Here is a 1,005,274-nt window from a genome sequence, read left to right on the forward strand (position 1 = left end):
TTGAAAGAGCCAGGGCTCTGGCTTCTGCTTTCAAGACCTCTATTTCTCACCAACAATTCTACCTCCTTATCTCTTTCACACAGAGGAATCCCAGACGTACATGTTCTCTCTTTATATTATCAAAACAGCTCACGAACATCTAGCAACTTGCAGCCCGTGTATGTGTAGGGCCCAAGATTTGGAGTGGGATAGGGGCCTCCTGTGTGTGGAGTCATCTCTTCCAGAGTCTCTCTGTGTTTTCCAGATAACATCTCTGAGGGTCTCTTGAGGCCACTGAAGCCACAGGCTTAGCAGTTTCTTTTGGGCTTCTCCACTGACACATCTTCCCCCATCCCACCCCCCACTGCAGCCTGCCAGGCACACCTCTGCTTGGGCCTCCTGGCACAAGAGATAAAATGAAAAAGGGTAACTCCCAGCAGCTGGTCTGAGATACCAGCGGGGAGGGAGTAGGAGAGAAGAAACAGGTGCGGGAGCTCACAGGAAAAGCAGACACAAACTCCACCATTTACAGATTCTTAAGCCAACAAAAGTACCTCCATCATTTTCTACCTGGAAGACAGGTTCAGAGAGGGAGCCCAGAGCAACAGTTCAAGACAGGCATTTCCTGTGATCAAGAGGATAGAAGCAGCCTGCAGCCATGGGACAGGGTAGGCGAAGCCAGCACTCCACGGGGCTTACGGGACTGTCAGTAGCTCCGCCATCATTGTGAGTTTTCATTAAAAGAAGCAGGATGATGGTGGTGTGACTATAGAGTGTGAGGGTGTGGTAAATGGGTGCTGGTGATGGTGGAGTGACTATGGTGGGGGGTGGTAGTGGGTGTTGATAGTGGTGAAGGTGATGGTGGTAGGGCTATGATGGGAAGATAGCAAATGGGTGCTGCTGATGATGGAGGGGCTATGGCGTGTAGGGGGTGGTAGCAGGTCCTGGTGCTGGTGGAGGTGACGGCAGTGGGGCTATGGTGGGGAGAGGTAGTGGGTGATGTCGTGGTGGTACTGGTAGTGGAGCTATGGAGTGACAATAGGGTAGGTTGTTGGTGGTCATAGTTGTGGTGATGGTGGTAGGATGGTGATGGAGTTTAACATGGATTTATATGCTTATCCAAGGAAACATGACTGTTCTCACTGGCTTGTGATACCCTGGGAAAACATGAGGGTGTGATAGCCTCAAGGCTGAATGGGAGAGAAGGGGAGGTAGGAGACGGAGAACCCAACCAAAAGGGGCAGAGGCAGACATAAAGCAAGAAAATAGGCAGAACTGGAGGGTCTCTGCCTGGGTCTGTTAGAACATTTACAAGCCTCGTCGTAAATTCTCAGTGTAAAATGAGAATCGCCTGATACACAATCATAACAGTCTAGGCCCCGCTCCTTGTAGAGTTTTCCTGGGCTGCACGGTGCGGGGGCTCGGTGAGCCTTTAGGTGAAAGAGCCACCTATGATCTCAAGTGAGCTGGTTCTGAACTCTGCCTCACTCTTCTCATCTATAAAACAAGAGATTTGGACTCAGTGACTGCAAAACCAGCTCTAAAAATTACGATTGTGTTCCAAGGAAAAATGAGTAAGGGTGAGCAAAATTCTGGATTTTATTCATTGTTTTTGGATTGGGGCCAGAAAAGGAGGTCAACAATGAGAACGAGAACTGTTCTCATTAACAATAGTAGTCTCATTTATTGGGACTTACTATGTATCTGACACTGTGCTACTTGTATTATATATATCACTTCATTTAATCTCCCCAACCCTGCAAGTACGGATGATTATTCTAAGGAAGAGGAAACTGAGGCTCAGAGTGGTTAAGTTCCTCGCCTGAGGTGGCACAGCTAAGTAAGTTGAGCCAAGGATTTGAACCCTGGTCTCTCTGACTCCAGAGTCTCTGCTTTTACCTACGCTGTCACATTTACCTAGTCTCCATGATTTCTCTCGTTTCCACAATAGCCCTAGGAATCGAGTGCTGTGACTTTCAGACAGCAAGAAACAATGAGAAGCACCATACCAAGGCCATTAGCTCCCAGCACCTCATCGTGAGGAGGGGGCAGCCCTTCACCATCAGCCTGCACTTCTGTACTCCAATCCACAAATTTCCGAAGAATGTGGCCCTCATTGCACAAACTGGTAAGTGGGGCAGGCCTAGACCCCTTTGACAACAGGGACGGGGGGTTCTCTCTCCAGCGCTCCCTCAAGGAGCTTAACGAGCAAATGGACCACACGGCACCTGGGCCTCAAGGAGTCCTGCCCACCCGGCAGGGCTATTGTGAGGAGCTAATGTGGATGGTAGTCCCCCTTCTCCGCAGCAGATCCATTCCGAGACCTCCAGTTGATGCCTGAAACCACAGATAATTTGGAAGCCTATATGTATGTACCACGTTTTTTCCTGTGCATACATACCTACCTATGATAAAGTTTAATTTATAAATTAGTAAGAGATTAACAACTGATAATAAAATAGATGTTCATATAGAACATATATGTTCTATAACATATTATAACAAAATACAGTAATAAAAGTTATAAATGTGCCTCTCTCTCTCAAATATCTTATTGTGCTGGACTCACCCTTCTTGTGAGGATGTGAGGAGACACAGTGCCCACACAATGAGATGAAGGGAGGCGGAGGACGTAGGTGCTGGGATGGAGCTTTAGGCTACTATTGATCTGACGATTCGTCAGAAGGAGAATCATAGAACCACGGTGATGTGGATGGTTGGATGTCAGGAGCAGACCATGTCGATGGTTGGGGATCCAACAAAGGGATGATTCACGTCCTGGGTGGGACACAGCGGGACAGAGATTTCATCACGCTACTCAGAACGGCATACAATTTAAAATTCATGAATTGTTTATTTCTGGAATTTTCCATTTAATATTTTCAGACCACAGTTGACTGAGGGTAGCTGCAAGGGCGGAAAGCAAAACCATGGCTACGGGGGAACTACTGTACAATAAATAGTGTTTATTATGATTCAGAAGCTGTTCAGCAGGATTATCACTAAGTGGTTCCTTTTAGTTGCAAATATAACATGAGTTTTGTAGAAAAGCCTGAATGGGAGTTAATCTAGGCTAAATATAACATTTAATTGCTACTGTTTATCCAATCCGTACTACATGTCAGATATCGGGCCAAGTGCTTTACACGCAATATCTCGTTGAGACCTCCCATTGGCCTTACGAAGCAGATATTATTACTAAGCCCGTTTTACAGACTATGTTCCTTTTCTAGATGTAGGTCTGTGAGTCTGAGAGCCTGTGCTCTCTCATTGCTCTTTAGTGTCTCCCATTACGGGATGGGCTGTTTTCATTTCCCCCAAAACCAATTTGTACCTTCTCCCACTTTGTGATACTTGACTTTATTACTCTGAGTTGTGACCAAGAGATCCAAACGACCAATTCATCTCTGTGTGACTACAGGTGAGCAGCCTTCCAAGGCCAAGGGGACCCAAGCCATACTCCCGATTTCCAGTCCCATTCCCCGTCCGGGAGACCCGAAGGGGTGGAATGCAGAGGTGGAGGAGAAAGAGGCCCAGTCCTGGGTCATCTCTGTGACTACGCCCGCAGACGCTGTCATTGGCAACTATTTGCTCCTGCTGCAGGTCTCAGGCAGGAAGCAACACCTCCTGGGCAAGTTCACACTGCTCTTTAACCCCTGGGGTCAAGGTGAGTGTGGATCTGGGCCAGCCCGGGCTGCAAAGGGAGCTAGGGCACAGCTCTGGCAGGAAGCACCTGCCCAGGCCCCCGCAGACAGCTCACACTGAGGGCGGCATCAGTGCTCGGTTATTGTGTTACCTTCTCCCCCAGTGAATGGCCTCTCAGACTCAGGGTCCTATCTTGGTGCCACCCCTGGCAGAAGAAGCCTGAGTCTTCCCACTGAAAGCAAAGGCTTGTCTCACCACCAAACCCTGGTGCTGGCTCAGGCTATTTGCTCAGAGGAATTGAGACTCCCTGAGACGACCCTAGGAGAATTGCACTTTGTTGCAACAGTACAGGGGCCGAGAACTGGAAAGTGCTTGGGGAATGGAGGTGACCCGAGTGGACAGGCTTCTCTGTTTCCTCCCTGGGCCCCCATAGTCTATCTCCAGGGTGAATCTAGGTTTTGTGGGACCTGAGGTTTATATACTTTGGAAGACCCTCTTTAAGAAAAAGAATATATAATTTTGAATTGCTAAGGTCCCTCCCAGGGCCTAAAGGGGTCTATGCTAGTGAGGGGCCCAAAGCTTCATCAGCTTCACAGTCAATCTGCCCTATTTTGCTCTCGCTTCTCTTCACTTGTTTGTTCTATTCTTACTACGGACTGCTGGGTCACCTCCACATTGGCCCATCTAAATCTCTGCCTGACGTCGCAAACTAAACAGCCATCTTCCTGTAGCTCAGCAGCCTATGGGTGGGCTTTCCTGGGGTCAGGTGACCTCCTGCGCCCAACACCAACTCTGGCAAAGCTCAGCCCAGGCAGTTGGGGCTATTTCATCTGGAAAAAGCCATCAGACATGGTTGATGTGCCCCAAACAGCAGCCAACAGGGCATCCCCTCTTTCTTCCCATTCTGAAGATTCCCTTTTAAATCTGCCACCACCCACCTTGGTCCTTTGGGCTCCCCGAAGGGTCGTTTGGTGGCTTGGAAAACATTTTCTCCCAGCTTTCCTGTCCTTGCTGCTCCAGACAACAAGCACAAGGGCCTTTTCCTTTCAAGAGTTTCACTACCAGCCTAAAGGGGCCCCATTACAAGGCAGGGCTGGGACATGAGAGGCAACATGGGGCAGTAGAAGAAACCTGCCCCGTTTCCTGGGGCCCCTGTCCCTGGACCCTATCCCTGACTCCTTTTCTATGTGGTGCCCAAACCCCAGAGGGCTCCTTCTCTCCATTTCTCTTGCCCAGAGTGGCGTTCTCCCATCCTCCCTCCTTCAGGTGGCCCTGCCTGTCTTCACTTCAGGCCCTTCTTTCCTGCTCCAAGGGGGTGGGCAGGTGGAATAATAGATGGGAACTAATGTCCATTCAGGTGCCCCTGCCCCACGTGGATTCAAGGCCCCTTCAGCTGGAGGAGGCCCAATGACTCTCCACACACTGACGGAAAGACCCTCAAGCCATTTCCCTCCAAAGCTGAGGCTTTAGTGCCCCCGCCTCTTTGCTGACTCTGAGCCCTCATCCAGAGCTGGGCCCTGGCAGCCCGAGCAAACACACAGCAAAGACAGTTCTGGGACAGTGGTCGGTTCAGAGGGAACCCACAGTCTCGACTCCATGCCGGGATTCCTGCTCTGTGCTTGGCTTCTAGGTGCCTGCCTAGGGAAGTCCTCTCCACGGGAGTGTGTGTAGAGGTGCCTTTCCGGGCAGGAGTGAGTTATTGGCTCTGCTCATCTAGGAGACGATTAAGAGATTTTCAGAGATGATCTGGGACTCTGTCTCAGCATACTTGGAGATGGGGCCCTCCTGGACTCAAAAGGAAATTTTGTGTCCTATAATGAAAGTCAGAGTCCTATTCATAAGCCAGAAACTTTATAAAAGGGGGCTGTACCCAAGTGGAGAAGAGGAGTTGGTGCTACCTGTGCTCTGATGAAGTGCTTCCCAGAGTTGTGCGGAACGTGGGGCCAACCACATCAGTCTGAAGGGATTTCCAAAGAAGTGACGTCCTGCTGACTTCATAGAGGGTACTCAGGATGGAGGGGCAGGGGTCGAGGGCAACTTGGGCACAGGATTCTGTGATTTTAGGCCCCAGGTTTTTCAGAACTTTCTGATTTGTAATATCCTATCCTTCTGTTGCTCTGAGTACCCTCTTCCCAGCTGGATGCCTGGGGGGATGGTTTGGAAGTCCTTTTCTCTTTCTAGTCCCCAGGAATCACTCTAGCCACCCCTTAGTCCACCCCCAGCACCAGGTGCAGAGAGAGACACTTGGCAAGCAGAGTAGATCCTCCCACTGCTCCCAGCTCCCCAGAGTGGGTGACAGCCTCCTTAACGCCCTTATCCTCCTCATGATCTCCAGCCTGACCCTTGGATGAGGACAGCAGGAGAGGCTGGAAGTCCTAGGCCTACCAGGACGCCCCCAGGGTGGAAAGCCAGTGTTCCAGCTCCTACTTCGCGCAGCCCCACTGCTCCTTCTGGCCCTGTCTTGCCAAACGCTCTTCTTCCCTTCTGCTCACCCTTATCAACCTACATTTGATTGGTTTTTCTGAAACACCTTTTTTTTTTGGAGGTGAACTTGTGGGAGAGACGTGACAGGTCCGCTGGAAAGCTCCCTGGGCTGTTGCCAAATTCTCTTGAGCACATCACACTCTGGCTGCACATGTCATTGACAACCAGTAGGCTTTTTACATTGGCTTGTTCCCATAGCCACGGCTGACCATGAAGGCCAAACCTTGGCTGACCAAGGAACTCTGACCCCTCTCCCTGCTCTCCACCAGAGAGGAGGCTGGGTCCTGGTGGGGACAGTGAAAAGAGGGAGTTCCTCCTCAGTCCTCATCAGGCCCAGAGCTGAAGGGAAGGCCTCCAGCCAAACCTGACCTGAGCAGGGAGGGCAGAGGCCCGGATGTGGAGGGCAGGCCTGGCACCCCACACGCCCTCAGCCCTATCTGCTTCTCACCAGAGGACGCTGTGTTCCTGGAGAATGAGGCTCAACGCAGTGAGTACTTGTTGAACCAGAATGGCCTCATCTACCTGGGCACGGCTGACTGCATCCAGGAAGAGTCTTGGGACTTTGGCCAGGTACGGGGGCCTCCAGGGAAGGAGAGGGGATGGTGGTTACCCCATAACCTTCAGTATTCAGGCTAGACAGAGCTGGCAGGTCCAAAAGCCCCTGGTCTTGAGGCCATTTCTTTAGGCCATTCCAGCCACATGGTGCCTCTCTTTCCTGAGGACCACATCAGACCATCCTCCGCAGCTTCCAGAGTTATCTTCTTAAAGGCCATGCAAGCCAAACCTCTGTTAAATCCCCACCGTCTACAAGATAAAGGCCAAACCCCTTGGCTTGACACACAAGGCCCTTCACAGCCAGGCCACTTCTTTCCTCTCCATGAGAGCCAGCCACGCTCCAGTGCCTCAACATCCCCTGCACGTACAAGCTGAATGCTCCCTCTGCCAGGAACACCTTCCCCTCTTTATGCCCTGGAAAACTCCTCCCCATATTTTAAGACCCTCTGACAGCCTTCCTCAGCCCCCAAAGGCAGAGTGGCTCTCTCCTCTGTGCGCTCTGCTCTGGGTTGGTACCTTTCCCAGAACTCTGGCCCCATGGCTGGGATCTGTAGTCTAAGCAGCTGCATGTCCATACCAATCCTAACTGTGCGCTCCTCAAGAGCAGAGCTGCCTTGGTGTCCTCCACACGCAGAGCAGCGCTGACAGCAGCGGTAGCAATGCTCTAACTGGAAAAAGGTGGAAATGGAAGGAAGCAGCACAGTCCTGGTCCTCCAGAGCTTATACCCTATCGGGAGAGTCAGACAACACCACAGGCAAAGGACTGGACTGCCTGGGCGTAGGGGGACAACGAGGCATGGGAGGAAGGAGTGGAACCTGAGTCTGGGAGAAGGATGAGGTGACAGGGGCTGTCTTGTGGGATGGAGACCCTTCACCCATCCCTGTGTGGTCCTTACAGTTCGAGAGGGATGTCTTTGACCTGAGCCTGGCCTTACTGAGTGAGGACAAGCAAGTGGAGCAGTGGGGCAACCCCGTGCATGTGGCCTGCATTTTGGGCTCCATGGTGAGTGAGAGGCAGGGGAAGGGGAGTCCAGAGTGGGAGGAGAGGAGACAGGAACCCTCTGACAGAGGCGTCCACCACTATGCCCTGGAAATCTTCAAATCACAAATGAGCCCCTCCTCCCAGGGCGTGGGAGACGGTTCCTGGAGAAGGGTCAGAGTGAGGAGGGGAGGACAATAGCATCCACAGGGGAGGGAAAAGCAAAATCAGGTATCGTCTCTCAGGACACAAGCCAGCTGAGGACTAAAAGTGGCCTGGATTTCCTCAGAGCACCCCTCCCTCCCCGGCCTCCTCCCAGCCCCCACCCCCAGCCCAACCTGGAGGCTTAAGTCCCCGGGAAGGAGAAGGAGGGTCCATCTGACCCAGGGTTTGCTGCAAAGGTGGTCATACGGATTTGTTTTTATTTCTAAATTATTCCTAAGACTACTCAGACCATGCAGGTAGCATGGTGCTTTCCCGTTGGCCCTAAAAGTCCTTTATAATGTGTTCCCCATTTCTTCTGGACTCCCCTCTGAAGAGGTGGTGAGAGACAAGGCCAGATTGTGAAGAAGAGGAAGCTTGGGCTAAGCGGGCCTCGGGCCCCAGGTGCAAACACCCTCAAAGGAATCAGGGCCAGGCCAGCAAAGGAGCAATGAAACCAGCCCCCAGCGAGGGGCAGCTTGTGGCTCAAACTTTCTTTGCCAGTGGGTCTACAAACTCCTGGCTTCTGAAGGACTTGTTAAAAGGAGGATTCCTGAGCCCCACCCCTAGAGATTATAACCCAGTGGCCTAGGGTGGAGCACAGGAACATGCAGATTTAACAAGTTCCAGGTGATTCTGATGCAGGTGGTCCCTCCCCAGGTTAGAGAACAGTGATGAACCCTCCTTACCTACCCCCAGGAGCTGTCCTGTCCTGGGACGCACATAACGTCCACACATTTCCCCAAACAGCTGCATGCTCATAAGGAGAGGAGTGTGCTGCCCATCCCGCAGACCCAGGATGCCCATGAAGAGGCCTTGAGGAACAAGCGCCGGGGCAGCGTGCCCATCCTGCGACAGTGGCTCACGGGCCAAGGGCGGCCTGTGTATGATGGTCAGGCCTGGGTGTTGGCCGCTGTTGCTTGCACAGGTAAACACCAGCTTGCCTGCTGTACCCACAGGTCACTTTGGCTACTGTACAGAGTGTCTGCCCTGCCTCTTGGGTTGCCCCATGGCCCCTCATGTGGGAGGGTCATCTCCAAAAGCAGGCAGACCTCCCTCCCCTCAACACACACACCAGCTTCTGCTCCTTTTTCTCTCAGCAAAGTAGGGCCCATCTGGCAAACTCTGCTCTCAAACTCACTTTCTCCCCAAAACTTCCCCTGCCCCTGCCCCAGTAGAGCAATGCCCCCGTGCCCTGTTGTATATTCTGCAAGCCTGCCCCTGCTGGATGCTCTGCCTGCTGTGTAACCTGTTTGTACCTCATTTCTTGGCCTGTATATGAGCTGTGACTGGCTGTCACTTCTAACTTCCTGGTGCCCATGCCCCACCTCTTTCCACAGAGTCACTGGGTATTTAAGACAGTGCCTGTCCAGAGGAGACACTGAAAACGCTAGCTGTATACCCCCCACCCCAGGCCTCTCTGTCGTCCTCTGACTCTGCCCCCTTCCACGCAGTGCTGCGATGCCTGGGAATCCCTGCCCGCGTCGTTACTACTTTCAACTCAGCCCAGGGCACCCATGGGAGCCTGCTCATAGATGAATACTACAATGAGGAGGGGTTTCAGAACGGAGAAGGCCAGAGAGGCAGAATCTGGTGAGAAGCCCAAGGGGGATGAGGCCTCAGACCTGGAAGGGCTCCAGACAGGTGTGGTATGAACCATGGGAACCCCCACACTCCAAGTGGCCCTGGCACTGACAGTAGGCCTTCAAGATTCTTGGAGGCAGGACACTGGTGGTCGGCCGTGGTGTGCATGCCCCTTCCTGGGACTGTTGTAGTCACTATTATGCAGTGTTTTCCCATCCCCATGGCAACAACGACTCTACCGTTTCTAGAACCTCTTCAGGACTGCTTTTTTTCCCACGTGAATTATTCCCTTTGCTACCTTCAGGATCTTCCAGACTTCCACGGAGTGCTGGATGACCCGGCCTGCTTTGGGCCAGGATTATGGTGGATGGCAGATTCTGTACCCAAGAGCTCCTAATAAAGTTGGAGGTAAAGCCTGGGGGTGGGCCTAGGCTGCACAGAGCTGCATGAGCTGAAGGAGTCCCTTAGAGTGGAAACAGGAGCAGGTGGTCCAAAGGGGGTCTGCATCCCCTAAAACGGGAGAAGCAGAAGGAATGATAGTGGCCAGCAGAATGCTGACCTGACGCCAGCAGGCTCAAGGGAACAAAGGTCAGCCATCTTGGCCACAAGGCTGTGGGGAGACCAGCCCCACTGCAAAGCAATAGGCAAGAGAGCTAAGTCTCCATGAAGGGCAGATAGTCTTAAGATATAGCTGGTGGATGTGCTGGGTCCAGGGGCTTGTAGGGTGCGACTCCTCAAGTTCTGGATATGGATAAAGAAGGTATCAGGATAGGTTCAAGCTCAGAGAAGGAATCTTCAGGAGCCATAAAAGGATGGCTCTTCCCTTCCCAGAAACAAAACAGTCTTACATGGGGCCAGCCTGGTGGTGCAGTGGTTAAGTGCACACATTCCGCTTTGGCGGCCCCGGGTTTGCTGGTTCGGATCCTAGGTGTGGACATGGCACTGCTTGGCAAAAGCCATGCTGTGGTAGGCATCCCACATATAAAGTAGAGGAAGATGGGCGTGGATCTTAGCTTAGGACCAGTATTCCTCAGCAAAAAGAGGAGGATTGGCAGTAGTTAGCTCAGGGCTAATCTTCCTCAAAAAACAAAAACAAAAAAACAGTCTTACAGAGCCTGGCACATCACCAGTGCTCAGTAAAGGTAACCTATTCCTTTCATATCCGTAGTCAAGCCGTGTACTATGTTCCTCTGAGGTTCTACCTGCCCACTTCCTGAGAGAGCTTCTGCTACAGACCATGACCAAAAAGTATTGTCACTAAATATCTGTAATACCCTCTCAGAAACTGTCTGGTGCCCACCTCTGACCTTGATCCAGGGGGAGGGAAAATAGGGTACAGGATGGGGACTGAGGTTGTGCAGCTCTGACCCAAGCAGAGGTCTTGGTGTGCCTCCTCTTGCTCATTGACCTATCTTTCCCTCAGTCCTGGGGCCCTGTGATCTGGTCCCAATCAGAGCAGTCAAGGAGGGGACACTGGAACTGACCCCGGAGCTGACCCCTGCGGTATCAGATCTTTTTGCCACTGTAAACGCCTCGTGCGTGGTCTGGAAGTGCCGTAAGGATGGGACACTGGAGCTGACCGCCTCTAGCACTAAGTATGTTGGGAACAACATCAGCACCAAGGGTGTGGGCGTTGACCGCTGTGAGGACATCACTCAGAACTACAAATATCCTGAAGGTACTGGGCAGCAGAGGGCCCCAGCTTCTCAGCACCTGAAACAGCAAAAGAGGGCAAGGGATGAGCCAGACAGATGCAGGCCACAGAGAGCTGCAGTCCTTTCCCCAGCATACAAAACAGACTTTCTCCACCTCGTTTGACACTATTGACATTTAGGGCCAGATAACTCTTTGTTGTGAGGAGCTGCGCCTTATAAGACACGTAGCAGCATTCCTGGCCTCTATTTCCCAGATGCAGCACCCACCCCCACACCACCACCACCAGTTGTGACAACCAAAAATGTCTCCAGACATTTCCGAATGTCCCCTGGGAGGGAAAATTGCCCCCATTTGAGAACCACTGCTATAAAACAACACACTTAATACCAAACCCGGCTGCCAGAAGCTGTTCTTCCTCTCCTCCTCTTGTCCAAGGCCCTCCGACCTGTTCCTCTCTCCATATTAGTTAATGGCACCACCGTCCACCTATTTGTCCAAACAAGAAGGCTTGCACTCTCCTTGAGTCGTCCCCCATCACAGCCCCACATTACTCTTACACCCGTCTCCTCATCTCCTTCCCCACTGCCCACAGGTGACCCAGGGCCTCATCATCTCTTCCTGCCGTATTGCAACAGCCTCCTAACTGGACCCCCTGCCTCCAGTCTCTTCATCATTATTCCCTTTCCAACTTTCAGTTTCCAGAATGAACTCTCAAAGACACAAATGTAATTATGTTACTCCCTCGCTCCAGAATATTCTATGGCCCCCATTGCCCTTGGAATAAGTCCAAACTCCTTCACTTGGGAAGATTCAAGTCCCTGCAAAACTGTCCTCAGAGACAGTGTGACTTGTCCAAAAGCTTGCTCTCCTGCCGTTCAAGGCACAAATTCATAACACTTAAAGAAGAACTTGGTCCTTGAGTGACTTGGAAGAGACACGCTGTATCTGTAGGGATCTGCCTAACACAGGCCTCTTTTTTTTAGCTAAATATGGCCTTAGAGGTGTGCAAAGCTCTTGTGATTTTGAGATTTGAGCAGCAGTGAGTAGATGCATTTTAATCCTGGGCTTTTATTAGAAGGGTCTATCCCTGCTGGGTAAGAGGCCTGCTTGCTTTCTTCCATTCTTCAGGGTCTCCTCAAGAAAAAGAGGTGCTGGAGAGAGTCCAGAAAGAGAGAATGAAACATGCGAAAGACAATGGCATGCATCCTCCCAGTCTTGAGTCTGCCGATCCTTTGTACCTGTTCTTGGAAGCACCCAGTTTCCTACCTGTGGGAGGGGATGCTGTGTTCTCTGTGACCCTGGTTAACCCCAGTGACCAGGAGAAGACGGTGCAGCTGTCAGTTGCGGTGCAGGCGGTGTACTACAACGGCATCCTTGCTGCTGAACTCTGGAGGAAGAAGCAATTCCTTACGCTCACTGCCAAGTCGGGTAACTGTCTATGGCCCCATCAGACACCCCACACACCCAACTCCCACTCTGGGCAGGCAGCACCTATACAGCACTCCCTGCAGGTCTGAAGAGATAGCTTCTAGCCTCTGGTGTTCTCTTTCTCTCAGTCATATTTATTGAGCTTCCCACAGAAAAACTTCTCCCAAGTCCAACTGCAGTCAGATAAGTAAACAGACCATGGTAGCAGTGTAAGTGTTTGATAAGGTAAACACCATACAATGACAGGGCAGCACTTGCCCAGGCTGGAGCAGGCTGCCCCCAAGTAAATCAGACTGCACTAGGTCTTAAGCGATGAGCAGGACAGCGATGGATAGAAAAGTGAGTCACAGGCCTTCCAGGCAGCAGGAACAACATGTGCACAGCTTCCTCCTCCTCCCTGAGATTCTTATTTAATCAGTCTGGGATGGGGTCCAGGCACTGGGGTTTTTTAAAGCTCCTTATGTCATCCTAGGGTTGAAATTCCCTGGACTAAAGCAGTTGTTCTCAAACTTTGCTGCACATCAGAATCACCTGGAGAAGTTTGATGCACCCCAGACCAATTAAATCAGAAACTCCACAGTTGGACACAAACATCAAAAAATTTGTAAATTCCTTGGGTAATTCCAGTGGGCTGGCAGGAAAGAATCAGTGGAATAGAGCTTGTCTACATTGTTGCAACAACCTCCTAACCTGCCGCTCGCCTCCATGCTCTCCACTATGTTCCCTTTCCAAAGGCGGGAAGCATGGAGTTGGGGGAGTGGTGTGAGAGCTGGCCTGGGTCAGATCATGAAGGGGCTTGTACACAATGCTAAGGAGTTTGAGCTTTATTCTCTGGGCAATGGGGAACTGGTGAAATGTTTTAACCAGTGGAGTCAAGGTGATCAGAAATTCATTTTAAAAAAAGAACTTTTGGTGGAATGGAATGGAAGGGGTCATATTAGAGTAGTGGTTCTCAACCTTCGCTGCACATTGAATGACCTGGAGAACTTTAAAAATACTGATGCCTGGGCCTCACCACCAGAGTCTGATATAATTGATTTGGGGAATGGCCTGGCACTGGGATTGTTTCATAAAGCTCCCCATATTATTCTAATATGCAGCTAAGGTTGAGAACCACTGGATTAGAGGTTGGAAGGTTTTGTAACAATCAAGTCAAGAAATGAAGGACAAACTAAACTAGCAGCCCTTCGAATGAAGACATATTAAGGAGGTGGGATAGACTAGGCTTGTGAGTATGTATATGGGGGAAGGGTGTTGCTTCCAGTTTGGGTGAGCCTCTAGACTAGGGAAAATGGGGAAGAGCAGGTTGTGGCAGAAAGATGAGTTCTGTTTGTGACATATTGGGTTTGAAAGCCCGTGAGACTTCCAAGCAGAGATGGCCAGTAGGCAGCTGGAAACCTAAACCTAATATTCAGGATAAAGGCTGGCCAGAAGACCAAACGTGGGAATCCCAGCAGAGAGTGGGCAGCCAAGGCTCAGAGCATTGATGAGCTCACAGGGATGAGGGAAGGACTGTGAGAAGACAGAGGGTAAGGAGGGAACCCAGGGCAGCACCAGCATGTAGGGGGCAGTAGGGGAGAGAGCAGAAGTAAGGGAGTTGGAGAAGTCAGAGAGAGGAAGAAGGCAGCCAGCAAGGTCAGCAACGAGGCCAGGAGATGTCAAGGCTGAAAAGCTCCCTTTAACAGAGTGGTCTTACTGAGAAGCAATAGCAAATGCCAGCTTCCTGGGGGTTAAATGGATTGAGGGTTGAGGATGTGAGACAAGATGTGCAGTCCTTCCTGGAAGAATGGATGGAAACAGAAGAGAGGCTGTGTGGTAGTTAGCCAGGATCATTGGGTAGAGGGAGGGTGTTTGTTTTTTTTCTTTTAAGGTAAGAGAGAGTGGAATCTGCTTACAAGCAGAGGAAAATATAGGCAGTCTCTGACTTACAATGGTTTGGCTTAGATTTTTCGACTTTACTATGGTGCAGTGCAAAAGCAATATGCAGTCAATAGAAACCACACTTCCAATTTTGAATTGCGATTTTTCCTGGGCTAGTGATATGCAGTTTGATCCTCTCTGGTGATGCTGGGCAGTGGCAGTGAGCCGCAGCTCCCAGCCAGCCTCGCGATCAGGAGGGTAAACAATGATACACTTAGAACCATGCTGTTTTTCACTTTCAGTACAGTATGCAATAAATTACATGAGATATTCAATGCTTTATTAGAAAATAGGCTGTGTGTTAGATGATTTTGCCCGACTGTAGGCTGATGTAAGTGTTCTGAGCATGTTTAAGAGAAGCTAGGTTAAGCTATGATGTTCAGTAGGTTAGGTGTATTAAATGCATTTTCAACTTATGATATTGTCAACTTATGATGGGTTTGTCAGGACGTAACCCCATCGTAAGTCAAGGAATATCTGTAATCGGCAGAGAGATAAAGACTGAAGCTTCAGGAGAGATGGGTTACAACTGATGGTACAACCCTTGAGGAAATGAGAATGAACTAGAATAATTACAGCTCACATTTATTGAGCACTTATTCTTGGCAAAAATGGAGTTAAGTGTTCTGTATGCATTATCTCATTATCTTCACAACAGCCTTATAAGGCAGGAACCACTATTATCCCCACTTTACAGATAAGGAGACCGAGACACAGAGAGGTTAAATGATTTGTCCAAAGGTACACAGCTAGGCAGTGGTGGGGTCAGGATGAGGCACAGATTTAAAAAGGAGAGCACTGAACTTGAGCTGGAGGAACACCTCATCCTCCTGGCAGGGAGAAGGGACAGTGACAGCAGGGGTAGAAATCTACATCTATAGGTTTGGAATGGGAACATGATTCAGAGGATTCCTCAAGGATGAAAGATGGCTTCATTTTCTCTGTAAAAGGCAAAGAGAAGCACAGAGTGGGAAGAAATAAGGTAAGCATATATTCAGCAACGACTGTCTGGCAGGGTCTGAGTTAAGCACTTCATTTGCAGTATCTCATTTAACCCAAGCCATCCCACCACGTTGGTGTTGTTATTCAACAAAGAAACTGAAGCCCAAAGAGCTTAACTTGTTCTGGGGGACCTTTCCACAACCCCACTGAGGTGGTCTGTCAAGAGTGTTAGTGGAGGCAGTGATGGTGGTGAGGGGTGAGTTCAAATTTGAAATTGCTGAGAGATAAAGCATCTCTCTAGCTTCAGTGAGATCCTGACTCCTTTGCATTGTGTGTGTAACTATTGCTTGTTTCCAGGGCACACCCTCTCACCCCTTTGCACTGACTCCACCTGTCATATGTTTCAGTTGAGAAAGTCAGCACCAGCCTGTCCTCTTCCTATTTTGAGCGAAGACCACCGGGGAACAGCTTTCTCAGACTCACCACCACAGCAACGCACTCCGAGTCCAGCCTTAGCTGCTTTGCTCAGGAAGACATTCTCATTCGGAGACCACACCTTACCATCAAGGTAGGCACCAGTGCTTCCTGGAACTGCTCTCGCTTGCTACTACCGACGTCCCCATTTCAGGAGGAATCAGAGCCCCTCAAGCTTCAGAGCAGGTGACCATGCTGCAGGATTACCAGAAAATGCTAGGTTAAGAGCTCCTTCTCTTAAAAGAGAAGCTTTCTTACATATGCTATTAAGGTTTAAATTTTCCAACTTCTTTAGTTGGTTAAGTAAAGTTTTCTAAAATCAGGGCCTTCCAAGTTACTGCCTCCATACTTATAAAAATAATAATAGCCTATGTTTATTTAGCACTTTATACATATGCCAACATATTTTCTCCTCATTTATTTGTTTTAATACAAAAGCTCTGTGAGGTGGAATTTTTTCCATTATTCAGATGAGGAAACAGTCCTAGAGAACAACATGCCCAAGATCATAAAAACGGGATGTTTTAGAGGCTTATAGCTCTTGGTCCTGTCCTCTTTCCACGTGTCTACCCCAACCAAAATAAATGCAATCTGGTCCCTGCCCTCAATGAGATTATAGTCGGGTAAAGGAGACACATCGTTCGGTCTTCTATACAAGTGCTTTAACAGAGGTACAAAGTCACTATGCAATAAGTGAAGTAAAGAGGATTCATTCCAGCTGACGGGTTTGAGGAAGACTTCATGGGGGAGGTAGCATTTATGCTGGACCTTGAAAAAGGGGTAGGTTTTCAGTGCAAAGCTGGGGGAAGGCCATTGTGGGCAGAAGACTGAGCAAAGAGGCTGAAAGGAAAGGAGCCTGAGGGGTACGCTGGGGATGGGAAAGTGCCTGACCTGGCAGGGATGTCTTTTGGACAAGGGAAGAACAGATGAGGCTGGAGAGATAGTGGGGTCAGACCATGAAGGGCTCTGAATGCCAAGTGAAGCTAAAACCCTCCAAGGTTTCTAAGCAGAGGAGAGGCACAGTCAGAGATGGTCAGTGGTGGATCAAGGGTGAGAGTAAATGCAGGAAGATGAGGTAGAGGGGTAAAGAAGTCAGCTGTGGAGTTTGGGTGAGAATGGCAGAGGTAGAAGAGTAACTGAGGAGGGTACAAGGAGGGTGCCAGGGGGGCGGGGCGAGGAGTGACTGCGGCTCTGTGCTCTTGGCATCTGCTCCAGGTTTTGCCTCTTCCCACAGATGCCAAAGACAGTAAAGCAGCACCAACCTCTTATGGCCTTGGTTAGCATCCATAACACCCTACATGCTCCCATGAAGGACTGTGTGGTCTCCATCTATGGAAGGAGGCTCATTCACAAAGAGAGGAGCTACAGGTAAGAGACCACAAGCCTCTCATCCCACTGAAACATCTCAACTGCTCAGAAAGGCAGGGACCCAAGATTAATGACTGACTTTTTGCCATGTCCATAGAGACAGAGCAAATACCCCCCGAAGCTGAACTAAAGGATTAGGGCCTCTCTCATCCTGGGGCCACCATGTCTACAGGGGTATGGGAGTGAGGGAGGCTGTGTACCCCTTGGGCACCCACCTGACCCTGGTTGCTGGCCTGGTGATGTAGGAAGATCGTGGGTATTGCTGGTGACTGCAGGCGAGGAGGTTAGGGCTGGGGACTGGAGACTATCACAGGGAGTGTGGTCTGCCTCTCCGTGCAGCCAGAGAGCTGCATTCTACTAATGACCACTACAATACAGAATTTTGTTTGAATATTCGTTTTTATTCCTATTCCCTACTCCCATTCCCACCACCACCCTTCATATCCTCGTTAGTAAGTGTATCCTTTCATTAGTAAGATGTGTACTGTTACATCATGAGCTGTATTTTTAACATATAAATGATGTTATGTCTAATTCTTTTTCCTACTTTTCATTCAGAACTGTTTTTAAGGTTCATCCACATATATCAAGTCCACTGCTTCTGCTACATGATATTACACCGTGCACGTCCCCCACTTCCTACCACTCCACTCCACAGTGACGGGCACACACATTGCCTCCAACTTTCAGACACCACAAATACTGTTGCAATGAACAGCCTCACATATGTCTCTTTATGTACTTGTTTGAAACTCTGGCAGGAGAGGGAGGATATATATGTCCAGGAATAGAATTGCTGAGTCACAGGACATGACCAGGTCTGAGCAGGTACTATCAGATTTGTTTACAGAATGGCTGCAGGAGTCTGCACTCCCTCCAGCAGTTCATGACAGTTTCTTTGCTCCTTCCATTCCTCCACTCTTGGCAATACCCAGCTTTCTTTCTTTTTTCCAAACGACATAAGGTAGTATCTCACTGGTGTTTTAATTTGTAAATCTTCATATGTTTATTAGCCTTTTCCATTTCCTTCTCTGTAAAGTTTGTTCCTGTCTTCACCCACTTTTCTTTTGGTATTCCTGACTTTTTTCCTTGTTGATTGGTAGGAGTTCCCTGTATAGTCTAGGTATTAGTTCCTTGTTGGTTTTAGATGTTGCAAGTATCTTCTTTCATTCTCTCTCCTTCTCTCATGTCCACTGCATCCTTCGGTGAACACACAGTGTACAGGTTAGAGTGCACAATGTCTATTCCTACCATCCCCGAGGTCCCTGACAGGTTGTCTGGTTTTTGAGCCACTGCCTCAGACTCATGAAATGCAATGCATCATTCTTGTCAATAAGTTAAGAGGAAGGACTGCCAACATTTAACCAGACTTTTGTGGTCTCCCAGATCAATTATGGGGCAAAGCTCCTCAAAGGAAATCTGCACCATTCCCTCAGTCACCATAAGAAGGTCCACAGGCAGGCTAAGGGTTGCTGAAAGGGCTCCAAACACCATCTATTGACATAGTGACATCTTCCCAATATGTCTGCTGTACCACTGCACTTTGCAATGTGAGGGTTCCAAACCTATAGCTTTTGCAAACATACCCAGTATTATTACCTAGGTGGGACCAGACTGAAGTCACAGGTGATAAAAGAAACAAGAGATGCAGCTTGGAAGCCCTTAGAATAGGATGTTTCTCTTCTCAACCACGCAATTGCCCACCGCAGGGGGGCTACTGTCTTCCCCTGAAAGCCGCCTCTGTTTTAACAGCAAGGTACTTGCATGTTTATTTCTTCACAGTCTGCCTCTTCACGTAGGGAAGGATCGAGTCACTGGGGCTAGCAAAGCAATGAACCTAGGACGGAACTACCACCTGCCTTTTCCTATATTTCAGATTAGATGCGGTGTGGCCTGGAGATACCTCGTACACCCAATTCCGGTTCACACCGACGCAGGTGGGGCTCCAGATGCTCACTGTGGAAATGGACTGCGATGTGTTCCAGAACCTAACCAACTACAGAAGTGTCGAGGTGGTAGCCCCGGAACTTCCAGCTGAAATTCCCAGCTCTACTGTCACTCTCCCCAACCACCCCTTTGAATCTACCATTTAAAACCGAACGTGCTGGGAAGGGAAACTTTGCTTATCAGACAAATGAATCTCCATTCAGTTTGAGCAGAAGATGGACCAAGAACAAAACTAGATTCCCAGAAATCAACTGGAAAGACATTCGCTTCTGTCACCCCAGATTAAGGGAGTCGTGAAGACTAGTTATCTTAGAATAGAAACTACTGGGCTTGAGGGACAAAAGGAAACCTTTGAAAAGGTACTCAGATAAGTACATTCAGATTTTTGGGGTTTGGGGTTTTTCATAACCATTTTACTGCTCACTAACACATTCACTAACTTACAGGTAAGGAAAAGAATCTAACATTTAAATCATTCTTATACTTCTGATGAAGTGGGACAATAATAGCTAAAAATGGAATAGTTAGGTAATCCTAAGATGACACTGATTGGTGCCATCCCTAACCATTATCCTTAAAGATCCAAAGATGACAGAACAAAGTTATAAAATATACAACATAGAACCTGAGGACAGAAGGATCTTCTAGATTCAGCTTCACATAAGTCTTTACTAGAGTTCTGTATTCATTAGGCATCCCACAATTAAAGTCTGATGTTAATAACATGCATTTGGTCCAGTAGAGAAATAGGAAAATTATTAAATACTTAGAAAATAAGCCCTATAAGAAGAGAGAGAAGAACTAGACTCCTTTTGTACAAAGTTGTGATTTTTTTTGTTTATAATATTGTTTTGCTTTGTCGCTCTCTCAGTTTGATTTTAGTTCCTTCTCTTTATGACGCCTGTTAAAAGTACCGAATGGCACCTTACAAAAGTAAATTAAAACTCTTGACTTAAGGAATTTCAACCCCAAGTACACACGAGTCTCTCAAAAGAATGGCTGCTGTTGCTGATTATATCTAAAGAGACTGTGGGGACATGAGAAGGGCAGATGTGATGAATGACACCTAAACAAGGACAAGGGCTGGCATGAAAGGTTGTGGAGACCTGCAGTCCATGCATAAGGCCCAACTCAGGTCACCAGAATATACATCATACAGGTGTACTTCGCTTTCCAATATGTGATCTTCCAGACTGATGCAAAAATATACTGAAGTGGCAATGGTTTCACAAAAGCATTAACTGAAGAGGCCCTTAAAATTATATAAACTTGGGAGCTGACCCCGTGGCTGAGTGGTTAAGTTCGCGCGCTCCATTTCAGCGGCCCAGGGTTTTGCCAGTTGGGATCGTGGGTGTGGACATGGCACTGCTCATCGAGCCATGCTGAGGCAGCATCCCACACACCACAACCAGAAGGATCCACAACTAAAAATACACAACTATGCACCAGGGGGCTTTGGGAGAAAAATAAAATCTTTAAAAAAAATTATATAAACTCTCTTAGACATTTACCATTTTTTGATTTATAAAAATTGTGTATCTAAATTTGAGACAGATGTAACATATAACAGAGAACAACAATACAGGTATGTACAAGAAAAAAAAATCTGTTCAATAAGGTGGACAAACCTAACAAATGAGCTCAATACCAAAAAATAATTTTAGAGGCATGGAGTAACCTGGAATAATATTCAGAAGGACTTAAGAATACTGATCTTATATAATATGCTGAAGTACTAACAGGGCCTTTGGAGTCATTTTCTCTAAATAAATTAAAATCAAATGTTTTTGTTCTAAATATACTTCTGATCAAATCAGATCTTTAGACCGATAAACTCAAATGAAAGCAATGTTTTAGTCTCAACCGACTGTATTCCTGGTAGAAAGAAACTTTGAAGGGTACTCATTTAACCACTGGCAGGTTAGCATTTTATTGAGACTACCAACATCTTTAACAATAAAACGACACATTTTATTGTAAATAGGAACAAGGCAGTTTCCCCAGGAATCTCTGAGAGACCTCTCAGGAACCCAAACTCATGCAATTACTTTTTTATCTAGCACAGAAAAATAAATCATACTCGTATGGTTTATAAATAATTGCCAGTCTGGCCTAACCAAGAATCTTTGGTGATAGAGTCTCTGGGTAAGTACAGAAAGGGACTCCCTTTCTATCTAGAAAGCAGTCTAGCCCCATTTTAAACACAGACATCAGAGCCTGGCTGTGACAGTAAGGAAGGGAAAGAGGAGAGCACAAATGATCCTGCAAACTCATAACTCAAGTTCACTCTGAGTGAGCTCCTTGATTCTGTTCATGCAATGATCAACAGCATTAACAAGTAAAGGGATCCAACTATCTTCTGGCTGTGGGTTCACATGGCTCGCTCTGTGAATGGAATGGGAAAAAAGAGGTCAAATTTATTATACTGTCAAGGGAAAAATCTATCCTCAACAGGGGCACAGGGGGAACTATAGTAAGGCAAGTTTCTTTGCAGAAACTCAGCTGCTCCACAGCCGAAGTTGAAAGAAGACACCATACCCACCTTCCTCCACTCCCTGAAATGGGGATTTGGGAGTTGAGAATGGCTGGATAGCTTATTCTCAAAAAGCTATGTGTGGAGAAGTCCTCATACTCACTTTGTAATTTCAAGGGCCTTCTTTAAAACGGATACAAGTTTCGCAGACTAGAAAAGAAACAGAAGTTACTCACCCTGAGCCCTACCCTAAAAAAGAAAAGAGAGCTAAAATATTTTAAAAGACTCAAATAATAAAACCGTAAAATAAAGAATCTTGAAGGAAATAGACAAAAACAAAAATGCTGATTACATTAGGATAGTAGGATTATGGACTCCTTTCTAATCAGCAAAGTCTGATTAATAGCGTTGCTATAATATTTTTATACATTTTTTTAAATTTAAAATATTTTTTAATTAAAAAAAAAACAGAAAAAGGAAGAACATAAGCTGAATTTGTCCCAGCTGCTGACAGCTCAGAATATATAGCAGAAACAACTCATGTTTCTTTTTACGAAAGTCAGAGCCAGCCTGGTGGCGTAGTGGTTAAGTTCGTGGGCTTCGCTTTGGTGGCCCAGGGTTTGTGGGTTTGGATCCCAGGCACAGACCACTCATCAAGCCAGGCTGTGGTGGCATCCCATATACAAAACAGAGGAAGACTGGCACAGATGTTAGCTCAGGGACAATCTTCCTCACCAAAAAAAAAAAAAAAAATCTATGTACAGAATTTTAAGAACCAATAGCAAGATAACATGATGATGTATGTATGCCACCAATATATAGTACATATTTTTAAATTTTATTCAGGATAATTGACGAGGGATATTGCTAAAGATGTTTACTTCTTAGGAAGTCAATTTTTAAAAAGTGAATGGGAAAAAAAACTTAATGCCCAAAAGGATCCTATTCTACTTCAAAGTCTTTGCACATTGTGAAGATACATTTGATGAATCTAATTGCCACTATCTAATTTATCAAATATTATTAGGATTGATATATCTGGTTATAAAATATAAGCCATTTAGAAGTTTTACTTCTTTTTCCAGTAATATCAGAGATAAGAACAGAGTTTCTAAAAATAGAACATTCTCTACCACAGGAACCAGGACTTGAAAGAATACAATAAAATCAGATTTTTATAAAGAGCTTGACCCTCCATGGTTAAATCACATGATGTGTTTATATTAGAACAGAGTATGTCCCCGGAACACTTATTTCTGCCTATACTAGAAATTAGAAACTTGTGACTTCAGGTTGAGAGGATCTTAAATTACTGAAGACTTTCTTTTCAAAGCAGCATTACTATTTTTTTTTTTGAGGAAGATTAGCCCTGAGCTAACTGCTGCCAATCCTCCTCTTTTTGCTGAGGAAGCCTGGTCCTGAGCTAACATAGTGCCCATCTTCCTCCACTTTATATGTGAGATGCCTACCACAGCATGGCCTGACAAGCAGTGCCATGTCTGCACCCAGGATCCGAACTGGTGAACCCCACGCTGCCGAAGCAGAATGTGCGCACTTAACTGCTGCGCCACTGGGCTGGCCCCAGCATTTTCTAAGTCTTCTGGTTTTTCTAAATGATTACTCAAGTGGTTATAGAAGACAGGGCTACCAGAGCTCATGGGTATTCTAATTCAACTTCAGCGAATATTTATCAAGCACAAACACTTGTAAGAACTGTGACATTACTGTTGCACTTGCATCCAAGCGCAACAAATAAAGATATTCCCTATAGCTTAAAGGAAATACTAGTGATTGGTGAAATTCTACCAGTTAGCTCTGTAGCTATTCTCTCAAAGCTGGTACTTACATTGATTCGCACAGTCAGGTGGCACATGGGTGGATATATGCTCAGAGCCAAATCATCCACACTAAGGGCAGAAAGCAAAAATAAACATAAACCAAAAAAGGAACAAAGCTCAGCTAGGTGGTTTCCAGTCTACAACGAAGGATGTGACTAGTAAGAAAATGACTGTCCCAGAAATGCCTATGAGTTCCTTAAATTGGGCAACCAGGCAACCAAGAAAGAACCAATTGAACTGGTATTCACTGAACGCAGACATATCCCATTTCACTAGGAAGCTGGGAGAAAAAAACTCCCTTGGCCAATAGGATGGGACATGATTAATTCAGTTAAAAATGTGAGAATCTGAAACCATCAATTTAACAACCGGTATAGGCAGGGTTCATCTCTGGAACGCCACTGTAGTGGGTACCACTTTAACCAAGAGATCAAATTTAGTACCACCAATGATGAAACAAACTAACATCATGTGCCTCCCCAATATGATGCAATGAGAAACACAAAACATTCAACTATGTGATACTCTTGCCAAAAAATGTTTAATCTGAATATAATCTATAATCATGAGAAAACTATCACATGAATTCAGATTGTTGGATATTCTACAAGACAACTAACTTGGATTCTTTAAAATGTTAATTTCAAAACAACACTAAAAAGGAGAGAGACTGTTCTAGTTGCAAGAGACTAAAGTGATGACAACCAAATGCAAGGTGACACCTTGATGGAACCCTGGATTAAAAAAAAAACAAAAAAGCTATAAAGGACATTTTAGAGACAACTGGGAAAATCTGAATCTTAGATAATATTATTATATTCAATGTCAAATTTATTGGATGTAATAATGTAAATAAGAATAAGAATGCCTGTTCTTAGGAGATGCGTGCCAAAGTATTTAGGGGTGAAACGTCATTGACGTCTGCAACTTACTCTCGAATGGTTCAGGGAAAAAAAATGGCACGTCTATCTATACAGAAACCAACATAGAAAAACATGTGAACAACAGGGGAATCTAGATGAACGATGGGTGTTCACTGCAATAATTTTTCAACTTTCCTGTAGGTTTGAAAATTTTCAAAATAGAAAACTGGGGAAAAATCTTGGGGTGACAGCACAAGCTGAGATCAGAATGCTGCTGCCCAGAAGATTCAAGTGGGGATCATGCTCACCTAGGGCTGATCTCATCAGAAATATCCACAATGTCATCCAGTTGGGCCACCTGATCCTTCTTCCCATTCTCTGCCACTAAGATCCGGATTTTCTTCAAGCCGGCTTTGGATGCTCTCACCAGTGCAAGGCATGGGGTTATAAGTTCTTGGTCTTCCTCTGACCAATATAAGTCCCGATTGTTTGGACATCCCAACACATCATCCCCTTCATCACCGTAGTTGTCAGAGTTGTCCTCCTCAGTGTCATTCAAAAGGCCACAGTAAGGGTCATATTCCTCCACAGCCTAAGACATACCATGATATATTTGAACGCAAAAAAAAAAAAAAGCATATTATACTTTCAGCATCATGTCTGAGTTGTCCCCAAACCTCAGCCAGCTACTTCACTAATGACTACAGAGGTGAATCACTTCATAAACCCTGTTCTCACTCTCTTAGTCCAGCAATGGAACAGAGGGGTGTGGCACCAAATCACACATGGGCATGGGGTGGGGGGTGGGAGATGGGGGACAGGAGTGAGGATGGGACCTATGTGGTCAATGCTCAGGACATCGCCTCTATAATCAATTCTCATCTATTAGTCACAGAGTTGCCTTCCAATGATCAACAAAGACAGAGGTCGCCTCACCCGCTCCATTTCCTCATGTGCATCCTTCACAAAATCCACACTCTTTGTCAGCATTAAAAGGGCTGCAGCTTTGTTGTCTACGAGTGAAAAATCAGAAGCACTGGGATTACAGCAGAAACCCAATAATTCTCTTAAATCTGCAAAGGGCAACCAACAGTGTTCCCATTTGAAGGGAGTGCCAAGGACAGTAAATAAGGGTGGCAGTTTAATGTAAAACTCTTCCCACCCACATCCTCTGGGTGCCCAGACTGGGGGCTAAAAAGCTTTTCCTCATTCACCACAAGAAGAAATAAAATGGTCACATAATATTTCCCACCATGGTCCTCTTGGATGACCACTGCTTTTGGCCTAGCTGGCTCTACCTTATAACTGCTTCGGTGTGTCCCATTTTACTGCTCCTAGGGCAGGACCAGGAGAACAAACCACATTTATTTAACAAGAAGGCCAGAGGGGGAGGGGAGTTTGAATTCAGAAGTGTGAGAACTAAAAAGACTGTCAAAAGGTATTAAGGCCTATCTTTTGATGTTGGTGATAAACAATATAAATTCCACTAACCTCTTTATAGAAGTTAAAATACATACATGCTATAAAACTGGAAACCAGATTGAGAGGTCTGTCTGCTATGGCCAGCAGAGTCAGTGGCCCACTTCCCACTCTCACCCACCTCTTGGTATCCGAGGCACCTGCTGGCACGCAACCCAGACATTGTTGCAGGAAATAAGGTCATTGTTCTCGGGGCTGGGGAAAGGAATCAATAAGGATATATCAATAACCTAGGTTCCTGTCTCCTACAAAGCTCCTTCCTGCTGGTCATCATTCTCAGCTATCGGTAACTTTGCTGTTGAAATGAGCTTTTCCCCTCCCTGAAGCAAAGAACCCCATTAACTGATAACCCCAACTGTGGCATCACTACCTCTGAGCTGGAGTGATGAAAAGCACTTCCACAAGCTGAGCCATGCCATCCACAATGTCCACAGTGGCGCTCCGAACCAGCTTCCTCAGGGTGATTCCTGTAGCCAAATGCAAAGATTCAGCAGCCTGGTCTTCTTTCCAGAAGTCACTATCTGCTTTTCTGAGAGTTTAAGCCCTACAGAACCTGAGGTAATGAGCACCCACATGCTTTAACTGGAATGCTGACACAAAACTCAGGTCTTGTTTATATCCCATGTCATTTTCTTGCTCCTCCCACCATTCCTTAGTGCTTTTCTCCAGAGATCTGGAATAAAATCTTTCCATGACAGCATGTATTCATGCACAAAGAACAGTATGGTACCTTGACAAGTGTGGATGAACCACTTAAGAGTTTAAACCATTCGCGAGTAACCCTGAAGATCCATGAGAGATGTATTCATTTATAATTTTGGCATGATTATAATCAAGGCACTAATCTACAGGCAGGGCTGGAGGTCAGCTAACCTATAAGGGAGCTCAGAAACAGTGTGTGCTGTAACAGGGCTAGAGGAGACAGGGGACGGCCTGGGCCTGGGTATAGGGCTGAGATTAAGCCAGCATCTGTGGGTTAGAGATGGAGGAGCCAGTAAGAATTAAAAACCTCAGAGTCCGGCAAGGCAGAGGAGATAGGAACACAGCATCTGTACCTTAGCATAAAGGCTTATTTATGGAGGTTACTGATGCTATAAAATTATCCTTGACTGCATTTTATGGGAGAAAGTTACATTATATGCTCAAATTGAGGAAACGGTAAAAAGTTTCAGGACACAAGCTGTCATGTTATCAAAGATCTACTTTATAAACTGAACATTTATGTGCACATAGTGGCTTACCCTGATCCTTGGGAAGCGAATAGTATATGGCAATAATTGCCTGGATGGCAGCATGGACTTGTTCACAGAACCTCTGGGTTTCCTATGAGGTCATGGACCCATTTCAGAATGAAAAAAGGAAATGGATTATATTAATGTGGTCAACCCATCTGCTGTGGAAGAGAGCAGACATCTATACAGCATCATCAAACATTTTCTGAAGTCCTAGTATGAGTTAGGCCTTGTGCTATTCTTAGCACATACCAGAGAGGAGTCAGCCAGACACCAGAGCCTGAACTGACAACTCATTAAAACATTAAGAAAGGGCAGGAAAAACTTATTCCTGATAGTCTATATCCCAAGACATTCATGATCTTCTGTGAGGTATTCACCATACCTTAGACCAGGAGTTAGCAAATATGGCCCATGAGCCAAATCAGGCCCACTGCCAGTTTTTATAAATAAAGTGTTACTGTGATACAGTCACACTCTTTTATTTACATATTATCTATAGAGCTCTTCCTTAATGATGGGGTTACACCGCAATAAACCCATTGTAAGTTGAAAATATCATAAGTTGAAAATGCATTTAAGACACCTAACTTACCGAACATCAGAGCTTAGCCTAACGTACCTTAGCTGTGTTCAGAACACTTACATTAGCCTAAGGTTGGGCAAAATCACCTAACACAAAGCCTATTTTATAATAAAGTGTTGAATATCTCATGTAATTTATTGGATACCATACTGAAACTGAAAAATGGAATGGTTTTAAGTGTACCCTTGTTCACCCTCGTGATTGCAAGACTGACTGGGAGCTGTGGCTACCTGCTGCCGCCCAGCATCACCATCATGAGAGAGTAGTACTGCACACCACCAGCCTGGGGAAATGATCAAAACTGAAAATTCAAAGTACAGTTTCTACTGAATATGTATTGCTTTCTACTGAATGCGTATTTCTTTCACACAGTGCCATCATAAAGTCAAAAAATCGTAAGTCAAACCATCGTAAGTCGGGGACCATCTGTAGTTGTATTCGCACTACAAGGGCAGGGTTAAGTAGTTGGCCTGCAAAGCCTAATAAAATATTTACTATCTGGTCCTTTACAGAAAAAGTTTGCCAACTCTATCTTAGACCAATAACCAGGTGTCTGATCTCTCTAACAGAATCACAAGACAGTCAAGTGCTGCATAACAATGTTTCCAACAATGATAGACCGCATATACAATAGTGGTCCCATAAGATTAGTACCATAAAGCTTAGGGGTGTAGTAGGCTATACCATCTAGGTTTGTGTAAATATACTCTATCATGTTCCCACAACAACAAAATTGCCTAATGATGCATTTCTCAGAAAGTATCTATTATTAAGCAAGGCATAACTGTATACCTAAAGATAATCAGCATGGACTCTACAATGCTCAAAGCTGACTATCTTCCTTCTAAGCAGTCACTGGCTTTCTCCTATCTTCCTTGTCCTCACTTCTCTGCTAAATTCTAAGCCAGTGCTTTGCAAAATTGGTCCACAGATTGGTGCTAGTCTGTAAACTGCTCATCACCAGTCTAGAATGGATAAGTACAGTGATTGAGAGTATTCAGAAACTTTTGCAGCAAGCTGACACTGCTTCAATATCCAAACACAATTTTACAAAACTACGAGTCCAGATGGACCACAATTAAAAAAACAAAACCACTCTCCAGTAGGACTAACGTGCTGAGATTCTAAGAAAGCAACTGTGATTCAAATACACATAATTCAGATAAAAGCAAATTCTAATTTTTCATCTGAGTGAAACCATTGTCCTGAACGTGTAAAGAAAAACAGCTCTATGCTACCTCCTCAGGGTATCTTACTAGCTGTGAATTTTAGCAGCAAGTCCTAAGTGTATTTGAAAGAAGGGAGTCAGCAGATAAGAAAAATAAGGTAATATTACTACTCCTTTTGAAATAAATATTGACTTTCTTCCACAAAGCTTTTAAAGTGCTCTCATACAATTCATCTCTTGTTTCCTCATCACAGATCTTTGAGGTATGTAGTGGGAGAGACTTTACCATTGTAGATGCAGCAAAAAAATATTTTTTCATTTCAAAACATCTGGATATATAGATTGGAAAAGAGAATGAAACTATTGACTATGAAAATCAAATAAGGCAATGAATATGCCATTTTAAAATAAGCTTACTCCCAAATTAAGTATATCTAGCTCTAGAAAAACTGGTCACAGCTGACATGTTTATTTTCATTAGTTTTATAATAAAGCGCTCTTAAAAATGCATAAATTCTTTGTTGTAGCAATTTCACTTCTGAGAATTTTTTTTACAGATATACACACATAAACAAAGATTGTATTACACAATTTACCACAGCACTATTTATAACAGTTACATGTTGGAAACAGCTTAAATGTCTACTTAACAATATTGGTTAAATAAATTATGGTTATATCCACTCTATTAAATACCATGCAGCCATTACAAAGAACTGTGCAACTTTATAAGTGCTTCTAAGAATCAATTTATATGTGCTAATGAGGGGGCCAGCCCTGTGGCATAGTGGTTAAATTCCCATGCTAGGCTTCTGCTGCCCAGGGTTCGCAGGTTCAGATCTCAGGCGTGGACCTAGCACTATTTGTCAAGCTGTGCTGTGGTGGGATCCCACATAAAAGAGAGGAAGACTGGCACAGATGTCAGCTCAGGAACAATCTTCCTCAAGCAAAAAGAGGAAGACTGGCAACAGATGTTAGCTCAGGGCCAATCTTCTTCACACACACAAAAAATAAAAATAATATGTCCTATGATTGATAATTCTTTTTAAAAAGGAAGGTCCAGAAGGGGAAGTGTTCATGGTATCCTATCATTTGTGTAAAAAGAAACAGGCACATACACATAAGTGTGTATATGCATAGAATATACATGGAGTAACACAAAAGGAATTGGGGAGGGGAGATATAAACTTTTTAGCACACAACTTTGATATCTTTTGAATTTTATACTGTATACACGTTACTGATTAAATATAAAAAATAATTCAATATAACAAGGGTATTACGTAGTATAACAGAAAAAGTGTAGCCTAGACATCAGATAGACTCTAATTTAAATCCTAGCTCCGCTGCTTATTTACCCTAAGCTGAGCTTCTGAGCCTGCTTACTCATCTGCCAGATGGCGATGTATGTGAAAGCACCCAGCAAATAGCAAGTGCTTAAAAAACATTATCAGGAAGGAAATAACCAGGATGAACTTCAAATTGAACCAATATTTAGAAGACTGTCCCACTCCACGCCAGGTACTGCACTTGGCAATTTGGTCTTCACAACAATCCTGTGAGATGAGAACCGAAATCTTATTTGACAGACGAGAAAAATAAATCCCCTGGTTTGAGTGTAAAAGGTGAAAAGAAAATGAGAGGATTCCTAAGAAATAAGGAGGCAGCACAATGATTCCAGGAAAATAAAGCCCACCTGCGGAGACGGCAGTGGAAGTCGAGAGAAGACTTCAGTCAGAGTCGTGGCTTCCCCGGACACTTTCACGGCTGCCTCATCTGGGGGTGACAGAGGAGGAGGCAGGAGTCAATACGTAGCGCCATAAGGATGATGCTGCAGCTGCTACACAGACTTGGAAGATAAAGCGTTCCCTTCTCCACCCCTGCTGGCTGAGACGTCTCAAAAACACCTCCAAGAATCAATGTTTTACATCAACCTCTGAGACGCCGAGTATGTACGGGTAAGGTGAGGTATCCCCACAGAGAGGACCGGCGGGGGAAAGCGGGAGGGGAAGGGGTCGGAACGCTGGAAGAGATGACAGATGGGAGTCCCCAACAAGAGACGCACTCACTGAGTCTACTCCAAAACGTCTCCCGATTAAACTCTTTGGAGGTCTCCCGGGCTTCGCCGACTGGTGGGTGTAGCGTGTGGGCAGGCGGTGGCAAAAGGAAGAGAGAGATAAGCGGAGTCACCTCGGACCCCCACCTCCTCCGCTCGGGACCCTGCCCCCGCCGCCGCCACAACCTGGCCTCTCCCCCACCCCAAGCCCGCCCCTGTCGTCGCCCGTCCCAACTGCGTCAGCTCACCCCGCACTCCAGGCAGGAGCAACCGCAGTTCCCTTGCTAAGTGCCGGAGCTGCTCCAAAGGCGGAGCCAGGGTGGGGACTGCGGCTGCAGGTGCACCTGCGCTCGCCATCTCAGTAGATCGCCTGGAGCTTGCAGACAAAAGCCGCCTCCGCAGCTGCCAGAGCCACGCTGCGGTAGCTGCTCCACTTCCGGACGTCACAGGCCCGGGTTCGTTTCCGGCAACAACCCGCCCCGCCCCGCCCCGCCCCAGAGGCCCAGCCACGTCTTTCCCTGTAGTCAGAGGGCCAGGCCCGCCTCCTCCCGTCCCCAAGGCCCGCCCACGCTCCCCTCCGCCCCAGAGCTCGGCCACGCCCCCTCCCGTCCCTAGAGCCCGGGCCACACCACCTCCCGCCCCAGAGTCCCGGCCACGCCCCCTCCCCGCCCTCCAAGGCTCGGCCACGCCCCCTCCCGTCCCCAGAGGCTCGGCCACGCCCCCTTCCCGCCCTCCAAGGCTCGGCCACGCCCCCCGACTCCCCCGCCGCAGAGCCCCGGCCACGCCTCCTTCTGCCGCAGAGGCCCGGCCACGCCCTCTCCCGCCCCAGAGCCCCGGCCACACCTCCTTCCGCCGCAGAGGCCCGGCCACGCCTCCTCCCTCCCTAGAGCCCCGGCCACGCCCTCTCCCGCCCCAGAGCCCCGGCCACACCTCCTTCCGCCGCAGAGGCCCGGTCACGCCTCCTCCCGTCCTCTGATGCAGGGCGACATAAGTAAAGGAACTTGTGCGAGTTCTTTCTTATTCATCATTCATTTATTTGATTAGTTGAAAACACCCTCACTAAGGAAGCAGAGAGCCCATAACACTGCGGGGAAAGAGGACTGGGACCTAATATCTTAAGGGTAGTTAGGGTCGAGCCCAAGTTCTCCCTGGTTCTCCGCCCCTAAAGGTGGCACCCTTGACGGCTGCTAAGTTCCAACACTGTGCTAGGTACTTTACATGAGGTAATCCTAAAACACACTGGGCCTCAGATACTCCCATACACAGACCCAGTCCCTGCCCTGTGGATCTCCTAGATTAGGGCTTTCCCTTCAGAAACATAAATCAACCCTTTGCCTTCTTGGGGAAGGAAGGAATCATAGCATTATTTAGACTTTTCTGCAGTCCACTGTGCAGAAATCAGTAGTAGGTAATCCTCCCAATTCCCAGGCGTCCAAGGAGCAGCAGCTTCCTGAAGCTTGCCCACCAACACTGGCCTTTCACTTGCTGCTGGGGCAGAGGCCTGGGCTCCGGAGGCGGCTGGCGAGACCCGGCCTTCAGGAGCTCAAGTGACTTTTTAACTGCACTATGAAGACTCCAAGTTCGGTGGAGTTCAGTGTCCACACACAACGAATGAGAAGAGGTGTCAGCAGTGTCAACCAGGTCCGCAAAGGGGAGAATAAAAAAGCTAAAGTGCCATATGTCATATGAAGAAAGTAACAGGAACACATCTGCCAGATGTACAGCAGCAACATCAGTAGGTGAACAGGTATGATTTTCAAGTATCTTCCTTGATGGAGGTGAGACCTGAAGTTGTGACCAAAGCACCGCTGCAGCAAGCTCCAACACAGGTAAGCCATCAAGGGGATGTTAAAAAACACCAGCTGGAAAGAGGAGCACAACAGAACCACTCACTTACTAGCAAGCCCTTAAGCGTGTGGGTCTCACTAATACATCATTGGTGGCTCCTAAGAATATGTTGCTTTCTCTCTTGAGGGTTAACTCTGATTCTCTGAGCTTCAATCACACTTGCATATAATACTCACAACAGTTGACCTGTAGTTAGTTGTGTATTTGCCTGTATCTTTCTGTTCATCTTAAAGGCAGGTATCATTTCACTTATGTTGAAGCCCTCAATAATGTCTAAGGTGGAAATGAACTGAACATGTGTGTGTGTGAATATATATATTTGTATTTTTTGGCAGAGCGAGGAAGGGACTTAGGTGTCAATATTTTTTTATCTCTGTTTTTTTTATTTGAAGTAGCCTGATGAATGCTAGCATATAAATTAGAAGAGTTAAGTTATAATCCAAGTTTAGGTGCTGTATGATTCATTCATTCATTCACTAAATAATTAGTGAACACCCATTATGTGTCAGGCACTGTGCTAGGCTCTAGGCTAGGAACACACTGGTGAACAAGTCAGAAAAGATGCATCATAGAGCTTACATTCCAAAGCTTCATATCATTACTTCAGATTTTGGTCCTTTTGCCCCATTAGGTGAGTAAAATAAATAAATTGTTAGGTAAATAGTTTTCAGACCTATTTATAGAGACTTGCTACGGGTCAGAGTTTTTTTGTTTGTGTTTGTTTGTCTTAAAGGAATCTTAATCCAAATGTATACCTAACGTATGAGTGTTTCCCAAACAAATGCACTGCTAAGATATCGCTAGAAAGCCAGGTCTCCTTTCTGCCCAGGAGAGCTTCCAGTGGATAACTGACCCACTTTTCTTGTGTGTCTGTTTTTCCTTTCCTCCCTCTGAAACATTTTCCTTCTTCAGTATCAATTTTGGTTTACTCAGAAGTCTAGCATTTATTCTACCATTAGTCCCTTATTTCATTTTTTTCTCAATGAAAAAGCACAGTGAAACAAACAACAAAAACAAAAATCTCTTTCACAAAAAACCCCGTTTTTTTGTGAAAGAAGCTTTGGAAGAAATCCAAAAACATTGTTCAAAATGAGTTCACAGCCTCGTAATAGGACAGTAAAACGTGATCAGCAAGATTAGACACAGACAAATTAGGGAAGACCTCTGCCTAGCAAACACTGACTAGAAGCCAGAACATTCTCTGTACAGCAGCATTTTATATGTGAGTAGGTCCTGGGTTCAGTTCAGTTTTCCATTATGTAGATGGAGGCCGGTTCTCCCTGTGAAAACCCCGTCTGCCAAAACTGTATTTTAGATATTTACAAGAGAGTGGTGGAAGAAAGAGCTTCGGAAGCACTCTAAAAGGAAACAAAACACCTGATATTAAAGATTGCCCTGCCAGTAAATTAGGAAACATGATCCGTGGTGTTTAATTTGGGATTTTGGATTTAATTTGTAACTGTTATGCAATTAGTCCAACAAGGCCAAGATGTTCTTAAACTGCATTTCTGACTTCTTACCTGGAGAATTCCAACTATAAATGTTAGGCTGCCTTGTAGGAAATGTCCATCAACAAAGATCCCAAAGGAGAAGCAGCAACCCAATTTGCCCTTAGTGATTTCACCAACGAACCATGGTCCTGAAAAAGGCAATGGACGGGAAAGGAGAAGATTAAATAACTATGATTCTGACTACATACATCATGAGATGCATTTGTAGGAATAACAAAGAAATATTAAACTAGTCATCTATTAACATTTTATTCGCATAACTTTTCTTATTTGCTAATCTCTACGTTGCATGCGATGTCCTAGCTAACCAACTGTTTGCTCCTTTGCTCCATGCTTCTCTGGATTATAAAATCATCTGAGTACATGCTATACCTGGAATAGATTCCAGAAACAGATTGGAGTACATTCACAAATTTTAGAAGATTCTGTTGCAGTAATAACCTCAATATAATGCATTAACGTTTCCTTTAAGAAGCAAAGAGGTATTCCACAAAAGATAATTTTCCAGATAACTGATATTTATTCTTTTTTTTTTGAGGAAGATTAGCCCTGAGCTAACTGCTGCCAATCCTCCTCTTTTTTGCTGAGGAAGACTGGCCCTGAGCTAACAACCGTGCCCATCTTCCTCTACTTTATATGTGGGACGCCTACCACAGCATGGCTTGCCAAGCGGTGCCATGTCCACACCCGGGATCCGAACCGGCGAACCCCAGGCCGCTGAAGCGGAACATGCACACTTAACCGCTGTGCCACTGGGCCGGCCCCTGAGATTTACTCCTTTAAGCAATAAAACTTCAACCACTTTAATCTTTCTAAAATGCACTTCGTCTCTTTCTTATTAATAGTAATGAATGTATCTTGACCTTTTCTTGCTGACTCAGTCATCACTTTGTACGTCAGCTATATACTCAGGGTTAACATGGTAACTTGCTTCTTTAATTTTTCATCTAAAATGCCAGAATGACTTTTCTCTCCTCCCTACTATTATTTACTACCCCTTCTCAGTGTGCCAGAATGACTTTTCTCTCCTCCCTACTATTATTTACTACCACTTCTCAGTGTGCAGGTTTCTGGAACTACTATATTGTCAAGAGTGATTAAGGGGCAGTCAGACATCCTTTTGCAAAATGCAAATACCAACATTGGCTGGTAAGAGTAGAATTCAGCTTTAAAAAGTCATAGATAGGGGCCGGCCTGGTGGCACAGCAGTTAAGTTCACGCACTCCACTTCAGCAGCCCGGGGTTCGTCAGTTCAGATCCCGGGTGTGAACTTATGCACCGTTTATCAAGCCATGCTGTAGCAGGCAACCCACATATAAAGTAAAGGAAGATGGGCATGGATGTCAGCTCAGGGCTAATCTTCCTCAAAAAAAAAAAAAGTCATAGGTAATTTTCTCAGACATATATTATATAAACTCCATTAGACGCATATTAGCCTACAAAACTATTTTTCCTTCAGGTTTCAACTTTTAAAAATGGAACAACTTCTGCCCTTTTAATGTTTCTTTTATAGCCAGGAACCAGATCACTTGCTTTGGCTTCTAGTGTAAGACTAGTGCCCAAAACAGCTTCAACCTATCTTCTAACAAGGAAACTGACCTCTGAGGAGGAATCTGCCATAGCTTGTTATATAGACTTGTGCAGTCTATTTCTTATTTAACTACTTTCTGTTCTCTGGTGGGAGTTACTAATGGGCAAAGAAAAGTCCAAAGGTGGAATAAAAGTGTAAGACAAAGACTAAGCAAGAAATAGGCTAATCTACTCCTAACTGACTCAGTCACTAAGGAACATTAGTAAATAGCTTTAAAGAGAGACTCAGTGCTTTCTGCTTCCATAAGTGGCTAAGTGTCTTTATAAGTATTGGGTATAATAATTAATGTAACAGAAGAGCTCAGATACACCTGAACTCATTGCTCATTTTGGTTTCTCCCTTTTTTAAGCTGAGTTTTTAGGAGCAACACATTAGTAAATATTCACTGAACTACATACCAGGCATTGTGCATAGAGGTGAACAATACAGACAAGACATCAATGGATATTCAAATAAGAGGAGAGATGATAAACAGAGAAGATAATTATAAATTCTGATAAAGTAATGAAGGAATAAGTGTGATGAAATAGAGGATAAAACTCTAAAGTAGTCAAAGAAGGCTGCTCTGAGGAGATGGATTTTAAGTTGAACTTCTACATTCTATTAGGTTTCTACACAAATACTAATTTTGTAATGGTCTTCTCAGCACCCTTAAATTAACTTGGTGTTGACTAAATGTCCTTTAAGCATGTTAGGAAATAACTTTATTTCCCAAGACCATGTCCCAGGAAATGACTTATGAAGGAGCCATGTGCTGTTTGTTATACGCTCAAGGGCCTAAATGACTCCGTTGTCACAATTCTCAATATATTCTTGGGCAGGATCCTCCACAATCTCAGGTGTCCTCATTCACTTACCAAGCACTGTATATAGGGTCAGCAACAACACAGAATAGTAGAAGATGTTTATTTTGCTCAAGACATGAAGGGAAAATGAAGTCAAATTTATAAATCCTGGAGGTCCTAAACAGAATAAATTTGAAAAATACAGTGAAGACATGCAAAGCTCAATTTCTTTATAACATTTTCTAGAAGACTTCTGTGGGCTGTCTACTATATATTCAGCAAATCTTTTGTTATGTGATAAACTCTACAGATGATACCACTTTAAATTCCCAAGATGGCAGGAAACCTGTTGAGCCAATTCACTTACAATTGTAGAGGGTAGGAAGTTCAAAGCAATGGTGTAGTTGGGAGACATGCACGCACGTGCATGCACACGCACACACACACATATATGCATGTGTAAATGACTGAAAACAATAGAGCAACACCTGCCAGAGGACTATACTATTTCATCTTCGTGTAGGTTTGAAATATAGTGCTGTGCTCAAAGGTTAATCAAGTATTTATTTTCTATGGGATTTGTTATCCAAATCTACAAACTTCTAAAAGGCATATTAAAATATACCAAAGGCATATCAAAGAAATATTGAAATTTCTCCAGTCTAATCTTAAGTATGAGCACCTGTCCAAATATTCCTTTCCCATGTGTGATATAGCTCTTAATTCACAACTATGCTCTTACTCCACTTGAAAGGGATTCCTAAAGCTCTCCAAATTAACAGCTCTAAAAATACAGTACCAAAAAGCCCAAGAAAATGGGCTTCGCACAGAGAAGCTCCATTCTGTGGCCAGAGAGGAAAGTACGCAGATCCTCCACCCCAGCCGCTGCAGGCATGTATATGGCTGACAGTAGGCCAGTCAGCAGAAGACCATGATAGGAAGCGCAGTGCACACTGAGCAACACTAGAGGCAAAAACTCTTTAAAGGATAGGTCCCAGTGAAAGACAGCCTGATGTAAGTTAAATGGTATGTCCTTCCTAATAGGCCAGCATATCCATTTTATACTCAGAACATTGTTCAGCCTGCTGACAGTTAATTTCATCAAAGCCTGATACTGCATGACCTTCCTCACTTTGTATGTTACATCCTTGCTACTCAGTCCTCTCTCAGCTTCTTTCTTTTCTAGTCTGGTACTTCTCAAAGTATTAAGCTACATATCCCCCTATAATAATTATTATTTATTATAAATAAATAATCCTTTAGCCTTAGAGGCAGCTCTGCTTTAAACTTTAAGCAATGATTCTCTACTTTGGCTGAACATTAGAACAACCTGGGGGAACTTTTAGAAAATACTCATGCCCAGGTCTCACCCTCCAGAGATTGGGATTTAAATAGCCTGGGGGTGAGGGGGAGCTGAGGCAGCAACCCAGGTGATTCTCAGCAGCCAGGACTAAGAAATACTGCTTTAGACAGCGCCATGCTTCTCAGCCTGGACTGCACATTGGAATCATCTGGGGAGCTTTAAAAAATACTGATGCTTAGGTCCTACCTCTAGAGATTCTGATGTAATTGGTCTAGGGTGCTGTGTAGACACTGAAATTTAAAAGTTTCCCAGGGGTTTCTAAGGTATAGCCAAAGTTAAGAAGTGTTGTTTAAAGAAAAGAACTGACCTGGGGTCAGAAGACTTAGGTTTTGAGTCTTTCCTCTGTCTTTGATTAGCTATGAGACTTTGGACAACCTACATAACCTCCCTAGTCCTTAGTTTTCTAATCTTTAAAATGGGCACAATAATACCTACCTCACAGGATTGTTGTAAGGATTAAGTGAGATAATGTAGGTAAAAATATGTTGTAAATTTTAAATAACTACACAAAGATATTGGTATCCCCACATAATGAGACTGGGGCCCTCCCTCAAACATTTATTTATTTACATTATGTGCAGGAAAATATATGTGTGTAATAATGCTCCTTGAACTTTTTCATAGAATTTTAAAATATATATATGTAAGAGGAAAACATTCAGTAGGCTTTGTACACTGCCTATTCAGTTAAACATTTTACTGTTTAATCATTACTACAGTACTCCACTCCCCCACAATCAGTCCCTAATCCCAGGGATTTCATCCAAGCCTAGAAGGGATAAGGAAAACTTAATTCAACAAGTATTTATTGTCTGTTATGCACAACCTCAGTGCTAGGTGCTATGGGAAACAGAAAAGAAGTAGAAAAGAAGAGCTCCTATATTGAGGAACTTAATAGTCTCGGTGAGGAGAAAATGTATATACATTCGAAGTGGTTAAGAGAAGCAAAATGAATGGCTAATTAAGTATGGAATTAATAGTCAGAAAAGACTATAGGGATTCAGAGTAGTAAGAGCTCATTATGACCAGGAAGGGCTGGGGGAAATGGTACGGAAAAAGAGGGTTTGAGGTGAGCCTTAAAGGAGGCTAAGATTTAGATAAGTTTAGAAAAACAATTTAAATTAGAGGTGATAGCCTAGAAAAAAGCACAGAAGCAAGAATGAGCATAGTATGTGTAGAAAACAGTGAAAAATTAGGCTGAAATACAGGTAACTGGTTTAAGACATGGCTAGTGAGATAACACCAGACTGTGGAGGATCTTTAATGCCTGGCAGAGATGTTGGTCATTTTGAGCTATATGGAGATTCCTCTTTACCCCCATTTTGATTGAGCCTCATTTTATTGCCATGTAGCAGCAAAAATTGAATTCTTTTTTAAAGATGGAGTATTGTGGGAAAAGTATGATAGTTTGAAGGATGCACCTCACGGAGCTCAGACAAAGACAATTTATATTGACATTTATCACTTGGTAATAGTGAGGACATGTGTCATACTTTAAAGTGAAGTCTTCTAAGAATAAAAGGAACCATGACTAACCTTTATGTTCTGGATACCCTCGATGCCTAAAAGTAATGAGAATGGTGAGCTGGATCAGCACAATCATTACAAAAAGGACCCGAGCCTGCAGAGAAATAGATGGTAATGTGAAAATAGATACACGGGTGCAGCTTCAGTTAAGGTTTTTTAAATGGCCCCATTAACAAAAAAGGAAATGACGCCATGAGTAGAAACCACTATATAAGAAAAATATATGGTCAAAGAGAATCAGACATCTGATCCACCAAAAAAGAAAATTATAAGTTGCCTCAGCATTACTCTTTCAGAATTTGGATACTTGGTCCAATGTTGAAACTAAGTAATTTTATACAGTTATAAAGTGATCAAATTAAAATATGCCACTTCAACTGTACCAGGAGAAGTACAATTTGTTTTGTTTTGTTTAAAGTTGTATAAGAATTAAAAAAAACAACAACAGTACACAGTACACTGCAGCCTGAGTGAACAGAGACTGCATTTTCTTTTACTTGCTCCATCAAGAAATCATTCACTGGGAGATTAACTCACAGTAAAGAAACATGTCATCTACGTCCCTGTTTCCCAAAGTATCGTCCCCAAGTCATCATTGGAATCACCTTGAGCCTGTTAGGAATGCAGAATCTCAGGCCCCATCTCAGCCCTGCTGCATCAGAATCTGCCTTTTCCTAATACTCCCAGGTAATTCATAAGTACGTCAATGTTTCCCAAGCCTGATCTAAGTGACTATTAAAAAATCCCCAAAAGAAAAATAAATAAGTGACACAAAAACAATTTGTAAAAATAGGATACAAATGCCCATTAGTCATATTTTTAAAAAGCTCAATCACACAAGTAATAAAAGTAAATTAAAATAATAATCGATTCACATTTTGAGTCTGTGAGGCTCTACACTAAAGCTCTCTCTGGGAGGTGAAAGTAAAGGAGGATTAAATTTTCTTCTAATATGATAGTGCATATCTTTTGTATATTTTATGTTAATACAAAGGATAGGTAAGATCTAAGGGAAATAGAATATAAATTGCCACAGCTTTTCTGGAAGACAATTTGACAGTGTATATTAAAAACTGAAAAAAAAAAATACCCCTTTATTCATTCAAGAAATACTTAGTGAGGGTTTTCTGTTAGGTATACCAAACAAAGATCTCTGCCCTCATGGGGCTTATATTTTAATGAGGGAGGACAGACAAAAACAATATAATAAACAATAAATAATGTGTAATTATATAATAAATAAGTTAAGTAAATAGAATAGTGTGTCCACTCTTTAATGCACCAATTCACTTCTAGGAATTTATCTCAAAAAACTAATATATGCAAAAATTTAGTTGCAAGCAGTATTTATACAGTAGAGGGAAAATTAGAAACAAATGTCTAACAATAGGGAAGTGGTTAAATAAATTAAGGTGTACCTACAACAATATAATGCAGCCAATAAACATCATGATATAAAATAATACAAATTTATTTGAGAAAATAGTCAAAACAAATTCCTCAGTGGAAAAAAATCAGAGAACAAAAAAGAATGAAAAGTATATTATTACCATTTTATATTAAACTCATACACAAATGTATATGAGGGAAAAATACAGAGTATCATAAAAACAAATACAATGGTTATAATGGGTAGTGTGATAAAAGAATGATGTGGGGCTGATTTCACGCATCTATTTCTAAATTTTCCAAGTTTTCTCCATTAAGCATATATCATTTATGTAGGAAAAAATATTATCTTTAAAAGATCTTTAATCCAACTTAGCAGAGTGCCTGTAACTCCCTTAGTTATCCTGGTTTTACGGCATTAGAACCAGGTCCTGAAGCAGGTATTACTTGTTCATTTTCTCTGCTTCTTTCAATTCAAATCAACTTAAAAGCATTTTATTCTTCTAGACAAATAACTAAACTTTTAATTGTATAAAGTTCAGCTTTCTCATCACAGGATTATATTATTTATGACTTTGGACCTATCAAATCCAGTAAAAACACAAATAACATTTAGTTGAATTTACTCACCACGATGTAGTGGTCAGTAAGGAGAATAAATGATGCCAGGGGATCAAATCTGAGATGAATATCCTCTTGAAGAGAAAATACGTGCTGAACAGTCTTACTTCTTCCAGCAGAATCCTAGTTATAAGCATAGCAGAGAAGTACTTCTCATGCACGTTTCAATATGTATAATGTCCCAAGATTAAGTTTCCAACAACTTTTTTGTCAGTTATCTCTGAATAGCTAATTTTTTTCACTTACTTTTGATTCTTCCTATAAGCACTTAAAACAGAACTTCTTTTAAACCCTGTAATTCTAGATTTGAATTGCAAATACCAGCATGTACTCACAATATATTTTCTCTTAAAAAAAAAAAATCGGAATTTCCCTATGTTCACTGAAAAGGCCTAGAAATAACAAACCCAATAGCAATGGGCTAGCTGGGATAGTGTCCAGATTGTCTCAAAATACCATTTCTCACTACAAGGAACTAGTGCTCTTTAGAGAAAAGGCTGATTCCAGTTCTTGAGTGAGAAATGCACGAGAACAGCTTGGAATATCTTGTCATATCAGAAAGGAAGGAAACTAACAAAGACTACAGGGATTGTATCAAAGGACTTAGTGGCCAACTTGGAGAGGCCCCACTAGCCAAAGATTAAACAATTTGAGCATCAAAAAGAATAAGTGCAATGGATTGAAACATATCAAATACGGTTTTTTTAAAACTTTGAATTCATAATGATACTAAAAATAAAAGACTCATTTGGTTACCTTTGACAAATGCTAGAAAAGCAACTCTTTATTCTGAAAATTGGTTTTAGAAAAGGGGAGGGTGGGGGGAGAATTACGAACTTATCCTGCCTTTCCTGTATGAACTCTATATCTGGGTACCAAATAGATGAGGGAAATTTTTCCTTTATAGGACTATTCTAATTATATTTCTATAGTAAGGAGTGGCAATTTAAATATCACCATTTTATATCTCTAATGCAATAATGGATCTAGGCAAAGATCACCAAGAGCTGCTAGAGATCCTCTGGTGAAAGCTGATAGGGTACTTCACAACGAACGGAGAGAGAAGCCAGCAGTGTACTGGAGCTAGCTTGATTGGCTCACAAAGTCCAAGTGTTAAATTTTCAGAAATTTTGTTGACGTTATGTTGGTAGCTTAAAACCAGCTTCGGTAGGAATATTTATACTATAGAAATTGGTATAAATCAGGGAAATGCTACAAATCAGAGTCCCCCACTTCAAACTTGCCCCACGCTGGTTGTTAAATACCAGCACACCACTGGGTAAGGTTAACAATACTTGAATACAGTGATCAATCTTAACATGACTAAAAGGGAGAAAGCCAGATTTATAGGCTTCTGATAAAAGTATAAAACACCAAATGACATATTCTTGCCAAAAAACAAACAGACTCAAATCTGATCAAACCTCTAAATCTAACGACCAGTTACAGAAACTAGAGGGGGGAGAAACATGCTAAATGAAACCACATGTATATAAACAGCAAAAGTCCAGAATACGGAAAACTCCACAGGATAAAAGATTCAGTTTCCAAAGCAAATAAATTGCAAGGAAAAAGAAAAGGGAGGGGAGAAGGAACCTACAGATGAAGAGACTGAAGAGATAAATCAGCTAAATGCAATATTTGACCCTTGTTTGGATTCTGATCTGAACCAACCAAATGCAATATATCTACTGACATTAGATCTGACAGACTGGGAAAACTGAACACTAGCTGGATAGTTTGACAGTAAGGAATTACAGTTAATTTTTTAGTTATGATATGGTTACATTTTAAAAAATAGTCCTTATCAAAGTACCTCAACATAATAAAGACCATATATGACAAACCCACAGCCAACATCACACTCAATGGGGAAAAACTGAAAGCCATCCCTCTGAGAATAGGAATAAGACATGGGTGCCCACTTTCACCACTCTTATTCAAAATAGTACTGGAGGTTTTGGTCAGAGCAATTAGGCAGGAAAAAGAAATAAAAGGAGTCCAAATAGGCAATGAAGAAGAGAAACTGTCACTGTTTGCAGATGACATGATTTTATATAGAGAAAATCCTAAAGAATCCATCGGAAAACTATTAGAAATAATCAACAACTACAGCAAAGTTGCAGGGTACAAAATCAACTTACAAAAATCAGTTGCATTTCTATACTCTGATAACAAACTAACAGAAAGAGAACTCAAGGGGCCAGCCCCGTGGCTGAGTGGTTAAGTTCGCGCGCTCTGCTTTGGTGGCCTGGGGTTTTGCCAGTTCAAATCCTGGCAAGGACATGGCACCACTCACCAGGCCATGCTGAGGTGGTGTCCCACATGCCACAACTAAGGGCCCACAACTAAAAATACACAACTATGTACTGGGGGGCTTTGGAGAGAAAAAGGAAAAAAATAAAATCTTTAGGAAAAAAAAGAAAGAGAACTCAAGAATAAAATTCCATTTACAGTTGCAACAAAAAGAATAAAATATCTAGGAATAAATTTAACCAAAGAGGTGAAAGACCTATACGATGAAAACTACAAGACATTATTGAAGAAATCAATGATGACAAAAAGAAATGGAAAGAGATTCCATGCACATAGACTGGAAGAATAAATATAGTTAAAATGTCCATATTACCTAAAGCAATCTACAGATTCACTACAATCTCAATCAGAATCCCAGTGACATTCTTTACAGAAACAGAACAAAGAATCCTAAAATTCATACCGGCCACCAAAGACCCTGAATAGGTAAAGCAATCCTGAGAAACAAGAACAAAGCTGGAGGCATCACAATCCCTGAATTCAAAATATACTACAAAGCCATAGGAATCAAAACAGCATGGTACTGGCACAAAAACAGACACACAGATCAATGGAACAGAATCGAAACCCCAGAAATAAAACCACACATCTATAAGACAGCTAATCTTTGACAAAGGAGCTAAGAACATACAATGGAGAAAAGAAAGTCTCTTCAGTAAATGGTATTGGGAAAACTGGACAGCTACATGCAAAAGAATGAAAGTAGACCATTATCTTTTGCCATACACAAAAATTAACTCAAAATGGATCAAAGACTTGCAGGTAAGACCTGAAACCATAAAACTCCTAGAAGAAAATACAGGCAGTACACTTTTTGACAGCGGTCTTAAAACAATCTTTTTGAATACCACGTCTACTTGAACAAGGGAGACAAAAGAAAACATAAACAAGTGGGGCTTCATCAGATTAAAGAGCTTCTGCAAGGCAAAGGAAACCAGGAACAAAATGAAAAGACAACCCACCAACTGAGAGAAAATATTTACAAATCATATATTCAACAAGGGGTTAATCTCCAAAATATATAAAGAACTCACACAACTCAACAACAACAAAAAACCCAATCAAAAAATGGGCAGAAGGGGCCAGCCCTGTGGCCAAGTGGTTAAGTTCGCGTGCTCCACTTCGGCGGCCCAGGGTTTAGCCAGTTCAGATCCTGGGCGCGGACATGGCACTGCTCATCAGGCCATGCTAAGGCAGCATCCCACATGCCACAACTAGAAGGACCCACAACTAAAAATATACAACTATGTACCGCGGGGCTTTGGGGAGAAAAAGGAAAAAATAAAATCTTTAAAAAAAAAATGGGCAGAAGATATGAACAGACATTTTTCCAAAGAAGATATACAGATGGCCAATAAGCACATGAAAAGATGTTCAACATCACTAATCATCAGGGAAATGCAAATCAAAACTACACTAAGATATCACCTTACATCTGTTAGAATGGCTATAATCACCAAGACAAACAACTACAAATGTTGGAGAGGATGTGGAGAAAAGGGAACCCTCATACACTGCTGGTGGGAATGCAAACTGGTACAGCCACCATGGAAAACAGTATGGAGATTTCTCAAAAAATTAAAAATAGAAATACCATAGGACCCAGCTATCCCACTACTGGGTATTTATCCAAAGAACTTGAAATCAGTAATTCAAAGAGACTTATGCACCCCTATGTTCACTGCAGCATTATTCTCTATAGCCAAGATGTGGAAGCAACCCAAGTGCCCATCAACTGATGATTGGATAAACAAGATGTGGAGTGTATATATATATATATATATATATATACACACAAACACACACACACATACACAATGGAATACTACTCAGCCATAAAAAAAAGACAAAATCATCCCATTCACAACAACACGGATGGAACTTCAGGGTATTACCTTAAGCGAAAAAAGCCAGACAAAGATACACACTGTACGATTTCACTCATACGTGGAAGATAAACTAACACATGGACAAAGAGAACAGATTTAGTGGTTGTTAGAGAGGAAGGGGGTTGGGAGGTGGGCACACGGGGTGAAGGGGCACATTTATATGGTGACTGACAAATAATGTACAACTAAAATTTCACAATGTTATAAACTATTATGACCTCAATTAAAAAAATAGTCCTCATCTTTTAGTGATTCATACTGACATATTTACAGATGAAATGACATCACGGTGCAGGGAGGAGAGAAGTGGATGGGGTACAGATGAAACAAGATGGGTCTTGAGTTGATAACTGTGAAGATGGCTGATGGATACATGGGAATCCATTATGGTATTCTCTCTTCCATTTTTTAAAAAATTTCCCATCATTTTAAAGTAGAGATTTTCTTTAATTTTGAGATACAGAGATTTCTAGAGTCTTTAAATTGGCAAAGTAAGCAAAATAAGCTAAAGTACTGGTTCTCAAACTTTAGTGCACGCTGGAATCACCGGAAGGGACTGTTAAAACAGACTGCTGGGTCCCCTATCTCCAGAGTGTCTGATTCACAGGTTTGGGATGGAACCTGAGAATGTGCATTTCTAACAAGTTCCCATGTGATGTTGATGCTGCTAGTTCAGGAACCACACTGAGAATTGATCTAAAGGTCTAGTTGCTCCTAGGCTGCCAGGAACTTATAGAAATTCGATAAACATAGTGAGTAGGTAAAGGATAATAAATTGATGTCTGCTCTCACAGTTTCTGAGTTTCAAATCAGACTTATCTATAGCGTACTATATTTAAGAGGACAGAACTTTTCCACTGATGAATGAGGGGACCAGGTTCCCTATTCAATACTCAGTAGCCTAATTTTTTAAAGTTATACATATAGACAGAAAACAGATCAGTGGTTGCCTGGCAATGAGAGTAGAAGGAAGGCAGCTGCAAAAGGGCACAAAACTTTTGAGGGTGATGTATCGTACTGATCGCAGTAACGGTTTCAAGGATGTATATGTATGTCAGAACTCATCAAATTGTGCTCTTTAAATATGTAGAGCTTTTTGGATGAAAATTATACCTGAGCAATGTTGTAAGAAATGTTAAACATATAAAAAGTACATGTGATTTCACATTTTTACTAAAGATTCAACTAAGCGGCCAGAAGTGTTTCAAGGAATGTGAGGTTTCTTCCTCATAAAACTCCAGAAGCTGGGGTACTGAAGCAATCCAAGGATTTGAGAGTTCCCATTCCTCTAGTGAGCAGGTCTCCTATGATTGCTCCCACTTCTTCACCATGACTGTAAAGCTAGGGGATAATTTATTCTAGGTGCCCCTATACCTTGAAGTCTTTGTAAAATGATCCAACTTCTACTATGAAAGACCTTAAGAGTTCATCCCAGCCCTCCTCCTTCCACATCCTCCCTGAGTTTCTTCTTCCTCCTAGGCAGAACTTGTCAGAGATGGGTGGCATTGCAAAGTGCCTTCTCTTGTTTCCTCAACTATGAAGTGGGGATAAAACTACCACTATAGGATTGTTATATGGATTAAGTAAAAAAATTCTAAGTGTCTAGCATCTCCTTAGAAGGAGCTCAGTAAATAGCTCTTTCCTGCTAAAAGTCCTTCTCTGTGACACACACACACAAAAGTTAATGAAAATAATTACATGCGTTTTCTGAAGGATCACTTGGTAATCTTCAAACTAAGACTTAACGTTGGAAGATTAAACAGTTAAAAACTCTCATCAAATCATAAAGTTGTAGAAATTGACAGATTTCTTTTTCAGAAACTTATTTTTGAGCACACTTTATCCCCTAAAGAGTTTCATAATGTTGAGAAACTGCTCTATTTTGGTAATGACGATCAACTTCTACTCTGGCAGGTGCTAGTGAATTAAATGCCCCAAAAGCTGAATCAGAATAAGGACAGGCAGGCTGTCACTGATGTGCTGTCAATGCATACTCCCCAAATAAAAAAATCCTTTGATGCCTTGAAAATTCTCTATCCTAGAGCTTTCAAAATAGTGACACAATTTTCCTCTACTTGGAGACAGTAATCGAAGACATGGATATATAAATATATGTTTTCTGACTTATTCTATTATCTTTGGGTATATTGGGGAATTTGTTCCCATTATTAAAAGGCCAAAGTTGGAAGAAAACAAAAGACTGATCCCCTGGGGTTAAGAAAGCGGGGACTGTGGCCAGTAGTTGTACACTCTTCTCCTCTGCCCAATTTTTACTCTAATAGTAGAATTACTCCTGAGTGCCCATTTTCAGAATATACTAAATCCAGTGTATTCAGTTTTTATTAACTTAGTTTCAGTTTTATCAATTGATTGAAAAGAAAAAGAACCCAAATCAGATTTCAATGTGGTTACAGCCTAATCATTTATATAGCAAGTTGAAAATTACTAACTTACCTGGACGGTTACTTCTATGTTATGTGTCTTATTACTATAGTTTCTTGGGTTCCACTTCAGTATGAAAATAGGACCAGACAAATGAATAGCTTGCCCTAAATGAACTCCATCAATCTTAACTGTGACAGAAGTAATGGAGGATAAGGAAAAGGCCAAGACTCTAAAATGAGAGCATACATAAATGCATGGTTTTAGGTATTTGTCATTGTTTTTATAAAGGAGAACAACCCTACTGTAACCTAAAAAGATATGAGTATAGGCAGAAGCATCACATTGTACAACTGTTCATATGACCACTATTCATATGATCTGGATTCTTTCTGAAGGGTGGCTTTTGGAATTGTATAATTCAGCAAATGCGAATTGGTGAGAAATTAGAAACTATTCTTTTATTTTTTAGAAAGGAAAATCAATTTTCTTTTGACAAATCCAGCTGGATTAGATCCAAAGTTCTTTCTTAAGAAACTCCTGAAGTCCTGGTTTTTCTCATAGGAAAAGAATATAGGTCAGACATCTCACTTTGTTAACCTAATGTCAACCCTACCGTCTATTTATTTGGTTCCCAACGTATCTGCCCAATGAAGCAATGTCACAAACAGAGCTAAAGCTACGACCCTTTCAGAGAATATAACGTCTAAATCTGATCTCCAGCTCCTATCAAAAAACCTGACTGAGAGATGTAGGTTCCAGTTCACTAGTGATCAAAAAAATAAATTAAAACAGCTTGGTACCATTTTTTCCAGATTAATTAGTAAATCTTTTTAAAAGTATAAATATCCAATAATGATAAAAGTGCTATGAAACTGGCACTCATATTGCTTGGTAATATAAATTAGTATCTGTTTTAGAAAGTAATTGGGTACCTTGTGCACTGCTGGTGGGAATGTAAAATGGTGAAGCCAGTATGGAAAACAGTATGGCGGTTCCTCAAAAAATTAAACATAGAATTACCGTATGATCCAGAAATTCCACTTCTATATATATATATACCCAAAAGAATTGAAAGCAGGGATTTGAACAGATATTTGTACACCCATGTGCATTATTCACAGTAGCTAAAAGGTGGAAGCAAAAGTGTCTATTGACAGATGAATTGGATAAACAAAATATGGCATATACATACAATGGGATGTTATTCAGCCTTAAAAAGGAACGAAATTCTGACATATACAACATGGATGAACCTTGAGGACATGATGCAAAATGAAAGAAGCCAGTCACAAAAGGACAAATACTGTATGATTCCCCTTATATGAGATGTCTAGAGTAGTCAAATTCATATAGACAGACAGTAAAACGGCGGTCGCCAGGTGCCAGGGAGAGTGGGGAATCGGGAGTTATTGTTGAATGGGTACAGATTTCAGTTTTGGAAGATGAAAGAAGTTTTGGTGATGGATGGTGGTGATGGTTGCACAGTATTAATGCCACTGAACTGCACACCTAAAAATAGTTAAAATGATAAATTTTACGTTATCTATATTTTACTGCAATTTTTTAAAAAAGATAGTGATTGTAGTTACAAGAAAAAAGTAATTGGGCAATCTTCATCAATTGTCATTAAGGAATTCAAACACTTTCATGTAGAATCCCACTTCTAAAACTCTATCTAAAGAAATTATTCAAATGAAAGAAGACTCTATATGCATCAGATGCTCATCCCCAAATGAGAAAAAAATCTACAAGTTCACCAATAAGATAGGAAAATGGTTAAAATGTGGTACATTCTCTCTGTTGAGAGGAAAAAAGTAGGAATTAGAAGACTGTGCTCTATGATTATACTATGTAAAAACACACCTAAAAGAGAATGCCTGAGAAGGAAAACTCAGAAATGAAAGGTATGTTGTATTACTTTTCAAAATAAAATTTAACAGTATAGGGGCCAGCCCAGTGGCATACTGGTTAATTTTGCACGCTTAGCTTCAGCAGCCTGGGGTTTACAGGTTTGGATCCTGGGCACGGACCTAGCACCGCTCCTCAAGTCAGGCTGTGGTGGCATCTCACATAAAATAGAGGAAGACTGGCACAGATGTTAGTTCAGTGACAATTTTCCTCAAGCAAAAAGAGGAAGATTGACAACAGATGTTAGCTCAGGGCCAATCTTCCTCATGAAATAAATAATTAAATAAATAAATAAATAAATAAAATTTAAAAGAGCATATATATTAAAAAAGGGTGCCCTTATGTTTGAAAAAGGTTGTAACTCTCTCTAATTCACATTGTTAAATTCACATCCCAACTGAATTTTCAATTCCATAAGGGTTATATAGCTTTTGCTTTTTTGGAAGGCTATATAGCAAAATGAAAAAAATATTTCTGATATATAATATGAATTTTTAAAAGTAGGATACCAAAGAATTACATATATTTTGACTATAGCAATGTAAAAACATGCAAATAAAAAGGCCGGAATAAAATACACAAAAATAGTAATGGTAGGAGTATGAATTTCTGGACGGTTTTTAAAATTTCAGCCACTTAAAAAAATTACACATTTTTTAACTGAATGGGAATGAAACAGTAAGCAATTTATCTTTATATGATATTTAGATTGTTGAGAAAACTAAAGTGGGGCATCTCATAGCTTTCACATGGGAATGTAGTCACAATGACTTAATCTCCATCAACATCCCATTGAAGGTAAATTCTGAACAATTACTACATACCTGATGTGTGTTGAGTGAAGGAGTCTTTCTAGTGGTTCATGGTTAGCACAACTATAGAGGAGTGACTTAGGATTGGTGATAAGAACCACAGGCCACTCGCCAAAGATCAAATCTGCAAAGCTAAAGAGGTCATGATCAAAAGAGAAGAGCCGGTACCTAGAGACCAGAGGACAATACGGTAATTTAGCCACTTGATATTATAAGAGGGCATGAAGGTTATATCAGTACAAATGTAAAAATAGAAAAGCCTACGTTCTGAGATCATGAGTTTGAATGCAGAGTAAATAATATCGTCTCTCTTTCTTCCCTTACCCCATCACTTCACACTTCACATTTTTCACAACTGAGATCTGATTGAAGCGATGAACTTAACTGTGCCCTTGAACAATGCCTGCTACATAGCAGGCACTCTTTAATTTTTAAATAAATCCTTGTTGAATTTGATTTCTATACTTTAAGACTATTTTAAACCTAAGACATTCATCATAAGCCTAACACCTGACATTCTTCATTCCCATCAACAATGCTACATAATATTAAAATGGACACAATTAGAAACCTTTCATTCTGCTACATAATATTAAAATGAACACTATTAGAAACCTTTCATTCTTCTTTTAAACCTTTATTTCTATAATTTCAAAGAAATTAACGAAAGTTAAGTTGCTTTGATTTTCTAAATGCACGATGAAAGGTATAACTATTCTTTAAAGAGTAACCAAAGTTTTGTATTTCCTAACTTTTAGAACTGAGAGAAGAAATGATGAACTATGGGAGAAACAATAGTGCTCACCAAACATTCCACATGCTCCCCTGCTTTTCCCAGTCTCCCTGGTATTAGGCAGGGACCATGTGACTAGTTCTGGCCAATGGGCTGTGAACAGAAGTGACATGTATCACACTTCTGGTCCAGGGTAGTTAAGAGTGAGTGTGAGTTTGAGCTCTCTTCCCTGCCCTGGAATTGAGGTGTTGAAATAGTGGAGGAAGTCTGAATCCTTGAGTCGTCTTCTGGAAAAGAGTTGCCCTGACTTATAAATGAAAAATAAACATCTGTTCGGTTAAGCCACTGATATTTCTAGATTTATTTGCATCCACAATAAAGCCTAGCCTAATATTACTAGTAGACTATTTTTAAAAACGCTTCTATTGTACTAATAAAACTTAAATGTTTCTAAGGGCAGGTAAATGTTAGGTCCTTTCAGTAAAACTCCAGATAAAACCCCAGAGTTGGAACACAGAACAGCAGGCAGAAGAGAAAGAAAGGAAATGGTTTCATAATTTACATCACTTAATTTGTAACTGTAGCATTTATAAGAAGCTGATCAAAGTTTATGAAGACTATCTGGTAAAAGGCAATCCCAGCCCAGCCCACAGCCTCACAGTCATGATGGACAGGTCTTAACTCAAAGTAATTACAGTTGCCAACTAATTACAGGCTTCAAGCGTAGTTCTTATACAGTTTCTAGAAAAGCCAACTGAAATGAGTAAGTACCTTCCAAGATGGAAAGCTGTTTTTTAATTAATCAAAGTCATTAAAAATAGAAAGACAACATGTTCAGCTAAACAAATATTTATTGTTGATATCTTCAGAGACTGGGTTTGAATAAATTAAACAGCAATTGATAATAAACAATGAGATGATACTCATCTAGACAAACTCTTTCACTTAGTTATTCTCAAAAAAATATACATAATGAGATGATACCTATACTTATACTGCACTTAGTTACTCTCAAAATATATATTAAGTTCTTCTCAATATATTTCTATTTTACTATAGTGTATGTTTTTCATAAATATGTTATGTTTTCTCTTAAAAGACTTTAACTTTAAAAAAACCAACTATCATCTAATTGAAGAACTTAAATCACTAACATCTTGTAGCAGTAACTAGAAAGGTAGATATAAAATTCAGGAGAAAAAATGACACATTTCTCCTAATATTTCTCAAAGTGTGGTCCATAGAGCACCTGGTGAGCTTTTTAAAAAATGTAGTTTCTTGTCTTCTAACCCAGACCAACACAATCAAAATCTCTAGAGCTAGGGCCTGGAAATTTTTATTTTTAATAAGCTCCTCCATAATTCTTGTGCACACTAGAGTTTGAGAATTATTTCCTCAGGGATGCATCTTGAAAATTCAACATAACATAGTGATGGCAAACATAACTGTTGCAACAAGGTTTTTGCATAATGAGAAAGACTGCCAGATACATATATTACTTTAAAAATACAGAGACATCACATGTTTTTTCTTAACTTATCACCCATGATAGCAATAAGAAAACTATCACTGCGTTAGCAAAACTTACACGTATACGTTTTATTTTTTAGGGTAGTTCCTTACCTTCTGTTATCCTTCCAGTCTCCCAACTCAAGTTCCAAAGTGCCCTGGAAGTGACGAGTGTGCAAAACAGGCATCAGTCCACCAAGCGTATGGAGGTGCCCACACAAATAAGCTGTAGCCGAACTAACCAATGAAAAATAAATGGAATAAATGAACAAAGGTAACTTGTGAGGCCAAACTAATGGAACTGTCTCTTCAGGAAAGCAAGATGGGTAGAACAACATAAAAGAATTAAACACAATTTATTTTGATTTTGGAAGGCTGCCTCACCTCATTATTGATCGAATTCCCGGTGATGGAGAAAGGATAGTGGACGTTGTAAAGTGTCCAAACCAAATACTGTGGTTGCTCCGACTACTTTCCTTGGCCAGTAATTCAAGCTCCTCTATCCGTTTCTGAAATGGAAGAAAAAGAGAAAGAGCTTTAATTAGAGCTCAGGCTGAAATCTAATGTCAACAAATTAAACAACTCCTTTGAAATTTTATAATAAGTATATTATGTCTAGGGCTTAAACTCTACTAATTAATGACCTGTATGGACCTCTGTAAGTTTCAAACTGTTTCACATGCATTATAATCCATTTGATCCTAAAAATAACTCCTGTGCTAAGCAGGGCAAGTATTATTCCATTTGAGAGATAAGTAAACTGAGAAATAAAAAATAATCTTTAAATTATATAAATTTCTTTATCAATTTCTTTATAGAAATAAAGAACCACTAATATTTTCAGCCTAGTACACTACATCACAATTAATAAAGAGGATCTTGAAACTAAACTTCTAAAAGAAGATATATGTATGTCCACGGAAAGCCTTGTACCTGAATGTTCCTAACACCTCTACTCATAATTGCCAAAAACTAGAAACTATCAATCAAGTGCAGTATATCCATACAATGGAATACTACTCAGCAATAAAAAAAGAACTACTGATACACACAAAAATATGGATGAATCTCAGAAACATTATACTGAGCAAAAGAAACCAGACACAAGAGTGCATACTGTGTCATTTCCCTTATAAAAAATTCCAGGACATGGGGCTGGCCTGGTGGTGCAGTGGTTAAGTTCATGAGCTCTGCTTCAGCAGCCTGGGGTTCACCAGTTTGGATCCCGGGTGCAGACCTACACACCCCTTATCAAGCCATGCTGTGGCAGCACCCCACATATAAAGCAGACGAACATGAGCACAGATGTTAGCTCAGGGCCAATCTTCCTCAAGAAAAAAAAATTCCAGAACAAACAAAACTAATCTGTACTGATAGAAAACCAGTCAGTGGATTCCTGGAACTTAAGGTGAAGACTGACTGCACAAGAGAACAGTCTGGGGTGATGGAAATGCTCTGTCTTGATGGTGGTGACAGTTATACCAGTATATACATTTGTCAAAACTCTTCAAATATTTAAAATGAGTGCATTTTATTGTATGTAAATCATCCCTCATAAAGTTGACTTCAAAAATAATTTGTACAGGGGCCAGCCCTGCGGCCGAGTGGTTAAGTTCACGTGCTCCACTTCAGTTGTCCAGGGTTTCACCAGTTTGGATCCTGGGCATGGACATGGCACCGCTCATCAAACCATGCTGAGGCGGTGCCCCACAAAGGACAACCAGAGGCACTCACAACTAGAAGTTACAACTATGTACTGGGGTGCTTTGGGGAGAAGAATAAAAAAAAAGACTGGCATCAGTTGTTAGCTCAGGTGCCAATCTTAAAAATAATAATAATTTGTACATATACACATATACATTAATATTATCTGTAAAGTACTTATAGCAATGAATTCCTGGGCCCTATCGTCAGGGTTTCTAATTTGGTAAGGCAAGGGTAAAGCCTGGGAATCTGCATTTTACAAGACCCCAGCTGACTTTCATGCAGATGATCCTTGAAGCATACCTTAAAAAACATTATTCTATGCAGCAGGCTTTAAAATAATAAGTTAATCAACTCTATCTAAAGACACTTGGTAGATAGGAAACAAAATATATCTCCATGAAATAAAATGCCTAATATAATACAATGAATTTGACAATATTCTGTTTCCTTGATTCCTCTGAACCCTCAAATCACTTTGAATCTCTTTCAGCACTTAGCAAATTCTGCCTTTTATTATAGTTATTTCTGTACTGGTTTTATGCCCCACCACTAGATTAAATATTCTAAGAGGCTAGGGACTTCATCTTATCGCTTCTGTATTCCTATATATGCGCACATATATCGTGCATATGGGCATGAGCTCATTAATGAGTTGAGACTTGTTGTTCCAAGAAATAATGAGAGGTTCTCAGATGTGACTTTCTAGACAGTTTTAATCCAACAACACTTTTCCCCAGCTTACAAAAAATACTTTAAAAGAAACTTATTTACTTCAGTGGTTGCCCTTCTCTTAAAAAAAAATAATATACATATACATACACACAGACCATTAGTTAGAAATGGCAACTGTGGAGAGTTAGGAATATACCATAGAGTATACAAAGCTGTATGCTCTGGCATGCTGCACTTAGTACATATTTAATTAACATTTAAATATCAAATGTGAGGTACTTCTTTCCCAGATTTTTGGGACAAGAACAGGAAGAACAATAATAGTGCTAAAGTAGCCAGTAATTTCTTCTAGCCATAACTGTAACCACAGTAAACTTTTTCTCAAGCATTTCTAGATAAGAACTTTACCTAGAATAACTTTAAGTGAGCCACATGTATCCAAGAAAAAATAATACAGGTTAGCTACAAAGGGAAGTGAGTTTTTACGGTACCTCATCTAGAATTCCAAAGAAATTATAGGGTCTCTTAGGCCCTGGAGTTTGACTGGCATCCAAAGCAATGAAAGAATAGTTGCCAAACGGAGTACTGTGGACATAATGGAAAGAGCCATCCCTACATACGGCAGAATATTTCCTAAAAAATAAGACAGGAAAGTTTTAGTGCAACCGTAATAGGACAGAATGAGTTTAAATTCTTTCCGTAATATCACACTATATTTTGCCGCCCTTTGAAAAGGAGGTTTCCTAATCTGACAGAGAAATACAATAAACTAGATCTAGAATGGATAAACGATTAAAAGAAATTTTAAAGACTTTTCTCCCACTGTCTCTGAAGGCTCAGACAAACTAATTCATTAGTAACCAAACACAAGGTCACCACGCAAAGCAGAGAAGCAGGCATTGTTTTAGGCAGTCCAATAAACACTTAAAAAGAGGTCAGTCAGAAGCCGGTGAAATGGTACTTATCGATCATTAAAAACTTTAGTGAGGACCTACTAAGTCTCCAGCAGAATTCTTGGTGTAGTGAGATACAAAAGGTGTTTACTTCTTGAAACAGGACTATAGAGGCTTAACTCACAATAAAGCCTGGCAAAGATGAAGTCATCGAGCCAGGAGAAAAACGTTCAAGTTAGGTCGAGGTCAGTAAATCTTTCTCAGTTCCTAAAAATATGTTGATAACATACACAGGTCAACACCCACTGATGAAAGTCCTCACCACCTTAAGTATCAACGGTGTTCAGGGGTCCATAAAGTTGGAGGGTGAAGAGCAGAGAGAAAGGACGGGTAGCATAGTACACAGAGAGGGCACTCATTAACTACTTGTTGAATAAATGTGAAGAAAGGTACAGATTATATTGGGGGCATACCCATATTATTCAAGTATCAGAACATTATAAGAAAATATCTAAGTGTCTCATGTGATGTTTTACCTAAGAGCATAAATGAAAAAACACAAATAAACTTCTGAAACAGTGTGCCATCAGGGAGCTATATTTAAGACACAACAGCCATCAAATAAATCCTAAAATAAATATATCATAGATATTACAATTAATAGTCAATTCGTTCCACTGTCTCTCTTCTTGGTATTGTTAAAATTTCTATTTCAGGTTTTTTCCTCATTAAAATTTTTATATTTGTCCTGCTTAATTTCAGAGTTATTCTTCAGAATTTATCATCTCAAATGTTGCTCACTTTTGTACATTTTTGACACATTAAAATTCAGCTATTTAAAAATAAATCCAACTATTTGAAAGCAAAGGTTAAAATATACAATAGTTAATAACATTTCTTGAATTCTGGATTTTGGCATTCTTTTTTTTCTTATGGGTTTTTTTGCTTTGTTTTTTGGGGGTTTTTTTGTTAAGGAAGATTGGCCCTGAGCTAACAGCTGTTGCCAATCTTCCTCTTTTTTTCTCCCCAAAGCCCCAGTACACAGTTGTATATCCTAGTTGTAGGTCCCTCTAGTTCTTCTATGTGGGACACCGCCACAGCATGGCTTGATGTGAAGTGTGTAAGTCCACTCCCAGGATCTGAATTGGTGAACCCTGGGCCACCAAAGCAGAGTGTGCAAACTTAACCACTCAGCCACAGGGCCAGCCCCAGGATTTTGGTATTCTTAAGATCAAGATTTAACTTTAAGAGTTTCTTCCTACAGGTTGATATTTCTGTAATGTCTGATCTCTAGAAAAATGCCATTTATTAAATTCAGATAAAATTTAGGTGGTTAGAAACAAAAATATAAAAATATGAAACTTTAAAGTGACTAATAACTTTACTTTCTCAATAACCAGTCAGACCCTATGTCCTGTTAATTCTTCTTTGAAAATGTTCCTTAACTCCATTCCCATAATCACCATTAAAGATACAGATAATAGGAAATGGAAGATTTTTCTCTCTGTCCTTTTCCTGTCTCATATTAACAAAAGGAAAACCTCCTCTCCCAAGTTATGATAACTCTAATTATAAATTAATGTTAATTAACCAATGCTTTTTGACCTGTCATCCTCAAATTGATGTCACTGTCCCTATGTCCATGAACTTTGTTCAGATAGGTATGACTTCTATTCATTTCAGGCCCCTTCCATATGAGGACTGGACTATTGCAGGACTCTCTTACTTGGTCTGCATAACTCCAATCTCTCCCTCTGTTTTCCTTTTTATCCCTATTTTTTTTCTTTCTTGTTATGTGATTGCCCTTTATAAAATACTGTTTCCATTATGTTACTTGTCTCCTTAGGAATCTATACTGGATTATGAACTATTACTCATCACATCTAAATTTCTATGCTTGTCACTTAAGACTTCATAAATTGGCCCCAAGCTACCTATCCAGTGTCATACTAGTCCTCAATATGAACCTATATTCTGGTGATACCAGTTTCCTTACTGCCCCCAAAGCTCATTTTAGCTTTTAATGCTCTGAATTTTTGCCTATAATCTACCCCTCAGAATTTCTTACTTTTCCAAATGCTACCCATTTTCTAAGACTGGACACAATTTTCACTTCTTTTAATAAAGTCTTCTCTAACTTGCAACTAGTAGATATACAAGTTCTAGAGATCTAATGCACAGCACAGTAATTACTGCAACAATACTGTATCATAGACTTCAAAGCTGCTAAGAAACTAGATCTTAATAGTTCTCACGACAAAAAAGAAATGATAATTATGTTTATGATAGAGATTTAGCTAATGCTACAGTGATAATCATATTGCAATATATAAATGTATCACATGAAGACACTGTACACCTTAAACTTATATAATGTTATACATCAATTATATCTCAATTAAAAAGAATTTTTAGGGGCCAGCCCTGTGGCCCAGTGGTTAACATCATCACACTCCACTTCGGCGGCCTGGGTTCCATTCCTGGGCATGGATCTACACCACTTGTCAGCGGCCATCCTGTGGCAGCATCCCACATACAAAATAGAGGAAATTGGCACAGATGTTAGCTCAAGGCGAATCTTCCTCAGCAAAAAAAATATTTAAGTCTTTTCTATGTCTACCCCATGCTGACCTCTGGTTTTTGATTTCTCAGAGTGATCATCATGTATACCAAATAATCCAGCATTTCATGAGCCATTCCTTCCTGTTCTTTTCTAATTGTTCCCTAAACGATTTTTATCTCCCTTAACTAGACTTCTTTGAAGTTAGAGGCCATATTTTTTAAGATTAGCTCTTATATCTGATACTATCTAATGATGGGCTCTCAATAAATACTTGCTACTTGATTGACAATGCGGAACAAAGCTACTGAATACCCTGCAACTGAAAGTGAAATTACAACCAAAGAAGAATCCTAACACACTGAAACTAGAGAATTGGTTTCCTAACAAAGATCCTTTCACAGTCACAGCCTTTTTCACATTCATGGCACATAAAGAAAATTTTAATATTTCTGTGACACACTGGGATGAAAAGATAAAGCAGCCAGGGGTGATCAGCTAGGCTCTTCAGCCACCCCAGAGGCTGAGAGGAGCAGTATCTCAGCAACCCTAAAACCCACAGTACTCTCGTTGACAAGCTCTGATCTAAATGACTTCTGATGTACAGCATGGTGACTACAGTTAACAATACTGTATTGTATATTTGTAGTTGCTAAGGGAATAGATCTTAAAAGTTTCATCACAAGAAAAAAAAATTTATAACTATGTGTGGTGATGGATGTTAACTAGACTTATTGTGGTGATCATTTTGCAATATATAAAAACATCAAGTTATTACAGTGTACACCTGAAATTATATAATGCTCTGTCTATTATATCTAAATTAAAAAATAAATGACTTCTACTATGTATCAATGGCAAAAAAAAAAAAAGTCTGTGTGGAATATTAAAAGTACCTTGGGCAAACAAAAAGTATTAAGGTATATGACATAGAAAATTAAAGAAAAAGTCCTGAAACAAACAAACAAAAAAACTGAATCTGTCACACACACACACACAGTCTCCTTTTCTAAATTACCAGAGGTTCTTTACATAGAAATTTTATCTGTTAAAAAATGTTTTCAGGGGCTGGCCCCGTGGCTGAGTGGTTAAGTTCGCGCGCTCCGCTGCAGGCGGCCCAGTGTTTCGTTGGTTCGAATCCTGGGCGCAGACATGGCACTGCTCATCAAACCACGCTGAGGCAGCGTCCCACATGCCACAACTAGAAGGACCCACAACGAAGAATATACAACTATGTACCGGGGGGCTTTGGGGAGAAAAAGGAAAAATAAAAAATCTTTAAAGAAAAAAAAAAAATGTTTTCACCCATTCATTGAAGGTAACACATTGAGATCTGTCTTTTGTTCACTACAGTACCTGTAATAATTCTCAACACTCTCCAGACTTGGAATGTTGAATGTATCTAATCAAAAAGAAAAGAGCAAACATCATCTATATTAAAAAGAAAAACACAAACATGTTAATGACTAAAGAAAAACGACAGTTCTTTCAATAACACTTTATGTGGTAGAATCCCAACAATTAGATTGATAATTTTTAAAACTTGATAATACAATTCAGATTATCCGGAAACTTATTTAAGGTACCTAGTATACTGGAGAATAATAAGCACTTTGAATTATGTACTGTTCAATATAAATCAATTTGAAGTTATAAGATTGCACCATTCTTACTGCTGTTTTAATCATGTGATTCTGGAAGGCAGCAAGGACTGGATTTATGCCTGATATGTGGATCCAGGCTGAGTGCTTCTAAACAGCAGATCACTTGGAGAACAGGACCAAAATTCCTCTTTTCTTAAATCTTAAAAAAGATTCAGTAAAGGAGTTACATAATGGTAAGGAGTTAAGGATGTCATAGACTATTTAACTGGAAATACAGAGCTTGATTGCCTGGTTGCAATAGCTAAAATTGATTCTCAGCTTTGACTTTCAGGAATCCACTACATTTCTAATAACCTTAGAGAATAGGCTGTAAGTCCAGTTTAGGCCAAGAGAAATATTGTCATGTATGTAATCCTCTTGCTAAGTAAGAGTACAAGTCTGTTATAGTTAAATCTTAATAAAAATTTGTTTCCTTTCCTATCTTAATGCAATATATGAACATATATATAAGCATACACCATAAGCATTTATGCCGATACAAGTCAGATTATTATGAACTCCAAAGGACTATCCAAATAATTTAATCACAAGAGTCTGTTTGATATTTCTTACTTGAATTAAGTCAGTAGCTTGGCTTGGAAAACTTTTTTTAATATATACCAATTTGCTTTATTGCAAAAGAATTCTACCTGTACCACTAATTAGGATCAGGAAAAAGGGGAAATGTAAATATACCAGAGAAAGTTGTAAGCCAGATAAGCTATTTTTAATTTATAATTCCTAGTTGCTTTGTAAGAACTATTTATAAAAAGGGCATTTTCCGATCAAACCAATAGCTGTGCCTTTCACTATGTAGATTATCTGTTTAAAATGATAGCTTTTAAAAAATATATAACTAGGTAGTTATTAGCAATGAATAATCAAATGAGGCAGACAAATGAAGTACTTAACCAATATGAAAGTCAACATTTATAAAACAAACAAACCTACTATCAGCACTCTTTTGGAGAAGAGTTCATCTCCTTACTAACACAACAATGAGAATCTAAAAAACAGAAAGGGATTACCCATCTCTCTGCCCAAGCATATGGGGATTTATTTGCAATTTTGATTTTTAAATGTATATACAGCAAAATTCAATCTTTGTGATGTACAGTTCTTTGGATTTCGACAAATGCACAGTCCTGTATCTACCACCACAATCAAGATATAGAACAGTTCCATCATCCCCCAAAATTCTCTCATGATGCTTCTTTGTAGTCAACCTCTCCTCCCATCCTCAACCCCTGGCAACCACAATCTGTTCTGTCTATAGTTTTGCCTTTTCTTGAATGTCATATAAATGGAATCATACGGTATGGAGACTTAGGAGCTTGGCTTCTTTCATTTAGTAAAATTATACATTTGTAATCATCCCCCTGCATAGCTTTTGCTAGCAGCTTTTCTTCCATGTAAAGAAAGGCCCATACCAACTTTCCCCTCAAAGGCTAACAGGGACATCTGAAGTTTTAAAATCACATATTATACTTGTATTTCAGAGTTGTGGCCTTCACTGTACCTAAACCTATATTACAATGTCCCATTTTATAACTTTATAATCTAAATCGGAGAATCTAGGCTCCTAAAGGAAAAAACAATCTAGTCTTAATTATATCTGAGTCTTGACTCTTACCATGATTTCCCTTGACATCGAGCCACTTGGTTTTCTCCATGACCCTTGTCTTCTTCAGAATACTCTGGTAAGTTTGCCATTCTACCTCATGCTGCCTGGATCCCCAGTTTTGCTTTGTTTTGGCATCTGTCAGGTCTCCTGTAGATTTACATAGGAATTAAATCACAATGCAAAATAAACCCCAGGTGGTTCAAATATTTTAAAAAATCCACAATGAAGGAACAAAGATACTTAAAAGTAATTAACATGTATAAGCATAACCACTTAGGAGTCCATCTATGTCCAAAGCAAGCCATCTAAAATAAGACTTTCTCAGCAAGGGCTTTATTTGTTTCTTATAGGTTAGCAAGTGCCTACTTAACCTCCAGTGATATTAGAAATGGGTTGCAAAAAACTATATGTTTAAAGAGAGTAGTACAAAATGCATCATAAGACTGATAACATGAACACTCTTTATAAGAAATGCCAACGATCTGGGCAGCGTGCCTAATATCTATGACCATATTTTCCACATTCAAAATCAGGGTATGTGATTTGACCAAGCATTATTTTTACAGCAAGTAGCAATCTGGAAGGTGCAGTCTGGACAATAATACACCAAAATTTCTAGGACACTAACAGACACTTGAAATTGAGGTCGTCCATAAAATGAAGACTGATACTTCATCGAATCAGCAGAGGTGTTTCAATAAGTGGGTGGGAGATGAATCCCCCAGTAGACAAGATAGTTGCTCCTTTAGCTTCTTCTCCTCCAACAGAGTTTGGGAGCAAATGGTTAGGGGTTTGAAGACTCTAAGGGAATCCAAGAAACGGAAGTACCAAAGGATGAAGAAAAAGTGCTCTAAGTCACTTGAAGCCTCAAACAATTGACAATATAAGACTAATACTGTAAAGAAAATGGAAAAGTTAGTAAACGAAGAGAACTTTTGATTGTGGTTAAAGAGATTTTCCGAATTCTCTCAAATCCAAATTGTAACAACAACAAGAAACAGATACATAGCAGACAACACACTAACTTGAGAATCGTGAGCCTTGCTTCTACCGCTTTGGCAAAATCTTACTAGCTTTAGCCTGGATCTTGACTCAGTTATGCATAGGCAAAAGGAATTATAATGTCCCGTCGCCTCTAGGACTCATCCGGGGCTGTGGCTATAGTGTTCCCAATGTCCCCAAGGTGAAAAGCTGGAGCCCTGGCTGGCATTCTACCATCGGGACCACAGAACAACAGGACAGCACGGCAATCCTCCCTACCTGTTGCTAGGACGAGAGCTGGTTGAATGATGTCAATAGTTTCAGAACAGAACTTCTCTAAGTCTACAGCTCTGCCTGGATCGCGAAACCTGCTCAGGTGAATGTCGGATATCTGCCGAAAGCAGGTATTAAACAGAGATATCTGAGTCAGAAAGAGGCAGCACGGGCACAGGCGACCCAGGCGCTCTCTCGAGGCAGAAGGAAAAGGCAAAGATGCAGCGCATCCAGGAACCCCCCCCCCCCACCCCAGTAAAGGATCGAGCCTCCCAGACCGACTGTGGGGCCCTAACAGGCACCAGCGGAGGCCCCGCGAAAACTGCCCGCGTCTTGTCGCGTCGTGGCAGCTGTGCACCCACCCCCACCACTCGGCTACCGCTGCATCACCTGCAGACCCCAGAAGATGTTGCGGGATCCGGGGCCCGGCGCGGGGTGCGGACTCCGAGGGGCGCGGAGCTGGGGTAACGGCGAGGGCGGACCGGCCAGGCCGTAGTGCTCCAAGAGCACTGCCGCGAGGGCCGCAGCCGCCAGCCCCGCCACCACCTTGACGGCCAGCAGCGCGGCCATCCAGCCCGCCGGGGCACGGCCCTCGCGGTCCTCAGTGGTGCCCTGGCTGCAGCCCCGCGGGCAGCTGCTCTGGCCGCACTTCCGGACTCTATGGTCGCGGGCCTTACGGCGCCGCGCCGTCCGCCGCCGCCGGTTCCTGCGCCTCGCCGCGTACTTCCCCCTCGCCGCCCGCCTGCCCGCCGCCCTGGGCTGGGTTTGCAAGTGTAATGAGGGCGAAGGAAAGAAAACCCGGAGCCCCTGCGCCAATCACGGTTGCCAAGGCAGCCCCGGTCCGGGAGGCGGAGGCTGGAGTCCTGACTCCGCCTTAGTCGATCAATCCTGAGCTCGCTGGGTCGGCTTCCTTACCTGTCAAACCGAGTTAATAATACTTCCCGCGCGTCCTTAACGGGGTTGTTATGACAAAGTATGGATGAGGACGCCTTTTAAATTGCTGTAGAAATGTGACAGGTGGCTTTTCTCTGGCCCCTTCTGATTATTAACAACGTGCTTCCATAGGTTATTTATAAATGTAATAGTATGTTTTGTGAAAGTTATTTTCTCCTAAAACTGATTTCACATGCACTTGGTTACGTAATATTCCAGTACAGTGGTATACCATTCTCTTAATAAATTTTAAATACTTTCTATGGGCCAGGCGAAAGAGAAGAATTAGATTCTGGCCCTGCCCTTAATGTATCTAGCCATTCCCTTATTGAACTTGTGGATTGTTTATCATGTTCTGAATAAACATTTTTGAATAAACATGTTTTGACTAAACATTCTGAATAAACGGATTGCTGTTCTGAGTAAACATTTTTATGTTTACATAAAAATAGCGTTTTACAAACAGCGTCCTTTTCTTAACCCCTTGAGTTATTTTCTTGAGATATGTTGCCAGCATTGGAGTTTTGCAAATTTCAACTCATGAAATACTTTTTGAGTACCTTTGGAACGTGTGGGGGAGGGAGAAATCCCCCCTTTCCTCTCTTGGTTCTTATGGCTGGTCCAATAGCCAACAAGAGAAAATCAAAGTTTAATACATGGGCATGGGGAGTTCACATGTGCATGAAAAATTCCAAAGACTGTCAGGCATTCTGGACTAAGGAGAAGGCAGCATGGGTCTGGGCCTTCAAAAGGAAAGGAGGGAATTTACAGGAAGATGGAAAGAGCTAATGTTTGGTAAACAAATGTTTGGTGGGCCATCTAGAGACAATGGGACACAGAGAGGACTTTGACCAAATGGACGTTGCTAGGTTTCTCCCTATCTACCACGCCTAGTTCATATTATACTATAGTAATCTGTGGTGATAGCGCCTTCCTGGAACAGGCCTTCTATCTTATGTGGTTTTAGGCAATTAAGGAGAAGGTCAGAGTTTCTTCCTCAGTGTTTAGTTCTTAAAAGTAATCAGCCCTTTGGGTCATCCTGGTGGCATAGTGGTTAAGTTTGCGTGCTCTGCTTTGGCAGCCTGGGGTTCATGGGTTTGGATCCTGGGTGCAGACCCGTACACCGATTATCAAGCCATGCTATGGCAGTGTCCCACACACAAAATAGAGGAAGATTGGTACAGATGTTAGCTCAGTGACAATCCTCCTCAAGCAAAAGGAGGAAGATTGGCAAAGATGTTAGCTTAGGGCCAACCTTCCTCACCAAAAAAAAAAAAACAAAATCAGCCCCAAATAATCCTCAAAGAGACACATTTTTAGGTGGCAAATTTTGCTCCCCTTTAGTTCCACCTTTGAACTTCAAACAAGAAGTTTCATAAGCCAGGAGCTAAGTTAATAGATTGCTCTATCTCATTGAAGCAGTCTTAGTCCTGACAATAGGTCAGTCCAGTTAAATTCATTTCAGGAGGTGGTGATGCAGGTGGGCTCCCAAAGGCTCCAAAATATTGTGTAAGCAAGAAATCAGATATTTAATAAGAGGCATTTGTATGGAAACAAAAGAAAAACAACAGTTAGTGATTGGAGCAAATTATAAACCAGTTTCTGAGCCCAGGGGGCAGCCAGTCAAGAAGATTTCTAGATGTCAGAGTTGAAGCATCTTTTGCATTTGGAAATGTCTCTGATGATGTCATCAGGTGTTTAAATAACATTCTGAGTGGCTTACACAGCAATAGGCATGAAAATTGTCAAACGTGGGCTATTGTGATGATCTCCCTTAAGTTTATATCAAGTTGTTCAGTTTGCAGGGCTTCAAGAAAAGGGCAGCTTTAGTTCTTAAAGATTCCAATTCAAAAGTGGGAGAGAAATTGGAAAGCATTAGTTTGGAGAATTGTAACCAAATATTTGAGGAAACGAAAAGAATTCATGATCTAGTCCAGTTTACAGGTGGAAAACAAAACCCCAGAGACAATTAATAGAACCAGAATCTAATATCCACAAGTGTATAGTATAATTTCTATCAAAACAATCTTTCTTTCTAAAATCACCCTCATTTCTACCAAAGATAGCCAAATTAAGACTAATCTGTTTGCAAAATAATTCTAGACTCAATAAACTTGGTCTGTTTGTTCACATAAATACAGCAAGAATAGTGATAGGTCATAGAGGCTCTTTTAAATCTGCCTTGCTGGCACTTTTCATAAGAAATCTCAGATTGCACTTTGAAAGCCTCTCAAAACTGAGAAAGACATGCCAAGGACTTGTCATCAGACTCTGCCTGCAATATCAATAAATTTGAATGAATTCCTCTCTTCTTGAGGTGCCTAAAATATCCTGAGGTTTTTCGGCCTCCCAGGAAGTGACCTTCTTTACTCACCTGGATAGGCTGCTGAGAACCCTGAAAGCAAGATATCAGGCTGTTTTTCCACGGGGCTTAACTTGGCTCCATAAAGTACCTCAGTTCCTTAAAGCTGTCTAGTTATATCTCAGTCTATGCACGTCTCTCTCAAATATGACATTCCAGTCAAAGCCTTGGTAATATAACCAATGTTTCCAATTGTGTCCTATTATAAGGAGAACAGATTCTTATTGAACTTATGTAAATAACTATATTGCCATGAAAATAAGAATACTCACTCAGTATGAGTTTCCAAATTCTGGAGGGATCAGGTAAGGAGAAAAAGATAAATGTTTCAGTTCTCCTTACAAAGGTGTAATTTACTGAATTGCTGTGAATTATAGGTTGCTTAGAAGAAATGACAAAAAGGTTTAAAAAATCATCAATGTTTCAAACAAAAATTCATAAAAATTATAATCATCCTCATCAGTTCATTCAGATCCATGTAATCAATTCTTGATCTTTTGTTAGCAGTTTTATGAAGCCATCAGTCTCTCTGTTACAGTTCTGTAATTTCTTACCCAGCTCAGTTTTATGATCTGAAAGTTTATCAGAAACCTATATTCTAGAGTAAATGTCAGAGTCCTTTCCATGAATCCCTTTAAAGATGAAACATCTGCAAAAGCATCAGAGTAAAACAACTGTCTGTAAATGACAAAAGACTTAAAGTGACATGTTTATAGATCTGATTACAATGCAGTTGACAAGGACATCTGGTTATTTCTGTGAGATACGACATTTTAAGAAATGTACAACACTTAATATAGAAATATGACTGATAAAATTATACCAGGACTTATTTGATTTTTAGAAATTTCATACAATTTTTAGAAACATATTAATAACATTCACCCATACACTATAACTTAAGAAAGTTTATCATCACTTATGTGACAATGCTTCCCATGCAATTTAACAAACCAAACAAGCCTAATTAGTTTAACAATACTTTGAAATGTTCCAGGAGCCCTCTGGAAAATTCCCAAAGTTTCTTCCAGGTCAAAAAGACTTCATTTTTTTTTTTCCAAGGGCGATTAGCCCTGAGCTAACATCTACCACCAATTCTCCTCTTTTTGCTGAGGAAGATTGGCCCTGAGCTAACATCTGTGCCCCTCTTTCTCTGATTTATATGTGGGACACCTGCCACAGCATGGTTTGATAAGTGGTGCATAGGTTTGCGCCCGGGATCCAAACTGGCAAACCCTGGGCTGCCAAAGTGGAGAGAGCAAACTTAACCACTGCGCCAGTGGGCCAGCACCAAGACTTCATTTTTAGAATTTGACTTGGGGAAGTTTGTTAAAGATATCAAAGGTTTGGATGCTTAACTAAATAGGATCACAGATCAATACGAAACAAACTTAACTACCTGTTTAACCAGAGTGACAACAGAAGATGCTAAAGGCAAACATAGAAAGTTAAAACAGTTGAAAAACAAACCTTAGCTCTCGTAATAGAGAGATCTTAGGTTTTCAAGCATAGGAAATTATTTTGATAGAAATAAAATCCCTGCTTTTTCGGCAGACTACTTAAAAGTAAAGAAAAACCTTCCACAATCTCTTTATCAAGAGCAGACTACAGTTCAAGAAAACTGTCCTTTTAACAGAGAGAAAACCAAATTCTAATTTTGCACTAGCTTACTTTTGATATTAAAACTCATTTACTTAATTAATTCATTCCAATCTTAGCCAGCTGGGCCATGCATAAAACTCTTTTCTCAAGGTTCCTTTTTCACAAACCTTCTATAACTTCCTTTTTTACATTCAGATTTTGTTCTATGTTTTCCCTCTCTTTTTTTTTTTAACAAAATGCATTTCCATTCCTTTTTTTTTTACTGAAAACACATTTTATTTCCTTTGATATTAAGATATTTTCATTATTATTTTAAGTTTTAATTACATATATTAATTAGAATTTTTAGCCCTTATAAACTTTAATTTTTAGTGATAAATAAACATGTAAACAATAATAAACTGTCTTTTACATTAGCATTCTGTGGCTTGGCAAATATAAATACTTTTCATAATTTCTAGAAACATATGCTACTTCATAGTGCAATCTTCCAATAAAGCACAAGACATCTTCACTAAAAGACCCAAATATCTTTGGTGTCTCTGTAATAAGAAGACAAAAGTAGATGAAGCTATGTTTAGTAATTAACGTCTAATGTTTTATCTTATCTGGAAATGATCTAGATATTCAATGAATTTTCCATCATTTAATTTAACTGAGCAGAATTCTAAAATTTCAAGTTACCAAAAAGATTGTGGAAGCTATTTTAAGTACACATGCTATAAAATATAATTATTGCTAAAAAGTTTGTCTATAAACTCTTATCTCATTTACATACATCTAAATCATTTGCTCCCAACAATTACGTTTAGATTACCCACAAAACTTCATGAGACATTAGACAAAATCAGTCATCAATTTTTTTTGCTGCCAAATTTTGTAACAGAGATAGAATGAATTTGTTTGACCTTTAGTAAACCTAGGTAGAACAAAAGTTTTATTTTTAATGCTGATAAATCTAAAGACATGCCTATTTTAATTAACCCAACAAACTTAAATTAGCTATAATACCAAATATTTTCCTAGATCACGTGATCCTGAGATTCATTTGGGTTAGTTTCTGTTATATTTTTGAAGGTATACTCAATTTATATAGCACTTGTTTGTTTTTAAAACAATCAAACAGAACTCACTTATAAACTAGTCTTGATAATACCATCTGGAGGAACAAAACTATATTTACAACATACGTATATGAACACACACACAAACATACAGACAGATGCAAACAGAGATCTTATAGCCTCCATTTAAAAATTTTCCTTAAATTAGATTTTCAGGCAAGGATGCTTCCATAGTAGTCTGCATCTCCAAAAGCTTCTTTCATAGTTTACATAGTACATAGTTCTATCTTAACTTAGGGAAGAAGGCTTATAAAAAGATTCCATCAGCTTCCAATTTGGCCAATTTTTTATCATAGAGCTCCTAAAAACCTCTTACAAATATCTTGCCAGTTTTCAGCCAGGACAAACAGTAAATATCTCTGGCTGTATTCCACAGCTCCATGGACCCAAAAGGCATCCTCAAAGGTTATTACCTTCTCAAGATCCAGAGTCACTCCCAAAGATAGCCAAAGAAAGAACTGATAGCCTCACGTCCCAGGCAGGCAGAAAGCTAAGCCAAGCCCTTAGGACACAAAAAGAGACAAGTAAGAAGGTAATAGTTGTCCCTGGGAGAGAAAAGGTCAAAACCAATGGGTCTGGACTTGGAAAGGAAGGGACAATGTGAAATTTTATTTTTCTTAACTGGGCAATACAGAATGGCCATTGAGTGGAGGTAAAAGGGCTTTTATCCAGGGACATGAATTCCTCGGGAGGGAGTTCTAGGACATACCCACAAAGGACATTACATAGGAAGGCTGGAAGCTGGCAAAGCCTAATTGTATGGTTCAGTGAAGTGAGCTTTACTGCCTGTCCTAGGTGCTTCTGCTAAATTCACTTTCTGGCTTTCAGGATTCATATGAGCAACCTATATACTCTTAGAGATTAGGCTGAAGTGCTCTCTGTAAATCTCATAAGAAAAAGGGAAGCTAAAACAGGCAGGTGGGGTTGGATTTTAAGACAGGGCTTTTACATTGGATTTTTGTTTTAAGTCTAAATTTTTGGTCTTTCATCTTGTTAGGGAGTCCCTAAGCCTAGTTGTTATATACTATGTTTTTCCTTTTTCTTCTTGGGTGCTGTACGATTGTACTTCCAATGTCCTGACTTTTATAATACCTGCCAATGTCTGAAGTCCAATAGGAAGGAGTCTGATTGGACTTTGATTTTTGTTCTAATTTCCGTCTTTCCAGCTTATTAAGAGAGTCTTAATGACTAGCCATTATACCAATGTAAGAGCTCTCTAAAAATGCTTTTTTTCAATTTATAAGTTTTTCCAATTCAAAGGATCCAACCTCTAGCCATTGATGAGTAGGATCTTAATAGCAACCCAAACTCGATCCACAGCCTACTTTGCTGTCCTGCAGATGCATATGCATCCTCTGACTGGTGGAGATAAAAGATCATTTTGGGAAGGAAAGAATCAACAAAATCAAGAGTACTCACCCCAAATCTTTACTAGAGTCACTTTTGCCCAAGAAACTAATTTCACAAATATTTTCTCCTGCTAATCTAAATTTAGAAAGAAAGAGAAAAAACAAATTCTCATCACTTGGTTCCATCAGATCCAGCAGACAGAGATCCCAGGAGGCTGCTGAGGCAAGAAAGCTTACCCCTTCCTGGCCTTTGTCAGACGACCCAGGATCTTTTTATCTGCAGTAGTTTTCGAGAGAAAGCAGTTCTTCCAGCCAGAGAAGGCAGTTTTTTGCAGCCAGAGAAGATCTTGTCAACTAATGAGTATCCTGTTGACTATGCGAAAACTTTAGGGGAGGGAAAAATTTCCCCCTTTCCCTCTTGGTTCTTATGTCTGGTCCGATATTTAAAATGACATAAGGCAGGTTAACAGGAGAAAATCAAAAACAGTTTAATACATGGGCATGGGGAATTCACATGTGCATGAAAAATTCCAGACTGTAAGGCAAAAATGAGGTATATATCTCATTCTGGACTAAGGAGAAGGGGGCAGGGGTCTGGGCCTTCAAAGGGAAGGGAGGCAGTTTACAGGAAGACAGAAAGAGTTAATGTTTGGTAAACAAATGTTTGTTGGGCCATCTAAAGACAATGGGACACAAAGGACTTCGATCAAATGGACCTTGCTAGGTTTCTCCCTGTCTACTCTGCCTAGTTCATATTATACTACAGCTATCTATAGTGATAGCTCCTTCTTGGAACAGGGCTTCTATCTTAAATTATTTTAGGCAGTTGGGGGAAGGTCAGAGTTTCTTCCTGAGTCTTTTGTTCTTAAGAATCTTCAGCCCAAAATAATCCTAAAGTTGAAGAGACACATTTTGGGGTGGCAAGATGTCGATCTAAGCAGAAAACACGAAGAAACATAATGCTTAGTAGCTAAAGAGCCGTAGTTCATTATCTTAGAAGCTTATGTAGGAAAGAGAAATTCACAAATAAGTTTAAGATAAGATGAATATGACATTAGTCATAAGTGACAACCAGATATAAAAGGTTAGAGGAAAGTTAAAACCAGAAGAGATCACATCAGGAAAAGTTTAATAATGGAGGTGGCATATAAACGATGGATAGTATTCCTGAGTGGCAGAGATGGAGGGTAGGGTGGGGAGAAGCACTTTCCACCAGGACTTAACAACATAAACTAAAGCATTAAGGTGAGACAATGCACGGCATGTTGAGGAGACAGTGAGTACTTCCATTTGGCTGGGCCTGGATTATGCCTTGAGGAATAGTAGTAACTAGATCAGATCCTTGGTTTGAGCCACATTGTGAAAAGCCTCCAAAAAGCCAAGAGTGAAGACAGATCTGGCAACAGCATAAGGAACGGATTGGTCAAGAGGAGAGGTGTGGCAGAGAATACTATTAAAAGAATATTGGAATAATCCAGTGCTGTGGTCTGAATGGTCCCTACAAAACTCATGTTGAAATATTAATACCCAGTGTAATGGCTTTTAGAGATGGGGCCTTTGGGCTCCACCCTCATGAATGAGATTAGTGCCCTTATCAAAGAGACCCTAGAGAGAGCCCTCGTCCCTTCCACCATGTGAGGACACAGTGAGAAGTCAGCAGTCTGCAATCTGGAAGAGGGCTTCACCAGAACCCAACCACGCTGGCACTTTGATCTTAGACTTTCAGCCTCCAGAACTGTGAGAAATAAATTTCTGTTGTTTACAAGCCAGCTAGTCTGTGATATTTTGTTTTAGCAGCCAGAACGGACTAAGACATCCAAGAGGTGGGTAATTACAAAGGCTTGAAGAAAGAAAATGGGAGAGTGTGACACTGAGATTAGAAAGGATCAGATGTAAAATAATTGTAAAGACAGAAACTACAGAATTTGACATCTAATTGGATAGTTGAGGGAAGAAAAAAAGATAGTTAGAAGTTAGTGCCAAAATTTGGAACCCTAGTGACGAAAAGACTAGGGCTACAGGGTATGCGTGGAGAACGTTGTCCACATGAGTAGTTTTTGGTTTTGTCTAATACTGCACCACTAGAAAACATCTGCATGGATATCTCTAAATGAAATTTGGGAGATATGGCTGAGATGATTTGATTTAAAACACAAGCTATGTGGCATATATAAAATGCATTTGAAGAAGCCTCGGAGGAACCTCAAAGATACAAGAACCATTTTCCAGAAACAGAATACAAGAAGAAGCTGGGTGACAGATAGGAACAGATACAGTGTTAAGACATTTGGGACAGAGAAACATGGTTTAAAGTCACAAAGGCCAGCCATCTGAATTGCAGACACTGAATTGTAACCAAGCTGCTTCACTCACGGTGCTCAAAGTGAATAGAAACAGGATGATGTTTAATGATTCTCCAGGGAAATACTGGTTTGAACAGCTAATCACCACAAACCAGCATAAAAGGTGGCTCTCAGTTCCTGACAGTCAAAGGCGAAAGGTAGATTTCACATTATCTCAAAAAGAGAGCAGGCAGCAATTCACCATGAAAGCAAACTTTCCGAGAACTAAAGTCAAGGGAGAATATATCACTCGGACATTTTATAAATAATGTACATTGTCATCAATAGTCATAAACTGAACTATGTGGTCTCATAAACATAAGACGTAGAAATTATCTTCAGATCACCATTTTGTATACTAACCATGTAAAAAGAAATCCAAAAACATAGTATTAAATCATTCTTCTGTGAAATCATTTCTATAGAGCTAAAGTAATGTAATCAAAATAGTTTTTTGTGTGTAAAGATTTTTAAATTATTTTTCAAAATTGTGATAAAATACATACAACAAAATTTACCATCTTAACCATTTCAAGTGTATAATTCAGTGGTATTAAGTACATTCACATTGTTGTACAACCATCACCGCCATCCATCTCCAGAACTCTTTAACATCCCAAATTGAAATGCTGTTCCCATTAAACTCCTCATCCTCCCCTACCCACCGCTAAGCCCCTAGTAACCACTTTTCTACTTTCTGTCTCTGTGAATTTGATTATTCTCAATACCTCATATAAGTGGAATCATAAAATATTTATCATTTTCTGTCTGGCTTATTTCACTTAATGTCCTCAAGGTTCACCCATGTTGTAGCATGTGTTAGATTTTCCTTCCTTTTTGAGGCTGAATAATATTACATTGTATGAAAACGCCACTTTTTCTTTATTCATTCATCTGTTAATGGTCTTGTGGATTGTTTCCACCTTTTGGCTATTGTGAACAATGCTGCTATGTGCATCAGTATGTACCAGACATTTTTAAAGCTTTTTAAGGAGCACTCCTTTTATTCCTTAGGAAAACAGAAATTTGAGGAAAATTTCATCTTGGTAGTTAAGGCTCTGTATAAGGAAACTGAAACAACTCTAAAAGTAAGAAATCACAGATCAAGGAAATTCTGACACATGCTACAACATGGATGAACCTTGAGGACAGTAGCTCAGTCAAATAAGCCAGTCATAAAAGGACAAAGACTTTATAATTCCACTTATATGAGGTACTAAGAATAGATGAATTCACAGAGACAGAATGTAGAGTGGTGGTTGGCAGGGCTGGGAGGAGGGGGAAATAAGGAGTTAATGTTTAATAGATAGAGATTTACAGTTTTGCAAGATGAAAAAAGTCCTGGAGATGGACAGTGGTGATGGTTGCACAAAAATGTGAATGTACTCAATGCCACTGTATGCTTAAAATGTACAAAATGTACACTTAAAAGTGACTTAAGTGGTAAATTTTATGTTATGTATATTTTACCACAATTTTTTAAATAAAAATAAATTAAAAATGAAGGTGGGAGGCTTGATCTTAGGTCACTATTAAAATGATCACTATTTATAAGTCATTTTTTATTTTATTTTTTTTCCTGAGGAAGATTGTCACTGAGCTAACATCTGTGCCAATCTTCCTCTATTTTGTATGTGGGATGCTGCCACAGTGTGGCTTGGTGAGCAGTGCATAGGTCCACACCTGGGATCTGAACCGATGAACTCTGGACTGTGCAAACTTAACTACTACACAACCAGGCCAGCCCCTATGAGTCATTTTATGGTTGAGTAAAAGAGACAAAGACCAAATAGCCACTTTGGAATGAGTCAACTAACTCAAGTTTGGATAACATCCAAATCTATTCTTTACATGTATTTAAATGTACAGAACAAGTGAAAAAAAATCATAAGACTGTCAGCTTTCACATTCCTGTGGTAGAAATGCCACTCTGCCATCCCTACAATGAAGCATGAATCCATAAACCTAAAAGAAAAACATGCAGAGGACTAATGCTCTCATCAAAAATTAAAAAAAGCAAGGGGGGGAGGGGTGTGGGATGTCAGCATCATGGCAGAGTGAGCTTGCCCCGGACTCTCTCCCCTCCACCATACAACAAAAAGGAGCAAGCATATTCCACCAGAAAATATCCTAATAGCACAGGAATCCTCAGAGACCCACAGCAGCCAAATGATGGAGGGCGGAGAGGATGGAGCCCCCCTTGGAGGAGCTGGAATGGGCCTACAGGGAAACCCTCTAACAGGGCGAAAGCTTTTGCATGGGGTGACCTCATCAAGCCAAGACCCCAGGAGACCAGATAGCAGAGAGCTGATCAGGAAACCCGGGTCTGCGGGCGAGAGAAAGCACCCTCCCTACCCACGTTGCGCTGCACTGTGTGGCCCTGTGCCATCTGGGCTGAGGGCAGAGGGCCCAGAATATGCAACCCTCCACCCTCTCTAGTGGCAAGAGGCTGTAACTGCAACCAAATAATATCACAATGGGGAAGACCTGTCCTTCCAGCATCCGTCAATTCATCAAATCTCCAGACCAGAGGGAAACACACACCCAGAATTATGTCCTGAGGACTCAGAAATAAGTAAACTAAATGACAATGAATTCAGAATAGCTATTGTCAAAAAAATCAATGAGGTAAAAACAATATAGAGAAACAATTCAATGAGTTCTGGAGCTACTTCACAAAAGAGATTGAAACTATAAAGAAGAATCAATCAGAAATAATAGAGATGAAAAATACAATGGAAAACATAAAACAAAATACAGATTCCCTGAATGCTCATGTGGATACCATAAAGGAGCAAATCAGCATAATAGAGGATAGACAGGTTGACTGGCTCCAGACAGAGGACGAGAGAGGACTAAGACTAAAAAGAAATGAAGAAAATTTCCGAGAAAAACCTGACTCAATGAGGAAATGCAACATAAGAATTATAGGTATCCCAAGGGCAAATAAAAGGAGAATGGAGCAGAAAGCATGCTCAAAGAAATAATAGCAGACAACTTCCCAAATCTAGGGAATGAGAGAGAAATGTGTGTGGAGGAAGCTTTCAGATCTCCTAGATTTCTCAATGTAAAAAGACCTACTGCAAGGCATATAGTAGCAAAACTGGAAAAAAATGAAAGACAAAGAAAGAATACTCAGGGCAGCAAGGCAGAAGAAAATAACCTACAAATGAACCCCTATCAGACTTTCAGCAGATTTCTCTGCAGAAACCTTACAAGCTAGGAGAGAATGGAATGACATATTCAAAACTTTAAATGATAAAAATCTTCAGCCAAGAATACTCTATCCAGCAAAAATATCCTTCAGATATGAGAGAGAAATTAAATCTTTCCCAGACAAACAAAAGCTAAGGAACTTTGTAGCCACGAGATCCCCCCCCACACTTCAAGAAATCCTCAAGAAGGCCCTGAAACCTGAAAAAAGAAAAAAGGGGTCACAAAACACAGAGTAAGGAGACAAATAGATAGAATCAGAATAGGATAGCAAATATTCAACTATAGCACTAGGATAAAGGGAAGGAAAACACCAAAAACAAATATCTTGTTACTTTAACCACAAACTCACAACACAAGTTGGAATAAGAGATGAAAATAATAACTTAGGAGGGGAGGAGGAAAGGGACTGGATCAGTTTAGACTAAGGAAATAAGAGGCCATCAGAAAATGTACTATGATATGCACGAGATTCTGAATACAAACTTCAGGGTAGCCACTAAACTAAAAAGCAGAACAGAGACACAAAAAATAAATAAGGAAAAAGCTAAGAAACACAGCATAAGAAACTGCAGAAGTCAATGGGTAGACCAAAACACACAGGATGAGAAACAAAAGAAATGCAGGAAAACCGGAAAACGAGTGACAGAATGACAGCAGTAAGCCCTCATATATCAATGATCACCCTCAATGTACACAGACTGAACTCTCCAATAAAAAGACACAGAGTGGCAAGAGGAATTAAAGAACAAGATTCAACAATTTGTTGCCTCCAAGAAACACACCTCAGCTCCAATGACAAGTACAGGCTCAGAGTGAAGGGGTAGAAGACAATACTCCAAGCTAATGGCAAACAAAAGAAAGCAGGCGTCACAATACTTATATCAGACAAAGTAGATTTCAAGATAAAGCAGGTAAAGAGAGACAAAGAGGTTCAATATATAACGATCAAAGGAACACTACATCAGGAAGAAATAATGCTTATAAATATCAATGCACTCAACACAGGAGCACCAAAGTTCATAAAGCAACTATTAACAAACCTAAAAGAAGATATCAAAAATAACACAATAATAGCAGGGGACCTCAATACTCCACTCACATCATAGGACAGATCAGCCAGACAGAAAATCTACATGGAAACAGTGGCATTAAATGAAAAGCTAAAACAGTTGGACTTAATAGACATATATAGAACACTCCATCCAAAAACAGCAGAATACACATTCTTCTCAAGTGCACGTGGAACATTCTCAAGGATAGACCATATGTTGGGAAACAAAGCAAGCCTCTATAAATTAAAAAAAATTGAAATAATAACAAGAATCTTCTCTGATCATAATGCTATAAAACTAGAAATTAATTCTATGAAAAAGGCTGAGAAAGGGACACAGATGTGGAGACTAGACAATATGCTATTGAACAAGCAATGGATCATTGAAGAAATTAAAGAAGAAATCAAAAAATATCTGGAGAGAAATGAAAATAATAACATACCATACCAACTCATATGGGATACAGCAAAAGCTGTAGTAAGAGGGAAATTCATCACAATACAGGAACACCTTAACAAACAAGAAAAATCCCAAATCAGCAATCTCAAATTACACCTAACTGAATTAGAGAAAGAAGAAGAAACAAAGCCCAAAGTCAGCAGAAGGAAAGAAATAATAAAAATCAGAGCAGAAATAAATGCTATTGAAATAAAAAAGGCAGTAGAAAGGATCAATGAAACAAAGAGCTGGTTCTTAGAGAATATAAATAAAATTGACAAACCCCTAGCCAGACTTACAAAGAAAAAAAGAGAGAAAGCTCAAATAAACAAAATCAGAAATGAAAGAGGAGAAATAACAACAGACTCCACAGAAATACAACGGATTATAAGAGAATACTACGAAAAACTATATGCCAACAAAATGGATAACCTAGAGGAAATGGATAAATTCTTAGACTCTTACAATCTCCCAAAGCTAAGTCAAGAAGAAGCAAACAATTTGAACCGACCAATCACAAGGAAAGAGATTGAAACAGCAATCAAAAGCATCCTAAAGAATAAAACACCAGGATCAGACGGCTTTCCTGGGGAATTCTACCAAACTTTCAGAGAGGATTTAATACCTATACTTTTCAAGCTTCCTAAAAGATAAGGGAGGATGGAACACTTCCTAACACATTCTATGAGGCCAACATCACGCTGATACCAAAACCTGACAAGCACAGCATGAAAAAAGGAGAACTATAGGCCAATATCACTGATGAACATAGATGCAAAAATTCTCAAAATTTTGGCAACTCGAATTCAGCAATACATCAAAAGGATCATACATCATGATCAAGTGGGATTCATACCAGGGACAAAGGGATGGTTCAACATCCGCAAATCACCCAACGTGATACACCACATCAACAAATTGAGGAATAAAAACCACATGATCATCTCAATAGATGCAGAGAAAGCACTGGACAAGATCCAACAGCCATTTATGATAAAAACTCTGAACAAAATGGGCATAGAAGGAAATTACCTCAACATAATAAAGGCCATATACGACAAACCCACAGCCAACATCATACTCAATGGGCAAAAACTGAGCACCATCCCCCTCAAAACAGGAACGAGACAAGGATGCCCTCTATCACCACTCTTATTCAACATAGTACTGGAGGTTTTGGCTAGAGCAATCAGGCAAGAGAAAGGAGTAAAAGGAATCCAAATAGAGAGGGAAGAAGTGAAACTCTCGCTGTTTGCAGTTGACATGATCTTATATATAGAAAACCCCAAAGAATCCATTGGGAATCTTTTAGAAATAATCAACAACTACAGAAAAGTTGCAGGGTACAAAATCAACTTACATAAATCAGTAGCATTTCTATATTCTAATAATGAACTAACAGAAAAAGAACTCAAGAACACAATATCATTGACAATCACAACAAAAACGGGTGAATTTAACTAAGGAAGTGAAAGACACATACAACAAAAACTACAAGACTTTCCTGAAAGAAATTGATGATGACATAAACAGATGGAAAGACATTCCATGCACATGGATTGGAAGAATAAACATAGTTAAAATGTCCATACTACCTAAAGCAATCTACAGATTCAAGGCCATCCCAATCAGAATCCCAATGACATTCTTTACAGAATTAGAACAAAGAATCCTAAAATTCATATGGGGCAACAAAAGACCCCAAATTGCTAAAGCAACCCTGAGATAAAAGAACAAAGATGGAGGCATCACAATCCCTGACTTCAAAACATACTACAAAGCTACAGTAAGCAAAACAGCATGGTACTGGTACAAAAACAGGTGCACAGATCAATGGAACAGAATTGAAAGCCCAGAAATAAAACCACACATCTATGGACAGCTAATCTTCAATGAAGGAGCTGAGGGCATACAATGGAGAAAAGAAAGTCTTTTCAACAAATGGTGCTGGGAAAACGGGAAAGCCACATCTAAAACAATGAAAATTGACCATTCTTTTTCACTATTCACAAAAATAAACTCAAAATGGATCAAAGACCTAAAGGTAAGACCTGAAACCAAAAGGCTTCTGGAAGAAAATACAGGCATTACACTCTTTGATATCAGTATTAAAAGGATCTTTTCAGATACCATGTCTTCTCAGACAAGGGAAACAATAGAAAGAATAAACAAATGGGACTTCATCAGACTAAAGAGCTTCTTCAAGGCAAGGGAAAACAGGATTGAAACAAAAACACAACACAGTAATTGGGAAAAAATATTTGCAAGTCATATATATGACAAAGGGTTAATCTCCATAATATGTAAAGAACTCATGCAACCCAACAACAAAAAATCAACCCGATCAAAACAATGGGTAGGAGACATGAACAGACATTTCTCCAAGAAGATATCCGGATGGCAAATAGGCACATGAAAACATGTTCATCATCACTGATCATCAGGGAAATGCAAATCAAAACTACACTAAGATATCACCTTACACCCATTAGAATGACAAAAATAACCAAAACAAAAAATAACAAATGCTGGACAGGTTGTATAGAAAAAGGAACCCTCATACACTAATGGTGGGAATGCAAACTGGTGCAGCCACTATGGAAAACAGTATGGAGATTTCTCAAAAAATTAAAAATAGAGTTACCATACGACCCAGCCATCCCACTGCTGGGTATCTATTCAAACTACTTGAAATCAGAAATTCCAAAAGTCCCATGCACCCCTGTGTTCATTGCAGCATTATTTACAATAGCCAAGACGTGGAAGCAACCTAAGTGCCCATCAACCGATGACTTGATAAAGAAAATATGGTATATATATATACAATGGAATACTACTCAGCCATAAAAAAGAATAAAATCATCCCATTCACAACAACATGGATGGACCCTGAGGGAATTATGTTAAGTGAAATAAGCCATACAGAGAAAGACAATCTCTGTATGACTCCACTCACATGTGGAATTAAACAAGTAGACAAAGAGAACAGAATAGTGGCTACCAGGGGAAAGGGGGCATGGGGGGGGCACAAAGGGTGAAGTGGTGCACCTACAACACAACTGACAAACAATAATGTACAACTGAAATTTCACAAGATTATAAACTATCATAATCTCAATAAAAATTTTTTTTTTAAAAAATTAGAAAAAGCACCAAACTCAGCAATTAAAACTAAAACTACCAGAAAAATATTTTGGTTATCTCATTTTTTTTTAATATTTAAAAAAGTATAAGTATAAGTAAGTCTTTATTTCTTAAACTGGTGACAGACACACTGGTATTCATTTTATTGTTATTCTTTAACTTATACATATGTTACATATAATCATTAGTATTATAAAATATTTAACACAAAATTCTTGAGAGGCATTTAGTCAAAAATACAATAAATGCACACAATTTTATCCATTAAAGGTATAAAAAATGTTAAATGTATACTCTAGGGCCTGGCCCAGTGGTGTAGTGGTTAAGTTCATGTGCTCCACTTCGGTGGCCCTGGATTCACAGGTTTGGATCCCAGGCACAGACCTACACCACTCATCAAGCCATGCTGAGGCAGCATCCCACATACGAAATAGAGGAAGACTGGCACAGATGTTAGCTCAGGGACAATCCTCTTCAAGCAAAAAGAGGAAGATTGGCAACAGACGTTAGCTCAGCGCCAAACTTCCTCACCAAAAAAAAGAAAAAAAGTACACTCTATTTGACCTGTTATTTCTACTTACAATAACTCATATATACTAAGGAAAAATATGAATGTTTACAGAGATTTACCAATAAATATGTTTATGAAAGCAAAGTTTATAATAGGAGAAAATTAAAAACAAACTATAGCAAATGTTCCACAATAAGAGTCGTAAAAATAAAATGACACAGCCATATAAGGGAATACTATGCAGTAATTTTAAAATAATTTTGAAGAAAAATACTAATGATATGGAAATACGTTAATAACATGTTAAGGAGTATTTTATAAAACTGTACAGTATAATGCCATTTTACACACACACAGACACAAATATACATAACACACACATACAGAAAAAGGCCTGGAAGCATTTATATCAAACTATCACTAATGGTTATCTTGGAATAGTGAGACTATATGAGATTATATTTTCTTCTCTTTGCTTATCCATATTTTTTGAGTTTTCAACAATGAACATGTAAAGAAAAAACCACTTTTGTTTTATTTTGGGTTACCAAATTTTTTCCATAAAGGACCAGATAGTAAATGTTTTAGGTTTTGTAGGCTAGACTGTCTCTATCATAACTCTTTGACTCTACCGTTGTGCAAAAGCAGACAGACAATCCATGAACGAGGTGGCATTGTTCCAATAAAACTTTTTTTATGGATATTGAAATTTAAAGCTCACGTATTTTTTCATCTGTTATGAAATACTCTTCTTTTGATTTTTTTTCAACCATCAAAAAATGTAAAAACTTTCCTTAGTTTGAAGGCTATGCAAAATCAGGCAGCAGGTGGATTTGCGCCACATTTTGCTAACCTCTGTTCTAGGGCAACTATTCTTATCTTGCACAACTAATTTTCCTGCAGTGATGACTTATTTCAATTTTTCTATATGTTTGGTTTTCCAAGTTCTTATCACTAACTCAACCTCAAACTCTTCACCAGTTGTGTAAACTTCTACTTGCCATTTTTAAACCCTTCAAGTATTGGGTCATTTTTATTTTTCAGAAACAGCCTCTCCCAGAGCTTTCTGACTTCTTCTCACCTGGCCTGTTTGTTCACCGTGTCTGATGCACAGCTGTTTTCCTCATATCTGTCTTCACTCTGTGCCTAGGGATTCTCGTTGCCTTTCATCTTCGTTAGTAACAACAGTGCTCCAGGTATTTCTTCCATTCAGCTCACCTCCACTTTCATTACGAGTTTTGTTTAACCTTTTCTCCAAAGGGCCTAGCACAGTGCCTAGCAAACAATGCTCGAAATTTTTTTTTTTTATTTAAGGAAGAAGATGCCTGGATAGAATATAAAGATGGCTGGCAGGCTGCACTAACAAGTGCTCAAACCATCATGGGTCCAGACTAGGTCCTCTTCCCAGAATTTACTCAGATCCTAGACAAATAAATTTGTTCACGTCTATTTCATCTGTTCAGCAAACCACTCAAACCCCAGAATTGATGCAGTCTACTGCAAACTGGGGCATATAACTGCTTCCGAGGGCTTGGTCCACTTTGTCTCTCTCCAAACTAGATTTTATGCTCCTGGTAGGTGGAGCGATTTCCTGCATATCTAAACAAAGTTCCTTCCACTGAGCATTCGGTCTCCCTCCTTCCCACTCGCTTCCACATCTCCACGCCCTGGCTCCTCAGGGAAGAGCATGCTCCCTGGAGTTGCACAGATTCTGACTCACATCCTGACTCTCTCTCTTCGTAGTTGTGTTAACTCTGGCAAATTCTTTATCTGTCTAATCCTCTTTTTCCACGTCCTTTTCCCCTCCACCAGGGCTGAAATGCTGTTGTGCTTGATCACCTGTACGGACAGGATCCCAGTGCCCTTAAATGAAACCTTTGGATCCAAGGCCTCTGAGAGAGAACCCAAGAGCCAGGCCTATTTATGACCCTAACCTAGGTCTGACTTGAACCGGCAATCTGAGTTTTACTCCATAAACAACTCCCCAGGTATGGAAATCCTCATCTTTAAAAAGAAGCTGACCTCCACAAACCTAGGTCTCCAAGCCAACCTCAGAAATGAAATCTCTAAACCCAGGACTGAGTTTTCCAAAACTGATGCTGAAGCCTCCAGCTCTGACTACTTCATCACATCTCAGGACTTTCCTGGTTCTAACATAGGGTTGATCCCCCACAGCTGTGGGAATGACCTTCATCCAAGACTGACAACTCCTGTCCTAATGGGGACCACCCTCTCCACATCCTGGCTTTGACTCTATGGACTTCAACGATCCCTGCTTCTCAACTCAATATGGGAGCCTCTTTCTTCAAAGACACTCTGCCCCTACATGGGGTAGCAATGGTCCACAGACTCCCCGAGAGGACAGATGGCCCCAGCCCCTTTCCTCAGCTCAGAAACCAGCACTCTTGGTAGAGGTCCTTGTAAACAGTAGGAGTAGAAGATGAAAAGGAATTGAGTCAGAAGATGAGGACAGTGGCACCATACTGTAATTTTCTTTCTTTGTTGTTTGCTTTTTTTTTTTTAAAGATTGGCACTTGAGCTAACATCTGTTGCCAATCTTAGTTTTTTTGGGTTTTTTTCTTCTTCTTCTCCCCAAAGCCCCCAGTACATAGTTGTATCTTCTAGTTGTGAGTGCCTCTGGTTGTGCTATGTGGGACGCCGCCTCAGCATGGCCTGATGAGCGGTGCCATGTCTGTGCCCAGGATCCGAACCAGTGAAACCCCGGGCCGCTGTAGCCAGCGTGCGAACTTAACCACTGGGCCACAGGGTGGCCCTTGCTTCTTCTTTAAAATTTGTATTTCCTTTAAGAAGCACACAATTCAACTTAGGTTTCTATTGCTCCGTTTTCTTAACTAATCATAAGATAAGAAGTATCCCCCTTTCTGAAGCATCTGGGTTAACTTTTCCAAGAAATATCCCAAAACAAACAATTATCAATCAAACTAATAAATATTCCCCATACTATAAATGCTTTTTCAAATTTGCAGAGGGTGCACAGGATTTGTTTCTAAATATGTTCCATTTTCACACCTGTGTTCCAACATTGCAACATTCAAGTTGCTACCGTTTGAAAACCATGCCCAAGAGCTTCCCAATACTTACATTTCCAACAGGCCAAAGATTAAGCAAAATGAAAAACAGTCCCTACGGTTAAAAAGGAAGGAAATATTTCTCGACAAGGAACTGAGACAATCCTGGAACTCTAGTCAATGAACAAAACAAATGAAAGGCTAAGAATTATCATGCATGTAAATGAAACAATAACAGGAAGCTGGGATATAATCTTACTAGAATTGTAAAAATAACTTGACAACTTTTACAAATGGAAACCTTCAGTTCAATCTAGATGCTTAATATATACATACATGTACATATATATTAGTTTTACCTTTAGATTTATTCAAGTTCTGCCTGCACATTTCTTTTTTTTTAAAGATTTTATTTTTCCTTTTTCTCCCCAAAGCCCCCCATGTATAGTTGTATACTTTTTTTTTAGTTGTGGGTCCTTCTAGTTGTGGCATGTGGGATGCCACCTCAGCATGACCTGATGAGTGGTGCCATGTCGGTGCCCAGGATCCGAACTGGCGAAACCCTGGGCCGCGGAAGCGCAGCCCGGGAACTTAACCATTCAGCCACGGGGCTGGCCCCCTGCACATGATATTTTTTTGTTTTCCCAGCTTTTTGAAGCAGTCGTTTTTTTAAAAAAGCAAAATATATTTGTTTTCCCCATAATCTGGAACAAATTCATCTTATCCAAGAATTTGAGACTTGGCCATGATTATCTTTTGGGGACGTTCAAGTTCTGACAGTCTACTATGGAGCCAGGAGATGTCCCTCATTAAACAGGGTAAAACATCAGAGCCTAGAGAGTACGACCTGCCCGCCGTGATATCCCCGGAGTTCCAGCCAGAAGACGGACAGTAAGCGGTGCTCACCAATTTGCTCTGCCTCTTGAGAGTTCGCCTCCTAGCAAAAGCCCCTCATCGTCACTGACCTTGGGGGCGTGGCGTTGGCAAGGGTGCGAGAGCGGAACCCGCCCCTCTGCTGCTGGCCACGCCCCTCTCTAAGCCCCGCCCAGCCGGCGGTGGGAGTTTGCCGTTTCCATGCGAACGGTAAACAGAGCTGTTTTCTCCTCCGTCACTCCTGTCATACCCATGATATGATTCTACCCGCTGAGCCCTGGATGCCAGAGGGTGAGGAGCTGGTGCTGGTGAGCTGGAGCTCGAGAAGTGGGGTCCCGAGGTGGAATCTGGGGTGGGAGTGGTCCCGGGTGGTCCGCGCAAAGATAGGTGGAGTTCCAAATTAAAGTACCTCAAGCCAAATACCCGGACACCAAAGGCTGTTGGAGTTGAACATTAATGGTTCGGGAAGGAGATGGGAGGGGAGTGGAGCAGAGAGGGCAGAGCCAAGACCTACGGGGTAAGATCAGGGACCTGCGCGGGCCTCAGTAGAGGCCAACCTTCATGTTGTCTCTATTCCGGTACGAATCAGGTGCTCTGGATAATTATTAGTCCTCCCCGCCCAACCGAGCCACTGGAGGTGTGTGAAGAGGAACCTGAGCTCTCCTTTCAGGAATATTGTGCTGTTAATGGGACTAACACATCTGGTGTGGAGGGACTGGGAGGAAAAACTTCATCTATCCTCTTGGGTTCAGTAAATGGGGCCCTATGAATTTAACTGAGAAAAAGATTGACAGGAGAAAAGGAATACAAATTTATTAATATTTTTTACATGTACAGGTGTTCACAGTAAAGAAGTAACTCAAAGAAGCAGTTAAACTTGGGAGCTTATATACCCTTCTTTACAAAGAAAAGAGGGTTTGGGCTTCAAGGGAGTTTGTGGGGAAGTAACTGGGAAACATATGGAGAACTAATGGAAGGTAAGGATGATTTTTTTAGCAAGGTTTTGTTTATGCAGCTTCATCTTGGTGCTGGCTCTCTGTCTCTGGTGATAAGGGTCACTCTTCTTATTCTGGGCCAGGAAAAGAAGGGAGGAATTTATATCACCTTCACAAAGGGAAACTTATGCCCTGCTTTTAGGCAGATAAAGGGAGAGAACTCTTCCTGTGTCTGTTGATTAATTAGTTGCCTTCAGCTCAAAATAATCCTTATACCAAAATGGCATATTTTCGGGCGGCATATGCTGATCCCCTTTATGGCTCTATTTTCTAATGTAATTTTTATTTTGCTCAAAAGGATACATACACTCAGTTTAAGGAGGCAGTATTTCAACACATTTGTGACTAAGAAAATGGTGTTGGGGCCGGCCGGTGGTGCAGCGGTTAAGTGCACACATTCCGCTTTGGTGGCCTAGGGTCAGCCGGTTCGGATCCCACGTGCGGACATGGTACCGCTCATCAAGCCATGCTGTGGCAGGCATCCCACATATAAAAAAAGTAGAGGAAGATGGGCACGGATGTTAGCTCAGGGCTAGTCTTCCTCAGCAAAAAGAGGAGGATTGACAGATGCTAGCTCAGGGCTGATCTTCCTTAAAAAAAAAAAAGAAAAGAAAATGGTGTTTACTACCAAGAAAATGTTGGGTCCCAAGTGCTCCCCATTCACGTCTTCTAGAGGAGCCTTTCAGTTCTCGAGCTCACTTTTGTTACTGACCTCTACATCTCTCTTGACATGCCAACGGTGATAATTTTGGGCTTTCAGAATCAAGGGATACCCTACTGACTCCCACTAAGGAACTAGCTCTCTTTCACAACCACCACGAGAAGTGCTCTCAAGAACTACCTTCTTCATATTCCCAGACCCTATGCCCCCAAAGCAATTGTAACACAATTTTGGTTAGGTTAGTATTCAGAGTTGACCTCAGTGTGACTATGAAATTTCTATTTAGAGCAGAGCTGTACTGTATTCTAGGACGGGTAGACAAACTTTTTCTGTAAAGGGCCAGATAGCCTTTGTTTCAGGTTTTGTTGGCCATCTGGTCTCTGCAGCAAGTACTCAGCTCTGCTTTTGCAGCACAAAAGCAGCCAGAGACAAGGCAGTATTCCAATAAAACTTTATTTATGGATGCCGAAATTTGAATTTCAAATAACTTTCACGTGTCACAAAATATTATTCTTTTGATTTTTCCAACCATTTAAAAACGTAACCACAGTTTGCTGACCTCAACTATAAGCTATTAGCAGATTATTGCTTTAAGTTCCTTTATCTCATCAAATTACCGTGAACCACTGCGAACAAAAAGGTATATTTTTTACGTGGAAGTGATTATATTCAAAGATAAATTATTTTGAACTTCAAAACATAAAGTTCATATCTGAAATGCAGTCTTTTGGGACCTAATTATTCAAACACTACTAGAGCCATTAAGGAAAAACCTACAGTAGACATAGAAGAACAATAGTTAATAGTTTACTCTTAATATTTACTGAAAATTTTGGCATGGCCAACTGTCAATCAAAATTGACTATAGTGGAGCCATTTTAAAATGGAGTTGGAGCTGCCTTCCTAGAGAAACTGCCTTGCTGTCTTGAGCCTTGGACTGGGCCAAATCTTTGAAGTGGGCTAAAATGGCTATTGTTTTACAAGGAATTGTTTGCAAAGTCAGCAGGAAAATGGACATCCTGATCACAAAGGCTGAGGATTGTCTTTCTGAAGATAGAGGACTTTGTGAAGATAGAATAAATAGTCAATCAATGTTTAGCTAAGACTAGCTTTTGCCTCCAAATCCAATTAAAATTCTTTGTAATATAAACCTCCCTTGTTTGCCTTTAAAAGACCCTGACTTTAGGGGGCCAGCCCCATGGCGCAGCGGTTAAGTGCGCACCTTCTGCCTCTGTGACCTGGCACTGCTTGGCAAGCCATGCTGTGGCAGGCGTCCCACATATAAAGTGGAGGAAGATGGGCACGGATGTTAGCTCAGGGCCAGGCTTCCTCAGCAAAAAGAGGAGGATTGGCAGCAGATGTTAGCTCAGGGCTAATTTTCCTGAAAAAAAAAAAAACAAGCCCCTGACTTTTACTCCCTAGTGGGATACTAGGTTTCTACCTGAATTGGGTTTCTACCTGAATCTGTGCTCCCCAAATTGCAATTCTTTGATCCCAAATAAACACTTTGCCTCTTAAACTGGTTTCTATTTTTGAAGGTTGACATATGGTGTCAGAAAGTGGGAACTGAATCGATCTCACCTTCATGGACTGGCATCCTCTGAAAATGGCTACAATACCTACACGAGTCCCTTGTGTTCACCACTTCTATGGACCGCTAGTTCCTCCAATAGTGAGTCCTCTCGGGTTCTGACCTCCCTCCCTTTTGATTGAGCTCATTGCCTTTCTTTGGGATTCTGGGGGCAATAGCCCAATCTGGGGTCAATCAACCAGGAGACCATTGTCTTAAAGCTGGCTCACAGCTATTGCTGTCTGGAATGGCTTCTCTGAGCTGGCTCACAGCAGTTCACAGCTGTTGCAGTCTGTACGAGTGTATTCCGTATCTGATGAGTACTCAAATTCTGTCTTTTGTGTTGTTTGTCCAAACAGCTGTAGCTAGTGGGTCAGAAGCACAGGTAACAACCTGGGGCATGCAAGTGGTATCTCTTTGTCTCTCTGTCCACCTGTGCTTTAATGTGGGAATTTCATCTTCTAAAAGTTCCTGAGAAGTTCTTTCCTTGGGAACTCGAGCTGGGTTTACATTTAAGAACTACAGTCCTTCCTCTTGTAAATTTTTATTCCAGTGGACTGATAATACAAAAGATGATTTAAAATTACAGTGGCCACTTTGGGGCTCCTTAGAACTTCTAAAACTTGTCTTTTTCTGCACTAGATTTGAGAACAGTAGACCAGACCAATTGAATCCTATCTTTAAGTGTCAAGCACGGCACCTTCCAGCACACCTGCTTAAAAACTATGGTCCCAGAAGCTGTAAATATTTCCAGAGACCAGCAGAGTCTTACTAACCTTATTGTGTGTCCTGAGAGCTTGGCTTGGTAACTATCAGGTTGGGGGCCCAAAATGTGGTTGGACAGAAATGTGGCTTGCACGCCATTTGTAGCCAGATATGGCTGGGAAGAAATGGGGGTTAAACTCCATTTGTGGCTAGGGTTCTACCAAACTGCTGCCAGCCTCAAGGGAATTACATTGACCATTAGAAGGAATGTCCCAATCAGATAAGATAATTTAAGAAGTGCATTTAAAAGCAAAGGCTTCAGGGACCAGCCATTGGCTGAGTGGTTAGGTTCATGCTCCACTTTGGCGGCCCAGGGTTTCACAGGTTCAGATCCTGGGCGTGGACATGGCACCACTCATCAAGCCATGCTGAGGCGGCGTCCTACATAGCAGAACCAGAAGGACATTCAACTAGAATATACAACTATGTACCGGGGGACTTTGGGGAGAAGAGGAAGAAGAAAAAAGAAAGCAAAGGCTTCAAAATTTCAAAATAGACTTATTAAAAGTTTCATTGCAAAAAATTAATGAAAGTTAAGATAGAAGAGGTACCTAAAAGAAAAGACTGTACAAAAGTCCGTAAGTTAATGGCTTTACAGACATCCACATGTCTACCTTCAAAGAAAGGCCCCTATATGGGCCCCTCTCAGAGTTAACAAGACACAGAGATTTTCTGGTAAACTGCTACATTATTCCCTTAAACAGCCAAAGGGAAACTAAAATTTAAAATTAATGCAGTTGTTTAATACTGCCAGAAATACTTACTATTTGTCCTGGCTGAAACCTGACAAGACATTTGAAAGGATTTAGTAACTTATGATCAGAAATTTGGCCAAATTGGAAGCTGATATTCAATTGGAAGCAGATATTCAGCTGATAGGAATTTTTTCTCGGCTTTCCCACCACTAAGCTAAAACAAAACTATGCACCCAGAGGGAAAGAAACAAATTAAGGATAATGTAATTGGATGGGTTAACAGCTAACCTCCTCTATTTATCTCAAAAGGCTTGTAACCTCTCCAGAAACTCTTATCTAAACCATCCCTGATTCCTAAGACTGAAGCAGAAAAAAAAAGAAAAGAAGCTTTTAGAGGTGAAGACTGCTATGGAAGCACCCTTGCTCAAAAATCTAGTTTAAGGAAAAATTTTAAATGAAGGCTAAAATATCTCTGTTTGCTGTCTGTGTGTTTGTGTGTGTGTTCATATATGTATGTTATAAATATATAATATTTTTCTACCTCTGGATAGTATTGTCAAGACTAGTTTATAAGAGAGCTCTATTTAATTGGCTTTAAAAAAACACTATATAAATTGAGTATACTCTCAAAAATATAACAGAAACTAACCCAAATGAATTTTAAGATCATGTGATCAAGGAAAATATTCTATATTAAAGCTAATTTAAGTTTGTTGGGTTAAAATAGGCATGTCTTTAGAGTTATCAGCATTAAAAATAAAACTTTTGTTCTACCCAGGCTTATGAAAAGTCAAACAAGCTCATATTACCTCTGTTACAAAATTTAGCAGCGAAAAAATTGATGGCTGACTTTGTCTAATGTCTCATGAAGTCTTTTTAGGTAGCCTAAATATAATTATTAAGAACAAGTAAACTAAATAGATACAGGTAAGATAAGTTTTTAGGTGAACTTTTTAACAATAATTATGTGTCATGGCATATGTACTTAAAAATAACTTCAAAACCTTTTGGTAACTTGAAGCCTTAGAGTTTTGCTAAATTAGGTAAAATGATAAAAATTTATTGAGTATTTAGATTGTTTCTGAATAAGAAAAAATATTAGACATTCCTAAACATAGGTTTATCTACTTTTGAATTCTTATGACAAAATAACTAAAAGATGTTTGGGTCTCTTAGTAAACATATCTTATGCCACGTAAAAAAATTTATGCTATGAGGAGATGTATGTTTTCAGTAAAAGAAGGTATAAGGAATCGAGATATTTTTGCTAAGAAAGTAAATTTGTCCTAAAGTAAAACTGGTTATGGGAAAAAAGAAAGAACAAATTCTGAATGTAAAAAAGGAAGTTATAGAAGGTTTGTGGAAGAGGAATTCTGAGAAAAGAGTTTTGTGTGTGGTCAAGCTGGCGAAGATTGAAATGTATTTAATTAAGTAAATGAGTTTTAATATCAAAAGTAAGCTGGTACAAAATTAGAACTTGGTTTTCTCTCCATTTAAAGGACAAGTTTTCTTGGGCTTTTAGTCTGCTCTTAATAAAGAGATTATGAAAGGTTTTTTCTTTACCTTTGATTAGTCTGCCTAAAAAGCAGAGACTTTATGTTTTATCAAAATAATTTCCTATGTTCAAAAGCTGAGGCCTCTCCATTAAGAGAGCTAAGGTGTTTTCCAACTGATTAACTCTCTGTGTTTGCCTTTAACAACTTCTGTTGTCACTTTGGTTACATGGATAGTTAACCATTGTTTTATAGTGGACTATGATCCTAACTGAACAAGTGTTTTAAAACCTTTTGACATTTTTGACAAACTTCCCAAAATTCATATTCTAAAGTCTTCTTTTTTGACCTGAAAGTAACTTTAAGAATTTCCAGCAAGTCCCTGGGACTCCTTAAAGAATTTGTTCTCTCTTCCTATACAAGGAGAGATATTAAACTAACTAGGCTTATTTGGTATATTAAATCACATGGAAAGCATTGTCAAATAAATGATGATAAACCTTCTTAGTTTATATTGCCTGGGTGAATGTTATTTGTGTAAGTGTTCTAAAAATTATATAAAAATTCCAAAATTCTGATATGTTCTGTTATAATGTTCTATCATAATTCTAGTTACTGTCTTACAATGTGTGTTACAGAAATAACCAAATGTCCTTGTTGGTTGCATTGTAATCAGATCTTTTTTTTTTTTTTTTGAGGAAGCTTAGTCCTGAGCTAACATCTGCTGCCAATCCTTCTCTTTTTGCTGAGGAAGACTGGCCCTGAGCTAACATCCGTGCCCATCTTTCTCCACTTTATATGTGGGACGCCTACCACATGGCTTGCCAAGTGGTGCCATGTCTGCACCTGGGATCCAAACTGGCAAACCCTGGGCCACCAAAGAGGAATGTGTGAACTTAACTGCTGCGCCACCGGGCTGGCCCTGTAGTGAGATCTTTAACCATGCCACTTTAAGTCTTTTGTCATTTACAGACAGTTATTGTTTTACTCTGATACTTTTGGAAATGTGTCTCATCTTCAGAGAGCTTCATGGAAAGGACTCTGACCTTCTAGAATTCAGGTTTCTAGTAAAATTTCAAATTATAAAACTGAACTGGGTAAGAAATTACAGTACTCCTACAGAGACTCATGGCTTCATAAAATTGCTAACAAAAAGGTCAAAGAACAAATAAATATTAATTACATGGGACTACATGAACCAGGGAGGATGCTCTAATGTTTTTTTTTTCCAGATTTAAAGAAATCTTTTCTCTTAAGCTGTCACAACGTGGTAGGATATATCTTTGTGAACAAAGATGAAACATTTACTTTTTCTCCCTACCTCATCCCTCCAGAATTCAGAAACTGTCAGTGAGTATTCTTATTTTCCCTTTATAAATAATCAGACCAAGTTTTAAATTTAAACAAATGTTTTACTGTTATTATTTTTGGTAAAAAATGAGGGTAATTGTAGAGAGAAAAATTATGTTTGCACCTTTGTAGATATTAGATTCTAGTCCTGTTAATTGTCTTTGAGGTTTTGTTATATACCTGTTGACTGGATTCCTCTGACCTAAGGTATTGTCTTTGGTCTTGCCAACTATTCCCAGTACCCTCTTTGGAAAACATACTCACTCCACATAAGATAGTCACCAGCAGATAAATGTCTGTTGACATACAACCTTCTGCTGATCCCTCGTTGTCTTATGCTAGTATGACCAGTTACTGTAAGTTTCTACTGTCTTATACTCAAGGCTTTCATCAACAGGTAAAAGAAACTTTCCTGGATTCCAATTTAAAGCATCCTATTGGTCAGTCTAGAGCCTGGTGACTAGGTATTCTGGAAGCATCATCAGAGGAAGACAGCCCTCAAGCCTTGTTGAAAAGGACCTTACCAAGTGCTCCTGACCACTGATACTACTGCAGAACTAGAAGGCATTGAACCTTGGAGATACATCTCACAGCTAAAGAAGGCTACACCCAACATTTGGTCCTGTGTGAATGCTGGAGACCTCCAAATCAAACTGACCAGAAAGAGAAGCAGCCAACATCTGAAACAGATAGCTTTTCCAAGATGGCTGCACCAAGCCTGTACACCTTTTACTCACTGTTGCACCTTACCTTATTTTCTGTCTGTCTGTCTTGGAAAGACAATACTCTTATCCACATCTCCCAATCTATTGCCAAAAGGGTAAATCTTTCTGACTGTTGGGTTTGTCATCAGAAGCCTCATTCTGTACATGAATCTAGAGAATCTTTTAGCACATTTAATTACCAATCTCTCCACCATTCCTCTCCTAATTCCTTATGCTGTCTAGAACTCCTTGCCTAACCAATTGAACCTCCAGAAATTGAACTGGTAACATTGTAACTATTGTAAATGCCTCTTGTTGAACTTGGGTAAACACCTCCAGCAAGGTAAAGACAGAACTAGACAGAATTTGAGCACAAGCTGAAAGATTCGATGCAGTGCCCACTGACATCCCGTAGTTCTTTGATCTGTTTAGCTGGCTACCCTCAAGAACTGTCTCTTGGTTCAGGTCTATTCTGCAATTTGGACTTAGCATTTTGTTTATTATTATAGAAATTCTCACTTTTGTAAAACGTCTCTTCTGCATGGCTTGATGTTATAAAAACACCACTTGGATAATGGTCGCTCAGTGTTTTGAAATGATTGCTAAAGCTTACAAGCCTTCACCTGAGAAACTTCAAGGAACTAAAGACAATGTCTGCCCTTGAAAGAACTTGATGGTAAGGCTTTTCTCTGCTCTGGCACTCCTGTTGCTCAAATGTGGCCTAGGATCTTAAGGAAAACACTTTCCCTCCTACATGGGACATGAAATACTAGGAATGAGCCTTTCTGGTTATGAGAGACCAACAGTGCTTTGATGACTGATCAGCAATACTTTCCACGAAAGGTCTTGATCAAAAGGGGAAAAATGTCAAAATTGACTTTAGTGGAGCCATTTTAAAATGGAGTTGGAGCTGCCTCTCCAGAGAAACTGCCCTGCCGTTTTGAACCTTGGACTGGGCCAAACCTTTGGACTGGGCCAAAATGGCCACTGTTTTACAAGCAATTGTTTGAGGAGTCAGTAGGAGAATGGACATCCTGATCACAAAGGCTGAGGATTGCAGACTTTCTGAAGATAGAATCAATACTCAATCAATGCTTAGCCAAGACTAACTTCTGCCTCCAACTCCAGTTAAAATTCTTTGTAACATAAACCTCCCTTCTTTGCCTTTAAAAGCCCCTGACTTTTACTTCCTAGCTGGATGCTATCTGTGCTCCCCAAAATGAAATTCTTTGATCCCAAATAAATGCTTTGCCTCTTAATCTGGTTTCTGTTTTTGAAGGTTGACCCAACCAATACAAATACAACACACACACACACAAAACAACCCTGATTTGTGTTAATAAGATATGGAACAAGACTATTATAATTCAAGACTTATCTTTAATTTTATTTATTTTATTTATTTTTTATTTTTTCAACTAATTAATTTTTTTTTTGAGGAAGATTAGTCCTGAGCTAACATCTGCTGCCAATCCTTTTTGCTGAGGAAGACTGGCCCTGAGCTCACATCCGTGCCCATCTTCCTCCACTTTATATGTGGGATGCCTACCACAGCATGGCTTGCCAAGTGGTGCCATGCCCGCACCAGGGATCCAAATCCATGAACCCTGGGCCGCCAAAGCGGAACGTGCGCACTTAACCGCTGCGCCACCAGGCCGGCCCCTAGGCAAATCTTGTAACCTCTGACTCACTGTCATCTTACCTTTAAAATGGACAATAGTAGTCTCTACTTCACAAGACTGTTTTAAGGAGTAAATGAGATAATACTTTTTGGGTTAGTGGATTTTCTCATGGGCTCACTGCCTAACCCTTTCAATCTCCATCAGCTCAGATTTGTCATTCCCTGCATCTCTCAAAACCTTAAGCTCCTCTGTATCTCTGTCCTCTGTCATCCTCTTCCTGAGTTCCTAAACTTCCTTCTGTTCTGAGATCACCAGTTCCCATTTAGAGCTTCGTGTATGGGCCATAAATTATTTATCTCCTTAAAACATGTTAACATAGAATAATTCACATATAATTTAATTACTTTACAATTCCTCTGGCCCAAGACAATACTACCAAATCCACGTACATTTTTGGGGAAGGAGTTTATTACATCAAAATATAGTAAAAGTCAAAAGAAAAAAGTTAGAGTAGGCATGTTGGCAGCCTCTTGGATCAATGGACCACACTCAGCAAGAGTTAAAGAGGAAATGACACAAAAGAGTTGCATTTCGTGATGCTTTGCACAGAGCAGTGAGAAGTAGTCTGGAGAACTGTATTTCATTGTTCCTTACCATCACTGTGAAACAAGGAAGAGAAAAGCACAGCTTGGGCTGCCAACCAGATAGCAGTTTTACTATTTCCACCACTACTACCTCTCTGTTACCCACTAGTTTTGAACAGAGGAGTACTAGTCAACTTAATCAATAAATCAAATATTTGTAACAACACCATATAGTATGTGTATAGCGCTTGATAATTGACAAAGTACTTTCTTTTTTTTTCTCCAAACATTGGCACCTGAGCTAACATCTGTTGCCAGTCTTTTCCTTCTTCTTCTTCTCCCCAAAGCCCCCCAGTACACAGTTATATATTCTAGTTGTAGGTCCTTCTGGTTGTGCTGTGTGGGATGCTGCCTCAGCATGGCCTGATGAGCAGTGCTAGGTTCGTGCCCAAGATCCGAACCGGCGAAACCCTGAGCCATGAAAGCGGAGCACGAAAATTTAACCACTTGGCCATGGGGCCAGCCCCTAACAAAGTAGTTTCATATAGATTTTCTTGTTTAATTCTTGAAATCACCTGTTCAGGCACATTTTTTTCATCACAGTTACAGATGAGAAAATTGAAGCTCAGAGACACTATGTGACTTATCTAATACTTTGCAGGTAGGAAGTAGTGAAATCAGGATTCAAATCCCAGGCATTTTGCGTTCTACAGTCCTTCCCCTGTATCACACAGCCTCCCAAAAGTATAGGCTAAACTGAAGAAAGTAAGATTTGCCTTTGGGCTTTTTTATTTTATTTTATTTTATTTTTGAGGAAGATTAGCCCTGAACTAACATCTGCTGCCGATCCTCCTCTTTTTTTTTTGCTGAGGAAGACTGGCCCTGAGCTAACATCCGTGCTCATCTTCCTCTACTTTATATGTGGGACACCTGCCACAGCACGGCTTGCCAAGTGGTGCCATGTCCGCACCAGGGATCTGAACCCGCAAACCCTGGCCGCCGAAGTGGAATGTACACACTTAACCGCTGCACCACTGGGCCGGCCCGTGGGCTTTTTTAGTTGCCTCTTTCCAACTCTTTCTTTCTCATCATTCCTATCTCTGGTGGCAACTATAATGTGCCACCCAGATCCCCCTTTGGGAATGAAAGACTTACTTCCCTAGCTCCTGGGAATGCTGCCAGCTGCGCTGCCTCAGCAGGAATTACCTCTGCTGAAGAGGGCTGCCTTGCTTAAGGTGACCCCTCTTGCCAGGGCTTCCCACATCTAATGACTGACCAATGTGAGGGTATACAGACCTACCCGCCCTGGTCTCATTTCTGAAGAGCTGGTCTAGCTTCAGAAATCCCCAGAGTTGGTTGAGGCCTTCATTTAGATTGCATTGCAGCACAGCTTCTCCTTCAGCCAAGCATGTTTCCTTCCCTTTCTTTCCCTTCTACAGATGTTGATTCCAAGAGCTCTCCCTAATAAACCTGTATGTTAATCTCTGCTTCAGAGTCAGCTTCTTTTGAAACCCAACCTCTAACACCATGTACAAGTCCAAAGAATTTGGGTTTCAGGCATCTGTTAAACTAATCCCTACTAAAAGGTAATCTAAGACGTTATCCTCCCCAAACATAACTTGCATTTTGATAAGCTCTCAAGCTGAAAACTCTAAGATCCCTAGGAAGAAGGCTCTAATGAAATAAATATGAAAAGTGCTAGCTTCTAATCTGGCTTTGGCAATTATTGTGGGATCAATGCATATTTTGTGAGTTGATCTTTAAGAATGTATTTTAAGAACCATTTATAAATTTCAATTACAATAATTTGTATCTGTGTAGTATTTTAGTATTTTTTCAGTAATATTGAAAATATTATTTTCAATTTTCAGTAATATTAATAATAACATTTTATAATAGTAATAATATTTTATAATAGTAATAGTAATATTTGAGAAAATATTATTTTCAATTTTCAGTAATATTGAAAATAGTGAATATCCACGATATGGTAGGCAGCCACCGTGTGCTATAGATACAAATCTGAGACAAAATTCCTACTCTCAAGAAGCTCACAGTCTAGCAGGGTCAATAGGCATCTAAAGAACTCTAATGTCACACAGTAAGGGCTAGGTCAGAGCCATTTAAAGTGCGAAGAAAGCACATAGGGAGCAATTCTGCCTACTGGAGAATGAGAGAATCAGAAGACTTCTCAGAGGGAGCCATATATAAGCTGATCCCTAAAAAATAAACAGAAATTCCTTTATAGAAAGAGGTGGTATGGTGGGGGAGGAGGCACTCTAGGCCAAGGGACTAACCTATGCAAAAGCACAGAAGTATGAGACTGTATGTGAGTGGATAGTTTAAGGTGAGGGGTGGCTAGGGAGATCAGATTAGCAATCATTTCAAGACAGACAGAGAAGGGCTTTGAATGCCATGCTTAAGGGTTAAATTTTATCCTATAGAGCAGTCGTCTAATACAGTTAGGTAAGAGAGTCACATGACTAGATTTATATTGAAGAATAATTCTAGCAAAAGAATAGAGGAAGAGCACGAGCAAGACGTGGAAACAGGAGGCCAATTAGGAAGGGTGCTGTTCCCTAATCTGGATGAGGAATGTTGAGAATTTGTACCAGGCAGGATGAAGCATGTAGGCACTACTATCATCCCACATAAGAAAATATCTCAGAGAAAGAGGTCAGTTGAAATAGAATCACCCAGGAGGTTCTCACTTATTAGGATCACTTGGGAGAGTTTTAAAAAATGGACACTCAGGTCCCACCTCGTTTAATTAAATCAGAATCACAGAGTGAGGCCTGGCATTGGAATTTTTAAAAACTTCCCAGGTGATTGTAATATGTAACCGGAGTTGAAAACCTCCAGCACAACCCGTAAGTGAGGAGTCTAAGGAAAACATAGTTCTAAGCATGGCTGTCCCAACTGACTGTGTCATCCTGGGGCATCGAGAAAGCTAATTAATGTGTATTAGTTGTTAACAATACTTCAAACAGTAAAATAGCACCTGCAAAATGAAGTTGTAGCTTATTTACTCACAAAAGTTACTGTGAACAGATGCTAATTAAGAAAAGAAGTATGTCTTTGCATATGGATCAAAGAAATTCATAATCCTATTCTAAACTAGGCCAAGCCACACTTTGGTCTAGATCAGAAAAGAGCAATGATAATTCATAAGTTATTATCTATTTTATCCGGCTCATGCCCTATAAAATGTCTAATATAAATGTATGAGGATGTTAAATATGTGCCAGATACCTGATGAATATTTTTGTTTATTTAATAATAGACATTTATATTGCAACAAATAAAGTGGTAAAAGAGACAAAAATTTTTTTAGAGGAGGTAGGAGAGTGAAGTGGTTAAAGACACAAATTTTGAAGCCAGAGACACTTAGGTTTTGAATCCAGGTTTTGTCACTTAGTAATTGCAGGTCTTTGAACAAGTAACCTCACTTGTTAAACTTATAAGTCCCCTGTCTGTACAATGGTGATAATAGGAACTACATCACAGGACTATTTTGAGAGTTATACTTGAAAATGCAGCTAAAGTCTTTAACACAGTTACTGACATTTCTATGTATATGTCTTGGTTCCTGCACTAAAGGAACTAACAAATTAGAAAAGGAGGTAAGACAGGCCATGAAAAACTGACATAAGGCAGTATTGTTATAAATAATATTTTAACAGTTAATGCATCAATTAGGAATCTTTCATTTTCAAATAATAAAAACCACCTGTAGCTACCTTAAGAAAAAAGGTTATTTACTGAAAGGATATCAGGGACTCAGAGATTCTGCAGGAGGCTGGAAACAGGCTTAGAAAAAATGCAGAAACCCAAGGAACTGCAGACGACCAGGAAGCAGGAGGCACAACTGTCTTTTAGCAAGAATAGTCTGAATGGACACTGCTGCCTGAGGACACCGAGCAGGAATGAATTCTAATCACATGTTTGGGGACGCTGTCTCCTTCCAACAAGAGTTCCCACAATGGAAAGACATCCCCTGCCCTCCCCACACAAACACGGAATTGAGAAAGTGCCACCGGATGCAGGACAGCCAGAAAAACAAAAATGTCCATCCTAAACACTAGCAGGCATTGTACTGAACAATCCCAAGCACTGAGGGCTTTGGATGGAGTGTCTCATTAATCTTCACAACCATCATATGAGAAAAATAGTTTCATTACCACATCTATTTTATAGATGAGGAAACCAAGTCTCAAGTTAATTAGCCTAAGGTCACACAACCAGCAACTGGTAAAAAAGATATTCAAATCCAGAAAGTTTTATTTCAGAGGGTAGATGTGTAGCTACTAGTTCCTCCAAGAAGCAGGTAAGATCCCAACACATCTAGCCAGATCAAGGAAGACATTATCAAGGAAGCTTTTTGAACTGCATAGATTGGGTATCTATCTATCTATCTATCTATCTGCCTATCTACCCACCTCTCTATCTATCTGGGTATTTGGCATTTTATTTACCTTAAAAAATAGGTAGATTACAAAAAACATTTTACACAATAATAGTTATTAAGAAAACATAGTTAAGTTGAAAGTAGAAAATAAAAATTTCCACAATGATGCAACCCAGGGATAACCAAGAGTAATACTTCGGTGATTAGTATTCTTCATTAAATATCTAGGTGCAATTTTTGTCTTACAAAAATAAAATCATACTGTTTTAGTAATTTGCTTTTTCCACCCAACAATATATAGTGAATATCATCTCAAGTCAATAAGAATGCCTCTACAACAGTGGCTCTCAAATTCTACGGTCTCAGGATCCTTTTATACTCTTAAAAACTGGGGACCTCAAAGACCTTCTGTTTATGTAGGTTATATCTACTGATATTCACTGCATTAGAAAATAAAACTGAGAAAATTAAAAAATATCTACCAATTTGTTTAAAATAACAATTATCAACTCAATACATATTAAATAACATTTTTAAATAAAAAACAAATTTTCCAAAACAAAAATATTATTGAAAAGTGTGGCAATATTTTTCATTTTTGCAACTCTCTTTAAACGAAGACAGCTGGGTTCTCATATCTGCTTCTGCACTCAATCTCTTGTGATATGTTGTCTTGGTTGAAGCATATGAAGAAAATCTGGGCTCACACAGATACATAGATGGAATAGTGAGGAGTATTTCAATTGTGTTTTCAGATAATTGTGGATATTCTTCTTTGAAACTACACCAGAGCTGGGCAAATAGTAAAATCTTAAAGATCAACTCAGCGTGGAATCTGAAATCATATCAACGAAATTTTTGTACTCCATAACATTAAATTCTATTGGTCTATTCAGCAATGTGAATGGATCTTTTATCCATGCTTGATAGAGTAACATCCTGCATTTGTCATTTGGGAAATATTGGTTCACTGAGTTAAACAGATCTTCCAAATGTCAATACATTTCAATATACAATATCCAAAAAATCATACGTGTTAACATCACCATCAATTTCACTGGGACTTTTGTCAAACTGACAGTGGCAGACAAGTTCTCCACAAAACGTTCACTTGAAAACTTGAATTCTATCACAGACAACAAAAACTGTTAGTTGTTTTCCTTGAAGAAAAAGGCTTACTTGTTCATATTTGAGAAAATGCCTCCCAAATACCTAAGTCTGAAACCCCGAGGGCATCTGTCAGTTGTTCTTTTAAGTAAATATGGTGTTCCATGAGAAAAGTGGCTGGTTCAGCTGGCAACTCAATCACAGAAGTGCTTCTCAAGTCAACCATCATACTTGTGTACACAGCAGAAAAGCTTTATGTGTGCTTCCTATTTTGTCGCATACAGAATATTTAAAAGACTCATGAGTTGAGATTTAATAAAACTAATAATTTTTACTGCTTCATCGAGCACATTGTTAAGAGAAACATGCTTTTTCTCCCCCCTTAACTGCTATAGCATGGTGGTGAAGAAATGACTAATTACTATGAGATCACTTTGGTGACTAGTTGAGTTTGATGCCACTGCCTTTATTTTGTGCTAAGGGGCCAGCAGTTTCACCTACCATTGCTTTTACACCAGTAAGTACAAATACCAACATGGTTTAAAAAAAGGGCACATAACTTCTTATTATTGAACTATAAATAGTTTTTACTTCACAGACTTCCCGAGTCTTGAGAACTCTTAGAGGGTCTGTTAAGAACCACTGTTCTACCACATTTTTAATGGCTGCAGGGTACTGCATTGTATGGGTGACTATAGTTTATTTAGCCAATGTCCTTTTTTTTAAGATTTTTTTTCCTTTTTCTCCCCAAAGCGCACCCCCCCTGCCCCGCCCCAGCACATAGTTGTATATTTTGTTTAGTTGTGGGTCCCTCTAGTTGCAGCATGTGGGAAGCCGCCTCAGCATGGCCTGGTGAGCGGTGCCAAGTCTGTGCCCAGGATTGGAACCTGCAAAACCCTGGGCTGCCAAAGCTGAGGGCGCAAACTTAACCACTCGGCCATGGGCCGGCCCCTCAATGTCCTTTCTTGTTGGACTTTTGAGTTGTTTCTAATTTTCTCCATTACTAGTAATGACGTAGTTAAAATTTCACTTGCATCCTGAGTTATTTCTCTAGGACACAGTCTTAACAACGGAATTGTTGAGCCAAAGAATATGCATTTTAAAAAAATGGCTTCTGAACAATGCCACGTTGTCCTCCTGTAGGTTTACCAATTTACACTTGCATTTTACATAACAATGAGTATCTTTCCAGCTTACCAACAATGGTTATCCTCAAGAAAAAAAACTTACCAAATTTACAGGCAATATATGGAATTCCACTTTTGTTAAATTTGCATTTGCTTACTAGTTAGGTTTGTTAATATATTTATAAAAATTGAGTTGCACATTTATGTATTTTGCCATTTTCCCTACTGGAATAATCTTATTTGGGGTTTTATCTTTTAGTCTGTCATGAATGTTGCAGACATTTCTTCCTGGTTTTTCTTTACCTTTTAACTTTGTGTAGTTTATTTCTATACACGTTATTAATTTTGATAAAATTACTTAGTCTTATTTTTTTGCTTTTGGTGTCATGCTTTAAGCAGCCTTCTCCATCCCAATATTATACAAATATTTACTTATTTCTTTACTTTTAAAAAAATGGTTAACTCTTCAATTCATTAAGAATTATTCTGATATATGATTCGAGATGAAGATCTAACTTAATCTTTTCCCAAATAGTTTATTCTTTCCAGAGTGTTAGGAGCTTTATTATTATTTTTCCCTTTGTTAAAAAAATATTTCTTAAATCGTTTACAAAACAATTTAAAACATAGATGAAGCTAGAGCAGATCTTGACCACCTTCCTCCTCTCCTGGTCCTTAGAGCTATTAGTTTGTCCTCTTCCCTTTCATACTGTTTCCTTCGCATTTAAACGTGGGTAAGGGCAAATATATAGTTTGTGGCAACGTGATTGGTTTTCCCCCTCATCAATTAATTTGTCTTTATCTTTTCACATAGATCTATCTCATTTTTTTTTTTAAAGAGCTGCATGGTGTTCCGTAATGCGGACGTACCATGTTTATTTTGTCTTCCCTCTACCGAAGAATTACTAGAATGTTTCCAACTTTTCCTTATTTCTTCACCACCTCTCCTAAACAAGCTGGGGCTCAAGCTGTCTTGTGCGCATGTGCACGTGCCCACAGACTACATTCCTAAAGATGGACTAGCTTTGAGTACTTTTTCATTTTGCAGCCTCTGGGGAGCCACTGCAGGTACGTCGAGACAAAACACACCCAGACCAACAACCTGGCCAGAAAGAGACCCAGAACAGGTCCTCACTTAGCTCCTGACAATTTCCTTCCTTTCATAACAAACACTGAATTTGTTCTTTACCTCGCAGGTGCAACAGTTCCCAGCACTGAAACCAAATTTACAACCACTCAGGCAGCAGGCGCTATGACTAAGAAATTACGGGAAGAAAACCCTCCGCCCCTACGGGCCGCGCCTTGACGCTTGGTTCCGGGTAGCGGACCGGAAGTCGCTCTTCGATTCTGCGTCAAACCCGACTTCAGGGGCCGTCGTAAAAGTGTCGCCCCTCATCTCTTGGGCCGGCCACAGGTTTTCGCTCGAGTCCGGCCGGGGTCTGGAACCGCGGGCGTCAGTTTCCCTCAAGATGGCGGACGAGGAGGCCCGGGGTGCGGAAAGGATGGAAGTCAGCACCGAGTTGCCCCAGACCCCTCAGCGACTGGCATCTGTAAGTCTTTGTAGACAAGTTTCTTCCCCCTAACCCCCGCCGGCCGTCCCTGCCGAGCTCAGGAGGATATGGGGTTTCACCCCTTGTGGAGGCTCTGGGGAGGGGGAGCCGTATGGATTGATCTGGAAGGAACCCGCCTAATAAAAAGTTAGTTATCACCCACGTCCCTGCCCGCCAAGTCTACGGAAGATAATGACTTTGTCATTTATTAGCCGTGACGAGCTCAAGCGTGTCTCTATCCTGAAGTAGAAGGAACTGGTGATGTTATTAAATGGTCTGATGTGGGGGCTGAGGCGGGGTTGGAGGAAGAGCCATTTTCCTATAGATGCAGTGATAACCTTTCTTGGTGATAGGAATCCAGGACGCAGCACCTAGTGTTGTATTGCATAGCTGGCAGGGTAGAGCCTGATAGTGGCAGGAAATGCTGCCGCTGCCAGCTCATGTCAAAATATGGGGTGTAGGAATTGCAGTCCTTCATTCTAGCGTCTCGAGAACCCCAGGCCTCATCCTCGATGGAGAAGCCTGTCATCTGTCGCTGCTGTTTAGAGCTGAAGAAGAGACTTCCAGACATTTCAAATCAGTAATACCATTAATTAATACCGGAATCTATATTTTCTCCTTATATTCTGAAAGAAAGGGAAGGCAGAGATAGCAAATTTGAGTCAGTAGTCCGGCTACAGGCAGAAAGCTGACTGAGGAGTAGTGGGCAATATTAGGGAATGTTCTGGATATTCTCAGGCATCTAGTGAGGAGATAGGAATTATTCAGATATTGATCACTGCATGGTGTTGAGTTTGTCAGTTTGTCTTTATTGCTGCGTATAGAAAAGTGTGGGATATACACCTCTTTCTGAAGTTTCTTTGGTTTGTAGTTTTAATAAAAGCATTCTTGAAGTATTTTAACTCTGCAGACACTTCAGCATTGTCTTGTGAGAGAACAGAATGAGGTCCAGAAATAAGAGTCCACCCCAGGGACTAGAGAGACTGGCTGGGAGATAGAAACCAGATTGGGAAGGAGTTGGAATAAGGGTTTGGCCACCAACTAGGGCAGTGCTTGCAACCATCCTCTACCCTAAATAGCAGTTCAACTTCACTTCACTGCTGGTATTGAAGAAGGAAGCATCTATTTGGGATGATAAGAAATGAGAAGATAGGAAAAGTTTAGAAGCAGCTGAAGCATCTGGTCTTAATGGTAGCTTGTGCTTTCTACATCTTAGGAGGAGTGGAGAAACCGTGTGCTGTGGCCAGAAGTGTTGTTGTAATTTTGTATTGCCAAAGATAACTAGTTCTTATTTAAAGCTTTGATATATTAATTCCTTCCAGGCAGTACAGTAAAACCTTATTAATCTGGACTCTATACTTATTTGGAATTGGAGATAATGGTACAGGAATCAAGTTAGAATTATGTGGCAAACTGTTCACTTCAAGAAATATTAGATTGGGTAAGGCTTTGCATTTTGCAAAGTAGTACGTTGATTTTAGAGTAGTAGGAGAAGAGTGATAACCTCAGGGAACTCACAGCCTAGTGACACAGGTAAGACAAGTGCTCAAAGAATTTTAATACAAATGGGATGATGTAAGTGCATGAAGACCTGTGACTCTTAAGCCTCATGATCACTTTTTTTGGCTTGGGTTTCTCTATCTGCTTGAGGATTCCAGACATTTTCCTTCTTTCCTTTTCTAAGGCTACCATCTTCAATTTTATTCTCACAGTGGAGTAAGATACTGACTTTCCAGTTTGCTGCTTTGCTATTAAGCAAAATAAGCTCAGAGATTCTTTAACATTTGAATGGCTTGTATTCTAAAGCACCATTGGGAGACAGGGAAAACAAAAATAATAAATATGGGACAGTTACAGAGTTTTAAGAAATCTTACCAACTCTATTAGAGTCTTGTTCCTGGTTATAGTTTCTCTTATTCTTGTCAAACTTCCTTCTTAGACTCCACGTCATTTTTCTGTCATGTTGCTATTAATAAGCATGAAGGCTCTCAAATTCCTAACATCACCTAACATGCAATTCGAGTGAAATAATGGGTATGAATTATTGGACATTTATAAAAGCCATTGCTTAAGAATCATTAGGGGAATTGATTTCTTAGGTCAGGGGTGGGGTCCGAGAATTTGCATTTTCACAAGCATGGCCGACTGATTCTGAAGTCCTGGTCTATGGGCCACACTTTGGTTGAGACTTAGCTAGACATTTGCAAATTCTCAGTATAGAGTTGACAGTTGAGGTTGTGGGAATGGATAAAATCTTTGAGGAGGAAAGAGTATGTGTGTGTGTACACAGACACACACAGACACACACACACAGACACACACACACACACCACACGGAGGGATGGAGGGAGGGAGGGGGGAGAGGTGGAAGGAAGGGAGATAAGAATCATTGAATTTCAGGGGTAGGAGATGGAGGAAGAACCAAAGAAGGATTTAGAAAGGGAGCAGCCAAGCAGGTAGGAGGTAAGGGTAGCGCAGTGTCACAGGGTGTAGTTTCTAGGAGAGAGTGGTTTGTTGGGTTCTGGAAGATGAGGACTGAGAAAAATTTGAATTCAGAGAATATGTGGGGTGGTCTAATAGAACATCTGCCTTCTGTCTTCTCTGACTAGATTTTCTTTCTTAAGTCTGTCTCAGAAGATGTCTCCTGGCGTGGTACTAAGCTGTTTTCTTTTCCCTGCGTACACCCTCTGCCTGTGTGTTTTATCCAGTTCTATGGCTTTAAATATCATCTGTATGCGTTCAGTTCCCAAATTAATATCTCTAGGTCATTTCACTTCTGAACTCCACAGTCACAAATCCAAATGCCTACTTGACATATCCACTTGGATGTCTGATAAGTGTTTCAAACAGAGGGAGCAATTAGGAAGCTGCTGCAGTAACCTGAATCATAGTTGGTGGTGGCTTGTATTAGAGAGCTATCACTGGAGATGAAGAAAAGTGGATGGATTTGAGAGAGATTTTGGAAGTAGGGTAGAAGCGAAAAGATTTGCTTATGGATTAGGTATGAGGGAAAAGGGAAGAAACAGATGACCTCTGGATCCCCACTTTTTGGCTTAAGCATTCATGGCTGTGGTTGTGCCATATACTGAGAGTAAGGACCAGGTTTGGGGAGAGGAAAAGAAGAGGGCGGATCAAGAGTTTTCTTATCCCTGTCTCAGTAGATGACACTTCCATAATAGCTCTTGAACACAAACAACTCTCTCTGTCTCCACTCCACCTCTCTAGTCTAAGCTACCATCTGTTGCCTAGGCAACTGCAGTGGCCTCTTAATTGGTCTATTTGCTTCCATTTTTGCCCTCTTCCAGTCCATTCTCCATAGAGCAACCAGAGTAGTAATCTTTTAAGACAAAATCAGATCATGTCAGTTTCCTGCCTAAATCCTTCAGTGGCTTCCCATTTTCTTGGAATAAAATCTAAACTCATCACAAGTCCTTCAAGATTCTGCCTGGTTCAGCTCCTACATCTCCCCTCATTTCTTGTTACTTTCTCCTCATTCACTTTTAGCTACCCTGGCTTGTTAGCTGCTTTTTTTTTTTTTTCCCTGCTCCCCCAAATCCCCCAGTACGTAGTTGTATACTCTCATAGGTCCTGCTATGTGGGACTCTGCCTCAGCATGGCTTGGTGAGCAGTGCTAGGTCTGTGCCCAGGATCCGAACTGGCAAAACGTTGGTCCCCCAAAGCGTAGCATGTGAACTTAACTACTCGGCCACGAGGCTGGCCCCATCGTTAGTTTCTAAAACAAGCGCAAGCTCTGTCTTGTTTCAGGGTCTGCACTTTTGCTTGCTGTTCTTTTTTCCTAGGGTGTTTTCCTCTGATTTTTCTTGATACTTACCCTGTCTAAAAGATGGATTCCTCTTATCATTCTCTGTCAAAACATCCTGTTTATTTCCTCCACTGCACTTATTACAATCTGTAATGACTGTATTGTCTTTATTTACTTATTCTGTCTCTCCCACCAGAATGTAAGCTCCATGAAGGCAAGGATCATGTCTGACTTCCTCACTGATATATCCCAGTATGCACTTGATATAGCGGACATTTACATACTTTTAATGAATAACTGAGGATCAACATCAGTGATTTATTTTAGCAAGATTGGTATTGATTGGGGGAGGGAGATCGTGGGTGGAGGGAGGGAGACGGGAATGAAGGGGCACGTTAAGATAGGGACTAACCTTGGAGTCCAGGCTGAACATGGAGGTAAGAAAGGCCAAGGGAATTGGTGGGATTTGAGGTATTAAAGGTTATGATGTTGACGTAAGTGGAATGACTGAATGTTATGGTCAGAAAGGGGAATTTTGGAGTTTGAGACCATGGAGGCACGTCAGGTTTTGTGATGGTAGAGCCAGGTTAGATGTACCTCTGTGTGTGTTCCTGTAGTACCCTTCCCATACTCCTGTTGTATATAGCACATCTCAAGCTATGCTCAGCATTGCCTGTTTAATGTCTGTCTGTCCTTCTAGACAATAAACTCCTTGAAAGCATAAACTGTTTCTTGTTCACTTCTGTATCTCTAGTACCTAGTGGTACATTGCTTGAGAATTTTTATTGAATACATGAATGAATGAATGAACGAGCAGACTTTAGCTGAGGTGGAGTAGGGGTGGAAGTAATAGGAGTTGAGGTTGAGAGATAACGAGGTTAAAAAATTTAAAATTGAATGGGGAGGATTTTTAACAAATTAACATTATTGAGGTATAATTTATGTACAATAAAATGCATCATGGGGCCAGCCCTCTGACCTAGTGGTTAAGTTTGGTGCATTCCACTTGGGTGGCCTGGGTTTGGTTCCCAGGCACAGACCTACACCACTCGTTGGTGGCCATGCTGTGGTGGCAGCCCACTTACAAAATAGAGGAAGATTGGCACAAGATGTTAGCTCAGGGTGAATCTTCCTCAAGCAAAAAGAGGAGGATTGGCAACAGATGTTAACTCAGGGCAAATCTTCCTCAGCAAAAAAAAGCATCTATTTTAAGTGTTTTGGTTGATGAGTTTTGACAAATGTATACACTTGTGTAACTGCCACCAAATCAGGATATAGAACATTTCCATTACTCCCAAAAGTTATCTTGTGTCCAAAAGGTGGGATTTTAGCTTTTTAAAAAAGTTTAATATTGTTATGTTTGTGCACTAATCATTATGAAAATCAAGGAAAAAATTATCTACAATCTAGTAATGTGTGTGGCATCTTTAAGAGATAACATGGTCTTCTGATAGTTGACTTAAAAATATTGAGATATAGAGGAAGGAGTAAGAAGTTACATGCTGTTTTCAGTAGAAGTGTTTTTCTTTAGAAACTTGAATCTGTATCATTTTAGGCCAGAGCACAGCTTTCTGTACTAAAGACACAGAGTGAGAAAAATAGGATGAGAACCACAGTCTCTTGAGTCCTAACTAAAGTGCTTTGTCACCAGATCATGGCAGGACCTAGTACCTGTTTTTTTTTTTTTCGTTGTCTTCTAATTTCTATTGTGGGCAGCTAGGTTAAATTCTGATTTGCAGTACCAAATTTTGTAGCGTCAGACGTGAAGTTAATTTCTAAAACTGCAGGTCAGAATGACTGATTCAGTCCCACTACCTGTTAGAGGCTAGGGAAGAATAGTAACTTAGTATGGATGACCTAGTGCTGGAGACTGACTGCCTATGTTTAATAACAGACATTGTCCTGCAAAGAAAAAGGTTTTTGTCCTCAGTACCACATAGAGAGTCTGTCTGGGTAGATATGTATGTAAACCAGTGATGCAGGATGAACCAATGCAGGGTTCTGCCCCTCCTTTCTTCGTGTCTGCTGGCTTTGAGGGTTACATCAGATTTCCCTTACCAGCATTTTACCCATTTCTCTAAAGGTGTTAATCATGCACTGTGTTCTGTGAAACAGTTTTCTCTGAGCTTTTAACCCATTACCTCAGATGGCTTAAGACAAAATAGTAAGATTTTTTTAGTCCCAGGTGATTTGCTTTGAACTCCTCTGTGTTCTTCTAAGGTATTCTGAGTTAACGTGCCTCCTTTTGAAGAAACAATAGTTATTTGATGAGTTTGCGCTTTTTTTTCCTGAGGGAAAAAACACCCTGAGCCAGTATCTGTGCCCGTCTCCCTCCATTTTGTATGTGGGTCACCACCACAACATGGCTGCCAACAAGTGGCAAAGGTCTGCTCCCTGGAAGCAAACCTGGGCCACTGAAGCAGAGCGCGCCAGACTTAACCACTAGGTCATGGAGCTGGCCCCAAATTTGCTTTTTTAAAGCATTTGGCGCAGCCTTTTTTTTAATGTTAAGTTACACTCCTGTAATAAGCTAAGTGCTTATGGAAATATGCTGTACTAAATAAATGTTCCTGAAAGGCTCCAGAAGTGTTATTGTGCTTCCCTAAGTGCCTATTTATTATCCGGGAATGACATAGGCTCTGTCCGGAAGGGAGTCTACTATTACTCACTTGAATATTTCTCCTTCTAATAGTTTACTTAATGCTGTTCTTCAGAACAAAGACTATTTGACTTGTGTGAAAGAGTGGGGCTATAACAACTTACTGTGTCTTTATGGACTACCTTTTAAAATGCCTTTGAACCTTTGGTATTTATGGGTAAGCTAGAAATGACTTTAGTCACAGGAGGAAAAATCTATTAATTCATCCGTGTATTCTTTTATACATGCATACTGTGCCTCGTAATCTAAGAAAGGATTTTAGTTGGTTTACAAATACACATTCCGTACAGTAAGAAGAGAACACGAGATATGTACCCTAGAGTTTAGGACAGCAGATTTCGTTCATCCAAAGACTTCGAGGAGAGCTTAGAAAATTGGAGTGTGAACCTATGGTCAGAGAAGAAAAAGAAAGAGAATGGCTTAGGAGGGAAAGGATGCTTTCAAAGGCAAATTCTGACAGTGCACTTATATATTATCTCAACAGGAAGAAAAGAGAGGGGCCTTGTTTGACCCAGCCTGTTTTATCAATGCCATGAAGACATAGTACACTTACTTGTCATATTTACAAACAACACAAGGCTGGCAGGGATAACAGATACATTATAGGACCAAAAAAAAAATCTCCTTTTCAGGAAAAAAAACCTCCTTAGGCTGAACATTGCTGCAAAACTAACAGCGTGAAATTTAATTGAGATGAAAATAAAGCCTTGTACCTAGGCTCATTTGTGTGTAGGACTAGGTCTCTTATATGTTATTGATCTAAGGGTTTTAGTTGTCTGCAAACTCACTAGATCATAATGTGATGTGGCTGCCAAAAAAAAAGAATGTGATCTTTTAGAGCAGTTTAGTGCCCCAGATAAGGAAGGTAATAAATAGTCCCACTCCTCTGTACAGAGGCATGTTCTACATGTTCCATAAAAGAGTAATCAACATGGAGAGTAACCTAGATAGTATGTCATTGGGGATGGCCAAATTTTGTTTCTAGGGATGGACCTATTTCTTTAGTTTCTGTGTTCCAGTTTAGCCCTGGAGTGGAGACTGATGAGAGACATAAAGGTTATTTTCATTTATTTGAAAGGCTGTTGGGTGAAAGAGCAGAGTAAATTATATTGGATTATTTCAGGCAGCATAGGATAAAAGTTACAGGACGGTAGATTTTGGTTTATTTCTGAGCTGTAAGAATAGAAGTTGGCTGAGAGGAAGTGTTCAGACAGGCTTAGGAACTATCAGATACATTATAGCTAGGGTTTCCCTATGCAGTAAGCAGCTGAAGTAGGGTGGTGGTGGTGGTTTTGGTTTTGGTTTTCTTGTTTTTAAACTTTATGAATCTGTCAAATAGTATTACAAAAAAACTTTGTATAACAAAAAGATTTCATGGTGCCTAGAGATGCTCCAGTTACTAATCCAGTATTTGCTATAAACAATTCTAGAGCCTCCAGATTTTGTTACCACTTAAAAAGAGAAGAATTAGGGGCCGGCTCTGTGGCCGAGTGGTTAAGTTCACGCGCTCCGCTGCGGTGGCTCAGGGTTCGGATCCTGGGCGCGGACATGGCACTTCTTGTCAGGCCATGTTGAGGCGGTGTCCCACATCCCACAACTAGAAGGACCTGCAACTAAGATATACAACTGTGTACAGGGAGGGTTTGGGAAATAAAGCAGAAAAAAAAAATTGGCAACAGTTGTTAGCCCAGGTGCCAATCCTTAAAGAAAAAAAAAGAAAGATTGGCAACAGTTAGCCCAGGTGCCAATCTTAAAAAAACAACAACAACAAAAAACAGAAGAATTAGAAAAAGAATTACAGGGCTTCTGAAGGCTCTGTAGATATCCAGCAGTTGTTGAAGGAAATATAAGTTGTGGTTTGAACAAAAGGAATCTAGTCTACTGAAATGAAGTTCCTTTTTCAGAATGATGTTCCCAAACAGACATCCAAGTCCCTGGGTCAGAGTTGAGAACATATCTTTAGTCTCCATGGGAATAAGGAAACTGTTTGGAATGTTAGGGAATTGTGAGAACTTGTTTTCACAGAACAGTCAAGTAGGAAAGCCTTCCCTTAATTCCAAATGTTGAAAAAAATTTTTTTTCTAGACCTTGAATTTAAAAGTTCTTAGTTTTATTCTTATCTCAAATTGGGGAAAATACTAAAACCAACCAAGCAAAGAAAAAAATCAAACCTACTCCAGTCACCAGTAATTCCTGAACATGTCACCCAGTAAAATACATGCTGTATAGTTTTTCTTATCTGGAAAAAAAAAAACAGACAGAAATCTTAGTTGAAAAATTTTTTCATACTTCTGGCAATCATCTAGGAAAAAATCTTTGTGAAAGAGTATACAGTCATGCACTGCATAACGACATTTTAGTTAATGATGGACTGCATATATGACGGTGTCATATTAGTACTGTCACATTAGTACCATGTAGCCTAGGTGTGTAGTAGGCTATACCATCTAGGTTTGTGTGAGTACACTGTGCTGTTCACACGATGATGAAATCGCCTGACAAGGTATCCCTGTTGTTAAGGGACGCGTGACTGCAGTCGTACTTTAGCTCCTATAAGAATTCTATAAACAAAGTTTTAGAAGGCTTAATGTTGTCAGCATTGTTCTCTCTGTTCTCTAGCAAGAAGTCCATAACCTTCAGCAGTGACTGAGAATTTTTATGTACTTGTGGTAGGCCTGTGGGGATACAGGGATTTGGAAAGCAAATTTCCTCCCCTTAGGGAGCTGACAATCTGGTTGAAGAGGCTAGATAGACTCAGGGAGCTGACAATCTGGTTGAAGAGGCTCGATAGACACGTTTAAAGGTAACTAATGTTATCTGGCAGTAAGTGCTGTATTGGAGTTACGGGGAGAGAAATTTTCTTAGGCTGATCAGTGAAGTAGTCATGGTAGTGGCGCTTGAGCTAGGTGGACCTTGAAGAATAGCTAAGGTGGGGTGGGGGTGGAAGGATAGAGAACTAGTAGTAAGATCAGTGGAGAGGGAGGGTATTTAAATCAATACCCAGACATTCTGCCCAAATCAACCAACAGTATAAACAGTATAAAGATAGGATTTTAAAATATTAATTAGTTCTTCACACTAAGACATGTAATAACAGAGATACAATATAAGAACATTTAGTAACATCCATGAATGTTGGGCACTTGTTAGCTAAGAGGCTTCATTTGGAGGAAGAAAATTAAAAAGAAGGCAAAGCTCTGTTTTTTGTTTTGTTTTACTATTAAAGTGAAATTGAGCAAGTCTTAAGGGTAAATTTAAAAGAATGGTGTATTTATATTTGGGTAAGTAGAATGAGCACTGAACTCTAGGAGTTTGGATACATATAAGTCAGTTCCTGAGTCTGATGCTGATTGGTTATTTGATCTTGGACAAGCCAATTTACTTGTTTCCTGTGACTCAGTTTTCTCATCTGTAAAATGAGAGACTTGAACCAGAGGATCCGGTAGGTTTTTGGTGACTCGCAAGTTTCTCATGTTCTTGAAAATGTTCTTGAAAATTTTGAAAGGAACTAGTTATATGCCTTCCATAATTAGGTAGGCCAGAAAAGTTTTTTGTTTGGTGTATAGCAGTGAATATACAGGGTTGTTTTTTTTTTCGTTTACTGCTGTTGAAGAAAAGAGCCTTAGATATACCCTAGAACGTTAGATATTATCTCTCTGCTAGTTATCGTTGTTGCCAGATGTGTGGAGAAAACAACTTGTTGGTCTGTGAGTACACTGGAAAAGTTGGAGTTAGAATACTGGAAGGTATAGTTTTCTTTTAAAGGCTTTAGTAAAACATTTTTACTTTTACAATTACAAAATTATCCCCAAAATACGAAATCACTGTAAGGATATTATTCATATTAGGTTAGCAGACACAGAAATTGCATGAAAATATGCTGAAATCCCCGCTACCCACCACTGTTAACATTTTGGTTATATTCTTCCTGATTTTTTCCCCATGTAAATAAATATATATAATATTTAACCAAAATGAGATTTTATACGTACTGCTTTGTAACCTACTTTACTGAACTTTATATTATTAATGCCTTTCCATATTAGTAAATAAGCATCTTCAGTATCAGTTCTTTTTTCTTTTTATTTTGAACTCATTTTAGACTTTCAGAAAACCTGCAAATATAGCACGAACATTTCTCTTCGATCCCTCATGGCTGCGTCCTCTAGTGTGGACGTCTTACACAACCATAGTGCAATTATCAGGGACAGAAAATTAATATTGATATTAACTGAATTGCAGAGCTTATTTGAATTTTACCAGTTTTCACACTGATCCCATCTAGGATCCTACATTGCTTTAATCATTTCTTCTTTGTCTCTTCCAGTCTGTAACAGTGTCTCTGTTTCTCCCTAATCTCTTCTAGTTTGTGAGTGTGTTTTGGTCTTTCCTTGTTTTTTTTGACCTTGACTTTTGAAGAGTATTGAGCAGTTGTTTTGTAGAATGTTCGTCAATTTGAGTTTGATGTTTTCTCATGATTGGAATGAGGTGTTATGCATTTTTGGCAAGAATAACACAAAAATGGTACCATATCCTTCTCAGTACATCATATTAAGGGATTCTTATATCAATATTTCTTATTACTGGTGATAATTTATTTTAAGCACTTGATTAAATTGGTGTCTACAGGGTTTCTCTACTTGATAGTTATCTTTTCCCTTTGTAGTTAATCTTCAGAGAGATACTTTGAGGCTATTCAGAATCATTTTAAATGGGTGTATTATATCTCACAGATTTTTTTAGAGGTTTTCCCCCCTTAATTGGAAAAGTAATGACATTTGTCTAACAAAATCAAACAATATAACATTGTTTAAAGTAAAGTATGAAATTCCTAGACCCTTTCCCCAGTTTCTTCTCTCCATGTAAGCACTGTTAACAGTTGGATGTTTCTCCTTCCAGATCATCAGTCTGTGTTTAGGAAAGCGCATGTATAGATGTACATGTACATGTCTTGAAATAGAAAACTCAAGTGCGGAGAGAATTTTAAAGTATGTATAACTTAGTTTGTGGGGTTTTTGTTTTTACAAAAATGAAATTATATTATTTAAAACTTGCTTCTTCCAGTCTGCAGTATTTTATGGCATTCTGACTGCATAGAATGGTATGGATGTATCCTTCTTGCTAGACATTGAGGTGGACTTCATTTTTTCACAGTTACAAGTGACATTTTAGTGAACACCCTGGAAAATATGTATCTTTGCACAGTTGGACAAGTATAACTAAATGATAGATTCTCTAGTTTCTTAAACTATTCCCCCGTTGATGGACATGCAGGTTTTTATTTTTTTGCTGTTGTAAATAACTTTGTGTATGAAATGTGTGGATTGAAAAAGCTGTAAAATGATTTTTTATGTATTATATATATATAATAAAAAATTGAAATAGTAAAAAAGGGTATACAGTGAAAAATAAATCCTTTCCAGGGTTCTTCCCACCATTAACAGTTTATTTTGAATCCTTCCAGAGATATTCTGTTCAAATGTAAGCATATATAGATGTATCTCCTTCACTTCATTCTCCTCCCTTTTCCCTTTATAAATAGGAGGATACTATACTCACTGTTCTGTACCTTTTGTTTTTTGTGTTTTTTTTTGAGGAGGATCAGCCCTGAGCTAACATGTGCTGCCAATCCTCCTCTTTTTGTTGAGAAAGACTGGCCCTGAGCTAACATCCATGCCCATCTTCCTCTGTGTTATGTGGGATGCCTGCCACAGCATGGCTTGACGTGCGGTGCATATGTCTGCACCTAGGATCCGAACCGGCGAACCCCAGGCCACCTAAGTGGAATGTGGGAACTTAACTGCTACACCACCAGGCCGGCCCCCTATACCTTTTGTTTTTTATTTAACAATATAACTTAAAGAGTGTTCCGGGGCCAGCCCCATGGCCGGGTGGTTAAGTTCCAGGGCTCCGCTTCGGTGGCCTGGGGTTTCACTGGTTTGGATCCTGGCTGTGGACATGGCACCACTTGTGAGGCCATGCTGAAGCGGCGTCTTATGTGCCACAACTAGAAGGACCTACAACTAAAAATATACAACTGTGTACGGGGGGGCTTTGGGGAGAAAAAGGAAAAATAAAATCTTTAAAAAAAAAAAAAGAGCATTCCATATTGGTACATATAGATCTGTGACCTCTCCCTTTTCATAATGACCACATTGAATTTATGTATAGTGATTTATTCAACTCTTGTTGTGAGACATTTAGGTTGTTTCCAGTCTTTTACTATTATAAATAATGTTGCAAATAAAATACTTATATATTTATTTCTTTTTACACATTTGAGTTTATCTGAGGAATAAATTCCTAGAAGTAGGAGTTTCTTGGTCAAGGATATATAAATTTAAAATTTTAATAACTGTCTCAAAATTGACCTTCAGAGAGGATGGACTAATTTAATTTCTATAATAATACGTAATTTTAACAATATATTTTACCTAAAGTTTTGTTGAGTTGCACTTGTTTATGGAGTCATATGGAGCTTCAGGAGAGCAACTTCAGAAAGCCCTATTTATAACCAAATATCTGTAACTTTCCTTAGTTACCTGTAATTGTTTATTTTTATTGCAGTAACATTGGTTTATAACATATAAATTTCAGGTGTACTTCATTATATTTCGATTTCTGTGTAGATTACATCATGTTCACCACCCAAATACTAGTTACCGTCTATCAACATACTGTGTGCCCAGTTACCCCTTTTGCCCTCCTCCCTCCCCACTTCCCCTCTCGTAACTACCAGTCTAATTTCTGTATCTATGTGTTTGTTGTTTTTGTCTTCTATTTATGAGTGAGATCATATGGTATTTTACTTTCTCCCTCTGACTTATTTCACTTAGCATAATACCCTCAAGGTCCATCCATGTTGTTGCAAATGGCAAAATTTCATCTTTTTTTATGGCTGAGTAGTATTCCATTGTGTATATATACCACATCTTTATGCATTAATCCCTTGATGAGCACTTAGGCTGTTTCCAGTTCTTGGCTGTTGTGAATAATACCGCAGTGAACATAGGGGTTCGTATATCTTTATGCATTCGTGTTTTCATGTTCTTTGAATAAATACCCAGAAGTGGAATAGCTGGATTGTATGGTAGTTCTAGTCTTTTTTTCCATAGTGCTTGCACCAGTTTCTGCTCTCACCAGCAGTGTGTGAAGAGTTCCCTTTTCTCTGCATCCTATCCAACACTTGTTATTTCTTGTCTTGTTAATTATAGCCATTTTGACAGGTACTAGGTGATACCTCCTTATAGTTTTGATTTGCACTTCTCTAATAATGAGTGATGTTGAACATCTTTTCATGTGCCTGTTGGTCATCTGTTTATCTTATTTGGAAAAGTGTCTGTTCAGATCTTTTACCCATTTTTTAATTGGGTTGTTAGTTTTTTTGTTGTTGAGATATATGAGTTATTTATATATTTTTGGATATTAACCCCTTATCAGATATATGGTTTGCAAATATCTTTTCCCAATTGTTAGGCTGTGTTTTTATTTTGTTGATGGTCTCTTTTGCTGTGCAGAAGCTTTTTGGTTTCATGTAGTCCCATTTGTTTATTTTCTCTGTTGTTTCCCTTGCATAACCAGGCATGGTCTTTGGAAATATGCTAAGGTCAGTGTCGAAGAGTGTACTGCCTGTGTTTTCTTCAAGAAGTTTTATAGTTTCATGTCTTACATTCAAGTCTTTAATCGATTTTGAGTTAACTTTTGCATAGGGTGTGAGATACTGGTCTACTTTCATTCTTTTTTTTTTTTTTAATTTTTCCTTCTTCTCCCCAAAGCCCCCCAGTACATAGTTGTATATTTTAGTCGTGAGTCCTTTTAGTTGTGGCATGTGGGATGCCGCCTCACCATGGCCTGATGAGTGGTGCCAGGTCCACCCCTAGGATCTGAACTGGCAAAACCTCGGGCCGCCAAAGCAAAGTGCGCAAACTTAACCACTTGGCCACGGGGCTGACCCCTACTTTCATTCTTTTGCATGTGGCTGTCCAGTTTTCCCAGCATCATTTCACAACATGTTTATTTAATTTATTTATTTATTGAGTTCATAATAGGTTACAACATTGTGAAATTTCAGTCGTACGTTATTACTTGTCTGTCACCATATAAGCCAACACCGTTTATTGAAGAAACTTTCCTTTCTCCATTGTATGTTCTTGGCTCTCTTGTTGAAAATTAGCTGTCCAAAGATGTGTGGATTTATTTCTGGGCTCTTGATTCTATTCCATTGATCTGTGTGTCTGTTTTTGTGCCAGTACCATGCTGTTTGATTACTTTAGTTTTGTGGTATTTTGAAATCAGGGAGTGTGATACCTCCAGCTTTGTTCTTTTTTCTCAGGATTCCTTTGGCTATTTGGGGTCTTTTGTTGTTCCATGTAAATTTTAGGATTCTTTGTTCTGTTTCTGTGAAGAATGTCGTTGGAGCTTTGATAGGGATTGCATTGAATCTGTATATTGCTTTAGGCAGTATGGACTTTTTTTTTTTCTTAAAGATTGGCACGTGAGCTAATATCTGCTGCCAATCTTCCTTTTTTTTAATTTCTTTCCTTCTTCTCCCCAAAGCCCCCCAGCACACAGTTGTGTATTCTGGTTGCAGGTCCTACTAGTTGTGCTATGTGGGACGCCGCCTCAGCATGGCTTGACGAGTGATGCCATGTCCGTGCCCAGGATCCAAACCAGCAAAACCCTGGACCGCCGAAGTAGAGTGCATGCCCTTAACCACTTGGCCACAGGGCTGCCCTATGGACATTTAAACTATGTTAATTCTTACAATCCAAGAGCACAGGGTATTTTTCCATTTCTTTGTGTCCTCCTCAATTTCTTCCAACAATGTTTTATAGTTTTCATTGAACAGGTCTTTCACCTCTTTGGTTAAATTTATTCCTAGGTTTTTTTTGTTTTTGTTTTCTTTGCAATCGTCAATGGGATTATGTTCTTAATTTCTTTTTCTGCTACTTCAATGTTAGTGTATAGAAATGCAACTGATTTTGTATGTTGATTTTGTATCCTGCAACTTTACTGTATTGATTTATTATTTCTAGAAGTTTGTTGGTGGATTCTTTAGGGTTTGCTCTATATAAAATCATGTCATCTGCAAGTAGTGACAGTTTCACTTCTTCCTTTCCAATTTGCATCCATTTTATTTTTCTCGCCTGATTGTCCTGGCTAGGACTTCCAATACTATGTTAAATAAGAGTGGTGAAACTGGGCATCCTTGTCAGGTTCCTGTTCTTAGAGAGGTTGCTTTCAATTTTTCTCCATTGAGTATGATATTAGCTGTGGGTTTGTTCTGTATGGTCTTTATTATGTTGAGATACTTTCCTTCTATACCCATTTTATTCAGAATTTTTTGTTTTTTTTTTTTTTTGAGGAAAATTAGCCCTGAGCTAACTACTGCCAATCCTCCTATTTTTGCTGAGGAAAACTGGCCCTGAGCTAAGATCCATGCCCATCTTCCTCTATTTTATACATGGGATGCCTACCACAGCATGGCTTTTGCCAAGCGGTGCCCTGTCCGCACCCAGGATCTGAACTGGCGAACCCCGGGCTGCTGAGACGTGGTATGTTCAAACTTAACTGCTGTGCCACTGGCCTGGCCCCTTATTCAGAGTTTTATCATAAATGGATGCTGTATCTTGTCACATGTTTTCTTTGCGTCTATTGATATGATCGTGTGAATTTTTTTATTGATGTCATAATAGTTTATAACATTGTGAAATTTCAGTTGTACGTTATTGTTTGTCACCATATATATGTGCCCCTTTAATCCTTATGCCCACCCCCAATCCCCTTCCCCTCTGGTAACCACTGGTGTGTTCTCTTTGTCCATGTATTTGTTTGTCTTCCACATATAAGTGAAATCACGCAGTGTTTGTCTTTCTCTCTCTGGCTTATCTCACTTAACATAATACCCTCAAGTTCCATCCATGTTGTTGCAAATGGCATGATTTTGTCTTTTTTTATGGCTGAGTAGTATTCCATTGTGTATATATACCACATTTTCTTTATCCAATCATCAGTTGATGGGCACTTGGATTGCTTCCACGTCTTGACTGTTGTGAATAATGTAGCAGTGAACATAGGGGTGCATAAGTCTGATTTCCTGATTTCGGCTTCTTTGGATAAATACCCAGTAGTGGTATAGTTGGGTAGTATGGTATTTCAATTTTTTATTTTTTGGGAGATCTCCATACTGTCTTCCATAGTGGCTGCACCAGTTTACATCCCCACCAGCAGTGGATGAGGGTTCCCTTTTCTCCACACCTTCTCCAACATTTGTTATTTTTAGTCTTAGTGATTATAGCCATTTTAACAGGCGTAAGGTTGTATCTTAGTGGAGTTTTGATTTGCATTTATCTGATGATTAGTAATGTTGAACGCCTTTGCATGTGCCCATTGGCCATCTGTATATCTTCTTTGGAAAAATGTTCATATTCTCTGCTCATTTTTTGATTGAGTTGTTTGGTTTTTTTTCTTGTTCAGTTGTATGAGTTCTTTATGTATTTTAGAGATTAATCCCTTGTTGGATGTTTGATTTTCAAGTATTTCTTTCCAGTTTGTGGTTTTCCTTTTTGTTTTGTTCCTGGTTTCCTTTGCATCGCAGAAACTCTTTAGTCTGATGATGACCCACTTACTTGTTTTTTCTTTTGTTTCCCTTGCCTGAGTAGACATTGTATTCAAAAAGATCCTTCTAAGACCAATGTCAGGGTGTACTGCCTTTATTTTCTTCTAGGACTTTCATGGTTTCACGTCTTACCTTCAAGCCTTTAATCCATTTTGAGTTATTTTTTTGTGTATGGCAAAAGATAATGGTCTACCTTAATTCTTTTGTACGTAGCTGTCCTGTTTTCCCAGCACCATTTATTGCCTAAGGTTTGTAGGTTCAGATCCCAGGTGTGGACCTACAGACTGCTCCTAGGCCCATGCTGTGGCAGCATCCCACATATAAAATGTAGGAAGATTGGCACAGATGTTAGCTCAGGGATAGTCTTCCTGAAGCAAAAAAGAAAAAGAAAACAAAACCAAAAAACCAAAGTTCATGTGATTTTTATTCTTCATTTTGTTAATGTGGTGTATCATGACAAATTGAAATGGCAAGCAATAGGATGTATTGGAGTATATGAGGAAGCTATTTGGTATAAACCTAATTCAGCCTGACTTTGTTTTTTCCAAAAGGGCCTGACTGTGGCCATTGAGCATGCATTGTCTATCTGCTTAGGCATTTTGAGACAAAGGTGCAACTTCCCTCCCCCTCCCAATGTTGGCATCTCCTTAAAGATTAAGCATCTTTCCTTAGGCTGGGAACTGATTGCAGTGCTCATCTGTGACCGTCCAGCTTGAGGCAAAAGACCTGCCACCCTGGGGGGTTCACCAAGACAGCAGACCTGTCTGCTGTTTCTATCAATCGCTGTGCCGACAGAGCAGCCTCGTGACTATTGTAAAAGGGACATTTCAATCATATGTGAAACATCCTCTTTGAGGGTATATAACCACCTTGTATACCCCCACTTCTTTGGAGTGCTCTGTTCCTTTGTGGAAAGACTCTCCCGGGTTATAATCCTCAGATTTAAGCTCAGAATAAACTCACCCAAATTTTCATTTATAGATTGGTTATGGATTATTTTTGTCGACAGTTCTTGGCGTAGTCGGTAGGATTTCAGAGAAACCCACCAGAGGCCACCTGGAATCTACACTGAACCAGCATTCGGTACCAATAAGGGCCCATTGAGACCCCTGGATCACTGCATTCTTCAGGTGACCCTGGTGAGTTCTCCTGAAACCTGGACCTCCTTATTTTAAGTTGACGGTCCAAGAGTTTATATGAGCTGGGTAAGGTCTTAAGACTGGAGGTTTTTAAGGGGTATCAGTACACACCCTAGGTAAGAGGAACCTAGGAGGAATTTGCTAGGCCAGAGGGAGCCTAGAGGGAAGTTCCTAGGCCAGAGGAGCCTAGAGGGAACTTCCTAGACCAAGAGGAGCCTAGAGGAACTTGGGAGTGAATGGAGAAGGCTGTCGTTTTTAATTTGGCTTTAAATTGGAAAGAGTTGTGTTTATAAAGTCTGAACAAACTGCTTAATAGAGAAATGAGAGACTGAACGTGTTCAGCTCTGAAGAAAAGGGACACTTGCTCCTCCCGGCCTTTACCAAAAGGCGCCCTTAGGTGACTAAGGACCTCAGCGGGAGTGTCAGAGGATCAATCCTTGCGATGTGCAGTGGTCCCATAGGGAAATCCACTCTCATTCACGGTAATTAATTACAGGCTTGTCCGGGGACGCGCACATAAGGGCTGGTCACCCGACGCTCCAAGCCCCACGGTGGTTTTAGACTGCCGGAGGAGAAACCGAGGCACGTAAGAGAGTGTGTACGACCTTTCTATAGGGAGTAACACTCACAAGCAGCACACTTCTGACCCACTACACTGTCCCTAGAAGTTGTTCGGACTTGATAACAAAACAAAATTAAAAGAGAAGTGGGAAATTGAGCTGCTAAAACAGCCCGATCCATTCCCAAATGGGCAGCCTCTCCTCCAGACTCCGGTTGGCTTCATGCTGTGATTGAACAAAGGGGGATCCCAAGCCAGATTGCTAAGGCCAAAAGAAAGAAACAGAAAGAGGAAAAAACTGGGAAGACAAGTTTTTCCACCGCAGTCTGCTATGAGAACAGAAATTTAAGGAAAAATCTTTGTTTTGTCTGTTGTGTGTCTATATACGTTACAAAAGTTTTTGTATTTTATCTCCGGATGGTATGATTTCTAAAGAGCTCTATTCCATTGAATTAAAGTAAGTGCTTACAAAAAGTTTTTCTGAATAGAACTAACCCAAATGTCTTTAAAGTTTATGGTGTGAATTAGGGCTGCCCCAGGAGAGAAGCCCAGGGCATCCTCACCTACATGCCGATGTATATGACCGGATTCGTATCTAAAGTTATACAACTGCACAATAACCTGACCCCATCTGCGCTGAAATCATTTAATGACTTTTTACATCATCCCTTGCTACAGGAACCCCAGTGGGGGGATTTTCAAGGTTATGGCTCCTTTTCTTTCATCTCTCTTAAAGTTACAATGGCTATTTTTGTCTCCTTTTGAGTTTTGCAACCGGGAAACAAAGAAATCTTCAAAGAGTCAAAGGCTCCACCCCTGGGAGCCCCAACTTTGGGTTTCTGGGCCTGATCACCCTGGCGACCCCAAGTGGGGTGCCCTCTCTTGACGGTTGACTCATTGAGTATTTTAGCCACCTACTGAGTCAGTTATGAGGGTAGGAGACCTGTGATTTATTCTGTGAACTGTCCTGCTGGGGTTGTGTGTCTCTTATCTTGATAACCCTCTGGAAAAGGCCATGAGGGCAAGGTCTGATCTCTTCTTTTCCTTTCTTTGTCTGTTTTGTTCATCATCTCCTCTGTTGTCACCAAGTCGAGGTTAAGTTCAGGCTGGACCTGAGCAGAACCTGGACCTTCTATAAAATTGAAAACTTGAAAACCTTTTGCCAGGGACTTAACTCTCAACCCTGGTGCTGGAAGCCTCAGCCTCCAGCCAGTTCCAGGCCTTTGCCTCCTTCTTCCCTGCCTCACCTTGTGCTGGCTTAGGGACAAAGTGCCCCAGCTAAGTGGGACTTGACTAAATCTTGTAACTATGCTGACACCCGCAATCAGGCTCTGCACCCTTTTCCAGTCCAATGTGAGTCGGACACTGGCTTTACTGCCATGGGGAATGCCCTAAGCATCCCCAGAGACTCACCACTCGGGTGCATTCTAACTAATTAGAAACACTTTCAATTGGATGGGTTATGCCCCAGAAACTCCAGCTGGGAGAAAACTTGAGGGGTTTCCCTGTGCCTTTATGATGTAGTTGGACAGGTAGATCAACCTGGAATGTCATTCAAGTTACAATCCAGTTTCTGGGAAATCAAGAGTAACTGTCCTTGGAAAATCCTTGCAAGACTGGAAATACAGCTCTAGAGGCAATTCAGATTCCACCCAGTTCCTTTATCTCAAAAAGGATTATCATCTCCCCTCTACAAGAACTACTACAGATTGAAAATAGTCTTCTTGTCAGAGTTGTAAGTATTTGCATACGATGCAGGCATGCAGCCTGGGTTTGCCAGTCAAAATAAGTTCACGTTGTCTGTTAGAAATTCAGCAAAATAATAGCTTTAAATGATGACCAGTTTTGTCTAATGTCTCATGAAGTTTTAGTGGGTACAATAACTGTTTTATGGTCTGTATACTTGGGAAAAAAAAAAACAGCTTCCAAATTATTTTTCATAACAATCTTGAGATTTGCCAAGTTAAGTTAAATGATAAAAATCTGAGCATCTGGGTCATCTTTGGATTGGATAGAACACAAACATTATTGCTAAACATATCTACGTTATCTGCTTTTGGCTTATTGCAGAGGGGCTAAAAGTCTTTGGATCTGTTACTGTAAAGTGGTGTGTTTCTAGAAATTATGAAGTGTTTAGAATGCTGACATAAAAGACAATTCATAATTGCTTACCTTTTTAGTGTTTACTAGGGTCTGTTAAGGGTTAAAAGTTCTAATTAACATATATAATTAAAGCTCCTGGAAATTAATAAGGAAAACAGCTCTATACTCAAGGAAAGTAAGGTGTAAGTTTTCAGTAAAGAAGGTATAAAGAATGGAAATATTTTGTTTGATTGGTTAAGAAAGATAAATTTGTCCTAAAGTACTAGGAGGAAAAAGAAAAAAGGACATGGGACAAATGCTGAATGCAAAAGAAAGTTATAGAAGGTTTGTGAAGGAAATTGTGAGAAGAGTTTTATGCCTGGTCAAGTTGGTTAAGATTGAAATGAATCTAATTAAGTAAATGGGTTTTAATATGAAAAAGTAAACTGGTACAAAAATTAAAATTTGGCTTTCTCTCTTAAAAGGATAATTTTCTTAAACTCTTAGTCTGCTCTTGATAAAGAGATTATAAAAGGTTTTTCCTTCTGAGTAAGTTTACAAAAGATCTATGTTTTGTTGTATCTATGTTTATGTTTCCTAGGTGCAAAAAGACAGAGGTCTCTCTATTAAGGTTATTTTTTTGCTGTTGATACATAAACATTGTTTCACAGTGAGCGTTGTTTAAATAAATGTTTTAAAAATCTTTTGATATTTTTGACAAGCTTCTCTCTCTCAAAAAAAATATTCAAGTCCTAAATAAAGGTTTTCCTTTGACCTGAAAGAAGGAGGAGAATTTCTCTGAGGATTTTCAGAGGGTCCCTGGGACTTCACAGAGAAATTTGTGCACTCTTCCTATAAGGTGGAAGATTCTAAACTAATTAGGCTTATTTGGTCTGTTAAATTACATTGGAAGCATTGTCAGATAAGTAATGATAATCTTTCTTAGTTGGTATTATGTGGGTAAATGTTACTGATATAAGTGTTTGAAAATTATATAACATTCCTAAAATTCTGATCTGTCCTGGTTATCAGTCATAATTCTAATTATTATTACTAGGAGTGTTGTATGTCACAGAGGTAACCAAGTTTCTCTGTCAATTGTCATTTTTAAGTCTTTTGTTGTTTACAGTTAGTTGTTTTACTCTGATGCCTTTTGCTTTTGCAAGTATGTCTCATCTTCAGAGGAATTCATGGAAAAGACTCTGACACTTACTCTGGATTACAGTTTTCTGATAAACTTTCAGATCATAGAACTCAACTGGGTAAGAAATTACAGAACTCTAATGGAAAAACTGATGAACTCATAAAACTGCTAACAGAAGATTACGATCAAGAACTGATTATACAGGACTGAATGAACTGAGGATGATTATAAATTTTTTTATGACTTTTGTTTGAAATATTGTTGATTTTTTGATGTTTTGCTTTGTTTTTTCAGATTTAAGAAAATCTTTTTTCTCTTATCCTAACTATGACTTTTGGCAATTTGGTGAAATTATACCTTTGTGAGCAAAGCTGAAACATTTCTCTCTTTTTCTCCCTATCTGATCCCTCCAGAGTTTGGAAACCTAGTAAGTGAGTGAGTATGGTTATTTCCTGGCAATATAGTTATTTGCATAAGTTCAATAAGAATCTGTTCTCCTTATAACAGGACACATTTGTTATCTTACCAAAACTTTGACTGGAATGTCATATTTGAGAGAAACATACAGACTCAGATATGACAATACTGCCTTTAAGGAATAAGGTTGATTTTCTGGAAATAAAGCCACTTGGAAATATGGGCCTGCTACCTTGCTTTACAGAGAGAGATTCCAGCAATCTTACCTGGTGAGTAAAGAAGCTTGCTTATCTGGCAGGTGCAATGAACCTTGAAATATTTTAGGAAATCTCAAGAAAGGAGAGAAATTCACCCAAATCTAAGGCATTGCAGGCAAGGCCTGATGGCACAAATCCTTGGCGTGGCTTTCCTGGCCTCAAGAGGTCTTTAAAGTTCAATCTGAGATTCCTTATAAAATTCTAGCAAAACAGATTTAAGAGCCTATGTGATCAATTGCTATTCTTGCTGCACTTATGTAAATAATTGGGCCAAGTTTCTTGAAACTAAACTTATATTGCAAACCAATTAGTCTTAATTTGGCTATCTTTGGTAAAAATGAGGGTGATTTTAGAGAGAAGAATTATGTTTCAGTGAAAAACTATAATACGCATTTGTGGATATTAGATCCTAGTTCTGTTAATTGTCTTTGAGGCTTTTTCTACCTGTGAACTGGACTGGATCCTGAATTCTTCTACTGAAATATCTGGTTACAAACCCCCAAACTAATGTTTTCAATTTTTACCTCATTTTCATTTGGAATCATTGAGAATTGAACCTGCTCTTTTTCCTGAAGCCTTGCAAACTGAAGCTGAACGACTTGATAGAAACTTAAGAGAGATTCCTGTCTGTTGCTGTGTAAGCTGTAAGCCACTCAAAAGAGATACCTGAATGCCTGATGACACCATCAGAGACATTTCATGCTGCAAAATTAAAAGGCGTAAACTCATGGTTTCACATTTCTCATTTGAAAAAGGCTTCACCACCTGAGTGGACTTCAACTCCAGTCTCTGACACCCGCCTTCAACTAACCAAGATGAATATCTCCAAACCAGGATGAGAAGAAGACGACATCTGTTGTAGACAGCTATCCCAAGATTCCGGACCAGGCCTGTACTCCTAACCTCACATCTCATTATTTAAACCCTGGACAAATTTCCTTTTCTGATAGGGACTATGACTAAGAATTCATTTCAGACCAATCCTTTTAAAAATGCTGAGTTATTACTGTTACTGTACTTGTTCTATAATAATATACAATGTAAATGTGAAGTGTCATAGAAAAGCACATATACAATGTTTGCACAACAATCTAAAATTAATTGAAAATTATATAACATATGAAATGCTTCCTCTGTTAATATGTATATAATTCTATGCTTGTCCACTATTTCCCCCCAATGCGGACGACTAGGCAAATAAATGAGATAAAAGCCTAGCACCGAGGGACTTGATGGACCCAGGGCAGGCAGCAACCACCCTGGCGCCAAGGGGCAATATCTTGATCATCAGTGCTTTCTATCGAAAGATTAGAGATCAAAAGGGGGAAATGACAAATTGAAATGGCAAGCAATAGGATATATTGAAGTATATGAGGAAGCCATTTGGTATAAACCTAATAAACTCACCCAAATTTTCATTTATAGATTGGTTATGGATTATTTTTGTCGACAGTCACATTGATTGATTTTGACTTATGGATGTTGAACCATTCCTGCATCCCTGAAATAAATCCCACTTGATCATGGTGTATGATGTTTTTAATGCTTTGTTGTATTCGATTTGCTGCTGTTTTGTTGAGGATTTTTCCATTGGTGTTCATGAATGTTATTGGCTTGTAATTTTCTTTTTTTATGTTGTCCTTGTCTGATTTTGGTTATCAGGGTAATTTGACCTCATAAAATGAGTTAGGAAGCTTCCCCTCTTCAATCTTTTGGAAGAGTTTTAGAAGGATAGATGTTAAGTCTTCTTTGAATCTTTCATAGAATTCACCAGGGAAGCCTTCTGATCTTTGACTTTTATTTTTGGTCAGGCTTTTGATTACTGTTTTGATCTCCTTACTGGTGACTGGTCTATTCGAATTCTCTATTTCTTCTTGATTCAGTTTTGGAAGGCTGTATGATTCTAAGAATTTATCCATTTCTTCTAGATTATCTATTGTGTTGGTGTATAGCTTTCCATAGTATTTTCTTATAACCTTTTGGACTTCTGAGTTGTCTGTTGTAGTTTCTCCTCTTTCATTTCTGATTTTGTTTGAGCTCTCTTTTTCTTGGTGAGTCTAGCTCCAGGTTTATCAATTTTGTTTATCTTTTCAAACCAGCTCTTTGTTTAGTTGATTTTTGTCTTTTGCTTTATTAGTCTCTATTTCATTTATTTCAGCTCCGATTTTTATTATTTCCTTCCTTCTACTCACTTTTGCCTTTATTCTTCTTTTTCTACTTTTTTTAGGTACACAGTTACATTGTTTATTTGAGATTTTTCTTGTTTGCTGAGGTAGGCCTGTATTGCTCTATAATTCCCTCTTAGAACTGCTTTTGCTGTATCCCCTAAGTTTTGATATGTCATGTTTTCGTTTTCATTTGTCTCCAGATATTTTTTTGTTTCTCCTTTAATTTCTTCATTGACCTAATTGTTGTTCAGTAGCATTTTATTTAATCTCCCCATATTTGTGGCTGTTCCAATTCTCTTCCTGTAGTTGATTTCTAGTTTCATACCATTGTGGTCAGAAAAGATGCTTGGTATTATTTCAGTCTTCTTAAATTTATTGAGACTGTTTTGTGGCCTAAATTGTGATCTGTCCTGTGGAATGCTTCATATACATTTGAAAAGAATGTGTATTCTGCAATTTTTAGATGGTATGTTCTGTCTGTATCTACTAAGTCCACATAGTCTAATGTGTCATTCAAGGCCAGTGTTTCCTTATTGATCATCTGTCTGGATCATCTATCCATTGGTGTATTTGGAGTATAAATCCCCTACTATTATTATCTTCCTCTCTATTTCTCCTTTTATATCTGTTAATTGCTTTATATATATGTAGGTGCTCCTATGTTGGGTGCATACATATTTACAAGTGTTATATCCTCTTGTTGGATTGTTCCTTTCATCATGATGTAGTGGCCTTCTTTGTCTCTTATTACAGTTTTTGTTTTGAAGTCTATTTTGTCTAATATACGTATTGCTACCCCACCTTTCTGTTTATTGCCATTGGCATGGGTTATTTTTTACCATCCTTTCACTTTCAATTTTGTGAGTGTCTTTCTATCTGAAGTGTGTCTCTTGTATGCAGCATTTGTATGGGCCTTGTTTTTTTATCCAATTAGCCACCCTATGTCTTTTGTTTGGAGCATTTAGTCTGTTGACATTTAAAGTAGCTATTGATAAGTATATTCTTATTGCCATTTTGTTGCCTTTTTCCGGGGTGTTTTAGTAGTTCTTCTCTGTTCCTTCTTTTCTTACTCTCTTCTCTTGGGGTCTGATGGCTTTGTTCAGTATTATGTTTGGGTTCCTTTCTCTTAACTTTTTGTGTATTTATTATAGTTTTCTGGTTTGTGATTACCATGAGGTTCATATATAATAGCCTCTGTCTATAGCAATCTATATTAAGTTGATGGTCTCTTAAATTTGACCTCTTTCTAAAAGCTCTACTCTTGTACTCCCCTCTTCCTGTGTTTTATGTTTTTGATATCATATTTAACCTCTTTATTTGTGTGTGTCCATTAACGTCTTATCATGGTACTAGATAATTTTAGTACTTTTGTCTTTTGATTTTCATATTACCTTCATAGGTGGTTGATCTGCTACTTTCATTGTGTATTTGCCTTTACCAGTGATTTTATGGGTTTTTTTGGGGAAGTTTTCTTGTTTCTATATGTGGTCTTTTCCACTTAAATAAGTCCCTTTAACGTTTCTTGTAAGGCTGGTTATTTGGTGATAAACTCCTTTAGTTTGTCCTTGTATGGAAACCTCTTTCCTCTACTTCCATTCTGAATGATAACCTTGCTGGGTAGAGTATTCTTGGCTGTCGGTTTCTTTCCTTTCAGCACTTTATATATTATGCCCCTCCTTTCTATCCTCTAAGGTTTCTGTTGAGAAATCAATTGATAGCCTTATGGGGTTTCCTTTGTATGTAATGTTGCCTTTCTCTTGCAGCTTTTAGGATTCTCTGTTATCTTTAATTCTTGACATTTTAATTATAATGTGTCTTGGTGTGGGTCTCTTTGGCCTCATCTTGTTTGGTGCTCTCTGTACTTCCTGTACCTGGATGTCTGTTTCCTTCCTTAGGTTAGGAAAGATTTCAGCTATTATTTCTTCAAATAGGTTCTTTATCCCTTTGTCTCTCTCTTCTCCTTCTTGAACACCTATAATACGGATATTAGTGTGCTTGTCCCAGAGTTCCCTTAGACTGTCCTTTTTCTTTTAAATTCTTTTTTCTTTTACCTATTCAGCTTGGTTTATTTCCTCTGGTCTTTCATCCAGGTTGCTGATCCGTTCTTCTGTATCATCTGCCCTGCTATTGATTCTCTCTAGTGAATTTTTCATTTCCATTATTGTATTCTTCATTTCTAGTTGTTTCTTTTCTGTATTTTCCACTTCTTTGTTGAAGTTGTCACTGAATTCATGCATTCTTCTCCCAAGATCAGTGAGCATCCCTATGACTATTAGTTTGTACCTTTTATCAGGTAGATTGTTTATCTCTATTCTGTTTAGTTCTTTTTTTACTGATTTGTCCTGTTCCCTTATTTAGTACATATTCCTTTTTCTCCTCATTTTGCCTATTTCTCTGTGCTTAAATTTGTGTATTAGGGGAGAGTGGGCAGAGCAAAATGGCAAGGTGAGCTGACTCGGGACTCTCTCCCTTCCAAACCACAACAAAGAACTGGAAAAAGACTAAATTTCAGCTAATAAACCTAATGCCAGGATGTCAGTCACCTACAGTATCAAAAAGATGGAGGACGGAAACCCTGCAGCAGGCCTCGGAGGAGCTGGAATGGGGTAGGAGAGAACTTTGCTCCCTCCCCTGGAGACTGGGATCACTGCTGCGGCTGTGGGAAGGAGTCGGGGAGGGGCCACGTGACTGGGGGTTCGTCCAGGACTCCCGCCTCCAGTACAGTGGAAACCTGCTGACGGGGGAAAGCTTCCGTGCGCGGGGACCCCATAAACCCAGGGCCCCTGGAGACCAGAGAACAGAACTGATCCGAATCCAGATCGGTGCGCAAGAAAAACAGCCCATCTCACCCGGCAAACCATGCTGCGCGCTGCCATCTTGCCCAGAGGTGGAGAGCTCAGAATGTGCGGCTCTCGACCCCCATCTAGTGGCGACAGGGTGTAACTGCAACCAAATTCTACCATCATGCCAAAAAACTGCTCCTCTACCATCCAGCAATTTATGAAAACTCCAGAGCAGAAGGAAAACAATATAAACACAGAATTAAGTCCTGAGGACTTGGAAATAGGTAAACTAAGTGAAAATGAGTTCAGTGTAGCTATAATAAAAACACTCAATGAGGTAGAGAGAAAGATAGAGAAACAAGCCAACAAGTTCTGGAGTTACTTCACAAAAGAGATTGAAATTGTAAAGAAGAATCAAACAGAATTACTAGAGATGAAAAACACAATGGACCAGATAACAAAGAATACGGATTCCCTGAATACCCATGTAGACACCATAGAGGAGCAAATTAGCATAATCGAAGATAAATAGGCTGAATGGCTCCAGACAGAGGAGGAAAGAGAACTAAGAATTAAAAAAAAATGAGGAAAATCTCCAAGAGATAGCGATTCAATGAGGAGAAAGAATGTAAGGATCATAGGAATTCCCGAGAACGTGGAAAAGGAAAATGGAGCAGAAAGTGTGCTTAATGAAATTATAGAGGAGAACTTCCCAAATCTAGGGATTGAGGGAGAAATGTGTGTAGAGGAAGCTTTCAGATCTCCTAGGTTTGTCAATGTAAAAAGACCTAATGCAAGGCATGTAGTAGTACAAATGGCAAAAATGAAAGACAAAGAAAGAATACTCAGGGCAGCAAAACAGAAGAAAATCACCTACAAAGGAACTCCTATCAGACTTTCAGCAGATTTGTCTACAGAAACCTTACAAACTAGATGAGAATGGAGTGACATATTCAAAACTTTAAAAGATAAAAATCTTCAGTCAAGACTACTCTATCCAGCAAGAATATCCTTCAGATATGAGGGAGAAATTAAATCTTTTCCAGACAAACAAAATTTAAGGGAATTTGTAACCAAAAGTCCTCCACTACAAGAAATCCTCAAGAAGGCTCTCATACCTGAAAAAAGGAAAAAGGGTGAAAGGGGCCACAAACCACAGAGTAGGGAGACAGATAGATTGAACCAGAATAGGATAGCAAATATTCAACTATAGCATTAGGATAAAGGTAAGGAAACTACCAAAGCAAAGACGATCTTATCGCTCTAACTACAAACTCATAGCACAAGTTGGAATAAGAAATGAAAATAATAATTTAGGAGGGGAAGAGCAAAGGGACTAAATCAGTCTAGGCCAAGCAAGTAAGTGACCACCAGAGAATAGACTACATTATACACGAGATTCTAAATACAAACTTCAGGGTAGCCACTAAACTAAAAAACAGAACAGAGCCACAAAACATAAATAAGGAAAAATCCAAGAAACCCAACATGAGAAATTGCAGTATTAAATGGGTAGGCTAAAGCACACAGGAAGAGAAATGCAGGAAAACCAGATAACGAGCGACAGATTGACAGCATTAAGTCCACGTGCATCCATAATCACTCTCAATGTAAACGGATTGAACTCTCCAATAAAAAGACACAGAGGGGCAAAATGGATTAAAGGACAAGGTCCAACAATTTATTGCCTCCAGGTAACACACCTCAGCCCCAAGGACTAACACAGGCTCAGAGTGAAGGGGTGGAGGAAAATACTTCAAGCTAATAGCAAGCAAAAAATGGCAGGTGTTGCAATTGTTACATCACACAAAGAGGATTTCAAAATAAGACAGGTAAAGAGAGAAACAGAGGGACAATATATAATGATCAAAGGGACACTTCCTCAAGAAGAAATGACGCTTATAAATAACTATGCACACAACATAGGAGCACCAAGGTTCATAAAGCAACTACTAACAGACCTAAAGGAAGATGTTAAAAACAACACAATAATAGTAGGGGACCTCAACACCCCACTCACAGCAATGGACAGATCATCCAGACAGACAATCAACAAGGAAATAGTGGAGCTAAATGAAAAACTAAAACAATTGGACTTAATAGACATATATAGATCACTTCATTCTAAAACGCAGAATACACATTATTCGCAAGTGCACATGGAACATTCTCAAGGATAGACTGTATGTTGGGAAACAAGGCAAGCCTCTACAAATTTAAAAAAATTGAAATAATAACAAGCATCTTCTCAGATCATAATGCTGTAAGGCTAGAAATTAAGTACAGGAAAAAAGCTGAAAAAGGCACAAAGATGTGGAGACTAAACAACACACTACTGAACAAGCAATGGATCATTGAAGAAATTAAAGAAGAAATCAAAAAATACCTGGAAACAAATGAAAATGATAGCATGCCATACCAACTCATATGGGATACAGCAAAAGCTGTATTAAGAGCAAAATTCATCACAATACAGCCACATCTTAACAAACAAGAAAAATCCCAAGTAAGTAATCTTTAACTACACCTTACTGAACTAGAGAAAGAAGAACAAACAAAGCCTAAAGTCAGCAGAAGGAGAGAAAAATTAAAAATAAGAGCAGAAATAAATACTATTGAAACGAAAAAGGCAGTAGAAAGGATCAGTGAAACAAAGAGCTGGTTCTTTGAGAAGATAAATAAAATTGACAAACCACTAGCCAGACTTACAAAGAAAAAAAGGGGGAAAGCTCAAATAAACAAAATCAGAAATGAAAGAGGAGAAGTAACAACAGACTCTGCAGAAATACAACAGATTATAAGAGAATACTACAAAAAATTATACGCCAACAGAATGGATAACCTAGAGGCAATGGATAAATTCTTGGACTCCTACAATCTCCCAAAGCTCACTCAAGAAGAGGCAGACAATTTGAACAGACCAATCACAAGGAAAGAGATTGTAACAGCAATCAAAAACATCCCAAAGAATAACATCCCAGGACCAGATGGCTTTCCTGGGGAATTCTACCAAACTTTCAGAGAGGATTTAATACCTATCCTTTTCAAGCTATTCCGAAAAATTAAGGAGGATGGAACACTTCCTAACACATTGTATGAGGCCAACATCACGCTGATACCAAAACCTGACAAGGACACCACGAAAAAAGAGAACTACAGGCCAATATCACTGATGAACATAGATGCAAAAATTCTCAACAAAATTTTGGCAACCAGAATTCAGCAATTCATCAAAAGGATCATACATTATGATCAGGTGGGATTCATACCAGGGACACAGGGACAACATCTGCAAATCAATGAACGTGATACACCACATCAACAAACTGAGGAATAAAAACCACACGATCGTCTCAAAAGATGCAGAGAAAGCGTTTGACAAGACCCAACAGCGATTTATCATAAAAACTCTGAACAAAATGGGCATAGAAGGGAACTTCCTCAACATAATAAAGGCCATATATGACAAACTCACAGGCAACATCATACTCAATGGGCAAAAACTGAGCACCATCCCCCTGAAAACAGGAACGAGGCAAGGATGTCCTCTATCACCACTCTTATTTGACATAGTACTGGAGGTCCTGGCCAGAGTAATCAGGCAAGAAAAAGGAAAAAAAGGAATCCACATAGAGAGGGAAGAAGTGAAACTCTCGCTGTTTGCAGACAACATGATCTTATATATAGAAAACCCCAAAGAATCCATTGGAAAACTCTTAGAAGTAATCAACAACTACAGCAAAGTTGCAGGGTATAGAATCAATTTGCATAAATCAGTAGCCTTTCTATACTCCAGTAATGAACCAACAGAAAAAGAACTCAAGAACACAATACCATTCACAACTGCAACAAAAAGTATAAAATACCTTGGGGTAAATTTAACTAAGGAAGTGAAGGACCTATATAATGAAAATTACAAGGCCTTTCTGAGAGAATTGGATGACGACATAAGGAGATGGAAAGACATTCCATGTACATGGATTGGAAGAATAAACATAGTTAAAATGTCCGTTCTACCTAAAGCAATCTACAGATTCAACACTATCCCAATCAGAATCTCAATGACATTCTTTACAGAATTAGAACAAAGAATCCTAAAATTCATATGGGGCAACCAAAGATCGCGAATTGCTAAAGCAGTCCTGAGAAAAAAGAACAAAACGGGAGGCATCACAATCCCTGACTTCAAAACATACTACAAAGCTACAGTAATCAAAACAGCATGGTACTGGTACAAAAACAGGTGCACACATCAATGGAACAGAATTGAAAGCCCAGAAATAAAACCACACATCTATGGACAGCTTATCTTCAACAAAGGATCTGAGGGCATGCAATCGAGAAAAGAAAGTCTTTTCAACAAATGGTGCTGGGAAAACTGGAAAGCCATATGTAAAAGAATGAAAATTGACCATTCTTTTTCACCATTCACCAAAATAAACTCAAAATGGATCGAAGACCTAAAGGTGAGACCTGAAACCGTAAGGCTTCTAGAACGAAGCGTAGGCAGTACACTCTTTGAGATCAATATTAAAAAGATCTTTTCGGACACCATGCCTTCTCAGAGAAGGGAAACAATAGAAAGAATAAACAAATGGGACTTCATCAGACTAAAGAGCTTCTTCAAGGCAAATGAAAACAGGATTGAAACAAAAAAACAACCCACTAACTGGGAAAAAATATTTGCAAGTCATATATCTGACAAAGGCTTAATATCCATAATATATAAAGAACTCTCACAACTCTACAACAAAAATCAAACAATCCTATCAAAAAATGGGCTGGAGACATGAACAGACGTTTCTCCAAAGAAGATATACTGATGGCCAATAGACACATGAAAAGATGTTCATCATTGCTGATCATCAGGGAAATGCAAATCAAAACTACACTAAGATATCACCTTACACCCGTTAGAATGACAAAAATATCTAAAACTACTAGTAACTAGTGTTGGAGAGTTGTGGAGAAAAAGGAACCCTCATACACTGCTGGTGAGAGTGCAAACTGGTGCAGCCACTATGGAAAACAGTATGGAGATTCCTCAAAAAATTAAAAATAGACCTACCATACGATCCAGCCATTCCCCTACTGGGTATCTATCCAAAGAGATTGAAGTCAGCAATTCCAAAAGTCCTATGCACCTCAATGTTCATTGCAGCATTATTTACAATAGCCAAGACATGGAAGCAACCTAAGTGCCCATCAACAGATGAATGGATAAAGAAGATGTGATATATATGTATACAATGGAATACTACTCAGCTGCAAAACAGAACAAAATCATTCCATTTGCAATAGCATGGATGGACCTTGAGGGAATTATGTTAAGTGAAATAAGCCAGTTAGAGAAGGATAATCTATGTATGACTCCACTCATATGAGGAATTTCAAAATGTGGACAAAGAGAACAGATTAGTGGCTACCAGGGGAAAGGTGGGGTGGGGGGTGGGCACAAAGGGTGAAGAGGTTCACTTACAACACGAATGTCAAACATTAATGTACAACTGAAATTTCACAAGATTGTAACCTATCATTAACTCAATAAAAAAAAATTTTATGTATTAGCTGTATCAGTATGTCTCCCAATCTTTGAGAGGTGGCCTTATGTAAGATATGCCTTATCAGGCCCAGCAGTGTGCTTGCCTTGTCCTCAGTGTGAAATGTTCCAGGAGTGTGCCCTCTGTGAGCTATATGTGTCCTGTGTTGCGGCAGGTTAGCTCTTGCTGCAGGTGCACGGGCAGGCTAGGAGGCTAGGTTGCCCACCTGGCTGACTGGTTGTAATACTCAACTGAGTGTGGCTGTCATTGTGCCTTCAGTCACTTTATCTGGCGTGGGGAGCCCCAGCACAGTTGTCTGCAAGGTCTAATAGCACATCCCTGCTGCAATTTTTATGTTAAGTGAGTAGGCCCCCATCATGGCTGGTTGGTAGGCTCAAGAACTTACAATTGCTATAGGCCTCTGGTCTGCAAGGCTGTTTTCAGCTCTCTCAGTAGTTCAGCTGGGTAGGCCCAGCTTTGGAAGTTGGGGTCATTCCCCTATGTGGCTGATTGAGAAGTGCAAGTCTGCTGCCACTCTCAAGCCCCACCACCTGCAGGCCCTCGCATGCCATCAATGCAGTCATACCTCATGCTCCTACCTCAACTCAGTGAAGCTGACCCACTCATCTTGCTGCAGTGGTCCAACATACCCTGCCAGTGCAGGCCTACAAGTTTCTCAAGGGCTTGCTTTGGGTGGGACCAGTCCCCAGGGCAAGCTGCCTGACTTGGATGAGCTGAATTAAATCAGTGCCCTATTTGGTGGGACAGACCCCTGCACTAACAGGCCAGGGCAAGATTTCCAATGTCGTCTGCCAGCATGTGTGGCAGCATGCTCGAACTACACAATAATGGCTGACGCCAATGTCTCAGTCCCTGGGGAGGTGGTCCCAGATTGGGGAAGTCTCACCTCTTGCTGGTGTGCCCAGATCTTATCAAGTGAGTCTCTTTTCAACAAAGGACTGTGCAGTTTTCTTTCTGGTGGTTTTAGGTTGCTGTCTGAAATGGTTGAATTTGCGCATGGACGCTTTAAGAGGAGCCTTTTCTTTCTCTTATGTTCGATAGCTTTTCTGGAGGTATTCCCCATTGTCGTTAATAGCCAGCAAAGGCAGATATTATGATAGTTGCCTCAGTTGTGCTGAGTTTGAAAGCTGCTTATTATTGCAAAGCTCTCCTGCTCAGATCCCTGGCTCCTCTGGGGAATTCTTCTGTACCTTAAGATTGCTCCTAGCTGTGAAGTGCCATGGCCAGATTGTGGCTTTTTTCTCTCCAGAAAGGAATTTCTGCTTCTTCCACCTCAGTTAGCACTCTCCCTTGTCATGGTGGTTCTTTTTCTACAGTTTCTTGTTGTCTCTTGGGGGTAATTGTTCCAAGGGTAGTTGTAAATTTATTGTGTCCTGTGGGAGAAGGTGAGTTCAGAGTCCTCCTACTCCATCATCTTCCCAAGAATCTCCTATAAGTTCTTTATTCTAATTGTATGTCAGCTTATAAAATCCTTTGACAACTTTTGTGAGTTTATCATAGCTAAATAGAATTCTCATTCCTTTTCCTAGTCTTAGTTACTCATGTTCATTTTGAAGAGCTGAAAGTTTTAATTTTGATGAAGTCCATTTTATCTTTATTTTTTTCATGATTAGTGCTTTTTGTGCCCTGTCCAGGAAGTCTTGCCCTGCCCCAACGATATTAAGAGTTTTCTCCTATTTCCATCAAGAAATTTTAGCTTTTGTATTTAGGTTTCTGATCTATTTCATATTAATTTTTGTGTGTGATATGAGGTATGATTTGAATTGATGTTTTTCATAAGGATATCTAATTGCTCCTACACTTTTGGAAAATATTATTTTTTCTTCTTTGAATTGTGTTGGTTCATTTTAAAAACTCAATTGACTATGTATATGTGGATTTATTTTTGGACTCCTGTTCCATTGATAAATGTCTCTTTTTTTCCTTTTTTTTTCTCTTTCTCCTTTTTTTTGTGAGGAAAATTGGCTCTGAACTAACAGCTTTTGCCCATCTTCCCCTTTTTGCTTGAGGAAGATTCTCACTGAGCTAACATCTGTACCAGTCTTCCTCTCTTTTGTACTGGGATGCCACCACACCATGGCTTGATGAATTGTCTGTAGGTCCACGCCCAAGATCCAAACTTGCAAACCCCAAGCCACCGAAGCAGAGCGTCCGAGCTCAACCTCTGTGCCACTGGGCCAGCCATTAAATATGTGTATCTTAATGCTAATACCACACTGTCTCAGTTACTATAGCTTTACAGGAAGTCCTGAAATCAGCTAGTGTCTCTTCTAACTCCTTGATGTTTTCATATTCATTCTAGCATCAGCTTGTCAATTTCTACAAAAAAAGCTTGCTGGGATTGTATGGTATCTGTAGATCAGTTTGGGAAGTGTAGACTTCTTAGCAGTATTGAATTGTATAATCAATGAACATGGTATAGCTCTTCATTTATTTAGGTGTTTTAGAAATTTCTCTCAACAATGATTTGTAGGTTTCACTTTAGAGACTTTACACGTTGTGAAGATTTCAGTTTACAGATTTTATACATCTTTTATTAAAATAATGTGCAAATATTTTATGTTTTTTGATGCTACTGTAAATGCTCTTTTTTTATTGAGTTCATAATAGTTTACATCATTGAGAAATTTCAGGTGTACATTATTTCTTAGCTGTCACCCCATAAGTGCTCCCCTTCATGCCCTGTGCCCACCTGCCACCCCCCTTCCCCTGGTAACCTCTGAAGTATTTTCTTTGTCCATGGATTTGTTCATATTCCAGATATGAGTGAAATCATTTGCTGTTTGTCTTTCACAGTCTGGTTTATTTCACTTAGCATAATAATCTCCAGATCCTTCCATGTTGTTGCAAATGGAATGATTTTGTCTTTTTTTTTTTTATGGCCGAGTAGTAGTCCATTGTAAATATATACCACATCTTCTTTATGCAGTCATCAGTCGATGGGCACTTAGATTGTTTCCATGTCTCAGCTATTGTGAGTAGTGCTGCAACAAACATAGGGGTGCATATGTTGCTTTGGATTCTTGATTTCAAGTTGTTTGCATACATACCCAGTAGTGGGATAGCTGGGTCGTATGGTAGTTCCTTTTTTAGTCTTGAAGAATCTCCATACTGTTTTCCATAGTGACTGCACCAGTTTGCATTCCTACCAGCAGTGTGTGAGGGTTCCCTTCTCTCCACACTCTCTCCAACATTTGTTATTTTTAATCTTAGTGATTACAGCCATTTTAACAGGCATAAGGTGGTATCTCAGTGTAGTTTTGATTTTCATTTCCCTCATGGCTAGTCTTGTTGAACATCTTTTCATGTGTTTATTGGCCATCTTTATATCCTTTGGAAAAATGTCTGTTCATATCCTCTGCACATTTTTTGATTGGGCCATTTGTTTTTTTATTGTTCAGTTGTGTGAATTCCTTATATTTTATGGAGATTAACCCCTTGTCAGATATATGATTTGCAAATATTTTCTCCCAATTGGTGAGTTGTCTCTTTGTTTTTATCCTGGTTTCTTTTGCCTTGCTGAAGCTGTTTAGTCTAATGAACTCCCACTTATTTATTTTTTCTTTTGTTTCCCCTGTCTGAGAAGACATGGTATTCAAAAAGATCCTTTTGGGGCTGGCCCCGTGGCCATGTGGTTAAGTTCGTGTGCTCTGCTGCAGGCGGCCCAGTGTTTCATTGGTTCGAATCCTGGGCACGGACATGGCACTGCTCATCAAACCATGCTGAGGCAGCGTCCCACATGCCACAACTAGAAGGACCCACAACGAAGAATATACAACTATGTACTGTGGGGCTTTGGGGAGAACAAGGAAAAAATAAATGAATAAATCTTTAAAAAAAATAATAAATCTTTTAAAAAACCCAAAGATCCTTTTAAGTTCGATGTCAAAGAATGTACTACTTGTGTTATCTTCTAGGAGTTTTATGGTTTCAGGTCTTATCTTCAAGTCTTTGATCCATTTTGAGTTTATTTTTGTATATGGCATGAGCTAATGATCTACTTTCATCTTTTGCATGTGGCTGTCCAGTTTTCCCAGCACCATTTATTGAAGAGACTATCTTTTCTCCATTGTATGTTCTTAGCACTTTTGTTGACGATTAGCTGTCCGTAGATGTGTGGTTTTATTTCTGGGTTTTCACTTCTGTTCCATTGATCTGTGTGCCCTTTTTTGTACCAGTACCATGTTGTTTTGAAGTCAGGGATTGTGATGCCTCCAGCTTTGTTCTTTTTTCTCAGGATTCCTTTAGCAATTTTGAGTCTTTGTTTGCCCCATATGAATTTTAGGATTTTTTGTTCTATTTCCATGAAGAATGTCATTGGGATTTTGATAGGGATTGCATTGTATCTGTAGATTGCTTGGGTAGTATGGACATTTTAACTATGTTTATTATTCTAATCCCTGGTCATGGAATCTCTTTCCATCTCTTTATGTCATTATCTACTTCTTTTAGTAATGTCTTATAGTTTTCATTGTATAAGTCTTTCACCTCCTTGGTTAAATTTATCCCTAGGTACCTTATTCTTTTAGTTGTTATTGTAAATGGAATTGTATTCTTGAGTTCTCTTTCTGTAAGTTTGTTATTAGAGTATAGAAATGCAACTGATTTTTTTAAGTTGATTTTGTACCCTGCAACTTTACTGTAGTTGTTAATTATTTCTAATAGTTTTCTGATGGATTCTTTGGGGTTTTTTTTTTTAATATATAAGAGTGTAACTGAAAGTTTGGTCCCTGAACCCAATGCCAATCCAAATAACGAGAACAGAGTCTTGAGTGGAAGAGGAAAGGTTTTTTACTATGCCTGGCAAGGGGAGCAAAGCAAGGGCTCATGCCTCAAAAATTGCTAGCTCCCCGATGAGGAATGGGTAGGGATTTTTATTTGGGGTTTTTGGTAGGGGAGGGGGGAACATGTAGCTTGTGCAGCTCGGTGCTTTCCCACCAGCCTGTGTTTGGCCTTGAAAGGCTGCTTGCAGCAAGGCAGGGGAGAGGGTGAGATAGGAGGATGGCAGGTGGGCATCCTTCACCGTTGTCTCCTCTTCTTGTTTGAGGCAGGTTCGAGCGCCGGGAGTCGAAGAGTTGAGGTCTGGGAAGCCTCGCTCCTTGATACTCTTGAGACAGCAGCTTTCCTGGCAAACTCAAGGACACATGATTAGCTAAACTTTAGTGTGCCTCCAACTCCAGGCCACCTGGGCTTTTAACAATTTGTAACTCCCATTTAGTTGTAAAGCTCAAAGAGTCCAAGTTTAAAGAAACAGGTATTTACATATGAGTGGAGCTAGAGAAGCAGGAAAGGGGGTGGTGGGTTTTAGTTTTAACCCCATATACGCTGGGTTCAATGTGGGGAACTGATATCAGGGCTGATGTTAAGAGCCTGTAACAAGCATGTCATCTGCAAACAGCAAGAGTTTCACTTCTTCACTCTCTATATGGATTCCTTTTATTCCTTTCTCTTGCCTAATTGCTCTGGCCAAAACCTCCAGTACTAAGTTGAATTAGTGGTGACAAGGGCACACTTGTCTTGTTCCTGTTCTCAGAGGGATGGTGTTCAGTTTTTGCCCATTGAGTATGATGTTGGCTGTGGGTTTGTCATATATGGCCTTTATTATGTTGAGGTACTTTGCTTCTATTCCCATTTTATTAAGAGTTTTTTGTCATAAATTGTTATTGGATCTTGTCAAGTGCTTTTTCTGCATCTATTGAAATGATCATGTGGTTTTTATTCCTCAATGTGTTGATGTGGTATATCACATTGATTCATTTGTGGATGTGGAACCATCCCTGTCTCCCTGGTATAAATCCAACTTGATCATGATGTATGATCCTTTTGATGTATTGCTGAATTTGGGTTGCCAATATTTTGTTGAGGATTTTTGCGTCTATGTTCATCAGGGATATTGGCCTGTACTTTTCCTTTTTTGTGTTTTCCTTGTCAGGCTTTGCTGTCAGAGTGATGTTGGCCTTGTAGAATGTGTTAGGAAGTGTTCGGTCATCCCTAATTTTTTGGAATGATTTGAGAAGGGTAGGTATTAAATCCTCTCTGAAAGTTTTATAGAATTTCCCAGGGAAGCCATCTACTCCTGTGCTTTTCTTCTTTGGATGCTTTTGATTACTGTTTCAATCTCTTTCCTTGTGATTGGTCTATTCAGATTATCTGTTTCTTCTTGATTCAGCTTTGGGAGGTTGTAAGTCTAAGAATTTATCCATTTCCTCTAGATTATCCATTAAGTTGGCATATAGTTTTTTGTAGTATTCTCTTATAATCCGTTGTATTTCTGTGGTATCTGTTATTTCTCCTCTTCCATTTCTAATTTGTTTATCTGAGCTTTCTCTGTTTTTTTCTTTGTAAGTCTGGCTGGGGGTTGTCAATTTTATTTATCTTCTCAAAGAACCAGCTCTTTGTTTCATTGATCTTTCTACTGCCTTTTTTGTTTCAATAGTTAAGGGCTATTTTTTGAAATTTCATTTTCCAGTTGTTTGTTGCCAGTATATAGAAATACAGTTGAATTTTATATATTGATCTATCTAGTGAGCTTGCTCAGTTTACTTACATTCCCTTTGTGTGTGTTTTTTAATTGATTCCTTAGGATCTTCTATTAAGATAATCATATTGTTTGGGAATAGAGACAGTTTTACTTTTTCCTTTCCAAGTGTCACGCCTTTTATTTATTTTTCTTGTCTTATTACACTTGCTAAGACCCCCCCAGTTCAAAAGTGGATAGGAGAGAACAGATATCCTTGTCTTGTTCCTGATCTATGGGAGAAAGTATTCAGTGTATTATTGCAAATATTTTCTCTCAGTGTGTGGTTCCCTTCATTTCTTAAGCTATGTACTTTTTAAATTCACTTTGAAGATTTACGTAAAGTAAATAACTTTTTATTTTACAATTCTGTGAGTTTTGGCAGTTGCCAAAAGTTGTGTAACCATCACCACAATACAGATAGAGAACAGTTTCATTGCCCTAAAAAATTTCATCACTGCCTCTTTGTGGTAAACCCTTGGCAACCACTGTCCTGTCTTCCATCTCTAGAGTAGTTAGTTTTGTTTTGTCGAAAATGTCATATAAGTGGAATCTTATAGTATGTAGCCTTTCAAAAAAACTTAAATTGTTTTTAGAATATAACTTAAATTTGTACAAATATAAAACTCAGTATAAATGCCTTATAGTTACAGTTTTTAATGTAAGTATAAAATAAACATGAAATACTAATAAAAACTAAAAAGCTAACCCATTTCAAATGAACAATATTAATTTAATTGGAAGGATGTTAATTGCAAGTAAATTGCCAATGTTGGGTTGATAGTAGAGAACTGTGCCCTCAACCCTCTTCTTTTTCCTCTGCCTCTCTTCATTTAGGTCTGCTGTTACTGACAGGCATTAAAAATGTTGAGTTGGGTGGTTTGGAGTAATCACACTTCACATTTAAGGCCCAACTGCCAGTTAGTAATCCCTGAATGTCTTTTTTACTAGGACATTTCTTGATACTTGGAAACTATTTTGTTTGATTGAAGATAAAGGTGGAATGGTTGCGTTATTGAAATCTTCATATAGTTTTTGTTAAACCTAATTATCATGGGTATCAGGAATATGGCTCAGAGATGAGCTTTTCTCAGTTCACACAGATGCTGTCCACGTGAACGTGGTCTTACCTGTTAAGAGGCAGTACATAGCCTTTTGAGTTTGACTTCTTTTACAATGATGTTTTTTGATGTTGCATGTATTGATAACTTATTACTTTTATTGCTGAGTGGTATTCCATGGTTTGGATGTGTCACAGTTTGTTTATAATTTGCTAGTTGACGGACAGTAAGGTCATTACCAGTTTTTGGCAATGACGAATACAGCTGCTGTAACATTCATCTGCAAGTTTTTGTATGAACATGAATTTTCATTTCTTGGGTAGATATCTAGCAGTTTGATTGCTAAGTCATATGGTAAGTGTATGTTTAACTCTATAAGAAACTGCTAAACTCTTTTGTAAAGTGGCTGTACCATTTTGAGTTCCTACCAACACTTTCGTTTTCATTTTCTGCATCCTTGTTGATATAAGGATGGTATTGCTAGTTTTTATTTTATTTTTTGACCTATACTCTAATAGGTCATGTAGGGGTATTTCACTGTTATTTTAATTTGCATTTCCCTCCTGACTAATGATGTTGAGCATGTTTTCATGTGTGAATAAGCATGACAAATAAGCCATCTATTTCAGTTTCTTTTGAGGAACAGATAATTTTACTTTTGTTGAGGTCTGATTTTATCCTTTTTTCTTTCTTTTACGGTTAGTGCTTTTTGTGTTCTAAAAATCCTTTGGCGCTCATTCATTTCAATCTCTTATTAAAACACTGATTCCTTAAAATAATTAAACTAAGAGTATGAGGAATGCTTTGTCTGTATAGCCTCTGACTGATAATAGAATCACCCTCACACACCAGGAGTTGCTCATTACAGAAGGGAAGGTAATTCTCATCCACTACAGCTGCTCTTCCTTTTCCAGATATCTCTGTTATGTGGGGAACCACTATTTACAAGGCTATGTTTTTTCATTTTTTTACAGAGAAAGAGTCTCATTAAGCTAACATCTGTTGCCAATCTTCCTCCTTTTTTTCTTTGGTTTTCCTTCCTAATGCCCCAGTATGTAGTTGTGTGTAGTTGTATGTTCTTCTGGTTCTTTCATGTGAACCTCTCCCACAGCATGGCCACTGACAGACAAGTGGTGTGGTTCCATGCCCACAACTGAACCCAGGCTGCCAGAGTGGAGCATGCCGAAGTTTGTTTTTTTTGAGGAAGATTAGCCCTGAGTTAACATCTGCCGCCAATCCTCCTCTTTTTGCTGTGGCCCTGAGCTACCATCTGTGCCCCTTTTCCTCCACTTTATATGTGGGACGCCTGCCACAACATGGCTTGACAAGCTGTCCGTAGGTCCGCACCTGAGATCCAAACCGGCAAACCCCAGGCCACTGAAGTGGAACATGCGAACTTAACTCCTGTACTGCTGGGCTGGCCCCTGGAATATGCCGAACTTTGACTGGTAGGCCATCAGGGCTGGCACAAGACTATTGTTTTCTTAGTTACTCACTTTCCTTTTGTATTGGTGAAGGGTAAAATAAGAATATATTGTAAATCACTTTCTAAAATTACGGAATTGTGCCATTATTTATGCTCCTAGATCTTTATGAGGAACTTGTTGCAAAGTCTAATTTTTTGTTTTCTTTTTTCTTTCAGTGGTGGGATCAGCAAGTTGATTTTTATACTACTTTCTTGCACCATTTGGCACAATGGGTGCCGGAAATTTACTTTGCTGAAATGGATCCAGACTTGGAAAAGCAGGAGGAGAGTATACAAATGTCAATATTCACTCCATTGGAATGGTACTTATTTGGAGAGGATCCAGATGTTTGCTTAGAGAAATTGAAGCACAGTGGAGCATTCCAACTTTGTGGGAAGGTTTTCAAAAGTGGAGAGACAACATATTCTTGTAGGTAAGAATTAGAAATTTATAGGATTGGTTATAATTACAGTCTTGGTATTTTGTACCTATTTCCTGATATGTTTTTCTTGGCTTATTCCTATTTGTAATATTTTAATCTACTTAACTTCCTTTTATTATAAACTTATAAATCTGTTTTTGGTAGTACAGCTTGTTTTTGAATATATGACTTACACTTAAACAGCTCTCTCATTGTCTTTTCCTGTTCTCCAAAAGTGTATGAGCAATAGATTTTTGCCTTGTCTGTAATGTAGTCCACATAGTCTTACCTGATAGTTTTGGGGTCACATATACTTCAGAATTCTAAATACTTTCCCAGCAGAGTCAGGGCAGAATCCTATAATCAAACACAGCATTTATATAAGAAACCTATAAATATTCACAGCAAGTGGTGTAAATAAAGTTTATAGTCTCGTGTCAATTCAGGTCATTTTTTGCCACCACGTGAAATTCGTTGTCAAAGGATTGTGAACCTGTCAGAGCAGCTGGAATTTACTTGGATAGAAGAGGCCAGTGGTAGGAAAACTGGAAGCAGCTTTAGGCTTTTTGCCCTTTGTAAAAGAAGTTGCCTTAAACATCATGGTAACATGGAGAACTTTTTTACTCCCTACTCCTGCCTCAAATTTTCAGCTTTTAGATCTTAGCAACAGTTTTAGTTTTTTTCCTTTATTAGTGGTAGTTTAGATTGGGAATCTGAATTTTTATACTTTATAAATACAAAGAATTGTTTTCTGCTTCACTATATTTCTCAGTTTGACTGGTTTATGTATAGTTAACAGTTGTTTAGAACATACTATGTATCCTATTCTTTTCTGAGAAAAAAATCAGCTTTTGTATTTTGTGTACTATTTTGTTCTTTAGCATAGTAAGGTTCATTTATCGTTTTATATATTTTTATTTTCAACTACAATGTAGTACACATTTGTAGACCTCATTTCTCCAAAAGTGTCATAGAGACATTTTTAATTGTCACAACTAGGGGAATGGTACTGGCATCTAGTGAGTTGAGGCCGGGGTTGCTGCTTATACATCCTACATTGCATAGGACAGTCCCCTCTACCCCCAACAAATAATTATCTGGTTCAGAAATGTTAGTCTACTGAGGTTGACAAATTCTGCTCTAAATAGGTCAGATCATATGTATTTTAGAGAATATTATTAAGCAATCTTTATTTCCTATTATCCTTTTAAAATTCATTTTTAAAAACTTCCTAATTCCATCTCTTCAACTCTTGTAAATAAAATATTTCAAATTAATTTTGCACATTAAACTAATTTATATTGTTCTTAATGTTCCCCTGAAAATGTTAAATAAAATAGTACATTTTAAAAGTTGTTGTTAGGTAAGAGATTGAGAGACTGAATTTGTTTCATTTATTCAATAAATATTAGTTGAATACCCATCATGTGCCAGGCATTGTTCTAGGTGCTTGGGACATATCAATATATAAAATAAATAAATTCCTGCACTTACATTGTTTACAGTCTAATAATTTTGTTTTCATCTAAACATCATTTACCAATGAACAATTAGTGTTTTTAAAATATATTTATAAATGTAATGGGGTGAGATGTTGGCAGATAATAAAATAAAGATGGTTATTTTTCAAAAAACTAAGTTTGAGGGGCTGGCCCCGTGGCCGAGTGGTTGGGTTCGTACGCTCCGCTGCAGGCGGCCCAGTGTTTCATTGGTTCGAATCCTGGGCGCGGACATGGCACTGCTCATCAAGCCACGCTGAGGCAGCGTCCCACATGCCACAACTAGAAGGACCCACAACCAAGAATATACAACTATGTACCGGGGGTCTTTGGGGAGAAAAAGGAAAAAATTAAAAAAAAAAATCTTAAAAATTAAAAAAAAAACTAATTTTGAATTGTAATTTAACACTTTGAAACCAGGTGAAAGCTCAGAGCAATGAGGATGATTTAAGAATCTCATGCTCTACCGACTGAGCTAGCCGGGCAATGAGGATGATTTAAGAGTCTCATGCTCTACCGACTGAGCTAGCCGGGCAATGAGGATGATTTAAGAAATAAAGTCAAACTTCCAAACTTACACATTCAAATATGGCTAAAAAGAGGCTAAAAATTATTTTAAATTCAGTTTTTGAAGCATTTTCATATTCAGTTTGTGCCCCATACAGGAAACTCATTCACATTATATTGTCATTCCTTAAGCATCAGTGGGAGTCATCTAAATTTTGGAATATAATTTTCAATCTTTTTCAGGGACTGTGCAATTGATCCAACATGTGTACTCTGTATGGACTGCTTCCAGAATAGTGTTCATAAAAATCATCGTTACAAGGTATGAAAATAGATCCATAAAATTTCTAGATTAGCAGGGATCTGATGACCACCTAGGTCAAATTCCTGACCAGTGCTTGAATTCCTGCTATTACAGCTCTCATATGTGAACCTTTAGCTCTCGTCAAACATAGCATGTGATAGGACATCTACTCCCTCAAGAAGCAGCCTCTTACAATTTTTTTGTAAAAGATTTTATACAAAAGATTGTATAAAGCATATGAAAAGTTTAAAGAATAACAATAGAGGTCGGCCCCATGGTGTAGTAGTTAAGTTGGGCATGCTCCACTTCGGTGACCCGGGTTCATGGGTTTGGATCCTGGGCATGAACCTGCACCACTTGTCAGCCATGCTGAGGTGCTGACCCACATACGAAATAGAGAAGAATTGGCACAGATGTAAGCTCAGGGCGGATCTTCTTCACCAAAAAAAAAGGAGAGAGAATAAAATAATAAAGTGAACACTTGTATAACCACTACAGTAGTCCCCCCTTACCCACAGTTTCACTTTTCTCGGTTTCAGTTACCTGAAGTCAACTGCAGTCCAGAAATATTAGATGGAAAATTCCATAAACAATTCATAAGTTTTAAATTGCACACTGTTCTGAGTAGCATATCCATGTAATAAGATTGAAGGTTTTTTCTTTTGCTGTTACATTTTAGACAAACCTGTTATTTTGAGCTGAAATGTATTTTTCAAATAATAGTCTTGGTTCTGTACTCTGGGCTTCAACATAATAATTGATGTTTCTCTTTGTACATATAACGTGCCTAAAGTCCTGTGTCAATGTAAATAACATCTTGGAATTATGTAGATTATGTCTTCCAGAGTTGAAAGTGCTGTTCCTGTTTTTAGACTGGCTTCAACGTTACCGCTTCCATCTCAGGAAGTGATGATCTATAGGTATAGATTATAGATATTATTATTGTGCACAAGAAGAAACAGATTGAGGAGTGTTTGATATAGTGTGGTCAAAACGTTTTCCCAAGATTGCAAAGCTAATCACTGATGGAATTTAAAAAGTTAATTATTAGTTATATTCCACATTTCTCAATCATCTGCATTAATTATAGCTTACCTTATGCTGAAGAACTCAAGAAAGAATACCCAAAATAGACTCAGGGAGGAAGTTATTAATTTCTTCTCAGTTTTACTCTGGGAGACTAATGGGGAGAGATGCTGAAGGCCCAAGACCAGAGTTCAGTTCCTCACATTAAAGACTCCTAAGCCTATGCTTCCCAAACTTAAGATTTTGTGGGCCAGTACAATTTCAGATAACTTTGGGTAATACATAGGGTTTTCAAGTTTTTCTTTGGCCAAGTATGATTTTTTTTTGAATTGAGGTCATAATAGTTTACAGCATTGTAAAGTTTCACTTGTATATTATTATTTGTCAGTCACCATATAAGTGGGCCACTTCATTTCTTGTGCCCACCTCTCAAACCCTGTCCGCCTGGATAACCAGTGAACTGTTCTCTTTGTCCGTGTGTTAGTTCATCTTCCCCATATGAGTGAAATCAGACAGTGTTTATCTTTCACTCTCTGGCTTATCTCGCTTAACATAATACCCTCAAGGTCCATCCATGTTATGGCGAATGGGAGGATTTTGTCTTTTATTATGGCCGAGTAGTATTATATATATATACCACATCTTTATCCACTCATCAGTCAATGGGCACTTGAGTTGCTTCGTCGTCTTGGCGATTGTGATTAATGCCTCAGTGAACGTAGGGGTGCATAAGTGTCTTTAAATTGTTGATTTCAAGTTCTTTGGATAAATACCCGGTAGTGGGATAGCTGGTCATATGGTATTTCTATTTTTAGTTTTTTGAGGAGTCTCTATACTATTTTCCATAGTGGCTGCACCAGTTTGCATTCCCACCAGCAGTGGAGGAGGGTTCCCTTTACCCCACAACCTCGCCAACATTTGTTCTTTTTTGCCTTGGTGATTATAGCCATTCTAATGGGTGTGAGATGATCTTAGTGTAGTTTTAATTTGTATTTCCCTAATGATTAGTGATGTTGAACTCTTTTCATGTGTTTATTGGCCATCTGTATATCTTCTTTGGAAAATGTCTCTCTATGACCTCTGCCCATTTTTTGATCAGATTGTTTGTTTCTATGTTGTTCAGTTGTGTGTTCTTTATATATTAGGGAGATTAACCCCTTGTCAGATATATGATTTGCAAATATTTTCTCCCAATTGGTGGATTGTCTTTTTGTTTTGATCTTGGTTTCCTTGCCTGGCAGAAGCTCTTTAGTCTGATGATGTCCCACTTGTTTATTTTTTCTTCTGTTTCCCTTGTCCAAGTAGACGTATTCAAAAAGATCCTTTTAAAACTGTTGGCAAAGAGTGTACTATCTGTATTTTCCTGTAGAAGTTTTATGGTTTCAGGTCCTGCCTTCAAGTCTTTGATCCATTTTCAGTTTATTTTTGTGTATGGTGAATGGTAGTGGTCTACTTTCATTCTTTTGCATGTGGCTGTCCGGTTTTCCTAACACCATTTATTAAAGAGATTTTCCTTTCTTCACTGTATGTTCTTAGCACTTTAGTCAAAGATTAGCTGTGCGTAGATGTGTGGTTTTATTTCTGGGCTTTCAGTTCTGTTCCATCAGTGTGTGTGCATGTTTTTGTACCAGAACCATGCTGTTTAAATTGCTATAGCTTTGTAGTATATTTTGAATTCTGGGATTGTAATGCCTCCAGCTTTGTTCTTTTTTCCCAGAATTGTTTTAACTATTTGGAGTCTTTTGTTGCCCCATATGAATTTTAGGATTCTTTGTTCTATTTCTGTGAAGAATGTCATTGAGATTCTGATTGGGATTGCTTTGAGTCTGTAGATTGCTTTGCGTACTATGGACATTTTAACTATATTTATTCTTCCAATACATGGGCATGGAATCTCTTTCGATTTCTTTATGTCATCATCTGTTTCTTTCAGTAATGTCTTATAGTTTTCGTTGTACAGGTCTTTCACCTCCTTCGTTAAGTTTATTCCTAGATATTTATTGTTTTTGTCATGACTGTAAATGGGATTGTATTCTTGAGTTCTCCTTGTGTTAGTTCGTTAACAGAGTATAGAAATGCAATTGATTTTTCTAAGTTAATTTTATACCCTGCAACTTTCCTGTTGTCGTTGATTACTTCTAATACTTTTCCAATGGATTCTTTAGTATTTTGTATATATAAAACCATGTCATCTGCAAACAACAAGAGTTTCACTTCTTTTTTTTTTTATTAAGGTTATGAAAGTTCACATCCTTGTGAAATTACAGTTGTACATCATTATTAGTCATGTTGTAGGTACACCACTTCACCCCTAGTGCCCTCCCCCCACCCCCCTCTCCCCTGGCAACCACCGATCAGTTCTCTTTGTCCATATGTTAACTACCACCTATGAGTGGAGTCATACAGAGTTCGTCTTTCTCTGTCTGGCTTATTTCACTCAACATAATACCCTCAAGGTCTATCCATGTTGTTGTGAATGGGACGACTTTGTCCTTTTTTATGGCTGAGTAGTATTCCATTGTATATATATACCACATCTTCTTTATCCAATCATCAGTTGCTGGGCACTTAGGTTGGTTCCATGACTTGGCTATTGTGAATAATGCTGCAATGAACATAGGGGTGCATGGAACTTTTGGAATTGCTGATTTCAGGTTCTCAGTATAGATACCCAGTAGTGGGATAGCTGGATCGTAAGGTATTTCTATTCTTAACTTTTTGAGGAATCTCCATACTGTTTTGCATAGTGGCTGCACCAGTTTGCATTCCTACCAACAGTGTATGAGGGTTCCCTTTTCTCCACAGCCTCTCCAACATTTGTCACTCTTGGTTTTGGATATTTTTGCCATTCTAACAGGTGTAAGGTGATATCTTAGTGCTAGTTTTGATTTGTATTTCCCTGATGATTAGTGATGATGAGCATCTTTTCATGTGTCTATTGGCCATCCGTATATCTTCTTTGGAGAAATGTCTGTCATGTCCCCTGCCCATTTTGTAATTGGGTTGTTTGTTTTTTTATTGTTGAGTTGTGTGAGTTCTTTGTATATTATGGAGATTAACCCTTTGTCTGATAAATAACTTGTGAATATTTTTTCCCAATTAGTGGGCTGTTTTTTTCTTTCAATCCTGTTTTCCCTTGCCTTGAAGAAGCTCTTTAGTCTGATGAAGTCCCATTTGTTTATTCTTTCTATTGTTTCCCTCATGTGAGGGGTTATGGTGTCCGAAAAGATTCTTTTGAAGCTGATGTCAAAGAGTGTACTGCCGATATTGTCTTCTAGAAGACTTATTGTTTCAGGCCTAATCTTTAGGTCTGTGATCCATTTTGAGTTTATTTTAGTAAATGGTGGAAAAGAATGGTCAATTTTCATTCTTTTACATATGGCTTTCCAGTTTTCCGAGCACCATTTGTTGAAGAGACTTTCTTTCCTCCATTGTAGGCCCTCAGCTCCTTTGTCGAAGATAAGCTGTCCATAGATGTGTGGTTTTATTTCTGGGCTTTCAATTCTGTTCCATTGATGTGTGCACCTGTTTTTGTACCAGTACCATGCTGTTTTGATTACTGTAACTTTGTAGTATGTTTTGAAGTCAGGGATTGTGATGCCTCCAGCTTTGCTCTCCTTTCTCAGGATTGCTTTAGCAATTCGGGGTCTTTTGTTGTCCCATATGAATTTTAGGATTCTTTGTTCTAATTCTGTAAAGAATGACATTGGAATTCTGATTGGGATAGTGTTGAATCTGTAGATTGCTTTAGGTAGAATGGACATTTTAACTGTTTATTCTTCCAATCCATGTGCATGGAATGTCTTTCCATCTCTTCATGTCGTCATCGATTTCTTTCAAGAAGGTCTTGTAGTTTTCGTTGTATAGATCTTTCACTTCCTTGGTTAAATTTATGCCAAGGTATTTTATTCTTTTTGTTGCGATCGTGAGTGGGATTGAGTTCTTGAGATGTTTTTCTGTTAGTTCATTGTTAGCATATAGAAATGCTACTGATGTATGTATGTTGATTTTGTACCCTGCCACTTTGCTGTAGTTGTTGATTGTTTCTAATAGTTTTTCTGTGGATTCTTTGGGGTTTTCTAAGATCATGTCGTCTGCAAACAGTGAGAGTTTTACTTCTTCGTTGCCTTTTTGGATTCCTTTTATTTCTTTTTCCTGCCGAATAGCTCTGGCCAAAACCTCCAGTACTATGTTGAATAAGAGTGGCGAAAGTGGGCACCCTTGTTTTGTTCCTGTTCTGAGAGGGATGGGTTTCAGTTTTTGTCCATTGAGTATGATGTTGGCTGTGGGTTTGTCATATATGTCCTTTATTATGTTGAGCTACTTTCCTTCTATACCTATTTTATTGAGGGTTTTTATCATAAATGGATGTTGGATCTTGTCAAATGCTTTCTCTACATCTATTGAGATGGTCATGTAGTTTTTATTCCTCATTTTGTTAATGTGGTGTATCACACTGATTGATTTGCAGATGTTGAACCATCCCTGTGTCCATGGTATAAATCCCACTTGATCATGGTATATGATCTTTTTGATGTATTGCTGTATTTGGGTTGCCGATATGTTGTTGAGAATTTTTGCATCCATGTTCATCAGTGATATCGGCCTGTAATTTTTCTTTTTTGTGATGTCCTTGTCTGGCTTTGGTATCAGAGTGATGTTGACCTCATAGAATGTGTCAGGAAGTATTCTGTCTTCCCCAATTTTTGGAATAGTTTGAGAAGGATAGGTATCAAATCTTCTTTGAATGTTTCGTAGAATTCTCCAGAGAAGCCCTCTGGTCCTGGACTTTTATTTTTTGGGAAGTCTTTGATTACTCTTTCAATCTCTTTATTTGTGGTTCGTCTATTCAGATTATCTGTTTCTTCTTGATTCAGCTTTGGGAGGTTGTAAGAGTCTAAGAATTTATCCATTTCTTCTAGGTTGTCCAAGTTTTTCGCATACAATTTTTCATAGTATTCCCTTATAATTTTTTACATTTCTGTGGCATCCATTGTAATTTCTCCTCTTTCATTTCCAATTTTATTTATTTGAGCTTTCTCTCTCTTTTTCTTAGTGAGTCTGGCTAAGAGTTTGTCAATTTGTTTGTCTTCTTAACATCCAGCTCTTTGTTTCATTGATTTTTTCTACTTTCTTGTTTCAATTTCATCTATTTCTGCTCTGATTTTTATTATTTTCCTCCTTCTGCTGACTTTGGGCATTGTTAGTGGTTCCTTTTCTAATTGAGTTAGGTGAAGTCTGAGAGTGCTTGTTTGACATTTTTCTTGTTACAATGAGTCTGTAAGGTGATGAATTTCCCTCATACAACAACTTTTGCTGCATCCCATATAGTTGGTATGGTATATTTTCATTTTCATTTGTCTCCAGATATTTTTGATTTCTTCTTTAGTTTCTTCAGTGATCCACTGGTTGTTCAGTAGTGGGTTATTTAGTCTCCACATCTTTGTCCCTTTCTCACCTTTTTTCTTGTAGTTGACTTCTAGTTTCATAGCAGTATGGTCGGAAAAGATGCTCAATATGATTTCAGTGTTAAATTTATTGAGGCCTTGTTTCCCAACCTATGGTCTATCCTTGAGAATGTTCTGGGTGCACTTGAGAAGAATATGTATGCTGCTGGTTTGGGATGGAGTGTTGTATACATATCTGGTCTAGTTTTTCATTTAATTCCGCTGTTTCCTTGTTGACTTTCTGTCTGGATGATGTATCCATTGATGTAAGTGTAGTGCTGAGGACTCCTATTGTTATTGTGTTGTTGTTAATATCTTCTTTTAGATTTGTTAATAGTTGCTTTATGTACTTTGGTGCTTCTGTGTTTGGTGCATAGATACTTATAAGTGTTATGTCTTCTCAGTGAAGTGTCCCTTTTGTCCTTATATACTGCTCCTCTCTGTCTCTCTTTTTAACTCTTTTATCTTAAAGTCTACTTTTTCTAATATATGTATTGCAACACCTTCTTTCTTTTGTTTGCCATTAGCTTCGAGTATCATCTTCCATCCCTTCACTCCGAGCCTGTGTTTGTCATTGGAGCTGAGATGTTTTTCTGGAGGTAGCATATTGTTGGGTCTTGTTTGCTAATCCTTCCTGCCACTCTATGTCTTTTGATTGGAGAATTCAAACCATTTACATCTACAGTGATTATTGATATATGAAGGCTGAATGCTGCAATTTTGTTGCTTGTTTTCCAGTTCTTCTGCATTTCCTTTCTCATCCTGTGTACTTCAGAATACCAATTCAGTTAAGTAGTTTTCTGTGCTGGTTTGCTTAGTTTTCTCCTTGTGTATTATTTGTGTGTCTCTTCTACTTATTTGTTCAGTGATTACTATGTGGTTTGTATGAAAAATATCACTAATGAGATAGTCCAGTTTCTGATAACCTCTTATTTCCTTAGGATAAGCCAATTTCATCCCTTTCCTCTTCCCCTGCTAAGTTGTTTTGTTACATCTTTTCCCATCTTGTGTTGTGAGTTTGTGTTTAAAATGACAAGATTTTATTTATTTTTGGTGTTTTCCTCCCCTATATCTTTAATGTTATACTTGAGTGTTTGCTAATGTATTCTGATGGATAGCTACACTTAGCTGATTTTGTCTACCTGTTTATCTCCTTACTCAGGGCTTTGTAACTGCTTTCTTCTTTTTTTCAGGCAAAAGGGCCTCCGTGAGGGTTTTTTGTAGCAGGGGTCTTGAACTTCCTTACCTTTGTTTTCTGGGAAAGTTTTTATTTCTCCATCATATCTGATGATATTTTTGCTGTATAGAGTATTCTTGGCTGAAAGTTTTTGTCTTTAAGAACTTTGAATATATCATTCCACTTTTGTAGCCTGTAGAGGTTTCTGCTGAGAAATCCGTTGAAAGCCTGATAGAGGCACCCTTGTATGTTATTTTCTTCTGTCTTTCTGCCCTTGGTATTTTCTCTTTGTCGCTGACATTTGCCAGCTTCACTACTATATGCTTTGCAGTAGGTCTTTTTACATTGATATAGTTAGGCAATCTATTGGCTTCTTTCACTTGCGTTTACATCTTCTTCCCCAGGTTTGGGAAGTTCTCTGCTATTATTTCTTTGAACAAGCTTTCTGCTCCATTCTCCTTCTCTTCTACCTCTGGAATACCTATATTGAGTTGGATATTTCTCAGAAAACTTCTTAATTTCTTTTTAGCCTTAGTTCTCTCTCCTTCTTCTTCTGAAGCATTTCTCTATTTCTCTCCTCAGTATTGCTGATTCATTCCTCCCTTATTCTATTGTTCAGGAAATCTATATTCTTTTTTATCTCATCCACTGTGTTTTTCATCTCCAATATTTTTGATTGGTTCTCTGTAGTTTCAGTGTCTTTTGTGAAGTAATTTCTGAATTCATTGAACTGTCTATCTGCATTGTCTTGTAACTTGTTGAGTTTGTTTTGTGATAGCTATTTTGAATTCCCTGCCATTTAGATTATAGATTTCTGTGCCTTTCGGATTGCTTTCTGGGTACTTGTCATTTTCCTTCTGGTTTGAAGATTTAATATATTTTTCCTTATTGCTAGATGGCGTGGATTTGAGCTTCTGCATAGTGGTAGTAATTGATTGCCTCTTCCGCCTGCCACCACTGGGTGTGGGTCAAGAGCTGCATATTCTGAACCCACCACAGTCTGCGGCTCAGATCTCATTCACTGCCTTTCTGTGACTGCTGAGCTGGGGAGATCAGTGGGGGATGGGGCACTTTCTTTCTCCTGCAATATCTCAGGGGCTTCTCGCTCTGCCCTTGCTATCTGCTGTCCTGGGGTGTTAGCATGATGAAGACACCCCCATGATAGCTAGTCATCTCTGTATGGGGCTTTTCCCTGGGCTGTGAGGGACCTCAGAGAGCAATCATGTTCCTGCAGAGGGCCACTGCCTCCCGCATTTCCTCTCGGAGCTGTGCACAGTCCCTGGGTTACTGCCCTTTGGGAGGAAGAGAAGATTTCTTTTACCTCGTTCCACTTCCTCGGGGATGTGGGGGCTCCAACATCTCCAGTTTCAGATGTATGGTCGCATGAGTCTCTCAGACATCTTTTCTCTTGTGTGACTGTCCCTTGTTGGAGTATGAATGTCCTTTCCATTGTATCTTAGAGGGGAGAGTTTAACGGGAGAGCTCACTCCATCATGATGGTGACATCAGAATTTCCCAAGTAAGTCTTATTATAATTTTAGAAACAGCACATGAAAAGCAACCAAAAAATACCTACCGTCTCGTATCATTTTATAAAGTAAAATACATTTTAATTCCAAGAAAGTAGGATCTTAGAATAAAGAGCAGTCCTTCAAAGTGCATATATGTAGCTCTGTGAAAGAGCTCACCATATTCCTTTCTTTTTTGATCTTTCTGTGGACTGGTGAAAAACGTTTCTGTTAATTTTGGGGAACCTTTTCCATAAGCTACCTTCAAGTATTTAAAGCTCGGCAGTCTACGTTGCCATGACAAAGCACTCTTTTATGGAGTGTCCTTAGGTTTACCATCTTTAGGTGGTTGCAGAGCTCTTCTTGGTGCTTATACAGCTTCCTCAGGAACTTTCGAGTCATCAGAAGGACGGGTTATTGTATGACTACTGAAAAATTATGTTTATAATCTTAAAAAAATGATAGCCATAAAAGTGAGTGTGAAGAGAATGGAACACTTGGTGGGAGATAGAATCTTTCTGGAATACCTGTATGTGTGTTGAAATTTTTAAAGAAAAGCCAGGGAATGGCTAATAAGCACAACTCAGCTGAGTAGTTACCTCCAGGGCAGGTAAGAAGATGGGATTCTGTTGATCGTACAGGGAGTTTCAGCAGTATTGATATTCTCTGAGGTTGGATGGTGGTTTCATCGGTGTTTGTTTTGTTGTTATGCTTTGTAAATTACGTATACTTTGTGTATATTCTTTTGTATAATAAAATACTTCATAAAAGAAAAATGAAATCATAAAAAAAAAACTTGTAAGAGGGGCTGGCCCCGTGGCCGAGTGGTTCAGTTCGTGCGCTTCCCTGCAGGTGGCCCAGTGTTTCGTTGAGTCAAATCCTGGGTGCGGACATGGCACTGCTCGTCAAACCACGCAGAGGCAGCATCCCACATGCCACAACTAGAGGGATCCACAACGAAGAATATACAACTATGTACTGGGGGGCTTTGGGGAGAAAAAGGAAAAAAAAAAAATCTTAAAAAAAAATAAAAAAAGCTTGTAAGAGATAAGAAGGGGTATATGTTGCTCCAGAGAAGGAGAAGAAAAAAGGAGTAATGACGGCACGACCCAAGATCTGATATGAGAAAAAAGGGCCAAGAAAAACCTTTAGTGGCAGAATGACCCAAATAACTGTTGAGAACAAGAAAATAAGAAGGATAAAATTTTTAACTGTTTGTTCTGCTGTGGATAATGTGACCCTTCTTAGCAATTTCTAGCTTTTCAATAATTTACCCCCTAAAAAACCTACAGTAAGATGAATAGTATCTGAGGATCTAATGTATAACATGGTGACTTATTGATAACACCATGTTGTATAATTCAAATTTGCTGAGAGTAGAACTTGAATGTTCTCACATATGAACAAGGTAAATATTAAAAAAAAAAACATACTGCAGTACTATCTTTAAAAAATACCTACAGTAAACCTATGTATTTTCTCCTCAAAATAAATAAATAAGAACACCCACTGTAAATCATTATTTTTTAACAAAGAGAAATATTTTCTTTATGTTGTTAAATGAGAAAAATGTTACAAAACAGTATATTCATATAAGCATCTCCTCTAATCAGAAAAAGATGAAGTTTTCAAATGAAGTGTACAGAGTTGTAAAAGAAAAAGTTCTCATGCCTCTAATTGTTAAATGCAAAGTATATAAAATTATGCATTCAACTTTTTATGTTTGTTTTAAAACATATTGTGTATATAGTATTTAACCATAATTTATATTAACTGTTTACCTATTGGGAAGTTTATTTGGATTTCAGTGTGTTTACAGTGGTAAATAGTGTTACAGTAAATATGTGTTAATCATTTTTTCATGTGTAGGATAGGTTCTCAGAGATGAAATTACGGGATTAAAAAATACAGACCTTTCACAGTATAAAAAGACAAACCACAGACTGGATGAAAAATCTTTGCAAAACAAATATTTGATAAAGGACTGTTCCCCAAAATATACAAAGAACTCTTAAAACTCCACAATCAGAAAATGAACAACCCAATTAAAAAATGGGCAAAAGATCTGAAATGGAATCTTCACCAAGAAGATATACAAATGGCCAATATGCATGTGAAAAGATGCTCAACATCATATGTCATTAGGGAATTGCAAAGTAAAACAAGATGATACCATTACACATGTATTAGAATTGTCGTAATGCTAAACAGTGACAACACCAAATGCTGGTGAGGATGTGGAGCAACAGGAACTCTTATTGATTGCTGATAGGATTGCAAAATGGTACAGCCACTTTGGAAGATGATTTGACAATTTCTTACAGAACAAAACATACTGTGACCATACAATTTAGCAGTTGCACTCCTTGGTATTTAGTCAACTGAAAACTTATGTTTGCACAAAAAACTGTGCAAGAATGTTTATAGCAGTTTTATTCGTGTTTTCCAAAACCTGGAAGCAACCAAGATGTCCTTCAATAGATGACTAGATAAAGAAACTTTGGTATACCCATACAGTGGCTTATTATTCAGTGATAAAAAGAAATGCGCTACCAAACTATGAAAAGACATGGTGAGACCTTAAATGCTTATTGCTAAGTTAAAGAAGCCATTGTGAAAGGCTACACTCTGTATGACTCTAGCTATATGACATTCTGGAAAGGGCAACAGTATGGAGACAATAAAAAGATCAGGGGCTGAAGGATGGTGGTGGGAGGGATAAAGAGATGAATAGGTATAGCACAAGGGATTTTTAGGGCAGCAAAACTAATCTGTATGATACTGTGCTAGTGTATGCATGTCAGACATTCATCAAAACCCAAAAATGTACAGCACATTTTTTGAGTGAACCCTAATGTAAATTATAGACCTTAATTAATAATAATGTGTAACATTGATTTCTCAATTGTAACCAATGTACCACAATAATGCAAAATGTTAATAATGGGAGAAACTGTATGGTGGTGAGAAGGTGTGTATGGGAACTTGGTATTTTCTTTTATCAGGTATGAGGGCCTTCTTGCGGACTTCTTGAAGGGGGGTCTTGTGGCTACGAAGTCCCTTAGCGTTTGTTTGTCTGGGAAAGATTTAATTTCTCCCTCCTATCTGTAAGATATTTTTGCTGGATAGAGTATTCTTGGCTGAAGATTTTTATCTTTTAAAGTTTTGAATATGTCATTCCATTCTCTCCTAGCTTGTCAGGTTTCTGCAGAGAAATCTGCTGAAAGTCTGATAGGGGTTCCTTTGTAGGTTATTTGCCTTGCTGCCCTGAGTATTCTTTCTTTGTCATTCATTTTTGCCAGTGTTAACTATTATATGTCTTGCAGTAGGTCTTTTTACATTGACAAATTTAGGACATCTGAAAGCTTCCTCCACACGCATTTCCCTCTCATTCCCTAGATTTGGGAAGTTCTCTGCTATTATTTCTTTGAGCATGCTTTTGGCTCCGTTCTCTTTCTCTTTACCTTCTGTGATGTCTGTAATTCTTCTGTTGCATTTCCTCATTGAGTTGGATATTTCTCGGAGACTTCATTCATTTCTTTTTAGTCTTAGTCCTCTCTCGTCCTCTGTCTGGAGCAGTTCAACATGTCTATGTTTGATTATTCTGATTTGCTCCTCTATGGTATCCACACGAGCATTCAGGGAATCCATATTTTGTTTTATCACTTCCATTGTGTCTTTCCTTTCTAGTATTTCTGATTGATTCTTTTTTATAGTTTCAATCTCTTTTGTGAAGTAGCTCCTGAACTCATTGAATTGTTTCTCTGTATTCTCTTTTACCTCATTGAGTTTTTTGGCGGTAGCTATTCTGAATTCATTGTCATTTAGTTTACTTATGTCTGAGTCCTCAGGACAGAATTCTGGGTATTTGTTTTCTCTCTGGTCTGGAGTTTTGATGAACTGCTTGATGCTTGAAGTTCCAGTTTTACCCATTGTGATATTATTCGGTTGCAGTTACACCCTACTGGATGGGAGATCGAGAGCCTCGTATTCTGAGCCCTTTGCCTTCTGCTGAGACGATGCAGCATGGCGCTGGTTGGGGGTGTGCTTTCTCTTGTGTGCGGTCCCCGGTTTCCCGATCAGCTCTTGCTATCTGGTCCCCTGGGGTCTTGGCTTGCTTAGGTCACCCCTGCATGAAAGTTTTCACCCTGTTAGAGGGCTTCCCTCTAGGCTGCAAGGGCCCTAGGGAGTCCTGGGTGATCCTGCGGCCGTGCGACCTGTCCCTGACTCCTTCCCTCATGGAGCCTCCTGCGGCAGTGATCCCAGTCCTTAGGGGAGAGAGCAAAGTTCCCTCTTACCCCATTTCATCTCCTCCGAGGGGGGCTCCAGCCTCTCTGCCCTCTGTTGTTTAGCTGCCATGACTCTCCAAGGATTCCTGTGCTATTAGGATATTTTCTGTGGAATATGGTTGCTCCTTTTTGTTGTACGTTGGAGGGGAGAGAGTCCCCGGCAAGCTCACTCTACCATGATGCTGACATCACTCCCGGAACTTGGTATTTTCTACTCAGTTTTTCTATGAAGCTAAAACTGCTTTAAAAAAATAAAGACATGACTTTTTTTAAATGATCTTTTAAAAGTTCCTAGTACATTTTGCAATATTGCTTTAGGGAAGAATTATCCCAAATGTATCGCAAGCTGCAGTGCCTAAGAACTGCAGAAACCTTTTAACAAACTTTTTAACTGAAACCTTTCAACTGAACGTGACTTTAAAAAAGTTTTTCCCATTGCTATTGGAATGTATTTTCCGGATTGTGTTTTCTCTTGCTTTGTTTTGTTTTTTAAGATTGGCCCTGAGCTAACATCTGTTGCCAATGTTTTTTTTTCTTTTTCTCCCCAAAGCCCCTTGGTTCATAGTTGTATATTATAGTTGTAGGTCCTTCTGGTTCTTCCATGTTGGATGCTACCTCACCATGGCTCAGTAAGCGGTGCTAGGTTTGTGCCCAGGATCCAAACTAGTGAAACCCTGGGCTCCCAAAGTGGAGCATGTGAAGTTAACAACCTGGCCGTGGGACTGGCCCCTGGATTGTTCTTAACGTTTGCTTTTGCTTATTTTGGAATGGTGAATATGGAAAACCCTTATATTGCCACTTAACTTTGCTATCTTCCTAGATAATCAGAACAAGATCTTTGGCTGTTTATTTTGTCATTATTCATGCTGACAGGACCAAGGTCTTTGATTTGATGAGTCATTTAAATTCTGACAAGCCAAGATCAGAATAGATATCATAACTTGCATCAAGTAGAACGAAAATAGTGGCTGAGTTCATCTACCTAGGATTGTCTTGTATCTTGGCAGCTGATACCAAAATCCAGATCCACTTGTAACCTTGGGAGTGATATGGCACTGTTATTGAACAAATTCCAGAGCCAATTAGAATAAATCTGGAGAATAAAACAGAGCCCACTAACAATCTTCTTTTTCTCTGTCCCTTTCTGTGGACGCCTCTATCTTCATTCACTAAATTGCAATGATATGTTTATATATTCTTCATCCCCACTGGACTATAAACTCTTGAGGACAAGGCCCAGGTCTCATGTACCTCCTATGTCATAGTTCCTGGGACATAGAGGCTGTCGACAAACGTTTGTTGAAATAAAGTGTTAGGATCAAAAGGGCTAAATTATGGGGAGTGCTGACAACTAAGATTCAATTATAAAAATATCAGAGTCCATTTTAAATTCAGCTTGCTTTATGCATTCTGTAATCCTACATGATGACAATTTATAGTCATGTATTGTCTTTGAAGCACAATAGTGTTAACAAAATTTATTTACCTAGGCAATATACTAAAACTCACCTTTATTATTTTATTTTATTTATTTATTTATTTATTTTTTTTTAGTAAGATTAGCCCTGAGCTAACATCTGCTGCCAATCCTCCTCTTTTTGCTGAGGAAGACTGGCCCTGAGCTAACATCCATGCCCATCTTCCTCTACTTCACATGTGGGACGCCTACCACAACATGGCTTGCCAAGCAGTGTCATGTGTGCACCCTGGATCCGAACCAGTGAACCCCAAGCCGCCAAAGCAGAATGTGTGCACTTAACCGCTGTGCCACCAGGCCAACCCCAAAACCTACCTTTTAAAAAATTAAAAAATACAGAAGAATAAAACTAAAATTATAGTTGCCTTTCTGCCCCATTCTGCTTTCTTTGTTAAAGTAAATAAACAATTTAGTGTATATCTTTACAGATTTTTATTTGTATAATTACAAACATGCACACACAGACATATATGTTTAGGAAAGGGTGTTCATGTATGCGTATTTGTATAAATGGGATCTTAGAATATATCATTTTGCAACTTGTTTTTAACTTAAACAGTATTTCATGGGGATAATTCTATGTTGATATATATAACAGCTCTTGCCTTATTTAATTGCTGCATGTATTCCTTTGTGTAAATATATCATAGTATATTTAACCCTTCCTCTTTTTCTAGACAATTACATTGTTTCCAGTTTTTCACTGATCAACAAATATTGGAACATACACATATACCTTTGTTTTATACACATACACCTTTTTTTTTTTATATAAATGAGTATATACATATCTCGTCAAGAATACCTGAGGCCAGGTTCTTAGAGGTATATTTCTGGATTGAAGGGTATGTGCATTTCAAATTTTGATAGATTTTTGCCAGATGTTTTTCTTGAATTGCTGTACCAACTTACATTCCCATTAAAAGGATATGAGAATGTTCTTTCTCCATACCTGTCACCAAACTTTATTTAATCAGTTTTTTTACTTTTTGCCAATCTCTTAGGCAAATAATTTCATTATTTTAATTTGAATTTCTATTATTACTTGTATTATGAACATCTTTTTGTATTTTAACTGTATGTTTTATTTCTTCTGTTTATTGCCTGTCTCTATCCTTTACTCATTTTTCTATTGCATTTTTCTTACTGCTGTTACCTACTTCAAAATATTTTCTCTTAGTATGCATGTCTTTTTTAAATTTATATTTTTACATCAGATTTATTGAGATAAAATTTATATACACTAAAATCTATGCCTTCAAGTGTACCATTTCCTGAGTTTTCACACACATATATAGTTCATTAATAATCAAATTATAAAATATTTACATCACCCCCAAAGTTCTCTAGTCCCCCTTTGCAGTCAATCCTTTTTCCTTCTTACCCCCATCTTCAGGCGGTCGCTCATCTGTTTTCTGACCCTGTAGTTTTGCACTTTCACACTGTCATATAAATGAAATCATATAGTATGTAGTGTTTCCTGTCTCTTTTTTCATTTAGCATAAGGCCGTTGACATCATTCGTGTATCAGCAGTTTGTTCTTTTTTTATTGCTGAGTAGTACACCACTGTATGATTGTGCCACAATTTATCCTTTACCAGTTGATGAACATTTGGGTTATTTCTGGCTTTTAAATAAAGTTATTATAAACATTCAAATAAAAGTCTTTGTGTGAGTGTATGTTTTCATTTCTCTTGGGTAACCTAGGAATAAGATTGTTGGATCATAAGTTAAGTGTATGTTTGACTTTAGAAGATCTGTTTTCTGTCTTTTTAACTTGATTTATGCTATCATTTGTCTTACTGACATTTTAAATTTGTATGTTGTTAAATTTATCCAATTTGTTTTTAAGCTTCTGGATTTTATGCCTTGCTTCCATGGCATTCCCTATTCTAAAATTATGCTTATACTTTCTTTTAGTACAGCTACATTTTTAGTAATTATGGATGAGTCCAGCGTTCTTCAGTATACTGTATATATGAAGAAAGAAAAATTAATTTGTATATTCTAATTTCTTTTGGTACTTTTGTTCTAGTGGTTATCTCTACTTTTAGTAATAATTTTTATAGTGCCTTTAGTTCCTTTTCTTCCCCTTAACTTTTTATTATCTAGTCTGTCAGTTTTAATGCTATCTTTGACTGTCTTCTATTACTTATATAACAGTCAATGATCTTATGTTACTTTCTTTTTCCCTTTTCTTATTTTTCAGTTGTAGTCTTCCTGACTGTCAGACCATATATTGTTCACATTCTTCTATCCATGTCCTCACCCTTGGTTTGTTCCTAACTCTACAATTAAATATATAATATGTTCACCATCTGTCCTTTTTCTGAAGTTTGCCTAGTCATCTTTTGGTCGGCTGAAACTCATCCTCTAGATGTCCATAAACTACAGTTTATGGGTCAAATCTGTCTCACCACCTATTTTTTTATGGCCTGCAAGCTAAGCGTGTTTTTTATATTTTTAGATGGTTCAGGAAAAAGACAAGAAAAATCTTTTATGATACATGGAAATTATATGAAACTAAAATTTCAGTGACCATAAATAAAGTTTTGTTAGAACATAGCCATGCTCATTCATTTATTTATTGTTTATGGCTGCTTCTGTACTACAATAGTAGATTTGAGTAATTCAATAGAGATTGTATGACTTACGAAGCCTAAAATATTTACTGTCTGTTCCTTATACAGAAAGTTTACTGATCTTTGCTCAAGTAAATTCCTCAGGAAGGGCACATGTATACAGTGTTCCCTAAGTTCTGACATGTTCAAAATTGCAATTTTATAGCTTGGCTGGAGATAATATCCTTAGTTTACATTTTCTTTCTTTAAAAATGCTGCTCTACTGTTGTCTTGTTCTATATGTTGTTATTGAGAAGTCTGATTTTCTTGCTGTTAACATTATTTTATCTTTTTGCCTGAAGGCTCTCAGGACTTTTATCTTTTTTTATTTTTAAACTTTCACTCAGCCTTAATTACAATTATGCATTTTAAATTCAAACAGGTGACCAAAGGTAAAACATTCATTTAGAAAAATTTGATTACCAGGCTGGTTAACTGAAAAAAAACTTTTTATTGAAAATGCTTAGTATCACATGTATTCCTGTACTTACAAAGTAGAAATAGATCTAGGAAGTAACCTACTGGTTAACAGTGTGACTCTCTTGGACAGTGACTCTCTTGGACAGTGTTATATGATTGAATAGAAAGGGCTTGAATCTTATGGATCTGTTAATCTAGATTTGATGTTGGCTCAAAATTTATTTTAAAAATTAAAAAATCAATATAATCCATCTTGATTTGTATGTTTTCTTTTCATGTCTGTAAAATGAAGAACTTTTCCTGATCACCAGTTTTTCATAGGACAAGTAAATTTCATGACACTAGCCCTAGAAAAGGAAAAACATTTGAGATTTATAAGACTATCAACTTCAGAAGAACTTATTTAAATACTATTGTCCTTATAATGGTCTGTCTCAGAAGCCAGATCCGTATAAGTTTTTTCAACAGAAATTCAGTTTCGGGATAGGATCATCCTGGTGTAAGGACTTTTATCTTTAAAGTCTAACAGTTTTAGTAGGTTATATTTTGGAGTTGATCATACCGGGTGAGTGTTTTCTCACTCATGGACACTTTCAATGTGCAGATTCAGGTCTTCTTTTATTTCCAGGAAGTTTTCTTAGATTACAGTTTTAAATATTAGCTCTTTTCTATTGTTTTGAATTTCTTCTTCAGTAATTCCAGTTATACTTACCTTGGCTCTCTTATGCCTGTCTTCTGTTTCAACTGCTTTTTCTCTGATTCTGTATTTCTTTACTTCATTTCATTTTAATTCTCTTCATTGTTTTCCTGATTTGTTTCAATGCTATTAATTTTTCATTTGTCTTACCTCAGATACTTTATAATTTAGAATTCTTTTCTGATATGATTTTCTCACTTTCTTCTCTTTTTTTTCCTGAGTTTAATCAAGTCTCATTTATTATTGTTTTTTTTGTCCATTTCTATTCTTAGTTTTTGTATTTCTGATTAAAGGTGTTTTAATCTGATTAAGGGTTTTCATATCCCCAAATTCCAGTTTTAAAGCATTGTGCTACAGTTTTCTCCAGCGTCGTGATTGGGTTTTGGCTCTTATTTGCTTTTTCTTTTGGTAATAGTTTTGTATGGATATTGCTTTTTTCTATTTTTTATTTCATGGACAGGGTTCAGAACTGCTGTCTTCTGTCAGTTCTGCCCTTTTACATGTAATTTCTTATATAGATGATGGTGGTGGTAGTGGTGAGATGAGGGGAGGGTTTGGCATGTCTTGTTTCCCTAAGATCCTTAATTTTCCCTTCTTCTTTTCATTTCATTTACTGCCGTATCTTTAAGGGGTTGCTGGCTTTTTTTAATGTATCTGATTTTCCTCCAGAAGTAATGCTTCTCTCAGGTTGCCACTTCTGGTCCTGCTCACTTTCAATCTCTTTCCCTGTGAATCACTAAGTTGCAACTTGTGTTTGGTATTTGTCCCTTAGCACTGGGCTTTCTCTTTTGGGGTGTGGTTTTGCCTGTGCTTCATCTAAGTCCTCTGTACCCCTCTGCTGTCTTTCATAGAGTCTCTTAAGCTCCCCTTTCTTGTCTACAGGCTTGAAGTGATAGGCAGCGGCAACTCTGATGGAACAAGTGTTTTGAGGATCGTGATATTTGGTTTTTGTCAGCTAGTAATGCTGCAAACATGGATTATGTATGGTTTTATTGCTGTCCTTGTTAATTGTATATTTTGGAGGGGGAAGTTTTGGGATAGATTCAAAATCAGGCCATTGTCATCATCCTCTATCTGGATTAGTATATTTTAGATAATTTTTTTACAAGAACCCTCAAAGGAGAAATGTTGTGACTAAGTTTTAGTTGCTGTGGGACATCAATATAGATGAAAATACTTTATATATTTCTTAAGTATTATATAATGTCATGATAATGACAAAAGCGTCTGTTCAGAAAATCTCATCACTCAAGCATTCTGGGTGTTGTATAGATTATTTCTTGCATACTTCACAATCTGTTCTGTTTCCATTCCATTAGTACAACATTTTTAAAACTATTATTTAAAAAATTAGAGTCTATTTCAAAAACTTATCAATTTTTAAGGTCCATTTTTGTTTTGATTAAGTATTCAGGATTTATTTTGGTTAACTAATCAAAATGGTTTTTGATATATTTAGTTTCTATGACATTAAAGGCAATTAAGTTTGAAGTATTGGAGAGCATTTATTATTTGAATCATCTTTCTCATTTTTCCTTTGTTAATATGTTTTGAAATCAAGACAAACTCATTTTTCATTTATCAGATGCATACTTCTACTGGAGGAGGATTTTGTGACTGTGGAGACACAGAGGCATGGAAAACTGGCCCTTTCTGTGTAAGTCATGAACCTGGAAGAGCAAGTACTGCAAAAGAGGTAAGAATATTATTTTTAAAAAATTGCTAACTATTTAAGCTTGATGAAATTAGATAGAAATAAATGTTATGTGTATGAGTTGAACTGAATTCCATTGATAATACCAATTTTTATGTTCTATTCTAATATTTAAATGGAGGGAGTTTTATTTGACTCTAGAGAAGTTAAGGATTTGATAATTATATTCTTTACTTCTCTAAAGAAGAAATGAATTCACAATGAAAAGATGAACTGAGAATATTTTTTTGTTAAGCAGTCAATATGATAAGTAACAGGAAACAATATATAAGCCTGAAAGAGTAAATGGAAGTAATTATTAACAGATAGAAGCAGAATGTAGTGAATTAGAAAACAGTAGCATTGACACATAAATTCATTAATTGCTTTTCTTAAAGAAAAAAAGTTAACAAATTATCCATTGTGTCTATCCTAATAAGGAAAAAAATTTGAGCCATGAGCAAGCCCAGATACAGACAGTTAGAAAGGAGAATGGAGAAATAACCATAGAACCAGATGTAAAAGGATTATAAAAGACTCTTTATGTGATTCTGTGCAAATACACTTAAAAATGGATTATTTTATCATACAGTATAAAGTGCCACAATTTATCCAAAAACAGGTAAAACTCAAATAGTCAATAACCATTGAAGAGATTCAGAAAATTGTCACAAGAAAGTACTTCCTAAAAAGTGCCACGCTCAGATAGTTTCACAGAGAAATCCTTTTGAAAACTTCAAGAATAAGTAGTTTTTGTACTCTAAACTGTTTCAGATAACCCTATAACAGTGAACACCCTTAGGGCCCAGATTTTGATCTCTTAAGTACCATTCCCCACTAAAATAAATCAAGGCTTGTTGTAAAAATATCTGATTCCAGGTCTGAGTCAGGGAATATATAAGTTAAGCTTGTGAGGATAGATTTGTGTCAAAAGAACCTAGGACCCAGCTTGAAAAGGCTCCCATTGACCTGAGTTGGGCAATTGGAACATCAAAAAAATAATAACCAATGCAATTGATTGAATTGTACTGAATTATAAAAATCTATGAGTTCCTAATGAAACTTATGTGAAAGCTAAAAAGTGCAAAACTTGTTTGTTGCCATGACAGTGGTTATTTTATCAATGCCTTACTCTAAAAATTCATAGTTAAGGGAATGAACTAAGCATTTATTATGCCTTTTCACTAGGAGTTGTATTTTATGGTAAACAAGTATCTCCAGTTCATGAAGTAAAGCTCTTCTTTCTAGAGGAGTGCTAGCTAATAGGGAAGGGATAATAGAATTAGAAAAATCAACATTTTGCAAACCATAAGGAAATAACTTGATTTAGACAAGGATCAATAATGGATGCTAAAACCTCTGCTTTGGGTTGATGGGGAAGAGTATTCACATGGTTCTAAATTGTCATCTAATAGATTACTTGCTAATCATAAGGGAAAAAATGAAACTTTACAATGGAGGTATCATATTCTCATCACCTGAAACCAGTCGTCAGTATTAGCACCATTACTAATAGTGAGGTGATATGGCATAGTGAACTTCCTCTTATGATGTAAAATAAAGTACAGTTTAACATCTGAAAATCAGTTAATGTAATACACTATATAAATAGAATAAAAACCAAAACCAGAGGATCAACTCAACAGATGCTGCAAAAGCATTTGACTAAATCCAGCACGCTTTCATGATAAAAACTCTTAAACTTATAAAAGAAGAGAACTTCCTCAGCCTGATAGAGGGCATCTATGAAAAACTCACAGCTATAATTATATTGGATACTTTTCCCCTAAGATCAGGAACAAGCAAAGATCCTGCTCTTGCCACATCTATTCAGTATTTTACTGGAGGGTCTAACCAGGGCAATTAGGCAAGAAAAAGATATAAAAGGCATCCAGATTGGAAAGGAAAAAGTAAAACTGGCTTTGTTTGCAGATGACATGATTTTGTGTATAGAAAATCCTAAGGAATCCCCCTAAAAATTATAGAACTAATAGACAAGTTCAGCAAGATTACAATACACAAGATAATTATACAAAAATTACAGTCATGCATCACTTAACGACAAGGATATGTTCTGAGAACTGTGTTCTGAGAAATGCCTCATTAGGCAATTTTGTAGTTGTGCAAACATCATAGAATCTACTTAGACAAACCTAGATGTATAGCCTACTACACGCCTGGGCTGTATGGTGCTTAACCTTATGGGGCCCCCATAGTATATGCAGTCCATTGTTGACTGAAATGTTGTTATGCAGCATATGACTGAACTTCTATTTCTCTACATTAGCAATGAACGATTCAAAGATGAAATTAAGGAAAAACATTCCATTTATCATAGTATCAAAGAGAATAAAACATTTAGGAATACATTTAACAAAAGGACAAAATTTATGTTGTGAAAACTATAAAACACTATTGAAAGAAATTAAAGAAGACCTAAATAAAGGGAAAAACATCCTGTATTTCTGGATCAGAAGACTTACTCTTGTCCGTTTTGTGTTTTTGTCCAATACCACCAGGCAGTTAACTCAATTCTCCTGTAATCAGGTGTCCCACAAATTTAACTCAGTTCTAACACTCACAACTGGAGATAACATCAGCTTTCACAGGTTAAAGGCTGAGTCCCACAAGACTGCCCTGCTTCAGATGCCAGTCAGAAATCCAGGTTGTTGTCCGTGCTTCTGACCAACTGGCTTTAAATCACAGGTTCCCACAAGCCCCTCCTCAGGTTTGATTCATTTGCTACAGTGGCTCATAGAACTCAGGAGACCAGTTTGCTTATTAGATTACCTGTTTATTATAAAAGGATACAACTCAGGAATGGTCACATGAAAGAGACGCATAGGGCAGGGTATGCAGGAAGGGGCTGTGGATCTTCCATGCTGTCTCCCAGCACGCCACTCTCCTAAATGTCCAGGTGTTTGCCAACCCAGAAACTCTCTGAACCTTGTTCTTTTATTGAGGCTTCATCATACAAGCATACTTGATTAAACCATTGGCCATTGGTGATTGATTCAATCTCTAGCCCCTCTCCCTTCCCCAGAGGTCAGGGGGGTGGGACTGAAAGTTCCAACCCTCTAATCACATGGTTGGTTCCCGTGGCAACCAACCCATCCTTAGGTGCTTTCCAAAAGTCACCTCATTAATGTAGCAAAGGACACTTTTGCTCTCTTAGGAAATTTCAACAGCTTTGTACCAGAAACGGGGGTGAAGACCAAATAGGTTTCTTATTATAAATCACAGTGTCACAGGCCATACTCCCCAAATTGATTTACAGATTCAACACAATTCATATCAGAATTCCAGCTGGCATTTTTTTTTAAGTAATTGACAAGCTGACTCTAAAACTCATATGGAATTGTAAGGGACCCAGAATAGCCCAAATAACCTTGAAAGAAGAACAAAGTTAAGAGAACTCATACTTCCCTATTTCAAAACTTACTACAAAGCAACAGTAATCAAGATAGTGTGGTACTGGCATAATGATAAACATATACATTTATGGAATAGATTTGAGAGCCCAGAAGTAAACTCACAGATCTCCAGTCAACTGTTTTTCAACAGGAGAACCAAGACCATTCTCTAGGGAAAGAAGAGTCTTTACCAAATGGTACTTGGACAACATGATATTTAAATACAAAAGAATGAATCTGGACTTCTAACTCATACCATACACAAAAATTAACTCAAAATGGATCAAAGACCTAAATGTAAGAGCTAAAACTATACAACTCTTAGAAGAAAACGTAGGGATAAATCTTTTTTTTTTTTTTAAGATTGGCACCTGAGCTAACAACTATTGCCAATCTTTTTTTTCCGGCTTTTGCTCCCCAAATCCCCCCAGTACGCAGTTGTATATATTTTTAGTTGTAGGTCCTTCTAGTTGTGGCATGTGGGACGCCACCTCAGCGTGGCCTGACGAGTGGTGTCATGTCCGTGCTCAGGATCTGAACCAGCGAAACCCTGGGCTGCTGAAGCGGAGTGCGTGAACTTAACCGCTGGGCCATGGGGCCACCCCTGGGATAAATCTTCATTGCCTGGATTTGGCAATGGATTCATAGATATGATACCAAAAGCATGAGTAATAGAAGAAAAAATAGATAAATTGAACTTAGTCAAAGTTAAAAATTTTTGTGTTCCAAAGGACATTATCAAGAAAGTGAGGGACTGGCCCTGTGGCTGAGTGGTTAAGTTCGAGGGCTCCGCTTCAGCGCCCCAGGGTTTTGCCGGTTCGGATCCTGGGCACGGACATGGCACCACTCATCAAGCCATGCTGAGATGGCATCCCACATGCCACAACTAGAAGGACTCAGTTAAAAATAGACAACTACGTATCAGGGGTCTTTGGGGAGAAAAAGAAAAAATAAAAAATCTTAAAAAAAAAAAGTGACAACAACCCACAAAATGGGAGAAATATATTTGCAAATTATATACTTGATAAGGAACTTAGATCTAGAACTTACAAAAAACTCTTAAAACTCAATAATAAAAGGCAACCCAATTTTTAAAATGAGCAAAGGATCTGAGTAGTCATTTCTTCAAAGAATATTTATAAATAGGCAATAAGCACATGAAAAGATGCTCAACATTAGTTATTAGGGAATTGCAAACCAAAACCATCATGAGGTACTTTTTCACATCTAATAGTGGCTGTAATCAAAAAGACAGATAACAAGTGTTAGTGAGGATATGACAAAATTCGAATCTTCATATACTGCTGGTGGAAATGTAGAATGGTGCAGCCACTTTGGAAACTAGCCTGGCAGTTCTTCACGTGGTTAAATGTAGAGTTACCATATGCCCCAGCAGTTCCACTCCTAAATATGTACACAAAATAATTGAAAACAAGTGTTCAAACACGTAGTTGTACCTGAAAGTTTATAGCAGCATTGTTCATAATAGTATTACTATCGTTATAAAAATAGTATTATTACAGGGTAATAGAATAGTATTATTCTTCATAATGAAAAGTAGAAACAACCCAAATTTCCTTCAATTGATAAATGGATAAACAAAATGTGATATATCCATACAGTAGAATATTATTTATCTATAAAAGGGAGTGAAGTGCTGAAACATTCTTCAACTTGGAGGAACCCTGAAAACATTATGCTAAGTGAAAGAAGGCAGTTACAAAAGACCACATATTAAATCGTTCTGTTTATATGAAATGTCTGGAATAGGCACATCCATAGGGATAAAAGTAGATTAGTGGTTGTTTAGGCCCAGGAGGATGGAGGCATGGGGGGCACACAATCACTAAATGGGTTTTTTGGGGTTTTTTTTTGAGGTGATGAAGATATTCTAAAACCTCTATGGTATTAGTTACACATATCTGTAAATATACTAGAAACCATTGAATAGTACATTTTGAATGAATTGAATGGCACGTGAATTCTATCTCAAGCTGTTAAAAAAATTGAAGTACAGGGGCTGGCCCCAAGCCCTAGTGGTTCAGTCTGGTGCACTCCACTTTGGCTGACCAGCTTCAGTTCCTGGGCATGGACCCACACCACTTGTTGGTGGCCATGCTGTGGCAGTGACCCTCATACAAAATAGAGGAAGATTGGCAACGGATGTTAGGTCAGGGCGACTCTCCCTCAGCAAAAAAAAAAAAAAATTGATGTATATTGCCTCACTTATGAAATATTCTTGTTAAAAATGTTTAACTTGGGGACCAGCCCAGTGGCACAGCAGTTAAGTTCGCACATTCAGCTTCTCAGTGGCCTGGAGTTCTCTGGTTTGGATCCTGGGTGCGGACATGGCACCGCTTGGCAAAAGCCATTCTGTGGTAGGCGTCCCATGTATAAAGTGGAGGAAGGTGGGCATGGATGTTAGCTCAGGGCCAGTCTTCCTCAGCAAAAAGAGGAGGATTTGCAGTAGTTAGCTCAGAGCTAATCTTCCAAAAAAGAAAAAAAGAAATGTTTAACTTGAACTTATTAAAGCTTTGAGATCTTTTAGTTTATAGGAAATGCAGGGGAGAGATGAAGATAAAGAATACTACAGGGAGGATAAGTATTAAATGTAGGACATTTCAGGGGCCAGCCCGGTGGTGCAGCGGTTAAGTTCACACATTCCGCTTTGGTGGCCCGGGGTTTGCCGGTTTGGATCCCGGGTGCGGACATGGCACCGCTTATCAAGCCATGCTATGGCAGGCATCCCACATATAAAGTAGAGGAAGATGGACACAGATGTTAGCTCAGGGCCAGTCTTCCTCAAAAAAAAAAAAGAAAAACAAAAGTAGGACATTTCAAGATAAATCTAGAATGTAGGACTTCTTATAGAAAAACTGTCCTGGTGTCTGTCATGAAGATGAAAAGGCTGGGGTCGGGTTGGGAGATTCATATAGATGTAAACAACTTGAGACATACACAACAAAATATAATAGACATTTGGGGAATAATTAGGAAAATTGAATATGGTCAAGATATTAGGTGATATTTTAAAATTATTGTTAATGTTATTATGTCTAACAATGGTATTATGATTATGTAGGAAAATGTCTATTTCTTTTTTTAGAGATACATATTAAAGTATTGAGGGGTAAAATATGATTATTTTTTACCTTAAAATAGTTGAACAACAAAAAAGAAGCATATATGGAAAAATAATGTTATTGAATTTAGGTAAAAGTTGTGTTTATTATACTGATCTTCCTGTTTTTCTTTCTTTAAAAAATTTTAGTAATAAAAAGATCAAAAATAAGAAATAAAATCACTCAATTACTTAAACACCAAACAAATAACAAAAACATGTAAATTGTTCCTGAGCATAGAGGGAAAAAAAGGGAGTTTCCAAATTTGTTATATAAAGCCAACACTACACTGACCTTAGATTTGACAAAATACAGAATTTACAGATCAGGTTTATTAATAGTTGTTATACTGAAATCCTAAATAAAACATTAGCAAGTGGAATCAAGTTTAAAAGAGAAATATAACACAGTCATGCTTACATTCCTGGAACGAACCCTTTTTGAAATTCAACTGTGAAACCATTTGTGCCTGGCACTTTTGGGGAAAGTAGTTCTTTGATAACATTCTCAGTTTCTTCCAGAATTATTGGTTTCAAGTCAAAAGCCATTAATCATGCTTGATGACGAAACACTAGTATATTTCCATTGTAAATAGAGACAAGATAAGGAAATCCACTGTTGCTATTATTACATAACAGTATTCTGGAAATCAATCAAATAGACAAATAGAATGAAATAAAATGCATGAATATTGGAGAGGAGGGAAAATAATCACGATTGTATAGTGTAAAACTCAAGAAAATTAACTGAAGAAGAATTAGAAACTATAGTAGAGCTTAGGTTGTTGGTTATAGAACTTATGTTAAAAATCATTAATTTCTCTGTTTAATATATTCAACAAATATTTCTTGAATGCCCTTAGAAGCAATAGCTTTTAGAAAATATAATGGAAGAAAAGATCCCATTCACTATAGCATCAAAAAGGATTAAATACTGAGGCCTGTCTGGTGGCTCAGCAGTTAAGTTTGTGTGCTCCGCTTTGGCAGCCCGGGGTTCGCTGGTTCTGATCCTGGGCACAGACCTTCGCACCACTCATCAAGCCATGCTGTGGCAGGCGTCCCACATATAAAATAGAGAAAGATGGGCACAGATGTTAGCCCAGGACTGATCTTCCTCAGCAGAAAGAGGAATTTGTGGCAGATGTTAGCTCAGGGCTAATCTTCCTCAGAAAAAAGATGAAATACCTAGGAAGAAAACAAGAAATCTGCCAGCTCTATTTTAAGAAAACTTTAAAACTATACTCTGATGGGCATGAGAAGAAGAAAAATCAGAAGACACACTTCATTGTTGGATTGGAAGATTCAGTATTACAAAGGTAAAATTTTTTCCAAAATTAGTCTATAAATTCAGTATATTTCCAATCAGAGTAACAGCCAAATTCTCTTTTGGAACTTGACAAAGTAATCAGAAGTTCTTCTGGAAAAATAATTTTTGAGAATTGCCAGGAAAAGCTGAAAAGAAGAGTTATGAGTGTGAGTAGGTCTAACAGATTTAAAATGTATTAAAGAGCTCTCGTAGTCCAAATAACGTGACTCTTGGTACAGGAATAGATAACAGATAATTGAGTAGAAAAGAGACTCTAAACCCAAATTAGTACTAAAGGTAGCATTTCAGATTGTTGGGGTACGTAATTGGATACCCATTTGGGGTGGGGGGGAAGCTTGATCAGTGTTAATATCAGATAAATTCCACAAATGCCCAGGATTTCAAACAGTTGTTTTTTGTTTTTGCTGAAGAAGATCTGCCCTGAGCTGCCATCTGTGTCAGTCCTTCTCTATTTTGTATGTGGGTTGCTGCCACAGCATGGCTGATGAGTGATGTAGGCCTGCACACAGGATCTAAACCTGCAAACCTGGGACACCAAAGCCGAGAGCACTGAACCCAACCACTATGCCATGGGGCCGGCCTCTTAAACAGTTTTTTTAGAAAAGAAATTAGAAACTTATTAGAAGGAAATGTGGGTGAATTTTAGAAAGTAATCTTGAAGTAGATTGAGCTTTCTAATCTAACATTTTTTAAAAATTCAGAAGCCAGTCCCAAATAAGCAACCTTAAAGCACACCTAACTGAACTAGAGAAAAAAGAACAAATGAAGCCAAAAGTCAGCAGAAGGAGAGAAATAATAAAAATCAGAGCAGAAATAAATACTATTGAAACGAAAAAAGCAGTAGAAAGGATCAATGAGACAAAGAGCTGGTTTTTTGAGAAGATAAATAAAATTGACAAACCACTAGCCAGACTTACAAAGAAAAAAAGAAAGCTCAAATAAACAAAATCAGAAATGAGCGAGGAGAAATAAGAACAGACTCTGCAGAAATACAACAGATTATAAGAGAATACTACAAAAAACTATATGCCAACAGAATGGATAACCTAGAGGAAATGGATAAATTCTTGGACTCCTACAGTCTCCCAAAGCTCACTCAAGAAGAGGCAGACAATTTGAACAGACCAATCACAAGGAAAGAGACTGAAACAGCAATCAAAAACATCCCAAAGAATAAAACCCAAGGACCAGATGGCTTTCCTGGGAAATTCTACCAAACTTTCAGAGAGGATTTAATACCTATAGTTTTCAAGCTATTCCAAAAAATTAGGGAAGATGGAACACTTCCTAACACATTGTATGAGGCCAACATCACGCTGATACCAAAACCTGACAAGGACACCACGAAAAAAGAGAACTACAGGCCAATATCACTGATGAACATAGATGCAAAAATTCTCAACAAAATTTTGGCAACCAGAATTCAGCAATTCATCAAAAGAATCATACATCAGGATCAGGTGGGATTCATACCAGGGACACAGGGATGGTTCAACATCCGCAAATCAATCAACATGATACACAACATCAACAAACTGAGGAATAAAAACCACATGATCATCTCAATAGATGCAGAGAAGGCATTTGACAAGATCCAACAGCCATTTATGATAAAAACTCTGAACAAAATGGGCATAGAAGGAAACTACCTCAACATAATAAAGGCCATATATGACAAACCCATAGCCAACATCATACTCAATGGGCAAAAACTGAACACCATCCCCCTGAAAACAGGAACGAGACAAGGATGCCCTCTATCACCACTCTTATTTAACATAGTACTGGAGGTCCTGGCCAGAGCAATCAAGCAAGAAAAAGGAATAAAAGGAATCCAAATAGGGAGGGAAGAAGTGAAACTCTCGCTGTTTGCAGACGACATGATCTTATATATAGAAAACCCCAAAGAATCCATTGGAAAACTCTTAGAAGTAATCAGCAACTACAGCAAAGTTGCAGGGTATAGAATCAATTTGCATAAATCAGTAGCCTTTCTATACTCCAGTAATGAACCAACAGAAAAAGAACTCAAGAACACAATACCATTCACAATCGCAACAAAAAGAATAAAATACCTTGGGGTAAATTTAACTAAGGAAGTGAAGGACCTATATAATGAAAATTACAAGGCCTTTCTGAGAGAATTGGATGACGACATAAGGAGATGGAAAGACATTCCATGTACATGGATTGGAAGAATAAACATAGTTAAAATGTCCATTCTACCTAAAGCAATCTACAGATTCAATGCCATCCCAATCAGAATCCCAATGACATTCTTTACAGAATTAGAACAAAGAATCCTAAAATTCATATGGGACAACAAAAGACCCCGAATTTCTAAAGCAGTCCTGAGAAAAGGGAACAAAACGGGAGGCATCACAATCCCTGACTTCAAAACATACTACAAAGCTACAGTAAGCAAAACAGCATGGTACTGGTACAAAAACAGGTGCACACATCAATGGAACAGAATTGAAAGCCCAGAAATAAAACCACACATCTATGGACAGCTTATCTTTGACAAAGGAGCTGAGGGCATACAATGGAGAAAAGAAAGTCTTTTCAACAAATGGTGCTGGGAAAACTGGAAAGCCACATGTAAAAGAATGAAAATTGACCATTCTTTTTCACCATTCACCAAAATAAACTCAAAATGGATCAAAGACCTAAAGGTGAGACCTGAAACCATAAGGCTTCTGGAAGAAAACGTAGGCAGTACACTCTTTGAGATCAGTATTAAAAGGATCTTTTCGGACACCATGCCTTCTCAGAGAAGGGAAACAATCGAAAGAATAAACAAATGGGACTTCATCAGACTAAAGAGCTTCTTCAAGGGAAATGAAAACAGGATTGAAACAAAAAAACAACCCACTAACTGGGAAAAAATATTTGCAAGTCATATATCTGACAAAGGCTTAATATCCATAATATATAAAGAACTCTCGCAACTCAACAACAAAACATCAAACAACCCAATCAAAAAATGGGCTAGAGACATGAACAAATATTTCTCCAAAGAAGATATACTGATGGCCAATAGGCACATGAAAAGATGCTCATCATCGCTGATCATCAGGGAAATGCAAATCAAAACTACACTAAGATATCACCTTACACCCGTTAGAATGACAAAAATATCTAAAACTACTAGTAACAAATGTTGGAGAGATTGTGGAGAAAAAGGAACCCTCATACACTGCTGGTGGGAATGCAAACTGGTGCAGCCACTATGGAAAACAGTATGGAGATTCCTCAAAAAATTAAAAATAGAACTACCATACGATCCAGCCATCCCACTACCGGGTATTTATCCAAAGAGGTTGAAGTCAGCAATCCCAAAAGTCCTATGCACCCCAATGTTCATTGCAGCATTATTTACAATAGCCAAGACATGGAAGCAACGTAAGTGCCCAGCAGCAGACGAATGGATAAAGAAGATGTGGTACATATATACAATGGAATACTACTCAGCTGCAAAACAGAACAAAATCATTCCATTTGCAATAACATGGATGGACCTTGAGGGAATTATGTTAAGTGAAATAAGCCAGCGAGAGAAGGATAATCTGTATATGACTCCACTCATGTGAGGAATTTAAAATTACGGACTAAGAACAGTTTAGTGGATACCAGGGGAAAGGTGGGGTGGGGGGTGGGCACAAAGGGTGAAGTGGTGCACCTACAACATGACTGACAACCATTAATGTACAACTGAAATTTCGCAAGATTGTAACCTATTGTTTACTCAATTAAAAAAAATTCAGAAGCCATAAAAAGGAAAAGATTGATAAGTTGGATTGTACAAAAAGTTATAACTTCTTTATAGCAAACAACTAAGTCATGAGAATAATGACAAACTGGAAAAATTTGCAATATGTTGACAAAGGATAATGGTCTGTCATTAAGAAACCTCTAGTATTCTGTATATTTGTGATATGAGATCACTCACATATGTAGTATACCCTATTTTACAAAACTCTAAATGGAAAGAAATGGAATTATATTTAGAGAAGTAAAATGTGTTCCCTTCCCTTGAGTAGAAGCGTTAGACCACAACAGCATGAGCTCCGAGACAGGTGTTCTCGGTTTGCTTTAAACTCCCCTAATTAGCTCTTTGACCTCAGCAAAGTTATTCAGCCTTTCTGTGTTTCAGTTTCTTTATCTCTAAACTGAAGATAATAGCACCTGCCTCACAGGGGTGTGAGGATTAAATGAGAAAATACATGTAAAGTGCTTAGCCTTAGAATATGCCTGACATACTGTAAGGACCCAGTAAATGTTAGCTGTCATCATCATTGTCATCATTGTTAGTATTATTATTACTAGTCTTTCAATACCTATTGCTTTTCCCATTACCTTTTCTTACTTCTGATACTAGTACTACCTCACATTTGTGTAATACTTTAGATTTAACAAAGATCTTTCACATGCATTGTATCCTTTGATCCTCATTTCTGCATTATGAGGTACATAGAGTAGCTCTATGTGATAGCGTGGAAACAGAGCTTCAGTAAAGTTAAGTGACTTCCTCAGGTTTGCATATCTAGTCAGTTGTAGAGTTGGGCCTGAAATTCAGATCTTTAGATTCTGGGCTCCAGCACATTTTTTTAAACTTGAATTTGGAAATAATTTCAAATTTATAAAAAGTTACAAAAGTAGAAATAATACAAAGAATATTCATATATTCTTTACCCATTCACCTATTCTTAGCATCTTCCCCCATGTCATTCAGGACTCTATTTTTAGATTGCCTCTTCTCTGTTACTCCTTTACTTGTCCTGATCCCAAATGATTATTCCTTCATTTGACAAATAGTTATCAAGTGCCTATTACCTGATTAAATATCACCAGATATCCACTACCTGAAACAGTCTATCTAGTTTTAACCCTTTTAATTCATTCTCGTTTTTGTTTTGTTTGAAGAACGCTTTTAATTCTGATTATTTCAAATTCCTCCGCTAATATTTTTTAAAAGGTACTGGAGTGTTTTGTCATATAATCAGAGATTACTTTGTGGCTTGATTTTTATATCCTCTTCATTCCATAACTGTTTATTCTAGGAGACTGTTTTTGCTCTTTAAGTAACTGGAGAATCCTTGGGAGTTAAGTTGGCTCATAGAATTTACAAAACTAGCCTCCCTCCCTCTGCCTCATGGGGTTCCAGTCTTTGGGGGGTTTTCCTGAATCAAATGGCCTCAGAACACTGAATTTAGTCTTGAACTAATCTTATCTTTTTGGATTTATAATTAGATTCAAAGAGTGATTGGTCATTCAGTCTCATCCTAAAGGTAAATTTGGATATTCTGAAACTGATTCATGATGTGGAGGTGAGAGAAGGACACTTTATAGCTAGCACGTAACTGATCAGTTCATGCAACACAAACAGTCCTGTGTACTTAGCGTTTTGTTTCGTCTCTGCTTTGGTGAATATGCAGTCTATACTCTGCCAGATGCATGGCACAGTGCCAGCCATAATGGGGATTTACCAGTGTAATCAGACCTGGCTGATACTGATCAGCCAATCATCCAGCATTTGGCAATATGTTTTGAAGAGAGGCTCCTTTCCGGTATATGTAAAAGAAGTTTCTCTCTAGTCCTGCAGTACATTTCTAGGTTAAGTGTTAATTTTTTTTTTTCTATTTAGATTATAGCACTTTTGTTTCCTCTTATTGACCTTCTTATTTTCTAAGCTATAATTGCTTTCCTTGAAAGTTTCTTCCTATTGGTATAGTGTGGAAGTAATGAGTGGAATCTTTTAACTCATCACCACAGTCTACTTTTCTGAAGAGCTGAAAGGATATATTGAGCTAAAAATGATAAGAAATAGGAATGTAGTGGACAATACTGGTCTTAGTACTTTTGGCACTCTTTTTCTCTCTCTCTAGCAAAGACTTCTGAGCAAAATCTCTAGAGAAAAGGTGACATAGTGGAGAGAGGGTAATAATAGAAATCATAAAGCATTGGGAAATGAGAAAGAATAGGTGCAAAAAAGAAATGTTTAGGTTAATGGTTTAATGACCACAGCATAAATATAGTCCATTAGTACAGTCTATAGCAGGTAGGTTACAATTTAATATTAAAAGCCTGATACTGAATTTCTGTTGGACTTTTTTGGTCTTAGAGAGCTACTATACTTTTTTTCCTGTTTACTCCTTTGTTTAGACAGCTTATTGAGATATAATTTGCATACCATATAAAAAATTCATCCATTTAAAGTGTACGACTCACTGTTTTTTTAGTATATTCACAGAGATGTGCAGCCATCCTCACAGTCAATTATAGAACGTTTTCGTCACCCCAAAATGAATCCTTATACCCATTAGCAGTCACTTTCCATTTCTTCCAAACTCCCCAGCCTTAGGCAACCACGAAACTACTTTCTGTCTCTCTAGATTTGCCTGTACTTGGCATTTTATATAAATGGGATCATATAATATGTGGTCTTTTGTGATTGGCTTCTTTCATCTAGCATGTTTTCAAGGTTCACCCACATTGTAGCATATACTTCATTCCATTTTATGGCTAAATAATATTCCATTGTGTGTGTGTGTATGTGTATATATATATATATAACTTTTTATTTTTTCATTCATCAGTTGATGGACATTTGGGTTGTTTGCACTTTTTGGCTATTGTGGATAGTGCTGCTATGAATATTTATGTATAAGGTTTTATGCTGCCATATGTTTTCATTTCTTGTGGATAGATACTAGGAGTGGAATTTGCTAGGTAACATGGTAACTATATTTATCATTTTGAGCATCTGTCAGACTGCTTTCCAAATTGTCTACATCATTTTACATTTCTACCAGCAGTGTATAAGGGTTCAAATGTCTCCATATCCTGGCAAACACTTGTTATTATCTGCTTTTTTGATTATAGCCACCCTTAGTTATCTCATTGTGGTTTTGACTTGCATTTCCCTAATGGCTTATGATTTAGAGCATTTAAATGCATTTTTTAACTGATTGGTTTGAACAATCTTTTTATTAAGGAAGTGATGTTCTGTAATGAAAAGAACATTGTTTTTTTTGTGGGAGTCAAAAGACCCAGGTTTTGGTCTTGCTTCTGCTATTTATAGGCTCTTTGACCTTAGATGGGTTCCTTATCCTTTAAATGTCATTAATTCTCTGCCTTTCTTACAGAGTGGCTATCAGGATCAGTTGAAATAAATTATAAGAAAAGTTTTCTGTAAGCTGTAAGGGATAACCAGTTATTCTTTGATACTGTTGTAATTAGGCTACTCAGAAAGGCAGAGAAGAACATTCATAAGGGAGAGCATCACTAAAAGAGGGGGCTTCATGATTCTGCCTCCTTTCCTTTCTGTCATCTGTAGCACTAACGTGGCCACAAGGAGTTAAGTTAAACTGATGTTAATAGCTACCCTCTTCAGCTCAACTTAAATTCATTCCTGGAGGATGGTGTAATGAATTCATTAAAATAATTATTATAAATTAATCACATGTTCCTCATTCATTTATTTGTATACAGTGTTGGTAGTATGTTTTTCTGTACTTTCTTACAGAATTTACGTTGTCCATTGAATGAAGAGGTAATTGCCCAAGCCAGGAAAATATTCCCTGCAGTGATAAGATATATCGTAGAAATGACTATATGGGAAGAGGAAAAAGAACTGCCTCCTGAACTCCGGATAAGGTAAGGAAATTTTTCAAAAGAGAGAAGTTTTAGTGGTGGTTATTTATATTGCAAAATTTTAACCTGAAAATCAGCAATTTCCAACACCCGTAAGTCTTTCAGTGACAGTAGTATTTACTGTTAACTTACAAATGCGAAAGGGAATTCCAGACCTGATATGAAGATAAAGTTTTGGCCTTGTGGGAATTTTTCTGTCTCTGTAATAGCATCACAAATCTAAATGCCATTGTTCTTTGAGTTTACTGATTTTTTTTATTGTTTTATTTTAGAAGGAGAGAGAATTAAGAATTTTAATTTATAAAGATATTAAATGTGTTATTTTGACTCTTGCTGGGCCATAAACTGCTTGGGAAAATAAAGGTCGTCAGAGATTGTGTCCACAAAGGTTTTAATTTCAAATACAGTTGATTTAATTTCAAATATCAGTTAAAGTCTTTAAGTGACTTTGTGTTGGTAAACATAATACTAGCAGTCTGCCTGCCTAAAGAGAGAGTTGCTTAAGTGTGCGTGTGTATGTGACAGCAGCACTGGACTGCAGGTTCACAGATCTGAATACTAGTCCTTCTCCCTGTTTGTTGGCTTTGAGACCAGGGAGAAGTCTTTTTGAGCCTCTGTTTTCTAAGTTAGAAGAGGCCTGAGAAAATCTGCCCCTTAGAATTATGAGGATCAGTTGAGTGTATTGTAAAAACATATTGTAAATTATTTAAAACTGATAATAACATCTGATATTAATGTAGCCCATGACAGCTTTTTTCACATATTTTGTAAGATCCTCACACTGCTTTCAAATATAGATGTTATACTCTTCTTAGAGATGGAAGAGGCACTGTCATCTTAGCAAGATTAAAATCTAAGTAACCTGTCCAAGGTCTCAGTTAAGTGGTAGTGCTGGCACTTTAAATCTGTATACTTTTTTTTTTTTTTGACTTAAACGTACTATAAAACTAGTATCACTGGGGCCGGCCTGGTGGTATAGTGGTTAAGTTTGCATGCTCCGCTTTGGTGGCCCGGGATTCATGGATTTGCATCTCGGGCGTGGACCTACACGCTGTTCCTCAAGCCCTGCTGTGGCAGTGTGACACATACCAAATAGAGGAAGATTGGCACAGATGTTAGCTCAGCACCAATCTTCCTCAAGCAAAAAGAGGAAGATTGGCAACAGATGTTAGCTGAGGGCCAATCTTCCTCACCAAAAAAACAAAAACAAAGACAACAACAAAAAAACTAGTATCACTTAAAATAAATAGAAGGTAAAAACAAAGATAAATTCAATAAAATAAATAAAATCTTATTATTTATCATTGCCTGCTTGAAGGTTCTGAGCCCAAGGCCTGTCTCCCTTTGTCAAAATGGGAGATTAGTAAGAGTTAAGAGTGGTATTAAAGACATACTGCGACTAAACTGAAAGTAATAAAAAAAATCGGGGGAAAAAATGGAAAAGGTAATACATTTATCACGGCTTTTAAACTTTCATGGCACTGTACCCTTACAATCATTTCCTGTATCAGTTTTACAGTGGTAGTTTCTCATATGTAAGAGACTATACAGTGCTGCTTCAGTACAGGTGTTGTATTTTAGTCACTTTTCACATTTTCTTTTGTTTATTTGTTGTAGTGTTTGAATATATATCTTTTTTTTAACAGGGAGAAAAATGAAAGATATTATTGTGTACTTTTCAATGATGAACACCATTCATATGACCATGTCATATATAGTCTACAAAGAGCTCTTGACTGTGAGCTTGCAGAGGCCCAGTTGCACACCACTGCCATAGACAAAGAGGTTTGTGAGCTTCATTTGAATTGTGCTGCTGTCTTGCCTCAGCTTTCTAGAAGTCAAGTGTGGACTGAGCTCTTGCCAAATGCCTTAGTATTGTGTTAGGTACAACCATCTTCATTTATTCCTTATATTCCAAGTAAATTGGTTAAAACTTGATTTTTCTGTATGTATCATAATTTTAGATAACTTTTTAACTTTCCTCTTTTATTCTAAATTATTAGAAAGTTACTGAATATATTTGGCAAAGAGTAGTTAAGATTGTCAGTTCAAGTTTAGTCTGTTTCTATAATTATTTATTGAATGAATGAATAAATGCATGAATTAGGAAAAGTTGATCATTTGTGAGGTTTTAATGTTGTTTATTAAAACTATTCTTAGAATAATATTGATTCTATGGCTTAGCTTTTATTTAATATCCATCCAAAGCAAAATGTGTTCCTCAGGTATATAGAAGGAATAGTAAACTAATCCCTGCCCGTAAGAGGAATCTAATATATTGTAAGAAGCAGCATGACATTAGCAATTAATAATTAGTGTAGTGATTCTAGGACTTGAGGAATCAATATTCTGGCCACACCACCAGTGGACCAGAAGTGTGTTATGGAACACGCGTTGAGGAACTTTAAGTCATTCATGAAAAGTGTTTAAAACATATAGCAGAAGTTTAGTAAGCCTGCGTTATTATTATTGGATAGAAATAAGTAAAGAACTGGCATTCTTGCCAAGCAGGAAATCCAGCATCCTAGTGTACAGAAATTCTCTAATAGTGGTATGGAAAGTTCTGAAACTTCATAAAGGTTTTAAACATTTGTGTTTATCTTCCAGGTATTGCCCATCTTGCAACTTTTAGGCAGTTGACAAGTGATTAATAATTTAGAGCTCTTTAGGTCTTTGGGCTGTATATTACTTGTTGATTGGGATTGTCTTTCCACTACTTAATTCTTATTTTTGTCTATAATTAGGGTCGTCGGGCTGTTAAAGCAGGTGCTTTTGCTGCTTGCCAGGAAGCAAAGGAAGATATAAAGGTAATTTTCTGAATTAGGGACAAAAAGAGAATTTTAAGAGGAATACACATTACAAGAGCCCAAATAGAATGATTATATTATTGAGTAGTTTGGCATCCTAAGTAAAGATAGGATTGGGGCATTTAGACCCAGAGCTTTGAAACTGCAAGGGTTATGTGATTTTTTTTTTGAGTAGATTACTTAGTTAAAACAAAAATTTTAAAACTAGTTTTCTTTTTTTTAAATACTTCTTCCATTTGTAGAGTCACTCAGAAAACGTCTCTCAGCATCCACTTCATGTAGAAGTATTACATTCTGAGGTTATGGCTCATCAGAAATTTGCTTTGCGTCTTGGCTCCTGGATGAACAAAATTATGAGCTATTCAAGTAAGCATTTAGCCTGTTTTTCTTATTTCTCCTAAAATACTGTGTTTTTTTAAAAATAGCCACAAATTTTAAAATATCGAGTGTAAAGTAAAATTTGTTTCTTCATTTTTTGTTGTCTATACATTTTGATTAATTTTCAGAATTGCATTTCAGGTGCTATAAATAATATTTTATTGGCTCTTGCTTCTTTGATGTTGACAGAATTATTCTTGGCATCAAGTTTGAGAGGATTAATGTTAATTTTTTTGCATGTTATTTTAGGAAACGTACTTTTGGGAGAAATATTTTAAGTATAAAAGTTACATGTCTTTTATTTGTAGGTGACTTTAGACAGATCTTTTGCCAAGCATGCCTTAGAGAAGAACCTGGCTCTGCGAATCCCTGTCTCATAAGCAGGTTAATGCTTTGGGATGCAAAGCTTTATAAAGGTAGGTAGATCTTTGCTTATGCTGCTTGCCATGAAGCAAAGGAAGATTATGACCTTAAAGTGGAGCTATGATCTCTCTTTTGTTTATTAAATCAGTGATCTTCATTGATAAGATATTATACTTTAAGGTAGGGTTAATCAATCAATGTGTATTCTTCTCTGTTAAAACCCAGGGATATTGCCTTTTAATTATAGTGCCTTTTCATTTAGTCAGGGCCAGTAAAAAAGTGTGTATATATATTCATGTAGTAATGCCATTATTAAAGCTATATTAATTTTCACTTTAAATCCAGACAAAGAACAAAAAGCAAAAGGTGAGAGAAAGGCTACAAGGGATGGAGAAGGGAAGATACAAAGTAAGAGTATTTTTGAGTGAAATAGAGTAAAAAGGAAAGGAGAAGGGTTGGGAGAGGTAGAATCAAGTAATATAAAGTAGTGAGGGGGTACAGAGAAAGAGGGAAAAGGCAATATATGTATGTATTTTAAATTCTAGCTATTAAGTGTTAATGTAATAAATGCTCATAATCAGGTCCTTGAGGTCTATTAGCATGTGAAATATTCTTACAATATTCTGCCACTTCTAATAGCTGGAATTTTTTTTTGCCTTGATGATACTCCCCCACTTCCCCAAAATATGATCTATAGGTGCCCGTAAGATCCTTCACGAATTGATCTTCAGCAGTTTTTTTATGGAGATGGAATACAAAAAATACTTTGCTATGGAATTTGTGAAGGTAATTGCTCTTTATAAATAGATACCAATAAATAGAAATAGAAAACTGTTTTTGTAAATGAAATAATAGAAACAAAGGGGATAATCATGAATCACGAATTTAATTTTATGATTCATTTCTTTGTCAAAGTTCATTTATTTTCTCATTTGGTAGGATGGAAACAGTATTTCTGGGAGAGGAGATAGGTGGAAAATGACCTAGTATTTGTCTAGACAGAGCAATGGGAAGTTACTATATTCACACATGCACTCATCCTTCCTAGTCATTTGCCTGTTAGTAAAATTATAACAAGAGTAGAAGTGATAAGTTAAGAGGCTTAGCAGGGAAAAGTAAGAGATATGCATGCTAAAGGGAGGCAGGAATTAGATGGGCAAGAGTTAGGCTTAACTGTTTGAGGCTAAAACATAAAGATCAAACTCACAGCTTTTTAATATTGTTTTATTGATCTTTTCTATATTCCTTACATTGTTATATGTTTTTTGCCTGTCCCTCAAGTTAGATTGCAAGGTAATACAGATCAGGGACTTCTTTCAATCTTCTACTTTACTTTATACAAAAGTATTCAATAAATACTTGTTGGTTCCTCTGATTTTGAATTGCAGACAGTTCTGTAAGACTTAGGACAGAGGTAGGACTCAGGATGGAATTGAAAGCAGAGAGTGAAATAGTAATGACTGTCGAAGGGAAATGAAGTAGATTGGTTTTTCTTTTGTTTTGCTGAGGAAGACTAGCCCTGAGCTAACATCTGTGCCAGTCTTCCACCATCTTATATGTGGGTCACTGCCACAGCATGGCTGACAAGTAGTGGAGGTCTGCACATGGGGTCTGAACCTGTGAACCCAGGCCACAAAAGTGGAGTATGCCAAACCTAAGCACTGGGCCACGGGGCCAGCCCCCAGTAAATTGTTAAAAGTAACTAAGATATTTTGTTTGTTGAAAGATAATCACAACTCAAAATGTCAACTGTATTGTTCCAAAACTCTTTAGAAATAGAATATTAGACCATATGTGTGATCTGACATGATTTTTTTTCTTGCAGAAAAGCAATTCTCCCTACTTAGAGGATATTTTTTTTGTATACCATTATTATCTCTTAAACTTTGTAGGAATTCTAATGGATAAAATTGAGTATATAGGTCAAGGATCTAGCACTATGTTTGACACATGACTGGATGTATTATTACTTTTGTTCTCCCAATATCTCAGGGTTGATTTTCAGCTGGTATGCACCAATATAGAAGTTGTAAGTTATATGAAAGTTTAAGAAGTTACTTGCATCCAGCATCTATTCTGTTTAAGGCTGAATTGAATCTGATTGGTTGGTTTTCTGGGTAATATCAGTTTTTAAATAGTTTAAATATAGCCCCTGCCCTATACCACTGGGATAGAATCTGCTAAAGATTGCCCCAGATTCTGTTTGGAGAAAGGATATACTGTACCATTGCAGCCCTCTGTGATTTTACCTGTGTTTGTTTGTTTTTGGTATTTTATAGTTCTCATTTCAAGCTCTGCTAGATTGGGTAGCTCAATTCATATTTGGTCTTTTGTTTTTTCTCCTCTAATATATTTTTGTTGAACATACTATCTTCCCTTAAGAAATAGGAATTATAATACTTGTCATCTTGTACATAGAAATAAATTTGCAGCAGCTGTTAAAATTGGGATTTTAAACGTTTTTAGCAGTCATTTATAGTTGATTCTCTATTATTATTATATCTTTCAGTATTATAAACAGCTGCAGAAGGACTATATCAGTGATGATCATGACAGAAGTATCTCTGTAACTGCACTCTCAGTTCAGATGTTTACTGTTCCTACTCTGGTATGTATTGATCATTTCTTTGCAATGTTTCTAAGGAAAACTTGTTTTGCTTTTTAAGAATTTTGCTTAATGTTGAATCAAACTAAGTCAATGTCAGAATCACTATGTTGGGCTAATTTGGAAAATTGAATAATACCTCAGTGGTGTCTGCGTGTGAATAATCCTTTAGTGGTATCCAAGGACCAGGAACTTGTGGACTGGGAGTGATGGCCCTACCTTTGTCCAAAAGTCCTGATGAAGTCCAGAGCTGGTTTGTCAGTTTCTAGAGTAACTTAGGAGCAATGCCTTTTCAATATTAAACAGTTTTTTTCTGTCCTTTTGTTTAGTTATTATTGGGGGTGAAGAGGGGAGGAAGGGGAGAGATTAAGATACAACAAAGCAGGAGGAGAGAATGATAGTCAGGCATTTGCATGAGACATGTTGCTTTGTGGGCCTGGGAGGAGAGTGGAGGACTCTGCTTGCTTTGTGTACTACTTCTTTTCCTGTTTCTTCTGGACAGTTCGGTTAACTATTCCTACTTTCCTGTTTCTAAGGCCAGAGAAAAGAACGGGGGAGAGATGTTGGATTGCGAGTTAGGGAGAGGTGCCAAAATAGATAGTAATGTGATAGAAGTCATGAAGTATATCTGTGTTTGTTCTACTTTGTCATGTGTGATTACCAATGGTAAACATTTATGTCAATAATCTGTGTAATCGGTCTGGGATGTCCAGCCAAGTGTTTTCTAGTTATTGAAGAGTATGGAATTTTTACTTTTAAAAATAACCTCTCAGAAATTGCTCTTCTGTGAGACTAAAGGCTACGTTTGATAGTCAGTAAACATTTATTAAAAATGACTTATTGACCAACCAAATGAATGAATAAATTAAGTCCATATTCTAATGAGTTAGTATGAAAGATAATATTCTTGAAATATTCTGCAGGCCCGACATCTTATTGAAGAGCAGAATGTTATCTCTGTCATTACTGAAACACTACTAGAAGTTTTGCCTGAGTACTTGGACAGAAACAATAAATTCAACTTCCAGGGTTATAGCCAGGACAAATTGGGAAGAGTATATGCAGTAATATGTGATCTAAAGTAAGTTGTTCAAGTCAAAAGGTGAGAGTACTTGTTAAACACGGTGTGTTTGTTTGTTCTGTCTTATAAATAAACCTCTGATCCTTTTGGTTATCTAGGTTTCTCTTTTTAATGATGGCAAATACAACAAACTGTTACTGTCTCATGTCAATATTTTAAGTGAAGACTTCTTATAGAGTTAAAACCAGGTTAATAAAGTACTGAGGAGGGGCCTGTCACAGGAGCTTAGGGTCTCTTGAGGTCACTAAATGAATCTCCATCGTAATTCCTGTGGCTTCCACTCACTCCCACTCACTGTGCTTTTGTTCTGTCCCTCTTGTATAGTCCCTTTGCGCATGGTTTCAGATGATCTTTTTGATGTGAATTTCTTTTTAACTTCCTTTTCCATACATATACCCAAGTTACTGATATTCGTCCTAGGTTTCTTAAGTTGTTTTCCCCTGAAGAGAATGAAGATTTTCTTTTTAAACTAAAGTTGGAATCACATTTGAGATTGTTGAACTTTTAAAAGAAATAAATTTCCATTTATTTTAGAAATAGTGAATATTATAAGGGTTATGATATACCAACTATTCAATTACTCATAAACTTCAAAAATTCTTTTGAGAATATATTAAGACAAAATATATTTCATTTAGTTTGCTCTTTAAAGAGCTCTAAGGTATATATGATTTATAGTCCTTAGTGGGGAAAAAAAATCATTCTAATTTTATTCACTTGTTTTAGCGACTATGTAAGTTTAGAGAGGTGGAAACAAATAGGCTTCCAAACCAACTTAGAAATAGTTAGTCTATTTAAAAAGTACATTTGAAGATTTCTGGAACCATGCGTTGGATCCTTCATATTACTAAGGAAAATGCTTCAAAACCTTTTCCTCAATTTGCCTCAAAACCAATTCCTCAGTTTCGAATAAAGTTCTGTAAATTGTTATATCTTCAGTACAAGTAGAGATGGTAGATGAATTCAGTAATGAGCCACCATTTAGCCAGTGTGATTCACAAATTATGCATAAATTACGTTACGCAAAACAAACAAAATACACAAAAACTTCCAGTGGCACTACTTAAAGTTATCAGTATTAAATCAGTGTATTCATCATTCTTTGGTCTGTTGTACAGCATGAATCTCTTTACCTTGGCTCTCATTACTATGAAGTATTCTTGTAACTGAGTTATTTTTATATCCAGAGAAGTGATGCATAGTCACATTGTTGTTTTATCTTTTTATTTTATTTTATTGTTTATCTCTGACTATAGTTTTTCTCCATGGTGAATAATTTAGAGCCAAAACATCCTTAAGATACATAACTGTATGGTAAAACTTGAAAGTCCTTGATTTATAAGGTAACTAACATTTCCCCACTCTTCTGATGCTTACAGCTCCTCTCCAACATCCTTACCTATTTAGAGATATCTCTAATGACAAGAAGGGAAAATTAACATATTTTGAGCACCTGTTCAGCAGATCCTGTGCTAGACTTATCATATATGTTCTTATGTAATTCACTCTCACAAGAGTCCTGTGTTATTTATTAGTAACTGCTATGTGGCAAGGAATTTGCTTATTTTACCTCATTTTCTTCTTGCAGCACTTTTAAGGTAGATGATTTAATCTTTATTTGTAGATTATAATTGTTTCCCTAAGGTCACAAAGCTAGTAAGTGGCAGAACTTAGATTTGAGCCTAGCGCTGTTTATCTGTAAAACACACATTCCTTTCACTACATCATGTAGCCTCACAGAATATACAAACAACAAAACCTTCTCTGAGACATGGCCTAAAACACCAAGCAAATATACCTTTCATTTAACAAATAATTTCTGAGTCCCATTTTCTCAGTGTCTTGTAGAAATTTTGTAGTTATATCTTATTCTTTCCCCATATAATTATTGATTTCACCGCTTCTTCGTGAAACCCTGCTTTTAAATCATTTAGAAATAATCACAGATTGTTTGCAGAATAAAGTCTAAATTCTCCCAGAATTTGTAGCTCTCCATAGATTCGCCTTATATGCTGCTTATCTGGCTGTACCTCAACATGAAATAAGTTTATTGGTACTACTAGAAGCTCTGTTCAGCCTGCCTCAAGAAATTTTCATTCTTTCAAATCAGTGCATTCCAACCTTTGAGTAACTCCTTCCAACTGTTAGAAAGTTTCTTATCTTATATTGAACTCTGTCTTTTTGTAGCTTTCATTCTGTTGTTCTAGCTCTCCCTTTGTCCTTTCAGAACCACTTCAATCCTCATTTAACTTGAAAAAGTATTTAAAGACAGCAGACATATCTGCCAAGTCTTCGCTAGATTAAATTGCATCAGTTTCTTTAGCAGTACCCATTTCGTGTTTAAAATGTCTTCGGAATCACTGTCCTTCTCTGCTGAACCTGTTTTAGTTGAATGTATACCATTTAAGGTATATGCCAAGAAACAAACACAGTATACTGAGGTCATCCTAGTAGAAGGAAGGGATTATTACCTCCCTCGTTCTAAATAAATATCTTTGTTTAGTCTCGTTTGTCAGTCACTCTTTGGAAGCTATCTGTTGGGATACTTTGTTTTTCTGTTGCTAAATCACTATGAACTGAAACTTAGGAAAGAGATGCAGTTGAACCTTGGTTCTACTAAGTGAATATTATCCTTTTCTTACTCTAACCTATTCCTTCCTGTTTCCGAAAAGTGTAGCAGACTCTCAAACCAGATCACCCCCTTACTCTCCCACCCTATCCTCGGTTTTCTCCCTCTCCTTCCACTGCTTTTGCCTCCTATTTATATCTACAGACTGCTTTTCTCTTCCTTTCCTTCCTTACTCTTTCCTTTTTTCCTGTCCCTTAGGTCTTCTTTACTTGCTAGGTCTGCTACAGAGGTAAGGCATGCTATGTGATGTCACTAGAAACTAGAAATGTATGTTCTTTTCTCCACATCAGTGCTTTTCAAATTTTAATGTGACTACAAATCATTTGGAGAGCTTGTTAAAATGCAGGTTATTATTAAGTAGGTCTGAGTAGAACCTAAGACTATGCATTTCTAAAGAACACCCTGGTGATGTTGATGCTTCTGGTTTGTGTAGCATATTTTGAGTAGCAGTGCTCTAGAAAACAACCAAACTTTGATGCCATTCGTTCATTGTGACAGGTTTTAAACTTCAGTCTTTTTTACTTTGATTTTAAAAGAAAGATTTAGAAGGTAATTAGTGTATTTCAAAGTTATTTCTTTGGTAAAGTCCTGATGATTGTATTTTTAATGTACTTTCAACATATTAATGGATATCTAAAAAAGGAACAATTAAGCCACAATCCCTACTATCTTTCCAAGTTAAAAAAAAACAATTCCCTATCTTTGTTGTCTTGTCTTTTTTTATGTTCCTACATTACTTCCCTTGTACCCTTTTTTTGGCGCTTAACATTTGGATTGCAGTGTCCAGTATACGTATCTGTTATCCCCACTACGCTGGTGTGTAACAGGAATTGCTTTGGATTGATTGAGTGCAAAATAATTTTTAATAATCATTATGATTTCTTCTTGAGAAGTCGTTTCATGATAAACATTGTTCCCATTGGATATGAAACCAGTCATTGTCTTTACAACCAAAAGAAATATTGATCTTGTAAATTGTAGGGTAAAATGGGTCTGTTTATTTTTTGAAACAAATATATCCTGATGTGCAAGCCAAGATGACGTAGGTGCTTTACATCCTTCTTCCAAGTTCTGGGTTAAGAAAACTTGGAGGTATGAAATCTGTTTCAAATCTCCTGATCCCCCCACCCCAACCCCCCCGGCCCCAAACCCCCAGCAGCAACAACAAAGGTGTTGAATCCTTTTAGACCAAAGTCATGTTGCACATTTTCTGTAATTCTCACGACTGCATGCCTTTGGGGAAAAGTGTGTAATTTTAATGCACAATAAATATTTTATAGTTCACAAAATATTCCAAAATAGTTTGTCCATGCAAATAGCATACATCCTGCACATGCAGTTTTGACCCTCATTTTGAGGCTGAGGGATTTCAGCTGGCCCTTTGGATGAAGGGTACGAACAGTCCTAGAAAATCTATACTGTGTTTATCCAGTTGTGACAGCCTAGGTCGCTTCTAAGTTCACTTAATCAGACTAACTTCTGAGTGGAGAAGTCAGGCTTAGCTTTGACAACTACCTCTCTCATAGACAGAGCAGTCACGTTTTGCTGGTATAATTCTAGCACTGCCCAGAGTTTCTAATTATTGTAAGAAATTAGAATCCACAATTTTGATGAATCAACATTGTCTGTAGCCCTGAGAACCTTAAAATTATCTCAAAATAGGAAAGTGAAATATTTCTTTGTCTCTTGAAATGATAGGTATATCCTGATCAGCAAGCCCACAGTATGGACAGAAAGATTAAGAATACAGTTCCTTGAAGGTTTTCGGTCTTTTTTGAAGATTCTTACTTGTATGCAGGTATTATAGTTCTTCTGTACATCAGTAAGATAAATTTATTTTAAAAAATTTAACCCTAATCTTGCATGTTTTGTTTTATTTTTTTAGCAAGTTGTCATTTTTATTTGTGGAAGAATCTATCTAGCAAAGTAGAAATAAAATTTAAACACTGTCTCACTGTTCCTGCTCTAATAGATCTTTCTGTATGCTTTAGTTAACTATTGCTATTACTATTAATATTTATTGAATGCTTACTATGTGATACTGTAGTAAGCACTTTATGTGCATTATCTCTTTTGAGCCTCATAGCAATCTTATGAGGTAGTTATTATTATTATCCCCATTTTGCATATAAGGGAATTGAAGCTTAGAAATAATTTGACCAGGCTCAAAAAGCTAGAAAGTGACACAGTTGGGATCTGAACCCATGCATTCTGTCCTAATATAACAGTCATGTTAAAAAGCTATGCATAGGGGCTGGCCCGGTGGCACAGCAGTTAAGTTCGCATGTTCTGCTTCAGCGGCCTGCGGTTCGCCAGTTCAGATCCAGGGTGCAGACATGGCACCACTTGGCAAGCCATGCTGTGGCAGGCATCTCACATATAAAGTAGAGGAAAATGGGCACGGATGTTAGCTCAGGGCCAGTCTTCCTCAGCAAAAAGAGGAGGATTGGCAGCAGATGTTAGCTCAGGGCTAAATCTTCCTCAAAAAAAAAAAAAAGCTATGCGTATATGAATATGAATCCTGACAATTTTTTATTTTGCAAGTAGAAGAGCAAAGAAAGGGGGCCCATTCATGTATGTTAACCCCTTTTTTCTTGCAGGGAATGGAAGAAATCAGAAGACAGGTTGGGCAACACATAGAAGTGGATCCTGACTGGGAGGCTGCCATTGCTATACAGATGCAATTGAAGAATATTTTACTCATGTTCCAAGAGTGGTGCGCTTGTGATGTAAGTTAAATTCGTTAGTAGAATCAGTGCCTTTTTAAGTGTTCTAATGGTTATTAATAATATAGTTTTATGTTGCAACTTCCTTGATATAAAGTTTTATTATTTAAGTAGTTTCTTATATATTTGAATTTGTCTTATTAAATTTAGGAGGAAAATTCAGTTTTTTACATTTAATTAGAAAATGTGCCCCATAGTAGTTTCATTTATCTTTGGGGATAGTGGGGTTTAAAAAATACAGCACGCATTTATTTATTTATTTCCTTGGGTATGAATATTAATAATATGAAAATTAGGATCGCGTAGACTTTTACATGTTCCAACAATGGAGAAAGGTGGATATTTATTCAATCAAGAGATTTGTTGTGTATGTTAAACCGTTAAGAAAATTAATTTCAAAATATAGAACTAATGTATTTCCTTAAGCAGTAATTTTAGGCCATAACCCTATTTAAGCACATAGTCATATGCCAGATTCCCTTTTGGAAAGATGGCCTCATTTCTGTTCTGAGAAAATTGACATTATCTGAGTGAATTCTTTCATCTTCTCTGATGTGTTTGTACCTCTCACCGTAGTCTATTCAGTAACTAAGTTTCTCTGTATCTTCACTCTCGGTCTCCATCTTTTCATGCTTTCTAAAACTAATTTTCTCTACCTAGGCTCTTGGTCCCATCCTTAGATTATTTCTTCCTGGAGTTTGCTTACTTGGTTGTCTCCTCTGGTATTCCTCACTCTTTCATTCATCTGCCTCTAAACACACAGGACTCCCCTATCCTTAAAAACAAGAATAAAAACTCCCTTACTGGTCTTTGCTACCTCTGTGAACTGTATTCTATCTGTCTTTTAAACTCTTTTCTTCTGCTTCACCACCAGCAGTTGGTCGCAGGTTCAGAGTGGCAGTCACACTCACAGACACAATAGACCTAATCTTTCACAGTAGCTTTATAGAACAATAAGGACAAGAAATACTGTCCAGCAACTAGCCACAGCACGTATTTTTTGGCTCCCCTCACCCTTATGGAGGGTATGCGTAATTGTTGGAGATGAGATCAAAGTGTGTACTGTTCATCTTGACATCTGCTAAACCTTCTGAAGTCAACCTACATTTACTGTCGTCACTCTTTAGCCTCTGAAACTTCTTCAAAGTCTAGCTTCTGCCTCTACCAATTGAGAGGAACTGCTTTTTGAAAAAATTTCAAAGGAACTATTTAGTAACCAAATTCAGAGGTCTTCTCTAAGTCCCTATGCTACTTAATATGTCTGTAGCATTCCATTCTGTTGAGTACCTTAGTCTTTTTGAAACTTCCTTTCCCCTTGATTTTCACAAACCTATATTATCTAATATTTCTGTTATTGATTACCCTTTTCATTCAGTGATTGCCTTTTCCCTCCAGTTCCTTTGCCTACTAAATGAGACAATCCCCAATATCTTCTCTATAGATCATTTATTCCTACCACCTCAATTAAAACTTTCATAGAGATGACTCTCCCAAGCTATAGTATCACTTTGTTTGTGTGCTAGATACTCCTGCTTAAATGTTACATTTGTATTTCAAACTCAGAATATATTAAATTGATTCCTGGGGCCGGCCCGGTGGGTCAGTGGTTGGGTGTGCACGTTCTGCTTCGGTGGCCCAGGGTTCGCCGGTTCGGATGCCAGGTGTGGACATGGCACCGCTTGGCAAGCCCTCTATGCTGTGGTAGGCATCCCACATGTAAAGTGGAAGAAGATGGGCACGGATATTGGCTCAGGGCCGGTGTTCCTCAGCAAAGGGAGGAGGATTGGCAGCAGATGTTTATCTCGGGGCTAATTGTCCTCAAAAAAAAAAAAAAGATTCCTCATCATTTCCTTCTTCTTCCAACTGGTGTTTTCTCTTCTTGACTTCCCTTGTTCTGGTAACGACACTACAATTAATACATTCATCCATGCAGGAAATCTCAGAGCCACTGTATTCTGTGTGTTAAATGTTAAGAGATTTTTGGGGGGAAAATAGTTCTATCTTCACATAAGATTGGAAAATGCTAGGTTGAACAAAATCAAACAGAATTTTTTTAAGCCCCTGAACTTCTCAAACCGTTTATTAGTCAATGTGCCAGTTTCCAAGAGGGATATTCCTGAAATTTATTTGACCATAGAATTCCTTTTTCAAGGTAAAATCAGTGTGAGAGACACTGTTTTAAAAAGTGACCTTTGGGATCCAAATTGGACAAGAAGAAGTGAAACTGTCTCTATTTGCAGACAACATGATTTTATATATAGAAAACCCTAAAGAATCCTCTAAAAAACTTTCAGAAATAATAAATGAGTACAGTCAAGTCACAGGATACAACATCAACATACAAAGATCAGTTGCATTCCTATACACTAACAATGAAGTAGCAGAAAAATTAAGAATACAATCCCATTTACAATTGCAACAAAAAGAATAAAATATTTAGGAATAAAGTTAATCAAAGAGGTAAAAGATCTATATACTGAAAACTATAAAACATTGTTAAAGAAATTGAAAAAGACACCAAGAAACGGAAAGATATTCCATGCTCTTGAATTGGAAGAATTAACTTTGTTAATACTTCCCAAAGCAATCTATAGATTCAGTGCAATTCCGATCAAAGTTCCAACCACATTTTTCATAGAAATAGAACAAAGAATTCTAAAATTTATATGGAACAACAAAAGACCCCAAATAGACAAAGGAATCCTGAGGAAAAAGAACAAAGCTGGAGGTATCACACTCCCTGATCTCAAAATACACTACAAAGCTATAGTAACCAAAACAGCATGGTACTGGCACAAAAACAGACATGCAGATTAATGGAACAGAATTGAGAGCCCAGAAATAAACCCACACATATATGGACAGCTCATTTTCAACAAGGGAGCCAAGAGCATACAATGGAGAAAGGAGAATCTCTTCAATAAATGGTGTTGGGAAAGCTGAACAGCCACATGTGAAAGAATGAAAGTAGACCATTATCTTATACCATGCACAAAAATGAACTCAAAATGGATTAAAGACTTGAATGTGAGATCTGAAACCGTGGAACTCGTACAAGAAAACTTAGGCTGCATGCTCTTTGAAATCAGTCTTAGCAGCCTATTTTCAATTACCATGTCTGACTGGGCAAGGGAAACAAAAGAAAAAATGAATAAATGGGACTACATCAAACTAAAAAGCTTCTGCACAGCAAAGGAAACCATCAACAAAACGAAAAGACAACCTGACAACTAGGAGAAGATATTTGCAAACCATATATCAGATGAGGAGTTAATATCCAAAATGCACAGAGAACTCATATGTCTCAACAACAAAAAAACCAACAACCCAATTAAAAAATGGGCACAAGATGTGAACAGAGATTTCTCCAATGAAGATATACAGATGGCCAATAGGCACAGGAAAAGATGTTCAACATCATTAGCTATCAGGGAAATGTAAATCAAAACTACAATGAGATATCACCTTGCTCCGATCAGAATGGCTATAATTAACAAGACAGGAAACAACAAGTGTTGGAAAGGATGTGGAGAGAAGGGAACCCTTGTACATTGTTGGTGGGAGTGCAAACTGGTGCAGCCACTAATGAAAGCAGTATGGAGTTTCCTCAGAAAATTAGGAATAGATCTACCATATGATCCACCTATTCCACTTCTGGGTATTTATCCAAAGAACTTGCTAACACAAGTGTGTAAAGATAAATGCACCCCTATGTTCATTGCAGGCTTATTCACAAAAGCCAAGACTTGGAAGCAACATAGGTGCCCATCATGGGACAAATGGATAAAAAAGATGTGGTATATATACACAATGGAATACTACTCAGCCTTAAGAAATTATAAAATTGACCATTTGTGACAACATAGATGGACCTTGAGGGTCTCATGCTAAGTGAAATAAGTCAGAGGGAGAAAGTCAAATACCATATGATCTCACTCATAAGTAGAAGATAAAAACAGCGACAAACAAACACATAGCAACAGAGATTGGATTGGTGGTTACTAGAGGGGAAGCGGGTAGTGAGGAGGGTGAAAGGGGTGATTAGGCACACATGTGTGGTGATGGATTATAATTAGTCTTTGGGTAGTGAACATGATGTAATCTACACAGAATTTGAAATGTATTACGATGTACATCTCAAAGTTATATGTTATAATCCAATGTTACTGCAATGAAAAAAAAAGAAAAACAAAAAAGTGACCTTTGACTTCTCTTTCCCTGCCGTACTCATCCAGATTCGTCTTCCTTATCCTAAATGTATTTTATAATCCTAACTTATTGCCTATGTGTTTATTCTTTTTTGCCCTAATTACTTCCACCCTAGTCAAGATCCTTATCACCTTACACTTAGACTTTGTAATAATCTTCCTGTTGGTTTCCTTGTCTCCTAACATTACCTTCTCCAATCTGTTATCTTCAGTGACACCCAGTAATTCTTGAAGCAGTGTTGACTACATTATTATACTTCAGATACCATCACTGTATTAACATGTCAACGCCAAGACCTATTTCCAGTTTCATTGCTCATTAATTCCATCCATAAACCCTTTGGTTTGTCTAGTTTTTATTCCTCGCCACTGCCTGAACAGGAGTTGTACTTCCTCTTCTTTCTCTTTTTGTTTATTCTGTGTCTCTGTTTATAGTGCCACTGTCTCCTCTTTTCCCCATACTTAAATTCTGCATATTGTTTTACACTTCACTCTAAAGTTACTTTCACAAATATGTCTTCCCAATTGTTTGTGATTCTTTTTTTTTGCCCACTTAACGTGATTAGTTCGTACCATTTACATGGTACTTAGAATTTTTTACTTTAGTTGTAAGTGTGTGTGTATCTGTCCTATATTTCCAACTGACTTGCGGATCCTGTGGAGGTAGCCCTAGTAATACATAGAACAATTTTGTACATATTTAGTTTAATTTAGAAAAGTTAGTAAATATTTATTGAATGATGTGATAAAGTAGATAATTTGTCAATTTATTTGCATTTTCATTTTCCTTTTAGGAAGAACTCTTACTAGTGGCTTATAAAGACTGTCACAAAGCTGTGATGAGGTGCAGTACAAGTTTCATGTCTAGTAGCAAGACAGTAGTACAATTGTGTGGTCATACTTTGGAAACAAAGTCCTACAGAGTATCTGAAGATCTTGTAAGCATACATCTGCCACTCTCTAGGACTCTTGCTGGTAAGTGTGTGTTTGTCTTTTGCGTGTTTCTATTAGCTTTGTTTTCTAGATATTCAGAGTAATAGAATCATTTCTATTTTTGTTCTATGTAGTTATGTGTCACTGAACGATTGGGATATGTTCTGAGAAATGGAACATTAGGCACTTTCACCATTGTACGAACATCATAGAGTATACTTACACAAACCTAGTTGGTATAGCCTACTACACACCTAGGCTATATGATACTAATCTTATGGGACCACCATTGTATGTGCTGTCCGTCATTGACTGAAACATCATTATGCAATGCTTGACTGTACAGACATACTCAGATCAGATACTGCAGTTAAGAACTGTCACTGTCCTTCAAAGAGCTGTTGCCAGAATGTCTATCTAAGGATGCTTGTGCCTTTTATTATCTGGTTCAACTAATGGATCCTTATAGTATACACTTAACTCATTTCCCACTGAAATTTAAATATAGTAAAATCTTGTTGCTGATTTTTAACCCTCTTCTCGGCCTGATTGCACCAGTGGTTTGTCTGAGTCACTGTTCCTTTCACCACTAAAAGAAAGAAAGAAATAGATTTTCTTTAATCATCCTTTGGTTTGCATTTCCGTGTACATTGGCCCTGTCAGTTTTTTTTTTTTAAACAACTTATGGAAGTATATATATTTATATTTTTAATTGTGGTAAAATATACATAACATAAAATGGCAAATTTTACCATTCTTAATTGATAGTTCAGTGGCATTAAGTAATTCACATTGTTGTACAACCATCACCATCCATCTCCGGAATTTTTTTCATCTTCCCAAACTGAAATTCTGTACCTATGCAACATAACTCCTCATTTCCACCTCCCTGCAGCCCCTGGCAACCACCATTCTACTTTCTGTCTCCATATATGATGACTTGGCTACTCTGCGTACCTCATATAAGTGAAATCATATACATACTCTTTTATAATTGGCTTATTTCATTTAGCATAATGTCCTCAAAATTTATCCATGTTGTAGCTTGTGTCAGAAATTCCTTCCTTTTTAAGGCTAAATAATATTCCATAGTATGTATATACCACATTTTGTTAATCCATTCAGCCACCAATGGATACTTGGTTTGCTTCCACCTTTTGGCTATGTTGAATACTGTTGCTATGAATGTGAGTGTACAAATAGCTGTTTGAGTCCTTGTTTTCAATGCTTTGGGGTATATACCTGTAAGTGGAATTGCTAGAACAAAAGGTAAATCCTACTTTTTAATTTTTTTTTTTTTTTAAAGATTTTATTTTTTGCTTTTTCTCCCCAAAGCCCCCCGGTACATAGCTGCGTACTCCCCGCTGTGGGTTCTTCTAGCTGTGGCATGCGGGACGCCGCCTCAGCGTGGTCCGATGAGCAGTGCCACGTCCGCGCCCAGGATTCGAACCAACGAAACACTGGGCCGCCTGCAGCGGAGCGCGCGAACCTAACCACTCGGCCACGGGGCCAGCCCCCCTACTTTTTAATTTTTTGAGGAACCACTAGACTCTTGTTCATAGCAGCTGCACCATTTTATGTTCCCACCAGCAGTGCACAAGGATTCCAATTGCTCCACATCCTTGCTGACACTTCTTTTTTTTTTCATTTCACAGTAGTACTGGGTCAAAGAGACCCAATATTTGAATTGTTTATCCTTTTCCACAGAGCCATACATGGCTTTCTTTTTTTTTCTTGAAGTCATAACAGTTTATAACATCGTGAAATTTCAGTTGTACATTATTATTTGTCAGTCACTGTATAAATGCGTCCTTTCACCCCTTGTGCCCAACCCCCAACCCCTTTCCCCCAGTAGCCACTAAACAGTTCTCTTTATCTGTGTTTTTGTTTATCTTCCACAGATGAGTGAAATCATGAAGTGTTTGTCTTTCTCTGTCTAGCTTATTTCGCATAACACCCTCAAGGTCCATCCATGTTGTTGTGGATGGGACAGTTTTGTCTTTTTTGTGCCTGAATGGTATTCCATTTTGTTTTCTTTTTTTTAGTAGCCATCCTAATGGATGTGAAGTGGTATCTCATTGTGGTTTTGATTTGCATTTCCCTAATGATTAGCACTATTAAGCATCTTTTCCTGTTTTTATTGGCCATGTGTATATTTTCTTTGGAGAGATGTCTATTCAAGTCCTTGTCTAATTTTTAATCAGATTTTTTGGTTGTTGTTGAGTTGTTGGGGTTCTTTATATATTCTGGATATTAATTGCTTATCAGATACATGATTTGCAAATATTTTATCCCATTCTGTGGGTTGCCTTTTCACTCTCTTTCTAGTGTCTTTTGATGCACAAAAGTTTTTAATTTTGATGAAGTCTGATTTATTTTTCCTTTGGTTGCCAGTCCTTTTGGTGTCGTATCCAAGAAATTATTGGCAAATCCAGTGTCATGAAGCCTTTTTCCTGTGTCTTCTTCTAAGAATTTTATAGTTTTAGCTCCTATGTTTAGGTCTTTGATTCATTTTTAGTTAATTTTTATATATGATGTAATTGACGTGATTTTATGTTGCTTCTATTTTTATAAAAAATGCTTAGATTAGTCTTCATTTCTTTTGATGCTTGGTTAAGAGCCAGAATAAACATATCTTGAGAGGCAGCATATTACCTTTTACACAATATAGACTCTTAAATATGTTGGTAATATTGTTTCAAAATTAGAAATCAAAAGTTTGTATTCTAAGATGTCATTTCTAAACTCAATAAATATATAAATCTCACAAGTTTCCAAACTTGATTAGTTAACTAGGAAACAACTGAGTTTATTGATTTCTCATTTTTCTCCTTTTTTTAACCTTTAGGTCTTCATGTACGTTTAAGCAGGCTTGGCGCTGTTTCAAGACTGCATGAGTTTGTGCCTTTTGTAAGTGACTCTATTGAGTACTGATTTGCTTATATCATATTTCTAAACATTTCTTGTTTGAGGAGTGGGAAGAAAAATAATACTTTGAAACCCACTTGAATAATTCTCATTTAGGAATTTTACATCTATATATAGTACATTGAAACCTGAATCACAGGGACTTGGAGTCATCTAGTATCTAGTTCAAGCCATTCCGTTTTACAGACGAGAAACTGAGGAACATATAGTGCCTTAACTTCGAGACACATCCAAGCTCTGTGCGAAATAATGAAATGGACTCACTTCTGTTTCAGGAGGACTTTCAAGTAGAGATACTAGTGGAATATCCTTTGCGTTGTCTGGTATTGGTTGCCCAGGTTGTTGCCGAGATGTGGCGAAGAAATGGGCTCTCTCTCATTAGCCAGGTATGGCAAAGCCTATTATTCACATTTGTGAATGTGGTCATTTTCTGATTTTTTTTCTTTTATATAAATTTTGCCTGTGTCCCTGGCTTTTGCTGAGTATTTGCTTTCTGTTCTCTTGCGTAAACTCAGAAACGAAAGTTCTAGTGACCATATCAACATTTTTCCACTTATCGTATTGCGTGGATAGAGTAGGTGAAAGCCAGCAGTACCACCAGAAACCTGCCATTAATATAGGTCTTTTCTGAAGGTTACCTTACTTGGGAACCTGTATTCCCACCACTTGTCTTAGTTGAAGACTACCTTACAAGTTTTCCTTCTGTTTTAGAGCAAATAAGGAGAAGTACTTTTCCTAAAAGGTGGGGAAACAGAACTTGTGAAAATACCATTTGTGAGAAAAACGGTGTTGTAATTGATTGTAGAAGTTAGGTTGCTTTTATCAAAGTGGGTATTTTAAACTTAGGGGAAATAAATTGTTTTGTTACACATGTTGACAGTAATAGCTAATATAGAGCATTTTTAACTCTGAAATATTTTCATACCATATTTCCTCACTGTATCCTCATAAATCCCTTAAAATGAGTCATAGATTTCTAACTTTTTTTTTGGCACTAAGAAGTTCTTGAGGTTTCTAGTCTATAGAACGTTTCAAGAATAGTTTTTATTGAGAATTCTGTTTGAAATAAAACAATTCATTTAGCTTCTTTTCTATCTTTTATTTTATAGGTGTTTTATTACCAAGACGTTAAGTGCAGAGAAGAAATGTATGATAAAGATATCATCATGCTTCAGGTACCTATTTAAATTACTTATGATATTTATGTCTTAACCTTTCTTCTTAGATTCTTTATAATAAGAGATGTCAATTGTAATTATTTTTAACTCTAGTTACTTAAATTTTTCTCACTGTTAAAACTGAATATGGTATCATAAGAAATGGAAAGGACTACTACATTATCTTCTGCAGACTGACATTATAATTTTTCTGACAGTCCTACTAGAGACAGATGTTTCTCCATTTAATACATAAGAACTGTGAATCTGTATTTCTTTCACAGATTGGTGCATCTTTAATGGATCCCAACAAGTTCTTGTTACTGATACTTCAGAGGTATGAACTTGCTGATGCTTTTAATAAGACTATTTCCACAAAAGACCAGGTAAGCCACAGAAACTGCTATGTGAATTAATTCCAAAGGAAATATTATTAACAATTTTAATTATATTTAAGATTTTTGTATCTTTATGTGTATCTCCAAAAATCACACATATACATATTACATGCATATATATCTACATGTAGACACATATACTCTTTTCACTCTATAAAAATTAGGATATATAGATTAACAAAAAAGCAGAAAAGTCATATGAAACACTGCCTTCTAGATATGATCACTTTAAAAGTTTTGGTGTCTTGTTTGTTTTTAAAGTAAAAATTGGGTCATTTTGTATGTGCTGTTTTGTAATTTGCTTCTTGTGCTTAATGAAATATTGTGGTAGGTTTTCTCTTGTCACTAAATAAATATACAACTACAGTGTCTGTTTTTTTACATCATAATTTTTAGTGGCTGTATAGTATTACACTATATGAATGCATTATACTTAGTCACCCATTGCTGAAGAGGTTTTTCTAGTTTTTTTGGTCTTATAAACATCTCTCTACCTCAAGATTTAAACGCTTGCCTAGTTACTTTGTTAAGATAAATTTTTAGAAGTGGATTTTCTGGAGAAAACCATGTGTTCTTTGTTAAGACTCATAATATGTATTGTCAAACTGCTCTCAGAGAAGTTACTCCAATTTAAGCTCTCTCAAGCAGTATGTACAACTTTAATGGCACTGGTATTTTAAATCTTTGTTGATCTGATAGGTGAAAGATGGTGTTTCATTTTCGTTTGTAGTTCTTTAGTTATTAGTGTTGTTAACCATGTTTTCATGATTATTGGCCTATTTTTCTTTTTGTACTGAGTTATCTGTTCCTGCTCTTCACTCTTTTTCTGTTTTTGTAAGAGTTCCTTGTTTAGTGAAGATATTAATTCTTCATTTACTGTATTTGTTACGTTTTTCACAGTTTATAATTTGTCTCATGGAGTTTCGTCACATCTTCATTGTTTTAGTATTTGATACCAGCTTATAAAGTAGCCCTTGACTACTTTGAATTTACGAATCACATTATATTATTCTTTCAAATTAGAAGTCACTTGCAAAGGACCAAAGAAGAGAATACAAAATACAAAGCTAATTTTCAGTCATGTTTTATTCTCAGTGAAAATGAATATCTAATTTACTATAGTGCTAAATAAGAGGTGTTTTAGAGAAGGGTACTCTCACTATACCGTTTGGTATCTATTTGAAGCCACTCTCTCAGCAACCTAGGTAAGAAGGAAGCCACAAGTAGGGGGAAAGTTAAGTATTAGAGTTAGTTTGTTGACTTAAGGCTATATGGGGAATAATGATAATGAAAGCAATAATATTTGACAGTTCTTATTGAGTTCTTGTTATATGTCAGGTATTGTGAACCTTGTTGACTTTAATGTCAGAAAGGGAATTTACTCACCTCATTATTCTCTGTTGCTTTGATCTGAAAGAAAATACTGAACTGGATGGACCATGAGTCTGATCCAGAAATGTTTGTTTTATGGAGGTTTTTGATTGTTATGTAACTAATTTATTCTTTTCTGTTCTATAGGATTTGATTAAACAATATAATACATTAATAGAAGAAATGCTTCAAGTTCTCATCTATATTGTGGGTAAGATTAAAACATGTTTTGAAATAGAACATGGGTTACTTTTTAGAAAGAACGTTAATAAAAACTGTAATTTATCATTTTACTCTTCTCCCACATACAACGTAGAATATTAAAGATTAATGTGGCTAATGTGATCGATATGTTTAGAAACCTACATTTAAATGAGCACAGCTGTTACATCTTTGCTCTTCAATACCTGATTTGTAATTATTTGGACTTGTTTGTAGAGGTCTGGAATATAATTATCCTACTTAGAAATGTAGATGAAAAATACCTATATGCTAAGTGCTAAAGATTTTACGTGTATATATATATATATGAAACGTCAAAGTCAGGTCTAAGTAGAATATGTTTTCATTATGTCATTCTGTTAAATCACTTTGTGCGAATATTGGCCATAGTTTTTCTTTTGTATATTTTATATTATAGTCTCTGTTGATTTTACCAACTAAGTAAAAATTCTTGAATTCTCTTCTGGTTCTTATTTCTTACTTAACTGCAACAGACACTGCTTTGTATTAAAAGTTCCTAGTGAGGATTCTAGCCATTAGCTAAATCTGAAAACGTGGGTTCATTTTATTTGTTGTTTGTCAGAGGGCTAATTGCTGGACTAGCAGCTTGTCATAGCAGGAAGTGTGGTAGGCGTTCACTGCTAAGTGAGATGCAAATCTTCTGGGCACTGACTCTTCCTGTCCAGAATATTCCATAGGAAACTGATGAAAAAAATGGACAAATTGAGAATGTGTAAAAGATTTTTAAGTTGATGATATACTTTATTAAATTATAAAAACGAGAATTTTTGTGTTTGTTCTTGGAATACTCTATGAAGAATTTCTAATACCATACTATATTTTTGCTGTTTTGTATTGTTACTATTTTTTTATTGCTACTGTTATTTTAGTGTTACTGCATTTACCTGAATTTATTGGGTTTTTTCCTTCTATGTAATTTGATTTTTAGTTAGTACTTGCTATATTCTTGAGTATATGTTCATTACTTTCAAGAGTCAACATTTAAAATATATATATATATATAAAACCTCTTATTTTATAATAGAAAAAACATTAAGAAGTAGAAGATTCAGATTAGGAATCGGAAGATGTAGTTTTGGTCTTGCTGTCAACCATCAAGAGCATGCCATTTACATTCTTTGGGTCTCAAATTTATATTTGTAAAATGTGAAGGGAATCTACATGATCTCTAAACTTCTAGGGAATACTGTTGTTGGTGGGGGAAAAAATTGAAAATTCCCAAATACTTTACAAATGTGAGGAGGAATGAGTCTGTTCGAAATGAATTCACTTACCAAAAAGTCATTCTTTGGCTAATTTGTAGAATTCATCAAATCTCTTACGCAAAAGGATTCCTGTCTTTGTAATAACCCTCTTTTAGAATTGTAGGACTTTGTACACATGTTGTAATATTAACAATCAATAGTGACATAAGGCCAGATATTGTAAACCTTCTTGAGGCAATGGGAATTAGATGCTGCTGACACCAGTGAAGTCCCCATAGTTAATTTAGCTATTTTCTTTCTCCATTTGGCAGTTTATTAAGATGAAAAATGGAAACATGATCATGTGGACATTTTAGCAACACTAGTCATTCCTGATACATATTATTGTTTTGTCGTTTAACCCCTAAGACATTTTTAAGTGTTTTTCAGTTTTCACTTTGTTGTTTCTTAAACAACAAGTAAGACAAAACTGTAGAAGATCTTGAAAGAAAAGCTATCATTCAGTGGTGGCCACTGCTCATTCAATTCTGCCCTTTTTTCTGGATTAGAAACACATGCTAATTTAATTGAGGGGCCTTGTTGATAATGTGTATGTGTATGTATACGTGTGTTTGTGTGTGTATAATAAGTAAGTTAAGAGGCGGCCTGTGTTCTTCAGATCTCTTCATTTTTCTTCCTCTGTCTTTCAGCAGATAGACTTTTCTTTTTCAGATTAGGAACATGTCCAAATAATTTTTCGTCTCTCCCTCATAGACATAATTTAATGCAATCTTCTGTGTATTAAGTGCTCGTGGTGAGAAGAGATTTAAAGAGAAAACAATTAATTGTTTTTCTTTTCATTGTTTCTATTAGGAGAGCGTTATGTACCTGGAGTGGGAAATGTGACCAAAGAAGAGGTCACAATGAGAGAAATTGTTCACTTGCTTTGTATTGAACCCATGCCTCACAGTGCCATTGCCAAAAATTTACCAGAGAATGTAAGTCCAATTTTGTTTTTTACTCCATTCACCTCAAGATGGGATAGTTGTTTTCTTTTTCTTTAACTGGAAGCTGCTTAGTTTTAGGAAAATTTGTTTAGCAGATTTTGCAGATATAAAACTATCACCATTCATTTTTTAATGGTATAAACTTCTGGGCTTTTGAGCACTAGGAAATATTTTAGAAACATTCTGACTATTTAGAAAGTATTTTAGAACAAGAAACTCCTTGACTTTTTGTTTACTTTAAAATAAGATTTCTCCAGAGGAAAAGGAGACTCCTTGAAATTCTGAGACTATTTAGGTGGTGTGTTAGTGTGAGTCTTTTGAGAAGCAGATGTCAAGACAAAAACATTTAAGATTGTGTTAGGAGCAATGGCTATGAGAGAAAATGGTGAGAGAGCTGGGAAAGACTGGGAGAGCCATCACACTGTGATACAATCTGACTCCAGGTGAAGGAAAGAGGGAAGGAAGGTTAGATAGAAGCATCCTGGACTGCTGGGTAGTCTAATCAAGGTTTGATGCCTTCCCATGTCTCCCAGAGTGAGCCTATATTAGTATCTCTGTTCCCTCTAATTGGAGATCTGCATGGTGCCATCTCAGGGCCTCCACAGGTGCTATTTATGTTTTTGTATATACTGATATTGAAGTAGTGGTCCTAAAGATTATCAGTCTCCTATTTTTTCCCCTGAGATTTAATTATGAATTAGAACAATGATTCTTAAAAGAGAATTAGAGGGGCTGGCCCCATAGGCAAGTAGGTTAAGTTCACGCGCTCAGCTCTGGCGGCCCAGGGTTTCACTGATTCCGATCCTGGGCATGGATATGGCACTGCTCATCAGGCCATGCTGAGGCAGGCTGTGCCCCACACAGCACAACCAGAGGCACTCACAACTAGAATATACAACTATATACCGAGGGGCTTTGGAGAGAAAAAGGAAAAAAAAAAAGAATTATACTTATCTGTACTATCAAGGCTTTCCAGAGAAGTAGAATAGAGATAAGCTTTGACTATTGGTCATTTCCCCCCCAAATTATTTGTATCTTTTTAAAATTTCATTGTTAACTGATTCTCAAAATGTAACCACTTGACATATCACCTTCATAACTTTTGCATATCCATCTACCAATTTTATAGTTGTTAATACATTTTTAAGTCAACTTATATTTTTATTTAGCATCTTTCTAAGCAATGATATCAGTGAAATAGTAGGTTTGACATCCTAGATTATTTTTTCCTAATACATACTAAAATAAGTGAATTAACTATTCAAAATTTTTAAAATGTATAACTCTGTGCCACCTAAAATAATTTCACATACCACTAATGATATTGCCTACTATACTTTGCAAAACAAAATGCTTTTAGGGCATATAAAACTTTTCACTGCTTACCCTAAGTACATTTTTTTTGAAAGAGGCTGAATTTCTTAATTTTTATAAGACTATAGGAATCTATGAGCTTACTTTAGTATCTTGACTAGGTCCTTATCCTGATTGTAAATGATTTCATTAAAAAAAATAATATTCTTTGTTCAAGGAAAAGTTCAGGCCAGTCAGAAAAAAAACGATTAAAATTGCAGAAGCCAGAATACATTTGGACATCTACCTATGTATTTTGCTGTAGATCCCATTTATCTTGTTACCTTGGCTTTAGGGATTAGTACAGCATGAATATGTGCTTAAATGATGTGGATGATGAACATACTGCGTAAAGAAAAGCTCTTTTTCTTTGAACTATTGGTATTGTGTGTTTGTGTGTATGCGTGTGTAACACATATGAGGGCAAACTTAGATAAAATTTCTTCCTAAAGAATTTTATATATAGGTCTTATCTCTGTTAAGAAATGGGTCCCTCAAAACAAAGCTAATTGGTTTTAGACCTATTTTTTTATATTGGAAATTGATCTTTTTTTGTTGTTTACAAAGTATTTCAGGAATGCTGTTGAAAATGTATTTTCATTTCAACATGAAATGTTGAAATGTATGAAAATGAAAATTTATCAGTTTACAGTAAGAGAAGAAAGTTATTACATGAAGGTAAAAATCACAAAAATATTGTTTCAACAGGAAAATAATGAAACTGGCTTAGAGAATGTCATAAACAAAGTGGCCACATTTAAGTAAGTATTTAATGTTTACCCTTATTCTGAGAGGTAGACTGATCTTTGTTCTTGTACTCAGGATACTTTGTAGAAGCTCTGAAGCTCTTGCCTGAACTCCTAGGAACAAGAATGGAGTACAGATTAGAAGGAGTGAGAATGAGGGCCACACAGTAGGCACCTAGTACATGTTTGTTGAAGAAATGAGTGTTTTGGACAGGTGAATGAGAAATATCTGTGATATTAGGTAACTTGGTGAGTAAACAGAGAAACCTTTCTGATAGTCTCTTTTCCATCAATTCTAAGCGATGACTTTATTTATCCTATAAATTTTTATTTTATGTGCTAATTTTAGACTTTTCTCTAGCAGGCTTAAAATAGTATTTTAGAATCCTTTCATTCTTTGAGATAATATAAAATGAAAATAAGATTTTAAGTAGATTAATTCTTGAAATTTAAAAAATTGATATTGGTAGTGAATTTCTACTTATTATAGTATTGCATTTATAGATAAATTACTAGATTCAAGTAACTTTAAAAATAGGTTGTAGGTTTTTTTATCCTCTAATAATGCTCAGTGAAATAGTTCACTTAAGAATTCAGTTGAAACCAAAAACTAATGTGCAGAACAAATATGGTTTACTCTTTTTAGCCTTGATAGTTTTTTTCCTTACAGTGCTATACAGAGCATTCAACACTGTACCTTCATCTACAGTTGGCTAAGGCCGTGATGTCTCACTACCATTTTAGATTTGACCTTAGACAAGGTAGTGTGCTTTAATTGGGCAGGCAGCCTATAGGTTTCAGAGGCTAAAGAAGCAGCCTTAGGGATTTAAGTAGGGCGTAGGATCAGATCTATATAGCATAAAATAAACTTCCTCAGATTTGTTTGAATTTCATAATTGTTAAACACAACTTAGGTGTTATCAGGACTTGGAGCTCACAATGTAGGTTTTTAGTTTTACTATTGGAATGAAACTTGTCATTTCAGTTTAAGAAAGCTGAATGAGATATGACTATGTTTTCTTCCTCTAGATTTTGACTTTTAGATTTTTTTTTAGTTTCCTGTTTTTTCTGTATTCTGTATTTCAGGAACACTGCAGTTCATCTCTGTATTTTCTGTCTGTTTAGGAAACCAGGTGTATCAGGTCATGGAGTTTATGAACTGAAAGACGAATCACTGAAAGACTTCAATATGTACTTTTATCATTACTCCAAAACACAGCATAGCAAGGTAGGAAAAGTTATCCTCTTCAGTAAATAAACCTAAAAGCCGTCATGCTTTCTAACTCCACAGAAAAATTCCTGGTTTTTCTATAATTTCATGCTGGTTCTCATTAATAGAGGCCATTTTCTCACCCAAGAAATTAAAATGGAATCAATAATGTAATCTGGTATACAGGGAATATTTAAAATTTCCAGATTATACTAAAAACAGCCTTAATAGCTGTTTTAGGGGGAGAAGGATTCAATCAAGGATCGTGAACTACGTTAGGTGTCTTGTTTCTCTAGTCTCCTTTAATTTAGGATAATCTTTTTGCCTTTTTTGTCATTTATAATGTTGACAGTTCTATAGAGTACAGGCTAGTTGTCTTTTAGAACATCCTATATTCCGCATATGTCTGATTATATTCTCATGATCAGATTCAAGTTAAACATTTTGGGACAAAAATACTACATAAGTGATATATCACATCAGTGGGCACATAATATCGATTTGTTCTAGCAAGGGTGGTGCTTGATTTTTTAAAGTGATATCTGGTTTTGTGCTTATAAAATTGGTAATTTCTAGCCCATAGTACAATCCCCTGTACATAAGAGGCGCTAGGTAAATATTGTTAACTGAAAGAATAGGAACTAAATTCTTGACGAGGACTGTTACCCATCTATTTTGCAGTGACCTTTCCTAGAACAGCCATTTTATTTCTGGGACAAGGTTGCTTCCCCCCCCCCCCCCACAAGGTTGCATTTTGAATACCTCCTTCAGTATATGAAGTATTTTGGTAGGTTGGTGAATCTTCCCTGCCTGCTTCAAAGTATTCCATTGGTTTCATGCTTGCCAAGCAATATATTTAAAGATAAACTTTTTCTTTTTTTTAATAGGCTGAACATATGCAGAAGAAAAGGAGAAAACAAGAAAACAAAGATGAAGGTAAAAACTGAGATTCTGAATTGCCTCATTTTGACTATTTTCTTTGGGTTTGTATCAGCAAAGCATACAGGTTTTTTTTATACAGTTTTTTTTTGGTTTTTTTGTCATTTTTTTGAGAGTGGGCAACTAGTGGAAGCACAAAGAACTCTGGTTCCTGTTCATATATTAAGATATGGCCCATATCAGTAGTGATAAAATTTAAGCTTATGGTAAATGGAGTTTATTCTGGATGACTGACATAGTGACTTATATTTCCCTTGACGTTGATGTTTTCAGTGCTTTAAAGTTCAGTAACAAAAATCATGTGGTGTTTTGCATGTTTAGCATATAGGACAACCCAAATAAAAATGTACTTGTTTGTCTCTTCTGCCATCCATCTCCCACCCACTGTAGCGTTACCACCACCACCGCCTCCTGAATTCTGCCCTGCTTTCAGCAAAGTGGTTAACCTTCTCAATTGTGATATCATGATGTACATTCTTAGGACCATATTTGAGCGGGCAGTAGACATAGATTCTAACTTGTGGACTGAGGGTATGCTCCAGATGGTATGTATATCTGAAATACTTTCTCAACTTCAAGTCCTAGAGTTCTTAGAGGCCTGGAGAAGATCCCTGGTCTAACTTTCTAACTTCAGTCAGAACCACAACTAGAGCACCTGTGACCTACGGGTCATTAAAAATAGCTTAGATGTGTAATGTACAGCATGGGGACTATAGTTGATAATACTGTATTGCATATTTGAAAGTTGCTTAGAGAGTAGATCTTAAAAGTTCTCATCACAAGAAAAAAAATCCTATAAGTGTATAGTGGCGGATGTTAATTAGACTAATTGTGGTGATCATTTCACAATGTATACAAATATTGAATCAGTAAGTTGTATACCTGAAACTAATATAATGTTGCATGTCAGTTATATCTCAACAAAAAAAGACTAAAAAAAATGGCTTAGATATGGCACAGATTTTCTTAGTGACATATTCTCATGTTTTTGGCATACTTACTCTTGGGCATCATTTATACATTTTTTTTAAAAGTCCTTCTGCTAATTATAAATTGGCATATCATTATTACAGCATAATTTTCTATATTTTCTATTTCACTTGTATTATAAGGAGACAGAATGATAAAGATTTGAAAACAGACAGGTCTAGGTTTGAATCTTGAGTTACCTCGCTTCCTATTTAGGAGCAAAGAATAATTTCCCCATTGGTGAAAAGGATCTGTGTGTAATTATTTCATAGAGTTGTTATGAGAATTAGCTTATTGAGTGGAAGCAGCTGTTTTTTCTTGATACTGTATGGGTAAATTACTTAATAATGCTACCTTTGGTAGCTGTAACTGGATATTTATTTAGCACTTGCCTAACTAAATTCTTTTTTTCTTTGGCTGTTCTTGGGCTGGAGGCTCTAAATGCTGTCATACTGTATGTTTATCTCAATAATTGTTATAACAGTGGTAAACACATGCAGTAAAAAATTTCAAACCTTAGAGATATATTTGAAATCAAAAGTTAAAATTTCTCTCCCTGCCTCCCAGTGCCCTACCTAGGAGATAAGCACTGGCAAAGGTTTGTATCTTCTGGAAATCATTCCACGTTAGCACATGTAAGCCGTGACAGCTGCATATTCCATCTGGATATCTATAATGCATTTAACCAGTCTCTTAGTAATAGACATGTAGGTTGTTTTCAGGTATTTGTATAACAGCTGTGTTATTTTACTAAACTCTAAAATTGTTGCCACTCTAAGAGGTGAAAAATAGGATGGTCTTGTTTTAACTCACATTTCTTTAGTTTTAAATGAAGTTGAACATTTTTAATATGTGTATTTATCATTTCTCTATGAACTGCTTATTCATAACCTTTGCCCATTTTTTATGTGTCCGTTTGCTTACTTTTATACCTCCATTTAAAATATATTTACCTAAAGAAGTAACGTTTTAAAGATCTCATATTTTCCTCCTTCAGGCATTTCATATTCTGGCATTGGGCTTACTAGAAGAAAAGCAGCAGCTTCAAAAAGCTCCCGAAGAAGAAGTGACATTTGACTTTTACCATAAGGCTTCAAGTATGTTTTAATATAATTTTTCAACACACTTTCAGCTAATTACCAACTTATAATTGAAAGTTTAACTCTTACAGAGTTTTAATATTTCAATCCTTAAAACAGAAAAAACCGAAATTGTCTTTTTCTACCATCTTTAGTTTTTAACTAATATTTTCAACAATACAAATATATTTTTTAATCCCCAACTACAATCCTTTCATTGTGTAATCCCATGCCCCTTTTTGGACTGGCTGCATACATTGATGATTTCTTACTTTCATTCCTTGTCTCAGTATTACCAAGTATTTGCTGCTGCATAAACCATAACGTTCACATTACCTGTCTACGGAAGATATTCACGTTCCTGAGTTTAAAATGGTTGCAGGAGTCTGAGTGAATGATGTGTTCGTTTTGTACTCTTTTCAACATGGAAAAGCAGAATAGGTTTAGATTAGATTTTTATTAAATGCTACCTGATTAAGATAGTTTTTTCAAAGCACATTCCAGGGACATTGATTTTAAGACCAACAACAGAAAAGCATCTCATTTTCTATTTACATACTGTATTTTTTAGATCCCTGAAGACATCATAAACCTATTCAGTTTATGGATATAATAGCTCCTGCTTCCATATGTTTGGGAGCTTTGGTTTTCATTAAGTACTTTTGCTAGACAGTGAGGTAAGTGGAGGAATGGCGACAGACAGATTGTTAAGGATGGCTCTCACTTAGCCCCAACGGGAAATATATAGGAGAGACTTAAAGTAATTCTTTTTCAGGTTATTTAATTTAGTACTTAGTACTTCATGTAATTGCAGTTTCTTCCATTGAAAAATTAATGAAGTTAAGGTATTAATTGCAAACTTTGGTTATCAATGTGAATAACATTAACTATAAATTATAATTTTTACATAATTTTGAAGATATATATTTATGATATGTAATTTTTGTATTTTACAAAAGGATTGGGAAGTTCAGCCATGAATGCTCAAAATATACAAATGCTTTTGGAAAAGCTCAAAGGAATTCCTCAGTTAGAAGGGCAGAAGGACATGATAACATGGATACTCCAGGTAAACCTGAAAAATGATCATATCTTGGTTTAAATATTTAAGAATCCTCTGTTTGCCTCTGGTCATAATGTCATTTACTACTGATTTTCATGGTCATTCATATTTTTTCTTGTTAGTAATTCTATTTTCCTATGTTTTGGTGGAGGGTTTCTCTTAAATAAATTAAGGTGGATTCATTTGTGTTGTTATTCATTCAACATGTATTGAATGCACATGTATTACATGCCTCCTGTGTGCCGTGCTCATTTCTAGACTCTGAACAAGACAGATAAGCTTGCTATCATGGAGCATACACTTTAGTTGTGGTACAGACAATAAGAAAATATCAGGATAATTGAGTAGAAGAGTAGGGGGTAAAACTTTAGATGGGTAATTAGAAAAGCCTCTCTCGGGGGGTGACATTGGAACTGAACGACATGGAGCCAGTCTTATAAAAATCTAGAAGAGTACTCCAGAAAGAGGAATAGCAGTGCAAAAGCTCTGAGGTGGCCAGAAAGAAGGCTAGTGTGACTGGAACCCAATGTGGGAGGGAGAGGAAGGTAGGCAACAAGGTCAGAGGCAGCCAGGGGCCAGATTATAGAGGACCTTACAGGGGACTTTACAGGTCAGGTGTAAAGTGGTAGATTTTAATTTTGAGGACAGTGGGAAACCACTGAAGGATTTTAAGTGACATAATCTGGTCTGTATTTTTACAGGATCACTCTGGCTGCTCTTGGGTAAATGGATGATAGGGGATGAGAGTAGAAGCAGGGAAACTATTAGGAGACTATTGCAGTAATCTTGGTAAGAAATGAGCATGATGTGTGCTAGGATGCAGTTGACAAGAAGCTGGACTCATTCCAGTATAATTTGATGGTAAAATCTATAGAACTTGTTGATAGATTTGATGGAAGGGACGAGGAAAATCAAGGAGTCAAAGATGATTCCTGGGTTTGGAATATGAACTATTGGATGGCAGTCCCTTTGGGGAGGAGTGAATAGGGTAGGAAGAGAGACCAGGAATGTTACTTTAATAGAAAACCCCCCATATAGAAACATGAAGCTATGGTTATGGAGCTTCCTCACTCACTGTGTTTATTAAAATATTCTGATGTTATCAGCTAAATATTGTTTTGATAATTAGGATATAGGGTGGTTATTTTCCACATTCAGACAAATTGGGGCTCTTTGTCCTGATTTATACTTCAAGAAGTCAGCGCTTTTAACTACTTAATCAGGGACACTCCTTAAACAAGCTTGATATAATTGGATATGTAACTATAAGATAATAATGTTATTATTCAGACTTCTCTTGAACTAGATTTCATGAATATTTAGTATTTGTGTTAAATTCACCAATATAATCATTTTAAAATATAAAACCAAAACAGAAACAAAGGAAGTAGATAACTATTCTACCGTTATTAAGAAGGTAAATTGAACCGTCATTTAGTCCAGCATTTATATCCTACAGACGTGGTGTTACAAATTGGAGGTCTATTCTTAAAAATTCATTTTTTGTTAGAGAATCAAAGTTCACTGTCAGAATATACAAAAAGCACAAGTATTTGCTCCTAAAAACCTTAGGTATTTTACCCAAATGCTGAATATAAAGTTGTGTTTTAAGTTCCTTGTAGGACATTTTCCCACGAGACTGAGGCTCCTTCACTGTATCAATAAGTTTTATGGATCTGCCATCCTATTGCTGAAACCTTGATATTTGTTAAAAAGAATGAGATAGATCTATTTAAGCTATTGTGGGAACATCTTTAAAGATAAATGATTAAGTGAAAAAGGAAAGTAGGAAACAGTGTATATAGTCAGATGGCTTTTTATGACAATATGTGTAAATATAAAGAAATATATCTTGTGATAATTTTTATTCTTGGAAAAATACTAATCTTTAATTGATTTTGGGGAAAAGACTGGCATCAGGAAGAGGGGATTTCACTTTCTGTTTTGTATCTTTGTCTTTATATATCTTTGCATTAAAAGTGTTCTCTTAAATTAATTTTTCCCCCCTGGCAAAAGTAGAGCTTATATGCTCACAGCTGCAGACTGAATCAGCTGATTTTGCTACCCAACCACCTCCTTAGCTGGATTGCTGATTGACGAGGGGAGCTGTTTGTCACAGTCAGGAGTCACTTTATATATATTTATTTATCTACAGTTTAAGTCAAAGATGTTTGGATACATCATGATAAAATCAGATTAGTGAATTTTTCTTTTCCTGATCAGTGTAACCAAATCTTTTAACATTTCACCTGTTTTTCTCAGATGTTTGACACAGTGAAGCGATTAAGAGAAAAATCGTGTTTAATTGTAGCAACTACATCAGGATCAGAATCTGTTAAGAATGATGAGGTAATAACCTTATAATAATGGTGACGCTTATTTCTGGCTTTGAAATTTACTGCCGTAAGGGAGCTGCTTCTTTGTTGGAAGGAACCTCTTGGTTGTAAAATATATGAGATGTGCATCTTCTTTTGTTCACTGTGTTTCTATACTGTAGGGATTAGTGGTACCTGAGACATAGTCATCCAGTATAATACATGTATTTTACAAAAGCAAAGGAAGTTGGTGTATAGCAGAGCTCTATTGGAAAATACCATGTTGTATTAATTTTTAAAATATTTTAATATCTGAAATTGGGATATTCCTCACAATCAATGGTTTCTTATAACTTAATCAGCAACATTCTTTTCTTAGTGGACATAAGATAATGATACATCTTATATTCAGTGACAAACAGTAATATTTGGGTTATGAATTTCCATAATATAACAAATCAGGCTTTGATGATTCTAATCTTAAAATTATTAGAATATTATTACTTGTGGTTAACTATCTTTCCTAAAAGAAAAACAGTGGACTTAAGTTAGAATAAACAATACAAAGGCACCAGTACATCTCAGTAATATTATTAAAGTTCTCAGTCTTAGCAGTGCATCTAGGAGTAACTGTTAGAGATCATCAGGTTTGCTTACGTTGATTAAATGTCAATGATTAACAAGTGATTTAAAAGTTTTGTTTCATTTAATTTTATTTCTTAATGTACCCACATTGAATATTAGAGGCAGTTTGTTAGATATTTCAAATACTTGGCCTTTTACGTTAAATAAGCAAAGGAGCAATTCATTGTACAATGTGATGGAGCCTGTATGCTAATTTTGAGACATTAGACTGAATCTAGGTTTAAGGGTAATCAAGTTCTATCAGATTCTTACTCTAAGAAATTTTCCCTGACGGAATGGTCATATATGTAAATTTTAACGGTGGATCTTACCTAATCTTTGTGGTTTCTTCATACCCAGATTACTCATGATAAAGAAAAAGCAGAACGAAAAAGAAAAGCTGAAGCCGCTAGGCTACATCGCCAGAAAATCATGGCTCAGATGTCTGCTTTACAGAAAAACTTCATTGAAACTCACAAACTCATGTATGACAGTACATCAGAAATGTCTGGGAAAGAGGACTCCATTATGGAGGAAGAGAGGTAAAACAAAGCAAAACCAAAAATTAGCAACTCAGGTTTTGGGGGGAAAAATTACATATTCACTTTAAATAATGTTTTTCCAAAATATATTTTATATTAAGAGAAATTAGACTATTTTTAAGCTAAGAAGGGTACAGTGAAGGCTCTGAGGTAACTTAGTGAATGTATTTTATGTTGATAAACAGTTCAGGTTTCAAGTGTGCAGTAAGGTTTGTCAGGAACCTTTATGCACAAAAAAGATATGAAGATGGAAACAGCAGAAATAGAGCTCAACTCCTGTTATCTTGTATGTATGGCTTTTTCAGATACACATTTACATATCAGTTCATCCGTTTTAGTCCACATCATTTTTTATGATTTCTGATAAAAATGATTGCAGTTATTACAGATTGGAAAAAATCCTTCACCTGAAAAAGGTAGTTTATATTAATTAGTTTTTCTTTTTTTCTTAAAGAGAAAGAAGACAGTGCCTGTAGTTATAGTCATGGATAGCACATTTGAATGGGAATCAGTAAACCTGGGTTTCTCAGTCATGACCATGATGTGCTCTTGGGGAAATCAGTTAACCTTCTGAGAGCCACACTTTGTGGGCTATTCTATAGCTACAATGAGAAAAGGAAGGAGGCAAAATAACGGTACTTTGAGAAGCATTCCAATTTAAAATATTGAAAATACCTCCTATGCTTATTTTTAAAAACAAGCTTTCACTGCTGTTTAAAACAATGTGTGTTGTGGATACTTTTAGGAAATTGTGCTTTTGCAATAACAGTAGAAACATCATACTCTACATAATATGTCTGTAATTCTGAAGCTAAGTATGCTAACAAGGACCACAAAGAATAAAGACTATTTATTTTAAAGATTAAAAAAAGATATGAAGGTAAACTATCCTTGGCTGACTCTAGTAATAAAACTAGAAATTAATACAAAACTTTAAACAATAAGCAGAAGTCCCAACCGTCTAGATGTTACATATTAACAACATACTATTTAGAAAGTAATGAAAAAGAGACTACTAATCCAAACAAAAGGATGTAAGCAAAAATCTTCTCAGAGTTAATTAATGGGCTTAATGCTTTCATTATTTATTTTTACTGCCTGATTGATTGCATATATAAAATTACAAATAAGTTCTCGTTGAAAACAATTCAGATAATGCAGTCAGTTCCCTTTGACCATCCTGTACATTCCTGATCTTTCTCCACAGATAACCATTGTTGTAAATAGGTAGTATTCTAGACCTTTTTCTATGCATTTATAAATGTGTATACATAAAGAAATAACGAGGCTTGTTTTGTGTTTTTTTGTGGTTTATTTTTATTTTACCATACCTTTTGTTCTGCAGCTTGCATTTTCACTCAGTGACATAAATCTTTTCATGTCAGTATGTATGGATCTATAGTGTAGATCCTACATCATTCTTTATGACTTGTATAGTATTCCATAGTGTGGATATACAATATTTATCAGATTTTGGACATTTGAGTTGATTTTCCGTTATTTTCCAATTTTCCCTTATTACAAACTATGTCAGAACACTTTTTTGTGTACTTCTTTGTGAGTTGTACAAGTACTTCTCAAGGATGAAATCTAATAAGTGAAAGGGCTGGGTCATAATTATTTAAAATTTTAGAAGATCCTGCCATATTGTCCTCCAAAGGAGTTTTACCAATTTCTGCTCCAAACAGTGTATGAGAGTGCCTCCTTCCTTCATTCTCACCAATACTTAATATTATCAGTACCTGAGAAGGTTTGATATAATGAAAATTACAAATTTGTGCCAGTCTGAATTTCCCTGATGACTAGTTAGTATCAGATTGAGCATCTTTTCATATGGTTGTTCACTAGCCTGTTATGTTTTGTCTTCTGGGAATTGCCTGTTACTATCCTTTGCCCATCTCTTTTGGATGCTTTGCTTTTGTCTCACTGATTTACAGGAGTTCCTTAAAATGATGGATACTAAACATGATTGTATGTTTCCCATATTTTGTCTCTATTTCTTTAACATTAATTATGAAGTTCAGCCATAGAGAAGTTTTCATTGTTGATAAAAACAGATTTATCAGTCTTTAAGAGTTTTAACTTTTTGTATCTTGTTTAAGAAGGCTTTTCTTGTCCCAAAGTCACAAATACATTCTCTTACATTTTTTAAAACAAAATTTTAATTACAATTGTATTAACACATTTTCCTTTTAAGAATAATATGTTATAGATAAAGCTAAAGTTTTATTTGAGCACTGGCCCAAATCGTTGATCCCTTTCTGCCCCTCCTCAGAGATGCTCCGGTTATAAGTTTTATGTATATCTTGTTAGAATTTTTACTATGCTATTACATACAAATATATTGAACCATAGAAATTATATAGTGTCATTCAGCCCTTTGTTTTATTTGCATAAAGGGCATTATGTACGTATCATTCTTCGGCTTCCCATTTTCACTCACTAGTGTGTCTTGGAAATCTTTATATGTTCTTGCATATAAAACAAGCACAATGTTTCTCAGTCTTGGCATTTGGACAGCAGTTCTTTTTGCTGTCCCATGAATTGCAGGACATTTAGCATTTCTAGCCCCATATGCCCTAAATTCTAGTAGTGCCCCCTAGTCTTGATGATAACCAAAAAGTAAACCCTACCACAGATTGCTGGATGCCTCCTGGGAGGTGGTACCACACTGAACTGAGACCCACCTTTTAAAATCTGCATAGTATTCTGTATTATGTAACTTCATTTACATTGGTGATAAACATTTATTTCCCATTTGTTGAATAATGTGCAACATTACAGGAAGCTACTTGCATAGACAGAGAGGCAGGAAGTAGTTCAGAGTGTGACCTGTGAAGCAGATCACCTGGGTTAAATCCTGGCTCTGCTACTTCCTAATGATGAGTCATTAGATAAGTCTCTTACTGTCTCTAGGCCTCAGTTTCTTCATCTGAAAAATGGAGGTAAACTGTTACTACTGAGTACCTACCTCATAGGATTGTTGGAAGGATTAAATTAGTTAACATAATGTAAAGTATTTGAAACAGTGCCTCACATCACAATTAGTGCTTTCTAAATATCTGCTATTATTATTATTGCACACATGGAGTAGATCTTAAGAATTGCTAAATCATTAAGCTGCAAGTTTTTTGTTTTAATAGCTTCCAAGATAGAATAGAAACTTAAATGCCTAACAAGAGGGAATGGATCAAACTATTATGGCACATATAGTAAGAGTACTGTACAGCCACTTAAAAATAATGTTTCGAAAGAAATTTTAATGACTTGAGAGAACATCTAAGATATAAGTGAATAAAGTAGGATGCAAATCTGTATGTGTAATGTGATTTTAATTATGTAAAAAAAAGTTGTAAATATAAAGCAGACTGGAAGGAAATAAACAGGTAGTTAGCTCTAGGTTGTGAGAGTATATAATGCTTTTTATTTTCTTTATACTTCCCTAGATTTTCCGAAATTTCTTAATAAGTGTGTATTTCTTTTATGATCAGAAAAAAACAGATAACCCAGCTTCTTGGTACAGTAAATTAAGTATAATTATAATATACATTCTACTTTGTCATCTGTTTTTATGGTACTTAGCAACACAAAATGTATTTTCTAATAAGCAAATTAACTGATAAAAGCCAGAAAAATCGGGGGGAAAGATTTTAAGCTAATATTGCTAAATATCATTTTTGTTCTTGAAGTTCTTGCCCTACAGTTACTTAAAATCTACCAAACTACAAAGGCAAGTGACCAAAACATGTGTCCTCATTTCTGGTCGTTTCTCTTGGTAGCACCCCAGCAGTCAGTGACTACTCTAGAATTGCTTTGGGTCCTAAACGGGGTCCGTCTGTTACTGAAAAGGAGGTGCTGACATGCATCCTCTGCCAAGAAGAACAAGAGGTGAAAATAGAAAATTTTGCCATGGTATTATCGGCCTGTGTCCAGAAATCCACCGCCTTAACCCAGCACAGGGGAAAACCCATAGAACTCTCAGGGGGTATGTATTGTTTAATAAATATTCTTTTGAACATTTCTTTTTATACTTACGTAATTAGAAAAAATACTATCTGAAAGAAGTTTAGGTGTGAGATTGTATTCAACCTTATTTGGTCAGATCACTACTTACCCGTACATAAGATGGACTCGAGGTTTTTACATACCATGTTGGCTCTTTTGTTTTTTTTAATTTTAATTTTTGTTAGCATTTGGCTGCATTATTCATTCTCTCTGTCTGTTTGCCTGTCTGTCTGCCTATCTATCTCCATTTCTCTTTGCTGAACCATTTGAAAGTAAGATGTAGGCATGACATTTCATCCCTGAACATTTCTACATGCATTTTCTGAAACTAAGGACAATCTGTTATATATCTACCATACCGTTATAACATTTAAGAAAATTAATAATAATTCAGGAATACCACTTAATATAAAATCCATATTTGAATTTTCCCAACTGCCTTCAAAATGTCTTTTTTTAACTAGACTTTTTTTTTTTCATTTAGGATACTGACATGTTTCATGCATTACTTTTGTTATGTCTCTTGAGTCTATTTTAATCTAGAATAATCACTTGCCTTTTTTACATGATACAACTTTTTTGAAGAATGCAGGCCACTTGTCTTAGACAATGTCTTACATTGTAGATTTGTCTGATTGTTGCCTCATGATTAGGTTCATGTTAAACATTTTCTTGGCAGGAATATTAATTAGGCAATGTATTCTATTCCTTAGATCACATCAGGAGTTAGCTGCTTTCTTTTTAAAATACCCTTGTAATAATAATAATAATAAAAATGTCTAACGTTTATTGAATACTTACCATGTGCCAGGCACTGATTAAGTGCTTTATGTGTGTTTACTCACTTAACCCTCACAACAGCCCCATGAGTTAGGTACCAATATTGACTCTTTTACACATGAAGGAACTGAGGCACAGAGGAGTTAAATAACTTGCCAAAGGCCATGAGTTATGAGTGATGGAACCAGATTTTGAACCCGATAGTCTGTGCTTTTATCTAGTAGAGTATAGTTCCCCTAAATACTCCTTAAAATTGCCCAAATTCCTCTTAAAATTATAAAAATTAGTTGTGCTTTAGTCATAGAAAATCACTTCAACAACCAAGGTAATGCAACTTAAACCTAATGTTCAAAATAAAAATGTATATCAAGGGTAAAAGTTGTCATTAATCCATACTAATTTTAGAATCATACCTGGACGTCTAGCTTTGTTTTCCTCTTTTTATTTAGTATTAAGAATATATATTCCTCTATCATGATATTGTGACACTCTTCTTGGACATTCTGAAGAAAGTTTATGATTAGAATTTTAGACCTGATAACTTCTCCCCACCCCCTCCTTTTTGTGACACTAGGAGAGATGAATATATAACCCTTTATTTTTATCTTCCTGTACCAGAAACCATAGACCCACTTTTCATGGATCCAGACTTGGCATATGGAACATACACAGGAAGCTGTGGTCATGTAATGCATGCAGTGTGCTGGCAGAAGTAAGTTGATCTTCTGACATGTTCTTGAAAGAAACTAGGAATATTGAAGTTCACTAAAGGCTGCAAAAAGGCATGTCTTCCCATGTCTTCTTTTCTTCCTTCTTATTTGAATAATTGATGCAGTTTTAGTTAGTAATTTTGTTTGCTTGATACTCATTATATTATCACCCTTAGACATTGGTGTGTGAAGTTATCAACTTAACGTTTTCACTGTTCCTTTGTCCTTGCTCTCCACAAACTAATTAATTGCTTTTGATCAGTATTTGTGTAAAAGAAGTAGTAATCTTTATAAAAATCTCATTTCCCTCAAAACATAGAGTGAAAAGTATCTTTGAGATAGAATAGGAAAAGAAATTCTAGTTGTACCTCTGGAAGAGATAAAAATTCAGAAATATAATTCCTGGGAAATCTTTTGTATAAGGTTTACCCTTTGGGCATTGGATTAAAATACATAATTTTCCTATAATAGCCTAACTTACTACTTCAGTTGGCCATTGGAAACTGAGGGAAGTAGCGTCTACATTGTATCTCCATGCTGTTGAGGCAGGAGACAAGTTATGATTATGATTATTTTAAATTTGTTTCTGCCCTGATGCATCTTCTAGTTTGCCCCCAAAAGAATGGACATCCTATTTCTTCTATAATTGTAGCTCGTGTGTTTTTGCATGTAGATTCTAAAGATGTTTATTGAGGCAAAAATTCCAGATTTTTTTCTCTTGTGTTAGAGCAAAGATACTTGTATAGTTCTGAATGGACCTATGTCTTGGAATTTTGCAGGTATTTTGAAGCTGTACAGCTGACCTCTCAGCAGCGCATTCATGTTGACCTTTTCGACTTGGAGAGTGGAGAATATCTTTGCCCTCTTTGCAAGTCTCTGTGCAATACCGTGATCCCCATTATTCCTTTACAACCACAAAGGATAAACAGGTATATTTTAATTTATATTTTGGTTAATTTTTTTAAAAACTGTCTTTAATCCTTTCATTTGGGCCTTTTTTGGTTAGATTACTAGTTTCTTTTTTGCTATTTAAAGTAACTAATACTCTTTCATTTCATAGCTTGTATGGTCTCTAAAAGAACTGGAATATTCATTAACTCAAATCTACGTGTTGTACATATTTCTTCCAGCAGCTGTTAAAGCAACAGAACCTTGATCTCTATCTTTGCATTCACACGAGGAGAAAAAATGTAAAGAAGATTCATTACTTCGTATAGTCCTTTACCACCATTAGAATTGCTATTTGGAATTTGGTTTCTGTAAAGATCTTTGTATTATTTTTAATTCTATTTTTCTGAAGATCCAAATGCTATAGTTGTAGAGATGTGGACAAAATGTTAACTATAAAAGTGAATAAGAACACTAGATTTATCATATGTCTTTGGATAGGTTTTGAATGTTTAGACTAAGTTTTTAAACATTTATGTTCTGACCATCTGTAAATGAAATTTAACAGCAAATTCACTCATTTTTTATAACTAGAACACTCAAGTATGTGTTCTATATTTTCACTGTCCTAACTGATGATAACAGTACTATTTATTATTGTTAATATTATTTCAGTTTAAAACTCAGTGAATTTTTAATGATAGACCTAAGTTTGAACAAAGAAAATGGTTTTGTTGATAAAAACACTTTTAATATGTTTCCACAGCAAAAGAGTTCAAAGGTTTGGTAAATAGGGTCAATAAGTAGTTACTCTGTCTCTGCTATTCCATGTCATTAGAAAGTCTAATTGGGAAATTGTCTTCTGCTCAGCATAATGGGATATAGAATGTTATCTTTTAGGAAGAAGGTGGTGTCAGAAAGATTTATCCTTTATTTTTTGAGTAATTGATATGGTCTAGGCACTCTACCAGGCACTTGGTACATTTATTGTTTTTAATACTTAAAATAGTCTAGTGAAGTAGGTACTGTTATTCCCATTTAAAGATAAGGAGTTGGAGACTATGAGTAGTTTTTTGTTGTCCCAAGGTAGACCCAGGATTAGAACCCAGACCTGACTCCAAAGCCTTACCTAATTATATACATGAAGACAAAGACAAAAGAAATCATAATAAAATAAGTGATTTTCCAACTTCTTGTTAGCGTATACAAACCTTTTTTACACAATGGTTCCCCAAATAGGAGTTACTAAACATGTAAATTATTCACTAAAGGAATATTTAGCGCCTATAAGAATAGAATGCTTCAGGGCAATCCCTTCTAAACTTAGACTGATCCTTACAACTGGGTCTCTTCGAACCCTGTGACACTTTTCATCTGTAGTAACAATTTTGTTACTTAGCATCCAAAATACATAATTTATGTAACATTTTTATTAAGCACTTGAACTTACCTGTTTAGTTGAATATATTTGCCTCTTTTGTTTTTAGAAAATCAACATGAGTATAATCTAAGATATTAAAGTTGAGAGCACATAAAAACTTTATCAAAACTAATAATGAGCTAGTATTTTTTTTTAAAACTGGTCCTAACCAATCATAGTACAGTTTCATTTCTGAGAATTGAAAAAATTCTTAGGTTAAATTTGTGCTCAGATATTGTGAATTTTGACACAGTTCATTATATATTTTAGCTTTACTCAAGACTTTCCTTTCAATAAGCAAATTCCTGTCTTATAGTCCTTTTTTTTCCCTAACCAAAGCCCCAGTGCATGGTTGTACCTCCTAGTTGAGTGTCCTTCTAGTTCTTCTATGTGAGCCACCGCTACAGCGTGGCAGCTGACAGACAGGTGGTGTGGTTCTGCAACCAGGAAATGAACCCGGGCTGCTGAAACAGTGAGAGCACCTAACTTTAACCACTAGACCATCAGGGCTGGCTCTATAGTCCTTTTTAATAACACTGTTTCTGGTCTCCCCTTGGTTGTTCATAACAGTTTAGATCAAGTCACTACCCTATGGGATTTACACCAGAGAGAGGAAAGACCAGCAATAAACACATAAATACAAAGTGTTGAGCAGTGAGAAATGCTGAGAAAAAACTAAAGCATCAGAGTGTAGGGCTAGAGACAGACCAGTGCATGAGGCTATTTATAGACAGAGTTGTCAGGGAACTCCTCTCTGAGATGGTGACATTTGAATAGAGATGTGAATGAAGTGAAGAACAGCGCTGCTACTCTCTGGGAGAAGAGAATTCCAAGCACAGGAGATATCAAGAGCAAAGGCCTTGAGGTAGGAACATATCAGCATGTTCAAGGCACAGCTAGAAGGCAGCATGCTTGGAATGGAACAAGCACAAAGCCAGATCATAAAAGGACTTAGGAGCTAATTTTAGAAGTTAGAATGTGTAATGAGAAACCATTGGAGTGTTTTGAATAGGGGAGTGATACAATCTGATTTCCATTCTCTTGCTGTTCTATGGTGAACACACAGATGATAATGAAACACCATTGTGGAGCAGGAGGAACAGTTAGTCTCTTGAAGTAGTCCAGGTGAGGGATAACGTGACTTGGATTTGGGAGCAATGGTAGAGGTAGAAAGAGGTGGTCAACCTGGGATATGTTTTGAAGGTAAAACTTGCAAAACTAGCTGGTGGATTAGAATGTGGGGTGTGAGGGAATCAAAAATCAGTGATGACACCTAGTTTTTGACTTGAGCAACTGGAATGATGATTCCATTTACTGACGTTTATTACTTCTTATGGGCATATGGGTAGTATCTTATTCCTTGTACTTTTTAAATTCCCTTCCCTCCCAAAACTATATATTTAGATGCATGTTTCTATGATGTGCGAAGTTAATCTGGAGGAGTTTGACTTTCTCATACAGCCATTTATCTAGGAAAAGACTCTACAAGTTCAGCTTTTCAGTTTGAGTTTGTGCCATTGGCTTTAATTATTTTTAAATATCATTTTTCAGTGAGGATGCAGAAGCTGTTGCTCAACATATGACCCTGGCACGATGGATACACACTATTCTGGCCAGAATATCAGGTTATAATATGAAACATGCTAAAGGTTTGCTTAAAATTACTTTCTATTTAGCTGTGGGAGATTTAAGTGTCAGACTCTTTAATTTTATTTTATTTTTTTGAAAAAAGTACTTATTGCCTTAAAATATAGTTTGCAAGTACAGATTTGTTGAATATCAAGAAATAGAGATTTTTGAAGCCAAGGCTAAGTTTGACTTAAACACTTTACTTGATTTAATAATTTTTCATACTGGGAGGCAATATAGACTGATTAATCTGGAGGCACACTATGTGGATTTAAATCTTAGATCCATCACTTACTGTCTGTGTGATCTTGGACAAGTTACTTAACCTCTCTGTGCCTCAACTTTCTTATTTGCAAAGTGGGAATAATAATAGTACCTGTCTCTTGATTGAAGGATTGAGTTATCCTATGTAAAGTAGAACAGTGCATCGTACATAGTAAATACCGTGTAAGTGTTAGCCATTACTATTACTAATATTGTTAATATGTTGTTTTAATATTAATAACAAAAACATTTTTAAACTGTTTTCTCATTTATACTTTCTTTACAATTGAGAGATAAGACTACCTAAAGACTCTGAAAAGTAAACACTGGCAGACAGTTAGGAAGTCAAAATTTGAAGAATGATTGGTACAGGCAGTGAGTTTCCTTGGGTTTTTTCCCCTTCTGTATTCCCTGGCTTTCCTCTCAGGATAGCCTGAGTCACAAAACTGTGCAACAGACATGAGCAGCAAAAAAAATCTAGGAGATATGCCCTCTTTCTGGCCAGAGGACCTGGAAAAGAAGCTGCTTAGAGCTGGAGAGCGTAAGGAGAATTCCTGTTGTGGCTTTTTTCCCTCTTCTGGCCCTTTCCTGAGGCCAAGCCCCCATCATTCAGCTGCACTGACATAGTTGCTATGTAGACACCTAAAATCACAAGAGAAAACCAGTCTCTCTGGCCAGAGAAACTGGGAAGACAGGGACCTCTGTGTTCCAAAGAATACAGGGTTAATCCTCATTATTATTTTTCTGTCTTTGCCTCACAGCTTCACCCCAAAGGTAGCCCCTGTCTCATGAATCTGCATGGCAGCACAGAGGACTAAAACTGAGAAATTTGTCATTTTGATCAGAGGAACTAGGAAAAAGAGCCCCTTGGAGCTAGAGAGTATGGGGGAAATCCCAGAGAGGAACGAGCTGTAGAAGGGGACTCTCCTATTTCTGAGACCAACACAAGTCTTGAGCTCACTCGCAAGCTGCATATGTGCAGAACAGGCCCAAAAAGCATAGCAACAGTTTTGAGAACAAAGCTTCGTGAAACCCCACTCAAGTTCCAGAATAACCCCTGAGTAGTACATGTGCTGACAGACCCAAACAGCAGAGCAGAGGCTCTGAAACTAACATTGGAACCGGCACCTACAAACAGAAAGAAATTGTTGAACCTGATTGAGTTGATTATCTACTAAAACAAAAAAGAAAGTACTTTTTCCCGGAGACTTTTAACAGGAGCCAGAACCTCACAATGTAATATTTGAAATATCCAAGATACAGTCCCAAATTACTCAACATACAAAGAACCAGGAGAATCTGACCAACTCTCAAGGAAAAAAAAAATCAAATGCCAATCCTGTGATGTTTTAATGTTGAACTTTTCAGACAGAGAGTTTAAAGCAGCTATATAATCATGAGACATAAGGTAAAGGTGAACACTCTTGAAATGAGTGGAAAGATAGGAGTTCTCAGCAGAAAAAATAGAAAGTATAAGAAAAAAACCAAATGGAGGTAATAGAATTAAAAAAATACGTATGAAATAGAAATTAACTGGATGAGCTCAGTAGTAGAATGGAGATGGGAAGGTAAGAGTCGTAAATTTGAAATTAGATCAGTGGAAATTATCCAATCTGAAGAATAGACAGAAAAGCGATGGAGGAGAAAAAGAACATAGCCTTAGGGACACTATGGAACAGGTTTTTTTTAACCCAAAAATTGTGTCATTGAAGTTTCAAAAGGAAAAGGGATTGTACAGTAAAAATACTGAAAGAAATAATGGCTAGAAAGTTTGCAAATTTGGTGAAAGACATACATTGACAGATTTAAGAAATTCAGTGAACCTCAAACAGATAACCTTAGAGAAAGCCGCACCGATATATCTAAAGATAGATCGATCATACCCAAACTGCTGTAGAGCAAAGATGAAGAAAAAAATCTCAAAAGCAACCAGAAAAACACAACTCGTTCCACGTAGGGGAACAACAGTTCTGATTTGATGAGGAAATGGAGCCACAAAGAGCTGTAGTATTTACCCAAGGTCTTACTAACAGTCAGTGGCAGAGCTGAGATTCAAAGCTAGGCATCTTGGCTCCAGTTCCTTTGTCCATACCACTCATGTAGGTGGTACCTTACTAATGGAATATTACGCACTCATTAAAAATGGAAATATAGAGGGAGAGTTACTGATGTGGAAAGCCATTTGTGATCTCTTGGTGAAAAAACAAGATACAGAACAGTAAATGTTACCTGGGTATCTGGGTAGAGAAATTTTGAATGTTTATTGCTTATTAGCATTTTCTAAGTCTTCTAAAATGATCATATATAATTTTTAAAAAGCTAAAAAAGTGTGTGTCAGACTCTTCATGATTTTTTTCTTTTTCCTTTTAATTTATAAGGAGAAAGCCCAACAGTTCCAGTCTTGTTTGATCAAGGAATGGGTGATTCCACTTTAGAGTTCCATTCTATCCTGAGTTTGGGAGTTCAGTCTTTGTAAGTATCTGAGTAATTGAGAGAAGTTTGTAATGGTTGTGAAAATAAGAGTGAAGAACAATCCTTCCTTCCTTTCTGCTTTATTTGTAAAATTGTTTCTTTATCCCATTTTTATCTTGTTCCTTTCTCCCTGGAATTTTATTTCTACTAATATAATTAAGTGGTTTGAGATAACAGAGTAAATATGTACTAGGGTGAACCATGCCTATAATTAACCATTTTTGACCAACAAAAAGGCCATTTTTATATAGTCCAACCTGCAAGAAGAGCATAATTGAGGAGACTTCAGTTAGAGTCATATCTGACTTGCTCTGTGACTTCTGAAAAGTCTCAAGTCACCCCCCACCAATTCATTATTCTTGTTTGTAAAATTGAGGTAGTGGCTTCCTAACTTACCTCATAAAGTTATTGGAAAGAATATTTATGTAAAGATACTTTGAAAATATAATGTAACCAAATTAGATATTTAATGAATATTATCTGAGGTGAATTTTTCTAATTCTGATCCTTGTTTATATTATGTATCCCATTGCTACTGAAAATACTTGTTTCTTTTACAAAGGAAAGTTCAGGAGACCAGATTATCACTCCCTGTACATGGTATTATCTCACACACATACACCCCTATCAACACAAAAGTACTTCTTGGTCCCTTTTCCAGACACTAAAACTTGTTAGGTCAGATCTGTTTCCTCTGAATTTGATTCCTTTTCTGTCCAGTCTGTCTCTTAATTTGGACCTTTATCCTTTCTGCTCTGATCATTTACTGCATCTTTTACAGAAAGCGAAGTTATATGGGCCATTCTTATTTTGTAAGAGATGTTTTTCTAACTGTAAGAGATACAGTTCTGATTTTCTCAGTTTTTCTTAATGAATAAATCTTCAGAGGTTCTAATCTCTAATTTGACAAAGAAGTTTACTTTGTCAAAAGGAGTTAAATTATTTGTTGCTTCAATACCTAACTGGACTTCTCAGTAGGTAGCCTCTTTTACTAAATCATTGATAGAGATTTTTGTTTTATTTTTAGGATAAAATATTCTAATAGCATCAAGGAAATGGTCATTCTCTTTGCCACAACAATTTATAGAATTGGATTAAAAGTGCCTCCTGATGAAACAGATCCTCGAGTCCCCATGATGACTTGGAGCACCTGTGCTTTCACTCTCCAGGCAATTGGTAAATCCCAGAAGAGAACTGATTTGGAGGTTTCCTTAAAACAGAATTTACATTGATTGACCAAAATTATCTCTTTTTTTCCCTGATGGCCCCGAACAGTTTGACTTGTTTGAGGACTATTAGTATTTCAGTAGATTATTGTGTCTTTTTTTTGGATGTCATTTAGTCTGAGAATTCTTTTTATTTCATTTATTTATTTATTTTTAATTATTTTATTGAGGTCATATTGGCTTATAACATTGTGTAAATTTCAGGTGTACATTATTATATTTCAGTGTCTGTATAGACTGCATCGTGTTCACCACCAGTAGTCTAGTTTTTATCCATCACCCTACGTATGTGCCCTTTATCCCTTTTTGCCCTTCCCCCACCCTCTTCTCTGATAACCACTAGTCTGTTTTCCTTATTTGTGTGTTTATCTTCCACATAAGTAGAATGAGTGAAATCATGTGGTATTTGTCTTTCTGTGTCTGACTTATTTCAGTTAGCATAATACCCTCAAGGTCCATCCTTGTTGTTGCAAATGGCATGATTTTGTCTTTTTATGGGTGAGTAGTATTCTCTTATTTATATATACCACATCTTCTTTTTCTGTTCATCTGTTGATGGGCATTTGGGTTGCTTCCACTTCTTGGCTATTGTGAATAATGCTGCAGTGAAATAGGGATGCATAAATCTTTTTTGAATTGTTGATTTCGTGTTGTTTGGATAAATATCCAGTAGTGAGATAAGATCATATGGTATTTCTATTTTTAATTTTTTGAGAAATCTTCATACTGTTTTCCATAGTGGTTGGACCAGTTTGCAATCCCACCAGCAGTGTATGAAGGTTCTCTTTTTAGTCTGAGAATTTTTTGTATTGATCTCTTTTTAACTACCATAATGGCCATATGCAACACAGGCTAAAAATATTTGAAAGGGACAGCAAGAAGCAAGCTATATTCAAAAGGTGGCATATTTACAACACTAGAAGATCAAGAAAAAGAGGCAAAGGAAGGAGAATCAACCCATAAATATCCAGTAATTTTTGTTTCCACTTTGAAAGAAAAAGAAAGGGAAACAAAAATAACCTTAAAAAAGCACCAAAAAAGGGAGAAGACTGAGGTGGTAGGAAAGACAGATTAGCAGGCAAAAACTAACCAAGTCTGAAAGGAAGCCTACTATCAAATTCTCTGCCGTATTGAAAGCTTCTCATAGAAGAATGTAGCAATCAAATCAACATGTACACCTTAAATTTGCACAATGTTATATGTCAGTTATAACTCAGGAAAGCTGGGGGGCAGGAGAAAGAAAAATGTAGCAGTGAAGAATCACTTAGATTCTTAAATTAGCATATTTGCTCATTACAGTCACAAGATAGGGTACCATATGAAAAAGAGTAAGAACTGTAATTCTTTTATGTCATCGTTATCCAAGCAAGTTTCAGGTTCCCTTTCCAGTATATATTTTTGATAATTTTTTTAATGAGGTCTACCATATTTTATTTAAATGTATTTTTGTAACAAGACATGCTTTCGTGATTTGAATTAAGTGGCATGAAGCCACTTCTTTCACAGAGCCCTCCTACTCTTTTCACAGAACCTCCTACCAGCTTCAGTCTCTATGAACAGATTTCCAAACCTATCAGACTTACATCATGGATAAAAGATATATAGAGGTTTATATTTACTATGACTAAATAAAATGAGAAGTAGGAAAAATGAGGTTTAAATAGAATATAAACAAGTTGATGAGAAATGTAAAACATTCTTTTGGAGTCATGATCTCCTATCTCCTCAAACTTTCAGTGAAGGTATTTTACACTTTACTGTCTTTGAGAAGACAAGCATTAGGAATCACGAATTTATATTTAGACATTGAACATTAAAAAAGGTCACAATTTGGGGGGCCAGCCCTGTGGCAAAGTGGTTAAGTTTGACACACTCTGCCTTGGTGGCTCTGAGTTCATGGGTTTGGATCCTGGGTGCGGACCTACACCGCTTGTCAGCCATGCTGTGGCAGTGACTCACATATAAAGTGGAGGAAGATTGGCACAGATATTAGCTCAGGGCTAATCTTCCTCAAGCAGAGCCAAAAAAGAGTAAGTTTGGCAACAGATGTTAGCTCAGGGCTAATCTTCCTCAGCAAAAAAAAAAGAGGAAAGGTCAGAATTTTGTCATAAAAGAGATGAGAAATTCACTGGAAAATAGGACTGACTCTTCATATGTGGTTCTGTAACCTAGTAGTTGAATTCTATTTGACTGATATAGTGTTATATTGTTTTCACTATAGTACTTTTTCCATCCAGTGGACGCAATGCTAGACTTTATTCCTAGTGTACAAGCAGCTAACTTACCTCATTCCCTGTGAGTATGAGAGATATATACAGGCTGTTCTGGCATCATTAGGAACAATAGTTGAGGAATCAAAACAGAGGGTCTTTTGATACTGTCCATTCAAAGATGGAAAAAGAAAATAGAAATAAGTCTTCTACACTCAGAGATGTATCTGCTACCAAGGATCAGTGAAAATACGTGTAATTTAGCAATAAATACTCTAGGCAAAGGTAAAATATATTTCTGAGTCCATGTTTTTTGGTATTTTCAATTTTATCTATAAATCTAATTCTCTTTTAGTAGTACCTATAAGAGAAATAAAGTTGCTTTCATCTGCCTTATATATTATTTTTAAGCAAAATAGGTTGTGACTATACATAAAAATTACTTATTTAAAATTTTTTTGCATAGAAGAGATGTTAAAAGGAGGGAAAATGAACCAGGATGCTTTGTTTTTCCCATATATTCTTTATAGATTGCTGCAGGGGCTTTATTATTTATAGTAGCAATTTGTAAATGACCTACCTTTGCTTCTCTAGTAATTCTCACTCAAAAATTTGGAAATTTTTGCATGGACTTAAACTTGAACCTTTAAAGGGTCTGGTCAAAATTATAATAAGTTAACATCTGATATACAGAAACCAAGTATACAATTGTAGCAGTATTCAGGATTTATTTTTATTTCTCTTACCCTTTGAGAAAACCTCTTGGGAGATGAAGGAAAACCTCTGTTTGGAGCACTTCAAAACAGACAGGTATGTATATTCCAACAGGGTCCAGGTAACTCATGGTATGCTATTTTAGGGAGTCCACATTAATGTATCATTTTTAAAAACCCTCATTTACTCCTTTTTCTGTAAAAATTAGCAGAATTAAAGGGAAAAAAAAGTGACCACTCTCTTAGGAGACCAAATGGCCAACACTGTACCCTTTAGAGAGTTTGCTCAATCTCGGTGGTTAAATGTGCTTCGCAGAGAGATTTCAGGTGATACTTGGTTACTTTTTCTCCCCTTCTCCATTTATTGCCAAATCAAAAACTTGGTGCCTCCTACATTTTTCCTTCTCACAAGCTTTGCACCATCTTTTAACATTAAGTATTAGTGTTGGCTTAGGCCATGGCTCCTTGGAGGGCAGATCCTGACACTACAGTACTACACTCCTGCCTCAGGCCTACGCCTCATAACGTAGGGGACCCTGAAACACAGTACTCAAGAAATGTGCTCAGTAGGCCTGTGAAGACAGAAGGGGCAATCGAGGATGCCCAAGACCACCCCCCTCCTCGCCATTTCCCCCTTGTTTTCCTGACGGCTGCGCAGGAGACTTGTAGTCACGGTGTGCTTCCCTACAGTTCCTGTCCTTCCATTTGGGAAGCAGATCTGTTCCCTGAATTCAGTGGTTTTCTGCCATCATTTTAGAATTTCTGTAAATATGTTTGTTCACTCAAGCCTCAATAGAATAAATTAGGCCAAACATTTAAGAAATTGACTCCGGGGAAAATAAGTACTTAAATAAGAATTGAAATGATTAAAGCTTTAATTCTTCCATGTCACAGGAAAATCTATTAAAAATTTGGTGAAGTCATAAAACTTTTTAGAAGTATTAAAAATATTTATTTGCAAGGGTGTAAAGTATGTTATGTGTCTGTAACTAATTCTTGCTGACTAGGATTGATTTTTATACTGAATGACTTGAGTCTGGCATCTTCCTTTATCTTTTTATCTTCCCCTCTCTTACAATCTAGCATAATGGTCTGAAAGCATTAATGCAGTTTGCCATTGCACAGAGGATTACCTGTCCTCAGGTCCTGATACAGAAACATCTGATTCGTCTCTTATCGGGTAGAGTCTTCTCGGAATTATTATTATTGTTATTATTTACATGTCTTTTCCATTGCATTCTGGCAGTGTATTTCGTTAGGAAACAACACGCTGTGCTAATTTTGGACACTACAGCAGCCTTACAAAAGAAACAAAACACCTACCTGCCCCTGTAATACCTGCAATCATATTTTAAAAATCAGGTGTTTTCCAAATGTTTTCAATTTAAGTTCCTTACACCCACCTAGGGGCTTTATTGAACCAACATGCCCAACTACTAACATCTTTGTATCCCAATCTGGTTAGAAAAGGGAGCAATGACCTGGATAGATCGCTTAAAAATATGTTTGATTTTGCTGGTGAATCAAAGTCAAAGTCATGTAAAATAACAGAAGTGTGGTAATCTGAGAACGCAGGCCCAAGCATGCCCTTTTCTTTGAGAGGCAGGCTATAACAGCTGGTTTTCTTAGATTCTAACAAGCTAGAAATTAAGCTCTTATGGTGCTCTCACTTAATATAAAAAGAAAAAGAAGGGTTAGAGATTACACAGCAGTAGAAGGATTTGGCTTTCGTTTTGGTTATCTGCATATCCGTTTGGGCATTTGTACTACAGGAGCTCCTCTACAGCTAAAGAGGACAGCCCTAAAAAGGACTCTTTATAAATCTATTTGTTCATAAGTTCAAAATGGTAGGGGGTTTAAGCTTGTACTTCCCAGATATGTTTCCACCAAATAAAGAGAGTCCCTTATTTTTTTTTAAGCTCTGAAGCCAGACATAGTTTTCTTCTAGTTGATTTAACAGGCAGTTTTTTCCAAAATTGACCAGCTACTTTATCTTGAAAGTCTGTTGAGACAGATAGTGTTCCTCTTTGTTGGTGCTCACAAGCCGCTTAGGGGCTCTTCCTGAGCAGCTTTCTGCTCACTCTGACATGGGGATTCCACGTCTGCATCTAAGGCTGCCACCTAAGTTTCATTAGAACTTCCAGCATGCTTAGCTTGTATATTTTCTAATTAACTTCCAGCTGTCTCCTGAATTAACCTCATGTTAATAGGAATCTAATATTGATGCTGTTCCCCTAGCTATAAACTTGACATTTTTCCCTTTTTTTCTTTCACTTTTTCTCTCATTGGTTGATCGCTCGGGCCCAGAACTTTGTGCATGTATATCTGCCTGTCTTTTTTCTTAGGACCTGCTCCTGTTGTTGAACAGTTTATCCTATTTGCATAGTATTTTTTTTTTAATTGGTGTGTCTTTTCATTTCAGTCATAATTTGGATACCTTGTTTTACTGGCACTTCCGAATCATCTCCCTGCTCTCTCACTTACCACAACTTACGGGATTTATAATGTTTAAAACACCTCAAAATAAGTACCAAACAAGGAGACTATTTAACTTCATCACAGATGGCAGAGACTAAACTAATAGTGTATACTTTCTAGTTGGCAGTAACTAACAGAATTGGTATGCTTTTGCTCTGTAGTGTCGCTTTGTGCCTATATATAAAAGTTTGTCATATGAAAATTTATTTGCAGGAACATGTTTACTTGTAAGGTGTTAGGGTTATAAACTATATATGGAGGTATAAGATATGGTCCCTGCCATTATAGGGCTTATGACTGAATGAAAGAAGCAGAACCTCTGTGAAAACACACATTACCTATAAAGCAGCCAAATGCCAGATGTGTGGTACAAAAATGTGCTTCAAGAATTGAAACGAGGAAGAGATCACTACGGGGCTCTGCTGTTCTCTCCTCTTAACAGGGGTAGGATTTGAACTGAGCCTTGCAGGGAAGGCACATAAGGATCACTTGAGAGGGACAGAGACAGCATTCTAAGCACAGGGCACAATTTGAACAGAGATTGAGGAGGTAGAAAGTGTGTGGTATGTTCAAATAGACACGTTTGATAGGAGTAGTGGTGCCTATAGATAGAGAAGCATGAAGTTGTTTTGATAAAAGTAGAGAGTCTTAAATGCCCTGGTGAGAAGTTTGAACTTTATTCTTTAGGTTATTGGGAATTTTTTTTTTTAATTTTGGGTAATAGTATTCTAAGGTTAATTTGATATTATATAGGTTGGATTGGAAAAAGGAGAAATTAGAGGTAATGTATATGTCTGGATGTAGTAGCAGAAATTGGGGCAGGCTGGGCAAGGGCAAAATTTTGAATTAAAATTAATAACAGAGTGATTGAGAGAAATAGGGAAGTCCACAACAGAGAGCTGTTTTGAGTGAAAGGTGATGAATATTGTTTTAATATTTTGATACAATGCTTACTGCCAAGTATGTGCTAGGCACTATACAAGAATCTTTTAATATCTCATTTCTTCTAACTACCGTCCTTCAAGGAAATTATCATTATCCCCATTTAGAGATAGGGAAACTGAGGCACAGAGAGGTTATATGACTTGACCAGGGTTATATAAAATGAGTAACAGGCAGAACTAATATTTGAACCCAGGCCTGACTATAAAGCCCATTCTTTTCCCACTATATCACATAAGCTTTGCCGAGTTGTTTAATTTAGCATAAAGGGAAGATTTTACTGATAAATGAAATGAAAATATGCATGCCAAAATTAACTTTTTATTTAAAAGGAATTATAAAATAAGTATATTCAGCAACTGGGGGAAAAAAAGTTTCACAACTGCCTGTAAGAAAAATTTGATAATAGAAAGAATGTTCCACTGGCTGAAAAGGTATAGAATTCAGGACAAAAGATTAAGACTTATTAAAATGACCTGAGAGCAAAACAATTTGTAACACCAAGAAGAAAATAAGATAGGTAGTATCATGGGCATGTTAACTGATATATCAGAAATACTACTGAAAAATTTTAATATGAAGAAATGAGAACTGGAAACAGCAAGTGACTTGTCAAAAACACGTAGCTAGTTAGTGGCAGAGCCTTGTGATCACTTTAGTTTTATAAAGCAAATATTAACGTTTATTGGGTGGTTACTATGTACCAAGCTTTGGATAAGTGCTTTAAATGCATGTGTTAATGAACCTCCCAACAATCTTGTATATACTGTAGACAGAGAAGTTCAGGCACTTGCCTTGACAAATAGAGCCAGTATTGGCACCCGCTTCTGACTCCAAAGGCCATGAACTCTTTATGCTTTTTGTTTAGAATCTTGGATTTGGGGTTAAGAAATTGATTTAGTCTGAAAAGAGTCTTCTCTGTCTCTTTTTTTTTTTTTTTTTAAACAGCTTTATTGAAATATAATTAATTCCCTCATTTTCTCTGATTTCTGAATTGAGAGACTGGCCAAATTAGAAAGACAATAGCTTTTGAGCTATTTGCATTTTCTTCCAATCTTCAATCCATATAAACCATCATCTGATTTTGTTCAGGAGGAGCTTCACTCTCATTTTACACACTGCTTTGCACATTTCCCTGCTCCACATCCCAAATTTGTGCACATAAATTATGTATCAGAATATTTAGACACGTGTAGTTGGGGGAAACAAGTGGTAGGGAACATTGTATAAAAGTAATTCTTATTCATTCAGCAGATATTTATTGAACAATCTCTATTTCAGTTATCCTAGCTTATTTACCTTTTCCTCCTACGTCTTATCCTTCAGCCTTTAAATTATATCCAAGGCTTTGTAGGAACCTTTTCAAACTAAGAAGATAAACTAATTTTTAATTATGATTCCCATATCTTAAAAGTGTGATGTACCAGTTTACCAGTTTCTGTATTTTATAACCCTATTACATTTTTCTTTTAGATGTTTGTATCTTGCATTTTATTTGACTACATTGCTGTCTTACTGACTGAATTACATTGTTTTTGGTTGTTTTAGTTGTTCTTCCTAACTTAAAATCAGAAGATACACCTTGCCTTCTATCTATAGATCTGTTTCATGTTTTGGTAAGTGTTCAATAAAATTTTTTTAAAAGTCACAAGTTCATAATTTCATGTGTTGTCTTCTTTCAAATTCATGCTCTTTGTTCAGGATTATAAATTATTGGTGTTCAAACTATGAAGTTTAGTCTCTTTTTCCATTCTGTTTACATATAGATACAGATTTGACTGAGACCATCAAAATCGCTTTAAAAATGAAGGGACATTTTCTCTTTACTTTGTAATAGGTCTTTTCCCATTGATTATATTTAGTTGGTGTCTGTACAAGCAAATTTTTCTAATGATATATTATGTTCCCCACTTCCCTTCTTAACTTGTTTACATTATAAGCAGTGAATGACAGTGTGAGCTATCTTAAAGTCATTAATTATTTGGTGATAGAGACCAGGCCTTGGATGTATCTAGGCTTCCCCAAAACACCTGTGGATAGGTAGCAACTGTTTTGTGAGTTTCTTGCAAAGCTTTTCTATCCCTTTGCTGATCCGATTCCTTCAAAATGAATGCTATAGAGAGAGCAGTGGTGAGATTGGGAGCATGGATTGTGGATGCAGTGTTAGCCAGTATCCTCATCCCTCTACCCAGGCCTCTGTTATCTACTCTGTTATCCAGGCCTCTGCCCAGTGGTTGTCACCCCTACCTTTTGGAATCTCTTGGGGGCACTTTGAAAAGAATGCCGGTAACTGGATCCTACCCACTGAGATTGTGATTTGTTGAACTAGGGTGGGGTCTGTGTATCAGGTTTATTTTAAGAGCTCCCCAAGTGATTGTAATGTTGAATCTTCTGAACCACAGAAAACCTAGAAGAACTTGGGTATGCAGTGATGTTTTAGATACAACACCAAAGGCACACTCCATGAAAGAAATAATTGATAAGATGGACTTCATTAAATTTAAAAACTTCCACTACCGAGAAATAGAATAAGTAGACCTAGCAAAAGGGTAACCTGTTTGGTGATGATTTTTGTCCTTCATTTATAGTCTAAGATAGTCTGTTGAATAATTAGGAAAAACAAAGTGTTTGTTAGAAAAAACAAACAGTGCAGCATCTAGTACCCCTTACATTTAGTTATGAGATTAATTTGTATTGGTCTTTGTTGTTACTCGTGTTGATAACCATTTTCTCTCTTAGGTAGGTGCTGTGTTAGCATTCCCATCCTTGTATTGGGATGATACTGTTGATCTGCAGCCTTCATCAATTAGTTCTTCTTATAACCACCTTTATCTCTTCCATTTGATCACCATGGCACACATGCTTCAGATACTTCTTACCATAGACACAGGTAAAGCTCCCATTGGTTGTTAGCTATAAATATTTGCCCATGATTTATTGGCAAAATTAATTATGCTTGTGTTTAATTATATTACATATTTCTATATTATGTCTATTTTTGAATGATTATTCATTTGTTTCTTTATGGATGCTGTTTAAACAGAAAAGTAGAAGAGCTGTGAAAGGGATAATTAGCTAAACCTCTTGATTCTTTAACTTTTGACTGTGCTCCAGATACAGAGAGACCTACTTTTGCCTTTTTTCCAAATTCCCTAATCTCAAGGTTGGGGATTGGTCTCTCTAAGGTTTGTCCCTACCTAAATACTTTCAGCCTTTTGATAAGCCTGTCTATGAAACCGTTTTTATTCCTTCAGTAGAATGATGATACTTTATTGGTCTTACAGCATTTATCACATAGCATCTTCTTTTATAGTTTTATCTTTTTGTTGTTCCACTCCTTTCCCTGCTTCTCCTTTCTCCCTACTCTTCCATCCCCACTGTAAGTTTCTTGAATAGGGAACATTCAGATTTCAAAATCATCCCTCATAAGCTTCAAATGTCTTAACAACTTTTATTATACCTGATAAGTACTCATTAAATGGTTTTGTTTGTTTTTAAAGATTTTTTTTCTTTTTCTCCCCAAAGCCCCCCAGTACATAGTTGTATATTTTAGTTGTGGGTCCTTCTAGTTGTGGCATGTGGGACACCCCTCAGCGTGACCTGATGAGTGGTGCTAGGTCCACGCCCAGGATCCAAACCAGCGAAACCCAGGCCTCTGAAGCAGAGCGCAGAAACTTAACCACTCAACCACGGGGCTGGCCCCCATTAAATGTTTTTTGAATGAATATTCATTTGAGGATACATGAGTAATATAAAACCATGGAATTATGATATAGTTGTCCTTTTAGATTCTGCTCTTAATAGAAAGCAAAGCCTGGTTCTGGGTGTCAGTGATTAAAGAGCTACTGAAAGTTCAGATAATTTAGAGGACAGATAATTAAAGTCACCTTTGAGCAATATCTAGCAAAATTACATATGTCTTTACCCTCTGACCTGCCAACCCCACTTGTAGGACTCTATCCCAAAGCTATACTGGTAAAAATATGAAAGAATACAAGCACAGGATTATTCATTGTGGCATTATTTGAAATAGCAAAAAACTGGGAGATTGGTTTAATATCCTGTGGTATGGCTATAGACTGGAATGCTGTGAAGCTATAAAAAGGAATGAGCAGGATCTACTGAAGAAGTGTCAGGACATATTATTAAGTGAAAGAAGTAGGGTACAGAGCAGTGGTTACGGTGTAATACCTTTGTGTAAAGTATTTTATGTGTATGTGTGCATATATATGCTTACATATATTCATTTTTTTAATGTTTTTTATAAATGAAACAATAGAAGTATAAACCAAAAACTTAAAGAGAATTGCCTCTAGGGCATGGTAAGGAGTATGGGGATTTTAGCAAAGACTCTGTGAATGTCTTTTAAATGTAGTTTTGATTTTACAACCTTATAAAAGTTTTACTTAACTAAAAAAAAATCAAAGTGGAGAAAAATAATTTTTAAAAATTGAAAACAACAAATGAACCTAACTATAACAAAAGTATATTGAGAAAATAATTGCTTAAGTGACTTTAAAACAGTACTTCAGCTGTACTTCCCTAATACAATATATTCTGACAATGAAAGAACTATAAAAGAAAATCTTAAACTGAATTCATATTAGTAGTACTAGTATTGTTAATTTGAAATTATTTTAGGTAATTTTTAGGATAAACCAATAAGTGATTGTCATAATGTCATTGAGAACTAAGATTTTCAGCATAAGAAGGAGACAAGAGAATAAATTAAGAAAAGTTAAGGAAATACCAAATAATCTCCTAGTCAAAATCCCAGCAAGTTATTTTGTGGATATCAACAAACTGATTCTGAAGTTTATATGGAGAAGCAAACAAAAGACCCAGAGGAGCCAACTCAATATTGAAGGAGAACCAAGTCAAAAGACTGACACTACTGGACTTCAAGACTTACTACAAAGCTACAGGAATCAAGACAGGGTGGTATAGTGAAAGAACAGACAAATAGATCAAGGGAACAGAATAAAACCCAGAAATAGACCCACGTAAATGTAGTCAACTGATCTTTGATGAAGGAACGAAGGCAAAAGGAGCAAAGAAGTAGTGCTGGAACTGGACACCACATGTAAGACACAGACCTTATATCCTTCACAAAAAGTAACTAAAAATGGATCATAGACCTAAATGTAAAACAGAAAACTATAAAACTCTTAGAATATAACATAGGAGAAAACCTAGATGACCTTGGGTATGCAGTGATTTTTTTAGGTACAACACCAAAGGCATGGCATGCTCCATGAAAGAAATGATAAGATGAACTTCGTTAAAATTAAAAACTTGTGCTCTGCAAAAGACAAAAGAGAGAATGAAAAGACAAGCCACAGACTGGGAGAAAGTATTTGCAAAAGATACATCTGATTAAAGACTTATCAAAAATATATAAAGAACTCTTAAGATGCAACAATAAAGAAACGAACAACCTGATTAAAAATGGGCAAGAGACCCAAACAGACACCTCACCAAGAAGATAAACAGATGGCAAGTAAGCATATGAAAAGATGTTCAACATCTTGTGTCATTAGGGAATTGCATATTAAAACAACAATGTGATACCACTATACCTATTAGAATGGTCAAAATCCAAAACACTGACAACACTGAGTACTGGCAAGGATGTGGAACAACAGGAATTCTCATTCATTGCTGATGGGAATGAATTCCATGCCACTTTGAAATAGTTTGGCAATTTCTTAGAAAACTAGACATACTCCTACCATACAATCCAGCGTTCGTGTTCCTCGGTATCTACCCAAATGAACTGAAAACTTGTGTCCACATAAAATCTGCACACAGGTGTTTATAGCAGCTTTATTCATAATTGCCAAAACTTGGAAGCAACCCACTGTTCTTCAGTAAGTGAACAGATAAGTAAACTGTGGTACATCCAAACAATGAAATATTCTTCAGTGCTAAAAAGAGCCATCAAGCAGTGAAAAGACATGGAAGAACCTTAAATGTGTGTTACTAAATGAAAGAAGCAGATCTGAAAAGTCTACATACTGTATGATTCCAATTATATTACATTCTAGAAAAGACAAAACTGTGGAGACAGAGAAAGTATCAGTGGTTGCCACGGGTTAGGGGAGAGAAGGAGAATAGGCAGAGCACAGAGGATTTTCAGGGCAGTGAAATTACTTTGTATGATAGTGTAATAGTGGATGCATATCAATAGTCATTTGTCAAAACCCTAGAATATACAGCACCATCAATGAACCCTAATGTAAACTATGGCCTTTGGGTGATAGTGATGTGTCTGTGTAGGTTCATCAGTTATAACAAATGAACCACCCTGGCGCAGATGTTGATAGTGAGGGAGGTTGTAGGTGTATGAGAACAGCAGGTATATGGTAACTCTGTGCTTTCCACTCAGTTTTGCTGTGAACTTAAAACTACTTTAAAAAGTAAAGCATTAATTTAAAAAAAAAATCCTGTTACACAGGTCTGTGTATTTGTCAAGACTCATCAAATGGTGCATTTAACATTTGTGCATTTCATTGCCTGTAAAGTTTACCTCAAAAAAAAAAGAATCATATAGAAATATTGAACTCTTAGATTTAAATTGGAAACATCAGTATGAACTCATGATATATTTTCCTCTTTTAAAAAAAAGTGTATATTTCCCAAAGAGATCTTAATTGTAAAAAGAAAACAATTAACAGTATTCATCCAAGGTAAGAGACTCAGGGTAATTTTAATTGTAGCCTTTCAGACGAATTAATGTATGAACAAAATTAAAACAAGAGAGCACTATTCAAATGTGCTGTAACCATCCTTCACAAACTGCAAGGTAGGCATCTTTATGCCTGTTTTAATACAATAAAACTGAAGTTCAGAGAACTTAAGTGGCTTACTCAGCCTTTTAACCTAAGTGGGAGAGTTTGCAGTTGCCAGAAAGGTTTAGGATGGTCCTCCTTAAGGACACATTAAAGAAGGAGAATGATCTCACGAAGTTCTTTTTGTGTGTTTCTTTGGGCATAAAGGCAGGAGAGCAGCCTACTTCCTTTTGTAGGGATTGAATTTCTACCAGCTGGCTAAGACCCCCAGGAACTCAGAGCAGGTAGATCACCCTTAATTTGTTTACCTGATCATATTATAATGAGGTAAATATTTATTAAACATCCACCTTTAGCAAGGTTGTGATTCTGCCCTGATTGTTTCCCCAGCTACCATACTGATGAAGTTTATCTAACAGTTTTAATATTCAGAATCAACTATTTAAATTAAGAACAAAGGAAAGAACCTCAGTTGAGTTGACATTGTTTATTATCCTTGAACCAGGAAATTGAGGGGTAATTTATAAATCAAACAGCAAACTCACAGATTTATTCTTCAGAATTTCTTTTTCAGACCTTCCCCTTGTTCAGGTGCAAGAAGAGAGTGAAGAAGCTCGTTCTGCATCTTCTTTCTTGGCAGAAATTTCTCAGTATACAAGTGGGTGAGTAGCAGTCTGTTAGTCCAATCTATTTAAGTATTGTTTCAATAATTCCATGTCATTGTTCAGTTGTTTGGCAGTATAATTTTTGAAACATTTTAATTCCAGTTTTTAAAAATTAAAGACTTTTGGAATAACAGCTACCCATCTATTTGTCTCTGAGATCGAAACAAGTTTTGACACATCTCTACTCTTATAAATTATTCTGGGAACCTAGGTAAAAAATTATAGAATTTTAACAATTGGCAGCATTTAGAATTTAAATAAATGTGGAAAACATGTTGTCCTTTTAAAGTAGTTCATACAGTTGATGCACTTAACTGATTAGAGTTTTTTTAAGGCTGTCATGAGTAACAGGGGAAATATATTAGCAAGGCAGAGGTTAAAACTTGTGCTGAGCTTCACCTGCTGCCAATCTCCCTCTTTGTTTTCATCTTCGTCAATTTTCTTTTTTAGTTTAGGTACTGAATATATGTGTGTGTGTGTATTTATTTTTATATTCATAGACCTTTTTTTTTTCCACTGGGAAAGATTCTCCCTGAGCTAACATCTGTTGCCAATCTTCTTCTCTCTCTTTTTTTCTCTCCCCAAAGCCCAGGTACATAGTTGTCTATCTTAGTTGTAAGTCCTTCTGGTTCTTCTCTGTGAGCCACCGCCACAGCATGGCTACTGACAGCCAAGGGGTGTCATTCTGTGCCCAGGAACGGAACCCGGGCTGCCAAAGCAGAGTGTGCTGAACTTTAACCACTAGGCCATCAGGGCTGGCTCAGTAGACTTTTATTTTTAAGAGCTGTTTTAATTTACAAAAAATTGAACAGGAAGTACAAAGCGTTCCCATTTATTCCCTCCCTTCACCAGTTTCTCCTGTTATTAACAAAACGTCATACATTTGTTAAAGACAATAAACCAATGTTCATACATTGTTATTAACTAAAGTCCATAGTTTACATCAGGGTTCACTCTTTGTGTTGTACCATTACAGTATCATGTAGTTTCACTGCCCTACAAATCACCAATTTTAATACAGATATCAGGAAAGTATTAATTTTTTTTAGCTAACATAGCTGCTTTGGTTAGTTATTGATAAATATATCTGCTTCACATTTCATTACATGAGTTAGGAAGAAGAAGAAAGTAGTTATTTGCCTTAGAAATCTACGTGGTAAAAGATGCAAAATTTGTGGTTTTCTTTAGGAAACTATTAGGTTTAAAGAGTAAAGCTATAGTTAGTTGAATATTTTGTTTTAAATGCTTAGATATGTTTTAGAAAGGGGATGTGTTTAAAATCTAGAGTTTTGATCTGATCAATATTCTGTTCTGTTCCGGGGCCTCTTAGCTGCATTGGGAGTGGGATTCCTGGCTGGTATTTGTGGGTCTCGTTGAAGAATGGCATCACCCCTTACCTTCGCTGTGCTACATTGTTTTTCCACTATTTACTTGGAGTAACTCCACCTGAAGAACTGCTTACCAGTAAGTAGGAAAATAAGATCACAGAGTGGTAAATAAGAGACTTTTTTTCCTTATCTTCAACCTCAAGAATACAAAGTGAGAGCAGGCAAAACCATTTCTCTATTCCCCACCTCTTTCATCAGTGTTCACTCTGAACATGTGTGCCCCTGCCCTAGCGTAGCTTAAAGGTGAGGCCAAAAACCAGATTAGCCTCATAATCTGCAAAACCTACTCATGTCTTCTATGTATAGTTGATGTGCTTGAGCTTATAAAATGCCTGCACGCAGAATATAACTAATAGGATATACAAGAAATTAGACACATTGGTTACTGTTAGGGAAGAGAACTGTTTGGCTAGGTGGGAGGAAAACTTTTTTGTATGCTCTGTTATTTAAATTTTGAATCTATGACTATGTCTGTTATAAAGAATGCTGCTGGGAAAGGCCAAGTGTAACAAATCAAGGCCATGTATATTTGAGGAACAGAGTCGTTTTCTTTCTCCTTTCCATGGCTTAAATCTAGCTCGAAGTAGAGAAGGCTTCTTTCTGGTTTTGTGTGGGTAAAAATTAGAACGTTTGTATGATCTGGAAGAGTCACCAAAATTGCTCAGAAAGTTTTCCTTTTGTCCTTTGAGATTAACTGACCAGATCAGCTTTACTGGCTGTCAGCTTCTTTATCTTGATTTCAGTTCAGCAGGGTTTATTGGATCTAGGTTTGTTCTGATTCTACATAAGTAGAATACTACTTCCCAAGTAGTTACCAGTACAGATCTGCTGTTTCATTAGAAAAAATCATGTGTTAATTTATCTAGACCGTGCTGTAATATGGCAATGAATAAGATAAAGTCCTTTCTTTTTATTGAGAAGAGACCAAATGTAAACAAACAGATAAATTTATATAATATAATGTCAAATGATAAGTGCTACAAAGAAAAATAAAGCAGGTCATGGGCATAGAGAATGCTGGGGCCAGAGTGGGTAGTACTTCTAGATAAGAGAGTTATGGAAGGCTTCTCTGTGAGGAGACGTTGAGCAAAGAGACATTGAAAAAAGAGATGGGGTTGAACTGGGTAGAGAGTTGATGGAAGAGTATTCCTAAGCAGAAGGAACAATAAATGCCAAGGCTTTGGTTGACTTAGTCAAAGAATAGTAAAGAGATGAGTGTGGCTGAAGCATAATGAACGGGGAGGGTGATAGGAGATGAGGTCGAAGAGGCAGCCAGGGGCAGATCATGTAGGGCCTTTATGCCATGATAAGGACTTTGTGTTTTATATCGTGTGGTGGTTTGACTGGAGAAATCTGATCAGGAGAATGGCTCAATCAGATTTATGTTTTAAAAGGATCACTGTGGCTTATTTGTCACCCACAGTTTTATAGAGTACAAAATGTATTCTCTTACTATATATAGAGTATAGAAATGAGCATAAACAGTGAAGAAACTCTACTAACAGGTTGACCAGGTAAGAACAATGTGCTTATCAAGTGTGTTTTTATTCTCTTGCAGATGCTGCAGAAGGAGAGTACAGTGCACTCTGCAGCTATCTATCTTTACCCACAAATTTGTTCCTGCTTTTCCGGGAATATTGGGATACTGTAAGGCCCCTCCTCCAGAGGTACTATGGGGACAAAATATCATTGTTAGCTTATTATATAGTTTGGATATTTTAAATTAAGATTTTTCGCTAAGCTTTTAGATTGATATATTGATTGAAAGGGGTAACAAAAATACAGGAGATTCCTAATTCACACAGTTAAGGAGTTGGGGACAAGACCAGTGGCCATGGGCAGCTGGAATTTCTACTTGTTCCACCATGACTACCATTCATTGTACTTATTTTTCCCAAAGCTGCTATCTCATCCTAGTTTCAAATCAGTGTGGGGTGAGGGAGGAATGCAGTAGTATTGTTGTCAGTAGCATAAAGTCACAAATAAGTATCAGAAGAACCCAAATTGGGGCTATATCTAAAACAATAGCATCTCTCTAGTGGTAGCACACATCTCAGGACTGTGACTCAGGAGGAAAAAGAGCCATTTGATAAGTGAAAATGCATTAGTTACATTTCCCAGGGAGATGTGTGTCTTTCAGAAAAACTTTCTACCCCATTACCTACTGTCTTTCCTGATCACTTTCTATCCTCCTAACTTTTAGTCTCCTTACCCTGTCTTTGCCTCCACCATTTTCTTTTTTCTTTCTTTTGAGATGTAGTTGACATATACTGTCATTTTAATAATAATTTTCACTGTGTTACTCTTATTTTATTTCCCCCATTAAAGATTCAGACACCCAATTCCAATGTGTGTGGGGGAGCTGTTTTCCTCACATATCCAACAAGCAGTTCTCTGATACCAGCTGGGCATCCTACAATTCAACTCAATTCTGACATTATCTACCTGGAGATAGTGTCAGATCCCACAGGTTAAGGGCTCAGTCCTACAAAACTGACACCCACAAACACACTTCAGACAGACACGAATCAAAAGTCCACGTTGTCACTAATGACCCCCTCCTTGGGTTTGATTAATTTGCTACAATGCCTCATAGAACTCAAAAAAACATTTTGCTTACTAGATCACTGGTTTATTATAAAAAGATGTAGCTCAGAAACAGCCAGACAGAAGACATGCATAGGACAGGTGTAGGGAAAGGAAGCAAAGCTTCTATACTCTCTGAACTCACCACTTTCCCTGAATCACGATGTGTTCACCTACCTGGAAGCTCTCCAGATCCCATCCTTTTGGATTTTTATAGAGGCTTCATTACAGAGGCACGATTGATTAAATCATTGGCCATTGGTGATTGGTTCGACCTCCAGCCCCTATCCCCTCCCTGGAGGGTGGGTGGGTGGGGCCTGAAAGGTCCAACCCTCTAGTCTCTTGGTTGGTTCTCCTGGCAGCCAGCCCCCACCCTCAGGTGCTTTCCAAAAGTTGCCTCATTAACATAACAAAAGATACCTTTGCACTCTCATCACTTAGGAAATTCCAACGGTTTAGGAGCTCTGTGCCAGGAAGTAGATCAAAGACCAAATGTATATTTCTTATTATAAATCCCAATATCACACCCATGATTCCCTTTAGTCTTTTTAATTTTCTGCCTTTGTCTTTAAATCAACGTCTCTTTTCTTCCATGACCAAGTCAGGATGTGTTTGAATGTTTGCTTGTCTCCTGCCACCTTTCTCTGTGCTGTCGTCTCTTCTGTTAGGTTCTTTTCTGTGTTGCCTCATTTCTCACAAGGTATTCTAATCTCCAGTTTGATAAAAATGAATCAAAATGGATTAAAAAATTTAAAAATCAGCATCACACATTGTGTTGAGTACAATAACAGTAGGTTATACTAATTTTACTTTTATATTCTTGGAGTTGATATGTTCTGAACTTGCTGTTCTAGTGTCATGTTAAAAACTCAAACTTTGAAACAGAAAGTCCTGGCCCTTTGTACCATTTCTGGCACTGCTTGCCTCAAAGCCTTTCCTTATCCTCTGCTCTGTAATGCAAGGGCCTGACCCATGCAGGCCATATTTCCCAGTCTCCCTTGTCATTTGACTTCCGCCTGCATTTGGCCTGTGAGAGACGCTGGCAGGATATTGGAGACCAGGAGGAAGAGAGAGGCCTGAGTGTTTAGGCCACCTCTCTGCCTTGTGGAGCATCGCAGGCAGTGGCTGTAGCTCTTTTCTGGCTCCAGTTTCCACCAAACAAGTCTACTCTGGTTCCAGTATCCACCAGTGACCCTGGCCCCTGGGCTCTAGTAATACCACTATTTCCTTTGGTTCCTCCAGCCTGGGAGGGCTGGTAGCTTCCTGGTATTGGCTAATCTTTGGGTAGCTTTGCCTTTTTGTCTCCTATTTGGCTTCTCAGCCCTTTCATCACCTTTCTTACCAATTCCTAGTATTAAATTCCCTCTTGTTGAAATACTCAGAATGGATTCCATTTTTCTAGTAAGAACTTGATTGATAAACCCTTTAAAAAAGAAATTAATAAAAGACAGGAGGAAAAATAAATAGGAGGACACAAAAAAGAAGAGGAGAAAAGAAAGAGAGAAGAAAGAGGGCTAAGATGTAAGATAAAAGAAGTCTAGCAGAGGAAACCTGGAAAGAAGGGACAGAAAGATTTGGAGAGAATGACTTGCTGATGACTATTGTGCTGAAAGTGTGATGACCCATTTGCTTGTTTTCTTGGCTCCCCATGCAGGTGGTGTGCAGATCCTGCCTTACTAAACTGTTTGAAGCAAAAAAGCACTATCGTCAGGTTGGTTTCACCTCTCAGTGCTTTTCCTCCATCTACAAGTTGTGTTTCCAAAAGAAGTTGGTTTGTTGAGCATGCTTTCTAGTCTGTCTTCTTCATTCTCACTCAGTACAGTACATTGTTTCCTACATTTCTTTAGGTCTTTGCCAGAAGTTAGATTCTTCCTACTATTTCTTTTTTTTTTTTTGAGATTTTATTTTTCTTTTTTCTCCTAAAGCCCCCCAGGTACATAGTTATATATTTTTAGTTGCGGGTCCTTCTAGTTGTGGCATATGGGATGCCGCCTCAGCATGGCTTGACGAGCAGTGCCATGTCCTCACCCAGCATTTGAACCCGTGAAACCGTAGGCTGGTGAAGCGAAGCCTGCGAACTTAACCACTCGGCCATGGGGCCAGCCCCTCTTCCTTCTATTGATTGTTTTCTCAGAGTGGCTATCCTCTCCCTCTTAAATTGTTTAATACCACCAGCTCCTCTTCATTAAGCTAGTGCTTGTCTATTAAAAGGCAAAGGAGGAAATGGCATCTTGGAGCTGCTGCTATGTTAAAATCAGAGGCTAGCAACAGTATTCATATAAACCACTCTTTTTCCTTTTGAGAATAAAATAAGATATGACTAGAACAAGTCCCTCCTCCTCTTCCCTTCCTATTCTTATGCTTAGAGACTACCCAACAAATCTTTTCTTCAGCTCTCCTGTCTCCCTAAAGTTAATGGCCAATCAGAATCCACTCTTCCTCAAGGACCAATTCAAATGCGCCCTCCTCCCTGAAGCCTGTTGTAATATATCCTCTCATATGTGTGTGTTCACGTGTGTTTGCATGTATACCTGCCAGAGCCGTAAATCACTAAACAGCAAACTCAGCGAGGGCCAGAACTGCATGCCTATCTTCTGTGTGTCTCCTCCAGGGCCTGGTTTGTTTTATGTACAATGTCTAATTTTTATTCAAATTAAATTGCATCTATAAACAAGCAGAGGAATTGGCCCCCAGCCTTAAATATTAACACCAGTACTGTTTTTCTGTGGCTAAGCAAACATTATGAGATGGTATACATTTGACACCTTCTTTTCTCACCCCTTGAACTCCTTTCACCTTCACTGTAAATGTCCATGTGCTGCCTACCCCTTAACCTAACTTCAGTGATTTAGAGATTATAGATCTAGCTCCTGTGCTCAGATCCAGTAGTATTCCCATCACCAAGAAAAGAAAGATCTTAGAGAGAAAAGTTTAAAAGATGAGTATATTTAGGACTGTTAATCTCATATAATGCCGTTTAGACATCTACCTGTTTCCCCTGCATGGTACTAAAATATTCTGGGAGAGTTAAAAGACAGAACACATACAGCTTTTGGTCATGAGTAGTTTGTAATCTAATTATGTACATAAACTCAAGACATAAGAAAAGTATAATAATATATGGAATATACTTGAATGCTACAGAAATTTAAAGAGTAAGAGATTCTTAGTGATGCAAGGTTAGTCTTAGAGGAAATAATTTTTAGCTGAACATAGAATGAATTGTATAATTTAAATTGATTGGGGTCTGAGGAGAGAATCCCATGTTATTCAGATGACCTTCCCCAAGGCATGCATGCAAGGCTTTTAATTTGTCTAGTATGGTAAGAACGAATAATAACATTTGCAAACATATATCAAGTACTAAGTGTATTATGTTTCACTTCATTATCTTATTGAGTCCTCAACAGCTCTGTGAGATTCCTTGATAGTATTATTCATATTTAACATTTCTTAAATCAGCATGAGTCTTTTATGTTTCTCTTCACCCCACCCTCAAAAATGTACTGATAAAGGGGCTGGCCCCGTGGCCGAGTGGTTAAGTTCGCGCACTCCGCTGCAGGCGGCCCAGTGTTTCGTTGGTTCGAATCCTGGGCGCGGACATGGCACTGCTCATCAGGCCACGCTGAGGCAGCGTCCCACATGCCACAACTAGAAGGACCCACAACGAAGAATATACAACTATGTACCGGGGGGCTTTGGGAAGAAAAAGGAAAAAAATAAAATCTTTAAAAAAAAAAAAATGTACTGTTAAATTGGTGGTGTGTCTTATGATTAAGAAAGTATAATATTCATCCTCAGTTTACAGACGAGGAAATACAGATTTAAGTTCAGTGATTTGTCAGGTGTCACAGAAGTTAGAATTTGTAACCAGGTCTGTCTGATTTCAAAGGCCTCTATTCTTAACCACTTCTTTATATTATTTTCCTGGACAGTATAGAAATCTAGCTATTAGGAAGTAGTGGGAGTTGAGTCTGGAAAAGAAGCCAACTGATGAAAGATTGGGAATTCTAGGCTAAGTTTGGATTTAATCTAGTCAACAGTGGGAATTACTATGGATTGCAAGCATGGATCCTTTTGTTATTTTTAAGACAGTCTTCCTTCTATTACTTGGTCACTTTTTTATCTGGGCTTATTTACTCATAAAATTGCTTTTTACATTACATTTCCAGGTACCCTAGAAAAAGAAATAGTTTAATAGAGCTTCCTGATGATTATAGCTGCCTCCTAAATCAAGCTTCTCATTTCAGGTAAGAAGAAATATATATTTTAAATTTTTTTGAGCTTGCAATTGGTATACACCACCATTAAAACTGCTTAAAGTGACCACTGAACATCTCTATAACAGTGATTGCCAATCTTTTTTTTTTCTTTAGAAGTGAAAACCACATAACATACGATTAATCATGACGAAGTGTACAATTCAGTGGCGTTTACTGTATTCATGGTGTTATGCAACCACCACTTCTCTCTAGTTTCAAAACTTTTTCATCACCCCAGAGAAATATCTTGTACCCACTGAATAATCACTCCCTATTCCCCTCTTTGCTGATCTCCTGGTAACCAGTAATCTGCTTTCTATCCCCATGGATTTGCCTATTCTAGATATAGCATGTAAAAGGAATCATCCAATATATGACCTTTTGTGTCTGGCTTCTGTCACTTAGCATAATGTTTTCAAGGTTCGTCCAAGTTGTAGCGTATATCAGTACCTCCTTCCTTTCTTGGCTAAATAATATTCCATTGTAAGTATATACCAGAGTTTGTTTATCCATTCATCCGTTGATAGGCAGTTAGGTTGTTTCCCCCTTTAACTGTTATGAATATTGCTGCTGTAAACATTCATATACAAGTTTCTGTGTAGATATGTATTTCCTTTTCTCTTGGGTATAATATATATATACCTAGGAGTGGAATTCCTGGATCATTATGGTAATTCTATGTTTAACTTTCTGAGGAACCACTAAACTGTTTTCCACAATGGCTGCACCATTTTACATTCCTACCAGCAGTGTACTAGGGCTCCTATTTCTCCATATCCTCACCAACACTTGTTATTTTCTGTGTTTTTAATTAAAGCCATCCTCGTGGGTGTAGTGTTAGCTCATTTTGGTTTCATATACATTTCCTTAATGACTAATGATGTTCAACATCTTTTCATGCACTTGTTAGACATTTGTCTGTGTTCTTTGGAGAAATGTCTGTTCAAGTCCTTTGCCCATTTTGTAATTGGACTGTCTTTTTTGTCATTGAGTTATGAGAGTTGTTTATATATTCTGGATATTAAACCCTTATCAGATTTTTAATTTGCAAATATTTTCTCCCACTCTATAGGTTGTGTTTTCATATTCTTCATAATGTCCTTTGATGTATAAAAGTCAATTTTATCTATTTTCTGTTGTTGCTTGTGCTTTCGGTGTCAAAACTAAAAATCCATTGCCAAAATCTGAAGTCATGAAGATTTACCCCTGTGTTTTCTTCTAATAACGTTATAGTTTTAGCTCTCATATTTAGGCTCTGTATCTGTTTTGAGCTAATTTTTGGAATAAGGTGGGAGGTCCTACTTCATTCTTCTTTTCGTGTGGTTTCCAGTTGTCCCAGCACTATTTTTCAAGTCAGTTCTTTTCCACATTGAATAGTCTTGGCACCCATGTTGAAAATCAATTGGTCATAGATGTTTGGGTTTATTTCTGGACTCTCAATTCTGTTCCATTGGTCTATAAGTCTATCCATATGCTAATACCACACTTTTTAATTACTGTAGCTTAATAGTAAGTTTTGAAATTGTAATATGTGAGCCTTCCAATTTTTTTTTTCGTTTTCAGTGTTGTTTTGACTGTTTGGGGCCCCTTACAGTTACATATGAATTTGAAGATTGGCTTTCCCATTTCTGCAAAAAAGGCAATTGGAATTTTAATAGAGATTGCATTAGTTTATAGATTGCTTTGGGGAATATTGCCATCTTAACAATATTAAGTCTTTCAGTCCATGAACATGAGTGCCTTCCCTTATTTGGGCCTTCTTTAATTTCTTTCAGCAACATTTTGTAGTGTTTAGTGTGCCAGTCTTTTCCTCCTTGGTTAAATTTATTCCTAGGTATTTTATTCTTTTAGATACTGTTGTAAATAAAATTTTCTTTGTTTTTCTTCTTTTCTTGTTTTTTTTTTTTTGGTTAGGAAGAGTCATCCTGAGCTAACATCTGTTGCTAATCTTCTTCTTTTTTTGCTTGAGGAAGATTAGCCCCAAGCTAACATCTGTGCCAGTCTTCCTCTATTTTGTATGTGGGTCACTGCCCCAGCATGGCCGCTGACTAATGGTGTAGGTCCTTGTCCAGGATCTGAAACCAGGCTGCCAAAGTGGAGTGCACCAAACTTAACCACTATGCTACAGGGCCAGCCCCATGATATTACTTTCTTAATTTTCTTTTTGGATTGTTCATTGCTGGTGTATTGAAACACAACTGATTTTTGTGTGTTAATCTTATATCCTGCAGCTTTGCTGGGTATCCATAGGGATTACAGTTAACATCCTAAATTTAATTTGAATTGATACCAACTTAGTTTCAACAGCATACATCAACTATTTCTTTCCAGTTCTGTCTCCTCTCTTTATGTTGGTGAAATCACAGATTACATTTTTATGCAGTGTACCTGTTAACATAGACTTATAATCATTTGTCTTTTAAATCATAAAGGAAACAAAAAGAGGAGTTATGTATCAAAAATTACAATAGTACTAGCTTTTATACTTACATATGTTGTTACCTTTACCAGTTACCTGTATTTTTCTGTATAGCTTTGAGTTACCATGTTTGTTCTTTATTTCAGCTTCAAGGATTCTCTTTAGCATTTCTTGTAGGACAGGCCTACTAGCAATAAACTTCCTCAGCATTTTTTTATCTGAGAATGTCTTAATTCTTCTTTATTTTTGAAGGATAGTTTTGCCAGATATAGAATTCTTAGTTGACAGCTTTTTTCTTTCATCACATTAAATATATCATTCCACTGCCTTCTAGCCTCCATGGTTCCTGATGAGCAGTCAGCTGTTAATTTTTTTTGAGGATCCCTTGTATGTGAAGAGTTACGTCTCTCTGGCTGCTTTGAAGCTGCTTTGAAGCTCCTCTCTTTGTCTCTGACTTTCAACAGTTTGATTATAATGTGATTATAATGTGTCTTAGTGTAGATCTTTTCGAATTTATAGTTGAGTTTGATTTTTGTATGTGTAGGTTCATGTCTTGAAACAAATTTGGGGAGTTTTTGGCCATTATTTCTTTTAAAAATTTTTTACTCTCTTTCTTCTCCCTCTAGAACTCCCAGAATATATGTATATGTTGGTACACTTGATGGGGTCCCATAAATCCCTTAGGCTGTGTTCCTTTTTCTTCCTTCTCGTTTCTTTATGCTCTGATACAGTAATTTCAGTTGCCCTGCCTTAAAGTGCACTGATTCTCCTGCCTGCTCAAATATGCTGTTGAAGCCTTCTAGTAAGTTTTTATTTCAGCTGTTGTACATTTTTATGTTTCCTTTTTATAATTTCTCTTTACTGATATTCCCTGATCTTTCATACTTTTTAAATTTCCTTTAGCTCTTTGTCAATGATCTCCTTCAGCTCTTTGAGCGAATTTAAGAAAGTTAAAGTCCTTGTTTATTAAGTCTCACAGCTGGGCTTCCACAGCAATGATTTCTGTCAGTTTCTTTTTTTCCTGAGAATGGGCCATACTTTTCTCTTTCTTTGTAAGCTTTATAAGTTTTGTTGAGAACTGTACATTGAATATTGTAATGTAGTGACTCTGACAATCAGATTCTCCTCTATCCCAAGGAACTGCCATTGTCACTTGATAAAGGCTGCAGTTGTCTGCTTAATGACTTTACCAAACTTTTTTTTACAAAGACTATATTCCTTATTGTGTGTTCACCAAAGTCTCTGTTCCATTATCTCTGTGGTCAGCCAGTGAACTGACAGAGATTTCCTTAAATGCCTGGATCCAATAAGAGAAGAAAAAAATATAAAGAATATTTTCTCTCTTTAAATCCCTTCCACCATCACCACCAAGGAAGCTGCTTCAGCCTATGGAGGTTGAAGCAGTAGCCAGTATCTGTGCCAGCCCCTCAGTGAACTGCCAGGCAGAACTAAACACAGGTCTGTTTTTTGAGGACAAGGAACCTATTGCCTATCCCAGCACCAGCAAGTCGTACCAGGATTATAGGCAGCCACTCCATAGCTACCAGCTGTGGGGCAGGGGATAGGGGATGATAGCCACTACACAAAATGCCAAAATTCACTGAAGTTTACCAGCCTCTTTCTTTGTCAAGCACTCATCTAGACACTACAAATGTTCATTTAGACTCTAGAGTTCCAGTTTTTGCCAGATCAGTAGTTGTTTCTGTGGAGGAAGCAATTCCTGGAGCTCCCTGCTACACCATCATCTGTGACATCTCTTCTCAAATTTATTTTTTAAGCTACAAGAACCTTTTTTTTTTTTAGCATTCTAAGAATCATCATTTATTCACGTGTCTTAAAATAATGTTTTACATGTAGAACAGTGTGGTCAACACATCCACTCACGGAAATAACACTGTTTTTAACTTCACAAGCAAATAGCACACTTAGAAATAATTCCTACATCTTTCTTTAGCCACCATTTTGCATATTTACAGTGTGGTGACCACAGCCATTCACTGAAATAACACTGAAGAACCCTTTTTTTCCAAACAAAATCTTATGTGGAAGCGCATTATAACAGTAAAACAGATAACTGCATTGTGACTCAGGGTCCAGTCTGGATACTGGAGAGAGGCATATACCCCCTTAGCCTTTTTTGGCCCTGTGTCCTCTCCCACCTCAATCAGATTAAATACTACTCTAAAGCAGTGTTTCTCAAGCTTTTTTTTATCTTCCTCTTCCCTTTCACTGATCACTCTCAAATCAAAGTAATACTAGATGATAAAGACTGGTGAGAAGCAAAATAAACAAATTACATTATGTTCATTACTAATACCACATATGAATTACCTATTAGTTACTTTTGTAGGAGAACAACATGAGCTTAAACACATGATTCTAAATGGTAAAATAGTGTCCTATAAAGTTAATAATAATTTGTTTTTATACTTACCTTGCTATAATGTGATGTAAGTTATTTAATAACAAATTCATGAGCAGCACACCACCAATGAAATGTCACTGAATGGAGAAATTATATTCATATCTACTTTAGCTGTTGGTGTGTGAATATTTCATATTTGAATCACAATACATCATGTCTTGAAAATAATAAGCCAAAATTACTGTTTGGCTAATTGCTTAGTACTAATTGCTTTGATGCAATTATGTATCCTGGACACTCAGGCATCACACCACCACCTGTAGCAAAACAGATGGATAATGATGACATGGAACTAGCAGCACCTTGTAATTAAAAGGCAAGAATCTCAGCAGCCTGAAAATCAAAGCCTGTTCAAGACTTCATTGATGAGGTGCTGCTAACAAAACATCCTTTTCCAAAATTGCAGGAATTCCAAAGGTAGTTAGGCATTTTGTGAAGTTACTATGCATTGTGCAGCAGCCAAACTTCTTAGTAAACTTAAATTAATTAGAGCTCTCAGTAAACACAAATAACTCTTACATTTTGTTTTAAGGATACCAATTAGTAATTCCAGTTAACTGCCATGGTGTACAAGGTGACTATTAGTAGTCCTTAGTCATGTGTTAAAAAAAAATGCTGCCATTTGAAGGAATCAAAGAAAGGGATTGCAGTTGAGGATCATTTGAGGGCTTGAAGAGCACTTCTTTGGCCCATTCTGAGCAACACTGCCTTGCACAATGACTAAGGAAATTCTCTTATTTAGGTATAACCATTGCTTTGAGCCATGAAACCAGAGGGTTTAACTGGCCCAGCGAGGACAGGGCAGCCCATACTCCGGCCTCTGTTACCAGAGAGAATTGACCCAGCGTTAGCTCCCTTACTGCTTGTCTCATGCAGAGTAAGGTCAGCCAGCTAACGAAGTGGTCAAGTCACTTTACCTCTCAGCCCTCAAAAAATTGGCTAAACGATTGCAAAGACTGTATCCAGCTGTAAATTCAGTGATTCTCCTAATCTTAGGGCTGCATTGCTACCACAGAAGCCCAGTGAATTGGGATTATCTTCCAGGTATTAAAGGGTATCATGCTGTAGGCTCTTAGGAAGATCCGAGAAGAGTGTTAGTTGTTAATCACAGTGAAGATCCTCTTGGGTGATCTTACTACTTACTGGTTTCAAGTAAAAATGAAAATACATCTTAACGATCTCTTCCAGTTTTATTGTCACCACCAGTTTCCATTAAGACTAAGCCATCTCTAATGTGAGAGAGTGCCCGCTCAGTTACTATACTTTAGACATCGCCCCCGTTTTCCTCTACATGATGGATGGCTAGTGACTCAGACTCAGGCATCCTGTGCTAACAGTGAAAGAATATGTTGGCTTTATCCAAAAAAAGCTATAATTCTGTTCTGGAGCAACCCTCTGAAAGTGAAAATAGCCCCCTCACCTACAGGAAACAGGAATGAAATACCTATGTAGAGAGTCCCTCTGCTCCTATATGGTTTTCTTATCTTGCCTGAGAAACTGGGGATCAGAGAATAAACTATTAATACCCTATTGGAGATCCTTTTTGATGCTCTTTATTCTGACCCTATTGTGGGCCTCGCTGGATTTTTCCTGTGGTTGTGTTTATTTTTTACTGCCCAAATTAAGGAATTCTTGATGTTTCTATTATGTCCATTATACAGCAGAGACAGGAGCATGGGAAGCTCCTTTTTTAGAGATAGCCATTGTCACTTCAGAGAGAGATGCCCCCCTTTGGGCACAATAGCAAGGCTCTATCATGCTACTGTGTAAATTGGTCAGGTTCAAAGTACTGCTTGGTTCCAGCAAGTCAACTCTGCCACTTTTTCCTTCCTAAGACGTGCTGTGTTTCCCAGATGGAAAGCTGCATCAGCTCAAAGATAGCAGTCTCTCATTTCAACCCTGAAGATCTCAATACTTCAAAGAAATGGGGGGAAATGTGTTTGAACCCTTACTGCAAATTGTGATTTTTTAAAAAAAACAATTATACACCTACAGGGTCCTATTCCTCCAAAGGTGAGGACAAAGCTTGACTAAACCACTCCAGAGGAGGCAGCTGACTGTAAATTGATCATGTCAGATGAAGACTGAATTGTATAAATGCATCTCAATCTCAAGGCATATTTAATTGCCAAACTTTATGAGACTTATCGGTACACTGTATGTTTAATAAAAATTTCTTACTATGGATTAATCAGAATATTTTTTGTTAAGTCCTCTTAGGGGGAAATATTAAAGAGGAATCATCTAATTAAATATTTCCTTGTGTTTTAAGAGCTTTCTTTGCTGCAAAGCGGCCAGTGATGAAAACATGTTTCATGGCTGCCTGGATTTATCATGTTTTTTTGTTTCTCCATGATACTGAGTATTTTCTTCCCTTTTGAGGTGCCCACGATCTGCAGATGATGAGCGAAAGCACCCTGTCCTCTGTCTTTTCTGTGGGGCCATACTGTGTTCTCAGAACATTTGCTGCCAAGAAATCGTGAATGGGGAAGAGGTTGGTGCTTGCATTTTTCATGCACTTCACTGTGGAGCTGGAGTCTGCATTTTCCTAAAGTGAGTAGTGAGTGATGTAGAAGCTTCATAATGAACTTAGGGAATTTGGATCCAATCTGGAGGCCATTATGGCAGGACATTACGTTGATAAGAATGATCAATCAGAAGTTAGAGTACAGACCTGTTAGTTCCATGAGATTGTATTTGAGAAGATAAATAAATTTTTAAAAAGTAGGATTCTCTTCACATATTCATTGTTTGTGGAAACTCTGAAACAAATATAATAGACTTTGTATTGATTACTTTGGTATTGTATCATACTCAGGGATAATGAAGGAGCTTTGAATCCTAAAACTTATATTTAAAAAGTACATATAAATTGTTACTTTAGATTGACCTTTAAATGTTTTAATTTAATTCATTTCCTCTATCAGCCAACCATTGTTTTCCCTGGTCTCTCAGCAAAAGACTAAGAGTAGAACAATAGTTTGTGACAGCAGAGTGCAAGTTGCCTGAGAGGGAGAACATTTAAAATGGATACATGTGCTTTTTCTGTCCATTCCCTGTGTGTAATGTAGTTTCTGTTTGCATAAGCCCAAATATCTCACGCACTAATATATTATCATTGCTTATAGGCTTCTGCTGGAAAAAGGAGAATGAATGTGTGAAAGCCAAACCCAAACACTTATTTTTTTCTTATTTTCTTCTTCTGGGGAACCTGCAGCAAGTAAACCCATACCCGTTCCAAATATTTGTTTTATAATTTCTCTCTGTAGTACTTATCCCCTCTGTACACATGTACACAAGCATGAGTTTATGTCTCCATTTGTCTGCTGTGAGAGTTCCAAGTACCTTCCAACTGGATCTTTCTAATCCATGCTATTGGAGGCTGGCTGTAACCAGGAAAGATTTGACAAGTCTCTAGCTGACTTTCTTTCTGGCCCAAGGTTATCAGAGTAGGGGATGTGGGTCTGTTCTTCTATTAAGCTCTTTCTCCTCTCCAGGTCATAGGTCAAGAAGCAAAAGAGAAACAACCCCAGCCACCATCCTCCAGGGCATTTGTGGCTCAAGTAGGACAGCCTCCTTCCTCTCTTCAATATATTCAGCCAGTGTTACTGATTCCATTTCCCTAAATCTATTGATCCTTTCCAATAGCTTCACCAAAATAGCAACATTCATTCTCTTTTATTTAGACAAAACACGGTTTAGTCTGTTTGTCTATGTTTATATTGTCTTTATACTGATTTCTAATGGATACACGCCATGTCTTTTCTCTAGATTAACTTTGATGCAGTGCCTGTCATTTGCACACATACAGTTAATAATATTTCCTGTTGATTGTTTTGTCCTTCAGAATCAGAGAATGCAGAGTGGTCCTGGTTGAAGGTAAAGCCAGAGGCTGTGCATATCCAGCCCCTTACTTGGATGAATATGGAGAAACAGACCCTGGCCTCAAGTAAGGTTTTAAATATTTTAGTCACATTATTGTACATGGATTGTAACAGTTCTTTAGACACAAAATCTGATGCTAAATATTGAGAGATATTTTTAAATAGCAAATTAAAAATATTAAATATGATGCCGTCTTAAATGTAACATATCATTTTCAACAACTTTATGCTTCTCCAAAATTTGGGAGTAATACTTCTCCAAAATTTTTAAAGATACCAGCCATTCTAATGCTTAAATGCTCCTATTATTTTTAGTCACCCTTTCTTCAGAATTACTTAGAAGGTTTAATTGGCACTGATACACAAAAGAAAGAAATCTGTAGTGTCCAGTGAGGGAGTTTGATTTAAAATGGATGTTCATTGTTTCCATTGCAATAGTTGAAACTTTTTATTAGCCAGCTATATCAGCCTTTCTTTGCTTCCAAGCATTGGCAAAATATTTAGAATCCTGAGCTTTTCTCTATCATTCCCTGATGTTAAGAATTGGAGTATTACTGATGGCTTAAGTGAAAGAGGAAATAAGGTCACAGTGTCCTAAAAGTACGTATAGATAAAGATTAGATACTCTTACCATAAACTGTCTCTTTTTGTTTAACTGAAATTTTGTTCTTTTGAAATATTGCTTGCAATGAATAGGCTTCCTAGATGGGACTTGGAACCTTTGATCACACAGAGATTTGTTTATATTGTGACAGCATTTGACCTGTATAGAGATAGTCTTTGGATTAAGGGAGGAAAAAGCAGAGTGGTGAAAGTAGTTAATGACTGAGGATAAAGATCTGAGTTGTTCCAGAAAGGCGCACAAAGGAGCAGAATTTTTAAATTAATTAGGCAATTTGAAAATACCCAACCAGCTGAGACACTTGGATGCCTCAGGTATGATGAATATCTCACAGTTCCCCATTATTGGCAACAGCCAACCGTCAGTCATTTTAGATTAGCTGTTAAACAGTGTTACAAATTGTGCAACCTTAAAATTGATGTGAAGTAGTAATTTTATTTAAATATTTGCTAATCACCAGCTTTGTTGCTTCATAAGGACAACTATAACCAAATATTCTGAGGAGCAGAATATAATTTGAGGGCTTAGTGTTACACCTCAGACCTAACGTCTACTGTGCAAAGATTGGAAATCAAAGCTGGATAAACTATATGAGGCCAAAAAGCCACTAGAGCCCCACTCAGGCTAACCACCCCAAAAAGAATAGAGCTGCTTCAAGTTAGAGACCTTGCTAGCCATTTAAGTGGGGTTCCATAATGCCCACAGAATCCTTGACCTGTTTTCTGAATAATCAGGGAGTAAATTTCTGTTTGCTTAGCTAAGTAACCCATCAAGTTCATAGTGATCAATGGTGAGAGGAAAACATCCCTTTTAAAACCCTGTCCTGGTGATTTCCCCCAGCTCCAAGAATATCTTAAGAGTTCAGACTAATTTAGGCAATAAAGATGTAGCAGTTATTTGATTCAAACTTACATGTTGTTTTTTCCTCCCCCGAAGGAGGGGCAACCCCCTTCACTTATCTCGTGAGCGGTATCGGAAGCTCCATTTGGTGTGGCAACAACACTGCATCGTAGAAGAGATTGCTAGGAGCCAGGAAACTAATCAGATGTTATTTGGATTCAACTGGCAGTTACTATGAGCTCCAGCTCTGCCTCGGGACAATCACTAATGAAGACTGATTCAAAATTATGGAGACCTTTCTGAGGGCCGGGGAAGGGTTGGAAGGTCTTTTGCTCCGTGTCCAGATTCACATACATCAATAAAATATTCCTTAATGGAGTATTGCTTTCAAATATTGAACATATGCTTAAAGGACAAAAAGGACATAGGTTAATCTGTGTTCTGTTTCAAAACACTGAAGAAGTGCTTCTTGACCCTACATGTCTCATTCTGCTAATATTTCCAGTAAACACATTTCCCTTCATAGTCCTGTTTCATTTCATTTCATCCACCTGGTAAATGAAGTCACATCAAGCAGTTGTGAACATTTTATATGTTGGTTAACACTTCTACAATTTTGTATTTGGTGCCCAACCCCCGCCCCCTCCAAGTTTAGGATCCCTGACAAGATTCTAATAATCTGTGATAGTCTTCCTTGCAGCTAAAGAGGAATTGCAGAAACCATGCAGCATACTTCAATTGAGAAAGTCTTCAAAAACGTGAATCTTTTATTATTTCTCTTTTAAGGAAATACCCCTAATGTGCCACTTACTGTTTCAGCTAGAAATTAAACTAAATCTCTATATGGACAGAGCTGGCATTTCGAAAGCAAAATTTATGGCAGTGTGGAAAAGTATTTTTCCCACTGTAGACCTCAAGAAGAGTTAGGATAATGTATTCATTATTCACCCCTGATGGGACAAAGAGCCTGTAATTCTCACCTCTGACCACTAATAGTTTTGTTGAACTTTGAAATTATACTTTTTCCTTTCCAAAGGCAAATTTCTAAAGTGAGTTTACTTATCTGTTGATTGTGGCACCATCCTCCTTGACTTTGAGAAACTTGAAGTGGTTCTGATGTAAACTGTCGAATGAGGATAAGAAAATCCCCCTAATGAATGGAGCACGGAAGCTGTAAATTAGAACAATCAGATTTAAGCCAATCCTGGAACCTTCTCTTCTTTGTAAAAGACAAATCTTTCATTTGTTATCTGTGTGCACCTTTTCATAAACCCTGGTTTTATGACTAGTACAAACAACCAAAAGAGTCATGTGACCAATGGTCTGTGCCTGTTATGACACACTGTGGTTGAGCCATCCTGTTTGTTAGTAATAGAGCTCTCCCAAATCTGTGCATAGACTTCTTGGTTTTTGGCTTTAACTTTTTATATCAAGAACTTGTGATATAAAACAGCAGGCAGAAGATAAATTGAAATCTTCCATTTTAGCTTCTCTTTTCTCTGGGGTAATGTTAGGAGTTTGAAAGATGCATTCAAAGACCACCTTATTTTGCCTTTGGTGACTACTGCCATATATGTGTGTAAACATTTTCCTACCTTCTTTTTGCTCAGCAAAGGCAAGTGAATAAAAATTTATTTGCAGAGTGATTGATTATGCACATTTTGGGTTAGATTTTTTGGTATTTTTATGTAAAGTAAAGAAAAGGTGGATTTTGCAGTAAGGGATTGGCAGGAACAGGCATCAGAATCACAATCATGATATTCTACTTGAATAATTATTATTCAGAAGGTATCAAGAAATAGACACAACTCCAGTGAACAATTTCTAACAATTGATGGTTGAGGATCAGAAAATTCAGTATTCGGTTTGTGAAATTTGCCAGCATGATTAAATGATTAGAATATTTCCCTTTATTTCTTATATAATTTTGTTGGATGGGTTGTCTGGCTGGAAAGTCTGAGCCAGAACAGGCGACAGAAGACACTGACTTCTGCCCTAATTGACTGGCTCCAGTGTAGCAAAGATAAACTGACTTTTTATTCCTAGTCTTTTTATATTCACTTCATAAATCCTGGGGTTAAGCTCTCAAGCTACCCCAGGGACTGTCCTGCGATGACCAGTCAGACCTTTACTGCCAAAGAACCCACTTCAGCTTGAGTTCCACTTGCTGAGATTGATCAGATCTCTGCGCTGTAGGCGAACGTATGTCTCAGCGCTGTCCCCAGCCCAAGGGTTTTCTGATTATATCAAAGATCCTAGTTGTTTGCCTTCGTCATTGCAAACAGTTTAATTATGCTTATGAAGTTTACTTACAAATAAGCAAAAAGTCACTTTATTTTCTTTAATGTAGTATGTGGAGGAACTGGTTCAACGGGATGGCTCCAAGACTGTTTTTCTAATGTTTGGTGAGGGGCTGGCAGGAATTTTAATGATACAGTGAAGAAAAACATGTATCTGTATAATTAATTTATTATGTTGGTGTATGGACTGTGAGTTCACCCCTTAGTGGTCATTTGTCAGTTCATAACAACTATGCATTTTGGTTCACTGTGATGATGATCTATATTTAGTGACTGCAACATGTTTATACCACTGATTCAAATTCCATCCATGATGAAGTTATACAAATAATGCATATATTGATATCTTTTATTGCAAAATGTAAATTTAAAACTTGTATAATGTTCTTGTGCTTTTTGAAATAAAATATCTTATATGTGTACATTTAAAAAGAAAGGGATTTCTCATTTTTGGGGATTTGGATTTGAAGTATAAAAATCGGTACCTAGAAAGGAGCTCTAACTAAAAGTTATCTTTGTCAGCCCAGACAAATTCTTTAAAAGACATAGGTATTTAGTGTAATGGGCTCCAAACTTTCTGACCATACACTCAATCAGTAAATAATTTTTAAGCATGCATATTATATATATATATAATTATTTTGTGTTCATGCAATACTGTACTAATGCATTAAGTACATTATAATACATTGCCCAAAAATGATGATTTAAAAAATCTGTTGCAAAATAGATTACTTCTATTTCAATATCTCCCAAGTGAATCTATGCATCCCTTTGAGTATGCACACCCTATCATGGAGACCAGTATCTAGAGCCACAGCATCCGGAAGAACTCTACAGTGATGGAAATGTTCTGTGTTTACACTCCAGTATGGTAGTCACTGTCCCCATCCAGCTAGTGAACAGTGGAAATGTGGCTAATACAACTGAGGACCTGAAGTTTTAGTTTTATTTAATTTTATTAATTAAATTCTTGTGTGTGGGTAGTAGCTACTGTAACGGACAGCATAAATCTAGTGCAGTGGTTCTCAAACTTGCGTATGCCTTAGAATCGCCTAGCGAGTGTTAACAAAATACCAATTTCTGATTTTCACCCTAGATCCTGAATCAGAATCTCCTGAGAGATTAAGATAATCAGTGTGATTTGTTTCTAAACCATGACTCTACACTTAGAATTTAGAGCTTGCTTTCTTTTTACCTTGGTGATTTCAGACTAAGTGCCAAAGAGCTTCTGGGAGGAAAGTCGACCAGAGAGGAGAAAAGTGCTAAACTTGGATAGTTGTGATATCTCATTTTGACCTTCTGTGTAAGCTTTCATTTAAGGAAAGGGTAACTTGAGTTTAAAACAAACAAACAAACAAACAAAAACCATTGCTTTAGTTTTAAGACTCTAGAATATTCTAGGAGGCTAACACTGAAGGCAATGACAGAAGGATTTTGGGGGCTGGGAGATGAGAATACAAAGTTCTTGTAATTGGCAAGGAGCGGTCACTAAGTAGTCTCCCTGCTTGTACTAAAGTAGCTGGGCTTCTAGGATAAACAAATCATGCGGCCAAGCAAGTTGTTTGCAATTTGCATTAAAATGCAAAACTTCTATACAACAAAGGGCACCACTAATAAAGTTAAAAGATATCCAGAGTTAGGTGGTATGATCATGTCTACAGTGTAGTTTCTGAATCTCCCCAAAACTCTTCCTGAAAACCATATACACTAACCAGGATAACAAAAGAAAAACCCAAAATTCAGCAAAACCAGATAACACGGAATCTCCATTAACTCCCAGTTATGGGCAGATATGCCCAAAACACCAATGGCAGCAGGACTTGTGAAGTGGAAGTGCTGGAAAGTGAAAGGGGATTCTGAGTAAGAGTTACAGAACTGAAAAATTGCCAACAACCCCCAAATGGGGAGAAGCCCACTCAATAGGAAACCTGGACAATCGGGACTGAGAACTACCAGCAAAGCTAACAGGTCCTCACATGCTTTAAACTGAGGGTGGGTGAAAAACTGCTCAGTCTGGAGAGAAGCAAACAATGTGGGGCAGTCTCAGTCCTCTGCATTCTTATAAATAACGATTAAATATTACCTTCATTAAAAAAGAGCCTCACCCAGTGGAAAACTGCTAAGAACAAACCAGATTGAGAATAGGAGCGATACTGTGGATATAAGAAAGTTCAGACTATGTGCATGTGTGATATATGAAATAATACATTAGCAAATGTAGCATTTAAAGACGTAAGTACAAGAGAGTACTGTTTAAGTACTTGACATTAACAACAGAGGAGGGAACCCTGGAGCTGTGAAGCTAAGGAAGTTTTCTTGGCGCTTCTCTGCCCATCTAACAAGTACCTCCCCCTAATGGTCCAGAAATCCCATCTTATTTAAAAAAGAAATATTTAACTGTGATGGTTAATTTTATGTATCAGCTTGACTGGCCTAAGGGACGCCCAGATAGCTGGTAAAACATAATTTCTGGATATGTCTGTGAGGGTGTTTCTGGAAGAGATTAGAATTTGATTCAGTAGACTAAACAAAGAGGTCCATCCTCACCAATGGGGGTGGGCATCATCCAATCCTTTGAGGGACTGAATGGAACAAAAAGATGGAGAAAGGATGATTTCCCTCTCACTTCTTGAGCTGGGATGTCCATCTTCTGCTGTCAGACTTTGGAGCTCCTGGTTCTCAGGCCTTTGGACTCAGACTGAATTATACCATCAACTTTCTTCATTCTCCCGGTTGCAGACTGCAGATTGTGGGACTTTTCGGCCTCCATTGTAACCATGTGAACCAATGCCTATAATAAATCTTTTCAATATATATTTACTTTTATTGAACATCTGTATACTATATTTATAACAGGACTTTGCAGTGGAAGTATAGATAGATAAATAGATAATCTCCTACTGATTTTGTTTTCCTAGGAAACTGTAATGCAATAACCTAGCCCCAAACAAAGTTATTACAACAAAAGAAGGGGCCGGCCTGGTGGCATAATCGTTAAGTTCACATGCTCCACTTCAGCGGCCTTGGATTCGCAGGTACAGAGCCTGGGCATGGACCTAGCACCACTCATCAAGCCACTCTGTGGTGGCGTCCCACATGAAATAGAGGAAGATTGGCATAGATGTTAGCTCAGGGCCAAGCTTCCTTACAGACACACACACACACAAAAGCAAAAATGAGAAAAGTTGCAACTGATGAGAACACAGTAGAAAACTGTGGCCCCAAAGCAGATGAAAACTGTAACCTACTATTTCAAAATGAGTTAGAAGAAATTAAGAAAATGGGGCTGGCCCCCTGGTCTACTGGTTAAGTTTGGCGCACTCTGCTTTGGCAGCCCAGGTTCAGTTCCTGGGCATGGACCTATAGCACTCAGAGGTAGACATGCTGAGGCAGTGACCCACATACTAAATTCGTGGAAGATTCACACAGATGTTAGCTCAGGGCAAATCTTCCTCAAGCAGAAAAAAGGAAAAGAAAATGATAAAACTTTGACAGAAGAACACAACTCAGAAATGTAATGGAAGATCTCAAAAATTATATGGCAAGAACAGGAGAATGTGAAGCTCAAGTAAAATTAGGGGAAATTTTTAGAAATGGTAAATTAGAAGGAAGACAAAAGTGAAAAGGCAATTATGGAAAGCACAGTAGAAAAAAAAAAAGATGGAAAGAAGAAAAATCAAAGATAAAAAGGATTTGAGATAAAGTGAAAAAAGATAGGTAAAGAAGATTCAATATATATTAACTGGAGTCACTGAAAGAAAAGCAAACCAATGGAACAGAACACAAATGGAAAGCTAATTCAATAACACTTTCCTGAAAAAAAAGAAGTTGAATATACACGTTGAAAGGGAACACTGTAAAATTCAACCCAGAAGATTCAACACCAAGGCGTCTCCTAGTAAAGATGCTGGATCTTAACAAGAGGGACAAAAGCAATTGGACATCCAGGCCAAAAATCCAAGTCATTTATAAAGTTAGATCAGCATGAGACTTCTTGGGAGCAACATTTTAAAGATAATAAAAGGATTTTCAAGGATTGTTATATCCAGTCAAACTGTCCAGGTGTAAAGTCCACACAGATAGTTGAAAGCATGTTAATACTCAGGAAATATTTTTCCCCTTGAGCCTCGATTGAGGAATTTACCAGAGAACAATTTTTAGACAGTCACACAATGGTTATAGAAGCTTTGGCATACGATCTGGGGGTTGAGTGTTGCATATGTTTAACTGTAAGAACTAAGATTAAAGATGGGGGTGGATAAGGGAGACAAAATTAGATGCTCTGATGATGTAAAACTAATACAACTAACCAAAAACTAGGAGGAAAGGGATGAGTAGGTAGAAAGTCAAATAAGCTCACTGATTGTCTGAATGGTATTAGCTACAAATAAAAAGATGTCACTTGAAGCTGACAAATCAAGAAGTAAAAACGTTATGCAAATTGACACTAGGATAAAACTAGTGGCTAGATAGCGAGAAAGAAGGGGCCAGTAAGAAGTAGTTGCAAAATTGCTTGTATATTAGGGAAGCAACAGATAAGTATTTAAAGACAGAGAGTCCCAAGAGTATTACATAAAGATATGGAAAATTTACAACTAAAACCATGATACAATGCCAAAGGAGGGGGGAGGGGTAGGCAAAGAAAATAGACTACACAGTGAAACAATATAACAAAATTCAAACCAATCAATAAGTGTAAATGGCTTAACTCATCTATTTAAAAAAAAAGTCAGATGAGTTAACAAATAGATTCAGGTGAAAAATAAAGAGACAAACCAAAATAGGCAAAAGATTTGGATAGATATTTCTCCAAAGAAGATGTGCAAATTGCCAATAAGTACATGAGAAGATGCACAACATCTTAGTCATTAGGGAAATGCAAATCAAAACCACAACAGGGTGCCACCTCACACCCACTAGGATGGCTGTTATCAAAAAGGCTGACAACAACGTGTTGGCAAGAATGTGGAGAAACTGGAACCAAATACAGGCGGTCCTCACTTTGTACCACAGTCAGTTACTACAAATATAGCCACACAAGCTGAAACCACATAAAGCTTTCTTAATAATAATAATAAAGCTTTCCTAATAATAAGTGGGAAAGATTACCATTGTTCCATGACCTTTAAATTTTTAGTCAAAGCAAACTCTTACTGTCAGTTATAAATATATAGGGAAATGAAAATAGCAAAACTAATTTATTTAGTACAGTGTAATTTATAACGTTAGAAACATTGAAAATTAAGGTCTTTTGTTTTTTAAAAACATCGTGAAAAAAAGTCAGGAGTGCTTGCCCTCTCTTTGTATAACTTATGACACAGAATGAGCATCTTTTCTAAGCCTTGACAAATTGTCATATTTCTAAGTTTGGATCAGCTTCCAACATTTCATCCTTTGTGTTTTCAATGTTGTGAAATACTTCCAAGATTTCTTTAATGTGAAGTTTTTTGCCAGTGTCATTTCTTCTGGGACATTCATCATAAGCACTTATTTATTTCAACGTTTTCCTTCACTAAGTTCCTCTGACTGCATATCTGCAGCCTCTCAAACAGCAGCAGTGTCGACAATTCCACAGTTAACTGTATCTTCTATAACTCCTATATAATTTCTATAACATTTGTATTTGGCCTCAGTTTCCCTTCCAGCATTATCACTTAGTTTCTTTGCTGCACTTTTATCTTTGTTGGTCAATTCCCTATTTTGATTATCCATTTTTGTAAAATGTCATATGGGTTTATCACTGGGAGACAAGGAGACAACACAGCTACAGGCTTTGCTCTCTGTTACTGAACTGAGTAACAGATGTGCAATGTACAAGCAAAAACAAACTTTGAAAGAAGTGACATAATTGGTCCCTGATCATGACATGCGTCTGTTATTTAGTGATTTGTGGACTGAAGAGCTAGCTTCAAAGTTTGCACTTTATGCAATTACTCACAGTTAAGATACCATCGTAAGTGAAATTTGAACCATGTCATTGAGGCATTCATATTAATTTAACTAAAACATGGTAACTGGGGCTGGCCCGGTGGCACAGTGGTTAAGTGCGCACGTTCTGCTTCTGTGGCCCGGGGTTCACTGGTTCAGATCCCCAGTGTGGACATGGCACCACTTGGCAAGCCATGCTGTGGTAGGCGTCCCACATATAAAGTGGACGAAGATGGACACGGACGTTAGCTCAGGGCCAGTCTTCCTCAGCAAAAGAAGGAGGATTGGCAGCAGATGTTAGCTCAGGGCTGAGCTTCCTCAAAAAAATAAATAAATAAATAAATAAATAAAAATTAAAAAAAAAAAAAACATGGTAACTGAAAATCTTGCATGTAGGAACCGTGCAAGCTGAGGACATCTTGTATTTGAGCAGCAACTTTCATAAATCAAAACTACAGGATATAAAAGGATACGTAGACACATTAATAAAGGAGACTTTAACAGCCATCTCCTAAATCTAGACAGATAAAGTGGACAAAAAATTAGTAATGATATAGTAGACGTAAATAATCAGTGTGTTAGTTGGGTCCTTCAGTAAGCAGGTCCTGAGACAGATTTGGGAGCATGAAAGGTTTAAGTTGCTGCACTAATCCATTCGGTCACAACTGGGCAAAGGACTGCCAAGAAGTGCCCACGTAGATCATCTAAATTGCATACATGTTCCTCTCTGCTCTCTTTACCTAACAGCAGCCCTTACCTTTTCCTGCTGATCTATGTTAGTTATCCCTGCCAACATGGTGACTCCTTGCTTGCTATTGCCTAGTTACATGTAGTCCAAAAGGCCCAGGATGCAGCCATATTTTGTAGCCCAGTGTGTCCCCTGGCAAGAGTGAGCCACTTTAGGAGCCAAGACCTCTAACCCTGAAGAGCCCAGAGTTGCAGGGACAGGAAACAGAGTCTCCCAGGGAGTCATTGGGAATGATGTTGAGTGAAGCCACTGCTTGGTTCCTGAACCCCATGTATTCTTCCTATTGGAAATATAGCACCATAGAAAGGTTTCTGATTCAGTGCGTAGAACGCATCCTGGAGGATGGCACCCCACCCTCCCAGAGCATTCCCTCTAAGCTGACACTTAAACTGCACCTTCTACAGGCCGTCCCAACATTCTATTGGCCCGGCTGCTCCTGAGTGATGCAGAATGAAATACGACCAGAGTACTGCACGGTCATTGGCCCACTCCTGCACTTCCTTAGCCGTGAAGTATATTCCCTGATTGCATGCTATGTTGTATGGAATTCCATGCTAGTGGAACAGGTACTCTAAAAGCCCACAGATAGTGGTGCTAACTGAACCTCTGTGGGCAGGAAAGGCAAACTTATACCGAGAATGGGTGTGTAATCATGTGAGAATGAAGCATTGACTCTTCTAGGATAGAAGCATCCCAGCATAGTCAACTTGCCACTAAGCTGATCTCCTTGAAGAACAGTGCCATATCAATAGAGCATTGGACTCTGTTGCTGACGGGATGGACTTTCAAAGGTGGCAATAGCTCTTAGTCTTAGTAAGTGGAAGTCCATGCTGTTGGGTTCATGCTTAACCTCCATCTCTCCATTTGTGTGCCTACTGTGTCAGTTGCCAAAGGGCAACTAACGTCTGAGTCATTTTGATTACTTGCTTGTTTAGTGCTCCTTCTGTAATAGATGTTCTCTGGTGGACATTAACATCTAACGCAAAAATCTTCACCCTTTGTGCACAGACCCATATGTCCATGCATAGTATCATACTGTCTGTACTCTTTGTGTCCACCTTCTTTTGCCTGTGAGATCTACCCATGTTGTGTGCACCAGTTGTTATTCCCTTTTATTGCTAAGTAGTATTCAATTACATGAATACGCAAAAATTTATCCCTTCTCCTGTTGATAGACATCTGGGTTGTTTCTAATTTGGGGCTATTATGAGTAGGACTGTTAACATTCTTATACGAGTGTTTTATTCTAGACAAATGCATTCATTTCTCTTGGAGACTATATATGTGTATATATATGTATGTATATATAGACATATATAGTAATATCTATATATACATATAGATATTTGAAGTGCTGAGTCATGTTTAACTTTTTAAGAAATTGTCAAATGTTTTTCCAAAGTTCCCCTTGCTCCATATTGTTGTCAACATTTGGTATTGTTTGTCTTCTTAATTATACCCATTCTAGTGGATATGTAATGGTAGCTCACTGTCTCATTAATTTTAATACTTTTTCTTTAGATGCTTTTGAGATTTACTATGTAGATAATAAATGTATTTCTTCTCTTCCTTTCCAGTATTTATACCTTATTTCTTTTCTTCTCTTACTGAAAGGGCTGGAGTATGGAGTATGATGGCTTAATGGCAAGAGGGGAAAATGATCATAAAGAGCTTTGTAAGTGATGCTAAGGGCAATGCAGAACCACTAATATTTTTTGTAGATGAATAATGTGGTCAAACTTGCACTTAGAAAGAGCTCTCTGGCTACAGTGTGGAAAAATAAAGACGCTGGGAAGACTAGAGGAAAGACCAGTTAGAAAGACCAGTTAGAAAGCTCCTGAAGTAATGTAGATAAGAAGTGGTGACCTAAGCTAGGAAAGTGGCAGTTAGAATGGAGAAGAATTGATTTTTAAAAGATAAAATGTGTTTGTCTCCACTTAGTCCACATCAAGTGTCATTTTAGTAAACCAATCAATAAAAATATGCACATATTTCAAACCATTTTAAGAATAGACATTTCCTTTACGGGAAATTCATCTCCAGAAGCCACTAAAAAGAACATTTCAACAAATGTTATCAAACTGTTAACAAAAAGGACTTGAAACAAATGAAACAATTGGATTCAGTGTAAAATATAAAAGAAAATAATGCAATTCAATGAATGCAAAATCAGTTACTGGAACTTATTTTCTTATAAACATGCCCCAATCAGGGTAGGTCACAGGTTGTTTATGCCAGCTTCCAGAACTGGGTAAGTAAGTTGTAGTAATAGTTGATGTGGTCCTTGATAAGCAATAGAGATGAGCTGAATAAAGTAAATTATCTCTGGCTGATAGTAAAATAATATCATACCAATTTAGGAAAAACAACAACAACAAAGACATTATAAGCAGGAGAGCAGGTGACAAAAGCAGAAAATTTGAATTGAATTATGCAAAAAGACAAAAACAAGTGACTTTTGGAGAATGTAACTCATTTAGCTGTGATATTTACCCAAAGCCTCCACAGCTCGAGAGCTGCCTCTTTCTACTACAGTAGTCCCTCTGTATCCGAGGTTTCACTTTCCATGGTTTCAGTTACCCATGATCAACTGTGGTCCAAAAATATTAAATGGAAAATTCCAGAAATAAACAATTCGTAGTTTTAAATTCTGAGTAGCATGGTGAAATCTCATGCTGTCCTGCTCCGTCCCACCTGGGACGTGAATCATCCCTTTGTCCAGGGTGTCCACGCTGTGTACACCTCCCGTCCCTTAGTCACTTAGTAGCTGCCTCAGTTTTCAGATCAACTATTGTGGTATGGCAGTGCTTGTATTCAAGTAACCCTTATTTTACTTAACAATGACCCAAAAGCACAAGAGTAGTGATGCTGGCAATTCAGATGTGCGAAAGGGAAGCTGTAAAGTGCTTCATTTAAGCGAAAAGGTGAAAGTTCTCGACTTAATAAGGAAAGAAAAAAAATTGTATACTGAGGTTGCTAAGATCGATAGTAAGAACGAATTTTCTATCTGTGAAACAGTGAAGAATGAAAAAGAAACTTGTGCTGGTTTTGCTTTTGCACTTCAAACTGCAAAAGTTATGGTCGGAATTTGTGATATGTGCTTAGTTAAGATAGAAAAGGCATTAAATTTGTACAAAAAGATATTTTGAGAGAGAGAGACCTCATTCACATAGCTTTTATTACAGTATATTTTTATAATTGTCTATTTTATTATTAGTTATTGTTGCTAATCTCTTATTGTGCCTAATTTATAAACTAAACTATATCACAGGTACGTATGTGTAGGAAAAACCATAGTATGCCTATAGGGCTGAGTACTACCCACGGCTTCAGGCGTCTCCTGGGAGACTTGGAGCAAATCCTCCGAGGATGAGGAGGGACTCTGCCTCCTTTGTTCTTGGTCTTCCTTCCTTTTGCCCTGAGCCCTCCCCTCATCTCAACTCCTCAGTGGATGCCCCACTTCTTAGAGTTTCCCACAACTTTGATGTCATCTCTAGGTGAAAAATTTTCACATCTACGTGTCCAGTCTTGACCTCAGGCCTGCATTTCCTTTTTACCTGGCAGTGCTGCTGGACCTTCAGGCGCACAGAGTCTAAAATCAAACTCATCCTCCGCCCCAAACTGGTTCTTCTTCCCGTCTTCTATTTCTGTTAAAGGTGCCACCGTTCTCCAAGTCATGTAGTTTTGACATCTAAATTATCTTTGACTCTTCCTCCCATAGTAAATCACCTGTCAAACTTGCTGGGTCTCATCAGTTGTTTCTTCAGAATGTACCCTGCACTGGATTATCTCTGCCCCATTTCACGCCCTTCTTACACCTTCACCAGAACAGTTGCTGTAGCCTCCTTGCTGGTCTTCTTGTCTCTAGTTGCTTACTTTCTTGAATTAATGTTGTGTATTGACAAAAATTCAATCTTCCTGAGGCACAAATCTGGTAATATCTCTGACTGATACAGTGGCTCCTCAGTAGCAACCTTGATCAAAAGCCTTCAGTGACTCATGAAACACAAGAACCTCTAAAGCATGACTCTAAGTTATTTTTCTGGAGTTTCCTTACCTTCCTTTGCAAGCAGCTACACTCTGACTTTTAGCCAATTTGTAAAAATAATTTCAACAACTACTTAAAATTTCCCATTTCATCTCTACTCCTTAAGTATGGGCCGCAGATCATGACTTCCTTCCAAAGAATACAGTATGAAAGAGGGTGGGAAAAGAGTAACTTTACAGTGGAGAAAACTGACAAATCCTCCCTCGGCAAGGTGATCAAGGTCAATATCGATAGTGATAAATCATGTCATAGTGTGTATCTTTGATATGATGTGATGAAAACAGCACTTTATCTGCTTTTCCTCCCCCAAACCCTTAACCCCAGTCTGATAATAAGAAAAACATTAGACAAATTCCCATAGAGGGGCATCCTATAAAATACTTGACCAGTACTCCTCAAAACTGTCAAAGTCATCAAAAACAAGGCTGTCATAGCCAAGGGAACCCTACGGAAACATGACATGCAAATGTAATGTGGTATCCTGGGTGGGAACCTAGAGCAGAAAAAGACATTAGGTAAAAACTAAGGCAATCTGAGTCAATCATAGACTTTAGTTAATAATGGTGTATCAATATTATTTTATTAATTATAACAAATGTGACATTTCAAACATAAGCTGTGTAGGGGAGGAAGACATTTCCTCTACCCACTCCAGGTCCTTCTGGTTGGGCTATGAATTAAATTCACATGAGACAGAATAACAGGAGAAAATTAAACAAAGCTTTATAGCATGTATGCATGGGAGAGACCCAGGAAAACTGAGCAACTCGCCAAAATGGCAAAGGTTCTCATCTTAAATACCATCTTCAGCTACAAAAGAGGATGTTGGGGGTGAGGGAAGTCAGTTATGGGAGATTACCAGAAAAGCACAGTAAACAGTTCAGTAAGGTTATTATGCAGATTTAAGTTCTTGCCTTTCACATGATAAGAGTTTTTAGAGATAAGGGCCTCCCCTCTTCTTCGTGGTACAGAGGGGGAGACACGTTTATAGATGGAGATTTTCCTTGCAAATGTAAATATCTCTAACAAAGGGTAACTTCTGCTTTTCAGAGCTTCTCCCATGTCTACGGTTTTTGAAAGTAACCAGCCCAAAATAATCCTCATGCCAGAGAGACACATTTTGGGGTGGCCAATTCCAGTTCCCCACAGCTGTTAATACTAGGGGAAACTGGATGAGAGGAAACAGGGGAACTCTGTACTACTTTCTCAACTTTCTGTAAATCTAAAACTATTCCAAAAAATAAAGTCTATTTTCTAAAAACCTTATTTCCAAGTGAATATTATACAATCATTAAAAAGAGTGAGGCAGATCTTTATGTACTAATACTGAAGAAACTCTGAGAAAATATTAATGAAATCAGAAAGTTGTGGAATAGTGCATAAATACTGCTTGCTATTTGTGCAGACAAAAAGAATCTATAGCTGTGTTAGTTTGCACATGTGTAAGAAAGCTACACAAGAGGGGCCAGCGCAGTGGCGCAGCGGTTAAGTTCACATGTTCCACTTCGGCGGCCTGGGATTTGCTGGTTTGGATCCTGAGTGCTGACCTACGTACCACTTGTCGAGCAATGCTGTGGCAGGTGTCCCACATTTAAAGTAGAAGATGGGCACAGATGTTAGATCAGGGCCAGTCTTCCCCACCAAAAAGAGGATTGACAGCAGATGTTAGCTCAGGGCTAAGCTTCCTCAAGGAAAAAAAAAAAAAGCTACACAGGAAACCAGTAATAGGAATAGGGGAACTGAGTGGCTGGGAGACACGCATGGGAAGGAGGCTTACTCTTCACAATTTACCTTTTCACTACCTTTTGAATGTTGGACCACGTGAATGTATTTTCTATTAAACGAACAAGCACACAAACAAACAAGTAAAATCAGAAAAAAAGAAGATGGTCTGCCAAATCCTCCTGCTGATATTTTTTGTCAGAGTGGGCTAGGCTTTTTCCTGTCGGGAAAGAATAGGCAAGGGGCAGCTGAGAATAAACCAAACTGTTCTAAAGTCCTTTCAGGAGGAGCCTTAGGTAGAAGTCAACACAGTGCAGGGAGGGACCTGAAGAGCTGAGCCTTGAGCTCAGGCAGGAATTCTTTCATACGGATCAAATCCCCCATCCAATGGCCTCTCCTGAATCCTGTCCCACCATCTTCCCTTTAAATGTTGGCTTTTCTCCAGGTCCCAATCTTGCCCTCTTGCCTTTTGCTCTGTGTGCTCTTCCTTGTGGATTTCATCCATCAAGCCATGGATTTTAATTAGGGCCAGGAGCAAATGACAAAAGAGAGAGAGATACTATAGCCATTTGTCGAACAGCAGCTTATATGGTTTGCAGCTGTTTTATGGTATATGAGGGCCTAACACTTGGGTGAGTTGGTTTAGTTTAAAGGTGGGAGGCATCCCTATATTTGTTTATTCCTGGGTTCTTGTCATTTTCTCATTATTGTGTTTGCATGACTCTGGGCTAGGCAGTGTGTAAAGGTTAATAAATTTACTCCTGCAGAGTGGGGCTTTATAATTTGAAAAAGGCCAACACAATTACTGTCCAATGTATAAAATGGTATGAGGTCCAAGCAATAATTGGAGGAGCATCAAAATAAGACTAATTTGATTTTTTTTTTTTTTTGCTTGAGGAAGATTAGCCCTGAGCTAACATCTGTGCCAATATTCCTCCACTTTATATGTGGGTCCCCCCGCAGCATGCCTGACGAGTGGTTTAGGTCCATGCCCAGGATCTGAATGCACAAACCCAGGCCACCAGAGTGGAGTGTGCCAAACTTAACCACTACACTACGGGGCTGGCCCTCTGATTTGAATTTTTTTAATTTTTGGTTATAATTCATAGCAAAAATGACACAAACCATAGGGATTTACAGGAATTTCTTGAAGGAATTCCTAGCTTCTAACATAAATTTAAATAATTGATGCAGAAATGACAAAAGGAGGAATATATAAATGAATATATAATGAACAAAAATTAAAAGTTGTAAGAAAATTTGAGAGTGAACTCAAGCGTCACTTTTTCCAGGAAGTTTTGCTTAACTCTCCCTGTGGTAGGCAGAATAATTTCCCCTTCCCTCCACAAGACGCCCATGTGCTATCCTGGAATATACAAACATGTTACCTTACACGGCAAAAGGGACTTCACAGACGTGATTAAGTGTGTGGACCTTGAGATAGGGAGATTATCCTGGATTATCCAGGTGGATCCAGCATAATCACGTGAGTTCTCAAAAGTGGAAGAGAGGGGCCGGCTGGGTGGTGCAGTGGTTAAGTGCACACGTTCTGCTTCTTGGCGGCCCGGGGTTGGCTGGCCCGGATCCTGGTGCGGACATGGCACCGCTTGGCAAAAGCCATGCTGTGGTAGGCATCCCACGTATAAAGTAGAGGAAGATGGGCATGGATGTTAGCTCAGAGCCAGTCTTCCTCAGCGAAAAGAGGAGGATTGGCAGTAGTTAGCTCAGGGCTAATCTTCCTCAAAAAAAAAAAAAAGTGGAAGAGAGAGGCAGAAGAGTGGGTCAGAGGAATGTGCCTTGAGGACTTGGCCCACTGGTGCTGCTGCTTTTTTTTTTTTTTTTGAGGAAGATTAGCCCTGAGCTAACTGCTGCCAATCTTCCTCTTTTCACTGAGGAAAACTGGCCCTGAGCTAACATCCATGCCCATCTTCCTCTACTTTATAGGTGGGACGCCTACCACAGCAGGGCTTGCCAAGCGGTGCCATGTCTGCACCTGGGATCCAAACTGGCGAACCCCAGGCCACCTGAGTGGAACATGCAAACTTAAACCGCTGCGCCACCAGGCTGGCCCCAGTGCTGCTGATTTTGAAGATGGAGGAAGGGGGCCAAGAACCAAGGAATGTGGGCAGCCTCTAGAAGCTGGAAAAAGCAAGGGATCCAGTTCTCCCCTTGAGCCTCAGAAAAGGAACGTAGGCTTGCTGACACCTTGATTTTTAGCCCAGTGAGACCCAAGTCAGACTTCTGACCTAAAGAACTCTAAGGTAATAAATTTGTGTTGTGTTAAGCCACTCCATTTGTGGTAATTTGTTATATCAGCATAGAAAACTAATACATTCCCCTCAGGCCTAGGTAGAATTGAACAATCGCTAAATTTACATGCCCGCTGGATCCTATGTAGAAGTCTATCAGAGGAACCATTCCCAAGATGACTCACTAACATGGTTGTGAAATTTTTTCCCCCAAATATTCTGTTGTGAATATTTTCAAACATATAGCAAAGTTGAAAGAACTTCACAGCAATCATCCACATTCCACCACTTAAATTCTACCAATAATAATTTACTGTTCTTACTTTATCACATGTTTATCCATCTATCCATCCCTCTATTCATCCATCAATGCAACTTATTTCTTGGATGAATTTCAAAGTAAATTGCAGACATCAATACATATTTCCTTATGTACTTCAGCATGCATATAATTAACTAGAGTTCAATATTTGTTTACAAGTTTTTCTTTGGATGTAAAATTTACATACAATGAAATGCACAAATCTTAAGTGTACATTCACTGAGTTTTGACTAATGCATGCATCCACGTAACTCAAACCCCTACAAGAGATAAAATATTATCAACACCCTTCATCCCCTTACCTGCTAATCCCATTCCCCATCTCCTCAGAGGCAACAAATGTTGTAATATTTTCCACATAGTGTGTCTTGTTATGGAGCTTTATATAAATGGAATAATACAGTGTAAACTCTTTTCTGTGAGACTTCATTATATAAATGGAATCACATGAACTTTTTTGTGTAAGGTTTCTTTCACAGTCAGCATATTGTTTCTGAGATTCATCCATGGTGTTGCATGTATCAGTTCCATCCTTTAGTTGAGCAGTATTCCATTTATGAATATGGTACAACTTGTTATCCATTCTCTGATTGACGGACACCTGGGCTGTTTCCTATTGTGGGCTATTAGAAATAAAGCTGCTCTGAACATTCTTGCATTAGTCTTTTTGTCAACATATAGTTTCATTTCTCTTGGGTGAATATCTGGAAGTCAAACTGCTGAATAATAGGATAGATATAGGTTCATTTTTAAAGAAATTCCAGACCTTTTTTTTCAACGTAGATATACCATTTTACATTCCAACCAACAATGGGTGAGAGTTCTGGTTGCTCCACATCTTCACAAACATTGATGTTGTCAGTCTTTTTAATTTTAGCCATGTGGTGGGTCTGTTGTTTTTTGCCCATTGTTCTATTGGGTTTTTGTTCTTTTTTCCCCCTTGATTTTTAAGAATTTTTAATATATTCAAGATATTGGCTTTTTATCTGTGACATGCATTCTAAATATTTTATCTTAGTCATTTTAATTTTATGGTGTTTCATGCCATGAAAAGATCTTTAAAGTTTCTATTGTTTTGTTTTTGTTTTTGGTGAGAAAGATTGGCCCTGAGCTAATATCTGTTGCCAATCTTCCTCTTTTTGCTTGAGGAAGATTGTCACTGAGCTAACATATGTGCCAACCTTCCTCTATTTTGTATGTGACCATGACCTAATGAGTGGTGTGTAGGTCTGCGCCCAGGATCTGAACCTGTGAACCCTGGGAACTTAACCAGTACACCACTGGGCAGGCCCCAATTTGCTTTTTAATAATCACCCTTTGTTATGTTTCTGGGTAAGAATTAAAGAAAATCAAAATGCAATATATAATCATCTTAATACAGAAGATGCAGAGAAAGGCAAACCCAGAGGTGTCTTTAGCATTTGTTTGGAAGTCAATACAAAGTACCGGGGCACTTTTATTTTTGTACTTATTAGTATTTAACTTTTTGCATTCATTTACTTTAAATTACTGAGCATATTTAATAAACATTTACAGAGTGAAGAAAGTATGGAAACTACACAGTATAAGAAATGATCCCTCTATAGCTTAGAAAAAGAAATAAGACATATGCTCAAAGAACTATAATTCAAAGTAGCCTATATAGGAACTACATGTTACATTTCTTTAATCCTCCATAGGATATTGTACAGTACCTTGATATAGATACCCAATAAATTTCTGGAAATTTTATTTGCCATCTGCAAATAGATTTCATTTTGTAGAACATACAATGCCCAAATAACACCACCAGAAAGATATTTTTAAAGATAATCTTTGTCATCATCATCATCAGGTCTCTAAAAACCCCTAGTCACTGGATGGTCTCCTTTGATTAACAAAACAAAATAGAAGAGACCATTGGGAGTTTTGTTTTGACACAGCAGGCAGTAGAACACTGTGATCACTAGGGTGCGCTATTAGCATTGCCAGCCAGTTGGTCTTCCTAGCGTTAGAGCCTGAAAATCACAGAAAGCGGACCAGTGTTTGGAGTCGCTAATCGCTGAACCAAACTGAAAGTCGCTGAACTTTTCCCAGACCGTTGCGGGCACACACAAAGAATCCCATCACCTCACCACTTTATTTGAAAATTTTGAGTGTACAATGATGCTATGTTAATACATGACCTTGCAACAAAGAGGAAACCTAAAAGTCTGAGCAAATAGGTATAGAAGTCATTGTTCTAATAGGATAAAACTTGCAAAAAGCTAACTGTTAACGTTTAATGGTATAGTTGTCTGCAATTCATAAAAGGTAGGCATAAACAGAAAGTAGATCGGGGCCGACCTTTGGCCGAGTCGTAGAGTTCGCGCGCTCCGCTTCCGGGGCCCTGTGCTTCGCTGTTTCGGATCCTAGGCTCGGAGGTGGCACCGCTCATCAGTCCACTCTGAGGTGGTGTCGCATGTGCCACAACTGGAAGGACTCACAACTAAAAATACACAACTATGTACTGGGGTGATGAGGGGCTGGGGGAACTTTGGGGAGAAAAAGGAAAAATAAAAAAATCTTTAAAAAAAAAGAAAGTAGATCAAGAAATGACTGTAATTAGAATTACTTTTGTAAATGGAAACTCACTTTTACTTTCTTTTCTAACTTTACTAGTTCTAATCAGTGTCAATCTTCCTGGTATTATGGTCTATTTTAAGAATCATCAAACATGAATTGGTATTCAATAGGTTAAAAGACAATAGACTCATTTACCCAAAATTGAGATTCCCTTACCCCTCCTTCCAGGTTTCTCTTACTTATTTCTTTTTTGTTCAAAATTTCTTTAATTAGAAATAAAGCTTTTCACAACAAAATAAAGGATTACGTTTTTAAGATTTTATTTTTTCTTTTTTCTCCCTGAAGCCCCCCGGTACATAGTTGTATATTTTTAGTTGTGGGTCCTTCTGGTTGTGCTATGTGGGATGCCACCTCAGTGTGGCTTGATGAGCGGTGCTATGTCTGCACCCAGAATCCCAAAAGGCGAAACCCTGGGCGGAGGAAGCAGAGAGCACAAACTTAACCACTCAGCCACAGGGCTGGCCCCAGGATTAAGTTTTTAAAAACACAAAACACTTGAGGTAGTTAATATATTTGCTGTGAATGCACTTCTGTCAAAATCAGAATGCAGCTGACACCAGCTCAAAGAGGTCAAGCTCTCAGAGGATTTGGCCATCAGGCTATAGCTTACTGACCCCTGTTCAAGAGCATCTATATGTGCTACATAATATAACTGCGACAGCAGTTATTGCAATGCATTATAATAGGATTTGCAGGTTTGCTAATCCATTGTGAAACCCTTAAAGACAGAGACTAAATTTATATTTGTTTTCCCAATGACTAACAGAGTAGTTGGCATTAATAGGCTCTAAAATAATTTGTTTAGTGGATTAATATTCAAATAGAAGCTACTTAGATTGATGAAAAATTAAAAAACACGGCTGTTTGCTGGTTTGTGGAAGCACTTGAACACCAGTCTGCTATTGAGTTTCATATTTCAAAGGACTATGCAGTTTTTTTAAACAGTTTTAGTGAAATATAATTCACATACCATACAATCCATCCCTTTAAAGTGTACAATTCTGAGATTTTTAAAAATGGAGACATAATTGATATATAACCTATTAGGTTCAGGTGTACAACACGAGATTTGTTTTTAAAGAGAGAGAAGGAAAGCAAAAGGGAAGGGGTCTCTTTTCCTTGAGTTGCGCACGCTGGTTCATACTGTAGCGACGTCCTTCTGATAATGATGTAAATGACCTGTCTAGATCAGTTGCTGTTTGAATTAGGGGTAAGTTAGAAAGTGGTAAATCAATGGGTGTCTCAAGATGGGTAGACAAGGCCACAAATGGAGGAAAAGGGAAACAAGAAGGGGATTCTCCAGTGTGTTATTTATTTTGTGCTAGTAGAAAAGAAGCTGTGTTGACAGGGGCTTTATGTTCTATGCGGGGACTCCGTATAAATCTGAACTTTGCTCATAATCCTTGAATACACTCCAAGACTGATCCTGGGATGAGAGTCTCATTCTTTCAGACTCAGTTATCCAGGGCACACATCCCTAGACTTGAATCATTCCTCTCACCCTTATTTTTGCAAATCTGTTATCAATTGCTGAATGACAAATAGACCCCAAAACTTAGAGCTTAAAGCAACAGTAAATATTTATTATATCACATCATTACTGTGAGTCTGGATTTTGGGAGTGTCTTAGCTGGGTGGTTCTGGCTTGGGGTATCTCACAAGGTGGCAGTCAAGAAGCTAGCTGGGCCTGTAGGCATCTAAAGGCTCGGCTGGGGTTGGAGAATCTGTTTCCAAGAATGGTTCACTAACACAGCTGGCATGCTGGTGCTGATTATTGGTGTAATGCCTCAGTTCCTTGCCAAGTGGCTACTCCAAGGGGCTGCTTGAATATTCTCATGTTATAGCAGCTGGCTTCCCTCCAAGTAAGTGATCCAAGAGAGCATAAAGTGGAAGCTGCAAAGTCTTTTATGACCTAGCCTTCAAATTTACACACCATAATTTTTGAAAAAGCCTATTGGTTACACAGGTCAGCCCAACTCAGTATGGCAGGGATTACACAAGGGTAAAGATACCAGGAGGCAGGGATCATTGGGGGCCATCTTAGAGAATGGCTACCACATTTAAAATATACATATATATATTTGGTTATATATATATATATATATATATCAAAAGGGATCTCTGAATTCTGGCACCAGCTCTTGAATAATATTTACCTTGCCATTTATCCCAACTGAAAAAATATCTCTTGAGTATTTTTCAAATAATTCTTTTTTTTTTTTTTTAAAGATTGGCACCTGATCTAACATCTGTTACCAATCCTCTTTCTTTTTCTTCTTCTTCTTCTTCTCCCCAACACCCCTGCCCCCCAATACATAGTTGTCTATTCTAGTTGTAGGTCTTTCTGGTTGTGCTATGTGGGATGCCACCTGAGCATGGCCTGATTAGTGGTGCCATGTCCGTGCCCAGGATCCGAACCAGCAAAATCCCAGGCTGCCAAAGCAGAGCGTGTGAACTTAACTACTCAGCCATGGGGCTGGGCCCCCAGTAATTCTTAAATGTAAAAGACCAGAATAGAAGGCAGGCCTGGGAAGCTGTTTTCCTTGGGCAGTTCAGTATTCCAGGATTCCCACTCATGTGGCATTAACTTTTACATTCATTTTTTACATTTCCTACCCTGAGATACACTGTTGCCCTATTCTCAGGAAACTCATCACAGAATAGTTCCCTCTGTGTTGCACTTTTTTTCTTTAATTCTTCCTTGATATACAGCTACTGCACTGCTTTCTCACTCACTCTTCTATTTACCTTATCCTTCATGGATTTGCAAATGAGAGTTGGTCAGAGAATAACAATCAGAAGAATAATCAACTTTCCATCATCTGGAGAATCTAGCTGTACCTACTGACTCATTTAAAATAAACACAATAGTAGTTCTGTGAATAAATTCATTAAAACCCTTACCCATGGTAGCAGAGTTTATAGCTGGGTGGCTTGAAGAGAACACACTGTATCTGCTGAATGAAAAATATTCTCTTCAAATAGGGAATAGCTATTTGAAATATTCCTAGGCAGAATTTCAATGAATCTGGACATTTTTTCCCCTATAAACTTCTTTAATTTTAAAGAAAAGTATTTACAGAAACCCTAATCCTTTCCAATTCAAATTACTTGCCCAGCCAATACTCTGAAGTGAACTACATTCTATTAGATAAAGTAATGGAAAAAGCAACTTGTGGTTTTAATTAGTGGAATGCTAACAATTTGGCAATTTCTTTACGTTTGAATAGAACAGGATCAGCTGCATCATCAATTGCCTTTAATGTACATTTTGTCTTGCTTTTTATCCAAGGATCTAGACATGACAGTAGAGGTGCCTGCTGTTTTTTAAAGAATGTCAAGAGGCTGTGGCATTTCCTGAACAAGATGAAACAGATTTTATAACAGTTCTGAGACTGAATATAGGATTCATATTTAACTCTTCTATATTCTTAATCAGCTTTAATCATAGTGTCACTTGAGTGAACAAAAAGATTTAAAGTAAAATGAAGCTCATAATTCATTACATTCTTTCCGTCCATGGCAGACTCCTGGGAGTCATCGTGATTATTAAGTAAAAAGCACTGGACACAGGAGGTTTAAGAGACCTGAGTTTCGGTTTTGCCACTAATTAGTTTTATAGCCTTGGGAAAGTTGCTTAACCTCTGAGTTTTTTCTTCTTTAAGTCGGTGGGTGAGGATGGGGGAGGGGTTTAATATTAAGGTTTCCCCTTTCCCAAAGAGCTCGACACAGTCAACAACAAATACAAATTTATCCCACACAGCTTCATTGCTCCGCCCTTCTCGCTTTTCTCTTAAAGTCTTCGAGGGACTCCCACATTCTCTTGCTTAAAATCCCATGCTGGTCCGCACGGGGGCTGCTCATTGAACCCTCTGAATGAGCTCATTGAAAAGGGAATGAAATCTCTTTTTTTCATGGGTTGTGAAAACCGTAAGGCTACTTCGGGCTCGGGCTGATATTCCTTTCAGGAGGTCTCGGTCTCCTTCCCTCCTTACACCTTTCAGGCCTTTTCCCAGCACCGACCGGTGATTAGCTTCACGTTGGGCGATCTGGGGACAGCGCCAATTTGCCAGATCCTGGAAGCTCTGGCTCTGAGGAGGTGGCGTGGCAGGCCCTCACGATTTGGGGTCCTTCTTCGCGACTGCCTCAGAATATGTAAATTCGTATCGTGACAAAGCATTTCCGATTTTCTTCCGAAAAACCCAACCCTGGGGTCACAACCATGCCTCTTTAGCCAAGTTAACCGCTGAGCTAGAAAGACATCACTGCGCTCCAACCACTAGTCTCAGGAGCCCTGCTTCTCTGCTCCGTACCCGCGGGCAGTTGCGGCTGTGGCTGGAACTACATAGTCCAGAATTCCCGCGCGCATGCGCACTGCCATTGTGATGCTCCTTTCCTGGTTACTCGCCCTCTCAGGCAAACCTGAAGATAGCGGCAATTCTCCGGTGGGGGGCGGAGACGCTCTCTGCCTGACTTTCTGCCCCCTTCCTGATAGGCAATGGGACCAGCCAACCGACGTGGCGGGCTTGGGACGCGCCCTCCAATCAGGACCTGTGGCGGAGAGGTGGGCGTGCGCACTGGCAGGGCAGGTGGGCTAGGCTGTGCCGGGTTGCGAAGGGGGAGAATAACGTCGGGTCGGGTCAGCGGGCGCTGCAGTAGTCGCCGCAGCGGCGATGGGAGCGGTGGGGACGAGGCGGCGGCGGCGGCGGCAGGAGGAGGAGCAGGGGCTGGCACAAGCGCAGCGGCTGGGGGCGGCCAGCAGCAGCAGTAACAGCAGCAGCCGCCGCCGCCGCCAGTAAACGGGGACAGTACCCGAGGGGACTACCCAGCCGGCCGGCCCTCGAAGCCGCGCTCGGGTCCTGCCGCACTAGGCGGCGGGGGATGGGCAGGCGGCGGCGGTCCCGCCTGCTGAGGGTTGACCCTTGCTAGTCCCGGTCCTGAGCTGGACCCGAGCCCTCCGCCCGAAATCCCTGCGTCCGCCACGGCCCAGGTAGGACACACCCCCCCGAACTCCCAGGGCGCCGCTGGGGGAGCCCCGGGCCCCCCCCCGCCTCAGTCTGACCCCCTCCTCCGGCTGCACCCCTCGCGGAGCGACTGACCCTGGTGCGGAGGGGAGGGGGACGGGAGACTCGTTGGTCGCTGCCCACGCCCTGGGCTTGTGCCAGACCCAGTCACTTCACCTCGGAGACCGTCTGCTTCTCCCCGGTTTCTCCAAAGGCTTGTGCCCCGTTTCCCCAGTGGCTTTTGCTGTCTTCACTGAACTTGGAGGGTCATGAAGCTTCGTTCTGTTTCTGTCTCTGTGGGTGACCCACATATCACTTGTATTCACGCTGCTTCTGGTACCAGGACTGAGCACAGGATTCTCAGGATATGCCGAGCGCGTCTTTCCCACCCCGCCTCCCCGAATCTAATAGAAGGGGACATGGGACTATAGAATGTTTGCTGTGTAGTAACGTCACTGCAGGCCAAGACTTGCTGGTACTTACGGTGCGAAGTAATGACCTGAGGGGTTTGCTCGTCATTTGCTTTGACTAGGATGATGTTGACACCCTGGGATGCTGTGGGAGGGACAAAAGACACCACACGTATGTACTGTCAAATCAGAGAAGTAGATAATCCATTGGGATGCCAGGATACTTTATCTCACCGCGAAGTTAATTTTGTTTCAGTCGTGGCTGCATTAGAGGTAAAAATGACATTGAGTTGTACTTCGCTTTGAATTAAAGTTGGTAGGTGGCAGCAATCCCGGTATTAACTCTTCTCATCCCTAGTTTGAGAAATTGTTTTTCTTTGAACATGAGAGAGGGCAATTTTATTATAACGTGTGTATTATGTAAAGATGTTTTTGGTGTTCAATAGAAATTGAGTTTCTGTATGTATGTATGAAGAGCACATTATTATGAGTGGGCATCCCCCCCCCCCCCCCCCCCCACCGAGGATCCACTCAGTCTGTTTTGTTACAGTGTTTGGTTCTGAGCCATTAATAACAGTTGTATTCATTTCTACACACTGATTTGCCAGGATAGACCACAAAGATGTGTTGCTGTTTTCTTTTGGCTAAATGGAATAGAGTAATGTTTATTTGCGGGCAAGGGGAGATGGGAGATTGAATTTAAACTATTGAGGGAATTGAGTGCTATATATTTCTTTCTTCTTGTTTATGAAGAAGCATTATTGATGACAGATATTTCTTAATATGACTAATCTTAAAGAATTCATCTTAACTCTAAAAGTTTTTCAAATAACGAGTGCGTGGATTTAGATGGCATGTTGCGATCTATTCAAATTGAAGACATACCGAAATAAATCTTTAATTTAGAAGCTTATGTTTTTCTGTGTGGTACATTTTTATCAAGGCAGTAAAAAGGGTGTTTGAAGCGTGGTTTAAAAGGACAGTTGCTCTTACCATTTTCCGTTTATAATAGAATGTTGGGAAATGCTTTTTCCTCTTTCAGTGTTAGACACATAAAAGAAATTGAAGTCCTTAGCTTCATTCATTTAATTTGTAATATCAAGTTGAAACAAATTTGATCTTCAGTAGGGGGCTGACTAAGAATAATACTTGCTCATTATCTTGTACTATGGTTAATACATAATTTAGTCAGTTCTCTTTTGTACTATATATGACTTAGGATTTTTGTATCTTCTTTTGACTTTGTTGTAAATACTGGTTATTTTAATGCCTCAGGAAATCTTCGTGATAATAGGCTCATTTGCTTTAGCAAATTGAACTCAATTATACAGGGCTTCAAATACCTTTAAATGTAGTGTTAGAAGTGAAGTTTGTATAATTTAGATAACTTGTGAGAGTATTTTACGTTAGAAAATGCACTAAAATGTGACAATTAGTGATAGATTGTTGGTTTTTTAATGTAAACGAATATTACAGAGCTGAGTTTGCTTTGATCATGGAGTTTAAATTTAACTTTGGTGGGAAGCAGGCAGTTCTTTCTTAGTTTTATAACTTTAAGAAGTAATGGAGATGACAGCTTGTTTGCAACTCGTGAGAGACTTTGAGCTGGAACCACCCAACTAAGACACACTCAGATTCCTCATCCTTAGAAACTGTGAGATAATAAATGTTGCCTAAAAACAAAGTAATATATAACAAGGGAAAATGTTTAACGACCATTATTGAACTAGTGGGGGCTGACTTGATTAGCAAAATAGAATAGCCTTTGAGAATTAATAGTGAATATAGCTTACTTCCTTCCCCAATTAAAAAAAAAATCTCCTATAGAAAAATTATTTTATAGATATCTGACAGCCTTTAAAATTTGAATGCGTGTTACTCAAAATTACTGTAGTCATGTGTTCCTTTTTTTGCTGTTTTTGAGAAACACAGGATAGCTGGAGCTGTATCAGTTTGTTGGCTTAGTAATGTTGCAAGACATTTTCAATATCTATAGATTTTTGAAATTAAACATATTTCTACTGTTTTGTTTTCTTGTCGTCTTTTTTTGGTTATCTAGTATATTGTAAACAATAGTGATGGTTGTGGTAGATTTTTTTCCCCAGGCTTCTGTGGAAGCTTTTGTGTTGTAAATACTCAGTGCTTTCAGGTTAAATATTGTACTTCCGTATTTGATAAAAGCCTTTAAGTCTGTATGAAAAAGTTGAGTTTTTTAGAGCTAAATTTTGAGCATAAATACAACACATACTACCACTCAGAAGTTTCTGTCCTCCTTCGTATCTGGTGATCCTTGATTGAGGTTTAAAATACAGATTGAAATTATGTTATTTACATAATGTGAATGTCAGTTTTGCCAGAAAACTTCATCTTTTAAACAAGTGATTTTTAAGCAGACCTCTTGGTATATTTTCAATTATGTTATATGACTTTAATTTAAACGTAATTATTCTTCTCTTTGTGGTGGTGATTTTATATGTCCTTGACACTAAATTGAATATATATAGTACTTATGAACTCTTTTGAACTTCTGGATTTTTTCTATGAATTTTTTTTACCTTTGTAAATACAATCTGTGATGTTTTGGGATGTTGATAGCTGCTTTTTATTGTATTGGGGAATTTACTTTTACTTCAATTAGAGTAAAGCTTCCCAAGGTAAAAAATTGTGTTCTTTGAAGGGAATCCTGCGGTATTCTGGTGTCTTCTGAAGAATGGGAGGTAGTAGCTTCTTGGCTTCCTTTGGTAAGCTGTCAGGATTTAACCTAACTGTGTTTTAAGAATCAGTATTTTTTTTTCCAGAGAATTTGCTTCTTTATTGAAAATGAGAATCAGTATTTTTTAATGTTTGAATTAGAAAACTTATTTGCCATTGTATGTGTTTTTAGCAAAATGCTTTTATCATTATTTTTATACTTGTTCTTTTTCTTTTGGTAGTTTCAAGATAATTGCCATTTTAAAAAAAATGATTTTTCATTGTTTCCCTTATCTTGGTCTAGCCACATGATCATCTCAGTACTGTTATTAATATTTGTCTGATATTCTTTTCCACATATTGTGTATTATGGATTAAGTTTGGAAAGCCCTCTCTTTTTTTCCCCTTGATCCACTAAGTGCCTGAGTTTCTAAAATATCTCAAAAATGGTTTTATCAACATTTTTCATGACCAATAAGTCAGAGACAAGGGGAGGAAAATAGGAAAAAATGAATAAAGAGAAAAATGTGAGCCTTACCTCTCATGAAATTTCATTTGAAAACATTATCTAGAAGCCAAATCATATGGTAGATAGTAAACTAGATTAAGACTTCATTTCTGCCGGACTTGTCTACCACTTAGAAAATTCAACATGTCCAAAACAAAAGTCAGCCCTCTTTTAACTTCTTTATTTCTGCAAATGAAGATATTGCTATTTCATCAGTTATCCAAGCTCAAAAATCTCATTTATTTTATTATCTCTTTGGCTTCCTCTTTCCTCTGGTTCTCCCTGCACATAACCTTTCCTTTTTATTTCCGTTGCTACCATCTTAACTTAGCCTTTCTGAACCTCATTATTTTTCTTTAGAACTCAGGCAGTTGCCTCATCCATTCATTCATTAGGTATTTGTTAAGCATCTACCATGTTACTGTGCTAGAGATTAGAGATTTAGCAGTGAACAAGACAGAGGTGATCTCCCTTTTGCAGCTTACAGTACAGTGGGAGCAGACAGTTGTAGAATAAGGAATTACAAGTGTTCCAAGTATCATGGAGTGAAAACACAGACCGCCACATGAACATATTAACGGATAGACCTAACAGTCTGGGAGGTGGGTTCAGGGAAGTAGTCTTCTGTTTTATCAGCTGCAGTTTACTCTGCATACTCTACCAGATTCAAAGGTTAACGCATATGTTATAGCTATAAGTAGTTAAATAATAAAAAATAATAAATAAATAATTAAATAAATGTTTTTAAATTTAAAAAATTTAATAAAAATTAAATGTTCACACAACTCCTGAAATAGCTTTAGACAAATCCAGACAAATCCACAAAAAGTGCCAGAACACTTTAGAAACTTTTGTCCTAAAAAGTCCACTTCTCTCTCCCTGCAATATGAGTTTCTACTTTGGGTTCTCCCAGGCTTCAGTTGCTTGAGTACTGACAGAATTCCTGTGTTATGTTTCACACTCTCTGTTTAAGACTCAGAATTTAGGACTAGGCATTACCAGTAAGAGGGTATGTATGGTTACAAGAAAGATGTCTTCCAGGTGAGTAGTTAGAGTCTCTCTCTAGCTCTAGCCCAGCGGCTTATTGGTGAGTTATTAAATGTACAAGTAATTAGGATATAATTTGAATATCTTTGTAAACTTAAAATTATATAAATGCATTTGTAAATCAGAAAAAAATATCTCGTATTGTAAGCTGGCACCTAATTTTTGGTGTAGAAAATAAGGTTAGTATAGCCTATAAACTCTTAAATTAATAAATGCTTACTAAACGAATGAATCTAAAATGTTAATTGTGCATCAAGATGAAACGTAAATCTGTTCTCATCTCTACTATAACATATCATAGGATATTAGATTACTTCATCTCTCTTTGCTTCAGTTTTGCTATTTTTACAAAGGGAAATTAATATACTTAAAATCCAATTACAGTGAAGATCATTATAGAAAAGGTTTTGTATTGATTTTTTTTTCTTTGTCTTAGTGAGAGGATCATAGACATAATGCTTTGTTTGGTGGATCATACAAAATCTACATACAGTAGATTTTATCCAAGGACTGGTCTTGTTTAGTGTTTTCCTGACAATCTGGCCATGTAAGTTACGCTGTGCTTTCTGTATGGGAAGAATTGTTTATGTGCTGTTAGTATTGTAGCCAGGGAGAGGAGGCCTAGGTTGTTTACACTCTTATTCTGTTGTCAGTAATTGTAACCACACTGACTTGTGAAATCTCTCTTCACTTTTAATAGATATTTTACTTTTTTGAATATATTTATTGAGCCCGGAGAGATTCCATTCTGCTGGAAGTATAATTTACCTCCTGTGAAAGTTTAAAAGGAGCAGTCGAAGTGTGAGTGGTGACTAAATTTTCTTTTTTTTTGCTCTCAGCAAAGAGGTTATTCTCAAATCTTCATCTCTTTTTACTAACCCTTTAGAGAGGCCTTTGCTAAAACCTATGGGAAAAAAAAGACAAAAACAAAATCTCATGGGGTTTATCCTATTCTTGACCCTTATTTCTGTTGTTTGCATTAGTATCATTAGATGTCTTGAAAAACTTAGCTGCTGTGTAATCTTTGTAAACTTGTGCCTCCACCTCAGCTTATTTTTTTAAATTTTTAAAATTTTTTTAAAGATTGGGACCTGAGCTAACAGCTGTTGCCAGTCTTCTTCTTTTTTTTTTCTGCTTTTTCTCCCCAAATCCCCCCAGTACTTAGTTGTGTATCTTAGTTGTGGGTCCTTCTGGTTGTGGTATGTGGGATGCTGCTTCAGCATGGCCTGATGAGCGGTGCCATGTCTGCGCCCAGGATTCAAACCAGTGAAACCCTGGGCCGCCGAAGCGGAGTGTGGGAACTTAACCACTCAGCCACTGGGCCGGCCCCTCAGCTTGTTTTACTTTAAAACATAATTTAGATAATTTTCTATAATGTGAAAAATGTATTATTTTGACTTTTGAGATGTATGAGGTAGCCACTCTGCTTCCAACTATATTTTAATCTATTTTTGGAATGTAGATCAGGTGTTTTAAATACTCTTTACATAATAGATTATGATAACTTTGAAAGCATCTGATCTTTTACTTTAATAATAGGGGGTGTTTAGGGTATTTATAGTTTTCATCAAATTTGGAAAAATTTCAGACATTTTTCCTTCAGATTTTTTTTTTCCTGCATGGAATCTCTCTGGGCCTAATTAGTGTATCCAGAAATTAAAATATATACTAAAAGTAGAGAGAAACTTTATATAAGACCATATGGTTGCAATAACTGACAATAAAATGAAAGTGTAAGCAAACTCTTTGCTCTCTCCTTCTGGGACTCTAGTTATATGTATGGTTAGTCTTTTTAGTGTTAGCCCATAGGTCACTGATGCTCTCTTTGTCTGGTTTCTGTTTTTTCTCTGTTTGTTTCATTTTGGATAGTTTCTTTTTCTGTATCTTCAAGTTCACTAATCTTTTCTTCCACAAAAATTAATCTGGTGTTAATCTCATCCAGTGTGTTTATCTCATGTATATACTTTTCATATCTACAAGTTCAATTTTTTAAAATATCTTCCATTTATTTCTTCATGCTTATGCTTCTCTCTGTTTTCTTGAATATGTTGAATGTATTTATAATAGCTGTTTTAAAGTCCTTGTGTAGGGGCCGGCCCAGTGGCGCAGCGGTTAAGTGCATGTGTTCTGCTTCTCTGCGGCCTGGGGTTCGCGGGTTCACATCCCGGGTGTGGACATGGCGCTGCTTGGCACGCCATGCTGTGGTAGGCATCCCACATACAAAGCAGAGGAAGATGGGCATGGATGTGAGCTCAGGGCCAGGCTTCCTCAGCAAAAAGAGGAAGACTGGCAGTAGTTAGCTCAGGGCTAATCTTCCTCAAAAAATAAAAAAATAAAAAAAATAAAGTCCTTGTCTACCAATTCTGTCATCTGCCTCATTTCTAGTTCTGTTTTTATTGACTGATGTTTCTCCTTGTTTGCCCTGATAATTTCTGTTTGGGTGCCAGACATTGTGATTTTACATCGTTATGTGCTGGAGTTTTAAATTTTGTATTCCCTTAAGTATTTTTGGGGTTTGTTCTGGGATACAGTTATTTGAAAATAGTTTGATGCATTCAAGGCCCTGGATGTTTTCAGAGGTCTTTTTTACTCTATCTGGTGAGTATACAAACTATTCACAGTATTGTGTGAGCACTAAGGATTGTTCTGTCTGCCCCTTTCCAGTGCTTCTTTCCCTGGCCCTGATCTCTTCCTCTCACACATACACAGTTAAGGTCTCAGCAAAGATGTTGAGGGGATCCCTCTCTAAACACCCAGAGCTCGTTCTTTGTGCAGCTCTCTCTTCTCCAGTGTTCTTCTCTGCCCTGGCCTCCCCAAAACTCTGGATTTTGTCTCCTTAACTCAGTGAAACTGCTTGGCTTTGTTTGGATTCCCCCATTCCTGTGCTATGGCTTGGAAACTCTTCAGGTGGTGAGCTGGGGGCAGTCGTAAGGCTTGCTTCATTTATTTCCCTTCTCTCATGGATTCCTGTTCTGTGCTGCCTGTTGTCTAGTGTCTAAAATCCATTGTGGCATATATTTTGTCTGTTTTACTAGCTGTTTAAGGTGGGAAGGTAAATCTGGTCTTTATTACTCTATGGTGGCCAGGAGCTGAAGTGGTTTGGTGGGGAATATTTAAATCTCAAAGAGGAGTCATATTTCACAGTTATGCTGTCTTTAGAAATCTGTGTTTTATCTTTATACCCAAATATAGCTTCAAAAATATTTTCCTTGCCTTTGAGACATGCCATAAGCTCTTCTGATGATTAATTCTAGTACTGTTCCCATTGAGATTAAAATTGTGGGTAAAAATAATTTTCTTATTTTTCTGTTGAAGAGCAGAATCTTACATAAACTATATATGACATTTATAAAACCATGCTGTTATCTGTTTGGTGAATTATCTAGCCTCCTCCCTAAATGTAGGAGAATTTTATTACTTCAGCCTAGATTATATTAGTCTTAACTGGGTTTCCTTTCCTCCTGTGTTATGTCCTCTCTTGCTCTCAAGTCCTTCAGTGGCTCCCTTTGTCTACTGAAGTAGAATGAGGACCATCCTCTTCCTAGCCTGATATTTGCAGTCTGAACTCAGTTAACCTTTCAAGCCTTTGTATTCTTTCTCCACAATCAGAACTCTTTTCTGTTTAGAGTAATCTATGCGTTCATTTTCCCATGCACTTGTATGTTGTGCTCATTTCCTCTTCTTTACCATTGCTTACCTCCTCAGTCAGTTAGCTTTTGCCTTGAAACAAACCACCTCGAAGCTCAGAGGCTAAAACAATAATCAAGTATTAGTTAACCATTCTGTGGCTTGGCACTTTGGACTCAGCTGAATGGTTCTTCCTTTGGTCTTGTCTGGGCTCACTTATGTGTGGCAATCAGCTAGGTTGGGATTTTTCACAGTCTGGGTTCCAGAACCAGTGAAAGAGGACAAGTCTAGTGCATAAGTGCTTTTCAAGCTTCTGGGTTCATGTTTGCTAATGTCCCATTGGTCCAAGTAAGTCACAGAGCCAACTTCAGTTTCTAGGATGGAGAAAGAAACTCTTGATGGAAGATGTAGCAAGGTCACGTTATAAAGGGATGTGTATACAGGAATGGGAGGAATTTGTGCCTATTTTGCAATCTACCAAAGTGCTATATATCCTATCTACCTCCTCCAAGAAACTTTGTATGATTATCCTAGCCCATGTCAACTTCCCTCAGTACTGATTTGTCATATGCACCTGGCCCTTACAGTTTGATGTTGATTAACTTTTTATATTTTTTACCTTTTAAATCCAGAGAATTAGTATCAATTTCTGTTTTTGTATTTTGTGTTCTATTTCAAAGAATAATTTGGAAATAATTGCTTAACTTTTTTTCTTCCCTAGTTTGTAAACTCCTTGAAGGTAAAACTGTGCATTATGTTTCTTTCTGCTCTTCTATGAATTCATAACAGTTTATTAAATGACTGTTGAATTTTCAAATCAACTTCCACTTATTTGCTTTAGGAGTCCTTAATTTGAGCTGTGTAGGACGTGAAAGACATTTCATTTATTCTTCCATTGATTAAACATTTATTGAAAGAGTGTTCTATGGTCAGTATTATGGTAGATACTAAGAATACAAAGATGAATAGAGTTCTCCTCTTGACCTCAAGAAATGTATAGTCTGTTAGGAAGACATTGTAAACTGTGTATCTGCTTCTAATCTTATATCATTACTCTGAACCTGGATTTCTGCTCCATGCTCAACTCACAGGTTAACTGGCTTTTCACCATTCCATAGATGAGGCAGTCTCCTGCTATCTGTCACACTACTGAATGGCTGTTCCCTAATCTATTCTGTGTCTGGCTTTCCCTGCCTCTGGTTTATATGACTATTTTCTGTTTCTGTTCTTTTTATAAGAGATATTAGTCATAGAGTACATAATACATATATATGTAATTTAAAGAATAATTATAAATTCAAGTGTTCAAGAAATAGAACATTGCCAGCATCTTCCTCATCTCCTTCCTCTTCTTTACCCCAAAGGAATGCATTCTTGTGATTTTTGTGAAAAATCGTGTCCTTTGTTTTCTTGGTAAACTTACTACCTGTGTTTGCATCCCTATGTAACATAGTTTAGTTTTGCTTATTTTGAACTTATGTAAAAGGGCTTATATCGTATGTATACTTTTGTCTTGCTTGATTTTTTTTTTTTAAGTGAGGAAGATTGCCCCTGAGCTAACAGCTGGTGCCAATCTTCCTCTTTTTGCTTGAGGAAGATTGTCCCTGAGCTAACATCTATGCCGGTCTTCCTCTATTTTATATATGGGACTCCACCACAGCATGGCTTGATGAGTGGTGCATAGGTCTGTGCCCGGGATCTGAACTGGCAAACCCTGGGCTGCCGAAGTGGAGTGCATGAACTTAATCATTACACCACCAGGCCGGCCCTTGCTTGATTTATTTCAAATGTCGTTTGTGAGATTCATTCATGTAGTTCAGTATAGCAGTAGTTTCTTCATTTTCATTTTAGTGTAGTTTTTGTGGTAGGTAGAATAATGGTCCTCCAAAGATGTTCACATTCGAATCCCTGAAACCTGTGACTATATTAGCTTATACGGCAAGAGAGACTTTGCAGATGTAATGAAGTTAAGGCACTGGAGATGGGAAGATTATCCTTGATTATCCAGGGTGGGTTCAGTGTAATCACAGAGGGCCTTATGATTACAGGCATATCTATTTTGTCAAGAGAAATAAGGAGATGATGATGATGGAAGCAGAGATCAGAGAGAGATTTGAAGATGCTACACTACTAGTTTTGAAGATGGAATATGGGGCCATGAGCCAAAGAATACAAGCGGCTTCTAGAAGCTGGAAAAGGCAAGGAAAGGATTCTCCTCTAGAGCCTCCAGAAGGAGCATAGCCTTGCTGACACCTTGATTTTAGCCCCAGAGGAAGCCTGAGCTTCTGATCTGCAAAACTGTAAGATTATAAATTTGTGTTGTTTATTTGGGGTCACTAAATTTGAGGTTACATCAGAAGTAGGAAACTAATGCATTTTTTTACTGTGTGAATATACTACAGTTTACCCATTCTTTTCCTGGACGTTTGGCTTGTTTCCAGTTTTTGACATTTATGGACAGTGTGACTATGAGCATTCTTGTGTATGTTTCCCGGTGCATGTGAGAGAAGAGTGTTTTAGGATATATACCTAGGAAAAGAGTTGCCTGTCACAGGGTGCTCATATTTTCAACTTTCCTTTAAAATACAGACCTATTTTTTAAAGTATATTCCTACAAGTAGTGTATGAGAGTTTTTGATTTTCTATTTTTAAGTAATTTCTTCTTTGGTATTCACTATGATACTGCTAACTTCCTTTATGTAGGTGGGTACTCAAAATTTGCTTCAAGTCAAAACACATTTGGGAACTAATTTATACTTTTTCCAGTCTAGAAATAGTAGGTGGCATTGGTTTATTTTTATTCCCTTTTTGATCAACTAATTTTTCTGTTAACTTTAAAAACAAAATTATAACAATGTGAATGCTGTAATTTAATTTGTAATCATAGTTGTAGAGTAATAATTTTCTCTTGCTGACAAGAACGTTTTTATATGAATTTGTTAAGTAGTCGTTGTATAATAGGTTTGAATTCTCAGCCTCCATGAGAACATGATAATTTCCTTTCGTCAACATTCAAGCAATACAGATACTGTTTTGGACAGTAGTATGTCTGTGAATGTGACTATTTCTCCTTCTGTTGGTTAAGAAGCATGCAAAGTGATGTACTAAGTAATGACTACCATTTATGGAGCACAGTCAGTGCGCCAGGCACTGTGATAAATAAACACTTACATGTATCATATGATCATTTTAAATCTTAGATAGCCACTGTTGTTATCCCTTTTTTATGGATAAGAAAATTGAGGCACAGGGAAGTTAAGTAGTGGGCCCTAGTTTATACAGCCAGGATTTGAATCCAGGTAGTCTGGTCTTAATCTATTTTATGAGGAGTTCTTGGAGTTAGAAGACAATCAACACACAGCAGTGTTATGTTAATTTTTAAGGTAGTACTCCTATAGGGCGTTCTCTTCATTAAGTGTGGTTTGGTCTAGTTTATGTTTTTGCAATTCTTTTTTTTTTTATTTGAGTTCACAGTTTACTTCATTGCGAAATTTCAGTAGTACATTATTTCATTATTTCTTGACTGTCACCACATAAGTGCTCCCCTTCATTCCTTTCCCACCCCTGCTCCCCTTCCCCTGGTAACCACTTTGTCTTTCTCCATCTGGCTTATTTCGCTTAGCGTAATTCCCTCCAGGTCCATCCATGTTGTTGCAAATGGGATGATTTTGTCTTTTTTCTGGCTGACTAGTATTCCATTGTATGTATATACCACATCTTCTTTATCTATTCATCAGTTGATAGGCATTTGGATTGTTTCCACGTCTTGGCTGTTGTGAATAGTGCTGCAACGGACATAGGGGTACCTATGTTTCTTTGGATTGTTGATTTCAAGTTGTTTGGGTAGATACCCAGTAGTGGGATGGCTGGGTCATATGGTAGTTCTATTTTTAGTTTTTTGAGGAATTTCCATACTGTTTTCCATAGTGGCTGCACCAGTTTGCATTCCCACCAGCAGTGTATGAGGGTTCCTTGTCTCCATACCCTCTTCAACATTTGTTATTTTCAGTCTTAGTGATTATAGCCATTTTAACAGGTGTAAGGTCGTATCCTAGTGTAGTTTTGATTTGCATTTTTCTGATGGTTAGTGATGTTGAACATCTTTTCATGTGTTTGTTGGCCATCTGTATATCTTCTTTGGAAAAATGTCTGTTCATATCCTCTGCCCGTTTTTTGATTGGGCTGTTTGTTTTTCTGTTGTTCAGTTGTGTGAGTTCCTTATATATTATGGAGATTAACCCCTTATCAGATATATGATTTGCAAATATTTTCTCCCAATTGGTGGGTTGTCTTTTTGTTTTGATGCTAGTTTCTTTTGCCTTGCAGAAGCTCTTTGATGAAGTCCCACTTGTTTATTTTTTCTTTTGTTTCCTTGTCTGAGAAGACATGGTATTTGAAAAGACCCTTTTAAGTTTGATGTCAAAGAGTATACTACCTATATTATCTTCCAGGAGTTTTATGGTTTCAGGACTTGCTTCAAGTTTTTGATCCATTTTGAGTTTATTTTTGTGTATGGCATGAGATAATGGTCTACTTTCATTCTTTTGCATGTGGCTCTCCAGTTTTCCCTGAACCATTTATTGAAGAAACTATCTTTTCTCCATTGTATGTTCTTGGCACCTTTGTTGAAGATTAGCTGTCTGTAGATGTGCAGTTTTATTTCTGGGCTTTCAGTTCTGTCCCATTGATCTGTCTGTCTGTTTTTGTACCAGTGCCCTGCTGTTTCGATTACTATTGCTTGGTAGTACATTTTGAAGTCAGGGATTGTGATGCCTCCAGCTTTGTTCTTTTTTCTCAGTATTGCTTTAACAATTCTGTTTTTGGAATTCTTATGTAATTTTCTATCCGTTTGCTTTTGTGCCTCTTATCATTCTTATTTTCCTTCTCCCTTTATTTCTCATTTTTCCTCTCATCTTTCTTTTATATTTGTATATGTGAATCTGTATGACTTTTAAATTACATACAGTTTGATGTCTCATTTTTAGCTAGTTGAGTAACTTCGCCAAATATTTATTGATTAACTACAAAGTTCATAATTTTTTATTATGGCAGAGGATATAATGATTATGATATGGTCTTCATCTTCAAGAAGTTTGTAATCTAGGGGATTGCCAATGTTTACTTATTAAGTTGTTGGCTATTTTCTCCTCAATCTTTTTCAGTTGGGCAAATGTTTCAAATGGTTTTTCACCACATGTTATTTTACAAATTGAATCTCCATTTGGTATGTTCTGTCCATATTTTGATCATCTTTGAGCCTGTTTTGGCAACAACTCCAGATTTAGCATCATTGTCCAAATTCATTAGCATTCTATTTACTCCCTATTTTAGGTCATTGAGGATATTTTCAAGGAGGGATTTATTTAGTTTCTTTCTTCCAGTATCTAGTTTTCTTGCACTAAGATTGATTACTTTAAAGTTATTAGTGTTATTGAAAAAATGAATCCTAAACACAGTATTTGACAGCACTGGTACTGCAGCCAAATTACATTAATTTTTTCAGCTATAGTCCATGATATAGAATCAAAAAGAACCTGTGGTTCATGAACACCTTTGAGAAACTCTTGCCCCATACCAAAGAAGCCTGGTGTATTAGTTTTCTATTGCTGCATAACAAATTACCTAAAACTTACTGTTTTATTTATTTTTTTTGAGGAAGATTAGCCCTGAGCTAACATCTGCCACCATTCTTCCTCTTTTTGCTAAGGAAGACCAGCCCTGAGCTAACATCCATGCCTATCTTCCTCTACTTTTTTTTTTTTTTTAATGTGTGGGATGCCTACCACAGCATGGCTTGCCAAGCAGTGCCCTGTCCGCACCCGGGATCCGAACCGGCAAACCCCAGGCCTCCAAAGTGGAAAGTGCACACTTAACTGCTGCACCACCGGGCCAGCCCCTAAAACTTAGTGTTTTAAAACAATAACATTTATTCTTTCACAGTGTCTGTGGGTCAGGATTTTGGGTGTGACTCAGCTGGGTACTCTGTTTCAGGGTCAGTCACGGGCTGCAATCGAAGTAGGCTGTAGTCATCACAAGGCTCAACTAGGAAAGGATCTATTTCCAAGGTCATTCCAATGGTTGTTGGCATGATTCCGTTTCTTGTGGATGGTTTGACTGAGGGCCTCAGTTCCCTACTAGCTGTTGGTACCTATTATAAGTGGAATCATATAATACTGCTAGCAGAGGCTGCCCTTAGTTCTTTGCCATGTGGGCCTTTCCTTGGGGCAACATGGCAGCTTGCTTCATCAGAGCAAGCAAGTGAGAAGAGCTAGACAGAGAATGGGAGCAAGATAGATGTCACGGTCTCTAATAATATCTGGAAAGTGACATCCTATCACTTTTTCTGTATTCTTTTCGTTAGAAGCAAGTCATTACATCCAGCCACACTAAAGGGGAGAAGATCAGTAGCAGGAGTTGGGGATCATTAGGGGCCATTTTAGAAGCAGCCTGGTAGCCGTTGCTAGCTTATAGGATTCTAGGCTTTTCCGCAAGGGTGCAATTCCTAATTGGAACAGGTGTATTCTTAGATTTATTTCAGTGTTCTGAAGGATCTACCCAGGGTACCACTTTGTTTTATGATCTTTCCACTGGTAATTTAGAGTGAGATAGTGAAAATTATTTGACTTTTGTAGTTACATCTGAGCGATACCTAGAACTCTTACTTAAAATTTAAATTTTTTTTGTATTGTGGTAAAATATTTATAAGATTTAGCATTTTAACCATTTTTAAGTGTACAATTCAGTGGCCTTAAGTGCATTAACATTGTTGTGCAACCATCACCGCCATCCAGCTCCAGAACTTTTTCGTCTTCCCAAAATGAAACTCTATACCCATTAAACACTGAATCCCCATCGCCCCCTTCTCACAGCTGTTGGCAACCACCAGACAGAAGCTAGGAGGAATCTAGGAGGGGAGCTTGCTTTTATAGAGAAAAAGGAGGCGTAGGGAGGGGCTGTTCTAAATGAAAGTCCTTTGGGAGAAAGTAACAGTACAGGGCAGCAATGGTTTCTCATTGGCTAAGCTGTGATATTTCTCATTTGGGGCTGTTGCTGGGTGGGGAGAGAAATCTTCCTTCAGTAGTAAAGTAGTTGTACTTCCTGTGGAAGATATAAGAGTGTGTCTCTGGAGTAATTGTATGAAATGGCATGAGAGCTCCCCCTGCAGGCCCTCCTGACTCCAGTTTAGTTGAGGTTTCTCTTACTTGTTTCACATCCTCTACATCTCAAACTAACGTGCTTGTATTATTGCTGATTAATTTTTAAATATTAGTCATTGTCTGTTGGCTTTCCACTATCTGAGATGAGGATTTAGCTTTTTCACTACCTCATTCCTACTACAGTTGGTTTCTTACCAATCTTAAAATTTATTAAAGAGTCTAAAAAGTTATTTTGATTTTTTAGCATTGATTTATATCTAATGATATTTGCTATATTAAAATTAAAACAGGTATTTTAAATTTATTTTAAAATAATAAAATTCTATGGAGAATATTGATATTTTTAATTTTTAGCCACCCACTTGTGTTTAGGTTGCAAGTTTTGACTAGCCTTTCGTGTCTTTTGGTTTAAATATTAGTTCAGTTTTCAAAACCTTTGAAATGATACTCAGATCTGTTTCAGGTATGTACGACTGAGTGGTCAGTCTGGGACCTGGACAGTGGATCTAAGCCTTAGTTCCGTTCTCAAAGTTAGTGATATGCTGTTTAATGTCAGGTCTTTTAGGGATGCTAAGATTGATCAGGAGTCTAAGTATTACCAGTCTCATCCATTCATTAAGTTCTAACTCAAACAACCTTTCACCTAAGAGTTTTGGCAGCCATTGATAATCATTGCCTAGATTATTTCATTAGATATTGCAAAATGGTGAATTTTTAATTCTGTAGTCATCAACTATTCGGTTTCTGTGAAATACAGTTACTACTACAGGAAAGGCAGGATAAATGCTTGATTTGTTTTCCTTTTATTTATATTCAGAGTAATGAATTAGTGCCCTAGCCAATTGTTCGTAATGTCTAACAAGTTGTTTTGAGTATCATTATGAACTCATGGGTTATTAATGTATTTCATATGTTCCAATGGGTTACAATCATTATTCTTTTGGATGTCAAATTTTCTTCCCTTAAACCAGTATGAGCCCCTTCCACTTGGCTCCTGTGCCCTTTGGAGTTGACTCCATTATCTTGGACAAAGTTGGATTTACTGTGAACATAATGAAGCTTAAAACTTCAGGGTTCTTCATTTGCATAGGCTTCTTTCAAGGCTTTGGGACCAAGGCTTTAGTAATTCGTCATATAGATATTGTAAAATTTGCAAAAGTAAGATTTTTAAGAGGAGGGTGCCCCACTTGTAAACTCAGGCCCCACAAAACCTGCATCTTTCCCTAGTCTTTGGTATATTCCCTGCTTTGAAGCGCAGCAGGATTCTAGGCTCATCTTTTATATTTCCTGTCTCAGTTTTAGAGGTAGTTATTTTTCCAAGGAGCTTTTGTTCTTTTTTGAGGGAAATGGTGTTTGGAACCCTCAGTCTGCATGCTAGGGATGTTAATGCTACTGGGCTGCATTGCTTCGAGGACTTCTCAATGGTTAGAGTTGTGAAACACATATTTAAATAAAGATCATGACATTTTTTCATGTTTTCTTCAATTAAGATTTCAGGATTTTAAGTTGACTTTGACTTTTGTATTTATATCTCTTTATGCTGAAAATGTTGATTCCTAGTGACTTAAAATATATCATCACTTATTTGCTGTGTCCTGCAATATACCAATAATAGTTTTAAAATAACAGAACTGATACTACTTCTAACCATAAAACTATTAAGTGCAGTTTTAAGATTCCTTTGTGGTTTTTTTATTCCTTAAGATGTATCCCACTAGGGATGTACAATCAAAATACTGTATTTTAAGGCCATGTGAATTATTTTTCTGTAGGATTATGCCACAGACTTGGTATGCAGTGGGTTATAGGTTTCAGTTTGTTTTAAATTTTTAGAAATTGGTCACCCTACATTTTTAGAGTTTTTCTTTTTTTTTTTTTTAAGATTGGCACCTGAGCTAACATCTGTTGCCAATCTTCTTTTTTTTCTCTTTCTTCTTCTTCTTCTTCTCCCCAAAGCCCCCAGTACGTAGTTGTATATTCTAGTTGTAGGTCCTTCTGGTTGTGCTGTGTGGGACACCACCTCAGCGTGGCCTGATGAGCGATGCCATGTCCGTGCTCAGGATCCAAACTGGTGAATCCCTGGGCTCCCGAAGCAGAGCACGTGAACTTAACCACTCGGCCATGGGGCTAGCCCCCTTTATTTTCTTTTTTTGATTTAATTTTTTCTTTTAATTGTATTGAAGGAAGAGGCTACCGCTCAATATCTGAACAAAGTGCTAAATTTCTTGCTCTCTGTGCAAGGGAGAGCTGTGAAACTTAGAGATCAGGGATTGGTGAAGGGGGAATGTTTAGGAAGAGGTTGAACTTATGCTATGCAGATGTGGTTACGAAGTGTGGCTCTTACTGACTGGTTGACTTTCTGAAGTGTGGTCGCTCATGGGAAGCTATCATTGATAGAGTGGAATGAGCTTAAAGCCAGTTCTGATGATTACTTATTGCTGTGGTCCTTTCTTGAATTCGGAATTTAAGAGTTTTTTTTCTCATATGTAAAACAAGGTCAAAACTCTATCACAAGATACATTCATAGAAGTCTGACTTCCATCATTATCCCCTCCATCCTATTTTCTCCTTTCTTTTAAACAAAGATTGGCAAAAAACAGTCTCCAGGCCAAACTTGGCCACCCACCTCTTTTTGTAAATAAAACTTTGTTGGAACACAGCCGTACTTATTTGTAGACATATCGTATATGGCTTCTTTTGTGCTACAGTGGCAGAGCTGAGTAGCTGTGACAGAGATTATATGGCTTGCAAAGACTGAGATATTTACTATCTGGCCCTTTACGGTAAAAATTTACTGACTTGTGCTATAGAGAATCGTTTTCATCACTTTTGGCTTATCTTTCCTTTTTTTAAAAAATAAAAGCAAGTACATTAATATACTTAACATTTACCTTCCTTTTACACAAAAGGTAGTGTACTGTAAACACTTTACTGCATCTTGCTTTTTTTCATTTAACAATATATCCTGAAAATCACTCTGTATCAATATATCTTCTTCCTGGACTAGTACTCTCTTATATAGCTGAGCCATTTTTGTATTCAACCAATCCCCTATTGATGGACTGTTAGTTTTTTTGTAGTCTTTTGTGGTTATAAATCATTTCACATATTTTCGCCATTGTACCCTTGGGATAGATTTCTTGAAGTGGAATTGCTGGATTAGAGTTTAAATATATGTTATATTATTATGCTGAATATTATCAGATTCCCCTCCATGGCACCCAGACCCATACCTTTTTTCTTTTTTTTACTGTGGTAAAGAACACATAACATAAAATTTACTATCTTAATCATTTTTTTTTTTTTTTAAAGATTGTTACCTGAGGGGCTGGCCCCATGGCCGAGTGGTGAAGTTCGCACGCTCCGCTGCAGGCAGCCCAGTGTTTCGTTGGTTCGAATCCTGGGCGCGGACATGGCACTGCTCATTAAACCACGCTGAGGCAGCGTCCCCCATGCCGCAACTAGAAGGACCCACAACAAAGAATATACAACTGTGTACCGGGGGGCTTTGAGGAGAAAAAGGAAAAAAATAAAAAAAATCTTAAAAAAAAAAAAAAAGATTGGCACCTGAACTAACAACTGTTGCCAGTCTTCTTTTTTCCCTGCTCTTTCTCTCCATATCCCCCCAGTATGTAGTTGCATATTTTAGTTGTGGGTCCTTCTAGTTGTGGCATGTGGGATGCCGCCTCAGCATGGCCTGATGAGCGGGTGCTGTCACCGCACCCAGGATCCAAACCTGCAAAACCCTGGGCTGCCAAAGCAGAGTGTGCGCATGAACTTAACTACTCAGCCATAGGGCCAGCCCCTTAATCATTTTTAAGTGTATGGTAGTGTTAAGTATATTCACATTGTTCTGAAACAGATTTCCAGAACTTTTTCATCTTGCAGATTTGAAGCTCCATACCCGTTAAATAACAACTCCCCTTTTCCTCCTCCCCTCCTGCTTCTAGTAACCACCATTCTACTTTCTGTTTACATGATTTTGACTACTCTAGATATCTCATATAACTGGAATCATAAGAGTATTTGTCCTTTTGCGACTGGGTTATTTCATGCAGCATAATGTTCTCAAAATTCATCTATGTTGTAGCATGGGATAGGATTTCCTCCTTTTTTAAGGCTGAATAATATTCCATTGTATATATACCACATTTTCTTTATCCATTCATCTGTTGGTGGACATTTAGGCTACTTTCACCTTTTGGCTCTTGTGAATAATGCTAGTGTGAACTAGAGTGTACAAATATCTGTTTGAGTCCTTTCAGGGTTTTTTGGGTATATACCCAGAAATGGAATTGCTGAATATTATGGGAATTATGTGTTTAATTTTTTGAGGAACCACCATACTGTTTTCCATAGTGGCTTCAGCATTTTGTGTTCTCAGTAACAGTATACAACAGTTCCAATTTCTCCATATCCTCACCAACACCTGTTATTTTCTGTTTTCTTTCTTTTTGATAGTAGCCATTCTAATGGGTATGAGGTAATTTCTCATATGGTTTTGATTTTCATTTCTCTAATGATTGGAGATGTTGAGCATCTTTTCGTATGCTTGTTGGCTATTTGTATGTCTTCTTTGGAGAAATAGGTCCTTTGCCCATTTTTTGATTGAGTTACTAGACTTTTTTATGGTTGAAGTGTTCTTTATATATTCCGAGTATTAACCCCTTATCAGATATATAGTTTTCAGTTTTCTCCTATTCCATAGGTTGTCTTTTGACATAAATTAAAAAAATTTTTTTTAATTGAGTTATTGATAGGTTACAATCTTGTGAAAGTTCAGTTGTACATTAATGTTTGTTAGTCATGTTGTAGGTGCACCATTTCACCCTTTGTGCCCACCCCCCACCCCACCTTTCCCCTGGTATCCACTAAACTGTTCTTAGTCCGTAATTTTAAATTCCTCATATGAGTGGAGTCATACACAGATTGTCCTTCTCTCGCTGGCTTATTTCACTTAACATAATTCTCTCAAGGTCCATCCATGTTATTGCAAATGGAATGATTTTGTTCTGTTTTGCAGCTGAGTAGTATTCCATTGTATATATGTACCACATCTTTATCCATTCGTCTGTTGCTGGACACTTAGGTTGCTTCCACGTCTTGGCTATTGTAAACAGTGCTGCAGTAAACATTGGGGTGCATAGGACTTTTGGGATTGCTGACTTCAAGCTCTTTGGATAAATACCCAGTAGTGGGATGGCTGGATCGTATGGTAGTTCTATTTTTAATTTTTTGAGGAATCTCCATACTGTTTTCCATAGTGGTTGCACCAGTTTGCATTCCCACCAGCAGTGTATGAGGGTTCGTTTTTCTCCGCAACCTCTCCAACATTTGTTGCTATTAGTTTTAGATATTTTTGTCATTCTAACGGGTGTAAGGTGATATCTTAGTGTAGTTTTGATTTGCATTTCCCTGATGATCAGCGATGATGAGCATCTTTTCATGTGCCTATTGGCCATCAGCATATCTTCTTTGGAGAAATGTCTGTTCATGTCTCCAGCCCATTTTTTGATTGGGTTGTTTGATGTTTTGTTGTTGAGTTGCAAGAGTTCTTTATATTATGGATATTAAGCCTTTGTCAGATATATGACTTGCAAATATTTTTTCCAGTTAGTGGGTTTTTTTTTGTTTCAATCCTGTTTTCATTTGCCTTGAAGAAGCTCTTTAATCTGATGAAGTCCCATTTGTTTATTCTTTCTATTGTTTCCCTTCTCTGAGAAGGCATGGTGTCCGAAAAGATCCTTTTAATACCGATGTCAAATAGTGTACTGCCTACGTTTTCTTCCAGAAGCCTTATGGTTTCAGGTCTCACCTTTAGGTCTTTGATCCATTTTGAGTTTATTTTGGTGAATGGTAAAAAAGAATGGTCAATTTTCATTCTTTTACATGTGGCTTTCCAGTTTTCCCAGCACCATTTGTTGAAAAGACTTTCTTTTCTCCATTGTATGCCCTCAGCTCCTTTGTCAAAGATAAGCTGTCCATAGATGTGTGGTTTTATTTCTGGGCTTTCAATTCTGTTCCATTGATCTGTGCACCTGTTTTTGTACCAGTACCATGCTGTTTTGATTACTGTAGCTTTGTAGTATGTTTTGAAGTCAGGGATTGTGATGCCTCCCGTTTTGTTCTTTTTTCTCAGGATTGCTTTAGCAATTCGGGGTCTTTTGTTGTCCCATATGAATTTTAGGATTCTTTGTTCTAATTCTGTAAAGAATGTCATTGGGATTCTGATTGGGATGGCATTGAATCTGTAGATTGCTTTAGGTAGAACGGACATTTTAACTATGTTTATTCTTCCAATCCATGTACATGGAATGTCTTTCCATCTCCTTATGTCGTCATCCAATTCTCTCAGAAAGGCCTTGTAATTTTCATTATATAGGTCCTTCACTTCCTTGGTTAAATTTACCCCAAGGTATTTTATTCTTTTTGTTGTGATTGTGAATGGTATTGTATTCTTGAGTTCTTTTTCTGTTGGTTCATTACTGGAGTATAGAAAGGCTACTGATTTGTGCAAATTGATTTTATACCCTGCAACTTTGCTGTAGTTGTTGATTACTTCTAAGAGTTTTCCAATGGATTCTTTGGGCTTTTCTATATATAAGATCATGTCGTCTGCAAACAGCGAGAGTTTCTCTTCTTCTCTCCCTATTTGGATTCCTTTTATTCCTTTTTCTTGCCTGATTGCTCTGGCCAGGACCTCCAGTACTATGTTAAATAAGAGTGGTGATAGAGGGCATCCTTGCCTCGTTCCTGTTTTCAGGGGGATGGCGTTCAGTTTTTGCCCATTGAGTATGATGTTGGCTATGGGTTTGTCGTGTATGGCCTTTATTATGTTGAGGTAGTTTCCTTCTATGCCCATTTTGTTCAGAGTTTTTATCATAAATGGCTGTTGGATCTTGTCAAATGCCTTCTCTGCATCTATTGAGATGGTCATGTGGTTTTTATTCCTCAGTTTGTTGATGTGGTGTATCATGTTGATTGATTTGCGGATGTTGAACCATCCCTGTGTCCCTGGTATGAATCCCACCTGATCATGATGTATGATTCTTTTGATGAATTGTTGAATTCTGGTTGCCAAAATTTTGTTGAGAATTTTTGCATCTGTGTTCATCAGTGATATTGGCCTGTAGTTCTCTTTTTTCGTGGTGTCCTTGTCAGATTTTGGTATCAGCATGATGTTGGCCTCATAGAATGTGTTAGGAAGTGTTCCATCTTCCCTAATTTTTTGGAATAGCTTGAAAAGGATAGGTATTAAATCCTCTCTGAAAGTTTGGTAGAATTCCCCAGGAAAGCCATCTGGTCCTGGGGTTTTATTCTTTGGGATGTTTTTGATTGCTGTTTCAATCTCTTTCCTTGTGATTGGTCTGTTCAAATTGTCTGCCTCTTCTTGAGTGAGCTTTGGGAGATTGTAGGAGTCCAAGAATTTATCCATTTCCTCTAGGTTATCCATTCTGTTGGCATATAGTTTTTTGTAGTATTCTCTTATAATCTGTTGTATTTCTGCAGAGTCTGTTGTTATTTCTCCTCGCTCATTTCTGATTTTGTTTGTTTGAGCTTTCTCCCTTTTTTTCTTTGTAAGTCTGGCTAGTGGTTTGTCAATTTTATCTATCTTCTCAAAAAACCAGCTCTTTGTCTCATTGATCCTTTCTACTGCTTTTTTTGTTTCAATAGTATTTATTTCTGCTCTGATTTTTATTATTTCTCTCCTTCTGCTGACTTTTGGCTTCATTTGTTCTTTTTTCTCTAGTTCAGTTAGGTGTGCTTTAAGGTTGCTTACTTGGGATTTTTCTTGTTTGTTAAGATGTGCCTGTATTGTGATGAATTTTGCTCTTAATACAGCTTTTGCTGTATCCCATATGAGTTGGTATGGCATGCTATCATGTTCATTTGTTTCCAGGTATTTTTTTTATTTCTTGTTTAATTTCTTCAATGATCCATTGCTTGTTCAGTAGTGTGTTGTTTAGTCTCCACATCTTTGTGCCTTTCTCAGCTTTTTTCTTGTAATTAATTTCTAGCCTTATAGCACTATGATCTGAGAAGATGCTTGTTATTATTTCAATTTTTTTAAATTTGTAGAGGCTTGCCTTGTTTCCCAACATATGGTCTATCCTAGAGAATGTTCCATGTGCACTTGAGAAGAATGTGTATTCAGCTCTTTCAGGGTGGAGTGATCTATATATGTCTATTAAGTCCAATTGTTTTAGTTTTTCATTTAGCTCCACTATTTCCTTGTTGATTTTTCTGTCTGGATGATCTGTCCATTGCTGTGAGTGGGGTGTTGAGGTCCCCTACTATTATTGTGTTGTTTTTAACATCTTCCTTTAGGTCTGTTAATAGTTGCTTTATGAATCTTGGTGCTCTTGTGTTGGGTGCATAGATATTTATAAGCGTTATTTCTTCTTGATGAAGTGTCCCTTTGATCATTATATATTGTCCCTCTGTGTCTCTCTTTACCTGTCTTATTTTGAAATCCACTTGGTCTGATATGAGAATTGCAACACCTGCCTTTTTTTCCTTGCTATTTGCTTGAAGTATTGTCCTCCACCCCTTCACCCTGAGTCTGTGTTTGTCCTTGGGGCTGAGGTGTGTTTCCTGGAGGCAACAAATTGTTGTGTCATGTTCTTTAATCCACTTTGCCACTCTGTGTCTTTTTATTGGAGAGTTCAATCCGTTCACATTGAGAGTGATTATTGATGCATGTGGACTTAGTGCTGTTAATCTGTCGCTCATTATCTTGTTTTCCTGCATTTCTTTTCCTGTTTACTTTAGACTACCCATTTAATACTGCAATTTCTTAGATTTTTCCTTATTTATGATTTGTGACTCTGCTCTGTACTTTATTTTAGTGTCTACCTTGAAGTTTGTATTTAGAATCTCACGTATAATATAGTCTATTCTCTGGTGGTCTCTTACTTACTTGACCAATACTCATTTAGACCCTTTGCTCTTCCCCTCCTAAATAATTATTTTCATTTTTTATTCCAACTTGTCTTATTAATTGGTAGTTAGAGTGCTAAGATCATCCTTGTTTTGGTAGTTTCCTTACCTTTACCCTAATGCTATAATTGCATATTTGCTATCCTGTTCTGGTTCTATCTATTGGTCTCCCTAGTCTGTGGATTGTGTCCTCTTTCTCTCTTTTTTTCTTTTTTCAGGTATGAGAGCCTTCTTGAGGATTTCTTGTAGTGGAGGGATTTTAGTTACAAATTCCCTTAACTTTTGTTTGTCTGGAAAAGATTTAATTTCTCCCTCATATCTGAAGGAAATTCTTGCTGCATAGAGTATTCTTGGCTGAAGATTTTTATCCTTTAAAGCTTTGAATATGTCACTCCATTCTCTCCTAGCTTGTAGGGTTTCTGTAGAGAAATCCGCTGACAGTCTGATAGGGGCTCCTTTATAGGTTATTCTCTTTTTTTTCCTTACTTCCCTGAGTATTCTTTCCTTATCATTCCTTTTTGCCAACTTTACTACTATGTGCCTTGGGGTAGCTCTTTTTACATTGACAAATCTAGGAGATCTAAAACTCTCCTCTACACACATTTCTCCGTCGATCCCTAGATTTGGGAAGTTCTCTTCAATAATTTCGTTAAGCACACTTTCTGCTCCATTTTTCTTTTCCATATTCTCAGGAATTCCTATGATCCTTATATTCTTACTCCTCATTGAATCCATTATCTCTCGGAGATTTTCCTCGTTTTTTTAAATTCTTAGTTGTCTTTCTTCCTCTGGCGCCATTCAGCCTGTCTATCTTCGATTATGCTAATTTGCTCCTCTATGTTGTCTACACGGGCATTCAGAGAATCCGTATTCTGTTTTATCTGGTCCATTGTGTTTTTCATTTCAAGTAATTCTGTTTGATTTTTCTTTATGATTTCAATCTCTTTTGTGAAGTAACTCCAGAACTTGGCTTGTTTCTCTATCTTTCTCTCTACCTCATTGAGTTTTTTGATTATAGCTGCTCTGAACTCATTGTCACTTAGTTTACCTAAGTCCAAGTCCTCAGGACTTAATTCTATGTTTTTATTGTTTTCCTTCTGGTCTGGGGCTTTTATAAATTGCTGGATGGTAGAGGAGCGGTTTTTTCTCATGGTGGTAGAATTCAGTTGCAGTTACAGCCTGTCGCCACTAGATGGGGGTCGAGAGCCACGTGTTATGAGCTCTCTGCCTTGGGGCAAGATGGCTGCACCCACTGGCTTTGCTGGGGGGGAGGGGCTGTTACTCACACGCGCCGGTCTGGGTTCAGACCAGTTCTGTTCTCTGGTCTCCCAAGGCCCTGGGTTCATGGGGTCCCCACGGATGGAAGCTTTCCCCCCGTCAGCGGGTCTCCACTGAATCAGCGGCAGGAGTCCTGGATGATCCCCCGGTCGCGTGGCCCCTCCCCCGCTCCTTCCCGACCTGCGCTGCAGCGATCGCAGACTCTAGGGGAGGGAGCGATGTTCTCTCCTACCGTTCCAGTGCCTCCGAGGCCATCTGCAAGGTTTATGATCTCCGCCTTCTTGGTATTGTAGGTCTCTAACGAGCTGGCATTATGTTTATTCTCTGAAATTCAGTTCTTCCAATCTTTTGTTGTATTTTGGAGGGGAGAGAATCCCAGGTTAGCTCACCCCGCCATTTTGCTCCACCCCTTCTCCTCCATAAATTTTAAAAATTTTGATGAAGTTCAATTTTTATCTATTTTTCTTTCGTTTGTTGTGCTTTAGGATCATATCTAATAAATTACTGCTTAATCCGAGGTCATGGAGATTTATGCCTGTGATTTCTGTAAGAGTCTTTTAGTTTTAGCTTTTACATTTAGGTCTTTGATCCATTTTGAGTTAATTTTTGTATATGATGTTAGGTAGGAATACAAATTCATTTTTTTTGCATGGATATGTAGTTTTCCCTGAACCATTTGTTAAAAAGAACTATAGATCTTTTTAATCTATGCATCTTTTGTTTTTTACTTTTAACATAGACTGTTGCAAACATACACAGAAATAGATAGTATAATAGATTCCCATGTATCCATTATACAATTGTAAAAATTATATAAAAGTTCTATCATTCATATGTCATCTAATCCTCCACCCCCAGCACAACTCCTTTTCCTCTTAGAGTGCTTTAAGGCAAATCCAAGACTTTTTATCACCTTGTATATTGGTAGTTTATGTATCTCTTACAGAGAAATACTTTTTAACATAACCACACCACTAGTATTACACCCTACGAAATTACCAATTATTCCTTTATATCATACCTAGTACCTGCTCAATTTTCTCTGATTGCTAGTTGTTTACTTAGGTTGATATATATCTTGTTTCTTGTAATGTGTATTTTCCATGCCATTTATTTGTTAGAGAAACTGGATGATTTTGTCCTTTAGGATCTCCAGCATCATGAATTTAGCTCATTGTATCCTTATGTTGACATTTAACAAGTGTCTCTATTCCCCTTATTTTTGTAACCTGATAATTAGATCTAGAAGCTTGATTAGATATTTGTTTTGTTTTGTTTTTGTTTTTTAGGCAAGAGACGTCATGGGTGGTACTAAGAAAATTTTGTTGCATTATATCAGGAAGCACTTATGTTTTATTGTCCTGCTTTTTAGTGATGTTACGATTGATCAATGAATTTAACTTGATCCTTCTGTATTAAAGTTCCACTTTTACCTTATAGTTTTAGCAACCATGGATGGTTGTTGCCTAGATTTATTATTTAACCAGGGAATGGAAAATAGTGATTTTCTAATTCTGTAGTTTCTTCTGCATTTGTTAGCTGTGGTTATTCTCTAAGGAAAAAGTTGTCCTCCATCATCTCTTTGGTTTCCCAGAAATAGTGTTCATACCAGAAAAGCAGGATAAATGCTTGATTCTTTCTATTTATTTGCCAATTTTCAGTATAATGAGTTGTACTCTAGCAACCTCCAAAATTGACCAATGAGGAATTTTCTTTTTTGAGTGTCATTATGAACTCATGGGTGTTTATATTTTTGAAGTTTTTCAATCATTGCAGACACCATTCTCATATATGCTCAAATTGTTGCATCTTTGGCAAATGAGAATCTTTTCAGTTGTCTCTGATTTCCTTTTGACTTGCCTGTAGTAGTATTGTTAAAATTTTTGCTTTTGGATTTGACAAGATGTCACAAATTCATTTTGTGCAATTTCCTATGCCAAACCTGGAGTGAGTCATTTTTCCAAGGGGCCCTGATTTCGTTTAGTGGGAAATGATGTTTAGAATCCACAATCCAGAGGCAGGGGTGCACATTGCTACTGGGTTATCATTATTTTTAGACCTCTTTGGCCCAATCATCATGCCAAATCTTCTATCATAATTTCTGGATTGTCTGATACTTGTTATGTAGCTGATTCCTAAGGGCATTTCCTGGAAACAGTATTCTTTGAATTCTGTGTGTTCATAACTGTTTGTTTCTGTTTAGCCTTGAAGGTTAGTTTGACAGGATAGAACATCCTTGGCTCACTTTTTTTTTGTTTTTTGAGGAAGATTAGCCCTGAGCCAACATCTGTGGACAATCCTCCTCTTTTTGCTGAGGAAGACTGGCCCTGAGCTCACATCCGTGCTCATCTTCCTCCACTTTTTATATGTGGGATGCCTACCACAGCATGGCTTCCCAAGTAGTGCCATCTCCACACCTTGGATCTGAACGGGCAAACCCCAGGCCGCCGAAGCAGAAAGTGTGCACTTAACCACTGCACTAGTGGGCCGGCCCCTTGGCTCACTTTTTATTTCCTTGAGTGTTTAAAGATATAATCTCATTGTCTACTGGTATAAGTTGTTTGTACCAATGTCTTTTGTCAGTCCAATTTTCTTTCCCTTATAAATAACTTGGACTTTCTGCACAGATGCCCAGTGAATTTTTTTCCCTTTTAAAATCCAGTAGTTTTTACTAGACTTTGTCTTGGTATTGACATTCTGAGTTGTTTTCCCAGGTATGTGGTATACCATTTCAACATGCAGATTTAGCTTTTTTTTAAATTCTCAAAAAATTTTTGTGAATTATAGTGGCTAGTATTTGTTGTATTTCATAGATTTGGTTTTCTTTTTTGGGGCCTTCTATAATATATATTTTGTATTTAGTTTGCCTTTTATTTATCATTTTTAACTTTCAAGTTTCTTTTTAATTCTTTTTCATTTTCTCTTTTCTTTTTTCTCTATTGGTGTGATATCTTCTCCTGTGTCTCTTGTAGGTGAGTCTTCACTTTTTTCTTTCATTTCTAATTCTCTTCTGAGTTTGCTCAGATTTCTTTTTATGCCTTCCTATTACCCAGCTCTCTCATTTACGAGCTTTTTAAATTATGATTTATGATGTTTTAAAGCTTCTTTTTCTTACTTTTAGTTTGTTCTGTAATATTAGGTCACAATTTTCATCTCCTTTAGGCCATATTTTTCTGTTGTATCTACATTTTCTATAAGTATGCTGTTCATGTTATTATTATCCTCTCTTTCTTGTAATCATTGTATTGGATTTGATCAAAAGCCCTTTTCTGTGGGTCATGTTTATTTCCTGTGCATTTTAAGTGCATTATGTAACATTAAAATTTTATTAGTTCTGTTGATGTTAAGCTCTAAGTTACAAAACTGTTAAACTGTGAGCTGTTTTAAATTAGGTACCATGTCTTTTTCTTGAGCAATATGTTGTATTTAGGAGAGTGGTCTGTCCGTGTCACCTGCCATTGACACCATGCTTGTCCTATAGTCTAGGAGTCTCAGTTATTGTAAATTATATCTGCACTGTAACGTAATGTCTTTGTGAAGTCTAGCTATTTCACTGGGCATCTATAATAGAAAGATAAGTACTTCTTTAATAGGCACTAAACAGATTTTGGAACTGAGTTTGTAGGATTTTTCTCACCTCTCCAACAAAGCAACCTAATTAATGTATAGGATTAGTAGTGCTACTTGGTGCTGGAATGTTTGTGTTAATTAGTTAACCCTGATATGCTGCTGCTGTTTCTTTGTTTTAGGTTAAATGGAAACCACCCTTGGGAGCTGGATGCCTGTGTAGCCATTCTACCACATCAGTGAATTGCAATGAGTGGAGGAGGAGAGCAGCCGGATATCCTCAGTGTTGGAATCCTGGTCAAAGAAAGATGGAAAGTGGTGAGTAGACATTTCAGAGAGAGAGAGAGAGAATGTGTGTGTCTGTACATGTGGGGGATAATTTTTGGTGTCTTTATAAAAATGGCATTTTATTAAGAAATAATACATATATTGCTTATATGCCTAAAGCAGTTGTTTTCAGTTATTTTCCTATCATTGTTCTGTTTATACCCTAATTCTTATTCTTGCTTCATATAGTAGTAAATTTTCCTAACCTCTGATAGCTAATATTGAGTAAGGTAAACACAAGCGTATTTAGGGAAAGAACAAATTAAAAATATATATATAGTAAAATGAACTTTCTTTTTTATATCACTACTTTCTATTAAGGAGAATTGTAAGTATGCTTAAAAATAATGAGACTGATATAATGAACCTCCATGTACTCATGCCCTAGCTTAAACAGTTATCAGTTTATGGTCAATCTTGTTTCATTGCTTTAACCTCCCTCCCATAATATTTTGAAGCATATTTCTTACCTTAGCGTTTCTTCTGTACGTACTTCAGTGTGTATCTCTAAAAGATAAAGACTTCTTTTTAAAACATAATCATGATATCATTATCATACCTAAAAAAGTAATAATTTCTTAACATCGTTAAGTATCCTTCTAGCTTTCACATTTCCCTGATTATTTTGTGAATTATTTTTAACAGTTTGAATCAAATTCAGATAAAGTCTGGATATTGCAATTGGTTGACATCACTTAACTTTCTTTTAATTTTCTTGGTTCCTTTTCATCTCTCTTCTTTTCCTTCTAATTTATTTATTGAAGAAACTAGGTCATTTGCCTGTAGAATTTCCCAAAGTTTGGATTTTTCAGATTGCTTTCATGTGGTGTTAATGTGTTTCTCTGTCTCATGTATTTTATGTAAATTGTTAGTTATATGTAGAGGCTTGATTAGATCTGAGTTTAGGTTTGTTTATTGAGATGGGGGCATTTTTTTCTTAAAGGTTACTGTGAACTTTCAAATGGAGGCACATAGTATCTTCATCATTGCTGAGGTCTGTTAATTCATTAGAGATTGCACATTGCTGATATTCTATCATTCCTTCATTTATTAGTTAAAGTACATTTATAAGAGAAATTTCTCATCAACTATTTGATTATTCTGAGATGCAATTTGATTAGGAAAACAGGATAAATGCTTCTTTTTCTTAATTTGCCAGTTTTCAAAATAATGAATTGGTTCCCTAGCATCATCATCTTTTTTTTTTTTTTAAAGATTTTATTTTTCCTCTTTCTCCCAAAGCCCCCTGGTACATAGTTGTGTATTTTTAGTTGTGGGTCCTTCTAGTTGTGGCACGTGGGATGCCACCTCAGCATGGCCTGATGAGCGGTGCCAAGTCTGCGTGCAGGATTTGAATCGTTGAAACCCTGGGCTGCCGCAGTGGAGCACGCGAACTTAACCACTCGGCCACAGGGCCAGTCCCAACCCTAGCATCTTCTAAAAGTGACCAGTGAGATTTATTTTAAAGATTGGCACCTAAGCTAACATCTCTTGCCAATCTTCTTTTTTTCTTCTTCTTCTTCCCAAAGCCCCCCAGTACATAGTTGTATATTCTAGTTGTAGGTCCTTTTGGCTCTCCTATGTGGGTGCCACCTCAGCATGGCTTGATGAGCGGTGCTAGGTCCGTGCCCAAGATCTGAACCAGCGAAACCCTTGGCCACTGAATCGGAGCGTGTGAACTTAACCACTCGGCCATGATGGTGCTGGCCCGGAGATTTTTTAAATATAATTAAGAATTTGTGGATTTAAACATATTTAATGTATTTCAGTCCATTGTAGTTATTATCCTTATTGGTGCTCAGATTGTCTTGTTTGACTAAGGAGACACCCTTCAAGTTGTCTCCTAAGTCCTCTTAACATGATGCTAATTGTCTTTTGATGGCTTCATTGCTCTAGACTTGGAATCTGCCATCTCTCCTCCTGTTAAAGGAGCTATTTTTGTTTTGGACATATTTAAATATATTTTATTGCTACCCAGTCTTTTTTTAACCAAAGTTTTAATTCATTAGCAGGTTTAGCAAAGCTATTTTAGTGGTTTCCTTAATCTATCAGCAGATCGGAAAAAGAAGATTCTTCCTTTAGAAATAAAGATTTTATTTCTCTGGTACAGTTTGAATCATATAGGTAACTGGTTCAGTGTTTTACTGATTAAGTAAATCAATAGGCTTTGAAAATTTACTTGAATAAATGTAAGAAAAGAACCATGTCATCATCATGGACTGGTGCAGGGAGCTTCTGACAATTGATAATCTTTGTGTGAGTCAGGCATGAGTGTTGCTTTGATGAGAGCTTTGTATTAAATGCTGTGATGAAAGTTGGCTGTTCTCCAGTAGACATATCAAAAGATGACAAATGAAGCTATGCCCTCCGTAGTTGCTCTGTCTTGATAATTAGAGCTAATATTGTGTGGAACATTTTCCCCAAATATGGCAGAGTGGCATTTTTAGTAAGAAATCACAGGCTCTTTGCTAAGGATGGTGTTTTGGTTATCTGTTGTTATGTAACAAACTATGGGGAAAATTTAGAGGCTTAAAACATTTATTTTACTCACAGTTTGTGGATTGGGAATTTGGGAAGAGTTTGTCTGAGTGGTTTGTCTGTTAGCCATGTGGGACTAGCAGGGTTAATTGGGTTGGAGGATCCACTTCCAAATGGCTTGTTTGCTGCCACGGGGGTCCTTAGTTCCCTCATCACTGCCATCCTGGTGGCTCATTTTCTAGGACCTCTTCATAGAGCTATGACTTCTCAGAACGGTCACACTTTTTACATGGTAGCTTGCTCTTGAGACACAGAAACTACAAGGTTGGTTAAGAGACATTCTCAGAACTGGTACAGTGTTACTTTGCCATATTTTGTTGGTTAAAGCAATCACAAGATCCATCTAGATTTAAATGGATGGGATATGGACTCTACCTCTCGATGGAGGAGTGGCAAGGTTACATTAAAGAAGAGCAAAAAGGATGGGCGATATTGTTGTGGCCATCTTTGGAAAATACAGTCTGCCACAGGCCTTACCTTTGTTCTTTCCCTAATCTGCATACCCCCATCATACTAAACTGCCTGTGTGTCTCATAAGCATTGATGATATCTTAGGGCTTTGTCAAGCTCAATAAAAGAAATTAACACTCTACTGTTGTTCAAATGGCATCATAGGAATAAACCAAAGAGCAAAATCATTTACTTCAGCCTAGATTTTTTGTTCTGTCATTTGGTAAGGTTTTTTGTGAGGTAAAACATGAAGCCACCTCTCATCACAGTCCATAATTAAAAAGATATCCCTTTGGTACTGTTTATGAGTTTTTTAAGTTATACTCGGCTTTGTTTAATGGACAAAATATAAAGAATCATAAGTACCAATCAGGGCCCAAGAAAGAGCAATTTATTTAACTGAAATTAAGTTCTGGAACTTTTTTTAATCCCCAACTCATACTAGAGTTCCTCCTGTTATTCTTCCCATCACCAAACCAGAATAAAGAGGGATTGTGGCTCGTATATATGAAGCAAGGAATATTTATTTAGTAATAATTATATAGTTACCACTTTTGGCAGATGTTATGGGCAAAACAAAAAGTCGAAGGAGTGGCTGGCCCTCTCTTTGGAGAAGCTTAGTTTCACTGTAGGGGGCTGGGTCATTGAAAATGGAAAGTTAAACAACATAAGAGTTAAAAAACAGTATAGTGTGTTAATACAAGTAATAACTGAGGTATTTAGCCTAGTAAAATGATTAAGTGTTTAAGCAAATAATCTCTAGAAATTCAGAATGTAAAGAAATCAGCCTAGATGTAGTAATCAGTACAGACCCAGTGGAGAAAGAAATAGGACTTGAGGTCAGGCCTCTGGGAGGTTAGGATTTAGGACCCTATGACTCCACTGATCACTTCCTACATTATGTCATATCCTAGATATTTGATAATATGGTAAGGAGAAGACCTAGTTTAAGGAAATTGAAGAAGACTAGTTTCATGCTGTATCTAACTTGAAGTATATTACCCATCCCCCTCCCACCCCAGTTTCTCACAGCTCTACAGGTCCAGTTGTCACCAGCTCTTCAGAACTTTCTTATAATCCCTAGACAAAGATCCTAATATTCCCTAGTTAGGCTAACACATTTTATCAGGAAGAATAAATTGTTTGATGAAAGTGTTTGATCAGAGTTTATTCTTATTTGAGTGCATATATACACACACACACCCTGAGCTCTGAGATAGTTTGGAATAGGATCTGTCTGCCTCTTCTGTGGAGCCTGTTCAGTGCCTCAGAGAGGAGGGTAAATGGTGCAGAGAGGGCTGGGTTCTGGCTGCCCCACTCCTACCTTCCACCTCCCCACATACAGATGTCAACCAGGTTCCCGATGAGATTTCAATTGGCAAAAGATTTTATGGTTTAAAAAGTCTTCAAATGATTACCTTAGAATTAAAACAACAAATCTGATTGTTGAGGGGCCTTGTGGGAAGTGAAGCTTCAGACACTGTGTTGTAATAGATCTGATGCTGGCTGTAGACCAAATTTTAAATTGTTTGTGACTGAAATAATTTCATTACTCTTTTGTAGATAAACCTGTGGGAAAGATTTTGATGTCATTTCTAGATATTTTCTTTCTTCTTGGCATATGCATAGTTAATTTAACAATCTTGAGATCTTTTATTATAAAATAGGGATAGTAAAATTATATGTTATTTTCTAAATATAAGAGATGAATTGGTTTCCGATGAGAATGTTCTATTAATTTTGTATGCGTATGTTCTTATTTATTTCCAGTTGAGAAAGATTGGGGGTGGGGGCTTTGGAGAAATTTACGATGCCTTGGACATGCTTACCAGGGAAAATGTTGCACTGAAGGTGGAATCAGCTCAACAACCAAAACAAGTTCTGAAAATGGAGGTTGCTGTATTGAAAAAACTACAGGGTAAGCTGTTTTGTATGATATGCCAAACAATTTATAAGTTGCTGTTGTCTTCCTGAACCTCAATTACGTTCTCTAACTATTAATTGAATATTCTGATGTCAGCTTGTTAACATGCTAAACATTTTTCTCTTAGAAATTTTATCGCTACCTAGTAGTAGTAGAAATATTGATTGCTTAGAATAATTGGACTTTGGGAATTCCTTTTCATGGTGAATAAGGATGAGAGAGAGTGAATTACCTGAAACGTTGTGCTTTAGAAAGTGTTTTCATAAGTCTGTTATGGTAAAATTTGCCTTTTTTTTTTAAACAACCAAACATAGATACCTCTGAGTTATTTCTATTCGTGTCTTTGGATATTAAACGTACTTTAATCACATTAAGGAAGCTGCCTTTAAATCATACTGCAGTATGGATTAAAAATAATACTATTTGTTATGTGTTGGTTTCATTAACTTCAGTTTCATAGAATAACTCTTTCTGACCCTGTAGTCATTTTTGAGGTCTGTTTTACTACTTAAGTCCCTATTTTTTTACTACAAGGATAAATAATTTTTTTTCTTACATCAATCCAGTGATGTAAAACCCTGAATACATTGCTAGTTTGTATTATCTTTATATTTTCACGTTAATGACATAATTTGATATTACTGATGTTTAAATGTTTTATCTGAATCAAAATTAAAAAGGGGTGATTAGCACATTAAATGATCTTATTAAGCTCTAGAAGGTTTGATTTTGTTATGGGACGTTCATTAATATCTAAAGGATTTTAGTATTAATACACAGAGCAAAGGAAGTTGCTATAACTGTTGGAAATAGCTATGGTTGGTAGAAATAGCAAGGGTGAAATGCTATGTAGTCTAGGACCCTCAAATTCACGGCCGGCCATGTAGTCTCTAGCGTAAAGGGTGCTCTCTTTGTGAATCCCTGATATTTTGAATTCTAGTAAATTAGTTTCTATTAAGTTAATGAAATGTGTATTATGTATTCTGGCAACATCTGTTCTTTGAATCCTTGTCCTTTGCCTTAAGCTTTCTAATTATCCAAGTTTTTCTACCAGTTGCTTCATTTGATTAGTGAATGATGATGATAAAATTCTGTTTAGTAGGTATTTTTAGCCCAAACTTAGCTTTCCTGAAACATGGAAATCAGGAAGACAGTGGATAGATCAGCACCCGTTGTCACTACTGAAAAAAACAGATAATTGGAGAAGGAAGAATAGGGAAAAAGATGATGCTGTCTTTTTCTTACCTTTTCTCCTTTCTCCCTATTTCTTTCGAGCTGTTCTCAGCTCAGTGACATAGAGGCCACACACAGGTGCAGCTGGAGCTACCTCTTCCTGGGTTGCACAGATCCCAGGAGATCTGTTTTACTCTCAGCCAAGCCCGTAAAGGGTATGTGAACATCAACTTGGCCTGGACAGTGCTGCTTCACCTGTCTTGCTCCTACTTGGCCCTGAGGAGATGCTTCCAGGTGAGGCAGGATACAGCTCTGTAGCCTTTTCAGTAGGTTCTCCTGCCTATTTTGGCCATGTTTTTCAGAATTCCATGTGATAAAGCTTGAAGATCAGTTTAGTATCTTTTAATGGATGAATTGGAGACCCTTGCATGCTAAGTCTCTCCTTTCCTTCTCTTTTATCTTTCATGCTATTACCTAAGATGTTTTTCCTGCCTGCGTATGACCACATGACATCCTATTCCTCAGAACCCTTCACTTTCCAAAAATAAATAGGTTTTTATCTTCTGGTCTGTATTTCAATGAGGCAGCCCTTGACTCTCTTTTCTTGACTTCCTAAGTTACCCATTCTACATCCTGATGCCTCACAACTTCTTTTTGTTGAGGGTGCTTTGGAATCTGGACCCTTTTGAGAACATTTTTATAGGGCTGAGCTGCTCTTGCCTTCCTGTTGGCATAATGACTTCTTACTCAGTGACCCCAGTAAGAAGGCTAATAAGTATGTAAGGAAAACATATATAACCAGAGGCTAACCCTTTTAGGATTGGTTACTTTTAAGTTGATGTTCAATTTTTGATAGCTGGTATGAGGATTTGTTTCTTTAAAGATAAAAGGATACTTTAGGATGAATTTAGCCTAAACTCTAAATTTTGTTGTTTTTAATAAATCATTTCCCCTTTTCAAAGTCCCAGAGTATCTGTGCCTGGATTCCCTCAGTTCTCAATTTTCTCTCAGTCTTTTCTGTACTTAACAACCCTAGATTTCCTCAGATCATGCATAACTCTCATTGGTAGCATGATCCTTTCTCATTGGCCCTAAAGTGTGAAGGCCTTAGCAGTTTACCCCATCTTTTCTTTTGAATGACCTTCCCCATGCTACTACATCAGATTACTCTTTTTTGAAAGCTCTCTGAACTATTCTGGGTGTATCCTGCGGTTCTTTATTGAATCAAGCTAGACTCCTGGATTGTATTTGGTTTTTATAAATGTGTTTGAATGTTTTAGCCACTTCTAAACTAAACTGTCTGTGTATAGGCCTATTAGGTAGTACTTCTACACTTTAGAGAGTTATTACTCTCTAAAGTATCGCTCCTATGTAGAACCGTAAAACTTATTAAGCTTTTCTTTTGATTAACATCATTGTTCAGAGATACCTGAGATCTTGGAAATATCTCAGAGATACAACCATTTATTTGTGTTTTTTTGTTCTCTCCATTTGTGACTATACTGTCTTCAGACTGTTGTTTTTCACTTTGTTTGCTTTGAAACTCTCTGTGCAGAGGGGATAATTGCCTCCCTGATCTGTTAGATTCTTTTTTTTTCTCTTCTCTCCCATCTTAAATAAGTGTTTTATGGTGACATCCTATCTCCACTTCACCATTTTCATGATCTCTTGAACTGTATTTCACCACACCACTTTTTTTTTTTGATAGTTTTATTTGCAGTGCTGATATAAGAGAAGAAAACCTTCTGTCCTATGATTTCAAATCTGATCACTAGTAATTCTGCAGTACCTCAGGAACCTACCATCAATACTTTTTAAAAAGTTAGATTTCAGGGCTGGCCCTGTGGTGTAGTGGTTGAGTTTACACGCTCCACCTCGGCGGCCTGGGGTTCACAGGTTCTGATCCTGGGTGCAGACCTATGCGCCACTCATCAAGCTATGCTGTGGTGGTGTCCCACATATGAAACAGAGGCAGATTGCCACAGATGTTCACTCAGTGAGAATATTCCTCAAGCTAAAAGAGGAAGATTGGCAACAGATGTTAGCTCAGGGCCAGTCTTCCTCAAAAAAAAAAGGTTAGATTTCCATTCCATTCATAACAAAATTTGATACATGTCTAGAATCCTGTGGTGAGATAGGCAAATCTTGAATTTGCTTTTTCCCCTGATTTTTTATTATGAAAAATTTCAAATATACACAAAATAGAATTATATGATGAACATTCATGTACTCAATACTCAGCTTCAGTAAGTATCAGCATTTGGCTCATCTCGTTGCATCTGTATTCTACTCGTTCAGCATTTTTTCCCACCTTGCTGAAGTATTTGACATCATATCATCTATAAATACTTAAGTATGTATCTCTATCTAATAATCTAATAGATAAGGGCTCTGCTCTTTTTTTTTTTTTTTTTAATGAAAATATTATTTCATAGAGTCATGAATTACCAGCCAGACAAGGAACTTGTGGGGTTGAGGTTGGGGGTGTTTGGGGATGTCAAAATTTGACAGATATTATTTTGCCTATGAGAGCTTTGTTGATAATTGATGATTTTATGAATCTATTAGATTGTATCAATTAGAACATAGAAAGCCTTAGCCACTTATCCCTCACCAAAAAAACCCCAAAAAGAGTGGTATGAGAACATATTAGCGGTAGTGTATGTTAAACAGTAGGAAAATTTGGGGGACCTGTATTATTGAAAATGTGAAATAATAAGGCAGTGGAAACTCCTCAGGTGACCAGTTTTAAGAATAGATTGGAGAACCTCATTAGAGAGGAAGCCCGTGTTCCAGTTTTTCTTTTTTTTAATTAATAAAACTTTACTTTTTAGAACCATTTTAGGTTTACAGAAAAATTGAGCAGAAAGTACAGAGTTCCTAAATACCCTCTCCCCAGCTACAGTTTCCCCTATTAGTAACATCTTGCATTACTGTGGTACATTTCTTAAAATTGGTGAGCCAATATTGATACATTATTATTAACTGAAGTCCGTAATTTACATTATGGGACTCCTTTTTTAATAACATAAACACAATAGTCTTAAACACCTAACAAAATTGTTATTTCTCAGTACCATCTAAAATCTAGCCAGTGGTTAATTTCTCCCCTTGTCTCAAAAATATCTTGACAAGGTTGTCTTGTTCAAACCAAGATTCACAGACATGGTGGACACATTTCATTTGATTGACATGTCTCTTAAGTCTCTCTCAATCTATAAGAGTTCCCCTACCCCCAACTTTTTTTCTAACCTTGCCATTTATTTATTGAAGAAATGAAATTCTTAGCTTAATAGAATAGTCCAAATTCTGGATTTGGCTGATTGCATCCTTGTGGTATCTTTTAACATATTCCTGTATCCTCTGTGTTTTCTGTGAATTGGTGGTTAGATCTAGAGGTTTGACATGCATGTTGTTGTTATTTTTGGCAAGAGTACATTATTTAGATTCATTGTTTCCATATGGGTTGCAGCATAGTTATTTTTCTGATTCTTTTATTGCTTCCAAATTTCTGAACTGGAATTATTGTACAAAGTAGAACTTGATTTCATCAGCTGTTTGTTTCCCCTGAAATGTAATTACTGCAAGAAGGGCAGAATAAAAGCTTGACTTTTCTTCCCTTTTATTTACTAATTTTCAGAATAATGAGTTGTGCCCTTATGTGACCAGTGAGTTTTTTGTTTTGAGTATCACTATGAATTTATGGATTTTTGTGTTTTATTTCAACCCATTGCAGTTGTTATTCTTTTGATGCTCAAGTTCTCACATTTGACTAGTGGAAGCCCTTTCAAGTTGGCTGCTGTGTGCTTCTGATAGAACTCCAGCATTCTGTGATATCATCCTTGCTTTCTGGCACAGCACATGTTTCAGGCATTCCTTGAACTTTCCATGTGCCATAGTTGGAATCAGGAATCCTGTTTCTCAGAGCAGCTCTGCTTCCTTGTACTGGGAGACAACTGAGACCACAGTATGTGCAATAATGCTATTGAGCCAATGCAACTCTCTCTATAGGTTTTAATAAGTACTGGATTTTGCCTGGTTTATTCTTATGTGCACTTTTCAATTTGTTTCCATTGTTTATTTTTAAAAATACATTTATGTTCTCTTTTAAATTGCAGGCCTCTTACAGGACAGGAATTATGTACATTTAAACTTGACATTTGTGCTTAGTAGCAAAATGATAGCACACAGTAGCTTTGTATTTGGTGATAGCGTACATTTCTAAATGGAGATGTGGGAGAATAGGATAACAACTCTTCTATTTTTGGTTGTTATTTTTTTCCTCAGCTTCATTTTTTTTTTTTTTGGTAAGAAAAAGAAATAATGAGGTCTGGGATAATTTGTTAAAGAGTGCTTATAAATACTAATTGATAAAAGTCACCTTTGGATGACTAGGGCTTAGATTCTTAAAACCATGTTAGATAGAGATTCAACTCTTCCTTGTTATAAAAGATAGTCACTTGGATCTTCCAGAAAATGATATCTATTTGGTTTAGAAGGTTTTATCTTTGCATATAGGTGAGTCTAATGTTTTGGGAATTCAGAATATTGTCAAATTACTATAATTTATACTTAGTATATCTTTTCATCAAAGGAAGTTTTCCTAGGATCTTTAAAAGTTTATGTTTTGTATACTTGCTTACAGTTGGTATAAAAATATATACCTAAGCATAGAAGTAGTTTCTCTTTAAAAGTATGCTAAAGGACCAGTCCTGGTGGTCTAGCGGTTAAGTTCCATGTGCTCCACTTGGGCGGCCTGGGTTCACTTCCCGGATGCAGACCTACAGTGCTCTGTTAGCGACCATGCTGTGCTGGCAGCCCACATTTTGAAAAGTAGAGGAAGATTGGCATGGATGTTAGAAGGACAAATCTTCCTTAGCAAAAAAAAATTAATTAAAAAAATGGCTATAATTCAGATTTCTCACTAATACTTATGTGTATTCCTCCATAACGTGTTCAATCTAATGGAGTTTATTGTATTTAAAAATTGCTGGTTAAATCAATGAATGACTAAAAAGTTGTCCGGCCTTTCTTTCCCATTTTAGCTCTTTACCTCATGTTGTGAATGATCAGCATCATCTTATCTCTTGGGCCCTTTCAGAGTACCAACTTGAGTAAAACTGAGGTTTTTCTCTTTATGTATTACCTTGGATGGGAAGGTAATTAAATAAACACCTACTTAATTATTTAAAAGTTTTTCTCCTCTAAATCTTCTAAAAACAGGTGAAGATCCTATTAATATCAAGAAATAAAAGAGTAAATGCCATTGTTTGATAACCAAATACTTTTATTATTCTCATTTGAAATAGCTGAGAATTAATTTCTGTTGCCCCATATAAATGCAGGGAGGGGCTGGCCCCGTGGCATAGTGGTTAAGTTTGGTGTGCTCTGCTTTAATGGCCTAGGTTCATGGGTTTGGATCCTGGGTGCGGACCTACACTACTTGTTGGTGACCATGCTGTGGCGGCAACCCACATACAAAATAGAGGAAGATTGGCACAGATGTTAGCTCAGGACAATCTTCCTCAAGCAAAAAGAGGAAGATTGGCAACAGATGTCAGCCGAGGGCAAATCTTCCTCAGCAAAAAAAGATAAATAAATAAAATAAATGCATGGAAAAACTACATTTTTCCTTATAGCCCATAAAGAAGAAGTGATTTTGACTTCCAGGGACTTTTTTTTTTACCCTGAAATATTGGTCCTGGATTTTATTTTTGCCTTGGAGACTGCAGCGCAAAAGCTGAGGGTTGGGAAGAAGGGTTACTATTGCAGAAGAGTAGCTGCATGTTTTCTGCCTTCCGTATTTGAAGTCTCCAGCCACTGCCACAAAGTATGACTACTTCTTTCCTCGGTCATGAGAACGTAAGAGATATGTAGTTTCCAGATTAGACCACTGGTCTATCCAGTATAGAAAACTGTCTGTGAAAGTTACTCCCAAGTTGCTTGCCTTCGTTTTAGGTTCATCTGTTCCATCAAAGGGGTTTAGAAGGTCTCTGATAACTCCTTTTGTGGGAGAGCCGTAGTAGTTGAACTATGGGAGCTAAAAGGTAAAGATAAACCCTTACCCCTCATTATATCCTTTAACCTTTTGTAAATTTTTCATCTGCCCTTTCATTTCTTTCAACCTGTGCATTTTTCCCCTAAAGTAACTTTTGCTTGCCTTAGTTACGACTCATCTGTTTCATCAAAGGTGTTACGGGATCTCTGAGAACTTTATCTCTTCATTTTTACATTTCCCTTCTTGAAAGGTTTCACATTATCTGCTAGCTTGGGGATTTGTCTGTTCATTACTCTGTTTGGGTTTAGAAAAACGACATATAGGAAATAGAATAGGCGTAGATTAAGGAGCAGAAATCCATTTTCTTGAAAGAGAATGTTAAGTATATCTGTGTGTCTTTGTATACATGTACACACATATATTTATATGTACTTTACATGTACAAAGAAAGGCTGGAGTCATACAGAACTCAGGAAGCCACTGGGAATGGTTATGTTTGCGTATTGGAATTAGGGGGACCAGGAAAGGAGAGGATCTTTTACTTTTTTCCTTTATACCTTCAGTGCTGAAGAAATTAAAAAGAATACAAACTTTTTTTGATAGTAAAAATGTAATATAATGATGATTATAAATATCTTCAAAATCCATTCTTACTGTTTATCTTCTCTTTAAATTTCTCAATGCTTAAAAATACATGGTGGGCCGGCTCAGTGGCCTAGTAGTTACGTTTGGGCATTCTACTTCAGTGGTCCAGGGTTTGCCAGTTTGGATCTCAGGCGTAGATCTACACACCACTTATCAAGCCATGCTGTGGCAGGTGTCCCACATATAAAATAGAAGAAGATGGGCATGGATGTTAGCTAAGGGCCAATCTTCCTCAGCAAAAAGAGGAGGATTGGCAGTGGATGTTAGCTCAGGGCTAATCTTCCTCAAAAAAACCAAAACATGGTAAATTAGTACAATGTAATGTAATTAAAAAACTCTTTTGTGTTGTGAACTTATTTTATAAATGGTTGGTAATATCTTATTTGTAGGGAGATCTATAGCAGTGTTTGAGTGCTGAGTGTTAGGCTCTTTCTTGCTTACCTTGTTTTATTATCTTATATCTAGTTCATATGTAAGGCCTCCTTCCATCTTTTTTACAACCCTTTTTAAGGGTGTAAGTGTTCACGGTAAAAAAAATTTAAAACTGAAACAGAAGAGTAAAGTGTAAAAAAGTTTCCTTTCTCTTAGCTCCTCACTCTCCTTCTCCAAAGTTAACCACTGTTACTGATTTCGTGTTTTTTCCCAGAAATATTCAGTACGTATTGTAATCTATCCACACACATATATATGTAATCATATGATATAGGTATAGTATATATATAATCATGTAGAATCATAACCATATATAAGGTTATATACCTGGGTATATGTGTATATCTATGTGGATATATAGCCATGAGTATATATGATATATATAATGATGTGATTGTGTGTGTATATATAAAATCTCTCTCCCTTACTCACATCCCCCAACAACATGTGGAATCATACTAGATATATATACTGTTCTGCAACTTGATGTGACCCCTTAGATTCAGACAGTAAGACTCATTTTTTATGCTCTGCAGCGGGACTAATCCTTCAAATGTGCCGATTAGATCATGTCACTCCCCAGCCTTTGCTAAAACACTTCAGGGCCTTCCTTTTCTCAGGTAGAGTACACCCATCTTAACATAGCATAGAAAACCTTGAATTGACTCCTGCCTGCTTCTCTAGACTCTTTTCTTGACTCTTTTGGGCTTACTCTCAGTTATCTTGAACTTTTTTCAGTTTCTTAAACAGCTTATGGCCTCTTATCTGCAATCTGCTTCCTCTGTTGCATACTTTGGATAACTCCTACTTTTTTTTTCATCTTTTAAAAAATTTATAACAGTCCTAGTGTTTATAAAAATCCATAGGGTAAAGTAAGATTTAAAGAAATAAAGCAAAGTACAATTAAGAACTTCAGTATTTTTTCCTAAGCATATAATATCCGAAGTATATATGCTTAAAAAAAATGTGATCCTACTAGCTTGTTTGCTCCCTTTTCCTCTATAAGGTTATTACAGGATTTATTTATTTTTAATTTTTTATTTCTTATAATCAAAGTTATACAAATAGTTTAAATAATCAATCAGTTCTACAAAGTTTGTTATGAAAAACAGTAGTCCAAATTCTGGTTCCGGATAAGATGGAGTAAGCACACTTCACCCTGTCTCTCCCACTGAATGCAGCTATAAAACCTGGACAGAATGCTTGGAGTGGCTATTTGAGGACTCTGAAAAATAAATTGTAGAAGGCAGATTGGGGAAGAAGACCAGAATTCAAAGTACCACTGAGCCGGCGGTGAGTTTGCCATTTTTTTTCTTCCAGTATGCCCCAGGCTGAACTTACTGTATCCTGAAACTTGGAAGTGAGCATTATTAACACAGACAGAAAAAGCTCCAGGAGAAGCCCTGTAGTTCTGACTCAAGAAGTCAGAAAGGGATCTCTTTTTTCTTCTTTTTTTCCTTTCACTCTCTTGCACCCCAGACCTCAAGCAATCCTTGGCAGCTGCTGCAGTGGCCTCAGTGAGGGCAGGCAGGAGCCTAAATCTCAGAGGAGGGGAACTTTCCTCTCAGATTGGAGGAGCTGTGGTCTCAAGAGATTGGGGCGAATTTCATTGCTTTTCTTCTCCCTCTGCTCCTCTGTTGCTTGGCCCTGATGTCGGCAGAGTCATGGGAAGTACACAGCAGAATGAAGTTACTGAAGCCCCAGCTTTCTGCTGGAAGGCTGGAAAAGGGGAACCCCCGGGAACTGAAATACTGCAAGAGAATGAGGAGCTTGGGAAACTGACCACGTAAGTTGCTTACGAACTCCTGAGCTGACTTCTGAGCTCTGGATGTATGAGCCTGATCCTAAACAGCATACATAAATGTTGAGGACTGAATTATGGGATAGACCACCACCACCCAAGCCCCAAACTGGACACTGCGTGGGACAGTTATGTAATACATTCAATATGACTACAAAGGCTTTGCAAATTGAATAGAAATTGGAAATACAACCCAGAAGGCTGGTCAGAACTTGACGTGTGAACCAAACTGTCAATTACTGGCTAAAACAGAAACACCAACATTCTCAGTGGGACTTAAACAAGATCCAGAGTCTCATAACCTAATATTCAAAATATCCAGAATACAATTTAGAATTACTCAGCTTAAAAAGAACTAGAAAAATCCATACTCACATGGGAAAAGGCAAAAAAATGCCAATGCCAAGATCACACAGATGTTAAAATTATCTCAAAAAGACTCTTAAAATTAGCTATTATGACCATGTTCCAGGAATGAGTGGGAAGATAGGAAGTCTCAGGAAAGAAATAGAAGATATAAAGAAGAAATAAATGGGAATTTTAGAACTGAGAAATACAATAATGGAAATTAAAAACCTCACTGGATGGGCTCATTATCAGAGTGGACATGACGGATGAAAGAGTGAACTTGAAAATAGATCAATAGAAATGATCTGATTTGAACAATGGAGAAGAAAGGCTAAAAATAAATAAATGAACAGCCTCAGGGACCTATGAGACTATCATAGGTCTAACATTTGTGTCATCAGAGACCCAGAATGAGAAGAGAGTGAGTGTGGTGCAGCAAAAATATTTGAAGAAATAATGGAATACATATTGGAAAGGAAGAAATAAACTGTTCCTATTTGCAGATGGCATAATTGTCTATGTAGAAAATCCCAAGGAATCCACAAAACAATTCCTAGAATAAAAGAGTCTAGGAAATGGTTCAAGATCAACCCACAAAAAGCAGTCGTATTTCTATATGCTAGTGATAAACAATTGAAAACTGAATTGAAAAGTAATTTACAGTAGCTCCCCCAAAATGAAATACTTACATATGAGTGTAACAAAATACGTATAAAATCTCCATGCTGAAAACTATAAAACCCTGATTTAAAAGATCAAAGAAGATTTAAATGAATGGAGAGATGTTTTATTCATGAATTGGAGGATTCACTATGGTAAAGATGTTGATTCTCCCCAAATTCATCTATAGATTTGGTGCAATACCAATAAAAATCCCAACAGCATTGTTTGTAGTTGTAGAGAAACTGAATCTAAAATTTCTGTAGGAAATCAAAGGACCTAGAAAAACCAAAACAATTTTAAAGAAGAAGAATGTTGGAAAAATCGAACTGAGTGATTTAAAACTTAGTACAAAGTGATCATAATCAAGACTTTGGTTTTGGCAAAAGGATAGACATATAGATTAATGAAATAGAATAGAGAGTCCAGAAATAGACCCACACAAATATGGCCAATCATGTTTTTACAAAGTTGTAATGTGAGAAAAGAACAGTCTTTCCAATAAATGGTGTTGAAACAATTGGACATCCGTATAGAAAAATAGTGAACCTCGACCTAAACTACACATATTATACAAAAATGAACTTAAAATATATCACACATCTAAATGTGGAATATAAACCTAGATAACTTTTAGAAGAAAACATAGGAGAAAACTCTTTGTGACCAGAGTGCAGGCAAGAAGTTCTTTTTCATGACACTAAAAGCATGATTCATGAAAAAAGAAATTGATGAATTGGACTTCATCAAATTAAAAACTTTGCTTGCAAAAGATGCCATTAAGAGAATGAAAGGGCAGGTTAGAGACTGGGAGAAAATATTTGTACATCACAAACCTGCAAAGGATTTATATTCAGATTATATAAAGAACTCTGAAAACTCAACAGTAAGAAAACAATCCAATTAAAAATCTTTAATAGGCTTTGACAGAGAGTGTGTAGAGTGGCAAATCAGCTCATGAAAAGATGTTTACCATAACTAGCCATTAGAAGAATGCAAATTACAACCATGGTGAGTTACCACTGCACATCTGTTAAATGGCTTAAATTAAAACTCTTGACAATACTAAGTGCTGATGAAGCTGTGGAGCAACTGGAATTCATACATTGCTGGCAGCGGGTTGCAAAATGATGCAGCTCCTCTGGAAAACAATTAAACATATACTTACCATATGTTAAATATTTATTTACTATGTGACCCAGCAGTCCCACTCCTAGGCACTTACCCAAGAGAAATGAAAATCTATGTTCATACAAAAGCATGTACATGAATATTTATATTCCACTATGGTATATGAATACTATTCAGCAATAAAAAAGAATGAACTACTAATATGCAAAACATCTCTCTAATTTCTTCTTAGGGAAATCTTTTTAGGAACCTCCTAGTCTGCTCTGGTCAGGCTTGGTTATTTTCTGTGTTCACAACTATCATCCTTGGATCCCCACTCAGCATCTTTCTGGGGATTCCCATTGCGTCTCTTTTATGTTGTGTGCCTTGTTGAATCCCTTTCTCTTTTTCATTTGTTCTGATTTTAGTGAAGCACCTCTCTACTAGCTTTCTGAGTAAAGGGTACATGGGAAGTATATTTTTGAGAGCTCTCTTGCATGTCTGAAAGTGTTTTCATCCTACCCCGATGTTTAAATGAAAAACTGACTTGGTATAAAATTCTAGGTTGAAAATAATTTTGCTTCAAAAATTTCTTTTTAAGCTCACTGTAGTGGTTTAGAAGTGTACTTCCATTATGATTCCCATTGCTTTGGCAACTTTTAAGTTTTTCTCTTTTTTCCCCAGTGTTCTGCAGTTTCATGATGATATACAGTGGTATGAATGTATTTTCATCTAGTGTGCCAGGCTATGTCTTTTATTGAAACTCCTGAGCTGAAGGTTTTCCTTGGGAAGTTTTCTTGAATTATTTTGTTGGTGATTTCCACCCCTCTGTTTTCTCCGTCTTCTCTTCTGGAATACCTGTTATGCAGATCTTGGGCCTCTTGGAGTGGTCCCCTAATTCTTTATCTTTTCCCTCCTATTTTTGCATATAGTTGTCCATCCATTTTTGTAATAGATAAGTACATTTTTTAAGTAGATAGGGTTATGAAATTGTGCTCATTTTTTAAATTCTAACCACAAAGCCTGATAGTTTTTTTTTGTTTTTTTTTTGAAGAAGATTAGCCCTGAGCCAACATCTGCTGCCAATCTCTCTTTTTGCTGAGGAAGACTGGCCCTGAGCTAACATTGTGCCCATCTTCCTCTACTTTACATGTGGGACACCTGCCACAGCATGCCTTGCCAAGTGGTGCCATGTCCGCACCCAGAATCCAAACCGGCGAACCCTGGGCTGCTGAAGCAGAATGTGCAAACTTAAACGCTGTGCCGCCAGGCTGGCCCCTAAGCCTGATAGTTTTAAATTGGCAATAGTGATAGGATAGAGAGTCTTGTTTAAATGATAGAATTCCCTTTGATGGTTATCTAGAGTGAGGAGTTTGGAAGCTTCCTTCTGCCTTTGGCTCCTGGTGAGCTACGTAGAACCTAAGGGATTGTTAGAGGGACATCCTCGTTAGAGCTGATAGGAGCCTTTGTTCCTTAGACTCCTTGGCTGGATTATTTTTCCTAGGGCCGTGGTTTAGAGGACATCCCTTCCTTCTTTTTGTATCACTGTCAAGTTTAACTCAGTCGAGCTCCAAGCTCTGTGATACATTCTAACCCAACTAATCTCTTGATTTCTCTGTAATGCTTGTTCTTTGTCCTCGAAAACTTTGCGATCTTACACTGTCTGTGATAGTTTGTAATAAGTTCATTTCTCTCAACAAGATTGTAAATTCTTTGAGGACCTGTGCCTTGTGTTCATCTCCCATGGTGTAGATATTTCATCAGTTGTTATTAGTGGGGTAGATGTGGTTTGTTTTGTTGTTTGTTTTTGGTAAGGAGATGGTAAATATGAAGAGTGAATGGTAGATGGATGAGGAAGCTGAGACTGGTTTGGTTGTGTCCTTGGCAGTCTAGTAGTAGTCCAGCTTTGCAGAATCCCGCTATTTTCTAATTTGTAATTGATCTGGAAATTATTCTTGAGTTCCAGAGCATCCTTGTTAGTGGGTTTGGGATACTTTTTGCTCAGCTCTTCACTTTGTTACTAAATGGCTTTTTTATTTAAAAAGGAAAATGATTGATGCCCCTTTCTGATTGTTTTACTTTCCTCTATCAGCAAGTCGTGTACAATTACCTGCCTTTTGCATTGTATTGTTACTCTTCTTAATATTTAATGATGGGCTGTAAACCACCACACCACCACCTGCCATAGTTTTAAGCTCTTGAATTGAAAGCAAGAGTAGTAGATAATTGTCTGAAATTCTAAGAACAAAAAGATTCGTTAGGTTATATGCGTTTAGTTTAGAGTACAAAATATCTATTCCTTTAAAAAAAGACTTTGGGCATTTAGAGAAGGGTTTATCCACTACTTGCCATTGATGAATAGAAATCCTTTTTTCTATCACAGTTAAAATCTGTGCAAGGTGCTACTTTGTCTACAATATCTATAGATGTTATCTATCTGTATAAATTAAATCTACTTCTTACTGTCTTTTTTGGGTGGAGAGATCACTGATTATTTCTCTTCTGCACTTGAGCTTGGTGACAAACCACACACAAAGCATTCCCTGTTGAGTCAGAGTGGTCAAGAGCTAGAAGATTTAAAAAAACCCTTAGTGGTGGTATTTCAAGTGACTGGTAAAGATCTGTTTTGTACATTCAGGATTCCTTTAGTCTTTTAGAGGATTTCTTTAACATAAGAGACACAGAAACAGAAAGTTAAAATTAGTTTGTTGCTGTATTCGCATCCTATATTATCTTGTGGTCAACAGCCTGTGACTCCTAGTGATGAGTGCTGCCTTGCTGACTCCTCTTCCTTTCTAGTTCCATCTGTGCACCAGAATCTAGTGCCCTTATTTGTCTCCAGAGGACTGTTATTTTAATTGTCTTGTTTATTTTTCCCCCCTCAGGGCCTTGCTCGGTGACTAACTTGCTAGTATCTAAAAATCTGATCCTGAGTATTAATTAGTCAATATTGCCTCCCACAGGGATATTTGGATTTTAAGAGTTGTATTTGATTTGAGGAGATGAGGTTGAGGGAAATAATGTGAGCAAAAAACAAAGTAGAGCATTTGAGAAGGAGAATAAAAAAGAAACAGACCTCATCAGAGTATATAATTCATGTTGAAGAACTGAAGGAAATGAGGTTTGATGAGAAATGTAGAATGCATCTTGAATTCTAGGTTTACCATTGTAATCTTATTTCTCCAAGCTTTATTGTTTATGCTTTCTTGAGTAGGCAAATGACATGATAAAAACAATGTTTTAGGGAGATTATCCTATGAACAGCGTATGGGCAGTGTCAATATGGGACATGTTTGGCCTGGTCCCCTGAAGTATAGTCAGATTTGACAGAATGTGTGGGGGCAGGGAGATGCCAGGTGAGCCTGGTCAATAGATAATAGGTGGTAGCCCATTAGAGCAGTCAACATCAGGTGAGTCCAGTAGGGTGTTTATAAGAGATAAATGGAGCACAGGACAAGACAGGCTGGTGCTTCTCATTCTGAGGTGGACATTTGATACTGTGGGGCGGGGAGAGGAACAGTGGAGTGGGGAAGAAGGGGCAAATGGCCTTAGCCCTAGAAAGTCCAGGGTACTAGATAGTTTACAAATCCTTATTTTTCATTCTCTCTTCCTTCCTTCTTTCCTCCTTAGGCACCTGGTAAATTTGAACCACTACGCTAAGTGCTAGGGATATAAACAAGGCATGGTCTTTGTCCTCAGGGGCTTACAATAAGTCAGGCTATCATACAGAGAGTGAATAGTGACATTGTAGAATGGTAATTTTATAAGAAAAGTGTATATGGGGCCAGCCCGGTAACGCAGCAGTTAAGTTCGCACTATCTGCTTCAGTGGCCCGGGGTTCACCGGTTTGGGTGCTGGGTGCGGACCTGTGCACCACTTGTCAAGTCATACTGTGGCAGGTGTCCCACATATAAAAAGAGTAGAGGGGGGCCGGCCCTGTGGCTGAGTGGTTAAGTTTGTGCGCTCTGCTTCAGTGGCCCAGGGTTTCACCAGTTCACATCCTGGGTGCGGACATGGCACTGCTCATCAAGCCATGCTGAGGCAGCATCCCACATGCCACAACTAGAAGGACCCACAACTAAAAATAGACAACTATGTACTGGGGAGCTTTGGGAGAAAAAGGAAAAATAAAATCTTTAAAAAAAAAAAAAGGTAGAGGAAGACGGGCATGGATGTTAGCTCAGGGCCAATCTTCCTCAGCAAAAAAAAGAAAAAAAGAAAAATGTATAAAAAAGATCCGTAGGAGCATTGAGAAGGGAACAAAATGGAAACTAGGCATAAACCCAATTGTCAGAACCAGGGAGTTAGATCAGGACAAGACTAGCAGCAAGAGTGGATGGATGATGACATCCAGATAATTGTGATGGATAGAGCTCCATAAATGTTTCCTGCTGAGCCTATCGGAGAGAGTGACATGGGCTTGAGTCATTAGATGTGACTTAAGTGGCACCAGTAACGTGGAGAGGAAGGATATGGTGGCAGGGAACCAGTGAGGGCCTTAAAGTATTTAGAGAACATAGAGGCAAAGGATCCCAGTTAAAGCTCTATGAGATGTTAATGTCCTAGGCCAAGGTAGTCAGTCACAGGAGTGAACAGAGAGGCGATGAGCAAAGGATAAGAACTGGCAATTCACAAAAAAGGAAACTTAAACAGTCAATGGACGGATGAAAAGATGCTCAACCTCACTAGTAATTAGAGAAATGAAAATTATAGCAAGACACTATTTCATGCCCAACATATTAGCAAAAATAAAAAATTCTAACAATACTAAGTATTGGTGAAGATAGTGAAATGAGAGAACTCCCTCAGGTCCGGATAGTAGAATATAAATTGGTACAACCGCTTTGGAAGGCAATTTATACCTCTCATATAATGATGATACTAGCCACTATTTATTGTTCTGTGCCAGGCATTGTTTTATTTTTAGTTTTATTTATTTATTTTTTTGAGGGAGATTAGCCCTGACGTAACTACTGCCAGTCCTCCTCTTTTTTGCTGAGGAAGCCTGGCCCTGAGCTCACATCCGTGCCCGTCTTCCTCTGCTTTATATGTGGGACTCCTACCACAGCATGGCGTACCCAGTGGTGCCATGTCCGCACCCGGAATTCGAACTGGCAAACCCCAGGCCGCCAAGAAGCAGAATGTGCGCACTTAACCGCTGCGCCACTGGGCCAGCCCGAGGCATTGTTTTAAAAATATGTTATTTGATTTAATTCTTACCATAACTTTTCCCTCATTTTATAGTTGAGAAAATGGAGTCTAAGATTGAATAATCTGTCCATGGTCACAAAAGTGGTGAATACGAGAGCCAGGATTTTAGCTTAGATCTGTCTCATTCCAAGCTTTAATAATAGTAATTCGGAACATATATTGAGCACTTACTAGGTACCAGGCAGTATATTAAGTAATTAGGCATACCTTAGCTGATTTCACTTGCACAGTAACCCTTTGAGGTAAGTGCTATTGCTACTCCTCATGGTTTGTAGAGATTAAGTAGCAAGCTAGCAAGTGAAAGAACTGATGTTTAACTGATAGCTGACTCCAACAGTCTTGAGCACATGTGCTTTTCCTCCGCACAAACTGGAAGATCCAGAGATAGGATAGGCTTTACGTATATTTTGATCTGAATTCTGACTTTTTTTTTCCCTTCCAGTTTTGTTGAGGTGTAATTGACATATAACTTTATATTAGTTTAAAGTGTACAACATAATGATTTGATTTGATATGTGTATCTATTGTGGAATGATTACCACAAATTTAGTTAATGTCCATCACCTCATGCAGTTACGTTTTTCTTTTTCTTATGATGATAACTTCTAAGATCTACTCTCTTAGCAACTTTCAAATGTACAGTACAATATTGTTACCTGTACTCACCATGCTGTACATTACATCCCCAGGAGTTAGTTATTTTACAACTTGAAGTTTGTACCTTTTGACCACCTTCACCCATCTCCCCCACCCCCCACCCCCTGCTTCTGGCGACCACCAATGTGTTCTCTGTTACTGTGAGTTTGGCTTTTTTAGGTTCCACATATAAGTGAGATTATACAGTGTTTGTCTTTCTCTGTCTGACTTACTTCACTTAGCATAATGTCCTCATGGTCTGTCCATGTTTTTGCAAATGACAAGATTTCTTTGTTTTTTATGGCTGTATAATATTGTTATATATATATATATATATATATATATCTACACCACTTTTTCTTTATCCAGTCATCCGTCAGTGGACGCTTATGTTGTTTCCATGTCTTGGCAGTTGTAAATAATGCTGTGATGAGCATAGGGGTGCAGATATCTCTTCTAGATAGTAATTTCATTTCCTTCGGGTATATATACCCGAAAGTAGAATTCTTACTATCTTCTTTGGAAAAGGTGTCTCTTCAGGTCCTCTGCCCATCTTTTAATGTCTGGTTTTTTTGCTATTGAGTTGTAGGAGTTCTTTATGTATTTTGGATATTAACCCCTTATCAGATATATGATTGTTAGTGTATAGAAATGCAACTCATTTTCATATGTTAGTTTTGTATCCTGCAACTGTACCATCTTCATTTATTATTTCTAAAACTTTTTTGGTGGATTCTTTCTATATAATAAAGTCATGTCATCTGCAAATAGTGACAGTTTCACTTCTTCCTTTCCAATTTCGATCCCTTTTATTTCTTTTTCTTGCCTGACTGCTCTGCCTAGGACTTCCAATACTATGTTAGATAAGACTGGTGAAAGTGGTCATCCTTGTCTGGTTCCTGTTTTTAAAAGGATAGCTTTCAGTTTTTCTCCCTTGAGTATATTTTTAGCTGTGTATTTGTCATATATGGCCTTTATTATGTTGAGGTACGTTCCTTCAATACCCATTTTACGCTTTTATCATAAATGGATGCTGTATCTTGTCAAATGCTTTCTCTGCATCTATTGGAATGATCATGTGATTTTTATTTTTCATTTTGTTAATGTGGTGTATCACATTGATTGATTTGCAGATGTTAAACCATCCCTGCATCCCTGGACTAAATCCCACCTGATCATGGTGGATGAACTTTTAAATGTATTGTTGTATTTGATTTGTGAATATTTTGTTGAAGATTTTTGCATCGATGTTCATCAGTGATTTTGGCCTGTAATTTTCTTTTTTTGTGTTGTCCTTGTCTGGTTTTGGTATCAGCATAATGTTGGCCTCGTAGAATGAGTTAGGAAGCTTCCCCTCCTCTTCAATTTTTTGGAAGAGTTTAAGGATAGGTATTAAGTCTTCTTTGAATGTTTGGTAGAATTCACCAAACTGGGAAGCTGCCTAGTCCTGGACTTTTGTTTTGGGGCAGGCTTTTGATTACTGTTTTGATCATCTTACTGATGATTGGTCTATTCAGATTCTCTACTTCTCTTGATTCACTTTTGGAAGGTTGTATGGTTCTAAGAATTTATCCATTTCATCTAGAGTATCCAATTTGTTGGCGCATAGCTTTTCACAGTATTCTCTCATAATGTTTTGTATTTCTGAGGTGCCTGTTGTAAATTCTCCTCTTTCATTTCTGATTTCATTTATTTGAGGGTTCTTATTTTCTTGGTGAGTCTAGCTATAGGTTTGTCAATTTTGTTTATCATTTCAAAGAACCAGCTGTTAGTTTCATGGTTTTTTCCTGTTGTTTTTTAGTCTCTATTTCATTTATTTCTGCTCTAATTATTTCCTTCCTTCTACTGATTTTAGGCTTTGTTTGTTCTTCTTTTTCTAGTCCGTTTAGGTGTGCTGTTAGATTGTTTATCTAAGATTTTTCTTGTTTGTTGAGGTAGGCCTGTATTGCTGTAAACTTCCCTCTTAGAACTGCTTTTCCTGTATCCCATAAATTTTGACGTGTCGTATTTTCATTTTCATTTGTCTCCAGGTATTTTTTTTATGTTTCCTTTGATTTCTTCATGGACCCAATTGTTGTTCAGTAGCATTTTGTTTAATCTCCACGTTTGCGGCTTTTCCAGTTTGCTTCCTGTAGATGATTTCTAGTTTCATACCATTGTGGTAAGAAAAGATGCTTGGTATTATTTCAGTCTTCCTAAATGTATTGAGACTTGTTTTATGCCTTAATATGTGACCTATCCTAGAGAATGTTCCATGTGCATTCAAAAACAATGTGTATTCTGTGGTTTTGTAATAGAATGTTCTGTATATATCTACTAAGTCCATCTGGTCTAATGTGTCATTTAAGGCCAGTGTTTCCTATTGATCTTCTGTTTGGATGATCTGTCCATGGATGTAGGTGGAGCGTTAAAGTCCTCTACTATTATTCTATTACTGTCTCTTTCTCCTTTTATGTATGTTTATTGCTTTATATATTTCAGTGTTCCTATGTTTGGTGCATAGATATTTCCAAATGTTGTATCCTTTGTTGGATTGTTCCCTTTATCATTGTGTAGTGCCCTTCTTTGTCTCTTGTTAAAGTTTTTGTTTTAAAGTCTATTTTGTCTGATATAAGTACTGCTACCCCAGCTTTCTTTTCATTGCCATTCACATGGAGTATCTTTTTCCATCCCTTGACTTTCAGTTTGTGAGTGTCTTAAGGTGTGATGTGTGTCTTTTGTACGTAGCATATATGTGGGCCTTGTTTTTTTATCCAATTAGCCACTCTGTATCATTTGATTGGAGCATGTAGTCCATTGACATTTAAAGTAGCTATTGATAAGTATGTACTTATCACCATTTTGTTACTTTTTTTCTGAGTGTTTTAGTAGTTCTTCTCTGTTCCTTTCTTCTTCTCTTGCTCTCTTCCCTTGAGGTTTGATGTCTTTGTTTAATATTATGTTTGAGGTCCTTTCTCTTATTTTTTTGTGTATTTATTATAGGTTTCTGGTTTGTGATTACCATGAGGTTCATGTATAATAATCTATGTATAGGAGCAATCTGTATTAACTTGATGGTCTTTTAAGTTTGACCTCTTGCTTAAAGCTGCCATGTTTTTTGTTTTTGATATCGTATTTAACCTCTTTTTTGTATGTCTTAACCTCTTATCATAGAAATAGATAATTTTAGTACTTGGTTCTTTTGACCTTCATATTAGCTTTGTAGGTGGTTAATCTACTACCTTTACTATATGTTTGCTTTTACCCGGGTATGACTTACTTTCTTTTTTTTTTTTTTGTTCATTTTCTTATTCCTGTTTGTGGTCTTTTCTTTTCCACTTAAATGCCTTTAACATTTCTTGTAAAACTGATTTATTGGTGATAAACTCCTTTAGTTTTTACTTGTCTGTAAAACTCTATCTGTCTTTCCATTCTGATGATAACCTTGCCAGGTAGAATGTTCTTGGCTGTAGGTTTTTTTCCTTTCAGCACTTTAAATATATCGTGCCGCTCCCTTCTAGCCTGTAAAGCTTCCCCTTGGAAGTCAGCTGATAGCCCTCTGGGGTTTCCCTTGTATGTAACTTGTTGCCTTCCTCTTGCAGCTTTTAAGATTCTCTCTTTATCTTTAATTCTTAACATTTTAACTATAATGTGTTTTGCTGTGGTCCTCTTTGGGCTCATCTCCTTTGGTGCTCTTTGTGCTTCCTGTACCTCGATGTCTGTTTCCTTCCTTAGGTTAGGAAAGTTTTCAGCTATTATTTCTTCAGATAGGTTCTCTGCCCCTTTGTCTCTCTATTCTCCTTCTGGGATACCTATAATACAGATGTTAGTACACTTGATGTTGTCCTGGAGGTCCCTCAGACTGTCTTCATTCTTTTTAATTCTTTTTTCCTTTTTCTGTTCAGCTTGGGTGATTTCCTCTAGTTTCATTCAGCTCACTGATCCATTCTTCTGTATCATCTACTTTGCTACTGATACTCTCTAGTGAACTTTTCATTTCTATTATTGTATTCTTCAGTTCTTATTGGTTCCCTTTATTTTTTATTCATTTTTTTTGTTTTGAGGAAGATTAGCCCTGAGCTAACATCTGCTGCTACTCCTCTTTTTGCTAAGGAAGACTGGCCCTGAGCTAACGTCTGTGCCCATCTTCCTCTACTTTATACGTGGGACACCTGCTACAGCGTGACTTGCCAAGTGGTGCCTTGTCCACACCCGGAATCTGAACTGGCAAACCCTGGGCTGCCGAAGTGGGACATGTGGACTTAACTGCTGCACCACTGGGCCAGCCCCTTATTGGTTCCTTTTATATTTTCCAGTTCTTTGTTGAAGTTTTCACTGTGTTCATCTGTTCTTCTCCCAAGATCAGTGAGCATCCATATGACTGGTAGTTTCTACTTTTTATTAGGTAGATTATTTATCTGTTTCGTCTAGTTCTTTTTCTGAGGATCTGTCCTGTTCCCTTATTTGGAACATATTGCTTTGTCTCCTCATTTTGCCTCTTTCTCTCTGCTGACATCTATGTATTAAGTAAATCCACTACATCTCTTGATCCTGAAGTGGCCTTATGCAAGAGGTGCCTTATGAGGCCTAGCAATGTGCTTCTCTCCCATCACCAGTTTCAAATGTCCAGGAGTGTCTCCTGTGTGAACTACATGTGTCCTTCTGTTGTGGTGGAGTTGCTCTTACAGCAGATGCATAGGAAGGCTAGGCTGTTCTCCTGGCTAGCTTGTTGTAAGGCTCAGCTGCATGTGGCTACTGCAGTCCCATCAGTCACTTTATTGGGCAGGGGCAGCCCCAGCACAGTTGTCTGCAATGTCTGATAGCACGTTCCTGCTGTAGTTTTTCTGTTAAGTGTGTAGGCCCCCAGCATGTCTGGTTGGTAGGCTCAGAGGCTCACAACTGCGGTAGACCTCTGGCCTGCGAGTCTGTTGTCAGCTATTTCAGGAGTGGGTGGGGCCAGCCCCAGGTGTGGTAGCACAAAATTGTTTCAGGCATTGGAAGGTGGGGCAGGGTCCCCTATGTGTCTGTTTGAGAAGCACAAGTCTGCTGCAGCTGAGAAACCCCATCATCACCCTGTCAAAGCAGTCCTGCCCTGTGCATACACTCTGCCCACTGAAGGGGACCCACTTGCCCTGCTCTAGAAGCTCCACACACTCCGCTGATGCAGGCTTCTCCCTTGCACAAACTCTACCCTGCAGAGGCAGACCTACTGTCCTGCCCAGAAATCCCATACACATCCCACATATGGAGGCCCACAAGCTGCCTGAGGGCTTCCTGGTGGGTGGGGTCAGTCCCTAGGGTGGGCTGCCTGTCCCCACTGTGGTGGATTAAATTGGTACTCTAGTGGGTTGGGCAAAGCCCTGTGCTAACAGCCCAGGGGAAGAACTCCAATGGCATTTGCCAGTGTTTGTGTCAGATTATAATAATGGCTGCCACCATGTCTCAGTCTCTGAGGAGGTGGTCCCATCCACCTTTTGCCTCCCTGAGATGCATCTAGAGCCTATAAAGTGAGTCTCTTTTCACCAAAGGGCTGTGCATCTTTCCTTCTGGTGATTTTCTTTTGCTTTCCAAAATGGGTGGATTTGTGTATGGGCCCTTTAAGAACAGGCTTTTCTTTCTCTATGTTTGATAGCTTTTAATAGCCAGCAAGGCCAGATATTATGACACTTGTCTTGGTTGTGCTGAGTTCAAAAGCAGCTTATTGTGGTAGAGCTCTCCCACTCAGAATCCCCCTCCTCCAGGAAAAGCTTCATACCTTAAGATTCCTCTTGGCATTGAAGCACTGTGGCTAGAATGTGGCTTTTTCCTCTCCAGAAGGGTGTTTCTGCCTCTTTCACCTCAGTCAGCACTGTCCCATGTTGTGAGGGTTCTTTTTATCCAGTTTCTGGTTCTTTCTTGGAGACAGGGGCGTGGTTATTGTTCCAAGGGTAGTTGTGAATTTGTTGTGTCTGTGGGAGGAGGTGAGTTCAGAGTCCTCCTATGCTGCCATCTTCCCAGCAATCTTGTCTTAGGTCTTAAATATCTAGTTTTCTTCCCATCATCAAACTGATCTCCATGACAAAAGAGAATTTTCTAAATTACTCTTCTTGGCTTAGAGCAGTTAATGCCCGACCTTGGGCCTGGGAGTGGATCAAGCCCATTGAGACAGTAGATATACAATTGAGGAAGATCATTCCCCAGGAGAAATTTAGGTGCTGTAAGTAAGGGGACATGAGCACTGGATAGTTATTCAAGAAAATGCTTTATAAATATATTATCTCATTTAATTTTATAAATAGCTCTGCTGAGGAAACTCAGATTTGCTCAAGGTCCCATAATTATTAAGTAGCAGAAATCAGCTTTAATTCTAAGCCAATGCTTTTTTCCTTTCTATCAGTCTTGTGTCTTCTTGAAATAAAAATGATAGGTCCTACATAGTATATGGCATTAATGACCCTACCTTCTAAGATTTCAAAGTGATTTTCTATAGGTTTCTTCACTGAAACTTAATCATCACAAGATTCCAAAAGTTATGGTATGTAGCTTAAGCAGTGCTTAGAAGGAAATTTATAATGGTAAAAGCCTATATCAAGGAGCCAGAAAGACCTCCAATAAATAAACAAATCTTCCACCTTATGACACTAGAAAAAGAAGAGCAAATTAAACCTAAAGCAAGTAGAAGGAAGGAAATAATGAAGATTACAGTGGAAATTAATGAAATAGAGAATAGAAAAACAATGAGGAAAAACCACAAAACCAAAAATTGGTTCTTTGAAAAACATGAACAAAATTGACAAACCTTTAGCTAGACAGACCAAGGAAAAAAGAAGACTCAAATTATCAAAATCAGAAATGAAAGAGGGGCCAGCCCAGTGGAATAGTGGTTTAAGTTTGCGTGCTCTGCTTCTGTGGCCCGGGATTTGTGGATTTGGATCCTGGGCAAGGAGCTATGCACCGCTTATCAAGCCATGCTGTGGCAGCGTCCCACATATGAAATAAAGGAAGATGGGCACAGATGTTAGCTCAGGGCCAATCTTCCTCAACAAAAAGAGGAGAATTGGCAGCAGATGTTAGCTCAGGGCTAATCTTCCTCAAGAAAACAAACAAACGAACAAACAAAAGCAAAAAGAATGAAAGAAGGAACATTTCTACTGACCTTACAGAAATAGAAGGAATTAGAATACTACATGGCAGCAAATTAAATAACTTACATGAAATGGACAAACTCCTAGAAAGATGTAAACTACTGACACTGACTCATGAAGAAAGAAAATCTAAATAGATTTATGATAGGTAAAGAGATTGAATTAATAATAATGAAAAACCCCTACCCACAGTGGAAAGCCCAGGCCCAGATGACTTCACTGGTGAATTCTACCAAATGTTGAAAGAATAATTAATACCAGTTTTTCACCAGCTCTTCCACAAAAGTAGAAAGGGAGGGAGTATTTCCCAATTCATTGTAGTAGGCCAGTATTACTCTGATACCAAAACCAGGCAAAGACATTAGAAGAAAAGAAAACTGTAAACTAATGTCTCTTAGGAACATAGATGCAAAAATCCTCAGTAAAATACTAGCAAACAGAATCCAGTAACATAGAAAGCATTATTCACCATGACTTAGTGGGATTTATCCCTGGAATTCCAGGTTGGTTCAAAACACGAAGACCAATTCATATAATATATCAAATCGATAGAAGAAAGGACAAAAACCACATGATTATGTTAATAGACATAGAAGACCCATTGAACAAAATCCACTACCCCTTCATAATAAAAATACTCAACAAACTAAGAATAGAAAAGAACTTCCTCACCGTGATAAGGGGCTTCTATTTAAAAAAACTCCACAGCTAATATGGTAAAAGACTGAACTCTTTTCCCTGATGATAAGTAACAAGACAAGGATTTGTGCTCTTGCCACTTCTATTGAAGTCAAAAAAATGAAATAAAATGCATTCAGATTGGAAAGAAGGAAAACTATCTCTATTTGCAGATAACATTATCTTATATATAGAAAATCCTAGGGAATCCACTAAAAAATTGTTAGAACTAAGTTCAACAAGATAGCAGGATACAAGATCAGTATACAAAAATCACTTGTATTACTAGACATTAGCAGTGAACAATCCAAAAATGAAATTAAGAGAATAATTCCATTTACAATAGCATCAAAAAGAATAAAATACTTAGGAATAAGTTTAACCAAAGAAGTGCAGAACTTATACTCTGAAAATTATAAAACTGTTGAAAAAATAAGAAGACCTAAATACGTGGTCCCATGTTTATAGATTGGAAGACTTAATATTGTTAAGATAGTTGTATTCCTGAAATTGATCTACAGATTAAATACAATCCCCATCAAAATCCTAGCTGGCTTTTTTGTAGAAATAGACAGGCTGATGAGAAATTAATATGGAATTGCAAGGGACCCCAAATAGCCAAAACAATCTTGAAAAAGAACAAAGTTGAAGCACTCATACTTTCTAATTTCAAAGCTTAACTACAAGGCACCAGTAATCAAGCCATTGTGGTACCGGCATAAGATAGAAATATAGATCCATGGAATAGACTTGAAAGTCCAGAAATTAACTGTCACATTATGGTCAATTGATTTTTGACAAGAGTACTAAGACAGTTAATGTGGAAAGAAGTCTTTTCAACAAACGGTGCTGGGACAACTGGATTGGATAAAGTAAAATAATAGAAAATGCATATATTGGTCTCTGCCCTAGTTCCTGGCACAGAGCTTCTAAAATCCTTGTAATTTCCTAAGTGATGAGAGCACTAGGAGCATCTTTTGTTTCTAATATTTGGTCTTAAAGAAAACTTGGTCAGGTTGCTGACACAGCTCTTAAATCCCCTGGAATTTCCTGGGTGATAGGAATGTCTTTTGTTCTAGTGAAGCAACTCTTGATGGGTTCCTGAATAGCTTCAGGATTGGGGCAGGTCACCAAAAAGACCAAGCCATGATTAGAAATTTGGAACTTTCGGCCCCACCCCTTATCCTCCGATAAGTGTACAGGGGCTGGAGATTGACATAATGATCAGTCATGCCTACATGATGAAGCCTCCATAAAAACTGTCAAAGTACCAGATTGGGAGAGCTTCTAAGTTGGTAAATACATGGAGGAGCTGGGAGAGTGGTGCACTGAGAGAGAGCGTGGAAGCTTTGTGCCCCTTCCCACATACCTTGCCCTGTGTATCTCTAAATCTGGCTGGTCATCTGTATCCTTTATTATATCCTTTGTAGTAAACTGGTAAATGTAAGTAAGTGTCTCCCTGAATTCTGTGAGCCATTTTAGCAAATTATCGAACCCAGGGAGAGGGTAATGGGAACCCCAGTTTATAGCTGGTTGGTCAGAAGCACAGGTAACAATCTGGGACTTGAATTTGGCATCTGAAGTAGGGTCAGTCTTGTGGGACTGAGCCCTTAACTTGTGGGGATCTGATTGATGCTAACTCTAGGTAGATAGTGTCAGAATTGAATTGAATTATAGAATACCTGGCTGGTGTCTAGGACTTTCCACACATCTGATGTCAGAAGTGTTGTGAGTGTGGTAGTAGTGTGAGAGTAAAGGAGAAACACAGAACTGTGTCCTTTCAACACAGTTATAAACAGGTGAAAGAATGAAGTTGGACCCTCACTTCACACCGTATATGAAAATTTACTCAAAATGCATCAGAGACCTAAATGTATAAAACTCTTAGAAGAATACACAGCTGTAAGTCTTCGTGACCTTGGATTTGGCAGTGGTTTCTTAGATATAACAGCAAAACCCATAAAGCAACAAAATAAAAAATATATGAATTGGACTTCATTGGATTTAAAAATTTTGTGCTTCAAAGACCACCATCAAGAAAGTGAACAGACAGCCCACAAAATCGGAGAAAATATTTACAAATCATACATCTGATAAGGAACTTTAGCCTATATAAAGAACTCTTATAATTCAATAATAAAGAGACAAATAACCCAATTGAAAAATCAGTGAAGCATCTGAATAGACTGAATTTCTCCAAAGAAGATACACATGAAAAGATGCTCAACATCATTAGTCGTTACAGAAATGTAATTAAAATTAAAAATTCTAAAAATAAAAAGTTATAATGAGATACCACTTTACTCCTTCTAGCATGGCTACAATCAAAAAGATATAGATAATAACAAGAGTTGGTGAGAATGTGGAGAAATTGGAACCCTCATATTTTGCTGGTAGGAATGTAAAATTGTGCAGCTCCTTTGGAAAATAGTCCAGCAGTTCCTATGGACTGCTTAAGGTTAAACATGGAGTTACCGTATGACCCAGCAATTCTACTTCCAGTTATATACCCAAGAGAAATAAAAACACATGTCCACACAAAAACTTACACATGAATGTTCATAGTAGTAGTATTCATAATAACCAAAAAGTAGAAACAATCCAAATGGACAATCAACTGATGAAGGTCTAAACAAAATGTGGTATATCTATACAATGGAATATTATTGAGAATGAAAAGAAATGAAGTACTAATAACATGTTACAACATGGATGAACTTTGAACACATTATGCTAAGTAAAAGAAGCCAGTCACAAAAGAACACTTATTCCGTCTTATGATTCTGTTTATATGAAATGTCCAAAGTAGGGAAATCAATAGAGATAGAAAGTTGATTAGTGGTCTCATAGGGCTGGGAGAGTTGGGCTAGGGGAGCACAGGAAGTGACTACAATGGGTTTTTTGGTGTAGGTTGGGTAGGGCTCTAATACTGATTGTGGTGGTAGTGGTTGCACAACTTTGTGAATATACTAAAAACTGAATTTTACACTTTAAATGGGTGAATTTTGTTGTATGTTAATAATGTTTTCATAAGCTGTTATAAGAAACTTATCTGTTCATTTAGTATGAACTCTATGCAGAGTTGGGTACTAGAGTTCCTGCCCTTGAAATGCTTACACTTTAGGGGTAAGACAAGCAAACACAGACAGTGTACCCTAAAGATGCTTTCGTTAAGTTTGTGTATCTGTTATATTCTGGTGCCTTTATTTAGAATTTTGAGAACCTATGGAAGCTAATCAGGTGGGAATAAAATGAGGGTTGACTTGAGTTTGATACTACTTTTACACAAGATAGTCCTGCTCTAGAGTATCATTGAGATTATTTAGATGTTTTTGTACTGGGACTTCCTAAAAGTTTGTGAAGTGGTTTACCGAGGGACTTTGAGTTGTTTGTGTCGTAGTTCTAGACCTCTCCTCTAATCTCATTGTGCATGAAACTGAGGAACTATTCTTGCGAATGGAGAGTTGTGATCAGACGTAGTAGTGCATAGGGTAAGACTTTGTTTTTTGTTTGCTTACCAACTAGATATGACCTCGTAGACTGCCTAATTTACATAAAGATTGCAATAGTTCTGGAATCTGGATTCTACTTAAGATTTCTGTCTGAATGACAGTTTATTAGGTCTCACTTCATATATTCTGTGCTCGGTGATCTGGTTATCTGTCTTTCCTTTTCTCCACAGGAGTTACTATTTTGAATTATTAATATTCTCTTTAAGCATAACCCACCCTGCTCCCCTCATTTTTAGAGATTATTTTGCTTAATTCTTCATGGAAGATATGGAAGTTGTTAGGTATAAAACTCCCTGGGCTACACATTTCCTTCTCAGTCATCTTCACAGGTTCCTTTTTCTTTTGCTGACGTTGACCCAGTTCTCTCAAACTACCCGTCTTCTCGGGCAATCAGCTCTAACCTCCATTGACAATATACAGATCTGTTACCTTCTATATTTGACCTTTCTGTTAAACTCTACACCTAAATTTCTAACACAACTTGCATGTCCTGTAGATCAATCAGTGCACAGTCCTCAAACTAGAAATCAGCATCCTCTCTCATACACTATAACTTTTGTCTTCATTTATATTAATGCAGTTTACCTTGTCAACTTAGCTTGAGCTAAAAGTCTTCTGCTTTCTCCCTCTCTCTTCTCCTTAATCTGTCTATTCTGTCCCTTAAAACTGAATTTGAAATCCTTCCTCTTCTTTAAATTCTCACTCCCAGTGTTTTAATTTGAACTTTCCTCATCTTTTACCTGGACACTTGTATTAACCTCCACATTGATCTCCCTGCCTCTCATCTCTTCCACAAATCAGCCTCTAATGGTGAACAGCATTACCTTTCCAAAACACAGGCCAAATCGTGTAGCTCTCATGCTTGAAAACCTTTGCACTATGTCCCCCCTGCCCTCTGCTGCCCATTATCTAATGATGAGTCAATCTGAATTCCTTTGTGTGGCATACAAGACTTCAGCATCCTTTTCTTGTCTCAGCATGCTCCCCACTTCAGCCCATGTTTTAGCCCTTATCCAGCCCTTCTAGCCTATTAACTCTTTTAGTCATCTTTCATATATGCTTGGATCCTTCTCACTTTGTGAGTGCCCTTCTCTCTGAATCTTCTTCTCATCCTATACATTTAAAAATCTAGTGATTTAACTCTCATGAAAAGCCTCATAAACAAAATTTTCAAATCTTCTCTGTATCCGTAACAATTTGTCTATAACGTAGAGCTCATCATACTAGATTAAGGTTTTATGTTCACGTATCTGGACTGTGAACTCCTTGAGGGCATGGATCTTACTTAATTTATCTTGTATTCTTACTCCAACTTTAGTGCTCAACACATAGTAGGCCTTCTTGCCTGTGTTTTGTCACACACAGTCTTTATTTCCCTTTTAGTTTTAATATCTATTGACAAGGTATTACTTGACTTTAAAATCTGTTTCAATTATTTCTGGCATAAAGGCTAAGAACAAAGACTCTAGAATCAAACTGCTTCATCATTTTCCGGCTGTGGGGTCTTGGACAAAATACTAAGCCTCCGTTTACACATCTGAAAAATAGGGAAAGTAATATTTATGTTATGAAGTTGTGAGGATTAAATTCATTTAAAGCACTTGATAGAGTGCCTGGCACAATATGCTTATATATTATGCATGTGTTATTAGCTATTATGATTTCTATTAATTTGTTCATTCACAAATATAGATTGAACGTTTTACTATTTGCTAGGTACTTGGTAGGTACCAGAACAGGATAGATATGGTCCCTGTACTCATGGAATAATACCTCAGTTTGTACTAGTTGTTACAAAAGTTGTTTTAACAGTTACTCTAAGTGGTGGTGAAGAGTTACTCTTCTAATTTAATTGTAGTTTCTCCATACTTCCAAAATTTTTTACGTGTTTATTGACCTAACTTTATTAAGTAGTTTCATTAATTGCATAATCTGAAATGTAAGACCAGTAGTGCACTATGCCATAAAGTATGAGATAAGAGCTCATTAAGCTCTTACCTAAAACAATGAAGATGTATTGGTGAATCCTAGAAAATTTGCTCCTGACTTTGTGTTTTGGTTATCTGATAAAAGGTCTACAGTTTATTTGATTTCTATCTTTTTTCTTTTTAAAAGTAGGGTGGTTTTAGTATCAAGAGATAAGTAGTATTTGGTGTAATTTATCATAAAGATATTTTTAAAAGAGCATTCGAAGAGAACTTAAATCTGGTCTGGCCTTTTGTTTTTAGATGGTTGAAATGTCTTTGTAATAGAGATACTGCATTTAAATTGTTACATGATAGGAAAGTGACATCTTAAAGAATGGATAATAAGAGGAAAATTCTTTTTTTTTTTTTGCTGAGGAAGATTCGCCCTGAGCTAACATCTGCTGCCAGTCTTCCTCTTTTTTGTATGCGAGCCACCACCACAGTATGGCCACTGACAGATGAGTGGTGTAGGTCTGCACCCGGGAACTGAACCTGGGTCGCCAAAGCGGAGTGTGCCAAACTTAACCACTAGGCCACTGGGGCTGTCCCAGAAAGTACTCTTTTAGATGATTTTTTTATTGTTTCTATGAAGCTGAGGAAAATATTTTAAGTTGCTGATTGACCATCATTTTATCCTTTCATTCTTGCTACAATTTACTAGATGACATAGTTTTGGAAACATACATAAAATACATATAAAGTGATGACCATGCATTGTGCATGTTATGAATTATTATTCCCATTGCACCTATTCTTGCTAGTTACAACCCTTTTCAACAAAAGCACAGAGAAGGAGAGAACAATGTGATAACCGAGATGCAAAAGAGAAGTGTGGAATTATTAACTAAAATAAATCTGGATTGTATTTATATTTTGTCAGTCAGTGGACAAATTCTTTTTGAATGTTGAGATATATTTCTCATCACTCTACCAAATTTTGCCCTTCTAGCTCTTGGTCTGTGACTTCGTCACTTTATAGGCAAGCTTTGTCAAAGATTGCCCTCATTATCTCATGTTCCGTTTACTCTTCAACCCATTATAGACTGGCTTCCACCCCTTCCACTCACTAGTGACTTTCTAATTTTTTGTATTAATGAGCATGTCTCAGCCTTTCTGTAGCATTTATCATTAGCCACTTCCACCTTAAAATGCTCTTCTCCTTTGGTTTCTGTGATACCCCTTTCTCATAATTTTCTCCTACCTCTTAGGCCATTACTCTGTTTCCTTCATGGGTTCTTTTACTTTTGCTCTTGCTTTAAATGTTGGATTTTCTAGAATTCCGTTCTTAGGTTTCTTTTCTTCTCATTCTCTATTCTTTCAGCTTGGTAATCTTCCATCTGTGTGTGTCGTCGTATCTACCTCCCATGAACTAATGGTTCCCCAATGTATTTCTGGAGCTCAGCTTTTTGTCTCAGCGTCAGGCTTGAAATTACAGTTGTCTACTGAATTCAACTGTGTCCTCAAACTCACCATTCTAATATCCCTTAAAATCTATGCAACCTACTCTATTCTCTTCTTTTGGTACAGCTTTTCATTTAATTGTACCAATTTCTCATCAAAAATTATGTCTTTAGTATCTCTCAGATTTATCCTCTTTTTTCTCTCTTTATTATAATACTTAAGATTCAAACCCTTATTCTCTTTTGATATTGTAACCGTCCCCAGAGTGGCTTTTCTGCCTCCAGAATTGACCTCTATGTTATCTATCCTCCCCATTGCCACCATAGTGACATTCTAAAATGCAATGTTTTAAATATGTTTTTCCTTATCTTAAAATCTTTTAGATGCTTCTCATTACCCTAGTTTTCAAATATCCATCCGTGGCCCGTCTGCTTTTGGATCACTTAGAGAACTTTTGAAAAGCTCGTGTCCTTTATCTTCCCCTACAGATTCTGAATCAGTATAGAGTGCAGGAACCTTCAAAAAGTTTCCCAGAGGATTTTGATAAGCAGCCAGGATTAGAAAACATTGATCTAAACATGTTCTTCAGATTCCTTATCATGGAGTCCAAGACCTTTCAGGATCTAGTGCCTGCCTGCTTCTCCAGCACCATCTCATTCTGTGCTCCCTCTCTTCATTCACCATACTCCAGCCAGATGCTCTCTTCTGGCTCTGGAACCTATCAGGCTTGATCCTCTTTTAGGACCTTTGTTTGCTTTTGTTAAATCAGGGGAAGGACTCTAGATTTCTACCTGCTCCACCTCTGCTTTCCTCTGCACCCTAGCCTGCACCTCCTAGGATTTCACCTGTGGAACTCGGATTGAAAACCACTGAGTTAATTCAAATCAGTGAGGCCCAGAAAGATTAAGTGACTCACCAAAGTCATGTAACGGTGAATGCAAACCATACCTAAAATTTCAGGGTTTATATTCTTAACATAGTTCTTATTTATTGCTTTTCTGTGCTTTCATATGTATAATGTCTAGGCAGGTCGATCTGAAATGACCTCTTAATTCTTTCTTTCCTAAATAAATTATCATTCATTTGTTTATTTATTCATTCAATAAAGGAGCACTGTAGGATCTGGGGGAGGTGGGTAGGAAATTTGAATACTACAAATTTCCTATTCTTAAGGTTCTTAAGATAGGTCCTTTATATTCAATCATAAAATACTATATAGAAAAACGAATTATTAATTTTTTAGAAGAGAAACCATGGTATAACCTTTTCCACTGTTTTCTTTCTTTGTTTTATCCAGGGAAAGACCATGTTTGTAGATTTATTGGCTGTGGGAGGAATGATCGATTCAACTATGTGGTCATGCAATTGCAGGTAGGTTACTATGAAAAGGTATCTTAAAATCTCTCAGTTTTGATCAAGTACCTAACTACAGTGGATATGAATAAAAATAACATTCTTGGTATCATCTCAGAAGGTTTTTACTATGCAGATGGAACTTTATTTAAACAGATTTGATACTGATTTTTCCAAAGATGAAACGGTTGTCCTTGTCAGCTGTTTTAGTTGATCCTTCATTAATTGTCATCACTGCAAAACTTTTAATCTGCACAAGGGATTATTGGATATGAGTCTTGCCATGTCACTTCCCCTTCCGCCCTTCATTACCTTAAGGACTCTAGTTTTCCATTATGCACTTGAGTACCAACTTGACAGCTTGAAAACATAAGCATTAATTGAGATAGAGGAGAAATGCCCTTCCTCTTTCTCTTTTCATCATTAACATAGCTCTGTTCCCCATCCTTTAGATGGGGAGTGAGCTTGGGGTGGGGCAGCAGGGGAAAGAAATTCAGGAAGACAATATTGGAGTAATGACTGCAGCAGGGAGAGGAGGGACACCGTTCCATTCCTGCTACACCACCTCTGCCCCTGAGCGCACACACAGAGCTCTGAACCGTGGTTAGCCGCAGAGTGTGAGAGCCATGGTTCACCTTGCTGCCTAACTTGGAGTTCTCAGTTTCCTTTCTTCTTTAGCAAAATTTGTTTGGGGCATTTGGTTCTTTTGTTTCCTTTCAACTTAACTACATAGTAGTGATTTCAGAGACATTGATGATAGCCTAAGTGCTTCCTCTTCTCATTGCAAGGCTTTTCTTGTTTCCCTCGGCTATCCTTCAGCATTTGATTTGGATCTGAAGATATTAATCTCTCTGTAGACTAGAGCCTTGAGTCTTTGAGTTGTGTGATTCAGTATCTCTTCAGCCAGCATAGTTTTATTTCTTGAAACAACTCTCCCTGTACTTTTTAATGTCATTAATATGGACCCTGCTTTCTCTCACTTTGGCCAATAATAAAAGTTTTTGTCTGATATTTTATAGTTTTCTTCTAGATTTATCATACATCTTATTTGATGCTCACCGTATCCCCATGAAGAGGATGGGATAGATTTTGTCTTCATTTTACAGATAAAGAAGCTGAATCTCAAGGACGTTTGTGGTTTGCCTGGGACTGACTAACTCGATAGGTGTCAGGGCTTAGTGGAAGCCTGAGGCTAGTAGTCTTGGCACAATTAAAGAAAACTTTTCAGTTTTGTCTTTAGGTTACTATTGACTGGAGAGTATGGACAGGAGCTTCTTTAGTCTGCAGAATCTCTCTCAGTCTTAGCACATACTGTAGTCGTTTTTATTTTATTTGTACTCACCTAAATCTCACTTTCTGGAAATGGGGAGGCTCTTACTGTGGGAAAACTAAGGAAACCGGTGTGTATCAAATAAGATGGCCTTTGGCAAGCTAGTATGGCCTCATCCAAGAACCTTTCCATTTGACTTGCATGCTGTATTTTTTCCTGTCATAAGAAAATTAGCCCAACATTACCCACCCCCATCCCTACAGTTTTGGTTGACGTGATTTGGAACAAGGCTAAAGCTAGTATAACTGCCAGGGAGTACTCTCTCTTATTTGACATACTAAAGATAACTACTAGATTTACCTCATATATTTTGATAAAGTTTACATGCTCAGACCCAACTTCTCACTGACATCCCTAATTTCTTCTAAAAGCCCTAAATTCATTATTCTTAACTTTACTCTTTTCCTTCTGGTGATTCAATTATATAATATCTGCCTTAAACATTTTAAGGAATAATCCTGTCTCTGTTGTAGAAATTCTAGCTATTTACCATTAAAATGGGTCTTAAAATCCTACAGGGTTCAAGCAGTTGTACATATTTGTTTTCTCGTTTCTACCGGTAAGACCTTGGTGAGGTCTCATTTAAGATCCTGTCACCATTGAGGCTTTTACATGAGTGTCCCTAGTATAGCCAAGGGGTGATATTTTGTGATAAGGGTATCACCTTAGAGAGGGGCAAAAAAAATTTTAATCCTGTATGCAGTACAGGTGTAGATCTAGATTGCCTGACATAAGAGCTGCCATACTTTTTTAAGCTTTGTATTATTATGGAAAAAATTAAACATACACAAAAGTAGAAGAGTATAATGCACACCCATGTACTTACTCATCACTGGTCTTCAATAATTATCAGTATATCACCAATCCTGTTCCAGGTGTATTCTCCCTCTCCCCTCTCTCCCCAGATTATTTCAAAGCAAATCCAGGACATATTTTATCTGTAAATATGTCAGTCATTTCTAAGAGTCAAGGATTTTTTTTCCCTCTCAAGCACAAGACACAATAATTCCTTAATAGCATTAAATATCAAGTCAGTCTTCAGATTTCCTTGATCATATCTCTCTTTAATTCTTTTATATTTAGTTTACTTGAATCTGGTTCCAGACTGGGTTTACACGTTTAATGGATTTATCTCTTTCTTTTGTCTTTTTTTTTTTTTTTTGAGGAAGATTAGCCCTGAGCTAACTACTGCCAGTCCTCATCTTTTTGCTGAGGAAGGCTGGCTCTGAGCTAACATCCATGCCCACCTTCCTCTACTTTATATGTGGGACACCTACCACAGCACGGCATGCCATGCAGTGCCATGTCCGCACCCAGGATCCGAACCGGCAAACCGTGGGCCGTGGAGAAGCGGAACGTGTGAACTTAACCACTGCGCCACTGGGCCGGCCCCTGATGGATTTATCTCTTAAGCCTCTTTTAATCTATAGATCCCTCTCTTTTTTTTCTTGCAGGTTTTTTTTATGTTGTTTTTATTGTTGTTTGTAAATAGAGTCATTTGTCATGCAGAAGTTCTCATAGTCCAGATTTTGCTTATTGTCTCCTTGTGGTATTATTTAACATGTTCATATATCCCCTGTATTTTCTGTAACCTGGTCTTTAGATCAGATTCCAGTTTTGTTTTATTTCACCAGAATACTTCAGAGGTGAGTTGTGTGCATCAGTAGGCAGTGTCTGTCTCTCTTTTGTAATGTTAAGATTAATCTCTGTGGTTTAGGGACTGTCAGTCTGATCCATCCATTTTATGGTTCCCAATGGTTTTTCTTCTAGGTTTTATCAACCCATTAGTAATCATTGTCTAGATCCATTACTCAGTGGGGTTGCAAAGGTACTATTTTAATTCTAACATTTCTTCTTCATTTGTTAGCTGACATTCTTCTTTAAAAAACACTCTGACAACAATTAGGTTATCCTGAGGTAAATTTCATATGGGAAGGGTAGGACTAATGCTTGATTCTTTTTTTTATTCACCAGTTTTCAGACTAATCAGTTGCTTCCCTAATATTTTCCAAAGGGAACTAATGAACTCTCTTTTTTGAAAAGATAATTATGAATTCATGGATTTAACATATTTTATGTCTTTGAATCATTGTAGTTGTTTTTAATTTTCAAATTGTCCCATCTTGGGTAGCAGGACTTCTTCAGTTTGGATCCTCATGCATTTCGAAAGGACTGGACTGTAGGAGTCTTTGATAGCCTCCTTGCCTTCTGGTACAACACCATGTATTAGGCTCAGTCTCTTTATTTCATGCTCCAGAACTGGAATCAGCCATTTCTTCATCAAGCCCTGATTACTCTTAATGGGAAATGATATTTAGAGACCACAGTCTAGATGCTATGGGTACCTGTTGCTATTGGGTTGCTCCTTGTTTTAAATTCTTTTCAAGTGGATGGGTTCAGGATTTCCCTTTTTTTACAAGAGAAAATATGTCATGGTTCTTACTGATTTTTCTAATTCAAATTTGTGATAATAGAATTGCTAGTAGGGGCCGGCCCCATGGCTGAGTGGTTAAGTTTGCGCACTCCGCTTTGGCCGCCCAGGGTTTCACCAATTCAGATCCTGGGTGCGGACATGGCACTGCTCGTCAAACCATGCTGAAGCAGCATTCCACATGCCACAACTAGAGGGACCCACAACTAAAAATATACAACTATGTACTGGGGGGCTTTGGGGAGAATAAGGAAAAATAAAATCTTTAAAAAAAAAAAAGAATTGCTAGTAAATTCTTTGACTTTATATTTTCATCTCTTTGCTCTTATGCACTCGTTGATATAAGTAGATGAAATGATATGATTGGGATTTACATGAAAATAATCCAGTATGTGTGTGTGGGAAGGGAAAGGGGGTGTGTGTTGGGGTTTGGGGATGACAGATGAAACAAGATTGGTCATGAAGTGATAATTGTTAATTCTGGGTGATGGATAGGTATATGAGGGCTTATTATATTATTTTCTCTCCTTTTAAGTATGTTTCAAATTTTAAATAATAAAAGTCCATTTGCATTTTTATTGGGATCATGTTAAATTTATAGAATTATTTAGAGAGAAATGAATATGGTTTTTCATTCAGTAGTAGTCATTCCATATCACTGTGTATAAAGATCCTTCATTTTTTTTAGTGGCTGCACTGTTCAGTCAGTAAGGTGACTGCACCATAATTTATTTAGCCGTTCACTTATTGATGGGCATATAGATTGTTTTCAGTTTTTCTCTGTAACAAATAATGACCATTTGTAGTATATACGCTGAAGTATAATTTGGTGGGTCAAACCTGCATGTATTTACCATGTTAATTAATAACTCTTTTCCCCATACTCTTGCCAGCCTTGTATTTATCATCTCAGGTTTTGTTAGTTGATACCTTAGGTTTACATTTTAAAAGATTTAAAATTTTGGGGCCGGCCTGGTGATGTACTGGTTAAGTTCGTGCACTCCGCTTCGGTGGCCCAGGGTTTGCAGGTTTGGATCCCAGGCGTGGACCTACACACCACTCATCAATCTGTGCTATGGCGGAGTCCCACAAACAAAGTAGAGGAGGATTGGCACAGATGTTAGCTCAGGGCCACTCTTCGTCACACACACACAAAAAAGATTTAAAAATCATTATTAATATCATAAACCCAAGTTTTATTTCCTTTCAAAAGCTTTTATGATGGTGGAAGTTGTTTACAAATAAACTTCCAGTACTTGGTATATTTTTGGCAATGAAAATACTGATTTTTGAGAAAAAATTATTGGAATGCTAATAAAAGTTATTAGTTACTCTCATAGGATTATAAAACTTGTTGCTTTATATTATCACTTATTTTACATTTGTTGAGGATGTAGAGAACAATAAATTCCCCTAATGTTAACAAATAATAATAAAGATAACTGCCAATTTATGCTGTGGGAAAACTGCATTTTTAAAGAAGTGTGAAGAATGAAAGGCTCCTGATTTTCTTATAATTTTTCAATTCTGAGATTACTTGAGTACATTTAATATTTTATTTTAAATGGTAGTTAAGTGAATTAAGAATTTATTACTTTTTCAAAAGTGAATTAACTGTCTTTAGTTGAGGTGATGGTGTTAGTGGCATTATCACAACCATACACTACAAAATTTTGGGAATAGAGAGATTGAGGTTTTTAAATTTCCTTGTGATATGGCATTCAGGAGTCAGTTTCCGTTCTTTGGGAGGTAGAACTGCAGTGTTGTAGCCCTGCTGTTATCAGGTCACTGGCTTGTTACCTCGGCAACAAGGAACCTTCTGGATGGAGCAGCACCATGAAGTAGAAAAAGAACCCTGTGGAGTCAGACAGACTTTGATTTGAAAAACAATTTTACCTTAACAGATGAAATTTATTTAAATCCTCTGAGCCTCAGTTTCCTCATCTATAAAACAAGAATTAACTTCTGTTTTAGGGTGCTGTGAGGATTAAATGCAGTCCTGAATGTAATACATCTGGCACAGGCTGCATACGTTCATTGCTTTTATCTACTGCTATAAGTAACTGAGTGTTTGTTTCATATCATTTTTGTTCATAATAACAATAATTAGCATTTATTGAGTACCTATTGTGTGCCAGGCATTATTCTAAACACTTTATTGAATCTTGTTTAATCCTCACAAAACACTCTGAGATAGGTATTTTGGCCCCATTTTGTAAGGAAACTGTGACACAGAAAAGTTAAGTGGTCTTTTGGGAATATATGTTAGACAGTAATGAGAAATTACCGCTCTGGGTATATATATTTTATATCTTTTTAAATAAGACTATATTTTGTTATGACATCAGAGACAAAGGGAAACATGATGACTCAGAAACAATATGTTCAAAAACTTTGGTTATTCTTAAATTTGTCTGAAACATTCATGCGTTATTTTAAGAGAATCTCTTGAGTGAGAGGATCATGATTTGGGTAAAGTCTTTGCTGTTTCAGTTAAAACATTTTTTAATGGTAAATGAATAATTGCCCTTAAAATCTTCTAATTTTTGTATAAATGAGTAATTCCTCTTAAAACATAGTTTTAATACCATACTTAAAAGTGTTTATTTGGTTTCCACAGGGTCGAAATCTGGCAGATCTACGCCGCAGCCAGTCCCGGGGCACATTCACCATTAGCACTACTCTTCGATTGGGTAGACAGATTCTGGAGTCTGTTGAGAGCATCCATTCTGTGGGATTCTTGCACCGAGATATCAAACCGGTAGGAGGCCTTTTCTAGCTGGAGCACAGAATGAGTTTGCTTGGTACTCTTAATCTTATGATGAGACACACAAATTACAAATGTAGCTTTCTATATTTGCTTTCTATATTAAATACAAGGTAATATTTTATTGAAGCAAAATGTAACTGGAAGCAAAATGTAACTGCTTCTTAATTTTAAAAAACTGATAATTACAAACTATAATTTATATTCAAGAGCTTTTCTTGTACAATGAAAATGATGCTACAGCCAGATTATAAATGATTAATGCTTGACTATTATTATTATCTGTGTTAACATTGCTAATTACTTAGCCTTACACCTAAATTGGTAGTTATTCTTTGGATTTCTTTTTCCGATATTGGGTAAAGTGTATACATATGTTGCTTTTAGATGTTGGCGTTGTGTTCTTTGAACTGTTTCTCAAGCGACAAATTGTACTTATAAGAAACCACCAATTGCGAAGACATTTTTTCTCCAGAGTGCTGCAGTGGCAATATATATTTTTTTTTCTATTCTGTTTTTCTTAGAAATTGTCATTCCATAACTGTGAAATATACTTTTATTTTTTCCTTCTCAGTTTTTTTATTGCTCTTGGGGGAAATGACCCATTTCTGGTATACTGTATTTACTATAAATTTATATGTGGTTGGTGCAGTTGAAAATGACACCCATATGTTGCTACATGATTTCTGAAATTAGTTTGCATGAAAATGCCAACGAGAATTAACACAGTAAAGTCAGACTTAGTGTAATATAGATATCTCCTGCTCCTATTTCTATACCAAACAAAATGTCGTTATTTGAAAACCATGGTGATTGTAGAGTTTCCATTTTCATCAGAAAGCTTCCCCAAGTAGAACAGTATTTTAAAATAAAAGCTAACAGTTCTGCAAGTTTGGCTTTTTGCCTTTCTAAATTCCCTTGCTGGCACACTCATCTTTGCAAGTTTGTGATCATTTAATGTTACATTTATTTTTTATTAAGGGAAGAACGCGAATGTATTTTCCTTAAGTCTGTTTTGGAATGTTTCCTTAAATTGTATTTTAATTTTTACACTTCGTGAAATTCAGCTTTATGATGCTTATAGGAGATTCATTTAAATTTCTGAGCTATGTGTTCAATTTTGCTCATTCCTAGTTCCTCCCATTTTAAAAAGCAGGGATTGGATTTTCATTTAATTTAACAGTAGAACTTCAAGGAAATTAGAATTCTGATTCCAGTTTAGTCAGTGTTGTGTTGTATGGAACTTTATATAGTCACTTAAATTCTTTGTTGGTCAAAGTTCACTTGATCCTAGACATTAACAAAACCCACAGTGAAATTATATATAAATACCCAGTAAACATCATTGACGGGAATATTGTATTTGGGACATGTGTGGTTGTATAGAGTTTAAATAGAAGAATTAAAATATAGCAGAGATAAGATGTAAGGACCAAGTAGTATAAAGTATATTTTCATATTTTCCTTCTTTATTTTTCTAGTCGAATTTCGCCATGGGTCGCTTTCCTAGTACATGCAGGAAGTGTTACATGCTTGATTTTGGCTTGGCTCGACAATTTACCAATTCCTGTGGTGACGTCAGACCAGTAAGATTTTTCATATTATTGTTAAATATTTGAGAGTTAACCTATTGTTTGTAGTATCATTGTTTTTAAAGAAATGCTGATTATGTATCAGAATGGATGTTATCCAAGAAGTAGCATATAGATTTTTATGATTAAATTATAGAATGGAGTTAGTTAATTTTATTGTTAAAAGTTGTGGCATTAAAAAAAGGTACATTAGGGGCTGGCCCCATGGCTGAGCAGTTAAGTTTGTGTGCTCTTGTGTGTGGTTTTAACAGGAAAAGATTTCAAAGTAGCCATTATAAGTATATTCACAGAACTAAAGGAAAGATTGATTTAAAAAGTAAGGAAAGTATGATGACAACATCACATCAAATAGAGATTATCAATAAAGAGAATTTTTTTAAAAGAACCAAATGGAAATTCTGGATGTGAAAAGTATAAGAATGGCAATAGAAGAACTGTAGGATGTAGAAAGAGCCACAGACTGCAAAAAAAACCCCTGATTCTAAAGGGCTAATGTGTATTCTTATTACAAGACCATTCTAAATCTGCATCTAATGTACCTCCTTTTTTTTTTTTGGTGAGGAAGATAGGCCCTGAGCTAACATCTATTGCCAATCTTCCTCTTTTTTTTTCCCCCTCCCCGAAGCCACAGTACATAGTTGTATATCCTAGTTGTAAGTCATTCTAGTTCTTCTATGTGGGATGCCTCCACAGCATGGCTTGCTGAGCAGTGTGTAGGTCCATCCCCAGGATCCAAACTGGCCCATAGTCTAGGCTTTATCTTCATTGGATCCACAAATCTCCTCCCCATTCCCTTTATCACAACCTTGCCTGATTTTTAGAAGGGTCTTAGGTTTTAAACTTCAGTGTTACAGATGAAATAAGTTTCTTTGGGAAGAGGTTAGGAGGTTTCTTTTTTACGGCCTCCTTCTGCCAACATGTGAAATCTGAGTCAGGGCTCTGGAGTTGGCCGTGAGGACTGGCAGGCTGCTCTGAGTGACATCCTCGCTTTAGGAGCTGTGCTCTCAGGTTGAGATGGGGCAGTAGCCTGAAGTCTCTTGGCTAGCATCTCCTGGGGCGGAACCACTGCCTCCTGAGCCAGGAGAAGGACTATTGAGGCCCCAGAGATTCTCAGCACACCACGCCCAAGGTGGAGCCTCCATTCTGAGGTGGAGGCTGGGTGCTAGAAAAAGGAGCTTCCTCCTCTCCGCTCGCACTTGCCCGGCACTCAGCCTCCTCAGCAACAGGCCTCTGGGAGATGAGAAATGCTGACATCCTGCTCCTGCAGGAAGAAAGCCCTGTGCTAGGAACTGGGGAGGGAGGGAGGGAGCCCTGTGTTCTTGGCGACGTCAGTCTGGAGTTGGAGCCACCTTACTGATCTAGAAGGGGTGGAGTGGGGAGCAGCTTTGGTTTTGGTTCAAATACCTTAGACTCTGGCTTTTCTTATTGAATTTTCATAGGTTTTCTTTTCTTTTTTGTTTTTTGAGGAAGATTAGCCCTGAGCTAACTGCTGCCATTCCTCCTCTTTTTTCTGAGGAAGCCTGGCCCTGAGCTCACATCTGTGCCCATCTTCCTCTACTTTATACATGGGACGCCTGCCACAGCATGGCGTACCAAATGGTGCCATGTCCACACCTGGGATCCGAACTGGCAAACCCCGGGCCGCCGAAGCAAAACGTGCGCACTTAACCACTGTGCCAACCCCTCATAGGTTTTCTTGAATAAATGTTTCTTCATTTGTTGTTTGCCCTAAGGACCATTTCCAGAGGCTTTAGCTGCTTTTTTAAGATAATTTCACCAGCTTTACTGGGGAGTGGGGGTCGGTGGAGCTCCTCATGTTCTCATACCAGCAGTTGATCTCCCGCTACAGTTCTTCTAATGTCTAACTTTACCTTTAGTTTTGTTTTAATTTGGTCTGATTGTGATTTTCATTTCTAGCAGATTAGTCGCATAGAAGTTGAAACACTGGTTTTGAATGAGCTAACCATATAATAGTAGTTGTATACATCAATGTAAATTATATTAAAACATTGGCACATGAGAATTTAAGCTCCTAGAAATTATGAGGGAATCTTTTTGGTTCTAATTAAGGTCTTGCATTAATAGGTAATGAAGCAGGTGATGAATTTAGGTTCTGTGTAGCTTATTAGATTTGAATACATTTCTGGAATCCCATTTCTAATCCAAGTAACTTTCTTTTTCTTTTTTTAGTTTTTATAAATATTACCAGGTTATTGTTTATTCACCCATAAAACAGATATTTAATGAGCACATATTAAGTGTGAGGCATGGATCTACGTGCTGGGACTACAGCAGTGAACAAGCAGACCAAAACAGGGCTCTTATGGAAGTTTTCTTTTAGTAGAGAAGACAAATAATACACAAGTAAAGACATAATTTTAGATAGTGATAAATACGGCAAAGAAACACAAAGCAGGGTATTGACATCGAGAGATGGGCAGTGAGGACAGGAGACTGTTCTACAGCTATTAGTTAGAAAAGACTGCTCTGAGGAGCTATTGAGTTGAGAGTGGAATGAACTGTGAGAGCAAGCCATGTGAATATCCGGAAAGAGTGTTCCAGGCAAAGGCAACAGCAAGTGCAAAGGCTCTGAGGCAGAGTAAGTGTGGTGTGTTCAAGGAAAAGCAGGGAGGCTACTGAGGCTATAGCATAGCATGTGTTGCTTAGCATAGTGCATGGACAAGTGGAGAAAGATGAGGGTTAAGAGGTTAGTAGGCCCCCGACTGGGTATGATTTTGCAAAGAGATGGATTTTATTCTAACTGTGATAGGATGCCTTCGGAAAATTTTGAGCAAGGTTCTTGCATAATATGTTACATGGTCTTCAATAAGATAACTGTGTAGAATTATATACTGAAGTAGATTATGTTTAAAACACAACCACACGAGAATTTAAGTGCCTAGAAATTGTGGGGAGACTATCTTTGATTTTATCAATGGTTCCTGTGCTAATTGGTAGCCAGGCAGAAAAAGAACTTAGCTTCTATGTAGTTTATTGGATTTGAATGTCTTCTGGAATCCCATCTCTATTCTAAATAACAGTTTTTCAATTTTTAGAACATTTTTGTTTTTAAAAAAATCACTGTGGCTGTGAAGAAGAGACTACTGAGAGCAAGAGTAGAATCAGAAAGACAAGTGAGAAGGCTAATGCCATGGTCCAGTGTTCCTTGATGGTGGCTGGTGGTACATTGAAGTGGCATTAGGGTGGTACAATGAAAGTGGTGAGAAGTGGTCATATTTAGGATATATTTTAAAGATAGATTTAATAACACTTACTACTCCATTTGATATTAGAATGTGAAGGGAAAAAATGAGTCAAGAATGACTTCTAAAATTTTGTCCAGAATGAATGGTATTAACCATGATGGGGAAGAAGGATGAAGAGAGAATTTGATGAGGGAAAATCACGAGTTGTATTTTCTAGAAGTTAAGTTTGAGATGCCTCTTAGATTCCAATTGGAAATAACAAGAAGGTGATTTGATACAGTAATCTGTAGCATAAGGAGGAATCAGGGATGGAGATAATACAAATTTAAGAATTATTTGCTCCCACTGTTTGAAAATAAATGATAATTTTAAAAAATGGAACTAGATTAGATAAGCTAGATAAGAAAAGAGGTTCTGAATCTGAGCCACTGGGGCACTTTAGCAGTTCAGTGGTAGATAGAGAACTATGAGCTAGCCAAGAAGAGTGAGGAGGAGGATCAGCCTGTGAGGAAGGAGGAAAATCAGCGGAGTGTGGTATCTTGGGAGCCAAGTGAAGAAAGTGCTTCAAGTATGTGGGGTGATTATCACCTGCATCAGACGCTACTGATAGGTCAAGTAAGGTAGGAACTGAAAACTGACCGTCTGGATTTGGCAAGATGGAAGCTTTTGGCGACTTTTATAGGAGAGGTTTTGTACAGCAATGAAAACCTAATTGGAGTGGGTTAAAGAGATTATTGGGGAGAGGAAGTGGAGAAAGGGAGTATAGGCAACTCTGTATATATATGGAGGAGTTTATTTGGTTCTAAAGAGGAATGATAAAGCAGGGAAGTAGTTGAAAGGGAAGTGAAATCTTTCCTTCCTTCCCTAATTTTTTTTTAAATGGCAGTTATTATAGCATGCTTTTGTACTGATGGCGATGCTCAGGAGACGTGAAAAAAATTGATGATGTAGAACAGAGCAGGAACAATTATAGGAGCCAAGTTCTTGCATAGCACACTGGCACAAATGGTGAGGTTAGCCCAGTGTATAAGAGCAGGAACACTTCTTCCATTGTTAACTGAGAAAAGTTACACTGCAACTTTCATTGTAAGCGAGGATAAGTGGACACAGATTCAGGTAGGCATTTACATTTGGTAGTGGGAAATTGAAGTTCTCTCATGGCTTTTATTTTCTCAGTGAAGAAAGAGGCACAGCCTTTTGCTGAGAGGACAGAATGGTGTTGGAGCATGAGGAGAGAGGAAGACTTGTGAAATAGTTATCATGGAGAGGGAGAAAGTAAACTGACTATGAAAATAGATTGCTGGGCTGTACTGAAAGCTCATTTGAGTATTATGGTAATTTAAGGTGACACTGTCAGGACTATTGTGTATTTTTCTCAAGATACCTTTAACTGCTTGTTTAGGGGTGCAGTTTAGTCCGGGAATTGGGTTTAACCTGGCTTGGGGTCACGTTAGCACTATGGAAGAGAGGGAAGGGAATTGAGAGAATATTCTTGTGGTTGAATATGGCCCAGGCTATGTAAGAGGTGAACTTTCCCTTTATTTATGTGTTAATAGCTAGTTCCTGTTAGGGTTTTTATGCCAGTAGGATTTCATAGTTTTCCTTAAATCGCAAATAAAATTGATTTTGTACTTTTTGGGTCATGATTATGATTGAAAACATTTACTTATATGTTCCACTACTATAAAGTCAAAAGTTGCCTTGGTAGATTTGTTTCCTATAGTACAATTTTGCTTAATTTATTTATTGCTTTTAGGAAACTTGAATTGAATTACTTCGATTATGTAGGTATGCCATCATGTTATCTGCAATAACCAATATTTTTATTTTTTTGTCTTGCTATATATATTCCAGAAGTGTATAGAAAACACATATAAAAATTTCAAAGAAGAATATTAAAACACCCATGACCTCCATCTAGGTTAAGAAATAGCTAATTACCACCTTAGAAGCGTGCCGTAGGTCCTTTCCTGATTGCATCCCTTCTCCTTCCTTGAGCAGCGCTGTCCAATGGAACTTAACTGCAGACGGAAATATTCTGCATCTGCACCATCTACTATGATAGCCACTAGCCACATGTGGCTATTGAGCACTTGCGTTGTGGCCAGAGCAAGTGAGGAACTGAATTTTCAATTTCATTTAGTTTTAGGTTGCTATTGTATTGGTCATTGCAGCCCTAGATATAATGTCCGTTCTAAATTTTGCATTAACCAGTCCTTTGCTTTGCTTTCCTCTCTCTTCTGTAGACCTGAGGGTACTTATTTTGGAGTATGGAGTAGATTCCATTGTAAAATTATTGTAAAATAGTACAGTTATCATGTACCCTTCCCCTAGCTTCCCCCAGTGATAACATCTTACATAATCATAGTACATTGTCAAAACTAGGAAATTGATATGGGTATACTATTAACTCAAGTACAGACCTGAGTGAGATTTCACTATTTTTTACTGCACTTTTTCTTGGGGGCAAAGGTGGTATATGAAATTTTATCACATGTATAGATTTGTATAACCAACACCATAATCAGGATACAAAACTATTCCATCACCACAGAGACACTCCCTTAAAACATAAATGTATGTTTATTTACCAAACTTATGGTATAGGACCATCAGTCAGAATGCATTACAAAGGGAACGATGGACAGTATCTGTTACACTGAGTTGTTTATGTGGTTGGTTTTGAGAGCTTCTGCTGTTTATCACCTTTAAGATGTATTAGTTACATTAAATAGGGATGTAAGATACAAAGAAGTCCTGAACTATATATATTTACAATACTTCGATCCATACAGTTTCAGAGTTGAACGTCTGTTTACTTAATGATTTGAATCTGCATGTTCATTTTTTTTCTTCCTGGTTTAAAGCATGCCCCAGTTTCCTTAGCCCTCAGCTGGCATCTCACATTGGCCCTTTGTATCTAAGCTCTTGGAATGCCATGTTTTCTCCTGCCGCTTCCTTCTTAACCATTCAACTGAAACTTCCAGTGCCTAGGGCTGTAGTGACCTACTTAAGAAAAATTTTAAAAGTCTTTTTCTCTGTTACCATTCCAGAATTTCAGCTAGTTTCTTATTTCCCTTGGAGGTCTTATTACATAGTTCTGCATGCTTTTTTCCCCCCCGATCCCCTCCTTTTGGTTAGCAATAGGTCAGGGCTCATGCCTGTAATCCTTCCCTTCTCTTTCTAGATTTATTCTCCTAGGAGCTCATTCTGTCTCTAACATTCATCTCCTCCTTCACATTCACACTGCTTCTGTTCTTGTACTAGTCTCATGATTTCTCATTGCATTATTAGTTTCCTCGCTGGCGTCCCTACCTTCTCTTTCCAGTCTGTCCTTTATACTTCTAGCAGAGGAAACATCCCAAGCACTTCCTCAGTCATGTCACTTCCCTGCTTAAAAATTTTTGATGAATTCCATTTGCCTGTACATTATAAACCAAACAACTTAATATGACATTCAAGGCCATCCTTAGTCTGATTCCAACCTACTTTTCCATTATTTTCTGTCACCATTTGCTTCAACCATACCAAACTCTTTCTCCTAACTCTTATAGTACTTTCCTCCCTTTTTGCATTGTTCACTGTGTTTTTTTAACTTAAAATGCATTTCCTTTTTCCTATTGTAATTCTGTTAGTCCTTCAAGGCTCACAATTTATTTTTTTCTTTTTCCTTTTCACTCAAATATCAAAGGTGTTTATTTTAACAAAACATGCTCTTAGGTTGTTAACCACTCTCACTTTTTACTTTGTTTTTCTTAAAAGATGTTTTTAAGTATAATTTTTGAAAAGATATTATATTCATATGGTACAAAAATAAAAGAATAGTTCATCAAAATTAAAGACTTCTGCTCTTTGAAAGACACTGTTAAGCAAATGAAAAAGACAAGTCACAGAGTGGGAAAAAATATTTGCAAAACATACATCTGACAAAGGACTCATATCCAGAATCTATAAACAACTCTCAGAACTCAATAATAAAAAAATAAACCAATAAAAATGAGCAAAAGATTTAAATAGACATTTCCTTAAAGAAGAGATACTATAGATGGCAAATAATTACATTAACAAATGCTGAACATCTTTAGTTATCAGGGAAGTGAAAATTAAAACCACAGTGAGATATAACTACATGGCAATTAGAATGGTTAAACCTAAAGAAACAGACAGTTCTAAGTGCTAGTGAGGGCCAGAAATCAGAGGTTGCCAGAGACTGGGAATAGAGGGGAAATAACTGACTACAAAGGGCCAGTAAGGGAACTCTTGAAGTGACAGAAATATTCTGTATCTTGATTGCAGTGTTAGTTACATGACTGTATATCTTTATCAAAACTCATAGTGGCCAGCCCAGTGGCGCAGAAGTTAAGTTCGCATGTTCTGCTTCGGCCGCCCGGGGTTCACCAGTTTGGATCCTGGGTTCGGACATGGCACTGCTTATCAACCATGCTGTGCTAGGTGTCCCACATATAAAGTAGAGGAAGATGGGCACGGATGTGAGCTCAGGGCCAGTCTTCCTCAGCAAAAGAGGAGGATTGGTGGCAGATGTTAGCTCAGGGCTAATCTTCCTCAAAAAAAACCCCTCGTAGAACTGTGTATACTTAAAGTGTGAATTTTACTGTATGTAGATTGTACCTCAATAAACCTGACTTGAAAAAAATTAAAAGGTAAACAGTGAAACAAATCTCCATTTCACCCATGCTGTTCCAAATCTGTTCATTTCCTATACTGCCCTCATCCCTCCCTCCTCTTTAGGTAGCAGTGTTGTTATTTGTTCCTTAATGTATTCTTCCAGAATTTTTTTAATGCATATGTAATAAGTACAAATGTATATTCTCATTTTTCCCTTTTTGATTCAAAAGGTAGCGTGGTATACATTCTGCACTTTTCTTTTTTTCGTTTAACAATGTGTCCAGGAGATCTGTGTCAGGATGTAGAGCTGCTTCATTCTTTTTTGCAGCTGCAAAGTGTATTCCATTATATGGATGAACTGTAATTTATTTAATCAGTCCCCTATTGATGAACATTTGGGTGCTTCCAGTCTTTTGCTATCACAAACAGTAATGTAGTGAATGAATTCATACATCCATTGTTTTTGTACATACTGCAAGTATATCTGTAAGATAAACTTACAGAAGTGAAATTGTTGGGTCAAAAAGAATATATGCGTTTGTGATTTTGATAGATATTGCCAAGTTGCCATCAATGGGGAAGTTTCAAGAGATCACCTGTTTCAAGGCCCAGTTAAATGTTGCCTTATTCTTAAGACTCTTCCTCCTTCCATAGGTCTTTTCCTTCTTCCTGCCCACCAGATGGAACTAATCCTTACCACTCCTAGGCTTTCAGAGCTCATCGTACATTGCTAATGATATTCATTATAATCTGCTTTGAATTAGAATTATTTGTATTTCTAGCTGTTTCCCCAATTGGGTTAAGTGGTCTTTTCTGCTTCATGGAAGGTAGCTGAATTCTCTTGATCTGGTGTTTCTTTGATGAGTCACATCCAGTTCTCTCAGCAGCTCGTCTCTTTACCTCTGTCTCAACCTTTCCATGGCACAAGTAAGGTCAGAGCCAGGCCAGGGGAACTCTTGACTGGAAGAAGTCTCTTGGGCTTGTCTTGGCTAGAATCCATCAGGGGGAAGTCTAGGTGCCCAGTTAACCATGCACTAGGCTGCAGAGTGTGATAATAGCTCTGGAGATTGTCATCCTGTCACTTACCGGAATGCAAATAACTGGGCAAAATTACATGCTATAAAAACATTTTTGAGTCAGTGAAGGCTCTTGTCAGGTAATAAAAATACCACCTCTGAACTGTTATTTAGTGAAAAGTGTTGATAGTAGCCTGTCTTATATCCTCTTACCTGTTTTTCTTCTTGAAAGAGAAATCTCTGACTTCAGAGTTCCATCAACCAAACTGGGAATATTAGATATTCCTGTTAGTCATGATGTCTTAGGAAAATATTGAGATCTACTATGATTGTCAATGAATGGTAGCTAAGAAAATAAAGGGGATTTAAATAGATTGCAGAAACTTTTGATTTCTGAGACTTGTCATTAAATACAAAGAATATTTTAAAAATAGTTAAATCTGGGGCCAGCCCCATGGCCAAGTGGTTAAGTTTGCGCGCTCTGCTTCAGTGGCCCAGAGTTTCACTGGTTCGGATCCTAAGCGCGGACATGGCACCACTCATCAGGCCCTGCTGAGGCAGTGTCCCACATGGGACAGCCAGGGGCACTCACAACTAGAATATGCAACTATGTACTGGGGGGCTTTGGGGAGAAGAAGAAGGAAGAGAAAAAGAAAGAAGAAGATTGGCAACAGTTGTTAGCTCAGGTGCCAACTTTAAAAAAAAAGGTTAATTTTTTTTTTAAAGATTTTATTTTTTTCCTTTTTCTCCCCAAAGCCCCCGGGTATATAGTTGTATATTTTAGTTGTGGGTCCTTCTAGTTGTGGCCTGTGGGATGCCACCTCAGCATGGCCTGATGAGCGGTGCTGTGTCTGCGCCTGGGATTCAAACCGGCGAAACCCTGGGCCACCGAAGCGGAGCGCGTGACCCCAACAACTCGGCCATGGGGCCGGCCCCCAAAAAGTTAAATCTTAAAACAAAAAGAAAAAGGAGTAATTAAAGGGTAAGAAAGAATTTCATGAAAGAAGAAATACAATAGACAACTAACTTGAAAAGATTACAAAAATGAGCAAACAGAGGAAGAACACAGAATGTTTATCTTATGGTATAGCATATTACCAAAATGATTCTGGTAACTAAAGATTTTTAAAATAACATTTATTATAGTCTTTTTTTGACTACAAAAGTAGTACATGTTAATTGAGGATAATTTGAAATTATTGAAAAAGACAAAAAGATCTATTAGTGAAAATTATTGGCTGTGATTGTTTTCAAGTTTGTCAGTTTTCCTATTGAGCTATAGTGCCATCCATGGATCTTTAGGGTACTGACTTGATCCTTGTAAGCAATAGAATGGAAACAGTGTATGATTTCAAGTCAAAAGACTTTGGTTGATACCTGGTTTTATCACCTACTAATTCTGTGTCCTCAGACAAGTTTACTTACCTCTTAAAACTGTTTCTCTGTCTAAAATGAGCAAAATGAAGACCCTACCATCAGAGTTTATATTCCAATGAAAGAAAACAGGCAATAAACAAATAGGTAAAAATATAAATAAAATTAATTTTAGGTAGTGAAAAGTGTTATGAGAAAAAAATAAAGCAAAGTAAAAATAGAGTGGCATTGCAGGGGCAGGTACTATTTTAGATTAGAATGATTAAGGAATATTTCTCTGAGGAGGTGGCATTTGAGCAGAGGGCTTAATGTAGAGTAGAAGAGCTAGCCATTGTAGGCAGGCAAGGGGATGGCATTCCCGCTGGAGAGAATAGCAAGTGCAAAGTTTTTAGCTTGAAACAAAATTGGTTGTAGGAGAAACCACAGGTAACTTCATTTTGGAATGAGGCCAGTGGCAGATTATGGAAGGTCTTGTAGGCCAGTTAAGAAGAGTTTGGACTTTATTCTAAGTTGAGCTCTCTGAGAATTGAGATCATGTATTATTCATGTTTGGATTTATTCCTAATACCTGGCACATAAGTACCCAATAACTTGAATTTATGAATATATAAGTTGCGTATCTAGGGAGAGATACAGGTTGCCACCATCTTTGAATTGAGTTTGAATGAAATAGCCAAGACATAAAGAGGTTGACATCTTAGATTACTTAGAGATTCCTCATGGTCTTAATATACTTATTTGCAACCAGAGCCTGAATATTAATGTATGTACTATGATGCTTGGTGTGGTTCTGGGTATATGAAAGCATTTAATGTTTTCTAATGTACAGAGTTTGTCATAAATGCCGTTTTAAAATGCAGGTAGAAAAAAATGGGACTCATTGATAACTAAAATGTTATTAGTGCTTTTTTAACATATGACTTATTAGAGATATTCTGTCTTTAATTTTCTGTAATTTCACAGTGAAAAGTTGGACATTTAAATAGTGTTTTATTGTGATAGTAATGCACATGTTTCTCCCATCTACTTCATGGGCTCAAGTGTGCTGAATCTTTGGTATTTGAGGCTTGTTTATAATTCTTTGCTTGGTTTTGTTGTAGCCTCGAGCTGTGGCAGGCTTTCGAGGGACAGTTCGTTATGCATCAATCAATGCTCATCGGAACAGGGTAAGTATCTGCGCCAGAGTCATATCTGTACAAGCATGCTGATGGCTTGAATTGGATTGACTTCTTTACATTAGAGTACACAGGTGTGGAAAGTGCTTGGGAGCAGGGGGAACGGAGTTAGTAATACTAATACATGGCTAGATGTGTAGTGGATAATAGATGTGTGCAGCTGCGTAGAAATTAAAGTTGGATTTGCCAGAAAAGCTAATAGGTAAATGTCTTGTGTCCTTATTTAGGTATAACTATTAATGAATTTAATATAGAATTTTAAAGAAATAAAACCTCTGTGTTCTATCTAAAGGAGTTATTTGGGAATATAATACTATCAATACCTAATGAAATAGTAGGGGTCATAATTTTATCTATAATATGCGTCTAATCTGTGATATCCCCTTTCCACCAAATCTTTTGTTTGCATGAAGATCTTAAATGCAGACAACTTTTAAATTTTCATTTTAGTAATTACACCTTTCCTCTTGAGTTAAATTTTTAAAATTTCTCTTTCTCTCTTTTTTCACTTTGGTCCTTTTGTTCTTCTCTGATTTTTTTTCTCATCCTAAACCTTAATTATGTGTAGGAAAGGTAGGTATTTTATGGATTCTCAATCCTTGAAAACTTGTTTGGATGGAGTTGAGAAATGTACAGGTGATTCCTTGATAAAATAAAGGGAAATCTTTTCTTCATCTTTTATTACCTTGTTGTTCTGTGAAGCCAGAATTCCTTTAATGAAAATTTGACCAGTGCTAAATATAATAGAAAGAGTATGCTGTGGTCTTATATGCTATGCTACACTTAATTTGGTTTCTTACGGTGTGATTATAAATTGAAAATAAGAAAAATGTTTTTATCAGTGTGTAGCACTCTGCCAAGCGTTTTAACTCATTTGGTTTGATTCAGTGTTACTTTATTTTATGGAAGTACTAGGCTTTCTAATTAATTCTCTTAGAGAACTATGTCAACATTGGAATCTTTGAAATCAGACATTCTTTTTGAGATAAGCATAAACATTTTCAGAGATCATAATATCTCCCTAAGCATTTCCAAAATAGCTACTAGAAAGAGATTATATATTTTTATTTTTTTAAATTTGAAGAGTAGAGATTTCTTCTATAAGCCTCTTCAGCATAGAGTGCTCTAACCATTACTCTGTTAACCTGCTTATTATTTGTTATTCATCTAACTTTGGCAGAGAAATTTGATAGTGTATAGCAGTGGTTCTTACCCTTTTCTGCTCCCAGCACACTTGAGGAGTAGAATGCTTTACCCAGTAATACAGCTTCACAACAATTGTCAGTTTATGTGGTAATACAGGAGTGCAACTAGTGGAACCTTCAGAGGTGCTTGTCTAATTTAAAAAGATTTCCCAGAGGCCAGCCCTGGTGGCCTAGTGGTTAAGTTTAGTGTGTTCTGCTTTGGCAGCCCAGGTTTGGTTCCCAGGCTAGGACCTACACCACTCATCTGTCCATGGCCATGCTGTCGTGGTGGCTAGCTCAGGGTAAATCTTCCTCAGCAAAAAAAGAAAAAAAATTGTTCATTTGGGCCAGCCCCCATGGCCTAGTGGTTAAGTTCGGCATGCTCCACTTCAGTGGTCCAGGTTCAGTTCCTGGGCGCAGACCTACACCACTCATCAGTGGCCATGCTGTGGTGGTGGCTCACATATTAAAAAAAAAAAAAAAAAAAAGGAAGACTGGCAACAAATGTTAGCTCAGAGCAAATCTTCCTCAGCAAAAAGAAAAGTTAAAAAAATTTCCCAGATAATTCTAATATACTTCTTTCTTCCATACTTTGTGATCCTGATTTGATAATGTCTAAACACAGTACACTCCATTTCTGTTTTTTTGGTACCTTAATCTTAAACTTTTCATGTTACTAATTCCCAAACAGTACTAGGACTTTTTGAAACTCTTGAACTCTGTTCACTTTGTCTTGTTGTCTTACATTTTAATCTTTTGTTAATATTTGTTTTATCTCAATACTTGAAGAAATTGTTTTCCTTTCTTCTGGTTCTTGGTTGCTCTTGAGAAGATCTTTGTCCATTTAATTGTAGTTACTTTATATTTAATTCATCCTTTCTCTTTGACTACTTTTGATGCCTTCTCTTTGTCTTTAGTGTCCAGCAGATACGTTCAAGTATGCCTAGGGGTGGATTTCTTTATATGTATTATGTTTGGGATTTGCTGTGCTTCCAAAATCTGAATGTTCACATCTTTCATTGATTCTTCATTTCATTACTTCTTTAAATATTGCCTCTTTCCCTTTATCTGTATACCTTTTTTTTCATATCTCCAAAGTGATGTGTGTTAGACCTTATTGTACTAAGGATAGCCCTCTGAGGGCCCTGGCTATATGCTGCGGGTGGGGGAAGTAGCTTAGTTACACCTCCTGTCTTGTGTAGGCTCAAGCTTTTATACCTGTCCCTTTCCTAATTGATAAAACCATGGTTGATAAAACCTGTGACAGATGCCCCCAGAACAGCCAAAGCCAAAGCTTCAGTATCAGCTTGCTTCTCATTTCCAGCTTGCTTTTAGGATTCCCTTTACTTTTTTTTTCAAAAGATTTTATTTTTTTCCTTCCCAAAGCCCCCCGGTACATAGTTGTATATTCTTCGTTGTGGGTCCTTCTAGTTGTGGCATGTGGGATGCTGCCTCAGCGTGGTTTGATGAGCAGTGTCATGTCCGCGCCCAGGATTCGAACCAACGAAACACTGGGCTGCCTGCAGCAGAGTGCGTGAACTTCACTACTTGGCCACGGGGCCAGCCCCCCTTTACTTTTTTTTGATTGTGGTAAAAAACACATAACTTGGGGCGGGCCCGGTGACGCAGCGGTTAAGTGCACATGTTCTACTTCTCAGCGGCCCTGGGTTCGCCAGTTCAGATCCCGGGTGCGGACATTGCACCGCTTGGCAAAAGCCATGTTGTGGTAGGTGTCCCACATATAAGGCAGAGGAAGATGAGCATGGATGTTAGCTCAGGGCCAGTCTTCCTCAGCAAAAAGAGGAGGATTGGCAGTAGTTAGCTCCAGGCTAATCTTCCTCCAAAAAACAAAACAAAACAAAACAAGCACTTAACATTAAATTTACCATCTTGACTTTTTTTTTCCCCTGAGGAAGATTAGCCCTGAACTAGCTGCTGCCAGTCCTCCTCTTTTTGCTGAGGAAGACTGGCCCTGAGCTAACATCCATGCCCATCCTCCTCTACTTTATACGTGGGACTTCTGCCACAGCATGGCTTGCTGAGCAGTGCCATGTCTGCACCCAGGATTCAAACCGGTGAACCCCGGGCTGCCAAAGTGGAATGTGCACACTTATCAGCTGCGCCACCAGGCCAGTCCTTGACCATTTTTAAGTGTAAAATTCAACAGTTTTAAGTATATTCACATTATTGTGTAACAGACTTCCAGAACTTTTCCATTTTGCGTCACTGAAACTCTATACCCACTAAACGCTAATTCTTCCTCCAATCCTTGGCAACCGCCTTCTCTTACTACTTAATGAGCTCATTTATTAATTAATGGACTATTAATTGTATTATTTCCAGCATTTCTGGTTTTGGGGTGTTCTTTGTATAAAATATTTTTCAGTATATTATTATTATATTTCAGTATATATTATTCAGAATATATGCCATGTAGATAGCTATATAACTATATGTAGATGTATAGACATATTTACCAGATAATTTTGTGGGAAATGCATTCAAGTTTTTAGGCCTTAGACAATGTAATATACTCGCAAGAAGTGATATGTAATGTGACTGAATTCTGTTTTGCTTATGAAGGAAATGGGAAGACATGATGACCTTTGGTCCTTATTCTACATGTTGGTGGAATTTGTGGTTGGTCAGCTGCCTTGGAGAAAAATAAAGGATAAGGTATTTTGGAAATGAAAGTGTGAGTTGTGGTAGGGGAAGGAATAAAAATTTCTCCTGGGTAGTCCTTTTTTGTTGAGAGTATACTTATGCATAAGAATTAAAATTTACAAGCAATTTCCCTATATTCCAATATTTATATTTTTCTATGAGCTATTATTAGAAATCTAATTAATAGTATGACTTTTTCTGTGTACACAGAGAATAGATACTAATTTAAGTACAGTCATCACTGCTGGTTTGATTTCTAGCTCGCTCTCTTAGCTTTTATTTTCACTAGTTCTTTTTCTTTTTTATAAGTCAATTAATCTTTAATTTTTAATTATCACATTGTGTTGTTTGATTTGAATATTGTAAACACATATGTTAATAAAGAAAAGGAGCCCACATTTAAAAATGACTCTTGTTTTGGGGGAACTTAAGTTCACTGGTGCAGAAGTCTGACTTATCCTTTTGGTTCTGCGTTACAGTTTTTTCCTCCCCTTTAAAACAGTGTGTCTTAAGCTATTAGTAAGAGTTCAGTTCTTGCTTCATACTTAATTGCCCAGTATCTCATTCCCTTGTACATACCCTTGAGACTGTTACTGAGAGGCTCTTAATGTGTAGCTGCCAAGAGAAATTGACTGGTTCCTTAATTCTCTTTACTTCCCAGGAGCAAGTGGGCTCCATTAAGGAGAGGTATGACCACAGGCTTATGTTGAAACATCTCCCTCCAGAATTCAGCATGTTTCTGGATCACATCTCTTCTTTGGATTATTTTACAAAACCAGACTACCAGGTAATTACCTTTGTGAGTTCTGTGGGTTAATTCTTCTCTCTCGTTTAGTCTGTTTTCACTCATTGAATCTTTGAGGGTATTGTGAATGAATATGGGAGGCCCTTAGAATAATGCTATTTTAATACATCCTGAGAAATACGGTGAAATTAATTGATGATGACAGTGTCTCTCTGTGTGTGTTTCCTCCCTTCTGGATGAACGTACTTCATTAGAATTTCAGGTTTGTTCATCATGTAACAGATTTTACTGTTCCTGCTGTGATTCATGGTGTATAGAACTGCTGATAGTTCCAATTATGTAAATCCTATAGCTAATTTGTTGACCAGAAGGAAAAGTCCAGCTAGGTAGTGTGTCTGTGGAGGGATTAAGGGCTGCATATCATATGTTAATATGCTATGGGACATCAGGCACTGAAGATTATTGGCTCCATTCTGTCTGTGGTCAGTGAATCATTTCCTTAGAGCATCAGTTAAGGAGGCCTTGTATCGGTTCACTAGGTTTACCACAAATTGCATCCCTAAGCCCAACCAACTGTATTTCAGCAGATTCTGTTGCTCTCAGGGAGAACTTGGTCAGAGCTTAATGCAAAATAATCACTACCACTGAAAACATAAATGAAGCTGCACGTAGATTAATAATAATAATATGTTAGTGTATCATTTTTATCTACAAAGCACAACACATAGACTTTACTGCCTATTAATGGAAGTTTTACGTTCTTAAGTGTTATCAGTGTTTCCCAGTCAAAAGACTAAGACTAGTCTGTACAACAGGAACTTATTTGCATTTAATTACCATTTCTGTGTGAAATTGCAACTTTTATATACGATGTAAACAGGAAATAAAGCAGAGGGGCAACATAAAACCGTGGGTCCTTAGAGACCTGAAGTGGGCAAGCTGCTGCTTATCTGTGTGGTTATTTGTGTTGAACTGTATAGAGTGTCTAACAAATGGAGAAAGTGCATTGTGTACAAGTCACTTTGGAACATGTTCTTATTTTTACATTTTATGTGTCTTTTCTGAAATGCAGAGAAGTTCACATTACTTGCAATAAAATAATGAAATTATACCTTTACGACTAGATTCAGGAGGAGCTAGAAAATGTCCCAACTTTTCCATCTTGGGTGCTAATAATTTGCTTACTGACAAAGTTTGCATGAGAGGATAAAAGTTTAGCACAGCAAAAAAAATTTGATCACATTCTCCACTTAGTTATGTCTCCAATCTAAAGAAGACTGTCATAGTCACTGTTAAAGTTTGAAACTTAGACCAATTTAAATTCACAAATTATTGTTCTCAAGTTTTTCATTTGGACATTCTCTTAAGGGCTTTTCTGTGTTTCTGTTACCTAATAACAAAACAAAGTATAGTAATTTTCCTATTTTTGGAAGACAGAAAGCAGACATAACATTTTCTTGTTTAACACATTCTGTAAATAATCTGGTTCTTTCTTGCTCTCTCATCTTTCGTAAGCAGTGAGTGGGAGCAGAGTGCAGGTGGATGGGAGAAGGATAATTGGGAAAAAAATGTTAGCGTAAGTGACTGGTGTGTTCTGATGTCTAGTATCAGCGTGACATCAGCTTCCAAAAAGGTCTGAGCTTTGCAGTTTCTGTGTCTTGCTTCCCTCACAGAGCCCTGCTGTGGTCTTCATTTTGAGAAAAATTACTGTACTTGGAATCTGAATGCTCTTGTGAACTAATGCTGTCCCTATGGTTAATTTTACAGTTTGGAATTTGTTCCTGAATTTGAGTTTAATTACTGTTCTTTCAAAATTTTAAATTCCTTATTGGACAACCAGTGTAGTTAAAAACAACAATAGGCCTCCTCCAGCAACAAGCAAAAAACATACCAGTATTTAGCATTCCCTAGCTACATCTAGAGGTCAAATAACAATAAAGCTTCAACTTTGTATATTCTGAGCCAAGACCAAAGTGACTGTATTTTCTAATCAAAGTGTTAAATGATCCTGTTTTAACAAAGCAACTTTCACTTCAAATGTCTGTGTTTTGTAAATCTTTAAAAATCTGTTTCTTGCCAAAGAACATTATCATCTTAACAAATTACATATGGCCAACACCTCATCCAGGAGCCTGCTTCTGCCCATTCTGACAACAGGTGTAGATGTAGAGGGAAGAGCTGTTTTGCTCTTTACCAGGAATCTTTTACGCATGTTTCAACTGGAATAAAGGCTGACACTTGCTTTTGGGAAATGTTATGATGTTTTTGGGAAATTACAGTCAAGTTTATCAGTACTTCACATTTATGTATAAGTCTGTTCCCAGCTGGGTTTTAAATCCTGGAGGTACAACTGTGTCTTATTTTTTTATCCCACACTATCCTGGTACTGTGCCTGGCACCTAAATTTTCAGCAAATGTTAGGAAAATTGAATTGAATTATCTAATATTCTCCTACTCAGGAAATGTAAGAAAAAATCAGCTCATATGTACATAAATACTATTTTCTATCAAACTAAAGGTGAAGGTATCAGGATTATGGCCAAGATTAAAGCAGCTATCTTATTATAAATATTGTTTTTATTATTAGATTCTGAAAGAGGATAGCAGCTCTGAGATAAAAATGTGCTGGACCATGAATCTTCTCAGGTGATAAAATTGCATAGATCTACACACACACACACAAGTACATGTAAAACTGCTGAAATTTAATGAGCTCTGTGGATTGTACTAATGTGATTTTCCTGGTTTTGGTATTGTGCTCTAGTTATTTAAGATATTACCATTGGGGCAAATTGGATGAATGGGACCTCGCTGTACTCTTTTTGCAATTTCCTATAAATCTTTAATTATTTCAAATTAAAAGTTAAAAAAAAAGTACTTGGCCAACATTTTCAGAAATGTAAATAGTGATAACAACATTCAATCCTGTTGGGGCCACCTTATAATTTAAATAAATCCTTTTAAAGCATTTTGAGAAGGGGAAATATTTCTGAGGGGTACCTAAGAAAATCTTACCAGCCTTGAATTCAGCCACAGGACTCCACCTATAGGTGACACTGTTACTAGTTAGTGGGAAACTAAGATAACAGCATCAAATTAGATAAAGAAGAGCCCTTGGTGCCTTTACACATTATTGTCACAAAAATGATACATAGCATTGTCACAGTAATACCTGGTATTATTATCCCTGTCTTACAGAGACGTAGTTTAGACATGTTACCTGGGAAAACTAGTGGTGCTAGAAGTGGTATCTGAACCCATTTCTGACTCCTTCGGAAAGGCCCAACCTCTCTCCAGTTTACCATCCTGCCTGCCTTGGAGAGGTGGCCACAAACACAGCAGGCACTGTAAGGTAAATCTGAACATGACTGGTTAATAAAAAGGCAGTGAAAGAACTAAAAAGGTATATGAAGAATTATCGGAAATTATTGTCAGTAATTAATAGGATCACATGATCCTGACATAAGAACAAATGTTCAGATTATGTTAAGCATTGTTTAGCAAGTTGAGAAGACTAATGAAACCCATAAATTTACACACAGTTGGTGAGCCTGAAACTAAAACATGTGTATCACTAGTTCATACACTGCCACAGCATACTGCTCACATCGGAGGATGTGATAAGAGGGAATCCAGAGCCAGCCAAGCTTCATTAATCTTGTTAATATACTTTCCAGGTTTAGTGATGGGGCTGTTTAAACCAAGATTGCGTCAGAATGCAGCAAGCAGGCTTGCCTCTTGCATTGGGAGACTTAGAGCCATTTTAGGATCCCCTGACTCTGATAACATCCGGGTTAAATTTTTCAGAGGCCATGGATGAGCTGCTTGTGAAGCAAACAAGTAAGAGGTTGAGCTAGAAAATAACAAGGGGAAGCTCCCATAAAACAGCAGGTCAGGGGAAGGTCTCTCCCTAAAGCTGCCATTTAAGCCAAGCCCTCAAAATGGGACTGTACTGGCCACGTGAAGAGACAAATAAGAGGAAGAATGTTATAAGCAAAAGGAAGAACATGTTCACAGGCTCTGATGTGAGAAAGAAATGGAAAGAAGACAAGTGGCCCGAACATAGTAAATGAGAGGAGAGAGTGGTTTGAGATAGGATTGGAAAGAAAGGCAGAGACCAGATGATGCAGGGCCTGGTAGGCTTTGTTAAGGAGTTTGGATTTTATTCAAAGTACAACAGGAAGCCTTGGAAGTCTAATAAACAGGAGCAGGGCAATCCAATTTGTGTTTTAAGAGGATTACTTTTGCTATTGTGTGCATCCAAATGAAGCAGAGGAAAATTAGAGACTACTTAGGAAGGTATTGAGATAGGCTAAGCTATGCCTTGGAAAGAAAGAAATGTAAAAACATCAGTGTCTTAACGCCACAAAGGTTTATTTTTTGATCATGTAACAGTGTAGTTAAGTTGGGTGGCTCTCCTAGGCAACTTTCAAGTGGTGACTTGAAGAGCTGAACTCTACCCATATTTTGACATTGCTGTCATTAATACATGGCCTTTGCAGTCATCAGGAAGGGGAAGAGCAAGTGCGGATGATTGCTTAGGGATTTTATGACCAGGCTCGCAAATGATCTAAACACTTTGGCATATACCCCTGTGGCCAGAACTCTTTCACATTGGCCCAATTCTAACTGCAAGGGAGGCTGAAAGATAGAGACTTCCTTGGGGGAAGGAGGCAGGAAACAAAGATCGTCTTGACTTGGATATAACCAGTGGAGATGGAGAGAAGTGGATGAAATCTTGCTCTACCCTCTTTTAATTATCTCCTTTCGTTCCCCATTGTACTTATGTGATTCAGCTATGTTGGACCCCTCAGTGCAGTCAAATGGAACCACCAACCCTTCTCCCAGTGTGCCCTGCCTGGAATGCCTGTGTTTCATAACACTGCTTGTCTTGTGAAATTGAAGCCCAACTCACATGGCAGCTTCTCCACAGTCTCCTCTGATTCCTTCTAGTCAGTAGTGATTTTTTCTAAGCTCGTGTAGCAGTACTTTGTTTTTGTCTCTTTACTAGATAAATTTCTTTAGAGCCAGGCCCTTGCACATTTATCCCACTTTGCTCAAGAAATTAGCACAATGATAGACATTTAAGAAAAATTTGCCAAATTGAATTGTCTGCTTAATCTAATTATTACTTCTGTTGATTGCAAACTCTAAAGACAAGAATGTGTTTTGTTTGCCTCTGCATTCCTTACCCCCAGGACAGTAGATGTTCAGTGTATGTCTGAAGCAATGAATGGGTATTTGATATAACGAGTCACAGAACGTCCATGTTTACTTGACTCACTTAAATTCAGCTGTACATGCAGGAGACGGAAAAATTTTAATGTGTCTGTGATTGTGCTGCCCTTTGAATCAGTTAGTCCCACCCTATGGTGAGGGTGATGGTGCAGTGCCCTTGTGAATCTGCTGTTCCCTCAGTCTTTCTCTCAGTCCAGTCAGCAGTCTAGTCATCCTGAATCAGGCTGCACTGAGTGTGATTCTCACGTCTAAAAGAAATCACCTTTTTGGTATAGTATAACCCCTACATGCAGCCAGCTTACTTCATTCACATTTGTTTGAGAAGTAGAAGTCTCTCCCATTGCTGGAGGAAAAACTAGCTATGTTGTACCTCGTGCAACTACTGTTCTATACTCTATGGTCATCTTAAGGGACTTTCAAGGATAATTTCAACCATATGCTGTTTTTGCCTTGTGTGCTAACTGGCCATACCTCTTCCATAGTGGAAATAGCACTGCACTTAAAAGACCTGTGTCCGTTGGTGCTTTGCTATGCACCATTTGTATGACCTTTCACAACCTGCTTTCCTGTCTGTGAAATGGTGAAAATACCTATGCCACAGTGGTGGTGTTAAGATTTTAATGAGAATTGTGAGACAGTTCTGTAAATTGTAAAGCATCATGTAAACCTAAGTGGTTGTTCATGTACCTCAGTGACACTGCATTTGCTTATCACTATCTCACTTCTCTTTCTTCATTCTTATATTCTACTCAACACTACTTCTTTGTTAATAGAACCTCTTTCTGTTTCCTTTATGCTGCTTTGTCCTGTTAAGGCAGAAAGGAAATGCTGCTTACCTTTCTCATTGACCTTGTTAGGAGGCATCAAGAAACTTAATACATTGCCGATTTACAGTGAGGGCTGACTGAGCACTGCTGGCTGAGCAGCCAGGCTGCCTCTCACTGCCTCTGGTCCCAGGGGCAGCTGACCAAGGAGCACTCCTGAGTTGCCCTGGTATCTTGATATCAATGGTGAAAACAGCCAAAACTCTGCAGCTTCTTCAACTTGTTCTCTTTATTTGATCTCTTTTTCTGGTTCTGTTCTCCAAAGGATGAGTGTGATGCATTGTTGTTTCCCTCTACCAGTGCTGCTAAAAAACCCCCAGAAAAGGAGAGAAACCTAGAACATGTGCATTTCTTTCCCTCTATTGCATCTACTTATCACTGGAATGAGGCAGTTTCTTTTGCAGTAAATAAATCTATCTTTGAATCAGCCAAGCCAGCATTGCCATTGTGCTCTGCTGGTTAAGTGCTTTATTGATCCATTAATTTACCATTTATTAACTTAGAATTGAGGAATCAGGATTCTCTGTGAGTTCTCAGTATCACATTCCAGATAATATTTGTTTTTGCAAAGACTGGACTTTGTCTACATTCTTTTTGAAAGGGCAGACTGGGATTGTATATAGAGGTAAATATGATAAGCTGTTGATTGCATTTGTGCTAAGAGGAGGGGTGCTTCCCTAAGGCATTATGTCCATATCAGATGACCGACTGCTATAGAGAATAAGGGTATTGAGGTGGTAGGAGCTAGCACTGAGCATTTTTGTGGACTATATATGCTTAAATATACAATCAGTTTATTTTAGATAATGCATTTTTGTTGGTTAGATTTTTTCTCATTATTAAAAGAAGTACATAGTCATAAAAGTTTAGAAATTATGGAAAAGTAGAAAATCCAAATTATTCAGAATCTTATTACCTAGACATAGCACCTTGATTACTTTTTTGTCTTGAATAATTTGCTTTAGAAAAATCATTTTATTGTATATCTCATTAGAATTAGGATTAATAAAATAAGTATTTTATTCATAAGTGCAAGGAGAAGGGAAATTCACACAAATAATCCACAACATTAGCCAAATAAAAAGTAATCTTGCATTGTTGCCTGTCCAGACTTTCCTCAGGTCCTCCCTCCTCTTTTCTTCCTCCTCTCCCCAAAGTCCCCTTCCACCAACCTCCTCCACTGCCCTTCTTCCATCCAAGGAAGATTCACCTTCCTGATGATCGTATGCTTCTAGCGTTTCTCACACTATTTCACCAGGTTCTCCTGTTGCAGCAAAGGATGAGTATGTTTCTCAAGAGGTCTGGGAACAGTCTTAAAATGTTAGCCACAAGTCCAAAATTTCTTGGCATTCTCCTGATTTCTCTTAAGGGTTCATGTGAATTTTAGTTTCAAACATTTTTGTGTTCCTTGTATTATAAAATGTCACATTAAATGTCTTACCTCTGAGTAAAATTCTTCAGGAAGCTGTGCCTCAGTTATCGGGTGACTTTAAACTCTCTGGCATATGACTGCATCCCTGGGGGGATGTTACCCTAATTGAGAAACCTGGACTCTTTAAATTAGTTTATATTTTCCAAGAACACATTATTAAATAAAAGAAGTAAAGCAGCCAGATATATACTAGATTTCCAGTGATTCTCAATGGAGACATGAGACATGCCTTCCTAGAGGGAAGTATCAGAATCATCTGGAAGGTTTTTTCAGATTTTGCTCTACCGCCTTTTCAGTTTGAGAATTACTACCACAGTGAGCTCCTCTTCTGATTAGAAAGTGTTTTATTCTTCAGTGTTATTTGGGGGGCCATACCCCATAAAAAAGGTTGAGAATCACAAGTTTTGTGTAAATATGATTTATATTATTGTTATCATTATAGTATATCATTTATGTAATTTATTACATTACTATATATTATATAATATAGTATTATATATCATTTATATAATTTATATTGTTATTATTGTTATATTGTGATTAATTTATATTATTCTCAAATCTATTTGAATAAGTAACTGAAGTGTGGAGTTTTCTGGTTTTATTATTTATTTTAGCCAAAAGTGATATAATGAATTCAGTTACCAAAAAAAAAAAAAAGTCCTTGACTTGTCCGGTTTTTACTATCCCAATCTGTTGAAGTTTAGGATTTAGAGCCACCCTGGTCCTGAAGTAGAAAATTATTTTGCTTCATCAGAAATGTTTGGTCTTTAAAGTATCTGCAGGGCTCTGCCTCGTCAGACCGTTTGTTCCCACTAGGGGGCCTTTAGTGCCTCCATGCCTTTAGCTTTTGTTCTTTTCTTTGTTTTGTGCCCTCCATCCTTCTGCCTCCTGCTGCTGGTCTCTAGTATCACCATCATAGTGATAAACTATTTCTTATTTGAGACCCAGGGGCATATGCTACATTTTCTAAGACATACAATACTGTGATAAATGTAAGACAATAGTCTTATGATAAAAGGACATCTGTCATAGAAACAGTTCGAGATCATCCCTATTGCAGCCCACTACAGGCAGAGCGTTTTGCCATAGCGGGCTCCGTGCTCACACAGCGGGGGCAGGTGCTGCCTCATGGACAGTCTCCACCTTTCAGCAAGCATGCATCTCACTCTGTGAGAACCTATGAGAAGCTCGATTTCCAGAGTCAGGACTTCAGTTCCCATATGCTGGGTCTCGATCCATCTTCCTTTCCTTGTTTGTGTTTTCTACAGCCTTCTACCTTTGACAATTTGGAGAAGTCTAAGCTGTAGCATAAGTGACTTGCGTCAACAAACATGACCAAAATAAAAATTCCCAGCTTTTATATCTATGCCTTTTCCATTTCCTTTTCTCCTTTTAGTTTCCTTTTGTACATTTATTATTTTTTCTTTGGGACTTAAATGAAAGGTAGGGTCATTTGAATCTTTCAGTAAATATTATTGCAAATAAACACTTATTCTTGAAATGTTTTTAGAGTAACTATTTAATAGTTCTGCATCCCTAATTCCAACAAGGTTTTTTTTTCCCCCACACCCACCAAGCAATTCTCTCACACTAGTTAAGTGTCTTATAATTCAACTCAATTCTGACACTATCTACCTAGACATAGATAGCCTCAGATTCCACTGGTTAAGGACTCAGTCCCACAAGACTGCCCTCCACTTCAGATGTCAGTCGCAAGTCCTTGTTGTCGCCTGTACTTCCGATTGACTAGCTGTAACTCAGAAATTCCCACAACTCCCTTCTTGGGTTTGCTTACTTTGCTAGAGTGGTTCACAAGACTTAAGAAGCCATTTTTCCCACCGTATTACCAGTTTATTAGAAGGATATAACTCAGAAACAGCCAGATGGAAGTAATGTGTGGGACAGGGTATGGGGAAAGGGGGCAGAGCTTCCATACCTCTCCGAGGGCATCACTCTCTCAGCACTTCCACATGTTCACCAACCCAGAAGCTCTCCTAAGTCATCATTTTGGGTATTTATGGAGGCTTCACTACATAGGTATGGTTGATTAAATCATTGACCTTGGTAATTGGTTCAGCGTTAGCCCCTCTCCCCTCTCCTGGACACCAGGGAGGTAGGACTGAAAGTTCCAACCCTCTAATCACATGGTTGGTTCCTCTGTTGACCAGCCTCCATCCTTAGATGCTTTCCAAAAGTCACCTCATTAACATAAAGCCAGTTATGATGGAAAGGGGCTTGTTATGCATAACAAGACACCCATTCCAACTTTATAGTTCTGAAGTGATTTCAGGAACTGAGGATTATAACAAAAGATGCTCCCATTGCTCTTATTTCTCAGGAAATTCCAAGAGTTTTGGATCCTATGAGCCAGGAAACAAAGAAAATATATTTGAATATATTCTCAGATATATATGAGAAATATATTTGGATCATCTGAATGACTAAATATATTATTTGTTATAAATCACAGTACCGCACTCTTATATAGAAGGCACTGTGTTAGGTACAGTGATGAGCAAGATCAGACATATACCGGCCTCTTGGAGCTTACAGTCTGGGTGAAAGAGAGAGAAATCAATTAAATAATGAGAAATAACTATGAATTTATAATTGATGGCATTTGACCATCTCCTCATTGAGATGGTTTCTTCACTTGGCGTCTAGAACACCACCCTCTTGGTTTTCCTACCTCTCTTGCCATTCCTTGGTTTCATTTGTGATTCTTTCTCTTCTTTCCATCTAAATGTTGGCGTGCCCTAGACCTTAAGCCCTTGGACCCCTTTGCTACCTACTCTCCTTAGATAATATCGTCCAGTCCTATGGCTTTAAATAATTCCTGTTAATATCTATGCTGATGACTCTCAATTTTGTATCTGTATTCCCTGTTCCCCCTTTGAACTCCATAAAACTTTCAATATCCCAATCCCCAAACTCACTGCTTTCCATCTTAGTAAGTGGCACTGCCATTTACCCAGTGACTCAGGACAGAAATCTCAATAATTCTGTATTTTTTCTTTACTCTCATGGCTTTCATCTAATCCATCAGCAAGTTCTGTTGGCTCCACACGTTATGTCCAAATCCTACCACTGCTTATCACCTCCACTGTTAGCATGCTGGTTCAAGCAACAGTAGCCTTCTAACTGGTCATCTGTTCCTGGCACCCTCATCCCCATTGCTGTTTATGGCATCTACTCTCCACTTCATGGCCAGAGTAATCTTTTTAAAGCCTAAAACAGACCTTCGCAGAATCCTCCAATGGGATAGGAAATGTACGAAACAAATCTCTAATGATAGGGTACTAAGAGAGTAAGAAAAATGGTGAGGAGAGAATGAAGCCATAATCGTAAAGCTGAAAATGGTGCATACTGTCAGAAACAGTAAAAAGGAAGGTGTTTGCAAGGAAGGTCTTTCTTGAGATCACGTCAGACTTCTGGAATTTAAAGACAAAAAAAAGAAATTATAATATAAATCAAATAATGGGGCAGGTTTCTTTTTGATAACTTGTGTGTGTACACACACATACACGTAATTTAAGAACTTTTCAAATCCACAAAAAAACTGGAAGAAAGTACAATGAACTTCTATATACCCCTTCCTTAGATATACTAATTGTTAACATTGTTCACTTATTTAAGTTGAAGTATATAAAAATGCCACTTTTTGACCAAAAAAAATCACATAGATGGTTGAAAGGGAATATACAGATACACATGCAACACATTTCATTTTGCCAAACCATCTGAAAGTAGGTTTTAGATATAATGCTTCATTGTGTATCTTTCAAGAACAAAGACATTCTCCTACATAAGTACAAACCAGTACCTCAACTGAAAAAATCAATATTAATTCAATATCATCACCCACATATAGTCCTTATTCAAATTCCACTGTTGTACCATCAAGTTTTTTAAAAAATCGTACTGCAAAACTAAATTATAAGTCTGAGGTGCTTTCTCTTAGAGAATAAAGTGACTGTGTTCACTGTTGGCTTACTCTAGTTTTTTTCTTTGTGGTTTAGCTTCTTACATCCGTGTTTGACAACAGCATCAAGACCTTTGGAGTAATTGAGAGTGACCCTTTTGACTGGGAGAAGACTGGAGCTGATGGCTCCCTGACCACCACCACTACTTCTGCCACGCCTCAGCTGCACACCCGCTTGACCCCCGCGGCAATTGGGTATGTCCGAAACAGACCATTCAGAAGCGTCTTAGCAGAAGTGTCTTTTATTTCATCCAGATTCCCTCATAATGACCAAACGCTAGGAAACGGGAAAGGCTATGGATTTTCTTGGTATAAAATTGCTCTTACATATGCTTCTGTTTGGATTAACTTTTCTTAGCAAGTACTCATAGATCATTCTGTGAAATGGGAGCTTAGAGCTTGTGTGACTTGTTGGTGTCAGATTTATAGTAGGTTTTCCTCAAAATGAGAAGGGGCATTTGTTGCATTTGCTTCTAAAGAATATATGGGACGCTGGAAAGAATACGCCACAATTATATCCAACTATACTTTGCTTCAGTTTAGTGGGAACAAAACATGTAGCTTGTTCCTGTTAAGAAAGTGCTTTAATTTTCAGAGTGAATTAGCAACAGGTTATGGTGTATTTCCATCTCCTTGGTTTTTTGTTTTTAATGTTTTCTCCTCTATATACATTAAGTACAATGGCTTTGTTTGCTATTTTTTATTTTGGGCAGTGTTGTCTTTTTTTTTTTTTTGACCTATTTTTTACCTGCTCTGGTTGCTTTGAACTGTTTAGTTAAGAAATAAAAAAGGAAATAGGGAAAAAGACTCATACCATGTGAGCTAATTGGGACATTTTATCACTGATTCATTGCTTTGATTTTATATTGAACGATGGGATGACTAGAACTTACTGAATCAGAAGAGCTGACATGGCCTCATATAACTGGAGATGAGCTCCCTGATTAGCTAGTCTGAGAGCTCTTAAAATGGAGGACCCTGACCAACTACGTCAGAATTACCGCAGTTTGTTTAAAATATCCATCCGCAGCACTCACCCCACACCTACTGAAGTGGAATGTCTAGGGGTGCAGCATGGAAGTCCACCCCCATTTTACAAGTGAGGAAATAATCCTAACATCAAGTGAATCATCCAACTTTAGAAAATATTAGTGACAGAGCTGGAGCCTGTCTAGAAATTTTGATTCTTGTGTTAATGCTTTTGCCCTCCTCCTCCTTATTGTTGTTAGAAGTAGAGATGTCTCAAACTTGGAAAACTCCAAACTTGAAAGGATTTCAGGATAGCTGAAGTCAATGAAGACAGTTTAAGTTCCCATTTCCCAATGTTTCCTCCTAAAATAGGACAGAATAACAAGAAAGGAAAAATAAAACTACACAAAAACCATGTCCTTAGCATAATTTGAAGACAAAGGGTGCCTAAACTTCAAAAGTAAGTAAAAAGAGAAAAAAACAAAACAAAATACGAAGTCTTTGTGCATTATCTCTTAGGCTCCTGCCTCACCCAATCCTGCCACAAGGCTTTATAAATGTAGGTCAATAAAAGACTGTGGGGAAGAGGAGAATTAGCTGTGGGACTTACGGTTGCTCTAAAACCAACATCAGAGAGACTAAACCCTTCCTGAGAATGAAAGAACTAAAAAAATATCCAGGTAGATGAGATCATGAACTACAGGGAGGTGAAAATATGCATGATTCAAAACATACAACTTCTGGAGAAGAAACAAAGAAGGGAGAAATGCCCTTTGTCAGTTGAGTGGTGAAGGAAAAAACGTGTCTCTCTGGGTCTGTTTGAGAAAGAAACTGCATAGCAATTTGAACGGAGAAAGATGATACAAAGAATTGTTACCTGTAACACAAAATTGGAGTAAGGTGGGATTGACTAGTAAAAAGTAGAAAGAACTATAAAGTTACAGGAATAGCAAATAAAGAGGGCAGCTCCTACTCCTAAGGCTGAGATTAAACATCCAAGGAATAGCTTCCTTAGCCCCCACCCCAGGGCTGAGGTCCTGACCTTCTTGGAGAGGGTATGTCCATCACTCACTGGATGGCAGGGAAGTCACTCTTCCCTGTACAGAGGCTACACTGGTAGAATTTGCTGAAAATCTGCTCTCTGGAACTTGATGGGAATCTGCCCTCTGGGGTGCCAGAGAAAGCTGTTTACTGGTGGTGTCTCCAGAGACACTGTGCTACAGAACTCCTAGGTCGTAGGGATTGCTCAGGGAAGCTGTTGGTTGCTGCTGTCTCCATGCTGCGATGCTGCAGGAGCCTTGTGCTGGGGAAAGCTACACATGCTGGAGAAGCTTGCCAAGCTGCATGCTGGGACCCGAGGCAATGTCTCTCCAGTGCCCTCTGCTGACAGCTCCAGTGCCAACTGGCAAAGGAAAAATATTTAGAGGGCTCAGATCCAGTTTCACAGAATAGACAAAAAGGATGAATGTGAAGCTGAAAGGCAATAAATCAATAATTGCAGAGGGGCAAAAGGAGAAATAAAACTTAGCTACAAGAAAAGAGAACTGTAAAATCAGAGAACACACAGTATCTCTCCTGACCACAAAAACAAATAAAAATCCCCCAAAGTGTTTGGACTTTGCTATGCTGACAGGAGAGGGCACCAATTAAATTATAAATCTTGTAAAACACTCCAATGCCACAAAAATGAACAATAAAAAGATTTTAAAGGTCCATAAAGTGTTGTTGCAAAAAGTCAGAAAAGAGAAGTCTAATACATATTAACTAAGGAAATTTCCTCTCAGAAAAACAACAATGGGGAAGAAGAAAACTGTAAGTCAGAACTCTCAAGTGGACTTAAATATAGTCATACATTGGAAGATATGGATAATTTCTGAATCAGAAATTTAAAAGCTAAGAACAGAAATAGTCCCCGAAAGAGGCAGGGAGAGGGAGAGGAAAAGGAAAAGAAAAAGAGAGGAAGAAATGAAATGAGAGTTGGTTAAATTCAGGAAAGAAATGGAAGAAAAAGAGAGGAAGAAATGAAATGAGAGTTGATTAAATTCAGGAAAGAAATGGAAGAAAAAGATATCTCAGAATTGAATAAATTACAAAATACACAAAAGAGAATAGACTCAAATGAAAATTTAATAAAGGGCATTGAATAAAATCAGGAACAAAAAAAGTCCGAAGAGAATGAAAATAAATCATTTCAAAGGGCCAGAGAGAAAGTAGTGCAAATGAAAGGCAGAGAAGGAATAGCATTCATATTGTTAGAGTCCCTAAAGAAGAAAAACAAAACAATACCAGTTAAAACTGAGAAACTCAATAGGAAAAGGTTAAATAAGAAACTGGGGCTTTTTTGCATGGGTTTGCTGCCAGAACACAGGTGTCGGGAAAACCACCGCTAAGTCTAAGCCAAAATGGGGAAGGAAAAGACTCATGTCAACATGGTCGTCATTGGACACGTCGATTCGGGCAAGTCCACCACAACTGGCCACCTGATCTACACGTGCGGTGGGATCGACAAAAGAACCATCGAGAAATTTGAAAAGGAGGCTGCTGAGATGGGAAAGGGCTCCTTCAAGTATGCCTGGGTCTTGGATAAACTGAAAGCTGAACGTGAGCATGGTATCATCACTGATATCTCCCTGTGGAAATTCGAGACAAGTATTATGTGAGCATCATTGACGCCCTCAGACACAGAGACTTCATCAAAAACATGATTACAGGCATGTCTCAGGCTGACCGTGCTGTCCTAATTGTTGCTGCTGGTGTTGGTAAATTTGAAGCAGGTATCTCCAAGAATGGGCAGATCCATGAGCATGCCCTTCTGGCTTACACACTGGGTGTGAAACAACTAATTGTTGGTGTTAACAGAATGGATTCCACTGAGCCACCCTACAGCCAGAAGAGATATGAGGAAATCGTTAAGGAAGTCAACACCTACATTAAGAAAATTGGCTACAACCCTGACACAGTTGCATTTGTGCCAATTTCTGGTTGGAGTGGTGACAACATGCTGGAGCCAAATGCTGATATGTCTTGGTTCAAGGGATGGATAGTCACCCGTAAAGATGGCAATGCCAGTGGAACCACGCTGCTTGAAGCTCTGGATTGCATCCTGCCACCAACTCGTCCAAATGATAAGCCCTTGTGTCTGCCTCTCCAGGACGTCTACAAAGTTGGTGGTATCAGTACTGTCCCTGTGGGCCAAGTGGAGACTGGTGTTTTGAAATCTGGCATAGTGGTCACCTTTGCTCCAGTCAGTGTTACAACTAAAGTCAAGTCTGTTGAAATGCACCATGAAGCTTTGAGTTAAGCTCTTCCTGGGGACAGCGTGGGCTTCAATGTCAAGAACGTGTCCGTCAAAGATGTTTGCCGTCGCAGTGTGGCTGATGACAGCAAAAATGATCTGCCAATGGAAGCAGCTGGATTCACAGCTCAGGTGATTATCCTGAACCATCCAGGCCAAATCAGTGCTGGATATGCACCTGTGCTGGATTGTCGCAAGGCTCCACTGCTTGCAAGTTTGCTGAGCTGAAGGAGAAGATTGATCATCGTTCTGGAAAGAAGCTGGAAGATGGCCCCAAATTCTTGAAGTCTGGTGATGCTGCCATCGTTGATATGGTTCCTGGCAAGCCCATGTGTGTTGAGAGCTTCTCTGACTATCCTCCTCTGGGCCATTTTGCTGTTCGTGACATGAGACAGACAGTTGCTGTGGATGCTATCAAAGCAGTGGACAAGAAGGCAGCTGGAGTTGGCAGGGTCACCAAGTCTGCCCAGAAGGCTCAGAAGGCTAAATGAATAGCATCCCCAATACCTGCCACCCCAGTCTTAATCAGCAGTGGAACAGTCTCAGAAATATTTGTCTCAATTGGCCGTTTAAGTTTAATAGTAAAAGACTGGTTAATGATAACGATGCATCGTAAAACCTTCAGAAGGAAAGGAGAATCTTTTATGGGCCACTTGGTTTTTTGTGTGGCAGTTTTAAGTTATTAGTTTTTAAAATCAGTACTTTTTAATGGAAACAGCTTGACCAAAAATCTGTCACAGAATTTTGAGACCCATTAAAACAAACTTTAATGAGAAAAAAAAAAAAGCAACTGGGGACTAAGAGCATTTTAAAAAATTTATATCCAGGGGCTGGCCCCGTGGCATGGTAGTTGAGTTAGGTGTGCTCCACTTTGGTGGCCCAAGTTCGGGTCCTGGGCAAGGACCTACACCACTCGTCAGCCATGCTGTGGTAGGCAATCCACATAGAAAATGGAGGAAGATTAGCAGAGATGTTAGCTCAAGGCTAATCTTCCTCAGCAAAAACAAAAAGGTCTGTATCTGAAGGTGACCATTAGAACAAAAAGGCAACCTTCTAAAATACCAAAAAAAAAAAAATTTGTGTCCGAAGCTGACCATTAGAACAAAAAGGCAAACCTAAAATGACAAAAAAAAAGCTGATAAAGTGCAAAGACTACCCATCTTATAGAGAAAGAAATATGGCAAGTATAACAAAATACACCTAGTTATAAAGTACTGTGACAGAGTTGAGACCAAATGTGTTAGTTATAGCAATAAATATGCATGGGCTTAACTCATCTATTAAAAGGAAAATATTTAGGGGCTGGCTTGGTGGCATCGTGGTTAAGTTTGCGCACTCTGCTTTAGCAGCCCAGCGTTTGCAGTTTTGGATTCCGGGTGCAGACCTCGCACCACTCATCAAGCCACACTGTGGTGGCATCCCATATAAAATAGATGAAGATTGACACAGATGTTTGCTCAGCGACAATCTTCCTCAAGCAAAAAGAAGAACATCGTTGGCAACAGATGTTAGCTCAGGGCCAATCTTCCTCACAAGAAAAGAAAAAGAAAAAGATTTACAGTATATATACGTATGTATATACAAGAGACACACCTAAAAAAAAAGTATTTCAGAAGTGGATGGACAAAGATACACCAGAAAAATAGAAACAGTAAGAAGAGACTAATCATCCTAATATCAGACAATGAGGAATTCACGCTAAAAAAGCATTAAAAGTTACAAGATGGGGAGCTGGCCTCGTGGCACAGCAGTTAAGTTCTCACGTTCTGCTTCAGCAGCCCGGGGTTTGCCGGTTTGGATCCTGGGTGCAGACATGGCACCACTGGGCAAGCCATGCTGTGGTAGGCGTCCCACATATAAAGTAGAGGAAGATGGGCACGGATGTGAGCTCAGGGCCAGTCTTCCTCAGCAAAAAGAGGAGGATTGGTGGCAGATGTTAGCTCAGGGCTAATCTTCCTCAAAAAAAAATTTACAAGATGGAAGGGTACTTTTTTATACTGAGTGCCACAATTCGTAAGTGGGGCATAGCATTTATGAATATTTAGTCACCAGAATCACAACAATCACACTTTAAGGAAGCAACAACTACAGGAGATTCAAGGAGGCATAGATAGAAACACTAGTAATTAGAGATTTTAATATACACCTCAGTTCAAGACAGATCAAGTGAACAAAGAATAAGAAACAGAAGACAACATGATCAATAAGGTAGATCTTACGTATTTTTCAAACTCTTCACCCTGATAGTAGAGATTGTACCTCCTACTCAAGTGCCCCTGGAACATTCACAAAAACTGATCGGCTGTTAGGTCACCAAGCAAACATATAAGTGCAGTCCTGCACCACGTAACGTTTCAGTCAGTGAAGGACCACATATACGACGGTGGTCCCAAAGGTTAGTACCACACAGCCTAGTTGTGTAGAAGGCTGTACCATCCAGGCTTGTGTAAGTATACCCTGTGTCATTCACACAACGACGGAATTGCCAAACGACACATTTCTCGGAATGTATCCCCCTTGTTAAGCAATGTGTGACAGTAGTTCCGTAAAGCAGAAATATTACACTATCTGATCACACTGTAGTAGAACTAGAAATTACTAAAAAAAACCCAAAAATATCGAAGGCCCTTTCACTTGGAAACTTAAAAACCTCCTATTAGACTGTTGAGTGAAAAGGAAAATGCAAACTGAAGTTATAGGAAAAATAATGATAGTTAACACACGACACATCAGGATCTGTGGAATACGTTTAAAGCCAAGATCAGAGGAAAATTGATGGCATTAAACAAGGAGGTACATCATGTCAATATGTCTTATTACTGATGATGTTAATGTTGGTAATCTGGGGAAGGTGGCGTTAGCTAGGTTTCTCCACTGTAGAGTTACCATTTTTCCCTTTGTAGGTAATAATTATCTTGTAGGAAGCTACTTTGAGACTATTGAAATAAACTTGTTTTTCATCATATTTTTGCCCACAAATTTTAGCATCCATCAGTGAATCTTACCTCCAAAGTATTAGGCCCACAAGCCTACATTTACTGTCTGGCCCTTTAAGAAAAAGTTACTGACCTTTGAATTATCTGTGTTTGCAAATGATACAGTCGAATATTTGGAAAGCCCTAGAGAGTCAGTGTTAAAGAGAAAAAATGATAATGTATGTCCTACAACTCTGACTTTCTCATGGAGGGAGAAAGCTGGTTAAGGAGAAGGTAAGAGGATGATAGATCAGGAGTCAGCACACCTAATCTGTCAAAGACCAGACAAATGTTTGTGGTCTGTGCTGCCTCTGTCACCACTGCTGCTGCCATTGTAGTGCTAAAGCAGCCATGACGATATGTAAATGAATGAGCATGGCTGTGTGCCCTAACACTTTATTTACAAAAGGAGGTGAGCAGGTCAGATTTGGCTCAGAGGCTCTAGTGTGCTGACCCCTGCCTTAGATTATGGGGAAGGGAATATGAAAAGGATGTCCATTCTTAGTACTTTTCTTGACATCTCTCCAGTTCTTTCGTACATCTCCTTATTTCTTTCCCTGATCTGCTGCTGTAATTTACAGCTTGCCTGTACACACGAACCGTTTGCTAATAATTTCTCACATATACTTTCTCACTCATTCTTATTCCTGATGATAATATAATTTTCCTAGGAAGGAATTCTTTCTTTCCATATCTCAAGGCTCCAGATTTGGATCAGATTTATAAGAGAAGGAAGAAAATAATAATTATGTAGGGAGTAAAAATGGGGAATAAAGGCAGAGAGGAGCCTGAGTCATGTGGAAGAGAGCCTGTGTAGAGAAGATGGAAGGGTTCCTTGAAGTGTGTGGTATTATACTGAAGCATAAGGGGCAAGAGGGAAACTAGGATAGAGTGAAAATGGAGGCACTTTCACAGATGGAGGTGTGATTTGTTTCCTGAGGAGTAGAAGAAGGAAATGCCAAGGAATTGGGGTAGTTGGAAAGAATTAGAAAAGCAGCTAGACATAGAGAAAAAAGGATTTAGAAGGACACTGAGTGATTAAAATGGGGGGAAGAATGTAGGGCTAGTAGACTGAGTTTCCTGAATTCAAATATTCATCCTTTTGCCATTCCCTTTCCTCTGGAATCGAGGAATTTCTTGCAATAAACATTTGAATTACCATGTAGCATATATGTTAGTGTCCGTTGCAATTCCTTGCATCAGTAAATAGATTATATTGAACTTGTATCTGAAAAATATTTTAGTAGCCAATTTATTTGTGAACTTTAATTACTTTTATAATAAATCCTTTCATTTGGACTGTTTTAGGCCAAACTACCTGTTCAATATGTTTCCAGTATCAAAACTACAGGGACTACTTTACAAGGCTGTAAGGTTTTTTCCAGGGAGCCATTATCAGTGCTTTTCCAGACTATATACTTTTAACCTGTTGATAAAGAGGTTCATCTTTCAGCGGTGACCCCTGTTGGGACAGGTTGTAGTGAAGGTCATCAGATCAGGGGAAACAAGTCCCTGAAAAATGACTGATCTTTGTTCTCACAGCAGGGCATAGTTATGACAACTGGGCCAGGGTGTAACTTATCCTTAGAGTGGTTCACTGAGAAGATGCCTATTTTACCACTTGTAGTAATTGCATCTGTCAATATCATCTACTGAAGACTGTTCTTACAACTTTTAGATACTCAGATCACGTCTAAGAAAAGGTTTCATTGTGTGCTAAATATTGTGTTCAGTCAGCAATATTAAAAAAAAACAAACTAGTGTAAAGAGTAGAGCTATAAAAAAAAGAAAAGAAAAGAGCTATAGAACATTAGAGGTGGTAGGAGTCTCGTCACTCAGTGAGTGATAACTGAGAACTGGAAAAGCCCCTCATGGACCAGAAGTCTAAAGGAGAGATGACCAACCATGTAACTAGTTCATGAAATTACTTTAAAAGAAATATATAGATGACTGCCAATTAGTATTTCATTCCTGGTCAGTTTATGCAGAACTGTATGAACTGTGTAATTCCAGAATTTCTAGTTTCGCCTGGAGGGCAAGAATTTCCTTTCTCTTCTTTATGTCCCCAGGGCCTTGCATGTAGTAGATACTTAGTAAAAAGTCTTTAAATGAAAAAGCAAATGCACATTTCACACTGTTAAAAAAATATAACTGATTGATCTGATACCTGCTTATATCATTATGACACTTAACATTTTCCTGTTTATAGTTTTTGTTATTCTTTAAGAAAAATGGGTAAAGAATAGAAAATATTAAAATTGACAAAGACTTCTTGGAAAATAGACCAAATGTTTCTGACTTTTAAGGTGATTGTTAAATCAGTGAGTTATTGTATTTGGATTTGTATTTTTAAGTCAGCCTTAAAATTCTATTGATCAAAATGTAGAAGTTTTATTTTGTAGAATTGGCATGGCTTAAGTTTCTGAGGTTTTTGGTTTGGTATTGTTTTACTCTCTTAATTATGTGTAGACTTCATCATTTAAATCCAGAAACAAAATGTAGGATAATCTCATAGTAATTTTTGATTCTGGTGTTTTTAAGTTCTACATTTTTTTTACCCCTCATTTTTAGAATTGCCAATGCCACTCCCATCCCAGGAGACTTGCTTCGAGAAAATACAGATGAAGTGTTTCCAGATGAACAGCTTAGTGATGGAGAGAATGGCATCCCTGTGGGTGTGTCACCAGATAAATTACCTGGATCTCTGGGACACCCTCGTCCCCAGGAGAAGGATGTCTGGGAAGAGATGGATGCCAACAGGAACAAGATAAAGCTTGGGATCTGTAAGGTGTGTATTTCTTGCATAGGAAATGATATCTTTCTGTGTGCTTATTATTTTTCTCCTATTGCTGTAGCAAAGTATCATGATTCTCAGTTTTGAATGAGAAGTAGACAGAATATTGTATTGCTAGTTTGTCATATATTTGTAATAGCAGTATTTGGTTAATTTTGCCCATAACACTCAGGTGTGGACATCAAACATTAATCTTCATCTTGTATTTTGTGGAAAAGATGAAGGTGTTTTTAAAAAATAACTACATACTGAGACTATAAAAGAAGAGATATCTTTAAGACTCTGGGCCCCTTATTTAGTACAGACCAATGAAGCTACAAGTACCTGTTCTGAAAAGTGTCTCAAATGGAGGTGGAGATATGAGGGTTGGAAGTGGAAAGCATCAAACTGATCATGAGAGTGGATCTTGAATAAATGACATGATTTTTTCATTAGGACTGTAAGTAGGTCCATTTGTAAGTATGGAGAGAGATACAGATTTCTGAATAAATGGTTAATTTTTAGTAATCTTGGGGCAGATTATCCCCAAATTTCTCTTTGATCTTACTATTCCTTGTCATTTCTATTTTCATAGAAGATAAGAAGATAAATGGGATGGAGGGGCAATGAATTACAAATCAGTTATCTTTTGGTGCTTCCTATGTTTTTATAAAGATTTAATTGGGAACGAGGTTAAATTTATATTTATAGGTGTAAATTTAAATTTATAGGTGTAAAATGAGATGTTGGGGCTCATACCTCTTAATGTAATTGGTAGAAGTTTGGCTAGTCATCCTTTATGAACGGGAACCATATCTTGAAAAGAATCTCCTATTACTTCTGAGGAGCTTGGCCTATCTTTGGACTATATATACTATACTGTTAAACTATATAATTTAAAAAATTAACATACGTACTTCAGTCATGGGAGTCATTTGCAAAAACATTCTCATGGATATGGTAGGCTGCACTGTGGTCTGGCTGTTGAGTAAGTCCTATCTGGACTCATAGTAATCAGGAATGAGTAGTGAAAAGGAGTTAGGAAGTCAGTGTCAGGTTTTTGTAATGTCACCTGTGGCTGTCTTTATGGTACCAGGAACAAACTGTTCTTATAAGTAAAAAGTCTCTAGTGACATTCTCAGTTGCCAGCCCATATGTCTGTGTATGTGAGAGAGTGAAATGGCACTTGACATAGATCTTCATTACTTTAGTTTTCTCTCTTTCACCCATTATCACTATTACTCTCTGTTTAGTTCTCTTCTATTTTTTAATTCCTTCATTTTAAAAACAATTACTCAAATTAGATTATTAGTTATTGTTCTTTTATGCAAATAATATTTATATGTATTTTTCAAAGATGTTTACCATATTCTTGCATTTTTTGAAGTCCTGGACTCATCTTTCTTCCTGAAATATTTATTTCCTTTAGAAGTTGCTTTAGTTAAGGTCTTTTGGTAGAGGACTCTTTCAATTTTAACTTAGCTGTAAATGTATTTATTTCAGCCTCAATCTTTAAAGATAGTTTATGCTGGATTCAGAGTTTTCGATTGACAGTTATTTTTCTTCTTGTTTCAGTTATTGGTGTTCAGAAGTCTGTTGTTATTCTAATTGTTCTTTTTTTCTTGGTAAATGATGGTTCTCCCCATTCTCTCTCCCTAACTACTTTTTAGCTTCCTTCCTTGTCCTTGGCGTTCTGTGCTTCGTCTAGGCATATATTTCTTTTTGTTTATCCTGCTTGGGATATCTTATGTTTCCTGAATCTTTGATTCGTAGTTTTATATCAGTTCTGGGAGATATACAGCCCTTCTCTACCTAAATATTGCCACCTCTTCATTCTTTCCGTTCTCTCTTTCTAGGACTCCAATTAAACCTATATTATGCCTTTTTTATTCTGTCACATCTCTTAATATCTTTTTCCATATTTTTCTTCTCATCTTTCTATGCTTCATTCTAGTTAATTTCTTTTGCTGTGTCTTCTAGTTCACTAATTAATAACTTTGGCCTTTTGTGGCTAATTTGCTGTTTAACTTGTTAGTTGAATATTTAATATCAAATTCATCAGTTAATTCCAAAGAATCCTTTGTTGATCTTTGTGATAATGACCTTTATTTATTTAACTATTTTTGCATAGCTGTTATATAGTCTGTATCTGAACAAGTTTGATAGCTGAAGTCTTTGGTAGTGTTTTTTTTAATTATGATTATCATTTCTGCTGACTCTTAGTCATGGTGGTATGCCTTCTCATGTGTGTGACTCTCTTTAGTGTTTTACTCATTAATTAATAATTGGTGGGAGTGCTGTAGACTAAGTTGAGGATTGGGGAAGCCTTCTTTCAGCGAAGACTGTCTTCTGCTTCTGCTTGGAATCCGAGTGCAGCCACAATTTGAGACAGTTGGGAATCCTTGAAGATCTCTAATCAGAATAGACATCCCACACTTCCCTCTCTCACCCTAGTCCTGGGGTAAGACAATTTCTCTGATAACTGTGCTGCTGTAGGCATCTGTCCTTAGGCAGCCCCAGCCCTCTGGGCTGCCTCATGCTCAGCCTCCTTCTGCTTTACCCAGCTCCATATTGTTCTAGCTCCAGGTTCTCTTGTTTTTGTTTGTTTTTTAGAGAGGGAATGAGACTGGGTCTTCAGGCTTGGCAGCCTCTCTTACCAGAGTCTTGTGAGACCACTTAAGTCTCAGAGAAAATGGCCTTTCTAGGTTTTAGTTTTAGTTTAGTGGAATGGGGTCCTGCAGGCATCTAGTTAGACGTAATATGAAAAGCCACGGTTGTTAAACATTTTTAGACTGTTTATCTTTGTACCAAAAATATAAAAAACAAATAATACTGAAATTGAGAATAAGTTAAGAAAACTCATCTAATAGAGAGTTAATAGACAAGCATGTAATGAAGTAAACTAGCCCAAATATCATAATCTTCTGAAAACACATCCCAGTCAGTTGCTTATATTATTTTGAAAGACTTCAATGATTCCTACCACATGTAGTAACTGGAATGTTTTCATGGTTTTCTGTTATATTTTGTCTAGGCTGCTACTGAAGAGGAGAACAGCCATGGTCAACCAAATGGCATTCTGAATGCTCCAAGCCTTGGTTCACCAATTCGTGTTCGCTCAGAGATTACTCAGCCAGACAGAGATGTGCCATTGGTGCGAAAGTTACGTTCCATCCACAGCTTTGAGCTGGAAAAACGTCTGACACTGGAGCCAAAGCCAGATACTGACAAGTTTCTTGAGATCTGGTATAAAATAGTTTTTCTTTTTTTAAAGCTGCTAAGATACTATTATTGTTGTTATTTATATCTATTACATAAAGTCTTTCAAATAAGAAATACTTGCATTTTTGTAGCACTGATTTGATTAAGCTCTGATCTTTATCCGTGTTTTTAATTATCATCCTGATTCTTAATGTGAATTGTCTTCTGATACTGTTACAAGTTCTGTAGTATAGCCTTTGGCTTTGGGACCTGAGCAGTGGAAGCTGGTAGCTTCATAATACCAGGTACAAGTTAAATGAACATTTTGAAGTGATTTTCTCTTTTATTGGAATAGAGGAGAGACAGTGTAGAATTGGATAGGGCATGGTAAAGATGGCGTTAGGCAAAAACAAGGGGAGTACAGGAAGGAGGGAAAAAAGTAATTTATACAGAAGGGACAGGCACTTTGATTAAGTTTAATGAAGCCTTCTTTGGGTAGGTGCTATAGGAAAAATAGACATGAGTAAGTTTACCATTCTAGCTAGAAAGGAAAGATGGAACTTTAGAGAGCTATATATAGGTAATGACTATTTGTAGTTCATGGATATAAGGCCCATTATTTCCAAATTTTGATAACAGAAGACAGAAATGAAACTTTAAAAAAGAATTTAAGATATATTTATGAATTATAGAAGGCTTCAGTAATATTAAAACCTGAGCCACTTTAATAACAGTCACACCCTTCAATGTACATCTCCTGTGGCTCCTGTTGGCAGTGAAGTACTAGGTTGGAAGGACCATGTATTTGACTAACATGTGGTTACTGTGTCTGAAGATAATGCAACCCCTTCTGGCCTAGTCCAGTCTAGCTTCCATTTTAAACACTCCTCTATATATGTGTATTCTTCCTCACATGGTAATCATTCAAGTCTCATGGCTATGTGGGGTAAGCTGTGTCTACACACTGATATGATCAAAAGGGTGGACTAGGGTTAGGGCAGTGTTTAAACATTTTGAGTTGTGGCTAAGACTTGGAATAAATATAAAAGTGCAATAGGGATAAAAGCTTAGTTTGGTGAAGAATTAGTCTAACGAAAGAAAAAGAATGGAACTAAAAGAGTCTATGCTGAGGGAAGAGCTGAGAGAGAAAACAGTATTGAGAACAGAAGTAATCCAAGAAAATGAACTCAAGCCAGAACTTAGAATGAATAGGGAACAGCTGAAGGAATAGAAGCACCTAATTACAAACTTAAGGAAAAAGTTTATTGCTTAAACTGCCTTCATGCAGATGAGATTAGTTCTCAGAAGCCAGTGCAGCCAAATACCACCAATCACACTATTGCCTGCCCCTCAGCCAGCAGAGGGGTTTGTGTACAATGTCAACTGCATTTTAATCCAACACAACTGAAAATATACCCTGAAGCTTCCCCAAAAACACCATCATCCTCCCCCCGCCCCCACCACGTGTAAAGCTCTGTGTGCATAGGCCTGGGCCTGGTTGAACAGGTAGAGTACCTTCTCTTCTCAAAAGCTCTGCCTTTGGAAGAGTTTACTTGAAGGAGTATGCATTTACATACATCTCTGAAGACAAAACAAACACAGAAAGTATTTGCCTTCTGTACACCAGCTTCTTCATTTCCTTTTGTAGGGCTTCTGGTGAGGCAAAAGCCCATTGGGTAAGTTGTCCCTGAGTCCTTCAGAGAGCAGAGGGCAGTGGGACTCAGTTGGCAGAGCAGAGGTGAGATGGATCCTGCGGTCAGCCCACTTAGGCTTCTCTCCCACCCTGCAGCAGGAGAGCTGTCTTTCTCCTGTGGGCTCCATTTTCCAAAGCAGGATCCTGACAGGTTGAGAAGGGCATTATCAACCTGTGAAACTTTTCTTATGCTTTATTCGAATTTTTTCTCTCATCTCTGTGTGAATATTGCTTCTGTATAGAGCTGATGGGTCATGTAATAAATATTTCCCAGGACAGTTGAGTAATTTTTCTCTGTTTTCTTAAGCCTGGAGAAAATGCAGAAAGATTCCAGTGCAGGAAAGGAATCTATTCTCCCTGCTCTGCTTCATAAGCCTTGTGTTCCTGCTGTGTCTCGCACTGACCACATCTGGCACTTTGATGAGGAATATCTTCCAGATGCTTCCAAGCCTGCCTCTGCCAACACCGCTGAGCAGGCAGATGGCGTTGGCAGCAATGGATTTATAGCTGTTAATCTGAGCTCCTGCAAGCAGGAGGTTGATTCCAAAGAATGGGTGATTGTGGACAAGGAGCAGGACCTTCGGGATTTTAGGACAAATGAGGCTTTAGGCTGTAAAACGACTGGAAGCCCTTCTGATGAGGAGCCTGAAGTACTTCAAGTTCTGGAGGAATCGCCTCAAGATGAAAAGCTCCGATTGGGTCCTTGGGCAGAAAACAATCATTTAAAGAAGGAAACCTCAGGTGTGATCTTAGCACTTTCTGGGGAGTGCCCTGCCACTGCTGCTTCAGAACAATATACGGACAGGCTAGAACTCCAGGCGGGAGCTGCTAGTCAGTTTATTGCGGTGACACCCACAAGTCCAATGGAGGCTCAAGCAGAAGGACCCCTTACAGCGGTAAGAGATTTGTTCCTGTCATTTTTCTCTCTTGTCCACTCAAGGTGCTGTTAAGAAAGGACCAACAGTTGGTCAACTAAGATTGTTTAGCGGAAGCCTAAGTTTGGCAAATGGGTATAGGGAGTGATGTCTGGACTAAGTTCTACAGTCAGTCTTCCAATACGAAATTTCTCAGAGTGAGATTTCCTGTCAGGATAGCAACTCAGTATACAAAATGTCATTATAACCTAATTTCAGAATAACATTTATTATTAGACCACAAGAACTATCCATCTGTGTGTGTGTGTATATATATGATTTTTTAAAATTTATAATTCTAGAGATTTTGTATCTCTACATTATAAATATGGGAAGGAAAGAATATATTTAACCATTCACGGTTTATTCTTTATACTGTACACTGTTGCTTGGCCTAATTATTTTTTTCTTTCTTTTTTATAACCTCCACCTGGAAATTTCGCGTGTTTTACATTCCTCTTAAACAATAGTTTTCTAGCTTTGACGTCTGTTGTTTAAAATATAGAGTTCTAGCCTCACTTCTGGAATTTCTGCTTCAGTAGGTTGGGATGGAGTGAGCCCAGGAATCTGCGTTTTAACAAGCGGCTGAAGGCAGTTGTAATACAGGTCTTCTGCAAAGGAACATTTTGAGGAAACTCTCTGTTTACTCTCAGTTTGGGCATTCAGCTACAGACACCTGTTACTCTCTTGTTATCAGTAAGCAACAGTGCCCTCTGTGACTGTGTGAGTAGCAGGAGCCCCAGAAAAGCCAGATATGGAGGCAGTAAGGAACTGCGTACACAAATCCCGGGCACTAGCACACGTGTCCTTTGTGGTGGGAGCACCAGGTTTCCTGAAATTCCATAATCACCTGGCAGCCTCTTCCAACTCAACAGGAACGTTGTTACCCAAGCTGAAATGTTTTCTATTGGAACACAATTCTTCATGCAGGTGTAAAACGGTGACAAAAGATGATAAAATTTGTGTACAGCTCTGTAGGAGTTTACCTGCACTTCAAAATAAGAAAATAAATGCCTGCCTCTTTCTTATTAGAGTTAGTTGATCTTTCCTTCTTTCCCAAGACTGCTTTGTACAGTTATACAGGTTGTTCACTGCATAAAGTGGCTTAGCCAAAGGAACAAGTTAGAGCTGAAATCTAGCCCAAACTTTGTTAGCCAAACTGTGCATCTTTGTGCGGGACTGTTTCCTCTTTGAGAGCATCCTTTTCCAAACTTGTACAGAGGTCCTGTGTGGGCTAGAGGCAGGTCCTACCACATCCCTCCCTTCCCTGTATCCCTTTTTTCACCTCACCTTTTCTCTTTCCATCTATTCCCTCTTTCCACCTTCCAAGATTCAGTTTCTTTTTTTTTTTTTTGAGGAAGATTAGCCCTGAGCTAATATTTGCCGCCAATCCTCCTCTTTGTGCTGAGCAAGATTGACCCTGAGCTGACATCCATGCCCATCTTCCTCTACTTTATATGTGGGACGCCTGCCACAGCATGGTGTGCCAAGCGGTGCCATGTCTGCACCTGGGATCCAAACTGGCAAACCCTGGGCTGCCAAAGTGGAACGTGTGCACCTGACTGCTGCGCCACTGGGTCGGCCCCCAGATTTAGTTTCTTCTTTTCTTTGACTGTTATGCTATGTACTCACTGTTGTTCAAGCATTTTTCCAATAGCATCTAGTATTCATAAAGGCTTTCTAAGGCTTGGCTCCATTTCTCCTAGTATCTTTTGCCTTCTTCCATCAATACTGTCCTATCCACAAAGATTATTTTCATGGTTCTCTTACACTGTCTGCAACATTTTCCCCATCAAGTTGTTGAAAGACTTATATTCGTATATTTGATAAGTTTGACTTTATTTTCAGACATTTTGAAATAAAAATGTTTTTCTTAACTGAAAGTCTCTAAAAGACATGTCACTGGTATTCTCATGTCTAAGTTTAAGTAACCATTTCCTTCATTTTAGGGGCTTGGGATAAAAATAGATTTCTCTTGAGTCTCTTCTTGAGGCCTAAATCCAGAGTTTACTTTTGGAAAGCAGATGTTATTAGCTCCCTGACTTACTGCACATACATTAAATAGAGAGGACTGCCAGTTAGTCTCTCCACATCTCTTGCAGCTCTGATTATATGCTGTAGCTTGAATGATATGATAAACCATATTACCGTTCTATCTGAATATTTCAACTTAAGACATATTCTGATAGGAAACAGTTTCTTAGTTTGTATCTTTTCCACTCAGGCTTGTTTCTTTTTTATGATCATATGAAGGGAAAATGTACTGATATCTGAAAATATGTAGGAACCATAAACATAGGCAAAGCAGAAGTTTATCTGTCTTACAAATACGGTTGGCATGTTAAATTAACTGATGAGAACTTCAGCACTTTTTAGTTCCTAGTGCGTATTTGTGAGCCTTCAGTGTTTCCTTTATCCATATACGTGAAACCATTGATTAGTAAAGAGCATGTATAATTTTTTTAGATAATCTATTTTGAAAGATGGATAAATTTCTAGACTGCAAAGAAATTGGTTTGGGGTTATTTTTGGAAGTTAGATTTTTCCCAAGAGTAAACAGTAATGAAATCGGCCCACTATCAGTCATTTCTAAAAAGATGCTGGACAACATGGACTTAGAGAGAGTAAAATAAGACCAAGCTTGTCTTATAGGAGAAATATTAAATTATGTTTTGATTAGCAAATAGAGAGACAGAAGTAAGCTGACATAAATGAACAAGTACAGAGAAGAAAAAGAAATTAAAATAACTTGAACTGCTTCCAAAGAGGTCTAACTATTGGTCCAGAATGGTACTAACTGCAGGAAAGAATGTGACCAGTTTTATGTGACGTTGGGTAATCACTGTTGATAGGGGAAGGGTTGGACTTGAACAGTAACATAGAAATGGAAGGGTTGTTCCTTACAGAATATCATGGCAAATTGTACCAAGTGATCTCTTGGTTCTAGATGGTCCTTTAGAAAGCCAATGCTACATTTTAGTATTACCTTTGGAAACAGTGTGTGTGACTGGGAGATAATAATACCACCTATATGTTACCTATTCCTCTGTAACGAATTACCCCAAATTTAGCAGCTTTAAACAACAAACAGTTATTATTTCACACTGTTTCTGAGGGTTAGGAATGCAGCAGTGGCTTAGTCTGATGGTTCTGGCTCAGGGTCTTCAAGAGGTTGCTGTCAAACTGGCAGCCAGGGTGAAATCATCATAAGGTTTGAGATGGAAAGATCTCTGTCTAAACTCACTCAGTGGCTGTTGGCAGGCTTCAGTTTCCCACTGGCTGTTGGCCAGAGTCTTCATCCTCACCGTGTGGGCCTTTCCGTACTTGACATGGCAACTGGCTTTCCCAGTGAGTGAGGAGAGAAAGAGACAGATGGGAAGGGAGGTGGTAGAGAGAACACACCTCCACCAAGATAGAAGCCACAGTCTTTTATAACCTAATCTCAGAAGGGGCGTACCATCACTTCTGCCATATTTTATTGGTCACACAGACCAACCCTGCTATAGTGTGGGAGGAACTATACAAGGGCATGAATACCAGAGGGCAAAGGTCATTGGGGGCATCTTAGAGACTGGCTACCATATTATCTTACATTTATGTTCTATGGAATACTTCCGTATTTGATCCTAACAGCAGCTCTATGGAGCGAGCAGAGGGAATATTGTTGCCCCTTTTGGCACTGATGGCCCCAAGCCCCAGGACAGTAGGTGATCTGCAAAGAGTCAGATGGCTGGTAGACTAGGCTGTGTTCTGTCACTCATCCCAGCCTTCTGTTCCTCACACGAGGGGACTGTCAACATACTCAAGAACTTTCCTCACTGACTTGTTTCTTAGCGATTGAGAAGAAGAAAGGGGGTTAAAATATAGTACATAGAGGGAGCAGGACAAAGAGACAGAGTCACGTAATTTTTTTGTAGTTTGCCTGTTAGTCAGCATCTATTAAGACAATTCCTCTGTCTGTATTTACAGGAGTACTAACACCAGTATTCCAAAATTCAGATCACCGGTTGATCGCATTGTCTTAATTCTATTGCTTTTCTTCCTTCAGTTCTGTTAAGTGTCTGCCTAGTTCCAGGCTTTATGCTGTATCTCAGGGATGAACAGTTTACACCAACCTGTCAGGTTGGCAGTGAAGGGCTCATCTAAACAGTTACCTTGAAAGCATGAAGTGATCGTGAAAGCATGATGTGGAGCTGTGTACACAAATCAGGATACAGATAAAACTGCCTAGGACTGAGGAGTGCGATATTGGGTGTTTTTATTTTCTGAACTTTTCTTTATTTTCTAATTTTTTTCCCCGTGGTGAAGATACATTACTTTCATAACTGGGGAGGAAAGAAAAATTAAAAATCTTTCTGGGAAGGTTAAGGAGCACTTCAAAATAAGAGGACTTTGAAGGATGAGTAAGTTTGCTAGATGCAGGGGTGTCAGGTAAAGAACACAGCATGTGCAAAGGCACAGAGGCTTGAACCACCAGAGTGCAGAGAATTTAAATAAGTGATGCAGAATGTTAGGGCAAAGGAGAGAGGCCAAAGACAGGCTGCAAACAGTAAGGCGATAAAGTGCCTTTGCCTGCCATGCTGAGATGTGTGGGCTGTGGGAAAAGACACTGTGCCAAGATTGAGGGAGGGGAGTAATAGCTCTTTGGGAGGCATGTAGGGGAGAACAGGTCCGGGCAGCAGCCAGTGAGGAGGCTTTGGCATTAGTCCAAGCAAATATGATGAGAGCTGGAACTGTGAAAATTGCGGTGAAAACTTGAGTGGCACAGCTTATTTGAGATAGTAGCTTCATGTGGCTTTCCCAGTGAGATGTGTCCCACTGAATATCTGGAGCCCTTCTGACAGCTCAGGGTGACTGTATGAAAGCTCATGGAGTTACTCAGAGCCTCCATTGAAAAAGGAGTGATCCATGTAATGTATTAATACATGTATGCCTTAATAATGAGAAAAGGGAAAGACTTTTTGGATTGATTGCAACCTGGTTAACTTCTTGAAACGGATTTCTTTTTAAAAGATTTTATTTTTCCTTTTTCTCCCCAAAGTCCCCCGGTACACAGTTGTATATTTTAGTTGTGGGTCCTTCTAGTTGTGGCATGTGGAACGCCGCCTCAGCATGGCCTAATGAGTGGTGCCATGTCCACACCCAGGATCTGAACCAGCGAAATCCTGGGCCGCCGAAGCAGAGCACACAAACTTAACCACTCGGCCACGGGGCCAGCCCCTTGAAATGGATTTTGCAGAGAGTTGAATGTGTGTACATTGACTGGGGAGCTGCCATATGTCCTCTATCTGACCATGATTCTTATTTTTGATCTGGAAAATTGGTTATTATAATTATAGAAAAGTTTTGTTTCTATGAGAGTACATCCCTGGAATTATATATGATGGTATAATTCAATCTATGAACAGTCAGAAAAGACCAGAGATTGGATGGACTGATGGGAAGTAAAAACAGCCCATTGTCAAGTGCTAATCCACGGACTGGACTGTCCCTTGGGAGAGGCTTCATGGAGGGAACCCAGGCATCCAGTGGTTGATTCTTTCACTAGTGTAGTCCACGTTTATTGTTAACCACTCAGCCGTGGGGCCGGCCCTAGCTTTTACTTTTCATTTACTTAGATCTTGAGGCTTCAGGCTTTCAGTTTTACCCACCTCTGTAGCAAAGACTGCCATTCCTCACCCCTGCCAGCCCCCATATCCATCCACATAAGCCAAAGCACAATAAAACAGTATCTTCAGCAAAAGGAACCGATGTAAGTGCGGTCACAGTAATAGAGGGTTAAAGAGTGAGAGAGTGGAAATTCCCTTAGCATGTATGGCTCTTAATATTCAAATGTTACCACTGCTGTGTACTCTCTGTATAGAAGGAAAAACTTGGTACATAAAAACGTGGGTCAATAATACTGTTTTAGTTTTATTCATAGTTTTCAACACTTGTACAAAGTATTATATAAAGATGCTTTTGAAAATTTTTATTGAAGTCGGGGCTGGCCCCACGGCCAAGTGGTTAAGGTCATGAGCTCCGCTTCGGTGGCCCAGGGTTTTGCTGGTTCAGATCCTGGGCATGGACGTGGCACCACTCATCAAGCCATGCTGAGATGGCATCCCACATGCCACAACTGGAAGGACCCACAACTAAAAAATTTACAACTATGTACTGGGGGGATTTGGTGAGAAAAAGCAAAAAGAAGAAAAGAAGATTGGCAACAGCTGTTAGCTCAGGTGCCAATCTAAAAATTAAAAAAATTTTATTGAAGTCATATTGGTTTATAACATTGTGTAATTTCAGGTGTACATTATTATATATCAGTTTCTCTATAGACTGCATCATGTTCACCACCATAGTGTAGTTTTTATCCGTCACCATACATACGTGCCCCTCTACCCCTTTTGCCCTCCTCACACCCCCTTCCCCTCTGGTAGCCACTAATCTGTTCTCTTTATCCATGTGTTTCTTTATTAAAGATGCTTTTAAAAAAAGAAGTCTATAGTGGAATTTGGCCCAAAGAAATTCGAATGGTTAGAATTAGGTTTTTGTTGTTGGTGGTGGTGTTTTTTAATGTTTTATTTTTTCCTTCTCCCCAAAGCCCCCCAATACATAGTTGTATATTTTAGTTGTGGGTCCTTCTGGTTGGGCCATGTGGGATGCTGCCTAAGCATGGCTTGATGAGCGGTCCTAGGTCCGTACCCAGGATCCAAACTGGCAAAACCCCGGGCCGCCAAAGCAGAGTGCATGAACCTACCCACTCAGCCACGGGGCCGGCCCCAGAATTTAGTTTTTGTAATAGGCTGGGAATTTGTTCCTATAACTCAGTTAGTTATTCTTGGCTATAATAAGAACTAATAAATTATTGTATTACCTATATGTCTTCTAAATTATTTGTCAAAAAACTAAAATGAGTTACAGATATTTTGTATATCACATACCTTTCATTTGGAAAAGAGGCTATTTGGTATAAATGTTGAATTTCCCAAAATTTTTATTATCTCAATAGCATTACTATCTTTGAATGAAAGAAAAGTAAAACAATAATTTGTAAGTTAAAATGCAAATAATAGTTGGTTTGCAGTTTGTCTCTTGCTATGTGACCAGTTCTAAACGTGGGGTAACTATAAAATAATGAGGCTACTTTATCTGAACTAGAAAGTAGTGAGACTGATGTTAGTCAAACTTAGTACTAGGCATTCATAAAAATAACAAAATATGAAAGAAATGGAAAATATCGAGATCAGTTTCTAATTCTGTAGAGAGGTGCACCTGACACAATTAGAGAATAGAAGAAAGGAAATGACTGAATTCATGCCTTGATGAAATGTTTGTAAATTATAGAAATTAAAGGTGTAAAAGATGGGGGCTGGCCCAGTGATGTAGTGGTTAAGTCTGCACGCTCTGCTTCGGCAGCCCGGAGTTCGCAGGTTTGGATCCCAGGCGTGGACTTACACACTATTCATCAAGCCACTCTGTGGTGGCATCCCACAAACAAAATAGAGGAAGATTGGGACAGATATTAGCTCAGGGACAGTCTTCCTCAAGCAAAAAGAGTAAGATGTGCAGTGGATATTAGCTCAAGGCCAGTCTTCCTCACCAAAAAAAAAAAAAAGATGTAAAAGATACGTATGGCTTACTGGCAGATCATTAATTTAGTTTATTTGTAGAGTGTCCCAAGTATGGGAATTACTTTTGTGTCTTTATAGTCTAAGGTTAAGAAAGCTATTTTCAGCTGTACTTCGAATTAGCTTTTTCTTCTCAGTATTCAGCTATTGATTTTTGGTTTTTCTCCTTTTTTCTCGTGAGATAATGTTTTTGCAGACTCGGTTTCCCAGACTTCATTCGAGAGTGTGTAGTGCCTATCAGTAGGCTGTGCTATGCTGTGCATGACTTCCAAAGTCCTGAAGTCCTGTCCCTGACTTTTTTTGACCGTGTTTTTCCTCGTTTGTGAAATTTATGTTAATAATAGTACCAGGCAGCTATGAAATGGAATTAGTAAAAATGATTTTAGGAATATTTTATAAATTTAAAGTGCTTTGGAAATATTATATGACAGTAATTTATGCACAGTTTATCATAATTACTCAGAAGTTTTTCAAGAAAATAAATTCTGTCTGGTGGTTCATATATGTTTTCTATATACAATATCACACATATACCTACATTTCTTTCCTTTTTTTTTTTTTTGAGGAAGATTAGCCCTGAGCTAACTGCTGGCAATCCTCCTCTTTTCACTGAGGAAGACTGGCCCTGAGCTAATATCCGTGCCCATCTTCCTCTACTTTATATGTGGGATGCCTACCACAGCATGGCTTTTGCCAAGCGGTGCCATGCTGGGATCCGAACTGGTGAACCCCAGGCCACCGAAGCGGAACGTGCGCTCTTAACCACTGTGCCACTAGGCCGGCCCCACACCTACATTTCTATCCCGAATCTACAATGAGTAAGCTCAGAAGTGCATTGATTCCCTAGCTTCCATCTCAGAAGACCAGTAGAGTGTTATTTTTGTAAACTCTGCTGAGTTCATTTTGGCTGATGTACTTGGAATTGCATATAGTAATGAAGTGACTTTTGGTTTATTTTGAATATAGGTATAGTTACCTCCCTTGTTATTTGGTATTTAATATAATTTCACATCTGCTTTTCTTACCACCGTCACTCTTGGGTTTTAAGAAGTAAATTTTGGGGGGCTGGCCCCGTGGCCGAGTGGTTAGGTTCGCGCGCTCCGCTGCAGGCGGCCCAGTGTTTCGTTGGTTCGAATCCTGGGCGCGGACATGGCACTGCTCATCAAACCACGCTGAGGCAGCGTCCCACATACCACAACTAGAGGAACCCACAACGAGAAATATACAACTATGTACTGGGGGGCTTTGGGGAGAAAAAGGAAAAAATAAAATCTTAAAAAAAAAAAAAAAAAAAAGAAGTAAATTTTGGGGCTGGCCCCGTGCCTGAGTGGTTAAGTTCACTCACTCAGTTTCGGTGGCCCAGGGTTTTGCCAGTTCGGATCATGGGCGCAGACATGGCACTGCTCATCAAGCCATGCTGAGGCAGCATCCCACATACCACAACTAGAAGGACCCACAACTAAAATATACAACTATATATTGGGGGGATTTGGGGAGAAAAAGCGAAAAAATAAAAGAAGATTGACAACAGTTGTTAGCTCAGGTGCCAGTCTTTAAAAAAAAAAAAAAGTGGGCTGGCCTGGTGGCGCAGCAGTTAAGTGTGCACGTTCCACTTTGGTGGCCCAGGGTTCACTGGTTCGGATCCCGGGTGCGGACATGGTGCCGCTTGGCAAAAGCCATGCTGTGGTAGACGTCCCACATATAAAGTAGAGTAAGATGGGCACGATGTTAGCTCAGGACCAGTCTTCCTCAGAAAAAAAGAGGAGGATTGGCAGCAGTTAGGGCTAATCTTCCTCAACAAATAAATAAATAAATAAATTTTGAAGAGTAAATAACTATAAATTTTAAGTTTCAATATCATTTTAAAAATGTATCAGAAAATTGCCATCTGCCTGAATACATTTTAGAATAATGAAAGAGAGATACACGTATGAGGTGACTTCCTAAAGGGCAACAGCACCAATAGGCTTTACTGCCTCTTCCCCAAGGTCATTATAGGTTTGGATTTATGGTAAGAATTCAGGTTTGAACCCAAACAGCCTGCCTTCGATTAACCTCAGGACACTGGTTCTATTCAGGAGCTATTCCAGGACATTAGTGAAGTATTTTCTCCATGGGTTGGACTTAGGACAAGCTTTACATGTCCTTGAACCTAACTGTGTTTCTGACACAGAGAAACAGATCTAAACAACTTATCTGACTCTGGAACCATACCAGTTTCTTAGTGTCTTTGGACTAAAAATGGAGTCTAAGCAAAATCTGCCATGACAGCTCCAAATTTATTTTGCTTTGAATTCTGACCAATTTCCATAGTTTTCCTAGAATTTAGTGGGCTTCATTAAGTGATTTGATTTCTCAAAAAGGGTTTTTTCCTTACTGGTTTACGTGGTTGACATTTTCTGCTTCCTTACATGTGACTTGTAACAAATGTGAAGATGTAGAAACTTTAGGTGTCTTAAGAAAGGACATTCTTATTAGCTATTGAATCTTATTAGCTATAGAATTGAAATAACCTCAGTGGAAGAATGGTAGAATTTCATTTATCATAGGCTTGACCTTAAAAAATTAGAGAAGATATGAAACATTAGTAAACATCTTTGTATGTCTTTGCTTATAGGAAGATATAATATTCCTAACATTGTTTGATTGATAGAATTTATGGGAAGCAACAAAATCCATGTAAATTTCGAGTTTTTTAACTTAGGATAATTTGCCAATACTTTTTTTCCTATAATCCTATATCTAGATTCTGCTAGGAAATAGCTGGCACACTCAAAGGGACTTGGAGAGAATTTAATGAAAGAAACTTTTTACAGATGTGTGAGTAGTTAAAAAAGCCAAAAGGACCAGAAATAGAGGGAGCCATTCCTATACTGAGTCCTGAGGGAGAAGGAAGAGGGGCTGTTAGCAGAAGCTGGTGAGAGTCATATCTGTGAACGAGGGACCATGCGACAGGAGCCATGGCCAGGAGTGGTAGAATGTAACCACCACCAAAGCTGCAGTCCCTCGGGGAGGAAGCAGAGAGAGTGAATACCCAGACCTTTCCCTCCTCCCGCTCTGATTCTGCGTTAGTGCTGCCCCTTGGGCAGACCCAGCCGGAAATCAGAAGGCAGGGGCGCCTGGAGAGTCAGTCTGTAGAAGCCAGTCTTCCAGAGCAGAGAGAACCTGGAGGGAGACTGTCCTGTGCAGTTCCTGAGTCGGGGAACTTGAATGTCACGCACTTTTATTCAGAATTGTTCATTTTAAGTATGAGTTGAGCAGATCTGGTCAACCTCTGTGTTGCTTTTATAAATTAGGATTTGAAGTGTTAAGTCTCAAATCATGCATCTTCGTTTATGTTCCACATTATTACATTTTAACTTTTTTCTCTTCTCTCTCCAGATTACAATTCCTAGACCTTCTGTGGCATCTACACAGTCGACCTCAGGAAGCTTTCACTATGGTCAGCAGCCAGAGAAGAAAGACCTTCAGCCTGTGGAGCCCACTGTGGAACTCTACTCTCCAAGGGAGAACTTCTCTGGCTTGGTTGTGACAGAAGGCGAACCTCCTAGTGGAGGAAGCAGAACGGACTTTGGGCTTCAGATCGATCATATTGGTCATGACATGTTACCCAATGTTAGAGAGTGTGGCAGATCCCAAGACCTGGGACCGAAAGACATTCCTGACCATAACAGACTGGCTGTGAGAGAGTGTGAGAGTCTCCCTGTGGAAACTGAAGGGAAGAGCACTCTTCTAGGCTCAGAGAATGAGGATGCAAAGTTAAGTAAAGGGCAGCATTATATGGAGATCTCCTCTCTGCCAGGAGACTTAGTACCTATGGAAAGGGACCACTCAGCTCCTACTGAACCTTTTGATGTGACAAAGACACAGACTTTCAGTGTGGTGCCAAATCAAGACAAAAATCATGAGATAATGAAGCTTCTAGCAGTTAGAACTTCAGAAATTTCTCCACGAGTCATTGACCCACATGTTGAAGGACACATAGGCCAGGTGGCAGCAATGCAAAAAAGTAAGTTATCTAAGGATGATGACATTAAGAGTGAAGACTTGCCAGGTCATCAAGGAGACCTTTCTACTTTTTTGCACCAAGAGAGTAAGAGAGAGAAAATTGTCCATAGAAATGGAGAACTATTTCCTTGTGTTTCAGAGAGTGAACCTTGTCCCCCATCCAGGAAAGATGTGGTTAGGTCATCCTTTGTAACCAGACACAGTCGAATCCCTGTTTTGGCACAAGAGATAGACTTAACTTTTGAATCATCCTCTCCAGTCTCTGCAAAAGAAAAGCTCCTCCAAAAGAAAGCTTACCAGCCAGACCTAGTCAAGCTTCTGGTGGAAAAAAGGCAACTCAAGTCTTTCCTTGGGGACCTCTCAAGTGCCTCTGATAAATTGCTAGAGGAGAGACTAGCCACCGTTCCTCCTCCCTTTTCTGAGGAGGAAGTCTTCACTCCCTTTTCAAGACTGGCTGTAGACTCGCATCTGAGCAGGTCAGCTGAAGACAGCTTTCTGTCACCCATCATCTCCCAGTCCAGAAAGAGCAAAATTCCAAGGCCAGTTTCATGGGTCAACACAGATCAAGTCAATAGCTCAACTTCATCTCAGTTCTTGCCTCGGCCACCACCAGGAAAGCCACCCACGAGGCCTGGAGTAGAAGCCAGGTACTGCTGTGTGCTCTCGCTCTGCTAAGTGTATAACATTATTTCTGTGTCTGCTTGATTATAATGTGTCAGTGGTTTCATTTCTTTGTTGCCTACTTCTGATCATCTACTTCTTTCTCTGCCTTTCCCAAGCCTTATGGCACGGCATAGTAGAAGGGATTAGGTTAATCCAGGTTATTTCTTAGCTCTCCCACTTTCTAGCAGTGTGAAGCTCAGTTTCCTCATCTGTAAAATGGGTAAGACATTTGCCTTGTGGCTTGGGAAGTGAAATAAGGTAGTGTATGTCTAGAGTGCTTATTAGTATGCAACAAAGGTTACATCTCTTCCAGTCTCTTTTAACTAGATAGTAAATTTTCTAGCCTTGTCTAGTTAGAATCCCTTTATGACAGATGTCATTATGGTGTCAAATTCTAGTGAACAATACTAGTGTCCATAATTTGATGAATGGGCTCTGGTAACAGTGCTATTTACCTGAGTAGAATGAATTAAATCCTATAGGAGATTTCCTAGGTCTGCTGATATATACCACCATATATAATAAAGATATTGCTTTAATATTTACTGGATGGTATACTTGTTTATTGAAATATTCTCATGTGTAGTTGACCATAAAGTGATTATATTTTGAAGAAGAGCGGAAAGTAAAATATTGGGAGGTGATGAATCAATTAAGAGTGCTTTCTTTGGAGCCATTACTCACTTTCAGAGTTGAATAGTCTAAACCCTTGGAGAAGAAAGAGAAAAAGGATGGTCTTTTAACAAAAACAAAGAGAAAATCAAAATACATTTACATGAAAACTGTAGCCTGTTCTAGATAGTATAACAATAGGCCTCCACCTGTTATAAGGATTTCTGAAGTGTGTTAAGATGAGATTATATCTGTCTTATTACCCAGCAGAACTTGTTGCCCTTACCTAAAGTAAGTTTAGTTTTGACTTGCCCTAGGGTTTCAGGTTCAAGAGTAACTAAATGTTGGATCTGCAGTGCCCGTGGGACAGGACTCCCACAGGAAGAATGGTGATGAGTAAACAGCAGTCATTTAGCTGAGACATTTTCAAAAGGTGATTCCATGAACAATATTCACACATCCCTCTTTTTTTCTACTTGGCATCTGTTATTAATAGAGATGGTATATCTGCGGCTTGAGCTGCTTTGGACTGCCACAAACACATCTTAAGTATCATTTATTATTTAGCAGTTTACATGTCCCCTAAAAGTAGCTCTTGGTGACCCAGCCAAGCACGTGGCATTGTGCCAGTTATTATAGAGCTGACCAGTCTGGAACTCATCCAGGAACTCAGTGAGAACTCAAATTATACACTTAGATCCTGGCACAGAGGAATTATTTGATTTCATTCTTCAAATTTTACTGTAAGATCTATGAGGGTAAGCTTAACCAGAATGAGTTTCTTGTCACTTGTCAAAATAGGTAGATGGTGGAGCAGGAGGAGAGAAAAATCAGAGGAAAAACATCAGTAACTTATTGCTGACCCGTAATGGCAGTGATGGCTGTTTATGTCCCTGCATCCCGCAGGAGCTCATTCAACCTTGGGATCTCTTCTCCCACTTCCTTTATGAGGAGTGGCATGTCAGCAGTGTGGGGTTTAAATTCTTTAACTGAATGGGTTTTAGGCCAAGACAGAAAGACATTTAGGGCAGAGAAGACATTGCTATTCATATGAATACTCTCCAGATTAGAATTCTGAGGTCCAGGCTCTGTTGCGAGTGAGAGGGCAGTCAGGCCCTGGACCCAGCTCTCCCAAATCTCAGCTATTGTTGGGCAGAAACTAAGGCCCAGAGAAACCAGCGACTGTTTTCTTTTGGATATTATTATGAGGTTGAAATATACTTTTATCTGTAGTTTCTGCTCTTCATGAGTACAGTTCATGTTGAAGACTTAGATTGTGGGGTTTAATGTTTGTATGTATGTATGCAGAATTCCTGTCCCAGGAGCCTTAAACAAGATGGTTTACTCTTTCTCTCCTGTGCTAACATGCCAGAGATGTTTCATTAAGTTAATCCTAAAATTAGAAGACCACATATGCCCTAGGAAGAAGGGGACCAGCAACACTTAAGTGCTTCTGGATGGCAGACATCCAAGCAAGGACTTTACTTGGGTTCCTGCATGTGGCTGCTTGGTGACCCTGTGAGGCAGATTATAGTCCCATTAAAAGCTAGGAGAGGGTCAGTAATTTGTCCAGGGTTATACAGCTGGTATGTGAAAGAGTAACTCTGTGTCCTGTAAGCATTTCCAGATTTTGACTCACATCATATATGTTATGATTTGGGACATTGTGACTTTCTAAGCACACTTGAAATCAACTAAAATGAAAATAATTCTTTGTTCTTTTAAGGCTCCGCAGATATAAAGTCCTAGGGAGTAGCAATTCCGACTCAGACCTTTTCTCCCGCCTGGCCCAGATTCTTCAAAATGGATCTCAGAAACCCTGGAGCACTACTCACTGCAAGAGTCCAGGATCCCCTCACAATCCAAAAACACCACCCAAGAGCCCAGTTGTCCCTCGCAGGAGTCCCAGTGCCTCTCCGCGAAGCTCTTCTTTGCCTCGCACGTCTAGTTCCTCACCATCTAGGGCTGGACGGCCCCACCATGACCAGAGGAGTTCATCCCCACATCTGGGGAGAAGCAAGTCACCTCCCAGCCACTCAGGATCTTCCTCCTCCAGAAGGTCCTGCCAGCAGGAGCATTGCAAACCCAGCAAGAACGGCCTGAAAGGATCCGGCAGCCTCCACCACCACTCGGCCAGCACTAAAGCGCCCCCAGGGAAGAGTAAGTCAGCCAGTAAACTCAGCAGATAGGAGCCGGGCTGCATCTCTGAAAGGTGTGAGATCTTCCTCCTGAACATGATGCATGTGTGTCCCTGTACTGTCTATTTAAAAAATCACTGTTGATCTTCTCTTCAAAAGAAAGTAACATGATAAATTATTTATAAGAAGACAAAGTAGATGATAAGGAATTACCTAAGGCAGGCAGCAAGCAGAACTGGGATCAGTGCCTCTGTGTAGGAAGGGACAGTCCAGTAAAATCCAAGGGGGAGAAACTAACTAAATGAACTCTCAGTTTTCAGCAGCCTTTGAAACAATAGAGTTGAAGGCAGGAAGTGGAATGGAATTTGAAGGGGTTTGGTGTACTTTTTTAAAGGGTCTACTCAAAGATTATATAGCAAAAGTGAAACTTCTTGTTTTAATATTTTCATTCAAGACTTCCCAACCTTGGAGAGTCAGAATTGCTCTGATATTAGAGTATGTAAGAAATCTGTTGCTGGGGAGCCAATGCTCATAAATGCTTGGCTTGTGTGTTTACCTGGTGTATTGAGAGTTCACACCTTTACTTGGTCTCATTCGTAGTACCCTCCCTGGATTTCACATTTTTTAAAGTTAGTGTTTCTCGCCTGATCCAATCTCTCTTCTTTTAACAATACATTTTAATATGCTTTTAGCAGGACATGCTGAGATTTTCAAATCCAGTTACTTTTTTTTTAGTCCCCTAATATTTTTCTTTAGAGCAACAGTTCTTAACTCAGTATATTTTTATTGTGAAAAATAACTGATGAAACTTAGGTAAAGGAAGGAAAAGTCTAAAGAGAGCTATTTTGCAGGCTTTAGTGCTTTAGGGAGAGAGGGATAGGGTGTGGGGTAATACCCTTCCAGACTGAAGAACCCTCTTCCCCCGTGTTAGTTCCTCTGTGGAGGGAAAATTTACCAGAGTGGACCTTGCTTCCTTAGGTCTTCTAAGTAGCGACTGTCTCTAATATCAACCTCCAAGATGACATCAGGGAAGTACAGTGCTGTGGAATGTGACTTCCTGCTTTTAGAAATTTAGAAAGAAAAATGGAAAGAAATTAGGTTCATTGTTGAGGCTTATAATCTTTAAACTTTGTATTTTATACATTTAGCCAATAGGGAATGAATATCTGGGGAAATAAATTTAGGCTCAATATTTATCTTTTAATGTTTTATTACCTGCTTTTCCTGTGCTTTAGTTTGAATATTTGGGCTTCTTGACCTGATTTCCATGTAATGTCAATTTATAAAACTATAAGGAGGATCATATTTATTCTGATCTCACTCTTCTGCTAACAGGAATCAGGCAAAATTAAATTATACTAGACTTTTAAAATGGGCTCTTTTATACTCTGTAGGTGTTCTGTGTTGTAAAGACCTTATTGAGGTCAGGCAAATTGGTCTGCTTGCTGTTGAAATCTGCCTTCTAGCAAACATCTGTGCTTTTTCTCTTTGACCTTGTGTTTGGTCAATCCAAACCTAGTATGGTTGACTTGGAAAACAGAAAAAGAAAGAAATATATTTCCTCACCAAGTGAACATATTCTAATGCTGCATCGAAGCTGCCCTGAAGCTGCACTGAACTTATCTCGTTCTCTTTATCTGTGTTGAGCTCTTTAAAAAGAAAAAAAACCTCAAAACACTATTGAGGCATATACGGTCTCCTGTAAGAAATGTAGCATAGTGCGGAATCTTAATTTCTCTCCAGTTTCAAGCACTACAGAGGAATGCAATAGATAAGACATATCTGCCATTTAACTAAAGCAACTGTAATGTCGGAAGGCCGACCCTGCTGTATGATACTGTATCAGAGCTGCTGTAACACTGCTTGCATGTCTTCATGGTAAATCATATTATAAATATTTATAATATATAGAGAAACATATGCTTAGATAATCTCATTCTTTCTCATTCTCCATTTCAAGAGAATTTCAAGATCACAGATGGTAAAATTCCTTTTATTGTGTATCTCGTGTACACTTGGGTCTTGCCTATCTTCATTTTCTGAAACTATGTTCTGGGCATGTGACACTTGATTCTTCTTGCCTTCCTTGTGTTTGTGTATAATGCAAGGGTTGGCAGTCTTTAACAAGCCAAGATAGGTTATTTAATTTTCATTTTTGAAAGATTTTAATAGAGGAAAAAAATTACTGGGACATGCTTGTAATACCGGTTCAAAAATTTGTCATGTTAATCACATAATTCTGTCCTTTATGGTTAATATGGATAAACTGGGATGATAATCATGGGTCTAACATAAATTGATTTTTTTAAAAAGGACCATCTAACCTCTTTCACCTCACTTTTTTAGGGGGCTGGTGGAGAGTAATCTATAATTAAGAAATTATCTTCTTTTTCTGTTGTATTAGCTAAATTGTGCTAAAAGTAGCCAGCTTTAAATCCTGACCCCTCTAGTCAGAAATGTGCTCATGGTCACCGCTGCAGAAGCTAATGAGGCTACAGTTGTGGTCTGTGTGTTATTTTATTTGTTATTGGCGTTTCTCTGCTAGTAGTCAAAACTGACAGTGATGGCAACATGTCAACTGAATATTTTCTCTTTCTTGTTTCCTTCCGTTTTTCTCCCAAATATTCCACTGTGTTGCCTCCTTTTATAAATGGCACTGACAAAGTCAAGATCTGGAGAGAAACAGCCTCGTTGTCTAAGAATATTTTATTTTGCACTTAGAGGAAAGAGTTACCAAAAATGTTTCTGCTCTGATACTTTCAAAAGAAAACAGACTACATCTTATGTATCAATAGGTCCACTTAAAAGTACTGTCTTACACAGAGATTTACTTTATGGTTTTTTAAAAGCATAGTTTGTGCTTTTAGATGTTAGATGTCTCAGGCTAAAAAGAGAAGTTGGCAGCCCTGAGCAAAGCACTTTGGCACAAGGATTTTTGTTTTTGTTTTATTTTCAAGTATCATACAGGGAATGAACTGATTTTTTTTGTTCTTTTTAGTTCTTTATTTTTTATTTATTTTTGGTTTTTTTAGTGATGGCATAGTTCAGTGACAAACATAGGTCATCCAAGTAATTTTAAACCAGTTTGGGTATTCAACCTAAGATGAGGGAGATGGCCATTATTAAAATCAAGCCAAACTCTACTAAAACTAATATGGGACAGAAGTTAAAATTATCTTATGAAAATGAAGGACCTCCTGGTTTCTCCTATCATCTCCTGGTAACCAAAATGGCTGGTTACCTAGTCACACTTGACTTACCCTCCCTTGTCTAGTCTCTGGAATTACCTGGGTGGAGCAGAAGATGAAATTAGCCACAGCTCAGTCCCTTTAGGTAGCATTATTCCTAAATTATGCTGCCAAATCTCCAGGGTGTACACATTGGTTGAAATATTAAAATTTCACAGAGAAATTTTTTGCACAGCTTAAAGGCATTTAATGTAGAGTGAACAAAGAAGGAAAATTGGGTCATATCAAATTTAACCTGAAAGCACAGATTATAAACATTTGTGAATGGCAAGTCTTAGGCAGGCACTCTCATTCTCAACTGGGTATGCAAGCTGGCCTTGCTGACAGTGGCGTAGTTACATTTACTGTTTTTTTAAGTTGCATGTTGTGAAGTGAATGTTTTTTGTAAAAGTTGTCAAGTTAATCGAGTCCTAAATAAGTAGCAAAACGGTAATTGAGACCCACTGTTGTCATTATCCACTTTAAAATACTAAACCAATCTCAGCTGCTTACTAATTCAGTGGACGAGTCTTGCAGTAGCTCTTTGTTTAGCTCCGAGTCATATGGGAGCTTGAGGTTCTTCAGCGATCATCAGAGAGTCCTTCCAAGCCACAGATTCTGACGTGAATGTTTCTGTGGCTGCATTCAATCTACAAGGAAAAAGTGAACATTGCTGCATGTTTTATAAACCCGGACACAGATAGTTAAAACTATAATTAATTTTCCTATACCAAATAGCTTTGAATTAAAAACAAACACTTTTTCTCCTAAAGCAGAGAATATTTTGTTCTAGGAACTACATTCTTAATCTAATAACATCAGGAATTGGTGACAGGAGAAACAGAATCCAGAATTCAGAGGCTTAGGGAAAAAAATGTTTCTTACTCTGGCTATTTGAAAATATATTTGTAGATAAGTCTAGATTTGGTCTTGGAGATCAGAGTTTTCACGTGTTAAAACTTTTTTTCATTCCTTTATATCTATCAAAACATGGCGTATGTTAGGGAACCATTTCTTCCCTCCTATTCGTGTATTTTGGAATTAAGTTGTTTGCATTCACTCTTTTCAAGTCTGCTCATTTCTGTGTATGTGCATTTACCCCAGATGTGCTGGGACTTTGGCTCAAAGAAGAGAGTCTTTAGCACCTGTATCACCGAGGAGAGAGAATGGGTGACGGCAACTGCATTGTTTAACTTTCTTGAGTTTAGTTCTATAGACAGTTTATTTGCAGAATGGTTACTGTGTTTTAATACAACAAGTATTACAGGATTAAGGCATGTAACCACTATGATAGTCCTCACATGTCAAAGTTCAGAACCCACAGGTGTATATTTAGATCTTAATTTAGGGAAAGGAACAAGAGGCAATTCCCAGCCTCAGGGCCATACGAAAGGCTGTAGTACATGGAAAACCCCAGGTAGTTGTTATGACATCCCACTTGCCTGTTCCCATCCAGTAGAGCTCTGGCGTGTACCTCGAGGATATGAGAACAGTGTGAAACATCGTATCATTGGATGTTCTCAGTAGTTTGGCAGTCCCTCTGGAATTATGAGAAGTTTAACCCAGATCATTTTGTGAGCCTGGGGAACCAGTCTCCCTATTGTTAGGGAGAACTGCAGGAAGTATACGGGGAATTCCTGTGGTTCTTAGTAACTCCAGGACATGGGAGAAGGATCCTTATTCATTTAAAAGGGAATTTGAATGCTGCACCCCTCAGTCCCTGAGAAATCTCTGACTGGAGATGAAATGATGATGTTAAAGTCTTGGCCCTTCAATACATTTTCTAATTCAGTTGTGATTATCTGCTCTGACTTTTAAAATGTAAGCTTGATGTTTAGTTATTCCCCTTGAGGAAATCTGGGTCAAAAAATTAAAGGATGTGACAAGATCAAGATCACCTTGAGGTTATGCATAATCTCAAGACACTGAATACCCAAGTAGTACCACTTTACTCAGTAATGATTTGAATATTTCCTTAGACTTTGCTGGATCCTTGGTTTTAAGGAGATGTGAAAGACATGAAGCCTTTCCCTTCATTGCCCTGTGAAACTTTAGTAGGGTCTGCCTCTTTAATTGGAAGTGACAGTATGGACACAGTATGTATCACTGGTGATGTTGATATGTCTCTCAGATTCCCTGGGCCAGGGGTGCTGGGTTCCTTGACCTGGAGAATAGGATTCAGTGAGGCAGATCTTTGAGCCCATGTGACTGTAGGATTTGCTGATGACATAATTTTACACACTAATGATGGATAGGAATTTTACCTCTTTTCAGTAGTTTAATATTGTTTCATATTGTGTACATAAGTGTTCACTCACCCAGTTACAAACATTGAGTAAACCAAGTTTTTATATATACTACCCCAGCCATATGATGCTTTTTTCCCCCGCTTATAATATACAGTTTAAATCCTTAAAAATTCACACACAGCACTTCTCGATACCTGGAGTCTGTCTGGCTGTTCTTCACTCACCCACGAGGAGTAAACAAGGCTATCAGAGCTTGAATGTGATTTATTTTAGGGAGCAACCCAGGGAGGGGAAAGCCCTTGGGACTTTTTCAAAACTATTTTCTTTTTAAACTACTATTCACCAGATAGGTAAATTAGTTCACTAAGGTAAAAAGCATTCAGAAATACAGAGATAGGAAAAAAAAGAAAATGTAACACTGTGCCACTTGGGGCTCTGAAATTGGCGGATTGGGGGAGCTGAATAGAGAAGAGAACAGCTCCGGGGACCCAGGCTGGAGCCCCCTCCCTTCTCCCTCGTACACAGTTCCTGGTCGCTCTCCTCATTCCTTTCCTGAAACAGCCAGTGCCAATTTCATGGGGCCATTTACTTACAAGTTCACAGCTTTTAGGAAAAAGAGGGAGGGGAAAACATCTAGTTTTGAATTAGATAGAACTTTTAAAAGTTAGGAACTATTGGCAGCTGTTGCATCAGATTGAACTGCAAACCGGAAGAATTCTCTCGTGTCAAGCATGACCAGTGAGTTAGACTAGAGGACTTCGGTGATTCCAGTTTTCTCCCTTTCATCTCTTCTTTATGAAATCAGAGTGAGGAGAAATTGCTCTTTGAAATACTACAAAGCTATTGTATCGTTCCCTTTCCCTTCCAGCAGCCCTCTTTATGCATTTCTGTTCAGGCAACCAAGGACATAGTGTTGGCAGAAACACGAGTGCTTTTGTATAGGCCACCTGTACATAAAAGTGTAATTATTTATTTAATTTTCCCATTTGTATCATATTAAAGCTTTGTACAATGTTTTAAGTTCTGTTTTAAAATTATTTTGTATTTTATTTTTATAATCTAGTAATAAAATATTCATTCCGCATGCAAACTCTAGTTCTATTTGTGCGGTGGTTTGGATTTCAAAAGTGGGATATATTGTTTTTCTAATTTAACAAAGTTATTGAATGCAGAGGTTACAAGATCCACAGGGAACAGACAGTGTTACTATAAATACAGTACCACATCCAGGAGTGACCTAGAAAAAGCAGCAGCGGACTGAATAGAAACTAGGTGTTCAGTATCCCTGCAGATAAAAATCAAGGTTCAGGGACATGAGGAGATGGTTCCCCGTGTAATAATGGGAAGTGTTCAAAGCTCCTTTTCAGGCCATCCTTCTGTCTCCGGCTGGAGGTACTTTGTACTTCCCCGCGGGAAACACCCTCTGTAGCACTAGAGTGATGTCTGCTCCCCGCCGGCCTTTCCCTCCCGCCTGTGACCTTCCTCTGAACCAGAGCAGCCCTCGGGCGCGTTCGCGCGGCCGCTGCTTCCCACGCTCCTGCTTCGGTTTGGCCCGGGAGGTAGCGCCATCTGTTTTTCTGTGCCTGGGTTCCCTTTCTTCATTTCTTAGACAGCAGCAACATCCAAAGAGCTGACTTTCATGGTTTTTGAAATAAATTCCGAAATAACTCACGCTCCCAGAAGCTAATCATGAATGTGCGTATTAACCTCTCAACTGCAAAGTAGTTGAAATACCAACCCGGTGTAAACCCATCATTATAAGGTGTAAGGGAGGCCAAGATACAGACAAGCGCTTCAGTGCGCAGGGCGGCCTGAGGGTTGTCGCGGGATGAAGAGTTAGGGGCTGAGGATCACGGAAAGCCTTCCTGCGAGGGTTCGGTCTTCAAGTCTGACAGGGTCATCAGCTGATGTTGAGTGCGGGGAAACCAGGGATGCCGTGTGGACCCCGGCATTGAAAACCCAGCCTTTGGAAAGACAAGGTCAAAATGAGGTTAGGCTGCCTTATCCTAAGATCCTGAGGGTGGGGACGGTTGACTCTAGAAAGCAAAACTCTCCAAAGAAAAGAATGCGCCTGTCGCAGAAGATGCAGGCAGCTGCCTCTCCCGGGAATCGTTCCCCTTCACTGTCCGGCCGTTCTCCCGGCCCTCGGTCTGCCCCGCCGCGTCCCCGCGTCCCGGCAGGTCGCGCCTCGGGCCAGGGCAGCCGGGGCGGGCCCCAGCGACAGCCGTGCGGCTGCACTTCGCGGCCCTGACGGCAGGCGGCGGCTGAGCTCCGGCCTGGGGAAGCCCCGCCGCCGCCGCGGGCCCGACCCGCCCTACGGCCCCGCCCGCCGGCCCCGCCCCTCCGGCCCGCTGCCCAACCGTCGCCCTTCGGCGCCGGCCCCGCCCCTCCTAGGCCGCCCGTGGCGCGCCCGCGCCTGCGCAGTCGCCTCCGAGCGTCCCGACCGGGATGGCGGCCGTTTTGGAGTCGCTACTGCGAGAGGAGGTGTCGGTCGCGGCCGCCGTGCGGTGGATCGCGCGCAGCGCCCAGAGTTCGGAGGTATCAGCGCCGACACGCCCCCAGGCCTGACCCGAGGCCGCTTCCCGCGGGAGATCCCAGCCCTCCGCTGCCCTTCGTCTCGGGGGCCTGGCTGTCAGCCGGGCGAGTGTGCTGCAGCCGCGGGCCGCTGGCCGGGCCGCCCGCTCAGCGCGCCCTGCGGCCCGGCTGCTGGCAGCTGACCCGCGCCCCTCGCCGCTCCTCCCCCAGGATGACCCCGGGGAGGCGGCCGCGCTGAGCCCGCTCCGGCCGCTGCGGAAGGAATTCGTGCCGTTCCTGCTGAACTTCCTGAGGGAGCAGAGCAGCCGCGTCCTCCCGCAGGGCCCCCCAACCCCCGCCAAGGCCCCGGGCTCCTCGGCGGCCCTGCCAGGGAGGCCGGGGGGCCCGCCGCGGGGCAGCCGCGGGGCGCGCAGCCAGCTCTTCCCTCCCACCCAGCTCCCGAGCCCCGCCGCCGAGGCCCCTTCGGCCCGCCGCGGGGGCAGGAGGCGGGGCCCGGGGCCGGCCCGCGAGCGCGGAGGCCGCGGCCCCGCGGGCCTGGAGGAGGGGGCCGGCGGGGAGGGCCTGCCCTGGGCCGCGGGCCGGAGGCCTCGGGGCTCTGGCAGCCCCGGCAGCCCCAGCCTCGCGCGCTCTGATCCACCAAACCTCAGCAACCTGGAGGAGTTCCCTCCCGTAGGCTCGGTTCCCCTCGGCCCTGCAGGGTGAGAATCAGCCCTCATCTGGGGGATGGGGAGTCAGCACCTTAGGGCTGGGCGCCCCGCAGTAGAGCGTGGGGCTGGCTGGCTGGAAGGTTGGGAGTGAGAGAAGCACAGCGGTGAGGGGCGTTGGGCACAGGGTCCAGCCGTTGTGGGGCTGGAGGGGCCGTGCTTGAAGATGGGAATTTGAGAACGACCTGTGGCTACTCTCAGCAGGACGAAGCCTTCACGCAGGATCAACCCAACTCCGGTGAGCGAAGAGCGGTCACTCTCCAAGCCCAAGACCTGCTTCACCTCACCCCCAATCAACTGTGTCCCCAGTTCCCAACCCTCAGTCCTGGACACTAGCCCTTGGGGCCATGGCCTTCCCCCAGGGTGCAGAAGTCTGCAAGAGGAGCGGGAGATGCTCAGGAAGGAGCGGTATGGCCTTGCCGCTCCCTGGGATGTCAGCTTCCTCCCTGTGGGGATCTGCAGGGCTTTTCCCGGAGGTTGACTTGCCCCCTGGGACCCCTGGGTCTGTTTCCTGGGCTGTGACTGCCCTCTCTGGAGGAACCAGAGTGTGGCTGTGGAGGGGAAGCCAGGCTGACCGCTCATGACATCTCTCTGTCTCCATAGCTCCAAGCAGCTGCAGCAGTCACCTACTCCCGCCTGTCCCACCCCAGAGTCAGGGTCTCCCCTCCCCAGCCGGATAGGAAACCTCACCGCTGAACCCGCGGACCCTGCTGGAGTGTCTTCCCACCGGCGCCTGGAGCTGGTAGCCCTTATCTACTCTTCATGCCTTGCAGGTGAGTGAGCACAGGGCTCGGAGTGGAGCTGCTTGTAGAGCTACAGGGCAGGAGAGTTGAAAAGGCACATGGAACTGAGCCTTGGTTCTGGATGGTGCTTTTTATATCCAGAGAACCTGGTCCCAAACCTCTTCTTGGAGCTTTTCTTCATCCTTCAGCTCCTTACTGCCCGGAGGATGGTGGCCGCCAAGGACAGTGACCTTGAACCAAGTCCAGGAGCTTTAGGTCGGTGAGCAAGGCTCTTTTTGAGAAATGGGGTCTGGAGATGGAACAATTCTTAACTGACAGACAGCTTGGTACAATCCTTCTAGATTCCCTGGAAAGTCCACTGTTCCAGAGCGTCCATGACTGTGTCTTCTTTGCTGTGCAGGTTTTGGAGCATCAGTTTCAGTGAGTTTCCCGAGCTGGGGCATTTGAGCCTTATTCCCAGTGTCCACTTGGTTCTCTGGCCACTCGGGGTACATGCTTGTGCTTAACACAAATGCAGTGCCCTGGACTTTTTCCTACATGTGACCTTTAGTTTTGTGTCAAGACTGAATTTAGCTCCTGAAAGAATCACACTGCCCCTGTGGGCTTGGCAGCTGACTTTTGGGTTTATGTCTAATGTTCCTGTCCTGCACTCTTGCTCCCTAGGTCACATGTCCTCCCCCTTTGCCTCCATCATCTTTAATCCTTGGCCCACGACTTTGCCTTACATACCTGCTCCATGCCCCAGATAGTGCTCTGGGTGCCTACAGTCTGTGTCCCATCCTCAGTCGTATGTGCTCTTGTCCCTGTAGAGTTCTTTCCTGTCTGGACAAAGGGACCTTGAAGCTGTTGGCTGAGAATGAGCGGCTGCTGTGCTTCTCACCTGCTCTGCAAGGCCGCCTTCAAGCTGCCTACGAGAGCAGCGTTGCTAAGGTAGTGACCCCATCTTAGACGGCTACTAGCCTGGACCTGGCCCTTCCAGCCTCGGAGTCCAGGCAGCCCAGCTCACACTACTCTAGCATCATGTGGGCTAACTCTGGGTAGGAATGCAGAGATGAAGTTTTCTAAGTGTGGACTTTGCCGGCTTCAGTTCCTAATGTCACTGCCATATTTTAGGTCTCCCTGGCGATGCCACCCTCTGCTCAAGCTGTCTCCTTTCAGCCAGAAACTGACAATCGTGCCAACTTCTCCAGTGACCGAGCCTTTCATACTTTTAAAAAACAGAGGTGACCAGAAAAGGGAACTTTTGGGGAGGAGATAAGGCAGCATTTTCTCTGGGATTGGCAGCCTATGTCGTATTCATAGAAACTAGGAATTTGGCACTAACAGGTGGTGCTTTAGCATCACCAGCCCCTTCCTGCCAGCCATCATAAGGACCACGTAGCTTCATTCTGTTTCATGCCCATGGACTTTGACCTCTGACTTTAGCAGCCTTCTCACAGGTATATGACTTTGGTCACAGAGTTCTCAGACAAGAGAGAGCTGGACCAAGTTTCACTGCCCTCAGAAGTTCGTGCGGCATGTCGTGTGCTGCTCCTGGGTGTGGAGCGTTATCATCATGTAGAGAACAGTGGGGAGGATGAGGAACGGGGCTTAGACAGCCCTGTCCTTTATTCTTCCAAGCTAGGGAAGGCGCTCCTGGGCAGGAGTTAGATCGGCTGGGAATGACTTGGATCAGCTGTGCCTCAGGCGATCAGGCATTCTCATGTGTCTCTCAGGGATGTGTTTTATGAGGTGCTTCGAGAGTGGGAAGATCACCATGAGCAGCCTGGCTGGGATTTTGAGAAGGGCTTGGGCAGCAGGATCAGGTAGGTGCTCACACCCTGGCTGCCTTGTCCTGCTTCCGGCATGAGCAGCTTAGTGGGCCCTGGGTAGCCAATGGGAGGAAGGCTCTTCTCCCGCTCCTTCCAGCCCAAAGCTGTTATCTTCTGTCCTCCATAATCTCTCCAGTTATTATCAGCTCTGCCTCTACTCAAAAGGGATTTGTCTCTCCAGCTCCTTCCACTCAGAAACAACTCATACATGTTTTGTGATTGCAAATGCTTGGAAAAGTGCAAAGCTCTTGTTCCAGCATGCTTGGTTTTGGCCCAAGTCACTAGTTAGACCCTTTCCAACCACCTTTTTCTCCATCGTCTAGTTTGGCAATTCTGATAACTTTGCACAGCTGGGTAACTAGGATGCAGCGAGAACATCCTCTGTCCAGTGATCTCCCTTCCACATTGGTCATGAAGCTCACTGGCGCTCAGTGTAGACTAAAGATGGGAAGGGTGTATTTTTCTTGTTTGGTTAAATGTATCCCTAGACTTGAGGGATCTTGGTGCTGAGGACAGTGTCCCTTTTCTTTTCCTGTATCCTTGTGCCAGCCAGCTCTGGCAGAGGTCTCCTCAAGCCCCTGGTAAAGGGCTGAAAGGCGCAAGGATTGGCTTGTTCTCTCAGATCTTTCTCTCTCTTCTTTGTCCCCTCACACTCTGTTCCTGTCTCTTACTCCTTAGAGCCATGATGGGTCAACTCTCTGCAGCCTGCAGCCATAGCCACTTTGTTCGGCTTTTCCAAAAACAGCTTCTCCAGGTAATGGCCCCACAGGAGACTAATCTACAGTGGACAGTAGGCATTGGAGGCAGCCAGGTGATGGCTGGCACTGCGGGAAGGGGCAAGCAGCGGCAGGTCCTGGGCTGGAGTTTGAACAGGAGTTCTGCTCCTTGGGTGGTGGTTGAAACCTAGGCAGCCAGAGAGGAGCCAGAGCGCTCTTGCCCCCTGCACCCCTGCCTGCCTTGAGCCTCTCACTGCCTCCTTCCCTTGATTTGTGCTATGGTAGAAAGAGCCCAGGTTTAGGACTCAGGCAGGCCTGGTTTCAAATCCTAGCTCTTAGTGATCCTAGGCAAATGTTTAACTTCGCAGTTTGTTTCTTCATTTGTAAAACAAGAATATAATCCCCTCCTACAGCACCCAAGACATGGTTGACATTCCATGAATGTTCATTACTTCCTCCTTCCTTTGTTCAGTCCTTCTTTCCAGAAAAATTTACTGGCTTTTCGATTCTTTCCTCCCTTTGCTCCAGATGTGTCAGAGTCCTGGTGGTGCTGGGGGCCCTGTCTTGGGTGAGGCTCCAGATGTGTTAAGTATGCTTGGAGCTGACAAGCTGGGGCGGTTGCGGCGCCTACAGGAACGGCTTGTGGCCCCTCAAAGCAGCGGGGGGCCCTGCCCGCCCCCCACCTTCCCAGGCTGTCAGGGCTTCTTCAGGGACTTCATCCTGAGTGCCAGCAGGTAAAGGTGCCCTGTGTCTTGCAGGGAGTGAGGCAGAGGCCGGGAGAGGTTTGTCTTCCCAGCGGGCAGACAGTTCTCTCTCCTTTGCTGGAATATAGCAGACTGGGTGACGGCTGGGCTCCTTCCAGTTCACACTTCCTGCCTCCATTTCCCTTCTCATTCTTTCACCCACGTAGGTAACCTCATTGCTCCTTGGCCTCCCCTCTCTACCCTGCCACGCCTTTGTCTGGAGCACCTCTTCTCTGTTCTGGTTCTTCATACGCCTCTGCCAGTGCCTTTTTTCTTCTCTTTTTGCTCCCCCTCCAGCTTCCAGTTTAATCAGCATCTCATGGATAGTCTGAGTTTGAAGATCCGGGAGCTCAATGGCCTGGCTCTTCCTCAGCCTGAGCCTAGTGATGAAGATGGGGAGTCAGACGTGGACTGGCAGGTTGGAGAGCAGAGCAAGGGAGCTGACAGGGTTCTGACCTAGGAGGGAAGGCGGAAGGGAGGGGGCTTTTCAAGAAGAACTCTGTAACCGATTTGGAATTATTCTAGAAACCTTATGCTTAGGACCTTTTACTTCCCTGATCCCCTACAGGGTGAACGGAGGCAGTTTGCTGTGGTGCTGCTCAGCCTGAGGCTTCTGGCTAAGTTTCTGGGTTTTGTGGCTTTCCTGCCATACCGGGGGCCTGAACCACCCCCGACCCGTGAGCTCCAGGACTCCATTCTGGCCCTGAGGAGCCAGGTGAATGGGGGCTCTGGTAAGGAGGGCGCTGGGAGGAGCCGCAAGGCACTGGAGTTAGAGGGTGTTCCCCAGCCCCCTGGGCCCCACGCACTGACTGAGCGCTGGCCCTGCCAGGTGCCCCCGGCCCTGGACGTGCTGGCTCTGCTGCAGCAGGGGCTGCGGGCTCGCCGAGCGGTGCTCACAGTGCCCTGGCTGGTGGAGTTCCTTTCCCTCGCCGACCACATTGTTCCCATGCTGGGCTATTACCGCAGCGTCTTCACTCTCCTGCTACGCCTACATCGGTGAGTAGAGAGGGGTCCAACTGTGCGAAGGGGGCAGGGAGGACGTCGCTGAGGCTGCTCTCGATGAAGAGGCTCGAGCAGCCTGTGCGTCCTGTATGCTACCATGGCCATAACCGACCCTCAGAGGAGAGGCAGGGTTTGGTCCCCAAGGAAAGGCGCGCGCAATTATTTGCACTTTCCTTGGCCCTTTTCTGCTCCTGTGGCCCAGCTGAGGGGGAGTACATGTCTGGGAGGGGCGATGAGGAGACCTTGGTCACGTCACAACAGCAGAGCCTTAGATCGGCTTTTGAGAACCAGCTTCCAGTGACAGCTTTCTTTTACTCCATTCCATTTCTTTCTTTGCGTAAATCCAGTTCTGTCATTTACCTTTTAGGAGCCTGGTCTTGTCAAAGGAAGGCGAAGGGGAGATGTGTTTTCTAAACAAGCTGCTGCTCCTTGCTGTCCTGGGCTGGCTTTTCCAGGTTGGTGCAGTGAAGGTGCAGGTGGGGAAGGGGAGGGAGAATGTCTCAAGTCTGAATGAAGTCAGGCCAGAAGATGAAGGTTCAGAGGAGGTGTGGGAATTACCGTGACTTCAGAGGGAAGCTTTGAACCAGGTCCCTAAACCCTGCAACCATGAGGTAGGAGGTGTGCTGAGTCTCTGAAGTGCTGACTGGAGCTTGCACTGCCCTGCTCTTTTGCCAGATTCCCACAGTCCCTGAGGACCTGTTCTTTCTGGAAGAGGGTCAGTTGGAAGCCATTGAGGTGGACACAGTAGCTTCCGAGCATGGCTTGGTAAGTGTCGGGGTCCAGCCAGAGCCAGGGGAACCGCAAGAATCAAGGAGGCAGGCTGCCTGGGATGGCTGAGCAGGAGACAAGCCAGGATTAGAGACTGAACTCTTACTTAATTCTCTGACCTGGCTGTCCCACTTGCGGCACACTGGGAGGGAAGAGAAGCCTGCCTGCCTTCCCCACTCTGGCCCATTCTCTCCCCCAGGACGGCATGCCTGTGGTGGACCAGCACCTGCTCTACACCTGTTGCCCCTATATCGGTGAGGACACTGGTCTCCCCCCAGAGGGTCCTCGGTCCTTGGCCTGTCCCTTCATGAGTACCCACAAGGCCCCCCATGAGCCTAGCACCCTAAGACGTCATTCTCTTAGGCACTCCCCAGGTGCCTCAGCCTCTTTACTCCACAAATGCTTAAAGTCCAAGATGCTTGTGATGGAGGAGGAGGTTCTGGAACTAAGCACTTGGTTTCTCTGATGCAGGAGAGCTCCGCAAACTGCTCGCTTCATGGGTGTCAGGCAGCAGTGCGCGGAGTGGGGGCTTCGTGAGAAAAATCACCCCCACCACCACCACCAGCCTGGGAGCCCAGCCTCCCCGGACCACTCAGGGGCTTCAGGTAAGGGGCAGGGTGGGGGTAGGGGGCTGCCCAGCAGGGAAGAGAGCCGGAACCCTTCACTCCACCGCTCCCTCCTCTGCACAGGCACAGCTGGCCCAAGCCTTTTTCCACAACCAGCCACCCTCCCTGCGCAGGACTGTGGAGTTTGTGGCGGAGAGAATTGGCTCCAACTGTGTCAAACATATCAAGTGAGTGTGTGCTGAGGGTTGCCAATGGAGGTGTTGAGGGTCCTAGTCTTGTTCCCTTATCATTTTTCCCCTTTTTAACTCAACACCTTTTTGCCAAACTGAGGACAGTCAGCTGGGGGGTGGGAGAGCCGGGGGTAGGGGTTGGGGGCTAACTTTGCTAACATCCTTGAAGTCACTTCTGACCAGATTTCCTTGAATTTGCAGCCCCTTTCCGATTCAACCCTTCCAACCACCTCCAAACCTTGCTGTCCCTGCTGCAGGGCCACGCTGGTGGCAGATCTGGTGCGCCAGGCAGAGTCGCTTCTTCAAGAGCAGCTGGTGATGCAGGGACAGGAAGGGGGAGATCCAGCCCAGCTGTTGGAGAGCTTGTGTTCCCAGCTGTGCCCCCACGGGGCCCAGGCATTGACCCAGGGGCGGGAGTAAGAGACGCCAGTCTATTTGGACCCTCTCATCGCCTCTGAGCTTTATTTTTCTGACCTTTTTTCGTTCTTTCTCACTCATATCCTTTATTCTGTGTCCTCTCCCCGCCCCCTTTTTTTATTCTCTTTTTGCTTCCTCTGTAGGCTCATCTCTTTGGCTTTAGCATTTTGGGGACCCAAAGCCCAAAGTTGAATTGGAAGCACAGGTGGTTGGGTGTCCCATTCCTCCCGGCATCTGGGGTGGGGCCTGAGGGCTGACGTGCTTCCCCCGAGGCAGAGCCCTCCCGGCTCAGGCGATGGTGCACTCAGGGCATTTCCCTCCGTGAGCCAGGCTGAAAGATCACCGACTTCCTCTCTCCTTTCAGGTTCTGCCAGAAGAAGAGCCCTGGCGCTGTGCGGGCACTGCTTCCCGAGGAGACCCCCGCAGCCGTACGTAGGGAGGAGGCCTGGAGCTGGCAGGCTGGCCAGTTGGTGGTGGGAGGGGTGCACTGCTGAGTCGTGGGTGTACGCGTGAGGCTGCTGCCAGTGTGTGGGTCAGTCCTGGACTTGGGCATTCATCATTGTCCCTTGGACCCTGACTCTGCAGTCCTCCTGTGTCACAGGTTCTAAGCAGCGCAGAGCACATCGCTGTGGGGCTTGCAACAGAGAAAGCCTGTGCTTGGTTGTCAGCCAACGTCACAGGTAAGGTCCAGGAGAGGGGAATGGCTGACCAAGTTTTTCAAAAGTGGACTGGCCGGAAGTAAGCGGCCCTTTAGGGGAGATGGGACTCAGAGCCAGCTGGAAAAGGTGAAGGGCACGGGTTGGCGTGGTGAGCCTGTGCGGGGCTGCTCTGGTGACCATCTCCGTTCTCCCTTGACCTGCAGCGCTGATCAGGAGAGAGGTGAAGGCGGCAGTGAGTCGCCTGCTTCGAGCCCAGGGTCCTGAACCGGCCGCCCGGGGGGAGCGGAGGGGCTGCTCCCGTGCCTGTGAGCACCATGCTCCCCTCCCCTCCCACCTCATCTCCGAGATAAAAGTACACAGCTCCCCTATTCCCTTTGGCTCCCCTCCTCCCTTTCCCTGCTCTTTTCCTGGTCTCCCTCCTTTCTCACATCAACTCCAGTATTTGTGTAGCAGCTCTGTGTTGTCCAGCTAGTTCCTGTCTTACCCATGACTCGGTGGGACTGGGTAGGGCGAAGCTGAACTGAATGATTTTCCTAATTAATCTTCTCTGACTTTTGGTACTTGAGTCACCCAAGGAGGGTGAAAGGTAGATGTGAAAATTTTTGACTAAATCTGTATCACGCAGATGGTGATGGGAGTAGGTAGGGAATGGCTGTCTAGGGTAGTAGTAGGAAGGGCGGTCACCCTGTTACTGGGATGTGATTTCACAAATGTTCTCCTATGCAGGAGGTCATGCTTGTTTAGTTACTGGCAGTAAAAATAAACTATCAATACTCTTGATTAAAAAAATTCAGACCGTCTAGAGCAGGGGTCAGCACACACCCCAGGGGCCAAGTCCAGCCTGCTGCCTATTTTTGTGAATAAAGTTTTATTGGAACACGGCCACACCCATTCATTACAAATTGCCTAGGGCCGCTTTTGTGCTACAGCAGCAGAGTTGAGTAATTGGGGCTGAGACCTTATGGCCTGTGAAGCCTAAACAATTTACTGTTTGGCCCTGGTCTAGGGTACTAGTGTTCGAGTAAAGATTTGGACTAGGGACAAAGAAGGAATGACTAAAATTAGAAAGTATGTAGGAATTGAGAAGAAAAAGCTGAGAGGCCATTAGCTACTGGTTTTCAATATGCAGCAGGTTTCTGTACGGAAACCTCGACTCCTGAGATGAACAGTGAAGCACAAAGGACAGAAAATGTTACGATGTATGTACAGTAGGACGGTTCCCCTAAAGGCCTTCAGAATGAGACACTCTCTGGGAATTGGCTAGGTAGACCTTTGTCCCAAAACAAATTACATCTCTCAAGCTCTCTGGCAGGACGTTGTCCCCTCAGCTTACCTGCTCCATTTGTTCCCTCTGTTGTTGTCACTCGATCGCTTCTCCCGGCTGTGCTGTCCTGCCCAAGCCCAAGTCTAAGGGCACCTTGGCCCGGTGACTTCACCCCAGGGGCCCTGTCTTCCTTTTCCTCTGCCTCTCTCCACTGGCTCATCCCCACCCCAAGACACACTCTCTGTGGCCTCCTGGGCCCCAGCCTGGCACGAGGTCTCACTCTGCTCCCGCCCCTGCTCTCTCCAGGATGTGCTTTCTCTGGCTGCGGGGCCCAGGGACCCTGAGGAGGGTGTGTCCCCGGAGCATCTGGAGCAGCTCCTAGGCCAGCTGGGCCAGATGCTGCAGTGTCGCCAGGTGAGACGTGGCAGGATGTTCTTGTGTGTCCTTGTCCAGTGCCTGATAACCAGAGCTGCACTGGCTTGGGGCTGCTGCTCTAAGGATGATGCTAATGTCCAGGGTCTCCTTTCTCCCCACAGTTCCTGTGCCCACCTGCCGAGCAGCATCTGGCAAAGTGCTCTGTGGAGTTAGCATCCCTCCTTGGTATGGCGCCCTGTCACATGACCCTCTTGCCAAATCTTGGGGTTAGGTACAAGCAAGATTGGAAACAGGGAGCTTTCTTCTGCTCTTCATCCTCCTAGGGGCCAGCCAGGTGCCCCTGTCTCCATTTCTTAAAGCCTGGCTTTCCTCTCTTCCCATAGTTGCAGACCAAATTCCTGTCCTAGGGCCCCCAGCACAGCACCAGCTGGACAGAGGGCAGGCGCGAAGGCTCCTGCACATGCTGCTTTCCCTGTGGAAGGACAACTTTCAGGTGCCAGTTCCACTGCAGCTACTGCTGAGCCCAAGAAACGTGGGGCTTCTGGCAGACACTCGGCCCAGGGAGGTGAGCCAAAGAGATGGGGGCAGGCAGGCTTCTGAGCCCTCTGCAGTCATGTTCTTAGGCCCACCCGTCACCCAAACACTATGAGCTGCTTTCTTCCTTTATTCCTCCCCCTTTCTGTTCCATGCTAAAGTAAAGTAAACTCCCTTAGTTAATCTCAGGTCTCCTCCTTAGTCTCCCTGTCCTTTGTATCAGTCAAGGTCACTCACTGTGTAGCCCTCCTGGCCACACTCACCTCCTCCCCTATGTGTGTTGCAGTGGGACCTGTTGCTCTTCTTGCTCCGGGAGCTGGTAGAGAAAGGCCTCATGGGACAGACTGAGATAGAGGCCTGCCTGGGCAGCCTCCGTGAGGCCCAGTGGCCAGGGGTAAGGAGTCCTCATGTCCCTTTTATCCTGAAAGGGGGTAAGTGATGGGGCCTGGTATTCTTAGGATCTTTGCAAAGCTCAGGGGATTTTGTCAAGTGTCTTCAGGGCCACCCTGAAATTGAGTGGCTGTTCTGGTGGCCCTTCTTCACATTTGAGTATTTATGAAGGACTGTGTCAGTGGAGGAAGGGAAGATGGAAGGCAGGTAGTTGAAAAGCATGTGGCATAGTGAGTATGGGTTTTTAAAATCAGAATAACCTGGATTTTAATTTTGGCCAGTACTTAATATTATTGTGACGTAGGGCTCAGTAATCTTAGTTTCTCCATCTATAAAATGGGAATAATTTAGGGTTTGTCAAGATGAAATAATGTGCATGTTAATTACGTAGCAGAGGATGATAAGTACTCACTAGATGGTTCTGAGCCTCTCATCAGAGTTGACTCTCTGTGCCGGAACGTGAGCATCCCAGAACACTGATGAGACAAGGTTTCAAGTCAATGTCAACGTAGAAGGCGGTCGGGAAGAAATAAGACAGCTGGGTCGTCTACTTACTGGGGAGCTAGGGCTTGATGTTTGGGATTGATTTTTAGTAGAAAGGATGAACCATCTAGAATTACGTGTCTGCCTTTTCTGTCATCTTTCTGCTTATTTCAGGACTTCTCTGAAGAATTAGCAACACTGTTCAACCTGTTTCTAGCCGAGCCCCACGTGCCAGAACCCCAGCTAAGAGCTTGTGAGCTGGTGCAGCCAAACCGGGGGACTGTGCTGGCCCAGAGCTAGGGCTGGGAAGTGGCCCTGCCTTAGGTGTCTCACCAGGACCCTGGAACCCACCTGACTGTGCCTCAGGAGGAGGCCCCAGAGCCCAGCACCACCCCAAGTGCCCATGCTGACCCTTGCTGGTGCAGGAGTAGCTGAGTCTGTAATCAGGCCTCCTGCTCACGTTCGAAGGAAGCGTGTGGCTGCCTGGCATCCCACCGACTGCAGGCTCACCACCCAAGTCCTGGAGGAAGGAGGAGGGTTCACCTGGTTCAGGATAATGGTGGAAAAGCCTAGAGACTCCAGTCCTGGAGCAGAAGAGCTGGCATTTATAACTTGGATACTAAATGAAATGATGTGTATGGGCTTGTCGACACAGGATGCGAGCCCCACTTGCTGCTATCCCAGCATCTCTTAAAACTTTGTGGTTTGGGAAATCATGACAGAGGCAAATGACTCTTGCTTAACTTGTGAGTAAAGTTAAAACATGAATCTTGGGAGTCTTCTTACCACCAGGAGCTGGACTGCCGTCTTCTGAAAAATGCACAACAGATGAGGTGGCACTTGCCCGACAGAAACCCGGCTTTACCCTGCACCTCCCTTGCCTTGAGCCCTGTGCAGGAAGTAATTCTCGACCCTCCCTCCATCCGGGGGCCACGCACAGGGCCGAACATTAGAGCTTTTTAAAATAAACTGTTTTCTTTACCGAGGGCTTCACGTCTAGTTATTTTCACCGACTCTTCCCTGTAGAAGGCGGCAAAGTCTCAGGTGGGCGGGAGGTGGGCACTGACAGGGCGGAGCTGTACCAGTAGCTGGGCCACCTAGCAGTGCGAGCCTGGGGCCCTGTTAACTGACTTCCATGCAACTCCCTTGAAAGGTTTAGGATAATGTACAAAGTTTCCACTCACCAGATACTCTCAGATAGATAGGCTTGTTTTGTTAGGGCTGGGGGGTGTCTGACTTGGCTCAGAACAAAAGCGTTGTGCGTGTCTATAAGTGATCCATTGATTGTGACTAAGAAAGCTAACTACCCTGATAATGTGCATTACATTCCCTCCTGTAAAATCTGGTTTTTCTACGTTGGCAGTGTATACAGAGCGATTTGGCCTCTGTCAGGGGAAGGAGAGGGTAGTCAGTGGACCCTCTTGCAATGGCTTGCAAAATCTTTTCTGTGCATACGTCTGCATTTTTAGGGGGGAAAGTTCACAGCTGTCAGAGAGGTCTCCAGACCAAGGAAGGGTAAGATTCTCGGCCTAGAGGGGTCTGCTGTGTGACCTTAGTAAATCCAGTGGGGGCCCGTACTCAGAGTGAGTCCCATAAGCACAGAAAGTAAAATATGGGGGTGTCTCTCAATCACCACTTTGTAATGGTGCTTCTGCCCAGTCAGGCTGCGCCTTCCCCTCAGCGCATCTCAGTTACTCTTCAGTTTCTGCATCTGGACCTTTTTTCTTAATTTCTTCATTTCAAAGGCCTTTATCTTTGTCCTTTAAATCCAATTTATGCTACAGCAAGTCGGGAAGTTCTAAATGCCTGGGAACCGAAACAGTTAAGAAATGTTTTATCTTTCTGCGCCCATTAGGTGTGGCTGAATGAAAGCACTGCCCCAGGAAGCTGAGGCCCAAGGTAAGCAGCAGGCGCCTCAGACACCCTGCTCCGCATGAGGGGGCAGGCAGAGAGGAAAACCCGAGGCCCACTCAGTTAAACTTAGCATGGGCTCAGTCAAGCAAACTTAGTCCTTGCCTGTGTGAACCTTAAAGCCCTACTCTGGGCAGTGAGATGACAGGAATTAGACAGGCAGCTAATAAACTAGTGAACTCATTAGGTTCCTTTCCATATATCTGCTCTCTCCTAATTGTCTAAAACAGTGGTTTTCAAAGTGTGGTCACCTGGGAGTTCCCAGAAATACAAATACAGGGGCCCTCTCCAGGAGCTCCTCAACCAGGAGCTCGGGTGGGGCCCGGCCTGGGGGTAACAAGTCTTTCAGGTGATTCTGATCCACAATGGAGTCTGAGAACCATCTGTCTAAACCAAAATCTGACTTCATCACGATCATTTAGAGCCAGGTCCCTGGATTATCTTTCACACTTTTGTATTTTGCGACAAGATCAGCCTCAGTTAGTATTCTTTAGATTGCTGATTCACAGGCCTGTGTGGCTGCCCTAGTAAGAGCATAAGGTCACCTCCAGGCTACCCATATGTTCTGATTCCCATCGCTGTCTCTCTGCCTCAGAAGCCCCAAGGGTGCACACCTGTTCAAGAGCTTCCTTCCAGGGGACTATAGTCACTGTTAGGTGTGGCAATGACTGTTCTGGAATCCTCCCTCTGTTCATATTTGGGCTACAGCTGGCCATATTTGGGCAACTATTCTGGTTGCTATTTACATGCAAAGCAGTGCTGAGCTCATGGGAAGCACTTGGTACATATGTGGAACTGTATAGCTTAAAACTGGGCCATGAGTTGTTATTGCCACCGTTCTCTCCAGGCTAAATTCTGAGCTCAAGTGACACACTTAGACTATCCCAGGGTAGTCTTCACTAAATAAAAGTATACACTGGACTTGTAATTTGCAAGTGTTCCGACCTTTTCAATCAATAGTAAGAGATTTATATGAAAAGAGAAGGGAGTACATAAATAGGGTGTTAAATATATCAAGTGTCACCAAAAAAATTAACCAGAAAAATAAAAGTTTAAAAGCAATTTAAAAAACCTTCAATCAATAATATATAAATAACTCAATCTGAGGTAAGAAAAAAAAAAATCCCTGCAAACACTTTTAGAAAAATAAATCTCTGCTGTACACTGTCTCAATCCCCATATGCTCGCCCTCTCTCACCAAAGACTCTGGGCACCGAAACTGAAGCCGGGCATCTCCCCCCGACCACTTCCAGGTAACCACACAGAATATTCAAAACCCAACTTCAGTCAGGCTAAGGTACAAGAAAACTGAACCCATTCTCCATCCCATCCGAGAACAGGTGGGCCTAAAGCGGCAGCGTGGAATGCTCACGAGACCACTGAAGGCCGGACCAAGCTCTGAGGGAGGTAAGGAACGGAACTCGGCTTCCTCCTAACAAGTCACTTACCTCCTCTGGGGGTCCCATTATCTTCTCTCCTGTCTTCAAAAGGCAATTTTTCACCTCTTTGCAATTCCTCTTGCCTTGTCAGCAGCCAGCTTCTGGCTGCCCACCCACGACCACCCCAGTCCTCAAAGAACTCGGCCCCTCCCCTGCCCCCTAATCTGTCCCACTTTCTTCTACAGTGGTCTTCCCATTCTACAGAGCTCTGGAGTGACGGCTCCATGACAGACCACTGCTCAGTACTCCTGACTGAGGCAAAGACCCAAATGTCCTCTCCTGTGAGGGAAAGGAAGGGGATGGCGGGGGGAGCAAAAGTTAATAATAAAGCATTTTGTAAAAATTCAAGGAGAAACAATTCTGAATCAATGTTCTGGTTTTGCAGCTGTTTTTTTAAACTGTTTTTCTGTTTTGGTATTTTCTAACACTCCATCCCACAGTGGAACTGAATGCTGAAGGCAGATTCTGAGCAGAGTCTTGGCCAATGGTTGTTTGCTTCCCTACCAGCCTGAGGGCTGGGCCAAACTAACGAAGCACCGTACTGCAGACAGCACTGCATTCTCCCAGCTCAGCTGGCTGTGCCCAGTCCTGGTCCTCGAGCAGCTCATCTGCCATAGGATCCCAGAGACGGGAAAGAAAGGTGAGAGAAATCCAGAAAGGTGAGTTGAGCTTCATTCACTCTGGACAGCCAGGGCCAGGCACTCTGGCCCCCTCACTCTGCAGAGGGGCCGGCCGTGACCAAGTACTGACTGGGCTTCACTGGCAACTCAGGGCTGAGAGTGCTGTCTGTCCAGTCGGCCACAGCAGGTAGCCTCAACAATTCTGGCATCAGGGTATAGAGGGTAACAAGAGCTGCCCCAGCATCTTTGGAGTGTCCCGGGCCTGCATCTCAGCAGCACCATCTTGACGGTGAGATGCTAACTACCAAGGAAGGAAGCCAGTCTGGCTATAACCAGTGGCTGCTGTTTGATGAAGGAACTTAGGCACTGAGCAGGAAAGCCTGGAGCTCCAAGTTCTACCTGAAATAAAGCAGAGAGGGAAGAGTTAAAGGTGCAGACAGACCTGAGAGTGCATGCCAGGGCACACACCAGCCACAAGTAGCCACCCCAGGCTGTGATGGGAGAAGGTCCTCAGACTATCCACAGTCCTGGAGCTTATAGGCCCCTGGGCTCTGCTTTTCAGATCTAAGCATCAGCTTCACCTCCCAGTGACAAAGGTCAAGTCAGGGAGCTGGGAGTGGAGAGCTGGAGAGAAGGGGTGGTGCTCTCTGCTCTGCTATGGCTCTGCTTTTGCCTCACAATGACTCATCTTCTCCTGAGGACCCTGGGAACAGCCAGAGGATGTAGGCCACTGGGCTCTCTGGGAATAGCAGCTTCAGAGAAGGTTCATCAACTCTGTCTCAATCGTTCCTCTCTGATTCCCCTCTGACTCTCCTTACTGTGACCCAAGAAGCCCTTGAATCTCCAGCTCTTGGGCCACACGGCCTGGGCGCTGAAGGATGTTGAGCAGCTAAACAGAAAACTCCCATGGGGCTGTGGGGTCAAATCAAGGCATGCTAGGAGGCCAGCTGAACCAGGTGGGTCACCTGGGCCAAGTAGATGACTCTGGTGATTTCCTTCCCTTCCACGGTGAGCGGCTGCAGGATCCAGGCACTGGGCAGGATCTCCCCTCGGACCATCTCTCTGCTGGGTCTTGGCATGGATGTGTCATACACAGACTGAGCTGCCATGATAGACAGTTGCCCCTGGGGACAAAGAGTGATGAGAGTCCTGCCTACATGATGAGGATCAAACAGGGACAGACTCCAGGGCAGTCAGTATCATGGAAGGCAACAATGGCCCAGACTTCACGGCACCCCCACCCCCACCCAACTTGCCCTCCTTCCCCCAGAGGACCTGATGCCCAGAGAGATTGCTTCTCACAACACTCCAGCCCAAGTTCTTCCCACCACATCTTTACCACCAGCAAGGCAGGCACCTCTTTGGCTTCCACACAGACACAACAGAAATCCCGTGGCTGCTTCAGGGCACACAGGGCAGTATTGCACACCAAGTACACTGGAAGGTCAGGGATGGGAAGAGTCAGGGGGCACATGGACAGAACTGGTCCTAAATCCTTCCCAGCCCAGGGACCAGCCCCAACATCCCATCATTCTACAACCTGATACCCAGCTGGACCTCGCCTGAGTGATCTGGACGTAGTCTGAGTCCCAGCCTCCCAAGAGGGCTGCCTCCAACCCTCCCACCACCTGCGTCCCCTGGCCAGAGGCCATGGAAGCCTTCCCTGTGCTCACCCAGGTTGATGCTCTTGGTTACCCGCCGATGCAGCCGCGCTGTCTGGATGGGCTTGTGGTACAGGGGCCACAGGGTGGGGTCACTCACAGCTGCCCACACGTGAGACAGCGGCTGGGCCACCACGCCTGCCCCCAGGAAGCCATGCCGAGTAGAAGAAAACACCTTGTAGTAGAGCTGCACCTCCTGCTCCTCACCCTGATAGCTGGGGGACACCAGGACGGGGTGAGGGGGTGACACTGGGTTCCAGGGCCACAGAGGAGGGGCTCGGTGAGGGACTCAAGGAAGCCAGCGTGGAGTGGGGAAAGGGGAGAGAAGCAAGCAGGACAACAGGGTTAGGACAAGATATTGTGCAAAGGAACTTACTTCCAGCCAGCTGCTGCCTGGTGGCTGAAGAGGTTGTGCAGATCATCTGAGCAAGCAGCCATTACCTGGGGACACAGTGACCACACCCAAATTAGGGGCATGATTCAAACCAGACCTCTGGGTTAGTCACTTGGGCCAGCATTTACTGAATTCCCCATTTGTACAGATGGAGTACAGCAAAGAAACCCACATCAGCCTGGCTGCCCTTATCTGCCCTGCTCTTTCCACCCCTTCTTTTCCTCCCCCGCCCAGCAGAGGTCTGTTAAAGGAACCATGGGGACAAGTGGAACAGTTCCTCACATCCGCCATAGAGATGTCCACGATGTGCTTGGCCAAGTCCTGGTAGGAGGAGGAGGAGCAGGTTCCCAGGCTGGACAGGCTGGATGGAGAACAGCAACTGCCCCGGGAGGCTCTGCGGCCTACAGCGAAGACAGCAGGAACGTCAGGGCCTCGGGACAGCAACAGCTTCCTTACGGACAGTCACTTGCACCTTATGACCCCAGGCCAGATCCTGCCTAGGATCATCCATCCCCAAACCAGGCAGGTGGCTATGCCCCCGCCCCTCCCCACTCACTGTAGGCTAAGGTCCTCCAGGTGGACCCGGCCTGATTCAGGTGACTGTCCCTTACTGCAGAACGGCCCCGTACATCCCCTGTCCAGGAGTCTCGGGAATCAGGCCAGTTTGTGTCACCCTGCAGAAGAGAAGATGCTCAGGACCAGAGCAGAGGAAGGCAGAAAGTGGAGCACAAGAAAGCCAGCGCAGAATTATCTTCCCGGCCTCTGAACTGCACCAAGAGTTTCCAACATACAGGCTCAATTGAAAAGATCTTCCCCATTGGGATTACAGGAGGCTGATGCCCCCGAGAAGTCAACACAATAGAAACCAGTCCCTTAACAGTCTCTCCTCCTCACTCTTCAAGCCACAGGCTCAAAGGCTGCTTGTAGGAGAGTTTCAACAGGAATCAGAATGAACTGGGGCTGAGAAGACCAGGTACCAGGGTCAGTGGGTGGGAGATGCTCTGCACCACTGTGGCAACAGGAATGAGGCCATGGCTGGAGCTGGGTTTAGTGTGGGCAGCAGTGGGAGGGAGGATGGGGAGGAAAAGCAACGGGCTGTGAAAAGCTTGACTCTTGGCCCAGGTACAGCAGCTAAGCCAAAGGTCCTAATTCGGGACCAGATGGGGATGATCCTCTGATCTGCAATATGGTCACCCCAAATTTCCCTCAGCCAGCTCCTCAATAACACGGCCCTTGACCTCTGCTGGATCTAACGGGCACTCACCATCCTACCTGTGTCCTCAGTTCCTAACCTAGGGCTACTTTAAAGACAACAAGAGGTGAACAAAGACAGTTCCAACTCCATCCTCCCCTCCTTTCCTCCTGCTGTGACGTATGCTGGCTCCCACTTTAGGCAGACTGAGGTCTGGTGCCGCCCTCTGAAGAACCTGTCACCACTGACCTTCTCTTTCCTCACTTGTTGCCTCCACCTCTCCCTCTTCACTAGATTCTTCCTATTAGTATTTAAGCATTCAAAAATTTCTCTCACCTTTAAAAACCTTCCTCTACAGGCACCTTTGCTCTCCTGCCCTTCACAGATAAACTTCTTGAAATGATTGTCACTATTTGCTGTCTCCCACCTATTACTCCCTCCTGAACCAGCTCGAACCTAGCCTTTGCCTCACCATCCCAGCGAGCAGCCATCCCCAAGGCCCCCAGGAGATCCACGTGGCTGGGTTTGGTGAACAAGTCCCGGTCCTCCTCTCACTGAGCCTCTCCCTTTCTCCTGAGATACTCACTTCTCCAGTCCCAGGCGCCTGGCTCCCCACTCTCTGGGTGCTCCTTCCCACTTTCCTTTGTTGGCTCATCCTCTTCATACATAAGGTGATATTTTGGGATTCTCTCAAGACTCAGCCTAGGCCCTCTTTTCTCACTCTATAATATAGTCCTAGGTGATCCCGTCTGCTCCCACTGCTACACTGATGACTTCCAACAATAAATATCTGTGGATTAATCAATAAATATGGCTGAGACAACAGGGTTGCCAACTGAGAAAAAGGCTACATGAGAGACTCATTTCATACATCATGCCAAGATAAATTCTTTATGCTTTGTGGTGCAAACATATATGGGGTAGGGGATAATTTAATATTACTACAAGAAAATAAAAATTAAGAAAAATAATATCATAGTGGGGAAATGCCTTCCTAAACAGGGCACAACATCCAGAAGCCATGAAAGAAAAGATTGATAAAAACTAGATAACATAAAATTAAAATTTCATTGTGTAGTAATGAATATAAACAAAGAAGAACAAATACACAACTAGGAAAAAACACTGGCCTCAAATGAGAAAAAAGATAATTTTCTTAATATAAAGAAAGGCCTCCAAAAATAAAACGAGAACGACCCAACAAAGAAATGGACACAGCACACTGGCAGTCAGAGCACAAGACCAAAGGGCTCTTAAATTTCTGAAAAGGCACTCAGTCTCGGACACAGAAGAGAATTGGAAATTAAAACTAAAATGAAATACTATTTTATGCCTATCAGATTGGCAAACATTTAAGGAAAAAACCCTTGATAACTCTGTTAAGCAGAATGCAGTTAAGTAGGCACAGTTATGTGTTGTTATTTGAGAGTGTAAATTGGCATACTTTGGAAATATTTATCCCATTTTAAATTAAAAATGTACATATCCTTTGACCTAGCAATCTCATGTCCAGTAATTTAACCTACAGATATTCTTTCATTTAAGTATAAAGGCAATAAACATAAACATTTTCAAATATGAACTCACAGAACCTAGAAAATACAGTGCCCTTGAGTGTCTTGAGGAAATTATGAGAGGAAGAATTACTAGGATGGGAAAAAGAACGCACGGCCAAGAACTGGAAGAGAGCAGAGTCCATTTAATCTAGCACAAGAACTAAAACAACTCTGTGAACACAAACACCATAAACAATGCTGAAATACTCTAACAAAAGGTAAAGAGAAAAAAGGAGAAAAGGTGGATATATACTGATTTCCTCATGTTTTATAGCCAGGGTGAAAAGAAAACTGCTAAATCAAGAAATAAAGACTATTTAAAGATACAGAAGTGATTATGACAAGAATTTAAAAAAAGAAAAAGACTTTCAAATTATCAGAAAAGATACATATATAGAGAGAAATACATATATACAGAGAAAACACGGACTACATAATGAAGATAAAACAACAGAAACAATTTTTAGATTCCCATGGAATATTCGTGACCAAAAAACCCTCAATAAATATAAAAAATAGAAATCATACTTTCTCTGAAATCATACATTGTCTCAACACATAGCAAACCAACTAAAAATTAATAACAAAATAAAAAAAGATAAAGGCCTTTTTATTAAAAAAGTTTTTAAAAACTCTTAACAACAATTAGATTAAGGAAGAAATACAAAGTGAAATTGCAGAATTACTATAAAAAAATAATATATGGGAGGGCAAACTGGTGCAGCCACTATGGAAAGCAGTATGGAGTATTCTCAGAAAATTAAGAATAGATCTACCATATGATCCAGCTATCCCACTGCTGGGTATTTATCCAAAGAACTTGAAAACGCAAAGGCATAAAGATACATGCACCCCTATATTCATTGCAGCACTACACACAATAGCCAAGACTTGGAAGCAACCTAGGTGCCCATCAAGGGACGAATGGATAAAGAAGATGTGGTATATATAAACAATGGAATACTACTCAGCCATAAGAAACGATGAAATCCGGCCATTTGTGACAACATGGATGGTCCTCGAGGGTATTATGCTGAGTGAAATTAGTCAGAGGGAGAAAGTCAAACACCGTATGATCTCACTCCTAAGTAGAAGATAAAAACGACGACACACACACACATAACAATGGAGATTGGATTGGTGGTTACCATAGGGGAAGTGGGTCGGGAGGGCAAAAGGGGTGATTAGGCTCACATGTGAGGGGGGATGGACTATAATTAGTTTCTGGGTGGTGAACATGATGTAATCTACACAGAATTCTAAATATATTACGATGTACATCTGAAAGCTATATAATGTTATAATCCACTGTTACTGCAATTAAAATAATAATATATATCACAACTGATAGGATACAACTAAAGCACTGCTGAGAGGGAAATTTTTAACTTTAAATATTTACATCAATGAAAAAGAATAAAAGTTAATACTATGAACAACTATATGCCAACAAATTAGATAGTTTGGGTGAAACAGACAAATTCCTAGAAAGACACAAACTACCGAAACTGACTTGAAGATATAGAAAATCTGAATAGACATTTAAGATATTGAATTAATAACAAAAAAAAAATTCCCACAAATAAAATTTCTAGATGAGATAGCTTTATTAGTGAAATCTACCAAACGTTTAAAGAATTAACACCAGTCCTTCACAGTTCTATCAAAAATAGAAAAGAAGTGAACACTTCCCAACTTCTATGAGGCCAGATTACCCTGATATAAAAACCAAAGACATCATAAGTAAACTAGAGACCAATATCCCTTATGCATATAGACACAAAAATCCTCAACAAAATACTAGTAGGCTGAATCTAGCAGCACATAATGAGGATTATACACCACTATCAAGTGGAATTTATCCCAGGAATACAAGGATGGTTCAACATACAAACATCAATGTGATCAATGTGTGATACACCATATTAAGAGAATAAAGGGAAACACCCACATGATCATCTCAATAGATGCATAAAAAGTATTTGACTAACTCCAACACCTTTTCATGATAAAAACACTCAATAAGCTAGGACTAGAAGGAAATTTCCTCAACCTGATAAAGATGATCTACGAAAAACCCACAGCTAACATACTTAATGGTAAAAGGCTGGATGGTCTTCTCCTGTGATCAGTACCAAGAGAAGGATGTCTGTTCTCACCACTTCTATTTAACATTGTACTGGAGATTATAGCTAGGGCAATTAGACAAGAAAACAACAACAACAAAGGCTGATTATATGATCTTGTTTATAGAATATCCCAAGGAATCTACTAAAAACTATTAGAACTAATAAATGAGTTCAACAAGGGTACAGGAGACAAAATCAATATACAAAAATCAATTGTATTTCTGTTTAGTACCAATGAGCAAACCAAAAATGAAATAAAGAAAACAAGTCCATTTATAATATTGTCAAAAGTAATAAAATATTTAAGAATAAATTTAACAAAATAAATGAAAAACTTACACTCTGAAAACTACATTGTTGAAAAAACATTGTTGAAAATAAAAGACCTGAATAAATGGAAAGATATCCTATGTTCATGGATTCAAACTCTTAATATTGTTAAGATGGCAATACTCCCCAAATTGATCTACAGGTCCAATGCAATCCCAATCAAAATTCCAGCTGACTCCTTTGCAGAAATTGACAAGATGATCCTAAAATTCATATGGAAATTCAAAGGACCCAGAATAGCCAAAACATCTTGAAAAAGAATAAAGCTGGAGGACACACACTTCCTGATTTCAAAATCTACTACAAACCTAAACAGTAATCAAGACAGTGTGGTTTTGGCATAAAGAAAGACATATAATTCAATGGAACAGAATTAAGAGTCCAGAAATAAATCCATACATCTAGGGTTACTTAATCTTCAACAAGGGTCTTGCCAAGACAATTCAATGGGAGAAAAGAATAATTGAACAAATGGTGCTGGGACAACCGCAAAAGAAAAAAATTCAACCCCTAATTCTCACAATAGTCAAAAATTGATTCAAAACAGATCAAGGACCTAAATGTAGGAACTAAAACTAACTCAACTATTAGAAGGAAATATAGGCATAATCTTTGTGACCTTGGACTAGGCAATCATTTCTTAGATATGAAACCAAAATCACAAGCAACAAAAGAGAAATTAGATAAACTGGACATCCTCAAAATTAGAAACTTTTGTGCTTCAAGAGACACCACCAAAAAAGTGAAAAGACAAAGAATGGAAGAAAATTTTTATAAATCACATAACTAATAGGGGACTTGTACTAGAATATATAAAGAACTCAAACATAATAATAAAAAGACAAATAACCCAATTAGAAAATGGACAAAAGATCTGAATAGACCTTTCTCCAAAGAAAATTTACAAATGGCTAATAAGTACATGAAAAAATTCTCAACGCCATTAACCATCAGGACAATGCAAATCAAAACTACGATGAGGTTCTACTTCACATCCACTGGGATGACTATAATAAAAAAGACAGGTAATAACAAGTGTTGGCCAGGATGTGTAGAAATACACTGCTGGTGGAACTGTAGGACAGTGCAGCCACTTTGAAAAACAGTCTGGCAGTTCTTCAAGCAATGAAACACAGAGTTACCCTATGATCCATCAATCCAATTCATAGGTTGAGAAATGAAAACAAATGTCCACACAAAAACTTGTACATGAATGTTCATAGCAGCATTATTCATAATAGGCAAAAAGTAGAAACAACCTAAATGTCCACCAACTGATGAACAGATGAATAAAATGAAATGATTTATTCATACAATGTGATACTTACGGCCATAAAAAGGAATGAAGTTTTTTTTTTTTGAGGAAGATCAGCCCTGAGCTAACTGCTGCCAATCTCCCTCTTTTTGCCGAGGGAGACTGGCCCTGAGCTAACATCCATGCCCATCTTCCTCTACTTATAAACGTGGGACACCTACCACAGCATGGCTTGCCAAGCGGTGCCATGTCCGCACCCGGGGTCTGAACTGGCGAAGCCTGGGCCGCTGAAGCAGAACGTGCACACTTAACCACTGCGCCACCGGGCTGGCCCCAGGAATGAAGTTCTGATACATGTTATAGCGTGGATGAACCCGTGCTGCAGGTTGAATTACTGTCCTCCAAAAAAGATATAGTGAAGTCCTAACCCCTGGCATCTATAAGCATAACTTTATTTGCACAAGAGTCTTTGCAGATGTGATCAAGTTGTGATGAGGTCACACTGGATTAGAGTGGGCCCTACATCCAATGACTGGTGTCCTTAAAAGAAGGCCATGAGAAAACACAGGGACAGAGACACAGGGAGAATGCCACATGACACCAGAAGCAGAGGTCAGAGTGATGCAGTTGCAAGCCAAGGAATGCCAAGGATTGCCCACAACCACCAGAAGGCTCGGAGAGAGGCGTGGAACAGACTCTCCCACCAGAGTTTTCAAAGGGAGCAAGGCCTTACAGACACCATGATTTCAGACTTCTAGCCTCAAGAACTACGAGAGAATAAATTTGTTGTTTTAAGCCACCCTGTTTATGGCAATTTGTTGTGGCAACCCTAGGAAATTAAAACAACCCTGGAAACATTATGCTAAGTGAAAGAAGCCAGTGACAAAGGACCACATATTGTATGATTCCATTTCTATGAAATGTCCAGAATAGGCAAATGCATAGAGATAGAGAGTAGGCTGGGGATGGTGGGGAGTGATGATTAATGGGCATGGGTTGTTTTTTTTTCAGGTAATGAAACTGTTCTAAAATTGATCGTGGTGATGGATACATAACTGTGAATATATTAAAAGCCAATTAATTATAACAAAAAATAAATGGGGGCTGGCCTGGTGGTGCAATGGTTAAGTTGGCACGTTCCACTTTGGCAGCCCAGGGTTCATTGGTTTGGATCCTGGGTGTGGACCTAGGCACGACTTGTCAAGCGGTGCTGTAGCAGGTGTCCCACATATAAAGCAGAGGAAGATGCAGCCGGCCCTGTGGCCAAGTGGTTAAGTTCGCACACTCTGCTTCAGTGGCCCAGGGTTTTGCCGGTTCGGATCCTGGGTGTGGATATGGCATCGCTCATCAGGCCAAGCTGAGGCAGCGTCCCACATGCCACAACTAGAAGGACCCACAACTAAAAAAAATATACAACTGTGTACTGGGGGGATTTGGGGAGAAAAAGCAGGGGAAAAAAAAAAGTAGAGGAAGATGGGCACGGATGTTAGCTCAGGGCCAGTCTTCCTCTGCAAAAAGAGGAGGATTGGCAGCAGATGTTAGCTCAGGGCTAATCTTCCTCAAAAAACAAAACAAAACCCTCTATAATTTGAATAAATGAGCTAAAATAGAGAAGTGCTCAAAAAAAGGATGGGCATGTTAAAAAGGCCTAGGGCCCAATCTGAAAGAACTCCAAATAAGGAAATCTTGAATAATCCAAGCAATGAAATTAATAATGATGGTACCAGTTTACAAGTCATAGAATGAAATATTTACAAGTCCAAGCTGAATAAAATAAATAATTGAATAAATTAAATAGGGAGAGAAGGGATAACACTTCCTTACAGAAAAATTCCAATTAATAAATGTATAAGAAATGAGAGAAATACAAAATTGCCATTAAAACACCACAGTAATAATTTTTTCAGGCAAGATACAACAATGGATGCTCAAATAAGTGGGTGAAAGTTTGAGGAAAATAGAATATTTGCATAGTCTCAAAGTATCTCTTGAGGGGAAAATAGTAACTTTCAGTAGATAGATCCCAGACACCACCATAACTTCAAGATTAACATCACTAATATGATATACTGACATCATCCACCCTCTGCTATAATGTATTGAGGATAAGGCATTGCATGGGACATACTTTTATGCTACAACACTAGTTTTTGTTTCTCTGAAATTCTTTTCTTTTTAAAGATTGGCACCTGAGCTAACATTTCCTGCCAATCTTCTTTTTTTTTTTCCCCTTCTTCTTCTTCTTCTCCCCAAAGCCCCCAGTACATAGTTATATATTCTAGTTGTGGGTCCTTCTGGTTGTGGCATGTGGGACGCTGCCTCAGCATGGCCTGATGAGCGGTGCCATGTCCACGCCCAGGATTTGAACCAGTGAAACCCTGGGCTGCCGAAGTGGAGCGCGCGAACTCAACCACTCGGCCACAGGACTGGCCCCTGAAATTCTAACTTAACTGGCATTCTGTATTCTTCTTTGCTTTACCTGGCAATCCCAACTGAGAAGGGCACATCGTTTCTGTGGTATTCTTGCCAAAAATGCATCACCATAATCTAATTATGAGAAAAAATAGCAAACGTTCTGTAAAATTACTGACCATGAGACAAGGACAGACTAAGAAATTATCACAGGAAAAACGAATTAATTTTTTTAAAAAGTAGAAATTAAATTAGAGTCAAAATGGACTCCAGGAGAGATGGAAAATCTAAACCAGGGGTTAGCAAACTTTTCCTGTAAAGGGATAGATAGTAAGTATTCAAGGCTTTGCGGACCATTTGAATACTTGCAACTACTTACCTGTGCCACTGCAGCATAAAAGCAACCACAGACAACACAGAAACGAGTGGGTGAGGTTATACTCCGGTAAAACTTTATTTACAAAAACAGGCAGTGGGCCAGATCTGATCAAAGGGCCATAGTCTGCCAAACCCTGATCTCAAAGACCACTTTCCATAGAAGAAACTTTTCAAAGAACTAATCTCCCCAAACACCACGCCTTGAAAGTTTTAAAGGATAATTACACCAAATTTTAGAAGATTAGATAATTCTAAAAATGTTTTAACCTTTCATCCCCATTTCCCTTTCCCACCACCTCATATCATTCTGACAAGTTTAGGGTGTATCTTTTTGTTTGCATATGTTCTTGCAAAGAGAATTTTGTGTATATATAGTTTTAATGCATACAAATAGTCATGTGTTAAACCTCGCTCTGTTTCATAGGGTTTTCATTCAATACTTTGCCCAGGTGTTTATCTAATCTGTTGATTCTGACTCTTCCATAGTATTCCAAGTGTACATGTACCACATTTTACTGATCCATTCTCTCAGTGATGGCTTCCAACTCTTTGCCACTTCAAATAATGCTTTATAATAAACAATTTCATACATGTTCCCTCATAAACTCTGCAAGCATTACTGGGTCATAAGAACCTATAAGGGTTCCTATATCCCCAAAGTCCTGCCAACCTCTGGCATCATCTGGCTTTCTAATTTTTGACAATTTAATAGGTATAAAGTTTCCATTACTTTTGTAACTATTCCTGAACATTGAAAAAGAAAGAAAACTTCCATCTTTTTTTTTGTATAAGAGGAGTATAACATTGGTTAAAAAAAACCCTGAAATATACTGCAAAAACAGAAACTACAGAAAAAAACTTATAAATATTGATGCAAAATCCTGAATAGAATATTAGCAAATAGACTCTGACAGTACATTAAAAATAACAATATATCATATGCATAAGTATATAATGTATTATAGCATTGATTCCAGGAATGCAAGAATGATTCAATATTACCCCCCAAATCAATCAATCAATCAAATGATCATCTCCAAAGACTCTGAAATAATCATTCTGGATGAGAATACTCTATAGGGGGCTGGCCCTGTGTCTGAGTGGTTAAGTTTGTACACTCTGCTTCAGCGGCCCAGGGTCTCGCCAGTTCAGATCCTGGGCGCAGACAGGGACCTCTCATCAAGCCATGCTGAGGCAGCGTCCCACACAGCACAACCAGAGGCACTCACAACTAGAACATACAACTGTGTACTGGGGGTCTTTGGGGAGAGGAAGAAGGTAAAAAAGAAAGGAAGATTGGAAACAGATATTAGCTCATGTGCAAATCTTTGGAAAAAAAGAATACTCTATAAAACAGGAATAGATGGATAGTTCCTTAGTACTGCAAAATGTATCTATCTCAGCTCAAAAGCTAGCGTCCAGCTTAAATGGGGAAACACTAGAAGCATTCCCACTAAAGCCTGGAATAAAACAAGTGTGCTCACTCTCATCATTATTATTTTATTTATGCTGGGATACTAGATAATTCAATTAGAAAAGAGGAAGAAAACAGTGGTACAAAAATTAGAAAGGAAATGGTAAAATGATCATTATGTGCAGATGATGTGGTTGTATACCTGAAAAAATCTAGAGCAGGCTATACAATACGGTAGCCACTAGCCAAACGTGGTTATTGAGCATGTGAAATGTGGCTAGTGCAACTTAAGAACAAAAATTTTAATTTATTTTAAATTTAAATTTAAATTAAGATAGCTACCTGTGTTAGTGGCTACTCTGTAAGTGCAGATCTAGAAAATCAACCAAAAACAATATGGATAGAAAATTAATACACCGCAATCAATAGCTTTCATACATACAGAATAACAACCAAATAGAAGATATAAAGGAAGAGAAAACCTATTTACAACAGAAACAAAAAAGATAAAACACTTAAGAATAAATCTGACAAAAAATTTGAGAGACATGTGAAGGAAATGTTAAAAATATAAAAAGAAGGTTTGAACCTACCACATTCTTGGTTAGGAAATTCCACAGCATAAGATGTGATTTCTCCCTAAGTTGATTTATATATTTAACATGATCCCATTAAAATACTAAGAAGTTTTTTATAATTGAACTAGATAAGCTCATCCTAAATTTCATATAAAAAATAAAGAATACTCTGGAAAAGCTCAGAAAAAGAAAAGCAATGGGTAGTAGAATACATTATAAGACATTACAAGAAAAGCTGATGTCTTAAACTGGTGAGGCAAAGATGAGCTGTCTGGATGAACATCTAACAAGCCTTGTAGGGACAACTGGATAACCATCTGGAAAGAATAAAGCTGGATCTACATCTGATACTATATCTATATTCCAAATGGATCAAAGATTTAAATGTGAAAAATAAAACATACAAGTTCTAGAAGAAACCACAGGAGAAATTCCTTCTAACTTTGGAATGGAGAATGTGCTTCTAATTATGATTCAAAACATAGATACTATAAAAGTAAAACTGATAAATAAATAAAACTTTCTGAATGGATCCAAAGAAATAAGCAAAGTCAAAAGAGAATGAAGAGGGGCCGGCTCCATGGCTGAGTGGTTAAGTTCGCTCGCTCCGCTGTGGCGGCCCAGGGTTCGGATCCTGGGTGCGGACATGGCACCGCTCGTCAGGCCACGTTGAGGCAGCGTCCCATATCCCACAACTAGAAGGACCGGCAACTAAGATATACAACTGTGTACGGGGCAGGGGGTGGGGAGATAAAGCAGAAAAAAAAAAAAAAAAAAGATTGGCAACAGTTGTTAGCCCAGGTGCCAATCCTTAAAAAAAAAGACAAAAAAACAAAACAAAACTAAATCCTCAATAAATAAAAAAAAAAAGAGAATGAAGAACTGGGGAAAAAATATTTGTAATTCATATCAGGCAAAGAACTCCTGGAAACTGGTAAGAAAAAAATAGAGAAATGAGCAAAGGATATGAACAGATGGCTGAGCAAATGTCCACACATGTGCTACTGTCGGTGAGAGCGTGGGGGAAGGCGGAGTCTCACCTATTGCTGGTGGGAGGATAAATTCGTACATCTGTGAGGGAAAATTTGTCAATATCTATCAAAATTTCAAATGCATATACTCTTTGTACAAGTCCACTCTTGGGAATTTATTCCACAGATATATTTGCACATGTATGAAATGACACATGCACCAAGTTATTCACTGCAGCATTGTTTATAACAATAAAAGATTGAAAACCTAAGGTGGGGGACTGGTTACATAAATTACAGTGCATCTCTACAACGGAAGGCTGTGCCAACAATAGAAAAAAAGGAGAGAAAGTTCTCTACATTCTCACATAGAAAGAGCTCTAAGATATACTGAGTGAAAAAAACTGCAAAGTTCGTAACAGTGGCCTAATACGTTTTATCATGTATACATAAGGACACTCTAGGAGGATTCCCCTCAAACCACCACTGTTTCCTTGGGTGGGGTGAGCGAGAAGGACTAGGTAGATGGGGAGAGGGATGGGTACTTCCCCATATGCCTTTATATATGTGTATATTTTTGCCTTTTCTACCACATGAACATATATCTATCTAAAACATCACATTTAAAAACACGCAACAAAAGAGAAAAAAGAAACACTATTCAACTGTTAAAAAGAATGAGTCAGCACTAGATTTACTGACATGCAATGATATCCAAAAAATATTTTTAAGGAAAAAAAGCAAAGGGACAAAGTGGGTACAGCATGTTTCCATTCACTGCTTTACAAAAAGATATATTCGTATAGATGCACAGATTGTCTCTGGAAATATACACCAAAATGGGACCGACGATTGCTTCTGAGGAGGACAAACAGGAGACTGGAAGATGCACTTGATACTGTATGTCCTTTGCTACTGTTTGAATACTTTTTTTTTCTTTGAGGAAGATTAGCTCTGAGCTAACCACTGCCAATCCTCCTCTTTTTGCTGAGGAAGAGCTAACATCTGTGCCCATCTTCCTCTACTTTATACGTGGGACGCCTACCACAGCATGGCTTTTGCCAAGCGGTGTCATGTCCGCACCTGGGACCTGAACCGGCGAACCCCAGGCCGCCGAGAAGTGGAACATGCGAACTTAACCACTGCGCCACCGGGCTGGACCCTTTTTTTTTTCTTTTTACTATGTGAAGTTTGACTTATAAAGTGAATTTCAAATTTTATATCCCAGGCCAGATCTGACCTCTGAGCTCCAGATCTGTATTCCAACTGCCTGATTTCCAACTCCTCCCCTGCATTTCTCACAGGCACTTTCAACGCAGTAAATACAAAACTAGACTCCTGATCTTCCCCACAAAACCTGTCCTCCTGCAGGGCTCCTGCCGCTGTTGACAGAAGCATCCCTCCAGGTGCTCAAAAGTGTGTGTTCTTCTCAACTTGTCCCTCTCCCTTCCTCCAACATCCAACCAGTCCCTGAGCCCCGTGGATGCTCTCTCTTCACTGCATGTGAAGATGTGGATCTGTCCACCTTTACTGGCAGTGCCCTAAACCAAGCAAGCACCATCTCTCCCTGGGCTTGCTCATTGACAGGTCCACCTGCCCCCTCTCTTGCAGTCTCATCGTTCTGCTCCCCTGCATCAAAGCTTTCCAGCAGCTTTTGGGAAGTAACATGATCAGATGGATTAGAAAGGGGCCAGAATTCTCAATAGCATCTACAGGATGTTGCCTTTTCTAGTCCTTTCTCACGCCATTCTTCCATCTCACTCTTTACCGTCCAGCCACATTAGCCTTCTTTTAGTTCCTCAAACTCTTCCTCCCTCAGAGCCTCACTTGCTGGGCCCTCCGCCTGGAAGGCTGCTCTCCCGCCCTCCATCTCTCCCAACACCACCAGCAGCAGCTCTACCTAGCTCTCACCTTTCCAGTCTCAGCTTAAACACACTCTCTTCAGACCATCTTTACTCACCTTCCAGACTAGGTCAGGCCCCCTGCTTTATGCAATAGAACTTAACTGCAATAATAATGAAATAATCATAAAATAAGCTGTTTAATATTTATCCCTCTAGTAGTCAGTTTAAGGACAAGAACAGTTTTGCTCACTGCTGTATCCCCAGTGCCTAAAATAGTGTCTATAAAACAAACACTTGTTGAATGAGTGAATAAACAGGGAGAGGGTGACAACCAGAGGGAAGACCCGAGGCCATCACACGAGAAGGGCTCATGTCGGCACTGCCCTCCAGAAGGCTGAACTTTCTGCCCAAACTCATGCCTCAGCCGTCCTGGCCCCCAGTTCAGGCCTAGCATCTGCTTACTCACCACACTGTCTGGGGACTGGAGCTGGCCTGGAAAGGCTGGGCTGCTATTGTAACCAGAGGTGACACCGGAGGAGAGGCTTCCATTGGAGCTGGTGCACAGGGAGCTGGAGGTGGCCAGGGTATGTAGCTTTTCCTCTTCCTGGGAAGGACAGATGACTATCAACCAGCTTCTGGTACATCCTTACTATCCATGCCCCCACCACCCCCAAAAACACTCTTCTCCCCTCTCCAGCTCCCATCACCTCCCACCTCAGCTTTATACCCTTACACCTCCCCACTCCCACCCCAACTATATACCAAAGCCGCCTCCTCCCAGACTTTGACCTGAGGACAGGAGCCAGTCTGATGAGGATGACATGGAGAGAGAGAGTGAGCACAGCTCTGAGCTGGCCCCAGGGGTCCAAAGCCCTCCTCCAAACGCTATGTCCCAAGACTCAAGAGGCAGCCCCGGTGGAGGGTGACCCAGTCTGAGGTCTGCCCCAGGCTCCAGATCTACTCTGAAATCAAAGGCTCGCCCCACTCCACACCCTCAGCAGCTGGGAGATGATCTGCTGGTGGATTCTCAGCTTCTCCTGTTCAGTCTGCTCCTGCAGTCGGGCCCGGGCCTGGGCAATCTCCACCTTGGACGCCTCACGGACCCGCTGATATTCTCGTAGCATCAGCTCTATGTCAGAGGGTGGGTGAGCAGACCTCGATGCCGACCCTGGACTCCTGGGGAAGACCACATGGGTGGAGAGATACCTTCTAACATGGTGGACAGGCCCACTCAACACCACCTCTTGAAGGACCCATCCTCTCTTTGCCCACAGGGTCTTAAAGTTTGGTTTTACATCCCATTCTGAGGCTCAGGCCTGCAGCTTTACCTACATGTCACAGCCATCCTGTCTATCCTTTCCCATAACTTTCCTCTGCCCTCCCTCCGATCCTCTTCTTTCCTTTTGCCCCAGTCTCTCACAGCTGCCTCCACTTCTCCACAGGCATGTAGGACCCACTCTTGGAATTGCTCCTGTCAAAGGAAGCTGCAGCCTCCACTCTCCAGGATGCTAAAATCCAGGCCCTGTTCCCAACCTCTCACCCACACGGAACCTGCTCCCTGCAGATACCTGGTGGTCTCCACAACATCCTTCCTCAGTTGCTGCAGGTATTCTCGATGCCTACTGGGTAAGTCAAGGTCCCGGCTGGGCAGATCTCTGTTAGGCAGGAGGCTCAGTTGTTTCTGGGGGCTGAGGCTTCGTGTCCGGCGGAAGTTCTGAAGTCGCTCAGCCCGCTCTCTCCGGAGAGTCTCAATGGTTTGTTTTTGCCTGAGACAAAATGTGCTTGATTTACTGAAGCTGGCCCTGAATGCCCTTCTCCATCTTAAGACCTATTTCTGACCCCTGGAAGATCCCAGAGCTGAGCAAGGGGAGAGGTAAGAGTCAGCTCTTAGCCTTCTCTGGTTCTCTTTCCTTTCACCCCATCCCTTGCCCTCCCACTCCAGGCCAGAGGCCCTTACCGGGCATAGAGCTCCTCCCAGGTGGACAGCACAGGCTCATCGGCCGTGAGTGCCTCCCCGGTCCCACTCTGCAGCACCCGCAGCAGGGCATCAGTCTCCCCAAAGCCGCGGTGCAGTTTCGCTTCCGTGAGCTCCACGCTGAGTGAGAGGTTCTGGGCCCCAACTTGCAGGGGAATTTGTTCCTTCCGGGACCACTCAGGATCCTGAATCTGGTCGTTAGGAGGCTGTGGGGGCCTCTGTGCTTGCTCTTCAGAGCTGAGGTCACATCTGGTCCCCAGCAACTCCATCATACCTAGCCCCCCAGGAGAGCCATCCTGAACCCCACACCAATTACTAAATTTGTTGTGCATTGGGAGGTCCTTCAGGCTGTGATGCTGGGGCTCAGGGGCCATGTGCATCTGGGACCTGGGGTGCAGCAGCCCCTCAGGGTGGTAGGCCTCAGTCGGGCCCAAGGTGGAACCCTGGAGCCCTGTGGTATCAGTTAACTTAAAGACATGACAGGGGCTAAGGTGTGGGAGGCCTGCCCGCGAAGAGAAAATGTCCAGAGTGGCTTGTGGCTCCATTAGCGATGATGAACTCTCACTCCCATTTTCTGTCTTGCTCTGGCCTTGACTCAGCCCCCTACTGCTCAGTGGGCCACACTCCAGGGAAGCCATGTCCTCAGGCACAAAGCCATCGGCCAGCCTCTGGCTCCTGCTCCTCAGTGGTGGAGGCGGCAGTCTGCTTTGGACCCAGGTGGTGGTCCTGGGCTGAAGCTGTTGAGGGGGCTGCTCTAAGAAATGAACTTGGAGTTTCGGGCTCTGCTGTGGGCTGCCGGGGGAGCTCATCTCAAAAAAGGACCTGCCACTGCTCCTTTCTAAGGGACTTCTGTCTTCTCCACACAAAGCCCCCACTCTCTGGGAGCCACCTGACTCATCAGTGGTTTGAGAATAATTATCCATTGGAGGCCTGGGGGCATCAAGGGGAAGGTCTAGGCTGGAGACAAGCTTTTGCTGGTCTTCAAGAGGGTGAGCTGAGGGGGCTGAAAGAGACGAAGAGGCTGGGGACAGCCCCAAGCCATGGGTGCTGGCACTAAGTGTGAGAATTGGGGAAGAGGCCCTGTCCACCAACAAGGCATTCATGGGACCCAGCTCCTTCTGAACCCTAGGCTCCCCGACAGATTCCACAGCACTGGGGCAGGGCCCTGGGGAGTGAGAGATGCTGAGGTTGGGGCTGCTCACAGCCAAGCAGGACGGTTCCTCTGGCTGGGAGCTGGGAGGCAGGGAGACATCAGGGGAAGCCTGGGGGCTCACGGAAGGGAGGTTCTGTCCAGAGGAGGCCTTCTGAAACCTCAAGTGGGATGAGGGTCCTGGGGGGCTCTGGGGCCTGCAGTCGGGGCTTTCTGCCTGAGGATCTGGGGGCCCTGCCGTCTTCCATGCTGTTTCCTCTGCCTCTCTCTTCTGAAGTGTCCCTAGGACATGTCCCTTTTCTTGAGATGTGGTGGAGATATCTGTGCCCAGCACTTCAAGGACCACATTGACCTCCTGAGGGTTGGCCTCTGGGGCCTGGAGGCGCAGAGGTGGTGAGGCCAGGTCAGTCTGGACCCCCTCATCCACAGTGGTCTGTGTATAGGTGTCCATCATAAGGACCTGGGGTGCCTCATCTGGGGTCTCCCTCTTGGTATTCTGCTCCTTTTCAGTCACACTTGGCTGGGAGAGACTCCCCAGCAGCTCCGAGGTACTGTGCAGGAGCTGCGCGAGGTGGAGAGACAGGTTGTGCATGCTAGCCCAAGTGGACAGATCAGAGACCGGCACTGCACTGGCTTCTGAATGAGCAGAGGAGATGTCGGTGTAGCTCCAATGGAGCCTGCAGCCTTGGGTCTGTGTGCCCTGCTCCAAGGTGTTCATCCTGGACTGCTCCACGGGGCCGCCCACCTCTGATGGATACAGCAGCATAATCTCATCCACTGGACCTGCAGCACTTCCTTCAGCCAAAGGGGGCTCACTCCTCAGACAGCCTGCTTCATCAAGGGTACCCGGGAACTGGGCTCTCGGGTCAGGACCCTTAGCGGGGGCTGCTCCTTCAGGGTCAGTCAGGACATGGGAGTTCCCCAAGGCAGATGAGGAACCCCATACTTCCCAGGCCTCATGTGAACCTTGGGCATTTTCAATGCTGCTGTGCGTGCTCGACAGGCCCCGGGCATTGGCATGGGTGCTGAGGTGGGAGTGGAATGGGGAGTTCCGGTTTTCTAGGCCATTGTCCATGCTGGAGCACCGGGCTGTGTTTGATGGTATCAGGCCCTGGGGTGTCTGGCTACAGGAGACATCGACTGCACTGCCAAACACATACTGTTTCCAGCCAACGTGTGCAGGCCCCTCTGGCCACCAGGGCAGGACATAAGGATTGACATCACTGGAGCCAAAGTGCAACAGTCCTTTATCCACCTCGGAGTGACACTTCTCTGGCCTGGCCTGGCCACCTTGTCTCTTGAGCTTTTCCTGCTGGGCCTGTTCCAGAGTACCAGACATCCAGCTGATCCTGAAATCGGGGGTTGGCATACACGAAACAGCTGCAGACGTTGGGTAGGGAGGGGTGGCAGGTTGCAGGGGCCTGTGATCAGCAGTGCTGTTGTCCACATTAGACGAGGCTTTCTGATCACAGCCCTCCATTTTCAGAGATGTTCTTGCGGCCGACTTTCCTGAAGAATAGTCCCTGGGGCATGTGTTCCACGATCTGTTAGGCTCCTTTGTATCCTCATCTGTGGGGGAAGGAGGCTCCACACTCAAGTTCAGCTCCTGAAGAGACCGGGAAGAGCTGACCACAGAGAACTGTGGTCTTGGGGAGGACTTGGAGTGTTTGGGGCCAGAGAAGACTGCAATCAGAGGGAGTGAGCACCTGTGGGGGGCAGCCGGCTGCTCCCTGACAGAAGGGGGCTGGCCTGAGCTCTGGGCTGCAGGCTGTGTTATTCCACTCTGCCCCAAGGGGACAGTGGCTGATTCTCTGAAGCCTGATGAGAACGTCTTGGGCTTGGCCGCAGCCGCCTCCTCTCTGCTGGCATCTCTAATCTGACAGCCATCCAAGCCACCTTCATGGGAACGTGGGGGACTCCTGCCCTGGGCAGGCTCTTCACCACCACCTGAAGCCTGGTATCCCTGCTGTTGTTCCTCCTCCCAGGGACTGTCAGCCTGGGGACTGGACATGTGCTTTAACTTTGCTGTGAACTTGGCTTGGGGAACCAAACCACTGTGATTCCTGGACTCAGCGGAAAATTGTGGCTTTTCTGGAAGACATCTGACAGCATTTTCTAAACAGCCATGCTGTGGTTCCACCAGCAACTCACTCTCAACAAACCCTTCACTTAAATTCAGAGTGTGTGATCTCCCAGTTGTTACAGGTGGTTCTGGCTTGGTTTGAGACTCCTGTGCATTCTGGCCACCTACAGGGCTGTCCTGAAATTTCCTCAGCGGGTCAGAGTACATGCCTGCAGGGAAGGGGGCAGCCTCAAGCTCCATTATGGCTTTCTCAGCAATCCTTTTCTTGGGATCCCCTACTGACCCTGAGCTTGTAGCAGCAACTGTGTGGCTGAGGGCACTTGTCCCCACCTCAGGGGCAGCAGGGGAGCTGCAGCCTTGAGCCAGAGGTAGGACAGCAGCATTAGTGGAAGGCTCCAGAGTGCTGCTGTCACTTGCCCCAAATTCCACATTAATGCCTTTGGGTTCAAGGCCACATGCCAAGAGCATTCCAGCTTCCCTGGGATTGCTCTCTCCTCTCTCATCCATTCCACAGGCCATGGAAGGTAGAGGTGGGTGGAGAGTGTGTGGGGCAGCCTTGGAAGTCCCTTTCCCCAGGTCACCATCTCTATAACACAGTAAAGTGGAAGAAGGGGAGAAACAGGCATGAGAAGCAATGGGTTGAGGACCACAAGGTTGTCGGCAAGGAAGAATTCTGCTGTCTTCTTGCCCCCGAGATGGGCTCTCAGTCCTGCTGCCTTCAACGCTCCCTGAGAAGACAACACAATCTAAGGTTTCCTGTGAGCATCTACATGGGGCCTCCTCCCTAACTCCTCCAGGATCTGGGCTAGGTCTTTGATCTGGCAATGGAGGTGGCCTGGGATGTTCGCTGCCAGCCCTGCAGGCTTCTGGCTGCCCAGAGCCAACACTCCCCTTCCACTCCACACATTGCTGCAAGGGAGCTTCCAGTTCACCCCTTCTCAGGGCTCCAGGCAGGACAGGACCTTGTTTGGGACTTGCTCTCCCTTCTAAGCTGGTGGAAGCCTCAAGGCATTGGACATGGTCTTGTTTAGGCCCTGGGAGACTGGCAGAATTCTGAACATCACAGATCACAAGCTGACTTTCAAAATAGGTTTTTTTCTCTCCCTGTGCAGCCAGTAAGAAGTTACCTGAATCTCCTCCAAATGTGGTGTCTAGAGTTCTAGGTTCTTTGTGCGCCAGGCTGCTCTCCTGACTGCCAGGGGGCACGTCTTCTACAGTCTCCCGTGGAGCTAACTGGCTTTGCCCATGTGGAATCACTCCAGGATGATCAGAAAGGGCCTGAGAAGGTAAGGCAGCCACTACTTTCTCTGGTATTACCCTCCTGTCGTCCTCTACAGCTGTTGAATGAGGAAGACTGTCTGAGCCCAAAGGATCAGCAGAGGAAGGTGTTCTGGTTGCTTCTTTCTTTTTCTCTATGATTTCAGAAGAGCTAAAGTGACACAGAAACTGTTCACGTGCTCCCAGGAAATGTCTCAGTTCTCCAGTACAGTGGATTTCGCCCAGAACTGGGTCAGCATGGGAGGAAGTCTGTGAGGGATGGCATGGCCTTGTATTAGTTTCAGTGTTGGTCAGAGGTTGAAAGCTGTCTGCAGAGAGGAGTGTGGCCTGAAGGACTTTCCTCTCATCAGTCAACAGATGTCCTGGTTCAGCAGAAAGAGATGCCACATGAAATCCCTGCACTTCACCCTCGTTCCTGGTCATGTCTAACACTGATGGGTCCATTTGTTGACACTGAGGCCTGCCAGGGGCCCTTGAAGAACATTCAGGTTCTAACAAAGTCTCATAGTAAGGAAGGACTGTGTCCCCAACCACCAAGTCATGAAGCTGCTTTCCCTGGGCCTTTGCCTGGCTGGTCTCCTCCAACATAGCCAGGCCCGTGGAGGTAGGGGCAGAGGGCTCCAAGTGAGGCACCGTTGGCAGGGACACGGGGGCTGAGAAAGCACCACTGGTAGGACTGAGGTCCTTGGCCACCTCCTCTGCCTTCTGCCTCACCTCCCTGCCTTGGTCGTTACCCTCCTCTAAGAGGCAGCTGGCTCTCACTTCAAGTGGGCTAGAGACCCTGTTCAGGGAACTGGCTCTATTTGTTCCTCCTTGTACAGCTGCCTCATCTTCAGGAGCAGAGCCCACCCTGGTACTCAAGCCCATCAAGGTGTTTCTGAGGTTCTCTCCATGGTCCTGGGGACTGGTGCTGGCTGATCGCCTGCCCTCTGCCCCCAGGGGAATGCTCTCTGGTACACTGGATTGACCACGAGATCCCATGGCCATGGATATCGCAGACCCACACCAAGCAGAGTGTACTATGGAGGAGCCACCTGCAACAGTTCCCTGAGGGCTGCGGCTTCTGGGCTCTCCACTCTGGTCCTGGCACGCTGCTCCAGTTACCAAGGGAGAGTCAGACATTTTCAACATTGTGGGATCCAACACATAGTCAACTGAAGAGATGCCTATACTATCAGATGCAAGAGGATAGCTTCTCGGCAGCCTTGGAGAATTCAAGGGCAAGGTATTACTCAGGTCTTGATGAGGAGCCCTAGAGAAGCCTGGCTGGCTTAGCAGTGGGCCAGTCTCCTGGCTGAAAAATGTGCCCATACAATGCTGGCTTGGACTAGGAAGTTTCTGAATCAATGAGATCATTTTGTTTTCTTCCTGTAGGCTCCCTCCTCTTTGCACAGCCATTTCGTCAACTCTGCCTTGAACTTTTGGCTCCTCTTGCTTAGAACTACTTACGCACTTGGCAACGTGGCTTTCCTGAAAGCCTTTCACGGTCTCCAATTCCTCCAGACTTCCCAAGCCACAGGGCTCCCCTTTGGGGCTTGCTGATGCATTCACCAACTTACCCTCCTTCTCAGAAGACTTGTTGGGCCTGGACTGCAATGGCAGAGCTCTAGCCAATGCTTTCGTTCTCCTTGGATTAACAGAAGTGTTGGTGGACTCTCTGTGAGCTGTACATGTCCCTAAATAATCACAAGTATCCTTAGTGGGTCTGTCTAATACAGCTGGGTGGGTATGCTCTCTCACAAATTTAACATCTTGTATACACTCCCTTGACTGGAAGGGGCTCAGGGTGATTTTCCGTACCTGGGGATCCTTCCCACTGCTACTATCAACCCCCATTTCTCCATCTTCACCATCCCTAAAGATAACATCATCTGTCTGTTTTGGAGAAGATGGCTGATCCTTGAAGGAAAAGTGCCTGATTGGCACCGGTTCATGGTCAGCCATCTCCTGGTCCTTCTGGTCCTGGATCACAAACTCCTTACTGACTCCCAGTGTGCTGGAAACACAGAGCTGCTTATTCTGCTTGGATTCGATTTCCAAGATGCCATTTTCCAGCTGCATTACACTCCTAATTAGCCTAGCCATTTCATCAGCATTATTAACTCTTTTATTCTGTTTCTTTCCAGAAAGTTCTTCTTTGGTGTTTAACATTTCTTGTGACTGTCCAGGGCCCTTGCATTCATTGGGGTTTCTTTCCTGAGAGCATGCAACCGACTGGAATCTTTCATATGTAAACTCTGTCCATGGAAGCTTACCCTCTTCTGAGCTGTCTTTGGGATGGAGATCTTTTCCAAGAAGCCCAGTTTCATTCTTCCCTTCCTCCTTGTGGGTTGGACTCTCATCCCGGGTCATTTTCTCTGGGCTGCTGACTCTATGATGTACTGATCTGGACTTCAAAGAAAGAGCAGTTTCCCCTAGCATGTCCTTGTCAAGGCCTAAATTGATGGTTTTATACACGAAATCAGACTTGGCCCCAGAAGGAAACTGTCTGTTGGTGCCAAAGGCCTGGGTCTGTCTTAGGACTGCATTCTGATGCTGCTCTTCTTCCCCACCTGCTTCAGATTCACAAACAAGGAGAGGCTTCCAAGACCCAGAACTGTGTGAGGAAACATTGCAATAGGATTGTACAGTGGCCTTTTCTCCCTCCTTGAGGGCTGGAAGACTGTGTTTATTTAAAATTCCAACTTGACTTTCAAATTCACCCACTTTTGTGCTGGTAGATGGAAGAAAATGTCTGTTCTGGGCAACAAAAAAGTAATCCGAATTATGGCTTTCTTCTTTAACATTTCCAAGGCATTTCCCTGTTTCTCTGCTAACTTCCTTGGTGTTCAGATCAATTGGCCTCTGTGTTGTGACCTGCTGAGATGAAGCAATCTTGGAATTCTGGTTTTGTAACAACACTGGCAAATTATTCTTCAAATAAACATTTTGGAGGACTTGGTGGTCATAACCAAAGCCCCAGGCTTCCCTGGGGGGTGGGGAAGGCACTCTCGCTTCTCTGCAAGCCGGGATCTCTAAGGCAGTTTCTGTCAGGACATCCCGGCTTTTGGTCACATAGAATGTTTCCAAGAGAGGTGGCTGCAGGGAAGATGGGAATGGATTCCAGAGAGCAGAATGGAGGGACAGCTCTGGCCCTGATGGAAAGGCAAAGGAAAGATTGGTGTGTCTCCTGCCTACTTCCTTGGAGCTCTCCTGGTAGTCTGCTTTCTCTTCCTGCAGAGGGTGGTGGCTCTTGTGAGTTAATTGCCCCTCCTGGCCTGCACGATTCTTCCTGAGAGGAGTGCAGCCTTGGGGCCAATGGTCTTCTCTGGTGGCTATGGTGACATTACTGTGACAAGGATTCTTTGGGAGGGAACATTCATCAGAGGAAGTCATCAGTCCAGGCTTCCTGCTACCTTGAGAGGAGGACTCTTCCAAGTTGTTCTGTTTGACTTCACGTGCTTCTACCATGGAATTTGCTATCTTGTTCTCTGCTGCAAAGACCTGTGCATTTGTAGTTCCAGAAGTCAATGATTCTACGTCTGCTGAGTAAGTTCCACTATTACTCTCCTCTATCTCACTAGTTGTGAAGAAATCTGAAGTATCTTCTAACTCGAGACTCATACTGTCCTGTTCTTTCTCTGCTCTCAAACGCCTAATTTTGGATAGATGGATAGGAAAGTTGTTGAAATCCAGACTGCTAGATACACCAGAACCAACTGGCAATAGAGTATCTCCTCCTTTGATAGGAGCTTGGGTCAGGGAACCAGAGTCCTCCTTGAGGGAGGAGAAAGCTGGCCTGGGCTCTCCTATAGCCTCCAAAACAGGATGAGACAGTTCAAAGAGGTACTTCTGCTGAAGGGCAGTCCAGTCCTTCTCAGGTGTGCTGCCTACATGAGTGAACGAGGCAGCAGAGGCAGCCAACATGCTGGACACACTAGATGCTTCAGAGTGACCCTGCTGGGCCATGTCAGGGATACCTCTGGCCTGAAAGGTGCCATCAGCTCCTGGCTGGAGAAGCCTGTGAGAGCCCCAGTGTGAGAGCCTGGACATATCAACGGCGGGGACTGCGTTTGCATCTCTTGCACCGCCCTGAAGCAGCCTGGGGCTACAGGGCAGGACTGTTTCTGCACCTGTTGGCTTTAATTCTTCCATATTTAGCCAGTACCCAGACCTCTCCCAACCACAGCGCTGAAATTCTTGGACATCAGGACTTGGACATAAAGAACCCACTACTCCTGGAGGGCTGCTGGGATTGATCTTGGAGTCACAGGAAAACCAGGAATCCATGGACAACAGAGGGCTCCCTCTCGAAAGCTGCATGCCTCGGAGAGTGCTGGCCTGTTCAGAGGACTGTGCCTCAACCTCTGACTCAGACTGCTCACAGTGGGGCTGAAGAGCAAGGTAAAATGAACTGCTCGTTGGCAGGATGGCATCCAGCCTGGCTCCTGTTCTGTAGGTGATGGGACCAAGCCTGCACATTGCCTCCTGGTCCACTATAGGCAGACTGGAGGTCTGCAGGTGCCAAAAAGTCTCTGTGGGCATCTCATCGGCTAAACCGAAGAAGGGTTCCTCTTGATCTCCCCCTAGTTCTTCCTCAGCATCAACTAGGCTATCCAGGGAAAAGCTCCTGTGGGTTTGGGCAAATAGTCCACCGTCTGAGGACGTGCTGAAGCCCCTCACAGAGGCTCTGGCTCTGGCCCTGGGATGGCCCTGGCTGTTGGTGAGACAACTGCCCCCTGGGCTGTCTTGTGGGCTCTGGTACTCCTTCTCAGCTAGCGAGTCCTCAGATATTTGGCTGTCATCGCTTTCGGAGTTCTCTGGCTCTGGGAGATCCCGCTCCTTCCCCTGGGGGTCCTCTGGTTTCTGTGGCTCCGTTAGGGCTTTGGCATAGACATGGGAGAGAGAATCCACTGAGTAACTGCTATCTGTGTCAGATAAATCATCATTTTCTCTTGCATGATCCGTTACTGGGCTGGCATCTGTGAGTGAAGCCATCGTGTCTGGGCCCCCTGCACTGTGTTGCCTCTTCATACAGCTGCCATGAGGCAAACAAGAGGACTTTTTGGAAATGTCTCTGACCCTAGCTGCCAGCACCCTCTGCTGCCTTTTTGATGCCCTGTTTGGGGAAGGTGGTTTGGATTCTGCGCATAAAGTCCTGGCTGGCTTTCCATGCCCAGCTGCTTGTTTAGGTCCACGGGGATGTGAGGAACTGCAACTGGCTCCCTTAGCAGGCTTGTGGGTCCTAAGGTTCCCTTCTTTTCGCCACTCTGCTGGTGCGTGGCCAGACTCTGCTGGTCCCTTAGCCCTCCTGGTCTGGGTGGAAGGGGTGAGGGCCTCTGGCTCATCCTTTGGCTTTAGCTTGTTAGCTGACTGGCCCAGAGATGCTAAGCTCTGGGACACCATCCGACGGGGCTGCTTACGCCCTCTCTCCATTTCCTGGATGCTGGCAGACTCAGAGCTCACAGTGAGGCAGGTGTCTGGAGCTGAGGCTCCCTTCCTGGCCAAGGCCCCCCTGGCTGTGCAGAGCTGCCCCTCGCCTGAGGAACGGAGGGCATTCTTGCTGAAACACCCTGTCCTTGGAAGGTAAGCAGCAGCTTGGGGCAAATACTCTTCTGATGGGGTTTTCTCTGGTATTTGGTCAGTAGGGTCAAGCACAGGAGGTAACGTGGTGGAGGGATTCCAATTCAGGAAAACACTGTGGAGACAAGGAAAGCCATCTCAGAAAAGTAAAGGGTCCTGGGGCCGGCCCCAAGGCCAAGTGGTTAAGTTCGCGCACTCTGCTTTGGCAGCCCAGGGTTCACTGGTTTGGATCCTGGGTGCAGACCTACACACTGCTCATCAAGGCCATGCTGTGGCAGCATCCCACATAGAAGAACTAGAATGACTTATAACTAGGATATACAACTATGTACTAGGGCTTTTGGGCGAAAAGACAAAAAAAAAGAGGAAGATTGGCAACAGATGTTAGCTCCAGACCAATCTTCCTCACTAAGAAAGAAAGAAAGAAAGAAAAAGAAAGATAAGTAACAGGTTCCTACTTCCTGTTGCCAGAAGGAATGTAAAGTCCCACTTAGTTTGCTATTGAAAGAGGTTACAAACTAGGCCAGTGTCACTGTCCCTTGTAGTTTTGGGGGTCAGAGAAAGGCTCTATGGGTACAAAAGGAAACTTTTGTACCTTGGACTATAGTCTTTGCTCTCAAAGAGGCCCCAGGGACACTCTGTTCCTAAATTTCTTTACCTTATGAAAAGGTTGAACTGAATCTGAATCTAATCATGACTTTAGGGAAAACTTCCAGTTAATAGGCAACTCAAGGAATAGAGGAACAATTTAAATGACACTCAAGGAATCAAACAGACAAATCTATAAAGTGGCACATTCTACAGAACTGACTCACTTTCTTCAAATAAATGATACGAAGAAATAAAACAAAAAATGATTAAAAGAAACCTAAAAGACCTAACCACCACATGCAGTGTGTAAATCCTATTTGGATTTTAATTTGGACAAGCAACTGTAAATAGATATTTTTGAGGCAATTAGAGAAGTTTGAATATGGCCTACGTTTTAGATTATATCAAATAATTAATTTTAATTTTGTTAGATGTGATAATGACAATGTGGTTATAAGAAAAGTCCTTATTTTCTACAAATGTATGCTCGGCAGGATGGAAACGACATAATGTCTGGGAGTTACTTTAAAATATTTCATCAGAAAAAGGAAGGAGGGGAGATACAGCAAGTGTGGTAAATCTCAATCACTGCTGTATGTGGGTGATAGGCATACTAGTCTCTCAACTCTGTGTATGTTTGAAAATTTTTCAAAATAAAAAGTTAAAAAAAAAAAAAAAAAGGCTACCTAGTACTCTGGAGACCAGAGAGGTGAGCAATCATAACAGCAACAGACATGAACTGTGCACCCACTACGGGCAAGGCCCCCGGGCTAGGCCTGGATGACAGAAAGAGGCAGATGCGGTCCCCTGCTCCAAGCAGTTTGGGAGGTAACATATCTTCACTTTGACTGAATGCAAAGGAGCGAAGGAGAAAAGAAATGAGGGAAATCCCAAACTGAACCCAGGAGTCGGAAAGATGGTGTTCCACTCGCTCACCAGTTGGGAGGTGAGGTCAGGAAGCTCACCTGAGGTGGCAGGTCAGGTGGGAAGGGACATGAAGGAAGCATGTGTGAAAGGAGTCTGGTTTGAGGCAAGATGAGATGTAGATGGTGGCAGAACTTACACAGATGTATGTGCGTAGTCAAGATCTAAAGAGCAGTGAAAAATGAGGCCGAGAGTCTCACTCAGAAGATATCACCAAAGAAGCAAGAGGTGGCACTTAGAGTGGGAGAAGGGAAAAGCCTGAGTCTCAGAAGATATCAGCTTAGAGAAAGAAGAGTAGTCAGAAGAGGGAAAAAGTGATGAGGAAGAGAAGAGCAAACACATCTCTCCATTTCACAGGTTGAGGAAACCAAGGCGCTGGGTAGTAAAGAACATGGCCTGGGCAACAAGGCTGTAAACCTTAGCCAATGTTTCCAGGTGACAACCACTGGCTGTACCTGCGTAGCTGGGGCAAGTACCGGCTGCAGAGCCTTCGGAGGCTCAAAGAACTGCAACTTGTTGATTGGCTTCTACGTTGAGGCCCTGGGACTGCGGCAGGGGTACTGGGGACATGGTAAGGGGGCTTCTTGGGGCGGTCATTCTGGAGCCAGCACAATGCCTTGAGCTGCTCTAGTCTCTTCTGGGCCTCCAGTTGCCTCTGCTTCTTGATGATTCTCTCTAGCTGGAATGAGACCTTTCTTCGCTGGATGTTCCGCTCTGCTGCCCGAAGAGCGCGTCTCCGCAGGAGCTGCCGTCGTTCCACCCTCTTCTGGCTTCGGACCAGTTGGGATGGTTGAGTCTCAGAATCTGTCTGAAGCCAGGCATAAGTTGGCACAGAGGCCTCAAGTTCTTTCTCTGCTACACGGTCTTGCTGTTGCTGCTGTTGCAACCTGGCCAGCCAAGTCTCTTCTCTGAGCAGCCACTGCTGGTCTGAGAACCAAAAACACCCTGAGAGAAAGTCAGCACCTCCCTCCCTGCCCGTGGCTGCCTGGACTCAGACACTTCTGGCCACAGGTGGACCTGTACAGAGTGAAAGAGCAGGCCAGGGCGATGCGGCAGGATGAGGGCTACTGGGCCCCTCACCACAGGGCAAGGGAACGACGCCCCCAGGCCTCAGCACAGCAGTGGGCGCGTGCTAGGGCAGGCAGCAAAGCGTGCACAAATGTGCAGGTGAGAAGGAGTGAGCAGGAGGTCCATCCCTCTGAGGGGCAGTAAGGAAGGCAGCTTCCTTATTCTCGTTGCTAGCCCCTTGTAAGAGCATCTGGCCTCTAAAGAGGAGAGAACACCTAATACCAAAGATTCCATCATCTCACAAAGAAAACAAACGAGAGAACACAGAAGGCTGGGGAAACATGAAAATGAAGAGATGAGAAGGTGAAGGAGACACTGAGTGGCAGGCACCTACTGTCTTTAATCTGCCAGCTGACGTGCGCCTGGTCGATTTCCAGTTCCTGTTTGGCTCTAATGTGTCCTGCCGGGACTCGCTGCCTCAGATCCCCCACGTGGCACTGCTGCTGCTGAATCTGGGCCCTGTGGGGCGTCTCTCCAGCCCTCAGCGGCTGGTGGTCATCGTCACTCAGCTCTCCCAGCACTCTCCTGTCACAGAGGGGCCAGGATTACCCAGGGGAAATGCACACCCAGCTCCGTACAAACCAGCGGCTGTCTAAGACCCTGAGAGAGCCCCACACTCGACAGGGCAGAGAGGGCTTTGAACTTCTGGCAACTTGGGACAAACAGGCACGGTGTCACAGGTAGCTCATGATGTCATAGTGCAGGAGGGGAGAACATCCTTTGACTAGCAGATTCTTAGATTGTGGGTTTAGCAGAAACACAAATTCATTTTGATTCTGGAAAACATCCAGGAAAGTAAAGCAGCTGTTTTTTAAAAACAAAACATTTCAGCTAAATCAAGAAGCTTCGTCCTTTAAAAAAGAACAACAAGGTATCTGCTGGAAATAGAATAGAGCAGCAGCTCCAGACACACTGTGGGAATGGAAACTCTCCTACTGTTCAGAGGTTCCAGCTGCACCTTCATTCCCGCTGTGAGCTGGTAGGAGGAGGCAGCCAGTCCAGAGGAGAGAACTGATCCACACACCACATCTGAGTGTGTGGCAGGAAACCCAGAGGAGAGCTGGGCTCCACTTGAGGGATCTTCGTGAATGAACCCTAGAATAGGGTTCAAGAGTTCAGACTCTCCCATACCTTTCAGAGATGCATGCTGAAGTGTCTCCCAGTGAAACTGTCTGGGATTTGTTTGGATCCAGTGGGGACGGGTGAGGGAAAGTGAGTGGGGATATAAATGAAACAAGATTAGCCATGAGTTCTTCGTGTGTGGTGTATTTGAAGTTTTCCATAATACAAAGTTTAAAGAGAATTCTAGATTGCAGTCATGCCTTACTCTGCCACCAGGTTCCAGTGTGACCATGGATGAGTCAGAGCCTTCCTCTGAAGACTGACAGCTTCCACCTGCCTGCTAACTTTGCCCTGGGTCATACATGGCCTTCTATTCTAGGAACCCACATGCTCTTTCCCAGGGTCTCTCCATCCCTGTAATTCAGGTTTCTACAGGTGCCAAATGCATGGGTGCTCAGGGGTGGCGGTGCGATGGGGAGAGGCTGCAAAGGGTTAAGGTCTGCCAGAGGCTAACAAAAAAACTCAAATCTGGCCTCGCTTAGCCTGCCTTCAGCCCTCATGCTAGTCCCAGGATGCCACGACTCTCAGGCTTGGAGAGGCTCCCACAAGGACTTGATACAAGAACCAGATCCCAGACAGGGTGAGCAATGTGCTCTAAGGGGTTCACTCTGCTTAGGAGATTGACCACTTCGTGGAGCAGATGGGAATCACAGAGGGGATCAAAGCAGAGGTCCACAAACTACAGCCTGTGGGCCAAATTTGGTCCACTGCCTGTTTTTGTGAATAAAGCGTTATTGGAACACAGCCACACTCATTTGTTCACATGTTGTCCAGGCTGCTTCTGTGCCACACTGGCAAAGTTGAGTAGCTGCGGCAGAGACCATACGGCCCAGAAAGCGTGAAAAACTATCTGGCCCTTTACAGAAAGTCTGCTGCCTCTGTCTTAGAAGAAATAGTGAAGGACAGATGGGTGGGAGAGTGAATACACGGATGAGGGGTCCATGCGTAGGAGTTGACACAACCGCAGTCTCTTCTCTGGAAAGGAGGCTGTGAGGTGACTCAGTCAGCAATGGGTCCAAGGACTAGGACAGGCCTGGACACTTGAGTGAGTGTGCTCTAGGGGAGACTAGTGCTGATTGCTGTGGGCAAGAGACCAAATACATACAGTGGGATGTGCAGAAAAGAGGAAAAGCACCCTTTGTCACATGTGAAGCAAAAGGCTAGGGACAGCAACTGGAATACAAAACCAGTTAACACCACACAAAGAGAAAAAGCAGTTAATGGGCAACATTTTATACATACATTTAGAAGTAGCATGCCTGAGTTACTGTTCCAAATTTTGTCTGACCACAGACACGGCTGAATTACAAACACGAGCCCATCAGAGGGTCTTAGACAAATTCAGCTATGATTCAGACCATCAGATGCAAGGGGCAGGGAGGGGATCTTTATTCTGAATCCCCTGGGAGTATTCTGCTTCCTTCTCTGTCTCCCAACCCACTTTGCTTCTCCCTAGAAAAAAGCTCCCTCCCTTCCCCTAGGAAAGTGGCAGCTAGCCAGTCCGCCTCTGCTGACTGTCCACCGCAGCAAGGAGACCTGCAAGGAGAAGCAATCTGGGAGGACTGCGACAGACGCAGCATATTCACCTGAAATGCCACACGCCAGCAGACTGAAAAAGGCTCCTCTGATAAGTACATGAGCCAAGTTCCCAGAAAGCAGGTAAAAATGAAAACACCAACCTTATGCTACATGTCTGGGTAGATTACAAGGGCAAGTCTTCAGTTACCTGCCAGCAAGGCACCTCTGTCTCTCTCAGATGACTGCCCTTCATCTTGGGCGGCTCCAGCATCCCCCAGCTGCTGCCTCATCCCCTGCTTGCCACGATTCCATCGTGCCCTTCTGGCTGCCTCGGGGTCTGACAGCTTCTGCAGCAGAATGCAGCAGCGTCTACTCACTAAGGCAGCAGGGGCCGTGACAGCAGCGACACTGTCTCCTGGGCGCTAGGCACTTAAGGTTAAGCCCCCAAAATTCCAGATGGGAAAGTGCCAAGAACATGGGCATAAACAGTTTTCAAGGACAAATTCCTCTCTGCTCCGAGATCCCTGCTGCATGGAGAAAAGGAGGCAGGCTGGCCAATTTCTCTGGCTATGGAGTCACCTCGGGCTTTGCAGGCTCCCCATGAGTGCTCCTCCCAGAGAAAGAGGAGGGAAAGAAAGCCTAGGGCAAGGGGAGGCTGTGGAGCTGACCCCGCCCAAGAGCAGATGAGAGACTCTCGCGGAGAGACAGCCACAAACCCAGACTGGAGCCCAGCTGACAATGTGCAATTTTCTCCACTCTCACGGGTTCTCTCCCTGGTCTCTCTGCCCAATCACAGGCTTGAGCCCCACACCACCCCACTTCCACCAGGGGCTGGCACACAGACGCTGGCTACGGCAGCTGGGCAGGATCAGCCCAACCCACAGGCTTCTAGAGCTGGTGCTGAAGAGTGGAGGCAGCGAGTGGGAGAGGCCTCCATTCTCCAACCCCTCTCCGTCCCCTCTGAATGAAAGGGGGCATTCTTGGTATTACTGAAAGGTCCCACCAGTGCCCCTGTGGCTGGAGAGCCAGAGAAGGCTGTAAAAAGTCAGAGGACCAGAGTTCTCTGGGGTAGGTGAGACAGCTGGGGCAAGATGAGAGGACAGGAAAGTGAAAGGGAGGCTGCGTTCCTGCCTTTCCTCCTCTTGGGGGAGCTCCCCACAAGAGCCTCCCAGCAGTGGGGCTGTGGGACGTCAGGTGCTGGGAAGCACTCACATGTCCTTGTTCTTTCAACCTGTATCACAAGGATCCCTGGGAGAGAGATGGTAGTATCCTTACTTAGAGGTGAGTAAATAGGCTCAGAGACTCAGTAACTTGCCTAGGGTCACACAGCTTTTCTGTCTTAGAGCCAGGAGGTGAAGTAGCTTTATCCAACTCCAACATATCTCTTCAACGTGCATGGTTCTTCAAGTTGCCGAGCCACTCTCTATAAACCTCTGAATTCTGAGAAAAAACAGATCTTCGGCACGTCTTCCCAATAGAAATCTTCCCTAAGACAAAGCCTCCTTTCATGACTTCACTACAAAAAGGGAGGGCCACTCTGGAGTCCCAGCCTCAGTCCTGAGTCCACCTTGGCCTTGAAACGTTCCACCCTGTGTCACCTCTCCTACCTCATCCGTCACCCCACAGAGCCCTCAGTCACTTGACACTAGGGTCGTCCTCCCTTGGACTCTAGTGCATGGTCCTTTGGCCCTTAGCCCTCCTGTGAGGACTTGCCTGCTGTTCATGCTGCCTGCATCAGAGTACTTTTGCTCTTGCATCCAACATCCCTCACTACGCAGGGCAGACCCAAGACTATCTTCAGCTGCCATCAAATGCTCCTGGCCTGAAGTAAGAGCAGGTAGATCCCTCTGAAGGGACCAAGGGCCATCATAACCCTCCCAGGAGCCCTGTGCTCATGGTGCTGGACAGCCCCGACACCAGCGGTCTCACAGGCACCCTCTGACATTTTCTATAGGAAGTCCCCAAGGCAGAGGCCACTTTGGCTTATGGGAACAGAAAGACACCACTGTTCCCAGTATCAAACCCACTAGGCGTCTACATCTGGGAAGGGACTTCTACATAGAAGTGGATGAAGAATGACTACGAAGAAGAAAACTAGTTGTTACCAATCACATACAAAACTTTGACTCCATGCTTCACAGTCACAATGCAGGTAAAGTGGGTATGTTATGAGGCAAAAAGGATTGTCAGTCCCATAGTATCTTCAAAAACTCAAAGGAAGTCATACTCCTAGAAGCTAACTGACACACACCAGGAGCTCACACAGGCAGCCAGAATTTAAAGGGGTACATGGGGAGGTAAGTTCAGAAGCAGTATCAAAGATATCTACAAATACATCATGTTTAAATCTTGTTGAGAGAGGAAAGTGGCACCATGGAAAACTTCAGATGATACACTTTGTCCATTGATGAAGAAAGCTGCAGTACTGAAGAGGAAGTGAACAAAGGCCAAGACCACTTCTCTGCCAACTATCAGGTGAGCAGCTAACCAAGCATCTTCAAATCCCTTGCCCAAGTTGGTTCAGACCAGGCCTTATTCAGACCTTGGCTGCCACACTCATGTCCTCCCACTGCATCTCGTAATGGACTAAAGTAAAATCAGTAGGTTCCGCAGCTGTTTCTCACCTTTCCTTCCAAAGCAAAGAGCAGAGACCCAACCGGGAGGCGGTGACATCTCCATCCAAGTCCAGCCATTCCAAAGAGCCACTGCCAACAACAGCCTCTCCGACCTGGGAACAAGGAAGAGAGCACAGTGAGGTTGCCACCATCACCCCAACCCCAACAGGCCAGACAAAGCTCAAACTCCTCCCCTAGAAAGGAGAAGTAGGGAGGGCAGCAGCCACAGAGAAAACACAGCGCGCTAACCTGCCTTCTCTGCCGAAGGACAGCAGCCTCTGCTGGGTGGTTGAATCGGAACTTCTGTGCTTTCCCCAGGGTTATGACTGCTCCTGTGGCCAGGAGAGAGGAGAACCCAATCAACTGCTCATGTTCTGAGTACACACTATGTGCAGGGCACTGTTCTGCGAGACAAAGTCCTGCCCTCAACTAGTTGATAATTTAGCTGAGTCAACAAAATATGTATTCATTGGCTATCACACAGCATATGCACTGAAATAATGAAATGAACAGGAGAAACTCTGGTACTCCCAGGGAAAGCAAGATGAGTTCCAGGTGGAGCAGTCAGGGAGCAGTCCATGGAAGACGGCGAATCTAAGCTCAGCCTCAAAGGACAGACAAAATTTGAACAGCTTAATAGCAACAGTAATAGTGATAGTAATAACGATAATGAGTATTTACTAAGTGCCAAGAACACTGTTAGGAACATTACAAGGGTTAGCTCATTCAATCCTCACAACAATCCTATTATTATCCCCACTTTACAGATGAGGAAATCGAGGCTCAGAGAACTTCCAAGGACACAGAGCTAACAAACACAGGAAAAAATTTCAGAGTCATTCTCCACTCTGCAGCCCTGGAATTGGGGCTTCTTTGTTTACAGAAAGAAGATCATACTAGGAAATCTTCAGATCTCTGGGCGCAGACTGGGTGTTCCATCTCTAAAGCCTGCTACACTGAGCTCTCTGGGTCTGGCCCATGAGAACGGAGCTGGTCCATCACTCATCATGACATAAACAGGGCTGCAGATATGGTCCTACCTTGAGTCAGACGGCAGGAGGCAGTGACCTCCCGGCCATTGACCATGCAGCGGGCCCCCCGGGCAGGCCGCAGAACGACTACCCCACAGGCACTGGTGATAGTGCAGTGGTCTCTCTCAATCCACTGACCCTGTAGGACTAGAGAAAAGGTGGTTACCTGGGTGGAGGCACAGCCCAGGGAAACACCCCCCCCTCAATTCTTTCTATGCAATCAGAATCCACATGTGGAAGATCTCACATCATGACAAGAAAGGAAGATCCACGACCTGAAACCACCCAGACCTGGATCCTCCCACGGTGTGGGTCTCCTTCTATCATGCCCCGGATGCATAATGTGGCAGCAAAACAGGGGCAGCACCTCGAGTCTTCAAAGATTCCTTCCTCTCAGAGCACCATCAAGTTCCTCTGAAGAAACCTGTCAGGCATGAGTACCTGCCATAAAGTGTCAGACCCACATGCTCTGTCACTTACCAATGTCCTGTTCCTGGTCTGAGTCAATCCTTCCTATTTTTGTTGTCCCCTCCTAAAGGGAAAAGCAAAGCCATTTAAATGAGAATAAAAAGGACACAGTGCTGCCCCCAAAGGAAAGTCCACCTGTTTTAGTGTCATCACTGTCTTCCCATACCCATCCCAGCCTGTTCCACACAACTTCTCAACTTTGGTCCAGGCTGTCCCAACTGCTCTGCCTACTCACTCTGCAGCCCAGGATCCCCTGAGAAAGTGAGGGCAAAAACTATATGACAAAGCAGCACCAGCTCTTTGCAAAGTCCAACAAGTGTTGGCAAACTCCTTTCTGTCCTGTAGCCTGAAGTTAGGGAGCAGCCACGGCCTTGATCAGAGATTCTCTAGTCTGAGGAAGGGGACACACAGGTATAGATCTCTCCCAGGGGCTAAGGTTAGTGTGGTTCAAGGTTGGCCAGACAGTCTGAAGGAGAACTGCATTCTATGAAGATACATGGAAGCACAGGATTTTTACCTTCTCGATCCGCAGATGAAGTTTAACAGACACGAGAGTCTAAGAAGAGCAAAGCACAAATAGGAGAAAAGCACATCTAGAATCAAAAAGGACTGGAAGAGAGTGTAAGAGAGGAGGGGAAACTGGAGTTAGTATAAATGAATCACTGGGTTAGCACAAGACAAGGCCTTTTGGCCCTAGGATTATGGCAATTCTATTTAAGACCTCACAGCTCTGTTTGAAGAAGGAAGCCACACCACAACAGAGATGCTGAGTTTAGATACACAGTTACCATTTATTTATTTATTTATTAAGATTTTTTTTTTTTTTCCTTTTTCTCCCCAAAACCCCCCAGTACATAGTTGTATATTCTTCATTGTGGGTCCTTCTAGTTGTGGCATGTGGGATGCTGCCTCAGTGTGGTTTGATGAGCAGTTCCATGTCCGCACCCAGGATTTGAACCAATGAAACACTGGGCCACCTGCAGTGGAGCGCGCAAACTTAACCACTCGGCCACGGGGCCAGCCCCCGCCTTTTTTTTTTTTTTTTAAGATTTTCACAGTTACCATTTATCCAAAAACCATTCACTACGTCCCGTGCATTGTGCTGAGTGCTTTATAGACACCTTTTATTTATCCTTTAACAAACCAAAATGTAGGGATTATTATCCCCCTTTTATAGATGAGGAATCTCAAGCTGATAGGGGATAAGTTGTCCAGGGAACCCACACACTAAACCGGAGAGCTGTGGCTAGAATTCAGGTCCCTCTGGGTCCTGAGCTCATGCTTTTCCAACCTTGCCATACCACCTCCCCCGTAACTGATGTTTTCAAAGTGACCAGAGAGTTCCAGGCTAAGTCAGCAGCCAGAAGGGGGAGGTCCCTGCAGGTCCACCAAAATAGCTTGTGAGAAGGAAGCATTCTGGAAGTAATGAATGAGGCTCTGGCCTCAGTGTGTGCCCCTGCCACTGCACACCCACAAACAGTCAGGGCCCAGCCTTTCCTGCTCAGCCACTGAGGGTCACACAAGCCAATGGATGCTAGCCTCCAAATGCCGCCAGCAGAACCAAGGGAAAGGGGTCAAGACCCCTCACGTGGGTTCAGGGTCAGCCCTGGTGATGAGGCACGTTCCTCCCAAAAGGGTAAGGCCACAGCACATCACAACTTCTAGATCTACAGGGCAGAAACTACCAAAAAATGAGTTGGCAGCTCATTTAACAAGGACTGAGCTGGCACCTGTGCTTGCTGCCCCTTCTGCCTCTTTATGCCAGGAGGGTCAGTGGCACAAAAGCAATTACAAGGATGAAGTCCAGGAAATGAGTAACCTGTGCTCCACCCACCCTTCCCTCTGCCGACTTCCCACCCAAGGTTTCCCCGAGGTGACCCAAGGGAAAACAGCTTCCAGGGTATTGCTAGGGACTAGTGCTGGGTCTGCAACAAGTCAGCCAAGCAAATAAAAATACAGAGAATCTTGAGTGATCACTATTACACTATTACCCAAACCAGGATCTAAACAAACAAAAAGGGAAAAAACGGGTAGGTAAAATGCAGAAATCCCAGGGTTAGAACTAGACTGAAGCCGCATCCCCAGGTTCACTGGAAATGTACCAAGGAGGGAGTGTGCACTGACTCAGTAATGAAAACCAGCACTCTAACATTTGGAGGCCATCACCAGCTCCTGTCTACGATTCAGTCTAACAGTCCCATCCTTTACCCGTCGGCTGCCAACCTAAGTTCTACCACTTGACTTCTAGCTTCATCTGTCACTCCTCATCCAATCAATACATCAGATCAGTTCTACTCAAGTATTGACTATTTTAATCTATCCAGTCTCTTCCTGACCTCCAACCTCTCCCTGTGGCTCTGACTAATGGAAGGATCAATAGCCTTTGGTATTTAGAACTGTTATTAAGCTAACAGCAACTTCTGCCTGAGGCATTTTCACTGAGATAATTTATACTGTGTCTGAAAATAAGCTACTTTAACTTTCCATCTGAGACGCTCAGTCTCTGACAACATCCCCAAGGGCTTATCCTAAGAACACAGACTTTCTAAACAGGATAAGCTTTGCTAATATCTCACTACCATATCCACTGCAGCATCAGGTGCCTAATTTCTCCAGGGATAACAGCAGCATTACATATCCCCCATAAACTCTGTTCCTTTTGAATGTCAGCTAGGGAGAATTATGACAATGATTGCATTTTCAGTGAGCATAGGGATTTTGGCCATGTAAAGTACGTTCTGCCATCCATAGGGGCTGTCCTTCTACAGTAAGACAAACATTTTTGATGAGGACAGGATATAAGACCATCTACCACGGGTCACTAACTCTCAAATGGCTTCATTTAGAAATGAGGACCTGGCCTCCAGATGACAAAGACCCAGGTGAGCTAGGCCCTTTGTGAAAGGCCTTAACTTCATTCTGTTTTTTCTAGGTCGTACGTAGCATGTTGCCCTATCCCCCTCTGCCCACCAGCTCTTTGGGCTCTCCCTCATGCTTTCTAAGCTTCCTATGTCCGCTGTCTCTCTCCTCTCTTCTTTCCCAGGTAAACCTAGTAATAGAGAATTGGGAAGTGTATTTTTTGTGGATTTGGGGGTTGAATGAAGTGGGGAAGTATCAAAGGAAACTGTTCCAGATCTTCTGATTCCCCCTTTAGCCTGTGAAGGCCATCCGTGAGCAGCTTCTATGTGCAGAGCTCAGGGGCGCCGATGCATTTCAAGGTTAGGATTTCACCTCCACGACTGCACTCCTGTGCTTCAGGAAGCCAGAAAAGGAATACAAGCAGCATCATTCTGACTTTAAAATGAGGAAATTAAGGCACAGAGAACTAAAGTACGTTATATAAGAGCAACAAGAGCAGTCGCTGAAAAACAAATGATTGTTCTGATTTCCAGTCTTTTGCTCTATTCACATAAAAGCAAAACAGATCACAATTGCTCGGCTAGCCCAGTTTCCCCAGGGCAAACCTGAAGGCAGCTCTGTGGCATCTGTCTCAATTCACAGATGCGTGGCTGCTGCTCCTGGCTTTTCCTTCCTTGACCTCTGGGACCAGTGGCTCAGGAAGAGACTGAACGCACCCGCCTGCTCACCTTGAGGTGATAGAGCACAACACCTGTGCTGAGCACATCGTCCTCCAAGGCCATTAGGTGTGGCAGGCTGGAGTCGATGACCACCCCAGCCCTCCTCCTGTTGATGTCCACTCTGTAAAGCTCCATGAGGGCCTTCCACTCGTTCCACTTCCGGGTCCAGTCTTTGGTCAGCTGGTCTATCTGCAGAGACAGAGGAGGTGATGCTAGACACTGCACACGGGGAGCAGACTGAAGGTCAGGTGTCATCCTGGCCTGATTCCTCGCGGTATTACTTCCTCCCTTTCCAGTTTCTATTCAAAGCCCCACACAGGCCCTGCACCTCCTCTGTTAGCTCCCTGTGTTTTCTAAGTTTTCTTCAATAAGCAAGTGTTACTTTCATAAATAAAAACTCCCTCAATAAATGTTATTTTTAAAGTTTTCTGCAATTAGCATATATTGTCTTTATAATTAGGAAGAAATATCATAAATGTTATTTCAAAAAATTGATTGAGGTGCTAGTCAGACATCTATGTTTATAATTCCCCTTCCCTATGCCCCTTCGATGTCATCCATATCGGGAATCCTTTTGTGACCTAACACTTCTTTTCCAAGGCGCAGCAGCTTGAGATCTAATATAAGCTTGTACGTGGCTCAAAGACCCACAGGGCACCAAGAAGAATCTCCCCAGGGAGAATGAAGACGATATGAAACTGGTCTGAAAGACCATGTAACAGCAAAATACTAACAATAAAATACTGAGGGCTTACTGTGTATCAGGAACAGAGTTTTAAAAATAAATATACCAAGGCCTGAGGCCTTAAGCTAAGACCACCTGGGGAATGTGAACAAACAATGTTGAATGCAGGGTCCTTTTTTCTTCTTGTGTTGGATACTGATGTCTAGGCAGGAAGTTTATCCTGGGAATGGAAGATCTGAGGAAGCCCAGGAAAAAGAACTGGATTCTGCTTAGTACTTTGCTCATAAAGGGAATATTTAAGAAAAAAGAAATTATGCCAAGTTTAGGTCCAAGTATTTTATGTACCGTAGAAACATTATGTTTAATGTTATAATCATTGAGTTAAAGTTTGAAAACAGTGAAACTACAGGACAATGGCATTGGGACCTGGCCGAGGCAAGCGGTAGGGCACTCTGGCTTACAGTTCGGCCAACCTGGCAGAGCTCCCTGGAGGCACTGCCAAACACACTTCGCCTCTGCCCGGCTTTCATCACCATCTCCACACTGCCTCAGGTCATAAAGCCAGCAAGTGGTAGGTTCAAATCCAGGTCTGCTGGCCTATATAATGCAAAAATGTTAATGAGCCTGGAGTGAATTTGACTCTTCCACTTCATCTCTTATGTACAGAGGGATGAAATTGTCTAAACCAAAAATCAGAACATATGGTCAAATGAAGAATTTTTGAGAAACTTCTGGATGCGTGATGTAGTCCTAAAGTTTAGTTTGGGTAACAAAATGTTGATTGACATGGCCAGATACTTTAATAACGTATAAGTATGATGCAACAGAGTGCAGGAAATTGGGACAATTGGTTGTGGTAACTAAATCTACCTGTCACCAAATAACGCCTCCCATTTCTTCCTTTTTTTTTTTTTTGAGGAAGATTAGCCCTGAGCTAACATCTGCCACCAATCTTCCTCTTTTTGCTGAGGAAGACTGGCCCTGAGCTAATATCTGTGCCCATCTTCCTCCACTTTATATGTGGATGCCTGCCACAGCATGGCTTGCCAAGCGGCGCCATGTCTGCACCTGGGAGCCAAACTGGCAAACCCTGGGCTGCTGGAGCGGAATGTGCGAACTTAAATCACTGTGCCACCAGGCTGGCCCCATTTCTTCCTTTTAAATGCCTCTGGGAATCACCATTTAATTTAATCTCCCAGAATGTCTCATCCTCGCCCTCATGGGGTCACAACAGCAGTCTCTTTCCTGGTTGGTCCTTCTGCTTCCAGTCTTCCCTCCCTTCAATCCATCCTACATAAAACCGTCATATTAATTTCCCCACGATACTCCTTTATGATGTCACCATCCTGGTTCAAGAAGCTATGATTAATCCTGTTTATGTCAAGTTCAAACCTCCTAAGCTGGCCCTAATCTTACCTCCACTACTCTCTACCATGAGCACCTATTCCAGCCTGCTTAGTCTTCCCCACACTGTGTGCTTCCACATGGCCTCTCACGCCAGTTCATTCTCAGTTCCATGGTTTGCTTATGTTACTCCTTTCTCACCCAAAATGCCTTACCCCTTTCTCCCTATCTAACAAACTCTACCAATCCTTCAAGGTCTAGTTCCATTTCCCTGACTTCCAGCTCCAGCACTGTGATGCCTGCACTGAACATTCCTAGCCATAATGACTTCTTCCTTCCCTAAGCTCTTTTCATGTAATTCATAGAGTTTATTACATTTAACCAGTCTCTAAATTGTGTTTCCTACTAGACTGCAAGCCACTTGAGGGCAGGGACTTCTTTGCATCTCTTGCAACATCATGCTGAACACCTATTTGGTGCTCAATCAACACACGTTCGTTGGTTGATGGTTGATTTACTGACTGGAAAGTAATTTTTTTTCTAAGCTACTGTCACTATCCACAAGGAGTTATCATGAAACTTGGAGAGAACAAAGCAAAATCAGAAAGCCAGTCACCAGCCTTTCAGGTAAATTCTCCATGGAGACAAAAATTGTCTCTAAACTAGACAGAGCCTCTCTATCCTAACAAGGGAGCAGCAGTGGCCAAGGAATAACAGAGGGAGATCACACCTGCTCCAGGGTTATATACAGCACAACTGAGACCATCCAACACACCTACCTTCAACTCATTTTGGAGAACAAGCTCCTTCAGATTTTCATCCTTTTCCTCATTCAATGAACTGAAGTTTCTCTGCACAAACAAAAAGAGAGATGTGCTTCATGAATCTCACTCCTACTCTTGTGAAAGAAGATAAGGTGCAAATAAGGGAAAGACTTTATTATTAAAATTAGAAACAAATCTGAAGTCTAAGTATTTGGGCTCAGGTTGGCACAAAGAAGGAGAATTCAGAGAAACTTTTCTGGAGGGTCTCATTCCCCATATCTGCCCACACACAGAAGGACCATTCAGGCAAATGCCCTTTGGAAGACAGAGATGCTATAGTGAGAGGATGCCTACCCATCCAAAACTACACAGGGAATCAGAGTAATCTCCGTCCTGTCTTCGCTCCTGCCTCCACTCCACAAGTGTCACTTAACTGACGACCCAGAATGAGCAGGGCTCAGATTCTATGCCGAAGAAAAGGGGCTCTTGAGTACAGAAAAGTTGATTGCCTGCATACCAGTTCGAAGCTCAGCAGCATGGCTTTCAGTCTCCCAATCTCTTCCCTGAGTTCTCTGATCAGCTTTACATTTGCATCCTGAAACACAGAGAACTTGGTCACCACTGATTGATATCAGGCCCCAACCCGGCTATGAGATGCTACATGCAATTAGCTTGGAAGAAGTAGATTACTCCTTTGGAGTAACTTCTGGAGCAGTCTTCTCAAAGCGTGGTCCCAGGACCAGAGCATCAACTTCACCTAAGAATTTTTTAGAAATATAATTTCTACTCACACCCAACACTTACTAAATCAGAAACTCTTGAGGGCTGGGGCCCAGCTGATGTTTAACAAACCCTCCATGTGATTCTGCTATACACTAAACTTTGAGAATCACTGCCCTAGAGCAGGAAGTCAGGCAGGTAACACGAATGCCAGGCATGCATAGGTAGTAGGTGCTAGTCTCCCTGAACTGTGACTAAACACAGTACCTGCCTAATTACACTGCCTTTTAAAACAGTCCACAGATGGGTTATATATGTCTGGCCAACAATCTGTGATCCCTGCTCTAGAACTTTTCACTAAAATTGCAAAGTAAATAAGGAACTTTTGGAATATTCTATTATTCAGCTTTCAAAACTAATGAATTCCCTATATGTCCCTTTGAACCCAAACCAGGTAAGTCACTGCAATTTGCAGAGAAAAAAGATAAAACACAGGCAAATATCAACATTAACTCAAACTAAAAGTAGTAAATACAGAAACTTTTAAATAATCCTTCTTAGAGCGGCAATGGTGTACCTGGGATCTTAAGAGGAATGGCCTTAGAGAAATATCTAAAATAAACTATTTATAAAAGTTTACTGACAAAGTCAGTAGAGATCTAAGAGAAGGGTATGACACTGGGAGAAAGCATTTCACTCCCTCCTCATCTGGAGAACAAGTCTGGCAAGTTGGGGTGATTCCAAAGAGAAAGACAACAACGAGAAGAAAAAAAGGAGAACTTTGAGTGAACGTTATCAGACCAGGACTTCAGATGAAGGTCTCACCTCATTTACCCGTGGCTTGTTGATGATGTTTTTGGCATTGGATGCATATCTCAGCGTGCTCATGGTCTCACTGTAGCTAGTGTGTGCAGGAGACACAGCTGAGGGAAAAGGAGAAAGTTAAAGAGCATGCCAAGCCCTCCGACCCAGACCATAACTACTTGCCTTGCTGCTATCAACCCTGCTGAATAAGAGACCCTTGAAGAAATGGGTGGTCATGGCCCTTTCTCTGAGGCAGAGTACCAGTTCCAACACAGAGCCAGCTCCTGTATCCCACTCACTGGCAACCATGATGGTTTTGGAGTTGCCTCCAAGGCTGTCCTTCAGCAGCCAGGTCAACACAGAGTCCCGATATGGGATGTAAGACTGCCTCCGGGAGGGTCTCCATCCACTGCTGGTCCCAGAAGGAGAGCTAGGGATCCCACTGTCACCACCATCACTGGCTGTGCTGCTGAGGCTCTGGCAGCTGCTGAATACTTGAGAGTTCTGGGCTTAAAAGACAAAAGAAAGTGGAAGAGAAAAGGAATTATGAAACAAATGCATTAAAACAAAACAATGGTTGGGGAACATAGACTTAAGTATCACAATTCCTAACCCCTTTCTGCATATGATAAGATGCTTTAAGGTTAAGCCCTGAACTAGACTTTGGACTCATGACATGGAGTATTTAAGTCACACAATTTTTTAGTCTCCGTTCTTTTCGAAATGGGAGTGCTGGGATGACGGTCATTTTGTGTTCTAAAATCACAGACAAAAATCAATTTTTCATGCCCCAAACCAGAAGGTAACTTTATCAAAAAGAACCTTGTAAATATCTACCCCATTTTGACAAAATTAAAATATGTGAGTTATCTTCCCAAGTCTCCCTCCCACTCTGATGATCCAGTCTATCAACCAAATACCTAAGGTGGAGATGACAATTCCCAGAGTCACAAGAGACTTGTTGATGTTGGCTCCTTCAGTAATCCGGTCCTTACAGTAACTGGGATCCGCTCTCTCACTAAAACAGCCAATGAAAACAAAAACAAAAGCAAACAAGAAGACACTATCCTTAAAATGCTGTTGAAAGACATTATGTTGTACATCATGTAAAGACTCACATAATAAATTCCTTTTAGAGTTCAGCTTCACAAAAAAGAGTTACCATCTTGTAATGAACTGGCATTTTTCTGCTTCTCAGGCAATAAAAATCAATTAATTCATTACATTTCCATTCTTTTTTTGGCTTTCAGAGCACTTTCAGCTAACTGTAAATGCTCATTTACAGTAATGATATTAGCATAGCTTTGGACATATTCATTTCTGCTTTTGTTTTCTGTTTTAATTTCACCCATTAATGGCTTTATGGCATCTATGTCATTAACTGTCAACCGTCTTAAATTCCTTTTGAAGTCAATGAGAAATATGAAAAATTCACATTTCCAGTTGGCTAGTATAGGTTCTTCCAGACAGCACTTCGTTTTCCTTTTTCTTTTTTTCTTTGAGGAAGATTAACCCTGAGCTAACATCTGCCACCAATCCTCCACTTTTGTGCTGAGGAAGACTGGCCCTGAGCTAACATCCATGCCCATCCTCGTCTACTTTATATGTGGGATGCCTACCACAGCATGGCTTGCCAAGCAGTGCACAGGTCAGCACCAGGGATCCGAACCAGTGAACCCCAGGCCGCTGAAACAGAACGTGCGAACTTAACCACTGTGCCACTGGGCCGGTCTCAGCACTTAGTTTTTAAGGGAATGCTATACCATATTAATTACTTAGCAGTTTTAAAATAAGAAAATTTGCCTTATTTCACCTTACATTTTTTGTGCGGCCACATTATCCCCAAGACTTTCTTCTTTTCGTATGTACAAGTGACTACAGTTTGTGCTTTCTTCTAATACTTAAAAGGCAGTATCTTCTCTCCAATGCCACAATGTTTTCTAAATTTTTTTTAAGTGATGTACCGTGCTGCATAAAATCAATATTAAGTCAAAGGAAAAGAGTATGCTAAGTTGCCTCCACTTAGATAGAGCAGTGGTTTTCAATGTTGACTATACACTGGAATCACCTGGGCAGCCCTAAAAACTACTGATGCCTGCACTCCACCCACTCCCCGCCCGCCCGCAATAATCTGATTTATTTAATCTGAGCTGCAGCCTAAGCACTGAGAGTGTTAGAAGGTCCCAGGTGATTTTAATGGACAGCTAAGATTGAAAACCCCTGACACAGAACTTTTCAGCCCCCGGAAAACTCTAATTTCTTAACCAAGCATTCAAAAGACGTTTCTTTAGTAATTTTCTCAAGATGATTGATCTGTGAAAAAGGTTGGAACAAGCTTATTCCATGTAAAGTGGGCAAGAACAAGATCATGGTCAAGGGAGTAACGTGCCTTGGCTTGGAAATTCTAATTACCTGCCTGCTAGGTCCACAAGGTTGATCTTGCTAGCAATTTCAGAGGGGAGGTCGTTCTCCAGGATTGCCTGAGGGAGAAAACACATTTAAAGCTTGCCACTTGGAATAGGGTGGTGTTTTCCCCCCTTAGACACCCTAACTAAGGTGATATTTTGGATTTTTACCCAACTCAAGAAATCTGTTTTTTAAATTTAGCTATAATTGACATATAACATTATATTAGTTTGAAGTGTACATTTCATATTTGTATATACTGAGAAATGACCACCACAATAAGTCTAGTTAACATCCGTCACCACGCATAATAACAAAATTTTTCCTGTGATGAAAATTTTTAAGATCCACTGTTAGCAGTATTATTATACAGTATTACTAACTATAGTCCCCATGCTGTACATTACATCCCCATGACTTATTTATATTATGGCAGGGAGTTTGTACTTTTTTAACTCCCTTCACCCATTTTGCCACACCTTGCCCCACCCCACCTCTGGCAACTACCAATTTATTCTGTTATCCATGAACTCGTTTTTTTGTTGTTGTTGTTAGTGATGTTGAACACCTTTTCATGTACCTGTTGGCCATCTATATTATCTTCCTTGGAAAACTGTCTATTCAGATCCTCTGCCCATTTTTTAATTGGATTCTTTGTTTTTTTGCTATTCAGTTGTACGAGTTCTTTGTATATGTTGGATATTAATCCCTTATCAGACATATAATTTGCAAATATTTTTATCCCATTCAGTAGGATGCTTTTTCATTTTGGTGATGGTTTCCTTTGCTGTGCAGAAGCTTTTTAGTTTGATATAGTCCCCTTGCTTATTTTTGCTTTTGTAGCCAAGGTGATATTTTTAGCTAACTCAAATTTGCATTCTAATGTGCTCTGAACCAGATGAGCCCTTGATATCTGATAGATATAATCAGCAAACCCTGGATTTTCATTAAAAATATGAGCAGGACATCACAGAGTAAGCAGGCAAATCCCCACAAAGTCCTCTGAGCACAACTTTCAGGGGCACCAGGAATTTTAGCACAATTTACCAGGGAAAATGCTCGACTCCTCTTCAGGGGCTCCGACTCTCATCATTAGAGACCCATAGCAGTGGGGGCCCTGAGGTCCTCTCTCTTGTTAACCTGAGTCACAGCATGTTAACTTGCTAGGGCAGGCACTCGGCCTCTCTCTGTTCTATTCAGGGGCATCCAGCCCTCAAGAGCAAAACTACTTTTCCTTTTTTAAAAAAAAAATTCAATGTGGGTTTTGTTTTGTTTTGCTTTATTTTAATATTGTGCATCCATCATTAAAACTGAGTTTTAAAACATTTCCAATAACCTCCCAAATTCCCTCAAGTCTGTTTGCAATCAATCTCCATTCCCATCTCCAGCCCCAGGAAATTACTCATCAACTTTCAATCTCTATAAATTTGTCTTCTCAGGATATTTCATGCAAATAGAATTATACGTCTGGCTTCTTCCATTGTGCATAATTACTCTGAGGTCACCCATGTTGAGGCAGGCATCAATGCTTCATCCATTTTTATTGCTGAGTACTGCTCCATTGTATGAATATAGGATGGTTTGTTTATCCATTCACCTCTAGATGGAATTTGCCTCTAGATGGAATTTGGCTGTTTCCAGTTTTGAGCAATACAAATAAAGCTGCTATGAGTGTACAAGTCTTCCATGGATACATGATTTCTTTCTTCTTGGGAAAATACCTAGGAGCGGAATGGCTGAATCATATGTTAGATATATTTTTAAAGAAACTGTTAAATTCTTTTCCAGAGTTGTTGTGCCATTTTACATCCCAGCAGTAGTGTAGTGTAGAAGGACTCCAGCTCCGACACATCTTACCACTATTTAGTATAATCACTCTTTTTAATTTTAGCCATTTTAAAAGATGGGTAGTGGTATCGTGTTTGGTTTTAATTTGCATTACCCTAATGATTAATGATGTTGAATATCCTCTCAAGTGGGTAATATCCATCTGTGTATTTTCTTCAGTGAAGTGTCACTTCAAAATTTTTGCCCACTCTTTTGAGTTGTTTTATTATTACTGGGTTGAGAAAGTTCTGTATATATTCTGGATACAAGTCCTTTATCAAATGTATGTTTTATAAATAAATTCTCCCTATCTGTGGCTTTTCTTTTTATTTGCTTAATAGTGTCTTTCAAAGGGTAGAAGTTTTCAATTTTTACCAATTCCAAATTTCAATTTGTTCTTTTGTTCAATTTGTGTTTTTTGTTTTTTGGAGTTTTTTTGAGGAAGATTAGCCCTGAGCTAACTACTGCCAATCCTCCTCTTTTTGCTGAGGAAGACTGGCCCTGAGCTAACATCCATGCCCATCTTCCTGTACTTTATATATGGGACACCTGCCACAGCATGGCTTTTTGCCAAACGGTGCCATGTGTGCACCCGGGATCTGAACCAGTGAAGCCCAGGCCGCCAAGAAGTGGAACGTGCAAACTTAACCGCTGCGCCACTGGGCCAGCCCCGTAATTTGTGTTTTTAGTGCTATATTGAAAAAACCTTGGCCTAATCCAAGGTGACAAAAGTTTTCCCATGTTATCTTCTATAAGTCTAACAGCTGTAGGTTTTACATTTATGCCTATGATCCAGTTTGAGTTAATTTATGGATAAAGTGCAACATATGGATCAAAGTTGTTTCATAATGTTTTGTGGTTCGTTTTTGCATGTGGATATCCAATATTCTACTACCATTTGTTGAAAAAACTATACATTCTCCACTGAATTGCCTTTGTAACTTTGATAGAAATCAGTGGCCTATATATGTATGGGTCCATATTGGACTCTTTTCTCTTCTGCTGATCTGTTCATCTATCTTAACGTTAATGCCACACTACCTTGATTACTTTAGCTTTATACAGTATATGGTTTATCCTGGAGAGTGTTCCATATGCACCTGAAAATAACAAGCACTCTGCAGAAGTTAAGTGGAATGTTCTTTAAGTGTCAGGTCACACTGGTTGATAATGTTGCTCAAATCTTCTATATCTTGCTGATTTCTGTCTAGTTGTTCTATCAATTATTGAAAGTAGGGAACTGAAATCTCCAGCTATTGTTATTGAATTGTCTATTTCTCTTTTCAATTCTGTCAATTTATCCCCTATGTATTTTGGGGCTCTATTGTTGGAAGCACATACATTTATAACTGTTGCAGCCTCTTGATGTATGAACCCTTTATCACTATGAAATGTCTGTCTCTAGTATTAGTCTTAATATCTATTTTAATCTAATCTAAGAGTACTCTAGTTCTCTTATGGTTACTATTTGCATGGTTTATCTTTTTCCCCCCTTTTACTTCCAACCTATCTGTATCTTCGAATCTAAGGAGTGTTTCTTGTAGACAGCATATAGTTGGGTCTTGCTTTTATCCAGTATGATAATTTTTACCCTCATCTATTCACATTTAATGTAATTATTGATACGTTCAAAATTATGTCTGTTGTTTTCTATTTATTTTCTATATGTCTCATGATATTTTGTTTCTCTGTTCCTCCTTTACTGCCTTCTCTGTGTTAAATAAGTATTTTTAGTGCACCATTCTAATCTCTGATGATTTTTTAATTACATTTTTGAGCTATTTTCTTAGTGGTTGCTCGACGGATCACAATATGCATCTTAACTTATAATCAGCTTCAAAATAACACTAACTTAATTCCTATAAAATATAGAAACTTCACTCCAATATATCTTCTTTTTCTCCTCATTCCTTTGTGCTATTACTGTCATATATATGACAATGTGTGTGTATATATATATGATGTACAATAATACAGCATTACATTGTTTTATACAATCTTATTCTTTTAATGACATTAGAATAAGAAAGAATATATTTATGTAGTCTTTTATATTTACCCACATATTTACCATTCTCAGCACTTTTCATGTCTTCCTATAGACTCAAGTTACTGTCTGATATCACTTTTTTTCAGTATGAAAGATGTCATTAAGTTTTCTTCTAAGGTGGGCTGCTAGCAATGAATTCTGTTTTGTTTTGTTTTCTTTTCTTTTCAATCTAGGAATGTTCTTATTTTATCTTCATTTTTTTTCTTCTCCCCAAAGCCCCCTAGTACATAGTCGTACACTCTAGTTGTAGGTCCTTCTAGTCCTGCCATGTGGGATGCCACCTAGCATGGCTTGATGAGCAGTGCTAGGTCTGCGCCCAGGATCCAAACTGGCAAAACTCTGGGCCACTGAAGCAGAGCACACTAACTAAACTACTTGACCATGGGGCCAGACCCTGTCTTCATTTTTGAAAGCTAGTTTTGCTGCCTATAGAAATCTTGGTTGACAGTTTATTTTCTTCCAGCACTCTGTCTTCTGAGGTCCAGGGTTTCTGATGACAAGTCAGCCATTAATTATGTAATTGCTCTCCTGTATCTGATGAGTCATTTTTCTCTGGCTGTTTTCAAGATTTTCTCTTTCTCATTCAACAGTTTGACTATGCTGTGTCTAGGTATGGATCTCTGTGTGTTTATTTTACTTGGAGTTATTAAGCTTCTCAGATTTGTAGATTAATGACTTTCAACAAATTTGGGGATTTTTGTAGCCATGATTTTTCAAAATTTTCTTATGCCTATTCTCTCTTCTCTCTTTCTGAGATTCCCATTACATTATGTTGCAGATTTGATGCTGTTCCACAGCTCTGTGTAGCTCTGTTCATTTTTCTTCAACCTTTTTACTTATTCAAATTGGATGATTTCTAGTAGTCTATCTCCAAGTTTACTAATTCTTCTGCCATCTCAAATCTGCAATTGAGTTCCACTGGTGAATTTTTCATTTCAGTTATTATACATTTCAATCCCAGAATTCTTGTTTTAAAAAATTTTTTCTATCATTTTATTGAAATTCCCTAGAATCCCCCTAACCATGGTTTCCTTCAATTCTCTGACCATGTTTATATTAGCTGCTTTGAAGTCTTTGTACAACAAATCCAACATCTGGAGTACTTCGAGTCAGTTTCTATTGACTGGTTTTTTCCTAAGCCTGGGTCACACTTTCTTGTTTGTTTGCTTTTGCATGTCTAATAATTTTGGTTGAATACTAGACATTTTTAGATAATACATTGTAACAAATCTGGATTCTGATTTTTTCCTATTGAGGGTGGCAGTGGTTGTTTTCTTTGGTAATTTGTCTGGACTAAATCTCTAAAATCTGTCTCCCCCACAATATGCAGCCAAAGTGGTCTCTGTTCACTTTTTTCTCTTATTTTTAATTTTAAGCTTGGCTTCTTAGGGACCACCCTGTATCTGCATAGCTTAGAGCTCAGCCAAAGATTGGTGAGAAGCTGTAATCAAACATCTTGAACCAATAAGACTTCTATTCTGTGTTAATGGATCTATGTGTGGGCAGGGGAATGCATTAAAAGTTCAGTAGTTTTTAAGATTACCCCAGAATTCACTAGCCATAGGGCCTTCTGTGGCTCCTCTGCACATATGTGCAGAGTCTGTCCGTCAGGGCCCACTTAGTCTCTGTGTATGTGCACAGCTTCTGCTCCTCAGTATCTGTGAGGATCTTATCAAGCCCCCTATGGCTGTATGATCTCCCAGAACCCCTGCAAAATCCCCTAATAATCTGCCAGTTCATTTCATGCCTGAAACAGACCCAAAATCTCAGGCCAAGGGAGCCACTGGCCCTCCTTGTTTGCTCACCACTGAAATCACCATTTTAAGTGATGATTCTCCAAAGCAAGAAAACACCTCTGGCAGTGGCAGCAACAAAGCTGCTGGTTTTCACAGCCTTCTCTTCCCTGATTGAATGAGCTCACTGACAAGAGACTGGAGTGTGGTTAGGAACCGGAGCAGCCCAAGGCAATACACCATACATTTGTGCTGTGTTTACCTGCAATTCAGAAGTTTTCTTGAACAAACACTTCTCAGTTTATTATATGCCTGTGGTCTATTTTTAGAACACAGAAATGGTTACTTTTGACAGTTTTGTCCAGCTTTATAGTGCTTTTAGGGGATAGAATTTGTCGACTTCTTCACTCCATTATAATGAAAGTGAATCTTTTTTTCATTTTAAAGCTTATTTTCATTTCAATCTTTCTTTTTATTTTAAATGCCATACTGATCACATATGAAACCGCTTTGAAATGTTAAAAGCAAAATAAAAGTAGAAGTTATTTTGATTAGTCTTTATGAAATGCCTCTACCCTTTCTAAGTGTATAGCTTAACAGATTGTATATAGGTCCTCCTAGTATTAGATCATATCAGAGGACTGTAAATGGAAGAGTAGGAGAAAAGGAAAAGAAATAGGAAAGAAGACAAGAAAGCAGTCAAAAGGGACAAGGACAGGAAGAAATCTAATCTAATATAAGAGGTAACCAACCTTTGTATAGTGGATAGTGAAGATGGCATGGGATCTGCTGCTGGCCTCATGAACATGGGTGGCTGCTGTGATTCTGTGTGTACAAAGGAAGACAGTTAGGACAAGGATTGTTTATATATGGTAGATCCTTAAGGATCCATAGGGAACACAAGAAATGTTAGTGCTGAGGTTCAGAGATGAGAATCATAAAATATCCCCATATTTAGGATAGTATAGTTAGGAGAGTGGTCCAATAGGGTAGAAGCAGCACCCTAAGTACTGATATCTGAGAATAAAAGGGAGTGTATCTTCATACTAAACCACACTAGAACCTTTTTGTTAAGCAACAGAAGTAAAAATCAGAGTTTAAAAGTGGAATACTAGAGTGTCATCAACCTGGAAGAATATCCCCAAGACAGACCTGTTAAATAAGACAGGCGGAGGTGGAAAGCTTGCTGGAGAAGAAGGCTCAAAGTAAGTTGTGGTTAAAAACAGAGTATTAATCTTACAGTGCCAGAAAGGCCTTTGAAATAAGATTTTGAATTACGTCAATGTCATGCTTAAGCCAGATGGAGTTCAGAGTCTCCCTGAGAAATTCATTCCAATGTTAACCTTTAAAGTCAGGAGAGTCTTTCCTGTATCTAAATCTAAGTCAATCATGCCTCAGTTTAAGACCACCTCATTGACTTCTGTTCTCAGAGGAGCTGGAGAAGTGAAGAAGAGAGTCAAAATCTAGAGGCTGGTCTCATGATTCAACAACAAAAAGGAAAGGCGAAGCTTGAAACTTAAAGATCAAGGCACTCAGATCAGAAGCAAGTGCCTCCAGGAGAGTTCCACAAAACCCAAAGAGTAGAATGTTAAATTTAAATTTTTTCCTTTATGTTCAATTAATTTGTACCTGCTAAAATAGGGTAGATAGAAGACTCTAAATTCCTTCCGTTTTTTTACCAAAAAAAAGGCTATTTTTTCAGGCATATATACTAATGACATTCTGGGCATTTCATAGTAATTAACAACATGAAATGCTATCGCAATTTACAATAGCTTTTAGGAGAATCTACACCCCTTAGGTATTCATATCAGATTCAAAACAGTCTTTTTTGGGCAACCTTTACAAGTGTGCAAAACTAGAAAAAAATGGTTTTCTGAAACATTTTACATGATATTGGTCCTCATCTCTATCAAGCCTGAGGAGAGGACAACACAGGTGAGAATCTTTTCTTTGATTAAAATAGAAGTTGTGCCTTATAAGACAAAGCATTGAGTAACTCTCTGGGCTTAGTGCCTAATATTATTATATCCAGAACAAACTCCAGCTTCACTACTAGTGAGAAGAGCACTAAATCTTAGTCACTGCCCCTTACCCCGGGTACGTTACTGTTCTGAGAAAGGCCTCCTGATTGTGAGTGTGGGGAGCTGCAGAGAGAAGTGTCATCATACACTCAAAGGGGCATGAGAACACAGGACAGAAGAATGAGGCTGATAGAATGACAGGAACAATCAAACCGGTTACCTGTTTGCTATTCCCTCCTCCAAGAGCTGAATTACTTGCTTATAGTTGGTAACTACATGTTGAGATAAACCTATCAGATTTGTGAGGGAGGGAAAAAAGAAATTAAATACAATTTTTGGTAAAGTTGAACCTTTTCCTAGAGGTCTTTATTATTCCTATTTCATATCATTTGATAGACATGAGGGAACTTGCTAAATTCATTAAGAGAATAAATTAATCAACAAACATTTATTGGAAGCCTACGATCTGGCATTGTGATAGGCTCTGGGAACATAGGTCTCTGCCCTCACAGAGATTATAGTCTAGAAGTCACATCATAGTTACGCTAAAAACAATAACAATAATAATTCCTTACAATTTTGCTATGTAGGTTATAAGAAAACTCATATATTACTTCATTTGGCCCTCACTAAATTCCTGAAGTATACAGGAGCTACGCACTCCACAAAATGGCAGACTCAGTTTGGCATACAAAACATATAGGACACACGTACCTATCTTCCCACAGTTTACAATCATGAGAAGTTATACTATACGAGACAATCTGGCCAAGCAGTGCAGCAGTAGAAGAGATAATAAATGTAAAGGAGATCAGAGGAGCAGTCAGGGCAGGCTCCATGGAGGAAGCGAGACTTGAATTTGGCCACTGTAGAATGGGTGGGATTTAGATAGGTGCAGAGTTCTTTAACGGCATGAAAGTAAATCTTTATGGCTGGTTACTGATCAAGTCAAAAAGGGTCATCACAACTGTGCTTGCGAATCTCTACATTAGAGATTCAGGAACAAAGTGGGCCCTATGGAACTCCACTTCTTTGGATTGGAAACCTGAAGGGCTAAAACACAGGGATGGGGTTGACTTAGAAGTAAATAGCCTTTGATGGGACTGCAGCTAAGCTGTGAACATTCTCAATCCCTGGATTGGACTGAGGTGATTCTGGATCACTAGTGTGTGCAGGAACTTGGCACAAATAAATAAAAGTCTTCTGTACAGCAAGATATTATTGTCCTAGATCTCCAGATTATTTCTACAAACATTTTAACAAATATTGTCTGGCATGAAATCATAACAAAATAAACATACAAGTAGATCTGGCAACATAAATGAAAATCAGCAAAAATAACAGGTAATAGAAAGAGACCTAAGAAAGATCTGGATGTAGAAGTTATCAATAATTTTAAAGTAACTCTGCTTATTACTTTCAAGGAGCTGAATGATTATAAAATTTCATAGAAAATTGGAAACTGTAATGAAATGATCAAATGGAGATTTGAGAAATGAAAAGTATTATAAGTGAAAATAAGAACTCAATATATAAGTTTAACAGCAGGTTAGACACAGCTGAAAAAAGACTTGTGAAAAGGAAGACAGGTTAGAAACATACATCCAAAATAAAACTCAGAGAGACAAAAGATAAAAAATATCAAAGACAGGACAAGAATCACAGAATATACAGAGAATAAGTCTAACATGTCTATAATTGGAGTTCCAAAAGGAGAGAGTGGGGTAAAAGCAATATTAGAAGGAGTAATGGCTAAGAAACGTCCAAAACTAATAAAAAGATATAAAACACAGATTCAAGAAGCCCAGCACAACTTAAAAAAAGAATCAAAATCTACCCTAAGTACTTCGTGTTAAATTGTTGAAAACCAAAGACAAAGTAAAAAATCTTAAAAGAATTACTGAGTGATGACTTCTCAACAGGAACAGTGAAAGGCAGAAGACAATGGAATAATTTTTAATCGCTGAAAGAAAATAACCATCAACTTGATTCTATACTCAGTGAAATTCTCCTTCAAAAAAAAGAAGAAATAAAAACATTTTCAATCAGTTGAAGGCCAAGAGAACTGTCAATAGCAGACCCATACTAGAGGAAATACTACAGATCATTCTTGGGACTGAGGGAAAATGCCACAAAGAAGGCAGGAGATTGGAAAAAAAAAATTAAGGGCTACAAAAATGGCATGAAGTCAAGATGAGATAAATGGAGTTCAAGTCTTCTAAGGATCTTTCATTATCTAGGAAGAGGTAAAATCACCAATTAATATTAGACTTTGATAAGTCAGTGATCCATGTTGTAACCTCTAGAGCAACTACTAAAATACAGAACATGTGTTAATAACAAGCTAATAGAGGAGAAATATGGAATAATTTAAAAATTAATCAACCCAAAAGAGAAGAACGTAGAGAATAAGGAACATAAAACAGGTGAGATAAAGAGAAAACAAAAGGTAACAGTGGACTTAAACCCAAATGAAATTAGTAATTACATTAAATTTAAACAGACCACAATCTCAAAGAGCAAATTGTGACACTAGATAAAACAAAGCAAAAGCCAAATAAATATTTTCATAAGAAACTTATCTAAAATATATGGATACAGAAAAGCTGGAAAAAGATAAAAATAGATAAAAATGCCAACAACCAAAAAAAAGCTAGTGTAGTTACAGTAACATCTGACTTTTAGGCAAAAGCAATACTAGAGATGAAGAATCCTTCACAACGATAAAAGGGTTCAATTCACCAGGAAGATTTAATAATTCTAATTTCATATGCACATAATAATAACGCCCCAAAATATATAGAACAAAAATTGACCGAAATAAAAGGAGAAAAAGACTATCTTAGCAGATTTTAACCCCTTTATTAGTATCTGATAAAATGAGCATAAAAAAATTAGAGTTATAGATTTAAACAACACAATTAGCAAACTTGATAAATGGTAATATATAAATGCTATGCCCAACTACTGTACAATAATACACATTATTTTCAAGCACACATGGAAAACTTACAAAAATGGACCATATGCTAGGCCACAAATCAAACTGTTCTATGTATACGTTTTTTAAATGAAATAATATAAAGTATGTTCTCTTAACACAATTCTATTAAAGTAGATCCCCATGATAAAAATAGAACTAGAAAATGTCCAAATGTTTGAAAATTAAGAAATGCACTTCTAAATAATCCATGGGTCAAAAAAGAAATCATAATGAAAATTATATATTTTTTAAACTGAATACTGATGAAAATACTACACCTTAAAACATAGATAATGCAGCTAAAGCCATGCTTACAGAGAAATTTATAGCTGTAAATAAATACATTAGAAAAGAAGAAAGGATGAAAATCAACAAGCTAAGCATCCATCTCACAGAGGTAAACAAAATAAAATCAAGAAATTCAACTCAGAAAGTACAGGAATAAAATAATAAAAATACGAACAGAAATTAATAAATAGGAAATAAACTTACAATGAAGGGAATCCACAAAGCCAAAAGTTGATTCTTTGAAAAGAATTAAAATTAATAAGCCCTTCACAGAACAAGAAAAAAGAGACAAGGTATAGATAACCAATGTTAGGAATGAAAAAAGAGACATCCTACATTTATTAAAAAGATAATAAGATATTTACTTTATGCAAATATATTTTTTAAATTTAGGAAAAATTGATTATTTTTTTAAGAAAAGCTACCAAAATTGATGCAATAAAAAAACAGAATATCTGAAAGAATCAAACCTATCATTTTAAACCTTCTTACAAAAAAATCCTCCAGACCCAGAAGGCTTTGTCAGCAAATTCTACCAATATTTAAGGAGGAAATAATCCAACCTTATGAAAAATCTGTCAGATTTTTAGAAAAAGAGGGAGCACCTCCCAGCTCATTTTAGGAAACAAACACAACCTTTATACCTAAACCTGACAAGGGAGAAAGGGAGAAACATAGGAGGAAGAAAAGAGGAACAGGACAAGGAAGACGATGATTACAGGCAAATTTTACTCTTCAACATAGATTCAACAACTCCAAACAAAATATCAGAAATCCAAACACATAGTGGAAGGACCACATGAGGACCCAGTGAGAAGGCAGCCACCTACAAGCCAAGGAGAGAGGCCTCAGGAGAAACCAACCCTGCTGACACCTTGATCGTGGACTTCTAGCCTCCAGAACTTTATTGAACATGTATGACGTCCTTGGCACGGTGAGAGGTGGCACAGATAAACAGAAAAGTCACAATGCCAGCCCCTCCAGATACTAACAGTCTAACGGTGGCATCCTCAGTGTGAAGCTGTCTAGGAGGTAACCAGAGAGCTCAAGTCAAACACATTTAGAATTCCAGATCGTTGCCAGCACGACTGAGGGGGAATCATGGAATTCAAGAACTGAAGAAGATCATGTAGTTCTAAACCTTCTCAATCTATAGATGAGGAAAGAGGTCTATGGCAAATCACTAGCAGAAAAGGGGCCAGAATCCAGGGATTTTGTCTCAAACAGTTGCTTTATTTCTGCGCCTATAATGTTGTCTAAAGGAGATTAATAATTCATTCTTTTTATGATCTATTAAACTTCTAGAAAAAAAGAAAAGAAATCCAAATCCAGCAAAAAATAAAATGGATAATATAGCACAACTAGGTTGGGTCTGTTCCAGGAATGCAAGATTGCTATAACATTTAAAAATCAATCAGTACAATTTACCACATTAACAGGATAAAGGACAAAAATTATATAACACAGAACATTTGTAAAAATTCAGTAGCTATTTATATTTAAAAATTCTTAGCACCTCTTCCTTTTCCTGAATAATGTAGTCTTAAAGTCATTAAGTGGAAGAGAGCAAAGCAGGCAACCACATCAGGGTGAGGGGGACCCGTGGTGACCCAGAGCACAGTGTCCAAGCCCGAGAGGAGTGAGGAGGGTGTCCACACAGAGGTGGCCTGGTATGGTGCAGTCACAGCCTAAGCGGGGTGAGAGGGTACCCATTCACAGGGAAGGCCTGGCACCAGAGTGGGGTGAAGAGGGTGACCACATGTGTGGCAGCCTGGCACAGAAAGAGCCTAAGCGGGCTGAAGAGAATACCCGCACATGGAATCAGCCCAGCGCAGGGTATCAAAGCCCAAGCAGGGTGAGCAGGCCGTCCACATGTAGGGGCGGCCTACCAGGCAAAGTCAGAGCCCAAGCAAGGTGAGAAGGGCATCCCCCAGAGAGACTGGCAGTGTGAACAGGGCTTCCATGTAGGAATGGGAAGGAGGCCCAGCAAAGGGATACAAAGACCAAGAAGGGTACAAGGAAGGCACCTGCACAGTCGGGGTGGGGAGTAGGGACAGACGGCCCAGCACAGTGTCAGAACTTGGATAGTTCCAAGTGGTGAGGGGGCCCAGCACAAGCTGTCGAACCACTGCCAGGTGAGGCAGGCAGCCACATAAAAGAGAGGACAAGGAGACTGATTACACATAGGCAGCAGATAAAAGAAGTATTTCCACTGTTAAAGGAATTACAAACATGAAAAGGGAGAAACCCAGAATGAACCCTGCTGTGTCAGATTGGAACTGGAAGTACTGGTGTGAACACAAATTATTACCTAGCTCTGCCCACTCAGAGCGACTAGGAGTTGCAATCTCAAAAGCAGTGAGCGTACCTAGCACCCAGATCTTGACTTCTAAACACTATTCTGCAATAAAAAGGACCAAGGTTCCTGGGAGAAATGGCTGATTCCAAGACTGAGGCAGGGAAAGTAGAAGATGAACCTGAAACATCAGAAAGCAAACAAGTGCTCAAAGAACGATGGTAATACATCAAAATGTCACAGAAGTGCACTTGAAGGGGATTCCATTGACTAAATCCAGGACAATTTGCACATCAAAATAAGAAAATAACAGTAACAGAAGGTAATCCAGTGAATAAAATCATTAAAAATAAAATAACCTACGAATAAAATAAGAAAGCATGAATCCATATTGACATAAATAAATGGAAAGTCTGATGAAGACATTTACATCGTTTCAAAGTACTGCTCCACAAAATACTTGTTGATTACAACAAGCAATTTCAGAATGAATAAGCCTGGTAGGTATCACCTTAAGCAACGAAACTAAAAATCACAAGTAATGCAACAAATCAAAATTGTGTGCCACTTGATGGTGTCAAGTTCATGAAAGTTAAAGAAAGACTGAAGAACATTAGAGAGACACCCCTAACTAAATGCAACCCATGATTCTCAAATGGACAATTATTGGGACAATTAATGAAACCTAAATAATGATAAATAATCTAAGGATTAGATGACAGTAATGTGTCAAAGTTAATTTCCTGATTTTGATGGTTGAGTTATAACTATAAGGGAGAACATTCTTACTTGTAGGAAAAACACCCTAAAATATTCAGGAGAGATGGGTTATTAGGTCAGCAATTTACTCTCAAATGGTTCTTTATACTGTACTTGCAACTTTTGCAAAAGTTTAAACTGTTTTAAAATTTTAAAATCTTAGAAAACTAAGAAAAAAGAGGGAATTCCTTTAATCTGCTAAGGCAGTGTTTACTCAAAGTTGGTCCACAATCTGGGGCCAGTTCTCAAACTGTTACTGGTGTGCAATGAGATAGGTACAGAAAGTGAATGTTAGAAACCTTTATAACACCATGACCTTGGGTATATGACCCAAGCTGTATGACCTTGCATGAGTTCATATCTTCTCTGGGTTTCAGATACTATGTCAATCAAAGAATCTATGATCATAAGTCTCCACAATGGACAAGCTTCTGTCCCATTCCCCTCTTCCAGTCCTAGGCAAGGTTCCCAGTTTCAACTCTCCAGCAACTAGCTGTATGACTTTGGGATCGTCACTTAACTTCTTTCAGACCTCATCTTATTTTTTATGCAATAAGGACAGTTGGACTACGTTTGAAGTCTCCTCTAGTTACTCCCTTCACCATCCCCCCAACAAAACATTCATATTAAAATATTAAATATTAAATTAAATTATTTTAAAATAATTTTAAATAATTAATTTTAAAATGAAAAGATGAGAAATTGTGACCCTACTGCATTAACTCAAGGTCTGACCTGAAGATATTGCTTTACACAGATATGTATATCCACAGTTTTACAGAGGAAATCCCAACTAGCTCCTAGCAAAGTAAATGGTATTTTTGTTGTTTCCAGGCTTCCGTTTATCATGAAACATTTGGGAAAAGACATGGGTAGCAGAATCAGTGACTGGCACATCATTAGCCATGCCCTGATCAGAGAAGAGACCTGCTCTTGATCTTTCATGTCCCTCTCCGGTTGGAATTTAAATTAGCATATTCCTGAGGGAATAGGGGCATAAAATTTACATGTTACTTCTTATGAGTGGCCTGAAAGGGTAAACACTTCCTCCACAAAAGAACCCCACTGTTCCTACTTAATGGCAAGACCTAGCCTAAAGGAGTAGGACAGATGGCACCAAACGCCAAATATCAGTGCTTGACGAGGAGGCAGCCCAGACCCTGCCCCATGCCCGCCATCTCCCCACCTCCATGACTATCACCACCAACGGAAGAAAAAGTACCTAGAAAAGGAGACTGACCTGGGAATCAGTCCAGGCCCTGCGGGATCCAGCACCATAGACCCAACCTTATTCCAGGCCGCTTTCCTCCCCATTCACCGTGCTTTAGACACACTGGCCTCCTTGAAACTACCAAGCCCTTCTCTCAGGGCTGTATCTCATGCTATTCCCTCCACCTGAAACACTCTTCCCCTCGCTACACCATTCTTCACAGGACTGGTTCCTGTATCCCCTCAGGATTCAGCTTAAAATGTTACCTCCTTACTCACACAGCTCAACAACAAAAAATCAAACAACCCAATCACAAAATGGGCAGGGGACATGAACAGACATTTCTCCAAAGAAGATATACGGATGGCCAATAGACACATGAAAAGATGCTCATCATCACTAATCATTACGGAAATGCAAATCAAAACTACACTAAGATATCACCTTACACCTGTTAGAATGGCAAAAATATCCAAAACCAAGAGTGACAAATGTTGGCGAGGCTGTGGAGAAAAAGGAACCCTCATACACTGCTGGTGGGAATGCAAACTGGTGCAGCCACTATGGAAAACAGTATGGAGATTTCTCAAAAAGTTAAAAATAGAAATACCTTATGACCCAGCCATCCCACTACTGGGTATCTATCCTAAGAACCTGAAATCAGCAATTACAAAAGTCCCATGCACCCCTATGTTCATCGCAGCATTATTCCCAATAGCAAAGTCATGGAACCAACCTAAGTGCCCAGCAACTGATGATTGGATAAAGAAGATATGGTATATATATACAATGGAATACTACTCAGCCATAAAAAAGGACAAAGTCGTCCCATTCACAACAACATGGATAGACCTTGAGGGTATTATGTTGAGTGAAATAAGCCAGACAGAGAAAGATGAACTCTGTATGACTCCACTCATAGGTGGTAGTTAACATATAGACAAAGAGAACTGATCGGTGGTTACCAGGGGAAAGGGGGGATGGGGGGAGGGCACTAGGAGTGAAGTGGTGTACCTACAACATGACTAATAATGATGTACAACTGTAATTTCACAAGGTTGTTAACTATCATAATCTTAATAAAAAAAAAAAATGTTACCTCCTTGGAGAAGCTTTTCCTGACTGCCCCATGCAGATGGGTCACCTATACCACCCAAAGTTCTTCTCCATCACTACATCTATTTATTTTTTAATTGGCTTTTTATCACAACTTGTAATCAAGTGCTTGTTTTCTGGCTCACCCCCACAAGACTGTAAGCTTTCCTGTGAGGGCAGGACTGCCTTTTCTATTTATCGGTACATATCCAGTGTCCAGCACAGTAGCTGGCACATAGTAAGTATTCATCATATGTTTGTTGAATGAATTATTGACCATTAGGAGAGCTTCCCTGGCTTCAGTTTGGTCTCAGACCTCTAGCACCACAGTGGCTCACCTTGTACATAGGGCCCCATCTCTGGATGCTCCCTGACCCGCAGAGGGTAGGACTTTTTTTTATTAGATCGCTTCAACAGATCCCGCACCCGTTCATTATAGATTTCTAGGAAACTAGAGACAAGTAGAAAAAGGCACATAATTAGATTTTGAAAAATGGTGACATATTTTCAAAATTAAATTGTGAAAAAAGGCAACTAATTTTGGAAAAGGTAGGAAAAACACTAAGCCAAGAACCAGAAGGTCCTAGGTTCTTGTTCCATTTCTACCTCTGACACTCTAAGAACTTGATTACGCTGGGGTACCCCGTGGAGTCTCTTTTTGCATGCGTACGATAGGGTTTTTAGCATTGGCTGTCAGCACTTCACTGTTTTAGGTTTACACTGTCAGTGGCGATTCAAGTTTAGCCTTCAAGAGGCTATTTCAGCATGGCTTTAGGGCGTGCTGCCATCAGCCTGTGCCTTGATCAGGCCACCACAGCACAGAGTCTATAAGCTGGTTTCTTGAAGTGGTTTTCAAATGTTGTTCTGTGAAGGCATCTCAAAGGCCACTGCTGAGCAATGAAGGAAGGTAAGTGAGAAGTGTTCTGGTCCCTGCTCCTAATTTAAGTAGGACAATTCTTACCTTACCTGTTTTATACACCAGGATTCTATATAAGATATATTCTAATCTTATAGGTATCTACCGGCATTTTACTCCTTTTTAAAATAACACAGCTACAATCCTTTATTAAAATCAGTAAAGATTTTGTTAAATAAGAAAGCAGACTTTTCACAGAAGGGTCTTCCTCACCAGAACACGAACGCATGCCTGTGGAGCCAGCAGCCAGAAAAAAGGTCTCCAGCTCAAAGCTGAACTCTACGCACAGTGTTCTTATAAATTATTTCTCCCTAACCTTCTTATATCTGGATACAGGAACCCCAGCTGTCTCTTTCAATAGTGGTTCCCACATTTCATGGACAGTAAAACATTTAATACATATGTGTGTGTATATATACACACATATACATATACACACACACACATACATATAAGTTTGCAAATTTTTACTTTGCAAACTTAAAAATGTAAAAATAATGTTTGCAATCATTTAACTTTAAAAAAGGACATTTATTCTTTCTGGGGTGATGAAAATGTTCTAGAATTAGGTAATGATGATGTTCAGACAATCATATAAATGTCATAAAAATCACTGAACTATACACTTTAAGAGCGTGAATTTTATGGTACATGAATTATATCTCAATTTTTTTTAAAGGACATTGAACACCAGAAAAATAGAATACAGACAAATTAAGAGCAGTTAGTAACCTCATGCCAACATTTTCACTACAGACTGGTTAAAACTTCATCTTGAAGTAGCCAGCCCTAGTCTGAGTACTAGAGTTTGGGAACTACTGTCCTGGAGAACAACCCAGTTAGGAGGCTGGAAGAGAAATTCCAAAAGCTAGCGGGACGCTGTACAGAAAGCAAAGGAAAGGAAACCAGAGAGCCAGGGCAAGCTAGTCCACAGAAGGAGACACCTATTTGTTAAGCCAGAGGATAAGAATTATGTCTCCTACAACCCAAGGACTCAAGTACATTTCTTATCTCCTTGTACTGCAAGATAGGTCTGTTGTGGGTTTTTTCCATTCCTCCATTTGATTCCGGAAGCAAAGAGAGGACAGCTGAACATGCTAGAGTTTGGAGTGGAAATAAAAACATTTCAGGTCCCAGAGCCTGACAGGTTCTTACCTCACTTTTATCCTACAGGAGGAAGGTGGTGGGGCATAGTCTTCATCCCTGATGAAGAGACCCTGCACAAACCAGAGGGTTGGGTTTCATTGAAGGGAGTGTACAAAGGAGACCTACTTTGACGGGATCCAGTCAAAAGAGAGTCTATACCTCACATATCCGTGGTGTCAGCCCAACAGAGGCCTAGAAAACAGAAGAAAGGAAAGTATTACTGTTCACTCACGGTGATGTTCTCCCCTCAACACCCAGGAACCATCCTCAGCATGGGGGTAGGTATGTGGGTTCCTTGTGCTAGCCTCTTCACTTTAGGCAGTTTCACTGGTGGTTATGTAGAGAACTCTATTTGCCAGTGTTCTCAAGAGACACTCACGGGAGGAATGCACCAGATGAGAGGCCAATCATCACCATAAGAAGGACGAGAGGAGAAGCTAGCAAACCCATGCAATGAAGGTTACGTCCTTCTTGGATAAAACCATTTTACCACTGTGGTCCCTCCCAGAACCCTACCTCCTATCCCTGCACACACAGGAGGACTAAAGTACATGGTGCTCAAAATATACATTTAGAGAGAAGAGGCTTCTTTTTCATCTTGAATCCATTTCTAACTTGTACTCAGGTTAAGGACTTTACACCCTTGGTTTAGTGGGCATTTTCTTCTTTTAATTTCATATATATATAATCCCACTAAACATGGACATAGAAAGCAATGAGCTGGGCTCAAGGAAGCAGGGATAATCTTTCAGCAGAAATCATGTACTAGAGAATGTCCCTGTGTAGTGCTATCTCTCACCCTCTCAACCCATACATCTCACCAGAGTACTTCTAAACCTAAAAACAAAGAGGTATTCTTAAGGAACTCTACCCTCCTAATTTTCCCATCCCAGGAGTTGGGTTCCCCTGCTTCTTTCTAACACATGTAGTCCCATTTATGCACAGCCCTAATCAGCACTTAAGATTCAGTCAGGGTCTTGTCCACATCAAAAAGTTAAAAAGCTTCAAGTAACGAACTTGAAAACGATACGAGAAATTCAGAAGGACTGACAAATCAGCTTCATCAAAGGGAGGTGTAAAATTCCAAGGTTCTTCAGGGTTTAATAAAGAGGGGCTAATTATTCAAAGTTTACCTTTCAATTAAAGGGCTGAGAAACCCATTCTTAATACAGAAGGGCCCATTAAATCTTGTTAAAGTTGACTGTCTATGCAACTCACATCCTATCTCTCAGTGGCAAGGACACTGCAAGATTCAGGCTTGCTGTGGCATTAGGAAGATACCACATTCCAGAACCAATACTCACTGGGGTCCCTAGCATGGTGTATGTCTTCCCGGAGCCTGTCTGCCCATAGGCAAAAAGGCATATGTTGTAGCCTTTGGCAGCTCCAGACAGTACTTCAGTCCCCAAATCCTGGAATACCTGCAACAACAAAAGTAGAGAGCATGTCACTGTGGTCCTTCTTCCTACAGCGTATTTAGAATTATTTTTTAATCTAAAAATATTATAAGATGTTTCAAACATATATGACTATAAATTCTCCATTTCACAAAAATCGATTCAGTTTCAGAAAAAGATCACTAAGGAAAATTCATTCATTCAGTCAGTCAGTCAAATATTTTTTAAAGTGCTCACTGGAGGCTGGCTACAATGCTAGACACTGAAAATACAAAATCGATATGTCCCTAATCTTAAGGCAAAGAGTCTGGGAGAAAGGCAAAGACATGCAAGCAAATTAGTGAAGAAAGACCATGCACAGTACTTCTTTTTCCTTCCCATTATAAGAAAATGATTAAGGGCCGGCCCCGCGGCCGAGTGGTTCAGTTCGTGCACTCCGCTTTGGCGGCCCAGGGTTTCGCCAGTTCGGATCCTAGGTGCGGATATGGCACCGCTCATCAGGCCATGCTGAGGTAGCATCCCACATGCCACAACTAGAAGGACCCACAACTAAAAATACACAGCTATGTACCGGGGGCGCTTTGGGAAGAGAAAGGAAAAACAAAATCTTTCTTAAAAAAATGATTAATATGGTTAATCAAGTAAAGCTACAATGAAATATTGCCTGGTAACATATCATACAAATTCAGAGTTTCAGGATAACTCAGAGAGGATCAGTTAAGCCCAGAAGTTAGAAAGGAGTTCCCCCTGTGGGTCAATTTCCTATATGCTCCCTCCTCAGATCGATCCTAACAGCTGACTGGTTCTGCTGGTCACTCATCTCGGTGGTGGCCAGTTTTAGTGAATCAGAAACATCTAGAGGTCCTGATGTGAAAACCCCTGCATTTTGTGTACTGCCTGAAAGTCCTATTGGACTCTGTTAGGTGGCAGACCGTGGTCTCAGGAAAAAGCAGCCAGGCTTATGGGGAAGACACAGCTTCCCAGTTCAAGCAATCCTCAGCAGAATGCCACATGGACATCTACACACCATGGCTGGTACGGTGGACAATTACCCTTTGTATCGTTTTTGCTCAGCATCCAAAATATTTGGGTGGAATCTCTAAGAGTGTCAGTCCCCTTGGGAAGCAGGGCCCACCCGCACACAACAGAAGCCAAACACGCCAGATACTTCTCTCCATCTCCTGGCACCTAACATGTGAAACAAGGCCGACCAACTAGGTGCTCCTACTTGGAATTTTGAAAGAATGACATAAAAACAAAGGAATAGTTGCTAAATTCTCCATGGTGACACTGAGAGTGCAATAGCACTGCATCCTGAGCACACAGTGGTGCAAGTGCCAAGTGTGGTACTCAGTTCAGACTGTTTCGTGATATGGCTTTGCCTGGCTTCCCTGCTACCTAGAGTCTCATGGTTTCCTGCCTATTTTTTTCAACTTTCCCTTCAATTCTGTGAACTACCTGATATGGTTCCAAATTGGAATGTGGTTCTTACACTTCATAGCTGTGTGATCTTGGGCAAGTTACTTAAACTTTGTAAGCCACAGTTTCTCTATCTGTAAAGTGGATATTTTGTATCTGTCTCACAAGTTTGTTGTGAAGATTAAATGAGATAATGCATGTAACTAGGGACGAAGATAGGAGTTGCTGACTTAAGACTACACTACCCTGTTCTATGTTTTAGCAGCTGCAGTTAGGCTTCTTAGCCAGTGAACTATTTATGTTTTGTTTGTTTTTTAAAGCTTCTAATATTCAGGCATAGGGCCAAAAGAATCCGGGGAGCAGTGAAAAATCTGGGCCTTGTACCATTCCTACCTCTTTCCCCAATCCCCCTCCCAGCTCTGTACTTCTCCCTCTCCATTCCTTCATTTCTATATTAGCAAAGCTGATCATTGGGCAGGGTTCTCTTTGCCTCCTGACATCTGTCTGGGTTAAATTCCCAAGGACTGAAGGAGGAGGGTCATTTCTCTTCATCAGACCCCTTGAGTTGGCTGCCATCCATTCACTAGTTGGAAAATGTTCCACAAAACTCAACCTTTCTCTCTAGTGCCCCAGCAAGAAGTGGGAACAGAGGTGCAGACAGAGCAAGGCCACAACTAGTCTAAATGTTATTTCTTCCCATCGCTCACACACAGCTGAGCAGATAGAGCTCAGTGGACTGTGAATGAAAACACCAGAATGTTACTTTGTCCATGTTTTTATCCAAATTCAAATAACTGCCGAGAGGTTTTATGAAAAACATCTTTGAAAATACCATTCTCACTCAACAGTAAAAGATGTCAACAGGCAAAACCAGTTGGCTGCAAACCTGGAATTGGTGGAAACTGTTAAGATGCAGCTACCATTGTTGAAGAACTGCGAATCTTAGCTCATCATAAGTTCTGGCTAAAAGCATAGCCCTAAACAGAGTACAACAGAACCAGACGACACTGTGGTCCATTCTTACCGTGATAATATAATGAAACAGACGGAAACAGCTAATTGTGAATACTAAGAACAGTTTGAAGGATAAAATAAGCCACCAAAAGGCAATCTATAAAGCTAAAGGGTCCAGGCTTAGGAGGAGAAATGGGCAGTGTGACTTTTTTTTCTGGAGTATAAGTAGATGAAAGCATTAAATAGATTAATTATATGTAATACAGCACTTCCAGTCTTTTTCAGCATTAGCTAGGAAAGGCACAGCCCACTGGATGCTGCTATATTGGGACTTCCAACACGTGAAGCCAAGACAAAAGCCCTAGCAATACCCATTTCCTAACGGCAACTGAATCCAGGAATCAAAATTTTAAAAAGTGTTCTCAAAAGAGTGAAGAAACAAATCACAGACTGAAAGAAAATATTTGCAAAAGACATGTTTAATAAAGGACTGCTATCCAAAATATACAAAGAACTCTTAAAACTCAACAATAAGAAAATGAACAACCCAACTAAAACATGCACAGAAGATCTGAACAGACACCTCACCAAAGACGACATACAGCTGGCAAATAAGCATATGAAAAAATGTTCAACATCGCACATCATCAAGGTTGCAACTTAAAACAAGGAGATACCACCACACACCCATAAGAATGACCAAAATCCAGAGGACTGACAACGACAAACGCTGATGAGGATGTGGAACAACAGGAACTCTCATTCATTGCTGGTGGGAATGCAAAATGGTACAGCCACTTTGGCAGTTTTTTACAAAACTAAACATACTCTTACCACACAATCCAGCTATGGCACTCGTTGGTATTTACCCAAATGAGTCGAAAACTTACGTCCACACAAAAATTGCACACAGATGTTTACAGCAGCTTTATTTATAACTGCCAAAACTTGGAAGCAACCAAGATGTTCTTCATTAGGTTAATGGATAAATAAACTGTGGTACATCCAGACAACGGAATATCGTGAACTAAAAACAAATGAGCTATCAAGCCATGAAAAGACATGAAGGAACCGTAAAGGTCTATTTTTAAGTGAAAGAAGCCAATCTGAAAAGTCTACATACTATATGATTCCAACTATATGACATTCTGGAAAAGGTAAAACAATGGAGACAGTAAAAAGATCAGTGGTTGCCACCGGTTGGGGGGAGGGAAAGATGACAGGTGGAGCACAGAGGATCTTTAGGGCACTGAAACTATTTGAGATGATACTATAATGATGTATATATGTCATTACACATTCGTCAAACCCATAAAACGCAAAAACCAAGAATGAACCCTAATGTAAACTATGGACACTGGGTGATAATGATGTGTCAATCCACATAGGTTCATTGATTGTAACAAATGTACCACTCCGGTGTGCAATGTTGATAGCTGGGGAACAGGAGGTATAAGGGATCCCTCTCTACTTTGTGCTCAGTTTTGCTGTGAACTTAAAACTGCTCTAACAAATGAAGTCTATTTTTAAAAAATAAGATCAACAAGATAAATTTTAAGGGATGGACCTCCCCGATATCAGCAACATTATAAGACATACCTTTCTTGAAACCAGCTAGAATCAACAACGTCTCTGGAGATTTCATGATGACTGTTTAAGGTCCAAGAATAATGGCTGCCCTCTATTTCCCTAAAGGAATTTTTCACTGATAGATTTTTTTTCCTTGCTTGTTTTTGGTAGATCTGTAGTTCTTTCTATTATATACTATGTTCTCTAAACCTCAAGTAGACTCGTAACAAAAAATCTGTGTCTTCAATGTAGGATGAGAAAGGGTTCAAAATAATGAAATAAATATTGATTTCAAATACAGCTATCAGAAACAGTCAAATGAGTGAGAAGAGGGACATGTCAAAGCAGTCAAAAAACTTAGTCAAAAAAATCTAAAAACTAACTATCTGTTAGCAGGAACCTTTAAACTGGAAAATAATTCTAGACAACTGCTAGAAACTTCAAACACATTTTCACTAAGACTGTTAGTTACTCGGGAAAACCTCAAGTAACTCAGAGTTGTACTTACACTTATCACACAGATGGTGAGATACGGCTCATACTATTTGTGGATCTACTGACCCATCCTCTCTCCAAATTGTGGTAGTACCACAGAAAAGTAGGGCTCAGAACCTGTTATTTGAAGAGACAGCATTCATGTAAAATATATAACTTAATGGGGCCTGGAGCTGGGGAAAGGGCTTAGAATGATTCTCTTCCTCTAAACAGCTATACTTATAGTTTAATGGTTAAGAACACAGGCTTTGGAACGTTCTGTTCTGGGTTCAAAACCTGGCTCTTTGGGCAAGTAACCCTACCTCAGTTTCCTCATCTGTGAAATGGAGACAAAAACAGAATCTAAAACTCAGAGATTTTGAGAGGATTAACTGTGTTAATATGTGCAAAGCCTTTAGAAGCATATCTGGGACAAAGTAAGCACTAAGTAAGCGCAAGCTTTTATTGTTACCACACTTTATTTTTTCATTTTTCTGTATAAGGGACTACTCAAAAGAATCATCTTTCTCTCTGGTACTCTCATATATTTTAAGGGGAACCATGTACTTATTTTGAAAATAGATACCTGAATACAGATACCACAGCTAATATGTCCCAACTTCACATAGATACCTTTTGAACAACTTCTACCTTCTATCCTGTTAAAGCAAAAAAATAATTTTAACTCTTTCTTCATATCTTGAAGCTTTTGCTAGGACCTAGGGATTATTCTCTGCCTTTCATAAACATGAAAATCACATCACTGAGAGGGAGGTTACCCATCCAACTAAACACACGAAGTTCTTGGCCCTTAATACTTTCCCACAGAAAGGCTTCATACATTTTTTTTTAATTGAGGTATAATTGACATAACATTATATTAGTTTCAGCTGTGCAACATGATTTGATATTTGTATATATTGCAAAATGGTCACCACAATAAGTCCAGTTAACATCCATCACCATAAATAGTTACAAAATTTTTTCTCACAATGAGAACTTTCAAGATCTACTCTCCTAGCTACTTTCAAATATGCAATACGGTATTATTAACCACAGTCACCATGCTGTACATCATATCCCACCACTTACTTATTTTACAACTGGAAATTTGCACTTTTTGACTCACACATTTCTATTATAAAATGAAATTGCTAGTATAAACTAAGATTTTTCATACAGAAAAGAAATTCTTCACCAATTTTTGTTAAGTTACCTAAAGAAATATATATGAGAAAATGGCTTTAAATTCTATGATATATTCTGTTTAAATGGACTTTAAATATTACTTATCTCTCTTGGTCTATATCTCCATTGTTAAAATAAAAGAATTATACCAGAAAACTTCTTTCCCTTTTAGCAAAACTGCTACTTAACGCAACAACAGATTGCGTTTTCCTAGATTTCCTATTCGGCTTCTCCATTTTATACTGTGAACTATAGAGAGATTTATTTCCCATATTCATTCATATTGTATATGTATCCATACAACGTATACCACGGAAATTGTTGTTTAAACAGTTTCAAAGGAATAGGAGGAGAAAGAAACTATAACAGAAATTTTGAAATGCAGGTAAACATGAACAAGGCCAACTGAAACCTATGCCATACCCAATGGAGAGACAAAAAAATCATTATTCTGAAAGAAATCAGTCTTGAGACAGGCAGGTCCCAGAACTAGATTTCTCTTCACCTTGGGCAGCAAGCAGGTATTAAATTCCCAACAAGGACCCAGTACTGCATAGGGTACTGTGGGAAATTTGAAGGACATTTAAAACATTGTCTCCATCTACAATGAGCTTACCATATAGTTGGAGAGACAGACCACAGAGTTAGTAAAAAGTTCAATACTAGTACATGGCAGAATATGAATGAAGGGTAGACATAAATTTTATATTTGGAGAAGGGAAAATGACTGCAGGCTGGGGTAGAGAAATCTTCACAGCAGAGTTAGCACTTGATCTGTGTCTTAAGCACGCTTTGAGAGCAGTCCCTTCTTTGAATAATGTCCCCAGACAAAGGCCCTCTCTCCGAAGTGAGGGTGACCTCAGGACTGTATCACCACAAAATCTAAAACGTATCCTTGTCATTTCAATCCTTCAAGAAGCCAGAGTTCTTGGTGAAACAACAGAATTCCCTTTGAAAAACCTTTGGACCTCCACTTGCCATCTCTTAACACCTGGTTGTCAACCCTGGAAAGTTCATGCCTAGAACTAAAGATCTCCCACCTCAGAAAGAAAAAATATCCAGGAAGTAACCCTAGACACAGTCAAACAAATATGTCTGCCCCATCTCTTTATTCAAGTTATTTTTATTTAAACAAGGAAGTATAGGTGCAAAAAGGATTGATATCAGCAGCTATATATTCTTAGCCTCAATGAAAGGGGCCCACTGGTAGTGGCAGTGGCTCACTCTCCTCCCACAACCCTTTAGAGGTATGAGAATATTGCCTCTTAAAATAAAAAGTACTCTGCAACTCGAGAAAACAGGGTCTTTCTAGGAGCTTCTGCTTGAGTTGTTTTTATAGATTAGCTCTCTTCTCACAACCCCCCATAAGCTAAGTGATCCATGAGCTCCCACCTAAAGAGCAAAGAGGAAGAGAGAAGGGCTGCAATTTTCTTAACCATGACCTGGGCCTAAACAATCTCCCAAAGTGTCCCTACTTAAAATTTCTCTGACCCTAAAGCCACTGTTATGACTATAGAACCAGGAGGCATTTGGAAAAGACCAAAGCATTCAGTCTTTATCCAAGTGGACTCATTATATTGCTTTAGTTAGCAGAAAGAAGGAAAATAAAGGTTGAAATGTACAAGCATTTCTATTTCATTTTCTTCTGTCTTCTCCAAAACTGTATTTATTATCTATAAGGTAGATTTGCTGCAATTTAACACTGCAACATATAATCAGCACCTTCAAATCAGTAAGAAAATAGTCAATATACTACAAGAAGAAAAAAATTCAAAGGACTGCCTAAATGCCATTGCTGAGCACAATGTATTTTGATTGTACTTTTCTTTCTAGACATATGTAAAGTTTTTATGGTTACTACTCAGAGTATATAAACTCTTATACGCTGCTTTTATTTCTATATTCCTAAAGCCTTAAGCATTTTAAACATTTCTGTTTTTTGTTTTCACAATTATAATTTTATTTTATATTTTTTTGTGAGGAAGATTCACCCTGAGCTAACATCTGACAATCTTCCTCTTTTATTTTTTTTTTTCGCTTGAGGAAGATTAGCCCTGAGCTAACATCTGTGCCAATCTTCTACATTGTACATGGGATGCCTCTATAGCATGACCGATAAGTGGAGCAGGTCCAGACCCCGGATCTGAACCCACAAACCCCGGGCTGCTGAAGCGGAGCACACAGAACTTTAACCATTAGGCCACAGGGCCAGCCCTCTTCACAATTTTAATTTTAGAGGTTCATAATTCACACAACTATCCTCAAGAGTTTTTAACAAGTGACAATTTTTTATTCTCATATCAACATGAGATGAATGAAACTCCCATTAAGAAACATCAGTAGCAACTAGGACTTATAATTGTAACTCAAGGTCAATGATTCCCAGTGGTATGGAACAGAAAGAAAAAAAAACAGAAGAGCCATCCCTATTTCTAAGCTCTCAATTTCCAAAATTCTGTGAACTCAACTCTCCTTAGTCAAGCATCTCCCATCCTGAAACAAATTTGCTAAACTGGCTGATTTATTTTTAACTTACTCTACCCAGCACTTAAGTTCTCTCTTCTTTGAATTGTATAGTGTTAGATCAGAATCAGTGAGAACTCAATGGCTTCAATATAAATAGATACACAAATAGATATAATGTAACTACATGCCTCCACGTATTTTTATGCAAATATATATTCCCTAGCTTTGTCTAACTCTACTGAAAGAGCCTGGGAGTGATATCCCTAAAGAAACGATCACACCCAGCACCCAGATTTTGGCTTCTAAACAGCATTTTCCACTAATAGGAACAATTTGTTTGCTTGTTTTTTCAGATTTCTAACTTAGTTACATTTTTTTAAGTACTAATTATTATTAGCCCCATGACCTTTTCGCTTTTCCTTTTTTTTAATTGCAGTAACATTGGTTTGTAACATTATATAAATTTCAGACGTACATCATTATTTTCCGATTTCTGTGATTACATCATGTTCACCACCCAAAGACTAATTACAATCCATCACCACGCATGCGCCTAATCACCCCTTTCACCTTCCTACCTCTATCCTTCCCCTCTGGTAACGACCAATCCAATCTCTGTAGCTATGTATGTATTTGTCGTTGTTTTTATCTTCTACTTATGAATGAGATCATACGGTATCTGACTTTCTCCCTGTGACTTATTTCACTTAGCATAATACCCTCAAAGTCCATCCATGCTGTCACTTAATGGCCAGATTTCATCATTTCTTATGGCTGAGTACTATTCCATTGTGTATGTATACCACAGCTTCCTTACTAATAGGAACAATTTGAACATCATAATAAACAATGATAATAACAGACTGTGATCCACTGAATAAAATGGGAAACCATGAGTCAATACAGATAAAAATAAGTAAATAAATTAAAAGTTTGATGAGGAATAGGATATTTACATAGTTTCAAAGTACCTCTCAACAAAATATTCATTACAAAGAGGAAAAGAGTAACTTTACAGTGGAGAAGGCTGGCAGATGCCACCTTAATCAAGTAATCAAAGTGAACTCCGTGGTATTCCTACCAAAGATGCATAATCTGAATCTAATCATGAGGAGACATTGGACAACCAAATTAAGAAAACTCTACAAAATAACTGGCCTGTAATCTTCAAAAGTGTCAAGATCATGAATATAAGGAAAAATTGAGGAATTATTCCAGACTGAATTAGACTAGACATAAGACAACTAAATGCAACAAATGATTCTGAACCAGATTTTTTTTGCTATAAAGGACACAACTGGGACTACTGGTAAAACTTGAATGAGGTCTAAGGACTAGACAGTAGTAAGGTAACAATTAACCCCCCAATTTTGAAAGGCATATTGTGGTTATGTTAGAGATTGCCCTTCTCTATAAGGAAACACACATTCAAGTATTTGAGGCAATTGGGTATCAGGTTGGCAACTTTCGAATGGTTCAGGAAAAAAAAATTTTTTCAAAGTACTTCCGTCTTCTCTGTAAGTTTGTGATCATTTCAAAAATTTTTTTACAGTTTAATTAATAAAAAGATGTAAAGAAAAATACAACAGAAAGCATACTGGCTTCTGAGTCAGGCCTTGGTTCCTATGGATATGGGCACTGCCACGTACTAGCCGTGTGACCTAGTGTGAGTCACATGCTGTGTTTCCTTTTTCTTTATCAGTAAACTGAGGATGATGTTTATTGTAAAAAGTTTATTACAAAAATTAAATGAAGTGAACTATGAGAAAATACTTAATACATGAAATTACTAATAAAGCATACGACAATTCATTTCAAGAGGATTGCAAAATAAATAACAACTAACTGTAAAGATAAAACAAAACATATACTGTAGGTACAAGAGATATGTTGTGGCACAATATCAAACAGGGTCTGAGCAGAGGTAGATGGTGTACTCCAATTAGAATAAATGAAGTTCAATTAAATAAAAAGACTATTTTCAAAGGTGTGGGTGAGGAGTAGGAAAACTATAAGGGAAAGAGTAGTACCCTGGAACTAGTAATTGGAAATTCACCACCCCTGGGCCCAAATGGACAAGGGAAAAAAGTGTTCACCAAAACCTGAAGGGAGACAATCATGCAGAGAGAACCACCTTGAGAGGAGCTGTGATCTTCAGTTAAAGAATGAGTTCAGACCAAGACATCCTACAGGAGGAAACCTCTTCCTCTGTCTCCTGCTATGGCTTCTCCATTGTTCAACCCCAGCCCCAAGCTGGAGGGCAAAGGAGCCCACTGTTTAGTCCAACGGGCCAGTCCTTGGGGCACAGAATAAAGTAGAAAAGGTTGAGGAGTTGACGTGGAAGGGCAAAGGGAAGATATTCAACAGAAGTTAAAACGGGAAGAGAATGCTAGCTGAAGAACCCGAGATGACTTCATGAAACAGAAACATTTGAACTGGTCCTCAAGCCACGAGTAGGTTTTAATGGTGAGGAGATTTTCTAGCCAGCAGAAACAGCACAGGTAAAGACGTGAGTAATGAAAATGCATGGCTGTCCAGGTAGAATTTAGAAAATAAGATATGTTGGGAGATAAGACTAAAATATTGGGGTCATACTAGGATTAGATTTGAATTTCTTTCATCTTACTGTACACTGCATTATTAATGGCAGTCTCAAGGAATGTGATGGGGGGCCACTGTTCCACCATGAAAAATTAGCAGCACAAGGACAACCAGAGAGGAAAGAAATTAAGAAACACACTTACAGATAACCCTTGAATCAAAGAAGAAATCAAAACTGAAATTATAAACTACTCAGAAACCAATGAAAAGAATAACACACCAATGAAATATAGCAAAAGCTATAATTGGAGAATAATATTTTGTTCAGACATTGTTTTCCTTTGTCCACATCTACTTTTAGTTCTCCGAGCATCTTTAAGACGGTTGGTTTCAAGTCTTTGTCTAGTATATCTGCCTTTAGGTTTTCTTCAGGGACAGTTTCTGTTGATTAATTTTTTCCTTTGAATGGGCTATACTTTCACGTTTCTTTCTAAGCCTTGTGATTTTTTTGTTGAAAACTGGACATTTGAATCTAATAATGTAGCAACTCTGGAAATCAGATTCTCTCCTTTCCCTAAGGTATGCTGTTTCTTGTTATTATTTTTATTGTTTTTGTTTTTTTGATTGTTGTAGGCTGTCTCAGTGCTGAAGACAAGCCTGAAGAACAAACCTAAGGTATTCTCAGGGCTTTTCTGAGCCTTTCCCTGAGCATGCAGGGTCATATTCTAATTCTCCCCATGTATATAGTTGTTTTTTAATGTCCTGGTCTTTAATGTCTGGCTCCCAAATGGAGAAAAAGGGGAAAATGAAGTGTGGATGAGGGGTGGGGAGAAGGATTGCTGGCCCTTTAAATCTTCAGGAAGTAATTTCAACTGGATATGGAGAGACTTGCAATAATAGGAAAGGTGCAAGAACAATGGCTGCCCACCTCTTTGTCTGGTCCTTTGTGATCAGAAGGAGCAATATGCTACCAGAGCACAGATCCCTGATATTTGGAGGACAGGGTCCTTTTTGCCCACCCTGACTCCAACAGGCTGTGTGCAAGATGCTCCAGAACCGGTGCACAGCTGTCTGCCATGTGGCTAGGGATAGGGGTACGGAATGAGTCACTGCTACTATGCTAAGAGCTGAAAGTGACTGAAATTAACTGCAATTTATCCTCCAAGTCTTCCTCTGGAAGTTGCCAGCCTTCAATAGACTTCAGAGTTTCAAAACAGTTACATCAGACTGATTCCTGCCACTGCAACTGTTGTCTAGGTGGGGAGACAGATTCCTGGTGCTTCCTACTCCATCTTAGCAGAATGCTTTCCTCCATAATGATTTTTTAAAACACAAATCAGTACCTTCATATTCCCCTATTGAAAGCTGTTTATATTGAAGTACTTAGGAATCTCTTTTATTCTTGAATCCATTAACTGTAATTTACCCAAATTATCACCCTATAAAGGTACTTTTCCTTTTAATTTTCTGAAAACATATAGAAATACGTGAAATAATGTTAATCTAATAAGAGGCTCTACTAAAATCATGTGAAAGAAGTTAAAATTATTTATTCAACCAATATTTGTAGAGTGCCTACTTTATAAAGCAAAATACTGTGCTAGGCACTGCTTCTATTGTTTAAGGACAAATGTTAGGATTACTTTTCATTAGAAGTGTTTCATTCAAAACCAGGGTTTTAGATTCATTCAGCTAGTAACATTTTCTAAGCAATTATTTTGTGTTAGGCTCTAAGCACCTTAAATGTTATTAACTCATTTAATTCTCACAATACAACTACGAGGTACTTACTGTTATCATTCTCTAATTTTCAAGCGAGAAAACTCAAGTCCCACAGATAGTACGTCTAGACAAAGCTCTTGCTCTGCGACAATAACTGTTCACAGAGTTACCAAGAAAGGCAAATCTTATCTGCTGAATACTAAGCTATTACCCTACAATTTAAAATTGTTCTTCAAGGTTTTCTTACTTCCTGTTGTTTTGCTCTAAACTGGGAGAAATTTTACCAAGTCTCCCTTTCAGTATTTCTGGATAGCAGTTTCAGTAATACTTTGTTATGGCCTTTGGCCAAAAGCAATAAGATCTGATCCTACTGCCATGTGTTAATCAATTCTGGAGGCTTTTTGCTCCATTAATCTTTCTGTTTGCACATGAAGAGAATTAAAATCTCATGCTCAAATTTCACCCACACTACCATTATTAAATTACCAGAATTTGAAGCCTTTTTAGAGACAGATATAATTACATTTTTCTTTCTTTGCTGTTTTTCAAATTGCAAGTGAAAAATTACAGTAATGCATGAAGAAAAAGCTAACCTTCTATCCTTCACCTCACCCCAATCCCACTCACTGAAGTGCCCAACAGGTACCCTTCAGGTGCCAAAGGTATAGAAGGATATACCCCACAGGTGTGTCCTTCCATACCTTTCTCCACATATACAAGGATATGTACTTCTTTATCTGTTTTTGTTTTTACTGAAATAAACACAGTACACATCAAACTGCAACTTGCTTTTTATCACATAACATACCATGGGCATATAGATTGTTTGCTATAAATACAACTCTTCCTTTTTTCATGCATACACACAAAGCCACAGTTACACAGACACAATTTAAAATAACTGGGATATTATTCATACTGTGGGGGGAGTGCCTTATTTCCTTTTTATCTGCCTTCCTTCTTCTCCCCTCCTATTTTCCTTCCTCCTACGTTAACCCCCACCCACTCTCTGGTAACATGTTAATAACTGGTCTCATTTCTTTTTTTTTTTTTTAAAGATTTTGTTTTTTTCCTTTTTCTCCCCAAAGCCTCCAGGTAGACAGTTGTGGGTCCTTCTAGTTGTGGAATGTGGGATGCTGCCTCAGCATGGCCTGATGAGCGGTGCCATGTCCGCGCCCAGGATTCGAACTCGTGAAACCCTGGGCCACCAAAGCCGAGCGCGCAAACTTTGCTCCGCCACAGGGCTGGCCCCTGGCCTCATTTCCCTTTTTTTTTTTTTTTTGGAGGAAGATTAGCCCTGACCTAACTACTGCCAATCCTCCTCATTTTGCTGAAGAAGACTGGCCCTGAGCTAACATCCTTGCCCATCTTCCTCTATTTTATACGTGGGACACCTACCACAGCATGGCTTTTACCAAGCGGTACCGCGTCTGCACCCGAGATCTGAACCAGCGAACCCCGGGCCACCAAGAAGCGGGAACGTGCAAACTTAACCGCTGCGCCACCGGGCCGACCCCAGGCCTCATTTCTTGATGCCACAAATACTCTATATATTTATTGGTTTTGGTTACTTCTTTAAAAAAAATGGGATATTATTATATGCCTTGTTTTTCTCAGTCAACATCATCTCATGGAAATTCTTCTAAGTCATCTGCAATATATTCCATGGTATAAATGTACAAAAATTGATTCAACCATTTCCCTATGAATAAGTAATCACTTTGTTTCTACTATTTTATCCCTACTAACAATGTTTCAATATCCTTGACCGTATATTCTTAAGTACTATGTTTCTTTTTTATTTTTACAGAATAAGTTTCAGGAATGGGACTGCTAGGTCAAAGGGTAAAATATTTCTTATTTTCACGAGTATTGCCAGACTGTTAAAGCCTTTTTGGGAAACAATTTACACTTCCATTGACAATGTATGAGGGTACCCTTTTCTTCAGATTCCCACCAGCAATCAGTATTACTGCTCTTTTCCACTGTTCTTAGTTTGAATGATACAAACTCATACTTCATTGTTACTGTAATAAGAGTGAGTTTGAACTTCTTATCATTTATTTTTTTGGCCATTTGGATTTGCTCTCATATGAAGGGCCTATTCATATCCCTTGTCCAGTTTTCTACTGGATTGTTTTTCTTGTCATGATGAAAGACTTCTTAGTATATTATAAACAGCAGCCCTTTATCTGCCATAGGCATTGCAAATATTTTTTCTCGCAAATCTACTGCCCTTTTTTTTAAGTTAACAGACTTTATTTTTTGAGGAGTTCTAGGTTTAAAGAAAAACTGAGCAGAAAGTACAGAGTTCCTGTTTACCCCTTTAGCCCCCCCCCCATTTCCCATATTATTAACATCTTGCATTACCGTGGTACATTTGTTACAACTGATGAGCCAATACTGATATATTAACTAAAGTACACAGGGTTCACTCTTTGTGTTGTATAGTTCTATGAGTTTGACAAATGTATAATGACAGGTATCCACCACTACAGAATCATACAGAATAATTTCACTACCCTAAAAATCCCCTGTACTCTACCTAGTCATCCCTCCCTTCATCCTCCTCCCTCCTGAACCCCTGGGAACCACTGATCCTTAACTATCTCCCTAGTTTTCCTTTTTCCAGAGTGTCATATACTTGGAATCATATAGTATGCAGCCTTTTCAGATTGGCTTCTTTCACTTAGAAATATGCATTTAAGATTCCTTCATGTCTTTTCATGACTTGATAGCTTCTTTTGATCACCAAATAGTATTCCAGTGTCTGGATGTACCACAGTTTATTTATCCATTCACCTAGTGAAGGACATCCTGGTTGCTTCCAAGTTTTGAAGCAACTAATCATGAATAAAGTTGCTCTAAACATCTATGTGCATGTTTTTGTATGGACATAAGTTTTCAACTCCTTTGGGTAGATACTAAGGAGTATGTCTGACCAATGTCAACTTTCCCCTTGTCTTGCACCAAGATCTCCTGAGAACCCATACGTTCCAATCCCTACCGCTGGGCAATCCAGAACAGTCCCCAGGTGTATATGAAGTACCAGCTTCCTCTATTACAACTGCAACAAAGCCTGAGGCCTCCCCTGAACTCTCCAGGCTTGACTCCTACTGATCCCACAGCTTCTGGACTCAGGAAAATTGGAGGCTAGGAATGGAAAGAAGCTGAGACACACTCAAGTCTCCTTCATTCCAGACGTTCCCTAAGTATGCGATTTCCCCTGATTCTTCAACCTCTTGGCACAATGTGTCCCAAATGATTTTCTCCACCATCCTGCAGAGTACTAGAAATTCTCTCTACCAGAGTAATTCATCTGAGTTAGCTGTATCTTCAAAGAGTCCCTATTACACATGTGTGTGGTGATGGATTGTAATTAGTCTTTGGGTGGTGAACATGTTGTAATCTACACAGAAATCGAAATATATAATCATGTACACCTGAAATGTATATGTTATAAACTAATGTTACTGCAATTAAAAAAAATTAACAACAAACAAACAAGAAAAAAAGTGCCCCTATTAAAATGCACATGCTATCAGGGAAGAGAGAGGGATACATTATTTTGAACGGAAAAGGGACTGGAGAAATTATTGTATGCTATATAAGATCTTGATCAGGTATTAGAGAATTCAATAAAATAATAACACAGTCAGCCTTGATGGCCTAATGGTTAAAATTTGGCACACTCTGCTCAGGCAGCCCAGGTTCCCAGGTGCAGAACCACACTACTCGTCTGTCAGTAGCCATGCTGTTGCAATGGCTCACGTAGAAGAACTAGAAGGACCTACAACTAGAATATACTGGGGCTTTGGGGAGGGGAAAAAAAAGAGAAGAAGATTGGTAACAGATGTTAGCTGAAGGGAAATCTTTCCTAGCAAAAAAATAATAATAATAATAATAATAATAGACAACACTTATGCACATTTCTTTTCTGCTAAGCACCGTTTAAGTGCTTTATATTCATTTAGTCCTCACAGCAACTCTGAGGTAGGTATAGTTATTATCTCCATTTTACAGATGAGAGAACTGAAGCAGAGAGAGAGAAAAGACCACAGGATCACACCCAGTAATTTGTGAATCTGGGAAATAAACCACACTTTTAGTCATTATACTTCACCACCTTTTATTTAGGAAGGAGATGGGTGTCAAGGAGGAAAGTCTAGGGTCTCTCTGGTATCAGACCTTAAAATACACCCTCTCTACTGAATGTAACTCTTTTATCACCTTTATCAAAAGATAAAAATAGACATCCCTGTCTGTCTTTAGGTAATCCCTCAGTCCATTTGTTTACGGCCTCCTGTTCTGAAAAGCTAATAACAAAAAAGAGGAAATAAAAAGTAAATAGCACATAGCAGCAGGTGCTCATGTAGAGGTAACAGATACACATACTCAATTATACATTCGTACATGCGTGCAGAAACATAAATTCGTATTTCCAGCTTAAGCCCCTAATTTCTGAAGAACTGTGAGATCATCAAAACACTTCGTTTTGTTTTGCTTTGTTTACAAAGGATTTTGCTATTTCTAACAATGTTTTTTTACAACAGAATGTTCCCATAGACAACTGTCCGAGTGGCATGTGAGATCTGGCAGATCCCATATGCGGCTGTCCTACTCTCTGGAGATAAGCAAGGAATTCGTAGGACAGACAGATGCATATCCAGCTTTAGTGCTTCCCTCCTCCCTGCAAGAAGATGGATTCACTAAACAGGATCCTGTGAGAAAAAATGAACGACGGCTTTATGAGAATAGAGTCCAAAGACACTAAGTTCTGGCCATTCCCACAGCTGCTTCTAGAAAGACAACCACAAGGGGCTCCTTGATCCTAATTTGCTATTTTTAGTCATTTGACCCTGTTTTCCAGGCCCCAAGTGACGAGATCCCAAGCAAAAGCAAGCACCTTCAGCAAGGGTATAAGAGAGACTGCCAGTCGTTAAATGGCCCAAATAAGAAAGCTAACACAAATACGCCAAATTGGATAAAGATTAAGTGACATGATCAGCTCTCTTGGGGAGCTCTGAGTGGGACACAGAGAGCTGCTGTTGGCCTCCTATAACTACTGTTGAACTCTGAGCAATAATGAATAACGTTCCAGTGTCATGTGGCCTGGCTGTATGACTGCTCACAGTTTCCAGTTTCCTTATTTCCCCACGCTGCCTTACATTCATGACCCATTGTGAGATAACTTAATCAGACCTCTCTTCCGTGCAGCCTGAAAAACCCTAGCACAATGGCAAGTTCAAGTGTCAACAGCAACAAGCACAAAGCAGAAGCACTGAACAGCAGTCACAATGAGAAATGAACTTGTTAGCAGTTCGCCCAGCAGCTGGCCTGGACAAAGGCAACAAGGGTGGCAATATGGAAGATGGTTTGATGATCAGGGTTGAGGGAGTTTTCGTAGTCATAGGCAGAATCCAAGAAGGGTAAGCTGTATGACTGCCTTAAGGATAGCAGACAAAATAAAAGGACACTGGTGATCCAGAAGGCCTTCAATCCATCAGGTGGAACTTCCAGGAGCTAGGGCGTCTGCAACAATTGACGCAAATCATCTTGGAATGTTTCCATTCCTAATAATTAAAGATCCTAAAGGACAGGGGTCAGCAAATTTTTCCTATTAAAGGCTAGGGAGCAAATATATTAGGCTTTGTGGGCCATGTGGTCTCTAGCACAACTATACAACTCTACCTTTGTAGTACAAAAGCATCCATAAACATCACAAAAACAAATGAGCATGTTCCAATGAAACTTTACTGAAACAGGTGGTGGCCAGATTTGGCCCACAGGCCATAATTTGCCCACACCTGCTATAGGGAAAAAGTCCTTTTTAGAGCCAACTTCTTCACAAATATAAGTGTATTTGTAGGTTCCAAGAGGAAAAAGGGAACAAAGCAAGACTAAAGAGAGTCCTGCATATGTGAAAGTTCTACTAATCCTTAGAAATACATTAAAATCATTTATCATTGAAAATAAAGTGAAAGCACACATACAGGGGGCCGGCCCTGTGGCCGAGTGGTTAAGTTTGCACACTCTGCTTCAGTGGCCCAGGGTTCGCCAGTTCAGATCCTGGGCGCGCACCTAGCACTGCTCATCAGGCCACGCTGAGGCAGCATCCCACATAGCAGAACTAGAATGACCTATAACTATCATATACAACTATGTACTGGGGGACTTTGAAGAAAAAGAAAAAGAAAAGGAAGATTGGCAACAGACGTTAGCTCAGGGCCAATCTTTAAAAAAAAAAAAGTACATGTACAGATCACTTTGACCCCTTTTCTTACAATGACTGACACAGTACCAAGGTTAAAGTCGTTCAATAAGCATTCAACATTGAATCAGACAGGACAGGCTAAGTTAGGTTACTGTAGCAAACCCCCAAAGCACAGGAGCTTAAAACAACAGAAATTTATTTCTGGCTCATGCTGCACGTGGGTCAGTAGGGGGTTCTGACAGTTGTAGCTTCTCTAGGACCCAAGCGACAGACAACCTGTCTCCAATGCTGCTGATCACGGTGTCAGAAGGAAAGAGGGCTTTGGAAGGTCATACCTCAGCACCTGAATGCTCAGACACCATTTCTGCTTATAACACACTAGGCAGAACTAATCACATTGTGTGTCCCACCCCACACAATGGGACCAGAAAGTGAAATTCTTTCACACAGCAGGAGATGAAGAGACATGAATATACAGTGAGCAGTGTGAATAACTGTAGCGATGGTTAAGCCACTTTTACCTAAATGGTCACAAAATGAGACTCTCTTACTAAAAAATATTTCTGGGGGGGCTGGCCCCATGGCATAGTGGTTAAATCCAGTGCACTCTACTTCAGCGGCCCAGGTTCACAGGTTCAGATCCCAGGCACAGACCTGCACCACTTGCCAAGCCATGCTGTGGTGGCAATCCACATACAAAATGGAAGATTGGCACAGATCTTACCTCAGACCGATTCTTCAACATCAAAAAAAAAAAATTCTGATTAATTGGTTAGCTACAAACCACTGTCAACTTCATTTAATTTAAAATTTCAAATTGTGTGGTATATTTTTCCTTAGTGTCTAAAAATTTTGAAACCCCTGGACCCTAAAGTCATCATTATGAACATCAATTCTTAATGCCCACATTGGTAGATGCTGAGGATATAGGAGACTGAGTGTTTACTGACTATAGGACGTAACCAGAAACTGAATGTGGGAAGCAAGGCTCTCCCAGGAAGTTTTGGGGACAGTATACACTGACTGGTTTTGCCACATCCCACTTTGGGACCAGCATATACTTCACAACTCCTTAGTTCCCTACTGCAGTCTTCTAGATCAGCTGTAACGGTGTAGCAGGGTGCTATTAATGTTCCACCTGGAGGCCAGCCCGGTGGCCGAGTGGTTGAGTTCACGCGCCCTGCTTTGGTGGCCCAGGGTTTCGCCGGTTCAGATCCCGGGCACGGACATGGCACCGCTCAGCAGGCCATGCTGAGGCGACATCCCACATGCCACAACTAGAAGGACCCACAACTAATAATATGCAACTATGTACTGAGGGGCTTTGGGGAGAAAAAGAAAAAATAAAATCTTTAAAAAAAAAAGTTCCACTTATATATACTTGGATTCCTTTACCATTTTCATGCATACCATTTCATTTCACTCTCAAAAGTCAGTACCTGTGTGTCTTTGACCTTTTTTGGAGGACTGTCCTCAGGTTAGTGGAACTCCCTTTGAGAACCAGATGTCCTAGGAGGCAGCCTCAATCAATAACTAGCAGGTGCAGGAAAAGTGATCAGGAAAACTCTACACTCTGTCTTCAAGGCACCCTGTGGAGTTGCTTGGCCCCCTTCCCTTGCCAGTCTCATTTCCCCAACCCACCTACCACATCTTTCCTGACAATACTTCCTAATAAACTACTTTCACAGAATTCCTTATCTTAGGGTCTGTTACTGGGGAAGCTAGACTGAAAACAACCCACCTATAGCTTGAGGATAGAAACACTATGTGGTGCTATAGCAAGAGGCCAGGATCTGGACTCAGAAGACTCCAAAGGACAAAGTACCAGCTCTACAACTTATTAGATAATGGCAGTCTCTATCGGCCCTTCTAAATGTAGAAATAATGGTACCTTCCACAATAATTTTATGACAAACATATGTGACTATGACAATACATGTGAAAGCACTTTGTAAACTAGAGAATACTACACTATAAAGAAGTTAGCTCATTTAAGACAGCTGCTTCCCAACTTCTAATCCATCCCCCAACCTGTAATTATGACTATGCTCCCACCTGTCTACAAATAGAAAATTTGTACGCCAGTGGTTCTCAGATTTTAGTGTACACCACGATCACCTGGAGGGCTGTTACAATAGTTTCGTGGGCCTCACCCCCAGAATTTCCGATTCAGTAGGTCTGGGGTACAGTCCAAGAATTTGAATTTCTAACAAGTTCCCAGGTAATAACTGATGCTGCTGACGTAGAGACCTCACTTTGAGAACCACTGTTACAACGAAAACTTCAGCCACCTCTGCAGAATGGAAGTGATGATAGTTTACAGTGCTTCTACCTTACTACAGAGAGGATTTCTAGGAGACAAAGACTAAGCTTTAAAAAACTTATTGTGAGATTTTCTTTCCCATGCTATGGATGTCTTCATCTTACGAAATAAACACGTGCAGGCAAAGTCAGCTGTAAAGAAAACTTCTGCAGGGGAAACTCCATACTCCATCTCAATTTCATACTGACTTGCATTTAGTAGGAAAAAAAAAAAAGAGGTTCAGATAGCTGCCAGTTTAGTGTCATGACATATGTTAAAGTAACAACAAGAACAATTTATTCACTATTGAAATGTACCAGATAAGATTCGAAGTACTTTACATGCATTAATAATTTATTCCTCACAATAACCAAGGAAGTAGATACTATTATCATTATCATTTTCATTTCACAGATGAGATAACTGAATTGTAGAGAGGTCAAGAAAGTTGCTCAGAGTCATATAGCTAGGAAATGTGAGAGGTGGGATACAAACCCAGGCACTTTGGCTCTAAAGTCCACAGTCTTAACCAAAACCATCATCACATGATGGATGATCTTTTAAAATTCTGACTAGAATGTCCATACTACCTAAAGCAATCTACAGATTCAATGCAATCCCAATCAGAATCCCAGTGACATTCTTTACAGAATTAGAACAAAGAATCCTAAAATTCATATGGGGAAACAAAAGACCCCGAATTGCTAAAACAATCCTCAGAAACAAGAATAAAGCTGGAGGCATCACAATCCCTGACTTCAAAACATACTACAAAGCTACAGTAATCAAAACAGCATGGTACTGGCACAAAAACAGGTGCACAGACCAATGGAACAGAATTGAAAGGCCAGAAATAAAACCACACATCTATGGACAGCTAATCTTCGACAAAGGAGCTGAGGGCATACAATGGAGAAAAGAAAGTCTTTTCAACAAATGGTGCTGGGAAAACTGGAAAGCCACATCTAAAAAATTGACCATTCTTTTTCACATTTACCAAAATAAACTCAAAATGGATCAAAGACCTAAAGTTAAGACCTGAAACCATAAGGCTTCTAGAAGAAAATGTAGGCAGTACACTCTTTGACATCAGTATTAAAAGGATCTTTTCAGACACCATGTCTTCTCAGACAAGGGAAACAATAGAAAAAATAAACAAATGGCATTTCATCAGACTAAAGAGCTTCTTCAAGGCAAAGGAAAACAGGATTGAAACAAAAAAACAACCCACTAACTGGGAAAAAATATTTGCAAGTCATATATCCGACAAAGGGTTTATCTCCATAATACATAAAGCACTCATATAATTCAACAACAAAAAATCAAACAACCCGATCAAAAAATGGGCAGGAGACATGAACAGACATTTCTCCAAGGAAGATATACGGATGGGCAATAGGCACATGAAAAGATGTTCATCATCGCTGATCATCAGGGAAATGCAAATCAAAACTACACTAAGATATCACCTTACACCCATTAGAATGGCAAAAATAACCAAAACAAAAAGTAACAAATGTTGGAGAGGTTGTAGAGAAAAAGGAACACTCATACACTGCTGGTGGGAATTGCAAACTGGTGAAGCCACTATGGAAAACAGTATGGAGATTCCTCAAAAAATTAAAAATAGAAATACCTTATGACCCAGCCATCCCACTACTGGGTATCTATCCAAAGAGCTTGAAGTCAGCAATTCCAAAAGTCCCATGCACCTCAATGTTCATTGCAGCATTATTTACAATAGCCAAGACATGGAAGCAACCTAAGTGCCCATTAACAGATGAATGGATAAAGAAGACATGGTATATATATATATATATATATATACACACAATGGAATACTACTACTCAGCCATAAAAAAGGATAAAATCGTCCCATTCACAACAACATGGATGGACCTTGAGGGAATTATATTAAATGAAATAAGCCAGATAGAGAAGGACAATCTCTGTATAATTCCACTCATATGTGGAAGTTAAACATGCAGTCAAAGAGAACAGATTAGTGGCTACCAGGGGAAAGGGGGTTGGGGGGTGGGCACAAAGGGTGAAGGGTTGCACCTACAACACGACTGACAAACAATAATGTACAACTGAAATTTCACAAGATTGTAAACTATCATTAACTCAATAAAAATTAACTTAAAAAAACTCTGACTAGTTTACAAAATTCTAACTCTATGATCTTTCTTCTTATTGGCTCCCCTTTATGTATATACCTTCCATTCTTATGTGGGCCATATGATCAAGAGTGGAGCCACCCCAAAGCACAGGCACGGCTCTCAGGAAGCTTGCCAGTTGTTTTGCCTGCGTGTGGATAATAATTCATATTGCTTGGCCGTAATACAATCCTACATGCAACTATTAAATATGGCACGTATGCAACCTAAACAGTACCAAAACCGAGGAGGGCAACGAACAGCAAACATACTAAAACCTCACTGATCTACTCTATTTTGAAGATATTCTGCATGACATACAGATTTGTTAGAGAGATGCACTTTCAAACTTTCAGTATATTTTATAAATGTAACACAAAGAAAGAACAAACTAAAATCCATTTCTATAGCTAGAAACCAGCCCAGGACTGTATGTAAGAAGGTTAATGGGATACTGACAGCTCTCAATCTAATCCTATTAAGACTCCACATAATGAAAGTACAATATAAACAGAAATAAAACAGAGAGTAGGGGAAGAGGCACATTGTCTTGGGTCTTAGGTCTCAGTAGGAAGTTGTTCAAGGAGTCCACATACAGTTGTGGAAGTCAGAAAAAGAAGGGAAGGCTGAGGACAAAGCCTGGCAGGGCTGTGTTTGGTCCATCTGCCCTCTCTCAGATTCAGAGATTAGCAGGTTAGGTAGGGACATTACTGATGTCCAGAGAGAAATAATTTGCTCAAGGTCATACAGCAAGTTAGCGGTAGGAGGACTCAGACCTACGTTGAAAGGACTTGTAGCCTTAGGGACTTCTAGGTAGACCATTCTAACTTCTCTTGGGTCTATTTTGCACAGGGTCTCCCTTGCTGGTTTTTCAGCCTCTCTTCACCAGGTGAACTCTAAGACTACATATAAGAGTAACCTCTGCAACCAAATTCTATCACCATGACACACTGCAGAATTTAATAGGTCTGAAGAAAGGCAGAGACTACATTAGTCCCTCCTTATCCGCGGTTTCACTTTCTGCACTTTCAGTTACCCAGGGTCCAAAAATATTAAATGGGGATTCCAGAAATAAACAATTCATAAGTTTTAAATTGCACACCATTCTAAGTGCCCATTCTCAGGCCCTCCTACTCCGTCCCGCCCAAGAAGTGAATCATCCCTTTGTCCGACGTATCCACACTGTATATGCCACTAGTCTGTTAGTCATTTAGCAGCCATCACAATTATCAGATCGACTGTGGTAGTATCACAGTGCTTGTGTTCAAGTCACCCTTATTTTACTTAATAATGGCTCCAAAGTGCAAGAGTAGTGATGCTGGCAATTTGGATGTGCCAAAGAGAAGCCTAAGGTGCTTCCTTTAAGTAAAACGGTGAAAGTTCTCCACTTAACAAGGAAGGACAAAAAAAATCATATGCTGAGATTGCTAAGATATATGGTAACCTTTATTACAGTACATTGTTATAATTGTTCTATTTTATTCTAAGTTATTGTTGTTAACGTCTTATTGTGTTTAATTTATAAAAAACTTTATTTGGGTATGTACGTATAGGAAAAAACACAATATATATAGGGTTCAGCACTATCTGCGGTTTCAGGCATCCACTGGGGGTCTTGAAACACATCCCCCACAGATAAAGGGAGACTACTGTATTCTCAATCATTTTTACAAGACCCTCTGCTGGATCTACTAGGAAGCAGCATGATGAGCATCACTCTTGAACTGAGATGAGAGACTCATCCACAAGCAGCTCACCTCTCAGCATTTCAGAACATTCTCCAAAAAAAAAGGAAAGAGCTTTGAAATGTATTTTAACAGAGCACAAGTGAGACTTCTGAGGTGCTGGTAAAGTTTTTTTTTTTTAATTAACATTTATTTTTTTTTTTTTTAAAGATTGGCACCTGAGCTAACATCTGTTGCCAATCTTCTTCCTTTTTTTCTTTTTGCTTTTCTTCTTCTCCTCCTCAAAGCCCTCCAGTACATAGTTGTATAATCCAATTGTAGGTCCCTCTGGCTGTGCCACGTGGGACACTGCCTCACCGTGGCCTGATGAGTGGTGCCATGTCCGCGCCCAGGATCCGAACCAGCGAAACCCTGGGCCACAAAAGCGGAGTGCGCGAACCAAACTACTTGGCCACCGGTAGCCCTGTAAAGTTCTATTTCTTGATCTGGATGCTGGTTACATGGGTATGCTCAGCTTGTGAAAATTCAAGTGGATGGAAAATTTGAGCTATACACTTATAATATGTGCATTTTTCTGTATGTATGTTACATTTCAATAAAAACTTTTTAAAAGAGTAGTTCCTTTTTCTCACCAGCAAAAGATAATGACACACATCCGCTGAAGAATCTTTTGACCACACAGTCTCTTCTACCGCAGAAGCCTGTTCATGACACATCAGTTGAGCCAGATAAAGCGTTGTGAACCGAGGCTGGGGCAACAGAGAGGGCTCGGGTCAGGTTCACTGAGGGCTTTAGAAGCTTTCCTCAACACTGGACTATTTAAGCAGAGTGACATCGGAGTGGGGGAGGAAGAAAAGAAGAGTATTTCCTCCCTAGCTTTGGGCTTCCTCTTTGTCCCCACCCCCTTCTGCCAAAATGTCCCCGTCCACCACCCCCACTAACCTCAGTCGCAAATCATGCAAAAGAGCAGCAGTCCCAGGAGCTGGATCCTTAGATCCAGAGACGCCCTGGGCTGACTGACACAAGCGAACCGGAGCAGGTCCCTGCAGTACTAAAGAGGAGAGAAAACATCACACAGCGCAGCCTGCAGCTGGGACATGGCACCCACGCACAACACACGGAACACACTCAGTTAACGCCGACTGAATAAATGAATACATAATCTATGGACTGAATCCAGAATGTGCAGTGTGTGGTGAATAAAATTAAATCACGGCTGTTCTCTAGGTATCCCCTAAGTCCTGCCTGCAAATTCCACATATTCGATCTTCAGCCAAGATGAACATCCCCAGGTCAGGATCTTCCACATAGCACTGTTTTCGTATTTGTGAATGTGTTCACAAGGGCTCTTTATCACCTTTTGTAATGGGTCTCGCAGGCAGCCCTCTGAGAAGCAGTCAAGTAAGACAAAGACGCTTCAAGTTGTTTGAGTTGCTAATACTTCTATATAAAAAGAAAATAAGCCTGGAGGATGGAGTTTCTGTTTTTAACTCTCATTCCTGCCTAAGTGGAAAAAGTTTTCCTGCCACCACGCTGCTAGGAGTAAATTTCCTGTTTTTAATATTGTTTAGTCTGAATGGGTCTCCAGAGACCAACCCTAATGCTGGAGAAGGAAAAGAGCTGAGCCCTCAAGACAGTTCAGTTTCACAGTTGGGTTCAGCTGGCCCAGTTGAAGCCCATATCATTCTCAGCAATCCAAGGTCTAGTTAAAGAGATCCGTTTTGTGTTGATCTGAATAGCATCTGTCTCATGCATCCCACAGGCAGGGGACCTTCCTCCCTGGAGCCACACTTCCCTCCTCCAACTCTGAAGACTATTTTGCAGAAGAGAAGAGACGCACATTAGAATCACAAGATCTCTAACCACACTGGTCTCGTGGCACTTCTTTCACCTCAGCCCCTCATATAAAGTCACCTCATCCAAATAAACAAAGCGTGACTCCATACTTAGCCAATAGCCCTGGGACAAAAATGCATCTCAGGGTTGTCAGAGCCACTTACCAAAGTGCAGGCAAAAGACAAAAAAAATACGATGATTGAAGAGAGACCTGACAGTGGTGAGCACTCAGCTCGGCAATTACCTGCTGGTGACAACTGACACAAACCTGGACAGGCACTCAGGACTGATATTCAATGAAGCATAGTTAATAAGCCTCTAAAAATCCTAATAGAGCTGACAAAAGCCCATGAGATTCATTCTCTCTGATGTATAAACGCTTCTGTGTGGAAAATACTGAGCAGATGAGGTTCATCTCAGCTGAAAAATAAATACTTGGAAATTAAAGCTCGTGGAATTTAGGATAAACCTAGAAAACAATGTAAGATTTCATTTAATTAAAAAACATATATTAAGGTTCTTCTGGATTCATTCTGGAGGCCCTGCATTCATTCTTCCCCTCCCCAATATGAAAGTGGATACCCCAGGGACTTCACACATGAGAAAGGACCTATTCAGAAAAAGAGGTACCAGGAAATGCTGAGTTGTGTCAGGAAGGAAAAGGAGCACACTGGCTGGCAGGGCTAGTGCTTGGACCCCAGACTCCCTTATGGGCACCTCTGGTTACGTTTGACCACTTTTAAAGGCCACTTCAAAACCTAGCCCCTGGGTCAGAAAAGGTGAAGTGAAGCATCCACTTGTTAGGAAGTATGAACTACTTCTTGTGTCTCAGAGCCGTTGGGTCAATGAGGGAGATTCAGGAGATTCAGAACAGAACACCCTGACTGCACCTGTATACAAGCGCTTGCTTCAGATACAAAACTAAAGATGGGTGGCGTCCTCCATATCTCAGAGAGAGGCATCGATAGGGAGGCTCGAAAACACATGTTCCTTATTCATGATTCCTGGGTCCTTTCATACAGTAAATGCAAAGTTTAACAGTCCAAATTTTTCTAATTGTCATCTAATTAATATCATACTTAAAACAGTAGACACAAGCACACAGGAGGACTGAGCTCACACAGCAGACAGGAGGGTGTAGCGGCAAGAGCAAGGGCTTTGAAGGCAGATTGGGTTTCAATCTGGGCTCCACCTCTTAGTAGCGTGGCCATGAACAACTTACCTAACCTCTCTGAGCCTCAGTTTTCACATCTGCACAACACAGATAATAATAACCCACTTCACAGGGCTGTTGTGAAGAGTGAATGAGATAATAAGTCAGGTACTCAGTTCAGTACCTGGAACAGAGTAGGTTCTCAAAAAGTGGTATTTTCTTTTCTCACTTGCAACTTAAGTGACTTGGTCATGAGAACATTTTCCAACATTAAGTGCAACTTTTCCAAACCCTGAAATCAAATCTCTAAACTACATGGGAATGTTTCCAGATGCTTATTGAAGGAGGAAGTTGCTTCTATTTTCTTAAAAATCTCTGATGTGGGAGAAAAGGAAAAGCAATACCAGACAGAAACCACTACATACTTGTGCTTTAAACCACAACACCACCACAAACAAGACAGGGTTAGCTTAATAGGGGAGGGATAGTTAAAAAAAAAAAAAGAAACGAAAAGAAAAGAAAAAGTAATTGAGGGTTTCTATTTCTGTCAGATCTCTTCTCGTCTGAGCAGAACCACTCTCTCTACCAACTGCACAGCAGCTGTATTAACTCTTCCTCCTACATCAATTCAGCACATCTCCCCAGAAATCAATCGTATTTTGTCGAACTGCCTAATTGCAGAAACAAGAGTTGAGCAACGAAAGGCTGACAAAGGAACAATCCCTCACTTCTAGGAAGAGAAGCAAGGAAAGAGTTTGAGCCCACTCTTCTGTTTACCTCTTCCACTGCTGGGGAGCACACGTCAGGGGCTGTTTGTATACAGAAGATGATCTTACAAGCGAGTCCATCTGCTTCTGCCCTGAGACCAATTCTCCAGGGGCTCTGCCTTTTCCAACTTCTAACTAAAACTGGGGGATGCCTGCGCACATCTGGTTGCCATTTGTTTTCAGGCCTCTATTGTGTTCAGTCTGGGGTGTGGCGGGGAAGTGAGTCTATAAATAGCTCATGCTCCTCTGCCTCACACTTGAAAAATGAGAAACCATCAACTCTGCCTTTCCTGTAGAGAGAAGAGAGGTTTTCACTGAATCCACTCCCTCCATAACAATCATACATCAAGTTAATATGCTAAGTAGCCAGCTTCAATCAAATGATTCATACACCTATTTTATTATAAAGCTAAACAGCATCCAGAATGAAACCCAGGAGGGAGCTCCAAGTTAAAATTAGTGAATGATTCATATGATGTTTTGAGAAATCTCTAATCTTTTCAGAAACTCACCAAGCTGTGTGGTTAAATCTATGTATGTGAAGCACCACCTTCAAGTTTTAAGGAGAAATGTCCTTCCCACCTTTGGTAGACAACTACAGGTTTAAATCCTATTTGATCCTGAATAGAGCAATCATGCTGTGAACTAGATTTTTTGACCGCCCCTCTCCATCTCCAACAAAAAAGTCCTACTTCCCTCTTCAAGTTTTTTCAAACACTTGATTAGAATATCTATTATAGTATTTACCACACTGTGAAGCAGTTAGCTCTTTATGTATCTGTCTTCCTCTAGAAGTATGAATTTTTAATGGGTAACTACAATGTCCAATTCTTACTGGTTACTTCTAGTGCCTAGCACAATTCTTAGCATATTTTTCAGTAGATGTATGCTGAATGAATGAATGAATGAACAAGGTAAAATATCATATACAACCTTAATGAGCTTTCACAAATAAAAGAAACATCAAATTTAATGGTGAGTTAAGGGAGAGGTGAGAGAAAAGGGGGCCAACCAAGGAGACACAGACAGAACAAAGATACACACAGATTGTTTCCTCTTCATCCCCACACTTGTTCAGAATTCTAAAAAGGCTACTTTTGCTGGAGGCTGAGCTTATGTAAATGTATGTAAATTACAGAATAATCAGAGCCAGTATAGTGTAACATCATCCCTAACTTCAGATCCTGGAAAAGAAAATATGGAGCCAAACTCCTGTCCCAAAAAACGCAGCCGAGAAAGAACAACAAACAGCAACAAGGATGTTAGATAGCCAAGACCACAAATGGAAATGCTCCAAAATGTTTAATAGTAAATTATCAATTTCTAACTTCATTTGGCTTTAGAATGTAAGGAAAAGTCTCACGCCCATGCTCTAGAAGCCACAGCTATACTATCACTGTGCCTAAGGACGCCTCTGAACGCCTTTGGTTTAAGAGACAAATGCTAAATTAAAATCTGCTCTGCTAGAGTCCATAGAGCAAATCACAAACCTATGTGGATCATCTGCTGACACCAGACTTAATGCTATATGGTTTGTGGGATATAAATCAAACACAGTCTACATCCTTTCAGTGTCCAAAATATCATAGCTAAAATAAACTTAAAGACTATACTAACAGACAGAAGGAAAACGACACCAGATAGAAACATGGATCTACACAAAGAAATGAAGAGCACCAAAACTGGTAACTACATGGGTAAATATATAAGATTTTTTTCTTAATATTTAAATTCTTTACAAAATATTTTACTGTTTAGACAAAAATATTAATAATGCATTATGGAGTTCATAACATATATAGCCATAAAATGTATTACTTGACCGTATAAAGACTGAGAGAAGAGAAAGAGGGGTATTCTAGTGTATCTTATTTTATGCGGGAAGTAATACATTATCACTTGAAGGTAGACTGTGATAAATTAGAAATGTATACTATAAACCCTAAAGCAACCACTAACAAAACAAAGAATTATAGCTAATAAACTAACAAAGATAAAACGGAATCATAAAGAACACTCAGTCCAAAAAAAAACGGCAGAAAAATACAAAAAAGGAACAAAGAACAAACAGAAAATAAGCGATTGTCATAACTATATCAGTAATTACACTAAACGTTAAATGGTCTAAATAACCCCAATTAAAAGGCAGAGAGGGTCTGATTAGGAAAACAAAGCAAGACCCAATGACATACATGCTGCCTACAAGAAATTCATTGTAAATATAAAGACACAAATATTTTAATTTATTTTTTTAAAGATTTTATTTCTTCCTTTTCCTCCCCAAAGCCCCCCAGTACGTAGTTGTGTATTTTTAGTTGTGGGTCCTTCCAGTTGTGGCATGTGGGATGCCACCTCAATATGGCTCGATGAGTGGTGCCATGTCTACACCCAGGATTCGAACCGGAGAAACCCTGAGCTGCCAAAGCAGAGCGTGCAAACTTAACCTCTTGGCCACAGGACCAGCCCCGACATAAATATTTTAAAAGTTCATGGTAGCAAATAAATTATGGTTTACCACACAGAAGGCTACTATGTGGCCACCAAAAAAAATGAGGTAATTATATACATAGATATGAAAATGTCTCCAAGATATAGTAACTCAACAAAGAATGTTCAATGTAGAATAATATGTGTGTGCTACCACTTTTCTAAAGAAAAGAAATTTATAGGGGCCAGCCCGGCATAGTGGTTGGATTCATGTGCTCCACTTTGGTGGCCTGGAGTTCACGGGGTCAGATCCCAGGTGCAGACCTACACACCACTCATCAAGCCACACTGTGGCCGCATCCTGCATACAAAGTGGAGGAAGTCTGGCACAGGTGTTAGCTCAGGGACAATTTTCCTCAAGCAAAAAAAAGAGGAGGATTGGCAACGGATGTTAGCTCAGAGCAAATCTTCCTCACCAAAAAAAAAAGAGAGAAGAAATAAATAGCTACAGGCTTATATTTGCAGAGTTCTCTTGGAATATACACAAGAAATTGAAAACATGGTTGACTCAGCATAGTGGAAGGAGGTGGCTGGGGATAGAAAAGAGAATTTTCACTGCATATCCTTTTGTACTATTTTTTCTGCCACGTGCAGAAACTATTTTTAAAATTTAATAAATTCGTACTTTTAGAAGAAAAATATTTTTATTGAAGAATTAAGAGAAAATATTTTCATTGGCAACATACAGAACTCTGCAAAGAGATTAACTTCCTTGGCACAGAACACGAGAGAATGTAATGTAGTAGTAATAATATCAACTGATATTTATTAATTGTTTCTAATTTTTTCCAAACTCTTCTCAAGCCTAATACTTCATTTTTTTTTAAACATTTTTTTTTTTTTAAGATTTTATTTTTTCCTTTTTCTCCCCAAAGCCCCCCCGGTACATAGTTGTGTATTCTTCGTTGTGGGTTCTTCTAGTTGTGGCATGTGGGACGCTGCCTCAGCGTGGTCTGATGAGCAGTGCCATGTCCGCGCCCAGGATTCGAACTAACGAAACACTGGGCCGCCTGCAGCGGAGCGCGCGAACTTAACCACTTGGCCACGGGGCCAGCCCCCCTAATACTTCATTTTATTCTAACAATATTCCTGTGATGTTGGTAGGGAATTATCATTCCCTCTTGAAATATAAGAAAACCAAGTCTATATAAATCACATAATATAAAACTTATTCCACTAGACTAAAAGCCATCAAGGTTTGCCTAAGATGGCAGTTATGTAAGTGAATATGTCAGAGACTAACACAGCTTCTTTCCTGAGTCTGCCAGACAGACAAGTAACAGAAATGTCGATCAGGGATTAATCCATATTTTACAGCCAAAGCAAAAGCAGTTAACTGGGCCTTGGGAAAAGCAGTCATTAATTCAGAGTTGTATAAGTTAAGGTGGAATATATCACGTGCTCTAGAATCTTGTTACTAAAGTGTAGTCCTCAGTCTAGCAGCATCTTAAGCTCCACCCTAGACCTCTTGGATGTGAACCTGCTTCTCTAACTTTAATTACTCCCACATGCATAAGTATTCACCTGGTGATCTCTTTAAAATGCAGATTTTGATTCAGTACATTTAGGTTGGGTCTGCAAGTACATATTTCTAACAAGCTCTAGGCAACACCAAGATCCACTCTTTGAGTAGCAAAGCAGAATGACCCCAGGCTCTCTACATCTGTATACCAAAGGGTAAGAAGCATGTCCTCTTCCTCTTATGTCAGGAGGCATCTGGGCATGCATGGTCTTTAGTAAAGCTCAACAGGCATGTCCAGAAGGAAAAATGAGTAATGTGCTCCCGGGAGGATATTTTCCTACAAAAAAAGTTGCTCAAATTTTAAAATCAGAACACTTCTACCATTCTGGAACAAGAATAGTATGGTGCCCCATTGCTAGGCTCCTGAGAGAACAGCAAAGATGGAGTGACCATGGCCCCAAGCCAAGAGTCTGGAAAAAAGAAGGCAGTCGTGTCCAAGCAACAGTAGAGTGGACAGAAAGATGATTTGGGCACAAGAGCCTATTAGAACCTCTAGAAAAGAAGGAACCTTGAATAAGACATTAGATTTACTCAAAATCTGATCTGCAGGGACCAGCCCATGGCCAAGGGGTTAAATTCACATGCTCTGCTTCAGTAGCCCAGGGCTTCGCCAGTTTGGATCCTGGGCACGGACCTAGCATCGCTCAGCAAGTCATGCTGAGGCAGCGTCCCACACAGCACAACCAGAAGGACCTACAAATAGAATATACAGCTATGTACTGGGAGGCTTTGGGGAGAAGGAAAAAAAAATCTGATCTGCAGAAAAGGGGATAGATCAAGTGAGTTCAAAAAACTGAGCAGGGGCCAGCCCCGTGGCCAAGTGGTTTGGTTCACGCACTCCGCTTTGGCGGCCCAGGGTTTCACCAGTCCAGATCCTGGGCATGGACATGGCACCGCTCATTAGGCCATGCTAAGGCAGCATCCCACACGCCGCAACTAGAAGGACTCACAACTAAAAATCATATGCAACTATGTACTGGAGGGATTTGGGGAGAAAAAGCAGGGGAAAAAAAAAGATTGGCAACAGTTGTTAGCTCAGGTGCCAATCTTTAAAAAATAAAAAAATTTAAAAAAAAACGAGCAAAACTCTTGTCTCATACATACACGTACATACACACAGACAGACACAGCCACACCCACACACTCTCACAGTTTATTTACCCAGCACCTGGCATACATCTCGGATACAACAGGTAACTGTTTGTTCAGTGACTGAATGCAGTTTGTTACCCTGTAACCCAGAATACTCCATTTCCTGACATCAGGTTAAAAATCTTTATGGCCCCCAAGTTATCTAAAGTGAAAGTACCCATCCTCTTTTTCTTGCTTTGGAGTGGAAGTGATGACATGGCCTGTATCTGACAGACTCAGCTAACTATCCAGGATGCTCCTGAGGCCACTTTGCCACTATATCAGAGAAACTGTGATTAGCCTCCACATCCCCTAGGAGTCTGGAGAAGCTCAGAGGTGGAATGTCAGAGTCTGGCCTCCTGGAACACTTGGAGAGATGGGCACTGTGACTACCTCCTCTTAGCTTCACCGTGGACTGGCACCACTCATCCATTCAAGGCACATCTTCTACATTTTTGCCTAACAATCTTTGCTTATGCCTTTCCCTCTGACTGAAATGACCTCCCTTGAATTCATTCAAAGAAATCTATGGACAGTACATTATTGCTCTGGATTTCTAAAGTATTTACTGTAAGTATCACTCATTTAACACTTGAATGCCTGGTATTGTTGATTATTTTTATGTGCCTAAAGCCTGGTATTCCCAATAAGACTGTCAGCTTTCTGAGGGTAAGAATTATTTCTTATATCACTCCATATTCCCCACAGCACTCAACCCCATTGTGTTGCAGATGGTAATTGCTTCCTAAATGCTTACTGAAGCAATGAATGAAACTTCACTGTGCTAGGGAACGTGAGGTATTCAAAGATGGATGAGGCCTAGTCTGCTTCAAGGATCACTCAGTCTTTTAATAAAATAGGTAAGTCATGTACCCAAAGAGCATTAATTTTAGTTAATATACAGAAAGTATCACAAGAGTAACAAGATACTATGAGAATCTACGGGATGATGATAACTTCAAGGAGGAGGTACCATTTTAACTGGGTCTTGAACAAGCAGCGTTTTGAATGGCAGGAACCGGGGAGGTGAGATATTTTAATACATTTTAGAAGGAGAAGCCACATGAGCAAAAGCATATGTATATGGAATTTTGAGGAAGAGCAATATCCAAGATAGCCTGAAAAGAAATGAGAAAGGATTAGCTCTGTCAAATATTAAAAAGCAGTGAAACAGAGTGCTATATGCGTTTATGTAAATTTGAAAATTTCTGAAACACTATGGTCCTGGCACAAGAACACAAATAGAATAACAAAACAAAATAGAATTTTAAAAGACACCCCAAGTATATATAGGAATTTAATAAATGATAAAAGCAGTTTTTCATATGAGTGGAGAAAGGATGGATGTTCAATAAATGATAACGGGACAACTGGCTAGCTATTTGGGAAAAAAATAAAGCTGAAGCCCTATCTTATTCCTTATATTTTATATTCCTTATATAAAAATTTCAAATGGATCAAATATTAAAAAGATAAACCATTAGCATATCAGAAAAAAAAAAACAAACGGTGAATACTTTTATAAGCTCAGAATGGAAGGCCTTTCTATGCTTAATATACCAGGAAGTCATGGAGAAAGACTGACAAATTGGACTGTGTTTAAACACACACACACAGAAAAAAAAAATACCATAAACAGAATCAAAACAAAAGGAAAAACAGGGAAAATATTCACAACACCTATGACATAATGATTAATTTCCTCAATATGCTCACCACTCTTAAAAATGAAAACATGCACAATATGGTAGAAAAATAGGAAAAATATGACACACACTTCACAGTCAAGAAACGATACAAATGGCCAAGAAGCAGGAAAAGATCATCAATCTCAGCTATAATAAAAGAAAAGAAAAGCCAACAAGATACTACTTCTACCTAACAGATAGGCAAAGATTAAAAAGTTTGATAACACCTAATGTAGACAAGGGATGTGGTGAAATACTCTGACATGTTATAGTTAAGAGTGTAAATTGGTTCAATCTTTTTGGAAGGCAATTAGACAAAAATCTATTAAAATTTAAAATATACAAACTCTGGGGCTGGCCCCGTGGCCGAGTGGTTAAGTTCACGCGCTCCGCCGCAGGCGGCCCAGTGTTTCGTTGGTTCGAATCCTGGGCGCGGACATGGCACTGCTCGTCAGACCACGCTGAGGCAGCGTCCCACATGCCACAACTAGAAGAACCCACAACGAAGAATACACAACTATGTACCGGGGGGCTTTGGGGAGAAAAAGGAAAAAATAAAATCTTTAAAAAAAAAAAAAAAAAAAAAAAGTAGTAGCTAAAATATACAAACTCTGAAGATGCAACTGCACTTCTAGCAATTTATCTTATAATTACAGTTGCAAAAATGCAAAGATGCTTACTCCAGTATTATGCATAATAACGGAAATCTGGAAATACCCTAACAGTCCATCACTAGAAAACTGGTTAAATTATAATACTTTCATACAATGGAATTCTACGGAGCATTAAAACAATGAGGTAGAACTACAGGTACTGCAAATAAATTAGCGCCAAGAGAACTCAAGCAGAACAAAGCAAGTTGAAAAACAGTATGCACAGTATAAGCCCCTTTATACTTTTTAGAAGATATATAATATATGCTTACTTATGTTTAGAGAATGTCTGGAAGGATACCAAAGCAACTGTAGACAGTAGTTACCTGTAGAGAATGAGATTGGTGGGGAGGTGTGCAAGGGGAAGGTTTTTTCACTTTTTACATTACACCCTTCTGTATTATTTGAGTATTTTACAATTGGCTTGTATTGGCTTTAGAGCAAAATATCTTAATAAACTAATTCATTTGCTAACACTTTTTATGCAGTTGTCTGCTCTCTGCTGAGCACAGAACTAGAGAGAAACCAGCCCCATTTCTTCCCCCACACTTTCTGAACCTCTTCTGAGCTGCACTTAGAAGGGGCCTTTTGTTGGTCAGCTGGACTGGCTCCCCCAAACAGAAGACCATTGAAATGGTGCTGAGACAGTACTTGGACACAGGCTTCCTGTGCAAGTATGTGGGCGAGAATTTAGCACCTGGCAAGGCAGACCAGGTGGCTTCCTCTGGAGAGGCCTACTGTTATCAGTCTGCCTGTGCACGCTTGTCTACTGTGGTGGACACACAGACCTTTTGTTCAAAGGGCTGCTCTTCATTTTATATCCTCTTATCTAGATGACTTTGCAAATGAGTTTTTCCAAAGACTCTCAAAGTACTAACCTTGCTATCATCATACTTCCGTTCTTCAAGCAATTAATTAACAATCCTTTTAAACTCTAGGTCAAATTCAAGTGTAAATGGAGTGGGAGTTCAGGGTACCTTCTCAGTAGTGCAGATGCAAACAAGAGAACTTCTGAGTAACGTCAAGGACAACTGTCTCAGGAACTCTATCTATATTTATGCTTAGGCTGCCCCAGGTCTGCACCTGACTATCAAGCTTTGGGTATGCCTCCCCTACAGATAATCTCTCTCTCCAGACTAGATATCAAGGACTCTAGATACCACCAGAAATTTCTGTTACCCTTGGCTTGCTGAGGAAAAAAAAAGTCCAAACATGGTTTCGCATTTTAAAAGATATCTCCAGTTTCTGCTGTTCATTTCTGTACAGGCATGCAGCACCAGCAGCAAACATTAAATGTCAAGGATCTCTGTTCTTCAGATTTTTCTATAGAGTCTGAAAGCTACTCTTAATCAAGTTTCTAGAGAGGAGAAAAATGAGTTAGATGAAGCCAAAAGAATGACCTTATTCCTTTAAAATCCAGCCCATGGTCATGCTTATGGAGCTGAGCAGCTGTGCGGCTGGCAGAGAGAAAATACTGAAATGAAACACTCATGGTACTCTCCCTTCCCCCACTCACGCCTGCAGAGCCCCATCCAATTATTGCACAAAAAGTCTTTTCTTATAAACTTCTCTCCCTTCTACTTCTGTCTCCATCTTCGTTGGGAAGAAATAGCACTAGTGATGGAATGTACACAGCTCTGCAAATATATTCATGAGAAAATGCTTTGACGCCTACACACTCCCCAGCTCCCTCAGCACACACATGCACTAGGGAACAGGGATGCACAGAGAAAGTGATAGATGTCTGTGGTTTTCCAACTCAGGCAAACTGCAAGGCCCTCTCAAAACAGGCAGCAAGATTCAGGAAGACAGACTCCTAACTGTCTCTCATTCATTGAACCATAAATTGAATAATTAATCCAACAACCATTAATCGATCATTTAAGACGTGAAGCAGAAGAAATACAGAAATAAACAGAGCCGTATATGGTGCAGTGTTTGAGAGCCGGGACTTTGGAGTCACAAGTCCAAAGGTTTGACTGCTGCTCCCATCACTTGGTTGTGTAACCTTAAAGCAAGCTACTAACCTATCTGAGCCTGTTCCTATTCCTAAAATGGAGATGATAATATCTACTGTAAAAAGTGATATAATCCTAACAGCAGCCCCCTCTGTGAACTCTCAAATTCCTTCTCCCCTTGGTTTCTTCTTCATGTTTCTCCCTCCTCTTGCTCCTCTAAGGTCCCTCCTCAGTCTCAGTCACTTTTCCACCTTCTTTACTCTTTCCTCAAAGCCTTCATTCACACTCCAATTTCAGGAGATACAAAATAAGCGAGGCATAGAAGAAGTGAGGGTCATACTCCTCCTCTCCACCTCACCCTGCTTACTTTCTGAAGCAGGAGGTAACAGATCATTCGTCTTCATCTTATAATGGGTTGGGGTTCCCAGACAGAAATGCTGCTTCTGTGGCAGCCATATCTAATCGCAGCCTGGTCACATTAGGGAGCCCACGATGACAGGCACTCAATACTCCCCATACTACCAGACAGCAACAGTGCAATTTCTTCATCTCAACTCAGTACGGAGCCAGGGATAGGTCTGGTCTAAAGATCTTTCCTTGGGATTCTACTAAATAGCGCATTTCCTGCCATGCAGGAACCCCTTAGTTGCAGTTCCTGGCCCCTGTCACTAGAATAAACAACAGGCATTTCTCTGCAACATTAAGCACAATTCTGGACCGGCCAAAAAAGAAAAAAAAAAATTGTTATTTTTGTCTCTCCAGGCCTTAATCTTTAAAATCAGTGTCTTTGGGGCCAGCCCAGTGGCACAATGGTTAAGTTCACACATTCCGCTTCAGTCGCCCAGGGTTTGCCAGTTCGGATCCCAGGTGCAGACGTGGCACCGCTTGGCAAGCCATGCTGTGGTAGGCGTCCCACATATAAAGCAGAGGAAGATGGGCACGGATGTTAGCTCAGGGCCAGTCTTCCTCAGCAAAAAGAGGAGGATTGGCAGTAGTTAGCTCAGGGCTAACCTTCCTCAAAAAAAAAAAAAGAAAGAAAGAAGAAAAAGAAATAAATCAAATCAAATCAGTACCTTGAATGGTCTCTAGTATTTCTTCTAAATCAGCATTCTGGAATTCTAAAGTCAAACTATTTAGCTACCATATATCAGGATTCAAAAATTCTGCACAAGTTACTCTTCAGGTCCTAATTGTAGTCATGCATTGCTTGACGATGGGGATACATTCTGAGAAATGTGTCATTAGGTGATTTCGTCATCGTGCAAACATCATAGAGTGCACTTAGACAAACTTAGATTGTACAGCCTACTACCCACTTAGGCTACATGGTACTAATCTTATGGGACCACCGTCGTATATGGAGTCCATCGTTGACCAAAATGTCCTTAGGCAGTGCACGACTATACATACAATCCTCTGCAATTTAATTTGAAGTCGTATACTTTATCCTAATGGCAATGAAGACCAGCTGGTTCTAATGCTCCATAAACTGTTAAAATCATCATGTTCTATACTTGCAGAGCATTATCATCACCTCTTTATCTTCCTGTCTCTGCATCAACATTCATTCACTAAATACTCCCATGCAGAATGCATACAAGGTGTACCATACTGATAGTGGCTCTCCTCTTGGTTCCTGCAGTCAGCCCTTTAATCATTTTTGGGTATACAGTTTTCCTCTGAAGCTTCTCCAAGTTCTTGACATCCTCAAGCTGAAGTCCGGAACTGGAGAAAATACTAACCAAAGAACGTATAACACACGCACACACTCTCTCCCTTTCTCTGAGGGCTCTTCGAGGGTAGGCAATGGATGTACTCTGTATTGTTTGGTGTTCAGTGTATTGTGAAGACTAAACAAATATTAAAACAACAACAAGCACAACCACATTGCTGCTATAATTTCAGTTTTGGATTCGGTGGTTGTGGGGAGGAAATCTCCTGCTCACTCACATGATTTTTCATCTGGAAAAGCTACAAGTGTTTCAGCCAAATAACAGACCATTTCAAAAGAAAGATTCCCAGGAGAATAGGAGCAATTGCTTTCCACAAAGGGCTGGGCAGCTTTTTGTTCCTGGATGTGCTTGCTGTTGACTCAGTCTGCACTTGTTTTGACAGCCACTTACAGTCCTTGGTGGGTAAAGCTGAGCTAATGATCCTCATGGAAAGTTTTACAAACACACAATCACCCAAACACAATACGCTTGAGCAGAGGACTCCCGCTCCAACAGATGGTCCTGACCAGGAGGAAGGGAGGGCAGTGAATTTTCCAAGTGGAGCATGCTGATCTGATAAGGGATCATAACCAGATTCAAAGAAGAGATTTTCAAATCCAGTACAGCTCTTAGAAGCATGGGCCTCACGCCTCTTGCGCTGTGATAGTGGTAATCACAACCAGGACCCAAGGCACAGCACTCATGACCTCACTTATTCAACTCCTATTGCCAAGCCCTGGGCTGGGCCCTTTACATAATTATTTCATTTCCTCCTCACAATAACTCCAGTGGAAGAAACCAGGACTCAGAGAGGTTCAGTAACTTATCCAAAGTAAGACAGCTAATAAGCGGCTGTGCTTGAATTCAAATCCAGCTCTAGCTTCAGAGGAGAAGTAGTAACTTTAATATAGATTCAAGCCAGATAAAATATAGGTCAATGTTGAAGAAAAGCCTTGGCTGCAAGTCCATTCTCCGTCCTCTTCCCCTGTTCTCCATCTCTTTCTTTTCCTATATCCCTCTTTCTTTTTTTTTATCCCTTTTTATACTATAGTGTAGTGAAGAATATAAACTTTGCATTCAGATGATCCTGTGTTCAAATCTAAGACGCATTTCTTAGTGTGTGACTTGGGCAGATCATGTAACCTCTCTAAGCCTAAATTTCCTCAACCATAAAAGAAGAGTAACATCTTCTACCTTTTAGGTTGTTGAAGGGATTAAATCAGATAATGCATATAAAGAGATGACCAGGTCACTAGTAGACTAAATGGGAATTTCTTTTTTTTTTTAAAGATTGGCACCTGAGCTAACATCTATTACAAATCTTTTTTTCTTCTTCTTCTTCTCCCCAAAGCCCCCCAGTACATGGTTGTATATTCTAGTTGTAGGTCCTTCTAGTTCTGCTATGTGGGACGCTGCCTCAGTATGGCTTGATGAGTGGTGCTAGATCCACACCCAGGATCTGAAACGGCGAAACCCTGGGCCGCCAAAGCAGAGCATGCAAACTTAACCATGGAGCTGGCCCCTAAATGGGAATTTTTTAACTTCAACAGTCAGTGAGGCCTGGTGGAAAGGGCATACAATCTAGAGTTTGGCAGTCTTGGATTTGAATCTCTGCTGCACCACTCACTGGCTAAGTGATCTGAGCAAGTCTTGTAAACTTTCTGTGCCTCAGTTTCCTTATCTATGGATAAGGAAATGGAGTAAATAACAGATTTACTAGATTTGGGGAGACAATCCAATGAAATGATAAACATTTAGAATCTATAGATATTTAACAAATAAAGCTGCCTCTCAGTAGCACTTGCAGTAGCTGACATGGAGGCCCATGTTTGTTGACACCTGATCTATTTACTCAAGTGTGTCAGCACTGAGGACTAGGAAGTGCTAAAGCACTAAGGAATTTAATCTTGAACCTATCTTTTGAGGCTGTAAAATAAACATAAGAAGAGGGAGGTAGAACGGTGCAATGCAATGAAAAGACCAGCACAGGAAGCACGGGCCCAGCCCTGCCGGGGCATTAACTGCCTGTTTAACCCCATATAAGTCATACAGCTGTATCTGGAACATGAGGGGGTTGGCGTAGATTAGTGGGCAGCGTCTGGAAACATTTTTGATTGTCACAATTGGGCTTGCTACTGGCATCGAGTAGGGAGAGGTCAGGGATGCTGCTAAACACCTACAATGTGTAGGAAAGACCCCCCCACAACAAAGAATTATCTGGCCAAAATATCAATAGTGCTGAGGTTGAGAAACGCTGGCCTAGATGACGGCTAAGTTCCCTTTGAACTCTAATATTCTCAGAAACTAGGATGAGGCAGCACCAACACCAAATTGGTGACATTCTTGTCAACATCTGTCAAGCAATAACTTATGATGTTGCTCAAAATCCCCCTGAGGCCAGTGGGGGGAAATTTTCCCTCAGATATTTGGGTATTCTGAAATCAGTGCCATACTTCTGAGGGTGATAATAGCCCTTCCTTCACAACAGGAAGAGACTCAGGGATGAAAGAGGCACAGTCCTCCAGGGACTTGGTCCCTCACTCTTTGCAATTAGAATCAGTTCTTCCAATTCATGAGATTCCTTTGGGCAAGAAGATGATTTAAATAAGTCTGAAGTGGAGCTGGCCCGGTGGCGCAGCAGTTAAGTTCGCACGTTCTGCTTCGGCAGTCCTGGGGTTTGCCGGTTCGGATCCCGGGTGCGGACATGGCATCGCTTGGCAAGCCATGCTGGGGTAGGCGTCCCACATATGAAGTAGAGGAAGGTGGGCATGGATGTGAGCTCAGGGCCAGTCTTCCTTGGCAAAAAGAGGTGGATTGGCAGCAGTTAGTTCAGGGCTAATCTTCCTCAGAAAAAAAAATAGTAAGTCTGAATCAATGTTGAAATGAGATATGATACACACAACAGAAGAGATGAATCTCAAATACATCACGCTAAGTGAAAGGAGCCAGACCCAAAAGGCTACATACTGTTTTATTACATTTATATGACATTCTGGAGCAGACAAAACTGTAGGGACAGAAAACAGATCAGTAGTTGCCAGGGGCCAGGAGGAAGGAGAACAGTTTGATTACTAAGGAACATGAAGGAGTTTGGGGGATGATGCACTGTTTTATACACTGATTGTAGCATAAACTCATAGAGCTGTACACTAAAAAGGTGAGTTTTACTGTATCTAAATTATCCTTCAATAATACTGACCCCTCTCCCCCCACCTCCCAAGATATGATCACAAATGCTGTACAGAGGATTGCTGTACTTTGGGAGAAGATGAACTGGGTGACATCTAAATTCTTTTCCACCCCAAGTCCTATGATTTTATGACAATCTGCCTCTCCTACTGCTGGTGACCTCAGAGCCATAGTGATTAGGGTTAAGTTTAGGCTCCAATTTCTGTGTTAAAGCGATGAGTCTCTGACTGAATCATGTGGATTATCAGTCTTGGCACCATTCTGGGATCTCTGGCCCTACTCCAGTCTGTGGCAGAGGCTCTTTTCCTTCTCCCTCCTACCCTGCCTCCCCTTGGGACTGATGAGGGCCTCAGACAACTAATAAACAAGCCAGAATAAACGTCAGGAGATGTTGGTTTTATCTCTCTGCACAGGCTTCCTGTCCAAATCCCATTTGATCTTTCCACTGAACTTCAAATCAGGCAAAAAAATAAGAATCATATTTATGAATTCCCCTCCTCTATGGACTTCTGGGCTTTCACTAGATTATTTTTATTTTTATTTTTTTTATTTTATTTATTTTTTTTTTTGAGGAAGATTACCCCTGAGTTAACATCTACTGCCAAACCTCCTCTTTTTGCCGAGGAAGACTGGCTCTGAGGTAACATCTGTGCCCCTCTTCCTCTATTTTATATGTAGGACACCTACCACAGCATGGCTTGATTAACAGTGCATAGATCTGTGCCCAAGATCCAAACAGGTGAACCACAGGCCGCCAAAGCAGAGGGCGCGAACTTAACTGCTGCGCCACCAGGCGGGACCCTAGATTTATTTTTATTTTTTATTGTTTTTGCTGAGGAAGATTTTCCCTGAGCTAACATCCATGCCAATCTTCCTCTATTTTTTTTTTAATATGTGGGTCACCAGCACAGCATGGCTACTAAGAGAGCGGTGTAGATCCAGGCCTGGGAACTGAACCTGGGCCGCCAAAGCGGAGTGTGCCAAACTGAACCACTAGGCCACTGGGGCCAGCCCTCACTAGATTATTTTTATATGCTTAAGCGACATAAATGTAAAATGTGAGCCTCACTGAACCACTAGGCCACCGGGGCGGCCCTCACTAGATTATTTTTATATGCTTAAGCTACATAAATGTAAAATGTGAGCCTCACACCAAAATCATATTCAAGCTTGTCAATACATATAGATAGATACAGATATGTCATTTTGTTTTGTTTACACACATATGCATACCTCCCCGATTACTGATCTATCAAATGTTACACAAAATAGTGAATTTTTCTTATGCACAGAACAGCCCTAAGTATGCTACGGCCAGCGAGGACTGAAATAACCATCAGAATGCTCACACTTTCTGCTAATGGACCACTGTCTTCTACTCCACAAATAGTGTCACAACTGTGAACTGCTGTAGGAGTCCCATCCTCTTATTTGAAAGTCAGCTCCTTTCCTGGCTCTTCTTGGAGGATCTCAGTAGAACAGTTACAAAGACCAGTAACCTGATACCTCATACATGCTTGAAAGCTGGGATAAAAATCAAGGACCACGAGGCAAGCCTAGACCTGCCAGTGCCCTCCTATTCCAAATGACCGAGAAGACTTGGTAGGGGCCAGGTAACGTCCACACTGCCCTTTTCTGCTGAGCATTTCCAGCGAACACATTGTGACTACCAAAGTGGGGGGCTCATATTACAACAGAAGGGGCCCAGTAGTCTAGGGTCTTGTTTCCACATGTTCCCCTCAGAAGGGAAGAATGGGAGAATTACACTTCCAGGGTTTAGAACTATCTGATCATCTTCAGAATTCTGCATCGGCAGAAGATCAGTACTGTCCCCTAAGTCACCAAACAATAATGTTGTTCCTTTGACATAATTAAAACAAGTTTCACAAAAGACTAAAATACTTAGCAAAAAATAGTTTGGCATTTTAAACAAATGTATATAGACTGATAGGCAATGCCTGTCCAGGGTTGCCCCCCTCCCAAATATTTCCATTTCCAATGGTATTCCCTAAGCACATATTCCTGTAGTGTTTTCTTTCATATGTAAGTATGATGACACTGGCCCATGAAATGTCAAATAAATGATTTTTCTAATTTTAGGGATGGACATTCACAGAGAATACTCTGGTAGCGGCTAGAGCGAGGGCTAATGTCTGTGGCCATAGAACCGAATGAGCCAAGGCTTGCTGGCCATGATGGGACTAAATGCATGACCTTCGACAGTGCTCAGACCAGGACAATGCTGCTGCTTCACAGAAACAGACAGAAGTCCTCTAGACCCACCTGGCCAGATCTGCTGCCTCAGAAACTTGTGAGAGAGTTAAGCAAAACCACCAGACACAGGAAAGGTGACCAACTGCGTTAGTTGTCAAAGGCTTGGCTGATCCTCTTAGATCAACAGAAGATCAATTCTCAGCAGATCAATAGAATTTACCTCTTACATCTTTGCAGGCTGGCAGACGAGGTGTCTAGCCCTTTTACACTCAGCCTAGAAGCACAAGCACAAGTCTAAGGCTCAAAGAAGATACTAGCCTCTAGGATTCCTGGGCCCTTCTGCTGTATACAACACAAGGCCAAGTTTGAGGTGAGCCCATCCACCTACCACAGGAGCAGAACACTACCTGAACTAACTTGTACCCACCTGAATCAAGCCTAAACGGACACTAGCCAACTTCCATGCCCTGAGCAAGAAGTCTTTTCCCATGTCCTTTGCTCTTTCTGCAACTGATATTTCTTACCACCTCTTCTCAGATCAAAACATCATTAGTTTATGACCAAACTATCTTAAGAAATAGCCAGGGCCCAGGTTGCATGTTAATTTCCCAATAATGATCCACATATGAAGAACTGAGGAGAGTGAAGGAAAAATGACATTACCACATCCTGAGAAGCATACTGGGGATCCTCTGGGTTGACTGACCAGTAGCAGTAATCAAAGCCGAATGCCATGACCTTCTCCCGGGAGTCACCAAAGCCATCTGGTCGACTGTCAACCTAAAATCAAACACAGGATCCAGTGTCTTTCTTCTCTATTATATCAGAATCTGGCCAGTGGCACTTGATTCCTCTCTGCTGTAGCTAGAGAGACTTGGACTGGTCATGAGAATCTTTATGATATCTACTTGAAAAAGACGAAAAGTAACCTTAGGGGGCCAGCCTTCTGGCCAAGTGGTTAAGTTCACACGCTCTGCTTTAGCGGCCCAGTGTTTCACCAGTTTGGATGCTGGGCACGGACCTAGCACCACTCATCAGGCCATGCTGAGGTGGCATCCCACGTGCCACAACTAGAAGGACCCACAACTAAAATATACAACTATGTACTGGGGGGCTTTGGAGAGAAGGAAAATAAAAAATAAATAAAACCCTTAAAAAAAAAGTAACCTTTGTCCCCATCTCATTAAGTACAAATAAAGTGCCAGAGAATTAAATTTGTCTGTCTGTCATACTACCATATATCTGCCTATGTATGAACCAACCATATGAGAACAGCTTGGGAGAGAAAGTCCTTCCCTCTCTGGGCATCTACTTATCACTATCATTCTTCTGCTAAGTATTTCTGTACAGGTTACTGGGAGTGTATGAGTAGTTCAGTCCCTGGGCCTGACAGGCTCTATCAAGCAAAGGCTTTCACAGAGGTCCCTGGGTAATCACCCTCAGTGAATTAGGAAGCACACTGGACAGAAGAGCTAGGACCAATCCAACTGCCCAAGGTAGATGATGGTAAAGCCAGAGCTCAGAACTGCACTAACCTCCAGGTACTGGGGAGATGGCATTACTCCCAGAAATGTCTTCTCTTACTATTTAAAATTTAGACTCTGGACAGCGAGAGACAACTCCTACCACTAGCCACCATAAACTACAGTAGAAAGAGTCCTTCAGAATGACTAAGAGATTCTTAGTGGATAACTGACCTCAGGGAAGGAAGCAACTAGCGAGGTGTGCAGGGGGCAGATTCAAGTTTGATCTTGGCCAGGATTCATTCTTAAGAACCAAAAATATGAGCTCTCAGAACAAAGCAGCTGAAGTGATTAGGCAACAGAGATATAAATAAGAGACAACAGAGAATAAAAGGTCTTTTGTCCCGGGGAGCTCCTGCTGAAAGTCCAGCAGGTCTCGTTCTCTTTTAGTAGAGAGCTATTGACAAAAGGAAACAGATTACATCACAGGAGCAACACGGGAGTGGGCATGGCTGGGAGGCCTGGGGTCCAGATAACCCTCACTCTTGCAAGTTGGCTTCCTCAGCTCTCAGGAATGCTGAATACCACCTGCAAGCTGACGATGGCAGCAGTCCCATGGCCAGCTTCCCTGTCTCTCTCAACTCCCCAAGGCCCAAAAAGAAAGAATCCCTTCCACTTCCACTGGCCTGGTAAACGGGGAAGTGGGATGGAGGAAATTAGTCCTAGGAGGGGGTGGGGGTGGGGGAGGAAGTTCCTAGTATTTGTGCAATTGTGACTCAAAGGTCAGTCAGATCTGTGAAAGAGAATTTGTAGCAAGACTCAGGTTAGTGACTGACTCCCTTCTGGGGTCTAAAGGCTCTTATTTGGACCTCATTATGGCCAAAAGGAATCCTGCATTAGCAGATGCATATTAAAATCCTTAGTAATACTTCTACATGAAGTGATATCAAATGAGAGGCTTGGGACAAAGCCTAACTGGTTGGTCAGATGAGTTAAATTTACCCATGGATTGTACCCAGTATGATTTAAGCTGGCCGTGGTCCACATAACATCCCTTGTGTTTCCTTTCAAATAAGTTAACTGACCAGTTTCCAAAACAGCTGCACCCTATTTGATAAAACTTGGGCTGCAGCAGCCACAACCCCTGTGATTCTTTCCTGCTTTATTTTTATATTTTCTTTGTGGGTGGTCAAAGCTCTCCCCACAATTCCCCTTATATGCCCTTCCCTCTGCCACTACTCCACTCGAAACACATTCACATACCCACTTGCACCCCAGAAGCCCCCGTAATAATACTAGCTTCTCAGTGAAAAGAAAAAGGAAAACAATTTCCGGCTTACCTTTAAATTCCTGATTTTTGCCACTTTGCCATCAATTTCCACAATAATTCTTCCCCCTTCTTTGGTCTCCCTAGAAATAAGACCCAAACCCATATGAGAAGAAACGTTGCTTTTTTCTTTTTTCTTAATCAAGAAAAGAGAAGCTGAGACCAGTACTATTGGGATAAAATGTTTCCCTATCCCTCTCTCCATAACTGGGGCCTGTTTCCACAAATAGCTTGAAGCACCAAATCAAGCAGCCCCCTAGCTAACACGCTTCTCTGGATCGTTAGAATTTGGCTCTGGAACAGCTAATAGTTACCATTATTGAGCACCCTCTATGTGCTGGGCACTGCGTTAGGTACAGAACATATTGTTCTTCATCTTATGCAATCCTCCTAACGCCTCCTGATATAGCTTCCTAACATATCTTCATTTTTACAGATGGAAGGCTAAAGCTGAGAGAAATTATGTAACTTGTCCAAGGTCACACAGCTCACAGTGACAGAGCTGGGATTTAAATCTAGATTCGTCTGACCACAAAGCCTGGGCTCTTAACTATACTTTAGAAAGCAGGCTTGGAAATCCTGGAGAGCATCCTTGGCTCAGCACACAATATGGCATCACCTCTCATTTTTTCCGAGATTTTGAGCACAAACAGTAATGAAAAGGGTTTTGGAGTCCTCTCTGTTGAGATCCTAAGAACAGATTTCCCAAATCCTTCCTTATATCTTCCTAAATTGGGATGAGAACCAAGATCCTTATGAATCTTCCTATATTGGAGTTATGTAGTAACATTGCTAACAACTAACCAAACCCCCAAATTCACTTTAAAGGCTTAATCCAAGGGACCCAGATACCTGAAGCCCAAAATGAATGGAATATACCCCATTCTAGATGTGAAATCCTTTTTCATAACATAAAGAGCTTTAGCTAAAGTGCTCAAGGCTAGAATGTTAACAGATGAGAATTAAATTCATTAGCACTTTCTCCACTACAATGAGTTATCGATTAAATTACTCCTAGCCTGGCACCTGAAAGTTGAGAAAATACGTTTAGGTCTCATTTTTATCCTTTCTCAGGGTTCCTAGGATGTGACCTTGAGGATTAGGGCGGGAGGGGGGGGCACTTGGTGAGACAGGGGTCTTTAGAGTTAAGATTATTTTTTAAACCTGTCAATGAGTCTGGGATCAAGCCCTGAATAGGAAATTTCCCTCTCTCAGGTAATGACATTTCTATTACTTAAATTTCCTCCAGGCCCTGAGGTTCTTTCAAATTTCATACTAGATAGTACTTACTCTTAGGCCCCCAGGATCATAAAACTGCACCTGCCCTCAGCTCTCATAAGGAAAATCTTTCATCTTTGGTGTTAACATTTTACAAGATAACATTTTTTTTTCTTTTCTGCATTTTAATGTAGGTTTTATTATCCCTCCACCCACTATAAAAGTAATACATAGATTATAGTAAATTTGGACAATAAGAAAAAAAATCATGCAATAACTTTTCCAAATCTATTATCTAATTTTTTGAAGTTTGCCCATTCTTGAGGATTCATCTAGGACTCTTCGGCTCAAAGCAACCAAAAAATAGCATTCTGAACTTGACCACTTATAGAAAGATATGACATGATAAGAGGGTGAAATGCTGCTCCTCCCCTGCTTAGATCACTGCCATTGATGGTTCCAAAATATTCTAAAACAAAATGAGGACAAAAAAACCCTCCACTGGAGAGCTGGCCACACAGAGCTTAATGTAAGTCTACCGTCTTCTACTGAGGAGGAGCCTTACACACGGCAGAGTGGTGCTACAACCACTTGCCTCTGGGTCCTGAATTCTACCAAAAGGCATTTGGTCCTTACGGTTAAAGGTTTTGCACAGGGATAAGCCCTCAGTCACACATTTACTCCTGGGACAGTGTTTCTCAAAGCGTGGCCCACAGGCTACCTACATCAGAATTATGGGAGACAGTGGGGCTAGTTAATTCAAATTCCTGTTAACAAGTTGCCGTACAACAAGCTCCACAGGTGAATTTTATCCATACTATAATTTAAGAACCACTGTCCTAGAGGGGAAAATAACCAAGCCATTACCACTTGTTATCTATTCATTTGTAAAACTTTAAAAAAACAGTCAAATATAGGGAGGAATAAAAATGATTGTTAAAAATTACATAGCTAACACTTTATTGAACACTTAAAAAGAATCAGGCTCTAAGTATTTTTAATGTAGTCTTTCACTAATCTTCATAAAAAACCACTCAAGTTATTTTATAAATTTTTTAAAAAAAGCACAGAAAGGGAATATAGTGTATGAAAAGTAACTTTTTTTCCCCAAGGATTTTACTTTTCCTTTTTCTCCCCAAAGCCCCCTGGTACATAGCTGTGTATTTTTAGTTGTGGGTCCTTCCAGATGCAGCACGTGAGACGCCACCTCAGCATGGCCTGATGAGCGGTGCCATGTCCACGCCCAGGATTCAAACCATCAAAACCCTGGGCCACCAAAGTGGAGCTCACGAACTTAACCACTCTGCCATGGGGCTGGCCCCCCGAAAAGTAACTTTTGACAGGGAAGTGGGGAGCATTCCACAGTCTACAGTATTGGCAGAAGAGAACATGTTCTCTCAATGATGAATGATTTTGGACAGACAAGGGGCAGCATCTCATAATGAGATACGGACTTTCTGATTATGGGAAACAACTGTGAGGTAGAGGGGAGGGCATCAAAACCATTTCCCATATTATCATTTTACTGAGAATCAGTTCTAGTCCTACTGAGCAAACAGGCATTTGATTGAAAAAGAAGTGAAACTTTGCTGTAGTCTCAGGAAGGAGCAGCTTGGTCTGGGGAATCAAATCTTGGCTCTACCTAACTTTACAAGACCATTTTCTCATCTGGAAAAACAAAAAATGGAAGCTTAGGCCAGATGATCTCTAAGATTTCTTCCCAAGTGCAAGATGAAATTCAATGACTTTGTTAATAAGTCTATGCCAACAACTTATTTGAGAGTTGGAACAATCCACATAATCAGCGGATTCCCTACATTCAGATGAGCCTCAGCGAAGATGGTGGAAGTTAAACCCTGGAGCATAGCTACATCTCTGCAGGATTCTGTGAGAAGAGGGGAGTGCTCTCAACTTCTTAGCTGGGGTCACACTGGGTTTATCCATATTTGCTGCCGAATCTGTGCTCCTGAATCTTCAGCCTGCTATAATCTGCTCACTCCTGGATATCTGCAGTGTTGGTTCTACCACTTGCTGCTCAAGGGTCTTAACCTGAGCTCAAAGTAAATAAGCTTTTGGGTCCTTCTTCTCACTTTTGTTTGATATGTTATTCTCTACTGTGGCTGCATATAACTCAATTTCAACAGCATTTTCTTAATTGAATCCATGCTATTATAAATCCCAAGTTCCCAAGGAACTGAGAAGTTACTGTTAGGAGTGGTCAATGTTGTTATCCCGAGAACAGTTCTGCAAAAAGAGGATGTGCCAGAAGCTACCTCCAGAATAGCAGCTGTGCCTGTGAAAACCCCTTAACTCTGACCCACCACATCCAGTAATACAGAAGCCAGATGTCATAAGCTATTTACCCATCTAAACATAGCAGTTCAAGCAGGAGCTGCTTTCCTTCTTTCTTCCTGGTCCCTCTTTTACGATTTTCCTACTTCTCTGTTTTTCTTGTTTCTTTCCCCCATCTCATTTCTTTCCTAATTACTGTCATTTGCATAACTTTTCAATATGACTCCATTTCAGGACAAACAAAAGCCCTGCTAGTACCAAATTTTATTACAGGAGACAATGCCTTTTTTGGCCCTTCTGCCCAATTTGCAAGCCAATTTATGTCCTGGAAATTTTTAAACCTCCCAAATAACTCCAATATGTGCCTCCTGGTCCCAAACCACATTCTGCCAGCTTTATCTCCCATCACTCACCTCCCTCCACATAGCCTCTCTCCAAACAACCAAAACTTTTCTGTTTCCTCACAGCCTGAGTCCTTTTTTCTCAGCGTTCTTACTACATAGAGTGCTCTTTACACCTTCTCCACCTGTCCGCAAACTCTAATCGCACTTTGGAAAAAAGTTCAAACACCAACCCTTCTGTGAAGCCTTTCCTGACTTTCCAAACCTATCAGTGAAAAGGGGAAGAAATTATGTGGGTGGACGCTGGATGCCTCCAGAGCGGAGAGGGGCAGGATCCGATTCACCGAGAAGGAAATGGGTCTGACGACCCCTACTTCACATTTTAGCTGCCGAGCACAGGATGAAACCACGATGTCTCCGGGCCTCAATTTCCCTCTCAAGTCACAATCTGCCTCTCTCCACATCTTCGCAGAGAAACCCACGTGCGCCCAGAAACACGCACAACTCTCAGTCCTCGCAGGTAGTCCAGAGCCACCCAGGAGAGAGGGGACTGCCGGTTCCTCTCCCGGCGCGGAGAGACTTTCCTAGTCCTTCTGAACGTACCCAGTGAGGAAGGCCCAACCCGTGCATCAAGGCTGGAGCCGCGGTCCCTCAAAACCCCTGCTGGCAGGACTCCAGGGACACCGACACAGGACAGTCCCACCCCTGAGGCCATGCAGGAGCCGCTATCCCCCAGGGCACGACGCGAAATCCCGCCCGGGAGTCTCGTCCCGCCAGGCCCTCACAATTTCCGGACGCTGGCCCCTGGGCCACTTTGTGTCTGACTTCTCCGCGCCACAATCACTTGGTGGGAAGCAGGGACCTCGCCGTCCTCTCAGTTCATTTGACGCCTCAGGCGCCCCCTCCCGCCCACACTCACCTCTTGCTGAGGGGCCGGACCCTCACGGCCACCCGCACGTTCGCCATCCCTCCTCCACCGCCCAAGCCCAACAGGTCCGCCCAGCCGCAGCATCCCCGGCTCAAGCCCCAAACCCAGCCGGAGCCCAAGGCGGCCCCGCCCGCCCCACGCGCCTCCCAGGAGGGGCCCGCCCAAGCGCGCGCCGCAGGCCGGCCGGGGCGGGGCCCGAAGAGCCTTGGCCAATCCTGAGCCCCGTGGGCGGGAGAGAGCAGGCCCCGCCCCGTCTACTAAGAACCGGCTTTTGTTCCGTACAGGCCCACTGTCCTATGTCAAGTCAAGTGAAAGCGCGAAGTTTTGGTTAACGCCCGACAGTTTACAAAGCGGTTTGCTAAATACTTTTATTCACTGCGTTGGCTTGAGCTGTCAATTCTGTGGCTAAATTTTAGGAGTAGAAATGAAATGGGGAACACCGACGTTTTTGAGTTCCTAGCAAGGAGCAGTGTTTCTCTTTGCAGAGGCGTTTGGAGTGTGGAGTTTAGAGTCTCACGGGCGAGCTTCTCTCCGTCGCGCTGGTACTTCGTGGCCACCCCTGGCAGCGTTTGTGGTCGCGGAGGGAACGCTGTGGTCAGAACTGGTTTATTAATTTATCCAGGAAATAACTGAGTGCGTAGTGTCAAGTGCGTCCTAACGCGTTGAGGATGCAGTCTCTGCCTATGTGGAAATTAGAATCTACAGGGAAGGGAAAAGAGACAATAAATACATAAATATCTAATATGTCAAATGGTGCTAAGTGCAATTTAAAGAAAAAGCAGGCTAAGGAGTTATGGTAATGGTCTGTGTGTGTGTGTTTATGTATAAGGAAAGGTGCTATTTTATATAGGATCTTCAGGAAAGGCCTCACTGATAAGGTGACACTTGACTAGATTTGGAGAAAGTGAGGGAGGGGGCCAGGCAGTAATCATTTATTTAACAAATATTTATTTCCTAAGTAAATACCTATTATGACAGGTTTTGTTCTAAGCACGAGACATAGCAGTGAAAAAAACAGGCAACCCTCTGACCTCATGCAGCCTGATGAGAGAAACTCACCATAAGTAAAACAACTTAAGTAAAATGTATATCAGGTCAGCTAAGGAGAAAAAAATAAGGCAGGAAAGGGGATAGAAAGTGAGCAGAGAGGGTGTTGAAATTTTAGATTATATGGCCAGAGGAGGCCTCGCTGAGAATGTGACACTTGAGAAAAATCTGAAGGATGTAAAGGGAGAATCATGCTGTTATCCGGAAGAAGAACAATTCCAGACACAGGGAACAGACCAATGGAAAGGGCCTGAAGTTGGAGATAGCCTGGAATGTTGGAGGAACAGCAAGAAAGACAGTGGGAGTGGAATGGAGTGACAGAGGCGGAGAGTCACAGGGTAGCATCAGGCCATGGTACAGCCTTTGGATTTTATTCTAGGGGAGGTGGAAAACCATTGGAAAGGTTTAAGGAAAAAGTAAAATTGTATGATTTATATTATTAAAGGATAATTCTGGCTGCTGTTTTGAGACTAGTCTGAGGAGAGGGTAAAGATGGAATCTCAAGAGAGACTAGTCAGGAGGCTATTTGAGTGCTCCAGTGGTGGTAAGAGAGACATGGTGGTGCCTTTGATTTGTGTGTTAGGTGTGTTCCAATAGCGCTTTACCTGTCCAGTCTCTTCTCTCTCACCTATTTGAAAGTATGCTTCCTTACAGTGGGACAACTGGTTTACAGTTCAGATTCACCTGGAACCCTAGTCTTCTGAATGGCTTCTCTACTCACTGTGTTTGCAGTGAAAATAATCACTGTATTAGGGAAAACAGTATGGAAATTCCTCAAAAAATTAAAAATAGTACTACCTTATGATCCAGCAATCCCTCTTCTGGGTATATATCTGAAGGAAATGAAATCACTATGTTGAAAATATATCTGCACCCCCATGTTCATTGCAGCGCTATTCACAATTAGCCAAGACATGGAAACAACCTAAATGTCCACCAAAGGAAGAATGGATAAAGAAAATGTGATATACATAAAATGGAATACTATTCAGCCATAAAAAAGAGGGAAATCCTGCCTTTTGTGACAACATGGATGGGCATTATGCTAAGTGAAATCACTCAGATAGAGAAAGACAAATCCTGTATGATCTCACTTATATGTGGAATCTAAAAAAGCCAAACTCTTAGAAACAGAGAGCAGATTGATGGTTTCCAGGGCTGGGGCTAGGGGAAATGAGGATATGTTGGTTTACAGATACAAATTTCCACATATATGATAAATAAGTTCTGGGTATCTAAGGTATAGTATGGTGACTATAGTTAACAATACTGTATTATATACCTGAAAGTTGCTGAGAGAATAAATCTTAAATGTTCTCACCACCACAACAAAAAAATGGTAATTACGTGAGGTGAAGGATCTATTAACCAATCTTATTGTGGTGATCATTTTGCAATATATACATATATGAAATAATTTTGTATACCTTAAACCTAGACAATGTTATATGTTTATTATATCTCAATAAAGCTTGGGGGAAAGTATTGCTATATTAATATATTTCTATATTTAGCTTGGAGAAACTGGCATAACAGTATTCTGTATTTTTAAAATTATTTCTCTCAAATATTTCACGTCTTTAAAATACAAGGACTCCTTTTTTTAACATGACATAATACCATTATCACAACCAAAGACATTATTTCCTTAATGCCATCAAATATTCAGAGTTCAAATTTCTCTGATTGTCTCATAATTTTTTTCAATAGTTTCTTTGTTTGAATCAGGATCCAAATAAAGTTTGGTTGATATGTCTTTTAATCTTTTATTCAGTAGCTTCCTTGTCCCTCTTTTTTCCCCCCTCACTTATTCGTTAAAGAAATCAGGCCATTTTCCTGTAAATTTCCCACAGACTATATTTTGCACATTGATCCCTGTGGTGATATTTTAATGTTTTTCTTTCCTTTGTATTTGGTATCCTCTGTAAGTTGGTAGTTCAACCTAGACCCTTGATCAAGTCAATCAGCATCTGTCTTTCTTTTTGTGCTATTTGCAACCTCTAATGATCATCCTGAGTTCATTCGGTCATCAATTCATTAGTAGTTTAAAGGTTCTGGACCCAATTTCCAGTGCAGGGGGCCCACACCACCAAGCAATTCTCCAACACCAGTTGAGTGTCTTACTATTCGATTCAATTCTAACACTATCTACCCAGAGATAGCATCAGATTCCACAGGTTAAGGGCTCAGTCCCACAAGACCGCCTTCCACTTCTTCCAGGTTGTTACCTGTGCTTCTGACACACCAGCTACAGATTGGAGGTTCCAGTGACCCCATCCTTGGGTTCGATTAATTTTCTAGAGCAGATTTCAGATGCCAGTTGAAAGTCCAGGTTGTTACCTGTACTTCTGACCTATTGGCTATAAATCAGAGGCTTCCATGACCCCCTCCTTGGGTTCAACTAATTTGCTAGAGCAGCTCATAAAACTCACGAAACCTATTTACTCACTAGATTACTGGTTTGTTACAAAGGATATGAATCAATAGCCAGATGAAGAGATAATGTAAACTGAGGTCCTGAACAAAGGACCTTCTGTTCTTGTGGAGTTTGAGGCCCAGTATGGTGGCACGTTGAACTGTTCTGCTTATCCAATCTGGAAGCTCTCTGAACACAGTCCTTTTGGGGTTTAATGAAGGCATCCTTACATAGGCATGATTGATTAAATCATTGGCTAGTGGAGATTGATTCAACCTCCAGCCCCTCCTCTCAGAGGTCAGAGGTAATTAAATTCTCTAATTACATGCTTGGTTCTCCTGGCAACTAGCCCCCATTCCTAGGTGGGGTCAAAAAGTCACCTCATTGATATAACAAGCAACACCTTTAAGAGTCTCATCACTTAGGAAATCCTGAGAGTTTTAGGAGCCCTGTTCCAGAAATGGAATGAAGACCAAACTTATTTCTTCTTATAAATCACAATATCACAGGGTTGCAAAGTGATGATACTCTGATTTTATCATTCTTCATTTATGAGTTGAAATACTTCTATAAAGAGCAACTTTTCTTCATCAACTATTTGGTTACCATGAGGTAAATTTCGTATAGCAAAGGCAGGACAAATGCTTGATTATTTCAATTACCAGTTTTCAAACTAAATCGGTTCCGTAGCACTTTTCAAAGGTGGTTAATGAGTTGTTGTTCTGTTTTTAATATTATTATAAACTCATGGATTTAAGCATATTTGATAACTTCAGTCTAGTGTAGTTACTATTCTTGAGAGCCAAATCACCCCAACTTTGGCCAAGGGGAACCTCATTGACTTTTGAATCAACTCCAGTAGTCTTCGATAGCTTCCTTTATTTCTGACATGACAAGAAGTTCCAGGTTCATCTTGAACATTTCCCACTCCAAATGTGATATCATCCATTTCTTCAAGGATTTCTCGTTCCTTTTATATCTCTATTATTTATTTATTTATTTATTATTTTTAAACTTAAAATTCTTTTTAATTGACATATAATTGACATGTAACATTTTATAGGTTTCCCATGCTATCTGAAAGTAGAGTGCTCCTATGAAACCTTTGACAAGCCAAAATGGTATAACTTGAAGATTATCCCCTACCTTCCAAAAGTTCACACTACACTTCTTTGATTTTACAGAGGACCTACATTACTAGAGTAATGACCCTTTTCATAAAAGTGAAAATCCCATTTGGATTTCTTTTGGTTAGCATCTTTTCCAACCACAATGGTATGAAACTAGAAATCAATACAAGAATAAAACTGGAAAATTCACAAATATGTGGAGTTTAAAAAATACGCTACTGAACAACCAATGAGTCAAAGAAGAAATAAAAAAATACCTTGAGACAAACAAAAATGGAAATACAACATACCAAAATTTATGGGATACAGCAAAAGCAGTTGTAAGAGGGAAGTTCATAGCAATAAATGCCTACCTTAAGAAACAAAGAAAATCTCAAATAAGCAACCTAACTTTCCTCCTCAAGGAACTAGAAAAAGAAGAACAAATGAAGCCCAAAGTTAGTAGAAGGAAAGAAATAACAAAGATCAGAGTTGAAATAAATGAAATAGAGACTAAAAAGACAATAGAAAAGATCAAAGAAACTAAGAGGTGGGTCTTTGAAAAGATAAACAAAATTGACAAACCTTTAGGTAGACTCACCAAAGAGAGAGGACTCAAATAAATAAAATCAGAAATGAAAGAGGAGAAATTACAACTGATACCACAGAAATACAAAGAATCACAGAGAATACTATGAACAATTATATGCCAAAAAATTGGACAACCTAGAAGAAATGGATAAATTCCTAGAAACATACAACCTACCAAGATGAATCATGAAGAAATAGAAAATCTGACCACTAGTAAGGAGATTGAGTCAATAATCAAAAACATCCCAACAAACGAAAGTCCAGGACCAGACAGCTTCACAGTGAATTCTATCAAACATTCAAAGAAGAATTAATACCAATCCTTCTTGAGTTCTTCCAAAAAATATAAGAGGAAGAAACACTTCCAAACTCATTTTATGAGGCCAGCATTATCTTGATACCAAAACCAGACAAGGACACCACTAGAAAAGAAAATTATAGGCCAATATACCTGATGAGCATAGATGCAAATATCCTCAACAGAATATTAGCAAACTGAATTCAACAATACATTAAAGGATCACACACCATGATCAAGTGGAATTCATTTCAGGGATGCAAGGATGGTTCAACATCTACAAATCAGTCAGGGTGGTACACCACATTAACAAAATGAAGGATAAACATCACATGATCATCTCAATAGATGCACAAAAAGCACTTGACAAAATTCAACATCTATTTATGATAAAAACTCTCAACAAAGTGAGTATAGAGAGAAAGTACCTCAACATAATAAAGGCCATATATGCCAAGCCCACAGCTAACAAATTCAATGGTGTAAAGCTGGAGCTTTTCCTCTAGGATCAGGAACAAGTCAAGGATGCCCACTCTTGCCACTTTTATTCAACATAGTATTGGAAGTCCTAGACAGAACAATTAGGCAAGAAAAAGAAATAAAAGGCATCCAAATTGTAAAAGAAGAAGTAAAATTGTCACTATTTGCAGATGACATATTATATACGGAAAACCCTAAAGACTCCACCCAAAAACTGTTAGAATAAAAGAAATGAGTAAACTAGCAGGATAAAAAATCAATATACAAAAATCTGTTGCATTTCTATACACTAATAATGAACAAGCAGAAAGAGAAATAAGAAAACAATCCCATTATCCCATTTACAATTGCATAAAAAGAATAAAATGCCTAGGAATAAATTTAACGAAGGAGGTGAAAGACCTATACACTGAAAACTGTAGGACATTAATGAAAGAAATTGAAGAAAACACAAATAAATGGAAAGATATTCTGTGCTCATGGATTGGAAGAATTAATATTGTCAAAATATCCAGACTACCCAAAGCCTTCTACAGATTTAATGCAATCCCTATCAAAGTTCCAATGGTATATTTCACAGAAATAGAACAAACAATCCTAAAAAGAAGACCCTGAATAGCCTAAGCAAACTTGGGAAAGAGAAACAAAGCTGGAGGCATCACACTCCCTGATTTCAAACTATATTACAAAGCTATAGTAATCAAAGCAGTATGATATTGGCATAAAAACAGACACATAGATCAATGGAACGGAATAGGCAGCCCAGAAATAAACCCACACGTTTACGGTCAATTAATACAAGACAAAGGAGCCAAGAATACACAAGGGGGAAAGGATGTTCTCTTCAATAAACGGTGTTGGGAAAACTGGACAGGTATATGAAAAGAATGAAATAGGACCACTATCTTACATCATACACAAAAATTAACTCAACATGGATTAAAGACTTGAATGTAAGACCTGAAACCATAAAACTCCTAGAAGAAAACATAAGTGGTAAGCTCTTCAACATAGGTCTTGGCAATAATTTTTTAAATCTGACACCAAAAGCAAAAATAAACAAGTAGGGCTACATTAACTTCAAAAGCTTCTGTACAGCAAAGAAAACCATCAACAAAATGAAAAGGCAACTTACTGAATGAGAGAAAATATTTGCAAATCATATATATGATAAGGGATTAATATCCAAAATATATAAAGAACTCATGTAACTCAATAGCAAAAAACCAATCTGATTAAAAACTGCACAGAAGATCTGTGCAGATCTTTCTACAGATTTTTCCAAAGATGACACACAGATGGGCAAGAGGTACATGAAAAAATACCCAACATAACTCATTATCAGGGAAATGCAAATCAAAGTCACAATGAGCTATCACCTCACACCTGTTAGAATAGCTATTATCAAAAAGACAAAAAATAACAGGGGCCGGCCTGGTAGCACAGTGGGTAAGTTCACATGTTCCACTTTGGCAGCCCAGGGTTCGCCGGTTCGGATCCCGGGTGCGGACATGGCATCTCTTGGTAAGCCATGATGTGGTAGGCATCCCTCATAGAAAGTAGAGGAAGATGGGCATGGTTGTGAGCTCAGGGCCAGTCTTTCTCAGCAAAAGAAGGAGGACTGGCAGCAGATGTTAGCTCAGGGCTAACCTTCCTCAAAAAAAAAAAAAAAGGAAATATTTATGCAATTAAGCTAAATATTCCCACGTTATCCTCTGTAGGGGCCATGATTGATTTTTGCATTCCTATCAGAATGCTAAGCAACCCTGTTTCTCTACAGTCTTATCAACAGAGTATCTTGACAAACTTTTGCATTTATGCTAATCAGATGAGAAATGGCAACTCAGAAGTTTTAATCTGAACTTCTCGTTATAAATGAATTTTCACTGTTCTGTATTTTAACCAAGCTAGCTTTCTTCCTCTTGACTCCTTAGAATGACCTTACCATGATCTACATGGTAAAATTTCAGGGGATCCAGAAAGGCCTCTTTGGCTAAGTTCCACTATATCCAATTCATTTTTTTTTGGAATTTAGTAGCCTGAAAGAATAAAAGGAATAGCTTAGAAAGGGAATCTGGAGTTACCACAGTTATCTTTGCTACTTTGGTTATACCTAATAATAGCAATGACTTTCACTTATTATATAATAATAATTATATTATTGTTTTTCATGTATTATCTCATTTACTTTTCCCAAGAATCCATGAAGTAGGTACTGTTATCACCTCCATTTTAGAGATGAGGAAATTGAGATTGATATGAAATAAGTTAGAAAGACACACAGGTAGTAAATGGTGGAACCTGGATTCAAATCCAGGTCTAATTCTAAAGCCTTTGCCATTACTCTCCATGCTGTGGCAGCTAAAGACAAGCCCTGTCTCTAAGTCTCTTGAACTTGGGGGTGGAGATGGAGAGAGAAATATAAGACTAAGATGACCCTGGGGAGAAAGCCAGTTGATTCTGTGATATCCTGTTCCACGATTCCCATCTATCTTCAGGTATTCTACAGAAAGCCTTCCATCCAGCAAAGTTTTTCAAATAAATCCTCACTGACCAAAGTAAATTTTTATGTCCCACAAAAGCTAATATTTGAAAAAGAAAATAAAAGTTACAGAAAATTTTATCAGCATCTACTAATCAAAAATAAGTATATGTTGCCATCTTGAGGTAAATGGATTTTTGGTAAGGAAGTGTATTCAGAGATTTTAAGTGTAGGTTCTCTTTGAAAAATGTAACCTCACCTCAACTTTCAGAAAATGAATAGCTTTTCACTTTTCTTAGCCTTCCACATTAAGAAAATAAAGTGTTTCAAAGTCTCAAATAGGATGTTTGATTCCTATTTTGTTATTCTTAATTCTGGTACAGCAACATCAGAGGTCTATAGAGTTAGTCTTTCAGGAAAAGTTCATAAACTGATAATGGGACTTCTGCTTTTACCATATCCTAATGGAAAACTTTTCCTACAAACACTTATGAGAAGAGATTTCCAAAAGAAGAGGAGAAAATAAAACTTCGAAACAGGAAAAAGGAAAAAGAAAAGGCAAAATGAAAAGAACCTAGAATGTGACCTGCTTATCTCTAATTATACTAATTTATTTTGGTAAACTCAATTACATGAGTGGATTCTCTGAATTGTGAATAAATATTTTATGTAAATTCATTTGTTTTACAGACATCTCAGGAAATTCCACAATATATTAATAGTTTTATTATCTCAACTCTATTATATTTTGCATATCAAGAAACCCTTTGTTTTCCTATTCTTCAGACTATTTTCCCCTACTTTACTGAAGGTTTGAGAGAATAAGAGGGATCAGTCTAACAGTCATAGATCAGAGGAATAAAATAAGAAAAATGCTAGAAAAACCAGGAAGCTTCTCAATTCTTCCAGAATAGTCTTCACAAAGCGGCATCATTATTATGCTGGAAATGAATTCACCAATCTCACACACCTCCTAGTTTAAGTAGAAAGACATTTCAGAGTTAATTTTTTTGTTTTTAGTATCCTCATGTTTAAAAGCTGAGTTATAATAAAAAAAATTGATCACCAATTATTGACTTTAGCATAGCACTAAATTAACTTTTCTCTCTGAAGTAGACCTCATGCTCAACCTACCTCAAGCTTGTGTAGTCAGATAGCCTTTATGCCTATATTTTAACTGTGTAGGCTAAATAGAGACTCTTTCCTTTCTAGCGCATAGAATTCAGACAAGGGCCACAAAATTTTAGTTAGAAATTAGTTTTTTATTTGGAAAAGATATAATAGACAAAAAACTAAAATAAAAGAAAAACAATTAGGCATAACTTGGCATATCAATATTTGTGACATTGATATATATATATATTTGTGATATATATATAACTAACATAGGAAATCACATGAAAAAAAAGCATAGTAATGGGGATGGCCTGGTGGTGTAGTGGTTAAGTTTGTGTACTCCACTTTGGTGGCCTGGGGTTCACAGGTTTGGATCCTGGGCACTGCAAGTCAAGCCATGCTGTGGTGGCCTCCCACATAAAATAGAGGAAGACTGGCACAAATGTTAGCTCAGCAGCAATCTTCCTCAGGCAAAAAGAGGAAGATTGGGAACAGATGTTAGCTCAGGGCCAATGTTCCTCACAAAAAAAAAAAAAAAAAAGAAAGAAAAAAAAGAAAAAGCATAGTAAGATGTTTGAAACCAAAGTGCGGCTTGAACAGATTTCTGATGAAATACAACTGACAGTGCCAAGGCAATGTCAGGCAATGTTCAGGGTATCACGACTACTCTCCAGTATCCCATTTGCGAAAGTCAGCAAAGTAGGCTTCAAACCATAGGTTGTTTTAGCAGGCTATTTTTTGATAATGATCCTGCTTCCTTATGAACAACTACTTTATTCATCCAGTGTGTTGAAGTCTTCATGTTAAGAGTTAATGAATACAAGGGTCAGAGAACCCCAGTGATACAGAGAATGCAACAATATAAAAATACTGATGCACACATTTTAAAGCAAGAGAACCTCAAGTCTGAAAATAAGCCAAGTGTAGTTATAGTACTGATACAAATGAATACATTCTGATGCTTAGTGTTAGTAAGTGTTAGTATACCACTCCCTTTTATATGCATAATGATCTCAGATAGGGAAAATATGCGAGCAGTTTGTAAGGTAGCCCTCTAAAGTTTGACCAAAATGTACCTTTTTCTTTCCTATACTCTATCTTTCTTCTTTGCCTACTCCTAAGGCTGCCAGTAAATACCTTCAGGAATTGCTTAGTATGTCAGGGTCCCTAAGACAACCCCTCTGCCAGGTCTAATGATTTGCTTGGAGGGTTCACAGGACTCAGCATATATTGTACTTATGGCTATGATTTATTACAGCAAAAGCATACAAAGCAAAACAGGAAAAGGAAAAGCTGCATAGGGCAAAGTCAAGGGGAAACCAGGCACAAGCTTCCAGAGTCCTCTGCTGGTGAGTCACACAGGATGTGCTTAATTCCTCCAGTAACTGAGTTGTGATATGTGTGAAACATTGTCTACTAGAAAAGCTTATTAGAGATGCAGTGCCCAGAGTTGTTATTGTGGGATAGACACATAGGTACCTTCTGCCTAACATGTACCAAAAATCTAGACTCCCAGAAGGAAAGCAGGTGTTCAGCACAAACCATACTGTACAAACACCTCAGTCACAGCAAGCAACTCTTATCAGTGAGAGAGGAGGGAACCCTCCTGAAATCTAAGTTTCCAGATGCCAGCCAAGGACCAACCCTCCATGCAGGTCTTTCAAGAGATAAGTCAGGCCTGCTATGTCCCTCTTTTCTGCACACTTAGTAACAATTCCACAGGAATAATCAATACACTTTCAGATTCAAGAAGACTCTTCTAATTTATAAACAAGCATTTTTCATAAAAAGACAATAGAATCTGCTGCCTGAGATATAGTTAATGCATTCATGTTGATAAATTGTCATAGTTATAGTTGATCTTCATGAGTTTTATTGAAAAGTGGAATGAAAATATATGAAAAACAAAGGAAAATTCAGTTTGGTCTTAATGAACTTGGAATCTTAGTGCTTTAATATAAAGAGGGCTCTTTCAGTACTGCTGGCAACAAAGCCTATAAACACTCAAGTTACGATTGGATGGAAATGGACTTCGCGTGACTACATATAATTAAGCAAAAATAAACAGCTGATAATCACTTGGCATTAACAGTTTATAACTGAATTTTAGAAGTAAAAGGTAAAGGAGGTATCATAACATCATGTTAACAAAGATAATTTTCTTCAGCTAATATTTCGGGGATACAAGAGGAAACTTCCTTTTGGTGTTCTCGCCACATGAGTATATTCTCAGCCAGTTCTTCTGTCTCAGTCACCAAAATATCCATCTTTGCTAAAGCCTTGCTCTGTAACATTTGAGAGAAGGGGAAAATAGGAAAGAAATTACATCTGTCATTAATACATCATTATTATATCACAAATGGTTATGATACTAAAAGTTAACACCTGATCTTTTCCAGTCCCTTAAGACAAAGGCTCCTTAAAATTGTGTTCTCCTACTTCTTATAGTACATGCCTTTTTCATGTAAATTCTCTTCTTTGTCTTCAGTTATCACCTCAATGCAGAAGACTCTCAATCTATGTTGTTAAATCTAATCTCCATCCTAAAATTCAGTCTCACATTTCAGTCTGCTGGAAATCCCTATCTGGATGTACATTCAGTATCTCAAACTCGATTTAACTGAAGTTCGACAATGACTGAACATTTACTATCTGTGCAAGACATGTAAAAAACCAAACTTCTTAGCTTCTTTAATCTCTCGCTCCTACTCACCCTCAAGTCACCAAGGCTAGAAACTTCATTACCTTGGATGTGTCTCTTGTCCAAACAGTAGCAACATTCTAGAAATCTGACCTCCAGAATCTAAAAATCTACACAAATCTCTTATCTGAATCACAGTATTTATTCTCCAAGTCTCTCTGCCTTTGGTTCTTCTGCCTAGTCCTCTAACCCACAGGTTATCACACTTTAACGTGCATAGGAATCACCTGAAGAACTGGTCAAAACACAGATTCTGATTCTGAAGGTTTAAGGCGAATGAAGTCTGCAATTCTGCATTTCTAACAAGCTTCCAGGTGATGCTGATGCTGCTCACACTTTGAGTGGCAAGGCTCAGTCTACTCTATCTAATATTTTCTCCATGATTAAGGTATAGTTCTGATCAAGTCACTCCTCTGTGCCCTTCTCTAAAAAACAAAACAGAATGAGAACCACACAGTGGTTCTCCAGTACTCAGACGGTAATGTCTAAACTTCTTAGTCTGGTTTTCAAAAGCACTCCGTAAACTAACCCTGAGTTAATCTCTCTCTCAATACCTTTAAGCGTTAGCCAAAGTAAAGTACCACAACTCCCCCAAACTACTTGTGCTCTCTAATTTTCATATCTTTCCTCTCATTGCTGCTTTGGCTGAACTATTCTTGTCACCCATACATATCCCTGGAGCACCAAGATATATTCCTAACAGAAAAACTTAGCTTTGGCTCACACCTAACACCTTTCTCTGAGATGTTTTTCAGCTGAGCTGGGCTCCCACCTGAGAAATTGCAACCACAAACTGCTCTGAACCAGCTCTAACCCAATCACGGGAGGAGCGCCTGCACCGAGGGACTTGGAGGTGACCTGAAGTGGCCTCTGCTTCATTACTACACAAAAATCTAGCCCCCGTGTACCTTGCTAGGCACATTTGGTGCCCTGCGCAAGAGAGTCCGGAGGATAGCGCGCGCACCAACTGTTCCTGGAAATCTCCGCCCCTTCCCCACTCCCCATCCCTGAGGACACCACTGACCCCTTGCCCTTTAAAAGTTCCCCATTTCCCTGTCTTTGGGGAGAAGGTGTGTTAGGGCACGAACTCTCCCTTCTCCACTCCTTGATCAAAGAATTAAGTTTCTGCCCTGCTATTCCAAACCCAGTCTTATTCTACTGACGCTAGCGACTTGGGGCAAGAGGACCCACTTGCAGGTCACCAGTCCCTTAGGGGTCTGACACATGTCCAAATTTCACTGATTCTTCAAGATTCAGCTCATTACTCTTACGAAAAATTTTATCTACGTATTCCTACCCCCATCCTAGTCCAATCTCCCTAAAGTGGAAGCAATCCCTCCCTTTTCTGTGTTTAATCACAATGTCTTCTCTATAATGCTCTGCTGTACTCCTGCAAATATAATACCACAAAGTAGAAAGTATCTTACAGCTCTCTCACCAAACCTTGAGAATTTGAGGGCAGGAATTGGTCATACCTGTTTATCTTTTACGAGACCTATAGCATAACCTCTTGCACAATGAAGATAACATGTATTTATTAAATATTGGAATAAAACAATGTAAACTGACTTCTGAAGAAAAATAATATAAAAAAGGCATCTTGATTTTAAAAAATAATTCGTTCATGATTTTAGCCATCAAAAAGTTAGAGATCAAACATTTGAGACTCTAGTATAAAAGAACTAAAGACAGCTAAAAGTAATGTGAGAGGAGCTGATGAGGTACTTAAATACTATTGTTAATACTCACCATTTCCTTTAGATTTGCATCTACATGAGGGATATTTCTAAGTGTTTCAAGATGGTTTTCTAATCCCTCAATGAAAGTCACTGCCAACTCCAACAAATGTACCATATGTCTGAAAGAGGGAGAAAAAAAGTCAACTATGTTTTTTTAGTTTATTTTGTCTTCTCTTTTTTTCCCCTTTAATTATGACTTTTAATATGAGATAGAATTATAATCAACCCAATAAGCATTCATGGAAAAATCAATGATAAAAAGGTCCTTCTCTTTCAATTTAAGCAGGAATTAACTTGTCGTCCAAACAGAAAAAAAGAGACAACACTAATTATATCTGGAACCCAACCTAATGTTAGACTAACTTAAATGTTAATAATTTTCTCATATTAGTAAAGGAATTTCCCTAGATGGAACCTCATTCCATTTCGATCTATTCATTCTCAGTGAAGAGTGAAGACAATAAGGGTAAATGTACTTCATTGAAACAGCCTACACATAAAGCTACTTTGAATCTTTGTATTTGCAAAATGCTTTAAAATCATTACTCAGTTTTTCCGATATATATAATGTATAATATATACATTAATGGTACTTTACTGTACCGAATAGATACTGAATATATCCACAGAATGAGATTTGTATATCTATTATATTACTACAAGATAAAAAAATCTGACACTTAAGAGAGGGTACAATGTTATAAACAATTATGACCTCAATAAAATAACTAAAAAGAAAGAAAGAAAGAGAAGATATTGATTTGCTCAGGGTCAGCTAGTGAGGCACTGATGGAGAAACTTAGCAATCAGATGCCCAGATGCCTGCTTCTTTATTTTATTATTATTTATTATTAACAACTACCGACATCTTCAATCTGATACTTGCCAATACTCGGATGAGGAAGAGAGCAATAGAAAGGATCCCCAGTCTACGGATTGGGAAACTGAGGCAAAAACTTAAATCATTTGCCCAAAGCTTTGAGGCATACAAAAAGCAGAGATGAGACCAGAACTCAGTTTTTCTCTCCTTCAGTTGACACTATTTTCATCTATCCCAGCTTAAACACCCCCAACAGAATTTTTATAGGCAATATTAGAATTTATAGGCAATATAGGCAATATTAACACAACAATAAATTTACTTCACAGAAAAGTCTATACATAATAAAAATGATTTTTACCCACCTTACTATATGTTATGAACCTAATTTCTTTCCTTAAAGTCATTATTTATAATTCCCAAAACACAACAGGCAAAAGGAATGCCTTTCTCTTCACCATAGCTGTGATATTTTAAAAGCAAAGGATTTTCTTTATGGTTTAATGTATCAGCATTAATAATAACATTAACAGATATAATCACTAATATATTGTTTAATGAATTATGGTATGAAATAACTACTAGTCTAAACAAAAACTACCCTCAGAAAACATGTATAACTGTTAATGTCTACTTTTTAGTTTAACCTGTGATAAACAGCTTCAATAGGCAAGTTTTCCTGGCACATGGGTTTCAACAGTCTCTGCCTGAGGGACCTCTTCTCTTTTAGCACCGCTTCCAAATGATTATTCATGCTTTGCAGAGTATGACACTTCTGAGCTACACAAACCAGAAACAGTAATTACAGTTAGCAAGAGCACAAGTAAGTTTTGAAATCACTAATCATTTATTCTTTGCTTTGGTTTGACACTACCAATGTCAAAAATTAATCCCACCATTTCCCTCCTAAATATCTCCCCTCTGCTACCTTTAATACCAATACCAATTTCATTTTCAACCATTTTCTTACTTTTCCTACTGACAACCAAATCCAGTGCTAAATTCAGTGTTTTTCAACTCTACTCCTAGTTCAGTTTTTACAGCCAGAGTCATATTCTTCACATGAAGGCTCTTTTTCCATCTCTGCCTCCAACATTCCATATGAATATTTAAAAACAAACATTTGCCTTATAAGCTATTTCTGATTATTTCAATATTTTCCCCAGAATTCACTTAATGGCTGCCAATTGCCTCATTAACATTTTTATTTATTTATTTTTGATTTTTTAAATTTGAGTTTATAATAGTTTATATCATTGTGAAATTTCAGTTGTACATTATTTCTTGTCTGTCACCACATAGGTGCTCCCCTTCAGCCCCTGTGTCCACCCCCTACCCTGCTTCCCCTGGTAACCACTGAAATGTTTTGTCCTTGTGTTGTTTATATTCCACATATGAGTGAAATCATCTGGTGTTTGTCTTTCTCAGACTGGCTTGTTTTGCTTAGCATAATTCCCTCCAGGTCCATCCATGTTGTTGCAAATGGGATGATTTTTGCCTTTTTACGGCTGAGTAGTATTCCATTGTACATATACATACCACATCTTCTTTATCTATTCATCAGTTGATGGGCGCTTGGATTGTTTCCATGTCTTGGCTATTGTGAACAGTGCTGCAATGAACATAGGGGTACATATGTTACTTTGGATTGTTGATTTCAAGTTGTTTGGGTAGATACCCAGTAGTGGGAGAGCTGGGTCATACGGTAGTTCTATTTTTAGTTTTTTGAGGAATCTCCATACTGTTTTCCATAGTGGCTGCACCAGTTCACATTCCCACCAGCAGTGTATGAAGGTTCCCTTCTCTCCACACCCTTTCCAACATTTGTTATTTTCAGTCTTAGTGATTACAGCCATTTTAACAGGTGTACGGTGATATCTTAGTGTAGTTTTGATTTGCATTTCCCTGATGATTAGTGATGTTGAACATCTTTTCATGTGTTTATTGGCCATCTGTATATCTTCTTTGGAAAAATGTCCGTTCATATCCTCTGCCCATTTTTTGATTGGGCTGTTTGTTTTTTTGTTGTTCAGTTGTGTGAGCTCCTTATACATTATGGAGTTTAACCCCTTATCAGATATGATTTGCAAGTATTTTCTCCCAATTGGTGAGTTATCGTTTTATTTTGATCCTAGTTTCTTTTGCCCTGAGAAGCTCTTTAGTCTGATGAAGTCCCACTTTTTATTTTTTCTTTTGTTTCCCTTGTCTGAGAAGACATGGTATTTGAAAGATCCTTTTAAGATCGATGTCAAAGAGTGTACTACTATATTATCTTCCAGGAGTTTTATAATTTCAGGACTCATTTCAAGTCTTTGATCCATTTTGAGTTTATTTTTGTGTATGGCATGAGCTAATGGTCTACTTTCATTCTTTTGCATGTGGCTGTCCAGTTTTCCCAACACGATTTATGAAGAGACTGTCTCTTCTCCATTGTATGTTCTTAGCACCTTTATCAAAGATTAGCTGTCCGTATATGTGCAGTTTTATTTCTGGGCTTTCAGTTCTGTTCCATTGATCTGTGTGTCTGTTTTTGTACCAGTACCATGCTGTTTTCATCACTATGGCTTTGTAGTACATTTTGAAGTCAGGGATTGTGATGCCTCCAGCTTTGTTCTTTTTTCTCAGGATTGCTTTAGCAATTTGGGGTCTTTGGTTACCCCATATGAATTTCAGGATTCTTTGTTCTATTTCCATGAAGAATGTCATTGGGATTCTGATAGGGATTGCACTGAATCTGTAGATTGCTTTGGGTGGTATGGACATTTTAACTATGTTTGTTCTTCCAATCCATGTGCATGGAATTACTTTCCGTCTCTTTATGTCATTATCTATTTCTTTCAATAATGTCTAATAGTTTTCATTGTATAAGTCCTTCAACTCATTAGTTAAATTTATTCCTAGGTACTTTATTCTTTTTGTTGCGATTGTAAATAGAATTGTATTCTTGAGTTCTCCTTCTCTAAGTTGGTTATTAGAGAAGTGCAACTGATTTTTTTTGAGGAAGATTAGCCCTAACATCTGCCACCAATCCTCCTCTTTTTGCTAAGGAAGATTGGCCCTGAGCTAACATCCGTGCCCATCTTCCTCTGCTTTATATGTGGGACACCTACACAGCATGGGTTGCCAAGCTGTGCCATGTCTGCACCCGGGATCCAAGTAGAACGTGAGAACTTAACTGCTGTGTCACCGGGCCGGCCCTGCAACTGATTTTTGTAAGTTGATTTTGTACCCTGCAACTTTACTGTAGTTGTTAATTATTTTTATTAGTTTTCCAGTGGATTCTTTAGGGTTTTCTATACATAAGGTCATGTTGTCTGCAAACAGTGTGAGTTTCACTTCTTCACTCCCTATTTGGATTCCTTTTATTCTTTTCTCTTGCCAAATTGCTCTGGCCAAAACCTCCAGTACTATGTTGAGTAAGAGTGATGCTAGTAGGTATCCTTGTCTTGTTCCTGTTCTCAGAGGGATGGCATTCAGTTTTTTCCCCTTGAGTATGATGTTGGCTGTGGGTTTGTCATATATGGCCTTTATTATGTTGAGGTACTTTCCTTCTATACCCATTTTATTGAGAGTTTTTATCATAAATGGATGTTGGATCTTGTCGAATGCTTTCTCTGTATCTATTGAGATGATCACATGGTTTTTGTTTCTCATTTTGTTAATGTAGTGTATCACATTGATTGATTTGCGGATGTTGGACCATCCCTGTGTCCCCGGTATAAATCCCACTTGATCGTGATACATGATCTTTTTGATGTATTGTTGTATTCGAGTTGCCAATATTTTGGTGAGGATTTTCGCATTTATGTTCATCAGCGATATTGGCCTGTAGTTTCCTTTTTTGTGTTGTCCTTGTCAGGCTTTGGTATCAGAGTGATGTTGGCCTTGTAGAATGTGTTAGGAAGTGTTTCATCTTCCCTAATTTTTTGGAATAGCTTGAGAAGGATAGGAATGAAATCCTCTCTGAAAGTTTGGTAGAATTCCCCAGGGAAGCCATCTGGTCCTGGGCTTTCATTCTTTGGGATGCTTTTGATTACTGTTTCAATCTCTTTACTTGTGATTGGTCTATTCAGATTCTCTTAAAATTTTTATTTAAAAAAAACTTTCAAACTTACAGAAAAGCATCAAGAATAGTTCATTGAACTCCCATATACATTTCACCTAGACTCAGCCACTGTTCACATTTGGCTACATTTTCTTTTTTTCCCTCTTTCTCTACATACCCATACATATATTTTTGCTGACCCATTTGAGAGTAAGTTGCAGATATCATGACCTTTATTTTCCTCCCCAAAGCCCCAGTAGTTGTATATTCTAATTTTAAGTCCTTCTAGTTCTATGTGAGCCACGGCCATAGCATGGCTACTGACAGATGAGTGGTGTGGTCCCACTCCCAGAAACTGAACCTAGGGCACTGAAGCGAAGTGTGCCAAACTTTAACCACTATGTCATCAGGGCTGGCTCTTTTTGAGGAAGATTAGTCCTGAGCTAACTACTGCCAGTCCTCCTTTTTTTGCTGAGGAAGCCTGGCCCTGGGCTAACATCCGTGCCCATCTTCCTCTACTTTACATGTGGGATGCCTACCACAGCATGGCATGCCAAGCAGTGCCATGTCCGCACTCAGGATCCGAACCGGCGAACCCTGGGCTGCAGAGAAGCAGAACGTGCGAACTTAACCGCTGTGCCACTGGGCTGGCCCCTATTATGACTTTTTTTGGGGGGGTGGAAATTAGCCCTGAGCTAACATCTGCCGCCAATCCTCCTCTTTTTGCTGAGGAAGACTGGCCCTGAGCCAACATCCGTGCCCATCTTTCTCTCCTTTATATGTGGGACACCTGACATAGCATGGCTTGACAAGTGGTGCATAGGTCCGCACCTGGGATCCAAACTGGCGAACCCTGGGCCACCAAAGCGGAACGTGGGAACTTAACTGCTGCACCACTGGGCTGGCTCCTATCATTACCTTTTAACCCCTAAAACTTCAGCATGTATTTCCCAAGAATGGAAACATTGTCTTATATAACTACAAGTATCAAATTTAGAAAATTTAACATTGGTACAATATTATCAATATTTAATCCAGCCCATATTTAAACATCACCAAGTATCCCAATAATGTCCTTTATAGGAAAAAAAATTTTCTAATCAAGTATTCAATCCATGAGCACACTGTGCTTCAGCTGTCATCTTCCTTTAGTCTCTTCTAATCTGGAGAGTTCCTCAACCTTTCTTCGTCTTTCAAGCTCTCCTGACTTTGAAGAGCTCCTACCTTGGTCACTTTTTATGCTCTTTTCACTAGTCAAGCCAACAGGACTTCTATTTGAGCACAGAAATAGACGACTTTGTTAGCTTTGGGGAAATTGCTGGAAAAATTATGGTATATCATAATTTTACTGCTTGGTGCTTATTTCAGAACTAAGAAAAAGTTGAAATTCCAATGATTACCCATTTAAGCAAACCACTTACCCAAAAAGGAAGGATGAACAACATCTGCTGTATCTTTTTCTAGTCTTAGGAGTTCAATTTCCAGGTTTGTCTACATTAGGAACAAAAACAACATTTAGCTCACTCAGAAAGTAGCCTGAAGCAAAGGCTTAAACTTTGATAAAACTGGATAGTCTTTAGCCCAGGAATATTTAAGGGGAGTGGGAAGATGATTTGTTATGAGAGCTGAGGGGATTTAGTAAGGCTTTTCATTTGGTGTTCAAGCCCTGTTGCTGCTACTGCTACACTACTAACTACTACTATTACTATTACTACTACTATTAACCAGTACAAGTAAACACCTATCCAGCCATGTGCTAGACACTGTTCTAAGTGCAAGAAAATTGCTGTTGGAACCAATTAAGATTTTTTTCCCTGTACTAGAAGTAGAAAGTAAAAAGTCCACATAACTTACCTGGTAGATTTCAGCTTGAATATTTGTGATCTGCTGTAGTCTGGAGAAGTTCACAAAGCAAGAAGCTGATTTCTTAGATATATTTAACATCTCCTATAGGTAAATGAACAGAGAAAGCAGTATCACGTCACAAAAAGTTTCTGTGTGCATTGGAACAGTATGCTCATGGGTCTAAAATACGAGGATATATTATGTCTACCAAGTCCCCTGAAAAATGAAGTACAGAGTAGAACAGTAGCAACGTGTATTTCCTGTTTAAAAGTTTAAAAGTTCCACTATCACAGATCTTTTGCGAAAATATTTAAAAAATAAGAAAAACGAACAAGACTTAATCACTGTGTATTATTTCCTAAAGTACCATGCACAATAGATTTGCATTACCGGTAGCTTACCAGAGGATTTTAAGGCTGAGGTTATTGGAGAATCACCTCTACACAAACGACCAGAACCTAGTCTTTCTGGCCTTCCTGGGTCTAAAACCGAACATCGCCCCTACCCCCACTCCCCCGGCCCACCCCATGGAATCATTTATCTGATTCATTAAATGACCTCTCTTGGCTACAAGTCATTCATACTATCCCCTTTCACATTCTCACTGTTAGATAAAGGAATGTTTTGTCCAGGCATAATTATTCTTCTAAAAATTGCAGGTTATCTCAGAATAAGAATATTATCTTGGCTTCATCCATAATTTTCTGCATCCTCTTCTCTTCTAGAATGTTAGCACAGGAAAGAACTTTAGAGATCACAAAGACCAGGGATTGGGAGACTATAACCCATGAACTAAATGCAGCCCAGTGCCTGTTTTTGTACAGCCCGTGAGCTAAGAATGGTTTTCCTATTTTTAAATTGTTGGGGGAAAAAAGAAAAAGAAAAATAGTACTTTGTGGCAGATGAAAATTATATAAAATTCAAATTTCAGGGTCCAGAAACAAAGTTTTATTGGAACTCAACTTCTCTTACTCATTTACTTATTAACTCTGGCTGCTTTCTACAACAAACTAGTTGCAATCATATGCACTGAAAAGCCTCAAATACTTACTTTCTGCCCCTTCAAAGCAAAAGTTTGCTGCCTAACGATAAGAAATTTTACAAACGTTTATTGAGTTAGGCAATGGAAGATTCAAGGATGAATGGAACAAGCTCTCTGCCCCTAACAAGCTCATGATGGATGGTAAGGAAAAGATGTTTTAGATACAAAGAACTAAACATTATAAATGCTCAAAAACTGTAAGTTAGTGCTAACACATAGGTCAGAAGAAGGGAAAAATGAATCTGGAAATGTGGTTTCCTACCTAATTGAAGAAGACCTTAACAGCTATGACAAGCAATCATAATGCACAAACGAGAGCAACTGAAAATTTTCTAGTGAAGAGGCAACATGATCATATATAATACATATTTTAGAAATTTAAATGGGGGTAGTATGGAAAATAAAACTCAGAATATTATCTTGGCTTCATCCATAATTTTCTGCATCCTCTTCTTCTTTTCTAGAATGCTAACACAGGAAAGAATTTTAAAGATCATATAGGCCAGGGATTGGGAAACTATAACCCATGAACTAAATGCAGCTAATGGGGCAGGGGGGAGGAAGGAATAACTGCTTAATGAATATGGGGTTTCCATTGGGGATGATAAAAAAAACAAAAGTTTGAAAACAGTTTCACAACATTGTGACTGTACTTCATGCCACTCAATTGTACACTTTAAAATGATTAAAATGATAAACTTTATGTTATGTGTATTTTACCACCATAAAACACACACACACACACACACACACTCTGGTAATTAGACAATAACATAAAACTAAGTGAGAACTTGAGAATGTGGTCTAGGTCAGTAGCAATTAAAAAGGAAAGGAAGGGGCCGGCACCGTGATGGGGTGGTTAAGTTCACGTGATCCGCCCCTGCCGCAGCCCAGGGTTTCACTGGTTTGAATCCTGGGCACCTACACGGCACCGCTCACCAGGCAACGCTGAGGCGGCATCCCACATGCCACAACTAGAAGGACTCACAACTAAAAATATACAAACTATGTACCAGGGGGTTTTGGGGAGAAAAAGGAAAAATAAAATCTTTAACAAAAAAAAAAAAGAAAGGAAGGCAGAGATATGAGTCTCTGGGAAGACGGAATCGATAAGTCCTAGTTGATAGAGCCAGTGAGATAAAAAGTCAAGTCAATACTGACTCCAAAGGATCCTGCTTCAGGTGACTGGACAGATAGTTATGCCATCTTGTGAGACAGATAACACAAGATATTTTACCGAAGGCAAAATTGAGCATTGGGCAGGTTAAGTATTAGTTCAACTTCCCACTGCCAATGTGTATCAGGGCTGAAATGAGAAGACATCTAATCCACTGTATTTCCATCATATCAGCCTGACTCTTTTACTTTTCCTTCTGCTCTCTCTTAGAAGGTGAATGAAAGTAAAACATTTCCCACTTCTCATTGTAACCTACTCACTCTCTGCTATCTCCCCATCCCTCCATGTGTGTACACTAATCTTAGCTACATATTTGCAAACTAGTAAACCTTTGGGTTCAACAACAGAGTAATGGAGCTTAGCCAAGCACATGCAAGAGAAACCCGAGGGAAAATAAGAATGTTCAAGAAAGAGCGAGCCAAAAAGGAGAGAGGAAAAAAGAGCAGCCAAATTCTTCTAGTAAATAGAAATTCTATTTGTGGATTGTGACTGAGCCCTAAACCTTTAAAAAGAAAAAAAAAAGCAAGGATTGGGGAATACAGAAAAGTCTTTACCGTTGACTATTGCCATTATATATTTTACATGTCACTGGGGCAAAGGGACCCTAAAAATGAAAGGATCCTGAGAAAAGGTTCTGTTTACTCTTTTGCTAGCCAAAAGAAGCTAAAATCCAGGATCTTTGTGCTTAATATAAAAATCCTAATAACATCGTGTGCTTAATATATATTTGTGTAAACTTGTATCTGTGGGCATCCTTTCTTTTTTCTGTCCTTTCTTCTTCATACTGAATTCTACCTGAGGGACAGTAAAAGGGAGGCAGTATAGCAGAGAAATTAAGAGCAGAGGCTCTAAAATATGGGATGGGGTGCAGAGGAGGGCAGGGCACAGATTGAGAAAATAGATTTTATACATATATGTGTGTATGTATACACTATGTATATATATACACGTAATTATATATATATTAGAAAATAGTACATAGTACTATTTTAATAGAAAATAGTACAAATCCCCCCAGTACACAGTTGTATATTTTAGTTATGGGTCCTTCCAGTTGTGGCATGTGGGATGCAGCCTCAGCGTCGCCTGACAAGTGGTGTCATGTCCGCGTCCAGGATCAGAACCAGAGGAACCCTGAGCCGCCAAAGTGGAGTATGCGAACTTAACCTCTTGGCCATGAGGCCGGCTCCTTGAGCATCATTCTTAATTTTTAATGCACATGGGATGATGTGCAGTTAAGGGATGGACTGTTTAAAGGATCATATGATACATCCTTTTGAAAGAATCAACGCTAAATTCTTCTAATAAAAATAGGTTTTCATATATATAGTTCGCTTAAAGTAAAATCCTGCTACAAATCTGTTAAGTTTCCTCTTTGAGACTAGCTTTGCAGTAATACTGTAAGACAGTCTTAAGAAGCTATGGATTGGCAGATTTTACCTGAAGGCAAGACAGGTAACTGTCTAATTAGTGTTACTTGAAGGACACTAGGAAGATCCTCCCGAAAACAATCACCACCCCACCAAACAGCTCACCCATCAATGCGTAAATGCCCTCACCAGAGATTTACTCCTTTGGTTTAGGTGTTCATATTTCCTACCAACACTCTCTAGAGGAGTAAGTCCCAAATTTCCTACCAACACTCTCTAGAGGAGTAAGTCCCAAATGTCCTATAGTATGGGCTTATCAAATTACTTTGTTACAGAACTGGACAGTACAAGTGAGTACTGGGCAACTTGGGAGGAAGAAAACACAGGAGAGAAGTGAGGAAGGTGAAAACTGAGGATTGCTGTGGTTATGTTTTGCTTACTTTCCAATGCATTCATTACTACCCCTCATTTTCCCCCAAATCCCTAAGATTTGGTAACTAGGTCTTCAAGTAATCTAGGAGAGTTCTTTAACAGAAATTTACACTCTTTCAAGATAGTGTCAGAGTATCATCTATCACAATTCCTCCTAGAGATGATACAGTCTGTCAGAAAAAGGAGAGCCCTGGGATCTAATTCTATTTCACTAAGTTGAGTGACCTTGGGTAAGCTTCTTCATCTTCTAAGGCCTTAGTTTCTTCACTTGAAAAATAATGTAAGGTGGCAGAATTCTCTAACGACTCTTCTAAGTATAAAAAGTTATTTTCCACAAATCGGCCATCGTGTTCGTACTGCTAATCTCTGCAGATGAGTTTACCTTTCTACTTTCCTGGGTTTTAGTGAACTTCCTCAACTTCCTCTTTACCTCGGAATTTCTTTCCCTTAATCGCGCTTTCCCCATTCCCTTGTCACTTCTGCCACTTGTATTCCATTCTCTCACATCTTCAATTTCTCCCTCTATTGGCTCCTTCCCTTTGGCTACGAACACGCTTTTCTTGCCCAACCTAAAACTACCACCCCTTAGGCTAATCTCCCTCTTCTCTCCTTCTCAAGATTAGTCCCTTCCTCCACTCACGTTCCAAGGTCTTTCGAGTCTTTTTCGCCAAAACCTTTTTTTTTCCTTTACACATGCGTGCTTCCTCTGGCGCTCTCCTGTACCCTGCGCCTCTCGCCACAAATATGCTTCAATACCTCACACAAACGAAGGCTGGGAACGAATGTTTTAACTATCTACCCTATTTCCCAACCCATTACAATCTAGAGGCGATTTCATTGGATGAAAAAAAGCTGGAGAACACTGTGTTTTTATTATCTCCCGCGAGCTGACCTGGGATAACTCGCCTGCAGATACTTGAAAAGCCTTCTACTCGAGACAGCATCTACTCAGAGCCCCGCTTTCGCAGAACCCACTGCAGAATGGTCACTGCTGTTGTCTGGAAGGGGCTCCATCAGCCTCTACTCTAGCACAGCCCCCAGCCAGCACCCTCACATCAAACTCCTGCGGCCGGCATTGCCACCTCACAGCCAGAGTCTGTCGCCACCGTGGCATCCCCTTAATGATGCCATTGCCGCCCACGCACCTGAGTGACCATCCCTGAAGCCACGAAATGGTCCAGCAGTAGCCCGGCAGCGTTTGGCGCGGAGGCCGGGTCCCAGGGGTTCCCCGCAGCCATGGCTGGGACCCAACTCTCCCCACCGCGCGCGAAGTGAGTGGACCGCAAAGCAAACGCGCCGCGCGGCTCGATGACGTCACTGGGCGTTACCTCCCGGGCGGAAGCCCGCGGAGCGCATCACGGGCCAGCGCGGGTCCCGGGTCTTCGGCTGTGAGCAGAGGGGTAGGAGGCAAGTCTGGGGCTCCCTGATCCTCTGTAGGCTCCTAGCGGCGTCTGGCCTCGGAACAGCTGCAAAAGCGGTGGAGCCTGGCGGTCGGACTGTTTTTCCCTTTCTTCCTTGCCACTCTTGGGCTGGCCCCCGAGATCCAGTGACAGCTGGGGTGTGAGACCAGGAGGCCAGCGGGGTGGCCGGGTGCCTGGACCGAGCGGTGACAGCTGCGCTTCCTTCCCGCAGGAACCTGAGTCGTGGCGCTAGGATGGGAAACAGTGCCCTCCGCGCTCATGTGGAAACCGCGCAGAAAACGGGTGTCTTTCAGCTTAAGGACCGTGGGCTGACCGAGGTGAGACTGGGAGGGACCAGGGAGAGGGACGGCGGGGGCGGTGAAAATAATCGGTGAAGGATTCTCCGCGTTGTGAACTCCTTTCTCCAGTTCCCCTCAGAGTTGCAGAAGCTGACGAGCAATCTCAGGACCATCGACTTGTCCAACAACAAGATCGAGAGCCTACCGCCTATGATAATAGGGAAGTTCACTCTGCTGAAGAGCCTCTCCTTGAACAACAACAAACTGGGTATGGCTTTTGCGCCTAGGAAGCTTTTGCTAGTGATCAGCTGTTAAGAAGGGTGGTTTTCTTTTACAAGCTGATTTTTTTTGTTGTTATGAAACTGTTCAGAGAGCTCAGGACACAGGGAGAATGTCAGAGTCCTTGAAGCTTTCTTGTAATTATATCTATAAGCCTCCTTTGGTGGTATAATGATTGGTACGGGGTTAATTTGGACTTAAAAAGAAAGGCACCATCTTTGGGATGTTATGTAAACAGAGCTAATTTTGCTGCTAATTTGGAAGGGGGGCGGGAATGAGGAGGGGAGGGCCTTCCAAATCCCACAAACTTGCTGTTGGATTGTTTAGAGGCCCCTTTACAAAAGGTGCTCATTATACACAAAATCCTTTCCTGCATTTTGATGGCACCCACACCTTCTGAAGACTATGTTAGTAAAAATGCAGTACTTAAATATGGCACAACGTGGGAATTCTGTGTATATTAACAAGAGGTCTAGCAGGCTGCCATATAGTTTTTATAAACTTCATCAAAGGAGTTTTTCAGCTGTATCAGATTCAGGTTTAAAATTCTTTTCTTTGCCAGCTGTTCTTCCTGATGAGTTATGCAATCTGAAAAAACTGGAGATGCTAAGCCTAAACAACAATCACTTGAGAGAGCTGCCATCTACCTTTGGGCAACTGTCTGCCCTCAAGACTCTGAGCCTCTCTGGGAACCAGCTACAAGCACTACCACCCCAACTTTGTAGCCTACGGCACCTGGATGTGGTGGATCTCTCCAAGAACCAGATTCGATGCATACCTGACATAGTGGGGGATCTGCAGGTCATCGAACTCAACCTCAATCAGAACCAGGTCTAGAGCTTAAGGATTTTTTCTTCAGCATATATGTGGGTTTATGGTCTCCTGAGTAACCTGTTGTTCTCTAAACTGTAATCATGGAGCTGGGTATCAGAGGCTAGGGGAGAGCTTTGTTCTATGTAGTAGACTAATTTCAAACCCCAAAGTGCTATGGAGTTAGTTGAGACAGTGGGTGTGTTTGTTGTGTAGGTGTGTTTTGGAGGGTGGGGTGGGTAACAGGGTGAAGTAATTTCAGAAGTTAAACTACTCTCATAAATCTTGAAGAGTTCTTCAGATCCTCCTCAAATATGCCTCTAATCATCTTGCAAGGAGCTATGTCAGGGAGAGAAAGTGGAAAAGAGGCTTAAACTCATAGATATGAATGTAGATTTTGTGGTCTTACAGTGATAGGTTTAAGGATGGATGAGCTTTCTAGGAGAAAGTTTAGGAAAAACATGAAATATTAAGTATTAGAAACTGCTGCCTGAAAAATGTCCATAGGAACAAGAAAGGAAGCCAAAAATCAAGAATAAGTCAAAAGATAGGAAGAAAAACCTAGTATTTAGATACAAAAGGGAGTTTCAAGGAAGGGATAACTAGTACAGTCAAATGTAACAGGGAATGAGGACAATGAATCCTTGACTTTGGCAGTAAAGTGGCCAGCATCTATGTACGCATAGATTAGTAATAAATATACCAAAATGTTTATGGGGGCAGGTTACAGGTAACTTTTTTCTTTGAAATTGTGTGATCCTCAAATTTCCTATAATGAACAGTGCTATTATTATTAGAAAATTTTGTTCCCAAAAAAGCCACTGGTGACTTTCAAAAAGCAATTTTCTCCCCCAAAAAGTGGAGGAGTAGTAACAGAAGCTAGATCACAGAGGCTTCTGGAATGAGTAGGTAGTGAGAAAATGGAGGCGGTGAAAGCAGAACTAGGACAAATAGTCAAGTAAAAGTTTTTTGTTTTAATTTAGTAAAAAATAACCATTATTGTGCTTATACTTTTTCCTGTTATTCTTTTTTGTTCTTGTTCAATAGATATCTCAGATCTCAGTAAAGATATCTTGCTGTCCTCGCCTTAAAGTTCTTCGCCTAGAAGAGAACTGCCTTGAGCTCAGCATGCTTCCACAGAGCATCCTCAGTGATTCCCAGATCTGTCTGCTTGCTGTGGAAGGCAACCTTTTTGAAATAAAGAAACTTCGAGAACTAGAAGGCTATGATAAGGTATGTGTTAGTGTACTTCTGCACTTCTAGTCACTGTTCCAGAGAAGACAACAGTGAAGTAACCCACATGAATGTTAACTATAGGATGTATGTATAATCCTGTTTGTCAACAAGATTTATTCCTCATTTTGGAGGTGGGTTCTAAGAATCAGCCAAGAGAATTGTGCCAAGATGACTTTTTCTCTAGTCAGTGTATTGTAAAGCATCTTTGTCTTTTGATAGGTTTCCTATTAAAATATAAAAGAAAAAATTTTAAAACTCCAAAACTATGTGCTTTAAATCTGCATTTAGAATAGGTAGATTTTGTAGTAAATGAGGGACCATATCCAATAAAAACCTAAATGAAAAAAAATAAAAAGCTAAGTAACAAATAGGCTAATATTTGTTCATGCCAAAATACCTCATATATATTCTTCTTTCATGACTTTTAGTACATGGAGAGGTTCACGGCCACCAAGAAGAAGTTTGCATGATGTTCTCCAGGAGCATGGGAACCTTACAGGACACGGACTTGGAGCCTGTTGCAATCTGGCTGAAGCAAAGGCTCCTGTTCTTGTCAAGGATATATGCATTAAGGAGATGATACTCCAGATTATATTTCACTCTACTTTTTTCCTTTCTAGGGCTCATCTCAAATAAGCTAAAAGGAATCAACAGACAGGAAGAGTCCTCCATTTTGAGTCATGGATAGGGCAATGGACAATGCTGATATTCAAAACTATCATTAATTTGGCTTTAAGAAACCAGTAGCTAGTTGCTATTTATACAGTGAGGGGATGCTGCCTGGTAATAATAGAATAGCTGCACACCACAGCTTGAAATTTCATGTCTAGTTTCAATGTGTGAGCTTTCATAAAGTCAGTTGCCATTCCACGTCTGTGTAAACACTTCATATTTTTATGAAATTCAAATAATTTGTGAGAGGCTGCTATGGTTAACTTAAGGATTTAGGATTTTATTCCAGTCCATCAGTTCAACTGCAGTGTTTATACTTGGAATTTAGGATGTACATAAATATGTGACTGTCTTGATTAAAAGTGTACTTTGTCAAGAGAAGCACCAACACAACACTAAGATGTTCCCCAAGGCTGCAGTAGCAAATTCTTTACTACTGCAGGTGCCTTATTGGTAGAGGGCTCTGAACTAAAACTGTATATGCAAAACTTGTAAGATACAAGGGGTTTTAATAATCAAGATTTTTCCTGAAGCTTTGTTAGAAATAATGTCTTATTTCTGGTAATCCTTTTCCCTTTTTGTATTTATAAACTCTACTAATCAAATTACCTATCAAAAAACTACTGCCACAATATTTTAAAACCACCTGTATTTATCAAGTTTATTCTCTGAATGAGAGACTATACTAAATAAAGAATTTTTAATGAATTTTGGCTGAAAGAAAGGTTAATCTTTTAAAGGAAGAAGACAGGAGAACTTTAACCTATAAAGGGCCCTTTGTTTGAAAGTAAACTGATTAGGAAGAAATGTGTCATATTCTTCTTCAGGTTGCATGAGTACTGCAATGCATTCATGTGACTGATAAACATTTTGTGGTACTGGAACCTTGCTTACTAAGAGAAACTGAAGGTACAAACATAGATGATTTCAGATTGTTACTCCGTCATTTAGAAGCTACCACTCTGTCATTTTCTGAAGCTTCGTCTTAGCCAAGGAGCTATTATTTACCATGTATTGACAGTTCTTATTTTACAAAACCTAGTTTAACCTTTAAGAGATCACAAGAGCCTAGTGTTTAATCTATATGAGGAAATCTCTCTGACCTTAAATCTGGTATAGGTATTCTTTTCCCATGTTATATTCAGTGTCTCAATTTGGGGAGGGGTAGAGGTGAGAGTTTATCAGTATCAATTGAGTTTTGATTTTTATAAACTTTCTTTAATGCTTAATCTTATTGATCTACTGAACAATTAACATTTCTCTAAATATTTTATCAGTACTTACCATCTAATAAATCAGAACTTATAAATTAAACTTAAAATGTCCCCAGCCATTTAATTATTAATTATAGTCTAAAAAATCCCCACCCCTATGAGAATCAGTGACTATGACCTCTCTCAACTTGGACCCAGCCTTATTTACAGATACCTCTTCTCTCTCATTTGCCTGCCCAGTCATACTAGATTATTTTGCTCCTTAAACCCACAGTACAACGTCTCTTTCTCCTTTAACTGCCTTTACATTGTTTGCTCAGTCAGGAATGTCCTCTCTTACTAACATGCTCCTTCCTTATGCCTAAGCCCCTAAGTCTAAGCCGAATTAACTGCTCCCACATCTGTTACAATAGCTCGTATCAGATTCTATATTCATCTGTCTCTTGCCAGACTGAGCTACTCGAGGGCAGGAACTATATAATGCAATATGCCTAAAGTTATAGTACACAAGTATTTAGACTTAAATAAAAGCTAACAAAGTAGGCTGACTTGTGGTCTGGAGACCCAGATTCTAGTGACCACCAGCCCTAAGCTCTAAGCCCAACATTCTTTTTAGAGCTTAGTTAGTGTACTAAGATCATGGACCTTGGAGTCAGAAAGATCCTGGTTTGAATCTGAAGTCTGTCATTTACTAGCTTTATGAATTTGAGCTATTTACTTTGATCTGTAATATAGGCAATCCCTCCTACCTCTCAGGTCTGTTATGAAGATATGGTGAAAAGATAAATAAAAGCATTTAGCATACTGCCCATGACAGAGTAAGCACTCAATAAATGGTGCCATTTATTTCATCTGTAAGACATTAAAATAGAATTTAGCAAGCTATAAAAAAAAATGGAAAGTGCAGCAGACTCTACAGTAAGAAGGATGAAAAATAAATGACTAGAGAATCAGGAACTTGAATATCAATCTGAGAAACAGAAATCTGATTAGGAATGTAATTGGGATAACTTAGAACTTAGTAAAGGAGTGACCTAAAGAAAATAGCATTTAAAGAAACTAATTCTAAGTGTAATTCAGTACAGGATGTCTGGGAAGTAGATATTTAAGTTAAGGAGAGATTCACAATCCACACGTGACATGAAAAGATCGAGGGTTGAAGTGTGCTAATAAAGGATGAATTAAAACTGTGAAGGAAGAAAACAATAGGCACAACTACAAGGGATAAAGATCATTGTCATAAGACTGAAACTTGAAGAGGGAGCTTACTGTTAAAAAAAAAATGAAGTTCAGTGGGGGAGACTATTTAACTCCCCATTTATAGGTTAATATTATGCTCAAGGTCGCAGAACTAGTAAATAACTGAACCAGAACTCAGGTGTTCAGACTCCAAAGCTTGTGTTAACCACTTCAGTTACTACCTTTCAAAAGTAATGGAAACAAGTTTCCAGACAATGTTACAGGAAAAAAAATCAGAAAAGGCTTTAAGTCAACAGTTTCTTTTTCTAGTGCATTATTGGCCTAATTTCTATGGCCTCATCCCTCTTCTTTCTCAGTAGCAGAATCTTTGAAAAATTTTTTAACCTGGGATTCGTGGATGGGCTTTTAAGACCCATTTATGCAGGATTCATGTTTGTGTGTCTATTTCTCTGGGGAGATAGGCTGTGTTGCCTTCTATCAAATTCACAAAGGGATCCTTGACCCATAAAGACCTCTACCCTAGAGAGAATAGCAGCTATCATTTATTAACCTCTTACACTTGCTGGGCACTGCTCTTAAGTGCTTTACATGCATTGCCACAATGAGTCCTCACAAGACCTCTAAGAGGTAGGAATGGTAATCTCCATTTACAGACAAGGAAACTGCGCACAAAAATGGGCTTACAGTCACTCAGCCAGCAGGTGGCAGAGCTAGAATGTAAATCCAGACAATTTGGTGCCTTAGCTCAAACTTCTAACCAGTTATACTGTGGGGGGAACATATTGGTATCTTCAGAACTATTTCCTTTAGCCATAACAGTGTTAAAAAAAAAACTTTTTTTAAATGCTTTTAGGAAGAGCAATTAGGAATAGCACAATCCCCAGTGTTTCACACTTTCTTACTTTACACCTCTACCATCACCTGCCAAACTACTCCTTTTGGCATGGAGCATTTCTATTAGAGACGGCCTAACTGAATCTCACTTTAAATTTTTTCCTCTTCAAGTCTTTGAAAGCTCCCATGTTAACTGTATCTTCTCAAGGGGGTTGTAGTTCCCTCTCATAAACATTATCCTTTTAGTCACTAGTGTATTTTAGCTCAAATGAATAAAAGACTAGTAATGATTAAAATGAACCTCATGACAAATCATAGGAAAAGTCCTGTCAATATTTTCAACGGGGAAAATGGAAAAGGTGCGAAAGGCAGATTTCTGCTGGAGTGCTTCTTGATTTATGGACCTCTGCTTTATTCAGTTTATTAAATAAGAGCTGATGAAATGATTGCCCCCGCCAAAGTCACAGAAACACACTACCTATCTGAAAGAACAATTCCACTAGTTAGTTACAAAATTTAATTGTAAGGATCAAGCAGTGGTTATTGGTCAACCCAATCCACATTAATAGCTTTGAAGTGTGTGATGCTATTTTTTAAATAAAGGTGACAAATATTGATCAGATTCTTCTAATACTGTTCAGGATCTAAATAGACATGATTCTGGACATAGTTCAATACACAAGGCCAAGAGAATGACAGTGCAATCATCAATAATAAAACCAAAGGTGTAATTTTCCAAATCACTTTTAGTTAAACAGAATAAATTCTAGCTTTTTAAAAATCTACATAAATCTCAAAGCAATCTAACCATTTTTCTACCTGAGATCAAATAAGTTTCTTTTTTCCTATCTACACATAATTCTTGGTATTGAGGTAAATCTGAATTCACGTGATATACTTTGTCAAACTTTTCCAAAAATTTCTAAGCCCTGCTTTAGAGAGAAATTCTCATGTTACACATACATATTTACATAGTTTTTCTTCAAAGACTAACAAGAAATTTATGAGGTTAATAGGCCTGTAATGGGACCATGATACTACTACTAACATGAAAATAAAAACCATTCATTTATACACAGTATTCCTGTATGGTGCAATACGAAATGGGATCATAGAATCTATGTACATATATGAATCACCACCAAGAATTCAGAAATTAAGCTCAGTTTAAGAAAACTCATTCTATTCTTTTTTGGAGCAGAGGTTGCAAAGTTGTGACGTATAACAAAAATGTTGTGTTTAAAAGCTCCAAAACCGAATATTAGCCTAAATTGACAATAACTGCAACTTAAATTAAAAACTAAATCCAACTAGATCTTTACTGTGGCTATGCGACTTTGTTTCGTAGCCTGCAGGTTCTACTGAGGTAACAACCTCTTATCTCTGGCCTCTCCTTCTTGCACTCCCCCACCCTTGCCCCCAGCTTCCCTTTTCATGGCTGTCTTTGGCAATGCTTCCAAGTCTTGAAAGCAAAGGAACTTGCTAAAGTAAATGAGGAAGATGAAAAACAGCATTATCTGTGATGTATGAAAACCAATCTAAAAGTATGAACTGAGAAAGAAAATACTAGAAGGAAGGCTGAGCAGCAGTCTACCCTCAAGGGAAAAAGAAAATGTAAAAATAGGGGGCCTGTTACTCCTTGCCCTTCTTCCACATTATCTCCTGATTAGAAGAGTGTGGAACCAAAATTTTAAACTCTGAAAAGGCAACGACTTTGAAGGAGAAGCTACAGAAGTGAATAAATGATAGAAAAAAAAGTACAGCAGTAGCTTTAGCTGTCAATGAGTTTCTTTGCTCTGGCATTGGCATTGTCAATACGATCTTTGTTGGTGTCAGCCTAAAAAAAAAAAAAAAAGATATCACCATTACTTCACAAGGTAAGTTGCTCTAATAAAAGCTAAATTTCATACACTTGGAGTAAATCAACACACTGAGAAAATTCAGGAAACAGTTCAAGTCACATTACAAAACTTTTGGGCAAGAACTGACAGAATATCAAATTCATCAGGAAAAACTTGAGAGTATCAATATGATGACATATGTGTAACAGAAGAACTTGCCAGTATTTTGTGAATTCTTAACGTTTTTTCATAGTTTAACATGTCTGAAACTGGGATGCATCTTATAGTCAATGGCACTTTAGATGCAAGAAAATCTAGGAATGCTCTTCTCTGCTACAGATCTGGACCTCATGGGAGTTCTCTGAACCGAATCATAGAATCCCCATCTGGAGTTACCCTAGGTCTAACCCAGAGAGACTGAAATAACTTCAGAGATACTGAAAAAACCATCCCCAATATCGCTGAAACAGATGTATTACCATCCACATCAACATCTGAATTAAAATGACAGGCAATATGTGGCCTAACCCATACAACAGCATTAAAAGCATCTTATTAACCATCATTTGCCTGAACGAAATCCATTTTAAGTGATTCAACAGAAAGCCAAGCTTAAAAACTCACCCCATCCTTCAAAGTACACTGAAATTTTCATGAGGTAACAATAAGAATGGCTTTTAGATCAGACACATCCGAACACCGAACACAATTTGACTTGCAGTGTCTTATATCACGTGAAGTGAAAAAAACAGCAATCACACTTTTTCATTACTAACAGGACTCTATTTTGTGTGTCTACTGCACACGAACCATTCTGCAGAAATGATTTTCACCTACTAACTTATGAGATGAGGACTCAGGAACTTACTAATTGGTTACTAGTTTATAAAACTCCAAAAGCTAACTCGCTCATTCAGGGGGAAAAAAGGGAAGTCCACACACAGGTTAGAGGAGATTCTAAACTTCGTGTATGAAATTTTAAATAAAATTACTTCCTTCCAATGTCTTGGTTTCAAAATGAACCAGCTGCCATGAGCAAGAGATAGGAGGACTAGGCTATTGTTTCTCAGTGTGTTAGAACTGTCGCCTCATCAAAACTATAAGACCTGTGAAGACAGGATCTTATCCTATTGTTCTCCTCCAAAGTATCTAGCACAGATGTCTATTACTAAAACACTGTACTGGATATCTCATTTTCCTGTGGCACTAAGAAGCTTTTACCTTTTCTGTGATCCGGCCTATCTGTCGATTTTGAGCCTCAATCTCGTTGCCCATGTCCAGGGCCATGTTTTTTAGGTTTCCCAGTATACTGCCCACTTGAGTCAGGTTCTCTTCCATTTCATCTTCTCTGGCATCATTAGTTATACTATCACAAAAAGATAGTACTTTTTGGTGAATTATACAAAGGGACTAAGTCTGGATTTAGTTTTCATAAAAACAAGTAACCAAAATGACTCTCAGCAAGCATAAGACCCAAGGGAGTGTGGGTTACCATTCTAGGAAAACATTCTATAGAAACAATTGAAAAACTGATCAAAGAGAGCACCATGTCTAAAAGCCGTGTAAGAGAAGATTAAGAAACAACTCTAGAACCAGTGGTTCTCAAAGTGTGATTCCCACCATCACCTGGGCACTTGTTAGACATGAAAACATGCTGATTCTCACACTCCACTCCAGATCTACTGAATCTGAGTCTGAAAACAGATTCAAGCAATCTGTGTTTTAATAAGTCTCCCAGGTGATTCTGATGCATGCTTAAGTTTAAAGAACCCTGCTCTAAAACAGAAGTTGCCAGGCCAGCCCAGTGGCCTAGTGGTTAAGTTTGGCACACTCCACTTTGGTGGCCTGGGTTTGGTTCCCAGGCGTGGACCTACACCACTGTCTGTCAGTGGCCATGCTGTGATGGTGGCTCATATACAAAATAGAGGAAGACTGCCAACAGATGTTAGCTCAGGGCGAATCTTCCTCACCAAAAAAAAAAATTAAATATGAATAAATAAATAAAATAAAACAGAGGTTGCAAAACTCTGGCCCAAAGGCCAAATCTGGCCTGCCACCTGATTCTGTAAGTAAGATTTTAGTCAAACACAGCAATGCTCATTCGTTTACCTATTGTTTATGGCTGCTTTCACCCTACAAGAGCAGAGTTGATTAGCTGTGACAGAGGCTGTGTGGCCTGCAAAATCTGAAACATTTATTATCTGACCCTTTAGATATTCTTATAGGGATCTGGCCAACCCCTGGTCTAGATGATACATTTTAAAACACATTTTCCTATTTACAGAAGTAAAATATGCTTGCTTCAGTAATTTGAAAAGTACTAAAAAATAGAAAGAAAAGTTGATCCATCACTGAAGGTCAACAACCACAGTCAACATTTTGTCAGAAGGCAGATTTTTAAATGCATTTTTAAAATGGAATAAATGTTATTTCTAATTGATGAGTTAGGGTTCACGTATAACTACACCCATCCTCCTGAGTGAGCCATTCATTTAAGAAAGAGGTAAAACTATTGGGAGGAGTTGGCATACCGTTTAATGTATCCACCGCTGGCTGCTCCTGTGGGTGCTTGCTGAGGCTGACCGTTTGTCACTCGGCCTGGCTGCTTAGATACTACGTTGCTAGGAGAGTTGTCTCCGCCATCTCCCCATGTTGCCTTATAGGCCTTACTAGACTCAAAGTTCTTTGTCCTGTATAAGAGTCAGGAGTTCCGGGGAATACCAAGAAGCAGGAGAGAGAGAGAGTTGTAGTTATCAGTGCTTGTTACCTTGAGGATGACCCTAGCACCCTTATTATAAAAGCTACCTACAGTCAGATCTAGACTGTCTATACTATCATCTGTCACAATATGGCATAGGAAAAAGATGAACTGTGTAAGCTCACTGACATTAAAATTGTTTTTTTGAGATTAAAATACTTCCACCAAATTTTCACTAAGCAGTTGGCAAGTAGCAAAATGCAATTATTTCATTTTTCAGGTTCCCCTAGCCTCTGACACTATCCAGAAAAGGGGTTAATGGATGCCAGGAAAAAAAATTCCTTAGGAAAGGTGTTCTGGGATGCCTTAAGAGGTTCCTTGGAGACATTTAGAAGTTGATGAAAGCTGGAAGAGTAAGAAGCCTAAGTGGGCGACACTTAGACCCCAGCAGCCCACTTACTTGAACCAGAGTAGTTCTAGCAGATCAGATTTTTAAAGTTAGATTTTGCATTAAATTTTTAAAAAGAGTTTCTTACGAAAAAAACAAACGTCATGAAGGAAAGGCATGAATTATTGAATTATTTCCAAATTGAATAGCCAATGAATAACTACGTTGGCCATACCTCTGCCAGTTACAAATCCTTGGGTTTAAGGGTTTTTCATTTAAGAGCTTACTTTTCCTCCTCTTAAAAAAAATAATCTTAAATCTAGACCTCTTAAAAATAAAAGCACATGCTTTAGATGTAACTGATACAGCCAAAAACCAGCCAAAGACAGAATTTTATCATGGGATTTACTATTCAAATTGATATAAATGGCAAGAAAAAGAGCCTAGTAAAGTGACTTTTAAATAGCTATTACAAAAAACAAAACTTTTTTACTGATTATTTGGCTAGGTACAGTTTTTCTTCATACAATTTTAGTTTTTTTCTATAAATAAAAATAAAGTTAGTGTATGGCTACAATATTGGTCTCTGATTTATTCCACTTAGTATGACAGTGAGGAAGTTTTGAAATTGCAAAAGCAGAGGAAAGATTTTATGAAAACAGTGGCTCCTTCCTAAATATACATGTGAAGACTCATTTTTGGCAAACCAAGAATTGGATCTTAGACCTTAATCATGAATGCCACAGAAATAGTACTACTACTTTTTTGTAGAGGCACGGAAAAGGTAAACTGATCCATGAACACTGAAGAGCTAGTCCTCAAAGTGCCTTTCTTGGCTCCACTTTAAGTTCTCACAATTCAGTTCCTATTTATGCTATTATGTTTTACTCATTAATTAACCTATTTATTAATAAGCTATGTTAAATTATCTCCTGGAACAAGGTGGGATAGATACATTTTTAAAATAAATATTTACATGTAATTATCTATTAGTTTGGTGAAACCTATTTACATACTGTATCCTTTGTTAATAAGATAGTTCTCAGGCAAAATTCTAAAGCAGAGGAATAGTTAGTAAACAAAATAAACAACATAGTTTATCAGAAAGTGAACAACTAGAAGTATTAATAGAAGTAATGTAAGATAAGTGGGGCTTTTATCAGGATGTCAGATTGTAGAACAGGTCAAAGAGTGAGGGCTGGAATTCAAAAGTCACTAATTCCTAAAACACCATGTTTCTGAGAGTCTTAGTACATAAAGACGGAGAGGACTTGTGGGCTCTTGGTCTGTCAAGGGATATATACATGCTCCAACCTCCTTCTCAACCTTAAGAGATAATATTTGAAAGTCTTTAAACTTTTGAGAATTCTTCCTTCCACGGTTAGATATAAGGGGTGTAAGATGCAAACGAATTATTTTAACATGATATTGTGAATGAGGTTCAATTAAAGCATAGTCTATAAACAAAGAATCAGACTGGTTACCAAACTCTTCTCCCTTGAAGATGTTCTTTCAATATCAAGGGAAGAAGGTACAAAAAGCTGACTTTCATTTTTTTTTTACAGTTTTGCATTTGTCATTGTTTACTTTCAAATGGGTTGGGGAAAAAAAACTACTTTTTTTTCATGCAGTTATGACATGTTCTGCATGTTTATGAAGAAAGTGATTTTTAAATGCTCTTGATTTCCTGTCTTCATCCTCATGTCTCTTTCAGCACCTCCACTGTAGGTAACGCCTTCTGGTTGCTCAAGATCCACTTGCCATTACCCTGGAGCTTCTCCCACCAAATTGGAACATCCTTTAAAGTTACCTGTTTTTAAGAGCACTGTCAGGCAGCTGCCTATCTAATAAAAATAATACTGATTTTAATCTAATCTAATCTCATCTAACCATAAAGGGTCTTAAAGGTAATAGTTCCAAAACTTAACTGAACACCAGAGTGACCTGGATGTTTTTAAACACACAGATGCACAGGCTACACTCTGAAGATTCTGCTTCAATATGTATGGGGTAGAGCCTGGGCATCTTTTGTTGTTATTACTGTTTTATTTAAATTCAACAGATCATTTAGCTACCCAGCAGGGAAGAGAAACACTGTTCTAAGGGACTTCCAATCTCTTATAAGAAATATTTTAGATTATTCTGGGGTCTACCTTAGTATTTCTACATACCGAGACACTGAGGAATTAATCTGGAGGAAGCAAAGGTACACACCAGGATTTTTTTCAAAAAAGCCACAAGATTTGTAGTAAATTGACTTGAATCCAAATCCTAGACCTGTCACCCAGTAGCTGTAGAACCTTAAGCAAACTTCCATCTCTCAGCATCCTTCTCCTTATATGTAAAACTAAGATAATAACAATACTTAACACTTCACAGGGCTATCAAAATATTGTTGATAATGGTTGTAAAACTGCTTTGTAAAGCATTAGACAAATATTTTTATTCTTTGGCTTTAACCTCAATCTGATCCTTAGTTAACAGTCCACACCTTTAAGTGTACAGATCACTAATTGGCTCATTAACATTCCCCAGCTTTGAGATCTACAGGTAGCCGAACATAGTTGGAATATGGCTACATAAAAATCAGCTAGGCGCAGGTTGTTTTGGTCCACAGTAAGAAAGAAATGATTCTGATCTGTGACAGAACTCTTTTGCATAATAAAATTTATAGCACCTCTAGGAAGAAATTAGACTTCATGATAAAATGCTTAAGCAAATTAGTGATAGATTTTAATGCAATCAAGAACTCCATTTGGAAAGTTAGATTTACCTCTGTCACTTCTGAGGAGTCAACCGTTTTTTATTTTATTTATGTATTTATTTTTTTGAGGAAGATTAGCCCTGAGCTAACATCTGCTGCCAATCCTCCTCTTTTTGCTGAGGAAGACTGGCCCTGAGCTAACATCCATGCCCATCTTTCTCTACTTTATATGTGGGATGCCTACCACAGCATGGCTTGCCAGGCAGCGCCATGTCCGCACCCAGGATCCAGACCGGCGAACCCTGGCTGCCGAAGCAAAACGTGCGAACTTAATTGCTGTGACACCGGGCCGGCCCCCATGAGGAGTCAATCTTTAACTATCACGTTTTTTTCCCCATATAAATATCATTCAAAAATAGCAAGTTTGAAATAGGAGTTGAAATATCCCTAAATCAATTTAAGAAGCTGCTGTAAAAGCAGAAAACAAGAAGTATCAGGACATGAACAGAATAACTTTAACAACTTCTTTTCCTAGTTTTGGTTGTCAATATTAGTCCTAACCGAGTAAGAACAGCAAAAACAAAGCCCAGTATTAGCTATAATTCTTTCATATCAAGGAGAAATGGGATCACATAAATACCAATTATAATGAGTAAGTACGTGTGTATGTGTGTGTTTATCAGGCTATGGGAAAGAAGAAAAAGGAGGGCAAGACACAAAAGGTAGAAATCAAACAATTTGCTAACATTTAACCATGGTCTCTTCATGGTTTCCATAAGATCCAAAATTAGGAGTCAAATATGATAAACAGCAGGCTGACTAAAGGGTTAAATTTTATAAAAAATTAAGATTAGTTAGCTCTGTATTAATTCAACATGAAACCATAGCAAGCTAACACATGACATCATAGGACTTATGGAACAGATTATAACATATATAATGAGGGAAAACCCTTATTTTAAAAAAAAGAAGGCATTAGATATGGTAACATTTTAAATTTATATCCCACCTTGTTCCAAATGGCATTTAAGATGACTAGATAGGCAATTAATTCCTCAATTTGGTAGTGGCCTAAATCCTGAAAACTGGAAGGGAGCAAGGAAATTTAATAGAAGATAGGATACTCAAATCAAAGCCCTATGGAGAGAGCTGGATTTAGCCTGAATTCCATTACCTTTGAACAGAATTAGAATTCAGCAATTCTCTACAAAGATCAACCTATTTAAAAGTTCTTAGGAAACTTTAGCAGTGTTTTTATTTTTATAATCTTAGATGTTATTTAGCAAAAACTTATATATCAGAGTCTTTAGTAAAAGGGTGGTATTATAAATTGAGATTCCTTTGTCAAGTCCATCTTGTGGCAGACAGCACCCATACAAGAATAAATTCACTTCACATTACACACCACAGCACAGTTTTTAAGACAGTCTTCACCACTCACAAATCCATGCACATGCAAAGAAAAGCCATTTGAAGCATCACCTTTAGATAGCAGGTTAACAGCCCAAACTGCGCCAACAAGACTGCATCTTAAAGTTCCCTTTGATCAGTTACTGAGCCCGGCTTCTGATGTTAAATCTTCATTTTTAGTAAGCAGATTAGAAAGGAAGAGATTAGGCGAGAGAATGAAATGCAGAAAATAGTGAATGCCAGTCAAACAGAACAGAAGCAGGTTTAGAGTTTTCAAAACATAACACAATTAAATTCCTGCCTGGTTTCATAGAAACAACCAACATCTGAGAATCTAGACAAAAAGAAAAACAAGAAGACTAATTAAACCAGAGCACACTTCATTTTTCCTAAGAATGTCTGTGTGATGATTTTCTTTCCTAAAACCATGAAAATTAATACGAAGGGAAGGCAAATACAAATGGAGGGGTTGTTAAATTTCCTCACTCTTTCCTTGGTGATTACAGATTTCTCTTAATTACTTCTATTTTAGTTTTTATTTACGTTTTAATTTTTAAAAATCCTTTTACATGTCTAACTCTCCCATCAGCCAACAAGTTTCTAAAGGACATTTAATCAACAACTGTTTATTAAGCACCTACTATGTATCAGGTGTCTGTTTTTAAATTCTAGTAGTCCTTTAAAAAGAATTAGCTAAAGTTAAAATTCCCTTCTAATATAGGGTACCATTAAGTAAAGGTATTTCCATGCCTTATTAAAAACAGATTTGCTGACCTGGCTTCAGTGAAGACTACTGAACAAAAGAAATCTCAAAGAACAAATCTACTCAAGAAATTTTCTATACAGCAACACATCTAACTACAGCAACAAAAAGATTCAGTCTTTTCTTGCCAAAGTCAAGCAATGTAGCATATAGTGAAAAGCTAGGGCTCTGCCTGGTTTTGAACCTCAGCTCTTCCACTTGCTAGTGTAGCCTCTTTGTGCCTCTATTTCCCCATGTGTAAAATGGTGATAATAAGAGACTCTCTCTCATAATAAGGGTATTGTTAGGATTAAATTTAAAGTGTTCAGAATAGTAAGAGCCTAAATTAATATACAGGCCCATAACTCTTATCCAAATCTTTGGATCCAAGACATTTTGAGCTGTACCACATAATCAGATACATCAACATTTCTGCAGTGAAACAAATTAACATTTACACTAAGTGTGATAAAGATTATAAATAGCTTCAGTTCAGTTTACATTTTGCAACCTAATTAACGAATTGTGGCACCACATTATGGAAAAAACCAAGCAACCAACCTTGCTTTTCAGAGGTTTTTAGATTTCTGAATGGCAGATAAGAGACTGTGGACCTGAGTTGTTATTACTACTACCAGAATTAGCACTAGCCTTATATGAAAGATTGAGATCCTGTGTCTGCCTTTGAGAAGCTCATGTTATGGCTATTTATATGATAAACCTAACTGAAACACAGATTAGCAGATAAGATTAGAAAGATTAAGACACTGGCAGGAATGGTACCAGACAGAGCTGAGAACAAGAGATACCATAGAGGCCAAGGATTCAATGATATAAAGAAGAGATAGGCAGAAGGAAGGCAATTAAATCAGATATCTTTAAACTGGAATATTACTCTCTTCTCTTCAGGGAACAACTGTTCTGTTATTAGAGTCCCTTGATTCTATCTGTTAAGAAGTGCCTTCTCCTCTTGACCCTTTGAGAAACAGTTCTGCTGAGGTTAGAGGCTGAAGGCTGATTCAGGACCATACTCAACCTTCACTCTTACTAGTATCCAAGAAAATCTTGCCTATGCTTGGCTGAGATACACAAAAAGAAATAAAATTAATACTTCTGTAGCTCTATTTCCCACTTTCTATGCTATTAGATCACCTTCCTGTTGATAAACCCGACTCAGAGCTTATTTTGCTCTAGGTTCTAGGTAGGACTTCCTCCTCCTTGATCTTTTCCTGATTTCTAATCTCAAGGAAATGCATTTACTTTTTCTCCTTTGCACTCTTCCAAGAGGGTACACAAAAACACAGGAGAAAAGCAAAAGGAAGTTTGCAAAACATAGTTAAGAGTTTGGATTAAAAAATCTGTGCATTTCTAACTTGTTTGCTCAAAGCAATCTCCTAAAACTTGATTGAACAAGTCACAGTTACTAAAATATGCACTTTTGGAGAGTCAACCAAGGTCTAAACAGGTCAACAGACTTGTCTTAGAACAGGAAACCAATGAACAAGACTAGGAAGAACACTGTCGAATCTTCTTTTGCTCAAAACAAACACTAAAGTTGATGAATAAGCAAGTAACTCTATTTTCTCTAGCAGAAATGGCACAGAGAATGTTGTCACATGAAAACACTTATCTGAAAGTATGACAATATAACAAAAGTTGCTCCATTCCTAACTCCTTTGAGGAGTAAAAATGCTGAGTCTGTAAACCTTTGTATTCCATTCTTGGTTTATCACACCAGCTGAGACAACTGGATCAAAGTACTAATGCTTATGAAGCTCTTTAAAAGTGAATACTCTCAGCAGTAAGGATAGTCATTCAATCTCCAGACATTGTCATTTCAACTAAGGGTAAAGTTCAAAGTTAGTCCAAACCTCATCTTGGTCTGAATATACAATATTTGTCAACACCACGGAGTTTGGTTTACCCAAGAATAAGTAGAGAATTTAAGTATTCATAATGGAGTCACCAAAAAGAATGAATTCCTTTCTGTCAAGAATAATCTCATACACTATACACAAATAGTTTGAAGACTTTTCATCTAGTTTACTAGCAACTTCAAATCTTCAGTCTGTTTTGATTTTTCCTTTTTCATGTTTGATATAAAATCAATGGATTTAAAATGAATTCTCTTTGACTTACTCTGTTCTCTCTAATCTCAATGATAAGGTCTTACCTCACAGGCCTAGATTACAAAAGGTACCTAACTAGTCTATACTCCTATACTCCAATCTGTCAACTCCTTAGTCTGGCATTCAAGTTTCTCTACTGCTTATCTATGTCTTATTTTCTGCTTTTCATCTATGTGAGTCATGCAGCTCAGTTAAGTCAAGCTCCTCTGTAATCTTTGTTTACATGAAATCTTTCACAAGAAATGCCCTCCCAATTCTTCCAGGTCCATCCAAATCCTTCCAATCACTTAGAGCCTAACTTAAGACCTACCTATCTCATAAGATGTTCTCCAAACCAACATTTATCAGACTCCATCAGGTTCTGTACCTTTAGCTTTAGTCAATATCACAAGATGTAGCACTAGATTTACGTATTTTTAACTTTTTGCTATTCTTTCTCATATATCAAACCACATGATAAATTTTTTGAAGACAGGATCCAAGTCCTTTACTCCCTTGGCCGTCTCTCATGTGCCTACCACAGAATATGTATTTTGTCAGTACTCCTTGTTTGAAAGGAAAGGCACTAACTCCATCCTGCTCTGTATTATCCAGATGTATACTTTCCAACCTTTTCACGTATTATTAAAAGATGAATTGGGACTTGATCCAAGGATTGATCAAATTTAAGCCATGATTTTCAGTGAATATGCCTATTTACATGAAAAGCCTGATCTGCCTAAAGGAGAAATAGCTTAAATTTATCTAACAAAGTTCCTTATTTAGGCCCAGTCACAGTTCTGACCTTACTGGGCGGCAAAGGGGGGGAATCCTCTCACTTTAAATTTATTTTAAAAAGGTCTTAATTTATCAACTCACCTATTACATGGGCAGACACAAAGGCCACAGCACTTGTTGAGTTCTGTTAAAGTCTTCTCTGTCTCTCTCATATCTTTATTTATTTGGTCCATGCTTTCTTCTATTCGGTTTAGTTGTTCTAAGAATAAGTTGTGGAAGTTACATTTTGTGTTGCATTCAGAGTGCCAACCAGAAAACATCATTATTATGGAGAAGCAAACTTCAACCTCAAATCCAGTAATCCATCATAGGGACTGTATCAGTGCCAGAAAGTATCACATACTGTCCAACATAAAAACAATCTTTTACATCCTGATCCTGAGGTACCTGGTCTCTTACTGTGGAAAGATTTTTTCTAAGGAATTTGTACAATAGGAGGATGTGAGGGCTTGTTTAGAGAGTACCCTTCCAACCAAATTAAGTGTACTTACACCAGATCAGATCTCTAGCATTCCTATCACTGAATAGGCTCAAAACTTGAGGGCTGTCATCAGACTAAGAAAAACTAGACCAGATTGCTCAGGGCCAACTCAAATAGAATGTTTCCAAGCTCACCTGAATCTTGACCTGTTTATGGACTTAACTTGATTTCTGAAAATGACGCATGAATACCATAATGTCTAATGTACACATGACCAATGCACAGAGTAAGTTCTGCTACCTAACAAATTCTTGGTATATAATTGGGCATTATTTCCCCCACCTCAAACAGGTAATGAACATGATATAATTCAAATCAGAAGAAAAGAAATAAACATATCACTCATCTTACAAATGGAAGTCACTCCCAAAGGCTTAATTTTATACATGGCTGATCTGAAAGAGCTTTCTGGCAACGTAAGTCAAATCAAGAGTTTCTGACAATGACTGCAACTCACCCCCTTGTTCATCCAGCATAGTGATAGTCTTGATTCCTGCATCCTGGGACTAAAAGAAGGACAAATGGCTGATGGCACAACAAAACAAAACAAAACCGAAAGAAACAAAACCTACAAGCCTTGACAAACAGCAAGAGAGACTCATAAAGAAACCTAAGCTCTCAGAGGATTAGAGCTACAGGGAAAATTAATATCCCCAAACCAACATACCTTATAACCCCCCCACCCCCAAACAATTAAGTCACAAACTCATGGTGAAGTGATCTTCCATGTCATATTCCAATATTGTCAATAGGAAAAACAAAAAGGCCTGTTAGTGCACGGTTTTACAATTTCAGCAATTGCTGGTTTCAAATAATAAAGCTCATTGATACCATACCCTTCTGATACTTAACACCAATTCTACTTGTGCTATCAGGATCCTTCCTATACAGTTTCTTTTCTTTTTTTTTCTTTTGTGAGGAAGATTAGCCTTGAGCTAACATCTGTGCCAGTCTTCCTCTACTTTGTATGTGGGATGCCTCCACAGCATGGCTGATGAGTGGAGTAGGTCTGCACCCAGGATCCAAACCCACGAGCCCTGGGCCGCTGAAGTGAGCACATGGAACTTTAACTGCTCAGCCATGGGGCCGGCCCCTCCTATACAGTTTCTATACTTAACTCGATGATTAAACACTTTCTTACCTCAATGGCTAAACCCAGGATTCTCCTTGTACTTTCCAGAGACTAGGGGGAAAAAAAAGTGTCATCACATTCTATATTCATGATGATTGCCAGCCCACCCATCCCTCCCTTTAAGACAAAAAATAGAAAGTTGATCACTATAATTATTTTTCTCCTTACCAGGTGCTCCTTAAGAGAAAATTTGATGGGTGAAGTTAATGGGATTTATAAAAACTTAATGTAAGCACAAATCTAGGTATATTAACAGATGTTCAAAACTTCTGTTAAAATTAAATGTCCAGAATTCCTCAAATCTAGGGTATCTTTGTTGTAAGTAACTGTTAAGTAAGGACTATCTAAAAAAAAAAAATCATACAAATTATTTTCCTTTTTTAGTCTTTTGGTGAGTTGAAAAAATAAGGAGCTAGTAACGGCACTCTAAGGCAAATGCATTCTTTGATATAAAGGGACTAGGAAGAGGTCAAAATGGTCTTCTCAGAAGGTCCTCTCCTCTCTCCACTGTGAAAACTGAAAAAGAATTAATTACTTATTCCAAGTGAAATGTTTACCTCATCAGTAACCTGGTGAGCCCTCAGTTGAATTTCTTCTGATGACAGATTATCCATGATGAATTAAAACTCTTGAAAGGCACAGAAACTGAAATGCGGATATTCTGTAAGAATAAGGATACAAAAAACAAGTTTGTTTGAGCAAAGAGTGTGGAGTCAGGATACTTATCTGGAAAACAGGACAAAAAAGCCTATATCTACCTACCTACCTCATCGGTGAAGAAATTAAGGCTGAGAGAGGGTAAATGGATCCTTAAATGGTAGTTAGTACCAGAGGTGAACCTCAAACTCAGGTTTCAGAACTTCTAGTGAAGAGCTGTTTCTAGTAAGAAAGTGGTCCCTCTACTTTGAGACGGAAGGCAGTACTAGAAGATAAGCTTTAAGAGACTATGGAAATGACTTCTTGGTCGTACAATGTTCTTCACATATTGTTTGAATATGGAAAGAAATGAGATGACGAAGCCTAAGATAGTGCTCCATCACTAAAGTAAGAAAATTCAAAGTCATGCGCCTGAAGAACACAGGAAACATTCTAAAAATGTGCCAGCTGTCCAGGCTACGCGTTGGAGAAAACGAAATATCTTCATCTTAACAAGAAAATGGTAATGTTGATAAAAAGAGCACAGAAAAGATTTTTTATTAATAGCAGACTCTCCCTTTCCAATTACTGCATCATTTGTTCTTTTAGTGAAGTCCCTAAGAAAGTGAACAATTATTCTCCTACACATAGTAACTTACCAACTCATAGTAACTCAGAAAGAGATCTCACAGACATTCAACCTAAAACATAAACATTTAGTAGGTGTTATTTGGTCCTAATGTCATGTATTCCTCTTTAACATGTCATGTGAAATAACAAGCAGATCTAGGGTGTTTTCTTTTCGTTACATTTGCCAGCTTTGTATTACATTTTTGAAAACTAATTTTACCAAAGCTCTTTGTCAGTGACACAAAGTCTGGTTCACATTCTGTATTTCTTCCCAGGGGACATCTGGCAATGCCTGGAGACATTTTTTGATTGCCACAAGCTGCCACTACCGTGTTACTGGCATACAGTTGGTAAAGTCCAGGGATGCTGCTATACATTCTATAATGCTCCTCAGGACAGCATCCCACAACAAAGAATTACCTGGCCCAAAATGTCAAAGTACTGAGGATGAGAAATCCTGCCATGGAGTACACTCACTGCCGAGCAGGGAATTTAGTTAACTGGGAATGTACTAGACTGAACTCATGGAGGGCACGGATTTTATTGTATCTTTGCATTTCTAACATCTAACAGGATCTGACCATTGGTACTCCAGCAAATGTGTGCTGAATGAACCAACCAGTAGGAAAACAAGGAGTACTCTCAAAGTATTTAAGTGAATCTTAGAAACAAAGCTACATGTAATAGTAGCACAAAGCCTGTAAACAACCACTAGAACCACAACCAAAAACTGCCATTACATGAGTATGACCTGTGGCCTGCTGGTCACATATAAATCTTTTTATTCACATTCCTAGCTAATACTTTTAGTGGAAACATTTTTTTAATTTTTTAAAGATTGGCACCTGAGCTAACATTTGTTGCCAATCTTTTTTTTTTCTTCTTCTCCTCCCCAAAGCCCCCCGGAACATAGTTGGATATTCTAGTTGTAGCTCCTTTCTGGTTGTGCTATGTGGGATGCTGCCTCAGCATGGCTTGAGGAGCGGTGCTAGGTCCAGACCCAGGATCCGAACCAGTGAAACCCTGGGCCGCCAAAGCGGAGCATGTGAACTTAACCACTCAGCCATGGGACCGGCCCCAGTAGAAACATCTTTTTTGTTTTGTTCTGTTTTGTTTTTGAGGAAGATTAGCCCAGAGCTGACATCTGCTGCCAATCCTCCTCTTTTTGCTGAGGAAGACTGGCCCTGAGCTAACATCTGTGCCCATCTTCCTCTACTTTATATGTGGGACACCTGCCACAGCATGACTTGACAAGTGGTGTGCAGGTCCACACCCGGGATCTGAATCAGTGAACCCTGGGCTGCCAAAGCAGAACGTGTGCACTTAACCGCTGCACCACCGGGCCCGCCCCTAGAAACATCTTTGATGAAACAAAAAGCAAAAATATTACATTCCCAGTAGAGGAAGGCATTACACTTAGAGCCTTGTTTATAATTCTATTGTCATAGCTAACCATTTTAAGATTTAACTAATATCTTGAGCCTTGATTACAGCCATTAATGCTCATGAAAAAATATGGTTATAACTAATAGAAATTATTATTGTTGCAAAAAGTTACAAACTTAATTTCATATCTTGCTTGCCATAGTAGGACTGTGGCTCTGGCACAAGTTTCACATATTAAGATATATAATCAAGATATAAAAGCCTTTCTTGAATTAAGAACTGACTGATCATTAGATATAAACAGAAACAGAACCACATACTTTTTATTATTTTGCTAATTGTTTATGAGCCTTTAGCTTTATCACATATACGTTCATGTTACAATTTCTCTTTTGGCAATCTTTCAGAGTTACAATTATGAAAAGAAAAGGAATTTGTTTTTGTACCCTCTCATCCAGATTTCTGTATACCTTTCCTTTCCATAATCCCCCATCTACCTGCCCAGGCAGCCTTGTGCTTCTCCATCACTTCCTAGAGCCCCAACAAGATACCTTTCAAAGCCTGCCCTTCCCAGGCAGTATGCTCCAAAGTTATCTATCCCTCTCAGGTGAAACTCCTCAATACCCAGCAGAACAGAATGCGATAAAAAAGTGATACACACTAATCAATTAGTGCCTGGAAATGACACCCCTACTCAGGTTCTCCAATACAGTGTCCTTTGGGTAGGAAGACATTTTGGGAGTAAGGAAGCCCAGACCTCTCAAATTGCATAATTCTGCAATTCTCCTCCTGGAGGTGATTCTTGCCAATTACAAGTCAATATCTGCTCTCTTCCTAGTGAAAATGAGAAAAACTCCATGCAGGTTCAAAGAGAGGCTTGAATGCAAAATTGACCTCTGTCAAACTTGAAGTTCTGCCTTCTGATTATCAAAAAAAGCAGATGTAGTTGGGAGGCGGATGTGAAGTCACTCTTGGCATGGCAATGGGGTAATTTTGAAGGACACACCCTTTCAGTGAACTCAAAGTGCTGCCTAGTACTTCTTTTTTTCCTTCCCTGAGCAGATGACATAAAACAAGAACAGACTTCTGTAAAGTTCTCACATGTTTGGAATACTGACATTAGGACATGGATGCCTAAAACTTCTCTGTTTGGACTCTTGAGGGTGTTGAACAGATGATTATAGTAAATGGGAGTAAGAGACAAAGCAGCATTGTAAAGGGAAAGACAAAGAGAGACAAGGAATAACACTTCCCAGGCTCTTATTAGCCTTTACTAAACTGTTCAGAACTGTCAGAGAGGGTGCACCTAGAATTAGCCATGTAGCTTTATTCATATTTATTATCTACAGAATTTTTCTCATGGAGTCAGGAAAAGGCTATACAGAATGCTGGAGTGAAGAGAATCAGGGAAGGGGAAGGAAAACAAAACATCACTTGACACAAAGATCCCATTAAACTTACTTTTCTTAGATATCATCTAATAGATTAAATATCTGTGTCATTTTCCCAACGCTCCTGGGAACTTAATATATATGCTAATTGTGTGGTTTTGAGAGAAAAATGCAAGATTTTTCTCAGTACTTTTACACCCTATTTCCCTTACCATAGTTCATCTGGGCTTACTAACAGACTCCTAATCTAACTTTCTTAATTTCTTTTCTATTATAAACCTTGGGGGGAGCAGGGAGGAAGAAATGTTCATTGAGTACCTACTATGTGTCATATACCCTACTAGGTATTTATATATATCATTATCTCGGTTATACCATTTTATAGATAGGGAAACTAAGGTTCAGTTTAAGTAAGCAATTTGGCCAAGATGATCCAGTCAGTAAAGAGCAGATTTATTATTCAAGTCTGGATGTATTGTGAAAGCAAGGATAGCTCACTGTCTGTTAAATAGTCTTACTGTTGGATGCATCTCCTTTTAATAAATACAGATCTTCCTTGATTTACGATGGGGTTACATCCCAATAAACCCATCATAAGTTGAAAATATCATTAAGTCAGAAATGCATTTAATACACCTAACCTACTGAACGTCATAGCTAGCCTACCTTAAGTGTGCTCAGAACACTTACATTAGCCTACAGTTAGGCAAAATCATCTAACACAAAGCCTCTTTTATAATAAACTGTTGAATATCTCATGTAGTTTATTGACTACTGTACTGAAAGTGAAAGCAGAATGGTTGTATGGGGACAGAATGGCTGTAAATGTATTGGTTGTTTATCCTCGTGATCACGCGGCTGACTGGGAGCTGTGGCTCACCGCCACTGCGCAGCATCATGACAGAATAAAGTTCACATATCGCTAGCCTGGGAAAAGGTCAAATTTCAAAATTCAAAGTATGGTTTCTACTGAAGGCATATCACTTTTGCACCACTGTAAAGTTGAAAAATCATAAATCAAATCTTCGTAAGCCAGGGACCGGCTGTGTAAAAGATGATATGACAACTGCTGTGAATATCAGAAAATAGGCTAAGCACCCTACCTGATGGCTCATTTAAAAATCTCAGATGCCTTCTATAATAAACCATGAAATTTTATCTCTTCCACAGACTCAAAGACAGTTAAATCAAAGGAAGAACTAGAAACATCAAAGTAAGCATGGTTTTCAGTTGTTTCGTAATAATTTGGAACCTGAAAATATCTACATTAATTTAGAAAATTACATATGAATACAAAGAAAAAAGGCCTTAGGAATACAAAGAAAAAAGGACTTAGAACTTAATGAACAGGAGATCCATATGTCTTCGTTGATAATAATGAAAAGATACGCAGGAAGCAATGGAAGAAAATAGCAGTTTAAATCATCATCAATTCCCAGTATCCTGCCAAGACCAATAAGATGATTTTATAGGGGCCGGCCCCACGGCCGAGTGGTTAAGTTTGCGTGTTCCGCTTCGGTGGCCCAGGGTTTCGCTGGTTTGGATCCTGGGTGCAGACATGGCACCGCTCATTAGGCCATGCTTTGGCGGTGTCCCACATGCCACAACTAGAAGGACGCACAACTAAAATATACAACTATGTACTGGGGGGATGTGGGGAGAAAAAGCAGAAGGAAAAAAAAGTCATTTGTGTTTAAAAAATAAAAAAAGAATGCTCTTATGAAATAACTCATTTTATACTGGAAAGCAAGGACTTTGCCTTAAAATAGTCTACCAAGTTAGTTTTCTGCCTTATTCCCTCTCTTGAAACAAAATTAGTCACAATGTAAGTTGCTCTATGAGTTACACTCATTGTTTATTACCATACTCTTAACAATTTGATAAAATTGGTGATTCTCTCTGGCATATTTTGATTAGACTTTCATGGTAACCAATGTATTTACACCAAGTGGAAACTTCTGTTCATATCAGGGTAGCATGGTGGTGGGCAATGGAAATCCAGCATTCAAATTCTGGCCCCAAAATATATTTGTTGTATGACCTTGAGCATGTTCCTAAACCCAAGAAAACTCAGTTTCTGCATACATAAAATAGAGATAACAGAGTCTATCTCATAGGCTTTTTTTTGGTGAGGATTAAAAACAATGATTTATACAAAGTGCTTGGCACAGTGCCTGACGCATGGATGATATTCAAATGTTAGCCAATATTTTAATATTATTAGGGAAGCAGAAAATAACAGTTGGCAAAGCAAAAGTAAAGCAACAATGTTAAATATAAGTGACACTGACATAAATGCAATTGAAAGTAACAGCTACTGAATATTAATCATTCCATCTGTAAGGCTAAATTTGAATATTAAAGTTGATGATATTGTACAGGCTTTATATATACACCTGAACCATTTTCATGCCAGTCATGAGTCTGCACACATCAAGACAGATAGTAAACAGGTTTAAATTAAACCAAGTTTCTGGTTAAGTACTTATCTAGACAAACATATATAGCTTTGCATCTAAAAAATTAAAGATTGCCCTTAAACGGTTCTTTTTTTCTGGCTAAGGTGGGCAAACACAAACCACAAAAAAGGGCTTAGGTTATGAAAGTTAGTATATAAAGTGAACAAGTAAGACCAAAAAAAAATCAAATATGCACTATAATTACCTAGGAATTGACTACCTGAGGGAACAAAATACGGGTAGAAAAAAGTGTGGAAGGGAATCATTAAAATATAATCAATGGCTGCAGTAGTATAGAATTAAGAGTGATTTTTCTTCTTTTCCCAATTTTCCAAATAGTTTGCAATGTAGTTATATTACTTTCAAATTTCATACATTTATTTTCATCGTAAAATATGATAGCTTATGATAACCAAGAAAACCGATTTATAAGATTGGAAAAACCAGACAAGAAATAAATTCTAGACTCTAATTCATAAGCATAATACCAACTCTTAGCCTCTCTTGAGAGAGATCTTCAGCTGGTACATATTCACAGTAAATGCAAGTTTGCGGAAACATTTCCATCTTCTAACAGATGAGTACCCATTCCAAACCATAAAAGCAGAGAAATAATACAGTAGAATAATTCGTCCTAACCATTCTGCTAACAGATGTTTAGAGGAAAGATCCTTGCTAAGGTTTGATTGGGAAAGATACTTCACATTAGGCAGCGGGAATTGGTTCCAATGGGGTCTGAATGATTTCTTAGTACTTTCATTGCAAAATAAGAAGTGGATAAAAGAGGATCTCATAAAGAAGCAGAGAACTTCGCTGGCATAGAGAATTTACAATAGCTCCATCCTGGAGTACAGCCAATCTCCTGTCACGGCCCCTCACCTCCAGTGTATCCTCTTTCTCTAACCTTCCTACCAACATGCAGCAACCTTAGGGATTCAAAGAAAATGTATGGAATTAGAAGCTGTTTAAAATGTTAGTCTGTAGGATTTGCTTTAAAATAATTTGGAGGTGGGAAAATGGGTAGGAATATGGAGGAAACAAAATTGGCCATGACTGTTACAGCTGGGTGAATATTACATAGAGGGTCATTATGCTACTTTCTCAACTTTTTATTATGAAAAAATCCAAATATATATAAATGTTTTAAAAAATGGCAGCTAATTTGTTAACAGTCTTTACTCACCATTTTGAAAGTTTAGATAGTGGGTAGTAGAACGAGAGGAATCACAGTAACAACTACAATAGTTAATATTATAAAGCACTATATATCCAAGACACTATTCTAGGAAATACAGAAAATATGTAAATATATACATACGTACACACACACTCATTTAATCCTTACAACACTGTCTTAGTCTGTTCAGGCTGCTATAACAGAATACCACAGAATGGGTAGTTCATAAACAGAAATTTATTTCTTACAGTTCTGGAAGCTGGAAGTCCTAGATCAGGGTGCCAGCACTGGTCACGTTCTCATGAGGGCCCACTTTCTGGTTCAAAGCTGGCACCTTCTCACTGCATCCTCACATGGTGGAAGGTGCTGGGGACCTCTCTAGAGACTCCTTTTAAGACACTAATACCATTCATGAGGGCTTCGCCCTCATGGCATAAGCACCTTCCAAAGGCTCCACCTACTAGTACCATTACATCAGGCATTAGGATTCCAACATATGAATTTGGGGTAGAGACACAAACATTCAGACCACAGCAAACAATTTAATTCCACATTTTACAGCTGTAGAAACTAAGGAGCAGTCAAGTTAAGCAGCTTTTGCAAGGTCACATGGTAGGGCCAGGATCAAACCCAGGCAGACTGCTCTAGAGTATGTGCTTTCAATTACTACTATATATATTAAAAGGAGGAGAGTAGAGAGCCACATTATCAAGTCATTCAAATCTTTAGAAGCTTTGCCCAAAGTATAGATGAAGTCTCTGCATTCTGCTTTTCAATAGCAAGTCTAACTCCAGGCTTAGAGCACATTTTAGAGCAGTGATTCCCAACCTTAGCTACACATTATAATCACCTAATGAGCCTTTATAACTCTGGAGGCCCAAGCTGCACCTCAGACTAATTAAGTCAGAATCTTGGGGTTGGGAGACAGGCAGCAGTGGGTTTTGAGGCTCTCAGGTTATTCTATTGTGTAGTCAAGATTGAAAACCACTGTTTCAAATGAAAGGTGTTTTTTTTTAAGGTATAGACAAGTACTAATGGATGGTATCCTACCCAAGGCCAAAAATGTAGACGTCTACCCCATTTTAATGAGATGGAATAAAAATGTTTAAACAAATATTACAGGTGATTTCTATTTGCCTTACACAATAATGTACTTTCTATAGGAAGCACTTTATTACTTTTAACATTAGAAAAGTTATAAACATGCTGGTTTTGTAGACAGGTTTCAGAAGACTTTACAATTCTGGTACGTCATGGAGGAAAAACATAGCATTTAATGATGCAGGACAAGAACAACTTAGGCTTCAAAAAGTTAAACATAGAATTATCATATGACCCAGCAAGTCCACTCCTAGGTATATCAGAGAGAAATGAAAGCATATGTCCACAGAAAAACTTGTACATGAATGTTCAAAGCAGCATTATTTGTAATAGCCACAAAGTAGAAAAAACCCTAATGTCTATACAACGGAATATCATTCAGCCATAAAAAGAAATGTTATGTGCTATAACACGTACGAGCCTTGAAAGCAATATAAGAGAACAAAGCCAGATACAAAAGGCCTCAAATTGTATGATACCATTTATATGAAATGTCCAGAATATGTAAATCCATAGAGACAGAAAGTAGATTAGTGGTTGCCAGGGGAGGGAGGAGGAAGGAGGTGGGACAGACTGCTAATAGTCACGAGATTTGTTTGGGGGTGATGGAAATGTCCTGGAATTAGTGGTGATGGCTGCACAGCCTTATGAACATACTAAAAGCCACTAAACTGTATACTTTAAAATGGTGAATTTTAAGTTATATGAATTATATCTTAATTTTTAAAAACTGGAAAAAAAAAGAATGACTTAAGGATGGAGAAAGAATATTTGAAAGAAGAAAACAGTCACGTAAAAGAAAAAAGTATGAGTAAGAATCAAAAGATGGGAAGGAAAACATTAATTTTGTAGCTTTTCCTATGCCAAACAATTTTCTATCAAAGTACAAAATCTAAGTTAGAGATTTAGTTAAAATAAATGATAGTAGCTATAGTGCAGGTGCCACTGAAATATAAAACTTATATTTTATATTCAATGGATTACCTCCTTTCTTCTCCAGGAAGAAAAATGGTGGTTGGAAAACAGGAATAGGGCAACCACATTAAGAAATATACCTGATGCCCTTCTTCATTAAGATCCAAATACAGTCTGTGTTTAGAGCAACTTCTTGGAATTCAGAAAACATGCTTTTCCATATGTTTATTTATTTTTAAATTTTTTTGCTGAGGAAGATTTGCCCTGAAATACTGTCTGTGTCAATATTCCTCTATTTTGTGTGTGGGTCACCGCCACAGCATGGACACTGATGAGTGGAGTAGGTCTGCACCCAAGAACTGAACCCAGGCTGCTGAAGCAGAGTTGCTGAACTTAACCACTAGGCCATGGGACTGGCCCTCCACATTGTTAAAAGGAAAAAGAGTCCAAGTTTTCTCTTTCATAAGGAGACAAAATTATTTTTTTAACTGGCACTCCTGGTTATTATTAACATGTGGTACAAGAGAAAGTGAAACCTAAATAAGGCAACATCAAAATCATTATTTAGTATATCTGAAAACACTGAACTGGTTTTAGAGACTTAAAATGGTCATTACACAAGGTTAAACATTATTATTTTCTAATAATAAATCTTAATGCTACATTTTAAAATATGTACAGTTTAAAAAATGAAGGCCAAAAATGTAAACGTCTACCCCATTTTAATGAGATGGAATAAAAATGTTTAAACAAATATTACAGGTGATTTCTATTTCCCTTACACAATAATGCATTTTCTATAGGAAGCACTTTATTACTTTTAACATTAGAAAAGTTATAAACATGCTGGTTTTGTAGACAGGTTTCAGAATACTTTATAACTTCGTTAATAGTAAAAGTCTATTCAATAACTATAAACTTTTGATTGATAATGAAAAACTCTAAAAGATAAAAAATGTTGAAAGCTCCATATGACTTAAATATTGATATAAACAGCATTTTTCTACCATCCAGGATGTCTGTGGGTATTTCAATTCCCACTCCTATAAAATTAAACTCTTAACCACTATTTAAGAAAATAAAATGCTGATTTTTAAAAACCAAAATTCTCAAAAGATAATGTAATACGTACAAAAAAATTTTAAATATTCCTAGTCTTTGGCCTTTTCCCACTTTTAGCAATCTAGAAGAAAATCACAGATATAGACAAAAATACATGAGTCCCAGTATTATTTATATTGTTAAAAACGAAGTGATATAAATAACCAGTGATGGGGGATTTGACTGAATAATTATGGTATAGCTACATGATAGAGTGTTATTCAGCCATTAAAAATTATTTTTGAAGATTTTATATTCTTCCATATTTAATTTTTCATCAAACATACACACAAGGTTTGAGAAGTCCAATAGTTCTACAACAATAATAAACAGCAGTTCCCCTGCCCTTCCCCCCTCAAACCAATTCCAGCTCCCAGAGACAAAATTTTTAACAGTATTAGTTGTTCCAGTGTTTAACCCCAAATTTCTAAATCATATCCTTATAGTGTTGTTTCTTGATATTTTTCAATTTTGGATATCATCCACTGACTTTCTACAATGAAGATATTTAGTTCTTTAAATTTTTTTTTTTTATTCTTCTCCCTGAAGCCCCCCAGTACATAGTTGTATATTGTAGTTGTGAGGGCCTCTGGTTATGATATGTGGGACACCGCCTCAGCGTGGCCTGATGACCGGTGCCATGTCCGCGCCCAGGATCCGAACCTGATTCTAATTCTTCCTGAAGGCATTTAGATGAGATGAGAGTCTTATTTATGTTAAGATTCGATTCCTCCTTCGACTTCCTCTCTCAAGTTTACTTTCTACTTCCTTCTACAGGGACAAACGTTAACTATTCTTATATTGAAGCCCCAAAACTATGCAAATAAAAGAAGTACACCACTGAGTCATATCTGTCAAACATCTTGGTTTCCAAGAGCACTGAAGCACATGATTCAAGACAGATATCCTGCTGGGTGAGAAAGTAGCACTAAAAGTGACAAACTAAAAAGACCAAAATTACACTCCAGTTTTATAGAAGCACCTATTATTACTTAAATGCTTGACGTCCCACACCTAGTTTTCAAGTCCTGCTCAACCTTGGACCGTCCACAATTCTACTCTAAGGGACCAGGGTGTAATCCTGAGGAGGCAGATCTAGAAGTGACTATAATCAATTATACTGACCCTGTCTAAAAAAAAGCCTGTGGGAACAGAAAAGGGACGCTCTACAGGAAAGATAAGAAGAGGCTCAAGAATGCAGCATTCATTCTCCAGGAAAGAGAGACAATCAGTCTGGCAGACATAAGGATGGTATCAGCCAGGGAGCTATCAAGCGTGAGGTGAGGATGACTGGCAAGCCTTCACCTTGCCTGAATGAAATATTCGCCCAACCCAGCCAGGTATTTTGGCTCTGACTACAAGTTCACCTGGAAGCTTTCTGGTTAGCTCCTCAAATATTCTGCAACCAGGAGTCAGATGCCACAGATAGAGAACATAAGCACTCAGGCCCCTGGAAGAGAATAACCCCCCAAAGCAAATTAAAAGAGTGGCATTCTAGTTTATACAAAAGGCAATACAGTGTAGTGGTTAAGTGCCCAACATTTGGAGGCATAATGGTTTCAAATCCCGACTATTATTTACTTAACTTCTCTGTGCTTTGGTTTTCTCATTAAATGAGGATATAGTATTTACTTCAAGTGCTGTTATAAGGACTGAGTTAATTTATGCAGAGCATTTAGAACCTTGGCTGGCACACAGTGCTCAATAAAACTATTATAAGTTTTCATAATAATTATTAAATATCTCTCATGTTTTTGATGTGTGAATCAAAATCCAAGCATGATCAACTTTTTTAAAAATTGTGATTTTAGACTATCAAAGAAGTGCCACAATGTAAAGTCTCGGTGGTCATGCAGGAATATATAACGTGTGTATGTGTGTGCATGTATACAGACAGGCAGGGTTGCTTTAAAAGGCAGACAGGAGACAGGTTGTGAAGGACTTTGTATGCTATACCAAGAAGTGTGGATTTTATTTTATAAGCATCAAGGGGCCATCTAAAGGAAATCTCAAATGTCAAAATATAGTTAAATTCAAAACAAACTTTAAATCCAAGTTACAGAACTCACAAAAGTCAACAAGATGAGGCAATTCCAGAAAAATAGTGATGAGTGATTTCAGTATTTTAGTTGCAATACAACCTAAATTGAAATCAAAACCGAAATGTCAGTGAATTTAAATGAGCGCAAATGGAACCTCACCTCCAATCCCAATATCACAAAAGGAACAGTACATGCTGTTTCCTGGCTCCACAATCCACTTCCTCCAATTGTTGGAGGCAATGGATCCATCTGTTTCAAGCCCCTACCCACTATGACAAAGAAAAGATGGGTCCTTGTCATCAACTCCTCTGTCAATCTACGGACCTAAAACAAAATATGACACTGGAATAAAAAGTTCAGGACTCTTGGGGCTGGCCCCGTGGTGCAGTGGTTAAATGCGCACGTTCTTCTTCTTGGTGGCCTGGGGTTCGCTGGTTTGGATCCTGGGTGCAGACACGGCACCGCTTGGCAAAAGCCATGCTGTGGAAGGCGTCTCACATATAAAGTGGAGGAAGATGGGCACGGATGTTAGCTCAGGGCCAATCTTCCTCAGCAAAAAGAGGAAGATTGGCAGTAGTTAGCTCAGGGGTAAACTTCCTCAAAAAAAAAAAGTTCAGGACTGCTGGATGCAAGCAACATCATATATTATAAATGCTAACATACACACAATGCAGAGTACAAATACAGCTAAAAATCGATTTCCAGAAAGTTTAAGACACAGGAACAAAAGAAGGAAAAGAAAACGCCTTAATTCAGAAGGAAAATGAAAGGCAGCTGATTTCACAAAAATGTCAAAGAGCTAACATCCTCTTTTTCCCTTTTGTTATTCTAATCTACTCTCATTTGGTGAAATCAGATAAGTAAGTTTGCTAGAACTGTGTTACAAAAATGAATGCCATCACAGGGCTCACAGAATTTTGAAGTTCATTGGCCTTAGAGTTTAGGCAGTCCAATCTTCACTTTATTTTAAAAATGAGTATACGAGGCCCAAAACAGTATTTTCCAAAGTGTACAGCCAAAACAAGAGAAGATTTTAGCTGTTATATAAGCAATAGTTATGTACTTAACAGCTATGTATTTATTATGTGTACTAGAACAAGGTATAAAATGCAACAAGACCATGGATTTCACAGATTATCAATTTGGAAGAGGATAATGTTCAAAAGAAGTCCACTGAAAATATGCGATTAAGGGGCCAGCCTGGTGGTGCAGAGGTTAAGTTCCTGTGCTCCGATCTGGCAGCCCAGGGTTCCCTGGTTTGGATCCTGGGCGCAGACCTATGCACTGCTTATCAAGCCACACTGTGGCAGGTGTCCCACATATAAACTAGAAGAAGATGGGCACGGATGTTAGCTCAGGGCCAATCTTCCTCGGCAAAAAGAGGAGGTTTGGCGGTAGACGTTAGCTCAGGGCTAATCTTCCTCCAAAAAAATAAAAAAGAAAATATGAAGTAAAATAATAACAGATGATCTTCTAAAAGGCAAAACTTATCATGGTGGCATGGTTCATGATAAATGAAGTACCGACCTCTGTTCCATGAGCAACAGGATCTATTTTTTTTGTTTGTTTGCTTTCTTCTTGATTCAAAAGGTTGTGTTCTGAATGATTAGAAAAGATGTGACCTTAAGTTAAGCCAGCTTCTTACTATACTTAAGTTCTTTTAGAACAAAAGAAACAAACGCTAAGATCCATACAGAAATTCTATTGTTCACAGGAAAGACTGTAATATTGTTAAGAAACTAACAGCACAAGTCATTCCTATTCTGGAAGTAAGATAATAGCACTTTTCTAGGGCATATCCATATATCACAAGCACTTAAAAAAAAATCCAAAAAACCCTAGGGGGCTGGCGCCGGATCTAGTGGTTAAGTTCTCTGGCTCTGCTTCAGCGGCTGGGGGTCGAGGTTCAGATCCCCTGTGTGGGGACTTAGCCCGGCTGGTCAAGCCATGCCGTGTCAGCATCCCACATAAAGTAGTGGAAAATTGGCACAGATGTTAGCTCAGTGACAATCTTCCTTAAGCAAAAAGAGGAAGACTGGCAACAGATGCTAGCTCAGGGCCAATCTTCCGCATACACACACAAAAAAACCCCTAGCAACACTGATAAATATTTAAGCTGTAGGCTAAATTATAGGATCATTTTATTTACTTTCACATGACCTGTCAAAACAGCATGGTAATGTGAGAAGAGGTGTTTCTCCTGATTTTTGCTAATATTTATATGAATGTGGTCTTTTTCATTACCTCTTGCCAAAAGAACAAATGACAAGTGATCACTGGATGCCTTAGGCATCAACTTTGCTGGTAGCAAAAATATTAATTTTTTAAAATTTTACTATGAAATATTATAAGATTAGCTCTCAAAGTATTCTAGCTAATGATGTCTCACGCATTTCAAGTGTGGTATTTTCCAGGCTAGGCAAGAACGCGGGAGAACCAGGTAAAAACAGGTATGAATGTACTTTGCTGGAGAGCACGGACTCTCCACTGACGTGAACCTCAGAAACCATCTTCCAACAACTAGTTCAGTTATCTGATCACTGTGGTCACCATACAGTCTACTAACCCCGACCACGGCAAATCTGTGGGGGTAGGGGGTGAGGGAGTGGGAGTTTACCTCTGCTTGGTTTCAAGGAAGGGTCCAGGGAACCACCATTCCGCCACCCTTCCTCCGCCGGCCCCCTCGACAGGCTCCCGGCGCCTGGCGTCCTCGCGCCGGGCCCGACCCGCCCAGTCCGAGCAGAGCGCCCCCTCCTCCCCTGAAGCCCGACGCCACCAATTTTTCAACCGTCACGATATACTCTTTCTCCTTGAGACATGATCCCAGTCTTCCCCTCGGCCAGCTCCCTCAGCCCCACTCCTGAAGACTCACCAGGCAGTTCGTCACTCCTCTGCGGCCGCGGCAGCTCCGACACCCCTAGCCTGGACTTCGGACTGTTCCCTTCGTGCGCCTGCGCGCGCCGGACTCACACGCCTGCGTACTTCCCCGCGCCGCGGACACGGCCACACCCCTGCAGCTGGAGCCAATCACGGGGCTGGGGGTTTAAATCTCCCTGCCACGCAGGCGGGGAGTCGGGGACTCACCCGTTAACCGGCTGATTCGAGTCCCACTCGAAGGTGGGAAGTGTTCAAGCGACAGACATTTACGTGTGCTATGCTGAGGGCAAACTGTATGCCAGGCACCGTGCGGTGTGAACACTGAGGAAAAGAAAGCGAATAGAATGCCTTCTCTGCCCTCCAGGGTCTTTTGATCTGTCTAGACTGGGAGATAGATGTGTAAATAAATTACAGTGGATAGCATATAGTGCACAGCATATAGAAATTCCGAGGCGCTGCTGGCTCGCAATGAACACAGCGCCTTATTCTTAGGGGTGTCTAGAAAAATTCCCAGAGGAAGTGACTTTTGAATCATGAAGGATGAGCAGGAGTTCCCCCGGAAGTCCGGGAGGGAGGGAGGGAGACAGAGTCGTCCAGACTGTGGGAACAGCCTACGCCAAGAAAAACATAGCGCCTGCTGGAAATTCCTTGTAGTTCATCCTGGTTAGAGACTCAGAGCTCATCGTTTATCTCCAGGTGAAGGGAAAATAAGCTTTAAAAAGTTGGCAATGGCCAGATCTTGGGAGGTCTTGCGTTTTTGGACTAGTGAGCCTGCACTTTATACGGTGACCCCTGAGAGCTATTGAAACGTGTTAAGTAGGTCTGGGAACTCTTCCAGGCACCTCTAAGAATAAAGCACAGTGCTGGAAATTAAAAAAAAAAAAAGTTTTAAAGGAGTAGTCTATTCCTAAGGGGTCAAGTAAGATAAGCGTGAGAAATATCTTTTGAACTTAGTAGCACAGAGATCATTAGTGATCAAAGAAAGTTATGTATTGGAATAACGAAATTGAAAAATAGATTGCAGCAGTTTGGAGAGAGGGGGTATGCAGAAACCGGGACAGGTTGTAGAAAGCTTTTGGCAAGTTAGGCCTTGAGGGGAGGAGGGAAAGAGGATGACAAGGGGTCAAAGATTTTTGTTCCTATTTCTTGGATTTTTTGTTAGAATTAAGGCAGGAGAAACTTAAGCATGACAGGGAAGATACAACTGAGAAAAAACAGTTGAATAGTGCACAGATCAATGGAACAAAATTGAAAGCCCAGAAATAAAACCACACATCTATGGACAGCTTATCTTTGACAAAGGAGCTGAGGGCATACAATGGAGAAAAGAAAGTCTTTTCAACAAATGGTGCTGGGAAAACTGGAAAGCCACATGTAAAAGAATGAAAATTGACCATTCTTTTTCACCATTCACCAAAATAAACTCAAAATGGATTAAAGACCTAAAGGTGAGACCTGAAACCATAAGGCTTCTGGAAGAAAACGTAGGCAGTACACTCTTTGACATCAGTATTAAAAGGATCTTTTCGGACACCATGCCTTCTCAGAGAAGGGAAACAATAGAAATAATAAACAAATGGGACTTCATCAGATTAAAGAGCTTCTTCAAGGCAAATGAAAACAGGATTTAAACAAAAAAACAACCCACTAACTGGGAAAAAATATTTGCAAGTCATATATCTGACAAAGGCTTAATATCCTTAATATATAAAGAACTCTCACAACTCAATCACAAAACATCAAACAACCCAATCAAAAAATGGGCTGGAGACATGAACAGACATTTCTCCAAAGAAGATATACTGATGGCCAATAGGCACATGAAAAGATGCTCATCATCGCTGATCATCAGGGAAATGCAAATCAAAACTACACTAAGATATCACCTTACACCCGTTAGAATGACAAAAATATCTAAAACTAATAACAACAAATGTTGGAGAGGTTGCAGAGAAAAAGGAACCCTCATACACTGCTGGTGGGAATGCAAACTGGTGCAGCCACTATGGAAAACAGTATGGAGATTCCTCAAAAAACTAAAAATAGAACTACCATACGATCCAGCCATCCCACTACTGGGTATTTATCCAAAGAGCCTGAAGTCAGCAATCCCAAAACTCCTGTGCACCCCAATGTTTATTGCAGCTCTGTTTACAATAGCCAAGACGTGGAAGCAACCTAAGTGTCCATCAACAGACGAATGGATAAAGAAGATGTGGTACATATATACAATGGAATACTACTCAGCTGCAAAACAGAACAAAATCATTCCATTTGCAATAACATGGATGGACCTTGAGAGAATTATGTTAAGTGAAATAAGCCAGCAAGAGAAAGATAATCTGTGTATGACTCCACTCATATGAGGAATTTAAAACTATGGACCAAGAACAGTTTAGTGGATACCAGGGGAAAGGTGGGGTGGGGGGTGGGCACAAAGGGTGAAGTGGTGCACCTACAACATGACTGACAAACATTAATGTACAATTGAAATTTCACAAGATTGTAACCTATCAATAACTCAATAAAAAAAAAGAAAAAAAAAACAGTTGAATAAAGACAAGTGCTAGTCAGTAGGTAAAGATTCTAAGAGGGTAAAAGTATAGGCAATCCAGATCACCAATTGGCAGAATGGTCTTAAACAGAGATCTCAGTTATAAGGAGAGGAAGTATGTGTCTGTAAGTTTGAATGTTTAGTAACAGGAAGTTAAAGAAGTTCTCATCTGATGACCTCTGTTTTCTCTGTGTAGTAGGAGACAAGGTCATCTGCTGATAGTAAAGAAATTGGGAATTTTAAGAAAGTAGAGAAGGTTTGGAATACTGTTGTAGAAAGCGATAGAGCAAATTGACCAGAGGAAAGTAACAGGACTGGTAAGCCACGTTGAAGGCCTGTGTAAGATTGTTAAAAATGAGCTCACCAGTTTCTGCCCTCCTGTGTGACTTTCTTAAGCAGTAATCACTTCTTGAAGTAGAAGTGGAGAAAATGTATGGTTGAATTCATTTAGAGTTTGGATGGTTACTGGCATAATACCATGGTTCTCAATCAGGGACATTTTTCGTTTATGCTTTCCAAGGGATATTTGGCAATGTCTGGAGACATTTTTGATTACCAAGATGATGGGGGGGATGTAAGGGACTGATACAGGCATCTAGTGTCCAGGGATGCATCTAAATATCCTACAATGCACAGGAGAGCACAAGAATTATCTCCAAAATGTCAGTAGTGCCAAGGTTGAGAAGCCATGGTCTAGGATTACCTTGATGCTCACCAACAGCTGACCCTGGTCTTCTACAAGCTTTTACTTGGACTATGGCCCAGAGCTTATAGAGTAAAGCAGTTCTTCCATTGCGTGCTTTTTAAGGAGAGTAGAATGAGCAACATACCTCAGACTTGAGTGTTTCAAGGTCTTATGATGTCACAAATACAGAATTGGAATAGTTCCCCAGTCCTCTAGAAGCAAATCTGGATTTACACATAGATGAAGGGAGCTGTTTACTTTGATTTGAGGCATTGAAGGTCTTGTTAAACATAGATATTATTAGAAGTTCAATAATATAGGAGTAGCTCTTCACACATTATCAACCTTAATGTAACTTGGTTTATCTGACTAATTTCCGTCACTAAAATAGGATCCTGAGGGAATGGGCGTGGGCTAAGTTTAATAATAAATATAAGTACATTAAGTACTAATAAGAATATAATCATTAGTATTGATGGATTGTCTGCTCTGTGATAGGTACCATTATGGATAGGCACTTGACCTCTGTTATGTCATTTAATCCTAGCAACACCTTGAAAGATAAAACATCATTATCCTAATTTTAACTGTGAGGAAAGTGAGGTTCCAAGGAAATTTGTAATTTGCACAAAGTCACAAATTACTAGTAGCTAGGTCAAAATTTGAGTTCAGGTCTGTGTGTTCTAAAGCTCTTGCACCTTCCATTAAGCTTCAGTAAGTTTTCCAAGAAGGAATGGTTGGAAATGTAGCCGAAACAGTCGCCGAAAGGGAATGGTAGAGACTTAGGAAGAGAATAGGAGCAAGAGGGAGGCCTGGAAAGAGCAAAGAGAATGAAGGAACCAGGGAGGCTGGTCGTAGGAGAGTCCAGCGCAGCAGACTAACTTCGCAAGCCGGCATGTCCTTTGTCTTTCATTCTTTTAGAGTATGTAAAACCTCTTTCCCCTGTGTCCGTTGTTCACTCTCGTGGGTTCAAATAAAGCTAGATTATTGAGAAAGGCGGACCGCAAAGAAAAAAAAAGGGAGCGCTACGGCAACGGTGTGCGCCTGCGCGCTGGCGGCGGCGGCGGCGGCGGTACCCAGACGGGAGCGGGTCCGGAGCGGGCCGCCGGACCCAAAATCGAGGGGGGCGTCTGGGGTGTCAGGGAGCTCCCTCTCCCGGGCCTCGGCGGCTTGATGGAGTAAGAGGGGTCGGCTGTGAGTGTGAGTATCGAGGGGCCGGGCTGCGTTGAGGGGTATCGGAGCCCAAGGGTCCTGGTGGTCTGCCCCTTAGGGAGGTTAGGGGTTCCAGGACGCGGCCGGGTCTCCGCTCCTGCAAGCTGCGGCGCAGGGGCAATCAGGTCGTCCTCTCTCCCAGGGCCGCGCGGGTTTACGGGCAGGCGGTGCTTCTGGCTTCAGGGTACAGATTCTCGCGGGGGCGTTCCGGCTCTGCGCCCAGCCGGAAACGTGGCTGCAGAGCCTTGACCTTTAGGAGAGGCCGTTGACCTCCTTCGGCCTTTGGTGCTGCAGGGAGCCCATAGACCCAAGGTGCTTAACGGCCTACGGGTCTCATGCCAGGAACACCTTTCGACCACTTGTGACTTCCAGCCTCTGTTCTTTTTCCTTCTTCCGTCTTCTCTCCCTATGGGATGCGTCTTAATAATAGTTACTAATTATGGAGCGCTTACTGAGTGTCAATTTAATATTTAGTCGGAATGTGGGTGCCTAATTATGGAGAGGAAATGCTTTGCACCCCACTCCCCCTTCAATCTGCTCAGTTTAATTATCTTTGAGAGTCAGAATCATCTTTTGAGATTAAGCCATCTTGTTGGAAAATTTGAGATTTCCATCGCTCTTGGACAGCCATCCTGGTTAAGGGAAGTTCTCTTACCTAGCAGATGAGTGCTTTATCCACCATGATGGTTTATATCGCATTTACTCAAGCCAGAATAACTTTTGAACACTTTCTAAGAGCCTAGTACTGTGCTAAACGCCATGGGAAATCTTAAAATTTGTTTTAAGCCCCATTCTCAACTTTAGTCGTGAATGAAACAATGGGAGATAATATTTAGATTCAGCTAGGATTTATTTGGCACCTACCACACATGTGCCAGATACACTCGGGTCTGTGACAAAAACATTGAGATATTGTAACGGGAGGTGGTTTTTTGAAGCACATTTTAGATGAGGTCGCTGGGAGTTTGATGGTAAATTTGCTCAAGCTAATTTAGCTAGGGTTAACTAGTGAACTTCACATGCAGTGCCAAAGCTCATCTTTTTCCTGCTAGGCTAAGTTAGATATTCCAAGCACTTCTGCTGAGAAGCAACTACATTACAGTTATAGTTTCTAGAGTTAACTAATGAGTCCAGAAAGTTGTAGGAGCCTTTAATTAAAGAGACTTGATGGTTTTTGAAGAGAACTTCACAATGGCTTGGAAGGAGGTAGAAAGTGTGAAGGAGTCTGATGCGGTTAGTTTAGAGCCAATTCCTTTGATTAAAATGAAAATATTTCAAAAGGAAAAACTGTGAATGGTGATTATTGTCGATCTGGGTTAGAGCACATGTAGTCTGAAGTCTACTGTACAAGAGAAGCAAGGAATAATGGTAGATGCTAGCCAACTTGGTTCTGGGGCCAGGAATGGCTCAGTGGGAAGTATATATATTGTGTGTTTTGTCATTGCAGTATCTTAGTGGGAAGTTTAGGATTAATTTGTGTACCCAATGATTAAGAGTACCTAGGCAGACAAGTTATGAATGAATACTCCAATTGCATATCCATTGTGCTAAATCTCTAATTGAAACCTTAAAGTCAATTTGGTTTTTTTCCTCCTTTTTTATTTTTTAATCTGAAAGAGACTATCAAGAAATGAGAGTTCCTAAGTGTTTCTTAGTCAAGGACTGGTTAAATAAATTATGCATCTATTAGAAAAAAATGAGCTAGCTCTCTATGTGCTAACATTGAGTGAGTTATAGGAAGTGGAAAAAAATGCAAAAGGGAGTGTGCAGTTTGCAATGTTTGTGATTTTTAAAAATATATGTATTTGCATTTATGTGCATAGAATATCTGGAAGAATACATAAACTGGTAACAGTGGCTGGAGGTGGAGATGGCTGGCAAACAGGAGTGGGAGGGGAATAATTTTCTCTATAAGCTTTTTTGTTTTATTTTTTATTATGAAACTTTTGAACATCCAGAGAAGTAGAGAAAATACCTTATTAACTCCTGTAAATCGATCACTCAGATTTTAAAATCTGTTTATATTTTACGTTATTTGGTTTTATTCCTCACATTCACCCCAAATACTTTAATTAAAAGAACATTTTCCTGCATAACCCAATATCACAGTCACACTGAACAATTCCTCTGTATTATCTAATACCCAATCCTTAAAAATTTCCTCAAACTGTCTCCCCTCTCCTTTTTTTGTAACCATTTTGATCCATTTCCCAGTCAAAATCTATGCATTGCATTTGACTGTTATGTCTCTTCAATTGTTTTAAAATTTCTAACAGTTACCTTTTCTCTCTTTCTCTTTTCTCGTCATTACTTGTTAGAGAGCTGGTTAGTGAGGAATCTGATTGATTCCTAGTGATATCATTTAAACTTGTAACTCACATGCTGTGGACTCTAGTTTTCCCCTATTGGTGATGTTGGGATTGATTAGTGAGCTCAGGTGGTGAGTCTGAGGCCTCCCTTGTAAAATTGTTAAATTGCATTTCTCCCCTTGAAACCAGCTAGCCCTTTTGTACCTTTCAAATTTTGAAACAACTAGTATTACCTATTCAAAATGTAAATAATTACCTTTAAAAAGACAAAGCTCACTGCAAGAAATGGCTTCTTTTTTTAAAAAACTGAATCCCTGATAACTAGGTGGCGGTATTCTCATTTTATAGAAGAGGAATTTGAAGTTTGGAGAGATTAAAATTTACTCAAGGTGGTAGACAACTAAGTATTTTTTGTCTAATTCCAAGGTCATGCTTTTTCCACCCTATTTTGTAAACTATAAATTGGTGTATAAATGTAAAATTGTTATTACTCTTCATAGTTATGCTGCTTGTCCTTTCTTTGTATCTTTTGTGACAGGTAATCAGTATCTAATGAGATTAGACTTTTTGGAGTATCAGTAAACCAGGACAGATCTATATAGTGTGTTAGTCTGTAATGAGCCATTCTGAAAGTTCGTAATATGTGAAAGCCAAACCTCTTGATTTCTGGAGTTCCAGAAAAAGTTCTGTACATGGAACCATTATGCAGTCTTGGTTCTTGGGCCTAAAGTCTTATGGGTTTAAAAAAAATATTGTGAGTTTAAAAAGATGTTTTTTAAAAAATTTTATAAACAGGAATATATGTGTATTATTGCTTAAGTTTTTAGAAAGTACAAAAGGATCTATGTGAAAAGTAAATCCCGGTTTTTTTCTCAGAGGCAATGACTTTCCAGTTTCTTGGATATTCCGCTACATGTGTATATATCATCAGGGTAAATTTTGACATTCATATATAGAAGTGTCTTAGTAGTATAATCTAAAATAATACCGTTGAAGGTTATTCTTCAGTTTTTATTGTTTGTGTTTCTATTCCGAACATCTTTGCCAATTAGTTTTCATTCATTCAACAAATATTGAATACCTATTCTATACCAGATGGTGTGCCAGGTAGTGGGAATAAAATGATGAACAAGACAGACATTCCTGCTAGCTGTGAAGGGGCTTACACTTTATTGGAAGAGGCAGTCATTAAGCAAATAATTATTCTGATAACTAAGTATAGCAAAGATTTAGTACCTGCTTTGTGCAAAATACCTTATATGAATTTACTTTACTCCTTGTAACAGCCCTGTGACACTGATACAGATATTATTTTATTTTATAAATGTGGAAACTGAAGCACAGGAAGATTAATTACTTGCTCAAGATACACAGCTAGTAAGTGATAGAGCCAGGTCTCAAACACAAGCCGTCTGGTTACAGAGATCTTGCTCTCTTTCTTTACCGTAATGCAGTGGTTTTCAATGAGTTTGGGATCATCCTCCAGGAAGTTTGGAAATTTGTAGGGGTGTTTTTTGATTTCAGAATTATTGAGAGGGTGACACTTTAGTGGATGAAGATCAAGCATGTTAGACATCCTATAATGTAAGGGACATCCTCGTATGGTAAAAAATTGTTCTACAGCTTGAATCACTTTCCCAGATGGGGAAATGTCCCAGAGGATGTTCGTGTAGGTGAAAAATCTGTTTATGATTACCTGAGCCTAGAACCAAATTTGTTTTACGTATAAACACAGAGTATTTTTTGCCTAGAACGTAGTTGTCATGTCAATCAACAGACTGTGCCTTAGAAAGTTTATCAAGAGTTGGTCACTTTTGGAAAATCACATCACAGACAGCAATGCTATTCATGATATTTTTATCAACAATGTAACGTACCTGTATGAGTCTGTATTTATAGTTGTCACATTCATAGCCTTACATTGTCTAATATAGTCGTACCCAGGCACTAAATGTTGAAATGCATATTATTTTATGATAAATTGCTTTTCTTTTTTGTTATAGTTAGCACATTATATTATTTTAAATTTTACATGTCTTAAGTTACAGTTGCTCTGAATTTCATTTCAGGAATTGTAAGGAGATATTACAAAATATTTATAATAAAAAGTTAGAAAAATATCTTTAAAGAACAAAATTGTGTGTTGACAGTTGGGGAAGCTGGGTGGTGAGCACACTTGTTACAATAATCCCTCATATTTATGTATGAATGAAAATTCCTATAATGTTTTAGAGAAAAAAGAGAGTATTGGATCAGATATGGTTGAGAACTGATGTTCTACTGCCTACCTCAGAAATAGTCACAGTTGTGATAAGTGGAAGGTACAGGACTTTAGGAGAGTAGTGTACAGTGAGGGACTACGACCTGATGTGGGAGATGAGGGAGAGCTTCTCCAGGCAACTGACATTTGCACTGAGATTTGAAGGATGAGTAGTTAACTAGATAGAAAGGAGTAAGAACATTCCAGGAAGAGGGGCCAGCATATGAAAAGCCCTGCGGGGGAAGCATGGTAGGTGAGAAGAACTGAAAATACTATTTTGTCTGGTGCACAGAGATGTAGGGGGAAAGTAGCTCAAACATATGTAGTAAAGATTAGCAAGGATCATATCAAGGAGCCTTATAAGACTTGTTAAATATTTTGGTTTATATCTTAAGTAATTGGATGCCTTTGGAGGGCTTTTAAAAGTGAGGGATTGAAGCATAAAACATAAGCACGTGTAGGAATGGCTTTTTCAGTGTATGGTTGAAGGAATCATAGAAGTGCATGTTTAGATGGCGGTAAAACTGAAGTAGAGTGGAATGCTGAGCCACTTCATTAAAGACAACTGCCATTCAGGAGTCACCTAGACCACAGCACACTTTGTCACTAAACCTAGGGCCTCCTACTCCCATCACAGAATTGAGGGGTAGTTGTCTTTGATCAGCCCCACAGGCTTAAGCATTACCTGGAGCCATTCAATCAGGCTGAAGGCTCTCGAAAGTACAAGCATGAGAGTCTTGTTCTGGTCATGGCTGAGTAAGCTCCTACTGGCAGACCTTCCTGCAGATAACAACTATTAAATCTAGACTGAAGTACATAAAACAACTAAAATCACTGGAGAGTGACCAAAAGTAAGCAGAGTCTGAAAGGGAATTGAAACTTGAAGAACAGAACTACTGTTGATTTCTCATTTTCATGGTCCCAGTCTGTACCAGGTAGGGTGGTTAAAATTCTGATAGCAAACTTCCAGTCTTTGTGGCCTGGAGAACCAAAAGCTAAGGCTCTGGGCGATCACAGCTGTTGCAGAGTGTGAAGAGAATCCTGGAAAATAGAGAGGAGAAGCATCCGACTCTATGAATGAATTCTACCCAAATCTTAACAGGCTGTTGAACTATGCATGTGTGGAGCAGACTCCAAGAAGCCCAGCTAAGGATAAAAAAACTGAAAACAGAGTTTGCAGTTTGAGTCAATTTAGAGACGTACTAAAACAAAAATAAAAAAATAAAAATAAAAATTAACACTCTACAGAGGAATCCAGAGCCTCCACAGCATAACGTTTACAACATCCAGGATATATTCCAAAATTACTCATATACAAAGAATCAGGAAAATGTAACCTATTCTCAAGTTAGAATAGATTGTCTTTTAAAACACCTAGATGTTGAGATGAGCAGGAACGGATTTTAAACTTATTTATGTATTAGAAAAGGAAAGAAAAATGATGTAAGGGAGAATATGCCCATAAAAATGAGTATGAAATTAAGAAATGCTCAAATGGAGATTCTAGAACTGAGAAGTACAGTATCAGAAATAAATTACAATTGAAATTACCTAGACAAGGGGCCAGCTCGGTGGTGCAGCGGTTGAGTGCACATGTTCCACTTTGGTTGCCTGGGGTTTGCTGGTTTGGACCCCTAGAGTGGACATGACACCACTTGGCATACTATGCTGTGGTAGGCATCCCACATATAAAGTAGGGGAAGTTGGGCATGATGTTAGCTCAGGGCCAGTCTTCCTCAGCAAAAAGAGGAAGGATTGACAGCAGTTATCTCAGGGCTAATCTTCCTCAAAAAAAAAAAGAACTAAATTATGCTGGCCGGGCTTAACAGCAGAATGGAGATGATCAGGGAAAAATCTATGAAGTTAAAGATCAATAGAAATTTTTCAATATGAGAAGAAGAAGAAGAGTAGGAGGAAAAAAGGAGCAGATCCTCTAGGACCTGGGGGCAGTATCAAAAAATCCAACATATGTAATTGGACTCCCAGGAGGAGAGGAGAAAGAATGAGGCAGAAAAAAAATACTTGAAAATATAATGGCTGAAAATTTCCCAGGTTTAGTGACAGGCGTGAATGGACAGGTTCAATAAGCTCAGCAAACCCCAAGAAGAATAAAGATAACAAAATCATGCAAACCTTGAGTTTAAAAATGAAGAAAACTGTGACTGGGTACTTCACTGTCAAACTGCCGAAAGCCAAAAATAAAAGGAAAAATCTAGAAAGCAGCCAAAGAAAACATGTTTCATAGAGGGGTATAATCATGGAGGCCAGAGAGAGTAGAGAATCTTTAAAATGCTGAGAGAAAAATCTGACAACCAAGAATTCCAGATTCAGCAGAATAGCCTTCAAGAAGGAAGACAAAAATATTATCAGATAAAAAGAAACCAAGAGAATTCATTGCTACCAGATCTGCACTACAAGAAATGCTAAAGGAATTTCCTCAGACTGAAGGGGAATGATACACATGGCAACTTGAATCTTCATAAGGGAATGAAGAGCATCAGAAATGGTAGATATCTAGATAAATATAAGATTTTTTTTTTCCTGTTAATTTCTTAAAACTACATATGACTGTTTAAATTTTTTAAAAAGGAGGCGGCATCTTGTGGAGTCCATCACATATTGTAGATGTGAAACATAGGCCATAAAGCATGTGATGGGTGGGGTAAATGGACCTGTGTGGTTGCAAGGTTTCTACATATTACGTGAAGTGGCATGTTATTAACACTGAATACAGTGTAAGATGATAAGGATGTGTATTGTAGTTCCTAATGCAGCCACTGTGGAAAAAATAATGCAAAGAACTGTTGCTAAAAAGCTAGTAGAAAAAGTGAATAACCTAAAAGAAGACAGAAATGGAAGTATATCTGAACAAAAAATAGGAGATAAAAAATAATAAAATGGGAGACTTAATCCAACCATATCAATAATTTCATTTAATTTAATGGAATAAACACTCTGATTCAGTGCATAAAGACAGATTGGCTAAAAGTAAATGCATGGAAAAAGCTATACTTTACAAATGGTAAGCCTAAGAAGGTTGGAATGGCTTTATATCAGATAAAGTAGACTTCAAGATGAAATGTATTGCCAGAGTGAAGGAGGTAATTTCATAATGGTAAAAGGGTCAATTCATCAGGAAGACATAATCATACATATGTATGTGCCTTATATCTGAGCTTTAAAATATATCAAGCAAAAATTGATACAGTATAGATCTCCACCCAGCAACTGTAGAAGGCATACAGACCAAATGCTAGAATGTAAATCAACTCTCAATAAATTTGAAAGGATTGATTTAATACAGAATATATTCATTGACCATAATGGAATTAAAGTAGAAATGAAGATCTCTAAAAAACCCACAAATATTTGGAAATTCAATGAAACTTCTAAATCTGTGAGTCAAGGAAGAAATCACAAGAGAAACTGGTAAGTGTTGTTTTGAACTGGATGATGAAAATATGTCAAAATTTGAGGGGTAACTGTCATAGCCAAGAGGGATCTAAGGAGACCTGATGACTAAATGAAATATGATAGCCTGGTTGATATCCTGGAAGAGAAGAAGGATACTAGGTAAAAAATGAGGAAATAAAGTATGGAGTTTAATAATAATGTGTCAATATTAGTTTATTAATTGTGACAAATTATCAATATTAATGTTAAGATGTAGATAATATGGGAAACTGGGAGTGGAGTGTATGGATACTCTATTTGCAACTTTTCTATAAATCTAAAACTATTCCAAAATAGTTTGTTAAAAAATACTAAAAAAATTTTTTTCTTTTTTTTTGAGGAAGATCAGTGCTGAGCTAATGTCTGCCAATTCTCCTCTTTTTGCTGAGGAAGACTGGCCCTGAGCTAACATCTGTGCCCATCTTCCTCTGCTTTATACGTGGGACGCCTACCACAGCATGGCTTGCTGAGCAGAGCCATATTTGCACCTGGGATCCGAACTGGCAAATCCCAGGCTGCCGAAGTGGAATGTGTGAGTTTAACCGCTGCGCCACCAGGCTGGCCCCTAAAAAATTTTTGTAGGATGCAGCTAATGCAGTGTCTAAAGGGAACTTTATAGCTTTAAATACCTATTTTAGAAAAGAAAGGTCTAAAGGCAGTGACCTAAAGTTCTGCCTTAAGAAGCTGTTAAATGAAGAGCAAAATAAACTCAGTAGTTAGAAGTAAAGAAATAATAAAGATGAGGGGCCAGCCCTCTGGCTGAGTGGTTAAGTTTGCACACTCTGCTTTGGCAGCCCAGGGTTTCACCAGTTCGGATCCTGGGCGCAGACCTAGCACCGCTCGTCAGGTCATGCTGAGGCAGCATCCCACACAGCAGAACCAGAAGGACCTATGACTAGAATATACAGCTATGTACGGGGGGCTTTGGAGAGAAGAAAAAAACAAAAAAGATTGGCAACAGATGTTAGCTCAGGTGCCCATCTTTAAAAAAAGAAAAAAAGAAATACTAAAGATGACAGAAGAAATCAATGAAATAGAAAAAGACAAACAGTAGACAAAATTACAAAGCCAGAAGTTGGTTCTTTGAAAAGATCAACAGTATTGATAAACCTGTAGATAGACTGGTAATGAAAAACAGAACACAAATTACTAGTGTCAGCAATGAAGGGAATTTATCACTACAGATCCTATAGGATAATGAGATATTATAAACATTTTTATGCCAACAAATTTGACAATATAAATGGACAGTTTCTTGAAAATATCAGTGTACTAAAATGCTCACAAGTTGAAATCTGAATAAGCTTATATTAAAAAAATGGAATTAATGATTAAAAAAAAACCCATCCCACAAAATTCAGGGCCACAGTGGTTTCACTGATGAATTCTATCAACTGTTTAAAGAAGTAACATCAGTCTTGTATAAACTTTCATAAAACAAAGGGGAAACACTTCCAAACTCATTTCACAAGGCCAGCATAATTCTAATGACCAAAACCTGATAAAGACGTTGCAGATTTTTAAAAAAAATTGTAAAACAGTGTGCCTTATGTAAACATAGACTCCAAAAATTCTAGGCAAAAAATTAACAAATCATAATGCATCATGACTAGGTGACCAAGGATAGATGGATAAGTATCTGATGAAGCAAGTATAGTAAAAGTTAATGGTAGAATTCAGGTGGTAGCTGTAGGGGTATGTGAGAAATTGAGTGTGGGATATTCACTATAAAATTCTTTTCCCAGGGGGGCCGGCCCCGTGACTGAGTGGTTAAGTTTGAGAGCTCCGCTTCAGCGGCCCAGGGTTTTGCCAGTTCGAATCCTGGATGCGGACATGGCACCGCTCATCAAGCCATGCTGAGATGACATCCCACATGCCACAACTAGAAGGACCCACAGCTAAAAGTACACAACTATGTGCCGGAGAGCTTTGGGAGAAAAAGGGAAAAAAAAATTCTTTTCCTATTTCTGTGTTTGAAATTTTCCAAAATATAACATAGGGAGAAAAATCAAGAGAATATTACATTCAGATTTACGTTTTAAAGAGATTACTGCTGCTGCAGTATAAGGAATTAGGGAAGCTCAGGATTACCTGAGAGTAGTTTGAGAGCGGGTACTATACTGAGACCACTTAGGAGGATATTATATAGCTATTCTTTTTAGGCTGGTAATTTCAAGGTAAATTTGAGCCCTGGGACATTTTTCAAGCTGTTGGAATGCTAAACTTTTGAACAGCAGCAAATTTTGTTAAGCATGTTTTTTTACTACGTGCTTGCTGAGCTGTTTGGTTATATCACTGCCAAATGTACGGCATGTATGTGAGCTTTTAGTAAACATTAGACTTTTGACGTTTACAAGGATACGTTGAAGATTTTTGCAAATTCCAGGATTTGCAAATACTACTACTTCAGCAGCACGTAAGTTCCTCCCTTAAATCCAATGAAATATATGGTGACTTTCCAGAGACTTAATAGTTTTTTAAATAAAGGACACAGGCATTCAGAAAACGATGTCAATTAAACTGCTAAAGTAAATGCTTTACTGTATTTCACCATTACTGTGGTGTAGTCAACCATGAACTTAAGAGAGTCTGTGAAAAGAAGCAGTAATGAAGATGATTCCTGTTATAGTCGTACAAATTGGATGAAGATTATTGAACTGTTAGCAGCAAGAAGCAAGAACAACAAAGCTTTTTGAGGAGAATATTGGGCAGTTACCTAGGCTCACTCGTTAGCTTGCAGTGATTATAATTCATGTCACAGAATTTTAAATTACTATGTGGATCTTTGGGGTTGCTTGGAAATATGTATATAAATGATATGTTGAATAAGGAATGCAAACTTTTTTTTTTTGATGAGGAAGATTCACCCTGAGCTAATATCCATTGCCAACCCTCCACCTTTTTTTTTTTTTGCTTGAGGAAGACTAGCCCCGAGCTAACATCTGTGCCAGTCTTCCTCTCTTTGGTATGCCTCCACAGCATGGCTGATGGATGGAGCAAATCTGTGCCCGGGATCCGAACCTGCGAACCTGGGCTGCCAAAGTGGAGCACGTGGAACTTGAACCATTAGGCCACAGGGCTGGCCCCAGACTTTTTAAAGTGTTAAGTAAGTGCAACAAGCTATCCAGTTATACTTTTAAAACAGTGTTTGTACAAGCTGTCTTGGCTTATGGCTTACTCTGTTATATGAGGATAACTTTTGCTAGTATTTTTATTACCTTGTTAGTATTGACGTTATCCCAGTTTGTCAGTCATTTTGTCCTCTAGGACATAATGCTTGGCAAGTTCCAGAATTGAATAAGGAATTGGAACCTGACAGTAGTTCCAATTTTGAGTTGAGGAATCAGACTGCGGTCTGCCCTGTCCTTCTCCTTGCCTGGTGATGGGCAATATGGACAGCTTCATTTGCTGGAGGCTCGGCTTTTAATGCCTTTTCCTGAGTCACAGCCTTAACTTCCTGTCTTTGTTTTAGCCCTGTGCTTACTAATAAAGAGTGGTTGCTAAGTGTTATGTTAGAGCAGATAATATAAAAAGTAGGAATGCTAGTGAGTAAAATGCTTATGAGCTTATGCTCTGTCAAAGATGCTGGATACAGGAAACCACCAATCACTTGCCTTGGGAAACAGGAGGCAGCCAGAACTTAATAATAGCAAATGGGACAGCTACCTGGAATAAGCCTTTGAAAATTGTAGTTATGGTTTGATGTGCCCCAAAATACTTCCTGATCTTTATTGTCAGCTTGCTAAAACTCCTGCCATACCTAGGAGCCTTGGAACTTTCCACTCAGCAAAGTGAGGACCTCCCAGAAGTGCCAGGCATATCTTTGTTCCATAACCGCCTGGGTAACCTAGGGGTGGTGGCAAAAACTTGTTCTGTCACTGAATACTTCTCTCTGTTGCCATGTCCTGCTTACCAGAAATCCGTTAGTTTTCTGTCAGGGTTAAGGTAGAGGCACAGAAAGTTACCTGTGGAATTCAGAAAAGGAATTCGAATCTGAGTACCACTCCCCACCTCCCAACAAACCAATGATTAAGCTTTTTTTTTCAGTGTTTTACAGTATATTATTGTCATACAGAGTCTGAGTTGGCTTTCATTATGTCAAAGTTCAAATACCTTAAGTACTACTGGGTTTATTGTAATGAAGGTTATGAGGTGTCTGAAAAGACAGATCCCTTCCGCATGGTAAGTTCAGGGAGAGCAGATATACCTGCCATCAGACACACTGTTCATGCTGATTTGGAGGTGGGTTTTTTTTTTTTTTTTAAGATTGGCACCTGAGTTAGCATCTGTTGCCAATCTTTTTTTTTTAAATTTTTCTCCACAAATGCCCCCAGTACAGAGTTGTATATTCTAGTTGTGAGTGCCTCTGGTTGTGGCACGTGGGACGCCACCTCAGCATGGCCTGATGAGTGGTGCCATGTCCACGTCCAGGATCTGAACTAATGAAACCCTGGGCTGCCGAAGCAGAGGGTGTGAACTTAACCACTTGGCCATGGGGCTGGCCCCTGCAGGTTGTTTTAACAGTAAAATGGGATAATGTGACAATGTGTCAAGGTTCTGTGACATAAACAGTGTTCTTCAGCCTTGAGTAACATAATAAATATTTGGAGAAATATTCTGACATCGATGTTTGAGATAGACTGCAGTGTTAGGAGAGAGTGATTAATTGGAAGGCTGTCCTACTGACCAGTTTAAGTCACTTGTGAGTGATTGCTCTGTGTAAGGATGGGGAAAGCAGAACGAAGTACAAAACGGAGTCTGCAGATTCTAATGCAGTTGTTCTACTCCGCCTGCACAACTGTATTTCTTTTCATTAATAAGCTATATGAGTGATTCTCACATACTGCTTGGGTTTAGAACTTTGTTTATGTGTTGGGGGCAGGAGTCAAGCAGGAAACGTTAGTGACTAGGGCAGTTGGGTGAAGGGAGAAGAATGGTAATTGTATTGACAATAATAATTAGGATGTGGAGAAAAGGTATTTATTATAGGATTTTTTAGGCTATTATGACTAAGAAATATCACAGATATTTCACAGAGTTATTTGGAGAAAATTGGAAAGATTTCATAGTAGGTATATTTATTTTTTTAAAGTTTGTTTTTTTTTTCCTTTTTCTCCCAACCCCCCTCCCCCGGTACCTAGTTGTGGGTCCCTCTGGTTGTGGCATGTGGGGTGCCACCTCAGCATGGCCTGATGAGCGGTGCAATGTCCACACCCAGGATTCCAACCACTGAAACCCTGGGCTGCCAAAGCAGAGCATGCGAACTTAACCACTCGGCCATGGGGCCAGCCCTTATAGTAGGTCTATTTAAATAATATGGGGGACAGTGTAAGGTGGCTGAAGTGAGGAATGGTTGAATTGTTTACGCTTACTTGTGTAGTGTAACCTCTCAAGCACTTGGAGATTGCAGAGTTGGATGATTTCTCTGTCTTTGGCTTCTGATCCTTGTTAAGACCTTTAAAGAGCAATGGTTCCAATCTAGAAGGCTGTGAGCTGATTTCAGTATTTCAGAAAGCTTAGAGGAAATCATATACTTACCCAGTTCGAGGATGTATGAATTAAAATTCCTTTGTCCTTGGCTGCAATCTGTCAACTCAGTGTTTAAATACTAGGTTTTCCTTATTGATTAAATACTTTGCTAGTAGTTACACTTTTTGATTTTTTATAAAAGTGAAAATGAATGTACTTAATTCATGTAGATTAGAAACATGGAGCTTGGGGCTGGCCCCGTGGCTGAGTGGTTAAGTTTGCGCGCTCCACTACAGGCGACCCAGTGTTTCGTTGGTTCGAATCCTGGGCGCGGACATGGCACTGCTCATCAAACCATGCTGAGGCAGCGTCCCACATGCCACAACTAGAAGGACCCACAGCGAAGAATATACAACTATATACTGGGGGGCTTTGGGGAGAAAAAGGAAAAAATAAAATCTTAAAAAAAAAAAAGAAAAGAAACATGGAGCTTGTGGGCCTGGCCCCGTGGCCGAGTGGTTCGTGTGCTCGCCTTCAGCGGCCCAGGGTTTGGCCACTTCAGATCCTGGGTGTGGACATGGCACCGCTCCTCAGGCCATGCTGGGGTGGCATCCCACATGCCACAACTGGAAGGACCCACAACTAAGAATATACAACTATGTACCGGGGGGATTTGGGGAGAAAAAGGAAAAATAAAATCTTTTTAAAAAACCATGGAGCTTGTGAAAGGAAAAAATAAATAAAAAGAAGGAGCCTTTAGTTACAAGGTTGATAGAGAATATTTTCTTATGTGGCTTTATTTCTTTATCCATTTACTAGGAGTTGATGTCTTTGGTTTTTTTAAATAGAAACAGTTTGTATTTAGTCTTTTGTTCTCAGTTGAGTAAATATATAAAAACTCCACAATAAGTGCTGTTGCTTGTGCTAGAAAGTGACACTTTCTCATTGACTTTATTGCTTCTAAGTTTTTGTTTCTGTTTTGCTTTGATGGCTAATAACTTGAAGCAGTATTAAGAACATTTCTGGACATACCTTCTTTACCACTGTTTTACCTACTCTTACAACAGTGCTTGGTGCTCAATAAATGCTTGTTGAATGAAATAACAAAATATTACATGTAAATAGTAATTAAACTTAAAGTATATGTTAAGATATAAGGAAATTAAAAGAATAATTATGCTTTAAGACTTAGCACCAGAGTGATTTATGTTAATTTCGAGGTTTAGGCCATTATTAGCAATATTGGAAGCATAAATAATACTGTACTAATCCATAAGGATATATTTGTCTGTTTTATTAGCTGGTTGATGTTCAGCTTTCTCAAATGTACAAAATTTTACCCTGTAATCTCGTTTTGGTGTTTCATACTTTGTTGCTGAATAAAATTATTTCAGACATTCACTAGTGGTCTGCAGTGGGTTGCAGTAGCAAGGAAGCTGCCAGGTGACCAGGAGAACAGGGAGCGTTAGGCGTCTTCCCATGGGCCCTTCTGCCACGTTGTCCAGGAGTTACAGATTAAATTAGGGTAGTTTATAACTTCATTACTCACAGTTTTAAGTCCCCAAGGAAGGAAGCCAGACAAGGAAGCAAGTATTAAAGCCCAGTGTTGTGTGTGGAGGAGAAAACAATGTTGCTGGGGAGTGGAATTAAATTCTCATGTAGAGCATCTTTGCAGGCACTCGAAAGGAAAGTAGGCTAGTGCTAGAGGACTGTAAAATAGGAAACCTTCTAGTCTTAATCCATACCCCCGTATTTACCTAGCTCTTTCTATCTCGTGTTTAGTAACCCAACATAGTTCCATTTAGTAACCCATCGTAGTTCCATAATGTGACAGTATGCCAGACACTGTTCTAAGTGCTAGACCTGTACTAGTGAATAAAATATGCAAAGTCTCTGTTCTGATGGAACTTAATTTTTTTTTTTAAGGTTGGCACCTGAGCTAACATCTGATGCCAATCTTCTTTTTTTTTGTTTTCTTTCTTCTTCTTCTTCCCAAAGTCCCCCAGTACATAGTTGTATATTCTAGTTGTAGGTCCTTCTGGTTGTGCTGTGTGGGACACTGCCTCAACATAGCCTGATGAGTGGTGCCATGTCTGCACCCAGGACCCAAACCGGGGAAACCCTGGACTGTTGAAGTGGAGCGTGCTAACTTAACCACTCTATCACGGAACTTAATTTTAAATGGAAGGAAATAGAGAATAACAAGTAAATACAAACTATGTCAGGTAGTAAAGGACACTTGTTTCAGATCTCTCTCACTGTGTAACAAACTACCCCAAAATTTAGCAGCTTACAACTATTTTATTGTTTCTTACAGTTCTGTGGGGCTCATCTGCATGGTTCTTTAGCTGGTTCTTGCTTGGGGTCCCTTAATTAGCAGCTGGGCCTGGAATACCTGACGTGGCTCCCTTGCCCAGCATGGCTGTCGGATGGTCCTGGTTGTTGTCTGGGTGCTCAGCCCAGGCCTCAGCTCTTTTCCCCTTGGCCTTTTCTTGTGGCTTGGCTTCTCACAGCATGATGGCTGGGTGCCAAGAGGGAGTGTTCCAAGTGTGTAAGGCCCATTCTCAGAAATTACGTTGTCACTTCCACCACATTTTATTAGTCAAAACAGGTCAAAGGAGAGGGAAAAATAGACTCCACCTTTTGATGGGTGGTGGTGACAAGATCACATTGAGCACATGGGGTGGGAGATAATGTTGATGCCATCTATGGGAACAATCTACCACAGTGCTATTAAAAAATGAAAAATTAAGCTAATGAAATAGAGGAAATGGGGGCAGAAAGTACAGTATTCTATAGGAGGTCAGGCAAGGGCTTTCTGATGAGGCAGCATGAGAGTGAGCTGTGAGAACCACAAAGACATCTTTTTCTTTTTTAAATTTTTTATTTATTTATTTTTTAAGATTTTATGTTTTCCTTTTTCTCCCCAAAGCCGCCCAGTACATAGTTGTGTATTCTTCGCTGTGGGTCCTTCTAGTTGTGGCATGTGGGACGCTGCCTCAGCGTGGTTTGATGAGCAGTGCCATGTCCGCGCCCAGGATTCGAACCAACGAAACACTGGGTCGCCTGCAGTGGAGCGCGCGAACTTAACCACTCGGCCACAGGGCCAGCCCCCACAAAGACATCTTAAGGAAGAGTATTCCAGGCACAGAGAAAAGGAAATATAGAAGCTCTAAGGTGGGAGAATCACTGGTGTGATCAGGGGATAGCAAGGAGGGCAGTGTGGCTGGAATGGAGTGATAGAGGGAGACAGGTAGGGCATGGAGGCAGGGTAGTGAGAAACAGATTTTGTAGCTCATGGCAAAGGACTTTGGATTTTCTGTGATGAGATGGGAATCAAACAGAAGATTCTGAGCAGAGGCGTTATATGATCTGACTTATATTTTAAAAGAATCCTGTTCTGAGAATCTTTGGCTCCTGTTTTGAGAATAGATTACAAGAGGACAAGAGTGGAAGTAGGGAGTCAGGTCAGTGGGCTAGTGCCATGTGAGATGACAGATGTGCTAAGTAGTGAGGAGCACCTGGATTTTGAATATATTTCAAGGTGGAACTGACAGGATTTGCTAATGAGGGTGGATATGGGGTAAGAAAGAGGACCAAGGATGACTTCCAAAGTTTTTGCCCTGAGTACCTGAAAAGTTGGAATTTTCATTTACTAAGATGGGAAGACTAGGGGAGGAGCAGGGTGGAGGTGAGGGAGATGCAAGACTTGTGTTTTTGGCTATGTTAAGATGAATCTAGAAGATATCTGGGAAAAAAAGTTACTAAATGTTACTTCCTCATTGCAGGTGTGGCGTTGAGTGCTTCAGATCTGGTCACTATGGTACGAGAACGAAAATGCATATTGTGCCACATTGTGTACAGCTCAAAAAAGGTAATAATAGTAGAAGGAGAATCTGAGGCTTAATGACTGATCATTTTTTCAGAGACATCATATGGAATTTATAGATGGGTAAAAGCTTTAATGATGTCTTATTTATGCTTCTTTCCTAAAGCATAGTCTCATTCCACTGGTTTCTTTCTCATTACTGTCTCATAAAGCCAGTAATTAACTATATTATTAAACCTCTACCCAGAACTTGAGGATACTCAAAAGTAGATGATAAGGAGAAGTTTAGTTAGTAACTAGTTATAGAGAAAATACCTTAAAGTTCTGTTTATTTGTGGTTATAAAGTATGACTTTCTGATTAGTAGAGGATACATTTATTATATGGACCTGCGTTCTGTTTCTGCCTGTGCTTGTGAAGAGTGCAGCTCAGCAGAAATGGTATTAACAATAGCCTTAGATGGTCACAGGGTGGGGATGTTGCTCTAAGAAAAACAGACATTTTTAAGAACTAAAAGAATTTATCTGTACCTTAGGAAAGTGATTTGTCTCACTTTTTCTTGCCTTTATCCTTTGCTTTCAATGTAGTGCTGCCAGCTTAAGTACTGAAGACTTTTTCTTTATGCTTTTAAGTTGTTAGTGATTGGCATTGAAAATTCAGGGAACAGGGAAGATTATCCTGGGTTAGCCCAGGAAGTCTGAGTGAACCTTGAAAGATGCTTGGGACTAAGATGGTTTAAAAGAAACAGAGAAGAGAGATTTTAAGTGGGAAAACAACACGTACAAAGATACCGAGATAGAGTGGATATAACAGTTCTAGGAGTCAGTAGGAAGGCTCATCTGATTAGAACAGTTTTATCTTGGGAATAGTGGGACTGCATTTTAATTTGTAATTTGAAGACAGTGTATAAACAGCGTTGAATGCCAGGCTGAGGAGTGCGATTATGATCCATCCAGTAGGCTGGGGTGAAGAATTTTTTTTTTTCCTATTTAGGATTTCTGTTAGTGATGGAAAAATCCGTTGAGATTTTAAAATCATGTTTAATAATATACCTACTACCTTTTAAAAGTAAAAACCCTGCTTTTCTAGTTTTAAAAATTTAGACCAGGGTTAATACACATTTTCAATAAACGAACATTTCTTGTCGCTACTTTCAGATTGGAGGGAGATGGGAATTCAGAAGATGTGAGATGAATGGGCAGACGCTCAGCTGTGGGCTCAGACTTTCATGGAACACAGCCCTATCTTGTGATATCTCATAATTTTACCATTTTAAGTCCTTTGGGCATTTTTTCAACTCTGGTTTAAAACATGTTTTCATCTCTTCTTACTTTTCCATGGATCATAATGAAGTTAAATCAAAGGCTGGGATTATCTATTCCTGCCTTAGGGAAAGCCAAGTATAGGTTTTTAAGCAAGGGCGTGGCATGATTCAAGCGTTAAGATTAATATGGTCTAAGAAATTATCAGAATGGGTTAATTGTGAAAGGAATAACTTAGATACTTATTTTTAGATAGATTATAAACAACGTATGTTGAAGAAATTCTTTCCTCTAGTTTCTCAAACTAGTGTAACCCTAGTTTCTCCAAATACACTGGGAGGAGAAAAGGATCTCAGGTAACTTAAGTATGGGAAAAAGCTGTGCACTCCATCCCTGAGTATCCTGATGCTGGTGATCTTATGAAAGACTGAGAAGCCCTGGGGTGGAAAAATAATAAAACAAAATTTTTGTATTATTCAAGGTTTTCCAAATTTGTTCAATCACCAAATCTTTTCCCCCCACCCCCTTCCTCTCCCTGCTTTTAAAAATGTACTGATGAATATGCAAGGAGCTAAACGGAAGCTTGTTAGCTGAGCAGGTATGCCTTTGGGGCTGTTACTTCAATCCTATGCCTGTGGATCTTTCCCAATTTGTTTGGAAGCTCAGTTGTCTCATTATTTGCATTCATTCCTTGGAGCAGAATGAGAGAGAATTTTGCATGTAAATTTAGGAAAATATTTGTGAAGTGTTTTAGACAAAGTCATGTTAAAACTAGTTTTGAATGATAACATTTTTATAACTGAAATAGAATATAGAATTGATTTTTATATTACAATTGGTTATATAATGGGTTATAAAACCCATTTCAGTGAATACTGTTTTGGTCAGGAATGGTTTCATTGCAAGAAACAGAGTTCACTTAAAGTCAGGAAAAGGGGATTTGGCATACGTAAATCTAATCCACGGAAAAATTGAACAACAGGAAGTAGAGGGATGTGAGCAGGTGTTGTGTATTGTTCATGGTTCTTTTTCATTCTAGTTAGTGGCCACTCAGTTGTAGCTAGAGGGGGTCACTTGTAAGGCTGTCCCCTTCAAATGAGTCATTTGTAGAGATAGGAAGGAAGTGATGGCCATCTTCAGTAAAATTGCCATTTAAAGGAAGTGTTTTGAATCACAACCCTGTTTGTCACACTGTAGTAGATAAAGTAAGAATAGGTTGTTGTACTCTTTCTGACAAATGAACTGTATGTAATGAAAAATCTCAATGCACTGGATGCTTACAGTGTGACATGGTGTTTGAAACAGTGGCTTTGGTGTCAGATCTGCCAGGATTTGAGTCCTGGTCTCACCACTTGATTATCTATGACTCTGAGAGGGCAAGACTGAATATTTTCACAGTTATCCCTTCAGTGCCTAGCTCCCTACTTGGCACATAATAAGCACTTGATAAATATTTGGTGAAGAAATGACAACTTCTCTGCATGCTTGTGTCCCTATGAAGTTAATTTTATTCCCTCAGCAGTGTTTTGCGGTTCAAGTGAGAAAATGTTCGAGGCACTTAAGCACAGGGCACAGTTAAAAGTCATACTCAACACCTGTAGTAGCCCTTTATTATATGTGTAAGCAACCGTTCTCTAATAGGGCATGTTGGCTATATATACTTTCGCGTGACAAAGGGATAGACATTTACAGCTTTTTGAGTTTTTTGAGGTGTGTTTTTGCATGTTTTTTAAGTGGAAGTTCTTTCTGCAGACTTTATTTTCTTCCAATTAAGAATGAGATGGAGGGAGGGGAGAACCTAGTAAATTTTCAAACTTTGTGTTAGAACCGAACAAATCAACTAGGGGGGAGTGGGCAGTGAAGATGAAGGCACGATTGAGCAGCTGTGTTAAAAGCAGGTTTAAAAAACTTCCTCATCAACCATAGAGAAGTTCTGTTCATAACTTCTATCTAGAATTGATGTATCCATCTGTTCATTCAACAGATATTGACACCTGTGTGCCAGGCCCTGGCCAAGACATGAGTAAGCATTGTAACTTAGGCTTGAGAAACTCTCAGTTGAGTGGAGAAAGGGAATGTGAAGAAAAGTAACTAAATAGTTGAGAAGTTAAGTAATTTCAGAGTGTTGTTTTTAAAAAATAAACATTAGTAAATTCTTTACATTGGGACAGAATTGAACCCACATAGTTTATTCTTAAATCTTTTGCCTCCTAAAGACAATATACTTTCTATCCTTTTTGGAAAGCCACTTAAATAGATCTTGTTTAATTCCTTTGTTTAAAAATATGTCAGAAACACAGCTAATTACTTAATAAGGAACTGATTTCAGTATTGAATGAGAAGAAAACCACAACAAACACTTTTGACACAAGGAGCTTGAGCCCCAATTGTTGACTGAATAGGAACAGAGGAATTTTTTCCCCCAAAGCTATCCCCCTTAGTTTAATCTGCTTTCTTTAATTTTGAAGGAGATGGACGAACACATGCGGAGCATGTTGCATCACAGGGAACTTGAGAACCTGAAGGGCAGGTATGGGATCGGCTGTCTTCCATCAACTTGTGAATGTGGGGGGATCTGAGTGCTGATGATGCCTGTCAGCTTATTTTATACTAATCCTTCATAACTGAATATTATCTTATGGCATAGAACTATCTTTTAGAATTAATAACATGTACAATAGATTTCTTTGGCATTCAAACAGGATAAATATTTGTGCATCTCAAATGTGTAGAATTCACAGCAGCTTTTGCCAAGTAGATTACAACAAAGATGAGTTGTGATGAACTCGTTCTCTCATTAGTACGCTTTCTCATTCCTGCACACCAGCCTTACAACTCTAGGATGTTACAACTAGGACATATTATTGCCTCAGCGGAGTTACATTATTGCACGCCATAAACCTTTACTGTTGCTGGAATAGTGTAAGTCCAAAGTCTGCTATTTAGCACTGAATCTCATTAGTGTAAATACAGTCAAAGTACCTTGAGTTTTTAAGAATGCTATTTTGTGATGTAAAGATTGAGATGTTTGAGTAAAGAAAATCTAATAAGTAAGCACCTTTAAAAAATGAAGTGTAGGGGCCAGCCCGGTGGCATAGTGGTTAAGTTCACAGGCTCTGCTTTGGCAGCCCAGGGTTTGCCGGTTCAGATCCTGGGTGCGGACCTGTGCACAACTTATCAAGCCACGCTGTGGCAACGTCCCACGTAAATTAGAGGAAGATTGGAACAGCTGTTAGCTCAGTGACAATCTTCCCCCCACACACAAAATTATGTTGCAACTGTGTATATTCCGCGTCTTTTTTTTTCTTTTCCCATCTGTGCTTCCTTTTTTGATGTTTTGACTTCTGTGAATTTGGAGTTTGGAGACAGTATGGAACAGAGAAACATTGGGAAACTGAGAAATATTAATTATATCTTATTGCAGGAATAATAGTTACAAGCTCTCATCAGGATGCCAACCTAAGTTATTTGAAATTATTTGTATTTTAGGTCAGACAGTTTTAAATTATGTGGACAAATTAATATGTTGTTAAACTTTCTGCATCTTTTTGGCATATTAGTGGAATTTTCCCTTTACTATGTGAAAGTTAGGTCTTAGCACCAGTACAAAGAGGCTTTCACTCCAATTTAGTGTGGAGAACCCTTCTCATCCTTGAATATATATGATCTTTAACTCATTATCTTTGGAAACCTGTAAATACAGTCAACATTTGATTATATGTAGATTATTTTAATTACTTAATCCCGTTTCCAACAGATTTCCTTCTGGAATTTACCTTTTTCTGGGCTGTTTACCTGCTACCTGACTATATTATAAAATCAAATCAAACAAATGAGGTCAGGAAATCTAATCATTATGTGAGAAGCCCATTTTATTCTAAGACTAATGCCTTATTTTATTCAAAGATCACTAATCAGCTATTTAAAACATTTAAAAAACAAATTTCAGTTACTTAAGATTCATGTTCATAATCATTACAGAACCATAAAAAGTAAAAAAAGTAGAAGCCCTCTCACCCCTATCACCCGCCTACCCCCACCACTCCCCTCTTAGAGGAAAGCCAACAGTGTGGTGTATATCCTACCCAAACCTCTTTGTGAGTGTATGCATAGATTTATATTTGTATGTACACACACATTTTGTTTTGTCTTATTAACATACCTGAACCACATGCCATATATGTCTTATTCTGTAACTTGTTTTTCCTCTCCTCCCACCCATCAGCTTAACTGTGCTTTGGAGATTTTATCTACCATTTTCACTTATTTGGGGCAAAGTCAAATGATAAGGAGAAAGCATTAGAAGCCTCTGAACTGATGATATAAATATCAGCTTTAGCACCCAAACTCATTTTATTTAGAAGAGAGCACTTTAGTACTTATTCACTCATATTTTATGTATGTATGTAATTTATGTATGTATGGATGTATTATGTATGTGTGTGTATGTATTTATATATGCATGCATGTATGTATGTATTGATTGATTGATGAGGAAGATTTGCACTGATCTAATATCTGTTGCCAATCCTCCTCTTTTTTCGCTTGAGAACAATTAGCCCTGAGCTAACGTCTGTGCCAGTCTTCCTCTATTTTTATGCGTGGGATGCCTCCACAGCACAGCTGATGAGTGGAGTAGGTCCAAACCCGCGAACCCAGACTGCCAAAGTGGAACACTGGAACTTTAACCACTCAGCCACAGGGCTGGCCCCCTACTTACTCATATTTTAGACACAGTGCTAACAAGTTTTATATAGTGTCCTGGCCTGTGACAAATTACTAGGGAGAAGGCAAGCAGGTAGTAAGGAAAGATGGCTGACAAAACTATAAAAAACAAAATCTCAGAAATCATTTACTTACCTGCAACATTTAGTATAGTGATAAACTGTCATCACTAGTTTGTACCATAGGGACAAATAGTTATCAGCCATTCTTCTTTTTTCTTCCTATCATGAGTTTGTGATCATTTTCTCTGGATTTCATGTTTAATTACTGGCTTTCTGATGTTAAAGCTTTCTGTTCTCTTTATATTTTGTCACTGTAATGTTTGGTTGTGATCTAGTTAAGAAATGTAGAGAGCATATTTTTTCGTTTTTTTTAGTGTAAGCTTGATTGAGAAGTAACGTGTCTTAATTGGTTCACAATTGTCGACATCTGGAGCATTTCCCTATTTTTTCCTAATATACTTCTTCAGATGTGTGGGCTGTAAGTAATTTCTACAGATAGATGCTATTAAAAAGTCACAAACCTTTATTTATCGACCAGCTGTTGTGGTATAGTTAGAGCAAGCTTAATAAAGAAAAGCTTATGGATGGAATATCTTAAGGCTTTGCCTTTCACACAGGAGAGGAAATTGTGTGGTAACAGGATGGAGCTAATTTGGGTCCTCCTTTAAACGCCCTGAGGAAAATTTTTGCCTTTATTAGTTAAGGAATAAAGCAGTACTTTTTTTCCCCAACAGTTACTTTATTTATACAAAGTAGTAAGTATTTTAAGTGGTTATTGATAAAGAATTAGAAAACAGCACCATTAAAATATTATTTCATTTGTTACTGCCTTTTTAAACATGTGGTTGAGGAAGTGTGAGTGAGTATTGTGTGTGGAACGGGGAATATACTTGCCTCCAGAACAGACATGTTTGAGTTTTCAAGAGATGTGGTTGACCTACCTTGTTTTTTCCTAGAGAAATGTGGATTCTCTCTTCTCTCTTTCTGAAGTTTCTTGTAAAGCTTATCTCTCTGGTTTTTTTTTTTTTTTAACTAGATTTCATTTATAAGAATAGTGTTAGAGATTTCTGTTTTTTGATAAATCATTTTTACTGTTAACTTTTACGTTGCACTGACTGCCTGTACCCTTCTGGGCAAGATCCCTTGAGATGTCTTTCTATCAGATAGCTTTGGAACTGTGGTTAGTATTCTTTCTTACAAGGAAAGCAGAAATATCTTAAAAATCTGTTTTTGAGTGTCTGTTACATGTCCAACATATGCTTGTGCTTTGGGGGTTGCAAAGTGTGTGGGTTTATGATTATGGATGTTTATTTTTAACAGAGTTAAATACTGTCTGCTTTGCACTCCATTCCTTAATATTTTAAAAAGTCAAATGTGACCTTCCAGTTATGTCTTTAAAGAGAGAGGGATTTTGATGGTTTGGATATGAGAAAAATTCTCTGTGTTTTAGAAGGGTAAAATTAGGGATTTTATTTAAGAATACCTTTTCGAATCATATCCCTGGCACTGCAGTGTATAATTGAGCATTCTGTGAGTTTTTAGATAGCAGAGTGGGCTGAAACAAGTTCCATAGTTTTAGAGAGCTTAAAGCCAAAAAGATTTTCTAACCAGAAAATTGAGTTGATTCAAATTTTTATTATAGCATAAATTATGTATTCTAGGGTAGTGACAGTTTTCAGATTCTTCTGATGCTGCCCAATGCGGATTGATTTATATTTATATATTTTTAACTTATTTCTGTGTTGCCGTGAGGTGAGGCCTGTTTTCTGTTACAAATTAATGTTCCCTTTGGATGAGCTCCCATAATTTTAATTGCTTGGGAGAAGAGTGACTATCCCTGGTAAACTGGAGAAAGTTGAGGATTATTCTTCAGTATATAAATGTAGTAAGTAAGTGGAAGACTCTCAGTGAAAATACTGTATTTAAGTTTCTGGAGGATTAGAATGAATTAGAATATTGACATTTAGGGTAATCAGGCAATGATATTTTCAGGGAACCTAGTCAGAACTCATTAAAATAAATCTTAATATCAAAGACTATATTGTATCTAGAGCATTTGAGGTTACAAAGTTCAAAAAAGGTGAAAACTTACAGATTTTTCCCATTTTGCCGAGATGCTTTCCATGATTCTTATAAAGTAAAAAACTGTTTTTTGTTTGGTTTGGTTTTTTGAATTTACTGGGCATTATTTGTACCTTGTTACCCTAGACAACTGTAACCAAATTCTTAGCATGGTGCCTGGAATTTAATAGTTGCTCAATAAGTTTTTTTTCTTTTTGAGTAAATGTTCAGGTGATCTGTAACAGAAACCATCTTCTAGTAAATGAAGTGCTTAGTTTTGAGAGCCTGTTCTGGTTAATGGATGATGAATTCTTCCATGTCTTGGTAGAGATATGTGAGCATGTGAGGGGAAGATGGAGCGTGTTGTGTGTTTGTGTGTGTCTGTGGGTCTGTCTGTCTAATCAAAGACAGCATGTCTTTTTGTGCTGATTTTTAAAATATACGTTGGCATAGTAAAAAATATCACTAGTATAAACCCAGGACAAATGGTACAGAGTTAAAGCAATTTGGATTCTTGAATGGATATTACTGCCCATTCATTACAACTGTGGCTGTGATGTTCCGATGTTTCTTATCAATGATTGCATAGACAGCTGAACCAATCAAGGGATTTCAGGAAGTTAAAAAAACAGTTAAATAATTCATCTACTACAGCTCTGGACATTGATTCAAGACTTTGACTTCTTAAACTGGCCAAGTGTGAGATTTACCATTAAGTGTGTAAAGTAAAAGGAAAAAAATTCCACCCAATTTTCTTCCTTGACTAAGAACGTGGTTTTGCTTCTCTCTAAACTACAGCATTTTCTGAAACTTGAGAAAAACCATTTGCCTCGCTCAGCTGTCAACTTCCTACAACTGAAATGCTTTCCATTCCCTTTAAAATAAGCTCTTCTGAAGCAGAATGTAGATCACATGTATCATCCAGACCAAAAAAGTTTGCTGAGACTGCTCCTATCATTTGCCCTGGGGTCCGGAATCTTCACATTCCGGGCAGAGCTCCAGCTGTTCCAGTCTAGTTCCCCGGTTGGGATTGGCTACGGTGCCTACTCTTTTCTCCACCCCTTAACTTTCACTGGGTGAAAGCTCTTGAGCCAGAGATTAAATGTGAGCACTGTCACCAGGTTTTCCGAGTGCAGCTGGCACCATGGGTGTGCTCCAGAGCAACTCCCGTTTGCTCTGAGCCCCCTGCCCTGCCTCCCCTTTCACCATGTTTCCTCTGGCAAGATTTTAAGTACAGCAATTCAAGAAGATTTCTCCTCCTAAGCTACGTTATTCTGAAGTGTATTGCCTCTTGATTGCTGGAAAAGAATCTTAAATTCATTTCAAAAATAACTTATGAACAAACTTGTTAAAAGTGATGAAAGGAGCATTGAAATTGATTAGCACTGATTTTTCACTGTGCCAAAGTGTGCAGTGTCTTTCAGAGGAAACTATAACAGATCTGGTGAGTGTGCCATGCCAGTGGGGAGAATTGAATGTCCCTCATCTCCCTCTTTCCCTAGGGACAGTAGTCATGAGTGCCGAGTGTGCGGGGTCACAGAAGTGGGTCTCTCTGCATATGCAAAGCACATTTCTGGCCAGTTGCACAAAGATAACGTTGATGCCCAGGAAAGAGAAGATGATGGAAAGGGAGAAGAAGAGGAAGAAGATTATTTTGACAAGGAGCTCGTTCAGTTAATAAAACAAAGGAAAGAACAAAGTCGGTGAGTAATGATTTTGATTTTTAAAACCTTTCTGAAATGGAATATGGTAGAGAATACATTTTCCATTTCCATACTTTCTAGCCTATAGTTTTCAAACTTACCTTAGTTATAAAGTTTAGCTTGAAGTTGCTATCTTATGCATAAAAGGTCGATGGAATCCTTTTTTGAACTCCTGTACTATCTGCTTTAAAAGAAAACAAACTCAGTATTGTCCCTGCATAAAAGCTAGCTAGAGTTGCTGCATATCTGAAATTTTTACTGTGTTGATAACTATGTTTAGAACTGTTTTTATTGCTTCCAGATTCTTTTGGACACCAATAAATTGTTTTTATTTGATATTCAAATTATCTAGTGGAAAAGTATTAGTGTATAAACTTCATTTGAACATATTATGTAGTATTTCTCATTACATCCTTAAGAAAAAATATTTTGCTTCATGTGAATTATCATAGTGCTTCTACCAAATTTGATTTATTCCTTTATTATTTAGTGCTTCAGTAAATATTTATCGAGTAAATTTATGTTTATTTTAAGTTTGACAGTGTCAAAATCACTTGAGCAATGTAAGTTTTTCAGCTTGTGCTACATAATTTCAGACCTACATAATTCAGGTATTAGGCTTATGTATTTTTGCCTTACTGATTTGTGGTCTAAAGAGTTTAATTAATGAAGCAGAAATTTTCAGGTATGAGTAAAAAAGAGAGATAGAACCAGTTATGAGGTGGGGTAGTTTTTCAAGTCCTAAGACTAATGAGAAACATTTCAAAGTCTGAAAAAAGATTTTAAAGATTTTTCTTGAATACTAGTTATACCTGGTCTGTGCTTTGTTTTTAGTTAGAAGTTTAAATATAAAGGGGAAGTAGTTTTTACCCTATATGCTAGAGGTTTTTTGAACAAGTCTTTGAAGGAGACTGTGTTAGTCTTAAAATGTCAGTAGCAACATGGTCTTCAATCGCTCAGTTGTTTAGTCCTTCAAATGACATTCTCACTGCTTTCAGTAGAGCTGTAGTTTATTCTTGTTTTAGGGTGTTGGAGCCTCTGGGAGACTAACTTCTATTTTTGTTCTTACACACTTATGTCATTGTTAACTTGTCTGTGTAAATGACTAAACATTAAGTGAGAGGGTGGAAGAGCTTCTCAGTAAATCAGACCTTCGTATCGTAGTTACTATTTGTTGAGTATCTGATACGCCTCTTTGGTGAGTTCTTTAGAAAGTCTTCTGCTTCATGAGATTTTTTCTTTTTCCCTTCATGTGGTTTTTAATTTAGAGTGTTCTTTCTGGGCTGTGGGCTTAGCTGCATGCTCTTGTCCCCTCGATCCAGCCAATTCTTAGTGGTCTAGGAATTCTGCCTTGTGACTGATTTGTTGCCCAATTCTCCTCCCATTTGTGGATCACATTAGTATAGCAAGTCAGTGATCTTCTTGGATGTCAAAAGTTGCGTACCACTTAGAAGCAAAAGATAAAAGCAATTTGGTTAATGGTGGTACAAAAATCCTGCAAGTGTGCGTAATAGCACTTGTCATTTGGGGAATTAGGCTTTCCTGTTTAGAAATGGCTGTAATTCATAATGTAAGTGTGGATGTTTGAACTTTAAGGTAAATTAACGTGTGAAAAAAGAAATTTCAGTTTGTTTCCAAAATCTTATAGACATAAGAAGCTTTTAAAGTCAGTGTTGGATTTAGGATTTAAGTCAAGTTCAGCAGAGGGAGCCCAACTGTGGAAACTTTGTTTTGGGGTTTTCAGTCTCTCACGGCCTAGTGGTTAAGAGTGTAGACTCTGGAGTGAGACTCGCAAGGTTCAGGTCTCTGCCATACCAATTACAGGCCGTCTTACTCTATGCAAGATACTTAATCTCTCTAATCCCCAGTTTCCTCATCTAAAAACAGTAATAATAAGAATCTTCAGAGTTGTGAAAATTAAATGAGATAATCTATATAAAGTGCTTAACATTAAATGCCTGACAGTAGGTACTGAGCAAATTTTAGCTAGTGTTACTCAATTTTTTGAGCACCTACCACATGGTAAGCACTGTACTAGCCATACCATAGGCAGTTTGTAGAGGAAAATGATTTTACACCTATTCTGTGGTGTTTGCTTAAATTTATTCACATTTCTTTGGGCTCCTTGTGTAACATGAATAGTTGAAACAGCTGTAGCTTCTTTATAAAAACCTCTAGCTCATGGAGTTCCTTATAGCACTTACTGTGGGTGCCACTTATTTAAGTGCTATTTTGCTCCTGCCTGTGACCGTATTTCCTCAGCTAGGTTGTAAGCCCTTTAGGAACAGAAACTATACATGAAATTTTCTTTTGCCATTAACAGTCATTGAATGTGTGTTTGAGAAAGTGTTTATTAGTGAAAGTGATTATGCAAAGTAAAATCTTAACCATTTAAAATAGGTTAAGAAACTGGGTTTTTCAGAAAGAACCAACAACTGAAGTCACGATATTAAGAGCAGCTGAACTTAAATTGTATTAACTGTGATAACTAACCATCACTGTGCAACATAATTGTTCTTATTTTCAAAAAGCTGCATAATGTAAAAATAGCAACTGCATAGTAGACAGGGGCAAAATCCCAGGACATGCCGAGAAAAAGAAGGTCAGGAAAGGGAAAGTAGTATAAATGTGTCAAATTTTTAATATTTCTGGTATGACAAGACAAACAAGATATTAATTTCTAAGTCAATAAATTATGAAATATAAGTAATTATATCATTTAAGATATGAAAGTGACCACTATTAGAAATAAAAATAGACTCTTAGTATATATTTCTAAGTAACAGGGGAAGGAGGTAGTGGGGATGTTTGGTGGGTTATACCTTTAAAGGGAACCTCAGAATTCCTTTAAATCACTAATGAAAAACTGTTTTTCTTCCAGACAAGATGAACCTTCCAATAGCAGCCAAGAAATAAACTCTGATGACAGGCGACCCCAATGGAGACGAGAAGACCGAATCCCTTACCAAGACAGAGAGAGCTACAGTCAGCCAGCATGGCATCATCGTGGACCTCCTCAGCGGGAATGGAAATGGGAGAAAGATGGCTTTAATAATACTAGGAAAAACAACTTTTCACATTCTTTGAGGAATAGTGGTGGACCAAGAGGATGTTCCGGGTGGCATAAGGGTGTTGCAGGAGGCTCTTCAACTTGGTTTCACAACCATGGTAATTCTGGAGGTGGTTGGCATTCAAATAGTGGAACAGTAGATTGGAATCATAGTGGTACAGGAAGGAATTCCAGTTGGCATTCTGAAGGAACAGGTGGCTTTTCCAGTTGGCATGTGAACAGCAGTAACGGAAACTGGAAATCCAGTGTACGTAGCACAAATAGTTGGAATTACACTGGCCCTGGAGACAAATTTCAACCAGGCAGAAACAGAAATTCTAACTGTCAAATGGAAGACATGACTATGCTATGGAACAAGAAATCTAAGTCCAACAAATACAATCAAGAGAGATATACTTGGCAGAGGCAAGAAAATGACAAAGTTGGTACAGTTGCCACATATAGAGGTCCTTCTGAAGAATTTACAAGTGATAAATTTCTTTCAGAAGGCTTACTCGACTTCAATTTTGAGCAGCTGGAAAGCCAAACCACTAAACAAACAGACACCATACCTTCCAAAATTGGTGGGAAGAATGGCAGTGTAGCAAGGGAAAAGCTCCGTCGCTGGACTCCTTACCCTTCCCAGAAGACTCTGGATTTACAGTCAGGAATGAAAGAAGTCACTGGTAACAAGTCAGAAATGATCGATAAGCCTTTGTTTGATTTTAGCTTGACAAACTCAAGAGCACAAGAGCCCCAAATCAATGAAACAAATAATTCCCCAACGCGGAAAACTCAAAGAGAAACACATACAGGATCTCTTAATCACAAAGCCGCTTCTGACTGCACTGCTTCCTATGAGGTGGCGAGAGAATGCCCCATTACAGAAAAACCTGAACAAGAGCATAACTTAAATAAGATACCATTATTAAAATCCCCACTCCTTCCAATTCCAGTCACTAAATCAGTTCCTCAAAAGCAAGAGCTAAAGAATCCCTCAAAAAATACCAAGACGAATTCTTTTTTTCCTGGAGAACACTCAACTCCCTTGAACAAACCCACTGTGGAAGACAATCATGGTCCTTCTTACATATCCAAATTGCGAAGTTCAGGTCCTCATGTTTCAAAAGGGAATAAAAGTATATTTGGCACTCAAAGGGAACCTGATGAAAATTTAAGTGATACGTTACAAAAAGCCAAAGAGGTGCTACAGTGTCATGAATCGTTGCAAAATCCACTTCTCAGCGCTTCTAAAAAGACCAGGAACTATGCAAAAGCAGATAGGAATGTAGAAGAATCTGAGAAAGGATCTTTGAAGATTGAGTTTCAAGTACACGCATTACAAGATGAAAGTGATGGGGAGATATCTGACACGGAAAAGCATGGAACGAAAATTGGAACCCTGGGTTCTGCAACTACAGAAGTTTTATCCTGCAGTGCTCACACTGCTGATGAGAAAGAGGGGGAAGACCAAAACCTGAACACATCTAGAAAACTATCCACTTCCCCATGTAGTTCGGCAGTTCCCCAGAAAGAATCTGAGTTACAAATGACATCTGCAGCCAGTCCACACTCCGGCTTACTGCTAGAGTTGAAAAGCTCTCTAGAAGATGCACAGGCTGATGACCCTGTAAAATCTCATGCACCTTATGAAACAGAAGGCTTTGAGAGCACGAGCTTGGATGCAGAGCTTCAAAAAAGCGATATGGGTCAGCCCTCAGGCCCCCTGCTGCCTGAACTGAGTAAGCTTGGCTTTCCTGCCTCGCTCCAGAGAGATCTAACCCGGCACATTAGTTTGAAGAGCAAAACTGGAGCACACCTGCCAGAGCCAAACCTCAATAGTGCTCGCCGCATTCGCAATATTAGTGGTCATCGAAAGAGTGAGACAGAGAAGGAGTCTGGGCTAAAGCCAACCCTTCGGCAGATTCTAAATGCGTCTCGGAGAAATGTCAACTGGGAACAGGTCATTCAGCAAGTAACCAAGAAAAAGCAAGAGCTAGGCAAAGGCTTACCCAGGTGTGTGCCTCTTTTCAGTGTCCATTTCTCTCTCTCTTTTTTAAACTTACTCTTGGCCCTAGTCACGAGAATTCTACTTGTTATATTTAATTAAATGTTTGCAGAAATATACATTGTAGATGTCTGGTTTAAATATCAAAGAGGGACTGCTACTCTATATAGGTGGAATAAAGTGTTCCCTACCAGGGAATTCAGGTTAAAAAGAAGCACACTCGCTTCTGGGAAAAGTAGCACACCTACTTCATAGAAAAAAATAATCAGAAATCCAGCACTTTGGTTTTAGAAAGTGACAGCGTAAAAAAGTATGTTTATAAAATCTGTCTCTCTCTGGATCTGAATGAGCGGTACAACTTTTGAGTGTTACTGTTCTCTTTACCTTTTACTTAGAACCTCTGGATAGTTACCTTCTGTATTTACTCCGGGCATTGTATTTGTGATCACAAAATACTTTCTCTTAAGCAGTTGTGTAATATTTTGGCTTTTCATTTTATGTTGAGTTACTAAACTTTTTGGATGGTAAAGCAGTGTTCAACATAGGTTTGCTACTTGAAAATCATCCTGCTATATTATAGTTATATAGCCCTCCAGGCTTAAATTTCTCTCCTCATTGAAATAATGTATTTCTTGTGCCGTCTTTCCCATGACTTGTGAGTATTATTGAGGTGATGAAATTCTTAGCATGGTGCCTGGCACTTGTGAATGCTCAGTAAACATTTTTGGTTTTGGTTTGTTTGCTCTTAAAAATTACCTATTTATTATTGAAGATTTAGAGCTCCATATTAAATAAAACTTTCAATTTTTACTCCCTCAAATGCATTCTCATAGCTGTATACAAATCTCTAATTTAATACTTAAGTTACAATGCTTAGAATGTAGTTATTTACTTTATGTCTGGAACTCCTATTAGACTGAGCTTCTTGAGAACAGAAACCATCTCTATTTATATTTATAACCTCAGTGCTTAACAGAGTCTGGCACATTCAGTGATGCCCCCTCCTCCCCCGACCATGTCTGATTTATGACTTTTTCTTTCTTTCTTAAGGTTTGGCATAGAAATGGTGCCTCTAGTTCAAAATGAACAAGAGGTCTTGGATTTGGATGGGGAACCTGATTTGTCCAATCTAGAAGGATTCCACTGGGAAGGTGTTTCCATTTCTTCATCCCCTGGGTTGGCAAGGAAGCGAAGCCTTTCTGAGAGCAGCGTCATCATGGACAGGGCTCCTTCTGTGTATAGCTTCTTCAGTGAGGAAGGTACAGGCAAAGAAAATGAGCCGCAACAGATTTTTTCACCCAGTAACTCACTGAGGGCTGCACAGAGTCAAAAAACAACCATGGACCTCAAGCAGGAAGTGACACCTCTGGCTGCCTCCTTAAGAACAGGTGAAAGGGCTGAAAATGTTGCTACTCGACGGCGACATAGTGCACAGTTATCCTCTGACCATACAGTTCCTTTGATGCATTTGGCAAAAGACCTGAACAGCCAGGAGAGTTCTACATCACCGTCAGAGAATCAGAATGCCCAGGAGAGTAATGGAGAAGGAAACTCTTTATCATCAAATGCATCCTCAGCCCTTGCAGTCTCCAGTTTGGCAGATGCAGCCACAGATAGTAGCTGTACCTCTGGTGCTGAACAAAATGATAGTCAGAGTATTAGAAAGAAACGAAGAGCCACTGGAGTGAGTATGGTTCCCTGTGCTTTTTATAGAACATTTCGTATGGTGACTTGGCTATTATAAGATTTAACTGTTTAATTTTTGGGGGGCATCTGGGGTTGGAATACTTTGGAATAGAAGATTTGTGAGGCTTTTATTTTCATAGTCTTATTCTGCTGGTTTTCACTGAGTAATTCTACTAAGTTAAATGTAATTGAATATGAATGTACAGTACTAGGAAAATATGAAGTCATCTCTAAAACTAGTCTCCAAGCCACTGATTCTTTGTATCACCTGACCGAGGAGTAAGCCACGTCTTCAGCTGTCATTTGATCTGTTTTCATGATGCATTCTGTGCTGCTGCTGAGGAAAGGCATTCTAGTGTTGGATTTGTATTTGTAGGGCATGTAAGCTTGTTGGACCCAGGACTACTGCACTTAACACTAAGGTAGTTTTAATACTATGAGAGGGCATCTATTTGAGCATAGTCTTAGAAGGATTTTTAGTCTCTTTTATCTGTTTTTGTACCTCAGTTATCCAGCCCGTCCCTTTGAGAATCCATTCCTTTACTGACACCAATTCTCTTCTGACATCCCGGTCGCTAATGTTGCTTAATCCTTTTAGGAAGTCTTTCTGAAAAGAAAGAGTTGCTGGTGGTGATATAGTCGGAATTTGGTGCTGTCAGAAGATGGGCTGTTTCCTTTAATACTGAGGCAATATAGCAGAATAGTTAAGGGCATGTGTTGTAGACCTGGGTTCAAATTCCAGCTCTGCCCCTTTGAGCTAGACACTGTAGTGGATGTTGTTGAATGAGAGATTGTCCTGTGACAAAGCTAATATCTTGGGGCCTGTCTCATAAACTGTTTAGCTTTTTGTTGTGAAGATTTTCTTGCTGAAATTTAAAGTAGGAATTATGCCACAATGAAATCAGATATCTGTGTTACTGGCTTTGTCCATACTTCTGTCTCTGCCCTGCTTTACCAAGGTGAAATGCTTTGCCTAAGCCCCATTGGCTTTACCATTTCTAGGATCGTAGGAAAGTACTTGACCTTAGAGTCTATTTTTTTTTAAATCAGATAAATTCATTCAACTAATATTTGAGATGCTACTATGTACATGAGACTCCTGCTATCCTGTTAGAGATCGTAGCAATAATGCGGAATAATGTATGACTATCTTAGAAGTCTTTTTTCTCCTCCTGGATAATGACCTTTACATATTTTTATAATTTAAAATAATTTAATATTATTCAATTTTCTTTATCTCCTCAGGATGGATCTTCTCCTGAACTCCCAAGTCTTGAGAGAAAAAATAAAAGAAGGAAAATTAAAGGAAAAAAGGGTATAGTACAGAATATTCTGGCAGAGAGAAATTGTTCTTATAGGGAGGAGTCAAGCATGACCTCATTTTCTGGCTGGGGCAACTGTGTATCATTTGTAGAACTAGAAAATTCCTTGAGAGCATTTGTTCGAGTAGAGGAAGATGAGTTCCCTTTTGGATCCTTTGAGTTAAAGGACCTTAGAGACACCTAAATAGAGATATCCAGTTGGTTGTTGGATATGTGAGTCTGGAGTTTAGGGGAGAGCTCTTGGCATATTGAATGGGAAAAAGAAACATAATGATGACAAACACATACACATAGTAGAACATTTTATTTCAGGTAACTTAAATGTGCAATTTCAAAGCTATATCTTCTTCAGGAAGACTTCTCTAATCAAGAGAACTATATTATGTTAACTAATAGACTAGAATAATTATGAATTGGGAGGAGAGTGCAAGCAGGCCCAGTCTAAGATCTGGGGCCCAATCTAAGCAAAAGCCTTGGGTGAAGAGGGTGGTAGATAAAGGAAGAATGGGAAATGAAACCTATGATGGTTGATTTGCCTGGGACAAAGATTTCACTTGGAAGGGTAGCAGTGGGAGATGGTGATTAGGTAAGAGGGTATCATGTGGTAGTACACTTGAACCTATGAGGTACCTCTATCTTACCAGTTCTCACTTTTGGTTTCTGGCTCTCACAACATCGGGCTTGACTACATGATTTGTGTGATTTGATGAGTCTGCAGTGACCTATTGGGGAGAAAATAAAGGCTTATCCTAGATAATTGATGTAGTTCCACCTCCTAAAGAGCTGTTTGATAGCAGTCTCCAGTATTAAAATGAGCCTTATGGGTTCTTTTGGCAGAACGTTCTCAGGTTGACCAGCTGCTGAATATTTCCTTAAGGGAGGAAGAACTAAGCAAATCGTTGCAGTGCATGGATAACAACCTTCTGCAAGCCCGTGCAGCCCTTCAGACAGCGTATGTTGAAGTTCAGAGATTACTTATGCTCAAGCAGCAGGTAACAGCAGATGGAACATACAATGGAGATGGCTTATCTCTGAAGTTGGTTTTCAAAATGCTTAACAAAGTATTTTATTTTTAGATAACTATGGAGATGAGTGCACTGAGGACCCACAGAATACAGATTCTGCAGGGATTACAAGGTATTTGGAGAGAATCTGATGGATTTATGTCCTCTGTAGCTTACTTTTTTCTTCTCTATAGAGAGGAATTAAAGTAGTCATGAAAGTCATGATTTCTCTCATGTCTCCTTGATTTCATCCTTCTACAGAAAGGCCTGTGAGACAGTACATCCCCATAATGCATAGCAACAGAGACAGTATGTTACAAGAAGAACCTTTGGTTAGGAATCAAAAGACCTGGGTTCAAATCTTGGCTCTTCCATTAGTATCTATATCACTTTGGATAAATTACTTAAAATCTGAAAAATTGGAATATTAGTGCTGGTATCCTTGGTGGTTGTATAGATATGTGAAAATGTAGTTGGAAGAATAATGAGGGGCCATAAAATTCTCTTGTAATCTTTAAAAATACAAATTGGCTCAGAAATGAGTGACTTTTCAGATACATTTTTGCATTTGTGTGTATGTATTTTCCCATTCTAGAAACATATGAACCTTCTGAGCGCCCAGACCAGGTTCCCTGTAGCCCTACACGAGAACAAAGGAAGAGTAGATCTCAAACATCTGCTGATGCCATGCTGCTGCCTACTCCCTTTTTCCCAGTTTTTCTGGAGCCTCCATCTTCTCATGTCTCTCCATCTCCTTTCCGAGTAACCACATCTCCTGCTTTCCAAGCCCATGGCGTGGTTCCCGCTCCAGACTCATCGGTTCAGATTAAACAAGAGCCCATGTCTCCTGAACAAGACGAGAATGTGAATGCTGTGTCACGAGGCTCTGTTTGCAATGCCTCCAAGGAATTACTGCAAGCCAATAGTATGTAAACTTTTCTCTGGGTTAAGGGCAACCCTGTAGTGGGTCTGGGGCAATTTTATAATAGTGATGTAAAGTCGTACTTGCCTGTCAAAGCTAAAATTATTACAGTTAATCTTTCTTGAAGTTTCCTTCCATCAGGAGGATTTTCTAAATAACTTTTCCCTAAATCTGGGATTACTGAATTGACTTTGTATTAGCACCTAAAATGTTCCATTTATTAGGATTGGTGCAGAATTATTTGGTTTTTGTGAGATAAATGGGGTTCTAGTTGTTCAGTCAATTTTCTAGATAAGGTATATCCTCTGAATTTCTCAGCTCTTAACTGTCTTTATCATCTAAAGTGCAAGCCAGGATTAATATAAGCCTGAGAGGCAGGTGGCCATGATGAAAGGCAGAGGCCTGAGGGGTTTGGAATCATCTAATAGGAAGTTGGGTGGTTTTGAGAAATAGCCAGGGTTTTTGCTCTTTTTATAAAATAACACTCATCTGGTTACCATTTGAGAATAACTTCTAAGCTATTTAAAATCTTATCTGAAGTTTGTATAACCACATGGTAGTATATTGGAAGTTTAGTAAAAAGTGAGCAAAGAAACTGGCATTGTGTGAGTTGAGCAAAAACGAAGTCTGAAGAATTAACCTAGATTTTGCTACCTGTTGCAACACTAATCTAGATATCTATATCAAATGTATATTAGCTTTCCTATTGAATTTTGTTACCGTTTTTCCCCCCAGCGTCCCAGTACGTAGTTGTACATCCTAGTTGTAGGTCATTTTAGTTCTACGTGGGATGCTGCCACAGCATGGCTTATGCGCACTGCATAGGTCTGCACACAAGATCCTAGCCAGTGAACCCCAGGCCACCGAAGCAGAGCATGTGAACTTAACCACTTGGCCAGCCCCAGAATTTTGTTACTTTTATGTGGATAGTATTTAGTATTTTTTAAAAAACTAGTAATGAAGCATTATAGCCACTTTTTAAGCTAATATTTTCAAAAATAGCTTTTATTAGATTTCTTTTTTTGATTGCAAAAGTAATTTCATGTTCATTGTAAAAAATTGGGAAACTATAAAAATATAGATGTTATTTTGTTATATATTATTTCGGTCTTTCTTAAATCATAAATATTTGTGTGTTTACATGTAGACTTTATACAAAGAACAAATCGTAGCCTATTATAACCTGACTTTTTTCTGTTTAATATATCATGACCATTTTCCTGTGTCATAAAAATAATTCATCTAAAATATTTTTATTTTATTAATTGTATAATACTTGAGAAGTTGCATAATAATCTGGATATACAATAACTTATATAACCTTTATTTAGGTTTTTTCGTTTTTTAATATTCTGTATAGCACTATATAGTATATATTTTTGAGTATGTCTGTTTATTTCATCAGTGTAAACTCTATCAAGTCAAAGAAAATAGACATTTTTAAGTCAGCTGACTTTACTAGTTAGCTAAATGGGATGATGTACAGGTAAAATGCATAGTGAAAACTTCTAAGAAATGAAGACGAAAGCAGTTTAGTTAAGTAGATATTTAAGTGTCTACTGAGAATAAAAACAATGCTTTGTGGACATTTCAAAGAAAGAAAGAAAAAAGATGGATAGAAACAATCCTTTCCCATAAGGAGCTTTTGTAGGGTATGACATGCACGTTATTTGTGAGATGAATGCAAGGCAAAGTGTAGTATGTACTGTAATAGGAATTTGTGTCGATTTGGGGAAGCCGAGGGGTGAGACAGCAGCTTTAACAGTCATGGTTTAGTTAACATATTGAAATGTCATTATTTGGTAGAGATTCAATCAGAGATAAATAATTGAAGTTTATGACTATAAATAGCAGACATAAAAAAAGATGCAATTTTTTTTTCTTCTGAATTCAGGAGAGATCAATGACAGTTGTCCAGTTTATCCAGTTATTGCTGCAACGTTGTCCTTGTCAGAGCTAACAGAAAGTTTCCATGAGCCTAGCCAAGAACTGAAGTTTTCCGTGGAGCAGGGAAATGCCAGAAACAGAGAAAACATTCCCTCTTCCCAATCAGCTGGTCTTCCTAGCATAAGTAAAGAAGACGAAGAGCCAGCCAAAGGTAACAGTGGGTCTGAAGCCTGTACCAGTTCTTTTCCAAGGTTGTCCTTTGCCTCAGAAACCCCTTTAGAGAAGGAGCCCCACTCTCCAGCTGACCAGCCTGAACAGCAGGCAGAGTCCACTCTGACATCAGCTGAAACTAGGGGAAACAAGAAAAAGAAGAAACTGAGGAAGAAGAAAACTCTACGAGCTGCCCATGTTCCTGAGAACAGTGACACTGAACAGGACGTATTTTCTGCTAAGCCTGTGAGGAAAGTGAAAACTGGAAAGTCAACTAAAGGGGGGAAAGTCACAACCTCCACGTGGGAAGATAGCAGAACTGGCCCAGAACAAGAGAGTGTCAGAGATGAGCCGGATAGTGACTCATCTCTAGAAGTCCTAGAAATTCCTAATCCTCAGTTAGAAGTAGTAGCCATTGATTCTTCTGAATCTGGAGAAGAGAAACCAGACAGCCCATCTAAAAAGGATATTTGGAACTCCACAGAGCAAAATTTGATAGAAACTTCTCGTTCTGGTTGTGATGAAGTGAGCTCCACCAGTGAGATTGGCACACGTTATAAGGATGGCATCCCTGTAAGGTAAGGATGTGGTGTTGGTCCAATCAGAACAGCTTTCATCACCATTCTTCGTTTCTTAAAAAATAGAACTTTTTGTTATGAATCAGAATTTTTAAAAGAATCAAATTTATAGAAAATTAGTAGGGATTATGGATATGGAAGAATCAAACCTTGGTGGTAGAGATTTTCTGCTTTTTCATTTGTGTTGTAAATATTTACTTTTATTTCCTTTCATATAGAAATTTTGGATGGAAAACTGATCTCTTATATCACTGCTACTTACCCATTATTTAGAACAAACCTCTGAGTCAGGAAAATGTAAGTTTTACTACCTGTCCTGTTCACACAGATGCTAAGAAGACTTTTGCTATTATTTTGTAGTGTGGCAGAAACTCAGACTGTGATCTCCTCCATAAAAGGATCAAAGAACTCCTCAGGTATTTGGTTTTCAGTTTTATTTAAATTAACCACAGAAAACAAGGCTAGAGCCAGGGTTTAAATCTACTTAAATATGCTTATAGAACATGGGGTGGGGGTTATCACCAGGAAGATAACTTTGCCCAGCAGTGATGGTATCCCTAAAGCCTCAGATCCTGGCTGCTCAGTTTCTTACTTACATCTCTCTTGTCTGGCTCTCTTATCTGTTCAGCACGTTAATATTAAGGTTTCATTGGTTCCAGAGGTTTTTGTTTGAGAAGAAACTGCTTAAAGAATAACGCCTTGCTCAATGAAATGACTGGCAGCAGGGGAGACTGGATGTGGAGAAATGTTTGGTACCTTACAGATATCACTCAAAAGCTCATTATGTTAATGTCTTTTTCTTAAGTGAAAGCCCTTCCTCCCCGCCTTTTCTTATTATGAAATCTTCATAACGAAGATCATTAATGAAGAATGTGGTGTTTCGCTAGGGGAACTAGGTTTCAAGGAGAATCCAGAGACCACTTTGTTGTGTAATGGTTTTAATTTTTGAGTATCTTTTCAGACACAAGCAGACATGTCTCTGAAACATATACTTGTTTCCTAGAAATATCTTCAGAGCCAGGAGATGATGATGAGCCCACAGAAGGGAGTTTTGAGGGGCACCAAGCTGCGGTGAATGCAATTCAGATATTTGGGAACTTACTGTATACCTGTTCAGCAGATAAAACTGTCCGAGCTTATAATCTGGTGGTAAGTTGATGTATCAATTTGAATGTTTATGGTTGATTGCAGGTTTTAGAACTCCAGCTCTCACTTTCTTAACCCATATAGGAACTTATTTGCTGTCCAGAGATGAAGTGGGCTTTAGACTAACTTTAGATCAGTTGGATCCAGCGGCTCAGCAGGGTCACTGGGGACTTAATTTTATTTTTTTATTTTTTTATTAAAGATTTTATTTTTTTCCTTTTTCTCCCCAAAGCCCCCCAGTACATAGTTGTATATTCTTAGTTGTGGGTCCTTCTAGTTGTGGCCTCCGCCTCAGCGTGGTTTGATGAGCAGTGTCATGTCCGCACCCAGGATTCAAATCGATGAAACACTGGGCCACCTGCAGCAGAGCGCGCGAACTTAACCACTTGGCTGCGGGGCCAGTAAGGTGGACTTAATTTCTTTTTCTCTCCACTCTGCCTTCTCTGGTACCACCTTTTCCTAAAGCTAGTTTTCCTCCTACTTACAGATAGATGCTAGGAGCCACTGGAGTTTTTTTTTTTCCCTCTCGCCACCGAAAAAGGGTCCTGTGCTTTACTCCCTGAACAATAACTTGCCAAAGGGAGATGGGATTACAACAGTAAGCTTGGGCCATCAGGTCCCAGCTCTGGAATTGGCGATGAGGTCAGTCGCATAGCTGCTACATAGTAGAGGGGGACGGAATGAATACTGGAGAAGTATCAGAGGAGGCATTTCCCTTGGCAGTTGATTACTTATCCAAATTATTAAGGGAGCAACAGTCTTCCACTACCCCACACTTAGTATAATCTGATGCTTATTACTCTTCATTTTCATAGAGTGAACTCTTGAGTTTTGAATTTGGTATATGTCAGACTAATTCTGTTTATCAAGGATAGCCAAGAAACTTTAGGAACACTCTGTTGCCTGAACAAACACCATGAAAGTATTTGAAATTGCTGAAGTCCTTGAAAATCAAAAGGTTAGACAAGGGACCAAGAAAATGTGTTTGCTCTAGGCAACAGTTGTATAAATTCCTTTAGCCTAACGATGTGAGGGGCAACAGGGATGACTGAAGGAAGGAAGCAGTGGTACCAGAAAGTGTGAGTGTAAGATTTGGGAGATTGGCTCTAATTCTAAATTGTAAGGTGGGTATGTATGTATGTACATTTTAAATAGATCTCAGGATGTGTGCGGAGATAAAATTTAGGATGTTCCTTTATGGAACCACACACCTGGACCACTAGGACCTGTGGTGGCATCTGACAGTCTTTGAATATTGTGGAGCATTCTCACAAGCTACTAATCAAATGCAGGAACTTATCTGGGTAATTAGCTATAGTTTGGATTTGCTAGATCTTTGGTCCGTATGTCGGAGAGCTTTGCTGTAGGCATTAATTAAAATTCCGATCTATCTTGTAGCAAATTGCCCTAAGTACTTTTTGGTGTGGTTCAGCTAACATAGTTGCAGGTAGCTCACTACATGTGACTGTTTGCTGGGCATTCAGTGAACAGATATTTACTGAACACCTTTTGTGTATGAGGCACTGTTCTAGGCTCTGAGGATAGAGCAGTGAACTACGTGTTGTAGCATCTTTTTGTTGAGGAAATGTGTTATCTAATCCTTTTATATTCACAACTAATGATCTGATCTGTGCTTGACTTTAGAGTCGGAAGTGCATTGGTGTCTTTGAGGGTCATACCTCCAAAGTGAACTGCCTCCTGGTTACTCAAACCTCTGGGAAGAATGCTGCCCTTTACACTGGTTCCAGTGACCACACCATTCGCTGCTATAATGTTAAGGTAAGTGGGTCCAGAGAAATCAAAAGTGCTAATACTGAACTGCTTGATTGTATGTACTGTGTAGAGTGGAGACACTGAGACAAACACTTCATTCTGCTCCCCTTTTTCTCTTTTGCTTCTGAACCTATTTTAGTTCACTTGTATAACCCTTAGTAGAAATGAAGCTTATGAGAAATGAGTGTTTTCTGTCTGCCTCCACTAGTATTTTTTCATTTACTACTATTAGTAATAAACCTCCCTTGATCTTTCCCACAAATATTACTCCTGATTTTTATTTTCACATCATATGCCAAAATTAATCCTAGATAGAAAAGAGAATAAAATGTTTAAATTTTTTAAACTTGAAAACTTAGAAGTGGATATCTCCTCTGAGAAAGAATTTTCTAACTCTAAATGCATTGAAAGAAATGAAAGAAAATTTTTTGCATAAAAAAATGTTCTTAATTTCTTTAAAAGACTTAATTATTTGGAGCAAAATTTATAATATTAAATCATTAGGTTTTTAACATGTGGATGGAATATGTGTGATAACAGGAACACAAAGGAGAGGGAGGGAATGGAGTTGTGCTGGTACAAGGTTCTTATATTTTATTGGGAATAAGTCACTATTAGCTTGAAACTAGAGTGTTATACTTTAAAGAGGTAATCCCTCAAGTGCTGGTTCACAACTTCAGCATGCGTCAGATTAACCTAGAGAGCTCGTTAAGATATGTATGTAAAATATGTACCACTGGACCCTACTCAGTTTCTAATTCAGTAGTTTTGGAATAGGGCCCAAGAATTTACATTTCTGACGTGATACTGATGCTGCTGGTCTGTTGTCCACACTCTGAGAACAACTGCCCTAGAGCAACCACTAAAAGAATAATGCAGAGAAATAGAACTAAAAAATTGAATAGAAGAATTCAAATTGCATACTAAAAAAATATTTGTTTAATAGAAAACAAGGCAGAAACGAAAAATGAAACAAATTGAAAGCAGGTAGCAAATTGGAGACCTAAATCTAACCATATTCAATAATTATATTAAATGTGAATTAACGCTAACATCAAAAGGCAGAAACTGACTACATAAAGGAGAAGTGTCAAAGTCTACGCCATCTGTAAGACACGCACTTTAAATTCAAAGACATGAGTAGGTTGAAAGTAAAAGAATGGGAAAAGATGTACTGTGCAAGTAGTAACAAAAGGAGCTGGAGTGGCTTGTTACTATCAGGGAAATAGACTTTAAGACAAGGAGTACTGCTAGAGACAAGGGTGGTAGTCCATAATGATAATAGGGTCAGTAACAATTATGTAGCAATTATAACAATACAACAATGTAACAAGATATAACAATTATAAATATATGTACCTAATAACAGAGCTCCAAAATACACGAAGAAAAACTGATAGAAGTATAAGGAGAAATAGACAAATCCACAGTTAGTGTTGGAGACTTCAACACCTCTCTCTCAATACTTAATAGACAACTAGACAGAAAATCATCAAAGATATAGGAGAATTGGACAACACTGTTGATGAACAAGATCTAATTAACATTTATAGAATCCTTCACCCTCAAACAACAGAATACACGTTCTTTTCAAGTGCACATGGAACATTCACCAGGATAGACCATGTGTTGGGGCATGAAATAAATCTCAGTCTTAGTGAGACTCTCAATTAAAAGGATTGAAATCATTTAGAGTATATTCTCCAACCACAATGGAATTTAATTAGAAATCAATAACAGAAAGAAATCTGGGAAATCCCCAAATATGGGGAAATGAAATAGCATGTTTCTAAGTTCCCTATGATTCAAAGTCACAAGGGAAATTAGAAAATATTTCAAAGTAAATGAAAAAGAGAATACAACTTACCATTTGTAGGATGCAGCTAATGCATCGTTGAGAGGGAAATTTATAGGTTTTTTTTTTCCTGCTTTTTCTCCCCAAATCCCCCCAGTCTATAGTTGTATATTTTAGTTGTGGATCCTTTTAGTTGTGGCATGTGGGACGCTGCCTCAGCATGGCCTAATGAGCGGTGCCATGTCCATGACCAGGATCCAAACTGGCGAAACCCTGGGCTGCCAAAGCAGAGCACACAAACTTAACCACTCGGCCACGGGGCCAGCGCCTGAAATTTGTAGTTTTAAATGCTTATATTAGAAAAAAAGAAAGGTTTAAAATCAATTATCTAAGTTTCTAAGAAATTAGAAAAAAGAAAAAGTAAAAGGAAATAATAAAGAGCAGAATGGACATCAACAATATCTAAAAGTGACAAACTATAGGGAAAAATCAATGAAACCAAAAGCTAGTTCTTCAAAAAGGTAAATAAAATAGATAAACTTTTAGCTAAATAGATCAAAAAAGAGAGAAGACACAAATTTCCAGTATCCAGAATGAAAGAAGGAACCTCATAGCAGCATTATTCATTTTAGTAATAGAAACAGTCAATACATCTATCAACTGGTAGATAGATTAAAGGTGGTATATAAAATAAATGTGGGATGTAAAATAAATGTGGAATAATGCTAGCAACAAAAAGGCACAAACAATTGCTACATGTAGCAAAATAGGTGGATCTCAGAAACATGCTTTGTAAGCAGTCTGATGTGAAATACTGTATACTGTATGTTCTCTTTATATGACATTCTAGAAAAGGCAAAACTGTCAGGGTTGCTGGGATGGTAGTGGGAATTGACTCAAAGAGGGTAAAGGTAACTTTTTGGAGTTGCTGAAAACATTCTGAAAGTTGATTGTGGTAATAGTTGCAAGGCTGTGTACTTTACCAAACTTAACAAAATGTGTGTTTAACATGGTGAATTTTATTATGTGGAAATAATACTGTAAAAAGCCATTAAAAATTGTAAACAAGTTTTGTCAAGAAATAGTCAAGTAAAAAGAGGGAAAAATAGTTGTAATATAGGATAGAATAAACATAGGGTTAATATTGTTGTAAGGAGCTTACACCTTTGAGAAGAGAAATTCTAAAATCCTTTTACATAAATTGGGAAAAAAGCAGAAACAAATTCCTTAAAAAGAGGAAATACAAATAACTATTTGAAAATAAAAGTCTTGCCAGTAAGTGGAAATTAAAACAAAAGTTCATTACCACTTTGATTTATAAAATTAGCAAAAACTTTAAAAGATTTTTCAATATTTTTAAGGGTTCTGACATGAGTAGTATTTGGCATAGTGGGACTGTCATTAGTGAAAAAATTCTTAGTGAGTTTTTGAAATTGAGGTATAACTTTATATGGTAAAGTACACAAATTTTAAATATACAGTTTGGTGAACTTTTACGTCGGTATATGTTTATGTAACCACCACCAAGATCAAATATAGACCATTTCCATCCCCCTGAATCTTCCATTATACACTTGCCAGCCACCTCCCCCCCCCGCCCCCAAAGAATACCATTATTCTGGGTTCTGTCATTATGGATTATTTTTGTCTGTGTTTGAACTTCCTGTAAATAAACCATACTACATATATTCTTTCATGCCTAACTTTATCTCACCATAATGTCTGAAATTAATGTATGTTGTTGTATGTACCAATAGTTCTTTTTTTATAACTATATAATATTCAATTTCCCCTATAAAATTATTTATAAGACAGAGACAACATGAATCTTAACATTTGGTCATATTTCTTGTCTTTTTCTCTGTTTTACAGTTTCGTATGTGGCATTTATATTTGTAATTCTGTGGGGGAAATTGAATAATTTGAAAGACTGACTCTTTTAGGTGTGAAGGAAGATTGGGAGAAGAGATCAAAGGCTTTGACAGCTACAGCTTTTGTCATCCTACCCACAGCTTGTTCCATCCTACCCAGTTATAACCATATTGATTTTAACATCTGTATCCAAACCTGTTTAAAAAAAGCTACACTTGGGCCTTTAGTCGCTTAGTTTCAGTCAACAGCAAACCTTGAGCACTTTCTACATTACTGGCCCTATTCTAGGTTGTAGGTAATTAGATTTGCTAGTATAACCCAGCTCTGGAAATTCATGGAAATCATTTCTTGAAGGTCAGATCAAACTCTTATCTGGGTATGCGTCAGAATTACTAAAGAAATTTAAAAAATATACATTAGAGCCTACTCAATTAGAATCCCAGGGATTAGGGGTGAAACTTGGAGTTCTATATATTTTTTAAGTTTCTTGGGTAATTATGGACCCGCTAACTTGGCACTGGCTTGAAGGATGCGTTTGGGAGCTATTGAATTAGAGAGTCAGTTGTAGGAAAGTACATATTTGATTAATGCAATTATCAAGTATGTAACTATAATCTTCATTTTCCTTTTTAGATGTCAAATGCAGCTTTAACTTTATCTTTGGCTACTTAATTTAGGAGGTTAAGACCCAGTTCATAGTGCCCTTTGAAGAATTTCTATATTCTAAATTAGAAACATGGGTAACATTATTGGGATTTGTATTTGTTTTTAATATTACCTACAGCTCGAGGGTCTTTGGCCACATATTTCAAAAGAGAAAAAAATCTAAGATTGTCTTCTACCAAGTAGAGGATGCTACATTTTCTTCCTCATAAAAATCATTTCACACTCTGCTTTCAGAAGGATTGTTTTCATATTTTACTTGCCTATTAACCTCTGCTGAGTAGGTGTTGTGTACTTTTATCAGACACGAGAGTGTGTGGAGCAACTACAGCTGGAAGACCGGGTTCTCTGCCTCCACAGTAGGTGGCGAATCCTCTATGCAGGACTGGCAAATGGCACTGTGGTCACCTTCAACATAAAGGTTAGTGGTTGGGGAGAGAAGGCTGAATTCCCATTCCACTTGAAAATAATGTGAGTGTGTGTGGGAAGAAGTAGAAGGCAGATATTTCCCTGTTTTCTTGTGTGAGAAAGCCACAGAATTAGCTGCTACTCGAAAACTGTTGTCTCCTGGTGTAAGTGAAACAAGATCCTGCATTCTGTCTGCTCAGGCCCAAGTGTGCCAAGACCAAAATGTAACTCTACTAAATTAAACCAAGCCTGACGATTTGGGGCCAAATAATGAGTCACACGTTAAACTAGTCTGTCTCATTTTAAGAATGACACCATGAAAAATGAGCTTAAATTCCTTTGAGTGTGACATTGATGTGGTTTGGAACTGATTTAGAGTTTCATGAGGGTAGCCTCTTCTGTAAAGTGAACGAAGTCAAAGGTTTGCCTTCATGCCCATGTGGCCTCATTCTTTCCGAACCCTGAGATAAATTCATTTGTTGACCAAGCCTTTGTTGAGCATCTGTGTGTGCTCAGCCCCGGGATACGGCTTAGGGAATGAATAGGGACCAGTTCTTGATGGCCCTATGTGCTTTGTTAATATGCTTGGACTGCATCTTGTAGGCTTTAAAGTCTGAGCAACATGATCCAATTTGTAGTTTAGAAAAAGTCACTCTGGAGTTGATGAGATTGGAAAATACTGGTACCAGCACAGGCAGGGAGACCACTTAGGAGCCTTTGTAATGGAAGCTGACGTGAAAGGTTAGGCTAAGGATGAGGAGAAGAGAATGGAAAAAAGATGTAATCTAAGAGGTAGAAGTGAAAGATTTGGTTACTAATTAGTTGTAGCCCATATCCCAAGGTCATCTGGTCATCTTTTAACTGCATGTTAGAATGTTTACTATGTTATGCCCAATTACAGCATCATACGTGCTTATTGAGTACCTCCTGTCTCTCCTTCCACATACTAGCTGGAACTACTTATAAGGGATGCAATAAAATATGTCATGGTTTTTGCCTTTAAGAAGCTTAAAATCAAGTTAGAAGAAATCTAGCACATATATAATCAAGTGGCAAGTTATTTGGTTCACTAGATATGAATAGATCGTGGAAGGGTAATTAGTGAAGGTTTTTGCATTCCAGTTGTGAAGTGCTAACAGCCTAGATTCGATTTGGTTAGGGCCATAGAAATGAAGAAACAATAAATTTAAAATATTTTAAAGGATAAAACTTGATAATTACCTAATTCTATTCTTTTTTGTGAGATTAATATTACCAAAGGTAGACAGAAGTTAAGAGCAAGACTTTTTGAGGCAAGATGATAACGAGAAATTCAATTGGAAATGATCTTTAAATGGTTGAAAAGCCTCAGAGAAGATGGACCTCAAGACAGAGATTTGAGAATCTCTGCAGAGATGTGAATTTTAAAGTCTTGTCAGGGCTGTGTCTTTTCTGGTTTGCCCATACTCCCAGAATGCAGTGCTTCTGGCATCTCAGCAGAAAGCCAGGGCTGTTTACCAGAGTCTGTCCATCATCGAGTCCTGAACTCCATCAGTCTGTCTCCCCAGCACTTCAGAATGGCCGAAATCGTGCCCAGCTCTCTAGGCTCCCAGCTGCTGCTTGTGCTTAGTTTCTGGGAGTTTCATCCCATGCAAACACCTGAAGTACCTTTTTAGAGGTTTAGGGGAAGTGGGAGACTTTATGGACAAGAGTGATGTGGGATGAGAGAAGCAAGTCTAAAATCTGAGGTACAGGAATGTTTGGGAATTCAGGGTGTGATCATACCACTGACTCATGCAAAGGCTCTAGTCCACTAAATGATGTCACAAGAGAGAACATAGAACCAGAAGTCAGAAGAACGTCAGAATAACAGAAAGGTGGAGAGTAGGAGACTCTTACTGAAATTGTCTAAGAAGGTAGTTCTCAATAGAGAATTTTGGAAACACCATGACAAATAAATTGCATAAATTTTGGATGACAAAAAAAAGCCCAGAAAACCCACACTGAAAGAGTTCCTGGGCCTGTGGCATGGAAAATGTATTGGAGTGTGAAAAGCAGGTTGATTGTTCATTATCATTAACCTAAAGGGAGTGAGAGAGGGCATAAAAAGAGAACCAAGCTCTAATTAGGATCAGGAAGGATAGTGGGGGTTGAAGTTAGAAATGAGTTTATAATGTAAGGCTTTGTCCCTGCTGGAATGGGAGAAGAGGGAGTCATGAACACAAAGCTGGAATGGCAATGGCAGGGGTTGGGAAGTTTAAGATGGGGAGTACGTATGAGAACTTAAGTACAGGTAATAGAATTTAGAGTTTGTATCGAGGTAGTGATTTTGGTTAGTTGATTTTGAGATTTTCCAGCTAAGTTGCTTTTACTTCATATAATGGCTTCTTTTTCAGAACAACAAACGACTTGAAATCTTTGAATGCCATGGCCCTCGGGCTGTCAGCTGTCTTGCCACAGCTCAGGAAGGCGCCCGAAAGCTGCTGGTTGTGGGGTCTTATGACTGCACCATTAGTGTACGTGATGCACGGAATGGACTCCTCCTTAGAACCCTGGAGGGCCACAGCAAAACCATTCTTTGCATGAAGGCAAGTACAGTGCAAGAGAACAGGAGTTAGTTGTCTGGCACAAATAGAAGAGTTTGAATGACATTTCCCATGTTACCTAAAGCCTTATTTAGAACACAGTCATCTTGAAAAGAGCAAGGAGGTTACAATCCTTTTCTTTAGGTCTGGGTCACCAAGGGATGTACTGTTTTCTAATATATTAACTGCGAAACGATAAAAGTCTGTTATAGAATGTAGATATACCCTATTGCCCTTTTAGGCTACTTCCTAATCATTCTGAAGAGGTAACAAACTGAATAATACGCTGTCAGTTCATCAGAGTGCCTGGTGGTGGGATGTAAGTTTCAGATCAGAAAATTTGAGAGACTTATTTTATACCTAGTTCATGCTCATCTCTAAACAGGATGGAAATTAAAATTCACAATGTGCGTTAAAAGTTACAGAGGAAACTCAGAACCTTGTACCCAATCTAAGTTGTTGAATTTTGTTCTTTAAGGTGGTGAATGACCTTGTGTTCAGTGGCTCCAGCGATCAGTCAGTCCATGCCCACAACATCCATGTAAGCTGTCTTGGTGTAAAGAAATCTTTAATAGAATTGTGGTTAAAGCTTGAAGGATTCTCTTGCAATGTAAACTAAGCCCTTTTTCCAGTGAAAGGCTTAATAGTAATCCCTGTGCATAAGCTCTTGGACAGTATTGAGCACCCTAGAAATTCTGACCTCATCACAGTTTTTAATGGGGGACAGACTCAAAGTTTATGTAAGGTTTCCTTTGAATACCTCATTTAAACTTGAGATAAACTGAGCTTCTGAGGCTCTAAGAAAGTGGATATGATATGTAGTTTAAAATAGAACAAATAAAAACAGCCGAGAGACTGTGCTCAGGTCAGAGGCAGCTCTTTGAGGCTCAGTTCCTGGTCTGTAAACCTGGGGGTAATCCAGCCTCAGGGATTTGTTTTCCAGATCCAATGAAATGATAAAAGTGAAAACACTTTGAAAGCTATAAAATACATACAGATAGAGTTGTCGCCCTTCTCTTTCTGTGACACTAGATTCTCTTCATCAGGATACATTTCTTATATTTTGAATAGGTAACAGATGCTTGTGGGAGTATGTCAGCTATTAAAATTAGTACAGTTACATGTGTGTTCAAGTAGACTCAGAATTATGACTTTTAGAATTATGGCATCATAAATCTCAAAAGACAGAAGGAATCTTGAAAGTCATTCTAGTGACTCTAATCTCTTTTCTGATACAGACTGGTGAGCTTGTACGGATCTATAAAGGTCACAATCATGCAGTGACTGTGGTGAACATCCTAGGAAAAGTGATGGTGACTGCTTGCCTGGATAAATTTGTTCGTGTCTACGAATTACAGGTAGAGTTTAGAGCCAGTATTTTGCTTGAATGATTTGAGGAGATTGTCTATTTGGGTGTGGTATTGATTTTTTATGTAGAAAGTCTAGGGTGGAACCCAGGAATCTGCATTCTTCACAGATGCTCTAGGTAATTATGAAGCAGCTGGTCCGTGGACTACACTTTCAGAAACGTTGCTCTGAGATGCATGGTCAGGCTTACAGGTGTCAAAACTTACATGGTTTCTGGAGCACAGCATAGGCTCTAAAACCTGTCTGGTTCTCCTTGTGTGCAAGTTCAGGTTTGTGACCGTGACATTACACAGAAATTGGTTGTATTATTTCCAATTACCAGCTCTTCCCTTGAGGAGGAGGACTTATTAGAATGATGGCCATTAGATTATATTCCTGTTAAAATGCTACTGGTGCTTCAGCTTGGTACCTCAGGTGTAGTTTTAAACCTGCCAAAGGCCTGCAGGGACTCTGCTTATTAAACAGATTAAGGTACAGATAACCTTATTCTCTTTCTGTTTCTTTCCTCCACCTCAGTCCCATGATCGGTTGCAAGTTTATGGAGGACACAAAGACATGATTATGTGTATGACCATCCATAAAAGTATGGTGAGTATTATTTGCCATGTCACATATTTGCCTTTGAATATGTTTATTTAAAAATTCTGCAAATTGACAATAATGTTACTTGTCACTTCCAAAAATGACATCTGTTTCTGATATGCCTCATTATTGAATGCCTTTTTTATCTCTTGGCATTATAACATAGAGAAGTAACCCGGTAACATTGTTGAATATTCCATTTTCTATTAATGGCTAAAATAATTACCATAAAAATCGAGTACCACCATTAAATAGAAGAGAAATTTAAGATGTTTCCAAAAAAGAATTGAGTGATGCTTTTTCCAGAGACATTTTGATCTGAACAGAGCACTGAAATAGAGTCAAGAGATTTGGCTTGTGTGGTATAGTTATAGCAGACCTAAAAGTAGAAGCTAACTCAGTTAGCCCTGCTAATCCTTGATGTATTTTATTTTTAAATCATGGGGTTGAACTGGAATGGATGTTTTTTAAACTCTGAGCAGTAGAACCCTTTGTTCCAATGAAATACAGAGGCCTAGTATGTAATGCCCAATAGAAGCCAGAGCTACACCAGTTGGAGAATCAGTGGGTGCCCCCGAGCCCTGACACCTCTGCTCTCAGACACGGGCCCAGGAGTGGCTCTTCGAGGAGCATAGCTTTCAAGTGTCCAGAAGATCCTTTCCCAAGTGGTTCTCTGGGGCTAGTTTTGGTTTTGTGTTTTCTTGTTATAGCTACCACAAGTAGCTTTTGACTCTTATTTTGAGGATGTTTTGTAGTTGTTTTTTGTGTGTTGTTTGGGTCTGATGTGATAAACCTCTTTCTCCAGATTTATACTGGCTGTTATGATGGCAGTATTCAGTCCGTGAGGCTAAATCTGATGCAGAATTACCGCTGTTGGGTAAGGAATGAAACTGATCTTGTCACCAGACTTAGACGTTGCTTAACCCTAGGCTCTTTTATAGATCTTCATTATCATCACTTCAGCATTTTATAGATTTGAGCATCCACTTTATGCCTTCCTCTGCAGGACAAGGAAGCTTATTTTTAAAGCGTACATAAAATGTTTCTATACTTCTTTAATGAAAAGTCTATTTTAAGACTAGATATGAAGTATATTTAAATATTGTCCGCTCAAAGGTTATCTCCTTGATGGTTTTTCTTTTGTTTTATTATAAAATCAGTGTATTCTTACAAAAATATCAACAGTACAAAAGTATATGAAATAAAAAGTGGAAGTGCTTATTGTCAGTACCTGCCCACTGTGCTATACCCATTCCTCAAGTGTGACACATGAATAGTTCGGTTTGTGTCCTTATTGGTTTTTGAGGAATAGGCAAAAATTGGTATACTTTCTAAACCTCAGTTCACTAGGCTAAATCGTGTGGTTTTTACTTTGGAGTGTGAGCTGGTGAGTAACTCTCAAAACTTTCACACTGTTCCTTATAAGCCTTAATTTGTTTCATCAGTTCTAATATTATTAGTGACCAAAGAAAAGTTTATGGCGCTAAATTTTTTTTCCCCTAAACCCTAACCTCCTTTTCAGCATTGATAAAATGAACATGACGGTCTCCTTTTTTTTTTTTTTTCCCGCTGAGGAAGATTCACCCTGAGCTAACATCTGTACCAGTCTTCCTCTATTTTGTATGTGGGTCACCACCTCAGAATGGCTGCCAACGAGTGGTGCAGGTCTACGCCCAGGAACCAAACCCTGGCCGCCAAAGCAAAGCATGCCAAACTCAACCACTAGGCCACAGGGCCAGTCCCCACACTCTCCATTTTTAAATTTGATTTTAGGTTTGTCCACAGCCTAACTACTTTTCAACTTTTTACACATCACTGTCTTTGATTTTTAGTCTTGTCAGCGAAGGCAAGCAAAATCTAGTACAACAGGATCCAGAATATACAAATAGAGAGTTAATTTATCTAGAGAGTTGGGGAAATACCTTCTGGTTTTAAAGCAAGAGGGATGAAATAGTGTTGACAGAGGAAAAACTCAAATTTGCTTTACTTTTTAGAAATGAACATGTTAGAATCCTAAGATTTGTTACAAACAAGCGTGTAGGGAAAAGCCAAGGCAGAGTCTTTGTGCTTTCTGACTAACACGTGAATTTGAGCCACATTTATAAGTAAAGTTACAGTAAAAAAAAAAAACAAAGTAGATAATCACAAGACTGTGATTCAAGTGATAAAAATTGTGAGTAAAGAAGTCAGACTTCCATGGCAAACCCAGTTTTCTATAACAGATATTTTCATAAATATAGTTTCCTTTATTAGATGTTTTTTATTTTCAAGTTTACAAGTCAACAGTTCTTAAAGTTGTTAAAAACAACCCTTTCAGTATTATAGGAAAGATTTTTGCCTTTTTAAGTAAACAGACTAAGAAACTCATTTTATGATGGCAAGATAAAGAATGAGTATGGTTTAAATTGAATTTCATGATAACATGCCTGTCAATCTTTGCTAACCTCTTCCTTATCTAACGATGTAATGGTTGTATTTAGTGCTCTGCCTTCTCAAAATACCAAAGTTTCAAAGACTTTCTCATCTTAACAAGGTTCCTCCTTATATTTGATAATTAATTTGGTTGCCCTTGACTTTGTTAAATTTTCTAGCCAGGAATAAAGTAAAGAACAGGGGCTTACTTTTTTGCCTCCACAGTACTTCTGGGATACAAGTCAGGAATGTTCTGAGTGCATGTTTCCTGTACTCTCTAACTTACCCTCTCCTTCTTTTTCTCTCCAGTGGCATGGTTGCTCTCTGATATTTGGCGTTGTAGATCATTTAAAACAGCATTTGCTGACTGACCACACAAATCCGAACTTTCAAACTCTGAAGTGTCGCTGGAAGAACTGTGATGCTTTTTTTACTGCTAGGAAAGGATCCAAACAGGTACACGAGAGGGACTCGAGGTTGACCGGGGTCGACTGCTCGGAGCAGACTTCAGGAAACCTTGTTTGCCTTATTAGAACATCCAGAATTGCAATGAATTGGGAGAGTCTAGGGAGTTTTCTTTTTATTATTATTCAGAGATTTGGGGGATAGCTTAATGAGGTTTCAAATGAAGAATTAGGAATTTTCTGAGAAAGAGCCTAAAGAGAATGTTTTTAAATGTTTCAAATCCAGTAACTGAACCTGGAGGTTTATTACAGTACTCTTGTGCCTAGACAGGAACTCATCTTTAAGTGCGTAGTTTCATGTAAATCGGCAAAGTGCTTGGTCCTAATTGCCTTTCATGTATGGATCTTAGAATGTACCCAAGAAGCTCTCCTTGGCTTTGACTTTCTCTTGTCCTACCCCCAGCTTTTCTCTCATGGACTCTTTTCCCTTTATTCCTAGGATGCTGCAGGACACATTGAACGACATGCTGAGGATGACAGCAAAATTGATTCATGAAGTTTTTTGCCTCCCATGTTGGGAAGTCATTAGTTCAACAAATTTCACATCAGCCCCTCACACAGGCTGCTCTCTTCCCTTCTCCAGTGAAGCAGGGAAGGAGACAGGGGTTACTAGCCAGTCTGACCACTCGCCCAAGTCTGGGCAGCTCTCTGGGATGATAGGGTACACTGTAAGTTCTTGCTGGAGGCTTGTCAGATTTATCTAATTTTAAGGAACCACACTCCTCTTGGACAGCATGGCATATAGCAATTTATGCTTTTAGTGTTCTCCAGAAGTTTATTAAAAATACAGATCTTAATTGGTTACCCAATTTGACCCTAATGTTACATATATTTTACTGATTTCAGTTTGTGATTTTTAGTTTATGTTCTTATGATGGTTTAAACCTATAGTCAGGCTTTTAAGTACAAGTTTGTTCAAATGCTAGATTTTTAGGATCAATTTTGATTTCTCCAGTTGCAGTAACTGGGTGTTTAAATTGGAAGCAAATAATTTCCTTTCTTAACAATTATGTGCAGTGTGTTTCAGTATTCTCTTGCTTTGTAGATGGACAGAGCTGGCTTTAAATACTAAAGAGACGTAGTAGATTTTTTAACAGCTAGAGTGACTGCTCTGCTGATTATATTTTAGGAACTCAGCAAATCACTTAATGACAAGTTCTTGCAGACAGCACTTCCTGTTGAACCTCTGCAAGTTTTGTTAGAGTGCTTGGTTCAAGACAGTGCACAGACCCAACGTCTACCTTGAAATTTTGCTATTAGACCTGGGCCCTCACTGCTGCAGGTATTGTCAGGCTGTTTGAACTGGAGGTGTCGCCTTCATCTCCCTTTCCAGTTTCTGAGTCTGCAAGCCTGCTGTGGGTTTGAAACCTTTTAGTTTGCTCCATTGCCAACCCATATCTCTCCTACTATCTACCTGTGCCTAGACTGTTGGCAGCCATCAAATACTTCCTCTGGGCTCACAGGTGCTTTCCCCCCACCTGCAGCACCCAAGATGGGGGAGTGAGGAGAAAGCCTCTGAATACAGTTTTTTTTAGGGCCTCAAGGAGACTTCTTAGAGACTGATTTCTCAAACTGGTCTCTTGCCTTCACCTCCCTGTTAACTGGAAAGGAAGAGTAGAGTCTGGTGACGGTAAAGACTGTACCTGTCCGTTGAGAGCAGCAGAATTAACAAAACCTTAGTGAGACTGCTTTGTTATTGGATTTTCTCTGGACTCTTAAGCAATAGAAGTGCGGCTTTCCAGCCTTTTCTTTCTGGATTCTCAAAACTCTGAAAGATTTTTCAGAGAGAGAGAAGAAGAGAAAAGAGCCCAGTGCCACTTACAAAGCTTCAGGATGTGAAGCCTCCTATTTTCTAGGAGAGCGGAGCGTCAGGTTTATCTCCACCCCCGTTCGTGCGCACACATCTGTTCATGTGTCTTCACATGCGCTCTGGGGCAGGGGCACTTCCCCAGGGGTTCATAGATAGGTTTCAAGAGGGTATGCGAACCCCCTGAAATTGTATGCAAGGCTCAGTATGTGTTCTTTTTTTCCAGGAAAGGCTCTAGTGGTTCTTACTGGATCCAAAAAACGTTAAGAACTAATCTAGGAGCTACTACTAGATGATGAATGGCCCCCCAAGTTAATTACTTCTGTCCTTGTGAATGGGAAAACTCTTGTTGACCACACTGTTGAGATTTGCATGATATTTGAGAGGGGACAGAGAAGATCCTATTATATAGAGTGTATTTCTGCTGTTTCTGTATGAGATAAGCTTTTCCCACCTCTCACCCCCATTTCCTGTATGGGTGACCAGAGAAGCTAGGCTGTTCTGTGGATTTGGGAATGGTGATTTCCCAGGAAAGTACAGTTGGATTTATTGGTTAATCTGGCGTTTTTCTCTGGGCTGTAGTGAACTCACATTTCCACGTTGGCCGGGCAGTGTGTTAAGAAAGTCTTGTATGCTCTGTTGCGTAGTTGCCCTCCTGTCCTGCCTGAGGACATGTCTGAAAAGATGAGAGTGGTGGAGCCTTCTACAGGAGGTGGGGGGTATGTGAGGTGTTGGGCAGTCGTGGGGAACCTTTGAAGGTATGAACAGACTGGCAGAATCAGTAAGAACTGATTTGGTAGAACTGTGCACAGTCTGTCTGCCTTTGTGTAGTTATGAATGTTCCTTGTACGTGTGTATGCACGTGGGCACCTATACTTGTAATACTTTTGCTCATTTCACAAAAGTTTTCTTTGAAGCAGTGGCAATAATGTCTTTGTTTCAAGAAGGTGTAAAATTCGTGTAACACCAGGTTGGTGTGTTATCCTAAATGCACTGTTCTAGCCCTCTGCTTAGAAATAAAGGCACCATGAGCATCTTGGCTGCTTATGGTTGTGTGTTACTACTTTTAAGTGTCTTGAAAGTTATGCAGAACTTTGGCCATTTTTAAGTCGTCTTCAATGTCTTGCCTGATTCTAGCCCTCTGACTCCTCTCAGAGAAGAGCTGTGGCTCAGGGATTTGCGTTGACGCTGTGTTACAGTACTTGACAGGTACCATAGTACCTGCCAGAACCTGACTCAAGGAGTTGGACGCCATTTTTAGAATGTTATTTAAATTGCCTGTGCCTACTTCTGACAGCTCGAAGCCAAGAAAATCATAGTATGAGTCCTTTTGTGTGCATATGCTAGTGTTTTAATAGCAGTTTATTCTGATAAAATATCGGTCACTTCAAGTTTTATCCTAAAGTTTTTAATCAGGTTCAAAATGTATTTTGGCAGACTCCTCTACTCAGTTATAAAGCAGTTAAACATAGTGCAAACGAAACTCTTAAGAGGGAAGAATTATCTTGACCTGATGTTACTTGAATTTGAGAGAACGTCATTGCGACAACACTCCTGCTTTTGTGGGGAAACTTTTTTCCTGCCTCAGAAGAGTTAGCAGTTGAGTGTTTAGCTCCTGACCTACCTATAATTTATAGGCAGTATTATTGCTGTTTAAGTGATTATTTGCCTAACAAAGGTGTGGGGTTTTTTTTTGTTTTCTTTTTGGTAGATTATACAGTGGACAACTTTAATGACTAGGCATGTGGATGATTTGATGGGAGTAGGTGTACAAACCTTAGTGGAATGGTATGGTATATTTTATGGAAGAATTCATGGGAGGGGAGATCAGAGTATATTGTGAAGTGGGATTTGAACAGCACATACCCTCTGGTTTGCTTAAATAACTGCGATTTATATATGCTCACTTATAAATTTTGTTCCTCTTAACTAAAGGAGAGCTCCTAGAACTGCTGTAAAGGCCATGCCTGCCACATTGATAAAATAGTGATTTCATCCCTGCCCCAAATCATCAGGATCCTCAGCTTTTCAGAGAAGCTGTCTCATGGATAGGAAAGAAGCTGTGGGGGAAGTGATCTGGGCTATGTTGGGTTCCATATGCAAGTGGGTGGGAGATCCTGATATAAGCCAAACCTGCCACTTATCAGACAGTAACCTCTAACCTTACCTCCAACTGCTACGTATGTGGTCCTGCTGGGTCATGTAGAGACTAAAGTTTCCCAGATTTGCTCTAAATTCAAGGTGTAGTAGTCCAGTTGAATTGGGGGTGGGGTCGGGGAGGGAGTCAAGGAGGAGAGGCTGTTGAAGATCTTTCTCCTGTTTAAGAGACATACATGCCCTAGAGCTGCTCCAGTACCCTTGGTCTCTCAAATTCTTTTTATATTGAATATGGTTTAGAAGAATGAAATCAGATGACACCTGACTGCAAAAATGTTTATAAGCAAATAGCCTTCTTACATTTTGGTATAAAGCTGTGAACTTCCTAACTTTGTAAAGCAAGATATAAAGCAAATACAAAAAGAAAATAAAGTAATTTTACTAATTGTTTACTTTTGTTACCTTATCTGCACATTCATAGCCAAACCTTTCTTTTCCATGTTGGTATAGAGAGCAAGAAGGAAATTGGGTAGAATAAGATGGTGATATGCATGCCAAGGACCATGGTCCAGATAAGTTTGGCAAAGAGCTACATTTAAGGATTTGTCCGTGGTCATATAACAGGTCAGTTAGTGGAGGAACTGGGATTAAAAACTACTTCTCTGCTCCATTATACTTGGGTAACTGGCCCCTCCAGTTGTAGGTGACCCATTTATTCTTGATGTTCTGTACACCAACAGCCATTCATCTTCTTCCCTCATATATCTTGGCAAGTATCTGAGTGCTTCCTATGTTCAAGAAATAGCAATAAGCATGGTTAAAGTGGGGTTTGAGTTATATGTGTGTGTTTTCCATTGTATTCTGAAACTAGGGTTCTCTATACACTATAGGTGAGTGTAAGATTGCAGGCTACTCAGCCCTGCTGCGGCTGACATCTAAACGCGAGAAAACAAAACACGATTGAACCAGCCTTACGCATGCCTTTATTTAGATCAACTTTTTTCAGAATGCAGCCAAACTTATGAGTCAGACAACCCAAAGTATCCAGCCCTCTTCCACTGGGCTAGTTTACCCTGGAGCAGGCCCATCCTGAGACAATCAGGCAGAACCAGGTGCTAGTTTGCTTACCATCCCATGAGTGGGAGAAGATAAAGGTGATAGCGGGCTCTAGCACGAGGAAGTGCCAAGTGCCGTTGGCAAATGCTTCTGCAAACAGCTTTGGGCAAGCTAAGGAGAGCATCTGCTTCAGAGCCAGGTTTCTCAGATTCCAAGCAAAGCCCTCAGCTGGGCTACAACTAGCTGAGGCAGACAGAGACACTTGCCTCCTGTGGCAAAAGGACAGAGTTGTTCTGCCTTCCTCGTTCCTTAACTGAAGGGTCTGTCTGGGCATGACAGATGGACCGATGCCCTAGGGCCAAGTGGGGAGTGACGTGGAGGAGGAACAAGACCTATGAGGCTCTTGAAAGCCTGCCAGGGGTGCAGTTACAGTACATGTCCTTGGAGGTAAGTGGCTCTAGCTGTGTTGGGTGAAACTGAAATCCTGTGTGATCCTGCATGGCCTTGGATGAGGCCAGCTTGGTTCAGGCATACATGGTGAGCTGCAGCCACTGAAAGAGGAAGTCCCAGAATCAGAATGTAAACAAGAAAAGAGAGCCCAGCCCTAAGGATCTTATAGGTAGGGAAAAGAGAGCCCCAGCATGCCAGACACCGGGAGGATTTTCTGCGAAGCAGCAGTTCACTGCACCCTTCCCCTAGATCTCTCTTGGGAAGCTACATGTTTTCCAGCATAAAGTCGTTTGAGGAGCTGATGCCCCTTTGGAGCCATCCCCCAGTACTGAGCTTCCCTTACATTCCTTTCCTGCCCCATCCCTCCTCTACTCTTTGGAAGTGAAGAGCACACAGTGAGTCCGGTCCGCCTCGTTGACTCCTCCACCTTGAATTTTAAGGTCTAGGGGGCGTGTACTGCTCCTAGTAGGCTTTACCTCTAGAACATTGAGTTTGATGATACCGTCTCCATCCTTGTCAAATGCGTGGAAAGCTCCTGTGTGGGAGAAAGCACAGTCCAGAGGCTAGTTACAGGCTCACTCCCCCTTCACTACTCTAACTCTTAAGACCATGAGCTAAGTGCTGTCCTTCACACAAATCTGCCAGGCAGAGTATCGCCAGTATCCCTCCCTTTGCCTTCCCACTCAGCCTAAAGAGGACCTTCGCCTTTGTTCAGCCTGGATAGTCGACTGGAAGATGATCAGGCTGAGATTCCTACTGTCACAGCTGTCCCTGTGGGAGAGTGGGCAGGAAGGGCATGAGAGCAGAAGGGTAGCCCCCCACTTACTGAACATGCCCTCCAGCCTGACGAAGCAGCAGATGAAACTGTCGAAGTCGATGTTCATGTGTTTGTCTGCATACCGCATGGTAATGATGTCGTACAGCTGTCTGTTGAGGTGGAATCCTGTGGAGGCAGCAGGTGAGAAGAGGAAGTAGAGTTGGAGCCCTCGGGTCTGCATTCTATTTTCCCTGCCTCTTGGCCACTCTGTGGCCTGGGAAAGGAAAATGAAAAACCCTTTCTCCTTCCTTCTCTAGTAGCACCCTAGCTGCCTGGTCCTCCCCTCCCATTCCTGCTTCCACCAGCTCCAGTCCCCATCCTGGCCACCCTCTTTCTTCCCCAGCACCTGCGTCATTCACTGCATTTCGCATCTCATAGCTGTTGATGGTACCGGATTGGTCTGTGTCGTAGTGTTTGAAAATTTTCTGGCAATAGAAAATTTGAGGACAGAGCTTATACACTAAACCCCTGAATCAACCCCTCCTTCACTCCCATGCTTCATTCTCTCATCCCACCTGCCAGGTCTTAATCTTATTCCAGAGGTGATGGAACTCTTGCAAGTTCAGCCTCCCAGAGCCATCTGTCTGGAGGAAGGAGGTCAAGGCTACAGGGTGCACATAGCAAAATCCCCCTGGTTTGGGAGAGGGGCTTTCTAGGGGGCCCTGCAGGGAAGGTCGCCCCATAGGAAGCTCTCCCCAGGATGTCCTACCCACTGTGCTGTCCTGGTATTTAACCTCCCCTCCACACCTCCCCAATCCAAGTTAGTGCCTACTCCATAGCCCAGGGAGCCTGCCTCCTAAGGACCACTTTTCTTGAGCAGAGCCACAGGCAGAATCCCAGGCCTGAGATAAGAGCGGGGCAATGGCCTTCCCACCTTGTGCTGCCTCCAGCAGCTCCTTTCACAGCAGCCACCAGAATGTTCTGACTCAGGACCTCCTTAAGTCTTTTCTTGGGCACAAATTTGGGCCCTTCTGCCTGACTGGGCACCCTTCACTGCTGCCCTCGCCCCTGTAGGCTGCCCAGGGGCTGATGACAGAGACTTGAGAAGGGGTGGCAGAAAGGATACATCCATGAGAGCAATCATGCTCCGGCAGGACTCCAGCGTGAACCCTTGTGTCTTCAGGTCCTTATCTGGGGTATGGAGAAGAGCGAGGAGCTACTTTCAGATCACTGGACACGAACACACACACACACACACACACACACACACACACACACACACACACCCCATCCCCCACATATGGACACGAACACACACACACACACACACACACACACACCCCATCCCCCACATATGGACACGAACACACACACACACACACACCCCATCCCCCACATATGGTTTGAGCCACTCACGTCTGTTCACAACTGTGTTAAGGATATTCTTGAGCTCATCTGCACTGATCTCCATATCCTGGGAGGAAGGGAGTAGAGAGTCACACTTCAAGAGTACAGCAGCTGATGGAGCAGAGGCTTTGCACAATATCCCAGCTGTCCACGTTTATAAAGTCCCTGTCAGTGCTATTCTGTCACAGGGAAGATAGGGCTTTTCTGAGGAAGGCAGATACTGCACCCTCAGTCCAGGCTGCAGTGGGTAGCTCAGGGCAAAAGGCCTCTGAGCCATCCAGTGGATGCGTTGGTCTAAAATTCGTGGATTTCTGTGCTATACACATAGATTCCCTGTTTCCACTCAAAGCCAAAATGACCTCTACTGGACAGTAATGAAATAATTGGCAGGTTGAGCAGTAATCAAAGAGAGGAGAATCTGTGCAAGTTGGGGTTAGAAGTACTCACATCACCCGCTATCTGCCTGAAAATGTTGTAGAACTGCTGCTGTTCCTCACTTTCCTGGTCAGTGATGCCAGGCTGTGGCTGTGGAAGCACAAAGGAAAACAGGTTCACAGGGATCAGGGAGATGGACAGACCTGTGAGGAAAGTTCCTTCTGGGCCGAAGGAGACAGTGCCTAACACTGCCCAAGGTGGTGGCAGGAGCTGGGTACAGGGGCACATGCTCTTCTTTCTTAGTCAAACCTGGAGAGCTGGAGTGAGAACCATCTAGGCCCCAGCGACCCTTCACTGCATACCTCCCAGCCCAGCTGTCCCAGCCAGAGGAGATCTACTAGCCATGCAGACAGGTAGACAGCCCCCCAGTCCTCTCCCTGCTCCCCATTGGCTGGGACCTCTCCAATGTTTTGAGTTTGACCATCCCAACCAAATGAGCCCCAGCAGAACAAAGGGGGCCAGACCATTTGATACCTCCAATTGCCTTTGTCATCAAGGCCAAGCCCCCAGAGGACCCCCTCCCTCCCCACTCCAGGATAGAGGAAGTGGCCCTTAGCCTCACCTCCACTAAGCTTTATATGACCGCCTTTCCCCACTCCAATCTAGCACCCTCCCCTGAGCTGTGGAGGATCCATTTCTGATGTCAGCCCCCTTCTCTGCTACTATTCTTTATCCCTCCATTGTAAAGAGCTTGAGGATGCCAGGAAACAGGAGCGGTTCTGTCTCAGGCCTTGCTTCATTGCCTGGCTGGCTAGGCTTCAGCAGGGAGGCTCAGCCTGTCCTTCCCAGGCCAGGGACGGGTTTGGGGTGCCTGCCAGCTCCAAGATATTCACCCAAGCAACATGCCAAATTTTAGGAGAATTTGATGAGAGAAGAAGTCAATGGGACAAGTCCAAACCTCTAGACGTTAAAGGGTCACCCCACCCCTCCAATCCCGAGCACCCCAAGAGCATAGGAGGACCCCGGTTGTGTGCTGGCCACCCCATTCACGCCACATGCTCAGAAACCTGTGGGGATCTCTCTTGCTTATCGGGGCTTGTTTTGTCTTTGCCCTCCTCTGATTCCTGGTCCACACCCAGTTCCTTGTTGCTGTTTGCTCTGTCCGAAACGAAGATGATGGGCTGGAGAGAGGAGGCAAGTTGGGGGAGGGGGGCAGGAAGAAAGGAAGATTACAGGCTGAGCGGGCTCAGGGAGGCAACGTCCCTCCTGGAGCAGCTTTGTCCAGTGAAGAGTAAAAGAGCAGAGTTAGGAGCTCCTGAACCTCAGTTCAAGCTCTGTCTCTGCCACTAACAAGCTGTGTGACTTGGGGAAAGATGCTAAGACTCTCTGGACGTCTCAGTTCCTTATCTCCTCATGATAGAGTTATGAGGGTTCAACAAGGTAGTTAGCACAGGTGAAAGTACTAAGAATGCTAAAAGCAGCGTGATCTAGTGCAGTGATTTCCAAGTATTTTGTAGACTTATTTTCAAATGGTAACACTGTTCAAATTAAATTTCCCCAGAAGCCCAGTGGATGTAAAGTCATTAAAAACAGAGCTGCTCTGCTCGATGAAGAGGGCACCCCCACAGCATCATGGTGGCTACTGAGGCTCCTCCAAGGGACCTCTAGGACTCTGCAGGGAACAGATTGAAAAAAGACTGATTAGTGGCTTGGTCAACGGGTGAGAGGCCAGAACACAGGGCTGGAATCCCAGCCCACCCCTCACGTAGAAGAAATATCCTCTCTGGCCTCAGTTTACCCCTCCATTAATGCGGACGATAAAACCTGCTCTGCTCGTCCCATAGGGCTCCTGTGGGGATCACATGAGAGACTGAATGTACAACTGCACTGCCAGAATATTTAAGATGCTTCACAAATATAGGAATATTTTCAAGCCGTGCTCATGCAAGTGAAGAGGATCCAAGAGGGTGGAGAGTGGCTGCTGTGCTAGGCTGATCCCAGCCGGTGCTGGATGGCCCCCAGGGAAAGCCAGAGGAAGCCTAGGCCATAGGGGCTGGTTGCTGCAGTGCAGAGAGCAGTGGGGCAGTCAGATCTCAGAGTAGAAAAGGAACCTGCCCGGTTTCCAAGTCCCCAGCTGCCTTTCCACACTGTTCCTCTAGGACAGCGCAAACTGACAGATCTGTGGAAACCTCTCCTCCAGCTTTGGCTCCCAGCTGCCCTGAAGGCCCTGGCTTGCTCTGCCTCCCAAGCAAAGGGTCTTGCTCAGGCAACTGATGCTTATGGGCATCCTAGAGCAAGTAGGGGTTATAGTTGGGGGATAGTGTGCCCATGGACATGGTGTGGCCATGGGGAACCCCTGCCAGACACACATCTCTGGGCTCAAGTGTGGGTCTGGACAACACAGGCCTTGGGGTGTTAAGGGGCCTGCACCAGAGAGGTGAGGGCAAGAAACATGGGTTTTGGAACAGATAGATGTGGTTTCCAGTGCCAGTTTCCCCAGTCATTAGTTGTGTGTCCTTGGGCGAGTCACTTGGCTTCTCAGCATCTTTATCCTCCCCTGTAAAAGGGGAAGAGTAACAGCTCCTACCCTGTAGATACTGTGGTAACAGAACACTGTGTGTTTTCCCCTAGCACAGTGCCTAACTCATGGAAGGTGCTTGATGATCAGCTATGGTCTGCACCAGCACCAGTACTGGGAGGACTCCAGCATAAATACTAACCAAACCTTGTCTGTTGGCCCGTGGCTACTCCCCGTGGGCTCAAGGATGCCTAAAGGTCAGTCATTTCTGGATGGTACTCTGGGTAGTCAAACCAAAATTCTATCAGGGGAAGCCATTATTGAAGACATTAGTATCCTGGAGACCAAGGGGAAGTTACGGGGTAAATGGAGCAAGGATGGGGTACGAGGTAGTTTGAGCTGCTAAACAACTGTAATCTTGAGTTCCAGAACCACACAGAGGAAGTGTCCCTGGTCCCAGATGAAAGCTTTGCTCTGAGGCCCGTGAGATGCTCTTAGCACACATGGTCTCCTTTAGCAGCGGCATCCTTACAGCAGAGTGGTTACAACCAGGACAGCCAGGGGGGACTATTAGAGACCCTGGTGACTCGGAGGAGGACAACTACCCAGGACCCCAGAAGCAGAAACTGCCCAGGGAGCTCTCATTCCTTCTTCCCCCTTAAACCAGTCAAGTCGAGTAGCTCCTCTGAGGCTGGGAGGGTGAAGGTTCTCTTCCTTTTCCCCCTTTGCCATCAGGACACAGGCAGCACAGAGTCCGTCGGGGCCCACGACTTCAAGGGGGGCTGCGTTCAAAGTGAGAAGTCACTGTCTAGAAGGGGATTTGCAACAGGCTTCACCTGGAACCAGAGCCCTGCGCCGACTTAGCTCCTCTGGGCATCCTCTGCCACCCCTTCCCCAGAAGGCTGAGAATAAAGGAAGACTGGGGAGCAGGCAGGGAAAAGAGAGGAGGCAGAAGGAGCTGTCCTGTCTGCAGAGCAAGTGGCTGGCATTGCAAGACCCTCACTCCCTGTGGAAACCCTCACACAACTATCTCCCTGTATCCTGAGGACCAGAACCGGTTGCCATTTCCTCCTGCCAAGAATCGAGCCTTGATTAGTGTAGCCAAACCCACTTCTGGGAAAGAAGGGTTGCTCCTTGTGGTTTTTGCAGGATCCCCACACCAGGCCCATTTTCACTGGTTGGCCATCCTCTCCTCCCTTATGCGAGAGGCGGGCAGCATAGCTTGGTGGTTCTATACCGACTCTGGGGCCAGACCGCCTGGCTCCAAGTGCTGGCTCTGCCACTTACTGACTGTGGCCTTGGGCAAGTTAGTCAATCTGCCTGTACCTTTTCTTCCTTGGAAAATGGGGATAATAATAGTACCGATCTCATAGGGTTGTTGTGAGGATTGAGTTTATCCACGAAAAGCAGCTGGAAGAGGGCCTGGCACCTGGCCTTCACTCGGCAAGCGTTAGCTATCATTGTTCTGCATCCGTGGCTGCAACAGGAGCTCAGGGGAGCGAGGGGTTGGCGGGGGAGAGGCAGGCCTAGTGCACGCGTGCTCATGCACACACATGCACGAAACACTCTGTGCTGTCTACCCGCTCACCCTGTTACACTCACCTTGGTTTTTTTCTTTTTCTGCACAAGGAAAGGAAACAGTAAATGCATAACAAATAAAGAGTAAGTTCCCAGAAAACCCAGTGCCTTTTGCCCTCCCTGTCACCTGGTCCTCAGCTTGGGGTGAGGTTCCAGGGTCCAGAGATCCAGGTCATGTGGACCCAAAAGGGGGCTGGAGGGTGAAGGGAGAAGAGAATTCTCCAGGCCCGAAGACTGGTGGCTGTCACAGCTTTTTGTCTTACAGACCACTCTGTTACTATTGTATTTTTTAATGAAGTTGGTTACTAAAACACCAAAAAAGTGGCTCACCCAAACTGGCCTGAAAATGAATTTTGTTTGACTTATAGAGTTTTTGTTTGTTTTTATTTTAGAAAATATTTAACTCAGGCAGAGACTTAATACAGAAATCCATGTTTGGGCTTCTTTTGTAAAATGAGAAGTTCTGGCAGGCTGCATGGGCCTGCGAGCCGCTGTGGCAACAATCTGGGGAGTTGACAGCAACTGTTCTCTGCACCCTCCAGTTTGCCACAGTCACCACCACTCCAGTGGTCCTTCCAACACTGGAGCCAAGTGTCAGTTGAGAACTGCAGGCAAATATGCCAGTGTAGGGACACCAAAACCCCCACGGCTACCAGCTTTATTCAGTTAGGTGGCATGCCAGCTCCCCTAAGCTTTTGAGTTTGCAACTCCTGATAAATACTCTACACTGATTGCCAATGTCCAAAAGATAAGAATAGAAGCAAATGCACTTAATAGTAAAACCAGTGTCTGCGCTAGATAATGCAGAAGGCGCTTGAAGATGTGGCGCTGGCACTAGTCAGAAGACAGTTCAGCATTATCCTCTTATTGGCCCAAGTCACACCCATAGAGCACAAGGGACTGCTTACTAACCAAGGCCAGGCCCAAAGGCAGTCACAAGACTCCTCAACACCGGGAGACCCCAACACACACCAACTCTGTGCTTCTAGCTCTGGGTCTCACACCCCTGGAAACAGGTCTCAGTGTGGGAATGGGGGAAGGAGGCTGAGTCTGGGCTCTGAGAATCTGGATGTGAGTTCCAGCCCTGCCACTTCCGAGTCTGTGAACTCAAGGGAGCCATTTAACCCCACGGAGCCTCCACTTCCTTACTTGAAAACCAGAGATAATAACCTTATTACATCTCAGAAACCTTGCAAGGATCAAGTGAGATAACACACGTAAGAAGTACCTTGTAAAATATATAACACAGGAATGATGACCACCCTTTGAGGGCCCATGCTGTGCCAGACACTTCACATACATGATCTCATTGATTCAGACCTCACAAAAGCCTTGCAAGGCACGTGTCATTATCCCCATTTTACAGACTAGGAGACTGAGTCAGAGGGATTATGTAACTTGTCCAGGTCTCCCAGCTGGTAGATGGAGGACACAGGTTTTGATGCTGACTCCAGACTATGTGGAGTTGCGCCTCATAATCCAGTCTTAGCTGCTGCTCTTGTCTTCCCTTCCTATGGCCTTGACCCCTCTCTCTAATTGTTCAAATTGCTTTTCCCTTCTAGGACTCTCTTCTGTACTTCCCAGCCCCTGCACTGACTAAATGGCCCCAGGTCACGCAAACAGAAGTTGCAGTAACATGGAATAATTGCTGTGCATGCCCCAGACTCCCATCTCCCTCTGCCCATACCCACTCCCTCCTCCACTACCCGCCTGTCCCCTGCCTGGATCAGGGAAGGTGACCCTCTGGACCTTATCACATGTAAGAGCTAAACCACTCACCACTGGCCGATCCACGGAGATTGTGTTTTCAACTTCCCTGTGAGGAACACAAACATGAGGGGTCTCAGTGTCACCAGCAGCAAGTAGGAAGCACAGGGAGGATTTTCTCAGGATGGTTTCTTGGAGCCAAGTTGGGACTGACCTCAAGAGAACCCCAGGAACTAACATCCTTCACCCCAGGAACCAGCCCCATAAGGCACCATCCCTAGCAGCCAAGTGCAGACACATGGGTTCTTGTTGGCTTTGCCCAGAGTGCCCCCAAAGCGTGACCCAGCCACCAACCCACAGACCTTGTGCTTCTTTCAGGGACAGAGGTCAGAGTGGCAGGGCCTCTAAGCTCATCTGTGGTGGCCACGAGGGCAGGATGTGGCCTTGCTAGCTTCCCTGGCCACCCTCCCTAAAAGTTCAGTCACCCCAGCACCTCCTATCCCTCTTCTCTACTTAATTTCTTCTCCTTATCACTTAGCTAACTCTCACATACTACATATAAATCTTTTCCTGTACATTGTTGTCTCATGCTAGAATGTTAAGTTCCATGAGGGCGGGGATTTCTTTCTGTTTAATTCACTGCTCCATCCTCAGTGCCCAGAAAAGAGTTCCTGGAACACGGTGGGTGCTCAATAAATAGCTGTGGGATGATTGACTGAATGACTGAATGAATTAATGAATAAATGAATGGGGGAGATGTGGCCAGTGGCTCAGGAGCAGAGGAAAAGTTCCATCTGGTCAACATATCACAGGATTCCTGGAGGAGACCAGTCCAGCTGCCTCATGCTTCCGATCTCTATAATGGGCCACATGGACTTTTAGGAACAGGTGGGAAAGCGGGTCTGGGACTCACTCAGAGAGGTTCCTCTTTTCAGAGAAGACCCGGAGGATGAATTCTCCCTCCTGGTGAGGTTCGTAGGTGGACGGCACGATGACGTACTCGCTGGGAGGCAGGCGGAAGCGCTGGGACACCTCCCGCATGTTGATGTAGGTTTTGCTCCTGGCCTTGGACGCGTTGTACAGGAAGAAGTCCTTCTGCAGGTGCTGCCTGTTGCCATGCATCTGAGGGACGGAAGAGCCCCAGGGACCTGAGCCCCTCGGGAGGGATGCCCAGTCCTGCTCACAGTCCCCTTCAACAGTCCCTTCCCGACTCTCTGGTCACCCAGTTCACAGGCATGACCTACCTACTACCAATTCCCAAGGCCCCAAATAGCTCAATATCCCTGGAGCTCCCCACCCCCTTTCCCCTTCATTTCTGTTGTGATTCAGGAGTGAAGGTCAAGTCTATCATTCCCCCCCTCAGGGCCACTTACCAGAACTGCTGCTGGTCAGCTCTGAATCACCTCCAGACTGGGGAAGGACCCCAAGTAGGCAGGAGGGGCCTTAGCTAGGGTCTGGGGAGGCAATTCCCCCATCCCAAGGAGGCAGTCACCCTCAGAACGTGGCTGTGTGACTGTGTGTGTGTGTAATTGAGTGAGTGTGAAGGCGTATGAGTGGGAGCAAGAGTGTGTGTGTGAGGTGGGTGAGTGAATATGAACGTGCTTGACAGTCTCCGGTGGGAAGGGAGAAGGGACGCATCACGAGGGTGGTAGTCAGGAGGTGATGCAGTACCCTGAGGCACCAGCTCTGGAGTTAAGTAAGCCGGCAAGACCCTTTCCTGTCATAGTCCTGCCCACAAACCCCACCGAGAAGCTTTCCCATGTGCCACAGACAGACACAGGATCCCCAGGTAACTGCACACAACTGCTGGCCGCTGCCATTTTCATACCTCTTTGGGAACCTTGAGGAGAAACAAAAAGAAGATGCTCAGATTCTGTGGATTTCAGCTCTGAATGGGGATGAAAAGCTTACAAGAAGGGAATGCTAGCAATTGTGGAGTGAATGCCGATGTCTGACTCCCCGTGTACCCACCCACCAGCCCTGCCCACTCCACCTCCCCCTGCCTGGGTTTTTTCCACTCGTTACAAACATCTAAGAGGTTCTGACACAAGTGGACCTGATACCAGGAGTTCTAGGGGGTCACTGAGTACCAGGGGAGCTGGAGGACGCCTCGGGAAGCCCCCGAAAGCCTCCTCCCTGAGAGGGTATGTGTTTCCTGGGCTGAAGCTGGGTGGGGACTGCACACCTCATAGATGGCAAAGCCGATGGTGAAGAGGTTGGCCCCTAGCTTGCGGTTCTTCCGCCGGTTCTTCTGCATCAGGGCCACCAGGAAGCTGCAGATCACCTCGGAGTCTTCGGGGTCGTCGTCCTCCTCCAGGAGCTTGAGACGGTACTGAGGGTTGGTCCAGAAAGTGTCTGTGCCCCCACAAAGGAAACGTACGTTCAGATCTGCCTCTCCGGGAAAGGGCAGGAAGGGAAATGAGACAGAGGGGATCTATTTATCTTTATCTCCCACATCTAGATGCTCAATAAATATGGAAGGAGTGATTCAGGCATTTGTCTAATTATTCAATTAGATAAAATAATTGGTCTAGTTATTAGGTACAGGTCGCCTATTCCTTTATACAGATGGGGCGGCACTGACTGGCTGTGTGGCTCCTCCTTCCTCTCTGAACTTTCATTCTCTTTTTGCTGACAGCTTCACTTTCCTCACCTGCCCCTGAAATGTTGTTGGTCCCTGGATTTGGTCCCAGGCCCCTTCTCTCACCCCACCGTTCTGCTCCCCTAGGCTGTCGTATCCACTTCCACTTTTTAACTGCCCCCTGCACCCTGGTGATGCCTGAGCTGTAGATCCCAGCCTCAGTCTCTCTTTTGACTCCCTTCCTTTCTCCCTTCTTTCTTTCTTTTCTTCCTTCTTTTCTTTCCATCCTTTCCTCCTTCCTTCCACAAATATATGTTGTCCGTAGCACAACCAAGTGCCATTCTAATGTGTGCATCCACTTCTCTGTTACACATCTTCACCTGGATAGTCTACAACTGCCTCAAACTTTCTGTGTCCCAAATAAACTGCCCTCCCCACAAGCCCACAACCAACCCCACCAAAAACAACACACCATTTTTTTTCCCTTGTTTGTCATATTGTGACATTGACACCATCTATTCAGACTCCCAAACTGGGAATCTTGAATTCGTTCTTCATTCTTTTTTCCCCGACATCACCCAATATTCTCTCCCCTAAATCTGCCCTGTCAGCTCCATCTATGCTGCTCCTGACTTGGCCTAGACTTTTGTCATCTCTGGCTTGAACTCTTACAGTGGCTGCTAACTCGGTCCTCTAGTCTGGTCTGCACCATTGCGAACACAGTATTGTTCCAACACAGTATCCTGCTTAAAAGCTGTTTTGTTGTTAGTGCCGTGGAGTCGATTCCAACTCCTAGGGATGCAGCTGCCGCAGGATGACAACCGGCAGACGACTGGGAAATGGACCTGGGCCGTTGCAGTGACAATGTCAAATCTTAACCACTAGACCACCAGGGCTGGCTTAAAAAGCTATTACCAGCTCCCTAGTGCAAATTCCTCAGCATGGTGGTTTCCTTCTCAGTAAAATGGGGAGAGTTTAATGAGATCATGGGAGTCTGGAACTCAGTAGAGACTCAGCAAATGCTATTTTATTATATAATAATAACAACACTATATTATTATTAATATTATTCTACCTGGAACTTGTTCTGCTTGGACCCTTCCCCCATCCAGAGCATTTGCTACCTGGGAAGTTGCGGCAGCCTCCGGCAGAACAGCCCCTCACCCAGCGGCCCTCGTTCACGGACACCGTCCAGGTCTGAAGCTTGTCAGACTCCAGGGCATCGGCTGTGAGGTTGCAGATCTCCAGCTTTGTGAAATGGTAGATGAAATCATCATATGACATCCTAAGAGGTGGGAAGACGAGAGAGACCCGTGTGGGAGGCTGGGAAAGGTAAGACTCCAGGGCTAACAGTACAATAAAATAGTCCAGAGGAACTTGGTCACTGTCCCAGAGAGGACCTTGTCCTTCCTTTTTAGGGTAAACACTGTCAGTTCTGATATATCCACCCCATCTATCATCTCTTCCAATAAGGACTCAAACTCATGTGTCCTTAGGAGAGCTTGGCAGCAATTCAGTTCTGCAAAACGTTATCGCTGGCCCCTCCGCTGGGCCCAGGCACTGTGCTAGGCACAGGGGAAGCGGAGATACTTGGGGAAGGACAGACAATTAAGCAAGCAATTTTGACAATGATGAGTATCACAAATAAATTAACCCCAGTCCTAGGGGAAACAAGGAGGTCCCAAAGACAGTTCTCTTTAAGGTTGAGTAGAAATGGTCTGAGTGAGGGTGAGGGTGGCATTGGGCAAGCAGAGTAAGTAGTGCTTCCTAGGCTCAGAAAACAGCTCTGCGAAGGCCAGGGAACAAGTGGCTGGAGCAGCGTGAGTGGTGGAGGGTCACAGGTGAGGCAGGAGCCACATCACGCTGGCCTGGTCCTGGGCTCACTTGTCACCCTGACCTGGCGGGCTCCTCTCAGAAACTCAGCGTTGCAGGGCCTCGAGCTGGAGGGGAACAGGGCCCCAGTCTCCCAAGGGCTGGAATCTGATGGCCTCTGTCCAGGGAATGAGGTTTGACATTTCAGCTCCCCACTCCATCCCTTATCCTTTGGGGTCATCGTGGGTCCTAGACTCACCAGAACTCTCCATCCTCAGTCACCTGGTGCTGCAGACGGGCCTTCTCTTCTTTGTCCACAAAGCTCCAGTCTTTCCAACTAGAGAGAAAAATGGAGGAATTATGGAAGGAGGAAGAAGGGAAGACTTGATGTGGTTTGAGAAGGGAGGCATCAATGAAATACGAAAAAGTTCACGAAATAGCCCATCTCCAACTGGCAGCCAGTGTGAACCATCAAAATGCAAATCTGATCTGATCCCCTCAGGATAAAACTAATCATTGCTTCCCACCATCCTCAGTCTTAAGACCAAACTCCTCAAGTGGTTTATAAGGGCCTGACCCTTTTCTGGCTGAATTTTTTTTTTACCCCTCTTCACACTTTAAAGGTTAAGAGTTGGGCTCTGGAAATAGATAAACCGAGGTTCCAATTTAATAATACCAGTCCTAGTTATGTAACCTTGAGCCTGTCACTTAACCTCTCTCAGCTTCTGTTTTCTCAACTGCAAAAGGGGAATGATTATATCATCTACTCACAGGGCTGTGATGAGCAAGAAATGAAATAATAGATGCAAACCTTTCAGAACAGTGCCCATCATCTAAAAAGTAACCCAGTTACTAAGAAAAAGACCAATCCTGGAAACATCTCCTGCCAGCGCCAGAACAGCCCAGCTTTGTGTTTTTGAAGCTGGGCGGTTTTATACACTCTCTCTCCCAAAGAGGGAGGAAATAAAGCAGATTTGTGTTCCAGGCACGCTGAGGAGAATGAACGGAAACTGGGTTGTCCCTGGAAAGATAAGGGATTGGGGAAGTGCTTGGAGTCAGGGGATGCTGAAGGGGAAATGGAGATTCCTGAGACAAGAAAGAGGGACGTAGTCGGGGAGAGGAGTCTCCTTGAGTGACCAAGGACTGGGCCCCACTTGTCAGCCATCCCTGCCATGGAGGCATTGGCAGGAGATGGGTTAAGACTGGACACCAAGCTCTGAGGCTGGAAAACACAGCGAGGGGGACTCTGGCCAGTGGAGTAGACAACTGATGGGGCACCGAGGGCCTTCTCAGAACGGAGAGACCAGTTCAAATGCCACTCCCTCCAGGGCACCGTTTTCTACTCTTCTTGTGCCGCCCAAACTAGGAGAGGGGCTGCCTCTTTTGTGACCTTTACCATAGCATTTATCTCACTTAATTATTCATGTTTGTTTGTCTGTCTTTGCCACTGGACCTTAAAGTCTGCAGGGGAATGGCCTGTATCTCTGTTCATTTCTAAGTCCCCAGACAGTAGCAGGGGGCCTGGCACATACTCAGCACTGAGGAAGTAAGAATTTGTCGCATGGAAAAGTGAAGGAGACAGTAAGGAGACGAGGATCACCACCTTATCATAGTCTATCCAGGGAGGCTGCCTGTTCACGGAGTATCCTCAGTGCCTAGACCTGTGCCTGTTATTCAGTAGGTGCTCAATAAATACTTGGTAAGTGAATGAATGACCGAATCAACCAGTAATTACAGTGCCCTGGGATGAGAGGTGTGTGGAGGTAAACACAGGGGCTGACTCAGCTACTGAGTCCTGCTGTCCCCTCTCGAGAATAAAAGAGGAGCTCAAGGGGCTGCCCCCCATTCAGGGAGGCAATCAGGATCCAGTGACTGGGGTAGGATGATAACAGCTTTGTAAATGTTCTGGAACCTTCATAATCGCTTCCCCATGTTTATTATTTTTGCTGCCCCAAGTCTATTGCTCTCAGTGACAAGCAATAAAGTTCTGTCAAAGGACCTGTGCACCTTTTTATGGGGACAGTGAGGAACACTTAGCACTAGCTAAGCGTTCTGCAGACACGATCACATTTTGTCTTCATAACAGCCCACCAGGTAAGTGCTAATATTGTTCCCACTTTACAGATAAGGCAACAGAGACACCGAGAAGGGAAGTCACTTGTTCAGTCCAGATCCTGCATTAAGACTCCCTTCCTGCCTGGCCCTGGCTCATGCTTTCCAGAATCTTTCCTTCCCAGCCAATGGCCATCAGCAAGCTCTCTGGATCCCAGGCTGCCCTGGCCCTGCTCTCCACCCTTCCCTGAAGCCCACGTCCCCTCTTCGCTGCAGATCATCGGTTTTGAGGGTAATTTTAGACCAAGCCTTTGTAGTACTCTTGTGGCTCAGTACCCAACCCAGCCTTGCCCCAGGCCCTGTTGTCCCCTACTGGTGGGGTCCGCTCACCTACCCATCACTCCAGGAGCCATTCCACTCCACCTGGCCCCAGGGGTTCCGCAGCCGCACCAGCTTCACTTTCTCATTCTTGAACCAGGCCTTGGGCAAAGAGAAAAAGCTCTCTCGCTCTGGGCCCTTTCTAGAAAGAGGGTCTTCTATCTTGCCCTGAGGTCTGGGACAGGGATAGGGGGAGAATTCCTTATAGGGGCTGTCCTGCTTGGTTCTGGTTAAGGAGACTATTCAGAAGTTCTCCCATGGAATGGCAGGGTGAGGAGTCAGAACCTTAGGACTGAGTCCACAGGAGTCAGGGTTTGGCCATCGCCTCACCATCTTCTAAGAAGTGATTTTCCCAGCAAACATTTGGCCATGATGAGCTTTAGGGGAGGAGGCAGGGCATATCCTGTCGGGCCCTGCTAGCACATTGTGTCTTTGCATGAGTTAGAAAAAATGTCCCTGCTGGCTGAGAAACTGCAGACAAATGTCCCCTCTAGATGGACTGATCAGAAAAAAGTGCGTCTTCGTCTAGTCTGCTACATGGGCTGCTACAGAAGACAGCCCCTCTCTGCCCATCCCTGTGAACAGGGCACATCCTGCCCAACTATGTGCAACAGGCCTCACAAGGTTCCTGTCCACGACATGACCCGGTAAAGGCCAGATGTCCCTGTGCAAGCAAAACATTGTAACTCTTTGACTGTGAGAGAACAGGAAACACGAGAGCCCATGAAATCAACTTCATAAAACCAAAGTGATTTCTATTTGTTCTTTGGAAATGTTGGGAAAATTGCCATCTTTAGCACTAAGAACAAAGATAAATTGAGCACCATCTTGTGGCGAGATCCACCTCTACCAGTCCCAGTGGTCCCAGGTGTTTGGTGTTTGGCCTGAGCCTTGAGTGGCTCCCCCGATTGGAGGCAAGCTCTACAGATAGGAAGGGGCACAGAAAGCTAAGTCCTGACTGTGTGGGGTTAACCCAGGTAGCTCCTCAAGTCCCCTCCTGCCAAGCCCCACAGGCTCACCTCCTCCAGCCCAATGACCGAGTAGGCATGGCCTCTGACTAGCCCACAGGCCATTCTTGTCTCATACTGAACCGGAACAATTGTCTGTGGAGTGAAAACCAGACAGCTCGTCAGGGGTTGGGGAGTAGAAGTTCTGCTGCCTGAGACAAAGTTCATACTGGTTCTATTTTCTGGGTTCTGCGAGGGCGAGGACTACTCCACTCCCTGAAAGTGTGTCTCCCAAACATGAGAAGACCCTCACTGGCCCTTTAAGAGAGTCAAGAAGACACAACCCAGACAAGTGGTTTCCCTCAACTAGTTGACCTTGAAAGGTCTGTCTGACCATTGGGGAGAAAGTGGAGGCTGGGATGCGAGGTGGGTGAGAGCCCATCCTTTCTAGATCCCTTAGGGCCTTTCAAAGGAGGAAGGGAGACAGATGGAGGCTCCCCTGGACTCTGGCTCCCCTTTCCCCTGAGCCCGCCCAGGGTTGACTATTCCTGGAATAGAAGGATTGAGAAAAGGAGTTAGATGAAACATGTAGGTCTAACCTTTTTCTTTACATCCCCTCACCCCCTCCACACCTACCTAGAGCATGATATTCAAGAAATCAAGAGTCACAGTGCCCAGGGAGAGAATTCTGAGGAGGCCAGAGGAGAGTCCTGCTCAGACGTGACTGTGCCTAAGGGCTGCAGGGTTAGCTCTGCCATTTGTAGGGATTTCCAAGTTACAGCCATGGGAAATCCTTGGCAGATGGGTAGGGTCAGTAAAGCCCAGGGAACCCTGCAGGATCTCTATGGCTTCACTTTGCCTGATAACGTAACAGCTTTAAGAGGAGCTTCCCAAAGCCATGCTGGGCTGTGGAATTCCTGGAGCCCTTTTCAAGGTGAGGGGTGTTGGGGGACCTGGGCTTTTGGCATCTCGGCCTCTTCCAGATCTCAATCTCCATATGACCTAGCCCATGGTGAACAGAAAGGGAGGGGGCAGGAGATTCATGCATCCCTCAGTTCTAGAACTGGAAATGACTTGATCACTTGAAGTCACTTAAAATGACTCTTTTGGCATTATGTATGTATAGCTAGCAATTCCACTGCTGTCGGTCTGTCCTAAGGAAATCATCATGGACATACACAAAGATGTCGCTATTAGGATGTTCAGTATAGCATTTAAAAGTAGTAGCCAAAAACAGAAAAAGAAAACAATCTAATTTTCCAATAGGCTATTGGGTAAATAGATAATAACATATCTATATGTTGGAATATTGTGCAGCCACTAAAAAATGTTATGGAAGACACGTTAAGAATATAATTCTTGTTGGCACATAAGAATATAAAGTTAACTGATAAAAAGCATGCTGCAAAGAGGTACATAGGTTGACAACATAAAAATTTAGATTAAGTGTATGCATAGAAAAATCCTGGAAGGACATATACCAAATATTAAGAGTTATTATCTTTAGATGGGGAAAATATAAGTTACTTTTTCCTCTGCTTTACTATATGGCTCAGTATTCATCAGTGAGCCCAGATTAGAAAGTACTAGAATATGAGCACTCTATGAGGGGAGAGACTTTGCTTTATTCACTTGAACAGTGAAAAGGGGAGAGAATTTTCTTTGATTCCTGGAAGAGTGCCTGGAGCCCAGTAGGAGCTCAATAAATATGTGTTAAATGAATAAATTAATGAATTAGAAGAGGAGAAGCATTTTAAAATAAAAGAAGTTTCTCCTGTATTTCTGCCTGTTAATTTGTTATCAGAGAAACTGCCTGGACCATGGAGTATAAAAGAACTCCCCCAGAGATTCCCCCCAAATCCCGTCTCTCCCACCTTCTTCAAGAACCTTGGAGCAGGCAAGTTATTCCAACCCAGACCCTTGGAAGGCCCTGGGTGGGGGGGCGGTGTCTGTGTGTAAGGCACTGCCTGCTGAGGGGAGTCTGACACCAACAGGGCAGTTGGGATGGTCAACTGGGTCTGGCATATTGGAGGTGTACACACCCGGGTTGGTCTGTCATCTGAGTCTCTGGGGATGAGGTCTGAGTCCCTGAGCCGCGAGTTATCCATATTCCTCACCATCCGTGCAATCAAATCCCCCATTTTCAGCCCAGAGGGAGAGGTTCCATAGGTCATGTTTGTGCCATCCTGAGGCCCGACAGGTAGGTCAGGGAACAGTCCAGGAGAGGGAGAGACAGCAAACAAAGGAGGGTGATGGAAAAGGAAGGAGGCAGAGGGAAGGGAGGGGACAGATAAAGGAAAACAGGAGAGAGAAACAGAGCATGAATGGAGAAAAGATGAAGAAAAGTGATACAGAAAGAAAGTGTTCATCTATGGGTGTTTTATGCTAACTGATCTTCCCAAGCTTTCCTACCCATGGGGAGTATCCGGAGAGGAAGGAACAGGAATTCAGCTTGGGCCCCTTCCTCAGCAACAGAAAACGCCAAGACTGTTCAACATTAAGCAGCCCCCAGGGCAGGTGTGTCTCCTGAAACTCGGGAGGCCTGGCCAGTCTGCAGCCTCCTTAGCCTTGGTTGGTCTCAGTTCACACCACTTTGTTGCACTGAGAGGGAGACTACAGGCTGAGCTTCTCCCAGATTACAACACGATGCCCGTCCCGGGTGAGAGACAATCAAAGCTCAAGAACTGGGAGGTTTTCTTAGGGAACTAGCGGGCTCAGGTCCAGAGCCAAGTATGTGGCTGGCTTAATGGAGACCTGCTGGGACTGAGCAGCACCGACCACAGTGGCCTGCACTGACACAGGCCTCTGGACCTATTTTCAATATTCCAGGGCTTGAAATGTCCTTGCCCAATCTCTTTATTGATCCCCAGGAACTCTTCTCCCTTGACGAATTCCCGGTTTTCAAAGTTGAGAGCCAATTCCCGCTTCCTGAAACAAAACATCCACCCTGTCCCAGAGGAGAGCCCTGTGTTGCTATTCATTGGGTAAGTCTTCCCTATGTTTGGCTGCTCCCTGCCCTGCACCCCACACCCCAGACTTACATCAATGGAGCAGCCCATGAGGGAGCCTCTCTCGATGGCTTTCTTCATGATCCTGTACATGTCTCTGGGAGCCTCCTTGATCTCGAAAAACTCTGTCACCCCTCCTGTGAAGTCCTCCATGGCCTCTGTAGTGTTCCCACCTTTCAGGGCTTCATAGGAACCATGGAGCCTTAGAGAGAGGAGGAAGACCAATCTGGGGTCACAAGGTTCCAGGAAACATGACCCAGGCACCACTGCCACAAGAACTTTACTCTTGGGTCCTGTGATGTTCTTTTATGCTATTTTCCAACAACTCTGTAAGCTAATGGGGTAGTTACTATGATTCTCTTTCACAGTGGAGAAACTGAGCTCCACAGGCTAAATGACTCACCCAAGGCCACAGAAAGCCAGAAGCACTGGGACCGGAACCTGGCTATTCCTACTTCCTGACAGTTTTCTTTCCACTATACCCTGAACTCTGAGGTGGGGCTCCCTTAAAGCCATTAGTAGCTTGGATGGGCCTTCTAAGTTGAAAGACAACGTGGCTTTATCAATATTCTGTAACTCATGAGGTTGAGCTAAGCAAGACCTTGGGATCTGAACTCCAGAGATATAATGCTCGGATCCAGGACTTGCAACGCCACCATGAAGGCAGAATTAAAGAGCTCACTACGGGAAGTTAAAGCTAAAAATTTCCAACGCGTCTTCATTTTTAGTCTTAAACATAGTGTTTTTAGTTAGAGCTGTTACCGCCTGGACCTGATCTTTTCTGACTATGAGTCACAGTTAAACACACACACGCACATGCATGCGTGCATGCATGCATATGTGTAGACACATGCCCCCTCTCATGAGTGAGTCCTCAGCTGGATTTTGCAGCCGACCTCACCTCTAGCCCTGCCTCACATTCTAAAGTGTTGCTTTACTTAGCATAAGCCTTCTCCAGCAGAGCACTCCAGAACTCATTGCGGTGGTTGGATTTGGTGAAAACCAGTTGATTGTTGTAAGTCGGCAGGCAGTCATCAATAACCACGTCCACCCAGTCTCCATAGCGCCAGAACTGCACAGAAGCATCAAGCACAGAATCACATCCTCAGATTACCAGTGGGAAGTGAGTCCCACTGCACACTCCTGTGAGGTCTCTTTCATCCCAAAGGAGTCCCATTTCCTCGGCTCTGCATCTTGGTGCTTATTCATTCTGTTCTGGGTTTGGTGTGTGAATCTTTCTCTAACTGGACTGTGAACTCCTCGAGGGCAGGAAGTGAGTTACAAACCACTTTGTCTCTTCCACAGAGTTCTGCTTAACACTGGGGATGGTAGGTACTCCATGAATATCTGAGGAATTGGGATTTTCATTCTCCTGCTCAGTATTTCTGGGATGGGGCCTTGGTATCAGTAATTGTAGGTATCTCAGCTGATTCTATTGTGCAGTGGGGTTGAGAACCACTGCTCTAGGTGAAGGAGATGTATTGACTTAGGAATTTCTTGATGACAAACAAGGTAGAAATGCTGCTCAAGAAGGATTATCATGGAATGGAAAGTGACCCAGAATGTACTCTTGCTGTAGTAGGAACATTGTCCAATAATTTCAATTCTGGAAATTTTTTTTTTGAACAAATCAGTTTTAGCTGAAGAAAGTCAAATGTAGTTTAATTTCCTTCTAATGACATTTTTTCCCTTGTTGATAAGAGTGCAAAAATCTGTCTGGCTTTTCTAGTTATGGCCCTTTAGATATCAGACCCTTTAAATATCAGAGGGAAACGATCAGCTTGATGGCACAGGGAAGAAACAGAATTCAGGGCTTGGCTGCCTTGCCCATGCTGGCTGGCAGGACACCTTTGGTCCTGAGGTACGAGATCAGCAGGTTGATCAACTGATGATTTGGGTCACTCCCAGGACATTAGGAGCCTTCAGGGCTGGAGACAGTTGGACACCTCAGAACCCCAGTATCTGCTAGATCCCCATGTATGGAACTCACTTCAGTGCTGGGGCAGTACCCAGGACTTTGGCTCTATGCCAGGACAATTTGGATCTAGAAAATTTCCAATGGCTGAATTGATTCTGGAACCAAAAGATTCATTTCTGGGCCAAACCAGAAACCTGGACCCCAGATTAACCAGACTTTTCTTCCAGGGCCTATAAGGGGTGAGTGATAGACGTGGTACAGACCCGTCTTAAAGGGAAACAAGTAAACAGGAGCCACAGTTGTGGACAGGGTTTCCTTGACAACCTAAAGGACCCCACGAATTCCCAGTGCTAATGTCCCAGGGACCTACTTGAGAAGGGCTGCGGGTAATAACACAGTAGCCAGCCAGCTGGAGAGGCAAAAAATAGACTGACAGGCCAGCAGACAGGATGTCCTCTTGTCTTTCTGGGGCATAGCGGAAGGTGTGGGGGGATTAAGGGGAGCCGAGATAAACAACTGCTTCCTCACAGGCTTGGGGCCTGAGGGGAGTCACTGCCCACAGCCATGGCTGGGAGGGCAGCCAGAACCTTTCCTGGAGCCACTTGGAAGTCAAGGCCAGGAGACCGTGGTGGGTGGATGGCAGCTGGCCCTCTGAACGACACTCCCATGACCTCACCTGGAAGTGGAAGATCCCCGCGTAGTTTTCAGTAAAACTCTGATCATGGGGAATGACTCGGAAAAGCAGGCGCTCATTCAGGGTCAGGCAAGCAATGGCCGCCAGGAACCAGCAGTCCCCTGCAGGCAAGCACGGGGCACAGGTCACAGGAGGGGCCTGTACCTCCAGGGAAGAAAGAGACCCAATCCCAGCTGGCTGCTCTACTGCTCTAGAATGGGGTTCGCTTGGTGCTCACTGTCCTACTTCCAGATCTGACCTTACAGGCATGTCCATCCAGGGAAGGAGTTTGACAGCAGGCCCTTGACAATGCGGTCAACAGGGTAACTTACTCCCTCCTGACTGGTTTTCCTGAAGGTTGTAGGCAGTTCCTCCATCTGCAATGAAAGCTCACTTCCTTTTTGACCTCAGTAGTAAGTCATAATGGGTCGTTCTTCCTAACACCTGTGGGAAATCCACCCTGCCCCCTACCTTTGCAAAGTGAGTCCATTTCCCTCTCCGAGCTCAGTGGAGACTGAGCATCTGAGAACCATCAGTCAAGCAGATGTGTATTGTAAGGAAAGCCAGTTAGGCAGCTGCCCTGGAACCAGTCTCTAGGGGGCGCTAAGACACCACTGCTAATGGAATGAGATGGGGATGTTTTCTTATTCCCTGAACTTCCTTTCTGACAGAGTACTGTATGTTGTAGGAGGCAACACTTTGCAGTGTGCATGCGTGTGTGTGTGTGTGTGTGTGTGTGTGTGTGTGAACACCCAAGGACAGCCTGGTACCCGGACAGTCATAGAACTGCCTTCTAAGGAGGATGGGGTAAGCTATGCAAGGCCTTTGTTTTGCTGTGTGGGATGTGATAGCATCCTTGAGTCTGCAGAGGCGAGGCTGAGAGCTGCCAGCAGTCCCCTCCCTGCAGCCCCCCTGCAGCATCCAGCCTCTCCTTTGAAACAGTGTATTGGTTTCAAGGCCCAGATCATTGGCTTGCCCAGGGCTTTGCAGGCAGCCGTCCCGCTGGTGCAGAAACCCAGGTATTCAAAACCTCTTCAGCCTCTCCTTCTGAGGCCAAATAAACCTAATTCCTTTCATTTAGTTTTGGGTGCCCTTTTCCCTCAAGCCCTTCACAGAGCTGTCCCGCAGTCCATACCAAAGATAATACTTCCTGAATGCGAGGCTGGGAGAGAGGAAGGTCTGATGGAACAGCTGAGCTAACGAACCAGACAGAAAATTGGATGCTCAGCCACATGGCAAATGTCTTTGCTGAAGGACCCCTTTAATGTGGAGCTATTCTGGGGCAATTTAAACAAGAGTTAAAGGTGCAAGTGGTCTTTTCAGTAATGCATTTTATGTGTATATCTGGACACTATGTGCCCAAGGGACATGCTTGGTACAGACAGTTTGAGAGCTGTATTTTAAGGAGGGTGGGTGCAGTGAAAATCAAGGTTTTTGTCTTGCTGAGTGAGGTGGTTAGTGTCCTCGAGACTCTACTGGGAGGCTGTGGAATGAGGCTTATACCTTCCGTGACACAAGGCAAAGAACTGACGAGAAATGTGGGAGGAACAGAAATTGAAGCAATCATCAGCACATCGATAAATGAGCATAAAGTAGTGTTATGAAAACCTCCTGCCAAAAGTCATTAAAAGCAAAATCAGGTTATTGTCCCTTTACTTCCTGTAAAGGTTCCACCTTTTAGTCACCCCTTGATTGTTTGGCTGGATATGACCCAAGGGACTCTCCTACCTAAATCTCCTTGACAGATGTCGGTTCTGTTGGCTCCACCAATAATAAATCGGGGATTCTTGCAAATTTCCTGTGAGACAGAAAGGAAATAACAATAGTAGTAGTAGCTATTATTTATTGAGGTCTATATGTAGTCCTGGCATCACGTGTCAAGAGTTTTATACATACCACTGATTTAAACTTCCAAAAACAGCCTGTGAATTGGATACTATCATTATTATTTTTCAGATAAGGAAACTGAGGCTCTGAGAGGTTAAGAAACTTTCCCAGTGACACACAGCTAGTAAGTGGTAAAAGCCAGATGCCTCCCTTTCCCATTGTTTCACACTGCCCCCTCGCACTGTCATGCTGTCTGAGTAAGGAAGCACCTTGAGAATTGGGGCAGTGTCATTACTGTCACAGCTTTAGCAAAGGGGCAACAGAAAGCTTGGCTCTAGGTTTTTTTTTTCCATGCCAGGAAAAGAGGTGCAGGAAGGAAAATTAGGGTCTTTCTCCCCAAGATGTAGTAACACAGACATTTAGTGTCAGCATGTATCCCAGAGTCCACAGGACTTGAGAGCTGGGGAGAGCAGAGAGTGAATTTGGTGTGGGCCTCGCAGGCCTCCCCATCTGAGGGAGGTGCATTTCTTGATTCGAGCTAACCCGATGGGGCACCCCCGGCCCAGCAGTTCTCAAGTCCGGGTACCACCGATGATGTGCAGAACAACAGAGGCCAGTAGAGGGTGCTCTTGGCTTTATTTGGATGTGTCTTTTTTTTTTTTTTTTAACTTTCTAGATTTTGCAATAATTATAGATTCTGTATTTTGGTTTTGACACCATTCTTCACAGCTTCAAGAAGCCTTGCTATCCCTGTGGCACAGCCGTCTCTCTCTCTCTCACTCTCTCACTCTCTCTCTCTCTCTGTCTCCCACTGCCCCCTCATCACGACAACCCAATACACCCAGGTGGGCTGCAGCTCCCTGCCCTCAGGGGTCTCTCCCTCCCGCTAGATGGGAAGTCTTGTTTAAACCACACTACGCACACCTCCCGTCTGAAACTCTCAATGCAATGGAAGGATAAACCAAAAGCAATAATTTTGTAAAAGGTTACGTGTAGGGGGAGGGAGGGAATAAGGTGGTGGGAATAGGCATGAAAGTAAAACTCTGAATATAACTGTTTGAAAATAGTTTTGACTTAAGAGCCATGTAAATTTTTCCAGAATTAAAAGCCAAAATTAAAGAAAAGATCATTTTAAAAAGCAATCTGTAAGAGCTGAAAGCAAACTTAAGCCTAGGAAGATGCCTGTCGAGTTGGTGGCATGACCACACATGTAAAAAAAATGACTTCAAATGACTTAAAATATAACATTTGACTCTTTATCCCTTTTGGGATATATCTTAAGGTAAAAAATCAAAACCATAAAGAAATATGAACCATAAGTAATAATAATAATATATATTGTTATTATTTCAAAACTTTGACATATATACTGTAGAATAAAGTAAATCAGAATTTACATAAATGTCATTAGGAAACAAGTTTTTTTTAGTATAAAAGAAAATATGTAAAACTATAAAATTGAATAACTTAAGTAACAACCTTGCAATGTTAAAGTTGAATTGGATATGTGACTCAATTTATTTTTGTTTCTCTAAAAATATATTCCCTATCCTCTCTGCACTAAAAAAGCCCAAAAAACTAGAAGCAATAACAATCTGTAGTAAAGAGAACATCAACATCCAGGTTGTGGTCTTTAAAAACCGTTTCCCATTAAGAAAATGTGAGACTCATTATTCCAAACAAGACTCCTTCCTTTTAAAAAACAAAGAAGCCGGGGCTGGCCCTGTGGCCGAGTGGTTAAATTCGTGTGCTCCGCTGCAGGCAGCCCAGTGTTTTCTTGGTTCGGATCCTGGACACGGACATGGCACTGCTCATCAAACCACGCTGAGGCAGCGTCCCACATGCCACAACTAGAAGGACCCACAACAAAGAATAAACAGCTATGTACCGGGGGGCTTTGGAGAGAAAAAGGAAAAAAATAAAATCTTTAAAAAACAAAGAAGCCAATTAAGGTAGAGTGGACATATGTTATTTTGTCTCCCCAGTGTTTTGCCTCTTTAAAATACATTCCCCCTTTTCCTGAGATTATCCTCAATTTTCCACTGGGGAGCAACCCGACTGTCAGCCCATGTCATTCTGGCAGGCTTCCCCCTTCACTCAGCTCCAGACGTATAGTAGGGGCCCTTAGAATAAGAGTGATTTGTTCAGGATGGGCAACATGACCAAATTTGGGCCAGTGAGATATGGGCCAAGACTTTTTTTTTGTAATTATTGAGAAGGAGTACATTCTTCTGCTGGAGTTGCTAGGCTGGTAGAGTGCCAGCCTGAAGCTGCCAGTAGCATATTTGCCCCATGGTGAAGTTAGCCTGCTTGAGAATAAAGCCAATTCGAGGAAACAGACAAGGGAGTGGTGGTGGTGGTGGGGGGAAGAGGGAGGGGCGAGTTGACAGCTAATGTTAGGGACCATGTCTTGATGACATGGTTTGAGAGCTAGATTCAGTGTAACTAAACCTAACATCACCCTTGAGCGTTCAAGCTATATGAGCTTTTTTGGTTTAAGCTAGTTTGAGTTTGGCCTCTGTTACTTGCCAGTTGAGACACTTGACTACTGTATGTTCTGCCAACTATTATAAGGAATATGTTACAGAGTGACTCAAATACTAGAATTTTGGCGACATTTTTACCTGTCACAGGTATTTCTTCCTCTCCTTGGGTCTACGAGTTCAGAAGCACTCTTTATCCTCCCACCTCCCACCCACTCTAGGGCTGATGACTTGGGAAGGCAGCAGCTACACTGATATCTCTTCCATCCGTTTGGAGGTCCAGGTATTTGAATGGAGTTACACTTTTTCCAGTAGCAGAGATTCCTCAATATACCACATTTACCTTCTAAATATCACATGGGTCAAAGTCAAAGAAGGAGTTTCAGGAGAAGTTTAAGAGTACTTTGAATTAGAGCCAGCCCTGATGGACTAGCGGTTAAAGTTCGGTGTGCTCTGTTTCGGTAACCTGGGTTTGGTTCCCAGGCACAGAACCACACCACTCATCTGTCAGTAGCCATGCTGTGGCAGTGGTTCACATAGAAGAACTAGAAGGACGTACAACTAGAATATACAACTATGTAATGGGGCTTTGGGGAGGGAAAAAAAAAGGAGAGGAAGATTGGCAACAGATGTTAGCTCAGGGCAAATCTTTCCCAGCAAAATATGTATAGTGAACTAAATAAGAATGAAAATATAATATCAAAATATGTGGGATGCAGTGAAAGCAGTGCTTTGAGGGAAATTTATAGCATTAAATGCATATATTAGAAAAGAAGAAAGATCTAATATCAATACCAGTATTCTACCTCAGGATACTAGAGAAAGAAGAAAAGTTTAAGCCCAAAGCAAGCAGAAAGAATAATAAAAAATTAGAGCAGAATCAATGAAATTGAAACCAGCAAAACAATAGAGAAAATCAACAAAACTGGTTCTTTGAAAAATTCAATAAAATTAATAAACCCCTAACCATGCTAACCAAGAAAAAAGAGAGAAAATACAAATTACCAGTATCAAAAATGAAGGAGAGGTCATTACTATTGATCCCATGAACATTAAAAGGATAATCAAGGAATACTACATATAGCTCTATGCCCACAAATTTGATAACTTAGATAAAAATGGACCAGTTTCTTGAAAGACACAAACTACCAAAACCCACACAAGGAGAAGCAGATTAGCTGAATATGACTATAGCTATTAAATAAATTTAATCAATAATTAATAGGCCTCCAAAAAAGAAAGCACCAGGTCCAAGTGATCTGACTGGTGATTTTTACCAAACATTCAAGGAAGAAATGATCCCAATTCTCTACAATATCTTCCAGAAAATAGAAGCAGAGGGAAGACTACTTAACTCATTCTGAGTCCAGCGTTACTGCAATACCCAAATCAGAAAAAGACATCACAAGAAAGGAAGACTACAGACCAATATCTGTTATGAACATAGAAGCAAAATCCTCAACAAAATATTGGCAGCTCAAATACAACAATGTATAAATGGAATTAAACGCCACGGCCAAATGGGATTTATTCCAGGTATGCAAGGCTGGTTCCACATTTGAAAATCAATCAATGTAATCCACCACAACAGGCTAAGAAGAAAAATCATATGATCATATCAATTGATGCAGAAAAAGCATTTGACAAAAGTCAACACCCGTTCATGATAAAAACTCCTAGGAATAGAGGGGAACGTCCTCAACTTGATAAAGAATGTTTACTTTTTTAAAGAACTGCAACTAACTCCATATTTAGTGGTGAGAAGCTAGATGTTTTCCCCCTAAGGTCAGGAACAAGTCAAAATGTCTCCTCTTACCACTCTTATTCAACATCATACTGGAAGTCTTGGCTAAGGCAAAAAACAAGAAAAGAAAATGAAAGTTATAAAGATTGGAAAGGAAGAGATAAACCATCTTTATTCACAGATGAAATGATTGTCTATGTTGAAAACTCCGAACAAATGACAAAAAGACAAAAAAAGCCTCCTGGAACTAATGAGCGAGTATAGCATGGTCGCAAGATAGAAGGTTAGAATACAAAAGCAATGAACAACCGGAATTTGAAATTTAAAAAACTTCGTTTACAACGACACACACACACACATAAAGAGAAATACTTTGGTTTAATTCACTACAAACTCTTGTTCCACTTATTGTAGATACAGATAGTTACATATAGAAATGTTTATAGATATGTATACATACGCATATCTATACTCTATGGATTAGTACACACATATATTTCCTTTGTCTATCAGTTGAGAGGGACAATGACATGACATCCCAGTAGCAATGAGCACACTTGGCGCCCTGATCTTGGTTTTTAACACTATTTTCTGGTAAAAGGTACCAGGGATCCATGGGGAAATGGTTGATTCTAGGACTGGGGCAGGAAATATACCAATGAGCCTGAGCATCTTGTGGTGCCAAAAAGTAAGAAAGTGCTCAAAGAAAAAACCCCACAGCAATAAGGGTATGTCAAAGGGACACTGAAGCCAACTGAAAGCACTCTCAGTGGCTAAAGCTGGTAGGATCTGAGCAACAAAACAAAGTAGTATTGGATTATAACACAAAATACAAAATAAATATCCATGAGTCCACACTGATATAAATAACTGTGTAAAAAAACCAAATAAATGGAGATAATAGACAAGGCTCCTATGCAGAATTCCCAAGACGTTATGTAGATACTCTGCCCTCAGGGAGGTAAACCTAACTCCCCAGTCCTCTTTAAGTGTGGGCTTATGTGTAGTAACTTGCTTCCGAAGAGCACCATATGGAAAAGGGGAAAAAGTAACTTTACAGTAGAGAAAACTGACAAACACTATTTCAACCAGGTTCTCAAGGTCAACACTACTTCAGCCATGTTCTCAAGGTCAACAATGCTAAGACATGTTGATAGTCTGTACCCTTGATACATAATGTGATGAGAACGACACGATCTCTGTGATCTTCCTCCCTAAAACCCATAAGCCCAGTCTAATCAGGAAAAGACTAGCAGGAAAATGTCACCTGAGGAATATTAGACAAAATTCCTGACTAGTACTCAAAACTCTCAAGATCATCAAAAACCAGGAAAGTCTGAGAAACTGTTACAGCCAAGAGGAGACTAAAGAGATGTTACTACTAAACATAATGTCATATCCTAGGTGGAATCTTGGAACAGAAAAAGAATATTTGGTAAAAACTACGGAAATCAGAATAAAGTATGAACTTACTTCAGGTAATAATAATGTATCAATTTTGGTTAAATAATTGTAGCAAATGTACCAGAGTAATGTTAGATGTTAATAATAGTGAAAACTGGGTGCAAGGTGTATGAGAACTCTGTGTTGGCTTCACAATTTTTCTGTAAATCTAAAACTGTTCTAAAATTCGAAGTTTATTTAAACAAACAGAATTACTTCAACTATTTTTTCATACACTCCGATGGATCATCTCGCAGATGCACTGGGTTGTACACACCCCGCCTAGGAGCTCCCTGGTTTAGAGAGTTCCTTGCCTGCTCTAAACACAGTGAACCCTTTGGGGTTGTAAGTGCCTCCATGCAAGGAGAAGGGCCTGGTCCTGCAAATCCCCAAGTGCTTTAACCTATCCCACTAAAATAAACGTGCTCCTCAGCTGCGCGGTAAGGCATCCTTGAACAAACTGCTCCACCCTGTAAGGAGTCTGGCTGGTCAGCATGGATCTTTCTGTATAAATGGAAGTGACACGTCACCGATGAGCCAGCCTGAGGCAAAAGGTTAAGAAGGCAAGTCTCCAGCCTCCTGCAGCCTTCTATTAACCGTTTACCACTTTCCATGGAACTCTCCTTGAAACGGTGAGCCACAGTCCTCTTAACCACTCCACTTTCCCACCCCCAGCATACCTGCTCTCAAGAAGAGACATGACGGTCACTTATAGCTTACTATTTTACTATGAATTTGTCAGTGCATTAGCTCTCTTAAAAATATTTACAGTTTCAGAGACCTAGAAAGTATTACACTAATGTCGTTCAGGACTAGAAAATAACACCTCCAGTTTCAGGAGGAAGCAGGAAGGTATTTTGGGGGCACTTGAGTAGGAGAGCTTTGATAAGCCACTTGCTGGAGCGATCCACGGCCTCAGGCTCTGGACCGCTTGGCCTCCTCTCCCCAGGAGCTGTCTCTTGAAGCCCTGGCCCTCCCATCCCTACCTTTGGCCTTTTCCACATGATGGCCTTCATCTTGGTTTTCTGGCTCAGCTCACGGGAACCCAGGGCCTGAACACCTGCTGGGAACACATGGTCTTCAAAGAGGCACTTCTGAGCCAGGCACTGTTGTCTGAGAACAACGAAATCCTGCCCCTCAAACTTGAGGGGCTGCGTGGTGGTACCCTCCCCGTTTCTCCTGGCCCTCTCCCGGATCACGCGGTCACAGAAGAATCCCGGCAGCAGGTAGGGCATGGTGACTGCTCAGGTAGTTGAGCTGGTCCTTCACTGCGGCCTCTCCCCCACTGCGCCCTCAGTCCAGGCCTAATCCTCCTGTGAATGGACCGGAGCCTGTGCAGCTCCTCCACCCTCAGCAGGGCTGTGCAAATGAACATAGCCCAGAGAGAGGCCGTGATTAGAGTCAGCAGCTTTGGCTGGAGGCCCCTGAGCCCACAGTCAAGGGGCAACACCAGGCCAGTCAGAGAGGGAGCCAGCGAGGGGAGCGAGAGAGCCGAGACAGGCCCCAAAGACCTGTAGGCCTTCGGGGTACCTCCGTCAGCCTTGTTGGGATTCTTTCTTTAAACAGAGAAAATATAGTGACAGAGATGCTTACCCTGCCTCAGCAAAAGGCATTCATGCCTTTGACACCGGCGGCCAGTGGGATATAGCATGGGGCCGCCCAAACATGCTGTATACACTAATCCTATACAGGCTGCTGAATGCATAGAAGGAATCTGCTCCAAGCCATTGTCTGAGCTTAATGAAGCCTTCATTCTCCTGATGTCGCTGCCGCATCCCCCCAAAGACCTTGATGGGCCACTTGGGAATCTAGTCTGTGAGAGGGACCCAGAGGGTAGGTAACTCCACCTCAAGTGACAGTCCCTGTTACAGCGGGTCCCAGGGGCGGTGAACAGACATCACGCTTGCAAATTCAGGACCTTTGAGACAGAGAATGTGCTGGGTGGGGAAAGAGGATAACTGTGTGTCAGAATTACATTCACAAGAAAGCTCAGCTTTTTCAAAGTTCCTCATGCTTAGACGGGCAACTCTAATGGGAGAGCAGGGAGCTGATGCGGGTGGAAACTCAGGTCTGGCAGCCTGGCCACTAGGAGGATGCTGTCTCCCTGCCCGCTCGTTCCTACCTGTCAGCCTTTGTCTACTCTGTGCTTCTCGGAGTGTGGTCTTTGGACTCCCTGCATCAGGAGCACTTGGGATGTGAGTTTATAATGCAGATTCCCAGGGTTTATCCCAGACCTAAGGATTCAAATATGCTTGGTAGGTGTATCAGTGTCCCATGGGGAAATGGTTGATTCTAGGCTGCTGCATACGGGTGTGTGTAATGTACTGGGCAGCTGGGTCATTATTTGCAAATGACCTAACTGTCTATATGGAAACATAGACTCTACACAGCAACAGCTTGGGATCTACAATCAAATTACTAGAATTAATAAGAGTTTAGTAAATACGTTGGATATAAGATAAAAGTCAAATGCATGTTTATGCCTGAGAAATTGAGTATGATTTTAAGAAAAATGCCATTTATAAAAATAACAACAATACAAGATACCTAGAAATAAATCTGACAAGGGATGTTTAAGACCTTTATGGGTAAAATTATTAAAAATTGTTTGAAAGATAATAAAGGAGACCTATTTTAATGCAGAGACATCCCTTCTTCATGGATAGGAAGACTCAATATTGTCAAGATATGCATTCTTCCCATATTGATTCAATGCAATCCCAATCAAAATCCCGACAGAATTTTTTGCAGAACTCGACACCCTGATTCTAAAATTTAAATGGAAAGGCAAAGAGCCAGATAGAGCTAAAACAAAATTGAAGAGGAAAGCCAGTTGGGAGGACTTGCTCTAATGACTGTCAATACTTATGGCACAAGGTGTGGTGTTGGCACAAAGATAGACGAAAAATCACAAATAGAACGTAACAGAGAGTGCAGAAACAGAGCTACACACTGATAGGCACTTGATTTGTTTAAAAAGTGGCATTGCAAAACAGTGGAGAAAGGATTGTCTTTTTAATACGTTGTGCTGGGAACTTTGAATATCCATACGTAAAAACAACAAAGTGCGATCCCTACTTTATACGCAAAAATCGTTTCTAGATGGATTATAGACCCAAATATAAAGGCAGAAAAATAAAGTTTCTAAATGATAATAAAGGAGAGCGACTTTGGTTTAGGAAAAACTTTCTTAACAGAACACAAAAGGCACTTAATAAATTAAGAATTAACTTAGAACTTTTAATTGAGTTTTTAATTAAGAATTTTTTTTTTTTTTTTAAGATTGGCACCTGAGCTAACAACTGTTTCCAATCCTCTTTTTGTCCCCAAAGCCTCCCAGGACATAGTTGTATATTCTAGTTGTGAGTGCCTCTGGTTGTGCTGTGTGGGACGCCGCCTCAGCATGGCCTGATGAGTGGTGCCATGTCTGCCCCCAGGATCTGAACTGGCCAGACCCTGGGCCACCAAGGTGGAGTGCGCAAACTTAACCACTGGGCCACGGGGCCGGCCCCAAGAATTTTTTAAATAAAAAAATACCCTTATGAGAGTGAAAACGCAAGTCACAAAGTGGGAAAAGATATTTTTTTCACATCTAACCAATAAATGATTAGTATCCAGGATAGATAAAGATTGCCTATGATTCCAGTTGAAAAAGACAACTCAACAGAAAAATGATTGAAAGGCATTAACAGGTATTTCATGGACAGCAAGATAAAAAAATGACCAAGAAATCTGCTTTATTCATAAACAGGGAAATGTATCTTTTCATACATTTCTTGGCTATTTCTGTCCCTGCCGCTCCTCTTTTCAGTGTTATACTGCTGAGTTGTTTTAGCTTGTTCACCATGATGTCTAGAGCTCTGTCCCCATCATGACCCTCAAGAGGAGCTGCTGTCTTGTGGAATATAAGGAGAGGCAGTCCTAAAAGTTATTTACAGAATTGTCACTTTTCACCAAAACTTATGTCCTGCCACCCCCACCCAGGAGGGCACTGTCATGATTCTCTGCTGAGTAGAAAGAGGGCTGGCTCTCAGTTGGGTACCTCATTTTGCCTTTCAATTACCATCATCACTGTTTATTGACTCATTGTGCTAAGCATGTCCTCTACAGTATCTCATTTAACTCTTACAAAAAGTCTGTAAAAGTACGAATTTTTATTTTCTTTTCACAGATGAGGAAGCTGAGAGCCAGGAATGGTCAGTAACTTGCCTGAGGTTAAGAGGGGGAGCTGGGGTTTGAATCAAGTTTGTCTGACTTTAGAGCCTGCACACTAGGGCCGGCCCTTGGCCAAGTGGTTAAGTTTCCGTGCTCCGCTTTGACTCTGGGGATTTCTCCGTTTCGGATCCTGGGCACGGACATGGCTCCGCTCCTCAGGCCATGCTGAGGTGGAGTCCCACATAGCACAACCAGAGGGACCTACAACTAGAATATACAACTATGGACTGGGGGGCTTTGGGGAGAAGAAGAAAAAAAATAGGAAGATTGGCGACAGAGGTTAGCTGAGACGCCAATCTTAAAAAAAAAATAGCCGGTGCGCTTCATCACTGTGTTACGCCCCTGTTGTTTGCTGCTTATGCTAATAGTAATTGCTGCCTTACCTTGAGCACAGTAGGTGGATTATGGATGTACTTTATGGATGCTAGCTCAGAATAGCCCTATGATGAGGATATCATTATCCCCATTATAGAATAGAAAAGTGAAACGTAAAAACTTTATATGACCTGCAGCCAGGGTTCAGATTAGGTCTATTTGGTTCTAAATTCAGCTGTCTTAACCACTCCATACAATGTCCCCAGCTCTTCCACTTTGTGGCTAGCCCAGTGATCCCACTTCTCTCTAAACTGTCTGACAAAGTGACATTCTAAAACACATTACAAGCAGATCTCCTGCCATGCTGGGTTCACTGGAAAGAGAAGTAATATCCATGAGAGAAGAAGCCACGCGGCAACTGGGCCCCAGACCCTCAGCACACACAGAGGGCTCCCTGCCACAGCCTGGGTTTTTCTGTGGTTCTGCTCCCTCCCTCTCATCTCACACTGGCGTGGGGTAACTTTTCTTTTGTGCCAACCTAGAATTTCTTCTTTTCAGAATTGAGTAACACGGGTCAAGTGATCCCTTGGCTGGGAAGATACACAGGTTGGGGTGTTAATCATGGAGGCGATGGGGTACATGGAAGAGGCCGTTAGGGCAAGAGACCTCTGGTGTCACCACAGGTTGTCAGAAAGCTTCCATCTGTAGAGTGCTGATGTAACAGCCAAGCACTGGGTCCTAGGAAGTCGGCGGTCAGCTATCTTCTACATTTCATCCCTTTCCTTTAACTCCATTTCAGACTAGCAGAAACAAGCCTCCTGGAAGAAATGATTCATTCCAAGTCTGGGCCAAGAAATGTACAAGAAGAGCCTGGGACATTTTGTTGTGGCCAGAAAATAAGGAAACTATTGAAAGTTAACGGAGTCATGTCAAATGATACAAGCAACTTGTAGGGGGGCTCCAGCTGTCCAAAGATGGGACAGTTTGAACATCAAAAAGAGTAATGATTGCAATGTATTAAAATGTGTTGCAATGTTTCCTACTGATCACACTCTTGATCAGGTATTGTTTCAAGTTATGATATTTAAGAATACAGAGAAATACGAAGTGCAGTCGATTCTCCTAATTCACGGTAGTTATGTTATAAAGTCACTGTGAATGCTGAAGTAGTGAATATTGAACCATTGCTCCTAGAGGAAATACAGGACTAGATTCCTGTGAGTCTCTGATCACAGCATTTTCATCAATTGATCAATACACAAACTTATTTATATGTTTCTGTTTAAAGATACCTTTATTAATATCTATTATTGATTCATTAACGTTGAACTCACAGCCAACAGCCCAATAACTCACGCCTGAGTGAAGCTTATCCAACATGTTTTTTCTCCCTAAGGCACGTCATAGGCTTTTCCTCTTAGGAACACTAGACAGCACTTCAGAACTATGCCAGGGGACATTTTAAACAGAGAAATTACCAACAAGAAGCACAAAAATATGATATGAAAAATGTGGCCCTAAAGGGACCATGAAAAGGACCCTTGTTTACAGCATTAGAGCTGAAACAAGAAGGCAGAGCATCGCCTTGTTTGACTTCAGCTGGGCACGTGCACGTAGAGCAACTCAAAATTGTCACTGCCCCACATGTGTTGCTAGATGACCACAGAAACACCACGGATATTGACGTTGGGATTACAAATAAATTTTAGTGAGTAGGTGAATTCACCAATACAGATCCATGAATAATGAGGATCAACTGTACGTGGATCATAGCTCTGACATTCCCAGTGTTGTAAAACTTATGCCTGTGGGGTAAAGTTAGAGGAGTTTTATGACTCTTCAATCTTAAGCAACTAAAGGAAGGGTGACATTATTCAAGAATAGGGAGAATTACTATCTAGAGGAAATCAGCTGACTCTGGTTCACTGTCTTCTGGATCAGAGCCAGAGATAATGTGCTAAGATTGTGGCAGGAAGAGTTCTGACTAGAAATAAAGATGAACTTTCAGACTGTGAAAGGTGCTAACTATAGATTCTTGAAGGAGCTGAGACATCCTTTTTCCTTCAAAACCTTAACATCAGGAAAGAAACCCATCTACCTGGAATGGCTGAAAGAAGTAGTTCCCAAACATTTTCTTTTTTTTTTTTTAAGTAAGGTTTTATTTATTTAATTTTTTAAGGTATGCTTTTTGGCGAGGAAGATTGGCCCTGAGCTAACATCCATTTCCAATCTTCCTCTTTTTTTTCTTTCTCCAAAGCCCCAGTACTTAGTTGTACATCCTAGTTGTAGGTCCTTCTATTTCTTTTATGTGGGATGCCACCACAGCATGGCTTAATGAGTGGCGTGTAAGTCCGTGTCCAGGATCCAAACTGGTGAACCCCGGGCTGCTGAACCAGAGTACATGAACTTAACCACTATGCCACTGGGCCAGCCTCTCCCAAACATTTTCAATCCCATGATTTAGAAGGGGCTTTTTAGAACAGTTTTTATACTATATTCCTGGTGTTTTAGGGATATATAATAAAATTATAAAAATTCTGATGGTGATTATTTAAACTTATAGGTTAGATGACAATGGTAAAGCAAGTGTCAGCTTTTCTTAAACAGAATGCTTCTCAGGTGTTAGCTGGGGCCTCACGGTTCCTTGGAGATCTTGAACCCCCACTTCATAGCCTCTGAGAGACGAGTGCCTGCTCACCCCTGTCAGAGGTCAGTGGGTTCCTGGCAGTTTGCTTCCTTATGCTTCTCTCTCTTTTCCCTCTCCTGTGCTTTCCACTCTCTGACTTCCGGGTTTGCTGGCTCAGTCCTGCCTTTGTCAATCAAGGTACTAACTTCCTCCCTTTACCTCAGGCATTTCACAAGTTTGTCAGTAAAGATGTTTTTGAGAGTCAGGTCAAGTGGAGGGATGACTCTAGGGTGTGGCGTCCTGCCCTGTTGCCCCCCGCCCCCCCCCCCAACTCCCACTTGGGTTTCTCTTCTAGCTCTCTTCCCTCTTTTAAGTAAACCAGCCATTTTTTTTCCTTTTTTTCTCCTTAGAAAACAATTATGTCCACTGCCCCAGGGAGAAATTACTCTTTCTGTAATTACAAGACTCTTCCTAATTTTTTTTTTATGTGTTTTTCTCTTGAAGAGAGAAACTGAAGATTCTGCCATGCCAAGGATGCACATTTGTTAAGCACTTTTGGTTAAATATGTGTAAAAAAAATCAAAGATAATTTTGTGGTGGTAACAAGACTTAACCTGAAGAATGTAACGATTGATTGATTGATTGATTTCTGGTGTAACAGCCTTGGGACAAGGGAGAAGTTCGTTCTGCCTGGATGGTGAAGACTTGCAGGGGTGGGCAGGAGACCAGGTCAGAGAGATGGCAGCAACCCCCATGCTGATAGGTAGCATGGGAGGAAGAAATGGTTTGGGAAGAGGAGTAGAAAGGGATGGCAGGACTGGGAGTTAATGGGAAAGGGGTCTTATTTGTCTGATTTTTCCATTCTAAGGCACTTTTTTCCTCTCACGTCTTAACATCTCTGAAATTGTGACGCATCTTAATGTTAGAAAGCTTCCTTCAATTGCATTCAGCCGTGTGGTCATTGTGACCTTCTGTGGACATCCTCTAATAAGATCAAGAAAGTACCAGCACCAAAATCTTCTAGACTTGGTGAAATATGGTTCATGATAAATTGCAGCTTGGGAAACTTACCTAAACTCTATCCTTAAAAAGAGTCTAATTCAAGAGATTTCCGGGTATGGGAACTACAGGGAATAAAGTCACCTGTTTGGAGTATAAAAAGGCTGCTGTCTGTTTGGGAAAGAGGTTTTCTCGGGTCCAGCTGTCAGCAGAGGGAACTAGCTGGCTCAGGGAGTGCAGAAGAGCAGGGCTAAGAGCCAGGTTAGACCAACTGGGCAAAGCACAGCTGAATATGGGGTTGCGATATGGAGTTAATGATAACAGGTAAGAGGGAATGCATACACCAGAGAAATGTGGGTGAAGAGATCCAACTCTGAACTAGCGAACGGTGGGGACCTGAAAAGATGGAGGGATGGGGACAGGGTTTAAGGGGAAGAGGTAGGTTAGGTGGCCTGAGGCTGGAGATCCAGCCACTGCCAGCAAATTATGAAGCACTGGATGTGGAGATAAGGGCAAGGTGGTAAATTCCCCCAGCCCCCAACAGCCAATGGGAACAAAGAGAGCCGAGCAGAAAGTTGCAAAGGGAAAATGCAGAGTCCCAGCTCTCAGCACCAGCACTTTGGAGCGCAGAGGAGGAAGGGAGAACAGGTTTCCTAGGGAAACAGCTGGGGGGATAAGTTGGAGGTGGCTGGTTGCCAATGATGCAGTTTTGACGTCAACTCAGAGCTGTGAATCCAAGGCCCAAATAGGAAATAACCTCTCCTGGCAGAGCCAGGTGACATGGAGGCCACATCCCTGGAGTGAAATTTAACCTGAAGTCTGGTTTAAACTGGCTCCCAAATAGGGTGGACTCCTCTTTCTCCAGAGTCCAGGTTAGGGTGGGGCTGGAATAAGATGGAATTTACAGAAAGGCGACTCCACCTACGACCAGAGACAAGGGAGACTTGGCAACATGTCACCAGTCTCTGCTTGTGGAGGCCTTAGTGAGCTGATCTGGCTTGGTGGGTCAGCACTACATATAATTCTCTACGTGCAACCCATGCGCCCTATGACAACAGAGGATGTGAGTCAACTCACCCATGGAGGGACCTTGGACTGGAAGTGACAGAGGAATCAAGAAGGGAGAGGCTGCCTCCCAAGGGGAAATTCCCTTGTGGGCCTCTGGTCACTGTGGAGTGATTAGGGGATCTGGCATTACCAAGGGTAAGGAGGGTAGCAGGTGCACAAGGCCTTGCAGCTGGCCCCTCATTTCTCATCCCTCCAAAAGCACACGGGATCTAGGTTGCCCCTGATTTTGAGTGAGTGCAGGAGAGTGTAGAGAAATACCCTGGTGTGCTGGAGGCAAATGCAGATGGAAAACGGAAGCATTTGTTACCCTCTTGCCCTCTGTGGTTTTCCTAGTCAATCATTGAGCAAGTTGCCAATTTCCCAGCTCAGTGTGATGCCCCTTTTGTGGTCACCTTCACACTTGCATGATACCCTCACATTTTCACAACCACACACACATTTTATGGTTGGAATTGCCCTAAGGACAGGCAGTCGCCTGCCCATGAGGGGACTGATCACACACAAATCTGCATGTTCAGTTGGCCTGATTCATCTGAATGAGGCACGAAGTACTCGGATACATTGCTGTGGTTAATATCTTGGTTGGTCCTAGACACAAATGAAGCTGGAAAGATGTTTATGACGTTGCCTCCTTGAAGAGACGGCACAGCTGGATGTGGGTGGTGGTAAGAGTGGTCCCTGTTTGCTGGGCACTCACCCAGGTGCCAACCTCCTTTTAAGCCTTCAGTGCACATAAACTTACTTAATATTCACAACAGCCTTATGAGGTGGCTGCTTCTACTATGATTATTCCCCATTTTTCAGGTGAGGATCTTGTGGCACAGAGAGGGTAAGTACATGACAAGATAACGCGAGTGTTCAGTGGCAGGGCAGGACTTGAACGTGGGTGAGACGGGGCTCTTAGCCACTGTGTCGTTCTATCCCCAGCTCACAGAGGCTGCTGCTTCTAGGGGCCAAACCTCGAGGCATCACTCGATGCCTCTTGTGGCTTGTGGAGGCCCAATAAATGACACCTCACTTCCATGCCTGAGTTTTGAACCAGTGGAGGAATAAGACAAAAGTGTAGGGTAGCCCAAAATGCCCATACCTTGTTGATGAAGCTGATACTGGCTTCTAAATCCTAGAATTAGATAGAGTTTGTCATTGAGAGCTAGGGCTCTGTAGCCAGATTGCCGGGGTTCCCATCCCAGCCCCAGTCTTTACTAACTGGGAGATCTGGAGCCAGTTATTTATCCCTCCGAGACTCAGTTTCCTCATTTGTGAAGTGGGGACAATAATAGTTCTTACCTCACAGGGTTGTTGTGAAGATTAAATGAGTTACTATGTGGAAGCACTTAGAATAGTTACTGTCATGTGGTGAGTTCTCAATCAAGAGTAGCTGTTATCATTACAATTAACCATATAGTGGTGGATGGTGGCCCAGGACCCTGCAGGACTCCCCACGGGGACTCGCCTCTGTAATTGCTATGAGGAGGAGCAGGTAGCTTGTTCCCAAGAGGAAAAGGAAGAAAAGGGCTGGGCTTCACAGGTCAGATCCTCCTTACAAATCCACCCAGGGGAGAAGAGAGGGTTGTATGACTGAAGCCCCCACCACATGGAACGAAACACCTGTTTCCCCCCACACCTGTCCCCAGTGATATTGGACAAGAACCATCAGCCTCCCAGGAGCTCTCTTCTAGAAGCCATCCTCTTCTTCCCAAGGGTCTGTCATCAAGAACATTTGGCTTAACAATTGGGAAGTATTATATGGGTCTTTTGCTTTCTGATGCTAGAAATAGATCATATAAGGAAAGGCTAGAGGAATCAGACTGTTTGGCCTGGAAACTCAATGTGTGTTGCTCCCTAACAGAGGAGGAAAGGCAGTGAGGTGGCACTGGTAGGTCGAGTAGGAAGAGATCACAGGTGTACTAGGGACAGGTAGCACGGATCTCTCGTCTTTTAAGAGGGAAAGGCTGAAAGTGCAGCATGCTGTCTTGACTAGAATTCTAGTTGGCCATGAATAGTTCCCCCTTCATCATCATCATCATCATCTGATTGTAATAAGCAATATTTGATTGTTGAAGAGAAATTCAGATTGGTTTTCAGACTGCTCAAGCCCGGCAAAGGTCACTACATCTATGGAAGTGCATGGAAGACTTATGTCTCCAAGAAGTGCTTTACATTTCAGAAAGTTCTGGAATCATGTCAGTTTTTCAATTTCAATCAACTTGTGTGACTGGAGATAGGTCATTTGCTCTTTGTGAACCTTAATCACTTCACCTGTACATAAGGGGGCTGGACCACATCTCAAAGATTTATTCCAACTCGGACCATCTCTAATTCTACATTCTAATTTATGCTGGTAGACCCCATAGGCAGTGTTCACTTGATCTTATCCACAGGGGAACATATGGGCATTTTAACCAAGAGTGGACTTTCCTGTCTGGACTCTTAGTGACAGCAGAGAATTCAGGATTCTGGGTGGTGGTGGTGGTAAGAGTACACTTTGGAACGGAGAGGTCTTCGGCGTCCCTCCTCTCACAGTGATGCTGACAGAATAAGTTTAGGGTGGATCTAGTGCCTAGAGCATAATAGCCCGTAAAATGTTTTCATTAATTTGCAAGTCTAGCTTTTAAGAATAAAATCTACCAATGATTTTATGAAAACAGTATTTGTAAGTTTTTTTCTCTGCGGTGGTATTAGAAAAGGCTTTTAAGAACTCCCGGCCTTGGAATACAGGGCTCCTTATCTCTCGGTGATCAACCCCCTCAGATGTGGGTTATCCTTCACTGGTAGCAGCTGAGTACCTACTGTGGGCCTGGCCCTTGGCTGGGTAAAGGGGATCCAAAGATGCACAGGAATAGTCTCTGCTCTCAGCGGGAGGGGAACAGACACGAGAAAGCTTGAAGGAAGTGACACCTGAGCAGAATTTAGAAGACAGGGTGAGAAGGAGCAAATCAGATAAAAAATAAGAAGGTCATTCCAGACAGGCGGACAGCATGAGCAAAGGCCTCGAGGTATGAGAAGACTCGGAACAACAGAGCAACCGAATGTGTCAGGGTCCAGGGGCAGAGGGTAAAGATAAGATGGACAGGTAGACAGAGGCCAGCTTGAGAACGGCCTATATCTCCACTAAGGAGTTTGGACTCATCCTGAAGGCATGGGGGGAGGGGAGAACGGTGTCATGGAAGATATTTCAGCAGGGGTATGACATGTCCCCATACTCTGGCAGCAGGACAGCGACTGAGTTGGAGAATGAAGTTCTTTCTAGTCCCCTCTTCTAAACCGAGACCTTCAGGACAGTCATGGGCCTCATCACAGAACCGTCAGGGGAGGAAAGGGGCCTTGTGGAACGCGCAGGGTGAGAACACGGTTGCTGGATATTCCATCTCAGGTTCGAAAGAAAACTATGGCAAATGAATAGCTTTGGGTGTGAGTTTAACTTGATTAAGCTAATGAATAGCATTGGGCCTCGGCTGCAATGATTTCCTCAGGGAGGGGCTCTCTCCCCAGCCTCGGTTAGCTCCAGAGCACCCTGAACGTTGTCTCCTGACAGTCATCACTCTTAGTCAATGGGCATCTTCCCCTCAGGACAACAGGCTCCAGGAGAGCAGAAATTTTTGTCTTTCTTATTCACTGCTATCTTCCCAGTTGTTTGCCTGGTGTCTGGCTCTAGTAGATGCTCAACAAATATTTCTTCAACTAAGAACAGTAGTAAAAAAGCAAAACCCCAAACCAAAAAAACACAAGAGTCATACTGGAGGTATGATTAGAGAAAGGAGCCAGGAGACTATGATTTTCCCTCTGGGAGATTACTGTAAATGAAACCCAGAGGCTGGAGAGTTAACTAAAAGAGAAAGAGTTTTATTTGGGCTGTCATGTGCTCACCGGATACATTTCACTCTGGTGTGCCTTTATTTCCTCATCTGTGTGGGGAAATATACAGGCGAAAATGATGGCTAGGCTCTCTCCTGCTAATCCCGACATTTATGCACGTAAAAGCAATCTTTGCCTGCCAGGCTCTGCCTGCCAGTCTCCTTTTTCCAGGGCTTCTGTGTTTCAGAAAGACATGGCTCCTGGCAAACTAAAGAACAACATCATGATTTTAGCCCAAGAAATGGAAGGAATCTTATAAAGATGCAAGATACTTAGAGAGGGTAGATCTGGACTGTTTGGAATTTGTTCTGGGAAAGGAATATTTACTTTTACAGGGTGGATTAAATTGAGTTCCAAGTACGTTTATAAAAAGCAAGATTTTTTTCAGAAAGAGTGAGAATCAGCCCTGCCTCGCCCGAGGACTGAGCTCGGTGGAGCTGCTGCAGGGCTCCCCAAGCCCATGTACACAGCCCATGTGCACAGTGGAGCTGCCAGGACCTGCTGAGTGGGAGGACTTAGAGGAAAAAACCGCAACCAGCAACCAGTAAGCTACTCACCGGGGGTCTCTTCCAGACGAACTGGATGGGGAACTTCTGGCTATAGAAGAGAGAAGTCTCATCTGGTGGGAACTCAGGATCCACATAAAGAACGTTCTTTTCCAGACATTTCTTGTGAAGCTTCTCAAATGTCTTCTCTTTCACTCCGATAATAGGAAAATTGCGGCTGATGATGGCAGAATAGTTGCCACTTGGATTTCCACCCCCTGACTCAGTGGTACTGCCCTGGGCTGGATGGGCAACCGGCCCCGGGGACATGGGCTCAGCCCCTGTCCGCGGGGCCACAGAAGCGCTAATGACGGTCGGCATGGCAGGCAAATTTGGAAGGAAAAGATTTTTAAAGAAAACAAGAGGCAGCTACCTTCAAGGAAAGGAAGCAACTGCAAAGGGGAAGTTGGAGTGGTTCTGTCATCTGAGAGAAAAATGTCCACATCCAATTCAAAGTTTGAAGCCCATCAGAAGATCGTCCAGCTTACGTCCATCTTAAAGACTGAGCTGTGATCCCAAAGCCGTAGGTTTTCCTGAGGAAGGAGCTGTGAAGGATTTCTCCAGCAATTTTTACCTAGGGGCCTCCTATCAGAGGGAGAGAAAGAGAGTGAGGGTTGTGTTTCAGTGGCCTGAAGAAGCTTGAGCCAGGAAAACTAAAAATAGACATGAAGGAAGATCATGAGTATGAGAGCAAGGGAGAGGCTAGCGTGCAGCTAGACTGCGTGGTGGAGAGAGAAGGGCCTCGCTAAGGACATTTCTGTGTCGCCATGAAGTGCTGGTGTTGTCAGGACATGAAAGGGGAATATTTGAGTAAGTTGAACACTGGAAATTAGCAAAGAACTGCTGATGTGTCCTTGAATAGTCGGTGATACAGACTATCAAACTGTTGGCCGCCAAATTAATGGAAAACAATGTTGAAAAAAGCTAGCAAGGGTGAATGTGAGATGCTGAATTCTAGTAAAATATTGTAGGCATTTTTGAGAACATGATTCTTTCTTTCTAAATCTCTAGGATATCCGAATATCATTTGGTTGGATTTGGCTTCTCTGCTAGAATGTTCTGGAGTCACTGTTCAATGGAACTGTCTGGGTGGAAAATGCTACTCTGCAGAGTCCTCAGCTGAGAAAATCTCTGCCTTTTCTTGCCCACCTGACCTAGCTACCTGTTGTCTCTCCCCACACCCAAAATAAATACTGGGGCCAAATCTGCTACAATAAGTGCACCTGAGTACAGATTATTTAGACATGCCACATCAGACATCTGAGTCAGAAGTGGGAATAGGATACTGAACCAAGTTGGCCATCAAGTTGTACCAAAAACGTTGGTTTCAGGCCTCTTAGATGAGAGCACAAGTGGCTCTGGGGAAGGGAACTTCCTGCCTGGCCTCCACCTTGTTTTCCACCCATGGTAGCTGCCACCCAGGCCTTAAGGAGATGGCCACACTCCAAGTGTGGCTGAGTGGAGGCTTGTCCCAGACTGCAGCCCTGCCTGTTCCCATGCGACCAGTCTCATTGGCCCAAAGCTAGAGGCTATGAGAGAAGGTGAGAAGTGACAGCTAGAACAGGGAGTGCTCCCAGGCTCGTGATTCCTGGGACGGCAGCTCTGAGAAGCCCCACGTCTGGAGTTGCAGCTTGTGGGAACCATCAGCCTATCCTCTTGTCCCTCTAAGAAAATATCCAAGGATCTTTGCAACGAGTCTTGGAAAGACAGAATAGAGGAGGGCAGCCTCTGAAAGCTGACTGTCTAGGGTCAAAGTCTGGGCCTGCTACTCACTAGCTGTGCCTGTGTAACTTTAGGTGATTTACTTCTTCCTTTCTTCCTGTGTCTCCGTTTTCTCACCTATAAATTGGGTACAATGATAGTCGTTCTGTTATTGAGTTGTTGTAAAAATTAAACAAGTTGTCTTAGGCACTCCATAAATGTTGTTGTTGTTAGAGATGATCTGAACTTTAATATTACTTTGGGGTCAGATCAAGTTGAATGACAGTCCCTAATTGGTGCAAATCAGCATTCACTCCATGAGCACTTACTGAACATCTTCCATGTGCGCGGCACTGGGATAGGCGCAATCTGCCCGGGACTGTGTGGTCACAGCGTGTCCTATCACCCTGTACTAAAAGAGCCTCTAAGAAGACTGACTTCCACCCTCCAACTCACCAATGGCATGGAAAGCAAAGCAGGGGAGTTTCCTCCCCGCCCCCCCATCATATGTTTGCGTCCCAGCCCAGTGCTCTATACCACCTTGAAATTCACAGCACAACCCACGTTTTATTGTTTCTGCTTAGTGAGCTTCCTGTTTGCCCACAAGACTGTAAGTTCTGTGAAGGTGGGAACTGGGTCCCCATTCCACCCTCAGGGTTAAGCATATAAAAGACTCCTAATAAATGTGTATTGTATACCTGTTGAATGACATTTCCCTGTGTGAGGAGAAATTTCTTACACTTATTGCTTTGCTGGTACAATCAGCGTTTCTTGGCTGATTTGCCCCTGGGAGAGGAGCTGTGTCAGGGCCACACACATGCTGACTTCTCTCTCCTGGGCTGTCTAAGCCAGCTCCATCTGTTGGTAACTAAGACAAGTGTGTGATAGAGATGAGCCTCTTGTCATAGCAGGATGGGAATATCAAAAACAGAGTGCAAGATGCTATTCATTTTGCTCTACCAATTGTTGTGGATAAAAATCCCCTCTTGGATTAGCAGGTCCAAACTCAAGGTTCATTCAGCTGCAGAACTGCACAGCTGTAGAAATTCTTGCCATCAGAGAGAAATCCAATCTGAGCCCGTGAACAAAGGGCAGATAATGAGCATATGAACAGCTGCACATTTCAATTCTCGGAAGCCTCTTTGAGGATAAAGAACTAGTTTTTAATACATATTTAATACATATTTCATAATACATATACATATGCAATATCCATGGCTGGAATGGTTGCTGTTGCACCAAGGCCAATTAATGGCTCCATATCACTGTCTTTTCCACCAATAAATATTTCTTTGATTCAATGCTGTTGGAAGCAATGTATTTGCTATACCACCTACAATTCATTAAGTACCTACTGTGAGCTTGCCATTTCACATAGTTTTAAAAACTTGAAATTTTAGATTTACAAAAGAGTTGCAAAGATAGTCCAGAGTTCCCTCCTGTGTGCCCTTCACCCAGCTTCCCCTAATATCACCATGCATGGCACAAGGATTGAAACTGAGAAATTAATGTTGGTAAACTACTATTAACTAAACTGCAAGACATATTTTGACTTCTTCAGTGTTTCCACTAATGGTTTTTCTTTTCTCTTCTGTTGCAGGACCTGATCCAGGGTCCCACATGGCATTTAACTGTCCTGTCTCCTTAGTGTCCTCCAATCTCTGACAGATCCACAGTCTTTGTCTCTCATGCCCTTGGCACTTTTGAAGAGTCCTTGTCAGGTATGCTGTAGAACGTCCCTCAACTTGAGTTTGTCTGATGTTTCTCACATGATTAGACCGAAGTTCTGGATTTTGGGGAAAGACTGTCACAGAGGTGAGGTGCCTTCTCATCAAATCATACCTGGGGATACATAATATTAGTGTGTTTTATTATAGGTGATGCCAACCTTGATCGCTTGGCTAGGGTGGTGTTTACTGGGTTTCTCCAAAGTAATGTTAGTATGTTTTCCTTTCCAAATGCATAGAATATTTTTAATCTGTACAACAGTTCTGTGGGTTTGACTAATCTCATTTTACAACTAAGGAAACTTGAGATATTTGTTGTATTTTTTCAGTTAAGTCATGGAAAACTCACAGGAGTTCAGAGATTATGTCTTTTCTTTAACAAATGAGCAGACCAAGGCCTAGAGAGATTAAATGACATGGCCAAGATCACTCAGCCAGTTCACTGCAGAGCCAACTAGACTCCAGGTCTCCTGACTTCCAGTGACTGAGTAAATGTGTGACCAAGATGCCAGTAAAGTGAATTAGGCATAAGATCTCTGGATCCTTGCATATAAATAGTCAGCGCTTCCCTTCCCCTCACTCTGGCTGGAAACACCATCAGCCTGGCTGGGAACAACTGTCAAGAAGCAGCTGTCTAATTCTGGCTGGCCTCGCTGTAGCACTGCAGTGTTTAGCAGGGCTGGTCATAAGACAGGCAGATCTGATATCAGATGCCAAAGTCTCCTTTATTTCTCCTAGAATGCTAGTTATATGGCCTCCATTGTCTGTGGTTAATATGATAATCTGTTTCCAGTGGGGCCGCTGACGGCTTTCTATCCCCTGGGACGAGAAGTTATTTTAGTCTAGAGTGCCATCCCACCTGGAATTAGGCAGGGCATTCAGAGGGTTTGGTAGATGGAAATCTTAAAAGCAGAGTGGAATTCTTGATATTGTCATAGGAATTCCATTACTAGGAAGGCTTTTAGATAGGATGGTCAATTATGAGCTAAAAACCATTAAGCTCCAGATATTTAGGTGTTTTGACTGTGTTTCTGCTACCTATCCTTATGATATCCTGGAATGAAAGAGATGTGAAAAAGTGAAGGGATTCTGCACACAGGTCGAACTCCAGAATTGCGCTCTTAGGTATGGCTGTAGCAATCTGATTGGCCAGTTTGATTTAACCAGGATACAAGTCTTCGCTTAAGTTTAAGGCAAACTCATGAAGACAAGGTGGGCTTTCTGCTCTAAGGAGCCCTTAGGAGAATGGCCCGATCTGTGATTCGCTCTGCTCATGTTGACACATAAGACCATGACCCTGGAGTTCACTTAGTTCTGAAGTGAGCTGCACCCCAGAACATAATTAGTCCTATAGGTCAATCTTAAATGAAACCAGCCTCCTTGGGCAGGGAATGTTTTGGCACCTAGTCAAACTGGAACCTACATGCTGGGATCACTTTGGGATCACTTCTATGAGGAACTGACCAACCCAGATCCACCATAGCGAGGATCTGCAGGATGACATTGATCTGGGAAAAGAAGTAAGGTTACCAAACCGGCTTTTCAAATGCGTGAAGGACTTTCCCTCGCCATTATACAGGGCATCTGCCTTAAATAAATGCCTGCCATAAGTGTGCATTCTAGTCTATTTCTTAGTGTAAATAGCCTCCTAAAGGCTCCTTGATCAGCTCCTGCCGTTAGACAAGACCTCTGTGGTGAAGCAACATAGAGTGCTGTCACAGTGTGGGTGGCACAGGGTCAGGGGCTGCTGGCCTGGTGCTCGGAAGATGGTATTTGTGTTCCCTGAAGTAGAGGACTCGGCCTGGCCCAGCATTTCTCAGGTGAAGAAGAGCTGATCTGACGAAGATTGCCAGTGGTCTGCAGCATCAGAACTAAAAGTATTTTCTTGTACTGGAGTTCACTGTTAACTCCATTCGTTTCACCCTATTTTACATGCCACAGCTTACAAGCTTTCACAACAATAGAAACTAAACGTTTTAAAGCTATTAGATATGATAGAGATGTGGCCCAGCACTTTTGGTTTTAAGCTTTTTGTTTTGAAATAGTTTAAAACTTACAGGAAAGTTGAAAATACAGTATAAAGAATTCCTGTATACCCTTCACTCAGATTCTTCAATTATAACGTTTTAATACATTTTGCCTATTTTCTCTCCCTGTTTCTCTCTCTTATATATACAAAAATTTTTTTCCTGAGACATTTGGGAGTAAGTTAGAGATATGACAGCCCATTACCCTTTAACGCTTCAGTATATATTTCCTAAAAACAAGAAAATTCTTCTATATAATCATAGAACAACACTCAAAATTAGGAAAATTACCATGTAATCAAAAGATCCCATTCAAATTTTGCCAACTCTCCAAATAATGTCCTTTATTGATTCAGAATCCAAGCCAAGATCACACATTTGTTGTCATGTCTCTTTAGTCCCCACTTCAATCTGGAATAGTTCCTTAGACTTGTGTTTTATGGCCTTCATATTTTTTTTTAAAGATTTTATTTTTCCTTTTTCTCCCAAAGCTCCCCAGTACATAGTTGTGTATTTTTAGTTGTGGGTCCTTCTAGTTGCGGCATGTGGGATGCCACCTCAGTGTGGCTCGACGAGCGGTGCCATGTCCGCGCCCAGGATTCAAAGTGGCGAAACCCTGGGCCACTGAAGCAGAGTTCATGAACTTAACCACTCGGCCACAGGGCCGGCCCCTACGGCCTTCATATTTTGAAGAGTATAGGATGACCCTCAATTTCAGTTTATTTATTGTAACTTTTACTTAAATGAAATCACTCAGTAAACATTTTATTAAAAACATACTTCTGTGTTGATACATATGGATTGTTATTTTAATGGTTGCATAATATTCCACTGTAAGAAAGGGCTATTTTTATCCAATCCCCTGTTAAAGGACATTTAGCTTATTTCTAGTTTTCAACATTGTAGTTAGTAGCTCTGAGCAATTTAATGGATTTACCTGAAGTGGAATTGCTGGGTTATAGCATGCAAATTTAAAATTTTGATACTACTGCCAGATTGCCATACTAAAAGATCGTACTTATTTTTAATTCCACCAATGATCCACAAAAATGCCTATTCCCCCTACCAGTGTCAGCACTGGACATTTTCACTCTTTTTAATCTTTGCCAATTAGGCAAAAAAAAAAAAAAAAATCATTTCTTTGATTATTAATGAGGCTGAGCATCTTTCATGCTTCTTTGTTTCAATTTCTTTTGTGAATTACCTTTGCCCATGTTTCTGTTGGGCAGTTTCTGGTTTTAAACTGATCTGTCAACTCATTCCTTAGCATTTAAGTCTCGAAGGAAAGACACAGTATGCATTCATTTTAGCGCTTCGTCTGAATCTCTGCTGAAAGGATTCTAATTTCTTACATAAAATCCAGTTTCCTGAGGGGCTGGCCCCGTGTCCGAGTGGTTAAGTTCGCGCGCTCCGCTGCAGGCGGCCCAGTGTTTCATTAGTTCGAATCCTGGGCGCGGACATGGCACTGCTCATCAGACCACGCTGAGGCAGCGTCCCACATGCCACAACTAGAAGAACCCACAACGAAGAATACACAACTATGTACCGGGGGGCTTTGGGGAGAAAAAGGAAAAAATAAAATCTTTAAAAAAAAAAAAAAACATGGTTTTTTAAAAAAAAAAAATCCAGTTTCCTGAGAAAACATATCAAAAAGTATCTACAAGGTGTGGAGAGTCATAAAAGAAATCGTAAGTAAATTGGAGTCAGGAAGGCCTAGAGGGGGAGCTCTCACCCCTGTCACACATTGTCAACAACACCAAACAGGAAGAGACTACGCTTGCATCTGGGACAGGAAGTAAAACTGCTTTACTACTGAAGGAAGATTCCTCTCCCCACCTGCCGAGAGCCCAGCCAATGAGAAGCTGTTGCCGCCCCGAAATGTTACTTTCCATGGACTTTCCTTTAGAACAGTCCCTCCCTACTCCCCCTTTTTTTCTCTACAAAAGCAGCTCCCTTCCTTTGTTTTGGGATTTGCCTATGGTTTACCATAGCACGCACATCCCAAATTGCAATTCTTTTGGTTATTTCGAAATAAACTCATTTTGAGGATAAAATAACAAGTGAGTTTGCTTTTTAAGTTGACAAAGGTAACTGAACACCTTTAGGCCAACTCAGCCCCCACATAGCTCTCTGGTACATAACTTCAGAAATCGGAGGTGGGTAAGGTGTGAGAAGCAATAAGAGCAGAGAACAGTCAAAAACACCCAGACTATATTTCTCGCCACTCAATGTCTCTAGTTGAGCGTTTCAGTATAGTTCTGGGTCAAGACAGAGCAGTTCCTCACTAACTTACTCTACTAGTTCTCATTTCATTCCTTCCTCCAAAAATATTTTAAATGGAAGAATAGACATGCAATAAATGTTGATCTGAATATAGGTCTTAATTATTCAGCTTTAAATGCTATTAAAACCCATCATTTATATTAGGTAAGAACACCCAGGTTTCAGGTTAAGTCTTATTGTAGGCTGGCAAGGGAAATTTGAAGCTGGGAAATACGACTTTAGCTCATGTAGGTCTTTTTCCTTTCTCCTTAATTACAAAACTTAAAGAAATAGGAGCAAAGTATCTGCATACGTCTGTGTGAGCTTATATATGGTGCAAAGCTCAAATCTCAACTGATACAATGAAACGTGTTCCCCAAGGAAATGCACAGCATTTACTACATCTGGAGGAAGAGTCCTATGTCAGAAAAGTAAATCAGAAACAAATACATTTAATTCTCACTTTTTAATCAATCAAATCCATTAGTTACGCAATTACAGAGAACAGTTACTGAAAGCCAAGTCTAATGGTGCTCTGGCAGAGCAAAGACAACTATAACACGCTCTTGGGGACATACAGTCTAGCAGGGCAATGAGACAGACAGACCTGAAACATTAAGGGATCGTCCCTGAGAATAAGTACAGCACATGTTATAAATACGGCAGCATTTCAGAGAGGGGCAAAATCACCGCTTATGGGCAAGGGGGAGTAGGGGTGACAGGGTGGTTAGAAAGACTTCATGGAAAAGTGGGATTTGAGTAGGGCCTGTGCAGAGGGTAAGATCTGCATAGGTAGAGGGAAGGCAGTGGATATTGGGGCCCAGGGAACAAAAGGCAGAGATGGCAGCTGGCAAGTTGCTAAGCAGAAGAAGTCTGATAAGAAAATGTGCATGTGGAGGGGTGCTGAGGACATGAGGCAGCCCCAACAGACGCTGTGGCAGGCAGCAGGGAGTCATGGTGTCACCAAAGCAGGGAGCGTCCTGAGGAAATGTATGTTGTAATGTTCTAATCCATGCCAAGCCGTACTGGAGCCTGAGGCAAAAGGAAAACTCGGCAATTCCGATCCCATCTTTATTTAAAATTTTGGTATTTTCTTCATCATGGATTTTTTTGCATTAATTTTGACTTTTAAAAATACTGCACTAAAATATTATTTACTTTGATTACTATAGGGTTTTTGCCACCCCTTTACATTCTGTGCCCAAGGCAAGTGCCTCATCCTCGTCCCAGCCTGCGGTCTATTCTGAAGTTCGGTGATGGGGACATGGGTGTTTATTTTATTATTATAAATTAGAGCTTACTCATGTTACAAATATTCTTTGGCCAGTAGAAAATATTTAAGAAAAACAATTAAGATAAAGAAGTTAGAACTTTAAGAAGACTAATTTAGAACTTTGGAACCCAGAAAGCATGACAGGGAAGAGAATCCTTTGTGTCCCTGAGCCAGTCTAGGGGAGTATACTCCCTGTTGCTGCGACGTACGCAGTGCAAGCAGAAAAGGGTTGTTTTCCCCACGTCTAAGTGGGTGAAAGATAACTGTGAGGGGTACCAGAGCTGCTGTCCACTTGGGGACAGGCCTCGAGAAACTCAGCTGCTGTAGCCTGAGTGACTCTGCTGCAGGGGCTGAGGCAAGATTCCACCAATGGGCCACAGGAGGTGGGCCCGGCCCACATCTCACAGCAAACACACCCATCGAAGCTGTGCTCAGAGAGCAGCTGCTCACTGGGCTGCAGGTCTAACCTCGGAGCCACAGCCCAAGAAGCAATGGAAGATTCATGAACTCTATAAATATCTCGGGGCTACTTGCATCAGGAAAAGAGGTGGTATTTGACTCAAAGAGTATTACTAGTACATCCACAAATGTAAAATCTGAAACTTATTGTTCATTGGTAAACTGGTGACTCATGAAAGATGATTGTTCTGAGCCAGAGCAGTCAATTAGCATGTAGCACAAATCTCAAAAAAGGCCAAGGGAAAGGCCGACAGGTGCAGGCTGCTCCCTGCACTCGTCCCCAGGCGCGCTTCTCTGTCATTTGACGTGGACCTCCCAGTCAGCACCAATGTCCAGTGAGAGCTTCTCCAGGCTCAAGGTGGATGTTTTGGCACAATATACAAAAGCCACAGGCTGGTCTTCACCACCTAAATATCAAGACAATAAAAGGGAAAATTTGATGAATATCTAGGAGAGAAAAATCTTTTGTGTGAAATGTTTCTAACTCTGCATTAAAACCTTATACCCCACTTAGGAGAATCCAAATTAACAGCACTTTTACCCATGGACTTCCATGAGTTTTTTAAAGATTAAACGCTCCAGTGTTTTGAGTACAAGAATGGTTGAAGAGAAACTGTAAGGAACAAAGTGATTTGTCCACGAAATTCAGTAGGTAAGGAAGGATATAGCCCATCCTATAACCTTTAAGAAACTCCATAAACATGAGTAGGATTCTCCAGGGCTTCAGATATGTACAGTTTAAAAAATATTCAGAGAAGTTACAACAGTATTTCAAGCCTCAAATAATATCCCGTAAAAAAATATTAACAGCTTACAGAGAGCAGAAAAACCAGTTGATGAAGGGCAGCAGAATGGCTTGACTCTCTCTAGATGCTAGTATATTTGACCTCTACCAGGAAGTGCAGAGTCCACTTGGCTAAGTGTATTGCGTCAGTTTTAGGACTAACCATCTCTTCACTATAGATACTTCTATGTTTACAAAAACAAATGGCCTATTTCCTCACCAGATGAGTGGGTGGTCACAGAAGATGGCTTCTTCTTGAGGCCTAGGATAAAGATCTGCTCCACCACACACTTGCTGGGATAACGACCCCTCTCATCGGCACAACTGGAATAGATAAAAATGGCATTAGGAAAAAGAGAGGAACAGGGGTTTGGACTGGTTACTAGGGCCACATCCTCAGCCTTGTTAGTTCCCCTCCCATCTTTCCCTATGGAGGCAAGAACCATATAGTTGTCATATTTACAAGGATGAAGAGTTGAAAAAAGATGACTATGTGCTGAGGACTAGCTAACCAGTAGCCAAACTAATCTCCTTTTAACAAGTGGTTTGGAGAGAAATCACCTGAGGACACTGAAGTCACAAATGTGACTTGGACACTGCAATCAAATTGTAAAAATCAGACACTTAATGAATTGATGAATGGATAAATAAATGGGATTAATGGGAACTTAAATTGAATTCTTTTTTACTTTTTAGAGAGGAAAGGAAAAGAAGATGGAGACAATAAGGAAGGGAGTTTCATGGGGCAATTGAAGAATACTCCAGGGGAACTCTGGACCAAGATGGCAATGTAAGAATCTCCTGAATTTTCCTCCTCCGATGGAGACACTGAATGTAAAACTACATACAGAGCAATTTCCTTTCAGAGAAATCCAGAAACTAGTTGAGTGACTCCTATACATTGGGCGACTGAGAAAATACCCACATCAAAACAAGCAGGAAAGGCTGGAAACACTCTCATCATAACCCTTACCCCTGGCACAGTGCCATACAATTGGGAGGGAAACCCCAACTCCCAGCTTCTCCCTGAAGAGTGAGGCCAGGCTGACTGACGAGGTTCATCTCCTACACAAGACTGAGTGGCTGTTTTATCTAATCTGCAGAAACCAACATAGAGAGTCAAGGAAAATGAAGAAACAAGGGAATATGTTCCAAACCAAAGAATACAATTAAGCCACAGAAAATGACCTTAATTAAATGGAGATAAGTTATTTACCTGATAAAGATTTCAAAATAATGATCATAAAGATGCTCACTGAGGTTAGAGAACAATGTGTGAACAAAGTGAGAATTTCAAAAAAATGACAGAAAATATGAAAAAGTACCAAACAGAAACTGTAGAGTTAAACAATACAATAACTGGACTGAAAAATTCAATAAAGGCTTTCAACAACAGGCTAGATCAAGTGGAAGAAAGGATCAGCGAACTTGAAGACAGGGCAGTGGAATTCATCCAATCAGAGGAGCAAAAAGAAAAAAGAATGAGAAAGAGTGAAGACAGCTTAAGGGACTTAGGGGACACCATCAAGTGGACCAATATATGCATCATATAGGGGTCCAAGAAGAAGACAAGAAGAGAAAGGGGCAGAAAGCTTATTAAAAGAAATAATGGTTGAAAACTTCCCTAACCTAGGGAAATAAACAGACATCCAGATCCAGGAAGCCTACTGAGCACCAAATATGATGAAACTAAAGAAGCCACACCAAGATACATGTCATTAAATTGTCAAAAGTTAAAGACAAAGGGAGACTCTTGAAAGCAGCAAGTGAAAAGCAATTTGTAATGTACAAGGGAACGCCCATAAGACTATCAGTAGATTTTTTAGCAGAAACCTTGCAGGCCAGAAGGGAGTTGGATGATAGATTCAAAGAAAAAAAGTGTCAATCAAGAACATTCTACCCAACAAAGTTTTTCTTCAGAATTAAAGAAGAGACGAGGAGCTTTCCAGAAAGAAAAAGCTGAAGGAGTCCATCACCACTAGACTAGCCTTACAAGAAATGTTAAAGGGAGTTCTTCAAGCTGAAATGAAAAGATGCTAAGTCATAACATGAAAACATATGAAAGTATTAAACTCATTGGTAAAGGTAAATATATAGTTAAATCCAGAATACTCTAATGATGTAATGGTGGTGGGTAACTCTTGTATAAAGGTTAAAAGAGAAAAGTATTAAAAATAACGATAGCTATAATAATTTGTTAGTGGATACACAATATAAAAAGATATCAATTGTGACATCAAAAGCATAAAATGTGGGGAGGAGAGTGTAAAAATGTAGAGCTTTTTATGTGTTGAAAGTTAAGCTGTTATTGGCTTAATATAGACTGTTATAACTAAAAGATGTTTTATGTAAACCTTATGGTAACCACAAAGCAAAAACCTATAGCAAATATACAAAGGATAAAGAGAAAGGAATCAAAACCTACTACTAGAGAAAATCACCAAATTACAAAGGAAGAGAGGAACAAAGGAACTACAGAACAGCCAGAAAATAATTAACAAAATGTCAATAGTAAGTCCTAAAATAATTTCTTTAAATGTATTTGGATTAAATTCTCCAATCAAAAGAGACAGAGTTGCTGAGTGGCTAAAAACACAAGATCCAACTATATGCTGCCTATAAGAGATTCCCTTCAGCTTTTGTTTTTTGAGGAAGATTGGCCCTGAGCTAACATCTGTTGCCCAATCTTCCCCTTTTTATTTTCCCTCCCCAAAGCCCCAGTATATAGTTGTATATCCTAGTTTCAGGTCATTCCAGTTCTTCCATGTGAGATGCCTCCACAGCACGGCTTGATGAATGGAGCATAGGTCCACACCCAGGATCTGAACTGGCGAACCCCAGGCCATGGAAACGGTACATGTGAACTTAACCACTCAGCCATGGGGCCAGCCCCCTCACTTCAGCTTTAAGGACACATGCAGACTGAAAGTGAAGGGATGGAAAAAGATATTCTATGCAAGTGGAAACCAAAAGAAAGCAGAGAGAGCTATATTTATATCAGACAAAACAGACTTTCTGCCAAAGAATGTAATAAGAGACAATGAAGGTCATTATATAATGATAATGGGGTCAATTCATTAAAAGGTTACAACATTTGTAAATATTTATGCACCCAACATTGGAGCACTCAAATGTATAAGGCAAATATTAACAGATATGAAGGGAGATATAGACAGCAATACAATAATAGTAGTGGATTTCAATACCCCACTTTCAACAATGGATAGATCATCTAGACAGGAAATCAATAAACATTAGACTTAAACTATATATTAGACCACATGGACCTAACAGATATATACAGAACATTCCATTCAGTAGCAGCAGAATACACATTTTTCTCAAGCACACATGGAACATTCTCCAGGAGAGATCATATGTTAGGCCAAAAAACAATTCTTAACAAATTTAAGAAGACTGAAATTATATCAAGCATCTTTTCTGACCATAATGGTAATGATAGTAGAAATCAATTAGAAGAAGAAAACTGGAAAATTCAAAAATATGTGGAGATTAAATAACAAGTTCCTGAACAATCAATGGGTCAAAGAAGAAATCAAAAGAGAAACAAAATATCTTGAGACAAATGAAAATGGAAACACAACATACCAAAACTTACGGGCTACAGCAAGAGCAGCTCTAACAGGAAACTTTAAGGCAATAAATGCCTACATTAAGAAAAAAGAGAGATCTTAAATAAACAACCTAACTTAACACCTCAACGAAGGAGAAAAAGAAGAACAAATGACGCCTGAAGTTAAGCAGGAGGAAGAAGGAAATAACAAAGATCAGAGTGGAAATAAATGAAATAGAAACTAAAAAGACAATAGAAAAGATCAATGAAATCAAAAGGTGGTTTTTGAAAAGATAAACAAAATATACAAACCTTTAGACTTACCAAGAAAAAAAAGAGAGAGGACTCAAATAAATAAAATCAGAAATGAAAGAGGAGACATAACATTTGACACCAAAGAAATACTAAGGATCATAAGAAACTACTATTAACAATTATATACCAACAAATTGGATAAGCTAGAAAAAACGAATACATTACTAGAAATATACAACCTACCAATACTGAATCAGGAAGAAACAGAAAATCTGAACAGACCAATTACTAGTAAGGAGATTGAATCAGTAATCAAAAACCTCCCAAAAAAGAAAAGTCTGGACCACATGGCTTCACTGGTGAATTCTACAAAATATTTAAAGAATTAATACCAATTCTTTTCAAACTCTTCCAAACTCATTTTATGAGACCAGTATTACCCTGAGACCAAAGTCAGCGAGGACACTATAAGAAAAGAAAATTACAGGTCAATATCCTTATGAACACAGATGCAAAAATCCTCAACCAAATATTAGCAAACTGAATTCAACAGATCATTAAAAGGATCATACACCATGACCAAGTCGGATTTATTCCTGGGATGCTGAGATGGTTCAACATATGCAAATGAATAAATGTAATATAGCACATTAATAAAAGGAGGGATAAAAAAATCATATGATCAACTTAATAGACGCAGAAAAAGTGACAAAATTCAACATCCTTTCATGACAAAAACTCTTAACAAATTGGGTATAGAAGGAACATACCTCAACATAATAAAGTCCATATATTACAAGCCCACAGCTAACATTAGAGTCAACATCTCAGCTTTTCTCTTGTTAAGACAAGAATGCTTGCTCACACCACTTTTATTCAACATAGTACTGGACATCCTAGCCAGAACAATCAGGCAAGAAAAAGAAATAAAAAGCATCCAAGTTGCAAAGAAAGTAGTAAAATTGTTTCTATTTGTAGAGGATATGATATTATATATAGAAAACCTTAAAGAGTCCATGAAAAAACTGTTAGAACTGTTAGTATAAATGAATTCAGTAAAGTTGAAGGATACAAAATCAATATATAAAAATAGTTGCATATCTATTCATTAACAATGAAACTGGTGGAAAGAGAAATTAAGAAAACAGTCCCATTTACAATAACATCAAAAAGAATAAAATACTCAGAAACGAATTTAACCAACAAGGTGAAAGATCTAAAAACTGAAAACTATAAGACATTGATGAAAGACATTGAAGCAGATTCAAACAAATGGAAAGATATTCTGTGTTCATGGTTGGAAGAATTAATATTGTTAAAATGTCCATGCTACAAAGCCTTTCTACAGATTCAATGAAATCCCTATCAAAATTCCAAAGGCATTTTTCACGAAAGTTGAAAAAAAATCCTAAAATTCATATGGAACCACAAAAGACCCCAAATAGCTAAAGCAATCTTGAAAAAGAACAAAGCTGGAGGCATCACAATTCCTGATTTCAAACTATATTACAAAGCTAAAGTAATCAAAACTATATGGTATTGGCATAAAAACAGACACAGAGATCTGTGGAACAGAACAGAGAGCCCATAAATAAACCCAGGCATATATGGTCAATTAATTTTTGACAAAGGAGCCAAAATTATAAAATGGGGAAAGGAAAGTCTCTTCAATAAATGGTTTTTGGAAAACTGGACGTCCACATGCAAAAGAATGAAACTGGACCCTTATCTTACACCACACACAAAAATCAACTCAAAACGGATTAAAGATTTGAACATAAGTCCTGAAACCATAAAACTCCTAAAAGAAAACATAAGGGTAAGGTCCTTAACATTGGTCTTGGCAACGATTGTTTTGGATTTGACACCAAAGCAAAGGCAACAAAAGCAAAAATAAACAAGTGGGGCTACATCAAACTAAAAAGCTTCTGCACAGCAAAGGAAATCAATAACAAAATGAAAAGGCAACCTATGGAATGAGAGAAAATATCTGTAACCACATATCTGATAAGGAGTTAATGTCTAAAATATACAAGGAACTCATATAACTCAATAGCAAAAAAACTAATAACTCAATTAGAAAATGGACAAAGGACCTGAATAGACATTTTTCCAAAGAAGACATACAAATAGTCTACAGGTACATGAAAGGGTGTTCAACATCACTAATCCTCAGGGAAACGCAAATCAAAATCATGATAAGATATCCTCTGACATCTGTTAGAATGTCTATTATCAAAAAGAGAAGAGATAACAAATGCTGGTGAGAATGTGAAGAAGACAGAATCCTTGTACACTGTTGGTGGGAGTGTAAACTGGTATAACCACTAAGGAAAACAGTATGGAGGTTCCTTGAAAAATTAAAAATAGAACTACTATATAGGGACCGGCCTGGTGGCATAGTGGTTAGGTTTGTATGCTCTGCTTTGGCAGCCTGGGGTTCGCCAGTTCGGATCCCAGGCATGGACCTAGCACCGCTTGTCAAGCCATGCTGTGGCAGGAGTCCCATGTATAAATAGAGGAAGATGGGCATGGATGTTAGCTCAGGGCCAATCTTCCTCAAGCAAAAAGAGGAAGATTGGCAGTGCATGTTAGCTCAGGGCTACTCTTCCTCCAAAAAAAAACAAAAAACGACCATATAATCCAGGAATCCCACCTCTGGGTATATATCTGAAGGAAATACTATCTCGGAGAGATGTTTGCACCCCCATGTCCACTGCAGCATTATTCACAATAGCCAAGATATAGAAACAATCTAAGTGTCTGTCAAGGGATGAATGGATGAAGAAGACGTGGGATATATATACAATGGAATATTTTTCAGCCTTAAAAAAGATGGATATCCTGCCATTTGTGACAACATGAATGAATCTGGAGGGTATTGTGCTAAGTGAAATAAGCCAGAAAGATAAAGACAAATACTGCATGGCATCATTTATATATGAAATGTTAAAAAAAAAAAAAGGTTGAACTCACAGAAACAGATTGTAGAATGATGGTTGCCAGGGGCTAGTGGGTGGGAGAAATGGGGAGACGCTGGTATAAAGGTACAACCTTTCAGTTATAAAATGAATAAGGTCTGAGGATCTAATGTATAACATGGTGACTATAGCTGATAATACATACTGTATAATTGAAATTCGCCAAGAGAGTAGAACTTAAGTATTCTCTCCAATAAAAAAAAGGTAAATATGTAAGGCAAAGGATGTGTTAACTAATTTGGTGGGAATCCTTTTACAATGTATATGTATATTAAATCATCACATTGTACACTTTAAATATATTTTAATTTTATTTGTTAATTACACCTTAATGAAGCTGGAAAAAAAAGAAAAGAAAAATACTCCACAAATAACATTTAGCATTAATTTTTTAAAAGAAGACCTTAAAATGTCAGCTGTGCATTTGAGGATAACAAAAGGATAGCATAATTTATTTAAGAAAGCACACATTACCTGTTGATCAAAACACCTGAACAGAATGAAAACTTCCTGTGCAAGAATTGCTTCTGGTGGACGTATTGGAATGAATGGCCATCATCAAGATAGAATTCACCCACGGCAGAACCCTGGAGAATAAATCACAGATAGAGAGTGTGCTTATATAATAGCTTTCTAGGAAAAGAAAGTCACTTCCTAAAGAGAAATAATAGATTAAAAAGTTGTGAAAAATTATGTTAAACAATAGTTTAATAGTCAAGCTGTACAAAGTAGTTGTGCAAATATATACATTTGATACCCATTAGTGAAATAATATGAATAAAGAAGTCACATAAGAGGAGCACAAAGAGGCCATTTTGAAAGAAATTTTAACTATGAAGTATGGTCGGTGGCATAAGTGGCTTTCCTGAAAATACTATCCTACAACGTGACAACAGGTCAAGAAAAGTTCACAGAATGAAACTGAAGTTAAAAAAAATTAGTATTTGATGGATGAGATCAACTATCTTTAGAAGACTCTTCATCTAGAGAATGGTGTGTAGTTCCTACTTCCTTTTAGGAGGACCCCTTTTGCGAGTCAGACAATGTCACAGCACTCCATATGGCAGTTTACTGTTATCGACAGTGCTTGACGTGCTATGGATCTCGAGTCTCTTGTACTTCTTCCGTGGCCTCTCATGGGCCCCAGGCCCATAGTGTGGCTCAAGACGACATGTGTAAGTGAAACAGATAGAAAAGAAAGATGTAAGAAAAAGAAAGCTTAATTATTTTATAATATTTGCCTGAGAGTCAGAATTTGTGTTTGGTGCTGTATTTGGGCAAATGGATAGCAGAGGAATCTGCAATGGGCCTCACTGGCTCAAAAGATCTTTTCAAAAGGACAGATCAATTCTGGATCCTTCCAGGCTTTCCCCGAGGAGATTTTAGTTGTTTGAGCCATTTGATGAGAATAGAAGTCATTGTTTGGGGATGGTGTCCCTAAAATGTTGCATAGACAAAGTACCCTTTTACAGGAGATGGAGTTTCAGGGCTAATCCATGTGGCAGGCTGCCTGTGGCCCAATGAGCTTTTGGCCCAGTGGTAATCAGTGCCAAGCTAGAACACCAAGGGTCAGGATGCCCCACAGGAAATTTCTATCATTTCTAGTTCTCAGAGTCCCTTAAGAACAATTCCAGGAAAGTCAGACAAGCTGGACAATGGTTCAGAAATGATTCAAAACTTTGATTTCTAGATAAACATCAGAAGCACCTATCCACAGATGGGGTTCACCACCTTTATATATAGTCAAAAGGCTACCACTGTAAAGAGATAGAGTAGTAATAAGTGAGCTGTGTAAAGGTAACATTTTCCAAATACCTTAGTGCTTAGAGCCACCCGGAGTCCATATGGGGAATCAGTCATGCAGCCTGTGGACTTTCCTATAGTTGTCTTTATTGGCACTACACTTCCACCTCGTTGAAACACTGGTATCTGTAACAGAGCAACACTCTCAGGAAAGGAGTATTCATATAATGCAATTTCAAACTAGAAGTTGAAAATACTTCATTGTACAAGACTCACATTCTTTATAGGTATAGATTCAAAGGCAAAATAAATTTGTGAGCACAGAGATGGCAAATATGGGGGCCCTGGCATTAAAAGGAAAAGACTTCAAACACTAAAAAAGGGTCTGCTTTTTAATTATTAGGGAAACTTCTCACCCTTCATCCATTTATTATCTACTCTGCTTATCCTGTCAGTAGCCTTTCCTGTTTTGTATTTTTAATGTTCCTGTCACTATAATAAACACGTTTATTTCTAGGGCCTTGCTAACAGAGTGAATTTTTCTGTCTGTGTAAACAGGCCCAGATGTGTGTACATGTGTATATAAAAGACGGCAGTTTGTTGGTTTGGGGGAGATGAGTTTTGTCCCTATTCAGTGTAGCTTATACCCTTCTTGCTCCCTGCTTCCCTGGATCACCAGGATGAGTGACTCAATTCTGAGGGTAAATCTGTGAAACTTCTGTTACAGAAGCCACCAAGGGCACTTTAAGTGACTCTAACAACAGGGATGTAGGCATAGCCCATACCTATGGGTCTTCTGGAACGGCATTCCCAGCAGGGAACGCTCAGTAGCTTTCCTCCGTGAGGAAGCTCCCTGGATCCCACGAGGGCCGAACTTCGCTCTGAGTACTTCACGCTGAGTAAAGCGCAGGCAGGGAGAAGAGTACAAGAATATACATGAGGTTGGGGGTGAGGGTGGAGTCGTTAAGATGTCCACCTCCTGCTTGACTCACAGGTGGCAGCCAGAGGTAAGAAACATCCATCTCCCCACCTTCGTCAGCCGATTTCTTCTTCTTTTTTTTCTCTCTCAAAGAATGAGGGAGTAAGTTAGTATGGAACGGGCTCTGAAATGGGAGTCCAGCTGACCTGGGGGCTTGTCTCAGTTCTGCCACAGTCTAGCCACAACCCTGGACAAGCAATTTAACTTCTCTGAACCTCAGTTTCTTCACTTGTAAGCACGAACGATTAGAGCAAACGAATGTTAAGGTCTCTTCTGGATCTGAAAGTTGACATCTGAAATCATTTTCTTTATAACAGAGTTCATATGGCTGCTGACAATTCTAAAAAATAACATCAATATCTATTTACTAATCTTTACACTACTCAGGGCTTGAGGCAGTGGTTGTGATTCAGCTGCAGGAACAAACTTCCCTTCAGAAATTCAGTGTGGACGGGTCACTTGATTCTAACACCATAACTGACAGCATTCCCTTAGACATGGAGGTCCAGGGTTACAATAAAAACTCAGGTTTTTTGACTTGGCCCTCTAGAAGGACACTCTGTACGGCCTGTGTAGTGAACACCATGTTTCTTCTCCGTTCTCAGTACTATTACTTTTCTTAGACGTACAAATGTAAACATATGGGGAAGAGTTGTTCTTCCTTGATGTTTCACACTGTGAAATCAGAGCGTATATTATTTTTATACTCCTTTTTCTCACATTTTAACAGCTTTATTGATGTAATTTACATGCCATACAATTCACCCATTTGAAGTGTACAATTAAATGATTTTTAGTATACTCAGAATCATGTAACTATCATTACAATCAATTTTATTTTTTTTTTGAGGAAGATTAGCCCTGAGCTAACTACTGCCAATCCTCCTCTTTTTGCTGAGGAAGACTGGCCCTGAGCTAACATCCGTGCCCATCTTCCTCTACTTTATATGTGGACGCCTACCACAGCATGGCATGCCAAGTGGTGCCATGTCCGCACCCAGGATCCAAACCAGCAAACCCTGGGCCACCAAGAAGTGGAATGTGTGAACTTAACCACTGCGCCACCGGGCTGGCCCCCATTACAATCAATTTTAAAACATCTTCATTGCCCCAAAAAGAAACCCTGTACCCATTAACAGTCACTCCCATGGCTCCCCAAACCCTCTCCCTGCCCCAGCCCCAGGCGATCACTAATCCACTTTCTCTCTCTCTACGTAGGTGTTATTATGCAGAACACTAACGTCCTTGCTTCTGTTGTGCATATGCATATGTTATGGACTGAATGTTTGTGTCCCTCCAAAATTCCTATGATGAAGCCCTGCCCACTACATGACTGTATTTGGAGACAGGGCCTTTACAGAGGTAATTAAGGTTAAATGAGATCCTAAGAGTGGGGCTCTAATCCAATAGGATTAGTGTCCTTATAAGAAGAGGCACAAGAGAGCCTACTCTCGCCCTCTGCCGCGTGAGGACACAGCAAGAAGGTGGCTGTCTATACACCAGGAAGGGTCCTCACCAGGAACCAAATTGGTTGGTACCTGGATCTGGGACTTCTAGCCTCCAGAACTGTGACAAAATAAATTTCTGTTGTATAAGCCACCCGGTCTATGATATTTTGTTATGGCAGCCAAAGGAGATTAGTATAGCACAATAGGTAAAAGTAACAGTCTGAAAATAACTTACAGTGTCCAAGTCTACTGGGATCTTCACAGTACATGCTCCTTCCCAACGAGTAAATGTCTTAGAGTCATACCAGACCTGAAAAGGAACAGACCCTAATGAAAAAGAGTATATGAGCAACTCTGCTCACAATTTCATTACTCAGTAAAACATCCATTTACTTGGATCTCAAATAACCAGAAAGTCAAAATAAGCATAATTTTAAAAAAATCTTGAGTAGAAGTTAGGAAGAACATATGCTTTTAAGAAGATCCCAAAGGACTAAGCTAGTACTGTGATGGATTAAGTTGACTAAAAGGCCATTCATCTGTCCATCCATTCATCCAAAAGTTATTTATTGAACAACCTACCATGTGCCCAGCACTACTGGGTACACATGAATGAACAGAAAGATACAGTTCCTGCCCTCATGGATTTCATAGTCCAGTTGGCTTACCAAAACTTAATGCATCTAGGAGTAAAAAAAAAAGATGATGGGAGAGAGAAAAAAACAACAATAAAGAAAAGCATACTGCAAGCAGATAAATTACAAATGAGGCAGAAGAAAAGGAAAGTGTCAGAGAGGACACAGATCTTGGAGAAGAACAAATGGAAACTTGGATTACTATTATAGTATCATTTTTTAACAGAGTACAATTCAAGGATGAGATTGAAACTCCTATCTGGGATCCCTGTCAATGGGGTTTAGTTGCTGAAGTACCAAAATGTTCTACAAAGTAATTTCATGGGATAAATCCTAAAGATACCATCAGAAACAGCATGAGAACAAAAACTTCTGTTTCTCTCTTCTAGCCCAGTATAATTTCTGTCAACCACAGAGTCTATTTTGCAAGTTCACCTCCTGGGATTACTACATCCTTTATATAGCTGGGCTGTTGAGTCTGTCACTGTCCTGCAGTGAATGTGAGAGGCCTATGACTTGACTTTGGTTAGCCACAGTGACCTCCTAATTCAACAGGACCAACCCCACCTTGTCATGATGGATTATCTTGGCTGGATTGAATTTGCTAATGTTTTGTCAAGGATTTCTGTGTCTGTGTTGATGAGGGATATTGTCTTAGCTTTCTTTTCTTGTAATGTCTTTCTTTGGCAAATTCCAGTAGCTTTAGATAAAAAGCTGGTGGGAATGAAAGGTAAAAAACTGACTCAAACAATATTTGGGGATTACCTGCCTACCATTTCCAGAACTAATTAGAATGAGAGATATAGGGTATGTGCTCTGGTACCATATACAAAGATCCCCAGCCTCGGGAGGGTATAACTGTACAAAACACCATGCAGATCAGACCTAGAGCTCAGTCACCAAGCTCCCTCACCCAGAAAGTACTTATTGAAGCCCTACTATGTGCCAGGAACCCATCTAGATACTAGGGATACAGCACTGAACATAGATAAAAATCACTGACCTCAAGAAGCTAACATTCTAATGGGAGAGACAGATAATAAACAAAACATATAAGTAAGTATATAAAATGTTAAAGGTGGCACATTCTGTGGAAAAAAATAGAGGGTGAAGGCGGGCTGGACAGTACCGGGGCAGTGGGAATGGTTCATAACCTTAAACAGATGGTCAGAGAAGGCCTCACTGAGAAGGAGATATTCAAGCAAAGACCTGAAGGAGAGGGAATGGGCCATACAGAAATATGGGGAAGAGTGACAGTGACTTTAGACAGCCCCCTTGCACAGTGCGATGTGGTACTAGCCAGCGAGATAAAGGTCTGGAAAGAAACGGCTTGGATCTTCTACCCAGGGTTTGTGAAGATACAGTGAGAGAAACAATCACAGACTGTTCTGGGAAACAGTGCTGAAGGAGTATGTTTTATAGTCATGACAATGTGCTTGCACTGATGACAGGTCATTAACAAAAATTTATGGCTAAGTTGGAAAGGGAGCTAGTTCCTTTTAATGGGAGCCTACTGCTCTGTTAGAATCAACTTGAGAAACTCTCAGGAGAAATGCTTCGCAGGACAATTTGTTTAGCTGTTGTTGTTTGTAAGCTTTTTCTCAGGTTTCTACTTGGTAGGGGAACCTTCATAAAGAGCCCTCACCTTCAGAACTACAAATTACCAGAGAAACCAAGAGGAAAGAACATAATTCATGAACATTCTGGAGAAAAGCCTGGTTATTGTCATATCAAGAATGACAAACGTAGTGGGCTGAATGGTGGCTCCTTAAAAAGATGTATGCAGGGGCTGGCCCCGTGGCCGAGTGGTTAAGTTCGCGCGCTCCGCTGCAGGCGGCCCAGTGTTTCTCCGGTTCGTATCCTGGGCGCGGACATGGCACTGCTCATCAAACCACGTTGAGGCAGCATCCCACATGCCACAACTGGAAGGACCCACAACGAAGAATATACAACTATGCACCAGGTGGATTTGGGGAGAAAAAGGAAAAAAATAAAATCATAAAAAAATAAAAAAAAATAAGTAAATAAAATATCTCCTTATGAAAAAAAAAAAAAAAGATGTATGCATGTCTGAATCCCTGGAAGGACTGAATATTACCTTCTATGGTAACAGATTTGACTAAATTAAGGATCTTGAGATAAGAACATTATCAGGGATTATCCAGGTGGGCCCTAAATGTCATCACAAGTGTCCTTATAAGAAAGAGACAGAGGGAGACAGAGACACACTGAGGAGAAGGCATTGTGAAGATGGAGGCGCATGTTGGAGTGATGCGGCTACAAACCAAGGAACGCCAAGGACTGCGGGCAGCCACCAGAAGCTAGGAGAGAGGCATGGAACAGATTCTCCTTCAGAGACTCCAGAAGGAACCAACCCTGCTGACACCTTGATTTCAGACTTCTGCCTCCAGAACTGTGAGAGAATAAATTTTTGTTGTTTTAAGCCACCGAGTTTGTGGTAATTTGTTACAGCAGCTTCAGGAAACGAATACAACAACCAAACGTAAAGCTGGATGGAGGGCGAACACTGGCACTGGATGTGGTTTCACACTGTTGCCACGGCAGTGCTTGATGGCACTGAGCAGCAAGCATGGCCTGGCTTAGCTACCTCACCACTTGCCCTGACAGTCCAGGAATATCTTCACATGGCAGTCCCACATCAGCTCAGGGTCCTTCACGGCTCTGCCCCCTGCCCGCTGAAGCCTGTGGCGATGCTCCAGTGCTCGAAGACTTTCTCCAGGATCTGTCTCCTTCCTGCTCTTCACTCTATACTCTCTTTCCCTGATCTGGTGCCCCAAAATTCTGCCCTGTCTCTTCTCCTGGCCCCTTTGAATATATTCTTGATCTGTCTCTGGAGGCTGCTCTTATCACCCATGGCTCTCTGCTCTGCAGTCCATGGGTTATTCCCACCCCTTATGTGTGCCCTTCCTGGGTTCAGTGGCCTGGGCTCCAGCAGGTCCAAGAAGATATTTCATAAAAGTAATAATAATCAACGTCAACAACCAATAAAAGAGCAGAGGAAGGCTGGAGGGGCACAGAGGAAAGTCACTGTTGTTACTTTTTACCCACTTTGGTGAGTGTCTGGAGGCCAGCTTTCAGTACCAAAACTCAGGATTCAGATAGAGCCAGAACCAAAGAGCAAAGTCTCTTCAAACTTATGTTTCCCTCCAGAGTTTGATACCTCATAGTAGAATGAAGATTTCTTCCTACCCAAAGCCTCAATGTGTTTACAAGGAGTCACTTATACAAGTCAAAATGTGAGGATAAAGAACCATTCTGATCCTCCTTGGTGTCATCACCTATTCATCTTTCTCCCTGCTCTTCCATTAAGTTTCTCGACCTCTGAGGCCAGTGGTCATGACTTACAAGAATCTTCAGTTGCTACAGTCATTTGGGCTGTCTTCACAACTACATGATGAAGAAATCTATTTGCTAATGGGTTAATTCATCAGAATGAAGGGACAAGATCTGAGACATATAAGATACGTGGCTGACTGTCATTTATTCTTACCTCATTTGATCCTGGCAGAAACACATCAACTACAGTGGCTTTTGGTTCTGTGACTGGATGAACCAACAAAGCACTTCCTGAAAAACGGAGAAGAAATAAAGCTGAGTATCATTATAAGAGGTCTGAAAACATCCTTCCCCTCTAATTGAGTGGTTTCAAAGACTACTCAACTGTGAACTTCTTGAAGATAGAGACCTTGGTGAGTTGAACCAATGATTCATCAGAGAGATGCATTGTTAGAAAGAAGACAAGTGCTCAAAGAGGTCACTGTATTATTACCTATCATGAGTCCATTTATGGCATATTAGGATAATAGGGAGGGACCCGGACACAGTCTATTACAGTCTCATCTTGTGCATGACTGCTAGTATTCCAGTAGTCTGAAAGCGCCATTGCGCCTCTCCAAGTGCTTCACTGTTTGCTCTAAGTGACGTTGAAGACGATGAGCCTACAACTGTTATCCAGAAGTGTGGTCAGCGTGGATGCTCAGACCCTCCTCCTTTGGGCAGTTATCATGGGGAAAGCTGTAATTCTCTTAAAGGCAATCTGGATTATTAATTTTGTTTTGACCTTGACATCACATGTATGTAAAATTCATCCATTTATGAATTCACTCTTTCATTCAATAAATATTTATAGAATTCCTACTGAGTGCCAGGCACTGTGCTAGTCTTTGGGAATATAGTGGCAAATAAGACAGACATGGTGCTAGCCCTTATGGGGTTCACAGTCAGTAAAGACAGACATTAAACAAGTAATTACAAATTAATTAGAGTTAAGACAAATACCAAAAAAGACAAAAGTACAAAATGGAATGAAAGTTATTTAATAAGAAGGATTGAATTTGACTATGGTAGGTGGAATTAGGTATTAGGAAGAAATTCTGGTCAGGGACATTTTCTCCAAAGAAGTAGCTATTTAAACTGAGACCTAAGGATGAGTGGAGACCTGAAGAGCTAGGTTTTTTACATTTTATATTTTCTCCTCTTTAGACACAGGATTCACCTTTTGGGCAACTCTCTGTGGAGCCTGGTTTCTTGAGCCCTACACCCAAGATGATAAACTTCCATGTTCTGGATTTGGTGGTTAACTTGTTAAAGAAGAGGCCAACAACAAAAAACAAAATCCTGTTTTTCATATGAAATAAGCTCTTCTGGGTCTTTACTATAACCATCTGGTCTTTTTTCTACTTCCCTGCCCTGTAGCGATATAAGGCTTAGGAGTGGACCCAAAACAAGAATCCCAGATTGTATCCACAAATAGAATGGATTTATATAAAGTTAACAATATTATGAGAAGTGCTACACGACAACTATAGAATACAGCTATGATCCCACTAATACACTAAAAATCCTGGTGATAGAATTTCTTTTATTTTTATTTATTTAAAAAATTTTTTTTAAAGAGTAAACTTTTTTTTTTTTAAAGATTTTATTTCTCCTTTTTCTCCCAAAGCCCCCTGGTACATAGTTGTGTATTTTTAGTTGTGGGTCCTTCTAGTTGTGGCATGTGGCACGCTGCCTCAACATGGCCTGATGAGCGGTGCCATGTCTGCGCCCAGGATTCAAACCGGCAAAACCCTGGGCTGCTGAAGCGGAGCGTGCGCAAACTTAACCACTTGGCCACGGGGCCAGCCCCTCTTTTATTTTTTGGCTTTCTCGAGATTAGAGATTTTTTAGTGCTCTTACACTAGGAAATGTAACAAAAACATAATTACAGTATTTATTGTACCTATAATTAATCAAGAAATGCTCACCTAGCATGTATTCATCTTCCACACCAAAAGCCTCTAATGCATCAGGGAACTCTATCCACAGAGGCCTGAGGAAAGAAAAAAAAATTCTTGACTTCAACATCATTAAGTGTTTTATTATTACAATTCCATCACTTAAATTTTCGGCTTTATAACTATTCAAAGGAAACTGGAAAAAGCCAAAGAGCCAAGATTCTTTTCACATGATTCAAGATTTCATGAGCAATTGCTATGATTATTAAATATTTTTCTTATGTGAAAGAGCTATCTACTAGCTTAAATCTTCCAATGAGAGATTGCGAATTCTGGTACCTGCAATTTGTCCTTCTGATTGCTGAGCACTACTATTCTGACAGGCAGAATCAGAGTGTTGTGCAACTCCAAATGCCTAACACATTTGGTGTAAAACAAATTAAATGTTTGTAAAACCATATTTTACAATGATATAAAATCTATGCCATTTCATGCTGTCACTGCCTTTCATGCATCCTATATCATTACCTATTTAAATGAAAAAAAAAAAAAGGGTTTTCTTGTTTTCAAGCTGGCAACATTTTTGGAGGGTTGAGAAACTGTTGTGTGGTTTTTTGTTTGTTTTATTGTTATTGTTGTACACAACTATCTAGGAGGTATTGGGGCTTATAAAAATAATAAAACTTTCAATATGTGTCTGGATATCAACTTAATGGTTCTCATAATTTTTTTCAATTTCATGAGGAAAAGATATTTTTTAATAAGAGAAACTTATTTTTAGCTTAATCACTAGCCTTTGTAATAATAGATTCCTTTCCTACTAAATAGTAACAGAGGTCTCTAAACCTGGCTGATGTCTAGAATCAACAGGGAGATTTCTAACAAACATAGATCCCCGGGACCTACTCGAGGAGATCCCAGTAGGATTGGAGGTGTGGCCTTGGAATCTGGATTTTTAAAAAGCTCCCCAGGGGATTCTAATCTGAGCCAGGAGTAGCAAGTGCTGATCTAGAAGTCTTGGCATACTACGTGTGTACTTGGTGTATCGTTCTCTAACCTAGAAAATTGGTTCTTCATGTCCTGCCATCAAAATAGAATCTGAATATAATTTACACACCAGAAAAACTGTTCACCTCAAGCCTGGAATGGGTTAGCCCTAAGGGTAAGATAGAGCCTAAGATGGCAGAATATGTTGTTCTTCATGAGAGGATGCTTGTGGGTTCAGTACTGAATGAATTCAGTTAGAAAGTCATTTCCTTTTTCTTTGAAAAATCTCTATTTCTGTCTCCTATCAAGTATTAACTCTTGAATCACAAAGTAGCAGGGGATCTAGCTTCTATCTTCTGTGATCTCCACTGCCTGACCGCTCACAGTTGGTGCTCAATAAGCTGACTGACTCTTCTTCACCTTTTCTTTTGAAATCATTGTGTAATTACTCATTCCCCAGGGGCTGAGGGGATCTTCTGGTATAGACATAGACTGGTTGCTGGGGCCTCTGACTGGTGAAGCCTATTTACCTCATGACGGGTTCAGAAGCAACGTGTGCATGGTAGAACAGAGAATACCAATAGGGTAGGAGGGTGTAGCGCTGTCTGATGGCTTCTCGGATGAGCCGGGTGTGTTCCTCTCCGAAGAGCCACGGTTCCCGTCGCTTGGTGTCCATAGTGGCGTGGCCACGGAAGAAGGGCTGGTAGGCTCCGGCCTGGTACCAACGCACTAGCAGCTCTGCGTCTGGGTTCCCGATGAAGCCACCTACATCAGCTGATGAGTCAGTCACAGAAAGACCGAGTGAGGCAACCAGGCTTCTAACAAATTATGCACACAGGTCAAATAAGGCCTTGAAGACTGACAGGAGAAAGGTGCTGTCTGTGCACTCAAAATGACAGGATAAAACTGTGGCCTCAAATTAGGGAGCACATACTAAAAAACTCAGCCTCTTGGATCTGACAATACACTCTCTGAACATTCTTTTCTTGTCAAAAGGTCAGAGGTTTCACTGCAAGGTCAACATTTCTGTATGTTTTTGAACCCAGGTAACCTAGAAATTGCAAAATGTCTGCCTGATTCAGTGAGTCTGTGTTTAGGGGTGGGGTGGCAGGTTGGCAATTGATTTCCTTTGAAACCAACATCTGAAGCAAGATAAAAATTACAGAAAGAACTAAAGACAAACAGATACTCAGAAGTTTAGGTAGGATTTCACGCCTAGCCTTTAAGCAGGATACATATTCTCTGTGTTGTATTTGGACCAATGCCATAAAAATCACATCTATCACAAAGTGAGATTAAGTTGCTTCTAGTCCTTCAGAAAACAAGGAGCAGCTGAACTGTACACGCTGAGCACCTTCCACACTGAGAGCGCTCAGAGCAGAGAATTATGAGGATTTGGGGAAGGCAGCCCATCAGAGAATCTAATTTTAACTAAATTTATCTCTCCCAAGAGCATATCTTTTTTTTTCTTTCAACAGTTAAAATATATCACAGAATTTTAAACCTGCTGAGTAAAAAAGATTTCTGTAAGGCTGATTTCTGATTTGCTAAATTCTTTGTAGTTCTTCCCATTTTTCTCACTTTCAAGAAGAAAAGGTATGTTTCAGAGAGACACGTGGTTATCAAGAGCATCTACTGAGGTAGCAGAGAGAGGAGGGAAAGAAGCACTCTGGCTCCACTTCTGATGACTTTATTCATGTCCTCAGTTCAGAGAAGACACAATAGCTCTGAAGCGTCCCTTTCACTCTCCTCTCTAATCTGTCCTCCTTCACTTCACTCATTTTCTCGTTCCCACGTTTATCCCCGCCCAAAACAGCCAATGAGAAGGGATTTGTGACCAGTTTTGACGAAAACATCCACACTTTTTATTTCCTCTCACGTCAAGCCTGAGCATATCACCTTACCTCCACAAAAAGAGATCCCAGTGACACTGAGAGTGAGCAACATAGGGATAGAAATTTTCAGGTAACTCCATTCTGCTGTGTTGTCGCCTGTCCACACAGCACCTTTGGTCACCAGTAACAAAATATTAAAAAAAAAAAATAAAAAATCAGCCCATGCACTCAATTTCATATTCAGATTCCTTATTTGTAATAGACAAATTACTATAAAGGAAAACCTTTCTTTCTTACCTTAAAACATACAAATTCTGATTTTCTACAATGAAAATATATTAATTTTCTAATGTGAAAAAGTTGTTAAAATCCACAAAACATTTTGTGAAGATATTCTGAAATTGCACTTCTATTTGAAGTATAACAAGTCTAAGTTTAGAAGGAACATTTTTTAAAAATCAACGTTACTGAGATACAATTTACATACAATAAATGTACCTATTTGAAGTAAAGAGTTTGATGAGTTTCGAAAAATGTATATGCCCATGTAACCAGCACCATAAGCAGGGAAGAGAACATTTCCATTACTGCAAAAGTTCACGTGGGCTTCTTTGTAGTCAATAACCCCCCACTTTACCCAACCATTGATTTGATTTCTATGACTATAAATTAGTCTTTTCTAGAATTTCACATAAATGGAAACATAATATATACTATTTTGTGTTCTAAAATGTTCTATTTTGTGTTCTTTTTTCACTCAGCATAATATTGTTGTTTCCTCCTTTTTATTTGCTGAGTAGTACTCCATAGTATGGCTATATCACAAGTTATTTATCCACCTACCTATCGATGGACATTTGGATTCTTTCCAAGTTTTGGCTATTATGAATGAAGCTGCCATAAACATTTGTGTACAAATCTTTGTGTGACATATGTTTTCATTTGTCTTGGGTAAATACCTCGGAGTGGAATTGCTGGGTCTATGTTCAGCGTATGTTGAATACTTGAAGAAAATTTCAAACTGTTTAGCAAAGTGTTTGTACCACTTTCACATTCTCAATAAACGGGAGTTTCAGTTGTTCTATATCCTTGTCAACACTTGATGGTGTCAGTCTTTTTAATTCTAGCCACTCTAACGGGTGTGTAGTGGTGTCTCTCTGTGGTTTTAATTTGTATTTCCCTAATGACTAATGATCTGGAGCATCTTTTCACGTGTTTATTGATCATTCATATGTCTTCTTTTGTAAAGTGTCTATTCAAATCTTTTGCTCATTTTTCAAAGTAGGTTGTCTTTTTATTATTTAATTGTAAAAGTTCTTTAGGTATTCTGGATACAAGTCCTTTGACAGATATATATGTATATTACAAATATTTTCTCTCTGTGGCTTGACTTTCATTTTTTTAACAATATTTTTGAAAGGATAGAAGTTTTTAATTTTGATGAAGTCCAATTTAGCATTTTCTTTTATGGTTCATGCTTTTTGTGCTCTATCCAAGAAATCTTTGCCTATCTTAAAGTCACAAAGATTTTCTATGTTTTCTTCTAGAAGTTTTGTGTTTGTTTCAGCATTTATAATTTAGGGCTATATTTCATTTTGGGTTACTTTTTGTGTATACTGTTTGGTAAGGGTCGAGGGTTTTTTCCTCCCCACATAGATACCCACTGTTCCAGCACCATTTATTGAAAAAACTCCTTTCTCCATTGAATTGTCTTGGCAACTTTGTTGCTAATTAATTGACCACATATCTGTTGGGCTCTCTGTGGATTCTCTATTTTATCCCACTGATCTACTGCCTATTCCTCCCCTTGAAAAATTGCTCTATAATTTGAGAGCAATGGCACAGACCCTCTAGGGACGTCATAAAAGCAGGAGCAATAGCAATAGCTAACATTCAACAGGCCTTTACTGACCCAGGTGTTATGCTGCTTTGCTTGTATTAGCCCACTTACTCATCACAACAACCCTATCAGGTAACCACTATTTAACCTCATTTTACGGAGGAAGGAAACACGGCAAACAGTGGCTATTATAATGTACTCAGAGTCATCCAGTTACTAAGTTGTAGAGGCAGGATTTGAGCCTCAAAGCCAGTGCTCTTGTTCTCTGTACAGCTGACAAGAGTTTGTGAAGATAGACTATATGCCACTAAAGAGACCCATAAAAGTCTCATTTTACTAAATCTTGATTATTCCTGAAGCATTTTTGTCTATCTCCTACCAAAACAGGTTTGGTAGTTATTTTTGTTTTAATCTTCCATAGAAATTTTAGGCTGTCCTATGGCCAGCAAAGAAAAATATTTTCAAGAAACTGTTCTTTTTAAACAGTACTCTAAAAATTTCCCCTTGGCTTCAAATGAGATATGTATATATCCACATAATGATTTTGAAATCGACATGACAACATTCTCATCAAGAAAGAAGGTTCCTGTAAACATGCAGATATTTTCGTGTCTCATATGGTTGTTTAGTCAGAGATTCTGACTACTGATCTCAGCACAGGCATTCTCTGTAATGCCTCACTCGCCGCACTGGGGGCAAAGCTGACAGTTTCACACAGAGCCTTGAAGACTAGGCAGTGGGCCAATACTTAAGTAATCAAAGGTTACTTAGCATGCATATCTTCTGTTATCTTTTTTTTAACTGCTGCTTATAAATGCTTTCATTAAAAAATACTTTACGTTTTTTAGTGATTAAAAATGATACTCACAGAGAATTTGGAAAACAGAGATAGGTAAAAAGAAGAAAATTAAAATCACTCATAAGCACCAAGGAAGGTACTATACTTATTGATTTCCATTATTACCTACATATGTATATTTATTTTTTAACAAAATTGGGATAATATATAAACATTTAGGCATTTTGCTTTATTTAAATCTGTTTATCATAATGTTACAAACATTTTCTCATGCAATTAAGGCACTATTTTAAACAGCCTTATTATAGTCTATCATATGGATACATCATACTTCTATAACTATTTCCTTATTGCTACATATTTGGATTTTCCTTCCTTTTGGTTTCAAGGACTAATGCTGTGGTGAGCATCTCCATATAATCTTTGCCTGAGATAACAATATTTTGGCCTTTTCTGGAGTACCACGGGGGCTGGTTTTCAGGGGTGAAGTAGGAGGCCTAATCACATCTGTGGTGTAGTACAGGCTAGATTCTTCAAATGGGGATCTAAGCTCCCAGTTATTTATTCAAGGCCAGGAGACTTAAAATAGCCTTCCTGCCACAAGGTGGTTAAGTTGAACTAGATCTGCATTAGCTACTAAACTGGATCCAGTTATAGATGACCCTGACCACAAGTAACAGCCAGGTCTATTTTAAGTCATATGGCTAAGTGGAACAGGTGTTTGAAGGAATGTGTGAGAAGTATATTTTCCCTGGTTTTAATCAATCAAAGAGGCAGGATCAGAGATGACCATCACAGCAAACTGAGATATTCTGAAGTCATTTTCTCAACTAAGTGGCCATGCCTTCAGTGGGAAACAAGTAACTAAACTTTTTATTGGTTTATTCTTTCTCATAGGACAAAATGCATACTTCAGGGCACATCACTCTCTACAATCTAGGGCACGCCCACCAGCTACTGAAAAGGAATGCATCAACACAGTGGCACCATACACCATAAACGGTCAGAAAGACAGGTTGCTAACTTGTGTTTTTAAGTCTGATCATATAAGCCATTCCTTACCATACTTTTGTGATCCAGCAAAGAAAGAACGTGTAAGAACAAAGGGTCTCTCCTTCCCTTTGGATCGTTGTATTAGTCCTTCTGCAGTAGCCATTTGCTACAAAGGCAAAGGAGAAAAATTTCAAAGAAATGATTGAATTAGGGCATTGTGCAGACATCCCCAATAAGCTATTTAACATGCAAAAAGTAAATAGTAGGTGCAAATGTGAAAGGGAAAATATTAAAATAAATCCTCAAATAATTTTCATGATGTAATGAAACTACTCTAAACTCCCCTCTTAAAAGAGTGGAAAAATTTCTCTGATTAAAATAGCAATGAAATAATGGTAAATAATAAGCTAGCAGTTATTTGGTGCTTACTATTACTAGGCATTTTGTGAGATTTTTCTCTTATAATCTATACAACAGCCTCTGAGATGGATAGGTTTCATTGATGAGAAAAGCTGAGATTCAGAGAGGTTAAGTGACTGGCCCTGGCCTACAAACAAAAATTCTCTAAAGTGTTTTGCAGTTATAGCAAGAGGCTGTTGGAGAAATAAACACATACTATCTGAAAACTGGGCTATATCTAGCCAGCAGCTCCCACCGGGAATTACCAATTGGTGGGAGGGCCATAGAAACACAGTTCCATTCTGAAAATAACAAAGAGCCATGGATATAAATTAGGGTAAGTGACTGCCAAGTCTTTTGGATGTGACTGGCAAATGGAAAACAATTCTACCACCTTCTACTGAGAAGGTTAAGTAGTTAAGGAAGGCTTTCTACATTTAAAAAGTACATTTATTGAAATGGTATATCTGTGCTCTCGATCTTACTCCTTTCGTATGAATGTAAGACTTGCTGTATTTAGGCATTTGTGAAATTTCAAAACATTTGTTTTAATTTCCTTTGTTTATTATTTATACACTGCCTACTTCATTAAAAGTCTGAGGCAGTATTCGGTGCCATGTACGAATGGCTCCTGGCAAGGAAGATGTTTCTATGTTATCATTAATCTCACAATATCCTTAAAATTCAAGTTCATCATAGAAGGAAAAGAAGCAAAGGGAGAAATAATAAGTTTTATACCACTACAACCTGATAAGAATCATTGCAGTTATTAGAAAAGACACATAAAGAGAAATGAACAGTACAGTATAGCTATTATAAAGCAAACGACTTTCAGCCCAAAAGGCAGGGCACATGGGTCCAGTTGGCTTCTTTTTGGATGTCTTACATGATAAAAACCATAGATGTTGTGTAGTTCTCTGTGCTCCCAGTTGCCATGATGAATAGCATTCTTCTGCATAGTTAGCTCTGGCCCTCTAAAGACAGAGGGTTCATTCATGTCATTCCATACGTAGAGGATGTCAGTAGATCCCTAGGAAACAAATCTTGGTCATGATAATACTCCTACAGTGACGATATTAATATGATAGTGCCCCTATTCCTCTTTCCTACTCCATTTAATTTACTTATTTATTATGTTTATCATCTATGCTAAATCAGCTGCTGGAATAAAAGCTCCACAGGCAGGGAATTTTGTCTATTCTGTTCACTGACAAATCCTTAACACCTAGAACAGTACTAGAACTGCAGAAGGTTCTCAATAAGTATTTGTTGATGAATGAAAGAATGCTGTGCTGCATTGTCTGTGAAATACATATTGCCCAGCAAGTCCACGCCGAGACGTACCCTGGAAAACCCCTACAGGAAGGGTTGTGAATATTCACAATTAGGCTTCATATCATCTATCATTTGCTCCAGCTCTTAACTAAGGGCAATTACAGCCGTCTGTGATAAGATTCTGCCTTCCCTCTAATACTTTGAAGGATCTGACAGCTAAGATACCTGTTTGTTAGCAGGATCTATAGTTTGTGTTCTACACAGCACTGTTCAATGTTGAGTGGGAAGGGGCAGCTGAGTCATCTGGCTAACAGGGTGTTACAATCCCTTCATAGACTCCCTGGTCTCTCGGCCTTTGACTCAATAGCTACAATGACAGGGAGTCCCTCAGGCAGCCCATTCCATTATTTTCGGAAAGTCCTGCTCCTTGTAACATCCTCTCACAGGGCCTAGCTTGCCTTCTGGGATACCACAGAATACTCTAATGCCTCACCCGCATGACAGTCTTTCAAATGGCTGGAGGGGTTTACATTTTCTTTTGACTCTTTACCTTCAACTATTTCTAAACGAGTATACCTCAATGAACAAGGCTATATGGTTTCCAAATATTTAACTACTTTGACTGTCCTTCTTTAGCATCCTTTAAGGGAGGGGTTGGCAAACTTTTTCTGAAAAGGGCAAGACAGTAAATATTTTCAACTTTGCAGGCCATAAGGCCTCTCTTTCCATAATTCAACTCTGCTACAGTAGTGTGAAAACAGCCATAGACGATAGGGAAATGAACGAGCATGGCCAGATTTGGCCAAGTGTTGTTTACCCAGCTCCAACGTGTTTTCTGTGTCCTAATATATGATGCTCAGAAACTAGAGTTTAGTGATTAAGAGCTAGGCTTGGGAGACAGACAGACTTGAGTTCAAATCTTGGGTACATCACTTACTAGATGGGTGAACTTAGCAGGTTTTTAAACACATGTGTGCCTCAATTTCCTCATCTGTGGGATTAGAGTTAATTATGGGTCCAACTTCAGAGGGTTATTGTGAAGATAAAATGGCATAATGTACATAAAGTGCTAACACAATGCTTGCCACATAGCAAATAGTCCATTTATATTAGGCATCATTATGATCATCATCATAATTAGTTGAAAACAGTTCTCTAGATGTGGCCTCTCCAGTTCTCTCTGTGGTTCTTGTAAGATTTTAAGAATTGATTTATTATTATACCTTACTTTTAATGTCACGTTATACTTTGCAAGATATTTTCACATATATCATCATCTTTAAATAATAGCAACAGAATACTATTTTATATAAAAATTTATATACCAATTTGAAAATATAATAAATCTCTATTATTAAGTACTTTGACATATCATAGAGTATATTATAATAGAAGTCCAAATCACAGCTTTTGTGCATTTGGTAATACACACGGCACCTCTCCCAGCACCACCAAAGTCTGTAATGCGGTTGCCATCCCTCCTTTTCATACAAGTATTACTTATCAAGAGCTACTCGATGAAGCAGACCAGTTCTATTCAATCACTTTTTTTCCTTCTTTCATCTTTCCAAGTAACTAGGAAAGAGCAAAAGAATAAAAACAAACCTGATAAGCAGAGAAAGCAAAAAGACCTGAATACCACTCTCTGACTTTGGGATTGGTGAAATCCAGGTAAGAGGAGAGACCTGTAGGGGCAGAAGAGTAGACAACGTGTTAGGAACACTGGTCTTCATGATAAGATGTGTGATAAAGAACAATATCAGATGTGAAAGCTGGGTAATCAAATGGGCACCTTACATCAAAAGTGAAAAATAGCTGATACAGAGGCACGGTCTGGTGAGCTGCAAATGAAGGCAATGCTGGACTCTAGTGACAATCACCAGAACTTTCAACCTCAGAGGCCCAGGGGAATGCCAACGAACAAGCATCACGATGGAGCCTGTCTCTTGCTAATGGCCTAAGATAGTCCAGGTAAGGATGGCAGATATCCTGGAGTGACCCCTCTGTTCTTAAAGAGAACAGAGGAGTGTTAATAAGTGGTATAAGGGGGAAAAGGAATGCATGAAAAAGGTTTCTTTACAGTGCATGGATTTGTGATAGAGTCCTATGATATGATAGAGAGGTGATTCTCTTTTGTCCTTGAGGAGTTTCTACCAAAGTTTTAAACTAATAATTTCTGAAATGAAGAATTCATAGTTGCCAGAGGCAGCTGAGGTCACTCATGAAAGGCCGGGAAGTCAAAACTGTGGGCTAACAGGGCCAAGAGGAATCCCAGGGAGAGGGGCTGCATGACCCTTTTTCTTTCTTTCTCCTCCTGTCCTTTTCTCATTCCCTGGCTTTTTATTTTATTTTTCTTTGCTTAGAGAAATAGCATGCCACTGATGTCTGCTTGTTTGTTTATTTTTTCTTCATTTATTGACTGATAACTGTATACAAAGCGCATGTACCAAGTGTTCTGAAAGACACAAAAGAAAGTAATACCACCTCTTCCTTAAAGGTGCTTACAATGTAGCAAGAGACACCCACAAGAAAGGAGTGTGACAGCCATGTGATCTTCTTTAATTAGGACTAAGCAAGTATAAATGTATAAAGTGATATCTTACCAGGCCAGCACACCCCTTCAAAGTCTCCCCCTTCATGATTCCTCACGAAGAAGCCCTGTTCTTTAGCTTTGGCATACACTGAGTAGTCAAGATCAACCTTGATGTGGGGGTCACTGATGACCACAAGCTGTCAGGACATAAAGGTTTGAAGATCTCATCAGTTTCATATAAGCCATATGTTCATTCTTATGTTTTCATCATAGTTTGGGGGTTCAAATTTTACTCAGAAACAACTACTATTGGTATGAAAATATTTCACACACCAGTAAAACCCTATAACCTTTCATGTGCTTATGGAAATATAAATTGATATTAAAACAGGCCAATGCTCTGTTATAACTATTGCTGTCCAGCCAATACATGTTAAGACAGCATTTATTAAGCTTCTATCTGTCCATGGTGCTGGATGCTATACATAAAGGATTGAGTTGGCAAGGTCCCTGCTCCCTAGACATCTGGAGGCTAAGATGACACTGACAACAGCAAACATTAAAGAAAACAAGAGAATAGCATGGTTAAAAAAACCCTCCAAAACCCAACAGTACAGACATATTTAGGAAGGAGGTTTGAGAAAAGCTGTGATCACAGCTCCATGTCTCTAGTATCTCTCCCTGCTTTCTAATACCATCACTTCCACCTAGTCTAGCGCCTCGAAACCACTTCATTTGTCTAGAACAACCTTGTAATCACCCTTCCTCATATCTATTCAAATCTATTCTACATGCTAGGGTTTAATTCTCCATTGCTCAAAAACTTTAAAAAATGTTTTAATTGTGGTAAACTATACATAACATAAAATTTACCATCTTAACCAATTCTAAGTGTACACTTCAGTAGTGTTAAGTACATTCACATTGTCGTACAATGTCCAGAACTCTTTTCATCTTGCAAAACTGAAACTCTATATTCATTAAACAACAATTCTCCATTCCCTCCTCCCCATACTCCCCAGCAACCACCATCCTTCTTTCTGTCTATGATTTTGACTATTTTAGGTATTACAGATTAGTGAAATCATATAGCATTTGTCTTTTTATGACTGGCTTGTTTCACTTAGCATAATGTCCTCAAGGTTCAGCCATGTATATCAGCATGTATCAGAATTTCCTTACTTTTGAAGGCTGAATAATATTCCATTGTATGTATATAACATGTTTTGTTTATCTATTCATCTGTTGATGGACACTTGGGTTGCTTCCACCTTTTGGCTGTTGTGAATAATGCTGATATGAACGTGGATGTACAAATTTCTGCTCAAGTCCCTGCTTTCAGTTCCTTTGGGTATATACCCATAAGTGGGATTGCTGGATTACATGGTAAATTTATTTTCAATTTTTCGAGGGACCACCATACTGTTTTCCATAGTGGCTGCACCATTTTACATTCCCACTAACAGTGTACCAGGGTTCCAATTTCTCCACATCCTCACCAACACTTGTTATTTTGATTTTTTTTGCTCAGGAAGATTGCCTTGAGCTAACATCTGTGCCAAACCTCCTCTATTTTGTATGTGGGTCACTGCCCAAGCAGTGTAGGTCCACACCTGGGATCTGAACCTGCAAACTCAGGCCGCCAAAGTGGAACATGCCAAACTTACCCACTAAGCCACAGGGCTGGCCCCTATTTTTTGTTTTTTGATAGTATCCATCTTAGTGGTATGAAGTGGTATGTCATTGTGGTTTTGATTTGCATTTCCCTAATGATTAGGGATGCTAAGCATCTTTTCATGTGCTTGTTGGCTATTTGTATATCCTCTTTGAAGAAATGTCTATCAAGTCCTTTTCCCAATTTTTAACCAGGTTGTTTGTTTTTTGGTTGTTGAGTTGTAGTTCTTTATATGTAAAGTTACTGTGCAGTAACTCCTTATTCAAAAACGTTTAATGTCTCCAAATGCATACAAAGCAGCCTAAGTAAGGTCAGATTCCCCACTACTCAAACCTTGCACATGCCTTGTCTGCCTGTCAAACCAGCCTGTGCACTGCCTTCCAAACACCACTGGGTGCGCCCGCCTCTGGCTGCACTGCCTTCTCCCTCCTCCCCTCTTCTCCACTGGTTAGAGACTCACCCTTCAGGGCTCATCTAAAACACACAAGCCCTGCTTGAGTCCAGCAGGAGGCAATCTTCTTTTGCTTGGTCCGCTCCCCACCCTGACCTTTCTTGGCTGTTATGTTACTGTCCTGTATTGTGGTTGCTGTCTACTTGCCTTTCCCCCACTCACTGTAAGACCCTAGGGGGCTCATCCGCATATTTGTTTCATCTTTAGCACAGCATCTGGAACATTCGAAGGCCTCCATAAATAACTGCTTATATAGACATAGGTTCTTGAATCAGGCAGATCAGGGTTCAGATTCTTGCCTTGCTACTTACTCACACTTGTGTGCCCTTGAGCAAAATACAAAAGCACTCTAAGCCTCAGTTTCTTTATCTAAAAAATGGAACAACAAGATCTACCTCATAATTTTGCGATGACTGGATGCAATAATGTGTTTTATCATACTCCCTGGCCCATAGTAAGTGCTTGATGAATAGTAGCTATTTATTAATTGGGAAATTAGGAGTTAATGAGATTGGCTCTGGCCACCTGTGAAAGGCCTGGGGATCAAAGGAATGGGTTGAAAAGGCAACTTTGGTCTCATGGGGAGGGACTGCAGGGTCTGTTTACATGATACATATGGGGTTTCCTCCATTTTCCTCTCTCCATTTTCTTCTCTCCCTCCGTCTTCTCATTATTGCTGCTGCCACCACCACCATGCCTGCAGTACACACTTTCCAGTGTCTTCTGCTCCTCCCCATTTTCTATTTTAGTTCTTTTCTTGGCCAGACTGACAAGTGGAGTCCATCAGGGAAGCATGCAGGAAAAATAGTGTAGTAAAGAATCTGACTCCATTTTTGACGGACTCTTCAGAGCACAAGCCCCACCACTTCCCCTTCCCCTTCTGCCCACATCTGTGCGTGCCGACAAAGAAAGCCCTGATGCTCCCTCCTCTGGTGCCAGCAGGAAGTTCAAACCACACAAACCCTGGTGCTTGCACAGGAATCTTCACCCCACTCCCACCCTCTAACTACCATCAAAACTGAGCCAGTCTCCCTTCCCAGTTCTCTCAAGCCATTTTCAAACCAGCTTGGGAGGCAGCCCTGCTCTCCCCAGAATGCCTCACTATGTGGCCTTTTCATGCCCTCTTGCTGCCAGTGTGACATCATCAACTTTGACATCAGACCCACATTTTGCATAGGGGGCTCTATCACATTACTACAGGATGGTCACAACAAATGGGACTGAATGCCAGGCCCTTCACCCTTCTGAGGACCTAGACAACTAAGGCAGGGACGGATGGCATGACCACCTTTTCACCATTGCTTTTCTGGTATCACAGTTACAATTACATTTGAAAGTACTATGTCTATGGCCATTTTTTATCAGATAGTTCTCTCCCATTAACGTGCCAAGCCAAGTTTTAAAAATGAAAAAATGTTTGTAATTAAAAGGTTCAGAGGTACTGGCTTATTTTACCTTACGTTTTTTGCTCCTGAGCAGCTCTTGCATCCTTTTGGGGTTTGGGAATCTTTTCTTGTCCCAAGTGAAGTACCTTTTGCCCTCAGTGTGCTCTATGTCCAGCCACATGACGTCATAAGGAATGTCATGTTCATCAAATCCTGCATCAACTGCTTTTACATCTTGCTCATCTTCATAGTTCCAGCGGCACTGATGGTACCCCAAGGAGAAGAGAGGGGGCAAGGCTTGTGTGCCTAAAAGAGGAAGATGACAACTGAGCCAACTACCACCACAGTGATAATTACACATTTGATAAACATTTCTTGAATATCTGCAGGGTCTAAGCACCGAGCTTGGTGATTAGAATATAGGAGAAGAAAGCATAGACCATACCCTCAAGAAAGTGGCAATTTGGCTGATGAGGCCAGCATACAAATAAATTGCTCTGCTTTGACGTATAACTTCTCTGGCAAAGGTATCAGCCTAGTGCTCTGGGAATACAGAGGGGTTAAGAAATTCTGCCTGTAGAGAAGTGTGGAGTTTTGAAAGGCTTCACTTGGTAGCAACACTTTGGTCTGGACCTTGAAGAATAAGTAGGCGTATACTAGGCAGGGAGATTGGATAGAGCATTCAGGCAGAGGGAACAGAAAAGACACAGAGGCACAGAAGTACATGATAAGCTTAGGGAAAAATAAATATTCCCGGGGAGTTACCTTGTGAAAGAGACCAGTAAAAGATGAAACTAGAGAGGCTCAGTTTGTGAAGAGCCCTGTAGTTCAGGCTAGAAATTCTAAACTTTCTGTTATAGGAAATCATCAAATGTTTGGCAAGATGTAACCTTAGCAGATCTATGTTTTAGAAAAATTAGTTAGGGAGCAGTGTTGAGACTGACTTGAAGGGAAAGAGACTGAAGGCAGGAAGAAGTGTCAAGACATTATTGTAAAAATATTTACTGATAACATGGAAGACTTCCGGTCAACCATTGGCATTTATCTCTTCCCCTCCTAAAGTTCCACTAATGTCAGAGTAAAGAAAAAAGAATAAAACCACAAAAACAAAGAGAATGACAGGAGTAATTTCAATGACATTTGGGAAGGTGGCAGGCAGGGGAGGGATGGTAACTCTCGAGCAAAGCCAGGGAAGCTCTCACCGGAGTGCCTGGGACAGGGATGGTGATGAGAAGAGCTCATCCCTGCTCCCAGAACACTAGCAGGCAGGAGAATTCCCCGCTTCCACTCCCAATACTAGAGTGTAAGACACATCCAGGCACCCAGGGCTTTCAGGCCAAACCTTATTCTTAAGCATGCAGGAATAGCCGAGGACCACCCAACATTTGAGGAAAGCCTCCAAAATGAGAGAGAGACCCACATAAAGGAATGGAACAAAAGGATCTCTGAGAAAACAGGGACAATACAAGGAACCAAAGTAAACATCAAAACATTATCATCAGCATCTCCAGGTAGACAAAAAAAGATATTGCACTCATAAAAAAAGACTGGGATAGCCTAAGACAAGAATAAAGATACTAGAAACAAGGAGCAATCAGAGGATAAGAAAGAGTTGGTAGAAATTGGAACTATGACAGCATAAATGGAAGACCTGGAACTTAAAATTGAGAAAATTGCTCAGAAAATAGACAAAAAAGGGAGGGAGATTATAAAATCTGTAGAGTAGAAAGAGAAAAAGGAGGGGAAGAAATTATCAAAGGAATAACAAAAGACTGTTTTCCAGAACTGAGGGCCACAATTCTCAAGACTGAAAGAGTCCACATCTAATACGCAGCACAAGGATTATTTTTTTAAAAAGGTTTATATCAAGGCATTTTATTGTAAAATCTGAGAATTTCAGAAATTCCAGAATATTAAAGACAAAGAGAAGATACTTAAGAGAGAAAAGATAGATCATATACAAAGGAACAGAATTCAGAGTGATTTTGGAGCAAGAATATAGAAGATAATAGAGAAATGCCTTCAAATTCTAAGAGAAATAATTTTCTGTTTTTTCTTTTCTTTTTTTTTTTAGGAAGATTAGCCCTGAGCTAACTTCTGCTGCCAATCCTCCTTTTTTTGCTGAGGAAGACTGGCTCTGAGCTAACATCTGTGCCCATCTTCCTCCACTTTATATGTGGGACGCCTGCCACAGCATCGCTCGCCAAGCGGTGCCATGTCCGCACCCGGGATCTGAATCAGTGAACCCTGCCCGGGCTGCCGAAGCGGAACATGCACACTTAACTGCTGCGCCACCGGGATGGCCCCTGAGAGAAATAATTCTCAATGTAGCTAACCAAATTAGCAGTCAAGGATGAAGGCAGAAAAAAGGATGTTTTCATACCTGCAAAGACACCGAAAGTGTACTTCTAATGCACAGTTTCGTAGGAAACTGCCAGAAGATGCTTCAAACGAACAACAAACAAAAACAAGATAATAAACCACCAAAAAGAAAAATATGGGACCTAAGAAAGGAGGGATCTAACACCAGGAAACAGCAAACTTTAGTCCTAGGATGACAGCTGTGCAGGCAGCCTCGAAAGCTGTGGTCCACATGGGAGCAGGGCGGAGAAACTTGGGAGAGAAGTCTCCAGGGAAAAACATGGAATGGATAAAGCATCTGACACCCTTGAGCATTTGAAAAATGTAAACACTAAATCTTGACTGAACCAAAAATTATTGTATAACAATATGTGGAGGGAAAAGACGGAGGGATATTATTGAGCTAAATCTTCATCAGGAGTCAACAATCCATAAACTCATAAATGGGATTTCTTTGAACGTGGCGGCAGATCCAGCGTTTCTGAAGCACTTTCCTATACACCAGGCTTATTCTCCCTAATAACAATGCTGAAAGGGCCTGCAGGTGGGCCTAGACAGTACTTATTCCTATACAGGTGTCTTCCCTTATGCACAAATTCTTTGTTGCTCCTCCCATCAAAAGTGGAATAAAATTCCTCTTCCCTCGAACATGGGCTGGACTCAGGGACTTTTAATAATGGAATGCAGGGGCCGGCTGGTGGCACAGCGGTTAAGTGCCACGTTCTGCTTCAGCGGCCCGGGGTTCTCCAGTTCGGATCCCGGGTGCGGACATGGCACCGCTTGGCATGCCATGCTGTGGTAGGCTTCCCACATGTAAAGTGGAGGCAGATGGGCACCGGTGTTAGCTCAGGGCCAGCCTTCCTCAGCAAAAAAAGAGGAGGATTGGCAGCAGATGTTAGCTCAGGGCTAATCTTCCTCAAAAAAAGAAAAAAAAAAGAACGCAGGAGAGGTGATGCTGCATTACTTTTACTTTTAACACATTTATTGAGATGTAATTCACAGACCATACAATTCTCCCACTTAAAGCATACAATTCAATGTTTTTGGCATATTACATTACCAATTTTTAAAAATTGTGGTAAAATATATACTACATAAAACTTGCCATTTTAACCATTTTTAAGTGTACAATTCAGTGGCATTAATTACATTTGCAATGTAGTACAAGTATCACCACTAGCTATTTCCAAAACTTTTATATCATCCCAAACAGAAACTCTGTAGCCATTAAGCGATAGCTTTCCATTATCCATCCCACCCTCAAGCCCCTGGTAACTGCTAGTCTATTTTTTGTCTGTATGAATTTGCCTATAGCAGGCACTTCATATAAGTGGAATCATACAATATTTGTTCTTTGGTGTCTGGCTTATTTCATTTTGCATAATGTTTTTAAGGTTCATCCATGTTGCAGCATGTCTCAGAACTTTATTCCTTGGATGGCTGAATAATAGTCCATTTTATGTATATACCACATTTTGTTGATCTATTCATCTTTGATGGGCACTTGGGTCGTTTCCATCTTTTGGCTATTGCGAATAACGCTGCAATAATCATCGGCACACAACTATCTGTTCGAGTCCTTGCTTTCAATTCCTTTGAGTTTATATCTAGGAGTGGGAGTGCTGACTTTATTAGTCAGGGTTCTGCAGAGAGAACGGACAGGATGTGCGTATATGTGAATATATTAATACATATACAGAGAGAGAGTGATTGACTGATTTTAAGGAACTGGTTCATCTGACTGTGGGGGCTGGCAATTCTGAATTCTGCAGGGCAGGTTGGCAGGCTGGAGACCCAGGGAAGAGTTGAAATTGAGTAGGAAGGCAGTCTGGAGACAGATTCCTTTTTCTTTAGGGAATCAGTCTTTTTCTCTTAAGGCTTTCAAATGATTAGACGAGGCCCACTCACATCATGGAGAATAGTCAGCTTTACCTAAAGTCTACTGATTTAACTGTTAATCTCATCTAACAAATACCTTCACAGTGACACATAGACTGGTGTTTAACCAGATATCTGCGTAACATGACCTAGTCAAGTAGACACATAAAATTAACCATCACATTGGGTCATATGATAATTCTATGTTTAGCTTTTTGAGGAACTGCCAAACTCTTTCCATAGCACCTGAACCATTTTACGTTCCCACCAGCAATGTATGAGGTTCCAACTTCTCCACATCATCATCAACACTTATTATTTGCCATTTTTTTGAATTAGCCATTCTAGTGGGTATGAAGTAATATCTCCTTGTGGTTTTAATTTTCATGTTCTTTTTTTTTTTTTAAAGATTTTATTTTTTTCCTTTTTTTTTCTCCCCAATGCCCCCTGGTACATAGTTGTATATTCTTCGTTGTGGGTCCTTCTAGTTGTGGCATGTGGGACGCTGCCTCAGCGTGGTTTGATGAGCAGTGCCATGTCCATGCCCAGGATTCGAACCAATGAAACACTGGGCCGCCTGCAGTGGAGCGCGTGAACTTAACCACTCGACCATGGGGCCAGCCCCTAATTTTCATTTTCTAATGACTAAGAATGTTGAGCATGTTTTTCATGTGGCTGTTCATCCATTTGTATATCTTTTTTGGAGAAACGTCTATTCAAGTCCTTCGCCCATTTTGGAATTGGGTTGTCTTTTTGTTGTTGAGTTGCAAGAATTCTTTACATATTCTGGACACCAGATCCTAATCAAACATATGATTTGCAAATATTTCCTCCCATTCTGTAGGCTGCCTTTTCACTTTCTTAATAATGTCCTTTGATGCACAAAAGTTTTTAATTTTAATGAAGTCCAACTTATCCATTTTTTTCTTTTGTTGCTCATGATTTTGGTGTCATATCTGAGAATCTGTTGCCAAACCCAAGGTCATGAATATTTACCCCTGTTTTTTCTTCTAAGAGTTTTATGGCTTTAGCTCTTATATTTAAGTCATTGATCTGTTTTGAGTTAAATTTTTGTATATGGTGTAAGGCAGGGTTCCAACTTCATTCTTTTGCATGTGGATATCCAATTGTCCCAGTACCATGTGTTTAAGAGACTATCCTTTCCCCATTCAATGGGCCTGGACTTCTGTTGAAAATCAATTGGCTGGAGATATATGGGTTTATTTCTAGACTCTCAATTCTGTTCCACTGGTCTATATGTTTGTCCTTATGCCAGTACCACACTGTTTGGGTTACTTTAACTTTGAAGTAAGTTTTTAATTTGGAAAGTATGCCTCCTGCAACTTTGTTTTTTGTTTCTTTTTCAAGACTGTTTGGCTATTCAGGGCCCTTGCAATTCCATATGAATTAGAAGATCAGCTTTTCCATTTCTTTAACAACAGCCATTGGAATTTTGGTAGGAATTGCAGTGAATCTGTAGATTGCTTTTGGTAGTATTGCTATCTTCTAATATTAAATCTTCCAATCCATGAACATAGGATGTCTTTCCATTTATTTTGGCCGTCTTTAATTTCTTTCAGGAATGTTGTATAGTTTTCAGTGTACAACTCTTTCACCTCCTTGGTTAAATTTATTCCTAGGTATTTAATTTCTTTAGATGTTATTGTAAGTGGAATGTTTTCATGATTTCTTTTTCAGATTGTTCATTGCCCATGTATAGAAACACAACTAATTTTGTGTTGGTCATGTACCCTGCAGCTTTGGTGAATTTATTTATTAGCTCTAGCAGTTTTTTGTGCTTTCTTTGGGATTTTCTAACATGACATCATCCGCAAATAGAGATAATTTTACTTCTTCCTTTCCAATTTGGATGCCTTTTATTTCTTTTTCTTGCCTAACTGCTCTGGCTAGAACTTCTAGTACAATGTTCAATAGCAGTGGTGAAAGCAGGCAGCCTTGTTTTGTTTCTAATCACAGGGGAAAGCTTGCAGTCCTTCACCATTGAGTATGATGTTAGCTGTGGATTTTTCTTAAATGCCTTTTATCATTTTGAGGAAGTTTCCTTCTATTCCTAGTCTTCTGAGTGTTTTTATCATGAAATAGTGTTAGATTTTGTCAAATGCTTTTTCTGCATCAGTTTATATGACCTTTTATATCTTTTAAAGATAAAAATGCTTTAGTGCTAAAGCCAGTGGTGTATATATATATATATATATTTTTTTTTTTTTTTTGAGGAAGGTTAGCCCTGAGCTAACATCTGCTGCCAATCCTCCTCTTTTTTTTGCTGAGGAAGATTGGCCCTAAGCTAACATCCATGCCTATCTTCCTCTACTTTATATGTGGGACACCTGCCACTGTATGGCTTGCCAAGCAGTGTGTAGGTCTGCACCTGGGATCCAAACTGGCGAACCCCCGGGCTGCCGAAGCAGAATGTGTGAACTTAACCACTGCGCCACCAGGCTGGCCCCCAAGGTATATTTTAAAATGGAGAAGAGAACAGAGAAAAGTTCAGGTTGGGATACTGGTCATCTGAGATAAAGGGAGAGAAAGTCCAGGTGTTAAAGACTCCAAGAAAGGCAGACAGTGAGCATTAGGGATTGGAGAATGGAGAATTCTAGCCTCAGTGCAACGTTTAGCCAAGTTGAATGGGATGAAGATGAGAGGAGAAATGCTTGCTTCTTAAAAAGCTTAGGTAAGTTGTTTATAAATGCTATATAATTTACAATAAATATTAACTTACAGTGATAATACATGGGATAGAGGAAATATAATGGAACAAGAAACTCGCACTTCCACATGCAAGTACCTGTAAGGTGCGAGTACTGCTTGAAGACGTCAGATGGTGTAGGTCCTGTCAGCAGAAAAACATCAATGATTCCACTCTCTGACATCCAGTGCACATCGGTCCGAGATGTGACCTTTTGTTTGGCAGCAGCTGGGCCCGTCTGGGTCAGTGTGTACTGGAAAAGGAATGGAACACAGGTCTGAAAAATTCCCCTCTAACCTATAACACCCATCCATATGTAATAGTCTGTTGCTTTAGTACATACTAAATTTCACTGACTAGACTGGCGGCAGAGAACTGCCACTACAAAGCCCAGAGCCAAGACTATACTTCACTGGTTTTGTTTCTTCTATAAGCATGACACGCAACCATGATCCATAGCTCACCTTTACTTCAGGCTCTGTATTGATCTCCACTAGTGTTTCTGAGGCATTCAGCCAAAAAATGCCTAGAGTCCTGCCCAGTTTGTGGGCCAGGAGATAAGGCACTGAACCATAAATGCCCATTTTGTCATGTATTTTATATCCATAAACATCCAGGTTATAAAGACGGTAAGCATCCCCATCACTGAAACACACAAAGGATTATCATCAATTACCATCAGAAATATACTATTAATGAATAGTATAGCTCCACTCACCCCTGCAAACACTTGGGTCCTACGTATCTTGCAAGGTTCAACTCTTACCACTTGCCTAAAAGTTTCCTGACCCAACCTGGGTGAATATGATCCTAATTAATTCCTTTGGCCTTTAATTCCTTTAGCATAATTCCTTTAGAATTAAAGGATTTAATTCCTTTGGCATCCCCTCATGCGACAATTGGCATGCATGATCTCATATCTTAGATATCTTTTCTGAATATCTCTTGTGAGGTGAAGACTGTTTCCTGTGAATCCTCCACAATAGCAAGCACACAATAGGTATGACTGACAAATTTTGTGAGTATTTCTCTGCTGCTAAAACAAAATCATAGATAGCACGCTAACAATGCTTTCACAGGGCTGAGTAGGGAAAGATTGGGAACTGAACTGGGGTGGGGAGGGGGCATAGAGCTCAAGTTGGTGTGAGAGCATCATGGCCATCATGCTTCCTGATTCACCTGTCATTATGTCTGCTGGTCACGTAAAAAGCATCTGAACCTGGCAAACACGATCAGACTCTGTTTCTCTTCGGTTTTGCTTCCTCTGGCATTTATTTTTCAATAGTGTTAGTTTGAAATGAACTTCCTGAAGGAATCAAAGGTGATATTGATTCTGGCCCTGATATCAGTTCCCCTACATTAAACCCAGCATATGTGGGGTTAAAACCAAAGCAGTCTTTCCCTGCTTACTCCCTGCCTTCCTGGCTCCAGAATCCACTATCTGCCATGGAGACAAACAGCCAAGGACAGCCACCTGGATTCCATATTGTCTCCTCCTCCTGCCTGTAAACAGTGTCCCAGGGCTGAAGGCAGGCTGGTGGGAAAGCTCCGACCAGCAAGGCCACTGACTCCCCCACCATCTACAAGTGGCCACATTCTTCACAAATCTTTAAAACCCCTGGCCTCCCATCTTTCAGGAAGACAAGACAAACTGAGACAAATTTGAGGGCTCACTCTCATATCCCAGCTGATATCATCTGAAATGAAAACCCTTTCCTTGCCATAAGCCTGGCATTCCAGTTTTTATTTGGCCCCTCTTTTTAAAAATAATTAATTAATTAATTAATTTTTTGAGGAAGATTAGCCCTGAACTAACATCTGTGCCCACCTTCCTCTACTTTATACGTGGGACGCCTACCACAGCTTGGCTTGCCAAGCGGTGCCATGTCCGCACCTGGGATCTGAACTGGTGAACCCCGAAGCAGAATGTGCACACTTAACCACTGCACCACCGGGCTGGCCCTATTTGGCCCGTCTTGTGCGGCCGGTAAGGAACCTATGTTTGTAGGCACTAACAATATGAGATGCTGCACTTTTCCATTTTCTGGCTCACTCTTGTTTTTTGGTAAAAGCCTTTTTCTAGGTCAGTGATTTTCACAGTGTATTCTCCCAGGGTTCCACAGAAAGGCCTTGAGAGGTGAAAGCAAAACCCAGGGAGGAAATGTGATAAAGATCTCCCCACCACTTCAACCACAGCAGCTCTACATTTTTACTTCCTCTGTATTTTTAGGTTCAGCATTACAGTTTTTATAATTGTTTAATTTTTGCCAAAAAATAAAAAAAAATTGAACTGTTTTGCACAATCATTCAAGGAAGATTCTTAAAGATCTTTAACAAGGAGGAAGCAATAACAAGGGGGAAAAGGCCAGGAACATATTAGCTCTGGCTCAGATATCTCACATATTTCCCTTTTGAAATTTCCAGCCCAGAAACCAGAGCCTCCTGTAAGAATTCTTGTTGTCACTTTACCCGGTATTTTTAAGTTGGTGTGATTCTGCATGTTGCGGGATCCCATAGAGATGCTCAAATCCATGCAAGGAGAAATCCAAACCAATGGAGGCAGGACCTGTAGGAACCAGGATACTGACTGAGTTTTGCTTCTCAGTGGGACAATTAATTAAAGAGACTGAGTTAACTACGAGTATAGCAAGATGACTAGGGATCGAGAGACCTGAGCTTGCTCTGATCAGTCAGTAATCATGGGTGCTGACTCCCTGTAGGATATTATATTCAGCTATTGTGGGGATACAAAAATGCACAAGGCAAAGCTCTTGTGACTTATTAATTCTATTTCCTTAGCTGTGTGCTGAAGGTGTGTCCTCATTTACAGTAAATCTCTTTTCTATCTGTAAAACATGGCTACAAAGTTTTAGATATTTTTTCTAATCTAAATTTTTCTAAAATATACTGCACACTTAGTTGCTTTAGGAAACAAAGGATATTGAGCAATTTTAATCTTTGCTAGATGAAAGACTGGGTATCTTCTGCCTGATCATTTATTCTTACTGTGTACAGGGACTATAATGTCAAGGGCACCAGGAGGACCTTTCCTGGCTCCTCAAAATGCCCCTTTCCTGTGATTGTGGACATATAAATTTCCTTTAACCAAAACAAAGTCCTGTATTTAACAATTATTTTAGAGATATGGGGAAAATGCAAGTAACTAGGAGAGAGAACATTGACTTAAATTCACTCTCAGGTTAAAAGTATTTGACATCAAATGGTCCTTATTTGGAGGAGTTTATGGAAAGAGGTGCTACAGAGAAGGTAAAAGAAGATTATGATGTTAAAGAAAGGAGAGCCAGAGGGCCCTCCTACTTATAAATTTTGAGCACATTGTTGGGTCCTGATCATTATACCAGGCTATAGAAACAGATGCTAGAAAAGGGATTCTCAAGGAGTTAGGGAGGGTCTGTTATCCTACAGGATAGGGAGGAGGAAGAAAAGTGAATATTTTTTCCAATTACATAAGCCCCAAGTGTCTGAAAGGTATTTCCTAAAGAGACAAACTCTGCCCCACCTCCACCCCCCACGCCCTGTACCACTAAGCCTAGTGAGAAATGCTACAGATGGACATGTGATGCTTGTGTGAATGATGGGGAGGCCTGGAAAAGGTTGAGAACCACCGCTTTGGAATGTTGGAGCTAACGAGCTCTAGAAGTTGGTTTCTTATCACTTGATACTCATAAAAATAGAATGTGGAATTTGCAGCTGTCTGATATACTATATAACGCAAGCAGTGTGCTCATCCAAACCCCTCCATGAGACCATAAGCTCCATGAGTCCTATCCTTCTCTTATACTCCCCACAGAAAGCATATACTCACTATTTTTCTTTGGGATGCATTATTGAAGAATAGGGGCCCTGAATCTGAGATTTCTGTTTACCTTACAGAAATCACTTGTTTAGGCGCTCCACTCAAGGGACTTTTAGATAGAGACATTTAGCCATTTTGGAAAGATTTGTTTTAACACTACATCAGTTTCAATTTTACCATTAACTTTGACATCCACAAATTTTCCGAATTTCTCCTCCCACAGGCCCAGATCCTCTTGATTTTCCTGTTGGTACAAAAACAAGGAGCAAATTGAGTTTATACATTGCAACAAATGTGGTTACCACACTGCACATTTTATTTGGATTATTAAAAAATTAGACCAAGAAAATGAGCTCATCTTTTAAAAGAACAGTTTGTGATGTCAGTATATTTATCACATTAGATCTGTGTTATACATAAATGCCAATAATTACCCTTACGAACTAGAGCTTACATGAATATATTTTTTATTGTGGTAAAATATACATAACATAAAATTTACCATTTTAACTATTTTTAAGTGGCATTAAGTGCATTCACATTGTTGTGCAACCATTATCACCATCCATCTCCAGAACTTTTACATCTTCCCAAACTGAACCTCCTTACCCATTAAATAATAATTCCCCATTCCTCCCTCCCCCCAGCTCCTGACAGCCACCATTCTACTCCATGTCTCTAGGAATCTGAGCACTCTAGATATCTCACCTAAGTAGAACCATACAGTATTTGTCCTTTTGTGACTGGCTTATTCCACTTAGTATAATCTCTTCCAGATTCATTCATTTTGTAGCTTGTGTCAGAATTTTCTTCCTTTTTAAGGTTGAATAATATTCCATTGTATGTATGTACCACATTTTGTGTGTGCATTAATCTGTCAATGACACTTGGATTGCGGACCGCGTCTACATTTTGGCTACTGTGACTAATGCTGCTGCTATGCACATAGGCACACAAATACCTGTTTGAGCCCCTGCTTTCACTTTAGGATATAGACCCACGAGTGGAAGTGCTGGATCATACTGTAATTCTATGACTGATTTTTTGAGGAACTGGCACACTGTTTAACATGAGTATCTTTACACGAGCCAAAATGATGTAACAGCACTTCGAAAAATGCAGTCTTTACGTACATAAGATTTTTTTAATTCTTTTTTCCTTGTAAACACATGAGGCAAAACATTTAAAATCAAATAACTTAGGTCTGTTTTGAGACCCTAAGCACAGATTTTGACCGAGATGGGCACTTTTTCCCTTGCTGCAATCAGCCAGACTACTGGCTCCGTTCCTGTGCTGGCTTGAAAAGGCAAGTCAACTGGGATGGCGACTGCCCAGGTTCATAATGTTTTGATTTAGAGCTATAAACTTTCTCAGCTTTACAAAAGTCTCCTTTTCTCTGGTAGAATGAAAAAGTTTTAAAAAAAATTGTATATGTGTGTAAAATATATATTTCCTTTCAAAAATGAGCCCTTTGCCCATTTCTAGGTTGTTTCTTCACAATTAAAGCTTCCGTAAAGTGAGTCTGTGTTTTTTATTCAATCACTCCTGAATTCTTAAGGTAGGGATTATTTTCCTGAGGTCCATGGATGGGCGTTAGAGTTTGGGAACTCCCTCAAACAGTATGAAAAAAATTCTTTTTCTACGGAGATGGTTCACAGCTTTCATCAGATTCTTGCAAGGGGGTCTGTGACTCAAAACCACTGAGTTATCTAACAGAGGTCTTCTAAAAGCTGATTTGACATATTGTCACAAAACTGGATAAGGCTATGTCTTACTTGTCCGAAAATGGAAAAATTATTCTCTTTCATACTCATCAACATGGGTCAGTTCTTAAGAGGAAGAAACATTTGTCCTTATAGCACTGAAAATATTTTTCACCATTCCTGGTGGTCATAGCTACTGTCAGGGCTCCTTTGAAGATTCACGTGGCTGTGGATGAAGAGAAGATTTCTGGAATGTCCATTCTCTATAATTCAGCCAAATAATCTTTTAAAAACAGAAATCTGACCATGTATCTCTGCTACTTAAAACCTTTCCACAGTTTTCCTTTGCTTTTAGAATAAAGTCCAAAAGAGTTAACATGACTTAGAAGAACGTAAGCTCCATGATGATATATATATATTCTTTATTTCTTCAAACGTGCTCCTTCTTACCTCAAGATCTTCGAATATGCAATTCCCTTTATCTGGAATATTTTTTTCCCAACTTGTTGACTAGTTAATGTATCCTCATACATTTTTAACATTATTTCCTTCAGAAGGTCTTTCCTGACCCTCATCTTGGTCAAGTTCCTTGTATTCTCCTATAGCACCCTTTTGTAACACTCCTCATGCTCATAATTACTTAGTGTTTGTCTTTCTCAATAGATACTGTTTTATGAGGACAGGCTGCGCTTTGTTTTATTCACTGCTGATTCACCTTGCCTAGCATAATTTTTTGTGCCTGGCACAAAGCAGGTCTCAGGATTTATCTGCTATATGAATGAATGAATACATGAATGAACAAATGCATGAAAGAAACAATGAGATGATAAGGTGAGCAAAAAGGACAGTTGGTCCCATTGACGTGCAGTATAGTATTGATCAAGTACCCCTCTGTAGAGGAAGGGAAGAACAGCCCAATTATATTCCACATAATGATGATGACAGTGAAGAAGATAAAAAAAGATAAACTGCTCAATCTAGATTACCTGAGAGGTGTCAACTGATGCATCCTCCTCATTTTCTTTGGTAGCTCTGTTTTAATAGAAATAAAGTTGTTTCACTCATGGCAAGACTGACAGAATTCTGTTTAATGATAAAGATTTTTATTTCCAACTTTTGAGACCCCATAAATTATATCTTTTACCTTATTAAATAACATCATTATAAAAATAAAAATTTATGAAATTGAACATTTATGATGAACATTAATCGAATAGCTTGATTTCTTATAAAAATGTAGATATATTTGTATTTTCTAATTAACCCTTTAAAAATATCTTTATCAGTTTTTTATTATAAATATAATACATGCTCATAATATTTAAACAAAACATAAGCAAGCAAGGTAGAACACAGGTCCCCTCACCCAATGTCACCCTAGTGCAGAGCAACATAATATACTGTCTTCCAGAACGACTGTGACAACTTACTCTATCACCCACAGTCGTATTTGAGTGCTCATTTCTCCCCATTCTTAACAATACTGGACTTTATGGATTTTTAAAATCTTTGCCAATCTAAAATCTTAGGAAAGATAATGGTTTTCAATTTGAATTTCCACCATTAATGATGTAGATTATCTTTTTATACATTAAGTGGTATTTCTAGCTCTTCTTCTGAGAATCGTCTATTCATACTCATTACACATAATTTTTTCTTTAGTGTAAAACAGAGCATGCACATAGAAGAGTATATAATGTCTGTGCAGAGTTTAAAGCATACTACTAAAGTGAACAACTGTGAACCCACCAGCAAGCATAAGCAACAGAAATGACTTGTTCCTCTGGAGTTCCTGTGTGCCTCTCTTCAGATGCACCTGCCTCCTCCCCCCACGCTTCAGAGGTACCCACTTAACTACATTTTCTGTGCGATCAGTCCCTTGCTGTTTTTTATAGTATTCCCACAAGTGTATGAATCCTCAAACATATATTATTTGGTTTTGCCTTTTAAAAAAAGTTTTATACAAATAGAAGTATACTGTATATATTCTTTTGTAACATGTTTTCTCACTCAATATTAAAAATTTTGATATTCATATATTAATATGCATTGCTGCAGTTTGTATCTCCCATTTTTATTTGCTTGTTGTTTTTTATTGATTTGTATAAACTCTTTCCATATTGTGCATATTAATTTTTGATTTCTTATATATGTTAAAAATTTATGGTGAAATTTAAGGCAAGTGGTATGTTGCTTTTTAATTTTTTTAATTAATAAACTTTATTTTCTAGAGCAGTTTTAGGTTCACAGCAAAACTGAGCAGAAAGTACAGAGAGTCCCCATATACTCACCGTCCTCACGCACTTACAATCTCCCTCACTATCAACATCCTGCATCAGAGGAGCACATTTGTTAGATTCAATGAACCTACACTGACACATCATTATCACTCAAGGTCTCTAGTTTATATTAGGGTTCACTATTGGTGTTGTACATTCTATGGATTTTGACAAATGTATAATGACATGTATCCACCATTGTAGTATAGTCCAGAGTTTTCACTGCCCTAAAAATCTTTTATGCTCTGCCTTCTCCTCCCTGCTTCCCCCATTAGCCCCTTTAACCACTAATTTTTTCACTCTCTCTCTAGTTTTGCCTTTTCCAGAATTTCATATAGTTGGAATCACACAGCATGGAGCCTTTTTCAGATTGGCTTCTTTCACTTAGTATTATGAGTTTAAGTTTCCTTTATGTCTTTTCATGACTTGATAATTCTTTTCTTTTAGGGATTGAATAATATTCCATTATCTGGATATACCACAGTTTATCTATTCACCTACTGAAGGACATCTTTGTTGCTTCCAAGTTTTGGCAATTATAAATAAAGCTGCTGTAAACATCCGTGTGCAGCTATTTGCATGGACGTAAGTTTTCAGCTCCTTTGGGTAAATACCAAAGAGCACGACTCCTGGATTGTATGGTAAGAGTATCTTTAGTTTTGTAACAAACTGTCAAACTATCTTCCAAAGTGACTGCACCATTTTGCATTCCCACTAGCAATGAATGTGAATTCCTGTTGTTCCACATTCTTGCCAGCATTTTGCTGCCAGTGTTTTGGATTTTGGCCATTCTAATAGATGTGTAGTGGTATCTTATCTTAATTTGCAATTCCCTACGACATATGATGTTGAACATCTTTTCATATGCTTACTCGCCATCTTTATATCTTCTTTGGTGAGGTGTCTGTTCAGGTCTTTTGCCTGTTTTTAAATTGGATGTTCATTTTCTTGTGGTTGAATTTTAAGAGTTTTTATCAGATGTGTCTTTTGCAAATATTTCCTTCCAGTCTGTGGCTTGTCTTCTCATTTTCTTAACATTGTTTTTTACAGAGCAATAGTTTTAAATTTTAATGAAGTCCAATTTACCAATTATTTCTTTCATGGATTGTGCCTTTAGTGTTTTATCTAAAAAATCATCGCCATACCCAAGGTCATCTAAATTTTCTCCTACGTTATCTTCTAGGAGTTTTATAGTTTTGCATTTTAGACTTAGGTCTGTGATCCATTTTGAGTTAATTTTTGTGAAGGGTGTAAAGTCTGCGTCTAGATTCATTTTTTTGTTTGTAGATGTCCAGTTGTTCCAGAACCATTTGTTGAAAAGATTATTTTTGCTCCATCGTGTTGCCTTTGCTCTTTTGTCAAAGATCAGTTCACTGTATTCATGCAGGTCTATTTCTGGGCTCTCTATTTTGTTCTATTGATCTATTTGTCTCTTCATTCACTAACACCACACTGTCTCGACTACTGTAGCTTTATAGTAAGTCTTGAAGTAGGGTAGTGGCAGTCCTGCAACGTTGTTCTCCTTCAACACTGAATTGGTATTCTAGGTCTTCTTCCTCGTCACATAAACTGTAGAATCAGTTTGTCAACATCCACAAAATAATTTGCTGGGATTTTGACTGGGATTGCATTTAATCTGTAGATCAAGTTGGGAAGGACTGCCATCTTGACAATATTGAGTTTCCCTATTCATGAATAGGGAGTCTCTCTCCATTTATTTAGTTCTTTGATTGCTTTCATCAGAGTCTTGTAGATTTCCTTATATAGATGTTGTACATATTTTGTTAGATTTATAACTAAATATTTCATTTTTGGGGGTGCTATATAAATAGTAATGTGTTTTAATTTCAAATTCCACTTGTTCATTGCTGGTATATAGGAAAGTGATTGACTTTTGTACATTAACTTTGTATCCTGCACCTTTGTTACAATTGCTTGTTAGTTCCAGGAGTTTTGTGTGTGTGTGTGCCAGTTTTGGATTTTCTACATAGACAATTATGCCACCAGTGAACAAAGTGAGTAGTTTTTTTTTTTTTAAAGATTGGCCCTGAGCTAACATCTATTGCCAATCTTCTTTTTTTTTCTTCTTCTCCCCAAAGTCCCCCAGTACATAGTTGTATATTCTAGTTGTAGGTCCTTCCAGTTGAGCTATGTGGGACGCCACCTCAATATGGCTTGATGAGCAATGCTAGGTCCATGCCCAAGATCCAAACCGCTGAAACCCTGGACAGCCAAAGCAGAGCACAGGAACCTAACCACTTGGCCACATGGCAGGCCCCCACAAAGAGAGTTTTATTTCTTCCTTCCCAATCTGTATAACTTTTATTTCCTTTTCTTGTCTTATTGCATTATCTAGGACTTCCAGAATGATGTTGAAACGTGGTGGTGAGAGGGGACATCTTTGCTTTGTTCCTGGACTTAGTGGGAAAGCTTTGAGCTTCTCACCATTAAGTATGACAGTAGCTGTAGGATTTTGGTAGATGTTCTTTATCAAGTTGAGAAAGTTCTCCTCTATTCTTAGTTTGCTGAGAGTTTATACACGAATGGGTGTTGGATTTTGTCAAATGCCTTTTCTGCATCTATTGATATGATCATGTGATTTTTCTTCTTTAGCTCGTTGATGTGATAGATTACATTAATTGATTTTTGAATATCAAACCAGCTTTGCATGCCTAGGATAAATCCCAGATGGTCATGGTATATAATTCTTTTCATATTATAAATTGTTGAATTCAATTTGCTAATATCTTGTTGAAGATTTTTACATCTATGTTGATGATAGATATTGGTCTATAGTTTTCTTGTAATGTCTTTGTCTTATTTTGGTATTATGGTAACGTTGGCCTCATAGAATAAGTTAGGAAGAATTCCCTCTTCTATTTTCTAGAAGAGATTGTACAGAATTGGTATAATTTCTTCCTTAAATGTTTGGTAAAATTCACCAGTGAACCCATCTGTGCATGGCACTTTCTGTTTTGGAGGGTTATTAATTATTGACTCGATTTATTTAATAGATATAGGCCTAGTGAGATTGTCTATTTCTTCTTGCCTGAGTTTTTGCAGATTTGGTGTTTTAAGGAATTGTTCTGTTCCATCTAGGTTATCATATTTGTGGGCATGGAATTGTTTATAATATTCTTTTATTATCTGTTTAATGTCCACAATACCTGCAGTGATGTCCTCTCTTTATGATATTATTAATTTGTGTCTTCTCTGTTTTTCTTAGTTAGCCTGGCTAATGGCTTATTGATTTTATTGATCTTTTTAAAAGAACAACTTTTGGTTTTGTTGTTCTCTTTTGATTTCCTGTTTTGAATTCCATTGATTTTTCCTCTAATTTTTATTTCTTTCTTTTGCTTACTTTGGATTTAACATACTCTTGCTTTTCTAGTTTCCTAAGGTGGAAGGTTAGATTATTGATTTTAGATCTTTCTTCTTTTCTAACATATACTTTCAATGCTACAAATTTCCCTCTAAGCACTGCTTTCACTGCATCCCCCAAATTTTGATAAGTTCTATTTTCATTTTCATTTGGTTCAAAATATCTTTAACTTTTTTTTGAGATTTCTTGTTTGACCTATGTGTTATTTAGAAGTGTGCTGTTTAATCTCCAAGTACTTTGGAATTTTCCAGCTTTCTGCTATTGATTTCTAGTTTAATTCCACGGTGGTCTGAGAATAAGGATTGTGTGATTTCTATTCATTTAAGTTCGTTAAGGTGTCTTTTATGACCTCAAATATGGTCTATATTGGTGAATGTTCCATGTGAGCTTGAAATGAAAGTGTATTCTACTGCTGTTGGATGAATAAGTCTATAGATATCAATTATATCCAGTTGATTGATGGTGCTGTTGAATTCAACTACATCCTTACTGATTTTCTCTCTGCTGGATCTGTCCATTTCTGATAGAAGGGCATTAAGGTCTCTAATTATAATAGAGGATTCGCCTATTTCTCCTTGCATTTCTATCAGTTTTGCCTCACTTATTTTGATGCCCTGTTGTTAGGCACATACACATTAAAGATTATTATGTCTTCTCAGAGAATTGACTCCTTTATCATCATACAATATCCTTTTTTATCTCTAATAACTTTCCCTGTTCTGAAGTCTGCTCTTTCTAAAATTAATATAACTACTCCCCCTTTCTTTCGATTAGTTTAAACATGGTATATCTTTCTCCATCTTTTTAATTTTAATCATATGTGTCTTTATATTTAACATGTGTTTCTTGCAGACAACATATAGCTATGTCTTGTTTGTAGGTCCATACTGACGATCTCCGTTTTTTGAGTGGTGTATTTAGACCCTTGACATTCAAGGTGATTATTGATATAGGTGGATTAATCTCCACCATATTTGTTACCATTTTCTATTTGTTGCCCTTGTTCTGTTCCTATTTTTGTCCTCTACACTTTTTCTGCCATCTGTGGTTTTAATTGAGCATTTTATATGATTCTATTTTCTCTCTTTCCTTAACATATCAATTATACTTCTTTTTAAACTATTTTTAGTGTTTTTTCTAGAATTTGCAATATAAATTTCCAACTAATTCAAATCCACTTTCAAACAACACTATACTGCTTCACAGTATAGTAGTTGGTATAGTGCAAGTGCCTTATAATAACAAAATATTCTTAATTCTTCTCTCCTGTCCCTTATATCATTGGCTGTCATTCATTTTACACATACATAAGCAAACATAAATAAATATACATATACACATATGTACATAAGCATATACAATTGAGTACATTGTTGCTATTTAATTTTGAACAAACTGCTATCTGTTAGATCAAATATGAATAGGAAAAATAAAAGTTTTTATTTTACCTTCACTTATTTATTCTCTGATGGTCTTTCTTTCTTTATGTAGATTCAAGTTTCTGACTTATACCATTTTCCTTCTCTCTGAAGAACTTTTTTAAAACATTTCTTGCAAGGCAGGTTATTGAAAACAAATCTGCTTGTCTGAAAAAGTCTTTATTTTTTTGTCTGTCTGAGGAATTCTTTTCTCCTTCAGTTTTGAAGGGTAATTTCACAGGGTATAGAATTCTAGGTTCATAGTTTTTTCCTCTTAAGACTTTACTTTATTCCCCTCTCTTCTTGCTTGCTTGGTTTCTTAGAAGTCAGATAGAATTCTTATCTTTGCTTCTCTATAGGTAAAATTTTTTTCTCTGGCTTCTTTCAAGATTTTTACTTTATATTTGATTTTCTGAAGTTTGAACATGATATGCCTGGGTGTAGTTTCTTTTAGCATTTATCCTACTTGATGTTCTCTGAGCTTCCTGGATCTGTGGTTTGATGTCTGACATTAATTTTGGGAAAATTCCCAGTCATTATTGCTTCAAATATTACTTCTGTTCCTTTCTCTGATTCTTCTCTTTCAGTATCCCTTTTATGTGGTATATCTTTTGTACTTGTCCCACAGTTCTTGGATAGTCTATTCTAGGATTTTTTTCCCAGCATTTTTCTGTTTGCTTTTTATTTGGATGTTTCTATCATCATATCCTTGAGCTCAGAGATTCTTTCCTCAGCTGCATCCAGTCTACTAATGAACCCATCAAAGGCATTCTTCATCTCTATTACAGTATTTTTGATCTTTAGCATTTCTTTTTGTTTTTTTAACTTTATTGAGGTAGAATTTACATACAATAAACTGAACATATTTTAAGTGCACAATTTAATAAGTTTTGGCATATGTATACACCCATGAAACCATAAGCACAATAAAGATACCGATCATCCATTACTCCCAAAAGTTGCCTTGTGTCTGTTTGTAATCCTTCCCTCCCCACCTCTTTTTGTATTCCCACTCCCGTCCTCAGGTAACCACTTTGCATGTGTAGAATTTTATATAAATGGTATTGTACACTATGCTGTTTTAGGGTTTTTTGGTGAGGAAGATTGGCCCTGAGCTAACATCTGTGCCAATGTTCCTCTATTTTGTATGTGGGATGCCACCACAGTGTGGCTTGAGGAGTGGTGTGTAGGTCTGCACCTGGGATCTGAACCCGTGAACCCCAGGCCGCTGAAGCGAGGCACACGCATGCCACTGGGCCAGCCCCTGTTCTGGGTTTTTTAATAATACATTTTGGGTTAATTTTTTATTTTGGGTCAAAGTTCATAATTATTTTGATATTCATTCATTTTATTAAGTGTATCAATAGTTCGGACCTTTTTATACCTAAGTAGTATCCCATTTTATGGATATACCAGTTTGTTTATCCATTTACCTACTGATGGACATTTGTGTTGTTTCCAGTTTTTGGTTAGCACAAATAATGCTGCTATGAATATCTGGGTACACATCTTTGTAGCGACATACACTTTCATTTCTTGTGGGACACTCTCTAGCTATGGAATGGCTGGAGTATATGGCAGGTAGATATTTTACTTTTTAAGAAACCCACAAACTGTTTTCCAAAGTGGTTGTACCATTTTACATTCCTAAAAAAGAAGAGTATGAGAATTCCGGTTGCTCCACATTCTTGTCAACACTTGATATGGTCTGCCTTTTTAATTTTAGCCATTTTAATAGGTCTGTGGTAGTATGTCATTATTGTCTTAGTTTGCAATTCCCTATTGACTAATGGCATTGAACATATTTTTCAAGTGCTTATTTGTCACTTATATATCTTCTTTGATGAAGTATCTGCTTAAATCTTTGGTTTATTAGATTTTCTTATGATTAAATTTTGAGAGTTCCTTCACTATTATGGATACAACTTCTTTATAACATATATGATTTGCAATTATTTTCTCTCAGGCTATGACTTATCTTTTCATTCTCTTCATAGTGTCTTCCAAAGGGCAGGTGTTTTTACTTTTGTTTATGTCCATTCTATTAGTTTTTTCTTTTGTGGATCATGCTTTTGGTGTCTTATCTAAGACATCTTTGTCTAATCCAAGGTCATCAAGATTTTCTGTTATTGTCTAGAAGTTTTAGGTTTTAAATTTAGGTCTACATTGTATTTTAAGCAATTTTTTTTTGGATTGAAGTTCATTTTTTGCTAACAGATACCCAAATGTTCCAATACCATTTGTTGAACAGACTATTCTTTCTCCACTGAAATGTATCTTTGTAAAAGGTCAGTTGTCCTTATATGAGTGGATCTATTTCTGGACTCCCTATTACATTCTATTGATTTATTTACCTGTCTTGTCTTTATACCAGTGTCACACAATGTAGCTTTATAATAAGTCTTGAAATAGGTTAATGTTAGTCCTTCAGCTTTATTCTTCTCTTCTCGCATTCTCTTTGGTTCTTTCTTAGAATTTCCTTCTCTCTGCTTACATTATCCAACTGTTCTTGCATGTTGTTTCCTTTTTCCATTAAAGCTCACAGCAAGTTCATGATAGTTTTAAAAAAATTCCTGGTCTGATAATTCCAACATTTCTGCCATATCTGACTCTGGTTCTGATGCTTGTTTAGTCTTTTCAAACAGTGTTTTTTTTCTTTTTGTATGCCTTGCAATTTTTTTGTTGAAAAGTGGACAGTATGTACTGTGTAAAAGGAACTGCAGTAAATAGCTATTTAGTAATGTAGTAGCAAGGTGTGGTGGGAGCGGAAGCTTTCCGTAGTGTTGTGATTAGGTCTCCGTCTTGGTGAGCTTGTGCCCTTGAACTGTAACCTCTACCTGTGCTTCTCAGCTGTTCTCTGCCCACCTCAACCCACTCAGGAGATGGTTGGAGTGAGGTATTTCCCTTCCCCTACATGGAAGGTTAGAGAGAGCTGGAGTTGGGTATTTCCCTTCCCCCAGGTAGGTTAGGCTCTGATGAAACCCCAGCTGTTTAGGCTCTGGTAAAGTAGTTTCTCCTGAGGGCAGTGCTTGTTAAGAAGAATAGAATGCTCTGGCATATTTCAAAATGGTTCCTGTATCAGTCAGAGTTTTCCAGAGAAACAGAACTAATAGGATATATAGAGATGTATAGAAAGAGATTTATTATGAGGGATTGGCTCATATGATTATGGAGGCTGAGAAGTCTCACAGTCTGCTGTCTGTAAACTAAGGGGCTCGGGAAAGCCGATGGTATAGTTCTAGTCCAAACTGGAAGACCTGAGAACCAGGGGAGCCAATGGAGAAAGTCCTAGTCCAGGTTCGAAGGCCAGAGAACCAGGGGTCTACGGTGTTGAGTCCTGGTCTGCGTGTGAAGGTCCGAGAACCAGGATTGCAGAATCTGAGGGTAGGAGAAGATGAACATCTCCATTCAGCAGAGAGCAAGTTCATCCTTCCTCTGCCTTTTTGTTCTGTTCAGGACCTCAATAAAATGGATGACGCCCACCTCCTTTGGTGAGGGTGATCATCTTTACTCAGTTTACCAATTCAAGTGCGAATCTCTTCTGGAAACACCCTCACAGACACACCCAGAAATCACGTTTTACCAGCTCCTGGACATTCCTTGGCCCAGTCAAGGTGACATATAAAATTAACCATCACCAGTCCTTTTCCTGTACCCCTGTCGGGAGCACAAGGGGATTTTGCTCTAATATTCACTTTGAGAGCCTGGAGATAAAACACACCAAAGTGTGAAGAAGCCCCATGACTAGGTTCCCCTGAAGTTTCTAACTCTCAGAGTCATCCACACTGAGCCTCCAGCAATTTGTCAATTGCAGTTTAGATTTTCCCACCCAGGCGCTGGTTCCCAGGAGGTTTCTGTTCGTGGGTTTCTGCTCTGGTAAATTGTGATTCTCTGTATCCGCCTATCTGTCTCTCCAATTTTGGGGGTAGCAGTTAGCCCAATGACCTCATTTCTCTCATGGATCTACTAAGAAGAGTCGTTGATTTTTCAGTTTGTTCAACTTTTTACTTGTTAGGACTTTGTGGCAACTTCTAAGCTCTTCATACACAAGACCAGAAATTACAAGTCCTTGCCTTTCCATTTTGTTCAAGTTTTTTTTTTAATTTTTGGTGGCTATAATAAAGTTTAAAATTTTTAAGTAATCAAATCTATCAGTCCTTTTCCTCATGGCTCTTCAGATTTGTCACACTGAAAAGATTATTAAAATAGTCAATATCTTCTTGTATTTTTATGTTTTTTTATGTTAATTTTTATTCATCTAGAATTCATTTTTGCTGAAGTTGAGAGGTTAGGATCTAACTTAATTTTTTCTAGGTGGATAATCTGATTTTCCTAACACAAATATAAATACAAATGGTAGAAATACAAACTAGTATACAATCTCTTGGAAGGCAATTTGGCAATTATCTATCAAAATTACAAATGCACAAACTATGTGATCAGCAATTATACTTCCATGATTCTAGTATACGGATATACTTGCACGTACGCAAAATGACACATATACATGGTTATTCGCAACAGTTGTAAAACAAGATTAGAAACAACTTTCAAGTCCATCAATAGCAATTTACTAAATGAATCATGGTACAACCATACAATAGAAGTTATGTAGCTGCTTTAAAGAAATTAGGAACTATCACATTGGCAAAGGAAGAAAGGCAAGGCACAGAATGACGTGTAAAGGTAGTACCATTTGTGTTGGGAAAGGAAAAAACAAAGAATATATACCTTATTGTGTAGGCATAAATTATCTCTGGAGGGATACATAGCGAACTGGAAACACCAGTTACTTTCAAAGATGGAACTGGGTAGCTCAAGGATAGATGGTGAGGGAGACTTTTCACCCCCTCCGTATATTCCCTTTTGTACCATGTGCTTATTTAAAAAATAAATAGGGGCCGGCCCGGTGGGCAGCGGTTAAGTTTGCACATTCCACTTCGGCAGCCTGTAGTTCGGATCCCGGGTGTGGACATGGCACTGCTTGGCACGCCATGCTGTGGCAGGCATCCCACATATGAAAAGTAGAGGAAGATGGGCATGGATGTTAGCTCAGGGCCAGTCTTTCTCAGCAAAAAGAGAAGAACTGGCAGCAGTTAGCTCAAGGCTCATCTTCCTCAAAAAAAATAAAAAAATAAAAAAATAAATAAAAATAAAAAGGCCCAACTTAGATATCACCTCTAAAACAAAATAAAACAAAAAATAATGGGAGTTTATTAAAAGAAAAAAATGTTTTAAATATAAATAACCTGGGTACTGGGTACACAGGTATTAGTCATGTTATTAGTATTTTTCAATTAAAAAAAGATAATTGAAGAATATTCATAAGGTACTAACAAAGTAGGTGGCAGGATTATGGTTATTTTTTCTTCTTTTCAATATTTTCAATTTTTCCTACAATGAACACATACTATTTCTGTGATAAGAAAATAGATTTTTTAATATTAAAATTTAAAAATAAGTTGAAACCCAGAAAAAAAATCACTATGTGGGATTAAAAATAAGCTGAAACCCAGAAAAAAATCACTATGTGGGAATAAGGAATGTTGAATGCTCTCTGCAGATCATAAAAAACGTTCATTATTAGAATAAACATAGAAAGAATTACAGACTAGAGGATTTAAAAACAATATTGGTAAAAATGGAAGAAGAATCTCCTCCTTCTCCTACTTCCTAATTCATGTGACCCCCACACAAACAGCTTTGATCAGTGGTTGGTCCCAGAAAATTCCTAGACAACTATTCAAGTCTAGGGTAACTCATGTTATTGTAAGGGGGTAAAGTGAAATCCTGAAGACGTGTTAGTTCACATTAACATTTATAAAGTCAACAGAGTGCTTTTTTAGAAGGGTGGGGAGGGTAGAGGACGCCATCAGTCAAAAACACAGGATGTGTTAAGAGTGTTATGTTTGCAAAAGTCTGGGAATCATTCTTGTCATCAAGCCTGCATTCACCTGCACAGGTGAAAAGACGAAATTTCTCAGAACGATATTCCAGCAAATAAGGCAAATCAATTTTCTATGGGGATATATTATCTATTTAGGCAACTAGTATTCACAGTCAGGTTTTTTTAAGTTCTTTATGTGTCAAGTAATGTGCAAAAATACCTTTGCTTGAGACGAATTTGCAGGTGCTCAAAGTACAATTGGCCCAGGGAGTTTATGCTCATCACGACCTCCTCTTCAGACACCAAGTCTACCTTGAATGGGTTTGCCGTAATATGACACTTCAGATCTCCTTTGCCATCTGCCAACACCAGACTGCCTGAGTCCCCTGAGCATGAAGTCAGCCTAGAAAACAAAGCAGGAAGAGAAAAACAAATTGTTATCGGTTTACATGGCTCAATGTGATTCTCAATTCAAATTAATGAATTAGTAAATCAATACTCATGCGACATAGCAGACATAGATAAGGCAGTGGAGAGCCATGATTGAGAGCACGAGCTTTGGTGTCAGAGAGGCTGGACTGAACACAGCTCTACCATGCACTAGAGGTATAACTTTGGACAAGTTAATCCATCTTTCCTCATCTGTAAAATGGAAACAATAAAAGCAAGAACAAAAAGAGCTTTTTGAGAGAATTAAATGAGATCATGTAAAACACTTGGCACAGTGCCTGGCACATAATAATCACTCAATAAATATTAGCTGTCATCACCATTATTACCTTGGTTTGGACAGTCTAGTAACACTTTAGTGCATAGAATCTAAATACTTTGCTTTTCTTTCTCATTCCAACCATAAACTCAGAAACTGAGGAAGTAACACAGACTGGGTGACTGACCCACTGAATCCACAGTGAGCTGTAACCAAGTCAAACTTTTATCTATGTATCACCTGACTCCTATCAGTCCCCAGTTTGGCAGGTAAACTTAGGATGTTTTGAATCCCCAGGAATTATGTAAGCTCAGAGGCAGCACCTAAATTCTCTCAAAGGTCTAGATATTTCTTTCTCTGGTGTATAGTCACCCTGGTAAAAGGTCACAGGCCTCTTTAAGGAAGGTTAGGAGGGAGAGTTTATATTCTTATTATGTCCTTACAAAGTCCTTATCCATGGATTCTAGGCCTCCCCCCTCAAGCCAGATGCTCGGGTTCTAGAAACTAACTCTGTCTGGAGTTGTTTGAGAGGTTATGTCTCACTGTTCATCAAACCTAAGTAGAGTTCTTCTGATTATTCCATCATGTAAGACTTTAGTCCACCTCTTTCAGTCTAATGGACCCGTTGATACCTTGTCCGCTGCCCTGAGGGTTAAACCATTTTGACTGTCACACAGGCCTCGCTGCATGTTATGGAAACATGTCCACCTTCTCTCTAACAGCTAAATGCTGCTACTTTGACTCTGCCACCTGGAGCTTCATGGCCTCCCCTGAAATCAGGGAGCCCATTTTAATGTAATCATTTCCCACTATTATCTCTAGCTCACAAAAGACATTCACTCACTAACAATGCTTTCCAAGTGTTCTCTCACCAATGTATTTCTCAATGAAGGGAGTGTTTTCTGGATGCTCTGGGAGAACAGAATTGGGGGCTAGACGAACTGGTTGCACATGATATGTCCACTCCAACATACTTATCTCCCTAAGTCTTTGGATCATTTTTTCTATACTGTGCCAAGAAATTTCTAGTATCTCAGCTTCATTCAGCAGAGTCCATAGCTGTGTACAGGTTATAGTTGACCAACCCAGCAAGCAACTAAAGTCACTCCCAGCTGTCCAAACTAGCATATCAAATCCAGATTCTCTGGTACATGTACTCGTGCCAATAAACTTAGCACAATCTGAAAACTATGTTCCTTCCTTCCAGTCTAGGAACTTGTCAAAATTAATTTCCATGCATATTTACCAGGTTTTTGCCAATATAAAATCTCACAATTCTTTAGGTGTGTAAGCTTCTCCTCCTGAGTTTGACTGTACTTGGCTCCCCAGGCATGCTGGGTTCTGACTCTGAGAGTGGGTCTAGAGGCAGTGAAGGGTGGTACGGGGGAGGCGCAAGGACCACTGGAATCCCCTTCCATGGTATATCTTAGGGGAGGTCAACACAGGGTGTCCAAGCAAGGTAGGATCAGCTTTATCAGACAGAGGAGGAGGAGCTGCCTCTGCTGGAATGGGGGGCTCAGTGGAATTCTGAGGTTTGGGTACTTGGTTATCCAAATCTTTTCAAATGTTACTATTCAATTTTAAAGAGTCCTACCTTTTCCCAGTTAATACCCTAAAATCATAGACCTGATGAGGCTGTGAATTCACCTTATGGTCTAATTCAGCACACCACAGAATCAAACTCTGGATATGATTTTCAGCTATAAGGACTCTGCAGCTACAACAGATATGAGAGACTTTTAGGATTGTTGTAGAAACCTATTAAGGTTCTGACAAGGCCTTAAGCTAAGAATTTAAGGCCCTGAGACTGCTGTTTTCTTTAAGTTCTTCAGTGAGGTTAATAGCAGCCAGGCCACCGCAGAGTTTTGAATTCTGTATGACAGCTGTGCTATGCTATGGCCCCACCACTTGGTCTGCCAGAGCCATGCTTTCAATAGGCACTTTATTTCAGTTGCCCACAGGTAGTAATTTCAACAACTTTGTCACGGAATGCCATGGTTTATTACTAGTTGTATTAGTTTGCTAGTGCTGCCATAACAAAATACTACAAATTGGGTGGTTTTAACAATGGAAATTTATTTTCTCACAATTCTGGAGGCTGGAAGTCCAAGATCAAAGTGTCAGCAGGTTTGGTTTCTTCTGAGGCCTCTCTCCTTGGCTTTCAGATGGCCATCTTCTTGCCATGTCCTCACATGGTCATCCTTCTGTCTGTGTTATCTGTGTCCTAATCTCCTCCTCTTATAGGATACCAGTCATACTGGATTGGAACCCCCTCTAAGAACCCCATTTTAACTGAATTACCTCTTCAAAGGCCCTATTTCTAAATACAGTCACATTCTGAGGTACAGAGAGTTAGGGCTTCAACATATGTATTTGGGGGGCTGGACACAATTCAGCCCATAACACTAATATCTCATCCTCTAATGATAACCAGGTCCTCAATGCCTTAAATCCAACTAGATCAGCTAACCAACCTCATATTTCCATCCATGAGGGTCTGTTGCTTATACCTACTTCTGATACCAATGACTGTTATCAATCAAGACTCAACTGTAGATAACAGACACAACTGTGGCTATTTTAAGCAGAGAGTAAATGACTTAACATGGGGGAATTAGGAGCTTACAACATCATGGGAAAGGCTAAGGTACGGGTTCCTGGCTGGGCATCCAGTAAAGACCCCGAGAACAATACTGCATAACGTAGGGCCAACAGAACTTCTCTCAGCAAGAATCAGGAAGTTGGGTAATCAGAAGTCACGATGGCAACTGCTGGGCTCCAGGATTATGCCACCTTAGCTGCAATCCAGAGATCAGGAAATGACTGCCCTAACGAATATGGCTCTAGAGCCGTTCTACAGCTGCCAAATCCACACCAGTAAAATGAGAAACTCAGTTCCAAAAACAAGATATCTGGAAGTGCGTCTGACTGGCGGAACCTGAATTACATCAGAAACTAGCTACATGGGAGTCTGGAAAATGAAGAAATGTAGTTTTTAGCTTTCTAGATACTGCAGCAGCCAAAGGCCCTCTTGAAAGAGGTTGGAACAGAAGCAGAACTAACATACCATATTTACTACACAAAGCTAATATCACCCTGACCCCAAAACATGGCAAAGACAGCACAGAAAAAAACCCGACACACTAATTTTACTTACGAACACATATGTAAAAACGTTAAAGGATCTACTCATTTGCCAAACTGTAAAGCCTTGAGAAGTCTTTTTAAAATTTCTGCTTCCTAAGTTCTTGGCATATAGTGGCTCAATGAATAGATATATTTTAAATTTATGACGGTTCTACCACAATTAATTAATTTCTTCTTATAATCTATTGACTTCTTACTAAATTTTCAGGGAAAAAAGAATCTACATAACACTATGATAATAATGTAGTGAAAATTAAAGCATCTGGCATGGTTTTATGTTCCCTTAGTGAAATAATATGAAAAAAATAACAGAAATCAATAGACAGAATCATTTGAAATATCACTGGAAAGTGTGCTGAGAACTGATGACAATTCCGCAGGTGTATGAAAAACGCTTTAATCCCCAAAGATTTTTTTTCACCTAGACACTGATTATTAATTTATCTCTGACTCTAAGTCAAATTACATGTTAGACTTCTGAGACTACCTTTAATTAAAAGTGAGTCAGTCTAACTGTATAAATTACTGTAAGCCTGGGAGTTTGGCTAGTGTATCAGATCTCTGGAGCCCTGATGCTAATCTGAGTGAGTAAATTAAATAGCTCTCCTTCTACTTGCTCCCAAAGTCTGGTTGATAAACCATTTTCTTTGTGAGACGGAGAGCAAGGACCAAAAGCTCTGCCTTTCTTTATTAATACATGCTGATGAGTCATGTGGTAGATGAAGAGAAAACAGAATGGGTAATAGACAAAATAGATAAATTTATTCCCAAATAACTGAAAACTAACTCTGCAAATGATTGTAGCTTTGAACAGTCAAAACACAAGGAGCATACAAAATCTCATACTCAAGGTATGATAAAAGAACATATCAAGGGTGCATCCAAGATATTTTGTTTCTTGGCTTACCTTACAGTGCTTAGCTTGCTTGTGAGGACATCAGGAACTTCATATCTGGGTTTCAGGGGAGTTTCTTCATTGATTTTAAGCCTGAAGATATTTCCCTCTATACCATAAACTTCAGCCAAGAGAGGAGCCTGGGAACAGACACATGAGATTAGTTTCAATGGGTTACTGTAGTGATGGTCAGTTCTACAGTCAAATTACAATAATTAGAAAACTATGTTTAAATTATTATAGGCCCAGCAAACTGGAGAACAATGGCAAACGTGAAGGAAAAAGCTCCTCCGTCTATGTATGTAGTTGCTTGGCTATACCTGTAGCAGAGAGAAGAAACACCTTCTATATGTTCTATGGCTGGGCAAACATATAACTGTGCAGATCAGGACCGTCAAGAGTGAAAGGGTCTCTATTAATAATTACACTGGATGACAGGCATAAACTGAAACTGCTCTTGAAAAATTGGAACACATGGCCATTAACTACAGATATGTTAAGAATAAGAGTTTGGTGTTAAAACCAAAGTAATTGGATTCGGGCTGAATGAAAGATGAAGGGTAACAAGCCACATAATAGAAAAGAATAGAGAGTAAAATGGGGGCATTGGAGTTCTCTAGATGAATGATGCTTGCCGCGTTAAAACAAAGCACTTCCTGCACACCTGGGAAGAAGGCCTGGGGAACTTTCTCAAGAGATTGGGATATTCTTAGCTTTCTCAAGAGGCTGGGGAATTTAGGTAAAATTCTACCGACAATGGGAGATGGAAGCAATGTAGAATTATAAAGAGAACACAGAATTTTAAAAAACCCCACAAAACAACAACACACCCCAAGAGAGTAGAAATGGCTGGATTTAGGTTGCAAAATGAGGCTTCTAGATCAGAAAAAGAGAGGGCAGTGTTTTTCAACTGGTGTGCCATGCCATAGTGGTCGATCACTGAACGTCATGCCAAATTCTGGTTACAATTGGGTACATGTACTGTTACCATAATGTCTGTTAAATGAAAGGCTAAGCTGGCTAAACTGTGCGACACAGTGTAGAATGGGCACAATGTGGTGCAAGCAAAAATGACATTACTGGAACTTTGCCTCTTGGGAATATAGGAAAGTAGTCAAGGCACTTGAACAGTGACATCACACTGATGAGTGACAAGGTAAACAGTGCAATGGCTGTGGCTGCTTTTACAGATATTCTTAAGACAGGATTGTTATATAGTAGTGAGCATACTGTAACTGTTTTTTTCCCAGCTTTATCGCAATATAATTGACACATAACATTGCATAAGTTTAAGGTATACAACATGTTGATTTGACACACTTAGATATTGTGAAATGATTAGCACGATAGCACCAGCTAACACCTGCATCACATCACATAATTACCATTTCTTTTTTGTGATGAGAACATTTAAGAACTACTCTCTTAGCAATTTTCATGTATATAAAAGAATATTATTAACTATAATCACTATACTGTGTTTGGTAGATCCTCAGAACTTATACATTTTATAGCTGGAAATTTGTACTCTTCGACCAATCTCTCCCCTTTCCCCCCACCCCCAATCATACTGTAATTATTGCATACATGTTCTTTTGTATATTTGAATTACTTCGTGTGCCATCAGAATTCTAAGATTTGAAAATGCGTCCAAATACAAATAAAACTGAAATCCTGTTAGATTATGTATTGTCTCCTAAATTACACATATATTTCCATTGCCCTCTCAAATTCAATTCAACTAACATTTATTTGGCATCTAGTACTGAGATGTGCTGTGAAAAGGATGACTAAACTCTTAGAGAAACAGCAATTTAGAAAACACAAAGCATACATAGTAAACATATATTTTATAAGAGCTGAGGTAGAAGGACAAGGACAGTGCTGAGAAAGAACAAAGAAGGGGGATATTAATGGTGACTCTAAGGAGAAGGGTTCTGGGATGTCACTCCGGAGAGTGGAGCTCGAGCAGGGCCTTCAGGAATTCGTAGACAAAAACGGGAAAGAAACTCCTAAGTAGAGGAAATAAAGGTTGTCTGTCTATATGATCAACAAATTGCATCTAGTTTATGCACTCAGAGATCCTCCTATTTTTAGTAAAATAGCTTTATGTTTTTTTAAAAACCAAACCCTGGTCTGAATGTTCTGCTCTTGAGGCTGCAGTCCAGGAAAGAATCCTGATTGTGTGAGAGGAGGTAACAATAATCCTGCTTTGACCATAATGACCTAATGCAACCAAACCAACAAATCAGAACCAAAGCCCCACTTCATTTTCATTTTAACTCAATTAAGCATGCAAACTTTTCCAATAGCCCTTTTCAAGGTCAATATACAGATTCATTCTTATCTCTTATTATCACCAACATAGCTTTCATGTTCCAAGCACGTCATTTCCTTAACCTTAGTATGCATTTGCTTCTATGATTTGGCTTATGCTGCTGTTTTCATTGGCTTAATTTTTTTTAACTGCAACAGACTCTCAGAAGTCCAATAAGCAAAGCTACTTGGGTTAAAGACAGTGGGGAGTGGCTCAGAGCCCCTACCTTTGCACCCCCTCCCCTCCCTGCTCTGAGCCATGAGACACCTCCATGGAAAGCTGGGCTCTGTGGCTGACAGTTTAAAAACCATTTCCCTGAGCTTCTCAACTGCCGGTTGTTGCCCAATATTTCCACCAAAACCTTGCTCCGTCAAAAAGTCTGGACGTGATATATTCTTCTGGACATGTTACATTCTTTTATCTAAAAGATTAAGAATTTCTAAATATTCCTGTTCTTCTCTAGGGACCTGTTTGGACTTTTATGAAAAAATAATATACAGATAAATTACTGAATCTTTTCCTCCTATTAGTGATGATTGGAAATGACAATGAAAAAATGCATGAAGAAGATAAGTCACAGAAGTCAGACTGTTTAAATTAAGAGTTACTCAGTGTTAATACTTAGATAATAGTTCAGTTACTCAAATTGCAGCAAAATGGATTTATGTAAAATAAGTGAAGAAATGTATAACTAAACATTTTTAGTTTAGGTCAGACAGCATGGGTTTTGCTCCCTTAGAAATATTTAAGATGTGTAAATGTCTACCTACACAGAGAAGAGGAGATAAATCTTCAGAGAAAGGAATACATTTTAGAGGTTCCTTTTAGTACTACAAGTGTCTCCTTGGTTTTTCATAAACTTTATTCAGGGCTCACTTCTCATAGCGTGGGAAAGAGTATTAATTCCTTTTCCTATCTTATTTCTCCCATACTCAATAAAAACCTCGTAGTTTGTCATCCGTAAGTCTAGTTTTTTTGGCCCCACAGGCAAAAATATCAGACAGGTTGTAAAAAATCATGGTGGTAGAGACAGCTTCGTCTAGGTATTCAAGGAGTGGATTGATTACAATTATATTAAAACAAAATTTTTCTTCACCCAGAACTGGGAACCACAACTAGTAGAGACTGTGAGTTAACGAACAGCCCTAGAACACAGATTTAAACAGCAGCGGGTATTAAGAAGGGGAATTATGACCCCAAGCAACTTCTCCTTTATGGGTAGATCTTGCTTTTCCTCTGGAACCAGGTCTCCTCACTATACTGTAAGGAACAGTTAACAGAAAAGGCCTAGATGAGTGAGCAACAACCTCTCCCAGCTGTTGATCAAGACCTCCCAGGATTCAGAGAGCGATCTGAGAGTTCGCTAAATTGCCGTAGGGCACTTATTGCCCCCTCCACAGTTGCAGGCAGTTGGTCTACTGTAAGAACTGATTCTCTAAGGAGAACGTTGGCAACTTCACCCTGGGCATTAGGCCCTTCCCCAAGGACAATTAGCCTGTCCAGGTGTGCTTCTGATTGTTTGGCCAGTTCCCAAATTAGCTGCCTGTTCCTGGCCATTTCTGCAGAAACAGTCCCGGCTAACAAGTGGTAGCGGTGCCTCATCTGCTGAGGAGATGGCTGGTTGGGCAAAGTCCCACTTTCAGCAGGCTTAGATGAAGAGGCAAGGGATAACTTCATGGAGGTGCTGAGAGATAGCCCTACATCCTTGGAGAAACTGCTAGAAGTGTCGTCTCTGGTGAAAACTTGCAAACAGGCTGCAAAAGAAAGTAAACAAGTTACCAAATGGTCATCCAGGCAGGAGAAAGCCTCAAAATTAGCAATATAAAGTAGGTCAAAGACATGGGTCTGTCCCAGATAGCCTCGCTAGCAGGATTTTTTAGCTAGACTCAGAAGACAGCATAAAGTTTCCTGCTGTCATGTCACAAGACTAGATCTTCTGTTTCTCAATCAGGTCAAATTTTCACTGGGTAAAATATTGATAATAGTAGGAAAAAACAGTTCTAAAAAAAGCAGTCAACAATTTACTGATAACTCCTTTCATTTTAGATTTTCTTCTGGAAGCTTCTTTATCAATATCTACCTGATTATTTTGTCATCAGCTATAGGAAGATACTACACTGAGACCCTCTGTGAGAAAAATTAAGCATTTGAATCTGCAACCGGCTTTTCTTCAAAGCCAAGATGTCCTGACCTAGAGAGAATACACAGAGCAACACTTCAGCCCGCTTTGTAACATTACTGTGTCCCAGGAACATCATGTTTGCTATAGACTGAATCCCACCCCCCATTCACATGCTGAAGTCCTAACCCTCAATATGATGGTATTTGGAGATGGGGTCTTTGGGAGGTGATTAGGTTTAGATGAGGTCATGAGGGTGCGGTCATCACGGGATTAGTGCCCTCTCTTTTAGTCGGCTCTCTCTCCATTATGTGAGGATACACGAAGAAGGTGGCAATCACAAGCCAGGAAGAGGGTCCTCACCAGACACCTCACCTTGATCTTGGAGTTCCCAGACTCCAGAACTGTGAGAGATAAACAGCTGTTGTTTAAGATACCCAGTCTATGATATTTTGTTTTGGCAGCCTGATTTAAGACAATGTTGAATAAAGGATGGGTTTGTTTCCTGGTTGTTTATTAAGGGTAGATTGGGGGAAGGGGATTGAGAAGAAGGATTTCAAAAATTGACAAGAGATCTTGACAGCAAAGTTACTGCTTTGAGAGTTTTAACGGTGTGGGGGGCAGGCAGGCGCTAAGAGTGCTGGGTTTGTCAGAATCTGCCAAATCAGCGCTGCCTGAGAACTGCAGCTGTGAGCTGAATATGATCCTCTTACACTTTTGGCTCTGTCTCTCTGAACCTGAAATAAAAAGCTATCATTCTGAATAAGCGGATGCATGCAGCTTGTTTTAAATATCCAGACCACACCCATACCATATTCTAATATGAAACCTCCCCTGAAACACCCATCTCATCCCAGAAACACCTCTAATGGATACAAGGTTTAGGCAATTTTAGAGATTACTGTCTGGATCCTTGTTGTCCCTATCAGTCTGAAAGAAGGCATAAAACCTTAAGTCCCTATTAGTCATCTCAACTCCAAGTGACAAGGAGGACACTAAATCAGCGTTCAGCCCAGAATGTCAGGGTGACCTCCCAAAACATATACATTTGCATGTGTATGCCTGAGATTAGAGCATGCAGATTCCCCAAGCAGCCCTCATGTTTCCAATACCTGAACGTGAACTCTATTCCAAGGGGTCCTCAAAGTTCTCAGTCTTGGAAGCCATGTTGCTGATATCCCAGATAACTTGCCGTTGATTGTTGGGCTCCTCAGCTCCCTTCTGAACCATGTGCTGTCTTGTGCTGAGATCCTGTGGGTCCTCCTGGACTGTGGATTCTCTTTCTTTGAAGGTATCCAGATCCGGTGGGCTCTGGTTCTGATATCTGACCTGAACAGCATTGTCCCTCACATTTTCAGGATCCAAAGAGACATGTGGGTAGCGAAGTCTTGTAAAAGGCCATGTGGGGATCCACCACTAACTGCACTGGTATCAAGCCATGTTAGGAATTTGTATTTTGGCTCACATTGGTATTTAGGGTGCTTTTGCTTCATTTCCTTTGCTTCAGCATGTGTCTTCACGACAGAGGATTGTTCGGTGCTCAACATGCTGAGCCCTCTCCAAGGATGGAAAAGGATTCTTGCCCTGACCATGGGACAGCTAAAACTCTCTCGGCTTAGAGACATTGGAGACAGGAAGTAAAATGAGCAAATGAGAGGAAAAATGAGACAAGAAGATACCTGATAGCCAGTGGCAGGCCTAATGACTCCTGGAAGCTCTCTGGTGGACTCCTTGCATTTCCTGGAGCCAACTGCTTCTGCTGACCCTGAATATAGGGTTTTGCTGGGTGTCAGGCTACTAGACCACATGCACATAGCAGGAGGCTCTCCAGGAAGGAAGTCAGTGCTGCCTCATGTTTTCCCATGAACGGCTATCAAACTAGGCTACACAAGGATGTATAGTATGGGAGACTTGGATCAGCAGTAGAGAACCTATGCCTTTGGGGTACCATGAGCTGAGAACTCAAAGGTGTGAAAGATGCCAAGCAAGGGGGCAAATTCCTCCAGAAAAAATGGGTGGTATAAAAGCAGCACTAGGTTTCAGAGAAAGGCTAACCATCCCGTCTGTGTAGTTAAGAGAGATGAACTAAGTGCACTGCCACCATAACGACATCCGTAAGTAACCAGAAGTTGGGGACAGGTAGAGAACACAGAACTGTTGATATGATTCTAGCCTCTATTTTGAATTCAGGCAAGAAGCTGTGTTAGAAGATTCCACATCTACTACATCACTAAAATTTCTAAAACTTCAGAAGGTAGCCTCCTTACTGTGCAATTGCTCCTCCTGTTTGTGAAGAAAGTTGGGACCCTTTGCTGAGTTAAAGGCCTCACAAATGTTACAGAGAACCTCCTGATGCCGTGGGGCAGTTTTTGTTCTGTCTTCTCTGAGGAGATTCCTCAGTGCGGCACTATAGGGCAAGAGCTATGGCAGTCAAAGGGAGGGCTCACAGCTTTGCCGTGAAAGTGGGGATTTCTTCTCAGTCTGCTTCTCAGAACTGGGATTTGTTAGTGAGTTGGCGGTTACTAGCTAAGCTGTTAGGGGACCGAGACCGCATGGTTTTAACAGTGCCATTTAGTTACACGAATTACCAATGTAGCCAGATTCGTCTGGGAGGCCTTAGAAGCTGTGACGTCTTTAGAAGACGGGGGGAGGATCTGGGAGTGAGGGTCAGGTTGGGAGCATCAGGTACTTGTGCATGGCCACACTTCCTAGCCCAGCCCATAGAGCACCTCTTCTATGACTGGCCCACCTATGTGGCCCATGTGAAGCAGTGTGGTGACTTGACAGGTAAGAAAAAGTACTTAGGATATACTGCTCTAATCCTTTCAGTATGTAGTAACTATGGTGACCTGCTGGTGAAGCAGCTCGGGAGATGGAACATTTGTGACGTAGGTTTTCAACTGCATAGTCCCTCACTCCCCTGGCCCACCCACATTTTGAGGTTTGGACATCCACTGAATCCGTACCCTGCTCAGGCTGCATGCTCAACTGCACGTTGTGTAATAGTGATAGAAAGAGCATGGGTGCTTGATAGAGGCAACAGATGCAGGTGAAAATTCTCATTACTAGCTATGTCACTCTGAGCAAGTGACTTTCTAGACTTCAATTTCCTTATCTGAAAATCTGTACTATCCGAAAATAGTGCAATATACCTCTTAGTTGTATTATGAAGACTTATTGAAAGGAAATAACATTCGTAAAACTTCTAGGAAAGCATCTGATACACAGGCAATCTAGAAGTTGACGTTCATATTACTTTTGAAGTAGGTAGTATTAGTGTAGATAGGAAAAAGATAACACGACTTCTCTAAGAGAGTCTATTTTTGAAGCATACATAGTTTTAATTAGCCTTTCTGGAAATTTTCTTCATTCAACCCAAATAAATATAGAAACAAACAATTCTCTGTAGAAAATACTTCTGTCCCACCTTCGTCGCTTCATTGATTATTTGGAATCTAGTGCTGTCTCTGTCCGCTGTGACCGAGTCCAGTAATGCCCGATACATGGACTTCCTGGAGAGCTGCTGTTTCTGACGCCTAGAGAGATGGAGCACACAAGTGCCTGAGAATTAATTGTCACTGTCGGCATCCAACAGACTATAGTACCAGGTGGAAGTCATTAAAATTCATTATGATAGTAAGTGAATTGGCACAGACAGTATTAGCTGTTCAACATAACACTGCTCAAGGATGGCATTTTGTCCCCTTTATTGAGAAGGTGGGGCAGTTTACACAGATGACATTAATTAGCTTGCTAATTCCCCTCTCTCTTTCCATGAAATGTGTACTTTAATAGAAACTCAATAAATTCTAGTGGAAATCCAATATCATCTAGTGGTTTAACAAGGTGACCAGGAGTTCACTATAGAATTCCCTCTCAGGTACCTGTCCAGAATTAAAATGATTTTCTCCCTCTAAAGCAGTGTGAATAAATTAGAAAGTTATGATACATGATACATTATTTGGTGATTTCAGTTCTGGCATTCTATAAAGGTAAATACTCAAAAGAAAAGATTTTAAAGAAATCTATTTTGAGGCTCTGGGGAAACAGGTAATCTTATACAGTAGTGCTGGGAGCACAAAATGGTATAATGTCTATGGAAGAATATCTGGTAATAGTTAAAATTTCAAATGCATTTACTCTTTGACCCAGTAATCCTGCTTCTGGATCTACCATTCTATAAACACATTTGCATATGTAGGAAATAACACAGGTATAGCTTTTCATTGTGGCAGTGATCTTATAGTAAAAGATGAAAAACAACCCAGGGTCTAGCAATAAGAGAGAGATTGAATAGATTACAGTACATCTACCCAATAGAATACTAAACAGCCGTAAAAAGAGAGGACAATCTCCAGATTGGTGTAAGAAAGGCAGTGATGTAAGAATATATGTATTTACAAAAAGAAATACTGGAAGGATAAATAAGAAATTAATAAATCTGGTTACTTACAGGGACAAGATGTGGAATGAGGTGGAAGGGGAGAGGAATGGGAGTAACACTTTTCAATGTATATCTTTTTATATTATTTGATTTTTGAAACATGTAAAAGCAGTATCCATTCAAAGACATACAAGTTTAATATAGTTTAAAAACACTTTTAAAATAAAATACCAGTTCACTGGCAAATTTAAATAATACAGTAGTATGCGTATAAAATTAAAGGTGAATGTGTCCTGTCTGATGAATTTCTTAATCACTGAATTTCTTAATTGACCCTTTCTTTAGAAAGCCTATCAGTTCTCAAAATTTAATAAACATCAATTTTGAAATATTGTCAGAAATGTTTTGATCTAGGTAACACATTTCCTTTCTTTACCTGTAGAAAGCAATGTTGCTGCAGTCTTTGAAAATGTTTTTATCCACAGCTTCATCTTCAACACTAGATAAAAAGACATTTTAAGAAACTTATTTTACACAGGGTTTGTGAGTCCAATTTTTCATCTTCTCTAACTATAGTATGAACATGGAAAATAAACCTCTGCAATGCAAAATTGTGTCACAGCCCTAACATAACACGATAGCGTGTATGCTGCAGAATAACATCCTTTTGTAAATCACCCAAGGTAAACAACAAAACATCAAGTTCTGAGATTATGCTGAAAGCAACGGAAAAAGAGCATTGTCACTTATGAGGAAGGGTTCCTTTAAAACAATGCCTGAAGGCTAGGAGGACACCAATAAAATCTGAAGGAGCAAAAACACACCAAAAAACTCCAAACCAAACAAACAAAAACAACTCACCCACCTATTTATTAAATATTTTCATAATATTCTTACTGGATGTGCTGGGCTATGAGGAAGATATGAAGGACTGTGTCTGAGCTTTCCACGAAAGCCTAACCAACACTCACAAATCAGCCTGACAAATGCTTTAATAAAGGTACGTGCAAGGCACCAGAATAAGAATAGAAAATACATTTAGAAGGAAAATCTTTTCCTTTTTTTTTTTTGCGCTGCAGAAGATTAGCCATGAGCTAACATCTGTTGCCAATCTTCCTCCTTTTTTTGCTTGAAGAAGATCAGCCCTGAGCTAACATCTGTGCTAGTCTCCCTCCACTTTATATGTGGACCACTGCTATAGCATGGCTGACGAGTGGCATAGGTCCATGCCTGGGATCTGAACCCACAAACCTGGAAGGCCGAAGCAGAGGGTGCAGAACCTAACCACTACACCATGGGGCTGGCCTATCTTTTGCTTATTTATTTATTTACTTTGGTGAGGAAGATTGGCCCTGAGCTAACATCTGTACCAAACTTCCTCTGTTTTGTACGTGGGATGCCACCACAGCATGGCTTGATGAGCAGTGCATAGGTCCACGCCTGGGATCTGAACCTGTGAACCCCGGGCTGCCTAAGTGGAGTGTGTGAACTTAAACACCATGCCACTGGGCAGGCCCCCCATCTTTTTCTTAAGATGATGCTGACGATCTAGGAGCCAGCGTTTTTTAAAACCAAGTTTCCAGAAGAGCAGTTCTTGGACTAGAATGTGATCAAGACGTATGTATATTGCTACTTGAGTATATATACTTAACTTAGCCTCCATATGATTAAAACAACCATAGGCTATAAGGGGGAAAAAACCACACTGGCCTTCACGCAGAGGTGTCCTGAATACAGCTGTAGTCAGCATGTCCACGATTATATAGGAAGCTATGATTGAACACAAATTTCAAAATATTATGAAAACAAGCCCAGACAAACACACTTGGCCATGTTAAAAATTGTAATCGTGGAAGTAATAAAATCCTTCATTTACTAAGTCTTTATCACTGTTTGTTTTAATCAAATTTGCAAAGATAAAAGAAATTTGCAGTCTTCTCTTTCCACTTTGAAGAATGAGCTCTGGAGTGATATAGGAAGAGCTGGGTATAGCTGAACTTGGAAAGCAACACGCTTGAAATTCACGTGTCAGAGTTCTGACCACCACTCTTCCACTGTTTTGTTAATCATCCTGAAAGTATTTTATGAGGGGCTAGCTATTAATTTCAACTAATTCCCCGGGGAATTGAGAAAAAATGACAAAGATGAACTGCACAAATATCAAACATGCAAATAAGAAGGTCAACCACACAATCGACAAAACGTTCAAAGCCAGAACGTTGCTTTCAGGCGCTTCCTGGTGCTATCCCCTGCCTCCGCGGGCCCTGGAGTCAGTCCCTGCAGGACCACTGGGCCTTTACCTGATTTCCTCTTTCCCGGCAGCGTCCATGGCCTCCCGGTCAACCCGATTGGCTCCCAGTTCTCAGACCAAGGCTGCGAGCGATCTTTTTAAGACGCCGATTGGCCGTCTTTCTAAATTAGAGCCAGCGCTTTACCTCCGTCTAGTTCCTGGGAAATGGAGTCCCCTCCAGGTTCGTAAGGAGTGACAGATTGACTCTCACTCGTGGGATTTCCAGGCTCAATCTGGCGTTTCTACAGGGATCTATTTGGCAACTTTTTTTGGGTTATGAGTGGCTGATGAGGACCTGCTTTCATTAGGAACCGAAACCGGCTTTGCAGAGGGGCGTGCACTCAAAGAGCCCCGGGGATAAAAATCCGGAGCGTGAGAACCAGGAAGTACCGAGACGGTCCTATCTCCGTGACGGTCCCGCCACTGATACTGAAAACCGACCCACTCTCTCCCGGTTTTTAGTTTTGAGTAGAAAGTGCCGGCCAGCTCTTTGCCAGAGGCTGATGCTCTGCGGCCAAACTCTACTGTAGCATCTTACTCTTCAGCGCTAGGAGGGGCTTTTTTAAGGGGTTATCTATTACACCAGTCAGTTTAGGAATCGCTTCTTCTCCACCACTGCCAAATTCCACTCTTTGCTTAAATACCTCCGGGAACCGAGAACTCACTACTAAACGCCAATCAAGCAGCCAGACTTATGGCTTTCCCAGGCTTCAGGCCCCGGCGTCTGACTTTGACTTACAAGGGATGATGGCTGGGGCGAACGGGAGGAGGAGAAATGCTTGCCTGGTCCCCAAACCCTTTAAGGGCTAGCAGAGAGGAGAGGAGCCCACCAAGGCGGAGGTGGCTATTGGTGACCACCCTAAAGCTCCAAGGTGACCAAATTGCCACAGGACGACGCCTGCGCAGTGCGTCCCAAGGCTCACGCGAAGCCGGGACGACTGGTAGAGGGAGGAGCCACTGGGTCGCAAAACTAACAAGCCCCACGAGGTTTCGAGGACCCGGATGATCCCGCCCCCAGAGCGGAGCCGGAAGAGGGCGGGACGAACCGGAAGAAGGTGAAATGCTGTCGGTAGGCAAGCCATGGCTGTGAAGATGGCGGCGGTTGCGTGGCTTCAGGCGCTGCCTGCCATTCTGCTGCTTCTGGGGGCTCAGCCGTCCCCATTGTCTCTCTTCGGTATAGGACCGGCACCCGTCGCTGCTGCTGACCGATCCAAGTGGCACATTCCGATGTCTTTGGTGAGTATTCACTTCAGAGGCAGCCGAGCCTGGTGGAGCAAGGGGTGGGGCTACGGCGGCTCAAGGGGTTCATGAAGGTTCTGCAGAAGTCCGCTTCCAAAGGGGTGGAATTGCCGGGAGCGTGGGTGTCGCAGGTGAACAGAGACCCACCTCTCTGGAGCAGAAAGCCGTGCGTTTCTGTGGGTAGATTAGCAGGAATGTCAGAGCCACTTCAGGAGCGCAGAGGAGTGGTGGAGCGCTTTTTTATCAGCATAGCCGGAGAACTTTCAGTGTCTGACTTGAGACAAGTAAACTTGATGTATAGGTGGAGAATGGTCTCTCTTTCAGTGGCCCCCGGGTTGAATGAGATGGATATGTAAATAGACCTCTTTTCCTTTTTTTTCTTCTGCACTTTTTTGTTAATTGCATAATTCTACTTACGAAGTTGTTCTAAGCTTTGCTGTGTGGTTAGGAAGCCTAGGCATTTAAAAACTGTATTCTAACGTGAGAATGGCGAAAGTGGAAGAAATAGTATTCTAAAGTTTGATATGGTAAGGCTAGTCTTTCTTTTGGACAGTTAACTAGGTAGCTTGACCCTTTCTGCCTGTTGCCTCCCTTCCCCCCTTCTAAAGCTCGTTTGGGCAAGAGCTAAAATCCTGTGAGCAGGACATACCGAAAAGCATTAGTTCTGTTAAAACCACGGTGGCCTTTTTGTTTCATTCTGTTCACTAAATGTGATGTCCAAATCTTATTCGAGCTTTTCTTATGGCAAACATTACAGCTTTTGTTCATTTGGTGAAGATCTTCAGATTCTCAGTTTTAGATACTTACTTGTTACTAAAATGGTTAATAGTTAAATCTGGCTATCTGCTTCTGGAATAGTTTATTTGAAGAAATGGTTGGTTGTTCTGGACAGTGATTGGTGGGTAAGGGGAATGAACTGATTAAGGAGGACTTCCCATGAAGATTTTAGTTAATTTGGGGTTTCTAGCAGCCTCCCTTCTAGAGTCCTTGCTGAATGACCTGTGGGGAAAAAAATCATGTCTTTGCAACAAGCTGCAAAATCCTGCAGTTTGGATGTGGTTGAATTTTACTAAAAGGAAGGAAAATGATGTCTTTTTTTGTTAACAGAATTAACTTGAATGTTTCTAAGTTTAGGTTTTATGCCAGTTATATGGGAATTAAAGTGATCTGGTGCTAATTATCTTTCTCTCCTTTATCTTTGCAGGGGAAAAGGTATTTTAGTTTTGGAAAGATCCTCTTCAAAAATACGACTATCTTTCTGAAATGTGAGTTTTTGCATTTCATGAAGTTTTTATTTAAGTTTTTGAGTGGTCTTTAAACTTGTAAATTACCTGTCTCCCTCTGATGGTCTACTCTTAACAGAAGTTCTGAAATTTAATAGTCTGCCACTGTCTAGCTATAAACATGTATAGTATGACTAAGGTCCTTTCACTAGATAATCTTTAGTGTACTTAGTTGTGTGAACTTTATTTTCTGCTCATATTTTTCTGGTGTTTACTATATATAGCTAGGCAAATCGTGTGGGTTGATTGCCTGCATGGTGTTTTAATCTGTTCTGAGTTACAGATACACCACCAGTTTTGCTTGTGTGCTTGTTAGATGTTCGCTGAACATATGACCGAGGTTTGTCAGACCATTGGCAATGAATAAATATGTTCAGTAATTCTTTTGTTTACAAAAGGAGTATTTTACCCCCTGGATCTTTAGAAGAGGAAGTTCAAAGATATGATCAGGCAACAGAGATTATGTGGAACAAAACGAGTCTGTCCAGTGGGAAAACTACTGTGTCTGAATCCATCATATCCCATTGTGTATTAAAGAAAAGCTTCCTTTTATTTTTGAAGCTGGCTTTTTTAGAGAATAAATGATCGTGGGCAGCTCCACTTCAATATCAGGGATAAAAATCCAGATCATCCGTGTGTGCTTCTGTGCATACCTCTCTCCATAAAAGTTCAAAGTTACAAGTCATAGTTGGATGATTTTGTACTTTTAATCATTTAGTAAGTAGTTACGGAAAACCTGCTGTGTGCCAGGCACTGTTTACACAGCAGGGAAGTGATAGAAGAGGCCCCTTCTCTTATTTAGCCTATAGTCTAGTGGGGGTGAGGGGCGGCAGGTAGAATTTCTAGGAAGAATATACTACGTCCATGGAAATACAATCTCCTGACAAATGACTTAAATTTGATTTAAATCCAATCTATTCTGACACATGGGTCTTTCTTGTGACGTTTATTTACTAGTTAAGAGTAGCATTTCTAGATGGCAGTATTCTGCTTTTGGAATAGCCTGACAGCCTGTATGCTCTTCTGTCCTTTATTATGTACAGTCTTTTCTCACCTGTGTTTTGATCCAACAGTGTTTCAACAAGTTACCCAAGCTACACGTTTTGAAGTGTCTGTATTTCGTTGTTGTTGGAGGATTTGTAGCTCCTTAAAAATTACATTATCTTTCATTTTGTTACTTCTCTGCATTCTCATTTTTACCTTGTCTCTGATTTTATACTTTTGTGGGTATGGTATATAACTTTCTAGGAAATTGACAGGACTCTTTTCATTGTCTCTTGAAGCTGTCCATTCTGAGTTCCAAACGGTGTCTTTTAGCATGAATAGTATTTTTGAAGACAGGTTTCTCTGCACATCTCCTATTTAGGAGATTTTCTTACTGGCTTTTATTAATTAATCCCATCTCTTCTGTGGTTCTTCCGAGTAGTCAGTTCATAGCAATGTTACAATATCCTTTTTGTCATTTCCATAAATTCTATTCAACACATGAGATTTTTGTCTGTTTTAATTGAGCCTTGTAAAAGTGTGTTACTTAAAAATTAGTTTGAGAAAACGATTTAAAACAAAGAAAAGGGAAAGGTTATGATTTTAGGTGTGCTGCTTTTGTTAAAAACCAAAAGTAGGTTCCTGATGTAGTCATGTTTATCTTTGTCACATTTGCATAAAGTGGGTATCTCTGGTATATTTTTCCTTTCACAGCTGGAATCAGAGATAAAAGAGAATACTGACTTCCCCCAGGTGAGAAAGCTAATCAGTTATATAGACAGATTTATCCTAAGTCTTCAGACTAAGGCCTTGATCCACTAGAATATTGTGTTCCAAAGTATGTTCAGTGAGGTACGTGAGGCTTCTGTGATTTCATGAGGTTCCTTGAGGCCTGTCTTAAGGTGGGTTATGAAAAAAATCTAATACTCTTTATCTTTGCTTTTGCTGTTTCTACCGTCCCAAGCCAGGTTTGCTTTTTGTTCATAGTTCTTTCTATCCAATCTTGAGCTTTCAAGGTCTAAGCCATGAATTTTTCCCTCAGTGGAACCATTTTGAATGTTGCCGTGTGACATTCCTGATGTTGTTAATTTTTGTCTCCCCAACCAGAAAGTAGTCGTTTTAAGTGTCTTTAGTTATTTGTTCCCTCCAGTTCCCCTCTTTGGCCTAACGCTGTGCCACATAGCTTTGTATACTTAAGTGCTCTGCTAAATAAATATTTGAATGAGCATAGAAGACTGGTTTTAACTTAGGCCTGCTTGATCACTTCCAGGTTTTTCCCAGCAGAGAACCAGAAATCGAGGTTTTAAGGCACAGTAATAGATAATGTTTCAAAAGTTAAAAATAGCTTAACTGCTGTTTCTTTCTGGAACAGCAGTACTTACTATTATCTAAAAAAATCCAGTTCTTTTTATATATATTACCTCATTACCTTATATTTGGAGAAGGGATGGTCTTTGAGTATCTCAGTTTAGCTGCAAATAAATGGGATCTGGGGTAACAGGTTAGGAAAAATGCTTTGTTGGGATTCATCTTTTATTCACAAAGACTTCTTCTTTTATAGTTGATGGAGAACCTTGTGATGTACCTTTGAATGTAACCTGGTATCTGAAAAGTGCTGATTGTTACAATGAAATCTACAACTTCAAGGTAAGGAACATAAAATTAACAGACTTCTTGGACGGATCATTGGGTCCCAACTCGATAGAGGAAGGAGTGTCATGAAGCTCTGGAGGAGAAGAGCTGAAACTAGAACCCATGCTTCCTAATTTGCAGATCTACTGTACTAGCAATTCGCAAACTTTTTGGTCTCAGAACTCTGTTATGTTCTTAAAAATTACTGCAGACTCCAAAAAGCCTTTGTTCCGGTCGGTTACTATACTAGAAATTAAAACTAAGAAAATGCAGAAATATTTATTCATTTTTAAATAGCAATAATAAACTCATTGCAAATAATAAAAAAACATATTTTTAGTGAAAAATAGCTTTTTCAAAAAAACCCAGAAGAGTGGTGTTATTTTGTAGTTTTGCAAATCTCTTTATTTAATGTTGGGCTTAATAGAAGGCAACTAGATTCTTAGATTTCCTTCAGTCTGTCTTTGTGATGTGTTATTTTGAAGTATATGCATAAAATGTGGCCTCATACAGATATTTATTGGAATTCCATATGTATTGGAAATGGGAATGATATTTTAATAGTGTTTTCAGATAATTGTGGATATTGTTCTTTGATACTCTGCCAAAATGTAACAAGTAGATTTTGTTAAAGGTTAGTTGCAGCGTGGAATCTGAAACCGCGTCAGTGAACTTTTTTTGTGTTCTGTTATATTGATAGTAAAATAAATCGGCGTTGTGCTCTTTGAGTGGTCTTCAGTGTCTGATTTTGTAACAGCATTTATTGGTCATTTAGAAAATACTAGTTGACTGAATTATATCAACCTTCCAAATATTAACTCGTTTTATAATTAACTCAACATTACATTTGTTAATATCACCCTTCAGTCTCATCAGAAACTCCTTAAGCGTTGAAAGCTCTTAAGCTCATGGTGAGGCAGATAAAAGTTTTCCAGAATTCCAATTTTTGCTTGAAAGCTCAAATTTTATCATTGGCAATGAATACTGTCAGTTGTCTTCCTTGAAGTGACAGCCTCCCTCTGCCCATTTTCAAGAAAATATCTCCCAAATAACCAAGTCTGAATAACTAGTTTATCAGTCATTCTTTCAAGTAAATGAAAAAAGTAGGTAGTTTAGCTTACAAGTCAAAACAGTTGCATAGTGGTTCATTTCAAGATGATCATTTATAGTGTTTTGCATACTTCCTATTTTGTCTCATAGAATATTAAAAAAGGCATGTACTCAAAGGTCCAGATTTAATAACATTAATAATTTTTACTACTTCATCAAGGACCTTCTTATATAAAACTGGCTTTTTTTTTTTTTTTCAAACTGCAAGTTTATGGCTGTGACGAGTGCAGTGACTGCTAGTACAATTAGGTGCCACTGCCTTGGTGCCTGATAAGGCACAGCAGTTTTACCCAGTATAACTTTTGCACTATCAGTTCATGACAAATGACATCATCATCATTATTATGAAAATAGTTTTGACCTCTTAGACCATGTAAAAAGGTCTACAGACCACACCTTCACACTTGCCATAGTGCACTGTACTTGAGCATTGAAGATAATGGCTCCAAGATGGATTTTTCAGGCCTTTTCCATTCTGTTTCTGTTCCCATATTTGCGTCATTCTTTTTGTTTATTTGTTTTTTTACATTTCCCTTACTATTCTTGAAGTTTCTTTTCAGATAGTCCGACTAGTCTTTAAAAAAAGGTCCATCATCCAGTTGGTTTTTCAAACCTGAAGCAGTCTGAATTTCTGCCAAGTGTTATTAGGGTTTTACATGATCTTTTTTGTCGTGTTGGTGATTGCTTTTGCTTTTGTTATATAACGTTGGATAGGCTTGATATGGCAGGGAGGACTGAAAGGACTGACCAGTTTAGAGAGAAATGATAATATCTCCAGAATATGGTTTGAAATGTCGTTGATCCTTTAGTCTTAATCAATTGCTAATTGAATTTACAGTTAAAAACTTCATACATTTGAAACTTGGGATAGGCTGGTCAAGAGCTTAGCAGGTTCAGTCTACATAGGTAGTACAAGCTAAGAATGTAATAATTATTTTGGATCACCACAGGACAGAATTATGGAAATGACAAGCAGATAGTTGACTGAGATGTGAAATTGGAGCTTAGGAAAGAGAGGGCAAGATTAGGGATGTAGGTATGAGAGAAAAGTCACAGGACTGATAGATAAAGCCAGAGAACTGGTGAGTTTTTTCAGAGTATCAGCAGTGGACTGTGAATGCCTACAACAACTTTGTGTTCTATCTTAGCTTCTGAGCACAAGTAGATCTTTTGTTGATGTTGTTAATTTATTCAGGTAACTCTTGTAAATATATTTTCTTGTGACAAAACCCTTTAGACCCTAACAGTTTCCCAGTCTTCCCAGAATTTTTAGAGGAGCTACGCTTTGTGAGCCATAGACTAGAATTCTGCACTTTGGGGTCTAATTAGATTAATCTGTTAGATTCTTGGATACTACTGTGTAGCGTCTTTATCTGATGCTGTTAATTTTTAAAAGAGCAAACCCAAAACTGTATTTGTACCATAGGTCATCTATTTAGTATCTTCTGAGTATCTTACTTGTGAAAGGTAAAGTTAAATACTTTGTATTTCCTCTGTTTTTCCAGGCAGAAGAAGTGGAGACATATTTGGAAAACCTTAAGGAAAAAAAAGGCTTGTCTGGGAAATATCAAACGTCATCAAAATTGTTCCAGAATTGCAGTGAACTCTTTAAAACACAGGTAATGTTTGATAGTGGTTGGAGGGAAATGGAAGAGATGAAAAATGTTATGTCTGTATTTTTGGTGCTATCCACTTCTCACTTCCTAATTCTTTCTTCTGACAGAAATAAGTTGGAAGCATGTTCTGATAGGTGCTTAGTCAGCCTCTTATATATGCATCTCATCAAAGAGAGGATACACTTTCCTTTGTGTGTAAACAGCAAACTCCCCGTTTTTTTTATTGTGGTAAAATATACATGACATGAAATTTCCCATTTTAACCATTTTTAAGTGTGCCATTCACTGGTGTTAAGTACATTCACATTCTCTGCACCTATCACTATTAGCCATCTCCAGAACTATTCCATCACCCCGAACTTACGCTTCATTAACCATTAAACAGTAACACCCTGCCCTCCACCCAGTCCCTGATAACAACTGTTCTGCTTTCTATCTCCATGAATTTGACTCTTGTAGATAACTCAAAGAAGTAGAATCATACAATATTTGTTTGGCTTCTTTCACTTAGCAAAACGTTTTCAAATTTCATCCATATAGCATGTATGAGAATTTCATTCCTTTTTAAGGCTGGATAACATTCCATTGTATGTATATAACCACATTTTGTTTGTCTATTCATCTATTGAGGGATGTTTGAAACATCCGATTTTTAATTCTCTTTCCATCTCATCTGATATATCCTCAGAAAAATTAGTGTTTTTAGGTTTTACTGCTACAGATCTGAAATCAAAGGGTTGAATTTCACACCTTTTTTTGAGTAAAGGGGAAGAGGTGAATAATAATATATATTTTTAATGCTTACATATATGTAATCATATAAGTAGGGTTTATATTATAAAATTCTCTTTTCTTAGAAATAGGGTCTGACACCAGTTTTTTGATAAAAAATTATGTATTTCATCAGTGTTGAAAATAGTTATTGTAACTTTAGCCTTTGCTTCGTCCTGACTGCATTTAAATATTGCTTTGGAATATTTAGCAAATTGTCTTGAAAAGGCAAGGAGTTCACAGAAAGCTAGGTTTTCTGTCCAGTTACTAGGAGTAAAGTTTATTGATAAGAAGGCTTTAATTTAATAATAAGTAATTGATAAGCAAATGATGCAATTGATAATTGAACTGTAAGGATTGAGTTCTTGTCATAGCTTAGATTTTATGGTCTTGGAGGACAAAGAAGATACCTTTAAAATGGTGGAAGAATGTTGAAAAAGAAAGCTAGGAACAATGTGATGTTGAGCAGGGAGTTTTCTGTTGGTTCTCCAGGTTTATCCCCCAGGCTAGACGGATTGGTTGGCCTTTCTTGGATTTGGTTATGGAAAGCTGCCTGTTGTATACTGTTCCCCAAGGTTCACGGACTTTGAGATCTGCTGTAATCTTTCCAGGGTCTTGCTATATACCCCTCTTGGTCAGGTTTCCTCTCCCCCTCCAGTCTAATGTAACAGAGTTGAAATACATGCTCTGGTTATTCAGGAAGGAGAATTCCTTGTCTGCTGATAACTGGTAAGAAGGGTAATTAGTATAGGTTTTTTATAGGCATGGAGTGTGTTGTGGTAGAGGGAGCAGTGGACCCAGGAGTTAGGAAGCTTAGGTTCAAATCCCATTTCTGCATCTAAAGCTTTTTGTATCTTTAGCCACGTTTTCCTCATCTGTGGAAGGAGAGGATCCTTCCATCCTAAGCATACGTCTTCTATTTAAGGTTTTGTTATTCTTAAAGATACATAATTTCTATAGAAAAATTGAGTGGCCTGTATGGTTTGATATTACATTTTAGTTCCCAGCAAGGTTTATTCACTTTTCTGTGGTTGATTGGAAATCTTTTGTCTGTCAGTGCCTTTTATTCTATTTGCTGTTATGTTTTGCTTTAACCACTTCTGTAGATTTGGAGCTACACTTTTCTTTTACTATTATACGTCTTTAATTTTAGTTTTGTATTTTTTTCGTAGAGCTTTTCTGGGGATTTTGTGCATCGATTGCCTCTTTTAGGAGAAAAACAGGAGGTAATTATTTTCCTTGTTATGTATTTCTGAGAGTAAAATGAAAATTCTGAATTAATTTTCTTTTTTTCTTTTTTAATGTTTAAAGGCTAAGGAGAATGGAACAAATATTACCTTTACTGGAGACAAAACTGTAAGTATAGCAGGGAATTTGGAGCATTGAACACATATTTCAGTTTTCTTATGTTGGTGTATTTTAAATTATTATCTCGGGATGCTAATGTTTAAAAAGAAATTTCAGAATGGAATCTGTACACCAAGATGTTAACAATGGTTGTCTCTAGATGATATTATGAGTAATTTTTATTTTCTTCTTTGTGTTTGCTATATTTTCCATATTTGCTACGATCAATCTGTATTGTTTACATAATTATCACCCCATAAATATTACTTATAAATAGGAAGAAACTTTTAAGAAAGAGCCTTGTGATAGAATTGCCATCTAAAATTGCCTTGTGATAGAATATAACTGGAAGAGAGATTGAAAGATTAAAATAAGGTTTAAGACTATAAATGAACTATAAATGAAAAATGCCTTAAATTTTCATAATTCACTTTCTAATTCTCAATAACTAATTCCTTAAAACTGTACCAGATAAAAATGTAGAGGAAATAAGATAGTTATCCATATTTGGTCAGGCGTTTTTACAAAACTGATGAAAGTTTTTAATTTTATAACAATTTTAAGATATAATATACGTATCTCAAAATTTACCCTTTTAAATACAAGTCAGTGGTTTTTAGTATATTTACAAGTTGTGCAACCACTAATGTCTAACTGAATTCCTGAAAATCTTCATCACCCCAAAAAGTAACCACCTGGCCATTAGCAGTCACTCCTCATTCCACCCTTCCTGCAGCCCTAGGCAACCACTATTATTCTTTCTGCTTCTGTGGATTTGCCATTTCTGTTCATTTTGTATTAATGGAATCATACAATTTGTGGCATGTTTCACAATTTAAAAGTCTGTCTTAACTTTTACTTCCATCTTGTGTAGAGCCCTAAGATCAACCAGAGGTGACTGATGAGGGCCTTCTCAGGCCTCTCTTGAGCATGTGGGCACAGTCCCGCACATACATGCACAGCCCTATGTACTCTTGGCCTCCTAGATTTCCAGGAATATTTTGGAGCTTTTCAAAACCCCTGTGGACATCTCACTTCCAATTTTTCCTTTGAAGTTTTTACTCAGCCTCTTGATAGCCCCACCTAGGAGCATCACCGTGGGCAGCTGTGATCTTTCACAATTGCTGCTGAGTATTTTTGACAGTGCCCTGAGTATAGGGTCCTCCCCACTGAATGAGCTCTGAGTCAGGTCCTGCAGAAGATAAGCCCTGAGAGTAGAGCTTTTCAGCACCTGCCAGACAGCTCTGGCAGTTGGTTATCAGGGGACCTCCAGACTTGTTCTGTTTTTTCCAGTGGCTGCCGAACTGCTTTATTTCACAACTGTTATAGTTGCGAAGACTTTGAGTTCAAGGAGCTTGGAAGAGGGGAGTGGAATTATGGTGAACAAAAACACCAGAAACTTGCTTTTCTTACTAAGATTCAGCTGTTTTTCTTGAGGAAACACTTCTGGATTGTTTCAAGTCTCTAGTTAATTTCCAGGCTTCCAAAAAAGTTGGTTTTTATTGTTTTTGCTTATGTTCTTGTTCCTTTTATGGGTGAGTGCATTTTCAGCCATTCTGCCATTCTGGAAGTGTCCGCACTCTCCTTGCACTGATTATACTTGTACAGAATTTTAATCTAAAAATGAGTTTGGCATGGCAGGTTTCATTTAGGTTTTCTTTTTCTTCTAAAAAGCAGCATCCATTGGGTTTTTTCTTATTGCTAATATGTATATATTCACTATCAAAAATTTTTAAAACATAAACATAAACAACAAGAAGAAAATAATCATCTATAATTCTACCACACACTGTTAGACTATAAATATATTCATCTTCTAGTCTTTTGTCTATGTGCATATTTATATTTAATTTATTTAAAAATGGGAATCTTACAATATGTATCATATTGCAACTTTTTTTTAGCTTAGCAATATAACATGGACATCTTTCCAGCTCAGTAAATACTGTATGGTATCTTTATTTAAATGCCTGCATAGTATTTTATTGCATGAGTAATTGCAGTTTGTCAACAAATTCTCTATTGTTGGACATTTATGTGTTTCATTCTCTTGGAGTTTTAAACAGTGCTGCGGTGAATGTTCTTGTGGATATATTTATTTTTAATTCTTTGTTTTCTGGTTTCAAAAGAATTCTGTGTTGGTGAACATTTTGCTTCTTAACTTAAAAGCAAAAATCCTTTGTAATTTTATTTTCTAGCAGTTTGCTGTGATTATACAGAGCACATGAATATTAACCAAAATGAGATCACATTATATATACTGCTGTGTAATTTTTTCTTTTCGCTTAATAAATTGGTACATTGAACACTACTTCACTTATTTCGTGGCTGCATACTATTCCATTTAACCGTGATTTTTATGATCAATTCCCAGTTGATGTACATTGGGTTGTTTCCAAATTTTCAGTATAAGGTATAGCTATATATCTTATATAGGTTTATATAAGGTCTAGCTATATCTTTGTGCACGTTTATAATATTTTCTTTAACCTAAATTCCTAGAGCTGGAATTGCTGGGTCCAAATGTATGCACAATTTATAAATTCTTTTTTTTTATTTTGTCAAAGTGCTCTGGAGAAAAACTATAGCAATTTATGGTACCAAGAAAATAAGACTGATTTTCCTTCTTTCCTCACCAACAATGGCTATTATAGTTTAAAACAGATTTTTTGCTATTTGTCAGATTAAATTGTATTTTTAAAAAATTATTGTTGAAGCTGAGCATTCATTTCTGTGCATCTTGGCTCCTTGTAATTGTGCTTTATTCGGTGGTCTTCTGTGCATACTTTCAAGTTCTGTCAAGATTTGGGCTCTGTTCCTAGTAAAGCTGCCTGAGAGATGACCCTGTTGAATACTGCAAGTAATATTTAGAAATATTTAATCAGATTATAATCAAAAGAAGTCAAAGAACTATCTGTCCTTTGATCATTTTTCCTGAAAATTGGGCCTAAGAGGAGAATACTCTATAATCCTGTTTAAAGGATACTCACAAGTTCAGTACCTCCACCCCTTTTTATTAAAGCTCTGATAAAGCATTACAGAAAAGGGCCTCTCCCTATCCCTTCCCCTAGGAAAAAATATAATGTTTTGGTTAACTCAGTTTTCTGGTTTAAGCAGTAATGTGGTATATTTACCATTATAATGTCCTAAAAATCTTCTGTGCTCCGTCTGTTCATCGCTCCTCCCCCTGAGCCCCTTGGCAATCACCGATTTTTTTACTGTCTCTATAGTTTTGCGTTTTCCAGAATACCATATAGTTGCAATCATATGATACATAGCCTTTTCAGATTGGCTTCTTTCATTTAGTATTATGCATTTAAGTTTTCTCCATGCCTTCTTGTGGCTTGATAGCTCATTTCTGTTTAGTACTGAATAATATTCCATTGTCTGGATGTATCACAGTTTATTTATCCATTCACCTGCTGAGATACGTGTTGCAGGAACTAACAGTAGTACCTATCTGATAGGGTTGTTGTGAGGATTAAGGAAGGTAATAAATGTTACATGCTTAACAGAGTGCCTGGCGTATGAGTGTTATTTTTACAGAGTCAGAATATCTATATTCCAGAGTTAAATGTGAACTTTGTCAAATCCTGGAATACGAAAACTAGTCAGTCCTTTTGAAATTTGCAAGAGGTAGTTTTGAGATATATAAAATTAGAACTGGCCTGGTGGTGCGGCGGTTAAGTTTGCACATTGACAGCCCAGAGTTTGCCGGTTCGGATCCCAGGTGTGAACCCATCCACTGCTTGGCACGCCATGCTGTGGTAGGCATCCCACATATAAAGTAGAAGATTGACCCAGATGTTAGCTTAGGGCCAGTCTTCCTCAGCAAGAAAGAGGATTGGCGGCAGATGTTAGCTCAGGGCTAATCTTCCTCAAAAAAAAAAAAGATATATAAAATTAGTAGCAGAGCAGCTTATTACACCAAAGTTTTATTGGTTAATAAACAAGTAAGTTCAGGAAAGGTTCAGTTAATTGTGGGTGAATAGGAAGTGATGTACCTATAACTTTGAAGCTGTAAAGCTTTCTCACAAATGGCTCCTGAATTTTGTCAGAAGAAACCATCAGGCAGAGATAAATCAATGTGTGATTCAGCATGGCATTTATGTTTTTAAGTTACTAAGATAACCTAATAGTGTATAGCTGAAGAATCATTTAATCCGCTTTGTTTGACACTTTGGATTTGTATCATGGAATATAATTTTTGAACTCTTGTTTAACGTTTTCTTGGGTTGTAGGATAATTTGAGCATTTGAGAAAAGCTGTGGGTCCGCAGGAAAATGCATCATTATGCAAAATCTATTATCCACTTTGAGGAGTTTCATAGATCAATCAGTGAAGCTTATCTGGAGGTCTGTGGGTTAAAGTTCCTTCTAAGACCAGAAGAGGCAATAACTTGCAAGTCTAGGTACCAGTACCTCCTTTCACACACAAAGAAGCAGCAGCCACTTATTTCCTTGTTCATCTCCTTTATCTCTGTGTCTTAGTCTTGTGTTTGTGGAGGTCCATAGTTCATCTAGCATGGATGGCAGCAAATCCTTTGAAGGCTTTTTGCTAGGTCTGTGCACAGACTAACTGGCCTTGGAACAGATTCTTCCCAGGTAACCAGTTCTATAAACATGGAAGCTGTTAACTCTACTTTCTTGACTTTGGGGGACAGTGACTTTTGCTTTCCACATAGACTAGCCCAGATTAAATTTTTGATATAAGTGTGAGACCTTGTCAGCAGAAATTCTGGTAGTCTTGGGAATGGCATGGAACAAAGGAAATTAGATTCAAGAATTGGTCTTTATGAATCACTGACATCATCATAGGTTTTTTTTCTTTTTAGGTGATTTAAATTATCTCCGTATTTTGTTCGGGATATCTGTGTCAAATGTAACCTAGTATTCTAGCATGGTTTAGTTAAACAGATTCAGTTTAATGATTTAGTTGAGGTTTTCTTTGTAAAAAAAAATAAATAAGTTAAACGTGATTTTTTGTGTATGAGGAGATACAAGATGTTCTACTTTGTAGTAATTTATAATCCAGCCTACTTTGTTGTATGCACAATAGGCCTGTTAGGTTTGTTGTGCCTAAGGTTTTGTTGAATGAAAGTGAAGGGCTCAGCCATGTTTCTGGGCACATTCTGGAATAGAATTTTCATGTTGTATTATTAACTTGTATTCTTAATTCCTAAGACTTGAAGATTTGATGCATTTTTTTTCCTCTCTAGGCAATGCATGATCCATTGACAACTTGGCAAGACGCACCATACATTTTTATTGTACATATTGGCATTTCATCCTCAAAAGACAATCTACTAGGTATTAATCTTTTTACTAGTAAGTACATTTCGTTACTTTTTACCATTTGTATATTACCTAGTTGTGTTATGCATGGTGGGTAGTGTAAAATTGCTTGAAGGGAGGGAATAATTAACGTTGGTTGTGAAGTAGAAAAATTGAGACAGAGATTAACATTTTTCTGCAGCCAGTATGTACCAGACACAGTCTTAGGCACTTCACGTTGCTTTCTCATTATATATCACAGATACTAGATTTCATTTTCCTTCATTTGATCCTGCTTTTTAAATTTTTAATTCGTATGATCTTCTCAGTATTCTGAATTAGACTTGTTAAGACTTGGTTACCAAGTCAAAACTCCAAAATTTTTAAATTACCTGACTTTGGTAATTTTTTAATATCTCAATTTTTCTTAGTGTTCTCCTTTTCTTGCTGCTCAGTTCATGGAGTCTGAAATTTTGCAATAACTGCTAACTGGTTTGTATTTCCTATAGTTTCTTTTTTTGTTTCTTCCTTCTCCTCTGTGGTTTTCTTCCCTTCCCTGTTTTCTCAAATAGAATATTGAGGAGAAACATTGATGGTGGTCATCTTTATCTTGCTTGTGACTTCACTGGCAATATTGGCACATTTCACCATTGAGTGTGATGTTTAGTATAGATTTTTCAAAGTATTCTTTATTTAGTTAAGGTTGTTCATGTCTATTCCCAGTTTACTAAGTGTATTTCTCTTTTTCTTTCTTTCTTTTTTTTAGTATTAAGAATGAATGTTCAAGAAATAATAGGAATGATGAAGAAAATTTTGAAAATAATTTTTCAAAAAAATTGGCAGGAGTATTCAACATAAGATTAAAAACACAAATAATGTTAGAAATAAACTGCCAATAAAGAGATTAAAGTAATATGTTAACCTTGTTCCAATATTTTAAAAAATGATTAAATTCTCAATCTTTTGGAAAATATTAATTGCCAAAATTGATTATATTTTTTAAAAATGTGCCTGAAAAAATTAAGAAAAATGAAACGTAATTTTTCCACAGTAAGGGCATCGCACCCCAAGGCATTTTAAGCATTGAGTTTTAACAACTTTTCAAGAAACACATGTCCCCTATCTTACACTGTTTGTCTATTCTAATGAAAAGGGAAGGCAATCTACCATAGCATTTGTATCAACACAACATAAGGACTTAGAAAGAAAATGTAGTTTAAACCTGTCTCATTAAAATGTAAATATCTTAGATAAGATGCCCCCAAATTAAAAAAAACAAAAAAGAATGAATGGTCAGTTTTAGCAAATGCTTTGATTATATTGATAAAAATGATCATATAGATTTCTTCATTTAATCTGTTAATGTGATGCATTATATTAACTGATTTTCTCGTGTTAAACCATTCTTGAATTTCTGAGATGCCACTATTTGGTTTTGACACACACACACAAACACACCCCTTTCACACATATATATACACAACTGGATTCTGTTTTCCAGAAGGTCTATAATTTTCTTTGCTCATGCTGTCACCTATAGGTTTTGGCATCCAGGCTATGCTAGTCTGATACAATGAATTAGAGAATGTCCCCTATTTCTATATTCACTGGGACAGTTTTTGTAAGGATAGGATTATCCATTTCTTGAATGTTTGGTAGAACTCACTTATGCTAGTATTTTGGTGTAATCTTTTTTTTTTCTCTCCTATGTAGATTTTATAAACAACTGATTAATTTTCTTTAATGGTAATAAGTATTTTGTTTTTAGTTTTTCTATTTTTCCTTGAATCAGGGTTGTTTTGGGTTTTTTTTTGAGAAATTGTCCATTTTATTCAAGATTTCAGATTAATTGGCATAAAGTTATTAATGGTTATTAACTTTTTTTTTTGAGGAGGAGGATTGGCCCTGAGCTAACTACTGCCAATCTTCCTCTTTTTGCTGAGGAAGACTCGCCCTGAGCTCACATTCGAGCCCATCTTCCTCTTTTTTATATGTGGGAAGCCTACCACTGCATGGCTTTTGCCACACGGTGCCATGTCTGCACCCGGGATCCGAACCAGTGAACCCCCGGCTGCCGAGAAGCGGAACGTGTGAACTTAACCGCTGCGCCACCGGGCCGGCCCCCTCTTTTTAACTTTTAAAATCTTTCTGGGATTTTACCCTATTTTTATTCCAGTAAACCAGTTTTTGGTTTTAATTTTCCCAACTATTTCTTTGTCTATTTCATAAATTTCTACTTTTATCTTTATCATTTCTTTGATTTGACTTAACTTTAAACTTTTGTGTTTTATGGTTTCTTGTATTGAATGCTTAATTCCCAATCCAGAGGTGAGTCTTATGTTCCATAGTAATGTGGGATATAGCAGATCTAGGCAAACCATTGGGTTGCCTGGCACAGTTTCTGGACTCAAGACATGTGTATTCTCCTGTATTTCTAGGCCCAGGGCTTTCTAATGAGTAATAGTCTCAAGGAGCAGTTGCCAACATGTATGTCCAATGTTCTTGCTTTGAAAAGGGAGCAGGAGAAGTCCTGCTCCACTCCACTTCTGCCTCTTCATGCATCACATCTGGCTCTCATCCCCTTTTTCTTAGAATCCTCCTGGTTTTGGTAATCTCACCGGAACTGCCCTCTCAATTCCCATAGCCTGCTTTTGGGCCCAGAGTCCAACGTAACCGTGCACTGTTCTGAGTTTCTGTTCAGTTTTGATATTTGGAGATGTTTATCTTGTTTTCAAGCTTGTGTCCTTTTGATTCTCTCTTTTTTCGTTTTATTCATCTGTTGTTTTGAGCTAAGAAGATACTTTAAAGGCTGGAGTTAACTACACCATATTAAAGTCCTAGGATTCTTTGTCTAAAACAGTCTTCTAATCTTTCCTTCATTAAAACCTTTGATGTCTCCTCATTACCTGTAAAATGTCCATATTCTACAGCAAGGCTTATAAAACTCTACAACTTGTCCCAGTTTACCTTTTGTTGCCTTGTTTCAGAAGACTACTATATGCTACTGTGTGCAGTCTCAGACTACGTGTACTTTAAATATACATGCGTTCTCACACCTGTCTTTGTTTATGTCATTTCCTCTACGCAGATGGCTTTTTACTTTGTCCTGGAAAATATGCACTCATCCTTCTGGGTCTGGCTCAGAGGGACAGTTCTCTCTGTTGGTTTGCAACTTCCTCTCCCCTCTAGATGGTAATCCACTAGATGGTTGAAAACGTCTTACTCATCTTTCCAACTCCTGTGTTTTCCGTGGTGTGTGTCACATAATAAGTGCTCAGTAAATGTATGTTGTATTTTAGCATAGAGTGGGGGTTAGCCAACTTTTTCTTAAAGATCCAGATAGTAAATGTTCTCTGTACTTTAACTACCCAACTTTGCTGTTAGGTGCAAATGGGGCCATAGACAGTATGTGAGTGGATATGGCTATTTTCCAGTAAAACTGTATTAATGAAAAGGGGATGGCTGGATTTGGCCTGTGTGCTATATTTTGCTGACCCCTGGCATAGAGTAAGCAAAGAATGTGACAAATAATCACCAATTATTTTATTTGCTCTTTTATCAAATTAAGAATGTATAAATTTAATAACCAGTTCTGCTGTGAAATTTTTATGATTGGTATTATGGGATGCTCCTTTTGTTCACATAAGTATTTGACCAAATTTACTTTTAATAATGGTATGTCCTTTTTGCCTGATAAAAATTAGTAGGAAATTTTTGTTGAATAGGCACTTATTACTGTGTCTTTGGAGATAAATCTGTTTTTATTTATTAATCATATCTGAAATTTATCCAAATAGTTTTATCAGTTACATTTTTAAAATAGTCATAGGTTTGCTTCAGTAAGGCAGATGTGTCTTTCAGGTTCTTGTTACTGTCACTTGTTCTGCTTTATTAAACACTTTGTTATTATTAAGCACCTTCCAAAGATGATACATTAATGTAGCAAAGTTACATAATGCATAAAATTGAAGTAGGTAAAAAAAAATACTAAAGCAATAGGAAAACATAGGTAAGGAGAGATGGACGACAAAGAGGATGGCAGAATGAAGGAATGAAGTCTGGTACTTGTTAAAGCATGTTAGTGATGTGTTGTAGGAAAAAGTATATATGAAGTATGTTCGGAATTTAGAGGAGATGCAGAATAGTTCCAGTTGGGCAGCTCACAGGATGCCTTGTGGAGGAAATACATTCAATCTTATCTTTAAAGATGTGACTATGGGAACAAAGGGCTTTTCCAGTTAAGATACTCCCTGGAGCATAGGCATGGAGGCCTGTGCAGGACATAGCACGAACCATGGGAACACTGCGTGAATTTCAAAGTGCTCTATAAATGTAATACTCACCAAGATTTAAGTGGTTAAAAATAAATGACCCAATGGAATTTTCATTAATTTCATCAGACAAATGTCACGTAATGTTTTTGTTTAATTTCTGCCTCCTTTACATTAATTCTGAGGCCTGTTTTTTGGCAGTGACTGTTGAAGTGAAGGGTCCCTATGAATACCTCACGCTTGAAGATTATCCATTGATGATTGTAAGTGAACTTAGATTGTTAACCTCAACATTAAATGAGTTTAGTTGAAAGATTGTCCGTGTTTTGTAGCAATATTCTTTTTTAAAGAATTGTACCTGAACAGTTCAGAAAGTATGGCTTTCAGTTCTTTACTTCTTATTAGAGTGTGATCTTGGGAGGGTCAGTGAACCCCTCTCTGCCTTCATTTTCTTGTCTGTAAAATGAAGGGGTTGATGACTTGTGGAATTTTAGAGTCAGAAAGTACTTCAAAGATGATTTCAGTCTGACACTCTCTCTAAGAAGGGCACTGCTTACAATCCCATAGTTTCTGATCCCACTTAAAGTACCTAAATGATGCTGCTTTCTCCTTTTCAGTGTGTGTATCTGTGTCCATGTCTGGGAATATCCTTAATCTATTTTCAGATTTCCTTTGCTCATGATTGTTTTTTTTCCTTCTACCTTTCCCTTTCATAGTTTTCTTATTTTGTCCTCTTCTGTTACCTTCAACTATATACTAACCCTGCCATGCCTTTTTTCCTCTTCAGTGTTGTCTTCATTTATATAATTTTAGACTGTGAGCTGAAAAAGCTCTTTTAGTACAGAAGAGTGGTCGCTTTTGACAGGTCCTGAGGTGGTCTCTCTCTGCTCAAGAGGAGACAGTTTTTTCATGTTGGTATTGAACTCCAAAGAAATAAAATAATTATTTTTAAAGTAGAATGTATAAAATGTATATTTTATAGTGTGTTAAGACTATATATTGACGCTAAATTGGCTCTTGGCCCTAATCCTCCTTTTTATCTCCTACCCACTCGGATGACAGTTTTTCATGGTGATGTGTATTGTATATGTCCTGTTTGGTGTTCTGTGGTTGGCATGGTCTGCCTGCTACTGGAGAGATCTCCTGAGAATTCAGTTTTGGATTGGTGCTGTCATCTTCCTGGGAATGCTTGAGAAAGCTGTCTTCTATGCAGAATTTCAGAACATCCGATACAAAGGAGAATCTGGTACGGAACCATAAAATGTTTGCCAGTTTGTGTGATCGGCAGGTGAGACATGTGACAATTTCCCTAAGGTCAGCAGTCATTAAGTAGGTTTAACTTTTCAGTTACTTAATTAGAAAAACTTAAGCAGAATCACTATGATTGTGACTTTTGTTTTTAATCTCATAACTTGTGGTTTCAGTGATTTGAATGATTCTACTGAAATAACTCACGAAAGTTAGAACAGTAGTGGCCATTTTTGGAAAGATTATTATTGTCATTAAATCTGAATTGCCCTTGATTTTTAAGACACCATTATTGTATACATCTAAGAAAGAAAACAAATACCGTCAATTTAATTGTAAGATGCTGTTGACTGTAAGACACACCTTGATTTCAAAGATAACATGGGGGGAAGTGCATCTGAGAATTGGTAAAATACACTAATACCAAGAAAATAGGGTGCTTCAAGATTATTAAGGTGAACAAGTAATGAGAGAAATGTTTTTGTACTGAAGTTTTTGTGATAACTTTGGTTCTCTCTCATGAGACCATTTAATTATTGATTATTGTTGCAATATACTAATTAGATCTTTCCCTGTCTTTGAAAGGGCTTGAAAATAGTAGATGTGATTTCAGATGAAAATGATTTGAAAACTTTGTGTATGTGTTTTGTGCTTTTCTATGTATACGTATATTTCGCAGTTTTTAAAAATAGGGGAGAAGTTTCCTAGATGTTGTAAATGTCCACGTGGGGTGAGGTATTCTGCTAAGGTTTTAGTGAAATGGGGAGTAGGGAGAGAAGTGAATTGCACACGCCCAGATTCTGTTCACATGTGTGAGATAAGTGAGATCAGCATGTATACTTGTAAAAATTGCAGAAGTATTAGTTTTTAGTAGGACTCATACCATTGCTTGTTGTGAGATCTACATTTCTGGTTGTAGAATCGCACCTTTTCCCAAACCTCAAGTATAGCACCTTTCCCCCCTTTTCTCTCATAGTTCAAGGTGCCCTGATCCTTGCAGAGCTGCTTTCAGCAGTTAAACGCTCACTGGCTCGAACTCTGGTCATCATAGTCAGTTTGGGATATGGCATAGTCAAGTAAGTATTAACTTCCTATATGGAAGAGCATATTACAATGCTGATCAAATTGAAACTGTATTTCCGGTTCCCATTGTAATTCTGAAAGAGTTGATATTAGAAGTAGTTCTGAGATAAGACAAGTATCTGAAATTTTGTGGATTTGAAGTTGGAAAAATGTTGTGTTTCATTTTACTTCTTGGAACTCAAGAAGCACCTGCAGGAAAATCCGCAGTGTAGTGAATGACATTGAAATAGCACACTTTTAGAGTAAACTTACAGTGACTTTACTCTTCCAAAATATTTTTTCAAATCAAATTTTTTATAGGAAGAGCATTCTTGCTCTAATAGTCTGAAAATAATTTATTTTTTATTCAAAACAATTTTATTGAGTGCCTTCTATATACTGGACTTTGTTCTAGACTCAGGTAATACAGCAAGTAAACAGAACTCTTGGCGTTCACATTTGTGGAGGGAGGGGACACAGACAAAAATCAGTGAATAAAATATCTGATATTGCAGTGGTAAGTGCTATGGAGCGGATAAAGCAGGGAAAGGGTATCGAGTCTGGGCAGGAAGTGGAGCTTTCAGTTGTAAATGGGGTGGCAAGGAAGGCTTCACTTAGTGACATTTAGTAAAGGTCTCAAGGAGGCGAGGGAACTACGCGTACACCCAGGGGAAGAGATGCTGACATGTGGTCAGACTCTCTATATATTTTTAAGGTAGGGCCGGTGGAATTTGCTGATGGATCAAATGTGTGATGTGGAAGAGAGGCAGAATCAAGGATGTTGCCAACTGTTTTGGGCTGAGCAAGTGCAAGGATGCAATTGACATTTACCGAGTTCAGGAAGATCTTAGGTGAAATAAGTTTGGAGCGGAAGCAAGATTAGCAGTTCAGTTAGATATCCAAAGGAAAGTAAAGTGGAGAGATTAGGGTGCAGGTACAAATTTGAGAAGTCATCAGAATGTAGATGTGTAAAGCCATGAGACTGAATGTGAGCACCATGGAAGTGAGTGTATATAGAAAAGAGGTCAAAAGACTAAGCCTTTGAACATTTTCTGTTACTTTAATACAGTGATATGAAGTAGAATTAGAGCAGAGGAAATCGAGGAGTGACCAGCACAGTAGGAGGCAAATCTGAAGACTATATTTCGGGGAGGGAGTGATTATTTGTGTCAGACAAGAGGATTGAGAATTGACCGTTGGATTTAACTACGTGGAAGATAGTAGTGACCTTAACAAGACAGTTTTGGTGAAGTGCTGGGACAAAAGCTTGATTGGAGTGAGCTCAAGAGAGAATAGGAGAAGACGAATTGGAACTAGCCAGGTGTAGACAGTTACTTCAAGGAGTCTTGCTTTAAGTGGGATTAAAGAAATGACGGGTTTTAATTTTTAAAAATGATTCATTCATTTAAAGGAGTTTTGCTTTAATTGGGATGAGGGGAATGGGGGATTTTCATTTTTAAAATTGATTCATTTAACAGATATTTGAGTGCCTCCTATATGCCAGGAAATATTCTAGGTTTCTAAGATACACCAGTAGGGAGGAAAAATCCCTGCGCATAGAGAGCTTTTCTACTGTACGACATAAAATATAAGAACAAATATTGCTAAGGCTTAGGTAGACATGATTTAAGGCATTGCATCTCAAACTATAATACACTAATGAATCTTGTTAAAATGTAGATTCTATTAAGTAGTATTTTGAATATCAAGGATCTAAGACTTTTCCTCCTTTGAACAGAAGCTGTTTAAAAAACTTTTCATATTTTGTTGGATTTTGAACTTGCAAATGTACTATTTATCTAATAGGATATTTGATTATATCAATTGTTAAAATTTTTAGATTTGATAATGGTATTGTGGTTATGTTTTTTAAAAGTCTGTTAAAAACACATACTGAAATATATATAACAAATACAAGATATGCTGTCTAGGATTTGCTTCAAGATAGTATGGGAGGATGGGGAGTGGATGGCGTGCACATGGGGCAAGACTGGCCAAAGATTGACGGTTATTGGGACTGGATGATGGCTGTATAGGGTCTATTATACTGTTGACTGTGTTTCAGAGTTCTCTACAATGAAAAGTTTTTTTAAAATTTGATAACCAGAGACCAGCTCTAAACTTCTAGTATTCACTATCTTGTTTGAGACCGTATTTTTTTTGAGTTTTCTTCTCTTAGGTGAATCAAGTATGTCTTTTCTCTGTTAAGTTGTTGGCCTGTATTAATCAACATGAGTTCCTGTTACTTAGCTTGTCTTGGGGTTTGTTGCATTTGTACTCAACTCTCTCTCTGCTTTCTCTTCAGGCCTCGCCTTGGAGTCACTCTTCACAAGGTTGTGGTAGCTGGAGCCCTCTATCTTTTTTTCTCTGGCATGGAAGGGGTCCTCAGAGTTACTGGGGTCAGTATTGCTTAATCTAACTTTTTGTGGTCAGTTCAGATGTCTTCTTTTTGTCTTGAGGGGGTGAATTGGGAATGTCCATGGGCTTCTTTACTGCTTCTGAGTCACCTTTGGCCTCTCACTTTCAAAATGTATGTATGATTAATTTTTTCCTTTTAATTTATCTATTAGAGCTTTATAAATTTAATTTGTGATCAGGAATGGATGCTTTCCCACCTGTTCACAAATTGCTGCTCACTTAGTTCCTCCTCCTGGACAGTGGGCTCCATTCTTGTATAAGTGGCAAACATTGTAATCATGCACTTGCTAGTTAATCTAATTTTTGTCTTAAAGTGACAGTGTTCTTTGCTTAACTAGCTCTTGACTTTCAAAGACTTTCATAAAATGCATCTAGTTAATTTCACATCATTCTCGAGAATTACATAATTATACCCTTTGCCAGGGAAGGAAACCAAAGCACTGAGATATAAGTGATAAAGAAATTTATGTTAGGGCTGGATTAATGTGAGGACGAAGTGGGCCTACCTAGGTCATTCCAGTTATTTTCTTATTTATTAAAAAATCACTCTCTGCAATAACCTGTTAGATTCAGGGTGATCGATGCTACAAACTTGACTTTGCCCTCAAGAAAACTGGGCTCAATAAGTTTTGCAATAAATCGACCCTTAAGCACTTTATGGATGCAAATTTGTTTTTCAAATCACACTGTCCTCTGTATGTAATTTCCTTAGACTTTTAGCAACTTTAACCCTCTGTCAATTTCATTTTCTTTCTTCTGATGCTGTAGTATTTTTCTTATCCCTTGGCTCTGATAGTAAACGTGGCCCTCTCAGCAATTGATGCCTGTATTATTTTATGGATATCCTTTCAGATGCCCTGGTGACTGGGTAATTAGGGTTATATAAATAACATCTTACATATATATAAACTTTTGGGAAAAAACAGCATAGTTTTTGGGACAGATACTTGCCTTACATTTTATTTTGGGGTGAGCTCTTTTTTGTAAAATTACATTATTTGACAATTCTGGAAATTAGTTGTTCTTAGTATATTAATGGTGCAGTAATTTTAAATATGAGAAGGATCTTTTTAAGACTTGTACCCCAACTCACAATGATAGGAAATGATAGGATGGGATGGGGTCTTATAACACCATACTTTTAGGTATGGTCACTTCTTAACGTGGATCTTAGCATGCTAGGAACAGTGGTTGCCTCTTATTAGCAGCATGTTTCATTGCATTGAGAGTATAATTGACGGTGTGTGTGAAATGCTTATAGCTGTATGTTTCAGGTGATGGTTTGTCAGAAGGGAAGAATGATGTAGATGCCAAGTGTTAGTCCTTTTTATTTTCTTTCAATTCAAATGTAAAACCATTCCAGATGATTAAATGTAGAATCGTGTGCTGGTTTCTTCTCTGTGCCTGTCTGGACATCTCTTTTTCACCACCTCTTTTTCTTTGTCTGCAGGCCCAGACTGATCTTGCTTCCTTGGCCTTTATCCCCTTGGCTTTCCTAGACACTGCCCTCTGCTGGTGGATATCCTTCTCATTGGCTTGATGGCGGTCCATTTTTTCCCTTTGGAGATGGGTTTCCATCGATCTTTTTGCAAAGGGTTTTTACCAGTTTTGTTGGTTACTCCTTAGTCTGAGGAATAGGGTATTTTCAGGCTAACAGTCTGAGGGCTCAGGTAAGCAGTTTTTTGTTTGCATTTAATTTTTAAAATTACGTCAGAAGTTGGTGACTGTGGACTGAGCACAAGATAAAAACTTCTGGCTTTCTTTTGTTAAATGAGCGTTTCACTTCCATTTTGGATTGTTTGTGCCCCCGCTTAGGGTAGAACCACTGGCTGCCGTGGTCCAGCTGTTTCTTTCAGCCTCTAGCAGTTATTACATGTTTTGAAAATTCTGAAAAGGTTTTCATTCTTAAAATGCGGTTTCAGGAACTAGCTAAGGTTGTTTGACTCTCTTAAAATTCTGTATAGGTTTAGCAGATCTTAACCCTCACAGGGTTAAGTGTTTTGTACCCTCATTCAAAAACTGACTTAGGATTGTCTGAAGACTTCCATTCTTTTAAATAAATATTGATTCATTTACAGGCAAAGGCACCCTGCAGATAACTAAGTTTTTGAGTAATCTTTTTCTTCTGTTTCTTAAAATTAAACATTTGTTTATTAGGGACTTGGCCGGTTGAATGAAGAATTCAAGTTTCTGGACTCTTATGGGATTTTTAAAAAATTTGTTTGGGTTTTTGTGTACTTGGTTCTGTGTGCAGTTGTGCAATATTATTGTCTTGATAGACTTGACTGTTATGAAAAGCTGAATGTAAACAGAATTGCAATTTTGTGGGTTATCATATGTCAAAATGTTTGAAGTTGAAGGGTCCTGGGTCCAAATGCTCCAAGTTTTTCCAGGGCACTATCTTTCAAATGTGCTTTGTGAACCTCTATGAGTATTGGGAGGAGTGGAGAGAGGGAGGTGGGATGGACCATACAGTAAAGATAACCCAATGACTAGGTAGCAGCTAAGGCTCTATCAAAGGGCAGAAGCAAGCTCCGACTCATGTGTTTTCATATCTGCTCCTTATTCTAAAAGTTGGACATGAGAGCAGATACTGTCTTTAGTAGTCGTCATTTCCCCTCCTGTCTTTCTCTGGCAACTTCTACTTGGGAATAATGTTCTGAAAATGGAGACTAGTTGCTTTTAGAGCCAAACTGCCTGGGATTCTCTGCCAATTGTAATTGTACTGTCCTTTCAATTCAGGATAGCTCAGGCAGCTGATGGCAGGTTCTGTAACATGGCATAAAGGGACCGAATGTAGAACTCTGGGAGGGCGTGGGCATGAGTGTATTTCTGACTGTAGCCTGGGTTAGCTGGGGCAGTGAGAAGAGAGCCACTTAACCTTAAAGGAAGAGAGCAGATGGTGTTAACTCCTATTACCTTGCCTGTTATGCAGTTTCATTCCATTTTCTTCCATTTGTCTTTCTTTTTCATCTTTGTTTCTCTAGAAAGCTTCTTCCTGTCTTTATTTCTCTCTTTTTTCAAATATATTTTTCTTCTTTTCTTTTTTCTTCTTATTTTTTGCATTCTTACTTTATCCTGATTCTGCCTTCTCTTCAAGTCTTATTGAAAATGAAGACTTTCTTGTTAATCATGGTGAGGCTTGCGGTGTTTGTGAGATTGAGAATGAGAGAACTGTAAGGCCTCTGGGATCCATAGCTCTATCAGTTTGACCCCAGGTCCTCAAAGAAACTTGAGCATTAATGTACTAGCTTATTGTTTTTTCTGAATGTTGATTTCCTTGACCTGCAAACACATATTTATTAGCCTGACTCAAACAATGAAGCTCTTGAAACTTCGGAGGAACATTGTAAAACTCTCTTTGTACCGACATTTCACCAACACGCTTATCTTGGCAGTGGCAGGTAAGTCAGGGACTTTCTTCCTGCTGTTTAAATGTGATCCTTTTAGAACAGAGATTCTTAACTTGAGAGGCAATAGGTGGGCTCTCCGAAATTACATAGGACATTTTGTACGTTTCACTTGGGGAACTTTAACTTTTGTCAAATTCTCAAATGGGTTTGAGGTTCAAAAAAGATTAGGAACCGCTTATTTAATAACTGAAAATAGACCACAGATAATTTCAACTCTTAGTCTATCCCTTTCCTGTCTGAATTCTTTTTCTTGAGGCAAATTAGCTTGAGTGCCATATAGCATTTAGATTTCTTTTAGAAGACATTAATACTTGCCTATTTGGTTTCAATAAATAGCTATAGAATTTTAGATCAGGGCACATGGCTATTAAATTGCTTTTACCTATGTCACTAAGCCTGCATAAAATACAGCATTAGAAAGACCATAGCCACAGTAGGCTAATTTGCCTGCCTTTTGGCCATGGTACCAAGACTAGTGAGGTCTGGCCTCACTATTGGATTGTGATTGGCATTGGATTGTGATTGGACTGTGATTGGAACCAACAAACAACTCTCTCTTGCTGTCATTTTATCCACCTTTTTTTTCCATCTGACCAGCCAAAGAAAAATTAGTGTTAGTATACTAAGGATAAAGGAAAGGAAAAAAATTGTATTACTGATAATGCTAGAAAAAGCTGTATTTCCAGTACCACCTTTTCCAATTCTCAGGGTTACTGAAGTAGCCAGATGGTCAACAAAACTAAGTATAGAAAGGGTTGTCAAGAGTACGTATCATGGGCCTTGCTTATAATAGTTAGGTAAATTTGTGTTGAATAAATTTGTTAAAATAACTGATAGGAAATGATTGTTATGTATTGGTTAGGGATGTGTGGAATTCCTCATAACCAGAATCAGAGAATTTAATTGAGGTGTAAACCAGATTGATGCTCTGACCAGGTTTTTTGTTTCTTGTTAGCATCTATTGTGTTTATCATCTGGACAACCATGAAGTTCAGGATAGTGACGTGTCAGTCGGTGAGTTATAAACAGTGCATTTATGAATAGTGTGCTGTTTTGTACACACGTGATGATGCTGATGACCATGGTAAGGTTCACACCTAGTAAAAAGTTAGGCCTAGGTCTCTATTGGAGGGTCAGAATGCATCCCTCCCAAGTGTTCTTTCTGTGTGAGCACAGTGCTTGGTGTGGTAGGTATGTTTTGTTTGTGTGGAGGGTCTGACTATAAATCCCAATAGTGAGAAAGAATTTTATAGTGATAACCGTAGTCTGTCATAACCCAATCTTGCCTTAACTAAAAACTCTTGAACAAGAAATCCAGAGTCCTAAACATTAAATATGTGTGAATAATGCTAATCTGACTAGAAGCCGTGTCCTTAAGATGAGAGCACAAAGACTGTGTCCAATAGCATTTCTTTGGAAGCAGCTAAGGCTCTATTTTGGTGAAAATAAATAAAATGAAAAGTATAAAAAAGAAATAACCTAATGTTACTCTTTTTCACCTTGTATAAAAAGCCTTCCCTCAAGATTCTCAGAGCTATAACGAAGTATTGACAAGTGCTGCATTCAGTTGGTGCCTTTTCTTTAGCAACAATAAACACTACAAGGGGAGAAACTGTGTTCATTCAGTTTGTATCCCCAGCCCTCAGTACAGTGCCAAGCACATAGCAGGCTCTTGGTAAATAAAAGTTGAATGAATAAGTGATTCTTGTTCTATGCCATGGGCTTTGTAAACAAAGGGTTAAGATAATGTGTATAAATGTTGTACTTCTCCCTCTTTTGGTAGGATTGGCGGGAGCTGTGGGTGGATGATGCCATCTGGCGCTTGCTGTTCTCCATGATCCTCTTTGTCATCATGGTTCTTTGGCGACCATCTGCAAACAACCAGAGGTTCTTGGACACTTCTTATTTACGCTGCTAACCATTGAATGGCCATGTCATCAATTAGGTGTGGTTCAATGGATGACAGTGTCATGGCCTTGTCATATAGTGGAAGGAACACTCCCTGGGTCTGGTATCCAGAGAGATGGGTTTTTGGCTCAGCTGTCCTATTCACTTGCATTGTAATTTTTGGCATGCTGCCAAAAAATTCATTTCTCTGGGCCTTAATTTCTTTTTCTTGTAATGGGGAGTTGAACTAATTAACATAAGGTCCCTTTCAGTTGACGTCTCTGATAACATAAGTATTTATGTGGGTAAATAAGGGAGCATGCCTGATGTACTTCCTAAAATCCTTTGCTGTTGGGTCTTTGCTCTTTATTCAGAAATTTAGCTTGTTTAATTCTAGGAAAACCTTACCAGATTTGATTGGAATTTAATTGAATTAATGGATTGATTAGGGAAATTATATATCTTTTTGATAATTCCATCCTTGAATATGGTATCTCTCTCCATTTTTTAATTTTTTTCAATGCTTCAATTACGTTTTGTAACTTTTATTTAAATTAAAAATTTTACAGCTCTTATGGATGCAACCTTTTAAAATAATATGGGTGGGGGCTGGCACGGTGGCATAGCAGTTAAGTGTACACGTTCTGCTTCGGCAGCCTGCGATTCCCCGGTTCAGATCCCAGGTGCAGATATGGCACCGGTTGGCATGCCATGCTGTGGTAGGCGTCCCATATATAAAGTAGAGGAAGATGGGCACGGATGTTAGCTCAGGGCCAGTCTTCCTCAGCAAAAAGAGGAAGATTGGCAGCAGTTTCTCAGGGCTAATCTTCCTCAAGAAAGAAATAATAATAAAATAATACGGGTGGCTTTCTCAAATATGTAGGAATGCTGTTGACTTTTGTATATTTATCATATCCATCAACCCTCTTACATTATCTTGTTCTGGTAATTTCTACGTTTTCTCATTAGATTGGTTGTTATCTAAAGTAATGACCATGTTATTCCTTTCTTTCCAAATAGTCTTGTTGCCGCATTTCTGATCCTTGTGTTGGCAAGGCCCACCTGTATAACATTGAACTGGGGCGATGACCTTGGGCCTCCTCAACTTATTCTGGCTTTAGAGTAAATGCTTCTCGTCTATCATCATTAACTTTGATACCTACTGTGCATTTTTGTTAGTTACCTTTTAAGAGGTTATAGGTGTTCTCTATTATTCCTAGCTTATAAAGAGTTTTTTTTTAATCATGAAAGGGAGATTTAAAAACAAGGTAGAATGAAAATCCTAGGCAACAGTGAGCGCAGAGTGAGTTCACAGCTCGTGCAGTCTAGAAATTACCTTTCTGGCAGCTGCTCTGCTGAGTCTCTTGGAAGTTGTGAAAGAAAAATATCTGAGATGTACCGGATCAGGCCTTCATCTTCTCAGCTCCCCACTTGGAAACTGAGATTTTAAATTGGCTGGAACACACAAGATCAGGACTTCCATCTCTTAACTACCAATTTGAAGGCTGAGTTTTTTAATTTCATGAGAACTTTCTTACCTCTGTGTGATACGTATGCTTGTAAATGAACATTTATTGAATGCTTACTATGTGTCAGGTATTATTCTAAGCCCTTTTTGAAATGACTTACTTTTCACAAAACACGTCTATGAGTAATGTTTATTATCCTCCAGAAAACGGGCATAGAGAGAATAAGTAACTTGTCTGAAGTTACAGGTTTTACGTGGTTGAGTCTGCACTCATAGTATGATCCTGTGCTGCTTCGCCCTTGCTCGTATAGACAATTGAGAGCTTTCTGAAGGGGAAGAATTATTTTATTATTCACTAAACTGATGTTATGAATGACCGTAATTGCAGTTTCAATAATTAGTCCCATGAAGTCCAGACAGTGGAGCAGCTTTTGTATTTTTCTGATTCCCTTCCTTCTGTTCTACCTTTGTTCTGTCAGGTTTGCCTTTTCACCATTGTCGGAGGAAGAGGAGGAGGATGAGCAAAAGGAACCTATGCTGAAAGAAAGCTTTGGTACTGATAAAATTCACCTTTTATTTGTGCTTTACATATTCTTTTCTGGTTTTTAGAAAGAGTAAAGCAAGTATAACATTTCAAGTATCAAAATCAAGATACTTTGATGTAAGTGCATTGTTTATTATTTTACAACTGTGTTGTTGCTTAGTTTGGTGTGTGGTGAAATTAGGGAAAGCGAAAATAAGAGTATGAATCTTAAGATGAAGCCATGGTAAATTCAGTAAATAATTGCACATTAAATGTCCAGTTTGCTTACTAGAGATGAGATGAAAATTTGGCTTTGAACTTTCCAGCATAAATGTAAAGATGGAGAAACATCTGTTGTATAATTCACTGTCACTAAGCTTCAAATAAAGCTCTGAATCCATTTTTGCAATCATAGCAGGTCTGTTGACGGATTTAACCAATCTACTTTTTTTTTTCTTCTACAGAAGGAATGAAAATGCGAAGTACCAAACAAGAACCAAATGGAAATAGTAAAGTAAACAAAGCAGTAAGTAGGACTTCTTCCTAGTCCTATTTGCCCTGTCCTCTGGCCCTTGGGGAGCTCAGCAGTTATGTACAGGCCTTAATGATGTTGTTTACCTATGCTGTAATTAAGCTTGCTTTATAAATCTTTTAGTATATGTTAGATTTACATTTTTAAATGTAGAGACAGCGAGTGATTCTAGGTCTAGGACCTAGTAATCTTTAGCTAGATGGTTTGCTACTATGTCCTAAAAGGTACCAGGCCAGTCTGATGGTTCTGTTTAATGGTTTTCATCAGTGAGGTTGTAGCCCCATTAATAACCTAAGATCTTTTTGTAGTAAAAATCAAGGTTTTTTTCAGTCAGCAGTTGTTTTTTTGGGTCTTCTTAGAGTTGTGCATTCAAATCTGTTTAGAATTTATCTCACTTTTAAGGAGCAAAGCTTATATGAAGCAAATTCTAGTATTAGACCATTGAGAAGAAAGCATTTAAGGATGTAGGATGTCATTTTATATTTCAGTTATATAGTTTTTTAAATTATTTGACTTTTCTGTTAGCAGTCCCATTTGTTATATGAACATACTACTTCAGAGTGACAAGAGATTAAATTTAAAGATTTTGAGTCCTCTTTAGATCCTTACTTGAGATGTATTGTTTGGTGCATTTTAGTAACAACTGGTATTTGTATGTTCCCAGCAGGAAGATGATTTGAAGTGGGTAGAAGAGAACGTTCCTTCTTCTGTGACAGATGTGTAAGTTTTTGAATCATTACCTCAAGAATCCCATTTCAAAGTTAGTATTACTTTTATTATTTTAAATGAATGAGCTGAAGAGCATACTAATGAGAATGCTTGTAGTTGACTTTAGAAGTAAAAGATTAAATCACTTAAAGGAATATTAAAACATTAAAAAGATGTTAGAAAATAGTTAAAGATTAGGTATGATATACAAACAAAAGTAGCTGGGATTATTCGTTCAGATGACATTTCTGCTTAGAAAGATTTAGCTATAGATCTTCCCAAAATCAATGGGATAATCCTTTTGGAAGTTTTGAGTTCTTTTCCATGGCTATAATTTTAATTAAACATTGGTCCTCTTATAATGCAGAACATGTTTTGTGTTTTCTATGCAACTCCAGTGACACTGATTTGGTATTTTTCTCCCTGCAGAGCACTTCCAGCCCTTCTGGATTCAGATGAGGTTAGTAATCACATCATGTGCATAAACTTTGGGTCTGGTGACTTAACAGGGAGTCATAAGTCCTCTGTTCAGGGAACCTTTACTTATTTGACTCAGTAGTGGCCTGAAGAACTAGAGTTGGTATAGTTGAAAAAGGGTGAGAATAGAAATACTAATATTGGAGCTCAAATATTCAAGAATGTTTCTTTTCTGTACATGTTCTCCTTTTCTTTTCCAAAGTTATATGGTCAGACTTGAGAATGTCTTTGTTTAAATTGTGTAGCAAATACTTTACTCTCCTACTTTGTGGTTCCTTTGTTTTTAAGAAATTCAAATTTAACTCTTATCTAATCTAGGCAAAAATAATAAAGAAAAGTATTGAGAAAGGAATATAGTAGACCAAAACAAAATATAAATTATTTTGAGTTATCTACTGTTCAGTGTTATCTGTGTCACTGTCCTCTTCCAATAGTAAGGATTATAATTTGTACCTCTAATGTTTATGTTGACTTTTAATCTTTTAATATGCCTCCATACAGTTCATCTAGAAGGCTTCACGGTCAAGTTTTATGTAAGAATTTTAGTCTGAGTTCCTGAGAACTCATTTTGGACGTATTCTGAATATTAGGTTATTCTAGAGTCTCCTGATTTCACAAAGCCTTTTGAAAGCATCTGCCCTATTCTGACTCATTGTGTTGGATTGGCTTTCATTTCCCTGACCTGTGGTGTGATGCAGCCCACAGTGTCAGATACCTTAGCCGTTCTGTGTATTGAAGTAATTGAGAGCTCTGCCATTCGGAATTAAACCTATCCGTGTAACACTTCGCTTTCTGCAGTGTATTTTGCAGTTCCAAGATCTCCCTCTTGGGATTTTCTTCTGCTAATAATTTGCCTTCAGGGCTTCTGTTTGGCTTCAGCTCTCCAGCCATGCAGCCAGACGGGGCTGAGTATGTGAAACCTAGTTGTGCCATTCATGGGAGTACAGGTTTACTATAGTACTTTTGGTAGCACTGACTTCACCCATCTGTTCATGTTCTCCTGTGTGAAAAACCTATTCCAGAACTGAAATGAATTTTAAGAGAAACAAGTTAAATAAGGGACCAAGAATCAAAATGGCACACACTCTTTAGCAGCAACTTTGGATGCTACAGCTAATAGAACAATGTCTTTGAATTCTGAGGAAAATTATTTTCTACCTGGAATTCTATACTCAACTAAATTATCAATATGAGGGTACAATAAACATGTTTTTTAGTTACACAAGAATAAAGTAATTGACATCCTTGTGTGCTTTCTCAGGAAAGTAGTAGAAAATGTTAATTACAGAGTGAGGGAACTAAAAAGAGAAAGACTTGGGATCCAGGAAGTAAAGTCTCCAAGACAGAGACGCGAGGATAAATCTCCAGGAAGATGATGTAAGAAACTCTCAGAGTGACAGCAGGGCGACAGGCTTGGAGAGCAGCCAGTCCAGGAGGGAGCAGGAGAACAGAGAGCTTCAGGAGGGGTATTTCTAAGAAAAAAGTGAAAAGGATAGATTAGCTGATGTAATTGATCATATTGAAAAGGGATTTACAGTTCTATGAGAGTTTGGGATAAATTTGTGACGGGTGCTTAGCAAATGAAGCAAAGGAAAAATGAAAAAATAGTAATTAAGGTAAAAAATAGGGTAAGAAAGGAAATTTAATAGTACAGTTTTCTTAATTGAGATGGCATACTGTAAATAATATTTTATAATCAAATGTAGTTTTTTACATGACTTTTTAAAAAATTGAGGTGAAAAAAACATAAAATCTACCATCCTAACCATCCTCAAGTGCAAAGTGTTGAGTATATGCACATTGTTGCACAACAGATCTCTAGAACTTTTTCATCAAACATAATTTTAATGAATATATAATATTTCATTATAAGGATACACACAGTTTGTTTATATAATCTTTTTTTTTTTTTTTTTTTTTTTTTGCTGAGGAAGATTGGCCCTGAGTTAACATCTGTGCCCATCTTCCTTTACTTTATCTGTGTGGGATACCTGCCACAGCATGGCTTGACAAGTGGTGTGTACATCTGCACCTGGAATCTGAACCGGCGAACCCCTGGCCGCCAAAGCAGAGCGTGTGAAGTTAACTGCTATGCCACCAGGCCGGCCCCTATGATCCTGTATTTTTGAATGCTTAATTCTTTCTAGTATTTTGTTATAATTCTGAGTGTTGGAGTAGAAATGCTTATGGCTAAATCTCTGCCCACATCCTTGACTGTTTCTTCAAGTTTAATTACTGAATCAAAGGAGAGACATTTTTATTAAAGGTTAATCTTAAGTAAATGTTTGTTTCATCATTTTAATTGACTCTCAAATATACAGTTCTTTTCACTTGTGGTTTTCCAGAAGCCTAGAGGTTTTGATTCAGTTAATCTTGGGTGGCTGGACATCTGTATGTCTCAAATCTTCATAGATGGTTAGGCACTCTCTCTCTAAATATTTAACGAACATAAACAAGTACTTGTGGGAAATGTGTGTGTGCATCATCTTTGTAGAAGATATTTGGAATGTAGACCATTTGGAATTAATATACTTAGAATAAACCTTTTTTCCCCCGTAGGAACGAATGATCACACACTTTGAAAGGTCCAAAATGGAGTAAAGAATGGGAAGATGTGCAGTTGAAGATGGCTAGTATCTGGGAAGAGATCAGCTTCTGTGTCAGTCTTTACACTACCCCATGGGATTAAAGGAGGCAGCGACATCCTGATCTGTTCTTTGATCTTTGTGCATTGGAGCTGGCCAGAGGTGTCAGAGCAAGGAGGACTTCTCATTGAAAACAAGTTCATAGGATGAGAAAAATCTACAAGTTTCTTATTTACAACATTGATGCCCCTTTCCCTCCCATACTCTGACATGGATGTTTATGCAACTTATGTATGTTGTTCCTGAGCCTTCTGTAATGTTTAAATTGTTTAATCTGTCAGACTAAAAAGTTTAACATCTTCTAAAGAACTGTGACATCAACACCGTAATATGTAATCTCCAGGAGCAACTGCCTGTAATTTTTATTTATTTAGGGAGTTACATAGGTGATGGGGGAAATTGTAAATTATCTTTCCATTTCCTGGGAAGCCAAGGTAACATCTTGCAGAGGTAGTTTTGAGAAAAAAAAAAGAGTCCTTCTGAGTTAAGGAGCCATGGTTCTATGAATGATGAAAAGGACAGCAAAAAAAAAAAGAAACTGTTACAGTATGATTCACATCATTTAAAAAAGCAAAATCAAGTGCAATTTTGTTTACAAATGGTGTATATTAAAGATTTTTCTATTTCAGATGTACTTTAGAGAGAAATATTAGCTTAACTCTTTTGACATCTGCTATTGTGACACATCCCATTGCTGGCAATGTGGTGCACACTCCCGAACTTTTAACTACTGTTTTGTAAGCCTCCGAGGGCAGCACTGCAGAGACCTAGGCAATGCTTTGTTTGCCTTCTGCCATTCACTGGGTGATGCACTCCGCGCAGAGAGGCACTCCATCAAAGTGCTTGTGAGTGAGCACCCTGCTAAAGGGACTAATGCTTCACAAGCAGGAGCTAACACAAAGGAAACTGGTTCTCCTGGCTTAATTTAAACAGTTTTTCCTGCATGAAGTAGTGTGGAGGCCCTGGACTGCTGCTCATCCTTTAGATCGACTGTTCTTGTATCTGGTATTGGTTTAGAGACTGTTTATAAGAGACATCACAAGGTGATGGGATTCATTGGAAGCACTATATTTCTGTTTTAATGGTTTTGTCCAATTTTGCCTTCTCAAGATTTTTGTTCTACATAGAAAGTTCATGCCACTTTTTAATATAAAAAAATTTTAACAAAATTAATATATTTTTCTCATTTTTTTCCCTAGACTTTCTCTAAAGACCCTTCTTTCTCTACAACTCTCTCTCGTGGGAATTTTCCTTCCGTGGTTTTTATTCTGTCTTATCTTTTGAAATCAATGACCAACACCACCACAGTTTTCACTAAGTCATACTGTAATGGAAGTGTTTACATTTATGTAACATTTCTCTATAGCTGTTTGCTGTGGTGATTTTTTAAAAAATCCCCGAGGCATCATCTCTAAGGAACAATATGAAGAACTGATTACTCCCGGGTTAACACATTACCAAAAGGCTGCTGTTATGTGCTTTTGTTTTTTCCTACTAAAACTTAGCAAGCGAGTAATCGTTATAATGCAGCAGGAGAGTTGGTCACATATCTTTTGAGGCTGGTTAGATGTTGACCTGAGACTAGGGGAAAAAACCCTAATGTGTTAAGCAGGAGTGTATAGTACAAATTCTCTAGCCTGGGATCTGCTTTTTTCTGCTTTATCTTATGGCTGCTTATGTTACTGTGATTGGGTATATGTATCATTTTTTAGAACAGGTTCAGAAGAAATTTATAGTTTCACACTGACCTGTTACCTTAGAGTTTAATTGTTGATTTTGGTCTCAGTCTTTGGACCTGGAACTGCTAGGTATTAGACCTTCTTCCATTACAGCAGCTGGCAAGTCTAAATTTTCAAGGTGTTGGGTTTCTGTGGTGAAAATCAGCCATAACACGAGATTTGTTTAGCAATTCTTGTGTTTCTTACTACTTGAAGTGACTTCATTTGATTATCAGATACAGCACTTGGTAAAGATGGGACAATATTCCTAATTTACAGATGAAGAAACTGACATTGTGTAAAAGTAAAGTGACCAGGCTCAGTTTTTTTACTTCTATATCATAGACTCCTTTTCTTTTACATTTTTGCTTTCAACCTTAAATGCTTAATTTTATGACACACCTGCTATCTTCTTCGGGGGAAACTGCCAGATACAGATCATCCTTGTGGTGGTTCTCAAACTTTAAAAGTGCATGGATTCACCTTGGGGACTTACCCAAACACAGACTGCTGGACTCCCTACTCCAGTTTCTGACTCAGTAGGGCTGGAATGAGGCCTGAGACTGCATTTCTAACAAGTTCCCAGGTGATGCTGACGCTGCTGATTTGGGAACCACTGGCCTACAATCACCTTTAAAATGCAAGGGTAAGGTACTTGAACTGGTTGGGGTTATTACTAAAACCATTTATCGAGTGCTTAGAGTGTGTCAGGCTTTGGCAAGCGCTCACAACGCTAGTAGATACGTAACACTACCATCATTTTGCAGATAACAAAACTGAGGCCTCTGGAGATTCTTAATTTCTTAAACGTCACAGGTCATCTCCTAAATAGATTTCCATCCCAGGTCTAACTGGCGCCAAAGCCCGAATTCTTCACCACCACGTTACACTGCCTAAGGCAATGCTAAGATTAAGATCTTTTTCCTTTCTCGTTAACCCCTTGGCTACTCGGGCTCCACTCGGGGAAGTTCTGGGTGCCAGACGAAGACTCCCAAGCACCCGGCCATTCCTCGAAGGTGCATTAGCGGCCGGGGCGGAAGGGGCGGGGCTTGGGCGGTGGAAGGGGCGGGCTTAGCCCTGCAGGAAGTCCGCTGTTGATGATGGCTCTGTTGCCGAAGGGCCTGTAGCTGGGGTCGCTGGCCGGGTCCTGGTCGGCCCTTTCCTTGGCCTGGTTCTGGCCCGCGCCGAGCCCGGCCCAACTCACTCCGGGTGAGACTGCCGCGACGATTCTCTGCTCGCCGCCATGCACGACGCCTTCGAGCCGGTGCCGATCTTAGAAAAGCTGCCTCTGCAGATCGACTGTCTGGCTGCCTGGGGTGAGCCGAGGGGCCGAGGGGCCGAGGGGCCGAGGGGCCGAGGCCAGGTCAGCGCGCGAGCAGTCCGGACCTTTCACGAGGCTAGGGAAGTGGTCAGGCGTCTGGCTGTGTGGGCTCCGGTCGGACGCTGTCCGAGAGGGGCCTGGGATGAGGAGGGCAGAGCACTGTAGACAGCGAGGGCGGTGGGGCTGTTTGGCCCATCCCCACAGACTCAGGCATCTTAGGGACGTTCCACTCGCCCTTGCTCTCGGTACAGAGATGGAGGTTGAGCTTTCCTTATGAATTGTGCTCAGTTTTGGCTTATTTCGATTCCCAAGAAGTCGTTAGTTTGGAGGGACAAAAAGTGGGAAGTTCTCAGCCTGCCAGGGCCTTGAACTTGTCCAAATGATTGTGTTGTTTTCTAGGTGAAAGACAGCACTTTGTGGGGGCGTTGAACAAGTTAACGCCATATGCCTTTTTTCCCTTAGTGATCGCTCGTCATTCTCATTACTGTTGGTAACTCACGTTGTTAACTCTAAACTCTTAACCTAGCCAAGTGGTTGATTGCCTTCTCTTCAAAGTGCCCAAGTTACCCAGCTCTGTGGGTAGAAGAGCTGTCATGACATCTAACCCATAAAAACTTGCATAATCCTCTTGGGATTGGCCAGTGCAGAAAGCATGGTCTGGCATCTCTTGAATGCTCCAGGATGCATATGATTTAAGGGGTCTAAACCTTGACTCTTAACTATGAACATTATGCTCTTTTTTTTTCCTTTTTCTCCCCAAAGTCCCCCGGTACATAGTTGTATATTCTTCGTTGTGGGTCCTTCCAATTGTGGCATGTGGGACGCTGCCTCAGCATGGTTTGATGAGCAGTGTCATGTCCGCGCCCAGGATTCGAACCAACGAAACACTGGGCCGCCTGCCCCGGAGCGCGCGAACTTAACCACTCGGCCACGGGGCCAGCCCCTGAACATTATGCTCTTATCTATGAGCAATTGTGTCTGCTCACAGCCACCGAAGAACTGACAAATAATTTAAATCTTTCTTGTCAGTGTCTGGGTCGGAGAAATCCAGGGCCGTAAAAAGGTGGCTCAGAACTCTAATCGTATCTTACACTGAGCTAGGGAGCCATGATGGGCCTGGTGGAATCTTGGTGGTGGCTGGCATCTTATCCATCCTCTGTGGATGTGGCACCCGGTCAGCCTTGCAGAGTTCTTCACTGCCTCTTCAGTAGGGTGCTTTCACTACAGATCTTCATGTTAACGTGCACCTCTCCTGTCTTTAGGAGCCCTGGGCCTCTTTAAAATCACACCTCTGCACTAAGCTGTCCTGGTCCTTTTCATTCCCCTGTTTCTTCATCAAATATGTATTAAGTACCTATATGGACCAGTCTGTCTGGTAGGGACAGGAATACAAGGATGAGTAAGAAACAGTGCCTGTGCTCCTAGGACACACAGTAGAGGACAAAGATGTATGAACAGATTATGATACAAGTTAAATGACACAAGAGACATATGCTGCCTATTATGGGAACATGGAAGGGGGTACCCAACTCAGCCTAGGACATATGCTGCTGAAAGGAGGGATGGAGCTGCTTACCACACTTTTCTTAGCTTGTCAGAATCCTTGACTCTCATACCCTATGGGATAGTAGTACGTATAGCTCAACCTCTTCACCAACTCCGCTTTGTTATGGTAAAGATTCCCTACACCTGTGCTTCTCACGAACATTGTTTTGAAATGATAGGTAGCTTTTCGCCTGCCTTGATCTCCAACCAAACAGGAAAAGTGCCCTTTGCCTCCTAGGATGCTGTGGTAGGTATTGGGCTATAAAAGGCCATTTACTACCCCTGCCTCCAAAATACTTTATTTTAAGATTTTAGCAGCAACATTTCTATTTCTAGTCATTACTCCTTTTATCTCTGCTGTGTCCTAAAGTGGAAAGTTCATCCAGGAACCTCCAGGAGCCAGATCACGCAGGGCCAGACAAATTTGAGCTGGAAGATGTCGTAGAGATGCCATAATCTTTCTCCTTGGAGATGGAAATGGTGAGGATACTGATGATGATGACTTCTTCCTAAACTCTAGAGTTATAGAATCCAGCTGTCTTTTCAGCATCTTCACCTGGATGTCTAATAGCGTGGCCAAAACAGTTCTTGATTCCATTCTCCCAAAACATGCTTGTCTCTCTGTATCCCACACTTCAACAAATGGCGTTTCTCTTTACCTATTTGGCTAATGCCAAAAGCCCTGGAATCATTCTTAACTTCTCTTATTCTCTTATACGTCACATCTAGTCCATCAGCAAATCTCATGTACTCTATCTCTAGAATAAATCTAGAATCCAGTCACTTCTCTCTATCTCCACTCTTTCTACTTTTGACAAGGCACCATCTTCTCTCATCTGAACTACTGTAGTAGTCTCCTGACTGATCACCTGGTGTTTACCGTTGTGCCATTTTTAATTTTCTGTTCACACAGAGGCAGAGTGATCCTTTGAAAACTTAATCTAATCACATCTCTCTTCTGCTTAAAACCCTCCCGTAGTTTCCCATCACAACTGGAATAAGTTCCCAAGTCCTTACCATGGTTGGCTACATCTGACATGATTAGACCTCTGGTTATTTGCCTGACTTTATCTCCTATGCTTTTACCCCTTGCTCCTTTCTGGTACTAGTCACACCATCTTCCTTGTTCCCTGAACACACAAAGCATGTAAATACCTCAGGGCCTTTGCACTTGCTGTTTCCACCACCTGGCACTCTCTTGCCCTGCATACTACATGGCTCATTCCTCATCTCATTCAGGTCTCTGCTGAAATATCACGTAAATCAGCAACACCTTCCCTAAGTATCTTATATGAAAGAGAATGCCTCATCTACCATTGTGCTATTCTCTTACTCAGCCTTATCCTTCTTATCATGGATTGCCACCTAATGCTATTTTATGTATTATTGTCTCCTCCAATCGATATTAGAATATAAATTCCTTCATAGCAGGAACTTTGTTTTGTACATTGCTTTATTTGCAGTGCCTGGAACAGTTCCTGACTCATGATGGGTATTCATTATGTATTTAATTAATTAATAATGGTATTAATAGAATAGCCTCCATTTATTGAGTATTAATCTGTATTAAGCTTTTATGAAATAATAACTCCATTTTGCAAAGGAAGAACCTGAGAATTTAAGTAATTTTTCCAAGGTTACATACCCAGTAAATCATGTCTGCTTCTAGAGCCTGGTTCTCAAACTTTAATATATATTCCAAGCCTGTAAAAAAATGCAGATTTGTCTGTATGTGTATTTGTATGTGTGTATACACAATCATATTTACTTATTCAAAGAAACAGTGGAAAGATAAATCAAAAATTACTGAAGTGGTTACCTGTAGCAGAAAGGAGAGAACATGGAGCGGGCAGGATGGGAGCCCGACTTCTCAGTTTTAGCTTTGGAACTATGTAAATGTCTCATGTAATAAATTAAATTTAAAAACGCAAATTTCAGGGCACCACCGCAAAATCATTGACTCACAATCTCTGGGAGCAGGGCTCAGGAATGTGCATTTTTAGTAAGTCCAAGCAATTCTGATCTGCCTCATCAGGATCCTACACTTTGAGAAACACTGTTGTTTGCCCCATGACCCAAAGAAGGGCCGTGACTACCACCTTATTCATCTCTGTATTCCCTGCAGTGGCCAGCGTTGGGCCGGGAATGGAATTGTTTATGACATGAGGTTGGACTGGGTTGCACTGTTGGACAGAGCTTCATTAGGGTAATTATGAGCAAGAGGGCCCAGCCTTACTCACTTCCCAGGAGGGATCAAGTCCAATCTTGTGGCCCGGAATTGGGCCATCAGGAATTTTCTAGGGCTGACTCTCGTTTGTTTACGTGTGTGTTACCCATTTGTGTAGTGTGTTCTACTTTCTGATATGCAGTGTTGAGCTTCAGAAGGCACTGTCTACTCTGTGCTGTGCCTGCTCTGCAGGCTTCTCATTCTGTGTGTCTTGCATGCATGGATGTGTTATATGGTGACATGTTACAGAGCATGCAGGCCCAACATGGGTCAGGTCCTCTGGCCACCTGAGCTCCCACTGATTTCTGTAACCAAATCAAGCCTCTTCAGGGTTCTGTGCTATTATTATGTCTGGATGATACACTGTTTTTCCTTAAAAGTTTGAGGATTAGGAATGAGTATGTGTGTGGTGCTTTCACTACTTAAAAGAGAATTGTTACAATATTTTGCATATATGATAAATGCATTTTTCCTCAGTACCTCCAATGGAAAGTTTGAGAAGGGTCAAATAAAATTTCAATTAAAAATATTCTTTACAAATTTTGGTGAATTTATCTGATACTGTTTTATGACCAATAAGGTAGGCATTTGATAAGAAACATCTATTGGTGAATAAACATTTCAGTGAAAATGGAAAGTAGACTCTCCAGTGTCATGCTTAGGATTTTGACTTCATATTTTGGTAGTGCAGCTTCATGAGGATTTTTTTTTTTTTTCCCCTAAAGATTGGCACCTGGGCTAACAACTGTTGCCAGTCTTTTTGTTTTTTTTTTTTCCCTGCTTTATCTCCCCAAACCCCCCGTGTACATGGCTGTATATCTTAGTTGCAGGTCCTTCTAGTTGTGGGATGTGGGACGCCACCTCAACTTAACCACTCGGTCACGGAGCCGGCCCCTCATGAGGATTTTTTAAGTCCCAGTGTGACAACATTGGCGGTCTGCTTTAAGTAACCGACCGTAAACATGGAAGGATGTGTAGACTGAGACCAGTTGAGGCCATCACGTGGGTCCCTGGAGAGACTGTCGGGGAGAGGGCTGTTGTGAGGTACCCTGTAGAGGTGAAATTGGCAGGCCTTGGCAGACTTGGGAGGAAGCTGAAGCTGTTAAAAGAGATAAAAACAGGACCTGGCAGGGGTCTGGGAGGCAGAGTGGAGAGGGAAGGATGGGGAAGATGGTCAACATTAAGTTCACCTTTTGATTATAAATTTGTATGTTTGTTATAAGTGCATTTTAAAAAAAAATTCCACTTCATTTTATTTATATCTGAAATTTCAGTGGGTGTCCCCAAAATCAACCTCAATATTCCAATTGCTCAATATAGTGATATCTGTAAGTAGAGTTCTAAACGTAATATCTTTTACAAAGCAAGCATTGTGAACTGAATTTTTTTCTGTGTTCTGCTCCAGTATAAATCTCCAGCATTCCATTAGAGCTGGGTGTTATTTCTGATTTCCATCTATGTCGTTAAGAGCACACAGTGTCTTACTTTCTGTGTCCTGCCTCTGCTTTAAAACAAAAAAATAAAAGAAGACAGGATCACTCTTTCTGGAAGACTAAGGACATCAACCTGGAGAAATGTTCCTGATGTGGCTCCTGACCTGTTTTATAACTAGAACCGCTGCCTTTCAGACAACCGCTGGCCAACACCCATTCTTTTGACGTGGGATCCCTTACCAAGTGCATTACAGCAGGTGGTTAGGGATCAGACCGATTGGGGTTAGAATCCTGCCTCTGCCACTTACTACACGTGTGACTCTGGACAAGTTACTTATCTCATGGGCCTCAACTTCCTCGTTTGTAAAATGGGGATTTTAAAAAAGGACATACTTCAAAGGATAGTTGTGAGGATGAGTGAAATAACATGAAACGTGCTTAGCATTTCCTGCTGCTCAATAAAGGCTATCTATTTGTCCCGTTATCCAATATTTTATTTTTCAAAGGATCAGGAGAGCTTATGAAAAGAATGAGTGACCTTTGTGTTACAGCATCAGAAAGCTGAGGAAGCATCTGCACATGCTGAACTTCCCTTAATGATTTCATAGAGATCTGTTAGGGTAATTATTTAAATCATTTTGGAACCTCTTTATATTTCGCCTTGACGAGTGTCTTCCAAAATGAGGACCCTGAACCAACAGCATCAGCGTCACCTGGGAACTTGTTAAAAATGCAAATTCATGACGGGCCCTGTGGCTGAGTAGTTAAAGTTCTGTGCACTCTGCCTCGGTGGCCTGGGGTTCACAGGTTCGGATCCCGGGTGCAGACCTACTCAGCTCATCAGGCATGCTGTGGAGTCTTCCCACATACAAAGTAGAGGAAGACTGGCATGGATGTCAGCTCAGGGCGAATCTTCCTCAAGCAAAAAAAAAGAGGAGGATTGACAATGGATGTTAGCTCAGGGCTAATCACACACAGACACACACACACACACACTCAAATTCCCAGGCCTACTTCCAAAACATTCCAAAACAACTGAATCAGAAACTGAAGGCAGGGCTTCAGTTTTGTTTTGTTTTTTTTAAAGATTGGCACCTGGGCTAACATCTGTTGCCAGTCTTCCTTTTTTTTTTTTCTGCTTTATCTCCCCAAACCCCCCCTGCACACAGCTGTACATCTTAGTTGCAGGTCCTTCTAGTTGTGGGATGTGGGATGCCACCTCAATGTGGCTTGATGAGCGGTGCCGTGTCCGCGCCCAGGATCTGAACCCTGGGCTGCCGCAGCGGGCATGCGAACTTAACCCCTCGGCCACGGAGCCGGCCCAGGGCGTCAGTTTGTTTTAACAAACCCTCAAATAATTCTCAGACACATTAGGGTTAAGAACCACTGGCCTAGACCATCTTCTTTTTTTTTAATAAGAGCTTTATTGGAATGTAATTAATATATCATACAATTCACCCATTTAAAGTGTACAATTCAGTGGTTTTTAGTACATTCACAGAGTTGCCACATGAATTTTAGAACATTTTCATCACCCTAAAAAGAAACCCTGTCCACATTAGCAGTCACTCCCGATTTTCCCCCAAGCCCACCAGCCCTAGGCAGCCACTAATCTTTCTGTCTCTATAGATTTGCCTGTTCTGGACATTTCATAGAAATAGAATCAGACAATATGTAGCCTTTTTTGTCTGGCTTCTTTCACTTAGCATGGCAGGTTCATCCCTATTGTAGCATGTAACAGCGCTTTGGTTTTTTTTTTTTTTTGGGAGGGAGATTGGGCCTAGCTAAGGTCTATTACCAGTCTTCCTCCTTTTGCTTGAGAAAGATTGGCCCTGAGCTAACATCTGTGCCAATCTTTCCTCCATTTTGTATGTGGGATGCCTCTGCAGTGTGGCTTGATGAGTGGTGTAGGTCGGTGCCTGGGATCCGAATCTGTGAACCTGGGCCACCGAATTGGAGTACACTGAACTTAATCACTATGCCACTGGGCTGGCCCCAACAGTGCTTCATTTTAAAGTCTGGCTAATGTTCCATTGTATGGATATGCCGCATTTTGTTTATCCATTCTTCCGTTGATGGACATCTGCACTGTTTCTACCTTTTGACTATTACAAATGATGCTACTATGAACATTTATGTACAAATTTTTGTGTGGGCATATGTTTTCATTTCTCTTGTGTGTATGCCCATGGGTGGAATTGCTAGGTTCTATGGTAACCCTATGTTTTAATCTTTTGAGGAACTGCCGGACTGTTTCCCAAAGTGACTGCACCGTTTTATATTCCTGCCAACAATGTGAGGGTTCCAGTCTCTTCCTATCTTTGTCAACACTTGTTATTATCTGCTAGACCATCTTTTGAGATAATTCTGTAAATTCGAAATGCTGTGGCACTTCTTATTTCCCCTAAAGTAAAACCATTGAACCTTCAAAGGATGCCTTTTAGTTGTTATTTCTGAGATTAGGTACGTAGTTTCATGTTTATGCTATCCATTTTATGATTTTATAAACTTCCATCATGTTTTTAGTCAGTTTAATTTTGAAACAGTAAAGCCAGAGATGTTTTTTATTCTCTAAAATGTCTAGCTTAGTAATTGTAATAAATTAAGTAATAAAAAAAGTAAATAAAAAAAGTAATAAATACTTTTTTGTTTGGTTGATTCTCAAACATATCTTGCATATAAACATTCTTTACCTTTGCAAATCACCTGCTATCAAAAGCAATTCATTTTCCTGACCCGTTGATTTCTGATTACAAGCCCCAGCTAAAGAAATAGGGTCTTACTAAAGCTGACTGACCTTTCTCACAGCTCTTTTCTTTTCCAGAGGAATGGCTTCTCGTTGGAACCAAACAAGGACATCTTCTTCTCTATAGGATTCGGAAGGATGTTGGTAAGTGGCAACTTTCCAGGACTGAGAAAGAGGCGGCTTACTGCTCGTGTAAAAAAAAAAGTTTTGATTGTCAGCTAGCATACAACTGTGACATCAGTGATTCCTGGGCCGTTAAAGGAGTGATTGGGGGTTGGGGTAGTGCAGTGGGAAAGTGGGGAGAAATGTGAGAATCTCCAGCGTTTGTTGTTTTTTTGGCTATATCTGGGAGATGGGGCTGGATATTTCCCCCCTTCTCACTTCTCGGAGACTCACTGTCAGAAACAAGAAATAGTACTGATGGGAATAAGATTCTTATGTAAATGGTGTGGTAGGAAACGAAATTAGGAGTCATTGATTTAAAAGATCTTGTTAACTTACGGGGGTTAGGCTGGGACAGAGAGGCCCTGGGTTTGAGTCCAGCTTTATTTCTTGGCTGCGTGGCTGTTGAGTAGGTCCTTTCCAATGTCAATTTCCTCTTCTATAAAATAGTATCTTTGTCACAAAATTGTTGGGGTCAGGTGCAAGGGCTTTGAAAACTAAAGCTCTAATCAAATGTGACTTTGTCAGTAAAAATGTAGACTAATAAGTAAAAGTATTTGAAATTTATTCTTTTAGAGTATCATCTAGTGGGAAAAAAGGTACCTCACTCTCTTTTCCTAATTTTATTTCTGTGCTTTCTTTATGAAAAATTGATGTGTTTGGATATTATACCCTGGAGCTACAGAATCTGTAGAAATCTGCTGTTAATGACAGGCTAGGTTGAACCATATGAAACTGTCTCTATTTGACCATATTAGAAAAAAACAAATTTCCTAGCTTTCAACCTAATAGCTTAAGGTAAGAGTGGAAATAGAACCTTCTCTTTGGAACCTGGAGCAGGGGTGGCATTGGAGAAAAAGAGCATTAACCAGTGTAGGGGAGGAAAAAATTCCTTTTCCCTCTACCCATCTAAGGTTCATTGGCTGTAAATTAGATTGACAAAAGACAGATTAACAAGAGAAAAACAAGCAGAAGTTTATGAACATGTACATGACACATATACATGGGAGCACTCAATGATGAGGGACTCAATGGGGTGGTTAGAACTTGGGCTTACAGAGCATCTTAACAAGCAAAGAATAAATTTTTAGAGAAGCAACAAGACAAGACAAAGAAAAGGACTTTGGTGGCCAGTTGTGGGAAGACAAATGTACGGGGGAAGCTGTTTGGAGATGTTTGTCATGTAGATCCCTCTGGGCTCATAAGGGTCTAGAGTTATCTCCAGTGATTAAATTCTGTCCTTTCTGGTGGAGAGGGGAGTGGGGGATACCTTTGTACATTTATGCCCTGCTTTTGGGCAATTTGAAGTGAGTGAGCAGAGAGCTTCTCTTGTGTGTGCTTCTTCTCAATTGCCTTTATCTCAAAATAATCCTTATGCCAAAGCAGCATGTTTTGGAATGGCACATTCTGCTGCCCTCGCTGGTGCGGCAGGGGAAGAGGAAGCACTTGGTCAGGTTCTGTGGTGGGATAAGGAGAGAAACCAGAAGATCAAAACAGAGGGTTTATTTCATTTCTAAGTGTTTCAACTTTCCTTTAAATCAGGAGTCAGCAAGTTTATTCCAAAAAGGACCAAATAGTAAATATTTTAGGCTTTGCAGGCCATAAGCTCTCTGTCTTGACTACTCCACTGCCGTTGTAGCAAAAAAGCAGTCGTAGACAATGTGTAAATGATGACTGTGTTCCAGTAAAACTTTATTTGCAAAAACTTTTGGAGGGCTGGATTGGACCCATGGATGGTACTTTGCTGGCCCTTGCTTTAAAGTTTTAGTTCTCAGAGCCAGAATATTTGCATTCTATGACATCTACCCAGTCTATAATTTAAAAACTAAGCTTGCCTTGGATTTTATTCAGCATTCAACAACTGTGTTTGGACTGTCTACTGTGGGCTCAGATACTGTGCAGGACAGGGAGATAAGAGAGTCTGATATTCTTACCCCGATAGATAATTCGTTCTTTGTGCCATCAAATAATAAACACTACGATCAAGTGATTTATTTAGTATATCATTTCTGTATGGGTTTTGAGGAATTGAAAACTAGACTGTAAAAATAAACCATTCAACGTAGTATAGACTCAAACTGGTAATATTAGTGTTAATCTGACTTGGAACCCTGTTGGTGACTGCTCCTTGCCCTGTTGTTCAATTCGCCATGGAACCTTTGACAAGTTATTTAATATTCTTGGGCCTTGCTTTCCCCATAGGTAACTTGAATAACAATATTAAGCTACCTTAGACAATTAGGAAAGGAAACTGGTTAGAAACTTCACTTCTCCCTAAACCCTTAGAGAACAGTTCAGTTCTGGCCCAGCTGTGGTCTGCTTAGGGACCAGAAATAGACCTGGGCCACCATGAATCATCTGTGGAACTAACTTGGTTTCTAAATTTGAGATATTTCAAACCTAGATAGGGCTGCAATTAGACTGTCTTTCTGAGGAAAGGGAGAGAGTAATAAGATGTTATAGAAAGACTAAGATTAAGGGGACTGGGTTCTGATCTGCTCTGAGCTGATCCTTTGAGCTCATAAACATCTCTTGGCCTCATTCTACTCTTAAACAGGGGTTAGGTTAGTTTGCATCTAAGGCCTTAATAATTTTAGGTTTACTTCATTGGCACCGTCACCCTAGAGCAGCAGTTCTCAAAGTGTGATCTGTAGACCCCAGGGGGTTCCCAAGATCGTTTCAGAGGATCCACAAGGTCAAAACTAAGTTCACGGTAACACCAAATGTTATTTGTTTTTTTTCACTGACACTTACTGACATTTGCACTGATGGTACAAAAGAAATGGCAGCTGAAACTGCTGGCCCCTTAGCACAAGTTCAAGGCAGTGGTCAGCAAACTTGTTAGTACCAAACTGTGCTAGTGGTCATTGTGTTGTTCTTCAGCATGCACTCACGGTGGTTTTTGTTTTTGTTTTTTTTAAAGCCAGTTTCACCTAAGAATGTTCTTGGTGAGGCAGTAAAATTATTCTTTTTTTATATTTTGACCTTTTAGAACACATCTTTTTAATAAGCTCTGTGATGTAATAGGAAGTACCTTTTTGTGTGACAGGGTAGGAAACATTATGGTTGTCTGGTGTAAAAGTTTTTATGTGATTGAGTTATGAGCTGAACTGGCCACTTTTTCATGGAGCATCACTTTTGCTTGAAAGAGTGACAGATAGACTATGGTTTTTCAGACCCTTTGGGTATTTGGTAGGTGTTTTCTCAAAAATGAGCAAAAAGAACCTGTCACTTCAAAGAAAACAACTGGCAGTATTTGTTGCTAATGATAAAGTTAGAGCTTTCAAGAGAAAATGAGAATTGTGAAAAAATTGTTTCTGCCCCTAGGAGTTTGACAGCTTCTCAATACTTCAAGATTTTTCTGATGAGATTTGGGGTGATTTTTTTTTTTAATCCTATGACAAAATGTGCTAACATTTGGAAAATCTGTATAACTCAATGAACCTATATTTTCCAATGCATGAAGTTTCTAAATCATGTGTGAGTAACAGATTCATTCAAAGTGTAAGATAGACCAATGGATTTTAATCTAACAGAAAAGTTTATTAATAGGTTTCAGATTCCATATTGTAAGAAATTCCACTTGTCAAGTTTTGGTATAGTATCAAAGAAGATGCACAATTATCTGAAAAAGCTATTAAAATATTCCCCCATTTTCCAACTATGTGTCCTTGTGAAGACAGATTTTTGTCATATACTTAAGCCAAAACAATGTATCAAAACAGATTAAATGCAGAAACAGATGTGAGAGTCAGCTGTCTTAAGCCAGACAATAAACAGATTTGTAAAAATGTAAAGCAGAGCATTTTTTTAATTCATAAAAATAGTTAATATTCCTTAAAATATGTTATTTATGCTAACGTATAATGGACTTATTACTGTTATTTTATTTTATTTTTTTTTAAATCAAGCAATGCATTTTTTTTTTTAAAGATTTTATTTTTTCCTTTTTCTCCCCAAAGCCCCCTGGTACATAGTTGTGTATTCTTCGTTGTGGGTTCCTCTAGTTGTGGCATGTGGGACGCTGCCTCAGCGTGGTCTGACGAGCAGTGCTATGTCCGCACCCAGGATTCGAACCGACGAAACACTGGGCCGCCTGCAGCGGAGTGCGCGAACTTAATCACTCGGCCACGGGGCCAGCCCCATATTACTGTTATTTTTAAATGAGTCAATAAATACATCTTTTTAAAATTTCTTGGGGGGCCAGCCCGGTGGTGCAGTGGTTAAGCGCACACATTCTGCTTCTCGGGCCTGGGGTTCGCCCGTTCGGATCCTGGGTGTGGACATGGCACCTCTTGGCAAAAGCCATGCTGTGGTAGGCGTCCCACATAGAAAGTAGAGGAAGATGGGCATGGATGTTAGCTCAGGGCCAGGCTTCCTCAGAAAAAAAGAGGAGGATTGGCAGTAGTTAGCTCAGGGCTAATCTTCCTCAGGAAAAAAAAAAAAATTTCTTGGTTTTAATTTCTGATATCGTAAGTAGTGATAGATATAACCCATGTAAAAGTTTCAAGGTCCTCAATAATTTTAAGATTATGAAGGGTTTCCTGAAACCAAGAAGTTTGAAAATCTCTGCCCTAGATAATTCTGCTTATATAGAGAATTGTTAGAAGTAATAATAAAGCTCTTTTCAAATACAGAACTCTTTTCAAGCAGGAAGTGGCTGAATTACTTTTTTTCTTGTGAAATATAATGGCAGAATCCAGGGCATGTTCTTGAATCTGCCAGAGCTTCAGGGCCCCTTCTTTATCTCCTCTGCTGAGGCACACATGGAGGAAGTAAGACTAGCTTTGGTGAGACGGGCACTTGGGTCTGCTCAAAGAATCTCCACCGACTTCCTGGGGGCAGGGGCACAGCTAGCTGCGGGGAGCAGCCTGTGGGCAGCAGTGTGGACAGTCTCTCCATGAGCCGGGAGGCAGGTAGCAGGGTTGTGCTCAGCACACAGGCTTTAGATCCAGCCCCAGGTTTGCTTCTGGGTTGTCTCACCATACTACCTAACTGCTTGACCCATCAGGTCTCTCACATGTAAAGTTGAGTAATAATACCTCCTTCTTGGGGTGGTTGTGAAGTTACAGAAAATATACATAAATTTTTAAACCCAGAACCTGGCACCTCATTGTTGCTTAGTTAATGATAGCTGCTGTTATTATTATGATGACTATTCTTTTTCTCACTCTGGTGACTTTTGAGGCTGAATGTTTTTGCTATCCCGGCACGGCTGGCTTCACATGTTTTTATGGAATATAACTTTCTTCCCCTTTTTCACGACAGTGCCAGCAGATGTAGCATCACCTGAAAGTGGCCGTAAGTGTAGATGCATTAAATTGCTTTAGCTCTGGTTATGGTCTTGAGCGTTTGCCCTGTCCTATGAGGCAGGGCATACGGTAGCTGCTAGGATTCAGTTGGTCTGCGTCCAAGGATGCTTTGGGCTGGGTTTCATTGCTTGGGCTCTTATATGTGACTGTTACTTTGTACACTCTTTTTTGTGAAACACTTTGCCAAGGTACTATTTTGTAGGGCAAGACCTTCAGACTCGTAAGTACCTTGCAGCCTCAGTAAACTTCTGTGGTGTGATCCTTTCTGCTAATGCCAAGTGAAGGTGCATGGAACTCTCTGGTTTAAAATTGGAGTTGAAAGCAGCTTACTATGCTCAGTGAAGACTTTAGGTTTTAGAGCTCCAACTAATGGTCTTTTAGGAATTCTGGAAGATTCTGTAGGAGAGCAGTATGCAGCAGCACTTTTTGTTGTAATTTTTATATGTATCCCTGTGTTTGGAAATGTGAGTGTTTATTTCTTTTCCATAGGTTGCAACAGGTTTGAAGTGACACTAGAGAAATCCAATAAGAACTTCTCCAAAAAGATTCAGCAGGTAGGCAGTGATGGTGGTCACTACAAGAATATTTGACTTCTATGAGACCATCTCAAAGCTAGGAGCTTGGCAACGTTGTTTATTAATCTTTGAATCCTCTGCTCTCTGTCCTCCCATGTGCGCAGGGATCTCGTCCAACCGTCATGTGGCTGAGATCCTCTTTCACAAGCAAACTTTATGATTGCACATAAATATAAGTCAGATCCTTTTCAGTGGTATAGGCTCTTTAGTCACTTTTTAGTACTGTAGTTAAATGAGCAGTTGCTAAACCTTGTCAGAAATGTTTAATTGAGTCTAATGATTTGCTATTTTCCAGATCCATGTGGTTTCCCAGTTTAAGATTCTGGTCAGCTTGTTAGGTAAGAAAATGTAGGTTACATTTGTATTTCATGTGTCAAAAAACAAAAGCTATGCCCTAATTAACACTTTTGTGGTTAATTTGGTAGTAGTTTCTTAACAATGAAATTGGCATGTTCCAAACCAGATACAGCAGGGCATGCAGGTAATAAAGGGAACAATATCTCTCATGAACTTGAGCTCTCCTCTGCAAGGAGTGTCACTTCATGCATTCAGTAGTCGAGCAAGTATTTCTTGAGCCCTCTTCCAGGCCTTGGGGATGCCAAGTTGGATGAGGCATGGTGTCTGTCATTGAAACTTATGTTCTGATTATGAAGACTGAAATAACAGAAAGTAATCATGATACAATGTGATAAGTTACAATGGAAATTTATAGAAAATATTGTGGGATCTTAGTAATGGGAGGAACTATATTATCTAGTGGATGATTAGAATTTCAACAGAAAGAGAGAGGTAGGCAGAGCGTTATAGGCAGAGGGAACAGCTTGGGCAAAGGCCTTGAGATGTGATCAGACTTTACATATGTAGTGGCAAGATATCAGGTGAGAGACAGATTAGAGCCAGACTATTCAGGGTCTTGTTTGAAAAGCCTTAGTTTCACGGAAGGCAGCCAGTGAGGTTTTCTTGACAAGCACAGGACTAGAAACTTGCCTCACCCTCTGTACTGTTCAGTCCGGGGTCCAAATAGTAAAATCTTCTTTAACTTAGTTCCTAGATTGAGGGGAAACATTTAAAGTACCTAAATCTTCATGACTAAAACTAGATATGAGGCCCAAGTGAAACTATTTTGCTTGCTTACCTGGAAAAGAAATCCTTGTCATGGGTTTGTACAAAATCCACAGGGGCTTTCCTTTCTCTTGTTGGAGCCTCCTATTCTAAGTAGCTCTGAAAGCCGTTTCTTGTACAAATATTGCATCACAAATTTCCAGACTTGAGAAAGACAGAGTATAAGAGTGTTTTAGAAGTGAAAGCTCTTTTACTCAAGCCAGCCCAAATTTCAAGGAACAAAATATCCAAGTCCAGAAGACTGAATGACCTCTTAAGGATTTTGTAATGTGATTCTGGTAACAGACCAGAATAAATTATTGTTAGTTAAACTGAAGGTGTGTCTTCAACCAGCCTTTTCCATTTGGTTCTTCTGATTGTTACACAGTATTTTTTTGTCTTGAAGGTGGCTATACTAGAGAATTGTGATAATTTCTAGTGATGTTTTACCTCCTTCCAAACAGAAAATAATATTTATGTCCATGACCTATTGACATTTCAACAAATCACTACGGTTTCAAAGGCAAAAGGAGCATCACTGTTCACATGTGACCTCCAGGTAAGTGCGGGCAAGGTGAAATTTGACTTTGTGCTTTAATAAATACCGTCTTCCCTACGTCATTCCCACCATTAGTTGGGAAGAATAACATTGATATCCAAACCCGGTAGAGACTCCAAAGGGAATGTTTGATTTTGGATTGTATTAGAGAAGTTTCCCACTGAGCATGTGGTCTGAAATGGGAACATTTGCATTCCCTGTGTGTGTACTGCTTAGGGTACCAGGCATCTGTATGGCAGGAGGCAAACTAACCAAGGATAAAAACACTTGTCATGGACACGCCATGAGTGGGAAATCGAGACTGTAACAGTATCACAAACATGGTGATGGGACATGAAGTTGACTCTTGTTCTAAACATATCATCGTGGTCGTTGTCTTTAGGGAGTTTTGGTTATTCAGGAAAGATGTTTCTCCTTATTTTTGCCAATTCATCATCTTTACATTCTTCAAAATCTGTCTCACCCCTCAACTCAGCTTTGATCACATTTTAGCATTTATGGTCTACATTGACACTGCATTGTTTTATGCTTAGGCGTTTTCTTTCTCCCCAACTCCTTTAGAGGATTGAAAGTGGCCCTGCTGTCACTGACACACACTGATCCCTGACCCAGCATGTGTTGACCATGTGTTGACAGCCATGAGCGAGAAACATTTAAGAAAAAAAGGAGGAAGCGGTTATGTAGGTGAAGGCCTGCCCCGGGATTTTCCTCTCTGAATTATGAATGTCCACAAGACTTGCTGGGGCTGGGGCCTTTGACTGGCAGCCCTGGGGGAGGAAGTGTTCTTTAGCCTGTTGTTTCTGAGTACATCTTAGAGAATAGTGTTTTTTGGGTCAACTTGTCTGGCTTAGTGCCTTTGTATTACAGGAGATTTTCAGATTAGTAGCCATTTCAAGGTAGAAAATCTCTAATGTAGTTGTCATTTCATTATGGAGTTGTTATGTCTACATCCTCATTTACTTTGGGTGTCTCTTCCCAGCACACAGAGACTGGTGAGGAGGTGTTGCGGATGTGTGTGGCTGTGAAAAAGAAGCTGCAGCTCTATTTCTGGAAGGACAGGGAATTTCATGAATTGCAGGTACATTCCGCTGTTGCGTGGTCCATGGGTTGGGTGGGAGGTGCTGTGGTTGACCTACAGCTTGAAAGACTTCCTGTTCAGTTCTAGTGAAGGTGAGGACCCCAGTCTTGGAGCTCTCTCCAGATATAGTGCTCTGCTATGACTATGTGAAAGCTTATTCACGCCCGCTCATCCAAGTTTCCTGGTTTTCAGAGGCAGGGGCAGTACAATTCTACAACATCTATACAGATTGGTTTATTTCAAAGTGGGTTTTCACCTTTTCCAAATAAACCTTGCCCAGTTCGTGGGTGACTTAGATTTTTATTATGGGTGGTTCCCTCACCTTGTGCTTATAGAAGTGTATTCAGACGAGGGTGAGGGGCGTTTTGCAGAATGGGGGTGGAATAACAGGAAGGTCATGATTTTTTCTTTCAACATCTTTCCCATTGAACTCTTGCTCTCTTTTTCAGGGGGACTTTAGTGTACCAGATGTGCCCAAGTCCATGGCATGGTGTGAAAATTCTATCTGTGTGGGTTTCAAGAGAGACTACTACCTAATAAGGGTAAAACTTATTATTTTGCAAATATCGTCAGTTTACCTTGGGGAAGATGATTATGTGCTTCTGAACTACAGGTCAAGAGACTGCCTTAAGTAGAGTTTTTGGCGTAATAGGGTTTGTGTGTGTATGTTTTTTATTTTTCATGTTCTCAGCATCTCCCACAAATAAGATGTCTGTGTATCTTCAACCAGGCAAAGTCAACTCTTAATTCTCTACATAGTGAATTATCCACATCCTTTATCTAATTATTGGGATAGATAATTAGGACTTCTTGCCCTGTCCAACAGCATTATTGTGGACTGCTATCTTGAGGCCTTAGTGCTCAGGAATTACAAACTAATTTTAGTATTAATTTAAGTATTTTTAAGACTTTGAGTCTCCCCCCGCCAAAATCTTGTAGTGTATTTGTTTTAAAAATTATTTTCACTGATTTTTTTCTCCCCAAAGTCACATGTGTTTATCATAGAAAAGAGGAAAATAAAGATAAGGAAAACAAAGGAAGTGCAAATCACCCTTAACCCTCCCCTCAGAAATAATCACTGTTAACCTTTTGGTTTATGAGCTCCCACGCTGTTTACAAAAATATCACATTATACATGTTATTGTATAACATGCTTTTTCCCTTAACCTAAGTGGTAAATGTTCACAACATTGGCTTTTTTTCCTCCAGTATGCATTCTGTATGTAGAAAAGTTTGATATACCATTCACTTCCTAGAATAATCTAAATTTCTTAGCTGTGTACCCCTCTCACAATCCAGACTTGGCAATTCTAGAAGCCTTTCTCCCACCTCCCCACTTCCCTACCCTGCACTGTGTTAGGTCTTCATTTTTATCTAGTTAATATATTTGTTTCATATTTATGTTGTTGGAATATCCTAATTTTATCAACATCAGAGTTGCAAACTCGTGGAGAAGTCACTGTTGTGCAGCTGACTGAACAGGTGCTGAAGGCAGTCTGTGAGGGGTGGGGGGGGGGGGGGGCTGAGCCAAAAGATGAGTGGGGCTCTCATTCCTCTGATTAGCTAGGATGCTGCCATCACCTTCTTGAGGGTAGAGTCTTTTGAGGGTGGGAAATCTTGCTTTAGGACAAGGCTATTCAAAAATTATTCATTTATTTACATACAGTAAAATTCATTGTTTTTCATGTCCATTTCTGAGTTTTGGCAAGTGCCTAGAGTTATGTAACCACCACCACAATCAAGATTCAGAACAGTTCCATCACCCAAAAAAATTCCCTCCTGCTGCCCCTTTGAAATCCACCCCTCCTCCTGCACCCCAGCCTCTAGTAACTGCTGATCTGTTCTTCGTCTCTTATAGGTTTGCCTTTTCCAGAATGTCATATAAATAGAATCGTACAGTATGTAGCCTTCTGAGTCTAGCTTCTTTCACTTAGCATAATGCATTTGACATCCATCTGTGTTGTTGTGTGCGTCAGGATATTCTTTTTTTATAGCTAAGTAGTATTCCATGGTATGGATGTACTAGTTTATTTGTCCATTCATCAATTAAGGACGAAGTTGTTTCCAATTTTTAGCTATTATGAATAAAGCTGCTATAAATATTTGCATATGAGTTTTTCTATAAACTTAAGTTTTCATTTCTCTTGGGCAAATGCCTAGGAGTGGGGTTGCTGGGTCATATGGGAAGTGTATATTTAATTTATAATTATGAAACTAACAAACAAAATGGCTGTCCCATTTTGCCTTTTCGCCAGCAGTGTATGCGAGTTCAGTTGCTCTGCATCCTGGCCAGCACTTGACATTCTTAGTTGCCAGGCAAGATGCTTGTCTCTGTGTTAGAAAAAAATAACTGGTTCCACATTGTGATGACAAAATCTGTCATAACAGACTATAATATTTCCTTATGCCAAACAAGGAATATTATTGGCTTCTGTAGGTTTTGAGTTTTATGTGGATTTTTCCCGGGTGAGTTCATGCCTCTGGCCGGAGAATGCTGGGTGACTCACTTTGTCTCTTCCTGTAGGTGGATGGAAAGGGGTCCATCAAAGAGCTCTTCCCAACAGGAAAACAGCTGGAACCCTTAGTTGCACCTCTGGCAGATGGAAAAGTGGCTGTGGGTCAGGATGATCTCACCGTGGTGCTCAATGAGGAGGGGATCTGCACACAGAAATGTGCTCTCAACTGGACAGACATACCGGTGGCCATGGGTAAGACCGCCATAGCTGCTGTTTCCCACTTTGGGCTGGGGTTGTGTACCATCCCTGCAGAATGGAATCCTCTTTATAGCTTTAGCAGACTGTGGTTTACAGTGTCATTCACTCTCAGTTCCCCTTCTAAGTAGACGAGTGTCTTAGGGTTATTAAAAATGAGATATTCTGTTTTTGTAGAAAGCTGGGTTTTGCCCCAGAGGGGGAAAATTGTAAACAGAATTATACATTTTAGGAAGTGATTGTCTACTGCTATTTTTACTTCTTAGTTCCTTCTCTTTTACTTTATTTTTAATGGTTTTATTGTGTCCTCTGCCAAATAGACTACATTTGGAAATTATTGGAAATTCCTTATTTATTCCTGTAATACATGTAACTCAGTATTGAAGGGTTTTTGATGTGGTGGTTATTGCTGCTGGGGTTTTTGTGGTTTAGAGGCACGGACTGCATTTAGGAGTCAGCCCCTCTCCTCCACAGTAGGCGTTTCTGCTCTTGCACCTGCGTCAGGCTCCCAGCTCTCTACAGTGGTATTGTCTAGAAGCACATTTTGGTCAGAAGAGTGAGCATTTTAATAATAGTTACTGCTGTAGAGTGGGGCATACAAATGTGCCGTCTTTAAGGACTCTAGCTCTGGAGATGAGGATTACATTTTGGATAAAGAGATAAAGCAAGGCCCTGTGTGGAGTGTTAAATTGGGTGAAGTGAGATTGACTAGTTCAGAAAGGGGAAGTTCATTGTTCACTGAGTCAGGAAGAAGTTTCATTACACAGGTCAGACTGGACTAGACCAGGCAGGGAGTTTGGGATCTGGCTTGGAGAAAAATTCCCTTTCCTTCTAGGCAGAAAGAATAGTTTGAAAAATGAGCAGAAATGCAGAAGACCTGCTGATTTGTGAGAGGGCGTTCCAGAGACTGACCTGGGTGTTCCAGAGACTGACCTGGCGAAAACAGGTGGTCCAGGCAGTGGAGGAATAAGGATAGGGCCAGTTGTTGGGGCTCATGCGAAGGTCTGGGAGGCCATTAGATTCCTAAATGGTAGAATGATTTGATAAAAGCATCATGTTTTAGGGTGGTTATTAGGTGGTGGTTAGAGATTAATAGACCAGAAGGAAGGTAAATCAAAAGGATAGTATTTTATAAGGCCCGAGGTTATGTATATTAACACATTTGAGGGCCTAAGAGCTGCATGATGTTCCAGGGACCCTTGTTTTCCCTCAGAAGAGGAACCTTGGTAGATTCGAGGAAGATGTGTGTAATACGCTTGGAGTGTGTTTCTGATCCCCAGTGTGAGAGTTCTTGTTTTAAAACCTCTGTTAGCACCCAGTGGCTTCAGCAGTGTTTCTCAAAAGCGTTCCTGTGCCTTAACATACTGAGGGAGAGGACAGTCTTTCTAGATAGGCTAGGAAAATCACCATCTGACAGGAGGAAGACTAAACTTCTTAGAATGGTATACATTTTAAACTTCACTTATTCTTCTGTTCTCATCTTTACCACTTCACCCAGGCTTTGGTCATTTGGGCTCCCCCTCACTGTGCCATCATCCATGCTGTTGCCTTTATCGGTGTCCTGCTCACGTGACAAGGCCTTGTTCGGCGGCACTTCCTCTGTGAAGTCTTCTCTGACCCGCCGGCAGAATTAGTCACCTCCCCCTTGGCCCTTCCATAGCCCTTTCAGGTTTCTCTGTCGTGGCACCCACACTGTCCCACAGACGCACTTAGTTGTCTGTCTCCTCCTCTCGTGTAGGAGCTCCATGAGCTCTGGGCTGACATCTTGATCCACTTGAGTAGTGCCTGAAACGTCATAGCTTCTTAGCAGATGTTTGCTGAATAGATGAATCCCTGTCATTGTCAGCTACTTCTTCTATGCCTGCTGCCCCCTGGCCACTCTGGCAAGTTTTGAAGCTACAAAGAGATCCAAACCATCTTTGTTGTCAAAGAGTTGGGGAGACTGAACAAATGATAAGATATGACAACCGAAAGGGTTTCTGTTATAGATTACCTTTTTTATTAAATTAGGCCTTGTTAAGGTGGGCCAGCTTAAAAAATGACAGAGAAATTTTACATATTTATACAAATTAACATTAAAGAAAATTGGACTAGCTTTTAAAAATGAGGCTAGCATAAAAAGAAAAGAAAAAAATCCAATACAAAAGAACATGCTTTTTAATTTCAGGTAAGATGAAAAATATCAGCATAATAACAAAAGCATTCACATTGATGGAAGTATTACTTAGGCCTCAGTTCCTCATTTCCGAGTTCCCTTCTGCCTTTGAAATTTTATTGTACTATTCATTTAGAATATAAATTTCAAATATAAAATGAAAAACTTTTTATCAGAAAGTAGATAATGAGGAAAATAAATTCACAGCAAGTTAGCCATACTAAGAAACTATTCTTAGGAATATATTCTTTGAGGTTAAATTTCTATGTGATAATTATGCCATCTAGTGGTTCATTTCTTACTAAATTTTTTTACTTTTTAAAATTTTATTTTTTATTGTAGTAAAAAACGCAATGTAAAATCTATCATCTTAACTATTTTTGAGTGTATAGTTCAGCAGTTACATGTATTCACGTTGTCGTGCAACAGAATTCAGAACTTTTCGTCCTGTAAAACTGAAACTCTATGCCCATTAAACAATAGCCCCTTTCCCCCTTCCCTTAGCCTTGGCAACCACCAGTCTACGTTATCTTTCTATGAATTTGACATTCTACATACCTCTTGTAAGTGGTAGAAAACAGCGACACTGAGAATGCCGTCCAGCTGCCTTCTCTGTGAAGCATTAAGCATCAAGCGGAGTTTTGCATCTTTTCCCTGTGAAAATCTCAAGCAGAAACAACTTTGGCCAGAAACGTGGAACTCTTTCTTTAGCATAATTTTAGGGAAAAAAGTTTCTTCCTCTTGGCCCTCCTAAGAGAGTGAAAGAAGAGGTTGCGTAGCCTTGTTCTCCCACTGCTGAGTTGCTGGGGCGGCTGCAGCTGGCCTCGCTGTGTGACTGGTGAGAAAGTAGCCGGGGACGCTCTCATGCAGCTTTTTGGGGGAAATGGTAGGAGCAGGATCAGGTCACTCTCAGCAAAGCTAGATGCATCTATTTTGTGCAAGAGATTTGTCTTAGCATCACTCAGGCAAACAATTGTTTTTCTTTGTATATGACATTGTAGGATCCTGGGTTGGTATTTGACTAGTGGACTCTTTGGGGATCCCATTTAAATACAGCTTAGAAATGGGCAACTAGGAGCTGGCCCGGTGGTGCAGCGGTTAAGTGTGCACATGCCAATTCAGCGGCCCAGGGTTCGCCGGTTCGGATCCGAGGTATGGACATGGCACCGCTTGGCACGCCATGCTGTGGTAGGTGTCCCACATATAAAGTAGAGGAAGATGGGCCTGGATGTTAGCTCAGGACCAGTCGTCCTCAGCAAAAAGAGGAGGATTGGCAGCAGTTAGCTCAAGGCTAATCTTCCTCAAAAAAAAAAGAAAAAAGAAATGGGCAACTGAAATGGTCCATAAATCTAAAGCCTTAGACCAGAACTACAACTCAAGATACTCTCTCTTGCACAGAGCACCAGCCTCCCTACATCATTGCAGTGTTGCCTCGATATGTGGAGATCCGAACATTTGAGCCGAGGCTCCTGGTCCAGAGCATTGAATTGCAAAGGCCCCGTTTCATTACCTCGGGAGGGTAAGGAAGTTCTTTCTTTACTGTAGCTGCTGTATTATTCCAAAGCTTTGAAGTTATCTATGTCGTCACAAAGCCTGTGGTGTTTTTGCTGATAGTCTTACTCCTGCTTCCAGATCAAACATTATCTATGTGGCCAGCAATCATTTTGTCTGGAGACTCATTCCTGTCCCTATGGCAACCCAAATCCAACAGCTTCTCCAGGACAAGCAGTTTGAATTGGCTCTACAGCTCGCAGTAAGTCTTGTTTCTGAGATCTGGGTGTGAGTCTGCCTTCCTCATTGTCCTCCAAAGCAGGCGATTTGGGTTTAAATGTTCATGTTTAGTTAGGACTGGTAGAATAAGCACCGAGCTGAAAATCAGGAGGCTTGGGTTCAGGGTCGGACTCTGCCATGAAACATCTGTGTAACTCTAGTTCAGTGATTTCACTTTTTCAGTTTCCTTCTCTGTCAAATGTAGAATGAGTGCCAGTTATAATAGTACCTCATAGAATTAATAGGAGAATAAAATAATTTAATAGATATGGTATGGCCGTGAAAAATTAAAGATGATTACAGACATTAAAGTAACAATCGTAAATGTAAGATTGCAGTCCGATTGATGCAACAACTGGATGGCCTCCCAGAATCTCTTTCAGCAGTAGACTCGTGAGTTTGGATAAGCAGGCCTTCTTTAAGTTTTCTGAAACCACGTCAAGTTGCTGCGTTCACAGGGCTGCACTCTTGTTTCTGGCCATCACTCTCCTTGAATATGTGCATGGCATGGTAGTGACCATGCCCTTGTTCCACTGATGCTCCCATTGCCAACACACTTCTTGAGACTGACTTCCGAGGCTTGTCTTGCCCTTTTAAACATCCAATTGTCATCAGTGGAGAGTGGATTCAATTTTAGGAAACAATCAAAAGTCCTTCTGGGCCTAACCTAGTCATTCAATTGAACAGTGCTGATTTGGTGAAAGAGAAGAGATTTTTATGAGGATAATAGTAGGAAAACTTAATTTCTAAAGTATGTTGTAAATTATTTCTGAAAGGAAAGCATTGGTCACAAATTTTGGAATACATATGTTTATAGTTACATATGGTGGATGCTTTAGAAGAGCAACATTTATTTTGGATTTGTAAGTTCTAGATTTAAAACAAAAATCCAGTCTTAATAGTTAGACATATTCAATATTGCATAAAGATTCTTTCTTTCCTGGGACATTTATTTGCAGCATCTTACTATTCTTTTTTTTCTCCACTCATGGGTTGCCGTATATTATTTTACTTCATTTTCATTTTTAAAATAATGAATACCCATGAACCCACCACCCTACTCTAGAAAAATAACATGTAACCTATCTGTTCCTCCCCATCCCAACCCTCTGCCTCCCCTCCAGACACAGCCATTATCCTCAATGTTGTATTTGTCATGCCCTTAAAAATTTTTTTTTTTAGTCTTTCATATATATGTGTGTGCTTGAATAATGTATTTAGTTTTTTAACTTTATAAAAAGGGTATCATGCAGTATGTAGCTCTTTTAGTATCTATTTTTCTTAACAGGAAGGTTTTGGGTCTTTTCACTGGTCTTCCTGCTGTAGCTGTATGTTTAGTCTTTCGTAGAAAAGATAGAAGTGGGTTTCCATTGATCCTTCTGTTGTCTAGGCTTGTACTTAGTAGGTATTCTGCCCTATGACAAAAGAACATTGGTTGACATCATCTTAGCTCTCGAGGAACCTATATTTTATTTAAATAAATCAAAGAACATAATGTAAAACTTTCAGAGGGCAATTACATGCCAAACTTTGGTATTGACGAAACATGGAGCTAAATGCTAGAGAAGAGACAGTTGCCTGTGGCCTGGAAAGGGCATCCTAAGGTTGGCCCCTTTAAGGATAAGGACCCTTGAAGGTAAGATCAGGAGCAGGATCAAGAAACAGGGAGCGTTGATGAGCCCGAGGAAGTTAAGGAAGTGGAAACAAGTGTGGAAACCAGGATTGCCAGGCTGTTTGGAGCCCCTCCTGATGGGCACAGGCGCGACTTGAACATCTGGGAATAAGCTAGGTGAGGGGACTGCACTAGGTTTGACAGCCTTTAACACCCCAGGGGGAGAGCTCAGACCAGGTGTGGCCACTTGTTGCTGACGGTCGAGACCAGGGTGATGACAAGAGGAAAGGAAGGGAAAACACCAAGAGATGTTTTGAAGGAAGAAATTAAATGTATTGAAGATTGGTTAAAAGGGAGATAAGAGGGAAAAAGGGTTAGAAGGAAGGAACAGATAATAAACAGCTACATTTATTTAGCTTTTACTGTGAATAGAACCTTGCCCAGCTGTGTGAGCTGTGTTAAATGTCTTCCAGTCCTGAGCACACCGTGTTCTCTCTCTGTCATTTTAGAGCCTTGTTTATGTGCTGTCGTCTTTGCTGAAAACACACCCTCCTTCTCCCCTCCCGTCTGCCGCCTGCCCGGCCTCACCCAGCTGACTCCAGCTGGTCCTTTATGTCTCAGTTTACATTCCTCCTGGAATCCTTCCTGGACCCACCGCTCAGACTGAATTGAGCACCTCTCACATGTGCTTCTGTCATCACTCACCTTGGGGTTTTTTTCGTTTTAATTTTTCTGTTTTTAAACTAAACTTTAGACTTTATTCAGGTTTCACCAGTTTTCCCATTAATGTCCTTTCTTCTGATCCAGGTTCAAATCCAGGAATCACACTGTATTTAGTTGTCATGTGCCCTTAGTGTCTTCTGATCTGTGACAGTTTCTTAGTCTTTCCTTATATTTCATGACCTTGACAGTTTGCAGGAGTACTGGTCAGGTATTTTGTAGAAACCCTGTTCAATTTTAATCGCATCGTTATTTATCGGTCTTATGGTTAGACTGTAAGGGCAGTCTGTGAGGCCAGCTGCCCTGTGGCCGTCCTGTACACTTTGGCATATGTCCAGGCTAGGCTATTGTCTGATACCTAGTACATACTGAGTCAATATCTGTTGAGTGATGAGCTCTTACCTAGTCTACCCTCTTATTAGGAAATGAAAGATGATTCTGACAGTGAAAAGCAGCAACAGATCCATCATATCAAGAACTTGTATGCCTTCAACCTCTTCTGCCAGAAGCGTTTTGATGAGTCCATGCAGGTCTTTGCTAAGCTTGGCACAGGTAAAAGTGGGTGTGGCCTCGGGATAAGGAACTGGTGGAGGGAGTGGAAACTGGAAAGGACCGGGAGAAATGATATGAGACTTCTGAGAATGGAGGAAGTTTACGCTCATCTGAATTGATCCTCATACCTAACAGGATCTTGTGGGTGGCCATGGTGGTTCCATATTTACAGTCCTAATCTTATGAGTCTGGTCTCACCCATAAATACAGACTTCCAATTTTCCAGGATGATTGGCCCTTGCCATTAAGTGAAAGGTAACAGAAAGTCATTCAAGTCGACATAGTGTATTCGATTATCTGGTATTTATTGAGTGCTGTTCTAGACGAGAGGCCCTGACCTCAGCTTAGTAGGATTAGATAGTAGGTTGTTTTTGAGAGCCACACAGTGCAATGCCACAAAGCCCTTCCTGTCACAGTGTCCTAAAAACTACACATCAGAGCATCATGGTGAGGGGCAAGTACTCTGGAGTCAGGGTGCCCAACCTCAGGCAAAGTTACTGGACCGCTCTGTGCTTCCATTTTCTCCTCTGCAAAATAGGGCAGATAATAATACTTACCTCATAGTGTTGCAGTGAAGGTTAGATAAAGTGCTTAGAACGGTGGGTGGTACTTAATAAATGCCAAGTCAGTGTTCGCTGTCATTATTGTTATGATTAAATTTTTCATCTCTGTATATTCCATTTTTGCTAATTAGGATCAATGTATATAGACCTGGTTTGACTCTATATCATATTTATCTTCTCTTTTCTCCTCTTCTTTGCTTTGCATTTTTTCCACCTTTCATCAACCTTGACCAGTGATGAACTGTTGTAACTCCATGTGTCACTTAAGGTTCTTGGTTGTCAGCAATGGAGACCAATTTTGGATAATTTAGGCTGATATGGATAAATTAAGCGTAGTTTATTGGACTCTTAGGGGAATGGTAGGTGGAAGGGCCCACAAAATTAGTGGGGAACCAGGCTCAGGAATGCGAGGAACCAAGGGAGCTCTGGAGGACCTCCCAGCAGGAAACAGAAAGCCAGACAGGAATCCCTTTGTAGCCAGAAGAGGCTGGGCAGTCCTCCACTGGCACGGCCACTTCCTTAGCTGTTGCTGCCGCCACCTCCCATGTTCTCGCATCTTTAATAAAAATTGCCCTCTACCAGCTTGTGTTAGCTATCTAATGCTGTGTAACACATCACCCCAAAACTTAGTGGCTTAAAATAACAAATCATCTGTTATGTCTCATGGTATCTGTTGGTCGGAATCTCAGAAGGGCTCAGCTGGGCAGTTCTTGCTTGGGGTCTCTCATGTGGTTGCAGTTGTGTGTTGGCTGGGCTGCCTTCATCTGAAGTCTTGACTGGGCTAGAGGATGCACTTCCAAGGTGGCTTATGCTCCTAGCTGACAAGATGGTCCTTGTTGTGGGCTGGGGACCTCAGTCCTTGTTCAAGTGTGTCTCTCCACAGGGCTGCTTGAACGTCCTCATGCAGAGTGACTAGCTTTTTCCAGAGTGAGCAATCCAAGAGACCTGGGTGGAAATCTCAGTGCCTTTTTATGACAGTCCCTTCTGCCATATTCTGTTGATTTGTAAGGGCCTTCCAAGTTCAAGGCAAGGGAACACAGACCCCACCTCCTTGGTGAAGGAGTATCAACGTTACGTGAAAGAAGCATGTAGGATGAGATATATGTTGGTGTGTGGCACACTGCTTGTCATCCTTGAATCACTTTCTCAAGATCAAGGGGATCTGATTGGCCAGGATTAGGTCATGGTCTCACTTCCTCTGGGATGGAGAAAGAAGTTGTGGCTGCCCTCTGCTCCAGAAGGCAAAGAATTATTCTCCCACCAAGACTACACATAGTGTGGAAGAGGGAGCTCACCAGAAGGAAGTAGGTTGCTGTTAAGAAGGGGCATGAAAGCTGGGCAACCTGAAATCGATAAATATCTACCAACCTTCCCCTGAATGTACTCAGTTGGAGCATTTATTTTCAGTGTGCCACCAGCTCTTTGGGAAGACACTGGAATAATAAACAAGAAGTTCCATAGGTCTACAAAAACTGCTGGTTTTTGATGTTTCTAACTAGCCACTACTTGCACAAAACTGGGCACTTCTGTGGGATTTCCAGGTCTTTTTTTAGGTCTCCCTGTAGGGTTAAGGCTTTCTCTTTAGTTGTGAAAAAGCTTGCCCTGCTCACTTCAAAACTTCAACAAGCTGGGGGAAATTACACACAAACCAACACAACTTTTGCCTCATATGGACATCATTCCCCTGTTACCAACTGCACGTGACCTGATTTGTGTTAAAGAAACTCGAGATGTAGCAGAACAGAGTGTACCCGGGGTCCCAAGTCAGAAGACTGCTTCAGGGCACAGAATTGGAGCAAAAGGAAGTCTTCTGGAGGCATGAGTCTTCTGAGCCACAGGGAGGCCTGGCTACAGAGAACAATATGGTACTACCAGACTATGTCCCCTGGCCCCCCTAGAGCAGGGTGCAGTGGGCCCAGGTTTGTTTCCCTGCAACCCCCTACCCCCCTGCTATGTCCCACAGATAGGCCCCTTGTAAGGGTGTTGTAGTTGTATTCCTTGTGAGCCAGGGAGAAGCCCTGTCTCCTCCCAGTGAGGACGTAGGGCCTGTGAGTGGATGTTAGCAAGTCTGGGAACCACCCTAGACTCGATGTAAAATTTTGTGCATATGTGGGTTTTTCTGGAGAGGGGATCAATACCTTTCATCAAATTCTCTAAGATCCTAAAACTGTTTAAGAACCACTCTTTTAGGGTTATTTCCTTGTGGCAACTTACAACTTGTACCTAAAAGGCTGTGAGGCCGGGTAGAAAGGTGAGCACTATAGGCATTCGCAGGAGGGTTCGATGAGGAGACTCACTGTCTTGAGGCCCTGGGCTTGTGGGGTCCTGGTGGTTGAGTATGATGGTGTGGAATGGCAAGAGTGTGAGAGAGTTCTTGTATTTCTTGAGACTCATATTTAGATCTTGAACTTGAACCTTGAACTGTTGAATTGGTTCAAATACTACTGTATTCATTATTTGCTAATTTATTTTTTCACTCAACAAATGTTTCATCAAGCTCCTACCATGTGCTGAAGACTATTCTAGGTGCCAAGTAGTGGGCTTATATTCTGATGGGGAGAGGGAAGACAAAAAAATAAATAAGCAAAACTATAATATGTTGGGAAGTGATAAGTGCTGAGAGAGATAAAACAGGGAGAAGGGGATAAGGAGTACTGAAGATAGGAGTTAGGATTGCAATTTAAGATAAAATGGTTAGGGAAGGCATCTCTGAGAAGGGGGCGTTTCAGTTACGGACCGAAGGAGGTGATTTAATGAGCCATGCAGATGTCTGCATGGGTGTAGCATTCCCGGCAGATGTGATGAGGTTAGAAGAATGCCTGGTATGTTCAAGGAACAGCTAGATCTGTGCGGCTAGAGCAGAACTGGTCTGTATCGTTTGTTCTGCATAAGGGATGTAATTCCATTGTTAATTACATTTCTATGTTGTACTGGGGACTGATTCAACGCATGGCATAATCCTGTACTCAGAGAACATACTGCCCCACCGGCAAGTCAGATAAGCATTGTCAGTGCCAGCTCTGCCTTCAGCCCTGAGCTTCAGGGATACATAAGACATGTTATATGTCCACAAAAAGCTTGCATGTAAAACCAGTAAGTATTACACTGGGATAAGTGTGACAAAGGTCTCCAGGAGCGTGGAGAAGTGAGTGAGGAGGTCTCCCCAGGAGGAAGGAAGGGAGGGGTGAGCTGGGTCCTGGAGGATGAGAAGGAGAAGTGGAGTGTAAGGAGAGGTGGCGGAATCACGTTTACCTTCCATGTAGATCCTACCCATGTGATGGGCCTGTACCCGGACCTGCTGCCCACAGACTATAGGAAGCAGCTGCAGTACCCTAACCCGCTGCCGGTGCTCTCTGGGGCTGAGCTGGAGAAGGCTCACTTAGCTCTGATTGACTACCTGACACAGGTAAGTATGATGCAGAGAGGTGTGCGAGAGTTCACCTGGGGGCTCCAATACCTGCTTCTCTACGGCGGGGAATCGAGGGCCTTGTATAATACCGTAGGCATTCTGCACATGAACACTCCAGAAGTCTGGGTGGGCACATTTCTTTCTGCTTCATTTCCCTGCTCAATAGTACCATTGAGCTGGTTTCTGCCAAATGTTGATACCAGGAAACACGTTCAATTCCTGGTAAATTCACACTAAGCTATTGGAGCAACTAAAAAGAGTAAATTTTAGTTGATAGAAAAAAGTAAGTTTTTTAAAACAAACTTTTTTGGAGCATACGTTCTTTTGGAAAAAATACCTGCTTTTTGCAGAAAACTTGGAAAATGTGGAAAAATACAAATCACCTATAGTTCTATCACCCAGAGAAATGTAACTAACATTTTAGTGTTTTCCTTCCAGACTTTTATATGTATTTGTGAATTAGTGTTTGTTTTCTTATTTATTGCAAATAGATTTCAAACTATATATTGTTTTATAGTGTACTTTTAAAAAATTTAGGCGTATATTGGGAAAGTCCGTCCTTATCAATAAATATTCTTCTATAACGTGTTTTTTTAGGGTGAATATTTAGATTTTGTTCGGTTTACTGTTAGAGACAGATAAGTGAAATTTTCAAGTCAATACTAAAACTTTTATCTCCGTTGAAGTCTCAACCCCAAACTGCTGTTGCAGAAAGTTACTATTTATTTCCCACGCACCCACTCAGAGTTGGAGAACTTAGTAAATCTTTTCCCCTTAAGTGTTCTGCAGACCTTTATAAGGGGTCCCCTGGGTAGCCCTGAGAAGTATTGCTAGGAAAATTGCAAGCTGGCTTCCTGCTGCCTGCTTCTGGGTGAGTGAGCGTCCCGCAGGTCTGCTCAGGCATGTGTAGCCTTGGCACTTCCTTGGCGCTGGGCTCCAGGGGTACCCAGCTGTGGCCGGCCACCTGCAGAGAGCACATAGATATGCCTGTCTGCACACTGTATGGCCCACATGCCGAGTGAAAAACGTTTCTGGGGCAGACTGTCTCCCAGACCTGTGGCATTAAAGGAGGCCCTCTGTTGCCAATGTCTTAGCTTTAAGACTCCAAGCACACATTCTTCCCTGGCCTTCTCCACTGACGTTGATAGAACACTGATATTCTGCCAGAGAGATGGTAAAGCATATAAGACTGTGGGTATTGCCAGACACAGAATAGTACAAACCAGATGATTCCATTTGTATGAAGTTCTAGAATAGGTAAAAATTAATCTTTAGTGATAGAGATCAAATCAGTGGGGTAGAGGGAGGGTGGGATTCTTTGGGAAGAGCATAAGGGAACTTTCTGGGGTGACAGAAATGTTCTGTTCCTTGATTAGGGTGGTGGTCACATGCATATATATCTCTTGTCAAAATGCATCTCATAGTATACTTTAAAAGGGTATATTTTGCGTCCAGCCCTGAGGCCTAGTGGTTAAGTTTGGTGCACTCTGCTTTGGCAGCCCCAGTTTGGTTCCCGGGCGCTGACCTACGCCAGTCATTGATGGCCGTGCTGTGGCAGTGACCCACATACAAAACAGAAGACTCGCCACAGATGTTAGCTCAGGGCAAATTTTCCTTCAGCAAAAAATAAATAAATAAAAGGGTACATTTTATTGTATGTAACTTACACCTCAATGAAATTGATTAAAAATAATAATAATAAAAGAACGTGAGCTTTGGAATCAGACCCTAATTTGAAACCTGCCTCTGCCACTTATGAGATTTCTAACATCTGCACCTTGGGTTCTTCACTTGTAAAATGGGGATAGTAATACCTGCATTTGTTTTAGGTTTAAAATAGGATAATATATAAAGTGCTTGGCGAAGTGCCTGGTGTGTAGTAAATACCCAGTATATAACTGCGATTGGGGGCCAGCCCCGTGGCCAAGTGGTTAAATTCAGGTGCCCTGCTTTGGTGGCCCAGCGTTTCGCTGGTTCAGATCCTGGGTGCAGACCTAGCTCTGCTCATCAAGCCATGCTAAGGCGGCATCCCACATAGCAGAGCCAGAAGGACCTACAACTAGAATATACAACTATGTACTGTAGGGGGCTTTGGGAAGAAGAAGAGAAAAAAAAAAGATTGGCAACAGATGTTAGCTCAGGTGTTAATCTTGAAAAAATTGTGATTGTATCTGTGGCAGTTTGGCAGTCATCTATTTTGATTCCTGATAAAAATTATATGCAATATGAGATCAGGGTGGATAGGTGTGAGCTGATTTGGAGGTATTTGGAATTACCTGGTAGCTCAAATGATAAAGAAAGATTTAGTTCTAGCCTAGATCCCCCATTTTTGGCCTTTGCAGAAACGAAGCCAACTGGTAAAGAAGCTGAATGACTCTGATCACCAGTCGAGTACCTCCCCGCTCATGGAGGGCACTCCCACCATCAAATCCAAGAAGAAGTTGTTACAAATCATCGACACCACCCTGCTCAAGTGCTACCTCCATGTGAGTTCTCCTAGCTCTTGGGGACCCACAAATCCCTAGTTCCCTGAAACTGGGAAAGTGCCACTTTGAGCTACCTACCACTAGTAACAGTGAAATCTTTGATGATGGGAACCACCTCGTCTTTGTTTGACATCTGTGAGATTCTTGGAATTAAGAGGATAAGGCAAGATGCTGACCCAGAATCTTACAGTGGGCTGGTCTTCTCTGGTAAGATTGGGGTTTGTGCTACAAGGCGAACGGGGACAGTATTTCGTCAAAGAAAATGTTCCCTTCCTCTCTCCTCCACCCAAAAAAAGTTAAAACATGTTGTGTGAAAGGGCTATGCTATAAAAGTAGTCCTGGAAAAGGGTTGTTTGCTTTCTCTTGCTCGTGTTACATCCCTGGCCTTTCATCCTGAAGCAGCCCTGGGCCAGGTAAGGGTGGGCCCCAGGAAGGAGTTTCTGCTGAAGGCCTGTTTCCTCTGCAGACGAACGTGGCCCTGGTGGCCCCCTTACTGCGCCTGGAGAACAATCACTGCCACATCGAAGAGAGCGAGCACGTGCTGAAGAAGGCCCACAAGTACAGTGAACTGATAATACTGTACGAGAAGAAGGGGCTCCACGAGAAAGGTGACCGGGGGAGGGGTGTCTCTGATCTGGGAGGGTCTTGTACGTTGACAGGGGAAACGTACTGAGGTGTGATAAATCTCCCGTGGGGATGCGCCGTCTGGGAGAGGCTCCTGACCTTGTTCCTGGGCTTCGTGGCCAGCTCTGCAGGTGCTGGTGGACCAGTCCAAGAAAGCGAACTCCCCTCTGAAAGGCCATGAGAGGACCGTGCAGTACCTGCAACACCTGGGTAAGTCCAACTTCTGAAAGGGATGGTGTGCAAATGGACCTGATCTCCCACCATTTCTGATTCTGGCTTGTCAGTCCCCTCCCTTCCCCGTGGTCACCCGACTTGATTCCTCCAGTTGGGGTAAAAGTCTTCCAGGTGGGAGCTTGATGGCCGCTTGGTGTGTAGCCAGCCCAGTAGAGCCAAGCAGCCCTGAGTGACTGCTGCTTGGACAGAGCTGTCTTCTCTGGAAAGTAAATCCTGCAGCAACCTGGGCACCTGCCTTCCCAGTCCAATGGGCAGGGTGGGTTTCACTTGCTGACAAGTCTTCCCTTCCCCCTAGGCACCGAAAACCTGCATTTGATTTTTTCCTACTCAGTGTGGGTGCTGAGAGACTTCCCAGAGGATGGCCTAAAGGTTGGTCACGGGAGTCCCTCGCATTTATCTGCTACTAGGGTTGGGCCAGGTTCTACTTAGGACAGCAAGGGATGGAGGGGAGGAAGGATTCACGCACCTTGTCTGGTGCTCAAAAGAGTAGACTGGGAAACCTGAGACCACAGTGGAGTGGAGTGGAAAGAGCCTTGCACAGACGTCAGGAGGCCTGCGACCTAGTCTGTCACACTAACCCCCTGCGGACGCCTTCTTGTACGCCCTTCCCACGTCCCAGGCTCCAAAAGTCTGTCCGCCTGACCCTCCCCTTGCGCGTGTGCGGCAGGCAGCACTGTGGTCAGATGGTTCTGCTGATGGAACTCGGGTTTGTCCCGGCAGATATTTACGGAAGACCTCCCGGAGGTGGAGTCTCTGCCACGAGACCGAGTGCTCGGCTTCCTAGTAGAGAACTTTAAGGGTCTGGCTATTCCTTATCTGGTAAGATATGTTTTGGTCTCAACTAAAAAGCTCTAAACCTGGGATTCAGGACCACATGGTTCACTTACTGGGCGGTTCCGATTGGGCTTTGTGTCCCTTGGGGATCGGTAGAAATGTAAGGAAGAGAGTTACTTCAACGTCCTCTGGAGAAAGAGATCCCAGTAGACCATGCTGCAAGTGTTACTTTTTGATGATGCTTTCTAAATCTAGGTAAATTACAGAGGGATAAAAGAGAGTGACGTTTGACAAAAACATGTCAAAGCCGCATTTGTACAGCCAAACTCAACTGTGACCGCAGGACAAGCAGATCAGTTTTAAGTACCAGGATTCAACTATTTAACCTTGATTATATGGGTTGATAGGAGAATTTGGAGGATTATGGGACAAAATTAATCAAGGAGTTTAGATTGGAAATCAAGAAGATAATTCCTAACATTGCTGTGTTGTACTGTAAAATTTCCCTGTGGTTTTAGAGGAGCTGTCCCTTGGTAATCTTTGCAGCTTAATTAGGGGACAATCTGGATGGGACCTGTTGGGCCTTAAAAATGTGAGGGGGACTGAATGACTGAGTTGGGTCACAGTGTAGAGGGTACCAGGCTGACCTACGTCTCCCGTCAGGAACATGTCATCCACGTTTGGGAGGAGACAGGCTCTCGGTTCCACAACTGCCTGATCCAGCTGTACTGTGAGAAGGTGCAAGGTCTGATGAAGGAGTATCTCCTGTCCTTCCCGGCAGGTACCAGTCCTCATAGAAAGCCAGGTGGCCCTGGGTCTTAGGTGAGCTAGGACCCGAGGGTGCCATGTGTGGGGTAGGGAAGCAGATCTCACCATTCTTCATGGGCCCAGGTGGGCGGGAAGTTCCTCAGAGGAGCCGGGGCAGCTAAGTGACCCAAGACGTGAGGCTCAGGAGCTCTTGTCTGGATGTGGGCATCTCTGAGCGTCACCCCTGGGGGAGGAGGAAGGACATGTCTGCAAGATGATAACTGTGCTGATAAGAAACAGGTTTGGCTACTAGAGTGTTTCTCTATGCAGCTTTTTTTTTTTTTTTTCCCCTAAGCTCAAGCTCTCTTTTGGGGGCCCTTTAGAAACCCTAAACCAAGAAAAGTCCAACTGGAAACCCACCGGGGAGGCCCTTTCTGATCATGGTGGTGACATGTTTTTCTTGATGACCCCACATTGCTGCCTGACAGCATTCTTTCATGTTGAGCTTGGTTTCCCTTAAAGGCAAAACTCCAGTCCCTGCCGGAGAGGAAGAGGGTGAGCTGGGGGAATACCGACGGAAGCTTCTTGTGTTCTTGGAAATTTCCAGCTACTATGATCCAGGCCGGCTCATCTGTGACTTTCCTTTTGATGGTGAGTGTCTGGCATATGACCAGAAGCCACTTCAGCTGAAGGTAATGCAAAACTGATCTTTCCTTTTTCCCAGTCCCCATCCCCCCAAAAAGTTGGGCCTGGGAAAAACCACGTTCCAGGCCAATGCTCCTGTTCTGTCCCCTCTGAAGACTCTTGAACCGTGACTGAGAGGAGTCTCTTTTAGGTGTGAACCACAGGCTAATTGACAGTCAGGTTGAAACATGTTTATTTTCTCAGCAAATGTTCTTGGCCAAGTTCATTGTTTAGCAATATTTGTGAAAAGACACACGTTTGTCTGATGTGTCAACTCTGTGAGAGCCGACAAAGTGTTTGCTGACCTTAGCTGAAGTGCCTGGCACGTTGTGGTGCTTATTATGGTCTTGACTTCTGAATGAGTATCCTTACCCAGTTTATAAATGATCACAGAAAGTACCTCCTAAAATAGCTCCCTCCACCCTTTTTGAAATTTTAGTAATTTTCTCCTTGAAAAACATCCCAAGTAATAAAAATATTTTCTCCCAATTTATTTGCCCCAATACCCATGCCTCTGGTAGCTCAGCTGCTGGCCTTGGGCCTACATGATGGTGGTGAGGGTTTCTGACGTTCCTTTTCCTCACAGGCCTCTTGGAAGAACGTGCTCTCCTGCTGGGCCGCATGGGGAAACACGAGCAAGCTCTCTTCATCTACGTCCACGTCCTGAAGGATACAAGGATGGCTGAGGAGTACGTTGACCCTGCCATCCCACCTCCCAGTGGGTCTAAAAGCAGGCCCCCCAGAGAGAGGAGAGGCCTGGGAGGCTGAGAGACCCATCTCCCCTCCACCCTGCAGCAGAAGCGAGAGTCGCCTCCTGTGCTGGCCCCTGATTTGGGCTCTCATTGGGTGTTCATGCAGGCAGCCTCGATGACCTTCTCTAGACGGCCCCTCTGGTCTCACCGCTTTCTCTCTTGCAGATACTGCCACAAGCATTATGACCAAAACAAAGACGGCAACAAAGATGTAAGTAGTGACCCTGGCCCCAGGGAGCATGTGTGCATTTCACGGTCCCTCTTAGTGTTCCTGACCCCCTCTGGTTTGCACACAGGTGACACTAGTATGAACTGCTAAGATAAGACAGGGTGTGGGGTCAGTGCACTGACTGATTCTGCCTGTGTGTAGTGAGGGGAAGGCAGGGTGACCATACATCCTGCTTGGCTTGGATAGTTCTGGCTTACCTCTGTTGTCATCTGGGGGATTCTTAGTAGCACCCCTGCCCCTTTACTCTCAAAAGAGTCCCAACTTGTGTAATAAATTACACGGTCAGCCTTTTGGGAAGGAACAGCTGACGGTTCTGCTAAGGTGCGCATATGTGCTCTGTCTAGAATGCACATGGATCTGTCAATGCCTGCAGACATTTTTGATTGTCATGACTAGGGGTGTGGGTGCTGGGAGGTACAGGCCAGAGTCACTGCTAAACAGTGCCGAGGACAGCCCCACAGAGAACTGTCCAGCCCACAATGTTGAGTGCTGAGGTTGAGAAACCCTGTGATACTGGCACCGGAAGGAAATGCGGCATCATCGTGGGTGAATCGTCACCTGCCAAGATGTGACAGGGTCTCGGCCTCAAAGCCAAAGGAAACGAGGGATCTTTTTAAGTCATTTCACAGTGTTGGCATTTTGTCAACAGTATAACGCAGACAAATACAAGGCATTTGATTTTTTTCTCTCAGGGAAAACACAATGCTTAGTTTTTGACATCTGCAGTTGCCTTTTTGATTTTACAAAAACCTTTAAAAGGTGAAAAATGATGAGTTGTAAATGCTCCATGACGGCTGTACTATAGACCAACCTCCCTTATCTTTAGGGGTGGTCATGCTGGGGGCTTCTGGGCGGGTCCTGCCAGCCTGACGTGCGTGGCTTGTGCCTGTACGACACAGGTGTATCTGTCCTTGCTGCGGATGTACCTCTCGCCACCCAGCGTACACTGCCTGGGGCCAATCAAGCTGGAACTGCAGGAGCCACAGGCCAACCTCCAGGCTGCCCTTCAGGTCCTCGAGCTGCACCATAGCAAACTGGACACCACCAAGGTCAGGAGCTCTTCTCGGGGACATGGAGGACACTTGCAGGGAGCATTGGATGAGAAGAGGGGGTGGAGAAAGGGACTGGGGTCAGCGAGCTCTGTGGCTTCAGACATCTCAGTCTCACTCCTGTTCCACCTCACCCTGTTCCCATCTCTGTTCCTGTCCCTAGGCCATCAACCTTCTGCCAGCAAACACTCAGATTAACGATATACGCATCTTTCTGGAAAAGGTCTTGGAAGAAAATGCACAAAAGAAACGGTTCAATCAAGTGCTCAAGAACCTTCTCCATGCAGAATTCCTGAGGGTATGAACTTCCCAGCCTTTCGGGTGGGGTTGTCCTGTTTAGTGTGAGACGGCTACCAATATTCCCTGTAGACAAGGCAGAGCTGTATGTTTCTTTAACACTGTTGCTCAGATCCAGTAACCGACTTGACATTTAGTTGAAGTGCCTCCTTTAGAGGACTCTGTGGCCTGAGAGATGAGACACTGCCAGCCTCTGCCTTCTGCTCTACATACTAGACCATGGGACCCTCCCCCAATCTCCCTGCCCCTGCCCAGGTCCAGGAAGAGCGGATTTTACACCAGCAGGTGAAGTGCATCATCACGGAGGAGAAGGTGTGCATGGTGTGTAAGAAGAAGATTGGGAACAGGTGAGCCTCCCCTGGAGCTGCCCAGCGTCAGCTCTGCCGTGGGTCACACTCGGGATGCATTTCTAGCCTTTAGCCAAAGAGGAAAGCACAGCTGCTGACTCTCCTGGCCGCTGGTAGTTCTTGAGCCTCCAGAGGGCAGTCCGTGTTGTCTGTTAGGGCTGGGCTTTGAGAATTTAAAGACTTGGAATGTATGGCGTGGGGCTCTTGACTTTTTGCTCGTAAAGCCCTTCCCCTCTGGCAGCTAGAAATTGTGATGTAGCCGGTGGGTGTGTGGGAGCTGTATGTGGGCAGAAAGTCCTTATCTTTTAAGGATGTGTCTCTGAAGGAGAAGAAAAAGATCTTTCAACCTGCTACCTCACGACTTGAGTACAATCCTGAGCCAGCATCATTCTGTTTTGAAGCATATACTCTAGTCGATCCCCTTTCCTTCGAAGGAGAGTGATTTGTCATTTTTTGTATATGGCTGGAAGAATCCTTACTTTAGAGAGACGTAACTGGCTGTCCTGTGTTAGAATCAGCTGACGCTTGTTCTGACGAGCATCGCCGGCTCTCAGGGAGCAGTGCTGAGCCAGGCTGGCGCACTGCTCCATCTGCTCCGTGCTTCACAGCGCTGACTGAACAAGAAATATCCCTGCGCGCTCGAACTGCCTGGACCCCATCCTGTTCAGTTATTTGACAGAGATGGTGGCTGTGTAAATCCAGAGAGCCTCGGAGCAGGCTGCCCCTTGTGGTTAGGGTGGGCTTCTTCTGAGATGGCTCCCGGGTAAGGCGCCTTTTCCAGGTAAGAAGTGGTCTTCTCTTAGAGGCAGCCTCACTCCCGAGTCATTTTCCTCCCCTGCAGTGCATTTGCAAGATACCCCAACGGAGTGGTCGTGCACTACTTCTGTTCCAAAGAGGTAAACCCAGCTGACACCTGAGCCAAGCCTGCCAAGGCTTCCGCAGATGGACGGCTCGGCTATCCCAGAGAGGGGACGGAGCACCAGCCTTAGGAATCGGGGGCTGCTGACACACCAGGTGTCTCCCCATTTGGACGCTGTTGGCCACCTTGTGCCCTGGAACATCTCTGAATTAATCAGACTCGTGGTCTGGTGTTGCCAGCTTTTTAATAGAAAAAGAGATTAGTTATACCTTCTATACCATTACGTTGCAGGCCGTTCCAGAGAATTTCATACCTGCGTGGACAGGAGGAGATGGGGAAGGGCGCCGTCTTCTGTGCATACCAGTCACCTAAATAAGGAAACTGTCTCAAGTGTTTGTAACCCCAGGGCTGTTTCTGCAGCGATTTCTGTTAAGGAACCTGCAGGACTTTGCAGAGCCCTCAGCACAGCTGAGTCCTGTGCGAGGAGGGCAGGGTGGAGCGCCTCTGCTGCAGAGGCCTCACTCCCTTGGGAATGATGGTCATCGCTCCATAGTCACTGTCCCTGTGTCCCCCCAGGAGTCTCCCTAGGAGTCTCTTTATATTCAGTCTCTTCTTTCTCACTATTTATTTTCTTCCCTTATCTTCCCTCACTGCTTCACCCAGGCTTTCGCTCCCATTTTCCTGACACTGAGACTAATATCTTATACAAAGTAGAGTGAGAAGCAAGAGGAAGTGTGTTCTAAGAGTACGTTGGTAATTGGGGGTCAGGTATGTTGTAAATAGATCCTCCTTGGACTGTACGCTCTATGCCTGGGAGTTCAGGAGAGTGACCTTCTCCGTCCCCTCAGGGCCAAGTGTGGGGTAGCTCTGAGGAGGGACCGCAGTGGGTGTGTGACCTCTTGGGCTGACTCCGCAGAGGCTCCTGCTTTGGTTCACCCAGCAGCCACCCAGGGCAGGTTGGTTTAGTCTCTGTGAGCCGCGGGCTTCCTGCTTTGACACCTTTCCCTTTCCAGCCATGTCACCCACTGCCTTCCAGCGCAGCCTGGCCATCCTTCTCCAGCCTTGCTCGGCAGGGGTTGGAGGGTTGCGTTGGGTGGATGTCTGCTGCACACAGGGCACGATCAGACCAGGATCTGACAGTGACGTGATGGCTGGCATGCTTGTGAGGTGCTTGGGGATAGTGGAGGTGCTGCAGGAGCAGGAGCAGCAGCGTGTGGGTTGATGACAACTCACCGCCAAATCCGTCAAGCTCTTGTGTGTTGGGGGAGGTCCTGCTTCCCACAGGGCACCCTAGAGGCGCACAGGAGTGTCTGGCCCTGCAGGCTCAGGACACACAGGGAGAGTGGCCCTGCATCCTGTCCTCCGTGGGGTTTGGCAGACTCACAGTCCTGTTGTCTCAGTGTCTTTAACGAGTAGTGAGGGTGGGTGATGGTGCCGAATACTGACACTGTTTGAGTGGCTTGTCCTTGACATGCCATGCTCCTGTTTAAACTGTAGCACCATGCTATGCGGGGCCTGTGTCGTAGACCGACTTGCTGGTGGTGTAGACTAGGCTGCTCCCAGGCACGCTCACCGTGGAGGGTCTTGGAGTGCCGTCAGCATCGCTCACCAAGCCAGGGGACGCTGCTCAGGTTTGGAGGCCAAGGGAGTCCTTCACAAGAACCATGTCCCAACTGGCCGCACCCGCCCACAAGAAGCAGTGCCGCCCTGTGAGGGTCCCGTTTGCGCTTTGGGAGCAGCAGGAAGATGGTCAGACCAGCCCTCTACTGTCCAGCAGAAAACTCGCCCTACCGCGCGAGCCCTCCTCCCTGGCCTGCTGTGTTTGTGGTTTCCATTCGCACTACCTTGTGGCACATGTGTTTGAAGCAATAGGATAAAGAATGTGTGTGTTCTTCCTTCTGGAATACATAAACAACCCAGCTTTTCCAAACTCCGCTCTTCCTTCCCTAGACGCTCTCTGCCCTCTGTGGAGGTATGGAGAAGGCTGGAGATGAAAGCTCTGTAATGAGGACTGATGAGGATCTCTCATAATAAACGTTATGAAGTAAGAAACCAAGCCTATTTGGGTCTCTTTTTTCCCCCTTCCTGTGGGATTTCATGAAAATAACAATGAGAGGATAATAATTTAGCTAAGAATTGGGGAGAATAAGTCAATTAGTGACTAAGAAAAAAAAATCACTATAGCACTTCTGTCATACATGTCTTGATGTGTGCCACCCTGTGCACCCAGTGTGTCTGGTGGCTGATGTATTGACAGCACAGATATAGAACATTTCCAGCAGTGCCATTTCTCCTGGACACACTGGAACGCTAGCTAATTCATTGTTTCCCCCTTCACTTCACATGTTAGGGCCTTGTGCCTCTTCCGGCATCTCATAATGACTGGGAGGGTCATGGAATTGGAATTGAGTGACCCAGGGATGTTTAAGAAGTGGAGAAGTGCTGGTCCACTTCAGCCAGCTCCAAAAAGGTGACTTGGTCCTTCTGTGCCCCACTCTTGAGCCATCTGTGGTTATCCTGAGTTTTCTCTGAGATGAAAACGTCTGGAACTAAGAGGCATGGCTATATTGAGACGCAGGGCAGATGACTCCCTGGAGAGAGTGGTACAGCCCAGAAAGCACTTCAGTCAGGAGCACTGGACTGCAGACCGGCTCTGCTCCCAGCCAGCTCTGTGTCCCCCCTCAGGCTCCACTGGTGTGGATCTGTGGGTCCTGTACACATTGCACACAGATGACCAAGGGAGTTGGACTCTGGCATTTCTGAGACCTCAGCACAGAATTCATGCTCCAAATTAAGCAGAAACAAGCCCTCACTTTGGGGCCAGGCCAATGGGAGTCACATCCCCTTTTTTTCTGGGTGTTACTGGTCTGAACTTGCCTACCGGGTTCATTTTGGAGTTGAATCACCTCTTTTGGATGTTGTTTTTTAGTCTCCACCTCGGGCCTTGGGGAGGAGAGTGGAGATGACTGGCTCTTGGTTGAGGAAGAGAAATGTGTCTCCTCACCGCTTGCTGCTCTAGACATCCTTTCTTCTTCTGGAGACTGTGCCTGTCTCGGTCACATAGATAGTCGTGGTCCACAGAAAAGGGGGCATCACATACCACCTGTAGCCTAAGCCTTACAGGGGTCAAAGGAGGGCTCTCTAAAGCCCTTATCTCTAGTAGCTTCAGGATAGGCAGACCTGCTTTTTACCTGCTGTTATCCATACCACCTGGCCGTATCCCTGCCTCTGCACCTGGACCATCTGGATATTTCCACTGATCCAGGGAGCGGGCCTGGGCAGAAGCCACAGGGAGTCATGGGGCTGTGGATTTCTTCGGGATATGGATGGGCCCTCCTCACCTTTGGTTCTAGGCCCTAGTGCAGGTCTGGCACACAGCAGGCGCTCAGTGTTTGGAGAATAAATGAGGAGGCCACAAGAGGTTAGAAAGACCTTTGAGTCCAGATGAAACCAAACCACAGATTTCCGTGTTTCTGCTGAAGAACCATGGGGAAGGTGGGACTTGAAAGGTGGTTAGTTTTAGGCTTTTTGGACAGCTAGGGACGAGTCTCCTGATGCAGCACTTCTCAGCTGCTGTTCCCTGGGTCAGCTGTGTCAGCATTGTCTAGATGGCTCGTTGGAAATGTGAACACCTGGGTTCTACCCACACACACTAAATCAAATCATCTAGGGGTGAGGCTCAGCTATTTTCCATAAGCAGCCCAATAATAACCATGAGCTGGATTTGGGAACCAGAGTGCCAGTTCCTTATCCTCTTGGAGAGGGACTGAAGTGCCTCCTGCCTGAGGAAATTGGGCTCCAGTCACTTCGTGGAGCCATCAAACCCCACCTCCAGCCCCAAGGGGCCACCCAGCTCTGAGTCCTTAGAAGAGCAGGCAGCTCCACCCTCCGCGCTCCAGCGCCACCTGTCAGACCAGAGCTAGCAGAGAGTGTAGCCAGAGGACAGCAGGGTGGCTCTGGAAAACCTCCTGCTGGAACTGGCTGCCTGACCATGCTCTGGGCGCTCTGGCCAAGGTGGCTGGCAGGCAAGGGGCTGCCCCTCCTGGGGGCAGTGCTGTTGCGGAAGAGAGAGAAGAGGGAACCTCAGTGGAGGCAATGGCGGGTAAAGTACCTGATCTTACCTGGGAGGTGTGGGTGGAGGAGTCCTGGGAGCACAGTCCCTCTGAAGACTGAGACCAGCCCCAGGATTGGGTTTTGATCTGGCCTGGGACCGATTTGCTCCAGCCAACCTGGCGGAGCTGAAGTTAGAAAGGTTGGCCATGACCTTGGCTTTTGAAAATAATCCCCCTAATGAGAAGGGGAGGTCATATGACACTTGCAGCTGGTTGGTTTTGCCCAGAATACCCTCGCCTGGCTGTACAGTCCACCAGGGGGAAGGAATAAAACACTTGCTGGGATTTTGAGGGCATTGCCTCCCTCCCAGGAGGCTACAGTCTGCTATTATCGCTCCTGAGCTGAAGCTGCAGCCTGCTTAGTGACTTGTCAGACCAGTACAAGCTGGGTGACGCTCGTTTCCTTTTGCCTGCCTGCCGCCTCCTAGGCGGTCTAACCTTTGTCAGGGAGCCAGTGGGTGTGGTCTATCACAGCTTTCTCTTCTAATAATTCATCTCCTTCAGTACATTACTCCAGCTCTCCCTTCAGCTCTCAAGCTACAGCAGCGGCACTGTAGTCTGAGGGGAGCTGCAAGTCTGTGGTGCATAAAAACCATAATTAGTAAAAATGGCTGTGTGTATTAAGCTTTTATGCTAGGCACTTTGTACAACTTCTCATTTACAACTCACCACAACCCCATGAGATTATCATTACAACCCCCGTTTTGTACATAGGGAAACTGGAGCACAGGGAACTCAAGGTACTTGTCTGAGGCCATTCACCTAGTCCAGGGCGGAGCTTAGATCTGAACCCAGCCCAACGGATTCCAGGGTTCAGACTCATCACCATTGTGCAGCACGCCGAACGCCTGGGCCCTGCCAAGGCCTCACAGGTCCTTGGCACTGCGACATCAGTGCTGCTGGGCCAGGCTGCTGCTCTGTAATGGGACGAGGGACACCTGAGCTGGGCAGTGCTACCGGGAGATCGGGCCTGACACCCAGCTTCCTGGCCCTGAGCCCCCGGAGTTCTGTTGTTTCAGCGGGAAACCCACCCATACTATGACCTCCAGGTGAAGGTGCTGAGGGCCAGAAATATCCAAGGCACTGATCTGTGTGAGTGACCCTCAATTCTACCTTTTCTCCCCTTCCTTTCTCTGGGGCTGCCCCAGAGCTCAGCAGAGGCTGGCCCAGAGAGTGTGTGTGTTTGGCGTAGGGAGGAGGGGCCGGTGCTGACTGTGGAGGGAGGCCTCCAGACTGCAGCCCTGGGGCAGGCAGGCAGGCAGGGATGAGAGGAGCACTGTGCAGACCAAGGACTCCTCCTTGGGTCTAGGAAGTGGAGCAGTGCCAGCCTGGGTGAGCCTGCTGTTGCCAGAAGTCAACATCTGCTCTCCAGGAGCTTTCCATGCCAATGCTCACTCTGGGAGGGGAGTTTGTTGCCCGAATCAGGCTGTTTCTGGGAATTGCTCAGTGGTCTGTGCTGCCACATGATCTTTTCAATTGGCTGCTGCAGGATTTTTCCATTCAGTTGAATGGGAGGTCAAGGACATCGGCTCTCCCAGAATTCCGTCCCTCCGCCCCACGTGGGCAGCCTGCTCCTTCCCCTCCCACCCTAGCCTCCTTGGGGCACCCTTTTCAGCAATAAGAGCCAGAGGCTGAGGACCCCTCCCCCATCCCACCTGCAGTGTCCAAGCCTGACTGCTACGTGCAACTGTGGCTGCCCACAGCATCCCCCAGCCGGGCCCAGACAAGGATGGTGGCAAACTGCAGGGACCCCGAGTGGAACGAGACCTTCCACTACCGGATCCATGGCGCTGTGAAGGTGAGGACCAGCCAGGGTACAGGTGCCTGAGGGAGAGGCTCCTCCAGGGTGTCCGCCCTCCTGCCCTGCCTCAGCTCCCACCTCCTCCTGCCCTATCCCCATCCCCAGAATGTCCTGGAACTCACCCTCTATGACAAGGATGTCTTGGACAGCAACCAGCTCTCCCTGCTGCTGTTTGACCTGAGGAGCCTCAAGCCCGGCCAACCCCACAGACACACCTTTCTACTCAACCGCCAGGTGAGCCACCCCACCTGTGCCAGCAACGAGCCAAACTCAAGGAGAGGAGGCCCCGCGCAGGGCACTGAAGTTGGGCCTCCCAGTTAGCACAGGCCAGGCCTCCAGGACAGACCCTCCTCCATCCTGCAGCACTGACCCTACCAACTTCTTCCCTGTGTGAAGCCAACATGTGAGCTCCTGGAGCGCAGAGCTCTTTGTCCCGGTCACTGCTGAGTCCTCAGTGTCTAGAACAGCATCCAGCACACAGTTTTGAATGGATGTAGCTCTTCGTGGCGATGCCACTGCCCCCCTGTGCCCATGGGAAGCCACAACAACAGTGTCCTCTTCCAGTCACGGAGCTAAGCAGGGCTGGGGTGCAGGGACGGCCCCTGGGACTTTCAGAGCTCTTTGAAAACACCCTTGCTCCTTCCATATAGGATTCACAGGAGCTGGAGGTGGAATTTGTTCTGGAGAACAGGTGAGTCCAGGTGGAGCCTATGTCTTCCCATTTATCCTGAGACTCATGGACAGCTCCCAGTTGTCAGTCACCGGGTCCTACCCTGGCCTGGCCTGAGAGGGAACGTCCTGGTCTTAATGCCCATTGCAGTGTTGGCCAACAGGTCTGCCCCCATCCCCAAACACTGCCGTGCTCCCATGCTCTTCCAGCTGGTTTGGTCACATTATTACAGTAACAGCCATCTCAAGGGGACCAAATGTCCCATGAGCCTCTCATCCTTTGCAGTCAGGTGCCTGCGTCTGAAGTCATCACCAATGGGGTCTTGGTGGTAAGTAGGAAGGCCAGCTTGGGGCTGCCCAGGGCTGGGGGACAGTGAAGAGTCCATGATTGAGCCCATCACACCCACTTGCCTCTGAAGGACATTCAACATCTCCTCAGAGGGCAGATTTGCTGGGGAGGCATCTCAGGGAGGAAGGGCAAGAAGCTGCCTCACCTGTGTGGACAGCCCAGAAGCCAGGCTTTCTACTTTGTGCACAGCACATTTCTTAATTGGGACCCTGGCTGCTGACACTGCCGAAGGAGCCACTATCAGGGCCGCTTACCTCCTCCCCCTTTTCCACCAGGGGCCCCTTACTCTGCAATGGGGGGCTGCTACAGAAGACCCTGCCCATAAGGCACAGGCCCTGAGAAGGTTGTTACCCGGACCCTGCCCCAGATACCCCTCCCTCCCTCCCCTCCTCCATCCTGGTTCGGGTGCTGTGCAGGGCCTGTGGATTGTCTGGCTCCCACAGGCCTCTGATTTCCTCAGGCTCAGCCCTGTCTGAGAATCAAGGGTACCCTCCGGGGAGCTGAAACAGCCCCACATCGAGAGTATGGTAAGTCTGTCCAGGGACCTTGGTCTTGCCTTCTCTCCTGGGCGGGCTGGGAGCTGCTGATTTCAAGAAGATGAGTCTGGGGAAGAAACTTCTTAATTTTACACTGCTTAAAGCTGACCAAGGATGGAACGGATTGCCTCTGGAAGTAGAGAATTTCCTGTCCCTGGAAGTATTCAAGCATAGAGGTTGTATCAGTCCAACTCCAGCTCTACACAAAACACCAGTAAAATCTCAGTGGCAGACAACAGGGAGCGTTCATTTAGCTCACACGTCTGGTGGTCAGCTGGGGCTTGACTTGTCTAGGCTGGACTTAGTGGGAGTGAGCTGGCTCTGCTCCATGTGTCCCTCCTCCACCTTCTGTGACCAGCGGTCTAGCCTGGGCATGTCCTTCAGGCATCAGCAGAGGCACAAGAGAGCAAGCCCAAATGAGCAAGTGCTTTTCTAGCCTTTGGTCACATCACGGCCACTAAGTAACATTTCATTAGCCAAAACAGGTCCCTGGGCTGACCCTAAAGTTGGAGGGCAGGGAATGTGGCCGGCCTCTTTAGTGGCAGGAGCCAAAGTCACGTGGCAAAGAGGGAGCATTCCAGAAGTGAAGAACTGGGGCCATTGGTGCAGTCTGCAACAGAGGACAGCCATTCAGGAGGGGGGTCCAGATGTGGGAGAGGAGGCTGTGTGACAGCTAAGGTCCTGCAGACACTGAGTCTTAGTCTGTGGGATGAGTGCCACCCAGGTAACAGTGTGCACTTACTCTGAGCCAGGCACTGTGCAGAGCATTTTACATGTGTTTTATCTTTTAATCCTCATTACAACCCCATAAAGTAGGCCCGTACAATCTTTATCCTCTTTTAATTCATGAGATCCAGGCTCAAAGAAGAAACTTGATTAAGGCCACGCAGCCAATAAGTGGCAGAGCCGGGACCAAATCCTGCTCTGTGATGCTCTGGGGCCGTTGGCTGTGTCCAGCACAGATTCTGTTGTTTCTGACTATAAGCAGCAGAAATCAGTGTCAGTCATAAACCATGGTGTGAAAGACATCTCACTTTCCTTGTTTTCTCTAATCCCCTCCCACCCCGGGGTGATGTCAAGTCTCCGGGTCTCATTTAGTGCCTAGGAGGGCACGGAGGGAGAGGGATTCCATTTGGACTCTGGTCCTGAGGCGTCTGCCGTCCTGGACTCTTTGGGTATCTGTTGCTCTAAGCCGTATTTGGGGTCTGGGGCTCTGTTGTGAGGCTGTCTGAGATCCCCCTGCATGGGTGTCACACAGCCGTTTCTCTCTGAGGTCCTTCCTCCTCCACAGAAAGCTGCTAGGAATGGGGCCCTGCTGCTCCTGGGCCCGCAGGCCTCTCTCCTCACCTCCTCCCAGCCTGGCCTCACCTTCTAGCCTGGGCTGGCCCTCCCCAGCTCCTCCAAGCCACCTATTCTCTCTGTGCCATGAACCCACTTCTTCCTTTTACCCCTCTGCAAACCCTCTCTGTTCTCCCAAGGCCTTACACTCTGGAAGCAAAGGCCAGAACAGCTTGTGGCCTAGTTGTTTTCTCTTTGGCCACAAACCTCCCCCAAGGCGATGAATACAGAACTTGAATGAGGGCAAGAGATGGGAGAATACAGGTTGAAAACTGGTAATTAATGTAATACTATATGATAATTACAATATTAAAATTATTATAGAATTATATTTTATAGACTTAACATAATCATCTCAAAATCATCGGCCCCATAAGCCATGGGCAGGGGGCCCTCTCCCTCCTTGGCTTTCCCCCTCCCCAGGTTTCCAGTTCTGACTAGGGCAAGTTGTAGGACCCTGAGTGTCCTTCATGATGCCTTTGCTGTGGGTCATAGTGCCAGAGAGGGCACAGGGTGATGAGGTGGCATTTCCAAGGGGAAGGGAAGGGGAGGTCCTGCTCGGGGTGCTGCCATCATGAGCCACCCCTGTCCCCCGCTCTCGACCACTCACCTGGGTGTTCACCTGGGCCCTCTGCTCCCAGGCTCGAGGCAGATTCGGCTGGCATTGCCCGGGGCCTACGAGAAGCCACAGCTCCTGCCCGTGCAGCCTCCTGTGGGGGCGGGCCTCCCAGCCACCTTTACCTTCCACGTGAATCCCGTGCCCAGCTCCAGGCTGAATGTGGAGCTGCAGGAGAAACTCACGGTCCTGCAGGTGAGCGAGCTCAGAGCCTGGGAGGGGGTGGGTGATAGAATCAGTCCAGCCAGGAGGAATGCTCCAGGGCCACTCCAGAGACACATTTTCCTCCCCTCTGGAGGGCTCCTTGGGTGTTTTCTTCTCTGCAGAGTGACCAGAGTGCGGAGCTGGAGGCCCAGACCAGCAAGCTGGACAAGGGGAGCATCCTGCTCTCCTCTCTGGCCCAAGGCCAGGAGGAACAGCGTTTCGTGGCCCTGGGGGAGGTAAGTCTCTGTCTGGGCACCTGCGGGACCCCTGCCTGCTCTGTGACCACCAAAAAAGTTCTGGAGGAGGGGCCCAAAAGGGGGTCAAGATCAGGCCAGTCAGGAGCTCAGCCTTGGCATCCACATCTGAGTCAGTTACTAGAGCAACAGGGCTTGTGGGTGGGAGAATCCAGCTGTGTGCTCAGGCGCGGGACTGCTGTCTCTTTCAGGGCCAGGAGGTGGCTCTGAGTGTGAAGGCAGATCTGAGGTGAGGAAGGCTCTTGGGCTGGGCTGGAAATGTGGGGGCTCTGCTGCCTACGTGGCTCAGCCCAGGCGGTGGGGGCGTATCTGGTTCGGGTGGGGTCTCTCTGAGGGGTTCCACATAGTGTGGGTCTGCTCCTGTAAAACATGAGCTTGGCCCGAGGCTCTCCTCCACTGAACAGTCACGCAGCACCCCACCCCCACCCCGCCTGAGGTAGCTCTGGGGACCTTGACCTGCGCCTCGGCTTTGGTCTCTGTGACGGGGAACAGGAGTTTCTGGACAAGAGGAAGCCCATCGTGTCCAGGGCCCTGCAGCAGGCGCTGGGACTGAGCCAGGCTCCTGACAGTGGCCAGGTATGGAATGGAGGAGCCGCTGGGACAGATCCAGCCTCTTCCCTTGAGAGGACTGTGTGGGCAAGAGGTGACAGGAAGACTGGAGGAAGGAGGCAGGCCAGTTTGCCTGGGCCGATGGGCACAGTCGGGAGAACATGTATCGGATTATATCGGACCCCGTCTATAAGGAGGGCTGGACAGCCCTGGCCAGGCGAGCTCCGTCAGTCTGCTCGGGCTGCCTTAACAGAACACCACAGACTGGCGGCTTAAACAACAGACATTTATTTTCTTACCTGGAGGCTAGAAGTTCCAGATCAAGGTGCCATCAGGGTTGCTTTCTGGTGAGGCCTCTCTTCCTGACTTGGAGATGGCCACCTTCTTGCTGTGTCCTCACTTGGCCTTTCCTCTGTGTGCAGGGGGGTGGGAGGTCTCACTTCCTCTTCTTACTAGGACACCAGTCCCATTGGATTAAGGCCCCACCGTTATGACCTCACATAACCAAAGTACCTCCTTGTTAGGCCCCTTCTCCAAATACAGTCACCCTGGGGCTTCAGTATATGAATTTTGGGGGAACGCAATTCAGTCCATAACAGTAGACAAAGGGATTTAGAAGTGGAGGGTGCACGGGAGCTTGTGGCTGGGAGGCAGGAGGAAAGGCAGGGCTGAGGGGGAGACCTGAGGGAAATCAGAAACAAGTTTGTGGCTTCCTCCTGGCTGCAAGTGTCCTTGCATAATTCATTGCTGGGAGGAGCTGTCCTGTGCATTGTAGGATGCAGGCGGAGGGTAAAGAGGACACAGACCCTGCCCACAGGGAGCTCCGTCTCCTCCAGCGCTCTGAAGGGTTGGTGCCCTTGCTGGGCAGTGGCCAGGGAGCAGATTTTCAAAACAGGAGGACAGGGAAAGGAACCAAAAGTCTGGGGTGGAATGAGCCAGACCTTCGTGGAAAAGCTGAGCAGCCAAAAAGCTTGAAGTCTGATCCCACCAGGCACTTCTGTTCCGGAAGAGACATCTGGGCATCTCTCATGTCCAGGCTCTCAGGTCGAGGCTGCTTGGTGGTCTTTGTCACTTTAGCTCAGTGGCTCTCAATGGGGGGCAATTTCACCCCCCACCCCTACCCAGGGGGCATTTGTCAGTGTTTAGAGACATGTTTTATTTCATGACTTGGGAAGGGGGAATGGGAGGGCGATGCTACTGGCATCTACTGGGTAGAGGTCGGGAATGCTGCTAAACATCCTACAACATACAGGACAGCTCCTCACAACAGTGAATTATCTGGTCCAAAATTATCAGTAGTGCCAAGATTGAGAAAGCCTGCTTAAGCTGTTTTGGGTGAATCCAATACAACTTCCAGGTACCTACTTTCCTGGTATAGTGGGTAAGAGCCATCTCTGGAGCTGTACTGCTTCGGTTTGCTAGCCCATCACTTACTGACTGTACGATTGTGGGCACATTATCTAAACTTCCTGGGCCTCAGTTTCCTCATCTGTAAAATGGGCATCTCATTGGGTTGCTGTGAGGATTCAATGAGGTAATACATGTAAGGCTCTTAGATCAATGTCCAACATTACAAGCAATAATAGCTAAATGACAGTGGTGGTGGATGTGATGATTCTTATGTGCCCAGGTGCCTGTGGTGGCTGTGCTGGGTTCAGGAGGCGGAACCCGAGCCATGTCTTCCCTGTATGGCAGCCTGGCGGGGCTGCAGGAGCTCGGCCTGCTGGACACTGTGACCTACCTGAGTGGGGTGTCTGGGTCCACCTGGTAAGTGAGGTCGGGGCAGGGCACAGAGTAAAAGAGAGCGTTGAAGGATATGACCTGGTAAGCTGGTGGAGTCCCTCAGGGGGAGCTGGGATCCTGCCTCCAAGGGAGTTAGGAGGGACAGGAAGGAACTGAGTCCCCAGGGTCCCCCTGAGCTGGTGGTGCAGGGCAGTGGGTGCAGGTGATGAGGGAGGAAGGGTCACGCACGGACATCTGCATCCCCCTTCACTTGCTGCACTTCCCTGCCCCTGACTGCCGGATTCCCTCTGTGCCCAGGTGCATCTCCACACTCTACAAGGACCCAGCCTGGTCCCAGGTGAGCTTGCAGGGCCCCATTGAGCGTGCCCAGGCTCGGGTCTGCAGCAGTAAGATGGGGGCAATGTCCAAGGAGCGCCTACAATACTACATCCAGGAACTGGGGACCCGGGAAAGCAGCGGCCACCGCGTTTCCCTCATCGACCTCTGGGGCCTTCTCATTGAGTATTTCCTGTTCCAGGAGGTAAGAGAAGAGCAGGTAATAAACAGACATGGTGCTTTTCCATCCTGCGCCGCCAGCTCTTAGTTCTGCCTTAGCCACTAGGCTACGATCTGAGATTTGCAAAGCTTTCCCTGAGGTCTGCACTCCCTGGGGGCACGAGGTGAGATTCCTGGGTGGGCTGATGCTTCATCTTTCCTGCCTCCTAACCTCAGGGGACGGAGAGGCTGGTCTGCAGTTCTCAGGTCTGTCTGCATATTAGAGCCACCTGTACAGCTTTCCAAACACATCCACGCCTGGGCCCCCACTTCCAGCGATGCTGATTTTGATTGGTCAAGGGTAGAGCCCTAGTACAGGTGCGTTTTGAAAACGTCCCAAAAGATTCAAACTGCAGCTGAGGCAGAACACCCCTGGCACCTGTTGGCCAAGCGGCCATGACTCACGCCGCCTGGTGGCCGATTCTAGAACTGTAGGCCCGGCATGAGCTGGGAGATGAGATTCAGAGCTGAGTCAGGTTCTCAGCCCTTGGGGGCCTGTCCCACTGGTGCATGGCTATCAGTTGTGAATGTATATCACAAGTGACTTCTCATTTCTAAGACAAGAATCCACGTTTTCCAGTGATTTGCTTTCTAAAGGATGTAGACTGGATTTTCAGTTACTCCTTTAAAAATGTCACTCTGATATGCTCTCTTGAATGGGAAAGAAGCGGGGAGAGTGTTCCCAACACCCCTGGAATTGCACAAGACCCACAGTGGCCTTACCTCTGCTGCAGCCTAAAGCCTGTCCTTTACAGAGCTGTCCCTAGAGCGGTGACCTTGGCAACCGCAGTCTCTTGTTGGCATGCAACACCGAGCAGGGTGCCGGGCCTCAGGCCAAGGAAACTCCAAAAGGCCAAGGTGCCCCACTTCTTTCCTGCCCAGGAAAACCCTGCCAAGCTATCTGATCAGCAGGAGGCTGTCAGCCAGGGCCAGAACCCTTACTCCATCTACGCCAGCGTCAATGTCCGCACCAACATCAGCGGGGAAGACTTTGCAGGTGCCTGGGTGTGGGGACCTAGGAAGCAGGTGGAGGTGATGGTTGGCAGGAGGGTGTAAGAGGCCAGGCTATCAGGCTACAGATGGAAGCCTTGGAGCACAGTGGGGTTACTGCCTCCTGTTCTCGGCAACGCAAAGATTCCTGCTCAGGCACAGGGGCCAGGGGGACCCTGGGGTCCTGGTGGGAATCCCATGGTGATATTCCCTGCTCTCTGGGCCCTCAGAGTGGTGCGAGTTCACCCCCCATGAGGTTGGCTTCCCCAAGTATGGGGCTTATGTGCCTACCGAGCTCTTCGGCTCCGAGTTCTTCATGGGGCGACTGCTGCAGCTCCGGCCCGAACCCCGGATCTGCTACCTGCAGGGTGAGTCTAGGCTGGAAGGCTGGGGATGGGGCAGGCACCCGGCCGGGCCCTCATGTGGGGTGGAGGAGTTGTGAGGGCCCAGACCTCACCTTTCTCCTTAGGCGTGTGGGGCAGCGCCTTCGCAGCCAGCCTGGATGAGATCTTCCTGAAGATGGCCGGCTCGGGCCTCGGCTTCCTAGACTGGCACAGAGGCACTGTGAACATCACAGGTGAGGATGGGGACCCTGAGCCTCCCGTCAGACCTCTCTCCAGCTGTAGAACCCTGGCAGAGGCATGGAGAACGAGGAGGGGTCAGAGAGGGACCTGGCTGTCCCTGGGGTTCAGGGAAGTCCTGAGGAGATGACTTCTAGTGTAGGGTCTCCAGACGCCCAGAGGCCTGCAGAGGCAGTGTGGGGTGGGAGTGGGAGGCTGGGGGAGGACCTACATCAGAAAACCCAGGCAAGTGGGAGAGCTCTGTGCTGAGGCTGTGCCTTTGAGTTCTCTACTTTGGGCTCCAATTAGGTCAACTCAGCCCAGGACCACTGGGCTTCCGGCTGATATTCTGTCCACACTCCTCAGGGCTTCCCTTCATCCTGCTCCTTAAATGGCCTCTGAGCTCCCAGCTGCGTGGAATACCTCTCCCACCTTTCTTCCCTGAATAACTTTTCTGAGCTCTTAAGATTCAGCTCAGACATCGTTCTGTCAGAGGTCTTCTCTGTTCCACTCCTTCCCTCCAGGCGGATTGAGGGTCTGACCACCAAGGTCTCATAGGACCCTCTGCACACCCCATCATTGTCCTGACCTTGGGGCATTGTTATGGTTTATTCTCTCCTTATGTGACTCTCTCCTAAGTAGGCATGAGTCCTGGAGGCCCAGGGCTGGGCCGTAGTCACCTTTGCATCCCTCATGCCCAGCACAGAGCCCGGCACGTAGTATCTGCTCATTGGGCATTTGATGAATGACATTCTAATTGGAAGTTGTACATACAACCTTATTTTTAAAAGGGTTGGAAATAAATTATTGTTTAATAATGGCAATGCCATAGGCAACTTTCAAAACATGGGGAACATGAAAGAAAAAGCCATTTCAAAGGAGTTCTGGGAAGCAATGGTCAGAGGCCTGGGAGGTGGATTGGGGAAGGAGACAGAGGGGCTCCCCTGAGCCCCAAGGGCCGCTGGACCATGGAGGGCATAACTTCCTACCATGTTCCGCCCTCCCTTCCCCCGCAGATGACTGCCACAGGCTCCAGCTGCACGACCCCACGCGGCTGCGCACGAGGCTCTTCACCCCACAGGGGCCCTTCTCCCAGGCTGTGCTGGACATATTCACCTCCCGCTTCACCGCAGCGGAGAACTTTAACTTCATGCGGGGCCTCTGCCTGCACAAGGACTACGTAGCCAGCAGGGAGTTCGTGGCCTGGAAAGGTGGGTGCTGCTCTGGGTGGGGACCCCTTGCTCCTGTGCCTCTGGTTCACTGGGACCAGTGCCAACTTTTGACCCAGGGTTTGGGGTGTGGGCTCCTCTTGCCCAGGGGCTGACTGAAGGGCTGTGGTGACAGGCAGGGCCAGGGACTGGGGTGGGAGACCCCGTGGCTGTCAGAGATGGGGAGAAGGAGAGACCTCTACAGAGAGGGGCATTCCCAGTGCGAAGAGAAGAGGGTCGCTATGAAGAATTTGTCCCCCTGCAGATGTGCACCTGGACGCCTTCCCCAACCAGCTCACGCCCATGCGGGACTGCCTGTGCCTGGTGGACGGGGGCTTTGCCATCAACTCTCCGTTCCCACTGAGCCTGCGGCCACAGAGAGCCGTGGACCTCATTCTGTCCTTCGACTACTCCCTGGACGCCCCTTTTGAGGTTAGGTGGGGAGGAGATCTCTGCTGACAGCCTGGCTGGGGGTGCGGGGCTTGCCCTGCGTGGGAGGCCTGGGCACTAAGCTGCGGGCAGGGTGCCGTGTGCACGCAGTCGGCAGCACTGGCCCCCGACTTGGAGGAGGTGGATTGCTGAGGCTGTGGGTGGGAGTGGGAGTCATCGAGAGAGGAGGCCAAAGAGGGTCCTCAGGAGTCTTCCATCCTGCTGAAGAGAGGACCCTGTCCTGGACCTGCCCTTTCCTGCTGGGATTCCTTCCTCCCATCTGAGCCTGGGTCTGGGTCTGCTGTCCCTTTGTTACTATGCTAACAACGGAGCCATCATGGTCCAGCAGGATCTCTAGCAGTGGCTCCCTCAAACCCCGTGGGCTCGTGGACAGGTTCCACTCTCCGGATGTGGGCTATGGTTGTGCTGCTGGGCCAGCCCTTCCCTCTTTGGCTTCTTCCTCCTCCTCCTGGGTACCCTGAGAGCTTTAGATGATGGAAGAACCTCGTCCAACGGGACCTTCTACAATCACTGGGTCTTAGTCTTGTAAAATTGAGATCGGCTCTCCCACAGGGAGCAGGGAGGGGGCAGGGCAGGGAGGCAGAGGGTAGCCCTGAGGGGAATGGCAGTGGGAATGCGGGTGCGGTAGGCACTGCCCCTCGATTATTGTTTATCTGTTGTAAACAACGACCCCACTAGAGAGTTAGTCTCATTCTTATTTACAAATGAGGAAACTGGCTCGGAAGGCGAAATTCATCACAGCCTTATTTTACGAATAAGGAAAGGTGATGTCTGCCTGAAGTCACTCGGCTAGCAGGAGGCAGAGCTTGTGTTGAACCCTGCACCTGTGTGAGTCCAGGCGGGCTCAGAGCTTGCCTGCCTGCCCAGGTCTTACAAATGACAGAGAAGTACTGCCTGGACCGGGGCATCCCGTTCCCCAGGATCGAGGTGCTCCCTGAGGACTTGGCAGACCCCTGTGAGTGCTATCTGTTTGCCAAGGCTGAGGACCCCCACTCGCCAATCGTGCTGCACTTTCCCCTTGTCAACCGTACCTTCCGCACACATCTGGCCCCAGGTGAGGGGAAGCCCTGGGCCTGGGTCTGGCCCACAGATCCCTAGGGTGGTGGTGGGATGCAGGGCTGAGAGTGGACCCCATCACTGTGCCGAAGCATGCCTCTTGGAGGGCCTGAGCTGGCCACTGCACCCTCTGCTCCCTGGCTTTGGGGTTCGCACAGGCCCAGCTCCTCCTGATGGGCAAGAGAGCTGAGACAGGAACCCAAACAGGACCCACTTGGAAGCAGCCGGATGTCCTGGGGGCAAGGGAGGCTTCTGGGCTGGCAGCTCCCAGCTGGCTCCACAGAGCACCCTAGCCTGGCCTCTCCTGCACACCCCACCCACAGGTGTGGAGCGACAAACAGCTGAGGAGAAGGACTGCGGGAACTTTGTCATCAACGGGCCAGACACTCCCTATGGCATGATGAACTTCACCTATGAGCCCAATGAGTTCCATCGGCTGGTGGCCCTGAGCCGATACAACGTTTTGAACAATGCGGAGACCGTGAGGCATGCCCTCCGGCTGGCTCTGGACCGGCGACAGGCTGGGGCCAGGGCTGGAGGCTGACCCAGGCTGGAGTGGACTGCGACAGAGGAGGCACCGTGGGGCTCCAGGCCAGGGCTTGGTAGAAGGAGGAGTGGTGGACTCTGGGGGGCTTCTGCTTCCCATCTCACCAGGACCTGCCTTGAGGGCCCCAGGCCCCAGAAAGCTCCTGCAGAATCGCAACTTGAACTTGGGGCAGGGTCCTTCTTGTATGTGTTTCTGGGAGAAGACAGGACAGTGTGTCTCTCCAGAGGCCCTTGGGGATGTAGGGCAGAGTTGGCAGTGTTCATGGCACATTGGAGTGTGTGGAAAGTCCGGCAACCATCTAGCCTCAGGGCCCACCCCAAACACAGAAGGACCCCAGAGGGCCCAGGTCTCAGACTCTAACCAGAACGGTGAGAGCTGAGGTGCAGTTTCCTCTCCTGAAACTGAGACCAGAAGCAAAGATGTACCCATCCGACCCACACTTCCTACAAATGGCACTTCTGCCAGCCTGACACCACCCACCCCAACTCCTGGATGCAGAGCTGAGTGCTGTCAAGAATAAAGGGGGCCCTCCTGGGTTGCCAGTCTGGGTTGCTAACTTCATCATCCTGCCACTAACTCTCCTTGGCCTTCTGGCCTCCCCTGTCCCTCCCTGCCGCCCCCCACCCTGCTCTGCTCAGCCTCCTGAAGGCTGTGGAACCATGGCCCCACCTGGCCGTGCTCCAGCTGGCGGGTGTGCACATTGTCTCCCTGCTAATTACCATGGTTCGCTCTTTAAGCTTGGGCCACATTCTCTTGTCATGTGTACAGCCTCCACCTCATGCGAATAATCTCACCATCCCGGAAGCTAAATGGGTGTCTCCAGAGGGCGCATCTGTTTATCAGGGGGCAGTGTGGAGGTATGCCTAGTATGGGTGTGTGTGTGTGTCCCTGGTGAGGGCAGGGCCAGGGAGCACCTGTCTGTTGGCCATGGATGGGCAGTGGTGGAGGGAGCCTGGCTGGGAACTCGGAGGCCTGGGTTCCCGTCTCTTTCTCAGACACGTCTGGCTGGCTGGGCAATCTGCCTGTTTCTCGTCTCCCCTGACCCACCTGGGACCCTCCGACACCTGGACTCTCCAGCGTGGGCAGATTTTTGATCTGTGCAGAGGGGATCCACTCTGTCCAGGCTTGGTCTGGGGTTCCCCAGGCCCTCTCCTGCCCCGGCCGTTGGCCTCTGCAGTCTTGTTCTCCTCACCCCTGCCCCAGCCCAGTGCTGCGCCACCTGGGCCCTGGAACACTGTCTCCTGCTGCCCCCACCACCAGGAGTGCTCTCGTTGGCTGCCTCCACCTCCCCAGTCAAGCATGCTCTCCAGCACCAAAGTCATAATTCCTCTCTCAATCAGGGACACACTACTGTCCTGACTACGCTGGGAAGAAGACCGTAGTTCTGGCTCCCAGCTGGGAGGAGGGTGGCTAGATCTCAGGCTGGGCCTGGCCTTGGGACCCTCAGGCCTCCAGCTGGACATGAGTGGTGAGGGCTTGGAAAGCCAGGCCTCAAAAGGGCCAGTGCTCTTAGCTGGCACGGGATGGGGGCAACTTGGTTCTCTCCTGCCTCCTCACCATTGCTGCCCGTCGGAGGTCACCACTACCCCTGCTTCTTGGCTCAGCAGTGAGAGCTTTCCTTCGGGGCAGCCCCAGGCTGGCCCCTGAGCTCTTGTTATGGCCACTGTCACCACCACTGCTGTGCCCGCCACCATCAGTAACTTGTTTATTAGAACCTTCACAGAGTTCATAACTTACAACTTCTAGAGTTCTTAGAACTTGGAACTCATAGGGTTCACAGAGTTCTTAGACCTTCCTGGGGCTCAAAACCTAGAATCTTCAGCCAGTCTGTCTTTGATGCCTCACACAGCTCCCCCGCTGTCTGGCCCCTGAAAAGTGAGCCCCCCTCAAAGGCAGAGAGTTTTGTCTTTCTGTTCACGGCTGTTTTCTCAGTGCTCAGAACAGTGGCTGGTGCACAGTAGAAGCTCAGTCAGTACTTGACGAATGAATGAAATCCTACCTTCTGAAGAGATGGATCATCACCTACCAACTGTGGAAAGTGTCTAACACTCTTCTCCAGGGGTTCTTACCCATTTGGACCTTTTCAAAAAGCTGATGAAAGCCACGGACCCTCTCCCAAGAAAAATGCACATACATGTGAAACGTTCCACACAACAAGGTCTCTGCTTCACTTTGTGATCACCACCCCCAGGCCATGGCGGCTGGTGTTTGCCCTCCTGGGCCAGCAGGTCTTGTGAGGGAAGCAGGCATGTGGGCTTGTGCAGAGCTGGTAGGCACCTATTTCTCAGAGAAGTATGAGAAACGCCACTGTGGCTCGGATTAAGTTTGGGAAGACATGATGGGACAAGGGTGAAGACAAGGAAGGGGGAGGCTGGTCCAGTGCTGTAGCCAAGAAATTGATCGACAGATGCAGGGGTGACCTCAGCCAGGGAATGAGAGAACATCACCAAGATTGCATCTGGGAGCCAACCAGAGTGAGGAGTTGGGGGTCAAATATGACCTGGCCAGTTTGGCTCCTGTTTCTAGGTGAGGAGGGATCTGAGTCTATTTCTACTCCATTTCTACCCCAATTCCAACCCTTGCCCAAGATGGCTGGAAGTAAATTTGAGGGTCCTGAATGTGACTGGGTTGGAGGGATTTGGCCAGAACACAGCTGTAATCTTGGGTCCTTCTGAGGCTGGGTAGAAACTCAGGAGTAGGGGCTTCATTCCTTAACTTGTCAGAGTCCCTCATCATCCAAGGGAAGAAAAAGTGTGGCCACCAAGGCTGCCACATATAGCTGCACGGGGCACAGGTTGTACACTGCACAACTCCAAGGGGGTGCCATTCATATGAACTGATGGTGTGAATTTGCCCCGTGGAGTTGTACCACATGGCAACCCTGGGACCACAGTCTTAGTTGAGGGAGTGTGAGGGTAGAGGCTGGTTCCAATATTAGGCCCCTGGCTTCTTCAGACACATCTGCAGGCATTCACAAGAATATCAGGCAGAAAAAAGAAAGAGGGGAGGGGAGGAGGGGAAGAAGGAAGGAAGGAGGGAGCAAGGGAAAGAGAGAAGAAAGAGAAGCGTCCTCTCCATTCCTTGGATGATGGAGCACTGGGAGGTGGCTGGAGTATTGGCAGGAGCTGGTTGGTATGGGTGCAGCCCCACCTTCTCCGGAGCTCAGGCCAGCAGCTCGTTGTCTCATGGCTGTTCCACTCTTGCTGAGAGTTTAAACGAATGCTCCCTCATTTCAGATGGAGCTGTTCTTGGAGGGGGGAAAGGAGGGCTGCATAACCCTGCATGCACCCATTCCCCGCCTCCAACTACAGGGGGTGAAAATCTACAGGACATAGAACAAACAGGGTGGGGGACCCAGGACTTTGCTCCAAGCAGGAGAGAGGAGGTGTCCTGCGAGTTAGGGACGCTAGTCGCCACTGGAGTTCCAGGGTGGGGATGAATTTTTTTCCTATTAGGACAACTGAGGCACGGAAAATATCAAGCAAATTAAGGGCCCACACATGTTAAAAGCCATTTACTTTAGTCAGATTTTGGTTTTGAAAAAATATAAGAGAAAGGCCGTTTAATTAGACCTTTTAAAAGTCTAATTGCCAACGCTGGCTGGAGAGCTTTGGAAAGTAAGGAGGCAGGGTGAGGGGAAGATCAGGGACAGATAAAGAGGGGGAGGTATGAGCGAGGCAGCGGAGAATAGACAGAGCTGGGGCAGAGGCGCTTGCTCCAGAGATTGGCTCCGGCTGGTTAGCTGGGCTTGACAAGGCTGCTATGGCTCTTTATGCTTTGACCTCACAGCCATGAGGAATCACTGGGGGGTCTTAAACAACATGGACATCTGGGCCGGTTCTGCTCTGGTCCACTGCAGGGCATGGTCCTCATCCACCCAACCCAACTCAGTCCTCTGGACCGGGCCTGAGGGCTCCACCATAAGGCCTGGGTGTCCCTTTACCACTGTTTCATCTGGTTTGGGCTGGTACCACTTAAGCACCCCCCCTTTCCTGCTTTATGATTCATTTCTCTTTTTTCTACCCTCCCCTCTGCTGGTTTGAAAATTATATTTTCTATTTCTAGAATCCTGCTAGTTCCTCTTGTCAATTTTATTGAAGTCTAATTTATAAGCAGTATGTACCCAGTCTAAGTGTACAAGAGTTAGTGTATGGTTCAGTGAATTTGGACAATTTGTATATACACGTAACCAACACCACAATCAACACATGGAACACTTCCATCTCCCCAAAGGTTCTCTGTGTTCCATCCCAGTCAATCTCCCACGCCTTGTCCCAGTGACCACTGATCTGCTTTCTGTCCCTCTCGATTTGTTCTTTCCAGAGTTTCAGATCGTGGAACTGAATAGCGTGTACTCTTTTGTGTCCGGATTCTTTCACTCAACATACTCCTTTTGAGATTCATCCATGTTGTCGTGTGTTGGCGGTTCATTGCTTCTTGTTGCTGAGCAGGGTCGTATGGATATACCACAAGCTGTTTATCCATTCACCTGCTGATGGAAATTTGGATGATTTCTAGTTTTGGGCTCTCATTAAACTTTGAATACTTAAACTTTCATTTTTAAAAAATCCCTTTCAAAAAGTCAGTCTCCCTTTTCTTTTCTCAAGACAAGAACCTTAGTAGACTTTTAGTTTCTTCTCTTTCCTGCCCTACATCCTGCTCCCCACTGACCTAAACTTCCTACTAACTACCTGGGGGCTCTTACCTGAATTTTACTTCCAATTATTGAAAACTTCAAAATAGCAACATTTATTTCAACTTTACAAAATACTGATTTATCTGCTCGTCATTGCTTCTTGTAACTCCTTTCTTCCCTTTGGGTTTCTTTTTCTTTTTTTTTTTTTAATAACTTTTTTTTGGATTTTATTTTTTTCCTTTTTCTCCCCAAAGCCCCCCAGTACATAGTTGTATATTCTTCGTTGTGGGTCCTTCTAGTTGTGGCATGTGGGACGTTGCCTCAGCGTGGTTTGATGAGCAGTGCCATGTCCGCGCCCAGAATTCGAACCAACAAAACACTGGGCTGCCTGCAGAGGAGCGCGCGAACTTAACCACTGAGCCACCGGGCCAGCCCCCGGGTTTATTTTTCTTTTTGTTGGAGTACAAAATTGAATAGTTCTTTAAAGGAGGGTCTGTGGATGGCAAACATGCTGAGTCCTTATGTGTCCGGAAGGGTCTTTTCTTGCCCTGATCTACGATTAATAATCTGGATGAGGGTAGAAGTCTTGCTTCAGACTTGTATTTACTCAGGTTTTAATGCCTTCTGACATTTGATGTTGCAGATGGCAATCTGACGTCAGTTGAATTCTCGTTTCCTTATAGGTAATTTGTCCTTAACATTTAGACTTTGTCTTTGGTTTTCAAAAATTTCGCTACGATTTTTCTAAATTGTGAGCTTAAAAAAATATAGCTGAGCTCTTTCAGTTTCCGAATTCCTGTCTTTTTGAAGCTCTAAGAAATTATCTGCCCACGTTGTCAAAACACTGCTCTTCTTTATTCCCTCTTTCCGGTATTCCTGTTAAACGCATATGGACATATCTGCATCCGTCCTCGGTGTCCCCAGGCCTTCCCTTTACGAGTTCTATCTTCCACTGGCGCTGCATTTGGGGGACTTTCTTTGCATGATTTTCCAGTTCATGGACACAATCTTCATCTGTGTCCAGTGTGCTTCTTGACTCATGTTTGGGGCTTTTTTTGTTTAACTTTTGACTATCACGTTTTTCAGTTCAAATTCTCTAGTAGGATCTTCCCAAATGGCCTGTTTTCATTGCACAGATGTGCATTACTCCTTTAACTCAGAGGATGTTAACAAATGTAATTTAAGACTTTTTTGTGATTGTCCTGTGAACGATTTCCTTGGGTAGGTTCTTTGTTTGTTGCTCCTTCTTCACGGCCTTTGCCTTCTGTATGTATTTGGTAATTCTTGGCTGTGATCTCATCTCTGGCAGGATCTCTATGTGCTCTGGGCTGTGATGGCTCCTGGTCAGGTCACTGGCCATGCAATGCCAGTGGTGGCCTTCAGGCGGCAATGTGGGACCTGGGGAGGAGACAGACGGGGTGCACTTGCAGACTGTGAGTCTTGAAGTGACGCCACAGTCCCTGGGGGGACCGTCTGCCATGGCACGGATGGCGCCTTGCAGGGCGGCAGCCCAGGCGTCCTGCTGGGGCTCCGCTTTGCCTCCTTTATTTGGGGTTGCCTCTGAGTGTCCAATAAAGAGCTCCCTTTCTTGTTTTGAATCATGGATTATGAATTTATTATTCTGTGTTTACATCTTTTCCATCATTGATGAGTTTGGGTTGAGGGTTAAGTAAAATATTACAAAGGAGACTTTCCAGTTTCAAGATGAAAGACGGAGGACAAGCTAAGATCACTCCCCAAAATTTAAAAAAATTTAGCAATTTTCAATGACCCAGTAAATTTTCTGAATTTGTCTTTTTAAGAAATAATTTAGGTTAAATTAACTCTTGAGTACCCTAAATAATGAAGAAAATTTAGATATCATTGTTGCATAAAATTTTATTCTATTAACAATATCTCAGTGTTTTGATCACCAATGTATGTTTCAGTCCCCAAATGCACCATCAATCTGAACTCACATCTACTCGTCTGCTGGACCAGTTGAATCTGACACATCCAAGGGTAAGGAGCCTCCTGGTCTGAGAGCTCCTGGCCTCACTAAGGCTCTCAGAGGCCTCTCACAGGATGCAATGTGACACGGGGTGTGCCATGCTGAGCACAGTGGCTGGCACACTGAGTGCTCTCAATATATACTGGGTACTTTTTACATGGGGTGCTGATGGCTCTGAGCTGCTAAGAAGTGGCCTCTTAGCTGGTGCTAAATGATCCGGTCCTCACTGCTCCCACGCCCTGCCGGGGGCATTCAGAGCAGCCTGGCTCAGACCTAGGCTTGTTGCTGGGGGCAGGGCTGGCTGGTGATGCTGGCCAGAGGGACTCGTTGTCTGGTCCCACCCCTCTCCTAGGCTAGGGGAAGGACCTGGCCTTCTGGGACATTTCACAGGACGCGCTCCTGGTCTTTGTCTCATGGATCTGCCTTATCTCCCTCCATCCTCCTGGCCTGGGAGGAGGTGTGCCCCCTTGTGCGCACATGCACATGCTGTCTCCTTTTATTAGCTATGCCAGAATTCCTGGTGGTGCTGGCTGACCTCCAAGAGGTGAGGAACAAGCTCTCAGCGTGGGAGCCTCCCAGAGGGTGGAGTTCCGATCCCCTCATGGATCCCTGCCTTGCTGAACTAGGCAGATTCAAGGTCCCATCTTTGTGCAATTGTTGCTGCCACGACCCAGGGAGCAGGTGTCTTTGTCAAGAGCCGGGCTCGTTGTGAAGCCCGGGCAGGAGGGACTGGGAGGAAGAGCCAGTAGCCAAGGGCAGGGCTTCCCAGCCACTGCGTGCTGTTCTTCGATATTCCTGAATGGTAGCCATGGAGCTCCAAAGCCCTCAGGGTGGCCGGAAGGACCTGGGGGGTTTGGAGTCCTGTCGGCCATTCTCTTCCAGCTGCCTGCAGACGTGTCCATTTACCTTAGCGTGCCACCTCAGGGACATCGCTGTAGAGGAGCGCCGTACATGAAGAGCTGGTGGGTGCAGGCCTAAGGGACCACCTGGCCTTCTGCAGCCATGACATTCTTGAATTACTGGTGGGATCAAGAGCTGAGGCCACAGCCTTCACATGAGCCTGCTTCCCTGCTGTCACCAGGCTGGCAAGTGGATCCCAGGGGACCCTGTGGAGTTTCGTGCTCAGTGGAAGCCCCTAGGCCTGGACACCCCCTTTGTCACCCCCTGTCCTCATCTGTGTCTTCCTCTGAACAAGAACTACTGTGGGCAGTCTCTCCTCTCATGTCTCCTCTGGTGTGCCATATGCTGGCTATTGGGGATGGGGGCGGGGGGCATATGTGACCAGGGCCACTATCTTGAGACTTCTTGTCTCATTCTCAGACTAGGCCTGGCTTCTGGGGCCTTGACCCCAGGAATCTAGGCCTGAGCTGGGTCTAGACAAGCAGTTTCCCATTGGAACTCTCAGAGAAGCTGACCTGAGGGAATCTGGGAATGAGAGGCAGTTTGGGGCCCCAGGGCCAGAGATTCTCCTTCATTGAGGGACAGTCTGGCCAGGGACTTGCCACCAGAGCCTGTGCGAGCCTGAGGTCCTGATATTTCCAGCTACCTCAGAGGACATCATCCATTAGCAAGTGGAAGTACCCTGCTGAGAGGAGCCCAAGGCTGCAGGAATGGGTTGAGTGGGAAAAACAGCAGCTTGAAAGCAGGCTGGGCATCTAGGACTGTTCTGGAACCTGCTTGCTAGGTGGTCTGATGCAGGGAGAAGGCTACTTCCCTATGGTGCAGGCCTTGGCTCTGTCTGCAGTTCCATGCCTCTTTTCTGGCTCCTCCACAAACCATCCTCACTGCCACTTGGTCCCAGTGAACCAGCCAGGGAGGGTCAGCTCTGCTTAGGTTGCTCTTCCTGCAGAGGACCCCAAGTCACCGTCATACTGGAGGTTCCTATTGCCACTCCCTGTATCTCCATCTGCAAGTGACCATTGCAGAGCTGGTGGAGAAGCCCCTGGGGAATTCCCTCCTGGTGAGCTCAGATGATGGGGAGTAGAGGTGCAGGGAGCTGGCAGAAAGCGGAGCTAGAGCTGGAAGGGCTCCAGAGGCCCATCTGAGGATGCGTAGTGATGCTCCTCTTCCATTCCTGATACTGTTCATTTGTATTTTTCTCTCCTGTTGATCAGTCTAGCTAAGAGGTTTATCAATTTTATTAGTATTCTCAAAGAGCTAACATTAGCTTTTGTTGATTTTGTGTATTATTTGCCCATTTTCTATTTAAATGAGTTCCAGTCTTTATTATTTCATTTTTCCACTTAGAGTTTAATTTGCTCATCTAGCTTCTTAAGGCAGAAGCTTAGACCATTTAAACTTGTTCTTTTCTAACATTTGTATTTAAAGTGTAAACTTCCCTCCAAGCACTGCTTTAGCAGCATCCCACAGATTTTGTCCAATATTAGACTGACAGAAGCAATCAGATACAAGAAAATAATTAGAAGCGTAAGAATTGGAAAAGAAGTAAAACTATGTCTGTTTACAGATAATATTATAATATACCTAAAGAAACCCAAGAGAATCCATGATAAAACTAAGACAGACGCTGAAAGAATCCAGTAAGGTAGCAGGAAATAAAAATTAACAGCCTTCTTACACACAAACAATAATCAGTTGGTTAGAAAATAGAAATGAAAAATCCCATTTACAATAATAGCAAAAAAGAAATATACTATTTAAAAAATAAATTTAGCAGAAAGTATGAAAAACCTATATGAACAAAGCTATAAAGAACTTTTAGGGTTAAGTTTGTGTGCTCCACTTTGGCGGCTCGGGTTTCAGATCCTGGGTGCGGACCTACATACCGCTCATCAAGCCCTGCTGTGGTCACATCGCAAGCAGAAGAACCAGAAGGACTTACAGTTAAGATACACAGCTACGTACCGGGGCTTCGTGGAGAAAAAAAAAGAGGAAGATTCGCAACCGATGTTGGCTTCCTCACCACCGCACCCCCCACCCCAAAAAGCAAGCATACCTTAAAAAAAAAAAAGCTTTTGAAAGACGTAAAAAGCACAGTTGAATGAAGTGAAAGATGTCTCTTTTTAAATAGAACGACTCACTGTCATAAAGATATGAATTTTCCCTAATGTGATTCCATTAAAAACAATTTTTCTTTTGAGCTAGACAAGTTGATTGTAAAGTTTATATGCAAAAACAAATGTTCAGGAATAGCTAGAAAAAACTGAAAAAGAAAAGCAGTGTTTGTGTGTGTGAATGGGGAACAGGGGAGTAGCCTTGTCAAATACTAAAACGTGATAGAGACTTTATAATTAAAATTATATACTATTGGCATGTAAATAAACCAATGGAACAAAATACAAGGCAGAGAAGATGGAAATACGTAGGGAAATTTAGTACATATTAACGGTGGTATTTCAAGCCACTGGAGAAAAGATAAACTTTTTAATAAGGGTATTGTGACAACCAGATAGTTGTTTGGTAAAAGATAAGATGAAATCCACAGAGTAAGTGGGCCAGAGATTGAGATTTACAAAATGAAGTCAAACAGTTGCTAAAAGTCAATGTGGGTATGGGGCTAGTTTCTAATTATGACTCAAAATACAGATAAAATAAGTGAAAAGATTGATACATTTAATTAAATGAAAAATGTTAAAACCTTTTATGTGGCAAAAACACCACCAACGAAGTCAAAAGGTAAATGACAGCCTTAAAGAATTTTTTGCAATCTATTTGACAGAAAAAGGGCTAATCTTCCCAAATATAAAGAACTCTTAAAATTCAAGAAAGGGAAAGACCAAAGACCTGATAGAAAAATAGGCAAAATAGACAAAGAGGCAGTACACAGAAAAAAGGTGTAATTGCCTTAGAAGTTATATATAATTAGTACATGTCATTAATTATATATTAACATATTATCACATACAGTTAATGTATATGGCTGTTATTTTATTTATACATTCCAGTTTCTGGACCTGGAATCTGTTGATTAAAAGAGAGTTTGGGTCACCAGGTGGAAGGACTCAATAACATGACACAGCTATATGAAGCCGGAATTGAGAGGGCTGGTCTGGAGATTAAATTTGGGAATCACCAGTGTATAATGGTATTTAAAGTCAAGAGACTGGAAGAGATCATTAAGGGAGTGAACACAGACAGAGAAAAAAGGATGTCTAAGAACCGAGTCCTGGGGCACTTCAACCTGGAGAAGGTAGGAAGGTGGGAAGCAACCACAAAGGTGACCGAGAAGGAGAAATACCAGCCAGTGTGGTGTCCAGGAAGCCAGGGGAAGAAAACGTCAAGGAGGAGAGCATCATCAACTGCGTCACGTGCTGTTGAGAGGTCAGGGAGGATGAGGACCGAGGACTCATCATTGGACCAGCAATGTGGGTTCACTGAGGGCCTTGATGAGCCATTTGGTGGAGCAGCAGGAGAGAAACTCGATTGGTTCAAGAGAGAATGGGAGGAGAGAAATTAGTGACAATATAGATTAATCTTTTGAGGAGCTAAGCTATAAAGAACAAAGAAATGGGGAAGTAGCTAAAGGGATTTGATATGTGGAGAGCAAGAAAGTTTTTGTCTTGAGAATGAAGAATTCCTTCATGTTCAGTCACTGAGGGCTATGATCCAACAGAAGAAGAGAAATTGGTGATGCAGGAGAGAGAATGGAACATTTCTGGACCAATGCCCTTGAGTAGGGGCGAGAGGATGGGACCCAGTGGACAAGTAGGTGGGTTGGCCTTAGATGGGAGATGGACAGTTGACCTCTAGTTACAGAAGGGAAGGCTAGGGCCACCACATGGATGCAGACGGTTGGCGGTGGGCGCTTGGGGAAGTTCTTTGTAATTGCTTCTTTTTCTCAGTGAAATGGGAATCGAGGTCATCAGCTGAGAGTTTGGAGGAGGTTTTGGAGGTTTATGGATAGAAGAGAAAGTATGACCAAGTTATCTGAATGGGAGAGGGGATGGACTTGGGTCATGGACTAGGGTCACGGACGAGGCCTACTGGGCAGCACGAGGACCCACTTGAGGCTCATGATCACGGAGTTAAGGTGAAACATTCAGCTTTGTGGGTACAGGTGCCAAGGAGTCCAAGAGTCAGATTCCACCAGGGTCAGGTGTCGCCAAGTGAGTATAATGAAGCAAGAGATGGGCAAGCAGGTTGAGAGAGGGTGTGAGTGAGTGATTATAATGATGGACCACAGAACTGATGATTGTTCTTATTGTCCCTGGAAAAGGGAGATGAACAGCAATGGCCCCTTGGGTTCCCTGGTGGGGAGTAGCCCCAGGTATTTTCAGTTCCAAACACGAAGGCCATCCTGTGCCCGACCTGGACGCCTCATGATCATCGGAGTGGAGAGCTCCTGGCCCTGCTCCTAACCTCCTCCTCTCCCCACTGAGGCAGGTGACCGGGCAGCCAAGGAAACTTTTTTGACTTCTCCTCATGCTATTCTTTTTCCTACATGGCGTCTGAGGGGAAAGACTTTGACCACTTGTTGCACCCGTGTGTCTGCAGCGCCATGCTGCGGATCTCGATGCCTCCCTGATACACTGGATCCTGGCAGTTAGGGGCAGAAGGAGGACTCCAGTGACCCAGAGGGCCACATTCTGTCCCTCCAAGGGCCGGAGATTCAGCCCAATCTGCAGCTGGGCACAACCACGACCTTCCCTGGGCTGGAGTTTCCCTGTTCTCCCAGGCCTGGGCTACCTCTGCACCTCAGTGCTCAGGGGGCCACATCCCGCCGAAAGCTCCCCCTGATATCCAGGGCTGGTTCGAGAGGAGCTGGCAATAAACTCTTCCCAGGCCTGTATGGAATACTGGTCCCACCAGGCAATCCTCACACTAATTATTCTCATGCCCGAGTGGAATGGATTTGAAGTGCAGGCCAGAGGGGTCAGTGCAGGGAGGGAGGCAGCAAGAGTCAGGGATTGCCTGGCTGAGAGGCGACCCCAGCACAGAATGGAATACGGCCATGGGGCAGCACAGCGTGTCCTAAGGACACTTACTTCCCATTTCCCATTCACGGTCCATGTGAACACACAGTGGCTGCTCTCCCCCAGGTGGTGCACTGTGGGAATTTGGGGCAGACCCTCCCCTCAAGACCCTTCTCAGGGCCCTCCCTCCGAGGAAGCCCAGCATTAGGGATGGGACCTGAGTTAGTTCAGGTCCTCCAAGAAGAGGCTTTATTTGTGCAAGAGACGTAATGAGAGAAACACCCGTGGAGGAGAATGGGCAGGGAGCAGGAATAGCAGGGAGAGCCTTCAGATAGTCATGCCATTTGGACACCTGTGAAGGGAGAGGGGGCAGGAAAGAGGATCAGGAAGAAAAAGCCTCAGCCTGCAGCACAGTTCTAAAAGAATTCCAGACTGGCTGATGGGGAGTCCTGGGCCCCAAACTGCCAGCAGAGGAGTCCCACATCCCACAGGAATGGGCTGGCACTGATACCCCCCATCATTGGCTGGGAGCAGCCCAAGAAAGCGTGGGCTTGGTGTGAACACAGTGACGGTTCCAGAGGGTGGCCTCTGGGGCTGTCGGTCTCCTGTGCCCCCTGCAGCAGGTTCTCTTGAAGGAGATCTGACCATTGCCATGGCTGCCACCAGGTTCTCCCGCAATGTTTCCTGTTTCCTCTGTCACTTCTGCGTTTGTTTTGGGTTTTCTGTCTGCCTCCCCTATTTCTATTACAAACTCTCTTTTTAAATGTAGTTATATATCCTCGACTGAATGCTTGTTTTGTGCTGCACACTTTACATATATATTTTTCTTTATTCTCACAATAATTCTATGAGGGAGGTGATATTATCATTCCCATTTTACAGATGTAGAAACTGGGGCTCAGAGAGTTGTTCAGTTACTTACCCAAGAACACTAAGGTCAAAAGTGACAAAGCCAAGTCTTGAACTCAGGGCTTTTTAAAATTCCATCATCCAAGCAATTAACCACCAAACCACCCTATATCCTTGAGCGATTGCTTTCTAGCATGCCCTGTTTGGGGCGTGGGTGTGGAGACTGTTAGGAGGGGCTCAAGTTTAAAAAAAAGGAAAAACACTTTACGCCTGGGGAGCTTTCAATAAAGCCGGACATAGGGCTGAAGGGAGCAAGCTTTAGCCTCCAGAGTGGTCCGGGCCTGAGCCTCAGCGACCATATGTGTGTGTGTGTGTGTGTGTGTGTGTGTGTGTGTGTATGTATGTATCTGTCTTACCCTGACCCGACTGGCTGCTGTTACACCCAGGTCCCCAGCCCTTTGAGGGCCCTGTTGGCCCCACCTTCACGTGGGTGAGGACTGTGACTGTGACATGGGAAGTTGTCAGGCTCCCATCCACAGGCTCCCCTGAGCATTGCACAAGGTACTTCCTGCAGCCTGTGTGCTCTCCTGCACCAGACCCAGAGCCAGCTGGCAGAACTCCTACTCAGGCCCTGGGGTCGGCAAGGTCCCGCAGGCTGTTAGCCACTGATATGGGCCCCTTCTGCTCAATCTGCAGCACAGCTGAGCAGCCCTCCCACCAAACGGGCACCAGCGCCATGACCGCCCCCGTGGCCGAGGTCCGGGGATGGGGCACCAGGGCTTAGCCTGTGAGAAGTCCTTCAGTGGTTTTTGTGGGAAGAGATTCAGCGCTCAGAAAAGAGCTAGTTGTTGAGGAGGGAACTGCCTGGTGTTGGCTGCATGTGTGAGACGAGAGAGAAGGAAGGGGCGGGGGTGTCCCACATAAGAAGACTTCTGGAAGGAAGAGGCCTAATGCAGTCACCAAGGACAGTCAGAAGGGGGCAAGAGGCCAGCAGGGTGAGTGGAACAGAGGGTGGGGAAGGTGGCTGTCCTCGAGGGGGTGTGAGGAGAGGAGGTTCCGGAGATCCGCTGGGCTGTGCCAGGAGGGCCAGGCAATGGAGGCACTGTGCGTCAGTAGAAGGGTTTGGATTCAGTAAGATTGGCAGGTCAGAGCTCTCACACATTCTCAATTGAGGGTGTACATGTGTGTGATGAAGATGGAAAGTAAAGGAGGGGTTAAGGAGATGAAAAGAATGGAGACAAGGAAATCCCTTTAAAAGTGATTGGAAGGAGGGAGGGGGAATGAGAGCTCAAGAAGAGGAGGAGAGAGTGGAGAGAAGAGCACGACCAGAGGCTGCTCAGAGGGATTAGAACACGTTGGACAGAGTCTGAAGGGGACGAGAATCCACAGATGGCTCTCCACGTGGGCCTGAGGCTGAGAGTGAAGTGTCGAGGAGAGAAACATGGTGCCTGGAAAGTCACCGATAATTTGTCAGTTATCAGTTTACTGCCTCTCAGCTCCAAAGTCCCTCTTTGTATGGATGCTCTGTGATAAACAACAGGATTCCTTTCAGTATCTCCTTCAGGGTCTGTGTGATGTTAAGCTCCTCAGTAGAGGGCACCGGGAGGGACATGGCAGGAGAGAGACTTGCCTGCCGTTTGTGGGGCTGGGATGGGGCAGGGGCGTGAGAACATGAGGTGGAGCCTGCCCAGGGCACAGGCCCAGATGAGGTCCCTCTAAACCTTGCAGCTGCAGCCTGGCGATGACCTTTCCTCAACCCTCTCGACAGGGAAATCAGAACTTGTGGGCATGAAAAGGGCTCCTGCCCCAACGTGTGCCCAGCCTCCCCCTCACCAACACAACCAGTTGCTGCCTGCTCCCCCACCTGCACTGCAGAGTGGCCTGAACTCCTTCTGAAAGCCCCACATGGCCCTTGTGCTCTGAAGGGCTCCGGCCTCGTCTCCCCTGGTGCCCAGCCCCCACCATGCACCCACGCCTCCAGTTGCTGACCACCTGCTTCCTGGTCTCAACTCCGGAGCAATGCTTATTGCTCGCTCAGCAACTCCAGACCAGCTCTGGCCTGGTCACACCAGCAAACTTCTCTGCCCTGTGGTGGGCTGAGCCCACCTTCTCCAGCAGGGTCTGAACCCTTTCCAAGACTGCCCTTTCTGGAGCATTCCTCCTCAGGGCTAGGGGACCATAGAAAGGGTCTTTCTTATCGTTACTCTTTTGTCATAGCTAATAATTCTTTATATTAAGCTCCCCTGTTTAACCTACTCTTGACTGGAACCAGACTGCTACACTTTCTAGATGATCAAAATTTTGCTTTTTTGATTAAAACTAGAAAGAGTTTACAGGATACCATGAGACCCTCTCATCTTGTCCCCTATCAAATGGGCCCAGAACACTCCATGTGGAAAAGCAAAGTACAGAGCAATTCTTTCTCTGGGCTAGCAATTGGAGGAATCCCTCTTATAGGCAGAGAAAACTCAAAACGTGCCCCTTCTTCAGTTGTGACCCAGCCCCACGCCAACGCACCAATTTGATGACTAGAGCAAGAGCTGGACATCAGCTTTCGCTTACCCCTCGGCTGGGTGCCTTTGTGCAGGCCAGTGGCAAATGAGCAAGGCTGAAAGTCTGGGGAGAAAGAAGATTGGGAATGAGGAGGTCTAGGGAAGAGGCATGTGGATGGACTTAGGGGAGTGGGCACAAAGGGGGAGCCTCTGTGGGCTAATGACAAAGCCCACCACTTGCAGAAGAAGGACTGAACAACCAGATGAATAGTGTGGCCCAACCCGTTGTTGTCAATCAGCCTGTGTCTTCAGTCATCCCGATATTTGTGCTTTGGGCTCCTGAATGGAGCAGCAATGGTGGCAGAGATAGAGGCAATGCCTGGGCCCGATAGCATTGCCTCTCTCTCTCCAACACTGACCTAGCTACTGCCCCTGCTCAATCTTGGATCTGCCAGCCATAAAGACTGACACTGAGTCCACAATGTGGTACCCAGGAGCTCAACTAGCCATATGGTGATGAGGGGATTATACTGGACTCCTTCCGTCCTGAAAGGGACAAACGTTCATGCCGGTGGAAATTGAAACATATTCTGTCTATGGGTTTACCTTTCCTGCTTACTGTGCCTCAGTGAGCCCCACAATCCAAGAACTCACAGGATTCTGGTCTACGTATGTCTGTGTAAAACATGACCTCAGACTAAGGGGTACAGCTTTTGGTAAAGGAGGCAAGGTGGTGCATACCACATCAACCAGCAGCCACTGTCCTAATAGAACAACGGATTGGCCTCTTGGAGGTGCAGTGGAGGATGACGCCTGCAAGGATAGGCTGTTATCTTCAGGATGCGACATGCACCTTAACCAGTGGCCATTGCATGGTGCTCTATCTGCAGTAGGTGGAGTACATGGGTCCAGGGATCAAGAGGTAGAAGCTGGAGTGGTCCTGCTCATCACACTTGATGTGACCCACCTGACCCCAAAACTTTAGGCTCTGTGGGTCTAGAGGTCCTGGTTCCCAGCGGGGGGAGTGGGAAAAAGCTTCTATTTGGGGACAGAATAAGAGTCCCACTAAACTTAAAGCCATGGCTGCTCAGCCTTGTCACTTTGGGCTCTTCACGCTGACAGACCAGCAGCCAAAGGAAGGAGTTACCGCAGTGGTAACTGATTCTGATCATCAGGAAGAGAGAGAGCCGCTGCATGCCAGGCGAGCAGGGGGGAATATGACGGGCACCAGACGATCCTTGGTTTTCTCATGCCAAGTTTTAAGTGTAAAATGGGCAAATACAGTAACAGTGGTCAGATAAAAGCATAGTAACCAGAGCTCCAGACCCCTCAGAAGTGAGATTCTGGGACACCCCACCATGGGAGCCACCTAGACCCACAGGAGTGCTGGCTGAGGGGGAGGAGAGCCTAGAACGGGTGGTGGAGGGGGAAGATGATAGCATCAGTTCCAGATTTGGGACCAACTGTAGCAGTGCTGTAGTTGATCCCACTAACTCTTCTCTTGTAAGTGTCCCCAGAAATTGTGACCAACCAGAATCCTGGAAAAGCTGTTCCTGGATGGAGAGAATGTAATGTGGGAAGTGAGCGGATGTGAGTGGTGCGGGAGGTAGACTGCGGTGGATGCTATTGGTGTCCTGCACCATTCCCCTTAGTAGGCCGGGGCACCCATCCTCCAGCTGCTGAGGGGGTTGCTTGCTAATGGCTCACAGCTAACCCCTTCTCCAGAGATTTGCCTTTGGCTGAATGAAATCGTCCTTACCTGGTGTATCAGTCAGGGTTCTCCAGAGAAACAAAACCAATAGGAATGAGAGAGAGAGACAGAGAGACAGAGACAGACAGAGCCAGAGAGAGACAGAAAGAGACAGAAAGGAATTGGCTCATGTGATTGTGGGGTCTGGCAAGTCTGAAATATGTAAGCAGGCTGGCGGGCTGGAAACTCAGGCAAGAGCTGATGTTGCGGTCTTGGGTAGAATTCCTTCTTCTCTAAGAAACCTCAGTTTTTGCTCTTAAGCCCTTCAACCGATTGAATGAGGCCCACCCATGTTACTGAGGGTAATCTCCTTTCCCCAAAGTCAACTGATTATAAATTAGGTGCATCTGCAAAGTATCTTCATAGCAACATCTAGACTAGTGTTTGACGAAACAAGTGGCACCACAGCCTAGCCAAGCTGACAGGTAAAATTAGCCGTCACTGGGAAGTGACGTTCTTACTCGTACCCTCAACTCTGGGTACAGTCCACAGTCCATGCCCAACGGACATAGGAGTTCAAAAGGCCAGGCTCCTTGCTTCAAAGTGGGAACAACTCTGGTGTCATTTGTGCTGCAGAGGTCCCCAAAGGATCAGGCTGAAGCTAGACTGCAGCAGACATCCCAAGTTTGTTTAGCTACTTTTCCTGCCCTCTTCACTCCCTGTCTCCTAAGAGGATTCCCTCTATATGACAAGTGCACCCCAATCCTTGCCTCAGGCTCTGCGTCTAAGGAACCAAACCTAAGACATCCTGATGGTTAATTTTACGTGAAACTTGGAGGGTGTTTGGGGATGAGATTAACATTTAAATTGGCGGAGTTTGAGGAAAGCAAAATTGACCTCCGTAACATGGGTAGGCCTCATCTGATCAGTTGAAGGCCTGAACACAACAAAAAGATTGGCCTCCACAGACAAGAGGGAATTCTCCAGCAGACTAGCTTCAGACGTCATCAGCAGCGTTGACTCTCCTGGGTCGCCAGCCCGCCAGCCCACACTGCAGATTTTAGACTTGCCAGCCTCTGTAAGTGCGTCAGGCAATTTCTCACAATAAATCTCTCTCCACGTATATACAGCCATGTGCCGCCTAACGATGTTTCAGTCAACAACAGTCCACACATACGACTTATGATGGTCCCACAAGATGAGTACCATACAGCCTAGATGTGTAGGAGACTATACCATGTAGGTTTGTGTAAGTGCACTCTACGACGTTCACACAATGACAAAATTGCCTAACAATGCATTTCTCAGACCGTATCTCTGTTGTAAAGTGATGCGTGACGGTACACAGCCTGTAGGTCTTGTTTCTCTGCGGAACCCTAATACAGATACCAACTATTTACAGAAAGTTCATCTCAAGAAGAGGCCTGGGCGACTAGAGCCGCAGCAGGAACTGTCGCCGTGTCTTAGGGTAGTGTGCACGGCTTCCTTTAGCTTCACCATCACTCAGCCAAAGGAGACAGGCAGCTGTTGGTCTGCTCAGCTGTTGGAACACTGAGCTTTGTGTTCAAGGGGCTTGTCTCTGGGCTTTGTCAGTCAGCCCTACGCCCTAAATTTCTCACAACTAAACCGATTCCAGGGAAGTTCCTGCCATAAGCCCATGCACCCACTCCTTATTTTGGCTTTGCAGTTCAGGGTGTGTTCTGCCCCCTGGTACGTGCTCCGCAGCTGTCTCTGAGCTCAGCAGTGGCCCTCATTCCCCCACTCCTCCACCTGCCGCTCTCCTGCTTGATCCTCATTGCTTTTGGCAGTCTTTCTGGATATTTCGTGGGCTAGGATTCACACGTCTTTTAGTTTCATCAAAGGTGGAGTTTGTGTTTCTGTTATTATCTCCTGTTGCTTTTGGATGACTCTCAAGGAGAGAAGGGAAAATGCTGAATTTACTCTACCCTTTAGAAATCTTGTAAGACTTTTGAATTTTTGCAAATCTGATGTATATGAAGTAGTATCTCACCGTGGATTTAATTCTCATTTCCCTGACTACCGGTGAGACTGAACTTTTGTGTGCGTGTTTCCTGGCTCTTCTGGTTTGCTCTTCTGCGATGTCTCTTTACATACTCTGCCCATTTTTCGCTTCAGTTCTTTGCTTTGTTTCTGACTGATTTGTAAATAGATGAACATATTTTGTGATTCTAATACTTTTTTGACTAAATGTGTTGCAACATCTTCCCTCAGTTTATGGCTTATTTTTTCAACTTTGGAAGGAGTCTTTTATTAAAAAGAAATTTTACATTTTAATGTGATTGAATGTACAGTTGTTTTCCTTTATGGTCTGTGGTTTTTGTTTCTTAAGATAGCCTCCGTTAGCCTATGTTGTAGCACCTAACTCTTCTCTTTCAAAATACAGGGCCTGGGTCGTGTTTTCCCCGGCACCGCTTAATCAATAGTTCATCTTTCCGCTCTGAGCTCCACTGCCACTTTCCTTATCTGACAAGTTCCCAGATGTGTGTGGATCTGTTTCTGGGCTCCATATTCTGTTATATTTATCTGTTTGGCTACTCCTGCACCGAGAGTCAGCTGCTTTAATTAATTCACAGTAAGGCAACCCCCTTCCTGTTCTCTGGTGGCATTGTGTCAGCTATTATTATTACTTTGGACCTTCTATATAAATTTCAGATTCAACTTGTCAAGTTTCATTGAAAACTCTCCCAGGGTTTCACTTGAAATGGCATTAAATGTATAGATTATTTTTGGAAAGAATTGACATCTTGAGATATGGAATCTTTCCATCTAGAAACATGGCATATTTTTCCATTTTTTAGGTCTTTGTCAATGCCTTTCAAATGCACATTTAAAACTGCGTCTTTTCCTTGAATGCTTGATAAGATTTCCCATAAAAAAATGTGAGTCTTGAATTTCCTTTCTGTTGCTGTTAGATTTTTAATTATTGTTTGTTTATAAAAGACTTATAGGGGCTGGCCTGGTGGCATAGTGTTTAGATTTGCATGCTCCGTTTCCGTGGTCCAGAGTCCACGAGTTCAGATCCTGGGTGTGGACTTACATACCTCTCATCAAGCCGTGCTGTGGCGGTGTCCCAATACAAAAAGTAAGGGAAGATTGGCACAGATGTTAGCTCAGTGACAATCTTCCTCCGGCAAAAAGAGGAAGATTGGTAACAGATGTTAGCTCAGGGCCAATCTTCCTCACCAAAAAAAAGAGAAAAAAAAGACTTGTAGATGACTAGAATGAAGCATGTGGTGGTTAATGGATCAGAGCTAAAGACTCTATGAGTATAAACTCATGTTTAACTTAGTATAGATACTGATAGATAGATAGACAGAAATAATTATAGATATTTGTATATATGTGGCTTAATATATATTATATACACCTGGGTTTATGTATGCATATTAATATATTAAATATATGATATATCACACACATAAATTTGAGCAAAAAAATAAATAACATAGCATTTATAACCCAAAGCACAAAATAAACATCCATGAGTTCATACCTATATAAATAAGTGATTGAATGAATAAGTCAATGTAGGAGAAGAAAGAAATCAATCTTCAATGAAGAATTTCAAATGACTTATGTAGACACTCCTGCTAAAGAGATGGAACCATAACCCCCCACCCCTTAACTGTGGGCTGTGCTTAGTGACTTGTTTCCAAAGAGTACGTGAAAAGGGGGAACAAACTAAGTTATAGTAGAGAAAATTGGCAAACGTTACCCAGCCAGGCGATCAAGGTCAATGGCAACAAGGACAAGGCGTGTTGATAGTATGTTAATAGTACGTACCTTTGATGTGATGTGAGGAAAATGGCGCTTTACCTCTGTGGTGTTTCTCCCCAAAAGTCATAACCCAAATTTAATCATGAGAAAAACATCAGACAGATCTCAATTGAGGGACATTCTACAAAGTCCTTGATCAGTGCTCCTCATAACTGTCAGGGTCATCAAAACCAAGGAAAGTCTGAGAAACTGTCCCAGCCAAGAGAAGGCTAGGGAGACATGACTACTAGATGTCACGTCATATGATACGTGGGATCTTGGAGCAGAAAAAAGACTTTAGATAAAAACCAAGGAGGTCTGAATAAAGTACGGATTTTGTTAATAACGTATCAATATTGGTTAATTAATCGTAACAAATGTACCACACTGATGTAAGATGTTGAGATAGGGAAAACTGGGTGCAAAGTATGTGAGTGCTCTGTACTATCTTCATAATTTTTCTCTTCTAAAAGTAAAGTTCATTTGTTTAAAAAAGTAAGTTTATTCTATAAATAATCCATTCCAAATATATCCATTTGGAAACGTGTTCCATAATTTTCAAATCATAGATTGTTTTTTAGGCATGTTTTTGATTGTAATTGACTTTTGATTTATTTGCATCTTGGCAAAAGGATGTTATTTGTATGTTATCTCTTTAAGATATTTGAGACTTACCATACAGCCTCGTTTGTCATCAATGTTTGTAAATATTCCATTGTGCATGAGAGGAAGATGTTTTCTCTAAATATTGTGGCAGCAGGAGTCTATATGTCTGGTAGATAAAGCTTGTTAAGTGTGTTGTTCAAACCTTCCCCCCCCTTTTTATTTTGGTGAGGAAGATTGGCCCTGAGCTAACGTCTGTGCCAATCATCCTCTATCTTTTGTATGTGGGACACCGCCACAGTATGGCTTAATGAATGGTGTGTAGGTCCATGCCTGGGATCCAAACTCACGAACCCTGGACTGCCAAAGTGGAGTATGTGAACTTAAGCACTGTGTCACCAGGCTGGGCCCAAATCTTCCATATTTTTTAATAATATTTTGTATATTTTATGTATCCATTAGTGAGAAAGATGTGATTGTGGACTTGTCAATCTTGTAATTTTGTCAAGTTTTGCTTAGAACGTTTTTAGGGCACGTTATTTAGGTACAGGCAAGTTTCAAACTGTCATATCTTCCTGGTGAATTATTCCTTTTATCTTTACATAGCCATTCTCTTTATCCCCAAGGACTTTTACATTAAAGTCTCTTCTATCTATCTGTACACTGGTTTTCCTATGATCCGTGTTTGCCTGGTGTAGCTTTTTCTAGTCTCTTATCTTTGACTTTTTTGTATCCTTATGTTTTCAGTGCACCCTTGAAAACAGCTTGGGTGATTTTTTAGAAACTCTAGACTGACAATCTCCCTTTTTAAAATGTTTTGTTATGATAAACTTCAATCATACAGAAAAGTAAATTTACGTTTTTAAATTGATGGATTTAGTCCATTACCATTTATTGTAATTGTTGAAATAGTTGGATTCATTACTACTATCTTATTTTGTGTCTTCTATTCACTCTGCTTTTTCTAAGTTTTTTTTCCTGAATTCTTCTTGATTCTTGTTATTTTTGTCTCCTTCTCTAATATTTTGGGATTTATATGCTCTATTTCTTTTCTTTTTTAAGTACCCCTAAATTTTAATCTGTGTACTTAAATTAACAAAGTTTAAAGTTCCTCATTTTCTTTACTCTCCTCCAGAACAACAGTAGGTCTGAAGCTCAAAATGCTTCAGCTCCAGTCCATCTTCCTACCTCACTTCTCCTTATTCAGTGTTTACTCTCTTCTTTCATTTTTATTCCCTGTGTTAGTCACCACCATGACTGTTGTTTGGATAGTCAATATTTCGGTTTACCATAATTGTTGCTCACTTCTTTTCTCATCAGTACTTCTTACATTTCATCCTTTGTCCTGAGTTCCATTTCCTTCATCCAGGAGTAAACCTTGAGAAGTGCTTGGAAAGGGTTGTTGGCGGTCGACTTTCAATTGTTGTTGATCTGTTAAGTTCTTCATTTCATACTAAAACCATAGTGTAATTGAGTTAAACTTTTCACTTGGCGGTTCTTTCCTCTCAGCATTTTGAAGCTATTTTACTTTTTCCTGGCTTCTGTTTCAGCTGTTGAGAAGTCAACTCCAGCCTAATTTTCAATCCTTTGTAGGCAGCTTCTCTTTCCTTCCTGAGGGCTTTTGACATATATATATTTTTTATCTCTGGTGTTCTGCACTTCCACTACAGTATGTCCAGGATAAATGTTTTCATTTGTCCTCCAGATTTGCTGTGGTTCCTGGATAATAGCTTATCATCGTAATGGCTAACATCTGTTGAGTTAGCTACACAACAGGCACTGTTCAAAGTACTTTAAACTGTTCACTCATTTCATATTCACAACAATACTCTTATTACCCCCATTTTATAAGTGATTTGAGTGTCTTGTCCAAGTTACACAGTGGTGAATGTTGAAAGTAGGGTTGGAACCTGGGCTTCTCCCTGGGCTTCCCAGGGGCTTCACGGAACTCCAGGAACTGCTTTTCTGCTTCAGCCCGTTGGAGTTTGGCTTCTGGTACCTGCAACTGAAAAAATTCAGACTAATTCATCAAGCAACTAGATGCACATTGCTGCTGCTTATTGAAACAGGAAACCCAGGAGGGAAATGTTTCTTTTTTGGAAAAAGTAGACACAGCATGGCATTACCTTCTCCAGCAGCCTGCTGAATGTCCTCCTGGATGTCAGGAAGTTTCAGAACCATCTCAGGAACGTGCTATTGCTGTGCCGCCAAACATTTCCCACCCCTGCGGCCTCTCCTGGAACCAAGCGCCCGGTTCAGAGGATGGACGGCCTCTGAGCTGCGGTTGGCAGCAGAGGGTCCTGAAGCACCGGGGAGTGGCAGTAAGCTGTGATGTGTATTGTAAGTGTCATTATTGTTGATGACAAAGTGTCCACATTTTCAAATAACTTTATTATTATTTTGATCAAAGTGATTCATGTGCTTAGTTTTTTAAAAAATCAAGTAGTTTAAAAAGTTTATAATGGGAAAATATTAATTACCTGCCACACTCTTACCCTCTCAGCAGCAACTGCTTTGAAATCTTTTAGCTGTTTCTTTAGGTATTTACCTCCATATTTCTAAACAACACGCTTATACTGCTATTTCTTGATTTTTATTGACATCCTACTACGAAAGGTGAGGGCTCAGTTCTTTTATCCTACCCTCCCTCAACTCCTCAATATTGTTATAATTTTGGGGGTCAATATTTGTTGTTCACAGTATTGTGATTATGTAGTATATGATTACCTTTCTTTTGTTCTTAACTTTTAGTTTTCCTTGCAGTTACTACTTGCCTCTAGTTTTCATTTGCTTCGTTTTCTATGTTAATCTCACTGATTGTCCCCAAGCTCTCCACCAGAAGCGTAAGTCCCCTCTCAACATGTCAGGTGATCGTCGGTTTCATTATTCTCTCCTCTTCCATCTCCTCCTGCTTTTGAGACCTACTTGATGTCCCAGTTTGGACTGGTTGCCCTTTAGGTAATGTCCTGGGGCTTCCCTTCAGCATCCTTCTGGATATGCCCTTTGACTTGCTTTCATGTAGGATCTTCAGTTTCCTGGATCCTCTTCCTTCCTCTTTCTTGGTTTATTCCCTCACTTTGGTAGGACACGTCTTCTAGTACCTTACCTTCCGAAGTGTGGTCGGTGGACCAGCAGCAACGGCATCACCAGAGGACTTGTTAGAAATGGTGAATCTCAGCCCCCACCCCAGCCCTGCTGACTTAGAGTCTGTATTTTTAGCAAGTTCCCCAGGCGATGCACGTGCACTTTAAGATTTAGAAAGCACTACTCTGCTAACTGAAGGGAAGGATAAAATTAATTGAGACATTACATTTTTGTATCTACGAATATTCCACTCTCACTTTTGACTAATAGTTTGGGGATAAAATTTTAAGTTGGAAGTCATTTTCTATCTGAATTTTTAAGACATTTTCCCACCGTCTTCTAACCTCCAGTGCTGCTGTTAAAGCTCAGTTCCGTTACGATTTCTAGTCCTCTGTGTGTGATCTTTTTGTGTTCCTTGCAGGTACTTTTATTTCCAGATTTCTGAAATTTCATGATAATGTGCTTTGGTGAGAGTCTGTTTTTTTTTTTTTTTTTTTTTAGTGAGGAAGATTGGCCCTGAGCTAACATCTGTGCCAATCTTCCTCTATTTTATATGTGGGACGCCACTTGACGAGTGGTGTGTGGGTCTGCATCTGGGACCCGAACCTCCAAACCCCAGGCTGCCAAAGCAGAGCGCACACACTTAACCACTACACCACTGGGCCAGCCCCTGGTGAGTCTTTTCTGTTGTGATTGTTGCTGATTGCTTTGTGTACTCAGTGAATCCTTTTAATCTCAAGAATCTTCCAGTTCTGCAATATTTTCTTGTATTGTTTCTTTAATAATTTCTCTAATTGTTTTCTCTATTACCTGTTCCTGGAACTCCTACTAGGAAGATATTGGACTTCTTGGGATGGTTCTCTAAATTTTCTTATCTTAAATCTCTTATTTCCATTTCTTAGTATTTCTGTGTTACTTCTCAGGAAATTTTCTCAACTTGATAGACTAATTCTTCTATTAATTTTACTTATTTCTGCCATCGTATTTTTAATGTACAGATGTTCTTTATATTCTCTGAATGTTCCATTTCATAGAACCCCATTTTTTCTTGCATAGGTGCATCATCTTTTTCATCTCACCAAGGATGCTCATTACAGTTTTTTTTTTTTAATTTCTCTTGCCTCCTGCATTGTCTCTGTTTCCTCTGAATCTCTTTATTTGATTTGTAGTTTTTTTGGCTTTTTTTTTTTTTGATGAGGAAGATTTGCCCTGAGCTAACATCCGTTGCCAATCATCCTTTTTTTTTTGCTTGAGGAACATTAGCCCTGAGCCATGCCAATGTTCCTCTACTTTGTATGTGGGATGCCTCCACAGCATGGCTGATGAGTGGAATAGGTCTATACCTGGGATCCAAACCCATGAACTGGGGCCACTGAAGCGAAGCATGTGGAACTTTAACCATTTGGCCACAGGGCCAGCCCCCATTTGATTTCTAGTTTTTATCTTCAGCCGTCATTAGATGACTTAGAGGATTTCTTCCAATGTCTGGTGGTCCCTGGCTGTTCACATCTAAGAGCGAGGCACTGAAGTGATCTCTGGAAGCCCCATGCAGACAGTCTGACTTGGTTGAGTAGGGACTTCGTTGTAAGTTGATCAGGCAGAGATCTAGAACTCTGTAGCACAACTCTTACGTATTACATTGGTAGTTTTTCTTTCTCTCTTTTGTTGGTCAGTTTCCCTGGAAGGGGATCTGTTCTCTTACCTGCTGGTGATGGCAATGGTGGTGGTGAGGATGGTGCAAGGCTGGCTGCCAGCATCCTCAGGGCTGAATGAGGAAAGAAGTCCGAGGGTGGCAACTCACATTTCCGTGTGTGGACTTCCCCTCAATCTGCCTGTCCACAGCTGTGCCTGTTGTCTATGAGTCTGTCGTCCTTGAGTCTTTCTACTCTCTAGAGAGTAAACCTTTAATCTTTTGCTGGGGTTGGGCAGACGATCTGTGGAACTAGAATTCTTCTGCCAGCTTCCAACCGATCCCCCTATTTTCAGGTTCATCTGCACTTTCGCCTTTAGAGCTTTTTTAGGGTTTCGAACAGTCAATCAATTTACTTTTTAGCTCTCTGCCCCCAACCCCAACTGCAGACTGCTAGTTTTATTTTTAAGCTTTTTAATTGAGTATAACTCATACAGCAAGATGCAAGATCGTAGATGTACAGCTGGATGAATATTCACATAAGTGTACATTTGGAGTAACTACCACCTCAATCAAGATATAGGACATTTTAACCGCACCTGAAGATTCCCCTGTGCTTCCCCCCAGAAAGTAACCCCACCCAAAGGTAACCACATTTTAACTTCCGTCACCATAGATTAGTTTTGTCTGTTCCAGATGCTGGCATGCATGGAATTGTGCTGCACGTACTCTTCTGTGTCTGGCTTCTTTCACTCAACATTATGTCTGTACAGGTGCTTGGGTTTTCGTTGCTGGTCTTGGTTTCTGATTCACTGTCCTTTCATCTCCTCCCCTTTGTTTTCCAGCCTCCCCCATCTCTCCTCACAATTCAGCACCCTCTCTGCTCAGCCTCCTGAAAGCTGTGGGGTGATGGACCCACGCTGGCACAGCTCCCACTGGTGGGTGTGCACAGTTTCCTCCCTAATTATCCACTGTCAGCTCTTTGAACTTGGGTCAGGTGTACGGCTGCCACCCCACACAAACACAGGTTCATTGTTCTGGAAGCTAAAGTATGTGTGTGTGTGTGTGTGTGTGTGTGTGTGTGAAAGAGTATGCATGTGTAAATGTGTGAGAGAGCCTGGTCTGAATTCCTGGCTCTTTCACACATGCATCTTTTGATCTGAGCAAGTCTGTTTCTCTATCCCTGTTTCTCACTCCCCCAAGCCACTTGGACCCACCAGATACTGAGAACTTCTCCAGGGTCAGCAGCTTGTAGGCTGGTGAAAAGGAGACTCCTTCTGACCCAGTGGTCTCATCCCTACCCACCACCCCCCCGCCCCCTTCCCTCAGTGCTGAGATGCATGATCAGGCTGCTGCATGGCCTGCACCCCTGCTCCCACTGCTCCCTGCCCCCCACTTATATAAATACGAACATTAAATATACATAATATACGATCAGCATAGAGAGTGAATAAAAGTAAAGTATTTAAAATAGCATATTAAACACTACATAAAAAGGTGAGGAAAATTGAAAGAGAAATAATATTATTCTATGTTTTTTAAAAGTTTCATCTTACGAAACTAAGTAGGGGCTGGCCCAGTGATGCAGCAGTTAAGTGCGCACATTCCGCTTCAGCAGCCCGGGGTTCGCCGGTTCAGATCCCAGGTGCAAATCTAACACCACCTGTCAAGCCATGCTGTGGTAGGCGTCCCAAATATAAAGTAGAGGAAGATGGGCACGGATGTTAGCTCAGGGCCAGTCTTCCTCAGCAAAAAGAGGAGGATTGGCAGCAGATGTTAGCTCAGGGCTGATCTTCCCCAAAAAAGAAAAAAAAAAAAAAAGCTAAGTATGTCAAAGGTGTTATCCTGGAGTCAAGAGCCAGTAGCCCCAGGTGCTGGAAAAGCTCTTTGTGAATCTGTACAAGTCAGGGATGGTAAAGGGCTACTTGGAAGCTAACTTCAAACTTTCAATCTTCAAACTTTCAAACTCCTAACTTTTCTCTGGATCATTCTTCAAATAAGGCCACCACTTATTTGATAACTCTGAGGATACTTGAAACTTGTTTAGTATCTTTTTGTACAGATTGCAATCTTTTAATCTCTGGCTATGTTTTTTGTTTCAAAGAAAGCACTGAGTGATTGTCTGGGTCTTTAGTTTCATGGCATTTAGACAGAATATTCTGTTCAGAGTTATCTTTGTTAGTTTCAATACTTCCACATTTATATTCCAGATGTTCAGAAAATCTTTACGGGAGTACACACGATTCTTGCAATAGAAACTGTGCCTTGTTGATTATAAGTTTCTTCCTTTTCTTAAAGATTAAGGAAGTGTAGATAAATATTTTTTAGACAGAATTTACCTTAGTTTGAGTCAGAATTTTCCTGCAGTGCCCGACTCTGTGCTGGGAAGGGCTGTGTTCAGCAGGCATTTTCAGCGTAAGTGGAACAAGAGAGTCATTGATATGGGTTCAAGATGCAAAGACTGATTTCATTCTCGGCTTCCCCATTGTAAATGCCCAAAGAAAGGCTTTTGAAAGGCCAGCTCTCCCAACTCTGATCTCAGTGCGCTCCTGCCTGGTGTCCTCCGAGGGGAGCCCCCGATGGAGCCGGTCCCCAGCCTGCCGTCCCAGTCACCTAAGAATGGGACTCCCGGGACTTCTGCTTCCTGACCACTCCTCTGCCCTGGTTGGGGACTCTGTTGGGCATCTAGCCCACATCTAGTGGGAACCACCTGCTTCCAAGGGCTCCTCTACTCAGCCTTTTCAGGAAGTGGGAGACAGGAAGGACCAGGACTATGGGGTGGGTCGAGACAAGGGGATAACAGGAGCGGAGTCATGCAGAGGGCCTGGGAGGGACTGCGGGGAGAGGTCTGGGACACGGTAGGCAGGGAAATGGGGACAGGTGACAGACGGCCAAAACAGCTGAGCACAGCTGCTGGACGACCTCAAAAATAACACCTTACACCAATAAATATGTTGGTACTCCACTTTGCAATGGCACAGAATCCTGTAAATTGGTGTTGCAAAAATCAGTAAGTACCAACCCATCTTCCAGGTCTCCACTTAAGGAATGCCTCACCCGTGAATCTTTTTCCAGACGTCCCAGGTAGAATTCTTTTCATTTTTATAACCCTTGTGTTATTTCTCAGTCCCCATGCCTCTGGATGGTTGTGTAAGGTGGAGGTTGCAATGGGCTGGGAGGAATTAAAATTTGCCGCCTAACGTAAGCTAACTTCAGGTTTAGTTTTGGGTAGACTCAATCTCTTTTAGGAAATGCTTATTTTGGAAATTTCCCCACCCCCATCTTTGTAGTCAAGATGGCAGCTAAGCATGGGAGGGAGCCTCAAAAGCCTTGGGGTGCATGTAGCCTAGCACCGACTTGGGGCTCTCTGGGGTCTCCCTGACCTGGCCTTTGGGCTCTCGCTTGCATCCATAGCTGAAACCATAGCTGACAGACAACTATCCTATTCTATGTTGGCCAGGTTAGGGGCAGGCCCCTGGCTGACTCAGACGCACCTCACCTCTCTAGGGGTCTGAAAGTACTCTGTGCCTCATCCAGACTCTGTCCATCCCTTGGCTCAGGCTGGCCACCCCACAGCTTCTGCCACACCTCACCCCTCCCCGTGGCAGCCCCAGGCAGGCCCCTGGCTCTCAGCTTAGCTACCTTCTACACCCTCAGTGGGAGCTCGGGAAGACTTCTGGATCCCTTTGACAAATTGAAATGGCAAGCAATAGCATATATTGGAGTATATGAGGAAGCCATTTGGTATAAACCTAATTCGGCCTGACTTTGTTTTTTTCCAAAAGGGCCTGACATGGCCATTGAGCAGGCATTGTATATCTGCTTTAAAACATTTCCTATGGCAAGAACAAATGGCCTTAAGATAAAGGTGCAACTTCCCCCCACATTGGCATTTCCTTAGGGATAAGCATCTTTCCTCAGGCTAGGAACTGATTGCTGTGCTCACCTTTGACCACCCAGCTCACCTGTGACCACCCAGCTCGAGACAACAGACCTGCCACCCTGCTGTGTTCACTGAGACAGCAGACCTACCTGCTGCTTCCATCAATCGCTGTGCCGACAGAGCAGTCTCATGACTATTATAAAAGGGACATTTCAGTCATTTGTGAAACATCCTGTTTGGGGTATATAACCACTCTGTGCACCCCACTTCTTTGGTGCCCTTTCTTCCTTCAGGAAGAAAGGCCCCAGGCCATGGTCCTCAGATTTCAGCTCAGAATAAACTCTCCCAAATTTTCATTTATAGATTGGTTATGAATTATTTTTGTCGACACCTTCCATGCCACAAGGGGGCCTAGGAAGATGGGGGCACCATCGCTGGCCCCTGCCCTACCTGGACCCTTCCTTAACAATTTCTGATGACCACCATGGGCATCACCATGTCAGACAGGTGCTTCTCTCAGGGGACATGGCTTTTCCCATGATGCACCTGTGGAGAGAGGACCAAGCCCACTATTGTGGAATTTCACCCAAATGATTTGTTTGTGCAAAATGCCCCCTCTGAGTCTGGGCTTGGGGCAGGAGCTAAGACACACACGTCTCTGACATCTTGTCCTTCTCCCTGCTCCCCTCCTGGAAGTACAGAGCCATTCTCCGTTCATCTCATGGTGGGTGGGCACGTCCCCTATGTACTCTCTCTCTACACACAGGGCTCACAATTCAGAGCTTTGCTTATGATCTGTAAAAGGATACTCTTGAAATTTAGAAACCCCTTTATCTTCCTCCCCATGCCCAGCTTTCACCCTTGTCTCTGGAGTGTTGACTCTGAGACCTGAAGTAGTAGATGGGCCCCTTTTTTTACTCCCATCTCCAGCTTTGACAACGGGCGCCACTGGCCAAAAAGGGAGAAGAGGAATAGGAGGAAGGGTCAACACGTTAAAAGCACATTTACGTATATATTTAAAATCCTGTTACATGAGGAAAGCTCTCTTCTGTAGCTGTTGCTGGGGAGACTGATGGGGGTTGAGCTTGACCGCCAGTGCTCAGCTCCATCTCCAGTCACTGGCAGCGGTCCCTCTACGGAGCACAGAGGGAGGGAAGGCTCCTCGGACCCCGCCCCGGGAGGGGAGCCTCGGGTGCGGCTTTCTCAGCTGCAGGAAGGGAGCAGGGCGGCTGGGGCTCCAGGCCCTGCAGGTGGCACAGGTGCACCCCACACCCCTCCCTAACCCCAGCAAGCAGATCATTGCACAATCGTCCTCTCCCTTGGGGACTGGTGGTTTATTGGGTGTTTACAGGAAAGCTACCACATTTCAGATGAGTCAATGCTGGGTGGAGAGAGAAGGGTAAACGTAACATGAACTCCTGGCGACAGAGCAGGACACCAGCAACTCTGGCCGTGGGGTCGGGATGGGGTTCTCCTGTGAGATCCGGGGGTGCGGGAGGAGGTCACCACTGGAGTTTAGAGATTTTTTTCTATTGAGATAAACTAATCCACAGAAATAAAAATCATTAGAGGGCCTTAATCATGCTTAAAACAATTTAGTTTTGATTTGTGTTTTGAAAATGTATAAAAGGCTAAATTAATCTAATCTTTTTTAAAATTATGAGTTAGAATATGAAAACTATAAACTTTTTGTTTTATCTGCTCACACACGTTTCCAATGTGTGGAAGGTTTATGAAAAGAGGAATCAGAGAGGAAAAGACCAATAGGGCAGAGTAGCGGATGGGGCCAGCCCCCCAGAGATGGAGGCCAGGGTGGGAGACAGAGGCGCCTAAAGGGAGATTGGCCCAGGTACACCAGTAGTTCTTGAGACGTGCTCCTATTTCTTAACTTATCCTGAAGCTCACATACCTGCTACCACTGCCTCCAGACAAAGTTAATTAGCTGGACAATATTCATTTACAGCTCTTCTATGTCTCTTTATCTTGAAATTCCAGAGGCTTTATTCTGGGTTAGATACCTGCCCCAGCACTCCAGGGCCTGCAGTGTAACGTCCCAGGTTCTAAGACGCTGACGTGCTCCATTGGCTCAGAGACATGGAATGGAAGGCAGCTTGTACACTGGACAGAAGCTTCCTGAAGTTGGGATCAGGCCTGTTTTTGCTCACCTGGCTCTCTGTCTGGGACATGGTAGATACTCAATAAATATTTGTTAGGTGAATGGATACGTTGGCTGCGTGGTATCCTCCCCTTGCTTAGAGAGTGGCTCATCATTTCCAATAGCCCTTGAATGAGGACAGGGGCCAGTGCTCCTTTCCTGCTTGCTTCTGAGCAGTCATGGACAGGAAATGGTCCTTTCTCTCATCAACTGAATGAATAATCACTTCCTCGTGAGGCAAGAGCACAAACCTGTCTGTGCCTTGGTCTTGACATGGTAATTAGTGCTACAAGCTGAAGTGCGTGTCAGCCCTGCCTCACACCATACGCCTTGCCACCTGTCCCACCACCTGCTTCAGGGCTTTTGCCTGAACTGAGGTTCAGCTGGGCATCAGCTTTGTCTCCGCCTCCACTCCTGTCATGTGCCTCCTCTCCTCTATGATGCCGTCATCATCATCGAGTGCTATTCTAGGGGAAGGTAAAGGGAGGGGAGTGACTGAATCCTTCCTTCCTGGAGTTAAAGTACATGGGGAAGGGCTGAGTCCCAAATGAAAAGTTCAGAACTAGATCTACTCCTTCAGGCAAGGCTTGATCCAGGGACTCTCTTGTGCTTCTTCTTGCTTGCATTTCCACTGGAGAGAGAATGTATTGCAGGTGGTGGCTAACAGCACTGTCTCTGGGCTAGATTCCTGGGGTGACCTGGGTCAGGTCCTCAACTAATTCCTGCCTCAGTTTTCTTATTTGTAAAGTGAGGATAATAGTAGTACCTGCCTCAGGGGGTTTGAGGAATCAATAAATATGTCATATATATAAGGTGCTTTGAACAGTGTGACACAGAGCCTAGATCCATGCCCTATGGAGCCTGAAGTTTATATAAGTTGATACATAATTAGGTAAGAAAGTGAATATTTATTTAGAACGATAAAAGAAGTCACACAAAAATACAAATTTTAAAAGGGTGACAAAAGCCAAAGCATGACAAAAATTTTTTGAATAACATAATATAATAATATAATATTAATCGACCTCAATACCTTCTCCTCCATGGTTTGGTTGCGTACTCCTTCACTGCCTCTTCATTCAGCACCAGTTTTGTATTGGTTTTCTTTAGAGCAAATGGAAAGCAATCTTCCCTCTGGTTTGGTTGACTGAAATTTGTTTTTTTTAATTATGATAGTTAATAATAGTTAATTATTGACAGTTTCTTTCTACTTCTTTCTACTTTAGGATCGTGAGCAAATTTGGGAAAACCTCTGATTTGGTTTCTATGACCACGTAACAGACCACCCCAAACTTAATGGCATAAAATAGCAACCACTTTCTTAGGCTCGTAGATTCTGTGAGTCAGAAATTCAGGCTGGGAGTGACTCACTGCTGGGCTAGGATCATCTGAAGGCTCCTTCCAGCCCCCGTGCCTGGACCTGGGCTGGGAAGACCTGGAGACGAGGACTGCTAATTCCCATGCCTCCTCCTGGCCTCTCCGCATGGGTTGGCCTCTGCACAGCGCAGCTACCTCAGGGCCCTTGGACGTCTCACATGGACGTGCTCAGCAGGAGAAGCTGCATCGCCTTTCATGACCTAACCTTGGAGTCAAGCAGTCAGTTCCTCATATCCTGTCAGAGTCTACAGCTTACTAGATTCAAGAGGAGGGAAATTTGCCTCCACCTCTTGGTGAAGGAGTAGCAAGGTTCCAGAAGAGCACGAAGGCCAGGAGGTATCGTTGGACCCATCTTTAGAAAAATAAAATCTGCCAAAACCTCTGTCAAGTTTCTCTCATATCTGAGCTATTGCAGATGTGCTAGCTACTACACATTCCTGTAATACAGTTCCTATTTCTTGACATTCCCATCAAATAAAAAGAAAACTGTTCAATCAAGACATGATTGAACATCTTTCAAGAGAGAACTTCTGTTTTGATCAGGTGTCAATGAAAATGAAATCTTCCACTTAGGATTTTCTGTGTCTGATTGAGTGACTTTTCCACAGGCTAGTTTCTGGCTCTGTATGTTTCAACCTTGTTTCTCTTGCTCTACCCGATTCTACTCACCTGACAGTGCAACCTCTGGCCTGGTACCTCTGTGTCACAATGCCAGATGAAGTGGCACAGTGGGTGGTAGTAGTGTTTTTGACAACTATTCCTAAACCAGAATGGCTGGCGGTGACGTCACTAGACATGAAACTGACTGCAAACCACAAAGCTGTGTCCTACTAAGCTGAAATTAAATGCATCTCTAACGCAACTTGTCCTTAACCAGAGCCTACAAACACCCAGAGTCACATCAGTGCCAACGGAGGAGATGTAAGAATGGGAAGACAGTGGTCTTAACCAGTTGTGGTTAGAATTGCTTACTCTTGCAAATTTTGCTAACACGCAGGATCACAAGAACCTATGGCTAGGGTCCTCTCCGAGCCTCGGAAGGGCATTCGCAGGAGGAGGACCCAGCTTAAGCATCATCAGCTTCATGGTAAACACACCTCTGCCTGCACACGGTAAGTATTGTTTAAGTGTTAACTATTATCATTGGCTCCGTTTCTGACAGGTCTTCCTCTTGTGGTACAGGATGCCAGCTTCATATCCTCCCAGGTTCTTGCCCAGCAGGAAAGAGGAAGCGGCTCTTTCAGTACTTCATGCACCAGCTTGAGTCATGAGTCCAATGAACCAATGGCTCAACCAGGGCGATCCCAACCAGGGCGCTGGTTAGCCAGCCTGGGCCATACGCTGCATTCTTGTGGATGAAGGTGGAGCAACACCACCCAAACCAGGGGGGCTGAGAGCAGGGGAAGGGCTGGTTCAGCAGAGGAAATTGGGGAAAATTAAAGGAGCTATGAATGAAAAAGTTGATGTTCATTTACTATGAGTGTGGCGCAAACTTTGAGAAGAGAATGGTAGGAAGGGGGAAGGCCAGGAAGGGTGAAGGATGACAGAATGGAAAATGGAGGTGCCTGAGACCTCCTCCAGCTCGGCAGCGTGCATGGGGCCTGCAGATGGGCCCTAGAGGCATGTCCCTCCCTTGAGGATCCCGTTGGCCTGGGTCAGCAACTTGTGACCTCAGCCAAGCCCAGCCGTGCCTGCTGGCTCTGCTCCAGGCTGACCACCTCCAGATATCCTCTGCCTTTCTTCTTCTTCTCGCCCTGCCCTTTGTCCCTCTTGGCCCACCTCTCCCCATCCTTGCTCCCTAATCACAGCCTTTACAAGACCTGGGGCAGTGGCAGTGCGGGGCCGGGTGGCAGGGTGTGGGGGTGGGAATCAACAAGACTTAAGGGAACAACTTTGTTTCCCCCTTCCTGGCCCCTCCCCCTTCCTGATTTGGGTCTCAACCAAGTAAAATCCTAAATCGTGGCTCATAATTCAGGGGAACCTGCTATTGCAGGGTCCCAACTATTTCCCTTCATCCATGCAGAACTCTGTGGCCACGCTATAGATCTGCACTCTGCAATAAGGCAGTCACTTGCCACGTGTGGCTGCTACCTGACTCTTGAAACGTAGCTAGTCTGGATGAAGATACGCCATACGTGTATAACACACAGTGGCTTTGAAAGACTTAGTATGAAAGTAACGTAAAATATCTCCTTAATAATTTTATATGCTGATTACTTGTTGAATTGATAATACCTTGGATTATTGGGTTAAATAAAATATATTATTAAACTTGATTTTACTTGTATCTTTTTACTTTTTAAAATGTGGCTACTGGAAAATTTAGTATGACATGTGGTTTGCATGACATTCCTCTTGGACAGACGCATTCACGTGCATACATACCCACAGGATTTTGTACATAATTTCAGTAACTGGTGGGAGTGCCCTAAATCCCACCCACGGGCCCTCACCCCAAATTTAGACTCTCTGAGTCAGGAATTTCATGGTTTTCTCCAGATCCAGCATTTACCACCCCCATCACTGCACAAGTGGGGAGACTGAGCACCAAGCTCCCCTCATAGTCCAACCGGTTGATCTCAGGGGCCCTGTTCTCTGGAGATGTGGGGCTGCCTGGCCCTCTCAGACTGGTGTGGAGGGCAGGCACTGGGGTCACCCCATGGAGGGTGAGGCTGCCGCTCTGCCTCACTAAGCACCTCCAACTTGTTCCGGATGAAGTCCCCATCTGTTTAGGGAGAAGATGTGAATTCACTCCCCAGGGGCATGTATTTCCTCAGGACTCCTGTGGTCCCAGGACTGCTCTGGGACTGGCCCAGGCCGTGGAGGCCACCAACGACCAGGGTGGTCCCAGTGGCTGGTCTCCAGGCCAGGCTGAGCCCAGTCTGGGGAGGGGCCATGGGCTTTCAGTCCAGAGAGCAGAATCCTGGGCTCTGCCACTTACCAGCCGAGTGACCTTGTCCATTGCTTCACCTATGACCCACTTTGGAATAAGCTGTTCTTCGTAGCTTTCTACCTTTTACATGTACTTGTTCACTAGATTTTACAACTGGTTCATGCAAATAGAGGTATTTTCCATCTGATTATTTTTCACTTGTTCATGGATCATTATTAATTTTCTTTTTTGGCTGATTCTGTAATAATACATTTTAGATCCATTTGCAATAATTTAACATTAATTCAATCTCATTTGCCTTGAAAAACAAATATATTGTTCAATCATATAGTGAATGGCACTAAAATGACTGAATTCATGTCATTTCAGGAGAACATTTAATACTATTGTGTGCACTGAATAGTTCAGTTAGATGACTTCACAAAGCTTTCTTCTCTAATATTCATAATTTAAGAGTTTCCTGATTGGTCCCTTTTACCTTTATTAAAAAGCGTGACATTGGAGTCTAACAGAAATCCTCTAAACTCCCAGGAACAGAAGGGGTGAGGCCAACCTTGATGGGGAGGGTCCTAGAACCAGAGAGCCGAGCCACCTGCAGCTCTCTGAAGGCTGCTCAGGCAGGTGGGGATGAAGCCCTAGCCCAAGGCCACCCACTATGACAGCCCTGGCCACAGGGAGCTGCTCCAGAGGTCGGACCTCTCGTCTGCTCTCAGATACTCAGCCCTCCTCCCCTGAGGCTGGCCTGCCTCAGGCTGGGGCCTGGCTGCAGGGGTTTCCCCAGCTCTGTCCCAACCCTGCCCTCTGCCCTCATCCTCAGGGGAACTAGCTCCCTGTCACAGCTCCTGGGTCTTGTCTCCCCTCCTCGCTGCATCTGCAGCCTTGACACCCCAGCTCTGGAAGTGGTGCTCCACCTGTGGCTGCTGGAGCCCCGCCAGAGGTTTCAGGAGATGCTGATTGACTCAGCCTCTTGGGGAAGAGGCGAAGGGGCTGGGCTGAGGGAGTGACCTGAGGGTGGAGCCCCAATCTGTTTATAGAAGCGTTGGCTCCCTGAAGGCTGCCAGATTCCTGGTCAGTCCCATCCAATTGGAATAGTCAGCCAGCTAGGGAGCTGGCATCTTGGCAGGGGCTGGAGGGGAGCCGGAAGGGTTGCCATGGAGAGACTGACACCCAGGGAACCACTTGGCCATCCTCACCAGGTAACACTGTGTCCGAGTCCGTGGACATCACTCAGGGGCGGGCCTGGGGCCAGGGTGCCTTCCAAGAAGCTTCACACAGCTGAAACTGAGGTGATTTTGGCCACTGGGGAGGGCCTGGCCTCAGACCTGGGGTCTCTACCTAGGCAGAGGCCAAGGGTGGGAGGCAGAGGCTGACAGAGTCTGTGCTTGGGGATGGGGAGTGGCTGGGATGGATGATCAGCATCCATAGAAGACCAGAGCCTCCCCTGTCCACCATGAGTGACCAGGCGGCAGTCCCCTGAAAGCCCCTCCCCTCCTCCCTGCAAAGGCTCCCGTGCCACATCAGCTGCTGTGTGTCACAGAAGAGACCCCACCAGGCCCACAGCCCACCTCTGCAGGCAGCGGACTTCCTGGAACTGGCTGGAGCCCCGGGACCACACTGTGTGTCCCAGGAGCTCTGCCAGCCCAAATCCCCATCCACTGCCCATTATGTACTGGGCCCAGGAGCCATGAGGCTGTGACCAGGCCAGGGAGGCCTGCAAATTGCTCTCCCCACCCCTGCCAAGTGCTTCCCCTCAGCCCAGATTTCTCATCCTCTACCAGAGACCAAGGCCAGAAGGACTGACTCCCCAGGTCTCCGCTGGTGCCCAAGACAGTGGCCATGAAGGGGGCAAAGTGTGCCAAGCTCACTGTCCTGAGGCATTTGCCTCATTCACAGACCTTGCCAGGCTGCTGGAGCCTTGGTGCTGAGACCCAGGCCTGAACTCTAGACTGGTGCTCCTGGAGAGGACTTGCTTAGGACAGGCCAGATACCAGGGAACCCTGGGGAAGACAGGGGACCCTCCACTGAAGGACAACACCTGCTGCCGCAGCCCATGTTAGCCTGAGTCTGGAGGACCCTCCCCAATGTGGACATCAGTAGAAATGCCATGTTGGGGGTCTGGGAGGAACCCAAGGCTGCAGAAGCAGGGTGGTGGAGGGGCTGGACGGCCCTGGCTCCATCTCTTCCTCCCATCAGGAGCCCTGAGCCTCAGAGCCCAGCTGTGGAGGTTTCTGGAATGTTCCCCTTAGTCCTATCTCCCTAGAGAAGGCTGGGCATCCTTCTCCTTCCACCCTCTGCTCAGCCTAGACCCAGCCTAGGGGCAAAACTGAAGCCCAAAGTTCATTGACCCTGGGAGCCTGAATCCGCCCACACATCTGGAAGCACCTCGCTTCCAGCTAATGTTCCTGGGACGGAGTCCCTGAGACCGGGCCCTTGACCCCCAGCCTTCAAGTTGGCTCCTGGGGCAGGTAAGCTTTGCCCAGCCTCTTTCCTGCTGGAATGGAAGTCTGGAGCCTGACCCCGCAGCAAGAGCTTGGCTGGCAGGGCAGGCCAGGCATCCAGGACTCTGGAGCCTGCCCCCACAGCAAGAGCTTGGCTGGCAGGGCAGGCCAGGCATCCAGGACCGGCTCTGGGACATGCCTGCTGTGTGGTCCAGGAACACCAGCTCAGCCTGACTCAGGAGGTGCAGGGCCTGAGACTATGCTTGCAGCTTCCACCACCTTCTCTCCAACCTCCCCTCACTACCCCACCATGGGTCAATGGGTGCCAGCAGGGGAAAACGTGGCCTGCTCATTTTTCTCTTCCTGCTGAAGACCCCACAGTCACAGATACTCTGGACCCAAGTCAGGGGACTCCAGCTCCCTCAAACTCCTTGGGCCACATGCCAAGTGACAGGCAGGGGCCAGCACTGAGCCTCTCCAGAGGGAGGAGGATGGAGGAAGCCCCAGAGTCCCCACACAGGGGGAGAGCTGATGGCTAAGACTCTCAGCAGGAAGGCACTCCCAGGATCCTGCAGGAAGCCAACAGGAATGACAAAGACACTCAGCATGAAGCCACAGGAGAGGGAGGATGAAGAAACCCAGGGGAGAAGCGCAGGAATGGGGCACTCGTCTGGAGTGGCTTTGCTGTGGTCCATTGTCCTTTAAGTTTCTCCATGGCAAGTAGAGATCTGGTCCCGTGGACACTGAGCTGGCCTCTAGCAGACGGCACCTGTGCAGAGCAGAGCCAGGGTCCAGGCAGGAGCCATGGAAGTGGCACTGGTTGCGGAAGAGTGCAAAGCAGGAAGAAGCTTTGGTCTTATCACGCCATCTCCCAACCATGGGATGCTGAATGTCCACCTTGCAAGGACCACACTTGCAGATCACAGGGGCTTATTATAATAAACCTGTGCAGGGTGCCCAAGAAAAGTGACACAGCCAGGCCTCAGGAAGAACAGAAACCCAAACATCCCCCTGGATCCCTGCAGTGCCACGGACCTCAGCAGTAGGGGTTTGAGCATACCCCTTAGTGCTCTGTCCCCTGCAGGACCCAGCCCCCTCTACCTGCCCTCTGCTTTTCCTCCTGCCACCTACTTCTGCTCGTCTTCTCTGCCCCTCTGAGCTTCTGCCCACCCAGTCTCTTCTTCCTCCCCACTGGGCTTGTCTGTGGTCTGATGTGGCTTCACCAGCATTTTAATACACAATGACCTTCACCCTCTGTTCACAGTAATGGCCTGATGCTCTTGGAGTTCCCTAATTCACACTCAAGAGTGGGTGAATACCTGTGGCCATCACAGACCCCTGGGCTCCCCGGGGTTCAGCCTCCCTGGAGTCACATGCTTACTTCCTATCCAGAGAGCTGGGGGGATGCTGGGCATCAGGGTCACATGCTTCACCCCAGGGCTGCCCTCCCTGCGAGCACTGGGGGTGGCAGACCCCAAACTGACATGCCCAGTGTGGTGGTCACTCCTCGGCCCTCAGTTCCCTTCTTTCTCCACTACACCGTGCAGTCTTGTCCCTGAAGGGGCGAGGCCCCAAAATTCCACTCCCCGAGGGGTCTGCCACTCCCTGACTGCTGCAGCCTGGGACCATGCCCCAAGGACGGTGGTGGGCGAAGGGTGTTTGACCCCAGAACACCTGGCAATGAGATGTCACTGAGCATCTCCAGAGAAGCCCCTGCACAGATTGGTGGGGCTTGTGAATGAGCAGGAGGGACTCAGGAGTCGGCTATTTCTCTCCAGGGGGAGGCCTCTGCCTGCTGGCGGCTCACCGTGAAGGTCCTGGAGGCGCGGAGCCTGGGCTGGGCTGACCTGTGTGAGTACCGTTTCCTGGGCTCCAGGGGTGTAGGGACGACTGTGTCCTATGGGAAAGGCCTAGAAAAGTGCGTTGGAGCTGGGCTGGACTGTCCACGGTGGCCACCAGGGTCTCAGTAGGAACCTGGCGAGGCCCCTGAAGAGGGATATGAGAAATTCTCTCTCTTGACACTTCTCTTGATGTTGGCAGTGAGCGAGGCAGACCCCTATGTGATCCTACAGCTGCCAACCACACCTGGAACGAAGTTTAGGACCAAAACAGTCACCAACTCCAGTCATCCCATATGGAACGAGAGCTTCAGTTTCCTAATCCAGAGTCAGGTCAAGGTAAAGGCAAGGGTACCCCCAGCTGCTCACCCGAGGACAGGCCGTACCCTCCACAGGGAGGGTTCTTGGCGTGTACCTTCCCCCAGGGCTCAGTCGGAGAAAGGGATGGGGAGGAGGGTGTCTCCATGCCCCAGCCTGGATGTGCTGTGTTGGAGAGAAGGTATAAACCTATCAAGTGGCTGTGGGCCTGATGTCCAACAAGCTGCTGGTCCTCTCCAAGCCCATCTGTGCAATGGAGATAGTAAGAATCCCCTCCTGATTGGGTGGTTGTGAGGTTAAACGAGATAACACACGGAGGACTCTGAAGACAGTGCCTGTACCGGTACCTTAGGGACCCAGCAAAGCAGGGCTGGAAAACTCTTTGAAAGAATTCTATTTTTTTATAAAGACAAACATTAGCAGTGAGAAATCAGGACCTTGCTGGATTTCCTTTTACTACTTTTAAATTTTACCGTTATTTTTATTTTGAAGTACAAGGCATGGACGCATAATCATCTTTTCTAGTCCTGACCACCAAGTAAGGGTTCAGTGGTGTGAGCTACAGCTGCAAGTAAGTAATGTGCTAAGTTGCTGTTCTCGGGCCCCTAGAATGTTCTGGAGCTGAGCATCTATGACGAGGACTCAGTCACAGAGGATGACACCTGCTTCAAGGTTCTCTATGACGTCTCAGAAGTCCTCCCTGGCCAGCTGCTCCGGAAGACCTTCTCCCTGTGTCCCCAGGTGGGTGGGGAGTCCCCGTGGGCCCCACCTTTCTGGGCTCCAGGCTGGGCAAGTTGCAGTTTCTCCCATCTGTTGGGACGCTGCTGGGTTAAACTTATTCACGGAAGATGGAAACCCCTCCCAGAGATATTTACATTTTAATAGGAAAGGAGAAGGCTTAAGTTGACTGCTACAGACTGAACCACTCAGTAGAGGAATTTTAGTCCTCTATGGGAGGAAGGTATGGGGTGGTGGAGAACTTCCTAAGGTCCCTCAAAACACAGCTCAGGGTAACTAACCCTTTGGGCAGTCCGGGGCTCTGTCACTCCTGCTCACTGCCTCTGATCCTCCTCTGATGCTTCTGTGGTGCCCAAGGCCTGCTATAGGAAGATTTCTGTGCTCTCTCTCTCCAGGTTGTGAAGGGTGGGGTCAGAGGAAGGCAGAGTTCTGGGGTTGGGTCCCCCTCAAGAGGAAGATGAAATGGGCCCTGGGCATCCTCACGCCTCCCTTGGCTTGTGCTCCTCGTCTCCCGCTTCAGCGTTGCAGGGGAGAGAGACCTATTCTCTGCGGACTCACTGGCTGTGGGTGACTTGGGTAGGGAGCCCGTCTTTCCCTAAGCCTCAATTTCCTCCTCTGTAAAATGGGAAGAATTTTAATGCGTGCTTCCCTAGAGACTGCTTGAGATGACCATCCAACGCAGGTAAAAGAACTGTCCACCAGAAAGACGTCCGTAAATGGTGACCTCTTGCTCATCTTTGATTGCAGGGGCAGGAGGAGCTGGATGTGGAGTTCCTGATGGAAGAAACGTGAGTGATATCCCACAGCCCAGAAAGCGTCTCATGACCCGGCTTTGTTCAGGGAAATGTCTTTGACCCACATCTTCCTGTTGGTAAATGCAGCCGAGGTTTGCTGCTCTCATCTCCCCAGCTCTGCCCATCTGGGTCGGGGCATCCCCTTACAGAAATGAGGAGAGGAAGGTCAGCGTTTTCTCTGTTCCTCTCTCTCCCTCTCCCTCCTTACCTTTCACTCTTCAGAAGCATCTCCCCTCACCCTGGATTGTTTCCAGGACTTAGAGTCCGTCAGCTTCACCCAGGGAGCCCTACGTGGGCTGTGAGGGGGCAGGGCAGTGCCGGAAGCATTTGCCTTTGCAAAGCCAGACTCTGGATGGTTTGATTTTTCCAGGTCAGACCGCCCAGAAAGCCTCATCACCAACAACGTCCTTGTGGTAACCACCTTCCCCGGGCTTGTGAGGGGGAGCTGAGGGGGTGGGGGGCCCCAGAGCAGACACTGGGGTCGGGGTGGGGCAGGGCAGCTGCCTGGGGGCTGGGCCAACGCAAGAGCAAGGCTTTGCAGTGAGACGGGCCCTGGCCCCCCAGCCTGGTGGTCACCTGGGTCTGTGGTCAGGAGCTGCAGGGCTTGGAGGGGTCTGGGGCTGAAAGGAACATGGAGAGAGGGGAGGCTGAGGCTCAGGTGAGAGGAGGTTCTGGCCTGAGGCTGGATGGCTGAGAGGGCGTGGGGGGAATTTTCGGTGCTCCTGACGGTGTTGAGTCACATGTGATCAACTCGTAGTTCTTAGCCCTGGAAGGCGGTGAGAAAGCCATGCAGGCCCAGGTCTGGTTCAGGCGTTAATACTGAGGCTCAGAGGGAGTTTCCAGTGTGGAGGGCTTCCAATCTGGGAGCTTTGGGTTAGGGTCAGGGGGTCAATCAGCTCCTACTCTGGACCGTGGAGAGTCCTGGTCAGCTCTCCTTAAACACAGCAAGCTCATGAAGCTGCAGGGGACAGGAATAGGCACAAGGTGGCAAGAGATGCTTTAGAAACTTTCCACTCAGAGTCAAGTCCCGAACAGCAATGCAGGCCTGACCTGGGAGCAGGGCCTGGCCTAACGTGGGGTGAGTAAGGCACCTAGAGCCCCAAACTGAAGGAGGCATCCACCCTCAGGGTCGGGCCAGTGCCTGTTTGATGGGCTAGCGTTACTTTTTCAAAGACACGTTAAAATAGAGTTATACCTACGGCAGCTGCCTCTTAGGTGATGGAATCCAGCGGTGTGTTGTTAAACTCAGCAATTCCACGGGAGAGTTAGTAGCAGGAGTGCAGCGGGCTTCAGGCATATCGGCTGGCACCCTTTGCAGAGAGAACGCAGCAGGCTCACGTGGCAAGTCCGTTAAGTGGAGGACAGTCAGGAGATATTCTAGTTGCTAGAAGTTTAAGTGTTTCTCCAATGCCTTGTGCCCTCATCCTGTGGACCAATGGTGTGCGTACTACTGTTTGGGAGCAGTTGTAGTAGAATGCATCCTGCAGGTTGAAGCCCCAGGGAAACAGAGAAGAAAGAACTGTGCCTGAAGGCTGGGGCCTTTCGGAGAGTCCAGAAAGTTTGGCAAATCGAGGAGAGCTGGGGAGTAGGGTAGATGGGCTCTCCGGGCTGCTCCCAGACATCTGCCTTAGCAGCTGCAGTGGATCAAAGGTGGGGTGGGGGGTTTCTGCATCCAGCCCCACTCTGGACCCCGCTTCTTGTTCTGTGTGTGGTGGATTTGGAACAGCCGGGCTCAGAGGGCGAGGCTGAGGGAAACTCAGCTTCCCCTGGAGAGCTGCTGGCCCATGATGTGGTCTGCCCCAGGCCCGGGAGCTATCATGCCTGGATGTCCGTCTGGACAGCACAAGGAGCACGGCTCTTGTCGCAGGTGAGACCTGCTCAGAACCAGGTCTGGCCTCCGCCTGGAAGATGGGGGACAGACGAGGGCAGCAGGGAAACCTGTGCAGGGCACAGCTCGCCTCTTCCTTCTGGCCCACACAACACAAGGGCAACAGGTCTCCTCTGGGCAGGAGGGTCCCCCTGACCCTGGGGAGAGCATGTCAAAGCAGTGGGAGTCCCATGGAGGTTGGGGGGCCCGGCAGGCTGGGGAGGGCCCTTTCCAGAATCCTGTTTGCCACGGTCCAGCCACCTGCCTCCACCACGTCTGGGCAGTACTGCTGGTTTCCCGGGTCCTTACTGGGGTTCCAGGCTCTTATTCCCCTTGTTCCCCTTGTGTTAACCTGCCCGCTCTCTCTCTAGATCAGGATAAGCTGGAGCTGGAGCTGGTGCTGAAGGGGTCATATGAGGACACACAGACGGCTGCTCTGGACACAGCCTCTGCCTTCTGCTTCCACTACATGGCGGCTCAAGAGGCAGAGCTGAGCGGGCGCCTGAGGGTGGGTGTCAGCTCTGGACCTCTCCCGCCAACCCCAGGCTGGGCAAACTCCAGCTCCTGCGGGCCCCTCCCTGGCCCTCCCCCTGCCAAGGCCCGGCCCCTGTGGCCTTGTCAGTCTCCCCCAGTTTGGCACTGTGCCCTTGGCAGATAGGGAGGACCACCGGGCACCTGGGGTGGGCATAGGGGGGCTGCTCTACCATGCAGGTCTTTGTCTGAACCTTCCAGTGGCTCCTCCAGTGATGCTCTTAGAAGAAAATCCCCTGGGTGTGCCCGGAAGGCCCTGCCCAGCCCAGCCCCTGCCACCTCTTCCACCTCATTTTGTCCCATGCTCCCCTGCCTTCATGATGCTCCAGGCATCCTGGTCTCTCCATGCTTTTCCAACATGCCAACTGCTCTCCCCATCCTCTCTGACTCCTTCCAACACTGCCTGCTCCCCTTCCTCCTCCTTTTTTAGATCTCAGCTCAGACGGCATCTCTTCAGAGGGGCCCTCCTTGACCCTCCATCCTCAATCAACCCCACATACCCACCCTCAGTTACTCTATCATATCACACCGCTTACTTCTTTTCCAACCCTTTCTAACTAACTTAATAAAATCTGTTCACTACCAGTTTCTTTATAAATTCATACACACGAGTCAGTGAGAACCATAAATACTAGCTATTACTACCCTAAATAAATATTAACTATTTTTGTAATTAATAATAATAATTGTAAATATTGTAATTATTTTTGTATTATCAGAGAGGGACTGTGTCTGTCTGGATCACTGTCTAGATACTCAGTAATGATTTGTTGAATAAACGAAAAAATGTATATTTCCCTCCAGAGCTCGGAAAGCAATGGCTGGAACTCAGACAGCTCAGCAGGGCACCTCACAGTGCCCCTGAGGTCCTTGGCTGTGGGGAAGGAGGTGACCATTGACCTTCCTGCTACAAATGTAAGTGGCCTCAACTGGATGGGAAGTGCCAGTGAGGATAAAGATGGGGGAGCCCAAGGCCTGTAGGGGCACCCACATTCCCCTTGGGGTTTACAACATTCCGAGCAGGGCTCTTGCTTTGATTTCAGGTCCCAGGAGTGAGGCTGCAGCTCAAGACTGAGGACTGGTAAGGGACACTCCGATCTGTGGAAGGCCGTGAGGGGTGGGCAGGAGGCAGGGGAGCGCTGTGGAAAGGGTGGTCCTTGGGGTTGGGAGCGGGGAGGTAATTTGGCAGCTGCTGAGCGATGCAGCTGCCCCCTGACCCTTGGATCCTCCACCACTCCAGCCCCAAGGAGGTGGCCGTGCACCTGAGCTTCGACCTGTGTGCGGAGGAGAAAGCCTTCCTGAGCAGGAGGAAGCGGGTGGCGGCCAGGGCCCTGAAGCAGGCCCTGCAGCTGGAAGGGGACCTGCAGGAGCACGAGGTCTGGGAGCGCAGGGGATGTGGCGCAGACACCTTGGCCTGGACTCAAGGGAGCGCCTGCTTCTTCTGCCCTCTCCAGACACTCCAGCCAGCTGAGGCTGGGCAGGGAGCATGTGGGGGAGATGTGGGGCATGCTGAGCTCTGGGGTTCAAACGCCCTTTGGGGCTCTGTCCAGGGCCGAGAGCTGTCACTTCCTGGGGAGGGGCTGGACACTAGCTCTAACCCTGACTCCATCAGGCCCTGACCACGAGGTCCCTTCCCTGGAGGCAGGAGGCAGCTCCATCCTTGTCCTTGTTAGACCAGCCTGTGTCTGTGTGTGATCCAGGTCCCCGTCGTGGGCATCATGGCCACAGGAGGAGGCGCTCGGGCCATGACCTCTCTCTACGGCCACCTGTTGGCCTTGCAGAAGCTGGGCCTCCTGGACTGCGTGACCTACTTTGGGGGCGTCTCGGGCTCTACATGGTGAGGGCCCTGGGGACTGGAAGAGCAGAGATGAGCAGGCCCCAGATGGGAGTGGAGTGGAGGCTAGAGGGACCCTCTATATGGGGAAGCCAAGTGGCTGTGAGCAGTATGGTCTCATGGGAGTCAAGTGGCTTTCTGAGAAGGGAGGAAATACACATGCAGAGGTCCTGCCACGAGCCAGGCCTTGCCAATGTCCACTCCACGCTGCTAGAGAGGTGCAGGGTAGCTGCTTCAGAAGGAGCTGGTTTGAGTCTCTGCAACACCACTACTGGCTGGGTGGGTGACCTTGAGCAACTTATTTCCTCTGATTCTCAGTTGACTCATCACCAAAATGGGGGCAATAATAGCACATACTCCACAGGATGGGAGTGGGACAGCCCAAGTAAAACACTTAACATATCTAACTCGTCCCGGCACTCCAAATTGGTAGCTTGTTTTTCTTTAATTATTACCTCATTTAATCCTCACAACACTCTCTAGGGTGGTGACTCCTATGGCTCCTATAGTATAGATGAGGAAATTGAGGTCAAGAGATGCAATTTTACCTAAAGACAATCTGGCCTCCCTACACCCCACCCTGTCTGTGATGAGGTGAGACTTTTCACTGTTAGAGATTCATTCCTTTGAGTCTTATTGAAATGTGACTTTTAGGAGTAAAAGAGGAATAAACTCCTCAGAGGAGTTTAGGTGACAGTTGTTGACAGAGTCTTAAAGGGCTTCAGGACAGACCTATGAAAACTGGACTAGGGTCTGGAGCTGAGCTGGACAGTACAGTAGCCACTAGCCACATGTGGTTGTGGACCACTTGAAATATGGCTAGAGCAAATTGAGATGTGTTATAAATAAAAAATACACAGTGAATTTTGAAGACTAAGTTTGAAAAAAATTAATTTGTTAATTTTTTATATTGATTACATGTTGAAATGATAATTTTCGGGTATATTGAATTAAATGAAATATATTATTAAAATTGTTTTACTGATCTCTTTTGACTTTTTAAAAATGCGGTTACTAGGAAATTTTAAATGACATACGTGGCTCACACTATATTTATACCGGACAGTGCTGATCTGGAAGGCGAGGAAGCCCTGAGACACATTTTCCAGCTAGGAGGAGCCCTGTTGGAAGTCAGAGGGAGGGAAGTAAGAGTTGCAGTGACCCGTGCTGGGCCTCGGCCTCCTGCTGCACGGTCCCTTTTTTCTCCCAGGACAATGGCCCACCTCTACGGGGACCCTGAGTGGTCGCAGAGAGACCTTGAGGGACCCATCAGACACGCCCGAGAGCACCTGGCCAAGAGCAAGCTGGACGCCTTCTCCCCAGAGCGCCTGGAGAGCTACCGGCGGGAGCTGGAGCTCCGGGCGGAGCAGGGCCACCCCGTGACCTTCGTGGACCTGTGGGCTCTGGCGCTGGAGGCCATGCTGCACGGCCAGGTAGGAGGCCCGTGCGGGGCGGGGCGCGTGCTCGGGTGGGGCTGGCGCGCGCGCGCCTTTCCTGCCAGGGTGGGAGAGACTGCGACCTGGTTCAAGGCTGTGGGAACTCCAGTGTTTCAGTGTTTGCCCAACTTGGAGATGCCGCCTTTTTGAGTCAGGCTATTCTTCGGTTAATTGCCGTCAAACAGAATTGCTGGATCTCCCGAGAGCTAGGGACCAGTCAATGCCAAAGTCAGTAAAGTAAACAAAGCTTTTGCGGTGTGTTTGAGTCAGTGAGATTGCTCCAACAGCTTTTATTTCAGTTATACTGCGTTATGAAATGTATTCTTCTTCTTAATCTTCATGGTAGTGTTAAAAGCACAGACTCTGGAGCCAGATTCCCTGGGTTCTAATCCCAGGGCCTCTTACCAGCTCTGTGTCCTCAAGCAAGTTACTTAACCTTTCTGTGCCTCAGTTTTCTCATCTGTACAATGGGAATGAGAATAGTACTTAGCTCATAAGGTTGTTGTGAGTACTCAGTGGTCCCTTGGTATAGAGTAAGCATGAAGTGTTAGCTGTTATATTTCTTTACTATTGTGCAAACAGCATCAAGACAAAACTGAACATATGCATTTTTTATATATTGCTTCCTTAAGGAAAGTTTAGTAAGTTAACTGCTAAATCTCAGATGAACTGATCAAATTATTAAAATCAGTGATTGTTTCACTGTTGTTTTACTGCACAGAGCTATCTGAACAAAGTTTCTTTTAAAGCATTTGAAAGGACTAAAACTCAAAAAGTTTCTTTAATATGCATAACAAAAAAGTAAACTATCAAATAAATTAGCAGAGGAAGGATTCTTATCTTTCTTTTCAGAACTTTGACCAAGAATGCTTATCATGTAAACTAACCAAAAATGAATTTGCTTTGAATTTTTTTCTTTACATTTTCTTGCGGGCAAGCACAATGCTACTTGGAAATCACCAACCATTCGTATTTTTTATTTTTTCGTTTAAAAATACTTGTTGTAAAAATCTTAATATTTGTTATTAAATTTTTACTATGCTTCAGACCTAAGAAAGTGCATAAAGCATAGAGAATAATGTAATGAGTATGCATGATCTCACCAACCAGCCTAGGAATTGAAATGTTACAGAAAGGGCTGAAGCCCCCTGGGGACCCCTCCGCAGCCCCATTTCCTTCCCACCCCCAGAGGTAACCACCATCCTGAATTTAGGTTTATCATCACATGCCTATCTGCAATCTGTACACTTTATTATGTTACATAATACATAACATAACTACATAACATGTATTTTATATACCTTTATTATATACACCTTTATTACATAGACTTTAGTAAAAATATATATCCTTAAGAAAAATATAATATTTGCACGAATGGTTTGTATAAGTCTCCTCGTGCACATGTGTAAGAGATTCTCTAAGCCTTGAGGATGTCTGCCTACCGGTGGAATTGTTAGGCCGTTGGTTAAGTGTGCCTTCCACTTTCCCAGCTGTTATCAAATTGTTCTCCAGAAGGCTCGTATGAATTCGCACTCTCACCACCAGTGTCTCGTCGTTTCTTTTCCTCTACATGCTCTTTAGGCTTTTCAATTTTTGTTCATTTTATAGGCGTAAAATGAAATTTTATTGTAGTTTTCCATTTCCTTGATTTTTAGTGTGACATCATGTTTGCAAGTTTGTCACTGCAACTTCCTCTTCTACGGATTACCTACTCAAATCCTTCTCCATTTTTCTGTTTAATTCTTCTTTTTTATATTTTGTGGCAATTTTTTGTATATGCTAGATATTGTCTTTATCAGTTCTAATAGATTTTGATGCATAATTTTAATATTATCCAGTGTATCATTTTTTTCCTTTACAGTTTGTGCTTTTAGTGTCTTCCTTAAGAAATCTTTCCCTCCCCCAAAGTTATGAGATCTTCCTATATATTCTTTTTTAAAAAAATATTTATTTATTTATTTATTTTGAGGATGATTAGCCCTGAACTAACATCTGTTGCCAATCCTCCTCTTTTTGCTGAGGAAAACTGGCCCTGAGCTAACATCCATGCCCATCTTCCTCTACTTTATACATGGGATGCCTACCACAGCATGGCTTGCCAAGTGGTGCCATGTCGGCACCCGGGATGCGAACCAGGGAACCCTGGACCGCTAAAGTGGAACATAACCACTGCGCCACCAGGCTGGCCCCCTATATATTCTTATAAAAGTTTTAAAGATTTGGTTTTCAGAATTAGGCCTTTAATCCACCCTGAATGTATCGGCAGGTCTTATGTGTATGGGAATCCAGTTTTATTACTTTCCCATATGGATAGCAAACTTTCCCAATATCACTTATTGATTTTTTTTTTCTCTACTGATCTGATTCTGCTTCTGTCGTGTGTCAGCTTTCATATATTCACGGGACTCTTCCTGAGTTCTATTCCATTCTAATGGGGCTGGTTCTCCATCCGTGTGCCAGTATCGCAGTGGCTGAGTTACTCTACCTTTGTAATAAACCTTGGTATCTGACAGGGCCAACGTACCCCCATCCGCCACCTGGCTTCTTCTCGGAATCACCTTGGCTACCTTTGGCCCTTTCTTCTTCTGTACACATAAGAGAATCAGCTACGCAAGTTTCATGATAAATGTTGTTGGGATTTTTATAGAAATGGCTTTGAATTTATCAAACCAATGTAATTACTTGAAATATTTTTATTTTCTTAATATAGTTTGTGTATTCTTTGGATCTACTGTTTAAGTTTATGTTCGGTTTTGAGAGTGTTGTGTTTTATTAACTGACTGTTCTGCCTGGTGGCAGCATCTGGTTACTATGAGTGGGAGAAGCTGGTTTTGATGGTTCACTTTATGAGGTACTAGAAAATGCAGTTTGATCCGAGACTAGAAAGAAGACTTTAATTGCCGTTTGATCCTCCAGTAATGACTTAATGCATGGTTTTATGGACAAGGTTTATAGTCATTTTTAAAAAGTCAAACTTAATTAGTTTTTTGTTGTTCACAAGAATAAAAAATCTTGTAAAATTATTGAACAACAGAATGTTCTTTTTTTTTTTAAAGATTGGCACCTGAGCTAACAACTGTTGCCAATCTTCTTTTTGTTTTTCCTACTTTTTCTCCCCAAATCCCCCCAGTACATAGTTGTATATTTTAGTTGTGGGTCCTTCTAGTTGTGGCATGTGGGACGCCACCTCAGTGTGGCCTGACTAGTGGTGTCCGCGCCCGGGATCTGAACTGGTAAAACCCTGGGCCGCTGAAGCGGAGCGTCCCAACTTAACCACTCGGCCACGGGGCCCGCCCCAACAATCTATTCTTAAAATAGCACCCTTGTGGTTTTAAAACTTTTGTCGCCATATGAAAGCTTTTCAAATATTGTTTCTTTTTTTCTGGGTTATCATGTTTTATGTCTTAAAGCCAGCATTCATTGTATGCTTTTTAAAATAATTCTTTATTCAGAAAAATTTCATGTTGGTTTCAAATTTTACCTATCGTCTCTATCCCATGCTAATCTACAGTACCAAAAGTCAGTTTAAAGTGTCGGAAAATACAACTCCATTCATAACGAACCTCAGTTTCATTCATATTAAATATTATTAGAGAAATATTATACCCTGAACTTTACTCAGAACATGGTTAGTCTACATACTTCTACACTTGTCGCTTTGGTTTTGGTGAAAACCCACCCGTAAAATGCACCTGTTACGATCAGTGCTTCTCAAACCGTCTCTTTGAAACGTTTTTCTTTAATCTTTTGCTGGCACGTACTCAGCTGCTTGGGAGCGGCTCACCCTTCCTCAAGGAGAAACTCACAGTTTTTCTCTTCTCTTTTCCTGACTTAAGAAGGTCTTAAGTGTTTTTCTTCAACTCTGGACAAAAGGTTTTGCACACACGCTTTAATCCCACCCCATACAATGTCCAGACCACATCAACATGTTGCCACGCTCCCACCCTTCAGGTGGGACCCGCGAGTCGTCAGAGTGGTGTTCTGCAGAGTTGGGGGTCCTCGTTTGGAAACGGGGGGGCTAGAGCCGGACAGGCCTGTGGTGACTTACTGGTAGCTAGTCAAAGGAAGAGGAAGACTGGGAGCTGTCTCAGTAGATGGGGGGGGGTGCTGGCCCTTTTCCAAACCTTTCCCCAGGGCAGAAATTGTGCATCTGTAGTAAAAGGACACATTTTCCCTCAATGTACATGTCAAAAGAGCAGGCAAACAGGATTCCTAAAGAAAAATTGCAGGTATTAATCAGGCCCCCTCTCACTCAACAAGTACATACATTCACACCCATAGGACTGACTTGTAGATACGACGAATCGTCCTGCCAGCGGACTCGAGACTTAGTTGGGGATTTCCCTTTGGATTTCCTGTAACTCAAGTCATATTGGGTATCACTGAAGAGCTGGGGAAGTGATGACTGTGGTTGACACATGAGTGCTCTTATCTCATGACAGAGGGCTGCCAGGAGGGAAGAGGAGGTTCCCCGTGGGTGTGGACGGGGACTCCTCACTGCTGGGCTAGAATCCTGGGACGCACACCTGGCTGATCATCGGAAACACCTGAGGAGATTTTTAAAAAGGCAAATTCCTAAGTGGCTCCTGCAGATTCTCAGAAGAGCCCCCTGATCAGTATATTTAACACGCTGTCTAAGTAAATCCGATGATAAGGGCTGACTTGGTAGGTTGGGAACTCCCAAGGTCCAGCTGCTGAGTGAGGTGCCTTCCAGCTCAGAGAGCCTAGGAGAGGGATGCACGTTCGTGGCACACGTACGGCTCCATCAGAAACAGCCCAGGGCCTGTGGCGGCAGAGCCCTCCCAAGGTGAGGCTCCATGCAGCCGCCACCATTCACCTTACTGTCGCTTGAGATGAACCCTATTTGCATCTTTGGTCCAGGACAGAAGGAGAACTTTCTGTGCCCCTAGAACTCGGTGAGGCTTGGTAGAGGGGTGAGGGGCTCACCTCCCCAAAAGGCAAGCCACAGTCCTGGCCATCAAAGGCAGGGCCTGGAATTTTATTGAAGAGAAAATTAGAAACAGAAGGCAAGAATGAACACTGGGGTAAACTTCACACTGTGCAAAGCAGGAAAGAAGTGGGTGCGGAGGGGAGGCAAGGATGTCAGGAAAGCATTGGGAGGGGCTGAAACTTGAACTGCATTAAGGTGAACCCAGAAGGGGTGGCCCATCCCCTGGCAGAGCTTACAATGTATACTAAATGGGGATTCCTGTGTCCTTTCGGGAAAGCAATGAGTGTGTGTGCATGCGCATGTGGATGGGTATGTGTGTTGTGCCTTTGTGTCTGTGTGTCAGGGTCCACCCTTTAACCCATAAAGTTGGGGCCGCTGGAACCACAGAATGCAGGGGTGGGGTGTCACTGTTGACATTGTGGTGCTTGTAAATGGTACTCTATGAAGATATGCAGTGCACAACCTGCATGGCCCTACATGGCGACCCTGCATATGGGGCTGGTCAGAACCTGGGGGTGGGAGTGGGAACTGAATGTGTGTACCCACGTATGACACCCGAATCCTGATGGGGGAGCTGCCTCCTCACCCCCAGCCTGTGCCCCTGCCCCACTCCTGTCCTGGTGGAGTTGCTTCCTCCATGGTGCTCCCAACCTCACTTAGGCCCTCATGCCCCCACCCTAGGTGATGGATCAGAAGCTGTCAGGACAGAGAGCTGCACTGGAGCGGGGCCAAAACCCCCTGCCCCTCTACTTGAGCCTCAATGTCAAAGAGAACAATCTGGGGACCTTCGACTTCAAGGGTACAGTCCTCAGTTCTGTCCACTTCACCCTCCAATACATACACACACAGCATACACAAATACTTCCTCTGCGCCCTGTGAGTCTCCAGAGAATTCAAACAGAAAACTCCTGCACAGATCGCCTGTGCAGCCACCTGGAAGGGTGGTGGTTCTGAGGGCTGATGAGCCAGCCAGTGGAGCTCGCTGTCCTGGAGGGGAGTGGGTAGGCGTCGGGGCTGGTGGGGGGGTTGTGGTCAAGGGGCTGGGTGGGGGAGTGGTCAGCCCAGGGGTCAGCCAGGCAGGGAGGAGGCTGTGGCCTGCTGGGGGGCAGTACCTTTGGCCTTTGTCAGAGGCAGGCTCCCCCCAGCCCGCTCTCCTCCCATCCCTGCCTCTGCCTCCTCTCTCAGAGTGGGTTGAGTTCTCCCCCTATGAGGTCGGGTTCCTGAAGTACGGTGCCTTCGTCCCCTCCGAGCTCTTTGGCTCTGAGTTCTTCATGGGGCGGCTGATGAGGAGACTCCCTGAGTCCCGGATCTGCTTTCTGGAAGGTGAGGGTGGTCACTTTGAAGACCCTGGACAGTCTCGGGCCGGGCCTGTCTGACTGGACGTGACTCCTGTACTCGGGTCTGGCAGAGCCCCCGGGTAAGGGCCAAGGTTGAGCTGGGGAAGCCCCACTGGGGCAGCCTGCTCCCTGCTCCCATTTTCCATCCGCACCTAAGGGTGGGGGACCACTGGCTTCCAGGCGATGGGAGCAGGGTGCTGAGGCCTGAGGCTGACCTCTCATGGGGATTTGGCCTCCAGGTATCTGGAGCAACATTTTCTCCCTGAACTTGCTGGATGCCTGGTATGACCTCACCAGCTCTGGTGACGACTGGAGACAGCATATCAAGGACAAGATCAGGGACCTAGGTAGGAAAGGGACACAGTGAGGGGAGCCGAGGATGAGGCCACTTCCCCTTCAGACGCTGCAGGGGCTGGGGCCTGTGGGCTGTCAGAAGAGAGGCATGGCCAGGCATTTACAGGCCCCTCACTGGACCAATGTCTGTTTCTCTGGGCCCAGAGGAGCCCTCTGCCTCCTCAAGGACCTCCTCAAGGCCAGAGACCTCTTGGCTGCAGCCTGGAACAGCACTGGCCCAGGCGTTTAAGGGCTTCCTGACCAACAGGCCGCTCCACCAGCACAGCTCCAACTTCCTCCGGGGCCTCCAGCTGCACCAGGACTACTGTGGCCAGAAAGCCTTCTCCACCTGGGCGGGTAAGGACCACTGCCATGTGTCCTCAGGTAACAAGGTTGGGCTCCCAGGTGGAGATGGACCATGGCTGGGACTGGCAGAGGCCTGGGGTGGGGGGAGTCACAGCATCCACTTCTGGGATGTGGCCTGGAGACGGTCTTGGGAAGGGCTGGGGTGGCATGTGCACTCAGAGGGTGACACCAGAGGCAAGAAGGGGACATGGAGGCAAATGTGATATGAAGGGGGCGAATGGATGATCTGTGGCAGAGGGGCTGCCCCTGACCATAGCTGTCTCCCTTGTCAGACTGCCAGCGAGACTCCACCCCTGGCCAACTGACCCCATGGGAGCGCCAGCTCTGCCTCGTGGATGCCGGCTTCTTTCTCAACACCAGCTGTCCCGCCATGCTCCGGCCAGGCCGCAGGCTGGACCTCATACTCTCCTTTGACTACTCCCTATCCTTGCCCTTTGAGGTGCCAGACCCTCTGCCTGGCCAGGCTAAGCTCCTGAGCAGTAGGACCCCTGAGCCACTGGCCCAGACCTCCTTGGTTCCCAAGGGGAGGGGGGTTGACAGGCTCTGACCCACAGGCTCCTGCCAGCGTCCCTGGTTGGGAAGGGCTGTGGAGGTGCTGGGGCCCTGGGCTTCCAGGCAGGGGGAACAGCTGGACAGAGCCGAGAGGAGACCCTGTCCTGTCCACATCCATCCCCCCGGGGCCTCCCTGGGGACCCTGGGGGGCGGTGGGTAGGGCCATGATATAGAAGTGGGTCCCCTACTAGCGCCCTCTAGGCTGTGGGATTTGAAAACCCAGCAACAGCAATCCTAAGTGGAGGCAGGGTGCTAGGTCTGTACTGCATCTACAGATTTTAACCAAACAATATAGTAGACTGCCAGGATCTTTCACCTCCTTCCGAGGTACCATGTAGCTTAACTGGGCCACGAACAGGACAGAACCAGGTTGTCTTGACACTGAACAGTCAGTCTGGGCTGGAGCCGTCCTAGCATCTTCTTGAGCGCTGACCTGGGATGACCGGGAACTAACTGGTTCTCTCTGGGCCGCCCTCTGCCCCCCCAGGTGCTGCAGCACACAGAGCTGTACTGCCGGGGCCAGGGGCTGCCGTTCCCCCACGTGGAGCCCAGCCCTCAGGACCAGCACCAGCCCAGGGAGTGCCACCTCTTCTCGGACCCCACCTGCCCTGATGCCCCTGTCCTCCTGCACTTCCCGCTTGTCAATGCCTCCTTCAAGGACCACTTGGCCCCTGGTGAGGCAGCCCCTCCCTCTCTAACAGCCTGGCAGCCTGGCCCCTCCCCAGTTCCCCTGTGGTCAGCGGAGGGGGAGAGTCTCAGGCTGGTCCGATCTAGTTTTGGCCTGAAGGCCCACATCCCCACAGGGGCCCTCTGTGAAGTCGCTGTGCTGCTGTCCTCTTTGCTATGACCCAGGCTTGTTGGGGCTCTCCCTTCCCTAGTCCCCCTAACTACACCTGGGCTCCTCTGCTCTCCTGCCCTATGGGGTGGTGTGTGGGAATTCCTGCATCCGGAGGCCCTCCCGCATTGTCCCTGTCTGCAGCCATCTCCACCACTGCTCAGGCACCAACCTGTTGGAGGACTTCATAAAGGCCAGGACAGAGAGACCCCAGTCCCTCTCTCTCTGACTCCCCTCAACCTACCTGGGTTTTCAGTGGGCCTCTCTATCATCCTGCCCCAGCCCAGGCTGGGGTCCTTTCTTAGGGAGCTGGGCCTCTACTCCGGGGCCCCCAGAATCTAAACCCTCATCACGTTCCTTCCAATCCTCATCTTCCACCAACTGGCCAGACTTCTATTTCCTTTTGGTGGGAAAACCTAATTTCTGCCTTTGTGCATTATTCCTGGCTTTCCAGTTCCCGCCATACTTCCAAACCTTCCAGCTTTACTCTTAACATGCTCAGCCCACATCTTGGAATTCTCTTTCTCTCTCAACAAAGACTGGTTCTTGCAAAGCAAAAGCCTTTTGGTTTTCAGACTCTTGTTTCCATCCTGGGTTTTTAAGTATCCATTCACTAACCTAATTGACTTTGCTGTTCTGGCTGTTTCCACCTTACCCCCAAAGGTGACAGATATGGGGTTGCGTGAGTAGTGGAAGAAGGGTAATGCTGCAAGGAAATGTGGGGAGCAAATCCTTCCTATCTCAAATAGCATCCTAGTATCCACATTTATATTCTGGGCAAAGGACACAGAGGGCTGGGAGAGAAGCAGGGAGCCCCTTCTGTGGGGAGCAGCCCAACCCCGTGCCCAGCTGTGGAGGCCTATGGGTCCTGCTCCTCACCCCCTCACTCCCCTGGGCAGGTGTCCAGCGCAGTCCTGCACAGCTCCCGGCCGGCCAGGTGGACCTCACTGGGGCTACCTCACCCTATTCCCTGTTCAACATGACCTACAAGGAGGAAGACTTTGACCGCCTGCTGCAGCTCAGTGACTACAACGTACGGAACAGCCAGGGTGCCATCCTGCAGGCCTTGAGGACCGCTCTGAAGCACCGGGCCCTGGGGGCCAGGCCTCCAGGGGCGCAGACTTGAGGCTGCTCAGGGGCCCCAGGATCCTGAGGGCCACACTCGGACCCTCTCAGGGCTGGGGGCTTAACCCAGTCACAGCTGGGCACGGCCACAGCCATTGCTGGGGGGGAGTCCCCTGGCTCTCCCAGGCCTGGGCCACCCCTGCAGCTGGTCTCACTGCCCAGAGGGGCTGTGTCCCACCCACACTTCTCCCTCACCTTTGTAGCTGGTTTGAGAGGAGCCAAAAATAAACTCCTCACCAGGCTGGTGTGTAGAACAGCTGGTCTGACCAGACGAACGTTCACACGTAATGATTGTCATGTTTGAGCAGAATGGATTTGGGGCACAAGCTGGAGGTGTCAGACCAGGAGTGGGGACAGGTAGGGCAGGGGATGGCCTGACTGAGGGGTGGCTCCAGCGATCAGGAGTCACAGTCTGTCCTGAGAGTCATCTCTTCCTCTCCCTCGTCTTTCTTCTTCTTTTTTTTTTTCTCTTGAGCAGACAAACCAGTTTACTCATACAAGAAAAAGTCCATTTAGATTGTTTTGCAAAACAAGTGGAACTTAACTAGGACCACTTCTTGTAAATGCCTCTAAACATCATAAACAAAACTCAAACTGTTCCCCAAAATTGATATGAGGTGACCACTTTTAACCAATTCCCTATCACTAATAAAACTGTAAAGTTACAACCAATCACTGTGAAGAGTGGACAGCCGCTGCCTCCTCACTGAGTGAGCTGCCCTATGACAATATACCTCTGAGCCTCGTTCTATATTCTGACATAAGAATGGCAATACCTGCTTTCTTTTGTTTGCTGTTAGCTTGGAGTATGGTCTCCCATCCCTTCACTCTGAGCCCATGTTTGTCTTTAGAGCTGAGATGTGTTTCCTGGAGGCAGCATATTGTTGAGTCTCGTTTTTTATCCATCCAACTACTCTGAGTCTTTTGACTGGAGAATTTGATCCATTTATATTTAGAGTGATTATTGATATATGAGGGCTTAATGCTGCCATTTTATCTCTTGTTTTATGATTGTTCCATACAATGGAAATTGTTTCTTTTTCCTTCTATTTCTGTCCGGCATTTCAATTTGATGGTTTTCTGTGATGGTTTTATTAGTTTTCTATTTGTTTATGATTTGTGGCTCTGCTCTGATTTTTTGTTTCATGGTTACCATGAGGTTTATATAAAATATTTCATAGATGAGATAGGCCATTTTCTCATAGCTTCTTATCTCCATGAGCCTAAGCAGCTTCCATCCCTTCCCTCTGCCCCTTCTATGTTTTTGTGGTCAGAAATTATTCTTTTTGGTCTTGTGAGTTTGTGACTAAATTGAAGTGTTCACAGTTATTTTTGATGCTTTCCTTCCCTTTATCTTTTATGTTATAAGTGTTTGCTAACCTGTTCTGATAGAGTGCTGCAGTTTTCTGGTTCTGTTTGTCTGTTTATCTCCTTGCTCAAAGCTTTGTAAACCTTTGCCTTTTAGTTTCAGGTAGAAAGGCTCCCTCCATCGTTTCTTGTAAGGCAGGTCTCATGGCAATGGACTCCCTCAGCTTTTGTTTATCTGGGAAAGCTTTTATTTCTCCATCATATCTGAAGGATAATTTTGCTGGATAGAGTATTCTTGGCTGATAGTTTTGTCTTTGAATGTTTTGAATATATTATTCCACTCTCTTCTAGCCTGTAGAGTTTCTGCTGAGAAATCCACTGAAAGCCTGATGGGGCTTCCTTTATAGGTTATTTTCTTCTGCCTTGCTGCCCTTAATATTTTTTCTTTGTCATTGACTTTTGCCAGTTTTAATATTATATGCCTTGGAGAGGGTCTTTTTGCACTGATGTAATTAGGAGTTCTTTTGGCTTCATGTATTTGTATGTCCAGTTCCTTCCACAGTTGTGGGAAATTCTCAGCTATTATTTCTTTGAACAAACTCTCTGCTCCTTTCTCCATCTCGTCTCCCTCTGGGATGCCTATAATCCTTATGTTACTTTTTGTAATTGAGTCAGATATTTCTCATAACATTTCTTCACTTTTTAAAAAAATATTAGTTCTCTCTCCTCCTCCACCTAAAGCATTTCTAGGTTTCTATTTTTGAGGTCACTAATTCTCTCCTCCATAAGATGTGCTCTATTTTTTATGCTTTCTACATTATTTTTTTATCTCATTAATTGTGTTCTTCATATCCAGAATTCATTTTGGTTTTTTTTGGACTTCATTCTCTTTGGTGATGTATTCCTTCTGTTCATTAATTTTATTCCTGACCTCATTGAACAGTCTTTCCGAGTTTCCTTTAACTCATTGAGTTTCTTTATGACAGCTCTTTTGAATTTTCTGTCAGTTAGATCACAGTCTTCTGTGACTTCACGTTTGGTTTCTGGAGAGTTGTCGTTTTCCTTCTGTTCTGCAGGGTTACTGTAGTTCCTCATGGTGTTCGATAAATTGATCCTCCGCTGGCACATTTGTGGCAGTAAACACCTTTTCTTATTTGGGTGCAGCTTTGGTTACTTTGGTCCTGGTCCCCTGGGTCTCATGTTCCTCCACTGGCTCTCCCTGGGCTTGGATGCTGCTGTCCTGTGCACCACCTGTGCTGCTGTTCCTGGCTTGTCTTGGGGTGCTGGTTGCACACTGCCAGGGGTGCTGGGATCACGGGCCTCACCCTTGCTGGTGGGGACCTGGGGACTTGTATATAGCCGCTGCTGCTGGTGGAGCTGGTGTTGGAGTTGCCGCCACTGGGGGCTGGGTCAGAGTTTCTGCTGTGGTTCCTGCAGCTTCTAGTCACCTGCCACTACTTGTGGGGTAGGGGCAGGGGCTGTTATTTCTGTTCCTGCACCATCTGCTCATAGTTGTGCTGGTGGGGCCACTCTGCATTCACATGGGCTGGCCTGCAGCTGCTCAGTGGGTTGCGCTGGTATGGGCTGGGCCGCTGTGATCCATGGGTTGCCCTCTGGTGGAGAGTGGGTGGGTGGGGTCACTGCAGCAGGGTGTGTGCTCCCACAGGCCAGGCTACTATCACTCTGCAAGCGTTCACACACAGGCCAGGCTTCCCCTGCCTCCACTCACAGTCACATTGGCCATTGTATGAAGATCCACGACCCAGATCACTGCCACCAGGAGGGGGTGGGGGTCACTCCCCTAGTTCCACTGCTTCCTGGGGGGTCCCATCTGCCCACCTTCAGATGTCTGGCTGCGTGGATCTCTCAGGCGTCCTGTTGTGCTGCGTAGGGAACCCTCTGCTGGTTAATGGATGTCTGTTTAGTTGTAATTTAAGAGAGGAGAGACAAAGGGAACAACTCACTCTGCTATCTTGCTGACATCACTCCTCCTCATTCTTCTTTTATGTTGTTTTTAAACAACTTTAGTGAGATATAACCCACATACCATACAATTCGTTCATTTAAAGTGTATAATTCAGTGACTTTTACTATGCATTCAGAGTTGTACAACTATCATCACAATCAATTTGAGAGCATTTCCATTACCCCAAAAAGAAACTTAGCTGTCAACCTCACACCACTACCCCTCCGCACCAGCCCTAGGCAACCACTAATCTACTTTCTGTTTCTATAGATTTGCTTATTCTAGACATTTCATATAAACGAAATCATACAATACGTGGCCTTTAGTGTCTGGCTTCTTTCACTTAACATATGTTTTCAAGGTACATCATGTTGTAGCATGTATCAATACTTCGTCCCTTTTTATGGCTGCATGATATTCCACTGTACGGATATACTACACTTTATCTATTTATTGCTTGTTGGACATTTGAATTGTTTCTACTTTTTTGGCTATTATGAATAATGTTGCTATGAACATTCATATACAAGTTTTTGTGTGGATAATGTTTTTAATTCTCTTGCACGTGTACCTAGGAGTGAAATTGCTGGGTCATATGGCAATTCTTTGCTTAACCTTTGAGGAACTGCCAGACTGTTTTCCAAAGCAGCTGCACCATTTTAGATTCCTGTCAGCATTGCATCAGGGTTCCAATTTCTCCACACCTTTGCCAACACTTGTTATTATCTGTCTTTTTTATTATAACCATCGCTATTGGGCATGAAGTGGTATCTTATATGCATTTTCCTAATGACTAATGATCTTTTTAGTTTCTTATTGACCTTTTGTATATCTTCTTTAAAGAAATATCTATTCTGATCTCTCTTGCCCATTTTAATTGGGTTCTTTTTTTTTTAAAAAGATTTTATTTTTCCTTTTTCTCCCCAAAGCCCCCTGGTACATAGGTGTATATATATTTTTTTAGTTTTGCGTCCTTCTAGTTGGGGCATGTGGGACACTGCCTCATCGTGGCCTGATGAGTGGTGCCACGTCTGTGCCCAGGATCTGAACTGGTGAAAACCTAGGCCACCAAAGTAGAGCACATGAACTCAACCACTCAGCCATGGGGCTGGCCCCTTAATTAGATTCTTTATCTTTTTATTGTTGAGTTGTAAGAATTCTTTATATATTTTACATACAAATCCTGATCCAGTATATGATTTACAAAGTTTTCTCCCAGGCTGTGGGTTGTTTTTTCATTCTCTTGATCATATCTTTTGGAGCACAGAAGTTTTTTATTTTGATGATGTCATTTATCTATATTTTCTTTTGCTTCTTGTGCCTTTGGTGTTATATTTAAGGAACCATTGCCTGATCCAAGGTCATGAAGATTTCCACCTAGGTTTTCTTCTAATAGTTTTACAATTTTAGCTCTTAGATTTAGGTCTTTGATCCATCGTGAGTTAGTTTTCATATATGGTGTGAAGTGGGGGTTTGACTTTGTTCGTTTGCATGTGAATATCCAGTTGTTCCAGCACCATTTGCTGAAAAGGTTGTCCTTTCCCCCATTGAATGGTCTTGACAGTGTTGTTGAAAAGCAATTAGCTGTAAATGTGAGGGTTTATTTCTGGACTCTGGTCCTATTTCTTTGACCTATTTGTCTGTCTATATGCTGATACCACACTGTCTTGATTACTGTCACTTTGTAGTAAGTTTTGAAATCAGAAAGTGTGAGTCCTCCAAATTTGCTCTTCATTTTCAAGATTTTATTGCTATTCAGGGATCCTTGAATTCCTGTATGAATATTAGGATTAGTTTGTCAATTTGAGCAGAGAAGACAGCTGGGATTTTGCTGGGGCTCGAATTGAATCTGTAGATGAATTTGGGGGGTACTGCCATCTTAACAATTGTGAGTCTTTTGATTCATGAACATGTGATGTATTTCCATTTATTTAGGTCTTCTTTTATTTCTTTCAACAATGTGTTGTAGATTTCAGTGTACAAGTCTTACATTTGTTTGGTTAAGTTTATTCCTAAATACTTTATGCTCTTTGAGGCTATTGTAAATTGAGTCATTAATTTCATTTTTGGATTGTTCGTTGCCATTGTAAAGAAATACAATTGATTTTTGTATATTGATCTTGCATCCTGTAATCTTGTTGAGCTTGTTTATTAGTCTGATAGTATTTTTGACTCCTTAGAATTTTCTACGTATAAGATCATGTCACCTGCAAATAGAAGTGGTTTTACTTCTTACTTTCCCATCTGAATGCCCTTTATTTCTTTTTCTTGCTCTGACTAGAACCTCCAGTATAAAGTTGAATAGAAGTGGCAAGAGCAGATATCCTTCTCTTGTGCCTAATATTGGGAGGAAAGCGTTCAATCTGGAGCCATCAATTATGACATTAGCCGTGGTTTTTCTTAGATGCCCTTTAACAGCTTGAGTTCCCTTCTATTCCTAGTTCGTTGAGTGTTTTTATCATGAAAGGTGTTGGATTTTGTCAAATGCTTTTTCTCTGTCTATTGAGATGATTACCTAGTGTTTTTTCCTTTTTTTCTGTTAGTGTGATATATTACTATGATTGATTTTTGGATGTTAAACCAATCTTGCACTCCTGGGATAAATCTCATTTGGTCATGATATATGATCCTTTTTACATATTGCTGCCACTCTCACTCACAATCTCCCACACTCAAAGGGACACACACACACACACAAACTCACACACAACTATGGCTGCCCTGGCCCCAGGTTGGTGTCACAGTGACAGACCCTGGCTCTGGGATTGCTCTTGTCTGATGACCTCTCCTTAGGACCCTCTTCCCTCTGCTTCTTATATATTTGGCTTCATTTGGATTCTACAACTTCTCTACTTTATCACAAACTCTTATTTTTTGGTGATGTTGATGATGGTATCTACTGGCTTGAGTAGAAAAGATACTCCTGTGTTTCTTCTTCTTCTTCTTCTTCTTTTTTTTTTCTTTTGAGGAAGATTAGCCCTGAGCTAAGATCTGCTGCCAAGCCTCCTCTTTCTGCTGAGGAAGACTGGCCCTGAGCTAACATCCATGCCCATCTTCCTCCAATTTATATGTGGGACGCCTGCCACAGCATGGCTTGCCAAGTGGTGCCATGTCCACACCTGGGATCCAAACCGGCGAACCCTGGGCCACCAAAGCAGAACATGCAAACTTAACTACTGCGCCACTGGGCCGACTCCATCCTGTGTTTCTTCTTTATCCACACAGAACACCTCTGATACTTCTGGTCACCAGATGAATGGGTTTTTCTCCCACATGAAGCAATTCTCTGTGACACCAGTTTGATGTCTAGAATTCTATTCAATTCTGATGCTGTCTACCTGGAGTTGGCATCAGATCCCACAAGTTAAGGGATCAGTCCCACAAGACTGCCTCCACTTCAGATGCCAATTGTAAGTCCTAGGTCGTCGTCTATACTTCTGAGTAACTGACTATAAATTGGGATTCTCATGGCCCCCTCCTTGGAGTCAGTAATTTGCTAGAATGGCTCACAGAACTCAGGAAAACACTTACTTACACTTACCAGTTTATTAAAGGATGTTATAAGGGATATAGATGAACAGCCAGATGAAGATGTACACAGGGCAAGGTCTGGAAGGGTCCTAAGCACAGGAGCTTCTGTCCCTGTGGAGCTGGGGTGTGTCACCCTCCTGGTGTTGATGTGATCACCAACCCAGAAGCTCCCTGAACCCTGTAATATTGGAGTTTTTATGGAGGCATTATCACATACACATGGTCGATTATTAACGCCATTTCCAGCCTCCTCCCCTCTCCAAACAATGGGGTGGGGCTGAAAGTTTCAAGCTTCTAATCATGGCTTGGTCTTTCCAGGGACCAGCCCCCATCCAGGAGCCCACCAAGAGTCACCTCATTAGAACAAAAGATATTCCTATCACCCAGGAAATTCCAAGGAGCTCGCTGTCAGATGCTCCCATCACTCAGGAAATTCCAAAGGCCTGAGGAGCTCTGTGTCAGGAACTGGCATAAAGACTAAATATCAGAATAAATGATTCTCCCACTACCCCTATTTACAAGGGTTTTAGGAGCTCTGTGTCAAGAACCAGGGGCAGAAACAAATATATACATTTCTAATTATTTCAAGCAGCTATTGTGTTCTATTTCATGCCAGGAGTTTTACATTATTTACCTTAATTCTCACAGATGCCCAAATATGTTCGCTAGTATTATTATCACCATTTTATCAATGGTGAAACTCAGGGCTGAGAAAGAAGAAAGTGGCCCCTGACTCCCTCTGCTGGGAGCCCATTTGGCACTAGCTGCTGGACCGTGGTGTTCTCCTAAAGAACACAGTTTCACAGAACGCCAATGTCAGATGACAGCATCACTACGCAATCGCGATAGAGTGAGACAGAAATAAGGCGAGTCCATAATCACGTCTGAGCATGGACAAAAACAAGGTCACTGAAACCACCAAAATGAGTGAACTCTGCTCTCTCCTGTTTAGCATGAGATTGCTGCTGATTTCCCAATTACAGCTTTAGCCCTGCCCCATTCCTCCACCTCCCAGATAGAAATTAAGCTATCCAGTGACAGAATTGCCCTCACCTTCTGACAGCACCCAACACAAGCCCAAATCCCACAGTAATCCCCTCCAACCCCCACTTACTGAGACACTCCCCATGGTGTGTGGTCTCCTCGGTTGCAACCAGTACCAATAAACCCAAATTTGTTCAACTATGGTGATGTGCCCGGTGGTCTTTGGCTGGTGGGCATCAACCAGGGTTAGGCAACTTACTCGAGATCACTAAACTCAAAAGTGGCGAAGCCAAGACTGGGACTGGAGGCTTTAAAAGTAATGCCAGGCTCCTACCCGCCACGCCACCCTGCGTCTTTGGGCACTTGCTGTGTAGCATGCCCTATTGTGTCGTGAGGAATTGACCTTTCCTACGGGGAGGTCCGGCCTTTGCCCTTGGCTACTGGGAGGTGATCTTTGCATCTCTGGAGTGGCCTGCCTGATGGGAGTGTCTTTGTTTGCTGGGGGCTTTGGCCACTGGACAGCCTCACAGTGTGATTTGTGATGGGGGCTCTGGAACAGGCCATATCAGTTCCAACCTGCAAAGGCACTGGGACTAGAGCTATTAGCCTGACCTCCTGGAGGGGTTGGAGACTTAAGATCAGCCACCAGCGCAGCATGTGATGAAGCCTCAGTAAAACCTCTGGACGCCAGAGGTTCAGGCGAGTTTCCCCGACTGATATTACTCTGTGTGTGCTGTCACACACTGTGGCCAGGAGGAGGTAACACTGTCTGTGACTCCACGGGGAAGGGGATGACTGGAAGCTCTGAGTTTAGACCCCTCCTGCACTCTGCCCTGTGCATCGCTTCCTTAAGCTGGTTTCAATTTGTATCCTTCTACCGCAAAAAAACCCAACAACCCTATAATCGTAAGCATAGAGCATTCCTGAGTTCTGTGAGTCATTCCAGCAAATTATCAAAACTGAGGGCGATCCTGGGGACCCCTGAATTTGTAGCCAGCTGGTCTGAAGTGAGGGTGGTCCTGGGGACCCCTGAACTTGCAGCTGGTGTCTGAAGTGAAGGCAGTCTTGTGGGGCTCTTCCCTCAGACTGCACGGTTTGGCGGGCTCCCTTGCAGGTGGGGGTCAGACCTCCTGGGCGACTCGACAGCCTAGAGGTCTGTGCCCTCAGCCTTGCACTTTGGCCGACTCAGGGCACCTGTGCTCTGGAGCCTTAGGAGGGGCATAGGTCAAAAAAAAGACTTGTTCCATTTGGGGAACTTTCAGGAAAGCCAGAGAGAGGGCCAAGGAGTTCTATACAGCCCCACGGTGGGCTGGGCTGAGCTTCAAGGCCATACCTGTTGCGTGAGTGTGCATGTGTATATGAGTGTGTCTGTCTGTCTCACCCCCCACCCCCTGACTAGCTGCTGTTACCGTAGGCCCCCTGACCACCTGAGGACCAGGAGGTCCTGTCAGCCCCACCCTGATGTGGGTGAAGACTGTGACTCAGGCAGCCACCAGGCCCCACCCACAGGCTCCGCGTGGATTCTGCAAGGCTCTTCCTGCCGCCCGTGGGCCCCTGCCGAGCCAGGCCCAGAGCCAGCCGCCCCGGTGAGACAGGCTGTCTCATCACCCATCCTGGGACTGGGCTGGCACTCTGCCCTCTGCCCTCTGCCCAAAACAGGTGGTGGCAGCGGGAATGGTGAACTGACAGCCATTTCCTTTTCCTGATAAAGTTGGATTTATCTCAACAATGCAAGAATGATTTTAGAAAACTTGTAAACTTTATTTAACAATGTATAGACCAAATGAAAATAACAATCTAAAAGTAATTGCTGGATAAAATTCAACACAAACTCAAGATTTATGAAAAGCTCTTAGTAAATTAGGAATAGAAGGGCATCTACTTAACCTGATGTAGAGTATCTGTGAGGGTTAATTTTACGTCAATTTGGCTGGACCACAGTGCGAAAATATTTGGTCAGCCAGTATTCTGGATGTTTCCGTGAGGGTATTTTTGGGATGAGATTAACATTTAAATCAGTGGACATTTAAGTTAGAGTAAAGGAGTTTCCCCTCCATAATGGGGAAAGGCCTCATCCGATCAGCTGAAGTCCTTAACAGAACAAAGATTGACCTGCCTCCAGCGGCAAGGGGGGGTTTCTGCCAGCAGACTGCCTTTGCACTGGGGCTGCAAGTCTGCCCTGAGTCTCAGCCTGCCTGCCTTCCCTGCAGATTTTGGACTCACCAAGCCTCCACAGTTGTGTGAGCTAATTCCTTAGAGTAAATCAATCTCTCCCTCCCTCTCTCTCTCCCTCCCTCTCTCATTCCCTCTCTCTCCCTCCCTCTCTCTCTCTCTTTCATCTACATGTATATCCTGTTGGTTCTGTTTCTCTGAAGAATCCTGACTAATACAGTGCCCATTAGAAGGAAAAAAAAAAAAGCCCTGTCATCCTGGATGGTGAAATCTTATTCATTTCCTTAAAGTTCAGGAACAGGATCAGGATACCCGCTGTCTCCCTTTCTTGACAACAGTTTCCTGGAGCTGATTCGGCTTCTGTGGGCCAGGAATCCAGGCATGACATAGCCCATCCTCTGCAGTCAAGGTGTAGGCTGGGGCTGCGATGAGCTCAAGGCTGGACAGGGGAAAGATCTGCGTCCAAACTGACACATGTGGCTGCTGACAGGACTCAGGTCCCCACGCATTGTTGGCCTGAAGCCGCCCCCATTTCCCAGTCACTGGGCCTGTCCACAGAGCAGGTCACAACACAACATGGCAGATGGCTTCATCAAAGTGAGCAAGCAAAAGAACCAGAGAGGGAGCCTAAGGAACATTCTAGAGGGAGAAAATGACCAAATTCTGTGACAGTTCAGATTCAGTGGCAAAAAGGAGGTGAAGATCCGCAGAAGACTCTGGAGGTTGCTGCCTGAAAGAACGATGGTGGCGAGAACAACAAGGTGCTTTAGAAAGACCTCTGGCCTTTGTGGTGGGCTTGGTTGGGGAAACTGTCCTGTGGTGGGCTACCTCTGAGAAGTCCTGTTGTGTGCCAGAGGAATGTGCTCAGAGAGGTGAGCTGACAGCCACAGTCTGACGTCTTTGAGAACCAAAATAGGGAAATGCTCTGGAGGACTGGAGAAACGGATGGTGCCACACGCAGTTCTAAAGAGGTCAGGCCCAGCGATGACTTTAAAAGTCACAAGAGTAGCAAGGAGGAGAATGACAAGGCAGCAGAGCCCACACAGTCAGAGCTCAGAGCTAGACGGGACCTCAGGGACTCATCACTCTCACCCACAGGTAAAGAAACAGACACCCAAGCGCGACGTACCTGGTCCAAGGTCACACGGCGAGCCCAGAGAGTGTTGGACACTCACTGTCTCAGGCTCACTTGTCATTACCCTTCTTTTAGGAACAGTGCCCACTCCCCTCTCCTCTCCTCCACTCAGCCCACAAGCTTAGGGCTCTGGGCAACCACCTCAACTCCAGGGATGGGCTCGTGGCTCAGCCTGGCCAATCAGAGTGGCGCACTGCAGTCCCCCAGCCACAGAGACTGGCTTAGGGATGAGTAGGTGCCCAGCCAGAGAGACACCAAGAGACGTTTTTAGAGCTGCAGAGGTGGGCACTTTCTCCCACTGGACTTGAACCTGGGTGGATATGAGTCTGAAGTGGGTGCTACCATCCAGCCCTGAGAAGGGAAGAGCCTGTCTGAGGATGGAGGCCAGACAGAGGTAGCCAGACCCAGCAACGAAAGGAAACACTGTGCTGTCAACCGTGTCGAGTCCAAGTTTAAATCTACCCCTTCCTGACCACTCAATCATTCCAATACATTCCTCCCGCCTCCACCTATTCTTTGGCCTAATCTCACTTGAGTTGTGGGTTTTGTCACTCACAATCATGAATCCTAACTAATATACAGGAAAAGAGAGTTTAATGGAGAGGAGAGTGTTGGACTCAGAACTCTGAGGTGGAAGGAAAATCAAACCAGAGAGCAGACCTTTGCCACTGGGCAATCAATAAAGACTTTCAGCATCAGGTATGTACCCTAGGGAACTCGTGCTCACGTGCACCAGGAGACACACATGAGACTTTTGTGGCAGCACTATTTGTGTTATGAAAAAGCTAAATCCAAATGTCCATCAAGAGGGGAATGGATAAACACATTACAGTATATTCAAACAATGGAATACTACACAGCAAAGAAAAGTAATGAACTATGGCTTTGCACATTGACATGGATGAATCTCAAAAACACAGTGAAAAAAAGAAAGTAAGTACGGTTGCATTCAGATTAGTATCCAACTATCCAAAACTTAATGTATTATTTAGGGATACACACATATGTAGTAAACATATAACAAAAGTCGAGAAAATGATAAACACAGCATTCAGATTAGTTGTTACCCTTCCAGGGAGGTTATGGTTACAGAGAGGCACACGCGAGCATCAAAAGCATCGTCAATATTCTGTTTCTCAAGCTGGGGTCATAGTGGTGGTGACTACATGGGTATATGCGTTTTATTACTTTTTATGTCGTATATGCGAGCATGTGTGGTCTATATTGTTTTGTATTATGAGACATTTCATAATAAAAATAAATAGAAGAGTTAGGATCAATCCCTGGGAGGCTATCACAGCACATGGTTGACAGGATGGTGTTTCCATGCCTAATTGGGCAGCTTTCTGTACAACAAACAAAGGGAACCAGCAATGGCTGCCATTTATTGAGCATGACCTGTGGGCTGAACACTTCTAAGCATTTGCATTTTCTCATTTAATTCTCATAACAGCCCAACGAGGCAAGTACTATGCTAAGAGTTAGGTTGTGAGGTTGGAGTCAGTGAAATAATTTGCCCAAGGCCAGAGAGCCAGCAGGAGAGGCGGGGCCAGGATCTGACCCCAGGCCACCCACAGAAACCACATGTTGGGCCACCCCACCTGCTGCCAAAACCCATCTTTGGAGGCAGGACAAACCCCTGGTAATCCTCATTCCCAATGCAGAGGTCTGGCGGTCACCAGATCAACCAACGTGTCATAAGCCAGGAGGCCTGAAGAATGTCTCCTCCTCTCCCAGGACCCAGAACAGCTGATCTGTGGTGCAACGTGGGCCCAAGCTGCCCAAGACTGGGGGGAAAGTCAGTTTGATCGGGGCTGAGGGAGTTCCTGGGATTTGGGAATTTCAATGCAAAAATGGGGAAAGTCCCAGGCAAACCAGGAAAGGTTTGACATGCTACCTGATAGTGGGTCTTGAGCAATAAGCAAGGACAGAGAACAGGCTGAGCTGATGCTGCACAGGTGCAGGAACATGGAGAAAACATGACTCTTTAGGTGTGTTAATCCACCCACTTGTGCAACATGACCCAATCCATCTCTTGAACCTTTCTTCTAATCAGAAGAACAACACGTCCCCCTTGTGGGAATGGCTGGAGGGAAGCAGGAGAGCACATCCCTTCCTCATCGGCAGAGAAGACGTGGGAAGAGGAGCTAGAAGCATTTGCCTCCCAAGAGAGAGTCCCAGGGGGGTGCTTGAGCTCTTCTCCAACTCCAGCCCTCCTTAGGCAGGGGTCTAGTCTGGCAGCAATGAACCTCGAGTGAGCATTGAACAGCGAGGTGCCTCCCTTTGGGGACGGCAGAAAAGAATGAGACTGTGGGAGAGGGCTGGAGTTCAAATCCTGGTCTGTCTACCTTGAGACGATTCTTGAACTTAAGTCTGTTTCTCATCTCTAAAAGGAGACAACAATAACCGCTCTACAGCCTTGCTCTAAGGATTACACAGAATACTGCATGTGAAGTTGACATAGTATCTGACACATAGTAGGTACTTGATAAATGGTAGTTATTTAAAATTTTTATCATTATTGTAGAGACGGACCTGTATCCTGATTGTGAAATGGAGATAGAGCACTTTTATTTACATAAATGCCTAGGTCAAGTCTCTCACTGAACTACCATCACAACCCAATAGTCCTTGGAATTTCTCTCTTCATGCTAGGATATCCATCGACAGTAAATAGGATAAATAAGTCTTGGTGGTTTTATGCAATGGAATATTACACAGCACCAAAAATGAACACTCTGCGTCTACACACAACAATATGGATGGATTTCATAAACATAATGTTGACTGTAATAAGCCAGGCATAAAAGAATAATGCTGAATGACTGCATTTATATGAAGTTCCAAAACTGACAAAAAGGAATTATGGTATTAGAAATCAGCAGAGTGTTCGCCTTTGGGGATCAGGAGAGTAGTGATTGGAAAGAAGCGTAAGGAGGGTTTCTAGGATGCCAGTAATGTTCCCTCTCTTGATGAGGATGTGGTTCTGTAGGTGTGTTCAACAGTGAAAATTCATCAAACTGCATACTTATGATTCAGGCACTTTTCTGTGTGTGTGTTAAGCTTCAATTAAGTGTCTATTTTAAAATGCTGGGGATACCAGCATCTGCAAGGTGGGCCATACTAGTCTTCAACTTGTGCCCGCCATGTAAGCATTCCCATCTCTCTCCTCTGTTGACAACCCCTGCCCCGTGGCCTCAGGTGAGAGGAAGTGACCAGGACTGGCCTATCACAATATGACATCTCCTTGGCACTGGGGATTGGTCCAGGGGCCGACACTGAACTCAAGCAAGCTGATCAGAGCCCTTCCCTCGGATAAAGGTGCCTGGTGAAAAAACTTCTCCCTTGATGTGGCGGGTTTGCTAAAGTTGGGTTGCCAATGGCTATATCTCTTGCAGATGGAGGGGACTGTCTGAATTAGGAGACAATGAGATCAAAGGGCAAAGAGAAGCAGAGGAGGAGGAGACAGGAGCAGGGCAGAGAAAGACTCCTGCTGCTTCGAATCCCGGGTTCTATTCTTCCTCAACTTCCCAGGGTCTTCATTTCTCAATCGTGTGATTTAATCATAGTCTTTCGCAGCTAGATGAGGCAATAAGTTGCAGTTTATGCTGAAGCTTGCTCCTGATCTCTACAACTGAGAGTCCTGGCTAATCCACTGAGCAACCGCGTGGATGAGGGCCACTCAAGGAAGAAGGCAACAGGAAGAGGGGGAGCATCTCTTCTGGAGACAGTGTGAGCATCACAAGTCCATCTCACCTGAGAAGGGACGACAGCTCCTCGGATGTCAGGAAGTTTCCACAACTTGACACTGGGGTTTTACAAGATTTTTGCCTACACCAGGGCGATGGTTAGCCACCAGGGTAACAGCGTGTAATCCCTCCCCTAGCTGTGGGTTCAAGTTGAGATTATATTCTTTTAAATTATCAATCTAATTGACTTCAAGCCTTTAACTAGCAGAGTTTAGAAATACGTCTTTCCTTCCTGGATTTGTCCCATCAGTGATAACCACGAAGCCCTCAGGGATGCTTACCAGTCCAAAGAGGTGGGTCCTGACCATGACAATCCTGAGGAAAGGAAGCTGGACAACCTCCCTTCAGCCAAGGTTTTCAGCTGACTTTTCAGCTATTTTTGCCCTCGGTGCCACATGGTGTCACTGTTGAAACACAGGCAGTCCTAGCACCTGGGACTGCCCCTGCTATAGTCTCGCAGCACTGATGATGAAATAGACGCTCCAACCACCCTGGGGTTGTCCTCTTTGCCCACTGCAGGACAATCTGGGCAAGCTGAACATGGACTCCACCAGCATCTGCTGACTGGTTTGCCCCTTCGCCCCCTCTTGGGGATGAAGCTGAGGGGGCTTCGCAGCACACACACCCACAGGCTCTACCCTCTGGCTTGCCCAACATTTTCCTGGTTCAGACCCGCCCTGGGTTCCTCAGTTCATGATGTTTGCGCCACGCCACAGCCACTCTCCCCAAGGCCTGGCATGCCAGGGTGGCAGGGTCCAAAAGGGTTTCTACACCGCACTTTCAGCCACACAGTCCCCGAGCTCCCTCCCTTCCCCTGTGTGTGCATTCTGGCCCCTGGAATGAGGGTAATTTTAACTCAGACCAAGCCCTGTCCCATTTCCCTCTCTGTGATGAATTCCTAAGTGTGTGGGGGAGGGTTTGTGGGTGGGGGGTGCCGATGCTAAGTATACCACCCTTAAAGCTGATTCTTAAAGGAAAGTTAGGAAAATGGCCACCCTATCCTTTATGGGATAAGAAAGAAAGAGAATATATCTTTTTTTTGGAGAAAAAACCACATTGTTATATTGAGATCATTATAGATCTATAACATGCATATGAGATCACTGAGATCTGTAATATTCATGTGAATCAGTTCTGGTATTAAGCTGAGTTATCGAAGCTACACTTTCTGTAATGGGGGATTGGGCAGAAAAGGACTAATGTTGATTGCAGCCTATTATTTGCCAGGTGTTAATTCTCACACTTCTATGAGGTCAGCGTCATCATCTTTATCCCTGATTTACATGAAGAAACCAAGGCTCAGAAAGGTTGGGTAACTTGCCAACAGCGTGCTCCGGAGCTATGGGAACTCCCCTGTTCCCGTAAGCCCATGCCAGCTCCTTCACGGGCTTGCTCATCCAGCTTGGAATCAAGGACCACTGGAGAAGCACCAAACCTTCTGTGTCTTTCCCGATGTCACCCAATACTTCTTCCACGGACCTGTAAGGAGATATTCTAGTTAATTATTACCTCCCTATATCCATGGCTGAAGATAAAGCAGCTCCTTTTGATAAAGCCCTATCCCCTTCTTCTGGGCAAAATGAAGTGGGTTTTTGCTGCCTGAAACCAAAGCGCCTTCGGGAGAGCCTGCCCACAGCTAACAGCAGCAGCCCCCACAGCGCCACACGGGTGCGCCAGACGCCAGGCTCTGCTCTTTTACAAACGCAACCAGCTCATTCTCGGGTAAACAGGAAACAATGTTGTTTTTTCCAGTAACTGTCCCCAACTACTCTATCAAATGCTCCTTTCCTGCTAGATATAGATATTTGAGAAAAAATAGTCCCCCTAACAATATGAGGACATTTAAATAACATATGCAATTGTGTGTATTATTTTTATATTTGTGAATTTTTTCTTTTTCGTTTCCCTAAAATTGAAGGCCTACAGGTGGATGGAATGCTCACCAAGTAAGTCCTCAGTTTCCAAAACCTAGAGACACAATGTTGTCCTACATAATTAATTTAACATAATTAATTTAACTAAATGTGCCACGAGCCAATTCCAGAGATTTTAAACACCCATGGGACAATTGCTATGGAATGGGTTGATGTCACTAGTCTGTGTGACAACCCCTTTCCCTGTATGGTTTTCTCCCTCTGCTTCTCAGTAAGGGAATTTTCTTGTTGGAAAACTTCCTTCCTTAAAAGAACCTGGAAACTGAGGATCTTTTTTTTTAATCTGTAGGACAGCCCACATTCTAAATGATTATTTAATCTAACAAAGTATTCTGCCATTTTAACCATACCGTGGAAAATGCCTTTTCTTTACCAATGCTCTTTGCAATAAAAAAAAAATTATCAGTCTTTTATTCAATTTCTAGCGAGCATTACTTATAGTAATAATCAATGCAAAATAAAACCAATAGTAGCGAAAATTTCACAGGGTAAACTTTTAAAGAATCACATCTTGGGGATGAAAAAATGACCTGGCAGGGGCCAACCTGGTGGCATAGTGGTTAAGTTTGTGTGCTCTTCTTCAGTGGCCCAGGGTTCATGGGTTCAGATCCTGGGCACGGACCTACAGTACGCTCATCAAGCCATGCTGTGGTAGTGTCCCACGTATAAAATAGAGGAAGATTGGCACAGACGTTAGCTCAGGGACAGTCTTCCTCAGCAAAAAACCAAAACAAAACAAAAAAATGACGCAGCAAAAATTAGACTTGTTAAGACAGTGACCACAAACGAAAATTCACAAAGGTGAAGCTATTAAAGGAAACCAGAATTTGCTACCCCAAAATATGCCTCTCTGTTGTATTGATTATTTTTAGTTAAAGGCACTTAAAAAAACAGCAAATTCAAGAAAGGTACGCTGACCTTTCTTTTTCTTCCTGAAAGCTGGAGATAAAACTCCCTTATGGAAAACGCCGTCCATATACCAGGAGGAAAGAAACATTCTTATCACCAGAGATGGGGAGTCGAGACAGAGAGAAATCTTCGCAAACAGATCTTGTTAAACTAATCCTTATCTTCCTAGTTACTTTTCCGTGATTAGTGGCCCTGGCTCAAGCCCCTTTGTCTTGTTACATTTTCGCAATTTACTACTCTTTGTCCGTCTTGGTATAGCGTTGTTCAGCTCTAACTGCTTTTTTGGATCTTCATTTTTCCTATGAGGGTTCCCATGGACATATTTTTTTAAAAACCTATTAAAATTTATTTTTTTCTCTTGTTAATTTGTCTTTTGCTACAGGGCCCCAGCCAAGAGGCTAAGATGGGTAGAGGAAAATTTTGTCCTCCCCTACACTGTAGTAGGTAAAATTTCATGATATGTGGAAAAGATTTGATCTCAGTGAAAATTAGTGGGGAAACAGCTAAATGTGATTCTGTTGATAATCCATCAAGAAATTAAATTGGCTTAATTGAATTTGCTCTGGAAAATACTTTTCCCCTTTTTCTTTGATTTTAAACTAGGTAAATTAAAAAATACATTCTTTTTATGAACAACTGGAATTGAACAGGAGTATCCAGCCTCCCTTCACTCACTCTGATTTCTAGTTCGCACTCCTGTTATCAATTTTAAGCTTTTTTCATAAAAAATTTATTAGATAAAAATTCCTCAACATTAGTATACTTCTCATGAAAACGTTTATATTTAATAGAATGAAGTCAAAACTCCAGGGTTATAAAGCATGTGCGCATCACAGCCACACATCATAGCCAAACGCACCGTCTTCAATCCAACCGTCTCAGTTTGTTCTGTCACTTCTCACCATTAAATGGTGTTGTTACTTCTGCAGATCTCCTCTGCCTCACATTTCTTTCCCTCCCTCCTTTCCATCGTTCCTTTTTTTTGCCAACATTTACCCCTGTAGGTGCCCCTTCTCACCTGTTAGGCAATTTGCTCAAACCCTCAGGGAGGGAGAAGACCACACGAGCAGAATGAGCACAGGAAGATGAGCACTGCCATGGGCAGGGTGAAAGAGCTGTTACAAATATTTGATTGCATATATATTCAAGTTCAGAACAGAATTTCTGTTAGGAACAATGCTGGTGGAACCCATGCCAGGCCAGCATCACCAAGAATCCGACAGGGTCAGCCCCAGGAGTGACTGACCATGCTGCTGCCCAGGGCCTGGCAGGGCCCAGCCAGGTGGGGAGTGGGGCCTTTTGTAGGACTGGTGGCCGGGTGCCCTCAGCAGTTTCTGGGCATGAGATGCTGAGGGTAAGGACATTTGTTTTGGCTGAGGTTGAAGTTCATTTGCTTGCCTTTTATTTGTAATATGTAGGAGGCGGATTTTGCAGGGAACTAAGCTGGATGAAGCCTGGACACAACCCTTACAAACATTTCTAAAGGAAAAACACATTCAGATACTCCCTGACACAGGTCTGGAAAAGATGTGAGGGCTGACTTCCCCTCTGCCCACCAGGTGGGGGACTGTGAGCCCCCCAACAAGCACTAAGCCCCTGAGGGTCTGCAGGGAGGGGCTCCCGTATAAGCTACCGTGAAGCTGGCAATTCCAGCTACTGTGACACCAGGGACACTGCCCAGTGACCTTCTGACTTTTTCTTTCTTTTTTTTTTTTTTACTAACTTTATTGAGATATGACTGACAAATAAAAATTGTACATATTTAGGTCATACACTGTGATCTTTTTAAAGTTGTACAATGTGATGATTGATATATGTACACACTATGAAATGATTACCACAATCAAGTTAATTAACACATCCATCAGCCTGAGTAGTTAGCCTTGTGTGAGTGTGTGTGTGTAGTGAGACACTTAAGATTCACTCTCTTAGAAAGCTTCAGGCATACAACATAGCATTATTAACTATAATCACCACCTCTGACTTGTTTCTGGAGAAGTTAAAACGGTAAGGCTGAGCTGTTGCTGAAGATGGCAGTGTAGGTGGATTCTGAACTCACCTCCTCCTACAGACACTACCAATTTATAGCTACTCTGGAAAAAACTACCCCAGAGAGAGAATTTAAAACTGGATAAAAAGAACCCCTGCAGCAAGGAACAGTCCTGACTGAGGCAGAAAAGGCAGAAATTCCTTTCCAGAGAGAAAAAACTGCCACCTGTGTGAGCCGCGGTGCTTCATTGCTGGCTGGGAGCAATCCTAAGGTACGTAGCCTTCCCTGGAGGAGTAGGGGACCTGAGCCGGGGAGTGTTACCACTGTAAGCATCCTTTGGACTCAGCACAACTGAGATGAGTGTCATAATAGCTGGCTTTGCTGGCTACTAACAACAATGGGGAGTACCCCCAGAAAAGCCATCAGACATAAGGGGGAAAAAGCCAGCTCTTAAAGGGCCCATGCACAAATTCATCCATTTCAGAAATCAATCTAAAATCACCAGAAAGAAAGGTGCACAGTCCTTCGGTGAAAAGAGACTCCCTGATAGGCTCTGCATGCATCTCGTTGAGAGCTGAGGCCTCTCCGGGGACTGAGACATTGGTGGCAGCCATTATTGTGACCTAGTACAGGCATGCTGACACAGATGCTGGCAGATGCCTTGGAGTTCTTCCCCTGGCCTGTTAGCCCAGGGTCTGCCCCACCACTAGAGCATCAATTTAATCCAGCTCAGCCAGGGCAGGCAGCCCACCCTAGGGACTGGTCCCACCCAACAGCAAACCTTCAGGCAGCTTGTGGGCTTGCACAGGCTGGATGCCTGGGTCCTCTGCAGCTGGGCTTGTGGGTCTGCCTCTGCAGGGCAGGACATGCGCAAGGAGTGGGTGGAGTATGTGAGGCATTGGTGGAGTGTGTTGGGCCTCTGCAGTGGGGCAACTGGGTCTGCTTCAGGGGGTCAGGACACATGCATGGGGCAGGACTGTTTTGACAGAGTGTGTCGCCCTGTGAGTGGTGGGGCTTGTCAGCTGCAGAAGACTTGTGCTTCTCAAACAGCCACATAGGGGATCGGCCCCACCTTCCAAAGCCTGAAACAATCGGGTGCTCCCACACCTGGGGCCAGCCCCACTCAGCTACAATTCTGAAACAGCTGATAACAGCCTCTCAGGTCAGAGGCCTACAGCAATTGTAAGCCCCTGAGCCTAGCAACCAGCCACACTGGGGGCCTACTCACTTAACAGAAAAACTGCAACAGGAATGTGCTATTAGACCTTGCAACCAACTGTGCTGGGGCTCCCCATGCCCAATAAAGTGACTGAAGTGTCCATAGTAGCCACTCACTGCTGACCATTACAACCAGCCAGCCAGCGGGACAGCCTAGCCTTCCTGGGCATCTGCAGCAAGAGTAACCCTGCCATAACAGAAGGACACACGTAGCCCACACAGGGGTCACACTTGGAACATTTGGAACTGGTGACAAGAGGGAAGCACACTGCTGGGCCTCATAAGGCATCTGTTACATAAGGCCACCTCTCCAAGATCATGAGAAGTAGCTGATCCACCTAATACATAGATATAAGCACAGAGAAAGAAGAAAAGTGAGGAGGCAAAGGAATATGTTCCAAGTAAGGGAACAGGACAAACCCCCAGAAAAAGAACTAAATGAAACAGAAATAAACAATCCACCTGACAAAGAGTTCAAACAAAAAGTCATAAGGATGCTCACTGATCTGGGGAGAAGAATGGATGAACTCAGTGAGAACATCAACAAAGAAGTGGAAAGTATAAAAAGGACTCAATCAGAAATGAACAGAGGAGTGACATCAGCAACATGGCAGAGTGAGCTTCCCCAGTTATCTCTCCCCTCCAATATACAATTAAAAGGACATCCATACTCCAACAGAGGACATCCAAACACAATAACAAAAAGAAAGTTAGAGAGACCTATGAATCCATATGAGGAGGGCAGAGAGGTGGAGCCCCTCTCAGAGGAGGTGGAAGAGGGTAAGAGAAAACTTCACTCCCTCCCCTAAAGACTGTGATCCAGGAGGGTGAGAGGCCTCCAAGAGGGAAGGAACAGGGGAGGGGACATTCATTCACGGGAACATCAAGGATCCCTGGTGGGCACTTGCAGACTAGAGGGAAGCCCTCTACTGGGGCAAAAGCTTTCGCAGGGGGTGACCTTATCAAGCCAACACCCCAGGAGAGCAGATAGTGAGGGCACTACATAATAATAAAGGGAACAATTCAACAAGAGGATATAACACTCATAAATATCTATACACCCAACATAGGAACACTTAAATATATAAAGCAATTATTAACAGACATAAAAGGAGAAATAGACAGTAACACAATAATAGTAGGGAACTTTAACACTCTTCTTACATCAAAGGATAGATCATCCAAGCAGTTCAATAAGGAAACATTGGCCTTAGAAGACACACGAGACCAGAGGGACTTAGTAAATATATACAGAATATTCCATCCAAAAACCACAGAATACACATTCTTTTCAAATGCACATGGAACATTCTGCAGGGTAGATCACATATTAGTCCACAAAACAAATCTCAATAAATTTAAGAAAACTGAAATAATACCAAGCATCTTTTCTGACCACAAAAGTATGAAAATAGAAATCAACTACAGGAAGAAAATCAGAAGAAAGTCACAAATATGTGGAGATTAAACAAAATGCTACTGAACAATAATTGGATTAATGAAGAAATCAAAGGAGAAATCAAAAAATAACTGGAGACAAATGAAAATGAAAATACAACATGCCAAAATTTATGGGATACAGCGTAAGTGGTTCTAAAATGGAGGTTTATAGCAACACAGGCCTACCTCAACAAACAAGAAAAATCTCAAATAAACAATCTAACAGTGCACCTAAAGGTACTGGAAAAAGAAGAACAAACAAAGCCCAAAATTAGTAGAAGGAAGGAAATAATAAAAATCAGAGCAGAAATAAATGAAATAAAGAATAAAAAGAAAAAAATCAATGAAACCAAGAGCTGGTTCTTTGAAAAGATAAACAAAATAGACAAACCTTTAGCTAGAGTCACAAGGAAAAAAGAGAGAAGGCTCAAATAAATAAAATCAGAAATGAAAGAGGAGATATTACAGACACCTCAGAAATACAAAAGATTATCAAAGAATATTATGAAAAGCTATACACCAATGAACTGGATAATCTAGAAGAAATGGATAAATTCTGAGAATCATACAACCTTCCGAAACTGAATCAAGAAGAAGTAGAGAATTTGAATAGACTAATGACCAGTGCAGAGATAGAAACGGTAATCAAAAACCTCCCAAAAAATAAAAGTCCAGGACCAGATAGCATCCCTAGTGAATTCTACCAAATGTTTAAAGAAGACTTAATACCTATCCTTCTCAAACTCTTCCAAAAAGCTGAAGAGGAGGCAAAGCTTCCTAACTTGTTCCATGAAACCAACATTACCTTCATACCAAAACCAGACACGGACAACACAAAAAAAGAAAATTACAGGCCAATATCACTGATGAACATTGATGCAAAAATCCTCAAAAAAATACTAGCAAATTGAATACAACAATACATTAAAAAGATCATACACCCTGATCAAGTGGGATTTATTCCAGGAATGCAGGGATGGTTCAACATCAGCAACTCAATCAACGTGATACACCAAATTAACAAAGTGAAGAATAAAAATCTCAAGGTCATCTGAATAGATGCAGAGAAAGCATTTGACAAGATACAACATCGATTTATGATAAAAACTCTAAATAAAATGGGTATAGAAGGAAAGTACCTCAACATAATAAAGGCCATATATGAAAAACCTACAGCTAATATCATTCTCAATGGAGAAAAACTGAAAGCTATCCCTCTAAGAACAGGAACCAGACAAGGATACACACTTTCACCAGTCTTATTTAACATAGTATTGGAAGTCCTAGCCAGAGCAATCAGGCAAGAAAAAGAAATAAAAGGGATCCAATTGGAAAGGAAGAAGTGAAACTGTCACTATTTGCAGATGACATGATTTTATATATAGAAAACCCTAAAGAATCCACCAAAAAACTTTTAGAAATAATAAATTAATATGGTAAAAGTTGCAGGATACAGACTCAACATACAAAAATCAGCCACGTTTCTACGCACTAACAATGAATTAGCAGAAAGAGAAATGAAGAATATAATCCCATTTACAATTGCAACAAAAGAATAAAATACCTAGGAAAAAACTTAACCAAAAAGGTGAAAGATCTGTACACTGAAAACTATAAAATATTGTTGAAATAAATTGAAGAAGACACAAAGAAATGGAAAGATATTCCATGATCTTGGATTGGAAGTAATACCATAGTTAAAATGTTGATACTTCCTAAAGCAATCTGCAGATTCAATGCAATCCCTATCAAAGTTCCAACAACACTTTTCACAGAAATAGAACAAAGAATTCTAAAACTTATATGGAACAACAAAAGACCCTGAATAGCCAAAGGACTCCTGAGGAAAAAGAACAAAGCTGGAGGTATCACATTTCCTGATTTCAAAATATACTACAAAGCCATAGTAACCAAAACAGCATGACTGGCACAAAAACAGACACACAGATCAATGGAACAGAATTGAGAGCACAGAAATAAACCCCTACCTCTATGGACAGTTAATTTTCAACAAGGGAGCCAAGATCATACAATGGAGAAAGGAAAGTCTCTTCAATAAATGATGTTGGGAAAACCGAACAGCCACATGTGAATGAATGAAAGTAGACCATTATCTTACACCATACACAAAAATTAACTCAAAATGAACTAAAGACTTAAATGTAAGACCGGAAACCATGAAACTTCTAGAAGAAAACACAAGCAGTACACTTTTCAACATCGGTCTTAGCAGCATATTTTCAAGTACCGTGTCTGACAGGGCAAGGGAAACGATAGAAAAAATAAACAAATGGGACTACATCAAACTAAAAAGCTTCTGTACAGCAGAGGAAACCATCAACAAAACAAAAAGAAAACCTAACAATTTGGAGAAGATATTTGCAAACCATATATCTGATAAGGGATTAATATCCAAAATATACAAAGAACTCATACTCAACAAAAAAACTAACAACCCAATTGAAAAATGGGCAAAAGAATTGAACAGACATTTCTCCAAAGAAGATAAACAGATGGCCAACGGGCACATGAAAGTATGTTCAACATCTTTAACTACCAGGGAAATGCAAATCAAAACTACAACGAGATATCACCTCACTCCTGTCAGAATGGCTATAATTAACAAGACAGGAAACAAGTGTTAGAGAAGATGTGGAGAGAAGGGAACCCTCATACACTGCCAGTGGGAATGCAAACTGGTATAGCCACTATGGAAAACAGTATGGAGATTCCGAAAAAAATTAAGAATAGATCTACCATATGATCCAGCTATTTCACTGCTGGGTATTTATCCAAGAACACGAAGACACAAATACATAAAGATACACGCACCGCTATGTTCATTGCAGCATTATTCACCATAGCCAAGACTTGGAAGCAACCTAGGTGCCCATCAAGGGACGAATGGATAAAGAAGATGTGGTATATATACACAATGGAATGCTACTCAGCCATAAGAAACGATGAAATCCAGCCATTGGTGACAACATGGATGGAACTTGAGGGTATTGTGCTAAGCAAAATAAGTCAGAGGGAGAAAGTCAAATACTGTATGACCTCATTCATAAGTAGAAGATAAAAACAACGACAAACAATCACAGAGACAGAGACTGGGTTGATGGTTACCAGAGGAGAAGTGGGGAGGGAGGAAGGCGAAAGGGGTGATTAGGCGCACGTGTGTGTTGATGGATGGTAACTAGTCTTTGGGTGGTGAACGTGATGTAATCTACTCAGAAATCAAAATATAATGATGTACGCCTGAAATTTATATAATGCTATAAACCAATGTTACTGCAATAAAAAAAAGAAAAAATTATAAGACCCACACACTTTAATTTCACCCCACTCCCACAATTGCTTCTAATGAAAATGTTCTGATAGGGGCCAGCCGCATGGCTGAGTGGTTAAGTTCATGTGCTCTGCTTCGGTGTGCCAGGGTTTGGCTAGTTTGGATCCTGGGTGCGGACCTGGCACCGCTCATTAGGCCATGGTGGGGCGGCCTCCCACATAGCACAACCAGAGGCACTCACAACTATACAACTATGTGCTAGGGGACTTTGGGGAGAAGAAGAGGGAAAAAAAAAAACGATGGCAACAGTTGTTAGCTCAGGTGCCAATCTTCGAAAAAAAAAATGTTCTGATCAAAATGGCACTCTGAAAAGCAGACGGGTCTCCCAACTTCTCCCTAACCCTCAGACCCCAGAAGCAAAATTACATGTAAGCATTGTAGCTCCTAAGGGCTGGGCAGGCCCTGGAGACAGACACAGATGGCTGAGGTGTGGTCAAATTGGGTTCATCTTCCTTCTCCTCTCGGGACAACTGTTTTAGGCATTTCCTGTCAAGAACCAGAGCGAAGTCCTACAGTGAGAAGCAGGTGTGGACGGGGTGGATGGGACTGAAGACTTCCAAACGTGGGGCATGGACAGGAGGGCACTCACGGGGGCAAGGGAATGTTTCCCATCTCCTCCTTCACCCCCATCTGTCCTGTGACCACTGTTCCTGCCTTGGAGCAGCCCTGGAGTCAGTACCATGGTAGGGGACAGTGCCTGGAGCAAGGAGAGCGTCTTCAAAGGCAGCAAGAAGGAATCAGGGGAAGGAACCTTGGGTGTTCCTTCTCCAGCTCCACACCCAGTCCTCTGACAAGGCTGCTGTCTCTGCTAACTCTCCAAAGAGCCACGGCCTCTACTCTCCCACCACCCTCAGCTCTCAGCTCCAACACCACCACCAACTGGCACCAGGTCAGCCCATGCCAAGGAGCTAACTGGTTGGCTGCCTAGCATTAGTGCCCATTCTGGGTCTCACCTGCATGGGTAGGGGTGGCAGAGTCAGGAGGAGCAATGGCAGCCCCTTCCAGGGACCCTCCAAATACTCTGGGCAAGGCAGAGGCCTCTGAATGGCGGTGCCTGGCCTTCCTTTTGCCTTGACTAAGCCTGAAAAATATTTACAAAAGGAAATTTAAAACTGCCCCATTCTGATATTTACATTTATTTTTTAAATTATAATCAGGGTAAAGATTTAGAGAAATGAGAACATCTAGGTACAATTAGGTATTTAATTCACTGTCTTCAATGACCACCTGCCAATACCCAGTCTAATCCAGGTCGCCCCCTCACATTCTGAAAGGTCACCTAGAAGCAGAAGTTGTTTTGGGTCATACAAATGGCTTTCTCTTTGACTTTGAGGAAGCTTGGCTTCAAATGCCCTTGCAGATTAGATATCTCCATCCATAGAATGTTTTTTCTTCCAATCTCAAGCTTCCTCTCTCTTGTGACAAAATAAAAAGTAAAATATTATAGTTGTATCTGGATTCTGCACACTTATTCCATGCATAGTTGACTTTTTCCCAATCATTTGCAGGAAACGGCTTCTAATAGAGATTTCCAGAAATGAAGCCCCTAAGAAATGGAAAATGTAAATGAACCTGCTTCGTAAACTGCTAAATGCCATGCTGATAAGAGATCTGGCAACTATTCAGGTCACTTTCAAACTCCTTTCTATTTGTAAAGAGACCCAGTGTGCTTTAAAGAACATCATCTCTCATCTTTTATCATCATTATTATTACTGTCATTCAAACTATCTTTTTCCAAATAGCACTGAAGGGGACAAAAAAAATCTCTTCCTCTACCCATCTTAGGTACTATCTGGGGTCCTATAAGTTAGACTGACAAAAGACAGATTAACAAGAGAAAGACAAACAGAAGTTTATTGACACATGCATGGTTCATGTAACACAGGACACTCAAGGATGAGTAACCCACCAGTGGTTAGAACTTGGGCTTACGTAGAGTTTTAGCAAAGGAACAATACATTTTTAGAGAAGTGACAAGACAAAAGAAAAGGACCCTGAGTCTCTAGAGTGTCGAATTACGGGAAGGCAAATGTAGAGGGGAACAAAGAGAAGACAAGGGCTAGCAAGGAAAGTTTCCGAAGACACTGATGCTTCTTTTAGGCAAATGGGGGAGATCAGAGAACTGTTCTTGTGTCCGCTTCTTCTTCATTGCCTTCAGCTCAAAATAACCCTTAAGCCAAGTGGCATTTTCAGGGATGGGGATGTGGGCAAGCTCTGCCACCCTTTAGCAGGAACAGAAAAACATTGCCTTACACAGGTCTCCCACC

The 1,005,274-nt window shown here is 40.8% G+C and overlaps 17 protein-coding genes, 4 long non-coding RNA genes, 1 other non-coding gene and 1 pseudogene across 93 annotated transcripts; 13 read left to right on the forward strand and 10 right to left on the reverse strand.

The window, feature by feature from the left end:
- The first annotated feature begins 426 nt into the window (after nt 1-426).
- EPB42 (erythrocyte membrane protein band 4.2) lies at nt 427-20,639 on the forward strand. Its single transcript, XM_070502765.1, has 13 exons — nt 427-647; nt 1,931-2,107; nt 3,401-3,646; nt 6,560-6,678; nt 7,562-7,666; nt 8,594-8,771; nt 9,298-9,436; nt 9,732-9,835; nt 10,851-11,105; nt 12,212-12,511; nt 15,781-15,941; nt 17,082-17,215; nt 19,092-20,639. Exons 1-13 carry the CDS (start codon nt 638-640, stop codon nt 19,306-19,308), a joined length of 2,145 nt encoding a protein of 714 aa, XP_070358866.1. The 5' UTR covers nt 427-637; the 3' UTR covers nt 19,309-20,639.
- On the reverse strand, nt 11,013-15,994 carry LOC139042746 (uncharacterized). The gene is made up of 4 exons (XR_011499811.1): nt 15,857-15,994; nt 12,350-12,470; nt 11,471-11,569; nt 11,013-11,140 (listed from the first exon to the last, which is right to left on the reverse strand). It is a non-coding gene; the product is annotated as an uncharacterized lncRNA (long non-coding RNA).
- CCNDBP1 (cyclin D1 binding protein 1) lies at nt 19,814-31,407 on the reverse strand. Of its 2 annotated transcripts, XM_044765057.2 has the most exons (11): nt 31,106-31,407; nt 30,871-30,930; nt 30,498-30,577; nt 27,057-27,138; nt 26,186-26,282; nt 25,937-26,010; nt 25,273-25,349; nt 24,645-24,928; nt 23,482-23,542; nt 21,799-21,845; nt 19,814-21,547 (listed from the first exon to the last, which is right to left on the reverse strand). In XM_044765057.2, the coding sequence occupies exons 1-11, from the start codon at nt 31,212-31,214 to the stop codon at nt 21,433-21,435; spliced, it is 1,086 nt and encodes a 361-aa protein (XP_044620992.1). In that variant the 5' UTR covers nt 31,215-31,407; the 3' UTR covers nt 19,814-21,432. The 2 variants fall into 2 exon arrangements, with proteins under 2 accessions (XP_044620992.1, XP_044620993.1); XM_044765058.2 differs by lacking the exon at nt 30,871-30,930 and having other exon boundaries at nt 19,821-21,547; nt 31,106-31,347.
- Nucleotides 31,408-31,867: 460 nt separating this feature from the next.
- On the reverse strand, nt 31,868-103,754 carry TMEM62 (transmembrane protein 62). Of its 17 annotated transcripts, none has more exons than XM_070502801.1 (15): nt 63,788-64,293; nt 63,404-63,515; nt 62,153-62,290; nt 60,233-60,278; nt 55,915-56,056; nt 53,429-53,553; nt 53,159-53,281; nt 50,815-50,970; nt 49,015-49,077; nt 48,152-48,311; nt 41,502-41,615; nt 39,492-39,576; nt 36,665-36,769; nt 34,226-34,344; nt 31,868-32,719 (listed from the first exon to the last, which is right to left on the reverse strand). In XM_070502801.1, the coding sequence occupies exons 1-15, from the start codon at nt 63,965-63,967 to the stop codon at nt 32,393-32,395; spliced, it is 1,995 nt and encodes a 664-aa protein (XP_070358902.1). In that variant the 5' UTR covers nt 63,968-64,293; the 3' UTR covers nt 31,868-32,392. The 17 variants fall into 17 exon arrangements, with proteins under 17 accessions (XP_070358902.1, XP_070358906.1, XP_070358920.1 ...); XM_070502805.1 differs by having other exon boundaries at nt 50,815-50,934; nt 63,788-64,104; XM_070502819.1 differs by lacking the exons at nt 63,404-63,515; nt 63,788-64,293 and adding an exon at nt 103,643-103,751.
- LOC123282978 (uncharacterized) lies at nt 85,520-94,862 on the forward strand. 2 transcript variants are annotated; one of them, XR_011499873.1, is made up of 4 exons: nt 85,541-85,663; nt 88,567-88,700; nt 92,250-92,901; nt 93,299-94,862. It is a non-coding gene; the product is annotated as an uncharacterized lncRNA (long non-coding RNA). The 2 variants fall into 2 exon arrangements; XR_011499872.1 differs by lacking the exon at nt 93,299-94,862 and having other exon boundaries at nt 85,520-85,680; nt 92,250-92,698.
- Nucleotides 103,430-270,013, forward strand: UBR1 (ubiquitin protein ligase E3 component n-recognin 1). Its single transcript, XM_070502794.1, has 48 exons — nt 103,430-103,521; nt 103,650-104,003; nt 146,374-146,630; nt 148,868-148,946; nt 169,176-169,286; nt 184,673-184,803; nt 186,447-186,585; nt 187,545-187,607; nt 187,850-187,973; nt 188,294-188,401; nt 189,046-189,134; nt 190,858-190,956; nt 191,877-192,034; nt 196,362-196,461; nt 197,264-197,392; nt 202,392-202,572; nt 205,379-205,440; nt 205,734-205,844; nt 206,568-206,633; nt 206,900-207,001; nt 208,532-208,595; nt 210,685-210,809; nt 212,880-212,932; nt 214,043-214,145; nt 215,015-215,063; nt 215,457-215,611; nt 217,033-217,132; nt 218,074-218,183; nt 220,440-220,526; nt 221,477-221,658; nt 225,438-225,643; nt 227,062-227,155; nt 227,933-228,082; nt 231,013-231,110; nt 233,733-233,826; nt 234,854-235,002; nt 238,017-238,072; nt 239,059-239,155; nt 242,944-243,011; nt 244,135-244,285; nt 248,761-248,848; nt 250,182-250,315; nt 251,798-251,906; nt 254,480-254,536; nt 256,998-257,075; nt 264,314-264,484; nt 265,779-265,880; nt 267,374-270,013. The coding sequence occupies exons 2-48, from the start codon at nt 103,923-103,925 to the stop codon at nt 267,513-267,515; spliced, it is 5,262 nt and encodes a 1,753-aa protein (XP_070358895.1). The 5' UTR covers nt 103,430-103,521; nt 103,650-103,922; the 3' UTR covers nt 267,516-270,013.
- On the reverse strand, nt 167,325-167,392 carry LOC123283627 (small nucleolar RNA SNORD50). Its single transcript, XR_006524303.1, has one exon. It is a non-coding gene; the product is annotated as a small nucleolar RNA SNORD50 (small nucleolar RNA).
- Nucleotides 270,014-291,792: 21,779 nt separating the features above from the next.
- On the forward strand, nt 291,793-429,314 carry TTBK2 (tau tubulin kinase 2). 5 transcript variants are annotated; one of them, XM_070502901.1, is made up of 16 exons: nt 291,824-292,191; nt 321,612-321,747; nt 326,515-326,662; nt 327,944-328,135; nt 360,641-360,714; nt 367,078-367,218; nt 368,706-368,810; nt 380,139-380,204; nt 383,981-384,073; nt 384,723-384,848; nt 396,323-396,480; nt 406,096-406,312; nt 409,332-409,543; nt 411,499-412,087; nt 423,100-424,373; nt 426,728-429,314. In XM_070502901.1, the coding sequence occupies exons 4-16, from the start codon at nt 328,126-328,128 to the stop codon at nt 427,188-427,190; spliced, it is 3,528 nt and encodes a 1,175-aa protein (XP_070359002.1). In that variant the 5' UTR covers nt 291,824-292,191; nt 321,612-321,747; nt 326,515-326,662; nt 327,944-328,125; the 3' UTR covers nt 427,191-429,314. The 5 variants fall into 5 exon arrangements, with proteins under 5 accessions (XP_070358999.1, XP_070359002.1, XP_070359007.1 ...); XM_070502898.1 differs by lacking the exon at nt 327,944-328,135 and having other exon boundaries at nt 291,793-292,191; XM_070502906.1 differs by lacking the exons at nt 326,515-326,662; nt 327,944-328,135 and having other exon boundaries at nt 291,883-292,191.
- On the forward strand, nt 399,518-401,191 carry LOC106841331 (elongation factor 1-alpha 1 pseudogene; annotated as a pseudogene).
- A 5,718-nt stretch (nt 429,315-435,032) lies between the features above and the next one.
- On the forward strand, nt 435,033-447,537 carry CDAN1 (codanin 1). Of its 3 annotated transcripts, none has more exons than XR_011499879.1 (28): nt 435,033-435,153; nt 435,361-435,848; nt 436,056-436,262; nt 436,458-436,627; nt 436,739-436,852; nt 436,939-437,017; nt 437,407-437,527; nt 437,711-437,820; nt 438,313-438,402; nt 439,087-439,162; nt 439,653-439,858; nt 440,165-440,285; nt 440,436-440,582; nt 440,697-440,863; nt 441,237-441,324; nt 441,545-441,634; nt 441,837-441,891; nt 442,109-442,242; nt 442,327-442,430; nt 442,691-442,849; nt 443,215-443,278; nt 443,452-443,530; nt 443,713-443,814; nt 445,080-445,187; nt 445,310-445,373; nt 445,532-445,713; nt 445,969-446,076; nt 446,730-447,537. XR_011499879.1 is itself a non-coding variant. In XM_044765073.2 (28 exons), exons 1-28 carry the CDS (start codon nt 435,064-435,066, stop codon nt 446,853-446,855), a joined length of 3,696 nt encoding a protein of 1,231 aa, XP_044621008.1. In that variant the 5' UTR covers nt 435,033-435,063; the 3' UTR covers nt 446,856-447,537. The 3 variants fall into 3 exon arrangements, 2 of the variants coding, with proteins under 2 accessions (XP_044621008.1, XP_044621009.1); XM_044765073.2 differs by having other exon boundaries at nt 443,713-443,861; XM_044765074.2 differs by having other exon boundaries at nt 436,059-436,262; nt 443,713-443,861.
- LOC139042775 (uncharacterized) lies at nt 442,894-447,105 on the reverse strand. Its single transcript, XR_011499884.1, has 3 exons — nt 446,967-447,105; nt 446,485-446,548; nt 442,894-443,714 (listed from the first exon to the last, which is right to left on the reverse strand). It is a non-coding gene; the product is annotated as an uncharacterized lncRNA (long non-coding RNA).
- Nucleotides 447,538-449,412: 1,875 nt separating the features above from the next.
- On the reverse strand, nt 449,413-570,765 carry STARD9 (StAR related lipid transfer domain containing 9). Of its 5 annotated transcripts, XM_070502891.1 has the most exons (34): nt 570,613-570,737; nt 565,856-565,925; nt 563,716-563,832; nt 522,500-522,603; nt 517,957-518,073; nt 516,812-516,844; nt 516,662-516,723; nt 514,929-515,041; nt 506,180-506,249; nt 504,688-504,760; nt 498,332-498,399; nt 496,840-496,937; nt 496,219-496,428; nt 495,941-496,038; nt 494,913-494,990; nt 494,411-494,482; nt 491,612-491,791; nt 488,037-488,088; nt 487,566-487,703; nt 486,775-486,857; nt 486,535-486,638; nt 481,605-481,795; nt 480,658-481,129; nt 468,597-478,802; nt 468,208-468,405; nt 467,632-467,815; nt 467,106-467,243; nt 453,137-453,254; nt 452,863-452,981; nt 452,563-452,627; nt 452,199-452,401; nt 451,883-451,962; nt 451,491-451,649; nt 449,413-450,924 (listed from the first exon to the last, which is right to left on the reverse strand). In XM_070502891.1, exons 5-34 carry the CDS (start codon nt 517,969-517,971, stop codon nt 450,823-450,825), a joined length of 13,782 nt encoding a protein of 4,593 aa, XP_070358992.1. In that variant the 5' UTR covers nt 517,972-518,073; nt 522,500-522,603; nt 563,716-563,832; nt 565,856-565,925; nt 570,613-570,737; the 3' UTR covers nt 449,413-450,822. The 5 variants fall into 5 exon arrangements, with proteins under 5 accessions (XP_070358992.1, XP_014712780.3, XP_070358991.1 ...); XM_014857294.3 differs by lacking the exon at nt 522,500-522,603 and having other exon boundaries at nt 570,613-570,765; XM_070502890.1 differs by lacking the exons at nt 522,500-522,603; nt 563,716-563,832 and having other exon boundaries at nt 570,613-570,765.
- A 10,494-nt stretch (nt 570,766-581,259) lies between these two features.
- Nucleotides 581,260-596,608, reverse strand: HAUS2 (HAUS augmin like complex subunit 2). Its single transcript, XM_014857304.3, has 6 exons — nt 596,477-596,608; nt 591,320-591,412; nt 590,887-590,956; nt 586,068-586,200; nt 584,611-584,719; nt 581,260-582,445 (listed from the first exon to the last, which is right to left on the reverse strand). The coding sequence occupies exons 1-6, from the start codon at nt 596,567-596,569 to the stop codon at nt 582,305-582,307; spliced, it is 639 nt and encodes a 212-aa protein (XP_014712790.1). The 5' UTR covers nt 596,570-596,608; the 3' UTR covers nt 581,260-582,304.
- LRRC57 (leucine rich repeat containing 57) lies at nt 596,601-600,735 on the forward strand. 3 transcript variants are annotated; one of them, XM_014857298.3, is made up of 6 exons: nt 596,601-596,738; nt 596,964-597,069; nt 597,160-597,298; nt 597,872-598,140; nt 599,167-599,352; nt 599,784-600,735. In XM_014857298.3, the coding sequence occupies exons 2-6, from the start codon at nt 596,986-596,988 to the stop codon at nt 599,823-599,825; spliced, it is 720 nt and encodes a 239-aa protein (XP_014712784.1). In that variant the 5' UTR covers nt 596,601-596,738; nt 596,964-596,985; the 3' UTR covers nt 599,826-600,735. The 3 variants fall into 3 exon arrangements, with proteins under 3 accessions (XP_014712784.1, XP_070359048.1, XP_070359054.1); XM_070502947.1 differs by having other exon boundaries at nt 596,616-596,731; XM_070502953.1 differs by lacking the exon at nt 596,601-596,738 and adding an exon at nt 596,746-596,821.
- Nucleotides 600,736-603,778: 3,043 nt separating this feature from the next.
- SNAP23 (synaptosome associated protein 23) lies at nt 603,779-633,633 on the reverse strand. 6 transcript variants are annotated; one of them, XM_070502957.1, is made up of 10 exons: nt 633,288-633,352; nt 631,943-632,013; nt 618,135-618,238; nt 617,587-617,628; nt 616,903-616,951; nt 616,046-616,163; nt 612,618-612,650; nt 607,648-607,806; nt 606,338-606,482; nt 603,779-605,112 (listed from the first exon to the last, which is right to left on the reverse strand). In XM_070502957.1, the coding sequence occupies exons 3-10, from the start codon at nt 618,189-618,191 to the stop codon at nt 605,047-605,049; spliced, it is 669 nt and encodes a 222-aa protein (XP_070359058.1). In that variant the 5' UTR covers nt 618,192-618,238; nt 631,943-632,013; nt 633,288-633,352; the 3' UTR covers nt 603,779-605,046. The 6 variants fall into 6 exon arrangements, with proteins under 6 accessions (XP_070359058.1, XP_044621014.1, XP_044621012.1 ...); XM_044765079.2 differs by lacking the exon at nt 631,943-632,013 and having other exon boundaries at nt 633,288-633,633; XM_044765077.2 differs by lacking the exon at nt 612,618-612,650 and having other exon boundaries at nt 633,288-633,372.
- A 3,930-nt stretch (nt 633,634-637,563) lies between these two features.
- ZNF106 (zinc finger protein 106) lies at nt 637,564-696,884 on the forward strand. 6 transcript variants are annotated; one of them, XM_070503015.1, is made up of 23 exons: nt 637,581-637,731; nt 646,115-646,297; nt 655,023-655,108; nt 658,793-658,854; nt 664,615-664,815; nt 667,697-669,880; nt 670,923-671,556; nt 672,804-672,873; nt 673,718-673,872; nt 673,957-674,017; nt 674,480-674,809; nt 676,701-677,481; nt 677,842-677,897; nt 678,485-678,630; nt 680,272-680,406; nt 685,035-685,151; nt 687,514-687,705; nt 688,181-688,243; nt 688,941-689,060; nt 689,587-689,658; nt 690,458-690,529; nt 692,374-692,520; nt 692,968-696,884. In XM_070503015.1, exons 2-23 carry the CDS (start codon nt 646,294-646,296, stop codon nt 693,022-693,024), a joined length of 5,745 nt encoding a protein of 1,914 aa, XP_070359116.1. In that variant the 5' UTR covers nt 637,581-637,731; nt 646,115-646,293; the 3' UTR covers nt 693,025-696,884. The 6 variants fall into 6 exon arrangements, with proteins under 6 accessions (XP_014712791.3, XP_070359132.1, XP_070359116.1 ...); XM_014857305.3 differs by lacking the exon at nt 646,115-646,297 and having other exon boundaries at nt 637,564-637,731; XM_070503011.1 differs by lacking the exons at nt 637,581-637,731; nt 646,115-646,297 and adding an exon at nt 648,750-648,871.
- A 508-nt stretch (nt 696,885-697,392) lies between these two features.
- On the reverse strand, nt 697,393-741,351 carry CAPN3 (calpain 3). The gene is made up of 24 exons (XM_014857308.3): nt 740,782-741,351; nt 721,378-721,447; nt 719,653-719,771; nt 717,997-718,130; nt 717,092-717,260; nt 716,093-716,236; nt 714,123-714,206; nt 713,120-713,205; nt 710,933-711,010; nt 709,986-710,146; nt 708,466-708,635; nt 708,109-708,120; nt 707,194-707,402; nt 706,353-706,389; nt 704,598-704,615; nt 701,545-701,658; nt 700,550-700,627; nt 700,112-700,169; nt 699,822-699,886; nt 699,271-699,339; nt 699,102-699,180; nt 698,765-698,881; nt 698,415-698,473; nt 697,393-698,039 (listed from the first exon to the last, which is right to left on the reverse strand). Exons 1-24 carry the CDS (start codon nt 741,088-741,090, stop codon nt 698,013-698,015), a joined length of 2,466 nt encoding a protein of 821 aa, XP_014712794.1. The 5' UTR covers nt 741,091-741,351; the 3' UTR covers nt 697,393-698,012.
- An 89-nt stretch (nt 741,352-741,440) lies between these two features.
- On the forward strand, nt 741,441-755,247 carry LOC139042798 (uncharacterized). The gene is made up of 3 exons (XR_011499939.1): nt 741,441-741,579; nt 744,071-744,191; nt 751,699-755,247. It is a non-coding gene; the product is annotated as an uncharacterized lncRNA (long non-coding RNA).
- Nucleotides 748,938-823,600, reverse strand: GANC (glucosidase alpha, neutral C). 5 transcript variants are annotated; one of them, XM_044765081.2, is made up of 24 exons: nt 823,465-823,600; nt 821,466-821,528; nt 820,073-820,181; nt 812,222-812,349; nt 807,679-807,861; nt 795,479-795,524; nt 792,967-793,033; nt 791,442-791,538; nt 789,437-789,617; nt 789,072-789,225; nt 782,097-782,332; nt 778,586-778,712; nt 777,588-777,667; nt 775,594-775,737; nt 774,378-774,474; nt 770,746-770,847; nt 769,372-769,615; nt 767,885-767,949; nt 766,129-766,205; nt 762,218-762,292; nt 759,628-759,741; nt 758,287-758,399; nt 751,223-751,326; nt 748,938-750,625 (listed from the first exon to the last, which is right to left on the reverse strand). In XM_044765081.2, exons 3-24 carry the CDS (start codon nt 820,148-820,150, stop codon nt 750,516-750,518), a joined length of 2,622 nt encoding a protein of 873 aa, XP_044621016.2. In that variant the 5' UTR covers nt 820,151-820,181; nt 821,466-821,528; nt 823,465-823,600; the 3' UTR covers nt 748,938-750,515. The 5 variants fall into 5 exon arrangements, with proteins under 5 accessions (XP_044621016.2, XP_014712793.3, XP_070359144.1 ...); XM_014857307.3 differs by having other exon boundaries at nt 823,330-823,471; XM_070503043.1 differs by lacking the exons at nt 820,073-820,181; nt 821,466-821,528; nt 823,465-823,600 and adding an exon at nt 818,325-819,958.
- A 644-nt stretch (nt 823,601-824,244) lies between these two features.
- TMEM87A (transmembrane protein 87A) lies at nt 824,245-860,395 on the forward strand. Of its 16 annotated transcripts, none has more exons than XM_044765088.2 (22): nt 824,245-824,555; nt 825,763-825,823; nt 828,387-828,472; nt 831,073-831,186; nt 833,127-833,180; nt 833,266-833,310; nt 838,520-838,628; nt 843,047-843,108; nt 843,908-844,091; nt 845,070-845,169; nt 847,461-847,554; nt 848,342-848,413; nt 850,869-850,977; nt 851,942-852,000; nt 852,770-852,873; nt 853,894-853,995; nt 854,821-854,894; nt 855,329-855,390; nt 856,061-856,116; nt 856,534-856,564; nt 858,516-858,700; nt 859,141-860,395. In XM_044765088.2, the coding sequence occupies exons 1-22, from the start codon at nt 824,400-824,402 to the stop codon at nt 859,148-859,150; spliced, it is 1,929 nt and encodes a 642-aa protein (XP_044621023.1). In that variant the 5' UTR covers nt 824,245-824,399; the 3' UTR covers nt 859,151-860,395. The 16 variants fall into 16 exon arrangements, with proteins under 16 accessions (XP_044621023.1, XP_044621025.1, XP_044621027.1 ...); XM_044765090.2 differs by having other exon boundaries at nt 856,064-856,116; XM_044765089.2 differs by lacking the exon at nt 848,342-848,413 and adding an exon at nt 849,024-849,092 and having other exon boundaries at nt 824,400-824,555.
- Nucleotides 860,396-861,993: 1,598 nt separating this feature from the next.
- On the forward strand, nt 861,994-903,481 carry VPS39 (VPS39 subunit of HOPS complex). Of its 4 annotated transcripts, XM_070503089.1 has the most exons (27): nt 862,010-862,260; nt 863,990-864,057; nt 864,181-864,290; nt 870,295-870,360; nt 876,180-876,244; nt 876,561-876,603; nt 877,831-877,925; nt 878,905-879,003; nt 879,453-879,545; nt 881,528-881,711; nt 885,268-885,388; nt 885,502-885,622; nt 888,394-888,523; nt 892,350-892,492; nt 894,838-894,981; nt 895,448-895,589; nt 895,729-895,815; nt 896,135-896,208; nt 896,560-896,658; nt 897,277-897,394; nt 897,883-898,011; nt 898,631-898,733; nt 898,962-899,007; nt 899,925-900,074; nt 900,238-900,372; nt 900,627-900,718; nt 901,560-903,481. In XM_070503089.1, exons 8-27 carry the CDS (start codon nt 878,935-878,937, stop codon nt 901,633-901,635), a joined length of 2,256 nt encoding a protein of 751 aa, XP_070359190.1. In that variant the 5' UTR covers nt 862,010-862,260; nt 863,990-864,057; nt 864,181-864,290; nt 870,295-870,360; nt 876,180-876,244; nt 876,561-876,603; nt 877,831-877,925; nt 878,905-878,934; the 3' UTR covers nt 901,636-903,481. The 4 variants fall into 4 exon arrangements, with proteins under 4 accessions (XP_014712805.1, XP_070359190.1, XP_070359175.1 ...); XM_070503074.1 differs by lacking the exons at nt 863,990-864,057; nt 864,181-864,290 and adding an exon at nt 875,647-875,679; XM_014857319.3 differs by lacking the exons at nt 863,990-864,057; nt 864,181-864,290 and having other exon boundaries at nt 861,994-862,260.
- Nucleotides 903,482-903,483: 2 nt separating this feature from the next.
- Nucleotides 903,484-919,630, forward strand: PLA2G4F (phospholipase A2 group IVF). 7 transcript variants are annotated; one of them, XM_070503113.1, is made up of 20 exons: nt 903,484-903,621; nt 906,709-906,781; nt 907,351-907,487; nt 907,596-907,724; nt 908,141-908,181; nt 908,446-908,488; nt 908,969-909,035; nt 911,024-911,193; nt 911,325-911,438; nt 911,648-911,685; nt 911,897-912,032; nt 913,636-913,772; nt 914,046-914,268; nt 915,165-915,279; nt 915,503-915,640; nt 915,742-915,849; nt 916,849-917,043; nt 917,306-917,472; nt 918,358-918,544; nt 918,870-919,630. In XM_070503113.1, the coding sequence occupies exons 1-20, from the start codon at nt 903,592-903,594 to the stop codon at nt 919,088-919,090; spliced, it is 2,469 nt and encodes an 822-aa protein (XP_070359214.1). In that variant the 5' UTR covers nt 903,484-903,591; the 3' UTR covers nt 919,091-919,630. The 7 variants fall into 7 exon arrangements, with proteins under 7 accessions (XP_070359214.1, XP_070359217.1, XP_070359245.1 ...); XM_070503116.1 differs by having other exon boundaries at nt 907,393-907,487; XM_070503107.1 differs by lacking the exon at nt 903,484-903,621 and adding an exon at nt 905,460-905,679 and having other exon boundaries at nt 907,393-907,487.
- A 37,444-nt stretch (nt 919,631-957,074) lies between these two features.
- On the forward strand, nt 957,075-989,719 carry PLA2G4D (phospholipase A2 group IVD). Of its 4 annotated transcripts, none has more exons than XR_006523377.2 (22): nt 957,075-957,221; nt 960,242-960,314; nt 960,504-960,640; nt 961,229-961,360; nt 962,105-962,145; nt 962,522-962,564; nt 963,955-964,018; nt 964,390-964,526; nt 965,354-965,464; nt 965,593-965,630; nt 965,790-965,925; nt 966,250-966,386; nt 967,594-967,816; nt 973,455-973,572; nt 973,959-974,096; nt 974,350-974,457; nt 974,609-974,800; nt 975,082-975,248; nt 975,849-976,035; nt 977,096-977,229; nt 983,821-984,005; nt 986,525-989,719. XR_006523377.2 is itself a non-coding variant. In XM_014857324.3 (20 exons), exons 1-20 carry the CDS (start codon nt 957,177-957,179, stop codon nt 977,320-977,322), a joined length of 2,454 nt encoding a protein of 817 aa, XP_014712810.2. In that variant the 5' UTR covers nt 957,075-957,176; the 3' UTR covers nt 977,323-977,575. The 4 variants fall into 4 exon arrangements, 2 of the variants coding, with proteins under 2 accessions (XP_014712810.2, XP_044621019.2); XR_011499926.1 differs by lacking the exon at nt 986,525-989,719 and adding an exon at nt 984,445-985,302; XM_014857324.3 differs by lacking the exons at nt 983,821-984,005; nt 986,525-989,719 and having other exon boundaries at nt 977,096-977,575.
- Nucleotides 989,720-1,005,274: the final 15,555 nt, after the last annotated feature.

Source organism: Equus asinus, chromosome 2, assembly GCF_041296235.1.
Source record: "Equus asinus isolate D_3611 breed Donkey chromosome 2, EquAss-T2T_v2, whole genome shotgun sequence".
Lineage (NCBI taxonomy): Eukaryota > Metazoa > Chordata > Mammalia > Perissodactyla > Equidae > Equus > Equus asinus.

Excerpts from the sequence above, each read along its gene's own strand:
- PLA2G4F (XM_014857321.3), top strand. The coding sequence starts at position 905,569 with ATGCTCTGGGCGCTCTGGCCAAGGTGGCTGGCAGGCAAGGGGCTGCCC. Across the intron at positions 909,036-911,023 it reads AGCCCCACATCGAGAGTATG|GCTCGAGGCAGATTCGGCTG; the intron begins GTAAGTCTGTCC and ends CTCTGCTCCCAG. Across the intron at positions 912,033-913,635 it reads AGGCTCCTGACAGTGGCCAG|GTGCCTGTGGTGGCTGTGCT; the intron begins GTATGGAATGGA and ends TTATGTGCCCAG.
- HAUS2 (XM_014857304.3), bottom strand. The coding sequence starts at position 596,569 with ATGGCTGCGGGGAACCCCTGGGACCCGGCCTCCGCGCCAAACGCTGCC. Across the intron at positions 586,201-590,886 it reads TGTTCATCCTTCCTTTTTGG|CTCAGAAGTGTCATACTCTG; the intron begins GTAAGTGGTTTG and ends TGGTTTGTGTAG. Across the intron at positions 582,446-584,610 it reads ATGCAAATCTAAAGGAAATG|AGCAAGGCTTTAGCAAAGAT; the intron begins GTGAGTATTAAC and ends CAAATGTTACAG.
- STARD9 (XM_014857294.3), bottom strand. The coding sequence starts at position 570,659 with ATGGCGAACGTGCGGGTGGCCGTGAGGGTCCGGCCCCTCAGCAAGAG. Across the intron at positions 481,796-486,534 it reads TCTTTGCTTTGGAAGGAAAG|GAGAGTGCTGGGAGAGCTGA; the intron begins GTGAGAAACAGC and ends CCTCTGTGACAG. Across the intron at positions 467,244-467,631 it reads TCATCTCCCAGCTGCTGAGG|GAAGAGGAAAAGCTACATAC; the intron begins GTGTGGAGTGGG and ends TGTCCTTCCCAG.
- TTBK2 (XM_070502898.1), top strand. The coding sequence starts at position 321,679 with ATGAGTGGAGGAGGAGAGCAGCCGGATATCCTCAGTGTTGGAATCCTG. Across the intron at positions 380,205-383,980 it reads TCAATGCTCATCGGAACAGG|GAAATGGGAAGACATGATGA; the intron begins GTAAGTATCTGC and ends TTGCTTATGAAG. Across the intron at positions 406,313-409,331 it reads TAAAGCTTGGGATCTGTAAG|GCTGCTACTGAAGAGGAGAA; the intron begins GTGTGTATTTCT and ends TATTTTGTCTAG.
- ZNF106 (XM_070503011.1), top strand. The coding sequence starts at position 648,757 with ATGGAGCAAATCTGTGCCCGGGATCCGAACCTGCGAACCTGGGCTGCC. Across the intron at positions 655,109-658,792 it reads TTGTGTACAGCTCAAAAAAG|GAGATGGACGAACACATGCG; the intron begins GTAATAATAGTA and ends TTAATTTTGAAG. Across the intron at positions 671,557-672,803 it reads AGAAACGAAGAGCCACTGGA|GATGGATCTTCTCCTGAACT; the intron begins GTGAGTATGGTT and ends TTATCTCCTCAG.
- TMEM87A (XM_044765088.2), top strand. The coding sequence starts at position 824,400 with ATGGCTGTGAAGATGGCGGCGGTTGCGTGGCTTCAGGCGCTGCCTGCC. Across the intron at positions 852,874-853,893 it reads CCATCTGCAAACAACCAGAG|TCTTGTTGCCGCATTTCTGA; the intron begins GTTCTTGGACAC and ends CTTTCCAAATAG. Across the intron at positions 855,391-856,060 it reads ATAGTAAAGTAAACAAAGCA|CAGGAAGATGATTTGAAGTG; the intron begins GTAAGTAGGACT and ends GTATGTTCCCAG.
- SNAP23 (XM_044765079.2), bottom strand. The coding sequence starts at position 618,191 with ATGGATAATCTGTCATCAGAAGAAATTCAACTGAGGGCTCACCAGGTT. Across the intron at positions 616,164-616,902 it reads TATGCTGGATGAACAAGGGG|AACAACTAAACCGAATAGAA; the intron begins GTGAGTTGCAGT and ends ACTTATTCTTAG. Across the intron at positions 605,113-606,337 it reads TAGGCCGGATCACAGAAAAG|GCTGACACCAACAAAGATCG; the intron begins GTAAAAGCTTCT and ends TTTTTTTTTTAG.
- CCNDBP1 (XM_044765057.2), bottom strand. The coding sequence starts at position 31,214 with ATGGCGAGCGCAGGTGCACCTGCAGCCGCAGTCCCCACCCTGGCTCCG. Across the intron at positions 30,578-30,870 it reads GACGTTTTGGAGTAGACTCA|ATGAGGCAGCCGTGAAAGTG; the intron begins GTGAGTGCGTCT and ends TGTCACCCCCAG. Across the intron at positions 26,011-26,185 it reads TTCATCACTCCAGCTCAGAG|CCCCGAGAACAATGACCTTA; the intron begins GTAGTGATGCCA and ends TCCTTTCCCCAG.
- UBR1 (XM_070502794.1), top strand. The coding sequence starts at position 103,923 with ATGGCGGACGAGGAGGCCCGGGGTGCGGAAAGGATGGAAGTCAGCACC. Across the intron at positions 243,012-244,134 it reads TAGATCTGTTTCATGTTTTG|GTAGGTGCTGTGTTAGCATT; the intron begins GTAAGTGTTCAA and ends TTTCTCTCTTAG. Across the intron at positions 248,849-250,181 it reads ATTTCTCAGTATACAAGTGG|CTGCATTGGGAGTGGGATTC; the intron begins GTGAGTAGCAGT and ends GGGGCCTCTTAG.
- GANC (XM_014857307.3), bottom strand. The coding sequence starts at position 823,358 with ATGGACGCTGCCGGGAAAGAGGAAATCAG. Across the intron at positions 778,713-782,096 it reads TCAGGAGCAAAAAACGTAAG|CTTGTGGTCATCAGTGACCC; the intron begins GTAAAATAAGCC and ends ATGTCCTGACAG. Across the intron at positions 777,668-778,585 it reads TGAAGGGGTGTGCTGGCCTG|GTCTCTCCTCTTACCTGGAT; the intron begins GTAAGATATCAC and ends CTGCCCCTACAG.
- PLA2G4D (XM_014857324.3), top strand. The coding sequence starts at position 957,177 with ATGGAGAGACTGACACCCAGGGAACCACTTGGCCATCCTCACCAG. Across the intron at positions 957,222-960,241 it reads CACTTGGCCATCCTCACCAG|GGGGAGGCCTCTGCCTGCTG; the intron begins GTAACACTGTGT and ends ATTTCTCTCCAG. Across the intron at positions 974,801-975,081 it reads AGCCTTCTCCACCTGGGCGG|ACTGCCAGCGAGACTCCACC; the intron begins GTAAGGACCACT and ends CTCCCTTGTCAG.
- TMEM62 (XM_070502801.1), bottom strand. The coding sequence starts at position 63,967 with ATGGCCGCGCTGCTGGCCGTCAAGGTGGTGGCGGGGCTGGCGGCTGCG. Across the intron at positions 62,291-63,403 it reads AGCTCTCGTCCTAGCAACAG|GAGACCTGACAGATGCCAAA; the intron begins GTAGGGAGGATT and ends GTAAATCTACAG. Across the intron at positions 49,078-50,814 it reads CTTCACTCAACACACATCAG|GAACCGCCATACTGTTTTCC; the intron begins GTATGTAGTAAT and ends TAATTTTTTGAG.
- CAPN3 (XM_014857308.3), bottom strand. The coding sequence starts at position 741,090 with ATGCCGACCGTCATTAGCGCTTCTGTGGCCCCGCGGACAGGGGCTGAG. Across the intron at positions 699,340-699,821 it reads GCATGATTGCTCTCATGGAT|ACAGATGGCTCTGGGAGGCT; the intron begins GTATCCTTTCTG and ends TCCTTCCTCCAG. Across the intron at positions 698,882-699,101 it reads AAATGCAGTGAATGACGCAG|GATTCCACCTCAACAGACAG; the intron begins GTGCTGGGGAAG and ends CTGCCTCCACAG.
- EPB42 (XM_070502765.1), top strand. Across the intron at positions 2,108-3,400 it reads GGCCCTCATTGCACAAACTG|GTGAGCAGCCTTCCAAGGCC; the intron begins GTAAGTGGGGCA and ends GTGTGACTACAG. Across the intron at positions 8,772-9,297 it reads GGCCGCTGTTGCTTGCACAG|TGCTGCGATGCCTGGGAATC; the intron begins GTAAACACCAGC and ends CCTTCCACGCAG.
- LRRC57 (XM_014857298.3), top strand. The coding sequence starts at position 596,986 with ATGGGAAACAGTGCCCTCCGCGCTCATGTGGAAACCGCGCAGAAAACG. Across the intron at positions 597,070-597,159 it reads AGGACCGTGGGCTGACCGAG|TTCCCCTCAGAGTTGCAGAA; the intron begins GTGAGACTGGGA and ends TCCTTTCTCCAG. Across the intron at positions 597,299-597,871 it reads CTTGAACAACAACAAACTGG|CTGTTCTTCCTGATGAGTTA; the intron begins GTATGGCTTTTG and ends TTTCTTTGCCAG.
- VPS39 (XM_070503074.1), top strand. The coding sequence starts at position 862,188 with ATGCACGACGCCTTCGAGCCGGTGCCGATCTTAGAAAAGCTGCCTCTG. Across the intron at positions 881,712-885,267 it reads AGACATACCGGTGGCCATGG|AGCACCAGCCTCCCTACATC; the intron begins GTAAGACCGCCA and ends TCTCTTGCACAG. Across the intron at positions 895,816-896,134 it reads GCAGTACCTGCAACACCTGG|GCACCGAAAACCTGCATTTG; the intron begins GTAAGTCCAACT and ends CCTTCCCCCTAG.
- CDAN1 (XM_044765073.2), top strand. The coding sequence starts at position 435,064 with ATGGCGGCCGTTTTGGAGTCGCTACTGCGAGAGGAGGTGTCGGTCGCG. Across the intron at positions 435,154-435,360 it reads GCAGCGCCCAGAGTTCGGAG|GATGACCCCGGGGAGGCGGC; the intron begins GTATCAGCGCCG and ends CTCCTCCCCCAG. Across the intron at positions 439,859-440,164 it reads TTCATCCTGAGTGCCAGCAG|CTTCCAGTTTAATCAGCATC; the intron begins GTAAAGGTGCCC and ends CTCCCCCTCCAG.